This window comes from Dromaius novaehollandiae, chromosome 18 (assembly GCF_036370855.1).
Source record: "Dromaius novaehollandiae isolate bDroNov1 chromosome 18, bDroNov1.hap1, whole genome shotgun sequence".
Classification (NCBI taxonomy): Eukaryota; Metazoa; Chordata; class Aves; order Casuariiformes; family Dromaiidae; genus Dromaius; species Dromaius novaehollandiae.
In genome coordinates, this window is record NC_088115.1 from 10,554,722 (window position 1) to 11,708,154 (window position 1,153,433).

General features: G+C 41.4%; 9 protein-coding genes and 5 long non-coding RNA genes across 26 annotated transcripts; 9 read left to right on the forward strand and 5 right to left on the reverse strand.

Annotated features, from left to right (window-relative positions):
• The first annotated feature begins 278,020 nt into the window (after positions 1–278,020).
• On the forward strand, positions 278,021–620,086 carry LOC135330261 (uncharacterized). Its single transcript, XR_010392159.1, has 12 exons — positions 278,021–278,185; positions 301,417–301,571; positions 383,329–383,491; positions 420,620–420,726; positions 432,278–432,347; positions 500,813–501,073; positions 589,444–589,531; positions 599,998–600,110; positions 602,753–602,888; positions 613,862–613,932; positions 616,809–616,903; positions 618,815–620,086. It is a non-coding gene; the product is annotated as an uncharacterized LOC135330261 (long non-coding RNA).
• On the forward strand, positions 396,326–398,332 carry KIF2B (kinesin family member 2B). The gene is made up of 2 exons (XM_064522951.1): positions 396,326–397,918; positions 397,973–398,332. The coding sequence occupies exons 1-2, from the start codon at positions 396,326–396,328 to the stop codon at positions 398,330–398,332; spliced, it is 1,953 nt and encodes a 650-aa protein (XP_064379021.1).
• Positions 602,531–629,936, reverse strand: LOC112982464 (uncharacterized). The gene is made up of 3 exons (XR_003258986.2): positions 629,834–629,936; positions 629,617–629,673; positions 602,531–605,403 (listed from the first exon to the last, which is right to left on the reverse strand). It is a non-coding gene; the product is annotated as an uncharacterized LOC112982464 (long non-coding RNA).
• Positions 629,937–629,961: 25 nt separating this feature from the next.
• TOM1L1 (target of myb1 like 1 membrane trafficking protein) lies at positions 629,962–656,078 on the forward strand. Of its 4 annotated transcripts, none has more exons than XM_026098881.2 (15): positions 629,965–630,166; positions 630,666–630,750; positions 633,037–633,115; positions 639,202–639,351; positions 639,817–639,936; positions 641,511–641,621; positions 642,301–642,417; positions 645,975–646,108; positions 649,508–649,568; positions 651,006–651,126; positions 651,990–652,086; positions 652,584–652,644; positions 653,480–653,567; positions 653,858–653,930; positions 654,896–656,078. In XM_026098881.2, exons 1-15 carry the CDS (start codon positions 630,109–630,111, stop codon positions 654,960–654,962), a joined length of 1,422 nt encoding a protein of 473 aa, XP_025954666.2. In that variant the 5' UTR covers positions 629,965–630,108; the 3' UTR covers positions 654,963–656,078. The 4 variants fall into 4 exon arrangements, with proteins under 4 accessions (XP_025954668.2, XP_025954666.2, XP_025954667.2 ...); XM_026098882.2 differs by having other exon boundaries at positions 629,966–630,166; positions 641,514–641,621; XM_026098883.2 differs by lacking the exon at positions 642,301–642,417 and having other exon boundaries at positions 629,962–630,166.
• Positions 656,079–656,799: 721 nt separating this feature from the next.
• LOC112982612 (cytochrome c oxidase assembly protein COX11, mitochondrial) lies at positions 656,800–660,638 on the reverse strand. The gene is made up of 4 exons (XM_026099126.2): positions 660,293–660,638; positions 659,983–660,138; positions 658,971–659,096; positions 656,800–658,442 (listed from the first exon to the last, which is right to left on the reverse strand). The coding sequence occupies exons 1-4, from the start codon at positions 660,590–660,592 to the stop codon at positions 658,260–658,262; spliced, it is 765 nt and encodes a 254-aa protein (XP_025954911.2). The 5' UTR covers positions 660,593–660,638; the 3' UTR covers positions 656,800–658,259.
• On the forward strand, positions 660,621–742,914 carry STXBP4 (syntaxin binding protein 4). 7 transcript variants are annotated; one of them, XM_026098943.2, is made up of 24 exons: positions 660,621–661,222; positions 662,369–662,513; positions 662,691–662,813; positions 670,924–670,997; positions 671,185–671,280; positions 672,264–672,333; positions 673,255–673,329; positions 676,343–676,428; positions 677,180–677,309; positions 677,935–678,067; positions 680,825–680,931; positions 681,331–681,514; positions 682,731–682,809; positions 685,439–685,533; positions 686,041–686,137; positions 687,945–688,057; positions 688,604–688,690; positions 690,422–690,487; positions 697,983–698,159; positions 700,507–700,623; positions 701,948–701,997; positions 703,184–703,317; positions 723,639–723,696; positions 739,710–742,914. In XM_026098943.2, the coding sequence occupies exons 3-24, from the start codon at positions 662,773–662,775 to the stop codon at positions 739,819–739,821; spliced, it is 2,181 nt and encodes a 726-aa protein (XP_025954728.2). In that variant the 5' UTR covers positions 660,621–661,222; positions 662,369–662,513; positions 662,691–662,772; the 3' UTR covers positions 739,822–742,914. The 7 variants fall into 7 exon arrangements, with proteins under 7 accessions (XP_025954728.2, XP_025954727.2, XP_025954731.2 ...); XM_026098942.2 differs by having other exon boundaries at positions 660,621–661,090; XM_026098946.2 differs by lacking the exon at positions 662,369–662,513.
• Positions 742,915–748,296: 5,382 nt separating this feature from the next.
• LOC135330236 (uncharacterized) lies at positions 748,297–758,297 on the forward strand. Its single transcript, XR_010392113.1, has 3 exons — positions 748,297–748,404; positions 756,363–756,439; positions 757,054–758,297. It is a non-coding gene; the product is annotated as an uncharacterized LOC135330236 (long non-coding RNA).
• A 6,080-nt stretch (positions 758,298–764,377) lies between these two features.
• On the forward strand, positions 764,378–802,554 carry HLF (HLF transcription factor, PAR bZIP family member). 2 transcript variants are annotated; one of them, XM_064522677.1, is made up of 4 exons: positions 764,378–764,759; positions 766,197–766,532; positions 794,495–794,715; positions 798,357–802,554. In XM_064522677.1, exons 1-4 carry the CDS (start codon positions 764,423–764,425, stop codon positions 798,573–798,575), a joined length of 1,113 nt encoding a protein of 370 aa, XP_064378747.1. In that variant the 5' UTR covers positions 764,378–764,422; the 3' UTR covers positions 798,576–802,554. The 2 variants fall into 2 exon arrangements, with proteins under 2 accessions (XP_064378747.1, XP_064378748.1); XM_064522678.1 differs by having other exon boundaries at positions 764,379–764,759; positions 798,360–802,554.
• Positions 802,555–810,962: 8,408 nt separating this feature from the next.
• MMD (monocyte to macrophage differentiation associated) lies at positions 810,963–833,807 on the reverse strand. Of its 3 annotated transcripts, none has more exons than XM_064522680.1 (7): positions 833,747–833,807; positions 824,003–824,084; positions 817,345–817,505; positions 816,097–816,171; positions 815,298–815,399; positions 814,712–814,781; positions 810,963–813,251 (listed from the first exon to the last, which is right to left on the reverse strand). In XM_064522680.1, exons 2-7 carry the CDS (start codon positions 824,078–824,080, stop codon positions 813,051–813,053), a joined length of 687 nt encoding a protein of 228 aa, XP_064378750.1. In that variant the 5' UTR covers positions 824,081–824,084; positions 833,747–833,807; the 3' UTR covers positions 810,963–813,050. The 3 variants fall into 3 exon arrangements, with proteins under 3 accessions (XP_064378750.1, XP_025954838.2, XP_064378751.1); XM_026099053.2 differs by lacking the exon at positions 833,747–833,807 and adding an exon at positions 829,633–829,916; XM_064522681.1 differs by lacking the exon at positions 833,747–833,807 and adding an exon at positions 829,286–829,339.
• LOC135330262 (uncharacterized) lies at positions 825,872–827,174 on the forward strand. The gene is made up of 3 exons (XR_010392160.1): positions 825,872–825,960; positions 826,171–826,227; positions 827,052–827,174. It is a non-coding gene; the product is annotated as an uncharacterized LOC135330262 (long non-coding RNA).
• A 9,295-nt stretch (positions 833,808–843,102) lies between the features above and the next one.
• On the reverse strand, positions 843,103–848,549 carry LOC135330263 (uncharacterized). Its single transcript, XR_010392161.1, has 2 exons — positions 846,578–848,549; positions 843,103–844,613 (listed from the first exon to the last, which is right to left on the reverse strand). It is a non-coding gene; the product is annotated as an uncharacterized LOC135330263 (long non-coding RNA).
• Positions 848,550–907,773: 59,224 nt separating this feature from the next.
• On the reverse strand, positions 907,774–908,178 carry TMEM100 (transmembrane protein 100). Its single transcript, XM_064522959.1, has one exon. It carries the CDS (start codon positions 908,176–908,178, stop codon positions 907,774–907,776), a length of 405 nt encoding a protein of 134 aa, XP_064379029.1.
• Positions 908,179–923,561: 15,383 nt separating this feature from the next.
• Positions 923,562–935,237, forward strand: PCTP (phosphatidylcholine transfer protein). The gene is made up of 6 exons (XM_026099012.2): positions 923,562–923,775; positions 927,369–927,486; positions 931,218–931,297; positions 931,633–931,804; positions 932,496–932,563; positions 933,052–935,237. The coding sequence occupies exons 1-6, from the start codon at positions 923,611–923,613 to the stop codon at positions 933,115–933,117; spliced, it is 669 nt and encodes a 222-aa protein (XP_025954797.1). The 5' UTR covers positions 923,562–923,610; the 3' UTR covers positions 933,118–935,237.
• A 126,054-nt stretch (positions 935,238–1,061,291) lies between these two features.
• Positions 1,061,292–1,129,272, forward strand: ANKFN1 (ankyrin repeat and fibronectin type III domain containing 1). Its single transcript, XM_026099072.2, has 17 exons — positions 1,061,292–1,061,486; positions 1,068,310–1,068,520; positions 1,073,079–1,073,273; positions 1,074,741–1,074,854; positions 1,090,683–1,090,780; positions 1,095,638–1,095,728; positions 1,099,458–1,099,565; positions 1,106,194–1,106,293; positions 1,107,494–1,107,626; positions 1,108,239–1,108,355; positions 1,113,168–1,113,383; positions 1,115,553–1,115,719; positions 1,117,162–1,117,312; positions 1,119,094–1,119,262; positions 1,122,805–1,122,971; positions 1,125,939–1,126,158; positions 1,128,331–1,129,272. The coding sequence occupies exons 1-17, from the start codon at positions 1,061,301–1,061,303 to the stop codon at positions 1,129,122–1,129,124; spliced, it is 3,237 nt and encodes a 1,078-aa protein (XP_025954857.1). The 5' UTR covers positions 1,061,292–1,061,300; the 3' UTR covers positions 1,129,125–1,129,272.
• Positions 1,129,273–1,153,433: the final 24,161 nt, after the last annotated feature.

Below are 1,153,433 nucleotides of genomic sequence, written 5' to 3' on the forward strand. Positions count from 1 at the left end.
GACAAACTTGGCTGATGCTAGCATGCACTTAATAAAATGAATAATCATGACAGAATTACTGCAGCATTGACATGTACCACAGCATTGACATGTACCACAGCCCACATCATGTTTGGCTTGTTTTTTTTTTAATGGCCTTTTGTACTGATGAATTTATAAATTATGATGTGAAATACTGGACTCTAAGGTCTACCCACACTCCTGAAGCATCCTAGGGCAATACCTGAGGGCAGGTATTCCCCTACCTGATTTTAAATGGTTGCAGAAATGTTGACATTGGTGGAGTAAAGTCAGGCAATTCCCATCAGTATCAAGACCGAGTTAAAATGGATGGCTGTAAATGCTGATTACATTGATGCATCAGAAAAATCCCAACTCTGATCCTGCTGCAAGTGTGTGCCTGGCCTCTCCTTGCCACAGGAAGTGTGGTTTTAGCGGTCTCACCCTTCTGGCCACCAAATATTTAGAAATGCATTAGAGAAGTCACTAAAGTGAGAGCTACAAACATAATGGCAGAGTTGGTAGATTTTGTTTTAGATGAGGGAATGTAGATTGTTTTGTTCTGCTTGACCATATTTGCACGTGGGTATATATATGCAATTAGGAAATAATAGCGTTATGTGTAAAACAAACTTAAAACAAACAAAACACCCTTCGAACATTATCCTCTGCCATCCTGGCTCTGAAAAAAAGGCAGATTACATCTAGCTCTGAAGGCAGCATCTGACACCAGGGAATTCTGTCAAATCTCATTCTAATCTTATTTAAAGTCTTCCACTCACGAGGAATCGACTACCCTCTTCAGTTAGGTGTTCCAGTAGCTGAGGAAAATTTCATCAAGTCTGCTCAGAAATTTTCAGCATTTGACCTGAATTCATTTAAAATCTCTGAAAATATATTTAGAAAACAAACAGTAAAATGTGCTCTTCAGCTTCAAGCATTTGCATCGTGCAGTCTTGGAGTTCTCTTTTTCTGTTTAATGGTATTTGTGGTGCCCATCATTTGTAGCTTGAAATCAGTGATATGTCTCTGATTATTAAAACCTGCCCCCACCAAATATTATATCTAAAAATACAGTTATAATGTTTAAAGTTTCTGGGCCTTTTCATGACTATGCATTTTATTCTGTTCTCTTACCGTATTCTGCATTTTGAAATGTGTGGTATAATCCAGGGAACGTATTAACATAGCCAGAGTAAGAGAGCCCATTTACCCTGTACCATCATAATGTCTTTTGTAATTCAGAAAACATTATCTTAAAAACCACAGCTGCACATCATATTTGTTTATATCAGTCTTCCAGGCTTGATTATCCTTCAATTTATACTAATGTAAATTAACGATAGAACTATTGAACTCGGTTGAGCAATACCGGAATAAAAATGGTACAGGACAAAAATCAGGCTCCCTATTGGTGTTTACAAATAACGGAAAAACTAAACTAAAATTCATACATTTAAAATGAGCGATGACTTGAGGAAAAGTCCTGGAGATTAAGTCAATAGAATTTCTTTTTTTTTCCTTCTTTTTTTTTTTTTAGTTGCTATCAAGTAAACGAACATGGAAATGATTCTTTATCAGTGACATGATCTAATAGTGCCATTTTCAGTAATTTGCGGGGGTTATTTTTATTGAGCAGTGTTTTATTAGTAAGGGATGCTGCATTTGGACTGGCTTTCTATTTCTGCGCTCTGTGCGTCTGTGACGTTGTGGATCTTCGCTCAGTGCAGTATTAGTCCCTCCGGGAGCCGTGGGGTTTAGCCTGGTGGTTTGCCGGGCGGTCCCGGGGAGCGCTGCAGGACTGTGCTGTTGGAGAAGGCACCTCCTTCCCGCAGCGCCAGCCGGCAGCCGTGCCTGGAGGTCGCTGCTGCCTCTCGTGGTGTCGACTTGCCCAACGTGCTCACCTGATGCTGTATGTCAGGCAAGCACTTCTGCTTGCCCTATCTATATTTATTTTACATTTTTGTTACACCCGTGTCTGCCTTCACCTCCCGAGATGGCTATGTGCACTCAGAAATATCGAGTTTGATTCAGGCTTTGAAGACAGGATGGTGCCTAGCCAAAGCTGTCTTCAGTCTCTAGTGCTCTGGAGGGGTGAGAGGGCTCCTTCTGGTTTTTCTCCCATTCTTCACTAGGACCTTAGGGGCTGAACAAGACATCTTGGTGCTGAGGACTGGGTGACTTTGATTCTTTATTCTGATACAAACAGGTGGATATTTGGATAAACCACTCTGTTGTGTTCCTGTCTCCACTAGGACATAGCGCTGTTGTAATGAGCCTGCTGATACGAACTGATGTGGCTAGCTTGGAACTGTACGTGGCTATATGGCAAAAGGCATGTAGCTCAACCCTTGTGCAGCTGATATCTCCTGTATTGTTTGTGCCTAATATGTGAATTTGATATAATAGCAATTGCCCAGGAATTAAATTCTGTTTTTCAGGTGGCTGCAAAATGACTTCCTAAAAACAGATAGAAAAGTTACAATTTAGCCCATATTACTCTCTTGGATTTTTACATCCTCACACTGGTGGTTCTGCAGAAAAATGCTCTATTTCAGCTTTTGGGGGAGTAACTCTTCTGCATTTATTAGTGCTTAAAAAACAAAAACTTCTATATTATTTTGTAAAACATACCTGGACGTTAAATCACTTGCTCACTGAAAACCAGATTGGAAATCTTATGTAAGGAGGTTGCTCCAGTGCCCTTTTATTCATGAGGGTTAAAAACTGGCAATCCACAATTGCATTCGAAAACGATCCAGCTCAGTTGTCATGGAGACAGCTGGGATGTTAGTGATCTGGATTATTATTTAAAAAGCCAAACTACTTCCTTGTGTGCTTCCTCCTTCCTCTCCCCCGATCCTGGGATCCCATCAGGCTCTGAAAGTGCAGCATGCTCTCGAAATTGAATTGCCTATTTTAATATTTCTTTCTGCTGAAGGAATTTTTCAGTCTCGGCACATATCACCCCTTAGCTCTAAATCTCACCTGCTGGTGGCCTCCAGAATTCATTTTGGAGGATGATGTGGATCTTAACACACACCCCGGTGATAGCTGAGGGGCCTCGATTTTACAGAATTTTATATCGGCTAATCAGAGCAACATTTCTATGTGATTCTTCTAGGTGCAATGAAGCAGGGTTATATGCTCATTGGTAGACTATATCAATGGTACAGCTTGATTTCTTTTGCACAAAACCCTTATTCTCATAGGATATGTTAGGTTTTATGTTCAGGCAGTAGAGTTTGCCCTAGCTCGCTGCTACCAGCTGAATGGAAGAACTTGGGATAGGCTTTGCTTTCTGCAATAAGGTTAAATGTTTAATGACATCTGTAATTAAGTTGTCATTAGCTCTTATTTGGTACCCTTAGGCAAACTTAATTTAGAGCTTGAATTACCAAGACTGTTTATGGTTGACAACAAACTGTAATCTTGTATAAAAGATAAATGAAATGCCAATCCCAAAGTATGACAGATGTTTTCCATGCAGAATAGTGCATGAGGTGTTGACAAGTTTTTAAAAAGCTCAAAACCAGAAAAAAACTGTATTTGTAGCTCCTGTCCTTGAAAGTTACAATGTAATTTTTCCTTATTTATTCATTCCACTCCACTTTGCCCTCTCTGCCATTCTGCTGGCTCCAATAAAGAAGGTGACCCCCAAGTATTCAAAACAAGTCTGGAGTAATATACTAATAAAAATTCATGTGGTGTTTAAAAAAAAAAAAAAAAAAAAAAAAAAGCAAAGCTAAAATCTTTGTTCAAGGTCCATTAAAATGTACAGATCATTCTACAATACTTTCATTAGCAGGCTCCTTGCTTGAAAAAGGCCTGCTATTGTGTGATGAATCCCCCACAGTATTGTTGACTGTCTTGTCCTCTCCAAAGGTAGAAGATTAAAAAAAAAAAAAAAAAAAAAAAAAAAAAAGACAGGGTGGAAGGATGATAGCAGTGGAGTTTCATATGCAGTCTAGCATATGATAAGCATGAGCTTTTTGGAAAACTCCTTTTGACCCCGTATCTTTTGGCCATTTGATATCATTGAAGAGGTCCATAACTCGCACTGGAAATAAATGAAAATGCTAGCAAAGGCCTAGATTAGTTCATAATATAATTCCATAACCCTAGATAGAACTCTTCTAAGGCTACCATGAATAAGTAAAGGGCAGCAAAAAATGAGGAAGTAAATGTGGACTTAAGGGCTGGAATAATTTATCATGTCTGATAACCCTAGTGCAAAAACACCAATCGTTTCAAAGGGGACACTTACATTCCAGCAGATCTTTTCTCAGCTTTAGGGACTAAGGGGACTAATGTTGCTTAGGAACAACCTGCATATTTAAACACTGTTTTAAATTAAAATATTGTAATTCAGTTAATGAATGCTAAGCTCTGACACTTCCCTTTCTGGACTGTTACCTTGTCCAAAGGCTGTCCTTGTTTGCAAGCATATGAAAACATACAAGAGCAAGTTCTCAGCTGCTCAGTAAGTTGTTTCCTGTTTTGTTTGTCTCACAATGAAAAGTTTGACTGGTGTCAAACCTTGTGTATTTTAAGTACTGTGCATACTTTCAAGGTCATGTAGATAACGGGGTAAATTGAACTGTTGTGGTTTCGTTCTCTCTCTCTCCAACTCGGGTGTCCCTTCAGCTGTAGACAGTAAACGTTCCTGCCTTTGAATCCAAAGATTCTGGATTTTATTCTTCACGTTACACAAAGCAAATGATGAAGGGCCACAGTTCACTCAGTGAACTGCTGCGACCTGGAGTTGCAGAAGATAGAGAAATTACTGTTCTGTCTGGATAGATGCGGAGCCGTGAAGATGCCTATAACCATGGCAGTGCCTTTGTAGCATCTTGAGACTCTAGGGCCGAGGTCTCCCAAGTCCTGTAAAACCTGTTCGACAGCTACATTGCAAGTATTTTAATAAGGTCTGCAAGCAGTTTTCCAGCAAAGTGCTAGGGGTCTGATCCTACCCCACAGTAATGTGATCTCTCTGGATGCGCCTGCTCAAAAGATAGCAAGAGGAAATGGTCCAAATGAAGTGACTACTTGACCCATAATATTCTCCTCCTTGCACAGTCTGTGCTTGTTGTTGTATTATAGCTCTCACTGAAGAAGGTTCCTTCTCAGGACTCTTAAGCCTGTGGTAGGTCCTTCCTGTGTATTCAGTTTTTGCACATCATAACTGAAAAGGATCTTTGCATCCCTCAAGAGGGTTTGGTTGTAGGTTAGAAAATGCTTGTAAAGGTTTGCCTGAATGCACAGGTACTTTACCAGCTCATTTCTTTTCTGTGTTCTATTGAAGGCTTTCTAATTATTCAATAAACGTATTTTGAAAAGCAAAAAAAAGAAGAAGGAAAACCTAGAAGATAAAGGGCTTTGAATGAACACAAAGAGAAACAGTCACTTGTGATAAATGTAAGGTAGTTTGTAATTGATTGCAATATTGAAGAATTTTACCTCCATTTGTTTTATGGTCTCCTGTTGCATCCTTCCCAGCCTTAGCTGAAGTAGATCCATGTGAGCCTTTTGTTGCTCTGTAGCCCTACCCATATATTTTGCTGGGAAGTTACATCTCCGCGGTCTTGCGGTGGCTATAGATGCTTCTCCTTGAGTGATGGTGGAAAATACAGACTCTTTGGCTTTACCTTATGTAACAGAAGTGGAGACTAGAGTTTGATGAGCTCTGTGTCTGAAGGTGAACACCAGAGAACTTAGCAGGAGTTGAAGTTTTAGAGCTGGCCAGGCTTCAGTAAGTCCATGAATATGAGATCAGTTTCAAAGGACATGATCCACCTAAAATGAGGACAGAAGTTTATTTTTTTGGATCACTGTTTTGTGTGTGTGGCTTTCTTTTATGAAAGGGACAACTTTTATTTTGGTATTTTTGCCTTTGTGGCTGTGTTTTTGCTTCCTGCTTACAGTGGGTACTGGTCTAAGACATCATACTCAGAGATTACTGTTATTATCCATCAATACGGTGGCACGCAATTCCACTGATTCTCATATAATTGAAGCAAATTAATTTTAATAACTAAAATCTGAACATTAGCGTTAGTTGAAATGAGAATAAAATTGCTCCCATCTCACGTTTAAATTACCCCTTCTTTTCATAAATTTTAAAACAGCTGACTCCAAATTCCTACCTGTGTTTTGGGAAAAAAAATCTTTATTACCACTATTTTTTAGCTGGGACTTATGCTGAATTCTATTAGGAGCTGTAGTTATGTTAAAGATAAAGCGCAACAAAAAGGCTGACTGCTGCACCAAAAGTGTACAGTAGAGACCATTACAGTGTAATTTTCTCATACGTAACTGCATACCCAAAGGGCAGAACATGGGCTTACGTTTTCCACTGGTGTAAATGGATTGAACAGGAAAGAAAAACTGAAGCCATGAGTCACTGAGATAAGTAAATTTTATGTAAAGTTTTGTTGAATTACTTGGTTTATTGTTCTTGAACAAAAACCTCAAACTATTTGAAACTGGAAGTGTTTCAATGTTTATTCCAACTTTTTCTAATGGAAATGTGTTACAGTGTTTTGGCTTGAAATAATTTTTTCTTTAGTAGAGGGGGCATTTTCCTAATCTCTTTTATAAAGAAAAATAACAACCAAAACACTAACTTCTCTCATTTTGATCTGAAGTTATATTGTTTGGCTTCTGCAGGAGGAGAGGAGAAAATACTTTGTTTTAGCAGAATAAGATTTTCCTTTTCAAATAACACAGATAGATGACTTCAACAGTTCCTGACATGAAGATTAAAGAGTTCAGAGAAAGAGGTATGGGGTTTGCTTCCTGACGAGTCTCTAGGCAGCCCGATGTTCACGCCATCAGCAGTGATCCGTGATTCCGACGCTCAGGCCACATACAAAGATCAGGCAGTTCTTAGTTTGCTTCCTAGCGCCATTCAAAACCAAAACTGTAAGTGAAACAGTTAAAGGGTGGTTGTTCTTTGGGGGGAAGGTGGGGTTTTTGGTTCACCATCCTTTTTATTTCATTGCCCGATTTGGTATCGACATAGGAATTCACTGAGGATTTCAAAGAAACCCTTGTGTAGTCGTCATGCTGCCGGCCTGTGAAGGAGCCGGTTATCACCAGTCCATGCTGACAGGATTGGAACCTGAGGGTGAGAAAAGTTGTGGTTCAATCAAATATGGTTTTTCTTATTCAAATAGGCTTGTCTGCTTGTTTTGAGATGTATACAACTGGTCCATATTCAACAAGAAAAATGTTTCTGCAGAACTTCACCTCTGCTTTACTTCTTGGTAGTTCACTTCTCTGCCATGCCCATGGCTCTGACCTGGAAGGCAAGTCTCTATCTGTGACAAATAGCTTTATTTCTGGCTGCTTATATTGACTTGGAAAGCTGCAGAGAGTGAACATACTAGTAGAGCTGTCCTTCTGGAAAAGGCGTTTGGTGGATTTACTCTGGCTTTTGTCCTATCGTGACGTGGCTGATTAAGTAGGTAATACTCCAGTCTTTTACCTGAACCAGGGAGCTGTGCAGTCCTTTCAGGGCTGTGTTTTGATTGCAAGGACATCCCCCGCTGGCAGCACCCGTATTTACATAGGCAGTATTTGCCATTCAAGACCATGGGAACCTTCCTGCATTTTACATTGTAGTCTTGTGGGCTGGAGAGATGCTTTTCCGTTTCTGTTACTCAGTAAATTTTCTGTAAGTAACTTAATCTCTCTGCTTACAAAACTGTTTGCAGAACACAAGCAATGTAAATCAATGTTGTTGATGCAGGCTGGCTCTTAATTTGAGTTAATGCTTGAAAATAATGGTGTGTTTTTTTTATCTCCCCTCAACTGAACCCTGTTAGATTTTTCTTTGTTCCCTGTTCTCCTCAACTGCTCAAGTGAAAAAGCACATACAAACTTTACTGAATTGCCCACATAGGGGATCATGCTGGAAAAGGTGATTCTTGGAGTCAAGAGTAGAGTCCTTGCATGAGAGAACTGCTAGCATTGCATTAACAGGAAACTTTCATGGTTGGGGGTGGTGTGCATGAAGGGCAGAGGCTGACTTCTTAATGTGGGGTAGTGAATGCTGTATATTTTCTTCATGTTCATGAAAATTGAACTTTAATTATGAGGCGCTTGTTTGGAAGTTAATTTCCTTCTCTTTGTTTTGCCTTTGTGCTCAGGCTGAGAACTGGGAAGTGAGAGTCCGTAAATTGTTTAATTTAATTAGTAGTCTCATGGTGAATGTTCTGCAGAGCACTAGTGACTGACCTGTGACCTGACATTATTGAACTATAAAGTAAATACCCTTGAGAAGAAAATATGGTGAATTAGCAAGTTTAATAGTAAAAGCTGAAAATTAAACTCTCCTATCATAGAATTGTCTTCTAGGCAAATTCTGGTACTGCTATAACTGAGAATCTCTCACCAGTGGAGATGAAAATCGGTTTATTTCAAATTTCTGGTTGGACTGACGGGATGCTAATTCACCCTTTTTCTTCCCTCTCTGCTAAACGCTTTCCTTCATAATCTTTTGCATGGCAAAGCTGTGCCTCTGAATTTGTGAGGTCAAATATGGGGGCATTTGGCTTTATGTATTTGTGCAACATCAGATAGATGAAAAGGAGAGGCGGCTCCAGTCATAATCCTGTCTATGCTAGTGGAAGTTGACTGAAACGAGCTTTTTGGGGAATCGGCTCTGCCTCTCTGAGCACAGGTTGGTGGTCTGCATCCTCTCCTAGCGGTGGGATGAATCCAGAGCCTACATCAACTTCGTACACACTGAGTATCTACTATAGCTCTTGGGGCAGTGGGGGGGGAGATGCACCGTTTCAGGATGTAATTGCTTGTGTTTGCCATAATTGGTTGGGAAGCAGACTATTGCAACTGGATTCTGAGGAGTTTGAGTGGGGTTTAACTTAGCTGGATTTCATACTGTTATTCTCTGTTTATTCCAAAGGGAGGATGAGAAAATACCTCTCATGATTGTTTTATAAAAACTAAGCTACAGTATGGGCAAAGTTTTGTGGAGAGATGATGTGGATTTAAGCCACTTTAATGTAGTTTCAATTCATTAAGAAATGTTTCTTTTGTATTTTTTGAACATGAACACTGCACGTGGAGCCTGAGAGAAATCAATATGAAGCTTGAATTTTAAATGTTGGTCAAAGTGGAATTACAAAATGTTGATAATTAGCTTCAGTAACTTACCTTCAGGGAACTGTACCTAATAACCAATTTCTGTAATTTCATGAAGAAGTTATTGGCAGCTAGTGAAGGAAATCTTAAGTCTTGTAGAATAAAGAGGCCTGGAGACCTATATGCTTCAATGTATGGCTCTCTTATAATGTTCTGATGCTGTTGTCTAGCTGGGAAGACCAAGCCATCTGCTACACTGATTATGAGAGAAACCTGTGATAATTTGATTTGCTAAAAGGATTAGACTCTTTTAATGAATTTACATCCATATTGGTAGACCAGTGTTAGAAAGCAGTAAGCACATCTCTGCTACCAGCATTTCATGAGTTGGATTTCTTAAGCACAAATTTGTTTTATTTCTCTGATGGTAGCTACTGTTTGGCTGTTTACTTCAGAATCTTTTTCATTACATCTAAAACCTGTGAACTATCTCTTTCAAGGTTCCTGCCATGCTGGAGGTGCTGATGAATAGAATAAGGAAGAATTTTTTTACATTTTAAGGACAAATTAAATGAGAGTTAAAAAAAGAAAGAACAACATTGCTGCATAATCTCTCACAAACATTTCTTACTAATCAAATTGCATTTTTTAAAAACTTTGAAATCTTAATCTCTGACACTTTATATGTCTTAGATTCTGTTATGAAAGTGTGCTGTGATATAGTTTAAAGACTTTCCAAACAGTTTCCTACAAAGCGATGGTAGAGTTCCCCCTTTTCTAAAAGTCTGGTTTCTAAAGACATCACCTTTTTCTTAGTTACATCAACTTCTTCATTGCATCATCAAAAAGCAAAACGTGTATTATAGCTTGAAAGCAGCATGCAATGCAGTGATCAGAGTGGAATGAAACAGGGCTTTTAAACAGCTTTGCCAAGAAGGTGCAATGAAGCTTCTTAACATTATCATTAGGTGCCAGCTTCATCTTGCTCTGAATTCTTCAAAGCAGCAGGACTGTTGTTTCATTAAAGGAATATATCTGCTTTTAAAGTAAGAGAATGTTAATTAAATGGTGAAGTTTGCTGCCAAATATTGATAATGTTTGAAGTGCAAAGTCAGGACTTGTCAAACAGCTTGGTGTGCTATTTCTTGATACTGAAGTCCTTCTAGCAAGCCATGCTCCGACAGTTAGACAGGCAGTGGGTGCTTCCCGCAGGCTGTCTGGGCTTGGAGCCCTTCTCAGGCTGGGAGTTAAAGGCAAATCATTAAATCCATTCAGTCCACTGTGCATTTGCTGAGACCACTGACACTGGAGAGCGAGGGATAGCAGCTGGCTCCGTGAGCAGAAGTTGGCTAATTTCACATCAGCGGTTCCTCTGGGTTGCTAATGGAAATGCTGACATTTACCTACAGGAGCTGCTGTGCAATTATAACACAACCGTCATATAAGACTGTCCTTTTTCTTTTCTTTTCTTTTTTTTAATGGCAAACCATTTAGGTGAGCAGGTAGACATAGTACAATGTTTGTTTGTTTTCCTGAAAGCATCCATACATATCTGTCTATACTACAGGCTGAACTTGAAAAGAAAAGGCTGTCCAGTCTCTTAATACGTGAAACTCCAAAAAATTGAATAGTCTAGTCTGTCTGTGGGAATCTCCCTGTGCCAGACCAGGAGATTAGCTTGGCTCTTTCAACCACATTAGAAAGCCAGGGTGAACCAACCGCCCCAGGAGCAAACAGCTGAAGTAATGATCACAACTGATGATCAGGGTTTGTAGGACTTCAGGGAGAAATAGGATGGAAGAGGGGAAATCTGTCTGAGGGCAGGACTTGGCAGTTGACTAAGCAAGGTTTAGCTTCATACAGCTTATCCAATGAATCCCTATGAGTCCTTGGCTCTTGCGCAGTACCTAGCAGGTGGGCTTAATGTACTAAACAGCCCCTGAGCAAAGTAGAGAGAGCTTGTGGTACTTACAGTGCAAAACAGCTCCCAGCAGAGCGGGGAACTGGAGACAATATCATCTCCCCAACATGATGCAGTTGTATAGCCTCAAACAGTATGCTTCTGCAGCGTGCTGCACAGTAACTCAATGAAAGCCCCTAAGCAAACCAAGCAGAAAATATAAATTCGCTGAGAAGGTACATCTATCTGAAAAATCAATTTAAATCCAGCATGGCCCTTGCCAGCAGGACCACACTCAGACTTTTTCAGATACAACGGAAGTGTTCAACACAACTGTGGTTTAAAGTACTAACAGGCCTCTGAAACAGTGATCCTTGAGTCTACTAAATTAGCATCTATCTCAGTAAGACACAATAGAAATGTTCATAACCAGGCAATTTAAGTGAATGTCAGTTGATTTCCACCTCAGCTCCTTTGGAAATCAAATTCTGCAAGTCTTTGCATATGTAGCATGATAAAATTACAGCTTCACTAATGTTATACACAGCATGACAAAATTACGGCCACTACCTGCATCGTTGTTGAAAGCATTGATGCCTTTTGCGTAGGGAGCACTCGGGTTATAAGGGATGACTTGTCGCTCCCCGCATCTCTTTGCCTTTCTTGTGCAGTGCGTGCTAGGTGTTTACTCCCTAGTCTCAGCAAATGCTGTACTGTAGAAATCATTGCAATAGTTATTAATCATTGAAAAATCACCTGTGCTCCAAGCAAGGGTTTAACCAAATGCAGAGCTCAGTTTACCAGATATAAACCCTGTCATCTGTGTTCTCAAAGTTCTAGTAAACAGCTCTTGAAATTGCTGTTTGCACACTGGCAAAGCACTTGCTTAAGTTCTGAGGTCCTAAAATGAAGTGCAATTATGACAATAACAAATGAACTACGACGTCGTCGTATCTTCCATTCACACTTCAAGCAAGGAATGTTTTCCTTTAAGCCTTTCATTGCGACATTGTTTGCTGTTTAAAACTGTTTGCTGTCTGTTGCAGTGTAAGATGGATCCAGCATATATGAAAGGTTTTTTTTTCCCCGTTATTTTAACTGTTCTGTGGGGGGGCGGGGAGAAGCTGAATTTCCCTAGATTGGATGCTAATGATAACTTAGTAAAGGGCTTAAAATGCAGCTGGAGACTGGAAGCTGTGTTTTCTCTTCCATCTCCCTTTTGGTATCCAACCAACATTTGAATTTCATGTACAACAGTGCACACCATAAAAAAAAAAAAAAAAAAGCAAGCTATAAAAAGTGTCATTAATTTATACTATCACCTCTGTTTTGCCAACTGTTTTATTTATGGCATTTTATAAACTATTACTTGAAGATCATGGCAGTAATGCTATGATAGTGTTGTCTAATCTGTGTGGTCTTGGCGTGGCAGTGAGGGAGACGGGCTTTCACTCCTCGTCTCCCTGTTTTCTCTTCCTGACGAGTGATACTGTGCAGCCTGGTGCTGAGAGGAAAACAGTGATCAGACCTGTTCCCTTGGCCCCCTCAACCAGCCAAAGGTTTGCAGCAGAATGCTAACTGCAGTCTTCATATTCAGTGCTCCCAACACATTTATTTTTAGCTTTATATCATCATTTTATGCCAACCGAACAAATAAGTCTTGAAGAAGAGTCCATTGTTCCCTGCTGCCAACCTGGAGTGATGCCAGAATCAATCTGAAGAATTGCCTCAACATTTTTCTGTGCACTAAATTGAGGGCTAAGTATGTGCTGCTGTGACTTGGCAAGCAAAGAAAGGTGGGCAAGGAAAGGAAGTGTGGGCAGAGACCACTCTTGCTCCTCTTTGCAAGTTGTCTACTCTCTCCCCTAATCTCTTGCTCAGTTCATGATGCCTTCACCTGTCCCACCTCCACGGTACTCTTAAAAGTCCCTGCTGCAGAAGACCTATTCAGTAGCAAGGAGGCAGGGTCAGTGCATTAGTTATTCAAAGTTGATAAATTTATCATTTAGATAAGAGGATGTCACTGAAACATCAATTTTTCAGGACAATTCAGAACATGTTCAGCATTTTTTTTCTTTTCGGATCACCTGTAACATCTCTTGTATGTGCTATAAATAGGGTAACTGTTTTTGCTGCTGAAGTCTGACTACGTAAAGGTGCTGATGAATCCATAGCTCTGTCTTTAGCTGGGAGGAACAGGGGTCAAAGGAACGCTTGGACAGTCCTGAAACAGTGCTTCTTTAAAAATAAACCTAAAACCTCAAACCCTAAGCTATTGATTGCAGTGAAGAGAAAGATGCAAAGCTGGGAGTTGTCAAAACGGTTGATCAAAACCCCTCCTTTCTATTCTTTTTTTCTTGGGTATTTTGCTGGTGAGCAGTTTGCCTTCAGAGCTCCTGGAAGTGAGTTTTTGCTTTTGGCTTGTTCACAAGCTTGGAGAAACATGGTCCAATTAATGATAGAGCGCTAAATCTCCCAGCTGTACGTGCAGGTCGTAGTTACCATTTTCTCCGTTTCTTACTTTATGCTTATGTAAGGCACTGCCCTTTAGTAGTAGGGGAATTTTCATATTTCCCTCCTCCCCCCACCTCAGCAAACAGGTCATGTTGTATTCCTCTGGAAAAATAAAGCCGCATCTTCATATTTGAGAGAGCTGAGCATGAATACAGATCATGTTTGCCAATTCATCTTTAAACCATTTCATAAATTATTCCAGTTGATTTTTTTAAACTACCAGTTTTTTTTTCTTATTTTGTGGGTGTATTTTCAAGAAATAGTCACTGATCCAGTTGGATATTAAGTCCATTATTAGTGATTCTGCCTGGCTACTTAATCTAAAATCCAAATCTTCTGTTTTACTCAACCTTGCAGGAACATGTACTGCTTGATAAAGATTAACAACCCTAAAAATGTAGCACTCTTGCATTAATTCTCCTCTTCCAATTAGTGTGTGACACACCTGGAATTACTAATGTCATTCCTGAAATGATACTTGATGCTGCAGGGATACTTAAGAAAAACCCATGCCTTGCTTGAACACTGTTTTGAGGGCTATGTGGACCTCAGAAAACTGTAACTTGGCTTTAGTTATACTTTAGAAAAAGGAGGTAAATTGCAATGATAGTGCTCACAATTTGCTGTCTGATCTGGTAAGACAGTGAATAGTGCATATGTCTGTCTGTGCTTTATTGACGGGAAAGATAAGAGTTTCAGGGGCTGGTTGCAAAGGCTGGCGGCTCAGCTCGGCCTCTGGAGTGCGGCTTTGACCGTCCGTAGCTCGATCCCAGGCATGGCCTGAGACGAGCTGTAACAAGGACTTTCTCGGAGCTTTGCAGAGTCATTTTTATTACCCGATGTTAAGGGCAGAGGCAGAGAATGAAGATGATTGTTTTTCCAGCTTTCTTTCAACTAAGTGTTACTCAAGGGAATTTTGACTTTTTTGTGGAATTTGGCAAAGTGCCCATCTTTCAGATAAAATAATTTTAAAACTGAATGTTCTCCTTTATTTTAAGTAGAAAACTAGGCTATCCTATGGGAATAGCCCTTTTTCTTTGTTGTTCATGCATAAATAGGCAAAACACTGTGAACAATGGCTGAGCATGACATATTTTGTTTCAAGAGATAGGGAGTGCCCACAGCTATACTTGACTCCAGCAGGAATCCTGTGTGTTCGCTGCTTCTGAAAATTAGACCCTTTGTTCTTCTCCTACAGCAGTGGCAATTGGTGTCTCAAAGGTAAAAATCACACTGTACCATAAGCTGCAATTGTAACAACACGCTTGTGTTTTTGAGAAGTTTGCAAGTAAAAATAATTGAAGACAAGGGAAAAAGAATTGAATTTTTTTAAAAATGGTTTTGATTAACACTTTCTTTGATATTTTAAAATCTCAAGTTTTTTTAATTTCTTTTCCAGTCAGTTCTGCCAAAGGGACTCTTCTTACTCTCTTCTGTCCTAACAGAGCTGGAGTCAAAGCTGTTCTGCCATTACATTTTAATTATGATCAGAAAATATGCTAGCTTCTTCATGGAGAAGAGCTGCAGGAAATCTGAAATGGACAGTTCTTTTTCAGGTACTTTCCCTTGTTCTTATTTGTTATTGTTTGAGAAGGAGGAAGAAGTTCAAGCCTAGTGCCAGATCCTACAAACAAATATAGGCACCTAAAGAAATTGTGATTTTTCATTTGACACCTTTTGCAAAAGGTGCTCAACTTCTCTAAAAACAAATCACACTTATTTAGATGTCGAGTATTTAAAAGGAGAAAATTGAAGTTTTCCTCAAAGAAGTGATATTGTCTAATCACAATGGACCATCTACCCTCTATGCATACGTATGGCAAATGTATCTCTTCACAAGGAATTATTTCTTGGAAGGCAACATCTTCCCTTTGAGTTTTGCTTATCTCTAAAATTTCTGCTAGAGTTCCTTTTGTGAAAGCTGAAGGAGCCAGGAAAGCTACCTTATGCCTGAAGGCCGAAGTTGGTACGTCTGAAATGCCTCTCACTCTTACGCTATCATTTTGTAGTAAAGAAAGCTGTGCTCGTATCACATTTTAAACAGCTGAGGGTCAGAGGTCCAAATCAGTGTGTGTTTTGCTACCTGTTGGTTTATCTGTAGGACTAATGCATGTGTTTCAGCTTCTTATCTTCCCTGAGAATTTCTGTCTTTGATACTGTCTCACTTTTCCTGATCTATGTGTGCCTAAAGTGCAAATACCCATTATTTAACTAATAACTGCATAGTTATGTTACTTAAACCTGTGTCAGTCCAAGGAGATAGTGAAGGAGATTATTTTGGGTTTGTTTTATTCATTCAAGTCTTAAGCTGACAATTTCAAGATCGGAAGCGCAGCACAGAATAAACCCCATGCAAAGGACAGGAGATGGAGTCAGGGAAAGACAAGGTGTTGGTGAGATTTGTGGGACTGGGAGGGGAGAAATAGTAGCAGAGAAGGGTGGCAGCACTGAGGCTCCAGTACATCTCCATCATGCTGTAGAGGTGGATTTGATGGCTGAGCATGAACTAGTCCATGCAGAACAACTCGGCACCGTCTTGGATTCGGAAGTGTGTAGTAACGTCAGTGTGATATCGGTGCCTGGGGACCGTGGCAGCCCTCCAGCCTGGCAGCCCACAGCAGGAATCGCAGTCTGAGGGTCTCTCCAGCCTGCTCTATTGGGTGATGTTTGATGTGGGTTTCAGGCTGGGAACCGAGAGGTTTCTGTGCCATTTCTACCAATGACTACGGGAAGGATGAACTAATGGTTACTTTCCAGAAGTTGTTTTATTTTAAAGAGTGGCAAAAGTGATATAGCAGTCATGGTATGTATGATTGCTCCACCACAAGCCTTGTTTTGTAATGTCTTAAGTGCTTCTTCATGAATTCTTGGCATGCATCTTTTCTATTTTTGTCACTTAAAATTACATTTCTTTTAAGGTGGAGTAAAGTGCTCTTTTCAGCTCTCCTCCTGAATGTCAACAGCATGTGCCTGGACCTTCTTCAGAAGGTCACTACAATAGGTAGTTCTAAAAGTGCCCAAATATGATGCTGGCACACTGGCTCTGTGAGATATCTTGATGGATGTGTTTCGATAACTCTAAAAATTGTAGAACTCAATTTTATGAAACCCTTTACATTAGCTACAAATAATAATTACTGTTGCTGAAATACAGTAATTGGTGCTGTTCACTTGAACATTAATGGTATTCTCCATATAAGCATTGGTCTCTGCTAGTCATGTCTACTGTAAATTTAATGGCTTTTTTAATGGTAATCGGTAAAGTAAATGAATTGAACATTTCAGCAGAAGTCTGGTAGAATGAATGGAAATTTCAGCGTAATCTGAGTGGTATGTTAATTACCTGATAGTTACATTAAACTGAATGGCAGAGTGGTTTGTATTCAAAAGAATAAGCTGAAAATAGGCTTCTGACTTCAAGATGGCATGTCAGTTTAAGTCTTAAAGGCTTTCTAATTTAAATAACTATCTGTGTTAAATTTTACTGTCTGTCATCTTATAAAGCCAAAGTAATGAACTTAATAGCAGAGAACATATTTGAAAACACCTTTGTTGGAACTGGCTGAAAACTTTCCACATAGCTGTTTTGGATCACAAATAGCAATTTCATCAAATAGAAATATTTTCAAAAAGTGTGTTGGTTTTTCAACAGCATAAAGTTAAAATAATTTCTCTAGACTTTTTTTTTTTTGAAGTTAACAGAGAAATTGTTTTGTTTTCTTCATTCCAGTTCTGTGAGGAATTTACACGTTTTTCGTACTGACTTCAGACACTTTGAAATGACTAGATTACTAGTGGAATAGAACTTTTATTTTTTGACAAACTCTAATCTTATTAAGCAAACTAGTTCAATATTTTATTTTGCTACTTGGTGAAATAATCAGTCTATTTGAATAAAACTGAAGAGAGTGCCTGATTCCATCATCCTGGAACAGATGTTGAGACAAATGAACTTAATACTGTGTTTCCCCTTCCTTTCACACAAAGCACTAGGTCTACTTCTTGACTTTGTCTTCTCTAATGTAAAGCATAAGGTGTATCATAAAAACTTTAAGCGTGCACTTAAGTCATTTATGCTGAATAAGCAAGAAATACAAAGAATCAAAGAACTTAAAGCAAATATTTGCCAGTTTGGGGGGAGAAAATGTTAAAAGTAAAATTCTTCACACTAGTGAATATCAGAAACCTGATTTAAATGTTATATTTATGCTGGCATGTTGGAGATCATAATGCTGGTCATGCATTACATCCTGTGCAGTCATTTCTCCATTTGCTCAGAGCTCTGACATCTGTGAGATGTTCTCCCATGCTGCGATTTTCTCTGCCCCGTGTTCTGGTGCTGTCTTCAGGCTTTTCTCTGCGTGCACGTTACTAGCCAAAACTGACCTTCGTTGCAAAACTGACTTGGTACATCAGTAGGAAGGCAATCAAATTTTTGCTTGGATTTAGGACGTGTTTCATATCTCCCAACAGGGCTGTGGAGTCAACTATTTTCTAATGATACACCCAGTATCGTGGACTTGAATGTTTGGCGTGGCAGTGTTGTGATGTGATGTGTGCTCATATATCTGCAGACTGCTTTTCAACTGAGGCATACACTTTCACGTGAAGGTTCACAGGGGATAAATGAAAACGCCATAGACCGGGTTGAATTGTGTAAAATATTACAAGAGAAGACACCATTAAGAACTAAAGTGAGATAAAGCTGTTCTTGGAGCCGAAGCAGAAGCAGCTTTCATTGTTCTTTGGGAATGACTCGCATAGTGAAGACTTTACAAGTCGATCCAGGCTGCTCTGTAGTGCTTTACTGATGCGATTGATAAGCAGTAAATTCAAGTAATTAAAGTTCCTGAGATCTGCAGGGGTTGTTATCTTGCAGATAGTAGAGATACAACCATTGCATAAAGTTATTTTGTTACTGCAAGACAGCCCAGGAGCATTATCATGACTGGTCATGTAGTTACTGCACTTTATAGTTGAGGTACTCAGTATGTTGTCTGTGTCACAGTTGCCCATTAAATTTTCTCTCTGTGCTCTAGCGTTTTTTCTCCTGGCAGCATTAATGGGTTTTCTCTTATTTTTGCCAGTGCTGCTACTGATCAGGTTTTTTTGTGGAGCCCTCTCTTTTCTAGACATACAGACCTCAAACTCTTGGTTTTCACAAGCAGTCATAATCCTGGAACGGTAATAAAGACCTTTAACTTTCATTTTGAGCCAATAATGCTATTTACAACAGTGCCCAAATGCTGCAGGAGGATTTTTTTTTGAAGGATGCATACTGGATAAAAGTACTGAACCTTACAGAATCCCTACTAAGGCAAATATTGTATGCAGTCTCTCTGCTCATTCATTAGTATAAACTATGTGCTTTGTAAACCCATCAGGAGAGGCTGCACAATTTTCTGTAGTATCCAGTCAGACCCAAATCCTGGAATGAAGGACAGTGTCCGTTGTCTTCGGAGTCCTTTTCTACCTCTGTTGCCTGCGCTACGGAGCCTTTTGCTCTTTGAACACGAGGTCCCTGTTTAGCTGTCCCCAGGGCCTTGGGAGGAGAGGCGGGAAGCGGGGAAAGGCACCTCGAGGCTTTGTTAATCAGGCCACAGCACAAACCTGGCGGTTGCCACAGGCTGTGAAGTCTGGTTAAAAACTGCCTCTGTCCCCCAAAGTTGTAAGTGTCCATCTACTACTAGATTTTATATGCTTGGTAGTAAGTTACTGGATTTATTCTTCCTTCCTGTCTGAAGCATGATTATTACCATTGAAGTTAAACCAATGAGCCCATGATTTATATCTGTTTTCTTGCTTTCAATCTGTGAAGCAATTACTTAATACTTTCTTGGCACAAAACGATGCTCAGAGTGCAGCCCTTTGCCTGGGCCGTCACCATTAGCTCATGCTACTGCAGCTGATAATTTTTCAGTTTGTCCAAAAGTGACTGAGACTACAGTTAATAACAAAATGATTGGATATCCTACACTGAGGAGGACAAAATCCCATAAATGATATGGAGATGCTTTCCCAGCATCTCTGATGTTGTCATGTTTCTTTTTCTTCTTTTTCTCTTTGTTTAAATGAGCTCGAAGCAACTTTTAATTACTGCCTTGTGAAACTCAGTGCTGTCAGTCCGTGACATTTGTTGATCTTTTCGGATCTGTAGAGCCTGTATCTAGTGGGACTTGCATGGAGTTTTGGGCTCATCTAGCCTTACAGAGCAAAGCCAACATTAAAACAAAGCTGCCAGATTTTATTCAACTGTACTGCTTTGTTTTTCATTTCATTTGGGCAACTCTGAAAGGTGATCCTTGTAAAGGGGAAAGGTAGCACTCCAACAGCAAAAGAAAATCTGGCATTGAAACCATGAAAATGTTGTGACTATCATAAATGTCACTTAGTAATCTCTGTAGACACTTGAAACCAATTTTCCTTCCGTTTATTCTGTTTACTTGCCCTGTTTCACTGTGCCTCAGCCCCGTAGCATCAAACACAGACCATCGTTAATCAGCAGGAGATTTGCCTTTTTTATGAATGAAAATGAAATAGTGAATCTTAGGAAATTTTCCCCTCTCCTAATTTGGATAATTAGAATCTAAAAGGAAAATAAAAATAAAGCATAACTCTGAGATTGAATGCTGTGCTTGAATTGTGCTCCCAGGCTCAAAGTGGTTCTTTTTTCCCAGCTCTTTGTTCCTTCTTACTGTGGCTCGGTCCCAAATTCCATGTTTGGACAAAATCAGGTTTGCAAAGTTCAAGTTTGAATTTTGTCTATGACTTTCTGATAGTTTCTAGGTTCATGTTGGTCTCTGGATGGTTCAAAACCTAAGGGAGAGATTTATACCTACCGCTGCTCTTAATGGAGCCAAACTAAGCAGATTCGCAAGGTGTTTCTCTGTTTTTAATCTACAGGACAAGCAATTTGCTTTTCGATAGTAACGATCAAGTCGTTGGTGTTTGGTTATCGTTAGAATGATCTTATTTGTTGCTTTAATGGGAGCGCCTGTGTAACAGCATGTTTTGGTTTTGCTGTTGGCCAGAAGAATTCAAATCTACTGACTCTGTGCCTCAAGGCATCAAACCTGCACTTGCTGCGTTGGGACGGAGCTGGGCTCGGAGCTGCTGTAGTGAGGTGGACGTGGCCTCGTTGGGAGTGACTGCTGATGCACCCCTAGGTCGGCGGTCAATACTATTGATCTCGCACGACGAGTTGTGTGCTCCTCGCGACGCAGCGGCACATGCTGCAGACTAATAGGAGAACGAGCTGGCTCACCACGCCGCTGCTGCCTTGAATTGCGAGAATTAGAGGGACTTCTGTTGAGAAAGCTAGAGGATTAGCTGCTACCCGGGTTAGCGCGGGCTAATAGGGGACTAAAGATGATGCACAGACTGGGCTCTGCAGGAGTTGTCCTATTTCCCTGTGGGCACTTGCGTGTACACGTGTGGCCTCTGAGATTACTGCTATTTTTTAAACTTTTGTAGCTCAAGTGAGGCAGCGGGAGCTGAGTCACTCTAAGGGGCTGCAGCCTTGTGCAAATAAAACTGAAAATGAAGTTGACAAACCTTCTCGTATAAACTGAAATTTCTGATAACTTTTGGTTGCTTTAATTACTTTCTGTGAGTATGAGAGCAACTCTAGTATAAATATTAATGTTACGAATGTAACAAGAGTCACTTTTATCTGAGTAGTGTCTTCAAATCTACCTGAAGTTTCTTTCTGATAGAATGCTTGAGGGACTTCACATCTCTCGTTCGGGTCTGGACGGACTTCACTGACCACAAAATTATGGTTAACAGCTTAATTTTTAAAAATATTTGGCTCAGATACTGACAGTAAGTGTCAGGCAAATTTTAAATGCCTTAAAAATCCTCCCCATAATGCTTTTTCATTTCTGTTATTTTAAGCCTGAGCCATTTACAGCTGGGGATAAAAACATTTCCTCTTGGATGCTTCTGGCTTCTTGCTTACAAATGCTTCTGGCTGCACGAAGTGCTTATGCTGGCCTCTTCCTGCCATTGAAAACAAAATCTCTGCACTGTAGCACCTGCAACATCAGAACAGATTTCTGTCATCACTCTGAGTGTAGGGTCTTGGACATAAATAGAATTTCATATCATTCCTATGCTGAATATATTGGCAAATTCTAATCTCTCATTTACTCATGTGGTAACAGTTGACACACAATCTTACTTAAAAACATAAAGCTTCACATATTGGCAAATTTGTCCTTTTTTAGCTCATCATCCTGTTTCAGAATCCATTTTCCTTTCCACAGAAATATATTTATTGCAAAGCTTTTGGGGGGTAATTGAAACAATTTCCTGATAAGAAATTTGCAGCCAGCTCTAATTCCTATGCAAGAGTGAGGAAGAAAACCCTATACTTAAATATGCATTTGTTAATCTCTCAAAAGAACAGCTAGCTATTCTTTTTCCTCATTTGCACATAAAATTTCCGAAACAGTGTCTAACTGCTTTCACTCCTCAAATAACACAGGGTGCTGGCAAGAGCTGTAACCATTTGCCAAACTGATACGCCCACTTTCTCCAAAAGCCTGTTGATGTGCTGGAATTAACTTTGGCTAAAAGTGACTTGTTCCATAACTGCCTCCTGAACGGTGTCTGCTGGCGCAGGAATAGTCTGGGATCAAAGTATGTAAGTAACATCAGTTCCCCGAATGGGAGACATGTACATGGGTTATTCAAAGGGGGTCATGGTTGAAGATGCCATTCCTAAAGTTCTCTGCTTGGAGAGATTTCTAGAGAGTATGTGTGGCTCTTCAGAAGAGTAAGAGCATCTCAGCAGGCAGTGCTGAAAGTGCTGGTCATGGGTTACATCCTTGAATCACCTCATAATCCTGGAGACAGTTTTTCTGCTGAGCTCTGACTGTAGTGGAGCTCAGTCTTATGCAGTGGATGGAGCACCTGATGTGAGGTTTTTCTGACAATTATTTATTTTCTGTGGGGAATATCTTGTTGTCTTCCTGTGCAGAAAGTCTATTCCAACAGCACCTGTATTTTCAAATCTAAATCTTACATGATCCATTCATTCATATTTGATCAGGTATTATAAAAGCTGTATTCACACATTTTTTCCACTGAAAATAAGAAGTGTGACAATAGGATAGTTATATTTTCAAGCACTTCTGCATATGTATTAAGCCATGCATAAATTTACTTTAAATGCTGATGTACATGTTTGCATGTGTATCTCAATGCCCCTGAATGCTTGTTTTTTGAACAGATTTCTCCTCTGTGGTAATGCAAAGCTTTGAAAAATCAATTCTTTTGAGTTAAAGCAGTATTGCTAGAAAGAATTATCATCACTGGTTTTAATGTACTCAGGAAGCAAAAGTAATATCCTTAATCAGTCATGGCAGGAAGCCTTAAAATAGGGTGAGAGATATTTTATTTCAAGTTAACTATTTTTTTTAAGTGAAAATTAAACTAAGGGGCAGCTAGCCAAGAGAGTGTACAAACTGTATAAGATAGGTTGTCCTTCTTTTTGCTTGTCAAACAATGTCATACACCAGCTGTAGTGTCATTCAGTAACTTAAGTGGGAGTATGGTATCATGGTCTGATATTTTCTACTACACATGATGTTTCTGCTTTAACTTGGCTTTCACGGCCACATTCTATAGCCTTTACATAGACTGTATTTTATATATGCATATTTATATGTTTAAAGCCCCAACAAAATTTAAAAGTTCAATTTATTCAGGCTCCTAATAAATACAGCATTATTAAAATGTCTACAATGTACTAGAATGTCTTGAATTTTTATGATAGATTATCAGATACTACAGCTACATGTAGAAATTAAAAGAATGTCTATCTGATATTAAAATGCAAAAGAATTCAAGATTTTTTCATAGAAATGTGAACCAGAACACAATTTATACAGTTGATAGGTAAGCAGAAGTACCTGTAACAGTAGGAACAGCCTTTTCTGCTTTTATACAGGGCTCCACTAGCTGAATGAGGAGAACTGAAAAATCCCTGCTGATATTGCGTGATGAAAATCAGAGTGTAAAAAATGAGGCTTGGTGCTGCGTTCATTTTGAAAAGATGTCTGCACTGTTTCCTTTAGGTCTGCATTTTCCTTACAACATCCAGGCTTTCACTTAAAAATAACTTTCTCCCCTTTTCCTGCTAGGAAGTTATTAGCTATCCTTGTGTAAATCTGTGCTGACACATGTTAATTCAACCTTGCTCAGAACTGTCTACTTCTAAATTGCAGTGGCAGCAAATCCATAAACTCTAGAATTTACTGAGGGTCACATCAGTATTAAGATGCATCAGCACAGCAATCTCAAGCCCTGATCCTGCAAATGCCCGTGCTCACAGCTAACCATCTGAAGCCCCAGAGAAGTTGTGGGGTTCTTCTAAGGACAGAGCTTGAGCACTAGTCCTCCTGGATTATGAGCATATTTATTCAGTGAGAATAAAGATCTGGTGGGAACTGAGCTCATTGGAGCTTACTTCAGCCTGTGTCAGGTCATACATAAACCACGTCAAAAGGCTTACAGTCCATTTTGGAAGTGTGTAGGTCGGTGTTTTGGGTTTTTTTTTTTTTTTTTTTTTTTTTTCTTCCAGGTACCTTGTGCCAGTATCAGTGTCTTTGGTCCTGTGTAACATCTACTAGAGGCATGTAAATGAGCGTAGATGGTCACACAGATGAACAAATCACACAAATTGCCCCCTCTGCTGTCCCTTTGTTTTAGGGAAACAGGTTTTAATAGCTAGAAAATGAGACTTTTAACCAAGAACAGTAAAGCTTTATTTGCTACATGTCTTGGGTTGTGCTAAGTTATACCAGAGAATTAAAAGGAGCTTCCTATGCCTGAAAGTTTTATAATCCACAGATTGAGCAAGAGCCTACAGATAGGTGTTGAGATGAGGGGCAGTGAACAAAGAAAGGGAGCAAGGTGACGATACTGGGTCTCTGCGCAGGAGCTGCCACACTCACTGGGGCTTTTCTGGAGGTGTCACTAAAATAAGAGATGAATTTTGGCCTGTGGCTGTGGTATAGAACTAGTCTAGGAAAGCACTTATGCTGTGATTAAATGCATTCCCGTTCCGAAAAGCCCTCAACTGTAAACGCTTATCTTTGAGCGCTGCTTAAGCCCATTGACTTCAATAGGACTTAAGCTGAGGGCCCTTGTGGGATAGGGATAACTCGCTGAATCAGGGCCACAGAAAATAACCAAAATTTTGTTTTCCCAGATAATGGAAGTACATGTGTTAATGTAGTTCTCCAGAAAATATGCATTGCATGCATATGAAGCAGTTCAGTTTTCGAAGGAAGGGATATTTCTAAGCTGCATAAGTGCTTATGGGATCATGACTGTAATTTTAATACCATCATTTTGGGGCTTTAAATCTCCAGGAGGGTTTAAGAAGTACGCTGTATAAACAAAACTGTGATTGATAATATACCTGAGAATGAAAACACAAAAGAGAGGAAAATCTGTATTTCAAAGCTGTGGGATTTCAGGTGCCTATATAGAGAAGTGTTTCATAATTCAGTAATAATGTAGCCATGCATTAAAGATCTATGATAAGAAAAAAAAGTAGGTTTTTTTAGTGTTTTTCCTTCTCTTCCTAAATATATACACTAGACCCTTCTTGCCCAAATTAGTTAGTACACAATGAAGGGTTTAGGAAAAACCTGTATGCAGAAAGCTGTACAAAAAGTGGATAAGTGCATGTGTCTGTGTTTGCAGGTAGAGTTATGCAGTATGCTTTAAAAAAAGAACTCTTTATTGTACATTTGCTATAATATTTCTTGCATAGTGTGTGCATATATAACTGTGGTCCTTTATCAAGCAGAAATAAAATAGGATTCTTTTCCTTCTTTGTCCATTGACCTTAGATGAGTTCTTTCATATCCTTTAAGAGTCTGTCACAGACTTGCACCAAGGATGCTGAAATAAGGGCTTAACATTTGCAGCAAGTAACCCTTGAATTTGTCCTTTGTCCTTTCTGGGAAAAAAAAATCTTCACCTAATGTCCTGATTTGCAATCCTCTGTGAAAGAAAGAGTATTTTCTCTCTGTGGTAATGGTCCAGCCAGGAGAATGTCATTTAGCACCAAGGGATGTCAACATCACAGAGCGTTTGCTAATTTCATCAAGATTAATATAATCCTTGGCACTTGGTCCTAAATCACTGGCGACAGCTCATGGCAAAATGGGAAATATCACAGGGATCAATGACACTTGCTATAGCTTTCCCTTCAGCAATAACACTTCTGACATATTTATCTTAATTAGCAGCAGCAGGAGAAAAAGAAAGAAAGAGACAGAGAGAAATTCAATTGAGTTTGAGCAAGATCATAATTAAGAGAGTGTTCACCATACGATTCCAAATGTAGATTTCTGACACAGAAAAAGGCATGCAATTCACTTAAATGAAAGGCAAAGAATATAATATAGTTTACTGGAATATTTTTCATCTTTTTTTCCCTTTTTCAAGCATTAACTCTAAATTCTATTACTATGTAACTCATTTAGAAAGGCTCCCATTCCTTTATAGTAAAATCATGTTAGCAGTGGGGGAAAAAAATGCAGTGTCATCACAGGCAGACGAAAGCTCATTCTTTCAGGTTGTTTAAGCTTGAAAAGCCTTTAAAAGTAAAAATTAAATTAGTGGAATGCAATATAAAACATCCTTATTCTAGTTATTTTACCCAATTATTATCCTCTCCAGTATTTACTGTCTCTGTAGTAATAAACACCAGAGTGCCTCTGAGTGGCACTGAGTCACTCAGCAACACCTGTCTGTATCTCCATTTTTACTGATTTATACTTGCAAAAGTACAAGGTGAATCACTCAGATATTCATCTTTTATCAATAATATCACTATCTTTTAATCCAACAGATTATCATTAATACTTTATAAACAGCTATTATTTTACATTTTTGAAATTTAAAGACAAACAAATCCTGCTGCTTCAAAGTAATCTTATTTTCCTCTTCCAATTTTCCAAGTTAGTCTTGCCCACCCGTGAATGAGTGCTGTGGAAGGAGAGCCTTCTTTTTGTCCTGTTAAAGAAATGGAACAGCACAGAAACATCTGGAAAGAGCGTGAAAGCCATTGAAAAGGAAGTATGAGCAAAAGGCAGGGTGAGCCCCTGTGCAGGAGGAGGTTGTGCACCAAATTACGGCAACAAGTGTTTCAGGCCTGTATAGAGACAAGGGTGGGAGACTTCCAATAGCTCAAGACAGACAGAAGATAAAATAGTTGTGAAAAGCAACTAGCAAAAGACTCCACATGGCTTTATTAATGGTTTTGGCTTTATTAATGGTTTTGGCTTTTTTGAAAACTAATATGTTAAATCGTTATCACATCTCCCCCTTCTCCTTTCACGTACCGGGTTTTGAACTGCAGAGTCTAACAAATGCCCATGCAAAATTAGGTACGCCTTATTTATGTAGGCAGTGATGAGGACTGCGTAACAGACCTGCATGCCCCCAAACCCTATTACCTGTGTTAGAGATGTAGCTTACGTATATCACATGGTAATTATGTGCCTAAGGTAGCAAAAAACCTGCGTTCTAAAGGAAAACTGAAAGTTAGTTGAAGGCCAACTTTGAGAATAACGTTGCTGCTCACGCCAATATTTCTGTTCCCTGACTAACTGGATTGCTTCTGGGAGGTGAGCAATATTAAAGTCATCCCTTTTCCCTGCTGTCAACTGTATCAGGTGCATTTTCCCCTTATTGACAAGGACCTAATAAGCTCAGATCTGCTCACTTTCATCTTTTGGAGATACTGTACTTATATTGAAGGACATTTGGTCTTACAGATAGATTTCCCCTTCTGTCACATACTTGGAAAACACAATACCCAGACCAGCTTTACCTTGGAAGGCAGATATTCATTATTACAACTCTTCTGACAGAAAAGCAGATGCTTGCTGCAGAAGCCTATCTCAAATTGATGCATGTAACAATAACCTTTATGAAAAGCAAACTTTCCCCAGGAAAAGAGACTGCATACGAGAATTAAATGTTTAACAATATAATTTAACAATTACTGATGAGAAGTAAACTGGAAATACAGAGGGAGAGAGAACGAAAATGACCCCGCGCCTTGCAGAGCTCCTTGGCTGCAGTGCTCTGTACAGGCAGCTGGTTGTGGTTTGGGTGCAGGTTTGCCCAAATGAGCATTTTCAGTTTGAGTGATGGCGAAAGTTCAGGCTCAACCTATTCTGAAATCTGCCTCACTGAAGGTAATGAATTTGTCTGGCTTTCTCTAGAATGAAGTAACTTGACTATTTTAGGGTTTAGAGTCAAGATTTTAGTAGTTACTTTGTAGCACCCTAACTTGTGGGTTCACTTGGTGGGTGTGAACACACAAACAATTTAAGCAAGCAGCTCAGTCTTACTTGATGAAATGAAGTTGAATTTGACTATCTTGCTAAAAATGTATTTGTGGATAATCCACCCAGACTGTACAATGACTCATCTTTAATCTGTCTTTAGGAAGAGCAGCAGGGAAAAGCATGCCATGGCTGTGATAAAAGCCATGCTGCTGCCGCAATCATGGACGCAGCTGACCTTTTCTGGAAAGCTCTTGGTTTCGGCTAGCGAGGGTGTGAATGGGTGATGGGATGCCACTATCGTTAATTCAGACTCTCAGTCTTAAACTGTTGCTGAGTTTCCAGGTCCCTCCCAACCTGAACTGTTCTGTGGTTCTGCAGACTGATGCACCTGCATTACACAACTCCAAACCAGCATAGCTATGGTCCAGTTACGAAAAAATGGTAAACAAACTTTTGTCTTCATTCATTCTGAATGAGCTTCAGAATCTTGAATGAACTCAATGGATTTGGGGATGAGGAGAGGCAAGGTAGGGCCCTGGTGCTTTGCTCTAGCACGATTTGAACTGTCATTTGGAAATCTTGGCCCTGCTCCCCTGCAGAGCACATCTCCCCACTGCAGGTGCTGCGCTGGGCTTGCTCTGCACGTCGTGAGGGTGGTTCTGCACATCCATGGCCACACGGAGAGCCACTGCCTTCAACCTGCCTGTTTGGACTTCACAAGAATTAAATAGTCACATAATAATCTAGCTTCACAGTCGTGTATATTTGTTGTCAGAAATGTTGCATAGCTGTGGCAGGAAAGGATAGATGTTTGTGTGTATTCCTCCTGAAATGCTTCAGTTTCTCCGCTTTGGCATTTTGTTCTTTTCGTTTCAGAGACTTGATTCCTTTCTCATTACACTTGAGATTAATGTTTGCTTGCCCTTTACCCACGTGACTTTATTTTGACATGTGTCAGTTTGAGATGTAACATAAAGGAATCATTTCTGCCATCTAGAAATTAGTCTCTTGAAAAATTAAAACTTTCAAGCCATGCAATAGGACTTAGAATTTTTAGTGGCTTTATTTCAATCCTATCTTAGACTAGAAAACCAAATAAACTTACCTAACCTAATAGCTCGAAAGGAAGCATTCAAGCATACGCAGATGGATCTATTTCTTCACGAGAGCGGATTCCCATTAATCACTTCAATTTTCTTTCTGTCCTGTTTCTCAATTTGTGCACTTTTCCTTGTTGTTCTGTGAGATCTGATTTTAGTTAAATGCCTGTTTGGTACTTTATCAGCAAAATTAGCTTTCCTGTAAATTGGTTGTAAGTTCTTTAAATCACGTTCTGCAAATATCTGAAAGAAGGCAACTACATTGTTTCTAGTGTTTTCAATGAATTATGAAGTAATTTTGACCAACTTGTACTTCTGTTTCCTGTGTTTGATACACTAGCAAGTGACACAATTTATGTTGGATTGCAGCAGGATATTTTGTTTCCCTCTAATCCAGCAGTAGCTACAGGACTTGGAGTGGAAAATAACCCAGGTAGCCCAAAAATAATTAGCAGGAGTCTTTGCAACCAGAAAGTCCTCACTCTGATTCAATTCAAATTCTTTGGAAAAATTTTGTGATTTAAGAGAGAGACATGAAGGCAACAAAACTATTTGAACTTGAGTGCTCTCACCCTAAGACCCTAATTCAGCAAAGCATTGAAATAAGTGTTTACAGGAATAACCCATTTGTGGGTAGAATATGAAGTAGTTCTTGACAGAGGTGGTTGGTATTTCCAGCTTTGTCATGGGTCCACTAAAATATTTGAGTTTCTATTTGCTTGCAAGACAGCCTTCGATGCTGATTTCTGCTGTGAAGCACTTAAGGCTCTGAACTGAGATTACTACGTAAGAGTAGCTGTTGTTATGCCGCAATAGTATTTTGAATTGAAAGTAGAGTTAAATGCTGGTGAATGTGAGATACGGGGTGTAATGCACCCCGTATGGTCACGTAAGAGTTTTGACGCGTGATGTTAACGGGTACCTGTACTCTGTGGGAGGCTCCACACTGCAGATTACTCCTCCTCTGGGAGAGGGCTGTGCGGTACAGGGTGTGGACAGTTTTGTATGTATTTAGGTATATAGACCACTGCTCTTGATGACGGTCCCTCTGCCTTGGGTCAGCCAAACCATCCTGCCTGATTATTCTGTAGTTTTCCAGAAACACAATTTGATTTGAGGGAGAGATGGGGAAGAGGAATTAGGCTGGCTTTAGTAATTGTGGGTCCTGTGCTGGTGGAGGAGGAAAGGGAGGCAAGCCTTCGGGCTGCTGTCTCCGGAGATGCTCCACAAGCACTGCATTAGGGGCTCAGGGGAAATTAAAGGTGCCATGGGCTCCTGTGCCGGTCCTTTCTGCAGGAATGATCCCCCCCCTCTCCTCCCCCCCAGCATGGAAAGGGGCTACAAAGCTGCTATAAACAGACTTCTTATTCATCTTCTGGTCTCTTCATGCCTCACAGATACTCCATGGGAAGCCTCCCATGATGTCTTCTCAGAGAAGAAGAAGGTTTTGTGCATACGTTCGCTTCATTCTAAAATCTGAGATGTCATTTCCTCAGAGCCTGTTTCAATAATTACTTATGCAGAAACAAATCTTGCAGCCATCATGGAAATGGGAAAAAAGGTAGGAGTTAAAAAAAGAAAAAAGGAAAAACATCAAACCCCCCCCCCCCCCCCCCCGCCACAGCACCTGTCTGCCCAAACCATGGACCTGATCCATTGCCTATGGAAAGATCTTTGTTCTGAGTCTTTTTAGCCTCACTCTGAAAGTCACGATTTCAACTCTGTATGATACAAAATAGTATAGGCCTTTCAGCATATTTTAACTAGCTGTGGTCTTTGGTATCTTTAACTTCTTAAATACAACATAGAGACAACCTGCTGACCCCCTCAGTCAGGCTATCAGATTTCTGTGGAGGTTTTCTATTTATAGTAGATAATTTATTGGTTTTGAATATTTAAATAGTCATTCTCAGCTCTCTGAAACTGTTCCAGTTCTTGCCCCCCTTTAGTTTCTTTGTCTCTTTTGCGTGGGCTGGATCCCAGAGCTCTTGTGATTTGCCACGTTAGGCGAATTTGCCACAGAGCTCTGCGGCTAACCCCAGCTTTACCAGTGTGGTCGTTGCTTTGGCATCTCGTGTCGACTGTAGGACAGATGCATGATTTGCAAAGGGGACTTACTGGACGGTAGCATCCTCTCCTTTCTTTCCTTTCAGGATGCTGTGGGGTTTTGTTTTTGTTCAAGAGGTGGTGATTAACCACAGTCCAGTCCTATCATTTTGAGAAGCAAATAATCAAGTCCAATTTTTATGGTTAATTGATGGACTGAATAGTCCATAGCAAGTGTTTTAATTTTGGCCTGTCTTTGAATTCATTAATGTTACAGAAATTAATTATTGTATGTGCATAAAATTGCCTTAACCAAATTGCATTTCTTCCTGGGAAGATTACTTAGCAGATATCATTCTGTTACTGTCATTGTACTGTAAAGACAAATGTTTGTATTGTGTTATCTCAACTAAACTTAGGAGTCCATAGTCTTGTTTTTATTAAGCATCTCGCATGCGTGTTTATGGATTTTCCTCCAGCTCTGGCTTCTAGCTTTACATCAAGCCCTTCTCTGCAGGGAGTGAAGAAAATACTTCTAAGCCTGTAATGTTCATCTTTCTCTGGCATGCCTGATTGTGATATATTAATTATTTTTAAATAACATTCATTAAAACTTTGCTCATCCCTTCAAGATTTTAAAATCAATGTCAGGGAAAATGAAAGCCTTTGTTTCAAATTCTCTCTCTGATTATCTTCTCTCTAATTGACTTTCTCTGCTTTCCAGTCAAGTTTTAATTTCCTCGTGAGGCTAGATGAGGCTGTCCAGTTCTATTTTTCTTTCTTCTGCCTGGCTTTGCATTTTTGGCCTGCCATTGTCCAAGTCTGAGTAAACTTCATTGCTTACTGTGCAGAATGAAGATCCTAAGATGTTAGATGTCTACAAAGAAGTCATAATCAAGATGCTATTTGCTCTTATAGAGGTGCTCAGTAATTCCACAAAAGCCAGTGGGTACAGTGGGAGGCCAGTATTTATTTTCAAGGTTTATTATTTCACAGAGCCACCAAAACTAATGCACATTGCTGTAGTCTGTGGAGAGACAGTCTCCCCATTTCTGAGAAATATATATGAAAGGTTAATTTTTTTTGTTATTTTTATTTTTGTTTTACACAATCTACTTAATCTTAGATTTTTTCACTATTTTCAACTATAAAACCCACAAAAGTTCAGATTCCCATTGAAGTGAATGATGCATGTGTATGAAACTTAATTTACCTGTGAAGAGGTATAATACAACACTAAGAGGTAATTAAGGTAAATTAGAAGTTTATCATGATTATATTCACAAGAATTTGATCACAGCAGTGCCATTTAATAGACATTCTCCAGGAAACTTATTTCTTGCTTTTTAGATTATGTTAATGGTCTGAAACTTAATGTATGTTTTGAGTGCATGTGTGTGATGTGGAGCCCAAAAACTCCAAACCCCCACAACCCAAAACAAAACAAAACCCCCAAAACATGACATGCAAATAAATACTTCATCAATGTGTTCTAAAAATAGGCTTTATAGATGCAGCTGACAAGTTCAATTATTGTAATTATCTTAGATATCAGTTTGCTTTGTGTATTTGAGAAGGGAAGAAAACCAGAACCATCCCCAGACTTTCACAGGACCGTGTCTCAGATCAATCATCTTTCTTCAACAAGATGATTGTACTTAATGCAGTGTCTCTTATTCATGGCTCAGTTCACTTTGGAGATACCTACCAATGCGACTGATATCACAACATCCCTGTGAAGTTCATTAGCTAATAACCCGGGAGTAAACCAACACAGAGGCTTTGGGCATAAAGCCAGGTCAGAACTGAAAGCTTCACCTGGATGCTTTCACACTTTTGCCATCTAGTATTAGCTAACTGAGCCTTCTCTGAGGGGTGGGAAATGAATATTGTATCTCCTGTTACAGCATTTTGCATACTGGAGAAAAACACAGTTGGTTGAACTGAATGTTTAAGAAATCACTGCCAAGTCTGACAGTGTTATAAGGAGGAAGATATTTGTAGGGATGGAGAGAACTTACCATAAGGTAGTCAAAGCACAAGTAAACTGAGAGAAAAAGCTGTGTCAGAGAATGAATTAAATCTTGATTGTTGGTAAATATTGGCTTCAAGTGCAGTGCAGAAGACATCTCCTACGCAGAATTTTTATAATACTCTACTCAACAAGAGAAGGAGCTATTGTATTCCACAATATATCAAATATATGTTTGCCACCAGACTTTATTAACTTATTAAATCAGCAAGATGAAATAGCCACTTTGTTCCATTTAATTTAAAACAATAAAACTAAATAATAAAATTGGGGCTTCATAATGTCATCTCATGTTAGATAAGAAAGTCTTTTTTTCAATATTAGAATTTCTTCCAGTATGAATGAAGTGTTGTTTACATCCACATGTTTAAATATGTGACAGTACATGTGAGTCTGTGTTGAGAGCATGTGCCATATAATTAAATGCAAAAAACCTTTGTTGATGAGAATAATATGGTTATGAATTTAAATGCGCAGTAGTTAGTATAGGAAATGAAATTTCTTTTTTTAAAAAAAGTTGCATGTATCATACCTGGAATTGAGTATGATAACTTTGACAGAATCATATTTTTATTTTCACGGATTCAGAGAACTTAAAGCCTTAACTAACTTCTTGTGTGCTACAGCCACAGGGTCTCTCCTGATAATTTCTGCAGCAGGCCCACACTGTGTGGGTTGGGGTGAAAGTATATTCCTTTAGAAAGATAATGAGTTTTCTTTAAGGGTTTCTGGTAATCTACAAACTTCCATATTCCTAAGCAAGTTATATCAGTGGTTCTCTGACATGTACATTCATAAATTTAATGTAATACTGAGTAGCCTGCTGAGTGTGTTACCATAAGATATTGTTGAAATTGGGATTTAAAAAATGGAACGTCGGTAGGAGTGGCAGGAATGTCCAGAATTTTTATAGTCATTATTTTAAATAATGCTTCAAAGTTTAATCTGTCCTCTAACTAACTGAGATTTCTCTGTTAGCAAGTTACCTCAGAGCTGTCCATGAGAGAATTTCTTGCACCTTCATTCCAAGGCACCAGTATTAGCCAGGCTTGGGCAGAAAATAGGGGTGGAAGAAGTGCTACAGGTCTGATCTGGCAGTTGCTTTGATGTTATATATAAATCTGGAAGAACAAAGTCAGATTTTCTATCCTGTTCTTTATTTTGTATGCAACAATACTGATAGCTTAGAAATCCCTCCAAAACTACTTGGAGCTTAGCTGAAAGGGAAAGACAGGATTGCATGGCATGAGGGAGGCTGATCTGAGAAGGAAGAAGAGGGTGTGGGAGTGAAACCTTCTTTGGACCATCTAAAGAGCCTGTGATGAGAAACAAAGATGGGATTTGGCTGTCTTTGAGCTCTGACATTTTATTTGAAAAGCCAGAACTGGTGTCCCAGTCCTTTGCAAAGCAGCGTCAACTCTTGTGTATAACTTTAGACACTATTTTTCAAGCAACAAATGACCTGACTCTCCAGGAGAGAGAAGGCCTGATAATTCTCGTTTCTTGAATTCCCGTCAAAGCCAGCAGGAGCTCTGGGTGCCTGGTGCCACGTCAAGGAAGCACTCAGCTTTTCAGCTGGACCGCTGAGCTCAGACTGCTGCGCTGTAAATCAGGAGAAACTTGCCAAATATTTCATTTTAAAGTGTGAATGTGTTTGTTATTCTCAAGTCTGCAACAGATTTAGAACAGCAATTTTTTTTTAACTGGCAAAAGCTTTTTAGGCCACCATCAGTAACAGAATGTCAATTTTAACTGTGAAGTCAGCGTCTTTTGTCAATTTGTGAAACAACTGTTATTTTAAATGTTTCTATGTTAAGTGTTTATCTTTGTATTTAATATAAACATGCAGAAAATAGACACACTTCATTTTTTTCTGAACAAATTTTTTGTAATAAACTTTTCTGCTGAACACGGAGATGGGAAACAAAATAGTTACAGTACAGGGCACATCTGTTTCCTATATTCAGCCATGATACGTAACAGTTCTTCCGTTCCGTTGTACCTTTTTTTTGAGCTTATCAGCTCAAAGTTTTCATAAATTTTATCTGTAATCTTAATGGTCTGCACCAAAACCCAAATGATTTAGGGACAATGTTTAGCCAGGATTTGTTTGTTTGTTTGTTTCTTTTTTTGGGGGGGGCTATAGTTCCACATTTAGATTGTATTCATGCTTCACTTAACCCACCTATTTTTCTGTCTGTATGTGTAGAAAAGGCTGGAGTGGATACAAATATTCACAAGTACAAAATGCCTCCTAAGGATATGAAAACACAGGTGTATTCTGTCTTTATTTGTTCTTTTTAATAACTGTATTTCTGATCAGTGCTTAGTATTGCTTTTGACGCAGTAGTTTTTCATAATGGCTGCAGGAACTGAGAGTTTCAGACACTGCCCCCTTGTCCGCAGCGCGTGCAGACCTGTATATGAGCCTTCGGGAAAGCTTATGAAAACGTGGCTTTGGCTCTGGGATGCCACTGCTCTGAAGTAGTTAGATGTTCTTGCGTTATTCTACATTACGCGAAAGTATGCACGAAAGTATGCACAGCTAGGAGTTAGTTCTGCTATCAAAAGCTGGGCAGGGGATGGCTAATCAAAATACAAAATACAGAATGCTGAAAAGGTCACCATGGCAAACAGCTGTATTATATTTTAGTGAATATATTAAGCATTTCATTTCTGATGTTTCATTCCAAAGACAAAGATTTTAATGAAACTGGAAAATGGCAGAAACTACTTTTTGTCTTGCTGTGTGTTGCAAAGAAAATAGGCAATTTCGGAGTCAGGCTGCCATTTTGCATTGTGATTTTGAGGCCACATCAAGTCTTATTGGGACTGGCAACATCTTTGCTAAAATAACCAGAGATTTGATTAATTCATTGCTATTTTATTCACAGACAGTAATTAGTATCTGCTGGTTACTGGAGTTCCCTCTTTTTTGTTATTTAAAGCCTTATACCTTTCAAAATGAAAGATGTATTCAGAAACTAAGCACTTAAACCATAGGATGGCAGCACTTCGTGGAGTCCATCTGAACTTCAGTGGGGCGCTCAGCAGTCTATTATAGAAGACCTGGGTGGAGAACTGCATCCCTTTTACAGCTTCAGAACTTCAATTTTTGTTGATGGCTCCTTGCTTGTCCTGCCACACGGCTGGATCTGCTCTGCTCTTGTGCTGGGAAGAGCTGCACCAAGGCTTCAGGCAGCTGTGCATCGCTCACGTACTGCGGGTGGATCTGGAAACAGGCTCTAAGGACCTTCCCCTCGGTCGCTTGCTGTGCCCGAAAGATTAGGTTAGAATGGCTTATAGGTAGGTGTTACGTGAAAAAGACTTCTGGTGTAGAATACAGTACCAGCGTATTGCATGCCTAGTTCAGGCTCTCTCTCTCAAATCAGTAGAGATTTGGTGATGAAATGTAACATTTAGATTAGGAGAAAACATCTTAAGAAAAGTAAATATGTTTTGGTTTATTGCTATATGTGTAGCCTTAGGGTATAAATTTGTGAATGGAAAGAAATTTGGTGAGGGTGAATGTTAATTCTCTTTTAGTCCATTTAAAAAATGCAGATCTGCAGTACACAGCTTCTTTCTACTAAGATTCAGCTGATGTGAAAGCAGTAGATAACATTTGCCAGTGTTGCTCAAATGTTTAATTGGGTAATTTGTGGGTGAGCAGGGAATTTTCTGAGTAGTGATTTGATATGTTTCTACTGTATGTACCTCTGAGAGCCCCCCCGGCCCTTTATTTATGTAAGAAAGCTGATTTGGAGTAGTTCTGATTAAGACTTCAGTCTATAGTGGCTATAGATTATTCATGATTCATCCTTTCTCTTCTGATAGAAAGAAAATTGTGCTACCATCTCAAATCTTACAGCAAATATTTCACATTTCCAGTCCTACGAGGACAAATGAAAGAAGCAAATATTTCTTTTTCTTGGAAGTTTGAAAGCAGTAGCACTGCTGTGGAAGAGGAGATGATGACATGTGCTCCGTGCTGTTTGTCATGTCCCAGGCTCCAGGGATCCAGGCTCCACCAGCTGGGCAGAAATATTCAGCAATGGATATGCCTGTAATTGTGACAGATGAGCGATCGCTTCTAACAAAAGCTGAGTGTTGCAGTCAGTTGGCGTAGGCTGGTGCGCTGGCGTTGCAAGCAGGTAAAGGATGCGGCTCAGGTGCAGCACTGCAGGACAAGGGCTCCCAGGGTCCAGGGACCGGGGATTCCCGTCCCGAGGTACCTGCTGGAGATGCTGCTCTCTATTGACTGCAGAGAGAGCCCGGGGGCACCAGCGTGGCCAGGCTAACATCAGCTTTTGTGGAAATTCTCTGAAGTGTCCCAACTCTTTTTATATACTCAAAATCCTTGGTCCTTTAAAAATAAATAAACCCCAAAGAAGCCATGTTGCACTTCATTATGTGTGCAGAAAATTCCCTGTCCTGGTTTAGTGCGGATATGGATCTTTGGGGGACTGTAACGGTGTAAGGGCAGTGTTCTTTGTTTTTATCTTTCTCCCATAAACTCTGTGGCAGTTATTTCTGCACATTGTTACACAGCTGGCTTAGTTAACTGGCATTTGGAGCAGAAAAAAGCAGGTGTGCTTATGTAGGTAGGATTATACACTAAATATTGAAGACGGGCTTGAGTTCTGAAATTTGCCTCTTTGTGAGCTCCAATGAGCCAAAACAGCCCTACCAAGTTTGAGGTTTTGGGCATGGAAGGGATTATTACCATGAAGGTATTTGAGGACTAAGATCACAATCCATTTAATGTGGTGGGATTTGGGCTTTCATTAGTTGTTTGATGTGTATTTTCTCATGGCTTCTCTGTGCAATTATTACTATTTCTGGCGCTCGTGATTTGGGGAAGTTTTACTGAAGGGTGATGCTATTGGAGGAATGAGGATATCTACTTTCATGTTTTGCTTTTTAAAGAATTTCTTTCCCTTCTGGTTGCACCCTTCCTCCCCCAAAAGAAAGGTCTTGAAAACGTGATCCAACCCCAACTGTAACCTAAAAGCTTAGAAACCTGAAGGCAAAGAAAGAACAAGAACACTATATAAAAAAAAAAGATTTCCAAAGATGATATTCTGACAATTTTGTGGTTTGGAGGACTGTTGATATATTTTATCCTATGCAGTTGGCAACAGTAATTTGAGAAAATGCTTATTTTGCCTTGTTTTTGAGAGATCCACTTACTTCAGTGCTTTTTATTCAAGTGGGTGGCCTTTTGATGAATTATTGCTCATTTTCTATTTAAGTTGAGGTTTGCTGTGTTGTTCTGCTCTGCTATCCCTGTCTCTGACCTGCTCCCTTGACATATCTTTAATGAACCTGTTTTCTTAGAATACTTCATCTGGGGAATAACCATACAAACATGATACAGTGAGAAATGAGTGTTTGCTTTTCCTGGTTGGCTGTTAAGAGCTGTATATTTACATATGCAGGTATTGCACAGGATGCGACTGTAGTTTGACTTTTTCTCTCATGAGTCAATATATATACGTATGTTGGCATTATTGTGAAATGAATCTTTTCTTTTTATTTCCTTTTTTCTCTTCTACAGATAGTCTGATATGATTCTTTTTAAAATTACTGACAATTCTTTTCTCACTTAAGATTCAAACTCCTATTTTCTCATTATCTCTCATCTAGGTTATTTATTTTACTATGTTGATTACTGGATGAACATTTTAGCAAGTCTCATTGCAAAAGGCTGAAATTGAGGAGAAGGTAGAAAAGATGAATTTGTACTGAAATCATTAATATAGGTTAATGTTAACTATTACTTTATAAATGGATGCTTGCAGGATTTTGGACTAAGAAACTTTATATTTAAGAAGTGGCGAAAAAATTAGCACTGCAGAGTATTTTCGATGCCTTTGGCAGGACAGTTTTATGAAGTTTCTCAAAAGTTTTAGGTAACTTTTGAAAAAGACCCTTGAATTTAATACAAACAAGCAACTCATCACCCCACAAACTTATATGAATTACATTAACTAGATGCTTCTTAAATAGAATGAAATATCCTTTTTCATTATGTCAACAAGACATTCTGTAATTCCCTTTAATTGTAATAGATGGTGTTTGGCTAGTAAGTGATGATCTGCACCCTGGAGTTTTGCAATAGATATATTATTGCCTTGATTCTGCCTGCTGCTTTGTGTGGGTTGAGTTGAAATTGTCTCTATTCAGATTTTCATGTTCACTTAATATATTAGTTCATAGAATTGAGGCCAAAAATTGTGCATCTGTTCTGCTGTACTTTGGACTGTTGTTTACTTGCTTCTTTACCAAACAGTAACCATGCAAATATAATGAATGCATTGATTAATCATTTTGGTATAAATCATTTATATTCTAAATTAAGTGGTTTCAAAAGCCCTGAGAACATTTTTTTTTTCTTGCTAGAACCTGAGCTGTCAGGACCTTTTCATCACACAAATTCACTAGATGGTTGTCATCTGCGCAGTTCTTTAACATTAAGCAAAAGACCATAGTCAGAAAAGTCAAAACATCCCTAATAAAAACAGAGATTGTATCTAGGCACAAAGACTTACGTGTAAGAAAAGTTACTACCGTTCTAATGTCTTCGAAGAAGACCTTAGGATGATACAAGAGGAGGGTAAAAAGTCCTTTGGTTTCCTTCCATTTTGGAAGAAGTGCATGTATAAAGTCTTTCACTGCAGGATGCTAGCAACTTATAAAAGAGCTGAAGGTTCAAAAAAAATTTCCCTTCCGGACTAGATGAGTATTTTGGTGTTCAGCATTGGTGCCCAGAGCCGATTAGGTAACGCCTTCACCTGCAGCTGGTCTCACCAAGTGATCTCAGCCGCCTTTTCAAATTCTCCCGGACGCGTGCTGCTGCTCCCGCTGATGGCAACGAGCACTTATGTAGTGCTTTTTATCCGCAGACCTGTAAGTGCTTTGCAGGGGAAATGAGTAACACTATGTGCGCTTTAGCTGGGAAAATTTAGGTACCATAAAATAACTGTCAAAAGAGCCGGGTATAAGACCCAGATTTCTCAGCTCCTAGCCCTGGCCTCTTTTGAAACACTGCCATGCAAATAGACTGTAAATTAGTATTAAATGCATGAAAAAGACTCACTCTTATCAATTTTTGCATCATTCCCTTCAGCTGAGGAGCTGAGTCTCTTGGGTCTTTTTTTTACATCAGCACTCAGTTTGAGGGGTATCAGAATAGGGCCTTTGATACCATCTCAGACCTATTTATCAGGGTTTGTTAAGGCTCTGTGCATAATAAAGGAAGATGAGACACAGGCTTCCTTAGAAAACACTATTTCACCCAACAAAATGTTTCTCTACAATAGTGAAGAGCAAGTTTTATTTCTGCCAAAATCTTTGCAACCAAACGGATAAAATTTATCTGTAGCCTGGCAGCCAGTATGCATTATCCTCAGGTTCCCTGCTAAACTATTAAAATTAATCAGGTGGCAAACTTTCATTATGCCAGCTCTAATAAACAAGAAATCCAGGCTCCTAACACTGGAAACATCAGTAAACAGAACAGTATAATAAAGTGTCTGAGGAAACTCTCCAAAAGCTAGTCAAATCAAATTAAACTGCACATATACCAAACTATTTATTTTTATATTGAATCTTTCATACAAAAGTATCATAACCTATTATATGCTATATAATAAAGTGCAAATGCCACTAGCTTGTGGATGGAACTTTGCTGTGTCGTCCCCATCCCCCCCAACATTTCTATTAGTATTGATGGTGATGTGGGAATCAGCATCTGTGGGTAAATTAAAAGGAAATTTGGCTCAGAGAATGTGCTTTTCTTGTAGGATAAAGAAGGCTAGCTGAGGTCATTGCCTAGAAATACATCGTGATTTGACACAAGGTCTATGAAGAGTCAGTTAAATGCAAGAAAAACTAATGGGGCAGCAAGAAGAAAGGCATCGAGGGCATTCTGTAAGGCTAACAGAATTTAGGTACAACAGCCACAAGCTTCTCAAGTCAAATAGGTCTAGAATAAAGATAGAAAAGCTGAAATTGTGGCAGAATTAGGAACTGCTAGGAGCAAAGAACTTGTGAGAGGAGCTTCACACAGCACCTTAAGGTTAGAGAGCTAATCAACTGATGGAGCCTATATTGGTTCAGTGTCAGTGAAGAGAAGAGAGTGAATCAGGAAGCATAAAGCTACGGGGAGACCTTGAGCCAGTGTTTATTTTAAATGCCTGAAAATTTATGGAAGCAACTTTGAGAGGTGTGACTGCATCTCCAAAGCAGGAGAAGTAATAGGTTGTGGTTTCCGAAGGACTGTGGGAAGCTGAGCGTTCTCTTCTGTTGGTATTTGAATATCTAACTTCTTCAGGCTTTTCTGAAATTCCCAGGGAAAAAGGTACTCAGAAAAGTTTCTGGGACCCCTAGATTTGACCAAAGCACCCAGAAAGAAGACAGTGCCCCCAAATCAAAGCTGCTTGTATGCATAAACAAAATAGGCAGCTGCCTTTGGAGGCAACCTGCAGGAGATGACACTGTCAGCTGCTCCAAGAGGGGAGGCCAGCGACGTAGGGTTTGCGTCTGAGCCTGCACAGGCTTTTTCCAAAGGTGATAGACTGAGAAGCAACTCATTTGTTTTTGGCATGCCTGTGAGGAAACTCATCTGTGCATGTGCAGGGTGGCCAATATCCACATGGTGGATTCAGGCAGTCCTGGCAGCATTGCCAAGTCCAAAATAAGAGATCGGTAACGCAACGCTGGAGAGATTTGTTCACTAAATTGGGATTAGGCTCAACAGCTGCAGAGCCTTTGTGGCTGGCACTTGGGGAATATAAACTTGCTGCAGATGAGGGCTCTCACCTGGCAAATTAATTTCCACTCTTACATTGATCCACCCTGAATATTGTCTGAATTTGGCTGTTACACAGATCCTAGTGGTACATGCAAGTAGGTACTGCTTTGCTGGTGGTTCTGCAAGATTGTTTTGGAAATAATGCAGAAACTGTGTTGTTCCTTTAATGATTCAAGCTTATCTTCTAGTCCCCAGTAGGGTATTTATGCTATTTCTCTCAGCACATCCATGTTTATTTGATTATGCTCCTCCCTTAACACAAGTGTTGCTGGAAGGTGGCAGTTAGAGCATTAGTCCTCTGTACTGTTATCCCTTCTTTTGAATCTCTTCAGGGTAGATGCTTTTCCCAAAATTTTGTGCAAACTGTTACTGGGTGTAGAGAATGCAATTTAACAGGGCAGTGTAGGACTGCCTCCAAAACAATTTGTGAATTGAATAAAATAACCCATAAAGATCAAGAAATATATGTTATTTTGTGTAAGGATTTATAGCCAGGGTTTCCTGAAATCTAGTCTAATAAGAATTTGCTCTCTGGTTTGGGGAAAGCTTTTTTAAAAAAAGTAAATAGAAGCGTAGAGATACACTCCACTGTTAGGATTAGCAGAGCAACGTAGTTTTTGGCAGCTCAGTGGGCAAATAATCAAGATCTACTCCCTCTCTACAGCTCTATGCTAACTAAAGCAAATAATGGAGCTCATAAATTAAACAGAGAAGGCCATGCCTCAACTCCTTTACCTAGTCCTATTACTGTTTGTTATTTTAAAGTCTAAGCATGATGGAAATTTCCATGTTCACAGGGGTCGTATCAGAGGTTGAGATTCTATCACATTCCCAAAATCTTCACGTTTGGTGTACATACAAGCGATGAGAAAATCTTTGGGTTGAATGCAATGCTGCCTGTTGCATCTGAAATATGATCATTTCACAATTCGATTATCTTCTCATGCTTCTTGAAAAGATTCTATGTACGTAGAAGACAGAAGCTAAAGGCAGAGGGATTATGATATGGATGAGTCCTATGGGGCTCCTTACTGCTTTTTTATGGCCTATTCTGTAGTTCATGAAGGGAGTTGGGTTTTTGGGTTTTGTCCTAAGTACAGACTAGGTCTTTTGTGTTTGTTGCAAAGGTTATTCAAAGGCACCTGACAGATGGAATAAAGGCTCAGCCCATCAGGGTGGCAAATTAGCTGATGAAGACATTTGAATTTAAGTTGTTTGTGTTTTGAACATTGAAACAAATTGAGAGCCTCATATTAAAAGAAGACAGACTGTTGGTCTGGAGAGCATACGTGGCAGAAAAGACTGAACTTCATTCTTACAAAACGTATCGAGTATAACAACAGCAGGGGCTGATCATCAGCTTGTATGACTGACTTGGGAGGGACCTGGAGAGGGAAAGAAAACTGTAGCTCCCTGATTCTTTGGCAGCTGGGCCTCGTCAGAAAGTCTGGCAAACCTGCCTTGTGGAGCAGACAAAGGGAGAAGGGCCCTGTAAGATGTTCGAAGCCCTAGAGCACGTTGTTCTTGAGGGCGATAAAACAGGATGCACAGAGCTGTGAGTGGCTTCAGGGGAAGGGAAAGCATTCGAGCTTCCCCTTGAACTTAAATGGTAAGAATTTAGCTGACAATGGAGACGGTATATCCACAAGGACATCACAGTCATGTATAAAGAGGGGTTTTTGAATATGTATAGCTTTCCATTGCTGCAGTCAAAAAAATGGTGCAGAAATGTGATGTTACATGGGGTTCATTATTAAGCTGTTCAGGCACTGCAATTTCAGGCATCAATTTAATCAGGCCAATCAGAGCTAATATGCTAGTCTGAAATGAAATAATATGTGGTTTCTAAGAGGGAGACACAGTCACATTGAAAGCTGAATGGTTTTCTGGAAACACCTTTTTAGATGTGATGTTTATTTTTTCTGATCCAGGAGGTGCTATAACCATCAAAGAGCCACCTTGACAAGAAGGCTCTTGCTCAGATCAAATCATATGAACTTGGTCTTCCAATATAAGGAAAATGGAAATATTTATTTGATTGGCTGCCAGTCAGCGAGTCTTGAATAAATAAGTCTCTATTTCTGGTAGCATCAGTTGTGCAGCACCCAGAGTCACAGGTAGAGCTTCAGTCTAGACAATGAAATAAAATTTGCCTGCGGGGAAAAAGCTCATGATATCTGAGAACTGAATCGGTACAGACACCCATTCAACCTTGGGCAACAGTGTTGTCATATCTCCTAATGTAAGCAACTTAAGGCCTCTGTGAGAGCCTGTCAGAGAAAAACCTGTGGAGTCGGAAGCAAGGCAGATGGTTCAGCTCCAAAGTAGTTGTGTCCCACTAGCACGATGCAGTGCTAAATACCAGCTCTTAGGTGCAATATTGCAGTGATGTTTCTTCAGCAGTTTGGCTGTGTGGTATATGTGTGGAGTGGTTTTGTGTTCAAATAGTGGGCTGGGACTTGGGAGAAATAAATTCAGTTCTTGGCTTTACCACAGGCTTCCCATGTGAGTAGGTGGCTTTGTGTGCTGCTTATGAGCTCTGAGCCTCAGCTGTGATGATCGCACCCTTAAAATTTGAACCACTCAACTGGAAGAGAGGTGTCTTGAAATACAAGTTTACTACTAATTTCTCTCCTTTGTATTGGACTCATGAAAACCAGTCCAGAAGTACCATGTTTATCATGATGGCACCAAGCTGCCAAAGAAGCATGAAGCCCCAGTATAGTGGGGACAGCTCAAAGGGAGAGTAAGACTGTCTCTGCCCTGATGTATTCATTGTTTTAAAGTCTTGTCTAAGCAAGAAAGTTATTCTAGTACCAGATATGGTGTGAATAAAGCCACTTAAAGCAGTACAACTTCATGGGGATCCTCTGATGCTGGATTAAGAGCAACTTCCTTTTGCTTGTATTTTTTTAGTTTGTTTTCAATGACTGCACTTTCTTACAGAACTGCTATCAATGATATATTTTAGTCTGGCATGATTTACCTCCATAAACCAAGTGTATAGAGTATTCTTTTCATCTCCTAAATTTCAGCGTGTTGTGCAGCTGTTTTCTGTTTATATATATGTATCTGCTGTATATCCTTCCAGAGCCAGCTGTATTTTACCAAGGAGCAAAATGATTTCATAAAACATGGTCTGTAAAGAACCTGAGACCGTTTGAAATGACACGTGCTTGATAAATGCACAGTTTGTTGTTACAGCGGGTTTTGCAGTACGTGAGAGAAGGACAACGTGAATCTCTGGCTAGTGCGGAGAGGGGACTGGCATGGGGGGACTGGCCAAAGGCGTCGAAACGGGCTCTGGGGAGCAGAGGGCAACAGCTGCATCCTCAGGTGATGCAAAAGCAAGTGGATTCATTAAGGAAAGTGTTATGCCCGATTTATTTCTGCATAGATGAGAAAGGAAATAGGCAGGGAGGAGTATCATGCGGTAGCTGCCTTTCAGTATACTGTGAACTGCTTCCACGGTGAGAGTCATTTGTTTCAGTGATTATTTTCTCATCGTTAGCATGTTCAGTTGTGCATCAGCTTCTAAACATAATGCACAAACTGGCCTAATCATCTGTAAGCCTAAAACTATTCTAAAAAAGCCAACCCAGCTGACTTAAATCAGTTCATTAAATAGCAACATTTTAATTAACTCAGGAATACTTTCCATTATTTCTTGGGATTTATTTTTCCTCTTTTTCTAAGCTCTTAAGAGCAGAATGTTATGAGTTCCCTATGGAATTCTGTTGCTGCATTTTATTTTAGTGAAGGTTTTCATTGAAATTTGAACAGTCAAAGCCTTGAGGGTATTTAAAAGTTTTCTGCCAAAAATTTAATATTTCCAGGAATTAATGGAAGCACCCATTCCAGTGATCTGCTATATGCTATTCACTGTGGTCCGTAATGCCTCAGCAACCTGATTCAGATTTTCAAGGGTCTGTAGAGCTGCATTCAAGGTATTGCTGCAATGCTTGTTTCATCTCACAGAGCAAATATATTCACACAAACAATATATGCAATTAGGGAGCTTTATTTCTTTTTGTGAAATATAGCTGGAGGACATAATCCTGAGGGAAGAGAAATTTTCAGCTCCTATTGACTTCTTTTGCTTTTGGGAAACAAATGCACAGGGATATCTGACATTAAGACATCAAAAGAGAGAATGATTCAGGAGGCTGGAATATAAATAATTCTCAAATTCCATCAAGTAGTTGACTCAAGATACTTAGAAAAGCACCAGGGAAGACATGTGTGATTATGACTATTGTGTGGGAGGCGATGGTAAGAAAATCGTGGCATCTGTGCAATTCCAGTGGGCAAATTCTTGGAATTTCTTTAATGGAGCGTTAATGAGCAGAAGGCATATTGTCATGGTTGATCTGTGTCTCTGAAACTTGGCTATCAATAGTTTATGATGATCTTACTTCTACTGAAGTCAATGACACTCTAACCATCAATTACTTCCTCCTTTTTAATAAAATATATCCGTTTGTACTTCATGTAAGAATTAAGGGCTTATGAAAACTCTTGCATTGACAGCCTTGGAGACTAAAATTCTCAGTTTATTCACTGAGCTTGGCTGAGAGTACTTCTACCCTTTTATCTCAGCCCTGTTCTGGTTTGGACCCCCTCTGCGGCCAAGAAGATTGCTCAGTGGTGATTTCCATTCAGGTCTTGCCTCCCCCAAAACTGGTAAGGGAGACAACTTCTAGCTACTGATCATAGTTATTTTTCTTGGGCTATGAATTAGGTCAGAAATAAAGAGCTATCTGAATGCCATTTAAGACTAAATGCCTTCTACTTGCCAGCAGGAAGAGTGCATTCATTTCTTTATGAATATTTAGTCCTATTTGGAGAAATTTGCTCCGAAAGGCCAAATCTGTCTGCACGCAAAGCTGAATTTTAAAGACCCAGATTTGTAGACCACTGAAGAGCCCTCAAATGCTAATGAGTTTCAGTCGCAACCAGCGAAGGTCATGTTGGAAATAACAACCTCAAGGTGAAAGGCTCAATATCCTCCTACCAAATCTCTGAGGCCTCCAGTCATGTTGATGGATTTCTTTTTGTGTTTCTTAGATCTTAACTATATGTTTAACTATTAACTCTGGTTCAAGAAAAGTCTTTGCAAAAAAGCAGAAAAATATTAATATTTTTGATTAATATTTCTAAATAATAATAAGACTGTTGTAAAAGCCATAAAAGAGGCCATGTATAAAATGTTAAAAATCTTAAACATTTTAATTTCAGATTATATCCTCTGGGAAACAGACCAGAAATTTAGTGTTTATCCTGTTCGTACTTTTCTATATCAGGATATAGGTTCAAACAGAATTTTAAGCTAGATGCCGCATGTTTTAGTCCAAAAATCATTTATCCTCTGCTAATTTGCCCTATGGCATGCAGTACAATGTATGAACAAATTTTAAAGAGATTAAAACTGTATTTAGGAATGAATTCATCTTGGGCTTTATGAGCTGCAAAAAATGCAAGTTAATTGAAGCTCTAACATTCACTTGGAAACAGAGAAATGTAAGTGCGTTTAAGAGACAGAATTCAGTAAGCATTAATTTATACATGAGGATCAATGTAATTGTCTTCTCCAAGTTTCACTGCTGAACGCAGTGTGTTGATCAGTACTTTAAGGAGCTTGTAGGGATTCCTTTCTGCATAATGCAGTTGTATAGAAAGAGTGAAGCACTTCTGGGGACTAATATCAGGTTTTGCCAGTTCAGATGGGATTGCTTGCCAGTACGTACTCTCAGGAGAGAGGCTGATCCAAAGACACATTTTTCACGAGAGTTAGATGGCAGTATATTTGAAATGGGAGGTGCTATTCAGCACCTTGCATTATAAGATACTGCTTTTTTAATGAAAATTTCAAGGTATTACATGAATAATATGTATAAATAACCTCCTTCTGTAATCCTCACAACGTACTGAATAAATGGTGATATCTCTTTCTAGAACTTGACCTAAAAGGAATAAGATCCTACTATTGCTTTTAGGTAATGGAGTGATTTTTCCAGTGTCAGTGATACGGGCTAGCATTGCTGGCATGATGACAGACCATAATAAGGGTCATAACACTTGCTGTCTCCAAATTCCCAGTGACTCGAATGGGAGTTTCAGGTGCACAGTATCGAGCCTAAGAATGACAGCTTGAGAGAAGTGTGTCTACTAATAATAATTTCTGATAAACACCAGGCAAAAAAAAGCCCTAATGCTTGTGGAGGATGGGAGAAGAGGGAGAGAGGGGAAGCTGTATGCAATTTCTTTATTTCTGCTAATAATATTTAATCCTTGCATTGTGTGTTTTATCTGTGGACTTCTGATAATAAAGGAGCAAGTGCCATAGAATAATTTCAGGCAGAGAGAGATGAGTTGATTAATCCAAGTCTTTACAGGACCTTGTTTTCCCCCTTCTAGGCTCATGTCCTGTAGCTAACTTTATAACCCAACTAAAATGTTTTGTGGAAATATGAACTTTTTTGAAACCTAGATTGTAGTGATTTGGTTCAGGTAAGCAAGGAAAGCTGTTTTCTATTTGATTTTATACATACGTATACACACACTTAAATTACCATTTTCAGATTTTTTTTTTTCCTAGTGAGTCATATTTTGTTCCAAGTTAATTTAGCCAATAAATAATTCATGATAAATGTGGTAATTCTATAAGATGCATCTAAGGCAGGGCCAGGGTGGCAGTGGGGTTAATGTGTTATGCAATTAAATTATATTTAACAAAAGCCCAGTGGATCTGCAGCATCTATGGATGGAAGTGACTTGAATATTTATGCTAGCTCATTCAGATATTATTTTTCCTACCCAAACTGCGGTGAATAAAGACGGTATGCTGTAGCTAATATAATTAAATATAAGTTGCTTTGTACTCCAAAACCATAGTTTCAAAGTTTGATGTCAAAGTTCTGCCAGATTCCAGTTTTTTGTCACTGAATGTCACTTAGTGGAGAAAAACTCATTATTTTCTCAAAATTTTGATGGGAAATATAAAGGAGCTTTGAGTAATGCTGCTAAAATCTTTGCCTTTTTCAGCTGTTTCGGTTACGCCCCCACCGACCCTCTTCTCTTGGCTCTGTCACTCTCCCCGCTAGACCCAGATCCTGGGCACAGGCAACCGCTGAGGCTTCGCTAAATTTGGGAATGGGAAACCCGGGAATGCGAGGGGAAGCCCTCTGCTTCAAACCGTGACCCAGGCTTCGTCTCAGCTCTCTCGAGCTCGGAGGCAGTGACGTGGCAAGGCGAAGAGGAGCGGGGAGGACAGCCTGTGGTTTCAAGCCATCCTTGTTCCTTGGAAATAGAGAAAAGAGCGGACGGTGGCTGTGGGAACAGCTGCCGCTCCGCAGCCCCCAGGGGAGGTTCGGGGTGCCTCTGTTTAGAATTTGTTAGTCTGTGATGTGTATTTAGTTTCTCTTCCAGCATTACTGGTAGCTAACTAAACTACTGTTGAGTTGGTGCAGGATTGAAAATGCTTATATTTATGCAAATAACTGAAAATTTAGTGCACAAGGGGAGAGAAAATCAGCTTGCGCTAAGCACTGGAAGTCGGCTAGGTGGGACTCGCAGAACGTGGATCTGCTCGCATAGAAATTGGTGATAGTGAGGAGCCTTTTAATACCAGTTTTCTCTGTTTTCTCTTGCATGCAGTGTAATGGGAACTCTGTTTCCAGGGAGCCGAAGAGCACCTGGAAAAAGATAATAAATTTAGTAATCTTCTATTTCGTGGCAACATTATACATGTTTTATGACTGCACAATGTTTGCCTACCTAGTTCTGCCTCTGCCTTTGAGTGATTAACTTTTTATCCCTGGTTGTAAATTGGTTTGTTTCTTTGGGCTCTTATTTTGTCAGAGGGATGTTTTGACACACTGCTGAGCTGAGTGAGATTATCCCAATTATATTTTACTGATAATATTTGTGGTCTATTGCCTTCCATGTGGATACCTGCATGGGATGAAATGCGGCCTTTCATTTCTAAGTGATCTTGCTTTACTCACAGGCAACTCGCACACAAATCATGATCTCTAATGCGAGAGATTAATTATGAAAACCAGTGGCTAAGAGCCAGGATCAACAAGGGGCGAAACCACCCTCATTGCTAAGAACAGGAATGGTCAGTGCTGGCACGCGGCTCTGGCGAGCGGCGCTCGGTTGCCTGCTCTCCTTTGGATTTCTGGGTGGCCCGTGGGAAGTCCCGCAGCTTCGTTTCTGCATGGAAAATTACCTCTCATTGGGGTGAGATAAATATCCTGAGTATTGAGAAGTTGCAAGGAGGGAACTTGAGGGAATACAGAGATGAGGAGGAGCAGCAAAGCTTCAAATCCTACATAGCAAAAGCTGGGCAACCCCAGACCACGCTGCCTGAGATGAGCAGCTGCAATCCTCCTTGTGCGTTTGTACCAGTTGAGAACAGTTTTACGGTAGAATAAATTTGCTGTCAACACCTCCCTGGATTAGTTTAGCCTGAAGTTCTAGGTTGCCTTATACCAAACTGAGACGAATTTAAATATCCCCAAATGCAAAGTTTGTATGTGCATAATTTGGTTAAGTAGATAACAAGGCAGACTATTTTATTTATGGAAGTAAAAGGCAGGGGAAGATGGTTTTGTTTCAGGTGGGGATGGAATACAATAAGTTTATGGACTCTTGCATTTCCAATGTGCTTCCTCTGTGGTTGGGGCAGCTGTTAGGAAGCCACCGCACACTACAGAAGTAGCTCTCCTGTTACTACTACTTTGAGGAGCAGAGAAAACCTACGGCATCCTGATTTTTTTTTTTTTTTTTTTTTTTGTCATGCTTTTTCAAATATTGACTCTCTTGGTGTGAGTGAACCTCCTAGATAATGCTTATTTTATAGGAGATTTGTGGAAGTAAATGTAATCGTAGTCTTAAGAAACTGGGGGCAAAGGTGCTAGGGAGGTATAGAAACAATTTTCCTGGTACGTACAGACTCTCCTGGGAATGAGCATCTGCAAGCGTTCATCGGTCCTGCAGGCAGAGCTGTGCTGCCAGCTCTCAGCAGGGGAATACGCCTTTCCTATTTTCTGCCCTAGCAGAGGGAGGTTTGAGTAGAGGATGGAGATTGATTTACTGCATCTCCATTAGCTCTTTCTAAATGAGAGCACAATTAAAAATGTGATAGTATTTTTAGAAAGTTATTGTTAGCTGTCTTCTCGGCAATCACGTTTCCCATTCCCATGTTGTTGTGACACCTCCTATCTGGATATGGCAGTTGCATGAATTAAGTTAAGTGCTGTTGTTCAGCTTGATTACGAGGAAACTGAAATATGCCCCTCGTGGGTACTATCTGTCACGCCGCTACATACAAACCCAGCGTCAGGCTCTGCTTCGTTCCGCCAAAGCCTCATGCGCCGTGCCCGGAGCCCGCTTCCGCGAGGCGCCCAACAGCTCGTCCCCTGGCAGCGCCGCGAGTCCAGGACGGTCTCATCCCGTGGGACTAGGCCGTGCAGCCGAGTTGTGTCCCCTGCCCCGCGTAAGTGGTGGTGGACAGGCTTCGTGCTCTTGGGCCGCGTGCTAGAGGAGGAGCCGACACCGAAACGTGCTGTGCTCTTAGGCAGGCCGCTCGGCTCCTCTGCGGCTTCACACCCCGACTGCAAAAGGAAGATAATTCTCTCTGGCACGGCGTGTTTTGAAAAGAAGCAAAAGAAAGCTTTTAGGCTCCTGGCTGTTACAGCATTGGAGACCAACATCTCAACTGCATACATGCATCACAGCAGAGGGACGCATAAATGTTTGTACTCTCAGTATTCCTTAGCAGTAGGCACGATTTAGCGTGGCAGAGCTCCCAGCGGTTTGGGGCTCTGCTGCAACCTCAACAGAGAAGGCAGGTAAGATGGGAACAGCCGATCTGTTATTCCCTTTGTCCAGATGAAAATTCGAAGCAGAGGGAGATTAAATGACTTGGTTAAGGTCGCTTGCTAGATCTGTGGCAGAGCTGTGAATTTAACCCAGGTCCCAACCAAGCACAAAACATTACGGTTTTCATCTTAGAAACTGTAATAGAAAGGTGGCAATTCTTTACCAGCAATCAAAAATAGGGATTTATTTTAGGCAAAACAGACACATTTTTGTGTTCTCTTTTTTTGTCTCTCAGAAGACACTACTTACCATCTTTTTTTGCTTAAACTTGCTAATGTGTTATACTGTCCTTGGGTCTGGATGCTGGCGGGGGCTCTCTGCATACATTAGCCAGGTAATGGTGTGCGTTGCTGGAAGACTGATGGTGGGAGTGGAGTGCTGCCCTGTGAGGCGGGAGTTTGCTGCGTCTTGGGTTTCCAAGGCTGCCAAGGCCTTTCACAGGTAGTCCCTCAAATTCTCTGATCCAGCACTTTCCGAAACAGGCATTGAGCCTCTGGCACTTTTCCTCTGGAAGATCACAGGGTAATTCATACGCTCTTTACAACCGTATGCAAATGTTCCAGCGTTAGTTGTAAAGTGTGACATAATCAAAATCCTGTTGCTGATGCACAACAAAACTTCTTCAATCAATAATTCCATTTGTGCCCTTGGAGTCAAAGTAACAGTCCCAGCTTTGTGGGGCACTTAGACATGAAAACAGGGATGACAATCCCGCATTGCCTTTCCTGTTCCATGTCTCTTTGGCGGTTTTGCAAAATTGTTTTCTTTGTCCTCCTTGTGTCATCTTCAACATGTCCTGTGTGCTCATGCCTTCTGTGCGTCGTTTATGTAATTAATACCTGTCCCTGCTTCACTTTTATGAGTGAAGTGCCTATTTTAGGCTTCCCAGAAGCTTCTCTTCACCGGGGTTTGAGCCATGTTGTTTTGCACGCCCTGCTTGGAAAACATGTGACTCAGGAATGACTTGGGGTCTTGAAGAAGAGTTATAACATGGAGAAATAATAGTCTCCCTCCGACTGAGTGAGAAAATTATCCTCTATCAACTATAAAAGCATGCTTTTTTTTTTTCGGTTTGTGCAGATTGCATGCATTGGTTGGCCTTACGTTCAAAAGAAAAATTGCACCTTTTAAATATTTAGCTATTTGTTTGACAGCCTCCAACACCTATCTTGTAAGCGATCTTTATGTTAAAGAGCACGCAACTAAAGCAGCAGATAACAGTTTCTTTCAGTCTTAGATCTCTGTTGTGAATACCCCTTTTTCCCCCCTCTTTCCTATCCTCCCTTTCCTCCCCCAGGTAAAGCATCGTGACTGCACGCGGCGCCCCGGTGCCGCGCTCACGGTAACAGGGGCAGCGCCTGGGCTTCGGGGTAGGATTGAGACCTGAACTGCTAGTGACTTTTGTGTAAGTGTTGACTAAATTAGTTGACCCAGCCTGCCCTGTAAAACGCTTCTGAGGGGCTCAGAAAATATGACGGTGTATGTGACATACATAATAAAAGGAGATTTTTGTCTTCTGAACACTAGGATTCCAGGAAATGAAAATTTCACTGTGACCTGATTAGAAGCCTACTTTTTTTTTTATTTAAAACATGCTTTGAAAATGAATAAAGAATTTCATACTTTGAATTTTCTGTAAGAACTGCTTTCATTTTTAACTGAGCGTGGTTAATAATAGCTGGACAGACAGCAGCTGTGCAGTCATATTCAGGGACGGCTATAAAATTTGCAATCTAATTCTTAACAAAGAGCAGAGAGGCATCGCTGTCTGTAAATCAGCCCCTAAGGAAGGCTGCAGCGAGTGAAGGCACGATCCCTCTTCTCACGTCTCTGCTTTCCTTCCGGAAAGGGAGGCGGCAGCAGCGGCAAGTTGTTGCTTCCCGGGGGTGTGCGTGTGTTGCGCCTGTTGGAGCGAGGAGCTTGGGGCTGTTGCGGTGTGCAGTCAGCGGGCGCATCTGCGGCCCGTCCCCTTGGCGTGGGCTGGGGCTTTGCTCCCGCTTCCCGCGCAGGGCGGCCCTCCAGGCCTCCAGAACCGGAGCGTCCGCCCAGTTCCCATCCGCTGCTCCCGCGCAGCCGGGGAAGGGGCTTGCGGAGCCGCCCGCTGCTGCCCTGCAGGGAACGGGGCTCGGTCCTTGTATTGCAAAGGCCTCCGTGCAGCAGCAGTTATTTTGCTGGCTTTGAGAGTTAGGTTTCTTTTCAGCTCGAGTACTGTATTTGCACGTAGCAATTAGCAGGAATCTAGTGGCAGTGATGTTTCAGCAAGTGACCTATGATATTGGCTGTTGGCTGCTCTGAGGAGTAAGTAACCCAGGGCTCCTTTTGAAAGTGGTGACTCATGTTTTTAATTTGTATTGACCTACAATTTTAGAACGGACTAGTCCTTTTGCATGGTTAACTCGACATCTTAACAGTCCTTCTGCTCCGGGCTCAGCAGTCATTCTCTGTGAATCAGATTCTTCTGAAGTGGCTGAAGTTGGACACCTCACCATTTCAAAACTATTTTCAAAAAACTAGGGCATCACCCTCAGAAGTCCAGGAGTGTTTCTACAAATGCATTATTTTCAGCTTGCTTGGAGAATACTGTAGACAGATAGCTATCAAGCTGAAATATAAACTAACTAAAAGTAAAGCAACAAATAACAGCTATTAGCTAGCTTCAAAAAGCATAACAAAAAGTGAAATAAAACACAAAGTATCTTGTAACACACAGCATAGTTTCTTAGGCAGTCATGGCTATTTGCCTTGAAAAGATAGCCTTGATGTGGCAAAGAAACCAATGGATTGTGTTACATATTTTTAGATCGTACCCTGTGCCTTAGTAGTTTTAAGACAAACTACTGAGGAAGGAAGAGATGGTAAGAAAACTCTTAAGTCAAAAATGAATTGTCTGCATTAGTATAACTTAACGTGCCTTCAGGCACTCTTTTTTTTTTTTTTTTTCCCCAAAGAAGTAGATATTCAAGATATTCTGCTATGCACAATGCTTTGTTTTAAAAAAAGAATAGAACAGAAAAAAATCAGTCTATGGAAAACATTAAATTTCTGCTTTTCAAAGCAAGCGATAGGCAAATTTTATGTGATTAATATTCTTGCTTTCATGTTCCACTCTGCGTCCTGTGACCAAAAACCGGAGTACATTTTACACACCATTATGTAGTAACATGAGAGAAGGGTCTACATTTTTTTGAAAGAATGTCTAGCAGCTCTTTGCATTTTGTATTCCTTTTATGTACTGCTGTGGGACATAAAAATGCACCATATTCCCTTTATAGTTGTATAAATATCGAAAGTTAAATTGTGCAAATGGTCTATGTCTAAACACTTGATATCAAGTGTATGCAGCTTACTGAGGAAGATGCTTTAGAGAACCAGGTAAATCTCTTAGTGTTCCTGTTTACATGAGTATTGATATGGATGTATTCTGGCCTCATACACTGTGTACGTATAGGATCTTCTGCCAGCTGGCCAGCACACACCACTGTCTGCAACCAGTTAGTTTGTACGTGCTGGCTGGAGGAAGGGGGACCTGAGCTTTAAAGCAGCAAAGCAAAGGTGCAATGCGTGGATCGCTATGCGACATTAAAAAAAAAAACACACTGAGCCTCTCCTAGCCTTCGTGAAGTAAGGAAGGACTTTGGACTCGTTCAGACAAATGGCAAGGAACGAAGATCCCTGGAAGCTTGATTTTCTCGTGGATACGTTCTGTGAGCAACTTGCAAATTTCGTGTTTAGAAAATGTCTTCCATTACATAGTGGGAGAAAAAAGTTATATTGCCGCTATGCAAAGAATGTCAAATCAAAATAAAATAAAATGCAGGAATGCCCATTCTGTTCAAGAAGGAAATCCAAAGATTTACTGTTACCTGAGTTAGGGAGGTGTTTCTTAAAACTTTCTGTGGGAAACACATGGAGTAGCCTCGTTTACAGTTCTTCTCAGTAATTTCTCCGAAAGATTTGATTTTGGATTTAAACGACAGTTTCTTTTCAGTGCTAAAATCTGCAGAAAAATTAATTAGTTACCTTGTGTTGATACTTTTTCATACATAAAATCCTTTCAATATGTCCTCCTAGGATCTCTAATAAATATTTACATTATGGAATGCAGAAGCTGCGGCAGGACAGCATTTTGTCTGGTTCATATCTGCTTGAATATTATTTTTAAACACATAATTGCACTTGCAAGCACTGTAAGAATTAAATTGCTCTCATTATAGTTGGACTGTGGTTAACAATTTTCATTTATTTATAAGACTAACAATTTAAATGCTGTTAATAAATTGTGGGTAAAACATAACTGATTTCAGTTGTTTAACAAAGTAATTTGTATGCTCTTTTTAAAACAAGCAACTTTTTCATAATACTAATAACCGTGAACAGAACGTTACTTTATAATGATTTACTTTGCTTGTTCATGGATCATTGCTAACCTCTGACTTGCAGTACACTAACAGGTGAAACCTACCTACATACGTTTTATATGAAGTTGCATTTTAATTTGCATTTGATTTTAATCAGTTCTTGTTATCAGATAAGGAGCAAAATAAGCCTAAAAATATTGTGGCTTCCCTCTGTAAGTATGGTTCTGGGAGACACTGAGCGTGGAGGGTGCCTTCTCCAGCAGGAGATCCCGAGAGCTTCCGTCTCCTCTCACCAGGAAGGAGGTGAAGGGCGCGTATGCGCATTCTGAGCCCTTGGGAATTTCGTGATGTTCAAAATCCAAATCCTGCTGCAAATAATTAGCAAATAAATCCATTCCCTCCTCAGGTAAAATATGTGGTATGTATATCCTATAAATCAAGATTTGACCTACAATTTCATTTTTTTAAACAAGAATCAAATTTCCCTAATTGTGAGCAGCAGTTTGCTATAGGACTGCAATGGTAAACTTCAGTATTCGTGGTGCTTCAGCGCTGTTAATTCAGTTTGCCTGTATGAATGAGCCCAAGAATTCAGATTGCCAGAAAAAGGGGCTTCAGATCTCGGTTCAAGAGGAGCCCTTGCGGCCCTTGGATTCAGCCTGTGTCTTCTCTTCAGAGGTTACGATAATGTGGCTGTTGGAACGTGGTACTGCTCTTTGCAAAGAAATTGATTTTGCCTAATTTTGAAAGCAGGAATGATGATTAAGGTAACTCAGTGCTCTAGGTGAAGATTCAGGGGGTAACAATGTGGACCCAAGCACATTATTGTTTCATATGTGAGTTTAGCATGACACAAAAAACCAAAAACCCACAATGCATCTATGATTTATTTAGCTGAGATCAAAGACATACAGCTGCAAAGAATCTAATTAAAATTTGATGATGCAGCAGGCAGGCTACATCTATTATTTAATTTAGAGGTTGTGATCTTATACAAAATTAGCTTCCAGATTTCTCTTACACTCTTGGGCTGCAAACATGCTTGTACTCAGTCATTTTGATACAAAGTTGAATTGCCAAAATTTCACAACAGATCTTTAGATGTCCTGTGTGGAATTTGTTGTGAGGAAGGGAGTAATAAATTCCAGCTTTGGATCAACTCAAATAAATTTCTGAGCATATGGTTGCTTAGCAGTAGCACAATTCAACTTGTTTTGCTTGAGGGACCAAGACTAGTAGATTTTGAAATCGTGATTGATTACTGAGGCATGTTGATGGTGGGCGCAGACACAGTTTTTGACCTTCTCAAGCTATTTAATGAGTTTCGGAAACAAGCTTCAGATTCTTAAAAAAATTGTGTGTTGGCTTTCTGAATAATTCTAGCTCTTTGTTCTGCAGTACAGAACATCACAGAGCTAAACCATCTCATCAGTAGACTTTTTTCTCATTTTCTCTTTCTTGTTTAGAGTAAGAGAGAGAACATCTGCTTTCCATAATCTTGTGGATAGATCAGATAAAAACTTACTAAAATAGTGAATCTTAATGGAAAACTGTTACAAATCAGCCAGATTATGTATAACGCTCCCTTATGAAAGTGAGAATGCCTTAAGTTAGTGTTTGTGGCTGATCTTGTACCTAAGTAACAGCTCTGGAGATTAGCATCCTTTCACCATGGGTGTGATTTACACATATGGGAGCAGTGTATTCATCTAAGCAAGACTGGTGCCTTTAGTTATGCCGTAGCAATCCCAGGCAATTCTTTTAATTTAGATATGTTATGCTGAAGCTAAGGTCGAATCTGGTCCAAAATGCCTGATTCTGATGCCAGGGGAACCAAGTGTACGGAAGGGGAACATCCATTCTCCCTGTATCCTTGTGCTCCAAGTCAAGCAAGTACTGATCGGTTCCCTCTCTCTACCTTTCTTCATGCCCATCTTCGGAGTTACAGCTTTCAAGTCAATGGTGGAATTTTAGACTGGCAATTTTATTCCTGGTCATCTGTTCCACTAGTGATTTAAGCTAGATTCTTTTCTTTTGTAGTATAAAGGAGGAACGCTCCATGGCTGGGCACTGCTTTTAGCTTAGAAATGGTCATCGTTAGCTGTGCGAAGGGTAGCTGCTGCTGCTTAGCTGGAATTGATGCCTGACTCTGGGCGTATTCCTAGTCCACCCATTTGTGCAACTGCATGAGAACAATAAGATGCTGGTAGATAACACAGCTCTGCATCTTTCAGGGTATGACAATAGGAAAACCTCGCCTGTCCTAATTTCAGCTGCAGACTTGTATTTATTCTTCTGCACTCAGACAGCGATGGTGATGACTAGAGAAAAAGAGTAGCAGAATTACGCTGTTTGTCTGAGGTTTAGGGAGGAGAATGCAAGCAGGCTGAGAAATATTGATCCCAATTTCTGTAATGCCTTACCTGTTTGGTCTCGGAATTTGTTGTGAAATGCAAAAGTTGCCAGAATCCACTGGGTTTACTGGAGATTTGGTACCTTCGCTAAGTGCATCAAGGGAGTGCGAGAGAGACTGTCTGTCCTTAATTACGTGCTGAGATACTCCTCTCTGTATCTCATTTCTTTTATGACCAATGAATGTGTTTGCGCTTCTCTTTTTTGAACGTACCCAGTGGTCTAATTCTGGCTTTCTTCAGCTACAAAACAAAACCAAACCCAGATGTTAAGCCATATCTTAATTGCTTGGTTTTATTTTAATAAATAAGGTAGAAAGAAAGCTCTTTACACTGTTGTTTTATTTTATTTCACCACAGAGAATATACCCACAATGTATAACAGACAGATTAAAAGAAGGTTAATTGCATCAGTAACAACAACCTTCAGACTTCAAATTCACTTGCTTTGGTGTAAGTTATTCTGCCACTCAGACCCAGTGAGAACCAGAGCTGAAGCTCTTTGGGGTTGGTTTGGATATACTTGGAAGGTCAGTGGGTCCTGGTTTTGAATATGTCAAACTAGAATAGATGGCAGAAATATGTTTAGCATCATTACATGCGACTATAGGAGTTGTGGCTTTCAGGAGGATTTCTCTAATTGGCAGACTGGATATTTATGAATCTACTATGGGTGAAATATCATGGAAATAGTTGAAATGAGAGATTTTAATAATGCAGAGTGGGCCTAAGACAATACGTATGTTTAATTACAGCACTGCCTTTTTTATTTTTAATATTAAGCTTAATCAAAGACAAAAACAAATTTCAGTTAATGAAAGGAAAAAATGTAACCCAAATCTTTTGGGAGATATAACAGTTAATTGGATTTCAAGTACTGTAGCTACATTCTCAATAATGTTCCATTTTCTTTTCAGGATTACAGTTGTTTAGTTCCATTAGCCTTAATGTACAGGGTCAGCTTTTAAATTATACTGCATTAGTCTCCTAGTTTCTTTTGCCTCGTTCTTGCTCTTTTCCTATATGGCTTCTCCCGCAGCAGCGACCTGCCTTGCAGAGGTCGCTTGTCCTGGCCACGAGAGAGTTGCCGCTGGAACTGGCAGCTCTTTTCCTAATGATTCCCGTCTTCCCTCAGAGCCTCCAGTGTGGCACTAACAAGTTAGAGCTCTGTCTGTGGCTCTCAAAACAATGAAGCGAAGCAACTATTTGCTTGTTAAAATCAAAGTTTACCAATAAACCGAGTCTTCTAACTGCAAGAAGAATGAAGAGCTTCAGCTGGCAGCACACTCGGTAACTTCTGAACACAAATGAATAGATCCTTGGGGTTTATTTTAAATTTCTAACAAGGGAAATTATGATTGTGTGTGATGCTGGGATAAATCTATATTCTAGGGGAAGCATTTTCAGGGTTGGGAATGATAGGTTTTAAGAAGGCTGTGTTATCAAGCCTCAGTGTCAGTGGCATAACTCAAGGTCATTAGTCACATGTTTGGGTGAATCTCCTTTTTTTCTGATTGAAGGCAATTTCAGCATGCCACTGTTGTTGCTACTGTGTCTAGAGAAGTAAATATTAACATGAGCATAGCTTAAAAATGGAGCTGCTAAATGTAGGGGGAAATTGAGTGCCAAAATTTAGGTGCCTATTACAGTAGCCCATATAATGAGATTTGTTAAAAGCATTGACTTTCGGTCTTTGAAGCTTGCTGGCATTTTATTTTGATGGGGTCAGATAGGCAAATATCAAGTACTTTGCCAAATCCAATTTCTGATGTGTTTAAAATCTGGTGTGCTCATTGGATTTGAATTGTGAATAGTCCTTAATTATGGAAATAAGTCATTGCAAGGTGAAAAACTAGAGTAACAGAATAGAATGATGTTGGCCATTACATTTATATTTCTAAAGTAACTGCAAACAATTTGATAAGATGCAGAGCAGATTTCTTCACTCAATTCTACCCTTAAGTTTCCACATTCTTAAAAAAAAAAAAAAAAAAAAAAAAAAAAGAGAGAGAGAGAGAAAGAGAGAAGTATCCCAGCAATATGACCAAGAGTAAAAACAGGTAGTGAAGAGCAGAAGTTACAAAAGCACAATGAAAGTCACTGTCTTTGGAGACAACATTTAGTTTACCTTAAGTTTTAAAAATATGTCAGCATTGTTTCTCTCTCAAAGAAACATACAATGCTTCAATGAACCTGACATCTTTTGGAGCTGACCCTATTAATTATTTTTGACTTACTGTGTGTTATACATCCACAGGAATTTGCAGAGGATCAAGTATGCTATTGTCAAGGGCTTTTATTTCTCTTTCAAATGCACTTGTGGGTATTAGAGAGTTTACATGTAGAACTGTCTATTAGTGGATACTATGTGACAGATAGGTTTGGAGATATAAACACATTCATCTTGAGGGAGAAACATACATAGTAGATTAATAAAATAAGCTGTAAATGTTGTATCTATGCTGCTTAAAAATTCAGACAGCATACAGGCTACTGTGCACAATATCTGATTTTCTTGGGGGTCTTGAAGGAGTAATTTCTAAGATGAGTTCTTCCAGTAGAAGCAGTCTGGAGGATATTCTTCAATACAGAGAGCCAAATTCTATTCTCAGTTACACAAGTGTCAAATTTGAATTCCTGCACTAAATCTGAAAGACTTACCCTGCCTTAACACTGGCGTGACTGAGAGCAGATTCTCTCCCTGCTGCATTGTTTGCTCTTTGGAGACCGGTGATATTGAGAAGGTGATAAAGGAAATGGCATTTAAGTTACAAAGCAAAAAGAAAGGTAATAAAAATTTGGGCTACGAATGAGCTGAGAATAAACTAACATACCTGCTGAGCAAATTCTTCCTTTTGCTATTTATTTTTTTCCAGCCATCCAAGGGAGAAAAAATATGAACAAAGGGAAGTAAAAGAGAGGAAGAAGGCAAAACAATAAAAATGTGCCTTTGTAAAATGAAAAGTCATTTCCCAATCTCCCACAAATGCACACATCTTAAGCACAAGATGTATTCCTTCCTGGAGTAAAAATAATGAAAGGACAGAGAACAAAGTAAGGTTTGTGTGTTTGTTTTTAAGGATAAACCCATAACTTTCCAATAATATTGCTTTTGTAAGAATTTCAGCTGAGGTCCAGGACTCCATGACAAAAATAACAAAGAAGCTGGTACCCTGGCAGGCTCTGAGTTTAAAGGCTAGCCACATGAATCTGTCTAGGTCCTGTCCTAGACAGGCCACACCTGGACATAGGAGGATTTGCAAGAGAAGGTGACAAAAAAAATCTATTGAAAGATCAGGAATCTCAGTGAATTGCCTTACCAGGATCAGATAGTATTGATTTATAGGTATGTTGCAAGACTGAACCTAGAAGGGAATAAGGAGGCAGCATTACACTGATTTATCCAATACTTACCACTATAACACCTGCTTTTTTTTTTTTTCCAGATTTTGTAATTCAGTTGACAAGTCAAGACACACCTGTATGACTGTTCTCAGTTGCAAAGAATGTGGGACAGTGTCAATATAAATGTATTTGAACATGAATGAGAAATACAGTCTTGCAATATAAGCTACAGTTTTACTGTCTGCTCTGTAAGGACAGACCCTAAATAGAATTTTCCTGTGTGAATCTGCTTCCATCACTTGATCACTATCTTTTAATTGTTCTTTTTTTCTCTGAAAGTACCATTTCCACCTCTGAGCATTATCTAATTCATCATTTAGCATTCAGTTACGTATTTTCTTTGAGCAGAAGTGCTAGATTTGCTAACAGTTGCCCTGTTAGGGTTATTTGAGAGTGCCAGAATTTCTCCCTATACTTAAAAGAGCAGAGATCAATGATAATTGAGTCCACTGGAAGGAGAATGTGGATTTCTAATGGCAACTAGAGAAAACATAGAAATGGCATTGAATTGGCTGCATTGTACTTCTCACAAGCAATTATGTGATTCCCTTTGCATGTCAAACTGCAAGAGAGAAGAGGTGACAGTACAAGGTGATAGTACAGAAGATACACAGAAGTATGCTTCTTCAGAGAGACAGCAGATTAACTGAAGTATAGCTGAGTAAAAAAATAATCCCCCTGTTTTACATGTGTATACTTTCTAATGAGGAGCAGAGAGGAGCACAGTATTATGCTAGTCAGTCTTGCTACCATCTGCAAACTGTTGAGTTAAACAGAGTTTTTAACAAAGATAAAGCTAGCATTCATTGAGCATGGAACAGCGGAGAGGCGCCCACAACCAGTGGCAGAATTTGGGTTGTGTTTGTCCTTGTGGTCTGAAATCTAGTCAACCTGGTTATGGAGAACTAGCAGAGTGGATGGTATTCTGGCTTCATGGCCTGACAAACGAAAGCGAATGAGAGAGCTTTAATGTGCTTAACCACGAGCAGAGTCAGCAGCTTACTTCTTAAAAAAGAAAAAAAAAAAAAAAAGGTAAGAGAACATACACTTCTGAAGAGGTGTATCTGAAGTATTTAAATTAGTGGATGGATCTACTCTGAATCTATATGAATCTATACTGCAGCCACTCAGAAGAAGTTAGCTATGATGAGCATGGTGGACATTATTTATCAATCAGATAGCATCACACGTAAAAAGAGATCTCAGCTTGATTATAAATTCCCTTTAAATGTAGATATATTTGAGGCTTTTCCTCTGATGGCATTTGTCATAAATGCTGCCTTTTTTTAAACAAAGAATGAAAGGACAGCAAAATGTTGTCACTAATACTGTGTGAATCATTGTTTTGTTTTACTTTTGAACTTAAAGTTCATCACCTCCTTTAAAAAATTAGGTCAGCAGAAAATCAATCTTTCGCATTTTCCTCCTGAAATACACCCTCCCCCACACACACTGTGTATATGAAATGTTTAGTTTTGAAAAGCAGTATTTCAGTTTGGGTTTTATGTAACATTTTAATTATGTACACTTTAAAATTTAGATAAAGGAAACATTTTTTGAAATCGTAGTGTTTTATTTTCAAAGGTTTTTAATGAATCCTTCAGCTGCAAGAGTTTGAAGAAAAATCACACACAGCTTCTGAGATTCTGAAACCTGCATTTTTCAACTGATGGCACCAACTGAATGAATAGTATGTTAGGCCCTGATTCTTCAAAGACTTGTGCGTGCAATCTTCTGCTGTAGATACAGCCCTGCTTTCTGCTAATGGAATTTTCATAGGTTCAAAATTAATATATTTCAGGAGCGGGTCTCACTGCAGCAATGCACACAAAGCATTTAGCATCATGTTGGTGGTGGAATAACAGAAGAGGCATAAGCAATATGAAAGAAATAAGCAACAGACACTTTTAAAAGGGGGAAAAAAGCTGCATTGTTTCATTCTGTTGCAAATTTCCCACTTCCACTCAGATAAATGTCACACAATTAATAATCACCAGTAATTAATATAATGGCTCAATTATTTGACTCTATTGATTTTGTTTGATAGTACTTCATTTAAGTTATATCTGCTTCACAGTACTGGATAAGAAAATGTGAGCTGCGATACAAGAAAATAGCAGTACTGTGGAGCTCTACTAAAAGCATCAGAGGCTGGATCTGTTCTTTATTCACTGTCAGGGTAATTTTTCTTGATGTCTACAGCCACAAAAATGTTTAATTTAATTGATTCTTTATTAATCTGTTTTTATTATTTATACTCTCTGTGCGAATCTCCAATAACAGTCTGCTAATAAGGCAATACCATGTCACCTATTTTGTCTATGATGAGTTTTATTCATTCTGATACAGGTAGAAACATCTCTACCTGCACATGAGAAATTAATATGCAGATTTTTTCTCAATGGTGTTTCTACTGTTATGTAGCTGTGTTTTTTTGGTAGAAATCTATGATGTCAGCAAGCCAGATAAAAGTTTAGAGAAAACATTGGTCCGAAAAATAGTCAACCCAGATGAAGTCTGCTTCAGTCAAGGAAGTTATAGAAGGAGTATTTTTGGCCTTTTATACAGATGGCTGTTATCTGGGGTCAGTTTTACTGCAGTATATGATATCAGATCATTACTACATATATTGCTAATACACTGAATGAGTTAGCATGTTTGACAAGCAATCACATTTCATTGCGTTTACATTAACTGGTTTGTGCATCTGAGCCTATGGTAAAGCATGCTAGATTAAGACTCAACAAAAGTTAATGTTCTTTATCTTGCAGTGGGCTGCGGGCATTTTATCAGTGAAAAGGGCCTGGCTGCTGTGGTAACTCATTAAGCCATGTTAACTTGCTCATTTGTCTGAGCCTTAACTTTCCTCTCTTTTCCTTTGTTTCATTGACTAGATGAAAGCAGTTTTGAATCACTGTCAGTGTCCTGCTGTGTTTGAGCAGTAGCTCTTGAAGAAGAATTTCAGATCAGTTGAAGCAAAAAACCCAATTTTTAACTATAAGCAAGTCTTTTTTGTGAATTTGTAACTAATTGCCTCATTCTTTAATTCAATTAGAAATATGCTGACTCCTTGATAACTTGCACAAATAAGCTACTAGAAAAACTTAATTTTAGGAATTCTGGGTAAAATGTGAATTTCAGTAAAAGCACTCTTCAAGTAAGTTCTTGGACCGATAGTTGAGCACTGCTGAGAAAGAATCACTGTGTCTTCATATTAGATCAGCCTTCATGTATTCGAATCCTAACACTAAGCTACAAACGATCAAACTTCTAAAGGAACAGGAGACTTCTTGGAACAGTTGTATCCTGCAAAATGGGTTTAGAAAAATCATAAGGGTAAAAAATATTCTAAACTTTCAGCAAATGGAAGGAGGGAATTCACTGGAAGAAAGTACAGATATGTTCTCTATGTCATTGTTAAGTAAATTCTTTAAGTACTGACATTGAATTCGGTACACTGAGTTATCCTCTAATTATTTACAATCTGCTTTATGCCTTTTATTGAAAATCTTTCTTAAGCTTGCTTTTTAGAGTTTAATTCCTGGCTGTAATTTCCCTTCCACTGGATACACATGCTAAAGGTTAGAGTCTGTGAGCTTTAGCAAATATTTTAGTTCAGGACTTTGGCAAAAAATGTTGAAAGTACCTAAGTAATCGAGACTCTTTTCTAGTTACCATTTATCTATTTCAGTCCTCACTGTCCCACACAGTTTTGCTGACTTAGTTATTTTAAACTCTTTGAGGCATAAAATGAGTCATAAACATGAGTAAGAACTAAATTTTTTTTAAATTGTAAATTTAGAAAGCAGTGAACCTCATAATATGCTAACTCCCTACACCCTGCAAATCCTGCCCAGAACTCTTGACTCCTTTTATTTTGCTCTGCGGATTCTTGTACCTTTGTGAAGGCCATACTTGGCTTATGAGATGCAGATTTGAGATAGATGCAGGATCTGCATGTGTGGGCCCCTGTCCCCAGGTAGAGAAGCCCAGAAATCAAGCAGATGCGCAGCTCTCAATGCATACGGACGCATTTGGAGAAAGAGTTGCCAACAGCACTGAGGAAAACTTGAAAACCTTTCAGGGTGTACCTGGGACTTAAAGGCATAATGCATTTTCATTACCCCTGAAAAAAAGAGAATCATTTCAATGAATATGTAAAATGCAAACACCATGACATCTGCAAGCAGAAGCTATGCTAGTTTCTCAAATTAGTTTAGACTTCACATATCCCTCCCCCCACCTTCTGTTTAACAAATGTATGCATAGATGATAGAAAAAATAAAGTCTACAGGAAAAAAAAAACAACAAACCATGGGAATGAACTAATTCTCCTGTCACTCAAGTAGTTATAAAACAAGCCAAGCATATACTGAAGGTGAATGTTAATGACTAAGGAGGCAGACAGATGGTTCAACTTTTCTTTAGGTGGTTCATCATACTTTATTATTCACAGAAAATTGTCTTTGATAAATGGACACCATGTTAAAAAGATATTCAGGTAACATACAGTCACCTTTTGATTACAGTCCAGCAGAGTATCTTTGATATATTTCCGTCACTTTCATTGTTTGCAAATAGAGGCTTTTTGCTTTTTCAGTGGCTATTGGTATATATTAAACTCATGGTTTGTTTCATGAACTTAAAAGCAAAGTGTAGTTCAGCGGAAGCCATAATTCGTATTGAAGTTTCACTGACACTCTATAGTAATGATATTTTCTTTTTAACATGGTTGCTAGTACTGCAGGGTGATTACTGCAAGAATTTTCACTTCAGGGGAAGCTCAATGTATTCTGGATCTTTCAGGAGATGCTTTAGGATCTCTGAGTACTGCGACAACAACATTCATATTTTCTAGGAGCTGGGCTTTTTTCTTTCTCTTTGCTATGCTGAGTTATGATCAGGAAAAACGTATGCATAACCAACTATTTGAGGGAAAGTGGCAATGAGATGGCTAGGCACCAGCTGCTAATACTGATATGGCAAAGTCTTTTCCTTGCTCTAGAGACAGAAAAATAAGATTATTTTAGGAAGAACAGAAGGCTCGTCCCATTGATGTCTTTCCCTTACTACTTTCAACCTTACCTGCCATGGATGTAAAACATGGCTGAGTCCTAGCTGCAGATTTGGAAAGAGTCATTCCAAGGCATCATTTTTTTTCTCTTTCCAAAGTTGTGGGTGGAGAATGACCTACTTGGCAAAAGTTTCCTTCTCTGCAATACAATGTGAGTCTCTTAGTTACTGGAGTTACAGGTGGAAATTAGGCTTCCAGCAGATCAGTACTTACTCTTTGTTTTGTGGGTACCAAAATGTAGAAGCAACATTTTGCACAGACAATTTATGTTTACATGGGGGAACCATATCAGCTTTTTAACAAACTCATGCCATCACATTCATATGTTCAATCCCTACTTGATTAAAAAAAAAAAAACACTGACCCCGATTTTGTGGTGTCACACTTCTATGTGTCCTCAGCAGTTAAAGTTATTTTATCCTTGTACGTTATTTACCAAAAATATTAAAATACTGCTGCTGCATAGTGTATAACTTGTATTAGACTTCCCATTAATGCATAACATTGAAGCAAGCACGCTTTGCCTTGAATTCTTCTATCAGCTCACCTGTGCAATTGACCAGCATCTCCTCATGGGTATAGATATTGCATTTCAGAGAAGCTGAACTCCTGCAAGCTGGACAGTTAGATAGTTCTGGCCAATTTAATTATGCAAATGGGAATTCATTTTCTAGGGAATATATTATCAGCTTTATTTCAAAGACTTGTATAGAATTCTCTCCTATCATCTTTTTATGGGTTCCTTTTCTTTGTTGCATAAGTGAAAATGAAATATTACAATACTTTAGGAAAACTTAGTGAGAAAATAAATGAACTCCTGTTCCAGTTAGAGGGCAGTAAGCTAGGAGTAAGGAGGTAGCAATTTTGTTCTTTCTTCTTCTCCTGTCTTGCATATATTGTTTTATGGAAAAATTCTGTGGAATTGAAATGAAAACAGCATTACTGATATTTTAAATCACATCAAGGAATTTAATAAAATGTTTTAATAAATGGTAATTGTAACAGGTAATTTTCTAATAAAATCTTTTGTTTTGTAGAAGTTTTTTTCTACGATTTTATAGGATTCTCTATTAAACTATAAAGTAAAAAACCTGCAATAGTCTATGCCCTTCAAAAATTATCACCGTGAAAATATCCTAGGAACTGAAGGATGGGTGGCATGTTACACTCTACTGGGAAACTTGGAAGTTGTATCCTAATGCACGTGAAGTTCTAGCAACATGACATTAGACTCTTCTTTCCATGGTAAAGTTAGTCTAAGGGACAACCTCAGTGTTCTAGTGGAGTATCACTAAGGTAATGAAATTAAACAAACAGGAGTATTTGGAAACAATCAATTATTTTATAAATTATTTTAAAATTTTGATGAACTATTCTTCTCTTTCCCCATTTTCTCAAGCTGTCAGTCTTTTCTTGGGTTCACCAAGAGGAGACTTTACAGCAGCACTTCAGTGCCACAAGAATGTGTGCTTGAGGTGTTGGACCTGAAAAAAAATTTCTACCCACTGCCTTCCTTCTCTGCATTAGTGTAAGACAGAAACACTCATCTGCATAAACTGCTTCTCACAGTAGACTTATCTCTGGGACTGGGTTTTTAATTTTTAGAGTTTTATTTAATTAGCACATAATTTCTTTTTTGAAAGTGAATTCTTTTAAGTCATTTCTAATCTCTCATAGAAGTGGACATATTTATAACTTCAGGCCTCGTTCTTAAGGAATGATGGTAACCATAATTATAAGCACTGGGCAGAGCTTATAACAAACCCCAATAGCTTTGAGTGTTATAAAGTCATAAAATATCTTCACATTTCCATTTTTATAGTATGAGCAAATCTTTCCACAATGCAAGTGGCTTGTAGGCAATCAACCTGTCTCATGATCTCAGTCAAGAGGTGAACTTCTGAAAGTTTTTAAAGAGCAGAACCACAATGTTAACTCAGGGCAAAAAAAAAAGTTTTTTGCTGTAATGAAATCTAGTGAAAGTGCAACCCAACCAAACTGAGCTGACTGATGGCCTCTGTCTAATGTGTGCTTGTGTGCTGTTCTGGTGGCGACAAGCTTTTGGTTAACAAGGTTCTATACTATAGTCAGTCATTAACAGTAAGATTCATCTCCCTTAATTTTAACGGTGTAAAAATAAAATCTCTAAAATAATTGTTTAAGCTCCCTCTGTAGTTAATAACGAGAAGCTGACACCTCCAAAGGGTGAGTCATCTCCCTTAATAAAACAACTATGTTAGCACTCTCCATTAATTCCAAAGAGATCCTAGATGAATAATGTGGACAAGGATGCTCCGGCTAGGTGAAGGAAATCATTCCTAAATGACCAGATCTCTGCTTTGGCTAAGGCTATATTAAGTTACTTAAGATCGGTATCACATTAACTTGCTAAAGGAATTATTCTCAGCCCACCTTCACCTTGATATATTGGCATTTTACTATGGTTTAGAACCAAGAGAAATGGAGAAATATGCAGAAAGTTTCTGGTATTAAACTAAAAAAAAAGAGAGAAAAGTCATTTAACATGTGATTTGAATCAAGAATATGACTTGTTCCTTAAATTGTCTTGTTTAATCCTTACTAATTTTAAAACATTGCTCAAGTAAGTATAGATGTAATTACTTGCTTAGGCAGAGACCTACCTGATCTATTTTTATGATCTGACAATCAATCAACTTTTTTACTAATAACCGTTTCATGATTTCTGACCATAAGAACTCAGGTTTGTGACTAAGCCATTGGCTTCTGGGTTCTGTTTTTCTCTCTGCCCCGGTAATCTTGCATTCTTTTGTTTGTCTGTATGTTATGAGAAGGACAGTGAATCACCTGGAGTATTTAGGCACCTCTTGGCTATTAATCAACCATCCTATTTTTATTTATTAGTCCACTTCCCATTGACACTGTAGAGCTAAAGCCTTAGCCAGGGAGCTCCTAATACAACCAGCTGGAGCTGTGGACGATCAGTCCTTGTTTGAGAAGCTGTTGCTGTCTCAAAGAATTGTGCTAAAAAAGTAATTATAGTCCAAACTGTGAAACTCTCAAAGGCTTTCATGAACACCTTATTCCACACACACATTTCAATTTACAATGTTTGTTTGAATCAGCGGCCAACAGAATAATGCATAATACGGCTGGCAAACACCTAATGCTTCGTCTTTCCACGTTCAGTTGATTCCTTCTCGCCGCTATTCAGCAACACCATCCATTTATTCGCTGTCTAGTTCACCAGTATAATATTTTTGACTGAAAGACAACTTGGCACTCTGGCTCTTCCTCTCTCTGGGATTTGCTTTCTGTCTCATGTTCCTCGTTTCCATTTCACACCAATAGCCAGGAGAAAGCTGAAAGAGGCAGCACAAAACTTAGTCTTCGTGAATGCACGATGGAAAATGCTTTCAATGATTAAGATGCAGTAACCGCTGATAAAAGCTTGCCGGTGATCCGCTCTTTAACCTTGAGAACAAAGCCTGTGCCATACATATTGCATAAAAATATTCTTCTCCGTATTGTCCAGCAATTCAACCTCTTAAACAATTGCTTTGTTGGTTGTGTGCTAAAGAAATAGCATTAAAACAAGGTTTAGAAGCCAGAAATTTACACACCCCTTAAAGTAAACTACATGTTAAACATCATTGCTGGCAGCCTTTCAATCAGCAAACATACCCATCCCGTTCTTGCTCGGTATCATTAAATAATTTTCTCAAACAGAAATACTCATGTTAATTCTTCATGCTAGCAGCTAGGATCCTCATTTGTCAGCCTGGCTGTAATTTGTCACCAGTGTATAGAGCCAGACCGCAGAAAATACCTGTCTGAAATGGCTCAGGGGAGGCAAAAGGCAACAGGCACATAGCCATGGGGAACACAGGAAGACCAAAAACACAGTACCAGTCAGCGTAAAGGGGTGATGGTATTAGCACCATGAGCGTCTGATTTTGGGCAGGTCTGTGTCACAGGTAGGAAAGTCTTGAGCTGGGAAATTTCACTTAATTTACTGCTCATCAGCACGAGTTCCAGGGGGCTGCCTGCCCCGCCCTCTGAGATTTTTTTTTTCTCCCTGGCCTGGAGCGCGGCTGCCCCTCGCGGCTGCCCGTTTCTTTCTCCGCTAACTTCAAGCAGAGGCACTTTCTGTTTCTGTGCTCGAAGTTTCGGTGCCCAACGGCAAAGCTCCGGGGCGCCGCGGATTCTCGTTTGCACCGTTGCAGATCTGGCTGGAACCGGTTCTGACCGGCGCGCGGCCGTTAGCAATGCCCGCTGGCGCGGCTCGCCCCGGCAGCCGCCGCCGCCTCAGCCTTCCCCCTTACACCCATGGCCGTGGACAGTAAAGGTGAATTTTAAGGAGGAAAATGGACGAGGACAGTGACGGCGTAGGTTTGCGGGTGTCTGAGTGGGCGTTATGAAGCATTCTGAGAGGCAGACTTCGGGAAAGTTCCAGCTGCTTACAGTAAGTGTTGGCTGGAAGATGTGGTAAGGCAGTTTCCCACTGGAAAAAAATGGGCATGCTGTAAATTTTGGGGTATTTAAGAGTTTTTTTTTCTTCTTTTAAAATTATTTTTCATGAGAATTGCTACATTAAGTAGTATTTGCTTGCACGTGGAATGTCTAAATGTGTGCGCACAGAGCGTGCAGTCCGGTGGTGGGTGAGTCGCTAATACAGCCTTGCCCTGCTACTGATGCAGTGCTCTGGCGAAGTTAATATGCAAGCTGCCATTAGAGCGACAGGCTGTACACATGATAAAATAATCCATTTTTTGACAATTACCTTGTGTAATAGAATCATATAGCATTATGACTCAAAGGGAGAAAATAATCTGAAATTCAGTAATAATTACTATGAAGAATTTAATACTTCAGGTCAGATCATACAGGATGCAGAGAGATATTTTTCAAGAACTCTTTTATTTCCATCCTCACTGCAGCATCAGATTAATACAGAGATTTTCTATTAGAATTCGTTTCAGTTACTCAGTGCCAGTGACACTCTTGGTAATTAATGTAAATATCGAGACTAGACAATTCCTCTGTACCAGGCATCTTTCACAGTATGTGTCGGGTGACCCAAGTTAGTTGTAAACCAAAGACAGACCAGGGTGCAAATGACTGTGTTCGGGAAAAATGGTGGAAAGGAAAATTGAATGGTGGATCAGATTAAATTGTTTTTACCTGCTGTGGTAGCACCAAGGACTGGCACAGAGACGGATGTCCTCTTGCGATAGGTATTGTATAGACACACACATCAAGAGATGTCCCTGCCCTGTCAAACTTACAGGTTCAAATAAACACGACAGAGGAAGAGTCAGGGACAGTAAATTGTGCAGGTGAGGAACTGCAATACACAGAGATTAACTGACGTGCCCTTCACTGCCTGGACAGGCATGGAGTGTTTCCACTGCCGGTTGCAGCATGATACTGGGACTCCTTAGGATTTCGTGAGCTAGGTAAGGCATCAGAAGCAGCCCAAATCTGCGTATGCTTCTCACATGATAAGGAAAGCTTATTGGTGTTATGATTCAGGATTTAAGAGAAATTGTAAAAGACACTTTAAGTATACTGTTATAGATTAATAGTAAGCCAACCAGTGAACCATGAAACAATTACTTTTAATGGTTTTATCACTTATGGTAATTTTTACATACGTTTCAGCAGCATCCACCAGTCCCAGGTGTCATCAGGGCACCACTCAAGATAGATTTGGCATATATGAATAGTTAGGTACCTACTCTGAAGACTGTATATTATAGCTGTACAGTGAGCAAAACATTTCTGCAACTATATTTGTCTTTTGCAAGTTTTTGCTACATAGGTTTCAGCTAAAGAATTGCAGTTTAGCTATACATTTATAAACAGTTTTCTTTGTATGAGGTTATGAGCTGCTTTGTATCATACGGTTCTGCTGAATGTTTGGACAACTTTTTAAAACTTAAAGAAAAAGCAAAGCCTATTTAATGAATAATATGCATCATTCAAATTTTGAGTTGAATTGTATATTATGTTAAAATGTATAAAAGGTTTTAATTTGCTAGTATTTACTTACATAACCTTGTAGCATTAAGTAATACATAGCTTTGAATAAAAGCAGTGGATTCACCAATTCCATTCATAAAAATATTATCGAATCAATCTTTGTATCATGTAGCTAGCCACAGTCCTTAAGATCATTAAGGATTTCTGATATTTATTTTCATTAAAGGAGAGGGATAAATTATGGAAAGGTTTTCAATGGCAAAGAAAAATACAGCAATATATATTGCAGTGTTTTTGAAGTGGACGGTTGTATTGATTTAAGCAACCTATAAAAGGAAAACTAAGAAAAGTGATACACCAGTCCAAGTAGCAACTGTATATTTACTCTGGATTGCTCATGTTTGCTTCTGAAAATTCATAACCTGAGGTAGAAATGAACAATGAAAGGGAAAAACCAAGCATGTAAAATCAATTGATGTGCTGGCTAGCTACCAGAACATCTTTATTTTCAATAACCATGTTCAACCATGTTTTATGTCTATTTATCACTGAACTCATTGGGCAGAACAGAAGAGGTGCTAGTGTTAATACCTCATGAATATGCACAGAAAATGTTCCCTTTTGGTTAAATACCAACATTTATGCTAACCTTTTTGTTCTTTTGTGTTTAATAAGAATGACAGATAGTGGGTGCTGTGGGCTAAGATAGTTCATTAACATTGTTCTTTTGGGTATTCTTGACATTTAATTTCAAGATGCACGTGAAATGAATGTAGATGCTATACATATTATTAGCACATCAAGAATTTCTAAGAGGACGTAGTAAAAAGTAGGGAATGTCATCAAAAATACCTTACACTTTTTGAAAGGCAGACCCTCATTTTTAAGGAGAATTAGAATCTGATGGTCAAGCTGAAATGTCTCTAAATGCTTGCTGGCGTTCAGCATCCGTGGAAGTTCCAGAGCAGTATGTTTGCTTAAGTGGAGTACCTGATCTGGCATCGTTGCGTTTCTTTTACTGGCCAGTAACATGGACAGCCCATCAGCATCTAGGCTACTTAACTTATTTACCCTTTTTATGATGCCAGCAATAAATTTGGTATACCGTTCAGTTTGGGCTGAAAACCTCATGAATGTATGGAAAAGATGTGCATTGTCCTTCAGGGGTAGAAGATAGAAGGGGCAGACAGACGATGTCAAATAATTTCACGTATTATAGCAACTCACTTCTTGCAGCAGTTCTGTGTTTGATGAATGTCATTTAAGCCTGTCATCATGTCAGTACAAACACATATACATGTGGGTACATGTATATACATATATATATGCCATTACAGAAATACTTTTGGTCCATTTCAGTGCTGTGTCTGCAAAGCTTACAGCTACCAAAGTTTATTACATTGTACTTAACCTTGTTCATGTACAGACAGAGAGTAATAGAAATGCTGCGGCAACTGAGAAGATGCAGACCCTTTCTCATTCCCTAAGCAGAAAAGCGTTGTGCCTTGATGCATACAAAAGACTTAATGTGTAAATGAGGTAATTGGCAAAAGGGTGACAAGTGGGTCCAGAAATTCAGTTCTGTAAAGATGATGAAATGCAGAAAGCAACTCATTCTTACTTGAGTTTGCTTTAGGTTCCTCAGTCTCTCTGCTGCAGAGCTCTTCATTAGTGTTGGTTAGATGTCAAATATCTGTTCATCCTCTTCAGCTCCATGTCTTCTGTTTGATTACCGGAGAGAACGGAGCAGGTCCCAGAGGAGCAGTGCAGGGCAGTAATCACCTGTCGGAAGTTTCTCTGTATTCCAAGGTAATTAACAATTAGCCTTGGCCCAAGAACCTAGGGATTATTTTTAGTGTATTTTATATTTTATATCTTTTTAAAAATTATATTTTATGTATTTTAATCTTGTATAGCAATTGTGGATTTCAAACACATTTTCAAACAAATTGTGCATTTGGTGTAGGAATTTTGTTTGCTTTGTTTCTAATACCTTACTGTTATGTGTTCTTCTAGCAGAGAAGATAACTAACATTAGAAAGTAGTCTTCACTACAGCAAACCTTGTTTTTATGAGTAGATTTAGCAGGTGGCTCATGTAACCTAGATGGAATACTATTATCTGTAATGCCCTGCCTCTGTCCTAAGGAGGGAGATTTTTTTTTTCCTCTTCTAAAGTTTTGCATTTCTAACATTACAATTATTTGGAGAGGAAAAAAATAGGAAGAGTTCACTGTTTAGCTTTTTAATTGCACTTTTGTTTGGAAGAATTATTTCTCTCCTTTTTTTAATCTTGTGATTAATGAAAAGTTAAGTTTTGATGCTGACAGTGTCTTGATGTGTGGGCTTGTCTTGGTTGAATCCTCTTGTGTTCTTGCATCTGTTATACAGTCTGCTAGCTCATATAAAGGATTTTAAAATACAATCACAAATGACACTGCATGACTTTTTATCTTTTTTGAAGAATCTAGATCTTGCTTGGCATAAATAGAATTATTTCTGACATCTTAGGGGAAAATAAAGAAAAAATCTTAGCAAACTGTATAAAGCACTTACAGGCAGGTGAATCAAATTTCCTTGGGCAAGATAAAAAAAACATTGTCTAATTTCAAAGACAGCCATGTGTAGATATTTAGCTGCCAGCTTTCACTGATGCTTTTATTCTCAAGCTTCTGTATTTGTTTTCTCTTGTAAAGCTCAGTGCATTCTGTAATGAACAGTGAACATTATTAGTCTCATCACATACATGAGAAACTGAGGCATGAGTTGGTGGCAGTAGTGGCACCAAAAGAAAGAGTAGCGAGAAGGCAGCCAAGCTGCCTCATTTTGCAGTCTGATTTTGAGACTCATATCTGAATGAAAAAATCAACATTAGGTATTGAAATACTTCTTCCTAAAAAATGAAACCAAATGAGTAAGGTGGTGTGGGATGGAAAGAAGGGCATTTTCTCTTAGAGCTTCCCCAGATGGTCTTTGTGTGGACCAGCAGACTGCTGGTATAAGTTTTAAGATACTGAAGCCCAAACAGAGACCATCTAGGTCAACTTGAGGCTAACACAACTTTGCAAGTTAGTAATGAAGAAGAAAGGTTGGGGGGGATTATTTTCCCAGGGGAAGTTCAGATAATTCACCTCCATGTTCTCTCTTTGCTTTCATTTCCTCCTTTTTCAACTTGCAGCTGAGACTTGATAAATAAAGATTTGTCATGAAAACCCAAGGGGAAAGGAGCAATACTGTAACTTTTAAATTTATGGTAGAAGTCTACTTAAAAGATAATAAAGTATCAGCATGGGGAGGAAGATACCATGAGTACTACATCCTGCAGTGAAAAATAGATCTTGCCTTGTCTGTGGTTGCAATGCTAAGTGGGTTTCCATCTAATGTGCAATCAAAGCACCCTGTGTGAAAAGAGAGGCTCGCTGATGATCAAGCGTTTAAAAAACAAGAGTGCTCAGCAAGTTTTAAAGGAAATCAGGTGAAATGTTCCTCCAGAAGATGCCAGTGCTTCTTTGTATGCTGTATTGCACTGATAGAATACAATGATAAATGATGTGTCATGTCAGTGCATGACACAATATATTTGTGATGAGTAATGTCCTGAACACAAATTTCATTGCACCACAGCAGAATATATCCTTCTTACACTTCCCTTGGCCCATACATAACCAACCCCATCAGGCTTGATTTTGCACAGTGTAGAGGCACAGTTCATCACAGCCTGAAGATCAAGCTGTGATGGGGCGAAAAGCTTTACTAAGGGCAAGGAGCCTTTAAGAGAACAGCTGATTCCAATAGCTCTGCCATTGATTACACAGCATATAAGTAGAGCATGAGGTAGGCTTACTTAATTAAGGTCTGGAGTGTAACAGAGCAGGACCTCCTGGTGGCCAGTTACTCAGGGACCTGAGGGAAGCTGGGAAAGGCAGCGAGGTTAGTGAGAGGCTGAACAGAGCCTGGGGTGTGTGCAGTGCGCACACAGTACATCAGAAAGAGGAGGCTGGAGCGCTTGTGCAAGCTTATGCTTTCGGGCAAATCCATTCAAATTGACAAATGTGCAGCAGGCTCGTGAGAATTACTGCTCGGTATTGTGGTTAGCTCTCCCTAGACCCTGATTTCTGTTGATTTCATTAATAGTTGAATAGCATTGAGTCTTACTAGCCTAAGCTGAAATTTCTTGTTTTTGTTTGGTTAAATTAATGCAAAGAGTGTTGCTTGGGAAAGGAGGGGATACGCATAGCTGTACAGTGTGTGAGGAGAGTGTTCAGCATCCCTTTGGCTGTGTCAGGTAATAAATGAGAATGTGCAAGTTGGAGAGTGTCTTACTGGGGAAGGTGAGGAGGTATTTTTAAACTCCCCTTATTTTTCTTAAGAGGTCTCATGGAGCTGTTTATAGGCTTGATCTACCCATCTCTAGGCAACAATAGGTATTACAGTGCCTCCAGGTCTCTTCCCTGCTCTTAGTGGGCAGAGTAGATTTGCTTCATACCTTATTTAGGACTTTACTAGGCTGGAATAGCACAGTATCTGATTAGGGGAGAATCTGTGCCCTCCTCTGTGGGCTAGCAAGAGGGTGGCTAGTGATTTATGAGAGGAAATAGGGACTGTCTAGTCCTTGTCCTTTAGCCCTTATGTAATTGAGCCACTAGCTAGAAGGGGATTCACAAGCCAGATTCAGTTAGATTTTCCCGGGGGAAATAGGAATTGAAGAAAGAGCTAACTGGAGGAGGGAGGAGTCCAAATTTCAGGTTGATATCTTTCCCCCCGCCCCCAGTGCTAAAAGCTGCTCACAAGGCAGGGCATTTTGCTCCCCATTGCTCAAGGCTATGCCTAAAGGCACCTTTTAGTATTATCCATTCATACTAAGGCTGCATGCCTGAGACCAGCTGCAAGAGTTGAAAAGATTTCACAAAGGAAATGTCCCAGTCTGTTTATGGTTCTCTAATGCAAAGAATCTAGCCTACTTTGTTTACAAAGGGAATGTGTCTTTTAATCCAGGTTGGGAGCAAACTATTAGTTTTTTACAGGGGCTTTCAAAAGCAATTTTAAGAGCTTGACACCTTGCCAAACTCTGCTTCCCCCCACTCCTCAACAGACAGGTTGTGTGTTCATGTTTAAGACTTGCTAACACATCACTTTTTAAAAAAACTGTGGCTGCTTAATATACCTGCTAGTTTAGAGATAGCAGAATATTAAATTCTGTAGTGCTTTAAAAGGAAGTACTTTTGTGGTAGTAGAGTGTTGGGAGAAGCTATCTGTTATAGACAGACTTCCTTTGATGGGAGAAACTCAATCAGATCTTTGCAAGGTGCTTTCCCAGAACGTTGAGAAACTCCTTGTTTCTGCTGTTTTCCTGAATGTCTCCAGTTGGCACTTTGTGCTTGCGCTGTACATGGGAGACTTGGGAGTCTTTCCAAAGTCTGTGCGGTAGTGATGTTTTCTTCTTTAAGACTACAAGAGATGCATCTCCCCAGTGACAAATTCTGTTTTCAAATAGCCTTTTTGTGGCTGAGCCCCATCACAGAAGCCTCTGTCATATGTGAATGACTGAGTTCTCTAGCAATATAAGAAAGGCTAAGGTGCGTAAACCTGCAGCTGCAGCAGAATGATTGCTAAAATGATAGGCATAATGCAAGCAGCAGGTCAGCTTTGCAGTCCTGACCTGGACTCAGAGGTGATTCTTACTCAGGCAGGGTTTCTTTGGAACTGGTCTGCTAGTTAATACCCTTTATTCACTCCTAAATTAGCAGTGGTGCAAAGTAAGTGCTGGTTGGCTAAGAGTATGCAGCAAGGGTTGTCCATGAGACAAAATGGCTGCCCAAACACTAGGCTGAGAGTGCTTGGGCAGACTGCACTGTTACTATGGCTTCTCCAGTGTCCTGGTGTTTTGTGCTTTATTACCATTTCCTCTGTGCTGTGGTGGATGAGCCTTAATCAAGGCAAGGGCTCATTGTGTGTACAAGCAGTGTTTAAGATTGTAGAAGAGGATAGGAAGATATGAACTTCTTTGTGAGCAGCACACCCAGGCTGTGACTAGCCAAAATTTAGCCCAGTCAAGTTTTCCCTGAAGGCTATGAACCTGAGAGACTTAACAATTTGGTTCCTGGCCTATGTGTAAGGTTTTTCTTTCCTTTTCTTTCCCTCCATCCTTGCATGCCTAGTTTGCTAAAACTGTTTTTTGCGCTATTAAATTACTCTGTTCATGCCTAATCCTGGAATTATGTGAACCTCTCAGCTCTGACATGGCACCTTTCCCCTGCCTGGAGCTCAGCTTTCTTACTGTTCAATGAGAGGAAAAACAGAACAAATCCCTTTATGCGGAGCAAATGTTTTCATGCTATGTAGTAACTCAGGGCTGTTTTGGTAGCAGGAAGGTGATGGTAACAAAATGACATTCCTCAACCCAGAGCAAGTTTAATATCACTACTATTACTAAACTATTGTGGTCCTCTCTTTTTAGGTGGTGCCCAAAGCACTTCCAAAGCTTTCAGCTCAGCCTTACTGCAATTGTTCATAAGAATTTTTGCTACTAGTATCCCTGAAAACATGATGAAATCTGAAATGGCTCAGGAAAAGTGGACCCCTTTGAAATCAATGATAGGCTTTAAAAGACTTTCACCACTCCCTGAAGTGCTGGCTGAAATGTTAGCAAAAACAAAAAGGGAAATAATACAGTCTCAGTATAGACCTCTCTGCCTTACAGCACAGACCTACTGATTTCTCATTGTTCTCATAACAAGGTCTTACGCTGTGACAAGAACAGGATCACTCCCTTCCACAGCTCTGAGCCAGATTCCTTTCTTTGAGAGTTGTCCGAGTCATACCTGGACAGAGTCAGTGGGGCTGTGCAGCTCCTGCCTAGCAGGTTGGTAAGGTTCTCCTTTCAAACAGCCCCCTCGTTGTACTTAAGTATCAGAAGGAAAGAGATCTAGCTTCCTTTCCTGGGACCAACCAGTTTCAGCCTAGTTGAGTTTGCTGAATTGTGAGAAACATTCAGGCACAGCTGACTCTCCTGAATTCTGATGTTTGTAAGCTGTGGTAAGTGGCTAGAAGTAGTCTCTACAAAGTTAAAAGTCAGAAGAGGAAGGTAACACTAAGAAATATATTTTAAAGAGGAATGTAAAGGTGCTGTGTGCTCTGAGGAATGCTGAAGGGAAATGGAGAGAAAGCACAGAATAGCTACTGTTGACAAATGCAGTATTGGTGGTACAGAGCTGTACAGAGGGTTAGGGGTGAGAACAGGTTAAAACTTGGCATGGAAAGGAAGAAAATATTAGTAAAAAGACTTGAAAGGGATGTATGTTTGCAAGTAGAGAAGGACTGTTTCAGCTTCACAGAAATGGCTTTATTCTTTAGTGTAACAATGCAACCAAAGAAAAGTTCATGACAGGAAACGAAGAAGATATTATGTCCAGATGAAACGGCAGGGGATGCTCCATAAAGTGAATAGTCATTCCAACTGAGAGTTATCCAGGGTAATGAAGTAAATTAAATGATCCCACAGGATTTGTTTTTACCTCTAAAATCACTGGTTCCTTACTGGGCTTGTAAAAATCATGCATGCTGGATCACAGAGTTCTCATCCTCCTTAAGGCAAGGGACATCACAAGGCCAGTAAGTTATAACTGTCAGTTTCTAAAACTTTCAGATGGTGTGCATCTTTCCAGGGTTCCCAGGTAAATGCAAGAATATTGGAAGTAGCTATGCTGAATTCATTGTTCTGGCCATTTGTGTCAGGGAGGCTGAGCTTGAGACCTTGAGAAAAAGTCCGTACTGTAAAGCTGAGTGCAACATTGCCTTTTCTCAGGGAATATCACCTCTTACTTATTCTATTAGTTTAAACTCACAAAATTATTCAGTCTTTTTCACATATTCAAGACAGTATTTGACCCCATAGCAGCTGAAACAAAAAAGATGGTTGTTGCTGTATCTTAAGAAACAGCTGTTTCTGATATCAAGAAGGCAATAAGAAACATAAGAAAACAAGCAATTCCACTTTTATTCTCTCCCCCCCCCCCCCCAAAAAAAAACCAGTATTTCACAGAAAGAGGGAAAAATACTGTGTTTGGTAAGTGTATTTGATTCTATTGTATTTCTGCACAGGATGAGGATTGGAGAAAACCATATTATAGATGCCTGGTAGCTCGAGCACCATGTTTTATTGGGTAATTTTCAGGACTCTATGCACTAAACAGTGCCGGTGGCCTCTTGGGCTAGGCACTCTGTAGTGTAGAAGTACAGATAGTGTTCTGCCCCAAAGACCTAGAAAGATAAAGTACAAGCATGGAAAGAGGAACGTGGGAGCAGGCAGGTTGAATGACATTAATGCCTGTAACTTTAGCTTGTGGGGTGTGTGTGTGTTTTTTTTTTTTCTCTCAAGGAGTGTTTTGGGTGGAATGGGTATTTCATAATGCCATTAATGGATGTTGAATGCATATGAAAAAACTTGACTCTATATTCAGGGCTTTCTTTCAAGGCTGTTCAGTTGTGAAGCAGATCAGCCTGCTGACTTGGTGCTAGTTTTGTATCTCAGTGGGAGTTAGGTCAAATGAAGTGAAAAACAGATTAAGAGCCATAAGGTTTTGCCTTGTTCTTGGGGAAAAAAAAACGCAAGCCTGTTTCCACAGCAGATCTGTTAGTTGATTAGTGCTTAAAGTAGAATGATCTGGCTTCCAAAAACTGGCTTCTTACTGCACAAGATTTTCTTTTTGTGGCTTTTTTGAATATATGGTGTGTGGTTTCTGTACTGCAATTTTGTTTATCAGGCAAAGTAAATTCTCAGTGCTGCATTAAATCCTACTTAAAAGTGGTTATCTGACCAGTTTCAAGTTGCCAATTAAAGACTTCAGGCTCCTAACAATACTCACTGTAAATTATTTCCCTCCTTTTTAGGAAAAAATGAGTTACTACTAGCAAAGATGCTCAGAAAACACCAGCTTATCCTGTGACTCTATTTGATGTAGAAATACTCCAGCACACCCAGACTGTTGTGCTGGATGAAAAGAAAAAATTCTAAAAATACCTCAAACACCCAAATAAAACCAAGATAAAGCATTAGCTGACCCAACACCAAATAGAGTAAACAAATTAATCTGCTATAGACCATGTTAGTTAAGCACTCCAGATGGAATGTCATGCGCTAGTGCACTTTCTTTCAGACACTGAGGAGTCTCATTGCTGTTTGTCTTATTTTATTACCTCTAGTTCTGATAGCAGAAGAACATAGATAAATTTGTGATAGAAACAGGTCTTGTCATGCTTTCAAAGATGTCTTACCATTTAAACCCTGATTGAAAGCCCACAGAAGTCAGTGTGAGATTTTTCTCATCGACTTCACCTAGCTTTTTACGTAACTCTAAATTCAGATATGCATCTAAATTTGAGCATGAGGTAGGAAGAAATACATTAAGGAGTAAAAATAATAGGTGGGGATGCCAGGAACTGTCTTGAACATAATCTGAATTAGAGACCAACTCAGTTCTTAGCTGCATGAATTTTGCTTGGGGATGAAACACTTCAAAAGCATCTTAAGTGTCATTGCCACTGTCACTCACAGGTTTTGAAATAATATTGCATTGCTCTATGACTGCTCTTCATTTCTAAATTACATAAATATTTCTAAAATAGGGCAAATTGCACAGGCAGTTGCCTGCCTGCACAGCCTACCTCTTTACCAGGTTACAAAGACATTAACTACCTGGATTAAAAAAAGTGTCTTAAAGCACACTTCATCGGTAGATCTCAGGGGCTTTTTACAGACTGAGACACATGCAGTTGACTTGGCTGGGTTGAGTTATATGTGTAAGTAATATAATTTTGTGGGGGTATAGTATGCTAAAAATGCAACAGAAAAATACTGTAAATACACAACTGGGCACCACAGTTAGATCCATAGGGCAGAGGCACTTCTAATTTACTAGGTGCCTTCTACTGCTGTTTTTTTGAAATGAGTTTGATTATGTTGCACTGTAGCTTGCAAGTAGATGTAAAATTTAATACACGAGTGAGAGTAGATATGGACTTTCCTTTAGAGATACAGATTCCGGTGTTGCTGGTGCACACTATTCTTTCTTTTTGTCCCCCAGGGCAGGTGTGTACACGTAACTGCAATACCTCTGCATCTCCAGGCATTTATTATTAGACTTACAAAGGTTCATACAAGAATAGATCTGTATCTGATAGTACCCCACCACGGCAAAAAAGTATTGTCAAACCACACATCATTGCATTACAGAAATCATTGGGCTGTTAGTTACTTTAAAACTGGGTCTGTTGAAATAGATTCATGGTCATGAGATTTTTTTTTTTTTTTTTTAGTTAAATGGGTAGTTAAGAGGTTTTTTTTATAAGGTTCAACAAGAAATCTGTCAGATTCTTAGGGTACTAAGGGAATTCAGTGTCCCAAATCTGCTTCTCTTGATAGAACTAGTGTTGGTCTGTTGAAAGAGAAGGAACTGAGTAAAGATTTAAGGGCTGAAAATCCTCAAAGCTAAGCAGTCTTGTATACAGCTTGTACTCAGGAGTTAACAAATGGCAGAGAAATAAGATTTCCCAGTTGCCTGCATGCAGAGTGTTTCAGTCAATGGATGATGTGAAAGAAATCACACAAGTAATAAAATTATAAAGAACAGCTAACACCCACATTGTGCCTGTGCCTTCTCATCAAACGGTTCTAAAACTTCTCGTAAGCATCACAATAAAAGAAAGTTTTATGGGGAGAGGGTACATCAGTGAAATGCTGTAGTGGTTTTTGGGAGCGCCTCTCAAACCTGAGAAGTGATGTTGGAGGGAAAAGCAGGAAAACACTTCAAAGTAGGTGATGGAAGTGGCTGCTGTGAATTCATCAGTGATTGGTCTTAGCTTCTTGATACTGAATGAAAGATTATAGCTGTCTTTGGGGAGGGAGGAGTGTGTTGTTGGATTTTTGGAAGTGAGGGCAGGTGAGTTGCGTCTCATTGCTGGGAAAAAAGAATCCAGTGAAGAGATAGGGTGATATCACCCCAACTGTGGGCTAGGAACATCCATTTTGCCCTGGGTCATGTTTTCACCTGCATTTCATAGAGAAAAGGGGATGGCAGAAATTGAAGTATGAGATAAGAATCTCCACCACCACTGTAGTCTTTAAGCTGTTACTCAGAGAGATGTAGAAGACTTTGGCATAGCCTGAGTGTGAATGCCTTGGGAGAGAGTATGAAAAGGAATGAACATCCATTTGGGTTAGTGTATGTTCTAAATTTAGCAGATGTTTTATTGGCTCTCTGCACAACTTTTGGCAGGACAAGTACAAAAGGAAATGTTTGTATTAATGTTATGGGAGTGGATGTCTGATATTAAATTGCATTAATATAAATATGAATTTATATGAAATATAAATTGCATTAAATGCTTCACAGTATGTAGAAAATAAGCAGCTGGCATATGGTTAGAGTTTCATAAGACAGAGATGGTATCCACTGGTGAGCACAAGTGATGTACCAGCCTTAATGTGGGCAACACTGTGGACTGCATCCAGTGCAGTGTATTCCTGCTACAGGAATCCAGCAAGACAGAGTCTGTCTGAAAATAAGTTGCGTAAAGAGCTGAATTTCAAGCTGAGTTGCATGGAAAGGACCATAGCTGGGTAACATGAATCCCAGAGAGTTGGATACATACTTGCAAGGCTGGTCAGGTAGGCCAAATGATGCCCTTGTTAAGAAGGGTTGAGGTAAGTTGGGTCATTGAGGTGGGTTTGTAGTGATGCCACTTGGAGATAGCATTTGTTGCCCAGTGAGCCCTCTGCCCGTGTTCTTACAGGGTAGTGTGCAGACATGGAAAACCCTGCAAACCTTGTTCAAGTTCTGAACACAGGTTTCTCAGCCCAAACACTCCTGTCTGGATTCGGATTACAAAGTGCATTACATCTCCCAGGCTCAAACAGGCACTTGGGAGACGCTGAAAATTGTTTCTCCAGTTTTTGATGTGTCTGCGAGAAAATGCTTTGAAAATCTCAGCTTCTTGCTATTTACAAAATACGTTGTCTTCTGGACTTCCTGTAGCACCTACAAGCCCCAGACAGCTTCCTATCCCCAATCTGCTGAGGACAGTCTATGAACTCATTGAGTAAAAATCTGTTTCCCAGGATTGCAGTACACTAGGCAGGCAAAAAGTGTGATTTTTATCCTTATTGCTTGGCTAAGAAACTGAGATGCAGTAACCTGTTGAAGGCAGATCTTGGACCTAGGCACAGGTCCTCTAAATAAAAGCCAATACCTGTGCTGTGAAGCTGCCATAACTCCCTTGCCTGTCTCGTTTGCAACCCCCTAATGAATCAGTGTTATATCTCCCCTGTCATTATTCCAGGATTTTTTTTCAACATTTGATAACCAACAGTGCTTATAGACCTACTCCAGTAGTGCTTTATGGGTTATTTATTGGTCACCGAAAGCGTCCTTTGTGGCTCTCAAATTTAATTGGATTTTTTCAATTTACCTTTGTTTAGGCTTGCAATATACCAGAGGCAGTTAATTGCACATGTGAGTATTCCTCCTAGAGCAACAGTAATAGAAACTAGAATGTTATGCCTGTTCTGTCTGCTTACTATACAGTGGTGTGTTTATATACTTCGTACTTTTTTATTAAGAAGCACTGATACAACATTCTGTAGGAGTTTGGAGATGTACTGTATACACAGGCCATTTTTCTCTATGTAGATTAAAATTTTCCTTTTTGAATATTGCCCTGTTTACTGTAGTTTAGTGCAGGCTGTCTCTGCTTCGTGCACCTTTTCTCTCAAAGCTTTCCAGTTACATATCTGAATGCTCCTCTTTGGTACACACTGAATTTAATTCCACTAGTGATTAGTATGGTGACTGGTCTACCTAAAAGAGGTTCTATATTACAATTTTACTGATCATTCCAGTTGAATTTATTGTTAATATTTTGTTTTCAGAAGCATGCTTACCATAGTACCATTGTCAATGAGTTTTAAATCACTGTCTGCACTACAGTACAGCCTAGGAATCTGTGCTAAGCCATGGTCTACTGGTACACCTGTGATATGCTTGAGTTGGCTGATACCCCGCTTCCAGGAAGCTCAGGATGTCCTTGTGACCCAATGAGCTCTTGCTGGGAAGTCTGAACTCTGATGTGGTTCTGGCTTCTTACCAGCTCCACCTGGTATTGTCATTTGCATGCCATAGGCCTTTAAGGAGGCAGGCCTTCATCACTTTGGACTGGCATGGGGAACGTGAACAGGAAAGATATTTGGATGTATCTGCCATTATTCTCTGTTAGAGACTTCCATTTTTGCAGGGGAAAGTCTCTAGTCTCTCAGAGCTATTTTCCTTCTTTCCCTTTTCCCAAGTTCTCAAAGTCTGTCCAAGTCTCCTATTCCTGATTGTCACTTTTCTTCTTCTCCTATAGTATAATTTGCAGACCTTCCTTTTGCTTGTGGCTCAGCAGGTTTGTTCCAGCTACGAACACAATTAAAAATATTTTGTAATATCTTAATGATGTTATAAGGAGACTAGCCATTTCCCTAGTGCTGTGGTACGTTGTATGAGCTTGTTTTTGCCAGAAAGTGATTAAGTTAGGACTTCAAAAACTGAAGGCTGGATTGTAAATGTCTCTTACTGGCACCGAGTCCATGTGAACAGTTAAAACTTTTATGTGGGTTCACAAGTGAAGATCCTGAGAGGAGTCAACCCAACCCAACATTTAATTAGATTTTGGGACATGGAAATGGAGCACAGATCAGATGGTAGATTTGTAAAGCTGGTTTTCAGGAGCCTGAAATTTCTATGGGATATAATGCAAATCATTGTCAAGAACAACAATAGTGCCATTGATTCAAATAAATGTGAAATTAGGTGTACAAAATATTACACTGTAACATTTCTTTTTTTTTTTAAATGATCCCTTTGTACTCTGTTTGATCTGCTTTTTTCCATGAGTGCTAAGTAGCCTCAGAATAACTGTTAAAAGAATGTAAAGTATCTTTATTTATGGACATATCCTCCTTCCCTTGCTCTTCCAAGGAACTGGCTCAGTATGGGGAAACAGAGCTTGTGTGAACGAGAGATTTGGGGCTGCACAGAAAATGGAGGGGAAAAAAAGAAACTTAGAGGTAGGAGGCATAAAATTAAATATTAAAGAACATTATTATAGAAATCATTGTTAGGAATGCAGTGATGGAAGAAAATAGACCAGCCAAAGAAATAGTTTGTAATAGTGACATTTAGAGATACAGAAGACAAAATTGAAGCCATATTGATGCATAATGTTACTGAAATTATTTTTGGTTCAAAAAGTTACTGTCGGAAAACACAGTGCAATTAGGAGAACCAAGATGCAAGAAAGGGAAATGATATGTTTCTCTGGAAACATAATTGACAGAAATAATTGCTTTTCCTGGAAGGCATTTATTTCATTTCCTGCTCTTAATGTCTTAAATGCAAGGTATTTAAACACCAACACCAATTTTAAATAAACCTAGAGAAGAAAATTCTATGTAAGGATGCTGACAGCAAGAAGTGAACAAAAAATTGTTGTATTGCACAGCTCAGTGGACTTAAGTGATCAACAGCAGGTATTCCACTTCACAGGTTTAAGTAAGACTTTTCAAAAAATAAGTATTATTCAGCATGAAGCAGACTACCAGCATGAAAGATTTAATCTCAAATGGTTATGACTGGACTAAGTTATACCTAATTGTAAATGAGATCTCGGTATGGTTATGCTACATTTCCAGCCATCAGTGCTACAAACCCTCTCTGTAAGTTAGTATTGTATGGATCTTGGTTAGCAATCCGGCAGGGCTTGAATTTGTCCATTGGACTTCTAGCATCAAAACTTTATCCCCCTGCTGATGTACATACAGCCTGGTCTTGGAAAGGAAATTAAGCATCCAGGTTATTTATCCAGAGGTATTCCCTCTTCAGCCTTCCTGCAGGTAACAGAGCTAACAGGACTATTGTTGCACTATAAAGATCTGTTGTTCCTATCTGATTTATTATTCGTTACTCTACTGTTGTATAACCCAGAAACCTTAGCTGCGACCAAGACTTTGTGCACTGTGCAGACTACCCTCAAAGTTGGCTACTGGCAAGACAGGTAAGATGAGGAGGAGGAAGGGACACTAAGTAACTTGCAGAAGGTCAAAGGGAGCTGAGTTTCCTGTCTTTTGAGCCATTATCCTGTTCAGTAGGCTGTGTTTTCTCTCCAGATTAAGGGAGCTCTTCTGAGTGAAAAATACACTAACATAGAACCTGGAAAATAGTGGCCAAACGTAGAGGTGATCTGTAGGTAGCTTAACTATTCTGGCATGAGCCTGGGGGCACAAGTTACCTTGAAATCTTATTCTGGATTCCTAAAATGTCACTCAAGGCTTCCTAGGCAGGATAGCTTATATCAGAATAAATTCAATGACAAGTTGTACAGCCTGTACTTCTAATTTTCAAGCTGAATTTACTCAGTCTTCACTAGTTCAGTTTGAAGATGTTTCTTGCCACTGGATTTCTTGTCTGATAAACTGAGAGAATGCAGGAACTCCGCCCTATACAACTACGGGATGGAAAGCATTATGAAGGGAAGACCGGTGTGCTGTGCCTCTTTGCGTGCTAACCTTGAGCTTTGCGTGCTAACCTAGGGAACAGGTACTCTGATTTGCTCTAATAATGCCTATTGCTTTCTGGACAACAGCTGGTGGATGACTGAGGAACTGACAAGCAGACTTTGGGTATATGAAATCCATTGCGTCCTTGCCCCCCCCCCCAAAATTATAAAGTAATGTCTTTGACTTAATTTTCTTTACATGCTTTTAACCTTAGAGAGAGGAGGAGGAGAAGCATATCAGTAAAAACAGCATGCTTTGCTCATTTTTTAGCCCTAGCTGTGAGAGATTGTCACCTGTAGCTTTTTTCATGTGAGCTGTCTCACTGAAGTCACCTTTTCTAGGCATTCAGGCTTTTCCAGAATGTATCTCCATGAGTGTGACCATAGTCCTTTTTTAAAATAATTTGTTTTAAAGTTTTGGACTCTTAGACTGAAGAGTTGCAATTTCCTGATATAATGCAGCTTGAACTGGGAAATTTCTTACTCTTGAGTATGGAATGGGTAATGACCATATTTTGCCAGAGAGTAGCTGATGGCTCGCACTGCGGGACTTTAGTACTTTACTCAGGTGATGGAAGGGATGGAGTCCTTCTGCCTTACATGAGATCAGCCTAACTAGTGTCAAATGTGGACTCTTTGGTAGGACTACAGGGACTGTAGCAGCCCCTCTGCACTCTTTTGCCCATTCTGGTAATGCTGGGTGCAGTATGCACACTCCCAATCACCTGTTTCCATCTACCTTCCTTCACTACCTCTGATTGGGTCATTGCTCTCACCTCAGCTTTACTATCGCATCTAACTGATACTCTGAGTGCATGTTTGAAGATATATGTGAGCTAGCTTTCAGCTAATTGATTCAGGAGTTGTTTCTACCTGTGTAGCTGCAGCAGCACAGAGGCTGCTGCATTTTGCCAAAACCCACCTGGGGCAAATGAGTAAATACTCAGGAGGTTAATTCCTGCTAAGCCTGGAATTAATGCAGATGTATTGCTAGCAGTACCTAGGTCAGCTAGTTTAAAGATACCTTGGGGATGACTGCCCGTTACTCTGCATCACAGCGGTTATTAGACGACCAGTGGAACTGTTACTGGGAGATGGATTCATGATTACCTGAGGATTCCACTGGTATGAAAGACAAAAAAGACCTTCCAGTGCCTTGGGGAATAAAACTAGTTCGCCCTGAAGCATGTCTGTTGTGCTTCTGAATATCGCCTACAAAATGCCCTTCGTGCAGAGGGTAGAATGGGAATTTTCCTGCAATGAGAAAATGGCAGTTTTATATAAAACTGTTCCTAATAAGGCTTGCATAAAAGAATGGGGGTTGGGGGGTGAAAGGGATTTCTGTAACTACTTGATGGCTTGAGCAAAGCTTTACTTTTTCAGTGGGAACTGAATGTTTCTGTTGATCAGGGCATTAGCTTAGAACCCAGAGCTTCTGGGGAGAGATGTAGCTCAGGAGGTTTTCAAAATCAGAACTTCCCAAATGCTCTAAAAGCTGCATACTAGTACCTTCATGGAGGTTCCAGCCTATCTTTTTAGATGCTCCTTGTGTGTCTGGTAGTAATGGTATTTCAGTAAATCTTAAGAAAATGAAACATTGAAAATATTTCTCCTGCTGAGCTGCTCCTTTCTGTTTTTGTATGTAGATGTGCAATAGATATAAGAATGCAAGACAGGCTTGGCAGCTGGTGCAGTGGGATCAGAATAGTGGAGCAAATGTCAGAATATATTCACCTTTTGCCAGAAGGTGCAATTCAAGGGAAAAATATTATGAAACTGCTGTCAGTCTGGTGGTTCGGGGACTTGTGACGTTTGTCATTCAGCCCTTTTGGTCTTTCTAAAGAAAAATGAGGTAGACTGCTGTTTTCATGACAGAAAGAGAAAATCTGATTTCTTTTCTGAGCAAGTGGTAGCTGAGTAACTCAAAGATATGTACCACCAGGGGCCTGCAGATGACCTATGTGTGCTAATAGCTTTTGTGTTTTTAGACTATCACATAAAATGAGGAAACTAGATTAATTTGTCAGAGAGTATGACTGGATCTCAGCATAGCTGGGAATGACTACTGATTAAATAATTTCTATGCAAAGGACAAAACATTTCAAAAATCTTTCCTTAAACCCAAGCATCTCAGAAGCCCAGGGGTGATTGCTCAGAATTTAACCAGCAAATCCTGTTAGTAAGAATACCCTTCATCTGACAAACAGAAGGATACTCACTACTGTGAAGTCTTTCTACCAGATGCTCCATCTGCCTCACGTGAGGGGTTGTCTGACTTGGAGCTTGCAGGAATTCTCTGAAGGTAGCTAGTACAAAATAGTGTGAGTTCTCATACTTCTGAGTTTGATTCACATCTATCTTCAGTTTACCTAGTCTGTTGTCTGGTTTTGTAAAAGTTCTCATATGTTCCTTAGTACAAATCAGTCGTTAACTTCAGCTGTTTGTGGGAACAGAGTTGATGTGATTCCCAGTTAATTTTGGTTATATTTTTTAGCAGTTTTGAAGACTTGGTCAAGATGCCTTAAATTAAACATTCATAAATAATGAACAATTTGGAAACTTTAGACTAGATCACCTACCCTTTGAGGGTTCAGAAATAAAGCAGGCTTTGGATTTGAGCCTGATAAATAAGAAGGCTTTATTTGAAAGAGAATAGAAAGCTACTGTTATATTTGAAGAGAACTTCAAATAACAGGCCCTCTAATCAAAAATATAGATAAGCTGAACTGTTTTTCTGTGCTGTACCCCTCCCCATCAAGTAATTCCTATGCAAAATTTGCTCTGCTTTATCCACCAGTCCAGCTACAAATGGTAAATTGATTGCTATTAATTGTTTGAGATTTCTTTGTATGATAGCAGAATGATTGTGAGAGAAATAACTTTTTACCCTCATTCCAGCCTAATTTTTACTCAGGTTGGCGTAATACCTGTAACTACAGAAGATCAATCCCTTCTTTGAACTTCTGGGTCTATTGATGGAGGGCAGACATCTTATCTTGATGGAAAACAAGGTCAGCTCTTTTATAAAATTGGCTCCTATGTAAATACAAATCTAAGTGGAGCAAAGGATGCTTTTTTTTGATTTATGGTGTGACCTGTGTCCTGTAATGTCCTTCAGGTCTGATTTAATGCTGGCTCAGTCTCTGGCTTTGACTTTCCAGTTATTGGCCATTCATCAAGAAAATGGATGAATTTGATCTGTTTTCTCAGGTGGGCCACTGCTCCTACCATGTGCTTCACAGAAATTCAGAGGGTTTCAAGCCAAAAGGGAGGGTTTTGTTCTGTTTCTTTTCCCTTTTGCCTTAGAAGTTTTCAATGTGAAGGTTAAAAAAAAGTGAGGAGAAACCATCCTCTAAGGTTGGATATTCTCCATATAGACCAGGCTTAAGATATGCTGAACTACAAATACTTTGGGATTTCCATACATATCTAGATTCAGCCACTGTGAAGGAACCAGCAGGAAGTGGTCAAGCAAAGAAAAAAATCATGAGAAGACATGGGAATTTCAGGAATATTTTCTGATGCCTTCTTTCTGAGCAGATAGGCCTGCCGTTTGAGTAATGTGAAAGATAATGAAATGACACGTTGATTTTTGTGGTCAAAGTGTCAGATTGGAATCAGCCAGTGATGTGAAACCATTTCCTACTCTTTTTCAGGCGAACTGTTATTATCTTTACAAATGTGCACAACAATGACGAGGCTACTTAATCTGTCAGTTAGGTTGAATTACCTGAGTAATTACCTCTTTGCTCTACCTGTATTAAACTATAAACATTTAAACTTCTGGCTAAATTTAAATGATTAAGAAATTCATTTCACTTAGAGGGTGGGTGAAGGAGAATTGGATGCTACCTGTTTGCCTACTGCTAAAATGACTGCTGCTTCTCTAGCTACTGGAATTGGATGCTCTGCTGTGGGGATTGTTCCTGACATTGCTGTAGACTGAGAAATAGCAAATGCGAGGAGAACTTCTACACTAGACCGTGAATAAAACCAGCTAGTTTTGGCTGTCAGTGTGCTCCCTTACAAGGAGGTAAGGCACTGACCTGGGAGAGACAGGGTTATTTGTGCTCAGACCTCATCAAGGAGGAGTCTGCTCTATCGGCTACACAGAGGTCCTTCCTAGTCTCTAACCAAGGAGCTTGCAAAGCTCAATGCTGACAGACTGCATCTGTTTAAGCTGCTAAATGTTTTCACCTCCCATTGGCTTCACATACTTAGGCACAGGGAATCTTGCAGTATTGAGCTCTAAATCGGCTGATGCATTATCACAGCTCCCTGAGCAAATAGCCAAGTCATAGCTGAATTTTATTAACCTTGCCTGATTTTAACTATGGGCCAAACACTGCTTCCTTTTCTTCTGTAAATGATTCTGTTGGTTCTACCTCATCTGAATAACAGGGGTAGGACTTGTCTGTGATGTAGTGACCTAGCAGAACAAGTTGGGGTTTTTTTTTTTTGGTTTTGTTTTAATTCAGTGTGATGTATAGAAACTATTCAGGAAGTAAGGGGAGATTGAGATGGGTAAAGAGTGACAAAATAGTCCCTCATTATCAGTGGATGTTAGATGTCAAACTGCTGTTGAAGTTGATTTGGGAGATGCTAGAAAGGAACTATGATTTTTTAAACATAATAAGCAAAATAAAAACATCAGCTAAGCTGCTGCAGTCATCTGGAGATCTGACAAATAGTAGGTTTTATGGCTGAGCCTAATGCGTGGTGGACTTTGAGGTGTGAAGACAAGGGTGACAGACCAGCTCGCCTGGATCTGCTTGGCATTGTTATAAATTGCAGTGTGGTTACTAAGATAGATGGGCTGAGATCAGCCTTGCTAGGAACAATAAGGCAGGTAACTGCTCGCAGAATTTCTGTTGCTTGTCATTTTCTCTTAGGATCGATGCCAGTTTCTGCCAGTTGGGTGCTGAAATGTGTATGACTTGAGACCTTCTCCTGTATGGATCAGACTGCCAAAATCAAACCGAGATAAGGAATTCTTATCCTGGCTAGGCAGGTTACCTGTGAAAGACAGACTGGAATTTTCCATTACTTCCATTATTTCATAGGCTAGTTTAGTTGATTTGAAATCCAGCTTGTTTAACACTTAAGGTCATACTTAAGCACTCTGGCAGGACTGAACATCAAAGAAACATGACAGACATCTACAGAAGGTGTGCCAGGGATGTGTCAGCCAGGGCTAAAAATGCAGAAAAGCTCTCTAGTTTGGTTTTACACCTGGAGAAATAAACAGCAGCTCATCCTGAGACTGGTCAAAAAGGAAGCTCAAACTTTTTGTGCTGCTCTTGCAGTCAGTAAGACGTTAAGTTTAAAATGGTGTTAGTATGTGCTCTTGTTGTATTGATTGTTGTGATATTCTTTCTGTAGCCCGGTGAATCCGAGATGGAAAGTTTTACAGGTCTTAGTGATTTAGGAACTGTACCATAAAACTTTCAAGGATTAACAGCTATTTTTGCAAAAAAAATTTTTTTGACTTAACCTGAGGCTCAGATTTAAGGTTCTTAAGGGTACATGGAAGATGGCAGCATCTTCCTAAGGACTGCTGTCAGCTGAACTCTGGTAAGTGGTGGTAAGTGTACTTTTAGCTGCTCCATGTATTAGCTTAAACTATCTTCACATTCTGTCCATGGAAACATATATAATGTTGAATTGCCCTGTATTAAAAAAGGAAAGCCATTAGTCTGGTGTCTTCTTGAATGCGGTTTGGCCCTGTTACATACATACAGAAGGAAAACCATTTAGTCTTTGTTAAAACAATAAACCAGGTATTACCTCTAAGTCAGAAGCTTACAAGTTATAGTCAAAATCTGTGCTAAAGAAAGAGCTGTGCACAGATGACAGGAGTTTATAGCCTGATTCTGTCATCAGGACACATAAGAAACTTTCATCCATAGGAGATGGAACAGTTATGATAGCCTGGACTAGATCTGTACTGCCCTGTGCTTTGTATCTTCATTTATACCAGTGTTACCATTCTGCTGCACTTATTTTTAAACTGGCATAAATAATTACACAAGATCCTGGTTAATGGGAGACTGCAAGACAAAGGCAATGATTCTGTTTGATGGCTTGCTCTTGAAAGGAAAGGCTGCCATTCCCATTGATTTCAGCTGCAGTTAATGAAAAATATTACCATGACTAAAGCAATTTTTGAATCCGGTCTCTGGGATGATGTTGCCAAGCTGTAACACATAACTGGTATCCAAGCATTTTTGTAACTTGGAGACAAAGAAGTTTGTTCCCTTTTTCATGTTGCAGGATACGTGCTGAATTTTGCAATTAGAAAGTTCCCCCAAAGCCTCAGCATGCCAGAATCCTGAGGCAAATTTATAGTGGCTGAATATTTTCCCCTTTTGTGATTCAATTAAAATATTTTGCATTAGGGCATCACATAGCTAGATCTTAGATCATAGATATTTAACTATTATGTGAGGTGCTTATAAATAAACTGTGACAAACTCTTATTTCTCTGACATGTTAATTAAAGCCTTAGACAAGTGGATATTAGGAAGTACTACTATTAAGCCATAAATACATATAAGAAGCTCTGCAATTAAATATGCCATGAAGAGTCAGTTCTTGCTTGAAACAGCACTTAAGCAAATACCTGAATTTATGATTGTACAAAGATTGCATGTTCTGGTCACAGATACATCTTTGAGATCTGCCATCAGTGGCCCAATCCAATGAGTCGGGATGTGGACAAAACTGCACAAAACTCACCCAGATGCTCTCATGTATCTTTTTACTTAATGAGAAATAGCAGATGTTCAGAATGAATGGAACTCATGTAGGTCTTCCAGGGGTGTTACAGCAAGTGTGGTTTCTTGAACACTGCAGACAAATAGCTTGAGCTATAAATAGCTTATGGGCTGATGTATAGTTCAAGCAAGGCCAGCTTTAGTCTTGTGTACAAGTTAAAGAAAAACTGATACAGACTTGATGATGCTAATAGAGGAAACATCAATATGTATTCCTTGGAATTACGGGCTTATGCTGCTGTGTATTTCAAGATGAGGTAACTAATATATATTTCAAACTGATGTTTCCACAATATAAATTTGGCCAACTTACAGTTAAGACTTTTTCAAATGCTGTGGAGGTCCAAATCTAGATGGCTTGTGCCATTTGGGGATGGGAGGAGGAGGAGACAGTTTGTTTTCTGGATTTACATTTGGATCTGGATGCAGATGAGAAAATTGGCACAACTTGGGGCTATTGTTTGATATTCCCCCCCCCCATCTCTTTCCCTTCAGGAATATCCATAGATAGTTCAAAGACAGAAGAAAGTGTTGGAAAGGGGAATTAAAGGATATTCACACTTAGTTGTTTTTTAAAAGATTGGGTTTAGTCTGCTGTGGACTTTTTCTTGCTCTCATGGAGAACCATCATTCTGAAATTGCTGCAAAACTGAGTCTTGAATTGAAAGGCCAAATTCCTTGAATTTAGACTCTCCCCCAACTCATGGAGATGCAGATTCTCTTATTTTTTTCTTCAAGTTACCCCTACAGTAAGCGACACAGTGTGATACAGTGCTGGCGACACAGAACAGCCTTTGATTCTTGCAGATTTTAAATCTGCAGTGGGATGACCCCATTGTAAGACAGTCTCCTTAATTTTAAAGGTTTCAGCTGTGATACTGTGTTTTCTGATGGGTGATTAGTACTTGACCAGTTTCAGCTGGGTGAAATTAAACTTCTTGGAACTTCTGAGGAGTTAGTTTTAGCCATATTTTATCTTTAAGTATAAAACTCTACAACTACAATAGTCGCTCAAAAATAAAATTAATACTCTTTAAATAAACTAGTTAAATAAACTCGAAGACTTGCAGGAAGGTCAATAGTCTTTTTCTCAAAGATGTGATGAATTGGTGATTCCCTTTTTTATTTTCCACATTATAGAGAGAGCTGGACACCGATTAATGGATTAGCATTTTGGGGTTTTGTTGAACTTGAAGGTGTGTAAAAAATGTATTGTTTGTTAGTTATGGAACAAAAAAAGACTTAAGAATTATTTGAGAAAGAAGAGGGGAAAGTTAAGTGAGTGTAGAAACACAAATGTGGGAAACAAACCAAATGTACAGTCCAGCAAAGAAACTGTGAAGTAAATAAAAATTCTGTGAAGTGGCACCATAATAATCACCACACATGCTAATATCTACAATGTACTCAGTCTTATGAAGCAACCAGACATTCTGTGTTTATGCAATATAGTTTTTTTTCAGTCCTGAAATTATCCAGTGAATATTCCCATTTCAATTGAAATTGTCCCTCTGTCCATTTCTTGCGCTCATTTTTTGCGCATAGTTAGAGAAACCTTTCTGCAGGAAGGAGTCCTAGTTGTCTTAAAGTTCTTCTGTTTTTTTTTCTGCCAAGGAGTCCAGGCTTGATTTTTCATGTTTATCATCTACATAACCAGAAGGGCAGATACTCAGTATGAGTGATGACAAATGACAGTGTGACACCACCTGAATTGGCACAGAAGCCACTTGAACTATAATCCAGAGGTGATGGGAATAGTCTCTGCTAATTTTTTTTTTTTTTTGCAGGTTGTGATTTATATGCTTTGTGCATTACAGACTTTTACAGTCCATCTGATACTTTGATCCACATGACTCTGTCAACTACTCGAACCCCTTGAGAATAAGGGCAACCATTTTTGGCTTGCATCGCGGTTTTGAAGCAGGAATAAGAACAGTTTCTGTAGCATGATTCATGTCTAATAAGTAGCTATTTTAGCTTTAGGGACACAGAATTAGAAGGGAACACTATTTCCATATAAATGCATGAAACTGGTGCAAAAGATAGGAGGGATCCACGTCTGTGCTTAAATTAGTGAGGTAGCAGTGAGCTGTGTGACTTCTAAATAGGAAGAATAAGTTCACTTACACATCAGAAGGGAGAGTTCTTCACTTGCATAATTTTCAGAAATGAAATGCAATAAACTTTTTTTATTCAGGATGTTAAATAGGTGATAAAAATATCTTTGAAGATGGGCCTATACTTTTAAACTGCCAGTAAAAAATAATTATACTGAAGAGATGCATGGAAATCTGATTAATATATGGCAAGTTCATAAACATGAGTTAGCTTATGATGTGATTTGTAGGGTTTTGTGGCATGCTGGTGCAGTTCAACTCGAGGTATATGTACTCAAGGCAAAGAAGTAAATAACCGAGTTTAAGGTTATGTTCAAATCGGCACTTGGTAGGAGCTGGAGCTCCTGCCATGAGACTCCAAATTTCAGAGGAGCCCGGCTAAGAGTCGAATGTGACATTTCACCTCTATCTTTGATTTCGAGGAATGGCGAAGTAATCAACACATCAAATGCTAATCCTTGCGAGAAGTGGACTAGGAACCAGACGTTTGCATCCCAGTAGCCCTCAGTGGAAGGGAAGATCATTGCCTGAGCCAGTTTTAAGTTGGTTCCCTTTCTGCCTCCGTTTGTCTTTTGCCCAGAAGCAGTGGATGTGTTGAACACTGGTGTATCCTGCCATTGCCACTGTTAATGGTGGCCATTATGCTGTCATATCAATACTTAGTTTCAGGTGCATACTGAGGAGAATGGAAATGCGCAGCATGTAGCCCTGCAAGACTGCGTAACTTTTTTTTTTACTCCTTGCTCCTTGGATATTTTTTGAAGGAGTAAATATTGCCACTGTGATACTGGAATTTCTGCTTTTTTGGTGACACTTGACAGATGTCTGTTCTTTTGTGCCATATAACCCTTATTCTCTGCCATGAAGAATTTACATTGCAGAATTACAAATTCTGCCCTCTTGCCTGGAAATATAATTCTGAAGCATCCAATGTGCTGGCATAATTCTTTTATTACTGAAACTTGGCACTAATTGTTCTTGTAGTGAGGGTGCCTAGAATTCAAGGTCAGCAGCTGCTGAAGTTTTATTTTCAGGCTGGTTTCATAAGACTAACATTGCCCTGACGTGACTTGCCACTGTGTTATAACTTTTGTATTCACTGGCTAATTCCGGCAAAATTTAGATAAATAGATGCCCACAGGAACCAAAGTTTTGTTAAAATAAGTGCCTGGGAAGGTGACAAAGACATGCTAGTGATGCCATTAACAGTTCAGTGTGAGCTCAACACTTCACATGCAAGAGAATCTATACCAGGTCCTTTTTGGTTATGTGTTTACTGCAAGTGAAAATTACTCTAAGTTGCTTTTTCCATATGGTTCTGATGGGAGGATATTTTTCATTTTTCTGCTTGCTCTTGCAAAAATGCTAGTCATCTTGAATTCAGGAACTGAATATATGATTCTTTCAGCTGTATTTCTTGCATAAAAACTTACCTCATTTGGTTTCTGAATGATTTTTATTGATGCCCGTGTGAAATTGCTGGTGAAAAATATTTAGTGGGAGAAAAAGAGTGAGTGAATGAGATGCTTGCTTATAGATTAGACTTAACTAGAACTTTGTCAGAAAATCAAACAAGGTTAGGTTTTTGGTTTGATTAAGTAATATCTCAGAGAAATTGGTAGCTGTAGTAAAGTTGAAATCCTAAGCAACTCTGTACTGTCGACTGATGTCATAAGATTCCAGGATTCAAACCTTCACTGGTGGCATCTATATCCAAATATACTCAGTTCTCTCTGGGCTGAGTCTGGAATGATAGACCTGTGTTTAAACTTTCCTTTTGACACTGTGAACAGATTGGCCCAAATATAAACATGTTGGATTTTTTTCCAGTTATGGCAGTGTGCGTTTATTTTACAACCATTTTCCATAACCTCATTCACTAAGTGCTGGGTAAGGATTGACTACTGAATCAAGAAATTAGTTGTGAATATAAGTCCCATTGATGGATTATATTTTTTCCAGCAAAATTTTAATTGTTTTTGCTGTGAGCAACATTAGCTTAAAATGTTTATTTTTAACGAGCTACAAAAATATTTCTGATTGAGATTTTAAACATGCTGTGATTGTTGTAATCGTTGTGCTTCTCTGGGTCACAAACATGGAGTGGTACATCCTGGAAAAAAGCTCAGCTGCTTTCAAAAAAAATTACAGTCCAGTAATGAAACCTCTTGAATGGGGAAAAAATTGCTGTAATATGGGAAATGTTGGCTCAGTTCCCCTCTAAGACAAGGGCACATGAATATATTCTTTCAATGCAGTTATCCTAATGCTTCAGTCTTGAGTTCCTGGTCTTGGGCAACTTTTGTTTCTGTGCTGATTTCTATTTTCATAGAAGAACGTATGTTTCGATTATAAATACAGAGTTACTCAATCTTGCAAGGATTCATAAGTCCACTGACACTTAGTATTGAGAACTAATTCATTGAAATAAATAGTTCATTGAAATCGTTCAAGCTGGGCATTTCTGTACATTAAGCAAGTGCATGCAGTGCTTGCAGGATCAGATTCTCTCTCCAAGAGACAGCAGATGTTTCAAGGTAACATATTTGCTCTCAGTGGACAGGGAGATAAATGAAAATATTGCAAAGCCAACATGTTGCATTTGAGGGTCATGACCAAATTGCTGTTTCAAGTGGGAGGAGAGTGGGAAAGAGTAGCTTGGGATCTCTCTGTTTAAACAGGAATTTTCCCAAGGCTGTCAGCAAATGTGACAGAGTGCTTGTAGTTCACAGACCCTATGGCAAGAGCAGAATTTTCCCAAGCTGTATGTTTTTGATTCATTGCTTTATTTCATACAATATTTTAAACTGGTATTTCAATTTATGACTGCTTGTACTGCTTTTCAAAATCTGCTCTAGCATAGTTTGCACTTTCAAAGTAAAATGATCACGATTATTGTCTGTTTCTACGTTACATTAATTTTTCTTGGGTTACTGCAAATGCTAGAGGAATATATGGACAGTATAATTGCATTAGTTAATGACTTCCCAGATATACTGTAAATAAACTGTAAAATAGGTCAGTGCAATTGCTGAGACTTGAATCTTCCACATCTCTACAAAATATTTTTCAAATAGTAATAATAATGTTCTCAATCTGTTACTTGAACATGATTTAGCTCACTGAAATTGTATGGCTCTGCTTAGCTCAGAGTAGGATTTATAGTTACATCCCTGTTTAAAAACAATTGTGTCACACAGCGCACATTTGGGACAAATTTCAACAGCAAAACTCAAATACAAGATGCAGCACTTCTGTAAAGCACTTCTGAAAGCCTGACACCAGAAGATACAGGTGAATTCTCAGGCAGGCATGGAATAAATCAGGAGCAAAACAGACCAGCTTAATGAAGTATGAGAGAATGAATCAGTGTTTATCAACTTAATCATCAGATAATGAACATTCTGATTCACAGTCACAAGGAGATGAAACATCATTATGGAAAAATACTTCAAGTGAAGAACAACAGGAATATGAAGGCAAGAATGGTGAAGGAAGGTGTTCGGTGTTAAGTACAGGAACTAATATGAATCCCAAACAATTATGAAGCCAGGAATCCTAGTTCTAGTCATGTTGATGGTTTTAAACACTATATTTTAATGAATTGCTTACTGCTGCTTTGTAGGTTATACTTGGAAAATGAAGGAAAGTGCACCAGATTCTGCATTTCTTGTGATATCCTAGGCAGAAAGGGGGCTGTATAGCAATATAAATGTTAATACTAGCTCATAGCTTTGAGCGCCTCAAAATTGCAAGTTTAAATAGGATCATCTCACCAAAGTTTGCTTGGAATTTCAGAGAGTTTGTCCTGTCTTGGGTAGATTACATATTTTGAAGTTTCCTTATGCATTCAGCTGGTGCCTCAGCTGGGATTATAACCTCTTCTTAGTGTTATTTGATGACTATTCATTATTTTAAAATAGCCTTTAAAGCATATCTTCAACTTTACCTCATCTACAAAACCTTTAAAAATTTTCTTTCTCCATTGAGTTGTGGATGTCTTTATAACTTTAATGGTCTTGTGGACTAGAAAAAGGTTCTAAGTAACATGGTAATGGGAGTTGAAGGAAACCAAACCTCTAAGACAGCTAGCTAATTAGAAGCTTTTCTGCAGTATGTTAGGGAATTAGGACTGTGGGAAGGATGATATATACAATAGCTTGGTTCTGACGCAGAAGATGGTACTGTTTTGTGTTGAAGAAGGAGTAGAGATTATGGCCTTGTGTTAATGGAATATAAAGATAGCTAGCTTGTTTGTCCGGAACATGTGTAGCATGAATACTGGGATTGTTTTGGTACCAGATATCTTGATAAGACACCTGCAAGGCTACACTGTAATAATAGCATAACCATGGTAATGCTGTTGAACTAGGATTGATGTAATGTTAGATGAATAAATTTCTAACCACTAGATTAACACTCCTGAGATCTACTGTAGGGTGCATGATCTTATATAGGTTAAGACAATGCATATGTCAAACATTAAGGATTAGCAGAGCTTTTGTTTAAAGGAGGAGCCACCAATGTGATCTTGTGGCTAAGATGACCAACAGCATCCTGGGCTGCATTAAGAGGAGTGTAACCAGCAGGTTGAGGGAGGCAATTCTTCCCCTCTAGCCAGCAGTAGCAAGACTGCATCTGGAGTGTTGTGTCCAGTTCTGGGCTCCCCAGCACATGAATGATGTGGGCATACTGGAGTGAGTCCAGTGAAGGGCTTTAAAGATGTTTGATGCACTGGAGCTTCTGATGTGTGAGGAAGGCCTGAGAGCTGGGACTGTTTAGCCTGGGAAGAGAAGGCTCAGGGGGAATCATATCAATGTGTCTAAATACCTGATGGGAGGGTGTAAAGAAGGTAGAGGCAGACTCCTCTCCTCTCAGTGCTATCCAGTGAAAGGACAAGAGGCAGTGAGCACAAACTGAAACACAGGAAATTCCACTTGAACATAAGAAAACAATTCTTTACTGTGAGGGTGGTTGAACACTGGAACAAGTTGCCCAGAGAGGTTGTGGAGTCTCCATCCTTGGAGATATTCCAAACTTGACAAGATAGTGAGCTTCTCTAGCTGACCCTGCTTTGAGCAGGAGTGTTAGACTGGACTATCTCCAGAGGTCCCTTTCAACCTCTACAATTCGGTGATTTAAACACATTACCTCAACTATCCTGTAGCTTTGTCCTGCCAAGCTGAACAGGTTGACACAGTTATGAGTATGGAAATAGATAACTTACTGCAGTCAGGCTTTGTTCTGCAAGAGTGCTTCCATTGATTTTAGCAATAAAGAATGTTAACTCATATCTTCTTGTTTTTTTGCTATAGACATATAATGTTTTCCTGCAATGACTTTAGTGTGACTATTCAGAAGGATGAACCTAATGAAGGAGCAAATATGGGCCCTGTGCAAGACAGGAAATGCATACGTAGCCCAGAACAAGTGCTTCAACAAACTTCACTGTAGCACGTAAGCTCCTTTAGCCCATATGGTTCAGGACAGTTGCACCATTTTCCAAATCTTGGATTTTTCTCTGATGGTGCCTCCAACACATGCAACGATTCCTGGTATATGAAGGGCGCATTCCTGCTTTTATAGTGTCCGGCCAAATCTGTTTACCTGTCTACTAAGTAGATGACTTGTCCTGGAAAGTTGATCGTTGTCATGAAAATTAGTGTGTCCATTTGGAGGTAGAGACCTGTGCTTTCCTCTGTTCTTGTGAGGGGAGCAGTAGGTTTGAAGCTCTTCGATTCTTTCCCTTTTTTAAGTGGGAAATTCTTTTTTCAGAGCCTCAGTAATGTTTGACATAATTTATGGCAGCATGTGAATTTATGTGTTGCCCCACGAGGTGAGTCAAACCCATTCCTGAATACAGACTGTAGTAAGTTCTCTTCTTCACCCCTGAATTCCCATCTGTGTGGGACACTATCAAAATCTTCTCTTTAGTCATGGATAACTTATTTTCACAAAAAGAGTAAGCTATAGCAATTAAGTACAACAACACTGGATATGAAAAACTAATTCTTAATCTAATTTATATTAAACTCTATAATTTATTTTTCTAATAAACCTACTCTGCATTAATATCATATTTGACATTTTATAGTCCTGCCTACCTTTAGAAATGCAGTTTAATTAATCAAGACCTCATATTTCTTATTTCTTGCTGCATTATTTGTTACCTCTTTGGCTCAGGGTACATCACCACAATTATTTACTTCTTTAATTAGCTCTGCATCATTAATCTATGCTGCTTCTCCTCTTTCTTTAGCTGGAGTAACTGTTTGCACTTTTGGGAGAGCCTAACAGTTACAGCTGCTGGAGTTCTCTTAACATCTTTTGGCCAATATCTTACAATGTCTTAAGACCTCTGTGCACTTTACTGCAGGTGAATAGGGGATTTAAAGTCAGTATATTGCAGCCTAAGGAGTTGCTTTAGTAACATCTGTAATGTATTCATGCATATTTAGGTAATGGTGTACCATCCTTTTTTAAAAAAAATAGCTGCTTTTGGTCAAATTTTGGATTTGTGCAAAGCTGAGATGCTGAACAAATTGGAAAAGCACGGTAATAAAAACACGGCTCAGTTTAGCCACTCTGTGGCTATCCATTGCTGTAAGAAGTCCCAGTAATGATGATACGATGTCAGATTCAAGTAGCAGGTTCTATCCTACACTAGGTCTTATGCTGCTGGAAGTTAAGGCTGCACTGAGTTCTCTGTGCCAGTGCACAGTAACTTATTTTTTAGTCTGCTGTGATTGGTATCCAAGGAGTCACCTCATGCACGCTAGACTGGAAACTAATGCAAAAGGCCTTTCTGTATGAAGTCTAGCATTGTCTCTTAAGGCTGCCTGTCCTCCCTCTTGCCTTCTGCCCAGGGCTGCTCTTCCCTAGGGAGCTTTCTCTTTGTGCTTCCTTGGGAAATTGGACTCTGTGATACAAATGTCAAAGTAGTAGATAGGATCTTTCCCCTTCCTTGGGCCTTCTCGGAGTTTGCTATCCTACAGTTTTTTCTTAGGACGTTTGGCTTAGTTTAACCGATCTTTGCGTTGGTTGCAACCTGTTCAAAGTTGTCACAGCATTTTACAGACCACGTCTCTTGAGGAATAGTCACTATACTTGCATCTTGTTAAACTAATATCTGGCTGGTTGCTGCTTTTTCCCAAAGACCACTTAGGGATTTTGAATAATACAGACGATAGGTATGATATTTTTAGTACTCTTCTTTCAAGTCATCCTTCTCTATTTTCTGTCTGTATGAGGGGATTGTATTACCAAAATCACCTCCTCTTGAGCTCAGCCCTTGTTCAGGGTCTACACAGGAATTTTGTTATTTGTTTGTTAAGATTTTTATTTGGTAGATTTTGTCCTCGTCTGCTTCCTTGATGACCTCAAAATGAGGGGGAAGGAAAGGGATTAGTTTTCCTTTGTAATTTCTTTTTAGTTGGACAGGATAGTTCTTCTGTAGGGATCCTAGACATGGAGCTAAGCTGCTATCTGGGTTATTTTGACATATAATCACAGTGTTACAGTAATTAGGCAAAGAAGGATTCTTGTTTCCTTCTTTAGAGAGTGTGACAATCCTCCTCTTCTCATGAAGTGATGTGCACACTGATAAGAAAGGGCTTGGTTGTGCCTACCAGTGACAAATAGTGAATACCTGGGCTCACTTGATGTGAAAGAGCAGCTGAAAACTCTAGCTTGGGTGGGCGAAAAGTTTATGCTACCATGGGAAATGTAGAACATTACTAATAACAGCTTCTCATAATTTTGGCCCTTTAAAATTATTCACACTTTGTGCATAGAGCTTTTTGGTTTCATTGATTTGTTCTGAGATTCTCAAAGTGGTCTCAAGAGAATTTAAAATGCACAGTTCCCATTAATTTAAATTGGAATTACAAACAGTGAAATACCTTAAATGGTTTGCCTTAAATGGTTTGGGAATTTTTTTCTATATGTATATAGATTCATTCAGTGCGATTAGCCTGCAGAGCAGGAAGCCCTGAGTGCAGTCAGGGGGTGGAATGGAATGGAATGATTTGTGTTGGTGCAGCTTGTTTTATTTTGACACTTCTTGCTTGATTCAGGATCCTGCAGCTTCATGGCTCATGATATGAGGCAGTGCATGGAGTGGCAGGATTGCCCAGGAAGGTCTATCAGGCTGACAGGTTAGAAGTGCTGCTGTCACAGCTAGAACAATTTCTTTCAGACCAGGGTGAGCATGGAGTGCAAGTGGATGGTGCTTCAGAGTTGAGAATCAACATCTAGTCTTGAAGAAATTGATCATCTCACATAAACAATCCGGATCATATGTCTATGTCAAAAACAATCAATTTCTGCTGTGCCATCAGTGGTAGATGGGACAGTCTGTCCAATTGATACTTTAGATTCTACTACTCAAAAAATCCCCTTGAGCTTATTTCTTGCCGTATATATTCTTGATTAGCTTGGTTCTTCTTTCAGTTGCTTATTAGTCCTATTATTTGGAAATAAATCTATAGAGGTACTGAAGCTATACCTGTGGACTGATGTAAGAGGGCAATACAGTCTTTATGGAAGTAGCTAGGAACTTGAAAGACCTTGACTGGATTGCAGGCTTCCTGCATAACCTTTGTCAAGTCATGTGCTCTCACTGTTTGTTAGATCCCTCACAAAAGTCATGGAGGCTCCACATATATGTGAAAAGGGAAATTAAAGCTGGTGGGCAAAGCTCTGACTGTGGAACTGGAGTCAATGCCTTCATCCTCAAACCTGTGGTAGTACATCATTAGGAGTTAAAAACAACACTATCATTACAATACTTAATTGTGCCAATAGCCAAATTATATATTTTTTTTCCATTTCAAATATAAATCTGAATTTGAAGCATTTTTAAATGGCAAATTCGTAATAATGATTCTATTAAAACTAGTTTCTGAGATTAACTCAGTGTTTCAGGTGTTAGATGACTTGAAAAGCATTAGCCACAGGTAGAATCGAAGGACAGCATTCTAGTAGAACTACTTTTCTTTATCATTTCTCTAAACCAGTTTGTCTTATCCCAGACAAGTAAATTATGTAAGGGAAAAACATCATTGTGAAGCCCTCACTAAGCATTAGTTAAATTGTCTTGGAAGATTAGAAATATTATAAAATTGAGCTCTGTATGAGTGGTACTCCAGATAAGCCCATGTTGGCATACTCTTGAGCTACAAATTACTGGGGGAATGAGTGTTGTCAAGCTGATCTAAGTAATTTTGCACAAAAAAGGTAGGTATAGACTAGAATCAAATTCTTTACCATGGGCATGAGAGCACTACTAGGAAATAAGTACATTAGGGCACACAGGTTTCTCAGCAGCTATTACATCCTTTTAAGCCATATTTCTAAAAGTACATTTCCTTCTTGAAAATTGGGAATTTGTTCTATTTTTAATAGGAAGGAGCTTATTGCAAATTGGCATACTTTGCTGTGTACGCAGCTTTCTGTGCCACACAGGAACCACAGGGCAATTATCAGAGGCCTTCATTGAAGGACTCAAGTAGTTTACCCAATGTTACTTTGTTTTTGGATAAAGTAAAGAGTTTTAGTACTGAAGGGCATTTAAGTAGTCTAACTTCTTGCTTAGTATACTTAAACTGTCTTTTTTCTCCTTCCCCTTTAAAAACATTCCTCTTTCCACTGAGTTTTCCATTTTCATGTGCTTGAGCATATACCAGCTGTGTGATTGCCAGCCTTTAGCACCTTCTGTAAAGCTGATCATACGGGAGCATATTCCAATGATGTGGCTACGCATGGATGCTTGTTTAAAGAAGATGGTCAGTTCTGAGACTTCATTAAATGAGCAGGTTTAAACACAAAATCCTGTATATGAGGAAATAGAATGATGGTTTTTGGCAAACAGCTGTGGTACTCTCCTTAAAAATAAAACAATGTGTCACAGAAGTGGTTTCACAAAGGCTTGACTTGTACTAACAGTACCCTACTCCCTGTTTTAACCTGCTGGAGCAGTGTAGGAGTTCCCTCTCCAGACCATCACAGGAAGGCTGGAGTGTTTCTATTCGGCTGCCTCTTTTCTATGCCTCCAGTAATAATGTGGGGAGAGAATGTGCATCACAAGCCTTTTAATTCTGTCCTCTCTGCTTGCTTCTGATTTCATCTTTAAATGTGTCCAGTGATGTGTTCTGATGAGATTAGGCAACATGTAACATATATATATATGTAACATGTTATATATGTGTTACCAAAAGTCTTAAATGCCTACCAGCATTTGAACAGAATGAGCCGAGAAAGCCTGGTTTCCTCTTCACTTATCTCATGTCTCCTGTACCCAGACCACTGTTAAACCCAGATGGTTGGTCAGAGAGACACTGCTAAGCTGTTGGGCTGGTAAAAAGTAATTAAGGAGGGCATAAATAATCCCTCCCTTTCTTTCAGAGTGGGCTTTATCTCTAACCAGCTGCTGATTTTCATGAAACTGTTAGGAATGTAACATCTGAGACTTCTGCTTCTTTGTCATGCCTAATTGTGGATGGCTGCCTTCAAAAGCCATTACAGTAGGACTGACGGATGTTGCAGTCCCATAAGCCTTGTTTCCTTAAGGAACCCAAGCTAAAATTATCTTCTTGTATTATATGGTATTGTGTCACATTACTTAATGTGTGTCTTCAGGAGATGATAAATGCTATGCAGCTTTCATTACCTGCAGCACTAAGAGCACTCATCGTCCTTGTTACTGTGAGTGAGTGATAGTGCTGTGAATTCCTAACATTTTATGCTTATTGGAAAGAACTGTATACCTTCCTGTGCCGTACAGCTCTGCTTTGTCAGAAGCTCACTTCTTTTCCTTTTAAATTCACTTGCCTCTTCTGTTTCTTCTTGCTAGGGGACCATTAATTCTGTCATAACCACGTACTTAATATTTGTCACCGCCTCCTAGCCAGTTTTCAGAGAGGAGATGGTCCGTCTGCTGAGGGAAGCAGCGAGGGCAGTGGGGTAGGAATGGTGTGATGGCTTTTTGCAGGCAGCTTTCTCTTCCCTTTTGCCACTGTGCTGACAATTCTCCATGCTGACTTCTTTCCTCTGGCTGCTTTATCACCTTCAGCAGCCAGCCTTACCTTATCCCAGCCTATGCCAATCAGTGATCCCAATTCTCCTGGATTTATATCTTCCCTTACTTTCAGCTTTTCACAGCTTTGAACACCTTGTGTCTCTGGTGACAGGGCTTTTGAGCAGATGCTGCACTGCACCCTGTCATATCTGTTCAGAAATATTTAAGTGGATAACTTTGCATGCAGGAAAGAAATTGGCATCCTCAGTTAGCTTTCTAAGCATATATTTATTTAATAATGTACTCAAGATAGTTTGGGGGGTTGAAACTAGCTGTGGTTCTCATGAGACTTTTCTTTAATGCTTTATTGTACTACTATTTTTCAGTGAAATTGTAATCACATTCATCACGTTTTTCAGGGGAATTGTAGTCACGTTAATCCTTTCTTTCCTTTCACAGCAAGTGTACCATGTAGGGTGAAACTCTGTGAAAGTGTCCACTATTCCTAAAGGATTAGACCTCTAAAGAAGATAGGTCTCTTTCGGTGGTAACAAATTTTTGAATTTATAGTAACTGACCCACAGCTGCTTTTTTAGAGTTGCAGGGTTAATTTTCTGTTTTGTCAATTCCCCCCTCCCTGCCCCACCCCAAACAGAAAATAGATGTTGGCTCTGCCATTTGTTTAATTACCTTTTGAATCTTGACCAAGTCATCTTGCCAGACTTGGATTCTGAAGTAAAAAAGAGGAGACACGCACAGGGATATTAATGAAGAGTTTACGCTGAATACCTAACTGTAGCAAAGCAAATAAACGGTTTCTTCTCCCACTTTAAATTTTTATCCCTTGCTATCTACTGCATCTGTGGTGTTTTTGCTATCTCAGCTTCCCATATAATCTTGTTTGATATCACCTTTGCTTAGGTTCTGTAGTTATGTCTGAATTTTAGTGGCCTTAGCGTCAGAATCCAACTGCTGAGTTTCTTTAAAACCATGGTTTCTGAGAGCAGGGTGAATGAATCCCTTTATCTGAAATAGTTGACTTTTTAACGTTATTCATCCCTGGCAGATTGCTACCTTCAGTTTAAAGGTGGCTGGATTGCTCTGTGTGAAAACAGCAGACTGTGGAGTATGGAAGGTTTCATCAGCCTGCTTTACATATAGGTCATAGAAGGTCTTGGAAGGTTTTGTATACATTTAAATTATTTTCATTATCTTTCTTGTCATAGTTGAGTCTCAGTCTCAGATTTGCTTCCACTTTCCTCACCTCCAAAGCTGTCCTTATCACAGAGTATTCTTGATGGTAACGTAGAAGTTTCTGTTTTTCATCTCTTTCATAGTTCTGTTTTATGCTTTTATAGAATGGCTCGTTATGGAAAAGAAAATAGCTGTTGGCAAGCTCTTTTCATCAAAAAGGTTTATTTGTCAGGCAAATAAAATGAGTTAATATGGTCAGCAAACTGGAAAGCCGTTTACCTTGTAGTTTAGTTGTTGACTCCTGAGTGTGGAGCTCAGACTTTCTAGAGGCATTTTACTGCCTCGACACCTGTTCATGTGGCCAGTTCTGACTCTGACATGGGGGGAGAGTTAACCCCTTGTCCACAGCACCAGCTGGTGCATCTCAAGCTTATTCTGTGCAGTCCTGTTCATTCTTGGGTTTTGTTTTCTTTTATGTGAGGTTATTTGTCCATTACCACTCAGATCTGATGTGTCTTGCAATAATCGGGTGCTGATGGTAGATACAATAGTATCAGTACCATCTTAAACCATTTTCCATAACTTTCTGGTTTGCATTCTGGACCTTTTGTGCAGGCAAAGATTTGCTTTTGTTCAGTGCATTCTACTGTGTTTGGGGTGGTGGTTTTTCACATCTCATCCTTTTTGTAACTGTTGTAAAGTTTTACTTGTGTTGTGCCTTTATAGATCGCTTATACTTCAGAGCAGGACTTAACTAGCTACCACTTTAAATCAGTGCTGAAAATTATTCTTGCAGTTCCTGTTTTAATAACTTAATTTGGGAGATATTTGAGAGAGTATATTTTATAGAAGTCTCACCGGTCTAAAATTTCTCTTAGGCACAGAGCAGCAGAGGAATGGATTGTTGCTTTTCTTATTGTGATAGTTGCAAGACGTCAAAAATGATCTCAATATTGAAGGAGGCATCAAATGGTGGTGGGGGGGCAGTGTTACAGCACTAAGTTTGCAATCTAGACTCCAGTGTGCCTTAAGAACTAACACACGGACTAAATTCAGGTCTTTTGAGTAGTTGAAACCAGACATTTGGGTTGTTCTGGGTGCTCAGAGAGCCATTTCTAATTTCTGATTAACTGTAGTAATGCAGGATAAGAGTCGTGCTTCATAACATGAGGTATGTTCCTAAGTCTCTCCAGAACTGAAATCTCTGAATGATTCCTTGCGTGACTGAAACCAGAAAGAGTGCTATAATTTTCTTGAATGAATGACTAGACTGAGATATAAAATACAGGCAGTAATGGGAGTTTTGGCTTAGTTGTCTGATTCTGGACATCACTGAAGGAGGAAGTAATTGGGAGGGACTCTGCTGAAGAGCAGAATTGATTTTAGGCGTGATCCATAGGTATCCAGTTCTTTTGAAAGTTTCTTACTGGCTTCATCAGTATTTGTTTGGCATGTTTGGGTGGAAGACCTTATGGAAAATCCTTTTTCAGTAGATGTTTGCTCCTAAAATTACTGTTTCTGTTGTCAGACATAAATATTCTAATTTTGCTAACACTGTAATGGCCAAGTCTCTGTACCTAGTAAAAGTGATTTGTTGATAATCTAGTGATAGAGTTCCTTCAACTATAATATCTCATTTTAAAATATATTTATTCATCATTTGTTTGTTTTTAAAAAATAGGAGCATTAAATGCAAAATCTTGGACTTAGCTTTGAAAACTGAACGTGTGGCTCTTCAGTGCAGCCCAGGTTAAGGCAGTAGGGTTATTTGTGTTCCTTTGCGTGGAAGACCTTTCAAAATTGGGCATCAGTGTAGTCCATTAATCCATAAATAGCGTTACAGATAAGTTCTCAAGTAAAATCAATGGTATTGTTCATGAGGGAAAGCATTACTCAATGACTCTAAATGTTTGGATTAGGGGCCTTGGTCTGGGTACCTCAAGATAAAAAAAAAAAAAAAACTTGGAATTTCTTTCATCTTCTGCAGCGTATCAGCAATGTGGTTATGAGCACAGTCCTTGAAGGCAGACAGCAGACAATCTGATTGCTTTTCAAATTGAATGCCTCACCTGCTGTTTATAAACGTGTTCTTCTCTCATTTACCCTGTTACTGAACAAACAGTCATTGATTTCTGTTGCATGTGTTTTTTAAAGCAGCAAGGTCTAAGACTGGATACAGATGTGGAGCCTGTCTGGTTAGTGAGGTAGCCAGCTTAAAATTGCAAACAAAGTAAGAAACTGTAGCCAGTCCTTGTTATAGTTATTGATTCTGGTAATAAGGAAAATGAACAGAGCTGAAGGGAACACACAGGTTATTAATACACACCTGCCTTGGAAAATGTGATATTTGGAAATTACGTGCGACTTGCATTTGACTTGAACACAGGTGCAGGATAGCATTATACAGCAGATAAGTGGTTAAGACTATATAAATGTGTGTACGTGGTGCTTTCCATTAGAACAGAATACATTCAGAACAGTCCTACTGATGTCAGTGTAGTGACAGAGGGCAAAGTTTGTTCATTGTTCTGAAATAGGATCTGTGTTTTCAATGAGAAGATGTCTTGGTGGATTTACCAAATGCACACTTTATATAGGGATCGTGCATATCTATAACTATGTATTTACATTTCAGTTTTGCCTGTCTTTTTACAGTGTATCTTAGATATATTGGCCAAATTCTCATGTTTGTAGTGGTTCTGTTTTCTTTCCCCTGCATCTTCATTTGATTTTATGATAGCACTGGGAGGCCTCCAGCTCATCTTGACAGGTGTTGTGTCAGGTACTGTACAAATGTATAGTGAAAGACAGGCTTAGTTAGCACCTAATGTATTTACTGACACACAACACACAAAGTGTGAGAAAAGGAGAAAACCAAAAACCAGAAGATGGTGAAAAGCACAGACTTAGACTGGGATTTTTTAAGGAGGTCAGTCTCTCTCTTTTTTTATTTTGTTCATTTAATTTTTGAAAGTACCCCTAATAATTGAAACACAAGGACAAGGAAGAAATCTGCTACAGGGTGGGATTAACTCAAGTGCGGAGGCTAGACTAGTTTGCCTTTAGGCAAACTGAGACTGAAATTCACTTAGAGGACAGTTCAGACTAGAAGCCGAAGTGCCCAGAATTTCCCGGTGTCTCTCCCTTGACTATGCAGGGAGTCTAGAGTTTTCTCATGTAGTTACTCCCTGGAATCGAATGCAGAACTCCTGAGTTCATCCAGTGATGAGCCTTCTGCATTGTAATAATGCTATAATTTATAATTACAAGATGCTGGCATGAGGCAGGCATGACAATAGATTTATTTTTAATGCTTAAAGGATGGCTTGATTAGACTTTAGTTTCCAAGCATTTGCTACTTTTCATGAGTGCTTATTTCCATATCTTTCCAGGAGCAAAATGTCTTCCCAGATGTATCTAAATTGTTCCTTACATTAACTTTATTCCACACGTTAAAGGATAAAGATATTACAGCATTTTCAGTAGCTTCTCTTGGGCCATAAACCACATTCATTTCTTCACAGTAGAACTACTGAATGCTACTGGTGATACAATATGTAATTAAGTCATGTGGAGTTGCAAGCAGTTTTCTCAAAGACAGTATACAATGGCGTTTTGTAATTTCATTAGAAGGTGAACTGCATTCTCCGATATACAAATAACACGTTAGTGCTTGGTGGTTAATCACCTGCATTCAGAGGAAGGGTCTTATGCTTATAGGGCCAAAATTTTAGCAAGTCTAAATATGTGAAAATCCACTGATACCCATAAAACTTGGCTGATTTACACCACCAAAGGATAATAAGCTCATTTTTCTCTACTTTGGGCAGTGTTGCATATTATTGATTATATATTCTTATTCTAATGTTTGTGGAACATTCCACCACCTCTTTCTGCCAACACACTGACTAAACTGCTTACCCTTTGTATATGAGTCTGACTTCATCATCCTTTCATCATTCACCACAGTGTCCTGCGCTGCACAAACCTGTCAGTGTAAACTGTCTTGAACAGTCCTGCCTAGCTTCCATGATGTTATCCAGGCTACAAGCATTTACGCAGAAAAGCAAGACATGTCAGCCTTGGTGCTTAAATATGCTGTATCGTGAATGAACTCACTGACCAGTCCAGTGAGCTATTAAAGCAGATCTGGGCTGTTGAGCATAACCTTTTGTACTTTTATTGAACTAAAATTAGCTTAAGTTGAGGCCCTGCATTTAAACTACCAGTAACTTTTAGCCATCTGACAGTATGTCCAACAATATTGGCAGTAGCACTGTATTACCCCCATCAATCAGACCTGTTCAACCTCATTTAATGTGGATTATATCCAGTTAGGCACAGAGTATACTTAGGCAAACTTGTGAGAGCCCATGTCTGTAAAGATTTACAAACTTGCAACTTATGCAAGCACTGTTATGCAAAGCACCTCAGAACAGTACATTTATGTAGAGTTGTATTCTGTGTAATTACTTCTGTGCTGGATTTTTTCATCATGTTTCAGACATGTTTACAGCACCATTTAGCAGAGAGAAAGGGAGGGGAACCCCTGGGTAGGATAATAAGTGATAGGGTGTGGGAAGTCTGAAATCAAACGGACATCTTTAAAGATAACTACATGCAACTGTACTGTAAGCTTTTCTGAAACTTCTCATTGAAACAAATATCCAAACAAGCATGACTTTCCTAAGTCTTGCACAAAAATTACCTCTGCTTTTTCTTAAATGGTCAAAACAGTAGGCCAGCTTGAGTTTGCTGGGCTCATCTTCCAAGTGTAGTTGTGCTTGACCATCACAAACTGTTGCTGTCACAATGTAAGTAACACCTGAGATTATGAAAGTGTATCTTATGTTCTGTAGCCATTAAATGCTGTAGCTTTAGTTATGTGTATTCTTCAGGCATTATCTGTAGCTGCTAATGTTCCTGTTGTAGATACCGATTATGTCAACGAAATTCAGTACTAGTGCTCAAAGGGAAAGAGCCAGCTGATGACTTCTGCATGTATACTCACCTCCTGAGCCAGCCATTAATTGAATCTGAAATCAATTTTCAATTAGTAGTGGTTTGGCACCTCATATTAGCTGTTAGAATTGTGAATAAAGGTAAAGAAGATTTGCATGTAAATCTGTAATTACTTATACCTTTATGAAATGAACAATAGCATCATTAGGAGGAGATACGCTGAGTACCTAAGAGTTCAGAAATATAGTTAACACTGACATGTCCAGAGATGCTAAACCTCACAAGGCTGGTATTGCTGCATTTATCAAGTCCTGGAGATAGCTAGCTGGAAACAGCTGGACTGCTATTTGAGAAACAGTGCTTCCCTACTCAGTGCCCCTGTGTTTTGGGTTATCCTCCTTCTTGAAATGGAAACCGGAGTCATGGTAGGTTGGTCAACATTTAATACAGACTGACTATAGGAAGTACCCCTGGAGCCATAGAGCTGAGAAGTGAAGATGTGTGTAGAGCAGTATTGCTCCTACAAGCCAAGAAGTTTTAATAGGTTTCTCCCTTTGGTTGAAGTAGAGGAGGAGGAGGGGGAAATCCTGGACATCTAGCAGGAAGCTGCTTGCTGCTTTTTGTCTTCTCTTTGGGGGAGAAGGTAGCTAGAAGCAGGGTCTGAACCTAGATAAAAAGGCATAGATTAAGCGTCCTTGTTACAGTGAAGCACATGTGAGTCAAGTAGCTGGACTTTTAAGTCAGGCCCTGCCACTGGCCTGCTTTCAGAGTTCCGTCTCTCAAAACAGTGCTTGATAATCATAAGTTAAATTTCAGAAAAATGGAAATGCAGTTCCTTGTACCCTGATCTATTGACCCAATAGATTTATACCTGGCGAAGATCTGGCCCATTACAGTGACACCATCCAGAAACAGGCAGAAGAGCACCTGGTCTGGGAAACCAACCTTGAAGCTCTTTCATAGGAAAAGAAAGGTATCTTTCTCTTTTTATCTTTCATTAAAAAGAATAGATTGTCCTGTAATGTGATAAAAATATTCTGCTCCTAAAGTGAAAAGTATCAGTGTTTAAATGCTGCTGACTGAATTGCATAAACCATATAGAAATAAGATGCTAAATAATCCCTGCTGCATTTTCAATAGGATTTATAGACTTAATAAATGCTAGAGATGGACTTCATGTGACCAGCACATCTGCATCTGTGAATATCAGATTCTGGTCATTCATAAAATAACAGCAGGAAGCCTTATCTCATTTTGTCTGTAAACCTTCTGAATCCTGAGAAGTGGAACAAACCTTTATATAGAGCCATTGTGCCATACTGACAGTCTCGGTCTGTAGGTTAACAATAAGCAGAATTTATTTGAAGAGATGTGCCACCTTAGAGTTGTTTTTCAGAGTTCATAGCCTGCTGTAGGGGGACTCAAGAGATGAAGAAAGGATTATAGAAAAAGTAACAAAAAAAAAAAAAAAGAAAGTTGTGTAGAAAAATTCTTTTTTCTGTAAGGGGAGGTGAGCATGTGCCCTCATAGGGAATTGAAAATGCACAGTCAGTGTAACATAATATAAATGTGAAAATCAGTTAATTTGACAATAGTCCTGGAGGTCTAATGGCTGAGGAGCTAGGCTTCTCTACTAGGAACTGTAAATTCGTATCTCAATTGGGTTATAGATATCTAACTACAGGTGACTGGCCTCAGTGTAGAAATGACAATGAGGTTTGACCTGAATTTTGCCCATCGCTATGGTAGCATAGATCAGAGAACTCTCTTCTCACCCCACAACCTGGGGAACCAATGGAGGAAGGTGTTTAGACTCTTCAAAGACTTGGAAAAGGAGTTGGTCCTCTGTAGTGAGTTAAATAGATGCAGCTGAGGGAAATAGTGGTGTGTGTGTGTGTGTGTACCTCTGTGAGCTCTTATATGTGAGGGGAGGGTTTATAAAGCTTTTGTATGGTACATGCTCTTTCAGTGGAGTTGGTGGTTTTCTTAATGAGAACAGATGTGCTTTACTGTGTGAGCTGACAAGAAAAAAAAGGCCATTTCTCTCATTAATGTTAAATGGTTGCAATTGCCCTTTTCCATTGTATTGATGTAAAAATGAAGGACTTTTAAACCTGAGTGGTAGTGGCATTTATTCCTCTGTGTGGCAAGAGACATGGCTGATCAATGCCTACATACAGAGATAGACACTTGTAAGCTGTATAGCAAACCACTGAGTCTTTAGACAACAGCTTGAGGAGGTACTGAAAATCAGTAGATTTTCACATGTTATTTTTGCTGTTGGAATTTTTGTTTAAAAAGTGAGTGGGACTATCTGCTAGAAGAGATTGTTCAAAAATCTGTGGGAGCAGGTAAGAAGCCTCAGCACTGTATTTCTCACATTTCACTTGCTGACAACAGGAATAATCTATTTTACAGTTTGGGAGAGGTATGTAGAACCTTACATGACTAAGCTGGTCTAACTAAAACTTCATTAGCTGCAAAGATCATACAAATGCACAACTATGATGAAAATCTACCTGTAGCTACTTTTTGGCCTTTATGATACAATATCACCTTCATCAGCAGGACAGTCAGATGCTAAAAAACAAATTTTGGACCTCTAAGGGAAATCCTCATTCTGTCTAAAACATCTTGTGTGGTGAAGATATGTCAGCATACCTACATCAGAAATACCCATGTCGTCATAACTTGTTCCACCCTAAATTGTGTTTTCCTCAGCTCTGTTGGCAAAGCACAGGGCCAGGTGCTGACAAGGCTGGTGGTGATACAGGTGAGGCCATGGTGCTGAGTGGCAAGCAAGGTCACTGAGAACTCCAGATATGGTGGCACTGTGCTGCAGGGGAGTGGGACAAAGGGATGGTGTGGGGGAACATGAGAAGAGCCAGCTGTATAAAGATGCAGTTCAAGAAAATACTACTACTTCTGGCAAAGGCAGCTTAAGAAATTCCTGCTCTTGTTTTCTTCCTTCATGCCTCAGTGAACATGAGTCCCGTCAGCCTTGCCAGTACAGTTGTTTTTGATGCTTTGAGAACTGTGTCAATGCAGTGGTCAGTTAACTCCCCTTCTTTCCTTCCTTTTTTCTTCTAGCCTTGTTTCACAGCACGGTTTCACAAATATTTGCATCAGCACCACTGAGGAGGTGTACAACTGCAGCACAGAAATGGGAATGAACAGCAGGGACAGGAAAGCGTGGCAGTGTCTTAAACCAGCCTTGCTGCTGGAAAAATATAACTGTAAGCCTCAAGCTGAACTTCTCTCAATGGGAGAAACTTGGTAAGATTGCATGTTTTTAAATCACTTTCATCTGTATATGGCATGCATGTCTTAGTGCCCTGAAGAATATGACAATTTCAAGTGGAGTTTCCATACTAGTCCTCTTAAAAGCTACTGAGAAAATCTTCCCTGTGTTTTTTCCAGTTGATGAAGAATGTCTGTCTTCCAGTGCAAAAGGCCTAGCTCCTTTCTTGTCAGTGGACCTACCCTACCTTACAGCTGAGAACTGGTGTGTAATTTTGCATTCAGTTCCACACTGCAAGTCTATTCCAGAGTGACTGTTATTTTGCAACCATTAGCTTTTAGGCCATTTGTTTTAAATTGTTGCAACATAGAATCAATACAACAGAGCAGGGCTCAAATGGTAAACACTGAAAATGGGAATGCTACATTTCTCCTGCTAACCTTTCTACATGTGTTTGGTTTCATTATTTTAGCACAGGGGATTGTGTGTTTCTCTCTCCCAATTTCACAACAGGTTCTACCTCTGTAAGCGGCCTTACATCTGTAGAAGCCAAGACTTGATTTTCTTTCAAGTGTTTCAGTAGAAAGTCTGTTCAGATCTTGCACAGGCTTCTGCAATATGTTTGATGACTAACAGCGATGAAGTAGTTGGAGTGTTGTAAGGACAAGCTGGCCAGTCTTCATGTTTCACTTCTCAAGGTGCATGGCACCAGTCAAGCTTGCTCTTCAGTTTCCACACATGAGTTTAGGGAGTTCAAGTGCCTGAGCTTGTGCAGCATTTACACCAGAGTGAAGAGGGCATGAAATTTTCCCATACCTGAATGTCAGGACATTTCACCTACTTTGTACTTGTGCAGATCATCAGTGTAATTTCTGTATAAACAATGTGCTCTCTCTCTCAGGATGTTCTCTGCAAGGAGAACATGCTTATAGTAGGAATCCTGATACTTCCTTTTCTGACTCTGCACCTGGGCCAGATAGTTGTTAGCACTGGTGAGGCGTGAAAAGTGTAGAAGGAAGATGGCAGCATCCATCCCTTTGCTCACTGGAGAGGACAAAGTCTCAAGGTGGCAGGGACCTAGCAAGTTTATATCAGAGCAAGCTTTCCTGTCCCTCTCAGGTCAGCATATGGAGTATACCACCAATCTTTCTACGCCTCAGTTGCTTCTAGGAAGTTTGAAATAGTCGCAGCATCAAGGATGGGTGAGTTGCATAGGAGACTGAGGAGAGGATAGTACAGTTAGATCCTACCATTTCCTTCTGATATGGTCCACTGTTTGAGGACTTCTTGTTCCTTACCTCAACAGGATATAGCTTAGTGAGGACCTTGAAGTATTCATTCAATTCATGGACCAGAGCTGCAACAGGATCAGAACCATGCCAGTACATGAATTTTGAGCTGGGTTATTTAGTCAAAGTTCCAAATCAGGCCCTATACCATTAAGGATTTGTGATCTGCAGAGACCAAAACCTGTGCTCAGGTCAATGCAACATATTAGAGAAACTGTCCCAGGAAGACTACATTTGTTTATACTTGTTTTTTTGGTTTAAACTAGAATAATACAGTCTGTTTTTGTGCCTGGAGAAGCATAACTTTCACGATAAATTTAATAGAATTCAAGGATTTTATCAGATTCTTGAAGGTGATTGTCGGAGAAAGGCCATTTTAGTATGTTAATGTTGCTTTTCTGTATTACATGGGTTGTCCCATTAATGGACAAATAGGCAGCATTAAAAAAAACCATGCCATTCCCATTAGTTAATCATAAGGTATGAAAGTAGCTTAGTACTGAAATGTGTCATCTGAGATACTAATTAGTAAAATCTTTCCGTTTTTAAGCAGCATTGTCAACCAGCTGTAGACTTCTCAGTATTCACCCCAAAATCTTCAGGACTGCATTAGCAAAAAAAATTCGCCAACAGCATCTGAATGTAAACTCTTTCTACTGAGCACCTGCTTATGAGCCTCTTCCTTAGTTGGCTTTCAAAAAACAGGGAGGGCATAGAGCACTGGCTGGTCATCCTACTGCATTTCTGAAACAGTGATAGTACCTCTTAACAAGAGCCTACTGAATTTCCCTTAATCTTGTTAATCCTCTTATGAGTGCCATGATTCTACTTCCAGCATGACTACTTCTATGCTATTGGTAAGGAGTGAATTTGAAAGCCTGTATCCTGTCTTGCAGCAAATGCAGATCAAGGGCATTTGCAGAAAATGTTTTTTTTTCTCTTTGGTCTCCTGCCAGTTCTAATGCCCCCTGATCTCTGGTTTGGTCCCTGGTGATTGCTAAAATAGCCCCAGAGCTACAGTGCTGTAGTCTGATTGCTTATGGCCCCAGAACTGCTCCGTGAGCAAGGGCTTGAAAGAGTCACTGGAGATTACCCCATCATACTCCCTTTTCCGTGTTTGTTCCTTTTGTGCAGACTGGCACTGTATCAATTCTCTGCTGCAGCAATGGTCCCTGGAGAGTGGACTGTTGTTGCTTGCATGCTGATGTATCAGTGTCCTTTACCATTCTTCCCACTCTAAGTCCAGTACAGGTGATAGTGGAAAAGTTGCAATGAAGTTGAATGCTCCCATTGATTTCTTTATTGTCTTAATGCTGTTATCATAGGTGGCTAGTGCCAGTGGATTCAGTGGCTGCAGATGGCCTCGAATCGGTATCCAAGCTTAAACGTCTTCCAGCTGTGTCAAAGATCAGATCTAAGACTGGCTCTTAGCAGCTGCAGATGGCTTTGAGTTAGCATCCAAGGTTAAACGTATTCCAGTTATATCAAAGTTCAGATCTAAGGCTGGATCTTAGCTTTCTGACTCAGTCCTATTTCTGCCATTTATTGTAGGATGGTACAGTAATTCATAGTAAAAAGCTGTCTGTTGTACTGCAGCTTAAATTGATTTCCTGCAAGCAATGGAGTCCTGTGCATGTATTGATTAGTATATTGTTCTGACTTGTTTTATAGGTTGACTCTCTTTTATTTTCAAAGAAATTTTAAAGTATATGTGACAGTCCTGTGAAACAAATGGTATTTTTTTCTGTTACAATTTCTTTTTAGGGGTAACAGTAGGACAGTTTTGAAGAGGACATAGTTCCTTCTAGGTCAGGGTCTTTTCACTACTGCGCTTCTAAACAAGCTTGGGGAAGTAGAGGAAAAATAGATGCTATTGATACTCTATATTAACAATGTGTAGTTAATGCCTCTGTTTTCTTTCTGTTCTATACTCCATGGACCCGTAAGCCTCTCTGTGGTTTTGAATTAAAAGCTGTGAAGCAGTTCTGCTTGCTCAGCTGAAGGAAGGAATGTTTGATGGCCCCATTCTGTTGGCTTGGATGGAATCTGGATTAAGTCCTTAGTGCTGTAGTAAATGAGTGACCTGAGTTAGAATGGTGGCAGTGGTAACGGGATGCTTTTGTTAGAACAGGGCATAAAATACATGGTGACACAGATTAGAAAGAATGCAGAACACCTAGGGAAAGGCAGCTGTTGTTAAAGTGTGGCCTTCACCCTACTGAAGCTTTGCGTCCAAGTTTATTGGATGGTGCCTAATAAATCTCCTTGAAAACATAGGTCATATAGAAAAGATGTGTATTTCTTGTGCATTTGCTAGTGCATTTTGACTCTTATATTGCTCTATGTTGAACTTTTCTTTGATGCTGTGGTTCTTCAGTGGCACAAAGGAATGCCAGTCAATAAATACTTAACAACAGTATGAATTATGTAGGATAGAATAAGCAAGTATTACAGGGGGAAATACAGAGATTAATGGGTCTGAGTACAGAATGCCATAAAAACCAAAATACCCTGAATCTTTACAAGCAAAACAGCATTAGCTGTGATAAAATGAATGTTTGCAGTTGTTCCTACAAATTTCTGGATGTTTATTGAAATGCTAAATGGGCTTATGTGTGAGAAGTCATTGGCAACTGTAATTAAATTTTCCCTGAACTTATATAATTTATGGCACACTTACTCTCTTTAATAAGTAAGAATTTAAAGGCTTAAGGAGTTTCAGATAAACTGCAGCAATGTCTTAATGAGCTTCTACATCTTATTCAGTACTCAAAACTATAGTTAATGACTTTTACTGTTGAAATGTTTTAAAAGTTTATTTACTAGTCTTTATCTTTACATACATTTCATTATACAGTCCCTAGACCCTTAGTATAGTTTGAAAATCAAAATACTCACAATACTTTAGTTCATGGTATCTTATTCTTGTCTTATTTTGTAAAATTCTTTGTTGCTTCATGCCAGTTTTGACTGTTTGAAACAAACCTGAGAAGCGGATAGAAAATGTACATTCTGTGGATTTGTACTGTCCTTTCTGCATTATTGCTGTGTTGCAGCAATGGTCCTGTTATAAAAGCCTTAAACAAAATAGGCTTTGAAAGGATCTTGCCCAGCTTTTTACGTTGGCTCAAGGCTCTGTGGACTTTGTCACGGTTGAGCCTTCTGTGTCACTTTTGTCATTTTCTGTAATTGTGTTTAGTTTGAATGTTCAGGACAAAAGGCAGTGTTAAAGATGAGAAGCAGTGGGCACAAACTGAAACACAGCAAATTCCGTTTAAACATAAGAAATAACTTTTTAACTGTAGGGGTGATTGAACACTGGAGCAGGTTGCCAAGAGAGGTGGTGGAGTCTCCATCCTTGGACATAGTCAAAACTTGACTGGACAAGGTCCAGAGCTACTTGCTCTAGCTGACCCTGTTTTGAGCAGAGGGGTTGGATTAGACAGTCTCCGGAGTTCCTTTCTGAACTCAGCTATTCTTTGACTCTGGTAATTGACTGCAAATGGATTTTATGGTTTCCCGTGATGCATTTTTTCTTAAAAACTTGCAGCTCAGGGGCAGCAACTGGGATTACAGTTCAAGACAATATGGCTTCTCTAGCTGGAGAACCTGCGAGATGCCTTCGGGAAGGATCTGTTTAAACTTTACTAAATCTCCTGCAGAGGCGCAGTGGCAGTACTGCTGTTGGAATATCCACAGCATATCACCACCTCCAGTTCTGTCCACAGTTTGTCCTCATTCCTGCTTTTTGAGTTGTGATGCTATTTTCTACTTAGTTCCACAATTCTAGTGCTGCAAGACTCCTTTCTGAAGCATTTACAGTCCTTTGATGTATGCTCTGCCATTTTACTTGGTATCTTTGTTTTTACAGCCCTTTTAGACCAAGTTCTTTGTTGTTCTGGAAAGTGAAAATTAGACCTTGATCCTCAGCTGTTATAAACTGTCAGAACACAGTTGATTGCAGTGCAGTTTTGGCAGTTTACACCAGGTGACATTCTGGTTCTTTATGCTTATGCGCTTGTCTAAATACAAATGAGAGAAATGAGAGATGGGCTTCTGATCGGCTCTGCTCTGATTCCCCCCAGAATATTTTTGTGGTTCTGCAAGTTAAATGTTTAACCATAAGCGCTGGGTGAGTTTCGACAGAAAAGAAAGCCCCACTGAGGAAGGAGTTCGGTAGGAACTTATAGTTCACTCTTGACCAAATAAAAGCTAAAATGTGTATCAGCTCTTGTATAAATGTATATCTGCTCTTGAACCAAATAAGCTGCGAAAAAAATCATCAAAGGGAAAACACAGCAAAGACCCTTCATCTCTCTCAAACAGGAGTTTAAGCCAGTGATGGCAGATGAGTAAATTTGTGGTATACCAGTGGAAAGGCTGGTGCTGGGCACACTTGAAAATCAGATCATAAAATAAACTTGTGCTTTTCACAGTAATACAGTTAACATCAGTTTTTTGTTGAGACCATCGCCACAAAGGCTTTATCTGAAGTGAGGGGACGCCACTGTTTCTTATAGAACCTTTTAGTGGATGCAAAGATAAAGTAGGGAGTGGCCTGCTGTCTTGGACCTGGAGCATTTATTTACATACGCAAAAAAAATTCCTGGATGACATTGCCAGAGTGTAGGGGTCTTTATATTACTGAAATTCTTTATTTCACCATGTCATTTAATCTGTATTGCATGGCTATTTTTTTTTCCTTCAACGATCATTATTATTCTCAGACCCTTCAGCTGCCCGTGATAACTCCACTGAAGAATAATCAGTCTGGGAATTTTGTGACAAGGCATAATTTACAACATTTTTCAGCTCTGTGTGTTGATTATTGCTGCTTAATGTTTTAAAATGATGCTGTAACACACAGAATTGCCAGAATAAATAGACAGATTGCCAAGTCTTTCTTGAGTTTCAGAAAGAGTAAAACAACGTGTGTGCGTATACTGCAATTTGTGAAATGTTGTGAAATACAGATAATACTCTGCAAATACAGAATAGGCATCCTTATTACTCTTCTGGAGACTTCAATATTTTAAAATATATATATATTCACTAGAGACAGGTTGTCTTGGATCATCTGATTCTACACTTGAACCTGACAATCCTTTACAAGCAAGGACAGCTCAGTAGTGAATATTAAATTGTAAAAATAAGGAAGAGTTCTTTCAAAGGGCAGAATACATTGATAATGTCATGTGTTATAACCTATAAACTGTATCTGTATAAATACTTGAAAGGCTGTCAGGCTTTTTAGATAAAAATGTGATGTTTCCAGCAAGTAAATCTTTCTAAAATGTCGACCCTCTATTTCTCTCAAGCCAGTGCATCTATAGAGAAGTTACGATGATCAGGAATGTTCCACTAAGCTGTTACTTTCTGTTATAACAGGTGTTTGTCAAATTTCTCTTATAGTCTTAACATGGAAATACATGTAGTGATAAATAGAGAAAGAGAGAATGCAGTGCAATACTGTTAGTCATCTTCATAGTTGCCTGGACACGTATCTGCTACTTCAGTGTTTTTAATTATCCTCATTTCTAAGGAAAACTTACTGTTCTGCATAGACAGCTGCATTAATTTTTTTGGTTAGAAGATGGTTGGCCTTTACTTTGTTCCACTTCAAAACTTATCACATATGCATTTCAGGACTGATTCATTTCAAGCTCTCTGGGCAGATAAATGTTGCAATTATCCGCAATGGCAACTAGACAGTACTGGCGATAGGATTAATCATGGTATCCATAACAAACTGATTTTAGCTAATTGCTATCTTTAATTGATATTAAAGTAAGACCACACTCACTGGCTGGTACATGGTCCTTTGACACTGTAGCTGGGTTTAAGTTTGGGTCTTACTTTTTGTCCAAGAATTTGTCCAATCTGTATATAGCACCAACGTTGTCCTGTGGTGGAGTTGCAGAGTTGGACTACGTCTCGTGCAGAAGGAGCACTTTGCTTGCTTTCAGTCTGCATTCCACTAGCTCATTTGATGCCTCCTCCTTACCTGTGCAGCAGTTACCTTTTAATTTGTGATGCTTTCAAAGGTCTTCTGCTGCCTTTGGCCTGATGCTAAGTGGTATCAAGAACTCCTATCTGTTGTGTGTTTTAGGACTCCTTAAATACTGAGGAGAGAAAGAATAGCGATTTCCATCTCTCAGGTGGAACACTGTGAAGGAAGCCCTTGTACTTGGCCTCTGTGTGCATTGTAGAGAAAGAAAGAGTGCTCTTCCGAAGAAGACCTAAGCAGACAAGAAAGAGTCTTTGTTGCCAGCACTTTGACTTCTCGCACAGGACTTGCATGAAGGATATGGTATGTGATACACCTTAGTCATCCAGAGCTGATAGCTCTTTAATCAGTTAACACAACTAGAAGTACCCCCAGGGATTCTCCAACTGGGGCCTGCTCCTGGCAAAGGCAAGTAGGGAGTAGTAAATGACATGCCTATAAAAATGAGTTTTCCCTGTGTCAGATCACTGAGGTACTGTGGGGACCTCTCATCATTCTGGCCAATATTTTATTGTTTCTCTTTGCTCTTTTTTCAGTTTTCCTGTATATACCTTATGGCTGTCTAATGTTGCACAGAAGCGTCTAAACTCTGGGTCAGAAATCGCTTTAGTTCAGAGCTTGAATGGCAACTGAAGTAACTAGTGTGTGTCTAGTCTTGCTTCCTGCAATGTAATATAGAATAAAAAAAGCACACAAGCAAATCAGCTCATGAAATGACATTGTACATGTGTGATATACAAGTTTTGGTTGGGACTTTGGAGCTCTCTAACCTAATTTTTTATCTTCCTGTTTTGCATAATAAATTAGTCAAGCCTTTGTGTACAAAAACAAACAATGTCAGTGAAGGGTATTGTATTATAACTAAAAGTAATAAAAAGGTGTTCTAGAAATCTTGTTACATGCACCTCATTCTTGGCAGGCTGCAATGGAGAGTTTTACAAAAGGTTCTTCACGAAATTCTCGCTCAGGGTGCCTTGTATGTGCTTCACTGCTTGGCTGCTCTGGCCTGTGCTTTTGACTTGTTTAGTCATTAGCTGGCAGAACATGCCTAGCGACCTGCAAAAGGAAAGGGGTGGGCAGTTGTTTCTTTTGAAGAGTGAGATAACTAGTGCCCTTCAGGCATGTGCTGTTAAAGGACAAGACTAACACTGCCAATGTTATCCTTATTTTTCTATTACAGAGAAATTTAACTTTGAGAATGTTGCTATTTTTAGCTGTCTTTTTAGGCAGCCATAGGTATGTCTCTGAAGTCTTTTGGGCAGATTTTCAGTAGTGTGTGGAGGACTGTATTGTGTAGCTCAGAAAAGTGGCTTTAAGTCGTCGTTATACCTTCTCTAGTCAAAGCTGGAGGTGCTGAATTACCCTTTTTAAAGCACTTGGAATGAATTCCAGTGGTAGCCAAATGGCTACCAGTTGGCTCTTGTACAGTCTTGACCGTGGCCCTTTTTCTTATTGTAGGCACCCCTGGCAACAGCAGTGCCTGAGAGCTAGTCAGTGCCTCAGTGCGGCAGTATATGCTTTAACTGTAATCTTCCTCTTACACTCTTGGCTGGATTTGAGGCTACTTTGCATTGGTGATGTAGCCTGGAACAGCTATTCTGGATAGCGTTGGCTGAAAATGTTCATTTCTTCAGGAAAATTGGGTGTTAAATTAAATGAATGTTTCTCGGGTAATAATTTTTTGTGTGTATGAGATGTTAATGAGAACAAAGAAATGCAGAAACCAAAGCCTTTCTGACAAGCACAAATTGGGAAAACTTTAACAAAATTGAAGTATTAATATATGCATCCCATATTGTTATGCTCTTCCCAAGGCAACTGCTGTGCAGATTGAGCAGCTGAAGTGCCTGGGCAGTAGTGTCTGTGCAAGCCGGTAGGTAGAGTACGTACCTGGCAGAGCAGAGCAGGCTGGGACTGCTTTGGTTGGCTAGGAAAAGCAGTTGTTTTGTGTAGATGTTGCAGGAAGAGAAAGTAGCGGGCCCAACTTAAAATTGTGCAGTGTCGCATGTTCTTCAGTTTCTTTAAGATGCTGTACAAGATGTTTCAGCCGAACTTTCCCTCTTATAGGGGGAAACTCATATTCCCTTTTGCCACATATGTGACTTGAAACTCTGAAGCCTGTTTTTTCAGAAAAGTTAAGACTCCACTGCAAACAAAATCCATGGGTGATGCGGTTTATGCAGTGCGCTACGTGATGGGAAGAACAACAGCAGACTGGGTCTGAGGCGTCTCAACTGGTACTCAGAACTGGATGACAGAATGCAGTACTGAGTAGCTGCTCAGAAATGGAGCACCAGGCACTATGTGTGCTGAGTAAAAGTTTTAAAAATAAGACGGGTTCGTTCACTCTCTTTCTCCCTCTCTCCCTAACAGGCTGTATTGTACTGCAGCCGCACAATGGGGGTGAGTTATGGTTGCTCAGGTCTGTTTCCTTGTGTTTTTTTCCTAACCTTGCAGTGCTTGGTTTTGTAACCTTGATAATGTTGTTTAAACAGAGGGTATTTGAATGTCATTTTTATAGGAGTTTCAATGGATAATCACTTTTTTTTGCTTGATTTTGCACAGTTAAAGGAATGTATTCCAAGAAAGCTCCCCTAAATTATTCTTGTAACTCTCTCTTTGGCTTTAATTGGTAAATTACTTCTTGCAAGTCTGTGAGATGGAGAGTCTAGTTTGCTGGAGCTGATTTGATTGGCAATTTAGAGATGATTTGTTAAAACCAAAAGAGCTTATTTCATAAGATTAAATATGAAATTGCAAAACTGCTCAAGGGCATAATTGCCCTGCCTTCTTCTGGAAACACTATTGTGCTGGAAATGTATACACCAAACATGTTTTTGCAATGTTGGTATTGAAAAAGAAACACACCAATAAGTTCCCTGGAACTGATAGTTGAGTATTCCCTTGGTCCTTAAACCTACTATCTGTTGCTACTTGTAATCTAGCAAATCCCCAAAATTTCACTTTAAATAAATGAATCTCAAAGCATAATCTTGGAAGATTTGCAAGTGATCTGTCTCTGTTTTATCCCTTTAAGGTATTTAAAGGTTATGTTGGTGCTTGTTTTCTTTATTTGCTTGTAAACTCTTGGGCTATTTTTTATGTGTGCAAGAGTTTACTATTGTAACTAGCTGTTTTTATGAAGCAGTAGATAGCCAGGCTTATTTCAGGGATTCAGACAGGTCTTTACTTGTGACAAATGAGTTCCACTGTCTAATCATATTGCTTAATGCATATTAATATACTCCATTTTAATATACTCCATTTTAATATCATTCAGAATCCTTTCAAATTCTATTGACTGGCAAAAGATGACTTCTTTGGGGCTTTTGCCCTTGGATAGATTTTCTTTTTTGTTTTTCCCTAGACAAAGCAACATACTGCTAGAGCCCAGTTATACTCCTTATGAAATTTTGTTTTTTTCCCTTCTCTTTGAGTCCACTTACTTTACTTGAATATTTTGATTTTCCAAGTTCAAGGGAATGATTAGGAAGGCACAGCGTGTTATTCTTACTTACTAAAAAAAATCCTCATTTATTTTTTCAGCAGTAAATCGGCGATGAGGTAAGTTGACAGGGTAACCAATAATTTACTTTGAACTTCAGCAAATACAACATTATGGTCTGATGAGGCTTGTAGTAACTGATCCCTATAAATGTGTGTTCTAAGCACTGAAATAACCAAGGCAAAGCTGCTTGTCTACGCTCATGACGGACATAGAGGTATAAAGTGAGAGCTGGAGAAGCTGTCTACGGACTATACTTATATAGTTATAATTAGCTGGCATGCAGACCTATGAAAATCTGGCAACTTAAATTTTGCACATTGATTCTCTTCATCATTATTCATAAGAATTTCTGGTCTAAATAAAGTAATGTACTTACATGGAAGAGATATGGAATTGTCTTCCTACCCCTTGGTTTATAAATGTGGAGTACCAGGGCGTTTTTAAGGAGCGTTTTAATGTTCCTGGGTTTTCAAAAACTTTGACCCTGGAACCTTCTGCATAGATGTTGTTCACACTGAAGTAACAGGAATAACGTTAGTCCAGGAACAACGTCACAATTCCACCTACCATGTGTATGTCCGCGCTGTTTGCTGGAACCCGGGCTGAAGCATAGCATGATGGGGTACATGCTTTTAGGCTTGCAGAATCTGTAGTTTCGTGCTGCATGTGAGAACAGTCCGTACTGGGAAAGGGCCTGGGCAAGGCACTGTGGGTTTTGGGGAACAGAAGAACTCTGAAGCCGTAAGGCCTACCAGCGGGTACTGTGAATTTCAGCTTTTCCTCTTAACGTGTTCAGAAGCTCATTTAAAGTATGGCTCTGCACCAGGCAGGCACACCCAGTGTGGAGTCTAATATCATAAACATTGTCCTTTCTAGTCTTGCCTCACCGTTTTCTCCATTCCTCTTTTCTCAGCTGGCATAAGTGTTTTCTCCTGTTTACAGCGCCGACACAGTTTGGCAGGCCATGCTGTAGTCATTTCACACAGGTCACTGATTCTGTGACTTTTTTCAGTCTTGTTTGATATCAACCTGGAAGGATGGAGGATTGAGCCAGATAAATATCATGTTAGTATGGGCACATTTTTATTACTAAGAAGCCAAGAATCAAGTTATTCTTAATATTCAGTTTTAGTTTTAAAATGCTTTTCTTTGTGTCCCTTCAGGGAGAAAAAGTGTGCTGCATACAAGCTTTTCAGATGTGAAGCAAGGAAAGCAGGCTTGCCAGTAGCCACTACAGGAAACACATCCCCTTGGTATTTTGGAATTCACTGATTCTGATTTTTATTGCTGCTTTGTTTTTACTATTCAAAGAAGTGGTATTTCTGGAGAGTGAGGGGCCTGCCTTTTAAACCCGAGCCTGACAGCTCTCACTCAGGATTGTGAAGGAAAGGTTCCAAAGCCAGCTGAAGTCTAGATCAAACCCCACAGTGCAATAGGCAGACTCATATAGAAAAAAACCTACTCATTTCGGTGGTTTTTAGACTAGCTTACATAGCTGAAGGTTCTGAGTGTCATTCCTGCTGTTGCGGGACTTTTAGAGCTGAGGCCCACATAAACCAAGCACAAGATTAATAAAGGCCAGGTATGTTTTATGCTGTACTCAGTTACTAGAAAACTGTTTACTCTCTCCTATTTGACCTGCTATTGTAATTCATAAACTAAGGGTCTGTTAAACCGATTGCCTGTTTAGTCTTTGGGATGTCTGAGTTAAGCATCTCTGCTGATCTGTTATCGCTTACTGCCTTGGACCTTACGGGCTTTATCTCAGCGTTTCAGTAACAGGTTAAATACCAGTGTGCTGGAGCACTGTAGCTGTCACTGACTGGCCACTTAATATGTCATTGATTTTCTTTTCAAAAAAAGCCTTTCGGTATGCTTAATGTACACAAAGGGCTTGTCATTGCTTGTTATGTAGAGACATTAGTCAAAGCCTCCTGCTCTTTTGTTGATAGTAATGAAAGCTATGTATGACTATTTATTGCTCTCACAAAAGCCTTGAGCGTTTGATACACTGTCATCCCCTGTTGGACTATCCAGTCCTAAAATCCACTGAAGTATTTAAGTCTGTCGGGAAAAGTGTACTTTACCTCATGCATAGATAAATATGGAGTATTTAATTCTGTAATGAACAGTGTCTATTATTCTGTATTCTGCTCTCTTATAATGGGAAAACACGTCTGTATTTTAGCTGAAAGAAGAGTGCTAATGGGAAAAACTTGCAACTTGTGTGTAGCGTGACTATCCTACTGAGGGTGGCGGAGGCAAGACGGTGTCAAGACAAGATGCTGCTTCTATTAAGCTCCCTGCTGCTTCAGTGTCTCGTGGTAAATCCTGTATTTTGCTGTGAGTTAAGCCAATTGGTTCTCCTCATAGTATGTTAGAGAGGTCTGCAGAATTTGGTGAGAAGTGAGCTCCCTTCCAGGTTCTTAAACTGACCTACAGAATCTCTGTAGCACTGACAGAATCTCCATGAAATTCTATAGAGTGCCGTTAAAAACGGGCAATAAATATATAGCTGTTATGTGCCACAGCACTTTTCTGCAAGGAGATACTGCCTAGAAATGTGTTAACTTTTCAGGCCTGTGATGAATCAGCAAGATGGCTGTGATAATGGTTTTAGAAGAAAGCCCATTTGCTGTGGTTATATTCATTAGAAGTAGCTGTAAGACTGGAATAGTTATTCTAAAATAATCTAGGTTATTTCAAGTGATTTTGGAAGACCAAGATAAACATATGTTCCTGCAGGGGCAGGAAAAAGTTTGCTAAAGGTGCTTTTAATAGCTGGCTTTTTGCTATGATAATTAGCAATCAGTCTGTCAACCCATACATAAGCTAAGGCAGAGTTTGCTGGAGGCAGTTTTCCTGGGTTTCTATGGCTCTGGTTCACTAAGTTTAAGCAACTTCCCTTAAATCAGTGGGAGTTAGGTAGCCAGCTACTTCTGAGAATTTACCAATAACTTAGAAGTTTCTTGAAAACTTGAACTGGACTCATTTTTGAGGTAAAAATGACATTTGTATGTCACTTACTGATTTTTCTTTTTCTTTTCCTAGGATAGTATATGCTCTGCTATTTGCAAAATGACTGAGTGCTAATATTTACAGCGTTGTTTATACATGCACACACACATATTTTATAAATATATATATATTTTGTAAATATATATATATATATATATATAAACTAGATTGTGCTGTTTTTCTGCAAGGAGGAGCTAAAAATTTTCCAGATTATGCTGATGCTATTGTATTCCTAATGGAAGAAATTTCATGCAGGAGGCTTTGTTAAAGGCTTGATAAAGAAACGGCCACATAAAGGAAGGAATGATATTGGAGTGAGATAAGAGGCAGAAATGAGGCCGTGCTGGTTGTAGTGAAGGGCTGGCAGTTGCAGTGGCTTTCTTTAACATTAGGATCCTGTGCCATCAGCCGTGCTGTTTGATCTACTGAGTCTCCCGTCTCCAGACCAGCTGTCTGTCTTCCATCAGAGAGACTTTTCAATCTTAACATAATACTACTGTCTGCCTTGCACATTAATAAATCTTCCTCATCTGGTTTTATTTCACACTTCTTCCCCCTGCAAGCTCCACCCGTGGTGAGCCCTGCTGAAAGTGTGCTGAGCTGTGCAGCACGTGTCACGAGTCCTTCCAGCCTCTGCTCTGAGGCCTGAAGTACATCTTTCACCAAGCAGTTTTGGAGGTAAACTGTAGTTTACTCATGGCAAAAAAGCAACCCCCCCCCCCGGCCCCCGCCAACCCCAAACAACTGTGAAGGACTGGGAAAATAATCCTGTTTCCTTTTTGTCTTTGCAAGCATTGTCAAAATCTGCTTCCCAACCCATCCATGTGTTATCTCTGTTTAATGTCACTGTACAGTGTGGGCTCACTTGCCCCAGGCTGTGGGGCCCTCAGGGGCAATTCAGACAAGGTGGATGTTCATATACAGAGTGACTGCACCTCATGTTCACCCTGAGAATGCAAGACAGAGCATGGATGATGTGTTTATTAAAGCAAATCTCACAGGAAAATTCCGTTTATTTAAAAGTGGCTGGTTATGATAAGCATGTTTCTTAATCTCGCAGTTGTTTTTTCATGCTCAAGTTGGAAATGGAACAGGTTGCCAAGTCCAAGGCCTGCCTCAAGTATAGATTAAAGTGGGGTATTTGTATGGTTTTTTTGCTTTGTTCATATACTTTAGTTTCCAAAAATCTCTGACCTCCCTGGTTAATTGTATTTCTCAGATAAAGATAGTAAAAAATAAGGCTCATTTATAGTCTTTTTTAGTGTCTGAGTAGAATGAAGGTACCACCTGAACACCAAAGCTGGGGGGGGGAGGGGGGGAGAAAGGGAGGAAAGTGTTTTCTGTTTTCCAAACTCCTGCTTTGAACAACTGGGGAATGCTAGAGGACACCCTAGCAAGGACTAGTTTTATTGTATAGATCTCCTGTGCTACTGCAATTTAGAGCTGACATGACCCTAATTCTCTTTAGGTTACTGTTTCTCAGTGTTCAAGAAAGATTTCAGGATGAGATTCATATGGGAGGGTGTTTTTTTTAACCAGGCTCCCTATTATAATTCTTAATTTATAAAAGCTCTTGATCTAGCTGAGAGCAGTTTGTTCCTTTAACATGGAGTACAGGAGTTGTAGTTTTCTGTCTGCTGTTGATATGTTTACGGATATTTGCAGTAGACAACCTGTTGACTAATGGTATTGTTTATACCTAGAGGTTGCTTGAAGCTAGCGTGGTAGTGCCTAGGAGACTTTGATAAGAATACCTTTCTCACATGGGGGTTGTGTAGATAGGAGTCCTAATTCACTTCTGAGACCCTTTTTCTGTGCCAGTGCTATGAGAGTAAAAGGGAAGAATGCAAGGGGGAATCTGGTATGCTATCTTGACTCTTTTAAAAGCCTCCTCATTCCCAGTGCTAAAGTTTCTCTCTGTTGAATTGTTTTTCCTTCCAAAAACATTGCACTCTGCTAACATTCCTGAAGAACAAAGTATAAAAAATTTTGTCCAGCATGGATAACTTAGATTGTATCTGGAGATGATTTTACCAGCATCTGAGACAACATGGTAGAAATAGTGTATGAGAGGACTCCCATGGACTTGAATATAATGAAATGTTAGAGAGGTGTTGCAGCTAGTTGGAAATGAAGCTCTCGGGGCTTAGCTGACTTGCCACTTAGGGGAAGGGCAATGTCATCTTCTTGCCATTAGCGCTGGATTTATCATTGTGTATGGGATGCTTTCAGTAAGTGCCAACAAAGGGCTACTTAACCTTAGCTCGCCCATGGGCTTGGCTGTTTTGTAGGGACTTCGAAAGAAATTGGAAAATAAGGTATGGACAGAAAACTTTTTGTGCTATGAGATTTAATCACAGCCCAGAAACCAGAAATCTCACTGTACTTATTACTGAAGTCCCTGTGGATCTGATAGTTGATTTAAGGGGACTGTTCTGAGAGAAAGGGAAGTGGGATAGCAAAGAGGTCAGCAGTAGCTTTGCACAAATACATGAGCAGCGACACCTTTAGTGTACTATTGATCAGTACTGGTGAAAGGCAAAGATTTGTGTGGGGTCAGGAACGACGTTATGGAGGGCATAAAAGCCTCTGTGGCTTTAGCCCTGTGAGGTAGGGAAGGAGAACAAGCAGTTAGGTTTAAGGAATGAAGAATTTTCTTGGGGAAATGCAGACCTTGGCAACATACCCAGAAGAGGGTACGTTGTGGTATGTGGTAAAGGGGAGAAGGGAGGATTGAGGGTTTGAAAGAGCAGCTAAGGTGCTACTCGAATGGCTGGAAGAGAGGCTGTTGAAGCCTTAAGTATTGCAGTTCTTGCCTTGTGTTCTAGGAGTATTTGTGTGTAATTTTGTTCATGTAGGCAAATTTCCACAGCTAGGCAGAGTCCCATTTAATGGGGTTACACGCCAAGGTTGCATCACTGTGATAGATTTGGAGGATTTAGTTTTGTACTGCTCTTGTTTTCAGCTAGCATAAACTGAAAAGTGCACTTTCTGATTCTTCGTTTAATGGTATTTACAAATTCTCCAAGTATTTCTAACCTCGTGATCCTCTGCTTTCTATGTATTAGAAGAAATACTAAATATAGACTAAATAGAATGAATTTTATAAAACTGTCCAGTGTTACAGATAAATGGAAAATATGCATGCTCCAAAGGCAAAGGTGGCTCATTGTTCACAAGCATTTTAAAGCACTGTTAAGTCACTGAAGAAAAGCATGTGCCCTTACTGTAAACACGAGATGCTCTGTAATAAGTTGTGTGGTTCTTTTTTTCAGCGTCACGTGTCCTAAACTTTGTATATATGTTTGCCTTTATGGAAAAGTTGTTTTCTGTCTAGCAATTAGCAAAAATGAGGTCTGCTGAATTATTTTGACTGTCTCAGGATTAGGAGCAGGAGCATCATTAGATGGGTGCGGGAATAGGACGTTAGTTGCTCATTCAGGACATCTTAAGAGAACCTGATTTTTGGAGGACCAGCACAAAAAACACATTCCAAAAAAAAGCATTGTGATGTTCTACAATAATGTCTAATAGGTCTTCTGCTGTTCCACAGTCACACTGTTTGGTGGTGGTGTAATAGTGCTTTTATACTTGGGAGACTTACAGACAGAAAAAGAAGCTATTTTCTTCCTCAGAGAACTTGTAGCTCTCGTATGAGGAAAGGCATGAAGATGAATAGGATGGACTGAGGCAAGATCATAAAGAGTAAGACAGTACTGGTTCTGCGTGATATACACATGATCCATCGAAGGGTCCGGTAGACTCTTTGCATGTTTATTTTCTAGCTCTGATTTCTCTCACCCTTGTATCCTGCCCTAGCCACTTCTGTATATATGCTCATACTCTCTTTTAAGCCTTGTGTTGGTTTGCTGTTCTCTACAGAGTTAGTTTTGAGTTCCCGATTGGACGTTTTTCCTGTCCGGCACTTGATCAGAACTGAACTGGGATCAAAGCTTTCCTCATGCATAGAGTCCTCCCCTGTTTGAGTTCTTCGTGCTTACAGAGGTGCCCTCCATATGGGTTCACCAGTGTGTGGAAAAGTTCACCATGCTTTCGTGTACCTGTAGTCACATGTACCTTATCCTGCACCGGTGCTTACACTGACTCTTAAATAAGGAGCAGCCTGGCGCTGAAGTTTTTTCCCTCCAATTCTAGCATTTCTTTGTAGTGTCTTCGCTATTTAATATCTTTCAGTCTGTGAATGAAGCGTGAAACACTCACATCTATTGTGGCTCTGCGGTAATGGGCAGAGAGGAAGCAGCATCTGAGACGAGCCAAAATCTTTGCTAAAGATCTGCCTCCCCTTTCTGCCTGCTGTGGCTGTTAGTAAGCCTGGGAAGCAGAGGGCACTATTATAGCACATATTAAACCACACACAGGGTCTCTCCTGAGCCTCAGGAAGTGAGGACTTCTCCAGCAGAGAGGCACCTAAGGCAGCCTGTGGATTTGCAGTTTGGGCACATCTGGAGGGCTAACGCTTCTGGCGCTGTTACCCGGGATGGCAGGACAGGCCTCTGAAATAGGCCAGCCATGCAGATTTTGCTGTGCTTTGTTTCCAGCAAAATGCTGAGCGCATCTACCCATCCCAGCAGTAGCCAGCATCACGCAGGCCCCGTTGCTGGCTGCGGCAGTGGGTTTTGCATACTCGGGCTTGCTGGCTGTGGCAGTGTCATATGACAGAAAACAAAGTAAAATGCTTGGCTATTTGTTTCACAGTGTTAATCAAATCTGGCTTAAAAGTATTTGCTTTTAAGTCAGAGAGCTGCAGCAGTGGTAGTAGGGGTAAAGGAAAGATGCCGATTGTAGCTTGGCAGTGATCGTTGAAAGGTTTGGGACTTTAGAGTCTTTTTGCTGTAGCATGCTGCATACAAACTGCACACAAAGCTGCGTAAGTAACAGTGGCTTTAGAAGCACAGAGAACTTCTTCCCAAGCAGTGTTAAGAATTACTGGTCCCTGATACTGCAGTAAGGTGGTACCTTATAAATACAGGCTGGAACTGGGTAATGCGGGAACCCGTGCTTTGGAGATGAACTTGGCTCCGGTTTTACTCACCACCTTTTTAAATCTCGTGACTCCTGTTCAAGCTTTTTTCCCAGTCAGATGCCCCCTGGGGCAGGGATTTAGATATTCTGATGCTTTAAAGCATTTGCAGTGTTAGGTTTTGTTGTTGTTTCGGTTGGCTTTTTGCAATAATCAGAGGAGCCTGTGGGGAGTCAGCTGTTTAGCTCTCAATGAAGTGAGTGCCAAAATTATATCTCATTGAAAAACCAGCTTAAAATGTTATTAGCTTAGATATCTGTGTTACCCACAGCAAGGTTTTCTTCTTTGTGTGGATGAATAACTTTCAAGCTAGGACAGGCGAATAGTCTTAGTATCTAGAGGCTAAAAGCCACAGGGGTCATTCCATTAGTAGCCTAGGTATTAACGTTAAACTCTTTCTAGTGTTGCCCAACCGCTCTGTTTTGCTAGTGGAGATCTGTGCTGTCTGGCTGCACTGCTCTTTCATAGTATGAGAACAGAGGAGTAAGCTGTAATGTGCTGGCAACATTTGTTTGGTTTAGGTTTATTATAGATAATCATAGCTATTTCTTCCCTAAAGCAATCTGAAAGTTTATATAACAATCTTAGGTGGTCAGAAGTCTTGTTTGGATGATCGCCCAGAAGTCTGGAAGCTTGTGTACACCTATTGAGCCTTCCAGACAGGCCTGGGAGTCCCACAGTGCAAGTTCTTTCATGACATCTTGGTACTTTGATACTTCCTTTTCTTGGCTAAAATAAGGAAATGTGCAGAAAACTCAAAGTGGAATGGAGTTTATCAAAGCTTGGAGTTATGGAAGGTTAATTTGAAGTCTAAGGCACAGTCTCAAAGATTTTTCAGGGCTGGTTAAAATATTTCATGCTCAAATTTTTTGACAAAAATTGTACTAATTTTCATCCAGTTCTGAGGATTCTAACCAACCTGAGATTTCGCCTCTGGAGAGAGCAAGAACTGGATCAGAGAGAGAGGGAGAAACATATATAAACCAGCACAAGTTCCATGTAGCTGCACAAAGGATTACTGTAATAGGAATGATATACAGGCAGCTAGTGTCCTTCCCTCAGTCCAAGATAGCAGGAAGAGTCCCCCTCCTTCGTTATAGGGGCTTCGGGATCTGTGTGCTAATTCCCTTATCCTCCTTGGATGAACTTGCCAAGAAAATCGGAGAACTGCAATTAATAAGCAGAGCTCTCTTGGTGCTTAGAAACCTTCTTGCAGTTTTGTCTGAATTTTCTGTCCCTATACCACACTTTCTTCTTTGCAGTCCCTCTCTCAGCTCATGCCATGGGCACCCTGCTAACCTTCCTTTCGCCTGTCATATCCTTTTCTCTAACTTTCCCTTCCTTCTCTGCAGATTCTCTCCTAGCAACCATCCACTTTCCTTGAGATCAAAAAATGTAGCGGAAATTATATGACAGTTGTTACAATATTTGCTCTGCCTGTGTGTTTTGCTACTTCAAGCCCGGGCTGTGTTCCTGCATTGTTGTGTACACCCTCTCTGGGTCAGGGATTTGCACTGCTGTGAGTGTACAGTGCGTGACATGATTTGCCATCATTCTGGCGTGGTCTTTGGGTGCTATGTAAGAAACATGAGTTCTAATCATAATATGAAAGAAACCTTATCAGTTTTGAAGCTATTCAGAACATCAACTGCAATAAATAAGTGACATAAAGTTTCTAGTTTATGAACTTTATTAGAACTGAACAGCTAGGGACAGATAATCCAAAACCAAAAAAGGACACACTGCGACATCAGGATGTTTTTGATCCTGCGACGGGGAGTGTGCAATTAATCTGGTTTCCCAGAAGCTAGCAGATACTTCCAAATGTGAAATTATTCCACTTCTGCAAAAATGAAAGAACTCTAAAGATCTGCCTCAGCAGTTTCTTCTGGGACTATGCCCAGGGTATGTCATTTATTTTGTAATTTTTTCCAATTAGATTTTTTTTTCTCGAAAGAAAAAATGGCTGACTGTTTAATTTAATCTGGTTCATCTACTGTTTCTATCCTGCTGAACATATCCTTGTAAATTGAAGAGTGCTAGCATTGCAAAGACTTTGGTAGATCTCCTAGAAAGTTTTGCATTTCTTTTCCAGTGACGAAGCTGGCCTGGGTTAGAATCTTTGCTTTAGGCATGAGTCAAATATTTCCATCCCCCTGTCTGTATTAGCTGTGAAGGATTTGGGTAGAAGACACTGTCAGAGTTGTAAGTGTTATTCTTAAAACTGAGGAGCACTTTAGAAAAGAATTTCTTGAAGATGGACAGATTTTATCTTCATCTGAACTCTAGCCATTAGTTCCATAGCTGAACTATTTTTAGAGGGAATACTGAGTTCCCAGGTTTGTTTTTAGCCATGCAGCTTGATATTCAGCTACTATAATCTAGTCATTTGAGATATCCTCATACAGCAGTATTGATACACACCAGGGGCTCAGACTTTTAAAAGTATTGGCATAGTCAAATACACACCAGCAAAAGATGCAGCATTGCTTGCTGTTTTGGAGATGTTTAATGAAGATCATCAAAATTACAGTATGTTGTGGTTTTTTGCTGTGTGTTGTGGCAAACTGAGAACAGATCCAGACCCCGTAGAAATCCAGGGAAAGATTCCCATTAGCTCCTGAGAGAAGGGGATGGGGTCTCTTGCGAGAAGCTGAAACACAGTTACTGAAAACAAGATTGACCTCCAGATCAGAGTATAACTTAAATGTTCTGTGCAACTTTTTCACCATCTGCTTTGAGTTCTTTTCACTCTGCAAAAGGTCACGTACAGAAACTCGCAGTAGATTTCAAAAGTGCCCTGCTGTCCCCTAAAGGAAAATGTGAGGCATAGAAAATAAAAGGTGGCTGTATTGCCAAATGGATGCCACTGTAACTGGGGAAGGTACTTAACAAGAAAGGGTTGGGTTTGTTCTTGGAGCTGTTAAGGAGATTTTTATATTGATCCTACTTGCATACCTATGTTTTTCTTCTGGTTATTTTAGAAGCAAATGATTCCCGGTTTTGATTAGATGAGCAGTAAAACATGCAATAAATGTATCCTGAGATTAGACAGAAATCCTCTTACCAGTTTGGGAATTGCCAGTGCAATAAGCAGTAACATTGTTTTTTTACTGCTCTAATTTTCAAGTAAAATGTTTAGTACATAAATATCTCTGTGTTTAATAATAAACCATATGCAGTCACATATCTTTGGCTTGATGTTCTCAGAGCACATTAAAAATGTCAGTTAAACTTTGCTATGCTTTGAAAGTTAGGCAAAGGATATATAAAGCTTACTTCACTGATCAGAGAAAGGCAGATTTTGCTAGAGTAGATGACAGCAGGTATTTAATAGGGCACAACATCATGGGACTATTCGAGAATGTACAAAGCAAAATATATTTCTTCCACGGTTCAAGATTTTGACCTACTCTTAATGTATGCATTATAGAAGATTAGCACAGAATATGATGGATATATCTGCTCTTGTAAGTTAGGTCAAAAGAACTAAAGACTATTAGTTAGACTTACTGTTTATCATGTTTCATTGTTTGATGCAAATCTTAAGTATAGGTAGCACTTGCTTCATTTCTCTGCAACTTACATTTGGGGCACTGAAAAATACCATTAAAACCTATGAAAGAGAATGCAAGAAGATGACCAGAGTAGATATGTTAGCAGTCTGAATATCATCCCTATCAGTTTTTTTTTTCCCCATTTCAGCAGGAAGTGACCTTGGTCTTCTCATAATTGTTGTGTTAATGAAAATGTTGTTAGCAGTTGCTGCTCATGTATTGCAGTAGCTTTATAAAGGAAATCTGAAACCCAAGGTCTGCTAGCATATCAGTGGCAGAGATCAGTGTTTTCCTTAGCCTGTTGATCTGGAATTCACTTAGGTCCTTTTGTCCAGGAATTGTTCAGAGCTATGATATGGGAGGTTGATGAATTTCACACTTCTGTGGAGGAGAGCTTTGTTATCTGCAAAGACCGTCAAGAAAATAAGTAGCAAGGAAACAATTTCCTTTCTGATGGGTACAAAAAAGAGAACATAGCTTTAATTATTGCATTTTTTGAAGAATTTTCTCTTGCAATATCCAGGTATAAAAGTAGGGACCAAAAACCAAGCAGAATAAAAGTGTGTTAAAGTCATGTCTAAAACTGAAAGATTAATTCAGACATCTGTATATTTTTGCGTGAGGGAACAGGTGCAAAATGTTCCTTTTGTGCCATTCCTTCCTCTTTTGATTCTCCTCCTGTCATTTTTCTGAGCGGGTTTTGCATAAATAGAACATGAATGGAGTTGCCTGCTCTAATCCAGATGGGAGGATACAGAGCTGGTATAATTTTAATGTGAAAGATACATTAGCTTTCATTTAAATTATGTAAATATGCATGTTCTTCACTGAACAAGTGAAGACAAACAGGGAAGCATAGATGATAATTATATATAGAAGGTGTGAGCCCTTGGAATTAATGTACACACAGGCTTTCCAGTTTTGAACAGCTTAATATTATAGGTGCATCGCTGACCTGATCTTGCAAACAATTACCCATGTGCTTAGTTTTGTGTTTACCTGGTACTGTTGCAGGCAATAGGTTAATTGAAGTGTGAAGTATATAATCAGTAGATCAGATTAGAATGAAATTTTATACTTACACTTTCTACATTACTGTGTATATTTGAATTCAGTGAATTTAGGCTGTTTTGTGAAGTTTTTCCAATTACTGCAGGAGTTTGGTCTTCCCAGTAATAATTATCAGTAGACAGCAGGCAGAAAAAAGTCATTCTTGAGACTAAATTTACCAAGGAAATGAATCAAAATATTACACTTAGGCATTGTGTAGTGTTACTAAGCATACAATAAATACAGAGACTGAAACTCTACAGAGGGTAGTCAGAATTATTTTGAAGGAGTCAGATCAGTGTGTTTTTGTTACAGGCTTGAATTATTATGACGTAAAATGTGATACATGAGCTATGGGGACTTGGACTACAATTTGAATAGCAAATCTCTGTTTGCTGTGAGGGCTGGAAGAGAGCTGTGCACAGGTGCATGTATTCATGTTCCATGTTAGAGAAATAAGATATTCTCCCTTACCTTTAGCTCTTTGGTTTTTTTGAACAATATTATTTCCTAAAGTAAACCAGTCTCAGGGAATAAAAATGTGAGTTGGTCTGCATGTCATTGGAGGAACACCTTTTCATTTCTGGGCTCGTGATAATTAATGTTGCATATTTTCACAGCCTAAAAGGAGCAATGCTAGTAGAAAGTCAAGTGATTAATGAAAGTAAACACATGTTTTTTTTTTTTTTAACCAGTTGTCTCACATTTGCCTAAGAGAGCATCCTCATGAGCTGTGATGAAGTTTAGAAAAACTACAGTGTTACCAGTTACGAAGATCTTGACTTCCCATCTTTACTGATGCATTATAAGGGAATAATTTAAAATGATTACTCTTCTGACTTGATTGCCCTTTAAAATAATATTGATATAGTCACCCTGTATGTATATGTATGTCAGGAATATATCAGATACATCATATATATGTACATTTGGAACTGCTGGTGATAATACAGAGATTTTCATTTATGATAGGAACTTTCTTGTCATTAGAACAGGCCTAGTGATTCCTGCGCATTCAGAGATAGAAGCAATAATACCCTTGAAAGATTCTACAACAATCATGATACTGTGTGTTTCATTAAAATGTTTATTAGGAAAAGGATGTTTTCTCTTTAAAAGACACTTCAAATTAAGAAGTCACTCAGCAGAGAACAGCAGTTACAAAGTTTCTCCTATGTAGTGTTCCTTCAAAATACAGCACTTACAGTATGCGGTATCTGCATGCAGCTTGGAATGAATGACTTACTAAACAATTATAATATGTCAGAGACCAATATAATTGCATTTACTTTACTTTAAAATTTACTTGTTTAATTAGAAATTGTTTCCTGAAAATGTCTGTAAACTTTTATATTTCTAGTCACTTTGTTATTAATGGTTTCTTAAATAGTTATAGCGTACGATTAGCAAACATCAGAAAACATTATGCATATTTTATGTGGCATATATAGTCATCCATTTATAATTTATAACATGTGTTTCTAAAACATTTATTAAAGATTGATAGCTGGTTTTGTGTTTCTACTACTGTGTATTATGAATACAGTAAAATCACTCAAACATACCCACAACCTTTCTATCAACATTCACTTATTGTTAATATTTTTGCAATCTGTGGTAGCATAAAAATGGCCATAATGCATCATAAATGATTTATGAAGTCATCTGCACCTGCTCGTTTGTCATTTAGGCCATGCATCGCAAACCATTGTTAAACCTTTATGTAAAATGTATCAATCTGTGTGTGTCAGAGAGAATCAGCTCTACTTCAAGGAAATACTGGGGTTCTTGAACAAAAGTTGTCATTAGCAACCAAATCACCTACTGGTCTGTAATGACCTGGGCTTACCTCAGTTGGGATACCAGTTTGTTCAGCAAACAAGCCTAGTATTTTTCTTGCCCTTGCCCTCAAGGGCTTTGAGCTGTTTAAAACCTCATCACTTTGCAAATGCAGCTTTTCTGCAGTTGTTTATCTGTATGGTACAACTCTTCCATTTCCTGGTTTAGTTTTATTATCATTGCATTAGTCTCCTCCACGGTGGACTAGGGAGTAACCTGAGGTGGGCTGGAGGAAGCTGAAGTTCTTCTAGTTGCAGTTGGGTTGCTGTTCAGCAAAAAATGCAGTGGCTCCAGGTGGAGAGCAATCAAATGGAAATATGGCCTTGTAGCTAGGTGAGCAGAGTACTCTTGTGGGAATAGTGGGCAAGATAGACTGCTGTTTTTTTCCTATCACTGTTTATATTAAAAATAAGAGATCCTTAAAGAGATGCTGAAGCAATTCTTGAAGCAGTAACTAGAGCTTAGGGAACGCCCCCCCCCCCCCCGCTGCATGAACAGTCACTCTTGCCTCCATCATCCTGTTAGTGTGAATCAGAATCACATGCACTTCTCTAGCCAGGCACATGCAAGATTAATGATCTTCCTTACTTCTCATATTCCTTCAAATCTCGCTTTTAGATAGTGCAGTCTGGATTGATTTGTGGCCTTTGTCCATGTCCATACATCTTGATTCTGACAGACAGTTTTTATGAGCTTTGCTTTAATGTGCTTTGCAAGTTTAAGTTGTTTTGCTGCACTTCTGATTTTATGCCTGCAGAGAAGAAAGTGCTTCTGAGGCCTGTGTGAGTAATTGGTAAATACTGTCGAATATGCTGTAGTTAACTGGCAGCAGAACTCTCTCCACATTGCCTTGGCATCCTGTTGTTTCCCTACCGCTAGATTACCTGCTCTGATACCTTTGCGGTGGTGAAGGGGTATGTAGTAAACGGGGTCCCTGCACCTTTGGGTGTGCACTCCTCCCTTTTGAATTTTTAAACTGTGCCCCAGAATCAGTACTACCCATTTTGTGATAACTATTGACACTTTTCTGCTGGAATTCCCTGAGATGCACTTGGCATGTTATTATTTTAATAGTATTTCTGTTGATGCATTGGCCACTTTGGGAATATAACCCTATGATTTTGTACAATTTAATCTGTGCCATTTTATGTGGTCCTAGTCCAGCTAAGCTTTGGTGTCTAAGAAAGAATTTGCAGCCCTTACAGGAATGCTAATAGATATAAAATTTAATGAAAATAATATGTTCTCAGATATCACTGTGCAAATGTATGAATTATTCTGTGGGCTGTGTTTAATAACCACCTGAATAGTCGCTGTTCTGGAAAATAGGAGCCAGCAGAACTGTTTGGTCTGGTTTGAGTTCAGGATTTATGAAAGGCAAATCTTCACTGCAGAAATCAGAAGGCACTTCCTCTCTCCCTTCTCCTTGCCCCCATTCAGCTAAAAAGTAGTTTGAGGGAAGAGTGCAAGAGAGAATCTGGTATTTATTCCTTCTATTTTAATCTCTCTTTAATGACAATAGAGTATTTTTTTTTCCCCTTGTATTTGTTTATCTTCAGTTGTTACTAGCCCCTTTGAACAGGTCTGAAAAAAATAATTCTTACAGAATTCCTGACTTCATTTCACTCCTTATCTCTTAAATTTGACTGGACATCTCTCCTTTGATTTGAAACTGTTTTAAATAATTGACACTGTTTTGTGTTATGTTTCAGGACAGGCAGTAGAAAGTTACAGACATACTGTCTTCTGAAGCTTGGAGCCATTTATTGCAAGTGTTGTGGATATTAGCTTGTTTTTCTTTTCCTTAGCTTTATTTGCCCCCCAAATTTAAAGGTGTCTCACCTGATAATAGTTTGGAACAGTCTTTCTGTTACTGATTTAGGATGGACTTTAGCAGAGAACCAAGTCAATGTGTAATCCATGTACATCCTCAAGAAACAAACCTCTTACTGTCAAATGTATGCTGACTCTTTCAATATGGCATTTAAGAAGCTAATGATATCAGGGTATTTTTTTTAACCACAGATTGATTGAATAGACCACTGGTTGCTGGCCGTATTCCTCTTGCTTAGAAGAGCGCAGGAGTCATTTTAAGTATATTGTTGCAAAATGTTTCCTGGAGAGAGGACCTGGAAAAGAATGCTGGTGCTGGTAGTCAATTAAACTCCTGCTTTTTGCGACCAAATCATCCCTTGAATTTGTATGCTGTTCTGCCCTGCTTCACACAGTAGAAGTTATTGTCGTATTCCAGCATCCTTGTAATCATTGCTCAGGTAGTTAAACAGGACATTTAACTACTACTGAGGAAATCCAGCTGGCTTTAGACTGTTGGATTAACACTTAAATACTCACCAATCCCTGCTTAAAACCCCTCTGGACCGATGCGAGTTAAGACCTTCGGGCTGGGAGAATTACTCTGGGGCCATGAAAGGGGTGGATACAGTCAGCAGAGAACCACCCTGCAAGAGAGAAACTCCTCAGCACTTTGTGCCAACTTGGGCATTGTCTCCAGTCCTGGAGCCCCAAAGGGGAGACCATGGAGAGGAAAAAAATATGTTCTTTTAAGAATAGCTTTAAAAGTGGTTCTAAACTACTGCTTTTGATACTACAGTGATAACAGCTAGAATTAGTGAGAAGCCCAAGTGATGTTTGGGATTGAAGGGAATAAACATGACGCTGTGGATTCTCCCTAGTAAGTATAAATTCAGGGTTCTGTTGTTCATATCCATCTTGCCAGTCTGTAACGTGCCATTCTGAAGGTCTTTTTTTGTCTTTTTTTTTTTTTTAAATGAGAGAAATCTTTGTAATTCTCTTAAAGAGGTGGTATGTCCAAGCAGGATATTAGATAAATTTTGCAAGCATCTGCCTTGTCAATATAGTTGCGCAAAGGAACCTGTACAGTGTCTCCCCCGATCAGTGTTATACTGCAGATAGCTCTGTTTGTTTTATTCTGAAAGCATTAATAGGCTTTATTTTCTGGTGCTTGTTTGGTGGATAGGAATGCAAAGGTACCGCTGCCTGTGTACAGCTTTACTGGTGGTGTTATCAGACCTCAGTTCTTGGTGGTTACTCTGTATTACAAGATTACAAATGAAAGTAGTACTGTTACTACTTCACCTTAAGCATGGAAGTTGCCGTATGCAGCTTTGAGTTCGCACCCATAAATTATACATAAATCCTGTTCCAAGATTAAGGAGATTTGATTTTTAGAAGTTTTAAAGAGAAGAATCATAAAGGCTTAAGATTCATCTTCTACCAAGTTGCTTTACAGAATCTCAAGGCTGAGGCAAGCAATGAAAAATCCATAAAAACAAAACTTCAGAACCAGAGACCGGTGTGTTGTAAACATCCTGAGGCAGTATTCTTTCTGAAGCAGTCTCACTTGAAGTATTTGGAGTTTTCCTAGTGTATTCAGATAGGTGAAAGATGGCACAAACTACATATTTGACAGAGTTTTAGGTTCTTAGGCTATACTCTTTCTAGGAGGAGATCGCTGCCAATAAAGTTTTAATGTTAACTTTCAAGCTACTTTTCCCTTATAAAAAAGAGAAAACAAAAGCTGACCGAGCAAAGTCTGTAGAAATCTGTTATGAATTGCTCAACCTAAGTACCAGACAACTCTTATACAGGCGGAAGGTCCCAATAGAAGCATAGGATATATTTTATAAATCAGGTCCCTGATCCAGCTCTCAAACTAATCCTTTATTCTAGCCTCATTTAATGAAGGAACTAAAGCATTTGCTTAATTAGATTCACTGAAAAATCAAGGCTTGTGGTAGGCCCAATCAGGACTCTTTGCCCTTTCCATCTGTTTAAGCAAAAGCTAGTGAAAGTGGAGAATTTTGCTGTGACGGAAATAAATAGATGATGGGTGATGTGTATTTCAGATCCAATGGGAGATGCATGCTTTATGTGCATAATAATCCCAATTTGTAGGGGCAGGGGTTTCTGAACCTGTAATAACGAGCTCTAAAAACATCTGGGCTCCTCTGGAGGAGGGGGGAGGGAAGGGGATGTGGTTTGTTGGTAATGCACAAGGAAATTGGTGAGTGTAGGGAACAATCGAAGTTTGGCTGTTGCTGTACGGTTACTATTGCTGTCGTCCCCACTTGAGTGAATGAGAGACTTAAACCCAGCCAGACAAAAGCTCAGTATCAAACAGTTCCCAGCTAAGCAGGGGAGCAAAACCCAGAAATACTGGCTGGCAGGCTTGTATGTTGGCCTTCAACCAGCTTCTGTTTCAGTTTGCACTTCAGTTGCAAGAAAGCTTTCTTACTTTTCTGGGGAGAGGATAGTATTCAGCTGCATTTCTTCAGTTAGGGAGGAGAGTACTGACTCATGCAAAGAGTCATTTTTTTGAGCAGGTCTGGATAATAATGTGCGCAATGTGAGAACCTGTAAAGCAGCAGCCCTTGAGCCCAGGCTCTCTTTGTAACTGTAACAGCGCTCCACTTAAGCTAATAGGAACTGCTGAGATTAAAACAGCAGCAGCCCACTTAAAGAAACCCTAGGCTCCGGGCTGAGCAGCCATTTTGTAGCATGAGAAACAGCAGTTGTTTGAAAGGATCTCTGAGATACGTGTCTGTCTGTCTGTCCTATAGAATACAGGATTTACAGCGACTTTGAACTTTCTGGCATGCACAAACCTGGTAGGGAACTGCCTCACTACACATTTAGCATGGTTACCCAAGCCCTGTTGTTACAGTATAGCTCTTGTTGTGTGAATATCTTTCTAAAACACTAGGGAATTCTGAGTAGAAAACCAAAAACGTGGCAGTTGTGGGACTGGATGACAGGCAGGTGGTCTCTGCGTGTGGAAGCTCTTAAATGAAGTGCTGTAGCTCCTCAGAGTTCATCCCCCCAGCGCTCAGTGAATCTCTAATGAGGTTTCACAGCCTTTGGAAAACTTAGCTTTTCACTCGCTAAAACTGTAAACTGGTTTGCGCATGTTCAGCATGAACTGATGCATTTAAGTGGAATGGAAACAGTAGTGACGTGATGTGTAATAGACAATATAGTACTTTGTGCTGGAATAGTGAATATTCGTTATAAGGGTTAGGGAAGGTTCACCAAGCCCAGCCTTCAAATTTGCTGAAAAATCTCTAAGTACTTTATGACTCTGTAGAGTGATACTCATGTTGGTACAAATTGAGAATTAAAAAAAAAAAAAATACACAAATGCCGATTTACTCAATGCTGAAAAGCCCTTCGTTTGAGTAGTGCTTTTCCAAAACAACATGGGTGCTGCATCTGTAACAGTTCTGAACTGAGGACTTCACAAATAAGCTCCACAGCAATAGTTTCTGACATCTCAGATTCACTGCAGAGGGAGCCAAAAGAGCCATGTCAAAGGAATACAGATCATGTTCATATGCATAGGATGAACTTTGCGTTTCAAGAAAGCTATTTTGTTTTTTTTCCACTGTGTTTAAGTGACAGGGCTAAATCTCACAGTTCTTAGAGCTCTCATACACCCCCGAGGGAATGAGTTCTGGATTGTGGGATAAAGCCCCCAACCTACAAAAGGCTGTAAATTCTGGAGCTAGAGTAGCGCAGAAGGTGGTGTCTGAGGTCTCTTTTCTTGTTTGTACTGTATGTGGTTTTGCTGTTGTGGTTTTGCAGAAGCAAAAAGCTCTTAAAATGGCATCAGCTTGTGAAACTCCATGATACTCCTTTTCTTTTTAATGTGCTGATGATTATTTGGATGGGCAGCCTGTATCAGTATCATGTTTGTTTTTATATTTGTTGCATGTAAACTTCTGATTGCAGAGACCATAACTCACTGGAGATTTGTGCTGAACACAGAAGTTCATGACCCTGACTCGGGCCTTCAGTCATAAATGTGACCAGTCAATATGCATAACTTGTCACTGTCCTGTTCTGAGGCTTATGCTGGATGTACCAGACATTGCAATTCCTTTTGATTAGAACTTGTTGGGAAGTTTTCAGTTGCTAAATTTCTATATTCAGCCACTGAAGTGATGTTAAATCCCCTCATCCAAGGGAGCTCCTGATGGTTTTGGCTTTGTGGCTGTGGCCTTGAACATCTGTTGTCTCCATTTTTGCAAAGCTGATGTTCTAAGGGAGCTGCTGGCTTCTGTGTTGAGGGTTTTGTATACTGGAATAGTTCCTACTCCTACCTCTTTTCCACAAATATAGAGATCCATATAAGGCAGAGTGCTTTAAATAAATGTTTACAACTCAGTGGTGATTATTTGTTTCCCTTTGCCATTTTTGACAAGTCATCTGTGATAATTTTGTTACTTGGCACTTGCAAGGAAGCATCCCACTTATTCTCTTCTCTGTACTTATTACATGTGTGTTAAAAAAAAAAAAAAAAACAAAAAAAAAACAACAACCCAAGAAACAACCCCCCAAATATTTAGCTTTATAAACACTTGCATCAAACACTTCCTTTGTAGGAGGATTAGGTCTAACTGCTTTACAGGAGAGTATATTTATATAAGGTATAGTATATGTGACTATAAATACATTTAAACATCAGAACTGAGTTACTGATAACTATCTTCAGGCTTCAGCAGGCTGCTCTGCAGCTTGTAGGTTGGATGTGAGGGACAGTGCATTTGAACCATCTGGAATTTACAGCTTTGGGGACCTTGACTGCTGTAAAGAAGGGGTAGAGTAGCACCACTTCTGGAAGATGCTTTTTTGCCCGCCTTCCCTGCCCCTTTTTTCTCTTCCCTCCTTTAAACTCCTATAAGGAGGGATTGGGGAGTCAGATCCAGCACTTCCTCTCTTTTTGGCCCACAGTACTGGTTAGAGATGTGGAGCTGGTAAGCAATGCATATGTGGTTAAGCTACTGCCTCTTTATCTTGAGGGAGCTTAGATTTGACAGCAACAAGAAAATGGGCAATTGCAAGCTTATTTACTACGTTTGTTAACCATCTGGGGTATAAAACCTCTAAAGTGAAGGAGCTGTCAGATTTCATTCAAGTTAACCCTGTGGAAGCAGAAGACCTGATTTTAATTTCTTTGATCAGGCATTCAGTTTAGTAACATTCTTGGACGAAAATCTGTTGTAATACGATTTTTTTCCTCTTGATACGTGTGCGTTATCACAGGAGCAGTAACTAATGATCAACGTGGCAGGTTTTACACCATAGCAATCTTGGCTTCAATGGAGCAAATCCAGTTTAGACTAGGAGAGAATTTGTCCCCAGATTCTGAAAGGAAGTGGAGAGAAAGATGTTCAAGTACAGATTAAAAGCGGGGAGGGGGGAAGCAGTATCAAGGACTGGATGCAGGAAATGTGATTATACAAAGCAGCTGTAGGAATTCCCTGTGAAGCAGGTCCATTGCCTTAGTAGGACTATCTGTTTTCTGGTGTACAAATGCCTAGGGTCTGGCCTCGTGTTACTGCTGTTCCAAGCACTGAATTACCTCTCAGGAATGTGTGTGAGTTAGGAAAAGGTGTGGTTGCTCCCGAGAAAAATAAATAGGGGAAACTGTAGCCTCTTGCTGTGTGGGAGTTAAGTGTTCTGCACTACAGAGAATCAGGTTGCTTTGGTGCCAAAATATGGATTTACTTGCTTAAAATTAAGTCTGCCTGTGTCCCAGTTTCCCCATCTGTAAAATGTATTACAACAATTTCAGCTAATCCTATTAAATTGTAGTACTAGTGTTTCACTATTAATATATCTACAAGGATATACATCATGGTAACTCTACCCCATAGTGACTTAAGTGTCTGCTCTAGCACAGTATAAGATAATCAGAGCCTCTGGGACTCTGGAGCTGTCCTGTCTGATTGGTTGACTAGAAAGAAATCATGCCAGTTTTCTCCAAGTAGAGATTTGGTGTACCCTCTCCATGAGAGAGAGAATGCAACAAATCTTTCAGACTAAGCTTTTCGACCTCCTCTCAACCCTGCTGTTGTAGGGCAACAAGTAAAGACAGCAAGCAGCATTTGGCCAGAAGGCTTTGTCTTTCCTTTACATGTTAAACTTGTGATATTGTTTCATCTGACATCATTCAAGGAAGAACTCAGTTGCCTTCCGAATGCAAAGACGTGTGTAATGAGAAGACTTTCTGCTAGGCAAGGAACAGGCTGGCGAGGTAATTATAGCTCCATTTCTTCAGCATTGTGTTCCATTTAGTGTTCTGTTAAACCTCTCACCTGATCTTTGGTGGGTGTATGATAAAAGGAAGTTTGTAATGCAGCTCCCTCTGATAGATGATATAATCCTTTTAGCAGGCAGTATGTAAAATAGGTCCCATAACCCACCAGGATTTCCTCAGAAATCCCTGGCAAGGCTAACTATTTTTCCTAGCCACTGAATAATTGCTAACGCTCCCACAGTTCCTAAATGCCTCTGACATTCGATATTTCTTCTACTCTTGTGGAGAGATTACACCTAGAATCCCTGAAGGACACAGCACCTGTGTTACTGTTTCAAAATACAGCTCCCCATGAAGGACACAAATTTTGACAAATGCAGTTTTTGCTTGCTTAGCATGTCCTCCATGTCACATTGCCATAAGGAAAAAAAAAAAAACCCTGTATTCTTTAAAGTCGATTATATTAATGTAAATCATTAATACCCTCTTGATTGCATTGGCAGTGCGGTATTTACAATATATCTAAAATGTCAGTATTAAAGGGATTTTAGAGGAAGTTTAAGGTACAAGTTTGAGAGTAGGTGTTTACAGCATAACGCTTGAGTAGATCACTAGGTAAGGCGGAAGCAGTGCAATTTGGAGAACCAGTTCCCAAATTCTGGTCAAACATGGCAAGTTGATACTGAAGCTGCAGAGTAAGTGATGGTAGCCTCCTCCTTAATGTTTCTGACTAGAATTAGGGAACCTGATGATCTGTCTATCAGTGGTCTGTGGTCCAAAAAAGTTGGGATGCTGTTGTGGGGAGTGAACACTGAGCAGGCACTGGGAGCCTGGAGTTTCTGGTCCTGCTGGTTGAGCAGGGGCAAGCGCTTTCACCCCTCTCTGCATCTCTTTGTTTTCCTGTTTTCATTTTCCTTCATCTGCATGTTGCTTTATAGTCTGCTGCTGAGGAGAGCACCCAGAGAGATTAATTAGGGCAAGGTTTTCAAGTGTTCACTGCTCTGTGGTAATGCTCGGGATGCCCAGATTTTTTTCAGGTATCCTGAATATGTTCAGTACTGTTGACTGCATATGGGTGCTTGGTAATGCTTAAAATTGGTCCTTAGGTCTCCAGAAACATTTAAAAACAGAAGTAACTTAGGCAAAATTGAGGCTTACCCTTAGTGAATTATTAGTTGTTTTATGAAATTAATCTGCTTTTAGATATCTTTATTACTTTAAATTATGTACAAGGGCTGAAATCTTAAAATGTAATGTACAGGTGCTGAGAGCTTAAGACTCAGGTCATGTGTAATTTAGAAATTATATGCTGCCTCTTATAATATGCACCTCTTTAAGTTAAATGTTACCTGTTTTAGTGGTTTATTTGAAGTTGGTTTCACCAGAGGCCATGTCAGCACTGTTCCTCCACCGGGTCCTCTGAACAGAGCATTCCTCTGACTTGAAGCTTGCTCCCTCTGCGTAATGTTCTTCTTCTTCCAGCACTGATTACTACCAGCTTCACTGTTTTTTCTCAGCCTCTCCAGAGGGTAGGCAATGACACCGAACAAAACAACTGGGATTCTCAGACCTGCACGTGGGTCTAAGGATCCTGGCGTTCCTTGTGAATGGAAATCAGGACTCCTGAAAACATGCCCCTCACTGTTGTAGGCACGTTCCCCTTTGAAATGTTGTTGTAAAGTGTCTGACTGTACCATTTAAATAAATAATCACTAGGGCCACATCTCAGCTCAGCTGGCAGCCTGTTTCTTATCTCAGTAATTTTTATGGTTCTCAAACCATAGCCCAATATACCACTTATACAAAGTAATTATAAAGAAGCGAAGTGTTCTTTTGTTTTTTGTGAGGGGTACATTTTTCAAATGTTCCCTAAGAGGGTGTTTTACCTAACCCAGAAACTTTCAGTGCTCTTATAGTTGTAGCTGAAACAGTAATAAAGCAGTTAAATATTAAATCATCCATCAGATGCTCTATGTTACTGCTTAGTTAGATCAGGAACACCTAAACTAAAAAAAAAACAAAAGGAAAATGCATGACTGGTCAATGGAAGTTTTTTACAGTTCTGCCTGGCTAAAAGGTGGAGGTGGCCTGCAGTGATTTTACTGCCATCAAATCATGTGATTATAATGAGAAACTATCTAGATACAGTAGGGAGAAGACAAAAACAGCAGCAACCTACAATGCCTAGCACAACAGGATCCTGTTTTATAACTGAAGACTGCAAGCATGTTGCACTAGTAATAAAAAACCATAATATTCAGGTGTTTAGAAAACCCATTTTTAATGCAGGGCAGAACAACTTTACAAACAGTAACTGCAGCACAAGTGTTTGGTGACTTGCTGCGAGTTCCACAGGAGCTTGAGCTTAACTTGGATTCAAACCCAGGCCTCATAACATGTGGATGTTTTCTAGTAACCAGCAGAATGTCTTTCCTTTTGTGGTATTTATAAGAAATACTTTATGATACCAAAAAAGCTGATGCTCTTGAAAACTCTTCAGAAGGCATGCCTGGGTTCCCCCCTAAAATGATAAAATAACGTTGAAAGTCACCTTTCAGAAATACCTGAAATCTACTTCCTCTCTAGCTGTTGAGTTGGAGGGTTCGTGTAATGAAGCTTTTCTATACATTTTGGAATACCTCTTATTTCCCCCTCTCCCAGTTGTGACTGTAAAGCTGAGTAGATTTTCCTGAATACGACACCACTCTTTCTCTCTTTTGAGGCCCTTGTATTGCCAGAATGGCGCAGTAAAGCTCCAGCATAATGAAAGTCTGATTCACTCAAACTATGATATTACCACCATCAAGGTAATTTTTAAAAGTGCAGATATACTCAGTAGAGCCTGATCCTTGTAGCTAATGAGATCTTTCCCCTTCTTTGCATTTACCTATGCTTTTCCATTTCTGAGATCTCTGCACAAGCTCTCAGTAGACAGCTGCTTTATCCCCTCTTACACTGGAGATAGACATGCACTTTTTGTTCTGCTTTTTTTCTCTGACAGTAATTTGGTTTATTAGTTTTGTATGTTGTCTTTAAAGTAATTCTTTCACTGAAAGTATGTGTTCTGCCCTTTTTTCTAGACACTGAACTGTTGTGGCTTAAAAATTTGCCCTCTTGTCTAATCTTAGTGACTATTAAGCTCCTGTTGCATTGGGCACGAGGTAGGCTGGATGAAGGCTTATTTCTCCCATCCTCGCTCTGTTGTGTGGGTTTTCTCTACAGAAACTGGTTGCACCTGGACACTAGTGGTTGCTGCATTTCAGAGGTTCTCAGACTACGTGTTTACAACTGAAAAGCCAGCGTTTCACTCTACCTCTAGGAAAGCGTGTGTATTGTGCTATCAGAGTCACGTGTGATAGACTGTGCATACGCCCTGTGTCTTCCTTCTCCACAAAGGAACCCATTTCTGTTTAATTCTGTCATACTGAGACCATTTTTTGAACTCTGAGCATTTGAATGATGTGGCCTAGAGGTATATGTGACCCACTACTGCTCTCAGGGCCATTGAAGATTAGACTAGATCATGCTGATTTATTTTAGCATAGCTTTGTTGAAGTCAGAGGAACTGTGAAAAATTAAACATTCGTGGCCCAAAGAAGTGATCCGGCTTGTTGGAGTGTTCTAGCTGATAGATAGGAATGATATGTTTTTGTTTCATAGAGGCAGAGCAAAGCATACTCTGCAGGGATGCTGACATTGCTTGCAGCAATGTTTTCTCTAATATGAATCCAAAGAAGTGAACAGGGTCTTAGGAACATTTGCCTGCCTTACTATTTTCAGTGCTATCACCAAAGAGCTTTAGGGGGACATAAGTGACTAACTCCAAATCCTGGGGAATTTTAAGAGTGCTCTTATGGATCAAATTAGAAGGCAAGATGATATTGCCAGGCGTTCAGAATTCCTCTTCTGTTTCTGTTAAAATCTGATGTGTTTCTACATATCAGACTTTGCAACTATCGTACGTAACTGTGTGCCTGAGATGGATCCTCTGCTCGATCTAGACTTCATTACAGAAGAGGAAATTCAGAAATAGTGGTAAATAATCCCCACCATAAATGAAAAGGTCTCCCATCTGTGTAAACTGCTCTTCCTTCAGTGTGGAGCCCTATAGACCCCAAACCAGTCCCAGGTTATGGTCACAAATAGTGAACTGCAGGAGTTAAAGCAGCTGGAAGCGCCTAAGAAGAGAGGCGATCTGTGTTTCAGGACCTACTGATGTCAAAACCCAATTCTTCAGATCATCCTTCTGGGGAAAGGGCAAGTAGCTGTCCTGAGCCTCTGTGTTAATTTTGGGCTCCTACAGTTAAGAGCAAGGTGTCAGCAGATAATTGCTGTTTCCTCAGTTTTGTCCCAGTTGTATCCTCCTCTTGTTTTTGTTCTCACAGCCGGTAACATTGGATAACCTATTTTATTTGTTGCTTACCTTGTTGGATAACCTAGGACAGTTATCCTAGAGCAGATGCCGTTGAGCAAAGGTAATAATATGTAGCACTTACACAGCATGTTTTTGTCTTCCGTGTGCTCTACAAACAGTAATTAAAAGTAGCAAACGAATGGAGAAGCTACCACAGGTGTTGTGTTTAATGCTGCGCAAGCTGCCCGTGGAACGGTTGCCTCATGGCTGGCTGCGTAACCGTGTCGACAGGCGTCAGCCAAGCGCTCTCCAGTGGGCTGCCCCGAGCGAAACTGCGGCTGCCTGGCGTTCACCTCCCTTGCAGGGCAGAGGAGGGGTGTTTGGGAAGGAGAAAATGTCAGTCTTCCGGATAATAATTGGGCTTGGTAACTGGGTTGTAGTGGCATAAAATTGAGATGTGCAAAATGCGAGTGCTGCTGTACAAATTGCTGCAGTGGTGCTCGGGCAGGCTGTCGGGAGTGCGCTAGTGCGAGCTGATCCGGGCTCTGTTAGAACATTCCTCTAGATGCGCCTGCGCTTCTGCATTGATGATCGACACGCTGAGAATAGCTTCTTTCTCGGGTAACGGACTCTTTCCCACTGCATTAAATACGAGGCAACACTGGTACTGCACTGTCTGGTAATGTCTGGTATCCAGAGATTAGGTACCAAAACCAGGCTGGCTGCCATAGCGTGGAGGCCTGCATGGCCTTGTTTGGGGTATGCACTTCCACGACTAGCTGGTTTCCAGTAATCAAGCTGGCTTGGTTGTCAGGGTGTTGTGTTGAGCATGGTGGGCATCTCCTTGGACTTCTATGTATATGCAGTTAGGTTCTGGTCTCTGTTACATCACCCTCGTTGAAGACTGTAATAGAGATGAGGATATTTTCTGTGTAATCAGATAGGGATATTAATGGGTTGAATTCTTACATTTTATAGACTACTTTGTGTCATAAAGTTCGATTCAAACATCTTGAAAGACCAGTGCTTGTTTCAGCCTGGTAATTTTGACATGCACTGCATCCCTGGGGAGGGAGAGCATCTGTTAGCTGCTGCTTTCATGTTGACCCTGTCATAATCAATAAGAATAGCTGATCACACAGAAATGACTTGTGTAAAGTACAAGGATATCTATCTGTTGTGAAATACCCCAAAACTTTTAAAATAGTTTCCCTCTATATTGTAATCAATTGTTATGTAGAAATGTGTATAATTAGTATATAACTATTAAATACTGCCATCTTTGCTTTCAGATTCAGAGAAAGGAATCTGAAACTATACCTGGAAACATAATTATGAACCTGATACAAATTTAGTTTTATACTGCATTTTCTTCCAACATTAAAGAAACCATGAACAGTTTTTATCATTACCGAGGAGGAAGATGCTTGTTCTTTTTTTAATACTTTAATCATGTATAGAACAACTTGAAACACTTTCAGAAATGGTTTATAGAATGTAGATGCAAATTACCAGTTAAATTATACATGTAGTATGTAAAAACTAATGGATGTCAAGCTGGCAGTTTTGCGTGAGCCTATAGAAATATTCTGTAGAAATGCTTAATTTTGAGGCTGCAATAGAATATTCCTTTTCAGGGTTTAGCTATTCTAATCCCCAGTTAGAATTTTCTATCTAATCTTTATTTTCTATACAGCAAACCTGAATAAAGACCTTTTCCTCTCTATATTACATTTTGCAAAGACCCCAAATATGTTGATTCTGTGCCTTGCTCCAGCTAGCGGGACCGCTCCCCTTCTGGAGCACTTAGTGAGTAATTCTCTCAGTGTATCTAGGTAATGGACCATTATTCTGAGACCTTCAGCACTGGGAAAGAAATACATCCCTGTGCAGTGTGCTAGCTCAAGATCTGTGTGTCTCTTAAATTCTGAAAATAGCTCTCAAGTGTGCAATCCCTCCATACAGCAGGGAATTTCAGTCCCCAAAGCAGACTCCTCCTGTTTGCTACAAGGGTGTTGCTGGATAGCAGAACTCCATCCTCCTTGTGGCTCTCTTGTGGGATGAGAGTCTGTGTTTGGTAGTATTTTGGCTAACAGGGCTTACCCTGAGCCCCTAATTAAAGTCTCAACTCAGATGCTATTTTGCAATCGACCTGTGATTGGATCCTACAGACTGCCTAACTGTTAGGTGGGGATAGATCACAGAACTCAAAAGTAACTCTAGAAAGAGTTTGTGCTGACTTTCCTTTCCCTGCCAATTGGGATAGCCCTGGAGAATCATGTGGGGTAGAAGGGAGAAACACCCCCCACAAAAGAGAAAAAAAAAAAAAAAAAAGAAAAAAAAAGAAAAAAAACTAGCATGGTCTTCTCCCATGGTCTCTGCAGGGAGAGCCTGTCTTTTACATTCAGATTTCTTCATGAAGAAGATGACTTTGCTCTAAGCTGGAGCACATGAGCATGTCTATGTGCAAGCTGGACAGCTGGGTCTCCTGAGCAGGGAGCAGCTGTATGGGCATACCAAGACATTTCTTTAAGCTATGGCTGTCAAAGTGTTTTGTTGAGTTTATGGCTAACAACTGCAACATGTTAGGATCATCCACACTTAGATTTTTATGCATGCAATGCCATTTACATTTTTCATTCTAGGTCAGGGAATCATAATAGTTATTAAAGAAAATTAGACAGCAGAACATTCAACTCAATTCATGTCATGTTCATTAACCTGATCAAGATTCAGTGTTACTGAGCCTGCCTGTCTGTCTCTCTCCTTAAATACTGTTATGGCTGAAAAGCTGCTAGGAGTAAATTTGATGCATTGTGGGTGTTTGGTGGCTGCAGTGTTGATACAGTAATGGTACTTCATTTTTGCACAGCATTTCTTTTCAAGTTACACTATAACAACCTCCTGTTGAGATAATAAAATACTTGGACTCACAATACTTTGAAGGATCTCCTGAATTGTAGCATTGCACTTAATTTCAAAAGGAATGTTAGCCTGGGCCTGGGCTACAGACATCAGCTGTTGCAGTTGGAAAAGCTTGAGAAGTTGCTGCTGAATCAGGATTCCCAGGAGGTGAGGGCTAGATTTGCCTCTGTTGATGTGTTGCAGTCTCTTGAAAGACTGCAATTAATTTCCACTGGTACTTTATTGCTACAAGTGTGTTCCAGAGCTAAAACAACTGCAACAAATTCTGTGGTCTTTGTTCAGAAGTTGTTTTGTATTTGCATAGGTCAGTTTTTGTTGTTGTAAATTCTGTATGCATTCAGAGAAATAATTTGAATTTAGAATTACTCCATAGTGAATATAACTTGTACAATAGCAATCCCATCAAATAGAGGTTAAATATTCCTATTTCCTAGCACTGGCTGAACCTACAACCCTTTGCTGGGCTAGAAGTATCTATGTAATTGCTGTCAAAACACTGCTACGACGGATGTGACTACACAAAACATCTTCTATCGCTCTGCCCCATGTTCCCCCAGCCTCCAGTCACACATACTGATAAATTGCACTGGAAGGAAGATGGGTGCTGTATGTTGTAGTTGCTTTCAAAGAGATAGCGCCTGTTTTGCTTTACAGATCGGTGGGGAGGTAAGACTCCACTGTTGCGCTGGGAAGCACAGCCGTTGTATGAGGGCCCCTGCAGCCATCAGCGCCTTCATTCTGCAGGTCTTTGGAAGGGAAAGGATCATTAATACGCTGCCACGAGACTCCTCGGCCTGTCTCCGTGATACAGGCTGCCATGGGGCTCTCCCTTTCTAGATCTTACTGGGTTCAGCAAGCACTGTCCCACAACAGACTTCTGCCCACACAGAGTGGCGCACGCACTTTGAGTAGCTCATTTGCAATTAAACTACACATTTTGATCAGTACTTCCTAGCGTGCAGTTGTATCATGGGGATTTTGCAGTGGATGCAAAAGCCGTATCAGCTATTGGAACGGCATACTACAATTATCTTAAATATGCCTGCTAACAAGCATTAACATTCTGTCTCCTGGCTGTATAGCTATCTAGGCTGTATGAAAGCCAATATATCTCGGTGTTATAGCTCTGTATTACGGTTTTGAAGCTGTGTTACATGAGACAATTCTGTTCCCTGTCAAACTGCCTGAAAAGAAAGTGGGGGGAGAGCGGAAGTAATGAGGACTAGACATCATTTTAGAGGCAAGAAAATACACAGACTGGGACTTTTCTTGGGTTTGGTTTTGTTTATGCTCTTCCTTGGTTTATTTTTTAATTTAGATGGTATTTTTGTTTTAATAAAATGTTTAGTCTGTAGTCCACTGTTCAAAATCTTAAACTTATGCTGTGCAGCTCACTTACGCTTAGCAGTGTAATATTCTCACTGCTTCCTGGCTGAATGAACATTACACCTGTAACCAATTACAGGAGCCAAAGATTGTGGAAAATATATTTTAAAATATACTTTCAGCAAGTCCTAGAATGTCTAAACTTTATGTATTTTCTGGAACATTGGTAGTGGAAAAAATGAAAATAAAAAGTGATCACATACCTTGGTGGAAAGGTTGGAGGCAAGCAATCATGAGCAACATAAATTTGTTTAAAGACCTGAATGATTTCTAATGAAAAAATGCTTTGCAGTTGTTGCCTGGCTGTACAAAATGTACAGGGGTGGATATTCATGGTGTTCTGGCGAAATGTGATAAAGGACTTGGATTATTTTTGTGTTTCAGTATGAGGAAAATCATAATAAAACTCTAGAAAGCCTTTTGCAAATATTAAATTAGAAATTATCAAAATACTCCTTTCAGGAAGGAAAGTTTTACTGCCTCAAGAAGTTGCCAGGTTAAATAACTCGTTGAAAGTCAGTGAAAAAAGTTAGGGTCAAACCAAGTTTATTATTGCAAAATGAAACGACAGAAAATGTTTGGAGCTGGCAGTGGAGTTACTGGCCCCGCGTTACTGTACTGCCTGGAAGGCTTTGGGCTGGATGACGGCTTTGTCCACAGGACACCATCCTTCCAAAAAGATCATAAAGATGATGTCAGCTCAGTCGTCAGGGGGATGGCAGGGCTGGTGCAGAGCAGAATACGATGCTGTTTTTGCGTATTTAAGAAAAGGTTTGCGCCAGGGCAAGACAACTGATCTGAAGGAAAATCCTAACGGAGCGCAGCATTGGGGTAGACTTTCCCATGCCAAAGCTAGGTGGGGTCGGCCCCATCTCTGCAATACATCTCCCTTAATCTCATTATGGTGCAAACTGCAGAGCTCTGTGTCTCTGCTAGGATTTACAGTGCGAGATCTGACGTCGGTTACCCATGGGGATTTGACTTTTCTGGCAGCAAAGATAGGGAGAGGCTTTCCTGTCTTTTGGGGAAGCTCTGGTGGTAGCAGTGGGTATAAATTAATGGGTTTTGAGAATCTGTAACAAAGCTGTCGTATGTTAATCTCATTGGATGTGTCTGTATTTAGAATTAATTGTTTCTGCTGATACAGGCTCACATAGGAACTGTGTTTGTGTTCCTGCTCATTTGCATGTTAATGGGGTTCTCTAGGGTTTTCCCTTGATCTTTAACAATGGGAAAGACTGGCTAATTGAAATTTATTTGAAAAGGGTTTATTTGCCCCTTGGGCTAGGGACAATGACTATGACAGCTAAGGAAGGTTGCAGTGCTCATGTTAGCAGAAGTCAGATTTTAATACCTGAGTGTGCTCGCACTGGTGGGATAGATGAACAAAGGAGCTGAATGGTTTGTGCTGATCCTTCTCACGCTCACCACCCTGAACCGGTGCTGGCCCAGCTTGTTCGTCCAGTGGCTGCTTCCCAGCAGCTCAGGTGGGGGCTGTTGATTGCTGTGGAACAGAGGACCCACAGGCCAGAGCTGTTCATGTGTTGTAGTTGTACCCTCCTAACCAGGTAAACCTGGCTCAAGGTTTCTGATGTAGGAATGATAGTGCACCAAGATTTGTTCAAGTTACCACCATTAACACCTACAAGAAATTCTGGCTCTGACCTGGGACTTTTGAACTGCCTTAAATGCTGAGTACTGAATCCTGCCTTGGTTATTCCAGCATCTTTGATTCTCTGAACAGCTTATTCTGCTGTCATTGATGCAACAGTGACAATTCTGTCCCAGATTTTTGTGGAGCCTTGTACACAGCCCCTTGCCCTCAATATAACTCCTGTCCAGAAATGCTGGGAAGTGGTGGTGAAGCGTAACAGTTGCTGTAGCAGATGAGCATACTCTGAGAATTACCTTTATGCTGGGAACATTCTGGTGGCTCAATTTATCAGGTGCCCCTTTTGCCAGCACCATCAGTCAAACAACTGGAGCTGGAGGTCTGGACTGCAGTGTGGAAATAACATTTTGGGTGAATGATGAGTAGTATTTGTTAGAGAGAGGGTTGTGTATTTTTACTCCTTATTCTCTGTAGTCTGTGCTTTCAGTTAAGTGTGGTAGGACTGTGTTGATGTGCACCTTCTGGGGTCCTTTGTTTTTAAGACAAATATTCTGGTTTCTCTCTGTCTGGTTAGTCACCAAGAAACACTGCAGAGCCTGATTAGCACTTCACTGATCTCTGTATTTGAGAACCTGTGTATGATTTAGTGGTCTCAGTCCATCTCTTTGCACATATTTAACTGCTGGGTCTTATATTGAGAGGTTTGATTATGAAGTGCTCATTACATGGCAGATAGCACATTTCCTAGTACAGTATAGTGTATAATCACAGCTGAAGCACAGCTGTCAAAATAAATGGACATAGTGTACAGCTATTGCTTTTATTGTGTTTATATACTCATTAACTCTGAAAACTTTATGGTCCAAAGTGGTTCTTCCTGCTGATAGTGTGGTAAGCAACAGGCTATCACACTTGTAACCAGAGTCCAGCTGGATTTTATCTGCTTTGTCTTGAGATAGAGCTGGTTGATGTTTTTAAGGCAATATGGAGTTCTCCATGCTCTCTTAAGGCAGGAGAAAGTAAAATGTGATAGCCTGTGAATAGGATAAGGCTGTAGTACTGCCAAAGATGACTGTGATCTTCAGGTAGGACTGGAAACTGGACAGCAAGTGATCCACGGGTGCACAGAAGTGTCACACTGCCAGATTGCTGTGTTAAACAGGTTAGGTGGAATAGGTGAGATGTGTTTCAGGCGAGCTCGAGGGAGCTGTGTTGCATTTGGAGCCCAGAAGCCATTAAGCAGCAAGCCCTCTGATACAAACACACTGTGAAACTAGCTCTGCTCATAGCAGCTGAGCATCCACTTGTTTGTGAAAACTGTCGCAGTTCAGGGGAAGGTTGGACCTGACAACCCGCCCTCCTTGGCCTTCCTCCCTACACCCCAGGTTGTTATTCCCTGGCCTTAGTTCTAGAGGAGAAGTAAGGCTCTGTCAGTGTGTGCAGCTGTGTTCAGTGGCTTTTTGTCAAAGCAGTGGAAAGCCATGCAAGACTGGGCAATACAGGAGAATTCTTTACAGTTGACCTGCCACGCTTTTCCAGAAAGCCAAAAGTAGACCCTCAAAGCGTGTTTCTTACACCTGCAGAGATGGATGCACTTGGTGTGTTACTGTGAACTGCGCTGTCATCTACTGATGATTTCCTGGATTTCATGGTCTCCCCTTCTCATTGTGCTTAGACAAACATGAGCCTGTATGTCAACATTTTCATTTATTAACACACTGAGGATGAATGATATATTATAATGTCACCTTTCCCCATTGCTACCATTTGTTTGTGACTTCAGTGCTTCATAACTGCTAGAAATAACCAATTATTTTAGTGCATGTATGTGACTCTGTATATAAAGGGGCTTCTTATTGTCTCCTTATTTTTGCTTTAGATTTCAGAAATTTTCTTGTGCACAAAGTTCTTCAAAAGCAGCCAGATCACTTTCTAGTATAAAATGTATCAAGTGCTGTTAGGGAGGATTGTAGGAGTTCCTTAACAATTATTTCCATTTGTAATCTGGAGCTGTGGGTTGTGGATGTATAGCTCCTCCTATGTCTCCTTATGGAATATTATTTCACAGTTAATGTTATACAGTAGAAGAAGGATTTAAAAAAAGGGGGGGGAGGAGCAAAGCTACAGAAAGTGTAATAAATGCAAAGCAGAGGGTTAAGTTTTTACTAAAGAGTGCTCAGTTTGAACCTGTGTGTTTGGAATTGCTGCTCACGGCTCAGGATTGTTACAGTAGTCAGGTGGGTTTCAGAGGTGAATTGCGTTGCTGATTGGGAGCATACTAGAGGCAACATTGTTTAGGTTTGGCATTTTCTAAACCCAGTATGGTACCGTACCATGCCTCATACTAAGCTAATAGGGAACAACTCAGTTGCTTTTTCTATCTGAGAGCCTGGGATACTAAAATATCCTGTATAAAGAAGCATGAGTTGTGGCTAATGAGAAGCCACAGCTCTGACACTAATGAGAACTGCTAGGTACCAAGAATATCTAAAATGTGGGTCCCAGGGTTAGAAGGAACTGACTGGATCATTGATTATCACAGTCACCTGTTTGATGTAAAATGAGCTGAAGCTGAGATGAGCAAGTGAATTCTAAACTGATCCTCAGGCTCTTCGTGCATTGTAGTACAAGCAGCACAGTGTGCAGAGGGTCGTCAAATGTTTTCAGGTAGGATGGTAACGGCCAAAAAATGTTACTCTGATGGCCTGTTTCTTCTCCATGGGTGGTGGGTAGAACAGAATGACAAATAAACAGACCAGAAAGCAAATTCCTACTGAGCAGGGAGAGTGAGGTTTATTCAGCTTTGAGTTCATTGGCACCTGCCTCTGAGGGCAACACTTTTAAACCAAGTGGTCCTTAAACAAAAGCAGGTGCTGGCGGTTCTCCAGAGTGCCCGAAGACTTCGCCTTCAGGCTAGCTGCAGTGCTTCACTCTCAGTAACTGTTTTTTTTCTTTGGGCGATATTTCACTGCAAACGTCCAGTCAGTCTTTGTCGAGTGTAATTGAGGAAGCCCAGTCTTGCTGGCATTAATGGTAGCAATGCCAAAATATGGCACAACAAGAGAAAGTCTAAATTCTCTTCCTGCGTAAATCCACTGTACCATGTTAGCAAAGAAGAATAGACCTGGCTAGCAAGGAAATGTCAAATGATATGCTAGGATGGATTTTTTTTTCCCTTTTCCTTTCCTTTTTTTTCCTTTTCCTGTCTCCACATCTGTTTTGGGGGATGCTTTTGCAGTTGACTGGAAATGATGTTAAAGCAAGCAGCAGATGTGTATCCCAAAATACACTGAGATGCTCTTAAATCAGTCTTTGTTTTCAAAGTCTTTTGGAAAGTTGTGAGAGGGAAATAGAATATGAATATTCCAATTGGTTCATAAACCCTACAAGCACTTTATAAATACCCTTCAAAGAGAGGATGAGATAGACTTTAAATAGGCCCGAAGGGAGCTACATGGGACCATCATCAAACAGAGCGTTTAAATGAAAGTGTGTCAGGAATATTTTTTTAACCAGCTGGTGTTTGGACACACTCTTCACAATGAATAGGATTTACTGGATGGAACAGTAGTATATACTACAACTTCTCTTGTTGTTCTCTCCTCTGTGGTTTTAAGCTGATTGCCTCTGTGTGCTAGAGCTTGAAGCTAAACTAAAGCATCATTCCAAGATAGCGTTCTAATGACTGCAGCGGCAAGTTAGCACACGTTCGCTGCAGCGTACTGTGTACCTGGCATCTCCCATGCGGGATTTCAGTTCTTGATTCCTGCCTTGCCCCACGATGCCAGCCTATATTTCGTTGTATCTTCCAGCTTGTCAGACTTTCATGCAGGCATGTTTTTGTTTTCTCACGTGTGGCCTCCTTGTGCTTTAAAAGTATTCTTCATAAATGTTCAGAGCTTCCTCAGAACTCTTCTTTAAATCCTTCCTTGAAATCTGTTGCTATGATGTCTTGTAAAACTTAGCACTTAGTAGGCCACTGTACTGTATCAATACAGTACCCATCACGCTGACTAAAGATTGTCTACCGTACGTGGAGGAGTGTGGCATAGAGATCGCCAAGCTTCTGTTAATCCAGGCGGCTCTGCATGTTTACACGCAGTGCAGCATCACACAGAGAAGTGAGTTTAGGTCCAGTCACTGTCTTGCTGCTGTGTCCTAACTAATAGGCCCTGGCTTTCTGCTGTACTCTGATTTTTCTTGGAGTAGCAGCTCTTCTATGAGATGTGGATTTGTTGCTGGGTTTTTTTTGTTTTTTTAATGATCTCTTGCCTTAAATTGAAAGCTTTTGCTCCGTTCATTGCATAACAGAACGTTTGATCCTATCTAATGATTGGAGGCTTTAGGGACTGCAGTAAGAAGCAATGGCAGTGAGGGACCCCTTGGTTTCTGACTGAAATTCTGAACATTGGAAGCTGCTGAAGTCACGTATCAGCGATATCCCATGCAGGCACAAGGTTTAATTTCAGCGTTTAGCTAATTATATGCTCCATTATGTTTATTTTCTTTTAAAAAGAGAAAGAGAGGAACAAGGTGAATATTGCAGAGAAAATACTTCCCCTTACCACAAAGTTTTAGTTAAGTACTGGGAAAAGAAACATGGAGTAAACTGATTCTACTCACCTGGAGTAATGGATCTGGCAGCTGAAATAAGTCTGTTTTTTTTTCTTGTCTCAATTCATTAAGAATAAATAGAGGATTGAAAGCATCAAGAGTCCTTCATATAAACATTTCATAAGGCTCATAATGGAATTTTCAGAGGAGTATGCTGCTAAAAATTTTACCTTAAGTGTTTGTGTGTCCGTTTCAATAGCTGATTTTTAATGCATGCTAGAGTTCAGCTATTAAGTAATGGTTATTAGGCATGTTGTGCATGGCAGGCAGTGAAACAGAAAGTTTAACAGAGTTGCTGGCACTGTTGGAGTTACTTCTCCACTTCCATTAGAGTTCTCAGTCTCACTTTGAAAATCTCATCCTACACGCTTGATGTGATTTTTAAATGTCATATGAAACACAAACTTCTGTAAGCTCTGTATTTAGTAATGAGACTGGGAAACAGTAATTAGATTCCCAACAGAGGGTCTGACACTGAGAAATTGGTGGTGGTGGGTCTACTCACTTTTCTGCGTACATGTGAGATGCCAACAGTGCTCTTTCGGTAAGATTATAAAAAGGAATAGATGCTTTTTTTTTCCACAGTCATCTTATGGCCACATATGCCTCTGTCAGCCTTCTCAGTCCCAATTACTAGAATTTGATTTAATGAATAACATAGAATTCCAGTAATTATTCAGAAGTAATTGTTGTTGAGATGCTTGTTCTTGCGGTGTTGCCTGAGGACTCTGCGTGGGGAGAAGTAGGGTTTAAGCTAAGAGGAAGGTTAGGAACTAGCAGGGTGAAACCTGCTAGTGTGTCCAGACCCTGGACGTTCTGACCCACTTTGCTTATTCATCCCGTTGACTTCTTTAGCCATCTCCCAGCTGTTAAAGGAAAAGATTGTCCCAGCAGTACTGAGAAACTGAGGCCTCTTGGTATGAGCAATGATCTATTTGACTTAATGTTGTACTGAAAAACTGTGTTAGAAGACAGCTTTAAATGACACTATTTTTATGTTTATTTGAAAAACTAGCTGTATTTGTGACATACTAAGCTGACCGTACTTCACCTGAAGTTCTGTAAACTCAGTGCTGGGACATCAGGCAACAGTGATCAAGCATGTACAACTGTCCTGAACTGGGAATTCTGAATTGATTCCTGGATTTTGAGGTGCCCATCTTCAGGATCCTGGGGATTGGCAGACATGGTCTAGATGATGAAGATACTTTTCAGTGGAAATGTCTGTAGAGCAAAGTACACTGATCTGGCTGTTCTGCAATAGTTTGCAAATTTGTGGTTTTTCCCAATGGTCTCTTTGGAAGTCGAAATCTCTGTCTTTTAGATAATCCCAAAGAAATCAGAATGATTTCTTTTTGATGTTATTTTCCTTTGCTTTGAAGCAATTTTTCATTCAGAAACATCTGTTTTTTTAATTAGAAGTACCATTAATTTCAAACTTTTAAGTTAACATTTCTCTCACATTTTCAGCATACCCACAGCTTAAAACAGATTCATTTCAGCTTGCTGTAAATGGGGGGAAGGGGCGGAAAGAAGCAAAATACAAACTCAAGGAAGCTGTTATTCAGCCAAGCTTGTCTACAGCTCCATTCAAACTCAAAGTGAAATCGAAATCCGAGACAGATTATGACAGGAAGCTATGGGATAACCAGAAGAAAGTGGATCTCTGGGGAAATGTCTGAAACAAGATGCCAGCGGCTTTGCGCACACATGATGAAAATCCTCATCCTGTGTCAACTGGTAAAGCTCCACTGATTCCACAGAATCTGGCCAGATATGTGCTTTTTTTTAATATCACTACCGTAAGCTTGTGGCATGTGGCAGGCAATCTGCAGATAAAAATGGTGTCCTCAGCCTCCCTTGCTCTTACTCCTGAAGGCACCCAATCGATTTCTGTTTTAATTAGAACAAGTTTTGAGTCCACAAAAATCATTGTATTTTTGGCTGCTGAAGGATCCTGGACGTACAGGAGAAGTGGGGATTGTTCCGTTTGTCGGTAAAAGATAGGTAGGGTGGGCCAAAGTCTATTTTCAGATATGTTTTTTAATGCAGGCCTCTGTATTGCCTCCAAATGACCTATTAAGACAGTTGTAGTGTGCTTATCATCATCATACCTACGTAGCAGATGGTGGCTGGATTTTGCTGTGTTCTTATTAGAATGAAAGCTTTAGAATCCAGGGAAAGGGCTCGAAGTACGTTACTTTCTTGTTTTACAACCAAGCGTTGCAGATAGAAAATCTACCCTCTTCTGGAGAGCTGCCCAAGCTTTCCTTAACGATCTGTCCAAAGGTTTCAGACTTAATTTTTGTACATTTAGTTGGTTTTAGCAAGGCTTTTGGTACTGATTCAATGGTCAGTTGTTCCTCCCCTCTCCCTTGACACCATACCTGAATAAAATGCACGTCTCTGCTAGCTGTAAGATTTGAAGTGGGAGAAAATGCAGATGTTACGTGTATTTCCAGTAGTTTTTAACTCCTCCGTAGGGAGACAGGAAAACACATCAGTGTGCAAAATGTGCCTAAAGTTCTTTCACTTCCCAGCACAGTGCCCGTAAGAAGAAGTATTAAAATGATTTTCACAAGGCAGGCATTTGTTTTTTAAATCAGGATTGGAAGATACGCTGAGGTTTAGGTGATTTATATGCTATTGCCTCTTTTATAATTGTTTCTGTAAATGAATGTGAGAGTTGAATCACTTAGCATCATTTGTTTTGTTGAGAAAAAGCAACGAATTTTCAACTGAGTTTATTTCCATAGCTAGGCAAGTGATCTGTTGTTCTTGAGAACACCTTGGTGTTAGGGTTTATTGCTGCATAAAAAAAATATACAAATAGTGGCTTATGCGGTCAAAACTCGAGGATGTCTAAATGTCTTTGAAAATGCATGTTTTCCTCTACCTGTTCTGAATGAGACCTTTATTCACAGAGGCTCTTCAATCCCTCAACAATATACTAATTTTGTTATCTCAGCTGATTTCACTGGTGCCAATTTAACTTACACCAGCCCTGAAAATCAGAATCATGAATGTTTGTACTTTAAAGAGAAGAGCTTCTTCCTGAACTATTTTGTAGTCAAATGGGTGAAAAAAGTCAATAAAATGGTTGAGCTCAGAGCTTCAGGCTTACATTAGTGTGTGTGTGTAAATATATATAAATAATAAACATCAATAATAAAAACACAAATTATACTTTTTTACTAATACATAAAATTATTGGAAAATAACTACTTAAAACCAATGCTACTCTCACTGAGTAAAGCAATGCCATTTTACTTCAGTTAAGCTCATTCAGAAATGGGCTTGTGGATTCAGACGTCCCTATTCAGATGGAGTTTTAATTATCTTCAGCTCAGACCTCATTAAATCTCCATCCTAGTGCAAAGTGCTTTTTTGCATTAGTGTATTTTTCCCATGTTAACAGTTCTGAGGAGTGGCAAACAGGGGATCCCCTCATCACAGGTACAGATGAGGAATGACCAGTTTAGGACTTCCTCAGGGCATTGCCGGGTTTTCCCCTTTGCGGGTTTGTACAAGAAGCAATCTGCATCAGATCCGCCTCCCAGAAAGGGTCCTTCAGGCTGGCATGCGAGGAGAGCCCGATGAAGGTCACCTCCCCTCAGCTTGTCTGTGCAAGGAGCAGTGTTCAGAAAGGCTCTTCGTTGCCCATCACTGCTATGTACCGATGACAAGGTAGCTGATCTTTGCATGGATGCAGTGCTAAAACTTCAGTGTAAACTAAATGAAGAGCAGAGTATGCTTAGAGAGCAGCATCGCATAATTTGTACTTTAGTCTGTTAAAACATTACTGGAAAGAACCTGAGGTTCAGATGGATCCTTTTCTGTTGTTTTTGACTGTTTGCCAGTGTGAAACACTTGCGGGTTTTGTAATGCCAAGACCTGTATGGTTGCATGCATTTTAAATTGCCAGTGATCTGGAGAAACCCCCACAGACTGGCAGAGTGGTTTCACTTGGGAGCCCGTACCTGAAAGTGAACATGTATTTCACTTATACTTATTCAAGTAATATGTTCACACAACGGTTGAGATTGGAAGGGACCTTTAAAGTTCATAAGATTCAACCCCCCTGCTCAAGCAGGGTCACCTAGAGCAGGTTGCCCAGGCCTCTGTCCAGAAGGCTTTTGAATATCTTCAGGGTTGGAGAATCCACAGCCTCTCTTGGCAACCTGTTTTGTTCATTATCTAGATATTTTAAATGCAAATTCAAGGTGCAGTTTTCCTACCAACATACAGTGAACTCTTATTTTAGGAACACCTAATGTAGTCAATGCCATTATTTTTGCATGTAAAGATAAATAGAAATTTTAAATAATTAACATTAGTATTTATTCACATTTCTCCTAGAGAATGAGAATTAGCTTATGAGATACAGAGCAAAATACATTATTCATAATTTCATGGTAGAAATAAGAAAATTGATATAAGGATATTTGGCATAGACTATAAAATCTCATTAGCTGCAATGTTCTGAGACAGTCTAAGAGGAGAAAAACATTTATTTAGGCCGGATTATTATATGATAGTATCATGAAACAGGCTGTGTCCTCCTGAATTATTTTCTTGAGACTTCCAAAATATTATTTATATTTTCTCTTGAAATGAATAGAGTACTTAGTAAACAAGCTTCTGGAATCAGTCCATTTGCAATAATGGTTTGCAAATGTAAGCTACAGCAGAAGCAGAAAATTTTCTAAATTAGTTTTTTCTCTGCTCTTGTTCTCAGTTTAACTTGATTGAATGAGAATACTGCGGTCTAAAGGAAAGGCTAGCTCATGACACATTCTGATACATGCAATTATGAGTCTTGCCATTTTTTCTCAACAAATTTTTCAGAGAAGCTTTTTTTCCTGAGTCCCAGTGCATTTTTAGTGTTCTCTGTAATCTCACAGTAAAATAATTATCTTGGCTAGTTTGGCATTTTGATACCGGGCAAAAGGTCTGTTTGAAGAAGACAGTGTCACTAATTACTTTTTGTTGGTTGTATGTATTGATATTCTGATACAGACTTAGAAGGCATTAATCTGCCCATGAAGTGTGTTACTGGCAGCCTCCTGGGCCGGGTTCTTAGGCCCTTTGAAGCAGACAGTGAAACTTCCATTGACTTCACTGGGCGCAGAATGAGCACGCTTGGTCTTCCTCCTCTGGCAGATTTCTGTTGCCCTAGAGCTAATTGTTGGATAAAATCGCAGGACTCTAAATTGATAAAAAGCACTCACAGTCCTAGGTAATAACTAAGAGAATAAATGGAATAAAGCAACATTAAGAGTGTGATTTAAGTGAACAATAATAGACGTTCACAGCAGAGGCTAAGATAACACTTTGTCCTTAACTCATCAGTTTTTCACAGCTATGCAAAGCAGTAAGTATTCTAGTAACAGTAAGTATTCTGGTTTAACATCAGTGTTTTCATTAGTGTTGATGTTCCTTTAATTCCCCTACACATTATCCAGTGATAGCTTCATCTTGGACATCTGTAGTTCAGTGGGAATTGCTCCATTGCTATTTGAACTTGTTCTGACCTCTCTGAGTGCAACGTTGCATGAGGTAGATAACCTGAACTGCCTAATGAAATACTAAAAAAAAAAAAAAAAAAAAAAAAATTATTTTAGCAGTCTTTTGCTATGCTCCAGAGGCTTGTTTTCCAAGGTCAAGCTGCATCTTGGTTTCAGAAAATACTATGATAAGGTGGTCACAAGTTCATATAGCAACATGAGAAGCATTATAAAGGCTTCATTTTCATGAAAACTGATCCTCAGGGGTTGCTTGTATAAGTCCCTATTCTCATTTAAAACAGTACTGTGAGACTACTCAAAATCAGATTACTTGATATTTATTTTTTTACAGTATGCTCTTAGCTTACTCTTGGATCGTTCTGTTGCGTGGAGCTGCGTTTATTCCCAGTTGCCTGTTTGTTCTGTGGTACCCAGGGTAGCAGTGATGTGTTCCTGACAAGTTCTCTTAGACATGCTGTGACAAAATAAATAATCTCACCAAATAACTAACACTTGAGCACTACCTTCTTATCTTGTAATTTTGACTTTTGTCTTGTTATTTTTGAGTCCTTACCTCTTTATTCCCATGTATTAACAGATATCCACAAACCTCTCGTAACAGTTTGATGTAATGTCAATTAGTGTCAGCAAGACAGGAGAAGCTGCAGGTCCTAAACATGATGATATTGTGCATTAAAACAACATGGCTGTGTAAGAATAGAATCTCTTTAAGCTGAAGATTGAGGGGGAATCATCTGAATTTGGTAGATGTACATCCATTCCAGTGGTATATGAGGCCAATTCAGCGTGCTCCCTAGAGCACAGTGGGCAAGTTACTTATTTTATTATACTTGTAGCATCTAACAAATAGTTTGGAGGACCAGTGTTACAATCCAGAAGTTTCTAAATAGAAAAAGTTCAAATGACAGGAGGAGGTGCCTTCAAAGGTGTGATTCAGGTTCAGTGTGCTCTCGTAACCCCTTGGCCAGGTCTGCAGAAGAGCAGTTTTGACTCGGACACAAGTCCTGGGTGGTGGCATGCCTGAGGGACCTGGAAATGTCAGCAAAGAGGCTTTTTGCAGTTTAGGGAAATAAGATACCATATGTTCCTGAACAGGACTGCATGAAGAACACCTGATTCCTCAACACTTTAGGCTAACAACCTTGATAAACAAAACAACCCCCCCCCCCCCAAAAAAAAAAAAAAGAGATGATATGTATCTACATGTAGATCCACCTGGAAAATTCATTGTGCAATATACACACATTAAATGCAGAGAAAAAATGCCTTCTCTGTCATTGCAAATATTTTGTAGGCAGATCTGGGTAATCTGAAATGTTTTGTGCGTATTGTAAGTTTTGGCAGGTCTATATGTAGGTCTATATGAAAGGTTCAGAGAAACACCAGAAACAGGATTAATACATACCTTAAAAAAGAAAAATAAAAAGAGCATAAAAAAGTTAGGAGGGTCAACAGAATTTCCTCCATCTCGAGACTGCTGTGCCTCAGGGGGGATCCACAGGTAGCCAGTTCAGGCTCTCTGTGCTGCCGGGCTGTCCTGAGCATATGCCCTATTATTATAACAACCGTATAAACAACAAGCCTTGTATTTACAGCCTTTTCTTTGGAAGATGCAGGTGTCAGTCTCATTATTCAGTCATTCTTATTTTTAAACAGAAGAAACTACTTTTCCATGGGTTTTTTTTCCATTGCTGATTTGGTATTTGTAGTCTATTAAAATTTGCATGTAATTGACAGCCAAATACAAGGCTGTCTAAACCAAAATAATCATTTAGATAAGCTATGTCCTCAAAACGTTTTTTCTCCTCAAACATCTAATAAGAAAGCAGCTATTTAATATTGCTGTGTTCCTGCTTGACACATCCCTTTCAGCAGCTTGTTCAGAAGCGATATAGGCACGACACCGTAAAAGCAGAACAGCTATTTTGCCATTTTTCATCATTGACAACATAGCTAAACCTTCTGTGAACGCTCTGTCTCTGGAAGAACAGGTCCCTGACAGAGAAACTGCTCCCAACTGAAATGAGCAGAATTGCTTTCTCAGATCTGTGGACTTTTTTTAGGACGAAAATTCAATTTCCAGATGCTTGCCCAAGGATCCTTCATAGCCCTTCCACTGCTCAGTGGCCATAAAGAAGCCTGTAGTATGTGGCTAAAAGCGATGCTTATGATTGACAACTACCCAATGAGCTTCCTTTTAATTTGGGATGCACAATGCTGGAATATGATTCTTCTATGTACTGTTGCTTTAGGATTGTTCCTTCAAAATGAAGGTTTTAGGTGGCCATAAAGTGGAAGAATTTCTTTTCCGCCTATAGCATCCCATGTATGTTTTATGAGCCAAGGGGGATGAACAGGAGAAAGGTGTCTTGTCATATTCTGTTCTTTGAGTTGGGAAGAGTTTTCACCTACGTTTGAGGAACCCAAGTACATGTTGAGTCTGAGAGTAGAGTCAGGCTCAAATTAGAAGATGTAGGTTTACATAGCAAACGTCCAGGGTGTACCAGCTGCATATCAACTAGCAGTGTTTACAGAAGGAATCGGTGTTCAACATAACTGCGACAGTTAGAAATACATTTTTTCTGAAAACACATGGGGTAAAAATTGATCCTTCTTTAGTTCTGTTGGATTTAGAGTAGTCACTTTACTGGTACGTTGGGCTTGCTTATGTTCCTTGAGCTTGTGATCTTAATGTATTAACTGTGACAGAGGAAGGGAAAGCCTGGCATGAAGCTAGTGGGAGAGGTGCCTGCACTGTCATGCCTGAACATGAGGCTGGTGTCCCCTTAGCAGTAAGTGTGCTCAGCATCTTTCAAGAACAGACCCTTTTAGTGTCAGCAGAATTTAGAGGTTCTGTCCGACTGAATTATATAAGTAGCTACAAGTTACAGTCCTGCAAGATGCCAAATGTCTGTCTTTGCTGAAGGCAGTCAGTTCCTATTGACCTCTATGTGAACTAAAGAAAAGGTGATGTTAAAGGGAGTTAAAAGCACTCAGAACATTTCCTTTTGTTTTGGAAAGTTTTGAGCAATAAGAAAAGATCTTATACCTGGTATCTAGTCTGGATTTTCGTTTTCTTTATGTTTTTCCCAGGAGATGGTGGTTCTTTCGGATACCACGAGAAAGGTTCAAAATTTCTTAAGAAAGATAATTATTTTATTAACATTCCAGAAAAGGTAATAGCATGTTATAAAATCTTACATCCGTTCTGACGGTGGGAACCTCTAGTTAATATACAGCGTCGATGGACCTCCAGTCAGGCCACTGCACGCTGTGCAGATCCCATCAGTGGTGATATTTGCCAGTATTGTGGTCTTCAGAGTTTTTATAGGATTTTCTTAGAAGTCACTGTGGTGTAGAAGGAAAACTTGTTGCTTCACTTAAGATAAAGGTGAGGATATGCTGGTGGTGTCATCACTGATGCTAAGTGGGTGCCACCTCCAGGCTCTTCCATCAGTCTGCTAAGTTCAGCCTACATCAAGGCATATGTGCAGTGCAGCAAAGTCCTGAAAGTGAAATAATATCTGCAGTACAGTATGGCATCCTACCTATATATATGTATAATATTTTATATATATGTATAATATATAAAAGTACGAGATAAAGAATGAGCAACAGAAAAGTGAATAAATGTAGAAGAATCCTAGCTGGCAAAAAGCAGCTATTTTCATAGGGAAATTACTCATTGCAAATTACATGCTCAGCACTGAGGAATTTTAAATTACCTAGTGCATTCTTCAGGGTTTTTTTTTACAAAAAGATAATTGGTTTTCCTTATGAGTCAGACTCATAATCTAGCAATGTTTGCAAATTTCTTAATGCAGCAAGATTTTTGTGTACAGTAGCGTTGTTTGTCTGCTTGTGATTTTGCTTGTGCGACTATAAATACAGGTTCCTACCTGGGAAATACCAAGACAGTCTCCTACGTGCTGCTGAACAAGGAGCCTCTCCTTATAGACTGGGTCTGTACTGCTGTTTAGTTGCCGCTTGTCTGCGTGACTGCTGCCCAGCCTGATTGCAGACAGCAGCTTTGGATACGCTGGCCAGCACGCTAACCCGCTGTGTGCGCCCCAGTGTGTGTGGTCTGGTATAGTCTGGTGGCGGCTGATGGACTGTACAGGATAAAAGCTTGGTCTTGAGGGAGGTCACAAGACCACCCTGAATGGGTAACATACAACTCCACTGAGCTTAACTTTGATAAGAAACGGACTCGTCAGGGTGTAGACAACGTTTACAAGACTAAGTCCTTGAGAGTCCTCTCGAGAAGTTATGGTTACTATCCAAAAATTAAAAGCAAGCAGATTCCAGTTAATGGGCATCACAGTGCACCTCCTTCTCTGTTGCATTTGTTCTAAGAACTGCACAGGCTGGTTTTCTGAGGCATGGTGATACGGATGCTCAGGAACTCACCGGCCTTACGTGTTATGGTGGAAAATTACTGTCAAAATCTCTTGAGAACAGCTTGTCACGCAATATTTTCACTGGTATAAGCCTCCCGCTACTGTCCGTAGGGTGACCCAGTTTTGGGGGACTGCCTCTACATGTGAAAGCATTTCCTTACTGAGGCCTGCTTTAGGGCTTTCAGGTGGCTCTTAAGGGTTTCGAACCACGTACAAAGTTACTGCCACCTCTGCTGATACTGTCAGATACTGGTATTAGCACTGGTCTAGGCTGTATCTGTGTCCAGAATAGATGCCTAAGGCAGCTTGGCTGCCAAAAGAAATATCGTAATACGAGTTCGTGCCCTTGGCGGTATGGTCAGTTGTTTGCCAAGTGCTGATCTGACGTGATCAACTCCTTTTACACAGCCCATGCACCTCTTTGGTTTCTAACGCTAAATTCATTTCTATTCTTAGAAAATTGGGATTTCCCTGTACGTTTCTATTTGTTTGTCACAGGCATTTATCATGGCATTTCTTTGTTTACTGCAGTCCGAAGGTGAGATTGCCTTTCTTGCACCTTTTAAATGCTATTTTCGTAGATTCACTTGGTCTTTCCAATTGCTGGTCCTTGAGCCCACATTATTTAGATATTATCCGCTGGTTTATTCTTTTTCTGAGTGCAGTATGTGAATTTTTTTTGGCTCAGACCAACACAATTATCACCGTACCCACATTAAAAAGGGCACATTTTGGAGTTAGTAATTTCAGAATGCGTCACCACCAACAAAAATCTATGTAGCAGCAACAATATTGAAATATGCTTTTGCTTGGTTTAAAAAAAAAAAAGTAATCTGCCCCCTGCTAAGTAAGGTAGGCAGCAATGCAATTACAGCTCGGAAGGTGCTGTGGCAGAGCTAGACAGACTGCCAGCAGTGCCTGCAGTCTCTACAGCTCTAAACGCAGGACAAAAGACAGAAAAATAACAGAACTTGATGGGGACTAAAAAGAAACCCTTCAAACTAGAAGCACAGAGCCCAGTACTTGGCAAATGTGTTGAATGTAAGATCTGCACAGGAGCCAAGGGTCCTTTTGAGCAGATCGTTTGAAGGAGACTGTTTTGCTGTATCTGTGTGCTGGTGGTTACTGAGCAGCCCTGGCCTGGCTCCCCCGTGGCAGAGCTGCGTGGTGTGCCCGCACCCCTGCCAGCCCGCTCCTCCGTCAGTGGCAAGAGCACTTCTGCCATTCGTGTGCCTTCATGCCAAGTTGGAAGCTTTTTCCTCATCGTTGTGCTGAGAAGTTTTTAATGATTTCTAGTAACGTGAGAATGTTTCCCGTACTCCAGACTTTACGTGTATATAAATATATATATATATATATATCCTTTCTTCTGTGACACTGACTTTTTTTTTTAAAATGAGTTTGTACTGTGCTTTATATCTCTGGACCGTTAATTTTTAATGTGATAAGGGATTTCTTAGGCTCATTTCACTCTGTGGGGTAATCTGCTACTGTGATGGTCTTGGGTGTTTAGCCAGGTGTTTAGCAAATACAGATCTTCTCAAGATTTGGCTTCTTTTATTCTTACAGCTATTTATTTTCATCCTCTGTATGTTATTTGTGTGTATCTTCATATAAAGTTATGACATAAATTCCTTTTACTTTATTCCCATATTAAGTCTTATGAATGTGCCCCGTAGTCTTTGGAAGAGGATGCTGTGATGTTTGCCGAAATCCCGACAGTTAGGGAGATCTTCTTGTGGAACATAGTGCAGCTTGAAACAACACCTGTCTTTAATTTCAAACAGCTATTCCATAAAATTAGATGTTCAAATGAATCACAGAAGATACTTTTAGTTTGAGTAACTGAGGTCAGTGCTCTGTATAGCACAGTGACAAAACGGTTATGGGTCTCCGATCCATTTGCCTCCTGTCCTTTCCTGTGTTGTGGGCTTGCAATGCAATATGAAATTTAAGCAGTGTGGAGGAAGATGGTGGTGTTCTTACCGTGGGTTTTTCTGCGTGTGCTAACGGTGCTCTCGATCACAGGAGAAACACATCTTTGGATCGAGAGTTCAGGGATTATTGCACTTGCAAGGTGTTATTTCTTTTCATCAGCCCTAAGCCAAGTAAAACAAGTACTATTTTCTTTGGTGATAAGCCAGATAATATCTCTGCCTCAATCTCTCTGCAGGTAATGAGAAAATGCATACTCTCCATGGTTTCGTGAGGCTGAAGTATTGAAAGGGAAGACACTGGGGTAAGTTGGCTCTTTGAACCGCAGTGAGCTCTCAGAATCGGAGTGCGCATCTCAGGGAGTCCTTGCAGGCCGGGACTCCTAAGGGTTGCTGAGCAGCCCACGTCATAGATGTCTCTCAGAAGTTACGGTGGTTAAACTTCGGGTAATGGATCAGTATTCTTTTAGTCACAGATTGCAATGTGAATTGTGAAGCAATAATTAAATGCAGAATGAATTAACACTCTAACGAGCATGGTATCTTGTATTAGCAAGGCCTCTTTGTAGCTCCAGTCTAACCAACATCTTTATAACAGCTCAACAGTTTCTGCATAAGCAACCTGAGGTAACAGGAAAAATTCTCAGCAGTCCAAGAAGGTGTGGGGCAGGATGTAAACTGCACTGCCTTTGAGACCGGAATTGGTGAAAGAATAGGAGAATGATTAAAGCAGACAAGGGTATGGAGACCGCACAAGCCAGGGAAAATTTTTAATCCTCTAAGCTATGGTTTGCTGTGTGTAAAGGATGAAAAAAAGACAATATGGAATTATATTAAAAGGCCGCAGAGGACGTATTGTAGGCGATGGAAAAGGAATATGAAGACAATGTGGCTCGATGTTGTCACTTCCCCAATGCAGGAAGCTACTTGTAACTTTCTGAAAATGGAAGCTGCTCAGTGCCTTTAATAAGTGAAACAACGTTAAAATTGGTCACAAAATGGCACTTGAAAAGAGAATTGAGTGCTTGGCTGGAAATAGGTTCCTGAAGTGCAGGAAGCCTTAGAACGAAAGAGAACAGGTAAGGAAGAAAAGATTAATGTCTTCCAGTTGGTAAATGGAAGTGAATTCCAATTTCTAAAAGCTCTGCTATTCAGCACCTTCTGCTGTGACTCCACCCAGTAAACGTACTTGAATTTTAGATGTTTCACAGGTGCTCCAGATTTTTTATCAGCAAAAATTGCTCCAAGAAGTGCATTTGAAAATCTTGCTTCATTTATTGATGACTTAGATATTTAAGAGATGGAGGAATAAGCTCATTTGATAAAATTGTTCCTCTTGCTCCACTTAGTGTTTATAGAAATTGACTAATTTAATTAAAAAAAAAAATCCATCCTGATGTAATGTGCACTTTCTGAGATGTCATTTTTGCAGAATAGCCTACCAGTTTGGCTTAAATGTATTTATTTAGGAATCTGAGGAAATCCTCACTTCCTGATGCATTTCCAGTTAGGAAGAGAAGTTCATGGATGCATGCTCTTAGAATTTCTAAGAGGTGCTGACATCAAGAATTTTGTGTGGTAAAATAAAGTGAATATATGGTACTTACATGTGTAGTGCAGTGGCTTTTTACGTGATGTTAACTATCAGCTTCTGAAGGTAGGTGAGGAGTGTTTTGGATGCTTAAGTTCTCTGTCTAGGACACTCTGGTCTTCAGTACTTGAGTAAAATTTTGCTCCTATCAGCCAGAAAAAAATTCTCCTCGATTAAATGTTAAATTTCTCTGTGAACACAGTGAAGAAACTGTTGCATCTTACATTTCTCCTGTGTCCCTTGGCGTTCTGCAGTGCCCCCCAAGGTATGGCACCAGCACTGCTCAGGAACTTGTCTGTCCAGCCAGAATTCATTCGCAGTGTTTCCCTTTGGCTGCATACAGAAACCAAACAAGCACCAAAAGACAGTGACATTTCAAACATGATTAACAATTAGGAAAGATATATTTTCTGTAGTCACTTCATGCATGTGATCTTTGCAGCAGTAGTGAGCTACTGCCCTTTTTCTTCTCTTCAAAATTACATTTCAAGTCTAACCATGCAAAATCAATATATTTCAGTCAATCACATTTAAAGCTTTACTTGATAGCACATGTTCTTCCTATAATATACTGGGGTTACCGCCTTCAAAATTTGATAGAGCCAAGGCTTTGGGATGAGATAAAAAATATTAATGCAGTGTGCAGTTTAAACAAATCAATGCACTCTGCACTGAGCGAAGGTAGAGTAAACAGTGGACTCTCATTTGACATGCAGCAGTCCCAGTACTGAGCTTGGCCACAGTTCCTGCAATTTGTTTTCATTTATGTTGATCCACTGAAGTCTTTTTGCACTGCCATTAGCACTTTGGAAGCATTAAGAAGGAAAGTGAGATGGATTCAAATCCATATAGGTACGAAATCAAACTAATCTTCTTTGTAGCTGAAAGTGAAATTCTGAGAAGCTGAAAATTCTTTAAAGTCATTTCTCCAAATTCATTGTAGAAATCATCAAAGCACTGTTTTTCTGCTTTATCTTAGTCTGAAAAGGAGAACTTACTTCTTCTGACAAGGCAGTATATTTTACATTCCAAAAACAGTCCAATGCTTGCTCAGACTGAACTCTCATCTATTCCTCAGAGCTACATATGGGAGAAGAGTGCATTGTCTACAAAATGACTACATAAAATAGCATCTGGGGCAGAATAGGATGTAGCGAACAAATGCATCATTTGAAATTTACCACAATAACATAATTAACATTGTTTCTCCAAAATAAGCAGGTTTTCTTGGGGTCAGCAGGAGAGCCCAGTGAATTCTCTGCTCTGCTTTGCTTTCTGTGCATGTTGTCAAGCTTGGTAAATTTTTTAGCAGCTGTCAGAGTAAATTTATTACAGAAGAGGTCTAAGTTCCTGTGTAATCCAGAAGGGAAAAGCCCTGCTGACTGGTTTTACTTCATCTTTTGTCTTTACAACACTTTAAAAGCCTCGTGTAGTTAAGATTCAGGAACAGCATTAGCTGAACAAAATTTTCCATCTGTTAAAGATGCATGAGTGTGTGTGTGTGTGTGTGTGTGTGTGTGTGCATAAAGTATATGTGTATTGTATTTGAAAAAAATAATGACCTGAAAGCTCAGTTTTTGACAGATTTGTTTTAAACATATCACTTGCTAAAAACATATGTGTTAAACCTCTGCAATGGAGCTTGAAAGCTGAAATGAGCACACTGTAAACTGAGCTATTCTGAAACAGTTTTTACTGGCGTTTGGCTGAATGCACTGGACCTCAGGTGAGGGAGGAAGGTTGTCAGACCAGTGAATGGAGGATCTAGATGTGTGTTATGCATATACTAGCTGTGCAGCTAGTACAGTGCAGTACTCTGGATGTCAGCAACACAGCAAAATCTGTTGAAGAACCATATATATCAGTATGGCAAAATTACTGAAAATCCAGAAAAAAATACTGTGTCATCAGAGAGATTTTAATGTATTAAGTATCTTGGTGCTAGAGCTTTTGGGCACTAAAAGCTACCTAACTTCATTCATCTCAGAGGCACTTGGAGAGGGCCGTGGGTTACCTCTCAGTCTCCCCTCTGCTCCAGAAGAGCTGAGCTGCCTTGTTCTGACATGCGGCCATCTGGCCCTGGTCTGTTCGGGCAGTGCTTTACTGCCCTGCCGGTCTGGGTCGCTGGCAAGGCACTTCTGTGGTGTCACTCTTGAGGAATTAAAGTTAAGCAAGTACTTCAGCACTTAGGAGGGAACAGTCAAAACTATGACTAATTGCAAGTAGCCGGACGAGGTACAAGGAAGTGCGATTTATTTTTCAGTGCATTCTACAGTAAAGTAAATGACTATGCTCTTAACCATCTTCATTTACATGTGCAGGTCTGTGTCCCTGCCTATCATTTTCCCCTGAAACAAAAAAGCCTAGAGTTTGGTTAAAGCTAAACAAATACATAAAACATATACATACATAGAAAAAGTGATTTGAGCTTACAGAAATGATGTTTTCTTTGATCTTTGGGGATTGTACATGCAGCTCCCCGTGTGCTGATAAGCTTCTGGGCAGAACGTGTGAGTAGGCATGTGTAGACCATAGTCGGTTTTTCAGTAGAAACTCCAGGATCGTGGAATTTTGACGTTATACTGAAGGCTTTTATCTTTATGTGATTACTCTTCGAACATCTGGATTCTCCTTCTTGGCATTATTTAAATTACTGATCAATATTCGCCTTTCAGGACTTGAAAAATGTGGCAACTTTCTCCCTGGATCTGTGTCTATTTGTGATCATCATGCCTGGATGACTTGAGGTTTACCAGTTCATTTTTACAGCAGGTTTAGTTTAACTAAAAGATGGTCAAAACAATCAGTCTGTCTAAATCCAACTGTTTTTCTCAGCAGGAGGTATGAATAGGGGTGGAGGGGGATTAATTCTTCATGAAAGGCTGCATAATTTGTTGCCCAACTCTGCTAATGAGACTCTCACTGTTTTTACCTACTGTATCAGGTCTTTATGAACACTAGATTAATAGGACTTCAGGTTATTTTTTAGTAGTCATTGTTACTGCATTTTGGGGAAAATTATTATTTGCATAACACCGTATTTCTTTATTCCTTGCCTCTCTTTTGCAAGTTGGTTCTGTCTGGCATAACTAATACTACTGGCACGAAAGATTGATCTTTATTTTCCTAAAATATTACCTTGATATATGCTTTAGAATATTTTCTTTGCTTGCAAAGTATTTGATTTTGTAAGTGTTGTAAGAAAAGAAAATTGACTCCTCTTACACAATATCTAAAAGAAATCTGGAGTCCTAAGAAAAATAGTGTAATGTACTTTTCTAACTGTCTTAATGGACTTACACTGTGAATATTTTAATGCCCGTAACTTTTATGAAGTAAGGTTGGAATCTGTTAGAGTTCAGCAGTGACTCGGTAGTAGAGTCCAGTCAGTCCCTGGAAAACACCAGCTGATTTCACCAGGAGCAAAGTGAGGCTAACACCAGGTAGCTAGGAAAATCATATCCAAGGGGGAATAGACTTAGGTTAAATATTGAAAAGCAGCAAAGTGACTTAGGACCACAAGTCCTATTGATTTTTCAGTAAGGCCAAATTTCTTATCTAGAACTCTCTGTGCCTCTAATATAAAGTTCAAAATGACATTTCATTTTTTCTTGTAATGAATATAAAATAGAGGAAAATGCTCACTTCATCTCTAGCAAATAGGGAAAGGATGGAGATTCAGGTACTGTATAATAATACTGCCAAAGAATACCATCTCCTAGGGGCGTTTCACTGAACTACTGAGGATAGAAATACACAAAGGATGCCCACCTGCATCCTTTTAGACCTCGTGGTGGTAAATCCCCAGTGTGGAGCAAGTTGACAATTGGCATATTTTGAAGGAAGCTAAACTTTTCTGGAACTTCAGGCAAAGCTGAGTAAGACATTGTGTGCCTGGTCCTAAAGGAGCAGGTTGCTTGTTGGATTAGTCTGCGAAACTTTTCTGAGAACTTTATTCTTCCCTGTTCAGTTTTCAGGTTCAGTGTGTGACCCATCCATGAGGTAGGTTGTAGATGTATCATGTATTCCAGTGATTTAGAGATCTGCTCTATGATCCTTATCCATACTCAGCTCAGTTACACTTACCGTGCATGTAAGTGTTATCCAGTATGAGTAAGGGTGTCAAGATAATTAGTTTTGCTACTTTACACAATGATTGGTTACGCATTTGGAAGTAGAAGGCAAAGTGGCATGTAAGAGGTGATAAAAATAAATTTGTGCATCAGCTGGAACTGAACTTTCAGGCTGAAATCTGCAGTTCCTTTTCGTTCAAAATTCCCAGCAAAGTCACTGGGCCTGTTTCAGCTCTTGAGGAACACGACTGACTTTGGCATTACAGATGCTCATATCCAAACTGAACTTTGAACTACTGGTTCCAATTAGTGTGAGGCCCCTTTACATGGTCCAAGTGGTGTAAAGGGGATAGAGTAAATACACATAATGTTTACATCCATACTTAAATCATTTTACAATGTCAGGAGAATGGGAAGAACCAGGTGGGAATGAGAATCAGCACCACTGTGATCTCAGTCTGGCCAGTTGGGGGTTTTTGTTCGCCTCGCTCCTACTGTAAATTTTATCTCGTTTCAGTTTTTGTAGCTTCTGACTTACGGCTTATACAAAGTTCCTGTGGTTATCTCTGTCACCTTGTTACTCCAAGATCTCCGAATTAAATTTGCAGAACGCCTGCTCCTAAGTTTCTCTTAATATTACTGATTTTGGCTCTGTTCTGACTTCGGTCATTATTTTACCCACATTCGCTTCCACTTTTGCATCATCAGCAAATTTCATTCCTCTGCTTCATGGTCTGTCTTCCAGATTATTGACATATAAAGTTTATGTGCGGGGGGGGTGGGGTGGGGGGGGAGTCTTAATCACCCTTGTGGCCTCTGTTTGCCAGCTCTGTGAATCTCAGCTGGCTTCTGTGCCAGGTGCCTTTTTCATATCAAACAAGCTAAGAGAATTTGGAGCAGAAGTTGTCTGAAATTTTTCCTGTTGAAAGGCTCAGTTCCTACTTAAATAAGATATGTGTATATGTGTAATACTTTTTGCCTCAGGCAGAGATCCCATGGACATTAGTTCAGTTGCATAATATTCTTGTGAAATAAATAAAATATTATCCTCACTTTACAGATAAGGGGAAAAAATGAGGAAAAGAAGCTAAGACTTTCTAGGATAACACTAGAATTCTGTGTACATCCAGGATTTGAACTCTGTTACTTGAATTCTCATTCACATCACATTGCTTCCTTAATTATAATGCTAGTTAATCATAGATATCCAGTATATCAACCCAGCAGGCCTGCATTAAAGAGAGGGAACAATAAATTATTGTATCTGTCCGGAAGTATCTACTTTTAATATATTAGGTACAAGGAAGTCTTCAGAGATGCATTTGTTTTCACTGAGGTTGTGTATTTAGGAGCTTTATAATGTTACCTTATGTTAATGAGATTCATAATTAACACTTTACTAGATCGTTTTTTAAATTAAGTCATGCAAATGCACTTCATGTAGGCAACTACAGCACTTTTTCTAGGGATGCCAAGTAAAAAATCCCTTGACGCTGCTCAGAAAGACCTCACGGCTAGCATAAGAGGTTACTTAGGGACTGGGTACCGCCTGTTATGCGTTGAGTAATATTCTGTTGAGTCATGTTCTGTTTCTTGGGTAGAATGATGGAAGTTGGGATAGCTGCTTGAAGGAAGTGAAATTGCACTGGTGTTAAGCTGTTTAAAAAAGACAGATTTGTTTCATGTCTGAAATTTGTTTATGAACTTTTTTGAGCAAGATTTCCTGAGTGAATTCCAGGCTTCCTTGCAGCCAATGGCAAAACAGCTTCTGCCTTCAAAAGCATCATCATTTCACCTTATGTCTATTTGTCTGGGAACATACAGAACATTTTGAGTCATCATCATAATCATAATAGTCAGTAAGCCATTCTTATAGTGCCAGTGAGATCAATTTACTGACCATCTTCAGGGAATAGTGTTTTGTCAATTTGTAATATTACTTAATGTCATAAAGGAAGCCTCATTCTAGGTGCTTTTTCTTCTTTTTCACTGTTCTCTATCTCGACGAATATTACTATCTGCTATATCTTTCAGCACACTTAAACTTCTGTATCCTGTTAAGTCTGTGATCACACAGATAGAAGACTGACTACCTTATTGAGAGCATTTTCCTTCAAGGCCATGTTTTTTCTCCGTGTATGCTGTCACATACATTCAGGAAAGCTGCTGTTGCCTGTTGAGTAGAAGTTTTCCATCTTAGCTGTACCTCCATTTGCTTGATACTATGCTGTTCAACATCCAGGACTTACTGTTTACTTTCCTGCTTGTTTTTATATGTAAGAGAGAAGGTATTTTCCCTTATACACCAAGGGTACTCAGGAGAAGAATGGCTGGGGATTTTAATGCGGAAGTACCTATACCCTATCCAGCCAGCCTAACAGGCTGACTTATAACATGCCCAGAAGCTTAAGATGAAATGCTGAAAGAAGATGGGAGTAATGCATGGGACAGAGATTACGAGGACAGTAAAGTTTCAGGAGAAATACAGGGAGACTGAGCAAAATGCCGAAACAGCCCGTGGGGACTCCTAGTGAATTCTTCTCTTTGTGTGCACCTGTACTTAGAGGTACAAGGTTATAGAGTTATAACTTAGAGTTGCAGAGTTAAAACTTAGAGTTACAAGGTGGCACATGCTAAGTGGTACTTTGTACCACCATGTACTTTGAGGACCTGATTTACATGCATTGCTAAACTGCCACCATAAAAGCACTTATAAGTGATCTCTATTACTTGGCACTTACTAATTCACACAACAATCCAGAGCACTAGTCTGGCCCAAATGAGTGGTGGTTCTTTAGTAACAAGGGAATGGACTCTTGATCCTAGATGATATATGTTAATAGAAGATGGTGCATCCTGAAGTTGAAAATTTCAGTACTAGACTTTTAAATTGTGGCTTTCAGTTACGTGAAATACTTTATGATATAGTGATGCCGACAGTTTTACAGCTGTTGTCACAAAGAATCATCTTGGTAACTCTTCAACAGCCTAAGATCTAACCTATCAAATTACTTAGTCACATTAATCACAAAATACTCTAAATACTAGCTTGCTTTTGCCAGGGTTAATCCTTTCCTGATTATGTCTCTGAAGAACTATCGAGTTCAGCACATGATTGTAGGCAGGACTGTTTATTTCATGCGGTTTTTTAATGGTAAACTTCACTCAGCTCCAGTTTATCCTGAAAGCAAACTGGAAACAGCTCATCTCTGCCTGCATACTGGGAAGAGATTCTTTGGCTGTTTTTTATTTTTGAATTATTTTTAGATCAGCTATCTTATTGCTAAAGGATTGTCAGTATTCTTTGTAACTTTCAAATCTGGAAGAATCCTTAATAAAGAGGAGATCAGAACCCCAATTAAAGCCTCCGCATCCTGGTGCTTGATCATCCTAGTCCCGCTTTTCATATATTGAATTGTCACCATAGTTTAACTTCACTCTTAAGGCAACAACATCAACTCAACCTCTGAGAGACCATGAAATGTAAAATGAAAACTGTTGGCTGCCTTTTTGGAGAAGAATATCGCTTTGATCGATAACGTGTAAGAAATTGAGTGACGTTTTTAAAAATAATTTTTCCTAGAAAGTAAATCTTTAGTTCAGCTGCTGAAGAGAGATGTGGAGGAATCATATTCCAGCTACAGATGTCTATAGAATTGTGTAAGGAATGTATAGAAGTGATTATATTCTCTGCTCTTTTAGGAATCTTTACATATTCCTTCTGTAGATTTTTTGTCTGTAGCTATACCACTGGTACAAACATTTTGTAAACAGAGAAGTAGCAAAATTCATCGAATAATTTATTCACAAAGGAATTATTCACTCAGCTCAAGTATTTCCTTTAAACAAAAATAAAAGCTGTCAATGCATATGTCATGTTAAAAGAATTGAAACAGTGTTTTATTTAAAAGAGCTCTTTATGACAAAATAGAAAAGAGGAAAACAATGCGTATGACAGCACTGCAGAGTAGAGGGTTTGTCAGCTGCTTTGGGGTATTGCAGCTTTTAAAATAGCAGAGCAATACACAAAAGTATGCTATTGGAGGGTTCAAATTCAGATGTCCTTTTTGTGCATCTTGAGAATATAAATTCACATAAAATTTTCAGAAATAAAATCAGTCCTAACTTGTAAATGAGTTAGAAGCCTTTGCTTCTTTGAGATGTGAGCTCTTTACACAACTCTGGAGCCTTTGAAAATGATTCACTCATAGGCAAGGTAATAAACTGGCAATGGGAAGAAGTAGCAATTTCTGTAACTGTCTGCTACAAGCTTTCTCTCTATATAATTCCTTAATATATTGACAAAAAGGAGTATTGTTCATTTAAGGCTTGATCCAAAGTCATTTGAAGTTGATGGGATTTTTTGCAGGAGCTTCAACAGACTTCAGATCAAATAATTATTTTACTTAAAAACTCTTTAGAAAAGATGTTTGCCTTCCAAAATTATTTTCAAAAAAGTGTGTAATGACTTACTGTAAATTTTCTTTTTTACCAATATTCCCATTTAAACAATTTTTTTTTTAACCTGTATGTGTTTGTATAGTGACTGCCTATCTGAGGTTGCTTTGGAACTTGGAATTTAAATGAAAGATTCTTCCTTTCTGTATAAACTTCAAATAGATGGCTATTACTGGTAAAAGGTTTAGATTACCTTCCCTGTAAACTTCAAAGAGATGGCTATTACTGGTAAAAAGCTTAGCTCATGAACTTTGTGTCTTTCCTTACAATTTGTCTGTCTTGCTTTTTAACTTAAAGTTTTTGGGACACAATTATGAACCATACTTGACCTTGTACAAGAAGATTTTTGCCTAAAAATCAAAGATTTGGTGTGACATTGTATAGAAGTCCCAACTAGTCCAAGGAAAAATCTTGCAGAGCAGCCCTGAAATATGAGGGGAAAGCACATCACGGGCACATTGCAAATGACTTTAGGACAACAGGAATCATTCTGCTTTCTGTTCTAGTGACAGATAAAACTAAACTTTCTCCTGCGTGGAGTTTTGGACCTATTTTTTGCCTAATGGTAAGTGCTTAACTACTACTGCAGCATGGAGGGGAAAATACTGAAGTAGTTTACAGGTCTGTCATTTTGCCTGAGGGTTAGTTCAGCATCTTCACTCAATAACCTGTTTTGTTTATTACCTCTACCACGTTCTGAAGCATTTTCTCCTTTTCCACCCTTACTTGCACATCAAATTTTTATGCACGGTAGAATATCCGAGCAGCTTAGAGTCTGTTAAGACATGCCTTGTAGTATATTGTGAATAAATTACTGGTATAGCTCATAAACACTCATACAAACATTAAAGTAACAGGTAAATATATTGTAGAAGTAGCCTTAGCGCTGAAGATGTAGACTAACATAGTGTAGGTATAAATTTATTGGCTTAGCAGCCATGCATATGTTAAATGAAAAAAAAATCTTCCATCACAATTTTAATACCACCCAGCCTACAGATGTCATTATGAGAAGTTAAACATTTACTTCTCTAGACAAGAACCTCTGTTTATCTTTCTGGTTTTTCATGTAAAATTAGGATTTCATTTGCTGAGGTTCCTATTTTTTTTCTAAGTAAGTTAGTAAATAATTTGTTAGTAGAAGGTATCATCATTTTTTTCTAGTGTATTAACCAGCTAGAGTTTAAAAAAAAAAAAAATCTTTTTTTTTTTTAATTTTGGCTTTTTTAGTGTGACACAATAAGCTTGAGGGAATGATATTTCCTTACCTATTCCTGTAATGGGAAAGAACTTAGAGGAAGACTGGATGGGTGATATGTAGAGCTAGCTAGAATATATTTATATACACATACACATACATACATATATACATATACATACATACATACATACATACATATTTATATATATATATATTTACCTTCCTTTCCCTATCAGGTTTTATTTTCATTTTTCAGTATAAAATTTCAATATCAAACATGTTTGCGCAAAGTGAAACCTCAGTGTAGGTCAAGAGTGTTTTTAATCAATGAACTTTAAGGTAACACTTTTTTAGAAAAGACACTTAATAAAAACTTTAGAAACGAACACTTAGAAAATCTAGGCAATAAGATGCTATATTAAAAAAGATATATTAAGAACAACAGAGGCCATGGATATCTTTCACTTTTAATGGCTTGTAAGATGACAGTAATAAAGTGAGAGAATTTGTATCATCTTTCAATTCTTCCAGAGTGCAGTACCTTTGATTGCGGAATGCGAAGTATCTGCTCGTTAGCTTGAAAATGGTATGAACTTAGCTGCTGTAACGTGGTGCACAGTCCTGAAATGATAAAGCTCAATTCCGCTTCTTGTTTGAGAAAATTAGGCATCCCACGTGCTAAATAGTGACACGTTCACTTTTGTCTCATTTGCTACCACACCGTAATGGATGGGCTTCTCAGGTTGCAATTTGCTTGCTAATAGTACATGGTGTAATAGAGCCCTGCGGTGGAGGAGGAACATGAGGTTTTATTATTCCTGCTGCATTCCAACATGTCGTATGCTGAGGGTGAACCAGGAGGAAGATCATGAGTAAGAAACACTGGGAACATCTGGTGGCAGGAGCACATCGTTCCATTTTGGTGGGTAACTAACGCAAGCTCCACTACTCCAGCTATCTACAGCCATTTATTTTTCTGGTTTGCATATTCTTTTCAGCAAATAGTCAGCAGATGCATTTCTAGAGCCTGTTACTATTTGTATTCACATATTCTTTTATTAAATAGACAGTCACATCAAAGGATTGAACAGAATTCCAGAGAATTGGCTTTTGCTTTTAGGGAGAAAAAAATGGATCCTATTAAGGTTGGAGTTTTGTTGTGCAGGCTTTTTTTTTTTTTAATCTTAACTTTACTGTGGTAGGGCTCTGTCTTCCTGATAACCTTATCTTCCATCACAGTGGGCCTGTGGGAATCTATCAGTGAGATAAAAATTAGCTGCTTCAGTAAGTTGAGAGAGCTCATTCTTTGATGTGTTTCTGTTGAGACATAATTGACAGTGGAAGAGTAATATATGCACAGAAAAACCTGATGAGATTTTTTTTTTCTTTTGCAATTGGGTTCTGCACTTTCTTTCTTGGTTTTGTGTAAATATGATAGCTGATACTTAACCTGGGCACCTAGATCTGAAATGAGCTGTTTGTAGACAGAATGACTTATCTAATGTTTTTCTGCACATATCAACAAGTAATTGTTTTGCAGTATATTCTGGGTGTCCCAACACCAAAAAAACCCACATTTTTTCTTCAGTTTCTTCTATCCTTGTTGGATAACCAATATGTAAAATGCTCTTAGTCTTTTATTTAGGTTACTGTCCAACCAAACTCACTGAAAACATTAGACATTCAGAACATCACATTCTGTGATCAGTTGGCTTCCATAGGCGCTTTGCTTCAGTGGGACATACAGCTGACTAACAGGTTAACTCATTCAATTAATTTGTCAATATTTTAATAAGAAGTAGCTATATTAATATTTCTTTACCGAGTAGTTGTAGGTATTGTGTGATTATATTCGTTAGCAGCTGCAATAAATTCTGCTTTAATTTCTTTGTGAAGCGCTTAACCCAGTAAGATAAGGTGGGAGCAGAACGTGGTCTAGTCTCATACCTGGTATGGGATCGAGTCCTGCCTTGAATACTCAGGAAATGACAGTTGCAGGATATGTTTGAATAAGGGCCACAATGCTTCCTAAATAGATGAACAACTTTGACAATGCTAGAAAGTCTCAGGTGAGGGCTTTCTTAACTATATTGAAAAAAAGGAGTCATGGAAATGGATTTATTAAATGAGGAATATATTTGGTCAAATAAGTAATAGAATTTGGAGCAGAAAAGACAAGCGTACTGGAGTTCAGTGGTACTGTGTGGAAAGGAGTAACCGTAAGTGTGTGAGAAAGTAGTTACTGACTTGACAGAAACCTGGTAGCCCTTCAGGGGTCTGGCCCAAGTGAGTGACTTGGATCAGTGGCTTTTGGAGCAGACCTCGAGCAGAACTGGAGAACTGCCTGCACGAGCGCGGAGTGGCCGCTACAGCAGAGGGGAGGTAAAGCATTAATAGCAGGTCAGGAAGTGCGTTAGCAGGCACAGTAACTGTAAGTAAACCAAATGAGCCACTCATGATCTATTGCCGACATAACTAATTTGTTTTTCCAGAGGCAGAATGGAGGATATTTGCAGCTTGTGTAGAGGCAGACGGAAGCAGTGTCTCTTGTCAGGATGAAGCATGGAGCAGGCTTTGCTCTACTATCTTTAGCAATAGAACAGTGCTTTAAAATCACTGGCAGGCTTTTTAAATACAAAATGGTGAGACAGATAAAGCTCCGAAGGGGGATGACGTCTCTTAGGTTTGTAGTAAAAGGGGAATGGAGTAACTGGAAGGAATGAGTCTTTGTATACATCCTTCTCTATTTGCAACAGTTTAATCAAGGGTGACACTGGTGGAATCCTTGCATGGCAAAATGGAGCTGTGGGGATTTCATGAATGAGGAAATACTCTCCATCAAATGTGCTTTTCACTCTGAAATAGGTAAAACTAAGAAGCATGATATCTTTTGTTTGCTGTGCTCTGTAGCATTACAGTTCCTTAGTAGCTCTTCTGGCTCCGGTTCAACTAAGTAATTAAACCCAGTTCTGATGCAGCAAAATGCTTAAGAATCAGAGCCTTTGTGTGCAAACTCAGGTATGCATTTCTGGCTACAAATTAGTGGTATTTATGTATTCTTATTGGGATATTTTATTTTTGTTTTGTTTATCAACTTTGCATCCTTATAATGTGAAAGAACGTCTTTTGCTTTTTTGAAATTGGACATATCCTTACATCTAGGAGGAGTAGAGAATTTTAAAGTTTGGCTGAAAGAAAACTGTTAGGTTTGCATCTAGTCTTTTTTTGAGGAATAAAGTGATTGTCAAAAAGATGCATTTAGAAATTTTGTTTTGACAAAATTCTAAATAGTTTATGAACGCAGAGACATTTCTGCAACAATATGGTTAATGAAAATGGAATGTTTCTTCAGAAAAACAGTTTGGAAACAAATGTTATCCTACTTCTTTGCTTCAGTGTCAGGTAAAGAGACAGTTCATAATGCACCCCAACGGGGCACTGCTTTGTATTCATCTAGTGTTAAGGTTCAGTACCAGCATAGGAGCTACTCTCCTCAGTAAGATAAAGGTTGGAGCTTTATCCAAAGGAAATCAGAGTAAATTTAGCCACAGATAAAAACCAGTTAGATACAAGGGTGTTACATAACAAAGGTTATGACAAGAAACCGCTCTGAGCCCAGGTCTCGTAGAATGTGGCGGCAGTATCCCTCCACGTTCAGCTCAGCCGGTGCCTCCGCCAGCGGTGAGGAACAGAGACCGGGGGCGTTCACCAGCGCGAAGTTCACGCTTCAGGTCCAGAGAGACGTGTCGGGGACCTGGATTGAAAAATTACCTGAAAGTCTTCCTCTGATTTCCTTCAGTAAATGCAATGAGATGTCTTATAGCCAGATGTTGGGGCTGTCAAATGGAATAGTATTGCTATCGAAAAGGTGACTTATGCTGCTAAATGTGTGTAGAAAAATGATTTGCACCATTGAGATTCTGCTAATAATGAGTAATGCCCAGACTGTATTACGTTTCTGAGCATCCCTCAGAGGATATGCAGAGAGTATCTGAAAGTCAGTTTTTGACAATATGCTCAGTTAATGGGTATCTTCAGGCAAACAGGATCTTAGAAACCTAATTTAGGAGAAGGCTACAGTGGAAACACAGATCAGAAATGATTTACAGAGTCCTACTTGTATTTTCTAATACCAGAAAGTCAAGATTCTCTTTCCTATGGGGTCTCTTCAGTCTCCCAAGTGAAATGCACAGCTGTGCGCAGCCGCCAGGGCAATGCCTGGGCATCCGTGAAGTGCCGCTTCCGCTGGGCTCGGTGGAGCCATGAGCAGCCCGGAGGTGTATACTGCCCGTCCTCAGCAGGGGTGCAGCTGGCTGGCGGTGTGCTCCTCAGAAACGCCGTGCCGCTGCGGGTAGCGTGGTTTATCAAGTATCTCTCAGGGGTGACCCTCCGTAGTTGGAAACTGAAGATAAAGCTCTTGCTTCAGTGAATCAGTTACTCTGTACATCAGAGAGTATTTGAGAATACATTATTCTTCACAATTGCATTTAGTCCTGACTTTAAATAATGACATCATTTCAGGGCTCTGAGATTTTCCTCTCTTCTGATTGCCTGACATGTACAGACTAGTAGGGCTGTTGGCTTGAATGGACAGTGAAGGTGATATAAGGGTCCAATAGTATAAAATCATGTGTTTTACAGTGGATCATGGGGACATTGTCAGAACAGGATCTAAGGTGAATTCATTAGTTTAAAACTATGTAAAGTATATTATATTAAAAAAGAAAAAAGTCCAAGTCCTGCAAATAGTCATGGGACCACTCAGCTTTTACTGTATTTGTTTCATTGAAATAATCACACAGTTAATTGAATGTGTAAACCTTAGTAGGACTGGACACCCTCTCCTACGCTTTTACTAGATCCAAGATGGAACTGACATGTTCTAAAAAAAAAAAAATAATAATAATACTGGTAGGTAGTTTGTAGAAGATAAAGAGAGAAAAAGATATTCTTCCAGATACGTGCAAGTTGGAGCCATTCAGAAGTAAACACGAGAGCATAATTCTAAACATAGGGAAGAAAAATGTGTTAAATGCACAGAAATTCTTTGCAGTTTCCACAGGCTGTTTTCTTGAGAGGGAGCAGAAGAAAGATTAGTAAAGGTATAGATTTTAAAGGCCATAGAGCTTTGCCCCAAAGCATCTCATTTTTGAACAGTGTCTTCTATAACGGTGCTCAGCTTTGTTATGAGGGCACTCCTAATGGTTATTCATCCTCACTGTTCAGCTGTCTGGTGGCTTATTTTTTTTTCCTCTCTTGTATCCAGATGTTTTGTTCTAGAGTGTTTTCAGTTTGCTTTCTATCCTGCTTTTTTTTTCCTTTCAAACTTTTAGAATGCAGTATTTTTTTCCATCATCTAGCTTTGCTGTATTGTCTGTGCTGTAACTCAAAACTCCTGGCTTTCCTTTCTGTATGTTTTATTTGTCCATAGCTAGGAATTAGGGTCTTTAACTTTCTGCACTCACAAAGTTTCAATCTGATCAAAATATCATTATCCTTTAGAGGGAATTCAGATTTTCATAGTCTCTTCTTTGTGCTTTGAGAAGAGAACACAAAAACCTGGTAAGGACAGATTGCTAAGTAGTACAGATTTCTCACTGTGCTCCAAAACCCACCTTTATCTTACACACTAATGCCTGTAAGCAGCCGCTTGACTTGTTATCCTAAGAAACAAACCTGATACGTTGTGAGTAGTAAAGGAAAATGCTGCTGTTTCCTTCATCGTAGGAGCATAATAGTGTCATACCCTGTGAAAAGAGTCTGGTGATGAAAATAGTTAATAGTATTCTAAACTCAGTTCTGCAGCTGTCCATTCAAACACATTGCTAGAATACAAGTGCAGTACAACTGTATTTAGAAATAACTCCTTGGCCTTCATTTGAGATTCATAGTTTTCTTTTTTCTTTTTTCTTTTTTTTTTACTTATGCTAATGCATCATCCCTAATTAAGGGGCACAAAAGTGTTCTTTTTTTAAAGTTGTAGACAAAAAAAATACAGAAGCATTGTTAGTGAAATGTTCAGTTTTTATAGACTTCTCTGTGGGATGTGTTCCCTCAGCTGATCCTGGAAGTACTCACAGATGCAAGATGTAACTATTATATCTAAACCTCCTACTAATGGATCTTAAATTTTTTTGTAACACCCATCACCGTTACATGGAAGCTCTGAATCCAGACTTAAGGAGAGCATATTGAATTTGATGGTTGCTAAGTTCCTGACGGGAGACATTTAATGGGCTTTTCTACCATACCTAGTTTACTACATAAAAATGTTTAATTATATAGAAATATTGCTTTTGGTTGTTCTGATCTTAATGACTCACATCTGTGGAGGCAGATGATACCTGGGAAAATAAAGCTGGCACACAAAGGGGCCAGTTTACTGCGGCAGGGAAGACGTTCCTCGTTTCTGATCCTGCAGGGTAGGGATCAGGTCGCTAAGCACTTGCTGTCGCTGCCACGAGGAGCTCTCACTGCCTAACACGAATGCTTTTCTGAAGCCCAGGGTTAGGAGAAATATTATTGACAAAGCATGCTTTTTCTGGAAATGGAAATCCCTCTGAGCTTTAGAACATGTCTGTAAGTGACATTAAAAGAAAAATTAATTGAGCAGAAGTTACTATCCATAGAAGAAAAAGAAAGCCTGGTTGAAGTGTATGAGAAATATTGCAGATTGAATCCAATGGAAGAGAGAGCATGTGGGTGCAGAATGTTCTCTGTAGCTTTGTGCATCTGCAGCTTGGACTTTTATTTTAGCTTTATGAGATCTGTTTTGTTCTTTGTAAGGTTTTTTGCTTTGTGGGTGACTTACAGGTACACCGAAGTGCTCAATTCAGATCACTGCATTATTAGCAAATGCAAGCATCTCAAAAAGTTGTTTGTGGTCACACGTTTTATCATTCATATTTTTAGAGGCTTCAGGTATCTCTCCAAATTGCAGATGTTTCATAGAGCCAAACTACAGCAATTGCGATGATTCCAAGCTCCCTGCTTGTTCTTTGACAGAGAAGGTAGTGTAGAATCGAGGTCACCGCAAGAACTGGTGCTCTTGCTACTCATCTCAGATCTGTGTTTATTTTGCAGGAATGAATGTGACGGTAACTTCCCTCCCTCGCCACATCACTAATCTATCTTCAGACCTGCGTGACTTCTGGGCCTTGCTAACTTTTCTCAGATCCTCGGCAAAGAGGTGTGATCACAGTAGAAGGGTGTTAAGATACTAGTTAACTGCAGATGTCCCACTCTGCTGCATCTGACCTTCGCTTTGGCTCAGACTTCAGATTTAGTCTGAAGTGAGCAGTAGAACTATGAGACGAGTATCGTTCTCTTAGCAGAGAACTTGGACTTTGGCTCTTAAGTGCATTGCAAGTTTTTTAAGAATCTTCATTTTCTTCACATTTAAAACTTACCTTGAGCCCATAAAAGGTGTTAGATTGAGAACTTCAAGAGCTGAAAGAGCTCTACTTCCTGCTAAGATATCTGTATATCTGCGTGTGTCCATTTAAGTAACAATATGTATGTGGCAGATACATTGCTATATTGACCTGAAGTGCCAAGAATTGCAGGTAACAGGTAGTGTTTAAGAGGGAGAGAGTCTAGTATGATTGGTGCTACTAGTGTTTGCAAAACTCCTGTATCTTGAAGAGGTTTCTAAGCTGTTGTCACTACCCTTCCAATTAAGGGGCTGAAATGATAGAACGAGGCCTGTAGTGTCAGCCTCGCGTTTCAGAAGGAATCTGTTCCTCTCTCCTGCCCTCACTCCGTTTTCCCTGAACGTTAACAGGAACAGAAATGAACTAGCTGAACTGCAGTGATTTCGGTAGGAGGCAGGTGCCTTAACAACTTGTATTTTTGGTCCTAAGTGCTTCTGTTAAAGAGATGTAGGCATTAAGGTTCTGGTTCCTAAAGGCATTTAGGTCCTTCAGATGTAGATAAGTGCCTAGCAGTATTTTCAAAAGCATCTGAGGACATAACTCTGAAACCACTGGAGGCTTGATACGTGCTCCTGGGCACCGAGGCACAGTAAATCCCAGTAATTGCATACCTATACCCCAGACCTCAATACCTTAAAAATATAGACTTTATGAGCTTGAATCTTACTCAGACTCAATGGGATATAGGTTTCTAAGCCCCCAAGGTGCTTCTGAATGTTTTACCTTTGCCTGTACACTTTTCAGTTTTAATGTGGGCAGGTTCTCCTGCTGCAGAGCTCCAGGGGAGCTTTAGCACTGAATTTAGTAAGATCATGAATTTGGCCCAAAGTGAAACATAAACATGCATAACTCTTGTGTCTAACTCATTGCTAGAGATTGCCTGTTGACTGGTCATTTCCAGAAAGCCACAGAGTTGGTAAGCAGCACATCCCAAATCCTGCTTTACATTTCTGTGTTTGTGCCTTTGCATTATAGTATGTGACAGCTAGCTGAATATCTGAACAAGGGCGGAGAGTGTGTATGTAGAGAGTTAACCATCTGCGTATTCATTTAATGAATTACGTAGGAATTATTGCTCTCTGGTTGTATTTTCTCCTATTTTTAAGCTGTTTTACCTATGTAATCTTACAGTATGTTAGGGAACTCGAGAGGCAAAAATAGTTGAAACAAAAAACAGGAAATTCTTTAGCCAGTTGCTGTCTGAATTTTTGATTTGCCATATTGTTGCTTTTTGTTACTTCCTCACCACCTGGCAATTCATGCTCCTGTTGACTTTTTGGGGCCTGTCATTGCTAAGGGTCAACTAAATAATCCATGCAGCTCACCAGCCAACACACAGCTGCTGCTGCTGTTCTTCAGTTGTTCGTAATTATGCCTTGCAGTACTAGTTTACAGGCAATGTTTACAGTTTTTGTTGTCTGTTCTTCTAAAAAAGACAAAGTTCTGCATGGAAATGTAGTATGCAAGACAAATGCTCGATCTAACAGAGTTTGAATTTTCATTTCTTATTTTTTTAGCTGTCTTTTACTTTTGCAGTACACTGTACACCAGTGTTAAGCAGACATAAAACCCTGCTGCTGTGTGAGCACGTGGAGAATTCTCATGTTGTAGAACTTGCACAAAGAAAATGGCTGAACTAGCTGCAATGCAAATGAAAGTTAATATCTGAACCTTTGCTCTCATCTAAAGAGATTTTTAAATTGTATATTTTTGTCTGATTTTGACACTTTCAAGAAAGCCACCTGTTTTAAAAGATAAAAAATATTCTGACATAATCATTCAGGTTTTTATTACTTTGTATGATAACACATACAGCTGTTCACCTTGCAAATGAACCTTGCTTTAAATAGCTTAGGAGGAAGCTTTTGCCACCTGAGGAGCTCCTACAGCATTGCACACTGTCTTGAGTGGGAAAAGGGGCATGTTGCTTTTGCGATACTGGGCCTCCTGCTATCAGGGAAAAAATCTCTACTAAGAAATATGCAGTGTTATAAGGAAGGCACTTCAGGCTTTGTGGAATTGCTCTGTTTTCCTGTAAACATAAACAAAACCGTACCAAATAATTCTGTCAAGTGTTATCTGTGTTTATCATCAAGCTCTTCATACAGTTATCAATCAGAATCAGACTCCTAGATACTTGCCATGAGCCCTGAACATGGTTTGTGCTTATCTGTATCCCTCTTAAAGAAGCCCAGATTTTCACTTGCTCTGATAAGGAATATTATGGGGAATATGGAGGTCCTGAAAGGTCTACATCTCCTGCTACCCCTTGTAAGAATTGTTCATATCGTGTCAATATTTCTGAACAGCAGCACAGATGCAGTTTTGGTTTTCCCAGGATGGCTGGACAAATGTCATAGTTCTAAAATGTCTAAAACATTACAGAAGTTTCACACCAGGTCGAGATTCAACTGCAAAATAGCAGAGCTCATTTCATTAACGCCTTAGAGCTTCTCGACAAAGCTGTTAGAAGTGAATGTGCTGGTTTTGCCCTCCTTTCCTCCCTAAATGATGCGTACTGACCCTGAAGGGACCTGGAACATGTTTGAAAGCAGTACTCTAAGTGTGATCGGTGAATACAATCCTGTCTTTCAATTTCTTTATGAATACTCTAGGATAAAAGGAAGAATATTTTTCTTTCCTTTTTCTTTCCATAACAGTAATTCTTTGACTTAAGGAAGTGAAGCTCAAACTTATTTTATGCATTGCTTTTATCATCTACGTAGCACTAGTCATTTAAAATGTGCTAGAGTTACATCTCATGTAAATGCATAAAAATAGGAGACTAAATCCAAAGCTCAGGATAGAAATTCCATTTCTTACATTTCAAACCATATAATTTTTCAAAATGGCTAGATACGAAGTAACTGTGACATTCTTACCATAGTAATTTAAAGAATTATTCTTCCCCCCCCACCCCCTCTGTTGCAGTAACCCTCTCACTGATGGTCAGGATGTGATTAGGCTCAGAGGCAGCAGCCCCCTGATAGTGGGGCTGCTGGCACCTGACTTCTTCTCCAGCTAAAGAAATGTCAGTAGAGATGGTTGAAAACTTACAGATTGCTTTAAATTCAGCGAGAAAGGGGAATGGACCATTTAAAATTTATTTGGCTGAGGCCTGATCTAAGACCCAATTTGGAAAAACCCCAAAGAATCTGCTCACAATAAGCACACGCCTTTGGATCAGGCCCTCAATCCCACAGCAAAGGAATTGCGATTTGACTGTTCACAGGCAAAATTGTTGATAACTACCAGCTGCTTTGCACCACTCCATGGACACAAAGCATCTGCAGACCTGGTCAGGTTGGGTTTATGCTGCAGTGCATCGCCAAAGTAATACAGCACGGCCTGTGCATACGGGCTGATGGGACCTGGTGTTAGTGGTGATACAGCAGTAATCTAAGATGCACGTTTATTCTTCTCATGGGCACATCACACCCAGCTGATAGTTTAAGGGAAATGTTGTGCAAAGATGGTGAAATGCAGGACTAGCTTTCAACCTTGTGTGGTGCTTATTGGATTTGAGTCAGTTGTGGCAAGATTATAGTTTGAATTGGTGCATGTGGTAGTTTTAGAAACAAAAAAGTGACAAGGGTGGAAATCCATCTTTGGGGCCGGTCCTTCAAACAGTTGCCTGTAGGTAAGGAACTCACATTTGTTCTGTTTTTGTCCAGCTTGAGACAGATATTTTTGGGTTTGTCTTAAATTGAAAAAGACAGCATACTTTCTGCTCTGAAGTCTCCTTCTCATCTTTCAGTACTGGCGTACTAATTCTGGCAAGCTTTGCAATGGGTTATGGATATGTTTATTCATGCTACTAGGAATTAAGACAAGACTGTATGGAAGTTCTTCAAAACTTTCTGCAGCCGGCCTTGTTTTTAACTCAGGAATGGGGAGGTATCGGCAAGCAGTTCGGGTGTCTTACCTAGCATGTGGATGTGTAGAAAAAAAATTTCACCAGTTTAAAATTATCTTTGCTTGGTGTTTATCCTCTTCTTTTGGCCATTCCATTTCTATCTGTGATCAAGGTAGCATTAATTGTTGAAATAACAGACTTCTCCCTAGATCAAATAGTTGTATAGTTTCATTGTCCATGAAATCAGAGGAATAATGTTCTGCTCTTACATCTCAAACATAAGTCTCAAACACACAGAGAGCTGTGCTAACGCTGAAGATTATGGAATCCTGGTGGGGAATGTCGTTCTCTAGAAATCAAAATAAAAGCTCGCTTGAAGGAAGAGCGTGGTCTTGCTGAGAGAGAAATCGGTTCTTGATTTTGGCCTAATATATTGGAGCTGGAAGGAAGGTGTAGGTAACAGCATGAAGTAGGAAAGCAGTGCTATTCATATATGATGCATTGCAGACATCCAGGCTTTGGAATATTTCCTTTTCACTTTTAAAACTTATGTCTATATATTTTGGCCTGCTCTAAAGCTAGTAAGAATAATGACTAACACGGTGGGTATGCTTCAAGGGAGATCAGGTAGTTTAATTTTCTGGTGCCTGTAGGTAAGAGTTACAAGCAGGTTTTTCAGCCCCCCGATAAGTCACTTTGTAAATATGATACTGAAGGAACATAAGATCAGCAGGTATTCGTGCAACTTCCTTTGATAAAGAAATAGAACAGAGAAAGCCAACAGTCCTTAGAGCACATCATACTGGGTTGAAAACAGAAAAGTCAGCATGGATAACATGGGCTGGGTAAAACCCCTAAGGATAGTATTGCAGGAATTAAGAGGGAATTGAGATAGGAAAGACATGCATATTCACCAACCATTCCACATATGCTAACAGCATGTAGACTTTACGATGTTTCTAGTATTTGTAATAACTTCTCTCATCCAGAACAATCTTTTATTAGCAGCAAGCCCAATTCTGCTCACCTTTCTCAAAAAATGCTCCCATTAATTTGCTGTGAAATCTGGAAATAAATCTTCTGGGCCATGTGTAAGAACCTCTGCCCTTGGAGGTCCATCTGCCTCTAACCAAGCAAGGTCCATGCGTGAGGTCAAAATGTAAAATAACATGCAAAACCAGAGGGATAGAACACCTAAACAGAAACGTAAAATGCTGGAGGAGCCCATCCTTCGCTGAAAGGACTTCCTTCTGCCAGTCTTTCAGAGCTCTCCTGATCATGGAAAGTGATTTTCAGGACTCAGGTGGGGCAGCTGCGTGGAGCAGGGGTCTCTTTCTGATTCAGGTTAATGATGTCCCTTGAAACAAAAGACAAGTGAATCGTGTTCTGTGGTGAAATGTGGCCAGTCAGGCAGGAGGAGAAAAATTTCTGTCATTTGATACTACAAGAATAATTGATTTGATTTAGAATAACTGTAACGTTGGTGCCTTAATTGTTGAGGGTCCCTTCTTATACATTATATGAAACATAGCATGTTGATACCACAGCACTGTGGACTGAAACATATTAATATTTCACAAAATTTTTTACTGGCTCAGGGAGAATGAAAAGAGTTTCTTCCAAATGCAGTTCCTACAAATGCCTATATCCCAGATTTTCTTCCTGGAAATGCTTGTACAGCTAGGAAATGACATTTACTATGTGAAATAAAAGTCACTGCTGTGTCTATGAAGTTCTGCATATTGTTTAAAGCTTTTGCAGCTTTTTGGACTTTTATCTTGAGGTTGCATGTTGTTTGGGGGAGAAAGAAGCAAATACCTTCCTTTTTGTGCAGAACGTACCCTTTTTATATCAGATTTTGATAATACATTGGAAGCTTTAGACCCGCAGTACAGCAGCAGTCTTGCAAGGAATAGAAACCATCCAAAAGAGAGAGACAGTTCAGGTTTAGGTAAAATATGTTGTGTTAAAAGTAATTCTATCATAAAGTGCTCAATGTGTTTTATTGTAAGTTTCATTTCATTACTGTTTAAACCTTAGTGTGTAGCTTTATATATATTTTCTTTCCCAATTTTCACAGAAACAGATGGTATATGTCTGACAATCGATCTGTCTTGAAGTGGCAGACTAAAACACTTTTATTATAGCAAAAATTATTTAGAAAACTCGTGAACTCACCCTTTTGTGTACAAAATTGACTTTTGGTGCAAAGCAAGTTTTATCGTTGCTTAAACTAGTATTGATCAAACCATCAAAGATTGTGTTATAGTTTGAGCAGTTGTTCTGGAGGTACCTACAAGAAAGAAGTTTTCTGCCTAGATCTTGAAATCAATCCTGATCCTGTAGAATCCTGTTGAATATCAGTTTTTAAATTAATTGTAAACTTGGTTACTTTTATGGTATTGTTTAAGACAAAAGGCCAGTCTGAAATAGTATTGTCCTTTTTTATTTTCCTCCTTCAAAAATAATTATTTAAATGTTAGAATTCTTTCAGCCCCTCTCCAGACCAGTTTTAACTTTTGAATTAAAGGTACCATTTGAAACTCCAGTTATTAAGGAAATACATAACAGTAGATTTTCTTTATTTAAACCTTTTAGAGAAATGTTCTCTTATAATGAAAACTCTGAAGTTTGTCTGTCTCTAGATTTTTATTACTAGTAGTTTTAACTACTTCCTGAATTAACTCCACAGGTAGATGAACCTTCAAGACTTGAATTTTCACTCCCCAAATTAATTCAGGTGCTCAGAAAACTAAATTCCATTGACTTTTCCTGATGAGATTTTTTGGAGCCCGAATATGTACATGGATTTTGAAAATTGGCTTAAGAGAGTTAGGGGCTTAAATTGAAGAACAGGAGCCTCTTCCAGACAGAGCTGTGCCACCAAAAAAATGGTACCGCGCACAGCTTCTCTAGCCTTCTCCATCTTACATGGTACGGTAGGCATACAGTTTCTGCTGAGCTGCACAGATTTAGTAGTAGAAACACTTTGACATCTGAAAAAAAAGGGGGGGGGGAACAGATGCAATTTGTAACCACAAAAGAGTAATAGTTTGTTGGCTTAGTCCTGATCAGCATGATAATAAGTCCAGTTGGTTAGCAAAATGACCTGGGCTGGGGGTGGAAGCATTTATTCCTAATGTGGTAAATTCAGATTCCGAATCCCTTATTCAAGTCAGCGAACAGTTTTTGCAAGAAGACGCATTGATTTTAGTGGAACTCTCACTGTCAGTTTATGATCAGTTAGGCTCACAATCTAGCATGAAAGAAGAAAGTGAGGAAAATAAATAATGTATAGATCTATATCCTGAGTGGAAAACCTCGAAGCAGCTTATGTATTTTCTAGTATAATGGAAATGATTAAATTGTTACATGTGAGAAACTATTGCTCTGGCTTTTTCTAGTGAGAAGGAACTTAAATCTTACTGCTGAGAAATATATGAGGTTTTAGCAGAGATTTGGAGAGCTTTTAGGCTTGAATCTCTGAGGTAAGCCCCAGCAAGGCTGATTTCCAGCAGGAAGGTGGGTCAGGGCAAGGAGAGATATTAATTACAGTTAAAATCTCTAGAGAACTATTTTCCAAAGGTACAAATACCAAAGTAAGAAAAAGAAGTGAACTGGAAATGGCCTGATTTAGACTTCTCCAGATTGTGAGGTTGCTTTTTCTTTGTTTTTCCTTTTAACATCATCAAGGAACTTGAGAATGCAACGACTATAGCACACACAGAACACTGTGTTTAGGATGTGCTCTAAATGACATGGGCTTTGGTGGTGTTAACCTTAAGCAATAGGTTCACGCAGTGTTACTGTTGGTACAATGAGAGAAAAAGTGTAGGTCTAATCTATTGCGCTGTTTGCTTTGGTAACTTCTAGAATACTGTAAAATATTTCTAATTGCGAATCAAACCTTGCTACTTGTAAATGTTACACTACTTTGGTACAGTCTTCATTGAATTGCCCATTTCTCATGGTATTTATTGCTTGCAGTGACCAATCACCGCTGAAAGGGTAGAGGCGTAGCTTCCTGGGGGACGTGGAGCTGTGCAGCTCCCGCAGCTGGGCAGGAGTCCTGTCTGCGTGCAGCACCCAGGGACCTACCCTTGTGTGGCAGTGTAAAAATGCTTCTTTTAAGCTTCTTCTCTAACTATCTGTTAGCAGATTTATTGGTAAAAAATCCACAGCCAGTCTGTGTAAACAAAAAGGCACCCAAATGAGTGGGCTGTTACTCAGTAATTTTCCATCCGCTGTCTTCTCTGGTTTTCTGCAATTGTTGCTTCGCTGTCTCATTTACACGGGAGGAAAAATCAGCATGAACAAGTTGCTGTTAGCCTGTGTCTTAGTCGTGGAGTTTGAATTTTTCTCTGTGCTTCCCCCAAATTGGGAGGGACTGAAACTACCGCTGTGGTTTTAAGCCTACGACTAGAAGAATGAGACTATCTGATGTGAGGGAGAGACCTGTCCTGCCTTGCACTGGCCGCTTGCCATCGCCAGCTGCACTAACACTGCTTCAAAAAATGGGGGCCCTGCCTGACGGACCCTTGCTGTGCCCTGCTTTCTTCAGGAGAAGATGGAGTCTCAGTGGTGAACCCCGAGCTCTTTCATTTATTTTCAGAAACACTTAGGATTGGTAAAAATTTTTTGGAAGAATTGTAGATAATTTATGTGTAAATATTGGCATGAATTAACCAGCACAGTTTTATCACTTGATCACTGAAATGAGTAAAGTTACTGAGATGTATTAATGTTCACAGATGTAGACCCTGAAACAGAAAATGGAATATATATTATCCAAATAAAATGAACAGGAGAAGCCACAGAAAGAAGGGAATTCTGTGAAAGCAGCGGGAGCTCCCGTAGCCTGCGTGGGAATTTCCTTCTCCTGCTCAGAGCAGAGGCCGGGGCCGGTGCCTCACGTGTGGGGGCTCAGCAGGGCGTTACGCCAAGTAGTGCCAGATGGAGATCTGCCCCGCAACTGCAGGTCGAGGAACAAATAATTGAACTAAGAAAACATGCTTATTGCTAAGGGGAAATGCCTGTGGTTAATGTACCAGATACAGCTTTCACCCTCATGTAAAACTTAATCCAAAAGTAGTGACAAAAGAAGCCAGAGTTGGTCGCTACGCATGTCGCATGTCGTTACAGACCGAGGGTTTGTTCCACTACATTTACATCTAAATGACCTGAAAATCGGTCATCTTTTGTCCACATATGTGTCTTTTCCAAGATAGATCTGTAAACTCCAGATTTAGTAAGGAAAATATGCAAATGTTTGTTGAGGGGAACAAATGTGCTTGTTGTCTCTTTTCCGTACTAAATTGAATTTGCTGAAGGTTTAGCAGAGCAGAGCAGCACCTGCTAGTCTAATATTCCGTTAATACTAGTCATGCAGAGTGGGGCCCTGCTTAATGACTAGGCTGCTGTTCGCCTGTGCTCAGTAATTGAGATGCAGTAGTCTTAGCCTGTGCTTTGCTAGGGAGCACTGTGATTTGTTAATCAGGGCCTCATTACGTCTGGATTGTTATTCAATAAGCTGTTTGATAAGGGGTGTGACTGACAAAGGAGAGAAGGCGCTTACTCTGCTAATACGCTTGCTGCTGACTTTTGGCTTCTGCCAAATCAACACCAAGAGTGGATATCGACCTCTCTGCTCTGAGGGGAAGCACTTATACTTTTGGTTTGCTCTTAAATTGGCCTATAATAATATCAACACGGGGTGGCATTGTCCTAGGGCAGGGACTTTTTTTTTTTTTTTTTTTTTTTTTTTTTTTTTTTTACACGTTTCTTGCACTAAGCAGATGGTCTGAGATAGAGTCTGATACTAAAGGACTGCTTAGTCCAACAGGGTATCCTAAGTCTGTGTTTAGTAGAACATCTACTGAGGATGAAATTATTGTCTTGTTAGATTTCTGTGGGGGCTGTCAACCGCTTCTCTGACGCTAGCTCTGTTAAGTGTTGTGGCATGTGACATGACAGATACTGCGTCTGATTATAGGGGTGCTATTGTATTTAATGAGTTTTCAATCTTTTCTTTTTTAAATATTGTACCCTATTGTCAGATAGCAGTAAAGTTACCTTCTGTTCAAGCAAACATGATTGTCTAAGCAAGCAGTAGGGTGTCTCAGAGTGATGAAGTATTATCATTTGTAAGTAGTGCTGTTTTATCGTGTGGTAGCTTCCTTGTTCAGCAAAAGGTTCAAAAATTCAGAGCTGTAACATTTCTTCTGATGGTGTCTAAGGATAGAATTTACTCCTTTAAACTCATTGCCAGTGTTAGCCAACATTAGAAATGATCACCTCTTGTACATTGTTAGGTTCTTAAAGGCTTTTAAAAATGTGATCTCAAGTTTTAAAGTAGTGTCAGAAACAGTGAAGCAGGAAATTTCCCCTTTAACCTTTCTTAAAATCCAAGTCTCAGGCACTTCTAAGCTTCTGTTTAATTAGTCTCAGTTTCAGATCAGTATATTTTTAAAACAAGCAGTAAAAAACCCCTCTCTAACCCTGTGGATGGGGATTGTCAACAATTTTGAATTCCATCCTGCTAAGTCACAACTATTGTGGTGTTAATCAACGTGAAACTTAGATATACAGTGCATTTAAAATGTCATATTAATGATCATTCCTGTACTTAAATCAAGCATATTCTTCAGGGTACTGTTCTAGTGGATTTTTTCAAGATCAAACCTTTTATATACTAAAGTATTAATCATCAACATTAGAAGAATTATCAGAGAGAAGGAGGGAATAACTTTTCAGCTAAAGATCGTGCCATTAACAGCAAGATATCAGTCTTACAGAAACTTTTTTAAAACAAATCCAACCAAAACAAATAAAACATCAAAACCAAACAAAACCATGCTCTATTTAGCCAGTTTCTCTCTTTTTATCTCAGGTTACCAGAAAGGAGGTAGAGTTCCATGTACTCATTTATTTCTACTGCAGTGGGAAAGCCTTGAGGAGATAAACTCTCTTGTCTTGGCACCCAGCACTTTTAACAGCGCTGCCTACCAACTGCTGAGGTCCTGACTCAGGGCTCGATGCTTTCCCAACTGGTTTAAGTCGTGCATGAACCCTGGTGATTCAAGTAGAGGAAAATAAAAAATAAACCTAAAGTCCTCCAGAGGAACTAAAGTAAATTTCAGGTTTTAATTACTATGAAGTTAATGAAGACAGTGAAGCAGTAAGGAATTGTTTCCAAAGTCTGATGGAAACTACTAAACCTGAAGTTCTGAAATATCAGTTTATAGCAAGAAGTCAATGTCCTGTAGTCCTTGAAAGCACACATGCAAAATGTGTTTTATTCCTGGGTGTATGTTCCAATGCAGTCTCCATAGAAATGAAATTCTGGTTCTGCCTCAGAGATGTTGTACGTTATAATCCACATCCAAGAGAAAAAGGTTCATAGCACTCGTTAAATGAGAAGTGGGACTACTCCCATGAGAAAGGTTTAGCTGACTTGTTGGGAGCAACAAGCCATGGAAATTCAGAGGGCCAAAATACCCTTGTTCTTGAACACCCACGGTACTGATGGATGCAGGAGGACTGTTAAAGTCAGCTGTGCCGGGAAGGCAGTTTCCAAACAGCAGCCGCTGTGTTGGCAGCGCAGCTCGCTGAGACCTTGGCATACAGTACCAGAAACGGGGAGCGAAGGAAGGAGGAGGAACAATCCAAACTATTTATTTACAGATAATGGGAATAATTTATTTTCTTTAGAGTCTGTTTAAACTTTCATTAAACTTGGGTCCTTTTCTAGGGTTTGGATTACTATGTACTTACAGGCAGCTCTGCCACAAGGAAGAGAATCTCATTTTTAATGGAAATTAAAACCAGAGTTTCTATCCAGGATTAAAGCAGAAATACATTTTTGTTTCAAAGACTGCTACAGGAAATGGTCCTTATTTCAAGCTATATTTCCAGCCTTTTATGTTAATTACTTTTTTGGGTGGTGACACCATGAAAATTAATTTTATTTTGAAAAAATATTGCTCTCATGTATTTGATTCACTATCAGAATTCACTCTCTGGTAATAAAATATAATCCCTCCCTTTCTCTTCCCTATTTTGATAGCCATTTTGCATTTTTGTCAATGTATCTGAGTTTTTTATTATATCCCCTCTGCTAAATAATTTGAAAACAATGCAAGTGTAATTCTGCGCATTTTGAAATTACTTTGTGAAGAGTTTATTTTCAGCCTAGCATGAAGCTGGGAGAGGGGTAAGCTACAGTTTTTGCTCTGTGGTGGTGAGGAAGGAGGGCAAGCACTGCTGTGCCAAGTTATATTGATCAGGTGCAGTTACTTAGAATGATAGTGTAAGGGAGGAGAGGGAAAACCTTCAGATAAAGAAGGAAAAAATAAGTGAATGAAATATATAGCAGATGATTTAAATTTCCTATTGACAAGTGCAATACAATGCAAATGGGAAGGAAGAAGTACAAGTACTTAAATACATCTGTGACCTCCTAGTTTCCTAGTTTCAGGGTCACTTAAAAAAAAAAAAAAGTAATTGTAGAAACACAGTAGCAACCTCTGTCCAATGTGTGCAACTGGTGATGGAAGCAAATAAAATATTAAAATAAATAATGGTGTGAAAAATAATACTGAATAGATTATGCCTTATGCCTGTGAAAGAGTGCCATAGATGCAAATAAGTCATTGCGTGCTGAGCATTTTCTTCAGTGTTGGACTTCAGGTAAGATAAAGCTCTTTGCCAGCCTGTCACATCTTCCAAGACAGGGACAGGCTAGGGAAGAAAAGGCCAGTTCCTATTAAATGGTGCTTTAGAGCTCTCCCCATCATGCAGATACTTGGATTCAGCTCTGGAGTCCATCCTTCCATCCAGTCCTATGATCCAGCTTTTCTGTTAACAGCATCATCAGCTTTCCAGTCTTTCGAATGGTCTGCCCGGCCCACCCAGGCCAGACGAGGGAGGGCTGGGCTTCAGCGTCGCAGGAGGGCGTGGGCGTTATGTCAGCTCACGCTAGTGAGTGGAGCTGCTATCCCCTTGCTACCTCGCTGCTAAATCTATCTGACCAAGAAACCTAACTATTCCTCTGAACTTATCATTCACACCAGTAGATGTAATAATTTAATCAAGAGGCACTCTGGTTGCCTGAAATCCCTTGATGCAATGCGAGCAGAGCATGATGGCAGTGAGGGGGAATGGTTCTTTGTGCTCAACAAGTCACCTAAACTTTGCTGTCTACATGAAAGCATCTAAAACACTCCTTCCCATCTGAGCGGTGTGGGATGTAGTAAGGAACGAAGCGTCTCCCCCATGTAGCTGATGAGCAGGGTTTGCCTTCAGCTCCGTGGGCCAGCACCAGCCCTCCAGAGCCCCACGGGCCCCAGTGCTGCGCTGCTCCGGCTGCGCTCGTGGGTGCCGCGAAGGTCTGCTGTGGTCATTGCTCTTTTCCTCGAAAGGGAAAGAAAACTCTGCAGCTGTTTGGCATGTTCGCCGGGAGAGTTTTTTGGTTAGCGCTTGTTCGGATTCAGACTATCCCAGATCCCATACAGATAAGAGAACCAGTAAATTCATCTGTTTACGCTAGGCTTAAGCTTGAGTGAGAGGAAAAAGGAAAGTTTAAGGAAACTTAGAAATGGGAAATGCCTTTTACTGCAGCTCGTAGTGCACTAGAATAAAGAGGAGCTTCTTTTTTCTTTCTATGCTTTTTGTCTGAAAATATAACCTGTTTTAAAAAACAAAACCAATTCCCCCACCTGAGACCCAGTCCTGTGTCTCACTGTATAGGGCACTGGTAGATTCCAGATGCCGTTCTGCCCCCGTGGCATGGTTCGCTTCGAAATCGCTGCTGCTGGGTTACTGGGTCTCCAGTCGCTAGGCCGTGGCAGGAATGTTTCCATACGGAGGCTGTTGATTGCAGTAATGTTTCTGGTGACTGTGCTTTGCGGAGCCCCAGGTAAGGGACACAATGCAGAGTTTCAGTATGGCAAGTGTTGGGTCATTTTCCCCTGTTACCAGTAGCTTCAGACTTGAGATGTTGCATATGCTGTTCTGGTGCTTCAACAGATTATAAGAATTACATATGTATACAAATACATGTTACAAGAGAAAGCAGCAGGGAAGGCCGAAAACTTCCCCATTTATCAGTGTGACATCTGGATCTGAATCAGTCTAGGCTGCCTTCTGCAAGGTGCTTGACTTCACCTGAAGTTGAGGTGTTGCAGCACTTTGCAAGAGGCATTTGGTTCTTCGCTGCAGCAAACCATTATGAGGAGCCGCAAGCAGAGCTGCAGAGGAGAGGGACATCTTACCTGATCGTCAGCACCACCACATAAATAAATAAAGAGATTACCTTTTGAGGTGGAGGAAGGGTAACTAATTTAACTCTTAGAGTGCAGAAGTACATGGAACAGAGAAGCACAAACCACTAGTGGCCTTGAATTTCTGATATTCAGAAGCCTCCCAGGTGGGCAGTGCTGTGCTTTTTAATAAGTCCTCATCACCTCTGAAGTCAGGTCTTAATTAGCTAAGATGAATGCCAGTGGCAGTGTTGTCTTAGGCAGGCTTTGGCCAGATCTTTCCAGAAGAGAAAAGCAATTCACTCTGCTAATAGCTCAAGAGTCTCCTGATAGACAGCAATTGTGAATGAATGCCGACATAAAGTGAATAGAATGAGTGATCGCTGGATGTCTACATTAAACAGCCAATATTTGCACCCACGCTCCAAAACAGTAGAAAATAGCCAAGGACATTGCTTTTATCATTAATTTCTGAGGTGTGGTGTGTGCATGGTGGAGTCCTGCAGAGCTGCTGACCTGCCTGTGCTGGGGCTCTTTGGTGTCTCAGTTTGAGGATTCTCTGGGGGTTGAGAGGGAGCCTTAGCTCTGTGCATCTTCCTAATACTAAGACCATTTTGTTTACAATACAGCCTCAGTTCCTCTGTATGTTCTTTGCTGGTCAGGCATGAGCCTGGATCCATTGGCATAAAGAGGAGCTGTGTACTTGTGTCTCCTTCTGCAAGCGCAGTGCCATAGTTGACAATATCTCCTTTGTGTGCCAACCTGAACAGCTGAGCTGGTAGTGAGGGCACTAGTCTGCCCCTGGATTGCAGACGAGTACGGAGGGGACTGGGTTCTGTGACCACAACTCCTTATCTTTGCTGTGACTCGCCTTTCCCAGAGGAGCTGGGTTTGCTCTTGGCAAAAGGCCTGCTGGGCAGTGTCTGCTTTAGAGCACGTCTGCAGAAGAGGGACGGTTCTCCCTGGTTACCTGCTGACAATGCGGAGGGTCATAGGAAGTATATGCGCACTGCTGCCCATCGTTTCTGGTCAGTCATTTGCTGTTCTCCAGGGCTGCAGTGCTCAGAAGCAGGAATCTTACCACAGCGTAGCTGTGCGAGAGGGGGGTGTGCACAGCAGCGACGCAAGGAAGAAGTGGGATAGTATTAGTGCATGTGGTTACACACAGGCATGCGGGCAGGTGCCATAAGGAGTTTGAATTTATTTACATAATCTCTTCAAAACCTTTACTTTCTTGCATTTTGGGTTCTTTTAACTTGATTCTGCTAATTTTGTCCTCACCCATGCATTGCAGCATCAACAGCTCCATGAGTAAAGGCGACAAGATCGAGCTGCTGATGGTTTGTGGTGACTGACGTATGGCATTGTTATCTCAGAAAACATATCCTTCCCGCTCCCCCAATCTCTACAAATAACTTTCTTTTAAAGCAACCTTATTTTCTCAGAAAGCTCAGATGGAGCTCTAGGAGATCATGACAGAAGGGTTTTTGGCATTTAGATCCTTTTCTTCAAAGAATTCTTGTGGTTTTCTGAATGTTTCCTTATGTTTCGTTTTGTGCTAGTTCAGGCTGTTAAGTCATTGTCCAGATCTTATCCTAACTTTTGCATGTGTTCACTGTCAAAGTCAATAGAGCGATGATAAAGATACAGCAGAATCAGGTCTTCTCCAGTTTCTCCTAAAAGCTGCAGTCTATTCCAAAGAAAAGCAATGAATAGATACAGATTAATGAGAGATACCTGAAATAGCTCTGTTTTTCAAAATGGTAGAAACTTCAATTAAACACTCTGAAAATTGTTGGACAGAGCACACACACGTAGAGGCATACTACTGGCACTTGCTTTGGAAACAGAGTTTTGAGGTTGTGATTAAAAGATATGGATGCTGAATAGCTGTGCAGTGGCCTTTCTGCTCAACTTCCTGATGCTATATATTGAGAAATCAGCAATGATGGTCAGAGCAAGGTTTCTTTTATGACAGGCTTTAGATAAAAAGGTAGTTTCTCTATTATCGGCTATTTGTTACTCCTTTTCAAGACTAAATTTATATCAAGATTTATTGCTGCTGCCTCAAATGGAAGTGGTTGTTTGATTACAAAAACCCATTGCTATCTTTGAGGAGTTGCTGAAGATTCGGTAAATACATGTGATAGGACATGCACATATTTAGTGGGAGTGTTATACAATAGTTTGAATGTAAGTTTTGTGTTCCTCTCTCTGCTGGAATATATTTTAAAAACTCTCCTTGAGCTGAGCTGTTTTTACGTGTTGACCTTGTTTCGATGGAAAATAGTTTTCCATTTTGATTGAACTTTCTAGGACGAGTGTGTATGAGAGAAAAAATTTGAGGGGCTTAGGGAATGTTAAAAAAGAAATAATTTCAGTTTTCCACTCAGTCTTTATGGATTTTCACTTAAGAACTTTTCCCAGTAAAATGTAGGGTTTTATTTTGAACATTTTTGCTATGGAAGGAGGGTTGATCAGGATGATTCCGGATCTGTTTTATCTTCGAGTATGGCTCCTTTTCTCTTACGACTTTTTTCTCTTGAACAGTTTTGCTGACCTATTTGTCAGGTCTTTTTGAATCAATTAAAATGAAATTTGAAAGTTGCTGATGGGGTGGAAAAATGCAAAAATGGAGACTGACTTAGTGTTCTGTTAAGGATAACATAAGCTGTGTAAATATTAACTTGAATGAAAACTTCATGCCAGCTATCTTCAGTTCCAAATCACAGGAATATTTCATTTTGGAGCCCTTGTTATTCCTCATCAAATGCGACAGCTGGGATGTCTCCATTAATTCTCGTAGAATACGATGGGATGTCTCCGTTGACTCAGAGAAATTTGGATCAGTACTAACATGAAAGTAGACAGGCTCCTATTTCACCGTCTGTACTTGACTGATTTTTTTCTTCTCATCACTACTGTTGTCAAAAGATAATTGTATTATACATATGTGTCTTGTCTTTCTACAGCCTGACACCTAAAATATATGCTGTGTGACAATATAATTAGATTTGTTATCAGTAGTAGCAACAGTTCTTAATTTCTAAAAGACTAGCTTAGGCAATGTGTTTGCCTTTGAACTTATACTGTGCCTGAGATGTTTACTTACTGGGTTACAGAGCATGGCAATTCTGACTCTTTTAAGTAGTAATTATTAAATAGCTGATAGTAGAAAATGTTGTACCATCTTTTAGCTGCTTGTTTACTGGGTAATAGCCAACTTCAGGGAAACTCTCTCTCTTATGGGAAATCAGGATTTGAACTGAGCCAGTAATTTCTCTGGTTTCTCTTTTAGGTCCTACAGGAAGCTTTTGTTTTATCTGTGTGATGATTTTGGTTCGTCTGGAGCTTTGGAATGTCATTGTGCTGTCTCTCCTACGTAGGTTTGGATGCTAGGTTTTGCCTGCTGGTAGGAGAACTTGACCACACGAGCACTCGTGCTGTCAAGTCTGTAGATGGAAAGATAAGTCCAACCTTGGGTTCCCTAAACATGCTCATGGTTCAAGTCCCTCAGGCTTGGCTACAAATTCTGCATTATCCTGTCTCTGAGAAGAGAGAGTTTCCTGAACTTGTCAATTTTTATTGTGATTCACCTTGCCCCTGAACGCTAGACAGGCTTAATAGTAAACAAAGAAAAGATTTAACAAGACCAGAGGTCAAGGTTTTGTGGGCAAGGTTAGAAACAGAGGATCATAAGTAAACCAAACAAAAAGCACAGTTCTGGTTTATTCTTGGGAATATTTCTTTGCCTGTTCTTGTATCTCTCATCTAGAATTCTCTGCCGCAGCCTTTTGTGAATACAGAGGCTCCCAGGTTCACAGGATCAATTTACTTCTTGGAGGCCTGAATACCTTTTCTCTTCAACTAGCTACGCTTGCCTTCCCCTGGGGTGCGGTGGCGTGAATACAAATGTAAATGCCCTTAATGGCCCTTGGAAGCCAGACATCTTCCCCCCCCCCCCCCCCCATAATTTCCCCCCACACCTTGGTTCGTCGCTCATTAGTCATCCCAGTGTGAACTACATGAATGCTACAGGTTTCATTCCTAAACCTTCTGTTTCTGGAGGCCTTTGTTTTTAGACAGCTTTGTGCTTTCTGCCTATCTGAGCAGTTTATCATCATCTCCACAGGCTTGTGGAGAGTAGCATTACGTTCATACTGAATATTAATATTAAGCCATGGTTATATGCACAGCCTGTGAAGCTCATGATCTTTGCTGCGCTACTATCCTTCTAAAGAGCTCATATGTAACATGTGTCATTGTGGTCTGTCCCTGTGTTAGTAAGTCACTTTAGCTGGACATGTTTGGGAGTACGTTTTTTTGCCTTCTTTCATTGTGAGTCCTGTATCATTATCTTACACTCTTATTGTCGCCAAAACATTGATCCTGAAACGTGCATTTAGGCAAAAGCATTGCTAAAGCCAATGGAATTGAGCAGAAAAGGCTGCGAGGGAAGAAGCTTGGCCAAAGTAACTACCGAGGACTTTGTACAGCGTTAGAACCGTGCTGTCTTACTAGACAGTGACATGAAACAGATATCCACGGTCACATCAGAAAAAGTTTGTCAGATCTTCTCAAATTGTACAAGAATAAAATGCAGAAAAGCTCATGTTTTGAGCTACAGGTTTTCTAAACTATTACTTCAGAAGCTTTTGGTAGCTTTACTTTGCTGACAAAGTAGCAGCAGTAAGGTGCGTTTCTACAAGAAAAGGAAACCTCTGAATTTTTTTTTCCTCTTTGATTTTAAGATAAATACATGTAAGTGGCCTAGACAGCTTTATTATCCAGGCTGATGACCTTCGGATAAAAAGAAAGATTTGAAAAATAAGTGTTGCACTTTATTCTCTTCTTTTGAATCTTTATAGTCTTCATTTTTTTCTACGGCACCCAAACAGTCATCTTCATCCCAACAATTAAGTTTCACTGGGAGCCTTTTCGGCTCTCAAACGCAGTCTTTTCTTTGCCATCTCTATTACTCTGTAGAAATCATTTCTGCACTGAAAGGTGCCAGATAACACTCACCGCAGACTATTTCCTTGTGCTGAGGAAGTGTAAAGGTGACCTGTACACAGAAGGCTGAAGCAGGAATGAAAGCAAATGGAAGATGAAGAGCAATGAAACCACAAGATGACTTCATGCAGGATGGCTCTGGGGCATGTTTTTTCTTTAGGATTAGCTTGGTGACACTACCCCTTGGGTGCAGCCTGTGGTAGAAAACCAGTCTGCATTGTTTTCATTTTCCCTGTCTGCCCCTGCCCTCATTAATGTTTTATTAGGTTAGAGTGTGGGCTTTCAGAGGGAAGACCTATCTCCTCATTTGTACAGTGACATTGATGTGGGTCCTTGCGCCTGCAATTTGCTCATTGCAAATGAAAAGGAAGCCCTGGGCCAAAACCTCTATAACGAATCAAACTGTGTCAGCAGCTTTGGGTTGTGTCCTCCTCCAGCAGAAATGTGTGACCAAATTTGTATCAGCTGTCTTCCCCTGCCAAGTCCTCAGATAGGACAAGTTTTCTTTGAACTCAGCCTGTAACTCACTGTCAGCAGGCTATAGGAGAAGTTCTGTGGCAGCCTAAGCTTATCTAAATTAGAGCTGCTGTGATCCTGCTCCGATTTGTGCTCTCAGCATGCTCTTCTCTGCCCCCCGCCTTGTGCTGGCACTGGTGAGCATGTGGTGAGCTGGTTCAGGACGCCGATTAAGATATAAATTAATCCCACAAAAGAGAGAGATGAATTCAGCTAAGTCAGCCGCTGACTGATCTATCATACAAACCTTGGGAGGGAATATGTGGCTGGGGGTATGGAGGGAAGGTGGGACTAGAGCAGACCAACCTGACATTCGCTTAAGTTGATTTGGACCAGCACCCCAACAGTGTGGCATCAAGGTGGAGGAACTTGGACTATTCACTAACCAATTAAGAGTGTCTCAAAAGATCACCATATACATTTTCCTTTTCTGCAACTTTGATACAGTATGACCTGTTGCCAACAATAGCATAAGCAACAAATTAAGGCCTGTTGATATCGCAGCATGGCTTCACATGAGATGTTTCTGTCTCTCTTTGAATCTTAGCTCAGTGGTACTGTAGGCTAAACCTCTGCCTATGGTAGAAAAAAAGCTCATATTCCTGCCATTTCTCTCTGCTCCTGCCCCACTGAATCATATAGCTGGGGACACGAGAAGCAGGCTGGCTGGTGGAACAGAGCTCAGTCTGTGGTAATTTACCCTGCTCATGGGTACTGTGACCTCCCCACGCACTTACCCCGTTTACTTTTCAAATGACCAATTTAATCAGGCACATGTACAGTACAAAAATGGGTGTGTGAATATCCATATATATGAGAGGGAACTTCAGATGTTTTATCTTTCATTAGTTAATAACAGCCATAATGACCTCAGCAGCACAGGATGTCTTTTGCAAAATTAATAACCACACGAGGGTTAATGGCCCAAGGCAATGAACTCTCTCAGACAATCATTAATCTACCTTGATGATTATTGCTTCATTACTGAACGCTGAAACCTCCTTGGTGTACCAGTGAATGCCTAATTTCAGCCCTCCCTACTGATGTTCGTAACGTGCCCCCTTATCTTTCTTCTGGGTATGCAGAAGAATGGGAATAAAGCTCCCAGATGCAAATGAAGGTAACCAGCGTGAGAGGTATGAAACTCATTTGAATATGGGGTTGGAGGACACGTCTCCCAAATGATGATCTATTTAATATGTAGGTGGAAAAAAAGAGCTTTAAGGGCTTTTTTTTGTTTATGGGTTTTTTTTTTCAGTACCTGTAGTCTGGGAAGCAGTAGCATGGCTCATGATGCACAGCCTGAGAAGGTTATGTATATAGACCATTTAATTGGTTGGTCTGTGTATTTAGATAATGCCCATTAGTACAGAGTCCTTGTTTTCCTTCCCAGGAATTGAATCCTGCAGCTCAGAGCCGCAAACATTTCACTTTCATTGCTGCTATTGATCTGAATTTAGACATGTAAACTCGATGCAGAAAAATGGAAGCTGAGGCATCCAAAAGAAAACAGTGCATTAGGGTATTTAACACAAGCAGGCCCTCCCAGAAATAGAAATTTTTATGGCAACTTAGTCCTTTATTTCGAATAGTCTAGTTTTTTGGAACAGTGCCAGCTTCCCAAGACGAAAGAGCCCTGAAAGCACATTATCTTACTGGCTGTGCAATACAGAAACTTGCACAATCCCACATCTACCCTTTTTTTCCTCCTTGTCAGCCCATGACAGCTGTGTACATTAACCTTCAGAACCCATTTTTTGCTGCTTTATCATCTCTGCTGCCAGGATTAGTTTTAGCTGGACAGTGATTAATACAGAGAGGGTGCTGCATAACCTGCTCAGATTTGGATAGGTAATTAGAACCTCTAGCTACCAGCTCCAGGTCTGAAACAGCTGCAGTTCATTTGGATTTCCTAGCAGCACAGCCCTGTCAGAACGGACAGACCTGGAATACGTTGTTGAAATTATTCTGCCTTGGCGGAATAGAAAATACAATCTGTTTACACTTCTCTTGATTTGTTTTTTGTTTTCCTTTGTGTAATGTGTGAAGCCTAGTTAAGCATTACTGACTTAAAGAAATTGTAATTATCAACCATTATGATTGAAGATGGTTTGTTAGAGGTGGGAGAGCTCTGTAAAATTCCTCAGGAGCGGCCTGATACTACACAAGTGCAACCTGCCAACATTATGGGAACTTAACAAAAACACTAAAGCGTCTGTCTCTCAGTCATATACCAGGGACTGGGAAATTGCAGCTCTGAAAATTCATAACTTCAGTCCTCAGGATGTTTTCCCTCCACTCTTTGATATATGGAGGCAATAGAAACCTTCTTACCAAGTCTTCATCCACACAGCTTGTCCAAGCTTTAAGAATGATTTCCTAATAACATGCAGAAAAAGCAGAGTGTACCAGGAACAGTAGTAATCACAGTAGTAACAGTGATTTCATTCTGCACATGGCTTCCTAGTTTGAACAGTTCTTGTAGTTCTTGTTTTTAGGGAGTGTGATATGCATTGCCATCATGAACCTCCATGGACTCACTCTTCTGTTTTCCCTTGATCATAAGCCTAATGGGTGGTCAGCAGCAAATCTGATGGGGGATTGTTTCTCTGCCCTACTTTCTAGTGAGTACCCACTATGCATCTAGTGATTGTGAAAGCTCATTCCATTACTCTACTAATTTACAAGGAATGAAATTATCAACAAGGTGATGACTGAATGTAATTTATGGCCTATGTAATTATATAGCTGTCAAAGCAATGGATGCAATTGAATAGGCTTCTATTTTTTATTTTTTAACAGACTAGGTCTGCACTTTTTCCCTGGTCTACTGAGTTGGTTAATTGTCCACAGCTGAAAATATTTTTTTCCATTGCAAGATCAGCAACCTTCAGCCTGAGAGCCTAGCTGTAGCCAGTTATAATTAACTGCAGAGCTGATGGGAAATTTTGCCTGTTGGGCTTGAAACCCCTTCAGGTAATGAAAAATGACTTTCTTTTTTGCCTGCTGGTCAAAGAAGAAGAGAACTTCAATTCTCTGAAAAACAGCTAGGATGCTACAGCAGTAAATAAAAAAAGAATTACTTGTCATAACTGTTGCTTTTGTAAAAGATACCTTGTCCGCACGTTGGTACGAAATATGGCTATACATAATGCAAAGAGTAAATCAGAATGAAAATACTGAACATCTGCTTTTGATAGGATTATTGATAGCATGTGCATAATTTTATGATGGATTAGACAAGGAATTTGTGGAGACCTATGTGGGATTATTTTTTCCACAAACATTCAACTGGTGGAGAAAGGTGATAACAGAACTGTATCTTCTCTGTTTGAAAAGCCCCAAGTCCACTTTGAGAACTATGGTAAATGAATTATATTAACTAGTGCAATTCACATATAAGAATGAAACAGCATAGTGCAAAACTCTGTTTAACCATTAATCAAATATTTAGGGATTTTGTCTTACTATTATTTCATTCTTCATCTGTAAATTACACCATTAATGTAATTTATTTATAGGAGATGCCATCTCTCACTGAAGTTTATAATCTCAGTTTCATTAATTTGAAGGGTTTTAACTTGATAGCGGGGCAGATTCTCCAGTTGGGTGTATAATCTCTGCATGGAAGTGCTACAAAGAGGTAGAAGATCTGCTAACGACATGTCCTGCCTACAGGTGTAGCTTGTATCAACCCCCCTGGAAGCAGCCAGCTGGTCAAGTGGGCAGGGCTTCCTCTGCATTTGCCTCTCTGCAGCACCTGAGTTGGGGGCTCTGCTGGCCAGCCCTCCCTGGAGGCAGCTTGCTAGGCTCTGGGAGCAAGGAGGCCAGGAAGGTAGGCCATGCCTCTTTCTAACCTTCAATTTTCCTCTTTCTGGATCCATACTGGTAAGGAGGAAAAAAAAAAGTACTGTGACCATGTGCCTGTGATGCATCTTTCTGTGGTTCTGTAGCTCACTGTGCAGCAGCAGTTAATTAGCAAGCATTAGTTTCAGAGCTGAATTACTACAGTTATTGATACAAGCAAAAAAGAAGCAAATTATTCACTTGTTTTTATATCCGTACCTGGTTCTTTACAGATGACTGTTGTATAAACTGAGGTTTTTGAGGTCCTTAACTGATCCTTAACTGTCCTAACCTTTTGAGGACCACTTTGAGGTCCTTAACTGATTCTTCATTAACTTACAAATATAAATAATGAAGAGGCTTCAATGCTGACTTTGCTTGAGATAAAAATATTTTTTAAAGTGCTTGACAAATAATTACGTAATTAGCCAACTCTTTAGCAATATAAACATGTATAATTCCTTTCTATTTATTACAGTCTTGTGGCTCTATTGCAATAAATTATCTAGCCTCTTCATGTTCAAGAGAATCTGAAGTCTAAGACATCTTATTTTGAAGTTTGTAGAACCCTTGCTATGTAAAAACAGCAGTAAGAGAGAATATGCACCTTTCTGAAAGAAGAAGTTGGCCGCACTTCTTGTGGGTTAATAACATCCACTGTGTGGGTAAACTGCAGAAAAGGTTTTCTTGTTGTGCAGTTAGGTCCTGCAGATGGAAACTGTGCTTTCGGGTGGTAAGCAAATTAGCCTGTATAAACTGATCACCTAGACTGGTAACTCTCTGTGTAAACACAGAAGTTGGGAAAGCTTAGGAGGAAAAAAAGAAAAAACTGCTTATAAAAAACTGTAGTTGTAATAGTGTGGAAAAGCTCTGTTCCCTCTGGTGGACTTGCCCTTTGATCCCACCCTTGCAAGGCTGGGTCACTGTTTCTGCAGCCCATTAACGAAGTAAAAATCAGCTTTCTAGTACTGCGTCTCGTAGCATATCTGTGATTATTTGAAAGGATGTGGATTGATGTAATTTTTCTTAAATACGGATTTTTGAAACAGTGCCACTCAGTGCACTAGCGCCCGTTGTCCATCCGTGCAATTGTAAAGAACTCTTGCTTTTTGAGGGGAAAAAGTTCACTTTGCTTTTGTTAGCACAATATTCCTCTAAAATTGTTCAAGTATGTCAGTAACACAAGGCTGCTTTAACTTCAGGCTAATTGTCAGTGATTATACCATATGTCATGTGTCATGGGAGGAAAGGAGAACATTTGTCACCTCTTCAGAAGAACCTTGTGGCAGTGCCTTATACATTGTACTTTGTTCACCTGGTGTTTAGCTATGTTGAATCAACTTTATCTGCCATACCTGAAAAAGTAGCAAAAATAAATCAAGATTAGCCCCAAAATATTGATCACCCACCTCTCTGTAAAAACATACTTTCATGTTTGTTTCTTGGCACACCGAAGTGGCCCCCTCTAACTTGCAGAATAACTGAACCATTTTAGGCCTCCATGCCTGTAACTCATGTTCCAGATACATTTAACAGTTTCCTATGGGATTATTCTTGATTGTGCTGGACTTTGATTTATTCATTTCGATTGGCTTGTTCCCTGCTATCTGGAAGACTCCTGCTCCTCTTCTGAGCCTTGGCTGTGAGGTGGGCGGTAGCGGTGCTCGGGCTGGGTGCTGTGGCGTGGGCTGTGAGTTCATGCTGCACTGGCTGCTTCTCGCTGACCACAGCAACCTTGAGACTGCTGCAGACACGTAGCATCCCACAAAACTCATTCCTAGCCCCCCAAGTAAAACTCTGGAGCCTTGGAGAGTCTGTCAATACAGAATGAACGGGGTGAGGCTTTTTAAAACCAGGGTGGGCAGGTAGGGGAAGCCTCCTTGGAGCTCGTAGCTTGTTTACAGCATGTGTCGATGCTTAGGCTAAATAACCTTGATTCAGCTATCAAAACTGACACACAGTGTTTACTTATTAACATTGCACCTCTGACCTCATCTGTCTTACCTTCCATCCTGCCCGTTTAAAGGACATTAAACACTGGCTTAAGGAAGTGCTTTCGTAGGGAGTTTTTAAATTAGATTCTGAAACAGGCAACCTGTTAGATAAACGCTTCTGGCGCCCCGAGCTGCCCTGGCTTCCTAGTACAGCAGAAAGCTCCCCTTCTGCTCCCCCCTTGTTACTCCCTTCCTCCCCCCGGTTATAACGTTAAGCTCGCGGGCAGCACTGCGCCTGCCTCCGGCGGCCACCGGGAAATTGGAGGCCGGGGTAGCGGGCAGTTGCTGTGCAGTGTGAGCATCTGCTGCCATTTCTTCTTCCTAACTGTGGATTAACTGAGCTGCAGCTGACTTTGCTTTTGCTAATGCTTTGTATCCTTTCTGGGAATACAAAAGCATTCAAAGACTGAAAAAATTGATCTAAATGATCGAATGATCCCTTCTGGCCTTAAAATCTATGAATTGTTAAAGCACAACTTCATCTTCTGAACTTACAGAATTGGAGATTATTGCTTCAGATATTACAGTGAGCTTTTCTGCTGTAAATAAACGGAGATGTTTACAGGCTCATATTTTCATAGCACTAGAGATACATAGGCAATATACTGATGCAGGTGGAATGGGTCCAAAAACATAAGTTATTCTAAGAAATGAGGATCTGGAAGTCAGTAAAGTGAGACCATAATAATGTCCTACAAGTCAAGGCCTAAATCCATGGGGGAGCCAGGCTAAAGGCATCTAGGTGTCTTCTGACTTGAGTCTTGTCCATAAGATAAAAATGACTCCTGTTCAGAATTCCCAGATAGTTTGCAGAGCCATTTTAAGTGTGTCCTGTTTAATCCTCATACCCAATGCCTTCTGCATATGCATGTGCATGGGCTTTAGCAAGTAGTGGATTTGTCTGTTTGGTTGTCAGATGAAAAAATTGGGAAATCTGAGTTCAAGTTTCAACCAAACAATATTTTGGGGGAGGAAGGAAGTACAATATTCACGGAATTAATAAAATGTACTGTTTTATTTGGAAGTTGCATAATTTTTAAATTGTAATTCCTTCTTAAATAAAGTTGCCACTTTGAGATAAAAATGATTAAAATTTTAGTTGAAGACTCATTCTGAAACTTCTCAAACTACAGATTTTTTTGACCCTTAATATGTGTTTCGGGGCAAACTTGCTACTCTTTAGAAAACAACTTTTTTTGGCTCTGTGCGGTGGTGCGTTTTACTTCTTGGGAATGGAATTTCTGGTTGAAAGCCATCCTCTTCTATCCATGTCATTTGTTTGCAGCTGAGCCTCTCCTCTTCTATGGCTGTAACTTCCAAGGAAAAAGAAAAAACAAACTAAAAATAACAGTTAGTTAGGAAGTTCTCAGCAAGAAAGCCAATAGGCAGTATTTGAAAGCCATGCTCTTAGATGGGGGGAGAGTAGGATGAAGAGCAAGTACTACAGGGCTCCCGAGGTGCTGTTAGATAGCAAAGCTTGTAGTGTGCAGTAAGAAAAGAAGAAAAATAATAAAGGAGAAAATATCTTAAGCTGCTATGGAGAGACAGGAAGCTGTATGATATTTTAAGATCAGGTCCTGAATATGAAGCTCTGCCATTTGGGGATTTTATTTTATTTTTTTTAACAACCTTTCTTACCCTCACTCCTACCCCTCCCGAAAAGTTTAAGTTGGAAGCCATTTTCAAACATGTAAGATTTAACTGTTTCTTTGTTTTTGTTTGTCTTCATTAATGAAAAGAAGTGTTTGTAAAGGGCTTATTATGCCTTTTTGTTCTGAAACTCGTCGCCTGAGATTTATTTTATGGATGCTTAGGAAAAAGAGAAATGATGTTCTTGCAACAGAAGTTGATAAAGAGATGTTTCAAATTATCTGAAGTTTATCTCGGAAGAAGCAAGTGACATGACAGTGTAATAATAGAGAGCATCATTGTACACCAGCAATCTGGCCTAATTATTGTGTTGTATCATGATGGATTTTATATTAGTGAAGCTTCAGTAGCACAATGACGTGACATGGGGAAAGTGTTTGGAGAAAAATCTATTAAAATAATCACGGAGTTGCTTGTGCTACTTATATAAGAGTGCACACATTAATCTCCAGATAAACAGGAGGAAAGGAGATTGTTATCCAAAGTCTGCTAAAGTTGCCGAACAGCTCTTGGAGGCTGCAGTACCCCAAACTCAAGTTCACGATGCTGTATATACAGATTGCAATATATGTGATGATTGCAAGCCTGTCGGGCTCTACTTTTCCTTCTTCTCCTGAGCCGTGTCATTCTTGGTAGGTGTTTCTGCAGGTAGACTCTTGAGTATCTGAGTTCTTTATTTTGCAGGAAATATTGATTCTGCTAAACAAAACTGGATATTCTGTAGTGCAACAGTAAAATTGTGTACACCATGTTCTCCAGTGAATATAAATCTCATGCTGTCAAAGGTGAGAAAAATCAATCACATATGCCTATTTTCCTTTAATGAAACTCAAATTATTGGTGTGAAAAATGACTGAGATAGTCTGTGTATTGCATGAGTTTAGACTGGGAGGTCTTTGGCTTTAAAATGTATCCCTTATTTAGCAAAAGAGTCTCTTCCAATAAAGATGAAACTGTATAAAATAGTTTGTAGCTGTAAAGTGGGAGTGCAAGTTATTGGCTGGCAATGTCGCACTGACAAAAACAGTGAGAAAGGAGGCTGTTTTGACTTGTGGGTTTTGTGTGTTTGTGGTGGGTTTTTGGTTTTTTTAGATTATTGATTCAAGGCTATTATCCTGGATGATCATATCTGGAGTCTCTCTGCTTGAATATCTAAAAGGGCCGTTTATATTACTTTGGAAAATTACCAAGGCAATTATGGGATTGTAATACAAAGTACAGTAATTACACTTTAATGCTGCTCATCGATTGTTGAGGTTTGCACTTTGCAATTGCATAGGATGGTGAACCTATGTTTTCTCTGCCCACCTGGAAAGTGTGTGTTTTAGTATCAGTTCTACCATGACAGTCTGTGAAAACTTAGCAAGTAGGGGTTTCTGAGATGAAAGATTAAAATGTATATTCATCATGCTCGGAAAGCCATGCGCCAGCATCTCTTGTCTTTCAAGTTTCTCCATCTTTGGGCGGTCCAGAGGAATGGTGCTTGGAGTAGGCACGTGCGTTTACCGAAGCGTGTTGGGAGGAAACAAAGCTCCCCAAATGGGGAGGGATGAGATGATGCCACAGCGATGCTCATATTGTGGGTCGCTAGAACAAGGCAGCGTAATCTCTCCCAAGATACCGGGGAGCTGGAATGCTGCAGAGGGGACGGGCTCTTCTTGCCGAAATGCTTGGTCGGAGTCCCAGCCGCCAGCCCCCTCAGCTCCTGGGCCTTGGAGGCAGAAGGCAGGTTCTCCATAGCTGGTCATAAACCAACACGGGACCATTCAAAGAAGCTGCTTCTAGTTATTTCCAGGGAACACGTAAAATTAAACTCTCTACAAAGAATGCAGGAAAGGAAGTGATACTGTCGTTTCTGTTTTACGGTGTCAGAATAAGGAGATTTCTCTTGCTTCTGTTTCAGAGACTTTCTGCGTGAAGTTCTCATTATAATCGATAAAGAAAAATAGCAATGTGCTATCACTGCAGCACTTCCTTAGCATTCATGTGTCTTGCATAGCGTATTAATGGTGTATGCTCGTATCCTCCCCAAGCTGCTACTTTAGGGCATGCAGTTCCAAGGAAGTAGGTGCTTTTAAGGCAGATAAAATGAACTGTAGCATTGCCCCCCAGTGCTACATAAACAAATCTTATTCCCCCTAGTTCCTGCCATCAGGAAATGTTTGGTTACCTTGTTACTCTCCCTCAAATATCTGCTTGAAACTAATCTTGGCTCTAGCACCTCCAAAGACTCGACAGTGGCAAGTGCCAGCACGCAGCTGTCATCGCTCCCTCGCTGCTGCTCCCTGCTGCCGTCTTGTCCGTGGTTGCACAGGGAGCTGGGGCAACTGTAATGCTCTGTTTACAGCAGTTTGCACTGTGAAAGTTCTTGCATACAGTTATGTCTTGGCCTTGTAGCTGCTTTATGACCATTTTTGTCTGTGAAATTATGAAGATATGAGGAATATTGTTTATGCCTGTGTGAAGGGGCTGATAGAAAGTTTGAAGGCTTGCTTTCGCGTGCCTTGCCTTCCTTTTATGGGCTCGGTTATTTCCTAGCAGCTGGCTCCAGGCCTCGGGAGGCCTGTGTGACATTTGGATTAAGCTCTGCAATAATGATACTGATTGAAGTGTGTTACTGGTCAAAGAAGTAAAGCTGTCCTGCTCTGTAAATACTGTACCATTATGTTATTAGGATCTTACATTTTAAACTTTTCTGATGTAAAATGGTTTTGTCCTTCAGTTGCACGTTAGCCATACGCAATCCTTGCTTTATCTGTCTCAATGCAGACTGCCAGTTGTGCTTTCTTCTGTGCGCGTGTTCACCTTTTCGGTGTAGCTAGCTATGAATGTGCTGCCATCTCATGGCAGGCCACAGTTTAATTAGAAATGACAAACAGTACAGGGCAAATTAGTATTATTATGTAAATATGACCTGCCCAAAGATAACTTTAAAAAAAAAAAAAAAAAAGGCCTGTGTGTTAAAACTAAGGACATTCATAGTATTTCCACGTAGCAGATAAGACCGTAAGTGGTAGAGCAATTGTGACTGAACCCACTGTACATTCTTCTACATGTCCAATTTTTTGTGCCTTTAGAAAAATAAAGGACCTTGACTACACAGTATTAATATTAAAGATGTCTGGGATAATGCAGCAAATCCCACTGAACGCTATTATCAGCACAGTTCTTTCAGAAAAATGCTTCTTTGCTTTCAGCAGCAGATATTAGTATACATGGTAGAGCAAAACATAATTAAATCTATTAAAGTGTTACAGAACACAAATGTCTGAATCCTTGAAGGAAAAAGAAAACATTTTGTCTATATTTGTGATAATGTGATGTCTTTCAATTCTCGTTTAAGAATTCTCAGCCTGTGAGTCTGTTCGACCATCTGATGTTCTGGTGTTTGGCTGGGATTCCTGTTCTGCACCCAGCTTTATCATGTCTGGCTGCAGTCATCACTGACATGTTACTGTTTAAAATTTTAGTCCCTTAGAGTCTTCAGTTATCATCTAGAGTCTTCAGTTATCATCAAGGCTATTTTGGCAGAGGGCATTAAGGAGAGGAAAAAGTGACATTGTCTGTATTCTGCTTTGAGATCTCTATTTTAGGATAGTGGTTTGGCCGCATGGTGTTAATGTCTCTGTTCAGAACACCTGAAATCTGGGACATCACCCAGTGAACCCTCTAGCTCAGTATCCTGCTTCCAGTAGTAGCTATGAGCAAGCTCGCTGAACTGGTCGGTATGGGTATGCTCGTGACACAGTTCACAGGCTCCCCCAGAACATCTCTCGTCTTTAGAGAAAAAAATCTAGTGCATGCATCTGTTGCATGTGCCAGGCTATAGCCCTTCTGCTGGCCGCTCCATCGAAAGGGAGAAATGGTTGCACTTTTCTCCTCACCTTTTTAGTCGCATGCTCCCTGAGGACCTACGAAGATATAGACTTCCATCATCAGTCGCCTGCTGACAGGCCAGCTACCTATGACACCAGGAGAAGGAGGCTCAGGGGAGGCCTCCCAGTAACTGTGGAACGTTTCTCTTCCTTGTTCTTTCCGTGTCTCCACGCAAAGTGCTATTGTGGAGCGTCTGTGAGCTCCTTTGTGTTTTCAGGGAGTGAGGGTGCTATAGAGAGCATGTCGCTCAGTCTCCGATTCTCTCCTTTTACGCTTTTGGACCTTTGATCCTCACCCCTGCTCCTCTCTTCATTTATTATCCACCAAAACTGTTTGGTTTCCTAGGTTTTCAGTGGACCCCTCTTTTAGAGGTAGCTTTTAGGTTAGTTTGGAGAACCATTAGGAAGAGTGAATATATGCTGATGCCTAGGGAAAACCCGCTGATTGGAAGATCTTGACCATTAATTTGGCTTATCTGTAGTGGGTATCTGCTGACTAGAGACAGGAGATGAAGGACAATTGATGTTTCGCATCTGAATTTCCAGTTAGAAGGAGGCAGTGAATGTAGTTTTGCAATACTTTGTGACATCAACTGATGACTGAAGAACTTCCTTAACTTTCTTGCAATTTAAAGTCCTAATGCATAGGCAAGCTCATGTTTCTGAGGCAGAAAATCATTTTGGGGATAGTTAGTCTTCCACTTGAACGTTCTACCGTTCATATTAATATAAACCCAGCTTTTGATGTGTTTACAGGTAAGAACATATTTTCTGGAAAGTTGGCTCCCATTTCAACAGCAGAGTTTGTAGCTGTGTATTAATACTTGCAAGTCCAGGCTGAAGTACTCAGATTTGCACCTGCCATTCGTCTCGTGAGCACAGAATTGCTCTGCTCTTTCATAGTGCCTATCTGTGGATTTACTGCTGTCTGGCAAGGTGAGCATGTAGGAACAGCACCAATTTACTCATGTTTTATTGACAGGTGAGGACCTGGTGTGCTCCTTCTGAGGAATATTGTGGGTAGAGGAGAGATTCTGATACTGAAATTCTCTGCAACAGTTTAGGTCTCTGTTGCCTCATCTCTAATATGAGGAAATGTGGCATTTTCTTCCTGTGATAGGAGTAGGAAATCTGACTAACTCTGATTTATGCAAGGCCTTACTGCGGCCACTCAGTGAAGGAATCTGAAGTCGAATGTTTGGGTTCTGATTCACACATCTGTGGGACTTCCTCTGAGTTATTTTGCTGAGGAAAGCAGGAGAAAAGATAATTGTCTAACGTTGTTGGGGTTGTTGGTTGTTGTTCCCCTTTTGGGTCATCTCCGTGCTCTGAGGATTTCCATGGGATGCTTCAGGCCTTCTATACACAGCCAGTAGAAAAGCAGGGCAGTCCCCATGGAGTTTTCTAAGCTGTGTACTCACGCTGAGATCCAAGAGAATGCTGGCAGGCTAAGATCGCATTACAGAATCCAGTGCGTGAAATAAATCTTAAACCCCTCTGAACTTTGACAACTTATATCTAAAAGGCACGTTTGTGACCTGAAGAGCAACTCTGTCAAAATCCAAGACTCTGCCACTTGCTATGAAAAGACTGGTGGGAACTGGTTTTTATTTTCTTTATTTTAAAAAATCCATCCAGTCAATTGGATTACAACCAGTGGTATTACCCAAAGCAAAGAGGAACACAAATGCTGTCTACCATCTAAGCCTTGCTGCAGGTGTTCCTGTTACTGCCAAGTGGGGAGAAATTTCTCTTTGTATCCTGGCATTTAAGAGTACCATCCGTTAAGCTGATTCAGTCAGAATGAAAAGGAGATACAGCTCCGAAGCTTCCCAAATTAGTCCTGTGTATCGGGCATCTACACAAGTTGTCTTCAATACTGTTTCCTTTGCTTTCTTTTTCTCTCAAAATTGTGTCCTTACAGAGGTGCCAAAGAGCTCTTCTGCTGGACAGACTTGGAGAAGACAATTTTATCCAAAAGAAAGGTAAAGTTTTAGCTGATTGAGAACAAAGTTGAAAAAAAAACAGAAGGATAAAATAGTGAAGGGTGGATTTTTCTGTTTTGTTTTCATTTTTTTTGGATGTTCTTGGCTTATTTAGTGACATTCCCTTCTATCAATCCAGGATTGACTGACACGGTTTCTCTCCTTGAATTTACCTCCTCCTTCAGTTCAGTATGGCATTCTTCTTTCCCTCCGTGCTCCTGCTCTTATCCTCAACCTCGCGTATGCTGTCATTGAGGGTGAATGTGATAAGTGGCCCTTACCCTCCCTCTGTTGCTCGGAATCTAAGTTTTAAGGCTGTGTTGTGTTCATCACATGGCACCAAACTGTCTTCTTTGCAAGGTCCAGTAATGAATAAAGCATGCCATAAATGGCATTTTCTGTATGTACATCTTGCTATACTCATAATCTTGCAAGGACTTAGTTCCTCTAAGAGGTCACACAGGCATCCTATTGTATGTGGTGGACTTGGTGTAACGAATAATTCTTCTAAACAGCCTTTCCCTATCATGAGCCTCCTTTTATCAATGTTAGGGGTTCGTGCTGTCACGGCCATTCAAATGAAATTGCTCCTGCAACATTTCTCTACTTACTGTCTTATACTTTCTGCAACAGTAGAATCTGGCGAGGCTGTTCATTATAGCTGAGGAGAAGAGAAGGGATTACTGATGATGGGGAGGTGGTGGTTGTTCCCTCAAGATAATGCTGTTTTAATAAAAATGTGGATGCATTTCCATGTAAAACACTGTCTTCTTGTTAGATATTTAAAGAAAATCTATTCTGATTCTGATACATTGAATGAAGATGTTGGCATTTCCCAGTCCAGCTTGAGGGCTGAAGTACAGGAGTTCTTAATGGCTTACTGTCAAAGTCGTCGGGTCTGCCGTATCTATTGCTCCCGAGGCCATGGCCTGCCATTGTAATTGTGGATCAGACAGTGAAGTTTAGAGATTGCAGCAGATTCATGTACTTTATTACTTCACAATTATCCAAAGTGATTCAGCAGGCACTAGGAGGACCTGTACATCAATCCTTTTAATAGATGCCAGTTCTTTCTCCAAATCTGTCCTTAGCACAGTTGAAAAAAGAGGCTAAACTGCTACTTTTTTCCCTCCCCTTTTCTTTTCCTGGGTCGTCTTGGTCTAGATTATGTAGAGCAGTGTCCTTAGGGCAGCTTCAAGGTTTTCTTTCAGCATCTGACTTCAGTGAAATATTCCAGATGGCAGGAATGGTACAGTGGCGGTGGTACAGCGTACACCAGGCCCAGTCTTCCCACCGGGCTCTTCGTATTTTCGTTGAATCTACCACCCATATGTTGTTGAACTTGGACCCAATGAACTAATGATCTAACTCATAACTGTTTTCATCTCATTTAATGTGTATAAATCTTAGTCTGCTTTTTCTTAAACATGAGTTTAATAGTCCTTGGGAAGCTGGGGTGCTCAGCACCTCTGAAAGGCAGAGACTATTATTCTGTGGAAAAGCTGTGGTATAACAAATTTTAAAAAAAAGGAAGACTGTAACTTCTCTGTGCAATCTTTTTATAAGAAGCATGTTTTGTCCTATTAGAACATGGCTTTTAAGAGTTCTGAAGTTGAACATAACACTTTAAAGAATTGGATAAATGGTGTTGTTATCCCTCACACTTTCAGATTCTTCATGTGAGAGATACTGTACAGAAATAAATTGAGTACAACTCATCTCATGCTTTTCTGATGTAAGGGGACTGCTTTGTCCTTCTTAGAAAAGGAATGCGTTGTAAAATTACTAAAATGAATACAGGCCAAGATGAGGGGTATATGTTATTATATAAATGAGAATAAATGGGGAATTGTTTTAAACATTGGGGTTTTTTTAATCCACAAGACTGATTCTTACTGCTTTCTTGAGTTTAGGGTGGTGGTTGGTTTTTGGTGTATATGATCTGATATTCAGTGATGTTAAATTTTGGGAGGACTTTCCTTTATTACTCCTTTTTTAGAAGAAAGGAAGAACCAGCTGTGAACATAGCTGTCAAAAAAAAAAAAAAAACACTTAATCTTAACTGCCCAGTTGTTTCACGTGGCATTGAAATAATTTGGAAAACCATCCAAAAGTGAACCTCTCTTCTTAATAAGTAGCTGTATGGTTAAGTATGGTGAGGAACAGAGGTTGACCTGATGGTAGTCAGTGACTGGTCTCTTGCATTTCATTATGGTAGAGATTACAACTTAGATGCTAATTCTAAGCTTTTAAATTCTTCTCTTTCACGTCTTGCTGCTTCTCATCCCAGATGGATTCCTCTTGGTGTTGGGAGGGCTCGTTTGTGTATTCTCAGAGATGCACCAGGGCGCAAGGTTTTGAAGTGGGGTCTGGTTGAAAATAATCCTCCCTAAACGGAGACAGGGAAGAGATTAGGAAGTGAGAAGAACTTTCAGACTTGTTTTCTATGAAGTATTTGATAAGTGGAAATATAACTGGAAATGAAACTTTTACCTTGTATTCTTTCTGAGTCTTGGGAAATCACAGGAACATGATCTGAGCAGCTGTGTCCTGTGCCTTCCCTCCGGGAAGCCAAGTGCGCCTCAACTGCTGCTGAGGTCCTGTGAAGATAGTTGAGTGGGGTTTGGGCAGGTGCCAGGATGGGGAGAGAAAAGACTGCAGAATGTGGGCTTTTAGGTACACTCGCGTCAAGGCAAATGATGCCTTGCTTATTTTTCTAGGCTCATGGGTTATAATTATTTCAAGCTAATAAACTGAGATTATATTCTCATGTCAGGCTAACACCATTAGGAAGAACTTTAATCTCATTTGCCAGATGTATGCAAGTACTTCCACTGACTTCAGCAATATCAGCTGGGTGAGGAGAATATGTAGTATACGACCTCTGATCTTGCCCATCTTTTTCCTGGAAATTTTTATGGGGAAACAAGATCGCCTGAGGCCAACTTGCAGCTGAATATAACAGTGGAAGGAAGGGGAAATGCTAGTAATTATTTCAAAATTGACAATATTCAAGTTCAGTCCTCACCCCCTGCAATATCTGTCACATAAGCTCTTCCTTTCCTGGAGCCCCGTGTATTACAGGGGCTCGTTGCAGTCGCTTTCAGCAGCCTCCCTCTTGGCAGGGCCTGGCTGGCTGCTTCTGTTAGTGCCTGCTGCTTGCGTGTGTCAGAGTTCGCTCTTGTGACCCTTACACTTTCAGCCTCATCTCCTTAACTTCTTTTTGGTTAAATTTATTGAAGGAAATAGCTATTCTGTTTTCCTTGCTCTCCTGGTTGTGTTGTTTAGATATGGTAATAAATAGAAATAAATTAAACTTCTCAAGGTTGTGATGGTCCAGTAAACGAAGTCCAGGATGCTAGTTAAATTACCTTAAGCGGTTATAGCTTTGTACTGATTTACCCGTTTTATTATCTTGTTAGTTTCAGCCAAATCTGAACTTAGTGCCCAGTTTACAGTAGCTAAAAATTTTGGCCAGGCACTCTATACGTATCAACGTTTTCAGTGTTTATTCATCGCTACTGCGAGCTTCCTCAGTTTCGTTCAGTGTTACACCTGGAAAATCTAATGAGTCACTGTCATCTTCTTTTAAGGCTAGTGTATCTTTAACAGACTTAAATCTTCTGACTTGATTCATTTTTTCCTGTAAGCATGAAGAGCTGGCAGTGTTTCTTCTGTTTTACCTTTAAAGGAAAAAATGCTGAGAAATATGTATTGGGAATCAGTTATTCATAAACTTTTGCTGGTGATGCAGTTCACCAATTGCCTGCAATTAGTCCAAAATTCTCTTTCCCCCACTGCTGCTGTCCTGTAAGTTTTCAGCCTGAATTCTGAATAAACGCTGGTAAAATCCCCTTGATAGTAAGGGGGATTAGTAGCAGCAAAGCTCAGAAAAGCATTGTGTGCGCTTTATACATTAACACAAAGTTTAAGGAAAAAAAAGGGGGGCAGAAAATTGCCTATTTGTGCACTGGGGCCGCTTCTCCACTGCATTACAAGTTATTTTGTCATTTAAACTTGTGCAGTGTTACAATGTAAAATTAAAATGTTATTCCAGTAGTACAACTCGTACTTTATAAGTATTGGGGCCTCATTGGGTTGGATGCTGTACAAACCTGTCATGAGGAGCAGTCCAGATTACAAAGAGCTTACAACTCAAATAGAAACCAGTGAAATTGTAAGCAGGGATATAAAGACTTGATCAGAGCTGAATGGCAGATCAGTACCGAAGCTGGGGAAAAAGTCTGTTCTCCTGTTGTGCTCACTGTAATGGGCATGGGGGCTCTGTGTGAGACCAAGCTGTCTCTGCATTTTCAGAGTTGTATATGGTCACATTAGATGGGAAGGTTTGAAATTCCCACAGTAAAGATAGTATCTCAGTGAAATGAATGCCAGTGGGGCCTCTGTTAAGGTGCTGTGGAAGAAATTGATAGACAAGGAGCGATACAGAGTATTGCTCAATGGGACGCTCGTGAAAGTCCTCTAGAATAGAGACCTTCATAGACGCTATTTCAGATTGCAGGAAGTCTTTAGTCAGAATATTGCTGTTAAGTGCCCTCATGCAGTCCAGAAAAGAATTTAGAGTTGTTTCTTTTAATTTGATGTTCAGAAATTAAACTCTTACTCCAGGTTTTTTTTAAATGAATGAAACATTTTCTGACTACTAATGTATTTTTCTATTAGACCCAGTGGTCATGAACTTTTGAATTGCTATTTATAAGGCTCTTACTGCACTCAATTCCAAACTAGGCTTTATAAACAAACAAAAATTTAGCCAAGTTCCTCCAAAGCAAATGCTTTGAGGAGTAATTTTCCCCTACAAAAGGCTTTTATGACTAGCAGGAATGAGATAAGATAGTTTATGAAGAAATAATTTCTCAATGTGGTTTTCTTTGTGGATTCTTCTCCTGCCACCAAGTTTTGAAGATACCCTTGGCCGTAAACTGATGCATAGCCAACTGAATGTGGAGGTGCTATGTAAAGATGATCTGGTAAGCCCAAGCTCCTGAACTTGAACTGCAGGTACCTATCTGAACAAAAACATATTGGTAGCAGCATCCTGATAGTGTCCGTAGGATCCCTTTCTGTATTCCTCTCTGAAACAAAATTCACATGAACTTTTCTTAGTTTTCTTTGAGTTAGAAAAGCAAGAGTAGTATACTCTTATAAAGCACTGTGGAGTCTCTCTTATACGTTCTATTCTCTTTTGCTGTTTATGAATAATAACCTTCAATATTTCTATGAATTAGTGATCTGTAGGAAGTGTTCCCTGTGGTCTCAATATTTCAGGCTGAATCCTTCTTGTCTGAAAAAATGTATTCTAATTTTGGAGTAATTTTGTGGGCCTTGGTGAGGAGGATTTGTTCTGTTGATGTTTTTGTGGTTCTTTAGTTGTGTTCTTGGGTAGCATTTTTGAAGTGATGAACATCTGATTAGTTCTTTCCTCATAGGAAATGGAAGCACCGTTACTGATTTTGGAGGAGGCGGGTCAGGTGGTGCTGAGCATTTGGGAATATCTTGCTGTGCTTTCCATAGGAACTGGTATTTCGTTCTCCTTGCCTATTCTAGGTTGTTTTTACAACCTTTACGTGTTGTATCAGGGGACCTTGCAATCTCTAATACTTCTCTGAAAGCTTGTGTACAAAATGTCTGTGGTGTCCATCCTTCCTCCCTTCTTTGAATGTAACAAAGGCCTAGGGACGATGAGTTACTTGCTAACCCACATAGGAATTGGTAGCAGAGCAGTATATTGAAATGGTTTTCTAGGTGCAGGGTGGAGTCCTAATCACTAGCTCGTTCTTCTCCAAAGACTGAGATGGCTGTATACATGCCATCAGTTCAGGATTTTTTCCCCCTTCTCTTTAGCTATACTGATGTTTTCTCAAAGCCATTTTCTATGAAGGAGAGCAACAGGTCACTGCAAAAATGAAAAATAATCTAAAGTGTCTGAAGCTGATGTATCTCAGGTGTCTCAAAAGCTTAGTATTTCGGCTATCTAACCCCGACTTAGTTCTTACCTAGACTGAGAAGAGTACCAGACAATGTTGTCTGGTCATTCCTACCCTTGATTAAACAGCCTCTACGAGAAAGAGGGCCCCTTGTTTGACTTGAGTATGACTCCAAAATGAATGAGCTGAGTAGGAATGAGTGCCAGTCACATTCAAATTCAAAAAAATATTATATATACTTAGTTTCTTAAAGTACTTGTTTTTTTTTTCTCTCTGAAATTAGAGCCTCAATGCTAGATCAAGAAAACTTCCCCTCCGCACTTTAAAGGAAACACTGGATTTTCTGACCTCTGTGGTAAATTACTGTTGATTTACTATAAAATATTAGTATCAAGGACTGACTGTTTCAAAGTAGTGTGTGAAGTTACACAACATGTCACACCAAGAATGGCTTCTCCTGCTGAAACCTGGCTCTAAGGGCTTGTAAATTTTGGAAATTGTTCTTGGGTGGTTATTCCAAAAGAAGTGTGAAGTTTCTGTTTGAAGAATGATTCATCATGAAGTGCTTTTCTTCTAGAGAGACTGCGTGATTTGTTTTTGAAGTGGTTAAGATTAAGCTTGAGAAACCCAGTGTAAAAGTGTCCTACCTGGAGCACTTTAAGTTCACACACCTGGCTTTGTTCCCGAATACCTTTCATGTGCAGCCAAGGCTGCGCTTCCCTGCAGGAGGTTTCCAGTCAATGAACTCTGGCCTGTGGGCGCTTGGTGCGAGGCAAGGTTGCACGCGGAGAACTTACTGGGTTGGGTCCAGTGTGTCAAACTTCTTCTCACTCTTCCGAGTAATTCTGAAAACTCACTTAGTGCACCGAGTACGCTGGCTGCAAAGGCCATCGCACGCTGTGTGCTTTCTCTTTCTGTAATCTGCTTCGCTGTATTGAAACAGCTTGCATCCTCCGCTTACAAGCGCTCTGGGGTAGGGACTTTTGTTAGTTGCTTTGCTAAGCTCGCTTGCCGTGGAGTGCCTTGTTCATCTCTTCTGGAACACAGTGTGTGCCGTGCCAAATTGATACCATGTTAAAAGAACCTGAGGTTTTGAACAAGTAGACCAAGAGCTTTGGGTTTCTTATTTCTTTACATTTAGGTTTTTTAATCCCTGTGTATTACAGGGCAATACACTAGTAACCAGCCTGAGGAGCGAAGAATACACAAGACGGGGCTCGTGGATATGGGACGTGTCTGTGCTGCGGGAAGGCGTCAGCTGCGGCTTGGCCATGAGCTCAGAGTTAGAGATGGGCCATCAAGCATAGCCTTGGGCTGAGCCGACATACTAAATCTAACGTGCCCGGTGCTGCTCCGGACAGCAGTTATACTACCCAGCTTCTGAGGAGGCAGATCTAAGCCTTTCCCTCCCTGCTGTGGAGGAAATGCAGCTGCTTGGTGTCTTCCAGCTTACCTTGCTGCTTGGGTAGTGGGTAGTCAGTGTGAGAACATAAGCTGCTACCCTGTGTTTTAAGTACCCTGCAATAGCTTGGGGCATCATTCTGTCCAGAGGATGTGTATTGCCATTCAGCTTCAGAATTAAGTGTCTCTAGTGTGGCTTTTAAAAAGTGTATTATCTTTGTTTTCATGCTAAAGATCTGTATCCTGACTGTAGAAATATTGTGGATCATCAGGATATTTAAAAACCCCAACAAGATAATAGAATGTTTTTTTTACACAAGAAATGCCTTCAGATCTGATTTTGCACCCTTTGATGCATATCCGTCCATGAATTTAAGCTGCAGGTCTCACTCTTTTACTGGCCTTAAGCAAATGCCTTTTTTTGGTTTCATCTGGAGCTGAATCAGATTTTTTCTAGCCTTGTATATACAAAACAAAGCTGTTATGCTTTACATGTAGTAATATTTTTAGATACTTAAATCTCAATTTCTGAAATGTTAGTATTAGAAATACTAATATTTCCGTGAATTCGTACACAATGACCTGGAATATTTTTTGGAATAGAGAAGGTAACAAAATGTACTTCTGTATAGCTGACCTCAGAATACTTTTCTCATTGTCTATTCAGCTAAAAATGTGAATTGCTTTTCCCTTTGTCCCCCTTTTCTTTTTTTATTTCTTGAATAAACTATTTTTATTATCTTAAGCTTTTTATCTAATCCTATTCACTGGCTTTACTGTGCCCACAGCCTAGTCTTTTTATGATGGTTTTCCCTCTTCCTAAAGTCTTTTATTAATGCAGCACATATGTATATTCTTTCACTTCTTTGCATTGTGTTGCATTTTTTCTTACTGTCCCTTTTTTCTCCTCTCCGACTCACTGTGATAAATACCATTTTTGCATTCTGTTTGTGAATCTGAGCCCTCACAAAAGGCAGAGGTACCCATTTGACATCGTAAAGAGAATGTCAGTGTTTCAACATCAAGGACTTCATTTCGTAAAGGTTGAGAGTGCTCGTGGTCTCCAGCACTTCCACACTGAAATGTAGGCACCCACGTCTGCAAATTTGGTCCTATTTTTGTTCTTCTTAGAAATATACTGATAATGAATGCAGGACTCTGCCAAATAAGTATATTAATCATTTAATAGATGTACAAGTCTTCAAAACTTGAAATATCAAATGAAGCACAAAGAGAAAACCTTGCATCCTTCTTGGGCTAAATTCTCCCTGGGCCAAGTACTAGTACCATGCAAATACACAGAAACACCACCGGTAGTTTTTAAAAATGGGTTGGGTATAAGCTGCAGATGCCATTAGCACGAGAGTTACTGTTTGTAGAAATGGTGATATTTTATTATGCCAAAATACAGAAATAAGAAAACTCTTCAAGTGAAGAAAATAACTGCATCTATTTTTGGGGAATTCTTTTTGTGCGAGGTAGGGGGGATTTGCCTGACCGCCGGTACAGGGCGGCTGCGTCCCGAGGGTGGGCCTTGGCTAGGACCCAGTCGTGAGATCTGCGTGGTGGAGACATGGTGACCCGGTCATGGGCTTCAATAACCCAGCTGCAGTCCTTTGTAAGGATTATTTTTCTTATCATTTCCACTTTAAATGATTCATCCGCTGTTTTGTATCCTGATACTGCTCCAGCAAAACAGTTGAAGCGTGTGCTGGACTTCACACGTGTCCTCGAGCCCCCTTGGCTTTGGGTACCTGCGTGTACTCACCAGCACCAGGGTCGGGAGCAACGTATTAGCTCTTACGCTGCCATTTCCAGAGCTGCGTTTTGGTAGGACCTGCAACAAGGCCAGGACTCTGGTAAATGTAAATAACATAATAGACACCAGCAGATGTTTGGGTGCTACAGAGAATGAAGAACTGGGATTTTTTTTTTTCCTTTTTAATTAAATACATCTCCAGTTTTACTCCTGCTGAAATGCTGCATGTATAAAATGAGTATTTACTGTGGCAATCTTGGCTGTTGAGCTCTGCCAGAACATCCCATTCTTCCACTCCACAGGGCTTGTGTTTTCCTCCCAGACCTGTGCTTTTCGTGGGCAGAGAGATCATGTACATCAGTAATAACATATTTGATGGTTTTCCCCCTAGTTTTGGAGGTCACACTCAGGTTATGCCCTCAATCTGGTGGGTCCCCTCCCCCGAGTATTTATTTTATGGAATAAAATGAAGGTGCTTTATTTATTTGGTGCTTTATTTATTTTTGAAAAGGTTTGTCTTTGTTGTAAACCTTTTACCGCTTGGACAAACACTACAAGAGTGTTTTCTTAATGATATCTGGGTTAATAAAAGACTAGTTTAGTGTATTTCTATCTTTATAAGTGCATTAGCAGTTGTTGTTTCTTGCCTCAGACTGCCTCCCTGTCACACACTTCATTAATTCCACATGTCACATTCTTTCCAGATTTATTCTAAATTACTGTATCGTTTACTCAGATAAATTAAGCTGTCATAGTCCAAAAACTTAACAAAGCTTCTTTTCGTACCCTTTGGCAGTATATTTTTAATTTTTAAATAAGGGCTTCTTTTGTTCTTGTGTTCTCCGTCTCTTCCCATAGATGTGCTTGAATGAGCTGGGATGATACGAATAGGGATTTCTTCCTCCTGAGCCCTATGGAGAGGTCTCGCGGACGCCCTAATTAGAGGCTACCTGGCAGAAGCAGATGGAGTCGGGTAGCCCCCACCTTAAAAAAAAAAAAAAAAAAAAAAAAAAAGGGGGGGGGGGATTTGAAAGCAGATAGCATTTCACTGATAGCACCAAAAAAAAAATTCATTTTTATAAAATCTATCTTATTCTCTACAGTTATTTAAAATAACCATGTTTCTGCTGTCGAAAGGGAAGGAATCTCATAAATATTTGAGTAAACAGGATTAGTTGAAGATTTAAGTAGCCATCTTTCAGGGTTTTTTAATTTTCAGTCTTGTTTCCAAAGGTTTTCCATGTGTTAAGCTCTGCTTCAGGAAAGCACTTAAGCGCACACTTAAATCCATCAATACAAGGAAGACCCTAAGCCTGAATTTTGCTAGATGCATATTTCTGAATCAAGGCATTAAGCTGTTTGCTCAGTGTGCAGAAAATTCCATTATTTTAATCTCAGTGATAATGTACTTCCTTTCCAAAATGCACTGACATATATAAATATTTACTATTGAACTAGCTGCAGTACAGATGGGAAGTATCTTTTCTTCATGGAAAATAAGAGTTTGAGTTGAAAATATAGCTGAATATTTGGTGATAGCAAGGGAAAGACATATCACTTAGAGTCTATCCTTAATTTCATTGACTTCTGCTGTGTAATGTAGGATTAAATGCCTGAAATGCCAGGACCTATTCACTGGTAAAAGTAACAGGCACCGTGCCACAGAAATCAGTGGTCCTCCTAAAATATCCAGCCGGGCAAGTTGACTCCCTTAGCCTCTCTTTCCCCATTTGTTAAATACTGTTTGTTTGTTTATTTTTTTTCCTCTCTGTGGAGATACTTGAAGAAAAGAGAATTTGCCATGATACTGTTACTCATTGCTAACATGATTTTCCTGATGAGTTTAACCCTTCAAGGAGGACAGCTCACCAATGATGGTAAACGAGTGCAGCCCTTCGGGGGCCATGATGTGTGTGTGTCTCCACAGCTGCGGGTGGAGGCTGTAGGCCTTCAGCATCTCACGTATCTGGAAACTGCTTATTTAGGGCAGATCCTTTCTTAGATGCAGGACCAAAGGTGAAGATCTGCTACTGATTTATCTATCTTGTCAATTTTTCTGGCCTGGGGGCACCTATGAGCAGCTGCCGGGCGTAGAGAAGAGAAGGCCTGGGAGAGCTCTGCTATTCCCAGGCTGCTGTGGCCAAGGCAGAAGATCCTCTTTTAGGGGCATTCTCTGGTGGTTCTGTGTTGCTTGTGGCCCCTTTTTGCCCCTGAAGGGACTGAAACAGGGCGTGAGCATCAAGTGCATGACGACCCCTAAATGTTTTCTTGTCTTCAGTGTCGTCTTTGGTTTCTTGTCTACTATTAGTTTAACAATCTTATTTTGGGGCCTGTTTTCATGAGCATTTGAAAGGGTCTGGCTCTCGCGTGCTATCAAGAAATCCTAATCTGGGGGCAGGCTTTGCTCTTGCCATCCATTGGAAGTTGAAAAGTATTTGAGCTTAACGGGAAGTAAGTTGGTGGAAGAATGAGAAGCCCACTAATAATTGTTCTTTTCCTCCAACTCTTGGACTGGTTGGTCAGTTCTTTTTTCTGTTTATTTCTTCTTTTTAAAATAAATTCATTTGAGATCTTGTAGTGCCTCTGATCCCTATAAGTGGCTGGGAGAAGATGAAATGCAGAACAGGGAAGAGAAAACAGGGTTGAAACGCTGCTTTTTACATATTAAAATTCACTTTCTGAAAAAACTGCCATCAGTTTTGTCCAAGGTAAATGATTATTCAAAGTGCAAAGTAAAGGACACCTCAGATTTGTGATCCTGCCATTGAATAAAGCAAGTGAAGACCCTGTATTTCTTGGTCTTCTGGCTTGCACCAACCTAGAGGGATTCTAAGCCCTGAGCAGTTTGTGAACCGTTCATGTGCAGTTTTGGTGTTATGTCAGCATTAGTGGGCACTGGGGGCTGCTGGACCCAGAGTCCCAGCTATGACAATTTAGTAAATTTTAGGCATCAATACTTCGTGGTCATCCTGCAGATGACCTGTACCACAGATCAGCCTGGCTGATGCTGGGACTCCTTGGAACGTCCCTGGGGGCTTGTACTAATGCATGACGCTGAGCACCTTCCTGCCCCGCTGCTCGCCCAGGTGCGTGACGGGAGCCTTGCTCGTGGGAAGATCCAGCTGTGCAGCCTGCAGATCAGGAATCTTGGCTGCTACAGTCTAATGGGGAGAAAGTACTGGTGGTCTCTGTTTGTTGTCCCAGTTCTTTCCAAAGTGAAAATGAATGTTAAGCACTGTTTCTGAATTTATTCTATCAAATTTTATATCGCGGAAAACAAAAAAAGGAGCAAGGGAAATAGAAGCTACTCAAGATCATTCAGATTGCAGAAGAGTGAGATCTTAATCTCATTAGTCTCTTAATCTCTTAGCCTCTTTGTAAACAGTCAAAGTAATTATCTTAAGAAATTACTGAGAAACTAAAATGACCAGATTGTTTGAAAGTCATTCCTGAAATGATGGTTTATTTGCAAAGACTAATATGCTTTTAAGTACTTCCCTGTAAAACATACTTTACTATGACACCTTATAAATATTAGAACAAAGGGCTTTGCAGAACAAACAGATCTGAAACCACAGAAATGCACAACAATGATTCATTTCTTACATCAGTCATTCAATACATTATTAACTGCCCTGTGAGCAGGAGGCGAGTTGTGATCTTCATGCCCTAGGAGCAAAAGTCAAAATATTCCCATAACGACAGAGAGAAATGTATTTTCCAGGTACTGGTGGCTCATCTACTATCAGTTTGTCTACGTGCAGAAGATGTGAATGCATCTGTAGTCAAACCTAGACTCAGCTCCAGCACTGCACCCTGCTAAGTTTTCCGGTGGAGTTACTTCCAGGTTACCCTGAGCTTCCCGTACAGCTTAGCAGCCTTATCTGGTGTTCACAGTATGAGCGGGAGGCGAGTCTCTGCCAAGCCCTGCTGGCCTGGAGTGTCAGATTTTTCTCTCTTCACCATGATAAAAAGAAATGGTTTTTAATAATCCAGTGCATACTCAGCTCCTTTTATTGTTACTTTCTAAACTGAGCATGGAGCACCAGAAACATCTGTGTTGCAGTTTAATAACAGAAATCACTACTTCTTGTCCTTTTATAGGATTAATTAGCATCTAAACAACTTTTTTTTTTCTTTTATAGCTCTAAGCTCAGCTTATATAGACCCAATTATTTCTCTACATTTCAGTCGGTTAGAAGCTCGCAGCACAGCAGTTGTTCTTAGGGAGGTCAGCAATGGCAATAAGTTGTTCTTAAGGACTTTTTCCACTATTTGCATTTTGATAGTTATTGTGCGTTGTATTTACACTGTGGATGCTGAGAGAAGCTATAAGATACTAAGCCACCTGTGTCCTTATTCCACCTATGCTTGCTTGGGATGTATTTGACAGCCGTGGGACCTGCCTTTGTGCAAGCACAGTTACGTGTGGTAGCGCGAAATAAATATGAAATGCATGTAGCACCGTTCAAATTAGGTAACTTTGGTTTTTGGCTTTGCAGTAGAAATGATTGTGCAAACTGCAAGTCAGGGAACACTCGGGGTCGCTCTCCATACCGGTCTGTCTGAAGTCCAGCTCTGTAAAGTGCAGAAGGCATTTGAAATGATATCAATTGATATTAGTATGCAGTAGAAATCAATCTGTTACCTCTTCGTTCTTCATCTCTGAGAATATCTGAGAGGAGAATTTACTATATGAGCTAGGTTGGGGTAAGACTTGATGATATGAGACTTTCTGGCCTGTAGCTCCTTCAAATACAGTTTTGCTTCTGCTTTTCATGCAGGGATAAACCATAGCGGTGTCGCTAAGCAATACAGAAGTTGCACCAGAGATTACTGGAAACACCACTTTTAATAGGGATTTTGGGAAACCTGCAGACTTGGTGAGGCAGCCATCCAGAGGTTAGGGAACTGGCTCTGCAGTAGGTCCTCAAGGGTCTGAGTGATGAAATTATTTTATTTATTCAGGGTGAGGGTACCCAGAGCACTGGATGATCTGCTTGCTTGCTAAACACAGAATTTGTTATTTAAGCATATACAGTTTGAGGTGATCATCAATAATTATGCTAGATGTGATTTCCCCCCCCCCCCTTCCCCGCTCTAGTTATAAGATGCCACAGTTTCTTGCCAGATACCGTGGTTAATTACAGACAAGTTAATTACTCCCCAGTCATGATTTACTGTGGCTACTGGCCGCTATTTCCACTTGATTGCTGCCACATCTCAGAATGGCAATGAAAAATTATGCTCCAAATTGGATGTGAAAGGAAAGAGGAATCCAGTTTAAAATGTGAAACTGAAAGAGCGGCAAACCTTGGTAAATTCACTTCTGCATGGAAAGACCAAAGAAAATTGTTTTTTTTTTCTCTGCTGTTATTGTGCATAATTGAAACTACGCTAATTATCAAGACTGTGAATTCAGAAAAGCACATTCATATTTGTCCACCCCCTGACCCTGTTTGTCTGATATCAAGCTGCTGCATCTTGTCATAAATTATGAATTCTCTGAAGCAGCGTCTGTGTCGGTTCTCGCAGTGCCGAACAGGCCTTTTTGGTCGTATCGTCCTGGCATCTGTAACTATAACTGATGCTGTAGCCTAGTTCTTCTATTATTGTAAGTTCTAATTGTCTGTTACATAATGATAATATTTAATCAGTAACTTTTTTGTGTTGTCTGAATGAATTTTCAGTGGGTTTTTTGCTTGCCTGTAGCGGAAGAACCTTTTGGCTTGGCATCAGATGCAGCGAGCTGGGCAGGCACCGCCAGCCGAAGCGCTAGCGGTGGGGGGCAGCGCGCCCTCGCCTGCGGGGCACCGGCTTGCTGGGGGCTGGCTGTGGGGGAAGGGGCCCAGAGCAGAGGCCCGCGCTTAGATCTGCCCTGTCCCTGGGAGAGCAAGGACTCGAGCGAGGGAAGGGAGGAACCGCTGTGCATGCAGTGACTTGGCGTGCGGTGGCTCCTCTGGGTATCATCTGCCTGTGGTCAGACGTCCGCTGAAGTTCTGGCTGTGCTCCGTTTTCGTGTCTGGTGCTTCAGTTTTGTGTAATGCTTCTGTGTCTCTTGACGTTCGTGCTCGTTCTGGTCTCTCCCTGCTTGCGTGCAAGTGCAGCTGCTGACTTGAGCAGTTTCTCCTGATTCCCCTGTGAGAGATCAGAGTTAGATAGGACTACTGTAGGGAAAAAAATCTGGAAAATGTGGACAAAATGAAGTAGTTTTGCTTTGTCAGCAAAATTTTGTAATTCCAAGAGATCTGACCAGTGGGAGTTTTTGGATACCAGCCTGTTTGACTTTCTCCTCACCAGGTTTCTTGGGAATTATTTTGAAAATGTGTTAATAAGAACGTCAACACCAGCCATCACTAATGGTTACGTTGACAAAAATGTGTTATAAAAGAAGCTGAAAACTTAATTCACCTTGAGATTCACAAGGACAGTTGTGCACAGATTCACTCTTTTAACGCAGACTCTGCATTTCATTTTCCAAACTTGTTCTCATTGCGCACACTTTCATGGAGAAAGTGTTTGTTCAGTGCTTGGAACAACATGGGCACATCTTGTGTGAAGAGGGAAAGTTGGATCTCATTAATTACTCCAACAGTAAAGTCAATTAGAGAAGAGCATCTTGTTAGCTATCTTGCTAAGATTCTACTTAATGGCTCATTACTTGCAAGCAAGCGGTCTGATATTATTTATAGTGCCATGTAAAATACTGAGTGAGATGGAAAAGTGTAAGGGAGAGCAAACTGTGCTCTTCCTCATTTTCATTTTCTTTTTACTTTTCATACTACTTCCAAGAGCCTTACCTGCCTGTCTGACAGTACTCGCTCCCCAAATATATTCCTTCCTCCTTCAGCTAGTTTACGCTTCTTAAACAGAGAAGTGGGAGGCTGAGAAGAGGCACTGCACTGATGGCCCGGGGAGCTTCCCTCCCTCCCTTGGGCAAGGAGTGCAAGTCACAGAGGTCACAGCTCATAGGGGCTGTTGGCTGAGAGGAAAAGTGCATTTTCCTTCCTGCACGGGCAGAAGCAGGTCATTTGATTTGTATATATTGTCTGACTGTTGATGATTGTTTGTTTAGACAGGGCTGAGTAGGCAAAGGACACTGTCTTGTTAGGTGGTTATTGCTGGCTAATGACTCAATGGGGATCTGGAAGTTATTTAAGCCCTTTGTTTTCCGCCATCACAATCTGCCTTAATGCTTTTCTGTGCATGCAGTCAGCTACTTCATTATTATTATTATTTTTTTTTTTTGCTCCATTAGGTTTTGTTGTGGTGGTTCACAAATAACTGACTGTCGAATGGGCTGTGCAGCAGCAGAGCCTTCTGAGCGGCGGCCGCCCCTTCGCCGGGAAAGGCAGGGCGCGAGGCTCCCCGTGAGCGCGCCCGTGTCTCGGTAAGGGCGCAAGGGCGTCCTGCAGGAACGGAGTGCTAGGAAGCCAGTTAACAGCTGAACCCTTCAAAGTCTTCCCAAAACTTACGTCAAAAGTAACATCTTTGAGTTCCAGATAGTAGGAGGTGGAGTGCAGGCAGCTGCCCTGGTACGGAGCAGCCATTATCCCTAGGAGCCCCCGGTGAGGATGCAATATTTACTGTAGTTAGTGTAGCATCGTGCAGCACTCTCTCTTTTTAACAAGGATAGCGATACCTTAAAATGAATGACTGCTAACAGGAATAATCCAATAATCAAGATGATGGTTTATAAACTAGTCTATTTTCGTACAGTGCCACTACAGTAAATGAGCCTATTCTGATAACATTGAACAAGTACTACAGTTTTCCAGGTGGGCAAATTTGATTAGTCATTGGTCTTTTTCTTTGGGAGCTTAAGCTTCTGCTAAACAACATACTATGCTAAATTATTTAGCACATTGAGTTCAAAGTAAGGTAGGTTCTCTTTATTAATGCTTGTCTTTCCAGTATATGCCCAAAAAGACAATTTGGTTTCTGTGCAGTAATACTGGTATATGAATACTTAAATAAAATACTCTGTCAAAATAATACCTTTTCTAGCACTATAACACTGAGGAAGTTTTTGAGATTTATCTTGGATGTAAATATATGGTTAGTGTTGCTTTTCCACCTGTTTTATTGAATATAAGTTGTTGGGTCTTCTTGTGGCAAAAACAGCTTGGAGGCATGACTCTGGATGTTGATTTGAAGTCCATGAGGTCTCTGGTGGCCAGGAGCGTTTTCCGTGTCTGTAAGCACGATGAGGAACGCAGGGTTGCTGGATGTGACTCCTGGCATAGGCGGTTCCCTGCCTCCAGTAGGCAGTGGTCGGCCTCTGACATGGAGCACGCACGTGCAACTAGGCAGCTACATCTACTGATTGAGCAAAGCTCATGCAGGGCTTTAAATTCAAGACTAGCCACTTGGATTTGGCTCAAGAGTGTTTTGGGAGTCACAACTGTTAAGATAAATGTGGAAGATTAGGGGTCCAGACAGCCCTTGTTGAGGAGAGGGCTGGTGGCTGCTCAGAACAGTGCAGGGAATGAAAATAGGCACAGTTTTCTTTTGTTTGTTTAATGCTTGAAAACGTATTTCCATTTTCTTCATCAGCCATAATGTTCAGCCGTGGCTTTCAGTAATAAAAGCTAGAGATTGGGAATTAACAGAACCGGGCTTGGCCACAGACTAGGTAGTAGCCCGATGCAGTGACGTCTAAGCTGCCAGCCGCTGGGTTTGCCGGAGCTGGGCTGGAGCCAGGGCCGAGCAGCGTCTGCCTAGTGCCGGCGTGTGAACCGCGCTGTGGCCGCTCCCCGTGGTTCTGCGATGCCACTACTTGATAGAATGATATATTTCAGGACTTCGCGGGTCTGTGGGAATCCGGTCCTGTTTGCTGGCCTCACTTGGTGCATCAGCACGAAGAGGGCCCTACGTCTTAATATTAATGTATAAAACATGCTCATATGTGCACTATCCATTTTAATTACAGATATCCTCAAGCTAAGATTCATCATCTTAGTTCCCTTTGAGATGTTTTGCTGCTGTTTCTTTGTGCATTATGAGTTTCATTTTCATGGTTCAATCTATAAGATTTTTGCTTCCTGAATTAACATCCAAATTTGACGTTTTCTCGATAATAAATAGGTAGTGCTGTGATGAAAGTACCCGGGAAGGCTACATTACATTCTCTGGCAATTTATTTTAAAGACGTGTGAAGTGTGTCCTTCTTCCCAGGCAGAGCTGATGCTATTCCATATAGCATATCTCAGTGCTTTTAAATCCTCAGGGAAATTATCTTTTAAATTACTTAAGGGGAAAATAAAGAAAAAAAAAAAAGGCAGCATGGCTTGACACCAAAGATTAACTGCTCCAATGTAAGTTAATTTGGTTTAAAGATGTGATACTTTCTGGATATTGATTTGAATGTTTAGTTCTATAACTCATAAATTATAGGCAAGCTTAGTGCATTATGAAGATATTTGGCTGCATATTAAAATTTTAGAAGTAGTCATGAAATAAATGCTAAAACTGTCATTGCTCTGATTCGATGGAGTTTTTAAAATACGTAAAAGGAGCAAAACAGTAGAAGTGGGAAATGACTCTTTCTAGAAAGACGGGCATCATTCGTTAAAGCAAACAAACAAACTGCATTTGGGAGCCGCTATCTGCGACTTCGTTGTGGGTCTCCATTGCGTGTGTTAGGCTGAGCGTTCCGCAGCTGATCCCAAGGAGACATGGGCATATTTGGCATGTGGAAAGTTTAAATCTGGGGGATAGTCAGCTGCGAGAAAGTAAAATAAAATACTTGCATCTCTTGTAAAATCATTAATATTAATCCTTGATGTGTTTTTTTTTTTTTTATTAAAGAATTTTTTTTGGTTGAAGTTTAAGGGTTCAGTGAAAAGAATTTTTTTTTTTTTTTTTTTTTTACTGATAAACTGAGTTTGCAAACTCAGTGAAAACTCGTTGCAAACTTGTGCATTGGCAAAGTGTCTGTAGTCAATGGTTTCACCAGGGTGGCTTTTGATAACATTAGGTAGCTGCTGACAAGGGAAAAGCCAGAGTCCTGCTGCAAGACGTGTGTGCGCCTCACCCCCCGTACCGAATTGGGCCCTACTGGCATCACCCGTTGTCTGAAGGAAGACAAGCAGATGGGAAGCCTGCCTTTTATAATCAAACATAAATAAAGCAAGACAGTCCTGTGGTCTCCGTTGGATCTACGGTGTGTCGCCCGCTAAAAGGGTGGCACAGGCTCTGCAAAGCTGACCTTCCCGCTCGGGTTCGGTGCAGGAGCCCCAGGGCAGGCGAGGTGTCCCTGGGCGTCCAGCCGCTCATGGGGCACAGCGGGCTCCTCGGCTCTGCTGCTGCTATCCCGGCTGGACGCTTCTGCCGTTGTCGTTTTTACGTGCCGCCAAGGTGTCCTGGCCGTTGGGATGCTCTGCCTGGCCCGAAGGCGGCGGGGAAGGAGGGCTGTACAACCCAGCGGGGAGGGGGCTCCCAGGGCCTTTGAGGAGCCGCCGGCGGAAAGGCCTGGGAGCTGCAAGGGAGCTGCAGAAACGTGCTCCTATTTTTGTCTGCCTTTGCAATGATTTGGCTGCTTTTGCCGTCCCCATGGAAATGAAGTTCAGCTAATTAACAGTAATGAACACCACACTGTGAGTAATGCTGCAAATAAGTGAGGATTTGTAGATCAGGCTCTAAGACAGATAGTCACGTTTTCAACACCAGCAGAACCTACTAAATGGAGGTCTTTTACGGTCATTAGTGTGCCTGTAGTAGCTATCGCTTCCTCTGGCTGTATTTTTGCCGCTTTTATTAACAATTCCTCTACACAGAATAGTGGCAGTCGGCTTTATTTAGCAGGGATCCTTTGATCACATTTGGTTTTCTTTGTGCTTCGAGAAGGTAGACACTATGGTGTGCTTCTGCAGAGGTTTCACATTTCAGACTGATTTTTTTCTCTTTTTTTAATTGTAACTGTTTCAGTTTCCTGTTTGATTGACTCACTCATTCACTCACTTGTCACGTGCATAAATTACCGCTGTTACTCTGCGGTTTGTAGATCCTTGCCCTGGAGTTGTGTAATCTCCCACTCATGTCTTGTGTTGCTGGGTTTGGAAAGACCTGGCGTTTTCCCAGGGCTTTTTTGCATTTCAGGTGTTTTTGGCTTCACTACAAAATTCATGCAACTTCTCTTTTAATGAAAATAATTATTTTGCAGTCTCCATGCCCTTATATTTCTTCTGCTGAAAAGAGTGTCATTAAAATTCCCTTCAAATAAGTCGTTGGCTTCCCAGGTATTGTGGGTGATGGACACGTTGTGAATTAATAGAACAGTGCTAATTAATGTCGTCTTTTTTTCACCCCTAATTTTCTCCTTTAATTCCACAGTATTAAGTGGATGATTGTCAAAGATCCTGGATCTTTCCTGGACATATTGATTTTGATTTTGTCATTTTAAAATATGCTCCTCTTGTAAGAGGAAGATGTGAGGAGATCGTGTTCAGCTCTCTGGAGTTTGTCAGTTGATACAGTCGGTCTCTAACAGGAGCTTAAAGCAATAAATACTTAAATCTGTAGACTAGAAAATAGTTGTTCTCAATTGTTGAGAAAACTGTCAAGTTTTTACAGTTTCTCTTTTCAGTCCAACTGGTTTATATCATCTATTGCAAACACGTAACAAAGGTATAAAAGGAAAGCAAAATTTAAAACAAAGCTCTTTACGTGGGCACCGTTACTCCAGTGTGCCCGGCATTGCAGCACTTCAAGCGGCATCTTTGAATTCACCTGCATAGAAACTGAAGTCTTCTCCTGGATGTGGACTAATGATTCTCCTGGATATGGAGAGTGAAGGGGAACTTGGAAAGACTTGAGCGCATCGGCTCTGACTCATTGTCTGTCTGTTGGTGACTCGGGTCTTTGGAGTGGTGGTCTGGGCTCTTTGCCCTTGGGGAGAAGATGGTAAGATAAAATAATGGTCGATATTAGCCAGGTTAATGCACTATTGAAAGGCACCCACTGAGCTGATAAACATAGAGTTGATTCTATAGAGAAAAATATTCCAATAGAATCCCAGTATTTTAATTAAGTGAAAATCATGTCCCCCTTACAGTGTCATGATTAAGGCTGCATCAAATTACCTTGATTTGAGACTGGAGTTGGCGTCTTTCACCTTCATCTAATGCTTCTGTGTCTCTCGGCCATTGTTCATGGTTCTCACCAGGAAATTGGATAAATTTTATTTGAGAAATGACTAATACATGGAAATTCTTTTGCTTAAATCTTGTTCATTTTCTCACTTACTTTCTTCTCCTTTAGGACCATAATTGCCATAGTGTTTATGCAGCTTGTGATACATTTAAATGTCCAGCAGGCTTTCTGAAGTTCCCACCCTTTCTTCACAGGAGGGAAGATCCTTTTTTGCATTCCCCCAGAGCGGGGGCGGGGGACACACATCATTCGCCTTCTACCTTTTGCAGGGTCAAATCATTTAAAACAGAAGTTTTCCACTTAATTCTACTGTAATGGTAGTTCTTATTGAAATGCTGTGAACCTCTAGTGGAACAGATAATTTTTTTCCATTTAGGCTTGTTCAAATAAGTGCCTAACACTCTGCTTTGAAAGGGCCCTTTGTTGGCGCACTCGAGGGATGTTGGAGCGTTCCCTGAAATAGCTCAATTAGTTCTCATTCTCTTTTCCTTTCTTTCCTGCAGCCCTGTCCATTAACTTTCAAGTTTGTTGTTCCTTGTTCTTTCTTCAATAATTACATCTTCGTCTACCAAACTTTTTTTCATCAAACAGGTTTGATTCAGTGTGATGCCACCATGAAACTGGGCTGTTTTCCCATATTAATATCTGTTCCCATTTTTGCATGTTCTGTATGATTTCTCTTTCAAGATAGCTTGTATGGCACAGCTTTTTGGAACACTTTGCAATGGCTGTTTTTCCCCTCAAATGTGTGAGGTCTTTGGCATTTTTATTCTGTTGTAGAATGAGAATTATACTGTCCAGAGCTGCATACCTCCATTCTAGACTATCCAATTGCCTATCTTAGCCCATTTCTCTTAAAAATAGCACTTTTGAGTCAACGTCTGGCTTAGTAAAAGTATGTGTGTTTTGTGGGTTAGAGAGCTCTGGCACGTGGAGTAAATCTGGTTCTGTAGCGGTGGGTTAGGATGAGCTGGATGCGTTTGCAAGCCATTTCTCTGCCTGGAAGAGCAGGAGTTTCCCGCGTTTCAGGAGAACACTCTGCTTATAGTGTAATGATTATCCTTTTACTTAGCCAATAATCTACTTTGAACCTAAAAACCTTTTGATGAAAAAATATTAAAAAGGACCACATCCGTGAACAGAAATTTGGCTTTGAGCCGGCATTAAAACAAAAAGCGTTCTGCCCGTTAGGCAGCAGTTCGCTGTGACGGCCGGCCCCCGGCTGCAGCCGCCCACGGGCCCTCGGCACGGCAGCGGCTTTCTGCGCCCGAGCTCCCCGTCTCAACCCCTCCGGCTCGGAGGCTGCGAACAGCCGTGGCGGGTTTGTAATCCGCTTAGTCTGGCGGTGGGAGCTGCGAGCCTCGAGAGCGGCCTCATCATGGCAGTCCTACATCTTGTCAATTAATTTACGGTGCATCGAGTGAAAATAGTGCAATTTGGAGCACAGCGGGAGAAACCCGTGTTATTAAACACGGTAATGCAACCAGAGGAAATACTTTAGCTCTTTAATCTATAGAAGCATTAAGAAGTTTAACATTGCAGGAAGAACCAGCAGAATTAAATTATTAATTAAAAACAAATTATAATGCAAGCATGAATCATAAGAATGACATATTAAACTCCATTCCTAGGTTAGGCTTAAAGTGGACAAGATTGGCCCTTTTCAGCTGTAAAAGCTCTGGGCTCCTGCTGCTGGAGCAATCGGATGGGCGTCAGGCTGATGCTGGATAAATGGCGTGTTGGATCAGGTTGTTGAAGGAGGAATGTTACTAGCGTTGTACAAGACATTGTATATAGGGTAGAATTTGACCTACAACATAAATAATCCACATTTTCCATGCTCTTTATCTCTATTCAGATATAATTTACTTTCTCCATGGTGATGTTGCATTATTTTACTAATAGCATTACTCAGTTTCTAGTTATATATAAGATTTCACTGTGTGTTGGAAATGCATATAGAATTCAGGGATTTGTATGCATCCCAAGGACCATGCAGCAACGCTGCAATGCATGCCAAGTATACCTCAGTGAGCAGCAAAATGACTTTTAATAGATAATAAAATATGCTGGTGTTAGTTTCAGGTGATTTAAGCAGGAGATAGCTATTCAGGCTGGGCTGCTGTATCCTCCGGTAACTCTAGCAACTTATTTTATTTTTGATTGATGCTTTGTGGAGTGTCTGTCATCAGAGCTATAGGAAATGCAGAGAACCCGGCGGGTCTGCTTCATGGCCCAGGTGCGATGTCTTCTGAAAGAGAAGTGCTGCTCCTGCACAGCTCCCTGTTCTGTGATGCTGCGAAATCCCGGAGGCTTGAAGGCTCGGATGGATAGGCACTGAAATGCCCTGTTGTCCCGGCCAGATCCGCTGCAGGGTCAGCAGTTCTCTGAATAAAAGCTAAATTAATTTTGAAGGACTTCTATAGGTCTCACTGACCAGTAGATCTGGTAGGTTGCGATTTTGGGTTCTATTCCTGCTCTTGTTACTCATTGCTATATAGCATACAAGAAGTAGTTATACTTCACATTTACCTGGAAGTGAAAACTAGGCATAGCCACTTGCCTTCTGGTTCTTAGCATTTCTTAAATAATGATGGCTGCTGTCCAGGGAGGGGGCAGGTTGGAAGGGAAGTGCGTGCCAAGTATCTGATGTTGAATTCAAGGACCCTGTTACTAGTTACTGGGGCGGCCGCACTACCCGGAGGCTTGGTTCGCTCCCCGCACACGGAGCAAGCACGCGTGTGACTGCAGGCGTGGGGGGAGTGGGGCGAACAGAGGGTTGAGGGAAGGAGGAGTCGAACGTGGTGAACACCGCGCTGGGAGAGGGCCAAGCTCTTAGCACTGTCTGCTAGTGCGTTAACACAGTCCCTCGCTTGTGGAAGAGACTCTGAAATCCAGAAGTAATAGAAATCCAATATGTGTGTTACAGTGACACTGATAACACTGCCTGTAAAATTTAAATATATTGTGAATGGCTTTAAATTAACAGCTTTTGGAACTGTATCTTGTAAAATTCCCTTGTGAATTAATTTCATTATATTCCTGTTGCACGTACAGCATTGAAGTTGCACGTAAAGCACGTTTGCACTGGAAGAAATGAGTTGTGTGTGTTTAACAGTTAAGAAATAGTGGTTAAACAATGTAATAATGATAATCAGGGTGGTGGAAAGCTGTGAATCGATTACTACCACCGCTTTGCGTTTTGTTTGAACGCTTGCCCACGGACGGGGTGGGCAGCAGTGAGCGGCTGCAGGCAGGTGCTGAGGGCTGTGGAGGGGAAGCGGTGCTGGTCGCCAATTAGCAGCGTTTCTCGTTAATGCAAGGGCGCTTGCAAGGAGGCGTGCCGTGTTCTCGGGCTGAAACTTTAACAAGCGAGGTGGGTAAACAGATAGTTAACCTAACGGTGAGCAGGACTAATCCTTTAGCAAGCACAAGAATCCTTGTAATGAATAATTATCTAAGGACAGTCTCTTAAACCTGACTTAATTAGGACATGACCTGGCCTGTTCCTTTCATTATCTGCTTCCTAAATAAGACTGTGTGACCTGAACTGCAAGACTAATATTCTTGGTGGTCTAATGATAATAATTCTGCCCCTGAAAATCTACCTACACTTGATGCTAATGCTATGGAAAGAGATGTGTAACCATCAACAGTGCCTTCATGAAATGGTGGTTTCCTTTGAAAGTATAAAATAAAGTAAAGAAGCTTAATATTTTGGAATCTGGAGCTGCCCACAATATTAGGGTTTGATTATATGTGCATTTGACTGGCTTTTTGATTTTGCTTTATGCGCCAAAAAAATTGAAATTTGACTGCATTCTTTGCTCTGCAGAAGCAACCAGGAAGCTTTTACTTGTGATGAAACACTTGATAGAAATTCACGTATAGTCACAACAGGATTAAAATGTCAAAATCCAGTGAATTTTAGATCTCTCAAGGAGTAATCTGGGGAAGGAAGAGGAATGATTCTCTCTCTCTCTCTTTTTTTTTTTTTTTTTTTTTTTTTTTTTTTTTTTTTTGGATTGTTGTGATCCTTCATCTTCAAGGATCTTCTCAGTTCTTTAGAAGGAGACAACTTCCCACCCTCTCAGAGCTGTCTGATGGTAACTCTGATGTCTTTATGGTGTTTTCCTTCAAAATGGCTGAAATGTCCCATGTGCAGATTATTCCTGTCCTCACATTATCTGGATCCAAAGTGCACTGAAGTTAAGGACAGACTCTCCCTCTCAGTACAGTACTGCATATACTGAACATCTCTTTGGAGAATCCAAAGCACGTTAACATGGTCCATCTTCTTGGAGAGCGGGAGGCATTTTCCCCTCTTCCCTTTTTCAAAGTAGTTTGTTGTACAGTAGCCATAATCTTTATTGCTTTGTGGTGTATCGTGCTTGCCTTAAACAGCTATCAGGATTGATTATGTGCCTCAGCTTCCATGTGCTGCCTGTAAATGACTATCAGGATTGCTTAACTGCCTCAGCTTCAGTGGTGAATCAAACTCCATTGCTGTATGCCGCAAATAGTGCGATTATTTTGTAATGCGGTACGATAAACCAGAACGTTCATAAATCAGGTATGGTATGGTGTATCTCTGTCTTCTTTCCTTTTAACTGAGGAGCATGAGCATGGGCAATGTGGACTGCCCATGATAATTCTGGGCTATAATTATCGGTAGTAGTGCTACATAAAAAGTATCTTCTTTTTCCTAACATTTGCATGAGAGAGAGTTATTGTCACGTCTCTACAAGTTAAAATCAAAGGTGTATTAGATTAAGCCCACTAAAGGTTTCATGTTCACCAAGGATTTTGCAAGAATCTTTAGGATTGCTGTAAAACTGTCAGGAAGGGACTAATGGAACGAGTAAGCCATTGGAGCCTGGCGGCGGACCCGGGGTGAGCGAGGCAGCCGCCGTGCATGGTACTGGAGCCAGCTTCCAACGGCGGGAGCGTGGCCATGGCGGGCTAGGAAAATGAGCTGTTTGACAAGTGTGTTAGTTGGGATGTTTTCTAAAAACACTGGCTGTGGAACAGAGATGGAATAGGGAGCTGAACGGTGTGATTACCATGGTTGGTTTCTGCACGAAATATTGTGGGACTGTGGTAATGAAATGGCTAATGCATTTGCAAAGCTTTCCTCCTTTTCCTTGGTAAAACAAGGCTGCTTGACACTTGCAAATTAATGAACGGTTAATACTGTCCCCGTAAAGTCTCTGGGACTGTGTCTACCCATCCTGTAGACGTGGTCCTCAGTTTATGTCTCTTCTGAGCCCTCTGAGCTGCTGTTGCTGTTTTATTTCTTGGGGTGAAAGATGCAGGCCCTGTTGTGAGCTCTCACCTTCGCCAGGCTCCCAGTGAAGGCAGGCGGGAGGAGAGGAGCCGGCACTGGCATCCGTGCCGCTCAGTGCGGGGGGTCCTTCAGGACGGACGCTGTCCGGGTGTGGAGCCTTGGGACCTCGGAGCAGCTGATCTGAAGAGTGGATTCATTTCATCCAACTTGGTGGTGGACATCTGCACCTGAGCTAGTCATCTGGCCTACCTTAAATGTCTGCTTTAGGACAAGACACTGAAATAGCATTTGAAAAAAAATTTTTTTTGAATTCTCCTGTGACAAGATGAAAATATTTATTAGGAAAACTATTTTCACACAATTTAAAAAGAATACTTTTTAGAAACTTGGTTTGTTAATGGGAAGATGCTAAGAAATATGATTTTTGTACCTCTTGATAAATCAACAGTTATTTTGGTCTTCTGCTTATAACTCCAAAACCTTTACTTATATTGAAGCACTTTCCTGAATTTTACTGCTTCAGGGAGGTTGTAGGAAGGTTTTTTTATTATGCTCTTGCTCTTTACATCTAGATAATAAACAAAAGAACAAGTTGACAAATACCACAGTAACAGGTTATAGCACTAATAAATTGTGGAACAAGAAATATCAGACATAGCATTTTAGACAAGATAATGAGTTTTCTGAATTAAAAATAGAAAAAAGATTATTATAGATGGGCTCTGTTTTTTGTTTTGTTTGTTTTGAATCACATTTCACTGCCCGAGAATAAGACTGCATTTACTTCTTACAAGAATTACTTTGTGTAGTTGAAGTTGTCAGACAAATAAATGGGCAAGTATTCATTCTTTGTTTAGATTCCACTGTGTTACAAATAAATTCATAGCTCATAATTTGCATTTTCTGCAAGTACCTGGTGGCTGAGCATCAAAATATATTCAGCAAATCTTCCAGGCTAATTGGTAAACAGGGAAAAATAATTGTAGTTTATAAGAACAGAATTAGGCTAAAAGCAGAGCCATGATTTTTTTGAACAACAGGAAAAAGAAATCGCCAGTAACTGTCACAGTTCTTGAGCATCAGGGTGGTCAAACATCGTCTAGGCTCTGCACCCAGATGATTTTCCTTTGGCTTAGACACAAATCTTGGAGGATCAAGCAGTGTTGACACAACTGGGAAACACCAGCATGTCCGCAGGTGTCCTGCTGCAGGGTTGCAGATGGGGGCTGATCTGCTGATGCAGCTCCGTCCAAAACCAGTACAGCAACAGCAGAGGCGATAGCTCCACTGGGGACGTGAATTACCTTCCAGTTCCTACAGTGTGACTGTCTTGCTTTATTTTAGCTTTATCAAAGACAAGAAAAAAATACTCTGTTTTGCAGCAGGGTCAGAGTAGACGTCTGTTAAGGGGCAGAGAATCAAAAAATAAGGATTGCATTTGATGAGCTTTCGAAGGAGGCAGTGCTAGCAGATGGAGGTTATTGGAGGACAACACAGGCTAGGTAGTGGATAATGTATGAAAATGATAATGGAATAAGGAATAAATACCAAGAAAACTAGATGAGCAATGAAACCACAGTATGAGTCACTTCGCTAAATTAGCAGATTACTGGGGTTGTAATCGGGGTTTAAATCCTAAAATAACCTAGTAGTTTGTGAGATTGGGAGGAAGTGCGTATAAATTAGAGGAGTGGGATTTGGTACGGCTTCTGCCTCCAAAGAGGAACTGGGAAGTGCTAGCGAGGCACCAGGGACTGGAGATGTAAATGAGAGCACAGTGCAAATACCTGGTATATGTGTAGATCTAATCTCAGCTAATACCTGTACCCCACTTGGGGAGTTGCAAAATTCAAACAAAAATCATTCTGACATCAACTGACAAACTGTTGTAGCGGAGATGGGAGAAAGACAGGAGAAAAATGAATAGTATGATGTCAGTTAAAAAAAAAATTGCTGACGAATGTGTTGAACGACATTGCTTTCCGAGCGAAGTGCGGCTCATCCCACCTCTCCCCGTGGGCGGGTGAAACAGGCAGGATGGCGCTTGGCAGCAGGAGGCAAAAACCAAGTACTGATAAAAAGTGAGCATTCAGATCTCCCCCCATCCCCCCAAAAAAGGAGTTGTAGAGAATAAAGTGACTTGTCTTAGTGAACGTGCCAAGTCGGTGCTGGAGCCAGGATTAAAATTCTGGATTTCCAGGAAAGCCGCGCTAGCGCAGTCTTTGCCCACGCACCTCGGATTGACCAGCTCTTCCCGCCGCGCCGCGTTCCCGGTCGCAGCCCGTGGCACGCTGCGTGTTAGCCTTCTGCCAGCGTCAGTCCCGGGAGGTTCCTGTGAGTTGTAGGTGAAAGATGAACGGAAGGTCGCACTCCCCTTCTCCCCGGTACTCCCTGCGGTGGTGTGGCTTTGGGGGCCTGCGTCCTGAAAAGCTGCGTGGGCCTAAGCCCGGCTCCAGACGTGCCCTCCCGTATTCTCCTGTGTCTGTGTTTCTTCACCGGTCGCTACCTGCAGCATTATCTGGCTGTGTTCTGCAGTCCTGTGTCTTACGCTTTCTGTAGTGTACGCTGCTAAGCATGTGCAAGAAACGTTAGTGTAAGTCTAATCTAGAGTTAGGAAAGATCGTTACTGACAGGGTTTTTCGGTGGTCTGTCCTCCTCGAAATACTTCTGTGTCGTGCCGTGGTTTTGCCTGATACACAGTTACAGAAGAAAAATACTTGCACGTGTTCACTGAAGAAGCAATTTCTAATTGAGGAAACGCTATAAATGCTCTTAAAAGAAGTGTTTTTCTTCTAAACTGACTGGATAAGATAAGTTAATGGTTATCCAGAGTATAAATTGTGTATTCTTTGGGCAGGGCGTAGGGTTTGTGGGCTTTTTGTTTTTGTTTTTTTTTCCTCTTCTTATGTGTGAAGCATAATAGCATGTTGCAGGTGTTACGATCTGGGAAAAAAGAATATAAAAATAATTATTAGTCTTGTCTATTCCTATATCAAATTCTTTTCAGGTGATAAGGCTAGAGAAGGTGAAACCTGTTGTTTTCCTAAAAATTTTAATGAAAACAAAAGCATAATTTGGTTGAATAGACCTGACTAAAATGCAGCTGTTTTTCAAATGCTTTTTTTTTTTTTTTTATTATGGTAACGTCTTCATTTTTTTCCTTGGAAATCATCATTTTGTTTAAAAATAGTTTTAAGTACCAGTGGCCCTTAAGGCTACGCGTTAATGTAACTATTTTAAGCTATTGCTGAATTTCCCCTAGACCCATTTGTAAACAAAAGCAGGCTATAAATTGTCGTTCAGCATGGTGATAGACGAGTTGATGTGATGTTTGAGATAATTATACAGCTTTTCTTTATTCTGCAGGGTTTTCTGAGTAAGAGCAAATCACAAATATTAAGTAAAGCGTATAATACACACTGCTTTTCTCAGTGAATGTTTAGACCAGACCTGGGAAGCAAGGGGAAAATGGGACTTTAACAGCGTATTTTTACTAATCCAAGGTTAGTGGTCTTTGAAGGCATAGCTGTAACTTTTTTTTACTTTTTCCTGGGCAAAAACAAGTCTGGCTGAGACTAACACTACCCTTCTCACCAAAGTTCCCAAAGCACCTGACTTTGAAATAGCTGTGCCATTGCATCATCTTCTAGACTACATTACTATTAAGTATTGATAAAAAGTATCTATTTCAGTATGAAAGTTAGACCTGAGAAAATATGTAAATAGTTACTCAATTATTTACTTGGCTTATTGATACTGAGTTTAAGATGGATTTTACTTGCTGCCGGCAGTTTGTTGCTGTTGCAGTCAGAAAGGTGGGTAGGCATTTGTAAACCAAGAGCAAAGCTACCAATAAATCAACGCGGCTTGACTAATTTTGCTAAGCAAACGTGGTAAATCTTTCCATGTTTATAACTCATTCAAAAAAAATTAAAACAATTATATATATTAGCTGCGAAATGTGCAGTATCATTCAGCAAGTCCTCTTTAAAATTCCAGATAAAGTGTGTGTTTAAAGATACCATAAAGTGAAGAAAACCTTATTTCCACATTATGTGATCATATAGAGATAATTTACTTTACCACTACATTTCCCCACTATAATTCTGTTACATTTGTGGGCTCATTTGATAACACTTACCTATCTGATGTTAAACTAGGCATGACACAGCTCGTCCTGTAAAACCGTAATGCTGGAGTGCGGTTTACCATTAGTGCTTGGAAGACCCAAAACAGCATGAACCAATCCTTCCTTGGAGGTCCTCGGGCATTGGAAGTACCTGAAAAATACCAAGGGGAACAGCTGGAGGAAGGACTACTTAACATTTCTTAAATGAATGAACAAAACAATGGATCTGTAGAAACAGTTTGCTTTCATTCCTTAAAGATCATGAAGCACCTCAAAACGAATGTGGAAAAAGGCAAACCCGAAACCCATGCAGCATCTATAAAAAGGCATGAGAAGCCGCATGTCCTGAAAAATATTTGAATCCCTCACCCATTTAGAGCTGCTGGGGTAAAGGCATTAATGTAGTCTTCTGTCAACACTGAATTGTGAACAGAGCATTGTCTCTGTTTTATAAATGGAAAACTTTAAGGATAATTATATAATTTATCCAGCATAGGGAAGAGCTGAGCTAGGAATTGTTCTCGAGTTCCTAAATTCTGCATCGAAAGGGGGCTTTTGGTGGTTGGCTATTCCGATATACCAAAAGCAGTGCTACAAACGTCTAAGGTAAATTCTCTGTATGGAGATAACTGAATTACAGTTCTGAGCAGAATTAATTGATATTACTTCGCTGGTGACACTAAGAGCTGCGCTTACATCTGCTGACACATTGATGTAAATGTTAGACAACTTCCACTTCCTAAAAGCTTTAAAGTGTTTTTTTCCCAGCATGCCTCCAGAAGTTGGTGCTGTATTAAGCTTGTAGAAACACATACGCATGCTCCGCTGTGTTGCGTCCTACTAGCACTAACAAGTGTATTTCCAGTTAAGAAAGTCCACCTAGAAACAAGGTATATGTGCTGTACATGCATGTGCTCTTGAGGCGGACATGCTCTGGGAGCGCAGCACTTGCATTGCAGAGCGAGCCTGTGCCGTGCGTGCGGTGAAGCCGTGCGTGCTACCTGAGACCTGCAGCAGATGCTTTGGGCAAGGCAGTTCCTTGCCTGTTGTGGCCCCTTTTCCTGTGCTTCTGGCTGTTCAGCAGCTTGGCTGTAGCTGCTGTGCTCGGATCGGATCTGCGGTCATGCAGGAAACCCCCCAGAATGGCTCAGTACATTTGCAGAGAGATTGTCCTAGAAAAACTAAATATGTTGGAAGAAAATCAGCCATGTGGTAGCACCCAGAATTAGTATCCATCCAATTATAATTGCAGCTTTACCTTGAAAACCTGGGGACCATGATATAATTTGTATGAAACAATACTTCTACCAAGATATTTAGGCCGTAATTCTGCGCTAGACTGTAAGTGGGGAGAAGCTTGGGTTAGCTTGGCATGTGCTTTTTTCAACTACCATTTCCTTAATGGATTCGGAGGTTTTTTGTTGTTAATATTGTGAAATGAATACATTTGTTTTGTTAAAACTTAGCATTTATTGGCATTTCTTTTAATAGTATTTTTCTAAATATTTAATGTTTATTACCTTTTTATTTATGCATATATCACCTTACTAATTATGGTGGTGCTAGACTGATGACATGAGTTATTGAAGTACACCTGCAGTCTTCCACAGTTTTAGTTTCAAGAGGTGAACACTTTTAGAGCCTTACTAATAACTGTTGAGGCTAGGATGTACAGTCATCTAAAGAGAAGTACAGGGACTTTTTTAAAGTTCTGAGGATGTGAAGAGTTGAGGGGATGGGGAGGACATAACTTTCACTTTGAATGCGGGAGTTGTTATTGTGGGTGTGCTTCAAAATCCAACTTAGTTTTATCTTGCAGCTGTACGTGCTTTGAGCAGGGGAAAGCTATAATACTGTTGAAGTCCATTGCCATTCAGAGATAAATACTGCATTGCTTCAGCTCCAGAGGATCAGCCCGGAAGATCTATAATGATAGTAATTTTTCAATATGTGTTGCTATTCTGTGTGTGTGCAAGGATATGGCTTCCTAGATTCCCTTAACCCAGGCTTATATCTGAGTTTATCTGTGGAAATTTGAAGTTACCCAATAATCAGAAACTGTTTTATGTGTTTTGGGGGGTTTTTTGAGTACTACCCCATTATTAGTGCAAGGTCAGTTCCTCCTCGGAAGCACCCGGGATTCAGCACCCAGGGTTGTAACAGCCTGGTTGGGGTTTGAACGCAATGTTTGGGTTGCAGCAGTTCCTGTGAAGCTCCCAATCCGACGTGCTTCTCTCCCTCCTCCCCTGTTCTCCAGTGAGAGCAGTGTGGTGTTGGCCAGGCTTTGGATGGAGCCTCCCATCTCCCCCAGTCCTTCCTACCCCGAGGCTTCTCCCCGCCTCTGCCCTCTCCCTTTAGAAAGCACCTCCCGTCCGTAAGGGTAGCAAGGTGCTGCTGCTCTTCCACCGGCTTTGTGAGCTGCTCTCCGATCAGGTCGTCTTAAGCGCAGTTGTAGGTCGACCTTTAGGGTTAAAAGTAAAGGGAAGAACTTACCATGCTGAAAGGTAGAAGAGTCTCTGGGGAAACTCCTTCCCTTCTCCTTTCCATCCTTTCTTCTCCAGTCCTGTAGAGAAGTAGGTCTGAATGCTTGGAGACAGGATGATCCCTCAGCAAACGCTCTCGGTGGGTCCTGAGGAAAGGAGTTATCAGAGCCAGCATCCCGACTTGTCCTGTGTACAGAAGAGGGTTGGTCAAGAGAGAGGGGTAGGAGTGGACTGCGCCTGTCAAGTAGCTGTTTTTGTCCACTTCCATTGCTAGGTTTGATAATGTTTCCTGCAACCTCATTTAAAATGAGGAGCAATGGAAGCCTTATACAAGCTCTGTAAACGGAGAGTTAGTTTACTGAGGAGTGCATGTGACTTACTTGGCTGCATTTTCTTATGACTGAACCTTGAATATGGGGAGAAACACTCAGACAAGTCAGTTAGTTTCTTTGTTTTTCTCCTTTTCTCCTTGCTAATGAGAAGAGCTGCAGAGAAGGGAAGAGTTCCCCTAGTTAATTGATAATTTTCTAGCTGACAGTCACACCAAAGTCCCTGGTGTGAAATGCTAGGAGAAAACAATTCTGAGTGAAGAATAAAAAAAATAGTATCAGTAAGAACTAGCTATATTTTGCCAGATAACTTTTCACTATGGTTTAGTCTCTAGAGATTGCTTCTCAAATAAATATCAAACATGTAATTACCTGTTGCTCAAGATGCAACGTAATAACAACAGCATGTCACAAGACTGGTTCTGCCAAAATTTTCTTAGACGAATGAAAAGGAAAATACACCTGAACCTTTGGATACATATAGGACTAAATCTTCAGATAGTACAAATCCAAGTAATTGCTTTAAGCTCCGAACAACTACAGTGGGATGAGTATTTTGGCTATTTACTCCATGAGCTGTGGAATTTTTTGGTGCCCTCTGCTTCATCCCTAAAACAGCATCAGTTCAGAACTGAGCCAGTAAACTGGCAGATGTCCCTCTGTGCACCGTGAATGAAGATTTCCCAATTCACGCTTAACAAAGTCAGTATGGCAAATGTAATATAAGAATGGGACCCAACAAATCTTGTTAGCAAGATTTTCTTGCTGTACTATTGCAGAGATGTTTATACTTGCTCATCAAAATGTCATTTTATTCTTTGATATATTAAGTATTTTCTCTCGCTATTCACAATTGACTTTAGCATGTTGTTATAACTTTAGATGGTAGAGGTTAAAGAAGATGTAATGCTGCTCCTACTTAGGTGACAGGAGGCTCATGCTGAGGTGTAAAGTGATCTGACTCCATACTCTTGAAGCTGGCACCTTAAACTTGGTAACTGGCTGCTGAATTTTCTTTCTTTGGATGAGACATCACCTCCAGACCCTCACATCTACCTTTCCATATATAAAATTTTGAGATTTGCATCTACCCTTAAGAATCTAGAATCACGTAGTTTTACTTTTCCATCACTTTTCCTTTTAATAGACATATGTGCATTACACTGTAAGAAATGCAGTGCCAATTTCTTCTCATGGGATTAAACTGAGTGGTGATATTCAGCTACTGTACCTTGATGTCAGCCTGTCTTTGGGGGAATCTGCTCTCTCGACGTGCACAGAATATCCAACTCTGCTATTACCATGAGGATCTGAGGATGAAATTTTGCCTCCAATGTCTGGGTGCCACTGGGACTACTCGTGCTATGTATAATGCATGATGCGAGTTGCTGCTGCATTTTTCCCCCCCTTCATTTTACTCAGTAGCTCTAATCTTTTTCTCAGGACTTGTGCAGCACAAATGCCTATAAAAGACACTGTATACTGCTCTTAGTGGTTGCTAATGAGCAGGTGATCTTTACAATTTTGTGGCAGGAGTGCTAGGGAGGCCTTGTGCAAACACGATTCGTGTAAATAAAAGGCCAGTTATTGTGGCATTTTCACTAGTGACAAATGGGTTTAGAGATGCAGCCTGCTGTGCACCACTAATTAGAGCCCAGAAGCTATTCTTAGATACTTACTGTGTATTTTTACAGCACATCATAGCAATTTAACAGCAGCTATACACGCTCATGTGGAAGTCGAAGTAATTTTATTCATTCAGAGATGGCTTTTGGATTCTGCCTTGGAAAAGACAGCTCAAATGTTTTGAGAGTACCGTATTTTCTGTGCTCTAAGACAGTGAAAATAAATAGCTTTCTTTAAAAGATTAATTACCACCTTTGTGCAGGCGCAGACCTGACAAATACCATGCATCAAGTATAATATTTACAGAGTTGGCGCTTGCTCTCAGCTGGACCTGCGCCCATCTCCGTGCCCACCCCCGTGGTGGCTGGGGCTGGCTGATCTGACCGGCGATGGGCCCACCAGCCCCGGCTGGAGCAGAGCGGGAGCTGACGTCCCGGCTTCTCCTCCGCTCTTCTCCTCCGCTCCAGGCGAAGCCCAACTGAATTTTGTTAGAGCAAACACTTACGAAGTTGAAATAGTATCTCTGTGTTTTCTACACTCCTCCTGTAGCTCTGTTGTGCTTATTCTGATATTTCTGAGGCAGACGTGCCTGGAATCCCTTGGTGCTGGGTTGGAGAGAAGGCAGGAGAAGAAGGGATCGCTAACACGCGTGCCCACATCCTGGCTGGGAGCAGAAAATGGCAGTTGTTTGAGGAAAAACGAGTTAGCATCTGGAAATGACAAAATTGAGTTGACTTTTTGTAAAATTCCAAGTCTGAGCATATTTCAGGATAAGGTTCTTCTGCTGGAGGAGAAATTGCCTGGAAAATAAGATGAAGGTTTCTAGTCTACAAATGTGGTGCCTGAAGAGAATAGCCTCATTCCATCTAGGAAGAGGAGGGAGAAAGGAAGAAAAAAAACAAAAAACAAAACTCTTAAAGGTATTTTGCTCGTTAAAGTAAAGGATGCTTTAACTGCGGCACAGACTTGCACCCTGGACAGCTTTGTATGCAGGAATCAATCCTGTTTAAGGTATTGAAACTCCTCCAAATACCTATTCACACACGTACTCAAACGTCTGCAAAAGCAGGCCATACATGAGTGAACAGCTATAGACGTGCTTAAATGCTTGTAAGCTGTGCAGCTGTCTCAACTTGACAAAGCTTTTACTTATTATATAGCAAAATCTTTAGCTAGCAAAAACTTCTTAGCTAGCAAAATTTCAGAATGTTTTTCTGAATTTCAGAGTGGACTTTCAGGCCAAAGGTGGTGATGAGGCAAATAAAACTGTATGTGAAGCTCTCAGTATTAGCAATTCTGGATACAGCTTGAGAAAAGCAGGCCTGGAGGTGCACCTTGAGATCTTTTGGAAATAGATGCTGAAATGGATATAACTTAGTCTAAAGGGTTTCTTGTTTGTTGATAACAGTGCGTTTGGGGGGGGGGGTTTGTGTCTGGTTATGTGTTTACTTCTCATCTCAGTGAAGTTGTCAGGTTTCCTTGGGTTTTGGTTTAGCCGAGTGTTGGGAATTACGATCGGAAGATGTGCCACACCAGCTGTAATGAAGGGACATTCCCCTCCTGTCGCTCCAGCCAAGTCTGATTGACATCTCCAAACTCGGCTTTCCCTCGGTGAGTCCGTTCTGAAAGAACCGCTTAGCGTAGAAGGAAGCGTGGAGGTAACGGGCAGGTGTTTGGCAACCTGAAAGATATGGTAAGGGGACTCTTTTTAACTTTCTACAGAAGCAAGTACATTGAACAACTAGCAAGGCGTAAGTCCTGAGGTGGATTAAATAGTAGTGGGCGTATGCTAGTGCCTTTACGATATTAGGCAGAATTGATAAATCCTGCTAATGAGCAGTATCATTCTTACAGTTAAGAAATTCAACAGGAGATGTTCAAGGTGAGGGGAAGCAGCAGGTCTGCTGAACTTCGTGCGGCAGGGGGAAAACAGCTTGCAGAGAGGCCAGGGGTGAGCTGGAAGTGGCTCACAGCTTTCTGTAGGACTGAGTAGATTTGAGTAAATGTTCAGCAGAATATTTGCTTTTAAAGATACTTTAAATATTTGGTTTGCATGTTGAGAACTGCTAATTTTTGCACTTCCAATTTCACGAGAAAGATCCTCAGAACGAGGATCTGTTCTTAAAAGCAACAACCAGTGTTTTTCCTGCATAAAATCTCAAGAGCTGAATGTTGTCATTAAGTGTCTACAAGCTGGCAACTCCAGTGTTTGGGACTGGGGATTGTAAAATGACAGAGATGCTCAATATAGAGAGGGAGGAAGAAGGGTTTCTTTGGGAAATGCCAGTTCATGATCCTTCATATTCTGGCAAAAGAGATAAAGTACTTGTTGGGTTGAGTATGAGCGTTCAGTAGGTGTGACATAGAGTAGGTTCTGCCTGTGCTGGAGGTTGACCCGTGGTGACGTACTGTTGGCCACTCCAGCTGAGCTCTGCACTTCAGACCTTTACATTTGGTTAATAATGATATGTGCTGGCTTGCTTGAAGTAATTACAAATATAGTTCAGCTGGAGTAATTGGACTCACAGCTCCGGCCTAGGGTGATGAATCGCTGTTCTCTCTCAGAGAGTTCAGAAATTTCCCTGTGTAACTCTTGTCTGTGTGTATTCCTCCTGGACTGGTCCAAAGAAACATGAATTCTTGCATCTCTGGCTGCCTTGCTTCTGAGTTCAGGTGGTAGAAGATTGTTTTTAAGCTCTTCGGGTATCTTGTTCAGTCCTTTGTGGTAGTCTGCTTCCCATGGAGAGGAAGCTCTTGGGTTTATTTTGGACTAAGATCCTGGAAAAGTAAGTGGCAGGGGTTTAAGTGCATATGTCTCGTACCTGTTCTTCTTGTGCCTTCCTGAGAGGGAAGGGCCGGAGGCCTCCTGAAATTCGTAGCAAATGTCCTGTGTGTCTCTGACTGAAGTCTTCAAACGTGGATGTGATGCGTGAGACCAGCTCATGAGCGTATATTCTTGTCTGTTATCACAGAGGCAACTAAATGTTGCTCTTGTTCTTTCACACCTACGTCTTCTGTCTCTGCCAAGATATGTTTCCTTCATCTGTAGCCTTATTTAGCATGCTGTCCACCTACTATCTGCATTTTCATTATGTATTTTAAATGAGCAATAAAATACCCATTTACATAATGAATACATTTATATTGATATTATGTTATATAATTTGGAGATGTACTTAATTATAACATATTTATAATTAGGTCTCTTGCTATGCCAGCTAGCTGTTATGTTATTTATAAAACTTGGGGAATAGTAGAAAAACATGAATATTTGGATGTGCAAACAATCTTTTGTAACCCTTTTGTGCCTGTCTCCATGTATTTTGGGATATTCCTCTTTCGCTGAGATGAATATTGATGGAAAACACTTTTGAGAATTTGTTAATGAGAATATGCTGTTGAGAAACTGCAGTTGTATCAATTTTAATTTGGATTGAATTTGCTGGTTATTTCAGATCAGGAGGTAAAACTGTGGGGTTTTTTTTGTTTGTTTGTTTGTTTTTTAATTGGCAGGACTAAACAAAATAGTGCGATCATTCAGGAGTTTTACCTCTTTTAAAAACTTAAGCCTGAAGGGTTGAACATCCAAGGGTCTTAAGTGGTTTTTTTTTTTGACAATCCAGATTTTATTTTCATACCACTGATTGTCATCTTGTAAAACCTTCCTTTCCATGCTTTAAAATGGATAGAGACTAAAATATGATGGACTGGGTGTGATGGGTGAAGAGGCACTGTCTTCAAATGAAGATTTCAGCTTTGGAGATAACTGATGGTTTTGGACACGTCAGTGTTTGAAGGAACCAAACTTCAGAGCTTCAGAGGAACCTTGCATTGGGGAGAACCTTACCACCTTACAAAATTCAGTCTTTTAAAAATGCTCCCAAATGTGCATCCCAAATAAGTAAAAATTATTGAAGTGTTCAGTTTATACTTTTTGCATATGCTGTTTCTTGACTAGAGCTATCACTGAGGGCAAACAGTGCTCTTATTTTGGGGGGGGGGGAATTCAGGTTTCACACATTAGCTATTTGTGGTTTGTTTATCTTTTGTGGAAGCAATGACCTAGGGTGTCTCTTGCCGAGTGTGGTCTCCATAGAAACTAGCTGACTTGTGGCATGTTTGTGTTCTGGCAGGAGCCTAAAATAGTCGTTAACCACATACTGTGTAAGGAGGAGCAATAGTCCTGTTAAACATCGGGAAAGTCGTCCATGGTCTAATATTTAAAGTTGAGCGTACCAGGGAGCGAGAACTGCTGCGCTACCCTTGCTCAGGCTGTGACTGATGTGTGGTGTGAAGATGGCCCATATATATATGAGGTATATGCATATAGAAGGTTGAGCTTGGGCTTACCTGGTGAAAGTTATTTTTGCAAAGGTATTAAATGTAATCAACAAAGAGAAGTAAAGCACATGAGTAAAAGCAATCTTTAGGTGTTATTGCCAGTAAAAAGCTATATCTTTAAACCAAGGGGCAGGAGGCCTTCACTAAAAGGTGAATTCAGTTTGCTTCATGACGTCATGTTCTCCCTTCCATTAAGGAAAACAACAATTCAGAAAGCACATTTTGAACTGAATTGTGAGCTCTCTAATTCTTCTTTTAAAATTACACAAAGCAGGTTTTTTCATGTAAGTAATAGCAAAATCAAGACATTCTTACTCAGTTTATATCCTACTCTATTGCTTCCTGTAGAAAAGGATTCGTAGCGTGATGTCCACAGCTTCCCTTGCACAGCACTGGCTTGCAGAGATGAGTTGGAGGTATGGACATAGGCTGGAGAGCGACCACCCATCTGGTGGGGTGGTCCGTGTTTCAGAAAGGAAACCAAAACCTCTTGGAAAGGGCAGCTCTCTAAAGTAATTCTAAGTATTAAGATTAATGCTGAAAATTAAACTAAGCTTTTTTCATCTCACAGTTTAGTCAATGCGATGACTTCTGTTTTAGTAATACAGAAAAATAGCAGCTATTTACTAATAAATCAGTTCAGGACAAAAACACTGAAGCATGTTGCTCTAATTCCTAAAGAATCCACCTTTAATTTTAATTCTAATTAATTAATTGGGGCTTGGATTATCACACTTAGTTTTCTGCTCCAGTGAAGAACTGTAACTCTGAAGAGGATGTCCTGTACTCTTCGTTCTTGCTTTTGCTTCCATTGTGTAACAGTTAGCTTCTGTATTATGGTACCTTCAACACCTTCCTAGTTCTTAGATGTTTTGTTCAGCTTTGATTAGAATAAGTTTCATGTGATGTTTATTTTATTTCTTACCTGAATGAGTCTTGTGACTGTCCATTACTTCTCAGTAACATTCACTACTGTTTTCTTAAAACTGACTGTTTTCATAAGGAACCAAGTAGAAATGTTTTTGTGTGGTCAGATCCATCCTCCTACTCAAAGCAGGATTAGTGATGATATGTGCTCAGGTCAACTGTAGTTTTTTCTACTCAGGTCTTGAAAGCCTCCAGGACATATATGGTAGACACTCTAAGGCTATGCACTTACCGCATTTGGTGTGTTATTTAGAAGGCTAGTTCAGTTCTGTTGAAAGTATATTCTGTGTAGTCCAGGTTTATAATTTTTAATTGTCGATGCTATGGGTTTTTTGTATACATGTAGGTCAGAGTTGTTGGCAGGAAAAACTGAAAAACTGCATATTTGAAATCAGCTCTTGGAGAACTTTATATGTCTGGCTACTGTAGCAGAAAGACATTTTTATTTTGATGGAGGGGAAGGAAAAGACTCCTTCAGTGTTAACTCAAGATGTGTATTTTGTTTCTAAAGTTAAATTTGAATACAAATTCAATAGAAATCAACCTCTTTCTCTCCCTAAACATGCGCTAGAGAATTATGGCCAAAATCTAGGACCAAGATATGCTGAACTTGGCAGCTTATTTATTGTTTTATTGATTACCATTCAGAGAAGAGCAGCAATAGTGAAACACTCAGTACAGTTTCCCTATCTTTACTCTTATTTCTGTCTCTCTGTGGATTACTCTGTGTATAAGCAGTAGAACATTTCAATTGCCCACCTATCTTGTGTGTCAAAGAGCAGAATGAAGATTCTGGGCTACTTGGCTGTATTTTCAACATACCATTTCTATAACAATAAACAAAAAAAGACTAGAAAAGTGATATTTTTCTTGGTTTGCTTTATTTAAAAAATATTTTTCATTTATGTAATATATCAGGTGTGTGATACTCCAAAGAATAAAAACGCAAAAAAACAAACCAGAGGACAGAATTGCTGTTTGGTATTGATTATAGTGTTTTGCTGTGGTACAGTAGCATTACAGGTAAAAGTTGGCACACATAAGAATGTGCACAGAGATGTCCTGCTGCACGAGCAGGAGGGCGTTTGGTGAAAGTTAATGGGACCCTCTGTCCGTTATACCTAGCCGTCTGGAAAGAGTTGCATAGTTGAATGTGAGAAGACAAATGGAGCTCTTGCAAGAGAGGTTTGTATGAAACGTAGGAACTGAGCGGGTTCGACGTGAGGTAGAATTGCATACTGCAGTGATTTTTCGACTTTTTCTGTGACGCTTTGTTAGAAAATTCTCAGGATTAGATCTGGATGGGAATCGATTTTCATGTCCTGTGAAAACTCGAAATTAAAATGTGCCAAGGAATTGAACCTCTGCCATCTTTATGGGTACATCTGCTCTCCGTGGGCAGGTCCTAACCGATTTGCCACTGGTCAGGAAGTTCTGTGGCAGTCTCTTTTTCTCTCTCCCTCCTTTTCCTCCTCTACCACACCCTCTTTGTTTTGGGTCCAATGAATTTAATTTCTGAGGGGAACCATGTAAGCCATTTCCAGACCAGAATGGTCTGGAACATTTTCCCACCCAGAAGTGCATAATGAAAGATCAGAGTGAAATCCATTCAAACCCCCCAAAATGATGCTCTGTTTTATAGATATTTAAAGGTGAAAGTGAGAAACTTAACTGAATGTAGATGATGATAATAGCTGTAGATGCTAAGATCACCATCTTACATACAAAGCTGTTTTGAGGATAGTGTTTTAATATAACCCTCAAAGGGAGAAGCTCTATTTGTAGCCTTTGTGCAGTATGTGCAAGGTCTAACTCCAGGTGAGCTCAATGAGAAGTCATGAAATTGCAACTCAAAACGGTCGCTACCAGAAGCTCTGCAGATGGTTCAAGCAGACCCCAGGACTTCATTTCTACTCTTGGTCACAATATATTGAGTAATGCTGGAAATGTGCAGTCTTTTAAGTATTTGCTATGTGGTGTGCCACAAGTGCCTAGGCTTCCAGAAGGCTGTTGTAAGACAGGGTTTTGCAAAGCTTCTGCTCACACTCCTGAAGCAGACAGTTATTTTCTTGTACTTCAGTAAGATAGGGTCTCCAGAGTTGGTTCCTTTTAGTTAGGTTGCCACGGCGGCGTTTTGATCAGTGGAAGTACGCTCAGGACTAAATGTATGCAACTAATGGTAGCGCTGAAGAAAGACCGGAGCATAACAATAAATGTGTGATTACATGAATAAACACTCCAAGTCCTTGTTAGCAGGTATGTCAGAGTGACGTATGCCGCCAACTCGTTTGAACAGAGCAGACGTCATCTGAATAGGACTGCAATGGAGTCACAGTAGTTGCTATTAGGAACAAATTGTGCACTGTACATAAAAAGGTGAGATGCTGTCTATGCCCCAGATGATGAGGGAAAGATACAGCCAGGCTATTGTTTAAGTACTTCTGGGACATGTCGAACAGAAGGACTAGAGGAAGCTTTCCCTATCAACCAAAAAATACAGAATAGAAGGAAAGAGATCAAAGTACCTCACTGGCTCACTTTAAAGGCTGTGAATTAGCTCTGGGCAAGGTGTTAATTAAAAAAAAATCCAGAAGAATGCTTCGGGATTTGCATTTTGCTGCAAAACTCAAGTCAGTTGTGAAGTTCGTCACTGTATAAGAGAGTTTTTCTGTAAACCTGGCCTGGTGCGCGTTTCAAATCAATGATGTAAAACAGCTATTGGCAAGGATCGATGCATTTGTCACATCAGAACTCAGCTATGTGATCTGCTTTACCTAGAAGTGATAGTAGTCTGATTTATCAAAGTAGCCCAGACGTAAGCCTCATTCTGGAGTTTCATTTGTAGTTTTTATAAACTATTTATGGAGCATATTTTGTTCCTTTTCTCCCTGCCCCACTGTATATTTTTAAAAATATACAAAGTGAAGGACTAAATAGTCAAGATTCAGGGGACGCTTAAGATCCAGTGGGTCTTAATTTGATCTCCTGTATGCTGTTCCTGCTTTTCAATATTTTGTGCACACTCTGAGTAACTTGCTGTTCACAGCTATGTTGATATGAATAGAGACATGCTTCAAGAGAACTGGTGAACTTCATCACCCTTATTTGAAACCCAAGGCTAGTTTATTAAAAAAGATAGTGCTTGATCTGTTTTGAAGGAGTCAGTTATAAAAGTGCTGGTGGGCAGTCAGGATTTTGGTGATGCGAGGGGTATCTGATTTGCGTTGTGTTCCTCACAGATTCCCAGTGAGGTGCTGAGAAGTCGCTGTCTCTCTGGGCCGTGGCTCTCTGCAGAGACAAGCCTCTTCTCTGTCTTACCTCTGAAGCCCACTAGGAATTAAGTGAAAGGAGAAACAGGGAGGCACTACCGTGAGAAATGAATAATAAAGCACTTAAAATGTTTAGAATGAAGCACAGTAAATACATTGAGAATGACAGGATGCTAAGTATTGCATACAATTAATAAAGTTGTGCTTTTTTCTTTTTTTAACCATAGTTTCTGCAGTGTATCCATGCTGAATCTCGCAGGAGGCATCTCTTTTCTATTAGCTGAATTTTAACTAGCATAGCTTCTCAACACTGTGGGAGATTTATGATCTCATCTCTCTTCCAGTGTCTCTATAATTAAGTAAACCTAGGGGTAAGATTTAGTCAAATGATGCTGAAATTAAACTCATTCCACATCTTCTGAAAGGTTCCAAACTTATTCAAGCCAGGATTTTGAATGTACATGTGCTGCATTTCAACCTGGCTTATTCTTCTTTTAAGCTAATAGAAACAAACAACTTTTAGCACTTCTGAAAAGTAACAGGCAGCCGTAGAAAAAAGCTCCCCCACGTATGAAGCCTCCTAGGTGTTATTTAGGATCCCGAGATGCTATTATACCTTTCCATCCATTGCTGTGCTTATTGGAGCATAGTATTAATGCATTCTACTGTAAAGGCTATGACGTAAAGCATTTGCTTGACTTCAGAGCTCATAATCTGTTCGCATGCTTTATTGCTTCAGTATGAAGTGGCTCTAGAGCCTCTTCTGCTTGCCATGAGGCTGTTGATTTTGCAGTATCTTTAGAGTGCAAGTTGGAGTCCTTTTTCTGGCTGCTGTGACATGTGCAATGGCTCCTGTTACTGCCTATTTTATTACCATCTTTGGTATTGTTAGGTACCGTTCCAGATAACAGTACTACCTGATGAAAGAGTACATCATACCATTGTGATGGGCTAAAATCATTGCATTTTAGCAAATGAGTAAATAGGTTTGTTCATTCTTTCCCTTTTACAAAACAAAGGGAGAAAATATCTTTCGTAGTGTGCTTTGAGATCTGCAAATACAGTGTGAAATATGTATGTAAAGTGCTTACTTCTAAAAATAAGAAATGTAGGAGCTAAGAGTTAAATATGGAGGTGCCGTATATATTAGAATAAAGAAGCCTACTGTTCATTAAACCCGTCAAATAATAAAAGTTCTGGGGGAGGCTAATAAGTCCACCAGTGCCTACACTGAGATGTGACTCACCATGCGTTGGAGAAGAATGTTTTAAAATGCTGATAGGTGACATAGTTTTGAGGCATTGAGTGAAGAGAATTAACAGCAAAATTATGGCTGAACTTGGAGTGGCCACCGTGGAGATGACATTCCTGCTGTAATTACTAGCTACAGTGCGAGTTCTCTGACTAGCTTTGAAAATCTCAATTTCTCAATATGTATAGTCCTTTCTCAAGCATCCTCTAATCTATGCTGCTTTTATTGTTCCCTTCCCTTTCCTCCCTGGCAGTGGTGCTTAGTGACTGTGCAATATTATTAGAGCCTAACAATTTTAGGGTAATCCAGTTTGTGCATGACTGAGTCCTGAATGCTACCAATAACTCACTAGCAGAAATCTGAAGACCTTTGGCAATCTTCACTTTTGCAAGAAATATTTTAAATAAGCAGTATAGTAAACTGCTGATTATCACAGTTAGCCAACTCCTAATGTATTACCGTTTTGAGGCCGACTCTTACTGTAACTCAGAACGGCAAGGTTTTATTCTCTTTCTTCTTATGGAAAAATTGCTATAGCACTAAGTCTGAAACCAGCTGAAGTTTTTAATTTGATTTTGATTGGCTGAAGGGGGGTTCTGTGATTAAAAACAAGGAATTTCAGACAAATAATTCAGACATCTCGCAGACTTTGGATAAATAATGCCTGTAAATACTAGATGGACTATGTAATGCTATGGAAATATGTAGAATAGAATATGGCACAGAGAACTTAAAATATCTTCACAAAGAACTGTGGTGTGACTGTGGAGACAACTCTTCCTGATCTCCTTAAGCCTGCATTATCTAAGCTGCCAAATTTTCGGCACTTCATAGGGGACGTTTGCCAGCGTGCGGGGTGGGATTTGCCGTGGCTTCGGTCGCTCGAGGGCTGGCTCCCTGGGCTGGGCTCTCTGCGCAGTCCGTGCGGAGAACAGATACCTCGGGCGTGCAGTTTGTCTCTGCATCATACGGATGTAGAAGGTGGGCTGGGATGGCTCTGCATATTTCTCTCTCTCCACACTGACTGTAAAAGTAGCTTGCTTAGCTTAAGGACTTAGCTTTGATGGCTGAAGCTTGGTGAACTCCGGTTTCTTTGTTCTTTTCTTTCACTTCCACCAGTTAAGTTTGGAGGAGTTTGAAATCGGTGAGCTGCACTTAGCTACAAGTATGGACCCTTAAATGGAAATGCCTCTGATTTTACAGCGAGGTAGTAAAGAGAAGCATCAGGCCAGCTCAGTCTTGCATGTTTTATTAAATGCAGTGCATTACAGCTGCAAAGTCTGTCTACTGCCTGAATATTTGAGAATTGCATTTATTTGTCTTTTCTATTATATGATTTTAGAAAAACAGCATTCATATCTTTTCTGGCTTAAAAAAGGTTAATTTATAAGATAGTATCAAAACTCAAAGTTATGTTACTTTAAAGTGAATTTCTTTTAGTCTGTTTTTTTGGCTAGAATTTTGAGTGTCTGTGTAACTGCTACTATAGAGTACTTTTCTAGATCCTCACTTAAAAAAACTCCAACATTTGTGTTTGTTAAGTTAGATATAAACAAAATATTTGGAATGGACCATTCCAAGCAACATGTGCTTATAGAGTTCCCTGAATATATAAAATAAATACAACTCTTCCTATCTGACAGCTGCTCTGTGGCTTTAAACATCTCTGCATGATGTAACAGGACTGGCAAAGTCCCCTGGTGAGCAAGTATGGAGGAGCCTCGCTAGGTCTGTCTAGTTTCTTAGTGTAAATATTTTTCTTTTGTATTTTACTTTTTTTTTTCTTATTGCTTAAGCTTGTGTCTTAATTCTAGCATCTAAAACACCTTACCCAAAAAACAATTGGAACCTTATCCATGGGTTCTTACAGAAAAACTTCAGCTTACTCTTTTTTTTTTTTTTTTTGCAGATATTTTTAGAACAATCTTGCTTAATTTAGGGATAAACTGGCAAGGCAGTAAGTGGGTCTGTCGAGCATCTTTGGTTCTGACACATGAGATTGCATCTTTCTCGTGGGATATCAGAGGGGTTGCAGAGCATTGGAGAGCTTCCTCTGGCAGGGTTGCTCCGAGTGTGGCACCCGCTATAGGGGCTGCATCTCCAGCCGTGGCCCGGGCATGGCTGTTGCCGGGTGTGCACAGTGGCTGCGGGATGTAACAGCCTAATCTTGGGGAGATGCAAAGCAGAGGGGCCTAGACTCAGTGTGTGAGATCTGACGGTTTTGAATAACGGCCTGGTTCGGAGTGCACTGGGGTAAGCGGGTGCCTAATTGGGTAGGGGTGCAAGGGGAGGCCAGAGCAGTCTCCATCACCTGCAGAGCTCAACTACAGTGAATGAAGAGTGCCCAGAGTTGAGTAGTTACCTCAGCTTTAGATTTAGATTCCGTGGGGACTTGATTTGTGCTTTTCGCACAAAAGACAGTATTTGTCTATGATAGAAGCAGGTTCTGTGAGCTGCTTCAGTCTATGTATTTCAAGAGAAAATAGTGTGAAAAACCATCAACATGTTTTAGTTAAAAGTATCATCTTCCATGTATCAGAATTATGAAAGGGCTTTGCAACTTGAGAAAGTATAAACCTGAAAACTCTTTCAACTCCATAATTTATTGCAGTATGTAACCAGCTGCTAAAGAAAGTAGCTGCGTTAAGGAGTTCCAATATGGGAAATCTTTGTCTATGCCTGAAGTTTATAGTGTGCCTGGATTTATTTGCTAACACGGGATTGGGCCAACTGTGTTGTCATTGCTGCCAGAATTGAGAGAACTACTGCATCGGTTATTTTGACCTATTCTGCAAGACTCTCTGATCCTGCAGGACATGGGTTAAGAGGGCCATACTAGTGAAACTTAAGCGTAGGTTCTTTACTGAGTTTACAAGAGCCAGATCTGCAGCGAGGAGTCACAGCTTGCTCTAGTTGAGCATCTTGCTGTCATATGCCTCCAGGATCCTGTCAGGCACAGGGTGGTTATTTTTGGCTTAAAGTGAAAGCAGTCCTAGAGATGTTAGGTGCATTAAGTCTTTTTTTTGTTTTGTCTTTTAAATCAGGCAGAGAGCTTGGGAGCTCACAGTTGTCTGTACAGTCCCTGACTAGAGGTGAGCTGCATGTGGAGGAATGGAGAGAAGGAGCAGTGCCTCTTGCTGTGATGTTCTCTCTCTGCTCCCTCTATGTCTTCTCGCACCTCCTCAGAAAGCTTTTCAAGTTCTCCATTCAGGGGAAAGGGAGGATGATGTGTTAGTTTTAAACTGATTATTGTTGTGAACACCATAATTGGAAAGCCAGTTATCAGCAGCTGTAGATGCTCACGGTACTGAACTGAATGAAAATTATTATAAACATGATGATTCCAGGATTCTATTTAAAGATCTTTTTAACTTTCCACACAGGTTTTCAGTTCGTTACTGCCCAAACAACTTCATTACTCTGCAGTACTATGTCAGAACGTATCTTTCCTGAGGCGATGCGTCCTCTGAGTGACGGGCTGGAGGGAGCTGCTCTGGGATTCGGCGCAGAAGTAGGCAACGCGGCAATTAGCAGAAGGGCAACAGCTGCATTTTAGGTGAGCCTGCTCTGGCACTCTGCCATTGTGAGGATATAGGCAGAAAATTGCATCTGTATTGACCCGCTGCTGTTTTCTCAGAGCCATGACAAACTGAAATGGACACCCTGATCACATAGGTAGGGAAAACAATTTCTCATGCTAGGGAAACACCATAAATGATTCATGCTAACCATATTTCTCGCACTTATTTCCTGTGGGTGTAGAGGCGCAGGGATTAGAAATGAATGGCAGTACTTACTACTCATAAGGGGTTTGCCTGGAGGTGATTTTCCTGCTTTAAGCTTTAAAATTAACTGTATAGGTGCCAATGCCTTGAAAACCCTCTGTGAGCTTCAGAGGCACAAGAAAGAAAGCAGTGCAGCAAGCAATAGTTAAGCATGCAGTGGAAGTATTTTAGAAGGTGCAGAGTGCTCAAAAAGTACAAGTGTTGTAGCACTAGCATGAGCTGAGCTGCTGCAAGTCCAAGAGAAAGAAGTAGGTAAGACATGGGAGAGGACAGTAAGAAATGGGAGCAGTTGGTGCTATTGAGCAGAACTTTTCCCGATGACAGCAGGGTTCTGGTGGTGATGGAGCCCGTCGTAGTCCTTCAGTCTCAGAGACTGCTGGCGGATGACAGCTTGTAGTGGGGAACATGCAGAGGTTGGCCAGGATCCTGGCTGAGTGACCCCATGTGGAGCTTGGTTTTTCATAGAAATAAATTTCTCTCTAAATCCCATTTCCCAAATAACTCAATTATCTCAGTCACCTGGAGATACAGATACAGTGTACAAAATAGCTGCCCCGCTTTCTCCACTTAGTGATAATCTCCCCAGGGTGATGTGAGCTGACCTGCAAACTTTAACTTGAATGAAATTACTCTCACACCTAACTTTCTGTTTGCTGTAACTGTCTGCAGGATTAGGGCTATTAGGCAAATGTTATTTTGCTATTCACAGCGGAACAGAAATGTTAAGTGATTTCCCCCCCCAGTATTATATACAATACAGTTTGTGATACAAACAGCACTTAAGCCCCAAGTCTGCTGAGCCCCAGTCAGGCACTTTAGCCACAAGATGAATCCTTTTTGTCTGTAGTCACAACTACAGTTTAAATGCAAAAGAATACACATGGGGGTGGGTGGAAACTCCATCTTTAATTTTAATGGAGATTTATGTGGTAAACTATGGCTGATACTGGACTCCTGAGGAAGAAGAAAATTTTGCCAAGAATAAAAATGTTCAGGAAGAAGATCATAGATTCTATTAGCGAGCAATTAGGAGCTTTGCAGAGTCTGTGTATTTGCTTATGTATCTGAATGAGCAGTAGATGAGATATTAGTTTTCCACCCGGACTTCGTAATCTCTGGAAAGTTGCATATTGCAATCCAGGATACATTTAAAAATGTTTTGATTTCATTTTTCACTATTTAAAAAAATAGGTCTATCAAGTAATGAAAATACTTTTTCTACTGGAGGACTGAAATGGCTTGTTTGAATAATTTAATGTGTAAATGCATTTGACATTTGTAACTAGATAACTTTTTTCAGAGAGTCCTTCAGTCTGCCTAAGAGGGTAGCTATAAACCAGTTGGCCTTAAGAGCAGGGAAGGGAGATGCATGCTACATTAATGTTTTCCATGGCATGACAAAAAAGAAAAAAAGAGGAACTAGTAATTTCACCTTTCTTTTGAGTATTTGAGCCCACTTTCTACTGGCCGTGTTGCTGTGAACTTATTCATGAGCTAAGTGTTGTGGTTGGGATGGATGTGTATGAAGTTCTCATAATGCAAATGCATATAGAACATGCTCTTCTGTGAAAGATCAACCTCTCTTATCTGGTTAACTCCTTATTTCCCTTTGTTATTGAGGAAAATCTGTTTGAATAGCTTTATGTTGGAGTGCGTGTAATTTATGATGCAAAACCCCTCAGAACTCATCCCTTCCTCCCCATCAGTCCGTGCGGCAGCACTGGAAACCCACTGATTTTTGCCGTATTACATTTGAGAACACGACTTCTCTGAGAGGTTTCATCATTGTGTGTCAGATGTATATTCACCAATCAATAGCTGTCATTTGCTGTTTAGAGTAGCCTTACTAATGTCTTCAGTCATGCTTATGTGTCCCGCTGCGTGACATAAAGCATATTTTGTTGCAGTTAAAAAAAAAAATTAGTGTAATTCTCAGCTGAACCCCTAATAGCCGCAAGGGCTAGGTTATAATGCAACTTGATGCTGTGTATGTACTCTTGCACGCAATGAAGTCCCAATGAAAATGTTACTCAGACGCGTAAAAACAAGCTCATATCCCTCGTGCCAGCTTTTTTTGAGAATGTATTTCTTGGCATTTAAGAACTCTGTACCATGCAGGAATAGTTTAAGTTCAAGCAAGCCTGAGGCGTCCATATGTTTAAAATTCTGTTAATCATAAAGCACAGTAAGTTGCCTTTAATGTCTTGTTTAAATTTCCTATACCGACCAGCTGAGCTGCTCCACTATGGTTGCACATCACTAAATGTCCATGTACTGCAAAATGAAAGATTGTGTGTTTCTAACCTGTCCTTGTTATATCGGTGACACAGACACTGTAGTATTGCAAAACCCATCTCAAAGCAAAGCATAAAGATGAAATCCTGTTCTGTAGAAAATGAATTAAGTTATTTCTTTTGATATCTCCTTATACTGTTAGTTTTTGACAGAATAACCATTTTCAGCAAATAAATTTCTAATGGGATGAACCACACTATTATAAAATGAATGTTTTAAGTACGACTTAAAAGTACAATAACACTTTAGAGGACTTACCTGTATGAAATTATTAAATATATTTATTTTTAATGCTGCCATGCCATGGTATTTCCCCCTGGAAAATAAGGACAAGAAATAAGAACGCTCCTCTCCAAATCATTTGGTTTTACTATTAAATATTTAGTGGTTGTTGATTAAGAAGATGGTATTTAATAGTTCCTTCAATATGGTGATTTCCGAGGTTCTGTGAGTATTGCCTAAATGATCAGGCAGATGAAGTATGTCCTGTAAGCGTGTGATTCCCTAGCTTGTTTCTTCCAGAACCTGAAGGCAGGTCTGAATGATACCCTGGTGTGGTGGTCTTCAGGGAGATGAATCTGAGCATGCTTGAGAAACAGCTACACAGCTAAATGTTAACAACTCATTTTTTGTATTTACATGTAATGAAGGCATTGAGGCCGAAATACCTGTTTGAGCAAAACGTGTCCTAAGATCTTTAATAACCACAAATAGCTGAGATATCTCTTAGACTTTCATCCATCTCCATTAAGAAAGATTTTTTTTTTTTTTGAGGGTGGGTAAATCATTGGTTTATCTTATGTCAAACTTTATCTCGGTGTATTAAAACAGCTAATAAGCTATTTGTTATCTCCTAAATTATGTTAGCCATAAATTATTGTTTCACAGGATATTTGGACTATGGAATATAACAGATAAGTAACAGCTTCTTTGGAAGGGGAATGTCCCAGCACAGGAGAAGCTTTGTGTGAGATAAGTAAACACCATACTTTCAAATGATCTTTTACTACAGCAGTACCGAAACAGAGGCTCTGAGTGAAGGAAAATAGGCATAGCCAGAGACATCAGAGAATCAGGGATAGAAACTTAAAGGCAGAATATCTCAACTAAACCACGCTGTTCTGTCTTCACTGTTCTGTCATTGATACCTCTGTCTCTGTGCCACGTGTTCCACATCCAATATGTGAGATATCTAGGGCTAGAAATCCCACCAGAGCTGGGAGAATAATGGAAAAATCTTGATCGCTTTCAGTGTATGTTATATTTTTTTTGGCTTTACATCTTATGCAGAATATTTTTACTATAAAAAATACATCATACTTTGCGTATGTTTAGTTTGAGTGATTTGATCCGATGCAGAAATTTTGAATGAAGCCATGTGTTCCTCTGAGTCTGTTTTCATCTTTGTAGGCCTTGATCTTAAAAAGGCATAACTTCACATGCTGTGCTGGTACTTCAATATAAATAATAATCCTGATTTACTGTGCCTATGTATGTGCTTAGTGTTTGGAAAATTGGGCCATTAATGGTAACACATGTTTAGGATGGGGTTTAATCGAAGAGTTGTATCTATGTGCCATAAGGTAATTTTCCAAAATCGCAACGCAGGCAAGCAGAGGAGAATGTGTATTTCTTTTTCTTTGTAGCTGTTGTCAAAGAGTGGTATCTTTCACGAAGTTTTGATTTGTTTAGTGCTGCATTTTTGCTTCCTTACTGCTTGATTTTAAGTGGCTTTGTCTTACAGTTGAGAAAGAGAAAAGCTAGTGCAGGTGTATCTCACCACGCCATAGGTAGGTTCTAGTGGTGAGTCATTCTCAAACATAGGAAATAAAGTCATGAAGCTCAAGGTTGGTTTATTGTATGCAAACATATGAAACCTCTGTGGCCTTCCTTCAATTGCTCGCTGTTTCTGTCTTCTAATACAGGTTATTTGTGGTCGTTCAGAAACCACATGAGAAATTTTTGAACGGATAGACTGACAATAAAAATGACTACAAAGAAGTCCAGATGTTCACAAATTGCATCTTGCTGGCACTGCAACTTACAGAGCTAATAGAAATGTCAGTCATGGTGGCTGACAGGATAGGTTTTATTTAGGGAAATCAGGACTTCTGAAGTCTGTTGCAGAAGCCTAATTTGTGATTTTGTTTTTCTCTTTTCAGTGTAGGTCCAGAAGAGCAGATCTTTTTCTGATCAGTTGCCTTACTGAGATTTGCCATTAATTAGACTAAAATGTCACTTGCTTGAATTATGAGATTTTAATGCCATCTAAAATAAAACTAATGAATGATTTCCCTGTTTCAAACCTGTCTAAAGTCTTGTTGAGTCAGTCTGGGTCTGTTTCTAGATCCCAGTACTGCATTTGCAGACTTTGTCTAATTACATTTTAAGGGCATAAACAATTCAAGGAGAAATGCACAGTTAAGGGAAAAGATATCTGTGCAACGTGCTCCTCAGTAATGAAATTCAGTGGAGTGTTGCTGGAAATGTATTTTATTTTTAAATGCATTTGCCATGTTTAACTGCATTTATTTAGCTTTTCAATATCTTATCCTAGCCAGCATTTTATTCTTTTTAAGTGTTGTCTTTATTCTGTGTAAACAAAACAGAAGTCTCAAAGAGTTTGGAAGTTATATCTGTGTTTACAAGGAAAATCACAACTTGTCCATTCTTCAACTGAATAATCCATTGAAATTACAAATGCTTTTCAAATAATGTAGCTGAATCTCCAGGTATTCCTCTGATTTGCATCCAGAAAAGTTATATTCAGTCACATACAAAACTCTAAATTTGTTTGAGAAGCTTAGGTAGTTTATTAATTCACCTGAATTGTTTCTTCCAACCCAAATTTAATCAGATGAAAATTCAGCTCTTTTAATTGTACCTTTATTTTTGTTCTCTAGGAAAACAAATATTTGCTTGTGTAGAATAACTACACTTAGCTGTGGCAAATGGCTTCTTTGAATCATGGACAGAAGCTTTATGGGACTCCTTGTGATTCCACAGGAGTCTTGTTTTCATTTACTGCCCTACTAATCGTAAAAAGTTGGCAGTCACTGGAAAGCGAAGTGACTAATGTCATCTCACTGTTCTTCACACCACAATAAAAAGCATATTCCTTTGATCCAAATTGCCATTAGAATTGCTATTCAGATAATAACAGTGGGAGATCTAGCTTAGGTATTAGAAAAATGCTCCATCTCTAAGGATACATGAGAACTTGCAGAAATTGTGCAGAGAGCTTGTTGTATGTCTTGCAGTGAGGGTTTTTGAAAGAGGCTAGACAAATATTTGAGAAAAGGGTATAGTTGACCTTGTTTTGAGGCAACAGTGATGGCCATCATGACTGCTGGGGGTCCTCTCCAGTTCTGTTTTTGTATGAGCCTGTGCTGGATATGACCCAGATTGGACTCAAGGAAGTAGTTATATGGCATTCTTGGTGCCTTTGGATTCAACACTGACCTGCTCTATGGCGTGGACTGTTTTGGGTCATTTCCTCTATAGGTACTGGAGCACATGAACTTTCTCAGAAGACGCTGCTCTGATGGGATTGCACTCATCTATGTCTGCACTGCTTTGGAGGAGGTACTGCCAGGTTGTAGTCGCACTGAAACTAGGAAATGGCAGCGCAAGGCTAGAACCTGTCCCTTCTGCTGGGGCTCTGCTGTGCCATGAGGTGGTCTTAGCGTGACAGCGGCTATACTTCTCGGTTACAGACTGGGATTTAACACATCTGGAAACGGTTGAAACCATTCACACGCTTGTTCTGTAGTTTCAGAAGAGGAGAATTATTTTCACCTCACCTGTTTTATATTGGCTACGTGTACAGTCCCAACACATTGAGGCCTCGATTTAATTCGCTTGCCACGGGAGGAGCATAAAAGCTTGTATTTTGGGAGGCTGAATTTGAAGTGCACTCCAATCTGAGAATACTTTGACTTTATCTTTTATGCAGAAGTGTAACACTGATATACATTCTGCAAAAATATTGCTGTTTCAGTTGCATCTAAAGAGAATAAAACATTGGAAACAGTCACAGAAGTGACAATTACTTTCCACCACTTTCTGGCTTAACATAAATATGGGTTATTGAAAATTAATGCTGGTGGTAGTGGTGCTTTCAGTGGAAATAATTCTAAGGTTAGGTAATGCATTATCTGATGATTTATTTCTCTTGAGCAAAAATAACTCTGAGTATTATTTTGAGAGGCAAAAGGAAAACTGAAGCTATCAGTTTCAAATCCGAAACATCCACATCTGCGTTTTCTTACTTAACACGGACAGAGGAAACTAACTGTGGACCTGTTTTCAAAAAAGAGCCCCCCCCCCCCGCCCTGGGGAATACATGAACATTCAGACAGTGGCTTGAAATAGGCTCCAGGAGGTGCTGAGAGCGTACGGGAGTGCGGTGAAGGCTGAGGTGGTTCAGAGCAGCTTTGGAAAGAGCGAGCTGCTGAGCTTCTAATAAAAAATTAAGTCTACGTGTCAGAAATAAGCTCTTGCGGTTACGTTAGCCCCGCAAGGCGCACGGGCTGCGCGAGTCTGAGCACTCCTGGGATGGCGGCCTCAGGAAGCAGGGCAAGGATGTAAGGATTTCTTAGGGTGCTGAAAGAAATAAGGACATACATGTTTGATCTAGTGATTTGGTTCTGGGAGGGCCTTATCTCCAAAAGTTATCCTTACTCTGAAATAGCCTTAGCACAAGATATTACAGCTAAACAGGTGATGGTGTGTATCGAATCCATTTTTTGCGGCACAAGGTATACACTTAGTGGTCTAAACCATGGAAGTACAGTTTTAAGCTACTTTCAATAAAATACATTCTTGGACATCTTGCTGCTGGCCCAGTTGTCCTTGTTGCAAAAAGTTTGTAAAAAAACATTCCAAAATGATGAAACACCTGCTAAAAGGGCTGCATTCGAGCCAGTCTGTATTTAGCATGGTTAGATTTCCGAATGGCACCGGTGAAGCAGGGATTGTCCCCCGCTGACATTTGGTTTGACAGAGAAGTGGGGGGAAAAAAAATGGTCTGTGCTGCCAGGAGCTGGTGTGGCGTTGCTGGGGGCTCGGGGTGGTGTGGGAGGCGGAGAAGGCAGCCCATTTTTTGGTCCAGTTGTCAGATCTTTGGCTCTTAGCCTCAACGCTTTCTTCACAGTTTTTAGTACGTATAATCCTAAGAGCTTAGAACACATGAGCTAACATGGGAAATAAAGGGCAATTTATCTTGCAGTCAGAAAGAAGCTGAATGTCCCTCCCAGGCAGTTTGGTCTCTTTGGTGGATACATAAGCTTTCCTTGCTCCCCATGCGCAAGGCGAGGCAGGTGGCAGGTAGGCCTGGAGACCATGCTGCATCTTTCCGCCCTGGGGCACCGTCACGTCTTGCACATGCATATTCCTTGTCTTAGCTTGGACTTTGGGATTGGAACATGGGCGTGTCCACACCAAAATGTGGTGCTCTGAAAAAAGAGCACGGGTACCGACCTTGAATTGCCAACCACATGCAAAACAATCCCTGTAACTAACAGAAATACCTCGTTAGTCTGATTTTAAGACATGCTCTTAAGTGCTTGAAAAGCAAGGTATTTATGAAAATAGTCTTGTTACCCTGCATAGGCTGCGTTACAGCAGATGATGAGTCACGGTGAGTACTGGAGTCACTGGTGAGTACCTGGGACTTTACGATGCTGTGGTTACCATGAAAAGTCAACGTTTTCAGTGACTCCATAGTCAGTGTGTATCCCCTCTTCTGAATATATGGGGAGAAGACAGAACTGCTGTATGTCTTCATTTTTGCTACAGTAGTTGCTGGATTTTGTTTTCTTTTTTCCCTCTGGTCCTCCTGAAATGAGTTTTGTGTTCTTTCCAAACTGAAATTGTGTTAAATTCTGATGAATGTAATCTGTATTATATGTTATCATAACTGTATTATCATAATCTATATTATGTTTTCAGTTGTGCCACACTGAAGCCAAAATCTTAGATAGTCTTCAAATTTCAAACCAAAAAGCCATGTTAGTGTATTTTCCCCATCCTCATCATGAGTAGGAAAGATTCAAGATCTGGGTTCTGCAGTGTATTTCAGTATTACATGACATTTGCCAGGAATGACGAAGGAACTGGAGACTGGATTTAGTAGGAAAAAAGTTTAATAGGTTATTTATACTCTAAGAATGTAAATCTGCCAAGGAGTGAAGTGTAGTGTTTCAGAGGGAAACAACGTAGTGTTTAAATAAGGTGAATAAAAATGTTGCTTATAGATTAACCAAAGAATAAAACTAGCACTATCTGAATTTTGGTGTATTTTTATTCATGAATATATGTCATAGTTTTTCATATCTTACTCGCTTAAAAAAGGTGCTGCTCAACATCTTATAAATCAACATTTTTGAGAAAATTTTTAGCTGAAAATGTTCTGTCCTGAAATTTTGCTCCTCTCACTATCTTATTTTTCCTACCCTATTTTGCAGTGACAGTAAAAATGTAGGGAAAAAAACAGAGGTAGGAGAGAACATAATTTTCAAGAAAATTTTGGTGGTTTAGTGAAACTCAATTATTTCTTTCCAAACACCATAGGAGATGTTACAGTGAAAAGACATGATGGGCCTTGTTTTGAGGGATTAAGCAGGGCTGAGGTGCATATGCACAGTTCATTTGTGTTCCGGGGCATTTTATCTTTTTTGAATAACACATCTTTTTGTTAGAAGTGTAGGACACTTAAAACCTATTGCTACCCCACATGTAACCTTTTAAAGATAGCGAAGTCACCTTACAGCTTGGATCCGTCAGTATATGCTCCATACAATGCTTGCCCTGAATTTGGGGATTTATATTTTATTTTCTTAAACGGCTTGCGCCGTACAGCCCCTGCAGATGTGTTCTGTGCAAAAGGAGGAAGTTGAACAAATTCTTTTGATGTCTCCCTACACTGTTACAATTCTTGACAGAATAACTATTTATCAGCAAATGAATTCCTAGAGGAGAGGCAACATATTGGATTTCTCTGCATTTTATCTTTCATGGAATATAGCAGAATCATCAGTATACACATCAGTGGAGAGCAGGGAGGGACTTGCTCAACTGAGCTAAGTTGCTCTGTAAGCCTATGTTCTTATAATTATAAGGTTAAAAAAGTTTTTAAAAGTCACAATACTTGACTTTTCCCAAAGAAGCTGATATGCTGATACACTTTGCTGCATGCAGAAGATGCTCTAACATACCCAAAGGAATAGGCTCTCTGGCAGTTGTTATAAGTAAAGAAATGTATCAAAATAAAGTTGTTGTATATTACTACTCTTACATGTAAAAGTTAAAAATGAGCACTATCTTCTGTTGAAATATGAATGAAAGGCTCTTTTCACTAGGTCTGGAAGCTATGAAATGATCATTTGCCAGCCATAATAAAGTCTGAGTCGGCTTCTCTGTCTTGACCTTTTGATCATACATTTTGATGCTTTAAGAGATGCAAATTCATCAAGTTTAGGTTTCTTTAGGAAATGTCATAGCAGCTTGTTTCTGGGGTTTTAAGTAAGATCAGAAAATAAAGCCATCATATTTCTCATGGGTCACTTCAGAGGGGAAAAAAAAAGTTTTCAGCTTTTAAAAAGTACTAAAAAGGTCATGGCATCACAATGTCTGTAAAAGTTCATCATGTAACCAAACCCTGACAGCTGCTAGCGGCAGATATTTTGATTTGATTTTTGTGGTTTGCTTATTTACTTCATAAATCTAGCTTTTGGTAAGTTGTTAATTTAAGGCTTCCTTTAGTATTCTTACTGGATATTCTCTAGAATCAGGTCTGCCAGTAATGTGTCCGTCTGCCATAAAGAGAGGAGCCCAGGTGCTACAAACTGCTGTTGACAGATTATTTACTGTTGAAGGTATTGTGTTCAGTGCAAGCAAAGGGGTAGTCTTTGCATGCTGTCTACTCTAGAATTGTTGTTTTTAGTGTTCTGGCCAAATTGCTGCCTGAGGTGTCAGAAAATCAAATGTCTTTGTATTGTTTATCTGCAGTGCACAGCTAGAGAGCCCTAACTGAACGTGCTTTCCATCTCTGTGCTGTTGATTCCACAGATGGATAGCATCCTTTAAAAAAACAAAACAAAAAAACGAACAAAAAGAGTCCAGTGTTTGCATATGACATAATCAGCCCTAGTCAGTAAATGCCTCAATTGGAGTGTATAGCTGAGGCCTGGAAGTAGTGTTCCCAGATATCAGCTTAAGTAAATATTGCATAGTAAATAGAGGTGACTATGCTAAAAGCTTTGCATTCATGTGCCAGGTTGATTCGTCCTTTGGAGAATCAACCGTTTTGTCTCATGTGGTGAAGCGTTGCAGTGACTGTGCTGATAATGAACTGTAGGATGCTGAAAAGGTGAGATCGAATGAGATGCCGGATGTCATCAGCTGAAACACAACTAATGCAAAAAAACATTTTCAAGACACTTGAAAATGATCACAGTTCACACATTTTGGGGGAAGGATGGCTACCAGTAACTTAGGATAAAGGAGGTTTGGAGCTTCAAAATTCGTTTGCATGTCTTGAACAGTAGAGCATCAGGAAAAAAGAAAAATCAAAGTATGCATGCATTTGGCTTGCTATGATACTGTGCATATTTATAATCTGAAGAGACAGCAATCAAAGTTCAGATGTTCTGCAGAAATACCATTTCAAAATACTGTCAAGGAAAACTGAAGGACAAGGGAAATTTGTGACATTTTATGATGCTGGCAGATTTAAGGTAGCTGGATGGTTTCGAGCTAGATTCTCATGTAGTGTGAATCATTAGTTTCAGTGGTGCTCTGGCTCTTTACACCAGCAGAAATCCAGCCATTAGACTGCAAGCTATATCGCTATATTAACCTGTGATGATAGCCAGCAAACCACATTATTGTGAGCTGCTCCTCTTTTTTTTTTAATTGCCAGACTCTGTAGAGGCAAGGCTAAACTAAATGCATCAGAGAAAAGAAAAACCATCAGAAGACTGGAGTTAGGAGCACTAAGTCATAATAAGACAGTAAAGAAGGAGAGGGCTGCAGAGGATAAAAGTCCATTCCTCTTTTTTGCTATCTGCCAGGAAGATAAGCTTTCTGTGTGGGGTAGCATTAGGGCCCTGCACTCCCCTCCGTCCTTGCTAGAGGCATCTGCCTCCCACCAGCGCCAGAAGCCCGGTGCGTTCCTCCTCGCCCGCCTCCCAGGCACCGGGCCCCAGGCTGGTGCCGGAATGGTGCCCCAGTATAAACGGGCAAGTCTGAAAACACCTGTGCCAATTCCAGGCTCTGCATCGGCCCCGCGGGCTCTGCAGTGCTCGGCATGGCGTGGGTCTTGCACAGAGCTCGCGTTCCCTGCCTGTGGTTGCTTCTCATGTTCTTCACTCATTTATATCAGCCTGCTATTTGCATATATTTAATTCATTTTCTATTCTTCCGCATGTATTTTGTAAGAGAAAATACGTCTGGTTTTCCAGATTGGAAATGGCTTCTCTGGCAATAAGAGCAGGGAACCAGCTTCAAAGCTTCTTTCACTAAGACCTGCAGATTTTGTTCTCTGCAAAATACCAAATGCAGATTTCAGACACGTTTATTGGGGAGCTTTCTTAATGTTCACTGCAGCTGCACAATATATCTGCCGTTCCTCTTGCACATCCAGATACCTACATACATCTATGATGTGAATTAATAAATATATCTGGTTCACACAATTAAAAATGAATGGCCACATAAAAAAAGATATCAAACTTGTTTCCACATGATGGTAATATTTGTAAAAACAGATCGTTCCACAGTAAATGATCTGTTTATAGATGCCCTTTCCTTACTTCTCTAGAATATCAATTGATTGAAGCACATTCCCACCTCTACCACCTTCCTGAGTTGTTGTTGTTAGGTTTTTTTTCTATTACCAAACTAAAAATGACATATAAACATGTTTTATATTCTTCAAAGTTACATTACTGGTAGGCAGTGGTTCTCTTTCTGTGTGGGTGTCTGTAGGTGGACATTGCTGTGCAGCTGCTGAATTCCCTCGTTTAAATACCGAGGGGAGATGCTGGCTCCATCAGGGCAAAGGCAAAATTTCCGTTGTCATAGTGCCCGGAATAAATGAATTATTTCCAAGGAGCCAGATCTAACTGCAGCTGGCTGCAGCTAGTTAAGGAAGCTGAGAAACTTATCCTAATATGTTAAGACTTTTGCCGAAGGGCTGGATCAGCCATGGAAGTTGGCTGAACTCTGACGGGTTACGCCGTTAGAGGTGGATTCAGAAAGCGAGTGCAGCAGACTTGGGGTTCTCGAAGCTTCTTTAGGATGCCAAAACAATCTAGTTACTGATTTAACTGGAATTTTTACAAAACACCCATAACATTGTTTTTTGGGTGAAGTTTTTATGTTGAATATAACTTACTGTCTGCTCACAGAGAGTTTTTAGTTGAATAAGCATTTCAAGGAATGAGATTTTAGGAAAGGAACAGTTGCAGTAGAATATGCGTTGCCAGAGCTCAGCTCTTCTTATTCAGAGATGCTTGTTCAATATTTGATGACAAACTCAACAGCAGTATTGGCTGGAAAAAGCCATCTATCCTGAAAAATACGTCTATGGCACTGTTTAGCTGGTTGATAGTAATAACCATTAGCACTTCTTGTATGAGCTGTATTTCTTGTCTTTTGGGGGGATATTTGTGTTTCTCAAGAACGTTTCCGTAGAGGAGGCTGGACGTGCTGTGCTGGTCCTGCTCGCGTGCGGAGGGAGGGAGCTGGGCACCCCGCGGACAGCCAGGTCCCCTCGGCAGGCAGCGTCTTCAGCTTCAGTTGCATGAGCCAGTTCTGTTCTTCTCATAATACAACACGTTAATATTTTTGCTGTGTGCATACTCATATATAAAAATAAAATGTTAGCAAATACGTTCAGGAAAAAGAAGAGGTGTTTTTAATATATGTGCTCTGATTCTTTCTCTCATGTTTGCCTGTGGTTTGCCAGCGCCACTGTTTGTTTTGTCAGATTTGGTGGCTCAACGGACAGAGCCAGTGAGAGCAGGTAACACAATAGGTTTGGAGTTTATCGTTCAACATTACTCAATTGCTGATGTCATTTCCAGCAGAAGCATCTTTGAAGCTATGCGAAATAGCAAATCATTAAATTTTATCAGCGTATATAGACAGGTTCACCTGCTAGAAAATGCCACACAGATTTGATCGGGATCGCTCTTTTAAAACTGTCAGTATTTTTAAGCAAAATGCAAGAAGACGAGCTGCTAGGTTTTGTCTAGTTCATTCATACAAAGTATTGCAGAAGTCTGTCTACTTTTTAAAGGTGAAATGGAAGCTTCAAGATGTGAATTGAAAACTTTTCAGATTACATGTTTTTGTTTGTGATGTGCTGGCTTATCGCATCCGTGTGGATTCTTTAGAGGCCTCCTTGTTTGTAGAACTTCGTATGTAAAACGTAGGAAAACCTGGCATGCCGGGGCTGGCAGGCGCCTGCCGCGCTGCCATGGTCCGAAGAGCAGCAGGCCGCGTTTCTGGGCTCGCGGCTCGGTTGCCGGCGGCGTGCGGAGGTCGGAGCTGTGCTCCGGGGAGGCGGGCGAGGGAGCCCGGGCGCTGCGGCACTGAGAGCTCGCCTTGCTTTGGGTCTCTTGTAGGTTGTGATAACTCCCTTCTGTCGTTAAAAGCGTCGAAATGGTATAACGCGTGTGTGAGTGGAGGTGTCTGGGTGTGATATCAGGTTTTGATTTATTTGATTGGAGCTGGAGCGCTGCACTGATGCTTGTGGGGTTGAAATGCCACGCTGGGGAGACGGGCTGGCATGGTTACAAGTGCTACAACGGTGGAAAGCTTAGCCTTGCAAGTGCAGCTAAACCACCGGAGTAGCACAGGTATCACTGGAAAGGTGTAAATCCTGTCCAAAATTCTGACAAGTGTCTCCTTCCCGTGAGCAGAAATCCCGCAAGTGATCACCATAGACTTCTGCTGATGTTAAAATCAGGACATTGTACATTTAAATCCTGTTTATGCATATATTGACTCTCTTTTTATTTAGCTCTCTTTCAGGAGTTGTCAGTGAATAGAAGATCCTCTATTAGTTAAGTGTGTGAGCATGTATGCATGTATTTAGTTAATTAGTCACAATTTTTACTGCAGCTCCTGAGGAGGTGCCGAATTTGCTGTAGGCATCATTGCATTAACCTCAGTGGATTCCTGGTAGCATGTTCTAGGGTGCGGGTGGGAGCGGTGTCCAGACATGTAAATGCTTCTTCATGGTTTTTTCTGCACTGATACTTAAGCAGGTAAGTATATCCTTCCTGCCTTTGTGCGTACTCTGTGACTTGCCCGACTTCAGGAGCGCTGTCGCTTTCATTCAGATTCCACAGCAGTATAAATGGCCATACCCAGCACGCAGCGCATCGGCTCAGGGCTGGAAGGGATGCAAAATCCCTTTACTGGGGGTGAAAAAATGATGATTTGAATAAGAGGCCATTGGATTTCTTCCTGCAAAGATCTGAAAATTAGCTCTTGATTAAACTGATTAGAATATTATCATTAGAATATTGTCATATATTGTCACAAGCTTCTATTTAAGACAAACTGTTTCACTTTCTGAGATGCAGAACTTTTCTTCCTGCTGTCATCTTCACTATACTTTGATCCTTATCTGCTTTAACAAATCAAAGGTCTGTTTCTGACAATAAGTTCACATCTTCTTTCTTTTTTCTCCCTGAAGCCTCTAGCAAGCAACGTTAGGAGTAATCTTCTCCTTTTGTTTACATCAGTGATACTTTTTTGTCCCATAGCCAGGAAATGAAATAGTCCAGAGTGTGTCCTGTTCTGGGAGAACGTGCAGCACTTCACCTTGTTTGGGATTTAGATTGGTTTGGTCGCAAGCCAGAGGTCTGCATGAATATATTGAAGGTTTGTGAATGCTTGAATTTACATGCTGTATTTGTGGCTTCTCCTGGTCCATTTTTATGTACAGTAGCCTCTGACTTGGCAGCTGTTAGAAGAGGATATTGGTGTAAGAAATGGGAACAACTTCAATTCCACATTTCTGGGACATTATCACAAGGTTTGCAGATGGTTATATACGTAGTGAAAACAGTTTGAAAATGACAGAGAAAAAATGTGGCCCTCAATCAGCTTCATTGGCTCAACAATAACAAATCGAAGTATCTTTTAATCATAGCAGTGTTGCTTGGAAGGAACTTCTGAAGGTCTCTAGTCCAGCCTCCTGCTTGAAATGCGTTTGTTGCCAACACTGCAGCAGATCAGCCTTGCCATTTCTGACCGAGTCTTGAAAACCTGCAGAGATGTAGTTTCTGCCACCTTTGCTGTCGACCTTTTCCATGGCTGCACTACCCTCTCGGTGAAAATCCTCTCCAGCTGACTTCCCCTGTACAAAAGGACCAGAGTGTAGTATAAGGCCCTAGAAGACAAGCATTGACCATGGAGGGTCTCCCTCTATGCAGGCAAAAAACTTCCCTCTCGAGGCCCTTTTCTACAGCCACCTCCTAAAACAAGGGCTGTCAAAATCCTCTGCGCTTTCTGGGCAGTGGTTCAGCCAGGTGTGCCAGGGAGGCGAGGGCAGCATGGGCCTGGATAGCTTATGTGCCGTAAATGCAATTTAGAGTCATTTCTTCTCAACAGCTGATACATTCTGTAGTGTTCCTGTAGTGCCAAATCTCATACGGTTTTCATAGATCACTACAGCAATGCCATAGCAATCTGTTATTTAGTAAATGTACTTTCATGCACAGTTTGTTTCATATTACCATCACACACTTTAGTTGTGCTTTGAAAACTCTTTATTTATTTTATTTTATTTAAGCCTGGTTATCTAATACTGGTGTCTTTGCTTATTTGTAAGCAGATTTGCAACCACACTTAGAGGGCTGACTTTTTTATGTAGAAGCACAGTGTGCTGTTTTGCCAGAATTTTCAATTTCCAGTAGGTAGCATTGACTTAGGACTGTGAAGATGCAGATACTTGGAAGATAACCTCTTCCTGGCTCAGGAATTCAAAAGCTGTCTGATACAGAGACAAGGCTAGCTTGACTTCTCCAGCTTTCAGACAGTGCGCTTGAAATTTTTCCAGCAAATACCGTAAGGTATGACTTTGGTATTGCAGGAACTGTTTGTTCATTGTGGCTATGAAAGATAGAGAGGTCAAAATACGGATATTCGTGGGCTGGTTGATGTTTGCTGTAGTATTTACAGAAACTGAATTGCTGCAAAAAGACACGGGGGTATGTGAAGTGCAAAGGTTATTTACTGCTGGAAGTCCTGCTGTGCCAGTTGTTGTGACAGATACTGTTCTCCTGATGCAGCAGTTCTGGGTTTGCATTCCTGACAGAGCATCCCAAATGGACACGTTAATTATTGTGTAAAGAGCATTGCACTGTGGGGACCTGAATTTTGGATTCAGATGTATTTAAAAGACTGTGTCTGGAACAGACCCTTAGGTTTACTTGCAACTTCTTTTTGAATGAGGCAGCTTATGTACTTTTATATATGATGTATCAGCGCCCTTGAGCCATCTACATTGAAGAAAAACCATTGCTGCATAGAGACGCTGTGTGTGTTCGCAGACGTAGTGTCAGAGCTGCTGAATGTTACCAGCATGGTACATGCCTGGGTTGCCTGCCCACAGCAGTATTAATGCTGGAAGAGTGGTTTCCATGGCCTCAGAAAATAAGCCATTCCGAAATTATGGCCAAAGAGAAGTATTTCGCCAGAAACAGAGTTTGAAAGTGGATATTTAATTATGGCTTGCCTTGAACAGAATGCTTTCGTTCGTTCATTCGTTTGCTCATTCACTTGCTCGCTGTCTAACACATCTCTTGGTCTGGTTTGCAAGGAATAATCGTGACCCGCTTCTGGTCTTTGACTGAGAGGGTCCTTCTGTAAGGTTTTGTTTGGAAGGAGTTTCTGTAGCAAAGGTGGCAAGCAGCGTCTGCTGACAGGTATTAAAGCAATTGTCATCTCTGTAACGTCAAACCCACTTAGTAGTGGGCTCGTCAGGTGAAGAACTTTCTACTCGGCTGTTTATGGGAGTGCAATAATCATTACTATCTTTCAGAGTACGACGGGATTTTCTCCTAGTATCATTATCTGTGCAGAAGACTTCGCTTGGGCGCTACATGCGTGAACTTGCGTTGTATTTATATTGCGTTACCAGCGTGCTTAGTTAAGGGAAATAAGTGGAACAGTGCAGCGTATTGCTGTGCTTTATTCAACTCTGATTTTGGTTTCAGTGGTCTGTTTGGCATTGCAAATGATCCTTGGCCACAAACAAGCTGAAGGAAAGTGTATTGTGATTATGTTAACTGCAGTAACTCATCTGTAGTCTCCAAACACAGTCAGCTTGACAGAGATGACGGTCCTGCGATTCTGGCTTCTCTAGACCTATGCTGGAGGGAACTGGAAGTCGGAGGAGAATCATAAGAAGTCATTTCCGAAGAGAAGTCGCAGTCGGATGTGGCGTGTTCGTGTTAGAGGCGGGAAATGCGGGCTGCGGCCGGGAGCTGCAAAACGAAACCAGGCTGGCGTTTTACGCTAGGTTCCCCTTTGTTCCGGATACCGTACCCGAATAAATCCTCTTGAAAGGAATAACACTTCTTGAAATGCAGATGAATTCTTGGCATTTATCTGGCTGGAAGAATCTTCACCCTTGGTCTTAAAGCTTTTCCAGAGAAAGGTATAAAAAGAACAGGAATGCCTGTTTCTAATGTTGGCTCTACTGCAGGCTCTTCAGTAGCCAGTCTGGCTGCAGCTTTGACTTGCTGGAAAATGACTTTTAGTCCTGGCAAGTATCGTGTTGGCAAAGTAATAAACTATACTGGCTTCTACAATGGCTATCTGTGACTTTGATGTTATCTAAATAATAACAGTTATGACTAATATTCATCAACTTGCTGAAAGCTTGATTCTTCCAGAAATCCTAAAATTAGCAAAGGGCACCAGCTCTAGTTAAGTCATGAAAGTCAGTTCACGATAGTATTTGCCTTACTGCTTAATCTTTTAAAGCATAACCTTTAAGTCTATTGGTTGTCTGTTTTCACGCCCCACCTCTGGCTTTTCTTTCTTTCTTCCAAGCCGTTTTGATTTTTGGAAAAGTTTTTAATGAAAGTAACAAGTTATAAGATGTATTAATGTAAGAAGATATTTCTGTAGAATGATCTACCTAAGTATTTTCTAGCTGGGAGGAATATTTTCTTTGCAGTGCCAGTGAAATAGAAAATATTTGTCTTATTGAGCATCTGATTATTTTTCTCATGTCTAAGTATCTTGCAGTTCACCACAGGACTTTCCAGCTGTTCTGTGGTCTAGACATGTAAATGGAGTGCGCTTCAGATGTCTTCCCGGCAAGTCCCTGAAGGCCTGAGACATCTTATCTCTCGGGACCTGTGATAATATCCATCAATAGGTTTTGTTGCTAGAGGAAAGCAAAGGGCCCATTTTCTTTATATTTCCGATGTTTGCTGTCTGATGTGTGATACACTTGGTGATCCTGCTGTTACCCTCGCCTCTTCCTTATGACTGTCAAAGCATTTTAGCTTTGCACCTGTATGTGTAGGGTGTCCATATGTATACTCCTACATAGGTGTGTGTATAAATAAGGACACTCATGCATCCCTGTCCATTCATAAACACACATACACATATAAAATAGGTGCACGGCTAAAATGTGTGTGTGATAGCCATGAAGAGATGAGGCAAATGGCAAGATTATGTATCTGTGTATGGATGGAGGATTAGACAGGGCTCTTGAGTAAAGGAGAGTTGCTGCTGTCTGGTTCACATGTTGCCTTGGGAGATGTCCTCTCAGCTGGAGGCCTCCGGCCGGCTCTGCTGCTAGACAGCACCAGGGTCCGGGGAGGAACGTCGCTGCCCGAAGGAGCTGGCGCATGCCAAAGTGAATTTTCCAAACTGTAATAAACAATTCCTAGCTAACATTTTGTTTGGGGCTTTGCATTAAACTATGCTGATTGGTTGGTAATTTTTTTCCTTTGAGGGGAAAAATATCAATCTGCAGAAGTGCTCTAATCTCTTGTGGCATTCTGTACAAATGTTTTTAATCTGTTTGCTTTGAGCACGTAATGCTATTTGCCAGTGACTGCGGCTTCAATGAAAGGTCTGAGCATGGTCTCCTCACCCTGTGCTGCATGAAGCAATTGCCTTTACGTATTACTGTGTGCTTGCAATTTTTTTTTTCTTTCTTTCTCCAAACTTCCAACATTTCCGAGAGGAGCAAGATGCGCCTTTGCCAGGAGCTCTGGTAATTAACACAAACGAGCAAAGCCAGTCTCTCCTCGTGTGATAATGGCAGTTTTATAGGTGCAGAGTTTGCTCCTGTAAACAGGAAAAACTCGGAGGCTCAGTCTGAAGTTCGTGGGGTGGCCGAGGGAGGCGAGGGGAGGCGATTTCTTTAATTGGTAGATTAGCTCGCTTTTCCTCTGCACTCAGTGTAGACTGCCGAGAGAGTGGGAAGTGCTGCCCAACTCGCTGCAGAGGAAGGGGGGATAAGAAAGCAGGAGAAAGACAGTGGGAGAAAGGAAAAAGGAGCGTTTTTGTCTTTGTGTTGGTCAGAAATGATCAGTGAACAGACAGAAGACGTTATGCCCCTCTGCCATCTATTACTTTTCGGTGAATCTGAAGTTTTACATGATATTTTTTTTAGCTTCCAGGTGTGCGTGAGCCATTCCTCCACCTCATGCCTATTTTTTTTATTTCGTGTTAGCACTCTTTAGTGGGTTTATACTGGGGTATAGCCCTTGCAGAGTGCCGCGTGGTGTCTCAAGCCCGTCTCTGTCACCTTGCCTCCCAGGCTGTGCTTTTTTGTGAGGTGGAACAAAAAGAACAGGCTCATCGACTGGCACGTTCCTGTGAGTGGTCTCATTTTATTGGGATTTATACCCCAAAATGCTACCTTTGTATGAATGCGAGAAGGCAACGTGCTGTGCGGATTGACTACCAGTCCAGCTGATGAATAAGAAATATATTAATAATATGACTGGAGGGAGAGAAGAATCTAGATGTCTCCTGAATTAGCAACAGGGGATGGACTAAGTTGAGGAGCAGCAGCGCTGGCCCAGACTGCGCTTTGGAAAAGGAGCAGACTTAACTGAGAAGTCCAAACAGCTTCCATTAGTAAGTTTTCAAAAAAACCCATACATCCTCCATAGTTGCATTATCAAAAGCCATATCTAGCCTGAAAGATGTGGAGGTTTTTCTCTGGACTAGAGGGTGGGTGCATTGTGGAGCAGGACTCGTAGTTTTGAGCCCGGCCTGCTGCGGAGAGCGGGCGCGGGTGGCTTTTGTGCTGTGTCCGGGCAGGAGCAAGCTTTGGACGCCCTGCTTGCGTACGCGCTCCCGCGGCGCTCCCAAGCTCTGGAGAGACTCTTCTGCGGAGCTGGCTGTTGTTTGCATCTCTACAGCATGTGCTTTGGGCCTTTTCACTGCTTTTCCTTTTCGATCCATTATATTTTCCCAGATCTGCTATCTGCACATACTTTAACTTTTGTACTGATAAACTCATCTACTTCAACGGCTATTAATCTGAACGTTTTGAAATTACTGTGGGTATTGCTCATTTGCTCTTGAACATTTTAGGAATCATAAATGTGACATGATGTAAAACTATAAATGAAATACTACCTCTCCTATAAAATCTGCACAGGTTTTTTTTGCTTTGGTTATTTCATAGTCTGCGCTCTGTGGTCATTTCTGTATCATTGATGTCTTTCTCCTTGCCTCTTGAATATAAAAAATACCACTAATTATTGGATAGTCTCTTTAAGTTAAGCCAAATAAGGACTTAATGACTTCTCAGAATCAAAATTTCGTTCCTCTAATATTTTGTACACATTTTAAATGCTTTTTGTCTATTCAAAATAGCCCAAGAGTGTCCATAAATCTGTGTCATTTTCTCTTCCCATCTGTAATCTCGAAACAGAGAAAATAAATTGCTGTTTATGCTGCCTTTTCCTTGGTTTCATTTGGACGCTAGAGAGAGGGGCATTTTTTTCTCCTCTCTGATGTATCAGCGTGCTTTGAGCAGTAGAGGTCTTTTTAAGCTGTGATAACCTAAATTCATCTCTGATTATTATTTTGAGTAAATTCCCAAAAGTTTAAAGCTAAGATAAGCACAGACTGCTGCAGCTGTTTAATCTAAACTATGTGAGTCTTTAGAATTTTTTCCCAGCCAAAAATTTCGTAACAGGAATTTGCTGAGAGGGATAATTCATTCTACAAAATAGATATTTTGAACCATTAGAAGCTTTCAGTAGTCCTGAGAGAGAGAGAGACTCTTGCATTTTTCGTTTTCTGAATTTGCTTTTAAAGTTCTGGGAGGAGAGACAAGATGGCACAGATCAGCAAAAATGGTGATGTCTAGGACGGGGGCTGGGATACAGTTTACCTGCTGCATCTCAGAAGAATGATCACTGATGGACTGAACTGTGCTTCGTCACTGTAAATGTGAAACTGCAAATTGCTTTGGCTTTTCAATGCCTCTGCTAGGTTCTCAACTTGGAGCTGACAGGGGCATGAGACCGCTAAAGAGTGCGGAATTATGATAAATTTACAGCAGGGCACTCGAGAATAGTGTTTGAACAAATCTCGAAGACAATAACAGTGACTTTCTGCTTGCATTTTCTACCATTCTCCTGGTCCTTTCAGAAACAAGGTAGTATCCTGTTATTTAAAAGAATTGTCTTAGTAAATATGTGTCACACAGAAATTTGATGATATGATGCAAATGCATCTGAGGGATCTCTGTAGCCTGCGTCCTCAGCAAACAGTTAATGGCAGTGACCTTTGTAACAGGTTTTAGAATTAGGTCAGGAAAGCCTCACTGCATAATCTAAATATCTTCAGCATTTTTTGCTTTGGTGATTGGAAGGCAGGATACAGAAGGACTTCCACTTTCTAAGTGAATGTAGTGCTTCCCGCACACGTGCACTATGTTAACAGGAATGCCAGCAGACCTAGGAGACCTGGGACCGTGTTCTCTCCGATCGCTGCTGTAATGCACAGGGAATGCTACGACTGATGCGGTATTGATAACACGGCTGACTAGCCTGCCTGCTTTATCTTGTAACCATCCTGGGGAAATCACTCTGTAGTTATGACCCAGCAGATGCTGAGAAGCAGCCCTCTCACCAAAATATTCTCAAGCTGAAACCAGCTTGCCTACTCAGCAGGAACAGGGGAAAACAGCCAGGTCTAGTATGCTAGAAACGGTATCCATTTTGGATTCCAGCAGTAATAAGGTGAAGTGTAAAAGAACTGGTCAGTAACCAAGTTAGATATGTTAAGGGTCATATAACAATTCCAACTTGAAAAAGATGAGTTGGGATTTCTGGTCATTTCTATTATAATTCCCTAACTGATGCCCTTATAAGTACTGCTAATCAGATTATTTTGACAAGCCATTATAGCACTATTTTATAATATTAAGCTTTGAGAATATTCAAAGATATTACTGTCAAAATTAAAAATTTCATTAAGAATACTGTGGTTCTAAGCACATGGAGGCTGTTGGTGGAAAACAAGCATCTGTTCAATTTGTTTCTGAGAAGTTTTTATAGTCTTCACTAACAATAACAAAAATAATTTAATCCTCAGTATTTCTTCCATTTTAAGACTAAATCTGTTTTATTGTAGGATGTGTGATTTATGATTTTTAACCCTTTTGCAATTTTCTTTTATTATATTTCAGGATTCCATAAAATGGGCAGGATTGCATGTGGCGAAACTTCCTGCAGTAAATGGGAGGGCACCTGAACCTTCTGCAGACCTGCAGCTGTGTCCAAGCTCCCTTACGAGGATCCACTTGAAAAGGCTTTCCTTCCGTCCTTTCTACTGGTATTTCAGGTAAAGAAATGGATTGGACAGCACTATATTCCTTTGATCCAGCTGATAAAAGGATGCAGTGTCCGCATAAATGTCTCGTTGTGCTGAAATGTGTACATAGGCAAGGTCAGCTTCTGCAGAGCTCTGTCTGACTGTTGTTTACCGCTGTCCAAACAACTTTTGCATTTCTCTTAGGTAGCAATGTTGTTAACATTGAGGGTTCGGTCACGCAGAGTTGGATCTATTTTTATTTTTTGATGCTGAAATGGTTCCTTCTGTTGAGGAGGTAGAAGGTAGCTGAGCTCTGGGAAGATCTTGCTGTCGTGAGGGCTGAACAAACATGATGAGTGTATAGAAGCTCTGCCTCATTACTTTTGTGTGCACTGAAGGGTGGTGTTCACCTCCACGTGCTCCATGACCAAAGCTGTGGTCCATGAGTGCAGCTAAGCCTCCATCACCACTTAGAAGAGTAAAAGCGAGGGTATTCTCTGTTCACGATAGCATGATTTATGGTAAAGCTAAACATACATTTTATGTAGCATTATTTTTGAGTGTTTCTGTCTGAGCTTCTTTAAAGTAAATTTCTTCTATCGCCACTTAAAATGCAACTAAATAAGTGCTGGCATTATTGGAGCTGAAGGTTTGTAGCTGTCTGCCTTCCTAGAACACCCAGGGGCACAAGAGGAAAATGTTTGGCTTGGAGGAAGCCAGGACGGGGGGGGGGGAAGAATGCAAATGGACATCAGGACTAAGGAAAACTTTAGAAATTAAATCCTGCCGGTCAAATTAGAAACATATAGCTGTCAAGGTATTCTTATCACACAAAGTATAGCTAATTTAAATACTATCATAAAAAGTTAATTAAGCATAATCTGCAAAAACCTGAAGGATAAAACTAAAGGACTAAAATTAATAGTGCAAGAGTGAGATTCGTTCAGTTTTAAACTAATGGTTTTTACATGATACCTTCTGTTAAACCATAGACTCATTCAGGGACTGCAGGATAGTAAATTTTTATCAGCATTTAATTTTGTTTAATTTAGAGCAGAGTTCTATAATAACATTTACCATGGAATACTCAAATTAGGTTAATTATGCGTGTCAATTTTTGCCCATAAATCATTTTTAAAAATAGACTTGGGACACAAGGTGGGTAATACACTACATTAGTGATAATGTATTTTAGAGCAGTACTTTTGTTTGGATGCAGCAGAAGTGCTGATGTTCTTCACATATTTCTAAAAGTCACAAGCAGAAACAAAGTAAGATTTTAGGAGAGGTCCCAGGGTATAAAGCAGCTAAATTCTCCAGAATGGCCATGACTCAAATCCAAGATAAGGAAATTAAGCTATCCTTTGGAAATGATGTACAGGCCATGATCTGTAGTATGTTTCTTCACAGTGATTGCAAACAGATTTTCTGGGAAAGCAAGCATCAGTCATTTTGTATCGCCTTTGAAATCTTTTTCCAGTAGTATGGGTGTTCCACCTAGTGTTGTTTAACAACTAGATAACAAAAGGGAAGCCTTTTGAGCTGCAGATATCTTCTTGTTGACAGGGTTGTCTAACTAGTAGTTCATGCAGTACTTTTGGAAAATGAATTGATCTGCTGAAACACTTTTATTGAAAGATGTTTCTTTTCATTGCAGAGACAGAATACGTTTCTTTCTACAATGAAAGCACGCGCAGACATCCTCTCTTCCAAAGCCAGAGACCTTCATTTTAAAAATCAGTTAGGTTGCTAAGTGGTTGCTGCATGCTTATCTGCTGCATCATTTACAGACCTCAAGAACGTAAAACCTAGAGAATGATTGGTTAAGGGACATCATAAATCTTAACGCAGCCCACATAATAAGTACATTGGTGTGAATCCAATCCTTGCAGCTGGCCTGAATGCATTCTTTATATGGCCCAGAAAAGGAGAATTTACATTCTGTCAGTGTGAGAAAGTCATGAGTTCTGCCCCCAAAGCAGCCTAGGGCAGGTTCAAAGCCCCCTGAGATGCAGCTTGTAGACTCAGGGGCCCGTTTTAGCATTTAGGGAGAGCTGGAGCACTGTGGTACCCGGGCCAGACTAACTTGCCCCAGCCGTACGCTGAGGACTGGGAGGAGGGCTATGGTACTCCTAAGCTGGCTGTGTATCAGCAAAGAATAAGCTCATTGTGAGAAGCAAGTCAGGAATTTTGTTTGAAGAGGACAATAAAACTAAATTAGCTCTAACCTGTAGTAGGGGTTTTCCTTCTACCTGTAGAAGGAGCAAGAAATCTGATGCATTTTTCTGATCAGAGAAATAGTTATTTCCCCACTAAACCTTAACTCTGGCCCACAGTTATGGAAATGATGTGTGGTATTTGTTAGCATGTTTTTTGTATTGAAGTATCTTCTTTCAGAGGATGATCATTAAGGCACTGGGGGTGTGTGTCCAACAGTAGTAGTGAATAGAACTTAATTTAATTAGCTGTGGCAGCTTCTGAGAATTCTCCAAGGTGAATTCAACTTGTACTAGAAGAAGCTCACTGGACCCCAAGACAGTAGATCTGGTATCTGACTTAGTCATCTAACTATTGATTTATCTGTCTAGTTTACCTAATCTGTTTTATCAACCAAATCTTTTAAAATCTAGTTTTATTTCATCAACCTATGTTTTTTTCCTAACAATCCTATTGCTGTGCTATTTTAGCAGGAAAGCTGAAATCAATAAATGGAATGGCATAAAGGAGGAATGATTGATTTTCTTCTATTATTTTACTTTTAATTTCACATTCTTTTTCTTTTATGCTTTGTCTTCTTCTTTGCTTTCTTCTTAGTAAACTAGATAGTCTGTTTTGTTTTATTTTTTTTTTTCTTTTACATAAATCTGGAGTGGCTGAACACTTGTACTACACAAGACAATTGCCAGCACCCAGTGGAGGCCCAGTTTTCCCACGTGCTGTGGGTAACTCCTTTAGTTCAGTGAGGTTGCAGGGACTACGGATGAGCTCAGTGTGTCAACATCCATCTAAGTGTTATGGATCTAATAATATGGTGGAACATACTTTTGGTGATGTTCAGAGAGAATATAGATTTGTCTGGGATAGAGGATACATGTGTCCTGCAGAATACACACGAATAAATGTGTGTCTATATACGCACACGGATACAGAGCCAAATTAAAGCTTTCAGTCAAGTAGAGGGTCATACTTCAAAAAGCAGAGAAAAGATAGGATGCAGCTGTTTTTACAAAGGATCCAGCTGTGCCATGGGCTGGTGCAGGACCCCCAGTGAACAGGGAACCCCCCATTTCATAGCAGGACTGAGGACAACTCAAGCAGTGGGTGCAGGGAAAGTTGTGTCTCGTCCCTCTATGCAGGGTGGTGTGAGGCAACAGTCAGCTGTTGACTCTGTGTGTTACAACATGGACCCACTGGCCAAAATCTTTCAAACAGTCAAGTCAGCTTAGGGTTGAGGAGGGATCGATACGTTGCTCCGTATACAGCAATATTGCAAAACAGGAACTATTCCCTCCCTGAAGACGCTGTTTAGTGCTTTTCTTGTGTGACTTCCAGCCAACATAACTGTAGGTTACTAAAATGTCACATAACCAAAATGGGTGCTGGTTGTTGCGTGTGAGACAGATGTGACTGCTCGAGATAAATCGCTAAGCAGGGTGATTTGCCGTGTGTCTTGGGTTCTCAGCAGTGACTTTAAAGTCAATGAAATGTGGGTGCCTAGCCCTCTTGGGACAAGGCTGCACTGAAACCTGGAGATGTGATTACCTCCCCGGGGCCAGGGCACAGTCTGGCTAACGGTGGAAGTGTCTCAGCAGTGACCTCCTCGTGGCTGCCTGCTCCAGGCTGCGTGCTGAGCTCCTGGAGCGCTTGCGCAGCCCCTGCTCAGCTCCCTGTCGCGGTTGCTGTTGTTTGCTGAGCTGATTGATCTGAAGCTCGTGCAGCTCTGCCTACGCGCGCTGCGCTGAACGCAACACGCACCTGCCCCCGGCGCCTGGGAGGTGCTGGCTGACAGTGTTCAGTGCGCTCAAAGACTCTCTCATTTAGCCAGCGATGGCACAGCGTGATCCTATGCCTGCAAACGAGAGTCAGAAGCATTCGAATTGGAAATAAAAGGCTAGCTTTTTAACAGTGAGAGTAATTACTTATTGGCATAGTTTATGCAAATAGTAATTTCTTTTTCACGTAGCTTTTTAAGAAGGATATGTAATTCTCACTTTAAAATACAGGAGCATCTTACTGATGTAACACACATCTGATAGTAATGGAAGTATTACAGTCAGCAGCTGAACATCAGGCCCGTATTCTTCTTCAGCAGCCTGCTCTTGGGCTTTGTGCGCAGGTGATCGCCTACTTGTATTCATTTGTGGCAAGCCAGAAGGTGAACCATATTCTGCTATTTGGCCCTTTTGGTCTTTAACAAACAAGTGATGGGTTCTTTACAGGTGCTAATGAGCCATGTGGTGTAATTCTCATTTCTAGAAACCTCGGTCTCAAGACCTTTGTGCAGAATCCCTAAAGCATTGGTATTTGTTATAGATTTCACTGTGGGAGCCAGAGGTGTGTGCTCCTTTCCACTCTTGCTGTCAGAGATTCATGTTTCTGTTTATTGAAAAATTCTTCACTAATATGATGTGAAAGAAGTAATATAAAAAAACCCATCTAGTCCCTAAAGTTTTCTCCCTCCTAAATGCTGCTTCAGAACTGATTCATTAATGTACTTATTTCAGAAACAAATCATTATTTATATTGTTTGCCTCCTCTTCTTACCAAAACCTGCCTGTTTTCTATTTATTATCTCATCTTGTAGCACAATGCTAGCTGTTTGTCAGATACAAGGCTTCAGGGCTGAAGTAATACTCTATTCATTACTAGAAGTCTGATAATGGATAAATTATCAGTCCTATCTGAAAGTATTTTTGGCCTTGAAGAGTTGTGATCTTCTGTAATGAATGCTTTTTATGTTACATAATGTGACTTGTCATATTTGAAAAAGGAAAAATGGTATTTATTTAAAGAAAAAGATTCCCTGGATACTGCATGTATGTTTTCTTGAGGCCATGATGCTCTGGAACAGTACTGGCATCCAGAATCTGACTTTTGAAAGACACTTTGCAGTGTTTTCTTCTTCCCCACCACCTTTCCTTTTCCTTCATATTGAAACTCCTTGTTTAGACTCCTGTCCTGTATTCCTATTTCACATGTCCTTCTTGCTTTCCTCTTTTCAGTACCCTGCTCACCATTCCTTTCTTTTGGATTTTGGAGCTGCTTTCCAAATTGCCCCTTACAGTTGGGGGACTAAGCACAATCGCACTTCAATTTGGTCCCTTTCTCGCTCCTAGTACCATGCTTTTCTTTCTTGCTTCCTACTTGCCCTCACTTTTGTCTTTGGTATCTACTAGACTAATTCAGATTATATCCTCTTAGGATCACATTTTGTGGTGTTTTTGCACATGTTCATTGCATTGCGTGCAAAGTTCTGGTGTTAGGTAGAAACTTGAATGCCATTCATTAATTGGCTTACCCGATGCACCTGTATTTTGGGATTAACTGTTCCCATTTCACTACCAAGTCTTAGAAGTGGAGACCTAACTTCACTGAAGTCAAAATCCTACTGATCTCAAGAGGGGATAGATTGAAATCCGAGTGAATTTTAATGAGTCTGGAATGAGAGGTATGATCTAGGCTGGCACTCTGCCCAGGGCTGTCATCAGCTGCTTGTATTTTTAACTCATGTTGAAGTCTTTTTGAACACGCCTGTGTGCACATACAAGCATCAATGCTGTAGACTCAGGAAAGAGTTTTCCATTTGGAAGAAGATCTGAGTAATGCAAGAGTAATGAGATCAATTTGTTCTGGTCTTTTACTGACTTTTTGATTACTTATAGCTCTGGCTAGTGTCCAGCGTGGATAACTATATCCTTCATACCTAATTCTCCCTGTAGTTTCAGTTGCATGTGTCATTCTTTGGCTCCTGTTGTTTTTTGTTTGCTGGGAACTATTAAACATTTCCATGTTTTACCCCAGAGTTGGCTGTATTTCAGTAGTTCATGAAGTGTTTCATATTTTTCATTGTTTGTAAAGCACCTTTGAATTGAAGGTCTCATCTGAGTTGAAGAATATATTACTTCTATCCCTGACATCCTTCATAACATATAGATCTTAGAATTTTACTAAATATCTTCTAATAGAGTTGCTGAGGTGGGCAGGAACCTCTGGAGATCATCTAGTCTGACCCTCCTGCTCAGAGCAGGGTCAACTGGAGCAGGTTGCTCAGGACCTTGTCCAGTCGGCTGTTGAATATCTCAAGGGTGGAGACTCCACAGCCTCTCTGGGCAACCTGTTCTAGGGTTTGACCATGCTCACAGCGCATGATTTTTCTTATGTTTCTACCCATTGTCTCTTGTCCTTTCACTGAATACCACTAAGAGGATTCTGGCTCCATCTTCTTTGGCCCCCTCTCCTGTCCCCCCCCCCCCCCCCCATCAGATATTATCCACAGTGGTAAGATCCCCCCCAAGCCTCTTGAACAGTCCCAGCTCTCAGCCTGTCTTCCTGTGATGGATGCTGCAGTCCCTTAATCATCCCTGTGGCCCCTCACTGGACTTGCTCCAGTATGCCCGTGTCTCTCTTATACTGGGGAGCCCAGAGCTGGACCCAGCACTCCAGCTGTGGCTTCGCCAGAGCTGAGCAGAGGGGAAGGATCGTCTCCCTTGACCTGCTGACAACGCTCTGCCTAACGGAGCCTGGGATACTCTTGGGCTTCCTTGCTGCAAGGGCACGTTGCTGGTTTATATTCTCGTTCCACATTTCCATAATTTTTAGAAGGGTCCTCCTCCCTTCACTTCTTCCTTTTCCCCTTTGGTCTGTCACCAAAATGCAAGTTTTATGTTAGAAACTCTTCATTTTCAAATCTACTTGCTATAATCTCTGTGATAAAGCAGTTTATATTGTGGTTGGTAAAGTCTGCCCCAAACAAGAGGTCTCCAGAAGGCATATGAGCCTGAAAAATTGTATTTCTGCTAATAATTCTTGCAGTATTTGAGAGTTTGCATAGAACTGTGAGCTAATCAAGAAAGGTTGCAACTGGAAAAAAATCAGAGTTACAGTATTATAAGCACTGAGAATCAGGCTTTCTGATTGAGGCTGTTTTATTGTGTCGTTTGGGGCCTCCTGAGAAAGGGTTTTCAACAGTGTGAAGCACTGATTAAGAAGTAATAATACACCCTATAACACCACAAACAAAAAGGATGACCTAATTAGTAGAGCAGTGTAAAGGCATATGGCAATCTGGCATTCACTTGTAGCTCAGCTGCAGACTTGCTGAATAACTTGCATAAGTCGTTTATCTTCTCAGGTCTTTATGTCTCTATCAGTTAAATAAGGAGGAAAGGTATTCCTGGATGCTCATTGTTATTCTAACACAGTGGGGAAAGTTCATCCTTATTTTGCAGAGGTGATCCAGAGGGGAAAAAAATCTACTGATTATCAGTCCTTCAAATATTGAAGTAATAAGAGCTGTAGGTATACAAAATAAATAGCAATAAAAAAAAAACTAGATATGCTGTTAAAGTTTGCTCTTTGTGCACTTGTTAATTTTTCTTCTGGTGAAGCCACAATTGTCCTACGTTTCAAATAGCCTCTGGCCAGTCTAGTCTTACTGTGCTACCTACTTGAAATGAGAATTTAATTTGCAGTTCAAATTCAGGGAATAATCAGGGAATTATATAGGAATAAAAATAAAGAGTAAAGGTTTTTTGGAATTCTTGTAAGGCACATTAAATGGAAGTTATAAAACCAACATAACAGATTGAAATTGTGGCACATTTCTCACTGACATGCATGACAACTTCTGCAGTTGTGGGTTATGTTATAGCTGAAAATTCACTTCTAATGTGCATTACTCTCTAATTCGTCTTATGGACTTTTGCTCCTGCATTTTGAATTGCCAAAAATATAAAAAATACCTGACATTTATACACTGATTTTATAAGTAGTTCTAGAAGTGCATTGCTTTTTTTCTTTTTACAAATAGGAAGACAGAAACAGAGTTTATAATTAGTCTTGCAAACAATTGTGTCCTCAGGAGTTTTCCAAAGCTTACTTGCCAGGATCCCTTGTTGGTACTAAGCTTATATGCATCCGTGCAAGGATATTCCTCCTTTGTTTCTAATTAAACTCATGGGAAGCTTTAGACATAAAGCTTGCAGAGCTAAACTCCTTGTCCAGATCTGATCATTGATTTTCTTCTTTTTTTGGGTACATTCACTATGGCAGGATGTTGTTCATGGTACTTGCTCCGTATTTCTGAGATCTTGAAGGGCGTTCTGATTTTACAGTATTAATATCCTATCTTACCTAAAATGTAGGACTTCAGTTCTATCAAAATCATTCTGCAAATCTGGAATTCCATTCAGGAGTCCCAGGCTTCAAAGCTGTAGATACGGTTCCAAATTAGGAAACTGAATCTAAATCCTAATCAGAAGTGAGATCAATTTTGAATTCTAGCTACTCAGCAAAGGTCTCTTTCTATTAGCTTGCCTTGGTCTTAGGTGCAATGCTGTGATTCTTGCAGTAAGTCTGCACTTATTTGAAAGATGAATTAGTCTTCTTCCTTTCCAAAACAGAACAAAGGAACTGTGAAGATTTAAAAACTGTAAATTTGATTATAAAATAACTTAAAAACCAGATTCTTCCCCTTTGTAATTTTAGTTGAAATAAAATCTGTCCATAGCAAGGTAACCTGATCTGTTATTACTAGTCATCTTCCTGTTTGTGGTGCTCTGTTTTATAAGATCCATGTCATCTCACTGAGACGGGAATGTTACCATCTTTAAAGCTGATGTTCCAAAAATATCTCACTTTAGTAATAGTTTCTGTCACAGATGGTGACACGACTGGCGTTATGTCTCTGGCAGTAGTGGAAGAGTTATTAGTACAGAGAAGATTAGCGTTTTGAGCGCTGCCTGCTACATGCAGCCTTTGTCTTCAGTCTTCCCCTACCCACCACTGGAGCTGCAGCAATGGCTGTGGCTCTGTCGCAGGTTCTGCTGTTTGCCGTATCCCACCCTCCAAAAAGGATTGACGGAACCACCGCAGGAAAGTTATCTTTGTGGTGATTGTTAAAACAGCAGTTCCATTTATGTTGGGATGGTCGTAATTCTAGTAGTTCAGTTTGGTTCACTAGAGCACTGATACTTAAAGAAATTTCTTACAGGCTTTGGCTCATAAGGGACACCTTGTACTCATATCCTGTAATTTCTTGGAGTAGCCCCAAATCAATGGAAACTACCTAATCTAGACTTGGGAACTTCACCTGATTCCACTTCATTTTCATAAAGAAGATTGTTTTAAGGTCCAGTTAGGGCCAAGACCTCACTTTGTCAGTTCATCAGAAGTGTGCAAACATGGTTGATAAGATGAATAGTAGATGACTCCTGTTTTCCAAAAGTGTGCAGCCTGAAGTGAGTAGCAGAAAGATCTTCTCTCAGACATTGAATGAAACTGTTTCATTTAACTGAGTTCACAAAACTATGAAACTCAAGAATTTTGTAATTTTTTTTCAACATTTAGGGGGAGAAAGTTGATGTGAGACAGAATTCCAGGCTGCCAATTGCCAGATGTGACTTAGTCTAGTCAAGTTTGCCTAGGATGAGTACATAATCTCTGTTCCTATGTGGTGACTTTAAATCACATTCTGCCTTATATAAGGCTGATGCTGGGGTGGCTCTAGACAGGTCGCTGGTCCAGGTCACACAGTCCGGTGACTCTGCTAGACCCAGAGTAGAAGCTGTTGCCCCAGATAGCAAGTGTTTGGTAGTTTTTTTGGAAGAGTTGAAAAGTTCTGCTAACATTGTTCAACAAAAGAAAGCCAAAATTTAGCACTGAAATGAACTACTTCAATGCTTTCTAAGCAAAATGTTTCAGGTGATCCTTCTAATGGTTATTGGTTTACAAACATTCAGTCCGTATGAGAGTTTTGAGACCTTGAAAAAATGAGTTTTGTCATTGTCCTCCCCACCTTACCAAAATCTCAGCTATTCTCAAAATGGGGGGAAAAAAACCACCTTTCAACCTAGCAGTGTTTTGAGTGGAAGCCCGAGGCTGTTTTCTGAATGCGAGCTCAGTGTGATATGTGGATTTTCTTCTTCCTGAAATGTAGAAATGAATCACAAGTATCCTTTAAAGCCCAATGTGTACTGCACTGGTAACTCTCCAAAAATAGCTTCCTTTCTGTTTGGGTAAGATGTGTGCTAACTAAAGTACTTCGCTATCCTTGCCAATTTAACAGCACTTTGTGACTGGTGGCCTCGTCCTCTTGAGTCATTAGTGGTAATGACTGGTGAAAGCAGATACTGCCTTATGAGAGAATGCATTTGATAGGGAATATCGCCCATTGTAACCGTGCTCTTTATCTGCCGACTGAAGCTAGGAGATTTAGACTGGTTTCTTAATAGCTTTGCTGTAATCCACACTTCTCGTTGTCATGGGTATCTAGGAGGCAGGTATTAAGTATTAATAAACCTGCTATTTAGCTTGGTTTTGCAAGGTAGAGAAAATTGAGATCCTTATTTGCCAAGGCATTTAAAAGCATGTTAAAAGCCCCATTAAAATCAGTGCAACTATTCGCGTGCTAAAAGATAAGGCTTTATCAAGACTGGGACTAAAGCTCAGCACTTGACAGAATCTACCCCTAAATGTATTGTCTCTGTATTTCCACACACTTTAGATTTGCACATTAAATAAATCAGTCATCCTTACAAGATTGCAGATTGTAATAAAGCATTTAGTATCTAAAAGTCTCCACTTTTTCATCTTATACAAGCATCATGAAATCTTAATGTTATTAGAGGTTAAATAATTTATGTTGCTTGCATAAGAGAAAAGGGCATAGAGTGCCCATGGTCTGTGGGCTTGATTGGCTAGTTGTCTCTTACAAAGTACAACAAAATGTATGCGGATCAGAAAATGTTTTTCCACCCAAATAAAACAAAGGCAGACCAAAGGAAAATAACCACATAAATCAAGACGACAATTCAAAGAACAAATAGATATTGTTGCAGAAGTACTCAGTAATTTTCTAAAGTGACATTGTTTTTTCTGTGCAATAGTAGATTCATCAGTCATTAAGAATTACACTAGTACCCGTTCATTCTTTCCTTTAAAAAAATGTATTGCATGCCAACTGAAATATATGTGAACCAAGATTTAATGGTGCACTCTGCCATCAGCTCATTTGAAAGATTTACAGGAGAAGTTCTCTCACTTACTCAGGTAGAGATCTTGGTGATTTTGTTTCAAGGTTGCAGTCATCAACAAGGAAGGCATTTAGACACAAGGCAAATGTAGTTTATAGATCTGCAGTTGGACTGAGGAATTCAGAAAGTCATATGAAATGTCTGAGAATAGCTGTCTAAGCAGGTAGTTTAAATCCCATAAATTGTGCAACAGAGAAATGGAGAAAGGAGATAAGCCATTGCCGATGGGTTTTTAACTTGCTGATTCATTTCCCTATGCAGTACTGGTTTGCTTTGGTTTTGGTCTCTTCTTTCTTTTTCTGAATGCATCCTTCCAGCAAATTGCATTACAGAACAGTAACGTAATGCTTCAAGTTAAACTACCAACAGGCCCAAGTTTTGGATTTAGATCCAAATTTTTCCACGGTTATGAGGTACCTGGACAGGATTCCAGTTCAGGGGCATCAATAATTTAAACATCAGGTTTGTCACTTAGTGGAAATTCATCTTTTCTGCAAGGTACCACACAAAATCTTAAACTCTCAAAATAAGGTAAATTAAGAGTTTCTTGGAAGTTGTTCTAGCACTGCAGAGAAATTTTGGGTTTAAAGCAAAGTAGAAAAAGCTCTTTGCTTCATGCAAGGCTAGTGATTGTAATTTCAGTTTCTCACCTTCCAATCAAGCAGTAATATCTGAATTTGGAGTCCAGTATGTTTACTGGTTTGTGATAAAGATAACACTCTCTGACTGTATGCTTGACTGCTCCAAAATAACTAAAGCTAGTAAATTTGAATAAAGAGAAAATTAATGATGTTCTTTACTTCCTTTCATTAAGGACATTAAAACAGATGTGCATCTAGCGCAAAAAAAAAAAAAAAAAAATCAATTAATACAGACCAATAAGTGCAACGTTTAAAAATGAAAAGCAACTTTGAAATATTTACTTGTGAATAGCTTATAATGGAGTACTTGAAGAAAAAAAATAGAAAAAAGTACCCAATTAAAAAATGATGGCAAAAATGAAATTAAATTACAATAAACCTGATGACTTCCAGCAATTAAAAGCCCATATTGTAGTTCTCATCTGCTTTATAAATATTCCATCAGAACAGGGCAGTGCAAGAGTTTGAATGATGTGGTTTTAAGAATTAAAGCCATCAGTTTCACCACCTTTTCTTCATCGCTGCCTAAATGGATGGAACAGGAGGCAAAATAACATGGAGCAGAGAACTGCGCGTTGAAAGGACTGAAAATCCGTGCGAGAGGGCTCGAGCGTGGCTACAGCCAGGGCACCCTGGGAAACTGGCCTGCCGGGATGAGAAGTGACCGAGGGCGGCGGGGCCCAGCCGGGGTGGGCGGCCGGACGGTCCTTAGCCGGTGCGGCAGCGCTCGCTTGGGGCCGGGCGCTGGCTGAGCGCGCTGTGCTGCGGGCAGTGTACCGAGAGATTTTTGCTGACCGCGTTTTACAGATGAAGGGCCTGAAGTTAAATGGCTTTTTGGAGACCGTAAAGGTAGTCTTCAGCGGAGGTGGGGAAAAAAGTATGTTCTTTTGGCTCTTAAACTTTGTTGCAGCTTCAAAATCAGGTTTCCTTTCCTTCTTTGTCTGCTTGCTGTGTTGGGATAATACATTCTTTAATTGAACGGCAAACGAGAAGGAGCTCCGCTCTATGGTAGATGTTGGTCTTGGGAAGGTGTCGAAAGCCATCATTTATTACCGAGAACAGCTCTCGTAGGGAAGCTGGATGAAGATGCCTTGCGAAAGAGGTGGGTCCCCAGGGACACCAGCTGGGGCTGGGTGGGAGCTGAGGCTGCTGTATGAACAAGCTGCTTTTCTGGGGCTTGCGGGCGGTCGATAGCCTGGCCTGGGGCCCGGGGGGTTGCAGCCCCCATCTGAGTGTGTAGCAGGAGCAGCAGCTCCTCTGAGGCCTGCGTGAGTTGTAGAAATCCAGTTACTCCTGAGGGTAAGCTGGAGATGTAAGCGGAGAGTTTCGGGCTGTTTTATATAAAGTTTTCTGTTTATGGTTTTTTCCTCCTCCCTAACCTCGGAAAGGAGGCTGCAGTCAATAAAGTATGGTTCCCTTTCCCACTGCAAACGCTTCGCTGTTGAGGAGGCTTATTTAGAGTTTGCGTTTTTTTACTTTTCCGTTGGCTCCACTTTCATTCCGTGCATGTTTTCAGCTTTCACCTCGCAGGGTTTCAGTATTGAAATTTCCACAAGGCAATGGTTTTGACATAGCAGTTGTAAAATGTTTATTACTGAGATTTTATACTTCGGTCAGTAGCTCCGGATAATGCACTCTCCTTCGGGTGAAGTGTCCCTGCTCTCCCGTACTTTTCTCTTGTCTCTAATAATTAAATGCTGTCCAATTCTGCTTAGCAGCAGTGTTCTCATCATGTCCTACCCTGTCCTGCTCCTCGTGAAACCTGCCAGCGTCTATGAAAAGCCTCGCTGCTGTGAGCTTCAGACAAAGCCGAGGCTCGTGAAAGTGCCCCATCCTAGACAAGGCCTACGAGTGGACTTGCGTCAAAGCACAAAAATCACGCCGTTTGCGATGTCCGAGACTTCCCAATAGGTGAGGCTCACACAAGTGATTAAGTACTCAGCTGAATTTTGGATGTGGTGGATGAAAGTACTACCAAAGCTTTCAGTGGTTGCCCAGCTGGGTACAACCCAATTAAGATGACAGGCTGAAAATACTCTAAATCTGGCTTGAAGCTGTACAGTCACCCCCGGCTGTGCGAATACAAATTCCCCCTGGAGCCAAAGGCACCAAGTCTGCCCGTTGTGTCAGTGCGGTTTCAGCTAGAATGAACCCAGTCTCTGAGGCGCTGAGTGTACATGGAGGTTATTGCTGCCTATTGGAATGGGAATTAACACTTTGAAAACGTAGTCCGGCCAGGTCAGGTGAAAGCAGTGTATGGAGGGGTAGGTGTCTGGGGTTTGTTTTCCTTTTCTTCCTTTTAGAGGAGGGGGATGGAGGTTGGTGGAAACGAGGGAATTTTTAGAAATAACATCTAATATGGGATTCGGTTTACAGCCTCAGATACTTTAAAAAAAAAAAAGTAAACAAAAGCAGCATGATTCACAGTGTTCAATAACCACGGTGCAAGGTCAATTAACCCTGGTACAGACTGCAAGATACTTTCAGACATATAATATAACCCTTAAAAAATCAGCTGGTGAGCAAAATCAAGTAACATAATCTCATATGTAAAACTTACAAGCATATTTTCTCAGTCAATTCCAAGACTGTTTCTGAAAATTTTTGGCATTGGACACAGCAGCGGCAGAAAAATAAGTCAATTATTTAGAGAAAGCAATGCCTTCCGTTGCTTTTTACACTCCAGAGCCTTCCCACTGTTCAGACCGCTGCAGCTGAGACTGAGTATTTCAGCCTTTGTCAGACCTTTGGAGCAAGCTAACAGGAGACTTTTTTGCCTTATTTTCATGCATCCATTTGACTTGCGCTCAGATTCCCAAACAAGATTTTATCATTTCTGTTCTGATCAAATACGAAACATTGTTTGCCACATGCAATGCAGCGGAATTACCATAATTATTGTGATTCTGTTCCTGCGTGGAAGCCTCTTCAGACTAGGAGCTGGGAGGGAAGGCAGCAGACGTGTGCCTTTTGATGGTCTGTTGGCTTTATTGTCTGTGACTAGCCAACACAGTGCTTGAAAGAGTGGGAGATTACTCTTTCAGTCTTAATTTTGGTCAAAAAACAATCATAGTAGCAGAGCATTTATGAATGGAGGAGCAGTATGAGGCATCAGTCTTTGTTAACAGTTTATCAGTGGAAAAAACAAACCTCCAGTGACAAGTTTTTAGCTGAAATAGTACTGAGATTGAAGCCTGCCATGCTGGAAAGACATAAGTAAAAAGAAACAACTATTAATATTTAGAAGGAACCGAGAACGTGCACATAAACATGACATAGACCCATCAGCCAAGGCAGCAGGCATTAATTTAACTTTCTGGATGCAACACTTGGATAACTCGGATATAAGCCTGATGCAGAAAATAAGATGGCTGTTGCTGTTAACCCTGCCTGCTAAAATGTAAAAGCAATTCCTTCCACTAATTTAATCAACTGGCATCAAGTTACTAGATGCAGGGTGGTACAAAGAGTAGGTCTGCTGCACAAACAGTTAATTTTGCAAATGAAGAATGCTTTATATTTTTAAATATCAAAAATGTCTTTGAGTTACCGCTTTTCTGTGTGTTCATGGGTAAGCTTGTGGGTTTGGTTTTTGGGGGGTTTTTTGGACACCTTTGGATGTCTACATTAGCCATGAAAACAAGATTTCAGGCATTAAGTAGGAAATGGAACAGATCTAGGATTCTGTCTGCTAAAGAGCAAAGCCAGGGGTGTGTTTATACTGTAGAGAAAACAAGAACAAATGCTTAATTTTTAGTTTGCTGGCTTTAGGGGCAGGAGAGGAGGGAAGGGTGTATGAGATCTTGCAGGATTTAGTTCAGGGTAGAGATTTCCAAACTGAGAGTAGTTCTGTAGCACTCACTTCCACTCCGGCTTTCCTGCATAGTTCAGCCGAGTGTTTCGGTGTGAAGATGCCGTCGTGCTGGACCTTCAGCTTCTTGAAGGCAGCAGAAGCACATGCGCACAAAGGCCAGTGCTTGTAGGAAATTACTTATTTGGTGAGAGGAGGAGGGGAGCCAGAGGAAGAGAGAGGAAAAGGAGAGTATGAAGAATGTTGCTAGATTTTGCCCTCTAGGTCAAGTAATTACATGATACTCTAGACCTTCTCTTTTTCTAGCTGTATCTCCAGTTATCTTTCTTCCATTTAAGTATGTTCATGTCCATAACCATGAAAGGTGCAGCCTGGCATATAAGACCAGAAGTTCAGGGTACTGTACACAAATTAAGATATTGTACTTAAGGATTGAAGGAAAAAAAAAAAGTGTGTTAAGAAATTTATGAGATAGAAACCTAACTTACAAGGATTTTAATACTCAGTTTGTCATCAACTTGCTACATTCAGGATGTGAGACCACCTTTTGAGGGATGAACCTAGAGCTGTGCTTCATTGAACCCAGAAGTGTTCTCATTTATCTAGTGCCTGCTGAAACAGTCTCTGAGGACCCACTTGTGAGAGATGCTCAGGATCTTCTGCTAGTTCAGTCTCAAGAGAAGATATGCAAAGAAATGCTGAGTATCTTCCAGAACTGGTCTTCAAGACTAACCTCAAAAAACATCACTTCAGGGTTCCTCTGAAAAGTACACAAGAAATTCAAAGGGTCAAAGCAAGGAGGAGGGAATAAGGCAGAGCAGGAGTGTTTGCAATTAAAAAAAAAAAAAAAAAACGGGAGCAGAATGATGGCTATGATGTAAAGTTTTGAACATGAGAAGGAATAGAACTTGATCTTGCTATTTCAAAGAAAAGAGCAGTCAATGAGGAGATGTGAGGATTTCTATAGTACTTCCTAATCTTCAAAGAGTTTTAAAAATATTATTTTTTGTCATTTATAACTTATTATATGGGCAAAGCAGATAGGAAAAGCCTTCAAGCACGTATAAAACAAAAACATTAAAAAAAATTTGAAACAAAGCCCAAGGCCTTTCTGAAAAGCAGCCCACTTCCCTCAGATAAGAAGACAGAAGGGCTGCATTTTATACAAAACGAATAAAATTTCAAAATTCAAGCCCAGCTCAGTAGCAGTTTAGAGCAGAAGGACAGTTATTTCCAGTGCAAATTGTTAAGTCCAGTAACTGTAAAGTGACACTGATGAACACAGCCCCTTTGAGAGAAGCTGAACACAGAACCAAGATGTTATAAAAGAAAATCCCCTTGCCATGATAAAGCCAAAAATCTCATTAGCGTGTATAAGCTTCCCTTTTGACATTGACGTTTCTGATCCCAGTAGAGTTCTAATGAAAACAACATACTGCGTGCTGCCCCAACTTTTCTTACTGTTTTTATTGCTAATGCTAGTTGGAAGGAAATTATGCTTAACCTTTAACTGGTTAGTTTACGGTAGGGTCTCAAGCAGCTGACCATCAGTATGATTAAAGAGTATCATTGGCTTGGTAGTTTGTTTCCCTGCTAGGTTAATACTCCTATTTTTTGTGGTCTGCAAATGTGTGGAGCGTACGTCCCATCAAGACCTTGAAGATGGGCTTCTGTGTGAAGCTACAAAGCAATGTTGATACATCTCAACTGTCCAACTTAAACCATTCACATGCAGGTGGTACATGCGTATGCCTCCGTTGACTTGTTTTTGAATGCTTTAGAGGGGACCACGTTTTCAGAATGTATTGACCCACTTGTCCTCTGAAATCCAGGCTTGCGTTAAGGTGACTGAACCCGTGCTACAACTCCCATTTAAAAATAAAAATCTCACTGTGTTAAGCAATCACTACTTCTGTATCATGCAGGCTGCTATCACTGTGCTATTGTGTTTGAAAAGTGTGATGAACAGCACTGTACGACTGTGGTTTAGAATCTAGAGCCTTTAGCTCAGATGAACTTAAGCCTAGGGCACTGGTATTTTTCAGGCTGGAAGTTCTGGATAACTATGGTCTAGACTGATCTAGGTTGGTGCTCTGATGGTGATTGTCCTGGAAACAACCTTCCCCCGCAAAGGGCTTCTCCGGTCACTGTGGAGCTTGCAGAGGGGATTCTGCACTGCTCCTTCCAGACTGCTTTGTAAGCAAAGTGCTGCCATTGGGAAAGTCTGTAGGAGACTCCCAGACAACTTAAACTGCTGAAGAGGTAAAGAGGACATGACATCTTTACCAGTCAGCCCTTGCTGTACTGGTGCGGCCGAGGCTCAGGATTCCAGCTTTACAGTTCTACTTGTGCTTGGTGGAAGTAAATTTACCTCACTTTGGGGTAATAGTGTGTGTCAAAGGAGAATGCTGTAAGAAGCACTCACGGTGTTAGCTACTAGAGTGCTATCTGAGGGCTTGTGAGACTAAGTGGCGTTGTCTTTAAATTAGCTGGTTCAAGAAAGTTCTTATGCTGTGCTGTAAATGACTCTTTTTGTGTAGCCACCAGCAGAAAACTCTCTCCACTATAAAAATGACACCTCATGTGTGAAGTATAGTTGTGATAGACTGCTGTTTATTGGGGTTTAAGCTAAACTTTAATTGAACATGGTGTACAGTAGTTTTAGATGAGAGGTCAATCTAATTGCCAAGTAATTGTCAGAAAATTATGTGAACAGTAAAACATAAAGTTGCATTCTCTGTAGCATACAGTGTCAGGTTGGTAAGAAATGTTTTTGCATTTAATTGACATTTAACAAATTAATTACAAGTCCTTCAGGATAATTAGAATACACACTGTATTTGTAAAGTGCTTAAAACACTAGTTGACCTTTAGTAAGTATGTTAATCAATAACAAACATAACTTGCTCTTATGCCAATTAAATGCCCATGTATTTCTTTCAAATATTTAAAAATGAAGGTTGAATCTTGTTAAATCATTACAGTATCAGGATGGGTATTTTACTCTGATGCGTTACTTGCAGAGAAACCGTGCAAAGTATCTTGTAAAAATTCCCCAGGGATCTTGCTGATCCCTTTTAAATTTACAGCAGAGATATTAAAATCTCATATTCATGTGGGTTACACTTCTGGAACTCATTCCCAAGAAAAGTAGGAGTTCTGAAGAGATCATCCTTCTTGCCCTACTCTTTTGTCTCCCTATAAATTTAGATGAATCTGTGTCAAAGTGTGTCTGTCTGTTGGATGGTTTCGCCAACAGTATCTTCCTTAAGCTTCCAACATCCAGAGAAATATAATGAGGTGACTGCAAAACTACCTTGAACTAAGGTCTCTTTCCACAAAGAGATGAGCCTCTTCTGCTGAGACAGAAAAATCATAATGTTTTATATGCTAACGAGTTAATGCAGTAATGATTAGTGTGAAGTTAAAGAATATTTGTGTTCTATTATGCTTTTCTATAGCACTCAGTGTGCAGGACCTCAAGGTGAAAAAGTTAAGATTCTCTGCCAAATTCAGTGAAGTGGCCAAAAACAAGAAGGAGTACTGTTTTCGTTCTGACTTTGTAGAAAAGAATTTCTTTTCACATCACAATGTAAGTGAACGAGGAACAGCACTGTTAATTGTGTGATAAGTCGACATTACTATGCTATAACTATTTGAACCTGTTGAAGAGCTGGTCATGTGTATTTTAGAGGAAGATACAGTATATCTGTATGGCCATTCTCTCTCGGTTTCCAGAGTAATATACTTCTGACTGTGCATAAAGGTCAATGGGGTGTTAAATTGAGGATGATTAAATCTAGAGTGTGAAGGAAATGATTCCATGACCAAGAATCAGTGACAAGACAAATACAAATTAGGATGCAATAAAGTTAAGGTAATTAAGGTAATCACTGAATTAAAAAACCCACATTCTGAAATCCAGAGCCCAAAGCCATGAGCCTTTGAAAAAACAGTGACCCACTTACTGGGGGAAAAAGAAATGAAATTCCCTCCTCCCATGTAATTGAGATTTTTATGTGGCTGTATGAAAAGTATTTTGTAATTGTCAGTATTGGCACTGTATCTGGGGCGTGGTATAAAGACTATGGGGCCAGCGGAGCAATGAGACTTTAGTTCCTAGAGCAGATTGAAGATTTGGTGTTTTTTTTTTTCCTCTCTCTCTCTCATGAATGGCAGCAGAAAAAGAGTAACTGAGTAAAAGAAGTCAGACAACTGTAGGAGTGAGAAGCTTTTCGGTTATAGTCTCTCATATACTTTGGTTATAACATAGTGCTATATTGTTTAGAATAAGGGCTGTTTAGTTTAAGAATTGAACTGCCCAAGATATTTGGTAGTCTGCATCCTTGGCAGGAGCCAGCTGTGATACTTCTCTTGTTTAGGATGAAACATGCAGTTGATATGTTTTCTATTCCTACTGTGCCTGGATGTAAACATGAGATTTTGGAAAAGTGATACCGTAGGTAATCTTGGATTTTTCATTCAACCGAAATATCTTTTCATGACTCCTTAAGCTGTACAATTCTGCATGGGAATGAGGTCAAGAAACCTATACTAAAGAAAGAAAACTCCATGTTTTTGTTAACTAAAATCAGTTCTGTTTCAGTTGTAAAATTCTGACTGATTTGGAGATTTCTGAAACCTTGACTAGGATGAAAACTGAAGAACAAAGAAAAGAGAAGTATTTTGAGTAAAGTAATTAAGAACTTCCTTTTCATAATATAGTTCCCAGACCCAGCGTTTCTAGGGAAATACTTTTTCATAACCACATATTTAGAAAAAGGCTTCTATTCCTCGTTCTTCCATTAAATTGCTATCACAATGCAACTTGGCAAGACACTTGCCTTTAATTTGCTAAGGGCATGCAAATCAGGTAGTGTATTTTCCAAGTAGTATGGAAATTGTCTCTGTTCTTGAAGTCCAGTGTTTTGAGGTAGACCTTATTTTTTATTTACTATGCTATTAGCCTGTTTTTATCCCTAAAAAATCTCCTGCATGCTCATCTAACCATTTTAAGGCAATTTTTGTTCACTCAGACCAAATGTAGTAATTAAGCATGTGGAGCTCTGTGTCGTCTTCTGATCCCGTAGAGTTCCCGGCTAAGATTGAGGCCATTTTGGGTTGAAGGTTCCCGTTCCCATTCTGCTCCAACCTGAAGTTATGACTAGGTACAATTCCTCTTATTCAATTGTGATATTAATTCATTACTTTTGAAAGCACGATGTAGAAAGAAAGCAGACCATCTATGTCTGCACTACCCCTGTGAAATAAAGCCTTATTTTACAGATACTGCCTTCTGAATAAAACATTGCTCCCGAGGCTTAATCTAATTCCCCCTGAAGTAAATTGGCAATTCTGCAGTAAAGTTGATGGAATTGGAGTCAGACTCATATCAAAGCAGTGGAAACTGTCCCTAAATATTCCCTAAAACATCCTTAAACTTGAGTAGTATACCCAGGGTTTGGTATACACAGAGAGGGAGATTTATTGTCAGTGAGAAGTTGATGATGAAAAAGTTAAAGAGGTTTTATGAGCCCTGAGGCAATGAAATGGCAAGTGCTGATATCAGTCAGGCTATTTGAAATAAAAGCCCAGAAATCACTCTCAAAGAGGATTGTTGATGTTCAGTGTTAATAATTGATAAAATAATGTACAGACATCTTAACTGTAGGTATAACTGCTGAAAGCTGTGAAGGTGCAGTAAAATAAAGATACTGCGTTGCTCTCCATTAGCAAGGTAGCTCAGTTTTGAGAATGACGGCCGATTTCAGCGTGGCTGATTTCCGCCATGCAAGTTTGGGGACTCTCTCTCACAAGTGTGAATCCTTTCTGGTGGTGTGAAGTTTTAAAGTGTGACTCCCCTTTCAAGGTTTTATGCAGAAATAAGCTACCAGTGACCCACTTGTGAAGCAGTGCTGGTTTGATGTGATCTTTCCTGAGCGCTGATGGGTTAGATGGAACATGGTGTTCCAGATGATGTTTCCCTGATGCTCTGTAGAATGGCTTTAGTTTTTCTATCTGCTTCCAAAATGAATCGAGTCACGCTGGCCTTTTTAGTGCTGTACCACTGACTTCAGTCTCTCCCATTCTCTTACTGTAACTTTGATCCATCTAGGAAAATGGGGAGAGAGGAAAATCTGTTAGTCAATATTTGCAACAGTTATCTAAGGACCTTGGAATTTTTTTCCATAGCCTGTGAGTTTCCTGCATTTGCTGTTGAGCAAACTAAGGATCAGATCTTGCATGAAGAATCAGGATGCTTTTGTGTTTCCACACCTGACCATGGCCAAGTCACCATTTTCTTTTCTGACTGTCATCCTCCCCTTTGTACTTCATCTAGGTGAAGTAAGAACTAGTTTTCTAGAGTACCGAATGCCATATACCCTAATCTTGATTTGGGACCTTTGGATCCACCAAAATACAAGTAAGAATAATAATGAGGTCAATGGATTGACAAAGTTACCAAATCATACGTGGTCCTTTATCTTTTCTAATTTACTTATTATCCCAGGCTATGTCTTCAAGTGAGTTAGCGTCAATATCTGACTATAATATTTTTGCTAAAATTAGAATTAATTCAGAAGTGAGAGTCTCAACAATTAAAGAGCTACATCTCATTAGTATTACTCTGTATACAAGATGTAAATCTTCTAGCAAACATTAGCAAACACACAGACATTTAAAAATGCATTAGGAATGCGAAGGACTGTGTGACAGCCATAGACCAAAGTGTTCTGAAGCTGCAGGGGAAATACATTGTTGAATAAGAAGGCAACTGGGGGTAAATTAACTGTAATGGGAATTCAGCATCTAATTCTCCCGTGCACTGCACTGAAGAGGCAATGACTTAAGAGGAACAATTGCTTCAATCTCACACTAAATGCTAGTCATGAAAAGCTGAAGGAATTTAATATGCCAAAAATAGATCAATGACTGCTTTAATATGGCTTCATGTCAGGCTTCAGTTTAGTTCCTACCTCGAAGCTAAACTAGAAAAGACAAAGCTTCCTTTACACTTCCTTGATACTGAAAGTTTGTGTGGTGTAAAGATGAAGCAGTTCCATCAAGGTGAGGAGAAGTATTGAATAAGGATTTGCCCCAGATTTTAAATGTTCATCACCATGAAACGGTGTAATTTGTTACAAGAGCCAAAGGAAGTTTTAAGGGCATTTTTTTCATCATATTCAGAATGGCTCTTTCTGTCTGTTTTCAGTGCTGTACTACAGCCTCAAGGAAGAGATGGTCTCAATTATTCCTCCTATATTACTCCCAGTATTAGTGCTGAATCCTAAAGGATTATTATTAATCTTTCCATAGTTTCTTCAAGCAAAAGTACCAAATCTACAAGCAAAGAGACAATTTCCTTTTTTTAAAGGATGACTTTGCTACTGCGCAGAATTCAGATGTCCATCTACAAATGCAAATGTACCAGATATGAAGTCAAGATGTACTGACATAAGCTGACTGCTTTATTGTATTAGTTTATTACATTAAATACAAGAGTTAAGTCCAGGCTGTTATTCCAAATTCTAGCACTCTGGTTTTTAAATGCAATAAGCAGGGTTCCTGTATTGGTCCTGTCTGTTACTTTAATAGCTCATATAGTACTGCAGAGTTCAGATTAATGTGTACTAATGTGTACTGGTGATAACCAAGCAACTTTTCAGCCGTTTATAGTAAATAAGAATAGTTCTGAATGTAGTAGGTGAAAATAACAGAAACTGTGTGTGGGCTTACAATTTGAGCCATGCTTAAGTGTTCTCCCTTTGCTTCAGGTCTGCCTTTTAATAGGAAAACCAAAGAGCATTGCTGTGTTAGCCGTGCTTTGTGTAAGCCGTGATGGCTGCTGTACAGTAGAAATCTGGGAAGGTGGGACCAGTTTGATCTCTGGTGGGACCCCATCAAAGGTAATTGTGTTAAGTGAGCACCACAAAAAAAACACAAAAAATCCCAGCTGAAACTGTACCCCTTTCCTGAACCACGCTCTGGTACCACCGCTGTTCACTGAAAGCCTATGCAGGGCTTTGGAAATGTACCTGCGTGTCTCATAGTAGTATTAAACAGTCAAGAAAATTAACCCAGGTTCCCCTTCATTAGAAAGTGTTACCTGATCGGTGTGCCTAATTCCAGAGCTGCAAATATGCCTGCCAGCTGTGACAGCCACCAATTCCTCACCTGTCAGTTGGGTCACACGAGGCAACTGGATGGACCTTTTCAATACAGAGTAAAATGAATTAAGCCATTGCTGCTTCTAAATTACTCTTGCTTTTAGTATTTACATTGCTGCAAGCTCCAGGACAAATTCACTGTAAAATATAAAATAGAGTGGAGGCTTCAAAGGTAAAGTTTGTTCCCTGCTTTGCATATTAAACTCTTAGTTTAAATTCCACCTTTTCCACAAGGCATATGTTAAAGTAAATGAAAATATATTAGGTGTGATTCTCCTTTCAGCTGAATAGATTTTGCAGTTGTGTAATTCCAATGCTTGCAGTAATGGTTTTGCTTACTCAAGTTACAGAGGAGAAAAGAAAAAACAAAAATATTTGTTTAAAACTGTGCATGAAACATAGGCTGACTGAACTGAACCAACGTAAAAGCCCATATGGCATTCTTCAATGTGACCTTTTCTTTTTTCTTTTTTTTTTTTAATCAAAGCAAAAATTTTGGTACACCTTACAAGATTTTGGTCTACTCAGAAATATTCAGCCCTCAATAAGGAAAACAGCTGTTGCAATTATTTTGGTGCAATTCTGTGAAACTGTAAATGACACTATAGCTAGGTGCCAAGTACAGTCTTAAAAAAACCCCAAGAGATAAGATATAAAATGAAAAGTTAAGCCTGTTCCAGCAGTACATATATGGACTGCTGTGAGAGGTGTGGGTTTTTTTTTCGTTTTTTTTTTCTTTTTTTTATGTCCAGTAGATGTAAATCACACTGGGAATCAGAAACAAGCCTGTCCAAATTCGGTATAAAGGTGAAGTAACTACTGACATCCCTAAGGACCAGACACAGCCGCACTCTCTGAACACAGCGGAACAGTCGTTGAATCTCTTTGGACTCTTCTCCAAGAAATGTTTTTGTTTGTCCACATGCAGTCAACAAACTGACTTTAACCGCGGTTAAAATTGTTTTCTAACTTCTACGATCTAGGACACAGACTGGTTTTTGCTTTCCGTTTCCTTTCATTGTCGGCTCCTGCAAATCCGATGGTCTTTGTTTTTCCCCTGTGGTGTACAGTTGCCGTGGGCTGTTGTATCAGTGCTCTTCTCCACGGTGCTTTGCAGACTTTCTCTCCAGACTTACCTGGGGAATTCCCTATTGCATGTTATTTGTTCTGTTACATGTTATTTCAAATTAGTTATACTTGAGAGGCTATTTTACTGATCTTCATTATGTAGGGAATAGGAACAGCGGATGCCGGTTAATTTTTCATAGGTGGATAGTTAGTCCTCTAAGTAATTCTTTTACTTAATCTTTTAGTATCATGTATGAGCACTCCATTGATTTTCTGTAAGTTCATCATATTGTTTAGCTGAGTTTTTAGTCTACTGTACATGATGTTTGAGTATTGCTGTATTGATTTCCCAACAAGACATTTTAGTTTCAAAATATTAATGACTCAGACTGTAAGCACTGGTACATATGTTTTCTGCTTCGCAGAGTCATTCAGCAATGAGAAAGGAATAGAAAACATTTCTGTGCTGCTTGCTTTTTGTTTGCAAACATTTGTGTAGAACATAGGTTTCCAGTAGACCTCTTCCAGGGAGAAAGAGGGAAGCCGTCATAGAAGCGGTTAGGAAGGCACTGTTAGGGTCAGACATATTAAATTGAGGTACGGACAGCTGTCATCACTGTGATGATTCAGTATGTGACATACTGCAGTGAGGCCGTACTGGAAATGGAAGCTCAGAGACACCTACCACAGACGTTCAGCAGGTGCTAATAGTTGCCATGTGCACACAGGTTCAGGTGGGTTTGATAGTCGTGGCAAGGCTTCTCTGGTGTGTTTTCCTCTACCTGAATGGCTTTGTGTCATTATTTTCTGTATTAGTGGAAACTCTACATCTGGCTTAAGGAGAAACACTAGAATCGGATGTACTTCAGAATGCATGCATCTATTTTGTATGGATTACCTTAAGCCTGTCTGAAGCAAAGTAAGCTTACGTGGGCGTAATTACACAACTTTCGACTCATGTCTTAGACTGTCAGTATTAGCTCCCTGTGTGATGAAAGCCTTATTCTCTGAAATAAAAATAGGGCTCTAAGATGGCTTGTTAGCAGAGTTTACATGGTAGATCTAAGACTTGTCCATTGGGACACAAATGTAGGACCCTCCCACTGAAATACGTCTAAGGGGGAACACGGTCTGTCTCGCAATATGTGATCTGCTGGAAAATGAGCTTGGAATTGCGTCTTGATCTTTTGGACTTAAAGAAAGCTGATTAAGGGGAACAGCCTATCCATCTGTTCACTTTAGAGCAGATGAACGTTGGATGCTATCAGAGCACTGCCTTGGAGCTCCAGGCGCGCTGCAGTTCAGGGTTGTCCGTTTGTCTCTAAGTACGATCAGTACTTCAGTATGTACTGATTCCTACGGATTTCCTTTCCCCTTTCTTGGAATGAGGGCATGTCATCTTTATGCAGTCACGCAATTTCATTTCTGGCTCTTATTATACTTCTCAGCAACTGTCTTACTACAGTCAACCAACGAAGTAGCTGACTCAGAATCTTAAAAATATAAGTGAAATGATATTTTTAGTTTATATCACACCACATCTGAGGCTCTTTTCTTAGCAGTGCTTCTACTCGATTGAGACAATTTGTCCTCTCCCAGAATCTGAGAGCCATGGTGAACCTTTCCCAGTGTTAGTCTCTGTGAAGCCCATTAGCTCTGTGCTTGGATTCTTTGGGGAATAACTGCTAATAAATAACAATAAAAGAAGCAGTAGACCTTCCTCCCATTTCTCTTTCCCTTACTGCTGACCTCTGCTTTCTGAGACAAGAAAGCAGTGATATGCACATAAAAGAACTGCTCTCCACTGTTGAATATTTCATATGAGTTTCTCGTTGAAAGATTGATTTTTTGCCACAGCTCTCTGCCTTTATTTGTTGTTAAGATGAACACGTGCACTATGTTTTGGAAATGTAAATATGAATATTTGCTCTTTTGTCTGTGTTGGGGAACTCTGTGCCAAAGGTTTGTCATGAACTCCCTTTTCTGCAAGAATTTGAAACCTGCAAGCAAAAAAGTTTTCAGGTTGAAAATGCTGTTCAGTTCAATCCTCTTGAGAGCTTTCCTCACCTGTATATGTAAATAAGGTTTGCAATTTGTAGATAAGGTTTGGTCAAAGACCAACACTTGGTAAACCGCACGCACACACGAGCAGTAAGATACCATAAGTTGACATATGTATGATAGAAGATGCTCATATTAGAATAAATCTATTGTAGTGGCTTATGTACACTAGTATTTGTGTATCTTGAGAGTTTTAAAACCTGTTCAGGATATTTGCATTTTAGTATAATATCCTACTTTCACTAAAATATCCAGTTCTTGCGTAACAGAAGTTGGCTGACACCAGCTATCTCAGGAGGCTGAAACAGAAGGAATTGTAATACTTTGTAATATGAACACTAGACTTGATTTTAATATAGCCTAATAAATATATAGGACCTGAAATTTTCTGCATTCAGTTTTGCACTAAAGTAATCCTTCAATACCATGGTGCATCTCAGTTATTGAAACTGGTTTTATGATGACCTCAGCTTTTGTGCTCTGTCTTGGTTGCTGACTGCAGAAACATGAGAACATTAGATGAGCCAGCCTGAAGAGTCACCTCTTTATTCCCTCCTTCAGCCACTCTGCCAAAAATATACTTTCTGCTTCTGCTGATGAGTTTGAGAAATGTAAATGACTCGATGTTTAATTATTCAAAGCAGCCATTGTGGGGGTTTTGTATGTGTTAGTAGCACAAGTGCTGTTCCATGAAATTAAATGTCAAAATGTTTAAGGGAACGTTCCCACAAGAAAATCTCTGAAACATTTTGTTCCTCAGGTGTGACTTTCTAACCTAACAATTCAGAGATCTCGAGCATAATCTTCACTTAAGAAAAGGTCTTCAGCTTCAGCTATACGCCTTCAGTATACCCAACACAAAATCAAAAGCAGGGGAAGCACTGGGGGTCAGAGTGGGGCATTACAGAGACTTAATCTCGTCACATGAGTGTGTAACCCGCATTGCTGCTGCTTCAGAGGGTTTGGGTTTTTAAAATAGATCATCTGCAGGTTGCTTGTTTGCAGATACCATAGATCACCTTTCTTTTCAAAGGGAAAAAAGATTGGTGGTGGCGGTGGTGTTTTTTGCATTGCTGAATGCTCTCCTGGGCATTGACAGTCTGGCAGCATCGTCTCCATACATGCCACAGGCAGGGATAAGGGCTTCTGCCAACCACGGCAGCTAAACCTGGGCAGGAATGCTGCCTTCGAGAAGATGTGCACGGCAAGGTTGTATACCATGTCACCTCGCTTTGGAGAAAAGTTATTTACTTGTTTGCCCTCTGTTAGTCCTCCACTGTTAACCATAGATTATGTTTTTTCCTAATAGCTGTGTGGAACCTGGGGGGCAATACCCGCTGGGATCTGTCGGCTAACTTAGATCAAATTTTGGTTCCAAATATATTTACTGTCACTTCTTTTATATGGGACTTGTAAATCTTTTCATGTAGAAACAGTGTGGAACTAAAGGTCTAAACTTTCCCTTTGATGTCAGTAAGAACTTCACTGCTTAGTTGGATTGGACTGTAATATTGTACATCCACTGGAAAAAACTTGATAACACATTGGTAGAAACTTTATAGGAATATTTAAGTTAAAGTTTAAGTGTGCCTATCGATCAGCTAGTATAATGAGCTCTGCTGCAGGGCTTGCAGAAACACTTCTACATATATGAAGTGATGAAAGTATAAGTCACGTAGACATTCCTAGTTGTGAGCAACAGGTTTTGTAAATCAGCTATGCGTATGACTTATATCTTAAATAATGCAAGGATACCATATGGTTTCAGTATGTATCCAAAACACCTGAACCCTTGCCGAGGAAATAGTACAAGGGAAGTTTTTTTAGGCTTACCGCAATATTTATTCTGGGTGGGGAATATGTTTTGAGTTGTCTTGAATGTACTTGTGCTGTGCTTTGTATAATAGAAACGTGCATTGACCTCTTCCTTCCATATATGATGCCAGTATAAAACCGTAAAAAACATCGTTAGGGGAACTGTAACTGTTCTGTATCCTATTAATGCTTCTGTCCTGTCTCTGATAAGCTTGAGAGTTTGAAGATAATCACTGAGAAATTTGCAGGCAGAATATTTATTCCTTTTTGATAGGTGTAGATTATAATCATTCGCTTGACCAGATCCTTTTGCCTTGATGTTTTAAAAGTCTTTTCCAGAATCTTTCCGTATTTCAAGATACATAAATTTTTATATAATACCCTGATACTTTTTTGTATATCCAAACTTCATCAGGGTTTCTATGTATTGGTCCATATGGTTTTGTGCATGTAGTGAGATTAGTCCTTCTTTTCTTTCCTTACCCTAATTGCTGCATAGCGTTCAGGATGCAATCTGGTATAAATATTCTGACTACAAGATGCCACATGGATTAATTTAATTCCTAAACTAATATAGGCTCATTGCAAAAATATTTTACTGAAGATTTTCCAAAATAATGATTTCAAACTAATATGGATTGATTAGCACTTTAAATGGGGAAAAGGTAGTTTTGTGTATTAGGGCTCTGATATTTACATTGCACATATGTTGTGTGTTTTATGCTGTCTCTAACAACTGTAGCCATTTTCTGTTCCACAATTTTTTTTCTGTTCCCAAACAGCTGAACATGCCTTCTTATTAAGAGCCAGTATTTCAGCTCTCAGCTTTTCTTGGGGCAACTGCAAAGAGAAAGAGAGAGAAAAATAAGAACAATGATAACTTAGGCTTCTGTAGCATCTTTCATCTGAGAGTCTGCAAAGCCAAACATCAATAGGGAGAGAGGACTAGTGGTTTTATTCCTGGCCTGCATCCAGGCCACCTTTTGTTGTGATCCTGCTAAAGGTAATGAGCTAAGGGAGACTGGATGGGTGGCCAGTAAAAAAAACTGAGATGTTAGCAGAAGTGCTGCTGATTACGTAGAGGCTTGCTCTGATTTCTCTTCTCTGGTGAGCAAACCATGTCCTTTCCTGGAAAAGTCCTTCTGAATGGGATATAAAATCAAGAGTCTAAGACAAACTTAGTCATTAAATATCTTGCAGAAGATTTTAGGAGAGCCAGATTCCAGCCCAGTGAATTCCATTCCAGCTTCTTATGTTCTCCTGTGATTTAAATGAATACAAAGTTCTCCCTTCCTGGCCTTAATTAATGTGTAGTTGGGAGATACTGAACAGCCTCTGATCTCATCTCGAGAATCTGCTGCGATTTCTGCATCTCTGATGCAGCAAAGCTTATTCAGGTTGCAGAACATGTTGAAATCTTTGAGCAGCATGATGCTTCGCAGCTCTGACTCTGCTCTTGTACCAAAATAAATCAGACTCTTCTGTTGAGGCAATGGTGTTTGTGCCTTTTACACCCGTTTCAGTTCAGCCTATCTGACCCTGTGCTTTCAAAGCAGTAATGTTAATTTTTGTACAGAGGCACCAAAGCTCAGGAGCTTGATTGAACTGATGCCGGCAGCTGTTGCAAGGCAGTGACAGTGTTTGGGGTACAGCACATTTGTCTTCTCTCCCACACCTCTGTCCTCAGCAGTGACAGCAAGACAGCGAGAAACACCACTGGTGCTAATCAGGCCTTTCCTCTGATGGGACTCTGGCTAATGATGTTGTCACTATCAATATAGTCCCTATTGATCCCGTTTGTCAGGTTTCTAGCTCGCTTTGATTTTAGCCGGTGAAACAAGGCTCAGAGCGTGTCCCCGTGTAAAACTAAGTGGACTCGTATGCCAGAGTTGCTACCCCTTGCAAGGGGCTTGCGGCTGTTCTTCCAGTGCAGTCTCTGTTCTCCAGCCTTTAAATCAGACGCTTTCTGGTTTCATTTCACATGAGCTTGCACAGTCCAAGTGCCGCTCTCCTCTGCTGCCGGCTTTTTGTATGCGCAAAGGGCCCGAGCCTTTGGTTTCCACTTTGAATGCTGACGGTGCGCTGGTGTGAGGACAGCGGGAGCGGTGTTTACAGTCCACAGTAATAATGTATTTGTAAAAGACACAAAGACAAAAAATAGGCATGTAGTTTTTCATTCCTTTCCAGCCTGATTATCGTCTTTTTTATTCTGCCCGCAGTGGAAGAGCAGCCTCAGGCCCTGCCGAAGCCTCTTACCAGGGCTGAGGAGAAGCAGCGCATCAGGTAGTGGAGGGGAGCTGGCGCAGCCCTAGTCACGGGGCTCTTCCGGACGCTTGTTCGAGAATACCGTCGTTCACGCAAACAGCGCCGCTGTAGCTAGTTACGGGTTTGTGTGCTTTCTTTGGAGAAGCTAATCTTACCTTACAGCTGTCATGGTGATGAATCTTATCTTGCTTGGGTTTTAATTCTCTTCTTCTTTCACCTTTTATGCTAAGGGTGTAAACTCTCTAGGACCGGAATAACTTTTGTATGCCTTACGCGTACTGCTCCTACCCCCAGGAGATCCCCGTCCTGGCGGGGGGCTAATGACTTTTCTGCGATGTAGGTACAAAATCAGTGTCAGCTGCATCAGTTTGAGTGAAATCTGGTGCAAAAAAACCAGACTGCCTTTGCATGTGGGAAGAAGTTCAGTGATGGATTTTCTGAGGACCTCTTACTAAATTTCTGCTCCTCTTTTATCTGAGAGCCATTAGCTTGAAGGGAATAAATACACCTGATCTTTTTTTCGGTCCGTCACATTATTAAAATTATCTCTAATACACTGAGACAGCAACAGAGTTATCAGTGTGCTTTGGTGTGTTTTATGATGTGGGTTGAATATACATACAGCGACTCCCCAAGAGAAATGGAGCTGCCCTCTGCCCTTCTGGAAGCTGGACATCTGCCTCTGTTCTATAGGAAAAAAAAAATAAAGCAGTGCAATGTGAATTGGAAGAAAAGTGTGACAGTCTTTCTTGGGTTAAAGAAAGGGAAGAAAAAATCTGTGTGAAATCACTTTGCTATCCCAAAAATGACAGGGAGGAACATTATGAGCAAGGTCTCATATTTCCCCAGTAACTAAATATTGCTTTGGCTTTATTGCTCAGTTGACTTACTGAGAATGGATTTGTGGTTAGAGGAAAGAGCTTTAAAATTGCAACTAGATTACTTTTCTCTTTTTTTTTTTTTTGGCAAAAAATTTTTGATTAAAAATGGCTTGAAGCATAATTCCGTTTTTTAAGAGAAGTTCTTGGTAAGAATTTTACAGACTTTTTTCAACAAAAATGTGGAAATTAAATTATATGCTGACATTAGTTTTGCTCTTCTTTTGTCCCATATTTTTAAATAGAGCTTGAGGGAAAAGCTAACAAATGGTAAGAAACATACATAAAATGTGTTCAGAAATTCATAAATCCAAGTGTTGCCTCAGGTACAGGGACCTGAACATGATGAACCAAATATAGACTTTCTCACCGAAGAAATTTAGGTCTTAAATTCCGACCTTCCCCTTCACCCTGCTTTCTTTCAAGTCACCTTGTTTAAGATAAATCGATTGACCGAGATGGAGTTTTCCTGAGTGATTTGTGGTTTGAAAAAGCCAAGTACTTTCAGACTCTCTCTTTTCATTTCCTTAAAGAAGTCTGAGCTTTAAAGTGAATCCTTCTGTCTCGGAGCAGAGGGAGAACCAACCCTGCTGATTCGAGAGCAAGGGAGATGGTCTGAATAAATCGTCAGTAGCTATTGAAGACATTGGCATCCCTTTGCTTTCATAGGAACCTAGTCCTGGGCAGCCAAAAAGGGAAGGAAAAAAAATAGAAAAACCTATGCATGCAAATTTCTGGATGCAAACTATAAAAACAGAAGTGTCGTAAAAGTTGAGAGCAGGTGATAGGTGGTACCTACCCCTTCCTTTAAATGCTTGAGATGGCTGCCGGACGATAGATATTCTTCTGGAGCTCTTTGCACTGTTTATCAATTCCTGAACTGTTGTGACAAGATTTGGAAGCTTTGAAGGAAACTTTGAAAATGCAGCTTTTTCACTGAAGGTAAATCCGGTCATATTTCATCTCATCGGTCAGACAGTGTGAAGTGTAGGGTTTTTTTTTTTTCTTTTTTATTTTTTCTCTTTCATTTTTCCCCCCCTCCAGGCTGCACCATGTCACTCTAGTGTAGAATAATGAGAATTGAAAGCAACCCAGAGCATTTCTTTGGGCTATGAATATATTGCCTCTTGAAAATGTGAATACAGATTCACATCTTCATCTCAGGTCCGTGTTCCTGTGCCAGCAAAACATTTGATGTCACAGTGGAAAAGTATTTTATTTATTTTAGAGCAGGGTTGAAATCACTTTCTTTCTGTCATGACTAGTGCAATCGTAACTTAAACTGACGGTGCTAACTACTGTGGTAAATCCAAAAACAATTTCCTTCGTGGCTGGTAAATGAAACCAACTTAAAATAAGAGTCACATTCCAAAAATCTCTCCAGGCAATTAATATAAATTTGTCCAGAATCCAAAACGCTTGAACGGAAGGCAAACACTGTTCTCTGCTGCCTCTGAATTCAGTGACACCTTTTTTTAACTAGTTTTCATTGGCATAATGAAGAAATTTGGACGATTAATTTTTCCTTTCTAACATGTTTGAATGAATATTGCAAAAGGTTGTTTGTACTTTACCTAGGTCTTGGTGTACGGTGCAAAACTGAATTGCAGATGCCCCTCCACTGTCTGTCTCAGTCCCTAATATTAACCTCCTGAAGTGGTGGTTTAAAAAGAATGGGATGGGAGTTCTCCTTGCACGGTGCAGCTTTCCCAGCCTGGCTTTACCGGGCACTGAGCCGACTCCTGCGTCGGGCTGAAGTTTCGCTTCGCTCCTGCAGTGACGTCTGCCCAGCAGACGAGCCAGCCCGGAGCACAAGCCATGCGCAGCTGCATCTCTCTGGTGTGACGCAAAGGGAAAGGGTCCAAAAGAGGGTCACGGAGCAGCACAGTGCAGCATCTTACTATTGAATAAATCAGGGCTGGCTTGGGAAACCAGGACAGGGTCTGATGAGCAGAAGGTCCCCTTTGAGAGGTGACACCTCCAGGTGATGCGCTTGAGCAGTGAGCCCGAGTGCCTAGGCACAGGTTGGCGTGAGCTGAGCTGTTCCTGCAGGGAAGGAATCAGGCAGGAAAACAGTGCTGCTCCAAGTGAGCTTTTGTCAGCCCGAAACACGCTGCATGCATAAAATTGCATCTGGTGTGCCCAGGGCCCAAATAACGTCACTCACTGAAGAGCTAAGCGCGTAAGCGTGGACGGTTACCAGTGTCAAGGTAGCAGGCTCCCCGAGCTGCTGGCAGTGGAGTTTTACAGAGCAAGAGAAAAAACTGTCCCTAACAAGAAAGTGGGTCGGATGCCCGGTACAGAAGAACAAAACGAGCAGGAAGGCGAAAGCCCCCAAGCTGCCGCCCAGCACTTCGGAGTCTGAGGACAGGATCGATGGAAGCACAAATGCCATTTTTCTAACCCTGAGCAAAACCTGACAGACCTCCTGGGTTGCTTTAGAGGACACTTGTCCTGCCCAGCAGCTCTGTCAAGCACAGTGCCGTAAACGCGGCAGACTCTGCTGCGGACTCCTGAGCTTGATTTCTGACAGTAAAAAAGTGCTTTCTGCTGTTAAGCAGGGCAGGTCTATCTGACCTGGGAAAATCCTTAATGCTAGTGGTGGCAGTTCCTTTCAGCTGCCTGGGTCAGGCTTAAAATAATAGTTGTGTGAGGAGGAGAGTTTGATGGATGAAAACAAGGCTGCTCCGCACTTCATTGTGCCTGGGAAGCTTTTGCTTTATTTTGTTTAAAACACAGAAACGGTCTCCTAGCCCACAGCTACCTGTCTGTCCAACGTGGAGCGGTGTGAAGGCTTGGCCTGTTTCTGTAACAGTAAATAGGGTGCCTGCTTCGTGCTTGAGGTGATGTTATTTTGTATGCAGACGTCGAGCACTCAGGGAATTCGGAGATTATCCTCCACTCCAGCCGGGGAAAGAGCTGGGAAAGACAAAGTCAGAAATGGCCTTGTAGAAAATACAAGTGATGAACGTCCCACCCGTCTGCCGTACTCAGGAGCCCCTGAATGCGGACAACCCCCTGTCCTTGTTTTAGCCTTCCTCCCCCGGGGAGCTGTGCTGCAGCTGCCGAGACCGAAGCACGTTGCATGGTTACGGGAGGGTCGGGTCTGATCCTGCCTCGCGCCGCAGCATCGCTACCGGCTGAGGTTGCAGGCTGTGGTCGAGCCAGCGGTGTTTGGCTTGCCACCTCCTCTCTCCCGAGGATGCTTCAGCCCGCTTGCATCTCACCCTGAGCTGTAGATCTTGATGGTACCGTGTGACAGCTACGGAGAGTCTTTAAGTGACAGCTCGGTATTTCCCTTGTTGCCACATTTTCATACTGTGATTGAAGAAAAGTTATGATCCTATTAGCAAGTTGTTGTTGTTTGGTTGCTTTTTTGTCTAGAAGTTATGGCCTTTTGATGGATGTGTTGTGTACATGCTGACTGATTAAATATGACAGTAATGAAAATACATTCAGTAGCAGAGGCTTGGGATGCAGCCAGAGTACTCGGGAATACGCGCAGGGAGCGGCAGAGGGCCAGGAGGAGAGGCGCAGGGAGCACGCGGTGCCTGCGGCCGGCTCCGCGGCTCGGAGAGCATCAAGTTGTCCCATCAAGGGGGTTTGGTACAGTCAGACCTACTGCCGGTTGGCTTGTCCTTTGGTAACACACTTGCAGTGAAATCTCCTGGAGGAAACTCCCTCCTGCCTGCTTCTCAGAAAGCCTGATTTCTGCCTCTCTTCTTTAACCAGAAGAAATCCTTGCATTGAAGCCAAGGCTGGAAATGTTGGAGCACGGTGGAGAGGGGAGGTTCACCACGGCCCTGCCCTGGGCAGGGGGTCGACCGACCCCACTGGTTCCAGTTCTCTGCAGCCTCGTTTGAGGCGGTAGAGAGTAGCTGTGTTCACCGTCTTACGATAAAAAGAGACTTGTTCAATTAAATCCTTTGTCTTCCTGGATCAAAGACACCGTGGGATTGTTGCTGAAGCCTCTTTGCTAACCTTGAGTTGATATGAAGCGTACAAAGCCAGCAAGACCTGTTTTACCGTGGAGACCAAAAGGGAAACCTTAACACTTCGACTGTCAGACTTCAGATGATTTCAATCTATTTTTCTTTCATACAGATATACTGAAATATAAACCCAGAGAAATTGTCATGTTGAATTGTAGTCTAAGATCAAGATCGGGAAGTTTTTACTAGCTTGCAATATCTTAACACTTGCATTCTTTTTTCCCTATAGCTAACAGTCTGCAGAAGGCTTTAAAACCGAAGCAAGTAGCTTAAATCTCCCCCTGGCACTGTTTTACATTTTAGTCCCACAGGCCCCAATTCTGCAAAAGTCTTAAGCACCTGCTCTTCCCCCAGAATGACCCCAGAGTTGTCTGGAACAGGTTTTCACAGAGGAGGAGCACCCGTGCCCATTGAAGAGCAGTCACCAGTTGAGGAAAAAAATTACTATGCGCTTGGCATTGCAATGTCGTGAAGTTTTGGGCCATAGGAAATACTGAATGTGGTGCTCTGTTGAAATTGCAGCTTGGAAGAGGTGAGGTTCCTGGATTTAAAATTCCCTGCAAGCGGGGAAAAAATGCTTCTGTCCTCAAATTGCAATAGCTGAGGTAGACTTTTTCCACTGAAAGAGTCCACTGCAATGGGCTCTGTGATTTCTGCTGTATCAGTCATAGCTTGCTTAGCAGATCGGTGGTGGTTGCCTTGTTGCTGCTGTTCCTGGGGAAACACCCAGATAGAGACTCCCCCCCGGAGCCCGGCTGCCTGGCGGGGGAACCTGTGACATTTATCCTGGTGCCACCCCGCGCTTGTGGTCTGTGCTCATTTGGCAAACTAACTCTATCGACGTCAGTGTCTTCGCAAGAAGTCGTTCATTTTCAATTAAGGGACGCTTGACTGCTGACGGTTTGTTTTGGGCACAGCAAGCTGGCCGAAATGCCGTACGGAACAAAAGCTTACTGGCAGGAGGTACATGATAATATTAAAAATACCCAATGTTTTTACTGAAGCTCTTTCTAGAGGTTTGGTTTTGTGCTTAGCTTTCAGTTCAAGACACTTCTAGACCAGTTGCAAAGATCACTTCCCTCTGTAAGTTAACCAGACTTACGTGCTGGCTAACCAGGATTTACGGATGCTAACGCATTTAGATGTAGGTCTGAAGTACAATGATGTAGATTTGTTAATGATATGTAACCTAATAATGTTGTACAACCTGAGCCATAAATATTGCATTAGAGGGTAATTCTTTATGGGCACGCTGTGACAGAATGTCCAAAATTTTGGAAATAGCAATATAGCTTTAATTTATGCAGTTACTTGTTGTTATTTTGAATATTGCAGTTAGGTACAGGAGAGTATTAAAGAATTGCTTATACGATATCTTGCTTGACATGAGCATGCTGAAAAAGTCAAACCATAAATATATCCTTTGCACAGAATTATACAAGCTTGGGGAAAAATAAAAGTCTCTCTAGACTAGTTTTTCCTGTTTTATTTCCATGCATTCGCATTGGTTATAGCATTATGGTTTAGTTGTTTCAGTCTAGTTCTGTGTTTATAGAAGAACTTGATGGGACCCATCTTACTGCAGTTTCTTTTATTTGACTCCCACTCTAAAACACTAATATTAGCAAACATGAGTATATGCAAATATTTGACTACAAGCTTCACTTCCTGAGTTTGCAACTGGGACTTAGTTTGAAAATGTCTCTCCCTGGTTTCTTTTTTCCAGCAAAGTGTGTGAAATCTTCTGTTAAGACATTAGAAGCTCATGGAGTGTCAGGGCTGCGTTCTGCGGTGTCATGCCCGTTAGGTAATGATCGACGCAAGGACAAAGTAAAATGTCACTGTTCTGTGCTGGTGACTTTATACTCATATGATTGACTATACAGAGCATAGAGAAACGGGAAGATTTGTTTCCTCATATACTGCTGCTGCTATTTGACTGGTCTGAGAGAAAGGCGAGATGAAGGGTTACTGCTAGTGATTCTTCCATTGAGAAAAAAGTAACCTGGAGGTTTGACAGAGGGTTTGGTACTTGTTTTCCTTGCCGTTTCCCCGTGCGGCATTGCCGCTCATGCAGCAGGCTAAACGTTGTAAAGTGTCTGCTGAAACCGTACGCACTGAAGTCCTGTATTGATGTGTTCTAATGGCTTCCAGGTCAAATGTTCTCGAATTGCAAATCAGTCACATTTTTTCTAGCTGAAAAGCATACACAGTCGGTGGAAGATCTCAGCGTCCCACTAGTTTTGTCTCCAGAGTTATCCCAACTGGGGAAAAGTGCTGCAACTCCATTAGTTTCTGTGGAAAGATGTCAGTCGTTATCCTGGGGTTACTGCCTGTACACATCTGATATAAAACAGAGGTTCCTTCTAGGACCCTGAATGGTACAGCAGAGGACAGGCACTCAGCGTGATGGGTGATGGTTCTGCGAGCTAGCGGGGTTTGCTTGGAGATGGCTGCTGCGCCTGGGCGCGCGAGCCCATCACTGCCGGCAACGGCCAACGCGCTGCTGTCCCGCAGAAGAGGCAGCTGTGTGCCAGTGTGAAAGGCACCAGGCTGTGTTTTCTGGGAGACACTTGTCGTGCCCAGAGGTAGCTGCGCCTTCTCAGCTCCAGGAGGAAGCGGGCAGGGGTCTCGCGAGGTGCTGCCTTTCCAAGGAGGAGAGTGCTCTGCAACGCTTCTAGCCATCCCTGCCTGTACAGCTGGGAGGCAGCGCGCAGGGACTCTGGGAAACCCTCGGTCTTCTCCAGGGCTGGGGGAAAGCATTACTACTTTCATTAACTTCAGGTGAGTTATGCTGTTTACAGCAGCTTGTAGTCTTATCAGAAAGCTGACTCACCTTATAAAGCTCTGTTCCTCCATCACGAGAAACTCTAGGTGCTGATTTGGGGTGAGAGCCAAGAGAAGCTGGTAGGACCTGAACAGCGCACCAAGCTGCCACGCTGGTCCCTACCCGTTTGTCAACGCGCTGTCCAATATCTGTCTTTGTGGCTTTCTTTTTATTGTCGCTACTGCTAAATGACTTTATGCGGCCCAATGAAGATGATTCATGCTTATACTGTAGAGAAATGCGCAATATAGGTAGGAATACGGACGAGCATTTGGCACCTAGGTGTGTAGAGGGACACGGGGGAAAATAGCAGTAGATTGCCTGTCGCCACTGTGACTGCAGTAAGTCTTGCTTAAAAAGATTGAGAGGACAGATTTAATAATATAAACTGCTGAAATACAATGTTTAGAATGGCAAGTCATCATGAAAATTAGAAAATATATTTAGCCATTACAAGGGCATTGCATTTAGTATACTATTATTTTTAGACTCTTAGTAATCCAGGCGCACAGTGCCTTATATTTCCTGACGTTTTCATTATTTGGGCCTGGTAGTAGATAAAAATATTATGGCAGAATAAAAAAAACAAAACCCAAAGAAACCAACTCTATTTACCTTTGAGTTTGAAGAACTAATATGTATGCATATATGAAGGAGATAATGGCACATTATTTCACTATAATTGAGTCATCACTTTCTGTGGAGTCCAAACAACAAGCTGTTTGCTGGTGACAGTGTTTCAGCAGTAGCTGAGGCCACCCCAGAAAGGCCATTTAAGGGCACTTCCAGGAAAAGGGAAACCCTGAAGCACTTGAGAGTCCTCCAAGGGCAAGACCACTCGGCGGGATCAGGTATGGGAGCTCCCAGGAGATCAGTGTGGTCTTGGGCACTGCTCAGAGACCTTGTTAATAGATTTTGCATCTCACAGTGACTGTTCCCTGCTGCCTCATGTTGAGGGAACCCTACCTTTAAAGCAACCAGTCACAGTGCGGGGACAGGGCCAAGGCACCAGCAGGCTGCCTGGGCCACAGCGTGGTGCTCTGTCACCCTTCCAGATCTAAATCCTGTAGCTGTGATTGGGAAAGTGTTATATTTCTTGTGCTTCTGATCTTACTGCATAATCTGCAATGTGGCTGGCTGCAAGAAAAGAAGAAATGCGTGGAGTAAAATTCAGATTGCCATTAAGTTCTTTAAAGTTTAGTGCAATAGGATGTGTACCGAAAAGAATGAATTACAAAAATCACCCATCCCTGACTTTGATGGATGTTCCCGTGACAAACTCACCACATACTGTTTTATGAACTAGATTATTTGCCTAAGTCATCAGCATAGGATTGATTAGAGAAGCAAAATGAGTACGTAATCACTTCTACATATCTTGCTTGCTACAAATAAGAAAGTTTTGTTCAATGATTTATTAAAAACTGATTAGATTAAAAGGAATCATATACATGGAGCACTAACAAATGCCTCTTTTGTGTTGAAATACTCTGTGGTTAAACAGCATTAGCCAAGGAGCCAGCTGAGGAGTGGAGGGTATCCTCTTGTCTCTGTGTGCTTTCATGGCTGGTGCAGCTTCCAGAACTGGGCTGTCAAAGCCAGTCACCAAAATGCTGGGGCAGGAAATATTTGCTATATGAGTGACTAGGAGACCATAAGTAAATCCCATGTTCCTGTCTACTCCATGCCAAATACTGATGACATCTGTGTAAGAGTTATTCTTTTGAGGAGGAAGGAAAAGTTCTTACTTGCTGAGTTTTTGAATAAATAAGGGAGACAGGATTAGTGAGGTGGAAAAAAAAAATCCTAAATCATAATTTTTCAGAGCTTTGAACTGACAGCAATTTTTAAAATGTAGACATCCTTTTTACAATATAAATTTCAAGTGTGTAGAATATATGCATGTATTTTATTAGGGATGCATGGGAGTCTGTGAGAATATAGAACCTAAATAAAATGTTTAAGCTAAAATTTGGAGTGAAGCTGAGGCACATTTGTTCCTTTGACCCACAAGGTTTTGAGGTGTGCACTTGATCCTCAGGTGTAGAGCAAGGATTTAAGTGATGTAATGTAACTTGTCAATCTTAAGAAAAAAATGTGGTCATACTAAGCAAAAGAGATTAAAGATTAAGAAAAATGACACTGTATTAGAGTCTCGTAGATTTTAAGAAAAATATGCTCCCAAGGTATCCAAAACTGATTCAGCTTAATATATAACCCGTCCTGGGTAAGAGAGTAAAATGGACTCCTGAGCATTAAATGCATAAAAAGCATCTCTGGGCAAGGTCCTTGTCTTTATCAGAGTCTTATAAACTACTCAATTCACTTTTAAAGATCAGTCTCTCTCTTCCTCCCCCCTCTCAAATTATGAATGATGAGAAAATAAACAAGAGAAAGCACTTATTCTTTACCTAGAGAGGAAAGATTGCCTTAGTTGTTCTATTACTCAGGTCCTTTGCGTGCTGATGGGAACAGTGTAATGTATTAGGTGGTGTGATTTCTTCCCCGCTTCCCAGCTTGGGGTGGCCTGACTCTCATGTTCCCCGATTAGCCCCCAAGAACACACTGTGATCTCCAGAAATGAACTTGCCCTCGACTGGGGGTATCTCCATCGTGCCCATTAGATATCTTCAGTGTAGAAAAACACAGGTCTGTCTCATTCAGATGAGCTACGGTCATGGAAGTGAGCAGGATTTGGGCCACTACAGAAATGGCATAGGTATTTGAGCTTATTCTTTCTAATGGTTACCTAACCAGGACGTAAGCAATTCTGAAAAGGTGACATGGTAATGACTGACTTATGGAGGGTCCCCACATCAAATGAACTTGTTTATTTCAAATGAATTTAAAATAGCTTCATTTGAAATAAAAGGGATAATTTAACTTTGGCAGACTTTTTCCCACTTGGATTTTTTTTCCCCACTTTTTTTTTTTTTTTTTTTAGCAATATCAACAAATTGTAAACTCTTCTGGCCTTACTGTATCAATCTCCTATTTCCTATGAGCCTATTATACTTACAACCATTTTCAGCAGAAAGTGTCAAGAATAATGTGTGGGCATGTAGAAAGAACTTAAGCAATTTTAGCTGCCGATCAGAACAGCGAGCAAGCATGTGCTCCGCCTTGTTTGTTAGCTTTAGATGCAGAATGATTTCTAAACCTGTGATTAAACTCTTGCAGGGACTGATGGCTGGTCACTTAAATGGTTTAAAATTAAGCCTGTGCTTTGTGTTGGTTGATGGACTGGTGTCACAGTGCTTAACACCTAGCTGGCTGCAGTCTTTGCGTGGGACAGAGGCTGAAGATACGTATGGAGATACTATGGTCAGTCCGTTACATCTCTGTTTATCAGCAGGAAATTATCAGCTGAACTGTTGTAAAATAATTCTTAGATTATTTTTCTTTTAATAGGAGAGAAGAATGCACGAAGCTATGTTTGATGCAGTTCTGTAAAATGTGTATCTGTTGTCCCTTATAAAGAATCCAGACTTGTGCTTCATATAAAAGATGGGCTAATTAATGTTTCAATGCTGTAGATTGACACAACGCATCATTAAAGCTCAGACATAGTCATTACCCTCTGCTACAGAGCTTCGGATTATTAATATTTTCGGTGCTATGAGGACACAGGAGACGGGCCACCGCTCCCTGCATTTCTAAGCTCTGTGATGGACTGAAAAAGGGATGCCTAGATACGAAGCCTAAGAATGCTGTACGGGCCTTTTTAAAGCAGTCGTCTTTCAACATGCAGGGAGGTTTTTCTGTTGTTCCGCTGAGGGGGTGCTAATTAAACCGATGGGAGGACTGAGAGCTAATTGCTGGCAGGGCAGGTCTCCAAGAGTGCTTGCTAAAGAAAGTAATATCACGTTTGCTTTAGAAAGCTCAATCTCTATGCGAAGGCATGTGCAGCTTCAGTAGACCGTATGCTAACTTTACTGAGACTACTTGCGCTGAAACTTAAGCGTGTGCCTAAATGTTTAGCTGAACCGGAGCCTCATCCACAGGAATCCAGCGCTCGGTGCGTTGGGAGTTTGTCTCCTGGTGCCGTACGGCCGAGCAAAGGGAGCGCGGCTGGTGGAGGGGGCTCTGCTCCCTGGCCGCTCGGCCGTCTCCCGGAGGCAGCGGGACGCGTCCTGCCGGCTGGGGGATTTCTCTTTGGGTTCAACTAGAAAGGGCAAGTGCTGCCCTGCACAGACAAGCAAAATCCATATGTATGTACAATACATATGCATATCCTTCTGTGACCGGGGCCAACACGAGGCCTGGGTATGGCAGAAATCCTCCTGAGAGCGACTTGAGTGGCATAGCTGATGTAAGAATGAAGGAAGATGAAGGAATTTCACTCCTAGGCTGGTTTAGGTAGAGCAAGGCGGTTGCAGTGAGGCTTGTGGCTGTGTTAGAAACATCTTCTAGGCTAAACGAGGTAGCCGCGAGGGTTACCTGGGGTGCTGGTGTGCGCAGAAACGGCCCCGGCCTGGGGACTGCGTATGCCTTCTGCCAGCTTGACTGAATAGCCTTTCTGCCTTGAGTTTTGCTCAGACAGATGTATTAAGACATATTAAGATGCAGATTTTTATGATGGTTCATTGAACTCTTCTGTCGTGCTACAGCGGTTGTATTATTATTATTGACTGAGTTGTCCTTTTCAATACTCAATTCCATTGTATTTTGCTGACCAAGGTAGACGCTTTTGCCATGCTCTTATCTCCGATGCTTGCTATAGATGGCTCTTGAGTTTTCTGTATTCTCTCCTTGCCTGCAGAGCAATCTTTGATTATAGAAATTTCATGCATGAAATGAAAGTGTCCAGAGGCACTGCACGTGGAATTTGGTCACGCAGCCTTCTGCACCGGCTTCTCTTGTTGCGCTTTGCAGTTTTGGATGTGATCGAGCTATACGTTCCCTCTTGTGAGCTTTGCACATGACCTTTACAAATAATCCCTCTTGTACTGATGCATTTTAGCAATTAAATTAAGCTTCACAATCGGCAATATTTATTCCCCATGCGTAGAGGTTTACAGGCCTAAATTCTCAGGTGGAGAACTCCACCTAACTGCTGTCACTGCAGTGCAGTCCGTGGGCTTCTGCTGGTTTCTGTTAGCTGAAAACATGCACCATCCAGAAGGGTAGAATATTCTTTCTTTCATTACATGTTATTTTTGTGTTTAGCGTGATCATTTCTGTTTCACTGAATGGCGTTGTCTTGCCATAGGACCACGTCATATTTCCATTGTAATGGGAAAAGGCAAGCATGATTCAAAACAGCTTTTCAAGAATCTTTTCAAGAGGAGCAGCACCAAATATGTTTTGGCTGGCACGTATTTGGAGAGAGAGGACAAATGGCTCCATGCAGTGGTAGTGTTTCGCTTCCCAATTTTGTAGGGTAATAGTACAGCAAGTGAGAATGAGGGAGAGCCAGGGACAGAGCAGTGTGGACAAACCGTGCCCTGTTCCAGGCTGCCGTCCAGACTCTGCAGATATCTTAGCTGCTGCACGTGCAGGAGATACTTCTGCCGTCTTGCTCTGTGTCACACGCAGCATCCTCCCAGGAGCTCTTCAGTGCTGGCGGTTTATGATATCTGGAGCTCTGAAGGTCTGTGACTTACTGACAGCTTGCCAAGGAGCACGTTGTGTGAACTCATGGGTTCCCATTAAACTTCTTGCTGTTTTCCTTCTCTCTCGGCAGAATAAGATATTCTTGCCTAGTGGACCATCCTGCTCGTGTTTCAGAGAAGCCCAGAGAAGTTAGCTGTCTGGTACCCGTTCACTTTCCACCTTCGTTACTATATTGGTTAATCCAGATCACTTACATCAGTAATGCAAAAGCAATAAGCCCCCAACTCGATGGGTTACGCTGCTGTCAGTTTTTATTAACTGGAGAACAACTTCAGAGCTGTTATCTATCGTGACAGCTCAGCAGGTAGTAAACATTCTCTTTAGTATAACATACTGAACAAAATTTGTATGCAAGTCTATTAGCAAAGCTTGTAAACACTTGACTAAACTATGTGGCTCAATTAGCAAAGAATAATGGAGCAATAAGTAAAGTGTGTGCAATTTTATCAACTCTTTGCAGCTCAGTAAAGTCTACAGTATTATCAGGAAAGCATAAAGAGCAATTGTCAATGTGTCTCACTGAATATTTGCTCATTACCTTTGACCAAATCACAGAGGTATGTCAGGAAGTCAGAAAAATGATTAATGGCATCAGCATGAAATGCAGTGCAGTCAGGTGCATATACTTATCAATTAGCAAATGTGTGCTACTTAATTAGAATATAAAAACGTAACATCTGAAATGTGCTATTAAATTATTGAAATAGCAAGGTTTATGACTAACATACAGTACACAAACAGCTCCTTCATGGGAAATATATACACAGCACATTTTTTTAATTATGTGAATATGAGCATACTTAAAATACTACTCTATAATCAGCATATGGAATATGTACTGCCAGGAACTTCTACGCTGGACCGAAGCTGTTCGGCAAAAGTTTGGGTTTGGAATAGAGGTTTGAAGTTTTTAGTTCCACGTAGGCAGCTGTCCTTAGAGTTTCAGTTTGTTCCAGCATCTTAAATTGCTTTTTTAATTCATAAAACATTGACATTTCTTATTTTCATTCAGATGAAATTGAGGCCCAAATTTGCAATATATAAAGCTGAATTCCTTCCTATAATGGTATAAAATTGTTCTTTAAAGAATGGTGCTGTAGTTCTGTGCTGTAATGTTAGAGGTCAGATGTTGTCAGGAGACCGTGATTGCAATAATGTTTATCACGTATGGACACTGTTGCAATGAAGATTAGGGGTATGCAAAGACAGCAAAAGGAGAAAGATGTGTGTCCACCACAACATCAAGTGGTCCAGAACTTGTGGCTCCCTGCTGAGCGCTGTACTAGGGTGATTTGGAGGAGGAAAGCAAGGTAATAGTCACCTTTTCCTCCCTCCTCCAGTAAATCAGCACCTGACTTTCCTCTTATTTGAAGAAGTTGGTGCTAGCCTGAGTATGTGTAGGGAGGTGATGAATCTCTCTCAAAGCACAGGCTGGGGGGGGGAAGGTGACAGGTACATTTCTCCATCCCACAAGTCAGGTCAGTGAAAGACTGTCCTTGGTGTCTAATAAGAGTGTGCTTGGGAAATACATGCTGACTAACCAACTGTTAAAATCTGCCTTTTAGTACACAGTATCACAAACGCTGGCCCAAATGGGAGTAGAATTTGCTCCTTAAAACACTGGGAATTGTTGTTGTGGTTTCATTTTCTAAACCTTCCTTTCAAAAACTTACAGAACCAGGAAAAGTCGTCTTGACTTTTTTTTTTTCTGCAACTGGTTAAGATAGGCTTTTGAAATAACAAAGGTACGAGAAAGCCAAATTTTGAAAAAAATGCTAGTTTTATCCTCTGGAGTGTGTAATGTAATAGCATTAAAGTAAATATACCTACCTTTCTCTCCATCCCTGATCTAATCTAATTCCATTTCTGTGGCTTGGCTACTTTGATATCTTATGTAATATGATCATGAAACATTTCTAAATGTGTCCAAGAAAGCCTTAGCTTGTTTCAGTTTTATAGTGTCTTTCCAAAGGAAATGCACTTTAGTGGCTTTTTTCCAAGAGTAATGTTGCTCGTCTATCATATTGCATCTTTAGTACAGGAAGGCCTCCTTCTCACGCAGTTTAGAAGTAGTGAATCCCAGCTCTGTTTCTAGTCTCTATACCTAAGTGCCTCCCCCTTGAATGTTACAAAATGACACCCTGAGATCCACCCGCTACAGTATCGTATCTCTCAGCTGTTGTAGTGAGACCAGAGGAAATACAGTCAAGAAGACAGCGTGGGTTTGTCCTTCGACATCTTGGAGAATAAAAACAGGATCTGGAATAATGTAAAAGGTCCAAGTAGATGAAACCCCTCATTTGAGTCTTTTGTAATATTGATGGCAATAAAGGATGTCTCTGTAGCATTAAGTATTTTGGATTTATGGCATTTAAACAATGGATCATTAAGGGATTCTTAGCCACAAGGCAGCTGGTAACTGGAGAATTTTTCTCCTCTTCAGCTTAACTCCGCACCCTCTTGCCAGTCTTACCTGGCTCAGGAGCTGGGATCTATCCCAGCAGGACATGTAGCATCGGGTGATGTTAGATGGGCTGAGATCTTTCTCCTGTTCCACCTCCTACCATACTCCTGTCGCCCAGTCTCGTTTCCTCTCCGTCTCCCCTCTTCCGGTCTGCAGGTTCTCCCCAGTACCAGCAGGAGAGCGTGACAGCGTTTCTGATCACTGGATAAGTATAAAAATGGAGGGGAAGAAGTAGCACAGCTCCCTCCAGCCCCCCCATCCTATTTCGCAGGTCGAGTCCTGCCCTGGGCAGCGGGGCAATGGGTACAGAGGACTGGAAGATGGGATGACATGGGAGTGCGTGAGGCAGGAAGGGAGGAGACACCAGTACTTTGGGCATTTGATAACTCTGGTATGGCAAAATATTTCTGTATGTTCTTCTTGGCAAAACACTTGTGGTGGTGCATCATCTCTTCTCCTGTTGCAGTTGCTGGTGAACTTCCCAGTCATCTTTAAGAATGATTATATACAACATTAACTGCTTTTTGCTGATGCTGTCTGTGAGGACTTCTATAGCAGATGTTCTGTAAGCATTGGATTTTTCTGCCTGATGGCAAGAGATTATGAGGGATAGGGTGAGATTAAAAAGAATATTTAAAATGCCTAAATCTTGTGCTCTTTGAAGAGATTTCCTCATGTCTTTGAAGTTTACAAGGGTCTTAATGCAAAGCAAGGTCTTTGTGCACAAAATGAGATTCTTTAATGTAACTTTAAATCGAGAGACCCTGTTAGAGTCAAAGGCTTTCATATAGAATGGCATTCTCTTGGCTTTCTTTTTTTTCCTTTAGACATAATTTTTTAAAAACTATGTACTGATAAAGAACACATGAATTTGATCAATAGGCTCTCCTGGGGAACATAAAGCCTCTAACATTGATCTAACTGCTCCACAAGGTGATTATGGGTAGGGAGGTCGATACAGTATCTTGCCAACTAATCTTCAGCAGTGGAGGGTTAAGTTAAGGAGCTCACACTTCAAGCTCAATAAGTATTCATTCACACGGACACATTTTGATCACAATCGTTTTTCTAAAGCATCATTCTTCAGTGTATAGGAGAAATGATATCAAGTAAAGACAAGTGCAGTAACATCACATTGAACCCGTTAATGGTGTAGTCTGTTAAAATGGCAACCATGTTGTAAATATATTACATGCTAGCTTTGGGATGGTTCAGAAATAATTCTCTTCTGGCCCCCTGCTAAACCAATATTATATTAAACCTTTATGATTTTTCAGCTATGCATCTGGCACTGAATCGTGACGTGCTGTAGTGTAAAGGAGTGCAGTGGTGGAGTACAGTGGTCCTGTCGGTCAAGGTGATTTCGCATGTCCTGTTCGAGACACCTTGGAAAAGCCTGGTTGTGAGAGCGTGCACTCGGGCGAAGTTACCATCCCACTCAGTCAGCTGTGCCGCCTTCTCCCGTCTGCAAAGCTCCTGTCTTTATCGTCATACTCATCTGAGCGTGTGGAAATGATTTCTTGCAGGTTAGGTAATTGTCAAGCAACTGCCTGAAAATCTCAATTTAATAACAGTCAAATTCTCTATTTGCTCTTGGAAAAGGAAATTGTAAAGGAAAGCTCAGAAACTTGATATAACTATTCCCAAAGATTTGGAACAACAAACTACAGAAGAACATCTCATGATTTTGAAGTTGATCTCATGGTATTTTGAGCTCTTGCTTCCTGTTTTTGCCTGTTTGGGGTTAAGTAGTGGATGGAAGGGAGAGCTCTGGTTTCTTGTTTGGGGATTGCTTTTTTAGCCCAAACTCCAGCTCGCTGGCTAGAAGCAGGCGAGGGAGGAGAAGAAACAAAGCAAAACCAATCCCCAGGAAAAATACATCAAATTTACCTCCAGTGTGTCTCGAGTGAGGGCAGTAGAATTACATGAGGAATGAACCTGACCCAAAGTGTTTATTTTGTTTCATGACTGATGTTCTTTCTTGTTTATGAGCAAACTAAATATTACCTCAAATAACGTGGCAGGGTATTGATTGCCAAGAACTGTCTGTATCCAATTCTCTGATCCAGGTAGGGAGAAGTTCATTATTTCATATATCACTCAAAACTTTATGTAATTTTATAAATTTAGGAAATTCCACAAAGGTAAAAGCATTCATATATAAAAATACATGCACGTATGCATATATAGAAAGAATTTTGGCTAGTGTTTGTCATACAGTAGGGCAGCAAAGCACTGGTAATAACTCCAGATGCTTTTTGTCATGGTTCAGCATCCAGAATATACTGTGTGAGGTACACAGCAAAAAGGCATAAAAACTGATTTGAAAAAACTTACTGTCAGAGCAATATGGCATTTTTATTACTTTGATGTATCTATCATCGTAGCAGTGGCCTCACAGTGGGCTGAACTTTCGCTCCTTTTTTTTTTTTTTTTTTTAACTTCACTCTTTTTGGACGTTGTCAATGGTAGGAGTGGTAGCTGCAAGGCAGGTTAGTTATGGGGATAAAACCCATGGCAGCCCGGAGTGGCTGGCATTCAGAAACGAACACCCAGGTTCATGTCTTCTTGAAAGACAGTTTCTTAGTTAGAATTAAAATGCAAACTTAATGTTTGCTTTCTTCATTAGTGTTATCACAGAGAGCTCAATTAGGGTCTCAGAGAGTCAATCTTGTATTTATGGCTGATTATAGCAATGTAAAAATTACAGCAATATATTTATGTAAGTGTTTCTGTTCTCTTTAGGAACAGAAATGTATTTGTTGAACCCTTCACCTGTTAAAAGCATCCTATTGTCAAAGCAAAGTGGAAATGGTGGTGCATGAGCTAATTAGCCTTTTTAGTGTTCTTCAGCTGGCTCTCTTAATTGACAAACTCTTTGAAGAACATTAATTATAAAACTATAGAAACTGAACAGTTTTGGTCACTTCTACCCTTTTGCTTTAAAGGGAGTGGGGGAAAAAGAAATTACATTTATAGAAACTGATGAGTAACTTCAGTGGATTTAATCATTCCTTTCGCTTTAGATATGTCTTATAATATAATTGCTAAACATAATTGTGAAAATCAGGAACATCTCGGAGAATGATACTGGTTTGGCACTTCTGCGCAGGCCAGGATTGCTTGCTCAAGGTCAAGGACACTGGTTTAAGCACAAATATGAATTACTTTCACTCAAACTATATCTCTGTGGAGATCATTCAGACTACATCTCTGTGGAGATCATTTGACATTTATGAAGTATTTCATGTGATGCTGCGTCTGTGATTCTCATTGGTAGTCCTATTTCAGGGGTTCAGAAAGGTCAATACAGACCTTTTCCAAGGTAAAGGAAATGTGTGTGTGTATGTATTTTAAGGGAGTTTTCTGATCTTATATATGCAAGACAGGCATCTGGCTTTATACCTAATTGCTGGAAACAGGTGGCTTGGATGAAAAATGCCAAAATCCAAACATTTGCAAACTTGTTCTCAATAACTTATAATCTGTTGGCAGATTCTGCATATCGCCTCCATGATACTGTCAAAGCACAGAGATGTGTGAAGAGAAGCTGAGTAGCTATATATAGAGAGAAAACAAAGTTTTAGTACAATTTCAGTTTAAAAGTCAATTAACCACAAGGTAGAATTCTATAGCAAGCCAGATATCCTTAGTTCCACTGATCACAGGGCTACTTGTTAATAATAAGATAGTCTAAACAGCAGGGAATGATCGCAGGGTTTCAGACCATTACCTGTTACAACCTGGGCTAAAGACCTGAGATACTTGGGACTAACAGACTTGTATCATCTGCAAACCAAGCGCCAAGTGGAATCAGTAATAGACACGATGGACTGTAATAACTGCCATGATTTTAGTTGCAGGTTTTGCTAAGAGCGAGCCACAAATTTGTTCAGTCTTCTATAGCTGGCTGTTTCTTCCTTTTGTGGAGCTTATGAGAGGATACGAGAACAGGGGAGATGCTGTCCCACCTTGTCATTGCATTAGGTGGCCAGGCTCTTCAGGGGGCAGCAGGTCTTCCTGGGCACTTCAGCACTTGTTGGGTTTTCCGTACTAAACGGCCATTCGGTGCTCAACGTTATGCTGGAAAATTATGGAACTGGCAATAGCTGTGCAGGCAACAAAGACCATATGACTTTTAATCTACTCTAAAGGGAAGTAGTAGGACAGGCTGTTTTGGTTTAATCTCCGTTAAAGATCATCCTCATTCGTAGGCATAAGCTGACTCGTAGACAGAGGCCAAAGGCCTTCGTGCATTGCAGGTCTCACTTCAGTCTTCAGCCCTGCAGTTAAATCAGACCCAAGCGGTATCTGGACTTGGGCACGGAGGTCTCACGCTGCCATGGCTGTTTTCTCTTTATTTAATTCGTGGTAGTCAGATGTAATGTTCTGGTCACCATGGAGCTGGGTAAAAGGTTTGCTGCTCCCAGCCTCTCCTTGCTGCTTATTACTGCCCTCCTGAGCTGGGTTAAAGATATCCTATGACTGAAAATATCCGAGGTCATTAGGGTGCTGTTGGTAGGACTGAGTTAGCGTGTGTGCGTACAGGTAGATGGGCAAAGCAAGCGAGCTGCCCTCCGCGTGTCCAGCTTCTCACCCTGGCCCAGCAGCAGAGCAGCCCTTGTGACTCCAGTCTTAATTTTTGTCTCTCAGCTACCTAAGGGAGCCAGCTCATTTCTAGCAGAGCAGCTCGTGGGGAAATGGAGAGTGCGGTGTTCAGGCCTCCTGCCTACGCTGCAAGCTTTTGTTAAGCTCTTAGGGAGAAAGCCGCTTTCAGCGTTCCCGTCTGTAACAAGGCTGAAAGCGTTGCTACTTGTCCTGTAGTGCAGGGGTGAACTTAACTCCTGGTTATTCATCAGTGGCACTGTCAGGTAACACATTTCACATATTTATTCAGCACACCCTGTTATGGTTTTGCTCCACTATATGGCATATTCACATGTGTAAATTCCAGTTATTCAGGCTTTTGTTCAGCAAAATCAAGTCTGGCTATACCCAGCCGGAGCAGGGATCTGTCACGCTGCATTAGGTGACTGCGTGTTTTTTATGATAAAGAGAACGAGATTCCTTATGGACACAATAAACTGCAAGAGAGACCTCTGGAGCGCTGTGCGTCTCCAGGCTAGCGGGCTTTTTTCATCATGAAGCCATTAAGGACAGCATTAACCGCATCATCTGAACGGGTACCACTGCTTATAGCCGCAGGAGGTGCTGAGAACGAGCCCCTCTTACGCTGCTCGTGGAAATGCGCTCATGTTGTGACGATTTATGTTTTCATTACCGAACAATTCCCATAATAGCAGGCATTGAATGTGGATGCTTAATGCTGAGTAGAGAGGGAAAAAAAATAGAACTACACTTTGAGTAATAAGTTTTGATTGAATGAATGGCTACTTTATAAGCTTTCATTACTGCGATTTGGTCTGAGGGAAATAGCAGCTTGTCAGAGTTTTTCCAATGGAAAATTGAATCAGCAGAAAATGGCGCGTTAGCGGGATGAAAGGGCTCCCTGGGTCGTTCTGCCGGAGCCCACGGCCTCGCCGCCCCTCTCGTCCACGGCAGCCGGGTTTGCAGGGCCCGGGCGCTGGTCCGCTGGCTGCGTGCAGGACAGCAGCTGTAGCTGCGGTGGGAGCTGACGTGGAGCGTACGAAAGCTCTCGAGAGCTTGCTGACCCCCTTCGTGCCTGATGTGCGGTTGTCACAGACCGTGAACAGCACTGTCCCCCGGGGTCTTTGTGTGACACCAAGCTAAACTTGAAGGCTATCCAAAGTCCAGCTGGTTTTATACCCAGGCTGAGCGTTCAGGGCATATTCAGCTGTTTTCTCGGGTGGGTGGCAGACTGCTTAGCACCAGGCTCCACTCGGGCTGTATTTGTGCTGTCTACATGTTCAGGACAGATAGGGCTCTGCTAGGAAACCCGTCAGTGCAGTGTGGTTTTCAGCAGAGCTATAACTTGGAAATAGAATTAAAACATCACCAGAACCCCACAATCTTCCAGTTGTATGACTGCAATTTTAAACTTTTCCAGTAATACTGCATAACATCAGGTGTCAAGATCTATTTTCTTTATAAAATAGTTTGATCAATAGAGGTATGCTTTCTTGTTAAAGATACCTGATTGCCAGGTAGGTTGAGGGTTTGAGGATTACATCTTACATCTCTGATACAACAACCTTCTGCTCCCTGGTTTTTCTTTCCAGGAAGCAGAAGCTGCAAAACTGAATCAGATTCTTCATCTTTCTCTTTCCTCTAGTTTGAGAAAAGTGGAAAATAGGAAACCATGTTTAAACAAAAATGAAATTCAAACCATAATGAGTCACTGGTATTCCCCTAACTAAAGGAGACCTCGTAGTGCACATTGCTAGAACATTAGAAGTGATACCTATATGCCTGCTGGTTTTTCACCTTCATTTTTCTCTTGTGAAATTCTACCATATTTTATCCTGCCTGTTCTTTCTCTCTATTTCTGTTTCATTCCAGGCTTGGTCATCTTGTTTCAGTATTTTTTATGAGCTTATTTTCTCTCCTTTTACCCTCTCTGTTTCTGCTAGTCAAAACTGATTTGAGATGAGCCTTTCTATCCACGATGCAAAAGCATTTTGAAGGAATCCTTCCACATCCAACCTCAATCCGAAATTTTCGTAATGATTTACTGGTGGTCTGTCTGTCATTCAAGTTGGTAAATAGCTTTTTTCCCCTTCCGTTGTAATGGCATTTTTTTCCAATTATCCATCGGTTTGAGTTGTTTTGTGCCTTAAAGATGAACAGCAACAACTTCAGCCAGAAAGCTGTATTAAATTATTTGTTCTGCCCTCCTGATCAGGAGACTATTAGTCTACAAATTCTGAAGAAATGTGTGAATGATATGTTAGGCTTTGAAGTTCGGCTTAGAGCACTTTTGATTATAGAACTATGGATCCGAACACATAATAATACTGGGTCATGCAGATAAACTCACCATTTAAGAAATTCTTTGGACCAGTGTGTTTCAGAGTCTACAGCAGCAGTGGTTATCGCAGAGCACTCGGCACAGCAGCCGTAGAGCTGCATGTATTGCGCGTGGTCCTCCTGGGGTGTTTTGTCCAGATGCAGCATACTGTTTCAAATTACGCTTTATCTAAGAGCTGCTCCCGTTGCTTGCGTTGATAGCCAGCTTCACACCACTTATACTCCTCTGGAATTTATACGGTCCCCACTGCAGCAAAGCAACACAGCTAAATGTATAAGTAGAAATTTATAATTTAGGTGGCGTGTTTCTCTATCTTAGCATATGTTAATTAAAATTTGCGGTTGTGACTGCAAGTATAAAGACAACATTTCACGCGTATTTCTGGTGAGGCCTGTGTCAGCCCAGGATAAGTATAATGTGATGTGAGTATGTCTGAGCTCAGATTTTGCTTGCACACCTAGAATGTTCTATAGTACAAGATCTTCCTTGTCTCTGGCAAGAAATCCTAATCAAGGAGACATGCAAATCTGGTCGCTGACTTCAAGAAAACCTAGACTTTGGGTATCATGCTAAGCACCAAGGGCGGCTTCTCTGCTGGTATAAATTGAAGCTGCTCAGCTGAAGTAAAATATTTAAGATACTCATTATGTAATTGCTCACCTGCGGGGTACATGACCCTCTCAATCACCGCCGTTCCTTATCCGCTTCTCTGATTCGAACAGCGGGTGTGATCCTGCTTACTCACAGTTGGAGTTGAGCTCTTCGTGCCCCTCTTGCATATGTATCACCAAGTGATGCTGCATATTTGCTTTCGGCTGTGGAATTTACTAACTTTCCTAGTAAAAAATAGCACTGTACGGGAGTAGTGCTGTTCTATACAGGAGTTAGTTGCTTTAGTTTTCTCCCATTTTTCATGCAAATTACAGATGCAGCCTAAATAAAATAACGTTTGCTATTAAGGCAAAAAACTTCTAACCAGGCCAAATACAGAAAAATTCTACAGTTTGTCCCTGAAAGGAAGGTTTTATCTGCATAGATGTGAGGAAGAGATTTCTTCTCATGTTTTTTTGGTAAGCCCCTGTAAGGTTTGACTAACCTCCTGAGGGCATCTCTCTGCCATGTCAGCAGAGGAATGGTGCATTCCGGCGGGATACGTGCAACTCGGCAGCCGGCTCCAAATCCCGGCACACGGGAGAGGAAGCTGAGTACACCACGTAGCCGGTGGCTGTCTCCGTTGGTGGCCTGTACGCTTTTCTTCAGTGACTGTGTCACATCACTTCATGAGAAATCCGAGAAGGTCTCTTTGCATTTCATTTCAGAACAAACTCAAATGTCCATGTTCACACTGTTGGCAAAAAGTCTTTCTTATTTTCTAGCCAGCCCTAGCTGGTAGTAAAGTTAAACTGATGCAATTGCAATTGCAAAAGCATTTATCCACCTGGGGACACCTTCCCTCTCCTGCACTTGGGGAAAGTCCTCACAACCTCCCAAATTCTCATAAGCCATGTCAAAAAGTTTTTCCAGGGGAGAGAGAACTGCTAGGCCAGTGTCTCCTGAAATTCACACTTCAACTTTTGCTGATCAAGCCTTTCCTTTTAAATAAGTCCTTAGAAAGTTTGACTTTTGCTTTTTCAAGGAGATGTCTTACTTCCTGGAAGCCTTGGCTATTTTTTTTTTTTTTTTGTGTGTCTCCCTGGGTGTATCAGCAGCTCTTGCATACAGGACTTTGATAACCCATGCACATCTCCTTTGAAAATGTATACTGCATCTCTTCTTCACCTCCTGCATCGCTCTCCTTTGTGGCAGGATGACACCAGGCCACTTTTTGCTCTTATCCTGGCCTTTTCTTCTTTCAAAGGATGCTGTTTCCCCTTTTTTCGTTTTTCATGTGCACATCCCGTTCATTGGCCTTTGTTTTTGTGTTTGATGATTTATTGATAAATAGAACGTGTCTTGTTTCTTTACAGAGTCTTGAACCCCAAACAAAACACAACAAAACAAAATAAAAATCAGAGCCACAAGAAATAGGCCTGTAAGATATGGACAGAGTATAAGAATGGCAAATTTTGTAATAATAATAATATTTTCTTAGACGCTAACCATCGTCCCGTGCATTTTGAGGCTTCTCTAGACCCAAGGTACTGCAACTTTGACCATGAAATAAAGTGCTAAATCATTTCTATTTCAATTACAAATCACTAGAACTTCCTTTTTCTGTTGGCCTGAATGTTGACAGGTGAATATTTATAAAATATATATGCATTTCTTTTTCTACTATTTAATTAAGAGATGATCAGTGTCATATATTGTGGCTTGTCAATCAGATCCAAATCTTTACAAAGAATTAAAAGCTTTTCACAGCAATAAAAATGGTGAAATATCCAAGCTTTCAAATGAGACCCTCTGTGCAAGCTCTGTAATAAACACACCTTCGACACATTCTGACCTCTTCATTTTTCATTGCAAAGATTAATAATAGGTAGCTTAGCAACGATGCTGTATTGTCAGCACGTTAGAGACTTGGCAGCATTCAAGGTCGATCTGCAATAAGCTTAGATTGAATGCCATTAACTAGATGCCACTTTGCCTCTGGAGTTTATTGCTAAATTTTTATTCCAGGAGGGAAAGAAAATACCATGCTGACACAGTTAATATTTGGACCACAGAGGAAAGGTCTGGGTCACTTACATGACTTGTGTTGGAAAAAAAAAAACAGTAATAAATTATATTTTAACCATTTGAAAACTGAATCTATCTCATTTATTATTAAATGAAGAGGTAATTTCTTTGTGGGGTGGTTATTAAACTGCATACAGTCATGGATGCAACAGTTACATTTTTGCCTCATGAGTGTTAGGGCTAATTGACACCTCTGAACCTGGGAAATCACCTACGTTGGATCATCTCCCACTTCTGTGAGAAGCTGAGTGTCTGCTCTGGGGAAGCAAGATCCAAAATAGTATTAGTGCCAAAAAAAGAACTGTGCATCTCAAAATCCTGTTTAGCCACTGCCTAGCCCAAGTGCACCGAAAGAGCCATTGGATAAAATAGGTAAGCAGGCCCTGGGGCAAGAGTGGGTTTTGCTGAGTAGGGAGGAGTTAAACTGCATATAGAGCCAAACAGCTGAGCTTTGTGGCCAGGCAGTGAGATGCAAACAGTACGTACATGCTTGACAAGTCATCTTCCCCATCAGGAGCCAGTTGACTAGGTTCAATTAAGCCAATAGCAAACTTTAATTGACTTTCAAGGGCAGAAGGATTTCACCCCAAAACTGTTCGCCTAAGTCTGAGCAATTGCCGAGGCTTTGGAAGATTAAATGGCCAGAACCTTTGCATAGCTAACTGTTGCCAGCTGCCGAGCTTTAAACCCCCCTGTGACCAATCGTACATGCAAAGCTACATAAATTTTGGATTGTTTTCAAAACTGAATACCGCAAGAGAAAAGGTTGGAAATTTCTTGCTGAAGCTTGAAGCTTTAAAATGCTATCACGTTTAACATCTGTCTCTCTCTTGACTAATCTCTGTTCAGTTATGGCGTGAATTCAGTCATTTCCTATGACTTTGGATAAGCTGCAATCGCATATTCGTTTTTTATTGCTACAAAGCGCTTAATATCGTATATCTCTGATCCAGCAATTCCCTTTTCCCCAGTGTGTATTTTTACGTTGGTTTCCTGCATGAGGTGCTGTGCAGCCCAGTGCTGGGGTCTGCAGGCGTGGATGGTGAGAACAGCAAACATTCGGGGTCTGTTTGCAGATCACCGCAGATGTGCATGGCCCGTGGGTCTGTAGGAGGTTTCCCCTTCAGCCATGTGCAGTGAGCTTGGGGTGGCTGGGGACTGATTGCTCCGAAGTAACGACTGTGAAAAGTAAGAGAAATTGTGATCAGTAACGCTTGCATGTGGTGTTTCTGCTCTTATGTGGACATGCTCTTCTGTTAGGTTGAGAGCCTGGCTGAATTTTTTTTTCCCTTGCAAATATTTGTACTCAGTAAAATGTCATTTTTTATGCTTGCTATTAGAGAAAATGCGATTATAAATCCGGATCTAATGCATAATCTTCTAATGAAGTCGACTTTTCCCACTGTTCCTTTACTACAGCCATCCTCTAATTTATTTTGTATTAGGCCATGGCATCACTAGGTAGGGGTAAAATATTCAGAAGCAAATCAACAGACCTGAGAAGAATTTTTAATGATTATGTTTTTACAAAAAAGATAAAGTTAAATTATTGAATTGTGATTATTCTTTTCTGTAATTTCTGTTCTAGAACTGTTAAAAAAAGAAATAAGCTCCCTTTTTCAAGGCTTTTTTTTTTTTTTTTTTTTACTTTCTGTTATTATCTGGAACCATTATAACTAAAGGAAGGGAGTCAAATCAAAGTTTATTATAGCTGCTCTTGCTGTATTTCACATTGTATATTCCCTGCAGATTTGATTATGAGTAGCGAAGTCTCTTTCTTGAGAAGAAATGGTTTGTGCCGTTGTCTGTCTAGCTATTCTGTTCTGGAATCAGTCGTACAGTAGCAGTTCATCACTCTTTATGTGGAGTTTGGTGTATTGTGTACGTAGAAGAAAAACACATTAATCAACATGCAAACTACTACTTTCTCTGCTTCGTCTTTGTACACAGTAGTCCCTGTTTGCAAACAGTGTGAAGTGGGACCAGGCTTTGGTCCTGTTCATTGACATTCTGTGGCATGATCTTCCATCGCAGCTAAAAACCCCCATCAAATACCGTATACTCTGAACTTAATTCTTCTGTTCTATCCCAAGGAAATCTCTGTTGAAGTCCTACGAATTGCTCCTGTGTCAATGCAGAAACAAGCTCGCAAGCAGATTTGGGCTGTTTGGGGGATCCCAGGAGGAATCCCGCCGCCGTCAGCAGGTATGGTGCCATGCTCCATGGCCCGGCTCCACATTCACCAGCAGATCGTAATTGCCCATGTGGTGTTCACTGCGTAAAGTTGCATCAAGTCTAGGAGAGACTGTTAATCAAAATATTCTGAAAATCAACACAAGAATGGACGTCAAGGCTGATGTATACATAGGCGAAGTGGAAGTGCTCCTTTCAGGCTTGCAGAAAGGACTGCTTTTCAGTTTTTAATTGCTGTATTGAACTGGTGTGTTACTCATCGTCTTAAGGAGCTTAGGAAGCCACTGTCCAAAATCAGCACTACAGTATTAATTAACGTTTTCAAGATGGTTACAGATGGGCTGCAAGGCCCTTGTCACTGCTGATGAACTGAGGACTGTGCTCTTTACACCGCAGCTGCAAATGAGGCCTGGGGAGTGATTGCAGCCCAGACTGCCGGAGGGTAACGACAGAGGGGAGCTGCCGAAGCTGCGCAGAGGCAGCCAGGCCCTGGGGAGGGAGGGAAGCGGGGTGGAGACAGGAGAAGGCAAATGAAGGAGAGCTGATCTGGGCTGGACAGTAGGCAAACCGTCTGAACAATAATAGTGGAGAAACACTGTTTTTTGGGGGGGGGGGGAGGTAAAGTCCCCAGATTTTTAGTTGCTTAGGAGCTGTTAAGCACGTTTCTGCCAGGGCGGATCCAAGTGCCAGCCTCGCTGACCCGTTGAAGTGCCATCGCAGCAGCCTCCAGGTCTTTGAAGTTGGGCGCTCTTTTTGTCTTTGCTCCTGACCTTCTGTGTAGCTTTGGTGAAGCGAGTTCACTTTGCCTTGTTAAAGTATCCATTGCATGTGTTGCCACTCTGAGTATTGTCTGCTTTATCCTTAAGTGTTGTGAGATGGGGTCTCTCGCTATTTTAGGGGAATCACCTAGTATGATGGGCTCTGGGACTGCTGCACAAAGGTGGTTCTACTCCTGTTATTATCATCATTATTATTAAATGAGAGGATTTTGAAAAATCTTATTTTAAATAGACCCTCTCTCAAATGGTACTTGATCTGTTCAATGTAATTATTTTTATTAGAGATTTCTTTCTGTCTAGGTGCTTGATAGCATACTTGTTGTATTCTGAAACTTAGGCTCATTATATTCATTACTAGGAATGCAAGAGGAAAAACCTGCATCCAGATACTTTCGTATTTTGTAACGTATGTTCTGGACCTCTGTGGCTCCAAAGGAAAATGTTCAATTTGTCCTGTACAGTTTTGCTTTTCCCTTAGTCCTTTGGGCCTGATTGGCTGCATGGACACACAGGTCAAGAAGTCTAATTAACAAGGAGGCAGAGGGCCTTTCTCCTTCAGGTCGTTAGTTCATCTCTTGCCTAGATTGATAGTGCTAAAAAGGAATTGCCTGTATAAAAATATAAAGTGCCCCTTTACACATGGGATAGGTTGGTGTTTTGTGCCTTGTCTGAGACGGATACGAGGTGCCTGTCTCGCAGAAGCCAGGAGGGTAGACCACTTGTTGCTTATTATCCAAACCAACAAAATAGACAAATAGTGAATAACCAGAATGGAAATTTGGTCAAAGTCATATAAAAAGTTGAACAGTACATGGAGGAATAATAATAATATAAAAAATGCAGTGTTCTATCAAATCACTGATGGTGACAGAATGTTAGTAATAAAAACAGAATAAATAGGCAGTTAACTTCATAACCACAGAAACCATTACTCATTATTTGTGTACTGCTTTTCCCAGTGTGTTGTGATAGCAATAGCAAGTTAATAGTGATGCATATTATGAAAATAACCCACTGCAGAATGAACATCTGCTTTCGATTAAACAGGTGTATGGGAAATTCAGCACACTCATAATCATAATTAAAGATTGTTATTACTAGGAAGTAGAGAGATACTTTACTAATTAAATATAGTTGAAAATGATTGTATTTTTTTCTTTTATAAACTGATTATCTTGCTTGTTTAAATGCAGTATCACTGGCCTATAGTACTCAAAAGATACATGACCTCTTTTTGCAAGCTTTTTTCCTAAAGCTGATGACCTGTTAATTAAAACTGATTATTTTAAGGACTATGTTTGTAATTTAATCAACATTTGGGAATGGAAGTATAGTATCTTTACAATGCACCTTTATTATTTCGGGGTTAAAATTTTTTAAAATGACTAATGACTTCAGGTCATTCATTTCTTCAGCGCTTAATTAGCAGTAACATAAGAGACTTTGCTACCAGAAGGTGATGAGTAGTCTGTTCTTTGAAATACTGAACCCTAAGTGTCAGAAGTTCAGCACCCTAAAAGTATTTGACTGAAGAATTCCTACATGAGATAGATACTGCCTAGGGATTATGGACCAAAATGTCAAAAGTGCCTGGAAAAATAACTTCAGACAGCTGAGGAGTTGTAACTGCCCAAAAGAACAAATTTGCAGGGGCTGTGACATGAGCCATAGGCTGATGTAGTAATGGTTGATACAGATGGTCAAAGCCAGTCCAGGGTAAGTGCAAGTAAGTAGTGTAGCTGTTTTATAAGTAGAAAGAAAAATACATCTCCACCAAAGTACTTTCCTTTTAGCAGAAATTTGCCAAATATCATACAAGCTGGCTGAAGTCTCCTGCAAAGCACCGTTTTGCTCTAGCCCACGATCTGTTAGGGGCTTCCTTGCTAATCAGGGGAGAACACACACAGGTGAGGGTTACTGCAGCTCTCTGTGCAGGTCACTGGTCTCTTGGGCTTTCTGTTAAGTGCCCTCAGTATATTCCCTGCTAATTTACCTTTTTAAATAGTGTTTTTGTCTGCTGCTTCATTCATGAAAGAAAAAGCTCTGTGGGGGTCTCATACGCAACCTGGAGAGTCAGGTCGGAATCTGAAACAAGAAGTGAATATGTGTTGCTATTTCATAAAGTCATGATAGCTTTCCTTGACTTGCCTCTAGCTATTGGAAGAGCAGAAAAGAAGAGACATTCTTGACATGGTGTTATTTCATTGTATTTTCCTTCTCTGTTACTTGTGGTTTAATTGATCCCCTCCTTCAGCTGGCAATCTGCTTGTACAGTTGAGTTTGGCTTTCATTTCTCTCTGGTTTAGGCCCCAGTCATCATCTTCAGCTGCATAAATTGGCTAACTTTAAAACTGCTGATACAGCCCTGTCACGGTCTTTCCCTGGCTTTGTAAAGGATGCCGTTCCAGGTGACGGACACCGCATTAATGCACGTTCTGTAGTGCCGGCTCCACTCCAGACTGCCTTGGCTGAGAGAGGTGAGCAAGTCAAAGTGAACTTTATACTACTGAGCACAAGCAGGACGAAAGATAATACCAATATTTGAGACTCCTTGCAACATGAATGGCAAGTTAATGTAGATCTTCATGACAGAGCTGTACCCAGCTCTCTCTCTTTATATCTTGCTTACCAAGGAAAGGACAGAGAGAGAGCTGTCATTAATTTCCACATTAAATAATCTTTAATATTAGTTTCTGCTACTTTTGCAGTGGGGTCATCTGCATAGTTCATAAAGTTGAGCTGTTGAAACACTCCAGAGGGTACTGAGCCAGGTAGCAGTTCTGGTCTGTCTCTGATGATGCCTAGCTCTGTCTCATCCCTTGATATTAGTGCGGGCACATCTACGTTAATCTAGAGGATATCAACAGAGCTGTACCTTTGTCCAGTTATTCTGGACAGTTATATTGTTTATGAATAAATTATCCATTGTCTAGCTTCATTTTCCTTCCCTCTTACACAGCAGAACAGACTCAGGCCCATTGAGTTCAAGTAGAGGTAAAAATGAAGAGTGAGTGGGTGAAATACTGCCCCTATTCACTCCAAGTAAATCTGAGGTAATTACTAGAACAGGTGGAAAATGGAGCTTTCATCCCATAGGCATATCCTTATAATTTAGAAAGCATACGAAATTTGAAAGGATTGAGCGAAGCTGAGTTTACATTTAATGAAACATTTTGATTCAGAGAGTCTCAAATTTTGTTTCACTTCAGTTATTTCAGTGTTTTCATTGGATAACGCAGCACCACTGAGGCAATAGAAATGATATGCTTTGATAAGTTCCCATGCAAAAGAGTGAGGAATCTGATATGTTACCATATATTTTGATTTTTGTAGATGGTTGTTATTCAGTGCAACAGTGATCCTATAGGAAAGCTTACAACAAGATCTGGTGTTTGCATTGAATAAACAGGTTAGATTGCATTTTTAGAGAAACTTACAGCCAAGGTAACCAAGCTAAGCTGACTTAGTGTAAGTACTTCAGAGTTGCTCCAGGCTCTTACAAGCATGTGTGAATGGCATCTAGTCCAATAAATCCATTAACAGTTACTCTTTGTATCCTTTCACCATTATGACACAGTTATCAATGGAAGTACAAATTATCAGATTCATTCAGTTTAGAATGACCTTTTCTTCAAGGTAATTAATAGGCACTTGTAATATCTGAATTTAGCTAGTTTATTATAAAGCACCCTACATACTTGGTTGATTATTCTGGCTTCTTTGCACAAAGGCTGTCACTGAAGACTGCTTCAAAATACTTCTCACTTAACGTGTCACTGTCAAATACTCAGAGGTTTGTGTTTTCTGTCACTGTCCCACAGACAGCATAAATTGCTCAGGTTTGGGGATTATTTTTAGGAGTCAAAGTTGGATGAGATTCAAGTCAGATTGGAAAACGAATGAGCTATCTTGAAAAAGAATTAAATAAATCGTAAATACATGAGTTAGCATATGCTGAATTGATTTTTTCCCCCCATAGATTTATAGTCAATTCCTAAGGTGCTTTGAAGTAGATAGTTTGTAAAAATGCTAGCTTTTAGGTCATTTAGAAACAGCTCCTTGATATATGTAGCATTTGGGCTGTTTGGAAAACCTGGTTGTTTTTCCAGTACTCTGATGTGAAGAAGTGGCTGGAAACAGTTATATAATGCATAGGAATAATTTCACCCTCGAGTCTTGAGTTCAGTGGAACTCACCTCATCCATTCAGACACTTCTGCATCTGACATTTTGCAGGGCTTCAACTTATTTCTTCATGCCATCACCATCACCCAAATTTAAGAAAAGTAAATAAGAGATAGTTCCCAGTCTTAACTGCTATTCTTATTTTCACAGCAGTTGTGTTCATCATACTTCATACAATGACTAAAAGATTAAGTTCTGTTCTCACTTGCGCAACTTTTCATTTGGAGTAACTTAAAAGGAGTTAATCCAGACTTAGATATCATGAATGGAAGCAGGAAAATTTGACTCAATATGAGTCTGATTGACATTGTAGCTCATATTTGATTCAGAACTTCAAGTTAAGAGCATGAGCTGTGCAGTAATATCCTTTTCTGCTGGAAATTAATGCAGGACTGTTTAAAGAAAGTCTTAATCAGGTGCCATACGAACTCCTGATTAAGGTTTTTAAATAACAAACTTGAAGTTAAAACCAGCAGGGCATAAGAAATTCCCAGAGTAGTGAATACAAAATCATTAATCTGAACCACTTTTAATTTCTACTTGGAATTTGTTAGTGGAGTGGTTAATTAAATTGTGATCCTGCTTTTATAAAAGTATCTACTCTGAACGTACACTCATTTTTGCTCATCAGAAATGTTAGGCAATAGTTCTCATAGAAACAACTCGTCATTCAATCTTTGAATGCGGAATAAAGTCTTGTGGAAAAGATTTGCTTTCTCCTACACGTCAATCACAAGATGAGACAAGCAAGAACATCAGCATGGAAGTCCTAATGCCTGACAAATCACACAGTAACGAGAGACGGAAGGTGGGAGAGCAAGACTGGGCACTGTGTTCTTCCACGTTCTTTTAACCACAAAGGTCTCTTGTTTGCCGTGGTGCAAAGCAGGGATTACCCCACTGAGATTAAGTTGAATGATGCTGATGCAAAATCAGAGTAAGCAAGGTCAGAATTAGGCCCATGAGTTCTCTTGTATTTCCATTTACCAACTGGGTTTGCCTCTATTCCCAATCCATTTTGTGGTGTGTTAATTGGACAGTGGAGAGAACCAGAAGTGTTCTGTATTTTGGGCAGGGCCTGCTTTTTTTCACTGTACGGTCCATTCAGGTCTAATTCAACTGAGATTTGATCAGTTCTGAGGGAAAAAGCTGATAGTCAGTAAGGTGGAGGGTGTTAATTGTCTTCCTGAGGCACGTAGTCAGATTGGTAATCAGCAGAAGAGCTCCCAGGGCTCTCCTAGGAACCCCAGTCCTCCTGGAGCGGGAACAGATAAAACGCAGCATTAAGGTGGTAAAGCTGTTTCTTAAGGATGAAAAAGACCTTGCTTGAGGCATCATCTCTGTGAGATTTAGGATTCCATCAAGCCTCTGAGTCCCCTAAAGAGGTTAAGTGTTAATGAACTTTGATGTTTTAAATATATATGGGAACTTAGCTGAAAAGTCTGTAAATAACTTTTAATTACTTCTGTGCTGGGCTCTAGAAAGACTTCTTCCATCCTCATCTCCTGCAACATTTTCCAAGACTCTCCCACACGTGTGAACCCCGTGAATTTTCTCCCATATGAGTCCGACTCACTCATGTAAGTCACTGGAGTGGAAAAGGTGTTGCTGCTATTTGCAAAAGATGGGGCATCTCCCAACACAGAATCAGGCTCCCACCAAGCCAAGTGAGGTGCTTCTGCTAGGAGAGACTGTACCTTCGCTGCTGGTCTTCTGACTGTGCAGAGAAAGCAACCACAAGGGTGTAGCCAGAATCGGTACAGTCTCTCTCCATTTTTCAGTATTCATCTGGTTGTGTTGTTAAGTCAGTTAAGATACAAATTAAACTATGACTTCATATCCAAACTTTGTTGCAATCCAGAAGTGAGTGAAGAAATAACACTCCTTAGGAAGAAGGGGACTCTTTTTCTTCTTTGTAGTCTACTAAAAACTGAATTTAGATTGTAAAATTCAGAGCATTGGATGAATCCAGCCTGTCTTGGCTCTTCCACTGCACCTGCTGTGCCATCATGCTGAGCTCGCATGCCCAGTGCATCGCTGAGCCAGCCTGCAGGAACTGCCAGGGAAGGCAAGGCAGCAGACACAAGAAGTCGTTACTTGGTGAGATCTAGTCCAGACTGATGCTGAAGTACTGCTCAACATCATCTCCTGAGAATCGCAGCCTCACAGACACAATGCTTTTCTGTATTTCCTTCTCTTCTCAATTGAGACTAAGCAGAGGAGTAGCAAATGGAAAATTCGACCAGCTTTAACAAAAGGTGAATTAAAAACGGGAAGGAAGGAAAAGGGAATCCCATTTTTTCCCTCAGGAAGAACGAGTAGTTCACTTCAAGAAAGCCTGGGCTTACAAGGAATTAAGAGTCTTATGCTGTGTGACTGAAGTCAGTGGGAATTTTGTCAACAAAATGGGCTAATTGCCTTTGGCTTGTGTTCAGCAAATGTGCATACCCTGAGTTTTAAGCATATACGTGGACCAGCTCTCTTCAGAAAAGTGCTTCAGTACATGTTGGCAGTCTGAGGCCCTGTGAAGTGCCTCCCGCTACAGTTTCAATTCAGTTAAGGGGGGTGAGAAGGCTCAGCCCCTCTCAGGAGGTTCCCAGCCACTCTTTACAGGAATGTCCCTGCAGCACGAATTTTGGGATTTCTTAGAATCTCCATGCAGCAGAGCTCAGATGTGCAGCTGAAAATTAAGATCCTTATATATGTATTTTTATATATTCATTAATTTAATGAAACAAGTTCTCTACAATAAATAAACGTAGGGAATGTGCAATGCATATTGCATTGCTTAAAAAAAAGGAAAACAACAACATAATAGGTTTTGTGTGTGATTGGAGTATCCCCAGTGCTTATTTTTCAATTAAGTGAAAAAACACAGAAAAATAGAGAATATATAAAAAGAATATCTCTGCAGTCACATCCAGGATATTGGTAGAAGCAACAACAATCACTCTTGTCTCACAGGAGTATTGTAAGAATTAACTCATATCTGCAAAAATGCTTTTAGCTCTGGGATGAAAGACCATGCACAAATACAAAGCATTTTAATATTTTAAGCCAGAGTCTGGTAAATTTTCTTGCGATGAATAGTATCTTGTGCTATAATCCCAATCCTTTTGCTGGAATTACATTTACCGGAAGATAGAAATAACAGGCAGGGTGTTAGGATATTGTCTTTTGTTATGTATGAGGGAAGTCCCTGCTTGTTTTAAGTAAAAATAGCTCTTACTGGTGGAATGGACTTCTGTGTCTTGACTGCCGCATGGGTTGTTGAAAGCTGATGGGCGGACAGGAGGAGGTGGAGAGGAGGATTTTAATTTAAAAATGAAAGAAGGAAAGGGCTGGAAGTGAGGTGTGACACAGGGCCTGTATCTCTGTGGTCTGATTCCAAGGCAAAGGGATAAATAGGTGCTTCAGGAGTTTACCGAGAAGTCTTCACTGACAGCGGTTATGGCCGCCAACCGTTGCCTGTGAGCACTGGTTGTCTCCTGTTGGACAAGTAACTGTTAATCCTCTGTAATAAGTATTGACAATCCATTCCCAAGAGGAAGCAGTGAGTCTAAACCATGCGGTGTGTCCCGGAGCTGAAGAAGTCTGGTTTGATAAGCGGCAGCAGATGCCTTGGGTCAGGAGAGACGTGATGAGGGAGGTCACTGGGCCCAGCGAGAGGCTGGCCCTCTCTGCACGGGGACGATGTGAGGCATCGGGGGTGATCAGAGTTCAAAAAGTGTTGAATACTCTCTTTTCAACAGAGCTGAGGAAAACAAAACAAAACAAAATGTAGTTGTAAGTTGCCCACATGTAGATCATCTGAGCCAGCCATTTCCTTTTGCTTCATTAGAGCATGGCCCTCTGTTCCCAGGGTTTTTTTGGCTTCTTCAGCTCACTTTTCTCTGGTCAGCTCCAAGGAGACATCCTCAGAGACGTGCTAACGTGGCAGGGTGTTGGGGGAGAGCTGCCGGAGCCTGTGGTTCGCTCTGGGTCTGTGGGAAAGAGGACAGAAACGTGTCTTTTCCCAGGGCACGAGGGGCAGCTGGCAGCAGAAAGCAGCGAGCAGCGATAGCGGGCACAGAAACGATGCGGGGCGTTCTGCGTCTTGAAACTTGCCGGGACGCAGTGGTTTTAGGCTTTGTGTGCTGCCTGACACGGGTCTCGGGTCACTCCGAAGCCAGAACTTGGCATAAGCGCACCGATGGGGGGGCTCGTGTTGGTCTCTCAAAACTGCACCCAGAAAAAAATGAAATATATTAGGTAAATGTGATTTTGAAGCCGAAGTGCAGAAATACCAACTGTCACAGTGTGGTGTGAAGTAACTATCTTCTCGAGGGCAAGTCGATGTGATATGACAGTGCAGAATTTTTATCTCATCAGTGAGTGGTATTTTGCGCATGAAATGTGGAAGCACAATACATTTCTGTCATATAAAATACAGTTAATTTTGCTCCTTGCCACGAGGGAAATTCTGAGGTAATTTTGTCAACGTGCTCGGGAGTGAAGTGGATTTGGGGGCTCCTAGGCTCAGTGTAGGCTCAGTGGCTTTCCCAGAACAAGAAATAACAGTGCTTAGTCTCACTCTGAAGGTTGCAGGCAACTATAAAAACTGTAAATATTTTAAACAGTAACATTTAGAAAGGTTAGAAATGAACCATGAAAAAATTGGCTGCTTCTTTCTATCATTTCATGAACAGGAAAGAATAACAGCAAAGGAAATAAAAAATGGAGGGGAGTACTTTCACCCAGGCAAAAGCTAAAGAAAGGTAACCCAGCTCAGAGGGTTTTAATAAAGAGATGGGTGATTCTGAATCATTTCTGCAAGGATGGAGGAATACCAGTGAGGATCGCGGCTGTCTGGAGTGGCTGGTTCCCTGGTGGCCATCGCAGCTGGGCTTTTCTTTAACCTAGTAGATGTCTGGGCAGGTTGTCCCAGGTTCAAATCCTGTGACTGGCTGGGAAGGCACCAGAAATGTCCTAGCGTCGGAAATGTTCCTTTGGACAAGAAACAGGCAGTCTTTGCAGTTCTTGCATTTAACTAATAGCTTCCTGCCTTCCCCCCGCTGAGTCTGTAGCTCAGGGAGAATTTTGCAGCCTCCCCTGTGGCCGTGGAGTTCCCAGCAGACCGGGGCATGGGGTCATTTTGCTGCGTTTTCATGGTTGAGGTTTGCAAGCTGGAAATAGGCTACTCGCACAGGATCCCAACTGAGAGGAGAAGTTTGTCCGGATCTGCACCAAAAAAAATGAGGCAGAGCGGGTAGAGGGGGAGCAGAAGCGGTGAGGCCGAGGGAGCGAGTGCTGCAGCATTGCCCGCAGCAGTGGGAGGACAGGCCCTGCCCAAAGCTACACCCGAGCGCGAGGGAGGACGGGAAAGGTGACCTGTAACCTTTGCAGGGGATTAACGGCCTCTGGCTCTAATCACCTCGTTTAGGTGGAGGCTGGAAGGAGATAACGGTAAGAACCAATGATCAACACATGTAACTCGCATTTTTGAATGATCTGAAAAGTTAGTCCTGAAATGTCACCTAAAATAAAGGCCCTGGCATGCTATGTGAATCACAGATGAAATGTTACTGGCATTTCCGTACTCGCGTTACCCGGGGCGAAAAGCAGAGCGCGCGGACCGCGGCGGTGCAGGTGGGCCCTCTCCCTCCAGTGCTGCCTCTCGCTGGCGAGCGGCCTCCCTGCTTCCACGTCTCCTCTGGCCTTGGTCTCGTGCGGGTTTTGCTGCAGTGAGAGGTGCTATAACATTTCCGATACGCAGGTGGGATAACGTGAGGCCCCCAGTATTTCCATGCCAATGTTATATAATCTCAGACAAATTAAAGTTTAATGATTTAACTTATCCAAGTTTTGTAAGCCATGAAGATAGCGCACTTAAGCGCTTAATCTCTTTGCTCCATTGACTTTAATTAAACTCGCCTGCAGCTTATGAGTTTTGGTGAGCTCATTACAAACAGGCACAAAACTTTGCTCCTGTGGCTGAATTATGCTGAACTCACTGTTTCTGCATTTTTGCTCTCTCATGTGGCCTTGTGCATAAACAGGGGTGTAAGTTAGACAAATTATTGCAATGAAGGTGTTACTCAAGTCACCTTTGATTGAAGGGCACAGAAAAGTGGCTACATTTTGATTTTTATCAGAAATACATCTTTGCATAGAAGTCCTGGTGGGTGTGAAATGAGAAAGCAAGCCTGCCGTTTGGTTGTGGAACTGTGGATCTCGGGCAAATGCTCTTTCCAGAGTGTATATCTGATAAATTATTGGAACTAGAGTGGCGTTTGAGGTGTGTGGATAAAGAGGCAATAAAAACACCTTGTATTCGTTTACACAGAAAAATATTATGTACTGAGCTGTCAAGTCTGAAAAATTGATGCTTCTGGCTTCACAAATATTCAGCAGCCTAATAGAAATGTCAGATGCATGTAGTTTTGATGGAGGAAAAGGGAAAAGAAAAGAAAAATCAACCACACAACAGAATATTCATTTATTTTCAGCAAATCTGATTCTTTCTCACACAAGTGCTGGATCCAAAAGCCGAGAAACTTTACAGGAGCCTTTTCTTGCTGATGTCGGTGATTCCTGGCTCAGCGCTAGAGACTAGCAGGGGCGAGTAGCAGCTCTCTTGACATCACTAGCTCTTGCAGAAAAAATGGTGTCGTGGGGATTTAGATGCCTTACGCTGCAGGGAAGCAGCTGAAGCTGCCTTTCGGCTGGGTGGGGGCCGGGGGGCTGCTGGGTGGGCGCCAGGCCTGCTCTGACGGGCTGCGGGGGTTGCTGTGGGGCTCAGTGGGGATTAACGCCCAGTCAGCGCAGTTTCCACGGAGGAAGGCTTTTTATCTTAGCCGGATGGTGGGCAAACCTCTCTGCAAGACTCTGCTCCTGTTGCTTGCATGGGGCTTGGGGAGAAAAACCTGTGTAAGGGGAGCAGTCTTCTACCTGTTATTTTAAAATATTTTTTGGTAACTTACAGCTACTTGGTGCTTTAAGAAGAAAAATAACTTTATCTTAATAGTGAGAGGATTAAATGTATTTTTCATCCGTTTGACTGAAATTGCAGCCTGTTAAATTATAGCAAGCGCAGATTCCGCTCCTCCGTGTGCGTGGGTGGCGGGAGAAGGGCTGTGTGTACATCCACGCGTGCAGGCGGCAAGGGAACTTGTGCGCTGCCAGGCTGACTTCGGGGAACGGTGTCGGAGGCCGGGTCGTTGTGGTCACGGTGGACGGGAGGACGGGCCTGGGCGGGAGCAGCAGCAGCCAGGGCAAAGCCGGGCAACCTCGGGTCGTCCCGCGGCTCCAGCTGTCGCACGCGTGCGCTCGTACGCAGCGAGGGAAGACAAGAAACAGGTAAAAACTCTGCTTTAAAGCCTGCCAGACTGCAAGTCTCACTCTTGTTTCTTTTAATTTCTCTGGAAACAGACTTCAGCCCCTAATTTCTAAAATGGCAGAAGCCAAATTGGATCAGGTTTATGAACGTCTTTGTTCTCCCTGGTAATAAGTTTGAACAGTTTATCCTTTGGGCAACGACTGTGTTTAGTTTTAATTATATAATCAGAGTGAATGCACGTAAATCAGATAAACGCGACGCAGTCCGTTGCAGGAGTTTGTGGCAGACGTACGCAGCGCGTATGGAGTACGTGCCCTTAAAGCTCACCTGGTGGGACCGTCATCAAGGGCGATGAGGCTGCAGCTCCCGGAGCTGGCTGCGGGGAAGAGGGGCACGGGCACGCGTGGAAAACACCACCCCGGGGCTGTCCGGGCCGGAGAGGCCACAGCCGACGCCACGCGTCCCGCTGCCTGGGAGCCGCTGGGGGGACCTGCTCGGGGACACAGGCCTGTCTGTGAGAGGGGACACAGCCGCTTTACGGACGGGGCAGCCGGGACTTTGGGGCCTGTTTATTTTCAGCACGACATTTCTAGGTCAGCATAATGTTTAAAAACCACATGTCAAGAGGAGCGTGGTATCAGAATATCAAACTAGGCTAAGTAAGTTTATTCATTTCTTCTCTAAGGCAAAACTCTCAATTTTACCTAGTTCAGGCAAACTGCTGTAGGTACAACGTGTCCCTCGAGCTAGGGAAGACCTGGATAGCCTAATACTGAGATTAGCTGCCACTGTGAGGAAGACATCAGTCCTTACGTGGCCCTGTGCACTCTAGCTCCACTTTTATGGTAGCATGGAAAGACTTGAAATGGCTTTGAACTGAAGGATAGAGAAGACGCAGGAATCTTTCACGTACAGGTTGAGAATTGTATTGTCATGGGAACCCGCTACACGGATGCCTGCTTTGGTGTTTGACCTAAGCTTATTCTTAGATATTATGGACTTGATAGGATTAAGTCTAAGTTTACAAGTATGTAGCCTTGAAATGACTCTGTTACTGTGTTTGGCTGAAGGAGGGTGTCAGTAAGAGGGACGCAGAAAAAAAAAACTGGTCTTAGATATGGATTGGGGATTGCTGTAGGAAAGTAGTCCCAATGGTCTGTAATTTGTTTTCATGAAAATGAAATGGCATGATTTTAATTACCGTAATGCTGAAATCACTGTAATGGATCCGAGCATCTTTGCGTGGTTGAAAATCTAATTTGGTTATTTTGATGGAAACGTGTGAGCAGCCATACTGTCGATACTGTGTGGCTCTTCTGGCTGAGATGCTCCGAAGCAGCAAGTGGAAGTGCTGCACGCGTTAGATATTGCCGCGCTACAGCATGCTACAAATAGTTTGCTGGGTTGTCTTGTGTTTGGGAGCTTGACTTTTTAAATTGCGGCCGTTTGGTATTCCCTTCTCTGAACACCGGTGGCTGTAAAGACGAGAGAATGAGCATGCAGGTACCGAATGCCTTCACACTGCTGACTTTGCTCCTGAGTCCTCGCCTGGAAAGGTCGCCGCTACGCAGCAGTCTCGAGAGAGATCCCGAGCTGCCTCTCCGGTTACAGGTAAAGCAGTGCAGCGTTCCCAGAGTGTTTGAAAGGATGATCTAAGGTGAAGGATGGGTACCTTGGACTTTGGGATTATTGAAGAAAATAGGAAAGCTGATTGAGGCAAGTTACGCTGAACTGCCTGGAAAGTCTGTGGAAGTAGTGCTTTTGAAAAAACAGCAGGGTACAATGGATAAATAAATCTGCCGCAGAATTGCCAGTAACTGTCAAATCAAAAGCAGCAGTAAAACAGAAATATACAGGCAGTATCAGTCTGAATAAGCATCCATTAAACACGCCAAGCACAGAGAGACAGTTGTGCAAAGCCATGCCATCAGTGGTGTTTTGAAAAGATAATTGTTCCTGTTGATGCTAGCTGGTAGCTAACTCTGTTTGGATGAATGTGACTATTTCAGTCAAACGCATGAGGAAGCAGCACTGTTAAACTATTTTTTTTTTTTTAAGAAAAAGCTGTTAATGCAGTAGTCATGTTTGATGGAGTGATCCTGCGATCCTTTCCTTCCTGAGCGTTTCCCGTAATGGAGCCAGGTGGGAATGGAGAGTGTCAAGAGGTGACTGCAGCGTTTAGGAGAGGATGAGCTAAATGGGCACCTAACCCGGCTGTGCACTTACCTGCTATTGCAGATGGCTGAGACCGTTTTTATTTCCCCACAAGAAACATTTTTGGAAGTTGGGAGTGCAGGGCTCCCTCAGCTCGGTCTGTGTGGCTTTGGCTCACACACGCGGTGCGGTTCCCAGAGGTGCTGTTCGTTATTAAGATGCCGGCAGAGGCAGATTGCCCTGGATATCCGTACGGACCGAACGCGTGCGTGGAGAAGTGGCGATAAAACGCAGGGGAGCTCGGTGACAGCCCACGACACAGCTGAGTTCGACAGGATATTGCCCAGTACCATGCGTGGAAAATGGACAGTGCCTGTGAACAGTTCGGGTTCGAGAGCAGGTAAAGCCGAAATCCCTGGCAGTTTGTGAGCTTTCCAGGCTGTAAGCGACGGCCGCGTCCCCAGCAGCCGCCTCTCCCGTGGGCGGAGAACAGGAGCTTGTGAGCTGGGTTTGAGCCGTGCAGAAAGGAGCGGGGAAACAGCTGGGGGTGTAAGCACGTCCCTGCCAGCGGTTCAGGGACCCATCGCGTTAGAAATAACGGGATTTTCGCTGCGGGACTGTGAGGCCTCCTCTCTGTGGCTCTGCCGTAGCGACCCATCCCGGCACCCTGCTCTGCTCTGCTGCGCCCGCTCCCCATGGATGTCTGAAATGGGACCAGCAATTGCACGCTGCCGGGGTGTCCGTCACGTGGGGGAATGCTTTAAGGGATTGTTTTTAAGGCACTTGGCTTTCTCAGCTGGCGTTGCCCTTGATAAGGGTGGTCTAAAGCTTTCTCTAGTAGTTGCAGTGAAACTCTGTGCAGATGCAAGCTTCTCCGTGTGAAAAAGCCTCTCAGTAAAGGCGCAGCTTCTCAAGGCCCTGCACAAGAATCAGCGGCTTCTGTACCCAAGAGCCTGCAAGGGGGGTTACGAAACAGGAGACGACAGGCAGACACAGGGAGACCTGCAGTAATGCACGAGAGAATATTGGTCAGCGCGATTCAAAATCACAGACCTCCTCACAAAATGCAGGCTTTTGGAAAACATTGTTTCAGAATGAAACCTCTCCCTTCCCTTTTATGTTAAAGCATGTAATAAATAATACAGAAAGCAAATGAAGATGTCATTTAGAAACACAGAGGACTTATTTCAGCCTTACAAGCAAAATGTTTCAATCTCATTATTTTGTCTCGAAATGAAATTTGTCAAAATTGATATATCCTCCTCAATATTTCAGTTTTGGAGAAGAGCTGCTTTCCTCCAGAAAGCTAATTGGAATTTTTCGTTCTTTATTATAATCTCAGTACTTTAGGTCTTTATCTTCTCCCTGAGAGAAAAGCTGCGATCATAATCTGATCTCTTTTGTGGTATGAAAATAAGGTGTGAAGGTACCAAAGTCAGCCAGATTAGTCTGGATCTCAAATTTTAAACCCCAGGTCGTGACCTTACTCGCTTGCGTGAGGTTGCTTAAGATATTCCTCGGCTGAGTGTTAATGGCTTTGTGGCTACCTGTACCTTCTGTTGAGGAGTGTGTCATTGGGAAGAGCTGGGTCCCCCTACCAATTCCTAGTAACACAAAAAGCAGCTGCTTATGAATTTATAACAAAATATTTGTTACTGTCTTTTGAACAGGTGGTAACTAATACTTAATTGTAGTTGTACGAGGAAAAACATTTGACCGAGAAATTGTTAAAAAACATCTTAGTGTTTGAAAAGCCCAATAAATTACTGTCTTAATGTATATTCCTTATATATAACAACTGCTGTGACTTTTGACAGCTGTTTTTGAATAATTTTCAAGGTTAAATTTTTCCACTGCAGCAACGGTGCATGGCTGAATATTGCTTATTGAATAAATTATTTAACAGCGTTTTAAATCAATTGGCAGTTGATTTATCAGAGAAGAATTTTTTTCTGCTATCAGACCATATCTCTGCAGGACCGTATTAGTAAATATCTGTGCTCAGATCAGCATTTCTTTAGTACACCTTCTAGTGCATCATGAAACACATGATGAAGTATATTGTTTAGAAATTTTTTAATCAAAAAGAGACCTAAGCAAAAAAGATTTGTAATCTGTAGATAGAAATGTTGGCACAGGTTTGGTCACGGTAGCCAGAATACCAGATTAAGACTCCCATCTGAAAATGTACTTCACTCTAAAACAACTAGCTGAAACTAACTGGTCGTATGCAGTGTTTGTATGGTGATCCTGAATCTTTGCTTACAGTGCTTTAGTACCTTATTTTCTATACATGAGTAGGTTTTCAAATGTTCCCACCTGAAAATTGCACTTCCCAAATCTCATGCTTCTTTTAAAGGGTGAAAATAAAATACTAGTTATTCTTTCTTCATCTGGGTGGCAAATATATGGTCTAGTATGTACAATTCTTTTAAGTATGGGGGAAGGAGGGGTGTTTTGGCTATCGCGTAACACGTGGACTGCCTCAGTTAGACTCGTTCCAGCTTTCACTGTGAATTCAAGGCTTCCTGGTTCCTTGGCCCTTGAAATTTCTTGTGTATTTGCAATTTAAGTGTAAATTTGTACTGTTACTGTTTGTCTTATAGAATCAGACCCTTAGTTTTTATCAGGACTGAGCCAACTGATCCGGCATTCACAGAGCTCATTAATAGTGAATACTATGAAAACTAACAATGACTTTTCCCCTCTGCTTGTCTTAAAGCTGTGATTCGCAGTTCATCCTCACTATCTGGAATTTATTTTAAAAAGGTGAGATTCGAAGGTGTATCAGTCAGAATCAATATAAACTCCTAAGTTACGGTGCAGGCGCCATGGCAATGCCTGCACTTCTGCAGTGGAAATCAATAGCACCGGGGATTTTGGATGCACGTAGTACATCTCAGAAATGTGCCTTCCCTTTAAACATCCACCAAGCTGTAGTTTTCCTCAAAGATCATACGGTGTAATTACAAGGTTTACTTCTTTGTGTCGGTAGCAGCCATCCTTCCTTTAGTTTTGTCACGCTCCCGGGTAGGACACGGGATGTTTATGCGCCTGCATCCTTGTAGCTCGGTTTGGTTCCTGGGCTGTTCCTGGGCATCGCTGGCAGCCTCCCAGCAGCAGTGCTCCCTCCGAGCAGGGCCAGAACAGCCGGCTGGGCAAATGGTAGGAAACAGCTGGAAGTCGGTAAAGGCATCCCCATCCTCCTAGCCTCAGCTAGGATAATGTAGCTATTTCATCATGTGATCCTGTTATTAATTAAGTACATTATTTCATGTGTCTGTACATCTCCTTTTACTCCTTCCCACCTATGTAGTTATTATTTTAGTAGCACCTTAGAGGCCTAAAACGCAGCAGGCACCTCACTGTTTTAGGTACAGTTAATTAATTTTCTCTCTTCTTCAAGTGTGTGATGCTCATTAAACGTGCATTACCTAGCCCGTAGGAGCCCCTGCCTAGGATGCAAGACCCCACTGTGATGGGCAAGCCTATTTTCCTGGTTTTCTGCATTCTGAGTAGATGAGCTGTTACATGATGGCAAAGAACAGACTCAGTTTGGGTGCAAGCGTTTGGAGAGGCCTGTTAGACTGGGTGAGTCTGTGCGATCCCAGCTGTGGAACCCAGTGCCTTTACTCTGACAGGTCAGTCTGAAGAAATGGTTACCCTGGGTTGGTTTTGGTACCCTCCCTCCCACTGAGTAACTCTTGTCTTATTAGACCAACTGAAATGGCTGAGTGGCTGGAGTGCAAAATGCAACTCGACATCATGAAAGGGCTGGAAGTGTGTCCATGTGATTGAGCTGGTATTTTCCTCTCTCAGTCCCTGCTGTTTTATGCATTAATTTGACTCTGGAGATTCTGGAAGCTTTGCTTTGGCATTGGTTTTCATTAAGTGTTTTAATGTGTGAGCTGATGAAGATGACTCTTAGGAGGCTCCCAGTGGAAGGTTGAAAGTTTAAGTCTGACCTAGAAAGTACGGTGTCATGCACATACAGCATTGAGGAAAACATCTTTTGCTGATAAGTGACAGCCTAAGTGGTATTTCCATCAGAAGGGACAAGGTGGCAATTATTTTCCTTGTTTTAGATAATGTGACTGGTTCCTAATATATAACCACTGCTACCAGAAAAGCCAGGTTCATTTCTGGCAAGAAACAGCCAATTCATTGGCAAGGTTAAAAATTCTACTCTTGAATGTTCAATTCTGCTTGCAATGCCTCCTTCCTCCCCCTCCCACCACCCCCCCACCCCCAAATTCCTCGTAAATGCACTCAGAGAACATGACAAGGTATTTAAGCATTTTCAGATGTTCTTGGAGGGTATGGTCGCAACTGGAAATTCAAAGGCTCCACTGGAAAGAATGAATGTCACTCAAATTTCCCCCTTCTAGTCTGGGAAACTGTTTCCACTTTTCAGATATACCAAATGGATTTACTTGTACCTCTTTTTTTTTTTTTTTAATTTACTGCTACCCACAGTTGAACATCTGTGAGATGCATTTCACAGCATACTGCACAGTGGGTGAAGCTCCTCAGCGCTGTTGGAGGGACAGCAAGGCGTTCTTCTTCTATCGCTGTCTTTTCGCTGTCTTTGAAAGAATTTCTTGGTTCGCGTTAGTTCTCCTGCCGGTTGGCTCCTGCAGCCGTTCGGACCATGCTTCGTAGCGGGTGGCCTCCTTCAAGGCCTTCAGATGCCTGAACCTCTCTCTTTGCAGCAAGTGATGTTTTGTTAGAGGCCTTACAAAATGTCGGTTGCTAAGTCTCCTTTCTTGTGGCTCGACACTTAATTACCTATTTCTTTGTGTGAGTCACATCTACAAATTCCCACTGAAGTCAAAGCCTTGATAATGTACAATATTACATAATATGCAAGAAATTCCTGAGGGTCACCGCGTGGAAGAGCTTAGAGCTGAAGAGACCAAGGGTGAGCAGGGAAGATCCAGTGTACTGGAAGCAAACTGGGATTTGAGACAGTGAGAGAGGACATGAATGACCAGTGATCACTGTACTGAGAGCTTTAACTTCGCTTCTTCAGTCTACATATACAACTCTTCTATAATCTTGTTAAAGTCACTGTATTCTTTGAGGACCACCAGCTCATTTTATCAATGCCCTGCAAGACCTATGCTTATCCCAAATCAGGATCCACACAGGAGCCTGAGGGACCATAGTTCACTTATTTATTTATGCGTATTTCCTGCTGCAAATACGTGTGATAGACCGGCATTAAGTGGCATCGAGTAAAATGGTAAATGTTTCACTTCTGGATAAAGTCAGGGAAAATAAACCTATGTTTATGAAGTTGTTTTTGTTTACCTTTCTAGCAAAGATAAATATATTAATTTCTGCAAATTGCAGAAGCAGTAAATAAGGACAGAGGTAACCTTAAAAGGTCAGTATGTTTCAAATAATATTTGCTACATAATATCTACTTCCTCCTAATTGGAAGAGGAGGTATGGTTACTGCTATTTTCTTAACTATTTAAGCGAAAACATGCTTGGTTTTCATAAAGATATTATTGTCCTAATGATCAGAGTGCAGGCAGGAGTGTTTAGCATGTTTGTGTCCTGCACACATAATAGCTTAACCTCTGCTAAATATTTATGATTTCGCTAATGGGTGGCAGAGTGGTAATTCAAATACTGAACAACATACCTAGTTCAGAAGAACTGTTTACTAATGTTTCTTTTCTCAGAAGGATAAATAGGCTGATGTTTTTTGCAGTACTCAGTGGATGCTGTAGTGTTGAAACTGGCTCCAGCTACCGGTAGAAATGTCAGTTAAAATTTTGATGATTTTGGTTAAATCGTTGGTGTATTCTTACTCCTGTATGTCTCAATGATATGGTGATTGCCCTCCACTAGATCCATAATCCAACCCTTGATGACAGGCATGCGCATTTCTGGTCCCTGACTCTGCCTCTGGCAAAATGCATGAAAATTGCCGCTCCTGATAGCCTCTTTTCATCTGGCCTGTATTACTTCATTGACAGCTATGGAGCTGTGCCAGTTTGCATTAAAAACGTGGCCATGTATATACCCGTATTGATTTTTTGCTGCTTTCCGATTCGTTCCGTCTCTCTTATGCCCACCTCAGAGCTGGTTTTCACTCCTGGCTTGTTAGGTTGGCTGAAAAATAAAGCCGTGGAAGGCTGCCAGCCCGGGAAGTCGCAAGGCTGCTTTCAGCTTCTCCTGGTGCGCGCGCAAAGGTAGAGGAGGAAATAAGGGCCTTCCATAAAGCTCCCCCGGGAAAGCCTGCCACGTAAAGACGAAGCCACAGATTGAAATACTTGAAGTGCCCGAGGAGAACTGATGCACAAAAAAGGACTTGGTGCTGTTGAGAGCTTGGGATCACTTGTTAGTAGGCAGTGATGGAGATTATTTGTTTTTTTATCTTAAACTTCAGAGAAGATGCAAAGAAGGAAAAACAACAGATTGATTCACTGGCTGGGACGAGCTGAAACTGAGTTTGTTACTCTGTTCATGACCCAGTACAGATCTTTAGGTGTAGCTGCACCATTTATTTAACTGACAGTGGAGTCTGTGGGTTGAGTCGAAGGGGTACCAGGTCCTTGTGGACCTCCCAACGTTTGTAGGAACCAGGGACTCAATGACTCCTTGAAGTGCATATGCCCTAATTGGGCACCTTCTCATCAGGAAGACAAGTGCCAGCATAGATTTGCAAACTCCTTTTACATAGTTATCAAAGAGAATTTCCCGAGTGTGTTTCCCTGTTGACTCTTAATTTTAAAATCAAACAAAACGCCTTCAAAACAGTTACCCTTCATGAACAACACACAAACCCCCACCTCGTCAGACTGCCGTTGCTACAGAGCGCCAGGCCAGCTGCAGAAAGGCTTTTCAGTCTGCCAGCGATTGTATGCACCTTCCTCTTTTTTTATTCTTTCTGAAGCTGCTTGTTAATGAACCTCCTTGAAGAGACATGGAGGAGGATGAAAGGCCAGGGCACTGGGTGGAAAAGCAATGCAGATTGGAAAAGACAGAAAGTTTATTTAATTCTTTCTTTTCCTGATCTCAACTCCCTCAAGTTATCTTTAAAAGGATGTTTAAAGCTTACAGTTAAAACTTTTCTGCATTTAACCATAATAATTAAAAGCAGCTAAGGGAACATTGAGGTTTCAAGGGAAAGATTTCTCAGCTCATTTCAACCGCTGCTGGTCATGTGTTTGGGGATGGATGGGCTCTGGAGAAGAGTTCACAACTACCTTTTTGCCTTGAATTTTTACTATGTCTATTGTGCTCCAGTTTCATCTGTTAAGATTTAAGGTCTTAATCTTGGGCCTTTCGCTTGCCACCACCCTGGATTGCAGCGGGGGGTAAATGGGCACAAATGAATCACAGCAGCTCTGTGCTGAGCTGGGCTTGAGGAAGTGGTTTTATGACTGTGCCAGTTAAGCGAAAGCAAAGATGTAGGTTGAAAGGAGAAGGACCTGGGGATGTGGGAAAAGCAGAGGGATGGCAACAAGCTGGTTAGTTCCTTCGGAAGTGGCACTGCAGTTTGCCTGCTGCTGGCTGCTTGGGTCGGCATCCCGACGGGATGCTTCGCACTGACTGCTCCTAATGAGATCGTAAGCCCAGGAAGGCTGGTATCCTGCCTACGCCAGTGACTAATCCCAGCCTTTTCAAAAGGACATAAAAAACCTGTAATGAATCTACTGATTCTGTACAGGAAGGGAACTGCTGATGTGATGTTCTAAATACCACGATCTCAGTCGACATAATTCATGTTCCTTCGCAGCCGTGCCTCTCTGAGTGGATTGTTAAAGTACCTTAAATGCAGATGGAAACTGTTACAGGTGAACATCTCCAGCTTCCTTCCAGGACACACAGAGGTCACTGGTCTAATGGCTTATGGTCAAGCTGCGATTTTGAGATAGTAGTATCTAAAGAGCTCCATTAATTCCGGAATAATCTTAGACCCGAAGAAACAAGATGAGGGGTAAAAGTTAAAGTTGATTTCTAGATAATGGTCACTAGAATATGGCTTGTGCCTAGGGTAGGGGGTAGAGCTAGGAATAGCCTTATGTTTTGGGGCAGGAGGGAACACTGTATTCACAGCTTACTCTGTTCCTGCTGGTCCCCTAAGACAGGGCGCGGAGGTCGTCAGTGAGAGTGAGAGATTTTATTTCTTCTCCTGGCCATTGCTGCAGCTGGGGGTGGAGACAGGGGAGTGCTGCCAAGGCTGGGCTTCGAGGCAGGGAGGCCGTGGTGAGGGCTGAGGTGGATACGGATGGGTCAGTGTGGAAATTTCTCAGATGAACTGACCTTTAACCAGTGTCCTTAGCAGAACAAAGCTAAGCTCCAGCTTTGGGTGTTTTCTGGACTGTTACCTGAGGTCTCAGAATCATCTAAAATTGCCAGGGAAACCCGACTGTGTTTTTTGGGATCGTTCAGCGTGAAACTGCCTTTCCTGTAAACGACAACATCTCGTGGAATCTGAATACAGGATTCCTGTGCTGAATTTTCTATTTCAGTTCTCGGCTGGTATGAAACATGGTGTAATTCTTGTTACTGCAGCTTTGTGTATCAGTACCACTTATCTCAGTAGTCAGTATTTGGAAGTAAAATGTTAGTATGACAAATGCATTCTACTGATTTAAATACAGACAGGTAGATAGGTAACATATATGCCTTTTCTTTTGTTTCTCTGGGCAGGGAATGGTCATAGAAGAGCAGCAGTGTTGAGGCTGGCAGGGGCCTCGGGAGATCGTCCGCTCCAACGCCCAGCCCACAGCAGGGTCAGCAGAGCAGTTGGGTTGTGAATACGTCCGAAGATGGAGACTCCACAACCACACTGAACCACCTATTGATGGATGTGGTAAGGCTATAAACACAGTTAGATAAATTCATCCCTGTTGTAATTCCTCTGAAAACAATGAGGTTAAAGCTGGTAAGCATTGCTCTGAAGTGCTCTTTTTTTCTCGTCTGCATTGTTGATACCATGCCTTAATTGGTCGTACTATTAAAAACATGTTTTCAAGCAGCTAGAAGCAATTTCTCAAGCTTATAGACAATACAGGGAACCCTGTCCAAAAAAAAATTACAGGAACCAACAGGTTACTTGTAGGCTGTGCTACTGAGACGGCTTCAGGAGCTGAAAAGCCGTGCATGGAGACGTACGAATACGTGGCACGTTGTTGCTCTTCGGTCCTTCTGTTCAATTTTATGCTATTCTACGGCAATAAAACTGCAATTTAAAAATTATGCATTGATCTTTTCCACTAACGCACATTGTCCAAATCTGCTGAACTAACAGCAGTTGAGAGAGGACAGTCCTGTAGGTTCATCAGCCACTGAATCATGATGGTTAGTGTTTTTCAGGCACTTTGTCTTATATATGTTGCTTGTATTAGACTGCTACGAAGGCTATGTCTTCATTGCATGTTTAGCTTGCACAGGCACTTCCCTGGGCACAATTTATCACATAAATCACAGTTTATCCATAAACACAGCCTTCTCACCCGGAGTGAGCGGGCCCCGCAAAGGCTTGCTGACTGCAGGGCTGAGTGAGTTGTGTTTCAGTAGGGACACGGAGAAAACCCTTTAACTGCTGACTGCTTTCCACTGTCTTCCAGCTGTTCCCTCACCTTGTGCTCACGAGGACAGACACGTTTTTCCTCGCAGTCCCTGGGGCTGCCAGGCAGAGCCGGCATCAGCAAGGACGGAGCACGTGGCTGTGGCTTTGCCCCCGGCGCGGCCCTGCTGGGCTGGGCGCGGGCTGTGCCGGGAGGGCTCCCGGGCCGGGCGGGGCAGCAGCAGGGCGCAGGACCTCCTTGCCTGCTGCGCCAAGTCGTGTCTCTTACCACAGCGCAGACGCGTGTGAAGCACGTGGCTGAAACCAGCTCCGTGCTGGTCTCCTCGCCTGCTCTGGACAGGCTACTGGTTCCCGCTTGCCCCCTTTCTGGTTAAACTGGTCTGCTCTCATAGGCCCGCCCTTGCAGGTGGCAGCAGGTTCAAAACAGTTTGTGCAGCTCTTCCAGTGTCTCTCACGTTTTCTTTCGTGCATCTCCTGTGTACAAATCGCTGATCCACAGGCTGGGGAGCAGAGCTGTTGCCCCTTTCCCTGTCCAGTTACCTCGATGTTTGCCGTGGCTGGAAGTGGGTCGTTCATTTTGCAAGTCCCCCCAGAGCAGAAATAGTGACTCACGGGTTGCAAGGAGGCCGCCGGGGTCAGCTCCCAGCAGCTCGGCTGAAGTCAGTCTCCCGAAACAGTGGGCAGAAAAATGTCATCTAAAACAGAAGCTTTCTTTGCAGGGTCCCCAGGCCTGTTATACTGCCTGTGTATTTGTACTGTAAAATACTTCAGGCAGGGATTACCTCTCCCTGCTATGCTGTACTCAGCACCACACATACTGCTGTCTTTTCATACAATAATTAATAATAAATCTTCCAATAATCTGGTTACAGCATAGTCTTCAGGCTGTTACTTCCACTATGTGTTAGATGAAACAAACTAACAGATGATTCTGAGGTCCTGAAGCAGTGCTAGCTATTCAGGGCTTTTCATTCACTTTGATATTGAAAGATTTAGCAGGAAATCTGGATTATATGGCAGAATGTGTGTCTGTGGCTGCAGTAGGGTCTGCTTTTGCTGTTATGCTGGAGTAACCGAGGGAAAACTTTTCTGAAGTTACAAGACTTAATATAATCTCCTTAAGGCAGAAATCTTCTAACACAGCTATGTGTCATCACACATGCAGTGAGACTAAATGAATGCTAATGCTTAGCCCTTCGCGGTTACTTCATGCAGAGAATAGGTCTTATAAGCTGCCTAAACTGCACCTCATTAATCAGCAGTATTAGCCTTATATTAGATATAAGTGACAAAAGGCCTTTTCTGGGCCTCCGCAGAATGTTTAATTTTCCCTTCCATGAAGTGGCTGGCCACCATACGTTACACATGCATTTACCATAAAATCTCGGCTTGGTACAAGAGCGGGCAGCTCTGCACCTGGGTTCGCCGCCGGCCCTGCTGCGGCACCCCGGCACCCGGAGGGTTCGCGGTTTAGCGCCCAGCCGATGCAGCAGCCGGCGCAGGCTCTTCTCCTCCTTGCTGCCATTCTCACACAGGCCAAACTGCTTCATGGGGAAAAACTGGGCAGTCTGAGGATAGGTCTTGGTTGGAAACAGTGCACACTTTGCATTTGCACCTCATTTGCAGGGATTGCCTTGGGTGATTTTTTTGGTGGGAGAAAGCAAATGTGTATTTGGCTGGCTAGAAATACAACTTATGCTTGAGTTGTGTTGTAAAGCCTTCTGATCCCTTCCCTGTGTATATGTGTCAGTGTGTATACATATGGACAGAGAGAAAAAGACAGAAGGAAGCTGGCTGTATGCAGGACGTGAGTGTAAAGCCGCTGCCCAGGTATATACACTGTTTGTGATTTAGTAAAATGCTATAACTGGAGGGAGGGTAAGGAGAGGGTATGTCCTATTTCCAAAGCTTGGAGTGCTATTTGTATTTGCTGTTTAATTCCAAATGAGGGCAGGAGCACTTAAAGGAATACTATAAAGGTACATTTTCTCTTTTTATTTAGAAACATAACATCTGAGAAGCATTTATTAGCAAAACATCAACTCTATTTGCACATTTCTAAACAGAATATTAGAGCAACTGAGTTTTAATTTTCATGTCTGTAATTCGTTAATATAATTACTGTGGAATAGAGTTAGGTGCTTTCAGATCTTTCAGTGTTAATTAAAAAGCTAATAATTTGGAAAGCTATAAATATCCTAGTAGGGGGGACTAGTGCTCCAGGCAGTTAATCCTTTATTTGCTGCTTCCTAGAGATCCTTTTACCAGCAGGCCGGGCTTTGTGCTGCGTATCGCGATACGTGGCTCTGCTCCTTACTGCCTGCTAGGTATTAGCAGCCCCTGCAAGTGGCACAGGATCTGGTTCCCTAGCACAAATCGGCATGTTTGCAGCTAAACGCAAGCAGAAAGGAGGAGAGATGGCACCATGTCAGCCCAGTAAGCTCCCCAGCCCCAGCTAGGCCCGCCGGCCTGCCTGTGCCCCGGGTGAAACGCCTCCGTTCTGGCTCCTTCTGAAGAGTGCGTCCGGCTGGCCATCGAGGGGTTCGAAGCTTGTTACGTAGGAAGCACGAGGAGCTGCCTGAGCTGTTGGCAGCTGCGGCAGAAGGGCAGGGGTGTGTGTTTGTCAGAGGATGACGGAGCCCCGGGGGTCATAAAAACACTCCCCCCAAGTAATTTGGTGTTACTTTTAGAAATCTCTGATCCCACTGAATGCAATTTCAGTGACCATTTTCAGTGGATATTTTGGAACGTCCCATTAAACAGAGGTCCCTCTACGGCGTCTGCAGGCCGCGGCGAGCCCTGGCCCCGCTGTGAGCAGGCTGCCGGGGAGGCCGAGGCGGCGACTCCTGCGCTCGGCGCCAGCCAGGCTGGGCAGTGCCTTCCATCAGCCTTGGGTAGGAACGGTCGAGCTCTTTACGTTTCCAAATCTGGGGGAAATTTTCACAAGTCAGCATTAGCAAAGGAAAGCCGGCGTTCATGGCTTTCTGCTAGAAGCTGCTGCCGGGAGTGTCCTGGAGCAGCTCCCTGCGGCGGCCGCCCGGCTCGTGCAGGCCGGAGCCGGGCGTTGGAGGGCCGGCGGGTGCCGCTGCGCTGGAGCAGGGCAGCGTGCGGGAGGCTCCTCGCAGCTGGTGAGGAAAACAGTCCGTGGTCCTGGTGCGCGGACTCGCCGTAGGATCACTCACGCCAGGGTCTTGCCCAAACTGCTTAACTTCTGGTAAGCTAGAATATGAAACAGGTTTTTTCCACACAATATTTACTCTTTAGTCAATGGAAATGGAAGAAAGATTTTATTTAAATGCAGTGAGCCTGTTTCTGAGTTAACCTTACGTGGATATAGTCTGGTTTTAATAGAGTTACTCCTGATTTATATTGGTAGGGGAGAAAAATGCTGTGCATTGGAGGTGCTGCGTTCCCAAGACGATTAGTTTAAACGTTCTGAAATAAGACATCTATCTTAACAGAAAATGGACTTCAGTAATGTAAACGAAGCACAAACAAACGAGAACGTGCTGCCTCACGGGAGGAAACGCTTTATTTTAAATTCTAATCAAATGGCAGCATGCCGGATACCACACACAGCTGGGTGCACGTGCACACGCCCAGCTGGGTGCACACGCACAGCTGGGTGCACATGCCACGTGGTGGCTGCAGTTGAGACATTTAAAAATAGGCAACAGGACAAACCCTGCAACTGTGAACTGACGTTCCCTCTTACTGAAGGAGGTGCTTGGCAGCGTACCTTAGCGTTGCTTTTACACCTGGGTGTTTGCTTTATGGAAATCATTAATTCTCCGCAGCATTTTTGAAGATGAGCTTGACGAGCCTCGTCAAAGGCCCTCCCTCAGAGGCAGCACTGCTTTCTGCAGTCAGTTCAGATTGGTCAATGTCTGTCAAACTGGAGTTGCGTCTGAAGGCTGCGTTGTGAGTAATGGGTTTCCTCTGCTGTTTACGCGGGGACAGGGCGGTGCAGCGGTGCTGGCCGCAGTTTATTGCTGCCTGATGCACGAGGCGGTTTTGCAAGCAGATACATAAACACAAAGGGGGGATGGAGGAAAAAACAAGAAAGCAATTACTGTTATTGTCCAATATACACCTGTTAGGAACAATGTGGAAAACTTTTAAACACCCCTGTGTGCGAATATTTAGGATTGTGGCACTGAAATGAGTTATTTACAGCACGTTTGGCAGCAAACATGGCAGCTTTGTTGTGAGTCTCCTCCTCCTTCCCTCGGACTTAGCTGTAGCTACCGCGCTGCCGTTACAAGACATGGGCAATCCCAACAGGCGCCCTTGAAAATTTAGGGTCATATCCTAAGAAAAGCTATGTTCTTTCATTTCTCATTGGTTTAAGAAGATTTTAGGTGCTTAAGTGTGTTTGTAAGCCTGCCCGGCAGAGCCCGTGAGATGCAGGTAGGTAGTGAGTGAGAGCTGGCAGAGGGCTAGAAGGCACCCACCTCTCCTTGCTTTTTAACAGGCATCAGGCGAATGCTTGGCTTAGGTATCTGCTGATAAATCCTGCTAGGCTCCTCTCTGTACCCTCTAGATGTTAAATACCGCTGTTATTTTGGCTGTGGTCACTAACAGGCAATGTCGAACACCTCTCAGGGCTGGGTCCTTTCAGGCTGACGGTGCCTTTCTCGGGGAGAAGCCCTTGCTGCTCCGGCGGGGCCTCGTCCAGGGCAGCTCCTTCCCCGGCTGATGCCTACAGCAGCGTGACTCCGGGCGAGAGTAATTGCTCATCCGTGGGAGGCCTCAGAGTTTACAGTAACCAGAGTAAATTATCACTCGAGGTGAGGTGAGGTGTCGGACTCTGGCTCTTTATCAATAGGCAGGTTCTTGCTTTCGAGCTTGGCAACCATGTGGCTGTGACCTACCACTGAATTGACCGTATGGCAGTGCCACCACGTCAGAGCAGCTCCTTGGCTTTGAGACTCTCATGCAGCTTCGAAGAGTTTGTTCCTCTTTCTTTGAAGCTCCCAGACTCTGTGCTGGAGCGAAGGCGGTGATGGCTTTCCTGGGTGAGCTGTCACGGCGAGCGCGAGGAGGTGCAGCGCTGTGCAAGCCGGAGCTCGGCATTGCCTGTCTGAATGTGAAACTTCGTGTCAAAATCTGGGTTTTCCGGAGAGGCTGGCTGAATGCGGACACCTCGTCTGTGTGTGAATCGTTTGTTAGTTCTGGAAAAAGCTAACTAGTGAGCACTGCCTTGGTGCAGGGGTCAGAGAAACATTTCATAAAAGAGATGGAAAGGGACTTGACAGCCATTACACTGCAGGATGCCAAAGCTGCTCCTCAAAGGTATTTCCCTTATAGCAGGTGATTTGTGCTAAATATCTAGTCTATTTTTAGAAGCTGATTTGACTTACCACCTAACACCCTGTATTACATTAGTGCACTTACAAGCCTCTACTTCATGTAAGGTTATTTTAATACTGAGCACATATACGCCGCTTTATGAAAATTAAGTCTTGATAAGGCCATGAGAGATACCTAAATATTTTTCTGTTCTTTATATAAAATGGGTAGAGAGATGAGGTAACTCCTGAGGCAGAGGTAAGCTCAGAGCGCAGCACGACTCGCTCCCAGTACCTCCGGAGCAAAATCCACGTCTCCAGCCCTGGTGGCTGCTCCCGACTGGGAAGCAAGGAGAGAGCGCTGCAAGCTCGTGGTCAGATCCCACTAGTTTTTTGTGACTATTCATCCTCAAATGTTACGTCCTAGTGGAGTAGTGAGTAAGACGAAATGCTTAGCAGGAGGAATTAACTGAAATAGGAAGATTTGTAACCCACCAAAGACATTTCTAAACTGCACCTGGCGGGCAGGGTATCTGGCAGTGCTTCAGCCCTTCTGCAGGTTGGAACTACTGCTAATACATTTAAATAGTTTTAGTCCACGGTAGGAATGTGTTAATTCAAGATCATCTTAATATTGTACACCAGTGCATGAGGATTGATAGTCCTCGTACTCTTTTATCTAAACACAGAAGGGCGGCATATGCTGTTCATAAAGCACCGAGATCAATCATTGTAATGGCAAGCAGCTTCCTGGGAAGCAAGCGCCTACTTTGAAGACCAGGAGAGGATAACAGCCTTCAACAGTTTTTTTTTTTTAATTATTACCTGTCTCAGTTTTCAAATTTCAGCATCTAAAGTTAGTCACTTAAAATCCATTCGTGAGCACGTAAATAAGTAGTGTGATTTTCAGTACTGCAAAGCCTTGTTTTTCCCGTGATTTCAAAGAGCAGAAGGTTGTCCACCACTTCGGGCAGGAAGACCCAGAAAGGTGGGGGGGGGTCTGGCTTTGAAATTGTTTGCCTCACGTTATTGCAGCCTTGGCATCTAACTGCAAGGAAGGTGGTTCAGAATTGTAGATGCTGGTAACTTAAAAAAAAAAAAAAAACCCTTACGCCTGCCCGGCTCTAAGAGTCAGATCAGATTTTAATTAACACTTGTTAAGTCCTCTGAAATGTTAAGGCTTAAAACAATTGTGTGACTGCACAGATCTGTATTTTTTTTTGTTAATGAACGCCTTGTGTGGTGGATCTTGGAGCATTTAAGTACAAGTCTGTTTACACGTTCAGTCAGTTGAGGATAGAAAGATTTAGTAATTAGAAAGAGTTTGTTACTAAAAGCTTCTCCATGAATTAAACATTAACAGGATGTTTCTAACTATGAAATGAATTAGACCCAACTAAACTGTTGTGTGAATGAGCAGCATTCACTCTCTGATTTTCAGATTAGTTACATTAATTCTAAATACTGCTTTCTGCCAGCAAGAGACTAGTAAAGACATAAAAATTGACTGTGCCCCGTTAAAACATTGAGAAAAAAAGTATACTGCTTTCATTTTTTTTTCTGGTGACTCGTTGTAATCAGCAACTTTTGTTGAGTTTGCTGGAATTTATCCTCTTTTAACACGACACTAATAGTTATCTTATTTTGTTTTTTATTACTTCATCAGATGAATGAAAGTTGTTTCCATTGCTTGGAGAAGCACAGTTTAGCTCTGTGAGAAATGTATGGAGTTGGCAGTGGTCCCGTTCCTCTGCAGAGCCTCGTGCAAGTTCTCTAGGCCCCGCGGTACCGTAGCGCCCATCTGTGCTTCTGTGCTTGAAGAACAGCAGTTGTTTCCCTTCTCAAGGCCCTTTCTGAAAAACAACAACAGAGATGAGAAAAAAACAAAGCAAAAACCAAATTGTGGCCGGGATCCAGGTCCTGCGGGGAGCTTGTGCGGGCAGATCTGTGCAGCCGTAGAGCTCCCGCGAAGTGTGAGGTACAAACCGTTGTTTGCCCTCACGCTTAGTCTTAATGCTCTGTGGGTTTTGGTACAAAGACCAATTTGTCTGTATTAACGGTGAGTGTTGCAACCGCAGCTTTTTGCACAGAGGGCAAGCTGACGGTTAGCTTGGAAGCAGTAGAAAAGCAACAGCAGAAATGTGGGACTTTTCTTTTTTTGCTTTTACATCCTGTAATACTAAAGCCTCTTGTTTTAACACCCTGTGCATTGTATCTTTGCTGCTGCACGTTGCGTTTATTCTCTGATATCTTATAGCAAGATTGCATATCCTTTACTTTCTTCCTTAATATGGTGGTGTTTTAAAAAATACAGACAAAAAGCCTCATGTATGCTTGCAAATTATTTGAAGAATGTTTGAATAAGTTACAAGGTTTTAAGCTTTTGCATAGCATGTGTTTGAGCTTATTTTGGGGGTTTCTTTGCAGATAAACAAAAGCTTTAAAGACTGGAAAAAGACTCTTCCCCTGTCTTCCCTGGAGACACTGTCCTCTTCCTTCCCTTTCCTTTCCACTTCTTAAGTAACTTGTTAAAACCCCAGCTAAAAACTCACTGAAGAAAAATTGTCTCTTTCTGGTAATATTTAGGACTGTTTGGCACAACTGAGTCCTGATTTTGACTTAAGGCCTTGAGATGCTGCTTTAATGATGGCCAATAAATAACCATCCCTAAAAGATACCTTTGGGCACGAATCTTGATTAAACCCCAGCCTTTGGGTCGGTGACAAAATTTCTTTTTGACAATTCTTCAGTTATAATCCAGTGCAAACTTTTGACGTTTTACGGGACGTTTGTCCCCTAGAGCGGTAAGTTTGGCCCTTTCCGACCAGCCACACTCTTCCCTCCTCCGGGAGACCTCAGGGAAACTGGAACATTGAGGCAGTAATTTCATATTTATTTGCTTCTTGGGTTTTGAAAAACAGAAGAAATGAATGTCTAAACAGCCTCTTCCTCTGAGTCCTGATTAAAGGAGGCGCTTGCTGGGAGAGCCGGAGGAGGGCTTTGGTCCCTGTGCGAGCCTGGGTCGGCGTGGGTGCCGGGTGCCGGGTCCCAGGGCCAGCCCCCTCCTCGGGCCTCGGATCGGGGCTGTGGCTGCTCATATATTCCACACTTAAGTCAAGGACATACGTACCTATTTAAAGTAACATTCATACTGGCATGCTTGTAATTTGGGAAGAGGATTTTGCACTTCCATTTTAATTTACTGTTTAATTGATCACTGTGTTGGTTTCATCTCTGATTTTTCCCATCTGTGTTTGATGATAAAAGCTTGTCGCTAATGCCTGACTATCAAAAGCATTAATATTTGTCAGAGTTTAGAACATGCAATCTCAAACTAACATGAAGTACAATTTTTCTTTATGTTATATATATATTCTTTATAAATGATACACCTGTATAAGTTTTATTTCTCTTGTGTACAAAATCACAACTGATTACTGCTGCAATTAGATATCAGCATGATGAGGAAGCAGCCAGACACTCCGGGAGTGACTTAAGGGGTAGTAATTCACAAGCAGAGTATTAAGCTGAAGGCCGAGAGCTGTTAAATGCAGCAAGTGTGAATTACTCCACTATAATTCACAGGCTTGGGTGTCTTACTGGAATTATAAAGTAGCCCTATGCAAATAATTTTTTAAAGATGCAAGGACAAATGATCAGGCACAACTGGGGCTATGCCTCAAATAAGGATCCTAAAGTCTTAAACAGCAGCAAAGCATTGCGTCAAGAAAGTAAAGGGAAAAAAGGCTGGCTTATTTTAAACTTGTTATAATAATCAAATACAAGTCCATTTGAAATGTTTGTTTCTGGCTCGCCTGCTCTGTCAGTTAGCCACTGGATTTGCCTGTCGCTGTCTCTGCAGAGCTCCCCTGTTCGGTTGTTCTCTTACTGGAGTCTCTTTCTGGCGTGTAGACAGCTGAAGGCCCTATAAAAATGGGATTTTGATCATCCGTGTTCGAGGAGCTTTGTCACAAGGATTAGTCCATTTTATAAATGACTGGAGTGATGCATGGTATCACCATTTTCTGAAGTATTCTCTGATTTTGAGTACCTAACTTTAATACTGTGCTGAATTTTTACCCCTAATGATGCTGACCTCACTGAGGTCTTGCAGGTACCTTGTAGCCTCTGAAAATCAGATTGCTGCATTTCCCAGGGCTTAGGATGTTAAATCTGTAGGTTAATGATGAATCAGCATATCATTATATAAATGCCCTGAAAATTGAAGCCATCCCACTAAAACAAAATAGACTGATCTAAGCGCGTTCTTCCTGGTAGGGAAGTACTCAAATTTCAGCAGACAGAGTCTCAGTAGAGAGTGCTTATTGGTTTAAGGAAGGAAAATCGGTGAGCACTATCTGTGAAAGAGGGGTGGGATGTCGACTGAGCTCCTGAAGACGTGAGTCAGCATCAGGGTGTGTGGCTGGGCCCCCAAAACAGAGAACCCTGATGCTGTCAAATGCTTCCCTGAAAATGGTCAAAAAATTATCCCAGATCAATAGCATTATGTCTGAGCTTATATTTAGTAAGTTATGCCATTGATGGTTTGCACATTTTGTAAAGAAACCAGCATTTAACACTGGTATGTTTTTGTTTTCTTATCCTATGGTCCTACTTTGAGAAATGCTAACCTCTTTGGCTCCTTCTTAGGTCAGTGTTTGAACTATAGATATGTTATTTACCGAGTGTATTATCATAGGTCATAACTTTTATATATTTGTAATATGTACTGACAGCATTTGGAAGTCCACAGTTTTTCTTTAGTATTTATTTAGGCTGAAAAGTTGTGTTGTAAGAGTTTTAGAAAATTAATCTACATCTAATTGAAATTCCTTGGCAAACCTCAGTCAGTCAAGGTGCCTTTAAAAAGCCATCTTTCTCTGAGCAAGGCTTGAATAAGCCTAGTACCACCCCAAAAATTATAGATTTGTGTTAAGGTTATTTGAGGCTATTTCAATACTTGCATAAAATTGGTTCATCTGCTGTTACAAAGATACCACTAATTAAAACTAAGATGAGCGACTGCTTACAGAGCGTGGTGAGTGTGATTGCAGAGCTACCGAAGTGCACGTTACAGAGTGTGTGTCCTCAAGGAGCATCAGAGGGATAAAAGTTGTTAAGCTATCTAGGGGCGAATATCAAATTCCTCAAGCAAAAGCTTGACTGAACTCTGATGCCCGTCTGAGATTCTAAAAAGGTCTCCAAACATTAAACGGAGAAGTCAGTTTGCCACGAGGATTGATTTCATTACATCCCTCTAGCCCATTCGTGGGATATGGCTTCAGCCTGCTACTCCAGGGTGTTTTGACCTCTGGATTTGACAAAAGGATTTCAGCTAGGAGTCGTACTAAGAGCAATGTTGCCATGGAAAGCTGAACAACCCCTTAAAATCACAGCTTTGCTCTGCTCTATATCCGTGATGCTCTATATTTCTTCAAGCTTATCTCAAAGTGTGCATGGCAGCCTTTATCTCCAAAATATAACCAGCAAGTTGCTCCCATTTTACTACTGTGCATCCTCCATCAGGCTGGCATTTTCAGACGGAGACCCAAGAACAAGATCTCTCTATAACAGTGATGTTTCTCCATGCAAAAATGATTTGAATTACCTTTGAAGCACGTTCAAAGGCATAAGAATTTAGTCAAGCACATGTAGCTAGAAGAACAACAGTTGTGGTGGCTATGTCCCTGGACAGAGATGTGAATGTTGATTGCTGTCCTTCGAGAAGTTACAGCACATGTTAATTGGTGTTTTGGCTCCAAAAGAGGGGTGGTGAATAAGGACATCAAAGATTGTCCTTATTGTTAAGTTTTAGTGATCTTAGATGCTCTGAATTTGTCATTTGAAGTCAGACCAGTCAAAAGGCAAGAACAAATGGAGATAATTATTTACCTTTTTAAATAAACCTTCTGAATTAGGGTGGTTTTTTTATTATTATTATTTTTTTTACTTCAAGCCTACATAAATTTGCTAGTATTTCTGCAAAAATTCTTCCGATGGTTATCATGGTATTTGAGTATTTTTGTAAATAACAGTCTTCATTACTGAATGTCTGAATCTACCTGTCACGGTGAACCAAATCTCTTCACATACATCAAGCTGTTAAAAAGATTTTCTTGTAACCAGGACTTTGAAATTCTCTATTCAGGAATCTAGATGACTGAAGAGCATTACAGAAATGGATTAAAAATATCATCAACTGTTCCAGTTAACGATACCAAATTTTTCCTCATCAGTGCAGGTATAACCACTGCACTCACACCGCAACTCTGTTTTTCATTCATTTTCTATTAAGCCCATTTTTCTTCAAGTGGGTTTCAAGGTATGCAAAGCCTTTCAGAATAATTCAAAATGTATGTTCAAAGTAATTGAAAACGTGTTGTTTTCTGCATTTTTTGTGGTCATTGCAGGACAAAAATGCTCCGTTGAATCCCTGCACTTGTATCGCTGCTGTAAATTCTTGTGTCAGTCCCATTAGCTTAACGTAATGTGACTGATCTAATTAGACATGATGTGTCGCAGCAGCCACACGCCAGCCTGCAAACTCACATAGGCCTTTTCAGGTGATGGCAGCTTTATATGTTCCTTGAACCCATGGCAGCTGATCAAAAACGCATGTATTTTTAATTTTAAAGCCACACTCCCTTTAAAGCCCTCTGGGTGGGGCCACCCAGGCCATTGTGAGGTGGAGCCGGGCCTAGGGCAGCTGGGCTGAGTCCCTGCTGTGCCCGGAGACCCCCCACGGTGAGCTCTGGCCCTGCCTGCCTTGCCCCCAGCCGGGAGGGCCCCTCCGTCCCAGCAGCTGTGGCCACAACCCAGGGACCGCATGGCTGGGGAGTTTGGGCACATCCAGGTGGGCACTTACCTGGAGATCAAGCGCAGCGATGGGCGCATCCACCCAGCGATGGTGACAGAGCTCCATGGAAACACCTCCAGCATCACCGTGGAGTGGATTGAGAAAGGGGCCAACAAGGGCAAGAAGGTGGATCTCCAGCTCGCCTTTGCCCTCAACCCACATCTGGCCCCAGGGAGCATGCCTGTGACCAGCGTTGAGGCCCTACCATCGGCCAAAGGGGACCAGAGCCTGGTGAGTGAAGTGCTGCCGCAGCCCGTGAAGGTGGAGAAGCCATCTGGGGATGGCAGGGACCCCATGGCTCGCCGACCTGGCTCAGGGTACTATAACCGCAGGTGGACATCACCATGTGTGCGGCAGGTGGAAAGGCTGCAGGAACAGCGGGAACGCCGTCGGCTGGAGATGCGGGAGCGACGAGTCCAGCAGGCCACCGTGTCGCTCCATCCCAGGGCCAATGTGATGGACATGATCCAGGAGTACCGCAGCCACCTGGACTGTGAGGCTGTGCTGGCCACCAAGCCCAGCCGGCCCCATCGCATCTGCGTGTGTGTCCGGAAGCGGCCGCAGAACCAATATGAGGCTGAGCTCAAGGACTTCGATGTAGTGACTGTGCCCTGCCAGGACGTGGTGATGGTGCATGAAGCCAAGCAGAAGCTAGACCTCACTCGATACCTGAAGAACCAGATCTTCCGCTTTGACAGTGCTTTTGATGACCATGCCACCAATGAGCTGGTGTACAAGCACACTGCCCAGCCCCTGGTGGAGACCGTCTTCCAGGGGGGCATGGCCACTTGCTTCGCCTATGGCCAGACAGGCAGTGGCAAGACATACACCATGGGGGGAGACTTGTCCATCAAGAACCCAGAGTGCTCCAAAGGGATCTACATCCTGGTAGCTGAGGATGTCTTCAGCAGGCTGCAGGACCCTGACTGCCAGAAGCTAGAGCTTCGGGTCTACGGGGCCTTCTTTGAGATTTATGGGGGCAAAGTGTTTGACCTGCTGAACTGGAAGAAGCAGCTGAGGGTGCTAGAAGATGGTAAACAACAGATTCAGGTGGTGGGGCTCCAGGAGCAAGAGGTCACTTGTGTAGAAGATGTCATCAAGCTGATTGAAACTGGTAGCAAGTGTCGTATGTCAGGCCAGACATCCGCCAACACTCACTCTTCCCGGAGCCACGCCATCTTCCAGATCATACTCAAGAAGAACGGGCGTTTGTATGGCAAGTTTTCCCTGATCGATTTGGCTGGGAATGAAAGAGGAGCTGACATCTGCGCTGCAAACAGGCAAACGAGGCTGGAGGGGGCTGATATTAATAAAAGCCTCTTGGCCCTGAAGGAGTGTATCAGGGCGTTGGGGCGTAACAAAGCCCACACCCCATTCAGAGCCAGCAAACTCACCCAGGTGTTGAGGGACTCGTTCATAGGGGAGAACTCCTCTACCTGCATGATTGCCACCGTCTCTCCAGGGATGAGGTCCTGTGAGCACACCCTCAACACCCTGCGCTATGCTAACCGCGTGAAGGAGCTGGGGGTGAACCTGAGTTCCCTTGGACAACCCTGTCAGGAGGTGTCCAGGGTCGTGTATCGCTCGAAGGATGTGAAGAAACCCTGGACTGTGCAGAACTTGCCCAGGACAACTGAGCTGCAGCTGTTGGGTGTACAGGGAGAGGAGGAAGTCACCCCCCAGCTATTTACTTTCAGTGCCAGGGTGAAAACCCAGAAGAAGAGAAAAGAGATGGATAAGAGGACACTTATAGAGGAGCATCAGGAGTCTCTGCGATGGTTGAAAGTGTTCTTAGAAGTGGCTGAAGAAATAGACTACGATGTAGATTTTTACGCTGCACAGTTTGAAGCGGTCCTGGGACAAAAGATTGACATCCTGACCGAGATTCAGGAAAAAGTCAGATCTTTCCGGTCGGTTCTTTGCAAGGAAGATCAGGGCGGCAGCCAGATGAGCGCGAAGAGATCCCGTGCGCTGTAAGCTGTGCCGGGACCCGTCCTCTGAAACTGCTGTAAGATGAGAGCTGTTACAGTGCCGCTGCTTTAACTGCCCAGTAACTTGGATGCTTAAAAAATTCTTAAACATGTCAGCAGGGAAATCCTGGTGGTTTTTCTTGAAAGTAGTGGCTCGGACTTGTAGGAGAATACTCCTGTGGTGTTTCCAGATATTTTTCATTGTAAAAAGTAGAACCTTCATTTGCAAGGATCAGGTCTGTAGGAAAGGGCAAGGACTTACAGAAAATTTATCTTACCTCATCTGTGCAGGCTTCCCCTCATCCCTCTAAAATATTTTATATATATACATGTGTATATGTACACACACACACATATATATGTACCTGTTTAGATGCAGCCTGTTCTCAGGATTCTGCCAAACTTCACCAGGATGCAGACAGACTCCCTGGGACATAGGCATTTGGAGTGATTTTAAAAGGTGTTAATGCGAAGCACGGCCATTTTTGAGCATGATGCTTTGGGGAAATGAGAGTTATTTTGCCATGGCATAAGCAGTGGCTTTTCTTGTAGCATCTGCTCACTCTCCTTTTTTCTCTCTCCTTGTCTTTCTTTCTTAATCATGTTCTCATGAGTCATTTAAAACAACTGCTAGAACCTTCCTTGACAAAAGTCAGGCTAAGGAGCCCGCCTATTGCCTGGCCCCCGGGGAGGGGATGTGCCTGCAAGGCTTGCAGGGGGACGCAGGTATCAAAGGCCTGGTGAGAGGAGATTTGCCAGACCAAAGGGTCCGAAGAGCTGCCTCCAGCAAAGCACCGGCTGGCGGGTGCCCGTCCCCGTGGTACGGCGCTCGGGGAGAGACGGCCACAGCCTGTTGCATCGTCCCTGCTGCGAACCGCTGCACACCCGCTCTTCGGAGGGAGCTTAAAGCATCAGGCGCGTATCTGTGCTTATCATTCAGTTTGGAAGTTAATTAGCTTGAATTCTTGAAAGGGGAGCAAATCAGTGGAAGAAATTAAATGGTGAAAATCGTATCTAATTCACTGATGATAATCTCCCTCCATTTCCTCACCCGGTCTGATCTCTCTTTGGCTATTGGTCCCATCCAGCAGTTTATCGTAGCGAACATTTTAAACATCTGATCCGGAGTGCGATGAAGTCGAGGGAAGGACCTCGGCAGCCTTTCAGACACGCCGTTAGTAGGGGCAGAGGGCATCCACTCATTCGGTTTTGTCCTGCTGCTTGTCTTCAGTGATGAAATGATTAGACACCAAACGGTGTTTAAATGCTGGTCGTCTCCTCGCAGTACTAATAATATGTCGTGCTTTTCAGCTTCAGTGCACTTTACAAGCATTTATGTATTGGCATCCTGTTCGTTTCGGTATTACTGGTTTCCACAGCTAGTAGTGTTCAGAGATGCAGCGAGACACAGGCACCGCTTGCCAGATTAAGATACAATCTGCCTGCAAATACACACAAAGGACAAGGAAACACCAGCTTTCTTTGATAAAAGTGCCTTGTATCCAGAGGGGATTTACCATGAGAGGATTTTTTCCTTTCTGGGGAAAAAAAAACCCCAGCCATCTTTGAGGTTCCTTCCTTAGCATTTCGTTTGGACTCTTGTGTTTCAGGTGATGGACCTGGGAGCAGGAGCTAAGCGCCAGGCCCCCGCCATGGGTGCAGCGCGTGAAAGCACGCCGGCTCCACGGTGCTGTGCTGGGACACTCTGGCAGGTTCCCATTTACGGGGGACTAGTAGCGTTTTCCACGGAGGGCACGCGACAGATCGGCTCTCCTGGCTATCCGTGGCGCTTATTCCAGGTCTAAGCTCCTGCTGTTCACATGCCACTGCCGCCCGTTAGTTATAAATCATTAGCATGAACTGTTTTGGCAAAAAGGGCTCTGAATTAATTGAGTTGGGCACAGTTTTAGAAATACGGTCTTAATGAGCTGGAACAAAGTCTTACGAGGGTGGGATGGCTTGCAGTGGGTAGGAAAATGAGTTTTATTCTGTCTTTGTTTATACTTGCACATTCAGGAGGCTGGTTGCATCTGAGCTCGGATGGCAACTCCTGAGCCCACCCTACTGCTTCATAAGGCCGATGCAAAAGGAATTTACATTAGCCTTTTCCATTTTTCTGGTTACGTGAAGTATGGATTGACCTCTTTTCTTTCTTTGATGATCTCCATTTACCTGTTTTTCCTTTGCTTTCCAAACTGAAATCCTGTATCTATACAGGAAGCTCGTTCTTGTTACGTGGACTTTGAGCATGACTTTTAACTTGTTTCTATGGGTTTGTAGCCTCAGAGCACCCTTTGTATTTTGGGTTTGGAAATGTAGGTTAACTACGTTTACATGTGTCCATAGAGCCCAATCCATATGTTCACAGGTTCAGTGAAAATTCATTCTAATTTTTAATGGGCCAGGCATGCCTTTGCAATGAAGCCAGAATGTGCTGGGTTTTAGGTTTGCATTGCTCTGGTGACCATGAATGTTCAATTAAATAAAGATCCCTAATTAATTATAGTGAGGTCAACCATTTACTTAGCCTGTTAAACTACTGAAACACTTTTATGGGATGCATTTCTGTTTATAACTGATTCTAGCTGAATGAACAAGAAAAGCAACTGTTGTATAAACACAGCCTGGCTAATCTAATCATTTAATGTCTGATAATTAACCATAAATACTGCTATTCTGTTACGCTGCAAGGTTTTAAATCTGTTCTCTTCCTACCTGTGTCATTTCTAGGGGAAATTTCATTGCTAGTTTTAATGTGAGGCACAATTCCTGCGGATTTTTCATCTCCCTAATATTTCATACACCTCTGCTTGACTTTAGAGCAGTCCTAGCTGTGCAAAGAGTTTCCTGAGGACTGAGTATATACACCCACGGCCGCCTCTGTCAGCAACTGGCAGCAGTTCCCATTGCAAAGTAAATACATACATCTCGCTTGAATCTTCCAGCTGCTGCTTTCCTTAGCCTGAACGTGGAACAATGGAGCTTGCAGTGTCTTTGACTGTAAAATATATTCTTATTTTCACACCGATGTTTGCCTGTTAATTTGGTCAGAGCAGTGCCACAATGCATCCATAGCTCAATTCAGTCTCTGTTGAAATCCTGGTCAAGTTTCCTTCTTGTTTGTCCCAACTCTTGTGTGTTTTTCTTGAGCAGTCCTCAAAGATTTAAATTCCCTCAGTCTACAGCAATTGGATGGCCATGCGCTCCCTCGAACTGCCAGGACAGTTCAACCCATGAGCTGCTGGGCGTCAGCTGGAAAGTTAGATTCATTCATCCACAAATGTTTTTTGAAACATGCAATCACTTTCCTCTCTGATCTTGCATCCACTCACCTTCCTGTCCGCTGGCCCAGCTCCCGCTTCCTTTCTGGCTGTGACTCTCGCCGCTGGGCAGTCACGCAGGAATACCGCTGCCGATATCTGAAAATCTTCCCTTTCAACTCTCTCCAAAGTTCTGCCAGCACTGCCAGCTCTCGTGTCTCACAAAATATCATGTTTTCATTTCTGTTGTATCTTCTGGGATTATTTAATTATTGGAATCCTACATTTTTTTTGGAACTGGTTTTCTAGACTTCGAGGTTGCTAAAAAAGCTTAGAAAGGTGAAATCTAAACGCTTCTAAGCAGAAGGCCTTGTTTAAAATAAGTACTTACAGGGACTTTATCTTGTGAACGTTGGAACCAGAAATAGGATGTTTAAAAGCTTGAGTTTGGCATTACCGCTCCCCTTAAACCTTCCTGTTTCAGGCACTCGTGATGAGGCCCATGCAAAGGAACCATGGCTTTAGCCATGCTCTCAACTGATCCTCGGGTTGTCCATTAACCATGGGGGGATGTTTCTGCCCATCAGCTGTGCACCCAGCACACCTGGGAAGCAGGAAGGGCAGAAATCTTTACTGAGGTACTGGACTGATAAATAGCTTGTTTATTTTTTTCCAAATGAGTTACCATTGAGCTTGCAAGACAAAATTGGCAGTCCCCTTACCTGGGACTGACCCAGCAGCACGATGGAAGTACAGGGCCGTGGGACGTTATTACGTAGCTCTGTCTCCGTGGAAGGACCAGGAGGACTTCAGTGCACGCTGGTTTAGGCAGCAGGGGAGGACTGAGCAGTGCGAAGCTGCAGCTGCAAAAAGCTCCTTTTAGCCACTCTTTTGGGCGTGGGGTCCCATTCACAGCACCAACCCGAGTATATTATCATGGCCCAGGGTTGCACAACCCCACACAGAGGTACTGAGCAGAGGGCAAGTCGGGCACCCCGGCGCACCAGGGCACGCGGCAGCCAGGGACGGGAGGGGAGAGCTGCGCCAGGGGTGTCCCAGCTCAGGCACGAGATGTGCTAGTGCTGTGTGTGTTGCAGGATAGGAACCGCACAAAGTCCAACCCCAGCACGAGCCTCCCAGATTCCCAAACTGGAGCAGCTGGAGTTTCCAGTTCAGCTCCGAAGTGTCAGTCAAAATGGTGGCTGCAAATGAATGGATCAAAATAATCTGTCCCCTGCAAAGACAATCTGGGAGAACAAGCTGCCTTCTGGTGCTGCCTCTGCAGCAGGCGGTCTGCAATTTGCTCAATTTAGCATCAAGTAAGCATGGCTGAATTTAGCCCTGTATTTTTGGCTTTATTATTATCTGAGTATTACAGCTCAGCCTGTTATCATGAGGCTAACTCAGAAGCTCCTGTTCAGATTTTTCTCTGGTTTTCTGCTCAGACAAAGCCCAAGGCAACTGGGATTTTCCAAGTAGAGACTGACTGTTGTTGCTAATAATAGCTTTAGTCAGCAATGTATGTTTAGTGATGTACATCAATATTTGTATTTTCACAGATGCTAAGATTTTGCATTCGTGTCCAGGAACACACGTTTTCTTGGTGCTATAAAAGTGCATATAAAAGAGTGGACTTTCATACCTACCCTTTCCAAGCTGGAAGCTTGTGGCTGAAATCCCTCTATACCATCAGGCAACATTATATTGCAAATCATCCCATTTCCTACTTTGTACCAGAACCCTGTGAATCTTTGAAATATGCACCTAAACTGTGATTTATGAGGTATTTGTATCATTTTCCTTTTATTTTTCTGTAGAAGCAGGTAATATCTCATAGGATATGTTAAAAGACATTATGTTGTGAAGCAATTCACCTGATGTTCTGCCTCTCTCTCCCCTTTAATGCTGCAAGGAATACGTGATGGAAACAATGTTGTTATTCCTCAGACTGTTCCTTGAGGTTTTCTCTTGTTTCTACTTTCGTACTGAGTCATTCCTCTTCTTGTGACCTCCTCATCATTTCCTCAGCAACAGGCTGTGATGTGACACACGAGTTGGTGATTGCAAGTGAGAAGGAAAAAAAGTACCCGGGAGAAGAGGAAAGCTGAGATGTAAGGATCCTGTTCACCTGTAAAACTTCCAGTGGATAGGTAAATAAAAACAGAAATGTTTAGTTCTGTATCACAATATTGTCCAGATAGCAAGCAGAGACTGGTCTGCAAACTAGAAAGAATATTCCCGGGAAGCCCCTCGGCCGTTGAACAGGATGGAGGGAGCTGCCCTCCTCCGTCTGAGTAATACTGCTTTGAGGTTCAACCCGTAGCAACAAAATCTAAGCACAAGGAGAGCAAACGGTCGGAGGCAGGAATACGTGCAGGCCAAGCGCCTGGCTTCCACCGAGCGTGGAGAGAACCGTGTTTCTGGTCCCTTGGTGGGAGAGGTGAGAACGGTGGGCTGTCCTCGGCAAACCTCTCCATCCACTGCTCCTTCAGCTGAGAGGCTTTTGTGGAGCAGATTGGACCCTACCTGCGTTGTTAGTTGCTTGTGTACCCCAAATGCTTGAGTAAAGGTTTGGCATTCAGGCACATAACATGAGCAGTTTGGTTTGGAAAATACTTATTTGTCTGTGCAGTTCAGGTGTTTTCTATACAGAAATGATCATTTGTCCCCATCATATTGTTGATGACAGAGGTTTGTTGAAAATCTGGCCTGTGGCTTTTCCTATTTTTGTAGTCTTAAGCTTTGCTTGAATTAATTTGTCTTCCAAACTTGTGGTGAGAAGCAAAAAATCAGGAAATTCCTCTTCCTCACGGCAGCTGGATGAACCAGCCCTGTGCACCAAAATGCTTGTCCACTTTTTCTGGCTAAACCAGTTGGTCAAAAAGAAGCTTTTTGCTTCTTGTGTTATGATGACAAATAGGCAGCCACCGCCACTGAGCATGGACCTTCCCTCCCCGTGTGCTGCGCTGCTGGTGTGGAGCGGTAGGCAGAGCAGTCGCTGCGGTGTGATAACCTGTGCAGATTCCTGTGCGTCTGGTCCTGAGAGCGATAAGAAGGGATAGTTTGTTTAAAAAGGTACCATGTCTGTCAAAGATTGCTCGGGCTTTATACCTTTAACTTAGCAGCTTTGTGCAGTGGAGGTTGAACCTATCGATAACTGTAAATATAACCCCCGTTTTTATTGGCATAACAGTGACATCTATTGTTCAGTATTAGACGCCTGTGAAACTCTTAGCAACTGTCTCTGGGCATTGAACTGATCTTTTTTGATTTCATGAGATGCAAACATGCACAGTCAAATTATTGATTAAGAGAATTACATAATAATACTATTGGGCTGCTATGCAAAATTAAGTCTAATTCCTTTTTCCAGAGTGTAATTTACAAATCGGTGTGGATTGACGCACAAAAACAGGCACCTTCTGTTACCGAGCGTGTCCGAGGACGTGGGTTTTCTGGAACCCGCCATTAGCCGTACGGCTGGCGCGGCGGCGGCGGTGCCGCTGGGTCTTGCACGCGGTGGGGAGCCAGAGGCCGGTACCGCCTGGAAGAAGCCTTCCCTGCAGGAGACTCTTTGAGTTGATCCGTAGTGCCGCTTCCAAACATCCCGTCCCTCTGTAGCCCTCCGACCTAACCAAGGGCACCCTGAAGGTTCGGCTGCAGCCACAGCAGCGGTGGGGCACGGTTGTGGGCACACGGGGAGAACCGCCGTTGCTCAGTTCCCGTGCCATGAGCGTTTCCCGGGAGCAGAAGTGCCCGAGCTGGAGTCATGGTGTCCCGAGGCCACCGGGAACAGCCCCGGGGACTGGCACCGGGTGCTTGCGCCCCAGCTCTTGCCCTGCAAACAGCCTTCCAGGCTCTCAGGTTGGGGAGCTAAGCGAGAATCGCTTTTCTTTCAGCCCTTTTGTCTTGCCCTCTGCTGATCATCTCTTCCATCTCTTTCTCTCCATTTAACAGAGGATACAAAATTCAAACAGGAAAGATTTTAATACAGCAGTAATGAAATACAGGGGCTATCTAGTGTGTCAAGCACTGTGGCTGATTAGACTTTCTGATTCGTGGGCTCGAACTCCAGGGAACAGCAACTGTCTCTTTTACTGCCTTGTCTATGAAAACAGCAGCAGGCTATGTATGCTCATTACTATTTTATGTGATTCTGAGCATTAGAGGAGAAGTGGAGAGAGCGGAGGTATAGAAAGATATTTTTAATAATTTTAAATGGAATACCATGTTTAATTCTTACATAAACCAGCTCTGGATAAGCAGTTTTTCTCAGTGAAAATATTTGCTGCTGGCAAATGAAGCAACATAGTTACTTTGTCTTTTAAAGCTGTAAGCTTTGATTTTAGGATGCGGAAATACAAGAAGCGCAGATAAACACACTGCCTATAGAACATGCTGTGAGGATCTGAAATATGTGCTTAAGTTTTGGCTTACACTTACAGTCTAATGGTATATATAAATGATATCCTGAATAGCCAGAGCGTTTTCCAAAATCGAGGATGTAAAGATGGGGTACAGTGTGTAACCTCAAACCTACCATCATTTGAGAAAGAGAACAGGAGCGAATAGCATCTTGTCCTCCTCTGTTCTGTACATAGATGGACTTGTCCAATCCTCCATACAACTGTAAAGGCATTAGGATGAAATCTTCATATTAAAAATCTTGGATTAAAATTTACATCGCAAGTTTTCCATGCATCGTCCTCCAGAGTGATGTAAACTTGCATCTGATTTTGTATGTTCAAGCCTCCCGTTTCCAATGCTCTCCGCATAGCAGCACCCAGCTGTAGAATAACAGCAGCTGTGTTTCTGAGGGCCCGGGCTGAACTTACGTGCTGTCCAAAGAGAGAGAAAAATAAATGTTATAGGAACTAGCAACGCAGATTTCATAAATAAACACGTTCTGAAGGTCTCGCTGTTCCCACAGTCAGGAGGGAGAGGAGCGCGTGTAACGGAGGCTCTGGTCGTGCACGGTGGGGCCTGGGAGCACAGGCGTGCACCAGACCCCCGGGCTGAGGCGACGCCAGCACTCACAGAGCAGGGAACGGCGTTGCCTGTCCCAAAAGCTCACGGTTTCCCCGGTGAAGAGCCAGGAGACCCAGGGCGGCTGCGAGGAGCAGCCGGGATGCTCCTGGTGGGCCAGACGAGCAGTCGCACCCGCGGCCCAGCCTCACTGCCGGGAACGCCGGAGCGGGTCTGAGGAGGTGTGTGTGTGGGGGGGGGGACAGCTGCGGGTGGTGGTGAGAGAGAGGGAAGGAGCACAGCGGAGGGAACGGGCACGTACCGGGAAAGACAAGCGCAGCACAGGCATGAGAACTGCACGGACTGAGGAGATAGCCGGGAGCCGCGTTTGCCCTCGGGCAGCGTGCGGCCCAAATCCCGACCTGGTGAGCAGCTCCCGAGTGAAGCTGCCCGAGGCGTGCGGAGCGGAGGGGGCCCTGCGGGAGCCACCTCCAGTGGTGAGGAGGCCTCTGTGGTGGGAGCCTGTGACAGCCATCACCAGTCTACAGTGAAAACCCCCAAAGTGTCAGCACGCTACATGGGGACCCCAGAAAATGTGGGAATGGGGAAATTTGGAGAATGTGTGTGTGCCCAGCTGTGATGGTGCACCAGCACTATGTTGGGTCCAGCTCAGTGTGTAGGTTTCTTTTCTGGGGGAGATCTTCTCTTTTGACCCCCAAATCCTTTGAGTTCATGCAGATGCGCCCTTTGCCACAATCTTAGGTAAAGTTAATGCAGACAAGTGTGAGCTTTTCAGCAACGACATGCCCACCACAGTGCCTGAGGGAAGTCCTTGGCTGAGGCAGAGAAGGGCAGGTCCTTCACCTTCAGGGAACTCATACAAAATTATGCCACTTAGCTTCAGGGCCAGTTTTCTTCTTTTCCCCCAGATCTTTCAGGCCCCAGGAAAGCAGTGGCCTAGGATTAAGGAATACATCTGGTTTTAAACATGTCCTGCTCCATCTGCAGTAGCTTTAGAGCTCTTTGGAAAACCTGACCCGTTGCCCTGAGAACTGAGTTTACCCATCCTGGGCGTTCCTGCAGCAGGTACCGCTGGTACTAGCAGCCCGAGCTGCTCCCCGGCGCTGGCGCTGAGCAGACCTTTCCCCCAGGTGAGTGTGAAGGAGGGAAATAGATCTTCTAATTGCGTCTTGACACATGGCAGAACTAATGGTAGTGACTGAGCCGACAGTGGCTTTTGAGGAAAGTGTAGCTAACTCCTGGTGCGCTCAAAGACTCAGAGCAGCCATAACAAATCCTGGTCATTCCAATCTCAAGAGATGCATTTCCATTTCATTTTCTTTTTATGGACAAAACCCTGAGGTCTTTATTTAGTTTCTGCTCAGTGCTTACTCATTCACTTGTGTCGAAGGAAGTCACCACGCTTGGAATTAAGCAAAAGCCGAGTGCCGGGCCCCAACCTGGGGAAAAGGATGGGGAGGATACACTGGGGAGTTTGTTTCAGGTGCGATTTCTCCAGATTCATCTCACTGCAGACCAGATTTTCCCCTCTGGTCCATGAATCTACCCGAGGCAAGAGCTATGGGCATGGAAGCCCTGTGCTGGCAGTGTCCCTCTGCGCCCCACCAGGCCCCCTCTGTTCCCTGGCCTTGCCCCACGGTGCTGAGGAGGGGACGAGGACCGCAGTTTCTCTGTTCCCAACAGCAGTGTGGGGGGAGAGGTGTCAGTGGCTTCAGGAGGCAAAAAAGTGAAGGTGCAGCATTTTTAAAGGGATCTGAGGGTGCTAGGAGTCTGTGTCACACTGAAATTCAGAGGGAGCTGTGCAGTTAATTCCCCACACGTACCCTTGAAATCCCAGTCCTGCATATTTATTGTCTGTGAACTGGCATCCCTTTAAATTGCAAAAGCAGAGCATGAGTGATAGTAGGTTCTGAAAAATTAGCATTAGCAATATGCAGGCAGCCCCCAATCAGAGTGGAGAACAGTAATTTATTATCCATTAGGTGATGTGTCAATCAAAGAGGACCAACAGAGCAATAAACTTTGAAGTGATCTGTGGAGCTATGCCCGTACTACTAGCTGGCTATCAGAAAGGTCAGGTTGGTAAGATGAATGTTTTCTTCCTGTTCAGACACTCTGTCTTTCACTCTGGTGACACATGCAGCTATCTGTCATCAAGCAAGAGTGTCAGGTATCTTGTGTGGAGGCAGTCAACTCCAATCCAATTGCATATTTTACTGTTTTGGAGAAAGGAGTCCAAAGCTTTAATGTTCTCCTGACATGTTTTCAAGTGAGGACAACAGCACCAGTTTCTTTGATGTTTTTGGAAGTGATCTGGGAAGCTCTGTTGCAGCCTTCGGCACCAGACCCAGCCTCCTTGAGAAGCTGGTGCTCCACGGCAGTGCAGGAGGTCCACGAAGGTTGCCAGATGCTGATGTAATGAATCTTCAGGGAGACTTGGTCAGTGAAACAGCTTCTGTCAGTGGGAATATTTACTCCTACAGACTCTGCTATGCCCACGTGCCACACTGCGGGAGTTGTGTCCTGGAGCAGGACACTCCCAGGTATAAGTTCTCTCAGTTCTAAATTCTATTTTCAGATGTTCTTAAGGCAAAATGCTGCTGTTTTTATTCCTGCAAGCTGCCCCTACAAGGTGGGTACAGGAAGGTTTGACTTCTCTAACGCGTCAGCGGTGGCCGCAGAGCCCATGCTGTAGCCCACGGTTGCGAGCCTGTGCTGAGGGCATGGTCCAGCGTGGCCCCAAGCTGGCAGGGAGGGTATTGCCACGTAGGAAGGAGCTCCGGTTCGTGCTAACCAGGCAGCAGACTCGCAGCAGGTCTACTAACTTCCCTCTCTCTCCACACATGAGATTTTGATATATCAGAGGTTGCATGATAAGAGCATGTTTTGGACCACGAGTCTTCACAGGGTCATGTAATAGCCGGTGGTTTGTAGGCTGTAGGTGGCTGTGTTGTTGGAGGGTATTCCTGGCTACCATACAGCATTACAGTCTTCAGTTGGAGAGAAGCAAGAAGCCGAGCAGTTCTCCATCTTCATCCTCAGAGGGCTTCGGCTTGGTACAGGTTTTCAGAGCACATCAAACATTTCCCCTGTCTCTAAAATACAAAGGCAGCCGCTCCATTTCTCTCAACCACAGCCAGCGGAGGAGGCCTCCCGAACTACACCGTAGCCCACACGGGGAGATAGAGATGGGCTTTCCTTTTCATTCTCCACCCGAGTGGTGTTTGTGTTCCTCTCGCTGAGGAATTAGGAGGTGCGAGTGTATTTCTTGTCTTTTGCCCGGTCCATCAACCTGTGGGCTCCTCCAGGATGGAGGCCCTGATCGTCTGTCCAGTAAAAGCTGAAACTCTGGATTCACTAAGCCAGAAAGAAAGCACAAGAGATTCATAGACTCTATGTCTGGGAAAGGGGAAGCCTGGATTTTGGTCCAAAATTATTTCAAAAATTTAATCTCATAATTGTTCCAGGTAAAACAGAAGCATTCCTGGGTGCAGCAAATAGCATGTATTTTGGAAGAGTTTCTGTAATGCTAGCGCAGAGGCTTTACCAGTGTGCTGCCCTACCACATTAATAGTTCAGACAGCCGGCCCTAATCCCTATCCGTGTGTCTTCTGGGAGGCCAAGGAGCCCGTGTTTCTAGATCAGATGTTTAACTCATTTGAGAGTTCTTCCCTGCGCGAAGCAGCCCTGAGCGCTCTCGGGGATGGGGAATTAATTCGCGCTCTGGCTGCTGTCCTTGCTTCCTCGTGGGCTCCTCACTGCACTGACATTCGTTACCAGTCTCTGGCTTGCAGCTACAAGCAGAAGTAAAACCAAACTTTTATACCCATGGGAGGGAACTGGAAATTGTCCCAGCCTCAGATTGCAGCCCAAAATTCTGATCTGGTATTCCCCATCCTTTTTGTTGCTGCAATGCTGTGTACGTGTTTATTTGTCTTACTCTAATAAGCTGTATCTGAGCAGCTAGCTAGCTAGCTTATTCTCTAAGGATGGATTAGAAAAGCCAGTCTCCTCCTGGAATAAGTGGAAGTTAAATTATTTATTTTCTATTCTTCGTAAGAAGCTTATGGCATAGTGGATGAAAGGTCAGAAATAATTAAGAAAAATGATATGCACTCGAAGAGAAGAAATGCATGTAAACCAGCTAAAATGACCATCATTGCTACACCATTTATGCATAACAGGTCACAGCTGGCCTAAATGTGGTCTGGGGCTGAGAAGGGAATGTTTTTTCTGGTGTTGCAAGATTCAGAGTGGAAGGATGTAGTGATTCTGTGGAAGTCTGTTATTTTATGTGAAACAATTACTTGTGTCCACTTTCAATAGCAGTACATACGCTCTTGGATAATGCTTTTTATCAGTCGGCTTGAAAGTGTTTCACAGAAGAGGCCACTGTCACGATAGAGAAGGGTGTACTGAGGCACGCAGAGCAGATGAGATTTTGAGGTGAGCATTGGTGCATTCACCTTTATGGGTTATGAGGTCCAACCAGCCTTGGAGCACATTATCCCTTTAATTATGTTTTTAAATGGGCTCTTCATCGTTTAAATACATTTTCTCTGATTTTTCCTGTGGACAGGTTGTTTGAAAATAGTCTCTTTTTAATATGCAGCCTTCTTTCTTTTCCAAAATATTCATGGCTCTCATAGAAGAGAAACGAGTTCCTATTCCTTGGTCCTGTGCCTTGAGACTGCATTCTGAGTAAAAGACGATATTCCCAGAGGCAACAGTGGAAATTAAAGCTGGTTTAGAAAGTCTGAACTAACATCCCTTTAAAAAACAATTGACTCCAGTTGTTTTACTCATCTAGGTTTCATTCTCCGGTGCCCTACTATGTGGCTAGATGTATCAACTAGGAAACATTACATATATAGAAAATTCCTTTGATTATAATTCTGATCACATGAGGAACATCATTTTCTGAAACAAGTTTAAGAAAAAAAAAATACATTTCAGGGATTAAATCCTCCATAGCTCCAACTGTTGGAAATCTATTTGGGAATAAATAGCCTAATATGCTCGCTTCAGTTTAAGAAAGAAATACATTAGAGTGAAGGTATTTTGAATGAAAAAGTAATCTCCTTTCCCATTTCAGCACAAACTAAGTCCATCCCACATAATCATACTTTTTACTACATACAGATCAGTGATTGCTCATAACAACAGATTCTCTAGGTGTAGAACCAACTGCTGCTCATGTACAAGAGAAGCTGCTATTTTACCTGAGGGACAGCAGAAAATATTCATCTCACGCTATTACCAAGCCCTTAGAGTTTAATTAATGGACATGATGTGCTTTGAGATCCTCACGCGAAAGGTACTTTATAAGCGTAAATGTGATGACGGCTGCCTGGGCTAAGACATCCTGGAGACCTGCAGAGTTACAGCGTGAGCGGCTGCAGTCGAGGGCAGCGCGCGGGGCCGTCTGGGTGGCCTTCAGCAGACCCCCCCGCTGTGGGTGCGACACAGCGGGGCACCCAGGAGGTTCCCCGCAGCTACTGTTATTTAATGCCATAGGCAGAGTCCTGTTAACTCAGTAGGTGAGCAGATTAAGCACCTAGACTTGCGTTTGGATATTTTTAAGGTTAAAATCCTGTGGAGTATTTCAGAGCTATGAAATACACATCCTTTGCTAGAACAGGGCAAAATCCAGCTATTCAAAGAGACTGAGATTTTCCAAGGGCTCCGAGGTAAACAGGTACCCAGCCTCCATTAAAGGTCACCAAATACTAGCCCTAACTTTCTTGGAGTCCTTTGAAAATCGTGGATGGACTCAAAAACAGTTCATGAAGCTTGGCTGGGAATAGTAAAGCACAGTCTGAATACTCTAGATGGAATCCACTTACTGTCTTCTGTTTTTTCTCTTTGAGGCAAATTCTTTTGTATGTATTGGAGGCTCCATAATTCACCATTCCAAAATTCACTATGTGAATAATACAGGCAATATAATAATCTCTGACCCTATTCCTGGGAATCCTTGTGCAAGTGGGTTTCACAGATTCTTTTAAACTGGGTAAGTCTGCTCCAAGTTGAGGGATTTTTTTTCTTTTGAGCAACCTCACTAGGAGAGCCTTGAGTTAACATGGTGAAATGCATCAGAGAACATAATGTATAGTATATGGGATATAAGATTCATTGATGTAGCCAGGTTTAAAAACTAATCCTGGTTCCCTAAATCTTCGAAGCAGCATTATTTTAGCTTGAAATGTTATGCGGCATGTAGTAATTCTTGCTGGGGTATAAAGTTTTATTTCTTCTTCAAGCCTGTTTTGGAAACCTTGGCACCTTGAGCTTACTGCAGACAACTGCCACAACAGGAAGAGTCCTTTGCGATAGCGGAAAGTAAGGTGCCTCAAAGCCGTGTGGCATGAAAACTCGTTCAATTCTAGGAAGAAACGATACATGATAATTTCCAAAGTAAAGTGATACCCATTCTGGAAACAGGTGAATTCTCTGTTGGATCCCATATTCAACGTGGAGAACTGATTGGAGGAGTCGGAGGATGGTTGCTTGGAGATCGCGTGGCTTTGTGGGTTGGCAGAGCCCCCGGGAGCTGTTTCCCCCATGCACAGCTGCGCTGCCGGGGGCTGCCGGCACGCGGTGGGGCTCCAAAACCGGTGTGATTCCCTGCGGGCAGCACAGCCCACCCAGCAATCGTGCAGCCAGCTGAAAACCCTGGCTGGGTCAGTCGGCAGGAAAGAGTCTGAATAGCGTCAAGAACCCATTTCTGCTTTATTTGAGCTACTGCCTAACAGTCCAACTCGCTAATCATAAAAATTTAGCATATTTTAGATCATATTTCCTTGCTTTGAAAATTCATCCTTGCTTTGTCAGTTAAAAAATAAAAAAAAGGTCAGAAGCCTACAAGCTGCGTATTTTGAGAATCTTTTAAAGCTGATACTGTTCAAAATGCAAGGTTGGAGATTTGGAGATCTTCTCTTTCTTTCTTTTTGTTTTATTTCCTATTTAATTGTTCAGCATCAAGTGGTTTTGATTTGTGGTCAGATGTCCTAAACTCCAGTTCAGGTATTATCCATATTACCACTGCACACTCTTATTTAATTATTTTTAAATATCCTGACCCGTTTATAGATTAGAAGTCATCAGTGAGGTTAATGTATAATTAATAAGCCGGGGTGCTCATGATGACAGCTCAGAATAATGATGAATGAGCTGAACAGGAGATCTGACGAGCTGTCCAAGGTCAAGTTGCACATGGGGGTGTTAATGTTGCCTGACACAGCTTTATTTCCTTCTGATTTCCTATTTTAAATAGATTTGTTACTCTTACATAGCTGTTAAGCCATTTAAAGAGATGGGAAGATGTTTGCTGACCTCTGGGTAAGGAGTGCTCCTTTCTGGTAAGCCCTAATACCATCAGCCATGAAGGACCAGATCCAAAATCCATTATTTTTTCTTGAAAGACACTCACTAAGTGTAGAGGACTTTTGATCAGGGGAAAAAAAGAAAAAGCAAAAATGAATTGTTGACAGAAAGAAATAATTTTAATCCATTTCCAAATAACAAATACTCTTTACCAGATAAAGTCAATATGCCTTGACAGCCTGCAGACAGCATTCCTGACTGTCTTCTGTAGAAATCCTGGCCTCTCGGATGTCACTGAGAGTTTGGTTGCTGACTCTGGTGAAAGCAGGACCAAAATCCCACGTGCAGTGAGGTTTGGCTGGTGAAAGTGTTACAGAAATTGCACATTGAGGCACAGCCCATAGTTTTAGTCCGCGTGGGTAAGGTGCTGCCCCGTGATCCAGCGCAGGCGGTTGCAGGGACTTGCCACTCTGATTGCTAGGTGACAGTACAGAACCTGTATGTTTTACAGCAGCAGAAATTTAATTGTGGCCTTTCTCCTTACGCAGAGGTGTGTTTTTTCATCATTAGCCTCCCTTGGGGAACAGGGCATTATCTCTGATGGACAGACAGACTTGCTGTGAAAACCGGTTGTGCCTGCTGCCTTTGGGTTTCGTCACGCTGCACCGTGGCCCAGGCCCGGTGGGTCGGCCAAGCCGTGGAAGATGGGCGGTTTGTCCAGTTTCCCACACAGTCCTGATTTACACTTTTTTCTGAAAGGAAGGAAAAGTTTTTTCTCTCTCTCTCTCATCATCTGCCATGTATTTTGTTGCTACTTAATTTATAGTCTTTGGTCACTGTTGTCCGAGTTTGTACTTCTCTCTCGGTCAGGCACTGCGTCAAATGAATGCTGATGCACACCGTCTCTTTCTGCAAAAAAGGGCGCTCAGTGTTACGCAGTACCAAAAGAAGCCAGCACAAAAGGTTTTAAAACTTTTTTTTTTCCCTCGGTGAAGATAACTAACAACTATTGGTGTAAATCTACCAAACCAAAATAATTAGGGTAAAGTTAGGGAAAAACAAAAGTGCTGGACAAGCTGTCGCTTATAATTGATACGATTTAGACTGAATTAACGTAAATCCCCAGCATTGCATTTTTAGAAATTGCTCTCGTTTTATCATAATCATAAGCTAAGCTTTTGCGTAGATGAAGATGAATTTATCAGGACATTTATCTGCTGATGATTGCCTATAAATAGGATTAACGCAAACGAGAAACAACAAAAAACGTTTTGTGTCTCCCACAGCGCTGCATGAACAGAGCAGTGTGTAAGCATGCAGGCACACACTGTGCCTATGCAGTTTTAAAGTTAAAAAAGATCTGAAAACAAACAAAGCCAAAATACAGCACAACTGCGGTACTATATATGCTATGTAAAGAGAGTGAGCTCTTCAGAGTCAGTAAAAATATGTAAGACCTGGCTTCAGCATGGAACTGGAGCATGGCAGTCCTGTGTGGCAGGGCTGGGGGCACCCCACGTCGGGCCGCAGAGCCGGGGGTGGTCTCGGGTTCACACCCGCGCGGGCACTGCTGGCATCCCGGCGCCTGGGACAACTGCTCCCCAAGCCGTTTGATAATTCAGGAGCCTCATCCGGCAAAGCACATCATAAACACATGCGTGACTCCATGGAAGATGCCTGCAATGATCTATGTTCGGAAATCCCAGGACTGGGTCCTGATTTCATGTATTTTCTGGTAGGGACACAGCGGGGGTCTGTGCAGCGCGGCTGTGCGGGGAGGCGTACGGGCTGCCGGGACCCTGCATCTCCCCACAAGGACTTGCAGATTCGCCCGCACTGACGTCTTGGCAGAGTTTGATGCGTTATCACTTGAGATGTGTTAGTGCCTACCTGGTGACACCAGGTTTGCCGAGAGTGGGCAACTGTATACCTGCAAAAAGCCCCATCCCTTTGGTCAGGAAAAGGAAAGGCAGAATCCCTGGCCGGTGCAGACTTGGCTGGTCCCTGCGGCTTGGCTGGCCCTGGGGACCTGGCCGTGCCGGCTGGGGACCTGGCTGTGCCAGGGTCCTGGGCAGCTCCCCCTTGATTTCTGCCTCGGCAAGGAGCTCAGCACTGGTCTCACTCAGTGGTCGGCAGAGCAGATATGATGGCGTCGGGAAGGAACTGGGTTTATTCTGTTTTTCAGAGCATTTTCTGTCACTGTAGTAACTCCAGAGATAGGAAATTTTGCTTGGAATAAAACAGAGCCATGGCGCAAGTCTGACATCAGGCACCAAGTGCTCGAAGTATATTTCTTATTTTCTGCTGTTGGATTTTCCCGTTTTCTTGCTGTATTTTCTCTTAGCTCCTAGGCTCAAGATTGACTCAGTATTCAGGTTGGATAAACCTCACGTTCTGCTTTGAAGGCGTAGTGTTTTATTCATGTTTATTGTTTTCTTACAGTACTGCTCCCTCTTTTTTCTTTTTTTGCCATGAAGCCTGCTGAAGCCAAATCTTAAAAATAAGAAAGATACGATAAGCAATGCCTTTTCTAAGGGAAAATATTTCAGAAACCAGGCAAATTTGGCAGTGCCAGCTGGGAGAGCAGGACGCTCTCGCTGTGCCTGGAGACCGGCTTTCCCCCCAGCATGGAGAGGGCGCTTCCCCGGCCGGCGCGCTGTGCCGGCCCGTCACCCGGGCTGGGTCTGACCCGAGAGCACCCGCCAGGCGCGAGGTCTGGGGCTGATGGGCGAGCTGCTGTCAAGCCAGGCGCGAGGTCTGGGGCTGATGGGCGAGCTGCCGTCAGGCACGCCGTGTTAGGAGGCAGCGCGGGAGCAGCCATGGCAGCGGCGTCACGTGCGGCCGCCCTGGATCGCCGTTGCAAGCGCCGGTCTCTTTAAGCGGTAAAAGAAGTGCCTGGAGCTGGAGGACGGGCTGAGGTTTGGGGTTTGTTTCTTCTTTTTTTTTTTTAAAGCAAGCTGGCTTGTAATGGCCCTCTTGGAGAGGAGGGCAGCCGTTTGGCAGGGTAAGATGCGTGCGCCGTGTGATGTGTGTTGCTGGCTAATGAATCAACCCTGCTGCAGAGGCCCTGCCCTGGCCGTGGCGACGCGGGGATGTGTTTGGTCCGTGTTATTTCCAGAAGTACTCGGCGTCGCCAAACCGGCTGCCGCGCATCGGAGAGCAGCACCCGTCCTCCCGGACTTCCTCCTTCTGCTGAGTTTCTTTTTCAAGTCAGTCTTTCCTTTTCCTTTAAAGGTCAGGAACTTGCAGGTAAATAGCTCTCCTGGGCCTCTGTGGCAGAAGAGACGCTGGGAATTTATTACAGGCCGTATCCCAGTGCTGGACTGGTTTTCCAGGGAGGTAGGAACTTCGTACAGAATCTGATAGCAGGATACACGGCCCGGTGTTGCCGTTAGTGCTGTACCGACCCTTAATTCAAAGCCGTCGTGGGGTGGAATACGTTCCCCTGGGGCTGCCCGGGACGCGTGCAAGGCAGCACTCAAAAAATCCCCCGAGCAGCAGCCTGGGCAGGGCCAACTTGGTAAGTCACAGGGCCACTGCTTGTACCACTGCGAGGGGCAGCTTGCGGAAGACTTGGCAGGCCCCGATCAGAGTTTTAACTTCTTTCCTTAAAAAAAAAAAAAATCCTGTAACCGATCAAGCTTTGAACTTCCATGGAAAGTCAGTCCTGGGTTTTCTTGCTTATCTGCCTGGTGAGTTTTACGGGCACAATTCCTGGGTGTGGAAGGGGAAAGCAGCGCTGGAGCAAGCCCTCGTGCTTGGTTTGGTATCGAACAGGGTCTACCACAGGGCGTAGCGTTAGGCAGGATTTAAGCGGTGTTTTTCCATTTTTTCTTGCCTAGCCCATGTAAGAGCCGACCCTAATTTCCGTTTCTGTACTCCAGGAGTTATTTTCGCCCAAGACTTTTGGCGCTACTATATTCCAGGTGCAAAGGTGCTGCTTTAGCTCTCTGTGCCCCAGGGAGGGTCATGTTTGCCCTGCGATATAAAATATAGAAACATAAATAGAAACTTAAAATATACTGGCTGGTTCAGACCCAAGTCCGCTGCAGTCCTGCCTGGGACTGTTGGCAATAGCAGGGACTTCAAGCAAAGGACATAAGAATACAGCAACGGCTGGAGTGGGAGCAGGTCTCCTTGGGGTTCACCTTCTGGCTTCATGGAGATGTGTTCAGGCTCGGATGGATTTCTTATTACAAACAGGAAGGACCGAGTATGTGCTGGGAACATGCACTAGTTCGGGTCTCTGGGAGCTGTGGAGGCTATTCTCCCCCAAATTTTGAATGGTGGAGATTCCCAGTCTGCTGCAGATGCAGCCCAGGAGGCTCTGCTAGCTCGCCAGGCTTTGGTGGGTGGTTGGAGACGTCTGTGAAACTTGCACTCTGCTTCTCGAAGGCTTCCTCACATCATAAAATACCCCCCACCCCTGCCAGCGAGTGTCTTCTCAGTGCCTCGCGTCCGGGTGTAGCCTGTAAATACCATCTTCCCGTTGTGCTTGGTGCTGTAATCTCATCCTTGGGTGGCTACAGGCAAAGCAGGCGCTGCGGCTGACGGCGAAAAGCCAAGGGCAGCGCAAGTCCGTGGCGGAGTCGGCAGCACAGCCAGGTATCCTCACTCTCACTGCGGTCATTCGTGGCCTGAGCTATATTTTTTCCGTTGGTCAGTGTAGTGTAAAGGTATTTCTTCACCGAAATTCCAACAGCGTAAAACCAGCTGAAAAGGAGCGGGAGTGGGGGAGGGATTGAAACCCATCTTAGAAACTTGTTTGTGCTGTTAAAAACAAAACAAAACACGAAAGCAGCCAAGGGATTTGGGGCCAGATGTATCTGTTCTCTCCAGCTGCTTTGTGCCACGCCAGTGATTCAAGGCGGCTGTAAACCTGGCCTAACTAGCTGATTAGGCTATGTTTATAGCTTATTTGCATATCCAAAGTGATATAAAGGCAGCGTGTTCCAATGAATCTGGTCTAATATCCTCTGTAAAATGCTACGTAGAATTTCTGCTCCTCCACAAACTTCTCGCCTCTCCTCCCTCTCGGGAAAGCCAGCACCGCGGTGATGTTGGTAGGATTTGGGCTGTTTTAAGGTGCAGCCGTTGTGCATGTTCGCAGAGCCCCGGGCCCCAGAAGTGAAGGGCTGCCCCTGCCTCCCCGGGAGGTGCTCCGGGGCGTATCCGAACCCGGGTGCTGGAGTGCAGGACCGTACACCCGCACACGCCGCTTCGCTACCGTGATGCCTCTGAATGACACCGTGCCCACGGCGGTACCCGCAGGTACTGCAGCTTGCTCGGTAGTGTTCCGGGTAGCCCCTTTGCTGCTCAGTAATAGATTATTTCTGGCTAATTCAGTGCTTTCACTTGAGACGTGCTCGTGCTGCAGGACAAACTGCAGGACGTGTAGAGTCAAGTGAACAAACGACTTTGTTATGTGCAAGACCAGGGAGGTCTCCCAAGCCGTGTGGTTGCAGCAGCTTCGACGGAGGCTGTTCCCTGCTACCGAGAATGTAATAAAAACCCAGTGCACTGCCACTCGCTTGTACTAGACATAGTCAAAGACTCTTCATTAAAAAATAATTTTCCCATAAGTGGTGCTGATAAAAAGTGCCACTTCCCAGAAGGGCCTAAGTGGAATAGCTGCAATTCCAGCAACCTGCTTGTTCTTCTCAGTACTTCTTGGCGAAATACATAATTCACCCAAGGTCACACCGTAAGGCAGTCGCACAGTCCGTGGCGTTACTCGAGTGGCTCGCTGCTTTAGATTGGCAGAATGTGATTAATCAAGATTTTGGGATCTGTAGGCAGGGCTGTATCAAAAATAAGCTGTATTGATAATAATTTATTTCTTCAAATCAAATTCAGTTGAATGAAGAAACCAAAGGAAGCTGAATTAGAAGTGGAGAGATTTAAAAGTATGTTAAAAAGTATCCTGATAAAAAATAGAGTATTTTAAAGACATTTCTCCACAAAATACATGGCCCAGGAAGAAAGTAGCTTGTGGTTTCAGGATGGTCCCTATGACCTCCAAACATGAAAAATGCTTTATTCTTTTGAAATACTGTGATCGTCCACACCTGTCAGATAAAATTTGCTTATACCATACCCTTCTTGGTGCACACAGGAGACCCACACACACGTGCTTTCTCTTTGTCTGTCTATGCAAGTGCAAACAGAATTTGGAAATGTGCTTGCAGTAGCAGCCGCATTTCATGAAATGACCTAAAACTGAACCAGTATTTCAGTAGGCGATAGCAGGCATTCTGCTCCACAAGGACAGATTTGTGAACCTTAATGAAATTGGCTGCGTTTCTCACTGGCTGTTTGCATGGCAAAACTACTCATTTCATGCCACAAAATTTCTGCGCCGTTTTCCCGAGCGCGGTAGTCTCTGTTTGCTAACTGTTGGTGCAGCTCATTTCATTTGATATCTCAGCACTTCATTGGGAAGCTTGAAATCCTTCTGCTGTCACCCCCAGTGATTTCTTCACGTTAATTAATTGATAGCCTGCTGGTCCATTAGAGAAGTGGGTAATGACCTCTACATTCAAGTCACATTTGACTAACGCAGCTCTTCTATGGCATTTGCCAGATAAGGCATGAAGGAGGAATGCCCATAATCATCATAAAAACCTCACTGATCCTAAACAAATTTGATTAAAGCAGGAAACTATGTTTCAACAGTGAAAAGGCAAAACCGTTCAAACCTTGTCTCTCCTTTCCTGTTACAGACTCGGGTTTTCCGAAGCCGAGGCGTTTCTGCAGGTCAGGTGCTGCCGCCGCTTGTGTTAGGGCCACGCGCAGGAGATGCAGCCGGGACCGAGTGCTTTTGATCACGGTATGGCACGCGGGACTGTTAAGAGAACGAGTCCTTGTTCCAGTGACTTTGTGATCAAAATAGGGGAATGTGACCAAAAGGAAATGTGTTATCACAGGGGAGAAAGCTAGTTAGTGGAATAATTTGGAATAGCGCTTTTATTTTCCAGTGGCTGCCGTGACACTTGGGCTACCAGTAGTCGCTCCCAGGGCTGCTGGGGCTCGCTGGGAGGAGCGGAGATTCAGAGAGTTCTGGACTGCTAGTTCAGCTAAAACAACCCTCTGTATCTCTATATTATCCTACCCCTTGCAGTGTAAACTTGCCGAATACTCTACACACCATAAAGTAGCTACTGTATTTCAGTGATGTTCACTGCTGCTTTTCCGTCAGGCATACTGGTGGGAAAGGCACGGAAATCTGCCTTTTTTTTCCCCACCGTAATGGAGAACTTTGCAGAGAGCAGCTGCACTTCAACTCCTCAGTGCTTGAGCAGAATTGCAAAGCTGCGTTCAGACCTCAAGTCACCAATTAATCAATGTAATTCTATAATTCAGTGTAATTTTAACGAATTTTCCAGGACTGTCTTGTGGTGAAAGCTTAAGATCACCATCAAATGATAAAATGAATAATCAGTACCTGTTACATAGGAACTTTTTATCATTTTTTAAATTTTTATTGTCTGTCTTTAAAGGAAGATTAAGTTAAATTTTATTGCCTGTCTTAAAATATGCTGAATGCTTGGAGAGCTGAGCAAACGCCTTCAGCTCTGGGATTCTGGAAGGTCTCTTCTGTCTGGGGCTCAAAACTTCAGAGGTTTTGAATCTGAGGAAAAAGTAATGAGATGTGGCTACCCTGCAAATAAATGCTTGGAGATTTTCCAGTTCTTTTCTATCTTGAATTGGAACAAAAAGTCCATCTGAACTGTTCTTTTTTATAGCTTGGCAATCAAAAAAAAAAAAAGTCAGCTTGGCTCAGTGAAAATGTTTGTGTTTGCTTAGCACAGGTTTATGTGCGAGCCGTCGTATTATTTTCTTCGCAATACACAGCAGGCGCGTTCCTGACTGCTCCTGCTCTCTCCAGTTTCACGCCGTTGTGCTCCCGCTGGTTGCAGTCCGGACTGCGCTTGCTGGGATGAGGTGGCCAGGCCCCGGGCGATCCTCGACGCTGCCAAGCCGCCTTCCAGGGAAAGGCTGTGTACGGAAGCTGCTCTTTGATGCCTGTTCTTCCCAGCTTAGCTTCCAGTACTCACCCATCCACCAGCTGCTAAAGGATTTAGATCCATCGGACACAAATACTTGTGTTTCTGGTCCAGAGGCTGGGAGTTGGCTCTAGGTCTTCCAGCTCAGCGCATGGCGCTTAGGGAAGCGGTTAGCGGGCTGGAGAGCAGGGTCTGCTGGAGCTCATGCGGGGCAGGAGTGCGGCTGCAGGCCCTGGCACCCGGCAAGCACAAGGGAAAGGGGATTCAACCTTCTCTTATTCCAAGTGTATTTGCCAGATCTTGGGCTCTACCTCGTCAGTACACGCTTGGCTTTTAAATAACACTTTGGGCTTTTTCTGTCATTGTTGCTATGAATATTTACAACAGTCAAATCATTTGGAAGAGCCCGTGTTGTTTAGCTGTCAGGGTCACCTAATCTTGGTGCAACTTTAAGAATGGGTCTTACTATATATTTTGCATTTACAGTATGGATGAAATACAACTTCAGGCTGTTTGCATTAGTGTTTGCCATTTTGCACATGGAATTCACATGCTACAGATTGAGCCTTAGGTTTTCAAGGAGTCAAAGTAAACTTAGAAAGATGGGGACAAAAAGGAAGTTGCCTGTCGCTGGAATTACTTCTCTTTAGAAGAACGGACTGTTTATCCTGTTTTCATCCTGTTTTCAGATAAAAGGCTTAATCCCCAGATTAGTCAAGCCTGGTACTCTGCTTGTGTTTGCCATCCTGAGAATATATTCATGCAGGCTGTAGAACATGAGCGCACACAGTCTTTGTGTTTTGTTGTTGATTAAAACTTGCCTTCTTGTGCGGACAGAAAACTAGATCCCGCTTCTCCAGCAGCAGTCTGTGCCAGCTGCAGAGAGCAGAAGACAGTGAGAGCAGACGTTCTCTGAGACGTCCTGTAGGACCCTGAGAAAGGTAGAAGGAGGAAAGTGAATTTATGCTCTTGAAATGCCAAGTCTAAGTTCTGCAGGTACTAGCAAGGTACAGCGTGGCTGGAGCTGCCAAGTCTGGCTGCCTGTACGTATGCACCTCAGGCCGTGTTTCTGAGACACCCAAATATCCGTAGCTTTCAGCTCGAGCAGTCCTGCCCTTTGTACTAAAATGAAACCTATATTTAAGTCTTACAGAATCTAAACTGAAATACGTAGCCAGATTTTACAGAGGTGTTAGCCACTGCTAATCCTCTCTGACCTTGGAATTAGCCAGCTGAAGCTAATTTTCTTTCTTAATGTATGAAGGAGAGAAAACTGAAGATGCGTGTGTGTGTCAGGGCTGTGAGGGCACTAGCAGGACTGACGGCCCGGCCCCGGCCCCGCGGAGATGCCCGGCGCTCAGGGCTGCCCCAGCTGTGCTGCTCCCCTGCGGGTGGTGGGATGGGGTGGGACGACCAGGTCCTGCCCTGCTGCCGTGGGGAGCCCCTGCGGCCCTGCTCTGCCCTGACAGTCTGACGCTGCCTAAAGCTATAGCTATAAAAACATATATAGAGAGATGGCTATAAAGGTACAGACTGCTCTAGGGTGCATAAAATAATTGCTGTATTCACTCGGGTAGAACCAGCGGGAGAGCCGTGAGTCTGGTTTCGGTGTATTGTCTGTTGCATTTAAACAAGGTACCGAACTGCCGGGATTTGGGTCTGGTTTGCTGCAGACGTACCTTCGGCCCCAGACGACTCTGGCCCCGTAAGAACAAGCGTTCCCACTCGCAGCTAAGGCGGTCATCAGCGCCTGAGCGGTTGTCTCGCAAGGCCACCGGCATCCCGCTGCCCAGAGATGCCCGTGCGCCGCATGACACGGCGGTGATTGCGTGCCGCCCTCGCACAGCTCGTGGGGGCTCATCTGTCCCAGCTGCCTGAAAAAGCCTGGGCACCGTTGCGTTAAAAATATATCCCACTTTAACGATGAGTTTGTTGCAATCTGTGTTAGATCCTCCAATTACTTAGAGGAAAATTTCCCAAATCAACCCCCTGATGGTTTTTTTTCGTATCTAATGAACGTTCCTGCATATTTTGTTTCAGAAAAGTATTTGAAAAGTTTCAATATTCAGTACGGAACAAAAACAGCTTTTGAAGCTTTGGAAAGTTGCTGCAAAATAGAATAGGCATTTTGGGGCCAGCTGTATTTGGCAGGCTGTGCTCGGGGAGGGGACGCTGCCCGGGGACGGTGGCGGCTGGGAGGCGAGCGCCTTGGCAGAGCTCTGCGGTGAGGCTCATCTCTAACACCCTCGTTATTGTCGGCGTTCTGTTCGCTCTCTAATTTCATCTGTTAAATAAATAAATGAGTGGTTATGGCAGATGAGTTTTTTTGTACGACGGGATCTTCTTCTAGCATTGCCATCTTTTAGTGGCAGTTATCCAGTCGTGAAGCTGCTGCCTACAGGCAGGTTTGAAATAATAATAATTTTATAAGGTGTATAAATCAAACCATAAAAATATATAAAAATAAGAGACAGGTGTCTTGTCAGAAGAGAACAGAGAAATAAAAAAGCCAGGGATTTGGATTACAGAGTATCACGATGGAGATTACAGTTGGTCTTGGCTGTAACTGTGACACATCCCTGTATCGTTACAAACTCAAGCGATTAAGGCTCTGAACCTTAGCAAAAAGAAATTATACATGTGCTGAACTATCCATCCTGTGAGCAAGTCCATTGACTTTTGGTGTTCAGATTCACAGTTAGGAAAAGTTCCCAATGCCGAAAGTCAAGTGTATGTGTCAGGTTTTGCAGGATAAAAGCAGGCCAGCACAAAAGCCTGAGAAAAACCCAGATCTCAGACAGTCCCAAACTTGCAAACTTGACATTCAAAACTTGGGTAACACATTGACTCATACGTTTGGATTAAGATTTTTCCCAGCATATGGTCTGGAATGGGTCTCTCCTGTCAATTCCATGGAGTTATTTTCTTTGTAGCTCTGCTCTTCGGAAGCCTAGTAAAAATGCCCATTCGGTGTTTGTTCAGGATATTTAGTCTCACAATTAGGTAGTGTTCGTGAAACAGAAGCAGCACATAATTTTTACGGTTTGTAATATCTCTCCCCAGCAAAAAGCTGGCCGTGTGCAGGAATTTCCCTCTTCCTGGGATGCTTTTTGGTGTTAGGTCTTTGGCAACACCCAGCTGCTGCAGCCTGAAGGGAGTCGTTGGGGACTGATTGACTGCTCCATCCTCCTCTCTTCTTGCTAGTGCGTGTTCATAACTTTTATTGCCTCTCTTCCTTGTTTCCCCTTTCTTACTCCTGAGGTGATGATAGGAGACACAAGTCTAATTTGGGCTTATAAAGCTGCCAAATTGCAGAATGATTCCGTTGTGGGATTTTTTATTTTATTTTTTTGTAGGAGACAGTAGCAGAGACTGCATGTGAAAAAGAAGGAGGTTGCATCAGTGTGTTTAGCATTTAGGAGGGGTTTAGGAAGTGCAGGGATATTTTCTCTCTGCTAGGTTACAGATCAAATGTCTTTGTACCGTACAGATAGGAGCATAATCTTTTGATGTGTTTATTTAAAACCATTGGACTCCAGTATTATGTCACCCTGACTCAGCTCTCATTTTCATGTAAACCCACAGTAGTTCCAGTGAAGCTGGAAACTATGGTTAGGAAAAAAAAAAAAGAGTCAGAAAGCAAAAACTGGAGTCCTTTTGTTTAACTGTGAAGAGAAAACATGGACATTTGGATTTTAATAAAAATATGAATTGGGTAGAGAAGACAGTTGAAAAATTCAGATGGTTTGGTTGATGTATGGAAAATGGACATGGATGAAGACTGTAACCTTTGCTTGAGGTTGCAGGGATGAATATTTATAGGAAAGGGGTGAATTATTTATATGCGTTCCAAGATAGCAGAATTTAATAGCATCCTTTCCCTGGACGGGGTAGCGTGCCGGCGATACGGCGTCCGAGAGCAGCGAGCTCCTGTCTGACGCGCAGAGACGGCAGCCGAGGCCGGAGAGCAGCTCGGGGCTGGAGCGGGTGCAGAGGGCAGCGCGAGCCCGCGGCGGCTCCGGGGAGAGCACCGTCAAGGCCCTGTACATCACTGAGCTAACGTCGTTGTGATACAACGGGAAATTATGCCGGTTTTGTCTCTGCTGTTAGACGGTGCAACAGATGGCAAAGATTTGCGCCCCCAGTACCGGTCTTGGCAAAGCAAGTTGCTTGGGTTGGTAGCTGAGGCGTGAGTTGAGATGGACTGGAATATTTGCACCAAATGGGAAAAAATATCAACTTCTTTTTTATTCCCTCTCTTCCACTTAAAAACGAAATTTGGCACATTTGCTTAACAAGCAGTGCTATTATACCAGCAGTTTCCGTTCACGCTTGTACTGCAGGGAGGAAACCTGCCAGCCTCAAATTATCCGGGAAGTTCGTTTCCAGAGGGGAGACCGTACTGGGGAGCGATTACACGTGTTGGGCCGGCTAGGGAAAGGCAGCAACAGCACGTGCTGCGTTTGCTTGCCCCAAACACCGGTCTCGTGCTGTTATTTATTTAGATATTGGTGGCTCCCAAATCTGCCGCTGGGGCCGCAGAAGGTGGAAGTGGAAGTGGTGCCCTGTTCCTGAAAGGGATCCACAGGGGAAGACTGGGAAGTGTCTGCTCTACGTACAAACTGGTCTATATCCTTATTTCTCATCTTTAATTCATTACTGTGTTATAGTCGTACTTTACACAGACTGTAATTACATTGTAGTTTATATGAAAATTACAAAGCAATTTCAGTGCTTTTTAATACATAATTATCTTTCAGTTGATAAAGCTGAACAGTTACATTTAAAGTACCTTTTACTCCAAAGGAATAAGTCTGAATACATGTGCTATTAAAATCCAGGTATAATAACTGAATTGTACCGCTCCCATGATCATGAAGGGAATTTGGGATGGTATAAGACATGAACGCAAACCACCATCTAAGAGCAGTGCAGTTCTGCAGTTGTGTTACATGACGGTTTTTGCTGGCCATTTGCTGCAGTGCCATCGCGTCCAGCAGCAGGGACGCGGACGCGGCTGGGGCTGGGGCCGGCGGGAGGGCTTGCAGCACCCGAAGGTCTCAGGAGGCTTCTCAGAGGGCTTCGGGTGAGGGAGCTGTGTGCCCCGAGGCCTCGGCTTGCGCCTGGGGTCCGCTCAGGGCCGAGGATTAGTGGATGTGGGAGACATGCCTCCCTGTGAAAGGCACGGCCACAAAAAGTTTCAAATGCTTTTCCTTGGCTTCTTTGTGGAAAAAACAGGACTATTATTCCTTTGAGCGCTATCCAACCTAGCTCCGAGCCAGGGCCGTGCTGATGACTCATTTCCTTTGATTTTTCCTTTTGTCAGTGGGACACTGCCCTCGCGAGGGAGGGGGAAAACCAAGCTGCAGACAGAACAGATAATATTTGCTCGTTTCTCTTCCAATTCCCTCTCAGAAAGAAGAAAGGCGAGCAGCCCGGCCTCACTGGAGATAGCGATTTTCAACACTTTTGATAAATTTTTTACAGGATTTCTCTCCAGGTTCTCCTGTATGATTCCTGCATGCAAAACAACATTTTTGACTCCACTCGGTTGCGTGCTCTGCGCGAGCCCGTCTAGCAAGGCAGCGCTCGCATCTGCCGAAAGGACGCGGAGTCCTCCGTGGCCCCGGCCGGCGCCCAGCCGCATGCAAGACCCCAGCGCTCGCTGCAGTCGATGCAGCTTCAGAGCCAAAAGACCTTTGGAAACCTGCCTTTGTGTCAGAGAATGTCCCTGCGATCAAAGAATGAAAATGCTGTCTCAGGACGTTGCTGTTAATTAGGAAGCTGAATTAATTTTCAGTGTTTGATTAAGCCATTCTGGATTCTGTGGTTCCTGTTACAAATGAGGATTTTCGTGGTTGATGTAGCTCGTTTTGTCTGAGTCTCCACCAGGGCAGACTGGCGATGTTTGACTTTGAGCTTTAATGTTACCTGGCCATTTGCTGGGCTTATTTTATGTTTATAGGCTTCTTTTATACATTTTTTAACTGCAATAATCTTAAGAAAAAAATTGAGCCTGTATTTCCCTTTGCTGGTACGTTGTAGGTGGCTGTGTAATTTGGACAAGAATTGCAGAAATTTTCCCTCTTGGTAATCTGTAGGAACAGCTCTTGGTGTTTGCTCAGTACTGTGGATTTCTATCTAATGTTTTCAGCAACCCTTAAATACTTTGCAGCATTGTTGCTGAGACAGAAAGATAAAGTTGCTTTTCCTCCGTTTCCTCCATTTTCCTCCATCATCCATTAGTTTCGAAGCTGTGATTGCCACGCTGTTGGTGCTAGCTTTCAGGTCTTCAACGTCTTCTCCAGTCAGTGGATTTTCCTCTGCCATTTTGTCACTGTTTCAGGGAATACCCGTGACCTTACATAGGCTGCTAGTGAATACGCAAAGGGTTTCTAGCCACCTTCTGGAAATATAATGTAGTAGGAAAAAATGTCATTTTTAATCTCAAATATAATTTTAGATTTATTTCTTAGAATGCATTAAAATATTACATTTCCTAATATCAGGCTACATAATACACATGCATAAAAGAAACATTTTTACCGTTGGAGTTGGAAATAGTCAAAATAATATATTCAGAGTAATTAAGAATAAAGTCACTTTATGCTGCTTCTGAAAAATCCCTAAAGCTTTACAGGCAAATGTGCAATTGAAATTCTCTTTTAGCTCACAGTTTAAAAACATTCGGCTGCTTTGTATCGCCGGCTCTCCCAGCGTACTGCCTTCGAAAAACACTCGTCCGTAAAAGGCAGAAGAGCAGCACTGCCTTTTCCCCTTCTTCATTTTAACCGTACGTAAGTTTTCTTTTTCGGCTGTCGTTGCCAGAAGCTGGTGTAACCTGATTTGATGGCCGTACCGAGGAAACTTGCTGAGGTTCGTACGCGATGATCTGGGCCTAATACGATTGAGGACAATTTCTGAGAGAAAATCTGATACTCCGCCTTCCCTCGTCCCCGCTTTATTAGCAGCCTGCTGCGTAAGGCGTTTCTCGGAAACCCGGTCCCTTGTCTCCCCTAATTGATTTAGGCACCTTTCTTGCCGTATTCATGGGTACAGTTAGGAGAAAGCAAGCCCTCCAGACGCAGACGCGCGGTCGGCTGGACGGCTCTCGCAGCAGGATCGCGGTCTCCCTCGCGCCCGGCTGATTGCTGTACGCGTGCGTGCTCCCGTTCGTTTGAGATCTCCCCTAAATGTTCAGTGCTATAAGTAACTGAGGTTTTTGTTAGGGACAGAAACAAACAGTGGAATCTGCGTGCAGCAATCATATAAATGAGCAGATAGTCCGTGACAGAGACATTTCCTTTCGATAAAACAATTTGAGAAATAACTGTTTAAAAGCTGCATTTGCTTATAGGTTTTTTGGAGGGGGTGGGGGGGTGAAGGAGGACATCCTTCTTTCTATTTTACCCTTTAACTTAAAAAGCCAGCAAGGAAATGCCAAGGATTCAGTGCAGTCTTTCCATTTGGCGTTACTCTGTGTGGAGCCGGGGATGGGAACGGGAACCATCCATCTTTCTATCAACTCCGAAAAAGAATGAGTCAGAAACACATCGTTATTTTTGTTAAGATTCAGTCACTTCAGTGAAAAAGATTAAAAAAAAAAAAAACCCTCAAACCTCTTACCTGCCATAAGTGAGTAACAAGATCAAATTAAACAGTGTCAGGTAGGAGGCCTTGGGGGCGAGTCACGGCCCGCACATTTGTGGCTAATTGACTTAAAGAGGGTGGTGTGGTGGGACACGACCAGGGCAGCCGGGGGCTGAGGGGTGACGTGGTGCCCTGCAAAGGGCTTTGGTTGCCTCCCTCTCTGGGAATCAGAAGATATGGAGAAGCAAGTGATTTCTCCTGCTTCCTTAATTGCTGTGTGTTGAATTTTCTTGGTAAGCGCTTGAAATGTGAGACTGGGGGAAGAGGAGATGAGGAAGTAGCTGAACAGGATCAATGACTTTTAATTTTCCCTGATGTGCCTTTGGATAAAAATCAAATCTCCTGCGGCTGGATGTGCTAAAATAGGAATGGATATTGCTACTCTTCATCCAGCGGGACTTTATTTACTATGAGATTAGAGCATCTATTTTCTCCTGTTGCGGCAAGGCTTCCACTTTTAGCCTGGTTTCCCAAAGAACTGACACTGAAGAAACTCTCCTCGTCCCTGTGCCCTGCTCCTCCCCAGGGTTTCTGGCTCCGCCGATCGGGTTCAGTCTGGCCTGGCAGCAGGGAGAGGGCCCTCGGATGACGAACTGCTCTGGGTTGCACAGGAGGCGGCGGCTGGAGACAGGTCTCTGCAGACACCCCTGGAGGGAGAGCCTCCGCCAGAGCTCTCCCCCCGCCCTGGACAGGCAGGGATCGTCCCCGGGAGGTGTCAGGGATCCTTGGAGTGCCAGGGAACCTGCAGCCGGAGCTGGCGCCTTCCCGGACGTCGGGAAGACCAGCCACGGGATGCAGAGCCAGAGCGTGCACCAGCCCGCTCAAACGCCACTGCCTGCAGAGCAGCTTGTTTGTTCCTGTGGCTGTAAATGTTTGAACACTCGGTGGCTTTTTGGCCGGTTCTGCAGCACGGCTGCTCGCTGGCCTTCCTGGCAGTCTAGTTTTGTCGCTAACAAAACTGCAGCGCAGGACTGGAGCGGAGGGCGTTGATGCAGCTGCAGCAGCTGGCAGTGATGGGGCAGAGGCAGAGGCAGGGCCGTGCAGTGCCCGAGGGAGGAGGGCTGCCGGCGGGCTCCCCGCGGCCACGGCGCTGGCCCCGCTGCCAGGCGGCCTTCCCGGCCTCGCTCCCGGGCGGCCTTCCCGGCCCCGCAGAAGCTGCACGCGGCAGGTTCCTCACGGGTATTTCAGAGGTAGGAGGGGGCACGCGGAGCGTCCCTGCCCCCTTGCCGCGCCTCGGCTGCTGCACAGCCCTTGGGGCCCTGGGTTGGCCGGGTCGAGCCGTGGAGGTGCTCGGGGGTCGCTGGACGAGGCAGTCGCGGGGATGGGAAGGAGGGAGGCGAAGCGTTGCCCTACAGAGCGTTGCCATGTTACCCGCCAGGCAGCAAAAGATGCGGCAGCCCCGAGCGCCTCCAGCATCTGTCGAGGTGCGTGGAAGCTGCAGGAGCGAGTCCCTGCGGCCGCAGCCGGATCTGAAGGAAGAAAACACTGTGTGATCGTTCCTCGAGCAGAAAAGCAATAAGTCTGCTGTAAACGGGTAAAATTTTCTGAGACGAACACCTGAGAAGTAATGCACTAGGAAAAACGTGTGCCCCGAGGAAGCATCGCTATGGGTTTTGAGGCCGAAATGCCCCCGCGCTTCGGAGGCTGGGGCGCTGTGGAACGCGAGGTGGTAAATCCTGTCTGCCGTGCGAATGAGTCCGTGCCCTGAAACCTGCGAAGTAGTTGCTTCTTGAGTTGGGTCTTGTTAGGTCAGTGATCAAATAGATCTTCATATCTCTCTTTCGTATTTCAGAATAATTACGCTTATAAGCATAAATATTAATTTCCATTCAATATGTATGCAGTTTGGAGTCCCCAGGCGTGAATAACAATACCGAGCTGCAGAAGCTAGCATATTCCTTAAATACTTTCAGATAATCTCTAGATGGATGTATTAAGCTTCAGGTGTGTGCAAACAGGAGGGAGTTTTGCAGAGGTGCTAAAGGCTTTTCCATATCCCTCTTCGGTAGGAAGAATATCACAAGGTACAAGTGCTAGCATGAAGGAAGAAAAATGGAAAAAGGCTTTCTTTGGCCAAAAAGTCTTCATAGCATCAGTGTACTATTTCAGATATGTCTTATAGAATTAATTCTGCCTTCCTAGCAACTTGATTAGTATCTTAAAAATAATATTTTTCATAATCATTACATGTTAATCAACACTGACAGAATAACCTCTGTTAGGATAAATTGGTACGAGTTTAAAGGTGAGGTAATATGGAGTTTTGTTTCTTTCCTTGCAACTGTCCTGAATCTCCAGAAATTTTGCCTGTTTTGGGAAATGTAAGGTGAAATGTGGATATGACTGTGTCTACTAGTTTGCCTCTTAGCAACAGATTAACATGCTAAGATCAGTTTTGTGAGGGCTCCCTAAAATCACAGGAAATAAAATGGAAGGTACCCCCGGAGGCAATCTGTGCCAGCCCTTCCCCCAAGCCAGGATCAGCCAGAACTACGTTCTTGCTGGCTGCTGTTTGACTTAGCATTAGAAAGCTGTGCCGCGTTCTTTGTATTCATAGAAATATGCTACTTTGCTATTTGCAAAAGAGAAGTACATCTACATAATTAATAGGCTCAGCATGTGTTTTGTTTCTCTTTTTCTCAAGTTCAGCTTCTTGCATAGTAAAACCTTGTGGTGAGTCATATGAATTTAGACACTTTATAACCTCTGTTTTCAAACTTCTAGGAATGTTGTCTGAAGATCAGCTGGAACCTCCCCAAACTGAACTGCCAATGTGTTCATCCCTGCTGAGCGGGTGAGTTAATTCTCCTAACAGCGGAAATCTGTCTATGACTTAAATAAATACAGAGCAGGCAAGGCAATAACATCCCAACCTTACTGCAGAGCCCCAGTAGCCTGCACCAGAGCCTCCCGCTGCCTGCTCCAGAGCAGTAGTCGTGCCTGAAGCCATGGCAGCGGATGCAGCTTTAAGCAAGGCACTGATACATCATATACCTGCTTTTCCAGCTGGAAAAAACGTGAAGTACCAAAAAAGGGTTCTTGGGCTGTGTGTAACTCGGGAGGAAACTAGTTTAAAGCGTAATGAACACAGTGACGACAGTCTCAATGAGAGCGTACGCTAAGTTAGCTTGCTTTTTCTCCTTCCTGAGTATGCTGACGATGTTTGATTTCAAACCAAGGTGCATTACGAGAGCCAGGTGAGTTAGTCATTTTGACTAGCAGTTGGTCTTAATTTATCCCTTTTATTCTGTTCACAAAGAGCTTGGGGTTTTTTTCCATGAATCTTTTTGCTCAAATCAGATCCATACTTTTCAGTAACCTGAGTTCTGTACTCTTCTTGCTGTGTGCTGCTGGCTACTTGTGTGTGGTAGGATCCGACTGGTTAATTAAGTCAGGTGATACTGTTTCTGACTTCTGCCTAAATGCTCAAAACTTTTTAAACAAGGGAATAACAGGGATTTAGTAGTGAATTAGCAAGCACTCTTGATCCCACAGGAATATCTTTGTTTACATGAGAATATATTCATACAGAAACAGCCACTCCCCAACCATTTGTGCAAACAAAAACATGTTCCCTTGAATATTCATGAACAACAAGGGGCACAAACATGGTTGAACCAAGCAGCTGCTCAGAATTCATGCAAATGCTTTGTAAACACCGTTTTGCAGTATTTGACCAGCTCTAGGTACTGCTGTCAGACAGGCTCGCAAAAGAGCTGAAATGTTGACAGTAGCAGCAGAAGATTTAAAAAAAAAAAAAAAAATTAAAACCTTAATCAGTGATGAATTTGCATATTTGTTAAACCTTAGTAAGTAGAAAGGCCAACATTGGTAATGAGACTGATTCAAATTTCTGTCTTCGTTTCTGAAATACAATAACACTTCTCGTTGGTGAGGCACCTTTTCTCGGGCTGTTTTTGCTGTCTCACCTCTTGAAATATTTCCTTCCTTCATTACCTTAGTTCCATTCTGCAGTCCCCAATGAGGGAATAAATTAGTTAGTTGAAAATTCGTCCTGCATTAAATATTCCACTTGATTTCTTAATCCTTTTTTTCTCCACTAGCATCCATTCTCTCCAGCAGTGAGCAGAAGGATGCCCGAGGACTGGAGGTGGGGCAAAATTCACCTTTTTAGTCTGCACCATGTCTGTTGTTCGGCTCTTCGGGATAATGCTGTTCTGTTCAGAAATGCCAGTGTTTTACTGGGGAGAAGCGGGATGTGGCTCTTTAGCAAGAGGCAACGCTTTCCTGGTTGGGGGAGAAAATAGCGAGGAAAAATGAGGCTCTAAGGGTTGCGATGGATAAAAAGGTGGACAGGTTTTTAAGAACAGCCTCAAAGTTGGAAGAGCTAGCCTCAATTTGTTTTTGAACTCCTGATTTCCCAAAGAAATACAGTCATTTGATGGTTCTTTGCCTCATTTTCCAACTGTAGGATGAGGATTGCTAATAATAACCCTTCTGCCTGCTTGAGGCACTGTCTGTCCAAAGATTGCTAGGTGGTCCAATATTAGACAGGATTTGTCAGAAATAAAATGGAGTAACAATCAGAATAAGTAAAGGAAATAAAAACAAAAGGTGAAACTAAGCTCTAAGTTTAACTCAACTTCCATGAAGCTGAATACACTTAGTGAATACACTGATTTCTAGCAGAGGAGCTCTAGGGGCTGTGTGTTTTTTGAAAAACAGCATGTCATCACGCTCAGTGTGCTGTTTTTTGTGTAAAAGTGTGAATTAGAAGTATTTCCTGCGATTTCTGGAGCTCTACTAAGGAAATACACATGACATCCAGCTTAGATTCATTGCCTGAAATTGCGCAGACCCTGATTTCTCTGGTTTGCATCGAAACAAAAATAAAATTCTGTAATCTTGCCCGTGGGAGGTGACATGGTGCGGTAGGCAGGACACGGACTAAGCACCAAAAGGCCTATGATGTTTTAGCAGTCGCTCTGCGCCCAACCTGCTGTGTAAGTCTGTGCAAACTCCAGTTTCCACATACACAAGAACTGGGGAAAAAGCACTGTACTTATGAGTAAGCTTCTGGTTAGGCAAGCTAGTTAAAATGAGGAGCCTCAAAGAGAAAGCGGTTGTGCTCCCTTCTGCGTAAATGATTAAATTTCCTGGGTTTACATGGAGCTGAATTAACCACATAATTCTTTTTTTCCCTGTGTATTTTCTAAAATAAGTGAAAGGCGAGGCACTGCATATGACTTTCCTGCGATTATTTTTTTTTCCTTCCAATCAAGCACTGTATGTTAAATGGAGCAACGTCCTTGCTCCTTCGAGGCTGTCCGTCTGCGGCCGGGCGCTTCCGTTCGTTGACGTTGCTAGGTGACAGGGTTAGTAGCATCGTGGTACCAAGGAGGATGCAGGAACCACGAAGTTGAAGCCTGGTACAAAATAATACAAATAAGTTGGTTCTATTCACACAATTTACCGCATTACGTACGCGTTCTGGGGCGTTATTCAGGAGAAGGTGGAATACATTTGCAAAGATATGTATTTGCGTAATGCAGTGAGTGTCTCTGCTTTTGTGTGCCAGCGGGCGTAGATGAGACGCTCGCCTAAGTGGCTTACAGCTCTGCAACCCGTCTAATGTCTGTTTATAATAATATAAATGCGGTGTAGTCTGAAAAGAGGAAGGTGATCTCTGCAGCCCTTGGGCATTAGCTGCTGCCAGTGAGATACATTTTTAGCAGACTCTGCTTGTTTTGAAATGAGATGTTTGCCATGGAAACCTATGCATTACAATATACTGTCTAGTTCTGGAGTGCGGGAGAGCCTTGCAGTGAAACCAAGGCACATACCAGCTAGCACTTCTTTCTGCAGTGATCTGTTCTAAATATTATTTCCTCGTGTTTGTGATTGATTCGGTGAGGACTCCTGTAACCGCTCGTGTGGAGGATGGGAAATCTTCTCTACAAAAGATTAGCTTCCTTCCAGTCCTCTTTTCCCTCCAAATTCCAGACTTCTCCATGAAGGAAAAAACAGGGAAAATATTTTGGGGAAAGATCATATGTTTCTTACTGGGAAAAAGAAAAATTTTTAGCTTTTTATTTTAAATATTAGTTTTGCATGAGATGATGTATAACTTAATGTTAAAAAATACAATACATACAATTGGAACCTCTTTGAAAAATGTCAGCATGGGATGTTTTGACATTGCCCTTATGTTTCCCTTGCTTTCTGTCTCTTCGTCATGAATAAAAAAAATCTGTTGAATGTTGAGTAGATTTTACAAACCGGGCTTTTAATTTTGACAAGCTTGAACATTTGGGTGGAATATGGTCCTGTTTCTCAGAGGCCTTCTGCTCGCTACTGTATTCAAAAGCAGTCATCAGTAATTTGAGGGTTGCTTCCCTTCTTTAGATTTGTAAGTGGTCTTTATGTCTTTCTCTTCAAAAGAAACATAGCATTTACAGAATGGATTTGTCAAAATTGTAGCATTTTGACCATGGGTTATAGATATGACTTTTTCCATGCCATTGTGGCTTGGAGCAGCTGCTGCACATATTTTGTTGTTGGAGTTTGTATTTTAACGTATGTCAGAAGTTCCTTAGCAGCTGTGGACTTGGACCTTTTTGTGTTTTACAGAAACTTGTTAGCACTTAAAGCCTCACCAGTCACACCATTCTCTTTCTTCCCTTTTCATTTTATGTAATGGAAAATTAAACTTTGTTATAAGGAGGAGTGATTCAAAAAACATAGATTGAAACTATTGCAGCACTTATTTTGCTCTTTTTCTTTCTCTCACTGTGAGTTTTCCTTTTTATTTTTTTTCATTCATCACTTCTTCCGCTCAATTTTTGGCTGTAGTTGTCTCACAGAGAGCCAGTCTTTTGGAAGATGCCCTAGTGGGTCTTATGTTTTGATGTCCTGTGCTCCTGCTCCACAGACTCTTTTCTGAGCTGTGTAATGGACTGCCATGCTGGGACTGCTTCCCCTCCTGCACCTGAATGCTTTTCCTGAGAAATGGTAAGCCAGCTCTGCTTTGCTGCAGGGCTTTCCCACAAACTACGACTGCAAGCTTAATAACATGCAAGAAACTTCCTTTGGCGGAGGTGGGATAGGATCCCACCTTCGCCAAACTCCTCTAAGATCACAGTCTCCAGCCTACACGTAGAGGTGTCCATTGCAACCACTCAGTTAGAGTAACTGTATCCACTCCTCTATCTGCTGGTTTCTACTTCTTGTGCTTTTTGAAACTTGTCATTTTAAAAAATATCTCAGCGAACAAAGAGGGCAAACAGAGCTTGCTACGGCCAAAATAGATGAATAAATTAAAGCAATGACTCTTACAGAGAGCAGTTTAATAACCAGAGTTGCAGGCATTGCTGTGTTAAACCTGTTTTGAAGTCTGTTATGTAGTTAAACTGATTTCAGATCAAAAAATGTTATTTACATTTGCACGTTCTAGCCCAGCTTTTGTTAATAGCAGCGGAAGATGAGATGTAAATGATCTGAGACCACTAATATAAATGCAATAGTCTCCTTTCTCAAGGAGACTATTACAAGAGTGGGCAAAAAAAAAGAAAGAAAAAAGAAGTATTCAAATTCCTAACCATATTCCTACCATCCGAAGCATATTTCCAGATGCCAAAACAATCTCAGCTAGCGAAAGTGAAACTCATTTGCTCAAGCTTCCCATTTGCTGAACTTGCCTAACAAGACACTTGAGACTTAAGTTTACATTTTTACAATGAAAATTAGATGAAATGATACAAAGCCCTTCTTGTCTCCTCCCTTGATGTTTCTGCTTCTCTGACATGAGGTGATTTAGCTAAAAGATCTGCATCTTATCTAAACTCTGGACTGCACTGCTCTTCCAGTTTCTACTTGGGGGAAAATAATTCTTGGAAGTATTGGGATTTTCAGAGAATGACAAGTAATATAAAGAAACTGCCTCATTGTTTTCCCGTTCCACATCTTGCAATTAGAATGAGTAAGGAGGACACGTTTGGATTTTTTGTCTACTCTGTACCTTTAAGCTAATACTGTTATTTAGGCCCAGATTCAGGACTCAGCTGAGGTATTTAATTTTAGGCATCTAGATTTAAGTATCTAAGTTAGGAGGTCAATCCGTTTTAACAGCGTGGGCGCATTCTGCAGCGTGAGTCATATGTGGAGGCATGGAGCTCGCACTGATTTCAGAGAAATTATGTTTTCATTACAGACAGTCCAGTTAGCACCTAAAGTTAAACAGCCAGTTCTCCTGGGGTAATTGTGCAAACAATTACATTACATTTTTTTAAAAAACCTCCTACAAATACCAATTTCTTCTCACAAAAGAGAGTCAAGATGAGCGGGCCCTTTGCTCGTACTTTGACATGAATTCACTCCTACTTCTAGGCAATCTGCAGTAACGTTCCCCTTGCCTACCATGAAATGTTCAAATAATGATACTGCTACTAGAATTAGATTTGCTCTATTCTCTTTCACATGAACAGCTTTCTGCTTTTCCTAGAAAACCAGGGATAGGTTTCCGTTCTGAGAGGAGGCATGGTTTTCTGCAGTATTTTCTGATTTTTAAGGCAATCCAGATTCTTTAACCACTTTCAAACCACTTACCAGATTCTTCGTCCGTGAGAGATCTCAAGCAGAAAGTAATACAGGAACCTGATTCTTCTTTCAATGAGCACAATAGGGGATGAAGGATGATTCCACTGAACCTTATTTAATTTAATTAATGGAAGTCTTTTGCAAGTGAGAATCAGGATTACTGTCAGGAATAAAAGTGTAAATGAAAAAATGAGAGGAGATTATTTAAAAAAGAAAAAGAGGGGAAAAAATAAAGCCAAGTGAGACCCTTGTAATCTGGTTTTTAGAAGCACTTCATCAATGAAGCCCTTCTGGGCTTCACTGAGAGTCTTGGGTCCCCAGTGCCTCTGATAATCAAATACCGCTTCTTAGCTTTTAAGCAACTGATGGGGGTGGTTGCTGGGTCATATTAAAAAGGAAAAAAAAACTGAACGAATTTGTCTCACTGACAAGCAATGGAAATTTGACAATTTTGAGTTTCATTTGAAAAATCTTAGCATCTATGTTTTTTATTGTATTTTTAAGTACCCGAGGTCACCCGTTCCTTTGGATGTTCCCTGGGTGTTAAGTGATATTTGAAGCACCTAACTGAATTGAATTTCTTGACTGTGAATTTGTGGGTTTTTTAGACAACCTACATTTTCAAAAAATGCACTTCCATTATCAGTGTACCTTTTTCCCTGCTGGGGCAAGTATGGTTTCTAGCCTCACTTTATACTTCAAGAAAATTTTAAACAGGGAGATATAGCACAGTCCTCAATAAATACCTTGACTGAAATTCTGAAATGAAGGTTACACACATGCTTTATGGGGCCTTTGAGTAGCATCAGATGGACAGCCCAGGGATTAATGTGTGGATTGTGATGAGAATCAAAGGGGTTTGCAGCATTCTGGAATTCCTGGAGCCTCTTGCAGGAGCTACGCGTGTATTCGCTCAGTGTGGTTAGCTTGGACGCAAAGAAGCAGACCATGAGAAAAGACATGTTTGTGTGAAATTCAGTCTGTGTTTCACCAGTATGAATCTGGCCTCACAAAAGGTGGAGGGAAAACGGAGGATTCTGTCCAAAATTTTTTGGCTGAACATCTCAAGCCAAATCACATATCACACATGTACATCCAAAAATCTAATGCTGTGTGTCACTGAACACAGCATCTGTGCCATCCTCGTTAGTCAGCTCGCTAAAAAACAGGCCACTGATGAGAACGGATGCCCCTTTCTATAAAGCTCCTTCTTGTTATCCTGCCCATCTTATCACAAGTGGTATGACCTCACTCTGTTAGGGGAAGTGAGCTGGAAAGGGAGGGTCACTAATTCCTGGTGTTTTGAGAGAGAAAAAGGAGCGATAAGCTTGAGACTTTCAGCAAGGCATAAGGATGTTAGTGCCTGATTCCCAGGGTTGGGCACTGGACATTGGTCCTTTTGAAAATGAGAGGCTCAATGCATTTATGCTTTCCCCATTTCCCGTTTGTCAAACTGAACAAATTTCCACTTTCCCATTGCCAAGAGTGGTGGTGAGCTGAACACCATAAATATGTGCAGAAATTCTTATTTACTGTACTCTAGCTATATAATGCAGCCGTTATGTTTTAATGGTTAACATAAAACAAAATGTTTGCCCAGCTATTTTCAGGAAGCAATACATTACAATAGGGTCATCCATTTGATTAAATCAAAACATGTTTTAAATGTTAATTTGCAGTGACTGCTACTGGCCAGAGAGCACAACAGCTGGTGTGGAGGACTCTGACAATACCCTTGCCGGGGCTGCTACAAAAGCTCTTGCTGATGCTAAACCCCATGCCAGCTCAGCAAACATATCAGCACTGTTGCAGGTCAAATATCAGGTAGCTTCTGTTATAATTCCATGGAACAGCTTACCAAAGTGTTTGGTTAGAACTAAAACAGTTGGATATTTAGAGAGACCATTAAAGAGTATGATGAGATATGCGACAAGGGGTAGAGATGGTCTTCTGTGTCCCTCTCAAATGAGGGTTGAGTAAGGTTCAGTGAGCTGTTAGCAGTAAAAAGGATTCAAAGTTAGCCTTTCTCCTAGGTGGTTTTGTAAGTGATGGCCATTCCCACTGGCATGTAGGGCTACTAGCAGAAAAGGTGACCTGCTGAAAAGTCATCTTGATAATACTAAGCTTGGAGTGACTCTGCAATAGCCGTGCAGTAGTCAGGGGGAATGGGGGAATTTGTCACCACTAACGTTAACCATCCACCAGGCAGACGTCTGTTGCTTGGTTGGCTGCTGCCCGATGCTCCCTTTCAGGCTCGGTCTTTGAAGGAGAGATCTATCTGTCTTTTCAGTGTCTACTTAAGGATGAGATAAATCTTGATCTAGATATGCTTTTGTCTCTTCTTTGACTAAAGGAGATCGAGGACTACTTCAGGGCTCTCCATCTACCTTTAATGAGTCATTTATATTTACAGAGCATAAAAAGGTACAGGGAAATTTTAGCTCATACAGTATGTGCCAACATAAGTTTTTATAAACATGATGGTTTTGTTCAAAAACGAATGTTGCCCTAAATAATTAATGTTTCAGAGCAAGAGTATAAATTGTCTTGGGTCAAGTCCCAGTCTTAGCTCACCTGTGGACATCAAGAGGAAGCCAGTAATGTAGCGGCAGAAACATCATTCTTGGTTTTCCCCTTCCCCTTTCATTCCCCTGACCATGAGTTGGATTGGACAGTCCCACAGGTCAGGGACCCTGGGACTAGGCTTTTAGTCAAGCAGGCTCCCAGAATATAACTTGCAAAGAAAGAAACCCTAACTTATTTGAAATCTTGACACCCTGTTAGTGATGTTCCTGCTGTGCGCCGTTGCCTCTGTGTGGCAGCTGAAATGAATAAGTAGGGAGATGATTAAGCCCCCGCTCTAGTTTTGCCGTATACAGATGTCTGATTTCTGCCACTCGTATCTCCTGTCACCATGTGCAGTCACTCAAGCCCTGCGATGATTTCTTAGAAGAAAACTTTTCTTCGGCAGGAACAGAAGCAGCGCTTCATGGCTGAAGTCTGCCGCAGAGCAGGGCTGCGCGTGGTGCTGCTCCGAGGGCTCTCTCCTGCCGGGTCCGAGCAATTACGGTGTGTGTTGGTCTGTTGCTAATCCTGTTCGAAGGCAGGACTTGGGGTCCAAAGACACAGTGGGCAGATAATCTGCTCTGTGTTCAACTGAGTGTGTTTCGTGCCCAAAAAGAAGAAAATGGATAAAAATGCACTCCCCCTCATTTCCAGCCCTGTCCTCTCCTCACTTAAAATATGACACATAACTGGTTACTTTCAAAACTTTCCTTATGTGGGTATGCACATAGGTGCCTTCCCCGACTATACATCTGCAGTGGGATAACGGGTGAAATCCGAGCACATGTCAGAACATGTCCTAAGCCATCTTTTTTTTCATTTTGAACTGCAGTAAGGCTTGCTGCTTCTCATTTTTCCTTCCTGACAGTTTGGTTGCAGTATTTATCAGCTGCAGCTAAATGATAGCAATATACTGGAGAAGGAGATTCACTAGTCATATTGATTCCCTGTTTCTTCACCTGCCACTCTCAGGGGGGCAAAGCTGTAGCAAAATCAAATGGTAATTTACAGTTGTCTTTTCAGAGCCTCTCTGCCTCGCTCTTGTCACGTGCAGAATGGGAATAGCGTTCTCTGAATATAAAAAGATGCCCATGTCCTAAGCTGCCAGCTTCCTTTTCTGCTTTGAAGTTTGAGTTCTCTATCTTTCCCCGCCCTTATTTTAGTTAAATTGAGGATCTCACAATGTGTGTAAATGTCAAAAATAAAATGAAATTGGCATCAATCTTTGTTTTAAAATTAAAAATCTGAGTAGAATGTTCTAACATTGGTGAGTCTTCTCAAGCCTTGTCGTTGTTTCCATACCGTAGGTTAAATGGGAGGTAGTCACAACCATTTCTTGAAAGAAAACAGATATATGCAAAAGATCTTCATTAGAGAGAGTAATTTTTAGAGCAAAAGGCATTTGTTGTAAATGCCTGCGAATGCTCTAGGAAACCAGCAGAATTCTCCTATTAATACATAGCTGGCAACAAACATCCTGATCCATCCTGATCATCACTGCTGGCACCAATATCGGAGAGGGTTTCTCTGTGACATACTGTCATTGCAGGAAGCTAACGGAAAGAAAATAAGAGATGTGGTGCTGGAGTTTAGGGATGTGTAAGAAACTGAATCTAGTTTCCTCTCATGTTTATGTAATTAAGTGAAAGCATTTCTCTGAAATCTAAGATTCCCTGGAAGCAAAACTGCTTCCTAGAAAAGACTAGAGCTTCCTTGGGAATTAAAAGAGAGCACATCAGTATGGTACACAGAATTTTTCTAGTGGCTTCCCAATAACTACATATTTTTGCTGCTGCTAACAGTAAAAAAATAACTCAGTGCTTCGACTATTCTTCCCCTAGTTTCTCCCTGCCTGCCACGAAATGGGCTTGGAAGTCAGGATAAATGATTCTCTGTTACTTCTCATTTCCTGCTGTTTGGACCTTTTGGCTCAAATGTTCTAAGTATTTGTCTAGGTTTGCTCAAGGAGAACAAAGACTATAAAGTTAAGGCGAGGGGACTGTTTTTAACCAATTTTTCCCTAAGGTAAGCTGTGTTCATGATCTCAGGTCAAAGAGTTTGGGAAAGAAGTACCAAGCATCCCCCGCCTCTGATAGTCATGAGTTATTAGTTCCCTCCACTGTTAAGGTTGCAGCTCTTTATTTCATTGTATGTTGTGAATACGTGTATATAATATCTATCAATTGTTTTTCAGGGATAGAAGCTTGTTCCAAAATGCCTTCAGAGTTCAAGCTAGCTGGGGACTGTTTTATAAATGATAGATATCTGAGTGTATTTTTTTTTTCAGACATCACTACTTTAAATAGCTGATAAGTTGTTGCCTATAACAGACAAAGGAATATAGTTGCTACAAGGCCCTCAGCCAATTTCTGTAGGTGCTTCTTTTCTGCCAGTTTGGCAGGATCCATTCCCTGACCACAGCTCACAACCTTGTCTCTCCATGGACTCCTGACATACACCTGGAAAAATGAGGCAAAATCAGCTCTGATCATCAGCCCTGAAAAGCTTCATTCTGGGAACGACAACAGTCTCCCCAGGTGACGTTTCTCCAGAACATAGCATTCATTGGCAGAACCACAGCTCTCCATAGAGAGACATATAACGAAGCTTCAAAACCATAAAAGCATGTTTGGAGACATTACCCACTGCAGAAGAGTTGTATTTATGCCTGGTCAGTGCAGTTTTTATACAGAATTATTTACTAAAAAAAAAAGACCTCTTGAAAAATTAAACAACCTACGAGTATTTCTCAGGCTTTTAATCTCCAGTATTCCCCGTGTCTCTCATGGCAGCGGTTTTTTTCAGGCTTCTTTTCCAAGTATGGTTTTGTTGTGTACCTCTATCACACTGAAGGCTGTAATCTGCAGCGTGAATTGGCAAGGTGCCACACGCGGCAGATGGACTTGAGCACGCTTCTGCCAGGGAGCTTGCGTGTGCACCAAGCGCTGAGCGCGTGGCATCGCTTTCCTAACCAGAATGTCAAAACAGCTGTCTGCGAAGGACTTCGGCATCTGCACGAACAAGATCTGCCAGAAGTTCTGTAATTTGGAGCGTGGTTTCTATTTGAATACTTGGAACAGTTGTAATGTGCCCAAACCTGGAGCACTGGTCTCCAAACTCCGTGTGGTTTACGCTGGTTTGTAGCATAACAATCCTGCAGGGCGGTGGTGGTTTACGGCTGATACACATCCACCTTGCTGTGTTCCCGAGATGCTAAAGAGGCGGGGGAGTCAGATGTGCTTCCCTTACCATTTTGGAGCAGTTTCAGAAGTTACTGGCTCTCTTAGATGGGATGGAAAAGTAAAAAGCTGTTTGAATGAGTGGGAAGTTTCAGAGGATTTAAGGGAAACAGGTGCAGATGTAGCTGGTGCAAAGGGAAGGCGAATTTTCGGCAGCGGGCAGCTGCCAGCTGTGCTCGAGGGAGGGTGTTCCCAGCAGGTCATGCTTCTGAGCCTAACGTGAAGCCACCTCTTCGCTTAGATTCCCCTCAATTTTACATAACCTCGTATGCTCGCCTGGTTGGCTTTTGCCCTCATTCATGGGATTGGTTTTAGCAGTTGCCCCACTTTATTTTCTTTTATAGGGGTTTTCTCTTAATGAAAAAGCAACAGTTGAAGACCTCATTCTACAAAACATTTGATTTCTCTATTTTATTAATCTAGCACTGGCTGTCTGACCTTTTGTTTCCAGTTACAAATAATCCCGTAAGTTTTCTCAGGCATTATGAAACATCTGCAATAAAGGCACAGCACTTGCCCTTTGGAAGAGACAAGAAACCAGCCATTTCTGTCTGTAGCTGGATGTTGCCAGTGAAGTTAAAAATGTTTTGGAACCTTCCCCTCAATAAAAGGTGAAATAATTGCTGTATTTGGGATGGTTTTCTCCTTGTTTTTCTAGTGCTTTTACTCTCACAGGCAGAATGGCATTTAGAATGACAAACATTTTGCTTCCTCTTTCTTTCCATAAAATGCAGGAGATTTCTAAGATGTCCAAAACCACATTTTTCCTGATCAGTTTTGCATTCAGTTTATATGACCCTCCTTGTGATATGTAACAGAGGTTACCAGAACACATGATTTCCTTTTTCCTGTGATGGTCCCCAGTTTTGTAGCCTGGGAAGCTGTGATTAATGTTTGTGGTAAGACTGGCTGACTTCTGAGACCCCAGGATCATGTTCTGTGGCACCCCGTACTCCACAGCAACACGTGCACTCATGAGCACTCTTTCACTAAACATATTAAACATGTCCTTGCAGTGCGTCTTTATGTATAAGAGATATTAGTGGTGCAAAGAGTTTGTAATGGCTTACTTTATACTGTTTGTTTGTACTCCTCTCTTATTTGGAAGAAAAGTCTCAGATCCTTATGTATCGCTTTCCATTCCTGTTTTGCTCATGTTCCCTGTCTCCGTAAATCTCCTGTCCTGGCTTTGACTTTCGATAGCTGTAGAGTGACTATTAAGTTGGCTCGTATTAAAAACGAGGGCTAGCTCAATGCATTGAAACTACATCAATACGTTGAAGCTAATATAAAACCACTTGTAGAAAAACAAAATAACCTGAGGCTGCTATTAATTTTAGATTAAGAATGCATCAAGGAATGAAGGCTGATCCATTAAACTGGAATGGTCTTGCTATGATTCTAAAGTAAATCAATGCCAGAAAATATTAGCAGCAACTAATCGGTTTCACCAAGATCAAACCAAGGATTGAGAGATGTCCTCCTCATTTTTGTGGGTTTACAGATTTTTTTTTTACTCCTCGTACAAAATTTATTAGTAGCACTGGACATAATCAGCTCCAGACCAAAAATAACTCCTTTTGAGACTCCCTGATGTCTGCACAGCGCTCACAGAAGGACATAGGCCTGGCTGATTCTATACATGAAACAAACACTGAGAAAGTAATAAAAGAACAGAAATATTTTTTCTTTGATTACTGCTCTTTTCACTGTTGCTTCTTGTAACAGCGGCAGGTCAGGACTGTAAGGAGCAGGGTGGCTTTTAGGTTGGCAATACCCTTTTATTTTTTGCAGTTTATTATGCATTGCTTCGCAGCAATAGCTGCTGCTTCTCCCTTCTTTTCGGGAGAACCATTTTGTCGAAGGAGGCCTTATTTTGAATTTTTTTGTCTCCTTTCTCGGAGTATTTCTAGCTGCTTCCCGTCCACCCTGGTGCAATGGCTCGTTCAGGACTAGCGGCAAGCGAGGGCACGGAGGAAGCGGTTTCCTCAGTAACCGCCACCGCCGAAGGGTCCCACCGCAGCGCTTCTCCTGACGGAGATTTCTTTTTAATTTAGGAGTTTGCGCATAGGCTTTGCGTGGAGAATTGGGCTCCCTCTTAGGGCTTTGTTCATAACATCGGTTGCTTACAGGAGTAATGTAATTTTTGCATGTGAATTTATACTTTGGACTGACTGGCTTAAACGAAAGACTCGATTTACATAGTGATAGCGGATGCGGCACTAACAGGTGGTGGGATTCAGGTAGGACATGCAGCATTTAAACTACAAAATTAAAACACCTCACAAGGAAAAGTCTGTCTAGAAAAGAACTAACTTGCTTGTGTGTCTAGGTTAGGAATGATGAGATCAGGCAAACTGGTAAACTTGTGTATATCGTTGGGTTTCACTGGATTCGTCAACTTTAGCAGAAAACAGCCAAAGAGAAGCAGCGAAAGGCCCTGGCATGGAGTGATATTAAAAAATGGCAGCCAGTTATTGCCATTTTTGCAGTGCCAGAGCCTGCTGCGGGCTGAGGCTCGTGGTGGCCGCTGTATAAGCGAAGTGCCAAGGACGTGTTTTTCCCGAGGACTCGCCTGCGATGCCGCACGGCCGGCGCTGGCTGCTGAGAGCCGCCAGCCTGGAGCGGCCACGGCGACTCCTCGGTAAGCTGGAGGCCGGGCCCTCTGCGCACCCGGCAGCATCCGTCCTCACGTCAGAGAGGGACAGGGGCTGTCATACACCAAAGCCCTCTCCTGCCCCTGGAATCACTCACAGCAGCTCCTGGCAGGTCTTAATTAGTCTGTGGATGGGAGATCGTTAGGGTTTCAACAGAGCACGGCTGGGCCTGCACAGGTGGAGGTGTCCTGGTGCCCACAGGGCTATTAACTGCTGCTGCAGGGCCCAGAAAGGCAAAAGAGGGTCCAGCATTGCTATTAGAGGGTCCACAGCCAAAAAGTTTGGAAAAGAGCTGCCCTGAAGAGCTGCTGTCCTGGCGGGGAGCCCAGCGAGCCCAGCCCCGGCGGGGAGTGCTGCCAGCCCTGCCGTCAGCGAAGGCGGCCGCTGAAGAGCAATACTGGTGCTGCGGTGACGGGCCAGGTCAGGCTCTCATGGGGCTACTAACCCTTAATAGTCATTTCATTTCAGCACACAGATATGATTTGAAGCCCAAATGTGTTGACTCAGCTCTCAGTTGTCAAATATCGTCAAAAATAGTGTGGTTCTAAAGGCATTGCGCTGGTGTCTCCTGCCCGCGGTGCTGTGACAGTCCTGTGCTGTCTGCTTAAGAGGAGCTGGCTGTGCCCCCCGACACCAATTACCCTGCCCAGGCCCAGCTGGGCTGCAGGAAATTGCAGAGTGGCCGGGTGGGGCGGGGGGAGCCTCAGTGCTGACCTGGGGGAGGTGAGGTGGAGGAAATAACTGCCCAGCTCTGGGTGGAAGCGAAAGCAAAGCGTTAGCTGCACAGGTAGCAAGGCCTGGGCGAGTGAAATGCTCTGCTGCGGCTGCGAGCTGGGTCTAGAGGACAAAGGTGGAAGCTGGAATCAATGCTTCTTGATGAGATGGATGTTCCTCCAAGGTATGTCGGTGCCCTTCGGTGCTGTGTTTTTGGCTTAGTTTTGTGATACTGTCCTCACAGCGAAGCTTCTCTGTGGCTGTGCTGATGCTGCTCCTTGAGGCATCTGCTCATGCCTGTTTCTGCTCCGAAGTTTGGGAATTTTTGTGTGTTAGTGGCTCTCTCGTTGTCTGCTAAGCTGTATCTTACCAGAGTGTGCTGGGAGAGAGAGACGCAATAACTTTTTTTGTTTTTTGGTCTCAGGTTTCTTCTTGCCCGTGTTATGCTTTCCCAAAGGTCTCCACTCTCATTGCTGGCTGTCCCCAGGCTCTTGTCCCGGGTAGCTTGTGTCTAACTTTAATATTTGTCTGGGTTGAGTTTCGTAAGTGATTATGCTTTTTTTTTTTTCCTGTATAAGAGCCATGTCTTTGTATTTTTGGGGCATGTGGATCCTCAGTAAGGGATTGTCAGTCACTGGTGCGACACAGGGAAATAACAACAGAAATGGATTGCTTACAGAAACTGTGTTTTACTTCTCAGCCAAAAGCCATGTCTGTATTACAACTCTCTATCTGGTATTTCCCTTGTTACGACCTGCACCCTGAGGGGGCTGCGGGTGCCAGCCGGCTCTGTGCCCGGGGCCGGAGGAGCCTGGCAGCCTCCAGCGCGGGCCTCGGGGCAGAGCTACCGGCAGCTCCCAGCTGGAGGAGATAACGAGAGCCGCCTGGTGCGACCATCCCTCCTCCACCTGAGTGCCCAGGAGCCAATTAATATTTCTGGAACTTGAGTGATGAGGCTCTGTGCAGCTCTGTGCTTAACAGGGAGGAAAGGGGAAAGGAAAAAAGCCTTCCCAGCTGCGGTAGCTATTTCAGTGCCTCTTTGACAGAGCTCTTTTAATGTGACACTTTTGTTTCCCTGGAAGAGCAGCAGCTGACTAGGATGGAGTTGTATGTCACGTTGTTGAGAGATGTTGTGACCCTGGCTCTATTGTTGTTATGCCAGTAATTAGTATGTCACTAGATAACGCTTCACGGCATAGCTGGTTTTGCTGTGATGGAAATGAAGTCAGCCCCAGAAGTAGCTTTCCACCGCCTCCAGATTTAAGCGTGCAGGGGGAGGAGGAGATTTCTTGTCTTTTCCAAGCATGTGCTCGGGAGAATGAATCTAATACCCCGTGGAAATGCTCTGTCAGCAGAGAAAGACTAATGAAAAGGCAGAGTTTTGGGGTATAGCAGGAGTCAGAGCTCTGTCAGCTTTCCAAGGTGGTAGGTTGATTAGCCTCTCCCATCCTCGTTGCCTATGTAACATTTATTTACTTCACATAGTGCTCCAGGAAAACTCATAAGTCCTCAAGCGTATGTGATTTCCACATATTAATGTCTCCCTCTGGTTTACGTGTCTCTAAAATACTGCGAACCTGCTGGGTTGTTGGATTATATATAACATGAGATAATAAATCAAAGGAAATAAACTCTGTGACAGCAATGTAATGAGGAAGCAGGCAATGGCCAGCCCGACGGGAGGGTCAAAAGCGTAGCCCGGTGAGTAAAGGGGAGGTGGACATGTGCCATCGGTGGCAAGCTGATACGTGCCCGTCTTGTACCTGTTTACCAGCTGAGCCCCTGGGCAGCTGGGGGGGGGGGGGGGGGCATCGGAGAGGCCTGGGAAGCCTGAGCTCTGCTCCCAGCTCTGCCCAAGGTGAGAGTAGTCGGTCTGAGCTACCATGTTTGATCGGGGCCTTGGTTTCTAATACTAAAATTTCTTGAGCTTCTCTGAGTTTGGCCTCTTTGTGTAAAGAGAATTCTTGTCGTGGCTGAGCTGGTTAGTGCCCAGCTCAGATTCAGCCTTTTTGGTGAAGAAGCTGGCTCTTTCTTGCTGGTAGGGCAGTCTCATGCATGGCTTTTCCAGTAAGGACCAGCACAGTGGCAGTCAACCTTGAATGGGTAGGTGCATTAATAAGCCTTACAAGGACCTGAAATTTTGCGTGGCAAGTGGGACTCTGTTCTTCAGGGATGTGATTTTATTTTATTTTTTATTTTTTCCCCTCCACCCACAGAAACAATGTCTGTGTTAAGCTTTTCTCCTGTGTGGACGTGTCCTTGGAATTCCATGTACTTCTTCTGATCACCTTCTTAGCATCTGCCACTTTCTAAGGAGAAATTCACTCTCTCTATTGAGTGAGAGCTGGGAGTGCATATATAATTCTCTTCCAAATTTTGTTGCCTCTTAACGTGATTGTGATAACTGCCTAAACAAAATTGTTCTGAACCTGCAGTTGCTGATTTCAGCATTGTTGACTCCAGCATATTTTAAAACGTTTTAGTTAATGGGACTAGGTTTCAGGCAAAGAAATTTCTTTTTGCTACGAAACAGTAAACAGGCAGTTAGGATTGACCTCCCTGTGGACGCGGCAAGATCAGCAGTACTGACTGTGCCGTGAACTGGAAATTCTCTTCGCTTTAAGTCAGTTACCTGGAGAGATCATTAGGGAAATTTTGCTGTCTCAAATTATGTTGGGCTTGTATATAATCATAAACCCTATCAGGCAATGTTTATGTAGAATTGGAGGACTAATGAATTAGAAATGTCAATTCACTTCCACAGTTGTTAAGGGTTAATGGTACCCATGTTATAGCAGCAATATTATTAAAAAGACTAAGAAATGTGAGTGGTTTTATTCTGGTTTCTGTGAGTATGCTTATGAGATGCGTGATATCAGAGAAAATTGTAGTAGGTAATTTACCAATTTGCTGCTTTCATTTTTTGGGTACTGCATCTTTTTTTATGGCATTATAAGGCTCCCAATAATGGTAAAAGAAGCCAGATACATACAGACGCTCTAGGTACTGCAAGATCTGACAGCCAAAGACAACAAAAAAAGGCAAATGGTCCATAATCCTTAACTCACAGTTAGGAAACTGATGTGCAGCAAGAATATTTAGTAGATGTAGTGGTTTCCAAAAGCAGCACACTTCCAGGCATACACCAGTACTATTTCTGTACTTTGGCATTTGAGCTTTTGTATGTGTACTTGAATTTTATGGCATCTTAATCTGGATTGTTCTTGATATCAATTGCTGCATCTAGCTATGATGATAATGGACATTATAGAAATAGCTCAGTGGAGAAGCAGATGCTGTTTATCTTGATGGCTTTATCACAGGTCATCACAGGTTGTATAAATTGGGGAATCTCAATATGAAGGGGAGGGGTAAGGTGTGTGAGATATGAAACTCTTGAAATTTTATGGAAATAGGATAGATGATCTGGCAAGAGATCACACAACAGGCAGGGCAAGATACTCATATACCCTGTGGACCGCTAACAGAGAAGAGATTTCCCTTACTTTTGCATTCAGATAACATGGGAAAGTTGTTTGCTTTTTGCATTCAGACTGCTGTCTAGTATTTTGCCTCTTCTGTTTGTTCCATTTGGATCTTGGTATCTAATTAATTTGATGATGCCAGGTAACCTCCTCTGGCCGAGGAGAGCATAGCACAGAATAAATCCAAGAGGATAGAAACCGATGGCTTCCTTTGTATGTTTTCAGTTCCAGGCTGGCTGCAGGTGCTATCAGCTGCCACATTTTTTTGCTTGGGGAGATGCTGTTTAGCACAGACCAAGCTTCAGCTTTTAATTTGTATGAAGGGACCATATCATGTTGTAGCCAACCTAGGAATAAAATATTCAAAGGAAGCCATCAAATTAATGGTAACACATCTCAATATCAAAGGGATCATCTTCATGATGCAAACATGAAGGCAAAGCACAGAAATAATTTGGCAAGACCTTCAGTGGATGGGTGACAGGGAGCTTTTTGAGTCATAATGTCTGAACTTAGCATGCCAATGCTCTACTTCCCCATGAAGAGCAATTTGAAAAGTCATCTAAAATGGTCTTGGTTTCATATCATGTATTCACAGCTCACTTGAGTGCCATGCAGCAGAAACATGGAACAGTCAAAGTGTATTTTTAAACCACTAGAAAATCATTTTTGAAATACGGTAAAGCTCTTGGAAACAAATCTGCATTATAGAGAAGTAAAAGCCATTAAATCAGTACTGTGCTTCTCTGTTTAGGAACTTCTATGTATCTGATACTGAGATAAACATTTTAAAAGCCAACAGATTTGGGAAAACTGTGACAACCCCAAATATCTGTATATTACAAAGAGATAATCAACAGATTCATAAACCTTTCTGAAATAGTTGTCTTGTAGCAGTGTTGAATTTTACTTTTTGTTCTGGTTGGCCTTTCCTGAAGGGATGATTGTTCTAGCAAAGCGGAGTTGTACTGTAACCCCTGGCCAGGTCACCGCTTTGTATGGCTAAGGAGGAAGAACGAATCGGGCTGATCGTAGCTACTCGTTCGCAGGGAACTCGCTCTGACCTCAGACCTTATTCCCAGGAGGCCAGCCCAGGCTGTCCGAGGGGACAATCTACCCCTCTGAAACGACTCTGGAGCCATGCCGTGCTCCTGGTGACCATGGCCTCTCCTGGCTTCAGTGATGTCCTTAAAGGAGAGCTGTACCGTATGGTGGAGAAGCGCTTTGGAAAAAGGGTATCAGCCAAAGATTAAGAATTACTTTTTAATTGGGGCTCTAGCCAAGAGAAAACAGAGGGGCAGGTGTAATCCTTTAACTCCAGCTTCATTTTTGCACATTCTCCAATTTGGATCTCTTCTCCTTTCCATCCTTCAAAAGCATCCAAGGGGGCGGAGGACAGATTAGCACATGCTGATTGCTCGAGTTCGTTAGCAAACATATGTGCTGTAACCTGTAGGAATTCATCCACGCAGTGGCATCACTAGAGATGTTGCGCAGAGTAAATAGAGATTGAAAGGTAGTGTTGACTTTGAGTCTGTTCTTAATGCTGATAGCTAATTTAAATAAATATCAGATGGGACAAAGGCAGTTTGTCCAGGTAATCACACTATCCCCACTCACCCAGTGCTGTGCTATGGCTTCAGCAAAGATATGCCTGGAAGCAGCCAAGAGCTGGGGCGTTTCTGCAGTGAAGAGAGGCGAGGCCATACCCAGCAAAGGGAGGCAGAAAGGTGGTTCACCTGGTGCTCGGTACTTTGGCACGGCACGGAGAGGCTTTTAAAGGCATGGAAATGGGTATAATTCAAGAAATATTTCTATAGAAAGAAATGCTTGGCAAAAAATTCACTTTAAGTGTGAAATTTAAAGTACTTTTTGCAAACAGCAGTAGAAGTGGCCAGGAGCCTCTAATGCCTTTATTTTATAGCAGTGGAAATGGGAAAGGGACTTCAACATAAATTGGGAAAGGACATTTAATTAGGAAAGAAAAAAAAAAAAGAAAAAATCCAACCAGTAACAAATCAGTCCAACTAATGTGTTTTAGATTTCTTACTTAGACATCAGCTATCATTGAAATTTCATAAAACATGATTAGTTTAATTATTTTGTCCGTAGTGAAGAGTGCTAATTAACGCGGCTATGATAAATATGCATCTGAATATCATTTTGAAATCCCTGCAAGATCCTAATTATTCTTGAAGACTAAGGTGCAGACTGTGCTCTAGTAATTCCTCCTAAAGTAAAGATTTCTTCAAGGGTACAGGTGATTACAAAAGCAGGGTTTTTTGATTGGGGAAAAAAAGCAAATTTTGATCAAATTCAGAGGTGAAATTGAGGCCTCTAAAATAGCCCTGAAGTGTGTATCTTGTTCCCAGCCGTGGATTCTGCCTATGAATTGAGGCCAAATGAAAATCTGCAGAGGGGGATTGGTTAACTGCTAACCATTGTAGCAGCTTTGAATATGTAATCAGCTCTATGTAAGAACAGCATTACTTAGGCTTGATGGTAAGAAGGAACAATATACTGCAGACCCTCTTAGCTTGCATCAGGCCTTAATTTGGGGTCATTGTCTCATAATCACAGTGGAGTGAAGATGATCCTCAAAATTATTTTAAAATCCTACATATGTGCCTGCTCCGGTGACTTGGAGTTCACAGTCTCCCTGACTGTTGGCTAGGTCTGTGACTCTCTTGATCAGCTTTCTCCTGAATTGTTGAAGACTTTTCATTTTAACTGCTGTTGGTTTCACCACGTAGTAACTCTATTAGAACAGGCATTTTGCATTCCAGTACATGTGCTGTAACGATACACTGTTGGGTTATGTGTCCTACAGCTTCCGCTTCTGGCTTTTCAAAAACTTTAATTACAAATTAAAGTAGATGCAATTCCTTGATGTAAGAAAGAAGTTAAGGTGTGCTAATTAAAAATGGAGTCAGCATAGGAGTACAAAGGTGTCTTTCATAGTTTGATTTATTTATTGTTCAAATCTATTCATGTCAGGATACATTATCTTCAAATCCTTGACCCTGTCAGCTAATCAAACAAAAACATGCATGTCTTCTAATTAACAAAATAATTTCCCTTGTGGATACAGATGTTCCTCTAAATCTAAGATAAGCGTCAATGCAATCAAGGTGCAGTTCAGGTTTCTAACTTTTATTTTGCGATACCAAAATGCCACAGTATTAAGTGTTTTAGGAGCTGTTACTCAATCACTCAAATGATTCATGCTTATTTTGTAATAAAAAGGAGTGTTTTGTATGAATTGTTCTGTCAATATCAAAAATAGTGCTTTGGCTGTGTTGTGGCTAGAAAATACTTTCTGTCTTAGAGTTGAGATAATTATAAGCTGAAAAATATAAGATGAGTGTGATATTTTTGTCAATGATCTATCACTGGAGCCTCTTAAAGTTGCAATAATACAAGGGACATGAAAAGCAAAAAGGATATAAGTGCTTCAACTTACAACGATAATGAATCCAACAGTTTGCTGGAGTAGCTGTAAATCAAATGTACTGTAGCTATAAAAAGCCCATAAGACATTTGGATGTGATCCTGGACTGCTTTGGCGGTATAGAAGCTGTGCATACAAATGAGAAGCCATCCATATTGTATTATGGGGAGGACTGTGTTATTGAGGCTGGAAAGATGATAATAGGGAGTTGTTTTTGGAAAACTACTGAGGCTGAGCTCCATCATGTTGGAGCCACTGCAGGGCAATTACATTTGGGACAACATCAGTATCCGTTAAATGGAGGAAATGTAATAAGGGAGGAATATGTGATCATTAGGAATATAAACTAAATTAAATTCTGCAGATTAAAGGACTCTGCATTTTAACTTCTGCATTTTAGCTTTATTTTAGCCTGACCTTTTTTTTCCTCTCATTATTTATTTCACTTTATGCTGTATTGCTTTTAATTTTTTTCCCCCCCTCCCCTCTTTGATGGCCTGGCTAATGCTTATTACACCTACGTCCTGCATACTGAACTTAACAGAATTCTTAAAACAAAGAAAGCTCGTGGAATAGATGTTTAAAAATCAATGTGCTGTATATAACACAGGGCTAAAAATGAAGGAAGATGGACAGTACTGAGACTGAAGGGATTGCTAGAAGCTCAGCTGAAAAGAAAGTCTTTCAGAAAAATATGCCTGAAAGGTCAGGAAATGGCCTGGGACTCGGAAGACCTGCATTCAATTCCTGACCCTGTCATGGCAAGACACTTAATCTTTGTGTCTCTCTTTGCCATCTGTAAAATCAGAATAGCATTCCTTCTCGCACAATTTCTACGTGCACCTTTTCTTTTTCCTTCTCCTTCTTTAAGCCTTTAGTCACATTTAGATGGGGACTGGTTTTCACAATGCAGTGCATTTAATTAGCATCCTGAAACATTTGGAGTGCAGGTGTTAATTCTAGTGTTTGCATTATTGTAACAGTGTTGAGTATTGCTTTTCACGATGGTAATATTAATGGATTTGCTCACCTGCGCATTGTGTTGGGGTAAAAATGGGATCACATGTACGTAGTCGTTCTTGGGGTGATCGGACAATGGCCGTACAGACTAGATCCAGTGGGAAAAGCCTATGGATAGGAGCACGGTGACATGAACTCTGCCTCAGGTTGCCTCAGTGACCCTGGCAGGCGGTTTCCTCACTGGTGCGATGGCACAAATGCACTGTCAGGTTAATATAAATGAGAGAACTGTGAAAGAGCAGCTGTGGTCCTTCACCATCTCTGGGCCTCTTCAGACTGAGCTAGTGTCAAGGAGGGGTGGACAGGATAGCGGGCAGCGGTTGCTGCCCCCTCTCCCTCCCTCTGTTGAGTCTTGCCAAGGAGACTCAGTTGGAGTTGTTTTGGAGCTCAGAGGAAGCTCATGCACAGGGGTCATCTAGATTGCATCTTTGCACTGGTGAAGCAAATATTTGGAGGATACAATGCTGGGGTTTTTTTTCCCCATCAGTGACACTTCCCATAGCAAACTTCTCTCCTGTGTGCTGCAGTAATCACCCAGGGTTTTGGTGAGTCTTGTGTAATGGCCATGTTCTTCCCTCAGAAACGAGGAGGGAAGTTTGCCATTAGATCCATCCGCCCGTAAATCATGGGCGATCTATTGGTCATTAAAGCTCAAGGTGAGGCTGTGGTCTGGGAAAATCGGTTCATATACAAGATGCTGTATTTACCCCAATGTCCATTTGCTGTTGACATCAGCCAGGGTGGGATCACTTTTTTTACTGTTTTACTCTCCTTGCAGTATTGTAAGGCAGATAAGGTTATTTTAGACTCTTTCTTCTGTAATCTGATTTAAAAAGTTGTCTTGAAGGCAGAATGGCATGCTCTCCATCCAGAAACCCACCCAACCCTAGCTGATTACTTTCTCAACATATGCAGACAACTGAAACAGCCATTTAAAGTTGCTGCGACCGAATGTTCAATGCATTGATTGGTATGTCAAAAAGTAATTGCTGGAACATGTTCTTGTTGTATCAGGTAACGTGAGACTAATTTGATTTAACCACTAAGCCTCCCTTTTCCTGAAATGCTGGCTTTTGAATCTTTTTAACTTCTCACATTTGGAAAATGCTAATAGACAAAAGCTTGCACTTTAGAGTAGGGCATGTGAAAATATCAGGAGTAATATGTAGGTGATAAATCTGTTGGGCTCTTTAACAGCTTTATTGATTTTTGTCTGGTGATATTTCTGTCAAGAAGAGGCATCTAATCCAGCTGAAAGCGGTGTTACATACAGCCCTAGCAAAAATAATCAGAAACTCCTTATCTGCACTAAGTATATTTATGTATTATGTTACATAGCTTGGGTACTGTTGTCTTCATTATGTTGATGTACTGAGCTACCGTTCGGTTCCCCAGAGGCGGAGGCAACGGTGTTGGCGTGTTTGCTCGCGCTTTCCATGCGCGCGGCCCCCGCTGTGGTTGATGGGAACCGTGTTCATTAACCCTCAAAAAACATGGGTTCCCGGGTGAGTGGGGCACTCCAGAACTGACACCAGAGGGCCAAATTCTGCCACGTTTCCTATTGTTGAGCTTATTTTCCTGTTGATTCCCTCCCAGTGGTATGGTGAAAGAGAGCTGAGAACCACCCACTACCAGAGTAGCCAGAAGCAGCCCCAGGGCTAGGAAAAACACCCTAAATCATGCTATAAACTTTCAAGAGAGTCATCTTCAGGCTTTCCCTCGCTGTCTGGTTTTGGCTCCAGCTTGTCTGGGCTGGCGCTTAATGGCAGGCTTCTAATCTGCATTTCGTTCTTGTGTAACCTTGGTGGTATTAATTCCATCATCACGTGTTTGTGGAGCGCAGTGACTGCAGCCCGAATGCCACCAGTAGACAAGGGCATGTCACGGTTCATCTTCCTCGTGACCCCCGTTGGTGATCACACGTACAACCATGCCCAGCGGTGATGAGCACAAGCGCCGGGGGGGGCGGCAAGGCAGTGATGGTCAGGATCTCATCAGGCTTGATGTTGGGTCCTGGCTACGATTTATTTCTGGGTCCAGTATGATGGTGATACCGTGTTTGTGAATTCCAGTCTACTTGCTGCTCTTTCTCTTTTCCGCCCGTTATTAATAGGGATTAGCTGATTGGCTCTAACGATTAGACAAGCTCTAATTCAGTCTGGGTTGTATCTGACAATGCTTTCTTCCACCTGGGTATTGTTTAACAGAAAATATAGGCTTATCTGTTTCTTTCCAATGCGTTGATACTGTTTACTCCTTGATAGCATTAGTCTCCTGGGCCTCCTTATTTCCATGCTGGAGCTGGTTGGCAAGACGGATACCTGTCACAACTTAACGCACACATCAGAATAAAAGTGGGAACTTTGCCATTTCTCACCAACAGTAACTACTGAAAGCACAGCCATTCTCATGTACAATTAAAAAAAAAAAAAGCTCTCTCCTCCTGCAGTACATAAAGAAAGCATTATTAAACAATTTTGAAACTTCATTCTTCTTGTTGTCACTTCTGCAAAAGGCCAGAGCGGAGCTGGCGTCGCTTCAGCAGCGGAGTTGGATCCCCGCGGGGGACGCAGCGGACGCGGCACACGCCTGGGTCACGCCAGCGCTACGCCAGCTCGGTCCCCGGAGCCGCGCGGAGGTGGGCTCTGGTCAGGGTACTGCCGTTGAGTCTTGCTGTCCTAGAACCACTGGTGCCTCCAAACTGACCCTTTGGTGTGTTCTGGGCGGAAACAATTACGGTGAAGTTAAGGATATTTAACCCTTCCAACCTCAACCGTTCTGTGGTTCTGTGATCTACAGATGTAGTTTCCTGCAGCTGTGGCTGACCTAAATAGTGTTTTCCTGGGGCCTGCAAATGGCGATCTCTAAGGAAGATAAATCAAATAATATATGTTAATTTTGACAGAGAGCAGATGGTGGTCTGATCTTATACAGTTGTGGGTAATGGTTGCCTAGAGGAAGTCACCTGCAAATATGGGTCTCCGAGACTTGTGGAGGGCCCTCTTAGCCTCTGCTTTCCATCAAGTCTAAGCCAACTCTTCTTTTTCTTTTCCCTTCCTGGGAGCGCTGCCCTCCCTGGATGGCTTGTTTGTTTTCCTTGTTTGGTTTTGTTGCTTTTTACTGTCAAACCTGTACAGTATTCAGGTTCCTAAAAGCACGACAACTGCACAATGCTGTATGGTTATCATCGATATAACTGCTGTAAATTAGGTGAGAGTGGGAAGAGCTATGAACAGTACCTGCTTCTGAAACACAGAAATGCACTAGGAACTAAACAGGAAGGAAAATGGTCTTTGTGGCAAAAAAAGGGAGGGGGACAGAGAAGAGAAAAGTGACACTGTGCATGCTAAACTGCTTGCAAGCCCAAGCTGGTGCCAGAACCGCTTTAGGCCATGCAAGAGCTCTGCCGTCCCACCTCATCTGCCTGGAATTTCCTGCTGGCAGAGTGAATCCCGCTGAACAGCAATGGGTTTGGGTAAATACAATAAATGGCTTGTTTTCTTTCTGTACATGAGCAGAATTCTTTCACATTTGAAAGCAATATAGTAGAGGGGTCCAAGTAAACAAAAGCAATATAGTAGAGGGGTCCAAGTAAACAAAAGCAAATAAGCTACATACACAAAATAGGGAGAGCACTTTCTGTCATTCTCGGTGTAAAATACCCTGTTCCAGGATAAATCCTCTGGCTCTTGTGAAGCAGCAGCGCTCGTGAGCAATGTCTCTGGCAGTGATGGGGCGGGAGATGAGCAGTGTACCGCTGGGAGAAGGAGGGGAGGGAGGATCTAGCATTGCTGAGCAAGAAGAGAACTTCTCAGAAATTCGTTTGAGTCATGAAGCACACGACCCAGATAAGAGCAGGTGTTCGTGCCAAGGGGAGCAATCTGCATGTGCTCCTAGGTTGTGATGAATAAACCTGTATTTTCCAGGAGCACAGCACTTCTTGGGGTGATTTAGTTTCAGACGTATTTATGCCTATAATCTAGGTGCTGAAGGAATCAACTGGCGTGAGCCTGCCTGAATGCAGAGTGGGATGGATGGAGAAGAATTAGACGTGGGAGGAAGAACAGACTTCTCCAAAAGAAAAATATATATATATAATATATAAAAAAAAATCAAGTTTTGAAAAACAAATGGCCAGATGATAAGAGAGGACAGCTGTTTTCACTATGAAAATGCCTTCCAGCCCTACAAAGGCACGCTGTTGACTCATGTTCACCTGCTGTGCACCAGAAACCCCCGTCCTTCCCTGCAAAGCTCTTCTCGCTGGCCAGCCCCAGTGTTGCATGGCCTTATTCTGTCCCAGGAGCAGGACTTTGCATGGCTTTATTCTGTCCCGGGAGCAGGACTTTGCATGTGTAGTCATCAAACTGTTTTCAACCCAGCAGTCCAGTGAGTTTTCCACCCATCTTTTAGCCCACTTGTCTAGTCTTTGCAGTTTGACTTAAATTGCTGTATAAACTGAACCTGCAGAAGCTGAAATATGGAAATGTGTCCAGATCCTGATGAATATGGCAAATTACTATAAAGAGGAAAATCTAGTATCTCAGCAGGGAAAAGTGAAAAAAGTGGAGGGAAGGTAGCATTTATCCTAGATAATAAGCCATTTAGGGAAAAACGCAGAATCATTCTTCAGAGGCCTGTTACAGATGCAAGAAGTACGAAAGTATACATGAAAATAACTGATATGCGTAGACTGTTAGCAAATACCTCCTCAAAAAAACTTTATTCTGCAATTTGAATGTCGCCTTTTTTCAGTGAAGCTGAATGCCAGTGCAAACTGAAACATAAATCAAAGAAACCCGTGAGAAGGGGGGCAGTGCATTTATGCAATACATTTGAAACCTGCTAATGATAGTGGATGGTTCTCTTTAAGAAGCTGCTGGTAAAGCAAAGGAAATGCCAAAATTATTTTGTACAAGTGATTTGCAGACTTGGATTTGTGACCCTTTTTCTCTGATGCACAGAGGACACATGAGTGTTTCATCACTTACACCTTTGATAGCAAGGCTGAGGGCATTTCTGAGGCAGATACACAGTAACTTTTGACTGAATGGAAGTAATAGGTAAAAATCCCTGGGTTAATATCTGGGCATCACATCAGAAGCTCATCAGAATTTCTGACACCGCAGTACTCGTATGGTCCCTATCACTGTAGAAGTCAAGGGCTCCTGATTCTTTTAATCCTCGCAAGCCTGTGAAGAAGGGAGGTGTTATCATCTCTTCTTCACTGATGGAGCATCTGCAACATCCTTTCAGCATCCCTGGAATGCTCCATCCTACAGGGAGCCTCCTTACTGCAGTCCCAGGCAGTGCAACGCCCAACGTCGGGTGCTCCTGGCTCTTGGACACCCAGTTCCTCCCAGCGGGCTCCGGGGGCTGAGCGATGTGTGAGATCCTCAGAGCCGTGTACAACGCACGGGCAGAAGTGGGCACCTCGGTGTGGGAGCTGGGAACACCGAGGAGCAGCTATAAGCTCTGTTAAGCAGATGATTCTTGCCAGGGTTTACCTGGAAGCATCCAGCATGGTGGTGGAGGTGCTGAGATCCCTGACAGAGGGCAGGAATGCAGAACTGGGATGTAATGCTGGTGATGGAGAAAAGCAGAACATTTCTGAGAGAAGATGTGAGCCTAGTTTCTACCTCCCCCTGGTATCTGGGTAAACACCCGGTTTCAGGACTACTACAATTTGAAGAAAGATGGTAGATGTGTGCTAGCTGTCTGCAGAATTGAATATGTTTTTTGCTAAAAAAACAGAGCCCTCTTCTGTTAGCTGGCCCTAATACAAGAGCTGATAGCTTCTTTGTGCATCAGCAATTAGATGGGAACATATTCCCAAGCGCTGAGAAGTCATCCATCACCAGGCAATGATGCACGTACGCCCTAATGCATGGCACTACCTCTGTTATTTATCCATTAGCTCCTCCAAGAATCAACCCTTCCCTCGGTGCTCGGTGCCAGTATTTTTGGTGTTACTGTTTGTTTTGCAAGCACAAACTGTGCCTGTCCCTTTTATGAATTTGAATTGTTAATGTGAACATTTGAGCTCATTATAACTCTGAAATGTTTCCTTTGTTACCAGTAACTGACAAACCTGCATATACTGCTCAAAAACAGTAAGTGCTATTTCTAGGATTGTATTTTGTTCACTGCTGTGCACAACAATATGTTCTTGCCTTCACTAATGAAGTTTTTCTTTAATGAACACAATTAGAGCTAGGCAAACAGTGCAAAAACTTTTTCCATGAATATTCATCCGGAGCCCTAAATGAATTCCCTTAGTTATGTTTGCACCCACTTGCTGTCCTCTCCTGGTGAAATTTTCCAAGATTCAGTCTTTGATGCTTGAGTAATGAGGGGGGCAATGGAGTTTCAGCTCAGGGGTTACCTTTCCCCGTGTTGTCTCCCGTGTTATTTCCTCTGGGCGCTTGCATTTCTGCAAGAACATCTGGGTGGGAAGCTCGTGTTGGACTGGGACTTTGTATCTGACGCGGGAAGGGTGAGTTTTGGGGGTGGGACACGGGAGCCTGGAGGGGGCCAGAAGTGGGACTTCGCAGAGCAGAGCAGGGAGCGAAGAGCTGGTGGCACTGCGGAGGGGGGGCAGCTGCTGCTGAGCACAGGGCTGCGGGGACGGGGAGGGTGTCACGCTCTTTCTTCTTTCTTATTTTTTCCCCCCCTCCCCTGTTAAGAGGCAGTTCAAAGGCTTTTCACAACTGTTGCTGCTGAGCAGACCCCAGTTTGGCGCACGTCATAGTACGTCAGGTTTCCTATTGCAGTATTTAAATAGCAAAGTGTAGCAGGCCCTTCACTCTGGGGGAATGCTGTCGAGTAGTCCCAGCCGCTGAAGCAATCTGAAGGGTTAACGATCTGTTTGTAGATGTCTTCCCGAAGAGAAAAGCAGCAGCAATTAATTCAATTATAAATTCTTGGCTAACTCGTAATCGCACTTAGCGGCGTGGAAGGGCACCGGGGCTTGCAGGCGGGCGCGCGGGGCCCTGCACCATTGCTGCGGGGAGCGTTGGGGTTCAAGAGATGCCTCCCAACGAGGCGGATGATACCCAGAGATCATAGGAGGGGTGGGTTTTTTCTACCTCCTCAAAGCACAAATCACAGCTTCAGTGTTCAATTTCTGCGAAGGCTCAGTGCAAGAAAGGTTTCTTGTGAATTCTTCCTCCCAAATCTCCTAATGACTTTCTTGGACTGGAAGGTTGCTCTGCGCTCTGCTCTAAGGCTTCCTGCCCAGGAAGGGTCTAGATCCCCTTCACGTCTGTACTGTCAAAAGTTCAGTGGCTAAACTGGAGAATGTGTAAAAACAGTAATCAAGAACAGGAAAAGGGGCTTCCTGGCCAGTTACTGGAGCATGTTTCATAAGGACACTTTTAAAAAACCAAAACCTTCAAACGTTCCTGAGGCAAATGGTCACTGGTTGATGCCTGTGCCAGTTTTGAAGTTTGAGGGTTTGAAAGAAGTATTGAAAGATAAATGTGAAGACCACACCGTAATACAAAGAGCTGTTATCTTGAGGGCTTTAGGAATTAAAGCTTAAATCCAACCAGCTGATGTATGAGCCAGGTGTGCAAAAGCAGATTATTATGCATTTCCTATAGAAATGTTTCTCAAGGTCATTTCAAGATATAAATCAGTTAGTTTTTTTCATTCCCACATGGTTTTTTCGAGTCCTCGGGTTCAGAGCCATTTGATAGGTGTGCTGCCAGAAAAAGATCTCTTATTCTGCATGGTGCTGTGTCTGCAAAGAAACATAAGAGTCTCCGCAGAGCAAAGCATGAGAGAGTTTCAGGTTTCGAGGTAAACAGCTGCAGAAATCCTCTTACTGCAGGGAAATTTATTAAAATGGAAAAGCCCTAAAGCATCCAAAGGGCACTCTCTGGTATCCTGGCACTTGGTGGTTAAACTAGCCATTTGCCACCCTCTTCCCCTACTTGAATGTGCATTTAATTACGTGGAGGCATATATCTGAATCGGGAAGACTGTTGTAATCACTTCTACACGTTACGTAGACGACGGCCTCGGCACAGCGCACGGGCTGGCTTAATCACGACAGCCCCTGCACCCTGCTCGCCGTGGGGCACTGCTTGCAGGCCAGCAGCTGAAGTCCGCTCACGGTGTGATAGTCACCGTGGCTGTTGCATCTGGTGTCTGGGGGCAAGCGGGAGGCGCAGGCAAGCGTGGTTTAATTTTTTTGCTTGCCTGTATAAATCATAAAATGTTTTTGCTGGGAGGCACCAGGGGAAGGGGCAGCGTGGCCGGAGAGGGCATGCTGGAAGTGGAAAGAGGGCAAGTGGATCTGCAGTGAAAACCGCCCCTAAGGGCAGGCGGGTGGATGCTGTTCCTGTCCCTCCTGCAAGGACCCCATCTCGGTGACTCCTCGCTACACCGAGAGAAAAAGGGCTGTGCGAAAGCAAATCTCCCTGTCCTCCCCCATCTTAGTGCCTCCGAGCTGGCTTCTAAAATCATTACGGTCTTGCCTAATTAATGTTACTAAGCTGGCTCTGCTATCTGTGGACATGAGAATAATAATTACGTTCAGTAGTGTTTGTACAGATTTTTTCATGGGAAGGATGGCGTGTTTTTTTCTGCAAAACTAAGGCACGAAGTCCCCCCTTCGGCACAGCATGGGGCATCTGCAATCCGCTCTCCTGTTCTCGCCATCTCCGGAAGAGCCAGCAGAAACCCGGCCGTAGCTGTGCCTTGCGCGCCCCGCTCGTGCCTGGGTACCAACTGGCCGTGGTGATCTTGTTTCAGCATTTGGATGCTTTTCTGAGCAACCTCAGCGTTTTAAAATTCTTGCTTGAAACTTGCTGTTTCTTGCAATATGTAGTTAGAATATTTGGTAATCTTTCTACAGCACCTGCAGAGGGATTGGCGAGAGACAGAAGTAGAGCTCAGATCATCTGCCGCTCCAGGGCCTCGTCATCCGCAGCCTTTCTAGGCGAGCGCAGGCCGCCTCTGAACCGTGACTCATGGGCGACTTTGGCCGCGTCCCCAGTCTGAACAGTTCGGAGGTCAGGGATCCCAGGACGTTCAGTTGTCGGGTGGCAAGGAGGTGTTTGTGTGACACCCAGCTCTCTGCCTTATCCCAGGGACTCGATACGAGCTTTCTGGGAACGGGGTCTCAGTAATCCCCCCCACACACAGGCACTTCTTAAAATTTACTTATTTTTTTATTCCCTCTTTAAGTGGGATGCGTACGAGGAGCTGAGAGTGGAAGTGATTTTCCCATCCTCTGGACGTCCGAGGGGAAGGCAGCAAGTGTGTTTAGGAAGACTGGAGCTGGGCTCGTGTCATGCAGATCCTGTCTTTCGGCTCCCGTGTAAGGGATCTGTACTAGGCAAGCTTTCCCTCTACTGCCAGCTCGCTGCCGGAGGACTAATACCAAAATCCCTCTCCGAGGCAGTTAAATAACACCCTGGGAGGCCTGGAAGTGGTCTCTGTGCAGCGAGAGGTTTTAGGCAATTGCTTATATGGATATATGAATATTTCTGCAGTGTTTTGTCACCAATGCATCGTGTTGCCTCGTTTGCTTTGAAAGACAAAATAACCCCCCGCCTGGCGTGGCGACGGCTGCAGCTTTGTTCCACGAGCCGTGAGTTCCCCTCTCCGACTCGTAGCATCAAAACATGCGTGACATTAGTAACTAACTACTACCTTCTCTTTTTACCATTCAGCACAAGACGTGAACTGTGGCTGTTGTGCCAGTTTAGCGTATAAATACCGTGGTAGCTCGCCTACAAATCATCATTTCTGTTTTCCTCTTTGGAACCAAATAATGTTATTACAGATGTTTATAAAGCACTGAGCGTGCTGTTAGAGCAGTGCAAATGATGAATAACATCCACGCACAGAGAGATGATACTGCGCTACTCTGTGCTCAAAGCAACAGCATAAATACCGCTCCCGAACAGCCGGCTAAATCCCTGGGTTTAGCTGATCTCTCCCGGTTGCTGGCGAGGGGCCTGTGACAGCGCAGAGGTCGGGAGCGGTGCTGCCCGCGGTGCTCCGGCGGGCGGTCGCAGGCCCCCCCGAGTGCTCTGTGTCTTCCCCTAACAGTGCTCTGAACTTCAGTACCACCGTTCGTGCGCAGTATAATCCCGGTCTGGCTCCTGCTTAGTTGCGTTTTGTGGGTGCTGGGCACCTCTCTGCTTCGACGATTACTTTGATGCCGTGAATTCTCCTCTGGATGAGTTTCATGACTTTTTCCCCATGTATCTGCCCTGCCCCTTGTTAATGGCCGAGCAACTAAATCAGTTGATCTGTAAAACGAAGTCCAGTTTATAGCAATAGCTGAAGTTTTTCCTTCAACACAAAAAGTAATGGTTTCCATGGGAGTCTTCTCCAGAGCTGGGTGAATACTGGGTTTTATTACTATATTTTTTTAAAAATTGAATTTTTAAAACCAATTATCTGTCTTTGTTTTTCTTCACTCCGTTTCTGTTTTCCCCGTCTAACACTTCAGCAAATCAGTTAATTGGGCACCCACAACTGTGCTTGCCGTCTGTAGCGTCTCCCACCCCGTAATCTCTTCTTACAGTTCAGGATTTGCTCCAAGTGACGCCATTCTCAAGCACCCATCCTTTCCATTCTTTTTTCCTCCCAAATTAACCTCTGTACTATCTTCCCTGTGTGACAGACAACGATGGGAAAATTTTCTCTGTAAATACGCAGAAAGTAGTTCCATCGTTCCCCTTTACCCCCGCCAGTGGCTGGGCAGCCAGTCTGCTGCGATTGCTCTTTGCGTCCGACAGATCGTCTGCCGCGGCTTCCCTCATCTGTCCCACGTATGCCTCCTTCAGCCTGCCGTCTTGCTCGTACCTGCCGAGCTCTTCCTCTCTGTTGTGTGTGTTTGTACTGTCACTGTAAGGCTCTAGGTCGTAGCGTAATTAAAAAATCAATGACTGGCTGAAATAGCAAATTTTAAGTGAGTGTTTAAAATAAGAATAGGAAAGTAATTTTTTAACTCAAAAGCAAGCACCTGCACTGCTGCTGGACTGGAATTGGCAGTGCATCCTCATATACTGAAGTATTTAAGCATATATTTAAATATGTTCATATTCTTTTTCTGCAAGTTAACATTCTCTCTCTTTCCCTCTCTAGTTAATTTTTTAAGACTTGAAAGCATGCACTCAGAGATGCTATGTAAATTGTCAGTCTTGTCAAAACAGGGCTCCTTTTAACATCTGGCTAATGACCAGAGCCAGGAATTGTTCACCAAATAATTCCTGCTTTTTTTTTTTTATTATTATTATTTTTATTTAAAAAAAAAGGGGGGGGGGATTGCAGCTGCAGATGGTTCTCCCTCCTTCCCACGTGCCTTCTGACAGGCTGGTGCAGTCATTAGAATGGATTGCTCCTAAATTAGTTAGCCCACTTTTTTTCATCCTATTATGTACTGTTCTTTATTCATCTTAAATAGGTCTGCAAATATGTATCAGGGGTTGGCAGAGATGCAATGAAGGCCCCTTAATTAGCCATTAGTGTTCACACATTTTTATTTTTTGATGCCTTATCTCAAATGTCAAAAGCCGCAGGCAAGGTCCCTCAGGATGAAGGAGTTCAGGGTGTTCACTGAGGGTCATACTCTGCCGTTCTGCCCCTGGAATGAAACTTCTTTCACTCTCCTTAATTAACACACAGAGGCGTAGTGGAAGGGCAATGTTGTAAAATACAGATTAAGTCACTGGAAGATGCCACAGACAACTCAAGGTGTCTGCCAACAAAAGGCATTTTTATTCCAGCTGATTATTTTTTAATGATACTATTAGTAATTGGAACTCACTGTACACAGCATCCTTCAGATAAAGATCTTAGTATGCTCTACATGTACTAATGAAGCCTCATAACACCTTGAAGATAAGGGGAGTGGGTTTTTTAACCATTTTACATGCATCTGCTCCAAGTGCCACATGGCCTGGACTGGCAAGAGGCAGCAGCTATTGCCGGCTCGGCTTTCTGCAGTTATTTATGATAACATCAGCGCCTGTAACTCCTTCCCCAGCAATACATCACCTCTCAGTAAAAGCTTCTTCCCAAAGTACCGGGGAAGTCTTTAGGGATAAGAAACTCTGCCCGAGTGCCCAGGAAAGGATGCATCCAAAGACTTATTTATGTCATTGGGACCAAGACTATGGATGAGAAGATCCTCCATTTACTGTGGTAGGGCTAATGTGGAAGTTAAGGACCTGCAATCTGCTCCTTTTTCTTCCCAAAGGAAGAAACAACCCAACGCTCAGTTCCATTTTTCAGAGATGCTCTGTCTCTCTGTTCCAGACGGTCGCTTTATTGAGGTGTAAATCTGTGCAGATGCCCAAAGTTGCTTAAATGTTGTCATTTCCGTGTAAAATAAGCTGTTAGATACTGAAAAGTGGACAGGAGTGTAACTCTATGCTTTTATTCTGCAGTCAAGCAAGTGGTTTTTTTTACCAATATTTTGTTTAGATGAATAAAGGCTTGTTCTTCATCACTACTTCTAAGAGCAGAAGTACTTTCAGTGTTTGAATCTGTGCAAGCAGAAAAAAATGTCCTTTCTCACTGTCTTCTCTAGACGTGCTCCAACTTCTTAGCTTTTTCTGTCATTATATAGTGGACAGACACTTGCACATACATGAAGTGAAAATAGTTAGGCTTTGGGATTTTGTTTTTGTGCTCATTGGAAGATTCATCTGTCTTAAAGATTCAGAAGTCTAATTAAAAATAGTATCAATCAATTTTAAAGCTTTGGCTGCAGTGGATGGGTTTTCTTTGGTGGTTTAATTGCTTTGTACATCTCTGGAGTTGAAAGATAAACTATAAGGAGGAAAATCCTACAGTATCTCATTCTGCTTAAGTACTTTTTTTCCTTTTGATATCAAAAAAACAGTAAAGAAGCAAATTAGCTATTCCAAAACCAGCCATAAGTGCAAGTGAGAAAGCCCAGCATGCTGAAAGGCCGTGCGAGGTCTGCAGGTCGCGTGGGGCGGACTCTGCCCGTCCGGGTTACTGACAGGCACAGAAGAGCATCCTATCAAGGCTGGCAAGAAACTGTTTTCTTTTCACCTCTTCAAGTGGGAAACGAGGGATTGGAGCTCGTTACTGTTTAGCCAGAAGAGTAGGCCACGGCGGGAGGACGGCTGTGGGCTACGGCAGCGTGCCGGCGGAGGGGCCCGGCTCCCCGGGCTTGGCGCGAGATGCGGCCCCGGCTCTCGGACGCCGCTTGCTTCGGCTCCGTGCCGCTTTGGCATGTGTTGTCGAGTGGGTCGATGGTGGGGCATCGTGCCCAGGACTGATTCTTTTCCTAGTGGGTACAAAGTCATTTAAGTACATCATTTCTGGTCCATAGCGTTACTGGCTGTGATGATCGATACTACTTTTTTGAGTAGTCTTCTCCTCGCTGGGTAGCCTGCGGTACAAGTCTGTTATCTGCTGCGAGCCAGGCCTGAGCTGTTCCTCCCTGCTGGCTTGTGCTGTCCCACGTACGCTGTGGGAGTCACTGCTCTTTGGCTCTCTTGGTGGTTACGTGCCCGATTTGGGACAGGGACATTGTGCTGAAAGTGTCAAAACAGCAAGTTATGGGACCTGCGCTAGCCCGGCCCGTGTCGGCTGGTGCCTCTGTGCACTGCCTGCACCTTCTCCCCCCTCAATTTTAGTGCTGAGGAATAGAGATACAAGGGTAAAAATATGCTGAAGAAGAAGAAGAGTGAAGATCAAAGGGTTGTGTCAGCAGAAGCACAGGAATTGCCCTCCTGCATTTTACAAAGATTGAAAGAGGAGAAATGTTTTCAAAAGCCTTTGCGTATGGTCACAGGATGCAACCGTGCCTGTGTTCAGCAGTCTCCTGTAGAGTATTCACGCTCAGACAGAAAACAAGTGGATAGAAAGTGAAGTCAGAGGGAGTTGTCATGGGTGTGCAGCCCCGTTGCAGCCCAAACTGAGGACGCCGTGCGGCTCCAATGCAGAGCTGTCCTCCCCGTGCCTTCCGAAAGAGAGTAGCGCAGCTCTACAGCAAGGGCGGAAAATTCTCCAAAATGAATTTTTTGGTATCAGGAAGCTTCAGCCCGCCTCTTCTATAAAAAGGTCACAGCGACTACTGCTAAATGCAGACCTGGACGGGTGCGCGCGGAAGCTCCCCGTGCCCGAGCAGGGCAGCAGCGTGTGGGCTGCGCTCCAGGGAAGCCAAGAGGCGCGAGCTAGCTTATGTTTGGTAAAGCCAGATTTTTAGCTTAGTGTCGCGAGGCAGCTTGCCCAGCATTAGTTAGGATTTATTTGCTCCGCGTTTTTAAAGAAGGCAAATCTTGACAGGAGCATCTGTGATTTAAAAAAAAAAAAAAAAAAAAGGACCAAAAATGTCAATTCTCTTGAAATTAAGCAGCCTGTCTTTTCAAGCCTTTTTGTTCTTGGAGGATGAGATGCTGCTCGGTTATGCCAGGTCCGGTTCTCATTAGTTTGTATGGAATTACAGTTGGAAGTGAGGGGCAGATTTGACCTTATGGCTATCATTGTTCCTTTTCACTCTGCGATTACAAATGTAGATAAATCTGGAAAAAACATGAGCCTACTTTAATTTTCATTAGCAGCTGAACCCTACCACATTTCTGAAGGGGACAGGGCCTAGCAAGTGCATTTCTTGTCTGTCTCATTTTATTTTTAATGTCAGTGCTTAATCAGGATATCTTTAATTAGAAAATCTGCTTAATTGGGACATCTTCCAGGGAACTGATTTAAGCCTAGTGGTATTTAATTCCATTGCTTAGGGAAGGTTCAGTTTCTGCTCTCAACACTTGCGTAGCCGGCGTGGCTTGGAAGCTCTTCCCTCGCTCAGGAGTGCCGCTTCGCTGACCGCTGCCGGTCGGAGGGAGCGGGTTCTGCTGGTGGGTGCTCTTCAGCCCAGCCGGGTGGCTGCCGGCGCGTCTTGTTTGGTTAGTGCTGAGCAGGACCCTGAGCTGGGCCTTGCTAAGGTAAAGTCCACAACTGTTCAGGGAGCCCACAGCCGGATGGTGCATCACACAAGTCTCGGCAAATCTCTGTTCAAGACCTGAAGTATTGCACCAACTGTGGGCAGGGCCCGTCTGCAGTTGTGGTCTCCACCTGTGGATGCAAATACCCTAGCAGTACTAAAAAAACTTGACTGTATAAGCTAACTTTTTGGTTTTTAATGGAGTTCCTCGCCAACGAAAGCTGTGTGGAGCATATCTTAGTACAGCTTGATCCGAGCTTTAAATTGGATCAGAAGGTATATACCTCTTTGATACATAAACTTTTATACAAATCCATGCCTCAGTATTTTTCAAGGTTGTTGATTATGTCACGGTGTGATAGCATGCTATTCAAATGGAAAGTGAGGGGGAGGGAAGGACTTAGATGTATCGCTTCTGACACTAAAGCCACACGTATGACAGTGAAAAATGAGAATTCAGGCATCAGTACTGCTGCTAGAATTAATTTGTGGTTCACAGTGTGAACTGGTGGTGTGTGATGGCCGTGTATTTTTCTTAAAAAATATGTCATTGCAGTGGAGCAGTGCTTTAGGTAACTAGGTCCATTTTCAAGTGAAAGCCTCAAACTTGCAAGTCAAGCCGCTTGTTCTTAATTGCTGTATTTGAATGTCTTTACTAGTAAAAGATAGTGTGTCTTCTCGCATGACTCAAAGTTAAGAAGCTCTGAACTAGGATGCCTGAATTATCTCCTGGGGTTAGGGCTTGTTCTTAAAGGTATGATGCTAAAATACAATAAGCTTCAGCTCCCCTCAAATGATCACACACAAGAGTTTGTCGCTGATAGGAGTGTATTTGTTAAGAGATGTACATATGTTGAACAAACTTGCATTGAATAAGTTTTGTGGTATTCCTGCTTTCTTAATTTCACAGCCTGCCTCTTGCAACAAACTATTAACATGTCTAATAGCCTATAGTACTTAATTTACTTCCATTCTCTTTCTTTTGAAGGACAAGCTATTTAGTCAGTTTTGGCTAAAAACTGAAAAGTTAGCATATACAGAATCGAACGCCAGTCTCTTGACGCTTCTAGCATCAGTGTTTGCATGAGACCATTTGTCGCTCTCCCTTTCCCGGATGAGGAAGCGCTGCGTTACGTGAAAACCGAATGGCCCAACCTGCGGCAGGTGGGTGTGAAATCGGGAGCAGAACAGGTTTGAGCTCGGTTTTACACAAAAAGTGAAACCCATTAGTGTGTTGCATTTGCTGGTGGAGAGTAACTCAGGAAAGAAGTTAAGCATCATAGCAAACTTTCAATTAAGTAGAAGAGTGGCTTTTGTTTTAAGTCTTTTCTGGTGTTAGGAGTGGTGTGATTAGCGACATGCTTGGCATTGTCAAGGAAGACCTGAATAATGCCACCAAGTACCTGAGCCCTTCGGCTCTGGAAACCATTGTATCACTTCAACGATTCCCTGAATTTAGTGCCTTAATTTTAGCCTTTCAATGGCAATACCGGACTGTCACTCTTACTGACCTAAGATCAGGTTTTGTTAGGGCTGGAATGATGATGCTTCATATACCAAACAGATATAACTTTAAAATGAGAAATACTATTTTAAAAATAGATGTCCAACTCCACTAAGCACTAAATCCTAAGCTCTGGCCTGAGAGTTACCTTTCCCAGATAGCCTCAACTCTGCAGCTGAGGCGACGTGCGGAGGGGATGAACAAGGCCCTTACGGCCGCGAACGCCAGAGCCACGTACAGAAGCTGCTTCAGCTCCCGGTGCGTCACCGCAGCCTCGGGAACGGGAACGACAGGCTGCCTGGAGATGCTGTTGCGTCACTAGTCTCAGCATCAGCCACACACAGAAATGCTCCATTCTAGCTCTCCCTTACTTGCCTGTGCACCCCCGTAGATGTGTCTTGTCCACCCGTGTGGTTTCTATACGTACTTGACAGGAGCAGCCTAAACCAGTACAGACTGCACTTAAGCTAGCATGCAGCTAGCCGAAGAGCAGGCTGCCTTGAGGTGAACCAGATTTCTAGCTTTAAACTCATGCAGCTGCTGAGCATAAACAAAGCCGAAGGTGAAAACCGGGCATGAGCAGCTCCATTTCCTAGGAGCCGCCTGTGAGCGCAGACCTCCTGTTGCGAGACGTCTCTGTCAATTTTTCATGGAAATTGTCTCATTGATAACCAGGGCTGTTCTGTCGTCATTAGTTTTGAGAAGTAGCTTGACGTACCTGCAGCGGCAGGCGAGGACCTGAGCTGGGCTGGCAGCCAGATCGGTCCATCCATCTTTAACCTGAAAACCATACCTCTCATTATATTCGAGTGAAACCATTAACCGAGCTCACAGTGTTTTGTGCTGCTGAATTACCTCAAAAACAATCTACCCTTTAATCCTTTCATTCCGCTTTTCCGAGACAGCATTCAGTGCCAGTTTCAGAGATGAGCAATCACAGCAATTGCTTTGGACTGTATGAGGGGTCCAACGAGGCGAAGTCTCATAGTGCTGCAAGAGCTGGGGAGGGGGAAGAGACCCAGCCCAGGCTCAAACCTCAGCCCAGACTTCCCGGGAGCTTCTGATACCACAGCAGAGATTTCTGGCAACCTCCCAGTTGAAGAGCAGAGCCGCAGCGTGAATTTGAATAATTGCCTCCTTGCTTGTGCACAAGTGGTGCATAATAGGTATTTACAAAGCGGGATGCTTTTTCAGACATCAGCACAGCTCCGCGTTTGGGAGATGGAATTCTGCTAATTCTGTTTTGTACTCCAAAATGAGAGCATTTCAGGAGTGAAACGAAGTAAGTTTCAGTACAAGCTTCTGTGCAAGTCTTCACGGCGCAGAGTGGGGTAAATGGAAGAAGGATGTGTAACCCCCTCTGTGAGACCTTCACAGGTAGTATCCGAAGCACTGTTTAATACATTGGATCCTGTGATGTTGGGTAAAACAGATGACTTGTGCCTCAAGTCAAAGCAGAGCTTTGAATGGATTTTGATCTTGCAAGCTGTTTCAGCCAGTTAAGCCTCTGACTTGGACTGTATTTGTTGTGGAGCAGAAGACTTAAAATCTTTGGTTCCAGACCTGCTTCTGCCAATATTCACTCTGTGTTTGTTACTCTGGAAGAGTTTTGCTTCTGAAAATCAAAATGTGTTATTGAAACAGGCAGTACTCCATGCTGATTCAGGGGAGGACAAAGGAAGTGGGATTGAAATTGTTCGTTCTTCTTAAAATGGAGTTTTAGTTTCTGGTTGAAAATAACTTACTGTTTCCAAAAGTGATGATAATATATTTAGAAAATAATATATGCATTCATTGTATTGAAATAGGACATTCAACTTCATCAATAATTAGTTAGGAGGAGTGGACAGGAGTGATGAAAAGAGAGGAAGGAATTGCGTTTCCTGGGATAGCTTGCGCTTCGTCCTGGAAGAGACCAACTCTATCTTAAAAATACCCTTCCTTTCCTGCCTTTCCTATCTATGTATTGGGTTGGGAATGATGCATCTCTCCTTTGGAAATTGGGTATCTTGACAGCGAGTAGTGCAATATACGTGGTATTACTTGAATTTATTTTTTATCCACGAGGATATTAAAAAAGACCAGCTCTTAAGATCAAGCCCTTGGAGGCTACTCTTTTTTTTATTTTTAAAACTGTACTTAAAAACTAAAAGGTCCAGTACCCTGCAGCAAGCACTAGGTAATAGTTAAGCTAGTAAATGGTAGGGGCTGTTTTAGCTTTAGGTCTGAATTTCGTGCTGCGGAGGAGCGAGCCGGTGCTCCCAGGTGGGCTTAGCTGGAAGAAGATGGGGTTTTGGAGCAGGAGGAAAAGGAGGACCCGAACGCCTGGGGCTGGCCGCACCCCACGCAAGGCAGCAAGCACCGCGCCGGGCGGACTCAGGACCCCCCTCTCCCACTTAGAGCAGCGGGTTTGCAGAGCACGAGACGGGGACGCGCTCGGAGGCGGTAACGCCGTCCCCTCTCCTCTGCTCACGCCTAGACTCTTTCTCCTTTCTTCTTGACCCCAGCCCATCTCTTCAGCTTTTAGTGACCCTATATCCCACAATTTTTTGCTCAAGAAATAACTTCTCTCGAAGTCCTAGGGGTCTTGCCCCCATGTATTGCCCTTTTCACCCGCTCTAGGACGTGGATGACTCCCCTAGATCTGAAGCCGTGGCGGCAGAATGAGGTCCCCGTGCTTAATCCAGTGACTCAGTGCTATTGTGATTTAAAAGCCTTTCCTGCAGTGGGAAAAATGTTTCAAAAGTTTAATACTTTGTAGAGATAAACTGTTCCTTTTAAAGTCATTGTTGTCTGGTTCTGATACATCATCTCTGAAGAAATAATTCAAAATGTTCTTATGTCCAGCCCGGCGCTGCCTGCAAGGGAAGCACTCCAAGCAGGCTGCGTCTTCAGTGCTGCATTCGGAGCAGGGGCTGTCGGGAGCTTCGTGTTCATATCTGACTTTTTTTAAAAAAACCTATTCTTGTTCTTTGTGCATTTTTTTCTCAGATTATCCTACATGTTATAGGAGGTCAGAAAAAACATGAAGTACACTTTCAAGAGAGGGAAATTAATGCAAGGAACGGCATAAAGTGACCCTGGTAGTTCTGCGGAGAGCTTCCAGCTGCGCAGAGGGCAGGGAGCGTCTCCTCTGCCATCCAGAGAGCGCGGTGAGAACAGCGGAAAGGGCACAGCATCCCCCTTTCCTGGAGAACTGTGTTTAAAAACAAAAAGAAGTAGTCCAAACGAGAAGGAAACCAAAGAGTTTCAAATTACCTATGGAATGAAATAAAATACTTTTAGGTCAGGTGCAATATTTAATGCCAGCAGTATTGCTATAGTGTAGAAGAAATGCCTAAACAAAGAGTTATTTGAAACAAAACAAAAAGTGACATGTTAGGAAGAGGAAAAAATTGAAATGTTTTAACCTTATCAAAATGCTTTTATTTATCTCCTGAAATGAAATTTCCTTCAAAATCGCGCCTGCTGGGGGAAGCTGTATTTCTAACAAAATAGTTCATAAGAGAAACTTTCTGTGGGGACTCCAGGAAGCAGTGAAGAAACTATAAGGGTCGGTCCTGTTGCTTTGGAGCAGACGCCAGCTCCAGACTGCCTCAGTTCAAGGGGAAACCACCTTTCCTCGCAGATCACCCCGCAGTCTGTGTTACGGGATGTCTTACGTGTTCCTCTGAAGCCCTTGGCCTTGCCTCTTAGCGAGTTGTGCTGGCTCCGTGCAGTGCCATAGCCCATCTGTCCCTAAAGTAACCTGAAAAGTATTGGGAAACAACAAATTTTAATACGAGCTGTCTCAGCAGCAGGGCTGCTAAGTGAGGCGTGGATGCATCTGATGTCTTTTTTGTCTTCTCTATCCATCTGGGCCCCAACTTTGCAACTTGGCAAGAAATGATTTCCTTGCATGTCAGATGTTCACATTGCTTATGCCACAAAAGGTGGCCCTGTACCAGGAGCTGGCCTCAGCTCTGCGCGTGCTCTAGTCTTTCTGTAGTCAAAATGAGCTAGAAAGGGTTTTTTGGTTGTGGCCAAAGGTTGGGATGAGCAGTTTGCAGGCAAATGAGCAGTTTTCCAGTGAGAAAAACAAGCAGAGGATGGAATCGGGACAAGCACGAGGAATAAAGCATCGCAAATCTGTGCTGTGGATGCGTGTCTGAAAATGCGCAGCACCTGAGGTCTCGTTTCAGGCTGGGCCTGTATCCAGAGAGTAATGGATGCTTAGCCTTGTTTTCAAAGACAGCAATTTTGGCAACCTACGAAAAGGAAAACACTGTAGCATTTTCCAACTATGTCTTGTAGACTTGAGAATGGAGGGCTTTTTATGTTTGGACTGGACTTAAGAACTACAGATGGTGATTTTTCTGTTTTGGGGATTTTTTTCTTTTCTTTTCACTGATAGTTTTCACACATTAAGTTTTGAAGCCTGCAGTTTTACTTTAAAAGTTAAATCACATTTAAATTGTGAGGACATATAATAGTCCATGAAAATGCTAACGCTGTTTTTGTGCCATTTAAATGCCAGCCAGCAAAAACTGAACCAGGCACACGCGAATCCCGCTGGGCAGCCCAGACGTTGTTCTGGCTCTCGGTGAAGTATGACTTTCTCACTTGTTTGTAAGAAGCAAATTGCTTTGGGGCTTAAGCCCTCCATAGAAGTCTTGAGCTTACTTATAGTAACAGCACGTTTAATTGCAGTTATTCTGTAGTTTACAAACATTAACATCAGCAGACCAACTTTCAGGGTTTCTTCAGTGAAAATACATCCTCTTGTACACTAGAAACTGTACTAGTCTAGGAGATGATTGCAAAATGCTTTGTATGGGTGCGTATAAATGGCTCAGGCGTATAGGAAACTTGTAGTCCCAGTTTGGGGCTGCTGGAACAAATCCCTTGGGAAGGGCTCACCCACGTCAGCAGCCAGTTCAGCCATACCAACTTCAGAACGTTATTTTTTCATAAGGGTATTCCTGCGCCGTCAAGCACAGAATAAAGGCAGAAACCTCAATGTTATATTCAGCAATAGCTAACTTAAATGTGTGATGTGCTCTTTGCATTTCTGTCAGTCACCTGCCAGCAGCTGCAGGCAGCCGCTCGGAGAGGCATCGGGACGCGGACGGCAAGGCTTGATCGGCTGTGAGGGCTCTCGCACGAGGTGCCTGGCTGCGCGCGTGCGTTTCCAACGGCTCGAGTGTTGCCAGCCAAATCGTTGAAGAATAAGCAGTCTGGTCTCCCTTCCTGTCCCCAAATAGTGAGATGAGTCTCCAAAATAGTGACTTAAAAAAAAAGCCATAATGGCTATGGGATTATGGCACTCTTTAGGCTTCTTTTGTTTTACGTTTTCAAGTTACTCTAAGAAGGAGTATACTTAAAACCAACCAGTTGAACAAAAATGTGGATCCCCCCGCAGGCAGAGATTTGAAAGGTAGGAGACTCTGTTAAGATTCTTAGGATCCAAATTCTGTGTTCCTATTTCTTTCTTCATTCTGCAATATTTGCTTTAGTGATTGTTTTTTCTTAAAGCATTGCTGCCAACAGACTCACTTGGTGGCTACTAACAGGAAGGGAATGAAAAAGCGGGGAGTGACCACATTTGATGTTGTGTTACTAAAAACTTTTTTTTTTTCTTTAGTAGTTTTGCCACATGCTTATGCATTTCTGTTATTTTAAACATCCTTTGGTCTTTTCCTATTTTATTAGTTCTTCATTAGGTGCATCAAGTAAATGCAGTACACAGACGCCTTTCATGCGACGTGTCTGTTCCTCGTTACCAATTCTTTGCCTCTGTAAAGGGCTGGTCTTTTAAGCCTTTAGAGCCCCTGCATATAGGAGGACGGAGATGGTACTGATGAGTCAGGTCAATGTTTCTGTTGTACATCTGAAAGCTGTGCATGTATATTTTATATGTTCTGCTATTTGTTCTTTTGCGTATATGGTTTAGTTGGATTACGTGATATGAAACTCATTTGATGCGTGGCTCCAGCAGAGCTCACGCTGGTGCTAATCTGTGTTGAGATCAGGTTAATAATGCATTCAGTTTTCCTATGAATCATTTCTTACAGTAACTTGGGATGTTAAAAGGACCAGTCTATCGTCTTTTCACAAGCTTCTCACATGTTTTCTCTGAAATAATGAGCAAACACCAGTTGAGAAGCGTTCCAAAACCAGCGAGGCTTTTGCTGGCGGGCAATACCTCCTTCCGAGCAGGGTTTCCAGCTGAAGCATCGTCCAAGCTGACCTCTCTGCATACTGTCATCTCAAGAAACCTGCCTCTCAGACGGGTCCTCGCTGGGGTGTGTAGTGTCCTGAACAGAGAGGATGTTTTGGGGTATGCGTCTTGTGGCCATGAGAAACCAAAATGTCTAAGCCACCTCTGCTTTTCTGCCTCTCTCCTGCTTTCCTTGGATGATTTTAGCCCAGGAATGACACTTTCAGTGTCCCGGCTCCACCGACAGTGCCCAGCTCCAGCACCTCTCCTCTTCTGCTTGCAGAGAAAAGCGAATCCTGTCCCATCTGTGTCCTATCGCGTGCGGGACATCCCAGTCGGCAGCGATTCCTCTGCTGGCCCGGTCTCGTGGCGAGCAGGAAGGCAGGTTTGGCTGAGTGCCTTTTAGCTGCCGCCTTTGCTGTCTACCTGTGTTGTGATTTCACCAGGACTAGCTGCAGAAAAACAGCCTCAAAGCCTTATAACAGTTGTCTGTAAAAGGCAGCACAGGGCTTGCGGCATCTCTTCATCTGAGGCGGTGGAGATCAGGCTGAGCTGTTTTCTCTTCTAAGACTTCTGGCTCCCAGATCCTTTCTGTTAAGGAGACAGTCATTTAATAGTCTCTGTTATTCTGTGCTCAGACATAGCATCATGTTGACAGTAAGGACATTGCCAGTGCATGGCTGGCTTCAGTGTCCACTTAATATGTCAATTTGAGAGAGACCATACCGGGAGAGCGGAGAGGATGTGAAACAGTGCTGTAAAAGGCAAGGTATTTAGCTGTGAGCCCTGCTATTAAATCCCTGTTGCAGAGGTACAGCCAGCTATGCCCTAGCATGGCACTACCAGTTGCTGAGCGTGGGACAAAACTGAGGCCACGCGCGGGTGCCCTGCCAGCGTGGCCTGCATGGGGGACAGCCTCCTTGCCTGGGCCTGCGGCACAGGTAACCCCCAAATCCCACGTGAGCGTGTGAGTAGATGTTCTCTGCTCTCCTCCCGGCGAGTCAGAAGTGGCTCTGAAAGGGCTTCTGCTCCTCTGCTGCCGAGGCGCAGCGTGGCAGCGGGAGCGTCTTCCCCTCTGATACGCAGCGTTTCCAGCGCAGCAGCCTGTTCCTGGCACAGTGGTGCTAACGAGCACACAAAATGACAATTAGCTGTCCAAGTGCAATGGGTGTAATGAGGAGTACGGGTCAGAATCGCCTCTGTTGCCATTTCCATCGCGTTAAGTTGCAAGTCTGGCATCTTGTGCCTTTCTCCGTGCTGATCCTGAGCGTTAAGGCCGAGGCCGCTGGGAGCTGCTGGAGCAGCTGCTTGGTGATGCCGGTTGGTTAGCGCTCTCCTTGCAAACAATATCACACTGTGCTCGGTTTGTTAAATATATGGTGAGGGATTTACGGGCTCAGGCTGGAAGATATTGCTAGTATAGAGCTATATCATGCCAAAAAAGCTTGTACCTCGAGAGAGATAGTCCTTTCCAGAGCTCTGCAATGCGAAAGGCTGCTGGAGGTGCATTTCCCCTCGGGGCAAGAGTGGCTGTTAGCCACCTGCATCAGGTGCAAGCACCTACCCTTCCAGCTTGATTTGGGAACTTGCTGGAGGGAATGGCACCGGTCGGTAAGGAGGAGTCGTGCAAATCCAGCTCCTCACACAACACTTCATATCACCTAAGCAGTACTGCAGCGCGAGGATTTTGGTTGCGCGGGTTCTTGAAATGGCTTGGCTCTTGTGCTTTTGCTCTTCTCGTTCCAGTAATCAAGCCTCAAATGCCTATGTGCGTTTTCCACATACGTGCTGCAAAACCATCCATGTAACTGTGTTAAGAGGAATACTCCTGTTCATTACAGGTTACAGTTTTTCCTTCTCGCCAGCAGGTTTTTGCTGAAACTTGAAAATAAGTTCTCTCAGAGACTGCCAGTGTGGCCCTGCTTCTCTGTCCTCATCTCTTTCCAGATCTTCTTGAATATTAGCTATCTGAGTATTAAGTTGCTTAACAGGGTATGCCAGTTGGCAATGTAAATATAGCCTTTATTTCCCTGCAAACAGCTTTGATGTAAATAAGGACAAGGCGGTGAGAATTAATAGGAAGGCAGTGTTGTGTGTGTGCTAATGCCGCTTTCCTTTCAACTGTTCTGTTCAAAAAGTACCAGGCCTGCGACTTGACAGTGTAATTGGTGCAAACTAGTCTACCTGGAAAAGCTTAATCGAAATAGCATCTAAGCCAGGGAAGTGGGAATGTTGCACTCTGCAAAATCTCTCCTTTGGGCGGTTTTGGGAGAAGCTCTAAGCTGAGGGTAAAATTTTTCCGTAAGTGATTAGTGACGCAGAAGGGAATACAAAGTTTTCCGAAGAATTTAACACTGGCATCCCAGGCACCTCGCGGGGGAGGAGGAAACCCAAAGCAATCCAGCCTCAGCGATAACGGAAAACCCTCTTCAGTCCCTTCCTTTGTTTCTGATTTCCACCACTGTGCCTTTGCCTCTGCCCTGGCTGCCTCGAGGTCTTCTGAGACCTCGTTTGTTGTGAACTTCAAGCAGGAGTTGAGTCTGCGTTGCTCCTTATAGGAAGGGAAGAAAAAAACCCAAGTATTAAGCAAGGCCTCAGGAAATCCCACCTGGGGATGAAGCTTAAGCATTAATCTTTCAGCAATTAAGTGGCGTACAGGTAAATCCCTCCTGCAGCCACTCTGCCCATTAAGCAGTGTCGCCACTTAATTTACCATCTTCCACTCATCCCTTTGAGCTTTCACAACCACCCCCACAGCAACAAACCTGATTCATCCCTAGAGCTATCTGTGCAGCTGATTGAACAGGTGATGTACTAAACACTCCCCTTTCTCCCCTGCTCGAGATGGGCGCACAGAAAGCCGTACCTGGATATGCCCTAAATAACCCGTGCAATGCAAACGTGGAGCCCGGTAAGGCGCTGAGCTGAGCCTTGGTTTCCTGGGCTATCCGGCCGATCAGCAGACCTGGTCTGTGAACATCCAAGATGGTGTTTTTTATGTAGGGTAGGTAAATTGCCCCGTGCAGTCATTGCGCTGCTCGCTGTCTGGCAGAGGCTTTGGGAGGTCTCTGAGCTGAGCAGACTGGAGAGACCTCGAGCAGGCAGCTCTGCAGTGGAGAGGATGCAAGGTTTTTTAATGACAGTATCTGTTCATTTGGGTTTTGGGGGGGAGGAGGTGGCTGTTTGTTTGTTTTTTGTTTTCCCCTTGCTTACCAGATGTCGAGAGCGTTCTCTGTTGTGCCTTACCTGCTCTGAAAGTCTCAGGTATTCGGTGCTTCTCTAAGCTGTAAACCTGGGAAGCCCCTTTGGAAATAGCAGCTGCAATATGCTGACAATGACTGCAGCGCGCGGAGATGAGAGGGAGAGCGTTTCCTTGATCTCACTTCAGACAACTGGCACGTCTCTTGGCAGAACTCATTTGGAAGTTGCTCTCTGTAATTAAGGAGTGTATCATCAAGCGTGCAGGGCATGGTTGAAAGAAGGTCTCTGGGGAGATTAAAGTTGCACAGACTTACCTTCATTTTGGCATTTCCTAATGTTCAAATACTTGCCTTGCAACTTTAATGGTGTTCTTCTTGTGAAATTATTTACAAGCAGTTGCCTAGGGGGACTGGTTTGTTTAACTTGGAGCTGCCATCAAGTGACATGTAATTGTTAGCCATGCAAAACATTAGCAGGGTTGGACCTGCAATCGCTACTGCGTAGATGCCTGTCGCCTAAAATCGCTAATGGAGCGACAGTGGCTGCAGGCTGCCGTCCCACGGCTGGACCCAGGCTGCTCGCGGACAGGTGCTTCGCTATTGGGCTTAACAGGCAGTTGCAAGAGATGGGGAATATCGGACATCAGGAACCCTGGTTTCCTTTTATTTTATTTTTTTTTCCTTTCTCCTTCCCCTCCTTCTTCCTTTGGTTTTTGGATTATGAAAAAGCACGTTTTTGTAAGACCAGGAGTTACCAGCTTCCTCCATTATAATGCACTCCTCCTCTCACGTTCTGAAGAGCTATTTTCATCTATCCCCTTCTGGCTGGCTTCACACTTTAAATCTCTATTTGCTCTGTTTATAATAATTAGTGCAATCAGCCCCTTTCTTCTTGGACTAATTAATTAGGCTAGTCCGAATGACTTTCCTCTGGAAGAAGCAGTATAACTTGGGTAGACAGAAACCAAGGAAAAATAGGCTCCATAACAAGGCATTCTTCTACACTCCAGTCATCTTGGGTTCATGTGTTTATACCAGAGATAGCAGTTCTTTCTGCAGGTAATACACCGGCATAGTTCAATGTCTAAGCACATGTGTTTTTTCAGTGACAATATACAGGGCTTACAGCTGAAAGTGTCTGTAGCGTTGTCTCTCTCCTGCATTAAATCAGAACTGTGCATCTGCACCTGTATAGATACTGTCTCCAGAAATGTGGAGGTAGGTAGTCAATCTTGGAGCAGAAGGATTGCAGCCTTGTCTTACTGTCACATGGCGACAACTATTAATATCACACCAGTGATTCCTAGATAAATGTGAAGATACAGAATGGTTGCAGGAAAAACATCACGATGGAAATGCATTGAATAAATTAAACAGTGCAGCATAAAGCTATTGTAAGACCTTGAGGTTCTCCAGAGACAACTGCACCAAAGAGGGAGACTCGTGTTTCAGTTTCAGAAGGAAGGGTTAGATCATCTTGTTCAGATGCAGGCCACAAATTCCTTCCCTCTACTCCTGCACTGAGGTTGAGAAACTTGCTCTCTGCCTCCCCGGGGGGCACTGGCCTGCGTGGTGGACAGCATACAAAAGGCAGTGAAGCGGCCCAGGAGTCACAGGGCTCCCAAGGCGACTGAAGCCTTTTGATGTAGGACTTTGCCTGTTTTCTCAGTTGGAACATGTTAGATTGCAGAGGATGAGCAGTGCAGAAAAGCGGCTTTGCACGCAAGGAGCGTTCTGTTCTCTTAATAGTTCGGGAAGGTAACGTAATGTCTCCTACGTCATCACCTTTTATCATGTGTAATCAATGTTATACTTAATGCAGCATGACTTTTCAAGTGATTAAGGACCTGGCGGGGATATTAACAATGTAAAACTTTATTTGCATTTACACTAATGATTTTATAATGATGATTTTATTATATTAATGAAGACTGCTGAAAGAAGGGGGAAAACAAAGCTGAGACTCTCCTAATGTCTTTCTTTATTAAAGTACCCTCTGCTAATACTTTGTTGACATAGGTGCTTATTTGCATAAAGGAGAATATGGGCGTTTGGAACTATTAATTACTACATGCTCAAGGTAGTTTGTGGTAATTACTGTATTAATTGAGTTATTATGGGAGGCTTTTGATGGAAAATTATTTATTTAGACCATGATTCAGAGAGCAAAAAAATGAAAGTAGCTGCATTTGTATCATTATGGTACCCTATCTTAGTAAACAAAATATGAGATTAAAAATATCTGTGAGAGCAGCTTACCTCTAGACAGACACATGCGGAAATACCATCAGCAGCTCTCCCAGCTATGTGTTATTTCAGTGAGTTACAAACCTTTTTAACTGGAACATAATGCTAGCAAAGGGAGAGCTGTTGGCTCTTAACTCCAAGTATTGGCAGGACCTCCCAAGAAAGGGAGTTAAGTCCTGAATGGGATTTCCAAAAAGCAGCGTCTGCTGCCTGCTGTCTCTTCCAGATGTTGTTTAAGGGGGAATTACAAAGCAAACAAACAAAAACATACCCAAACAGAACATCCTGAGTTAGTGGGATGGAATACCCTCTTCCCGAAGCGTTGGAGCAGGATGGAGGAATCGATTTGTCTGTAGCAAAAGCGGCGATACGGTTGCTGGGGTCCTGCGCAGCAGCTACGTTAGTTTTGTCCAATACTAGAAAAGTGAATAGTAAGAAACAAAGAAGTATCTCCACTGAACTGCTGTGATGTTTGGTGGGACTCCAAAGTTGCCTTCATCTAAATGCCTGTGCCAGCAGCTTGCTGTATTTTTGCAAAATAGCTTTTCTGAAACACTTCTCAAAAGTAGGTTATTTGTACAAAAACATCAGCTTTCTTGCTGCTATGTAAATTATAGCCCTGACAAGAAAAACAAAGGTATGTTAAAGAAAGAGAAGCCCATTGAGAATGTAATAATAGTTTGATTATTTAAAGCAAAAATATTACAAAACGTATCTGTTGTGTTTTCATTCTGTCTAGTGGCTTCAACTGCACTTTCTTATTCTGATTTTTTTTCTTCTTCTCTCTAATGGATTAACACAGTTAGACCAGCAAGCTGGTTTTCTGTAATTTCTGCAAATGATTGGTTATAGTAATTAGGTTTCTTGGCAGACAGCCCTAAAACTCAGCTTGGTGTCAAAAAGCATAATTTCATTGCATCTGACTCTAACACACCTGATGTGACCTGTATTAATTAGGAATGCCAGAAGCAGAGTTTGGGGAATGAAGAATGCAGTCGGGCATCATGGGACTGTAGCGCTCCCGGAGAAGCAGAGGTTTGTGGTTTGAGTGTCCCAGGCCTGCCAGGACCTCTCCTTCTCCAGCAGCTGATGCTCTGCAGTAACTAATGCAGCGATGCGACTGCAGAAGATGCTTCGATGGAGGAGGCAAGGGAGGTTGGGTGGGATAGTGGGGAATGTGCTGGCCCCAGTGGCTGGGACCTGCAGTGGCAGAAAGCAGGAGCTGGAAGAGAGAGAGCCCAAAGTCCAAATTCTTTATGAGGTCTTTCCCTAATGGCATAAATCTTGATTTAAAGTTGAGTGGATTCTGAAAACTGTGATTCAGCTTCAGCTGTGACATAATCTGATTTATAGCTCTGAATCGCATATTCTCTAGGCTCCTCTTGCAAGGCCTACTAGTGAAGACAAACAGTCGAATTCAGAGATATTTTTACCACGCTTTAGAAGACAAGAGAGACCCTAATATCCCCTACTGAATCCACAGAAAATCAATTTGTTGGCTTCAGTGGATGAGACTCATTACTGTTTCATTTGTGCAAAATTACAATAGAAAGGCAGGAATTAATTTTAGGCAATGACATGGACATTCAGTAGAAATTATTTAAAGCACAAATTGTTATTGGACTACCAACCCTCTCTGTAAATGAGTGAAACTCTGAAATGGGTTCAGTTGAAAGCGGTAGCTCCTTCTTGCAGTGAAGGCTAATTTTAACACATTGAGTATCATGAGACTATAGCAGCGTGGATTAATTCCCTAAAAAAAATGGTGCAAGCGGTTTACTCCAGAGTATGGAGATGAGTCGTTCTGAGCTTGCAGCACCCATTGGTTAGCCCTTGTATCAGACTGGTTCTTTAGCAACTTCTTATCTCATTGCGGAAATCTTACATAGGAGTTTTTCTTCACGAGTTAGGTAAACTTTATGATTGTGACTTGTTTCTGCTTTGTAGTTCAGTGAAAATAAGTATTTATGGTCCTGGAAAATGTGTGTTGTCATTTTCCATCAACAGCTCTATATAAACGGAGTGTTTTAAGTAGAAATGCAAATGCTCTTTTTTCTGCACTTCTATGAACACCTGAAAGATATATCATAGCAACGTGCATTTTTTTTTCCCAAGAATTTCTTGAAATCAGTTTAAACTTCTCTAAAGATTCTAGCAGGAGGCAGCTGAAAAGAAATGAAAGAGAGTCATGCCAAGAAAATCAGATTACTGTCATTGTTAATTTGCCTTAAATAACCATGAGAAGTAGAAGTCTGTTCTCTGTTAAAATTTCCCATTGACTTACAACCAACTGGTGAATATTATATTTCATAGACTCTGACATGAAGTTTGTGTTTAAATATTTATCTTTTGAATAGCTATGTTTATAGATGAAACCTTCTTCCAACTTAAACTTTAGCAATAATGTAACTATATTAGGGGGCCAGGTTTTATGAAGTTTTTCAGATCTCTGAGATTATTTGCTTGAATGGAGATCAGCACTTTAAAGATCATGAGGTGATCAAGGTGAAAATATATGCGGTAGGCTACATTTGTCCTTGCTTGTAAACCTGTTGGAGCCATTTGGACCTTACCGTGGAGTAACTTGGGGTGTTGAGGGTATTGTGTATGAGCTTCATTGCTGGCGTCAGTCGGTGGAAGGAGTCAAAGCCTTACGGGTGTGCAGGCTGACGCAGCAAAGCCATCCGCCTCGCGCTGCTAAAAGGTGGTGTGGCTGGAGATCAGAAGTCATCAGAATTACATGCCTGTGCTTCTGGGTAAGGGATAACTATGTCAACACATCGAGCTTGTTTTCCTTCTCCTTAATATTTGCATTTTCCAAATTGCAAAATATTTGTGAGCACAAAGGAAGAGCTGTAGAGCAGCAGTGCTCAATGCTGCGTCCTCCCTGGTTTCTCGTGTTCCCTATTTGCTCATTTTAGTTGGTTGCCAGGGCCCAGGACTGGAGAAGATGAGAAGCTTCTCCGTCGTGCACCTCGCTGTCGGGCGCTGCTGCGGTGTCCGCGAGGGGTGGCAGAGCAGAGGGCTCGTGTGGCCTGAACCCTGCGGGCACCTGCTGCCCCGTCCGGCTAACGGCACCGGCGGTGGCAGGCGCTGCCCCAGCGTGGTACGTTGGCAGGTCTCCGAACGGTGCTGGGGACGGGATGCCTCTCGCCTTGCCCTTTTCTGTGGCCCTGCGGTGAGAGCAGTCACCCAGCGGGACTGCGTCTCTCGCCTCACCCGAGTGCTGTCTGGACAGTCCTCCTCCATGCCTCCCGTCTCCGCCTCCCCTTTGGGCAGCGGAGCAGCGAGGGTCCAGAGTCCCTTTTTGCGAGGGGGAGCTGCGGCTGAGCTTGTCACCCTGCGCAGGCAGCTGTAAAGCTTTGCTGTGCTTTTCAGGCCTAGCAGTACTGTCCTGTCAGTCCTTCCATAATATATGGCTGGGGGGCATGTAAAACATCAGGATGGGCTGCAAAGAGGGAGGCGTGAAGGCCCGCAAAGAAAGTAAGTGCAGGACACAGCGTTTTGTAGTCCGTGCTGCTAGAGTCAGTCTGACTTTCCTACCTCCTCGCATTGTTGCCAGCGGAAAACCCAGCAAAGTTTTGCCCTAGAAGAAGTGCTTTCCCTTGTGCTGTGTAAAGGAAGCTTTGAGAAGTGTCTACTGTCCTATAAAGGGTCCTTTAAATTTATAGTGTCTATGATTGTGGTTCAGAGAACATGCTTGAGCAGGTATAAATTTTGGTGGAGAGTCAGCTGAGCCTCATAAAGATGCCGCTAGCAAGCCTGCAACTCTCAAGCACTAAACTTGTTAGTGTTATAATATCAAGGGAAGACATAAATCTGCTTTAGGTGCTGCAGCTATCCCATGTGTGTGTGAGTTCATCTTGCACTGGCTGCTGTTGTTGCAGTGTCAGTCATACTGAAATCAGGAAAGATTAAACAGGATAATATTTCTTTTAAAAAAGGGAATCCCTGACAACTATGCTGAAAAGAAGGGACAAATTACAATCCTGTGAGCCTCAGGAGAGCTGGTGGGATGAAGTGTCTGGTGCTGCAATGGTGGCAGGGCGATGTTTTGAGCCACATCATCACTTGTGGGCGATGCAGCAGGTGGAGAAGAGTGTGGAAGGGCAGAAAAACCTTCTCTGCATTTCCAGATCTTGGTGCAGTCTGAGTCTAGACTACAATCGCAAGTCCTAAGAAATGTCTGGGGGACTACGTTTAAATATCTTCTCCTGGAACGATGAAATCAAAATGCCTTTGCAGATTATGCACCAAATTCTGCTTTTGCATGTGAAGGCACTTTTCCCAGTGGTGAGTATTTAAGGCCAAATCACTGCAAGATTTCTTAAACGTACACTTCTGTTAAAGTGAATAGTCCTGCTGAAGTTGCGACGTGATTTACGGCATCAACATGTATTGATGAGCTACCCTGAAAGGGAAGCCTTTACTTTGTTCTAGGTTTTTCATCTCCACTTCCAGTGAAACAAATTGATCAATAGCAATTAGTTGTATTAACGGCACCAGTGCTAGCCTTGCTGCGAATCGTTACTACAGGCTTTGTCTGGCTGAATTTATCTGTGTCCTCCTGGGTTAATCCAGTGCTTCCAAGAAGGGTGATCAGAGGAAAACTAAATCCTTTGAGTCTATCAGTATTTTGAATGGTCGCTTCTAGCTCTCCAACTTCACTTGAGCTGATGTACATATATTACGTGCGATATTTATTGCCCAAGCAGATTTTCATTTTTTAGTAATTGCAGTCAACTAGTAATTAATAAAGCTCTTAGCAGATGCTTTTTGCAGGAAGCAGTGTCCTTAACAGAAATACAGAGAAGTCATTTCACAAAGAAAATTTAACACATTATGAAAATAAGAAGAAAAACCAGGCTGAAATTACACTAAGTCATTTTCCTTTTGTGTATTTTTAGTCCAGCTATTTTTGAATTTGAATCCAGTAAACACATCTTTCTAAATGCATCATATGCTTTTTTTATGATCTTAAAAATGCTATTTTTTCTATGTGTGTTTAGCTTGCAGAAGTATGTCCAAGTGTATTTCAAAATGAACAGTTTATTGAAGAACTGCTGGGGAAAATGGCATTTCTCAGATAAGGAGATGGGGAAGCGTTGCTTTGCTGGCATCGCAGAAGAGTGACACTGTAAGAATTGCCAAGGTGGAATCCAAATAAAAGTCAGTCTTGCTCAGAGGTACGTTTGGCGTGGCAGTGCAAGTGATTTTGTAGCAGAAAAGCTGTGCCCGTTTGGTTTGATGCAGAGTTTGGAAGACGCAATTTCTTACGCTGGTACGTTCTGAGGTGTGCAGGAGAGTCCAAGTTTTCCCTAAATGCAAGCAGCACTTCTGCTTTTTGATAGCCAGCTTCCTAAAATAAAGCGATATCATGTAACGATACCCAGATTATCCTGTATGTCGTAGTTGCTTTATCCAGTGCTCTGCATTGGCCAGGTTTTTTCCAGAGCTGTAACCTGAGGAAACACAATTGCAATTTAAAAATCAGTCTCGGGCTTGGCCCCTTAGCAGCGCACGGACGTGAGTGGGGCTGCAGGACGGTCGGGAGCGGCGAGGTGAGCGCGGAGGGTGGCACTGGTGAACTCGCTCCCCTTCCTGCGTCCCCGTGAACGCAGATCTCGTCTCCGACGGGCAGCGTTGGCGCGCGTCGCGGTGGAATTGGGCCAGCGAGGATGAGAGCGGAGAGGCAGGGAGAGAGTCACTGGCTGCCCATGTATGTATATATAATGTGTATCTATGTCTGTGTGCGTGTATAAATGCCAGCTGGCATCTATACCTGAACCCAGCCGGTCGTGACGGTGACAGCCGTCCAGCCCAGTCCTCCGAGAGGGGCCCGTGACACCCGCGAAACCCCTGCAGCGCTTCGCTAGCATCGTTTCTGAAAAACCTCCCGGCCCAGCGGCCCAGCAGGCACGTCCAGGCTTGCTTAAGCGTTTATCAGGGAAAGGAGTCGAATGCAGTTCTTTACTTTCAATAAGCAAAAGTTAACTAAGAAAATAATTTTATTAATCTCATTAAGGTTGCTTTGTGTTAACAAGCAATAAAAATTATAAATAATTAAACAACCAGGGAAGCCATGTGCTAGTGGGTTATTAATGCAGGCCTAGGGCGCGTTGTAAGTCATGATGTTGAAGGCAAATTGACTTTAATCAAAAGGCCTGCATTAATTACTTAGTCATTCCAGGCCCTTTTCTTTTTATTGCTATGATAATATCAACTTTTTTGTTTAGTTTTGATTCTCATGAGTAAACAAGTGCTTTCTGAAATCAGAAAAAGGAGAGTTTGAAATCTGCAGTCTAGATTTTAATTTAATTAAATGTACCGAGGTTAAGCCTGTTATACTGCACAGCCACCGAGCACGGCTCTTCAGACAGAAGACAGACAGAGTTTCCATGCTGGCTGTGTTAACTGAAATCCCTTTGGACGCAGTGTAACAGAGGACTTCTGCCTGAACCTGTGTAAGCCAAGCAGAGAGGAGCCGGGCTGTCCTTAAGCTTGTACTTGAAGAATTCATATTTATTACTTTACTGCTACTTCTTGGGTTTGGTCCTCCTGGAAGGCCTTCAGAAAAGCTGCAGCGTAGCCCTGGGAAGAAGGTTAGTGGGAGGCTGGTGCGAAGCACAAACCTTATTTCAGCTCCGTTTTGAAAGCTTCAACATTGCCAAGGTCTTGTCCTGTCATTGCGCTCTATTCTGGGCGAGAAACGCAGACTCTGCTAAGCCAAAACGCTGACCTAGGCATATGGAAACATGTTCTTTCAAGCCTTGCTTTAAGTTGCATAGGTGGATTTTTATTTATTTTTAAGTAGCAATTAAGTGGCAGTTCTTATTAACCAAGACCTTACTACAGCGCATTGTGCCTGGGCGCACATGAGACATGGGTTTGTATGTATTTTTAATACAGCTTTGAGTGTTAATGAAAGAAATCAGATGATGACAAGCCTTTGGGAATGCTGTTCCTCCTTGGTGTGTGATGTGCTACTTCCTGGATATTGTGATAACGGGGATGGATTTAATCCAGAAACATTTGAAAATGGAATTGGTAGCATGTCGATTATTTTATTTTATTTTTGCAAAGAACATTGTTTATACTGCAGATTAATTGCCACTACTTTTCCTGGGATATTTGAAATTATATGTGTGACATAAATATATAAAAGGTGCATGTAGAATGCATGTATACATTTTATAGCATAAATATTCATCTGGCTTGTAATTTCCCAGGTCACTGTTCTCATTTCACATTATTCTCATCCACTTGAAGAGCACAATAGGGAGCTGCAAAGCTTAGCTTTCGGTGCTGCAGCCCGATGCAGTCTTAATTTATTTGAAAAGTGAAGCAGCATATGAAAAACCTTCACATTCATTAAAGCCCACGCCCCACTGCAGCAGCTGGACTTGAAATGGTGGCTCCAGCTTGTAATGGGGAAGGCAGAAATCTTTCTAGACCTCCTCTGATCACTGCTGCTGTGCAGCCACCGTGGTCTGCTGGTGGCCGTGCTGCTGCTGGTGGTTCCCTTCGCTGCAGAACACTTGGCAGTGGATGGTGCCTTCCCGAAAGGGCCAAAGAAGCCTTTTCCTCTTTCTTCTCTTAAGACTCCACAGTGCTCACTGTTGTTGGTGGTGGGTTTGGTTTTTGTTTGTGTGCATTTGTTTTTTTTGATGCTGGTTTTGTAACATTTGCAAAACTTGAGGGAACCTAAGGGAAAGGGCTTTCAGGTAAGCGTGTCTAGAAGGGTTCAGCAGTCATAACTGAGGTCTCGGTACCTGCAGAGAAGTATCTGGCTGCTTCGCTAAGGTGCCTGCACGAGAGACTAGCCCTTCTGAACACCTAGCCCTGAACTCGCGTACAAAGTTTTTGTTTGTTTATTAAATTTAGAAGACAAATGTCTGAGACCTTCCTTTTCCCCTCTTCCCCCTTCCTCTCTTGCAGCTGCCCGGGGCATTTGGAGGCAGTGAAGCTGTCCAAGCTCTGCTGGACATACGACTAAATGTAGAGTTTGGGGAGTTACGGGAAGGCTGTCTGTCTGCAATGGGTGCCTGCTGCTGCCATCAGAGCTTCCCGAGGGAAAGGGAATAAGCGGGGCTTGAGTCCAGCTGAACAGTCTCTTCCAGGAGAAGAGAGAAGGGGGCGGGGGAAGTCCAGCACTTGCAGTCGTAGCCAACGGGAGAATAAGGCTGTTTCTGTCCGGAGAAGTCAGCTCCGAAGGAGCTCTGGTGCACACACTGAGGAGAGCCATTGCTTCCTGGGGATAAAATCCTCCATGAGGTGGGATTCCTTCTCTTATCTTGCTCCAGGAAAAAAAAGGGAAGAGCAGGAATGGGAATACTCCTCAAACTAACGTGGGAGGCTAGGGGAAAATTAGTAAGACTCAAGAGCTGGCACCAGCTGCATCTCAGGTTATATCAGAGATAGTACAGAGGAGAAAAATAATCTATCTGTCATCAAGACAGGCCAAAATTCAGTGAAGCAGCTCAGAACTAGAGCAGCAGATAATTATCTATAAATGAAGCAATGATGGGAGAAGTTACCATTAAACTCTGATACCAAAAAGGAATTGAAGTGTTTAAGCAATATGAGATGACAGGCAGTGTGTATCTGGGCAAGCACAGCATGCTTCAGGTAATGCTGTAAAGTATCTTGGCAGCCGGTTTGCTTTTAGATTTTTCCCCAAGTCTTGCACCTTTATCTCTCAATCTCAAGTGCTTTTAATCACCCCAGAATGCACTGCCCAGGCATTGCCCAGGGTGTCTTGTGAAGCAGCTTGAGACGGGTGATTAGAGCAGGGAATCTGCCGCTCGGAGCTCCTGGGTTCTCTCCCAGTTCTGGTATCAGCCTAAAATATAATATCCATCCAAGAAAAGGATGCTGTGAGGTGCATCTGCTGTGTGACATCAACCAGCCCAGCAGAGGTGCCGGTACGCTTTCGTTTAGGCTGCTGTGTAATAGCCGAATGCTCGTAATGGTCGCACCATACGGCCGCGTGTCCTGATGAACAGCAAGCAACCGGTTACCATAGTTTTAAATATGTATGTACAAGAGCTGCACTGCAGTTTCAAAGTGCAAAATCAAGGAGTAGGAAGGGAGACGTTATTTCTACTGAGTGTATGGGGTTAAATAAGGCGAAATTCTTTATGAAAAAGAATGTTTTCAAAGGATACTCCTCCAGATCCAAGGAAATAGGAGGGCATCTAAAAACTATATCAGTGTTTTCTTTATTACATAAGCTTCTTCTGAAAAAAAAGAGTTTCCTCAGCCTATGCTGGTTTTGGGATTCAGAGAAACAAGAAATTATTGTCTGAGATTATTGCTGGGTACCACAAAGTCCACAAAGCTAAGCTGAGGGCTGGCGTTGGGATGGGATGGGGGCTTAGGCTTGGTTTGGGGAGAAGCGTGGGTCACCTAGTGATTAGGATTAGTGACACTTCAGGAGATGGTTTCAGAGCTAAGGGTTAGCAAAGGGGGCAAGGCTGTGACTAAAGCTCCGCCTGAGGCTGGCGTATGTCCCGGCGTAGGACGTTGAGGGTACCCCTCTGCCCAAGAGTGATAGGCGAAGGAGCCCAGCTCCCACTAAAGTCCCTTGGGAAGAGGGAACCTGCTTGGTTCTGAGCTTTCTCTGAAGGCTTCTGTACCAGAAATCTGACTCTTCTCTTCTCCTGCTCTATGCTGGAATCACATACCGTGTTACTGCTCGGAGCCGTTAGCTGCAGTGCAGATCGCAAGGCATGCGCTCGGTGCTGTGCTCGCTAAATTGCTAAATGAAGACAAGCACCTGACAGAAACGTTAGCAGCATGGCTCGTACCAGATGCAGAGATGCTTGTTCATTCAGCTGAGGCAGGGCTCGTAATTAAGGGGAGTGGATTTGATTGTGTAGGCTGTTCGAGCTCGCGTCTGTCTCCAAACTTCTATGTGGAAAAATTGAATCCAGCCCTTAACTGCTGAAGATCTGCGGTGCAATCCAATGAATTCACCTGCCGAAGAAAGCCTCAGCATTTGTAGCGGATAAACTATTAGGTGGATGAAAGTACCCCATGATTCCCAGATTCTGTGGCTAGATCGAGGTAACTGTAGGGCCGTGTGGGTAGAACAGAACAGGATTTCTTTAGCGTGTATACGGTCGTTTGTGCTGGGCAGTGTGAGTAAAAATGATCTCTGCGTATGGCTGGGTGCAAGGCCTATGCCAGCCCACAGTCCTGCCTTCAGGACCCTGCAAGATGATACAGAGACTGAGCAGAATGGTGCTCAAGCCAGGATTTAGGCATAAATTAAGCAAAGCATAAATGATAACTATCCTTTTATCTGAGTATCAATTTGCAGTTCTCATGCACACACAGAGAACCGTATTCTGGGAAAAGCTGGCATGAGTTCCTGAGCTGGATGTATTTCACACAGCAACGTTCAGCCCAGAAGACAGCAATGAATCGTATTTTTGTAATTTCACCTCAGTAGGGAGAAAAACTATTAGATCTGCTTAAAAGAAATAAAGTATTAATGCAGAAGAGGCAAGCAGCTGCTCTAGAGTTCCCTCCACTTCATTGGAGTCATCACAACCTGATAAACACTTGATAACAGACAAATTGGTAAGTGAATTGAATAGATAGAGATCCTCTTACTGAAGTCCTGCAAAGCTTTAAACACGCTCCTTACTTTAAACTGTAATAAAAACATCAATGGAGATAAATTTTGCAATTCTTGTATATCTAAAATGGGATAGACCGGACAATCTCTCTTGTTTGAGTTCCCAGGGAATCTACGTTCTCATGTGCATATTTTGCAGCTATTTTGACAGCCAGTGCATAAACATGTACAATAAATACAGATATCACGTAAGAGCATCTCGAGACATTGTCGTTTTCATTCAGGCTTGTTGATGATACACAGGATAATCACAGGAATGTATTTACTGAAAGTAATGCAGGTTGCTTTGTTGTATCATGATATTAAAAGCATAAATTCCCTTATGTGGGGAACAGACTGTAATGTGCAAAAACTTCAAATAAGTGGAAGAAGCTGTCCCTAGGTTTGCCAGTGAAAGTGCTTGACCAGAAATGGTGGCGTGTTCAGATGCTTGATTCCCTATGTGGAGGGAACTCCAGGGACGATGCTGTTTCTGGACTTGAGTTTTATGGTTTGGACCCATTGGCATTCGTTGCCACTTTCCAAACATGAATGAAGGTCTTTCCATCTTAAAAATTATTTAGTTTTATTTGAATTTGAATGCACTTGCATGCGTTGCTAACTTATAACTAATAAAGCAGTTCATCCCACTACAGAAGATTCTCATACTCCCAAATAGTATCTCGGGTGTAAACAATTATTTTTTCCTCTAAAAATGCGTGGATGGATTTAATACTGAAAAGACTTTATGGAAAAGGGAAAGTTGAGGCTTAAAAGGCCTAGTAGAGTCACGGCAGCAGCGTGGCAAAGCATAAAGCAGGTGTGTGTGTGTCAGATACAGCGCGGAGAGCTGCGGCGTGGGAATAGCTAAGAAGTGTAAAAACAAGTTTTGTACCTTTTCCGCTGTGAGGAAGTAAATTGTTTGAGAAGGCTTCCTTAACACATTGGATCCCATGCAACTGCTCTTATTTTACTGTGTCTTTGTTCTGACTAGGTAGAAGTTGTTTTAGATATTGGCGCAAAAGAGCATGAATTTATGCATAACACCCCAGAGACGTAAGGGTATTGTTCTGCCTCCAAAATGTTATTAGCATTAACTTATTGTGGAGGTACAGCTATATCTTATCAGCTGCAAGAATGTCTGTTACAATCAAATGCCAAGTACAATCATACAGTGCTCTAAATAATTAAGAAATTTTGTGGAAATTTTAGGAAATAATGCTTTAATGTGCTGCCAGCTTGTTCTGTTGTTTGTACCACAGGGCAATATAGAGATGACATCAATAAAGTTTCTGTACCAGAGGATGCAGCTGTACTGGGAAACACGGCGATAGCTGTATCGATGCCGCTAGGTATATAACTCTTGCTTGCAGAAAGGATTTAAGATGCCAGGTCACTCTGAGCTCAAGTGCCCTGTGCTCTTGCTACCTGGCTCCGGGTATGGGTCTGCGGAGGAGCTTCTGTGATGTTCGTGGGGGCACAGATTTGCAGCATTAGCTATTGTCTGGTGACCGCCCTCATGCATGGACCTCCCCCGATTTGTCTCACTGCTCCTTGCCCGGGAGGGAGGATGGATGGGTGATGGTGCTGCTGGGGGACGTGAGGAGCTCGCGGGCAGCGTCGCAGAGGGGCCCCTCGCTCCTAAGGCGCTGTGCACGCGTACCCACCGCGTGGGTCGCTTCTGAAAACAGTGTGGCGTGAGGCAATTGCTTCTAAAATCCCCTGCCCTTACCCCAGTTTGCTTTTCCATCTTTTTTTATGTTTACTCCTGTGCTATTTATAAGAACTTGTTTTGTAATCCCAATACTTTATTAACCATAATTACTCTGTAATGTGCCTCATTGCCCTTTATGTGGGCTATATACTCCACACTGCAGAGCATGTTGAGCGGCGTCTGCAGTGACGTTGCGCAGGGCTGGCTCTGGCTCCGGCACGCGAGCTCGAGCCCGCGACGGTCCAGCTGCGCTTCGTTCCCCTTGGTCTCGTTCCCAGCACGATGGCCGGATTTGGAGTATGCACGTTAACGCTACCTGCTCGACACAAGAAGCTGAATAAGAAATCCAGTTTTCTTAATTACTACAGAGTTTTAATGATTCATTTAAAGAAAAATGTCCAGTCTTCCCCGCTAATCCTGCGAGAGGAGCCCATGGCTGTTGCTTGCTTAATTCACTCAGATTTTTTGGAGTATTTCATGTTCTGTGCCTTTACAGAAGCACTTCCACTCGCACCAGGTGAAACTGCCTGTACAGGAGAGAGGGACTTTAAAGCCAAAGAACATGGCTTGTGTATAAAACAAATAGAGAATATTATTGAAATTGGACATATGGCTTTGGCAGCCCTAGCCGTGCAGAGGGATGGCAAGGCGTTGGGCATCCAGGGCACCTGCGCTGGCGCGCTGGGCCAGCCTCGCGCGCTCTCCTGGCCACGTGCTGCTTGGCCGCCCCGAGCTCTTTCCAGCCCTCGCCTGCCTGGTTGCTGCTTGTCGAAGCCAAGAAAGAGAAGGTAATTGTTGCAGCCAGTGATTGCGTATAGCTGGGTATTTGGGATTTTATTACAGATGATGATTCTGGCTCTACAGGGGAGGAGTAAAAACCATTGAAGAATTGGAAGAAAAAAAAATGCGTGAAAATTTTCACAATGTTGTAGAAATATGCAGGTCAAGTGAGGAAGAAGGGATGGTCAACAGATTAGAGCGCATGCACGTGCGCGTGTGTATTTTCGATATGTAAGAAAGCCTTCAAAGCCCTGTACGTGGTAGAGGTGATCCTGGTGGGACTCGAAGCGGCCGCTGGCGGTGAGCAGGCCGGAGGGACTGAAGGCGTTGGACCCGAGACCCCCTGCCGCGCCGCTGTCGCGGTTTCCAGAGCTCCGGCGGAGGATTTTCCACCGAACGTGTATTAAGTAGGCAGCCAGCGCACGTATAAAATCGTGATCTCTAAGGTGATTTTTAGGTCTTAGGCCTTTTGCCACAATTAGTGTGCGTGATTTTGACAGATATATTTTTAAAAGGCTAAAACTACCGGACACATTAATATAATAGCAGGAGATTGATATTAAATGCACAAACATCTTAGTAAACTGAAAGCTTTAATTCTTCAGTTGGATAGCACAATCTGTTATCCTAAATTAAATTTCCAAAGGAGTATATTTTCAGATATTACATACTTCATAGCTGACAGGGACACTATCTAATTAGCTATTTATATGCAAGGCATACCAGGGGATAATTAGAAACATGGATTATGCAAAGGCAATCAGACTGACAGAGGGCAAAGGAAGCTAACGTATTAAATCAAATTTGTATATATGCTTATATAGTTTATCATGTGTCGTTTGGGTTGTATTACATTAATACTTCATTTAATATGTTGTTACACATATTACTGTAATCCACTAATTTGTAAATTAAACATGTGCCCTCCTAAATACAGTATGTGTTGGCCCAACGAATCAGTTAAGCCTCCGGGAAAATGCTTAATTAAGTTACATATACGTTCTGCCTCGCGGGAAATGCCCTACGCATCTCTAACTGCCTTCGTCGCCTGTACTGGGTACAGGCGCTGCGGGCTGTTGCTGGCCCTGGCCCGTCGGGCCGCGCGCCCGGGGTTGGCGCCGGGTGGGAAGCTGCCGCTGGGCCGGGCAGAGAGGGCACAGCGGGACGCGAGCTTTCCCGAGCGGCACCGAAGAGAAGCACCGCGCGTTCGACTTCAAGCAGATGGGAAAAGGGGGTCATTTGCTGTATAAAGACGTGTGACTTAGGCAGTTTATGTAAGTAATGGAGAGAGCTGTCTCGTGGCAGCTGGCACACTGACAGTAAAACCAGACAAGGCCAATGAAAACTAGGGGACTACCCTGCTTTCTAATGGAGATTTACTGTAAAGCTGAAAGAATACATCTCGTCCGCCTCTACTGCCTTTCATTAACCGTTCGGGATGGATCCTCTTCCCTCTTTATGGCGGGAGGAGGGCAAATCCTTTTGGAGGTCTCGTTGTAGGAAACCCATGTAACGAAATGAAAGGGTGCGTAAAAGCCGCAGAGATGAGTGAGTGAGTCTTCGGGCCCCGCGAGCCTGGCTGCCTTTGCGAGAAGGATCCGCGAGGTGTCTTGTCCTGCGTGACACCAAAGGTCAGCGGTGAAGGAAAACGCGTTTTAGGTTGCTTCAGATGTATTCCTTCAAAGAGATTCCAGTTGTTCCGTCTCATTTTCTTCTGGCGAAGGGTGGATAAGCACGTAGGAATTAGTAACGCTGGATCTTGGGCAGCCTCCGGCAGCGATTTTTCTCAAAAAGAGCTGATGTGATTATGTAGGAGCCTTGATATGGCTGATGTTGAAATTACATTTGAAAAGGTACTCAAATAACGTTTCTTCCCACTTGCATCTGGATACTCCTCATCTATAGTGGGGTTTTTTATCCTCCATGTCAACTGATTTCTCGAGGGACCTGAGTGTGCTGCTTCTAACACAGAGTGCTTCCAAAGCATCCCAGGCTCTCCTTTTGCTTATACTATAGCCCTAACTGAAATAACTTTATTGGAATATGAACCTTGGCATAACTGAATGCAGACTTGGCTCCTGGACTTCATATGCTTTTAGTACTTATTCATCGGTCTATAATAGAAAAATATTTGTCATCTTAACTGGATTTCTGGATGAGAATCAATGGATCATTAGTTTTAATTATAATATATCAGTGTCGTGCTAGCACAGTTCATGTCTAATGAAATACATGCCTGTGATTTACTGTACTGTCACCACTAAATTCTTCATGATAACTATAAATATCAAAACCTGTTTTCTTTACATTATTTTCAGATTGATTCATCCAGTTCAGTCTAATTAAATGTGCAGTGCCTCTAAAGTGTTGCCTGTTCATGTTGGATGGGGTATGAATATACTGGCCCATCCAGTGCTGAAAAAGGAACATCTAATGTAGCAAGTAATGGATAGGAGACACAGTGTGGATAAGGGGTTTGACTCAGGAAACTGAGTATTTTTTCCTATTAATGCTGTACTGCATACTATTTTTCCAGATCTTTTGCATCTCAGCATCTTTATTTGTCAAGTTGCTTTCTCTTTTGTAAAATTGCTCAAGGTAAACAAGAAGAGCTGCTCTATAATAGGTATTTGTTGCCATCGTTAATAGTAGTGTATTTCATATCAAGCATATGTTACTGGATCAGGCCCAGAGTACTCAATATCTTCCAAAGTAAAGCCTTAGACATCAAACTACCTGAATTGTCTATACCGATAGCCCTCAACTTACATATCCTGCAGTTAAACTATCTCAGCCAGTTTCATTACTGCAGATGATAGCACAAACAAATGTCAAGTCAAATAGATTAAGCTGGTAGCGACTGACAGGCTGATAAAATCCATTAAGCCTACAATAAGTCACTTGTGTTACTGTCTCACAGATGCGTGACATTTATCTGGTTAATAACGACAACAACAAAAAAAGAGATGAATAACTTCCAGGAAATGAAGGTAACTAGTATTTCACTATTTTAAGAACGGGCTTCTGGAGTATGTTCGGTTCTCATGTGCAGCACCACATACACCGATGCCAGCAGCTAACTTAAAGCCCGTGCATCACTCGTTTGCCTTTATAGGCTGCTTTGAGAACTGCAGCAGAAATTAGGATTCATAGCAAAGGTCTGTTGAGAAGGGCACCTATGTGAAGTGTCCCTCTGAGAGAATATCAAATTAAGCATATAATGACTTGGAGGCTTTTTGTTCTCAAACCAGAAGTAGTAACATAACCGAGGCTGTTTGGGCTATTTATTTATTTATTACTTATTACTATCTACATCCAGTCCACTTCTAGCTGGGAGGGAGGATGCCTGTACACCAAAACGTATCTGGGGAGAGTAGGGTAAATCATACCTTGTGTGGGCCTCTGCCGTATGATCAATACTTCTCCAACACCAGATGTTGGATGATGCTACAATGCTTTAATTTCTGCAGCTAAAGAAAATGGTCATTTTGAAAGCTTTGATTTACTCCAAACTAACATGGCATTCTAGTTGAAAAACAGCTTCCTTTTAATGAGATCCATCGTTAATTTACTTGCCTCTGAGTCATGTTGTTCATAGTTTTCCACTCTTGAAGGCTAATTAATTTTAATATGCTCTGTAAGAATAGTTCTATCTTCTCCATTAATGAAATCTTCACTTGGATGGCTCAGAATATCCAAATCACTTTGGCAACGGCAGATATGGGATGAGGCGTTAGTATGGTTCACGTTTATTTCCTGACTCTTCCTAAGAGAAGTTTTCAGCTGTTCTTCACTGAAGAATGGTGGATAGCATATATTAGTGGAATATTCCCTTCCCCTTCTGCCTGACGTATCTGTGGTAGTTTGCTGAATATAGGGTTCCCTGAGAGTATCGTGGCCTGTTTGACTCTGAATGGAATTGGAGAAATGGTCCTGTGGTCAGGACATAAATGTATGTTTGGGAGGGGAATGTATATGTGGGAGAGAAAAATGTAGGCACAACACATCATGGTCTCTGGGGATATCACATAAGTGTTTGATATTGCTGGCAGAGTGTTTGTGTGGTTTTGTGGTAACTAGTTTGGTTCTGTAGATCAAGAATTTGTTTCCTTGAAAATGGGAACATGTATATTAATTTCATGCTTGGAAAAGTTTGGCAGCTGCTAAAACTTCTACACAACTTTGCCAGAAGACTTGAAAAGGTGGCTCCTCCACTTCTTATTTTTAATAAATTCTCATTCAGTCTCCTCAATTTGTAACTCTTAAAAAAAAGTAACTCAATCCATCAGGGGTGGGAAGCAACACAACACAGAGTCCATTTGATTAATATTTATAAGGAATATTTTTCTCTTCCCTGCAGTACATGAAGTTCTCTGAAGCATCTCCAGTTCCACTTTCCAAAGTTTCACAAGAGACTCAGGCAAAGCAACAGTGAAGAATGGTGGCGTGTGAACAGTTTGGGAGCCCACCTACTCCTTGCCCCGCTGTATGAGAGACCCAGACAGAAAGCTCACCTGCCCCTAGACAAGGACTGGTTTTAAGATTGCTGATGCTGGCAACAAGTCTTGCTCTGGACTGCTGTGACTGCTGCCTGTCATCCGCACCAAATCAGGATGAAGAGGTAAGAATCATCAAACTCATTCTTGTTACGCATTATCCCATCGCTTCTTTACACAGGATGTCCTCTCTGGTCCATTACATTCATCATGTTTAGATCTTTTTATGGTCAATAATGTATTAGTTTAGGTATCTGATTATTAAGTGCAAGGAGTGTTGGCCTTTCTCTTTAGCAAATGGAATTTCCTGCTGTTTTCTTCCCTTTCTGCTTAGGTGAAATATTAACGCTTCACAGATGGTAAATTAAATGTCAAATATAATTTGGCATCCCAACCATGAAGTCTGTTTCTGTCCTCAGAGCAAACCTGACAGATGCCTTCATGTACTGACTTTATAGAGAGCTATAGAGGATGATAAATTACTTTTTAGTATGTCACCACAAATGGTTCAGCACAACTTCTTTATGAAAGTTCAGGGGTTTTATAAGTGCTTTAGAAGGACACCCTTCTATTAAAGTCAAGTCCTGGAGCTTCCTCAGCCAGCTTCGACACTCTGTGTGTACCTGTGTGTGGTGGGCATCATCATGTGAACATGCATCTAGTTTAGAAGGTTAAAGTAAAGTGTGAAGTGCTCGCTTCCTAAGATGTTTGGTCATAACATTACCATATGAAATGCCCATAATTCTTTTTTTTGAAGTAGAGCACCAAACAAAGACTCAAGATAGTATAGGAGAGTGAAAACTTGCTTAAAGATGACCCGCAAATTCCCTAGCTGAGTCTTACTATGGAGGGAGAATAAAGCCTAACCAGAGTCAGTTTTTAATCTGCATCATAAAGCTCATCTCGGTGGTTTTCTTTTCACTAGTCTGTTTGCCATCTTTTTGCTAACATGGTGTTCTTAAGATTGTCAGTGATATATTTTCAACTGTTCCATCACATCCTTCTACCCACATGCAGAGGATCTCAGAATGCCAAAAAATCATGGTTATTAAATTGTTAAGGAGATAAAAAAGAACCTAAACTGAAATCTTGGCATCCATGACGATTTTTTTATTTTTTTTTTTTTTTAAGGTGGGGAGGTAGACAGGGAAAGAGGAGAAGAAGCCAATCTCTCTAATGAAAAAGGTGCCTTTCCCAAGGAAGATATAAATTCAGATATGATTGACATAGTGTGTGAGAATCAAGCACATGGTCATCTGGTGAATATCTTGCCCAAAATACCTTAGTCATAAAAACAAAGCATAGTGCTTAAAATAATACTTGTCTATGGAGAAAAATGTCATTGAGTGTCTGAATCAATAGTGGCATTTAGAATTGCAATAAACTGCAGAGCTAGCCAAAGCCATCCTATCTGGATAGATCATAACAGACTTTAGTCAAGGCGGACTTGGTAGTGTGCAGAAATCCTGAGCTATCTAAGTTGACAGCAAAAATGATTTTTTCTTTGCCTAGTGTTTATTTTGTCATTGTTTTCTCAGCCCTCCTAAGTACATGTCAGCATTGACCATTATGGAGATAAAAGAGCCTGAGTGGATCAGTATCTGGATACAACAGTGCCTTCAGGCTTTCTAAAAGCAGGGACTGAATTTATATGCTGGGTCATTCATGCGGTAAATCCTATGAAGTAGCAAAGCAGAATGTTTTATATGAAATTGATAGTATTTTCACAGCAGAAACATGGGAGTTTATGTATTGGATCAGTCCTGTGTCTGTGTAGTCTAGTAGCTGTCACAGGTGGGATCGAAACCGTGGGCTTCAGAGGCAAACACGGAAAAGGCAATTGTTGTCTAAGGAGCTTTAAGGGGAAATTTTCTCCTATCTCCAAAAACAGGAAAAAACATTAGAAATTTTCCCTGAAATGCAAGAGTTTATATCCCTTCTAAAGTACTTGAGGACCACTTGTTTAGAACTTGCAATTACAACTCTAGATATGCTTGTTAGTCTTGTGAATGTCCGATCTCTCTATAAATCCTCATGAGCTTCTGGACTCGGAGATACGCTGAGTCGAGAAAGCCCTGTCCGAGTGCGCATGGTGTGCACGGCTGTGGCATCTGTTCTGAGAACGGCACCTACTGCTGTTGGAGCGGAGGACTGTTAAGGTCACTGGTTTGGTTCCCCTTCTGCAAAACGGGGATAGTAGCAGTCTCCATAAAAGCATTCCTCTGTCTCCGAGTGTCTCTGCAAAACATCACGCCTGCGTCCATGCCCCAGGTCAGCAGCAGCACTAGCAGTACAGACCCGCTCACCTGGGCACATAAGCTGCCCATTAGACCAAACTCGCTGCCAGCCACCACTCGGTGATAAACCTGCCAACGAATATAATTTATTCAGTAGTATGCAGTAAAGTACTGTAGTTTATGGTTCTGTAATCTCCGATTTTTATAGTTGTGTATGAAATTAACAGGGAGGAGTAAAAGCAACATGCCAGGGAATATAATGCAGAAGTCTGTGCTGAGAGGTTGTTAATAACCAAAACGTAACATGCCATAGGACCGTCATTAACTAGGGAGGCAGAGTCAAGTGCCTACCCTTACTCATTTTCTTTCTGCCTGCCTAAAGGTGATTGCTGTCCTCCAGTGCATAAAACACATGTGGAGATTGATATTTCCTGGCAGAGTATTTACATAGAAGGAACTCAAAACAAAAACCTTCCCTAGGAAAATGTTCTGTGACAAAAGCCATAATCACATTCGTTTTAACTCATTCATTTGCCGTTAAATGGGTTACTCTAGCCTTGCTTACAGTAATTATTAATAACTGTCCTCCCTCTTGCAAGGATGTAACACAAGAAGCTGTGTAAAATGGAAGAAGCTTCTGAAGTGTCAGACTGGTGTGAGAGAATTTAGTCCTTGATTTGAAGCCTGTTGCAGGTGTCTCACTATCTGTATCTCTCCAAGACATGAAGGTTGCTAAATGACTGGCACATCTTGTCTAATCCTGAACCAGTTTATTCCTGCTGCTTTCTGCTGTGAGACCTGTTGGGTGTTGCATGAGTGGGTCCTGAATCCGCTGATGTCTGCTAGCGATGATGCGCACAAGTGCAGCCAAAACCATGCTTTGCGCGTAACTTCAGGCAGAAGTTTCCCTGCAGGTTTGCTTGAAGGTTGCTTTGAAATTCATGGCAAGCATAGCTGGATCTCATTGCGCTAAACAGCCCTTTGAGCAAACACTGAAGACAAGAGGATGGCTCAGTATGTGATGTCCCTGTGGGGGTTATAAAGTTCTCTGTTTCACTGATAGACAGTCTGGAGAATGGTGTGATGATGTACTGTTACTAATCAGCAAAGGATGCTTCCTAAAGTAAAATGGATAGAAAAAATTCCCTCCTATTCATGATCTACTCTATCCAAATTATAAAGGGTAAGGAATATGGCTACGAGAAGAATTTCATCTCTGTACTCCTGGTGTCAGCTATGCGTTATAGGAAGGCTTTGCATTGGCAGTCAAGTGCAGTGGTTAAATAAAGGAGAAGGAATAAAGATCCTAGTTGTCCGCTCCCAGCTGTGCCACGGGCAAATGCCGTCAAGTTGCTTAACTTCTGTGCCTTTTGCTCTGCATTGGAAGCATGAATATAATCATACCTGCCTTTCTGAAGTGCTTTGAGAGGTCTCGTAAAAGAGTAAAGTATTATTACTCCTATGTAATAATATACAGACACAGTTTTGTTTTATAAAACAGTAATGAGAGAGAATTATGTGCATATATTTTGATAGGGAGATAAGATGCGGCTTCTTCGCACTAAAATATTCATGGCCAGGGGTACCTCTCCCATCAAGTGACTGTAAAAGTTGACATAATGGAGTTCCAGATTTACTGTCTTCCCGAATAGTTTTGTATGAATTTTTCTCAGTTTATAGCTCATCAGAAAATTGTTCTTAAGCTGCAGGTGTAGGTATTTACGGTGCAAACCAGATCCTTGCTTCCTCCGAGATAATACAGACGTGCCTGTAGGTTAAGGATCAAGTAGGCCGATGACTTTGGGAGAAGTCGTGGCTGGGGCTGGGGATTCTGGAGAGGGACTAAAACTGGGTTGGATTTGGAGGTGAGGTTGAAGGCAGCCCCAGGAGCAAGTGGATTTCTCATGGCTCTGATCAGGGATCAGCTTAGACGTTGACTGCAAGATGTGGGCTCTGAATGCGCTAAAATTGAAGCTGTGCACTAAAGGTAGGTCCTTGAGCTGGGCTTGTTTGATGCTATTTTCCAGTCCTTGAGCTGAAGTTGTGCGGTGCAGGTTGTTAGCCTGTGCGTGACTTATTACAAGATCGGCTGATGTACGTTATGATTGCACTTGTCAGTTCTGTCAGAGCGCCCAGCTTTTGAGACAATTCACCTGTCATTTACTAATCTACCAGGTCCCTAGCTCCTGGCTCTTTTTTAATTTTTCTTTCTTCCTTTAATATGTTTAGAGTATGGGACATGTTCTGGGGAACCATGATTTCCACTTCTGCGTCCTCCAAGATGGTATCTTAACCTGCCTCCAAATTGCTAGTAAGATAGCAGTATATAGCTATAGTATAATAACTGAAGAGTTTCAATCCTGGTTGGTTCGAGGACATCTAGGTTATGCTGGAGCACCTTAAGCTGATGATTCCTCTTAAGAAATGTCTGAATCTTCTCGAAGCTGTAACCATGGCTCTGTCCTCCATTTGGCCAACTCTCTGCATGCATGTTCTTTCCCTTTAGTATTTCCTTTTCACGTTTGTCTTTCGGTGTTTTTAGCATTAAGCTGACTGTTTACCGTTCACCTAAAGTATCTGCTAAAAGACTAGACTCTCTGTGAAAGAGAGGGAGGGATTTTCTGAGCCATACCCGACGCATTCCCATTCTGAAACCGCAGCGGCGTCCGTCTGCGGCGTTCGTTACGGCAGTGCGGAGCTCAGCCCCTCTCCAGCACTAAAATAGCGTTTGCTTCCCGGCTCCCCGCAGCCGTTGAGCCCCTGCAGAAAGTGCAGCGCAAGAGCGGGTGGCACGTGGTTGAGAGTGTAACATGATGAATCAGGAGAGCAGCGTGCCAGACTGCTGCTTTGCCCTACAGTTAATCAGCAAATAGGCCAACATCTCTTCTAAAGGCGCATTCATTATAATTGTAATTAGTAATATGTATAAAATTGATTTGCATACCTAAAGGAGGAAAAACACCCTCTGAGAAATGCTAGAATTACTGGCTTAGGAAGAATAAAAGATGGTTCTCTGAAGCAAATCTCATATTTTCTGCTACAATTAGCTGGGGGGGTTAATTGTTTATGCTAAGGCTTTAAATGGCTTTTAAAGTATCGAGCGGATGACTCTGTACTTGGAATCAAAATACAGCTGATTCTGAATCAAAGGGGCTCTGAGATTCTCCTTAGCTCCAACAAGCTGTTCTGATGATGCAGATCTTTGAGCTGATATTATGTCAAGGTAAACTGACAAAAAGAGAATCAATACACTTCTTTTTATATTTCTCAAGATTATGAAACATACAAGGACAGAAAATTTGTCATTTTGTGTCTGTGAAGTAGCAAACACCTTTTCATGATTCATGAATAGTGAATAGTAGGAGTATTTGTTAAAATTATACTGCAGGAATAATCCCTGGCATTCACCTAATGTCTTGCATGATCGAGTGCTTTACAGACGTTAATTAGAGTTGATTTCAATCAGTAAAACAATATTGAGACAGGTCTATTAAACAGCCCAGAGTGAATAATTACGATATTGAAGTAATACATAGCAGTGTTACAAATTGCATTGCAGGAACGATGTACGGGTTCCATGGCCGTTAGCAGTGTCTGCTGGACTGAGCAACCTTCCAAGATCCAGTTCTGCGTAATTAAAACCTGGCACAGAAAATAAGAGTGTTGTTACAACTGTAGCTGTTTATTTTATGCTAAAAGAGATATGGGATGTTTAACATATGTTGAAACGAGTCATATTTGTAATTCAACATATATTCAATGTTTTAAAGCAAATGTGTGGCAGAAATATGTCTGTAATTGCAAGTAACTAAACAGAGGAAGAACTGCGGATTCAAGCCGTAGCTCTGGGGAGAATTTACGTTCAGAAAATGACTTGAGCATGATCTTTCCCTTGTCAGCTTTTGGGTGTAGCAATAGTCCTGTGCTGTGTTTGGCAGCCTTGGAAAGCACCGTCCTGCTGTGTGGCTGGAGCTCTGTGGAGCTATTTTCATAATATGCTCTTTACAAATACGCTACTTAGAGGAATGACTTTCATCAAATTATAGAGATATTAATATTTTACCCTGAATTTAGGTCTCGGTTCAAACCTCCCAACTGAAATGCAGGACAACCGCCTGCATCAAACGTCTCAGTGGCCAGGTTGTTCTAAAGCTTGATGGGCTTCTGGTAAGATGCTGCGCTTTTAGAGGGAAAACAATTTAGTCCATAGCATGGTGACTAATATATGAAACTTTATAAATTAGTATCTGTGTGTATATATATGTTTGCATATATATCTACATATCATAATTCCTGAAATGCAAGCACAGTCTATTAACATGCTGTATTTGTGTAGGTTCTAACATGCAAAATGCTAATCACTGTTGGAATACGGTATCACATACAACCATTGCTTCAGTCACTGGTCTGTGACATAGCGTATAGATTCTAACTTCTAATATTATATGTGGGGCTGTAACATCAAGAAAATAATTTGTATTGTTACTTACCAAAACGTGCCAGCGTGTTGTTGCAAGGAATGCAGATGGCTGTCTTCATTCTGACTGCTAGCTTGGGGAGATTGTTTTCAAGCTTTTCTAGAAAAAAATGTTGTGAGGTTATTTGACTGTTTAATCAGGAATACCATTTGAAGTTAATTTTATCAGAAAATATCTATGAGAAGACTGAGTATATCTTTTCAAAAAAAAAAAAAAAAAAGTACAAGCACCAACCCTACCCCCAGCGCATCCATATTTATTTGTCGTAGTGATACTAAAAGCAGGAAACAGCCAGTGACTAAGCCATCCATCAATTGGACATAACATGTATTTATCATTATTATAAAAATGTGGATTGATGGCCAGTGACTGCATTTTTGAGTTATCCAGTCTTCTACTGTTCAAATCCTTAGTAAAAGTGCAGCATTTGTCTCTCAAGGTTCTTAATGTCACTGTGATCTGAGGTTTGAAGAGGCAAAGAAAGTAGTGAGCTAATGATGTACAAGTCTGGGAGGTATCATTACACCAATGAAAGGGGAAGGGGGAAAGAAGAAATAGCTGAAATTAGGTGACTGTTGTTCCCAGTGTCTTAGCATGCCTAGTCCTCCATAAATGGCTTTTCTTTTTATTAGCAAGTTTATTGAAAGAAATACATTGAATAAGATTTTTTTTCCCTACTGTTCCTCAGGCTCGCGGCGCAGGCAGTGCGCAGATCAGAATCTGGGCAGCCAACACAATTTAGCGAAGAGCCCTGCAAAGCACAGATGTGCGCTTGCAAGCCTGCAGAGTGCTCCCGGGCTTCTCAATTATTTTTTGTTAATCATGGGGGCGGGCGGAAGAGGAAAACTTGCATCAGTTTGACTGTGTCAAAAAGAAAGAGATACGTATTTCAAAACCATAATTTTTTTCCATCTATATGACTACCCCAAAATACATAATGTGATGAGAAAAAAGCTTAGAGGCAGGGGACTATCTGAGACCATAGGAACTGGAATCTGTAAACAAGCTCATTCAGTATATTGTCAACAGGAGACATATATTTATGGCAAAATAGCATTTGAAGTAGAAACTACTGGGTCCTCTTCTTCTTTCTGTGTTCTGGCAGAAGAATGATTTAAAGAGGACCTCAACTCACATTTCAAATAGCAGATGACAGGAGCTCATCCATTTCAATAGAATTTGCTGCACTGCATACATTTGGGGGAGATTTTAAGAAGAAAACCAGAGTGTGATATTTCCATGAGAGCGTTTAGATTTTTTTTTTTTTTTAATGTGGTATTTCCTCCTCATTTTCCTTTTATGGAGCTTATTGGCTTGCCGAGTAGGGAGCTGTGCTTGTGTGTTAGACGCTGCCGTTTGCCTGCGCTTTGTCCTAAAACCCCTCTGGGGCTCGGGGTGCAGAGTGGGGCACTCTTTTTTTGGTCTTCTGACTTTTGTTTGGTAGCTTAAATTTTCATTTCTCTGATGCTAGTTTCCAGCTCTATTCACATAACATACAGTTCAATTTCCTGGAAAAATTGCTTGGAGTTCTCCCCTGCCACGTGCATGAAATAGGAGCTCTAATTCTTTTCAGTATTATAAAGCTGAAATTAAAGTAATTTCATTTGACCTTTTAATTTCAGCATTTTCTTTTTCTCTCACTGATCTGCTTGGTTTGAATCCCGAATAGTGACACTCATCCCCTATTGTAAATATTCCTTGAAGTATGTGAGTACAGAAGTAAATTCTGATTTTAGCCAGTGTCATGTTTTGTATGTCAGGCATCCAAAAAGATCAGGTTCCCTTTAAAAGAAAAGCCTGAGTCATTCTCCCTGTTTATAGCATGTTATAAATAATGTCTGTCTTCCTGCAATAAAAATCATAGAACAGATGCAAAATAGAGTGGCTCCGTCTCAGTTGCTCTATAAATGCGTATTTCGTACGGGGATTGTAGGTGAGGTAGCACGTTTCGGGCTTGGGCGTTCTGCGTGAAGCAGGTGAGGTCGACCACCCTGCCCAGTTAACGTGCGAGCCTGACACCATCGCACAACGCTGAGAGATTTTTCCTTTTACCTAACGGAGGTATTATTGCGTCGTTGTTGTGGCCTTGGGTTTTCTAAGAGCTGTGGGATCACTGCGGGCAGAACTATGTTATATTTAGCGCTGGGTTCAAGCACCAGCTAACTGGTTCCTCACTACTGAAGTGCACAGATCCCGGGTAGCTGCTCTCCTAGCTATTATTAGACCATGCATCTTTGAGCTGACATAAATTCGCTGGCTTTGGCTTTATTCAGTCTTCATAGAGTTGAAACATCCATGAAGCCAACCAGGGTTTGCCTGAGTGAATACCAACAGAGGTCCTCCTTTTTGTCCGGGAGTAGATGGCATCTCCAGCTGGTCATCCTTTCATGGGGCAAAGCCTCATCACCTTGTTAGCATGCCCTGGGAACTGTGTTCAGCAACCCAGAGCAGCTGAGCACTCCCAGTAAGGCCAGGTAAACGGGGCGTGCGTGGTGCTTCCACAGCTGGGTCCCGTTTGGGAGTAGGGCCTGGGGCCTTACGTTTCAGGTGAGTTACTTTGATCAATATACACAGAAAGCAGCCTGGTTTGCTGAGAGCTGATGTGTTGCCTGTATTTTCCTAATACGGAAAATGAGGTCCCCATCCAGTACTTCAGGGATACTTCAACATGGTTTGAACATGTCATACCAGTTTCTTAATGCAGATGCTGCATGCGAACCAGAGCAGATGCTAGCGTAAAACATGTCAGAGCAGCTCTAGGAGAAAAATCAGTCGTTTGTAGTGCCAGGCAGGTTTTTCTACATGAGCAGAATGTTTTATTTCCAGAGAAAACTGCTGTATGGAAAGAATGACAGAGATGCTTGCTTTTTGAAGGAAACAGTGCATAGGCAGTATTTGGCTTTTGGGTGAGCTACAAACTCATGACAATCTTCAGCTGATGAAAGCAAAAAGAAATTATTTGAAAATGATGAGGGTCGTGGCATTTTGGCACAGTAAAATTTTAAAGTATTGCCGCAGTGAATTGCTGCGCATCAGAGATGGCTGGCACGGCTTTCTTCAAGGTGCGACAGCAGCAAAAGCAGTCAGAGTAGGCAACAACAGGGTCCCTGTCACTTAGTGAATCTCCGGGCAGGCCGGCTATGTGTGCCACACCTGCTTTAAATGATAGTTGTGTCTTCAGATCCATTTGTTTATCACCTGTTACTTTTCTTACGTTCCCCTTTTGTTTAATTCATTTCCCTGCTGATGGGAAAAGTCAGATTAATGATGCTAACCTGTACAGAAGAGTATATGCATATTTGTGAAAACTTGTGAATTATTGGCAAAAATCAAATTGAGTCAACATTCATCATGGCAGAAAGCGAGTGAATGGACTTGTCTCTTGGAACAATCAATCTCAACTGAAATTTTGGATCTTGATCACACACAATTTGAAATACATTGTGATTGAAAACTAGCACGCTGAAGAGCATTGGTTGAGGACTTCATGTTTCCTCTCGCTAAAGGTTCTAACATGTTTCAAAAGTCTAGAAATAGAAGAGGCTTAAAAGGAGCTCTGGTGTTAAAAACTGAATTCCGAAGTCCCACCGAGTTTGCAGTGCATTCAGCTTGTTTAATTCTAGTGCAGGTGGTTTCTGCTTCCTTTTTGCCCTTCTGTGGAAACCATCTGTCCATCTAGGAAACCTTTCCATCACTCTGTATCATGCAGAATTTCAGCTCCCCTGAAAATTTTGAAAATTTGTCTTTTGTTTTGATCTGACACGCAAGACGTTTCCTTCTGTTCCCCCGGAAAGGAAGGTCTAATTTCCAGCTGTAGTCTGGATTTCCAAATCTGCTCTCAGTTTTATGTGATCGTATCCATCCCCAGAGAAGCTGGATCTACAGCGTAGCGGCCGCGTTGAGAAATCCACCAAGCGATCCTGCTCCGCTGACTGCATGCAAATGTAGCACCATAGTCCCGCAATCAGTGCTCCTCGGGAAACGCTCTGAAATTCCTCGTCAGCGCACATCCTTGAGGTGCCGCTAACGAGTCCCTGCATGCGGCAGGAAGCTTCTGTTTGGGTCTTGCAGTAAGGAGCTTTTGCCTCGCGTATGCCTTAAAGACCCTATTTCTTGAGCTACATCCTATATTGCAGCAGTCTTTATATCACACACTCAACATCAAAACCAGGCTTGGAGGAAATAGGAGATATTTTTAGTGCTGCCAAAGGAAAAAGGTGACAAGAGTCTTTGCTTCAGGTTCCTGAAATTCCCTAGGGGCACATAAGCTACGGACCAGTCTTTTTGCTATAGAAACGAGAATAGGTGTCATCTTCCTTTTTTTTCATCCCATTTTTGTCACTGTTTGCATTCCACAGTCAAAAGAAGCAGCAATAGATAGTCTGTGAAAATGTTTATGTAGGTAAATCTGAAGTCAGCACTTTGCATTTCAGGTGTTTGTGAGCAGCTCCTGTTGATGTTAATGGAATTTCCACCCATAAATTTCTTCACATCAAAATGGGAATACATCCCTTGCTATAATTCACAGTCACCCTTTCATTTGGGATCTTTTTATATTCAGTCGTTTATAATTTATTCTCCTAAACTCTCTTTGAATCTTAACAACGGTAACTTGAAAAATTGCATTAATCTGTTTGAGGTGAATTAACCTCTTTTTTCCACATTGTTGCTCCATGAGTCAAATTTCCTTGATAAGACGCCATTACTTGCACTGACTGGTAATAGCACTAATGTTTTTTGCCAGCTGTAGGGTTTCTGAAGCATATATTTTTAAATTCGATCCAGCCTTCTCATTTTAAAAGAGAATTTTTAATTATTTCTCAATGTGTTCTTTTTTTCCCTAGAGACAGAGCCACATTTTTTTTTCTTTTTGATTGTCAAAGAGTGAATGGCTTCTGCAAGTCTATGGAACAATATTATTCACTGTTCTTTCATGTGTGCCCTCGTTTATTGACTGAATCTGGTCTTCAGTTGCCTGGAGTCATTGACTTGAGCAAGGGTTGCTTTAGGACCCCTGGATGTGATTACCGGCCCGTGCATGCCCATCTCCTGTGTACAAAATCATGGGAAATGGGAGGAACCTGAGGCAAGCCCCAAACCATTCCAGGGCTTATCCTGCTCCAGCTGACTGGGGATCTAAGCAGAACCACGTGGAGAAGTAGCTATGGATGAAAAGGCCTCCTCTGACCGTTGTTTCATCAACAGTTCCTATAGGAGTAAATCCAGAGAGTATTCCAAGTAGGTTTCAAAAATAATGGCTTATTTATTTTGCAGCTACATATCTCCTTCAAATATATAGAGTACAGCCAGGAGGAATTTTGTAGTTTTATGTAGGTCAGTAGCCTTTGATGTCCCAAGTGCATGTAACGCACCTAGGATAAGGGCATTCAGACTATCCACGCGCTTTCCTAGAGTTGACTGTAATACAATCTTCTGTTATCTTTTTCTATTTTAATACCAAATCAGTGCTGTTTTTCCCTGTGTCCTCCATGTCCTCTTCGTTATCAGTTCCAGTATCTGTATTCCTTCCCCTTACTTTATCTCAGTGTGCAGGGCCGAGTCCTTGTGCGCAGGTGCGGTAGCGGAGTTGCTTAGGGAGCTTTGCGGTGCCGGCACTGCTGGGCCTGCCCGCAGCTGGGGTTAGGGACTCCCAAAGCGTGGCCTTTCTGAATTGTCCCCTGGACTCGGACGGCCCAGGAGCCTCATCAGGTCAGCATGTTACTGGACCCATAATGGAAATACTGTGCTGTACTTCTCGAAAAAGTAAATTAGTTTATAGCTCCAGTTGCTAATAGCACTCTATGGGGAGGATGTGTTCTGTTTAATCACGTAAAAACACTCACTCCTACTGTGTTTTCATTTGTAGGGTAGAGGAAAGCAGAACGAAATGCATAGCAATTAGTAAGTGACTGCCCTGTGAAAACATGCTCGGTAATCTTTTCAATTTTAGTACAGAAGCTTGCAAGGAAATTTGGGAGGCGTGGAATGGGCTTGCAGCAGGGTGTGATTCCACCGGTTCGTCCAATTAGTGAGAATTAACATATATTTCCATTACACTGAGTCTTCGTTGCCACTTTTACCAGCCTGTATTCTACAGAAAACTGTGGATTCCATAACTGCGCATGTAAATGTGGTGTTATTTCATATTCATGTTCTCTTGATGTTTGACAGAAAGATAATTTAAATTGTGCACGTTGGCATTTGTTAGTGTTTCAGGAGCGTTTGCTGGGTGTCAAGCGTCATCGTTTTTCCCGCTTCTGTTTCCTTTGAAGGAAAAAACGGAGGGCTCCGTGCTGAAGGGCGTATTGCTGCTGTGCTAATAGTCACCTTTCTCCTGTGCACCAGAAGATACGTTCCCGCTGACTTGCTTATTTTAGGCGAAGAGCATCTCAAAATGGGAGCGCACAAATACAGTTCTCACAAATAGCATAGAGTCAGGGCGGCTCCTTGTCATTGTGCGCTTGACGGTAGCGTCTGGACTTGGGTAAAATGACTGTAATCTCTCGGGTGGGAAAGCCACGATCTGCGTCTGTTCTGAAAAGAAACTGGCCGTTGTTTGAGATACCCGTAACGTGCACGTCTTCTGTAACGGGCTGCATTACAGTCGGTATAAAATGGCTACTAGCCTCTAATTGAGACAAATCTGTAGTTATTTCAAGTTGTAACAGAGAAAACAATGAGCTAGTTAATCGGCTGAAATCATTTGTATGCTAACCGCCGGGGAAGGCATCACGGAGAGCGGCGAGAGCGTGTGTGGTAGGGGAGCCGAGAGGATGCCCTCCGCGCAGAAGGGACGAAGAGCAAAGCAGAGGCTAAAGGGACCTTGCTTTTTGCCTGTGTTAAAGTAAACTGCAAATGTGTAGGAGCTGTAAACATCAGTGACATGTTAAATATCAGGCTGTGTTGATTTAAAGCAAAAAAACAAAAAAAGATAAAGAATAGTGTCCTTTCTGGACCAGAAGGGATGAGTCAAGCTTCCATGTGAAATGCTGAGCTCTCTTCTCTAGCAAGGCTTTAGCAATATTTAGGTTGTCAAGGAAATCATGAGCACTAGTTTAATGGCTGTTGACTCTGTCTTTCATGCATGTACAGCGAGCCGTTTTCGTGGCCTCGCAGTCAGTCTGTGACCCTTCTCCGGCAGACTTGCCCGGGTGAGACAAGAACACGAGCCGGCAATGAGAACGCACGTGCGATTTCGTGGCACTTTGCTCAGGACGACACAGATCTCCTCATCCTTCGGGGCTTGAGGGAAGGCAGCAAGGAAAAACGCTCTAAAACCAGAATACCTTTATTTTGCTTTCCCTATAGATGTTAGCATTAGGTTAAAAAAAACTTGTTCTATAAACAACAGTTACCCCCGGCAATTCATTTTAGTTCTAAATGTGTCAGCTGTTTTTTTTCACAAATTAGGCACTCATAAAAGTGTTGAAAAGCCTGTTTTCTCTATTATGGGTTCCTTTAAAAAAATCTTTTGGGCACATAGCCTGATTTTTAAAATAATACTTTAGTGATGAGAGTACTTGATTTCTTTCTAAATTATTGACATCCTTTTGGGGCACTGGAGGTGTTGGCTGTCTGAACTCGGTATCCTTAGTCAATAGTTAGGGGAAACGGTTCTGTTTTCAGCAGGTGAATATCTGCGTAACGCAGGTGGTGCTCGATAGACCTCCTTGGTGGCACCTCGGGCCGCAGGGGAGGGAAGCCGAGGGTGGCGGTGGGGGGAGCCCGCCGCGCTGGAGCACGGACCTCGGACGCGCAGAGGTCCTGGGTGTTGCACGAGGCTTCGTCCCCAGTGTGGGGATTAGCTGCATCAGGACTTTTTGGCATTTGTTTTGGATTTGTTCTTCACACAGAAAGGAATATTGGAGGATCCAAACCTCAGGGGTTGTTAAGCTGCTACTTTTCAATCACACCAAATTCAAAGAAAAAAACGATTCTTTTTCGGCCCTATTTAATCAGGACTCCAAATGCAGCAGTTTTCTAATCTGGAAATGAAACAAGCACTGCCGATGATTCAGAAATGTGAGAATCTCTGATTGTTTAATACAGTGATAAGAATGTGTTTAAAAAATAAATTATGTGCTAGCTGCTGGGGTTGCTTGAAATTCCATTAAGCACTAATGAGAGAAGGCATCACAGACAAATTAATAAACACTCTGTGCACTAACCTAGAAAATACCAGCCTAAAACCTTTGATGCTAAACTGATTAAAAGGAGAAGCATATTGCAGTGTATTAATTGAAGCATAGTGAAAAATGGAAGATGTGGCACTGACGTGGGCTGTGGCTCTGCGAGACGTTGCCATGCAGCTGCGTCCTTAGTCGCGGGCACGTGAGCAGTTCACGGGACTGGTAACTGCATAAGAAAGTTAAACCTACTTGAGATGTGAGTGGGTCTTGGCTGGTGAGGTTGAAGGGAAGGAATTTGTTGTTGTTGTTTTCAGTAAGTTTGTGCATGTGTTAAAATCTTTACACATATGAAAAATCTTCCAATCCTGGATTTCCCATTAGTTCTGAGGCAGGTTTATAAAATACTTTGCCTTAAAAAGAAAAGGTTGAAAGAGAAGAAAGCTGAATTGGAAAGGCAAGTCTCATGTGTTATACCTTGCTTAGATAAGCACGAATCAGAAAAGGAAGACGACAAAACTGGTTGCATTAAAGAACAAGAGGGAGATGCTGCTGCATCGGTCGCGTGCGTTATGTGCGTTTAAGGCTCTGCGGGTCGGTGGGACGGGGTTGCCATAGCAGCCGTCGTACCTCGCGGGAGCTGGAGCTGGTGAGGAGCAGCATCGCGCTGAAGGACACGCGTTGCCGGCTTGTCGCGCAGCTCAAAAATGGATGTTGTGCCAGAGGAGCCGCAGCCCGACGGAGGTCGTGGGCCGCGTGTGGGAGCCTCTGCTGAAGCACGGGGCGGGCGGGCTCCGCGCCGGGTATCCGCTGCTCCCCGGAGTCGCGGGGTGGCCGTGGCTGGCGGGCGGCAGCAGCCCGGTCCTGCCGCAGGCGGGTGGCAGCGGGGCAGGGAGACCCCGGGGACGCGGCGGCAGCGCTGGGCCCGGATCCGACGCCCAGTTCTTTCTGAGCATCGTTGCAAAGTTCATCTGCAAATACGTTCTTGCACAAATTTGAAATAATCTTTTGCAGCATTTGGAAGACCGATCTGAAGCAAGTCTGTCATTGCCAGAACGAGTCAGAGCTCCGTCACCGAGGTGCGACACGGAGCACAGAGGGTTTTGTTGCTGCAAGCAGGGGAGCTGGCACCGCCCGTTACCCCTTGCTGATGGAGAGGGGACAGAAATAAACACACCACAATTAAAAAAAAAAAAAATAAAGCAGTAAAAATGAATAATCTGCACCCTAACCAGCATTTTAAATACTTCTCTGTGAAGGCGTGTGCTTGGAGGTGACTGAGTGGCCACTTTGTTTTTGATGGTGTCTGGTGCTCTTAGACGGTCTCTTTTTGGTTAGGGAAGAAAGCGTATTTCAGGTTTAGCTGGTTTAGGTGCAGGGCTCTTCTAATATTGCTATGAGAGGTTTGTCACTGACTCATCACAGACAGAGGGTTTCTGCATCTTTATATGTTGCCATCAAGTAGGTTCCAGAGTGATCACTTTGGATGTGCAAGATGCAAATTTATTTATTCTACACTGGTTTGGTTTTATCCTCAGGTCAGTTCACGTCTGAAGGACGAGGAACTCTGAGTGTACTTAGATGTTGCAAGATGAAGCACATAAATCTTCAGCCAGTCCTGGTTGCTGCCTGGTTGCCTCAGCCAGGCTTTCCATATGGTAGTTGAAAAATCCTAATGCTTTTACCTGGAAAGAAGCTATGTATTTCGCTAAGAAAAATTTTCAGCTGTAGATAAGGTACAATATAAAAAATGTTACTAAAATATTTAAGGAAAACTACAGGATATATTAAAACTGAATCCTCTTGATTTCAGACTAAGGGAGCAGAGGGCTTTGGGGAGTCAGCAACTGAAAGAAGAGCAGAAGCGTAGTACAGTATGCTTATCAGTGGTGACCAAAACCCACTAACAGCAATATGTACTTCAGTAATAATTTTTAATTAGGTTGATTGAATCTAAGAAAAATTAAGATCTTTATCATTAAGACTGGTTTGCATCAGCAGGTAGTTATGAGTACAAGCACATGGATGGAGACAAGTGAAAAACTATTTCCCTGTTCTGCACCTTCACCCAGTTCTGTACAATTTCTTTTGGAAGGCTTGTTACAGCTGCGGTTATCACTTCTCTGTTATTCCTAATGTTTGTGCAGCTCTGAGCTTGATTTGATGAAGCGGGAGACACGGAAATGCCGTGAGACCAGGACTTGTTGCAATATGCAAAGCTTTATTTGAAACAGGAACTGTGTTATAGCTTTTGTATTAGACTCGTTCTCATTTGTGCTGGAAAATTTAAACTCGAGCCAGGCTTGAACCCCTTGCTCGGGCATCATTAGTACCGAAAGCAGCACGAAGTAGGAGCTGGTCGCTAATGATGCACGGGGCTGCTTGCCGGAGTAACGCAGTAGAAGCTCGCCGTGCGAGCCCCCGTAGCACCCAGCGTACATCACCACCGGCGTTGCAGGAGTCCCCAAAACAAACAATAATACATTTTTCTTACATTTTTCTCATTAACTTTTTAAAGCCTCTGCTGGCTTTGTGGGCTTATTGCAGAGAGTCTGAAATGATGTATGAAATGAGGAGGGAAAGGCAGGTTGTACTCCACAGTCGCTGCCGCGCAGCGTTGGTGGCTGCTGTTATACTGGGCTCATAAAAAGCCAGGACAGGTCTGAGCTTTATGAGGGAGGAGAAAGAGAGGGAGGAGGAGGAAGAGAGAAAACTTCCCTGCTAGCGTGTTACAGGTACTCCTTCGCACAGCAAGGCCGTTAGGCTGCGATCAGCGGTTGCCCCGATGCTGTGTCTCTGCTATGCTTTCCCTGCTGCTTCCAGCTGGTCCGTCCTGCCGCCCTGGCCTTGCTTAAGCCCTCGGCCATAGTGGGAAGGCAGGTCTACAGGGAATCGATGCTCCCCCGGTCAAGCCTCAAGTCCTGCCTGTGCCAGAGCCTCTCTGCGTGCCGCCACCCACTTCATTGGGGGCAAGACTGCACGTTGCTAGCGGCAATAGCTGTCTTCCAGGGAGGGCTCTGGGACCTTATCCAGTGACTGTTAGCGAGCATCAGCTCTGCCTGAGCTCATTATTTATTTTTTTAGTTGATTAACTGACTGACTTGTTTCAAGACTGTCATTTCTTTGGTTTTAGCTCTTTTTGCGCTTCTCTCAGTTCCCCACATCTGAAGTAGAGAACGATGACAGCTTTCCTGCCAGCTGTTGTCTTCTGTATTGGGCTGCAAGACCTCCGCACCGCTGGCTACGTGTGTTCTCAGCTCTCGCCTCCGTTAGTCCCCCGTTTTGCCTTGTACTGTAATACAAATAATAGCGGGAGCTGCACACTATTTCACATCCTATCTGTATATGGCAAATGGAGGTTTATCTGGGAGTACAGACCTGTTCAAATATCATTCTAGAGAGTCAGGGAAGAAAAAAGGTGTGGCAAGAAAAAAGCTAGAAGGGAGGTATACGGCAGTACAATAGAAAATGAAGGAAAACAGGGAAGAACACGTATGTGTACATTTATCCGTGACCCATTTCTGTCTTTCTGGATCTTACTGATCTGTGATGTTGCTATCACAGCTCAGAGCAGCTGATTTTTACTCAAGCTCATTCATGGTTTTTTGGTCAGGTTCTTTGAGAGGTGTTGATTGAATGTTAGTTTGGTTTGTTTGGGGGGAAGGGGAAAGAGCATCGCTGGTAACAGTGAAAAGTTCAACCAAAATACGTTGTCTTCCAAAATAATGGACTAGTTTCAGCCTCACGGCCATGCATGTACAAGTAGCTTTCTTTGATGGATGTTACAGCACTGATTCTCCTCCCAGGCTATATTTGCAGTAAGATAACCACATTAAATTAATGAGCTCACACCATAGTAAACTGCAGGGTAGAAAGCATGTTTGCGTGTAAGCCGCGCTTCTTGTGCCTTGCCCACATACGGGAGGCTGAAGAGCCCTTGGTCACGCTACACAGGAGATGGACTACTGCATTTAGCACTAATGGTCTTTGGTTCAGTGTCATCCAAGGGTCTGTAAATTTGGGAAGTGGAGGGAAGTGTTTATTTGTAAAGTTGGGGTTAGAAATGTAGTAGCGGGGTGTAAGAGGAACTCACCCAGCTGTGCAGAGCTGGGATTCTTGTCATTTCTTATTAAATGCCTCCTTCGAGTCAGTATGAATCATCAGACAGGAGTCTTTTATTTTATTTTGGTTCCAGATAGCTGGCATCAACATTTACATTGTAAATGAAGGAAAATAATTGCAGATAATCCCTTCTAATTCAGTATGAGTTTTAAACTGTTGAGGCTTTTTCCTCTAACATTCCTCTAACAGTATTGGCCTTATTATAAAGTATGATAGAAGCTAATAAAATAAAGAGAAGATGGAGTGAATATGAAGTTCGAAGAAGCCTGATGACCTCCAAACAATTTTGCATAGTGTTTCCAAAGGCTCAGGTGTGCAGGTTTTATGTCCACTTCAACCAATTAAGCCTGAAATTCATGCACAGTCACAGGCGGGCTCCAGACTTCATGCAAAGGCCAACCTGATTGCCTCCTGGTCCTTTTCATTAGCTGTCGGCAGGTTGTTGCAGTTAGATCAGGAAAAAATGAAGACCTTAGTCTTCCTATCAGTCCGCAGTATTCTCTCTCTCCGCTGCACGTATTTGGTTCTTAAGCCAGTTCAGCACAATTTGGAAACTCTGTTACGCTTACGATAGGGGCAGGCAGCCTGGAAGTACACGGGTTGTGCCCTGTGCTGAGTTTGGGAGGTGCTGAATTCCTCCAGGAGATTCCTAAGAGGATAAGACTAAAAATTTACTAAATCCCCCAATATTGGAGGCATTAAGGACTGGTACATGCACACTGCACCTGCCCAGCCTCAGCCCGCAGTGCCGGGCTCACCTGCGCCGCTGCCCTGGGCTCGTTGGCACGGTGAGAGGCACCATGTGTTTCTCGGAAAATGATGTGTCTGGACATCCTCGAGTGCCGCTCGAGACACCGGCGGGAGCGGTGAGGATAGAGGTCCCTGCGCGGCTCGGCTGCGGGGAGGGAGGCAGGATGCGCCCCCCGCACCGCCCGGGATCCCGTGGGAGGCTGGGGATGAGGGTGCCTTTCCCACGGACCGCAGCGGATGCTCGGGTCAAATTCACAGCCGCTTAAGCAGCCTTTGATGTTGCCTTTGGTGTGGAGTTTGTCTGTCTCCCTACTTGTTTTAAACACAGAAAGCTCTTGTTTGGCTAATAATAGAAGAACGGTAAGTCAGGAAATGTTGTGATTTAAGGTGATATCATTAACTAGATATGAAGAAAGTGATACCAGATCTCCTTTACTCAAAAGAATACAGACATACGCGTTTCATTTTAAGATAATATTCGTATATTCAATATAATTAGATGTAACATATGATGTGGAGGCTTTCATCTGTATATTAATAGAATCTCTATTCAATATAATTGATTAGTGGACTTGATGAGGTTTGGCAGTCTCTTTTGAAAAGGCTTTGCTACTTTTTTTCTGCAAGATCTGTAGAGCCTTCGCTTAGTTTTCTTTTTACTCTTCTGTGACCATACACCATCTTTCCATTTGTGCTTAGCTTTTTTTGCCAAGGCTGCGCATTTCTTCTGGATGCTTTACGGTGAATCTGGAGCAAGTCAGGGACATGATCCAAGGCCCTGGAGAGCCGGTAAGAGTTTTTTTCCTAGCTGGTAGGCTTTGGAGCAAGTCCCCCGTGTGTAATCGAGCCAGCCACTTGTGAAGAGGCAATTCGTACCCTGAACATGTCACACTGTCGCGTTGTAGCCTGTCCTCAGGCTGCCTGTTAATTTTCTGAAAGGGTCTGAGTTGTTGGTTATTGGCCCGTAAAGCTCATAGAGGTTTGGGGCCTGTTTGAAAGACTCCCCCGGTGTGACGGTGCCGGATCTGTGGGCAGCGGCGAGCCGTGGGGCAGGAGCCCTTTTTCCAGGTGAGATCATCACCAGGAAATCTCCCTAGAGAGTCATGTGTTACGGCTCCAGTTGGGCCAAAATAGCCTGATCTCCTTGAATATATAAGGGGAACTTATACTTACTGAGGGTTTTAGAAAGAGTGATGGCTGAAAAGGGTGTGTTATAGAGCGGCAAGGGGCTTAGGTGATAGGGAATGTATTTCCAGGTTATTGTGGTTGAATCCAAAGCAAGCTGAACTGGTCTTAGTATTATTGTAATGTATCATATGTTTTAGTGCACCTGCACATAAAACTATTTAGAATTTGACAGACACCTTTAAAAAAAGACTAGCTCTCTTTGGTGTGTGTGCCCGCAGGCAGGGATTTTCTTTTAATGGCTTCTCACAGGAAAATTCATAAATTTTCCTTCTTGATCAAGGCATAAAAATCTCCGCACTGATTCGCTTGATAAATGTAAGCTGATTTCCTCGCAGTTCTCAGTCGTGATCATTTCGAGTGTGTTGCCATGCCTGTACTTTTAAGTTGTGAACCTGGATAATATAGCTTAAATCTCAGCATCTCTGCCAGATCTAGTTAGGCATGTAGATGATTTGCTGACACATTTCAGCAGCAGGTTCTCACGAATGTGTCCCTGCAAATCCTCCTCCGCTGCTTGTTTGGCTGGTGATGCTGTTTGCAAATGGGATGCTGCTTTGAGCTGCCTTGCGATTGCTCGTCAAACCGCGGCGCATTTGCTCAGCCTTCAGCTCAAGCAACAAGTGGCCTGGGGAGCATTGGATAAGGCAAGATATATCTCTTTATTATTAAAGTCACAGATTTGTAAGGAGTGAAAATGTTCTGTCGCTAGGATGCCAATTTGCTTTTAGGAGTCCCTCAGTAATTATGGGGTGGTATTTGTTATGGAGCAGTGTATTGGGGAATAAGTGGTTTTTGGAGACAGGGACCAAAGTGCAGCCAAGGTGTTTGATAACAGTATGATCTGTTTAGTGAGCTCATGAATGTTCCTGATGTAGCACAAATTAAGCAGGGGTGGATTAAAACGCCATCCTGTGAAAAAAGAAATCATCTAAAGGATGTTTGCAGCTGACAGGTCTGTGCCGACTTCTTCCGCTTTTCACTGATGCTAACGGGATGCCCAGCACGGCTTGTTCCTCCTTGGGAAAATGGCACAAGGTGCCTGGGGAAGTCGCGTGAAGTGGGCTGGGTTTCCATCACCCTACCTTGCACTGACAGACAGTTTGTATCAAAGCCCTGTGTGTAGGTTATAAACTCTGAGAGTTCGGTACGATGTCTCTGTGTAGGGAGATCCGAGCACAGTGGGACTCGTAGCTCTGACTCTGGTTTCTAGGCGCCAACACAAGTAACGGCAGTGGCTCCTATTTTACTGGCGTGGGGAATCTTGAAGGCAGGAGGGACCGTCAGGTTATCTGGCCGGTGCGCTGTGCTGCGAGTGTCCTCCCGAGAGCCTTGCGGTTGAGGAGGATGGTGCTGGGCTGGGGATGGAAGAAGGAAACTCAGGGCACACGGGTGCAGGCTGAGTGCAGCAAACACCTTCTCTGAGGGATGAAATCCCCTGGGTGTAGTTATGTCTGCACACAGCAACTGGCCTTGCCTGGGATTTTTAGGTCTTACGATAGTATTGATGGTATTAAAACTGGCTACAGTCTTTAGAAAACGTGCTGTGAAAATAAGCAAAAGGTAACTGTGTCTACCCATTATTCATAATACTCCTTTCCAAGGGAAGTCTGTCACAAATCTGCACAGTAAGTGCAGAATATACATGTGTGCAAATGTGTGTGATCATTCCATATATAATCTCATATGGTTTATATATGTGCATTTTAAATTTTTGTTATATGCATGTAGGAATGAGCGAGTATATATACATATACACATACATGTGCACATGCATGCACATGCTATTTTTTATCCTTGTCTGAAATGTCAGCAGTGTGAACGTTAAAAGCTTTGTTTAGATGAAGTTAAGACCTTGGGTCAAACCAATAAAAGCAGTTTAACTTGAAAGGAAATGGCTACACTTTTCTGCCAAAATTTAGAATATCACATTTTTTCATTTTCGCTATTGAATGGCCTGAAGTTTGGAGTGACGGCTGAAAATTTCAGCCCTTGCTAAGAATTTCCTGGCTAGTCTCAAGCCCATACTGTATTTTTCATTGTTTAATTATATTTTATGTTTTAGGACTCAATTAAATGGGTATGGTATGCTTTCAGAATGCATCGACGTTATCTCATTTTAGCAACTGTGATACGCTATAGGCAGGGATGGAATAATGCCCTAAGCTTCAGCCTACGTATTAGTACTTTACTCTGAATATCCATGTTCATAAAGAGAACGGTCTTATTTCCCTCCTTCTATAATACGTTAATATTTTAAGGAGTAGAACAGCGTCCATAGACAATTTCATATTATTATCATGGTGACGTGATGCTCGGCATTTGGCATGCTCTTCATCTCCAAAACCCCCAAAGCCACCTGCCTACACATGATCCAGGTTAGATCTTCAGGATGTGTCAGTGCCTGCAGACATTCGGCTGTCTTCAGGATGACTTTCGGTGGAGGTGGTGGAAGCATGTCTGGCTGCATACGAATCCCCTCCACGTGCGCAGGTCCCTCGTGCTCTGGAGGGTGTTACAGGCACGCGTGAGGGGCTGTGCCGATGGCCACCCCGAGCGCTTGGCAGAGGGGAAAGAGGAGGTCCTCTCCTCCCTGGGGAAGTTGCTCTTCTAGGCTGCTGATATCAACCGTGTATGATATGCACTGGGCTCCCTGGCTGAATTTATAAACAGAATTAACAACACTTAATTAAGAACAATTAAGAGGAGGAGGAATTACTCTGGGTTTTGACGTGCCAGCTAGTTTGCAGAATGAAGTTGGGGATTTGGATCAACAAGGCTGGAAATAATTGGGTTCTGCAGCTTCCTCTCTAATTGATGGAGACGCGTAGGTGACCTGACAGGGCAGTCGTTCCTTCTCTTCCTCAGACACCTCGGAGGAGTCGGAGAGTTTCCGTGGTGAGAGAAGCAGCTTCTTCCCTTTCTCTCCAAGGAACGAAAAGCGTTTGACGCAGAGGACTGAGGCCGTGCCACTGCCCTGCTTAACCGCCAGTTAGGGCCTGTTTTGAGACATGAAGCAGGGCATCGGCTCTCGCTACTTCTTTTCTCAGGGATGAAATTCAGCCAGTGTGTTTAACCTCCATCCCTAAGTATCTGATCCCTGAGATGTAGGAACAGAAGAGCTACATGTGGGTCAGAGCAAGGGTTCCCGTAGCTCAGGTGTGCTGCCTTTGGGAAGGAGCAGAGGATTAGGGTAAGCAGGGGGAGCGTGCTGCGTGGTGTATACCCTTCCAGCTTCCTCCATGGCATAGCGTTTTGTTCAGATGAATCCAGATATTTCATTAAAATACCTTTAGCTCTTGAGTGCGAGAAGGACATGAAGAAGCGAAAGGTCCTTCGTGTGCTCAGAGAAGGCTGCTTGCTGCAGGCAGCATTAGGGAGCCCAGTTTCCCTGCTCCCCCTTTCATCTGGCTTTCTGCCTAAAGCGTTCAGCTCCGTGAGCTGTCGCAAAGCTCGCAGCCCTTCTATTTTGCACAACAGTCCACAGCAGTTGGTTTCAATGTGATATTTGTTTTGCTTTGGTGTAATCCTCCAATATTTCTGCTCTATCGCTGTTGGAGGCTTCTTTTCCGTAGGACTGCAGGATGTCTTAACACTTTGGCCTTGGTTGTGGCGTGTGTGTACTGTGATTGATTGTGTTCATTAGGGAGGTTGACTGTTTGTTTCACTATCAGTAGATGCATTAGCAAACAAGATAAGTGAAGACCAGAAGACTTGCTATAGTAATTACTGTAGGCCCAGATAAAGCATGTAGCATAGGAGCTTCACCATAATGAATCCTTGTTGATGTGAAACAGGAGATTCATTATATATTAGATGTTGAAATCTTTTGATAGCAGAATGGGAAGAATCGAAGTAAAAGAAGAAGAAAACATCCTAGTTCTGTAGGGCTCGATGTGTAGCACTCCAGATAATGAGAGTGTACTTGGTGCATGGCAGCAACTTTTAGCCAAAGCCCTTTTTTATGGATCCAGGGACTTCAGTGTCTCACAAAATGAGATCAGTTTTGATGAAATCTTCTTACTGGAAAACACAGCAGCAGCAAAATTTATTTTGCTTCAGCACAAAATGTTCGCACACTGTTGTTCATACCTTCCCATTTTGAAATATCCTGCCCTTCTATTTAAAATGCAGTTAAATTCTTGAAATTGAAACAAAACAATTCCCAGACACCTTTATCGTTTTTCACTCTCCCTCTCGGGCTGTGTGTTTCAGTTTTTTCCACGCAGCCTGGCTCAGCATCCCTCATGCCCATCTCTTCATCTCAGGCTCATCCACCGGCTCCTGTGTCCTCTCCTGCTGAACTGGAAGGAGCAGTTGCAGAGGGAAGCGCTGCTCATCCCAGCCTGCTCAGCAAATGCCTTTGCCAGACTCATGGCTTTGTACGTAGCTGTGCTAACCGGGACCTCTGGCAGTCGTGGGTCAGCCAGATGGGAACAAGGGCTTCGGGTTGCATTTATGCCAGCAAAAGGCACATTCTCAAAGTCCCATTCTCAAACCTGAAGGCTACCTTTTTTTTCTTTTACTGTGGCCAATCATTTAGTGGAAGCTGCCAAGAAATATTCTCTTGGGCAGGCTGGAAGCAAAGATGCTTCAGCCGAAGTGATTCAAGGCTGACAGAGTAGGCAGCCCAAACCTTCCTTGCCTGTAACCAGCATGCTATGAATCTGTTATGCTAAAGCAAATCAATAATATGAGAGATTTAAATCTTGACCTCAGGATATGTTCAACTTGGCAGACGTGCTTTCTTGGAGACATGATTTTGGTAGACTCTGAGTATTAAAGACAAAGGATTGTAGAAAGGAGCAACATGTAGGCAGAAACAAAACAATCCTGATGGTGAGGTTTCTTAAGCAGGAGAATATCTGTGTAAATACAAATTTGAACATGGTGATTTAACCTCAAAGAAGAAAAAGGCATGGGGTCCTTTGTGTCAAAACCAGCTTGGCTATCCAGATCTGAGCTGAACCTCCCATTTTGCGTCTTTTTCTGCCATCAGCCTCTCACCTGTGACCATGAAAAAGCTCTAGGAAAGGAGAGCTGGAATTAACCCTGGTGTATGATGCAACTGGGGTCTCCTTGTCCTGCATTGTACAGATCAGAAAACCTTTTAGACTTGATTCTGGTGCAGTGAAAACCTTAGTCACTTACTGTCTGCTTGTAGCTTTGTGATTTTACGTTGTTTCGAGCAGTCAGATTCCCAAAGACTTTTTATACCCAAAAACTCAGACCAGCAACAAGTTGCTATGAGATATAATTTGAAGGAGCATGAAACATTTGCTACAATTTTAATTAAGTAACAGTTGCTCAGTACCTGCCAAACCTTCCCGCATCACTGTTTTGCCTGTAGTGCAGGGGACACCCGCAGCAGGTGATGTAGCTGTCTGCTCCTGCATCATTTCCCACGATTGCTAGTCCAGCTGATAAAGATTTGTAATGGTGCTGAATAGCTCTGATGCCTTTAAAAGCTGTCCTGGAAACTGTGCAACAAGAATTTGCACCGCTACCTGTTATGTGCACCATGGGAAGTTTTTAAACCCAGCAGGCAGAGAAGTAAGTACCTTAAAATAAGTTACTGTAACACCAAAGAGGCTCTTGGAAGCCATTTGTGATCGCTACCCAGCTATCTTATTTCAAGCATCAATTTCTGCAACAAGGTGCAAGGAACAGGTGAACGTGATGAATCTTAGTTACCTTCAAAGGGTGGGAAAGGTTTCACAAAGAGGGTGTAATGTAAGACAAATAAGAGAGCCCACCTAGAAGAGATTTACAAGCATTCAGTGCCAACATCGGAAGTGACAGGGGAAGTGGTAGAAGTTATTTTACCTTAATTGAGACTCCCCAATGGTGCTGCAGGCTCATTCGGATCATTCACGCTCTCCTACTGATGTAGGAGTGATTTGGAGGGACTCTAAGTTGGTGCAATGGCTGTACTGAGAAGCCATAATAAAAGATGTATCGAAGGTACATTTAAAGACAATCAATTTCAATGCAGTTACTCCTTATTCATGGCATTATTTGCTGCCTTCCTAACTTCTGGGCCCCAGCATGCGAGGGACATCAGCTTTGCCTTAGAAGTGGTACAGAAGTAAGGTGTGTGTGGCATGAGCCTGTAAGTTAGAATAAGTGAGTCTTAATGAGCCCAAAACGATGCTGAGAGCTCTAATTCTGCTCTCACTTATACCTGTATACATTTGGAGTAAGAACATGTAAATCAGACTTGTCATTCTGGTTTTCCTCAAGATACAAATCAGACTGGTATGCCCCCAAACCAAGGAAAGATCCGTGCCGTGGTGCCACAGGGAGCAGGAAGACTTAAACAATGCCATTTTGGAGGGGAACCCAGACAATCGGTCGATTTTTAAACTGTGTGGAAAAATCACTTGTTTTACAGTAACCTGGTCTAAACCTGAAGTTTAGTGGGTCCTCCAATATATCTGGAATCAGGCAGATGTGTTTTGTTTTGTTTTTCTTTTAAAGTTTCAATCACTATTTTTTGGAACCGCATGATAAACCAAAGCTGCTGAATACCAATATGTAGAGACCCTATTGAATTGTGTGTTTTATACTGGGAAGATTTTAATCTCCCATCTTCTTTTGTTTAGTTTCACTTAATATTTATCTGTATGTCACTTTTTCAGAGCAAAATAACAGTGGCATTAATTTAAGCCTAAACACTGTTGGCTGTGTTTTAACTTGTGTTTTAAATCCCTGTGATAGAGGTGGCATTTGTAAGCTCTATCCTTCCTTCATTTAGTAGTTTAATGTGGATAAAACATTTGTTACGAATGTAAAGGCACTACTCTGACACCTTCAGCAACATAGAAGTTTGACTTAGGAGAATGAGTTGCCCAGCAAAGCAATTCCATAGCAAATCACCCATGCGCATTTGCAAAGAGAACATGGCAGAGCTCACTCGTTTTTAGCAAGTCTGCTCTAGAATACGTCACTGCAGCTGACCAGTGCTATTTTAGTCATTCCTGGGTGTTTCTCTTCTTTTAAGAAAGAGAAGCAGTCTCTGCTCTCCAAAGGTGATGCATTGCTCTGAAAAGTCAGCACACAATTCAGCGATGAATGAGGGCTGTTTGGAAGGGGAAGCACTGGTAAAAGGGTGCATCTGGATGGAGAGCAATTCCTGTTGGGTGGGAAACCCTCTGTGACAAGAAGTCATTGGAGACCTTTGACTTTCAGGTCAGGTCTCCAGCAGACGTGCCATGCCTCGGATGGCGAGGCTGTATCTGAACGTCCCCACGCCGGCCGTGGCTTCCAGCTGACCTGGGAGCGTTCATCAGACTTCTCTGATTAGTGCGTGTTGGTATTTGGGTGACTGATGGACCAAAGAGGTGACAGCAATGCCTCCATTGAGTCTGCGTACCTCTGTCTTAAGATGCGTTTTCCTTTCTCTGACTTTCTAAAGTTTGGCCAGCTGTGGGCTTGAGCTCTGTAGGTCTGTGCCACTGCAGTTATTTTCAGTTCTGGCTTGAGGGAGTGAAGCTCTATGTGGAAATCGCTCTGTAGAGTAAAGAGAAGATGGTCTTAAGCTGTAGTACGTGGCATAATTCCTGCAGCAGTTTGAAAACTATGTATTGTCAAATGCCGTGTCACGTCCCTCATAATGGTCATTAGCAGTTATGTCACTTCAAATCATAGAAAACAGTGAATTTGGTGCTAATAGAGCAGAACAAAGTCTTTCTTGCTTATGAGTCTTGTCCTTGAATCTCTACAGCAGCTCATTGTGCTTTTAGCCTTGAAATTTTCACTGTAGCTGTGTGCTTGGTTTTAGTTTTAAGACGACAAAATCTGGGGAAAGCTTTGCAGCCATTAGGCATGCAAAGATGGTAATTTATACAGGATAGGCATGCTATCTATCAAGGCCAGCACTCCTCTGCCTTGTGTTCGCAGTGCTTTTTAAAATCGTGACAGCGAAAGCCCTGGTGTGCTGCAGCACGTAACCACTGACCTGCCTAGTACGGCTTTGCTGCTGCAGGAAGAACTGCTACACCTTGAAGGAGAGGAAGCGGTGCCAAATCTCGCAGACTTAAGAATTTTCTAGAGCAATAGTTGTGTACTTGGGTTGGCAAGAACTAGCCTGGAGAACAGATGTGTTCCTCCTATCAGTGCTCATTTATTGCCAGCTCATGGAATACTTTGGCAGATGCCAAGAAAATAAACATGAACTCTCTGCTGGAGTGTTCAGGGAGAAGCTAGCAGGCTGGCTGTCCTGTGCTACGGCGACGTTGCTGTAGATGGAAGAAATGGGTTTAATGGAAGTTCTGAAAATGGCTCAGAGATGGGAACAGGAAGGGGAGGGTGAAGCATCAGCACAGAATGGTCATTCCTTAGATAAAGCGTAACATGACAGGAGGGACAGTGGGAAGAATGAGTAATAGGAAAACAACCAAAACCAACCAGATTCCCGCATCCGTATCCATCAAATCATAAGCTTGGAAAAAACCTGAAGCTCTTCAAATTTGTCCTGAACTCCCACTAGTAGTTGGATGAATCAAGACCTAGAAGACAAATAGCAACACAGTCAAAGTGTTTGAAGTTTCCAGGGGTCTTGCCAGATCTTGACCTGAGCTATTATTCTTGTCTCAATCTGCAAAGCTAGACTCTTAACCAGACCAGACTAAACCGTTAAGGTTTATGGGTGCCTTTAAGTGGGGTCTTGGCAAACTCTGCTTGCCTGACGAGTTTGTTATGTTGGGTGATGAAAATCTGAATTTGTATAAGTGCTCTGCCCACAGGTCAAGGCCCTAGTGAGGTTTAATGACCTTGTCATAGAGAATATAATGCAAGCTATTACGTTAGATACTACAGTTTGCTACCACCCTGTTTTGGCTAGTTGACATCAGATATTAATCTGGCTGCATGGGAGTTTGTCTCCTCATGAGGCAAACCTCATTTAGGTTGTTAAGTGGTGTTTGGGTTATTCGCAATAAAATGGCATACAAGTCTGTTCAGTCTCACAAAAGAACGGCCAGTTGAGCTGGCCCATCTCTGCTGGGACCCAAGTAAAGTAGACGTAGTTGAAATCACAGTGAACCACCTCTTCATCTGTTCTGATTTTCTAAGAATTTCCTCTCCTATACTGAACTATTGTCAAGATGGCAGTATATAGAAGTAATGATATCTCCAGTATTTTAAACAGTATGGCCAGCTTTCAGCCCTGTTGTTTGTTATGATCTTGGCTTTCTGGTTGCTGAGATTTAAGCCCACCAGTATGTCCCATAGAGCATTCTTTTTGAAAAGTCAGCATGACAAAACTTAGACTTACAATTTTAGACCATCCGAACTGATAACATCCCCTCAAAAAGCAGTAATTCATTGGCATATATCTTTAATGTAATATAGTACACATTATGTTCTTCAAAGAGCTCCCTAGCCTACTTTCTGGCAATGTTACTGCTGTGTTTTTCTATAGCTATTTTTCATTCTTTGCGTTACTTCTAATGAGCTCATGTAAAGCCAGTCATTTTACTTTACCTTGAATATAAATTGTTTAGAAACGGTGATGATTCTGAAAGAGAGTAATACTGCGCTTCATAAAGTAATTTTTCTCCATTAAACGTCAGTCTGCAGCTATTCTTTGACTGTATAGACTCTATTTCATGCATGTTGAAAGTTAGACGTAAAACTTTGTCAAATGATTTCAAAAATGTATAACTCCAAGACATCATTACAATGACTCTAATGTCTTCACAAATTCAAAACACTGCTGTGGTGTGACCTTTCTCATCTTGTTAACTTGTTTCTCCAAAGTGCTCTGACCTTAATATAATGTATTTGCTAAATGTTTTCTGCGAGTTGTCAAACTGCTGCTACTCAATTCTGTCTTAATGGGTCTGTGCAGCATCAGGCAGCACCTTTTTCATATCAGCATTACAGTGTGTTACTGCACAAGCATCTTCAAGTTGTTTTTTTACTAAAACTCTTTGATTTGCTATCTTCTTTCAGCCCTGTATCGTTATTATATTGTTCCTTGCTAAAATCTTGTGCTGCTTCTAAAATAACTTCCTTTTTCTCATCTCCATTTTTATGGAAGCGGCTTATAAATACTTTTTTTTTTTTTTTGAGGCTGTTGTGGAATTGTTAGATATTTTTCATTTCCACATTCCCTCTAATTAAAAATTAAATAAGTAAACAAAAGTCAGGCTCTGTCGTGAGATTAGCTCTGATGTTATTTGGGTTGATTTTACTGCAGTGTCATTCAGCTGGTGTTGGCAGAGCTGTTTCTGATTCCTACCAGTGTGAATTCATAATCAGAGCCACCGTTCGAGGCCTCAGTCCAGCTAAGCATTTAATTCCCTTATTCTCCATAGCAAGTTTATGCAAATTGTTCCTTGGTTGGCTGGTGGCTCCTGCTAATGAATATGATGCAGGTCCCGTGTGTTTGCAGGGAGCTGGTTGTGCTGGGGCAAGTACAAAGCGCGTTGCTGGAGGAGCTGGGCTGAAACGCCGATCTAGAAAAGCTGCGTTCCCACAGCCAGAAACACAGCAGCCACAAACTATGGGCGCTTGCTCGCGGTCGTGAGGCTCCTCAGTTTTGCCAAAGCTGAAAAGAAAGAGGCTGAAAGACTCACATACCAAAGCACTTTGCTTGCCGAATGAACGAAGGGGGTTATGTCCAAGGGATGGCATGGTGGGCGCTCCCAAAACACCAGGAAGGTCCAGAGCTGGAGCTGAGGGAGACCCTAGAAAGCTTTGAAGAAAAAGTGGAGGTTTAAAACCACTTTTTCTGTTTGGATAGTGTTTTGTTTAATTTAACCTTTGCTCTGTGTAGTGTTGAACTCTGGACAAAATAATTCTGAATTCTTGCTTTGAGGAGTGTTTTACAGCCATGTGAATCGAACTGTCCCAGGCTCTCGGGGAAAACGTCTGGGCACAGGTCAGGTGGGACTACCCAGCCTGTCCCCCCAAAAGGCTATTTCAGAAAGGCTGAAAGGCATCCAAAGCAGAGTTTGCTTTGTAGTTTTGACACGTGCACTTCTAGCTAACTAGTTAAATTTCTTAACAAATATCTGTTAAAGTCAGTAGGACTAATTGGGCTTAAAGTTGGCATTTGCTGCAGGAGTTTGCGAGACTGTCTTTGGCCTTCGTCTCCAGCTTCGGATCACCTTCCCTTTCCCTCGGCTCTGCCAGCTTCTTCTTCTCTTACACTCCCATTTCCTTCCTTGCTCAAAACCTAATGGCGGAGATTGAAATCAAGGGGTGTTCAGAGACAGCGTCTTAGAAAGCTTCACCAAACCGGACAGTAAGCTGCCGTGGTGTCCCAACAAGGCAGAGAATTGCACTGTGCCTCGTAGCCTGCACTTAGCCGAGACTGAAGGCTGATCCCTCAAACAGCGCGTTAATCCACTGGTTGATGTGGTTATTGGTATAATTTTATCCCGCAGCCAAGGCTTGTTTCTGTTATTTGCTGACTTGATTCAATGTTCTTCTAAATCCATTGTGGGATGAGTTAAAAGAATATTATAAACACGCACCTTACGCTCGTGCTGTGATTAGGTTCTGGAGCAGCAGCCAGATAAACCGTTTGTGCAAGGCGCAAACGCTCTAGTTTCAAAGTAATTTTTAAGGATAACTATTGCCTTCTCCACGTATTGAGGCGACGGCTGAAGGAAGGATTACTGCCTGGAACAGCACGTGGCTCTCTCTTAAAATGCTTTATATGTGGGTTGCACTGCATGGTTTATTTTTGCATAGAAGAAGTCACTTACGTGTTTAAAAATTACCTTCCGATTCATGATGAGCTGCCGCAGGTGACCATGAACTGAATTACTGCGTGGAAGCATGAAGAAACAAGGGAGGGCTTTGGTGGTCGGAGGATGGCTGGCTGCAGCCGGTGAGCCCTCGCAAGCAGCGAGGTGGCTTTGCCTCCTGGGCGCCCGCCGCACATCGCCCCTGCGCTCGCCGGGTCCTGGTCCGTCCCGTCCGGGCGACGCTGTGGTCACTGCGTAATCGCCTGCACGCCAAAGTCAAGCCGGACAGCGAGCTGCGAATATGCAATTCTGGTCAGGGCTGCATCTTCCTTTTCTCTTCTGTGCCGGATTTTTGGATAAATTAGAAGAGCGTTTTATCCGAGCTAAACTTATCATTCGTCTGCCTCTCACAGGCTTCTGTGTTTAAGTGAAGTGCTCTTGGGCTTGACGCTAAATGTGCAAAATAACAGGGACCTGTTGGCAGCGTGTGTTAATTGAAAGCCCAAGATTTCTGGAATTCGTTCCCAAATCCGTAGGACCTGTTGAAAGGCTGCAGTGTTGCAGGGTGGAGGGGTGTTTTCCCCCTTGGGAAGTCACGGTGTGTCTCTTTGTGACGCCCGGGTGCTGCGAAGGGGCCGTGGCGCCGTGGAGGGGGGTTTCTGCGGGGGCACCCGTCCCTTCAGCACCAGCCCCTCGCAGGAGACCAGGGGTCGTGGGCGAGCTGGATTCGGAGAGATCTCTGGGGACTGAATGACTTTTCACGTAGGTTTTGACGATCCTTTAAAACATTTTCTATTTGTTCCATACTCTCCTAGAAGGAAAACTTAAGCTCTCCAGAAAAGCAAAGCGGACTGAGTCCGAATCAGCCTGGACCTAACACCCCATGCTAGGCGCGAGCGCGAACCTGAGGCAGGAGCTAGACCTGTTGCTCGTGGTCCCACCCAGCTGCCACGTTGAATTCCCCGGGGTTTCTGTGCCTGGGGCTTCCCTTGCCTGGGCCGCTTTCTTCCGTGAGCCTTTTCTGCTGCATCTCCAGGTGCAGCTGGGGAGATGGGGAGTGGGGACGGGACCGAAGGACCTGTGACTGTGTTGGATAGGAGGTGTCACTGCTCCCAGCAGTGTTGTGTATCTCATGTCCAGGACTAAGAGGAGGTTTTCAAAATCTATTTGCATTTAAATACAAGCAAATATATATTGGCCATACATTTATACTAGCAGGACCAAAGCCAAACACTGTATTCGTTTCCTTGGTTCTTCAAATCCTCCAATCTGTTTGTTGTCAAAACACGTTATTAAATGATGTACATATTCATGAGTTATCTGACTTTCTGACTAGCTACAACAGGAGCTTTAACAGTGTTGGCAGCAGGAAGGTAAAACTAAAGCTAATACCATATAGCATGAATATGTATAAAGATATTAAATTCAGTTCTAGTAGGGATTTTTCTGTGCTTTGTTGAAGACTGTGGCGTTCTGGAATAAAGAGTTGCTTGCAACAACTTTTCAATTTATATTTAATTGACTTTCTGTAAAATCATCTATATTTTTCATATGATTTTTTCCCTAAAAAGCAATATGCAGCTTTTCAGTATTTTTCTAATAATACAATAAACAGCATGTGGAAAATGAGCAAATACAAAACTGAAAAATGTAGGAGCATCTATTCTTAGAAATGAGCTAATTCCAATTCACTTTTTTATTAGTTTTTTCTTTTTAACAGATCTGGTTCTTCAAGCCAGCTTGTTTATAAATTGGGAGAGGGAAGAAATAGGTGACAGTATGAGAGAAATTGTTTCCTCTTACATATTTAAATGATATGCTATTTAAATATAATATGAAAAGTTAAATAATAGGAAATTTATTCGTACTTGGGCCAGTCAGCATGCAGAAAGAGAGGCTAAATTTCAGTTCAAAAGGGATGTAACTGAGGTAATTTCAGCACTGGAGATAGAGGAATAATGAGCATGCTGTGGGGAGGGGGGACAGACTGAAACCAGACGCCAAACCACCCCCCCTGCTCCCGTGCTTTGGCTCGGCTGGCACGTTGCTGAGCCGCGGGGCTTCTCTTCTTCTCTTGGTACCAAGCCCTGTGCGACGGTACCAGGGCAAAAGGAGGAGGGGGTAAGGTTACTGAACAGGTAAATGCAAGTGGCCTGATTTTCCTGCGTGGTGGTTGTGGAATTTGCCTGTGTGCAGGGACCAGCGCAAGGTTTGTGCAACCGCTTCGATGAGGGTGAAGGTTGCTGGGGCCTTACGGCGGGATTTCCCGCACGTGTACACACCTGGTTCGTCAAACCAGATGTGTTTAGCAGCATATCCGAACGTGCACGGGCAGCCCGGCCAGACAAATGCACCTTTCCCACCCCCAGACATTCATAGCTGCTCTAGAGGTCTTTCGAGGAAACCCAGTTGCACTTCAGCTCATCCCCCCGATGCGGTAGGTTGCCCCAGAAAGCAAGCAGGAAAAGAAATGTTGCCTTTGCATCAACTCAGCCCTAAAACATCCTTTTGTCTCTTGATGTTTTGTGGGTGAACAGAGGTCTTTTTATTTTTTTGTTCAGGAAAGCTTCAGCTGGAGCTCAGAGCATCAGCAGTGGAGAGAAATTGGCTGGGATAACAGTAGATCGTCTGTTTTGAGTTGAGGAAACTTTCCCTTAAAGAAATTTGTTCCAACTGCCTGAAAGTCGCAGGCTGTAGCTGTTTACTGACAGAACAGGCTGCCGCAGTCGGGAAGGTTTTATTTTTATTGTTATGATCTGTTGCAATGAGCTTTGAGCCTTTTGCTTCTGCGCGTGTGCTGGGCCCGGCGCGGCTGGGAAGGATGACAGCTGCCTGGGGAGACGACTCGAGTGCTCCTGCTCCGGGCCAGCAGCACCATCCGGGCTCCGCCGAAATTAGGGCCAGGATCTCCAGGGAAAGCAAGAGCTTGCTGCTGTCTGGGGAGAGCTGCCGGGGAATAGTTCTTCTCCATATTGCTATATGAGGTACCACTGCAGGAGGGTTAGTCCGAGCAAGAGTCGCCCTCAGTAACCATTCCTTTCTGTTTCAAAAAATAGATATATATTTCTACAGTAAAGCTTCAGCTTCATCTCCAGTGAAGCCCAAGCTCCTTCTCTGCCAGGAGCTCTGCACTACCCTGTAAGTGCTTTCTGCTCCATCAGGCTCACACACACACACACACACTCCCACGTCCCTCCTTTGACGGTCTCCCAGCATGAACAGCGTCTAATGTCACATCCAGATAGCAAGTAAAAATATGAATATTGCACTGGATGTCTACAAAAAGAGAGAGTGATAAAAATTCCCTGTACTCACAGCCAGGACTCACTGGGCTTTTACCAGCATTGGTTTAGAGACCTTCCCGTTGCTTCATAAGCAACTGTAATATTATGAGGGGGGAAAGGAACGGGAAGGGACAGTGGTGGGAGGCTCCGAGCGGGCTCCAGTTGCCATCAGCGGCATAGGGAGGTGGCTCAGCACGTCCCTAAAATGGTGCTCCAGCCTTAAGTAAAGCCGCAGTGATTAAAAGCAATCTTCCTATTGCAAAAGTTGGGTTTCGGTATAGTCTGTGCACATCTTCCTGCTTGTTATAGATAATATCTGTCGCTGCGAGGTTAATCAAAAGAGATTTTACCAAAACTGAGCTTTCTGAAGTGTTTACTTTTGTTGTGTATTCCACGTTATCAACTAGCTAAATAGAAAACTGAGCAAATGCGTCACCCTGCAGGGTCATATATATATATATAATGTTATAAAAAGGTTTGCTAGCCACCTTTTATTTCTGATTGTCAGTTATTTGGAAACTATATGTAGTGCCTCTAGAAATAAAGGGGATGATTACGTTTTACAGGCAAGAAGGGATTAATAAAGCTCATAATGCTCAAAGAAACAGCTGTTTCGCTGTTCTATAGTGCTTCTAAACCCTCATCTAATGCCGAGTGAGTCAGCTGGGAGACGCCACTAGTGTTAAAAAAGAATTAAATGGAAAAGTAGTGGTTATTATTTGAAAACAATTATTCTCTAATTGTGCTTTGAGGGGGGAAAAAGAAGAAAGAAAACTGCTGTTAAAATAATTTATAATTGGAACAAAGTATAGAGTAGGAAGAAAAGATCTGTTAAAATAAAGACTTCCTAATCCATAAGCAGAGAAGAAGTGACAGCAATAACGTTTTTATTAGTCTGTTTTGAAGAGTCTGCGTTGTTCGCGAGCGGGGTTGGTGCACGGCGGTCGGGTGGGCTCCGTGCTGCCATCGCGGTGGCGGTGGCATGGGCTCGGGGCAGCCGCGTTGGCTGCTCCTCCGCGGCTCTGCTGTGTAGCCTCGGGCAGGGCATCTCCCCTGGGGGTGTCGGGGTGTTTTGAACTGTACAGGATTTGAGGCAGAGACTGTCTTTTGATACACATATATGTAATACCTTCAAATTCAGCAGTTAGTGCAATACAAAATAGTTGCTAGCGTTCATGTGCCTTCACGTGTTTTTTTCTGTTGCTTGGACTGTTCATCTGATTTTGCTGATTGGCAGAGGGAGAAAGAAGAGTTTGTATCTCCATTACGCACTTTCCTTTAGAAGTGCATATTTTTAATAGTTATGGCTTGCAGTGACCTTAAACCACATGATGTAGTCCTCATTCAGTTTTTAATAAAGGCAGGATTCCCATCAAGTTTTGGGGGGACATCAGTGTAAAAGAGATGTCAAGATTTACTCCATTAGTTTATAAAATATTCTGCCCATGTGCCTCATGTTCTTTCAGCAGTGTATTTTAAAGGTATCTCTGGAAAAGCAGGAATACTCTGATTTGATAAATTAATGGGCTTTTCTATTAGTTTTTGAAAAGAACTGTGATCCATAAATACCTCTAGTTTTGCAAACGGAGAGCCTCATAACTTTGCTTATGTGTGCAGTGTGACTACTTCCAGTCCTTGTCCGTTTGTTTAGTTTGTGTTTCATTTTAGTTTACTTTTCCAGCATATCACCTCTTTAGTGTTCAAACTAAAGAGCCAAGCCCAGAGCATGATGGTAAAGGCAAATAAAACTATCCCTAAGTTTGTTAGAGATTTGGCATTGAGACACGCACAGATTGCTCATATCAGAAAGAGAAAGAAAAAAGGGACCAGTGAAAGACACAAACCATAGTTTCATCAATGGCCTGAGAACCAGGGGAAGCCGTGGTGAAGAATGAATGCCTCGTTCCTTCCTTTTCCAGCTTCTTCCCCTTCCAGTTGCTTGTAAAAACTTGCCAGAAACTAGATCCACTTTATGGATAGGAACCTGACATTTTGTGTATAAATGCAGATTGTGTTTGTATTAAATGAGCAATAAGAGTATAAAACAGTGATATACTTGGATAGAGATTGGTCTCCCTCCTTCAGCTGTGTGTAGGGGTTGATAACTTTCCATCGGTATTGGCCAAGAAAGCCAGGAGGTGAATCATGCTGGAGAGGTGGAACCAGGGCCTGGCTCGGCGGCGGCCGCAGGTGTTCTCCCTTTGCCCTCCCTCCCGGGACAAGCTCTTACCACACTTAGGATATTCCTGGGAGTCGGGTGGTGCTGGAGCACGGCAGTAAATCCCATCTGTGTGCTTCCGCGGCGAGAGGCGACCCACAAGAGCTTTGGCTAACCTCCAGGTGCTCCTCTGGCACCGGTGTCTGTCTTGGCCTCGCTGGTACTCGCGGATGCTAAAATTTACGAAATCCAGTCAGAGCGAGGGTCTTTTTGGACTTCTTGTTGAAAAGCGGCCATTCAAGGCAGTGTCCGGGTTTCATGTCATGGTGGAGGAGACAAATATGTTAAAGGGTGTCGAGAGGTCACGATGCTGAGCAAATGTGAAGCTGTCTCCATCTATTTATCCCTATGAGGTACACGTCTTAAAAAGTCCCTCCCAGGGAGGTTGAAAATAAATGAAGAGGACCTTCTTGAGGCTGAAGAAAATAAATTACTAGTCCCCAGGGCTGAAGTATATAAATAGGAAGGCCTTCCTGGGGCTAAAGAAAATAAATTAAACATAAAAAGATGCTATTTCAGGGACAAAGATTTATCATTTGGAGGTGTTTGAGGGCTACACTCGTATTCCAAAGTTTCATGAAGGAGCCTCTTTGTTTCTTCTCTGTACAATACATTAGGTTCAGAAATATTGAGCCCACTCTGAATTTCAAAGTACCTGCTGTTTCCCTACTCCATCTCACTCCTGGAATAAATTACTGTTCCCTCTTTCTGTGAAATTAGGCTGTTGTGCCATTTCCTTTGCAAGATATTTTGCATAGGAAGAGTAAATTGTGCTATTTCAGCTTGGAGGCCGCGTGGCAGGCAGCTGTGCCGATTTATCATTCCCTCTCTCACTAGCATGCCTCGGGAATGTTCTTGTGTATATGACTCAGATTTTCCTGTGTCACCAGAACTGCAAATGTATTTAATTTTTTAGCAGTCATGAATGGCTTCTTGTCAATCCAATGCGCATGATTTGTCATGGAGCAGAATATGCTGGAAAGCAATCTTGGCAGCACACAGGTCTGCTGACGCTCCTGGGCTGGGCAGCGTGGCAGGGGCGAAGGTGGAGAGCTTGTGGGTGCTGAGACCTTCGCGTCTAACTTTTGCTGTCATTCTCCTTGTTTCTTCCTTCAAGTATAATATGGTTCTTTTTCTGTTTTTTGTAAAAAGTAAAGCAAAAAAGAGCACCTGCTTGCCAAATCCCAGAAACTTCTGTAACCCGCAGTATGTTTCCCTTAGTGCAAAGGAGAGGTAAGGTCGCAGGCCCATGCTGGATTTGCAGTGTCCTCAGGTCCTGTTCCTTCCCCAGAAGCCACTGTCCCCTCCCATGTGAAGCAGAGCTCCACCTCTAAGAGGTTGAGCTGCCTGCACTAGTGTTTCTGTTATTCCAAAAGAGAAGCAAAAATGAGCTATAATGCACAAGGCCTGGATCAAACGGTTCAAGATTTACTTCGCTTGACCTTCCAGAGTGCAAGTTGCGTTAAACGAGCTCTGCGAGAGCATGGCAGCACCACGAACATGCCTGGAGGGAAGTCAGCGCTCTGTTTTGCGATTTTGCCTCTGGCTGACAGCTGTAAAAAGTGTTATCTAATGAAGTATCCTAAATGGGTAAATAAGAGGGAGAAAAAAAAAAAAGCTGTCCATCAAGCACACAGTGAATTAGAGCTTTCTACCTGCAAAATCTCATTTCTTTTCATACTTTGGCAGTGATTCTGCGGTCAGCGCATAAACCAGCCTGTGAGTCCAGAGCCGTAGGCAGCAAAATCCTCATTAAGCCCCTCATGCTCGATAGCGTTTTTCTTATGATCATAAGTTTTGCCTCTCCCCCCTTGCTGCATGCTGTCAGTACCTGGAGGCTACTGTTTGTAAGATGCTGTACTCAAAGTCTGATCCTTGCCAGTGTACAGATCACGTCTTCTGTAGCTGCTGAATGCTGGGGAGGGAAACCCCTATCCATGGTGTTAGTCCAGGCTGATGCATCTGTAGGCTGAATCTCTAATCCCCATGGTGACTGTCCAACATCTACATCTGAGGCATGACCTCGGCCAGAGCCTCAGACCTAGCTTTAGAGACCAGACCAAAGCTCCCATTGGGTTTATACCATTTAGTGCTCTGCTGTGATTAGGCGGCAGCTTCCCAGTAGCTGAGCAGCAGAAGTGCCTTCTTGTGCCTTCGCAGCTGGGTAGCTTCACCTGCATCTCCAAGGCCACCTTCCCCTGCCCCTTCCAGCCAGGGAGTCTGCTACCCGCTACTCATCACCCCCATCGCAGGAGGTGACCACCTCTTCCAGGCTCATGGGTCAGCCGCTTTTACAAATACCCTTTAAACCCTTCTGTCCGAATGAGCCGTGTTGGCACAGACCTATTACTTAAGCTGCTGTGGTTAAGCCATGTCACCACCGTGGCCATGCGGCAGTTCCTGGGAGCAGTTGTCCCCAACGGGTGGCCGTGAGGAGGGGCCGGGCTGAGCTGGGCGCTGTCACCTGCTGAGATGGACCAGCGGAGAGCCGTGAGCAGCCCCCGCGAGGGACCGGCCGGTCTCCACGCCCTCCCCGGCCTCCGACACGGAGCACCGAAGTACTGCGGAGAGCTGAGCCGGGCGCCGGGAGTCGTGTGACAGCCCTGGGGGTGGTGGCCCTTGTTCTTAGCTCCTACGTCGCGTTTGGTGCTGTGCGAGCATGGAAGAAGCCTTCCTGCGGCCATCGGGCTTACAGTCGGCGCGGGTGACCCAGGCCTGGAGGGAACGCAGGGAGGCTTCTGCCTCCTTGCTGGAAGGATCAGAGGCAATAGAGAAAGCCAAAAAAAGCGCTATTTTCACTCAATAGCATCCAGAAAATTTCTGTCACCGTAGCAATGAATAGTTAAGCAAAGCTGTCTCCCCGCAAATATGTCACTTACTTGCCTGAAGGAACTTTCTATTATTTTACAGGTGGTATCAATCAGGTTCAGCTTGAGTTATGAGGTGTTATATAAAGGGGGATGTCTATTTTTTTCTACTCCAGTGATACACAAATGGTTCCTTCAGGTGTTTGGTATAAATTGGCCTTCGGGGCAACGCGGGAACGTTCTGGGCCAGATGACGATTTGGTTTTATGAGTTATCAGCAAGAGAAAACATGTTTATGATCAAACCAAATATTGCAGCCTAACGGTGGGGTTTTAATGTGCTCTGCATGCACATGCGGACGTGTAATGAGTAAAGTGAAAGGGGTAGCCAAGAGCCGTGACAGGTTGCTTGAAATTGCTGTTCCTGAAACTTGCTGAAGTAAGAAAATAAATTCCTAGCTGCTTTTTTTCCTGACTAGAAATTCATCCTGGGATGTGGAAGTCACGCTGAATTCTGCCTGGTTTGCATACTGTTGCTACCAGTAATGATGAATTATTCAGCGGGAACTTAACGAAGCAGCCTGTTGATGAGTGCAAATCAGAGAAGAGTTTAGTTAACCCGCCAGGCGCGTTAGTGCCCCGAGGAATTGTTTGGTACTGAGCAGAACTGGCCAAAAGATGTTGCATCAAGGGAACTTCCTATTTTTTGTATTTGAAATTTGGTTTTGAGGGAAGTTTGGAGACGTTTTGGCCTGGTTCCTTTTTCTGAAAATACCTACAGTGCAAGACAGCTGTCTGTTTTTTGGTAAAAATCAGGAAATCCTCATTTACCTTTTGGAATACAACTGTGCTGAAGAAAAGTAACTCAGTAGCAGTGTTTGACTCATCAAAACATCATGAACGCTTTAAGCTGGAGTCCTGTGATTCCTTTTGCCTGTGCAGTCGCAGTAGGATCAGTGTCTCTGCACATTGGTTCAATCCACTGAATGACATGGATTTCCAGAAAAAGCAAGGGATGTTGCAGCGACAGAATTATTAATAGTCAGAATTAAATTTGGCCAGAACAGCAGGCCAAGGTTCCTGTTGCGAAGAGTGCCCAGAGCTTTCCACTACATCTCCTTATAATGATGACAGCTATTAAACATTCTCCAGCACATTTCAAAATTCAGCAATAACGCTTCCATCTGTTGCTTGAAATTCCACAAATACTGACTAGGTGATTTAAAACACAGTGATTTTCTGTCTTGCAAACTCTTGCTAATGCTGACTTTCTCCTGCATGCACAGTTGATTTATGCGCGTTGGCACAGAGGGATATGTAAAAAAGGAACTTTTTTTTTCGAATGGAAAATAAGAATAAAGAAATTCTTTCTGTTTTTCTAACACAACCATTAAGCAGAAGTTACAGCACAGAAAAGAAGTCTTTCCTAGGTTTTCTTCAATCCCACTGTCAGAGTTGCATGCTTATTTAAGAATTAGGATGTACATAGCCAGACTTAAGGTTTTTGCTATCATAAGGCATTAAATGTTTTTACTAACTCTGTTTCTCTGCCTGAAAAAAATTATACAAATATCTTCATCTGCTGCTATTCATGCATTGAGCACAAATAGTTTGTCTTCCCCCCAGTCTTGTATTTACTATAAAAAGCATTTAGCCAGAGATCACAAAAATCCATTTGAAATTAATTTGCTCTCCAAAAAGCAGATGTATGTTTAGCTCTGTAGTTATGAACGAATAACCTATAGGGCAAAATGAACTTTTGCCTTGTGAGATGAGATTCCCGCTGTCATTCCTTCCTCTTTCCCGTTCTGTGCTCGATACTTTCAGGGGATGCTCATTGTGAAACCTACAGAAGATCAAATCTTTCCCAGATTTGCTTTTATTATATAAAGGCAGTGCATTTAAATAATGTGTCGTGCTGGTACGCTGCACTCGCTTGGCATAATCTGTTGCAGAAGACGTCAACAAAAGCGCAAGTGTGACATCTACTGATGGCACAAGCCTCGAACCCAGCTGGTAGGAGGTGCGGGCAGCCCGTTCGCCCCGGCTCCCTGCGGCAGGAGCCGTGCGAGGTCTGTGCAAGCGCACCCAGCTGCTGGGCTCCGCTCGGGTTATCTTAGAGCCCAGCTTTACAGCAAAGGGCTAATCCTGCTTTTGAGCTGTGTGTTTTTCCTGTCTGATTCAACCTGGGTTTTGCACAAACTTCTGGAAGAATAATCCATCCAAGACTGTGAAACAGAAATACCAGCTCTGTCTCACAAGTTCCCTGACACGCTTGCTGCTGGAAGAGTGCAGCGGGGAAGTAACAGTTTGTGCTTCTCCTGTCCTTACGCTCTTCCCCAGGCATCTGCTACTGGCTAATGATTAATGCATCTGTCCCTGGAGGTCAGCGCTGAGCAGCATGTGTTAGCTCTGGAAATACCACGGTTACCCAAGTTGGAGCAACCTAAGGAACCATAACTGTTGTAATGAGCCATCTGCAGCTTCGCCGTGTGCTGGCCGCTGGCAGGGAGAGGACACTGGACAAGACGGACCTGTGTTCTGACCTGGTACAGCTGGTCTCGTGTTTTAGCCGAGCTGTAGGACTTAACACTGTTTACGGTGCTACAGCATTCCTATGTTGTAGGCTCTGTACAGCTAGAGAGTTTTAATTATTCCTATATTTTGTCTTCTGGTGTGGCTAGAAGAGGCCAGTTAGAAGCGTCAAAGAACCTGATAGCAGGATGTTCATTCCTTGTACCGAGCACAGAGTTGTCTTTTGAAATTTCCCTTTGGCCATTTGCCTTTCTTCTGGCAGGGCCCAGATTCTCTTCTCTGACAAATCAAAAAAGTATTTGCACTTCAAATGGCTAAGAGTTCTCCTTCGACTTTGTAGTAGGGAGAGAGGTGGTCTTGTCCTCATGGTGATTTTAAGCATCAGATTTGGGTGAAGTCTGGAAGACTTTGCCTTCTAATCCAAGTTTGTCTCTTTGAATTCCCCCTCAAATGTTTTCCCAACACCATATCTACCATAGGCATCCAACTCTGTTTTAGGCATCCAACTCTGGGGAAAAGGTTTTTTCAAAAGCATTAAAGAGCAGTAAGCAATCAACTCAATTACCAAGGGTTGCTTATTAAATTCCCTGGCACATTGTATCGACCTTTAAAGGGACTTGTATGCCTTTAATTGTTTGAGTATTTCTGAAGGAAGATCACCTTTTGAGCTGTATTGTGATCTGACTTTTATCTGTTTTCTAATGCATAATTTGATTGACTTTGGTGAGGTGACTTTTGCTTTATGTTCATATAAGAGAGATTACAATCAGACTTCTTATTGCCAATGCAACCTATTTTTGCTGAACCTCTGGAAGGGATTCTTGAGATGGATTGCCCAGCATTTTCAGGGGAGATAGCTTGGAGCAGAAAATTTGAGTCTGGATAATCTTGAGATTTTACACCTTCTCCATTATATTCCTGTCATCCAAGGGGTTTGGATCTGAGCTGCAACTTTCAATCTTAATCTATTGTCATTAAAAATTTTTTATCACTTAAAAATTAGGTACATCTCGATTATTATTACTATTATATATTATAATAAGTTTGAGGAATGATTTGGAGGATAGCATTTGAGTTTATTTTAGCTGCTGCCTATCTATCTATGATACATGTTAATGCCCTCCTCACTCTCGGAGTGCCAAAAAGCTTCTCTGCTGAGACAGTGGACTTTTATCGCTTCCTTGTCTGTATAAGGACAAAAATATATTGGTAGCCATGCCATGGTCTCCTTCTGCACCAGGACTAGGCAAGGGAAAATGCTAAGAAAGAAGAAAAAATGGTTCATTTTGGTCTCTGTGAGTAGGGAATGCTGTAATTTTCTTTCACTGAAAAATCCTCCGTGTGATTTGCAGTGTCACGTTGGGGCCCCTAGCAGTGCTTTTCCTGGGATACCTATTCACCCACGTGTTCCTGGAAGGAAACAGGGCTCTACGCGTTGGAGCTTTTGTGCACATCCTTCGCTTCCCCCTCCCTGGCGGGACTCCAGCTGGATTTGCCACCTTTTCCAGACTTGTGAGCAGGAGTCGCTGCTCCCGCTTGGAAAACGAATAAAATGCATATCGGGAAGGATGCACAGAAGGAAGTAACACTCTCAAAGGTACAACCAAAACGTCTTCTGTTCTGTCTTTTTCTCCTGTGTTGCTGTTTCTTGGGAAAGGGAATACACTCCTTCAGTAAATTAACACAAGATAAAAATTTATGAGTGAGAACAGGGATAAAATATGCATAATTTCAAAATTTGCCAGTTTTCCATGCCCCATATGTTTAGTACCAAAATAAAATTACAACATGGGGGAGATTAGACGATGCATCCAGGACATGGCAGGGGAAATATATGACTATTAATTTGTAATTTGGGTTTGCTAACTGTGAGGCAAGAAGGCTTTCTGCACACTAAATAATGATGGTATTTGGAGTGATAAATCTGAGCATCCTTGCGCTGTCTCCTGCTGCTGAATAAATCTGAAGGTCTGTTACAAGCTAACAGTTGTGCTGATGGTTTTAACTAGGATGTTTCCCAGTAAACTAGCCTCGTTGCTGTTATCCCCACTAAGAGTCTTGGCGATGCATGAATGGCCTCTGGCTCGCGTCGCGGGAAGGGAATTGGGCTGTCAGGACGGTTCTGCCTAATGTGTCCTTAGTCCTCCACTGCCTGGGAGATTCATCTTAAACTCTCCCCGCTCTGCACTACAGCTGAGCAGAACAACATTAGCTGCTGCTTGTCACGGCATCGCTGGTTAGACGTACCCTTCTTTCACGTGAGGAAACTCGGAGCACGAGCGCTCATTAACTGCTTGCATTAAAGCCTTGACAGAAGCCAGGTTGGAGCGGGAAAGCTCGTTTACACCTGATGTAAGGGGATCATTAGTTAGCTGAGTGATTACAAGAAATGCAAGGCCACTGCATGCCCCTGAAGAAGCTGCAGGCTGACAGGAGGTTTCCTGGCTAAGTCTAGGAACCATTAACTCTTTACATCACCCCCTGCCCAAAGGAGGGCTTGGGGGGATTGTTGTGTATTTTTTCTCAGGCTCCATTTTGTACTTCTCAGCAGCTGTTGTAACATGGAGCTGTGAGAGTCACAGCAAAGGCATAAAAGTTGCCTGGGTGCATAAACCGAATTATCGCCAAGTGATTTAGTCTTACAGCCTGCCTTCATCACCTGCCTCTTTGCAAGCTGAAGGGAGAGATTTGAGAGGAGTCGTTCATGAGCGAGGAGTGACCGCGTGCTCAATGTCTTTGGGGGAAGCAGCAGTGTTCGCGGCTGGTGCTAGCACTCTGGGATGGACACTGTGAGAAACAGCAGGCCTTACATTACAGTAACGCATTTTAAAGAGGAGACCACTTGTGCTATCTGCCGGTAGAACGGAGGGTTCAGAGGGTTTCGGAGGGTTTAGTTACATTTTCACAGAGAAAATCTGTTCACATTTCCTAGAGATACGAGAATAAGATTTCACAGCTGTTAATCTGGCAAATTGTAAGTTGGTGGCTTTTGGTTAATGCGTCATCAAACGCAGCTTGTGGGAATGTGATACGGCGACTGCAGAGCAAAGCTCAGGCGACTCTTTCCGGGCTTGACCCTTGTTGCATATTGAACCACGGTGGTTGGGACTGGGTTTATACAGCCTTCCTGTACCTCCTTTCTAATTTATTTTCTCCAGAGTGCTCCTCTGTTGACAAAGACGTAAAGCATGCACGTATGTACGTCAGCATGGTGTTCACCATGAGAACCCAGTTCACTGGGTGACTGTCCTAATCCTTAGGCTGTTGCATTTACCTGACCATGTTTTGAAACACAAGTTGAGTCCATTTTCCATTCTTTAGAAGAACTGTAGAAGGACTGCAGATGTGGACCCAAGGGAAATGACAACCTCTTCAGCACAACTGGAAGTACCAGAGCTCTAGGGAAGAGGCAGGACTTGAGTCCATCACCTGTCTTCAGCTTCTTATTAGACAGCTTTTTTCTGAGCACATGTTAAGGTGGTACATGATGAAACTGAGTGCCTCCCACTCCTGCTGCCCTGGGCGGTCATGCAGGAGGGTCTTGCGTATTCGAAGACAAGTCACACATAAGCTGTCGAGCTGAAGCGCTCTGCTGTGTGCAGGTATCTGTTGATGCAGTTGCTTGCCTCCGACCCTGAATTCCAATCCTTTTAGTTTTAGGGGCAAACATTTGACCCCATCTGAAAGTGGAGGCTGTAAATTTAAACTGTCCAAAAGGAGGGGTGAAATAGGTGAAATAAAAGTGAGCTGATCATTTGAAAACATGCCAAAAGTTTGCTCCGTTGTCTGAAATTCATTTGCAAAGATTTTACCATAATTAGAGTTTGAACATTCATTAATTATACTGAGTTTATTCAGAGTAAGTCAGTTAATCGCTGCGTTTCACAATTACGTGTGAAGGGTTGTAATTAAAGAGGCCTTGCCATTCCCAGTCAAATGCTGTTAAACTGGCTTGGCCTGTAATGGGATGACTCTGCTTGGTTTTGCTTTCTCTCTCACTCCTTAAAGTGCTCCTCCAAAGTGTTAAAAAGTTTTGTCTGCTACTTCAGGGGTGGCAGTGTTTCAGTGAAGACGTGATTCCTGTATTCATCCTGTGTTTCTTCCTGTTTGTAGTATTTCTGCCTTGCTTTCAGATCCTCACTACGCAAGTGCCTGCAAGATAAATGAGAGTTCCTACAGAATTAACGTTATTGGGGGGGAACAATATTAGAGGTATATTTTTTTCTGAAGATTACCTGCATTTAGAATTTAGTATATTTTATAAACAAGTATGAGGTTATGGATGTTAAATGCATCTTGGAAAAGTCCTCGATAGTGCTAGGTAAGATTAGAAAAATCAGAGTGCTGAAAAAGAATTAAAACTTTGGTTTGGTTTGGTCCATGATGGCCTGTCTGTCTCTAATACAAGCAATTAGGAAGTGGTTGTGTGGGGACATTATTTTATAATTCTCTTCAGATGAGCTTATTTAAGTCTTCCTCTGCAGCATCTGTCTACTGTATGTTGGACTGTGTGTTTTTTTTTTTTTTTTTTTGTTATCTCCTATGACAGTTCCAACTTTTCTGAAGTTATTGCTTCAAAGTGTAAATTGGTATCTTTGAACTGAAAAGGAGTCTGAGGTCTGTCTTGAGCATGCCCGCTAATTTTGTGTGTGATTTACATGGTCTTACTGAAGATGGGACTCACTTTAGTGTCAACCATAGGAAAAATCAGGCACATAGTCTGAGTTTGCTGCATAGGCTCTTTCTACTGTCGGCAGAGATAGGCAGGCAACTCCAAAAGAGCTGGTGAAATTTAGCTTTAAAAAGAGTACCGGCAAGAACAGAGTACATTTAGAAAAAAAAAAAAAAAAAAAAAGAAAATCCAGGCCCCCATCTCTGTTGTTCAATGAACTCTGCTATGCCAGTAATACAGTGTGCTCCTTTACGTTTATACTCTTGCTAACTTTCTCACTACCTATATTACTTCTAAAGAAGACATTACAGTCTCTCATGCCCGTAATTCACTGGCTGGAGCTCCGTGAGTACATATTTGCATTGTTCTAATTGGATTGACTTCTAAGGAGACATTATGGTTCAACGCGTCTGATAACATTTAATCAACAAGTCATAGGTAAAAGGCTCTGAATGCTATGAAATTAGATAAAAGACCATAATCGTTTCAGTTTTTTGATTAAATGGTTCTTAAAATAACAGGTCACTTAGGGCTCAAACCTAGCAGAGTACAGAGGATTCGGGCAGTGCTGAGGCATGAGCAGGATGGCTGAGCGTGCTACAATTCAACTACTTGAATTACTGAACAGTAAACGCGCAAAATGGCCATGTTCATAATGCGCCCTGAAACAGGGAACAACTGATTGCAAGAGACGTTTCCCGACAACTTCCCGTAGGGTCGCCAGCGGCTCTGCACTGACCCTGCGTTGCTCACATCATCAACCGAGTGTAGGTCCATGTTAAGTCCCGTTACCTCCAGTAGAGACCACATTCCCTGGGACAACCTGTGGAGAATCCTGTTCAATAGAGCAAAGGTGGCCAGATCTAGCTGACCCTTCTTATCCTATAGCTCCTTTGGAATAGCGTGTTTTGATGTTGTTTTCTTCCAAAGTACCTGTCTTTTTCTCTGAATTTCTAAGGTATGATATGGTTCATGGTTACCATCACACACGTGCTTTTGGAGCAGCATGCTCTTTAAGTTAGGTTTGATGGCATTATTTAAATAAAAAGTTGATGCATGTATGGTTAAAATTTCCAACTACCTGATAGTCTTTTGATCTTTATTTGCCTTTGGGGACCCAAACAGAGCCTTGAAATGTAAACGGGAGATAATGAGTCAGCCCACGAAAGGTCCCATGGTACTACCAGATCAATTTGACAAACCCCAGAGCTTATTAGATCATTTGGACAAGTGTCGTTTAAATATCGAATGCTTTTGTGAGACAACTCCCTGGGGCAGATGAATGAGATGCAGCCATTCCTACCACGGAGGCTGATTTGCTCTCATTCTGGCTAGAAGCAATAGGAAGGTCCACTAGAAATAGCAGCCACAGAGTTATAGGGCCTGGGATAGATTAGAAAGGAGTTATTGCTGGCACGTTCTGTTCTTTCTTGGCCCACATAGCTATTTATTATTCACTTTCCTCTGTGTCTGGATTTATCTGATGACTGACATTCCAGTACAAATTGAAATTTAAGCTTTAGATATATGTACATAGTTGCCTCTTCAGGCTGAGGCAGTGCGAGTTAATGGTTAGTCCCTCAATGTCAAACAGAAGAGGAGCCAGACTGTGAGGGAAGAAAGTGGTATTATATTTGGCAGATGTTCTCAGTCTTCACAGCAAAGACATGACACTTACAGTAAGTAGAATTTCCCACAAATTAATGAAATATTCTGCAAACTTGCCTGTCTGTCCTTTTAAGTCCTTGAGATTTTTACACTCTGAAAATGGTAACAAGCGCTGGAAAGTTGGAGACCGGTTAATGTTGTCACAGGAGAATCATGTACAATGAATTCTGTCTAAATGAGGACCTGATACAAAAAAGGACAATGATAACGCTAAGAAATCCGTATTCACTCTCCACTGTACTACTCTCCAGGGGTAATGTTTATGTGCAGATAGCCACTTAAATTAACATCTTATGAATAACTCAAAGTCAGAGAAACAAATCCTTCTATAAATAGATAAAACAAATTATGAGATGTCTTTTCAGGTGAGCTTCTTTGAATGCATTGTACTTGAGGGGCAAAGGGGGGATTCACTAGTTTGCAACTGTACTAGAAACGAATGGGAGAGAGACTTTCCCTCTCCTATTGCCATATTGGATTTTTTTTCATATGAAACTGAAAGAGATTTGTTACAACTTTAAAGTCAAAAGGATAATACTTAACCTGCTGCGTTGTTCCCATCCGTGGTCCTAATGAGCATGAAACAAACTCTGATCTCGTTGCGTCTACAGAAATACAGAGAAATTCTGCAGACACCATTCGATTTTTCTCTAGGTTTACAGAAGGAGGACAAAAAAAGCGCTTGGTCCTACAGACCAGACACTGAATTTAATACAGACCATTCCAGAGGGAATTGGTTCACTGATTTTCAAAGATTAACCAAAGGAATACAAAGTTTAAATTGGCTTATTGCTTTCGTAGAGAATGTATTGTGAACTTTCAGGCTTACATTTCTCTTTTGGTACTGACAGCAGCTGCATGGACTATTTAATGTTAAATAGCAAAAAGTTTAAAATAATTACTTAGGTTGCAAAGTCAAGCAAAGAAAAAAGCATCAGATTGAAGTTTCTGAATGCAACTGGAAATGTGCCTTCTGGTTACTCCCTCCTCTTTTTTAATGAAGAGGGGTCCTGGAAGGGGAGAAGTAGTTACCGGATTACACAGGGAAAAGTTGCAAGTGGCAAAATGAAGGTTTTCACACAAATTTCCATGTCTTTATAGGATGATTTTCACACCCAACAATTGTAGTGCATCTGTAGGTAGAAGTTCCCCTGCTGCACCCTCACCACAAGCCAGCGTTAGGAGATGATGTCTTTGTGGTGAAAGCATCGTTTTGCTCATCTGCTAACGAGTGGGCAGCGAGCAGTGCCGAGGGCGTCCGGCCGCGAAGCAGTGCTTGCCCTTCCGCGGTACCTGCTGCACACGCTGGTCCATCATCGGAGCCGCCTCTCCCATCCTTCCTCACCTGGATTCCCCTTAGTGCAGCAAAATCCAAGCAAGTCATCTAGGGCATGCTCTCCCTGGAGGCTTCAAATCTGGGGACCACATGCACCTTTTGATCGTCACCAAAGAAACGTTTTAGCTAAATTTAAAATTAATTAATATCATGCAGCTAAATCTGAACCCTGTGGATTAGATTAAAGTTTATCCAATAAGAGCAGAAAGTCTGATCCTCTGAATGTAAATGACTGCATCATCTGCATGAGATTTAATTGAGAAAACTGCATCGAAAAGGCAAATTAAATACCAAGAACACAACAGATTTTCCACAGCGAAACACCGTGGGAAGTGAAAAACCATCTGTACACAGAAGAACAGAATGACATTTTTGCATGTCAGCCAGATAATATTTTCTCTTCCTGCACGATCTATGTTAAACATTTTGATAAGACAGATAAATTAATGTACTTTTGCTTATCACCTGGTATTAGTTGCGATGATGAAAAGATTATGGCAAACTCAAAATGACAAGTGAATTTTAAATGATTTCAAGCTTCCATTATTTCTCTAATCTTGTCTGTTCTGAAAGTCGCAAAGGCGTGGATTGTTAGGAGCGTTACTTAGAATTTCGATCAAATTTCTAGTCTGGGAAAAAAAACCCTAGAAGCATAGGTTTACCTGACTCCAAGCCTTCGTACCACTTGTTTCCTAGAAAATGCACCAATGCAGTTTCATTAGGACATTCAGTAAAATTAACCCACTGTTAATAAATCTCTGTGTGTTTTCCTCTAACACTAGCTGCATTTTTGTAGCTGGCGTTCCCGAGATTAAGTAGGCTCCGGCTAAAACGGACTAGGCAAGGTGTACTCTTTTAACAGCCCTTAATTTCTAGGTAACATGGTATAATACACACCAGACGAGGAGACTGGTTAGTGAAAATAGCTGTGTTTCTCTAAGCTGTCAGCATGCCTCTGGAGTCTGCAAAGACTTTGCGGAGTTAAAAATAATGAACTGAGGTATCCACACAATTATTTATTTTCAAATTGGTGAAGTGCCATTTTCTTCTCAGTTCAGGAAATTAACCTCCCCGAAAGCCAGCTTGCTCTACACAAAATTAATAAAGCAGAGCATGCTGGCAATGACTTGCACATGTTTATTTATGTGTGATGTCTCCAGCTAGAAAGGCTAAGATGAAAAATTGACTCAAAAGGATGTGCTCCGAGGGGATTTACTTCTGGGTTGGGCCCATTTTCATGTTGTTTAGACTCAGAATTAATGGAACATGAATCTCCGCTGGAGCCTATAAAAATTAAGCTCTTTTATTATCACCTTTCTTTTTTATCCCATGACATATGCCTAACATTTTCTTTTAGAAAATCAGGTGAAGAGATTGGTTGTCTAATTCTAATGGAGACCAGCAAGGGAAAACATGTTGAGAGTTGCAAGACTAACCGCAGGTTCCCAGGGCTAGAAATCATTTTCTCCATGTCTTTTCACTGAAGTCGTATTCATGTTAAGTAGAGGTGAAATTTTATCCCAACGTATGTACTTGCATAGACTGCTGAACTGAGCTTTCTGAGATCCTTCTGGAGTTCATATCACTGCGGTATCCAATGAAAGCTCCAACGGCAGCTCTCGCCTGGGAGTTAAACCACAGCCTGCAAAGCTTGATGAAGACGAGTGGTGCTGAGGCGCTCCAGAATGAACTCTCTCTTTATCAGCCTGATTTAAATTCAGCGTGAGGATTGAGGGTGATGGAATAATTTACCTGGGATACTTTTTGTGCATCGTTGTGTTTAGCCTAATTCTGTTTCTCTCCTTGGGGAACATGCATTAACAAGAATTCCAGTTTGTATTTCTAATGCATCTGTTATTCCCATTTCTTCACTGATAGCTTTTTCATTATGGACATATAGTGAAGTTCCCTCAGGGCTACATAGCACCCTTCGGAATACAGAATTTAGCAAAATATGAACTTCTGAATCTTGGGTTTGAAGAAGGCACGTGTGTGCACAGCCTTGCCACTCCTCTGCTGGGCACTGGCCGTCAGTGCTCTGCAGCTTTTTAAAAAGGTGGAGTTCTTCACTGGATCAGCTTGGCAGAGGCATCGTGATGATGTGAGGTGACCTGATGGCACAGAGTGATCTGGGGAGTTTTCAAAGGTAGGGCTTCAAAGGTTGGGAAGTGAACAGCTAACATTAGATGGCATCTTCTGAGTAAGAAACTGGAAACTGTACCTGAGTTCTTTCTGCCTTGGGTAGATGTAGGTCATGTCTTTTCCGCACGCTACTCAGGTAGTTTTAGGTTGTGTCAGAAGCATATGGGTAGAGGAGTTACAGCTGGGCAGATCTTAATTCGTCACCATTTGGTGTCAGAGCCCCACTGAACTGGGCTGTCCTTGCAGCAGGAACGGTGTTTCTTCCCCTTCTCTTCCTCCCTCTGACTTCTGCCAACGGCCAGAACCGTCGGGTTGCGGCTTCAGAGCTGGCTGCGCTCGCAGCTCACGTGCAAACGCAAACGAGAAAACTCCTGGCTGGTCTGTCTGCACGCTGCGTAGTGTTACCGTCTGTCTGATTTGGGAATTAGACTTGCACCTACCTAGAAAACATAAAATTCCACAAATACCAATATTAACGTTGTGTCCCCCAAGAGGGTAGATGGAGGGTCTGTCGGGTGGGTCAACTGTGGAGCAATGAAGCTGTCTTGGGCACTTTCACCTCTCTGGTTTAACCTTCAGGAGAGGGAGGAAATACTGGCAAAGGATGAACGTGAACACTACAGAAGGCGTGATGGTGTTAATCTGGGGTCGCACTGGACGCTTTTGGAGACCACAGCATTGCCATTCAAACTGGGGAGTTTGAGCGCTATCCCGTGTGTTGTTTATCAGTGTCTTCTCTGAAACATATAATTTAGTATCGGGCATCAACAGCACTGACAGCTCATGCAGAAAGCATACTTCAGGGTGACAACAGACAGCATTTCATAAACCTTCCGAGTGCCACCACCACCCTCTCATCCCGCCTTCCCTAATTACAGCGAGGACTTGAGTCTTTCATCCAAGATAACCCCGTTGACTGTTTGCTCAGAATGAATCCCGTTTGTCCAAAATGACCACCCTGTCAAAGTCCCTCGGTGTAATAAAGCTGTGGGGATTTCATAACCTTGGGGAGGAGGAGTTCTGCGTGTGGCAGGTCTGACCCATTTTGGCTTTGAAATGTGTCCTTTTGAAAGCCTAATAGATGCTGCTGTAATCATGTCAGAAATATTGTGTCTGTGCAACCGTAGTAGCTCCTGCCTTGCCTGTCGCTACATGGACTCTGGAGACGCTGAGACAGATGCAACATTCACGTGTGAATCGGGAAGCAAACATGCCCTCGCCTCCCCAGCTCGCGTTGCTGTGGCTGGATGCGTCCTCAGCGCGCCTGGGAAGCATAAATTCAGCAGTTCCTCTTGCCTCTCGTTTGCTTGGCTGTATCGTCAAGTTTGTCTGTTTATTGGCAGGAGGCTTAGCCTTTGTCCGTAAGCGAGACGTGCCATGGGCGCCTGCTTGGGCTGAGGCTTTGCCAGGAAGAGCGTAGCCAGGAGGTAAAGGATGAGGAGCGAAGCGGGACTCACGGGCAAGAGTTAATGTGTGATGGAGATGCCAGAACAAAAATGAGCTTGAAAGAACTGCACGTACTTTCCCTCTCTCTGGCTGTTGGATGGCTCTAAGACTTTGACCAATTCTTTCCTCCTTTAATTTAAGGAAACCTCAGGAAGCCTTTTGTTCTGTTTCATCAAACCAGAGTTACGCGAACCTTACTTCTAATGACTCCTGTCTGCCTGAAAGTTTTTATTTTCATGCCAAAGGTGCCTAGAAGGGCCTTAGCTAACATTGGTATCCCGTTGTGCTGGATAATGACATGAATAACAATTCTTTTATCTAATTTCATTCAATCTGAATAGGAAAAAAAAAACCTTCTGCCCCTTTTCTGAAAAAGAGAAGGAGCACAGGGAGAATGAGATTTGGCTCGTAGCTTTTTCGTGGTCTCGGGCAATCTAGATAAGTCTGAGAGCAAAGCCTAGTCAGGGGATATCTTAGCTAGATAAGGATAAAAAGGCTCTAAGTATTGGAAGAACAGCCCTAATCATTGAACGGGTGGTGTTTTCTGGATGTGCCTGAAAGCGGGAAATGCAAAGGGTGCATACGTATAGCAGGATTTTCTTTTCGTTAGTTTTACTCCAGAAATGTGACCTACCTTTTGGGCAGGGGCTTTGATTTCTTTTTGAACTGATTAATGCAATGGCCAGGAAAGGCAATTTGGTTTCATCTTCATTGAAGTCAACAGAACTACTAACTTCAAAAGCCAAAGCAGGCCCCAAATTAGCAGAAGTCATGCAGCTCATTGGCTACATCCCCGACCGAAATTACCATTGTTAACGTGCTCGATTGAGGGCTCGGACCACCGTTATTGCTTAGTTTCCAGGGTTCAGTCCAGTTATGAGGACAGCTTAGCACCAATTATTTGATGGCAAGTGAAATGAAAGTCTAATTTTCAAAAATCATGACTAATTTCTGACACAGTTTTAAACTCTTCCCTCATTAGAAATACTGTCTTTCATGTAGTTTCCATTATAATGATTTAATCTGTAGAAAAATTTAATGTATTCTCTTTGATACCCTTCGCCCAAGCTTCAGTCAGTGCTCTCACAAGCAACATAGACTTCAGTCTTTAAAAATCCTTCAGCCTTTGATAGTTTTAGGATGTAAAGATGTTTCTTGGTTTGATTGTGAGCTTTATGGGGTGCATTTTATTTACTTTTTTCAAATGAAAAAAATTGTTGTTCCTGGAATGCTAGGGCTAAATTGCAAGCATTGCGAACCCTTGAGGCACCGAGACTTAAAGGCATTACAGGATCTTTTGTTTTGTTAAGAGAAGTAGAGCGAATGGAAAGTTAGACTGAAATCATATAGGACAACCCCTTCCTGAAGGGTAGTAGGGAAAATCCTACCTTTTTTTAGGGTGTATCCAGATATCACTCAGTAAAGCAGCATGTTTTAAGTCCTCTGACAGATGCAAAAATTTAAAAGTATGGGGAATGACGGGGATGCTCTGTGTTCCCGCTTGCCTTCCCCGCTGTGCTCTTCCCACAGGTGACTGCTTGATTACCCAGGAAGTGGCTGCAAGACAGTTATTTGTTGGAGGCATTTTTCACTGCGTGAATTTTGAGAGTATTGTATATATGAGTGTTTCCTGATAGTTTAAAAAGGACTTTTTGATAGTTTTTAGGAGTGTTACAAAAGAGTTTGAATGTTAGGTTAGGTATCACTTAAAAGTTTGTTAGGAAATGAATTGCATGCATTCATTTTCACCTGAGCTGCAAAGTATTTGCACTTACTGGAGAGGAAGGTAGAAGGAATAGATATTTTAAAGAAATTGCTTACATGAGCACATGCCAAGTAGTCATCTCTTTGGCGTAGTGTTTGCCGTGGATTCATGCTGTTGAAATGACTAATCACTAGATCTGCAATTATCCTAATTTATTCTTTCAGTAACCACACTTATGGAAACTCTCAATGGTGGCCGCAGCATGCGGGTGTCTGTGCCGTGCTACCTGCTACAGGTCCCTCTTCTTTTACTGATTGGACTTTGCTTTTCCTGGCATCCTTCAGAGCCACTCTGACCTTCTGCAGTTCTTCACAGATAATTGAATCCTGAATATTTTTGTCCTGTGATATGCCAGAGCCTAACAAATGAGCCTCTTCAAAAGCTGTATTGTTAATGGATTAAGGTAACAAATCCAGCATATTATCTCTGAGTCTCTTAGTTGTGTCAAGTGCAGAAGAAGTACTGGCTAACCTACCCCTCACCTTGCAAACCTTTTTAGAAGTATTGATTGCTTTTTTTTCCTGGAAATACGAAACTATTGGGTGAAAAGCAGATTGCTCTTTAAAAAAACGTGTTTTAGTTGGTCAAAACATTGATTATGTAGTTGACTGTCCACTCCTCCCTATTTTTTTAAATAAATACTGAATTAATGACAGATTTTTCTCATGCTGATACAAGACGATTATGATGATGTTTCCACATTGTTTTTTCTCTTTTAATTTGGGCTCTTTTCTTCCCTTTCCTTAGTTTCCCCTGTCACCTGATTTCCCCCTCTCAGTCCTCAGGCTCAGCTACAGCTAGGCCTTCTCATTTTGTTGGGCACGATTCCCCTTCTGTCTGTACCCAGGAGTATGGGATGAGATTCATTTATCCTAAGATTTGCACATAAAAATGAGATGTCTGCATTTCAGAGAGCCAGAATAGTCCAGACTGTTTTGGTAGTCAGTGGAGAGAAATAGATGTGTAAAAAACTTGCACGGTCCTGCTGTGTCCAGGAGTATACTCTAGACTGTAATGTAGATATTGAGGAAGATTTAACTGCCAATTCTGGAATTTGGCCAGGGCAAGGAATTGAGAGCCATTCTTGCATTAAATGTGCCATGGGGCATTAAAGCTACCTGTTCCTTTCCGAGGAGCCTGGCTGCCCGGGCGGATGTCGCAGGCCGTCTCAGAGGGACGAGGGTTGCCTGCTCTAAGCCCAGCAGCAAACTCCTCCCAGCCAGGGGCTTTTCTTGAGCCTGGTTCTCCAATAGCAGGGACCACCTAATGGCAGATTGAACTATTTTTTTTTAAGCAAATACACTGGAATCAGATTGCCAGTCTGTTTTATACTTCACTGTTGTATATTCTGGTGATTTGGGGGGGGATCTTTTCAAGAACGTGCACAGTTCTGTGATGTAGTACAGTTGTCAGTTTGGACCTTTTTCATGACCAATAAGTTAGCCTAAATTTTGAAAAAAGGTTGAGTCCTTTGAAGGAGAAGTCAACTTTTGATCAGTTCAGGCCCACTCACCAGCACTCGCACTGTCCCAGATGTTAATGCGTCCTCGTACAGGTGTTTCTTCTGACAGCCCTATAAAGGACTATGCACAGATGCTTTGAATAAAACAGACAGATTATGGCCTATGAGCTCACTCTGTATTTTTACCAAGGACCATCCTGGAAAAGAAGTGTTGAGTAGGGTAAGTTGTTGCTACTCACAGTCTTCGCGCAGGTATTCTGAGGTGCGCGTGCAGGGTGGCAGTGACACGGAGCGCAGGGGCGGATGGGCTGTTACTGCTGTGCTTCATGGACTTCCAGTTCTCTCTGAACGCCTTCTGGTTTGCAGTGCCTGGCTGCCGCCTGACGTCTCTGTGGTTCAGAACACAAGGAAATCCTGGTTGTTAATGGATGCACTGCTAATTAATTTTTTTAAGAAATTCAAATAAATCAAGTTTTGCATTGTCAGCTCAGAAAAACGGGGAGAAAGACATGCTTGATTCTGACAGGTCTAAGAAAATGACAAAATGGTCTCTTTTTTTTTAAAAAAAAGCTTATTTTAAATGGACAAATCTTTTAGCAAGGCTATTGTAACTTCATTAAAAAAAAAAAGAGAAGTAGGGGAATTCTAGGTGGACCCACTCTCATCCTAGCAACTATCCTGCATTTATTTCTTAATGTAGGAAAACTGTGATTTTAAACCTGTGCTTAGATCCATCTTTCTTCAGGAAGCACTTGCCTCATTAACTGCCTTCCCTAAATTCGGAAGGCCTTTACTACATGTCTAGATCCCAGTAACATCAAGGGAACATTTAAAAACTTTGTAGAATCACAGCTGCATAGGGAAAAGGAATGTTTGAAATAAGCCGAGCTTCCATCTCTAAGTCTACATTATCTAACATCTATAAGTGTTTTTAGAAGTAGTATTTTTACAATGACTTTTGCTCTAGCAAATCAGAATATCGGCGAACAGTAGCACAGACACGTTTTTAAATGGTACATGCACAGCAAGGTCTTCATATTTTCTCTGACCTTGGATGACAGGATTTTCACTGTTCACTGATCACAGTTTACTGTGGTTTTCTCGACAAAGATATATGTATATGTTTTATGTACACTTTGGGGTTTTTTTCAATGCAACAGATGCATAGTTTAAAACAGGAAAGACTTAGTTCTAAGTATTAGGACATCATGTAATGACCCTGTATATGGAGAATGTGTGTACAGTGAAAATCCACTATTCTAAGACTTTATTTGTGATTTCCAGTTGTATGCTTAAAGAGTCTTGGGTATGTGGTTTTTTTTAAAAAACTTATGAGTGGAGCAGAAAAAATAATAGCTTTTTCTTCCATTTTTTTTCTTCCATTTTCTTCCAGAATCAGTCTTTCCCAGAACTGTGACATCAGGCATTTGTTTCAGAATCCCCTATTTTAAAAAGTCTTAATATACTATACTTTGGTATTGTTTCCATATCATGCACTCACGTTTCTTTGCTGTAGTTAAAATAAGTTCTCACAATCTCTTTTAAATGTGGAGTGTGTGCCTTGATGCTCTTTTTGTAGATTTTTCTATTTTGGGATTTCAGTGGCTTGGTAAGGACACATTTCTATGGATTCTTCTGCCAATCTGGCAAAAAAAAGAAGCTGACACTTTTTCAGAGAACACCCCCTCTTCATTTCTCTTGTTATAGTGAACAGTTGTCCTAAAGAAGCATATTTTGGTACCTCATAAAGGAAACTACTTCTGTTTCATCTTGGAGCACGTAAATCCCGAGACCCGATCTAGAATTAGTATGGCTCCATTGAAATCATCAGTGGAGGACCTGTTTCCTGGTCTTTGAAGTTGTACAGGTTTTAATCGGTCTGCAGATCGTTGTTTGATAGCTGCTCTCAGAGCAGATGGCTTCGTAATGGCTTTGTGCTGCTCTGCATTTCTTGTGGCTGTGCTGGATATGGATGTTCCTGCTTCGTTTTCCCTGTCAAGAAAAAAGAGTAAAACAAGGGTGATGGAAGCATCCAGGAAAGGCTTCTGGTAGGAAATCTCAGTGGAGACACTGGAAACCCAACTCCGGATTTGGCAGCTGTCCAGGTACAGGTTGCATATTTCCTCCAAGACTGAGGAGATAAAATTTGATCATTCCGTTTATATGAAGCCTTAGAAATGCTTCTGTCATTCACATTTTCACAAAGGAAATATAATTTGTGGTTATTCGTGCACTGCATAGACAGATGGAAGCACAGCAGGTAGATAAATACTGACATTCGCTTCTATGAATACCTTCAAAAGAAAGGTCAAAGGTAAGACAGTGAGTAAAGTGAATGTAGATTAGGCAGAACATCTGTTAAAGTGGGATATTAGGGAAAATATTCATTGCTTTTCAAATAGAAACCCTGTTTAAAAAATTATTGATGGGCATCTCCTTAATTATGAATTCTTTGCTCTCCTTAACATTCATTTTTCAATAAAATTAAAAAAGAAAAAGAAAAAGCACAATTAACCCCAAGGGATAATATACTCCTGTTTCAGCTCTGTAATACCAGAACTTGCTTGGACTAGAAATAGTGGAAAGTGGCTTAGCAAGTAGCTGGAGTACCGGAGGTGGGGATGAAGGGCACTTTGGACAGTGTCACCTTGCTCTTCGTTGTTGTCAGATCTAACAAGATGACAGAATGGAGTGAAATCCTGACCCCGGGCCGAGCTGATCGTTGGTTGCTGCGCTGGCACGATGCTCCCCACGGGGCATTGCCCTCCTGCACGAGCAGAGCAGAGCTGCCCGTACTCATCGCACACCCCGGGCAAAATCAGTGACATGAGATATGCACGGCGCTCATCCCTCCTACACCTGTGCTGACCTCAGTGAGCTTCGCGGCCGGAGTGGATGGAGCCTATTTTCCATAATTTTGCATGAACAGAAAATCCCACTAACCAGACGCAGTGTGTACCTGAAATACAGTACATCACTGCCTCCTCCTGAACACTTCATTGATATTGTAGTTCTCAGGATTGATTAAATATGGTTAAAATAATCATTTCACTTTCATCACTTTGATGTTCCATTTTTCACCAGTCTCAGCTATTGATTTATCATGTTCCCCATTTTGTATTTTTTTATTGGACCAATTGTCGGTAATGGGTGGGTAAACAGATGTCATCACATTTTAAAGAGAGCAAGGAAAGGCATGAATGGCTGTTGCAAATCAATGGGAGAGAGAAAATGGCCTTTTGTGCCCTGGAAATTCTCCCCGCAAATCATCCCTGTGTCGGGATCAGCTTGCTCCCGTCAGGACGCTGCTCTGCTGGCGCTGATGCCGACGCCGCCTTGGTCAGAGGGCTCGCGTTGTTTGGGCATTCAGATTCAAGCTCTGTCAAACGGGGAAGTATTTCAGCTCCTTTGAAAATGCAGCTCTTACGACTGTTTCTTGCACTGAGCAAGAAGGCCCTGCTGCTGGTCTCCTGACGAACTGAAAAGGTGGCCCTGGAGGAACTGCCAGGCAGAGCGCCGTACTTACTTACGCCAGGTAGTTGTTCGCATGTAATGTCGCATAGATGGTTTGTACATATTTAGCAGCATTTAAAATCTTAAGAGAGGCTTGCAAGGCATTTTCCCATCTTGGTTTTGTTGCTGCATGCACCAGCTCCTGGGAGAATAACGCTGCCTTTAGGCTGCTGTCTTTGCCCTCAGTTAGTGCCGGCATTTATTTACACCGCTGTTAACCAGCCTCAGCTCTGATCAGAGCTCCGCAATCCTCTTCCTCCTGACCTTTTGGCCAGAAAAATGCCATTTGATATGAATGAGAAAATGACTGCTAATATTACAGTGACGTAGGCTAATAAGTGCCTGTCAACCTAGAGACCTTCACATCATTCCGCGTGCGGCTGTGGCTGTCTGGAGAAGTGAAATGGCAGTGAAGAGGCTGTTTGACAGAAGCAGACAGGCGACTTACTCCACCATACTGACACGCGTATGCACACATGCACACAAACATGCATCATTTTTTGTTGAACTGTGGCCATTTCAGTGGTCTGTTGGTTGGGACCTTCATGATGATGTTTTTTCACAGTTATCTCCTATTTTCTTTACATTTCTACCATTATGCTAGTGAAGAGCTCCTCCATACAGTTATAATTTTTGACACGACCTTTGGGGTTGTTTCCCCCCGACACATGGAGGTATTTGGATTTCACCGTACCCTGCGGGTAGCTAGGGCTAGCGCGTGTGTCTGGGAGGCCTCGGGAGCCTGTCCGACGGCACGGGCTCCAGGTTGCTTGCTTCAATTCCTATCTGTTGTTATTTTCAGATACCCCTTTTTACCCCAAAGATATAATACCTAAGTGTTCTCCAAATTAGAGAGTTCTCTTCTCTAAATTAGCATCTTCCATCGAGGATCTTGCATCTCTGGGGACAGAGTTTTGTTCTTAAACACTTCACATAGCTGAAGGGTTCCTCGTTCAAAGGGTTTCCATCAGGTCCCTTCCCTTTTAAAGCGCTTTGGTTTGCTGGAGGTGGTGTCCCGCTTTGGAGGGTCTGCCTCGCTGTCGCCGGCGGGGCCCTGCCTTCAGAGGCTGCGCTTGCTCTGGCTGGAGGAGTTTAATGCAGTGAGCTGGAGGAAGTGCTAAATCGTGGGTTTAAAATTTGGTCTCAGATCTCTGATAATCTCTGAAATCTCTGATGGTCTCAGAAATTTTTTACTTATATTTTTAATCAAAGCTTCTCTCCGATAAATATGTCTCAAGAATATCTGTTTCCAAACTGTGCTAAAGAAAAGGACACAGCGTGTTATTTTTTGCTCTTTCTCCCTAAATATACAATTCAAAACCTGTGAGACATCTCTATTTGGTGTATTGCGTATACAAATATTTAACACTAACCATGTGTTTATGGGTTTTCTCAAAGCCTAGAAGGATTTCTTAAATAATTCCTCCTTTCTAACTCGTATGTTAAGGTGATCCTCAGCCTTTTCGACAGCTTGAATTACTCAGAGCTTAAGTGAAATTTGTTTTGTGGGTGATACTTTATATCTGTGTATGTATTTTTTTTAATTTAGTATTTGCTGTTTAAGCTTTTGAGGTCAGTACAAAGCAGTGTGGTGTGCGGTGTGATACCTAAGATTGCAGGACCTCATCTGCAGGACCGAAATGCTCCGAGTCAGCCGAGCGTGCTGGGCAGATCACGTACGTCTCGTTAGCCTCATCTCAGGATCATAAAAGGGTGAGCATTAAAAATTAAGGAAAGTTAGGGATACAAGAAGCTGCAGTAAAAAAACCTGCCAAGGAACAGCCTACTGGAGGGAAAGGCCGGCTCATTTTGTAGTTGTTATAAAAGTTGCAAGTGAGAATCCCTCAGGGTGAGATCTAGGCACTAAGCTGCTATGCAGTGAGTGAGGTCAGGGCCTCACCTTTCCGCAATTACCTGCAAAGAGCAGAGCCTTCCTGCATCGACTAACACCCATGAATTTGTGCCAGCCTCGAGCTGCCTTGGCCGGGTGCCGGGAGCTGTAGGGCTGAGCCTGTCCGGCGTAGCCGTGCACCTTCTGGAGATGAATGTGCACACGGAAAAGCGAACAACCGCGTCTTGATGCAATATTAAAGTGGTGTTTCTGGCTGCTTAGGGAAGGCTGCAAGAGATGAAACGGAGAAGAAAGAATTTGGGGAAATAAGAGGTTGGAGGGGAGTGCAAAACAGGTTCAAACAGAAAGAAACTGGGTGGAGAATTCTCAGTCTTCATGGTAACTTCATTCTTACAAACATAGTAAGCCTCTGGTCCTGAAATACTGTTACTAACCACCCAAGTCCAAGGAGAGACTCTGTGGTAGGCCCTGGATTTAGCCCAAGATCTTGGGGAGTTGGAACCATTTCAGTACCTTTAAGTTTTCAAAGCATTCTTCAACTGAATAGAAAGTCATTTTATTTTCTGTGACCAATGTGACAACTCAGCAGCTTGAAGTGGAGTTGCAAGCTTACCTATGGAGAGAAGATTCTGGTCTAAAGGTATCAAATTTAGGGACAACTTTGCTGGCATTATCAGCTCGCAGGAGAACCCACGTTCTGAGCTTGCGTGAACGCTGGAGCTCCTTGCAGTGTTTTCTCTCAGGCAACCACATTAGGATGCATAATGGAAACCATAATGATATAAATATTTAATGCTTGTAACTAGATTCTAAACAGTATAGAAATGTTGGCATAATTAATTTTCAGCCACTATCTTTTTTTCTTTCCTTTTCTAATTAGTAGAGTACAGCTGAGATGCTAGTACATAATTGATAAAAATGATGTTTTTAATTGTGTATATATGATCATTCTTACATAGTTACATCAAAAGAATTAAGTGTCATTGCCCTCTCTAACACAGCTCAAGGGCTAGAGAGGATATAACAGTAATTTTATGCTGGCAATAGAGTCATATTAGTGCTCATTGCTCTTCATCTGAAGACATCAAAGACTTTTGCAAAGCTGCGGGGATTATTCTGCTTCCAAACGCAGGGAAATGGAGGCTCAGACAGATGAGAACTCACAGTTTGCATCACGAGATCGTTCGATCAGGAGATCAAAACAAGCGAGATCTGCACACAGGGGCGGTGAGGTGGAGCCCTGCGCTGAGCCTGCTCATGTAAACATTAAAACATGCCTTGTTCTTTGGTAGTGTAGGGTTTCCAGACAGATGACATAACTGGCAGGCCTGATGTTTGCAAAGACACCCGTGCTAGCATTGCTTCCTGGGAGAGCTGCTTGCCCAGCCAGGCCTTCCCAGCAGCCCAGAGCTGGGGGAGTGACAAGCACCTTAATGTGAATCGGAAAAGCAATCCTGGCTACAGCAAGGTGCTTATTGATCCAAATTTGCTAAAGAAAAAATATTTGGAGAGTTAGAAACCATCAAAATAAGCCTATCCAAGTGAGGTATTTCAGAATCTGCACCAACTTTTTTTTAAATGGCTAAGAACATAAAAATAATGATTTCTTAATTCCCCCACCACATTGAAAAATCAATTATTGCATTCCTCAGCTCTAGTGAACTGTTTGTTCCTTAATGTAATGACAGTCATCCTCCAAGCCAATTAAGTCCAGCACTACAGAAAATAAAATATTCATTAGAAATGTTATTAGAAAAATACATCAGATTATATTGAGGCGGTTTATTTTCAGTGTTCTCACAAGGTGCTTGTGAAACTGTGTTGCCTGATTTTAGGTAACATCAGGACAGCCTTTTGCCGTTCCAGTATAGATGGTTTCCCATCTAATTCCTTGAAAATCCCATACTGATGGAAAGAGCATACACAGTGGCCCTGTGTAAAGTTGACCATATAGATACTCTGAATGAACTGGAACAGGATCTGGCGTCTGTGTCTTGGGAGGGAAGGGCTGTAGTGTCCCGGCAGAAGCGAAGAGAGGCCTAAAAACTGGATTTTAATCCTACGGTCTGCCCTGGCCGAAAAACAGCATGAAAATTCTCTGCCTCCAGAAGATGCTATGGAGCCATGTACCGCTCTGAAGGATGGAGGAATTGCTTAATGGCAGAAGGAAGTTTCAACAAGTTCTTGCTGTTCCTTTAGGGTGGACGAGATGTCCCAGAGAGCCTGGAGGCAAACTGCTTGGCTGGGACCACAGTGGTGGCCATCTTGCACAGGGGACTTGGAGGTTTCACTTCAATTTCCAATGGAAAAAAATCCATAGAAAACGAGCGTGTGGAGTCTCCCAGTCTGCCAGCACAGCTGGCACTCAAGACCCTGGGGCTCCCAGCCCTTCGTTCACACCTGATGTCCAGAGAGGTCAGTGGAAAGTCAGGCCCTGAGCACAGCTTAGCTGTCTACCTCTGTTTTGGGAGCTCTTGAACCTGAATCTTGGTTTTGACTTTGTTCCCCTTCCTTTTGGAAGGTGTGACTGTGTTTAAACCTACGTGGAGGTTAAACCAGCCCCATCGCGTGAAAGTCAGAGCTCTAATGAACAGAGAGAACCTGCTCTACTGAAAAGTCAACTTTCTATTCAGACCGTAGCCGCCCCGATACTCCTATAGAATTTTCACTCGTCCAAATAATCCTTGAGGTTAAAATTAAATACATTAATATTTAAGGCAGAGTTGCTTCTTGAAAGCAAAACTGGGTTCATTGGACAGAATTTAAAAAATAACCTATTCAAATAGTTATAATTGATTCTATGTGATCTCTCTTAGAGTACAGAGAGAGAGAGAGAAAGAGAAAGGAATAGAAGCAATGACCTCATTTGTGTGCATGTTGACATACTGTGACTTTTTCCTTCTTTCTTTACATCTGGGAATCCCTAATGCAACTGACAGTGTTTTAAGGGTTTTTTAGAAGTGTTTGAAATAATCTCTGTTTCCTGGGAATTTTAAGATATACATTGCCCTTGTGTTCACTGACCTAGCTAGCTAATGGTAAAGAAAATTATTTTCTTTATTATTTTGAGTAATAATGGGCAGTATTTGAATAATTGTTAATTACCACAGACAAGCTTAGTTCATTTGATGGATGTAAACACTGCCTTTGAATATAAAATTGCCTTTATTACAAAGAAGGGAGTAATATGAACCTGACCTGAGAATATATATTTTTAATTAGTGACACACTTGCAGATACACAGAGTAATCAGCTGGTTTTGTTTTTTAATAAAAAGTATTTTAAGTATGTACCAGTGCAGCAGCAGATCTCAGTGTGCTGCGCAGGATTGCTTTTGAATAGATGGAAAAGCTGCTCATTTGGGCTTTAAAAATAGAAAACAGGTGGAGGAAATTCTTTCTTAGAGATTAGAAAGCCCTAGACGTTAACGAAGTAGGCAATACGGTTATATGGTTTTGCAAGCTGTGACATATCAACCACCCTTCCCTGTGCGGGGTGGTTTTAACAGGAGGGTTATCCACTTCTGTCGCCGCTGGCAATAACCATCTTCTCTTCTTAGCTGCTTCCAGATGGGCTGAGGAGTCATTGATAGGGCTGCAGCTAAACACTCCAGTTCAAGAAAGCGTCCCTGTTAAGAAGACTTCTTAAATACGTGCTAAAGTTTAAACATGTATTTAAATGCTTTTCAGGGTGGTTTATAGCACGCACTAACTGCTTTCCTGCCTCGGGGCTTTAATTGGGAAATGATGGGGAGCATCTGTGCTTGCTGGCTGGTGTGAGAGACTGCAGCAAGGGCAAAACAGCATCATATATTCACCGGAGATATGGGGTGGGAGTTGAGGGTTTCATCCTCCAAAGATGTTACTGTCTGTCTGTTGTCTTCTTTCTCTTGTTATAAAACAATATACCGAAAAGTTATAAGAGATGTTTGATCAAAACGCTTTGAGTTTGAGCCTGGGTTAAACAGAAGCATCCGCACAAAGGAGAATGCTGCTGCGGGCCAGTGACTTCAGCTGCTAGACAAGGCAAAGCCTGATTTGCAGGTCCAGAGGAGGGTGGTTTGGCCAAGCAGCTCAGTCTTCAAAGATGGAAACAGGTCTGGCGTGTGCAAAAGCAACGCTGGTGTTTCCTACTTTATTAGTACAAAAATCCTTAAATGTTGAAGGGACAAGGCAAAGGTTTAAGCACTGTCTGTTTAGTACTTGTGCTAAATCTGTGCCCCCTTTTAGGCACCCATAGTCTGGCGTGTTTTAGCTGTGAAATGTTGTGTCCCCATAAAGTGTTGAGCAGTATACAGGCGACTATCTGCTGTTAAGGTACCGTAGAAATGGGAGAGATACAAGCACCCTAGATTTTTTTTTGCCATGAGCCCCTTAAGATCAGTAGCAAAGGACCCATGTGTTTCTTGGTGATGTTTTGCACGTTTTGCACTTTTTTTTTTTGCACTTTTGTTCTCGCATTAGAAACTAGGCAGCAATGATGCTTGTTGGCATGTCACTCGCTTTTTGTCGCCACACTCATGTGTCTAAGAGTCCATCCATACAAAGCAAAAGCCTCCATGCATTTCTGCTTGAACATATGACATCTCTTTTCACATAATTGATAGACGTAGACATAACCAAGATTGGGTGAACAGCAGCAATAAATGATATCAGTAAAATTCTAATAGATATTTCAGCAGTTCCCAGCCTGGTAACAAGAATAAGCACCGCTCAACACGGAGGTGAAAAGAGGTGGAATGCATGCCGTATATCAAAGGAGCTTTGTCGTCTCCAGAATTTCAAAAGAAGCCATTTCACTGCTCACATAGTGTATGGAGAGTTTTATCTCTTCCCTAAAAAAAAAACAAAAAATCAAAGCGCCAGAGAGCTCTCCAAAAGAAATGGTACAATATTTTCTTATTGACAACAAAAGGGAGTTTGTGCCTCCGTTCATCAGCAGAGTACAATGACGTGTCATCCTTCTTTCTTCCTCGTAGTCAATAAGAGAAAAGAAGTTCAATAAGAGCAGCATTATAAAAGTCAGCAAAATCCAAATGTTGATTTTTTTCCCAGGCTTTTGAATTGCTTCTCGTCATTGCTGAAGATTTAAGCAGTGTTGTTTGTGCTCATGGAGTGCTTATCAGCATCTTCACCATTAGCACCTGCAGCTTCAGGAGCAAGGCAAGGAGAAACAGCAGAGGAGATTCCCCTCTCTCCCTCTTCCCCTTTGGCTCCTGGAAATGCATTTCTGCAGACAAAGCTAAAGACCATTGGGAGCGTGGGCTCCATGGGCTGCTTCCGTTGGCATTATGAGTTAATGGTCATAATCTGGTGGTGCTTCAGAGATCTTGGGTTGTAGCACGTCAGGCAAGGCAGTACAAGGCAGTCCCTATCCCAAAGAGTTTACAAGGCTAAATGTCTTGTAAAGGTTAAAAGATATAAGTAAGTAGATACAATTTTTAAGAACAGAAAGGAGATTTAGTAACAAAAATAACAGGATTCTGGTACAGAGTTGCTGATCACTAAATCACAGATGCCACAACTAGCTTCTTTCCTGCCTGCTGGTTCTCCAACTGGCTTTCTCCTCCAAGCACTGGCAAAAAAGGAGCTAAAATACTTTATTTCTGTGATCGTTGATAAGATACATATTGGCTGTACCTAGGACTCTTACTCTGATGTACTTAACCCAGACCTTTGGTTATGAATTAGTGTGTGGGCACATGCGGGGAGCCTGGGGGGACACGGCCCAACGCAAACTGGCTGCCATCAATCGCGTAGCTCGTGCCCGAGCTTTCCCCTGCCCAAGCTTACAGGTCAGCAGCCGCTTTTTAAGATACTCTTCCCTGTTACTCTCATTTATGCACAGGCTTCCAGCTTTCAACTGGTGAGGTTATTTATGACCCGACAGTTTCTTCTCTCCTCCTGTCTCACATGAAGCATTTGGCCTTTTGTTCAGGATTGTTTCTTGTCTTCATTACTCTCTCCCATTAATCTGTTTAAGTGCTATCCTTCCCCCCGCCCCCCATGCAACACTTTCTTCAGTGTATTGACTAAACCTTTGTTTTCAACAAATTGGGTTTTTTCAATATTGTGACTCTTTGGTTGCTTTCAGGCAGCATTCAAATAAAACAGAAGGTTTGGGGGAGATAAGGAGTCCGTTTCTGCTGTCCTGGGGTTTGGTGAGGCCAGGGATGAGGGAAGCAGGTGCTGTATGGAAGTCGCACCCCACGCCTTTTATCCAGAGCAGGGCGGGTGCCCACGCAAGCCGGTGGGTGCTGAGCCGCACGGCGAGACCGGACTCCCGCGGGCGGCTTTTCTTTGGGCAAAGGGTTGCAGAGGAACGTAAAAGCTGTATAAAGAAGTATTAACGTGCTGGACAAAGCGATCAAGGCCATAGCAGTGAAACATCTAAGCTAGGTTTGAAGGCTTTCCAAATGTGAATGGTGTTAATTGAGAAGCCTCCAGCACACTGAACTCGGCTGCTGGAGCAGGCAGGGAGACCTGCGGCTTTCTGCCCTCGCCCTTCCCGGTCCCGCCGGTCCTGCCCCAAGCGAGTGCTCCCTGCTTTCTCCTGCTTTGGTGCCTTTCTTTCCGGGGAGCGTTAGTTCCCCTGGGTCCCAGCAAGGCAACGTGCTGGAAGAGAGCTGCATCGCGTTGAAAGGACGCTGTGAAGGCCTTTAAAATGCTTAAAAATCATTCTGCCTCGCATTGGCGGGGAAGGAAACCAAAGGACGAGTAGGGGAGAGATGTTGATGGGCCTGAGCAAAACAGCTGGAGCAGCTCAGAGCCGCGAGTACCGGCCTGGCCTCGCGCTGGGTGTGTACTGCACTTACGGACCGCTTCCGACGGTCCCTGCAGTCTTCTGGTGAGCCTTGGTTCAACCCCCGTCTTCATACTGTGTCCAACTTACGTAAGTCTGAGCTAAAAAGAAGATATGTTTTTGATGACTCTTAGCTAACTGCTGAAGTCAGCTCTTGACGAGAGTGAAGGACACTAGGATGATCAGTCGTGCAGGGGGTCAGCCCCAGCCCCTGCCCTCTGCTGTCCCTCACCCCCTGCCTCGTGCCCATCCCGTAAGGTGGGGGACACGTCGCAGTTGCTGCGACGGTGCGCTAAAACCTGACGCTTCAGCATGGGTGCCGCCGCTCGAGGGTGCACGTGCAGGGATACGTCAACACCTCTCCCAGGCGGCTCAGCCCCAGCGACACGTGCCAGCCCTTGGCTCGTGTCCTCTCCCAAATGCAGCTGTGGGGTGGAGGGGAAAGATTTAACAGTAGCAATAGTAAATTTATACATATAAATGGTAATAGTAAATGTAGACTTTGCTTTTACTAAACTGCAAACAGATCCTTAAATTTGATGTATCTTTTTAGCTGAGGTTAAATTCCGGGTGAGTACTGAGGGAATTATTTTGGGGACCTCGGAGCTTTCCTGCGCAGCATGTGAAAGTCACTCTGCAGGTTCTTCCCATCTCTGCCCACAGAAAGGGCTGTTGCAATAACAGTTGCAACCTGCAGCTTAATTGACTGTTCAGAGGCAAAACTGATCTAAAACAGTTTATATCATACTCACTGTGGTAGGAAATATGATAGCAGATCTGAGTCTTAATTTAGCTGACTCTTCTTTCTCCTCAAGCAATTTTTCAGCTTCTTTTTCAGCTTTTTGCTACTTAGTTGTCTATTCTAATTTCTACCAATGTCATTACGTCTCTTAAAAAAACCTTCTTTAAGGTTGCTTGGTTTGGGCAGGATAGTAGCAGCGTGCTGCCGGTCTCCGTTGCCCAAGGCAGCGGGGCAGTGGGAGCAGCAGAGAAGCCTGGGGAATTCAGGTTGCAGATGCCCAAGGTACCGGATTGCAAAGGAGCTTAAAACTTTCTTCCCTGCTCTTTTCCTTACTGCTCCCCCCAAGGGCAGCAACAGAAGGAATTAGGATCAAGATTATTGACTTTAAAGGACGTTTGGTGCATGTGCCAGCTGGTGAAATGAAATGAAAGTTGCTTTTAAGGTGATCAGGAGGGTGACTGCCAAAGCCTCAGTAAAGCAAATTAGTTAATGGAACAAGTTATCCCCTCGGCAGCCAGGAGGGGGCTGGACCCCCAGAAATTTAAGGCCGGCTTTATCAGTTTGGTACCATCTTGCAACACTTGGAGTATTGGCTGGAGCTTTTGCCTTTTCCTTGCACTTCTCAGCAGTGGTTGTAGGTTGAACATATTTAAATATTTTTGTGCTTTATTTCCTATTCTGTTTTAACACTTTTGACTTCTTCTGAAATGCTTGGCATGCTCCAAGTCTGTCTGTGCTGGTTGCAGTAGGGTTGCTGGATTTTTCTCGTTTCCTGAGCAGCTGCATGGCATCCTTTTCAGCTTGCACCCTACTCGTCAAATTTGAGTGGTGAGAAGAGAGCAGTCTCAGAAGAGGAGTAACCACCACTTGACATATTTAAGGATTAGTTTATAGAATAAGTGATAAGGAACTTGCAAATCCATCAGGTTATTGTATAGATACCACCCCAGGAAAGATACTGAATGAGCAACTGAAATAAGCCCATGCCTAGGGCTATTCTGTAATTAGAATTCTATATTCATTATTCAGTGAAGTAAGTGATGCCTTACACAGAAAAATACGCTATCACAGAATAACAGAATTAATAGCAGTTAGCTAATACTGAGTTAATTGGAGTCTTCTTTCCTCCTTAGCATTTGAATTTCTTTGTTTTGAGTCATTCCTTTTATCCTCCCTAAAGAGCTGCTTGACGGACAGTGCAGGAATGTATATCCTAAATAGTTAAGAACTGTGTCGCAGCGCGCGTCTGCGGCGCATTACCAGCGAGCTTCCCCAGCCCTAGCAAGACAGGACGGACGGGGCTTCCCTGGCCCAGGAGCTCTTCGGAGGGAGGTAACGGAAGAGGATAATTAGGGCTGAAGTCTGCCGGCTGCTGCTGCTGCCACCCAGCCCAGTGTGTCACATGCTGCCCGACGTGACAAATGGTACATTACGGGCTCAAAGCTAAACATCGCCGCAGGTATTATATCAATAAGGGAGAAGGCGCAAGATCACCTGGAGGGAAGAGAGAGGTCGAGAAGCAAACAGGCAAAGGCTCCAAGGCTCAGAAGCCCCGTGAGTAAATGAGTTGCCTTTTCTGAAGGGTGATTAGCAACCAAAAGAAGGCAACCTGAGCGGAGTTGTCATCCCTAACCAAATGGACTGTCACAGCATTTAACTTGCTTTTTGCTGGCAGCAGGCGCTCTGTCAAAGACTGCAGCTGGAAGAAAAAAGAAAAGGGACAGAAATAGCAGGTATTTGACAACTGAAATGGTGCTTGCTGTATTGTCATTGTCCCTGAGTTTTGAAAGGCCAACATCAAAATATTATGATTCCCAAAATGTCATAATTACAGTATCTCAACTCACGCTGGTCTTCACTCTGTGCCTCAGACCTTATGTTTAATCTCTTTAATGTACTATAATTACATCTTCAGTGTGGATCAATTATCTCAGAATAGGGAAACAAATTACCATCATTATCTCCAATTATTCTTTACATTTTCTTTTATCCTTCTTTGTTTTCTGGTTTTCTGTAGTAGTGACAAAAATGTAGTTCTCAGTCATGCTTCTTTGCTGTTCTTTGCCTGAACACGTATTTGGCAGTAAAAGATCTGTCAAGCAATTCTTCTCTTTACTGTTATTCCCTAGTCCTCCGGGTCGTGCAATTCATTACTCTCTGCATATTCAAATGAGTTAATTAGAAATACCTCTCTCAAATAAGACCAAAGATCAGGAGCGCATAGACTGTTTTTAATCTCTTAGCCTCCTCTCTGAAGTACTTACTTCAAATTAAGGTACACAATATCTGCAAGAATAACATTGGTATCTGCAGGGGTCGAGTCCACCGTGACGGTGATTCACAGGTGAAAGCTCACTTCATCTGCGCTGATGCGACAGCTAATGGGTCCTAGTATGCTGATGACCCATGAATTAGAGAATAGTTTGTTACCATTCCACTACAACTATAAATAAAGAAATTAGCACTTCAGAAATGAGCCTTAAGTTACAATTACAGTTAAACTACAATCTACTGAAGGAAGGGACTTCAGCTTCTGACCTTCAGCTGCTTCTTGTGATTTGAGCATTGCAGAGAAGTCGCTATAACACGACATGTGCTGCCTATGTATCCTGCACACCCAAAACCAACATCAGTTCCTAAATCTCACTTTTGGTAGCCTTTTTCACCAAAATTATCAACTTTGGTCTCCAGGACAATTTATCTGAATAGGGTAAAATAGATAAATGTATATTGTCTGGAACACCATGAGAAAATGATTTTTGTGTTATACTGGTTTTACCTGTTGCGGTCTTAGCTGGAGTCTGTGAATGAAGGCAAGGTATCTGAGCCTTGCAAGAAGTCCAAGGTTGTTGTTTTGGGTTTTTTATTGTTTTGTTTTTTGAAGTTGCCTTTTAAAAGTTGGTCCCAATGTTCAGTGCGTACCTGTTTTAATTACCCAGGTGTGAAAAACAAAAAATTGTGCTTTGCTGGGAACATTTCAAGGACTGCCAATGCCAACAAATGGCAAGGCAGCCGCGTAAACCCGGAGGGGTCAGCAGGAGGCTTTGCTTAACCATCTGAACAGATTGACTGGAAACTCGTAGAAACCCAGAAATCCCATGCAAAGGTTAAAGCTGTGCTTTGCTGTGTTAGCTGGTGTCAGCAGGCATGTTTGTAAAGCGTAAGGTGCGGGGAAATTATGGACAGTGGTTCTGTTCTCCCTGTTTCTCTTGGCCGATCTGCGCTCCTCTGGGTGGCTCACACTGGAATTTGGTGTGAAGAATAACACCGCAGTTAAAGACAAGCTCAGTGCCTGGGTTTAGACGTTAATGCAGACAGCGAAAGCTCTGGTGAGGTGGCAGCTCTTTGCTCCCGAAAGTTTGCCTGTTGGTCTGAACCACAGCAGCACCCTGAAAATTTCGCCAGGGACCAGAGCCGTGCTGCTATTGAACAGGACAAAAGACACGGTGCAGGGGGTGTCCCATAAAGCTTATAATTTAGGGTCTAGAATGTTCATTAGCGAACCATTAATTATGGCAGGCAGAAACCCGGCAGAGCAATGACTTTTGAAATGTCCCGCTGCGCACACGGCTGCCGTTGCGCTTGGCTGTGCCCGTCGGGACGCTCAGCCTTTGGCACTAAGGCCAGCGACCGGCCGTTTGGAGGTGCCAGCTCAGTCGCGTCCTCTGCTCGGGCTCGTCCTGCGGCCTAGGTAGGTCTTCCCAAGGTACTAGTCCTGGCAGCTTCAGGAGCTTGCACATAGCTGAAAACTAGAGCAAATAGGGAGCTAGAAAAAATGGCTATACGATATCTTTGAAGGCAGCAAGCCTTCTGTGGTTATGTCACTCCAGTCCAGACAGCTGCTCTACCTTCTCGTAGGGTTGCCTGCTGGTCTCCAAGTTTGGAAGGCCTTTGGTCCGTTATGCCCTGTGTTTGTGGATCTGCTGCCCACCGAGAGGCTGGTTAGTTATTCAGTCTGCTTTTTTTAGTATGGGCAAGTACCTCCTCAGCTGGGTTGCATTCAAAAGCTCTGCGGATACTAGCCCAAGACAGTGTGCAGTTGTGTCCTGTGTTGCCCACAGCAGAGCTGATCTTTTTTAGAGAAATACATATAATTCGCTGTAATGCCCTGATCAATAAATGGGGCAGTTCTGGTGCTTGATCAAAAGGCTGCTACTGAACTGAAAGCTGAGCAACAAGGTTGCATGGAAAACATCAGAGACAAATTGAAATACATTTATGCTGCTTTTGATAGCTTACTTGAGGAGAGGGCTCTCCTGTGAGGAATCTCCGCACTGAAGGTCCCTGGCTGCTAATGCTCCTTCAGGCCGTCTGTCTGCAGAGGTCCCAGCCGAGCAAGTGTGGAGCAGAAGTAAATGGCTTTATGACAGGCAATTAGACAGGTCGTGGTGATTGAAGTTGCTGCTGCAGTGAAAGTATCAATGCTATCTTGCTAGTAACAGTCCTGCTTATAGAAGAGGACATCTTAAAAGATCAGTAGGTTCCTTGATAATTGACCAAAGATGGAACAGAAAAGAGCTTCAGGATCTGGGAAATGTAAATGGCAAAAACTGCAGTAGATGAGTTGAAGATTAGGAAGAAAGCATTCATTCATCATTACTAGGGACTATTTGGGGAGCCTAGCGAGAAGCTAGAGCTGAGTGCAGATGTATTTGCCTGTGTTTAAAGTGCAGAGAGCAGAAAGGATGTGAGCCTGCTACACTTGACTTTCATGGGCTGCCAGTTTGCTACGGGGAGCGGTTTTAATTTGTGGATTACCTAGGAGACCTGGAAATTTCATGTCTGGTAGACTGAGGAACTCCAGCGTCTGGCTCCCACCTCAGTGGTGGTTCTCCAGGGTGCCCTAGCCAGCAGTGTGCCCTGAAGATGCAGGATGCTGGAGCTCACCCCGGGCAGTCAGACCCTACACCTGGGTAAGGGAGAGGAAGTCAAAGGCTACTTTTCCATTTCTTTCTCTTTGTATCTAGGGGTTCTTCTCTAAGACATGCGAGTGCTCTGCTGTGGGGAGGATTTTGGCCTGTGGAATCTTACTTAACTACAACATTAACATGTATTTATATATCACCATCCAATTACTACATTAAATTCCTTTCATTTAGACTTGTAAATACAACTGCGTCCTTGCTGTGATCTGTATGACAACCAGCAGAGATGAAATTCTGAGGCTCTTTCCGTGTTTCTGAAGTCTTCAACCACCTGCAGTCAAACTCACGGAAGTTGAGGGTTGCTCTGAGATCAGTAAATAGTATCTGCAGCGACCCATTATGGAAATGAGAAAAGCCAAGGGGACTTTACCAACTCTTTTTAATGAACAGTGCAGCAGAAAGGGAATTGCAAGAACTGGCTTTTAAAGAACCTGAACTGCTTAGGGTGCTGGTATCAGAGCTGAGTGGTGATATCTTTAAATGTCTTTGGCATTCGTTGCCTCCTCTGGTTGGAAAGGTAGTTACCAGCATTGCAAATGACTGTCATACATTAGGGTCATGAAGAGCAATCGCATTAGAAAACTGGGAGAGACAGAAGCCAGTGAAACCTGGAGTTAACCTGACAAATCTCTCTGTAATGAAATCCTGTTACTTCAGGGATGAATCCAGGTGAGGTCACTGATGCTATTGCAAGTTTTCACTAATAACAGGTAAAATAAGAATCAAAACTTATTATTAATAATTTTACACATTAATGTACTTAAATTGTCTTTGTTTTCTAGTGCCAGTAGTGAGGTTTGTCAGACTTTCTGAGGAGTTAAGTGTTTGTCTCAGTGAAGCTTCCTGAGAATTGTTGCCTAGTAAATGGCCTGTGCTGGAGGGGAAAACAGGTGATATACGTTACAGTACAGCAATATAATGAATTAGTTAAAAACAAACAACCCCCAAAACAGTAGATTGCCAGGGCAGGTCTGTGTCTGCCAAACAATATTTCAGTGCCAACTTTCCAAATGAGGCAAAGCCAAAAATAGTAGCGCAATAACTCATCACGAAGGGAGAAAGCTATTACAAGGGGATGAAGCAGCAGCAGCGTCTCTCCCCGGGGGCCTTAGGTTAAGGGTCCAACTCCCGGTTCTTTACTTTGGGCAATAATTTACACCAGTCCTGCAAAGTGTGTAAAGTGCTAATGTGTGAGAACAGCCACGTGCCTCTGCGAAAGCACGAAGTGGGCACGAGTCGTGGTCAAGGAGGAGCTGAAGGCAGTGCCCATCGGGTTAGCGCTAACGCTGTGCAGCACTGGGCAGCAGTGGAGCCGGCAGAACTAATGGGACTGTCTCCCGCGTGCTTGCAGGTTTAATGCCTTCGCTCGGGGGGTGATACAGCGCTGGCACTCGTCAGGTGACATAAGGAATACCTGAGGCGTTTTACACCGTGGGAGATAAAATTGTCTCAGGAAAAATAGGGCAGGTGTAAAGGGTGCCTTGTGTAGCCTGCTCTCCGCGTCTGCAATCTGCAATCAGTGCTGTACCTGGTGTCAGCAAATTAAGGTGAAACAGCAGAAACACTGGCCAAACACAGCTCATTTTAGTCCCTCTGCCAAAGCCAGATGTCTCCATTCACTTTTTAACAAAGAAACACCCTGCCATGCCAAACAACTGAAATAAGATTCATCAACAAGATGGAATTCAACTTATTACACACTTGAGTGCCCATTAGCAGAGGAGAAGATGATGCATGATTGCTGCTTCCAGCATGTGGTTAGTGAGGGAGAAATGCTAGTACCTCAATAGTGGGCAGTAATGGAAAACATCTGCTTCATTTGCCATTTCCACGAGACAGCCGTGCAGGATATGTCCTCCGACATCACCGCTCAGAACCAGCTCATTCTTCTTATTGCGCTCCTTTAGCACCATCTGGGTTTGCTGAGAAATGATTTTGAGGAGGGGAAAAAAAGGAAGAAAAAAGAAAGGATCATTATTTAGTTCTCTCTGGTGGATAATACCCACATATATAGAAAAGGTCACGGAAACTGAGGTATTAAGGGTCTACTACAATGTGTTACCTACAGCCTCACTTCTTGGTCCTCATTTGAAATTTCACAGTTCTTGCTGGACCTACTGAAATTGAAAACTATTACATATATGTGGAAAAGGAGGTTACCTTGGGGATTTCCACTAATGATAATATACTGGGGTTAAAATGAACTTGGATTGCATTTCTTTCTCCTTCCATTCCTTTTTTGTTTTCCAGTGCATTATTGACCCCTAGTCACAAAGTCACTGATGTTGGATGTTTTACAGATACCCTCGGCTTCAGTAATGAACCGCAGGCACCGGAATCTGTTCTGAAAAGGAGCAAAAAATTCTCACCTTGCTAGACATTAGCTAGACTGGCCTTGTCAGAGGAGTAGAGGCATTCCTTAGTTTGGGGAGCCATTTGCAATAATGCCTTAAGCTTATGTTTCATGATCACGGAGTGCCAAAATTTCAGCTGTTGCCCTTAAGTTTAGATGTCTCAGACCCATGTACCCAACTCTGAGGCACTGAACATTTCAAGCTCCACATCTTCGCTTGCTTGAAGTAGGAGTTTATGATAAAGAACATAAATCATGGGCCTTTTCAGGACCCTTCTGTGGATAGGGGTCCGCAAATGGTGCTCAAAATCCAATCCTTTCTGCAGTTAAAGTATACAGCTCCTACTGTGCACGATATCCTTTCCAAGGGTACTTCCGAGGTGATGCTACAGCAGGACTGGAAACAGGTATCTGGTCCCATCTGCGCTATTGTAGAGAACAGGTTGAAAAACAGTGGCTGAACCAGTGCCTATTTGACTGCAGAGTTTGCTGAGTAGCTTCTCTCTTAATTTATGCCTTTAATGCTATATTCAGTATGAAAACGAATACGATTGCCCTTCCATTTGTACATAGTACACCTGTCGGTTACTTTTTTCAAGACATCTTGACTCTGTCCTTCTGGGCTGTAAGTAATTTACCAGTAGTTTTCACTTCCGTACGCGCCTTGTTTTTCCTACATTTATTACTGATTCTTCATCATTAACAAAACTGAGAACTGCAGGACATGAATTTTAATAGAGTCTATGTTTTATCTGCATTCATCAAGGGAAGCCATAATTTCTGTATGTCTTTTAGTGCTTTAACTCTACACAGAGCCGCTCGCAAGGGATGGGCTCTCTGCTCACCCACTCACCCATGTGCATTAGCTCATTGACAAAAACCTTGCAATTACAGAATGCTAAAAATCATACCCTTGGGCTGCCAAACTGCCAGAAAATGTCAAACTATTGTGGATTTAAAAGCCAACAGTAAGCTTCTTAGCCAAAAAGACAGAATTTGGCATAGTATTCTGTTGCTTCAGATCTTTACTACTGTTTTGCATGAGGTTAGCAAGGTTGGGAGAAGGAGTAGCAAGCAAGCTGCCAATCGCTTTGCATACCTCATAAGGCAGAAGTGTGTTTCCTAGATAAGGTCTGGCCTCTGTACCCCAAGCTATATGGTGCAGGGTAGGCACCATGCTGTTCACAGTAGCAAACTGGGATCTGTTCTGCTTCTGTTCATGGAGGGCTGCACCAGCAAATCCCAGCCTAGCCCTTGGGGTCTATTCCACTCTGCATAACTGAAATGCAGAATGCGTGATAGGTTCTTTAATTTTGTTCCCCATCTGAGAACAGTAGGGGAGAGTGGGAATGATAAGCTGCAAGTTGCCAGGAAAATGCTAGCAGCTCTGGAGCAACGTTCTTAGGAATTATCCACGTATATATTGTAGCATTTACCTTCGCCAGGGAGTGGAGCACAGCATCAAAGGGGAGGACTCTGCATTCCCTTTCCAGCTCTGCCCCGACTTGGCTGGTCATTATAATGTGCACTTTTCTGTAAAGATCCTTCCTTACTCTGGATAGGAGGCTAATATTGCTGTAAATCTAAATGCAACTGTTTCACAGTGATACTTTGACTTTTCTCATGGTTATAAAGTGATCCAGGACACTTAGGTGTGAAAGGTGCCATAGCAGCTGTGGTATATTTTTGCACATAGTTTGCCTTGTAAGCACTAAGCTAGTCCCAAATAAATGGAAGAAACATGAGCAGCATTAGAAATTACCTTAGAGATGGCACAAACCGTGGGCTAAAGCCATGCGATCTCTCAAGGGGGAGCGACCCTGGAGGAGACAGGTTGTGTTGTATTGCCAGTCTCAAGGAATGGCACCTGGAGAAAGATGTGTGTATGAATTTAAGGTTAAGAACACAAGTATTACTGGTCACATCCAGAGCAGCTAAATATGCTAAATGTTTTTCTAGATGAGCTTCAGGACTGATATGCCTGGAAGTTTAGATCTACGACAAGAGCTTTTACTGAAACTTTGCAAACTAATTTCAAACATGCATCCAGTGTGGGTTTATGCAGCAGAGAGTCATATTCAGCAATCTAGAAAAGGGATTTTCAAATAACTTTTTGTCTGTGTCCCTGCTGTTTTGCAAGAAATGGTAGAGTTAGTCACCCTCGTGAAATTACACTTAGTTTTACTTATCATTCACTGAAATGCAAAAGTATTCTCAGCTGTCTTTGGAAATGCACCGAAGATGTTAGGCAAACACTAAAAATTAGTTGTAAATGAAATCAGAGAAACAGCTGCCACCTCTTTGACTAGCTGATTCCTCTTTTTCTGAGCCGTAACAATTACATTTGAACACGTTACCCCCGTCAGACTCTTCAGATACCGACTGCTGTGGTTGCCACTGCTGCTTGCTGATGGTTTGGGGGGTTTCAGCTCCTCGGCAGTGAATTTCTATTCATCCAAAAGCTGTTTAGCACACCCTTGCTTTAACAGCGCTTAGCACACCCTCGCTTTAACAAGACTGAGCGTGCTCTGCTGAACCTTCTGCAGTTAGATGTCTGCTGCATGCAGCAGCTGCGGTGCCCAAGCCATGGGCAGTTTCTTGTCTATTGACTCTGCGTTTCCTGAAGCAAATCTCCGCAGACCCCCCAGCCCGTTCAGGAGCACCATTACCCTGCTTGGCGTCTGCCAGGTATTTCTTAGCTTCCACTGTCCTCTAGTGGTACTTAATTTCTGAAGCCTGTAGGCTGCTCGCAGGTCGCCAAGCCCAGGCCAGGCTGTTTGCCTGATGGGTTTCTTCTTGGGCTGGATTCAGAGCCAGGCTTGAGCAAGCAGGATGCTGTTCAGCTTTGCGTTGACCCCAGCACCTGGGTGGGTTTCTCTGAAGGGGAACTGTCTTGAATGGTTGGCTTGCCCAGTTGTGGTCCTCCACTCTTCCTGCTCCCCAGTCCTTTCCACCGAGACCCAGGCTTTGCAGGCCAGCAAAGGGAGAGCTTGAATGTGCGTGCCTCCAGCTCTTCTCCAAATCTTCTTTATCTCACATTGCGGTGTCTAAGCCCCTGGTTTGAAACATGGCTGCATAGCTGAGGAGATACAGGTGCCCTAATACAGATGCCACCACATTCAGTCTTCCTGGTTGCCCTTCATTTGAGTGGGAATAGTTTTTTTTGACCCAGGCTGTAATTATTTAGTTATTATAGATGTGAGCAGTGGCATTTAGGTGAAAGCCCCTAGATTCATTTTGGCGTGCCTCATAAAGGGATTGGCACGGCCGCTACAGATGTGCAGCGTGACGGCTTGTTCCTCAGCTGGGAGTTTTGCAGCCAGGCATCCCGGGAGGAGGGACTGCACTTAAGACATTGTCAGAGTGTAGCTCGCAAAATGTTGTAGGACATTAGAGGGAAAAGATGCTTGCAAATATAAAATATTAACTAGCCTTTGTTTTTAATGAACCTGATTTCTCTAAAGAAATGAATAATGTTTGTTATAGTGTGACTTTGTTGTATTTCCTGAATTCATTTTATAAATACCTCTTATCCCTCAACTGCTTTAGAAACTAGCTGAATATTTATAAAATCACTATTTCTGTAATATTCAAATTACTTTATCAGTATTCCTACAGATGATGCAAAATATAACTGAATGAATAATTCTCAGAAAGCTATTTATTCAGCAAACCTAAGCCCAAATTTCACAGAGACTTAGGTATACACTTAACATCTCTCAGGGGAGTAATCCTATTGGACTCAAAGTCAGTATTTGCATGAGTGAACGTTAACACGCTTATGGCTTTCTCCTTTTCTGATATCATACTTATTTACATCATACTACCACCTTGAATTAATTAGATGACTGATTCTTTGATTTTTTTTTTTTTATTTCCTTTATGCTGACTGTGACTACCTAGAGTCCAAGTTAGGTTGGTTGGTCATGATAGCTTAGGTAGTTCCTGTTTGATTTTGGGTAAACATACCAATGCCAGGAGCCATCCCAGATGAAAATGAATTAAAAAAAAATGTGGAAGTATTGGGGTTCACTTACAGCAGGCGTGAAAGTGCACCCTAGTTAGGGCGAATCACTCTCTGAAGGCCACTGTCTGCACAGGACTCGGACTCCCAACTTTGCGTGCTCTGAATTGTATCCAAGCTAAGTATCCAAAGTAGATGGTGTGAGGTCTCTTCACTGAAGTTAATCTACCTGGGCTCCTTTTATACTTAATGAAGACAGGATCCTACACCTCGAAGGTGTGGTCAGAGCAAGAGCTTAATTTAGCTCTTAATCTTAATCAGGGAGGGCTTGTCTGTCTTTATTCCCTGTAAAGAGGAGCCTGGGGAGTTTAACCTCACCAGGCTGACAGTAGCCCTCATGAATCCGCCATCCCTGCATAGCCTCAGTCAACAATTTCTGTGCCACGTCTTGCTATAGTATAGTCACTATTTGTAGTGGAAATAATGCCCTTGGGAATTGCAGCAAGTCTTGCAAGGCTTAATACCAGGGACATGCAATGGAGACATGAAACCACCACAGCATATGAACAAGTACAAAAAAGAGAAAAATAGTTATGCTAGTATGACCGTATATGACCATACTGTTTATTATCCTACAGTGTTGTTCAGATGTGAATATGAAAGATATTCAGCAAATACTGTTCTCATCAATATTTACAAATATATCAGGTATGGATTGGCTGTATTCATTCTGTTTTCTATTCTCACTGGAGAGCCTTCAAAAAGAGGATTTTCACCTTTGCAGGCAGCTTTTGTTGCCCTTTTGCAGCCCTTGAGAGAAAAAGAACATCTGAGATTTGATTAAATCTGTGTGTGGGGAACTCTGTGGCAGCAAAACACCATGCAGCTGCAGGAACAAATTAATCTTTGGTATAAATCCACATTTCTGGGAAAGACCTGTAATATTTAGCAGAATCCTGCCACAGAAGTCCTTAAATATCCTATAAAAGCTATATATCCTCTGTAAAACTATAGATTTTTAAAATATGCGATAGAATTGCACTTCCGGGGATCTGACCCATTGCATGCTGTGGTGGTCCTTAATGGTGTGACCCCCCATGCACCAAGGAATAGTGTCCGTCTGAGGTGTCTTTGGGATTCATACCATCAGCCTCCAGAAACCAAATGGTCTTGAACACAGAAAGAAAAAAGCCAGTGTTAACTGAAGACAGCGTCTTCAGTTTTCTCTTATTTGCACTTTCATTGCTGCATTTCAAGGAGAACTAAATATAAAATATATCTTCTTTTATTTAGCCAGCACTTAGTATGCCAGTGTTAATAGCAAAATGCTGCTCAGGAAGTGTGTTTGAGTGCGTGTGTGAACTTTTGTCCGACCTGTGCAGTTGTTGAGATAGTTTAGGAGAAATAACAGTAATTTCACTCACGGTTTCATTCCAGTGGTTTATTTCTCCAAGTTATGCCCTAAGCTTCTTCAGGGGGATCTGAAGAGCTGGATTTATAAAGGGAATGGATAATTTCATTGCAAAAAACAAAACTAGCATTATGCATGTTAAGTTAAGGGTAAACAAATCTCATGCTTCAGGGCACAAAATGATTTCCTATTGGACTCAGGAAAGATGTTTTTCACCATGTAAAGCATTGTACGGTTGGCTAGACATATTACTAAGGGGTTTATTTATTCTTTTGCTGCCCTCTGAAGCATCAGTTTAGGAAGCTTCGTTTTAGGTTATGCTAGAGGCAGGTTGCCAGACGTTGTTATAATTTTACTTAGCATCAAGAGTATGCACTATAAACTTCCTGCTCCGACGGACCCGTGATGGCTGCAGATGAATAATGAAGGAGTCCATCAAAGCATGCAAGAATAATGTCTTAGAAAGAGGGATTTTCCCCCTTCAAAAATCTGTGGAGCACCTGGCCATCAGAAAATGGTCATTTGAAGAAAGCAAAGCATTTTGTCAGAATATAGAGCCATCAGATTTTTCTTTGGAAACCGGATCTTTTTCCAGGCCAGACTCTCCAGCTCTTCAGTCTGGTATTGGTGGGTCAGTGTAAGGATGGAATTGCCACATCCTTGTACTTGAGAGGAAGAAGATACAGGATCTCTCAAGCCATTTCCAGCTGGAATACTACTCCTCTTCCCTGCAGGGTGGAGGCAGTTAGAGTTACTGCGGCTGCGTAAGATTGCCTAGGTGGGTTCTCAGGGAGGAGGAGGTTCAACCAAGCCCCACTGTCTGCCACCCAGTACCCCAGACCAGCTCCCATGGATGTAGCAAGGAGAGTTTTGAGTGAGTTGTTTCAGCCGAGGGCCAGAAGCAGCCTGCCGTCTTCCGCCCTGTCCAGGGAACGTGCCCATCGACGCCGCTACCTGAGCACGTCTGCGCATGACCCGAATTCGCGCTCTGCCTGTCCCTCCATACCGGCGGTGAATTAGTCTGTAACTTCAGCAGGAGGATGGGCAGACACAAAAGCAATTCTGAAAGTTCCCACCAGAAATGCCTTTATATTTGATGCCTGGAGTCAGATATTTCCTTAAGGAAATGGAAAGAGAGAGGAATAACTTTAACAGCCTTGGTAGTGTATGCTTTAAGAGGGCAGCCTACATAAGATGATAGAAACAGGAGGAATCAAAATCTATGAATACAGTGAAAGTAACAGGATTTTAGATGTATACAGTTGGGAAATTTGCTGGCAGAAGAGGGTAGGCTTTCAGTTAAAACATCCCATAAACCATCTGAGCTCCGATTCAGGTCATGTGTTTGTCAGGCATTTTGTGTAAATCACGTCTTTTCTCCATAACCTGTATTCTGCTTCTGGAAAACGAGGGTGACAGCACTACCTTTGCCCAATTTGGGTTGCAAGCTGTGGAGGCCTGGGGCAGGTGCTTTCTGCAGAGCTTAGCACAGGGGGTCTCAAGACTATGTAGTATCCAGTAGAGATAGCTACACAGCTTTCCAGACAGAAATGATCTTGCTGAGGATAGGCTGAAGCATTTACTCCCCATTTAAAATATTTGGAGGTTTGCTCTTGTCTGTCACTTTCTCTTTTCTTGGCTCTGACAGTTCTGTGAGTAATCACAAACCTCCGACTGCATACGGCTGTTATACGATGAGCTGTAGTCATCTGCTGGGGAGGGGAGTCTGTACATGGATCACGAGTGCTTTGTTTGGGTGACGGGTGACAAGTTTGACAGCTTTGTGTCTCAGGGACCGTCACGGTGAGGATCAGTCGCGTTGAGCAGTGATTGCAGCCTTTAAGATAAAGCCGCCTTTCAGAGCTGGGCTGGGGAGGTTGCCGTTACTGCAGCCTTGCACGATAGCCAACGCTGTCTTGTCCCTGCACCAGTTCCTGCAAACAGGATCACTCAGGATGTGCCTGTGGGACAGCTGGAGTAGAGGACACAGCTCTTGGAGGCCTGACTAAGCTATTTCAGGTAAAAAAACCACACAGTTCATGGTAACTCAAACTTTAGCGAGTTTTCTGAGTTTGTTGGGGACCTGGGGTGGTGAATAAGAGGTCAGTCCATGTTGAAATCCACAGTGATGCATTTTTATGCTAAGCGTTTAGATTAAAGCAGGCTCGTGTGTCTCTGAGTGTTCATCCCTTACAGCCTGAAACAGCCAGACGTAAGAATATTTGTTCTCCACATCTCCTCCATTACCACTACAGGAACGTCCCTAGGACCAGGTAGAGATGTTTGGCTTGTGCAGGGGTGGAGAGGCAAGAGCCTTGTTTGTCCTGGACCTCTGGCAGAAGAGAAGAGGATGTTCTTTGGCGTGAGGATGCTGCGGGGTGCTGAGGAAGGTCTGGGGGATTTAGTACTGCTCTCATCCAAGTGTGTGCCTTGCAGTTATCCCCACAGTCCACTTGCTGCACAGCAGAGCCGGGCCGAGTTGGAACTGGGAAGGATTTGGCTTGAGAATAGGAAATTCAGCTGTGTATAACGGGATTTGCATGGTACAAAAGGAGGTGGCCATGAAATAAGATCAACAGCTGCTTTATTGTCAGGCTGCTAGTTGCTGGCAAGAGAAGCCTTGTTTGAAGGTTAGATGGCTTACTTCATTTTTTTGAAATACATGTATATTCTGCTTGAGGCACTTTTGTTATTATAAAACTACCTATATTTTTTGTAGGGAAAGTAGAAAGCTATAATTTCCTGAAATTTAAAACTTCTAAAGAGCAGCAGATTGCAATTTCAGGGGCACCTTGTCCTTAATAGATACAAGTATTGCATCTCCATTGAGAATTGCTCTTCAAATTAGCAATTCAACCCTTAATCTTTCAATCAAACAGCACTAAATAAAAACAGCATTAAACTTTTGCTGTCACTCTTCCTTGAAATACTGAAGATAAAAAGGAGAAACTGTGCTGCTGGAACCTACTCCAGAAATTCCACATTACTCCGTCAAGGCTTTTTCATGTTTTAACATGAGCTTCTGCATTGCAAATAGCTGGGGTTAGAAGTAATTAAAGAATTCCTACTGACCTACAACACTTCAAGCAAGGACCTCAAAACCCTGTACAAACACTACTCCAAAACAGGCCTCTGAGATAAACAGGAAATTGAGGAGTAGGAGACAAGATATCCCTCGGAGGAGTTACGTTGTCCCTGGCAGCGCAGCTGAGGCTGGAGACCCCACTGAGACTAGAACAGCATGGAGCAAGGCGTGATACCATCACCACGTAAAAACCAGTTCCTGCCTTGAAGACCCTGCAGTCCAAACCGGTGGAAGGACAAGGGGCCTTCCAGGCACCAGTTTGCAGCTGGTAAAGTGAAGCACTAGGCAAAAATCACACTGTGAATCTAGCAGGAATTGTGCTTGCCTCGTAAGAGAAGAGTCCTAGTGTCTCTTCGAATCACCAGATCTTGTTTGTTCCTTCTGCTTGTGGTACAGCTCTTCTGGATGGGAGAGGGGAACTTGCAGCCTCCAGAAAATCAGCTGCTTGTGTAGGGGATTAAAGATATCCATCAGTAGATGTCTGCATGTCTACTAGACAAACGTCATAATCAATTGTGAGAACTGGAGACTTTTAAGTTTATCTCTCCTTATCTTACACTGTGCCTCTTATATTGGAGTTCATAGCAAAACCTTTAAAGCAAAATTCCCTTCGCAGCTGCTGCTAGCTGACTTAAAGTTCAGGCTTTCCAAGCACCATTCATTTGTGCACAGGCACTTTCATTTTGAGACCATGCATTTTAATGGCTTTCCTACCAGCAGTGAGAGATCCTCGCAGCTCTTGGCACGAACCAGGAGGCGGTCATTCCTCCCCTTAGTAGTTCCTGTTCAGGAATACCAGGCAATGTCTTCTCCACGGTAGTACAGTGAGGTCGTAAATGCAGCAGATGTGCCCACCAGGAGATATAGCATCAGTGCATGGAAATATCCGAAATGTGGATGTGGGATGGCAGTTATGGTTAGAGCTCTACAACTCTCCAAATGTTGCAAAAGCTCCTGCAGTTTTGTCACAGCACAGGGTAGGTTAAATCAGTTCTGACTTGGAGCTACTTCATGTCATGAATCAAAGAGGGACCTGGCAAGGTGCAGAAGGCAGGAATCTCTGAGACCCTCGCCTGCCATCAGCAGAGCCCGGGCAGAGCAGAAAATGGACTGAATACATTTTAGCCGTTATCATGTAATGCTGTGCTGGATTTTTTTACATGAAGGCAGTTCAGTGTGTAAGAAAAATAAGCTCTGAGATGCAAATGTCTCCTAACATAAGTGTTTACCTGAAAGGGGAGGGAAACCATTAGGTCAGAAACAACTCCTGCCATTTTTGCTCTGCCAAATTATAAAGGATTCTTGCAGGAGATGTCAGACCAAATTTGTATTTGACTTCATTTGCAAACACATGAAGAAGGCTCTGTATAAGATAAGAGTTGACAGGAAAATGTTGTTCCAGGAGGATGGGGTAGGCACCGAGCGGTCGTGCCAGGTGGCACGTTCAGAGCACATTTGATACCTGCTGATGTGAGTTGCTCAAGGAGGCCATCCCGGGCAGGCTTGTCATCTGGCATGGGGCCCTGGGTCAGTGCAGAAAGCCTTGTTTTTTGGTTGGTTTGGTTTTTGGTTGTTTTTTCCACTGTGTTCCAACCACTTGAAATAACTTAAAATAACAAGTGGGGAGTAACTGGTGCAGAGGAAAGACCTGATCCCAAAATTTCCGTTCAAGCACAGCGTGAGTTTTCAAAACTCATATGTGCACTTGCAACAGGTAGCGCTTGATATTTTTTTTTTTTTAAGATAAATTCGTAGACGATTTACAACAACTGCCTTTAGAAACTGGAGCAACCCCTGCAGTGAGGCCTGAGATAAGTGAGAGGCTCCACGGGGCAGCACTGGCCACAGCAGGGCCACAATTTCTGACTTGCTGTTCTAATGAGTGTTATTATTGACTTCTCCTTTTCCCCAACAGGATTTTTAGAAGTCAAGACTCTTGAGGGAAGCAGCTGTTGAGTTCTTCCCAACTGAAGACCCAAAATTCTCAACATGTCTTCTAGTTTGTAAGTACCCATAGTAATAGTTGTTCCTTGTTAGCACCAACATAGCTTAAATTAGTGGGTCTGGATCCTTCTGGGGTTTGTGCATCATCAGAAACATTTCTTCTGTGCTCTAATTGTTCCTTCTTCAATATCAGCACCACGCAGAGAGGGCCTAACTGGGGGCCATGTAATGGGCCCTGTGGACAGGCAGAAGTAACATCTTCCATTTTGTTGCTGGCAAGAAGAATCATGTTGAGATTTGATTTCAGAAATGCTAAAGCTGTTGTTGGCTTGTCTGAAGATTTATGAAACAAAATACCCCAAAGTAAAATAAGGCAGCTCCTTTGCCCATTACTTCCTGACTCCTCATCCAGTTCGTTTTCACGGCTGCAGTTTCCCCAAGAAGCCCCCCGTTATGTCCATCAGCGTTGCCAAAAGCGCTGGGGCTGCTCGCGGGAGCCTGGGGCTGTCTGTGGGCGGTGGGGTACGTACCCCAGCTTCCCCCCGTCCTCAGCAGCCCCCAGACTGACTTAGTCGGAGGAACTTTTGCAAGAGCGGGAGGGATTCTTTGTTGTTCAGTGGCAATGAATTCAGTAAAAACAGCCCAGAAAAGAACCTTTTCTCTGAACTGCCTCTTCCTCGGCTGGTGTGGGAAAGCAGAGCTTGGAGCTTCTGGCTAGCTGCATGGAGATTTATCATCTCTGCTGAGTAGTGTAACTGTAATTTTCTAGGAGTCTGCTGGGTACTGAAAACAGCTCCATCTCGGTTTTGCTCCAAATGTATTGAGAGAAACCCACTGTGCTTTTTCCGCATACTTACTTTTGCATCTCCCCATCTAACAATAATTTAAGCTGAAAGGATATGAATTTTGTTTGTGCATGGAAAAAGCATAATGGGTTCAACTATTGTGAGTTCTGAGAAACAAAGCTGACAAGATCTTACAAAGTCAAAATATAACCCAGTCAGCCTGTGTTACCTATGGGTTCGAGAAAATGTTTAAAGCAAGGAAATTTAAAACCATTTTTCCCACCAGCTATACCTGAATGAGTGAAGTCAAAGGGAAGGAAGGCATGCATAAATCAGTGCAGAATTGTACCAAAGAACGTAGCTGAAGAAAACAGAGGAGACTGGAAACTATCTCAAAGAGAAAATGTCTTTAGATTTAAATTCTGTAACAGAAGTTGGTGGGAGTCATGGTGGAGAGCTTGTAGTTTTGTTTTAAGTATCTATTATTTTCTGCTTTTCTTCACCACTCTAGCAACTCTTTAAGAAGCAATATATACTGTAGATGAAGGTTGCTGAACTGGAGGATGGAATATTTCCCTAGTGTCTCTGAAAAACTATGGAACAAATTGGACTGGGTATGACAAGCTGCACAGTGTTATTTTAGTTGCTGTCGATAACTGAATTTCTCCTTCTAGGCATTAAGTGTTACTATTTCATATATTAAGAGTCAGATTCTGCTGCTGGTCACGTAAGGGAGGAACGCCAGTGGTGAGCCGGGGGTGTCCGGAGTAACTCTGGATTTGTTGCCGTGCGGTCCGGAGCAGGATCCCTCTCTGAGGGCTCTTTACGTGAAATGCATGAGAGCAAACATGGGGCAGTTTGCAGCCAAGTATACGCTTCATTTCCTCTCCAAGGCTCTGTGTATTCTCATCTACTTAATACAGGTGTAATTTGTTTGCACAGGCCCTTCAAGGTGTTCGGTACATAGTGACAGAGTCAACGGGGCCAGATATTTTGTTGTCCTGGGCCAGAGCAGACTGGCAGCGAAGGGCGATTCTTGTGATTTGGCTTTATGTCTTCTACGTGCGTTAAGCTTTGTGCAGCTTCTCCAACCCCTTGTCTGTGCAGTGGAAAATGAGGGCTGTTGTGCTCAGGAAGGAGCAAGCCCAGTGACATTGGGCCAGGGCTGAAATTAGGGACGTCTGGTTTCTGCTCCTGCCATTGATTCCTGCTGTGACCTTGAGCGAGTCATTCTGCACGCTGGTCTCAGCAAGCCCGCGGGGTGCTGCAAGGCAGCCCCCGGAGCAGCAGCAGGAAACCCTCCGAGGGTAACGATGCACCCCAGCTAATTAGCCTTGCTTCTCCGAGCCTCATAGAGCCTTGCCATAGCACTGTGCAGCGGGCAACGCTGCTTGCCGCAGCTATTCAACACAAGCGCCTCTTCCCCGAAACCGTTCTCACCATGCTCCATTGCACGGTGTAGAGATGTCCTTAATCTCTTCGTAGCTCCATTCCAGGCTATCCTGCTCGTCTTGTGGTTTGTGAGAAGGACGGAGTAAAAGGCTGGTTAAGTGTCTCACGAGTTACGGTGAGGAGGAGTTAATAGAATTACGTAGTAAGATATATGAGAGAATAAGCTCCCTATTTCACTGTTTAAACTGTGTGCTCTGAAGAAAAAAAGCTCAGGAACCATATAGGAAGCAAGCTCACATATGTGAGCAATGCTTTGAAAATGAATTAAAATAATTCTCAAAAAGCCCTCTCCCCATTCTCCCCTGCATATATTTATAATTAGCAGCAGTATTTAAAAGGCAACACATGTTTACATGTGCTTAATAGTTGCCTCTGGCAATTTACATCTGCTAATGCAAAAATGGATAAATTTGTCTCACAAACACTGGTGAGAAAACCTGGCGTCAACTTCTTTAGTACCTGAACACATGCAAGATTTTATGAATCGAGAGCAGAGTATATGCCGTTTCCAAACACAGGCTGCAATAAGATTGTAGCCAAGTTTTTCCTTTATTGCACCTTGAAATACTATTTCATTAGTGGAAGAAAGAACAATTTTGCTTTTTATCTCTTCCTTTACATGGAATTAAATCATGTACTTTTAAAATATAGACTTGAAATTGCCAAGAATTTGGACTTGTGCAGTTTCCCATAAAATGTGCTGATACTGAATTATGTAATTTGTACTGTTTCAGGTGGATTAATACATCAAATCTCATTGCATTCATTTAGTATCTCCTTAAAGCTGTAAATGTATTTTATCTGGGAGAAGATTTACATACTTTATGCGTGGTGGCGACATGGCAAAATATCTTGGATCTTTCACATAAATTGTACCTCTAAGAACCATTAAGGTCAAATAGAGGTTACTACCACAGTTCTCATGAAATAACATTAAGTGCAAAGTTAAATACTTCCTACCAGAACCCACAACAAAAGTCAGCTCCATGTGCAGGGTTGAGATAGTACGGTTTGTTTTGCTCTTGAATTTGTTTTAAGGGTGTGTTGGTGCATCTCAATTTTTTTTTCCGTTGGATTGTGAGATCTTCACTTCGTAGTTAATAAGAATACTGGTTCTCTACTTAATTTTTTGTCATCTTACGCTATTAGGCTAAAATTAGGTTGCAACTGAAAATTCAGAGAAGGCCGTAATAATTGATAAGGCACAGTGATGCATCTGTAAATAACACAGATAGTGCGTGTGTAAGCAAGAGCTTCCCGCCTGAATGTATGCTAAAGCAAGCCCAAATGTGGGTGCACGTGAGCACGTTCCCTTTTTAGGTAGTCATCTGATTATCCTGAACTGGCTCCAAATGTGAGTGCATGAGTGTATGTGCAAGAGCAAGAAGAAAGTGGCCAGGAGGTCCTAAAATGAGTGCAAGAGTTGGATGACCCCAGCACCCATGCTTTGCTTCATGCTAGTAAGTAAATGCTTGGTGAGGAAGGTGGAGGTACTTGTGTGAAAGAAATCTGTAGTTTTATGTGATGTTAGACTGTAATGCCAGAAATCAGGGGAGTAGCAAAACAGGAATGAGTTTTGCAAGGATTTATACTTTGTTTGTCTTTATTAATTGCTGCTGTTGAAACTTTTAACAGCCGCTCTGGAAACTGGGCGGACAACAGGGAAAAGCAGCAAGGGTCATAATCTCATGAAGGACGCTATAAAGATGGAACTAAACCTCCCACTGAATTGCCTTTCTCACATAAGCATGCATTATAACGGAATTAGCAATTCTCGTGATTCACCAAAATGACAGTTTTTTGCCCAGCATGATTTAATGGAGTGGTTGGTCTCTGCCAAGGGCTGCCAGCTAAAATACTGAATTTATGAGCTAGCTCACTAGCTCCATAAGCTCCTGTTTCTTAAACCAAAACTCCTTTGAATAATCTAGGCTGGTTCTCTCTTTGGACGCAGTGATGGAGTGGTAAAACACGTTGCATAAAGTAGATCTGCAGAAGTGTTTCTGACATGGATGTCTTTCTAATAACCAATATAGCCATCACTGTGATATCTAGGCATCAGGAAAGTATATTATTTTTCATTTCTGTCTGTAAGAATTTAATCAAAAAGCCACTGGAACTTCTTTTGCTTTCTTCTTATGGACTTTCACTAGGTGCTGCAAGCTCAGCTTTGTCTTCAGAAGGTCTGTCACAGTGTTATAAAAGACTGATGAGAAGAGGGAATTTTCCTACTGAAATGAGAATAAATCATCATCTTTCATTCTATAAGACTTGCTCATACAAATGGGATATTGCTGCAATACAAAGAAAAATTGCTTCGTGATATTACTGCATTAGCCACCGAGCCCAAATTACCTTTGGAAGTTGCAGGTTTAGGCCTGTTCTCCAGGTGATATCTCAGTGTGAGCTGATGAAGTTCAGCATGCCAAATGAAGAACAAATTTCCCTTTTGCAGTTGCAGCACTCTAATGGCTGCTCATGGAATAAGCAGCGCAAGAACCGGGGTTGTAAAAGCTGAGCTATGGCTTCAGTTTTAGCAGAGGCTGGAGTTGTTAGCTTGTGCTCGCCGTTGTTGGGAAGCAGCCCAGGGCGAAGGCCGGGCTGCCCGGAGGGGCCACGGGCAGCTGGGCTGAGCCTGCTCTTTCTTAGGAGCCTCCTGGAGCTCCCATAGGAGTCTGCAGTCCGGGGCTTTTGCAGTAACGTCTTAATTTTTATTTTGCAATAAATATGCATCCTAGAAATTGATACAGCTTTAATGCAGGTTCTTTTGTATTCCACATACATACAGCCAATATAAAATCTAATTGTGTAACACTGCGTCTCTTAGGACACAGTAAATCCCTTATACTACATATTGTACTCTCATTTGTACGTGGGACTTGACTGAATTCAAGGTGTAAGAGAATCATTAACCATGAAAGAAAGGAGAAGGAGAGTGAAAGGCATGGGCTGTCCCGGCCTAGCCACCTGCGGGCTGCGGGCCAATCCCCCTCTCTGCAGTGTGGCCCCTCTTCAGTAAACGGCATAAGCTAATGACTATCTGATCTAATATGAAAATTTTATATAAGTGGAAATACTGACATAAAAGTAATACTTATCAGCAGTGTTGTATCTAAGCGGGACTGTGAATTCATCATGATTTAGGCCTGACAGTGTTATATTTTATAGCTTACCATGTCATGTGGACACTTTGCCGTTGACGATGAGCAGACTGACTGCAGTGCAGGAGAAAGCCATCTGTGAATGTCTTTTATGGGTTAAGAGGAATTACTGTATGCTTGTCTTTCCACATACCTGTTCTCTTCTTATTCTTGAGTAGCAAAGATGTCGCTTTGCAGTGTCCCCCAGCTGAACCTGATATGCAGAGCAAGACCCATTCTGTAGGTAGGATGAAGTGTAGGGAATTCCTCCTCCTCCTCAGAAGAGCTGTGGGCTATTTCATGTCCTTAGGAAGTCTCGCCAAGAGACTGGGGAGTCCAGGACCTGGGGTGAAACTCCTTTGCTGCATTGCTATTGCTGAGCTGTAGCTGAAAATTTGACGCAGGAATCTTTCTAAAATCCTCGGAGCTGCAGGAGACTTTGGGGAAGGTCATCTAGAATAACATGCTGAACTCACATGAAGTCAAGTGACAAATGACACGGGCACTGATGCTTACTCATCATTTTGGATAATTTAACTAGGAACGTTCCATTCTCTGCCTTTTAGGTAATAATACAGGCTTTTATCTGGTTATGCAGCAAATGTATGAGGGAGGCAAAGGGGTTGTCCCGACGGGTGCAGCGTAGCAGACTCCAACGTGCACTCCAAGGCAATTGCTGCGGGAAGCAGGCGAGGTGGCTCAGCTGGGTCGCACGCACCGATAGATGAACTCCCTCCTCTGTGTGCAAATAGCTAATTTGCTGCTCCGGTGCTGAGAAGCAAACAAGAATAAAGCTGCTGTCGTCAGCTTTATGTTGTCTCACGTGAAGTCTTTTTTTCCTGAAACATTATGCAAAAAGGCCACTGCATGAATTAATAGCTGCCCAAAAGCCCCTGTAACCAGCTAATAGCCCTACCCAAGAAATTTTGTGTGACTTCTTACTCTTCTGTTCAAAGAAATGGGAAGTACTTGCCATAGCAACCTCCACGTCAGTGACAGCTGCCAGGTGAAGAATGTTTCTTCAAAGAAACATGCTTTAAAGTACATTTTATTTATGTACCCCCACATCCGTCTCAATCCTACAAACTCTTTTGTGCAGACATACTAAAAACGTGAACGTGAGTCTGAATGTGTCGGTGCTGTCTCGTCCCGCCGGGCGGCAGAGCTGTCGGCACCGTGCCGCAGTCCCTGTCGCTCCTCAGCGCCGGGTGCCCGCGGGACGGCTGCCCACGCGCGGAGGTGGAGGATGGCGGCCGACACTCCGGCCCTCGCGGTCCCGGCACGCGGCTGCGCAGGGGCTGCGGTGCCCATCACGGGCCCGAGTCCCGTGTCGAAGGCAGCTAACGCAGGAAGCCCCGCAGACACAGGGGCCTCTGTGTGCGCGCACTGGCAAAGCCCTGAAACGCCTTTCATTACGAGAGGGGATGCTTCGGTGGAAGGGCCTGTGTGTGTGGAATAGCCTGTGGAAATGGAGCACGCTGGAAGGCCGAGGCCCTGTGTCCTCTTGCTTGGCTGGTGCCAGGCTCCTTCGAGCCCGCTTGTTCCTCACGCAGGCTGCAGAAGCGAGACGAGACCCGATGGACTCATCGCCCGTGGGCCTGGGCGTGCAGGTGCGTGCACACATCTCGTCTCGTTAAATCAGGGGTGGGTTCAGAGCTGTTGCATGGTGAGGGAAGAAGAGGGGGGTTTGTTTCTCCTTTCCATTTTTTCTTTTCTTTTCTTTTTTCCTTTTTTTTTCTTTTTTTTGCTGTTGCTTGCTTGCTCGCCACCTGCTCAGCCATTCAAATGTGCTCCTGATTAAATCCACCTGTAAAATCTTTCTGGCAAGCACCGTTTTGCTTTATTCCCTGGCAGTAAGTGTCTCTGCTTCCAGTGGTGTCATGGGAGTGGTAACTTTTGAATGGGTGATCTTTATAAATCGGGTGAACTTGTGCTGAAAATGAATTCCAGAAGTCCAGAAGGGATCTGGGCGAAGCTCTGTGCACTTGGGTGACGGTTACCTGTGGTGGGTTCACAGGTGGAAAGCTGCCCCTGCAAGGAGTTTTAAAGCAGGGACGTCAGCTGCTGCGAACTCCGAAAGCGCTAGTATAGGTTCAGACTGGCAGCCAGGACATCACTGCAGACTTCCTTCTCTCTCCAGAAGTACTGAATTATTTCATAGCATAATATATCCAGATACGGTAATGAAGAAGTATATCTGCGTGACTTTTGCTGCTGTTGCTGCTTGCTGAGTTTTGAGCATTCTGTTCGTGCCGCTTCAAGGGCGGCATTAACATGCAGCCTCCACAGCCCTGCCTGCGAGAGGTTTCAGATGTGCACGCTTACAAGGAGCTTCAGCTCAAAACTGTGCAGTTTCCAGCTCTTGTTATTTGATTTTTTTTTTTCTCCTGAGGTGAACTGGGAATATGTCATTCTTGAGTTTCTCCCATGCTTTTCCCTGAAGATGTAAAGTGGGGAAAGAGGGAGCATGAATCCAAGCGTCCTCCCCTATGAAACAGAAATTCAGCTGTCTAAAATGGGTAACCAGACCCACCTGCGATGCCAGGTTACCCTCATCTGTGAGGTGAGGCTCTACAGCACTGCTGATGGGTGCCAGACCTCTGCAAGCACAGCTCAGTGCTCCTGGTCCGCAGCTCCGGAGCTCCTCCGTTATTGAATGGAGCCACGTGTGTGATGGTGGCCACAGCAGCTAATGACATTCCTGGGGTTTTGTCCTCTTCCCTTCTTGGCCTGAGCGGGTGAGTCCATGTAAGAGCAGCCCAGGCTGAATCACGGCCAGGTCCCTGGTGATGGGAAAGTTGCCGCTTCCCTTAGTAATGAAAAAGAAATTTGGAGGGGAAGCACTGATCTCTTTCAAGGCAAAGGGAATTGCAGCGCGTTGGCTCTGTCATGTCTTGCTGGGTGACACTGGACAGAAATTGCCATAAAAAGTAATAGTTCTTTTAATTCATTATTCTTCCTTGAAACATGCAGCCTTCTTCCTTACTTCTAGGTGCTGCAAATCATTATTAATATTTATAAACTGCTCTGTTGTTTTCTGATAGAGAAAACAAATTCCAGTGCAACAGATGCCCTTAACTATCTTCCAGTTGTGCCTTCTGTAATTAGTGTTACCATGCTATTCCCTAGACATACCCGATACCATGGCAACATTATTCAATTGCAGAGTCAACTGGCCTGCTCTTAAAGATAACTACTGTGCGGTGTAGTGTGGCTTGACTCCTGCGCTGATTTGGGTCTCAGGGCTATCAGCAGTAATTTCATGTTTTATTCTAAATCTATAATAATTATAATTACAAATTATTAAGCAAAAAGTATGGAAAAAAGAAGATAAGAATAATTAACTTCTCATCAGTGTCAAGGCTGAAGACTAGGCTTTCAAATAGTAAATAGCATAAATGGATTGTAATTCACAGTGCCTTAAAAGATGTCACAGAGGGACACAGTTCTAAAGAAAGGTAAAATAAGAGGCTTTTGGGACCCCATTGATTAAATGGTAAAGTTCCATTAATTTCAACAAGAGAAAGAAAGTGCTTGTGTGTCAGAATATTAGTAAATTAAAAGTAAACAGGGTTGAAATGTTACACATGAATATCGCTGACGTTGGTTGGAGGTAAGTAGTTTGGCTTTAGCATCACATAATTTTGTCAGTGGCAACTGCCTTGCCCATAGCGAGTTTTTCTCTTCTTCTGACAGGGAAGATGACACAATGATTACTTTAATGTTATTTGTCATTGCTGTAGCTATGAAGTTTTTGGAGAAATTATTTTACAGGTTTTTTCTTGCTCTGGATCGCGATCGGCCGTCCCAATTAGGTATAAATGTGCATACGTGGAATCATTCCAGACAAATTCAGCTGAAGACAGACGTTCAGGAAGGGAAATTTCAGCCCAAATGGTTTCAGTCTGGCAAAGTTATTAACAGCAGAAAACAGAGGCTTGTAATGGAAGATGTCAGGCAGTCTCGCTCATAGACATTGCTACCTGACCTGCCTAAAGTGGCTATTTTATGCAACTAAATAACAAGATAGCCATTATTTTTCTTTTTACTCCCCTTTGCTTGCTCTGTGAGTTGACAGAAAGCTTTTTCTCCACCCTTTTCCAAATCTTCTGAAATGGAATTGACTGGCTCTGCGAAGCGGGGAAAAGAGGAGCCTTTTCCTTCAGAATTGGTGGTATTTTGAAGGGTTATTTTCCTTTCTCTGTCTCTGTCTCAGAACTGTCTTGTGTTCAGACAATGCCAGCTCTTCTGCCTCTCCTGATCTTATGCCCAGAACATGCTGTTATTTCAGACAGCCTGGGAGCGCTCCTAATTAAAGTGGCTGTTTTATTGGAGCTAACATCCAATTGGATCCCAAGCAGAGTTTGGTCGCAAAAGCTGCTGTTGCAGGAGAACACCAATTTTATCACCACTTCTCATTTTTGATTGTCCCTCCCTTCCTTTCAGTAATAATTTCATCTGACCCTGATTCGACCCGGTATAATTCAGCAAGAACATATGCAGCACCTTGTTCTGCAGTTCTCCATATGGCACAGGGAGGGAGGGAAAGCCGGTGCCAATCGCAGATCCAATTATAGCTGAGGAAGGTTGCTCCATTATTGCATTTGAAGCCATAATTAAATTTGCTAACCGTGAAGAGGTGCCAAACCTGCCATTTCTTTGGAATGTGGGACATCTGTTTAGTGCTAATACTAACACGGGATTTGAGAGGAAACATCAAAACTTCCATCAAATTCTGCTGTTTTCTTCGTTAAAAAAATCTGCCAGTTAGTAACATCTTGGTTTTAGTTTTACATTTCTTGAAGCTTTTCTGCACTGATGGGTGCAAAAGACTCTGGCTCCCGTGCAAGCCAGATCCCTTCTGGAAACATGCAGAGATTCATTAACACAGTCGCGGTCCAGCGCTAATATACCTGGTCTTGGTCTATGTGAGCAGATGAGCTACTGCAGCTAAAGGGCTTGCAGCCAGCCAACGCGTGCAAAGGAGCTAGCTCTCTCCACAAGTATCCACACTCTTGGTCTCTTCTAATCCTGGTTCCTTAACAGATTTTCAGATAAATAGTTTGCTTTTAGATGGCGGCCTCTTTAAGCGTGGCCAAGTTTTGCACTCAAAGCAGCCTCACACCATTTGCTTTCCTTGCTCCACAGTGCGACGTGGCCTGGAGTTTCTGTCTGCTTGCGATCTGCCCTGCCTCTGCCCAGCGCTGCCTCTTGCCTTTCCCTGGAGATGAAGCTCTCCTTGTAGACATAGCTACAACTGGGTGAGTACTGGGGGAAGGTGAAAGCTGCTTGCTGTCTGTTGCTAGCGCTTGCTCGTGCAAGTTCAGCGTGAGGCAGGGTTTCCAAGGGGAGACTGTCAACCCCCTTAGGTTTTGTAGACCTGCTACATCTCTCATTGCAGGCACGAACTCCACCAAATCGCTGTGCAACTAAGAACCTTATTTTTCATGCACTGGGCAGCAGCAGAAGAATGTGTTGTGTACCTTAAAATAGGTGAAGCGCTGTTTTTGCTGCCGTGTGATCCACTGATTTTGGTGCACAGCGAGAGAGTTTTGTGCCCATCCCCTTTGCAGCCTTTAGTCTAAGATGACCAAGTGAAACGTAGCACTAGAAACCTCTGTGCAGTTCAGAGCAAAGTTCACAGCAAAATAAACAAGCCGTCCGTGACACCAGCCTGATTTGAGCCCTGGCATAAAGGATAAGAAAGAGGATGAACGGTAGCAGATGCAGGGTGATACATATGAAAGCTTTAAACGTAATTTAGTGAGTGGGAGAAACATGAGTAGCAGCCACCTGGACGAATTTTAGTTATTACCGTTACCAGGCACAGCGATGGCTTGCCTGCTGCAGGAGCGACCCTTAGAGGGAAACGAAAACCAGAGCAGCGGCACGGTTTGCCCAGGGACGCAGAAATGTGCGCAGAGGTGCCAGCAGCCTCGTGCCACGTGCAAGGACAGTGCTTCGCGGTACGTGCTGGCCCAGCGGCGTCGACGGTACCGGTGCTGCTCCCGCACTGTTGGATGGGGGGTAACAAAGCAGCAGGATACGCGTTGCCCTCCGCATTTCGGCAGCCAGGTGAAGCTCTGTGCTTTGACGCTCTGTTCTGACATCTCTCTAACAGTTCGACTTGATACACGTCTCTGTTTTCAGCCTGTTCCACATTTTTTCCTCCTTCGGATATCTTCTACTTTCCTCACAGTTGTTCGGAGCCAGGATTACTCACTCTTAAAATGTAAGGCAATTTACTAAATGGAGTGTCAAAATACATGGGGGAGTTCGATGCACTCTTTGTATATTTTTCCCCCAATGAGTGAATGTTTTTATGAGTTAATGTCCTCATTGTTAATATACAGCCTGGTAATAAAAAAGGAAAATATAGCCAGTCTGTGTAGGAGAAGAAAAAAAGCAGCAAGGTTTAGGTAAAATGCCCCTAGAGATTCAGTTGTAGACAGAATGATGGATTCAGCTGTTCATTCCCAAAATACATAATGGCTGTAAGAACAGGCAATGAAAATACTAGAAATTAAAACATGGATTTCCATTATTTCCTTCAAATGGCAGTTGAAAAATGTGTGAGCTTTAGGGTTCAGAGTATGTATGTTATGATCTGGCCTACGAGAATGCCATTTGCTGCTGACAGCTATCAAAATGCAATGTAATTACACTTCTAATCAGACATTCATGTTTCATAATTATATAACACTTTCAAATGCATTTTTTCCCCTCAGAGTTTTGCATACAGAAAGAGGCAACTTAAGACCCAGGAGACGGCAGTACAGATATATTTATAAGTACTCCTAAGCAGGCATTTGGCTGGCAGCCTCAAAACTGAAAAAGCGGTTTCTGGTGGTTTGGAGCACCTGCCCATGAAACCAGGATTTTGTGCTTCTCTTCCCATCTTTTCCCTGGCTGACCAGGTCCGTAGACAAGTCATGTAGCCCCTCAGCTCTTTCTGTTGGCCAGCTAGAAATTCTAGCTACCCACCAGACTCTGAGTGGTTAAATAGTATTTTCTAAAATCTCAACATATGATGAATTTTGGCTCTGAAGCATTCACAAACCCGTCTACTCTTTACAATTCTTTTTAATATCAGAAAATATGTAAAGAATGCAACAAGCAAACAGGACATCGCTGGCAAATCACTAAGTATTGTTAGGAATGAGGTCAGGGCCTGAGTTCAAAGTGCTGAGCGCTAGATGCTCTGGGAGGTAGTTTCATTCAAATATCTCTAACCCCTGACCCTGGTGGTCCCATATGCGACTGTGGCATATTCCCTTTTCCCTTAATGCTCAATGGCTTCTGCAGCCATTTCAGCTCAAATAGCAGTTTAGGGAAATACTGCAAATGGTGCCCGTATGATGGCTCTTGGATCCCAAACTCTCAAAGCTTTGGTGTACACTCCTTATTTCAGCAAATGAAATCAGCAGAATTATACAGAATTATTTTCTGTTTCTTGTGGTACTTTGAAACATTTTTGTTACTCTGGATCTACCTTCCAGCTGTTTGCACCTACTCTTTTGCTGCTCATAAATCGTTGGGTTTAGAGCAGGACTTTTGCCTGGTCCTGTTTCAAGGGATAGCATTATAAGCAGCCACTCATGTCGGCCAAGTCCATCCAAACCAAAAGTTTTCTTTTGTCCTCAGCAAAGAGCTGTATGAAGCTTCAAAGCATTTCAAAGGGTTTGAATAAAAAAATACTTTATTTTTGATTGAACTAACTCTTACCTGTATTTCTCTGAAAGTTGACTGTATGGTATCATTCTTTGCTTTACCTTATATTGGACATTTGTATAGAAAGAGTCTTTGGAACCAGATGTCTAATTCGGTTAAATTGTCAGTGGGACGATAGAGCAAGGTCAATGCTTCCCTTTGTTCATTTTAAAAATTCTGTTATTTTTTTCAGTTGTCAAAGCACAGAAGAACACTGTTAAGGAAAAAGGCTTGTACAAATACAGTTACACATGAGCTTTTGTACAAGAACATCTTCTAAACTGGTGAAGTGCCGTTGATGCTCGGAGTGCCTCTGAGGGTATTTTCAGGTAAGCAGCTTATCTCTGACAGGTGCTCTGCTGTTCCTGAAGGACACTAAGCAATTCTTGATGTTGAGGTGATATTTAGTTTAAAATAGCGTGACTCTTCCTGATTGCCACTGTCAGGAAATCAAACACTTAACTTAGTTCTGGACATCCAAAGGGTCTGGCTTTTCTTTAATGGAGATTATAGGGAAACTGTAATAGAATCTCCAACCAAAGAACATAAGAGTGTTATGGTAGTGCTATCACTCCTCCTGCTTAGACAGTGTTTTACAGTTGCTTTCCTTCTTTTTTCTTCATCTTCTGTTTCTCCATCTTCACATTCATTGTGAATAGGTAACTTCTCAAATTCATTGAATGCTTGATATTTTCTAAAAGATTTTCCATTCCTAATTCTTTCATAATCCTGAATAGTTTTATAGCATCTCATTTTTTAGCATTTCTCAGTGCATTTTCCAACTCAGTTATGCCCTTGCAAGAATATCTGTAGTGAATACAAACCCACTTTTCTTCAGCTCTCTGCATAGCCTCAAAGCAGTTAGATTTTTGTACTATCTGGCAGCTGCCTTTAGATACTCCATGCTGGCTCTTCAGTAAGCTCCCTGAAACATGTTATGGCACTTTCATGTGGATTAATAAGACTCTAATCAAACACAGTAAAATGTCTATGGCCAATTCATTTACCGAATATCAAAGGAATAAAAATAATGGTACAATGGTGCTATTTATATTATAAGCCTTTGCAACCCAGTAGCTTTTTCTTATAGCTTGGCTTGCTGTGAGAATAGAGACATTGCCATCTGTTACTTCTAGGGAGCTCGTTTCATTCCCATGTGCTTCATATGATATGCAGGCAGCACCAAGAAATGTTGCTCATGGAGACATGAAGCAACGTTTACAAGTTCATAGTGCGCTATACAACAGCAGGGAGGGCACTAAGGTCACTGGAGCTTGGATGAAAAAGACTGCCAGGGAATTATTATTTTTTTAAATGAGCCTGCTGAGAAGACAACACACGTGGACATTAACGTCTTGTCCATAAGTTTGGCTTTGAGCTCATCAGACACTTGTGATCTGAATATTTGTTTGATGAAATCTCACAAAGTTTGTGCCAGTGCCAGGACCTAGCACATTGTCAATGCTTTTGAGCATAGATTTGCAGCATAGATCAGCTTCTGAGGCTTTTCTTTAGCTCCGACAGCTTTCATTTTATTATGGGGTGGTCAGGGGTTTGGGGGTTTGTAACTCCAAGAGTAGACAGTTGAATGAAGTTAAGCTTTTGTGGATCTTTCTGGCTTAAATGTCTTTAATGTGATTTCCTGCAGTTGCAGGGAAGTGGCTCAGTGACCTAAAAGATCCTTTCCTGTCACTAAGACGAATGCTTCTGTATTGAATCTATAATATTCCAATTTCATATAATGAATCACTGCTGCTGGCTTGGCATAAAATGATATAAAAATATGCAAGATGACAAAACTATAGAATGACATATCAAATAGTACTTTTCCATAGCCAATGTTTTTCAGCTTTTCTTTTCTTTCCAGGACATTTTTGGGTTTTGCTCATGTTTTTGTTTCAGTGTAGATTGAAATGTGTTTAGAAACATTTTGCAAAACAGAAGTTCCAAGGTTTGACCAACTCTATTAAGTAAATAAAGGAGGCTTGAAACATGCATAACTTAGAAGGATGAGAATCAATCCAAGCAAGATTTGGTGTGTGATTCTAGCTAGGGAGATGAGATATTTCAAGTATGATATTTTACCTCTTAAATCATTAATTCTAATACATCCATTCCTCTGATGTTGACTATGTGAAAGCAGCAGATGATTATGCAGCCTCTTGGCAGGTCTAAGTACCATGTCACTAAGAGTGAATCTGTTTTTCATTGGTGCTAACTTATGAAGTACCTGTATCAGCTTTCCAAAGGGTCTTTTGGAAAACCCATTCGTCTTGTAATCAGGCTGTAAGCTCATGGTTCCTGTCATTCTAAAGCATTAGAAGTGACTTAGGTGACATACGCTAGCACTCAAATCAGCCTTCATGGTTTAGCCATTTTGCAGCTTCAGGAAAAAATGTGAGGACAGTCCATTGCAGTGAATGTGTTACATGGAAAGGAATGTTACAAATGTGCCAGTTTCTTACTGGATTTTGCTGATGGCATCTGTTTTTAAAAGTCATTTCTAGTGAGGCCCTCTACTTCACGTCATGCTTTGACTGGCACTTGTGTAGCAAAACGTTGATCTGTCAAAAATCCTAGAGGAACAATAGATAATAAAATACAATGTTCTCTTTGGTAACATCATTACCACATACGTGCTCTCTGCACAGGCGTAGTGAGGTCTGCGTAGTGGGTTCAGCACATGTTCTTTGTGCGCAAGAGACATTTCTGCAGCCGATTTCAGTGAGAATTTTCTGAATCTTCTCCCCATCCGGGCCAGTGAAATATTTATTATATACACTTCTTGCAGTGGCACCAGATACTGAAACACTTTCTTGTTCCATGGCACCCTCAGGCTAGTACCTGCATAAAAGCAAAAAGCAAGTTTAGAACAGGCACTTAAGGGCTCCAGGCTTTTACTAGGCAGCTTTTTCGCTCATAGGAGTGAAGGTGAGGCCTTCTTCAGAGCACAGCTCGTTTGTCCCCCCCGCCCGCCCAGTGGATGTTTGCCAGCTATTTAACCTAGTTTATTGAACTTCTAATTGTTGCTGATTCACCAAGTAGAAATTAAATAAGAAACCACATGAAAAAAGATTGAACGCTTCCTGAATAAAGATGGATGGGATTTTTCTGAATCAGTTCAGCAAAACATGAAGTGTTTGTGGCATCTTATCTTCGGTAAAACTCTGCCTGATTGCAAGCAAGGACGTTATCATTTTTTCCCTTCCCAGGTTGTTAACTGGTCTGAAACTAGTCTTTCTGGTTGGAGGTGTTCCTATTTGTATACATACTCACTCACTGGAGCTAGGACTTCAATTTGAGACTAATCTAGAACAGGAGTTTTTTAAATCTCAGATTTTTCCTGAAATGAGGAAAAGGATGAGGATTGCCTTCTTCAAAATCTAGAGGTGAACCTGAAAGTTGTAGGCTTTCCCTGTGTCCAGCTAAAGTGAAATGATTTTGATGTTTCTGTGCCCAGGAGGCCAGGTCTTCCCAGGCTTGGTCCACATGCTAGTGTCTGTTTCATTCTGTTGTTCTTGCCTGCATGCAGCTCTGAAAGCAAAGCAAACAGGTGAACTCATAGTGAAATCCTTAGGGGAGCTAAAGCATATAAATCTTGCCTAATAGAAGAGTTGTTGCGACTTTACCAGGGTAGCAGGTGAGGCTGGCTTTTTCAAGTGTCCATTGGGGCACAAGCCCATTGAGCATTGATTGGATTTGAGCTCCTAAATCACTCTTGCACTTCTGAAAATTCTGCCTTTCAGTCTGCAGGTCTTCATGGTTAGGGAGAAATATCTCTAGTCATACAGCAAATTAGGGCTGTGAGCAAGTGAACTTTAAATGCTACAATTTCCACAAAATAGCTTCCTTCTCATTTTTTTTTTCCTAAAGAAACTGGTCTCAAAACAGTATCTAAGTCAGCAGATTAAAACGGAGTGTTCACAACAAAAATGTGTAGCAGGAAGAACTTCTCTGAAATAAGCTGTTCTGGAAGGAAGCTTAATTAATAGTTCTTTATCTGTCCAATGAGAAGGCAGTGGATGTACTCTAGTTACCAGAGCAACCCATCACTATATAAGGGGGTACAACTATCCTCAGTCTTGTGGCCATTAAGGATGTGATCTTTTTAAAATAATTTCTGTTTTTCAGTCTGTTGGCTCTTGGATGTCCCTTGCTTCCTGCCAAGGCAACCCTGCAATATAAGCATCACCCTCATTAGCCATTGGAGGTTCCAAACGAGAGCCAAACTGCAAGGCACAAATCTCTAGGAAACAAAACTTCATTGTTTCAGCTGGTCACAAAATGTCTGATTTTTCAGTTTTTTTTTTTTTTTTTTTTTTTTTTTAAGCCCTAAATGGTGGACTAAAATGAATATGAGTTGACCAGATCTTCAGCTGGTATAAAAAGATAGAGACTGTTGACTTCAGTGTCATTGAAAATAATCATCAGCATCATCATTGCCATCTTTGGACAGTGGTAGTCAATGTGTGCTTCAGCTGGAGATCACATCTTTGGTACATCAGTTCTTACAATTGGTGAGTGGATGTACGGTCAACAGTTCACTAGAGAAGGCTTTATCAATGTTTTTGTTTGTTTTTTTTGACTGGAAGGCAGGGAATAGAAATACATTGATTTAGTGGAGAGAGCTGCATCAGGAACCAATAAACATTTTTGGTGAGCTTGCGTATTCTGGACTCGGAGAGGTATTGGATAATACTGTTGTTTCATCAATGAAACTTTGCAAAATGGATTATCCAAACTTTTGTTTAATTGTCTGATTCTGAAAAAAATTCCTGAGAACAATAATAAGTCATTATACCAAGTCAGATGACATTAGTATAAAATTACCATGAATCAATTTTTATGCTCAGAATCAATTTTCTGAATAGGGAACTGCTGAACACTGCCATAATTAGTGTGCTCCTCATAAACCCATTAGCACAGGTTTTTCAGGGCTGAATTTACCATGTAGTTATGGGTCTATTTTAAAGTGCTCACCATCCTTGACTGGAGCCAGATTTTCAAGAGCTCAGTTTTCATACTGGCACTGGGAACGTGGCCAGTCCGTTCCTAGGTCTAAGCAGGAACCCACTGTATTTTTTTATTTTCAAATAATCCCCACTTCACTGAACAAAAATGAAGTAACTTGTTGTGGGTTTGATTATTTTTCTTTTCTGGGCTTATTGATTTTCCCAGGACACTAAATGGAGGCAGGAGACTCCAGGGCTCAATCCTGCCTATTGAAATGGGAAAATCACACATTTTCTCACACAGATTTTCAGTAAGCAGTAAGATGGACCACTGATTGCACCTTCTGCCCCCATGCTGTCCTTGTCCACAGGAGCGTTAGCATTCATGGTGTCAATAAAAGCAAACTTTTACTCCCCACAATAACCTATCTCTGTAGCAAAGGTCAGATTTGTTATCTATCAGGATGGAGCAGCACAGTGGAATAATGAGTTGCCTCAAAGAACTGGCCTTTTTACCTTCTGAATGGGCTTCTAAATAAAGCAGAGGGAGCATTGACTGAAAATCATTGGGGCTGTCTACTCAAAAGGTCATAGTCTGAAATACTGCAAGATAATTTCACCCTGGTTTATATAGTGAAGCACTCTAGTACAAATCCCACCACCCACCAGTGGTTCAGTTCTGTAGCCTTCTTAGGATTCGAGATGTTCTTAGGAACAGAGGAAGATTACCTGAAGCTGTCGCAGACCTAAATTAGTGAAGGAAAGATAGATAACAATAAGGATATTAATATGGTCTGGCATGTGTTTTTTCCATTGTGGCAAAAGCCACCGTAGCTCGCAATGACTTTCTTAAAGAAAGCACATGACTCCTTTAAAGTCTAAGTCCTGCTGTCTTCCCTGGCAAACAATGGAGCATATCACAGCCTGTGTGTAGGTTGTACATCTTTCCAGGGCTTGCTTTCATGAGGCAGAATTTTTTGACTTGCTCCATACCTAGCTAATTATACCCATTTGTTTCCATTTTCCTTCCCAGTTCTAAGCCACTTTTCTTTACACTTGTCAGTCAAGACATGGCATTTCTTAAACGCAGGGCTGCAACACTGGGTGTAGCCAGAGAGAATTGCAGCTTTCTTCTTAGACGAGAGTGCAGTTCATACTTTCTCTCTTGGCCTGTGACAGCAATATTTGTTTTTTGTACGCAGACAAACACTCATTAGCTTTGTCAGATGGAGATGCTACAACCTTAGGTACATAAAATCAATACTCAGCATTACACAAGTCAAAAATAAACTACAGTAACTGGTAAATTAAGCCATTAAGAAATACAACTGCTACTTGATCTGTTTTGGAAGGGCTTTTGCCTCTTGGCATGTGGATGAGCATCAGATATTGGGCAAATGAACTTCTCTGTCTCTCCTTTAACTCCAATTTCTTTTCAAGTTCTTTGTCAGTGGCATTTGACACAAACAAATTTCTGCTAGTAAAGTGAAGAACATCAGTCTAGACAGAGCTAAATTCTCTATCTGAAATTGGGTTCTTATTGGTGCCATTCCCCTGATGTGCCTACAGTTTCCTGACTTAACTCTCATGTGAGTAGGCAGTACGAGTAAGCTTCTTTCCGTTACAGGTAGACATTCTCAAATTATAAAAGGTCCTAAAGTTCAAGGTCAACTGAGAATTGACCTTCCACACTTACTTCTGATTTTATTCTTGCAAATAGAATCCATTAGGGAAATGGTCCGGCAGAACAAATGCTGTTCACTACAGCATTCACAAAAATACAGCATGAACTACGTCCCACACCTGTAGAGGCACAGACCCACCACTCTGGGAGAGCTTTTTCATCTTTAATTAACATGATCTGCTGAGAACATTTGAAATGAAAATGACTTATGTACACTTCTGTAGCTTCATTTTCCATTCAGATAAAGGGCAAATATTTGGAGACATACAGAGACGATTTTAAGCTTCATACATATTAGACTCAGTGGCACTTATGTCACATGGAACGTTAACCATGGTCTCCAAAAAATGGTCCAATGTTAAATTGGGCAACAGTGATCGAGTATTTCATTCTGATGTTGGGTCAAAAATCCCAGCTTCCCTCTTTTTTCCAGAAGGCATAAGAACATTTACTGCTGCAAGATGACATTATGACTTGCAAAGTACCTTAAGCTTCTAGAGCTGCGAATTTCACCTGAGTGCATTTGTCCTGCCACAAATCCTTCTCTGATGCAGAGTAATTTTAACTCTTTGGTGCAGAAGGCAGAGCTTTTCTGGCTATTGGTCTGAGGCTGCAAAGCAAAGTACTAAGAGTACATGATTACCACAGACCTTTCCACCTTCCACATCGGAAACAACTAGCCTTCTTTGACTTGCTGTTTTCCTCACAAAATACAGAGGAGTGGATCAAAAACACAAACAAAAGCTACATACACCCTACAAATTAAAACGGAGCACTTCATGTCTCACACAGTTCTCCCCAGAGGCAGGATGAAAGGGAGAGGGAATAAACCATGTCTGACGGACAGTATTGAAATACAGAGACTCATTTTAATGAAGCACTGGAAAGTGGCCAGTCTGTTGTAGTGAGGACATTATAAGCCAAATAGAAAAAAGGAAAGGATACAAAGAAATTCATCTCTTTTCTAAGAACTATTCTCCTGTAAGGGTATCTGGGAGAGTTTCGTATGGTTGTCACAGGGCATCTTCATGGATTCACAAGCAGAAAGCCCTGACTGCTGAGAGGCAGAAGGGCTCGAAGGACGGTCAGATTCTTGGGCACCAGATCCGTTTGTTAAATCCTCCTGTAGCTACTTGGGGAATAGTTTCAAAAGGCCAGTGAGTGCAGCAAATTCCAAATGACAGCTGATGAATTTGGTTCAACATAAGTGACTGGATTTTTCTCCATTCTAGTGCTAGTCAAACAATTCGCTAGACAGTTAAAATGATGCTGCAGAAGAACCTTCCCCAGAGACACCCAACAACCATGCCTTCTTTCTCTGCAAGGGTGTGGGCTGGTGGCTTGGGCTGCTGTTGCTTTGAGCCATACAGGACCATGCCTGGCTGCTTTGAACTGGATTTTGTATTACATGCAGCCCACTTCTGTTTTATCTTCCATCACTCAGGGAGATTATGGTATTTAAATGTATTACATTTGAAACAATATTAGGAGGAATAAAATATTAACTCGAATGTGATAAAGAGGTAAAGAAACAGGTGCATCAGGTGAAATGATAACTTTAAATAGTTTAAAAAAAAAAAAAAAGAGTTGTGGGAACTTGTGAGCCAGCAGTCTCAAAATTTATTCCACATTATTATACTAAGTTCAGCATTTAAAACTGGCTTTTGTTCCAAGCAGATTCCTTAAGGGGCTATGGCTAATTTTCAACATATTTAAGATTGTACACTGAGCCGTCCCAAAAGAGTAATTTCATTAATTGCTTGGTAATGCTGCTGCTTGGACTTATAATCCTTTTCTTAAATTACAAAGCGTATTCAAGCCAAGACATCTTCCCTACGTGCAGCACCATGAAAGATTATCCTGTGTGATTCGGCTGCTGCTGTTGACACAGTGGTCCTCTGCAAATTTCATGATGTTTCTGGAAAGGGATCTGTCTATCATGATATTAATGTACACATGATGCCTACAAGACTTCACGTTAATCTTAGTTAAATAGCTAGGTTATTAAATAGTAATTCCTGGTGCTGGAGAAACATCATCGTCCCATGAGACAAAACAGGAACAGGGAATGTTTAAGGCACTGGCATTTTAAAGCTAATTTAAGGAGGATTTATCACAATTAGAAAAAGAGATAATGAGGGATATATGCAAATTGCCTGGCTAATAGTGATGCAGATTCAACCCCCTCCTCATCAAGCTGCAGCCTAGGTTAGAAAGGCAAACGCCTGCCCTGTGCAGACACCCACATGGCTGCTGCAGAGCCAGCTACGTGGCTCCACCATCACTTTCCAAAGCATCAGTGCAAGAGCAGCTGCAAGTGGTACTTAGCAGCCCAATAAGAGTGAAATGTTACTGAAAAGAGTGAGAGAATTTCTGTGGTTTAAGGCACTGTAATTAACCCAGCCTTTAGCTCTGGCTTAACTATAGAAGGAATACCTAGGACAGACGTTATAGGCTGCACTTGTGGCTTCTGTGAAGAAGAGTATGTGCAAAAGGTGAATACTGGCTTAAGTCTTCATATTTAAGAAGCTGTTTAACTACTAGCTACCAGATGTTCTGCATCTCCTGCTAGAGTTGCCCATCTGTCTCCACTGAACAGACAGGGAGTGCAGGCAACAAGTTCAATGCCATTAATACTCCCCAGGCCCAGATTGCAGGCCTGCCTTCTAAAAATTCAGGTTCCTAGTCCCCTTTCAGTGTTTATATAGATATGATTCCTGTCCACTCTAAGACTGGGTTTCCCCTGTAAAACTAAAAGTGTGTTTGTAGATGGGTGAATGGAGGGAAGGAAGAAAAGCAAGCAAGCAAGCAAGGCAGACAGGCAAAACGGTAGGTTTTTTGAGCTCTCTCCAAAAGCAGCATTAGTATTACGTGAGAATGGTCTTGCTCTCTTGGCAAGAGCTGAGCTGAAATCCGGATCAATGGCAAGAGAAGAAAGAAGATTGGGCCATGGAAAGCAAGCTGTCTGATGGATATGAGAGGTGGGTTTTTGAGAAGGTTAATCCTAAACAGAGAAGGCAACAAAACATTAAAACAGTCTCATGAGTGCCAGTTTCCAGGAAACACATTTCTAACAGCCATTGTGTTACAGCAGCAAGCTCGAAATAACGAGCAGCCGCTCTCAGTGGTTCGACTCACTGGATCTTCTCTGCAGCAAAACAAAACACACTGCTTATTGAAAGGAAGTTAGGAAAAGAATCTGCTGTTCCAGATTTTATTAATTTTGCCAGTTGTAGTTGACAGACCTTCCAGAAGAGCTCTTCTGGTTTGGGGGATCCAAATACACTTAGATTACAAATACAATAGGTCATCATTGTGAAATGGTTTTAAGGTCTAATTAGAACCTTGGGTAGAATCCTTAAGTATGTGTAAAATATATCAGTAACTTTGGTGTCGGTATTAAGAAATGCAGTGTTTTTTGTTATCGAATTGTATTTTGTTGTGCATTTTTGCTGGGATTGTGGAGAGGAAATATAAGCATCTTAAACAAATACTAGCCTAAATTTGGAATATATACTTTTGTCTATTGCCTCCATGTGCCAAATCAAATTGCAGGGCAATCTGAATTGGATTTTTGAGCAAGTAAAAAGGTCGGCCTGAGGGTTCATGGCCCCATCAATAGTAGATCTTGTGTTCTACTAAAAAATTAATTCAGCACATACTGTTTTATGTATCTTTCAATTGTGCTGAAACTGAAGGCTAAAGTCTCAATAAGTCATTTAAAACATTTTTTTAAAATCAAGATGTAGGAATTTTTCAGCTTACCTGATTCAAAACTATGTTCTGTGCCAAAACTTTGGAATGGAATCACTTCATTTTTCCTTTTCTAAACCCTGCACTATCTAGAGCCCCTACCAATCTAATTAAAAGAAAAAAAAAAGTGCAACTATAAATTGTTTGTCGTAACTGATAAGCAGTTCAGGAAGAAACCCACTGTGTCTTTGTAGCTTCCAAGCGTGCTTACTACCATAAAAAACAGCTGGATGCAAGCTTAAACCCAAGCTGTTGATGCAGCCTCTTAATGGGAAAGCCCCCAGAGGAAGGGATATGCGTAGAAGAAAAGCAGAGCTGATTGAAACAAGGAGGTCTGATATTAAATGGGATGCTTGTGGTCTTTATTACATAGTCACGAGATGGTTCCTTTCCACCTTGAATTCTCCAGACATGTCTGACCTCATTTTCTTCCTGCTGGTCAGCTGCTTGGATAGATTTTTTTTCTGTGCAATCATCTATAAATCTTTCAGGGAGGTTTTGGTTGTGTTTGTGGCACATTACAGGCTAGGTAAAATTCCATATATGTTTCAAACATGCTTTAAATATATTTAGAACGTGAAACAGTTGGATTTTTCATTCCCCTTATGTATCAATGCTGTTGCTAAAGTCTTGTTGTTGCTCTAACATAGCCAGATTTGCCCTTTCTGTACTTTGCAGAACTAAAACCAGGAGTAAAGCAGAGGTGATACTAATCTTTTTCTTCCAAGGGGAAACAAATATCTCCCCTTGTGGTCCATCTCCAGGCTAGAACCGGAAGGGCTCCCACTCTTGTTCAGTGCAATTTAACCACATCACTACAAGTGGATTTATACCTATCTGGTCTTCAAGTCTGTCCCTGCTGCCCCTGCAGCCTGTCACAACTTGAGCTCCTGTTCTGTTTTCTTTTTTACAGATCCTCATGTCCTCCTCCTCACCTTAGAAATCTTCAGTATTGCACTAAGCTACATGATGGATATCTCACAGGTATGGTTTGTTTTCTCTGGTGGGTACCAGTAGATGGGAGTCAGATACAGAGGGAAGCTCACTCTCTGTGCTAAAGGGGAAATGTGCTAATGTGAATACTGTCTTTAGCCGCTTTAAAGTTTGTGGGATTTCCCCCTCCTCCATCCTCCCGGTCCCATGGCTCTGTGCCTGAATAGGAGATACTAAGAAAAATAAGTAACCAAAAATCCACATATTCTGAAGGAAACACAGTTACTGAGGTCTGAAATAACTTGGTCTTTACACAAAATTCCCACTGGGTGAGCAAATGCAGTTGCCCTTAGCAAGGAAGGGTTAATATACTGCAAATCTTGCTTCAAGCAGTGGTAACTACTATAACAAGACTGTAAACTATGTCCAGTCACACAGATGTTTTCTGCTTTTTGGCTGTTTCTGTTGTTTCTTCACCAAATTGGCTCTCTAGAGTCAAGATAAAGATGCAGATGTCTTGAGTATTTCTACACTGTGCAGCAGAGATCTCTGCCCCAGCTGTTCCACGTACACAGACCTGCAAAGCTCTGCATGAAGGTGCCAGCTCAGGTCCCAAAACCAACATAGAAGCTGCAGCTGTGCATCATTTGGCACACACTTTGAGTTTACTTCTCAGCACAGGCTGCAAATGCAGCTAGACTTTTTCCAGTTCCAGAGCTGAACTGCCCCAGTAATGCAGAGATCTCCCCATTGTCTGCTTTTTTTTTAAGATTCCGTGTCTTCCAACAGTTGGTTTTGATTCTGTTTTGGAGTATTTTCATGTCTCTCAGGGAACAGGGTTGATTTGAAACTTTAATTTTGATTCTAGCCTTTTTTATTTATAAATAAAAGATTTTATAAATGGAAATTTGTTTTGAAATAAACGGAAATACTCTTGGAGGGCAAAGAAGTGTTGTGCATTTGATAACTTTTGGCTGTTTCTTATTCCCTATGATTTAGGGGCTAAAATCTTTGTTATTTCCATAGCACCAAAAGAAATCAACAAGGAGTGAAATGTACAAAAGCAGCAAAATACTTGCATCACAGCCCAAGTGCTGACTTTCTTGTAACAAAAGACAAGTTCGTTTAACCAAAAATCAGAACAAATGGGACAAAATCACAGCTGCAGCAAGTGTAAAGTCAGAGAGGCAGTAGATGCATGCCTAAGCCCTGGTGACTGCTACTTTGCTGCTGCCAAGAAGAGGGGCTGCAGGTCTGTAGCAGGAGCTGGACGGGGACCCTGGGGTGGACAGAGAGGAAGGGGCACCCGAAAGGTTTTGCTGGGATTCTGAAAAAGAGTAAGGATGAGTTAACTATTGTTTGCACAGCTCAATCATTTGGAGATGATTTCCTTCCCAAATGTGTATTAATTAAAATGGTTCAATCTGCAATATCTTTTACGGATGCAAGAAATACCAGGAATTTCTATCACTGCATAGCAACCTGCTGTGCACAATAAGTAATTCATTCACTAGATTTGACTTCCAGCAGGAGTCTGTGGAAGGATATCTCACTGTAATGGTGCAATTTCTTTTGCAGAGCAGATTTATGCCTTCTTGGAATAGATCTGATAGCAGCATTATCTGGTATCATCAGAAAGTTCTAAACAAATATACTATTAGATCAATGTGTTCATCCTAGAAGAATTGTAGTTCCTTTGCTGTTTCTATTTATGGGATGGTTGTTCTTTTACCATATATAGCTTGTATGGAGTTACAGATAAAGAAGCAGAGCAAATAGGATCTTAATTTTTTTTCAATTAAGAGCCTAAGTTACTAAATCATTAAAGCATATGCCTAAACTCACTGGTTTTAATAAGATTTAGCTGCAAGCTTAAGGTAAGTAAGTAGTTAATACCTTTTGAAAATGGACACTTAAGGAAAGTACCTAATGATATAACAAGAATACATTCTTCTGTATGTAAGAAGCTTAAGTTCAGTGTGCAAGCACAGTATTAAACATCTGAGATCGAGCTAGTTAGTTCTCTTGTAGGCTGTGGAGAAAGAGAGGTGGTAGTCATGGCTGTTCATATTCTTCTATATTTTATAAAATTACTCCAGTCTTCTGTCCTAGCCTAATGTCTGACCTTTCAGCTCTTGCAGTCTAGCGTGTGTATCTGGTTAACTGCAACTCTTCCAATTCCACACCAGACTGCCTGGAAAGGAGGTGATTTTTTTCTCAACATATGAGACCACTCAAATTTCATGGCCAGTAGTCACCTTCATGAATAAAATTTCATGACAGTGGCCTAGGCTCTCTCTGCCAAGCTGAACATGCTGTTAGTCTGGCTGCACTCTATAAACTGAAACACGTGCAGTACGGTAGGTTAATGACTGCGTGAGTGAAACTGCTGTTACTTTCCCAACTGAAGATTATCAGCTTTGACAGCATTTGCTGATGTCCAGTGACCCATAAGCCATATTCTAAGAGTACTTACCACTTTACTGACTTATCTGCCAAGGCAATTCCTGAACAGTTCGTGAGGAAGAAATAGGAGAGCAGGGTTGAGGATGACACATGTAATTTTAGAGGAAAAAAAGTACTAGACAATGCTAACTCATCAAAATAGGCCATAAAGGAGAGGAAACAATGAAAGAGGCACCATAATGGAAATAACTACAGCATCATCCATGTCAGTCAAGAACCTACTTTAGACCGGCTCCCAAACCTGCTTGATTTGAAAGCAATGTTTTGACATTTGTGCTCTGTTGGAATACTTCTTGCCCAGAGATCACTGAATAGTTGACAAATATTATCAAAGCCTCACACAGTGCCTGTGAGGTAGACCAGTGAGGTTAGCTCATTTTTCCAGGTGAGTAAATTGCAGCATAGAGAGGCAAGTGATTTTTCTTTTTTTTTTTTTTCTCTTCCTTCCTCTGAGACCACAGCAAGTCAGCTTTAAAGCCAGAAGCAGAGACCTCGAGTCCTGACCTGCCCCCCTTCTGGTTTTGTAACCTACACTGCCCTATTTCTAAGAGTCCTGGTGAGTAACTTTTTTGCATTAAATACCATTTCTAACTACTAGTCAGATGTGTCCCTACTTGCTGCTAGTCTCTGTGTGTTCAAGGAGAAAGAGGAGGTGCTGCTCAATAGGATAAAAGACTTGCTAATGTTTTGCCAATAAGCCTGAAAGAAATATTATTTAGTAGTCAGTGTTTGCTGTTCTTACCTTGATGGCAGCATTCATAGGTCATTGTGGAGAAATATTTGGGAAATCAATGACAATACTGCAAGGTTGAAAACGAAACAAAATGACAATATGCTGTTACTGCTGCTCAGTTCGGAACGGATGCTTCCTCCCCATTCCCATGGTTCATACAAACGAGACTAATGACTTTGCCCATTCACAGTGCCGTCTTCCCTCTAGGTAGTGAAATGTCTTGTTGAGAGTTTCGGGGGAATCAAGGCCCTTGATTCTCAGCTATGTGAAGCTGTAGGGCAGATGGTTCTGCCCAAGATGATGGTCCCGTGGAGGTATGATGTCAGTTCTGAACTGAAATATGAATCAAAACTATACTCTTCTCCTTTTGAGGCATTTCTCTCCTGCTGTAGCTTGTGGTTTGAGAAGCTACTGTGTATTCTCTGCTGGTGGCTTAGCAGTGGAGTTAATTCCTTGAGCTTTCGCTACATAGTTGCTGAACGCTGCATGTGAACTGCACATTAGTACCACTGATTTACCAAGAGCCCTGTTTTACCCCAAAAAAGTAACAAAGCGGACTATAAAATACTAATAAATGGAGGGCCAGGTAGGATCTTCTGGACGCCTTTCTTGGTCAGTGCGAGAGGATCTCTTCACTGGTCCAGAGAACAACCATTTTATTACTGCTGCTGCTTGCCCTGTTTCATTTTTAACACTGTGTATACAGTAGCAAAAAGATAAGTAACATATAAGACCACACTATTACTCTGTAAGGAGAAAGAGGAATAAACTACATACTACCACAGAGTATGGACTTGGGAGCATCTGAACTACAGCTACTACGAGGCACAGCAGTGTTTCCCACAGCTACAGCAATGGGTATCAACTAGAACAATAAACTTAGGGTTAGATAAAACACACAGTAAGTACAGCATTTTTATTTGGGAATGCAGAGAGACTATTTAATGCCATTTATTTGTAGAGGTTTGACTGACAACCCTGTGATCCCTATTGTTCTGGGAAGGCTTTTCTGAAAAAAAAAATGTAAACTTTGATGGAAAGCTTGCGTGACAGCCCTTTTGAAACAAATAAAAAAGAACCTCCTAATAAGTTCCCTGGTAAAAAAACAAAGGGCAAAATAAGATTTTTCTGGTTAAAAAATATACAGTCAGTCATTCTGGGGAAAATATACAAGCAGTAATTAAAGATACAGAAAAATGGAAAAAATTACAGGGGAATAAAGATTGACTCAGCTTATAGCTAGATATTAAATATTAACTGTGTCCATAATAAAGAGGGAAATTACAAAGCGCTTGCCACACTGTGAATTGCCCAAAATGACTGAGTGAATTGAGAAGTTAAAACAACCTCGGGCAAAGCAAACTATCTACCAAGAAAGGTCATTACTGTTCCCTGATAGGGTTTAGCTATTTCACTTTGCAGTTGAGCTGTTATTTTTTAAGTATTTTTAGTATGCAGACTTAAAGGTCTTAGTCTGTGTTCCAGGAAGAGGCTTTGAAACTAAATCCCTGTAACAGTTGTTAATGAATAGGAACAGAATTTTAGAAAGTTACTTGTAGCAGTACTTGTGTGATACTGCGTGCAAACGCTGTACCAGCCACATAGTGGTTAAAGATCAGACGGAGGTTTAATTAGTCATATCTTACTCGGCTCACTTTTAGGCTTCGGAAATAAAAGGATGGAAAGAAGACCAAAGGAAAGATCATTATTACTGTTTTTTTTTTTCTTGCACAGGAGCAGTCTCAGGATCTCAGCCTGTCAGGATGCTATGTGCTGTATCTATGCTGTTGCACCTATCACCATTGCCCTGCTCTTCCACATTGTGGCAGTGGAATGAATTTGCTTTATTATACCTGTATTCCACTGGCACAGGATTTTATAATAAACTACAACTGACGTGAAACATTGAGATACTAGTGATTTCCACTAGTCATTTCCATGGTGTGTAGGTAAATATATGCTATTAGACAATTCCTGCCTATAATCAGGTTTATTGCTGACTGTAATACAGCAGTACTTTTGTCATGTTTTCCATGCTTTTTTCCCCATTTTTTAAAAATAGTTCTTAAGCTTTTCTTGATGCTTTGATAGTTATTTGTTAGCATTATATTCTTTTGATACTCCGAAGAATGGATTCGTATCATTGCCATTCCCCTGATACCACATTTAAGTGTCTTGTGAGTTTGTATTTGTTTCAACACTGTCCTCTACTCTATATGACTCTGAAGTTAGTTGCAAATGAATTTACAAATCCTGTTGCCTACTGCTGGAACCTGTGTACCTGCTGAAAGAAATACTGGTGTTCTCTCTAATATTGTGTTTTATCACACCATGAGAGCTGGGAGACAGAAAAGGAAAACTGTCCCCCAATGAAAACCCAAGCAAAACCTAATTGCCCAAGTCAGAGCACTGGGCTGCTTTTTCCCAGCTTCCAAAGAACTCATCGCAACCCCTTCTGATAAAGGATCTCTCTGTCATTAGCAGTTTAATAATAACGATAAACGGAATTGTGTTACAAAAAGTTATTTTTCCTAACATGAGTTTTAAGAGACAGCGTCAGATAAGAAAGATAAGAGAAAGCAGCAAATCTCAGATGATCCACAATCTGAATTACCGCCTATATATGTATGTTATTACTACATGGGTGGACAAGATTATACTGTGGCATGTTAAATGAGTAAGTCATTTTGTAAGAATGGTAGATGCAGGTATTTTCTTTCATGTTAAGAAAATATTCAATAGAACTTGTGGTGAGATTAATTTAATAAATGTTGTAGCTTAGCTGTATCTGATTACAGAAGAAAAATAGCAAGTATTGCTTCTCATTATTGACTACATGTTTGAAATGTACTAATACAGGTATTATCGTTCAGAACTCTGCTGGTGATCGTACACTATATTGCATATTTTCTGCAATAAATTTGAGCAACAGGAACAGCAAGGGTCTAACTGGAGCTCAAGTATCCCGCTCTCAAGATGATGGTGCACTGTTAATTGAATCAAAGCTAAGGCTAAGCAGTATCTGAGACTTATTACCATTCAAGTGAGACCAGTTAAAAAGTGAATGCTGATTGAGAGCTAGTGACCTTGAGCTGTGAGTGTTGTATTATCAGGTGCAGCTGAACATGGATTTGGCTCAGCGGAGTTAAATTAGGGATAGGCATGAAGTCACAGTAAAGAAATAATAAGTAACAAGAGACTGCATGAGAGGTTCTGTCTGCCTTGCTTTCAGCTCTCATTCCCCAGAAAATCAGAAAATTGATGGTAAATGCGCAACATCTTATTGTCCATGGGTGGTTAGAGAATTCCAAAATGAAAGGGGCTGGGGGTATTCTTGCATAGCAGATGAAATGCTAACTATATTTCAGCACATTTGTGTGAAGCAATAAAAAACATAATTTATTTGGTATGTCAGGAATGACATTGCTTTTCATTAAACTTAAATAATGTTATGAGGCTTTATTCTGCTACTGTGTAGGTGCAGGTACCATCAATTTCTATGCATATGTATAGATACAGAATTAAGAGAATGCTGGAGATTCCTCAGAACATTGCTAGCAGAAACCTGTTCAGAGCTTATAACAGGTATTTATTTTATGTTTTAAAAATTCAATAGACTCAAGTTAATCTGCCCTCTGGTAATCCACAGAATGGTGACTGAGCCAGACACTTAGCTGGTGTAATGTAGTGTAGCTCTTCTGAAAGCAACAGTTAGGCCGCCACTCTAAGAGGCTTAGGCTCAATTCCCTGATTTACCACAGACCTCTTGTGCAACCTTGGGTAAATTCCTTATTTCTAGGTCCAAGAAAAGATTTACTGGCCTGGAACAAAGTTTAGAATCCTAAAGACAATATTTAGGCTTCCTACCCGATGCACGAGGCGAGTGAGGCCCATCAAATGGCATGCAAATGAAAAAGCACCGTAGCCAGACACTTAGAGGAGGCACCTTCAGCATCCTCACTTAAATTCGTCATGGCTTTACGCAGCCGACTGCTACCAAAGATAGCCATAATCCTGTATATTTTGGAGAATCCTCCGGTACCGCTTACGTCAACGGAGCAGCACCTGGTTTCTTACTGCTGCTGAAGGTAGGTGTGGATTAGGAATGCAGCTCTTCGGTTCAGTCATGACAAAGGCCTTTGGGGGTAGGCATGGAAGCAAAATTATCAAGTCCCTTGTGTGTCAAGCCACAGCTGAGAGTGTGTTTCAGGCATTGCAGCATTAGAGCTAGACATTGAAAAAGGGACTTTGGAGAAATGAATGACTCTAGCTCTTAATCTGTCTGTGGTTGCTTCACTAACTCAGTATGGAATTGTGAGGGTGAATGCATTACGGAGCATAAAGGATTCAGACACTGCAGCAATGGGGACCATATAAGTAGCTAAGATTAATAGATACTGTCACTTAAAATTGCTGATAGTCTGAGCACCAGAGTGCATTACAAGAGAATATGGTGGGAAGGCTTGAGCTCTTCAGAGTTAATAGTCTGATCTCTGATCCATACAGGTAGAGCTGTCTGGGGGGCCGTTCTGTGGTGATGTGCTGGGCTACAAAGGTCCACCCTGCAGACAAGACTGTAGAGTAGGTACCTGCATAGCAGTGAGGCAAGTAACGGATGTAGAGGTAAGCCAGTGGTCGAGTGAGCAGTGATCTCAGCATCCTTTTTGTAGCTTTCTGTTCCAGTTAATGACAGCAGAAATGTCTATTGTGGACAATGTTCCAGGAATAAGCAGTTGGAAAACATTTTAGGGAGTAATTCTGTCATGAGAAAGGGCGGAGGACTGAATCAGGTACTAGTTTAGAGGCCAAATGAAAATGAAAAACAAGCAGGACAAAACATTAAATCAAATAAGAAGTGTATGGCAGACCTTCTGTGGAATTAGAAGAATTTTTTTGTGTGTGCAAATTGTGCAGAATTTCCACAGGAAGAGTATCTAAAGAGGAGTAGTATATGTGCACATACGCAGTATATCAGTGATACAAGGTCCATGCTTTCCGCTTGTGGGATAATGCTTTGTGAAATGACACCTCACTGAGAACTGAGAGTTACTTGCTGTCTGTCATTCCTGATGTTGAAATCATTTTCTTCTGTCTCGTTGTCTCCTGCTCTTCGTGTCTGACCAAGGGCAGGTATTGTAATCCTTTTGACTATTCGGGAACATCTTGTGACACAAAATCTCCCTTTCAGAAACGTGTGGCAGTGTACAGCTGAATTACTTATTGTTGCATCTCAAAAGCTCCTTTAAGTAGGACTGCCAAAAGACAGTGATTTAGCAACTGTGTCAGTGGGAGCAGAGTATTTTGCTTAGCCATGAGAACAATCTGCAACAAAATATTGGTAACTCCTGGCATTAGGCTTTGTGTAGAACAAACCATGTATGAAAAAGCTCCAGCCATCTTAAATTGGTCTTTGTGAACAAGACAAGCAGAAATGGTTACTGCTCTGCAGCTGGTGTATTTCCCATATTCATTATATGTGCTATTAAACTGCACAAAGTCCCTACCAAGACCAGCGTGGCTATTCTAAGCATTCCCTGTCTCTGTGACAGTGATTTTTCCAGGCTGGGAATTCTAGCTCAAATTGGTAGCCACTGAGATTTTCACCTTAGCTTTCAGAGGAACACCTGGAAATAATTTTACCCTGCTCCATCCTGATACAGGTGACACCACCTTCTGCAATTTCTCTCCTTACTGAACTTACTTGCAGTAAGCGCAGGCTCCATGACAGATTGCTGTACAACCTGGCCAGCTTATATACATGCTGCAAAAAACGGCATACTGCAATGCAAAGTAGGAGTTTGAGCTCTATGAGAAAAGCATGTGATCCCCATGCTCCAGAATCCTCGAGGCTTAGCATGACACAGAGGTGACAATGCCATAAATCTCCATTAAGGCAACATGCATTAATCTATTAGCACCAACTGTGCAGAAAGCCCAGCTCAGAGCACTGGACAGCAGTAGCTAACAAGGGAGAGATGTAGTGTAAGTAAATGAAATCAGAATACTTTCTCCCTTTAAAGAGGCCTCAAACGTGGGCAGACTTTCTGTGTTCAGGTTAAGAAACTGGATTAACTGTTGCCTCACTTAGCAACAAGGGAAGGTATTCTTCAGGTTTCATTGAGATACAGCATTAAAACTTCCATTTTCTCTATCGTTTCTTCTATTAACAGACTGTGATACAGCTGAATCTTTTGGTTTTATAAACCATTTAACAGGCTTATCAAGTTTCCACTACCTCCTGCAACCTTAGAGTAGGAAAATCGCTGCTTTTGAAGTAGTCATCAACTCTGCTCCTGTTGGTTCAGTAACCCTCTTCATACCAAGGAGGTTGAAGTGATTTTTTTCAAGACAAAGGCGAGAGGTGGGAGTGGAAGAGGTTGGCCTAGGAGGACTGAAGCCCTCTCCCATGGCATCGAAGCCTGCCCAGAAGGCCCCAAGCATTAGGCTTTCAGTTATTAGCTGAATACGTGGTAACCAGCTGTCACATCATCTCCACAGAAAGGGTTCCAGCTAGGAGTTCCCAAATAATTTGTATGTGTTAGTGAAGCAAACTGCAAAATGGCTGAATTTTGGTAGGCCTTTATAGCTCTGTGAGCTTCTTTGTCAAGTGGTTTAAGTGATTAGTAGAGGTATGACAATAATTGTCATCCCTTAAAAGATGATCTCTCTCTTAAAAGAGAGTGATATTAGTCTTTTATTTCATATTATAAATATGCTTCGCTTCAGTAACAGTGACTGTAGAGTAACCAGCTAGTTCCTACACTTACCTTGGCATCATACAATTTTTTTTTCCTAAAGTAAGGATCTAGGAAAATACTGGATTTTCCTTGTTTAGAGGAAAGAGGAGTAAAATGAATCCAACTATAATCAAAATTAAGAACATAAATATATAAGCTTCTTTACCTTTAAAAACTAGAGAGAGCAAAATCTGTTGCTATTGTTATTTTTATCCTGAGAAGTCACCCTGCCCTACAACGTACTAAATAGTACTATGAACACTGTTCACTTTAAAAACAGCCAAACATCCATGAGTCCTTTGTTTAATCATTTCTGAGTTTTTATGCCAAGCACCTGCCTTTTAATTTGTTACGACCAACCTGAAACATCTGTCAATTTTTCCCTATGAATTAATAACTCTGTAATTAAAATCCAGCGGAGAGCTCAGCTGAGACTCCTGGTTAATTAGGACAGGAGATAGCCATGTGAGCAGCATGGCATTACGTTAGCTGGAGACAGCTTAGATTTGAAGCAGGGTTCTCTGGGTGACACGGAGATACCACCCAGCTTTTGGATATTTGTTCCAGTAGCCAGTACATCCATTTTTGTGGGCAATCAAATATTGCTGCCATTATTTGATCCGGGCTCAGTGTCTGAAGACTGTTTTCTCTAAATGAATATTTTTTAAGGATCTGTTTTTAGTTATTGCTTTTTGCCAAATATTAAGAAAATGAGAAGGAACAGTGCTGAGCTAAGCTCTTGCCTAGAGCTGCTTTGCAAAGTGGCAGGAGGAGTGTCTCTAAGAGCAAAATGACCTTCTCAGTAAAGGCCATAGCTTCTGCTACCGTGCAAACTGGAGGATTTCAGTTTCTTCCAGGATTGCTTTCTATGCTGATAATTACAGTGGTGTCCAAATAATCAAGGTCTTTGCCGATACTGAAAATATGTTATTGATTCCTGCAGGAATCCTTTTGAAAGAATTCTTAAACTACATAATCTATACATCAGGATTTGGGGGGGGGGGGTTGCTTTGTTTTTAAAAAAGCAGACAAAATACATGTGAATATATCATATTTCAGTATTCTTGCAGATGAAAACATCTATCTGAAGACCTCATCTCAGGTCAAGTATAACTGAATTTTAAAAAGCACATTGATTAATAATACAGAATTATTTTTAAGTTTGTTCATGAGGGGCGAAAAAGAGTGCAGCTAAGAGTGAGATAGGAAGGGCTTTCATTGTGAACTTGAGTAGATTTGAAAACAAGATTAAACTAAACTTGTAGCAGACAGTAATGTACACCATATGTAATCTGAATGTCTTGCTATGGATCACAGAGAAACAACCATCACGATAACTCAGAACGCATTCCCGTTTTAGTTGACAATTGTGTTATTTTAGCACTAACAAAACCTACAAAAGATCTCCTATGAAATAAACTTTTTTAATAGCCTCTAATGTAAACAGGTGTTTGGCCAATTCATACATTCTTATCAACACCTTAAGAGTGAACCAATTATTTCCTGTTTTCCTTTGTAGACAAGGTGTTAGAAAAGTGCCTAGCTTCTCATATGCTGCTTTGCTGTAAATCTGATTTACCAAGTACATACTTTATTTTCCATTTCGAGCTTGCTCGTATACACAGTGGTGTATAGATATAGCAGTTGTGTCCCATTCATGGGCAAACTATCTACAATTCTTGTAATTTAAGACATGGAGTTTTTATTTGTTTATAACTTTTCCTGTGGGATTTAAACAGGAGGCTCTACCTTCCAGTGGATCAGGTATATTTAATAATTAATCTGTACAGGGAAGTCAAGTCAAGACTCACAAAATTCTGCTGTATAATAATGATTTCGTTCTTTCTTTATAAATCTAGAATCCACTGCAATGAACAGTAAGGAAAATATGCCTCTGGAGAGAAGCTGGGGGGACTGGATGCATCTGTGTCTCTGAGAAGGTAAACTTGAGAAAAGGCTTTGCTAAGCTTCCTAAGTGTACAATAGAATATTTATCTTCAGCCTTCATCTGGGGGGAGGAGGAAAAAAAAAAAGGAAAAGGATTGTTTTCTGAAAGAAGAGAGGAGGATAGCTTGTGGATTAATGAAGGGGCAGTGCCTGTGTGCTGAGGCTGTGCACAGAACTGAGTGAGAAAACCTGACTGTTGTCCACTTGAACCCAGCTTTGGATGCAACATCCCTGATGAAGCTTTGCTTTCTAACCCATGACTAGCTTAGTTATTCCAGGCAATGAGACTGTTTCTTATTAATGTTAAAACAGTGCCTGTAGAACGGTGATCTTGCTTGGAATGTGCATGTTAGTGTAATCTGAGGAAAAATTACAGCATCGTTATTTTACATCACCCATTTATATTTTTGCAGTCCTGAAAAATACCATATTCCCCTGCCCTCCTTTCCCTTCAGAGAGCTTTGCATTGCATATACAGATTTTTTTTTTTTATTTTGGGTGGCAAGACAGCATTATAATGCTAACGAGCTGCATCTGAACCTTACTGTATATATGATAAACCCCAATATGGCTGATATGCTATTACCTTTTTGATAAACCATCCTTTACTTCAGATAGCCACCTCATGAGAAGTTAGACATTAGTTAAACAAGATTGCCCTCTCCTGGCCGTAAACATCTCCCTCACTTCACTGCAGTATTTTTTTCCCCCTCTTCTACATAGGCAAATTATATGTGCTGGCAATATAATCAGCCTTGGATTTTTTTTAATATAAAATAATAATGAATTAAATAGACACTTGGGGGACAGCTGTGTATTCTCAGTGAGACTGCATCCCAAAACAGACAAACATTAATTTAAATTGCCCAAACAGCTCCTGATTAGGTTTGCTGTTATCTGAAGGCAATGAACTAATGGAGATTATGCAGAAAGGATTTGATCTAGCCCTCTAGCTGTTTGTTCAAGTTCAACTACCAGCACAGACCATAACCCACATCTGGTCTAATGAGCTGCAGTGAGAATCCTGCTGATTATATCTTTGTTGTACTGGATAACGAGGAAGAAGCAGACTAAAACAGACTTCCAGGGAAGACTGTAAATACAGATCTTGAGAGATGGAGGTAGGGAATACTTTGCAACTCCTCAGCTGATCTCGGATGAAATAATGATGTCTCTTTAAAATACATCTGTTGCTTTTAAGCTGTACCAGAAATCATCAGCATGGTTTCTTATTTTCATATATCAAATCACAGCAGATACAATTCAATATCACACATGAGTTCATGAATATGACAGAGAGCCATTCAAGTGAAATACTTTGTGTTGTGTGCATGTACATGAATCCTTGAAAATAGCTGAAGATTAAATAAGGTAAAGGTGTGATCTTTTAAAATTAAATTAATGCTGTATAACTTTGAACTTTTAGGCCAGCAAAACTAGATTAAGAATCCCTGCATACCTATGTCAGTTAGGGATGTGATTTTATTTTTGTAACAGACCTAACACCATCAGCAAATAAAATTACATGAACAAGTCTGCTAATGCTGGTATAATAATTTAGCTCAAGAGGCAGACATAAACTATGGCACTAAACACGCATTTTTTTTTCCAGTATAACAGTCTCAACCCTACCAAAGTTTTTCCAGCTCAGATATATCAGCAAACGCTGTAAATTTAGATAGGGCCTCAATTCTAATTTTTCCCCACAAACAACACCAATACACTTTGCAAAGAAGAAATTATTTAGCCGCACAAAAATCTTACAAGTTAAGCTTAGATTGCTGAAGGTGGAAAAAATTAAGTGCACAGGTGAGGTTTAGTTATTTCAAGTGACTTTACTGCAAGCATTTTAGTAGGATTTTCCACAGTATATAGCTATCCAATAGCTCAAAACTAACATGAGGCAGGCCTTTGGAGCCTTAATTGCCTTATCAGTATTTTTAGGAGATTTTAAAAAGACATAAAATTTAGCACTTAAATCCCACTTCATTTCTTAATTCTAAAATTGAGATGTTTGAAACATCTACTCAGGCAGCACCAAACCCTGAGGAAACCTAAACTTCACAGAGACTTTAAAGAAGCCAAAAGTTATTCTTCTGCACCTTCCTGATAAGACTCAATAGGTTGGTGCCTGTTTGGGATTCTTCCCTGTTCTTGCTTTAGGCTCTTCCTTGTTTCTTTTTATTGCACTACTATATACACTATGTGTGCTTGCAAAGGACTGAAATATCTCTTAACGATACTAATTAGGTGTAATGCTAAATCTCTAATGATAGTAAAATTGCAGGGAGTGCAGTAGGACTCCTTGGGACACTGTGATCACTGTCTCCTAAATGTCAAGGCCTCCAGTTAAGAGGAGGCTGAGCAGCTGGGCACATCTCACTCACAACCATTCACGAAGCCCACTGGAAGTTTACAGATCTAGACCACTGGCTGATTTCAACGAGTAACTTTAATCAGTAAATTCCAATGAAAAAAGGCTTCAGCAGGTTGGTTCCCCCACCAAGCAGCTCAGTCAAATATGCTCTCTGAAACAAGATCTGACTCACATCACAGGTTTAACCAGGGCTAATTTAGAGAGGCCCTTATTTCAGCTTAGGTATTAAGAGCTTCCATGATATGAATACAGAAATAAATGCGTAAGTTTAGGGGATGTCTTTGAAATTCTTCAACGGAGAATAAATAAACTCCTATTTTTAAAGGTGCTGTCTGGCTTGTAACCAAATGACAAGAAAAATGGAAGTGTACAAAACTGAGATTCATTAATTAATAAGTTTCAGATGGAACCTCAGCAAGATGTAGGATTAACTCCACTTCCTATAGAAATAGTGGGAGAGAAGCAGACTCAGCTTCTACATTCATTATAAATTATCAACTTGCCTAAAAGATGTTCTTGTAATAACTTTTGTAGAGATACTTGCAAGTACACAGAAAAGTATGTGCTCTTCAACTTTTATGTTGAAGCTATCCAGTAGATGGGGCCCTAGAGTTGGACAAAATGCAAAAGAAAGTGAAATGATTTTATGCTAGGGAGAACTCTCATAATCAGTGCAAATACAGTTTTGTTAATTCATGAAATTCTAATGTCAGGCAAATGACTTATTTGGCTACATCATGTTCTCACTGTAAGACTGACTAAGCTGTATTCAAGTGCTGGTTACTACGATTTCGTATTTGTTTGATATTGAAATAATTGTGACTTTCAATCAGCAAAAATTACCACCGAGGTTTTAATTTTCATTCCTGTGTAGGTCTGAGACACATGTAGCTTGTAACAAAGTGACACAGTGGAAATCACTGGCAGTACCTGTAGCAAGAAGATCCCCTATGTGGAAATGTGTATGGGGTGAGGGGAACCCGCCAGTGGTTCCTCTGTAATACGAAGGAATACTTGTGTGTGCGGGGTTTTTTCCTGCTGCTTCGAGATCTCTGCATCTGTTCCCTTCCCATCTGTGGAACAGGAGGGAACATACGGGCTTGAGCAAGCATGTTGGTGTATGAACGCTGCAGGAGCAAAGGTCTGCCCCAGCCATTTCAGAGGGGTGGATGCTAAAATAAGTTGGATATGTAAGTGTGTGAGCGCGTAGCATACAGCGTGGTGTAGCAGAAGCTGACATTCTCGCTGTATTTGCAGTACTTTTTTAAAAGAAATCAATTATGTGCAGTCAGTTTAGTCAGTGGATGGGGAAACCTGCTAATGCTGGTATAAGACGTTCGCTCCAGAGGCAGAGGTAAACTACACCACTGCACACACATGTGGATACCAGCTTAAAAGTGCAAGGGATATTCTGCTGCAGAGAAAAGCCTAATTTTTGGTGGTCTTTTATCTGAAGCAAAGGCCTCAACACTTACCTGGTAAAGCTGGTGCTTTAAAATCAGTTCTGCTTTGACGACCTCTCTTCAAATTACCTGCAAAGACAAAATTACAATGTTCTGTCGCGCAGAACCGCTCGGCCCAAGCCGGTGTTGCAAAGGAGGGGGTGTTTTTGGTGTTTTTTTCCCTCCCCTCCTGCCGAAGGTAAACGGGGCCCCGCGTCCCAGGTGGGGCCGCGCGTTCCGGGCGCTTCACCTCGCGGAAGCCGCGTTCGTGGCGGGGGCCGCTCTGCCGGCGAGGGCCGAGCTGAGGCGGGGCGGAGCGGCGAGGTCCGGCCGCGGCGGGGAGCGGAGGCGGCCCGGCCCGGCCCGGCCCGCTGCCGCACGTGATCGGGAGCCGCCGCGGTACCTGGAGGCGGCTCCTCCCCGGCGGCAGGAAGGGAGCGGCCGGCGGGGCGGCCGGATCCGCCGCGGGGCTGCAGTGCTGAGGCGCCGAGGCGAGGGGAGGCAGCGCGACCCTCAGCGGCGGCCATGGCTTTCGGGAAACCCCCCAAGGACCCTTTCAGCACCGTCGTGGGGCGCCTGGTCGGTGAGTAGCCGGGCGGCGCGGGGGGCGGCAGCCCCGACCCTGAGGGGAGCCGGGGGGCGCCGCTTCCCGCCTGCCCCGGGCGCTGTGAGGGGGGTCGGGGGGCGCCGCTTCCCGCCTGCCCCGGGCGCTGTGAGGGGGGTCGGGGGGCGCCGCTTCCCGCCTGCCCCGGGCGCTGTGAGGGGGGTCGGGGGGCGCCGCTTCCCGCCTGCCCCGGGCGCTGTGAGGGGGGTCGGGGGGCGCCGCTTCCCGCCTGCCCCGGGCGCTGTGAGGGGGGTCGGGGGGCGCCGCTTCCCGCCTGCCCCGGGCGCTGTGAGGGGGGTCGGGGGGCGCCGCTTCCCGCCTCCGCCGGGCGCTGTGAGGGGGGTCGGGGGGCGCCGCTTCCCGCCTGCCCCGGGCGCTGTGAGGGGGGTCGGGGGGCGCCGCTTCCCGCCTGCCCCCGGCCCGGAGGCGCCCCGGAGCCGCGGCCGTCGCTAAAAGGCGGCTGCCCCGGGCGTTTCAGAGCGGGCGACGTTCGGAGCGCTGCAGACGGAGGAGTGGGGCCAGTTCCTGCACATCTGCGACCTGATCAACGCCACGGAGGAGGGGTGAGCGGGGCCGCGTCCTTCTCCGGGAGGTGGGAATGTCCAGCTGTGCCCCGCGAAGGTGGCGCCGGCTCTGCTCGGGGGCGGAATCGGGCAGCCGGCGTGCGGCATCCGCGTAAAGTCACCCGAAATGAAGCAGCAGCAAGATGCGGGGTGCTGGTGTCTGTGGGTGAGAGGAGAATGCTGCCTGCCTCAGCGGGGGCTTTGCTCCATGATAAGGACCTCTAGACTCTTTCCCATGCACAGGTACAAGAAACAGGTGATAACGTAGGTTTCTCACCAGGAGATGCATTGTACAACCTGCGCCGCTTGTCAGCGAGAGCCTTGGCCACCCAAAACACCGCCGAGCTTGAGACACAGCCTGTGCCCAAGCGAGCGTGTCCCCTGCGTGCTCTGCGGTCGCACAGCTACCACAGAGTAGAAAATCCCTATTGGAAAAGACCTTGAGCATTTCTCCGTCTATAACGTGATTTTAAACTTTGCACTTTTGACTTAATCAGAGTTCCCCCTCATCAGATGTTTTCTCAGCCTACCTACATGACAGCACAAGTCGAGCGACACCTGAGTTTCTGTTAAGTAAAGATCTGCAGTGTCACCCAGTGGACCTGGGGCACGTGGCCTGTGTTACAGAGCAGCCTAGGTTGTACTTTGCTTGGACTTGCTACTTTATGCTTTATTGTTCCTATGTCTAAAATGGGGAGGAAGAAACTAATTTCCATGTAAGATTCTGCTTCCTGCATTGCAAGAACTAGTTGCTATCAGTGGCCTACTTTAACGTTGACTGGAGAGCTTTCTCCAGAAGAAAAAGATAAGCCATAAGTGCAATTATTTTCTTTTATATGAGTTTTTTCCTTCCTTTCATTTTTTTCTGATCCCCATGCTCTCACTTACAGCTTGGACTTAGAACTGGGAAGGTAGTAATATTCCCAGTTGTTGCCGTTGGCAACTGCACGCTTTAACCCTCAGCGTTAGTTTTTATGCGGAGCATCTATGCAACAAAGCTCTTTTAAATAAACAACTTCCTTTTGTGTGCAGCTTATGCCCACAGAGGAACTTCTTATAACTTCCTCCTAGGCAACTACTGCTGGCCGTAGTCTGTAACAGGATATTAGGAACAGCAGAACTGCTGTATCTAATTAGATGAATGGTTATTTTAATGCAATATGCAGCTTCTGACTGGCATTCTTCCAGATGCTTCAGAGAAGGAGCAAGAAGCAAGAGTGGAATAGTGGAATAGCTTTCTGCCAGGCAAAATTTTCCTCTCCCCTTTCCCTCTCCTTCCATCATGTCTATTTTGACTTGATGCTCTGCTGGTATGACCAGGTATGGCAACTCTGCTGCCATAGCATAAAAAAGGTAGAGAAATCTTCTCTTTTTCCCATCAACAGGCCTTTCAGATTGACAAATGCAGTGATAGTAAATACTCATTTATTTTTATTGACTTTAAAATATTTTCTAAAAAAATTATTTTTTCTTGTTCATAAGTTATCTTTATGCATATCGCTCCATCTTAGATTCTAGAGAGATCCTGAAGGACTTCAGGACGTCTTGTTTTTGTTTACCATGAACATTGAGGTGGCCCTAATTGTTGTAATATCTGGGTACACTATACATAGCTCATATTAAACAAGCAAAACTGTTTCCCGCATGTGATTTTCCACCCCTTTCCTCCTACATAGATATGTAAACAGATACGGGGTGTATATATAGAAATCAAAATGACTAGGATGGAAATGCCACTATCTTTGGGGTGGAATGGGTTGTCCATCCGTACATGGCAATTACTCAGATTAGTTAAAAGCATCCTGCCATTATAAGATTGGAAGCTAGCCAAGACATCCCTACTCTTGACAGCACTCCCAGGATAATATTTTTTAATAGCATTATATTTGAAAAATAGGTACTGGTCAACTCTGATGCATTTGCCAATTTTTGTTCTCTTTTGTAGCAATAAAAGTTAGGTAAGTAAATCTCTTGTACAACAGTGAAAGAACATGATTTTGGAGGAGACTGTAGAGGGGAATAACTTCATTCCTCTGCACAAGTCTCTGGAGTAACATACAGTCGGCAGTAACAAATCTGAATCACTGCTTTGTTACTCTAGCTCAATGGTGAAGTGATTTTGCTGAAATCAATGGGGCAATTACTTTAGTTTTATGTGGGTGTAAATATAGGGATGAATTTGGTCCCATATCTTAGGCCATTATTTTTGGATCTTGGATGAAGTTATGAACTAGATGAACAGTCTAATTTCACTGGTACCTTTTTCTATTTAATATCTTGTCACAGGCCTAAAGATGCAGTTAAAGCGTTAAAGAAAAAGCTTTCCAAAAACTGTAACCATACGGAGATCAGACTTACCCTCTCTGTAAGTACAGCTATATTTATATTAATTAGACACTAAGAAGACAAACATTTGAAAGGCTAAGATGGCATGCAAATTATCATTGGCACAACTATCTGGGACATTCTCTGTGTATATAGCACTACCACAGTACAAACCAAGTGGTCCACTGGGGCTCCATACAGCTGCTGGATGATTCTAATTCTTCCTAAACTTACTGCTTTTTTTTCAGCTGGCACTATACTAATAACATGTTTCTTACTGACTCCAATGACTGTCCGTCCACAAGTGCCCCACCTATTTGCGAAAGACACAGTGGTTGGGATATTACATAAAAGCTATGTTTGACCATTCTATTACTCATATTGTGGTACTGATCTTTGTTAAAGTGTGTCCTGCAGCATTGTGGAATGTGTGATATTTGTTTTCTAAAACCAGGTGTTATCACATATACGTGAGAAACTTGAATATGGACGACAATGGTGAGTTAAGCAAGGGAGCAAGATACAGGATGGGCCCCGTAAGACTCAGAGGTTATGACTAAAGGTTGGAGTGACTGGGATTATCCTCATTTGAAGGGAATATCTTCATCTGAAATGATCTAGCCTTCAGAATTTGACGATCTCTGAACTTTCTTGAAGTTTGAGCCACAGTTGTGATTTTGGTCAATATAGGGTTCACAGGAGCATGTTAACGTAGTTCTTCATTGTCTACTGTACAGGTAGCGTGGGAGGTATCAAGAAGTTCCTAATACTGTCATAAATCTAGAGATTCCCCACTTGAGTTATTCTTGAGGAAACTATCGTAATTGTGAGAAGCACCAGGCCCTTTATATTTTAAGCTGTTGTGGATTTCTGTGTTTATTATTTGTCTAGAAATATCTTCTTCACCGTTTCCTTTTTGGGAGGATGTCGAGTTTTGTCTGCATTACACTCTGGTACCATTATTCATGGTTTTGGTATTTGTTGTGCAAAATCATTATCTGTATCAACACATGCTGAGAAGTGGTTGAGGAAGATAGGCTATTGATAGTGTTGAATTATAGGACACTTAGTAACTGCCCAAGTGTCACCTGACAAGTCAGAGATGCAGATAAATATGTTAAACGTATCAACATATACCTTTAGCTCATTCCATTTCCGCACTTCTTTCCTGGTTTCCTCCTCCAGTGTCTTATGAGTCACCTTTCTGTGTGTTCTGTGTTTGCATAACAGAAACACTCTGTTTCTGTAATTGCATTGCAATCCCTGTATCAGATCTGCTTTCTTTCTCCTACAGGCTTTATGTACCTTAGTCCTTCTCTGGATGTCTGACAGAATCAGCTGGAGTTAGGATAACCCAGTGTTTAGATTTAGGAGTCTTTACCGACATATTTACTCTGTAGGTATATGTGAGGTGACATTCTAGTTCAGCTCTTAAGAACGTAAAAGTGGAGAAAACTTTTGTTTCTGTTACATTCAGAGAAGAGCTTGATCATCTTGACCTGGAAGCTCATTGTATTTGCTTGGAGATGGACTGCATACCAGGTTTCAGCTGTGCTTCTAATTCAACACTTTTCTCACGGTCTCTTTCCAGTTTCCAGGACCCTTCTCCTTATCTGTTCCCACCCACTCACATGTAACTGTGCTTGCCAGGCAATCTCATCCTTTTGGCCCAGCTTCTTTTCTCTGGCTGCAGGCTTTTTCTCCCTGACTTTCTAGTTCCTTGATCTTTTATTTATTTATTTATTTAAATATAGATGCCAGCCTTTCCTTCAACTCTCCCATTTCCTGCTTTTGTTTTTACCTAAGACCTTCTATCGTTGCCTCTCTGACTGCCCTGGCTCCTTTCCTATTTCTGTTTTTCTCCCTGTTCTGACATAAGCTCAGCGTGTATAAAACCTTTCCTTTGATGACCTCGCTGGTGACCATGTTTGACTTTTAACTCCTTTGTCCCCAAATCACATCTTGCTGCATGCTACAGATGGTACCATATTTTTTGTACATTCTTGATTGTTTTAATGAAATTGTTCCTGCTTCTCACTTTGAAATATTTAGAGTGGAACAGTAAGACATTGCAAATAAAAATCTGGGAAATAATTTTCAGTTCCTTAAAAGAAAACAACAAGAAAAACATCCAAATCCAAATGCCCATATCTTAAAAATTACTGTCTTTTCCCCTAAATTTCCAGAAAAAAAGCACTTTAGTTCTGGTGAGCTGTGCCTCCCCTGAAGCATATGCTGTCTTCCAGCTTTTGAGACTCTACATCAAAGTGGCACACTAGATACAACTAAGATGACGACAAATCTACAGGCCACTTTTGCTTTGACACGTACTTTCATCCGGTTTTATTTACTCAACCTCAAAATTCTGGAATTTAATCTTTCTAATGAAACTGCACTCTTAAGGAGTCCATTCCCAGCGAATGTGCACGGACTGAAATGTTGTGAAAGTCTTGGCCTGAAGTAGCAGGATTACATATGTTAGCCCTGATTCTGTCATTGAGATGTGTTAATTCTCAACAACGTCATCCTCATTGTGTGTCTTTTGGATGTGTGCTTATTTACTTTCAGAAAGAAGGGTGAGTGCCAGCTGTATGATGTCTTGGGTATGGCTTAACTTCGTGTACTCTGATCTCGTGAAGTTACCTGGTGCTTCTGAAGTCACGTGGATTGAGGTGTATGTGTGTCAGGCCATAAACTTGCTTCATACACTATCTTTGATAAAGCCAAGAGATCAGGCTTGGCAGTGCTGATTTCACAATCACAGAATGAGGAGGATTAGAACTTCTAGGCAGGAATCCAGTAAAGTGTGTGTTTGTTAGCTGAGTCCTTATTAGTAATAGACCTTGATATGTAAAATCTATTTATGTAGTGAATGCTGAGACACCTGATCATTTTCTCCTTAGACCTCGCTTTGTTTTTGTAAAGCATTTACTGCAGTGCCCCCTGTTCTGAAGCCTCTAAGTCCTTAAGAACTGAACAGCACATGGAACAGTAAATGCGTCCCTCTCGGTGCTTTTGTCCACACATCCACTTGCACACACGATGCACACACAGTACACACGCACACACTTACTTACAATAGCAGTGGGCAGGAATTTCAGACAGAAATACTATTTAATTTCCATGTTATACTATTGTAAAACATTTCAGAGATAAGTTTCAAATATTTCAAAAATAAAGGGTAAGTTCAGGGTTGGAGTTTGGTTTCTTGTCTTAGGATTTTTTTTTCTGTTTTCTCTTTGAATATTGCGTAAGCTTTCAGATGTAAACATAGCAAATTTATCCTTCAGATTTTCCTTTGTTAAAGGAACTTTAGCATTTAACTTTTTGCACAGCAGAGGATCTGAAAAAATTTACACTAAAAAAAAATGAGGAGAACTCTCTAACTGACCTATCAAAAAAGTCCTAGTCCATTTTATTACACTTTATGGTGTATATGGGCAAAGAGGGAGAAAACAGATACTGGGAGCAAAAGAAATCTATATTTCAGTGTTATATATGTCATTTTGAAAAACCCAAGACACTTTGGAAAACTAGTATGTTGAAATTGAAAATGTTGGTAAAGTCTTCATAGCCACTATACTGTAATTAACAGATAGCAGCTGAAAAAGCTGCCTCTACAGCTTTCTGTTAAGAGTTGGCACCTGGAAATAGTGTCCTGCTGTTCAAAAACTCTACTGGTAGAACATCCATAAATGTTTTGTAGATTATAATCCTGGAAATGGATTAATGACTTGTTTGCTCTCAGTTAGAAAGAGGAAGAAGTAAACTGTTCGTCTGTGTTTTCTTACATTCACCTTAGGTTTTAGAGGCAGCTATCACAAACTAAATCCATTTGCTATAACTTTATGGATGATATCTGGCTGCTTTAGATGAACAGTTAGGCCCACTGAACTCTGAGTAAGGTCTATACTGATGGAAGGTTGTTGACTTTCCTTCTATTATCCCCAGCAGCTTTTCTCCCTTTGTTTCTGCCTTACAGTTTTCTAGCAGTTTGCTTTCACTTCTGTTCAGATGCCTTTTATCATCTCAGTTTCGCGTTGCTTCTTTGTGCACCTGAGATCTTTGATTGTGCAGTTCTCCCTCCATTCCCCTCAGTGCAGGTCTCTTCTCAGCTGGATGTCCAGTATCAGCCAGCCTGGAATGTAGCAACTGTTTCACTTCCAACAATCCTCAGATCCTGTCTGTCATTTAGAGGCAGTTTAATGGGTTTGTTAAAGTATATTTGCCATTGCTGCTTTTAAAACATGTTTGTAGAGAGATTCCATTATCCTATGTGGAGTAGTGTTTGACTTTGCCTCGGACCCGTTTAGTCCAGTGGAACTACTTGGGAAGGCGAGGTCCTATTTTCAATAATAAATAAGCATATTGAAGTTCTAATGAAAAATGTTATTAGCTTAGAAAGTGACTTGTTCATAAATGATCCGGATAAAGATGATTGAGTCAATTTCTTCTTTTCCTTCAACCAGGTTAGTTTCACTGTAAGGGGGTTGCACTGGCATGACTGACTGGAGGATCTAGCCCATTAGCTTCAATACTTTCATTCAGAGGGTAAATAATCAGTTCCTAAAGTAGGGGATTAATAGTAGGGAGTAGTATACCAAATTTCCCATACACTAGGTTGAAAATGTTTTACACAAACCATCTTTGAAGTACTGCACTGGCAAATGACTTGGCCTGTTAGCATATGTTTCATGTACTCTTTCAAGTGAAAAATCATGATTTGAGCCAAAAGTTTTTGATAATTATTTCTCAGCTGGTTTTTTGCACAGCAGTCTGCCACTGTCTCTTTGTTCTGCCCTCTCTTTATTTCAGCAATATATTTTCAGCTGGTCTTATACCTCTTCTGCCATAAGGTCCTGATCACACTGGGAGGACACCCCCCAAGTCCTGAGGCTAGAAAATGAGTTACTAAAATGATTTCAGCATAGTCAAATATAGTCTGCTCTAGGAAAGCATATTTAATATACTTTAGTCATGGGTATGATAGTGTCTGTTAAAATCTCTGTCCTTTTGAGGAATGTTTACTGTATGTTGCATGATTCAGGTGCAATTTATGTTTCTAAAAACATGATATTTTGCAGACTTCTGCAAATTCTGCCCTTGGCTTTCACCTTCCCATCCCCCCCCCTCAAAGTGGGAGGGTAGGTAGAGATAGAGTTGAGAAGTAAAAAGCACAAGACTGCCCATTTTTCTCTAGATGTGACATCATAGTCCTGTGGTCAGTCTCCAGATCTAAGTCAGGCAAAATGGGTTCTGTTCCTGAATCTGCGCTTGATCTGGCTGGCCTGTTTCCTATCAAGACTTGTATTGACCTGATTTCAGGTTATTGGGACCTGTTTGCTTTTTGATTTTGTTTCTGTAAAATAGGAAATGTAACCAGCCATCTCCAAGTCTATACTGGAAAGTGTTATGTTGTTATCGCGTACTGTTATATTTAATAGGGTAGACGTGCTGCCTGCAGGGATCCTAATCTGAGCATTCCAAGCACAGTTTTGAAAGCAGACATTTTGTGAAGACAAATCTGACAATTGAAATAATTCACCTGATCTGTTTCAGATCAATGTGATCTTCAAAACACATGGAGAAATTGTAATCAGAGTTGTTGAATTTGTTCTTTTCTGTTTCTTGGTTAGTCTCCCACTTGAAGGAAAGGTTAGAAGAGAGGCATTTATTAATCTTATTTTCTTCTCCTGTAGAGCTCTTCAGAATCTTTCAGACCAGGGTGCCTATGTGCTAGGCAGTGAATTAATACTACTACTTAATGTGTACAAGCCATTTTTCAGTCTATGGACAGATTTCCTGCTGTTAAGATACTGTATATTCGCTAAATGCTATGGCATGGAAACAGGTGTGACCATACCTTCTATTCTTTTTAAAAATAGGTAAGTGGCTAAGCCATTTGCTTTTTTTTTTTTTTGCTTAGGAATGACAGTGCACACAGTGAACTACCATCTACAGTAACGTCTTCAGATATTCTAGTGAAATTGCAGGCAATTATCTGTTCATACCCATTTGTGCCCATCACAATAGCACCCTGGAACAAATTAAAGAGGAAACAAAAGCAGACAAATTATTTCTTTTTTCCTGGCATCTATATAATAGAAGCTTTTCTTCTGTGTACAGTTGCTTGACATGTGTATAGAGAACTGTGGCCCAAGATTCCAGTCTTTAGTTGTGAAGAAAGATTTCTGTAAAGACAAACTATTGAAACTACTGAATCCAAGATACAATTTGCCGATTGACATGCAGGAGAAAATCCTGACCTTTATCATGGTAAGTCTAGAGTAAATAGTATTTGTGTTTCTTCTATGTGGTAAATATTTAATGATGCAGCACATTGCTGTGCTGTAATGTATTCATGGGAACCTCTTATTAAAGTGGACTTGTTGCTTGTTCTTGCTGCTCCTGCTTCATGCAGGAACAGTGCAGAGTGAGAGACAGAGAGAACCAGAAGGAGTTCTGGAAAACAGCCAACCTCTGCCTTTTGGCATTCCCTCCCAATTTGTGTAGGCACTCCTTCTGTTTGCACTGAACAAGCCAGGTGAGAGGGAACTTTGAAGCTTTCATCTCATTTCTGCTGCTTTGAATGCAGTTGTTTGAAGGGGGAGAAGGGAGAAAGCAAGTAGCTCATGTGGAGGGAACCACCCGCCGTTAGGACCATATGTTTTAGAGGCCCTTCTCTGACCTACTAACTCTCCATTTCTGTGACTGTTACTGTTCCTGCTTTTTCAAAACTAGATGTGGGCCCGAGGGTTCCAAGGAATGGTGGATGTGAGCGAAGTAAAAGAAGTTTATCTAGAATTGCTGAAGAAAGGAGTGGAGTTTCCGTCTTATGACACCAACACAGGGCTACCTAAGGTGAGATACATAAGGATACTCCATTAACCATTGTAAGTCAGAAACAGGATGTGTTAATTGTATGAGCTCTGTAGACAGAAGGTGTGTTTGTTTTGTTTTGTTTTGTTTTTTAAATGCTCCAGGGCAGTCTATGACCAACTTCCTTAAGTACGTGAGCAGAAATCAGTTTCAATTATAACAACTAAGATCAACAAAGGAACTTGGCCTAAATAATAGTATCTTTATTTCATTTCAAACCACAGATGAGTGGATATATTCTCAAAAAGGAAGCATCTGTCTCTTGAGACTTTCAAAGCATTTAAAGGATTTGGGCATGCTGTTTACATCAAAATGAATGAGAGCTGAATATTCCAAACTCATCAACTTTTGAAAGTCTCAACTAAAATGAGTAAGATTTTCATGAAAACATCTATCATTCAGAACATGGGCATTATATATGTTTAATTTTAAACTGAGATAGGTAGAAACCTATAACAAAAGATTATTATCTATACATCTGTCCAGATGTTTTCAAAGCCTGTACGAGGTAATTTCTACCTTCGTTATTTAAACTTATATGTCATAGGTATCATTATATAGTATCTAGATTACATTAAATTATAAATATGGCTTGAGCATTGGATATCGGCTGAAAACGCAGTATGTGCTTTAGAGCAAATCTTTTCAGAATCAGTTTTCTATTAGAAATGATTTCACAAGACTTTTGAGAGGTGTGAAATCTTTGGGTGGAACCTTGCAATTACAGAAGTAGATCTATAATCAGTGCACACAGGAATGGATCAGGGTTATCCTGAGTTTGGTTTGGTGACTGAATAGCGAAGTGCACAAAAACTCATGTAGTTTGGGCTGTTCGAACAAGCTGTGTAGAGAATGCTTTCACTAGACAATTATTTTTTCTACACTAAGTACAAAAGAGACGACTGTGTCTACCACAGCTAGTTATCTGCTCAGGAAAGTAAGTGGGAAACATTCTGTTGATTTCAGCAGTGGCAGGCCTGAATACAGTGTTTGGCTGAGAGTCAGAAAATGAAGCATTTAAAGTGTACAGTCTTGTGCAGGCTTTTTGTACTGCCATCAATTCAACCCAAAATGCAGATGAAGCTTTTTGCAGTCCAAGTTTTCTAGCCTTTGGATCCAGAAAACCTTGGTAGCTCATCTTCCATAGAGACCCAGACTCAGCCCCCTAACCTGCCCCTGCTTGCACGGGTGATGACATTCTGAATTATCCTTCATTTTAAAATTGCAGTCGCACTTTAGGAGGGACTCTTCTTTCTGTTAGATAGCTTAAGAGCTCAAGGAGACAGCCTGGCCTTAGCCATTCCCACTTTATCCTGGGATGGAATCATTTACTAGCAAACTCATTTAAAAGATACCTGAATTCTAAGTCTGGTTTCATTACAAAGTAGCTATTAGATTTATTCTTGTAAATGTAACTTGCTCCACAAATTCCCTGGGAGTTTTGATTATGAGGAAACTAACGCCCAGTTGTGTAGTCTGACAAAGATGCTTTGTAGCATCCGGATGTTGGTTTCAGTTCTTCCATTAAACCAAAGCTCTGGTCTTCTGTCTTTCAGCAGACTTCGTCTCAGCCTTCTACAAAGTCATCACCATCTTCTGCTTCCCCTGCAAAACGTTCTTTATTGCCTCTTCCCACAGGTCCAACATTATTGCTGACTTCTGAGCAGGTACAGTACTATAGATTTGAAGGCAGGAGATTCCACTTGCAGTATGCTGCAAATATGCTTTATGATTTTGACAGCCTGGGTGCGTAAGCCACTGGAAAGGACCATCAGTTCAAGTGGCATAGTTCTGTATTCAGGATTCTAGGTTTGCTCTCTCCTGAGGAAGTTTTATATGGTGGTGTGGCAAAGCAAAGTTTGCAGAAATAAGTTGAATTAATGCCAGGGCATGGCTCAGCTGGGAAATGGAATCATTTACTTGATCATGAGAATTTCCAGTGCTCTTTTATGATATTATTATGCAAATTGATAGAAGTTACTTCAAAGATAAGTGAGCAAACCAAACTTATTTTTACGTGAGAGTTGAGTGAAGAATTTATTATAATAAGCAGAAAGGAAAGGACAGCCCACTTCCATTCCTACCTGTGCTGTAGATAACTGAAAAGGGCGACAGCCCCATCAGTAGTAAGAGGGCTTAACTGAAAGGAAGACAAATAGTAGTTTCAGACTTGGATCTCAATTTGATTGAACATATAAAAGCCAGCCTAATTCAATTTATTTTCATGAAGTGTCACTGGAGTGAAACATATTATACCTGATGGAGAAGGAAGTACATATTAGAGGTAAGAATTATTCTGGTCACTCTGTTTACATACACAATATTCTGTCATGTTGAACTGAACAGATTGGGAAACTGTACAGTGAACTGGATATGGCAAAAATGAATGTGAAAGTCATGTCATCAATATTAAAAGAAAATGTTCCTGGCTCTGAAAATCCGGATGATATGAATCTTTTACAGGTATGCTATAATTCTTTTGGTAGGGGCTATTGCTTTGTTTTGATCAAAGTTAATTTTAAAATATACATTGTATCCTTTCTTGTAACACCTGGATTCAGACTGCAAAATGGAAACCAACAGCAGGTTTCTATTTCTGGTGTTGTTCAGCTTTCTCTTGTTTCCTTCACCTTCCCCTGACATCTGGATAGACAGGAAAGGACAATACAGCTTGCAATGTAAATTTAAGCTCTAGGGAATTCCAAAGGCAAAGGAATACCATAATAGAGGGTTCTCTGTTCAGTATGTTCTGTCAAACAGCCCCAAGAACATTCCAGTTGAATGCAGTTGCCCCGTGGGAAGAAGATGATGACACAATCTCTTGCATATCCATCCTGGAGTTTTCAAGGATCTCTTTATTATTACCAATACCTTGAAGGCAGACTGAAGGCCACTGAAGAATATGAACCATTGGTTTTGTGTGCATGACCTCAAAGACTGGGAGCTTGCTGTGCAACAAATGAAGGCACGTGGTCTCCAAGTGTAGCCTGAAGGAAGTATATTGCAATAATGCAGTTTGTATTTGACAGTGAAGATACATTCTTCTTTTTGTGATGTCATTATTTCTACACACTTATGCTGTATTTTCTACTTTAGAAATTTGAAATGCTGTATTCCTTTAGCATTGGAGTAGCTAGTGATCTGTACCAAAGGGACGTTTTTCTGATTCTTATTTTCTGCAAGAATTCAGAAATCACATCCTTCTGTTTCTAAGCTTACCTCCAAACTTACATGATGAGGAAACATTTTTGGTAATTTGTCAACATTAAATGTGTTGGAGAACTGATCTAGTTTCTACAACCCTTAGGTGTGATTCTCTTGCCCAGTGGAGCATTCTTGCTCAGCAAGGAACTCTTATTGAGCAATGTTGGGTTGCCTTCAAGGTTGAGCTGTTCAGCTGTGTCCTTTTATGTATTGGTTCACAACTGGTGAGGAATGTGAGTATGAAAGGTGAGATATGGAGAGATAGCAGCAGTTTTCCACTGCATCTCACCTTTAATGACAGGCAGCACTGGTGGTCTGGGGGAACCAGACAGCGCTATGTCCATGAAGTATGTGGAGGGAGACAGAATCTTTCTCTCAGTGCTTTCTGTTATCCTTAAAAATTCCTGGCACCTCCAACACTGTCTCTTTTGCAGAAATCTGTGGAGCTATAGGTCCAAGGAGGAAGGGCCTACATAGCAAAGATCTGAGTAGAGCAGACTTTAAGCACAAGCAAATAGCTGTTGCAGTAGATTGCAGAGGGCTTGCTTTACCTGTGCTAAGGAATTGAGGACAGGAAGTTCCAGCAATGGACACCACCTAAGCAGCTGGTCCACGGCTGTTCTATGCACAGTACTTTGCTTATGTACTGCTGCTGCCACTTACTGGGTTGCCAAGATGCAAACTGGCCTTGATGATTTAACCAACCAGAGAAAGATACACCAGGTAGGAGATTACTTTGGTTTATTACATTTGGCCACCTCCATTTGGTCCCTGGCGAGGTAAGTGTTTCACTTGTGAAACAGGAAAAGTATATCTTATTTCCAGGTGCCCAGAATGGCCCTTCTGGATGTGGATGCATATGTTAAGTTGCCCACAGTAAACCAGTGGATTCTTATTGACACTCCCAGTAATAAAATTGTTGGCAAAAGATTGAGGACAGGGTGTGGAGTTCCCATTCATGGAGGAGGGAATAAAAGCTCATTCCTTGTACATTAATTTCACTGTTGTTTTTTCTGTTCCTTTCCTCTGTATGCTGAGACATGTAAAGCATCAAGCATGTGTTTCTGTAAGAGTGTTTACTGTTCCATTTTGTTTGTAGCACTACATGGATTGCTTGCAATAGGCTTTTGTTGTTGGAGAACAAAGTCTTTTATTAAAAGAGCTGCTTGTTTTAGGCTTTGAGTGAGCTGGGGATGATTAATTTCTGTTCTTCTGATTATCCTGTGTCTCTTAATAAAAATTATAACAGGATTAACTGCATCAGAGCAACATATTCTCAGTTCTGTAGCTTCGTAAGTGACTAGCCCCTCTCTTCCCCATCCCTGTTTCAGGCAAAGCATGAGATAGCAGATCTCGCTTGAAATATGCTGACCAGTCGCAGTAATTAAGGGCTAGTTAAAACCCCCTGTCAGCCAGAAAGAGTAACAAACCCTTTTAGCAGCCACTGAGTAAACATACTTGATGGACATGCAAGAATTTGGGTCCAGATCGTCAGCTGGTAAACATTAGCACAAATTCATTGGAATCACTGATGATTTTTATACCAGCTGGTAGTCTAGCCTGTGCAACTCTAGCTTTCAAAACATAAGGGTATATGCATTGTTGTGGATAGAAGCAAAACCTAGCAAATCCGTGGTTGAGATGGGTGTCTCAGTTTACCTCTGTTGAATATAGATCTTTACAAGGAAGCTAGTCTACCTGTATGACGGAATCATTAGAAATGCACATTTTTGAAATGGGGATCAGATAGTAAGACGTAGAGTTGAAGAGGTCTTTAAATTTAATTGCAAACATCAAACTGAATGTATTTTTGAGTGTTTTTTTTCCTGGGAGATAGAGTACTGTGTAATCCTTATGGGGATTTTGTGAAGGGGTGCAAAATTTTTTTTTACACAAATGTATTTGCTTGTATGGAATATATGTTTCTCAGCAAAATCAGATCAGTTTGAAAACAATACCAGAGCTATTTATGAATAGCAGTGTGCAAACTGAGTCATTTCCCCCTCCTTTTTTTTCCTTAAGCAGAGCCAGCATTTCCGGATACACTGTGGGGAGAGGAAAAAAAAATGTTGGGTGGGTTAAAGTTCCTGATACTAGAGAATTTGTTTCTTTGAACATGCAAAATCTGCAGGGAGAGGAACATAAATAAACTGACTTCCATTTCAGCTGGCAGTAATGCAAAATTCTACTCGATAAATCTTCAGTAATCTCCTATCTGCTGATTCTGCTAGGTTTGTGTTACTTTCTTAAAAAGTGCATGGATTAAGCGCATCCAGATTTTCCCACTTGGAGAAATAGTTAGAGCTAGGGACTTGTGTCACAGAACCCCTCTGTCCTTTAGGTTAATATTTTCTTTCTTCAAGCAAGCCTTGAACCAGGATCACGTTCATTAAATCCATGTGAAGTATCCCACAGAGTTTAATTGCATTGAATCAGGCTCAGTTCAGATTTCCTCTGCATCCTCCATAGGGGTCTTTTTTTTTTTTTTTTTTCTTTTTCCAATTTGTAATTTAGTCTTTAGAGACAGATGTGTCTGCAGAAATGAAGGTGGATCACAGTTGGGGGTAGAGTAGGGGTCGGAGCACTGGCTGTGATGGTAGGAGTTGCCTGCCTTGTTTTGGAGACATCAAAGACATGAAAATTACTCTGTTTGCAACCCTTGGTGTGTGCATAGTTTGCATAAGTTAAGGAATGTTAGCCATGAGTCTGCAGTACTCAGTTGTCTTATCATTCTTCTCTAGAACTGACAAATTGGGAGACCACAGTTACAATTTTTTCTTTTTCTTTTTTTTTTTCCCTTCCCCTGCCTCGGGCAGAAACTGTATAAGACCTGTCGGATGATGCAGGAGAGGATCATGGAATTGTTGGTGACAGTGGAGAATGAAGATGTGATAGTTGAGTTAATACAAGTAAATGAAGATCTGAATAATGTTCTCCTGGGACATGAAAGGTAAGTACAGAACCCTTCTCCTTACATTTGGTATCTTGACTGGATAAATGCATCTAATGAACACAAGAGGTCCATATAACTAATGCTGATTCTCCACAAGGAGACAGATTTTATCCTTAAATCCAGAAAAAAAAAATCACAAAAGGAGAAAATTACATATTTGCCATCCCTAAACTTTTCAGAAGCGATTCATAGAGGTAGCTAGAAAACCGTTAGAATGGGGTAAGACTAATTAACAGTGTGGACTGGAAACTAGACAGAAGCACACACAGAATCTATTTTGGAATTTTATATTCCTTTCCAGTAATGTGCAGTGGATTTGCCATTAGTCTGCTACAAGCCCTTTCTTCCTGGTGACAGTCCTCCTTTCTGTGAAGTGTATGCACTTCCAGGAAAGAATATACGCTCTCCTTTCTAAACAACTTTGACAGCTTTAGTGCAGACATCAGCCGTGAAATAGCATTCTGCCTCATTGCATGCCTAAGAGTCACTTGCTTTTCTCAGCTGGATTGAAACAAGCTGTCCTACCTGTCTTGCAGGAGAAAATGTTTATTTTTTCACACATGGAAGCACTGTAGTGCTTGTGTTGACATCCCGTGTATTTGTCTATTATGTCATAGGTAGCATGACTAGCTCTTAGCAAAAACTAAGTGAAATTTAGACTCAAAATTCCAGTATTTCCCCCCAAAATATGAGTGCATATAATCATGGGGAGTGTTGAGCCTTAATGGGAATTAGCCTTCAGTGTTAAGTAGTTTATCTCTTCCTTTGCTAAGAAATGTTCTAAAAATGATTATGCATCAAGGGGCAATGGTTAAGGAACAAATTAAACACTTCTGCTTTATGCATGTGGAAGACACAATCTTCCAAGGCCATCTGAAGAGCTATTTTGAAGGTTGGATGGATTGAAGTGTTTTCTGTTGCACATTTCTCCATCACTTATCTCTTACGGCAATCAGTAAATTGGCATAAGGAGACAAACTTCAGGTAGCCATCCTTTCACAAAGTGCTAAAACTTCGGACAAGCATTAGAGGTATGTGGACCTGTCACCTACTTTGATCTAACACATGGAAGTAAATAGTAAGAGAACTGCATTAAAAGACATTAATGTGGAGTAGGAGAGAAGAGGGTAAGGGCATTTCTAACAGGCCTTTATCTTGCCTGTTTTTAAAAAATGATGATGACTTGGTAGGCCTCTGTTCAAATTGCACACCACAATGTAAAACAGACAGGAATTCAACATACTTTAACCAGTGCTTATAACTTTAACAACTAGATACATTGCTGTCCTTGAAACCCTTTCCCCTTTTGAGCTGACCATGAAATTCCACAACTTTATTCTCATTCATTAGTGTGAATTGTTCTTGGCTTGATCCTGCTCCTGGTATCACTTCCACAGAGAGAAACTGCATGCTCCGAGATCTGTTTCAACTGAAATGCTACTTTATGTATTACAGTGTGTTTTCAGGGTTGGGATATTTCCTCTGAGTCATATAGATAATATCTTATGAACAAAAATGCAGTAACTTTTTAATATTGGGAATACTGCTTGAACTTGAAGGTTAGAGCGGGGTCAGAAAAAATACATTTCATACAAAACGTTGGTCTGGCTACTTTGCTGTTGTTGGGGCATATAAAATTAAGTGTGGCCACACACTGAAGAGCAGTTGTAATCTTTACCTGGTGAGCCTATGGCCCTTCTCCCATGACAAGATAACCTGGTCCTTCAGAGTGACTTAGCATTGCCTTTAGTATTCAGCTTGCAACTCAGGAGGCCGATTGCTGTCATGCAGATGTTCTGATGTTTAAATTTAGAATGTGGGCAGTAATACTCTTATCTTTTCTCTTTTTAAGCCTCTTCCGAATGCTGCACTGGAGATATCACTGTTTCTTCCAAGTGTCATAGCACAAACTTTGGGGCTAGTCTTGACAATATTTAATTTTTGCTTATCCTTAAATCTAATGTCTGCAGGAGTTTTTCATGTTTTACAGTAACCGTCTTGGATGAATTGAGTTATTTTTTGCCTTAGGAAGTTTTTCATTTCAGTAAAGCAAAAATAGAATTCTGTTTGGCTTCTGTAAATCCACTTTATTCAAATGTGGGCTTACATTTTTATTAATACTGATGAATACTGTCAATGCCAAGAATCTCCTGAATTTTAAATGGTAGCTTGTGGTTATAATTCAACAAATTCCTTATGAAAGACTCGCCCAGTGATTGAAGGAGCAAATAATTGGCCATTGTGAAACTGGACAGAAAACTACTGTACTTTAGTACTATTATGTTATGTTTTATATTTAACCAGTCTTTCTGAGTGCAGATGCATTGCACTTTAGAGTTGATCAGTGTGAGGATTTATTCATCTGTTTGCAACAGAAAGATTTGTCCTTTGGGAATCTCTCTGAACAGTGTGAAGCGTAAAGGACAAACTGATTTTAACTAGCTGCGGCTACTTCATACTGTGTGTATTGTTTCAAGACAAGTTATGCTGCATTCTCTGTTTCTGCTTATTAATATAGAGCCCAAATTAAACTAGGAGCAATCATCATTGTGCAATAAACTTAGTGTATGTAGCGATGACTCCCTCTAGTGGCTCTAGCAACTTTGCAGTTCTTACTGTATTACAGATGAATATTTATCTTCTGAAATTAGAAAGGTTTTTGTCTCTTGTTCTTCCCTGCATATATTCTTTGTGGGCCTCACCAGTAAGATAACCCTGGACCACAAGTGCAGTTTTGTAGACAGTCTTATATAAGATCTTACTGCTTAAGATCCTTACTTCTGAAGTGGACTAGCCTTCTGCATGCTGAGTATCACTTAACTGGGTCTCCTCTGGACCCGGTGTAGCACCCTTTTGGTTCCCAGTACATAATGATTTTTTGCAGGTGTTTTTTCTTTTCTTTTCAATTTCAAAATCCCTCTCATTATTTCAGGCATATGTCCCAGAGTAGGTCTGTGGTATGCCCTGGGGAAGGGCGTGATGGAGTGTGGGGGCTTCTGAGGACAGAAGGCTTCCTGGGATACAGCTTGAAGACTGTTCTGGTCAGAAGGAGCCTGGCTTGGCACAGTATGTGTTCTCTCACCTGTCTGGCATGAGTGCAGGGGCAGACTTAGTCAGCTGTGCTTTGGTTTATTTGAAAGAAACAGATGACTGTCTCCAAAAGTGAGCCCCGGAACAAACTAACTGGCATTAGTGTGATCAGAGAGGACCACAGCACTGGAGTAGTGAGCCAAATTGCTAGCGTAGAGAGAAGCACCCCAGAGAAAAGCACCTGTAGTGCTTGTTCTGTGCCTCTCTGGAGTCCTTCGAAATCAGCCTTTGGCAATAACTGCCAGATTCTTAAGAATGATGTTACTGAAATGTTCGAATGAACATTTAATTCTGCAATTTCAACAGGTTCTCTCGAAATAGAGTTCGTTTTTTGGAGAATCAGAGAATAGAACGTGAACGTGAAGAGGTGAGTAACTGTAGATGAATTCACAAACTGCAGGACTGTAAGCGTTCCTTTCTGTTCATTGTGAGGAGTATGTTTTTGATATACACAGAATTTTGTTCTCTAATTGAGAGCTACAGCTTGCTGTCTTCAGTAGGATGCTGCTGCTCTATTGATTTTCAGAAGTCTCACTTGCAAAATTTCATACAACTTCATGTAGCTAAAGCAGCAAATAATGTCAAATCTAAGATGGAAGCTTGGTGAGGAAAAATGAGAAAGAAAGAAAGAGCAAAAGAAATCTGTTCAAATGCTGTTTTAATACTTGTATAGCTAAGCACTATTACCTGCCATACATGAAATGAGGAACCATAATGTTTCTTCTCATTTATTCTGTGTAAGCATTTATAGACTGAAATACTATTACACCATCAGAATTCACAATTACTGATGGTTTTCTTTTTTCCCTCCTGGGAAGTCAAAGCTTTTTCTGAATTTTGAACAGTGGCTTGTAGATATATCTCAGCAGATCTTTAATGACTGTCCTTTATTGATTGGTAATTATGGTTGCTAATTATATTGCCCAAAGTAGTTTTGCACGTTTCAGCTTCCGCTAAGCCACAATTGCATAGTCAGATAGGACTCAATATGAAAATGACTGCATTGTGAATGCCGAAATACGGCCGATGATTACTAAAGAAAGGTAGAAGACAATCTTGTTTTCCTTGAAAAACTGCTATTACTACATTCTGGTAGATGGTTTTGCTTGGTGGATGCGCTGTTGGATCAGTTAATAGTCCAAATGATGCAGTCTATGCATCCTGAAATTATTCAGGAGTCTCCAAGTTTAAAATACATCTTTTTTTCTTTTTTAATCTTACATGGCCAAACCATATGGTTCAATGATGTGGTTTTACTAAATCTTTTGTTGGCTTCATTTTTAATTCTAACGCATTTACAGGAGAAACATAGGAAACCTTTTCTGTGTGTTCTAGGAAATGTTGAGATTTTTGAAGATTTCCTATCCCGGATAGGACTGAAAAAATCAATCTCCTAAGTATTTATCAAATCACAATAACAGCAGTAATAACTATGAAAATAATCACATAGGGTCAATCAGAAAATTTGTATCAAACTTGTATCTAAACAAACTCACATTTACATTTTGGAATTGAGTCAGTTCCATTTCCTACTTTGGAACTGTATTCCTTAATTTTTGAAATGGCAACCTTGCTGAAGCTACGTTTTCTGGAAAGTGTTTCTTTGTTTCATTAGCTATTGCTTTCAAAACAAAAAATCCTGATCTTGTCTGCTGCTGTCCAGTTCTTAATAATAAATATATTATGATTTCAAAAGTTTATATTCTGTGAAAATAGCAATTTGTATGTTTAAAATTATACAAGACTTGAGCGGGAGGTTGTTTTTATTTATTTATTTTAACTTTATTCTTTGTTAAATGTTAAGCTGTACAGGAAACAGCCGTCTGCCCCCTCAAGTGATCTACTTGACCTCTCTACAGATTCTCGATCTCCTGTGTCAGCAGTGATGGGAACCAGCTCTGAGGTGTCTCAGTTTTCAGGCCTCAGTGAGTGATGAATTCACATTTCCCTTGCAGTCTGGTTTCTTAAAACAAACCAATAAAAGCTTAGTGGAGGGATCAAGAATTTCCTTGAAAGAAAGTAAACTAGTATACTTCTTAACTTTAAGGAATGTGAGAATTGATGTGTGTGTACAGAAAAACATGTAAGATAGTATAAGGGTCTCTGTATTGGAAGCAATAATCTTTCTCCTGCATTATTGAAATTTGAATAGTAAAACATTTTCAGTTCTGTTTGCAGTGAAGCCTGTAAAACAGCAAGGTAGTTGCTTCTTTTGTAGGCTCAGAAAAGAGGAATACGCATATGCCTTTCTCTTATCTTCTTAATTTCTTATGTTTCTTCACAGAGGCATCTGATGTTAGCAACAGTTTGCTCTGAGAAATACACTTGTGTCCTCTAATGTTAGACTTCTTTCATAGTCAAAGGAGTGAGTTAAGCTCCTAACTTTGGTACCCTGAATTACTGTCTGCATAAGCCCTCCTCTATCCACTGATTGTTTAAGGGAGTCCCTATACATACCTAGGTTAAAGTGCAAGTATGCTCCCAAGAGTAAATACCTATAATTCCATTTTAATCTTTTAGAAATACTGAAAGGAGTTTAAAGTGATATCTTCTGTATATAGCACTACTGATGTTGTTCTGACATTTTAAGGAGAGGAATATATTACATCTAAAATTTTCTCGGTGGTGTTATAATTTTGCCTCTCATGTAACAAACAGAAGTAGTGTTTCAGAATCTTTATATGCTTTCCCACCAAAACTTTACCCTCCACCAAATGCTAATAGTACAGATAGCTAACACTTACGTAGTAATGTTTAAGTGATTATTAATTATCACTTTGAATTTTAGATCATGTATCTGCACACCCTGAAGACGCAAAGAGGCATCATCCATCAATTTATCCACAGCTAGATTTAGCAACTACTACAAAATCTCAGGAGTTCCTGTAAGTAATCTCTTATCAAGAAATGGTAACATTAAATAACACTAGATAGTTAATCAGATAGTTAGAGATATCTGTCCTATGTAATTGATCCAGTGAGTTCATGGAAAGCTTAGGGAACGCAACTATTTAATACTTCTACACATCAGTTCAGTAAAACAGGTGGAAAACTACCTTTGCTTTAGACATTGCTTAACATGCTTTTATCTCAAGAGTCAAAATATACTTGAGATATTTATGGTTTTCTGCTTGAGTCTTGCCACTGCTTCAATGAAAGGAAGAAACAGATGAACTGTAGAGGTCAGTAAGCTGAACAGTTTAAGACAGAAGGGGAGCCCTTGCAGCTTCCCATCTGTTACGTGAATGGGACCCCCCCTGCTTGCTCTGGCTGCTCTCAGTTGTGACATAAGGAAAAGATAGACCAGCAACAGACATGTAATGATCAGAATATACAGTTTTAATAGTTTCTCAGTTACTTTCAATGTACTACTCTCTCCTAGATTTGCAACTGAAGCACAAAACAATAGCGTAAGCATCCCAGCTGGACATACATATAGCAATGTGAGTACCAGTCATATGCAGAATAGTCATTCTTTGCTGGAAAATGTCAGAAGGAGAATTGTTTGGATTTACCCTGACTAATATCCAAATGGGATACAAAGATCTTCTCCATGCATCAGAGAATGCTCTGTACTTGGTGACCAAGCTATTCTTGATATCACAGATGCTAATATGAAAGCATATTTGGTTGGGTCCAGCACAATCTTAGTGGAGTCTGGAAAAAGCGGTTCCTGTATTATTTGTATTTAATCTGTTGCTGTATAAAGCAAGCCAAGATCTCTTCCTGCCACCATTATGTTACTCTGGTGTATTTCCTATTTCAAATAAGACCAAAACAAAAAGGAAAGAAAAATTAAAAATCAAATACAGTGTAGGACAGGTGGTGTATGCCGCGGACAAATACCAATGACAGAAGGAAAGCAAAGAATACGAAGGGGCTTTGAGAGGTTTACTGTTAAGAATTTGAATGCTATTCTGCAGTAGGCAGTATGAAATAGAAAAGATGAGAAGCAGTCCCCCTACAGACACTTACACTGCCTATTTAAACAGCAAGTAAAAGCAGATAGCTGTATTATGAATACTGCAGTCTCTGAGTCTGTGTAGTATAACAAAGTACATAGAAGTAAATTACATAGATGTGCTACTGATAATCCTAAAAGATGTTTTGAACATTACAGTGTGGAGAATCAACATTAGTTAGATTGATAACTGTTGACCAGATCTTTAGGATTTACCTGCGATAGTCTGAGATTCTGAAGTCAGTAGTTATGAAACTAAGCCAAACCGGTTCTCATACATCAATCTGTTTATGCACCATTTTGCTTGATTTCCTTAGCTTACGACTCCGTTAAGCCCAGTGCCTCTGAATCCAGTAGATGTGCAGACTGGACATACAACATCATTAAATGGAGCATCACCAGCAGGTAAAAAATACTGCAAACCTAACTTTCATGGAGATGTTTTTCTGGTTAGTGCTTAAGGACTTTACATAATGGTTGTTAAAGACTTAGGAGCAGCAAGAAACAATGATGACAAAATCTCATATAGTTCATGGCCTCGTTTAGAGATACTTGACCATTTTAGTATTTAAAGCAATCAGATACATGGGAAATAGTCTTTTGGGTTTCAGAAGGATTTGAAAAAGTAACATGCATTAAGCACAGTTTTCATTTACATTTAAATCTGGATTAATCTGTCTGTCTTTGCCCTTCAGCTGCGTCACAGAGCAAGTCACAGGCACCTCATTACTATGAGGTAATGGAATTTGATCCCTTGGCTCCCAAAGAGTAAGTAACTTCTAAAATAAATTCTGTACAGTTTTCTTAGGTGCTAGAGGCAAGAAGGTTTCTTAGAAGGGTTTTTCTTCTGAGTTAGAAAACATACCACACTAATTAGGCTGAGCTACTTGACCAACTAGACTGCTAATACATATGGGAATGGCTGCGTTTTGTACATTTTCTTTTAATATGCATGGCGTAACCAACCAAAGAATAAACCTCTCTATTGTGTTCATTAAACAGCGTCTGTAGAAATGGTGGACTAATGCTGTGTCATAAACAATCTACTAAAATCCTATTCAAAGACATGAAAAAATGAATAAAACACAGTAAGGGGTCTGGTGAAGGAGGCTGGTTGACACTTCAGTGCAGATAGTTTTGGAGCTAGGTAACTAAAGCAACGCCAGTTCATGGCAATCTCCATTTTTAAAAACGTTCTGCTGAATCTGAAGAAAAACCTCTATTTAAAGCATAAGCTACAAAAGCAAATGGATGCTGGGACTCTCCAGATGGCCAAATAGCCAGACAGATAAACTAGTATGAAACTATCAACAGATGGCAGAAATCTTTCTACCAATAGACTGCCAAAAATTGAGCATCTGCACAAAACTTACTTCTGAGGAACCATCAATTTCTGAGGTAGAAAAATCCCAACAAAGCATTTTTTATTAACTAGTGCACTAATTACATGTCGTGTGGTAAACTGGCTGTTTACATTTTGCAGTCATGTTTCCAAACTTACTCCATCAAAAGTGAAAACGTCCAGAGGTATCTCATTAAATATATAATCAAACACCGCAGAATTAGCTCTTCACTTTTATGTAAACCTGAGCATCTTGCAACTGATGAACTCCATTAAGCAAACACTTTAAACTCTTGGCAGTTTAAGCTTGGGTAGGATTTTGTTCATGCATTTTGTCTGAATAAAATGAATCAGCTGTGATGTAGGAGTTGCCCTATTCGTCTTCTTTCAGTGCTATTTATGAAGAAATTAAGGACACTCTACTGAAGCCAGAAGTTAATAAGGATGCAGAATGCTGAGGGTGGACGTGGATTCTTTTACCGAAAACACAAGTGATTGATGCCAGTACTATGCACTGTTTCCATTAATGTGTAAGTGAATAGGAGAACGGTCTTGTATTTTGACACAACAAAAAATAAGTATTGGAATATCAAGCCATGTGGAAGAGTTACTTGGATATCTGCACCTTGATAATTTGTCTGAAATGTTCAACTTGTGGTGCCTTCCATGATTATTTTTAAAGCACTGGGGCCTTTAAAATATGCTTTCCAAATTCACCTGTGTGTGAAGTAACACTTGACATCTGACACAAGTAAACCAAAAGGACTCTTGCAACTATAGTAGAAAGCTTTTCCTTCAGGTTAACTACTCCATTGCACTGCTTTATCTTTTTATGCAGCAACCAAAACACCACTTTGGATTATGGAGTTTCTGTAAATACAATATCTGTTTTGGCCTCATTGCTGCCTATGTTAATCTCCATGGAAATTGGTAAGGGCTTTTCCATATATAGAAATCTAAAATTGGGCCTCTTCAGAGTTGTCTGAAGACATTCAGTGTTAAACTGTTTGCCTTTATATTCTGAACGCAGGTTGTCTTCCTCCTGAAACCCCGCAAATTAATTGGATTTTTTTCTTGGTAGGAATCTGAGCTGGGACGTTAGGCACTGTCATCCTTGATTAACAGAACAGAAAAAAACCTGCTCGTTCTTATGCTGTCGTTGCTTCTAATTTTATGTACTCAGTAAATAATGGAAAGGGATCAATCATTTCTTTTCAGTGCTCCTGCCCTGCAGAGACTTTTGTTCTAGTACAATGCAGATGAGCATTAGTTATCCTGTTATTTTAATCAAATAGTTTAACCCTGTTAATAGTTTTATCTTTTAATAAAGTGCCTTCTCTATTTTTATGCTGAATGTAAAATTTGCACTTGGACAGATTCAGGAATTCTGTGAATTTGTAACTGGTACAAAATTTGAGAACTTTGTTCATGTTCATAGCTGCTAAGCTGACTGTTTTTAGGTACTACATTTTAAGCTTTCATTATAGTAACGTTGTGGGTGATACCAAGTTCTCAGTCTGTTACACAGATTTTGTAGTACAAAATTCCAAATAAAAACAAATGCTTACTGAGAATTTAACCCGTCACTTCTGTTTTTACCAGCTAACGTGTAACTCCATGAAATACCCAATGCAGACAGTATGGGAAGTGTTTTAAGTGTGAATTCATGGTGTGCAAGTATCTGGTTAGCAGTTCTGCAGCTAGCTGTTGGGCCAGTAGAACACTTTACTTCTGTCAGAAAGACTACATTGAAGCATTGGGGGTAGGGGGTGGGCTGTATCAGCATAGTGACCTATAGTGGGTGATTGGTAGTCGAACTTTTCCAGCATATTTCCAAGAAGCAAAATGGTTACAGATGAAGGCTGTAAGAGAACTGGCTAGTTACTGAGGTTAGAGAGTTGGTTTTATCTTTGGTACATGCTCAATCTCTGTGCAAATTTGGGCTTTCAAACTCAGGGGGAAACCTGCATTTTTAGGAAACTGAGCACTTGGAAACACTCCCTTGTGATGCTTTTGTCAGAGGATAGTCTTTTTCTTTTGAAACACTTGGCCAGAATACAGCAATCTGCAGAAAACTGTCAGAATCAGTTAAACTTTCAAAAAGAAAATGGAGCTATAAAACAACTCAGGTAAGATTTTTTTTTCTAACCTAGATTCAAAGAAATGTCGAGTGCATTTTTTTTTAAGCACACCCAGAACTAGGGATTATAATAAAATAAGGCTTTCTGATATTTTTAAAGAGATATTTCACATATTATGCTGGACAAAAGGCATTGAAGATAATGGAAAAATAAAAAAAGTTTTCAAACTTTAATAAATACACAGTGAAGATCTGACATTACTAACATCCAGATTTTTTTAAGTTACAAATATATTTAGTACAATAATGCATTTTAAAGGTAGCTTCTATGTATTTTCAAAGACCACTTTTTTAATTTGTATGTGAACATAATTGAGATGTGATTGAAAGTTATTTCTGATATACCCATTACCTTTTTACAGTCAGAACAAACATTTGTCTTTTGTTAGATCTCCTCTACTGAAAGGGGTAGAAAGAACTGGCCTAGGAAATGAGATACTGGGCTGAGACTACCTCCTGTCTGAAAATGGGTAGGTCATTTAAACTTGCTCTGCAACTTGCTCCTCATTTGCAAAGCAAAGATAAAGTAGTATTATCCCTACCACACAGATAATGACAAAAACTTACATAAATACAGTCTTATGTGTTCTGGCAGTAAACACTCTGAATACCTAGGTGTACCTCTGATCAAGTGATATGCTTCCAGACAGGCTTTGTTGGACTTAACCTCTGATTGTGGTTGACTTTGGTTTTTGAGCAGACGCCTGTGCCTACTAAGTTAACCTGAAATTCAGAACAGTTGTTTATATACTGCCTTTCCCTTCAAAGCACTTCATACATAAGCCTAGCTTCCCTCTAGTTAAGGTGCCCAGGATACGGCCCCCTCAGAGGTGAGAGGGCAGCAGTTAGTACCAATTTTAAATGACTTGAACACAATATCCAAATTTTGAGATGGTATTTCTAAATACAAATCCTGCAGGAAATGTACAAAGACAAAAAGAGTAGTTGCATCTCAAGTCAGACACTTCTACAAGGAGTCCACAATTCTGAAATGCTTACATTTACTTTACCTCATTCAAATGATAACAGTTCCAGAGCAGTCTGCTCTTACCAAATAAACTACTGATTCAGTAATAATTCAAGAGGCAGCACCATCTACTGAATCACCATCATCTCTGCTGGGGGAGGGTTACTTAGCAATTCACTCTTTTAGTTTGAGATTCCATGAATTGATTAAATACGTTACTGTAAAAATTTTCACTGAAAATACAAGGTAAATGGAAGTCAGCAATGCAATTTTAGACGTTTATTAAACAATTTGTTCCTTTGAAAGTAAAACTGAAAATCTCAGTTTGCACTTGGATTTAAAGATCTGCCTCATCACATTCAGGTAGCATGTATCATTATAAGAGATGGCTTTGAGACAGCTGCCTTTAGAGATTTCTTGTGTTCTAATGGTAAAAATACTATTCCTAAGGCAATTATAAGTACATGAGTTTAAAAAAAATAGAAAAAATTCTGTCAGAACAGCAGCATGTGCCCACAGTGGTTTAATAATATAATTTCATATTGCACAGTACTCGTGTGTAGTTTTTATAGTTTCTCCTTCCATGGGAAAATGGTCTCAAAACTGGTGATCAGGTAGCAGAAGTCCTAATTATGTAGATATTGCCTATTACTGATATCCTGGAAGTGGTAATTTATGCCCTTCCTTTGCTTCAAAAAAGGTGTAAGAGAGAGTGATCAAGTCAACTTTAGCCATTTTAGGGTCCTCTGCAAATTCTGGATCAATGTAGAAAAAGACAGGCATGTCTACTTCCTCTTGAGGATTAAGCCGCTGTTCTTCAAAACAAAAACACTGCAGTGGAGAGGGAAAAAGAAAACAGAAAACAATTAGCCAGAAAAGCTAAAGTGAGCCTTCTCTGCCAAGGTGAGGTAGCACTTCATCTCTTAAGTCAACTCTCATTCCCTGTACTTTCCTCACATCCAGGGAAGGATGGGCACTCAGGATAACAAGTGCCATCTCAGCAACGTGACACCAAGACAGCCATTCTGTTCCCCACACATCATAGGAAGAAATTATCTTTCAATCATTTGTCCAAAAGCGCAAACTGGACAGGCTACCTCACATCATTAACAACTGCCCTCCACGTCACTTGTACTAACGTGTATTAGGGAACTACTCTAATTTAACATGCTATGGCCTGTCAGGAAGACAGCAAGACTAAGAATGAACATGGTCATTTGAAAAGTTAACGGTATTTTCTCAAATATTGGTATACTAACAATGGACTCCAGGGTTGAAATTCAAAATCCTCATTTATGGGTAACAATTTAGTTACATTCATATAAAGAAAAATACAATCAGTGAATTGTTGACACTTACTTGTATTTTATTGAAATACTGTCCTGCTTCAAACGGTACTACATTGTAGGTAGAGATTCCAATTACTGGTTTGTCAGTAGGATTTTTTGCTTTATAAAATGCCAGTGCAGTCTCTCCTGGTACCACCTGTATTAAAAAAAAAAAATCACATGAAGATTTTTAATAGACTGGAGCCCTCCATCCCTCAAAGTTGTTTAGTTTAAATTAAGTATGAGTTTTTCTCTTTTGCCATTTCAAATTGATTACTCCTGTGCTTCACTAACACCTTGCTTATAGATAACTCACCCCTGTTTAAATTAAAAATATTAAAAGCATCCATATATGTGCATTTTGAATCTTGACCAGTTTACCACTGAGCTTCTACTATTCTCAGCAGTTTACCAGCATGCAAAGCTTTTTAAGAGGCATATTTATACGGGGTGTACTTTTCCATTTTTGAGATTATTGTTCTTTCAGTAATGGAATCAGAAACTAATGAAGAAGCATAACTGATTTTGAGAGCCTTTATCAAGAACCGATTTTAAACACTAAAGTTGGACTAAAAAAAAAAGTTCATTTCTATAAAAACAATCCTGGAAGCAGAGTGGCAAGAAAACAAAGTACTATCCTGGCAAAACTCCAAAGTCTAAGACAGCTAGCTATACTGGAAACTTGTTTTACGCTTGTACAGAGTAAGTTGCAATCTTTTTTTGGCACCTTGATTGGGAAAAAGAACCAACTACAGGATAAGTACAACACGACAGGCAATAAAAGTTTGCAAAAACTCTCTGGTAGATAAGATGTGAACTGTGCCTCTTCCACCAGTACTGAAAATAGAATTCTGAACTGGGAGTTTTATGGAACCATTCCTGGACTAAGAAACAGATGTATTTTTACTTCGATCAGCACCCAAGTATGCAAGTCAACTAACCCATGGGATGGGGATGGCAACAAGGGACCTAAGTAAAATCTAAGCTTCAATTTTAAGCTCCATTAATTCGCTGTTGATGTGAAAACGAGGTGAGCCGCTCACGTAGATTTCTGTTTGCTGAGGCCTGAAGTTCCAGTGGATGCTCGCGTGCACGTCAGCGTTGAAGGTGACCTTGACGACCCGCTCCTGCACCGGCTCCATGCTCTCGATCCGCGCCGAGCCGCCGCCCGCTCCCGTCGTCCCGCCCAGGCCGGTCGCCTCGGAAGGGAAGGGGACAAGTCACAGCGCGGGGCACCGTCGGCGTCGCGCGCGGTCTGAGGGGTTGCTTAGGCGGGGGGGGGGGGGGGGGGGGAAGCGAGCGCTCGTAACCGAGGCCCTGTCCCGCGGGGGAAGCCGCGGCGCGGCGCGGTACCTGGCAGTAGAGGCGGTAGAGCGGCACGGCCGCGTAGGACATGCCCACCATGCCCACGGCGGCGGCGGCGATGTAGGTGAGCGCCGTGCGGTTGCGGCGCCGCCACTCCTCCTCCTGCCCGCGGGTGAAGGGGTTGGAGCCGCGCAGCCCGCGGGCCGGCTGCGCGGCCGGGCCGCCGCCGCCCAAAGCCCACAGCCCGCACCGAGCCCGCGGCAGGGCCCGGCCCAGCGCCAGGGCCCAGAGGGCGCCGGGGAGCCGCGGGCCCCCGCAGCGCGCCCAGCCCCGCCCGCACGGCCCCATGCCGCCCGCCTCCCCGCCGCCGCCGCCGCCTCTTCTCGCGAGACCGGGCGCGGCGACGCCGGCCGCTGCCGCGGGGGGAGTCGGGGCGCGCGCGGCGCCTCAGCCCCGCCCCCTTCGCCAGGGGAGGGGGGGGTTGTCGCTGAGGGCGGGGTGTCTCTGAGGGGAGAGGGGTATCGCTGGGGGCTGCCCGTCGCTGCCCCCGGCGCGGGGGTTCCCCCCACCCCCGAGGCTGGGCCCCGCCGCTGCGGGCTAACGGCTCCCCCCCCGTCACTCCGGGCTAACGGCTGCTCCTGCCCCGCCGGGGGGGCGGCGCCGCCCGCCCTGGGCCGCCCCGGGGTCCGAGGGGAGCGGCTCTCCGCAGCCACAGCGGGGGCGATGGGGTGGAGGGAGACGCGAAAACTGAGCGGCAGCGCCAGGCTGGTAGAGGACAGAGTAACCGGGGCGTGAGGAGCCTTCGCAGGCGGTTTGCGGAGCGCACCACGAACCGAAGGCAGCGGCGTAAAGTCTTTTTCCCCCCTCTTTCTTTCTTTCTTTCCCCGTGCATGCCTTCCCGGTGCTTTAGCACAGTGCTTTGGAGGCACAAGACAGATATTCCGGTGTTTCACCTCAGCAGCACGCACTGGTGTGACGGTAATTTAACACAGAAGGACGCTTCCACTCTTCTCCTGTCTCTGTGTTTTATGGGCACCGTCACAGTCTTTGCTTGTTTTTTCCTGCTAGTACTGCTTTGGCTAATGTTCGGCTTCATCTTGTTACGTATTGATTTGGTTTGGCTTAGATGCAAAATATTGACATGTGGCAAAATAATTTTGCGCTGTTTTTAAGCAGCAGTTACCTCAGGGTTGGCAAGTCCAGAGAAATTCAGATTAACCTTCCCCGGCAGGACTGGTCGCACGCGTTGTGGCGGACTCTGATATAGCGATGCTTGCGTTCGTTGCTTTTCCCCCTTCGTTGGCTCTGGTAATTTGAGTCACGCAGTGACTAGAGCAGCTCCTGATGCGGCTTCATGCTTCATTTAGATGGGTCGAATAGTGGAACAGCGAAGCCTGGAGCGAAGCAATGTGGCAGATCTTCCTCTCTATTTAGATTACATTATTTCTGATCCTTTAACGAGATCTGAAAACGTTCACTGCAAGCTGCTGCTAAAAAAATTGTATTCTTCCAAAATGCATTTTTCAGTCCATTCTTGCAGAAGTAGAGCCTGCAGAAGTCGCGCAGCAGTTGGTCGTTGTGGGGGCTGATGCCGTGCACCTGAAGCAGCCAGGGAGCCCCCTTAGTTCAGCTGAGCCGTTTTGTAGAGGATCACTGGTGGCACAAGCACCTGTGGCTCTCTCCTGCCTGTGGGGTGTTTAAAGTGCTTCTTGGGCCCCTCAGGTTCTTGGCTGCTTGAGGATTTAACCATGCAGCTCATAAGGTCAGGAAGATTTGCTACTGATAAAAGCTGATTATTTTTGCATAGGTACTTTTCCAGTAATTTTTCAGATGATTGTAGCTGAGATGCTTTATTTCTTACGGGCCTGTTGTACTGATAAGAATACAATCTGAATTACTGTTTTTACATATTTTTAGCAATATGTAACTGCATCTGGGATGCCTTTTGGCCTATGCCTTACATACTTAAGAATTTAAAAGTGTCTCTGATGGTGAATATAGACATTAAGTTAAAAAAAAGTGGGGAAAAAAAGAAATAAGACACCATATTTTGTTCATTACAAAATTCCCTCCCCCAATAACCTTTGTTAGAAGAAAATCAGCTCGTTATTTTGTCTTTTGCAGTTATATGAGTTTCCCCCTGATAAAATAATCTCAATTAGTGGATTTTTCAGAAGATTTAAATCACAGGGGGCTGGAGTTTACTCCTTTTTACAACCTCATCATTTAAGAGGAAATGAGGATGTTGGATATTCTGGTACAACACGCAGTAAGTCCAAGTTGCTAGCTACTTACGTTTTACTTTTCAGCCGTGAAGTGTGTCTGGTTATGCACAAAAGTTCTTTTCCCACTTATCTTCAGCTAGTCAGTATTACATAAGAATTGTTGTGTCTGAAAATAAACATAGCCATTTAAGTTTCAAAAAGTGTTTTCTCCTTTTTTACAGCAATTATTATCTTGGTTATGAGCCAGGGCTTCATGTTTCCGAATTCTCCATTCTGAGCTTCTATTAGAATAGTGCACCTAAGATGATGTCCTGTGCAGAGCCCCTAACAGATCCAAATAGAAAGTAAGTACTTTTCCCTCCCTTCAGACAGGACTATAACAATTATTTGATTGTCATATGAAAATTATTGTACTTTAATTCGTAGGATCTTGTTTTGATGATTTCTTAAGGAAAAATGCTTTGATACTGAAATAGGCTGAAGCAGCTTCTCACAAAAGCTAATATCAACACCATCAAATTTACACATGAAGGAAAGAAACAGCTCTGAAACTTTTCATTAAGTTAATCAGCACCAGGTTAAAACTGGATCTCCACAGATAAAACCTCTCATAAAAATTCCTCAATGTTTCTGAAACTATGTAAATGCACTTGTAAGGTCTATGACAAATTATTTCCCTACGTGTATATGGTAACTACAGTAATATGCAGTACGGAGTTTATGTAGTATGATGCATTATTCTTTCAGAATAATATGTCTGCATGTCTTTAATGTTTTATATCCAGTGCTTTGGAACCATCTAATCTTTTTTTTTTTTTTTTGGTCAATCTCATGGGAAGTATAATGATTATTATATTAATTTTATAAGCTGTAATGTTATCCACTTTGATTTAGTAAAAAGTTGGCTTGGATTCTAAATGTCAAACTCAAATTCAAGCACAACTGAAAAATCTTAATTCCAGACTCTTCCCATACTGCTAAATAACCATGCTAACGTTGTCAGGAAAAATCAGATTTTAAAATAGATGCGGACAGCTTATGGTGGACTGTTTCATGTTTGCTGTTCTTATGCAGTAGGTCCAACAAATTGTACTCAAAAGTACTGCCAAGCCATTTAGCATGCATTTTGAGTTATGCCATTTCAAAGATAAGTTGATTAGAAATGTTTTGCTTTTCTTTTTTTTTAAATAAAAGCTATTTTCCTTTTCATTGGGATCTGAAGAAGCAAACGCTGTGCTTGTCAGATGGAAATATAGACTATGTAATGCCGAGATACATATCTTCAAAACAGCTATGTTTTGCTAGGTTTACTTAGAAGGTATACTGCATAGTTACTAGATCACTCCATAAACAATTTTTCAAATGTAAGATTAACCTTAATAGCATGCACATAGGTTTGCACATGTTGGCTACCTGATGATGCAAGACTATCATTTTCTATATTTAATATATTTTTTCTTCTAGGAGAGAAGGTACCAATGTGCAATGCTTCAGGAATGTGTTTGGTTAGATGTTAATTGAGCTTTACCTAAACTTTCATTAATGTATTCTTCTCCATACAAGGGAGTAGCCCCAAATCATTCATATTTCTCCACAATTACAATGTTGCTCATGCCTTTTTTTCCTTGCGTGTTTAACGTTTTGTCATATAATGACATAGATTTTCTTTTAATTTTTATAATGACCTGGTCAGCAAAACGTATTTTGAATAATTAGTGGGTTTGGATAGATCAGAAGGAAGTGTCTGTTCATACTGTATAATAAAATGTTCTCTTAACTATGGTCCTTAATGTCTTAATGAATATTCACCCTCTAAGGTCTGTGAACCTGGAAGGCTACAGTTGCATAACAAACTTTTATAGTATTTTTACAAAAGCCTTTTTTATTTATAATGAAAAGATCTTGTGAGTCTTGCTACCAAGGTTTATAGGAGAATTTAGCAGATGATAGATTAGGCAAATCTTTCTGTCTTGGTCTAAACCATTACAAAATTTGTTTTGGGAAAGGTGAGTCATAATTAATAGTGAGGCTAGAAGACAGTAACTTACTAGCTTTTTGAAAAAAAGAATGTTAGTCAGCTTGCCCCACAAGATAGCAGAAAATGTCTTGAAGATTTAGTTTTGCATACTGATTTTACATTTTATGGGTTTTAAAGTGGTTGTTGTTTTGTTAGCTGTTTGTAATTGGTGTTCCACAAAGTACGCTCTTCGAAGGCAGAGAACAAGCAAGAGAAGCAATAGCATCATTTTTTTTATATGATTCCATTAGAAACATTAAAGCAGCAGTAGAATTTTATGATAGAAACCTAGAGGATGAGTTCAGGAAGCTGAACAATGCATAGTGTTACCTTGGAGAAGGGATGGAGGAGCAATCTTTTGAAGGAATGGTATATTGGTGATAACAGAATTCTAATGAGAAGAGGTGGGAGTAATAAAAAGTTTTATACTACTTTATATCTGCCTTTATTGTTGGGAGTTTTTTGTCATGCCTAATTTATTAAAAAAGCGCTTGACCTCTTTAATAATTGAAATACCTAGCCATGAGTCATATTTTTATTGGTTTTCTATATATGTGTTTCTGTTGTGTGAAATATGGCACTAGAAACAAGCAAAGCTCTATTGGTCAAAGTGATTTTTGACAAATTTTCTTGATACTGATACAACAAATTGAACTCTACTGATACTAAGAACAGTGAAAATTTTGTTGTAGAAAGGGTATTGGCATTTTATTCCTATCTTAGATATCTTGCTTAGAGTGTATCTGATTGATACTGTGCTTAAAATATCAGGGGCTTTTCTTTTCTTGGGCTCACGTATTAGTAACTCTAGCAGAGTTAAATTGATTTAGATAAGAATATAAAGGGCCAGATTTTCCTCACTAAATGTATGTGAGCAATCCACATGACTCCAGTGGAGCTCTCCACATTGTGGGAATCCCAAGGCTGATTTATGTTCCCACTTCCATCACTGATGTGCTCCTTAATCTGTAGTAGCTCACTTCACCTTTCTGTCCGTCTCTGTATTTAGCTTACAGGCGTTTCCTGCTCTGGGGACTGACCTCAGTATATGTGAACGCTATGTAGCACATTGCTGTTAATGAAAAAGATCAAAAATCCTTTCTCCAAAATAACTGTGTTAATCAAGCCATGGGCACTGCAACTTAAAAAAAAAAAAAAAAAAAAAAAAAAAAAAAAAAAACAGTGTCTGAGATGAGCATGTGCGTTGATAGCACAACCAAGATGTCCTGCTGTGCAGCTCCAGACACTGACAGATGCTGTCTCATCACGGGATAACTCTGCTTTAGAGAGGTTTCATCTTTCTGTTTAAACAAAGACCCTAGTGAACACAGCATCTTCGGTTTTCATTTGAAACAGTCATTTTTTAAAGATCTTTCAGAGAGAGGAAGGGTAGTAGGAGTGCACGTACTTATTCTTTCATTTGGTGAAAAAAGTCTTGTAAATGACTGCAGAAGAAAATAGTTGCTCAAACTGATGTTGGAAGCTTAGAGCTCCTAAAAGAATACATGTGTATCTCTCTAGAGATCAAGCCTCATTCAGCAGAGTCTGATTTCCGTGGAAGTAGTTGTGTATGTTTCCTTTTTTAACTAGTTTATAGTCAGTGTAACCGAAGAAATTCTTTCCTCTAGGTATTTTGCTGATATCCCATTTAGATATCCGTTTAGATTGCTGAATGCTGAGAATGGGCATTCTAAATCAGTAAATTAAAAATTAAAATGTTCTATTACTTTTTTGTTTTTTTTAAAAAGAGAAAGCCTTACTAAAGTAGATTAGAAAGGAACAGAGGGATGACAGATCACTTTTAGGAAAATGAAAAAAAAGACTTCCATAAATCACATTTTACTTTTTTTTTCCTCCTTTTCCTGAAGTTCACCTTTATCTACTTTTCAGCTACTTGTATTATAAAACATATCATGAAAAACTATAAAAATAGGATCATATCTCTTACACCATTTTTATTATTTGCTTTCATGAAAAACATACATGTGTCAACTTCTATTTCTACAAGAAATAAACCGAGTTCTGACTGTTGTGTATTAAAACACTACAACCAAATTAAAACATCGCATAAGCAATGCCAAGACTGAGAATGCAGAGTATTAGCACAATGGCATTTGTTCGTTAATGCCTTCAGGCTATCTACCTTGGCTTTTCCTTTTGTGTGTGGACGTATATAATCCAATCTGTTAGGAAGATTGCTTTAGAAAGATCATGAGTTACTGCTTTTGACCCTGTTTGGAGGGAACAATAAATAATTATTTCATTTGGCTGCTGCTAGATATAGCTTGCGTAATCACACTTGTCATAAATGCAAGTGAAATTTCTCTCTTTTGAGTTTATCAGTCTTAAAAGTTGCTACAAATTGCTGTTTAAAATGGAGGAAAAAGTAAGCATTACCTTGATAGGTGAATTAGTCCATGTGACGCAGAGGGTTTCAGAGAAGATTAGTAGGCAGAGACACTCATCTCAGGCTCTGTTTGATTTTTTTCTGTTTTGTTTTTTGGGGGTTTTTTTGTTAGTAGCAGAAATTGTCCTGCATGTAACCTCTCTGCTGTTGAATTGGAAACCTCGAGTTTTGGATCATTTTGGGTATTTTGTCCTTGTCTTTTCTGCTGTACTGAAGAATGTCCTTGCTCTCACCAGGAGATGAAGATGAACCAGAGCGTTTTGATGGTCTCTCTCTCTTATACTGGTATGCTGAACTGTTAGGTTTTGATGAGATTTCCCTAGTCCGTAATTGGGAAGAGTACAGTAAAGATATTTTAAAAGCTGTAGCCATTTACAGATTCATTTTCTTTCTGTAAGCAGCCAGGATTTATCATTTAGATTGTTGCGGAAGTGTCACATTACAAATAATATGTATTTTGTGATGGAAGGGTATTCTTCTTCTACTGATAAATGCAGCTAAGTATTTTGTTTGTGGAATAGTGACTAGTAATTTTTGAGGAATACAGATCAGAAGAGTATCCAGTCTCACGTTCTGATAAGTCTCTAGGAAGCTGTAAGATAGAAAGCTGCTGAACTTACTTATGTGCTTAAAAAAAAGTAATAGAAAAAAGTATCAAAGATTTCATTTTAACTGCCTTTACTACATCCTCTACACAAAAATTATGAGTACTTGGTCTATTAGCATTCCAGGACTTCAGCTGAAGTGTTAAGTTTAATGTTTTTTTGAATCATTTCAGTGTAACAGTTATAGCCTGTTCTGTGTAACCTTGTTTCTTTTTTATCTCTTTTCTTACTTCCTTTTTTTCCTTTTTCTGTGTACTAAAAGTTCGTTTCCAAGTATTTTTGTATGACTTCTGTAGGAACAAATGGTGATACCTCATTGATTCTTTACATCTTTTTCTAGAAAGAACACTGAAATTATTTTTGTTATCATTGCCAATTAGCTTAGGTGCCTATTTCCTTAGATATGTTGTTGAGCATATTTCTGATGTTTTGGGGAAATAGCTAACAATTCATATTATCATTATTCAGTAATCGTGAAATGTATGTTGGATGGGAGCTAAATCCAAGTTGTTATGTAGTGAAACTGTTTAAGCACTGTTTATTGTAGTACAGTGATGACAAGGAACATGTCTTGAGGATCTGTCTCTAAGTGATACGGGAGAAAACTGAAAGTCAGCAAGATGTAATATCCTAAACTAATTTGGGCATTTGAAAATCCTTGTCTTTAGTTTTTATGTTATGAAGTAATTTTAAACCTCATATATTGGAGGGACTTGGTCTTTAGAGCATAAACACTATTGAATACCTTGTAACTGTGTCTGTTCAAAGTGTCAGTCCTATCTGATGTTAGTTGTAGATGGCAACATCCTGATAACTTCCCTATTTTGGCGATTCCTTAACGAAGAAGAAAAAGGTTTATTAGTTTATCCTGTCCTTATGTATTCTCTCTCTGGTCTTTGTCAGAATCAATTTTGAGCAAGTTAGGGTCTCTCTTGTGAGAGCCTGTTTGCTTCTAGAAATATAGATTCTTTCTTACTTGAATTGTTCTGTGCCCATATTTGACTGTATTTCATTATCATTTTACATAGTAGGAGATAAATAGGTTCTGTGGTTTCTTATGAACTCTGTATTTCTTTGAAATACTGGACTAAAAATCAGATTTGATCTTTTAAAATTTCATGAAAGTAAAATTCCTTGCAAAGTAGAAACATAAAGTTTGTTCTTGCTTTTATTTACTAATTTTAAAAAGTTAAACTATTAATAACAGTATTCAATATTTCTTTGTAATTATGGTATTCATAAACTAAGATTTTTCTATTCAGATAACTACTATTCAGCCTTTGCTAATATTAGCATCAAAAGATCAGGAGAAAGTAAAATGTTCTTGATGAACTAGTATAGTCATAATGTGCTAGAAATAGTTACTTAAGGAAAATCCCGTTAAGTTGAGGTCTCTACTATTATTGAAAGGTTTACATATTAAAAAGTAAAAACAGTTGTTTGTGATACTGATACTTGCAATGTATAGACAAATGTCTGCCATGTGAAAACTGCTGAGAGCATGGCAGAACATAGAACAATAGTAACAAAAGGTGAGGTGGGAAAAAAGCAAAAAGAATAATTGTCTGCTTTTTTTTTTTTTTTTTTTTAAAGATCAGTGTTCTTTGTCTTCTCAGTTTTCAAAGGTGGATGCAAATCAGGGACAGACCGGTAAAGATGATGATTAGTATATTTTCAGCTTCAAAAGAATTTTGAATCATGGAATAATTCAGGTGACAGTACTAGGTGATAATGCAAAAATAGTATGCTGTTCTAATATGCAAGTAATTTATGAAAAATTTTATGTTAGAAAACATTCTTTTTTTAATTTCTTCTAGAATGTGTTTGAGTAGAAGTAGTTTGGTCCACTTTTAGCCTTATAAAGTGAGTCTTACATGGTGTCATGCAGTTGCGAGGTCATTTACAATCTTGGCAGTGCCAAACTATGCTGATTAGGTTTCATCATTTCTTTTTAGCCTACGGAACAAGAAATATTGCAGTAAAAATTCTACAACATTTGAAGCATAGGCTTCCTTTTTTTTTTTAAAGATGAATTATGATGTCCATTCTTTTGGCCAGCTTTCCTAAAATAAAAGGCTAATTTTGCAAATCCCTGGGAATTTGAAGTACTGGAACAAATAGTTTGTTTTCAGAGCAAGTGCAAGGATCCCTTGATAAAGATGTCATTTGGTTTTGTTTTACAACAAAGAAGGGATGTTCTGTAGGTATTGCATCTCTTGCCTGGTGCTGGAATTTAGGGACATTTCGACCTTCTGGATTTCTCTCTTTCCTCTGTCCTTATAAGGACATCTACTCCAGTTTTTGTGGAAATAACCAGCTGCAGGCTTGGAGTTCAAGCTGTGTGCTGGATTTGGTTATGTGAAAGGATTTAGGTCACTATGTCCTCCACTTTGATCTTCTTTTTTTCCCCTTGTTAATGAATTCTAGTTGTTCCATTTCACTTCAGCATCATACTCTAGAAAATACAAGTCACTAGCTAATAGAGAACAATATGTAGGTCAAAGCAAAAGAATTTTAGCAGTGCTTCTGCTTCTTTGTACAATGGGTCTGGTGCAAAAACTGAACTGTGGAAGGACAGGGGATATACAGTATAACTAGGGTTTTTTATAATAGCTCATCTGAATGAAAATACAAAATGGCAAAGGGCTAATCTGGATTTATAGGGATTCTTAATGCTTTATATTCTCAGCACGGTATGCTGGGAATATTTCTGATGGAATTGTAAATTTATATTTCAAGCCTCTTAATTTCACTTTTGTATATTTCTTTAATTCTTCACCCTTATCAAGTGCATACCAAAAATTCCTCTGCCTTTAGACAATTTCACATGCCATCCTGGTGTTTTGTCTTGGGATGGGAGGGCATGTAGAGGAGCAAGCCCTAGGGTTTGGAAAGAAGCCTTTATAAATAAAGAGAAAAATGATGAGTGAAGAAGTGAGAGATTGTAGGGAAAAGATTATGTTCCTGAAAAAACAGAAAGTTATGTCTTAGAAAAATTTTTGTATATACTATCTTAGCTGTGGTTTGTTTTAATTTTTGTTACCTGATTTAAGAAGTTATGATGTCGTGTTCTTGCTTAGATCCGAAGGTGGACACGGCTATGAGATTTTGTTTCTGTTTAATCATAATCCTTTTATTATTTACAAAATGGGATTCAGAATTTGGCTGAAATGCTCTGGGAAAAAGGGAATAAACTAAGTATACCTTATTTTCCTTACCATCTTATTTTTATTATGAGCAGATTGATTTTTCTTGTTTTTTTTTTTCTCCTGTATCCCAAATAGAGAGAGAGTTTTTAGTCAAGAAAACTAGTTTTGATTTGTATTACAGTTAAAAACACGGTCACTGTAATTTCTTCTATATTAACATAGCACTGTATGTATTTCTGTAATTACAAATATGCTGACTTTTATTTTATTTCTTAGGACTATTATGGGCCCTCATGGAATCAATCGAGCTGTTCACCGCATTTCTTTTTCTGATTGTCAGAATGGATTAGGTAATCAGATTGCATGTTTTGTTTATTAAGAGTAAATCAAGTCTAAAAGTATCTGGCGAGCTTTCCCACTTCACACTGACAGCAGTAGAAGTTTAATTTATCCATCTTTTTTTGATTTGATTGTAAATCCATTTAGCACAGTTGGTGGAATAAACAACTTCTTGCTTGTTTCTCATTTGTTCTGCAGGAGTTAAAATTATTGGAGGTTATCGGGCACAAACAGCAGAAGATTACGGGATCTTCATTAAGAGAATTCTACCTGGAGGGGTTGCTGCTGTAGATAGTAAGTAGTTGCTTTTAAATTTTGTTACAAACCTGCTTTATACAAAAAGCTGTCAAGACTAATCATCTTTATTTTACTTTGTGTATGAGCATATTTAAAATAACATGGATTACTTACTATTCGTGATACTGTGACTTCTCTTTAAGATAGAGATGTGAAGCATAGCTGCTTTGTGGGAAAAGATTTTAATACTCTCAGTTTTTGAAAATATATTCAGATCTAGATATGGCTGGTGTGAAAGCAATTAATAATCTTTCAGCACAGTTAAACAAGAGTTGAGATGCCCCTATTAATTTGCAGGGGTTAAGAGTGTTTGTTCATGTAGAGAACCAGTATTTTTTGAGTTTCAGTAAATGTTTTTTTTCACTGTAGTTTAGGTGTTCAGTGTGGAAGGAACAAATTATTCTACATATTTTCCAGTAATAGAAAGGTTATGGAATATAATTCTATCCTAGATCAGTGTATGGGGTTTTTTGAGATTCCCCTGGGCTTTATGCAGAATGATCATTTAAAGTAGCCTAAATCTACTTCAAAAATAATAATTCCTAAACTTGAGATTTGGAGAAAGTTTAAAAAATAAAAATCATTCAAAAAAACTCTTCTAAATGTCTTTATGGAATGTATAAAACATTAATATTTTTATTTGTTGAAATTTGTAGTATAAAAGTTCAGCTGAAAATGAATTCTACAACTATGAAGCATGAATTCCAGTCTGACCAATACATACGTGCTATGTGTAAATAATATAAATAGCTAAATAACACTGCTGTTTTTAGTGGCCGTTCTGAGATTAGTGATACTGATAGTCTGTCACAATATTATAGCTAAATTAGGGTCAGAGCCTAAGGCGCTAAAAGTCATAAGGCTATGTCTATTCATTAGATCGCATAAAATTGAAAGGAAAAGGTCTGTTTTATTATAGTGATGTAATATGTTCCCCATTTTCCTGTTGATCCATAAATTACTGTTAATTTCATTACAAGGCCGTTTGCTCACTGGAGACCTAATTTTAGACGTCAATGGAGAAAAGTTAACTGGAGTAACCAACGAAAGGTATGTTTATACAGATGACTAGATGTTTATTAGAGTATGGAATACTATATGTTTTATGCTGTAATGTATTTTGGATCAAATCACTGATTAAAATCATAAAGTCGTATCACTGATTAAAAGAAGATAACTCCACTGAGGTCTCTATAGTTAATTAAGCTGGCAATGAATGTATCCTATAAATCTAATTCAGCAGACATGTTTGTATAATGACACTTTACATGCTTGTATAATGGCAGAATAAAACCAATTCTTAATGCTGTAGATTATAAAATGTATTTGAAAATAGCACTAAAACATCGATCTGTTATAATATTAATATTTTTGTAATTATCTGTTGCTTTAATACCCATGCAAGTAAATGGTGCAGCTAACAAGTATCAGTTACTTGTAATGAGGCAATTAAGGAGAAGTTGCTTAGAAAAATCTGTAGAATATGCTGGATATTTTCTGTAGCTGGATCACTAGTGATCAATATTAAATGCACAGGGTTGAGTGAGGTGTAGAATTAAAATTCAGACAAATAAAAATTACAGTATGAACTGCTAAGGGAAATCCTGAGCAATGAGGCATACCTGAGCAGTACCCTGTTCTGGTCTAGGTTGCTAATCCTCAGTGAAATCTAGGAAAGTAGCAGGATGGATTCTGAAAGAGATGTGGATACAAGGGAAGGGAAAGAGATGGCAATTCCAGTTTACTCCTGTCACCAGGCACAGGCTCACTGCAGAACCTGTCTTTCACTCAGTTCTCCAATGCTCAATTTGGGTTATGCTTTTGACAAGCTTTTTCCTCTGCGTCTGGCAGTCAAAATGATTAACTACTTTAAGAATCTGTTGGTTTTCCTGCTGCTTTACTATTACTCAGAGTATACGTCATGACAGAACACTAGTGTGTGTGTACTTTATTGCTTTTTCCTCCTTTTAGGGCTGTTGACATCTTGCGAACGGCATCAGCATCCAATCATATGTCTCTACTAGTTGCTAGAGATGAAGAAGCAAAGTAAGAGAAAAATAAAACATTGTTTTAAAGCATTCTGCCTCAAAAGTGATAAAATACAATGCTATACCTAAGGTAGTAAGGGGGATTGTGTGTAGGTTTCTTTCAGAGTAAGAATTAATCACGGAACTACACCAGATGTCATAGCTTTCCATGCTATGATAACATTTTGTTAGTGTACTGAGCAATGAGAAGTGAGCTATTCTATTTAGTTTAATTACACTTTTCACATCAGTTAAAGTGGTAAGCTCCAATTTCAGTTTTGAAATGACTGAAACCCTATGCTGCCAGCTAAGAACATTAAAAGCTATTTTCTGTGATAATAATGTATTCCTTGCATAATTTTAAAATGTAGGAAGTATTAATAAAAGTAATGTTAGACCCACAGGAGTACGAAACTATATGATTTAAGCAGGTCTTGCCATCTGAAAAAAGGCAGATGTGGTTATCTTTTATTTTCCCCCCTCCTAAATTCACTTTTCAATCTCTAATGAACTCTGAATTAGTCTAGATAAGTAGGTTAAACTGTTCAGTGTAGCAGGTAGTCCAAAATTCGTCCATTATGAGGACATTTATACTGAAATAGTGCTTTAATCTTGTTATCTGAAGTTAAGCGTATAAACCAATATTAGCATAGAATTGTGGGAAATATTAGGATGGAAAGAAGCCAGGAAGCCCATTCAGGTCCATACTCGCTTTTGATGTAGCAGCTGTTTCCTCCAAAGTTTTATGTAACTATATTGGATAATTATTGCAAGAGTACCTGCTGGTATTTGCTTTTCATAGGATGTTCCACTTAAGTAATCTCTCCATAAAGGACTTTTCTCTAAATTCCTTTAGCCCTCCATCTGCCTTAAGCTTCTCTTTCTGCCCCTTTATTTTTGTACTTGGCAGAAATTTAAATGACTCTGTAGCTTCTGTTCTCTCCTTTTTTTCAGGCAGCATAGATGTATGTGAGGTCCTCTCTTAATCTGCTTTTATCTAAAGCATAATGACCTAGTTCCTCTAACCTCCTTGAATAATTAAAATTTATCAGTCTTTCTACTGTTTTGGTGGTATGCCCAGTGGCTTGTACAGAATTTGCTGCTACATGTAGTCCCTCGCTCATGTAGACACCTCTGAATGAACTTCTTGTGACTGTACATTCCTGTGATAAAAGATTATTTGATTTATGCTTAATTGTGCTTATGGATGCACCCTGGATTTAGCATTACTTCAATAAATTTTATTATTTTATTTTTAAATAATGTATCAAGCTGAGATTTCAATAACCCTCTGTAGTCACTGGGATTACTTGCAAACTGCAGTCAGTTAATTTCTGTTCTCTCTCTGTCTAATTCTGTAAGATTAATTGCTGATGTTTCTGGTTTACATCATTCTAGATTATTTTCTTTCTATTTTTTTAATCTTTTATTACTGAGGTAGTCATAACTCAGGCTGTAATCTTTGTTTTTTTCTTAAAGTAGGCTATATTCAATATTAGATTAATCAAGCTTTTTTGTTCGTTTGTTTTTTCTCAATGCATGTAATATTGGGTTTACAGCTCTCCTGCTTTTTGGCCAGCTTGCTATAATCTGTTCTGTTTCTAGAAAGAACTTTCACCTTTATTTATTTATTTTTTCTTTTAACAGTGTGCCTGTCAGTGTTCCCCTTGCATGAGAGAAAACTAACTTTGTTGATTAGTTGATAGGTGCCTGCATCTGTTACTGTTCTTTTGAAGCAAGACTTTAGAGTGATTGCATTTAAAAGCTTCAGATTCTTATTTGCCTTACATGAAGCTAATTATCAATTAAATTTAGATTTCGACTACAAAAAAGCCTTTAGCTTGTGTTCAGTAGTTGAGGTTTATTTTTCCTCCTCAAAACTATTTCAGAATGAAAGAAAGAAAGGGTAAACCTGGAGTGTGTTGAAATTAAAAATGTAGCATTGAGTTTGACCTAAATACTTGAATAAATTGGCCATATTTCTATTAGGACTATCTAGGACTTGCATTTTTCATACTCTGGGATTAACTTTGTGCTCTGCTTAGAACAAGAGTGCTTCTTTTTGATGCATCTAATACAGTTTTTTCATATGTGTATGTTGCAATACATTTTTTTCCATGCACAGGTAGAAATATAATTAGATTTTAAACAAATAACTGTTGGAACTATTATATATTTGACTGACAGATAAGGTTCTTTAACATTAAATTTAGTCTTCCTGTTTGTTTGTGACTGGTGTTAGTCCCAATCCAGTATGTTAGTTCTGTAAAACAAGACTTCATTGTGAATGAGAAATAATAGCTTAAATATTCATTCAGAGACTGAAGAACTGTCCTTGATTTTAACTGTTGGGCTTTTTTTTTTTTTTTTTTTTTTAGAAGATTTCATAATGAAAAAGATAAGTAAAACTGAGCACATGAAATATTTAATACATGGTATCTGCTTAAGATGGAAATGTATTGCACATTTCTGAGAAAACTAAATAGAAGTTAAGAATTGGTGTCTGTTTTACTCATGCTTGAATAGCTATTTTCTTCTCTACCATTTTTTGACTAGGGTTGATGCTACAGCTTTGTTTGCTGGTCCCTTCTGGGTTTGTTTCCATGATAGTTAGACTAAAAGCATTCCTTAAACATATGAGTATATTATGGGTATATTATCTGATTCCTTCTAATATAAATATCTCATTTTGCACCTAAGTAGTATCACTGTTTTGGTATCTGGAGTTGATTTGAACTGTTAAGACTGAAAAATCTTAAAGGGTAAAGAGAGGTAATTAAACTTTTCTGCTAATAGTCCATTTTATTCATAGGCTATTGCTATCCCATCCTTATCCTTCTGTATTGCACTGTATTTTTTCTTACCTCTTCTGAGTGTTTGTGTATTTGACAAAACTTTCCGCTTTCAACTGAGGAGCCTTGTTGTCTGAGGAAGGGTAAATGTTTAAAAGAAACACACAGCTAGCGAATTTCAAAGGTTGCATTTAGAAATGATGTCAAATTCTGACAAAGAACATCTTTTTATTACCACAGGAAGGAATTTCTTGACCTGATGGACAAGTATGGCTCTCACAGTAACACCGACTCTGCAAGAAGTTCTCCAACCCAACTATTGGCAGGTAAGGATATTTCTGTGTTTTTCATGGCAGGGAAAACAAGACTGCTTCCTAGCCTGATATAATCTTGTAGGACTATATTCATCCTTCTGTGGAGTAGAAGATAGCACTTAAAACAGTTTGCATTTTGGGGGAGGGTGTGTTAGACCAATCAGAGCAAGTGAGTGAACGCAGGCAAAACACATATGTTTACTTACAACTTTAACATTTAGTTTGTAATCTAAACATGTAACTTGACTGGTCTGTGTTTCAGTTTCTCCAGCTCTAAAATAAACTAACTACCACCTACTTTCAGTGATTTTAGTTAATAAATAGTGTGAAAAATGTTTGATATTTGTAGATAAAACATGCCATAAGATTTTAAAGTACCAATAAAAGCTTGAGCTAGATTACATTAAGTTCTAATCCTCCTGGAACTGTTGCCTAGATAGAATGCCTTTATATAACCTATGCAATTATCCTTCAGGAAAGAGACTCAAGATGTTTTGGAGGGTTGTTTGTTTGTTTGTTTTGCCCTCAGTTAGAAAGAAACATCATCACTTGCTAGGTTTTAAAGAATATATTTTTGGAACCCTGAGCAGCTCACAGTTCTTAGTGATGTAGACTTAAGCTTTCTTTTGGTTGGTTGGTTGTTTTTTGTGTGCTTTCTAGCATGAAAACAGTCCCACTGAATTACTTACATGAGTTGAAACTTTGTGCCTTTTCGCAAATGTGTGTTTTATTTTTTTTTCTTCCATTATTTCTTTTCTTTAAGCAAAACCTGTTGACAGCCTTTCTTCTGGGTCATCCTCAAGGTCACAGAGTCCTCAGTTGCATCCAAAGGATATTACTGCCACGACCAGCAGCAATGATTCTGTCCTAGCACCATCCCCAGAGTTTGCAAAGTAACTTCTGAAGATGACTCTAACTCTCTTATTTAAGCTGTAGAAAATACTGTATTTAGTTGCTCAGGAAAATGTTGGGTTGAGCACTGAAGTGCTCAACTCTTGTTTTGTTTGTTTGTTTTTTAATCCTGTAACTGATAATACCATTGATACTATAAATGCTTTTAGTCTTAACCAGTCATTTTTCTCCTCATTTTCCCATTTATTTATTGTCTACATAGTAAAAGTAGATTTAATTGAATAGACTTTTGATCTTAGTGTGTCCTAACGACTAATGCCTCTGGTTTATGTGTACATAGCTCCTCCCATAAGCCTATCTATAATACAGAGGAGTTTTTACTCTTGTGAAATAATATATTTGTTCTTTAAAAGAAAAGTTGGAATTGCTAGAAGTAATAACTGAAGTTGCCGACTTTGTAGTAAGTAGACACTATAGTGCTTGAATATTTGGATTAAATATCTGCTAATTCTGTTTGGTTGGTGCAATAAGTATATATGAAAGGTTGCTGTAATATGTATATACGAAATCAACAAGACAAAGTTATTATACCAGTTGTGACTCTTAACTGAGTATCTAGTTTTGTGGAATAATTCTACCGTTCTTTTTATCTCTTTCTTTTCCTAGGGATAGTGTGTTTCAGATTATCTCCCTTTGCAAAGGAACAAGCCTAGGTTTGAATATTGTAGGAGGGATTAACAGAAATGAAGGGCCTTTGGTTTATATTCAAGATGTTATCCCTGGTGGTGACTGTCATAAGGTAGAGAATATACAGACTTTTTTTTTTAATATAATCTTTTTTTGTCTTCAGTCATCTGAATTTTCCCTTTCATTTTGAACATACTTTAGTCTTATAAATGTACATTTATACTGTAAAGACAAATTTTAGTGTCGTAAATATACAGTTTTGTGTTGCTCCTTGCTTCCTCCCTAAGCAGAAATACCCTATTCCTGACCATGTAACTGTAGTGTGGTACAGAATTATTTATGAATTCAAGTGTGTGGTAGATCAGGATCTTATTACCCAATTTGCATAGGAGAAAGAAAGAAAGACATTTCTCTTAGAGGTTAAATGATGCATGGATGCAAGGTAAATCAGCAGGTTTGGGGCAGAGCTGCAGATCGCATCTCTGTTTTTTAATCTTGGACATCCAAGCAATCATTTTTCTCCTAGACAGAATTTACCTTGATCCTTTCAGTTGGAAAGCATCAGGTAGATGAGATTAGAATAATAAGAATTTCTGATAGTCCAGGCTAGTAAAATGTACAAATCTGTACTGATTACTGCTTTCATTTCTGACAGATGCAATATATAAATCAGGAGGATTTGTAAGTTTAAAAAAAGAAATAAAAAACAGAGCACTCTTTCATCTGGTTCAAGCAGACAAAACCGCTTTATCCAAGCATGTGTCCTTTTGCATCCTCTGTTATTATGGTTATTTTGATGCATAGATACCTGTTTTTCTTTGCCAAGTGAGAGTACACGCTAATTTCACCTGCAATGATTTTTGCCACAAAGCCTGGTCTATAGCTGTTTCAGACCAAAATTTTCTAGATTAAGCTTAATCCCAAAATGCAGTGATGGAAAGAAAAAAGAAGAAAAAGTGCAATGTTTCTTCAAAACTTCTTTTCATAGATAAATAGTAATTCCTTTGTCCTATTTTGTTATGGCCTTGAAAACATTTTCTCATTGTAATTATCTAATTTGAAGACTGTCACATTTATAATCAATGCAATAAGACGGAGTCATTAATCTGCGGTAGATTCTAATATAAGCAATATTAGAGATAATTGCCCCACTTTGACTATCCAAATGTTTGAGGAATCTAAACAGAAAGCATATTTTAAGTCTCTGCCACAGGAGGGCAGCATTGAAGTTCACATCTTTTAATAGGCTGGTTGCAAACAGAATAGAGGATGTAGGACTTATCAGGAAGTTATCAGGAAGAAAGCACTAAGTAACAAGAAATGTAAAGTTCTGTCATAGGATTGAAATCAAGCAGATAAAATTTAATGTATCTGTGTATTAAATAGGTAAAATAGGTCCTTCAAGACCAGCTTAATTTTACATATTTCCTATGAAACTTCTTTTGTACAAAGTTTGTTGCATACCTTTAGATTATTTCTGTGATTAATTTCTTAAAAATTGAAGAATGCAGGCATGTTGCATGTAGTTTATGCATATTACATTAGAAAAATGTGTCAATTCTTAACTCTGTAACCATGAATATATACATCACAGACAGGTGAATGACATGAATTTTCAGCTAAATTGTTGAGTCCTCTTTCAAATGTGAGTAAAAAGAGCTTTATGTCAATGAGAAATCTAGCCTAGCATATTCAATGTCTTGTCTTACAGAGAAAGAAATGTGATACGTTTCTATATTGGTAGAAAGTTTGCAATGAATAATTCAGCGAAAGCACAAAGTTGACAGTATTATTTCTATAGTACTCCTGACCAGTGAATTCCTAACAGAAGAATCTGTTTTTCTTGTTAAGATTAGCGTGACTAATAAGTGCCTGAAAATTCCCATTTATAGCCAAGAATGTCTGTTTCTTCAAATACGAATTAATTCAGCTCACAGCAGAAATTAACTAGTAAAGATGCTTCCTATAGTCAGATGAGTTGATACTGCTTGCTGGAAGCACCCCTATCTGTGGTTTGTTTTTCCAACAGAAATAAGTAAAAGGATCCAAATTCCTTCCTTAGGTAAGTTCACTGGTGTCATTTCTGCCTGATGAAGCTTTCATAATGACTGCAGTTATGGTGATATTGAATAATTATAGGGAATAATTACAGTAACTTGAGAGAATAGAACATCTACTTTTGTTTTCTCACTTATCAAAAATATTAAAAGACTTTTTCAGTGCCTATAACAACCATGACAGGGTTTATGAACTAACTTACTTTCAGTTCTCAGGGCTTTGTTCCAGTGGCCAAGTTGCTGGACTTTCTGATGTATTGTGTCTGCATTGATATCTGTTAGGTGAGGCCTCGGATCCCATAATACATGTTATCTAGGTGGAGGAGTCTGCCTGTATGGGAATACCGGTTGATTTAAATGGAACTCTCTGCAGTCTTGGAAAGATTCCTATCCTGGAAAAGCTGATGTGGGATCATAGATTTGCTTAAGACAGTTTAGTTTTAGTATATAATAAACAGAAGTCTAAACAGTTAATTGGACAGTTTTACTCAATGAAGTGGTTGTTAAACAAAGGGTGCAGAAGTCGTCTAATCAACATGGGATATATTGTGTGAGCTGCTTTTAGGGTGCTTTCATTTCCTGTGTTGTTAGTAAGAAAACCTACAGTTCACGTTGTCTTTGTATCTTCCATCATTTCATCTGCTGTTTATTCCTTGAAGATTGGTTAGGCAAAATTTATAGTAATTTTTGGTATTTCTTATCTTAACAGATGGAGAGGTGTGTGCTAAAGTGCTGTAGTTATACAATTCTTTCTATAGTGTTAGCAGTTGATGCAAAATTTGTGGTTTTGTTTTTTATTTGTCATGGATTAGGATGGACGATTGAAGCCTGGAGATCAGCTTGTATCTGTAAACAAAGAGTCAATGATTGGTGTCTCCTATGAAGAGGCGAAAAGTATAATCAACAGAACAAATAGGAGGTACTTGCTATTGTGAAGCAGCTAAACCTCCAAAATGGGTTGTTGTACAATACTTATGTTCTGATTAATGTGAAATGTTTTGTAGTATGTGGTTACAGGAAACACAAGGGATATTCCTGTTTCTGAAATATTCAATTGCAATATTATTTCATATAAAAAGGGTCAAATGCACCATTTAGCCCTGTACAATTATGACAAGTTTTCATTCCTTTTAAAATAAATCAAAAATGTACTATATGTCTTTTCTAGTGATAGGACATAGAACCTCCCTTTAAAAAAAATAGAAAGAAAGAAAGAATTATCATACATAGTGTTTGGGGAAAATACAATTTTTGCAAGAGTAGTGTATCATCTTCTGATCATTGTAGTATATAAATATGCTTTTTTTTTTAATTTTAGATTTGAAAGTTTTTGGGAGATAGCTTTCATTAGACAAAAAAATGTTCCCGGTTATTCAGAGGATCTGCAACGTCCATCCAGTCTCTTAACATCTTCTGTAGTATATGGAGAGCAACAGGCTGCAGTGCTTAGTCCTCTTGCATCTCCTAATGGGAAGCTTGTTTCAAGGTTCATTGCTAATGCTGTGAGTATACTTACGACTCCTGTTAGTACAAACTGAGCAAATGGTTGTTTTCTGAATTCTATTCAAATTTCAGTATAGGGTTCGTTGAAATCAGTTTCCATTCTAGTAAGAAAAATGTCTGGCTCCTTTTCCTGAAAAATATTCATTCTTCAGAATATCAAGACCCTTCCGGATGGCATGCTGTATAACAGTAGAATAAACCAACCTGATGAGAGGAATAAGAATGAATACTAGTTGACTTGTGACCAGAAAACAAATCAGCTGAAGTAAGCATTAACTGCATTCTTAGATACAAAGGTTTTCTTTACTGTTTCTTAGGCAGTAAAGGTTAAGAATGAGATATTTCCTAGTTATTCAGTTATATATTTCAAACATAAGGAATCTCTGATTACTATGTATGCGTGAGTACAGATCTCACAAGTTACACCTTCTTCATGATAACAAGATTTTTTGATTGAAAAACAGAATCCTAGAGGAATGGGGGGGTTTTTTTTACCTCTTTCTTTTTTCTGGCTGAATCACATTGATTGTTTTTAATTCACATAGTTCACCCTTAGTGTAAAAAGCAGCCTTGAACTTAAGGCAAGAAAGAACATTTTAGAATTACTCAATTATTTCAATATTTCAAAGAACTTTTCCAATTGATAGCATTTTTTTACACTAAATAAAATATTTTCTTTAAACAAAGAAGAATAAAATGTTTCATGTCAAATATGAAGTCAAAAGAGGTGACTCTCAACTGTTCTTATGTTCATACTTGAAATTCTTGCCCATTTGTTCGTTCTTATCAGAAATACAAATATCGAAGCAGGTCGCCCAGAAAGACTATGTTATCTTCATCTGTGAAGATATTCAAAACTCAGCTGTACAAGTCCCTGTCCTAAACTGGCCCTGTGTTGAGCATGCTTGCAATTGTGTATGGGCTGGTGTTATTTTCATAAGTGGTTCCTTGCCACAAAACAGGCAAACTTCTGTTTATAGGTGCAGTGGATCTGAATGGATGCCTTTGACTTTTTTTTTTTTGAATGGCATTCCTCCCTGCCCCCACCTCGTGCCTTCCCTTTTCTCCCAGGGTTGTTCGAATCTATCCACTTCTTTCCTTCTCCCACCCCCTTGTAGATAAACATGCATTTCTAGTCTGATTTTTTTGTTTGTTTTTTTTAAACCCTTTTCAGAAAATGGCATTTCATGTCTTTTGATTTCCTCCCCCCCATAGATGGAAACTGGAATCAAGAAGAGAGAGCAATCTCCAGTTGCGACTGTAGACAGCAGTCCTACTGATGTGCCTGCCCCTGGTAACTTCTGATTTAATTCTTTTTGTCCCCCCCGCCCCCCTTCAATAACTGTGCTATAGAAAATACTACCTAGTGTGAATCTATAGGCTTTAAAGAAAGGAAAATTAGACCTTTTTTTTTTTTTTAGTATTACATAAACAACTGAGGTGAATAGATTGTGCAGTGACTTTTTTCAAATATAACTTACAATGGACTGTCTTTAACAAATAGTTGAAACCAAACAAAAACAAATGATCACAACATTTGCTAAATAGCAGTAAAGTTCAAACCAGATAATGAAGACTCACATATAGATCAAGATTAGGTTGCCATAGAAACTGTTCTTTCATGATTTGTTGAAATTCTGTGGATGTATACTGTTTGCACCTTTAAAAAAAAACCAGGACAGCATATTGTAAGAATAGAAATAACATGCAAACCTCTTTAACAGTTTGGGGGGTTTTTTTCCATTTTTTAACAAATGCAGCTTTAGAATGGAGTTTCCTGAATGTATTTGAGACCAAATGGTGTTCAAACAAAGACAATAGTTACTTTGATCTCTGCCCCTCAAATTGATTTGCCCATGTCTGAGAAGGGGAAGGACAAACATACAGGACCTGATTCGTCCTAGATGTTGCTCTACTGACATTATCGTACCTGGGATTATGATGGCCCTTATTAGATATCCTAATCCTAAATGAAAGTTTTCACATTAAAAATCTGATCAGTTTGTTCCCTCCCCTGAAGGGTTAGCTAACTAAATACAAACTTTCAAAACTGGAGAGGTTGTAATATTTATTGGAGCTTGAGTTTAATAATCAAACAGCTTTGTCATACTAATCATGAAAAACACAACTAAATCAGAGGCATAAAACAGGCTATTTCAGAATATGTTCAGATTATAAAACTCTTGTTTAATATTATGCAATACATGGGAGCATCATTGTTGCTTAAAAGAGCTCAAAAAAGCCACAGTTTCTTAACATATCTGAATAATGTGGAGCTAATGACTATAAAAATCACTGCTAGAATGGAAAGTGGAAATACTTGGCAGCTCCGGTGTACACTGTTTCTTGTCATTTTTCATTTTAGTCTTATTTAATCTTTAATCAAAGCTGTCATTTCTTTCGTGCTGCCCTCTTTCAAGATGAACCTTGAAAAATTAAAGTAGCTCTTAGATTTTTTTTTTAAATTCTGTAAGAAAAATTAGCATCATTTTGAGAAATTCTTGCAGAAATTCATGCACAAAGTTTTTTCATTCTGAGTTGAAAGGAAGTGTGCCAGTTCAGCTGAGGTCCTAGCCCACTGTCTTCAGAATTTAATATAGCATGTGAGAGGTGTTAGTGTCAGAGATTTTCAAGGTGTTTTGGTTTATGCTTTTGGCATAGAAAGAGAATGTAAATTACTGTGAACTTGGAAACAGATACTCTGTGAAATCAAAAAAATTTTTTTCTGTGTAACTCCTGTTCTATTAGAGAGAATCTCAAACTGTAAGATTCTTCAGTTTTCAAATGGTGATTTTGATTTGAGCACTGCTCTAGTCCATTAATGAAATAATGAATTAAGATTTAAATTATATTTATAAATAAACACATATTCCATTTTCCTCTGCAAAATTCTAGCCAGTGAATTTGTTTGTTCATTTAAATAAAGGGTAATACATTTAACAGCCAAAGAGTTTGCATGTTAGATGCTACTTTTGCCTGTAGTCTGCGTTCAAAGACTTCCAAAGGGTGCCTCTTCTTGTGTTGTATCCACAGATGTGTCTCAACCATGACAAAGCTATGACTGAATTTTTCAACTTCCATTAAAAACAAACAAACAAATAAAAAAAATCCCAACAACGAAACCAGGAGCATTAGTTCTGAAATATTGCATGTGGACTCTCTAGCACTGCTAACTTCTTTCCCTCTCCTCTCCAAATTAAGCATTTGTATATGTTGGGAATGAAATAGATGCACCATACTGTATTAATGCAGTTAGTTAAAACTATGCAGAATTATTATTTCTGACTGAAAGGACTGGAGAGGAGGTGATGAACACCTTGTATACAGATCTTATTAGATGGTGGGCCTTGGAGAGGAGTTCCTCTTCAGGAAAAAAAATGAGAAGTCTGCTGGAATTCAGTCTAAGCTTACTCAGTGCAGCCCTCAATGGCAACAGGTCATCCCCTTTCTTTCCACAGCATTTGCTAGATCACTCAATATGCTTTTGGGAGCTGTTGAATGTGCAGAGGGTATGTCATGATGGTCTGTCTTGGAATTCATAAGTGCATTTCCCCTTCTGTTCCCAGAGTTACTCAATGTATTTCTGAAAGAAAAAAAAAATCACTAGTATAAGCCATATGCTTCTCCTTGTGCGTTGCTTGAAATTATTCCCTGTTTCTCTCTACTAATTTGCTACTTGTCACTTTTTGATGGATGACTTCAAAATAGTTTAAGTGATCAAGCAGTATTCATATTTTTTTGTTTATTCCGATAATGTCTTTTTCATTTTTAAAAAAATTCAATCTAAATATTAGCATTTATTGTGGCAATTGGGTATTAAGTTGGGATTAGTTTGAAGAGCAGAGTTTCAGAACAAATTATTCAGAAAACAAAAGTTACAACTCAATCTTCATTTAACTAAATTTAAATTTTTTTCTTCATAGTCATCTCCCCCAACCAGATTGATGATTATGGGCTGCAAGGAAGGAAGAATTTCTTGAACTCTACTGTTCGTCTCAAAGCAGAAAAGCTGGAGAGGGTAATTACTTTTAATCGTGTGAGTTTTTCTTTCTCCCCCCTTCATGGTGCATGTAAAACAACTGGAGAGTATTTCTAGCTTGACAAACATGAAGGTGTAAAATATACATAAAATTTCCTGTTTGGATAGTTCTTTCAGGTTGCAGACTGATGCTTCATTTTATATACTGGGCAAATTAACTAGATTAACAAAAACAGTAATCATTAATTCTGTTATCTTCTGGGAATCTGAGCATCCACCAGGGTTTTTCAGGCTGTGACTAAGGACAAAGGGTTTTGCACTCGTTATACTCATTTGTATTCAAGGATAAATAATATCTGAATATCTCTCAGTTAGAAGGAAAAGTCATAAAAAGTCTCCAGAATAAAAGTGCTGTCAGTGAGAGAGTACTATGATACAAAAAGGCTATTTGAAGTGGAGATCTTTAATTACTCCACCCATGTCCCTGCAGTCATTATCTCTAGTCCTTTTTTTTTCTTTTTCTCCAAATAAGTCTTCTCTTTACAGGCATTGAATTATCTTGGGATACAGCCCACAGATGAACAGCAGCAAGCCCTAAGGCAGCAACTTGAAAAGGATTCTGAAGGAACAGTGTCTTTTGGAGGTAATAATTTGTTAATTGCCCTGGAAAATGATGTACTGTAGGAATATAGAAATGATAGATCACAGCCATGAATACATTCTTTTTTATTACAATATCCGTCTCATCTATATGTGTTACTACTGCAATAAAATGGAACTCTGAGGCAGGAATCTTATTTTTCTGTTTAAAAAAAAAAAAAAAAAGGAATTCTGAAACAATGTAGTTGAAAAACAAATCACAGTTTTATCTAATAAAATGCAATCTTGGGAAAGTTTTGATTTTGTGCTCACTTAAAAATTTCTAAATTTGCCTTGCAAATAGGGCATCTTAATAATGTAATGATTTTTTTTCAAAGAAAATGGTTTGTCCTTGAGAAAACATTTCATTAAAATGAAGTATGAAAGCAGTTTCTGTTTTAAACGCATGATATATTTATTCTTATGTCTTTAGAAGCAGTCTTAAGATGCTTTGTTAGTAGTGGCTTTCAGTTTAGGTGTAACTAATTCTAGAAAACAACCACTCTTGAAGTGTTCTCAAGTATTGTGTCTGAGTCAATATGTAAGTACAGATATAAGCATGCATTTCTGTATTATTAAATTACATTATATTAAATATTAATAGATTACCATAGCAGTTTATAAAGGTCTAAAACTATTGTATTTTTATTCATTGTTGTCTTTATGTGCATAATATTTGTATGGTGGCTTTTTTTTTTTTTTTTTTTTTTTTGGACTGAAATCAATACCTCTTAAAATAGAGGCCTCCTCATTTTGAGAGGTACTGTAATTGTTCCAGAAATTACTTGGATATTTGGGAGAATACTGATGATTACGATAACTTCTTGAAGCAACTAAACTGACTGATCATTTAACATGTTGTATTTGTGAGCACCATAACATTTGGACTGTATGATGTATAGAAAGATTTGCATAGAGACCATCATGATTCTTCTAGCTAAACCTAATTCTGATGGAAATCAGTTTCCTGAGTTGGCTATGACAAGTTTGGTAGGTGACACTATCAAGCTCAGAATATTTGTTATACACTTGTGAGAGGTCTGATAGTTATGATGCTAATCCTGACGGAAATTTCACTTAAACTGTATTTTCAGGTGTCTTATCAAGAAAGATACTTGATCTTCCATCAGATTTTATGGTGTACACAAACTGATCTTTATCTTTCCACTTTTCTGTCATGTTGTAGCAGTAAATATTTTTATACATTCAAACTAAATGTGTAATAGAAGCCCTATCAACTGAGAAGGTTGTAATGTTTCTATTTAAAACTTTCTTGGTCAACATAAATTTTGCCAGGTCTCTATTGGGGTTTTAAAGGACTTGCAAAGGGAAAGATTATCAGTGAGCTTGCATGAAGTTTTCCCTTTTTCCTCCAGAGACACGAAGTCTTCACTTGTGAGATAATCCACTGGGAAAGGCAGCTGTATGCTAGGTGTGCAGATTTCTCTTAAATTTTTGCGAAAGGTCTGCCAAATGTAGAACATCTCTAACCAGGAACTTTAAAGGTGAACTTCACAGCACTTTTTTTCCCCCTTCTCTTACACAGCTTGAATGAGGGGAATTTAATTCCAGGATCATTTTGAAAATTTTTGTTCTGATTTTCACTGGCCTGACCAAATGTTTCAGCTTAGAGAGAAGTGTCTGACAAAGTTGTAGTAAGAATTAGGGTTTCCTTTAGGAAGCTAATAGAGGGCAGACACCATATTTATAAAGGGTAACCTGCATTATATTAGCTGTTGCATTATATTTGGTGATACTGCTACTAAAGTGAAAGTGCAGAGTACCTCAACACAGTCTAAACTGTCTTTTAGATTTCGTTCAGGTTTCAAGGAATCTGTTCTCTTTGCAATTGAATGCAACAGATGGTGACCAAAAACCTGTAATGTTTGGGTCCAATGAAATTGCCAGTTTTTTAGATTCACAGGTAAGGTACATGCCTGTACAGTGTTTAACTGTTGTGAGGAGATTATTGGAAAGGTGCTTTTTTAAATTTTATTTTATTTTTATTATTATTCCAGTCTTAGACAAATTTTCAGAACAGTTCCACATCAAGGTTTTCTTTAAGATAACCTAGTTTCTGTGAAGCTTTTTAAAGCAACCTGCTTCGCAGAAAGCAGTTCACATAATTATTAGTGATTTGTTAAGAGTATGGACAACAGTGATTTACTAAGGTTTCTTAAATGGGCTATGTTTTACTTCTCACTGTGTGAGTAATAAACAGTTACGGAGCCTGGTGATTTGAACTTCCGTATTTGAAAATCACTGTTATTGTTCTGCTGGAAGATAAGTTGGTTAAAATTTTATCAAACACTTTTAGTATTTCTGCAAATGAATCTTTATTTTTAAATAAGTTTAAAACTGAGATTATGCTCTCATTTTATTAACAAGACCTTTTAAGAAAAAATGTTAACGATTACGAGAGATGCAGTTAGCACTGTTTTCTAACTCTCCCTATTTTAAATATGCACAGTTTGCAACCTGTGATTCCTTGGAGGATGATGTGGAAAGGCTTAAGAAAGAAAAAAGTGAAGCTTTAAAAGAAATAAGTAAATTAAAGGTAATACTTAATTTTGATTACTTTTAAATTATTCAAGAGGATAATTTCTTTTTTGAGTGCCTATAGTATGTAATTTGATGTTTTTCTTTTGAATTTTATGTGCAAATTAAGATGAATAAATAGAAGGGCAGAATAAAGAGTCCTAGTTATGTTTGAAAATTGTACACTTACAATGCATTTCTGGAGAATGTGAATTTTGCTTGGTATACTGAATACTAATGCATTCTTCTGGTCTAACTCTCAGAAAAATGAGACTAAAGAGACATTTCACAAATGTGAATTTGGAGATGTGATTGATTTTTGCAGGACATTTTTAGTTAGAAATTGTATGATCCTAGTAACCACAGTGGCTGAGCATATGTTAATATTTTTGAAAGAAGTCAAAATTGGGGGATAAATTCGTCTGTTTTGAAAGAAGTCAGAACTGGGGGATGAATTCATCTGTTTTCAAAATGAATGCATTTTTGTCATAGACATTGCACAATATGAAATATAAGACCTAAAGCAAAAGATATATTCCTTGTGATGTAATACTCTGTTACAACCATGTTACTGTATTTCTGAATATCCTTTTTTGAAAACCCAAGACATAAAAAAAAAATGTTGGTGTTGTATTCAACATATCTAACCTGTGATTTTGGACACAACTCGTAAAATTGTCCAAGGATACAGGCAATTCTACAAATCACTGCCTTTTCCAAAAAATTCTTTCTTGGCATAGATTACAAAAACATTGGGTTGACATGTCCAAAGAACTTTTCTTAGTTCTGAATACAAACGCTCTTCTGAGAGCTTGATACTGAAATGAAAAAAATGCTAGTTTTCCTGTGAACATTGAAGTGATGAATAGGTATCATGAGTCCCTAAACTGTCAGTGTTGAAAACTGGCAAGGATCAATCTATAGTTGCCCTATTTTTTTATACTCTTTCCTTAAACATGTGCAGTCAAAGACAGGATACTGAGTTAGAAATACTCATGGTCTGATTCGGTGTGTTCTGTGTGTTCCTTTGGTGCTTTTTTTTAAGAACTCTTTTACAACTTTTAACCTTCTGAAAGTGGTGCTCCTACAGGCTTCTGGTGTAAGTTGGTGATTGAAACAGTGGTCATACATGACAATGGTGAAAATAACTTGAATATTAAGAACATATACGAGAATGTATATAACACGGATATCAAGAAAATAAACTATTTTGCCATCTTTAAAAAAAAAAAAAAGTGGAGGAGAGGAAGGGGAACTTAGGTTGCACAGCAATCTGTTAAAACCACAAAAAAGTCTTTATTCCTCTCACTTCCTAGGTACCTGAATAACAAGAGAACTATATAAGACTTAAAATGTGTATTTTGTCCATCTTACACAAGTGCTCAGTATATAATCCTCAGCTGCTCAAGAAATGTAAACAGTACAGTATCAATGAACTCTCTGAAATAAAAACCTAGCCTTTCGAGATTAAAATGTGGTTTGGTCCTAGGTTTTATAAAAGCTGATGACTGTTATTTCCACCAGAACTTTTTTAATATGTGTCTCTGTTTATTTAACGTTATTAGTAAACATATGTCTTGGCATACAGAAGTTAGTAGTAAGTACACTGGTAGAAGTTAAATGATGTTGAGTGTTGCTGGCTGTAGTTTTGATGAAGCTGCTTGGTCCTAAGTAAGAGTTGGGAATAAAAAAATCTATTTCTCTTTCAGACCTAATTATTTCTTGCCCCACTTTCTTTTTTTTGGGACAGGAAGAATTGTCTGAATCTGTGAATTTACAGAAACAGTTAACAGAGGAGCTACAAACAGTCAAGCAAGTATGTTGGAGTTTCTTAAAAATATATAATTCTGAAGATTTCTCTCTTTTTCTCAGTGTTTCGTGAGGAATATCTTGTTTCTGCCTCCGTATTCATTGATAATTATGGGGAGAAGAAATCAGAGTGGCTTAGGAAATTTAGCCTTCTTCCATATCTTAAAATGAATTTCCAACTGTATTTATGTCCTGCTTCATTTATAGCCTGGATTGAAAACCAGATAACTTACCTCCTGCTTCTTCTACCCAACATTATCCTATCAGCAGGTTTTCTTCTTAATGAGCTGCTTGGCCTGCCTTCTCTCTACTGCTACCCGCACTCTACTGTAGGCTTCTCTTCCGGCTCTCTGCTCTATCAGATGTCAAAAGTAAAAGTGTAACAGCTTAAAAATACTTCTTTTTTATGTTACATTAGGATTAGGTTTACATTTTTGCTTATATCTGTGTATTTGTTGAACATCTTTATTATAACCTTTGGTATAAGAGAACTGCTTAAAAGCTTTTTCCATTAATATTGTCATATTGCACTCTGCACACTGTGAGACTTTTTTGATTGAAATTTAACTGGAAGGTGTGTTACAGGAGCGCATCACATGTTTGCACCCAGTAATGGGCGTTTGGTCTATCAGTCTAGACTAGAGCTTGTACAAAGTAACCCCAAACTGCAGATAGTATGGACATCAGGTCCTCAGCATCGAGTATTTCAGTCTATGTATGTGCTCTTATTGGTAAGGCAGACTTAGCCAAAGGCTGTTTAAGGTAAATAGGGGTGTGGGGTTTTTTTGTTTTTTTTTGTTTTGTTTTGTTTTGTTTTTTTTGGTGAAAGCAATACCCATTTTCTACCACATGAGGCCCTCATACTTTTATTTTTCTGTGAAATACTGTCATGTGACTTTGAAGGTCAGCTTTGCACGGAAGAGTATAGACTTCCAGGGGCTGAATATTAAGATTTTCTCAAAACTGTTTTAAGTAATTGGAATTGAAAAGATGCAAGGTAGTGAAATGAAAGGGAAGTAACAAATTATGGGCAGTTTCAGCAATATTTTATTTTGAGACCTTTTTAGGAGGTACTAGCAGGCTTATCGTAGAAATTCTAATTCTGTTCATACTTTGTGCATTGTCAGGTATTTTATATACTTTTCTATAGCTCGGAAAAAAGTTCACACCTTCATTTTGCTTGACACTGAGATTCACAGTGATAAAAAGTATTTAAAAAAGCAGATACTTGCATTACAAGTTGACCAGTGTCAGACTTGCGCGATAGACTTGTGTTCTGAATTGCCATCTGGAGGATCATGTAAAACAAAATTTCTTTATCTAAGCCTTGTGAAAAACTCTGCTCTGCGCTACAGTTCTAAAAGTCTAGTCGCTAAAACACTGTGGCTGTCCCTTTGGGAAATGGTGTTAAAGCATCCTCAAATCTGGTTGTGCCTTTCTGAGCCTGATGCACTCCAAGGGGTTCAGAGACCTGATGGAATCTGGACACCTCGGAGGTCTCTGTGGCAACCTGTCCCACCCGAACGCAGGGCTGCGGCTCTTTCTGAACTGCCAACAGTATTGCATGTCCTTTGGCCATCATCCCACCCTCGGGAGGCATCTCAGTATATTAAAGTTTGGGGAAGTATTTTGTGGAGAAAGCTTTGCATCTGCCTTGAGTGACGTTGGCACACAAGGGGTTCCTGAGCAATTTGAAATAGAGGGTTGACACAGCTTTGTGCCGCTTTGGCTCTCTTATGTGGCACACAGTGGCTGCTGCGCAGCTACAGGTGTTATATCTGATCACTTGTTTCATACATGAGCTTATCTCCAGGGTCTTTACAGGAATTGCGTTAGTTTATACCACGGAGGATGTGTTCCAATATTGCACAATATACCAATATCTAAAAATAAGTTTGTCTCCATGATTCTTTGAAATAGCGATTTCTTGCGTATCTTCAAAACAGCATTAGAGCTGTAGGAGTGTGTCTGTATTTGCAAGCATCCAACCGGTTTGGGGAACAGAAACAAATGTTGCCATTTTCCAGAAAAGTATAATTCTTGCAGTTGGTAGCCAGTTGAGTGCACAAACTAATAATTCCCAGATCTACCACTCAAGCAATTAGCTTTTTAATTGGGATAAATTTACTCATCCCAGGGTGGAATTTTTCTTGCCAAGACTTACTAATGTTACTAGAAACCTGGCCAAATACAGGTATAGTTGCTTATATGGTCAAACCTACACTCATCAGAAGATAATTGAAGGTTAGGAGAATATAAGAAAAAAATCAGGAAAATTAGTCAGTCTCTTCTAATAAAGTCATAAGGACTTAAAAGATAAATGAAGGATAGAGTTTGTTTTCTGGAGAATTTTCTTCTCCTCTTTCATAAACAGCAGTTGACATACAGTAAATAACTGAGGCCTCTCTGATAATAATTGTTTTCAATTCCTGTTTTCATCTGGTCAGTGTTTAAGTTCAGACCTTTCTAGCATCAGAGCAGAGGTGGTTAATGCTCAAATTTAATACAATTGTGTGATGTTTGCAATTTTTTTTTCATTGTTGGAAAAAGAGAAAATGATTTCCTAGTATGCTCTTAGTTGAGGAGGCAAAGAGTTTAGTGGTGATTCAAGAGGAGAGCATCTGTAAATTAGAATTTCAAGAATGGATAAAATAGTACACTTTACCTGAGGATTTCCTACTTCTCCTGAAGCTGGTGAAATGATTTAATGAGAACATTGTTGAGCCCTGATGACCTGACTGAAAGCAAACAAACGAACAGGCTTATGTGCTTAAATTCTTTTGATTTCTGCACAGTTTAAATTCTTTTTATTCACTGCTTTCCTGAAAAAACAAGGTTAAAGGTTTTAGATTATACAGAATATCTTCTCTGGTCTGCTGATTGTGAATCACAGAGATTACAGCTTAATTAGGAGAGGCATACAAGTATTCTGGTTAATGGACATGTTTTTTCAGCACCCATTCATTAAACCTTGCTTGAAGGGTGGCTCGCAGGATAAACAGAAACCCTGAGATCAGAAATATTGCTGAATTTGAAGTTATGTAAATATCTTCTAGTATTGGTCTATGGCAATTGACATATGTTAAGTGATATATTCTTACCTTGAGACTGTGATATAGCACTGCCTTATCTTTGGGCCTTGCTGAGATCATGTGGAAGCTGAAATTAGCCTAAAACACAGTAAGGTGCTTGCTGAGTACTGAGAGCCTTGCCAACGTTCAGAGTCCGAGAACTGCAATGCTGTCTTTTATCCTCCCAGAGGACTCTGACAGTATTCTGTATTGCCTGAAAGGCCTGGGTCATACCAAGCCAAATGTTCTTTTCTTTTTTAAAGCTTTTTTTATGCAGTTATTGTCAGGGGAAGCGCCTCAGCTAAGCACAGTACGTGGGAAAGGCCATAATGGTAGGATACTGTTTGTGACATACCGTAGTGCTGAATTTTTATTTCATATGGGCAAGACTTACGATACCATGAAGTGTTTCTGTTTGCTAAGGGAAAAAGAGATGCTTTGAAGAGTAGGACTTGAATTGCTGCTATTTTGGAAGTGATTTATAATTTCTTTTACTCTGCCTTGAAAGAAGTGTTGGGTTTATTTTTATTTCATTAGCTTTTGTATTTTTAATATGCAGTCAAGATACTTGAAGTTTTTTAAAGGATGTTTTCAGCATATGACTTTTGTGAAATTTAATAAACAAACATAATTGAATTGTAACTACACATTTTTTGATAGTTTAAAAAATATCTTTGTCTCACTGTTTGTGATAGCTGAAATGTTACTCACATTAATTCAAGTGTCAGGAGGAGGCTTTATCCAAGGGAGAAATAGAACCTGACATGCAGCATTTTGAGAATCCTGCACCTTGAAATTAATTCTGTAAGGATTCAGTCTCCCTCTCCCAGCCTGCACTTTCTTATTTGTAGCGGCTTCATACCGAGTTAAGACAGATGGTTCCATCAACCATTAATATGGGTGGAATTTTAACAGCTGCAAAGTCCGTTCCTCCTGTGTCTGTCTTCATACAAGCAATTGAATCAGCCAAGAGAACATGTTGCTGAAGCATGCTGTAATCCGTCTCTTCCTCGCGGGTGGGTGCCCCTACACCGCCTAAGTCAGGGAACCCGCCAAGTTGCTGCACCGCACACTTCTGTAACTGTGCAACTGGGAAACCCGATGGTATCGTTTCCCTTTGTGCCTTCGGAGCAAACAGCTCTGGTTTGTCAGAAAATGCTGTTAATTTAATCCTCGTGTGGATAATTGTTACATTGTAATATAAGAATCCATTGTTCATTAATTGTTCCTTTTGGTCTTTTGCTGTTGAAATCTGGTCATACTTAGTCTGCTCTTACAGAGAAATTAATATTCAACAATTGGTTTCTCAAAACACAATGGATGAGTAAAGGCAATTCTGGATTATAAGAGATTAGACCTTTTTCTTGAGGAGGTTTTATTTCAAAATGAAGACTTTTTTCATTATAGCGTTTTTTTCTCCGTGACTTTTCTGATGTCATCTTATTTAAATAATTCCTGTGTGCGCGTTTTTAAGGTGCTACACCTTAGTCAAGGCCTTTGTTCATTTATAGCAGTAAAACTTAGAGCATCTTTTTACTGATGAAATCAGACCTTCATCTCCAAGAGTCTCTTTGCCACCTCCAACTGTTGCTGAAGGATACCTTCACTACTAAAGACTACCAAATCATCCTTTATATCGATAGGGCCCCCTCCTCCTCTTGCTGATGAGTCGCATTGTTTCCCACAGTGGCAAGAAGATGCCCTTTGCAGAGGCAGTAGGTTTGATCTGTACGTATGCACTAGGTTCGCCACTTCCTAGAAGTCTCTGTGCTCTGAGTTGTTTCTAGGAAACAGGTCTGCTCTGAGCAGCTTGCGGGAGGTGGGTTCTTCTGGGAGTCCTCACGAGCCACAGACAGTCTCTAGCGAGTGCTTTTAGGAACGGTCCCCTACCTCTGCTGTTAGTGCTGTGCAAGCAGACAACTCTAAAACCAGCTAGCTGAATAACAGAAAGAGACACACAGCAGCAAGCTTTTAAATAGGCTCCGTTTCCCGGTGGAGATAGTAGTAAGTCACGTAGAATAGGTGCATCTATTGCTTTGTTCTTAAAAAACAAACAAACAAACGAACAAAACTTTGTTATCATTATACTTGCTGTCAAATTAAAGGTTATTTAAAATGTACCTTTTATCACTTGTGTTCCTATGATGGAAAGCTCTAAACTATATAAAATTGTCATCTGTATTTACTAATGAAGTTGCTGTTTGCTACGTATGTGATTACTTTTTTTTTTTTTAATGTTTTATTTTCTAAGAGACCAAAATGTCCCTGGCAATCATCCAAACTGGTATCATACTGCAAAGCCATTGTAAATATGAGGAAGATGATGTCCTATATATGTCATTCAGATTAGTTTACTAACAGCCCAAAACATGTATTCTCTATTAAGACGAAAAGTTTACAGATTAAAGGTCACCTGAAACTGAGATTGGTAGAAACAGTGACCATTTTGCAAGAAAAACATTATGACATGTTATAAGAAAACCTGACTGAAGAATATTAAGATTGCAGAGAACAAATGATTTTGAGTTAGGAAATAACAGAATTAAATCCGTCTTTGTAAGCTTAATTTGACCAGTCTACACACACACATATTATGACGTTTCTGAAGTATTATATGACAGTTTCTCCACAAAAAGTGTGAGATTCAATCATTCTTTGCTTTTTCAGGAACAGTGGTTTCAATGCTGGTTTCTGGAAGGCTATTTCCTAGTTATAGATTCTCAGTGCTTGTTTCTGTTCTGCCCCTGCCCGTTTCCCATCTAGTTCCATTCCCAACCAAGGTACAGTTGCAGTAATAGGATATAATAAGTAAACCAGGAATAAGATATTCACCAAAGTATCCTTGACTGAGGCATTTGTACAAAAGATTTCTAGTTCTGTGAATTCCCATATTTAAAGATTATAATTTTAATGATGCATTCATGTTAAATTAATTTTTCCCCAGATTAATAAAAAGCTTAGGGGAAAAATGGTTTAGTGCTTCTTGTGCCAGTGAGCCTGAGAGCATGCTGTATGTCTACATATGTCTATTTTTTTTCTTTCTTTCTATGGGGACAGAGTTTTGGATGTAGATAGCTTTGTGATGAAGTAATTAAAAAGTTGTGGCTGAAAAAGCTGTAAATTTTTCTTCCTGAAGAAGCAAGCGCTTTCTGATAAAACTGAAGAAGAAAAGATTCTGTGTTCTAACTGAATTTGGATACTGTGACGTATGTCAGTTCATTGTGTTAAATTTAATTAAGCATTAAGGCTCATAGGAGTTTATTGATCATGTGCTTTGAGAAAAACATGGAAAAGAACCCCTATTTTTACACAGTGTACTGCAGAAGCCCTTAACAACTGCAAATAGTCATCTCTTGAGAATATTTGTTAATTGATTGTCCAGGAGTTGAGCTCGCTACCTCCATAATGTACGTGCGTGTCTTCCTTTTCACTCTGATTTTCTGTATGAGGAGCATCATTCAGTTCAAATCGTCCTCTTCTGCTATTGAAGAAGGATTAAGAGCTTATGGATTGTTGTGATCTGTAGTAAAAATACTCAGTCATTTTTATGGGGAGAGTAAGGTGCTGTTTGCAAGTTAGGGAGCAGTCCTGCAGATTACTATTCTGCATTGATTTTTACAACAGCTCTTTGCAGCCAGGAACTGAAAGATCAACGTTTTAGTTAGACTTTTCTAAACTTACAAATAAAAGTTAATTTGAATTAATGTTCAGGGGTAAAATTAACTGAGAAGTACCCTTCTCTGAATAATATTTTACAGCATTTAGGAATTACTTTAGCTGAACTATAAGTTAATGAAAGTTTTGTTTGAAAATGTACTGCAGTTTCTCCTTTCAAGATTTCCATACATTATTTATATATTAACTATATGTAACACTCTTCTGTGATAATGCAGGATAATAATATAAGAGCAGGAACTGGGTAAAAAAAAAAACAAAAAACAAAAGCAGCACATACCATACTTTAGGAATAATTTGGACTGAGTATCTTCATTAGAAGTCCATCTAAATCATATGAGAACTCTGAATTAAGTGTGAATTAAGGCAATAATAATAATAATAATAATATATGAAATAACATATATTAATAAAAGTACTTTCTTAATACAGAAGTGATGGGACAGATTAACAGCATCAGATACATTTCTGTAAAAACTTTCATTCCATTAAATGTACAGTAATCATAGAATTCATAATTTATCAGGAAAATTGTCTCTATTTGTAAAAAACAAACAAAAAAAACCCAACCATTCTTTCTTTGCACATAGTAAACTTAAAAATTAAGAATTGAATCATCTAATCATCAATCCGGAAAGGTAGCCTTAGTGATAACTGCAATACTTTTGAACTAAATCAGTACTTTTTTTTTTTTTTGTTTTTAATTCTGCTGTTAGCAGGAGTTGCAGCTTTTCAATTAAATTCTGTAATTTATAGGAAGCCAAGGCAGCTGTAGAAGAGACAAGAGCCTTACGAAGTAGGATTCATCTTGCAGAAGCCGCGCAACGGCAGGCTCGTGGAATGGAGATGGACTATGAAGAAGTAATTCACCTATTAGAAGCTGAAATTGTAGAGCTGAAGGCTCAGCTCACAGATAATTCTGGCCAAAATAAAGTAAGCAAAGCAGTCGCCTGTTGTGGTTGCCATGGTTTCCTTGCTGTTGTCATGTATCTTGTTTTCATTTTCTTTTCATCCGCTTTTCTAAAGTAGGTCACTGTTTGTCTTGTATTATTCAATAACTGGAATGATGTGTAGTGAAGGGGGTAATGTGAAGTGTACGAGCCTTTCTTTATCCAGATATCTTTGGGCTGGAAAAATAGGAGCCAGATGCATGTTATGTGTCATAGGTCAATATGACACATCTCAAGTGTGTTCCTAACATGGAATACTTCATGGACTGCAGATATTTCCCCTGTAAAGATTATGCATATATGTGTGGGTTTTGTACCAAATGGTACAAAATGGCCTCAGTATTTTTATTTTTCTGTTAGAAAATAATAAGTCCAATACTGTTTTGAGTAAATTCAGACTTAATCAACACACTTAATCTTTCAAATGCTACCAACAGTAGTTTGCCAGAGATATTTCTTATCTTTTTTTTCATTGAGCCTTATAAAACTGCCGTATTAGTCTCAGTCCTTTAAAAACATGCTGGGGGATGAACACACACTTTAAACAAGTGGAAACAGGTTGGCGTTTGTTGTGCATTTACCTTATTTTCTTATGAAAAATGGATGTGCGTATAAATTAATAGTAAGGGAAACTTAATGAGGTGTTTATCTTTTTATCATGTAAATTAATTCAATATTAAACTGTAAAACTAGTATAGGAGCTTTGTGGTGTACAGTCTTGCAAAGAAGCAACATAACAAGTATGTTGTAACTCTTGGAAGAATTCCACTCGCCTTACTGTAGCCATGTAAGATGCATATATTTCAGATAGTTGTCTAGATTTCCCCTTTAGTCAATGGAGAAAATGGTCATTTTTGTGATAAATTCATCAATGGATGTCTGTTTGCTCTTGGGTCTCCTTTATTTGTAGATAAAGTAGATGAGATGAATCACACCCTAGAAGTTGTTCTTCCTCACCATTTACTATAAAGGGAATCTAAACATTTTCAAATGCAGCTGTCTACATAGTAGCCATCTGCCTTTGGGTGAGATGTCCCATCTTCTATGTCATGTATTTTTCAAGCTCTGTTTGCTTTCTGGGGTTTGAATAAATATCAAAATCTGAGAAGTTCTGAGCATGTGGGGTGCTTTCTTAAGGATTTGTTTCTGAGGTTTGAATTCTCAAAAGTCTGAGTTGGGACTTGATCCTCTGCCTTTCTTATTCAAAAGAAGCAGAGTCAAGAAGCTATAACAGTGCAGCGCTGGTATAAAGTCCTTCTATATGTATTTAGTACAAGTCTCTCCCCACCCCACCCCCGCCTTTAGTAAAAGAGCAAAGTGCCTCTGCTGGCTTAGTAGCTCCTTCTCCAAGAATTGACAGTGAGATTATCAAAAAAGATGTAATCAGCGTACCCTCTGACATTCAGAATGATGGTGATTCTGCTGCTTTGTATATTGTACATGAACAAATGAGTGCATTTATTTGCTTCAAGTAAAGATAAAAGCAGTAATATGTGATGTTAATTTTTTTAAAAAGAGTTTTGTAGTAGATATTGCTTAGATGGTGGGCTTTAAGAGAAGATTTAAATGTAAATTTTATTTTTAATGATAGTGGTATTTTCTTAATTTTTGAGCATATTTTGGTCTAAATCTTTTGTTCTGCAGGCAGTTCAGCTAAACATGCCCAGAAACATGTGAAGACCTTCCTCATGGTCCTGACGCAGGAACAGCGCTAGGGACACAAGCTGAAATCTTGAGCCTCCAGGACTTGAGCTACTGAGTCGAACTGTAGCTGGGGCTCATGTTCACTGTAGCTGAAGTACAGAAAGGATGCATAGCACTGATCAATAGGTTATATAAGTGCATATAGATAACTCCTGGGGGGTAGTTTTCTCCAAGGTATGCCATAATTACTCGACTGGGCAGAAGATGTACAGTTTCAGTTTAGTGGACTGAGTTTGTTAGCACACTGGCCGTTTGTGCCACCCTGCCGACAGGTACCACCAGCATCAGGTTTGATCCCTTCAGTTCAAACTGTCCTAGGTTTCAGCCCTATTAATGTAGTTAGCTTCTGATTTCAGTTTACTGTAATACCAAAAGCTGGAAACTATAGTAGTTTAGGAGCTGATTTTCTAGCAGATCAGGCATACCTGCCTTGGAAACAGTTATGTTTTTCAGTTGTGTGTGTGTGTGTGGGGGGGGGGGGGGGGTTGTTTGTTTTTGTTTTTGTTTTTAATATGTTAAACATTTCAGACATCCATTTTAATCCACACCTTGTATGTATGCAAGCCCTAAAAGAAAATGATTAAAATGGAAGCCTTAAAACAGTGTGGACCAAATATCTTTCTCAGGATAACATCCAAGACTTAAGAAAAAGAGTTACAGTGCTTGACTGCCAACTGCGGAAATCGGAATCAGCTAGGAAGACCTTTGAGGTGGCTACTGGAAAATTGCTACAATTTGTAGAGGTAACTTCCTCTATCATTTCTAGTAGCGTTTTATTTGGAAAAGTTGCATATTGATATTTTTGAGGATTAAACATAGTAAACTGACCACAAACTACTTTGTGGAAACCATTTCACAGCTTAAAACAACTTTGTAGAAATAAAAGCAGTGTTGTAGGGCAGGTCCATGTAGGAATTTGTTTAATCTTTGTATTTTGCTATATGCAGAACAAATGAAACTGGTCAGAAAATTTAAAACCATATTGATTTCTGTGAAATTCTCCAGAGGAAAAAGGCAGGGAAAAAAATCTGAAAATATTTTGAAAAGTTATAAAACAAAAAAAGTAAAATTCTGATATTTACTTCATTTTAAAGAATTTTTTTCTTTTTTATTTGTGTATTAAAATTAACATATAGAATCGCAGAGTAGTTAAGGTTGGAAGGGAACTGTTGCGATCATCTAGTTCAACCCCGCCTGCTTAAAGCAGGGTCAGCTAGAACAGCTTGCTCAGGACCTTGTCCAGCTGAGTTGTGGATATCTCCAAGGATGGAGACTCCACAACTTCTCTGGGCAATCTGTTCAAGTGTATACTACCATTTGATGTATCTTATCACAATATAATGTGAAAAGATATTTGGAATAATCTATTTTATTCATTATTTTTAATATTATGGATAATTACTTAATGTGTCTGAAATATTTATCTTTTTCTAGATGAAAGTGGTTTTGTTGAAATGGAACAGTTTGACAAGTTCAAGATATGTCAGGTTTTGACTAGATTCAGTGCCAAGAATTTGCATGTGTGTGCATTAATAACTCCAATCATAGGCTTTTTCTGGAAATACTGATTAAATTAATATTTGCAAAAATGAGAGGCAGCAATTATTTTGAAAAATGCCAATAACTAGGACAGGAACTTTATATTTACCAATCTACATCATTTTGTAAGTTCTGATGATAGTTCTTGTAGCAGAACTCTTATAGTTGGGGGGCGGGGGGAAGGAGGGGATGGAGTGACAAGGGTCTGTGAAGTCAACAGGAAAACTGGTTGCTTGAATCGTTATTCACCTTTGCGGAAGTATGGAGGTGGTATCAGTCTTGCATTTTATGATGACAGAGTATTGTCAGCATAGAAATTAATTTAGATTCTATTGTAGGAACAGGAGGTTATTGATGGCACAATGAATGGAAAATGCTTTTACACATCTGGCTGGGAGAGACTAGATATGTTTTAAATATACATCAATCCTCCCACCCATAGCTGCCTTCTGCCCCCTACCCCCACCCCCACCCCAAAAATTAGAACATTGGTTTATAAAGTGTTAACTTCTCAACTGTGACCAACAGGTTGTGCATGAAATACTCTCAGATAACTCTACTTCCTCGACAGTTTTAAGGTAAGCAAATCTCAACTGTGTTGTAATGAAATGACAGTTATTAATATTTAAAACCTTTACTACAGTTTTAGAAGTCTACAAAAATCATCTTGTAACTATTTTTCCTATAGTTTTTTGCCATCAGTTTCTGAGTGTCACTTCTACTGGAGGAAAAAAAAGAAAAAAAGCACATTAAGTTTTTAGGGTACAGCTTCATTAAATTCCTGAGGGTTAAATTAAAACAGTTAGTAATTGCATAGCTATGGCCATCTCCATGTTTCCGTCAATGAATGATGCTGTGCTACGGCATAGTTAAAGTTGCAAGGAACCTTATAATGGTTTGAAATTTGTTCTCATCTCTTGCAAGAAGTTTGGAGATTTGCCCAAGAGATTTTACATCATCATTGATCTGATAAGAGAGAAATAAATAGATACATATTGCTATGTATCTATGTAAGTTTTATTACTTTTCTTTTTAAAAAAAGGTACTTAGGAACGTTCAACAAGATTTAGAGCAGCCTTTGACCCTTCAGAATATCAACATAATTGCACCTATATATCCCATATAGTGTGCCATTAATATCTATGTAACAGTAAAGTTGTTTTGGTCTCTCTGCTGCCATATGTTTCAGTAAAGCTCTTAAGGAAGTCAAGTCTATTTGAGTGAAGCTAGTGGGAACTTTATTTCAATAAAATCTGTGGGATCAACTATTATACTGTAGCGATCTCTCTGTTCTCACAGGCTAATCCTAATCAGTTAAATGCAGTTCCCATTGGCACTGCATGAGAGCAATGTTAAATGTGTTATAAAAGGTGATAGTCAAGTAAATGATTGAAGTGTAAAACACAAAGCCAAGGTCAGAAACTGACTCCCTAACAGGCTAGATGATAAAAATTGGTTCCCTAAAGCAATGTCCCTTCTTAAATGCTAATATCAGAATTACTTTTAAGCAAGTTACTTATCTGATACCCAAAGAGTTTTTGACACTAGATTTTGAGGCATGAGCTGTTACTTTAATTGAACTTTCCTCATGGATTTATACAGACAGAATTACCTCTAACACAAACTCCTCAATTTGGTAGTAAAAGTCTTTTTTGTTGATAGAGTGAGACCAAAACCAATCTAGAAACACAGGTTTACTATATTAAACATAAAATTTTCTTTTGTAATCTTACAAATCAACATCCAGTATTTTTTGTTCTTCAGCGACAGAAGGACAACGTTGTCTACTAAAGCACTTCTTGCACGATTGGGAAGGATTGGACCTACTGTCACAGCAGCTCTTGCAGCGGAAGCCAAAGACCTTGCCAAATCTGTCCGTGCCATTTTGGAAGTAGATTGTGAGTATATGTGTGTGTGTATACGCACATGTAAATACTTCTTTCTTTTGTCAAATGTTGTGGCTTTAGCCTCTTACCTGCTAACTGAGAGCAGTGTTTCAGGAGTTACCTTTTTTTCCAAAGGTAGGAAAAGGATCTTGACTGCAGGTTCTGTTTGGGTTGGATTAGGAGTGTGGTATGGGTTTGGGGTCCAGAGTCTTACAGAATGCTGAAAGATCTGTAAGAAGCAGGAAAATGGCTGATGCTGATAAAGGCTATTCCTTTGGTTCTTCCAACCCTAACCCTTACATTAACCTGACCTTAACCCTACCCACAGTCAGAACATTCTCCTGCAATTGGACTGTTTCCATATGGTGATTTGGCCACTTTTCTGTTGTGTTCTTCACCCAGTAGAAGTTCTTCACTATGTTTTTTTCATTTCATTCCAAGATCTCAGAGCTGCCTTAATTCTGGATGCTTAAGATTCAGTCAGTACTTCCTAGAATTGATGTAGAATGTAGCATGAGGAAAAGCTAATATCTGCTTAGAGTTAGAAGTGTTTTTCCTTCTTAATGTACTTACAATATTAAGGGCATTTCATCCTTAATTTTAAGCAGATATGCCAGGATAGTTTATTGCATGCATGTTACCAACGTGACTTGGGGGGGGGTAATAATAATGACCTCATTTAAATAAATTGGATATGTTTGCTAATTCATTGAAGGTCATGTAATAAATCATAGTGAGACTTTCACAGAAAATATATAGTATAAATAAAACAAAAAAGTAAACAAAATGAAATTTAGTCTTTGTAAGAAACAATGTTTTGAATTAAAATGAAGTCACTGAATTATTTGAGATCATAAATACTCTTCTAGGAAAAAGTATTGGGTAATTCCTCATGTTATTTTTAATAGCATATATGTTGTTTTGTTACTTTTCAGTTTAAAATTTCATCTGTTTATATTAATCCAAAGAAAAAAAGATTTTTTTTCTTAATTAGCTTTTTATAAGAATACTGTGGTTTAGTAAATCAGGAAAATATGTATTTTGAGGTTTAAACTAGGAGTAGGTAGACATTTTTGAAAGAGCAAATAATTCAGAGCTATGCAATCCATTACATCCTCTTGTAGAAGGTTTGACTGGGCAGGTGATAAGTGCTATACAAACTAAAATTATTCACCTATAATAGAGTGCAACAAAGCCAATGGATGGTAATACAAGACTTCAGTATTTTGCTGCCACACAGCTGATTGTGTAGAATTACAGTGATATTTCAATGGTTCCAATTTTTCTGTTTATTTTTGTTCTTCTGTTTCTGTTGTCATTTGCACAGTCTCTCTACCTTCAGGTTCATGAACAGGTATCCATCTAACAAACATTGTGAAAGGAAGAAATCGAAGTGTAATCTTGAAAAGTTACTTAGGTTCTGCTCAACAGCATCCATCACTCTTCCAAAAACATACCAGGGACTTTCTCAGTTTAAGATCAGCTTGCTCTAAACTTTGGGACAAAAAAGTCAGAAGTATGCATCACATGGGATTCTAGAGACTTGGGTTTCTTTACTCCAAAGACATCACCTGAAACTCATTGAAATCAGTAGGAATATTTGAACAAAAGCCATGTGATGAATTCAGTCTGAGATGGCAGGCTTTCAGAATACAAGCTTTAAAACACAGTATCTTAAACTACACCTCTATATCCTGAGGGATAGATCATTCTTCCAAGCTGCAAAAGATGCATCAGAATGAGAAGGTTTCTCTGAATCTTTAAAAATCTGAGCATTATTTTTAAAGAGGAGTTTTTAAATCAGGAGATGTCTTCAAGGAAACAAATCCTCTATAGCTTCTAAATCTGGCATCAGTTCAGCATCAGAGAAGGTTTGGGGTTTTTTTTGTTTGTTTGTTTGTTTTTAATGGATGCAACCTGGTAGACCAAATCATTCATGGCACCAGAAGACAGTGAAGGTTGAAGACATGAACATACAAAGAATACAGTATCTTAATGAAGATTTTATTGCTGTAGGGAGTGAACTGGAACCCGCAGTTTCATTTGGAGATATGTGTATTTCCTCAGTAAGGTCATTAACAGAAATCTGTGCCCAGTGGTGAAAATTACGCTTGTTCATGACCAGTTACAGTAATAAATTACATGCAGCTGGAAATCTGAGAAACAACTCTGGCATATTATAGACTTCCTACTTCAGATCATTGAAATGGCTGTGTATTTTGATATTTTGATCATATTTACCTATAGTTGAGAGGACAAGACAGTTCCAATCCAATTTAGATGGATTAATTTGCAAAAGTGAAATGCAAATGGCCTAACTCATTATGGAAATTTTTGGAGAGTCAGAGAATTATGGTGGCAATGATCATTGTAGGAAAGGTTTCTATATTCTTTACTCATTGTTTAGGAATTAATTTAGATAAGGACTGAATAAATACATTTGTTGAGGAAACTTCAAGATGTGAAAATATCTTACTTGACATTATTTATGCATCACTTGTTTATTATATCAAACACTGTATGGAGGAGAAAACAAAGTAGGAACATAAAAAGTTGTGCAGAAGTGTCCAGAAAATCAGAATTAGTAACTAGAGGAGATGAACGGAATAGCTGTGGCCAGAAGAGGGGGAATTGGTTTTCCACCAATGACGATGGAAGTGTTCTGTCACATTAAGTTGTTTCTATTACACTACCCAGGAAATCATGCGAGGAATACTTTTTAGTCCTAAATGCAATTGAAGTCTAACATGTGGTTGTGTCAAATACAATAGACAGAGTTCAAGTTAGAAAGCTCTAGAGCTGTAGCATGGACCCGTTTCATGAACCTGAGAGTTTAAAAATAGCTCTGCAGAGAAGGATTTAAAGATTGAACGTCATTGTTCTCGGTTCATTCTGATTTGGAGAGTATTACAGATAGACTTGGGCTCTGACGAGCTTGTGTATGAGATTAAAGCTTTAAAGCTCTCCTAAACAAAAAAAAAAAAAAAAAAAAAAAAAAAAAAAAAAGAGGCAATTAAGGCAGAGTAACTGTTCAGCAGCGTTCTGTCTGCAGTGCTCTATGCCAGGTCCTCACAAAATGTTTCCCATGTGACCTTCTTGCAGGACTGCCCTAAAAAGAGGGCTCTTATGTATATACCAGTTCATAAATGTCATATTTCAAAGAAAAAAAGTATCCTGAGTATTACTTTGAAGACTGAAGGTTCTCTTTTTTTCCAGAAGGGTGTCTACAACATAGTATTGCTTTAATGATATAATCTTTAAGAGTTGGAATGAATATTCTTGAGATTGCTGAGTGGATAAAAATATTGATAGGCAGCCATACTGATGTATTTTACTTTCTGAATAGATTTTCTCTTTCAATATTTACTTCATTTTATGCCAGATTAACCTAACCAAAATGATCTTGTATCTTTTTGATTTACTTACAATGCATGTGAAACAAAGTCTAGGGTATAAAGACAAGGCTGTGCAGAGTTGTTCCAAAAGAATAGTGATTTCTTTGTTATAGATCATCCTTGACATCCAGGACAGAATTACATATGTATGAATTAGCCACACAAACTGTACTCTTCCTGCATAACAGCATCACATTTTGCCTGAGGAAAGAGGTTTAAAGTTCAGTATATTCTTCAAAATCTCCAAGCCTAATCTGTGATCGTGCTGCAGATCAGTTTTCAGCTTGGTAGGTGGCATATGTGAAGTCAGTTTGGCAATTCCTTAAGTAAGGATTCTGCTTAAAAAAAAAAAAAAAAATTGTACAGGATCCTCAAGATCCAGAAATGCAAATAACAAAATAATAAACAGCATAATCAAGATCGTCATTTGAAGGATTCATCCTTCATCTTCTCAAAGACTGTTAGCTATTTTTAAACTAAATCCTGGGAGGCCTTTCTGCTTTGCAGAATACAAGCATCTCCTGAAGATATTAAAAAATAAATAAAAAAGCGATAAGCACTTTCATCATACAAACAAACAAAAATAATGTGTCAGTGAAGAACTATAGCATTTAAAAGTAGTTGCTGGCTGCTCTTAGTAGTCTATATGATGAAAGTCACACTCAAAAGAGTTGAGAAAGTATTTTCTTCTTTTCTATTAGAAAATTGGTATTGATAATGTCCAGAATATGATTAACCCTGGAACGTACCTCTTTATTCATGATGTAGAGGCAATAGGCATTTTGAAGTCTGCACTACCTTAATGCAGCTTTCAAGTTTTTTTGTCTGCTGATTTCTCACTCTGCCTCTACCCAAAATACAGTTTCTATCCAAAATACATTTTTCTTTTTGCTGATATAATTCCAGTCATCAGTATCCCATTAAGTGCTATGAAGCCTGCTTCTCCGCTCAGTGGGAGCTTGAGAAGTGCATCTTGAAATGTTTTCTCACATCGTGCTCCTTTGCTCTGTTGTCAGGCTGAAGCCTGACACATGGCAGTCATGCTGAAGCTCACCAAAATGATCTTGAAATTAATGCCTTCCTTTCAAAACTCCTGCTTACCTTGTTCAGTGCTGCAGTGTTCTTATTGGTGTTGATCTTGCTAGTCACCATGTATAAACACATTTAGGTATGAGGATCCTACAGGCAGAAGTTTAGCTGCCCAATTTTTGAATTTATTTTCCTATTATCCATTAAAAGGCGGCAAGCGCACATCAGTGCCTCGTCTCATGATAGCTGAGTTGCTCTTGATTTTTGGACCACAGACAAGGTCTTGCGTTTTGGTTGTTAACAGCTGGAATATGGAAACTATCCATTCCTTCAGTTTCGTTTTGCTTGAGTACATTATGATGAATCGCCAGGGTCATGCTGTGTTCAGCAAACCGTTAACTGTCCCTTCCCATTCATCTGACAGTGTGGGTGGAACAAAGTCATAAGGCAGGCAGTGGCATGTCTTTTCAAGCTATTTTGCCGATTTGAGGAGAGTTAACATTGTTAAAGATTACTATTCCTTTCACTTACACATTGCATCCTTGATATGTTTGTTTATTACAACAGAAGTAATGCCAGATACCTTATTACTATTTTGTTATTACGATTAAAGATATTTGTATAGCAAGGCTGTGATTTTGTGCAGCTATTTGGCTGTAGTTCATCAGAAGAGTTCTGGAAAAGTTGACATGAAAGCGTGGGATGACTTCCCCCCCGCCCACTGCGGTTTATGTCCATACGTCGCAATACAGACATAATTGTCATGGGGATAGGCACACCTTGGCTAACCTTAGTGTTTTGTTAATTAGGCCGGTGATGTTAAAGTTGCAGTTGTAGAGGCTGAACATCAAAGTACAAGTCCTCCATTCAGCCTGAGCATGGCATCTGGCTGCAAGCGTTTGCTGAAACTTGTGCTGCTGTGTGTTTTTATATTTTACGTATCAGAAGGAGAAAACTATTTCCTGCAACATCATCTTTCTGGGGACAGTTCTGCATTGTGGAGATAGCATACCTTTATTGCATTTTCAGCTAATGAACTAGAAATCTACCTTTTCTTCCTTAGTGGAAGAATTGCCTGGGGAGGAGCAGCATAATGGTAACTGAAGGGAGAATACTGTGTATTCATTGTTCTGGCAAGGCCATAAATATTTCAGCGGATTGCTGAAATCAGAAATGGAAAAGACGTATTAAATTATACAATGTATTCCCAACCCTGTACAGCTCCCCTTTGTAATAGCTTTTGACTAGCAAAAGGAGAAATCTTAAAATGAATGCTGTAAGTTTAAAAGATATAGAGGTTATGTTTGATAATGTAAACACTTTCAGACACAATACTTCCATTTGAAAATACTATTTTGGTGAAATTAAAATACTCCATGGAAATGTGTTATTCCCTTAAAGCTTTCAACAACAACAACAGAGAAGAGGTGAGTTGTCCCAAAAGGGAATTTATCAACTGTTTTATCCAGTGGAATATTTTACAATTTTACTAGTCCCTGAGGTTGAAGAGTTTTTTCCCCAGCACAGAAATATATCATGGGAGGGTAATTTCATTTTTATAGACAGCAATAATATTAAAGTATTAAATTAACTTTTCCTTGTTAAATCCCTGTTAAATCTTTTCTTAGTTGGCAATTCAAAAGAAAAGAATCCCAGAATCATATTGATCATAGGAACCGGGAGCAGCTGTCCCTCCTTCAAAACCAGTTTGACGTGCTCTGGACTGTAGGCCCCTGCTGTCAACCAAGCATTGCGAGTGAGTGACACTCTGCAAAAAACAGTGGTTAACATAAAACTGATAGAGAGACTTTGTCTAAAAATTGAACTTACGGTAGGAAGAAATTTTAATATTTTTCGGTTAAATCACAGAAGATTCTCATTTCCTTACTGCTCTGAAAACATGGCTAATGTAACAAAAGACTATAGTTTGGGAATTGAAAGCAAACTTTCTAATTCTTTTTTACATCTTCAGTGTGATGTGCATTGAGAATAACCCTTGACTTCATTTGAATTGTACCAATACATAAAATGAAATATATGTGAGACAACTGGATCCCTTTTGCCCTGTAATGTAGACATTGTTGAATTTTTGCCTTAATCTGAAAATGAGAATGCTGCATAAATAACTGATAGCTTATCAACAACTTTTAAATACACTGCAAATCAGATCATAATAAGAAACGCAAAGGTGGACAACTTAAATATTTCAGAAAAATTTAAATTCAAAGTTGCATAACAGAGGCACAAATTGTTCCCACAATCTTCAGGAAAAACAAACCTATTTTATACAGTTTTACATGGACATAACCCAGAATTTAAAAGCTTTTTCTGTATAACTGTTCACTGAACCAAGACTGTGGAAGTGGCTGTACTTTGAATTTTCTGCAAATCATTTAAAATTCCAATTTTGCCTACATTATAAATAAGAATGAAGAGTCATAAATGCAACAGTGTTCATAGAACTGTAATTCCAAAAAGAAGATCTCTTCAAGGACATTAAAATGCTTCATTGCAACAATAAGGAAATGTTCCACTTCAGAGATTTAATAGCGTGTAATAGTTAAAATATTTCCAATATAAATGAGATTAAAATGAGTGTGCATGGAAATTAAGTTTAAAATGGAGCACTTAGATATGGCTGAAATGAGATGGAAAAGGCCTATGAGGCTAAAGTCTGTCTATCTGTAAATCTGATCTGCTTTATTTACATTAGCACTGTGTCATTTGTACACCTTGTAACATTATCCCCATTTTATAGAGAAATTTCAGTGATAAAGCAGCTAAATGATTCACACATTTATTTTAAAAAGAGCAGGGAATTTAACAGAAATTATATGAGTTAAATAAATATTTTTTTCTGTTTAGATGAGTATCATACCTGATAGCAGCTTTCTGTCTTTCTGAAGAGCAGCCTACTATTACTGAAATCTGTTAACAATATAGATGATACTCTTCTGCATTCTTAGATAACAGTCAAGTTTTTGACTTTAAAAATAGTGTGTCTGTTTTATCATTACTGTATATATTATATTTCTGCAGTCCATGTTCACTGAACAAAAATGTCATCTGATAACTGTCAGGCAGTGTCAAGCAGCACCTTTGCACCATCTTATCCTCTTAAAGCCTTTGTTAGAAAAGGAGACTGACTAACGAGGAAGGATAGAAAATAGAGGCAGCTCGCTTAGTCTCTGTTAAATTTTTCTGAAAAAGTTTTGTTGCTTTTGGTTTCTTGCCTTTTTTTATTGTGAATGCTGTATCTTGAAACTATATGTTTGATGCTGTATTTCAGTGCTGTGTACTTGAAGTAATTTTTACTGCATGGTTATCCACATATTTTAAGGCAATTAAGAACTACAGCTATGATGTCCAGCCTGTAGTTTGCCAATGATCTCTGAGCCACAAGACTGTTATAACTGTTATAACTCATTTACAGCTTGTCTGTGGAATCTTAGTACTTTTATGTTCTTTTCAAAGACAGGATTGATTATGATAATCCATGAGAATTTTTGAGGATGGACAGTGATCTCTGACTAAAAAAAAGATTTGAGACCACTAGTCTATAGCATCGTTATTGCTGAAACAGCTGTTGGATACACAAGGAAACCATTTATTGTTCTACAGTCCTGCCTGTACTTAAGAAATACTGTAGCCGTGAAGCCAAATCAAGGTTTAATAGTGTATAAGGTGGCAGATAGAAAAGACTTCACTGCTTCAAGTTGTTGGGTTTTGGGTCACGTTTTTTTTGGGTGGGGGGGATGGTGGTGGTGTTCAGGTGCTATCTGGCAAGCCTAAAAAAATTACTATAAAAGTTATTTCTTTGGCCAGGATTTGTTTGATTTTTACAACACAAAGCTTGGAGAGGAGTGAAGAGTTGTTTGATACATAATATGATCAAAATGCATTACTTCCATCAATACAAGACATAAAAATGCCTTGCAAATGCAAAGTAGAAGAAACATCTGTACATAATGTAAACTAAAGTTTAGAAATCTAGCATTCAGATAGTACCTTGCCACCATGGAATCAGAAAAGATAAGGCTAGAAAGGACCTCCAGCAAATAGGTAGTGCATATGCACCTGCCTCCAGCAACATGAATTATATCTACATGAATCCACAGGAATTTGTCTGGATGTGAAGGATGTGTTCCACAGCTCCTCTGGGCAAACTATTCCTGAGCTTAATTATCCTTGCAATTAGAAAGGTTTTCCTTTTGTCTGGCCTAAATCTTCCTCATTGCAGGTTAAGCCCGTTACTACTTCTCTTCATCCCAACGGTTACTGAAAGCACCTTATTATTTTCCACTTTGTGTCAGCTTTTAACATATTGAAAGACTGCCTGAGTTTTCTGTTCCCCTAAATAAACTTAAGTGATATCAGTTCTTTCTAGTTTTCCTTATTGAGCATGTCTTCTGGACATTTCATCATCATTATTGTTCTCCTTTGAATTCTCTCCAATTCATAAAAAGTTTGTGCTGCTCACAGCTGATTGAGGTCTGTAGTTGAGACTTTCCTGTGGGAGACAAATATGGAAGAATGCATTTGTTTGACTTCATACAGTGCATCAGCTCTTATGTCCCAGGATGGTATTTCCATTCCCTCATAGTTTCATGTTACTGGTTCATATGAAGTTTGTGCTTTCCTGAACTTCCAGAGCGTTTTCTGCTGAACCAAAGGCTAGCCATACCCCACTTGGTTTTGTGCAGTTGGTATTTTGTACCTCAGGGTAGTACTCTGTTTTTGTTCTTATTGAATTACAACCTATTTATTTCAAACATTTGATCTAGTTGGTGAAGATCTTATAAAACTCTAATCCTGTTTTTCGATGACATTTCAAAGAAGTGTTCATTTGCAAGTGGCTTCTAATTCTTGAGTTATCCCAAATTATCTTGTACTTGGGCTACAACTACATTTTGTTGAATGTGAGTGAGGACTAACATTCTTCTCAACTAACTGGTCTTACTTGTGGGTATTATCACAGGACCTAGAAATCAGAGCCCGTGTGTTTGATTATCCAAGAATCAAAATATTACCACTCGTAGTTATGGACAAGTAGAGATGCTAGATAAAAGGTGACGTTTATAAGGCCAGAATATTTTTACAACCTAATCAAACAAAGAACTATTTTAAGTATCAATTATGAACAAGTTAACTAATTCATTGATGACTGAATTTATTGATGATGATTCACAGTGAGAGAAAAAAGGCAGTTCAGTGTCTAACACCTATATTTAAGGCAGTTCTTTAACGTGACCTAGATTTCAGAACCCTGTTGTTGCTGCTAGAAAAAGCAATTTATTCCCTCTCCATTCACTTACCTTTAATGAGAAAAGATGAGTCAGCTTTTGAATAAGCACTGTCTGTACTGACTTCCAAATCAAAACACTTTAATAATGAAAAACAAGTAAGTGATATTATTATACCTTAAAATGCAGATGAGCTAATAAGGTTAGTACAGTCTCATTAGGTTCAATTCCAGCATCTCTGATGGAAGACTTCATTAAAGAGCAGACCTTTAAAAACCTATGGACACATTGATGTAGGAGTTTATTCAGTTTATACTGTAGCCCCACTATGGAAAAGTTAATTGACTTTGTGCATCTTTCCGTACAAGTCGTAGTTGCTCTTGGCAGCTGGAGAGACTGAAGTCAAAACTGTCCAGAACCAGCAGTTATGTTGAACGGTAGGGCTACAAAGATAGCTGAGGGACTGGAGCATCTCGTACAAGGAAGGCTGGGACTATTTAGAGTAGAGTCTTAGAGTGCTAGGAAATCGCTGGCAGGAAGAGATTGGGGGGGGGGGGGGGGGGCGGGAAATACCTTCCAGATTTTGTATCGTGGAGATACGAATTGCTCCCAGTCAGAGGAAATCGACAGGTGAGACAGGGACTGAACCTCGCGGTCCCGAGTCCCAGACAAGTGTCTCAGACTCGAGGCTGCCATCCCTCTTCTCTAGATTTGCAAGCAGGTTCAGGCACAGTCACCGGAGTATCGGGAGAGGTGAGTAAGCAGATGTCTGCCTGTGGGTGTGGGTGTCTGCCCGCCAGTCAGGGAACGACTGTCTCTTGTTGTTTCAGGTACCAAAAAATAAAGTAGCCGTTACAGTATGGAGCTTACTGCAGGCTGCAGAAACCACTAAAGGAGTTGAGCATATTTTGGGGCAGTCAATGCTGACTTAATGCTGCTGTGGCTACACACCTTTTCAGCACCTTAAGAGAGCTAGGTTAAAGCTAGCAGGGGGTGTCAGACCTTTGCCTGGAGCGTCAATATACCTTAAAGCTATCAGTGCTCATCTTGTATAAGAAGGATGGTGTACTCTTCTGTCAGTTCCTTCGGTTGTCACATTTTTCACTTTTTTTGCAGTAGGTGGGAGTGAGAAGCTGAGGGCTAGCAGAGTTGCTTAGACATATATGGTGCACAAGTGTGATAATTTAGATGGAAAGGAGTACAGAGAAAGTTGATTGCCAGGAGTGGTATAGGAAGATTTCAAAAGTATATTTTAAGGAGGGTTTGCAAGAAAAAATATAATTGCTTGCTACTTATGAAGGAGACCTAAATGAGTTATAAAATGTGCATAACTCTCATACTAGACTTATGGCCTTAGAGGGCCAAATTTTACCTTGTGCCATAAAACGAATATATCATTAACTGGAAGCTATGGATGGAGTTTTTGCCTTGTGTCAATAATTGCTGCAGGTACCTCTTTTGAATCTCTTACAGTTAAAGTAATAGTAAGATAAAGTATGCTAATTTAGGCACATACAGGATTTATTTTTCTTCAGATTTGTAACAGAAATGGAAGGTACATATCCTAGCCTCTAAGAATTTTGTCATAATTTTTAGAACATGCTGGTTTTAAAGTCACGTCTCTCTGTACATCATACTTCTTTTATTTAGGTGTAGCTACAGGTTTTTTTAATAGACGACAAGGCTATCTTGTATTAATGTATTTTCAAAATCATGCATTCTTGCTTCAAGAGTATTTGATCATTACTTTCTGCGGTCTGTACTTGCTGTGAAATGAGCTCAGCAGAAAGTTCTGTGTTTCTTAATTGTAGGTGGTTCATGCCAGCCCCCTGCACTGTTTAATTTCATCATCAGTGCATAAAAGTAAGATATTACTTAGCAAGAAAGGCATATCATGTAATAGTATTGCTTTTTAAATCTCAGACAATTTCTGTTCAATTCTAATTTTAGACAGTCATTTTAATTTGTTACCAGTGCATGCTTTCTAATTAAACTTATATTTAACAATCACATGCGTCAGTGAGTAATGTGAGCTGACAGTGATGGACGTGGGTGGATAGCACAATAGATGGTTACAAGAGGAGTTGATCTAGTAAGGAAAGGAGGAGACAGATGAATTCCAGGACAGAGGGTAATCAAGGAAGCAAGAGAGAAGGGAGGCTCAGAGAAAAAGAAGTGGTTTAGAGCTGGTTCATACAGTGAAGCATTCCAGACTGGTCCTGATTAGCTAGTCCAGGTGCATGGCCTGTGAGCAGAGCCTTGTATTTCTGGAGTAAGACTGTTATTCCAGATTAATCAGAGGGAAGTGGATTGTACTAATTCAGAATAAGAATGTTCCTAAGGGGAATACTTTACTTCTATGAATTAAACTTTCTTAGCATACATGTGAAGGAACTTAGGAACCAGTATTAAAATCTAATGTGTATGTGGCATTTGTATAATTTCTCCAGTTATGGGCCATTTCTGTAATTTTATAATACATAATGTATTCCCTGTTTTCTCATCAGCAATTTAAGACTTATAGCTACAAACAAAATGAATTTGAAGTTAAATTACACAAATATTCCCCCAAAATAACTTTGCAAATTGGAGTGTATTCAGTCAGCAGTGGAAATAATACGTTCTCGACCAATCACAAATAGGCAGCATTATATTAACAGGGAATATTGAAAGTCTGTAGAAGCGAGCCTACAATTAATTCATAGAGCAGAATATTTTTTTAAAAAGCTGCTACTTGATTAAAGTGTAAGACTGACAGAATTTAATAAGGACATGCTTCCGTTTTTAAGACCTTTTGGGGGAGCACTACAAGCTATATGATCCTAGAGTACTGTATTTATCTTACTGTGTCACTAATTGAGGTTCTGTCACTGCAGCCTTTAATACTAAGAAACAAAACTTTGAATTGGCAAACGAAAGCAGGTGGGAGCCACTGGGGGATAAGGAGCACTAGTATAATCTGTCCTCTTGGCAGCCTGCCCTGTGAAGGAGGTACATTTCTGTAGTTTTCTGGTTTTCTCTAGTGCCTCCACCTTTACCGATATATGCTTTAATCGCACTAAACAAAAGAATTTTGGTGGGCTGGTCACTGTATTCTTACAGTACCATCACTGGACATCCAGTGGCATTTTAATGAGAAGCAGTGCAGGTGAAAGCCACAAAAAAAATTTTTTAAATACTTAGCATCTTAAACACAGTTGCAAAATTCAGTGTTTGGTCAGAATGAGCTAGGCTTAAACTCCACTGTGTTTCAGTATCCCGTACCTCTGAGGGCTTATACTTTATTGACCTAACTACAAGACAAATATATTATGTTCACGACCAAAATAACTACAGTGTTGAACTTCTGACTATCAAATAAGTGGTACGTTAAAAGACACTATAAGCTAAGTGTGATACATACGGATTGTATTGTGTGTTGAAATGATAAGCTTATGTTTTTCAATATAACTTATTAACTTTTTTCCTAAAATTTGATTACATTATAAAAATAATAATCATTAGTAGTACTTTGAATTCTTTTTATAGGAACATCCAAGAATGCAGTCTGTCTTGGACTTTTTCTGTGCTTAGACATTCCCAGTTTAGCAGTGAGTAGCTGATGTAGATGCAGAGATTCTGGCCTATGACTGTATGTAATGAATGGTATGAATCTTCTCTCATTTTTGACTGAGGTAAAACAGGATTATATCAACGTTTACTTTTGTAACCAAAAAAGGTGGAAATATTGAGGGAGCTGGGTTTTCTGTCAGTTGCTAATGGCTTATTTACCTTGTTCTCACAAATGTATGCATCATCTCCAGTGTACCTTAAAAGAACAGTATCTATTTGGTGATGCAGACAGCTCAGTACTTAATTTCCTGTACTCTTTCTGTTCCCTTTAAAATGAAGTCAGAATGTTTTATAGCAAAGTTATTGTGAAGTAGGTGCTGCAAGCTCTGACTTCAGCCATTTCTGTATAATTGGTTATACGCATTTGTTTGCCATCAGCTAAGCAGAAGAAAGTATTTTATTGCCCTTGTTAAGTGCAGTGTGCTTCTGTTGTACTTTCACCACTAATGTCCTGCCTGGATAAAAATAAGCCTCAGCTAGACCCTTCCCTTCTCATGTTAATAACTGCCTAAATAGCTTGGATCTTACAGTACCTAAAACTTTATTTGAAAGGAAAATATTAATATTTATTTTTTAAAAAATTAGTTTTGCTTTTAGTAGCTTTTCCAGTATTCGGCTTGTGAAAAAATACATTTTTGAAGTGATGTTTTAAGAAGATCATTCTTAAAATGAATCTTGAAGACACATAGCAGCAAGTTCATTGCTTGGATGTCTGAAGCCTTCACTCATTTCTGGAGAACTTCTGTGCACATGCTAGGTAGAGTTTGTTCTAAATTTGGATTTCCCTATTTCCTAGGTAGGAGAGCTATAGGAGATGTAGGGAGTAGGAGTAGGAGAGCAATAGGATCCTACAATAATGTCTGATCACATGCATTAATCGGAAGTCATTTTTATTTCCATAAATAAATCAGTTGACTGCTCATTGTTAATATCTTACCATTTGTGTTGCAGATGTAGAGTTTCTAATTAATTAAACCAAGTTGTTCACAGGCAAGTATTAGAATAAAGGAAAAAAAAAAACTGTAACAATTTATAATTTCAAAATTGCCATAAAAGACATTAAAGTTTATCACATAATCAGGTGTTCTGATAAAAACAAGATCTTCCAAACCTTCGGCACAAGAAGCAAGCTTTTTTATAACTCTGATACTTAATTGTCACCTGGTGTGACATTATTGTTTTGGTAAGAGATGAATGAGTTTGCCAACACAGATGAGTCAATACCTTATGATTAATAGGAAATGAGGAAGTGCTTGCTCATCTTTCACTGTGCCCTGAATATCCAAAGTAAGAAAAATATTTTTCCTGAAGGACAGTTTCTAGGAACATTACTGAAGGGAGAGAAGCCAATCTGCCAACCATATTCAAAATCAGCATAAATTTCAGTTGCTAGTATTTCCCAGATGTCTCCACTTGAAAACTACTTATTCAATCTTTGTTTTATTAAATCAGCAACAACAAAAGAAAAAAGAATGATTTCTTTAGAATGGAATTTGATATGTGAAAGAAAGGAATGGAATGTCCCCTTAGAGTATTTATTCATTAGATGAACCACATTTGTTTGTGGGAAGAGCACTTAAAATGGTCTAAAGAATAAAGTGGCACACAAATGCTGCAAGTGCCACTTCTGAAAGCTGTTTTTTATTGAACCTGAGTTTTTATAGGTAACTCAAGAATAAGCAATAGAATACAGTATATATTATTGACAGCCTCAAAAAATAAAGTGCCACATTATGCCTGAACCCATTGAATGCACATGACAAATACGGTTAGGTATTTTTTCACAGATTTTTGCTTTAGTTATGTCAAATTGCAGAGCTCACCAAGGAATTCATCTGCCAGTCTTGCATCATATGGTGTCCCTAGTCTCATACCTGGGATATTCTCATATTCCAGTAGCCCTCAGGAGCTCGAGACAAGATGATGTAGAACCAGCAAGTAGGGTCTTCAGCTCTCTATCCTCTTTGCATTGCCTAGATAGCTCAAAGATTCAAAGACATTGAGTATCTTAACTGACAAACGAATTTTGCATTATTACTGAGGCTACGTGAGGAAGATTTAAGTATTGATAACAGCATATTTCTGAATTCATGGATGTTGAAAAGAGATCAGAATTCAAAATCTCACTTATCAAAAGGCAAAGGAGAAAATCACTTATAATGTCCTTTAGCAAATTTATCAGAAATACTTTGAACAGATAATTGCTATTTTTCCAAAAACATCATTTTGGAGAATTTTAACATTAAATATAGGTAAATCAAGAGTAGTTCAGAGCTAGACCATGCCCTGTTACTTTAGAAAAATATAACTGAAAAAGTCAAGCTAGGTAAAAGAATATGTAGACGCAGACATCTCTGTTTCTGTTATTGGTCAAATAATGTGAGGCTGAATAAATGTACTTGTGCCACTTGGGAGTTCTAGATAGATATTATATCCCTTAAGTTGATACTTTATATTAATTCCAAGAAAGGTGGTTTAGTGATACAGCTGTGAGGGTGTTTAGCCCTAACTGGAAATGAATTTTAGACAGGCTTCCTTTTTACTGTGGATTACAAAGCTGTGAACACTGCTGGAGATAAGTTAATGCTTGATCAGAGAGTTTTGAGAGTGAGATTACTACCTTTGGTAAGCAGCCATCCCTAAGCAGCCTTTTCAAATTCGTCAACAATATTTGTGTAGCTGCTTATAATGGGAGCAGGGTTGTGAGGTCTGGCCTTCAGGCCATGCTTAAAGCATTCTAAGGGCATGTTCATTTTTAAGCAGCTGAGTAGTCGCACTTTGGCCAAGTCTATATAGAATCCTAGTGAATAATAATTCTCTTGATCAGTTCTTACTATAGTCTCTGAATCTCTCATTTCCTTTGTGTAATTTTGTCAGAAAATATGAAAATGAAACATTTTGGACTGCAGTGCTCAGATATTAGGGAAGTATGTGTCAGTTTTGCTTCAACTGGATGTATGTGCTATGGAATCTGCTGGTTTTAGTCTCATCTAATCATCTCCACATTTCTTTTTCTAAAATAATATTTTTTAAACTAACTTATTTAAAATAAAGCTACATCACTACACTATTTATAGGTTTGATAACTGGCTAGTAAAGCTAGACTCTTTCTACGTAAGAAAATTCAATCAAGACAGGATTCAATTCAGTCAAGACAGGAATGAATTGAAGTAGCTTTTAAAACAGGCACTAAAACAGAGACCTGCAAATTAAAGTTGAACAGTTCTAACACTTTAGTCATGAATTTCAAAAATACCCTGTTTTGCACTGAATCAGCCTGTTAGCCTTGGGCGCTGAGACCGCTCTTTGTAAAATGTCACTGAGGGCAGTTGTCACAAAAGCAAGCTGTGTTTCCCCTTCTTCCTGTAGTGACATACTTTGATAATGCTGTCTGCAGCTTTTATTCCAGGAAGGCCGTACTGAAGCATGGGAGAGACTATACGCATCCCCTCTTAGAAGCAGTGCTCAAAATCCTAACCTGATGTCAATTCATATGAGTTTATAATTTGGCCTGATGTCTGTCCATCTACTTATTGCATTTTCTTGGACCCAGCGAGAAGTGACAAATATAATCAGTGAGATCCATACTTTGTGTGTTGTTGGGAAATTTTTGTTAGCTGTACTGTTCTCATTCCCTTTCTGCTTTATGTAATGTTAACTTGACAAGAGTGGTTATCACAGCAGACATCTTGCAGCTGAGAAGGCAAGCGGTCACCAGGGAGACTGCTTTGCTGCTCTGGTATCAGCTGCAACAGTACTGAAACACTGCAAATGATTTGTTGTTTTTCTTTTTTTGCATAGAGTTATACATATCTCCTTTTTCTTAACCCTAATTATTTTGTTCTGAGTGTATTCATTTAATGTTAGGTTATAATATATTTTGGCTGACGTGCCCTCTGTTGTGAGACTATTCTATTGTGATAAAGGGTGCTTTGGACTGTATTCCACTTCTTTTATATTGATAATTACTTTTACACTATTACCTTCTACTTACCTTGCAAAAGATAAATAATCATAAATATTTGATTAGCAAAAAGCCTTGTGTTTTCTGCTGAAGTTTATTTTTGAATGCTATGTTTTTTTCCCTAAAAGATGATATGTGCAGACAACTGCAGCCAAGATATATTATTTATGAAGTTTCATCAAAGAATGTAGCACTTCACAGAGGAAATAATAAATATGTAGGAAACCTCAAACTGCAACAGTAGGCTAAATCCTGTAGTTTTCAGACTGTATTTCTAACTGTTTGAGCTCCTTTGCCTCCTATTTACTCCAGGTGAGAGCTTAGCAGTCTTCCAAAGCAAGCCCTGGGACAGGTAACAAATCTGACTCTGGAGGGTGTGAAAATACAGCACTAGGAAATAGATCAATTTATGCATGATTCATGGGGAAAATGAGCTTGAAGGAAGTGATGATGATGTCTAGGGAAATACAGTGCAAAACATGAGTCTCTCCTGCCTACTATGGGAAATATCAAGAAATGCAAGTACAAATCTACCAGAGAAGAAAAGGAACGAAGGGAACACTAATGAAAGATGCTTGGAGAAGGAGGGAAAATGTGGAAAATAAAAGACAAAATTACTGATGTAGGTGGAGCTTTGAAGCATACGAAGAGTGAATAGGATATATTATCTGATGCATATTAAGTCAAGAAGGCAGGTAAAGCAGTAGAGAGTAAATCTAGCATTTCATGTATGGGTGACAAATATATTCAGTGTTTTTAAAAGTACAGTCCTTCATGGTTAAGAATACAGAGAATCAGTTATCATTATCGCTATATCATTTTTCATTTACAAGAAAAAAAAATAATTTTAGTCAAATTTTAAGTAAAAATAGTCCCTGGTGGATGAAATGGGAGATGTGTGGCAGACTTCTGACAGTGAAGAAGACTTCTAAAAGCAGAGATCAGACACAGCGGTTTCATTCATAATTCAGCAAATTTCTTGTCCTTTGTTTTGGACTTGCATATGATGACATATGCAGGAAAGAGGAAAGATCAGGGAAGATGGAAGCAATTGAAGCATAAAATCCTATCTCTGTTTAAATCATTAGAAAATTTTCATTTTGAATAAAATTCCTATCTTTTACAGGAGAGGAAGGAAAATCTAGTGATCATGTCTAGCACATTTAGAATGTAAATCGTCCTTTTCTTCCATTCTTTATAGCTGTCAGATCTTGAAAACTGTTACACAGCAACTACCTTGTATTTAAAGGGAAGTGACTGTGGATTATTTTCTCAGACTTACTCTCAAAGGCAATAGGTGGCATATTATGAGGAGCAGATTGTATAGATCTGTGCTAAACTGAAAATGGGAAGAAGCCTGAGATAAGTGAGTAATACAACATAAAGGTGATATAGGAAAAAAAAATCAATCGGATTTGCTTTTCAAGCTGTACTAAACAGTACTGGCACTCTTCTGTGTGTACCAATTTTCAAGTTACCTTTCTGAATTCTGGCATTTTGGCCTAATCAGTAGATGTACTTGGTGCCTCCCAGCCTTAGTTACTTCTCAGATGGTTTGTACCTCATTCACTGTGCCCTGAAAGTAATGACTCCGTAGCTCTGATGGACTCTGTTTATCTTTAAGAGCTGAAGTCATACCTTTCCAGATTTTTAAGAAGTAATGAGAACACTGGAGATGAAGGTGTGACAATGGGAGAAAAGAAATTGAGTGTTTTAAGAAAGGATTTTTTTTTTTTTTTTAATATGAATGCACTTAGGACATGCCTTGGTACAAAGAAGCTTTAAAAGACCATATGCTGCGTGCAGTCCAGCACATTTTCCAAATAAAAGTTTTAAATCTAAAGCAGGCTCACAGATGGTTCTAATGAGCTGGTCTTGGAGATGTATTGTGACTTGAAAAAAAGTAGTTTAACTCCTAAGACATTTCCAGATGACTTTCAGGCTAAAGCACAATAACAACAGTATTCATGCATGTGTTAATTTTAGATCTGTTTCTGGCCTTTAAAAAAAGGGGAGGTTGGAGGGGGGTTGTTTGTTTTTAGGACCTCGCGCTTTCCTTTATGTACAGTACAATGCAGTATCACAAAAGAATACATCAGGAGCATTTTTGCACATTGACTGATGCTGCTTTCTCCAGCGCTTTTCAAGCTCTGCAAACAGTTAGTGTGGAACGAATACTAAGAAAAATGGTAAAGATTTCCCATGAATATTGAATTTTTTTAAGAACTATAGCATAGTGCCCTACTGAAAGTATTATTAATTTTCATCATGGAGGGGACTGTCAAACTAAGACCAAAAACCAAGATTGCATTTTGTAGATTAGCATGCCTGATAATTGTAAAAGGGGAAAAGAGAACTTTTTTTTTTTTTTTTAAGTATGTGTAAAAATGTCATCCTTTCAGGTTTTTTCTTTATGTTAAATGATGTGGTATTAAAAACTTTAACTCCCAGAAACTTCAGTGTAAATCAGAAAGTTAAGCAACACACTTAGTAAATTGTACTTTGTCAAGATATGTAGAGAGATGTACATTCATCTGTCCATATGCATTTTCTCTGAAGTTGTCTCTAAATTTCTTGGAGTTTGTGTCTAAATTTCCAAAGAATTATGTGTAAACGTAGAGGTTGGTGATAAATCAAAGAATGGAGGATTTGATTCTGCCCAGACATCTACTTTGTATAGTTGTTGGCATCTGTATGTAATAGATGCAAAAAACAAAGTGAGACAGGCCTCAGCAAATCACAGGCCTGAGGGGTTTTTTTTGGCTGCTTCGTACAGATGTAAATTACAATAAAAAGCTCAAAAGAGTTAACTACTGGACTCTGTAATTCTACCAGACTGTCAACTTCTGGAAAATAATTGTTAGTAATAAAGGTCTCATCTAATGGCTTACAGCTTTGTAGCACAGCAATTGGTTTTTTAGACTTTAATGTTTATATTATTATGCATTACAAAAGTGTTAAGAATTCATATATAATCTTTTTATGACATAGTTTGGAGTTACAGTATTCTAATTGATACTGTTTCAAAACTGTATGGTCCTTCTGGCTCCCCAGCTTTGTGAGACATCATATTTCTCTATTTCATCTTAGGTCTACCTTATGGGTGGGAAGAAGCTTATACGGCAGATGGAATCAAATACTTCATCAAGTGAGTATTTCTGGGGGAAAATGGGTTGGAGGAGAAAAAAATCTATCAAGCTAAAAGCTTATCGAAACCTAGAATCAACAGAAAATTTAGTGGAATAACAAAGCCATGATATGTTTTATATGCAGCTTTATTACTGACATCACTTATTCTTCTCTGTATTTTGTAACTGCACTGTCCAGAGAATCCTGGAGCAGTTAGTTAAAAAATTCAACTGAAATTCAGTGAGAGCTGTGTAACTAAGTCCTTCAGATGTCACTGAAAATTCCAGTGTTGAGGATGTGCCTCAATTACATATCTGGTCCTATACTGGACCCAGGACATGTGAAAAAAATTTTGTCCTCTAAAAAGTTTACAGGTATATCTATTTTTTAAATGCCCATATAGTTTTAGGGAAGTGGGAAAATTCTAACAGCTAGCTTTTTAGAAGATAATAGTCTGGTTTTATTCTGGGATTTCAGTTCCATTGTAGCATTAGGATACACAAAGACCAACAATCTCGCCAAATATGTCAGCTGACCTGGAACCTGGACTTTTGTGTCTGTACTCTTCTGCAGCATACCTCAGAATCCATAGTATCCATTGCATAATAACTGAAATATTAGTAATTTTCATATTATCTCTAGCCTTGAACGGTTATCACGTGGGGAACCTCTTAAGCAGCAAATTCATTCTTGTCTGTAACCTATCCATGGTTGTATCAGAAGATAACAACATTGTTTTCTTGGAATCACATCCTGCTCCCTTGTCTGGAAATAAGTCATTTTGTTGTTGCAAGAGGGTGAAGGAAAAGAACTGAAAACATTTAATTATGATTCTTAAATGATCAAGACAAGTCCAATTGCCATACCATTCATTTAGACAAAAGTCTTTATACTCTAAGCTTTAAGGTGTTAATCATAGGCTCACTAACCTGAGTTTCACAGAATATTGACATTTCACATTATCATTTCCTGCAGGTTAAGCAACTTTTATTCTGTAGATAATGTCATTGAAACTGTACTTGTTGCAAAAGTCTTGTTTCATATTCTGCATATATTAAGTACCTGTCAAGACACATAGATCAGCCATGTTAAAAGCCTCAGTCACATGTATGCAATTCTAGCAGTTCAAGCCATTAAAAAAAGGGTTTTTTCACTCTGATATTCCCAAAAATACATTTAAAAAAAAATCTTTTCTTTTTGTTTTGAATTTCTGCCTTATGCAAATTATACCTACAGGTCCATGGGGTTTGCTTTGTACATTTGGCAGGTGTTGCCAAAGATACAGCTCTACCTTTCATCATAAGGCTTATTAGCAACATTTATAGTAACCAATAGTGAATTTCACTTAATAGTGTTCAGAAGGACGTAAGAGTAAGCAATTATTATGCTGTCCTGCAAAAAAAAAATGTAGAAAAATATGCCTGTATCAGGAGTTAACTGTAGTTGTCTAGAAGATCTTGCAAACAAATACATTTTACAAAACTCTCCAGAGACTAGAGGAAAGGTGACATTGAAAAGATGTTACTATAAATGTCTAAAGCACAAAGAAAACCTCTACAAAAGTTTAAAACTAGTAACCATCTGAAGGGGGGGTTAAAAAAGAAATACAAAACACCAAGACTGGGACCTTCTTGTTATTTGCTTTTTGGCTTTCCTTAGTTAAAAGATTTCTTTAATGATTTTTTTTCTGAAATACTGGAAGAAAAAAAAGCGGTGCAAATTCATTATACAACAAATGAAGAAAAGATTACATTATTTTTTAACTGAATACAAAATATGCAATATGATTTAAATCTTGTTGATGTCCAGCAGACAGAGAATTGCAAGCTTCTTTACAAGCTGCTTTCTCTACTTGATAAAAGCTGTGGGAATTTGTTGTATACTATAGGAAAGGAAAGATTATATTTAATTGTGTTCTCTGATTCCGGAGGAAAAATGCATGAAAAAGCAGCAGCTCATGTTATGTCTCCCCAAAGCTTCAGGTAGTGAATGGGACAGAGAATGTTGTTGCTTTTTTCTGGAAGATAGTGAAAGTCTAATCTATATAATAGTTTTTTATTATTCCTTTTAAAGATTAGAACAATTGTCTAAAATTATAATTCATCTCCATTCCATAAATATCATGAACCATTGTTTAATAACTAGCTTTTCTATCTACTGCAATTGACATATTGTTTAATTTTTATAGGTGGCATGTAAGAAGATGGTATTTTGGAGTGGACTTCCACAAAGTCTCCTAAAAGATAGGAAGGACAGTGAATAGATCTTTAATCTCAGACTCTTACCAAAGTCACGTAAATAGCATTGAAGTTTGTGCATCAGGCAGCCAAGAAAAGCAGGGATTTTTTTTTTCCCCTAAACTGGCTGCTCTGTTGTCCTTAAGTGACCCCATGGTGCCTAGAGCTAGATATATTAAAGCAGACATGGGGGTTTTTTTCTGCAGAGGTTTTCAAACACACCATGTATGATAATACATTCCAGCTCTAATCAAAGGTTGGCTTTTATTTTCAGACAGATGTAGGTTACTACATGGGATTTATACCAAAAAAATATTGCAGAAAAATAACTTAGGAAATTAAAAAGAATCATGCTGTCTTCCAAAAAGCCAATCGTGTAGCAATTTAAATAACTACAAAAGAAACTATTAAAATAGAGCACTGTTCCATTGGCTTTTAAAAGTTGTTGTTCATCTGTTGATAAGTGTAGTCATGTAGTATATTTGGAGGATTGAGGTGGATGCTGGATTCTGTTCAGGGTAAATCACTTAAAATTACTTGAGGTTTATACCAGTGCAACTGAGAACTGAGCTTGAAGAAACTGTTATGTAGCAATAACAGGAAATAAAACTTAACATCAGAATACAAGTAATCTCACATTGGAGAGATATTTTCCCTCTTCCTTTTTTTTTTTTCCGATTTTGTTGCAAGTGTTTCTCATTTATCTTGATGACTCAGCAGAAAGTAGATTTGCTGAATATACTTGAGAAATTTCTTTTAAGAGCTGCACTTGGATGCTGAACTATTGCAAATGTGGCAATGAGGTTCATGCTGCAGAGGTCAAATCTCAGCTAATCTAGGTGGTGGGAGCCTAATTTGCAGAAAGCATCTGATATTTATCATATTATCCCCCCTTGTTGAAACTACAAACTTTGGCTGAACAAGTTTTTTTTAGGAGTTCTTGCATATCTGATCTTTGATTGTTAATGACTAGAATGTTTTTCCCAATGTATTTCTTAATCTGCTCCTAGCATTACAAATGACAGAGCCCCAGGATTGCCATCATTATCTTCTGTAATCTGTCCTAGGAGGTCCTCCATGTCAGTCTTTACATGGCAGACAAGGAAAACCTATCCGTTATAATCGAAGAGAAGGGGACAAGAACTGTGCTAACAGTTCTTATTTCAATTCATTAGAATGAACTTAACTGAGTGTTCAGTAAGAGATCATAGTAATTAATATCCCTTTTACCTCTTTCCTTATTTTGCTTGCACCACTGTTTCCAAATGTCTGTACAAAGTATAAGGTTTCTTGTGTGCTTAAGAATTCATACTTCTTGCTACTCTTTGTAGTATATTTAAAGTTGGTCTGAGAAAGTCAGCTATTTAGAGCAAGGAGCAAGTGTAGCCAAAGTCCCCTGTTTCTGACATAGAATGGAAGAGATTTCAACATGAAAATTCTGCCTCACATTGAAAATATCCTTTTCTAGGAGGAACTTAGTTTGAGGTACATTTTATCAGGTGATCTTCTTCAGTAAGTTTTAATCCAGTCGTTTAAATGGGGATTAGCAGAATAGTTGATACTTTACAGCTCTGGTACTAACACTGTAACCTTCTTGTACTCTTTGGCTGTGAATTTCAGTCCTTTCATTCTTTGGTATTTATAACAGGCAAAGGCATAAGGGATTTAAGAGTATTTCAGCACTAGCCCTCTCCAATGTATATAATCAAATACAAAATAAAAAAACACGTTATAATTCCCTAAACGTGGCCACAATTAAACTCCTCTTCTATATGAATTGCTGCTTTTCTTATTATGCAGTTATGCTGTGAGGATATATAGAAGCCGCAATGGCTCTGTTTAAATCCACAGCAATTTTACGATATGCTAAAGACAGTCAAATACTCTTTTAATTAATAGGTGCCTTCAGCTCCAATGTGTTTTATTGGGCCTTCAAGTAGCTGGGTCCATAAATCTATATGTTATAAGTCTAATGCAGTAAACACCCCGGCATGGCATCTTAATAGCACATAAGCTTGAGACAGCTTGCTGTGAAATTTCCATAAATATCTCTGAAGGGGGTGTAGCAATATGAAGTGCATGAGAAATCAGAGTTTAAAAGAAGCAAACCAGCTGGCTTGTGTTACACACTAAAGTGAAACCCACTTATGTGAATAACTGACATGAATAAAACATTTACATGGCTACAGTCCTTAGGGACTGAACAGTTCTCTATACCTATCAGGGGAAGCTGCATCTTGTACATGAATACTCAGTTTAAGGCAATTTTTGAAACCATCTCTTTTATTCAGGAGGTCATTTCAGTCTCCCATTAACTGATTTTCAAACAACCCACTTGCTAAGTACTGGCAAGTGTGAGAAAATTACCTTTTAGACTGCAGTAGTGTGTCACAAACTCAGATGTTTCTGTGCTAGGCTTAAGGTCATGTGTATAGATTTACCGTGAAGTATCAGAAAGTGATGTAAGTCTCTGAATTGCATCTCAGTATGCATTGGAAAAAAGTAAGTTCAGGTGTCTTACAAATATAATATGTATTAACAGTTATCAAAAGGACAAAAATTACACCAGTAGACTAAAAGGTGGGGATCAGCTTTGTTGCTAGTATAGCTGTGGTTTCCTCCTGCTGGAGAACAAAGAATAAAGAGCTAACTTTGGCTCCAGATACGTTTTGAAATAATCTGGTGTACTTTAAAGTAATAAAGATGGTAAATATCGTTGTATTTTACATGTACCAATACAGTCAGTCAGTCATACTCGGCACCGGCTTCATGCCCCCATCAGTTAATGCCTAATAGAAACGCATTACAGATGCCTGTTTGCTTACCAATTTACACTTGATATTTTTATCGCTATTCACATCAACAAATTTGGTTCAGAAGAGTTGAGTTTACTCGCTTCATTTAATCAAAGTGACAACTGAACGTAGCCGCACTGGGTTTTTCAATAATCGGTAGCAATTCCAAAATCATAGAATAGGATTGTAGAAATGCAAAGGTTGGAGGGGATCTCTGGAGATTACTTCGTCCAACCTTCTGTTGAAGAGTAGTTTACCAGAGCCCTGTGAAAACAGGTCTTGAATATTTGCAGTAAGGGAGATTGCACCACTTGTCTGGGCAACCTGTTCTAATGTTTAATCGTTCTCATGGTGAAGAATTTTTTCTTCTATCCGGACAGAATTTTTCCTGAACTTGTGCCCATTGCCTCTTGTCCGTCACTGTCTTTGTGAAGAGGTCTGAATTTTGCCCCTATAAACACTGTTTCCCTAGCTTTTTAATAGGAACAGGTTCCAACTAATACTGTTAATGTGGAAGAGTTGGAACCTGATAATGCTCCATCTTTTCTACAGCTGCTTTTAGGTGTTCGAAGACGGCGATTAGATCTCCCTGAGCTTTCTCTGCTCTAGGCTGAACAAACCCATTTCCTTCAACCTTTCTTCATGTGTCAAGTTCTGCAACCCTCTAAGCATCTCAGTAACCTTCCACTGGATCCCCTTTAATTTTTCCAATGTCTGTCTTGAGCTTGGAGGGGCCAGTATGTTGAAGAGGTCCCACATAATCGGGTAAAAAAAAGTTGATTATTAGTGAGTTTTACTTATTAGATGATTAAGGCTGTTCTTCTGTTTGAGAAATCCAGTTACTGATGTTCTAATAGAAATTCCTGTCCACCGAAGATATTTTGTCTGTAAAACCCAGAAACACAAAGGGGCTAGTAACAGCTCATGAATTATCACCTACATTCAGATGTATGAAATGAGCAGTCAGCTGGGAGGCATTAAGATGGGAATAGTTTTTGAAGCAAGAGAAAATTCATCTTGCTCACTTTTCAAGCTAGTCATGTGGCTATTTTTGTGCAGGTTTAGTTCAAATGTACTGGTTCAGTGAGTTTACTAAGTGTGGTAACCAGTATTAGGGCGAAATTTGACTTTTGTTGTATGATTCGGTATTAAAATTCTCATGGAAGTCACAACGTTGCATCAGTGCAAACACAAAGAGAGTGTATTCTGTCATTGAATGCATTTTGTGAATTGGTATCGCCTCAGTTTGAATTTTAGAGAAGTAAAGCTCTGTATGACTTTGCTCTCCCAATGAAGTATCATATATGCTAATTAATTAATGGATATACACTGGTTGTTTAGAATCACACAGGAACAGCATAAAAAAGCATGGCTGGAACACCACATTATTTCCCAGAGAAATCCATTATAGTTAATCTCTTCCATCCTCCCACTTTGTTCACCTTTAACATATGGCAGCTCTGTATCATGAGACTGGCACCTAAAATTAGGTAGGGCCTTGCTATTCTCCCTCCCACTCCCACCCACTCCTTGCATATGTGTACAGTTTGTAAGGACCAGCTGTGAATTTTGCCCCTGTAAACACTGTTTCCTTAGCATTTTTATAGGACCAGGTTCTAACTATTCCGCATGAACTGTATTTTTCCTCAAGCAATGAGGGAACATTTATTTTATATTAAATTTTCCTGAAAGCCAAGTAAAAGTTCCCAAGTATTTTAACCTTTTGGGATCTTCTCCCTTAGATATATTAGGGCCTGTGATGTTTTCCATCTTATACCAAGGGGGAAACAGTAGTAGTTGATTTAGGTTTTTTTCCTTACAGAAGATATGTAAAAATCAGAAGTTTCCCCTGCATGCTTTAATGGGACAGAGGAGGCAGTGAAGGTACTCTGAAAATATGCCAGTATAACTGAGAATAGAATTTGGTTCATGTTAAGTAACAACCTAAACTAAAACAATACATGTAAAAGATTAATAAAAACACACTTGATGTATTTTGGTAACTTTTGAAATCAGACCTAACAAATCAGACTTCCACTTTGAAAGCCAGCACATCATGTTTATTCATTTTATAATATTCTGTTTTGTGTGGTTTTGCTTGGGGAGGAGCCATCATTAATTTTACTGGAAGTTGGTCATTCGCAGAAACTGTTTATGATTTTATGACTGAACTAAGAATAGCAAAGCATGGGTGATAGATGAAGAACTTCTGTAGTATAAACATTCATGTTTTATAAAACTAGAACTAAAGGTATCATCATAAAAGGAAAATAAATTGTGGTTGCTTTTACTTACTGCATGCTAAATTGAAAGCAGAAAGCTGTCTCTTTGATAAATGTACTTATCCCTGGTTGGATCCCCCTGCTTTCCAATACTGGCTCTTCTCCTAGCTCCCTGCATAGCAGTAGGCAAATTAGTTGCACCAGAATTATCAGTTAGTAAAATCGGCATTGTAGGTGTCCCCATCTTAATAATCTTGATTTGTGAGGAGAAGGGATATTTTTAGGCATGGCATATTCTGTTTCCGTTCAGTTCAAAGAAAGAGGCAAGTACTTTACACCTCTGAAAATTGGACCCTTCTTATTTTACATTTGTCACTCAAAAACAGAGGCTGCTTTTGAGAATGTTTCTTTTTACTTGTCATCCTCAAATCCTCCTATCTGAAAATAGAGGTAATAATAGTTATACAGACACAAATATTTAAATAAGACTGATTCAGCACTAACCAAGTGCTAACTATTATTAATTCTTTATATAAAGTTTTTAATGCATAATGTTTCAAAATGTTCTGTGCAAACTTTAACTGAACATCAGTCCAAATGTTCTCAGAGATAACCATATGAATTTGAGTATTTCTGATTTTTTTGTTTGTTTGTTTTTTTGGATAACCCACTTGAGACATCCCAGAGAACTTTTATTTTCACAAAGTGTTAAATGCCTGCCATCTGAAATGCATGATCCTTTGCTGTGTCTCAAGTTGGTTATGAAGAATAAATGTATCCAGAAACAGTATTCCTCTTTGAAATTTTGTTCCCTGGTTGTTCTTTGTTCACGGACACTGTTGTCTGAAATAAGACTCCTTATTAAGGGCACAGCAATGATTTAGTGTAAGGCATTTTGCTAAATGCAAATTCATGAAGACTTGCAGATAGCCAGGGTGCAATGAAAAATCAAACAAGTTTCTAAGGTTTAGAAATGGTTTGATTGCAAACATTGTCATTGTAGGGGCTTCATTTGCTCTGATTTTCACTGAAGCCCTTTTGCATGACTATGAAGAAGAAACCTCAGAGGTAATGCTAGGAAACCTGGCATTGGATTTTATGATAACATGAGTCTGTAATACAAGAATGTTAAGACCTTAAGCTGCTTTTGGTTGGGTGTTTTTTTTTTTGCTGCAAGGTTGGTTGTTTTCTAATATCAAGAACTAAAATGGAGAAGCATTCTTTCAGCTTTCAGAGATGTTGCACTCTCTGTCCATGTTTTGGCCTATCATATCAGATAGCTGTTAAAATTTCTTCAGTGACCAAACACATGAAACTGAAAATAATTTTCACTATAGACCTAGAAATCCCCCTGAAGTCACTGTGTTGATCTCTCTTACTTCTGCAGAGTAGTTTTAGTCTGACACGTGATCAAAGTCTAATTCTTGCCTGTTGAGTTACTTCAACTTATAAGATTGGAAATTTGGAAGTTCAGATTCCTGGTAACTTTTTCTTTGTTGGGGCAAGATTTGGCACTTGTGGAATAAGTTATGTATACCACTCTATGCCTTCGGTTCTCCTGAGATCTACCTGAAGTTTGGGAGCGCTGCTAGAAGCAGAAACAATGCACAGCAAGGTGTTTTCTGTATGTGTTTCATCTGAATCATGGGCCTAAGCCATCATTCAGGCTTTAATTCATTTTCATACACAAGGGGTTTAAACATTAGCTTTGTGCATGCTCCAGACTGTGGTATGAAAAAACTTACATCATCTTGGCCTGAGTCTACAATGTCTATCCCATCAAGATACCAGGCCTGTGCTAATAAGACAGGACTGATAGGAAGTGGGCAATTGCAGGATTCTTCCTAAAACCCTTTTTGTTACATGCAGGATGGGCATATTGGATAGGTGGGCTGATGTACCTCAGGTTGCCCTGAGAACAACCTGGAGTGTCATCCCACATTAGAGCTATGCTGGCATTGCTTAGTTGGATGTGCAGAACTAGCACCACTAATCTTTATGTCCTGCTGCCACTGTAAATACACTACACCAAAATGAATTTTTATGGTGTTCACACTTACACACAGGATTGTGAGTAACTGCACCTATTACTAAAACCACACTCAGAGTAATAGCAGTTGGTTAATCCAGGGATAAGATACACTTCAGTTAGTGCTTTAAAACTGAAAAATTTGCATATCCTATCACTCAGGCCTTTTGGCTTATTCACCCTTGGCTCAGATCCTACTTGTTTGGTCAGATTACTGGTTTGGTTTTAGATGGGGCCATTATCGTTGAAGATTTTTAATAATATAGCAGACTATTTGGATGAATAAATTCCTTTCCCAGAGATGACTGCCTTCTGAAATTGCTCATATATTTTTTTGGTTTAATCAGGGAATAAATAGTGAGACTCTCTTCTGGAGTTTCACTTTATATCCCTCTGCTTTTAATTACGGTTAAAGCAAAATCTGCAGTCCCTGAGGGAAATACAAAATGGATTTATGTCACTTTAGGGTACAGTTCAATGAAGTGACAAGTACTCTCAGTCTTATTACAGCCAATAAAACTGAAGGTCACAGCCATCTTCCAGGACCTGCTTAGCATCTCTTGGGGTAGTTTATATGCTGTACGTTCCTTATGAAATGTAGTCTTGAAAGTGGGTCCAGTTTTAAACCAATTTTAACAAAAAAAAAAGAAGAATATTTTATTTCACATCATCAGATTTTGATAAATACAATACAAAAACCTGTCCCAAACTGCTTATAGGTTTCAGGTCTGGAAATTGTCTTCCCTAGATGCTGTCAGGATTGATTGACTATACTAACATCAACTTCACTCAGTTATTTCATTTTGTCCTAATCTCTTGTCTACAAAACTAAAATTCTTTAGTTACAGTTAAGTAGTTACTCCTTGCAGATCCTCCCAGCATTTGCACTTCAAAATAGCAGGAGTTTGCAGTTGCAAATGCTTGACTCTGTGTATCCAGACAGCATTTAACATCTGCTTTCCAACTACTGATGTTTTCAGAGGGGATACCAAACATGACAAAAACCATGACCAGGTCTGTAAGTGTATGCTAGCTCTGAGAGCTTATTTCATGATAAACATTGGCACTGAAGAAACAAAAAATGAGTAACAAGTTCAAACTCATAAGGGACAACAGCAAAGTATTAAAAGCAGTGGCTCTTAAAAGCTGAGGAACAGTTGTGTTCCCAAAATTCATGCAATCCTAAATAAAATTAGGACTGCATTCATAAAATCTGTGTTAGGTGCAGCCCCAATAGCTATACATTGTATTCAGTCTACTTATTCAGATTGTAGAGTGATTTAGAAACACCATCTGGTAGAGATTCAATGGCAGTGGAATTAGCTCGATGCCTTCAGGAGTACCAGGTCTCTGGTACTCCCACAGATACTCCATTGCCACCTGGTGGCATGAGGACAAGTAATTTTGTCTCACCTCACCAGCACATGAAGGTCTCAAGGTGCCTGGTGCAAATTAGAACCACTCATTTCTTGTACAGGAGCTGTTTTTTGAAAGTAGTATTGTTAGGCAACATTTCAGAAGGTGCATGAGGAATGTTGATCCCAGCACAAGAGACTTGCAGAGGAACTTATAGAAATATGAGTGAAATCGAAGGGAAAGAGCTGGGTACGAACAGTGCCTTCTCATAGATGCAAGATTTGGGAGGATGGATTTTAAAAAGAAAAAGGATCCTTGCAAAGCAAGAGGCTATTCCGAGCACAAGGGAAACAAAATCAGAAAGGTCCAACAACAAAAGACAGATTCTGTGCAAGAGCAAACACGGAAGATGGTATAGCCTCTAGATGTGGGGTTAAGTTTCAGGATCTTCATTCATTGTCGTCATTCTTTATTTTCCTGTTGCTCTGGCTCTCACTAGCCCCCCAGCCACCACTGCGTACTAGCGTATAGCAAAGAATCGCACGTAGGCCCCCCTAGAGCTGGTCACCTAGCAGCGGGCATGTACCCCTTTTCCACTGGGATAAGTGTGGAAGTCCAAAAGAGCACAATATGAAATATATTTCTGGGTAGTATAGCTCATGTCCGCTTCCAACCCATTGCATCTATAGCTAGCAGTGCTATTTGCTAAATTTTTTTAACGGTTATTTCAGCAGCAACAATGGAAGTACTAAAGGTTAAAGCTTTTGGAGTATGATTTCCTGTGTCTCAGCCCTTTGCCTTAAGCCGGTCAGCAGTAGCTACATTGCAGCAATGGCTTTGTAAAAATTGTCAGTTATGTACAGATCAGTAAAAGCTCCATCAAGCACCAACGCTCTTTAGTAAAGCATTATTGCATTTTGAAGGGCTAGTGTAGTTTGGGAAATCCAAAACCTAAGATAAGAAAGGTTAAACATTAAGCAAAATTACTACTGCCGATTAAATGGATTAGGTTATTGGGTGTGTTCATTTAAGGAGAAAAAAGTAGCTACCTTGGTCTTTGTACTATTTCAGATGAGCGGAATTCTGCTTTCATTTTCATCATCTTCAATACCACTCAATTTAGTAGAGGAGCACGAGGTTCATATGAGGCCAGAATTTGGCTTTCCAAGTTCAGATACAACTAAATCCTATCTGGCAGAACTCATTTGGTGGCCCCTAATGAATCCATTCATTATGAGAGTTTGGCTAATTAATAGTTTAAGGCTTCATCGTGTTGCCTGAACAGTTCTCAAACAAATGGGTCTTGCACAAGATTGCTCCTTCTAAAGCTCAGAAACCCTGCAGGGCTGGAAGAATGCAGCCAAGACTTACGGATGTGGCCCCCTGTCACAACACAATAACCTCCGAAGAACAAGACATGCCTGCTTCGTAGCTTAGCATCCTGCACAGTGACCTGCAGCAGTCCTGCTGTCTGCCAGGCTTTTCTTGATCCCCTATTAGGCTCCAGAGGTCGGCCCTGATGGAGAATACAATTTAAGGTGAAAAACATGTCTTGATAATGCTCAGAAACTAACAAATATGCATTCCTTTCCGTTAGTTTGTATTATCTTTGAACTATTCTTTTCTAAAAGATTGTCCTAAGAAGTTCTCATTTTTTAAAAGAAATCATTTTCCACGCAAAGTAAGAGCCATAAGGAAGGTAATTATAATGGCATTTTAAATAATTCACTACCATTTCTTTGCCAAAACAATCCTGTGTTCTCATATTGTGTTTTTACAAGCTCTAAAATTTGTTCTGCAATTTACTAATATTAAAAAGACAGAATAAGCCACTGACATATTCTCAGATCAAATGTTTCTGTTTTCTAACAATAAATTTGGCTACCCTTCCATAAGCAGTAATTTGTTTGAAAACCTAAAAATCTTTAAATATTGTTAATTGCTCTGAAAATGTGGTGGAATTAATCTTTTGAACAAGAACATTTGCAAATGGAAAATGTTTTATGTTTAGAATTTGTAATGTTAGCTTTCCAAATCTTCCTGTAATATTCAAAGTAGTTTCTTCTTCAATTAAGCAAAGCCTAGAGGTAGATTTGAATTCCCTCTCACTTTTATTGCTGGCCCTAACACACACATCAGAGAGGATGTATTTCTAATACAAGAATGTTCTGCAAACCAGTAAATCTGGGATTATCTCCTCGGACTGATTATGTCAAAGCTCTTTAGCCACAGCACTTGTGGAGAACTAAAAATAAACAGGAGGGGGTTTATACATTTATTTTGTACCTAAATAATCTGTGCGTCTTTCTGCAGTGTGAGACATGGTATCTGGACTTAATGCTTATTTATAAGAATTCTTTTCTTAGTACGGATTTTGGCTAAGAGTTTAAAACAAACCATCCTACTAGTAGTGTTCAAGGGATAAAGTCTAGTGCAAGTCTAAAACAACTCAGTTCAAATCAGGAGCATTTATAGCAAATCAACATTTGAGCAAAATGTGGCCTCACATTTTGGTATGTTGAAAATGGATGAAATTTCTAATTATTTTCTGACTAGTGAATGAACAATGTTATGCTATTGGATAAAGCAAATTTTATTCTTGATTTAAGTGCCACAATGCTGCACTATTAAAGATCATAAGAATTTTTGCATTTATTCCTAAAAGAACAAAATCAGATTCTTGCAGCAGTTAGCAGAAAGTGAGGCATGCTATCTTTTGCCTCCTGGTCCTAAAGTATGTAGGAGGAACATCCTCTGAAGAATAAACACTTAAGGAAGAGTTTTTAATTGGTTACATCAAAGACCCATGAATGCTTTTTCACATAACTCTTGTATTCCTTTGCAGTTGATACTGCATGCTCATGAGAAAACAGAGACAAAGATATATGTACATAGCAGGTCAAGGCATGCTAGACAGGAATATATACAGATGCTGAAGGGGAAAATAAAATTTAAAAATAAGTTTGTTCTTAGTTAAATTCAGTAATGGATTCTTGAGAAATGGCTTGATAAAATCTGGCAGTATAAACACTTAAAATAGTACTGCAGGCAGTAGATCTTGCATTGGCAGAGAGACGGACTGGATGGAGTCTAATTCATTCAGCTTCCATGATTCTGCAAGTGTTGGAATGAGTTCTGCATCTTTATGCAGATAAGTAAAATTACATGCTGGGACTTTAAATTAAAGTGCTATATTCAATATTAAGCCATAATGACTGATATTTTAAATCAAAGAGGAAAAAAAAAGATGGCACTTACTTATGGACATCATAGAAAACATTACAGAAAAGTACAGCAAAGACATTTTCCTTAGTAATTATGAATATGTATGTTGTGGAATAATGGGAATGATGCTCTTGATTAGACAGATTTCCTCTTAAAATGGCATATTATTCACGATTCTCTCCTAAAACATGTTGTATAAGAACTATATTCTTTGTAGCCTTCATGTTGGCTATCATTATATAAATATACATGATATATACATTTATGTCATGTATATTTTCTAAAGGTAAGTATTGTGAAATTCTGGAAAGTTGCCTTTGTTCCTGAGAACAATGATACATTCGCTTGCTGAGAATGAAAAGCTTAGTGAACTTGAGGATGGTCAGTGTCTGCTCCATTGTGTTTTATGTGGTTACAGTGTTGTTCGGTTGTTACCTCCTATAGTTTTTTAACTTCTGTAAAATTGATCTCTACAGCTCTAGTAAGGTGATACAAATTCTTGTAATATATTAATGAAGGAATGGTGTCCATCCACTGCCATTCAGACAAAAAAAAAATGCTTTTGCACATAACTGGAGGAGCTTTTCGGGTGATTAAGGGTAAGAGCTGAGGATATGACCTCTTTGTGCCACATTTTAGGGTTTTTTTTTTTTTTTTGGTCCCTATTCAAGCACTGTTTCAACTGAAGTAGCAGCTACATTTACAGGTTATTGATTTAGAGATGGGTTAATCTACTTAATGTAACTCAAGATGTAATTTACACTATGATCCTAGTTCACATTTACCTCTTGGTGAGCAATTTTTTTGTTCTCCTCACATTTAGCTTATTCAGAGCCCGGTACACTCTAATGAAATGTGTGAATACAAGGTAGGATTATAGCACAGTCATGTTCCTTGAAAAGTGCTGCCCATACCTGTAAGTTGGTGTAGTGGAACACTGACTCAGAAATTTGTGCTTCAAAGTATTAGTATCCATAATCAGATGCTTCAGGAGAGGATTCTTGAAGACAGAAAGGCAAATTCTGTTTTCACTTGAAAAGGTAAATCCAGAGGAGTTCCATCATGGCACTTCATATTTAATCAAATAAGTGAAAATAAGCATGGGCTTTAGACACACTGTATGTTAGAAGAAGTGAGAGTCACGGAGAAAAGCTGTTTGCCTTTTATGCTGTGTATTATGTGTGTCATATTTTTCAACGACTCCTTGTAATGAACTTATAATAAGAAATTTATCTTTGCACTGACTTGACTATAAAAGCTGTGAATTTATTAGCAAGATTTTTTTTAAGAGAAAAGAAGCAACTTCCTTTACCAGGAACACATTATTCCAGAAGGGAGAAGAGGCTGTGTCTTGCCCACACACAGTATGGCTAGCATGCATACTACCAATCTTAAGGTGTACAGTATTCTCACCCTGCAACAGTAAGCGTATTTCATTTATCTGACCTTACTGAGTCTTGAGCAGGTTCTTTCCATTCATATGGAAGCTTACCAAAAACTATAAAAATAGCTTAGACTGCATTTTAAATGAGGTTCTAAGCCTTTAAAAGATAGTACTGATTCTGTTGAGTTATTACTTACATGTGTAAGGGCTGTGGAAGCATGCCCAAAATTTGTTCTACAGGGCATGTAAAGAATACCCTATTTTTGATTTATTCATCTCTGTTTTTTTGCAAGAGGAATGTCTTAATGATACTGGGATATTCGTTCTTGTTCAGATGATTTGAGCATACTACTATGAGTTAGTAAAATCTGTGTTATGATTTCATGTTTGGCCAACTTCCTCTTGACCGCTGTGCCTTGCCGGCTTGTTGGAGTTTGGTAAGGCTTTGCTACTCTGGGCTGTACAGTGTTGCTGGGTTAAGTGTCTGCAGCTCTATTAATTTACAGGAAACGTCACCAGTTTGTATCAGGAGTCTCCTGCAAAAGCATTCTCTTTAATTTATTTGAAAATGAGAACTTCATTCCAGGTTCTTGCATCGAGAAGACTCCTCATTTATTTGTAAAATCTCATACTTGGCAAGAAAAAAGAGAATCCTATATTTGAAAGTATTGCAATGATCGATACAGTGTGAGGCCTGGAAATTGTGGAATCCATCTGGTATTTTTTGTTTCTGAGACTGGTAAGCCTCTTTTGGGTTGCTAATGGCTTCCTTGTTTCTTTTTAGTCATGTAACACAGACAACATCTTGGATCCATCCTGTAACAAGTGCACTAAGCTTGCTTGGCCTCGAGAATGACAACGACGGAATGAGAGAGCCTCCCGGGTCCAAGAGCTGAGGACATCTGTTGACAGAAAGTAGTTTGTCTAATTGCAGTGTGGTAGTGAGAAGATACACAGTTTTTAATCTAATGTAGTTTCTAGTCTAACGTAGTAGTACCTGATGGTGGTACTCCCCTTGAAGTCAGCAGGTGTTCTGTTCAGTTAGGCAGGTTTATCCATGGGTGAAATTCACCCTGCGAAAGATGCAGGTGTGCAGAAGACTCTCTTCAGTCTTTATCTGCCCCAGTTCAGCGTGCAGGCATCAGACTTACATTAGGGCCTGATCCTGTCTTTTCATGACTTTCCTATTGGCATAACTCCACTGACTTGTACTGAGAGTTTCACAGCTTTGACCAGGAGGAGAATAAGACTGGGCCCTTGGTTGTGATTCACATGGCAAATGCCAGTTGAGGTTTGACTGAAACATGCAAAGTGAACTTTTTCTTTTTTCTTTTTTTTTTTTCTTTTTTAACCAACGATAGCGGGCATAACATAGATGCTTTTTCTGTAACTATTGAATTATCTCATTTTTATAAAGCAAATTATTGAATTTATTTTGCTAACAAATATTTGCAAATTATTACAAATATTTCAGCCCAGATGACTCTTTTAACACGTATTTTATTAAGATTGGTGATTAGGCTTTAGGAAAATGAGTCTTTGTAAGTTGTCAAGTAAAAAGAAACAGTTTTGGTAGAGGACACCATACTCTGTCAACAATGTGAGGCAAGAATGAAAATAATTCTACTTTTGTACTCTGCTAAATTGATACACACATGCATCAAATATTTCCGTGCAAGCTGTGAAGTTTCAAGTACAATGAAACCTGTGAAACCACCTCCAGGATCAGCAGAAATCAGTCACCTCCTCAAAGTTGGTTTTTAAGTAGAACAAAATCTTGTTGTAAACATTGGTGATGATTTAAAGAGGATAAAGAAAACAACAGGGGGTGCTACTGCAACCTGAGGAGCAAGGTTCGCGGCTCCAACCTAACAAACAGGTCTCACTGTACCCCCCTAGCACAGGATATGTTAAATCTCATTATTCACAGCACAACATCTGATGCCTGCTTTGTCAAACGTCTGATTCTGTGCTGGAGAGTCTGGAGACTCTTTCTGTATACGTGTGTGTGTGTACATATATGTATATATAAACACATATATGTATTATATATATGGTAGGTTTTGACTAATGAGTGAAATAAGGGCCTGCAACTTTGCTGAAGCATTAGTGAATATGCCAAAGGAAAACTATTTCTGACCGTAAGTCCAAGAAGGAGGGCAGTATTGTAAGCGTGTGAGGAAGGCACAGGCTACAACCTGCACTTTTCTGAGGAGCATGCTTCCGGGCTTCTGAACTTCCCTGGAAAGGTTCAGGCGCCCTACTCCATGCCAGCTCATCTCTTTCGGCTGGTACAAAGGAATGAGGCTGCAGTGTCACCTTTTTTGGAGGTCTGTCTCTGGCAGGTGTGATTTAAAAATTGATGCACTCTGAAGTATGGATATAAAGACCTGACTTATTCATAGTTCTGGTACCTCTACCACTCTCTCTATGACCTTTGCATTACAGAGCTGTGTCAAGTCAGGCACACTGTAGCTGTTGGCCCTTTTGAATCCAAAATAATTTATAATTTAGAAAGTCTCTTCTTTGAATAGAAGTGTAGCAATCTATTGCATATGGCCTGTGAGCTGTAGAGCATATTGCCAAAATGTTCTCCTGGAGGAACATGTACAGGAGTGACCTGAAGTACAGCTCAGAAAAGAGCTTTTTGCAGACTTTACTGGAAGTAGGTGTCAGGATATACTCAATAAGCAAATAGGAAAATTTATTTTGTACTTTTAACTAGGTCAGAACCAAATTGTCCATGAATCTGCACAGGTGGTGTGGATTAGGAAGAAGAGCTTGCTCAGCAGATCCACAATAACTTACATTTCTGAGAAAACTCCTCATATATAGCAACAGCCCTTAAGGTCGCGATGCTTCAGTCATATTTTGCTCCAGTGGCTCTTAACGTACTTCATTGCCTCCTTTGTGTTCCCCCAGAACACAATCTGAAGGAGCAAAGCATGTGCTTCAGTTACAGGGTTGCACACTCTAGAAACATTTTTATTTAAATCCCTTTTCTGAAAGTCGTTCAGACTCATTATACATAGAGGATATATAAGGTTCTGAATTCCAATATTTACTGTAGCCTTAGAAGTAGTTAGGGTGCTTTCTTCATGACAGGCACTTTCAGTTCATACTTTTATGATAGACAGATTGCACGTCGACTCCAGTTTTCCAATTCTGTGCAAGAGAGGTTGAATCTCCACTTGACCGTCAGTCTTGACTTATTCTGCTAGTGGCTTTGTGACAGCTAGCCGAGTGTTTCGAATAGGAGAAGCTATTTAGGGACAGAGCTAGAGACTATGGATCAGGCAGGCTTCATCAGCAGAGACTTTCTAGAGACCTAACAGCAATTTAAAGCTGTCCTTCTGTTAGATCAGTTGGAGGAGGACAGCTATGCGCATATTGCTTGCCCTCCCTGAGGAGCTGGTAATGATCTCCTGCTCCGAGCATGCAATGCACAGCCTGCTGTGCACGAGAGGGGGAGAAATCAAGACAAAATGTTGGCGTTCTGCCTGCTCTGCTTACTCTCTCCGCCCACAGCTGAGAACATTTCAGAAACTCGAAGACTGTTTCTCCCTCTCTCTTATAATTTTGCCTAGAAATTAAAGACATTTTAGAAATAGATCTCTGCATCCATCTAGCTTCTTCTCCGGTAAGTATTACCTCTTCAGATAATCTACTAGTTCAAATTCTCCACTACCGAGACTGCATTTTCATACCTACAATCTCCAAATGTTCTAATCTATTTTTGTAAGCTGGCATACTTGTTTCCTAGGTTATTTCTCTCTCTGTCTCCCCTTCTCTCTTCCTTTCTGTGAAATAGTTTGCAAAACTATTTTGATTAAGCCGAACAGTGTATGTTGAGAAAATGGTTCTAGGATAATTTAAAAGGAATTTGTAAAGAGCAGCTGTCAAAATATGCAACACTGTAAACAGCTACTTTTCATTTTTATTGCCGAATAAAACATTTTAAGTGGAAAAGAAATGAAAGTGCAACTTTATATGCTTTAAAATATTGAAACTAAAGCTTTATAAGGGGTTGGCCACTGGGCCATAATCGAATGCTCCGCCTGCATTTATTTTCTGTGTAAAGGTGATACTGTGAAGAATACCGGTCTGGTACACACTGGTGTTACTCTACCTGAATGCTTGGGGCACAGTGCCCTTCAAATACTACAAATACTCCAGTAAATTTAAAATGGCACATTCTCCATAATCAAAGCAAGTAGTTTAACACAAGTATCTACACAGGCATATTAGATACTCAGTTTAGCAGGTGCTAAATAACTTCCTGGTATCACTACTCAGTGTCACAATAAATTAGATGATCTTTTCATCCACCCCGCCAGATAAATACATGCACACATACATGCTTAAGCTGGCCATTCCATAAACATCACATAAATATTCACGTAGTGGGCAGGCATGTGTAATGGCCACATAACGGCCGGTGCGTGGCCATACTGCCTAAGCAGTACTAAGCAACTGGTGTTTTAGAACTAGGTTAGTATAATGGCTACGTTGTAGTTTTCTGCAGTAAAGTCTACAGAAAAGATATGGCTATTATGTAAGCAAATACATTTAGCCTCTATGGATCTTTATGATACATGAGAAAAAATTGCTGTTTACACACAGACATTTAACACAAGGCAAGCACTTCACTTAAGTCCATCTGGACACAGATTTAGAGTGCTAAATCTGTTCTGACACCGACTTCATTTGGAGTCTGAAGGTTTCACTTGGGATTGCAGCATTGCTAGAGTCCATACAGAGAACTTCACTTTCAATTCTCAAGTAGTGTTATTCTGAAAGGATGATCCTATTCAGGCTCTCTCTAGAAACCCCCCTCTTTAATACCATACCCTGTAAGACCACAAATGATGTGAAGTACCACTCCTTGTATTTAAAAACATTTGTGGTGGTGGAAATCTCTTGGGTATTTCAAAGATTTCAGTGATAGAAAGTACTTACTTTTTATGTAATTGAACATTTACAAATCGTCAACTACTCAGGCTGTACATGTTATTGAATCTAGCTTTTGCTTGCTTTCTAGCATAGTTGTAGGCATGTAAGGAGTCAAGTAGTCCTTTAACTAAAAAAGTCTGTAAAAGAGGGAGAAAGGCTGAATCCCATGTGTCTTGTTCTAAGATAAAAATTTTCAGAAGTAACAAAAAACAGTTTTGAAAAGAAATCTAGAAAAGCAAGTCAGGCTTGCTACGATTTCTCTGCAGGTCTCTGTGGAGCCTCACATTTTATTTACACTCCACAGAATTGTAATTTAAGGAATAGAAGCTAATAGAATCCTATCTAGAAATTGGTTAGTGGCTTTGATCTCTTCTGTAAATTAAGCAATTAGAAATTATTTAGAATAAAACAAAGAAATATAATAAAATGGGCAATTTCTGTTTCCCTAAAACTTCCTATCTGTAACTGGTCCTTTTAATTAGCTGGTTTACTTCAGAATATGTTTGGTTCATAGGCATCATCTGTTGCATGGCCTCATCTACCCCTCACACAAAATGGAGTTAGCGAGTTATCCTCTCTATAACACCCACTGGAATTACTTTATTGCCAGAGAGAACTGGGTTTTCACAGTGCAGAAATTGCATTTCACTGTATGTGTTTTTCTGTGGAAGATAAATCTGACAAGCTGGAATACTGAGAGACAGGTTCAGTCAAGCTAAGTGTTTAACACAGGTTGATCTATCCCACGTAATGTTCACCATCTATTTAAATGCTTCTCATGACAGGCGGTTTTATGAAATCAAAACAAATGATTTGGTATTTCTTTAAGCCTGTTTCTGACAAGCAGGAGGGTGTCTATTGGCATTTACTGAAGGCAAGGAAAATCCTTTTAAGAGAACTGTGGTTGCTCAATAGGCAAGGTCATGAAGGACTAATTAGTGGGAAAGGCTCTCTTAAAGCTCAGCAAATTCAGTTATGACTTGGCCTGTGAAATCTTGACTCTTCTGGGAAGTCATGGGATGCTTAACACTCAGCTCAAGAAACTTACTGGGAGCTACTCAGAAATCTTAATGCTTATTCCAAATCTAGCACCGAAATTCAGTGGCCTCTTTGCAAATATTGGCCCAAGTGATTTTCATAAGGTTCTAGCTCAAATCAGGAGGAAAATACAAAGCTGGCTCAGGATTGCTTTTTCAATTCTGTGCTCAGACCTCAGGCGCATTCTGGCTGCAGGTCTCCATGCACTGTCAATACTGCTCGAAGGAGCATCAGCTTGTGCTCCAGCTGCTGCAAACGAGCGCAACCACATGAGTTTAAATAGAGATAGCTGTCAGCTCAGACTCTGGGGCCAGATTTACAAAGATATTTAGCAGCTTAAAGATGCTGATGGAGTTAATGGGAATTAGGCACCTAACCTACTTAGATGCTGCTATAAATGCTGCTAGGCATCTTTAGGTACCTAAATACCTTAGCAAATCTTTCCCCTTATTTCTTGCAATGATACTGTACCAAAAATCAAATACTAATGAATAAAGCCTAACCTTTGTCCTCTGTAACCAGCTTTGCCTTTCCCTAGGGATTGTTTTCATGTAATACTAAAAATACCAGCCATTTAACAGGTTGTACCATCCAGATTCTTTTCATATTTTTGGTGGCTTGATTATTTGCTGCTCATTCTAGTTTTTTGCTTTTTTTTCCCCCCCCAGACAGTGGCTGATGTTGCCATGGATTTAATAAGTTGATATTTTTGTAACATTCTTTTGAGATAATTTATTTTATTGCAGGATAATATTATTGAATTTTCTTCCCACAAAGATGTATTCAGACAGAATTTTGCATCATTCATCATTAAGTCATGTGGCTGAAAAAAACAGAATGGAGCAAAATCTGTTACAATCAGAGCCTCCTGTTTCTAAATATTAGGATGGGAAACTGCAGTCTAATAGCCAATACTGATTCTGTCCCCATGGTACTGTGTCTGAGTCAAATCCAAACTAGTTAAGGCTGTTGATTAAAAAAGAATATATGAAAAAAAACCTTCTCTCCCTCCTGCGCTGTTATGCCTACTTGTGAACATTTTGAGCAGTTTGCTTGTCCTCTCCAAATTCTACCCCAAAGTATAGACCTTAAGACATAATTACATATATAATCTTATGTATGATATAAGTGTCTTTATTTACAACTTCCAGGATTAGCTAAGCTTAAATATATATAGCGTTGAATACTGTTTTTCTTGAATTTGAGCGTTTTTCTCCTATGTTCAGCTATTCTCAGCATAAGGAAAAGGCTGATGATCTGCTTAGCGGTTAGAGTGGCACTCAGGACTTACGGATTCTCGTTCTGGTTCTACCACTGACTAGCTGCAGAAGCTGTGACAAACTGCTAGGCTACTCTGTTCCATAGTTTGCTTTTTGTCATAAAAAGGGCCTTATGCACATGAATCCTTAACAGAAAATAAATCTCTAAGTCCTGAAGAAAAGGGCTTTGAGCTAGGCTTTTTTGTTGTTTGAAGACAAAGAGTTTAGTCCCACATCTTCTCCAAAAAATCCATAGCCTGTGTTCTCTCTTCAAGTCATGAAGGATATTATGATATTGGACTGCAATTACATGATACCTTATTCACTGGAGGCTGCAAATCACAGATGATTCTGTCAGAAGGAGCAGTGCTCACTGGTCTTGGCAAGGAAGAATCCAGCTTCTCAAGCAAGTCACTGAAGCTTACCCGGAAAACATGTAGCTTGACAGACCAGGAAATACTGTTGTCTCTGAAGCTTCAAATCAGAGATGCGAAGAAAAATTTCTTGTATCAAAGTCTTCATTCATTTTTCTGCCCGGAGTTTGCAAGGTTAGAGCGCTCCAGAAGCTGCTGGTCTCTGTAACTCTTGCAAACCTACAGAGCATCCACCAGTTCTGTCGCACAAGAATCACCGCAGTGGGAGCCAAGAAGGGTCCTTGCGCAGGTAAGTTGTGACACCTGGGATGTCTCTGATGTAGGACTTCTGTTTGGGCAAGACTGTACTCCAAAACAAAAGTGAACATATCCCTTTTAGATTACCTCAGGGATAGGGGAGGTGAACTAAAAAAAAATTAGTAGCCTGAAATCATTATGGGAATATCAATTTGTGTGCTAGGCTGCTTGGGTAAAAGTTAAAGCATGCAAAATCAGCAGTTTTGCCACTGACTTTGGACAAGTCAGGATTTTGCCATGGCCTCCAGAAGTCACAAACAGTTCAGAAACAAAAATGTCTTAATCTCCTTTTAAGTACCCTGCTCTTCAGCTATTAAGTAGTCATGGTTCCCTGTGTCCCAATTATTATAATCATTAAAAGCAACTCTTGCTCTTGCATGTGTAGAGACCTCATTAAAACATACGTGATTAAAATGGGAAAAGAAATGAAATTATGTTTGTGGCCTAAAATAAAAACATAACAGTAATAGCACTGATGGAGGAAAGAAACAGGCAGGATCTTGGGAAAGGCACAGTGTTGAGATTCCTTTTAAATAAAGGAATGTTTTCATCTTTGCTCCAAAAGCTGGTAATGCATTGTAGTTCCTTTCCATCCCCTAAGGTCTGAGAAAACCAAGAGCACTGACATCTCCAGGGATAGTTAAGCTTTCAGTCCCCAAGCAGCAGGCTGAACTGCATTTATTAATCTCTAGTTTGTGTCACTTGGGACCCTAACATTAGGTCCTGTAATTAGTCACCTTGGGAGTTACACATTCCAAGTCAAAGACAACTGTGTATAATTGATGTCGTGGCATGAACAGGAGCAGACAAGGCCATTAAGAAAGCTGCCTGTCATTCTCATGTTACTCCTCCAAATTAAATACAAAAAAAATTGTTAATTATAAAGATGCAGGGGAATAGGAAATAGGACACCAAGTGTGTTGAAGTCTGTCTGTCTTGTTATTTGGCTGTTTGGAAGATGCAACCAAAATGAAGCATTTTATCATTAAAGGAAAATGTGTAAACATAGTTAATCTCATCTTGTTCATTTCTCCGTCTGCTCATCTTTGGGAACACCGTCTAGTCATCTGAGTCTAAGTTCTCAAATGTAGGTGCTTAACTCATCCTGATTTTAGATGCTAAAGCAGCATGGTAACTGGCACCATTGTGTTCCAATGACCATTTAGATTTCCACAGCAACTGATACATAAAAAAATCAAAACAATAGTAAACATACACTAACAGGAAAGTCCTGTGACTGGATGCACATGAGCTGAAAAGTCTGTTCTATTGTTGTGCTTTGTGATTATTTGCCATAAAACTCTGGCGTCTGTTTCAAACAAGGATTGTTAGCGTTGCTTGTCCTGAGTGTTATGTATGTACATATGAATCTGCTTATAAGTGAATACAGTTTCAGGGAATTGGAGGAAAAGGCCTTAATAACTTCACTGTGTTTATAAACATACAGATTCTCCCTTACAAGAAAACTTCTTAGCCCTCAGGAATGAAGTTTTGCTGCAACACAAGTGGGTTCTGCAAGAGGAGGCCTCCAGGCAAGAAGCAGCTGTCTCCCAGGCAGGTGAGCAGTGCAACAGGTTAATGGCAATTTGCTTTCTGATGTGGCTGAGAGGAAATTGCTACTCTGCGAGAGCAGAGATAAGGAGAAATACCTAGTGCCTTTTTTCCTGCTACAGACAATTGTGAGGGACTTTGCGTAGCCGGGGGGGGGGGGGTGAAAAAAACACACGCAGTTGGGTGTATCACATCCTTCCAACCCACAGTGCATGAGATTTTGTTCCTGAGAAAGAAACATTGCCAGGTAAGCTCTTCCTTGCTCTAGAGACTTTTCTCTTACTGCACTCCAGAGTCCTCATTCCAAAAAAGCACTGACAGATGCTTATTCTGGGCAGGGAGCTTAATGAAGTAGAGATGTGTTGGTAATTCCTCGTTAAAACCAAGGGCACTGCGCAGCCTCTTAACACTGCGTTTTGCAGTTGTTGTTCTGTCATACTGATGCCACCACAATGTCCATCTACAGTTTTTTCCTGCCCTATCCAGTTCTGATCACTCCCCTAGTTTTAAGCAGTTCTCAGCTGTCTCCCTGCCAGCTACCATGTTTCCAAGGGAAAGACTGGAACCCTGACAACTCCTAAACACACAGAGTTTGCCATAATCCCAAAATCCCTGAGATAGGATGTGTAGCTCTGTCATGGAGGCCGAAGGTTTTGAGAGCAGGGAAGGAGAGTGGTGGGTGCAGGAGTGAGTCAGGTGGATCTACGTGCATTACGTCGTGCGTCCGTGCCGGGATCGGTGCGTAATTGGATTTCGCAAATGCGACTTCTGTGTCTCTGGATCACAAAACCAAGATAAACCTAGAGAAGTTTTGAACAAATACCTACCTGAAAGTCTGCCTCAAAATGAAAATGATGATAGCTGGTCTCATTTCATTCAGTTTTTCATCTGCCCCAGAATGAGAGAAAAGTGAAAGATACAGACTGAAATTAGTGCTTTAAAGCTGTGAGAAGAAAAGCAAAGCACAACCAGTAGATCTGAATTCGTGGGCACAGAGAACAAAATCAGTTAAGTAGTAATGATAGGATTTTTCTAGAAGACCTTTTAGGCCCCCAATTTCTTTATTAGATCTACTCAGAAGGCACTAGTGTATGTTTCTTCTACGAAACAGGAGTAGCAGGCACTTCTTACAGTGCATTGACAGCTACAGATAAAAGGGTGGTAGTTATTAGTAGTGACTACTGCCTAGCAAGAGATTTTTTTGAAAGTTTTCCTATCAAGATTTTTAAGACTTTTGCACATCTACATGCAGATGCTGGATACGAGCCTCAGCCATGATAGTCCTATACCAGTTCATGCAATTTTGGGAGTGAGGAGGTTTAAAACTACAGATGTCAGTGGGGTTCAGCTAGACCTCAAGCCTCTCTTGGGTGCAGGTCCCAGGGAGGCTGCTCTGGCTGCCTTAGGCGCAGCTGAGCCTGTTGGACACAGAGGCAGGAGAAGGAGCAGAGCTCTCCCTGCTCAGTGGCACCGTTCTCACCCAGTTTGCTGTTCCTGTGAATTCAGATCAGCTGGAGCCACTTCAGAGCACAGGGGAATAGGCTGCTCTGCCTCCCTTTGGGAAAACAGTGAAATACCTGTTAAAATACTGGATAGCTGAGGAAGAGAGGAGGCAATTGTAACTAATATCAGGGAAGATCTGCAGCAGTATGGTGACATGGGTCCTAGCTGCTTTTCATCTTGCTTCCTCTTTCCCTATGCATATTCATAAGTGCGCAGAAGATGAGAAGGCTGTTAGCAGACTTCTCCCTGATGTAACCACTTGAAATGGTACAAAGTTTTCAGGGAAGCCTCATGTGAACTCTGTAGTCCCTCTGTAGATCTGAAATCAGGCAAACATTATCCTTATTGTCCAAACACTGAGTCACAAGGAGAAGAAGTCACTAAATCTAATATACTTTGGGAAGATCCCAGAGGTAAAGTGAAATCTTTTCTCTCTTGAAAAAAGCTGATGGAAATCTTGCTATGGATTTGCTTCGTGCCAGACTCTTATTCTGATCTTTATGAGAGTCACATGAACAGGTGTGAAATTGCACCTAAAGAACAAAGGACAGGGAAATGTGGACAACTTTCATATACGACACTAGCAGAACAAAATTCCGTGGCAGAAAACCTGGCTGACACGCTCATTTGTAAGAGGGAATGACAGCTACTGGAGCAGGAAAAACCCATGCCTGAATGAGAGGGGAGACTTTGCGGAGGCACCAACTCAAAATAGCCCGCGCTGTCCTTCCTTACGGCCTCTCTCGCTAAGCAGGGCTGAGCAGTAACAGGCTATCATGAAGTGCTCTGCTCTTTGTATGCCGTGTCCTCTTGGCAAGGAGGTCACAAACAAATCTCAAACCACACAACAGTAAAACTTTTTTAACTCCACTGGGTGTTTATGCTGCAGAAGCACCAAGGTTGGGACTCTACCATACCAGCTGCAAAAAAACCCCACTTTCTCCTCCAAAGTACCTGCAGCCTGGGATAGTCAGACTAACACAAATAATAGACCACTAGATTACCACAGGTTGTCTGGATTAATGCCTGCAGATTTCCAATTTTGTTAAAATTAGTCTCTTATTAACATTTTTCTGCATTCAGACTTTTTAAAAATAATGGTGATAATGCTCTAGTAGATTTGCAGTTTAAGTAACTATATCTGCTTGTGGTTTCAAATAGAAGAAAGCATCTTCACTTTCTGACAAAGTAGCATTAAGTTGTTGCTGTGCTTCACTGCCAATGCAGTTGCTTTTCAGTGTCAAAACAAAAAGATCCTTACACACATTTAGCTTTTATTTGTGACGTTCTTTGGGAGGGGAAAAAAGCTAAATTGGTTTGAATGTTTTAATTTTAAGGGGAACTGTTCTAAATATTGAAAAGAAATCACATCTCCTGTTATCTATTATAAAACTAGAAAGCTTAATTTTTTTTTCCCCTCAGTTGATTTATAACGTCTCATTAGTGCTGCCTGTGCTGATGTGGTATGGTAAGGGTGTCCCTGAGTGCTGAAACGTGTATCCTCTAAATGAACCAAACGTGCAAAGTTTTGTGTCTGCAACTTCAATGTGTGTTAGAGTTGCAAAATCCTAGCTAACTTGTGCATGTTTTACTTTTTGCTAAAATTTATAAGCAACTTAAGATGACAGAAAATGTAACACTTATAATAAAGCCAGTGTTACTCTTGAGAGAAAAGAGAGTTGCATAGATCATGATGGATCTTTTGCTGACCTTTATGCCAGAAAAATAGCGGTTCCAAAGATTTCTTTGTAGTTAGACCTTGTCTACCTGTCAGATTTTAAAAATCAGCCCATGTGGCAGTCAGATATTGTACCTGACAAACTTAACAGCCTAGCAGGTTGAATTGTTTTAGGAGAGATTACTCATGAGCTATTAATCTTAGCATAATAACACCTTTGACTGACTTCCGAAGGACCTGAGTGCAACTTGTAAGTAAACTACTCTTATTTACTAGTTACCCAGAACAGTCAAAGTGTTTCCTTGTGGGACGCAGCCTTGCACAGACTTGCCAAGCCAGACTGACCCTGCGCTGTGCTGAGAGCCTTTACCTCCCTCTGATGGACTGATGGCTGCTCAGGTCTGGAGAAGCATTCAGCACCTGGTGGGACCAAACCCCGGAGATCTAACTGGGATCTAAGCAGTTCCCGGTTCTTATAACGAGCAATTATTACAATGTTTGTCTGTGCTAGCAAAGTGCATAAATCTGTAATAACCAAGATCAATACCAACTCTGTTACTAAGCAGATGCTGTCTCCCAACCTCTGAGCATCTCATTAAAAGGACTAGAGAGAGCAAGCAAGAGGATATTGTTGTGAGGTTGAAACAAATATAACGTACTGCTTACAGAACTTCTTCTTAGAAACAAGTACCTGGCTGTCCTGTAGAAGAAACTTACACTCCGTCAATGCCACAATAGACCTTGTTACTGTGTTTATATATGAATTCACACAGCTAACTTGGGCAAGTATTCAGCTGGGATACACATATTATTCTATTAAGATCTTCATCACTGCACCTACAGGAAACACAGACCAACAAGGAAACAGACAACGCTGCAGAAACAGGGTGACTTGCCCCAGGTCACACAGCTAGTTGGTGGCAATGGTTGGAGATGAGCGCTCGTCACCAACCTAGTGCTTTACCCACTGTACTGAACTGGCTTGGTAAGAGAAGGCTGCAGACCAGGGACCTGAGGTAAATACTAAAACTAGAAGAAAAACTTATTCTTCAAAGAGTAAAAATGATGCTCTGGCCTAAGAAAAAGCTGGGGTTGTGTCCATTATGGTTTCGAAAAGATCTCACCTCCCTACCTCAGTTTTGTTTCCTACTCTCTGAAATTAAAACCCAAATTCAGTGGATTGTAAACAGACCACCAGTGAATGCATTTCTCAAACGTAGAAACAGGGGTACAGCACGCAGCTAGCTGTGAGAGCCCAGCACTCTGATATTTCAGGGATGCCTGATCTAAAGCTTACTGCGCAAGGAAATCTCAAATAATGATGCAGTATGGCACTGCCTGCAGAAGGGACAGCTTTTCCAAGGAAGAACTGACATAATATAATGGCTGACAAGTCAGTCAGATAATGCCAGGATAAAATAATGGTGATGGAGGTCAGCGCAAGACATTAGAGAAGTGTTCAAAGAAGCTTGTCGAACAACAGCTGCAGCCGTGGAATTTTTCTCTCGGGTGCATGGAGGCTCCTTGACTGCGGCGGCATTTCAGACGCCTCCTGGCTAGAGGTCTCGCCAGGACAGAGAGGGGGAGTGCCTGGAAGAGCAAAACAGACAATCATCTGGTTCGACAAGTGCAAGTGCAAAATATTGTGAAAAGCTGATTGTACTTAATGGAGCTACCAGATGAAATGCTGTATCCATGGTATCTAAGAAGGTGATTCATGTCACTGTTATAAATACCAACTTGCTTGAAAAGAATATATTCAAGTAAAATCTGCATTTAGACTGGATTTGCACAATAGGCTTGTGCTGAGATTCCAGTTCTTTCAGATGTTAATGATGCACAGTATATCTTGCAGAGCAGCAGGATGAGGTATAAAAGGTATATAGCTATACAACAGCTGAAGCCCAAAGAAAAGCCCCCTCTCCACACACTCTACCTCTCCTTCTTTTCTCAGCTGACAGCACGACAGGTTGAACACCATGCAGTCACTAGCACAGTGCCGAGTCGCGCATTGTAACTCTGACAGTCTGCCATCTTCCCTGGGATGTGCATGTTATTGAGCATTATTTTGAGTGCATCAAATTGGAAAGGAAACATCTTTGTGTACATCTTCAAGAGCATAATGCAGAACTGTAATTCAAGGCTTTTGCTCCACACAGAAGTGAGTAACTGGATCCTGTCTGACACTGTTAATGCTTTCAGCCATTGAGAATATAGTGATGCACCTGGAAAGAAATGTAGCTGGTAATGGGATAAACATTAAATAGCTGCATGACAGTTTACTTGGATCTTTCCTGGGGAGCAGGAACATTGCAGTAAAGTAGCTGAAAATTCCTAGAAGAAACAACAGAAATCATAAGGTAAAGAGATCAGGCAGAATTTCACTGACAATCTGGAATTCACATCAGCAAATATTTTTGGATGTTTGCACTTGGAGAGAAGAACATAAGTTGCCTCCTCAGGGAAAAAAAGACAGCCATTCCCAAACCAAAAAAGGCACCACTGAAGGAAATGCAGAGATTTCTATTGATTTCAGAACACACTGAGCAGGCAGCTAATTAAATAAGCATGGAGACAGAAATCATTCTCCTTTTCTTGCAAAGTGTTGAGGGACATGAGTAAATCGGGGGAAGACAGGGCTGTAACTCATATCCGTTCTGTAGTGAGAGGTCTTTAGGTGGTGTAAATAGGACTTTTTTAAAAAACTACATTGAATTATTAATGATTTTAAAGACAACTAGTTAATTCTCTAGGAGAGACAAATAGCTTCCTCATTACAGAACTTTCTTCTCACTCCTTGTTAAAAAGTATTCCCTAGCTCAGTGAAGAGAGGAAAAAAGTCAGTAAGCTGAGTTGGTCCAATGCTACAAAGCTTTGAAAAAAACTGAATTGATAGCTAACCACTTCTCCTCCACCCAGACACACAGAACTAATGAAATCTAATAGTTCTGGTATTTTTGCATACATTATTGTATGCCTGAGATTCTGATAAAATGGAAAGGTAACCAAATTTACCTTCCAGCAGCACCCCCTTTACTATGTACTTTTCTTGAGATGAGTAGTTTCACAGTATATTAAACTTCAGGTTAAACTAACCTAGGTTAGCTTAAACATATAACAGGAATCAACACAGAAGCATGGGTAGATAGTGTTCCAACACTGCTGTTGAACATCTGTTCTGAATTACCAAAATTCCAGCTGAAAAACAAATATTTCCACTATAAATCAACCAAAACATTATCCTGAGTGTTGCAGCAGATGCAAAATGATTCTGGCTCACTCTGTCCTGTGGTTTGGCTCTTTCCTTAAAATTGCTGTGAATATATTTATTTACACACTTCAAGAAATACACATCTGAAATGTGTATTTAAACTTACTTAGAATACATCTAATGTTAGTTCAAAGCTAATGGTCTCTCGATAGGCTATTCTGTTAACTATATATGCTACCATTTAGCATAAACTCTAGTCACAGCTTTCCAGATAAACCAGGTCTAGAGCAACACTTAAAGTTTCCTTCTCAAAAGTGCTCTGAACACTTCAACTCAGTACTACTAATGTTTATGAATTAGAGTTTATATGTGGGGAGTATTTGTTTTGTTTTTTGTATTCATTCTGTTCTGGAGTACTTTGGGTTTGTTTTTTTCCCCCATTGTTAGTGCCACTATTCATCTTCAGTTTCATCACTTAAATGAATCAAAAGATACATTGATTTAGCTGGAATAAAGAAATGGGACTTGTTTACTAGACATGAAACTTGGAAAAAGGCTTTGCAAGAAACTTCATATTTAATGGTCTCTGTGAATAAAATGGTCCAGTTAGGCATAGGTTGTAATTCTGTGCTTTTAGGTGTCCAAATGCACTTAAACTGCATCTAAGCCACCCTCATTAAAGATGCTTTCCTTTTTAAAGTATTTCATATGTTCCAGATAAGCCAGACAACGAGGGACTTGAACTATGGTACCATAAGTAACAACAAAATCTTGCAAGGGGGGAAAAAGAAAGTAATTTTGGTTTATCCCCCCTTCTTTGCACAAAATATACTTTGGGGGAGAATAAACAATGCTGTGTTTTGAGGTTTTGTAGTTGTTAATCATTTCCTGCCTTAGATGCTTGGAGAAAAACAGCGTGTGTAGACTAAATATAGCTGTGCCTTTTATGATGGTTGGGAAATGGAAGCTGCAGGCTAGTAATCCAGCCCACCAGCAACAGGAACGCATGCTTCGTCCAAAGATGAGATGATAGCAAATGGGGTACTTAAGGGAAGTAAAAAAGCACAGCTTACATTGTGATAGTGGCGTGTGTTGGACTGGAGTTTTCAGGACTCTATTAAAGCAAATGGAAATCATACAGAGGGTTTCAGCCATACACTTAATTTTTCCCTTTCAGAGATTTGAAAGTTATTATAAAAGTATAGGACCACATTTTCTACAGGCAGTTTGTTAATTAAGGCATAACAGTTAAATGTCTGCATAGATTTAAAACAGCCTAAAATGTGTACTTTGTTTAACATTTCTGATTGTAAAGTGATCAAAACATAAATTCTATATAAGAGACAGCAGACTTTGTCCCTTTTCTGGCATTGTACATTTGCTTTATATATTGTTAATCAGACATAATTTAGGCCTCAAAAAATCTCCTTAAAATTCTGATTAGTGATGTTGGCAAGAAGCCATCTAAAAAGCCTCTATTTCTTCCTTTGATAAGTTTGAAACAGCTATAACAAAGAGTAAAAATAAGATCACAGCCTTCTTTTTCATGCCAATCAAAATAATGTATTCCCAGGTCAAAGCCATTTAAGGGAAAATACAGGAGGACATCTTTATTTCCTTCCATATGCTATCAGATGGCTATAGGAAACTGTAAGTATGTCTATGCCCTTTTGCATTAAAAAAAAAAAAAACAAAACAAAACACCTGCCTATAAAAATGCTAGTTGTGAGCCTTAAAAAACAACTTGTTCTGCAAGGCAATTAATTAGGTTCAAGATTTTATAAAAAGGTTTAAGAAGTGAATGGGAATAAAATTAAGTCAGAGGTGTTTATTATTAAAATTAATTATGCATGATGCTTTCAGTATAGCTTAAAATCTAAATCCTTGACCATGGAAACACACAGACAAGAATATATTTGGTCCAAATACAGTCAATTGTGCAGCAACGTTTCTGCAGATCAGGGCATCACTTAAAAAGAAAAAAAAAAAAGGACATTAAAAAATGCTTGAAATGCTTGAAGGCAGAATAGAGCAACAAACAATAGCAATCTTTTTATCGTTTCTCTTGTCTGCATGTATATTTAAGGTCTACACGATAAAGTTGCCAGCTATCACTATTTTTCTTAATTAGCTTATGCATTTTACTTTAATGCATAAAAACATTTTTACAAAGCTGACAGCACAAAGCTGAACACTGTCTGAAATGGCAAATACTATGTCTGTCTTTTAATGCACACCTTTTCAGTACACATCTTTCCTTGTAGGGTGTCATCAGTAATTAGTCCACTCTTTTGGAAGATAACGAGGGCAGCAGGAGTGACACCTTTCGCGGAAGGCTGTTGTCTACAGCAGAAAGGAGACAGAGGAGCACTTTCGGTTTGAGCAGGCAGAATCTCTTCCTTTCGCTTTGAGCCGAATTCCCAGGACGCAGCTGTTCCATCCTGCGTCATTGCAAGTGGCAGCCCTGGGACTATGTTCAGACAAAGCCAATATACGATTATGGGAAAATACCTCCTTTTTCTCCAGATAAACAGAGAGAGGCGTATGACTGAAATCCAGCTTTGGATGCTGAGTACCACTAAAGCTGATTCTGTGTTTGAAAATACATTAAAAAAAAATCCAAGTTCCTCATACTCTATTTTTTCCAAGCCTTTTAAACTATAAATCTTTGAGACATCAAATCAGACTTTTTGTATCAAATAAAGTAGGGTGAGACATGCATAGCGTACGTTTGCCTCTTAAGTCAGTGTTTCTTGATACTATATGTTGCATTATGCTACTTGCAAAAGTAGCTTTCCAAAAACAAGAGAAGCCCAATATACTCATATTGAACGTACTCAGTGTATATAGTCTGACACTGACGTAGCGAATAGATTCCAAATGAAATTTCTGATGAGAGATTTAAACAGAATGAAACTATCCATAAGACAGAGATGAGAATTAATTCTAACAGAATTCCACCGTGTTTGTGCTGTGGATATGGGCACTGTGGTCTGAAATTATTATTTAGAAACTGTTCCATTGCTGCTGAATATAAGTGAGAGTAAGTAAAAAACCCTGTCTCATCTGCAAGACTTAATGGATCCAATCCTACAAGATAAACTGCATGCAGATTAATGTGTCCGACTGCAACTATTTCCTGATCTTTTTCAATACATGCTGTTACGACGATTCTTTCATAAAGAGACATAGCATGACTTTACTGTGTTTATGGTTAGAAGCCTGACTTTTTGTCTGTAGGATCTTCCCCAGTTTTCCAGAAGAAAGTCAGGCTTTCTTGCCAAAGATGAAAGAGGTTCACTACATTTCTGGGATTCTTAACAATCTAAGCCCACAGGATTAAAAATTGGTGGATTGGGTTTTTTCGCGTGTGTGTTTCTTTGAGAGGGAAACTTGGGAGCAAGGTAGACATCCCAGAACTGAAGACAAAAGTACACAACAGAAACAGATCACAAGCTTAGGGCAACTGCCTTACAGGACTCTGGAGCCCAGGGGTAGTAGGCACTTCAGTGACTGTCACCGACCTCATTGAAGAAGGTGGGTATTCAGTACTGAGTTTTATGGATCCAGCTCTGATAAGCCTTTGTATGCAAAATACTTGGGGCTAAATTCTGCCCTGACCTCCCTCAGCACTGGGCCTCCGGCTATCTTTCTGAAAACAGCCATTTCAAGTCAGAGAAATCTGGGTCATCAACTTCGATAGAAATTCTGCTTGAATATGGAGGAGAGGTTCAGCTGCTGCACCTTTCACTCCTCTCCTCTCTTACAGCTCTGCTTGGCGATGGGCTGTTTTATTCTGTGCTTGTGGATGCTCTTCTCCTATATCCAGTAAAACCAATGCCAGCTTCCAAAATCAAACAGCCTGAGCATGTAAGAACAGCTATTTCTAACTGTCTTTCTACTGCACGCAAGCCAGCAGGCAGAAAGGAATAGGAATGGAGCACAGATGAATAAATGGCAGGACCAAGTTGTTTCTCCCATTAGCACCAGCTGGGAGTTGTCCTTATTCAGAGAAAGGTTTGACAGCAAAACACATCAACTACTTCATTATCTCTTGTCTCAATACAGTTGTGCCATCTTATTTAACTGGCCAGTTGTAACTATTGGGTCTAAATAATTCCCCATGGCACCAAGGGCTCTAGGCATGTGAAGTGAGCTTGAGAGGCTGGTTAATGCTTTACAAGGTTAAGATTGCTTTAAAAAGCATAGCAAAGTATTTGTTCCAAAAATGTAGTCGTCACTGAGAGTAGCTCTTGCTCAGTTCAAACCAGGTCAGCTGCCCAGGCAAGTACATGTATTTGATCTACTGTCATATTAAGGGCTGACTGTGAACTTTGGCAGAAAAAAATTGTATTAATCTTTCAATTCATAGCATATAAGCAATGACTAGTAATACCTATTTTTCTGAGAACTGGAATGCCTTTTGGAACCACCCCAGATTACTTAAGAGAAGTTCCTCTGCCATCACCCAAAAGCAGTTCCAAACCTGTCTCTCCTGCATTCAATTAAATCAAAAAAAAAAAAAAAAGAAAAAAAAAAAAAAGAAAAGGAAAGAAAGAAAAACCCACAGGCAGGGGCAGATCATGGTTCATTCAAAAAGCATTTTTTCCCTCTTATGAGGAGCCACTGCTGCTTGCTCAGCTGCACGCCAAGTGGACAACAAACATCAACGTCTAAGTAATTCAACACTGTTGGTAATAGCTTTCGCTTGGAAAGCCAAGCAAGCGCTACTTCCAGAAATTTTTATGACGGGGAGGGAAGTGTTCCTTGGTGCTTCTTGAACTGGCCTTCAAAAGCTACTGCTGCTTAGCACCAGTTAGGGTGCAGGTATCCAAATGTACGTTTTTGGCTTTTTCTGTACCTCTGAGGTATACATCGTATGGTATGGCCTTACATAGAGGACAGTCCCAGCTAAAGTGGGCACGCTTCTCTCTTTTGGGACAAATTAGAACTAAAACAAATGCTGAATCTTAAGCCTCTTCAAATTCTCTACTCTATTTTCTTGCATATCTCACTTGCTCCTTTCATCCATCATTTTGGCTTATAGAAGGCTGAGGCAAGGATCTTTGTCGATAAGCCAGTATGCATTTAAGTTACACTTTTCATAAACCATTTGCTTTTCCAATCTGTCTTGTGCCTTGACCCAAGAGCCAGCTCTTCCGAGCTATCCTCTCTCTTCACCTTGTAGCTTGTAATCCTCCTCCCCACTTTTGCAATTCTTTTCTCCAGAGAAAACAGAACATATTCAAAAGAAGGCAACATGAGGAATAAAAGTGACACTGCCAATCTAACTGCAATCCTGTACATACCTGATCGGAGGTTTTGCTCAAGTTTGAGTGACTTCTCAAAGTGCAAATACAGTAATGACTCCTGTTTAATCCTGAGACAGAATGAGATGGTCAGAGAAAAGGACTGGATACTTCAGACCAAACTATATTTAAACAGGGAGATGTAGATTACAAGTTGATTATGATTAATATATAACTGCAGCACAGGATCAGGCATCTTTCCATCTATTAGTATCTACATTACGCTTAGTCCTGATTACTGTGCACTCCTCCTTCCCAGCCAATCTTATTTTATCAGTGTTTATGGAGAAAATACAAGTAGATCCCCACCGGTTAGATGGATCTCTAGAGAAAATATTCACTCCTGCTTTCTACACGGGAAGAAAAGCTGCGCTGTTATTTTCAGAGGACATTTCAGAACAGAATTCCCCATTACCATCATGAACTATGCAAATGCAATATAAAGAGAATGGGAACTGCAGTAAAATAATGGCACAAATCCATGAACTATGCTAGGAGATTTTTTTAGTAAAAACAAGAAGGGCCTCCTTTAAAAAAATTTTAATTAACCTTTGTGGAAAAAATCTGTAGTTCAGTTTAAAAAATGGATACGAGTAGATTTAGAAATAAGAGAATAATCAGATCTAATCCATGCCAAGGGTTACAAAAACACCTAAACACCACTTGAAATCTTCCCCCTAGCTGAAAGATCAAGACTTGAGTCAGATTGCTGAAATCCGAGTGCCTAATAAGCAGTTTAATTGTCGGAGAGGCGGAAGCGCGGAGGCTCCCCGCGCACCTTGGGCGGGCACCGGGACAAGGGCAGGGACAGCCCGGCCTGCATCTGGATTGGCAGCCGAAATCCAGGGGCAACCTCAACCAGGTATGTCAAGAAAGGCAGGAATTTGGTAATTTTGGGTCATACGGCTTAAAACGCTGAGGGGTAGTACTTCCAAAAAAATTTTATTTTATTTTTTTTGCCTAGGTTACCTCCGCAGTGACAGACCGGAACGCAGCCATGGCCATTTATCTCCCTAGTGCACCCGCCAAAACCCACTGGGCTGCCGGGCCAAGGCGAGTCCGCAGAAGGCGAAAGGGGAGTAACCACTGCGGTGCTGGAGCAGCCGGTGCCGCACCAGGGCGCAGGGAGGGCGCCGAGCCGCCACAGCTTGGTTTCACCTCTCCCGCACAGCCCGTTACTCGACGCCCTGCTGCGGCCGACGAACGACCCCCTCCCTCCCCCCACGCCGGTTACCGCCGGCGCAGGCCGGGGGCCGCCAGGGCCGCGCGCGCCCCGCCCCGCTCTCGCCATTGGCCCAAAGTAGGTCAGTGCGCGCTCACGTGACGCCCCCGCGCACCTCCCGCCCCCCACCCCCACCCCCCGCGTGGCGACGCCGCTCGCGCGGGCCTGAGGGGGGCCGGGGCTGCGGCTGCCCTCGGGGGCCGCCGCGAAGCCCCCGCCGGCCCGGCCGTCGCCTGGGCGCCCCGCGTCGGTTGCGCGGGCCTGTGCTAGCCAAACGGCAGGCAGAGGACCCACAGCAGGGGTGTCTGTCAGCGTGACCGGGTGTGCTTGGACTGGTGCGGAAAGGCTCCTTAAAAATATAGTTCTGGGGGTTTGAAATTGCCTTTTCAAATTGTCTTGGTTGGAGAAGGAAAGAATTACGTAAAATCAGGATGCTGGAAAGCTGCATATTAACTTATGTGTAGTTAATTTGAAAAATGGCATGTTTGGACCATGTAACCGATCAAATTTCTGTGATGAAAACACCAGGAGCAGAAACATAAACATTGGCTGAGATTTTTTTTTAGATTGGGGACCAAACAAGATGTTTTCTATACAGAAACAAAATAAATACATAGCTGTCATAGTCCCTCATATGCTATAAAATAAGCATTCTCTGGGCGACTTTGCTAAGAATACATGCCAAAAATGGCATTTTTGACTAGTTGGAAAATGCAGAAATCCAGTTAGTGTATAATTAGCTCTATTTTGGTTGTGTTAGACTTATCTGGAGAGTGTGGGGTCAGCCACTGGTAGAAATAGTATGAATTAATTGCAGATCACTGTTGAGAAAGTGTAGCCAGTAAAAATTGGTAACTTGTAGGTACACATAACGCTTAGTAATGTTTAAAAACAACTTCCTGTCCTGACAGCCTGTGAATTTAGGCTCCTTGGTATGAAAACTGTCTATGTGGCAAGACTGTGGAGTTAAATTATTGCTCCTGTTGGAGTGTGAAACTGAAAACAACCGCTCAGGCACAGTAAATACTCCCTGGTACTTGTCCCAGCTTTTCTGGCTGGTCTATACGTTGGAAAGAATTGTTTCACTTTTCTTGCTGAGGAAATTCCCAGCTCCTACTTGCTGGGAACGCAGAGCCTGTAATTATACTTTTTACTGTCCTTTTGCATTTTTTTGTTCCACACTTGCATAGAGCAAACATAATTTACCCCATTCAATATCAAGGAGTGAAACAGAACAGTTTTCCTGTCATTCTGTTTCGTTAAAAATGTTATTTCTTCCTTTTGAGTGCATTTTGTCTTAGGTGGTCAATAACCATATAAACTTAGGTACTTCTGCCCAGATTGAGCTTTTGTAACATCACTAATTAACCTTATTTGTTACTGGTGTTTCCCAGTGTCCGTATTACTTTCACATCTTCTATTTCTACTCACTCTTCTTTGTTGCTTACTCAGTCTCCTAAATGTACTTTTTTTTTTACACTGCATAGAAAAACATTCTGTACCACATCTGCATATGCATTCCCAAGCATTGCCCTCCTTTTTATGTCGTTCGCTAAGTACTTACGTAATTAAAGGTTTCCAATAACTAGCAATTTGACCATCTTAGCCAACATTGGTATGTGTACAATCATTTAATAATCTAGTGCTTTTCTCCTGGGTAGGTGACTTGCAAATTACTATGCTGCTGTTATCATATTACTCCATGAAGCCCCTCCTGCCATGAACCTTGCTAGATCAGTCGCATTTTGAAGATTCTTTCGTAATCTCTTCTCAGTTGTTTTCCCTAAATATGTTAATATTACGCTGTCTCTGGTTCTGAAGGGCCTGATGATTACAATTTTCAACCTTCAGATTTTGGTGATGGCACTGCAATTATACTCTTGATTTGAATGTACTTTGGACTTGGTTTGGCTGCTGGTTTTAGCTGGATCATCTGACCAGACCCTAGTGAAAACGCCTATACTCATAGATACATTTCAATATGTTTTGCCTGGGTAATAAGCAGAGAACATAACTGTTCAGGGCAGCCTTCTGTTCCTCCTAAAGTATACTGCTTTTATTTCTAAGCACTGGACATTCAAATTAATAACCTATGCAAATATGCTACCTATATCAGCTTATAGTAAGTACTTATGATTGTATATATGTGTAAATGGTGAAAGAACTGACTTTTAAAGAAAGAATAGTAGAACTAAATATGGACGGTTCAGCTTGGCAAAGAGCCACCCTAAGAAGATGAGAGGCAGAGAGACATAAATGCCCACAAGTGTCTGAAGGTTGGAAGTTACCACAGCGAGAGTGCAGTTGTTGAATGGAGCAAACACGGTGAGCGCTCAGTTCCTGAGAGGGCGGCTGAAGGCCGAAGTGGACAGAAAACCAGCTGTGCGTGCACCCAGGATCCTAGAAAGCAGAAAGAGGAGAACCACTTCAGAGAGAAGATGTAGACGAGATACCAGGAATCTTGGTAATGGTGAAACCTATGCCACCCTGATTTATGTACGTAACTGCTGAGAGGAGCAGTCTTCTTATGGAAAAAAGGTGTATTAGAAGATCTGTCGTGTCTCTGAAGCTAAATGCTAGCTAGCCCAGTAACTGTTTTCTTTAGAAACAGATAAAATATTATTAGCCTCGTCCCCTCCGGGGCCCCAGCGCAGAGTTTACGGGGGGGGGGGGTTCCAGCGGTGTTCGCAACATGCAAACACACCCGCCCGCTCCCCGCAGGCCTGCCGCCGCCTGCTCGCCCGCTACCTCACGCTCGGATGCACCCAGCTAGGTCAAACATTCAAACTCATTAACATTCCTCCCGGTTACCGGGGAAACGGCTCGCGGCCGCGGGCTCCCCGCGCGAGGCTCCCCGTGCGCCCAGCGCGCCGCTGGCCTCGGCTTCCCGGCGGCAGCCCGCGCGCAGACACCCACAGCGCCCTCCCCTCCTCCCCCCCGCCCCGTAACGGCCGCCCCCGGCGCGGGCAACGGCCGCCGCGCGCGCCGGCGGGGGGGGCGCGGCGCTGGCGGCACCCCCGCGGGGCGGGGCCGGCCGCCGCGCCCCCCGCGCCAATGGCGGGGCCGCGCCGCGGCTGACGTCACCGCCGGCAGCGCCTGCACATGGGCGCGCGGCCGGGGCGCGCGGCGCAGAGCGGGCGGCGGGAGCGGCGGTGCTGCGCGGCGGAGGAGGAGGCGCCTCTCCCGCTCCCCTGCTCCGGCGGCCTCCGGGTGCCCCTCGCCAGCGCCGCGCCGCTCCGCCGCGCTTCGCAGCGGGCCCCGCCAGAGGAAAGGAGAGGCAAGGGAAGGAGCCGCCGGCCGCCGCGCAGCAGCTGCCCCGAGGGAGAGCCCACCATGTCGCGGCCGCTCCCGCTGAACCCCACCTTCCTACCTCCCACCTACGGGGTGCTGAAGTCCCTGCTGGAAAACCCCCTCAAGCTGCCGCTCGCTCACGAAGACGGTGAGGCTTCCGCGGGCAGCCCTGGCCGCCGGGACCCGCTTCCCCCCCCCCCCCCCCCCGAGTCGGTGCCCCCCTCACGGCCCGGCCCGCTGCGGGCGGGCGCCCCGAAATGGCGGCCCCTCTTCCCCCCCCCCCCCCCGCCTCAGCCCCGCGCCTCGCTTTCCCTTTTCTCCCTCTCCCCCCAACAAGGTGATTAAGTAATTGGATGATTTCCGTAAGGATATTAGGCGGTGAATGATAAGAGCGGTGCGTCTAGCCTAGCGGAAGGCGATGGGTTTTTCCGCCGCCGCCGCGGGGATGGCTCCGGCCGGCTGGAAAAATAAAATGAACGGGCCAGCTCGGTCCTTTCCTGCTCTTAAGCATCGACGCGTGTCGGCATCTGGCCCCGCGCAACCGGCAGGCGTTTTAACGTTAAAAAGTTGCAACTCTTTTGTGGAAAGCTGAGGTAGAGCGGGCGTAATCGTACTTGGTATTTGCAGTCGTTCACGTCTGTGTTACAAACAGCCCCCCTGTGCTGCAGATCGAAGACTTCTGGTGCGCTCGGCGGCCCGAGTTCCGTCGCGATGCCGCTCAGAATTGCAGCGGGGTCCGATGTGATTTAAAAGGAAATGCTGCGAAGGCATGGCAGCTGGCAGAAAGCTGCACCAGTTTAGATCGTAGCTTATCTTGTTGAGAAACCAGGTGCTCCCGTCAAAGTGTGCATTGAAGTTACTGGATTTTTTTTTTTATAGAAGCAAATAGGAAACACTTTTTTTTTTTTTTTTTTTTTTTCTTTTTCTATACCCCTGGATTTTTTTCTTCCACTTCTGCATGCTAAAATATATATTCTGTCAGACTTTACCGTTGTTGTAAGTTTGTAACTTTAAAGCATTAAGAAGTTTTAACATCATTATTATTTCTATAAAGGATACCTTGTATTATTTTATTGCTTCCTATGGGGCTCCCTTACCATCTTAAAGCAAGCAGTACAGCTATTGAATTTGAGGGCTCCTTTCCTTGTGTACGGACTTGCAAGATTAGGCCCTTTATTATACTGTTGTACTCATAGGTTTAGGGGTTTCAGGTCAAAATTTTCCCTTTTCAACAAAATACAGTATCAAGCAACATCTTCTAGCTTGCTTTATTAACTTGAATGCATACTCTTAAGAAGCCTGTGAGTACTTACTGAAGCTGGCATTCAAAGCCACAAATGCAGTGGAATTGCTAACTAAAAATAGAGGTAAATATCTTAAAAACATGGCTGGATCCGGGAAAGGTGCTCAGCTGGCATGGCCCTCCAGTTCTGTGCCAAATAGAATGAACTGGAGGAGTTATTTATATGAGGGGAGTATTTGCTTCTCACATCTGAAAAAGTGCAAGAGGAATAATTGAAGTAATAATAGTAGCTAGTAATTTAATTACTCAGCTCTTACATCTTTATTATGTGTTTTGTTTAAGCATTCGGTAAAGAAAAAGACAAAGAGAAGAAGTTAGATGATGACAGCACCAGTACCACAGTCCCTCAGTCTGCTTTCTTGGGTCCAACATTATGGGACAAGACACTGCCATACGATGGAGACACTTTCCAGTTGGAATACATGGACCTGGAAGAATTCCTCTCAGAAAATGGCATTCCACCCAGCCCAAACCAGCATGAGCATAGCCCACACCAGTCAGGTCTCCAGCAAGCTACCTCAGCATCACCTTCTGTCATGGACCTCAGCAGCAGGGCTTCTACTTCAGTCCACCCAGGCATGGTGTCGCAGAACTGCATGCAGAGCCCGGTCAGACCAGGTAAATCAGCTGTAAGACCTTCCCTATGGATTTGAGCATGAGCCTGCCCCCCGTTCCCTCCACCCCCGCCAGTGTAAATCTGTTTCTACTGTATGGTTGACAGGCAGCTTAGAGAGGGCAAATGTGATTCAAGACATTGGCATGACAAAAAATAAAAATAATAGCTCTCATTATTGAAAGTTGCTCCACAGGGATTTTTGTTTAAATTATGTCAGGAAGCTGTGGGAATTCTAAGGAAACTTGCCTGTCATCTTTTTTTTCACTGGTGACTTGGCTATTAGCAAATGAAAAACACAAATAGAATAGTAATGTGTAGATGCCATGGTGTTAAATGAACAGGGAGAAGGACCACGAAAGAATATTCTTTTGTTTGGCCAATATTTGATGTAAGAAGATGGGAACCATAGCCTGGACAATTATCTTTAAGGCAAACTTAAAGACCTTCCTGTTTGTAGTTCTGGCCATGTTCTTGTCCTGCATCAAGCAAAACAAAATTCACCACAGTATGTGGGACAGGAGCTAAATGTTGGAGCTGCATTATAATTGTGGTTAAATTAGCATAAAATGAGTGCAACTCCACTGACCCCAGTTGCTGTGTTAGATCTGTACTTGTCTTAAGCTGCAGGCAAAAAAGACGTCATGGAGCCGAGGTTTGGCCATTGTGCCCAATTCAAACCTGTTCGATATCAGTGGAAGTCTTCTCTTAGTTTATTAGCGCTTTAATTCATCTCTTTAGAGACACTAGTACAAATCCTGGATAACTGCTCTGGCTTCACACCAGCATGACTGAGATCACGGTCTGGGGAATAGTGTCAACACTGAAGTTCGGAAAACATGGAGTTGGGTGTTTTTAAGTCCGTGGGTGACTTATTGTGCTCTTCTGCTCACACAAGGTCTGCTAGACCAAAGTGTGCTCTTGGGAGCAGGAAACCACTCCTCTCCCTTCTGCTTGATCATTTGCCATGCTCAGCGTGTGAAGTCATTGTCAAAATCATCTGATAAAGAGGCAAAATAAATAAATAGAAGGACAAAAGTTGTGGAGCAGGATGAAGTGGAAAAGTCTTAAAGTCTACAGCATTCCTTTCTCACTGAAAAGAAACAAAATGCCCCCCCCCCACCACCACCACCACCACACACCTGTCAACAGACTCTTTGGTCCCAAGTCAGAAGTGTGCCCCGGAAGTCAGTGTGTCAGAAGTCTGTGGGTTTTACTTACTCACCTTCACTTAAAGTGGATTTTTCATTGTTATGTATTTCAGTTTCAAGGCATTTCATAGTTAACCAGTAACTTGTATCAGTTTCCAAAATAAAAGTATATTTGGAGTTGGCAAGAGAGAAATATAAAATGAAACTTTGCTTTTCCTGAGCCAATTCTTAAAAATAGAGCGTGTATGCCTCCCCATTTTCTGTCGCATATGCACACGTAAAATCAAAAGCAGATAAACTGTCCTCATTCTTTTTTTGGAGGAGCCTGATTATGCGCCAGGCTTTTAATGATCACCTGTCAGAATTTATTTGTAATCAGCTGTCCGGATGACTTTTTTGCAACTCATTGATTTTTTTTTTTGAGTTTTTCCTGTGTTGTTTGTAGCTCAGGGTTATGAACTCTTCTCACTAGAAACTTTGTATACTTTTGTACTGTTGTAAAAGAAGTCAGATCTCCCAGGGTGGGATAAATCATCTTAATTTGCAGTCTTTACTTTCTGTGCCATCCTGTTTTTAAGAATACTGTAAATTTTTGGTTAATCTTTTTTAAAGGGGAGTTCATTTCATTTCTTAAAATAATATTTTTTTCCCCAAAATATATATATTTTTTCCTTTGGTGCCTTGTCTTATAAAAATCTTGTATTCAGTCTATTTTGAGGATCTTGGTTTTTTTTATTTGAGCAAATTTTAAAATAATACAATATGTATTTTAAAAATCAAATTTTAATAAAATAAAAACCCTACTATTTAAGGTCATCATAAAAGAGCGAAGGCAAATGGACTGCTTTGAGATATGCAAGTTAGCCTGGAGGCAAATATAAAAATCATTTAAATAGAGCCTCTTTGTTAGTATATACTACAAGACTTAACTTTTTTTTCCTAACTATCATGCGAAGAAGGTTTTTTTTTTAATTGGTATGAGCTACTGTTTCAGCATGCATTGCTGTTGCAATTTGTATTATTGTAATAAAGCCAGGAACAAATGGTATAAAAAAAATTTCAATAAAAGTTAATTTCATGTGATCTTATTATTGCTAGGAAAACCAAGATTTTTAGGTGATAGCAATTCTTTAAAAAAAAACAACATTAAGTAATACAAAATTCACAAAATTCACCACCATCACCATGTTTTTTTTGTAACTGACACCTCTCTGGGAGTATGGACCCTGACTTTGGAAAGGGTCGTATCCTGAGCTTTTCACGTCTCTGGCCACTACTCTAAATGGCTCCCCCACATTTGGCATCAGTGTATCACATACAGTTGTCCAAAACACGTATACCTGCGTGTGCATCTACTGTGTACAGGGAAGGGTGAGTGTGGAACACCAGGTGTGACTCGTGGACATGCATGGTGTATCCCAGATGTGCAGGCTGTACAGAAGTGACGTGATAAGATTTTATTTTATATGTATGTGGTGAGATACAAGCACCTTATGCACCTCTAGAAGCAAACAGTGTCACTGAAATATGTATTTTATACAATCTCGGGAAAAGATTCAAAGATTCACATTGGCATTCACTGAGAAATGTAGTCAAGCTCAGAAAAGCTGAAATGACCCTGACTTTAAAGATGGTGTTACAGAATCCTCACTGATTTGTTTTCCTTAGTCAACAATAAGCAGATAAAAAAGCAACTCCTTTTAACTTAATTCTGTATTTCCAGCTTGGATTGTCTGGTTGACACCAGCTTCTCATCTGTTCTCTGGGTTGTATCAAAGAATCAAGGAAGCACCTACTAAAATGTAGATTTCTGTGTTTGGGAGAGCTGCGAATACTGGTTTTATTTTGATGAGGAGGGATGCACGGTTTTGCAAGATTAGAATCTGATGCATTTCTTTTTCACAATTCAACTTTGATTTGTTAAATAGTATTTTGATGATTTATTTTAGCGATGCAGACTGCCATTCACTGTAATAAATAGATGCATTTGAAACCTTCCCCCTCTCCCCATTGGATGCTGGTTAGTTGGTTGAAATCTGTAGTCTCCCTCAGAAAAGCAGTTTCTATAATGCTAGCTTTTTAAAGTAACCTGTTACTGCAAACATACCTTTTTGGTTTTCCATCCGTTGCATGTTTTGTGTTTTCTCTTGCTGGTTCTTTGGAACATAGATCTCCATTTAACTGTGGAGATTTTTTAGGGGAATAGCAAGTTTTCTAAGCTGCTTTTATGTAAAGGAAGGTTCATATTTTACAGTTAACCAGTTGGTGTTTGCTTTTACCTGGCCTTCTGCCCCTGTGTAGCCCTTACTTGGGTGAATAGCGCAGCTAGTATAAAGAGTTTATACGGAGTGAATTAGAGCTCAGATGCTTCAGCCAAGTCTGGTGAAGACCCTAGTTAGAAGGCGTCTGGGTTTTGTGTTGTAGATCTGTCTTTTCTATGTCTGGCACCAAAGCCGTGGATCTAGGGCTGTGTTTCAGGATGCTGCTGACACAGTGATGTCCCATATTGTTGTTGCTGCCCTGCTGCTTAGGGAGGGTAAAGCCATGAGGTGGCTTTGAAAAGCTCCCTTCATCTTTGTGTTCCCATGACAGTGGTTTTAAGTCTGTGATGCCTGGACAACTGGGTACCTTAGAGTACTTGCAAGGGATCTGCCAAAGGTGATGTTTAAAAAAAAAAAAAAAAAAAAAAAAAGCTTTATAATCGACATATATACAGTAGGTATCTAAAGGGTCTGCACTTTCAGTTGAAAAAATTAGGGGTATTCTCACCCAAAAAAGCTTGAAAACAACTATCATCAGAAGTATATTTACACTGATTTTTCTTCCCCATTCCCCCCAAGAACATAAAGATTTTATTAAATGTCATATTTTATTCATTCAGTAGGGATATTTTGTGCAGAGCACAAGATCCATTACTTTTTACTTCTTACCTAGATGCTGAATTGCAGTGAGAGGCACTACGCATGACTGGGTAGTTTCGAGCATTTTCTTTTAGCTCTTGTTTTGTGATAGGTGCACCAACCAGATAGCATTCCTATAGCTTGCTCTTGCCCCATCCAGCCTCCCAGCTGCATACTGAGGATGACTTGACGAAGGAGGTAGCCCACAAAAGGGTGTGTGTGTAACACTCCCTTCATTGTAGCCTTCCTTCCCATGTGTTTCTTAACGTGACCTCCTCTCTGAGCAGAGTCTCAGTAGTGCGAAGGGCAGCATTCCCAGCAGCCAGCTGTATGTGGAATCTTTTCCTAAGCTTTAATCACCGCTCTTAAGCAGTTATTAGGTGTTGCACGAGCCACATCATGAGCCCCCTCTCTTAAAGTCAAAGGACGCTACCTCCGGCACTAAGAGGAGCTGGGAATTTTCTGAACTTTGCTCTCCCACATGATAACATGGGAATGACTGGCTAAATCGCCAAGCAGGCTGGTACTGCGAGCTGCTCTTCACATTGACTCTCACGTGAGGCTCTGAGTGGCTGTTGCCTGCATGACCATGTGCTTCAGGCACGTGGCAGTCCCCTGTGCAGCCTGCTCAGCGTGGCTTTTGCTGGAGCAGCAGCAGCAGGCAGGCACGCACGCACACACGGCTGTGTGCTCCTGCCATTACCCGCCTATGCTGAAATCACAGTGAAATGGAAAAGTTCAGCTCTGTGGACTGCCAGAGCAAGGGAAATGCCGTATGCAGACGAGCTTCACAAGGCTGCATTCTGGATCAAAGAAAGAGGCAGAATATACTCTGGCAAATATAAAAATAGCCTGTCGCATGATAAGAGGGAGAAAAAGTGCTGAATGCACAAGCCTTATTGATGTTAGAAGCAAGAACACCAAGTCACCTCTAAGAGATCCAGTTTTAATATTCACTGTTAAGTTTTGATTATTGATTAAATAATTGCTTGACTACATGAAAGAGCATGAAGTTACTTAGGAGTAAAAAAGTAAACACCAAAACTGCTATAATTCTAAAATATACCTGGCCTGACTCTGGTTCTTGTGTGGAATAGTGCTTTCCACACAAGTAGTGCTACTTAAGCTAAGGACTGTTCAGTGTCAGGAAGAGGGTACACAGAGCGAGCAGGCAGGATTTTTTTTTGCTGTTTCAAGGATGTCTGAGAGCAAGTCAAACTTGTTGCATTTACCTAGAAAAAGTACAGTGTCTTTCTAAGAGCCTTGCTTCCCACCTCAAAGTGTATGGAAGAGTGTTTGATTGAATGATTGTCTAGTGCAGTGATTTGATTTTTAAGACGCGAGTCGCCCTGCAGTCTTTCATAAAAGAATATGTTACAGTTAGGAGGGGAGATGTCCTCAGGAGCTGCATGTGAAGAAGACATTGATATTATCTGCTTAGATGCAGCTCCTAGGAAACGCATTTAAATGCTGCAATCTCTACGTATTTATATGACAGTAGACTGGCAATTGTGGGAACTAGCAGTGGCCGGGTTCTGCCCAATTAATCTGTGATGAGTACTTTACTCCTCATGTAGTCTTTCTGATTCCAGCATTGCTCAGCAGGCGCGCAGCTTACTGACTGCCCTCAGTCGTCAGCGCCTAGGTGGAGTAGCAGAATATCACTATTTGTTCTCTCGTAGTTCATCTTTCTGGCCTCCCCCCCCCCCCCCCCCCCCCCCGGGGGATAATCAGTCTCAGCGTGTTGGTGGAGTTTTCTTCTCACAGGATGAAAGGTCCCTCCTGATCAGTAAAGTGTTCTTGAGAGCATTATGTAAACAGAAGCTTGGTTGGCTGGCAGTGCATTAGCATGGAGCTATTTAACATGTATATTACTAATGTGATCATCTTTTTTTTTTTTTTTTTGAAGTTTCACTTTTGTAATCAATAAATATATTGCAATATTTCTGTTCCTGAATTTCACAAAAAAATGTGATGATTAGAAGAGTATTTCAAATAGGTTAAGTTCAAAGAAAACTGTGGTTTGATTTTTTTTTTTTAATGTATGAAGTGCTATGGACTATGGAAGAGCTGGAAAAAACATTTACTTCAGGGGAAAAAAAGCCTCAAATCCAGTAGCATTTAATGGAGTAAGTTACACACGAGGAGTAAGTATAGAAAGTGAATGTAAAATGCACCACTGTGTCGAAATGAATGCACCACAAACAGATTTGTTAGCATCTGTGGCCATTTTTATGAACAAATAACATTAAAGAAGCTGTCCGTTTATCACAAAGCTGAATTTGGTCTGGAGAGCTTCAGAGCTAATGTGGGGAGAGCTAACAGGCAGGTAAGGCAGCATGTGTCGCAACATTTTGCTAGTTGGCTTTTTTTCTGCTAGGACTCTTTCTAGCACTTCAGCTTTGCATAACTGAGGCAATATCCATCAGGTTTTAAATGAATACAAGTTATTGTTCAACCTCTTCATGTTTTCTGACACGCTTGAAGCTGTTGTACAGTTACGCTTCCCTGTCCCATTCCCTGAACCAAATCTTGCCTCTCTGATGTGGAACTCTTTCTTGCTTCACGGGTCTCTTCTCAGCTTTGAGAGAAACAGCTTCAGTTCCTCATGTTGCTGGTAATATTCTCTTCTTGATATGATTTGGCATTTAATGAAAACAAGCGTGCTGATCTCGAAGGTCTTTGCTCATATACTCACGTTTTTGTGTAGACCGTATGTAGGAGAATTAAAAAAAACATATTGCATTAGGATCCTAGAAGACTCAGGACCTTGTTAACTGGAGCCCAAATCTAGATTATTACTAAAATAAAACTTGACAGGTACCCATTAATCAATGTGTTCCTTAGTAGTATGCATTTGTTATAAACAGATGTCAGCGTGGACTACAGCAGTAACTCATCTGCAACAAAATGTCGTCCTTAGAAATGTAGGTGTATAAATGGAGAGGCAAAAATATATTGTTAGGTAGAGATTTGTTGAGGATGGAGAATGGTAAAAATGATGACTTTTCCAATTAGCCTTAGGGATCTCAGCTTGCTATAAATTCTCTGTTCTGGAACATGGCTGTGGACAATAGGTCAAAGATTAAGTAATTCATTACAGAACTGGTTGGTACTCCTGTATTTAATAAACAAATGAATGAACAAGGCTCTCAGTCCACAGCAAAATCCATTACTTTGCGTGGCAAGGATTGGACCTAAATTTTTGTAAAGCAATTTACAAGGCTCACTGCTTATTTAGTTCTTGTATTTGAAAATTGCTATATTTGAGGTAACCTGGGAACTCAGTAACCATGATACAGATGAAAGCACTCAAAACAGAAACTTAATGCTGTCCCACTAGTAACTGCATATAACTGGAGTTTCTACAGAGGCAAGGAAAGAAGCTGTAGCTTGCATTTTGAAAAATAGAGGCAACAATGTGAAACCTCTAAATGCAGAGTATTCCTGCAGAACTCCATTTGATGGAGCAAATCAGTATTTTAGTACAATGGAATTATTGAAATAATGCACTAAGCCTTCGTGTAGCAGAGTATGTTACTCAAGGCCGCAGAATATAAAACACAGACTCAAACTGAGAGGGGCTTTGTTGAAATAAAGGGGGTGACTTGAAACAGCTTAGTCATTTTTACAAGCTCACCATTTCAAGATTTGAAAATGAGTCCTACTTCATCAAGAAGCCTGTTTAAAAACAACTGTGTGCTTAGTTTCTAATGCTTAGTAAATAAAAAGTAGGCACGTGAAAACAATTCCTGTTCCTCATCCAGAAAGGGTTAAACTGACTTAATTTGGAGGACACTGCAGCAATCAGACATACCACTGTTCCCTCTTTGTGCTGCATAGTGGAAATACAGATGTTACTGACATCTGTAATCCCTGCAGCTGCGGCCTCTCATTACAGCATGGGGCATTTGGCCATTTTATGAATGTAACTCTTGCAGTTCTGTCACTTACTGGAATAGATGAGGGTTGAGATATTTTTTTCTTGCCTAGTTTGCTATGAAAACAAACCTTGCCATTTGTTCTAGGTATGTGTGGCCTCTTGTGTGTTACTGCTTCATGATTTTTTAGTGTATTGGCTGATTTCAACTGAATGTGGCAAAAAGGTTAAGATTCTAGAAGAACAATTACATTCCTAGAGTTTCATGGAAAATAGACGGGTGGGTAAAGTAGGAAGATGTTACTGAGCAGGAAGAGCTGTAATGCAAATGTGAGTTCTATACCTCAGAGAATTTACATAAGACCTTTAAAATGCCTGATCTGTGTGAAACGCTTCTGTGAGAGCTGACACCCTTTTAGACACCCTGAGATGTCAATCCACTTTGAGAAACAAATCTGCAAGAAACCACGTTTAATTGGTTTACTCTGTGTGTGTCGGGGGGGATCACAAAACTATTTTACCATTACTCTTCCTTTAAAATCCTCAGCTCCTGGAGTCTTGTGATTATATGAGACTCTAAGCTTTCATTTAAAAAGAACAGTTAGAAAACTGGCTATGAGGTTTGCAGACAAAATTTTGGAAACAATGAACCAAGATGATGGAATGATCTTGATCCCCTCCCAAGTTAAGTTATTTTACCTGAAAAACTCTGGGCTTTGCTGCAGCCTTGCAATATCCTGTTCCTTTTGTGCAGCAGAAGCACCCCCAGCTCCATTGCCCTGTTTGAAACTACCTTGCAGTCAGCCAAGTTTAAGTTTGAGGCCGGTTATCTTATCATAATTATTGCAGTATCACATGTGGGCAGATGGCCAAGTGACCTTGTGTATGCGTCTTGCCATTCATTCTTTGGAGCGCGTTTCGGCTGGGGTGCTCTGCACAAAGCTCGCTTTTATGGCTTGTTCTAATCAGTGTAAATTTCCACTCTGCCACCGGGGTCTGGGGAGGAGGGGGGCTCCAAGTGAATGAGAAACATGGGAAAATGAGAGTGGGCTAAAAATGTTCAGGGATCAAAGAGGAAAAGTAGGTCGTGGCAGGGCATGTGTGTTGGGAGGAGGAATAGGGGGAGCACAGCAAGGGGAAGATTTGTTTTCCTATTGGCTTTTCAAAGTTGTGCAATTTAAGAATTGGATTAACCTGATATGACTTTGTTTTTCTGCCAGATTAGATATGTTGAGTTTCTTGGCATTGTGAATTGTACAGTACATTGTGTGCTGTAAATATGGGTGTGTCGGGATAAAGCTGTAATGACACAACACACTTGCAGTATAATACAGCACTACTGGGTGGACTCCCCTGTCCCCTTAGTGTCCAATTCCCTCTCCCCCATGAATGCACATGATTGTTAGAGCATTCAGAAAATTGTTAGAGCCCCTCTACACTGTGCTTCTAGCACCACATTAAGACACTTCAAAACCCTTTTTGGTAAGGTAGCGCTCACTTATCTGTGGCCTGAAAATCCTTTTGTTCTGGCAGTGGCATCATAAAGTGGTATATGCTATACAAAGTGTATTAAAAGGGGAGACAGCTATATCAAAAGGTACTCAAAAATGTCTTCCTGCTTTCTCAACATTAAGATGTAGAAATTTTTCTGAGAAATGTTGCAATTTTTTGTCTTTGCTCTTCCTTTATTCCTTTTTTTTTTTTTTTTTTTTTTAAACTGTGTCTAAGATACTGCCTGGAGATGAACTTCAGAAGAGTAAAAATCAGATCCAGATCTGTAAAAACTGCAAGTACTGAGCTTACTGCTTTTTGAAGTACGTCATTGTACATATGGATATCAAAGTAAAACTTCCATGGTGGTATATATTCGCTCAGTGTTTTTTGTGTGTTACCTATACCATGAGATAATTTAACTTGGTGTATCAGTTTTGTATGTCGGGCTAGGCCCATGGAGGAGCCTTACTCTCTTTGTTTACTGCAGAATGAGGGTGGAGTAATGAATGACTCTTCCAACTTAGGCAACGCAACCAGGTATCTAAAGATAGATTGTCAGAATCAAGGCCATAGTGAGCAGAGTAAAAGTTGCTCTGCAAGACTAGTCTGCAAGACTCTGCTCTGCAGATTTTGGGGAATGAAACTAAGAATACTTCAGAGCACCGTTTTTTTTAATTCCTGCTTTCCCATTTCCAGACTTCTGCAGGGACCAGAACTACCCCAGCAGGTTAGTCACCAGGGACTGACCATGGTATGGTCTCTGTCACTAGCTTTCTAAGGGCCTGCCCTCTGAATTGATACATGTACCATAAAAATGGGGAGTAATTGCCCTGTCTGCAGTGAGGATTGTTTTTCCTGGAAGAGAAGAACATAGATAACTGATAATGATTTAAGTCAGATATCAAGATGGGGTCATGTTACTTGGCCACATGTTGTCGTAATGCCTTACTCTAATTCACGTAGGCAAAAAAATGGAGCTTGCTTATTAGATGAAAATTTTTCTGAAATCTCGTCTTTTATGGTGATTGACCTGTTTTGTGAGAGTAATACAAACCTGAGTAAAAGGGAGCAGGAGGTTAAGTTTATGAACACCTGCATCACTTATCTGTATACTTAAATGAGAGAACTAAGAAAGTGGAGTATATTTGAAGTGAACCTGCATATCCACCTTTCCAGGAGATTAAACTGCAAACCTTCAGTTATAAATGTTGGACATCTGCAGTTTGGGTGTCCACTTGAAACACATTAGCTGTTGATGTCTCAGCGCTTAAAAAATGAGGGCACAGAGCGTCCAGACTCTGAGATCTGACGTTCATGCATCCATGGGGCCGCTCTCAGAAAGGCTGATCTTTCTCTTGACTTTAGTCATTGCCATATTTAGGTAACACTTTTCCAAACTCTTTATCTATTCAGTTTTCTCAGCACAACAAGGTTGAAGTCATTGTTGAAAACTGGTAGTCGCTGGAAGCTGTTTTGAACACGTGAAAAGAAATCATTAGCCAAATAGAAGGGAAGAACTGGAGGTGTTATTGTCAACTTACGTGTGTCTCTGATTTCACCAGCTTCTGCACGTGTCTGCGTTATCAATTTATTTCTGTTAGAAAGTAAACAAATCTCACTTTTCTTATATACTCTCATGACTGTTTCATCTGAGTTGCTCTTATCTTTAGCAGGGATGTACTTCTGAGGGCTTGTGTTTGGAGGCTTTTGTTTCTGCTTTCACATGTAGCATGCTCTCGAAAGTCACGTGCACTTCTGATGCTGGCCAGGGATGCTGTTTATCTCTTCCAAAGTCAATTATTTAAAAACCTTATTATCACTACTATCAGAATATAGTAACTTACCATTGGGGCAGCTTTTATCCCATTAGACCCTGTACGTTTTTCAGACTGGATCCTTTGGCCAAATTTTGTCTCACTTGGTGAATGAATGTCCCTCTGTGTTCTGTTACTATTTGGTAGCCATGTAAGTGGTGTCAGCAAAATCTCAGCCATGTGGGATGTGTTGCTCCATCAGATTCATACTATTCCTGTGGTGGGCCACATCCTGAGAAGCCTAAGTACCTATAATTCTCCTGAATATAGAATTTGAAGTCATTCAAATTTGTTTTGTATTTTTGAGCTACTCAGGGGAAGTGCTCATAACCCTCTAGCATTAACAATTTACACTGGCTTTTCAGAATCACGTCCTTTCAAGGTCTGCATCCTTGAAGGAACTGATGGTGTTTAACTCCTATTCAAATCCAGATGAATGCACTGTGCTCAGCACCCTATCATAATGTCCTTAGCCCTACGTAAAATGAGAAACCAGTTAACCTCTAGGTAATTTACAGCACTGTCAACACGAGCAAACCTCTTAAGTAATTTTTCTGCTGCCCTTCAGTTTATAGACTGTGGCTTGTTGTTTCCCACTTTCTCACGTTTTCCCAAAGCTGCTGGTGTGTACACTCTGAGGATCACATTTAACCAACACAAGGAAATCAGCTTGGCCCGACTGGCTTCTTTATCACGTGGCTGAGAATGTGTTCACTCTGTTCTGCCAGACTATGGCTAGCTGAGCAAAATACAGTGAAGCTCTGGGCTTCTAGCCAAGCTTTTATTTCAGTTTGGAGCTTACAGCCACATATTTGCTGTTTGGCAGGACATCCACTGGGGTATATTTGGATAGTAATCTAGCATTGTTTTGCTGCTTTTTTTCTTCTCTCTCTTTTTTTTTTTTAATGCACATAGATAGTATAATCCCACCACATACTTTGGGCAGCCCACACCAGACTTCTCGGTGTGCAGCATTATGTATGTGCACTCAGAACTTATAGCCATGACCTTTGATAAATATAAGTCAAAGCAATTAAATTTCTTTTATTGAAAAATTCTGGATGTCCTACTCTTTGCACCCTATGTGCTGATAACAGAGCTATTTTGTTACTCTTTCCAAGATCAAAAGCTTCACTAGGGTTTGATTGAAGTCCAGTTATGGAAGGAAGTAGCTTTGCTGGAGTTCTGAAAATAGCAATAACTGTTAAAATAATAAAGTCTGTCCTTGTGTGTCTTTATAATCTTTAAAACTTTTTTGGGGGGAAGGGGTTTGTTTTTTTTTCTCTGGTCTCAAATGAAAATATTAGCAAATGTCTTGGGGAAATAGGAGTGTGCTGTTAGAAGAACAAGTATCCCTCTCTGGAATTCTTACTTTGGTTCTATTCTCCACCCCAAGCTTGCCTTCCTCTGAAGCTGTTTGCATGCAGCCTGACTCATGCAGGAAAATAAAGCTGGATTTGATTTTTAACAGTATGGGAGGCTTTGGGTTTGGGGGGATAAAGGCTTTATGATGCAAACTCATTTATTTCTCTGTGAAACAAAAATGGGCCTTTCAAAATGCAGTGTGTTTTGGAAAGTAGGCTTTGGGTTTGAAACCCCAACATCTCTGATGGCACCCTTGTATGAAAGAAATAGTACAAAAACAAAAAATACTTGGGGAAGGGGTACAAAACATAATTGCAAGCAGAAGTGTTTGGGGGCAGTTCCTGTTATTTTATGAGGGGACATCTCTCCTGAAACTTCATTGTTGTTTGTTTTATATATACAGCGCTCAGCCTGGAAGGCTGTTCTTGTGCTTGCTTTATCAAGCTGCTTTGAGCTGTGTCTGAGCAGATTAATATTGGCAAAAGCTGAAATGCTTTTCCCCAAATCTTTGGATTGTTCTTTAGAATATATGTTTAGAGACACCTTCTCTTAATCTCTCCTGCATCCTCAGAAGGGAGAGCGACATGGGAGAAAGGACCCTGCAGTGAGATTCATGGCAGGCGTCGACTGGCAGAGCTGCAGGGAGGGAGAGCTTGGTCCTCGATGTTAAACCGTGGCTTGTATAAACGTCCGTTTGTCAGTTACAGCTTTTGGTTATCGAAACTTCAAGGTGAATAAAAATAAATGAAGGTGACTGTGCGGAGCGATAAGTGAATCTTTTGCAACATTTTGCACTAATGGGTATAGGTGCTGCTTTGGTTATTATACAGTTATGGTGAGGTGGAGTTTTGAACTTAAAGCAAGATTTTACCAGGTTTCGTCATCTTCTTTTTTTCTTTTTTTTTTTTTTTTTTTTTTTACTCATGCGCATATGTACTCATCTTATATAATACAATATAATCCCTGTGTGAAAATCAACCTTCTTATACTTTCCCTTTAGACAACTGAGATCAAAATCACTAATTACTTGAGGAAAACGTTTGCATTATAGACAGTGTTGAGGGAAAGGCCCAGAGGACTGAGATCAAGTCAAACCCTTTGGTTTGTCACGTGAACTTTCAGGACTACAATTTTCTTAGCCCCTTAAATTACTAGGACGGTAGCTGTTGTTTATTCATTAGAAACTTGCTGTTATGTTCTTTCCGTTGCAGTGAGAATTATATAGTCTTTTTTTCATTCACCTAACCATTTTGGAAATTGTCTGTTTATTCTACCCGTAAGACAGTTTTATGTCCGTAATGTCTATAAAATATTCTGCCTAAAATAGCCCAGTGCCCTGTTCTTACTGGGTTTGGATTAGTCCTTGGTGTATGAACACCTTCATTACTTTCTGCAAGTCTTAGCTGTAAAAAAACAACCTTAGTGAGAGGTACCCTGTTGATCAACTAAAGATGTTTGTACAGTCAGCAGCTTTAGCCACTCTCAGAAACAGCCTTGCCTGATCTCTAGGAGCTGCTAAAACTCATCAGGCAGGTTCCTGTTAACCAATTATCCAGTTAAGCAGAAAGAGGAAAGGTGTTTCTCTTGCAGATAATTTTTTCTTTGCAAAGTTAACCCATTCATCCCCTAGCTTCAGTGTAATTGTGTATGTTCTTGACACTGAAATAACAGCAATGAGAGAAGGAGGAAAAAGAGTTAGAAGGGATCCGATCCTGCAAATAGAGAGTCGTGTATTAGTGTATATCCCTCAAGTGGGCAGAGGCATGCTGTTTCCAGCATAGATCTGGAGCACTCGAATTTTTGGCTGAGTCGTCCTCATTGTTCTTCACCTAATTTTTTGTCTTGCATTTTAAGGAAACCTGTGCAAAACAAAAACAAACAAACAAACAAAAAAAAAGCGCCCCCCCCCCAATATTTCATTGCTGCTAGAGCACATTGTTGATTCCTAAACACTCCTACTATGTCTTGGATGGGAGACCCTAGTTGCTTTCATGCACAGTAAGTGTTGCAGGATAATGTAAAAAAAGCTCTTTCTGATAGAGCGCTGATTTTCCCTGCATATTATAAGAATAAATATATGTTCAGATGATACCAGGTGACTTGGTTGTCCACATCTGACCATCTTCTGCATTGATTTTTAGGACAGGACATGTGCATGACTATTTTGATGGCTGTTAATACCAGATGTGTCTGTATGGAATTGAGAAAGATTGTCAAGTGACAGTGCAGTTGGTAAACAAAGATTTTGCTCATGATTATTGAAAATAGTAAGTGAGTGGGTGGGGTGAAGTGAAAAGATACTCCAAATTACAGTAATAATTTGGTTAACACTGTCCTTTTCCTTCCTACTGCCTGCCTGAAGACTTGGTTCCATGAGCAGCAAAATGTCTGTGGATACTCTGATGTATGAGGCATATGAGGCCTTCCTTCAGTCAGGGAAGTAATAGTTTCTTTCATTTACATTGTTTTCACAAAGCTTGTGAAAGCAAGTAATGTATATTTGAGACTAATATCTCTCTGCCAAATTTGTATGAAATTTGCCGGCAGTTTCAGAGGTGGTTAGAAGGAAGATGGACAGATGTGTGCAGGACATGATGGCACAAACCTCATTTCTCAAGGAAACAGAGCTAAAGAATAACTGTCAAATAATATACAGTCCAGGTGTCTGTGTCTTGGGACATTGAGATGCAAGTTTGCAAATCACTGAAAAAGCTGAAAGGCTGTTTGGTATCTTAATTGCATATGTAGCCTTTAACCAGGTACACCAGATATAGTTCTTGCCATCTGATTAGATCCACGCAGGCAGATTCCCAGCTGACAGGACCTGTCTTCATAAAATTGAAGTGCAAGTTGGTGACTGGGTTGATTGTTTTAGAAAGTTCCTGGAAACGCTTCTAAAGAAGCAGACACAAACCCTTCGTGGTTTAGGCTGTGGATGCGGCAGACCTTGAATGGGCAGTCTGGCAGCTCTGCCAGCAGCTGGGGTGTCTGTGAAATTACCTTTGACTATAGGTGAGTCTTCCTCTAGTTTCCTGAGTAGCCTGAGAGAGTAACTGAATATTTGCCATTCCATACTGGTTTTTATATTTTTAAAGGAAGCTCTGTGAGCACGCAAGTTGGAATGCATGTTAATAACAAGAATTGTGCAGAGCCTTTTGCTCAGTCATCAGGGTTTAACCGAGTCTTGCTTATGCAGTGAGTACTTGAAAACCTTATCCAGGCAGCGAAGTGGAGGCAAACCGAGGCAGAGTGAAGCTGTCGGGTTACTCAGCAAGGGAGCTGCAAAGCCAGGAGCGGTGGCCTCGTTCCTTCCCGCTAGGACAAACGGTCTGAAACAGGTAAAAATGTGTTAAGACTTCTGCTTCAGTAGATGCTTCTTTTAGGCTGCAAGGAAAGCGGGTGAGATGTCGGAGCTGAGCGGCGTATTGTGTACGGTGGATGGGTCGCGTCGTCTCGGCTGGGTGTGAACTGTGTGGAATGCGTGCACACGAATAGGCCCAGGCATGAGGAAGCAAGATGTTTTCACCTGTGAATGGACTAGTTACTTCTGGTAAGTGCACCAGAACACAGGGTTAGCCTCTGCACAAAGAATGCATTAAAGGTGGCACTAAGCATCTTTAGCATGAGACCAGCTCTTAATTTATTTCTGAGCCTCTAGAGCACCATAAATCTGTTCAGTGCTGTTTTCTTTATTCCTTCTGCATTTGTAAAGTGAGCATGAATAAAAATGTTCTATAAGCTTTGCTACATTTTTAAAAGTATTATTTATGTGGGGCAGCTCTATTTGCTGTAATTTTTTATATCCAAAATACAGAGGGCTTTAAAATAGAAGAAGAAAAGCTGCATATCTGAGTTTAAGATAAAATAAGATGATCTCTGTGACAGAGACAGCAGAAGTGATGTGATATGACAGTTGCTGTAGCAACACCACCTACTTCATGAAAATCAGAGTTAACAGGAGTGTAAAAGGTAAAACCCACATAATTTTCCAAGCCTGTGAATTGTTGCTGCCCTCAGCTTGCAATGGTTTCCAACTCTTGAATGTTTCTCCTTTCATTTGGGGACAGACACCTCTTCTTTCAGCAAGGCCCACTCTTGCAGACCCGATGCCATATTTCGCGATGTTAGACAGGCACATTGTGGGAGTTCTGTGAAGGCCTGCAGTATCTTCGCGTGCAGGTGACCAGATGAACAAGAGGAAAAGAGCATGAAGATTGGTGTGCCCCTGAAAGTCCTCCCAAAAGCCTCGGACAGCAAAATACCATAATACATATGCTGTCTCTCAGGTATTCCATATAGAAAAGATAACCACTGTTGTAAAACAAACAAACAAACAAAAAAAACCAGTCCAGTCAACTTGTTTTTGTGGGAATCGGCTTAAAATAAAACTCTATACTATAAATCATAAGTAATGTAGATATGGAAATTGTCAAAGATAAGTACACAGTCACTTTTGACCATCCCAAATGAACCCTGAATGATAGTGCGGCATAGCAGTTGCCAATGAACGTAGGAAAATGCTTTGTTTTGGATGAGAATGGTGTCGAGCTTGTTGCGGCTGTGGGGAAGTGCAGAGTACACACAGCCCGCAAAGGGCTTTGTTCGCTGGTGGGCAGAGAATTGCATGAAACTTACTGTATTCAAAGGGGGTAGATGGGTCTCTGTTAAAGAAATGTTTCAGTGCCAAGACATTGTTTGAAAGTTATTTGGTACATCTGGATTGGCAACGAATTTTGAAATTTGTAGCTATGGTTACTGGGAGAAAAGTACTATATTAAAAATACCATTACTGTAAATAAGGCTTACATTGGCTTACACTTAATGATAATTTTCAGTGAACAGTCTTGTATGTTTATGTGTATTTATAAGAGGCAGGCACATATGTTTAAAAGCTCCCATAAGCAGTGGATTGATAAGGCAAATCCCAGTTTGCTTTGGCCTCAAGATCAACCTCAAACTATTTAATTTTTTTTATCTCTGATGGGCAATGGAGGGCCAAGTTGTGTGTGATAATAAATGTAAAATCTGTATTACTTGTGAATTGGGGGAAGAGGCTTTGAAAGAAATGGCAATCTCAAGTTCTGTTTCCCTGATTTTCTCAGCAGAGATGCCTCCAGAAGGCCTCAGAAAAAATGCGTTGCCCAGTACATGAAAGGAGGTTTGGCTGTTGTGTCTTGGGACATTTTCATTTCACTTTTGACATTTTTCAGAATCCTCATAGGTTATGTATATCTGTTATATTCAGAACAGGCATGCTTAGTGTGCTCAGTGACTCCGTTCAGGGCTAGGGACAGGTTTCAGAGCAGGTCATAATAAGGAAAATAACTATTAGGATTCCAGTATGTCTTCAAGAAATATTCCATCTCCATCTTTTTCATTGCTACTTTTTTTTTTAAGATAAAAATATAAAGATTTTAGTGTGTATTGCTCTCATTGGACTTTTTTTTCCTGAAAATTTTTGCTTGCTTTCTATTCATCTTTCTGTTAAAATGTGACTGCAATTCTTAGGTGCAAAAATCTTTTCAGGCGTTAGTTTGGTTTCTGAAACTCCTCGGCATGGTAGTTCCTCACCATTTTCTGGTGCTAAATGACTCTCTTACATTTAGGAGTGAATTTATGAGACAGTGTCTTGCCCAGTGTTCAGTGTCATCATTTCTTTTAATCAGACTTGCTTTTTGAAGCTACCTATTTTTGTCTGTCTGACATGCCATGAAAACCTGTATTATACGGCAGCTGTAAATAAGTAGTTATGAGCCCACTGGTAATTTCTGTATGGAACAGCCTGTTCTCATGGAATTTTCCCTAAGCCTCAGTTATGTGTTCCTTTCCTTCTCTGACCCATTTTTCAGACTTCGCTGTGATTGATGCGTTTGTATACTTTTAGATGGAGATACATGTATCGATAGAGAAAGAAAAAGATACAGCCCTGCACACTTGTGCTTTCTTTTTCTTTGCTTGCTGAGCATAAAACTAGTTTGTAGTAGCAAATTTGGCCTCTGTAGTTACTGGGCGATAACAAGCCAAATACAAGTTTGGGGGTTTTGCTGTTTCTCTCTAAACATGTACAAGGGTCCTAACTTAAGTCAGAGAGAAAAAAAAAATGTACTAAGTCTCACTTGGAAGATTATGGGAACAGCATGTCCTCATTCTGGCATCTCTACTTCTTAAAATGTGATCATTTTATACAAATCACTCTCTGTACAGCTCCAGTTTAGTTTTGTCACATAACAAGTGTACTTTGTTTTAGTGAAAAAGGTGTGAAACAAAAGCTAGTGCAACAGGTAGTTCAGATGTGCGGTGTGTACAGCACAGATGGAAGAGGAGGCTGGATTTGCGAGATTCTGTAACTCTGCCCAGTGACCCCTTTTTCTGCAGGGACATATTCAGCGAGCAGCTGGTGGTGTCTGCTGTCTCTCTTGCAGAATTGCCATTGGCCACTGATTGGGAGTTGGAGGACACGTACCTGTTTCACGTGGCTTTTCCATGCCATTTGAAATCTCCCTGCGCTGTGTTTTGATAACACGCCCAGCGAGATGGGCTTGGGTACCAGAACTGGGTAATAGATACATGAGTCATGGGTAGCATATGCTCTCAGGATTACACGATGGCTTTGCAAGACCTGTTTACTGCCTGAGAGCGTGCTGTCCTGGATGTTCGTTAGCCAAATAAATAGAACAATGTGAGAGGAACTTGGTCTGGAGTCTTGCAGAGCACATTGGCAACGACATGAATGCGACTTGAGGACAAGCGCTGCCTTTGTTTTGAAAGTGGTGTTCCATGTGAGGGGATATTTGTGGATGCCATATGAGACTGTTATCTAAAGCAGGGGCTCTGCTAACGTCTGCTGTTTGAGGGTTGGTTTATTAAGGCTGGGTATGTAACTGTCAAAGGAAATTAAAAATGAACCTTTTTGACTCCTTTAGAACAGATTTCTGATGCTTCATCAATTTCCGATGCTCCAAAATGCTTCTCTGGGACTTTCCCTTTAAGAAAGGAAAGAGGAATTGTACTTTTTGAAAGAGGAATTGTACTTACTGTATATGAATTGCCAATTAAAGAACCGTGGGCAGATATGCCAAAGGATATCATGAAGCTCCACACAGTGAATATCCAGCATCCTCGAGTGAAACGCGTTTCTAAACCAAGTGTAAATGAAAATGAAATACCTGTATGAACATTTTTCTTTATAACTTCTCTTCAGGCCCTGTCCCCACTAAAAGTCATCTTGGCCTATCTTTGTGAGTAAAGCAGCACCCTACAGAAAAATCAGAAAGGCCTTTAAAAGGACTGGGAACTTCATACTTTTCAGGAATTTGAAAGACAAGGGGAATCCCTGTGCCGTGTCCCTGGAACAGTATGAACCCCTGGCTTTCTGTGTGTAATGCTTATGCAAGGGGAAGTGTTCAGAACTGGAACAACTACATCCAGGCATCTTGTAGTTTGGTTATCAGGGACTGGTTTGGGAGAGGAGGAAAGTTTCATTTCCTCGTCTCCTCCAGAAAGTCTTTTATCGGCTGCTACAGGAGCAGCTACAAGCCCATGCCAGAAATGGGCCCCGCTGAACTAAGCACTGCCTTCACACAGATTAAAGACAGGGTGAAGTTTTCAGAGTATGAAGCCTTCTCACACAAGGGCAGAATATTAAGTCCTGTAGACATAAATTTTACCTGGTCTTTGCTCCCAACAGCTTGTCACTAAGTTAAATTGGTTCCTCACATTAATCTGTTTTTTGCTTTTGAAGGGCAGAATGTTACTGGAACGGTGGGCATAGCATATTAAACGCGCATTATGCTAACCAAATCCAGCAGTTGCGAAGTCAAGCCCTCAAAAGCCTACAAATGCTAGAACTAAGGCCACATGTGCAATTTCAGAGAGCATCTCCCCCCCACCCCCGTCTGCTTTGTGATACAGTCTTTAATTACATGATCTCCTCTTTTTCCCATTTCCCTTTTTGAATGCAGAGGACAGACCTGCTCTGGGGTGAATCAGGGCTGTTTCGGGAATGAAGTGGCTGTCTGCAGGATCTTGACCTCATTTACTGCAGATGTCAGAGGATGCAAGGACCTGCAGGAGGAGAAGGGAGAATCTGGCAGTACAAGCTAAAAGATTTTGTCCAGAGAGAGACTAGATTTTATTACTTTCTTTGCCATGAAGTTTTGGTATAATTCTGAGCAAGGTAATTCATTATGTGAACTTTTCACGCTGTTGACTTGCTTGCCATTTATGAGGAGCCCAATTTGATACTTGGAGTGGCCCTCAGAGTCCAAATACAGGTAGTGCCATGTAATCGTAAGTAACCTGAGAGGCTGGATACTTTTGGTTTAAAATCTCTTTACTTGTGTTTTTCACTTGCAAAGAGGAAATAGTGCTGTCCCTTCTTTCATGGGAGTCTTGCAGGGAAAAACTATTTCTATGAAGTACTCAGATGCAGTATGAGGGCTTGAGGGAACTCTCAAAAAGTTACTAATTCTGTCTCTAGATGAGGTTAGAATCATTTGTAGCAAATAATGTGTGGGATCCCTTTGGATAAATCAAAGTGGGGAAAATGAGTGAATCCTGAATGAGGAAAGCATCTGTGGAAAAAACAGCATGTGATCAAAAGATTAAAGATCATTGCAACCATAACTGTGTTTTCTTAAAACAAATCTTGTGTAATTTCCTCAATTTGTTTTTAAAACCAAATGGAAAAGACAACCTGGATTTTCTCATGTGCCACCCCTATGACACACACCTTGGAAATGAGCAGGAACGGACCTGACAGCATCCCCCCAGAGCCCTACCACTTGGACTGAGTTACAAGCAGAGGATGACAACTTACTCTTGCTCCGAGCTGAAGGGGGACAGGGCACTTTGCCAGTGCGCTTCACTGTTTGCTGATAGCAGAGGATCTGTGGGATTCAGGAATCCGGAGCTCTGTGTGTACCATCGGGTGCAGACTCCTGCCCTGTTCCTTCAAGAATGGCCTCTTTTACTTAACATTTTCATCCCAGTCTTTGCTGAGGTGGCCTTCTCCCTGGCCCTTCCCCCTGTCCTCCTTGCCTCCCTGTCTCCCTTGTCCTTGCCTTCCCCACCTCCTTCACCCTTCTCAGTTTTTAGTCCTATTCACTTACTCAGATTCCCTCTTTCTGACCAGCCCTAGCATGCACACAGTAGAGAGATTTTAAGAAGGCAAGTAAAAGGGAAATGTGCGTCTGATCCTGGAGCTGCCCTCTTTTCCAATGCATAGGCCACTAGCACATTTCAGTGAAATGCTTGCCAGAAATTTTTAACAGGTTCAAAAGAAAGTATTTTTGCTGAGCCTTTTTCGGGAAACTGTGGAACCATTTTGGCAGAAACATGAATTGGCGCCTACAAATCCAAACAGAATGGTTGATATTTGGCAAACGCCTAAGGAACTGAAGACAGCATCCTCTAATGGGAAGTGTCAGACAATCCTAATAAGACTACCAGTCCTGCCTGTAATAATACTGTAGAGGCCCAGACCGGGAGGCGCACAATGCTGAGAGGGGAAATGGCAATTCTTTTATAATTAAATGCACAAGATTCGTAAACAATGCTGGTATCTTTTAAAAGTACATGTTTTAAAAACATTTCTGTGTGCCAGCCTTTTGGTGTGTGTTCGGAGCAGTGAATCTGTTCTGGTCGCATTGGATTATCGAGATACGTCGACAGAAAATGTTCAGTCACACGGTATTCTGCAAACAGCAGAATCCATTTTGTGTAAGATAAACAATATAGGAATGGCCTTGCTGTATTGGAATATGGTCAAAATAGACTAGTCTCCTGTTGCTTTGGAGGAAAATTAAAGCCCCTCTAATAATTGCTTACATAAATACACCCCAGGGTGAAGGAGCATCTTCACCCCAGGCAGAGACTGGTTGGCTTTGTCCTGCCATGTGAGGGCTGGAGGATCATACAGCGTGCATTGGCATTTGCTTTAGTGCTAGTGTAGATGATAGTCTCAATATCCATGTAAATATTTTGATTTCAAGAAGACACTGACATCCTAATAGTAGGAAAATCAGATATGAAGATAAATTGTGGTTTATATTGTAACTCAGGAATTGCAACCTGACAAGATAGTTTACATATATAAATCCTGTCTCCCAGACCTTGCTTTTACTTCTCTACCTTTGGAGATTTTTGCCTGTCTTGATTCCTGCTTGCTGCCTTGTGCTGTGCATTTGAGATACTTTGCCTACAGGCTGAAAGAGTTAATGCAAAAATAGATCACAGATTAGTCTGGGACAGTCTGTGATTTGGAGTAAGAGAACTATCCCAAATAGCTGGCCAACTGCCAAAAGGGAAGAAGATTTGGAAAATATATCAACAGAGCAGTAGGGTTCTCTGGAGCAACTTTGGGTAAGGATCATGTGTCAATTTGACTGACATACTATATAGTATAACTGACATACCCAAAGTGCCTGTAATTTGCAATAAGAAAAATTACAGGCAAACACATTTTATCTCTAGGCTGCTAATAAACTCTTTTCTTTCCCTCCAACATATGTATAAAAAATAGCACAGTAAAAAAAAAGTATTTTGATTATAATATTTCCGCCTCCCCTTCTTTTCTTTTTCTCAGTCACTGTTTTCCAGCCAGCTGTTGAACTGATGAAAAGTGTGGAAGGGCTGTGAGAAGGGAGATTTTCTGAAAATCAGGCATGTTTTTATGGGAGTTGAATGACTCAAAATTGAGTTCTACATAATTCATTAGGGATCTCTTGCAATACAAATAAAAAAGCCTGTCAAGTGGTATGGTTGAAGAGGTTATTTCCTAACTCTCCTGGGCACGGCCGGTAGGTCGGATGTTTAAAGCAGGGGAAGTTAAGAGCCAGGATACCGTGATTGAGACCTTGCAATACCTGATCTGTGTTTTACTGATGTAGGTATGTAAAAATACTGCTATACTTGTGAGTTTTAATTAATACTCTTAACAGTTGAAAGTCGCTCCTTTTTACCAGCAGTTTGGTGACCTAGATGACATGAGTGGATGGCCTCAGTCCATTCCTCTGTGAATAAGGAACCACACTGAAAATATAGCCAGTACATTTCACTTCCTCGCTGGCAGTCTCTGCTGGGAGGAGGAGGACTGAAAGGATTAGAACAGCCAAATTGCTTTCAAGTCCTTCTTTCTGGAAAATTTTCCGCTATTGCTAGGTTCTGCCAGAGCAACACGAAGAACATTCATGAAGGCAAGATGTTGGGGCTGCTCTAACTGTTGGAGTTGTCAAAACCTGCTGATTTCTTCTCCAGGAGACACCTGGAGCTCTGTCTATCCTGGCATACTCAGTGTTGCTTCACTGGAGCTCTACAAATGGGAAATTCTCCAGACAAAAGGCCGGTGTTGACATAGTTGTGGTCTCTCCAGGCCACGGTTGAGACGCATCACTAGGGTGGTATGAGGGGAAGTTTCCATTAACCATTGTTCCCAGCTTGCTTCCACCACCACTGCGAAGTTCTGCAGCTGGATTTCCAAAAATGCTCAGTGCTCAAGAGCTCCCATTTAAGCAACTTAAATAGAGGGGCTAAGTTCTTTCCAAGGCACTTGGCAATTGTCAGCCCCCATTGAGAACAGAGTTAAGCACATTAAACAGTCCAGCCACTTCACTTCTGTGAAAATTTGGCCGCTCTTGTGACTACAGAGTGTTTAAATAATACCGAGACGGCAACAAAGGAATCTGGCCCGTGATGCCGGGCAGTGAGAGGCTTTGTGTTCACCTGGCCTTGGCAGCTGGCACTGTAGGCTTCCTCCGTGGCCGATCGCTTGTACCTCGCAGTCTCTGGTGACCAGCTCTGTCTCTGGATGTTGTGACAGCTGTGAAGCTTGCTGATGTGAGGATTAGTCGGCTGCAAGGCACATGACATTCAGATTGCTGTTCTTATTTGACCTACCTCTGATGGCGAGGAATTTAGTGCATAAAAATAACACCCTGAACAAATTTGGCAGAAGGATGCACAGCTAAAGTGCCATGCACATAGGGGGGAGAGGAGGCTGGAGACCAGTGTAACGTGAGGCCACATACTGTACTTCTGCGGTAAGAGCCGCGCCAACTCCAGCGCAGCCCACGCTGTTGTGTTAGGTTACAACCAGTTCCAGCACCACATAGATGTTATGGCCATTAGCCAGTAAACTAACGAAGACAGGTTCCTGGCTTGTATTACTGGCAAAACTTGATAGAACAAATAAAAAGATATAGAGTGCCAGCAGTTGCCTAATGTAAAACACTGGACAAGGAAATACTGTTTTTTTTCTGCCTAGGGTTTTAAATACCCTTATTAGCTCTGTTGTTCTCAGTGGCGCTCCTGATCATTTACGCTAGTATAACTGAGTGGAGAGTCAAGTCAGATAGACAGCTAGTTAGGGGTGTCTATATGCTGTAAGTGTACGAAAATCTTAGAGCACAATAATCTTTAGACTCCTAGATGATTATGTTTAGCAGTGTGCATATTTTTTTTCAGGCTTTGCATGAGAGAAGAGCGTTAGCCCTTGAATGAGCTTTGCATCAGCACTTGGGCGATCTGATGTTTGCTGTAGGACCAGGCCCTTAGCAGTGAGAGCTTCTAGACAAGGGAACATGAGATTTCTGCATGGAGAAAAGAAGACAGGATCTTGACTAGCGTAGGCTCTTCTAAGAGGTCACCTTGGAGATGCATCTCTCTTTGCTTTATTGTCTTAAAATTACCTTTCATGTTAAGTGCACAGAAGGTCTACTTTGTCTCGGAGAGAATTGTTTCAGAAATGAGGAAGAACTGAAAGTCATGGGGTCTTTAGCTGTGACTGCAGGACCCTGGGAGCAAATTCATTACTCTAAAGTTCCTGGAGGGTTTTGCTGTTGCATTGGGCAAGATGTAATACCTCAATTTCCCATGTTTAAAAGGAGCATTTTTGCCTTTTCTTTCATTAAAGAGATAGATACTGTAAAATTTCTTGAGGCCAATGATTACTGAGCTCATATAATTGTGTAATAGTGTACATTAAAGATAAATGGTAACGTGAACTGATACTATGTATCTAGAAGTTCAGCAATATTTAAATACAGGCTTTTTTGTTTAGGGCAATTAGAAAGCCAGGAGCAGGTTTCACAGTCCACTTGACTTTTAGAAACAACCTGCAGGCTCACCAGAAACAGTCTAAAAGTATTCAGAGCTAGGGTCTTGTTTCACTTTTATCTGTATTACCAAATTTGCAAGATTTGGGCATGCATATGTCTATGTATTTGTCTGCATTAGAAAATGTCTGGCTGCTCTGATACAAGTGTGCTAACATCAAAGGAAGCTTCCCTGCATTTAATCCTTTAAATAAGCCTGTTTCTGCCAGCCCATATATTTGAAATGAGATTAGCCATCCATTTAAAGCAAGGCTACGAAAATGCCTTGGTTTATTGAGCCTCTTGGGCTGGCTTTAAAACAGTTAACAGTCTGGGTTGTTTTTTTCTCCCTCTACCTTTAAAGACATAAAAATGTTTTAAACCCGCAGTTTAATCAAAGTTATCTCCAGGGATAGCTGAAAGGCTTTCTTGTGAAAACTATATGCACAAAAAATGAAAGTCTAGCGCTCTATATTCTTTCCCTTAGCCTTTTCCTTCTAATTCATTTTGCTGGTGCACATCTGACTTGAGTTTTCCTTGTTGCAAGGCGCATGAAAAGCCGTTCATCCGGCGAAGGCGAGCTGCCGGCCGGCGGCCCGCGCCGGGCCCCGCGCGCCCTCTCATGGCCGGCCCTCGGGAGAGGGGCCCGCTGCTGAATTACTGCCACCCCTTCAGCTGTGAATTGAGCAGGCTGTTATTTCTGACTTTATTAATGAAGCACAACAGGAAATGTCTAGTTTTCAGCACCAAGGTCTTGGCAGCAGCGTGCCACATCCTGAGGCAGAAGAGGAAACGCTCTGCTGTTGGTACAATGAGGGTAAACCGAAATCTTTCCCCTCTCTCTGTCTCTCTCGTATAGATATATATATACTTTAATCAAATAACTTTGATCCTCCTTTTTTCTTCTCCCAGGCCCTTACTAGCCTTTCCTGGAAGCTGATTTTATCAGGGCTATTTTAAAATTGGTGTTACAATGCACAAGCTTTTCTGTTAGTAAGCCCTGGTTTGTGCAGTGCAATTCCCCAGTGCATTTTCTGCGCACTTCCAATATTGTTGCTGCTATCTGTTAGATTAAAATAAAAACGACATTGTTAACACTGACCTTGATTTGTAATTAGAAATAGCATTTAAAGATTACCATTTTACACCATAAATATTACAGATACAGACACAAATAAGGAAATATTATGCAGTCACAGGATGTTTGTGAAGTTATTATGAAAGCCAGCATATCCCTAAGTCATAGTGAATTAGCTAATAGCCAAAATTATAAAAGAATATCTACTTCAATCACAAGTCCTTCTTCTGAAGTCTGTGACACTTTTACTTCTAAGGCATGCGAAAACTTTTGAAAATTCTGCCCCGTAGGGATAGTCCGTGTTTAGGCAGCTGACTTTAGGTTCCTATTTTTGGAATCTTTGGTTGAGATTTTAAATTTGATTTTTAGTAGGAGTGGTGCCTGAATTGATGATGGAAAAATTGAGATCTTGAAAGATGCATCTAAGATTAAAAAAGATAAGTGGAGGGAAAGTAGTTTTTTTCTGGTGATAGGTTCCTTTTAAGTAGCTTTTATATATCATAAAAGAGCAATGTGGGATATATATGTGTTCTTCCATTTTTGCAGAGTATCTTTAAGTAGTCATTGTAGTCTTTCATGCTGCTATTTTCTTTCAATGCCTTTTAGAATATAACCAGTAGGATTTCATAGAAAACATTTAGCATCCTCCTTAGTAAAGTGTTTCAGTGAAGCTTGACAGTACATTTTCATCAAATATTGTCCTATTGCAAATGTTATACACTGTTTGATCCTATACCACAGGTTCCCTTGAAGATATACATGAAGAAATCTGTTTATGAGAAATCTGGAAAAGATTACAGTGTAATGGAGAAATCAGAGCTAAATGACAATGCTTATGATTTGTTCCTGCTGATGTGATCTTAACAAAGTGCCACAGGTTGGAGTGATATATCCTCTGCCTGCACTCTAGTGGAACTCAGCATTGGATTCAGTGATCCTAAGATGAGCATCCAGAATTAGCAATCTGAATTAGGAGCCCATTCTGAATGTAATGGCATGAGCATGTCTGGACCTGCATAGGCACCCTACAAAATGCACATTCTGATACTTAATAAAAGCAGCTACCAAAGTTACATGGAAGCTTAATGAATTACCGCTTGTAGTGGATTTGGAGAGCCTCTAAAATCCATATTCAGTGACATTATTTATCTTTTGTCTTCTAACATAGCTGTAATTCATCTTTTATTTTTGTAGGTCAGATCTTGCCAACAAACCGAAACACACCAAGTCCCATTGATCCTGAGACTATCCAAGTTCCCGTTGGCTATGAACCTGACCCTGCAGATCTTGCTCTTTCCAGTATTCCTGGCCAGGAGATGTTTGACCCTCGTAAGCGCAAATTCTCTGAGGAAGAGCTGAAACCACAACCGATGATTAAGAAAGCTCGCAAAGTCTTCATTCCAGATGACCTGAAGGTAAATTGGAACTGGTGACCAGGTTGTTCATACACCGACTCTATCACAGTTATTTTTTGAAATACAGGTTTGGAGCCTGAATCTGTTTTCTCATGTAAATCTACCACACTAAATATGGCTTTGATGTAGAATTAAACTAGAACAGCTTCACGTAAGACTGAGGGGGCACGTGTCCTTTTTGAGACAGGCAACAGCTGAAATTCATGAGATCAATATTCATTTCCCTTGTATGCCAGAAACTTCCTGCATGACCCAGGTCACAAGCTTACTTTGTCCTATATTTCCCACTTATGAAACAGTCTGATCATGTTTCCTTTTCCTCCACCCCGTCTGTCTCATCGGCATAGACTGTAAATTCTTCTAGGAAGAATCTGTCTCTTAGAGAGTGTAGTCCAGGCAGGTCCCTGATAAGGACAGAATGAAGTATACTGTGTCTCATCTGGAAGTTTCTTCAGCTCTGTTTTTAATAAGCAAAGGAAACACTGCATTAAACATTACTAATCTAGGTGAAAGAATCTAAACTAATTGTAGGAAAATAGAATAAAATTATTCTAATTATTTAGTGGTTTAGGTCCATAATTTGATCTTTCTAAGGCTGTGTAAATGGACCCAACATACTATGTATTAATTTCCTTGACCGTAGCAGCATTTGGAAACCTGCTGTGAGAAAGCCCAGACATCAGCAGTGATACTAAGGCACAGTGGAGGCCTGATTTTTCATTGGTCACAGGGCTGGAACAATATCAAGGTCCTAAGACTAACAACACATGCAAATTAATTTCGCTTTTTAAAAAAGCATTTGAAAAAGGCTTGCAAGTAGCCTTCTGAAAGACTGGAAATAGGGCTACAGCCTCTAAGTGAAGTTGGGCAGTCCTGTCTGGTAGAGTACCTGCAGAGAGGATTGTATGTCAGTAAACAGACATTTACGAAGGAAGCATTGGAAACACACTGCCAAGAAATGTATTTTAAGACAAAATTTAAAATATAATGCAATAATACGATATCTAAAAGGAAAGAGCACCCTCCTGCATGCTTTTCACTGCTTCTGAGATGTGAACAGCAAAGAAATTCTCAGAAGAGAGCAGAACAAATTGATCAGCTGATTTAGTATATCAGATAATCGTGAAAATTATCATTATTTGCAAAATTCTATTCCTAGTATGTGATTTCCAAGAGGATTTTTTTTATCAGAGGTTGTCAGTGCAGAATTTCGTTCTGCTGTTGCTGCTGCCACCCAAGGCACAGACTGAAAGCCTGTTGGAATCGGTGGGAATCTTTGGCTCTGCATCCAAAGAGACGGCGATGCCATGTGTTTACACCAGATTGATAGCATTAAGAAAAGATGTTGATGCTATTTGCTATTTTTATCCCTCAGGATAATGTCATCCAAATTAAAAGCACAGAAATCACCATTCCAGTAGTATTCAGGTGATCTGCTGCTTTTCCTTTGTCTGTAGTATCCTCAGCCTTTGTTCAAGAAGATTCATCTGCACCACGTCATTACTATCCCAGGCAAATTTTACTACCAGTGATGCTCCACTGATACTGCAGTATAGTAAGAGGTCTGTCTAAAGAAAGGCGTTCAATACAGAAATGGCTACGCAAGTGTAAGGAAAGGTGTGCCTGCTCCAATCAGCCCACTCCAGTTAGTGCCATTTGTTGTTTTGTGCTATCTCCTAGGTATCCTTATATGTCAAAGCAAACTTTTGCCAAAGATGCCCTTGGACTATTTCACACCACAGGTGGCAAATGTCAGTGTCTTGTAGGCAACGGTGCCGTCTGTAAGTTTTCAGTCTAAGACTGAGCTAGAAGTTCAGGGTCCCTCATCTCTCTGAGATGATCACACGTCAGTTGCCCTTGACTCTTTTCAAAGTGCTTGACCCAAGTGCTGCTTCTGTCCTGGCATGTGGAGTGGCTGTTGAGTTCTGGGGGAGGGTAAGCAGATTAGACCAGTCAATCGTCTCTGGGCTGCATGTGATTCTGAAATGCCAGCCTTACCTCTTTCAGGCCTGGATTAAGGGATTTGCCATAGCAATTTGTTAAAATAAAGATGGATGAAGCCTAGGTGGCACACTAATAAATTGCGTAAAGCTGATTTTTGTGGAGTGGAATGAGATGGGAAATTATAAACAAGATTTGGGTCATAGTGTTTTGCTGCCTGCTTGTTTTTAAGAGGATTTTTTGGGTGTCCCATCTAAGTACAGGTGAAAGGCAATTTAGAGATACACTGGATCCAAATCATCGATGCTGCACACCTCGTTAAGCTAAACTGATGCAAAACAGGCATATAATATTTCCAACAATCATTTTACTCTTCTTTTGCATTGTGCAAGCAGTGGCAGAAGGTGCAGAGCGGCAGTGTTAGGCCTGGCATGCTTTGTGCTGAAAGACAGATGAGTGGTGGAGCATTTGTCTGTTCGGTGCAACCTAGGAACAGATGTCTCCCTGATCTCACAGTGGAAATGGTGCTGTGCTACAGCACACTCTTGCTGAAACAAGAGAGCCACGCTCAGAGCATAAGCAAATTTAAGGAAATAGAAATAGCCTGAATGACTCTGGGAGGGGAATTTTGACCTATAGGGCTTGACCAGGCAGTTTGAGTGGGGTCAAATGACTGCATCAGTCTTGTTCTGCAGAGGACTGAATTTCGCTTTTTTTCGGGGATTCTGCAGTTTCTACTCACTCAGTTGCTCCTCACTGTTAGAACTTAATTCGGTTTAGCTTAGATCAAAGCAGCACTGCAGCTGCCATTTTGCCGAAGGTCACTGTATTTGGAAGGTGGAGAAATCAAGTGAAAGTATATAGTGATTTATAGCCTTTGATGCACAAGTAGAGCTAAGGTGAACTCCCAGAGGCAAGTCTGTAGGCATAACACTTTGGGAATGTGTTATGAAACTTTAGTGGTGATCTGGACCTTTGTCTGGCAAATACTTTTTTCTTCACGGCCACCCGATGAAAACCTTTTGTGCTAGTCTTTGTGGATGGTACTAAAGCAGTCATCCTGGTTTTGCAGTTCCTCAATCAGCTGTAAAGTAGTGCCAAGAAATCCTCTTCCAATGACTTGCTGTTCTAGAGTGCAAAGCAAGAGCCCTTTTGGGCTCTGTAGCAAAAGAGCTTTGGATAGAGAGAGAGAGATGAAAAATAGAGGCTATGGATGATACCAACAAACAGAATGAACCAGGCTGGCAAGGAGGATGTGCAGGGATGTACACAAGCGGTAAAGAAACAGTATAGCACATTAGTTCTGCTCCAGCCACCAGCAGAGAGTGAGTCATCGCATGCGAAGGTGGGTGTGCTAACGAGGTCAGGGGAGATGTGAGCTCAATTGTACTGCTGGAATAGGGCTTCATTTTTCCTTGGAGGAATTCAGTCAATAGGATGATGGGGTTAGTGTAAACATTTTGACAGAAATATGGGCAGGCCTCTTTGCTCACTGGATGGATTATGCCATGAAAATCTATAACTTTTGTCCCAGCATTGTCAGGGTTCAGTGGGCCATGCAAGCAAAATAGGCCATGGCCAGTAAAATATGGGGTGTGAAGTCACCACCGATCCGGAGACTGTGGCTGAGGGTAGGTCCCGGTGGCTGCTCAGTTTACTGAAATCTAATACTTTGTTTGTTTCTTTCTGTGTTTAATGAGCAGGATGACAAATACTGGGCAAGGCGCAGAAAGAACAACATGGCTGCTAAGCGGTCGAGGGATGCCCGCCGCCTGAAGGAAAACCAGATCGCCATCCGCGCCTCGTTTCTGGAGAAGGAGAACTCGGCTCTCCGCCAAGAGGTGGCCGACTTACGGAAAGAGCTGGGCAAATGCAAGAACGTCCTTGCAAAGTACGAAGCTCGACACGGCCCCCTGTAAATTCAAGGAGGGGGAGTGGGTTTTTTCTTTTTTCTTTTTTTTTTTTTTGTTGCAGGTTGGCATTTGAATAGATGGACAATGTGTTTCCTGTTTGATAGCACCACACCCAAACCAACCTTTCTGTCTTCAGCACTTTACCAGAAGCAGAAACAAAACTGACTTACTTTATTTTTTTTGTTTGCGTATGCGTGTATCTGCGTATGTGTGCACACGTGTGTTCATGTCTGTATATGTGTGCGTGTGCTTGTGTGTGCGTCTGTGCGTGCGTGTGTGTGTCTGTGCGTGCGCACGCGTCTCAGCACTTCCCATTTTTACGAAGCCCTCTTCAAAGGGTGCCGCATTTTTACCTGGACTGTTGAGAACCGCCATAGTAAGCTTTTTATTATATTTTTTTCAGTGCTGCTTCAGATTAGGGTTTTTATGTTATTGTAACCAGTTCCATCCTCCTGATTTACTTGGAAAGATCCCAGTATAAATTATAAAAAAAGGAAAAAAAAAGAAAAAAGAAAAAAAAGTAGATCTCAGTTTTTCGAGAGTAACAAGCTATTGTTTAAGTATGTCTAATCAGAAAAGTTAACATGCTAATAAAGTGCACAAATAATAATTAATTTAGTACTACACTGCAGAAATATTAATTTATAGATTGCTTTTGTTGTATTTTAAGTTTTGGTGATAATTGTCTCAGATTTAAAGTGCTGTTAGACTGAGTTAGCTATACTCATTATAGATCCCATAATGGCTTATCTATAGCTATTAAGGTTCCTTTTCTTTCCACAGACCCCAGATAGCTAGGAGTAATATTGATAGACCACAGAGTGTGTATTTTGCACTGTCTGTACCTGAAGCAATAATCCTATTGTACGCTAGCGCGCATGCTGCCCGGGTGTTCCTAGTGGACGTAGGATGGTTTCCCTACCCAACAGGAGTTTTAATGTCTTTAACAAAAAAATTAAGACTTAAAAGACACATTAATGTGAGCATGCTAATTGTATCCCTGCTACAGGGAGCGCATGTATAAGAAGCAGGATAATTAGTTGAAACAAGAACAAAATTAATAGTATCAAATCAGATCCGATGTTGAAATCAGAGGGGCTTTTTTTTTGTTTTCAGTTAGTTCTGCATTTCTTCAAGTTCCATTTTGTGATTAAAAATTAAATAAATACCTACATTCAGTTGTTTTTTTCCCATGTTTTGTAATATATTTTCTGTGGATTATATCTTGCTGTTTAAAAATCACTTTTATTCAGTTAGAAGAAGTCACTGGTTTGCAAAGCCCATCTTTCCTAGTGATTGTTGTTTTGAGTGTGACATGAACTGATGGTTCTGAACTTTATTATGTTTCAATCTCTCTATTTGCTTTTGAACACGTATGTTCTAATATAAAGTGGACTTCTGAAAAATGAATGTAAGAGACACTGGTGTATTTCAGAAGGGGATGGTGTTGTCATATACTGTGGTTAATCCAATCAATCAAAGTGTTTACTATAGACCAAAAGAATAGATATTATAAAATGTATAAAGTTTATACAGAATAATTATAGTATGTTCGTTTTGTACAGTATTTTTCAAGTACAAATACTGACAATGTATTTTGAAAGACATATATTATATATAGCAAAAAGAAAAAGCTATTCCATGTTTAAAATATATAGCAAAGATATATATTCTCCAATATTGTACAGAAAGGAAATGCTTAGGGTTTTTTTTTTTTTTAAATCTTTAATATTTTAAGCCTACCACTGGCACATCGGTATATTTTGTGCTTTAAATTAAATTTTTATGGAGGTAATATGGCTTTCCAGGGGGTTCCATATTACTAGAAAAGAGAGATTTTATTATTTTCCATGAGAAACACTTAAAGAATCTGTTTAATAGGGACAAAGCACAACACGTTTTAATCAACTCTTGATTGGACAATACAATATTTTGTAAAGGCAGAAAAATAATATATAGTACAAAAAAACTCACATTCATTTCTAATCTGCTGCTGCTGCTAGAATTTGTTTCCAGCTGAAAGTTTTTTTTATAAATAGCTCTGCTCATTTATACAGTTGTATGTACTGCATACGTTTCTTAACATGTGAGGAAAATACGGTGCTACATGTCTTGCTCACGGTTTTCTAAGTGTTTTGACATTATTTTCAAATAAAAAGGTTGTTCATTCCATTAAATCGCTATTCATGCTTCAGGAGATTGTTACAGAGGACTTAACGTTTTGTTCAGCGTTAAATATATCCTTGCATCAATGGCATTTTTCCAGTATTTTTCCTCAAACGTACCCGACTTGTCCGTGTCCCCTAATGTGCAGTACTTGCCCGTGGACCATTTATTCAGTGCATTGAATTTCCATGTGCTGCAGCAAAGTTTCAAGTTTAGCGAGTTATTTTCTAAAGGTCAGTATACGCCACTGGATGCAAGGGTAGAGAAATGAGGCTGAAAGTGTTTGATACAAGTCAGTATATCCGCTATATCCACTAGGAAAGAAACCTTTTTTCTTTTTTCTTTGGCATAGGTTTTTGCCAGTGGCAGGGTTCAGGCAGCCGGCCACTGCCATGGATACACTTTCAGCAGCAACAGAGCAAACTGCCACAGCATTACAATTGCCATCGCTGTGATTATTCTTGGGGTGACACTTAAATGGCAGAAATTGTGGATGTGCCATCATTAGCTGGTGCGTAAATAGCTAGAACCATTGGTGGGTTGCACTGTGACCACAAAACATTCATTAAAACATAAAAGGCAGCTCGGAAGAAATTACAGAGGATTATGTTGTTTCTTTTGGGCAGGGAATGGTGGGAGGCGGTAGTCTATATAAGGCAGGTTTCAGGGATGTATTAATCCACGGCGCAGGACTTGGACACTCACCTCTTTTACTGTGAGGGTCAGGTACCCTCGCTCAACTGAAAAGCTCACCCTCTTAAAAAAAAAATAGATGAGAAATATGTGTGGGATAAAACTTGAAAAAAATATATATTTTTTTTCCAAACAAGGTGTCACCCCAGAATAACAGTTAAAAAAAATAAATAAATACATATATTTGTCTCATTTTCAGTTCGTAAGGACGGTTTAGCTGGGATCATCAGGCCTCTGATGGCTTTGTTGCTCATAAAGGAGCTCGTAGGTCTATCAAATTATAATTTTATAAAAAAAGAAATATATATATTTGCAGAATAATTAATAGTGTCTCTACATAATTTGCTGACCTCGATTAAACAATAAGCATTGGTAAAATGCGTACATATTTTTTGCTGAAACGTAAAAGTGAATTCTTTTTTTAAAAGAAAAGCCCTCTTAAAAAAAAAAATAAATTGAATTTGAGACATTTGTGAATCCTAGCACCTTGGGCATCTGCTTGGGAAAGTGTGCGGCGGGAGGGGTGGGGATTTGGGTTTTTTTTTTTTTTTTTCCCCCTTTTTTTTTTTTTGTGGTGTGGTGCGAGAGTCACCAGCGCCACAGGATTTAAGTTCTGACTTGAATCCACAAAAGCAAGAAATTCAAAATGACAGGCTGAAGTCTGAGCTAGGCATTAAGCTTAGCTTATTTAGTTGTGCCTACACACGCGTGCACAAACGTTATATAGCTCTGCAGAAGCTGTAAGTTGACTGAGTGAAGTAGAGCCAAAAGCCCCCCCCCAAATATTTGAATATCTTGCATCTGTGGGTTTGTAATAGCCCCAATTATTGCTTTAAAGCTATTTTTGCATGTGATTTACACTAGAGATGCGCAGTTTATTTTTATTTTGTTGGGTTTTTTTTTATGTGAAGAAAAAAATTATGTGTATTAAAACTTGCAAGTGATCAACCATTGTATTTCTGGCAACACCACAAGACAGCATCTGTTTAAATACAAGTTTAACAAATAAGATCAAATTAAATGTATGACATGAAATGGATTGCATCCTGTATGCTGTTCAGCCCAAATCTTTTTTTTTGTCTGTTATTCTTAATGTTTAATAAACTTTTAAATTTTTCTTCTCTCAGCGGCATGCTTGCTTGGTGCATGGGGCTCGGCGCAGGGGCTTGGGGGGGGGCCTGGGGCTGGGGGGAGGCGAGGAGGGCAGAAGGGGGGGGCTGCTGGGCATAAGCACATCCTAGATGTACAGTTAGGTTACACAGTTCTGACTATAGTCTCATATATATATATATATATATATATATATATATATATTTCAATATACTCTGTTTTATATGTGTGTATATATACATATGTGTGTATGTATATGTATATATATGTATCTTTTAATAACTATTTTACTCATTTTTATATAAAATGATGTAATTATAATAGGTATTATAATATGTATATACAATTGTATGTACTGCATATAATATGTATTATAAGTGTATATATAAAAATATGACTAAGTGCAGTACACACACACAAACTTATACCTATGCATTTTATACACTGCAAAGGTGTATACATGTATACATTATAAATATACTGTGTGCACAGACACACAAAGTAGTTACTCAACATAAAAGTAGTGTATATGAAGCAGTATTTCCATTCTAATATGCATCAATTTATTACTTTTTTCATTTTTTTTATACTTCACATAATACCTCTCTGTCTTTCTCCATATACACATTTAAAAAAAAAAAAACAGGCTTTTAGATATTACATGTATACATAGTATATAGTGTACATGATTTGTATACAATTTTATAGAGAAAGAGGCATTCATTAAAATACACACTGTGTGTGTATTGGTGTCTAATATTTTCATAGGACATTTGGTAGCATTTTTTTTTAATATATAGGTAGATAAGAGTGATTATATTGATCTATAAAAAGGCTGGGAGGGTGTTTACATAGCTATATCTCTAGCTTATCAGGCACAAGATGTATTTGGTGTGTAATGTGTATGTACGTACACACACACATGCACACGCCCCTACACACAACCCCTCTTGTCTCCCCCAAACAAGCTCCCGCCAGTGCTCTGGTTGCCGGCCGGGGGGTGGGGGGGTGGGTTGGGGGGGTGGGATGGTGGTGATGTTTATTGTGTGCTCTCTATACACATTAAAAAATATATTTTAATGTCTATGTCTGCATCTATATCTGTCTAGCTTATGCCCTGCATAGTCATATATAAACACACACGGCACACATGTAGTGTGTGTCATATAGTCTTAAATGTGCTGTATAGTTAGCTATTTTTCTTGTAAGATACACTATACTATTACATTTTCATATAATGTATATATCACATATAATATATAATGCATGTGTTTGTCACATAAATTATTGTGTATAAAATATACAAAATTAGCTAAAACATTTTAATATTATAATATATATTAATATTTAATATCTAATATTTAATATAGTTATAATAGATAATATTTATTATTAATATAACAAATATTTTAATATTATAATATATTATAATAATTATTAATTATAGCAATATATTATAATATATTTTAATATACAAAAGGATATATTAATTAAACTAGTGCCCAAATATATATGAAAATAACTATATGTTAATATAGCATATTTAGCAGTGTTTTAAGAAGGTACAGTGTATATTACGTGCTTATTAAATTTTATATTTATATAATACAGACAATGTTCATGTCTCTACATGTACAGTGTGCATAGATGTATATCAGTGTGTACATATGTATATATAGCATATATAAACAGTTTATGTATATACACAGTGTATATACATATACACATTTTATATATTTACATAACCTATAACATAGCATACAACATACCAATATATACAGTGCATACACTTTATATGTGTTTAAACTTATATTTTATATATAAATCTATATATCATGCCTATAAAAACCTATATGTACACACATATGCATGTGTGCATGTGTGAAAATATATGATGTATACATATTTTATGCAACACAAGGTAAAGTCATAAGTACACAGTACACTCACATAGTATTCGTTGTATGTTAAATGTGGTGTACATTTAGCAATTTTTATTCTAATATACAATTGTTATATTTTAATATAATTTATATACCAGATAATATATAATACATGCATTTAATCTTTTATATATGACAAAGTATTAATAATCAAAAAGACACATTCATTACATATACAGTGTTCATATATATATCTATCTATAAATTAAATAATTGTATGTTAAAAATCCCATATTTAGCAGTATTTTAATAATATACAGTATACATTATATGCTTATATTTTATGTCCATACACTGGATTATGTGCGTGTACCGATGGGGTGTGTGTGTGTGTGTGTGTGTGTGTGTGTGTGTATGTGTGTGTGTGTGTGTGTGTGTGTGTGTGTGTGTGTGTGTGTGTGTGTGTGTGTGTGTGTGCGCGCGCGCGCGCATGTATCTATACCAATATACACACAATTTTTAATATCACAGAGAGATCACCTGTATAGCTATATAAACTATATTACAGAGCTATAAAATACAACCATCTAATCATCTGTAGACATGTAATCCATGCACACACATGCACTTGCTCTATTTAGGGACGCACTTGCTGTATAAGCCACAGAAAAGCTTTACTGTAGCTCTTGCAAGCTGCAGCCGCTGGGCAAGAAACCGCGGCGCAGTGAAGCCCTGCTGGGCTCGGCCTAACGAAGAGCCAAACAATTCTGGTCGCGGGTGCTGGCGTGTTTGCAGCTTAGCTCTGCTCAGCGCGGCAGGGCATGGATGGAGGGAGGGATGGAGGGATGAACAGAGGGATGGAGGGAGGGATGGATGGAGGGATGGAGGGAGGGATGAATGGTTGGAGGGAAGGATGGATGGATGGATGAATGGAGGGATGGATGGCAGGATGGATGGATGGAGGGAGGGAGGGATGGATAGATGGATGATGGCTCTGCTCGGGCAGTGGCGGCGAACGCCAGTTGCAGCGAGGTTTCCCAGCGCCCGCAGAGCACCCCGTGCAGGCAGGCCCAGCACCCACGACTCCAGCCTCCCGCTCACCCTCTGCCCCAAAACAGAGGAGCTACAACACCAACGCATCCATAGCAGGGGCCACGCCTGTGTCTGGACACAGTGCGAGGCTGCCCTCGTGCTTTTCATGAACATTGCAGGAACTCAATAACCTTTGAGACTTTTTTTTTTTTTTTTTTTTAAACTCTCCGTTAAGATTTTCCAACTGCTTACAAAAATTATTTGCAATAGAAACAACCAACCAGCTCAACCGTCAGCCTTGTCTGCTGCAGCAAGCCAGGCCGATAAAAAAGATATAGATTTATCTATCTAGCTCTCTATCTACACACCACTTTTTTTAAAGTGGTACGTAAAAGCTGCAGCTAGGCCCTTCTGGCCTGCGTGTGACCTGGGGGTCCCCCCTGCAGAGCCACTTTTTTTTTTTTAACATATATGCACACACCAGCTGTGCAAGGCTGCAGGCACCAAGGCGCGAGCAGCCGTGCGGGATGGAGCCGCCGGAGCTGCAGCGCTGCTGCCCCTGCCTCGCCGAGGGCCTGGGGAGAAGCAGCTGCTGCTGGTGGCACGTAAATCCCGCGTCGGTGCTGCAGCCGCTGCCACCCGCCGCCGGAGCCCGACGCGGCCGACGCAAGGGGTCACGCGCGAGCTGCTCCCGGCCCCGCGTGGTGCACGGCTGCCGGCCTGCTTCCTCCCTGGATAAACTCCGGGAAGCCGCAGCAGGCAGCAGCCCCCTCTTCCCCGCAGCAGCTCCCGGTTTTGTCTTCCCTTTGCAGCTCTGCTGTTGCACGGAGGCCGCACGGCTGACGCCTGCAGCCCCCGCGTCGCCCGTCAGCTCGGCTGGCCGCGGAGCCCTGTAGCATGGCGACATGATGCCCGAGAAAGCGGTGATAACGCGCAAGAAAGTGCTAATAATGCCCTCGATGCCGAGCTGCGGTGCCCGCAGCGATGCACCAAGCCTGCCCCTGCCCCGGGCTCCTCTTGCCCCGAGCCCACCCGGGCTGGCGGCTCGGCCCGTCCGGCCTCACGGCGCTCGCTCGTGTGCTCAGCCAGCAGTGAAACGCGGGTGCTCAGGCAGCAGTGCTCAGGCCTGCCCCGAAACGCACCCGGTGCTCGAAGCGGCTCCCTTCCGCATCAAATGCGAAAAAAAAAAAAAAAAAAAAGCAAGCACCACAATGTATTCATCAGCTCTCCAAAAAGAGCTCGCCCTCCCTTTCGGCTGACACAACCAGCGAGCGCAGGCTTCGCTAGAGCAGGGTGCAAAAGCCCATTGAGCGCCAGCCCCCGCCCCAGCGGCTGGGGACACCGCGGGCCGGTCCCAGCCCTGGTCCCAGCCCCAGCCCAGCTGCAGGGAGCCCGGGGACCCAAAGGCAGCCTAGTAATGCGGCTTATGTTTCCGGGGCTGTAGGTGCCGCCTTGCTCACAGCGTGATTCTTGTACCAAGGTTCTTGTACCAAACATGCATTTTGTGTGTGTGTGTGCATATCTATATCTATAGCTATCTAGCTATATGTGTATGTGTGTGTGTGTGTATGTGGGTACATGTGAGGGCTAGAAAATACAACCTGCAAAGAAAGCTGGAAGGACCTGGGTTTGTTTGGATAGAGGGGAAAAAAACCCAGCAAGGGAAGGAGTGATGGTCTTCGAACACACACAATTCAACCCTAAGGAGAAAAGGAGGCCGTTCTTTGTGCCCACTGCAGCGAGGACACGAGTAAAGGGCTTGAGTTACAGCAAGGAAAATTTAGCTCAGATAGCAGAAAAAAGCCTGAGAGGGCGGCGAGTGAAAGGCTGAAATAAACTGCCTGGGAGGACTGTGAAATCTCCGTGGTTGGAGGCTTTTCGGAACAGGTTGGACAAGCACAGCGGGCAGGGCAGGCAGAGACGGCCCTGCCTGCAGGCAGGGGATGGGCCGAAGTTTTCTCAGAGTCCCTTGGAGCTTGATTTTCAGCGATGTACCAGATTTACCCCCATCAGCTCCAAGACAAAACCCATTTTCTTTCAGTCAGACACATTTATACTCGGAGATGCATATTAGCTTTCCAAGTGTGCAGGCTTTAGTCTGCGAGTGGCTGAGCTCCCAAAGCAGCGATGGTAACGCAGCCAACATCAAGGATGCTGCAAAGAGGTCGGCGTCTGCAGCCCCCTTGCAGGTCACTGCCTGCCCACCCAAACCTCCGCGGGGCTCCTGGGACCGAACACGAGGCTGCACGAACGCTTCTGCTGAAGCGAAGCCGCTAGCGCAGGAGGTCTCTGCTCATGGCCTTGCACGTGTGTGCAAACGCAGGGAGGTTTTCCAAGGCACCAAAGGATGTGGGAGCACACGTCCCCTGCTAAGCCCCAAAGACACCTGGACAGATCCTTCTGAGAGCACAGCTGCCTCCTTAGAGGCCGTGATGTGACTTGCGTTATAAAACCAGCGTTGGCTTCGCTGCTGGCCTTTTGCAAGAGGATTGTAATTGCCTCAGTTTATCCTTAGTAACAAGTCTCCTGGTTCTACTAAGGGAACAAGTGTCCGGCCACCCTTAGTCTTTGCAGTTAGGCTTTACCCTTTTTAAATAGCAAAAGCATGACAGCGAACAGCCTCCAGGTGCAGAAGAACGGCTGTCCATGGCCCCAGCAAAGCCACCCGCTTAACCCCACAGGAGCAGGACACGGGCTGAAAGCGCCCGTGCCGCAAGGCGGGCAAGCGTCCACCTCCTCACCCTGGACTTTCTTTTGTTAGTTATTTTTAGCTTTAATCTTATGGCACTGCTCTCCGGTGAAAGCAATTAGCTAGCAGAGCCCAACATCCTGCAGGCTTTTAATAGCAGAGCACCGAGAAAAGACTTAGTCAAGCACATGATGTGAACATGACAGCCTTAGCCTCCAGAGAAATCATGCGCCTAAATACACCAGCCCTAAATAAAGAAGTGTGTAGGTGACTCCCAGAGAGCTCCAAGGGAGAGGCAGGGGCCTCCATGCCAGGGACGCATACTTGAAAAGTTGGAGAGAAGTTTCTATGAAAAACATTAGTATCTTGAGATGTTCGTTTTCCCCACGCACGTTTTGGCAAGGAGCACTAGAAATGTTATTACCCCTGTCTGGCTTACGCCGTTCAGGTAACGGCATGGGAGAGTTCAGTTACTGTCTGTGAAAATAGCGTAATAAACCACGAATGCAGTTTGAGACCTGCCGCCGCGATAGCCCTGCGACGAAGCAGCGCGTTACTCCAGCCCGTGGAGAAGGGCTGCAACGCGCAACGAGGACATCGCCTACCAGAAACAGGCTTCCCATTTCAAACCAGGCGAAAAACGAACACGTAATTACAACGAAACACATTAAAGGGAACCCCCTTGTCTGTTTGCTAACACTGAACAATTCTGGAGTTTACTTCACTTTTTAAAGTTTTGGGAAAACCGTGATGAACAACTATTTCCAAGAGTCTTTGAAGTATCGCACTCTTAGACCATAATTCAATAGGTACAATGAAGGCTGTGAAACCGTTTTTAGATATTTGAGCCTGCTTTTAAAGGATTTTATTACTTTTCAAGAACTGAGAGACAGTAATACTTTTGATTACTGTAATAATTTGTAATTAAGAGTGATTTGGGGGAAGACAGCTGAAAAAGAAGTATGCATTTATGACTGCTTTTAGTGATGGAAAGAAAAAGGCACTTTCTTGTGTGCTCTTTGTCATCGTCAAAGAGAAACCAAGACACTACAAAAAGCAGTGCAGTGTCTAGAGTAAGTCTTTTCTAACGAATCCCTCCGCATAACTCGGGTTTAATTCACTTTCCCAGAGCTCATGTGAAAACAGTAGATTGCATCGCTGCAAGGCTTTACGCTCCACGGAGATGCAGCTACTGCAAGCGCATCAAGGGGGACCAGCACCCGTAAGCCGCCGGCAGCCCTGCCCCGGCCAGCGTGCAGCACTGCTTTCCCCTCCAAACGCACCAAAACGGCATCTTTCGCCAAGAAAAGGCAGCATCTCCCAGATGGCACCGCAGGCCGTTGACCGGTCTCCGCCGACGCGCTCTCCTGGGCGGGCAGAGATGGCCGGGTCCTGCCCAGGCTGATCGGAAATCACTCACCTCGTCCTGCTCCGTAACCTTCTTCTAGCTGATATACGGATACAGTCCACTAGTTCGCGTTTTTTTCGGAGCTGAAGCTCAGCCGGACGTTACGAAAGCTGGTCAACAGCACCAGCTGGGTTTGGTGAGACAGAGAGCAGCTTCAGGACACCAACGGCACCACATCCACCACGCACGCCCGTCAGGCTTTACCATCTGGCAAGCCATCTCGGAAGCCTTGAGCAGCTTCCTCAAGGAGTTTTATAGTTGAAAACCTAGTTAGTTTAGAGGTGCACATAATACTGTGTTAAAAGAAATACATCCTAACAGCGATAAGTTTGGAAGTATTCAGCATCCAAAGTACCTGTTGCATCCTACGGCTGTCCTGGAAGGGCCCGTCTGCCAAGCCAGAGACGCATGTTTTGCTGCTTCATCTCGAATCAGTGTACTTGTTGCCCTTTTAAAACCTAGAAGCATAGAATATAGAGAAGCAAGTACTTTTGAAAAACATTTGCTTTAGGGCAACAGAGAAACCTCATTTCTGTTGCTGCAGAAAGCACTGTTACTCTCAGCAAGAATCAGCCGAGAGAGCTGCAATTAGCTGGGGGGGAGGCTAACTGATACGGCAGTTGTCTCTACACTAAAAACAAGTTTCCAGAGAGAAAGGCATTTTTAGTTCAGCTAAAAATATACTCCCATATCCACTCCTACAAAAAGCATGTATATAGTCCTATAAAGTACAGTCGGCAAGACTAGGTATTCTAGTGTTTTATGGGGTGGGGAGGGAGGGGAAATAAAAATCCCAAGTACACATGGAATTAAAGCAATGCCAGCTTCACAAACAAAAAAAACCAAACCAAAACCAAAAAGACTTCAGAAATGCTTTAACATCACTATTTTGTAAGATCATGAAGTGTCTTAAACAAGCAACATGTCAGCTTGGTTTTTAAAGTCAACACACCTGCATTAACACCCTAACATAAAACTCATCACAGGAGCTTTTGATATCGATTCTTCTCCGCAGTTTCACAAGCGCAGGGATCTTTGGATTCTTCGTCTTCCTCCCTCTCTCCACCGTACCTTCACCAGGCGCTGAATCATTCTGAAGCCAGATTATTTATTACTGTGTAAATCCAAGGAGCAAAGAAGTTACCAAACTTATGTGATCTAGAACAACAAATGGGCAAGAAGTAAGGTCTCTATATTGCCCAAAATTTCCATATAGATGAACCTCTCGCCACAAATGATACCATTCTGGATCATAATACTTTCCTAATATTTTTAGTTTAAAGAGTTGCTTGAGCAAGCATAAGCATGATTAGGAGCAGCAACATTGCTGGGCCCTTCTATTCCTGCATAGTTGCAGTAAATTTGAAACACTTAATACTAAGCAGTGGGGAAAAATTACAAGAACACACAAGTTTCCAAATTGCACAAAATGTTTATTGTTTAGTCTAGTACATTCAATATCATATTGACTAGAATACAGTAATTCAAAATATTTTTGGCGAATTCAAATATTTTTAAAAACCCATTTCAAACACTCCAAAAAGCAATGCCATGAAAAATTAACTTAAAATTAAAACAAACATATTCAAGCAATAGTTCTACTTTTGACTAGAGAAAACTTTTACGTGTATTTTAGTGGTTTTTAACAGTACTGCGTTTAAACAAGGTATATGAACTCACAAAAAGTGAAAATATTAAAATAGACACAATGTTAAAAAACTGAGGCATCCAGATGTTCGAGACTGTTGTACTAGGAATTACCTGCCCAGCTGTTTCATTTGTACTCTTTCGGGGCAGTTAACTAGTCTGCTGCAGCGGTGCTGTTTTTCCAATCACCCGTACAGCAATTCTTTTTCAATGCCTTGATTTGAAAGTTTGTCCCTCTTGCAAATTTCATATACAAATGTATATATTCTAAAATATGCAACCTGCTGGCAAATCTAGGTGAAGTATTAAACAGTACCTTGAAAAACATCCCTATCTTACTACCTATTGTCTGAAGACAGGCAATATCCAGAACAAAATCTGAAAAAGGCAACACGTTTTGTTTTTAAACACTGACATGAAAAAGTGAGTAAATTAGAAAAAGGATAAAGTCAATCTTAATATAAGACATTCATAATATAGTGGGACAGGATACAATTATTGGACAAACAGTATTACAATGAGGCTTCCACATCTGGTCATTTAATGCACATGTTCTACAGTCATAACTTGCTACCACATTTTATTTTCCTGTACAGAAAGACAGCAATACAATTAAAGACCAGTTTTACTCTGTGGGAAGTCCCAGAATGACAAGTGACACTGTGTCAAGATCTCCACGCCTTCCTCCCTAGAAGGCCATGCTTGCAAAGACCCAATAACCACAAATTTTAAGTGGTCAGTGATTGCTCTCCACCTGCTTTCTGAACCAAACATCCATCAAATGACCCCAATGAAAGTTGGTGGAAATTGGTTCTGTCAGCCCGTTTAAATCCCTTTGAAAATCCAAGCCTTAGTATTACAGCACCAGTATGTGTATATACATTTTCGGCAAATTAACGACTCTCTAATTTGGAGAGTGGGCTATGAGCTGGCCACCTTCATTAATACTGCCAAGCCTCGATGAGCGTGCTCTCATCCAAACTGCCACCCGACTGGGCAGCACAGAGTAGAATTGGGGATCTTGAAAAGATAAACTAGCATTACCTATTTCTTGAAAGCACTTCTTTCCATCATCGATATAGCCAAATTAAGGTGCCGTGTAAGTGGTACCATAGATGAGCAATAATATTACAGATGTTTTCATGTTAAAACCTGGCAGAATCACATTTAGGTTTTAGTTTGTAAAAGTGGTTATTACAACTATACCTGTAGTACAACCTTTGGAGAGGTACAATGTTTGCTTGTCAGCACAGCATGTGGAATGTAACCATTTCTTGCAAGATTCTGCAATATGAGTAACTGCATAGATGACAGTTGTGTGTTTTCAGTTCAATAAATGTATTTTTAAAGTTTACAAAAAACACAACAAGTTTCTATAAAAGTCGCATTATACCAAGATAATGGGTGGTGAAAGTAGATTATCCATCTGTGATTCATGTTTAGTGAATGACTAGTGGAAAGGCGATAGAAACCAATTTCAGATCAACAGAATTACATTTTTGTTATTGCACTGACTTCACCATTTGAATCACTAATTTAGAAAAAATTCATGTAGTTAAAAATTGTAAAATTAAACTAGAATACAAAATTTATTTGTAAACATCAGGTAGCCAGTTCAACTAACATGGAATGGACTCTTAGTACTGCAGTACAGTATCTTGGTTATTTACAGCACTTGCCATATGAAGGGCAATTCCAGGACACACACAACATCGGTTCACAGTAATTATGTTCAGAGAACTATCAAAGTCAGTGCATTTTTTCCTGTGCAACTTTCCAATTTCCCCAAATTCCTTAAGTCAAATAATACTGCTACAGAGGCCAAGTGCAGATTTTTTTTTCTTCCCCAAATTTCATAAGTGGCGAATAATGTCTGCAGGACTTCTGTAAAGGTACTTCCAAATGGCATAGTAATGAACTGCAGCTGCTGTGGCCACAAATATGTGCCAGATGGCATGGGCAAAGGGAATGATTCCATCACTCTTGAAGAACACCACACCCAGACAGTATATCAAGCCTCCCCAGGCGACCTCCTGAAGTCCATCGGTGTTACTCTGTCAATTAATAAGGAGAAATTAGGGGTGGGGTGTAAGGGAGGGAAAGAGTATTTTCTGTACAAAGTGCATTTTTCTTCCAGAAGAGCTGGATGACATAGTTCAGAACATCTTAGACAGTATAGTATGTTTTACCCACTCAAATGGACGAGTGACAAAAACGGTATACTTAGTATATATTCCAAAGTGTAACCTAAATATATTTGTTTCAGTTGTTAGCACTATAGAAGGAACAGTAGGATAACTCAAGTTAAGGTAAGCTTGACATTTTGCTTCTTGCTTGTTAGTGGAGCAGGCAAATACAGAGAAAAAGAAAACCACATTATTGCATACAAGCATGAGCTGAACGTGACTAACTACTAGTTGAATGAATTATCAAGCAACATTTTGGTATAGCACTGAATTCATGTGGAAAATGACTGAAATACTGTAACTGGCATTATCAATATACCCCAGGTTCACAGCTCTCTGAACAGATTGCAGACTCAAGGAAATCTTAGCCTTTGTAGAGGACAGATTTGTAAAATTATGCCTTACAATTCAGATTTACATTTGCAGCAGAGAGAGTTATTCAAAGTTATTTAAAACATGTAACTTTTAGTAAACAATAGTCAAAGTTGAGGTGCACAAGACAGGGAGAAGATTTTTACTTGTCTTCAGATGCACCAAGGAATTTTTTTTATATGTATATATAGATATGTATGTATATATCTAGATATATCTATCTCAATTTGCTGAGAAATGAAATACCTCAGATTCAATTCATCAGCTACATAAGTTTGATACAGTTCAACTACTCAACAGTTCAATTCTGCCCTGCTTCACTGATTTTAAAGGAAAAAAAATGCCTGTAGTAAGACATGAAAAAAATCTCCTAGGCTTGTTCCACATAAGTCATTTTGAAAGGTGAAAGAGTTAATTTACTTTCTGTTCTTAGACCAGAAGACAGAATAAACTGATTAGATTTTCAGGCTCTTAAGTATACCAAGAAGGAAGGACAACATATTTTGACAGATGTCCATTTTACTTTCCAAAATAAAACTCTTCTTTCATAACTTGAAAGTAGTAAGCAGGCATTAAATAAGTTCATAAATAGTAAACCTAAAAAACACTGCTTTGATAGATTAAGGTACTTCACATCTTTCTCATTTTTAAGAAAACGGAAGTAAACAAATTGTTCTGTCCAACATTCTTTCAGACATGGGGGTATTCGTCAAGTCTGGAACTAAGTTCTTTTCTTGAGACTCTGTGGCCCAGTTTCAACAGAAAAGGTAGAATTTCATTGAATTTAAACTACAAACTTAAAATATAACTGAATATTTGGTTCTTCTGCAGAGAGCATTTATAATTATGTTGGACTGAAATTAAGATCTGTTCAGAAGAACTACAGCTGCACTGGAACTTAAAACCAGTCATAAAAGGAAAGCTTGTATATTTATAATGTTAGTTGCATTCCTTACCATGGATGTCACTACCAGAGCAGGAGAAAATCCCATTGCTAGATAGAAAAAGAGTTCAACAATCTTATACCTAAAAAGGAACAAATTGAATCATTTAAGGACGCGTATGTACAAGAGAATGGACATTTCCTTCAACAGTAAAGGAAGCATTTTTACATTTTATGTCAGTATGTGTCCATTAAAACTATCCAAAAAGCTTTCTACATAGACAGATAACCAGTGTTTTATTACCAAAGTAGAGCTAGTATTTATCTCAGCACACTACACACTACAGTTGCAGACAATATCTTTTTCTCTAAATAATGAAAAAAATCAATGCATCTAGTCAGTGAGTGGTAGTGAGACTAAAACAATCAAGACAACTTGTATTTTCTTATTCAACATGAAGCTCAGTAGCTCATTTCCAAAACAAAGAACAGTTGGTCTTGCCCACTGAAAATAAGTAATGGAAATATGCTCAGTAATTTAGATCCGCTCTCAAATGGCATGAATGGCCAGATTCTTTGGTGAACTGGTATTCAAAAACCAAGAGAGCTCCCAAACTTTCCATTTCAGTTTAAAGTTAACTGCAAACAACAGTTCTTACTTTTCATGGTAGAGAAATACATAAATGGTTCCTCCAGCAGCCATTAGCCAGATAAACCAACGCATATGAGATGCCAGAGGTCCAAGCTCACGTAGATTTAACCTGGAAGTACAGAGATTTCAATAGACAGAAGTGATGAATGAATGGAACATACTGACACAGCAGTAGTGGGGCTTGTTGATAAAAAATAATAAATACTGAAAGCTGTAACTTAGGCATGAGCAGACCTGCATTAGCAGACATCTGAAATTCAAGTTTTGTAACATTTACATGCAAGGCATTAACAAAAATGGTATTTTCCTATTTGATAGTGTCAGATATAAGTACGAAAACTGTGTGGATGTCATCTTAACAGCTGCATGACAAACCAGTATCTTAAAGGGTGATCTCCATAATTCACAGCAAGAATAGAAGAAAGAAGGGGAACAAGACTCAAAACACAACAATTCAGGCTTATTTGTTAACTGATATAGTTAATACAGACAGGAAACAGATATGGCTTACTACATCAAATATTTCAGACTGAAAAGCACTGACTGCTTTGAGAAAAACATTACTGCTATAACCTAACATTACTGCTATAACCTAAGTATTAACTTTCAGCTTTACTTCTGGAAGACCATGACAAATGACTTATAAGCTCAAGTTTGGAAGCATCACAAAGATTTTATGAGAAACTATATACAAGGAATTCTTCCTAGTTGTTATCAGCAAATGAAGTGAATCCTACTGTATTGGTTAGTCTTCTAATCTAAACTGATCAATTTTCTTTCTTTCTATAGGTAGACAGATTTCTTACCATGGTGCATATGATGCAGCAATAAAGACATAGATCATCATTCTGTCACACATATGAAAACAATGCTCCATGGTCCTAGAAAGAGAGAGAACAAGTCACCAAGACTGAGTTTGGAAAGATCTTAACATCATCTGTTTCCTGACACACTCTGGAATTATTTTAGGGAAAATATTATTTCCACAACCCCTCAAAGCCACTTGGAAAATGTCCAGCTGACTTCAACTTCACAGGGTCATAATCAAGAGATGTAGGAGATGAGCACTCTTCCATTCCTCTCCCCTTCTCCACTCCATCATACATCCTGCTGTCTAGCAAGGAGGCAGAAAGCTGTCACAACTCTGCTTAATCCAGAAACTGTCACCATTCAGCGACTACTGGTTAAATCCAGTTTATGATTCCCCTGTAATTAAGGGCCATAACAGGGCCAAAAAGAATTATATATATATATATGTACACACACACACACCCCCTTAGTTTTGTTACTGACCAGCTCCCAAGGAGGCTTTCTGCTGCTAGCTGTTTATTAGACTAAGCATCTTGGCAAATTCTGTGTGTTCCTCAAAGTATTTCAGCATGCCACAGTCTCAGACAAGTGTCCTCATTTCTACAGTGGTATTACATCCACCGTGAACTTAATCCAGAAGTTCTTACACAGATGGAAGTTGTATTGGCTTGCAACATATGTCAATAGCTACAGTTAGTGCCAGGATTAACTGTGTGGTTTTGTTGCATTACTCTGCTCTGTTAAGCAAGCGTTTCAGGCTGTGACAAAGGTTTTGGTACACGTCTACTTGGAGTGATGCATGATCCTACAACGGATGGCATTAGATGCTCCTCTTACTAAAGAGGTAGTCAAATGTGTGCAACACTACCTTCACTTTCCATCCCTTAGCAATTCTTTTGTTTGTTTTTTAGTGCACCTAAACAATCACTGCCACAGCCTCCTGCCCAACAAAAAGCTGTTTGAAACACCTCTCATGAATATGCATGAGAAGTAGAGACTCTGTTTAAGAGCCACTAGGACCTATGAAAAAGCTTTTTCTTCCCAGAAGACAGCAGACACTAACTTTGTATTCCAGCTTGGCTCACTATTTCTTCTAATAGAATCAAGATTTTCTCAATAATTCAGTACAAACTACCACTCCAACCTTCTTTAAAATCATTAGTTTTTGGCAGCTTGAGAAACGTAATGGAAAAACATCACAGAACATAAAAATAAAACATCATAAGCAAGAGCTATTGTGATACCTTAAGTGACTCTTTTTCCAAGAGACTATATGAAATACTGTGGAAACGATGAAGAGCGCGCAGAGTCCCATGCCGTACATCCATGCTGTTATCTTTTCCCATCGATCGTCAGAAAGCCGGTGGAGAAGGGCACTGCCCACAATGGCAGGAACAATGAGGAACTAAGAAAACAAAAGGCCACTGTTAAGTTTTCACTCCCAGCCAACATAGCTACCAACCACAGTATAGCAACAGCAGGGCAGTATGCCATTAAAACCATATATGACATCCAATAGCACACTCCTAACTGGAGCAAAGTTTTTGTGTAGCTGTGTGTTGATATACAAGTGTCGAGACTTTGCCAGTATCTTAGACATCTAGATTATACCCATTTGTGATAAGTTTCTCCCCCCATGGGGTTTAGGATAAGTCACTAGCTTCCCTAGCCATAACACATCACACAAACAAAAGGATTTGCTAAGTCTTACTAATTTATTTATTTTCACATTCTGCTTCACATTTTTAAAAGGTTTTGATCTTACTCCAGGCTTGTATCTAAACCATCTCTTTTGCACAAAGGCTGAGCAAGGAACACAACATAAGAAATTTAAAACCCCAATGAAAAAAAATAAAGCACTTAGAAGCATGCAGGTAAGGAGAAGATAAAATAATTTGGCAAAGGCTTTGCAGAACGTGGTTTTACATATCATAAATTAGCTGCAAACTTCTAGTTTGAACAGATTCTTAATACATAAAGATTATGTTCTTTTAAGGTAATGTATCCCAGTCTGTTTTCCTCACCACCTGCTTCTCCAAGCAGCTTTTGTTCACACCTTCCTTAGCATGCTCAGGTGAAGTGTCCAAGTGGGCTGCAGGCTTCGCATAATTACTCAGAAATGCATTTAAAACACTACTCCTTTCCAGGATAAATTACATCATCTACCTTTGTCTCTTCAGAAACACAAACTAGGAAAAAACCCCAAACACACACACCCACATCCCACATCCAACAAGTATTTACAGAAAAGAAACTGCTGTCTCAGACATTTCTATCTGTTTCCTTTCACTATGAAAACATGGATACCTCTGTCAGACTTCTAGGTTATAAAACTCTGTAATACAAGTTTCCTTCCAGGCCCTCCTATATGTTTTAAGATGTTCATTAGTTCACTTGAATTGTAAATAAACTTCATAGTTTAAACTACGAACAAACTAAGTCTCGCATGTTTATTAACACTAAAGCTAGGAACCAGCAATGTTTAAGCAAGTCCGGCAATTCTGCTTTGCATTCCAGGTTTGCTAGCTGAGAGCGCAAAGCTCTAGCCTAGGCTGCACTATCTTTGTCCTTCATCTACCTGGAGACCAGAACAAACTGAGGTTCTGCTCAGTTACAGCTCAAAAGATGCAGACTATGCTGAATGAGTCTGAAAAGCAGCTTGTTAATCCAAAGAAACAGTTAAAAAAAATAAATCACTGCCTTCTCTTCAGGATTTAAGTACATCAACTGCAGCTTCACTGCTATTGCATCTTCTTTTTTGCAAAGCTGAGTACAATTAACACAGAAGTTACAGAACGATACAGATGAGAAGCATGGCATCCCTAAAGCTGCAGCATCTGGACCAGAGCAGAAAACTTTGAGCTTTTTAACTAGACTATGAAAGTTGAACTCATGCATTTTAAGGCCAGAAATAGCCTTCCAGTCTTGCCTCTCATTTATCACAAATCATAAATTTTCATATACATTTCCTGCACAGCCCCCACATCCCAGAAAGGTTAAAGCATTTCACTCTTCAGGAGGTTAGTCGCTCCTCTTTTCCACTTACAGCATACAGTCTAAAGCGTGCCTGAAGCCCTTGAGACAGCAGGGAACCAAGTAGATGTGGCAGCTGCTTCATTTAGTTTTTGCAGGAGACAGGAAGATACTAAACTCCAGAAATATTTTTAGCCCGATTTCTTTAAGCTGTGCATCATGCTGAATTCACATTTGTCAGTTTCCTTCACAATTTTTGGTGCAAATTTCAGGTTGTGACTAAATTTGACAGAGAACTAGAAGTTTCAGGGAGATTTGGTATTCACGAGTGTCATGGACACAAGCAACTAAGTAAAATAGCAAACCCCTATTAATTCCCTACTAACAGCCTGGGCACAAGCTTCTCTTAGCAGAAGCTACAAGACCCCACCTAGAGCTCTGACTGAGACCATTTTAGAGGAAAGAAGACTTCTTTAGAAAGTAAAGTCAGATATTATACGGAACAACCTGCATTATTATACAAACATCTCAGTTTTACTAGTCTATTAAAAGTAATTGTTTCACAGGTTAAGCTATGATGTGTCACATTAAAATTGGCCAGCACGTAGCTTGCAGACAATCACTTTTTCCAGCAATTATTGTACATAAAGTTAAGGGTTAAAATGAATGATTGTCTTCTCACCTCTTTCTTCGCACCTTCAGAGAGAAAAGCTGAATTCATCTCTTTTCTGCCTTGTCCTGACTCTAAAGAAAAATTCTACTTCTCTTAAAGGACAGCACCATACTAATGTGAGAAGGATCTATTGTTTTTTCTAAGTATTCTATTTGGAAACAAGCACACTTTGCCTCCATGCCCTCATATGCATCATGGGAGCAGTTAGACTAAACAAGAGATGTTTTATTACTCCTCTTCTGACCAAAATAGCTGGATTAAAAACAAAAATCCAGAAAAATAGTCTGTTCCAGCCAACTAGATAAATGTTCTTCAGATATTAATGCCATACCAGATAACATACGATACACTGCATACTCTATTATATCTACTATCCATCTTCTGAAGGAAAGACAACGCTTTAGTCAACAAGGCAGATTTCCCATATTCATTTGAAAAAAATCTTGACTGCAAGAACAGAATTTTAATCTTCAGAATGGAGAAGCAATCAATGGGTCCTTTAAAAGAAAAGGTATTTACCAATAAAGTAGTTAAAGAATTAGAACTACGAGAATGTGTGTGATAGCACTGTGTCATTTTATAGGCATGACAGAGCAATTCTAAGTTGCCAACATTCCTGGCAATAAGCAAAGCTTTTTGTGACTTTTAGCTAATTTTGTTTCATCATGAAGTGCAACAGTTCCAAACGAACATTGTCAATATTAATATGCTCTGAGCAAAACCAGAACTATGATGCACCCATTTACCAATTTTAGCACCTTCATTAATACTTGCTAATTAAGAAATGGAGTTGGCACTGAGATTTACAGAACATGAGAATAAGGCAACAATTTCACTAATATTTCTGGAGAGATGCCAGAACAAAATGAGAGCCTTAAGTTACAACATCCCTTTGCAATAAAAAGGGAGACAAAGGATTAAAGTATATATATTTTTATGGCTACATGCTGGTATTTTTAAGAGGCACTTTAGGCACAACCTCCATGTGATGTATTTCAGGAAACCTACCACCACAACCACCACCATTACAGATGCTGCTGTTGTAAAATAGCCCTAAGGCACAAAGCAAGATGCTGAAACAGTAAGCCCTAAACCTGATCAGATGTAATTCAGTGAAACTGCACTCTCTGGTTACTAGCTTAAAGCAATGTAGGATTAGCTTTCTGACATCTCCATCCTAATTATTTGGGGTTGCTGAGTATAATGGTACTTTAGTAGATATTCTATTTATATTCTTTCTGGATTTCTCTAGACAAGCTCTCACATACAGGCTTAAAAATATATATATATTAAATATTTTGCTTTTGTATATAACAATCAGGCCAAATTAAGTTATTTTGTTTGCACACAAGGTTATGCAGGAAATTTAGTCAGCAACCTGACCTTTGATGTGCAAGCCACTGTAGCAAAACACGGTATTGCCCTTCCCTTTCATGTGCCATTCATTGAGGGGAAAATACTAACAGCATAAAGATAACCCCTTCACTTCCTCTTTGGAGCAGGAAGACAATGGAAAGATCAACAAAGCAGCCAGAATCACACGTGATATTTAGAGGGAAAGATGAAGGAGCGTCCATCTCGGGTTGCCAGCTCTAGAAACGCAGCCCTGAAGCAGAGCTCGGTGTCTCCCTACTCATGAATTTTCTCCTCTCAGGTATGGAGACAAGCATCAGAGTGGGAAGTCTATTAGCAACTTAAGCTGTGCACTGCACGGAAGAATGGAGAAGCTGCTAATATCGGTCAGGTAAAATGAAGACCGTAAGAGTACTTCTGAAATTTTGAGGATCCTTCCTTCCATCCTCCAATGGGAAGGACCTCCTGGTAAGCGTCCAAGTCTCACTCTGGCAACATTTACATTTTTTCCTCTTTTCTCCATGCACTAGACGAATCAACACTGGAAAACACAGACCATAACTAATGGACTATTTTAAGAATACCTCCTCCTTTTAAGGCAGTAGGAAGAAACATCTAAAGCGTTATAAAGCAAATTGTGAGTTTTAATTTAACACAACAGAGCATATCTTTCGTCTGATAAGCCCTACACATATCAGGAAGCTTCAGATGAAGCGGCCAACCCCCCACTTCGAGTTAGCTTACCTTACAACTCAAATGGTTATGACTCCTGCTTCTCACACGCTGTTTCCTTCCTGTTCCTCTAAACACAGAGCAGTCTTTCTGTCTCTACATTCATCTGCTTAGCTGCCCTTCCTGTCTCCTAGTGTCTAAAGACGATTCAGTGCTTCTTTTAAAGCTAAAAATCAAGACATTTGAAATAGCCTTTCTAGTTAGAAATTTGAAGTTCTTAGTATGCTGCATGCAGTTAGCTTTTAAGTAACGTGACAAAAAGCTATATATAAGATTCGGTATCCCAGTTTCTTAACTAGTATTTTTGAAGTAGCTGCCTAAACTGACTGCTGCATATTTTTAATTAAAAAAAACAGAAGAGACACCTACCCAAGTAGAGCCATGCTCATACAATATAAGCTGACTACTTTTTGAGCTATGAATAAAGCTTTAAAAATAGCTGTAGAGCAGATTGCTAAACACTGTTTTGTTGAAATTATATCAATGTCTAATTGAAAACTCATACTGTAATCTAGCAGCAAAGACTCAATCCACTCAACCTTTTAACATATAGTAAAATAGAGTCTGTAACAAGGAGAAAAAAGCCCCCCCATGATATTTTCCCATGTAATCCACTGTGCTTTCTGAGATTAGATTCCTATTTCAAGGCTTCACATTTTAAGTTATTTATTGCATATGATTTTATTTTTAAGGAATAATGATCCCTTTATTATACTACACTACATTTTCCCCCAAAGGATATCTTAACATTGCATATCCCCAAGCTGTTAACAGCTCATGGTAATTTGCAGCATGTAGCTTGAATGGTCAGAAGTAAATAGACAACACCACCATAAACAGCAGCATGCCGCAAAATAATGATATGACATCTTGGCTATAACCCCCAGCTAACAGGCAGGCCTATTATATGCCCTGTTTTCCAACTAGATGAAAGCTAGAAGAGTTAAGGAGTATAGAAACTGCTGCCAGACATTTTGAAATCTTGAATTTTTGGCCAGAGTAAACAGGATTTGTACAGGGATTAGGAGATAAACTATGTGTTTGTGCTAACTAACAGAAAGTTGCTTCACTTCTCTGGACAAATAAGCACATATTTACATAATGCTGTACATGAGACCCCTGGCTTAAAAATACACATAAACCTCAGCTACTTTTCTTATATGCAAACCAAGGTGATTCAGTTTTGCCAGCACCACAGAGCTGTACATTGGTTATTTATAAAATACACATGAAGGACCTTTAGAGTAGATCCCTTTCGAGAACTAAAGAGTACCTTGAGAATTCATATTTGCAGCTTGCTCGACAGACACACTGGAGATAAATAAAAGGACAAGGCCAGAGTCAAACATACTTCACATGTTTGGAGTTAAACAGATCAACGAGAAGCACCAGCTGCCTTTATGCAAGGGCAAATGCCAGTCTAAAAAGCTGGTTTTAAGAGTCCTTTCTCAAAGTGCAAGACAGCAAATTAAACTTCCCAATTAGAAGAAAAGCCCCACAGGCCTGCTTTCATTATTTGGTGTATACATCACACGTTCAAATGTATGGGTCCTTATGTTATGGAAAGAAGGACAGGCCAGGATTTTTAATAGGGCCATTTAGCATTTAGGATAAGCACTGTTAGTGTCCCTCTCCAAATACCAGCTCTCTCAAAGAATCAATTCATATATACTATTAAGCATGAGAACTAAGCCACTATAGCTCTTCTAGCTAACACCCAGTCTTGCATATAACCTTCCCCTTTTAACATGGAAAAGAAAATTCTCATACTTCCATTATACAATGCCCATAATACTATGCAAGCACAACACTGCAAAAGTCTTCCTTGCAAGACTAACTATTAAAGGTCCATGTTCATTTTACTGTAGTCCTCCTTTGACTGGGACAAAGGAAAACCATCTAGTTAAAGACATGTACTTTGGTAAAGAGGAACCTTACGAAGCATCTGGAGCTTCTAGGGATTCAGAACGTGAACTAGCAGTCACCAGCCATCTAATTAGTGTTACATTTACTGGACTTTTAATAGCTAAAGCTTGTATAACAAAACCAGAGAGGTTGTAAATATGAATACGCTTGGGCAAAGGAAAGCATTTAGTCATCCAAAACCACAAGAATTTGCCAAAACATCTGGTTAAAAGGAAAAAAAAAAAAAAGGAAGAAAAAATACTTACTGCATGTGTGTAACAGTTAGCAGCATGTTCATAGCAAGTAGGTTTGTAGCGGCTGTTTGCTGGAGCTGGGTGGTTCATGAACCTGTCAAATAATTAAGGAGTACTTTTAGGAAACTTAATAAACCATGTTTTTGGAGTGTCATAAAGGAATACCTCCAACCTACTAATGTTAAACAGTAATATTTAAAGTAACTGTTACTTAAACTGTAAGCCTTTCCAGATAATCTCTCTTAACAGAAAAATGTTAAATAAATTTCTGAGACTGTGTGTAATAGATGGCCATTTTCAGGCAATGCTTTTCTCACTTAACAGAAATTGAATACAAACGTCAGACTTTTTCCACAGCTTGGTCAAATGAGGAATGAAGTATTTCCTATTTAAATCATGCAAAACAGACCAAGATTACTCTTGAATTAGACTATCATAGCCACCATGGGTTGCTCTTATTTTAAGAAATGTCTTGAAGCTCCAGCAGTATTTGAGCTCTGTAACAACTTGGCATGAAACAGCTTGAACATTGTTTTTTCTAAACCTATAAAAAGCAGTACTTGCAGTTGGGGTACTACAAGGCTGGGATTTTTCTTTGAGGCTAATGCTATCTTTTGTCTGCCACTAAGACTAAAGCTATACAGAGAGGAGAGGAGACCCTAATAGTTAATTTGAAAGAAGAAAAACTTCAGAGGGCTTACGACAGGCATTTCCATCTTTTCTCTAGGAATCTGTGAGCATTACCTAACAAACAAGCAATCGCTCCCAAAGAAGTCTATGCAAGTCAAAAAACACGAGAAAACTTGAGAAAGCTGCAGAAGAATTTGCCAATACAAAAGCTACATTTAACTCTTCTAAAAAGCTAAAAACTGGAGATGTTTCTGTGAAACTGCAGGATTAAGTTTTGCATATAAAAACTTCTTTAAAATGGCACACGTTTATATGAAACTACACAGTCAAATCAAAGTTATGAACTTCTCCAGCTACAGAATTACGTTATCCCAGCACAGCCTCCTGTCATACAAAAGCGACTCTCTCCCATCAAGAAACTCCTTTCCTGCATCCCAGGTTACTTCACACTACGATGAAACCATTCACTGACAATTAGTCAGGTACCCAACAAATACACAACAAATTCAGTTTCGCAACAAATACAGAATATACTTGCATGTTCAAAACTGAAGAGATAGTCAGAAAAAAAAACTTCATTTTAAAATCAAAACCAGTCCTATTTTTGACACCCATAAAATATCAGCCAACCTCAAACCAGAGCAAAAACAACAACCAGAGTCTTACAACTTGAAAAACACTTCCCCGTTTCTGAGATACAAGATACTTGGTTTACAAATCAGTCAGAAAAGCTAGTTTTTTTCCTAAACCAATCCATGAAAAACCATCAAGATTGCTAAACAGCCTTGATAAAGTAACACAGTATCATGATCTATCTCCAAAATGTGGCAATTTCAAGAAACAATTTCCTCCACTACTGATGCAAAGGGTAACAAAAATGTGAGTTTTATTCACAGAGGCCAAGTATAAGTGGCCGTTAGCAAGTGAATAATTCCAAGGGAGTTAATATATTGTTAAAAAACAGCAGTGCAGGGCTTAGCAGATTTAGACGTTGCCCTCATCTCCAAGAGGATAACGAAAATGCAGTCGCACACACAGGCTTGCAGAACAGTTGGAAGTGATTTTGCTGCCCAACGCCTATAGTCTTCAGCAGCTCTCACCAGAGAGAAACATCTAAACGTCCAAAGATGGAGCATTCAGTTTAGTCAGTTCTGTTTCCAAGTTAGGAAAACAGTTAAAAATAAAAGCATCTGTTGGCTCAGTCGAGCAGCCAGGATTAAACTGCACTTGCTCAGCTCCATAGAGTGGAAGCGACAGGAAGCCTTCCACGGATTACAGCTGGATTTTCACTCTGTTTCTCCAAAGGCCATGGTGGTGGTACCTTGGAGGCCTTACAAGAAGTAAGGAAAAAAACTTAATCCCCCCCAAACCCAAAGACATAAATTTATCTTCAGTATTAGCTTTATAATTTCAGTCATTCAAAATTTCTGTGTATTATCATCATCTAAAAATCCCAAAAAAGCTAAAAATAATTGAAGGCTGTACACTAATGGGACATGCTATTATCCATTAGAGGATTTCTTTTTGAATTTTTTTTCCTTTTCATTTAGATTTATTCAGTACAGAAGATAATGGATCTTTCCAGAGCAGTCTCAACAGGACCTGGGGTAAGTAAGATTTTAAGACTGAGGTATGAAGAAACAGTTCACAAAACTCCATTTATTGTTCAGACCTGTTATTCTCCCTAATTTAAAGAGTGTTACTAGCAGTAAAACAGAATATAAAGATGTTAACAGAGCTATCCTTTTTCTGTTATCTACACAAACGGTCTTTGTTCCCCCCCCGCTTTGCTTGTTTGCGCCGACATAGGAATGATGCAAACATTCATTCATCTGTGTGACAACTTTGCACTGGCAAAACAGAGAAGCAGATGATTTCAGAAAGCTTCACCCATGCATGCTTCAGAAACACATCCAACGCCTTTAAAAAAAAATTTCAATTCTGATTATTTACAAACTAAGACAAACAGGGTTAGCAACGCGGTTATTGGAAGGAAAGCATTACTAGCCTCCCACAACAGCTAAAACTCGCTTTTCTTCCACTAGAGAGTTATAGCAGAACAAGGCCATTAGGGACAGTTCATCCACCTCCTTCACCTAAAGGGTATAAAAACAAAGACACTCCCCCCCCCTTCCCCAATACTTTCTGTTTTCTGCAACATGAATACTGCAACACAGGGACAAGGTTTTCCCTCCTACTTACAGAGCAAGTTTGCCCCTTACGAAAAAGTAACTGTGAGGAACATAGTCTTACCTTCCTTAAAGCAAAGACTTGACATACAGTATTCAGATACTGTTTAATCCCAAATAAAGATTATCTGTAACACAACAATTCAGGATATTACCAAATGCAAGACAGTCTGAGAAGATCCCAATGATCCAGGCTCCAATTTACAGGAAACCTCCTTAACCAAATGCTTTAATTTCTCTAGCACATTCATTAATAGCAGCCCTAGCGAAATTGGAGTCCTTTATCCGGGGATGTGCAGCTGTAACTCACAAGAAAGCACGGATACTTCTCCATTTACGATTCTGAAGACTTAAGAGCCTCATCTTCAGCTTAAAACATTAACTCCTGCAATAACTCAGCGCAGGAGGCTCAGCAGCCACGCACAAACACGGCACCCCGGACCAGACACTGCTGACTTCGACACAGCTGACCCCAATGCTCCATCAGCAGCTCCTGGTACTTGCTATTGCCAGTTTCTCACAGGGAGTCATGAAAGACTACAGAGAGCTCCAAAGTTTCTTGATCTACTCCATAAGCTTGATATATTTTGGCTTTTTGCACTAGAATTTGAGATTTATGAAGTTAACAGAGCAACAGCAATTACAGCTAGATAAGAGATTGGGATGTTTCTACCGTTAACGCAGTTGTGACTTAGTTCTCACAATCTAAGCGCATTTTTAAAGCTCAGGATCTACTTGAGCCCAAGAAGGACCAAGTTTTATAACTTCAAAGCACCAAAAAAAACTTTCTTTGACAGGTACATTCCCAACAGAAGTGGAAAAGGGATACTGAGAAAGACTTATGACTTCATTTAAAACAAAAAAAAGAAGAAAATCATACCACCCCTGCCTTTACACTGTTTGAACTTCAATCTTGAAATACTTCAAGCATTTAAAGACACAGACTAATGCATTTTTAGTGCGAGAACCTCAAGCTCCAGCTCATTTCCAAGGGGACAGAGACTGTGTGTTTCAAGGTGATTTCAGAATTAAGAGATCACAGTATTTGGGAGGGAAAGGAGGAGGAGGACAGTCTGAGAGTTGATTCTGCTTTGTCTTAGCATGCATAACCTAATTTAGAAAAATAAACAAGTAATTAAAGCCCCAAATCTAATGCACACATTTGCATGGCATATATCCTCTGGTATCACACCACTAGTTCCTACCCAAAAGTGCAGAAAAAGAACACAACTTTTAAATCCTGCTTTATCCTTGACTCCCATCTGCTGAACAAATTATTCTTTGGAGCATGAAGTAAAACTTCTTTGCAGTAAAAACAGCAAACACTGAAAAGAGTCTCAGAGATCTGGATTTCTGAGTCTTTTCAGGAAGTGTATTTCCTTTATTCAGCTCAAAAGGCCTCACACTTCCTTTCACCAGCTTAAAAAACACATTGTTCCTTTTTGTACCATTTGTTTCTTATGCTTCCCAGCAGCAGGAGAAGACATTTAGACCCCATACGCCATAAATAAGAGCATATGAGAAACAAGAAGGTGGAGATAACTCCACAAAAACAGCAGCAACATATGCTAAACGGGGTTACACAATTAGATGGCAAAGCAATTAGTTATGTTCTCTACTCTTTGTTTTTGAGAGGGGGGGGGAAAAAGTCAAAGAAAAAAACCCCCACAGTATTGCATTTTCACAATGACCACATAAGTAAAATTTTGAAGAGAAATAAATAGGCTTCAAATAAGCTTAATTTCTTTGGCCAAATTGGCAGATATTTCCTCTTTATGAAATCGGTCCATTCACAAAGTACAGGCACATTTGTGGATTAGGAGATATCTAGTCATGGTTAGTCAAGTTAATGTGAACAGTTATGAACACCGAACAAGTGAGTCACAGGAAAAAAAAAAATTCAAATCAGCACCAGAGGAGACCACTTGTTCGGAAATATCGGTAAAGTCACACGACGCGTAAAAGTTCACACACCCATGACACCGAAGATGAAGCAAAATCCACGATACCCTCAGAAGCCACCCGCAACGGTGGTATCATGTATTAGGTCAGAGGAAGAAAGTTTCCAAGCATCTCGCCGACCTCCCCAAACGCTCCCCAGCCTTTTTGGCAGCAGAGCGGGGCGAGAAGCCGCGCGGGGTGCCGCAGCACCCAGGGCAGCCTCAGCACACCCGTGGTTTTCTCCCCTTACGTCTCCTTCCAGCCCCGTTTCTCTCCTAGTCGTCGCGCTCCGGTTTCTCGAGCGAGCCGGCGGAAAGGGCTCGCACGGCGCCGCGGCCAAGGACCTGCTGGGGGAAGATGCCCCGCGAGGAATGTGGGCTCATCTGCGAGGCAGAGCGTCACCTAAAAGTTACCCTAAGTACCTAAAACCCACTTATATCTATATTTATATATAATTTTTTTGTATCTACACACACACGTGTATTTATACGCATGTTTACGTAAGAACAAGGCCGTGCCGTTGACCCATCCGCACCAGGGAGCGAGGCGCCGGCAGCATCTCCAGCCTCCCCGAGCGCCATCCCCGCGCGGCGGAGCCGGGAGAGGGGGCGGCCCCTCGGCTCGGGCCGGGCCGGGCACCCCCGGCCGAGCCCCCGCGGGCAGCGGGCGCGGCGAGGGCGGCCGGATCCGTGACAGCACGCCGGATGCGCGAACCTTCACCCATTTAAAGACAAAAGAGAGAGAAAGAGAGAGAGACGCAGCCCCTCACCGCGGTCGCCGTCCCCCGAGGGGAGCCGCCCCGGCCGGCGATGCCCGCCCGATGCCGCGACGCGGGCAGCCCCGAGGGTCTCCGGTACCGCGGCCCGGACGGGGCGACCTCACCTCCTGAAGCGCTCCTGGAGCCGCCGCATGGGTCCGGGCCGCCCGCGCCGGCCGGGCGGCGGCGGGCGGGGGGTCGGGCCGGGAGGCTGCGGGCGGCTCCGGAGGCGGCGAGGGCCGGGGTCCGGGCCCTCATTGGCGTGAGGGCCGCCGCGGCGCGCAGCGAGGGCCGGCGCCGGCCGTGCGAGAGAGGCGCGGGAGCCGCCGGCGGGGGACGGGCCGCTTTAACGCGCCGCTCGGGCTCCCCGCAGCCCGCCCGGCCGCCGCTTGCCCCCGCCCCGGCCCGCCCACAGCGGCCCGGCCCGCCCCCCGCCGCGGCCGGGGCGGCGGCATGGCGGCATGGCGGCGGGGACATGGCGGCGGCGGGAGGGGGCTCCGCCATGTTGCGCCGCGGCGCCCGGGCGCCGCATCTCCCCTCGGTTTCCTTCCCCGCTCACGGAAACGCCGTCAACGCCGCCCCGCTACCGGGGGGCTTCGCTCGCGGCGGCGAAAGTGACAACAAGAATAGCGGCAGCAGGCGGAAGGGGACTGCGTGAGCTGAGAGGAGGCTTCCAGGCGGGGAACCGTGTGGAGCGAGGCCGGCGTCGCGGGGCCATACCCAGCCGCGTGCCCTCCCGCCATGAGGCCTGCGGCGCCGAGGAGCACACGGTGACCGGGAGCAGAACGGCCTCTTCCACCCCGGTCGCGGCCGGGCTGAGCTGCCGGAGCACCAACACGCGGCATAGCCATTAAATCTCGGTCGCAGCGGCTAAGCCGCTGCTGCTAACCTGCCTCTCCGGGCTCCCCCGGCCACGAGCCACCCAGGTGTCCTCATGGACCGCGGCCATACGCTTTTGCGAGCAAACGTCCTTTTGCATTGGCGGAGAAAAGGTACCGAGCACGTTGGGAACGCTGCTGGACGAGGAGTGCAGTATTGCCCCATATACAGCAACTCAGGGCACAAAACTAGGAGAGTATCACGCCCTATCCCAGCTTCTGCCATTTAATCTGAGATCTTTCTTAAAATGGGATTTTGAACAGTTCCAGCCCTCAATGCAAGCGATGAGTATCAGTACACCAAAGCAAACCACCCGTTCAGACAAATAAAGTATCTGGTATCCGTGTATCTTAGAGTATGACAGAGGCAGATGGGATGTGCCGCATCCCCCTGCAGCGGTTTGAGTTACCTGCCCCGGCTGAGCACACCCCATCCTTGCCAGATAACCACGGAAACACAAAAGTTAGGCTGAATCATGGCACACATTGCCCTTCACTAAACTCTCCCCCCGTGCTGGGAGCAAGTGAGCAATTCAGTGGTAACAGCTTTCTACATTGCCGCAGCAAGACTTCCTTATTCCTCAGTTTCCCTAGTTGCAGGACAGGATGAGCTTTTCAGGTTTACATTGCAGATTTCCGTCTCCGACAGCGGCTTGCTGCAATCGCAGCTGGGACTGGGCCAAAAGACCGCTGCAGACAGACACTTGCTCCACTTTATTTATAGAGGAAAGTAGAATTTGCTGCTGAAAAAGGAGAGCTCCTGAAATGCACAGTTGAGCTAGTTCCAGGGGACTTTTTGTAAGTTTGAGGGTAGCTTGAAATACTTCCCATTAATTTCAGTGAGGTATCACTGTTTACTTAAACTGGTACAACCTGTCACCTGATTTAACAATGTCATTGCTAATTAAGGTTTCATATTATGAGCACATGCCCTACTTACATTATGTACTAATCCAAAAGGAGCAAAATTTGAGGGCTCCGCTGAAGAGCCCAGCCGAGCACGCCCGGCTCTGTCTGAGCCTCCGAAGCTGCAGTGGTATCTCAGCAGGGTGGCTTCGTGTTGAGGTGGACCGCGTAGCAGTACAGCCACCTTCCTCCCCAGCATCGCACACCCAGCCTTGCGTTCTGCTGCTGCTGCCCGATAATTTGCTCTCTCAGGCTGTAAAAATGTTCAGGAACATAAGACGTTGCAGACACCATGACTGGAAGGCTGACTTCTCTGTGGTTCTGGTAAAAGGCAGGGGCCTGACTCGTGTAAAATGAATGTACTGAGACATTCGAAGGTACACAGAGTCATTGCCTTTTGCCTACATTTCTCTCGCCCTCTGCTCCTCTTTGGCTGTCTCTCGCCTCCCTCAAACCACTCTCATTTTCATTTCCTTCCCTGCTGCTTTTGACATTTGATCTAGATTCTACCCGCAAATGTGTCATGTACATAGACTTTTTCCCCTCAAAGTTTTCAAAGCCTGTTTTTCAGCTTTTTTCTGTGGTCACTTAGCACTCTATTTTTAGGGTAATACCTGGAGGATCGGCGTTCGGTTGTACTGGTGTCTAGACAAACAGAGTCAGATACAGATCCTTCTCTGAGGAGCTTTGAATCTAAAGGAGTTAGGTTATGGGGCAGCTAGGGCAATAGGAGCTATAGGTAGATGCATTTTATCTGTTTATAATGGTTTTAAAATAGTTAAACTGCTAAGGATCTCACTGTCCTTCATTGCTTACTGAAGTGCCAGGGACATAACTAAGATACACTTATTTTAGTATGCCTTACTTTATATGCATCCTCAATTTAAGATTAGAGAGTGTATGTTTGCAAAATTTGTGCCTCTGCTTTTGGCACCTTTCGGCTTTGAAATTTGCAGATATAGTATTCCCGGCTCCAAGCACACACAAATCATGCGATCTTTAAAACAACAATTTGTGTAGCTTCCTACTGTTGGAGCATCAAAGATTCACATGTTTAAGATAGAGTTTAAATCACTATTTAAATCTTTTTTAAAAAATAAAAAAAGCATTCAATTCATAAAGCATGACCAAGTGGAACCAGGTTAAGTAGACCACCAAGCATCATGAAAGCTGTGATAAGACCAGAAGACTGTGGCAATACTTGTATTGCACTGAATGTCTCTATCTCTTAAAAATACCACTAAATCACTCAGCAGGCGAATTTTTAAGTGCTCCTGACCAATACCATGTTTTTAGTACCTGTGACTCTTGCTGAACTCATCTCTGTAATTGCTTTTTATGATCTAATGACTCAGAGCATCTGTTTTTCTAAATATCAGGATAAATGAAACCCTGCATTATGGACTAAGTGACTATTAAATTTAAATTCTAAAAATAGCATTAAGCTCAAAATTTAAGAAGCGAAACCCTGTTAGTTTGATCACTCTTATTCACAAAGTATAAAAACAAGAAAACCTTCATATACCAAGTGATCATTTGATTCAGAAATGTTCTCAACATTAGACATATGTCATACCAGGTTCAGGCAGCAGTGTTTTAACAGATGAGTCAGGGTTACGAGACGGTGGAAGAGCTTTCCTTACTGACTGCATTGCTGCTGTGGGGTAGTAGCATGTAGCGCGTTTGGAGAAAGGCGCAAAGGGTTGAAAACGAACAGCCGAGGGCTTGTCAGTACAAAATTAAACTTATTGTTTTTTCACTGGGCAAAGAGACTATCGTTCTGGTCAGTGGTATGAAGTATTTGTGAGATGGATCGTACAAAATGAACTAGGCAACCCCAGTCTGATTCCTAATAGGTGTTTGCATAGCAAATCTGCTACTAATTGCAGTTCTTGACAGTCTCAGCAGCAAAGTCAATGACTACAAGAGCTGTGTGGTTTGCCCTTATTATTTGTCTCACACCTAATACAGCACTTTCATGAGCATTAAACTGACACACACAGACATACATAATTTCTGATCCAGACATCAAGTGCTTTTTGGGGATTATATCAAGAGGGACACAAAAATGGGCTCTGTAGTTACAGTAATGGCAGTTTTCCGTATGCTGCAAGATTGTCTGGTGTTGCACACACCAGTGGAATGAACAAACAGGACTTGCCAAAAGCTTCCTTTTCCCCAGCCAAGATGAAACGTTAAGTGCCACATGAGACATCAGCGGTGAATGAAATTCTATCAGGAGGTTATACTATTAAAACTAAACTTCTCACACAAAAGCTGAGTTTCTTCTAGCCCTTTGGCACAGACAAGTTATTATTATAAGCCTGCACAATAACTGTTCTCCTCATTTGTTAAACAGATAACAGGGAAGCAAATACTTACAAGCAGCTCCATGGCTGCCAAAACAGATGTATCTGTGACATGACATTGCTAACTAATGTTCCCGTATACTTACTTTTCTGCGTTGCCAGTGGTAAGAGGCTCACTTCAGGGGCAGCAGGATATCATGCTACAACTCTGGGAGCTCTTAGCCCGTTTAAAGCAACGGAGAGGTGAGCTGAGCAGCCCAGGTCCCTTAATGAGACCTGGGAAACAAGTCTGACAGGTGAAACTCCTCTCCACTCCCAGTCTGCTTGGGAGGATATATCAAGTGCTTCTGCTAAATAAGGGCAGACAAAAGAAATACCTTTCTGCCTCCTTGTTTTCACTTCATAATAATTAGAATACGAGAATCCAGCCCTTTTGTTTTGGGGATACCCATAATAATGGAGGAGGAGGAGGATTTCAGTGAGGTTTGATGTAGAAGCCCTAGAAATAAAGCTCTTTCCCTGTCTTAGATTTAGAGAATGGATTCTGAAATAAGCTATAATGAGTGACCACTCCATAGGTGTATGTGTATGGATCACTGTAAAAATGCATTCTCGGAAAAGCATTTCCTTCAAAAATTGCATCATTAAGTTACGTTTTACCAACCAAGAAGATCTATTTATTCTTCAGGTTTCTCATATGAAAAGCAGTTTTGCAATAATGCAGATCTAAGAGTGATGCTACAGAATAGCTGTAAGTCTAAGCCCAAATAAAGGGCTGTGCGCTACACTTTGGGCCGCAGCTTGTGCCTCAGTGTGCGCGGCGAGGTGCTCTGGAGCGTTTAAGGGTGAGATCTTGGGCTCTGCTCACTCCTCACATGTGCTCAAACACCCCTCTTTGCAGCATAGCTCGAGCAGGGAAACGGACCCCACGCCCCTCAGGACGGGGCTTTCTCGGCGCGTCCGGGGATGCGCGGCGGCTGAGCTGCCCTCCGCGGTGTCGGCATCGTGCTGCAGAGGCACAGCTCGCCTTTGTTCTTGCTGCAAACTGACCTAGATTTCTGCTTTATTTAACAGGTTTCTCTGTAGTGCAAAGGAGAAGCATCTCGCTTACTTAAACGCATGCCAATGGTCCTGTGGAATGAGCAGCCCTCCCTCCCTCCCTCAGCCTTCCCCCGGTCTAATTAATAAGGTCATCCCACTAAAGGCAAGCTTATAAATAGCTTTCCAAATACTAATGGAATTAGTTCTGGCCCAGACAACTTTTGCAGGGTGACACAGGTTTCAAAGACGGGCTGGTCCTTTGGCACAGACACCCACTTGCCGTGGAAATAATGTTCAAACACTGACTTACACAGTACCTGATGTCACAGCACTCCCACTGCCAGCACTAGCCTTGAAATGGGATTACAGTATTACCTGGTAAGGAAAAGGGGCAGATGTACTACAAGTAAAACAAGTGATTTTAGAGAGATGGGCCTCGTACTAGATTGGATTAGGCTAGATAATGAAATTTCAAATGCTGCTTAAGGCTTTTTTTCTGTCAGTATTTCTGAGAAAAATGTATTTTTCATGACTACAAAGCCACAAGATCTTGTAAGGACAATAAACAATTATCTTACAGCATAATGCAAAGGTACTTGAAGTCAATAGGAATCTTTAGTATGAGAACAATTAATGGGGAACAAGTAATGTAACTGTCAGGTCTCACAAGAGAGAAATGTTTTAGATTTATTTGACTAAAGCCTCTATGAAATGACCTGACCCATTGCATCCCTTTGAGACAACGGGCTGAATTACTAACAGTTTAAAATGTGGTGTGAGAGCTGAAATTTTATACCAAAAACAAAACCTAAATATGTCGCAGAATGTAAGCGCTGATTGTTTAGAAAACTTAAACCAAAATACAGAGAGAAAGCATATTGGGTGCTCACTGATTTCGGGGCTTCAAGTCAATGAGTGAAGCTCCCAAACAAGGGACAGATATGGAAATACAGTTTGATTATCTAGTTGCATGTGACTCGGGAAGTGTAATCACATCTCCAGGAAAACGGTGGAGGAACGTTATTTTGAAGTCACTGGTCTGTGTGCCAGAGAATGGTCTTGCCCTGTGCTGTGTTTGAGGACTAGCATGCTTTTGCAGGGAGTAAAATTACATGCATTTCAAAGCACACATTAAGAAAAACAAGGAAGGTCAATTCTGTTATTTATCCAACTTTTCCAACACAGAAGAATACTGAAAAGATACTTTTTTGTACACTTAAAGTTGTTACGGTTCCGTGGCATACTTGACCCTAGAAGCACAGCTTGTAATACAGCAGTTGTTGCGACTGTTTCTAAAATATTGACATTTTTGCTTTGTTTGATTAGAAAACTTGAGTTCATCTGCATTCGTGCTGTACTGCAAATCTATTCCAATCAGTAACATTTTCTAGTAGGATTACAGTAATGCATTTGTTACAAAGAGAACTTTCTGCCGGAGTGAGAAAATCAAATTCGTCCTTGTTAAATGTTATATATTCAACCTTTCCCTTAGATGAAGAAGTTCACCAAAGGCCAGCCGGTGCTTTGTCTAACCAAGACAAGATTGCGTCTTTGGAGAGCGAGGAGAGAAAAGCACCGCCTCGGCGCCGGCCTTGGCCCAGCTGCACCCAGCCTGAGTCATCGCGTGGATCGAGTCCCCTAATGAGCGCAAAGAACTTGTATTTCAAAAAATATAGAAGTATCCTGCTTTCGGCTATTTCTTCTGTAGTATTTCCCTTGGGAAGCTTTAGTCATAAAGGTGGCAGAACTCAAGGCTTATTTAGAAAGAACAAATGTCAGTTTGTTTTGGCTTTTAATAATTGTACCATTAAAAAAAGAGTGATGATCAGGGATTTTAACCTGGTATTTATACCTGACTGCTATTCCCTGGAATAGCTATCTTCCTCAGACAGACACATGTATATCATTTGAGCTATCAGGCAAATGCAAGTTTGTCAAAAGCCAGTGTAAAGGTAAAATTCACTCAAAAAGAGAGTTTTCTCTGCAAGGCCAGGAGCAAACCCGTGATAAAGCAGACGTACATTTACCTCCTTTCCACAGGCAAAGCAGACCATCTTTAATCCGTGTCTAGGTCATTTCCATGCAGAAACTTTTATCCTCCTTTTTTCTTCCCACCACTGAGATTTCTCTCTGTGGACGTGCGTGCCGTCCATACTCACTCTCTATACCTCATCTTTGGCATCGCGATCAATGAAGTGAAATAGGTTGTTACTTAATGGGTCTGACATAAAAATCCATTTAAGTTAACAGAAAGACTCTCAGCGTTTCCTGTCAGCTTTAAACCTAAAGTGAATAGAGGGAGCGAAATCTAGCCCATCATTTGTCATCCGAGATTGACATCCGAGAAATGATTTCCACGTACCATTTGGTCTACAAAGAGATTTTAAACATATTTAGCGAATGAAACCAATTGATTTCTTGCCAGTGGCTGAACAATTGAATTCTGATTGGAGAGTCTCTCCTTTTCAGATTTTTATGAGAAGGTTGCTTGATTTATATTATTTTTAACGGATTGTATCTTAGCTTACCATGGTACCTAGTGTTATGGATATTGTATTATTCTAACACAGAGAAATAGAAAAATCAAGTATAGGAAATGAAAATCAAGAAGAATGAGAGTTTGTTAAAGAGCAGAGGCGCCCAGCGGGGTCAGGAGACACGGGCTGAGCCGGCTCGCCGGGACTGTTTCACACCGCGATCCCCTTCGCAGGGTTTGCTGACGCTGAGGGACCACCCGGCTTTTCCACTAAGCGTTTTGCTGACAGCTTGTTATTTTTATATACATCTATTTTTTAGGTTCCTTAAATACATTTGGAGATGGAGAGCACAGATCTGTATGGAAAGATGAGTAATTATCTCAGGTCTTCTAGGTTTTGTAAACAGACTTAGCAAAATATGTATCTGTTCTCTCTATCACATGCAAATATTTGCAAATGCAACTCAAAAGCAAATGAGTATGTTCTCGGCTAAACCCCAACAAGCACGAGGCACAGTCCCTACGGTATCTCCCAAACTAAATAATTCTTTGTAGCCTCAGAAAGAGGGAGCGTGGGGTGGGCAGGGACAAGGACGGCCAGGTGGTCACCTGGCTTGTGCGAACCCTGATATGTTGAGATAAGTTTTTCTTCGGTGTGTCTGCAGAAATAACATAGGGCATTCAAAGAGAAGATCCAAACCGTCTTTCGCTCTGTTGTGGTGTGTTAGGTCAAGGAGCCGTGTTTCACAACAGCCCTCCGGCCGGTGGGAAGGGGCAGGTATGTGCCACGGTGGTGGCCAGGCCAAGCTGCTGAGAGCTTATGGGACTTGCCAGAGCCAGTGGCACAGGAGTGTCATGGGGTCTGCTGCCAGGTCATATTTATTTACTGAGCTGGCAAACAGAGTGATTGCAAAATGGATGTTACTGCTATTGGTGACCTTCACGAGACCTTGCTTCCACCACCCAGTTGCCTTTCACCCCACCCTTGCGAGTGTGTTATTAACTGCGTTATCTTTGGTGGAAGGAATACATTTTCAGGATGACCTGGCTGCTTTCAGTGGGTGTAACTTGCCCCTGAAGGATGAGATGAGGAACACAGCTGGCCAGATGTGTGTTCAGACCGAGGGATGGGTCTCGGCTGCACTGTGTGAGCTGCAGTGATTTAACCGAGGTTTGAATTTGTGCTGCTGCCACTCTGACCCGTCGGGTAAAATGCTGAAATGCTTCAAGGAAACAAGGCCTTGTAACCGAGGAGTTTTTAGGTGCCAGCGGGACACCGAGTGGGTAAACAGCAAGCCACAAGGGCACAGGGGCACCTCGAGCTGTTCCAATAACCAGGAGAGCAAATTCCTGTCCTCTGCATCCCTGGGCTCAGATAGCAACATTTACAAGGAAAAGATAAGTTAGCTTAACAAAACCAAGAAATAAGCAGACAGAGAGAAGAGCTGAAATAGATATCTCTGTGTACAGACCATCAGCACTGGCGTTTCTGCCTAGCTAAACCCAGGAGCGGGGCACCTCAGCAGCGCTCACCCTGTCTCTATTGCTCTGCACACCACAACTTTTTTATCTGTAGCTCGTGGACGCAAAATTGCAAGGCCACATTTGGGGAATGGAATCCGAAGCCTTGGATGAAGGCCACGGTTTCAAAATCTGTTTCCTCAGGACCTTTCCTGTGGCTGGGACGCAGCATGGGCGCTGGATCCGAGCCCAGAGTTCCCGCGCTGTGCTGTGACCGTGCCTCCTGGCTGAGCTCACGCCACGCTTTTTCTCTCTGTTTGTTTTTAGCATCATCGATTTTATAAATTACAGGGTGAGATTCAGCCCCAATGGGACAAGGAGGATTGGGGAGGCGTGCTGCTTATCACCGAGATCCCTTATCGCCGAGCTGGCCATGCACGTCTCGCAGCACCCGCAGTGGCACGTGTCCCTGCCCTTGGCCCCCTGCTCTGGCAGCTGTGCCCTGGATTTGCCTTTTATCAACTGTACGTGACTTATTTCAATCAGCCTTGCATTCAACATAAATATGAATGTTGGTTTCTGAACCACTACCAATTTTTTGTAATTTTACTGGAGCCTTGTAATAATATTTTACTCAAATGCTAGTCTTTGGAATTGTACTCAAAAAGCTTTGAAGCTATGAGCAACCTTGTCGCTGGAAAATACTCTGCAGAGTAGGAGCTTCATGGGAAGAAGCAAGGGAACACACAAAAAGGACTGATTTCAAATTAACATTTTTCTAATGCTGTGATTTTTTAAACTAAACTTATGATTTGCACAGGGTAGGTCATGATTTTTATCTCTCTTCATGCCACCAGTGAGTTTCCTTGTGAGGACAGTTTGGGATGGGCAGCTTTGCACTGGTTCTCTCTTAGATGCAGTTTACATTAAGACAGAAAAGGGAATGGGGCATTGGAGGGCAGGAGCGTATTGTCAGACAGTTACTACAGCAGGAGGAATCTGGTTCTGTGTCTTATGACCAGGGCGATATAGAAAGAAAAAAAGAGAAAGTATGCAGAATTTCAGTGAAAATGATAAAAGTTCTCGTGAGAATTTTCTAAAGCACATTTTGATTTTTCAGGGAAAGGCTGAATTCAAATATTTTGACAGTAAAACTGTGTAGGGTTCAAGGGTTCATCTGAAGTAACTTCAACCATTTAACCATTTCAAGAATAGAAGGAGTGAATCTCCTCTGACTACAGATGCCTCTCAGCATGGGACGGATCATACCCTGGAGGATCCCCTCTCTTTCCTCTTATTTGATATTTTACGGACCTAGAAGACTAACCGTTGGATAGCTAATGTTAAATTACACTAATCCCAACCAAACCGAAGTGTACACTATGGCTGCACTCGCATGCTTGCAAGGTAGGATGTTAAAATAAATGGTCCCTGAACTAGGGGGTAAATAGTGCAAGAGCCAGTTAGTGCTGCTCCTAGTCATCAATGCATTGCTGTTTAAAGATAACTGATACTTTAAAATCTCCAGATCATACATATTAAAGGAATGTTTCTTATTTGTTTGAGATTTTATGCTATTGTGCAGACAGCTCCGTAATTAAATACGTGCTTGACTCTTTCTGTCTCCAGTTAAATAGATGTTAATGGGGAAGTTACTAAAAACAACTCCCAGAGATGTTTCTGTACTTAAAGTACAAAAATATCAATATCAAATTACAGTGATAATATATATCTGATATGAAATCACTAAAGGAAATTAAAACTGAAAGTTTTAGGCTCAGGGATGGAATCATCCAAGATACTTTGTCCAAACCATTATTTTTTTTACAATCTTTCTACAGGCTCCAGTGCAGATCTGTGCTCCAACACACAGGGGCTGTTCATAAATATTTTTAAACACAAAAAGCTCTCCACTTACAACTTAAAAGAATTTTACTAGAGTTGAAAAAATTCAGACTATAACATTATGAAGCACCAGGATTAAAGCTGACTCTTAGTCTTTCTGGGTATGTCTAATATAGCACAGTATTTAATGCCATAATCAAACACTATTAGGAAAAATGATGCCCTCGATGGACAGTGTTCACTTTAGGAGCAGTTATTCCATATTTCATTTCCTCTTTACTTTTCAATATGTGGCCAAAGGTTTCATTCAAGCTGGGAGGGAGAGGTCTTACAAGCAGCAGCCTCGATAACCTGATCCTGGGTCCTTTTCAGAGCAGTTGCCATCTAACACATGCACTGAATGTGTGCTGAAATTCCTCCTGTGACATTTTTTGCCTTTGGAAACTGTTTTTTCCCATGGAAAGAAGAATATCTATTCATTCAGCAACCGCAGGAGGGAGGACTGCCTGTAGAAGACCCGGTCTCATTCGGTAACCATCCGTCTGCCTTGGATATGCCATTGCTTGGGTACTCATGGATAGATCCTGCATTCATGGGGGTGCCTACGGATGCTTGTGATAACTAGATAGAGATACCATTGCACTGGTGATCCCAGAGGGACCCTTCTTACACTGCCCAGACCAAAGATCTTCCCCCTCCGGGAAGATTTCCATCGTGGCAGCGTCACTGTTGTAAGACTGTTGCCCGGACCAGGTGCTGCGGAGCGGTTCTGAGCTGCACACTGCGCAGCCTGCAAGGAGAGCAGGTCTGCAACGAAAACTGGATCAAGCCTTTTGCAGTGAGTGAGGGGAACCTTAAATGGAGATGTTGATCATGCTCATCCCTTCGCTGCTAGGGAGCAGAGAACAATATTTATACAGCCACCTTCATAAAGCCAGTTCCCTCAAACCCTCTCCCCCGCTGCAATAAGAAGCTGCCAAAAAGGTTGGCTCTCCATTAAACCTTGCTGCGGGTCATAAACATGCCTGACTCCAAAACTGGTTGCTTTGGCATCACCAAACATGGCACAGCAGGAATGAACCAGCCCTTCTGCTCAGCTGCACGGGCAGGTCCTCAGCTGCCCTCCAGCGCGGTAAGGCCAGGGCGGCTGGCGTGAGCCGAGGCTGCCCTGTTGACTGGTGGGCTGCCCGGCTTTACAGCCAAAATGTTGCTTTTACTGTAAGACGAAACATGAAAACCCAAACCAAACGGGTCAGAGGCTCTGCTTCAGTCACAGTTTACCCACTGTGACAGGGTGGGATGGAGGAGGGATGGAGGAGGGACGGAAGGGTTGGAGGAGGGTTGGAAGAAGAATGGTGAAGGGATGGAAAGGATGGAGGAGGGATGGTGGAGGGATGGAAAGGATGGAGAAGGGATGGAAGTGATGGTGGAAGGTTGGACGAGGGATGGTGGAGAGATGGAAAGGATGGAGGAGGGATGGAGGAGGGATGGAAGGGATGGAGGAGGGATGGAAGGGATGGAAGGGATGGAGGAGGGATGGAAGGGATGGAGGAGGCATGGTGGAGGGTTGAAGGAGGGACAGAGGAGGGATGGAGAACAGCATTACAGAGGCAAGGCTCTGCTCATCAGCACTGCTCCCTTGGCACCAGCCCAGGACAGGGCAGCGCCGTGGGACCCCGCTCCAGGGCCGGGACGGCAGGCAGCGGCTCCGCGTGCCTCCCGGCGATGCTCCGCCGGCTCCCTGCCAGCCTGACCTCGGCCGGCCCCGCTGCGCCAGCTCCGGAGGCCGACTCGGAGCAGCAGCCTTGTCCTCACGGCTTGTTTTGACGGCGGGATAATTAACGTGCCTCGACTCTAGAGCTGTAAAATCCCCGGGGAGACGAGGCATGTCCAGTTTTAACTGCGCCACGGCCAGGTGAGCGTAACGCACTAATCCTGGCCGGGGACGACGGTGCCTGGCTACCTGACGGCACAAGACAGGGCTGTTTCCCCAGTGGGCTTTTGTAGTAGCACAGCTAGTGTATATTAACCACCCCGCTTTGAAAAATAATGCCCGCTTCCCACAGATGCTGTAGGCAGAAACTGCCAGCTAAGCCAGCCCTTTTTCAACACGGTCAAGGGAAATTATATTCACCTTTCTTGGGAAATGACAGTCACTTCCCTTATGCCTTCCTTATACCAAGCTGTGCGTACAGGTGAGGTAGTGAAGTTGTTCGTTTTGTCATCAAAAATGGGCTAAAGCTAGCATGGGCTAAAGCAGTCCTAAAGCAAAGGACTCCTGTGGCTGCTGGAAATTCCTGCCCTGTGGAGAGAAAGCTGGTCGTGGGGCAGAGCCACCGGTGGGACCCCGTCACCGTGGCTTGGGGCCGAAGGGAATCCTTGCGTGTGCACCCACCTCCCTGCCTGCAGCACAGCCGCGCTAGCCTACAGCCGCTCCAGCCAGATTGCAGCCTGGTTTCCTAACAGCCGTCGCCGTGTCCTCTTCCTTGGCTGTCCTTGCAGCTGAGCTGTTCAGCTCGGCTTTGGGACCACTCGCTGTTAGCCCTGCATAAACGCCCTGAAGCAGCAGCGAGGAAAAGCTAACTGATATTTCTCCCGTATTTCAGCGTGGTTTATTTTTTGTTGACCTCGCCCACTATTTGTGCTAATAAACTCGGCAAATATAAATGCGGAGCCAGACTGTTTTGTATGTGTATTTGACATTGATAGAATAAATTACATTTCCTACAGATTCCCAGTGATATCTCGGCTTCTGTTACGTGCTGTGTAACGCAGACATGAGAAGAAAACATTTGCCATTGCAGCCCTTTGCAAACATGGTTCTCTTCCAAGCTATCTGTCTTGCCACTGAATAAATATGCATGCAAGATAGCACGTGCATGCGTGTGTACACGTTACTGCAAAAGGCCATTATCTGCACAACATCCAAACCTATAGAAATTCTAACGTATAGTTTCACACAGCAAATGTTTTCTAAGACTCGGAGCTGCGCTGCACCTTCTCTACAGCCGGGCTCGCACCCCTCCTGCCTACAAGGCAGAAAACCGGAACATTTTGAGGCTTATTGTCAAGAGAAACCACCCAGCTGAGTTTTCAGCGGGGGCTGACGGGCTGCTGCACAGACTGGAGTGGCAGGAGATGGTGCCAGGAGGCTGGTGACAGGAGCGCGGGCTGACACGGGTCATCGTTGCTCTGCTATCGATTTCCCTCTTTCCGTCCAGAGGAACGGCTCTAGCAGTATAAATAATTAACTTGGCATTTTTACAGAGGAGCCCAGGTCCTGATTTTGGATGTAGCGTGGCCTTATTTAAAATCCCTTGCGTATTCCTTGACTGTGGGACATTCGTATCCCAGGAACTGATCTAGACCCAAATTAAAAGCGGAGGAACAGGGTTTGTGGGCCTGGCGTTTCATCAGCGCTGCCGTTGGCTCCGTTTCCCGGCTAGAGCAGGCAGCGGTACCCCTACGAGCCGAGTTCGCCCTCCGAGCTGTGCCCTGGTCCCCAAAACGAGGGATTCACTGATGGAGCAAGTCAGCTCGTCTCCCTGGCGCCCCATCACCACCTGCAACGCCGCAGACCCTTCCAGTAATGAAAGCACTTATCGCGGCAGAAATCCATTTAGAAAACGCGGAGGCCGTTGCTCGCTTTGCAGCTCGACAGCCGGTGGGACGCGGGGCGATGGGCCATTCCCAGGGCGGAGGCGAGGAGGCAATACCGAGCCCGAGTCAGAAACCGGCCGCTCAACCCGCTTGCACAGGACGCAGCACCACAGGCATTTCAGGAGGATAAAAGCCAGCCGAAAAGGGACCATCCTTCCCCTTCATCCCAGCCCTACGCTCCCACCGCTTTTCTTGGCACTGACGCTAACGTTTGTGCAACCATGGGACCGCGGGCTGCAGTGTCTGCAGGAGCCGGGTACAGCCGCCCGCGGCCGTCCCTGGTCCCCAACAGTCCGTCCCTGGCCCGCGGGCACAGCACGATGGCCAGGTAGCGGATCAGAGATGCGGGAACCAGGCAGTCCCGCGGACCTTCCCGTCCGCCCTTGGGGACGCAGGGAAAAAGGAGACTCCCGAAATCGGCATCTCCTGACCTCGCTCCGTTCTCACGTGCCTTTCGTTGCCCTTTAGCGCGGTGGCCTCCATTTGCTTTCACGATGACGTTGCTGGTTTGGACCCAGCTCCTGGAAGCCCTGCAAAGACACGCGTGTGTTGATAAGCGACGGCGGTTTCCTGCCCAGACCGTTGCCAGTTGCTGCAGAAGCGACGGAGAGGTGAGCACAGGCTGAGGCAGCTTGTGCCTGCCAAGGAGCTGCTCTACGTGTTACAACGTACCTCGTGCAAAGTACACAAGGTGTTGCGGCATCCAGCACAGGACCAAGCCAAGAAATAGCTCAGCTGGAGAAGCCACTAAATCAGGAGAGCACAAGCCCATTCAGGCGGGAAAGCACTGTATCTAAAAACATGTCCTGACATATTCACAGGAGGCCAGTAGGTATTTTTGAAGCTGAATTCTCTCGTGTAACTCCCCAGTCCTCCAAGCTCATTAAAATGAAGACACTCTGATTTCCGCAGGGAGCGGCCAAGAGAGAAAGGTCGGGGAAGGACTTCTTTCGAATGTCAATTCTCAAGCTCCGGTGAGAAGAAAAGTGGCACTTTCATTAAGCCGCTGCCAAATGATAATTACTGCATTGCTAAAAGAACGTAGGGTTGTTATTACCTTATATGCAAAAGGTAATGAAAGAAAAGATCTGATGATTTATAGCTCGTGTTCAAGTCTTCCTTCCCCATCGCGTAGGTCTGCCAGAAAGGACATCTCGGGTCAGCAAAAACAAGGCTCTCGTTACCACCAGCTGGCAGAGTTTGGGCAAAGAGCAGCCAGCGCTGCTGTATCAGTACTCTGCACGGAAGGTGTTAGGTGGATTACGTCCGTAGGAAAGTGGTTACAAAGGGGCAAAACTACTCTGAGAGAATGAGGGGTTCTGCCAGATGCTAAAATCTCCAAAAGAAGCTATTTTTATTATTGCACCAGATAGTGCAAGGAAAACATGGGGACCCAGGGAAATCCCTGCCGAAGAGGATACTCAGCCTCGCAGGAGGGATGCTGGTTTTGAGGCCGGAGTTGCTGCTTGCTGCTCTGTGTTTTGTATTTCATGGATAGATGTCAGAGCAAGACAGTGTGATTAGACAAAATATTTTAGTTCTTCCATCCCATCTCAACTTGGACAAAAGCTGTCTGGTCCACGATGAAGCATTCTAACTAAGGAAGAAGAAAAAATGTTGCTTGAAGCCCGTGAAAGGGGAGTAAACGGAAGGAGGAGCAAGGGGCACCAAGCAGGGAGATGAGGCAGATGGTCACGCTGGGGGTGATCAGGGGGCCGTGCCGCCCGGGCGCTTGGCGTGCTCAGAGACGTGACCGCCTCTGCCTCACAGGAGAGCTTTCCTCTAATTGACGTGCTGGTCTGAGGACCATGCTGCCTTTAAAAGTTAATTAGCCGGAGTAATTAGTGGCCATGCTGTTCCGTGAAGGGCGGGTGCAGGGGAACAGCCAGAGAGCTCTCAGACCTGAAACCAGAGACGCAGCAGCCAAGCGGCATCTGGAACCTGCCCCGCAGAGTAAGGGCCAGGCGTTTTTACCCTGATTTTACCCTGAATAACCCCCCACCTGCGGTGGGGTGAGCGAGGGCAGAGTGCAGCCCACGCACCACGCTCACGCCGGAGTCACCGGCAGCAGGATCCGACCCCCTGCTAATCCAAAAAGTGGAAAATGCCCGGGATTTGTGGGGAGATGCAAAGTGCCCGTGGTGAGCTGCCCCTGCGTCCCAGCACGCTGGTTTTGCAAAGACGAGGTTTAGGGTAACGATTGCCTCGGGCAGCTGACTGTCTGAACGCCTGCGTTATCCCCCGAGCTTCTGCGGGGACAGGGAAAGCCAAGGAGAGGGGAAATACGAGAGTCGGGCTAGGGTGACTCGGTGCTGCATTCCAGATACCGTAATGCAGGATTAAAATAGACACAACTACACATTAATACAGCAACCTATAATTATGTGCACAAGGGCTCATGTTTCTGTGTGCAGGTGCATGCATGTAGAATACATTAATTACAAGTATAGCAACCAAAGAAGCTATTGTAGTGGCTTTTTTTCCCCTATATTACCTTTTGTTAGGAAACACGCAGCACGATTGCTTCACATTTTTAAATCTTTAGCAACGTTGCCTTCAAAGAGAAGTCACCGAGTGCCCCGTGTGTCCTGTCACCGCCCCGGCCGCGGGACGCCGTCACCACGTCGCTCTGCAGGGCCACGGAGGGGGACAGGCCCCGCACGCAAGGGTCCCCAAGCGCTCGGGCTGAGGACACAAACGGCCCGTGGAGCTGGGCCCTGGGGCTTTTCCCAGCTTTTCGAGCAGTCTCTGCCCTCTTCAAGCCGAGCCCCGTTGCCTGCAGGCAGCTTATTCTGTGCAAAAGGGACGGACGCGGTCTGGCGAGCAGCAGTTCACCCGTTAAGGCAGAAAAGCTGATATCCTGCAAAAGCAGGGCTAGCACCACGCTGGGAGCGTCATGAAGTGCCACCACGACTCAGGCATGCACCTCAGGAGACACCATCCCCTCCTGGCCCTACTCGGGGCGTAAATTACTGCAATGTCACAAGAAGTCCAGCTGGCTTCTGCTCCAGCACGGCCTTGCCGCGGGTGCGGTGACCACCGACGCTCGGCTTCCTTGCCATCCATTTGCACAGGGTGGGAAGCAAACGGATGAAGCGGGGGTACTCTGCATCACAAACGAGTATTGCTGTACACCCGCCTGGAAAACAGGCAAAAAACTGGAATTTCAACATTCAAGCTATGACCCTTTGGACCAGTTACAGTCCAAGCAGCAGCGAGGCTGCTAAGGGCAGAAGCTGAGGTGCTTCGCCCTGGTGCAATGAGGCACAAGCTGCCCTCGAGTCACCTTCCTTCATCCTTTTCATCCCATAAATGTACCTCGACTTCTGTTCCAAAAAACTGGAGACGACCTGGCTTCTGCAACTCCTGCTCGTTGCTCCTGGTTATCCCGCCGCTTCCCAGCGAGCAGAGGGAGGACGAGGGCGGCCGCGAGGCACCACCTCCCCGGCAGCTGCTCAACTCAAGCGACATAGGAAGCGGAGGCCCCACACCGTGCGGAGACCCTGCACCGCGACGGCGCTTTGAAGCTCGGCCCCGCAGGACCTGCTCTGGGGACCCGCGGGGGGAAGCTGCGAGAGGCAAGTTCAGCCCCTCCAGGGCTCGAGCTGTTCTTGTCCTCTGGCTGCAAAACACAGCTGCTCGCGCTGGACGCGGGGGTCCTTTCTTCCACTACAGGCGAACATTGAAGACCAGACAGTGAGATAAAACCACATGTTCCCTTTAGCAGATGAAGCAGGCAACGCGTCTTCCTTTTGCGAAGGGGAAGAGCTGCGAGTCCGGCTGCAGAAGCATTTCCCATCAAATGCTTGCGATAAAATCTTGCATCCTCCTAATGGCAGTTTAACCGTTACCCTACGAAGCAGCTGGGCTTTTGCAATGTCGAGCGTACAAAAAACGAGATGAGGGAACCCCAAGGCTTTGCGATGTTGCAAAGCAGGTGGAACAAAATTAGTAGGAGAGAAAGAAGGATCCTTTATCCCTCAAAGGATACAGAGATAATAATAGAATATTAGAAGGGGTTTAGCAAAAGGACCATGCCAAGGCAGTTGCAAAAACACGCAGTACTTGACAATGGCAATCCATAATTTTTCTTCCAGTTATGGTTTAAATTCCCCACTCCTCCAACGAGTTCTCCGACCTCTATCACAATAAATCGGTCAAAACCTTGAGCCTCCCAAGGAACTCTTGAAAGCTGGCTCGTTTCGTAACCAAGTGTGCGGTGTTAACACTTCACAATTATTTTTTCCTTGCCAGAACGAGTTAAGGTAGGAGCCTCTGCCTTGGGTTTGAATTTCCTGGCTTTCCCCCGCCTGCGTCACGACGTAATTCTTTCCAGCTAGCCTTTCCTCAGATGTCCAGAGCTCGCGGCGGGAGCCCGGCCAGCTCTCCTTCCCAAAGCAAACACGAGCCCTCTCCGTGCCAAAGATTTGCCGTCTATTCAGCACCCCAGGGACAAAACACTTGGCTTCACAAGCATTGCTCCGCTTTTCAGTTCCGCAGATGCGTATAAATAAAAATGCAACTTTTAGAGAGCCTTGTTTGCACTAGAAAAGACTTGATGGCATGTCCCTACAAGCTGCCTCTCTACATCAACTGTAAATAGAGCTTTAATTGATTAAAGTGGTTCTTTGCCAGGTTAGTACACATGCTTGCAGTATGCAAAATAAGGCTTACTGTCAGAGGCACTTTTTCCTGGTATAGTTGCATCTACGTTGGAGCTTTTGCCAGTATAAAATCACCCTCTTAAGTGACACTATTAAACCACCGTGGTTCCGGTGTAAACTGGCTCTAAAACTATTGCCTTGAAAAATAATAAAATACGACTCCCGTCCCAGTTCGGAAGCTTTTCTTTCTCTCCAGGGTCCACATCCTACCAGCTCCCGTAACCTGACCCAGGTTTTGCCCGGAGGGTTGGGAATTGCAGTGCTGTTGCTGACTGACAAGGAATGATTCAACGGAAATATCGCCACGAGCCCCATAGCAAGCAAAGCACACCGCTGCGCTGCCCCGCGCAGGGGACCGGCCGAAATTCAGAGAGACCTTTCCTCCGCTCCCCTAAGGAAGGCATCCTTCAGCCTCGGGACAGGTGAAGAGCGTGTGTCCTCCAGCAAGCCGAGGCTGAGGCCATCTCCAGTAAATTGTGCTAGCTTCTTCTGCGCCCACTTCTCACCCCATCTTCTCCACTCATCGAGGCAGGAGACCTCGTTATGCCTTTCGTCATTAGCAAAGGATGGACAGTTGGTGCAGGAGGGTGCAGAGTACTCGGGGTCCTCCTGCCTTCCCTGGAGGCTGGACCCAACCTCGCACCGATTAAGAAAGATCTGCTGGTGGGGTGGAGGCTCTTACCACTATTCCTCAATACTTTGCTACTTCTTGAGTCAACCAAAACAAAATGCTTCTTCATGCACAATTCTCCCTTTTGGAAGATGACGAGAAAATGAATATGTGACTTATGTCGAGACCTTGCTCAGTACGCTGCTGCAGGGGAGGCGCGTGTAGAGAACAGAAAAGAAACCGCCTGCAATAAACACCATTCGTATTCTTCCACTGAGCACAGACTGGTTTTCACTGGGTAGATTTGATTTATGAATGCCCAGATCCCAGCTACAAATTCAACGCAACTCATTAGTCCTTCAGAGCTTCAGGGGCTCTGTTGTGTCGCGTGAAGACGACATACGTGGAAGGACGTGCCAGACTCCTGCCTCCCCTCCCCTTTCCTGCGGGGCTAAGGCCCAGAAGCAGCCTGAATTTGTGTATTTCTTTACTTTAAAAAAAGTAATTTGGGTAAAAAAGCACATGAAAACATGTTACCTAATAAAATTATATGAAAACAGTGGTAATGATTTAGGTAATGTCATTAATAGAAACGTAGGCGGATGCTTAGCCCGTGTTCTTTGCTCACTTGAAGCTCCCGCTGAAGTCAATAGCGGTAAGTTCGGTGTATTTTGGGGATAACCGACAACGATACTGCTGGGCCCTAAAGCTTCAGTACCGAAGGGGTGTGAAGGGTGGGTGCTTAAGCGGTGTGTCCTCATCTCATGTGCACTCAGGAGCAGACGCAAACATATAATCAGAGGAACCCATACTTAACGATACCTCCTAACACCACCGTGGCACCGCCCATGAAAGGATCTCAAATTCCTTCTTACACATTAGTTAATCAGTCCAACACCCCAAGTTACATAATACTTATTACCGCCATTAATAGGTGGAGAAACGAGGGCACGGTTTCCTTGCCCGCACGGACGGGGAACAGGCTGGCCCGTCGGCGGCCGGGGCTGGGTGGTCGGTACGGGGTTCAGACGCCTCACGACAAGTATCTGCCTCCGAAAGCTGCACCCACCCTGCCACGTTAGGATGGAAACGCCGCTTGGAAAGGTTAATGCCAAACAGCGACATTATTAGAGAGGGAAACTAGGAAACAGCGTCTCCAAGGAGACCAGCGCACGCGAGAAAGAGCAAGTGAGGAGCCAAAAAAAGATGTCAGAATAGGAAGCCGGAGATGGCAGCGAGTCTGATTTCCCCATTTTTGACACCTCTGGTATGATTTTCACTCATTAAGGTTTCACTCTTCGACATGTCTTTCAGCCGAGAATGTCAGAGCCATTTGCAAACAATTAAATTAGCTTTCTGTCGCTCAAGTGACAGGGCCCAAATCTCTACCGTAGGGTCTCTGCAGCCGCTCCAGGCTGCTCCTGCACGTCCCCCGCCTTCGGCACCTTCCTCCTGGTGTGTCCTGAAATGCACCTATTTTGGGTACAAGTGCGGCACACCCACATTTGCTTTCAGCACCCAAGGCCAACGCTCCAGTGCGGATATAACACAAGTAGTCAGAATTTTGGGCAAGTCAAAAAGAAGAGCAGAAGACGCAAATTAATGCTTTGCCTTATAAAAAGTAAAAGATAGCTTATGAGACTCCAGCTTGCAGTTTCAGCTTACCTCGAAGAGGGTGCACCGAGCAGTAAGGTCCCCGAAAGCATGACTGGGAGAACAGTATTGCTCATTAAACACCCAACACCACCTCTGACGCCTCTTGGCATTCCCACCGAAGTGCCAAGATTATGCAAGCTGAATAGCTGAAATCGCATGGTGACGTGGTTCTCGGCAGCAGAAACAGGTTTTAATCTCTTCTTACAGCCCAGGGGCTTGCCTTGGACATACCGTTACTGCGCTGCTATACTTGGCGCCGTCACAGCGTGAGCATTTGCACTGTAAGAACAATGTGCTAATAAAAAAAAAAATGAGACAATTTATCCCTTTTCAGATTCAAAAGGCTCATTGCATGGCAAGGAATGCTCCTCTGCGAATATGGGTTAGTCTGTCTGGACTAATCCTCTATTCATATGGAGTGGCTTATTAGGGATTTTAAAAAATCTGAAGGCTTAGACAGTATATTTACAGTGGACTGGGCTCACACTAAAGATGTATTTTCTTTAAACAGTGAATTTAATGATGCATCTGATTTGAATTAATGCTGGAGAAATCTAGAAATCTGTTGTTTTTTTAAACTTTTTTCTGCGGAAACCCTTTAATGAAGGCTTTGCAGAGCACAGTAACGTGTAACTTTAAAAGGGCACTAAAGCCAACTGAAAAAGAGCCAGCGCATGCTGAATTCCTGCTTCCTCCAGAAGAGCAATAAATCCTCCCACCACCAGCCAGGTCCCTGCAACCCACAGAGCTGCAGCGAGGAACGAGCGTAGCTCATGGAAAACAAGGGCTTTAGAGGCTCTTCCAGGTCCACGGCTTCCACAGATTTACAGCGGCACCTTCATCGACTGCTCTGCTCCACTCGCTTCGGCAATTTGTTGCTGTCGGAGGATGTTTTGCCTTGTTTTGTTGGAACCTACTGAGGTTGGTTCACAGGGGGAAGCTCTGGTGTAGCCCCCATGGGCCATTCGAGCAAAAACCCCGTTATGAACGCACAAACGTCTAACAGGAGAGAGAAACCTCAGTGCAGAGGGCAGAGAAGCAGAGAAAATTAACGTGGGTAGGAGACACGAGGAGACGCGTGACGGGTCCATGGCGAGTTGCCTGAGGATGCCCCGGACTGGGGATGCAGCACGTTTCCTAAAACTCGCCCAGCCAGCCAGCCCCCTCCAGCTCATCCTGATTCTGAATATATGTTGAACAACATAATTTTTATCAACATCTTATTGATTTGCAAATGGCATGTTCTTCGAAACAGTATTTCTGTGCTAGACATCCAGACCTTAGACCACTGTATCTCATCCACCAGGCAAAACCCGTCTACACAGGCACGGTTATGATCAAGCAAGGCGCAAATCCACCATCAATGATGGAGAAGCTTCACAGCAAGCTCACAAAGAGCCACGTGAGCGTGACTTCACGGTCGCTGCAGGTGTCACAACACGATGTGGCACCAGCGTGGATGTTGCGCGAGGAGCGACGTCGCCATCCTCCCTGCGGAGGCACAGCAGCCTCTCCGGACCCCGGCGCGGCCCCGTTGGGTAGGGCCCTCAGCAACGCCTGCCTTCCAGACTCTTTCTGTACCGTGCGGATGCCAGCAAGGGGTATGAGCTTTAAACAGCACCGTTTAGATCACAGAGCTATGGGGATGTTCGTACCAGTTCTGCGGTGCGGATGCAAAGGACGGGCTGAGGCCAGCTCGCAGCGTTACGTGCTGCTGCGCGAGCCCGGGAGATGCCCGTGTGCATGCACTCGGTATCGTCCGAACGTGGGCAAAGCTTTAAGAAAAGGAGTTTATTTCCATTGCAAAGGCAAAGTGCTGGTGCACTTTACTTCATCATCTCCCGCACAGGGGATTTTCCTCCTATCAGGAGGGAAACGTCATAGCTGCTTTCAGCTCCACGTTTCAGGGCAGAGTCCACAAGCTGTGTCACCACCGATAGGTTCCTGGAGAACCGAGCGTGGCTCCCGCGCAAGCGCCGCACCACCCGCAGCCCCCGGCCACGGTGGCCAGCGCCGCGGCCCCACCGCCTCGCGGGAAACCCTGCCCACGCCGAGCCCGACCGTTCTGCCCTTCGCTTCGGAGAAGCCAAGAGCTTTTGCAGCAGTTGATACACACATGAAGTTTGCAACTAGGGGAAACCATGCATCGGGAGGATTTCTGCTGTCTGTAAATATTTGTTAACAGCCCCTCTGCCTCTGTGCGTATAATTACTTACATAAACAAACAAGGTGGCAAAGACACAGTGGATGTGCCAAAGTACCATCAACTGCTTGTGTGACCTTTACAGAAGAGCTACGGCGCTTTTGTGCTGGCACCGTGGCATTTTATTCAGCATCTCAGCATCAGGGCAGAAATGAGCTGCGATCACACTTTGTGATGTTTTTGATCTCTTTTTAGTCCCCCCCCCCAGCTCTTTTCAGCAAAGATGATTATTTTATCTGTTCCCTAGCGCCGAGGAGCCCTTATCGCTGCGGACGCCCCTAGCATGCCGGGTGAGGTATGAGCGTACAACAGAAAGCTTTAAAGAGCTTACAAGCTAGAGATAAGGCAGGCTGGAGAGCACAAGGAGAGAGAGATTGGCCTCCAGGGGCGACAGTGGCCACAACGTACCGGCAGCTTAACCACTGTCAGGCCTTACCAAAAGCAGCTAGAACTTGCTGTTAATTAATTGCACTTTTTCAGTGCTAAACGAACAAAAACGAGACATTCAGCATAGTTATTGCAGTATATCTGACGGAGGGACATGTCACCAGCTCCCGATCTCTCGGCAGTTTCGTTCTCGCAGCCCCAGCTCTCGGGAGCTTACCTTCCACGTTTTGGCTTCCTTCCAGAAAAAGGCGCATCCGTAACCGGCGGGGATGCACACGGCAGCTTGGGAACAGCACCTCGGTTCACCCCGACCGATTTAGAAACCAAAACAAAAACAAGAAGCATTCTGCCTGCGTTTTCCTTTAAACAGAGGCAGGTAAAGAGACAGCAAATATCTCCCCGTCTTGCAGCCAGCGCCAGATCTCTGCAGCCCGACTGATGGATCGGCACGTCTGGGGCTGTAACGGCAGCTACTGTACGGTTTGGGTACAAACCCTGCAATCTAGCAGGCAGTTCTGTCAGCTGTGGTTCACGTTCACCACAGTTTACTTCTCTGGAAACCTGTCCTGAAGGTGTCGGGGACCCCCGCCTCCAGGGAGTCACCTGTCACGACAAGCGATAAACCTCGCCCGGGGCCTGCCAGGGCTTTCCACGGGACTCTGCAGGTATTTGAGCATGAAGGAGATATACAGTTTCCTAAGGGACAGGGAGCTGCAGACGTATGGGTCCGGCCCCGCTTACCTTCGTGACCTGTCGCCACCTCCACCAGCGGAGAAGCCCACGCGCGGTACCCAAGGCCGTCGGTCTGCAGGCACCCATGACCCTCGGGCTGGGGAAGGCAGACCGCAGATTTTTTGCCCCACCACAGGCACGTTTGGGTGGGACGAACTGATTGAAGCCACAAATACCCCGTAGCTGGAGCACAGACATGTCCAAGGCGGTCTGAACGAGCAGCCTGGTCACCAGCCCGTCCCTCGGGATGGCAGCATCGCGCCCAGCTTTGCCAGCATGCGCGTCGTGCTGGGTGGCATTCCTTGGGCCACGGGGCCCCTCGGCGTGGCAGGGCGCTCCGAAATGCCACGATCGAGCTCTGCCGGCTGCAAACGAGTGCAGAGGCGGGCTTGGTGCTACCCGCGCCAACGCGCCGCGGAAAGCATTAAATTGTGACGGGAGCAGCAGCTGGCCTCTCAGAAAGTCGCTGTTTCTATCCTTTTAAAACCCTTAGGCATTGCTTTTCTCACCGGAGAGAAAAAGGGTCTCCCGAGGCCGCCTGGGCTGCGCCGGCACGGATGCAGCATGGATGCAGCATGGATGCAGCGCGGATGCAGCGCGGCTCAGCCTGCCGGGGCGGCTGCTCCAGCACCGCCACGTCCCTGCCGAAAGGCCGATGCCAAAGCCGCAGGTCCACAAAAGGCCTTTTCCAGCCCCGGAGCCGGGTGCGGAACGACCCCCCGGGCGACGGCACCCTTACCTGGCGAGTGCGTTGTGCTTCTGCGGGCCGGGCGCGAGCATAGCGGCGAGCGGCGGCAGCTCGGAGGCAGGGCCCCTCACACGGCCGTAGTCCTTTTGCCCGGCAGGTCGGCGGGGTTGCCATAGGCGGAGACGAGCCCCTTGGCCCAGCGGGTGCCGGGGGGGCCCTGCTGCATCACCACGAGCCGGATGGGGGGCTGCGGGTCCGCGGGGGGCTCGGGAGCGCACTCCTTGCTGGGATCCTTCCCCCTGCAGTCATAGAGCACGCAGGAGATCAGGAAAACCAGCAGCAAAATGACGTAGCTCGCCACCAGAATGATGAGATTCAGGGTAACGGGGTCAATCTCCAAGTAAAACTCCATCTGATCCCATACCACCACCCGCAAACCCGGAGAACGAAGTTTCATGCGCGCGAGTGAGCGGCTGCTAACTGGGCAGAATAGATGTATTGGCTTTGCGGTAAAAATACCCTAATCCTCCGGTCTCCTGCAGCAATGGATTTCCCCGAACTGGATGATTAAAGCAGCTCAGTTTAATAACTTAAGCTCCTTCTTCTAATGCCGCGTTGCCTGCAGCGGCAGAAGCTACGTTTGGATGCTTCCCTGCCAGCTACAACCCCCTCGCTCCGGGGTCTCTCCTTCCCCGGATGGCAGGTCCCAAGGGCGGGTTTCCTCAAGGGACATTTTGCTTTTTCCCCTTCTGCAGGGGGGTTTGGGCTCTGGATGGAGCCACCAGGACTGCAGGAAGCAGACCGTCACCTGTGTAAGCAGTAAACGAACACGGAGATAAGTTAGGGAGAAAGCCACTCGCAAGGCACATTTTCTCGGGGTACAGCGAGCCCGATTCCCGTTTCAGCTAAGGTCTCTCTGCGCTGCCCCGGTGCTATAAAAGGTGCTTTTAAGTGGATTACAAGCTATTGTTACCCACTCCACATTGACGTTACTGGGACACATCACAGCCTGCCCAGCGGTGCTCGTGCAGACAGCGGAGCCGAAGGAGCCGGGTGCCCGCGGCCCCAGCACGGCTGGTTTCTCGTCCCTGGGTGGACTTGCTGCTGGCCAAAGCAAGCTCAGGTTCACGATGTAGCTCGCCTCTGCCCGAGCGCTGGGTTGCCTGGCCACCAAACCTGCCAGAACTGGTGTCCAAGACGTCACCTCGCTGATGGGGGACAACGTGCAGCCGGCACGCACGGAGCTTGCTGGTCTCCTTGGAAAGCCACGCCAGGAAGGCTTCTCCTCCTCCTCCTCCCAAGCAGCGCGTCGGCGTCCCAGCCAGCCGCGGGACCGAAGGCCAAGCCCGACGGCTCAGTCAGCGTTACGGCCGGCAGGGCTTTGGGACGGGATTAGGCTGGCCCAGCTCTCGGTGGTGCCCGAGCAGGGGAGAAGGGCTTTGCGGGGCAGCGAGGAGCCGACCCAGCGCCTCTAAGCCATGAGCGAGAAATACGTCACGGGGCCAGGCCGGGCCGGGGGAGCAGAGCTCGGCAGGTCAGGCTGGCGCCTTTTCTGCCCTCCCGCCGCCTTAGCTGCTCAAAGGGATTGGGGTCACGAAGAAAGAATCCCAAATTCAACATTAGCCGCGAGGAGGGAAGCCCACGGCGGGGACAACACACCCTCACGTCACCTTTCCGTCACGCGTCCCGGGCCGCGTTTGAAGTAGTTCTCTCTTTGACATAATTCAGACCAAGGCTGTGATTTTTCAGGACTGGCTAAGCCTTTCGAGCAGGCAGTTCCCCTCCAAAGCAGCGGCAGTTGCAGCTGGGATTTGATTGCACGGCTAGCCGGGAAACTCCAAAGTCCCTGTGAAATGACTTGGAAGCAACCATAAATCCTACTGCCTTTCAGAAGCCCTTGTGAAGTTACATCCAGACTTTGCTATGCAAAAAATCAGTGCCAAAATCATAAATTCAAACTATTTCACACATTTGGAGAAATCTGTGGTAGGATATTGATTATACTTAGGGGATTTTAAAATTAGTTAAAGCCATTTAGAGTAGTCTTCAAATAGCAGCCTAGAGTCTGAAAACCGAGCACTGCACTCACAAGGGAAAGTCTATGGGATTTTTCTCTCTCTTTTTTTGTTTTGTTTGTCAGTAAGTTTTCCAAAATATAAGTTATCTCCTCTAAAGTCCTCCACACCGATAGCTTGGTTTCGTATTTCTGCTTAACACAGCAGTTGGGAAGTGCATGACATTTTAATTGTTTAATTTAGATAGGCATCTATAATAAAGCCTATCAGTGCATCTAAAAGGAAGGACTACGAGGCAAGCTGGCCTCGAGTCTGACGCTTGTTTTCCTCCTCCAACCCGCGTGCGGAGCAGCCCAAAGACGTCCCCCGTTCACCCTTGCTGCTCGAGGACCACCAAGGTCCTCTGCTGCTGGCCAGCGGCCCCGGCGCGGGACCCCCCCCCCCACACACACACACCAGTTCCCAGTCTTTTCGCAGTCCCACTTCAGCGAGCTGGCAACGCTCCCCGGGTCCGAGCCCCGGAGCTCCCTCCTGCCCCAGCCACCGCTTCCCGCTGTCCGTCCCGCGGCCCTGCTGCCAGCCCGGGCCAGCCTTCGCCACCTCCTCGGGCACATGGATTTTTGTCAGAAGAGTCTCCCAGTCCCAGGCCGCGCCTGCATTTGCACCGACGGGCTAGCGGCAGCTCTTCTAGCTCGGCTGCGAGCGGTCGCAGATTTCCTCCGAGCAAACGAGGGCTGCAGGAGCTTTGGAGGGGTCAGGAAAACACACGCAAGTTCTGCTTTACTTTCCTTAGGTGGTGCCCGAGAGGCTGTCCGGGATGAAACGCCGCTCGGCGTTCGCTCAGGCTCGCTCTAGCGGCAGCAGATGAGATTGGGTGTCCGTGGGACCTGTTCTCCGCGGAGGTCTCAAAATTCACCCGTCCTTAGATGCTTTAATGGCCGGATCAACCCAGTGACTGGCTGAGCATCAAAGCACAGAGGCGGCAGGTTACAGAGCTTCCCATTGAAGTAATATCCTCAAAAAGGGCATTACTTGGAGTCCACGACTCCTTTATTTAATGTTTGATTTAAAAAAAGCAAGCCTTGTGCGAGGAACAGCGTTCCAGGGACTTGGGGAGACCTGAGGGCCACCAGCTGCCACTGAGGCAACCCGAGATGAAAACTGAGGAGAGACTCCAGCGTCGTTTGGTTTATAGAGGTGAAAGAAGAGGTGCTCTCTGCCTGGAAGCAAGCATCTATTTTATCTGGGATGATGTATGAAGGAATGAGACGGATGTTATGGAAAGTTAGATCCTTTTTATAATTTTTTCACTAAAACTCATCATGCAATGATGGACTTCACAGCAGAGTCAAAGTTTTGGGGTAAAAAAGTAAACAAACAAAAAGGACAAAAGACTGTTCTCTCTATGATCAGAGCACAGCTGATTTTCAAAGGAAAGTCCTGGGGAGAGGCCCTAGAGGGAAGGGGCTACCGACGGCCCGTTTGCTTTGCAAGGAGCTAAGGCACACGGTGCACAGGGGCCGAGGAAAGTCCGTCTGCGGGAAACGACGTTATCCGGCTCCTCTAGCCTAGGACGACGGTAGGTCAGCACTTGTTCCGCTTGAACAGTTTGAACCATAGGCCACGGCTATGGTAGCTCATTCGCACTAAAACAGGCTAGGGACGATCACAGGAGGGGTTTGCCGGCGGATCCAAAACACGGCAACGCCGGCCGCTGCCCGGGATGCGGCCGCGGAGCTGCCGACCCGGCGGGTTAGCCAAGAGGCTTGAGTGGCTTATCTGCAACGTCGCCGCTAAAAATAGCCTGTTGGATAAATCTCCTCAATCCTGGTCCAAAGGGAAAGAGGGAAACGCAGATGGCTGTGATGCCGGCATATTCAGATGGAAGGAGAAAAAGGCCCGAGACCAGGTACGGGGGAGGCTGGGCCTGTCCAAGGGCAACACCCTCCCCTGCGGCACCTCCGCAGCCCGGGAAAGTAGGAGCAGATGCGTCAGGTCACGGGGTCTGCTCGAGTCCATCCATTTCCCCACAACAACAACAAAATAAATTAATAAGAACTAGAGAGGCAGCCCCTACAGAGACCTCGGGACGGCGGGCAGGAGCACACCGTAGCCGGGAATCACGCTGCGTTACCCGGCGAGCGCAGTCCCGGGCTCGGCTGCCCGGGGCAAACCTGAGCCTGGCTGGGTGCCTGCTGGGTGCTGCAAACACGCGGCGCAAACAGCCACTTGGGACCCTAAAAACACACCAGCCTCTCACCTCTCCACTGGTGGGGGAGGGCTCAGCCTCCCCCAGGTATAACCAACCCTGGCTGCAGCCTCTGCAGCAAGGAAGCCCCCACTGCCCGCTTATTTCTGTATTGCCTGTAGGATTTTAATACATTTGACGATTCTGGTCGAAGGGGACTAGCCAGTGCCATCAGAAGTTGCAGGGGACAAGGGCAGATATCGAGCCAAGCAGCACAAGGGAGAGCAACACAGCAGCGCTGCACACCTCCCACGTGCGTGCCCCGAATTTGCAGATGCCTGCGACAAAGCGCAGGGCGTTGCACAAGGCGTATAAGGACTTTACACTCCTGCTTACCTGTGGATCTCTTGCAGCTCCAGCTTATGGCCATACCGTTACACATGCCTCATACGCGCTGGCCACACGTAGGTGCTATTGCTTTCCTTATGCAAGCATCTAAAATCCCAAGGAGACGGAGCGCGAGCGGCTCAGCATCAGCCCGAGTCAGCCCCGGCGCCTGCGGCCGCGGGCCCGGCAGATGGCATTGGGAGATCAGCAGCGTCTTGGGTCCCCAAAACACCCAGCGCGTCGCTGCGGGCAGCAGCTGCGCAAGGCTCAGCGCAGCGGATGAGCAAGGGGAGCTCTGCTTTCCAAACCCTTTTGGGCAACGGGGTCCTGCCTTTGTCAGCACCTAAAGGGAGAAATGATTTTCCAGTGTTATTGTCCACGGCTTATACTATGCTCTTTCTCAGGAAGCGTTTAAGTGCGGTGGTTAAGCCATTTCCTGCTCTAGAGGTGCTCTTTTTAATCCATTTGATCTGTACAGCACTAGAAAATCGCTATTAAAACACTCCTCTTCATAAAGGTGTAGAAACTCAAGAAGAAAAGGAAAAACACCAAATAATCACTATAATGCAGAATTAATCTACTTAAATATCATCTGTAATTATTTGTATTGTGGCTTTCTCCAGGAACCCTGAAACCACAGATATTACCTGTACATGGGGATATGTCTGCATTTAAGGCTATCAGTGGCCCTACAGAGGTGGAAGAAACAGTTAAGATTAAACACTGAATCTTGCTGAAAAAAAAAATCAGAAGCCCAAAACAGAGATTTAAGTCTTACCACATCAAGCACTGCTCACAGCTATTGCCTGCACATACTTGGCTCATGTCCCCAAAAGCATCAACTGCACTGACACAGAACCCCCAAGACCACCTTGCACCCCCAGCCCCCCCCCCCCCCCCCCCCCGGCACCACCACATGGACCCACTGACCCCAATCCAATTTCCTTTATCTGCAAATCAACTTCCGAGCGAGTTCCCAGCTGGAGAGGATTCAGGCCCCAGTAAAACACTGCCAGGTGCCGGGAGGCAGCGTATGCCCATCAGCTGCTTCTCCGATGGCAATTCCTCGTCTGGGGCCCGGGGCCCCACGTATGGTGGGAGCGGGGAGCTGCCCTCTGCTTGCACCGAGCTCCCAGGGAGCGGGTCTGGCTCGATGTGACGCTGTGCAAATCAGAACCCAGCGAGATCCTGTTTTGTACTGTGACATTTTTGCTTTCGTTATGGATTTTGCAGGCAAAAAACCCCTGGTTTTCCTATAGAGGAATAAGCACAAGTCCAGGATGATGCAGGGCCTGAGTGGTCAGAGGGCTGGACCCCAACCAGCAGGGCCGCAGGAGGGGTGGCCAACCGGCACTACCGAATGTGTCTCCTTTCCGTCATCTCCAGGCGGATGTTGTTCAAATGATGCTAAATTTTCATATAAAAGAGTTCAAAGTTTAATTGACTCTTTTCTTAAGCAGATTAAATATAACCTATTTTAATGTGAAAGGTAAAACCTGTGGCTTGATTTTAGCACAGTGGTCCACATCTTCATCTGAGATAAAGCTCTATAATTTTATTAACTTTACTAGCCCGATATCAGCAGCGAGTAGGGTACATATCAGTCAGTACTGCCCGGTAGGGCCAGCATCTGGAGAGCATTCATACCCAAAGAAAGGCTTCCTGCTTGTTTTTCATCTCTAGGTAACTTTCCAACGAAAGCCAAGGCAGCGCGTGAGGGTTTGGACGTACAGCCAGCTAAAAGAAACGTGGTCTGCAACGCTGCACCGAGGACACCAGCAAGCCTACAAAAATTCCCTAACTGTGACAAATCTGGTCTGACATGCTGTGAGACACCTAGTCAACCCCCTTGTCCTCGGCTGCTTGTGCCAGCGGGAACGCCTTGCCCTTATTAGCGCTGAGATGCCTTGAAAACAGGAGGAAGAACAGTGAAACGCTGACAATTGAAGGCAGTTCCCTGGAAAGGGGTCACGGAGGAGCGTGGGGCTAACACAGAGCCGGGAATCGTGTTTCAGTGCTGCCGGAGCCAGGCTGCTTCCTTGGTTTGTCTTCTGTCCTGCACCAGGTCTTACGCGAGAGCTAATCAGGCCAACGCAGGGGTAAAACCAGAGTTGTACAGACACAGTTGCATCAAGTTCAGTGAATCTCCCTTTGCTTATTCTGTTTTGAGTTTGCTACCAAATTAGAAATGATGGCATGTAACCTTCCCCATCCCTTCTGGCATTCCTTGTGCCTCCTTTAGCCACGTCCCTAAGGATACACCTCCCTTGTTTGACTGCAGCGGATGTACGTGCTTATGCGCTTTTCTGGATTGAGGTGGATTTAGGTACACATTTAGAGTTCGGCTCAGGCACACCTGCTTGGCTGAGCTTCGGATACTAGCTACATAGCCGCTGCCAGCAATACAGTTACGAATATTGGTGGTAAAGCATTGAATCTGAGAAATCACAAATGGAGAGCTGTAGCTTCTTGCTTTATTACTTACAAAGATTTAAGGCAATGTCCTTTCATTTTTCTTCCTAATAAATGAGGATTTTGCTAATCTGGCTCCTTTTGACTACGGCAGGCTATGGCAAGAGGCAGTTGGTGGGCCAGAGCCACCGGCAGAGCTGACAGTGCTGAACGGTTCCCCTGGGCCACCTGGCACAAAATCCGTACGTCTTTCCTCAAGATGACATATGGATATTCACCTCTCTTTCTGTTTTCCTTGAATAAACCTCCACGGGGTGGGATGTGTAAGGAATACGTCACTATTCCTGGTGCCTGGGTGAACGCTGCCGTGATCGTGTTACGGTGTCTGCGGGCAATAAATCAGTTTTGCTTCTGAATCCAATCTGTTTTTTTTTTTTTTCTTGATTTGCTTTCAAGACTGCTACCTTGGGACAAGTGGGAACATGTACCTCCTCTTCTAGGAGCCGGAGGCCTTTTATGAGCAGAGAGGAAGGAGAGGCTCTTTGCCCAAGGGAGCCTCGCAGCCAGACTAAAACATGACGGTTCTCGTGGTCCTGAGTAGCCCCATGAGGCTGCTCTGCAAAACCAGTTGCTCCCAGCATGGGCTCCTGAACTCCCTGTAGGGTGAAGGCAGCGATGAGCTGGAGGATGAGAAGAGGGAGGGTTCCCCAACCCCTTGGCAAACAACCCAAGCTAAATGCCAAAAACTTGGCAAAATCTGCCTGCAAGACCTCGCAGAGCTCCCCACTGATGCAACTGGGTGCAGCCTCAGGGAGAAAAGCCCTGAGGTTTCCTAGATTTAGCTTTTCTTGTTTGTTTTGTTTTGGTTCAGGCTCCTTATTAGGATCTCAGCAAAGCTGCGTCACATCATGTGTTCGAAGGCAGCAAATAGAGCGAAGTCTGCCTGGATTTAGCTCTTTTAGGCTTTTTCAGGGAATAGAGGCCTTGCTCAAAAGAGGATACTTTAATACCAGTCCAGCACCTGGTGAACAAGCCCAGCTGTTCACAGCTGTTCTTTCCATCTCTCTTTTTCATTGTTTGCACAAACAATGAAGTGATCAAGGCCTAAGAGGGTTGAGCTGACAAAAAAAGACCCAAGTGCCAAGCTCTTTAGTGCTCTTTGTAAAACCCAAATAAATGGAAAAATAAATCAAGCTTAGACATCAACAGGAAATTGAGAAGTTACATCAATGGAAGGGCAGAAATGTATACGTCAATCATTTGGCTGGAGACGTTGTGGTGTAAACAGATTTTTATCACATATAGCTCTCTATTCAAATAATTACGTCCTAGATTTATTTTGTAAAAAGTACACAGAGTACAATCTTGCCAGTGAACCTCTGGGAATAAATACAAAAAGCAGAGCAAGGTTGGCTTTGCTGTCCCTTAGTCCAAGCTGGCAAAGTTTTTAAGCGTGAGTTTAATAAAGCAGAACGTAAGAGGCTTATACCTAATCCTCACTGCAGTCTGCAGGACTGGTTAGGCACCTACGGCTACGCACGTGCTTGCGTGCTCGGTCGAATAGAGGTGGGCTCCCCGAACACCGCCATTCCCGCTACGCTCGAGCTTAATCTGAGTTGTCACCTCCTCCGTGGGAACCCTCATTTCTGCCAGCCCGTTCCCCTGCCCGCGGAGAAAAGCGAGACGGGAGAGCAGCGTGTCGCCAGCAGAACCGCCCCAGCTCCATTTCCCGCAGCTCAGCCCGGCGTCACCGCGGCCCGCGGACGTGCTCCTGCCGCCAGCTGCTCCTCGGGCACAGATAACCAGCTCGCGGGGACAAAGCCTTGGCCTTCCTTTCGCGATGTAAGATAGCGGGATGCGAGCAATGATAAATAACTGACGGTGTCAGTCCAAACTGAAACACGTTCCTCTGCCTCACCCACTTCAATCCTGTTTACCACCATGACTTTTTTCTTTTCCTCTCGGCTTCTTCCGCATCCACCTTTTTATTTTGTATTCCTTAGGACAAAAGCAGGACTCCAATCTGGAGCAAAGGATCTTGCGGAGGAGTTTTTCCATCTCTGCCAGGAAGGGAACCCAGCCCCGCGCCGTTGGGACGTCTGGGCCTCTCAACGCCTCCTTTCAGCCTTGTTCCTGACGTTTGTTCCGATGGCTCTCCTCTTGGTCAGACCCCTCTGCAAGGCTCCGCTCAGCCCTGCCATGCTCCTCTCGTTTCCTTCTTGGCTCCGGGCTCTGCGCCCCGCTGCGAATTCAGCCTCGGTCGCTGCTGCATTGTTCTCTGCCGGCCGCTATCTTATCGTTATTGCATTGTTCGCTTTGGCTTCCTCCGCGGTTCCTATCTCTCTTTCGGCTTTTTGTATATCACTGGAGGCTTAGCTTCAGATAGGTTTTGATGTCATTCGTGGGCGCTCTTGTTGCTGTTAATTCATAACCTTCTGGTTCCGGTCTGTTCCTGTCGATCCGTATCAACCTCTCTTAGTGAAAGCTCGGCTGAACTCAAGTCAACCGTGACCTTCAGCTGACCTAAAAGCTCTGAGCTGAAGGGAAAATGGAGGTTGTGTGAAGGAGACCGCGAAAATATTCACAGTCAAAAAATGAAACGAGAGCTCGTTTGCCCTGAGCTTTCCTCGGCACAGCTGAGTTTCGTTCGGTTGGCCGAAAGCCTTGGGATGCTTCGCAGACCTCGGTTTGTGTGAACTTCTGCCAAAGGATGGCTCCGTTTTGAAATCCCGCACCGTTCATAGGTTTGCACGTGCTTCTTGAAAAATCAGTTCAATAGCTATAGTTCTGGCTGTGTTTTGCACTGATCTTTTGGGTTGCTTTTCCCAAAAAATGATAATATTAACACTTTCATAGGTTGATAGTATACAGATGACGCAACTGAGATCCACTCCAGCCTGGAACTGAGGTTGAAACGCAGAGAACAAAAGAAATTTCAGCTCCACGGTAACATAGCCAGATGGCTACGTTAGCACACAAGTCAATATGCTGGATCCAAAGGGGTGATTTCATAGGACTGAAGTTATGCAAATAGATAAATGTTTGTTTCTAAGGTCCCTTGTCAGCTATGGTTGCAGCCAGAGGCACACTCCAGTTTTAACTGACATTTGCTTCTACTTTATCGTTGTAAAAAATCTTGTAAAGAAACACTATCACTTTTCCTACCTCCACGTGACCGTTAAGGTCCCACTTTGCCAGACCTTCAAGCAGATGGCCAACTTCATGCACATGTGAATAAAATTACTTCACTTTATGCCATAAAGTAATTAACTATCCAGTAGCACTAGCACTTAATTGTGTGTTGGGCCATTCAGTAGAGACAATCCAGAAGCAAAACTAACACATGATGTTTTGAGAACAGTTTTAACATTTTTAGCCAATTGCTCAGCAACTTCTCCTGATGAGCAGCACGCTTAATCCTAATGCAGCAAAGGTGGCCAAAGAGGAAATTTTGAAAGCTTAAGATTTAAATCCTACAGGCACTAAATCCACCGTTTGTGACAGAGATAGGTCATCCTGTGAAAAGGGTTACTCAATTACTCGTTATTTAAGATATTTATTTAGCTACAACAATTTACGGTCTTGGGCCGAGTGCCATACTGCATAAGGACATCTATTTTCAATTTGATAGAACAAACCTGTCTTTTCTCTAATGTTTAATGCATCTTGGTCACAATTATCCCCAGATACTCAGTAATTCCCTGGGATGGAGATGCTCTGGTCAAACCCTTAGGTATATGCCGACTCTGACCGTCCGTCAGTGACACATTCCCGTAGCCCTGCAGCCCTTGCCCACATGGACCCATTTTGTGCAGGACTCGCCTGCTCTCAAGCAGAGACGTAATCAAACCAAAGGAAAATTTTATGAGGCTGGTGCGTGCCAGCCTCCTCTCTGGTGTCACTTGACTGACTGCACTTGGGTTACGTGAGGGCGAAATCTGGTCAGTGATGTCTGACCCACTCCCGGTAACGAAGTCTGAACCCCACAGTTGGTGTTGTGGGGGTTTGGGCAGTACCTCCGTAAACTAAGTGCAGCCAAGTGTTGTTTTCATTCTTATTCTGGCAGATCATCTAATTAGAAAGCAAAAGCATATCCTCATGCTTGGCAAATCCTTTTTGACTTTGAAAGAATTGGCCTCTTTCCTCTCTTTTTCTGCTTAGACATCATGGAGACCTAGTGCTAAACGACACAAAACAAATCAAATATCCTATTTCAAACAGTTGGCTCTGGTCTGGAAGTACTTCGGTTGATTGCTGAGATTCAAAGGAGAAAACACACTTTCGCTTTGAATACGGTAATGCTTTTTCAACAGCACGTTGGCTGACCCGTCCTGGATCACGAGCTTCATATGTCTTTGAAAATAGGTTCATGCCGCCTCATCAAATGGATGCTCAAGCACCTCAGCGGGGGTGGGGGGAGAGGAGCTGCCCATCTCCCCCTCGCCTCCGTTGCAGGGCACGCAGACGGGCAGGGAACGACCCACGGCAGCACCTTCCAGCCCCGACGGTGCCTCCCGAGCCGCAGAGCAATGGCACACAACACCCCGTTTTAGGCACAGGCAGTCCTTCAGGGCTAAAGGGAATGGCTCGCGTGTATGAGTGTGTGTGTTCGTAGGCCTGCGGCTTAGCTGTCCACTTGCTAAGGCCTTGCTTGCTGCTAACTCAGTGCTGCTGCCCCCAAAACCCTTCTGAGACAAAAAAAATCCAAGCTTGGCCGTTTTGAATGTTTCCATCCAGAAGTGCCTGTGTAAGTGCTGTCTAGCAAAGGAGGTGTTTCTCTTTTTCTTCTCTCTTCTTTCCTCCTGGCAGGGAGAAGCTAACTGCAGCGGCTCCTCTCTGCTCACCCGAGAGGTCTCCCCTGGCCAAGCCTGCCTTACACCCTGCTCATTACGCCCTGGACTCGTTAAGCCAGGCTGAAAGGCGTTTTTCAGATCCCAGGACGAAACCTCCTCGGACGCTCCACGGATCAGGTGGCAAACAGCAGCCATGCCACTGTTATCAGTCCTGCAGCTTCACCAGAGACAAAGCTTTAAAGAAGCACTATATGGCTTTAGGAAAAGTCTTGGGACATAGCAGGAGATAAATGAGATACCTGAGCCTGTGGGGGGGACATTTGTGCCCAGAGGTGTGTTTGAAGTTTCGTAAGACCCACACCGTGACACCCAGGGTCCGCGTGGACCACCCAGCTGCACGGCAAGAAACCCGTTTTTCTCATGGTTTCCGCTGCTCCAGTCCTTGGTGGACTGCTGCTTTTACAGCTCTCTTGTTTTCCCAGCTGCTTTGTGCGCCTGAGATCAGGTCACTGAAAGCAAAGGGCTTGCTCAGAAGTAAAACAAAAGCTCTTTCAACTTAAGAAAAGAAAACAACCCTACCGAGAGCCCTCTTCCGAAGGAAGGCAGAAGTTGCTCTGGAGGCCTCGCTCCAAGACATCCAGGGCTGACCTGGCCCGTGACTAGCACGGTCAAGGTGCGTGTGTCGTGGGGAAGGAGGAGGGTGCGTGTTTGACTCTCTCTCTAAGAAAAAAGGATTTCAGGAAAAGACCAATTCAGGAGAATCAGCAACAGAAATACATACACAGGATTTAAGACAAGGGACCAAAACTTCTTGGTGGATGGCAGGAAAACTAAGAAGAAGATAAGGGACTGGCTGAAAGGAGAACGATACTCAAATGTATGGATCCAGGACGCAGAAGCTCAGTGCCCACCACAGCCACAAACTTCATGTGAGATCTTAGTTGCTGCGAGAGTGAAATCCAAGACTGGCAGTGAGGTACCGAGAGCTGTAAAGTCTCCTGAATAGCAGAGGGAGAAGGGAGAAGACCACCCGGTGCCACTCACTGCCCCATCTCTCCTCCCCATCCTCTCCTTGTTCGCCAAATACCCTGGGGAGCAAAAGGGAAGGAGACAGCCCCCATAATTCTGTTTTTCCTGGAATAAGTCTTAGGATCTTAAATGGGGCAGTGTCACCCCAGAGAGCTGCAGAGTGCTCACAGCTCTTCTGAGAGGCACCAAAAGCAGCTGGTCCAACTTTACTCTTGGAGATGAAGATCCACAACCTCCTGCTGTGAGCAAGTGGGAGCCCACCAGCCCAAACATCCACCCCAAGATCTCCCTTCCGCCCTCCTCGAGGCCGGGCGAGAGCAGGTGTCTCATCTCACCCGGTGCTCCCCAGCCCTGTTGCCCTGAGCGAGCTGAGCAGACCGGTCCTGCGGCAGCAGAGGACCTGCAGCACATGGTCCAAGCGCAGGAGATCCATAGCTCACCACCTCCAAAAGCCAGAGGACGCACCTCAGCCTCCCAGTTAGCATCTGGCCTCCAGGAGGTACCACCTGCCCTAGCTGAAGAAGCTCGAACGGGGCCAACCACGCATGAAGTACAGCCGCATTGCCCAGGTGAGACAGCTGCCTCCATGGGAGAGCTGTGCTTTAGCGCTGAATAACGAGGTGGAGACGGTGAGGAGCGGAGTTTCCCATAATGAACGCTTTCAATTTTACCACCGCTCAGGTTTCCAGGAGCCAGACGCTGTAATCAAGTCATTCAATGGCAGCTTTTTCTTCTGCAGCACAAAAATCAAGATTGCCGCCTTCCTGGCAGGAACAGAGCAGGCTTTGAAGGAACCAGAATTACTGGAGAAAAATGTAAAGCCTTGAAAGTCTTACGCAAAAGATCCACAAATCCCAGTGCTCTGTGGGCACCAGGGGTGTCACAACCGATCCCCTGATATTTTATGTGGTTTTATCCATACCGTCTTGGCTTCTAAACAACTGCAAGAGCAGAAATTTTGTTCCCATGGAAGCTATTTTTTATTGCACTCCTAAACCTAATCTTAATTCTTCCAAGTGTATTTTGGACCGTGGCCAACACGTGCATGTGCTGTAGGACGCTCTCAGCAAAACGTGAGCACCGAGTCCGGAGCCAGGGGCTTCTGCGGCATCTGCGTGCACGGGAGGGAAAAGGCAGCAGTGGCAGCGGGACCGGCTGAGACGGGGCAAACAGCACGGCTCGGGGCTGGTAAAGAGGCCGGTGTTATGGTAATTGGGCAGAAAAGCAATGCAAAGTTAAAAAAAAGAAAAAAAAAAAAAAGAGAAAGAGAGAACCAGCTACTTTGATAGCCTTAATATCACAATCAGGAGAAACTTCCTGGCTTCATATTTTCCATATAAACACTCTCCACTGGATAAAGTTAATGGTTCCCCGACTGCAACGCAGAAGGGCTTGATCAGTTCAATTGACGTCACAGATTGAGCATTTTAATGAAATGTGCTGCACTTCCCCCATTTATATGTTTGACCCTAACCTTTACCAGATGTTCAATTCCTGCCCGGTCGCAGACAGCGAAGCTCTGTGTTTCGGAGGCTCTCGGAGATCTCCGCCGGAGTGGAAATCAAACCCTCTGCCATGAACTCTGCTGCTTGACTCGCTCCCGCCGCGGGTGCCGGCTGCGGGCAGGGCTCTGCTCCCCGTAAAACCAGGAGAGCGTCCACCGGAGACACGCCAGCACGGGGCCAAAACGGCTCGTGCTGGGCACTGTCTGCCCGCGCCGGAGCACAACGCTTTCCCATGGCACCGCATAGGGGAAACAACTCCCCTATTCCCCCCCGCCGGCGGTGAAAGGTTATCTTGCATCTGAGGGAGCACGTCGAGAGCCAGAAAACCCAAATTCAGTGTTTGGCTCTGCTGCGTCTCCTCGGGCAAACTATTCCTTCGCCGAGGGCTTATTTCCCAGCCATGAAGCGGGACCATGCCCTTTGCCCGGTGACACCCGGGGACAGGGCAGGGCTTGGGAGAGGACTCGCGCTGGGACTTGTAGGGGATGTCTGGGTAATTAAAGGCAGACAGGTCCTCTTGCTGGCGCACGAGCAAGCGACTATCATGAACCTCGGACTTCACCCGTGCTGCTCCAGACACAAAACTGTCCCACCCGGAGACTCACTTCCAGCATTTTTACCTCCAAAGCGGTTTATAGCTGAGTTTTGCCGCAAAAAGTGAAACCAGCTTGAAAACATCATCGTAAAAAAAAGCACCTCACCTCCCAGCAGAGATTTAAAGACAGGGAAACAGCCCCATCCCTCCGCTTCTGAGCTGGGAAACCGCGATGGAGAGTGGATCCGCCTGACCTCCGACGCGGGGGAAGAGCATCGCCCGCCGGCCTGGCTCCCGCTCAGCACGAAGCGGCGAAGGGGGGCTGACGCGACCCTGGTAGGGCAGTGCTTGAACCAGGCGCCGACTAAAGCTCTCTGCCATTTGGAGCTCATTTAGAAAAACTGCTGCTCATTCTGTCTGAAAAGAGAAGATGGAGCAAGAGAGGTTAAAATCAGAACCATGTGCCCAGCCCTCCACTTTGGTTTGAGATCATTTGATTTTAGATAAATTAGAAGCTGGATGGAAGCCACCCTTTAGTTCTGGGTTTGGATTAGCAAATTGAAAGTCACTGATGAGGTTTTGCAAAACCAAACCCATATCCTCCCTGGCCTGCTCCTAGCTGAAACTGAACTAGCCCTGAGCAAAAATAAGTGAATCATTCCTCAAAACACAAAAAAACTGCTGAACTCAACAACCGCAAATTGAGAGAAGAAACACATGAAATTCTGCGTAATGCACTCGTTCCTCTTAGCCCAGGAAAGGCTAAACTTGCAACGCTGGCACTTTCCAACAGATTAGACAATAGCAACGCTTCAGACTGTTTAATAAATAAATACTAACTTTTTTCTTAGGAATTCCATATATATATATATAAAAAAAACCAAGTTATTGTGTGGCCGGTTCGTGTTTGTCTCTGGACAGGTGATGGGCAGCTGTCAGGGTGTCGGCCTAAGACCTGCTCGCTTTCCAGTCTGACATTGATTCTGCAAACACAGTAAGTGGATTGAATCAAAGCAGGGAAAAGCCTCTCCTTGCTCCAGGAGAACAGCGTCCACCACGTGGGCTTGGGCACAGAGCGGGTGAAGGCTTCAGGCTCGCAGATCACCTAGTCCTGTGTGTGTCCACCCAGGTACCCGGGTGGGCTCCCTCCGGCCACCGCGGCAAAGTGGACACTCGCTGTGACAGGCTGCAGCAAAGCGGCCGTTTCCCCTTGCTTTGCCCCCAAATAATCCTGGCCAGCGCCTGCTCAGGAGGGCGTCTGGGCTGGGCTTTGCAGGACCAACAGGATTGCCGGCAGCGCTAGGAAAGCAGGCAGGGGGACGAAAGCCACAGGAGGCCAGTGGTGCCCTCTGCAGCCCACGCTGGTCTCGAAGCGGGTCGGACCCTGCTCCCTCCGCTGTGCTCTGCCCCGGCCAACGCTGCTCTGACCCCACACGGAGATGATGGAAAGTCCCTGGTGGTGGGTGGCCCTCTCCCACCACCCTGGTGCTTCAGGCATTTCTCCAGATGTGATTATCTGGTGCCATAAGAAGCAGGTTGAAGGCAACCGATTTAGTCACAGAATTATCTGGTGAGAAACCATCTGTTTGGCCCATCGAAGCCGGCAGGGGAGGGGGAGGAGGGGGAGGGGGAGGGGGAGGGGGAGGAGGAGGAGGGGAGGAGGAGGAGGAGGAGGAGGAGGAGGAGGAGGAGGAGGAGGAGGAGGAGGAGGAGGAGGAGGAGGAGGAGGAGGAGGAGGAGGAGGAGGAGGAGGAGGAGGAGGAGGAGGAGGAGGAGGAGGAGGAGGAGGAGGAGGAGGAGGAGGAGGAGGAGGAGGAGGAGGAGGAGGAGGAGGAGGAGGAGGAGGAGGAGGAGGAGGAGGAGGAGGAGGAGGAGGAGGAGGAGGAGGGCGGCAAGTGGATGGTGGTGGGTGCCACGCCGCCGTTCGCCCATGGCCCTGAGCTCTCCTTCCATAACTGTCCATCCCGTCTTTGCATCCAGCAATCCAGCAAGGCCAGTATGGGAGGCGATGGTCACCACGGGTAAGGCCTCACCAGTGGGCCACAACGCAACCGCACCTGAGCCGCCTGCACGGGAGCGTCCTGGGTGGCTGCATGCGGTCGCAGCGATGCAGCTGCGTGCAGCGCTTGAGGAGCCCAAGCTCCCGAAACAGGCTTGTTTCTGCAGGCCTGGAGGCGGCAAGGGATTTGGCGAGGAGAGCTGGCGGCGAGCCATGCCGCGAGAGCCCCGCTCCCAGCATCCCGCCAGGCCTCAGCTTTCTTCCTAGAAGTTGCACAGAGCAGCGGGAATTACGCAGTAACTGGAACCACGCTGCGCCGAGCAGCCCCCGGGTCGCAGCCCAAAGCCCCCCGTCCTCACCTCGCCGCGTCCTTCCCAGCGTCCCTCCGCAGCACGGGCCGGCCCCGAGCCCCGACGCAGGCACGGCGTCTCCTCTGCCTCCGGGATTTGCAGCTAATATAACCCGAGTGTCAACAGTTAAGAGCATTTTACGAGTGCAGGCGAGAGGGGCGATGAGAGGGACCCGAGCAGAGCCAGCAAACAACATCTTCCTCTGGATCAGGGCCGCGTGCTCGTCCCGGCTGTCTCCCCCGCCATAATTTACACGTCCCCATAGGCAGACGCGCTGGAAAGGATGTTTTGCAGCCAGCCAGGAGCCGCAGCCACGCAGCCCACACGGGCCCCGATAGGAATGGCACGGCTCAGCCGAGGGGCTGCTCTGGCATCCCCGAAGCCCCCTTGGTGTTATTTTCCTTTACTCACTGGCAATGAGTTGTTCCGTTTCTCTTTCCTCACCAAACGCTTTTCTTTAGATTGGTTTTATTTGTGTTTGTTCGTTTGCTGCAACAGGAGTGATGAAAGGCTCCGTCTGGCCTTGCCAAATTAACTCCAGGAGCGGCGTTTTCCCGGCGCGGCTCCCCAAAACCCGCTCCCAGGGGCCGTTCCCAGCCGGAGGACACGTAGCCGCCCGCCCCCGAGGCCAGGAGACGTCTCGGCCCCGTACTGGCAAAAACACACTTTCATCAATGTATCCCAAATAAAGTATACCAAAAAGGGGCTTCTGCGGGAGTCCCAGTAAATCTCCAGTCCCAGTTTATGTACTTTTTTCCCTGGTTAAAAAACACTAAAGTCAATAACCCGTAATGCCAAAAGTGGCAAGATCAGAAATGCGATCGGTGTCTCAGCTAAAGCTCCCCTTCCAGCGACCGTCCCCCTCTACGGCTTGACTCTAAATGCAAAAGGAAATTGCCTCAAGTGAAGAATAAGGGAGCCAACAAGCTGGACAGCATAATAATTTCTCTCTTCTGTTTTCACAACTGGGCACAGACCTCCGACAGTTTGGATTTACAGCTGCGTTTGTAGCCTTTGCTGTCTCCTAGAACCTCGTGCGCAAAATAAGCCACCACCCCAAACAAAAATCACGGGGTCGAGCGAGAAGTGCAGGCAGTTATTAATGAAATTAATCACTGACAATGAAATATCCCATTTATCATTTTTTGGTGCAGATGAGGTGCGTAACTCCCCCTTGCTTGTATCCATCAGTGCATGAACATTCGTGACCTACAGCCTCACTTTAAACTGCTCAAATGAGCTTTGCAAGGATCAGAAAAATTCAGGAAAAAAGAAAGAGTGGGTCACTAGCATGGACAAAATCCGGCTGGATATGGGGGTTAAAGCACAGCATGCAGGGAGGGTTTTAGAGCAGCAGCACTCGTTTTGGGGATGGTGGCCAAGGGACATGGCGTGTCCCCAGCACGATGCGGTCCCACCAGCAGACAAAAGCAACATGTTTAGCTGCTCTGAACTCAGCTCTCTGACTCAGGCAAGGAAGGATGAAAAACAGCGATGTGAAGATGGCCATTGTGTTGGACCGTGTCGAAGTCGCTGCTGATTTTAGGCCAAGGAAGAAGGATCTGGTGCATTCACTGGTCTTGGCTCCAGCTCATAAAGGCACTTAAAAAGCTGTTTAGCTTCAAGTATGTGCTTAAGTGCTTTGCTGAATTGGTCAATTAGCATATCGACTTGCCTGCAAGTTTCTGTAAAAGCCAATTGAAATCGCTGGGACTTTGCTGAATGCTGTCAATGGCTCCCAGATGGGACCATGTGTAGCAATCCCCCATCCTGGACGGTCTCTCGCAGCCGTGCCGGAGATGGCAGAGCTGCTGCCTGAGCAGATGTGGGGTTTTGCTGGTTGTCTCTGGCCATTTCGGAGACACGTCAAGGCAATTTTTGCAACCAGCTCCATCGTGTCTTTGCAAACGCTCTGCGCCACGTGGGAACTCTTGGCTGCATGAAGCAGAGCTCAGTGTGTCCTGCCAGAAAGGGGTTTAAATGCTCATAGTTTGAGTTTGCTTTTCCTCCAAGCCCCAGTGATGCTTTTCCTTTAATTTAACTAAGGGAAGCTGTTTCCAAGGAATCATACAGAACGCGCACATCAAAGGGCAGCGATGCACCCCTGGATGCAGCGGATGTGATTCACAGTGACGCGGGGGCCGGGCGCGTTCCCATCCCACCGCCAGCTGATTCAGCATTCGCAGCACCCTGCTTGTAATCCAAGCTCCAAAATTAGGGACCTACAGTACCAAGACCAGGATGGGTGGAGGGGACCGAGTGTCCACGCCGCGCCCGTGCTCCTTGCGCAGAAGCGCCCGCCGGGGCACCCTCCTCGTGCGGCATCAGGGGGATCTGAGCCCTTCTCTCGCTCCAATCTCCGATTTGCTTGCATGAAATGTATCGCTAAAGAGCTGAATTTCTGGTGAACATCAAGCCTGGGTGCAGAAGACCTCAAGCTTTCTCAGCTCATTAAAAGCCAGGCTCACAAGCCTGTTTCAAAGGAGCTCGCAGCCAAATGAAGTGCTGACACAAGTTATTTCTTTTAAAACTTCTGGGGAAGCAAGATTGCTGGTGGTGCGGCGCAAGAGGGGAGGACTGCAGGGCTGGCCCGCGTGCCCCTTCTCTCCCGCTTGCCAAACGGCAGCAAATACTGATTTTTTTCTCTTTCTCTCTCTCTCTCCGTGGAAAGCGTAATCCAAACTCTTGTGAAGCTTGAAAGCTGAGCAAGTCCGACCCCCCCCAGCCCCGCGGTTTGCATTCGTGCACGTGTGGTGCGAACCACGTGGCTTGCCCCAGCGGAGAGCGGGAGGGCTCCAAGGAAAGCTTTAGCGAGTCGATTCAGCTGGGGCTGAAACTGTCTCGGGCATTTTGAGAGCGGCACAGCGATGCTGTCAATTCATGGTGCTGACCGGGACGTCTCGTGGAAGTCCCTCCCCAGGTGCTGTGACATTAGCATCACCACCTTAACGCCTCTGCTTCGTAAGGCGCTTGTGGGTGGGAAATCTCGTATATTGGCTATAAGAGTTGTTCAGGGTCACACAAGACACCCAGAACTTGATTTCCTCCCTCCATGACCTGGACCGTCCTTTCCCCCGGCCGCTCGGTCCCACCTGCGGTGCAGCTGCAGGACGTTTCCCGAGCTGCCTCGTGGCCGGACGCCCCAGGTACAAGCCATGGGCTCACCAGGCCCTGGGGGTCCCAGGAGGGGTTGGCACGGTTGTCCCCGCAGCCTTGGCAAGTCACACGGCTGTAGCGAAAGCCCCATCGGCCGCAGCACAGCTCTGCTTTCATGGAGTTGGACTAGCCAGAAGGGACCTCAGCTCCCTGCCCCACCGGTGACACCAGCAGCAGGGCAAGCAGAAGGGAAAGGAAAAGCAAAAATAAGATTCCTGAACTAGGGAACAGGTCTCAAATGTGCCTTTGGAGAAGACCTCTTGAACAAGACAGTTTTGCTGAGCCAGTTTTATCCAGCTGTCTTTCAGAGCAGGAGCAATCTTGGATCAGAGAGCCTCTGCTGCTATTGCTAGGTGACTTGCACAACCCATCCTAACACTTTCTGCATCAGCAACCTCCTGCCCTGCGCTGGGAACGGGAGCCAGGTGTCCGGCCCTGCCGCCGGGCACGCGGGGAAGGGCCACTGCCCGGCTCCCGCGGACTCCCCCGGCCGCCCCGTGCTGCCAGCTGCACACAGCTGTGCACAGCTGCTCCGCAGCACCAGCACCTCTGCACGGTGCTGGGCACCGCGGCACGGCCACCCAAGGCACGCACAGTCTGTGCGGCCTTCTGCTGCGTTAAACTAGCCTGGTGCTTTCTCCATTCCCCTTTTTATAACTCACAAATAACTAAGACTCTTCCCAATCGCAGTTAGGGTTTTGTATTCGATTTCTCCTTCCGCATTTCTTTTCCACCTCCCGTTATGGACAGTTGCACACAAAAACATAATTGCCATTTACACAGAACTTCTGCTGCGAATGGGGAGCTCTGAGGTTACTGCTGCTCGTAAAGCATCCAGCCACCTCTCCAAATAAAGGAGCAGAAGTCGCAATCCTCCTTAAAGCCCCCAAGAATCCCGGAGACTAAACAAGCTCAAAACTCAAATTTCACTCAAAAGGGGAGGCTGAACCCTGCGCAGAGGGTCAGCACCAGCGCACTGGCCATGGCAACCACGTTTGAGCCCTTAAAACCTGCTGAAGTCCCAGGTGGAGCACCCGACCCCGGCTCACTCCTGCCCAGGGCTTTTCCTCCACCGTGTTTTCTCCTCGAGCCATTTTAAGGGCTGAAGAGGTGGCGGCATGAAGGGAAATTCAAATGAACAATTCAGTGATCATTAAAGTAAAATCTGAGCACACCTACCGAGTTAGCGAGGAATTAACATGGCAACAGCCCCTTCTGTCCCAGCGTGTGCTAGTGCAGACTACAGCGTCTAAATCTGGGAGGAGAGTGGCAATCTGGAAATTTTACTTTGGGCTGACTGAAAAATTTGCTTGACAAACCCAAACATTTCATTTGAAATTTTGTGGCTTTAGGGTATTTTTCTTTTTTCATTCCTCAATTGAAGGAAATGCTGAAGCTGTTTCCACCATCCTCCATCCCAAAATGAGGCAACGCTTTCATTTTGAAAAGGGTCAAAGAAGACATTGAAGTTATTTTTAGACCAAAAGAACCCCCTAAAAATCTAAACAAAAGCTTCAGCAAACACAGCATAGGCTCAGAAAACATCCTGGCGTGGCCAAATCTGCGCTTTTTGCTGGAAAAAGCTGCATGAGAAACATTAGCCTCTGTTTACAGAGGGTTGGTGGGAATGGCATGTTTGGACCTCAGCCGGGGCCGGCCCAGGTTGGGACCTGCGTTTTCGGCTCCGCAGGAGCAAGTTACAGGACCCCCAGGCAAAGGGTTTCGTCCGCTCCTGTGCCCGGCGCTGCCCAGAGCCATCAGCCACTTCGTCCCTCGCAGGAGCAGCCTGGCTGGGGTAAGAGCACGTCCCTTCTCTGGCTGCTGCAAGGAGCCAGCGTAAGCAGAATCATCCCGTCTTCGGTGAATTCCCCACGTAAAATAATTCAGCTTGTTATTTAAACAGAAGCTTTGCTTTTTGCTGTTTAGCAAGACAGATGAAATAAGTCAAAACAGCCGGGCTGTGCCAGGCCTCGAGTGGAGCCGTTTCGCCAGGACAAACGGCTTTTCCTAGCACGCGTCGGAGGCAACGAAATGCACGGCTCCGACGCGCTTGCCGCAATTTGCTGCTTCCGCAGCGGACGGTGCAAAGAAAGAGCCATAGTGAAATGCACTTGCACAGCATGACCGCGTCTCCACTCGCAGCCGAACCACAGCCCGATACCCGCTGCCGCCACCAGCAGACTTTTGCAGCACTGAGAAGGTTTTTATCTGCTCGAGTGAGCGAGACAGCAGGTCTCCGAGAGCCTCCCCAGGGTTAAAGCAAAGGCTGGAAACGGCGCCCGTGGGAGGGACGAGCGCGCCCCGAGCACGGCCTTGAGCTAGCAGACGAGCCCGAGGCGATGCTCTTCGCTCCGCAGCGCCGTGATGGATTCCCAGAGCCGCAGGGACGTTTCTTGCACGTGCATCGTACCCAGCTCCTCGCGGCGAGGTCGCCGAGGCTGGGCTTGATTTATTAGCGTGTTCATCAGAGCAGAGACTGTTTATACTGGACTTGGGGAAGAAAACCCTTAATACGAGCCTGCTCCTGCGGGTTTGCTCTGCACGAAGCCAGGTGGCTCTTCTCCGCCAGAGCAGCAGCTGCCGGCACGTCCCGCGGGAGCGAAAGCCCGAAGGCACGGAGACAGACGGCACGGGGCTCGGCCGCACGGACAACTGCCTGCGCCTGGAGGAAAGCGGTCCCAAGCCGTTAGCAAGAAAATTAGGTGTTACAGGGACCTAGTGCCAAAAATCAAGGATGGGAGCCAGGTCGTCTGGTTTCTGGTCCCAGCCCCGTGCCAGTGCTCGCGTTGAGCGATATGTCATGCCGTGGGGAGACTCACTGCCCGCGGGGAGCTGCCCCGGCAGAAGGGGTCTGGGCAACAGAGCCCCAACTGGCTCAATGTCACTTATATCCACCCAGTTTTGACCCTTGGGGATCTTTGTCATCTCAAAGACGAGCTGTGCCTCAGTTTACCAGCCACCGCACGCAGACGACGCGCCCTCTCACCCTGCTGTGTTCATTATCAGGGTTCTCCATAGGCACGCAGCACCGGGAGGGACAGTCCTGGGACCATTGCCCCCTTCCAAAGCCCTAAAAGAGGCTCAAGCTATTTTTCTTTAGCGGTTTCCGTGTGCCCCAGGCATCAGTGGCACCGAGCTCCCCAGCCTGCTCCCCCATGTCCCACCACCCGCGGGACCCGAGCGGCCCGATGTGCTCCCGCGGCCGCCCTCGCTAGCTGAAACAGCATTTCTGCTTATCTCTGTCTTCACTTCCAGCCTTTTAGAAAACGGCTGCTTTCTGTAAACCTTCTTCCCCTGCAAATAATAGATTTCTTTGTCCCTGCTGAGGACCAGGACACCGCTTACAGCACGGCTTGCAAACAAGCAGCAGTTCCCATCAAAAAAACTATCCCACCCCAGCAAACCCGGTCCCAGGCGGCATCCCAGCCTGACAGAGCGGGTGGCATCTCGCAAGGTTTGGGGGGTTTTGTCTCGTGTCACAGGCAGGGAAGGGCCGCTCTCACGCGCGGCTGCTCCGAACTTTTCCTCCGCTTTGCAGCCTGAGCCAGTGCAGGATTTGCAAGCGCTCAGCAGCCCGCAGAGCGAGGGGGCTCGTCGCCGCGCGGGGGGAAATCGGGCTTTTGCCGGGGCGTTTCTGCGGGGTGGAGGCTGCTCCCATCCTTATCGGCGCGGCGGATCTTTCCCAGCGCTAACCTGGTGCCAGGGTGTCCGGCGGCCCGCGACGGCCGCGGAGCAGACGCCCGCGACGGCGGGAGAAGGGAGGGAAGGAGGCTATTTGCGGCGGCGGAGCAGAGCGGCCGCTTCCTCGGCAGCCCCGGCGGACAATGCACGCCGGGCGCCGGACGGCAATTGTGCTGTCAGAAATTGATACGGGCCCAAGAATGAGAAAATATTGTGTTTAGATTTGCGATAGGCAAAGCAAAACAAGCAGAGGTTTTGAGGGCTTTTCTTTGTCCTCCCCTGGTGTTTGTTTGCTTGCGCAGGGCTGGGGGGGGGGGGGGGACCAGCCCCGGGCTCCTTACCAGCACGAAACCCCCCCGGCACCCGCATCCGCAGGTCATCCCTGCGTTTCGGCTGCCCCACACCACCCTGGGGCCAGCACTGCGTCCCCCCGGCAGCCGCTCCTCCGGCATCAGTGCCTTTTCACGGAGCCCGACCTCGAGCTGCTGCCAGAAAATAAAACAGAATAAAATAAAAGCAGCAGCACTTTGCCTGGGGAGAGCTTCCGCTAAGCTCCAGAAACCGCTCTGATGTCCGGCTGCCCACGAGCCCTTTGGGGCCACCGGGGCCCTGGAGGGCTGGGCGCTGCTCGGGGGTGCCCAGCCCACCCCGGGAGGGGATCACACAGCTAAAGCCCTACAGACCCAGAGCACGAAAACATGCTGGAATCAACCCAAGAACCAGCTGAGCTTTATGCTAAGGCCACCTTGCAGCCTGATGTGCCAGGAGGGCTGCAAAGCCCTGCTCAAGAGCCACCAGAGGCAACGGCATGGTCCCCCCACCCCGTCCTCCAGAGCCAGCCCTGACTTGTCCCGGGCAGGGGAGAGGACGGGGCTCTGCTTTCCTGCAGGCCGCTTACGGGTGCCATCCTACAGGCAACGCCCTTCGGGTTTTTGCCTTTCCAGCCCTTATTTTTGCCTTTCCAGCCCTTATTTTTGCCCCAAGTCAGAATTACACCTGCATATACACCTGGAACAACAGCAGGGTTTAACTCTCTGGGTTGATGGTTTAACCTCGTGGACCAGTGCTGTTTCTCATTACACTGGGAACAAACCTTGAGCGAAAGTAATGAGAGCAATATTTTCCAGATTTGCACCACTTTAATGAGAAACAGGATTTGGCTCTACATCTTAAGAGATAACGCCCTCTGTACTCATGGCCAATATGGTAATGTCTTCCAGCACTACCAACCCCTCTCCAAAACCGCAGTGTGCCTTCCCCTATAGGTTATCCAAGGCTCAAGGTCTTAATGTAGAAAGCCTGTAAAACAGACTGGCTGTGCAAGATTTGCATTTAATGTAGCATGGATTTTCTTATCACTAGGGCTGCCTGTTTGAGTGAAAACCTCCATTTGATATCAATTGGATTAAGAACATTCAACAAGAAAAGAGGCAGGAGGGACAGACTCTGATATCAGCAGGACTTTGATTCAATAAGACACATCAGTAGAGGCATTACTCCAGATTTATACCACACTGATATCAAACTCTGGTCCAGAGAAAGAGTATAAATTAGTCAGTTAATGAGAACTGGGTTCCAACCAGCTAGATTTGGAGCCTGTATTAATCCTGTACTCTACTTCTCTCCCCTTGCCCTGTTAATTGACTGCAGGCCACCCAGGGTATTAACAAAGACATATGACAGAAATATAGTGTATATTTACGTTGGCTCATCTTGCTGTAACCTCCTTCAGGGTATGACCCAGCTTTAATAACTCAGACTTACCCTATCACTTTCTGGCTCATTTCCTTGTGGGCTTATAACATATACAGTGCTTTTCAGTTTATTCCTACAGCTCATTTGAAAAAACAAGAGAGGGAGGGAGGGAAGAAAACTGGCAACAGGAATTCATTGAAGTCAGTCTCAGAGGCCCTGCTTACATGCCCACTGCTTAGGGGCTCCTACGGCTGTTTATTAGCACAGGCCACCAGCCGACAGTTCCCCCGTGGCAAGTAAGAGCATCTTGGGAGAACTGGAAGATGGGAGCACCCAGCATCTGTTCCACCCTCAGCGCACTGGGAACTGTAAACATCTGAGGCAGGGTGATTTATCATTTTGACCATTACAAGAGATTATAGAAAGAAGCAGGAGTTGCAGTAAAATCAGGTTATATCATGGGAGGAATTGTAAAGGCATAACCAAAATATCTAACAACTTCAGCTTCCCTAGGGGCTTGCAATGCCTTGTACACACAGTTCTCTGTAGCAGAGGCCACTGAAATCAATTTAAACATCCTTTTATCACTGTTTCCATATTTCTGATATTATTACTAAACAGAAATCTTCAGGTGACATTATAGCTATGCTGCTAGGATAACTTCAGAAAAATATCCAATTTTAGTAGCAGTTTCAGATTTGCTATGCTGTGGTAAGGAGGAGCAAAATCTTCTGAAACTGGGTTATTTGGGGGGACAGACCAGATCAGAGCAGACAGATTATTGGGGAGAACATCAAAAATCTCTAATTTCACCCCAAGGTCCACAAATGGGGACCAGGGGCAGATCACTTGGTTCCTGCTACTCTCTGTTCCACACCATTTGGTCACCCTGTCTTAAATCACATAGTTCCTAGAACTGAAGATTAAAGTGCTGATCATGAAGATCTAATGGAGAAGGCTGATCACAACTAAAGGCCTCCAAAAAAAAAAAAAGAAAGGAAAAGGCAGCTGTGAGCAGATTGAAGATCCATGGGCACAGTTATGCCTTTAGGATGCAACACAGGATTAAGTCAAACATCTTGAGGAGAAGAAGAAAACAAAAAAATTGGCCTCACTGGAGCTTTCATCTTCTAATTTTGCCCAGAAATTCCACCCTGAATCAAAGAAATGCCATGAAAGTTTAGCTGAAAACAGTATTCTCCTGCACAAAATTTCAGCTTCAGGAAGCGGGAAACTTCCCCCCCCACACCCCACAAAAAGCTAGTTTTGTCTAATTCCTGGCCTGCTCTAGTGCAAGTTCAGTCCAAGCAAAGGCATTTCATGGGGGAAAGCAAGGATGCACACGTACGGTATGTCGGGAGTGTTATCTGGGGCTTACCGAGAGGGCGAGCCCCGTGGGGGTGCACTCAGGGACCCCCCCAAGTGACCAGTCTGCCAAGGGCCTGGAAACAATTTTTGGCAGCAAAGAGCCAGGGAAGAAGAAAGATGATTCACACTGAAGACAGACTTGCCCATGGATCTGAACTGGGAGGCTGTGAAGTGAGAAAAGATATTCCTGTCCTGAACTAGACGCACCAAGTCACAAAGTTCTGGGGTACTTCTGCTGAACTTCTTCATGCCAGGGGAGAGGAGGAGCTCTTGGACAGCACTAAAGGAAGAAGCTACTGAAAACACTGAGGATTTAGAAGGGAACTTCAGGGAGAAAGTGAGAACCCCAAACAGCTGTGTTGCACGTTTCCCTGGCGAGTCACTCCAGAGCAACACCACAGGCTGGGGGGCACGAACGCGCCCAGGAGTCGCATCGCATCCCTTGGAGAAGTCCCACACTTCAGAAGCAGAAGAGGCATAATAGCTCTGAGCAGAAACCATGCCCAAAGCCCTTGAAGAACCTCAAAGCTTCATCGTTTGGTTTATAGAGATGAGACAAGAAAAATTTATTACCTTCTCCCTGCAGTTTATTATGTATTGACATGATTTTCTTTCCAAATTCCAGTTTCCAATGACCTACTGTTTTTAGTGCTGAAAATAGGAAATGCGGAATGATGCCAGTTAGTTTTTTTTGTAATTTGTTCTCAACTTTGCTTTTCAGTCAGTGCTCTCAGTTATTCTGAATACATTCAAGAAGTAATTTAAAATCTGAAATCTTTTGTCCAAAGCTAGAATTCCGATTGTTTTCAAGGAACTGCACAGGAAGTCCTTTAAAAAAATTAATGGAAGTAGGGTGACAAAAATCTGCATATTTCCTTTGAACTAGAAAGATTGGGACAGCATCTCTATGAACCAACTGCAGTTGTGATATATAATCCCTCATATACACTTACCAAGCTCCATCTTAGAGGAAATTCAGTTTCTTTCCCACACGCCTTGAACTGAAAGAAATTCTCTCCTCTGATGGCTAGAAACCTTCTTCCAAATTTCATCCCAAGTATATTTATGGCCAGCTAGCACTGATTTGTTCTCATGCCAACATTGTCCAGTTTAAATAGTTCTTCCTCCCTGGTGCTTACCCCTCTGATGTATTTATTACCCTCATGATATGGTTAAATGAGGATGGTTTGTATTCAGTAACCAATGGGAAAGATCTAAGTGTTCTTTCTTAGTGACAGAAACTAAGTGCTTGTACCAAGCCACTCAAAAAATAAGGGCCCAACTCAGTGCTCACTGCACCTGATGGCCACCTCCAAGTAGGCAGCTTAGCAAAAATCAGCTACTCAGGATCAACTCAGTTTACAAACAGAAATAGGTACCATTCATTCACTATTAACTTCTCTGAAAGTGGACACAGGAAGAGGAGTTGGAATTTTTATCATAAGTTACCACTAATAAAAGTAATGAAACCCCAATGGCTATCAACATCTGGGCAACAAGACATCAGCATTTCCTTAACAACTGTACTGTCCTAAGAAGCAGTCCATAGAAACATATGCTGTAACCATGTCTTGATCCAAACACCACTCAAAAAAATAAAATATCAATCTCATATATTGAAATCAGCCACCCCTACTGAAGATGACAGTCATGGGCTTGGCAGATTGGCATCATAGCCCAAAGTGTCACTGCTGGTATTCAGTGTTCAAACAATATTAGGGCTCCAAAGCACAATTTCACTAACATAATGGCATTTCAGCAGGGCAGAAAAGCAGTATGTCATCCTTGCAAGAACTGGGATACAGGCCTAACGAAAGAGGACTAAAAAGCCATGCCATGCAGATCTGAGTATCATCTCTGGCCACCTCAAGATTCGAGGATGTTAATTCCTGAGTGTTTTTGTCCAAGCTGAAATTGGAGAGGAATTAGCTTGGCACGTTCACACTTGATGTCTTTCTTTTGCAGTGATCCTATTGTTCTACAGCATAATGGGGCAGAGTTTTCTATAGTCCCAGTGGGACTGTATCAAAATTGACATCAGTAATGAAAAGCGTGCTGTGTAATGCTGCTGCCTGCTCTTAACACTGATTTCAGCCAAGAAACAGTAAGTTATTCACATTTACTTCCAGTGAACTGGAAAGCCTTTTTATTCAGGCACCACATTAAATTTCAGCTGCCCAAAATGGCCTCATTCTTATTCAGGTCAGTGCATTTGACTTCTCATGCTCATGTAGTTCCCAGGACGGCTCAGGCCTGTAGCAGCTCCAAGGAGTCATTTTCCATAACGTTGTTACTTGATAGGATGTTGATTTTAGGCAGTATTTTTCTTCTGACTCTTTCAATCAATATCCAGTAAAGCAATCTGGAAGGCAAGCTAGGCAAAGACATGGTGTTCTTCTCCAAATTCTGAATTCTTATCCATGTCCTCCCTCGCCTTTAGCATCTTCAGCTCTAGCTTGGAGTACAAACCTTAATAGGTTTAAGAAGTTCATATCTTTGACCTTACACTAATAATATTTACTTACAATTGAAGTAAGCATTACAAGAAGTCAAAAAAATAAGGGACTGATAAACAGATGTACTTCAAAGCTGCACATTATCAACTATAAGCCTTCTAATTATATCTTGGACAACCCATTTTGTAGATTACATTTATCAAGAATAGCCACTGAAGAAGAATTTGTCCCTAATGTCTACACTGGTAATAGTCACTGTGCTGAACTTGTGGACCAAATTCACGGCAAGTGCTGGGTGACTGAGGAACATCAGGAGCCTGGGGAGGACACAGGCTCCCGTGGGAAAGAGCATTCAGGGCTGGTACAAGAAAGGCCTGCTGAATTTATGAAGGTGCAGGTGCTGTGGTTCTACATGGATTTAAAAATCAGGATTCAGGACAATCACATTAAAAGCAAAAAAATTAAGTTTCTTGAATATTTAATAACATTTTAGAAATAACTCAATGCATATATTTTTTTTTCCCCGTGTATAAATTGGTCACTGCTTTGCATTCAGGTCTGCAGGACTCTCCCATATGACGATGGTGGGACCCTGTTGCAGTTCTCCAGGACCCTGCCTGCAACCGAAGGACTCGGTTGCGGCAGCTCCAGCTCTTTCCCACACACACTTCCAGGCTCACGCCCTACAAGATACAGAGCCATGCCTGCAGACATGGGCAGGGGTCCAGTAGCACCTTGGGATTAGGAACAGAGGGAGTCATGCCTGTGCTTACAAAGGCTCCCAGACCAGGCCTTCCCCTCCACGTATGAGCTGCTCTGAATTACTGCTGCCTTGGAGAGGATAAGCCAGAGCATGCAAAAGGCTGGAGGAGCCTGCAGGGAAAACTGTCTCGCCTCACCCTGGCCCAACAAACAAGCCACACTGGTCAAGAGCTCCTCCAGCACTCCTCATTGCAATCAATGGTTTGAAGTGCAGCTCAGGGCTTTGGAAGTGGCCTGATCGCCTCTTCCCTCGATGAAGTTTGGACCAAAGTTTCTGGCATGGAGTTAGCAGGGAAAAGAGGTGCCAGAGGTGACTGCCTTGGTGGTGGCCAGCGAGCACCAAGCTGCGCAGGAAGCGTTGGATGACACTGTTCAGGTTAGCACTGAAAAGAAGCTGTTTGGTTTTCATTTTCCTTTTCCATAGAAACTCTGCCAGTGCAAAGCTGGGGAAACAGAATATTTTCTTTGGAAATGCCTCGGAGATAAGCATGCTGTTTCTAGAGATGACTGTAGATAAGACATCTTACACGAGCACCTCAGCAAGGGCTGCCCAGGCCATTTGTGCAAACAGAGTATCTCGCAGCTGGCCGTGTTTGCTGGAACGAGCCTCTCCTGCTCATTCAGTAGCAGTTTAAGCACAAAGCTTCAGCACAGCTAAGCAAAGCTGAAGTTTAAGTACTGCCTAACAGAAAGGCACACTCACAGACAAGCTCGGTCTCTTGTCGCTTCATACTACAAGATCAGCCAAGCACTGGACACCAAGCCTGACGCCAAGGACCTGTCTCCGTGCAAAGGGCGAGACGCCGAGAGCATGCCCGCGCGCAGTAGGTGCCTGACACACGCCTGAGCTAGCTGGTTTCTCCCCGCTTTGTGGGCAGGATTGTCAGAAGCCTTGGAGAGAAGAGCGTTGTGGAGTTTGGGGACCTGGGGACACGTCGGCACCTGTTTGTAAACGCAGCTAATCCAAAATTAGCAGGGAGAAGTGGAAGAGTCATTTGTCAGCTTCTGGGCTCCTCAACCATCTTTAAAAAATGTCACAGATACATTGACACTTCTGCTGTCGATTTAAATAGCAGCCACTGTCCAAGACCGACTGCTGGGCGAGGGGGCAATATGTAATTTCGGTCTCAGGCTCCTTCTATATCAAATGACTCTCCAACATGCCTGAGAAACTCCCTTACACCACAGCCTCCAGTAGCAACCCCACAACAAACACTCGTCCGGGCTTTCAGTCGTCCTCGGGGGTTAGGACGTAAATCCTGCCAGCGCTCAGGGAATCAGCTGGCGAGGTGGCAGCTCTTCCCAGCTCCTGTCTCCTGCTCGCTCATGGCCACGTTGCTGGATTGGGAGGCAGAGGACACAGAAAGTCCACCTTTACCGTAACACCATCTGCCCTCCAATAAGATGCTTGGTCTCTTGGTCCCTGTAAAACTAAAATAGGGATAGCAGAACTTGCTCCCTGGCTTTTCTGGTTGAACCCTGCACTCCTTGGCCAGGATAACGGGCACATGTCTCCATGCAACCAGGTACTGCACACTATATTGGCTGCACCATCACACACTGCTCAGTCTCTGTAAAATAACTACTTTTGTGGAGCCCCACTGGAGCACCCGCTCCCCCTATGCATGCGACCTCAAAAATAAAACCCCCAAATTTGTAAAGCAAAGGGTTTTGCTCCCAAGCAGCTAGCGCAGCCATCCAGTACCTCCTGCCAGCAGAACAAGCTCCAAGGAGTTTCTCTTCCAGCCAACAACTTGGCAGCGTGATCCGCCAAGCCTTTTTAGCATAAAAGCGCAGAGTTCCTGGGAGTGACTTGGAAAGTCATTTCCCCTCCACCTCCCGTATCACGCCGAGGGCAGGAGCCCCGACCGCGAGCCTCCCGCCCCAGCCCCGGGGGACGGCGGCGCTACCTCCGAACGCAGCCGAAAGCGCTCCGACGCGGCCGCGGCCCGGCCCTGGGGAGGACACTCCTGCACAAACACTTCTCTCATCTGGACCGAGAGAAACTACAGAGCTTCCTGTGAGCTCATCGCAGTCGGCGCAGTGACCCTCGCAGCTGCGGCAGACCCGCCCGCGGCCCGCACGCCCCAACGCCCGGAGCTCCGCTCCCGCGGGCAGCCCCGCTCGCCCCGGCCGCTGCCACTGCCCCAGGTCTGCGGGAACCGGCGCTTGTCTCCTCTTCATCAAGAGGAGTTCGACCAGTATCAAGGGATTTCTCAGCCACAGGAGGAAAAAACTGAGCCACGGATGATGTATAATTTTCAATACGACAATGAAAAATATTACATAAATGACTTCAGGGCCAATACAAATCAACATCCTATAATATTCGCATAGGTCTTCCAGAACAGCTTTTGCTCCGGCCAAACCAGTATTTTTCTTTTACATAATAGTGACTGCAAACGATTACCTACATTTTAACAAGACATTATTTCAATGGAAACCCAATTGCTGGGACAAATATTTGTTTGCGGTTCCAAGAATATAAGCACTAGGCCAAGTGCCATGATCCTTCTTAACATTAGAAAAAAGTAATCTTTTGTAGGTAACATCAATTTTATACTTCATTTTATTACTGAACTTTTTCAGCTCCAACTTCATTTGAACCATCCTCTTTCTGCACTGAATTTTCAGATTCTGAATACACCCTAACTCAAGCTAATGCAGTTTAAAAGCTTACTTTGTGGAAGTTTAAGGCTTTGAAGAAAGATAATATATGTTTATTGCAGCTAAAGCAACATCTCATTTGGAACCATGCTTGAGGCACATAATTACATACGTAGCCCTTGGTCAGGGGAATAAGGTGTCTTTGGGATTTAACCTGCAAGCCGAGGCACCCAGTTTGTAGGAGCTCGAGGAGAAGCCTATTGCAGCAACAGAGCAGCAAGCCCACACGCATGCAAGACTTCCAGCTCCAACCAGGCCACTGCGTTTGCTTCTGAAACTGCTCACTTATTGCCCACACTGCTTTTTGGGAGCCAAGTCTGCAGCCCTTCTTCACTGAGCTCTTGCTTCCTCCAGGCCCTCCGAGAAAGGACCATTTGCACCAATATTATCCCTTGGGTAATACTGCCAATATTATCACTTGAGTATATTTTGGGTGATCACTTCAGTCACTGGATTGCTTAATTGGTTGCTCCTTCACCCATGAGCAAAATCAGCATTTTCTGAGTCGGATACTCAGAGCAGCATCAGGAAGCAGCTGCCTGCGCTGCAGAGCGGGCTCTGGCGATTTGCATTACTTGCAATATCACCTAATAAATGCACATAACCACCAGGAACGCGTCTCCTCAGTGCCTGTAGGTCAGAGGCAAGTCCGTCCAGCCCAGCATCCCAGCTCTGACGGCAGCCAGCGCTGGAGGCTTTGGGGAAGGGCAGGCAAGAGCCGCGGCCCCAGCAGGCGCTGCGGTCCGCGATGCACAGCTCCTTGCTCTCGCGTGCCCGCGAGCTCGAGCCCCGACGTGCCCCCGATGGAGCCGCAGCCCTGCCCTGCCGCTATCTGCCATGCAGCATTTATCAGGGCTTACAGACCACTTCCTTTCCAAAACCCTCATTGAAATTTGTACAATAAACAATTTACCCAATTGGTTTTAGGAAGCCCTCAGCCCTTTTCCTTCCAAAGGGAAACAAAACAGATTTATTTATCATATCGGAGCGGGCTGGGCTCCGGGGGATGAGCGAGCGCTCCCACGCTCCGGACGTGCGTGCGGACTCGTGGAGGTGGCGTACCTGCCCTGTGGGCTCCCAGCCTGACAGGACGAGGGTTAATAGCACCCACCCCACAGCCTGGGCACCAAAACCCACCAGGCAGCTCCCAGCTAGGAAGCTCCCCGAGCCCAAGCTAGCAGCCAGCTGCAACAAGCATTTCCTCTCTCCAAGGGCCACCCCGGCAGCCGGGTGTGCTGGCACTCTCTGGACTGAGCTCCCAGCACTAATGAGTAATTAAAGCCTCAATTTGAGTCAGGTAAGGGCAAAGGTTTCCTGAAGCCTTTGGGGCTTGGAGTTGCATGTCTCCTCACAGCCCCGCATGCTCCCCTCGCCCCACGCAGCCTACGCACCAGGGATCAGGGCTTTACAGCATAGCAACGTATGGACCCAAACGTCTTATTGCTGCAGATGTGCCCGCGCTGCTGCTACTTGCTGGAGCTGACACCTCTCCCTTGCTCAGGGGAGCAGGGAAGCTGGCCTTACAGCACTGCTTCATCTGCTGCTGCTGACCTCCTCCCTCCTTGCTGAATGTGCAGCTGAGCATCGCTCTGGCTGGGGTGACGAGAGAAGAGCACAGAGCTGCCACTTGACATCCACCGATAAAGCTCAGGAGCTCCCAAGGTACAGGAACCAATATTCCTGCTGGACAGGGCTGTGATATCCCCTCCCACCCCACAGCGTGGGCATCCTTAGTGTGCCTCGTCCCGTTCCCACAAGAAACCTGCAGGAGAGCAGAAGCAGCACAGAAGCACACAGCTTTTCCTGTTCTTTTGATTCACCAAAGATTTCCATCAACCTGAAGCCTAGACATCTTTCCCTTTTCCACCATGGAGAACCCCCCTGGGGGGGGGGGGGGGAATATCAGTGGGATTTAGTTTTTTCTTTTGAAGCTACTTGCATTACAGCCTAGGGAGGGGAGAAAAAACAGCCATCACCCAGGAACAATAGCTTCAATAGCAAGATATAAATAATTCACTGTTTTCTGCTTGCTGTCTGAACCAGCATCACCCACAAGATGCAGAGGAGCCGGGTCCCCTGACCACCGAGGAGGGCAGGCAGCTCATTCAGGCAGGAGCTCGTGAGCAATTTTGTCCCCTTTGCCCAGCCGGTTTGACACCCTGAGCAACAGGGACACGTCTGCTGGGGAAGCAGTGACCTGGCAGCACTGCGGGAGCTTGTAGGCAATTTGCTGAGCACGGAGCACACAGCAGCTCCCCTCGAGAGAGGCCGCACTGACGGGACCCCGCACGGACAGAGCAACTCCCACGTCAGAGCCCTTCACCACTTTTACAGCTTCACAACACACGCGGATCTCGCATGAAATGCGGCCACAGCTGGGGCTGAAGGAGTTAACCAGGCAGCACCGGACACGCTGCAGACAGAGGGGAGAAGTCGGGGACGGATGCAGTGGCAACAGGCATCTATCAAGCACAAGATCATTAGTACTCATAAAGCGCATTCAGAAATCAAGCATGGGTTTTTTGCTGGAGCGTTTGGGTAGGAAGCGTCACAGCTGGAGCTGGGATAGTTCAGTCTTGCAAAACTCTATTCTCTCAAGGCAATGAATACTAGCTGGGCAAGCCAAATACAATTAATTCCTGGTAAAAGCTGGCGAGTACACTTCCAGCCCCAGATTTCCACCCTTCCCCTCCATCCTGACACACACTCTGCCTCCATAAAATATATGCTCATCAGGAAAGCAAGCGCAGAGGAGGGCCGTGTCCCGGGCTCTGGTCCTGAGCTTCCCAGGGCCGGTCGCTTATTCTCCGCTTTGGCTGCGGTCAGCTTCTCCCAGGGAGGGGGTGGCGATTCAGTTCACAACCACAATTTTAAAGCACTTTGCTACCTTTTCAGACAAGAGACATTACAGATGTGGAAGTGTCAGAAGCAAGCAGTTAATTGCTGTGATTAAGCACCTGAAGGTCATGGATGTCCCCGACGAAGGGAGGACTTCCTTTTTTTCTCCCCCTCCATCCCTTCTTGATAGCACAACTTAAAAACAAAGCCAGCTGTTCACTCTCGAGTGACTTTAGTTTAAATCTTTCTGTTCCTTGCTCAATAACCCTTTCATTATGAGCTTCCTGCCGGCAGCGGGTTTGAGCCAAGGCATGCTACTGCACCCAGCGCCCTGCCTGCGGGGCCGAGCCCACGTCCACGTCTTCGTCACATCGTTGCAGTTCCTACATCTGACAGGGCAAATCAGAGGGTGGGTATGTGTTTTTTTCTCCTTTTTTGTTTGAAAAGAAACAAGCTGTTCTCCACCAGAAACTAATCACATGCTGGAAAGTCCTTCAGCAGTTTGAGGAGGAGGCAAGAAGCAGAGGGGAGCAGCGCCGGGGCTCGGGTGCAGCAGGCTGCTGCTTGCTCTCACGGATTACAGACTCTCTGAAGCAATTTGCTCACTTCTGAGCTAGCTCCAAAATCCATTGAGGTCTATAGGAAACTCCCGAGATCCACCGTTTGCATGAAGGGGAAATTTTAATATAGACATGAATCCAGCAGCTCGCTAGCGAACGCAGGATCCAGACAAGCACTTGACTTGCTGGAGGGAATGGAGAGAAATAAAACCTGGTCAGAGAGCTAGCACAGTCCACTGAAAGAGCACATACAACTTGTCTCTGGCTGTAGCCTGCATCTGGAACGCTTCAGCCACTTGCACAGTTTGCAGGCTCGAGGAGGGTCCCAGGCTGCCTCCTCGGCACCCTCTGGGAAGCCCTCTGTGCGCCCAGCGCGGCTACCGGGAACGGAGCAGCGACCTGCCGCGGCCCTGAGCGCGCTGCAAACCGCTGCTGCACGCGACCTGCCGACGCCGCGGCTCCGGGGAAGCTGCTCACGCGGGCGAACAGGGCCGGGGCAGGCCGCGTCCGCACGGGGAGGGCACTCGAGGAAAGCCAGCGAGGTGGCACCGCGCGCCCACAAAATCAACAGCTCCCTGGCCGAGAGCACCAAACCCTTCACGTTTCAAGTGCCTCTAGCGCAGCTTTTGCTTCTGCTGAACCACAGCTGAAGTCAACGACCTCTTGTAAACCTCCGATCAGCACACACAAACTTTGTTTTTGCAGACTTGTCAGCAATTTGAGAAGCCCTTCTTAACAGGGCTGGCTACACCCCAGCGAGGCCACGGGCAGTCCTCCTCCTCCTCCCTTGCAAAGATTTCCACCCAGCGTGTTGATGAAGCCAGGAAACTCCTATTCCCTCTCCTCCCCCAATTACTCCAGTATAAGTTATGGCCAGACTGGTTCTGCACCTTCATTCCCAAAACTTTTGTCGTCTCCCACCCAGTTCCTCAGTTGCGGCACGTCGATTTGCCCAGCACGGGAATATCCCGCGCCTGCCGACAGCAGCGGCCGTGGGGCAGCCAAGCCTCCTCTCCCGCGCGCAGAGGAGCACGCAGAGCGGGTTTGGGCTCCTCGAGAGGTTACGTACAGCCTGGACCACACAGGCAGCCAAGCTGGGCTCGGCTTGCCATAGATCAGTCTTCCCAAGCAGTGGCTGACATGTTTGTTTTAACACAAGTGTCTAAACAAAAAAACCCTACTGCTCTTTCACTGAAAAAGCAAAGAGGAAAATTTTTTTCCCCCCCCTGGAGTGAAATCTGAATACATGGTCTGTTTTAAATGATAGAAAACATAAATGTTATGATTAGGGAATTTAGCCCACAAGTGGGAGAGGACCCGATGCTGTACCTCGGAGCGAGAGCCCAGCACGCGGCTACGAAAACACGCTGGGGACAGGGTGTCCAAACGCCAACTGCTAACGGCTCCCAGTAGCACCAGCCCATCCTCAGGGCTGCACTTCCACCCGCCCGCTCTCCCGGGAGGTTATCCCACCCCGTAATCCATGGTCCTCTAAGCCGAGCCCATGTGTAACACCTTTTCCAGGATTTCATCCAGTAATTTCTTCCGTTTGCCAACAGCCTGAGCTGAAGTATACCTTTGGAGCTAAAGCACATCTAGGAGGTTTCAGAGCTGTAGAAAAGTCTGCTTAATCTCACGCCTTAAAGGCAAAACCGTCATTAAACAAGCCAGTAACGTGCTAGGGGAATGTCTTTCTTCCAAAAGGCTGGCGTTACAAAATAGCATCGCTGAACGCGACCAGAAAAACAACCCAGTGGTCTGCAGAGTTCAGCAGCGCTCGTGACGACATTCCTGTCCCGAGACCGCCACCGAGATGTTCTCGGACAACCAGGCATATGGAAATCATAGCGCTCGCTCAGCAGCTGTGTTTTTTGGAAGTGACTTCATAGTTTTGGATGTTGCCTACCACATGGAATCTAACATCTTCAACAGCAAATAAAGCTCTTCCTTTCATCCCATGCCACGTTTCCTCCATGTAATAAAGGTGGTAGAGGATTTTTAACTCTCCAGTGACTTCTTTTTGCTGCTTTCCCTTAAAACACAGCAATTGCATGTCTGTAAATGCATTTGCAATCTTCTGGCATTCCCAGCACCATTTGGGCAGGGATTTCGCACAGGCCTGGAAGGATTCATCCTCCCACTTGCACCCAGTCTGCGCTGATGTGGATCCACTGACTCACTCGAACGTTCACTCCTAAGTAGGTTCCTTTCCCAGAACTACATGTTTTATAACGACATCCCCACCACGTGTCCGTCTGGCCGGCCACAGGGCTCGGTCACTACCGTCCTGGGCCAGGGCTGCGTCGGACCAGCCAAAACACACACCCAGACCCTGCCCCGGGGTCCGCGGGAACAGCAGAGCCCAGGTCGCAGACAGCCGACAGCGGCTCCCACAGCTGCCCTTCGTTAAAATAACAGTTATCATAAAATATCATAGAACAAGTTAGCTGTTATAGGCAAAGAGACAGCACGAGACGAAGGACGGGGTGGACCCTGTTCACGGGAGGGAGCCGGCACAAAAAAGCATCACCAGGAGCAGAGCTTGGCCTCGCACCAGCCGCTGCCCTCCCCAGCAAGGTTTCTGCCCCGCACGCCCAGCCGGACGAGCCCGGCCCGTGGGCGCAGAGCGCGGCTCCCACCGGCATCAGCCCCACGCCGCTCGGGCAAAAATTAATTCTGCATCCACCGTTCCCACCACGCTTCGCATGCTAATTAAGCCATTTCTCAGCCTCATCTTTGGTAAACTGTGCTCAAGCCTCCCTGCAAACAAATCCAGGCAGAGAGATGGCCTTTATCTGCTAGGAAACATACTTGACAAATAAAAAGCAAATGTTTCATCAGAAACAACAACCATCTGCGCACATGGCTATAGGGTATCTGCCGCTCCGTCTCACCAGTCGGCTGCTCCCCCCTGGAAAACAGCTGGGTCTCTACAAACACTAAGTGGATTTGCACCAAACACAGCTAATGAAGTGCAGGGAGGCTGCTCCGAGTCCCCACGGTCAGGACTGGCCCCAGCTTTTTTTTGTTTGAAGTGTCATGCAAGCAGCTCCCAGACCCAGCGGCCTCCAGCACTTTTCCAGTTCAGACCCTGCAGGTCCAGGGACCATATTTACCAAGAATCAATAAAGGAGCATTTGATTCGTTATTTTGGAGTAACATCCAGACACATACCAGGATATTCATCTTGCTTCCCTCCTTGCCCAGATCTGTCAGACAAACAGCAGATTTCACTGAAGTGCCTGAGGACCGAGATGCTCAAAATGGTGCCAACTTCCTAATGGGCTTTAAGGATCTACTTTCTTTTTTAAGATCCCCAGAGGCCTTGTTTGTATCTTAAGGTATCTGTGAACGTGGGAGATATTCAGGTGTAAGTGACTGATGTGCTCAACACCTTCACTTCAAATGGACAGACCCGGAATATCAGTGTTTTCCCCCAAGAGCTCAATTAAATGCAGTCACTTTCCAATTTCCCTACACCAAGAGCACTGCTTAAAACCAATATAAACCCACTCTTATTAACCAGGTTATGAAGCTCTGCATATAATTGTGGAAAAGTACTGAAGTGATGATATTTTGGGGGGAAAAAAGATACATGTGCTAACATTTTTATCTAGCTTAAAATTCAAGGCAGCAAGAGAGAAAGCTTTTTACCAAGAGATAATAAGCCCAGCAAGGTAAATAAAAGCATCTAACAGGTCTTAGGTGATCCATCCCAAATACACTTTCTTTGTGCAACTGCTTGCAGGCTGCAGTGACTGAGCACCGAGGAGCGGTGGTGGTTCCCACCAGGCAGCAACCTGATTTTGCAATCGTGCTGGCCAACGCCACAGGCAACAGTAGCTTTCTTGTTCGCACTCTGCAAATCAGACTGGGACCTGAATAAAATTTATAGCTTAAGCAAGCACACTTAAAAAAAACTGTATGCTGTAAACCTTTCTGCATCTGTCTACAGGATGTGCAGAACACCCACAGAGGGTACACAGCACGTAACTGAAGGAGCAAGAAAACCGTGATTTTTGTTTAAAATGTTATCTGCAAGGGTGCACCAGGCTTGCAGAGGATTCTGTTCCTGCCCTTTCAGCCCAGTTTCCTTAGGCTGCTGCTAAGCAGTAAAAGTTCAAGCAAAGCAAATCTCCAAAACGCCCAGGTGACCTCGGTGAGCACGGAGGGCCAGGCAGCAGGAGCAGCGTTTCCACCCCTTCGGGCTCGCTCCGCAATGCTCCTCCGCGGGGGCCCAACCGCAACAGCGGCATCCGCAGAGCCCAGCCGGGGCTCCCGGGCAGAGGGGCAGTTTGGGGCACCAGAACAAGCTCACGGACCAGGGACTCACGAGATGAGTCAATAGAAAACACAAGACACCATACGAGATGCTCTTTTCCACCCAAACTTCCTACAACACCACAAGGGATGGCTGGAAAACAGTTCAGTCCTTCCACAGAGCAACCTCCACGGGCTTTCAAAAGAATTACCCAGACTGGTCTGTTTTCTTGGATAAGACATGCAGGGAATTGAAAATTTGTATACACGTATACGCGCGTGTGTGTGCACACATGTGGCATGCACATATATATATATGTATGTATGTGCACCCACTGTTGCTAGCCAAGAGGAAAGTAAACAAGGAAGTAGTCGGGAATTGGGAATAGCAGGGTGTCTCTCAGTTATTTAAGGTATTAGCAGAGCCAATGGGCATGCTTTTCCTGTTTTAAATAGACACGGTAAGATAAAGGTCAGCAGGGGAATTGGTTGCATTTCTATTTCCCACATGTAGTAGGTTGCTGCGGAGCAGCAGCAGCTCGGGGTAGGAGCTGTTTTAGCTACCCGGTTCCCCAGGAAAGCCAGGGGAATTGGGGCCTTCTGGTGCTTAAACCAGAGAACTGAACCCTGCTACACAACGCAGGGAACCCATAGGATAACCTATTTAGCCTCAAAGCTGAGTTTACCAACCACCCTGTATGTTTGTCTTGATAACAGGAAACCTCATATCAGAGAGAAAACATATTTACTGATTAGCTCAATCTCAAAGCGTGACAACAGGCTCGACGAAGGCCACCAAGACTGATGGTCACTTCGGTCTGGCAACAAGAGACCCAAGGGCTCCCCTCCAGATCCGCCTACACGCGGGCGCGATACAGGCACCAGGTCGTGCCCAGAGCACACCTTGGCCTCACCAGCCCACCTTAATTTGAAATTAAAACCAAATTACTCAGACACAGTAAGAACTTCACAGAATCAGCATCTTTCAGGGAGAGGAGAAAAACCCCAAACCAGAACAGAACTCTTGGTGTCACAGACCTGTGCAATCTGCCGGTGGCCAGGAGAGCCTTGAGCCGAGCAGGAGCCTGGGCCGACTTGCAAACACCCTCACCAGCCAGCCAAGCTCCTTATAAACCACCTGGGGTGGCCAGCAGCTGTAAGCAATTCAGTTAATCAGTTGACAGTTTAATCGCTTTCATTTAAAGAAGAACAAAGAAAGTGGTGCTTGTGGTCATAAAAGTACATTCAAAGCTGATAGCATTTCTTGAGGGGAGAATATTAAGGGCTTTTCTTTTTCTCTACATAAAACTCAGAGATTTTCTTTCAAGGAGAGACTTAGAGGGAGCTTTGCACTTGGCGGTGTTCTGGGTGTTGCTTTCTTAGTCTTCAGCGTGAAGTCTGAGATTGACCATCCGAAACACCCAGCAGGCTGTCGGAGCTCCCAAGCGCGTTGTAACTTGCAAGCAGGTTCGGCTGTGCGGTTTCCGTGTTGCCTCCAGAGGCGTTGCTCTGCAGAAGGTGTTAACTGCTCGCTCGGCCCAAGTCAGAGCCCCGCTCGCAGTATCTCAGGCAAAAGCAATCACGGAAGCCCAATCAGAAGGTGTGATATTATTGGAATAGGCCTGAATAAGGCACTCGCAACACTCAATTTGTTCTGCTCTTGTTTTGGAACAGGAGTCAAGAAATGTTACTCCAAGGTCCAAGAAGAACGAGCGAGCCAATCCCTCCCTCTATTGTAGAAACCACATCTTGCAAAATCTGTTTTAATGGCTTATTTCTGGTCCAGGGATTTCAAAATGCATGTGGCTATTCTCCAACCCTTCCTTGAAAGACATGAAATAAGTCTGTTATGTTTTAACTTAGAAACAATATCCTCATTGTATGCAAATCCCTTCCCTCGCCTATGGGAAAAATCCATCAGAGCGACCGTGAGTTGGGAAACCTTCACGGCGAGAAGTCGGAGGTGTATTTAAGACACCTCATTTCACCCCTCTGCCCACCCGGTTGAGCTGTCACCGAACGACGGAGGTGTCAGAGGTAGGACGGCCTTTGGCTCGGCAGTCACCTGCCCTGGTTTAGGGTCCTGGGACGGAGCACGAGCGCCCTGGCTTAGCTCCAAGCATCTCCGTGTTGTTTGGGGAGCTGGCACCAACAGCAGAAAGCCACCTCCAAGCGCAGGCTCCACGATGGCTTTTATCTGATCAAAACCTCTTCGGTGGTTTCCAGACAAAAGACACGGAGGAGGGAATAAGGGGGTTCGATCCGGAGCTTAGCCGCTCTTCCGGGGGCAGAGGCGCGCGGGCGGGCGAACACGGCTGGGCTCGGCTTCCGCAGCCCGTCCCGCTGCCGAGGGCATCCCGAGCCCCCGGGCGAGCGCTGCCGAGGCGAGAAGGGGCTTCCAGCGGGCCGGGCTCCGTGTCGTGCCACCGCGGTCGCGGTCGCGGCAGGGGAAGTTTGTTTGGGGTTTAGGCCTGGGGTTCCCTGCGCGAGGCCTGGGAGCAGCGGGGAAGCTGCCTTTCCTCTTGGAGATGGACAGACTGACAGCGAGCAGCAGCCTTTTGTGCGGCAGCGACAACCGGCATCGTTCTGCAGTTTTCACTGCGACGTCATTAGATTTTAATTAGACCAATGTGGTCGCTACAGGACTTCTGGCCTGCCTGAGAGATGGCCCCAAACCAAGTGGCTTTCACGGCGACGGAAATCTCTGAAAGGCGACTTCCCAGCCTCCGGGCAGCTTCATGCTGGCAGCAAAAGTGCCTTCTTCCTTCCCACGCTTGGGATGAAGCCCCCGGAAAGCAGGGGAGAGCCACCCACGGATGCGGTGGTCCGGGTGACCGGCCCGGGGAGCCTCTGCCGGAGAAGCTCCTCCGACCCGTCCGCGAGAAACGGCTCTCAGCTTTGGCAGAGAAGACGACACAAAATTTCTTTCCTCAGGTCTATAAGACTGTGCTGAAGATGAGACTCCTTTTATAAGGAAAAAGTAGGTGTCAAGGGGTAAAGCCTTGGTTTGATGGAAGTCTGTGAAGGTTTTGTTACTGTCGCCAGGAGCCGAAGGCAGCGTCCCGGGGACTCGCAGTGAGGGAAGCACTGCGGTTTCTTCATATCCTACATTCTTGGGCGCGTGTTATTTGGGGCAGATTTCTAGATTTGCAGAATTAAGCTTTTCAACTCATCTACTTGAGGGAGGAAAGATTAAGGCATAACACAACGATTGTTTATAGCGCAAGGCTAATAATGCCGTTTAATGGAATCAATCTTAAAAAGCAAACAAACAGCAAAACAAATAATGTCAGAAACAACAAGTCTGAGAAAATCAATTAGGAATTAATTTAGTCAATTAGGAGCAAATGTCTAATGAGAAGTGTAGCTAATTAGCACACGATGGAAAAATTTTAAATATATCCAGAAACCTGGGCCAGAAGCTTTGGCAAACACTACAAAAATGTTCCAGCATCGTATGGCAAAACTGAGCTACACAAACGCAGCCCTTGCATGAGAAAGCTGCCTACTAAGGCTTCGTGCACCAAACAAGACGAGGGAAACGTGCCGGTGTTAGAAAGGACCCTGTTAAGAAGAAGAGGTTTTTCTTTCCCAGCGCGATACGGTTCACGTGCTGGGGAGTGCGATTTCACGCTAAGCGTTCCTGAACCGAGCGCGTTTCGTCCCGGCTTCGCCGTCCTCCATCCCGCCCGTGCCGAAAGCTGCTCCGGTCGCATCTCTCGTGTGCAGTGAACTGCTGCACTAGCCCCAGGGAAAGCTTTGCTTCACAGTGGATTTAAATTTTCCTGGGAGTTCTTCTTAGTCCGGAATTTCACTCCATGAAAAATTCCAGGTTCGTCCTCGTTCTGTTCACCGCCCCCAACCAGGGCGCAAATCTCGGTTGCAAGAGTTCAGCACGGATTCAGGCACACAACATTCGCATACGCGCACAATACTGCATTTCAGCAAGACGAAAATGTCCCATGGCAGCTTCCTCATTTTGCCTTTTTTAAAAACAAGGCAGCTGAAAATCAAACCTCTTGACACAGGGAATACGGTTTCCTGTAGAAATGAAGGAACAGCAAAATTGTTTCAGTTCTCCAAATTGATCTGAGCGCATCAGATCCTCATTTTCCAGGAGAAAACGACTCACTTGAGGATTTCTGGCCAGCTGGAGCTCCAGCGATGGGGAATCTCCTCGCACCCGGGGCAGTGAAAGCCGAGGAACGCGGAGCCCGTGAGCGCGGGAAGCCCCGGGGGACGCCGCAGCCGCCCGAGGCGCGAAGTGCACCTTCCCCATCCTCCTCCTCCCCTCGCCCTCCTTCACCCCTGCTGGCACAGGGCGCTATATGGATATAGGGATGTAGAAGCAGCACACTTACGCATGCAAATAAGTAGAAAACAGATAAAACTCCAGTAGATGGCGCTCAAAAATATCCGAAATTTGCGTCCCCGCGTGGCTGGCAGAGGACTTCAGCGCACGGGGACGGCCTCTCGCAGGTGGCCGGGCAGCGGCTCCCGGCAGCGCCGCGGGATTCGGGAGCGCTGGGTGCCGTGGCTGCGCCCGGAGCCCGCGCGGGGCGGGAGAGGGTGGTGCCGGCGGTGCGGGCTCCCTGGGGCCGGCTCCGCGGTCAAGGCCCCGCCGCTCACCCGTGCATCGGGAACGGGGCGCAGCGCGGCATTAACCGCATCGACCAAAGACTGCAGCGAAAGCTGATGCCACGTGATCGAGCCCCAGGTTCGTGGCCCGTGCGGAAGGACCCGCCGTCCCATTCCCCTGACGTCCCGCGGTGCCGGCAGCTGCCCGGCCACCCGTGGGGCGCGTTGGTGGTGATGGAGGCTGCGACACCCGTCGCGCCTCAGCCATGGTGGGGTCTGCAGTGCTCCGGCAGGGGCGGAGGAGCTAGCGTCCTAGGTTTTTCATTTTAAAAGGCAGATGAAGACGTCAGGCTTATTGCACTTAATTGCTCATCTTGCAAGAGTGGAAATGTTAGCAGTGACTTAGCTATCCTTCTGCTCGCGAAGAGCAGAAAGACGTTACCCACTGCAGCAGTTCTGCCCGTGGAAGAGCAGAAGGGGCAAGGGGTGGCAGGCTGGGCTGCTCCTAGGCCGGGTTTATACAGCTTCAGCTGTACCAGTTCTGCTTCCAGATCAGGAAGCAATTGATCCAGTCATTGGACTTTCTTATGAAAACTCTTTATTTATAGGGAAGTGGCTATGAGAGCAGGATGTTTCTTTACGAACGTAGTTCAGCGAGCCAGCGCGATGACGGAGAAGCCCGTTTGCTTATGCGGCGGCGGAGGTCATCCTCCGAGGCACCATCAGTCCGTCGGCAGGGAACGAAGCTTTCTCCGTCCCTCTCTATTTAAAAACGAAACCCAAACAGAAGGGGCCGCACAGACGCTCTCGCGCAGCACACGCCACCAGCCCCGGAGGGACGAAGCCTCCGTGCACGCGTGTAGCCAAGGCACTCGAGCTACGCGATGAGACACACGGCGGGAGCTCGGCTCTTCCCGAACATCTCGGCAAAGGAAGCCAGGGCTGTGCCGGAGCCGGCCGGTGGCATCGGACGGTCCTTAACCACCGACTGACAGGGAGCGGGGGTGCCGGGCACAGGCTGATGGACACGTTCTGGTTTCAGCCGCGGCCCCACCATGCCAGGCGGCTCCAGCAGTTACTCCGGCCCTCGGCGATCAGCCTGGGAAGAAGCTTCCTTGGGGGAGCACGTTTTTACGGTGCAAGCATTAAAAGTACGGATATCTCACGTATTTCCCACTGTTGTAGTCAGAGAAGCATATGTGTGTGTATATATACGTGTGGGTTTTTTCAACCAACACAGAACATCTCAAGATACTAAAAACGACTAGTGAATTTGGGGTTTAAAATGCGTGCCCTTACGGGGAGGATGGCCATCTCCAGCGCCTGGGGGATGAGGGCCAAGGGACGGATGCTCCGGGCTAAGGCTCTGCGCACCTCGGGGAGGAGCTGCCGTACGAGGCCGTAAGCAGAGCTGCTGCGTGCGGTCGGGCAGAGGGGCACGAGGGCAGAGGGGGACGAGGGCAGAGGGGGACGCAGGGCAGCCGGCCACGGCCCCGGGCTGCAGACTGAGCCCAGGTCTCGCACGAGGCATCACTCGGGCCCCCTCCCTGGCCGGTTAATCCCCGGAGAGGCTGTTGCTGAAGGGCTGAACTGAGCTACCTTGCCCCGGAGAGCGGTGCGAGACCAGAAGCCCTCTGCAAACGGTGCCAATCCCCCGCCGGGGCATTTCCCCGGGGAATCACCGCTCGCCCGCGCGGGCACGCCTGGCACCCGGCTCGGCGTCGCGGCCCCACCGAGGCGGAAGAGCGAAGCCCCGCGGCGGCTCTTCCCGGGGCGGCCGCCGGGATGTTGTTTCAGCGGCTGTGCCTCCCGCCCCTGCGTTTCGGCGGGCCCGGGAGCCGCGCGGCTGTGACGCCTTGCGAGCCCGCGGCTTATTCATGTTCAGGAATGGGAGGGTCAGGGCCATCGACACACACCGGCATCCTGCTGCCTATTATTTCCTGCCAGCGCTGGCGTCGCCCCAAGCCCTAACATGACAGGTGGATGGAGTTCACAAGGAAATAATGTCATGGGCCAGTTTTCCAGGAAAGCTGTTAACTCTATTCACAAACCTGGGCCCGCGGATTCAAAAGGGAACGCGGCTGAGCTGGTAAGGGGGTTGTGCTGCTGTGGTTTACCTTTTTTTAACAGCTTATTCACTGCTATGGCTTGCTGCAGCATAGCAATCTCTCCCTCTGTAGAGTGTCTGCCTCTTCAAGGTTGAACGCCAAATAACTTGCGAAAATACCAGGGCACCGTCTGTGAAAGCCCCGGATGGCTATATGGTTTCAGCCTGCTTGCAAAGACGGTAAGGACTCAAACACCCCCTTTTCGCTGGGCTGGCTGGTCCCCGAGAAACAGAAAAGGGGAAGAAATACGAGGCGAGATCCAAGACTGACGTTAACCTGGGATCTTCAGGCAGTTTATAAGAATGAAACTGAGGATACAGGCAAGGATGCATCAGAAATAAGACGTACGTGATTTTTAAAAGTCTGTCGCTCAACCAGGCACTGTACAAACTTGCGGGAAGTCCTACAGTCCCTCCGCGAGTTCATGCGTAATGTCCAGCATTCGCAGTGGTGTGTCCCCCTTTCTGTTCCTCCTCTCAGTTTTTAAAATTTAAAACTTTTTGTTTTAGTCCAGAAAGAACAGCAGAGTAAGAAGTGAAAGTAGTCAATCCAAGAAAACTGTTTATCAAAAATGACATATTTGCCACAAATGCAAAGCTTTGGATGCATCAGTTAGGACAATAGGACTCCAACTGGCTGCGCACAAGAGGAAGGACTAGGTCCTCTGTCATGTTAATAGTGACATCAACAACCTGAATAAAAGCCAAAAATTCAAGTTGATTCTGCAGTTTAAGACCATTGTTCTCCTATATATTTTAGCCTGGAAGATTTAGTCCACACATAAAGTTTTACCAGGATTTGCATCAGTTTTCACATCATACAGAGCAATTCTGTATTTGTTAATGCACTTTCATCTACAAAAGCCCTTTGTAGTTGACAAGAATTTATACTGATGTAGCTTAAAAGTCCTACAACCTAGAGGTATTGGAGGTATCAGAAAAATGTCAGCAAAATGGTGGCTGTCAGCATGGTTCTGCTCTTATTTGGAGCCCATTGTGAAAACAAATGAGGTGAAAGCTGCTAGCACGCACGGGGCAACCTCCGTTTCCGATACTGAAGGGCCTGCAGCCCTGGGCTTCGACTCTGCCCAAGCAAAGCTCAAGCAAGAATACGGGATATTCCAGAGGGCTTTTTTCTGGCCTCTTCAGGATCTTGATGAGACTTTCAGGGCTTGCTAAATGCTTAGATCCTCTGCTCTAAGCCCTGGTTCCTATTCTGTAGCACTGGAGGAATACAGCACATTCAAGGCTCTTTGGTAACAGGAGCTCTCCCATGTGTCCAAGGCAGAGAAACTTAGCTCTTTTGACACAAGTCCATGAAACTAACCTTTCTCTTTTTTTAAAAACCTGGAAAATTATGGTATTAGAACCTCAGTCACGTACAACACATGACATATTATGTGACTTGGGAATCGTAAATTGGGCGTTTTGACTTGAACAAATATTAAGCATTGTCATACCAAACTGATTATTATTTTAAAATACTGTCCCAGGCCATAACCGGCTTTGTGTACAATAGCAATACAGGGTGTAGTTACAGACACAATTTCCTGTGCTTAGGTTTTGAAATTATTATTTAAGATCCCCGTAACATTTGCCCAGTGCACCAGCGCAATTCCCCTATTAGATAATTTTCTATCCTTGTGAGGGCAATTCTTCTTGCGCAATGCTGCCAGAGCTTTCAGGAAGGGAGAGACAAGCAATTGTGACAATAAAATTTGCATCGGCTCCCACCCAACCTCACCCAGAACCAAAATACCATTTGTCGCATTCAAAGCCTTTTCACACCAGAAGGGAAGGTGTTTCTGAACGGGAAAGTCATTCTGATCTCCACAGGGTTGCATCCTCCAGGCCGACTTTTGCCTTTCGGGTTCCCACGAAAAACAGCAATCGCCAAGTCCCAAATGGTTTTGCATCATAGACTTTGGGGATTGCGTGAAGCCCCAAACCCACTCCAGATTAGATTACGGGGTTCAAAAGATGAAGCAGAACTTTTATGTTTGTAGCTGACCAGTTTGGGGGACGGCGGGGGCTTTCATTTGCTCTTGTAAAAACATTTCAGACCTAGCTAAGTGCGATAGCAGCATTTTGTGGCAAAATGAAGGTGCTAAGCCTGAGTGCAGCCGTGAGCACGCTGTACTCTGTAGCACCTTTCCCAGAAGGATTATTTTTAAGGGCTAAAAAAAAGTATTGTTCTTATGTTGCAACCTGGATGAGAGGTGCATGGAGAGAGAGGATAATAATGAAGTATGTCTGTAACATGCAGATGTACAGAAAGACAGAAAAATAGACTGGGAGACTCATGCTGGGTGTCACCATTGGCCATTCAGAAAAGATGCTAACAACTACTTCAGATTGTCCCCAAATCAAAGCCCACAAGTCACAGTGGAGAAGCCCGGGGAGCATGTAGCAATGCAGTGATGAAACGCTCCTGAACAGCACACGAGGTCTCTGCCTCATCCACACGCAAGCTCTGCCTCGCTCCTGCAGGACACTGCAACCAGGGGCTGCGATTCTGCCCCGTAAATTATCCTTTTGCTTCTCTGAATGAAGGGCAAGTAAGGGTGAATTCTGCACGGATTTTCGCTCACTGCTTGATATGACGCTTGCGCGTGGACCTTGCCTCACAAGCAAGCCCACGCTACCAAGCTCGGCGGTTTGTGCTGTAGTAGTCCCGTATTACCTAGAGGCGTCTCAGCCTGTCAGTTAGGGGGTATTACAGGACACCGTGGTGGTATCTGAAGCTTTGCTATGCTGGGGGATCAGTCTCAACATTTCTGTAATGCAGTCTGGCACTGCTTACCTGGTCCTTAATGTCTAAATGCTCCGCAGTTCGCAAGGCAGAAGCTGGTGCAGGCACTCTGCTCTTTCCTCACGCGTGCAGATTAGACATAGAGCAGAAGTGAGGGAAAGGGAATCTCTAGCAGTTGCAGGGCAATCGGTCCCCGTTCACCCTTATTTACCCCTCCTACACCCCTGCTCCCAAAACTCGTTGCCTGCGTTCCTCCAAGTTTGGCTTTTTCTTCTGACTTGGGGCAGAGCCTCACCTTGCACCTCTCCTCTCCCTCCACACACGGCACACCGCGGGCGAGCTCGCCTGCATCGCCGGCAGCACAGGGTGAGCCCACGGACGGGGAAGCCTCCCGCGGAGGGTGAGAGGCCCGCGCCCACCCTCGGCCCCGTCTGCAACCCGCAGGGCTGAGCTGCTGCACGCGCGCAGCGGGAATCGCCGCGTCTTTGCGCGGGCCCTGCAACGCTCTTCTCGGCCACCCACGAAACCCCACTGGGGAGAAGGCAGTGGGGAGGGGGGAGAAGGACTCAGAAAAACTATTGTGTTCCCAGGGGAAAGAAAATAAACAGCCCTGTTTAGCTTATCCAGCTCTGCTAATGTCAATCACTTTTCTCATTTTAAACAGGAAAGACACCACTTTAGTCCACCTGTTGCATTATTTATCATGCTATGCATTTCCCATGAATTGTCACTCATGCGAAACCTGTACATCGTAACAGGACACCCTAATATTTTTAATGACCTTAAGCAAAGTGATTGACATTAGACACCGGTGTCAGATGTTCTGGTGACGCAACATGTTCTCCTAGCAGCAGGAAAGCTTCCTGCCGTGATTAAGTTAGAGCTATGGAAGCACTAAAATGTGTTGTCAGCTTTCCTCTGATGCAAGTGATTTTATTATAGCGTCTGGTAACCATGGAGCGTGGCAACGCAAATAGTGACTCCAAACATCCCCTCCCATGCATATAGCCAGCTCTATTTAAAACATGCAGCGCACTTTGCAAATCCAGGGATAAGTTAGGATGTAACAAGCTTAAACCACCCAGGGCAGAGGAAAAGGCGGCACCTAAGCTGAGATGCCTGGGTGATTTCGGCAGGAGAAGCGTATGGCTCGGGGACAACCTGCCACAGGCAAGCCCCTGCTCGGCAGGCGTGCTCCACGGCTGCTGTGCCGCGGCCAGCCTGCTGCCAGGAGGACAAAGAGGAGGCTGTAGCAGTGTGAAGCAAAAAAATCTCATCAGCCCTTGTAAGTCTGGGGGGGAGAAAAAAGAAAAAGAGGACTCCAAGCACCTCCTCTGCCTTTGGACGCCCTCATAAACACTCACGGAGGTGAATGTCTGAGGCTTAGCTCAGCGCCGCTTCTCCTTCATCGTGGAGATGATGAAATAACGTTTGGGTTTGCTCCAGTTTGGGGCCAGCCCCTCAATTATTCATTACCTGAGAGAAGCTGGAAGGCCTCTGGAACACAAGAGTTAAGGCTCAAACATCTCGGGCACGTACAGGGGCACCCGAGACCTGCATTTTCACACAAATTCATAATCTCAACACTCATCCAGCAAACACTTCTACATGAATGACTGCTTCCATGAGTAATTATTAATAACTGAGTAAAATTGGCTATGCCATAAGCGTCTGAAGAACTGACCCCTGTGATTTTTCAATAATGCAGTTGTTAATGAAGCTGCAAGAGGAATGGGCTGCCAAATCAAAATCCATGGTCTACAGAGATTTTTGGAACAGATCAGTGGTATGCATGTTCACAGTTACTTCACAGCTGTTGTTCTACAAAAATAAAAACCCATAAAGAAGATACAAGTTATCCTGATAGCAATAAAAAAGATGTTCTAAAGCTCTAGCAGCATTGAATATTATTTTAATGAAATTTACTTTTTAATTTTGTAGCAAAATAATGAAAAGTGCTAAACCTGACCACTTTAATTTACAAAAAAGTCTCAGGTATGAAGCTATACTCATACCTCGTTATTTAGGTTAGACAATATAATTACACATTTCTACCTATTTCTATTCAATAGCAAAACAAAATTAATATTAGTTTGTTTAAAAAAAAGGGGGAAAGTACCACAGATATCACTGGTAAGAAAAGGTTACCTAGAATCTAAGAATCAGCTTATCGAGCAGTCTGCAGTTTGCTTGGTTGTTACTGCTTTTTTCCGAGCAACAACGTTCTGTTGTCACAGGCGATCTGGCCATAACCTTCTAGTCACTTCAAATGCTGTGACTTCTCCCTTTGTCAAATGTCACAGTATTTAAGGAGATCTCTGGCATTTTAAGTCACTTAAAATTATTTTCTTAGTTTTCACAAGCTCCCTTTCCAACATGATCAGCATGTTGCAGAATGCTCTGGATTGCAGTTATGACAGCACTGTTTTCTATGAAGGAAAATGATTTTCCCTCTGTCTTGGAAAGAATTACTGCTATGTCTGCAGTAAGAAAAATATTAAGAGCATTTGTGGAGGTTTTAGAGTCTTTCTTAAACCGTTCCATTTTCATTTCAGTTCATTTCCAACGTTAAATTAAATCCTGCAATCTGACCTATTGATAAATAGTCAAGTTGATTCACAAGGGCTGTCTTCTGTCCAGCCTTTTCCTGGTCGTCTTTACCCGAACAAGGTTCGCTGATGTGCCACAAGTGCTGTCTGACTCTCCCGCCTCTTCGCTTTCTTATTTTGCTGCCTAATTTTCCAGCACACCGCGCTAGAAGCCAGCAAAAGGAGTCCCGATGACAAGAGGACCAATCCAAACACCGAGATGATCGATCCATGGGAATTGAAGCTGTATGCCACAGCAGTAACCACGACGCCAGCTATGAGGATGACCACGCCAAAGGGGATGGTGCAGCGGTAGCAGGAGAGCTCTGCTCCCCCCGTCGCTGCCGTCAGCTGGCATTCACTGACCAGGGGGATGGTGGTTATCACACAGTCATTGTTATTGCTCTTCTCAGAGGTTACGGGATCAGGATGCTTCGGCGCTCCCAGGATCTCTTTAATAGGTTCGTTTGTCATCTTGGTTTTCTTGGTTCAGTCGATTCTGAAGCTAGAGCAGGCTCTGCTGACCACGCGTCGCGCTGTGGGAAGAAGAGCATGCGTTCAACTAAGAAGCATTACTGTTACTTGACAAACTGGGATGCACCAGCATCCCACTCGGGATCACAAACACAGGCTCTGACCCTGCAAGGGTTTGTGTATGAGCTTAATGTAATGGATTTGAATCAGTTTTTATAGTAGTCTTAAGCATGTGCACAAGTACTAGAAAGAACAGACTCACAGGCCAAGGCAGACGCCAACCTTAGGGTACCGTGGGCCAAAGAGGGTTTTAAGTTACATCTGAAAGTCAGTATTTCTGGATACAATTTAGATTTCAACAGAATTGCATCTTCTTTTGAGGAGGCAAAGTTCACAGGCTGCTTTGGTTGTAAATTCTACTCTTGCACATACACACTTTTTTTTTTAAACACTGTTTCTTTATATATACACCTATACACACATTACACAGTTTTGCTCCAATGCATATCACAACAATATGGGCAAGTGCTGTCCCACCAAAACACGAGACTTACTCCTTTATTAGCTTGATTCTTTATGGCATACTTGATTTGTTTTTCTATTTTGTTTTTGTTTTTTCCCCCAAATCCATTATAAATGACAAATCAGTTGTGGATCATAGGTCAGCAGAGAATAAGCCTGGATATTTCAGCTTGCACAATGGTACGCAGCTTGCATACTTCAAAGGATTGCATGCATACTGGCTGCAGGAATCAATTTTGATTATGGCTTGACAGCAGATCTACACAAGCAAAAATACGTTTAACTGTGTCCCTGCACCCTAAGATGTACTCACTAACTTTCACATGCCTGTTGGAATAAATGTGTGCAGAACTGGGACTTAACTATCTGGAGATGTGAATGGTGTCATCTCTTGCAGTCCGTTGTGTCCCTCACTTCCAAACTATTTAAGCGTTCTGATCACAGAGTTTAAAGCTGTCCATGGAATAATAACAGACATTGTTTAAAATTACAGTAAAATGATATACTTTCTTATTGATCTGTTTATGTTACCAAAGACAGCCGAAACTGTCGGATATTTATGTCTGTAAGTCTGTATTCAGGGACTCCTAACTATTGGTCACACCTGGGTTTTCCAAAGAGCTGAAGGAAGTCACGCGTCGCAGAGGAAAGCGCTGTGAGATGGCAGACTGCAGCAGCAGTCCCAGGCACAGAGCACAGCGGGCAGGAGTCGCTGCCCTCGTTTCTCTCCATACGGGATGTAACATGGCACAGCTTAGATTCCCGGGCCAAGGACAAATTCCCAGACGCCTACTGTAGAACCACCATCCTGGAAAGGACAAACTGCTGCTCATGCTCTAAACCAGCCCAGTTCTCCTCCCTTGTGACATGCTGGCTCCAGACTCCACTGCTCATCTTTTATGTCAAACTCGCCGCCCTCGGAGGCGGCATTGCTCTTCTGTTGTCACTGAACCCTTTCGCAGAGCAAGTTACTTAGCAAAAAAATTCAAACGGGCATGACTAGGTACAGATGTGCAGGGAATGGGGATGAAGGCAACTCCCTGAACTCAAGCAACGCCAGCTGAAAGCTGATGAACCTGCTGTTACAGCAACATCGGTGCAAGGCTGTGGGCTTGCCATTTAATCTGCTTGATGGAAAAGTGGTTTGGGACCCTTACAAGCCCATGAAACCACATCCATGCCACTATGAGGAGGGAGATTTACAGTCATAGTCACCCATCTTTGTTACGTTCCTCTTGTCTCCATACACACTATCAACCCAACGGGCAGCATGCACAGCTCGGTTGCTTCTGCATTATGGGGAAAAACAGCTTTTGCCTCCATCTGAGCCCCACACAGAACTGAAGCTCACCGGATTGGCGCAAGACAGCCCGTTGCTCCTGAGTGCCCCAGGCTGCCACGCCAGACCTCGGCCATGCCCCCGGGACCCTGCCGGCGAGGGGGCTGCCTCGGAGTCTGACACAGCTGAGGCTGCTGGGGCTGCGCAGCCGTGGACCAGGACGCGGGACCAGTGCAACCCACTGCACACAGAGGCTGGGGCTCTGGGGAGGCAGCAGGCTTTCCTGCCGGGGCAGCTCACGGGACCTCCTCCATCTCCCTCCAGCACAGGCTGTGCAGCTTTTGCTCTTGCGAACAGTGTGATATGCAGCTCAGAGAACAAGGAAGGCTGTTGGCAGTGCAGTAGAGCTTTTATCACTTTTATCACCTTCACATCTGTGACTAGGAAGTTAATTGCCAGATACTTGTATTCTCCTTTTCCTTTCCCACCACTCCCACCCTTGTTGCTAAGATATATTCCTCCACTGTGGAGAGCCCTTGGGCTTGTATCTCAATGCCTCATATAACCGACTGCGTGTGCTCTGCATGAAAGAGGATTTCACCATTTTTAACACACACGACCAGGCAGTGCCCTGTGCCTAGTCAAGAGTTTGTAGCTGTATTCCTTGAACCCTAATGAGAAAAGGAAAGCTGAGATCTGGTTTGACAATGCCTTTGTTTTACTGTTCTAAGGAAAAATATTCAGCTCAATGTTTTACATAGCTATAAACAGTTATCTTCAGGGCTCAACCCTGCAGGGTGCTCAGTACCTATTGGAAAGAGTAGCCTTTCCCCCCTAATGACAGCAATCAACACTGAAGATACTTGGTACCTCCAAAGGGCAGGCAGGGGAACGGATCAGTGCTCATCGGACAAAGCAAATGTATCTGCCAAGAGAAACCAGGAAAGCCATAGGATTGCTCTGTACGACTACCCATACTCTCTCCAGCATGAGACTCATATTGGGGTCATTATGTTGCTGTGTTACTGATCTGTAAAACATGACAGAAGTTCTGTGCGAGGGGCGAAGGTGGCCCCCAAATGCCACCTTTGGATTGTACCATTACTTGAAGTCCATCTGTTCAATGTTTTATTACTAATTTGAGGAAAAACAATATTTTGCCTATAAAAGGTCTCTTAGTTCCAAATATATTGTAATAACTATTCAAAACTCTGAATATTTTCTTTACTAATCAAGGAAGTAGGGAAATCTCCTACTAACTTGAAAAGGCTTTGGATGGGCTCATAAGAAACATGATAATTTTTGAAGACTCTAACATGCAAAGTATATTCACTCCGTCTCCAGGGCCCTTGTCCCTCTGCTTCAGATACCTCCCCAATACGAATTATATCTCTTAGATATCTTATACAGAGATTTATGAAGAAATAAGAGATATTTACACAGCCAAAACTAACAGAGATTAAAAAAATCTCCCAAACTACTAAAATTAAGTCAATGGCAAAGTACGTGTTGACTTCTGAGAAGCAGAATACTTGCCTATAATAGGATGTAAGTAGACAGGCATTCACGAAAAACAAATAAACAAAGCTCTATTGAAATACTGCAAGTTAAACAAACAACAGACCCTATTCAAAGCGAGAGTAAAGGTATTCACCCCCAGAAAACAGGGCACTAGATGCTCACTGCCAGCAAAGACACTTCTGACTTATGCGAACAGGTGACTTGGTTCAGGTTTCAGAGTAAGAAATTTAGGCAAAGATACCCCGCAACACCAGCATCCTCTCACTGACTGTATCAGAAGTACTTGCTCAAGGAGCTGCTTTGACTCGGAGGAAGAATGAGTTTCTGTGGCAATCTGACGCTAACACTGGACGAAGGGGAGAGGAAAGTTTTCCCCCGGAGCATAAAATATCCACTAAGAAGTGTGAGTTGAGATTTACCGAAAAGACCCAAAATCAACATCCATCAGCACGCACACCTACCAGGTCCAAGCAAAATCCATCGTAACAAATCACTCGGCTCAGTAAGCAGGGAAAGTCTGTTCAAGATGTTTCGTCTGTCAGTTCAGGGCAGAGGCAGGCAGCGGAGAGAGCCGTCCCAGGCTTTGAAGTGTCAGATGTTGCTGGGTGATGAATCGGAGGTGACAACGTTCTAGCGTGGAGGTTTCCTACAAAGAAAAGCAGTTGGGTATTAATCAGCTTAAGAACAAACTCCTGCATAGAAGAGTTTCTGTTGCATGCTGCCTCCCGCTCCCGACCTAGCCAAAGCAGGAGATGTTCCACCTCTCGCTCTCCTGCTTGGCTTCTGCCTCTTTTCTTGGCAGCAGCCACCGATTTCTGGCCTTATGTAAGTTTTTCCTTTGATGATGTGACGTCTGGATGATGAGTGTCACAACCCAGGCAAGTCCCCCAGAAAGAGGTGGGCAGGATAAGGGAGTGCACATGAATTTCTGCAGTTAAAAGTTCATTTAACTCTATTTCTATTGCTCACTTCATCTATGGGAATCAAAGAACCAAATTACAACTCAGAACACTTAGATTTTTTCTCTTCTTTGCCTCCAGTTTCTTTAAGCAAATCACTTCATCTCTGTGCGCTTAATTTTTCCCGGCTGTAAACTGACAGTGGCAACATGCTTCCCATTATAAACCCCTTTTAAATCTATTCTGCTAGGTAATATAATCCCAAAAACCCTCTCTTAAAAAATTAAATTAAATTAAATTAAAGGCCAACTAATTGAATCAAAGAGCTCAGAGTAATAAACCTGATTCCATTATACTTAATATTCATCAGCCTTTTTGTTTCCTGATTTTTTAAAACCAGATTTGTAACTCGGATAGGGACTAGGCAGAACCTGCAGCAGCGCAGTGTGACAACTCCACAGAGAGCACAGTGATGGAAATTGTTATCAGCTGCAGAAACAGCTGTGAAATCACCAAGCAGCTGGGTAAAACTTATGAAGCAGCAGAGATTTGTGTTGCTAATCTTATTCAACATTCCCTTTCTGTATGTGCATGATTATGGCGGATCATTTTAACACTGAAGCGGGAGCTCCTAAATGGAGATGAGAATAAATTCATGTAATAAAAAGTGGAAAAAAACCCCATAAGGTTTATTAAGTTCTTTGGACTGTGCTAACCTTTCACAGGCACAAACTGCTTCTGTTCTTCTCCAGACACTCCTAGGAATAAGCCCGTAACATATCCAAAGTATATTTAGCTGATCACTGAAGTTGGCTAGTAATAAGGAAGTCTCCTTGCTGATCTCCTTGAATATATTCCTGTGCGCACTACCTAGCAGAAAGGTTGACTTCTTGAAAACTTTGGAGGAAAGCGCACACACACACACACAAGAAAAAACTTTAAATGAGTAATCTAGATTCCATAAAAAAGCAGAGCTCTGAAACGGTGTCATAGTCCATCTCCACTCACAGTACAAGAATGCTCACATTGGTCTGAAAGTCTTTTCCTGATGCAGTTGTGCCGCTGAACCACCGCCCTAGCATCCTTCTTTGAAGAAGATGAATTGCTCTGACAGTATTTTATTTGTATTTGCCCTCAAATATGTACAGTTTAAGTAATTTTTTAAAGTAATGTCTTTATCAACAACCTGACTGACAAGGCAACTTCTTATAGACAAGATTTCTTCCCCCCTCCCTTTCCCCTCTCTCCACAAAGCTGAAAAGCAGAAACACATGAAATCTATAAATTCAGCTTCCAGTACACTAACCCTGAATCAGTTCAATGAAGCACTCTCTCGGGAGTCTGCCCACATACTACACAACCCTGCGCGAGCACAGAGTCTGTATTTCCTACTGCTGCAATCCTTGCACCTTTTTTGCATTTCATTCAGAACCAGTAGGATGCAATTAGGTTTCTGCACCCCCATCTTGCGTAACCCATGCGACCTGCTTTTCTGCTTATGTAAAATGCTAATAAACCATAATGCCCATGTTTCACACTGGGTTTTGCATTCAAGTGACTATGGAACAGAAGAAGAAGAAGTCATCCTGTACTGAAAGCAGTGTCAGAGTTTGAGAGTTTAACAGACTAAAGTAATCCTAAACTCAGTTCTACAGCTCTTACTCATGTGAACACTCCTGGAAATGCAGAACCAGAATTTATGCATGTAAGACCGCAGGATCAGGCCCCTAATTAAAGGGGCAGCAGAAGAGCACGTTACACCCATGCCAAGTGTCTGAGCCTCAGGATGCACGTATGGGTAAAGTTTGCACCGCCAAGTTTCAAGCAAAACAATTCAGATCCAAGCTCACACCTTTTTCATTTTTCAGCCATGGTAGGGGGGGAACCAGCCAACTCCCCCCACCCCCCCGAGAACCACCCAGACCTGCAAACCGCAAAGCTTCCACGCGCGCCGGAGCGGGCCCGTGCGGGGGGCACCTCTCCCCGGGGGCGCTCAGCGGCCGGGCAGCCCCGGCGGCCCTTGGGGAAGGGGCCGGACCCGGGAGCGCTGTGCGCCGGGGCAGCGCTGCACGGCCGGAGCCCGCAGCCCCCGGAGCGCGCCGAGCCGAGCCGAGCCGAGCCGAGCCCCGCCGTGCCGTGCCGTGCCCACCCCTGCCCTGCCATGCCATGCAATGCCGTGCCGCGCCGTGCCTTACCTCCCCGCTGCCGGGCGGGACTGCGGCGGACACTCGCCCGCCGCAAGCCCGAGAGGGGGACGCGGCCGGCCGCACGAGGGACTGCGCGCAGAGCTCTCGGTCAGAGCGAAACAATCGAGGGACCGGAGCAAACGCGGCGGCGGGGGCGGGCCGGCGGCGGCCCCGGCCCGGCCCCGCTTTGTTCGCCCGGCAGCGCCGCGCCGCTCCGCTCCGCTCCGCTCCGCACGGGCGCCCGCCGCGCCGCCCCGCGCCCCTCCGCGCCGCCGGGCTCCGGTGCCTCCCGCGGAGCCGACGCGCGTGGGTGCGAAGGGGGCCGGGCGCCTCCCCGGGGAGAAGGGGACCCCCCAGCGCGGCGGGTCCGTGCTGCCGCCCCGACCAGCTCCTGCCCCTGCCAGACTGCTCAGGGGTTAGATGAGGAGCGTAGTTTCGGGTGAGAGCCTTACAGAATAACGTTTCATGTAGTAGCCTTTAAAATTACTTTAAAGGAATCTTCTACGCTTTTCTCACCGATTTTAAGTAGAACATCAAATACTCGCAGGGGTTTGGAGTGGCTGGGTGTGGGTATCTGTTTCTTTTTTAAAAAAAAACATGATTTCCTTTCCTCTTTTCAGACAAAAAGCAGAAAGATTTTGCCTTTAAGGCTGGGGAAAGGCCACGTTTGAAATCTGCGGTTAAGTTTACCCAAAGTTTATATTTAAAAGGCACTATTTTATCAATGATTGATAAAAGAGCAGCGCACCAGATGTGTTTAATCAGCCACTCTGTCTCTGAAAGCATGCGTGTACTTTTGACTCCTTATCCAGGGTGAAATCCTGGCCCCGCAGAAATTAGTAGCAAAACTTCCATCAGCTTCACCAGGGCCAGGATTTCACTCTCTGTGTATTATTAAGATCTTCACAGTGATGGAGATCCTGCCAAGGGTTCATCTCCTCCAGCCGAACTGGCTGGGGGGTTCTGGGAGAGCTCCACAGCTTTATACAAGAAACTGGCATTTTTTCCCCTATTTGCTAGTGTTCCCTCCAAATACACAAGCATTTCAGCAAAAACTACATGCAAACTGGACCTGAGGGGAACTGGCATCAGAAGGGATCTCTTGGGCCATTAAGTCTAATCTTTCCTTATAGAGGCAGCCACGCCACATAATATCTTTAAATGTATCCAGTTTCATCTCAAACGAACTGGGTCTCCTGTTTCTCCTGTTGGAAGCCTCTGAGCCTTCTCCTTCTGATGTCTAGGAACGTTTAACTTGTTTCTAGCTAAATTTATTTGTAGACATTGATGAGCAAGTATTTGACTTAAATAGGTCTTTTTCTTGGGAATCAACCCTCTAATGCCTTGTGAAGAAGAAATCAGACTGTCCTGTTGTTTTGACCATCAGTTTTCCAGATGTGGCCTTACCAGTATCTGGCACAGAAATAAAAAAAAAATTTCTATTTCTACCAGAAATACTAGCAATTCATAATTATTCTGTGATTGGTTAGTATATCTTTCTCCTGTATCAATTCCACCGTATCACCTAATCAGAAATTCTTGTTAGCTCTGATGTGGATGTGATGTGCATCATCCCCTTCCTATTACAATCAATTCCCATCTAGTCTTTCCAGTGTAATATTTGGTCTCCTTATGTTGATAGGAAGACATCCCTCCCATGCTTACACCATCAACAGTTTCATTAGTACATTCCTACTTTTTCATGCCAAATTTACATAAAGTAATTCCCAAGGCTGATTTTTGAGGAACTAATCTGAAATACACATAAACAGGCCTTGAAGCAGGGCTTAGAATTCAAGTGTCTCTGCACAAATAAATGCCCAAACATTAGGCTAGAAAGTCATGCTCTCTCTTAGACCCGGTGCCATCGTAATTCCTTTCTGTGAAGCAGAAAAGCTGCAGTAGAAAGCAGTGAGGATGATGCCTCCCTCTACTGCTCGGAGATTAGTGCACTCTCCTGAAAAGTGTGGGGTTTTGCTCTCATGCAAATTGGGCACCTCCTCTCTGGTCTTTTAAAATAGGGATGACCACTTCTGCCTTTTACGGTCCTGCTGTGTTCTGAGCATGACTCTCCAAGGATACACGGAAAGAAGTACCAAACATACCCCAAGCAGCATGTTTGGCACCTGTAGAAATTCAATGCAAACAGCTGAGGCAACTTCAGGACTGAGCAACAGCTGCGTAAGGGGTTACAGGTTCACAATTTTGGACTGCCATGCTCAAATGCTACGTAGTTCCCTTGTAGGACCTGCCCTAAATCACAAAATCTCCTCTCTGTGGCCTTAACACAGCTGCTTTGGAGGAGGTGCAGCCCCTGCTGCTGGGACAATAAGCAAGGCAGCGTGTGTGAGAGTCTGAAGCTCTTGCAGGCTATTGAGAGACAAGTTTTACTCCAAAATTGAGCAATGCTTTTGCTCTGTCTGCTACAACACACTTGCAATACTTCATGGCTTCCTTTGAGTTTCTAACAGTCTCCTGGGCCTTAACAGCACAGCAAACAGTGACTCATTAATCTGGCAAAATACAACCATTGTGGGCTCTCTATTCAATTAGTTCTTCTTGCCTTTTCCCTGACCCTCCACCGACTTTTTCTTTATTTCATCCCCAAGCCCACACATGGACACAAGACGCCAGTTGATTGCATTTGCTGGAACTTCTAGAAAGCAATCGTTCAGCATGTTTAATATGAGATAAATTGTTCTTATCATGACAGGCAGTATGTGTTTTCTGATGGAGAAAGGAGTGCTTAACAAAGCCAGTTAAGCCAGAGAACCAAGTCTCCACTTCACACAAAATGCTATAGCTCCCCTCTCATTAAAACAGTTTACAACCCATGGGAGTTCAGCCACGCTGGTTCATAGCTATGCAAACCACTCAGTCTATGTGTCATCAGGCTTATGAAATAGATATGCTTATAATGATAGACACCTCTTTGGTGAATAGGAATATGAGGCATTTTCTTTAAACTCTATTAGATCCTACCCGTACTTTGGTCAACATCAGGTATCCTACTGTGCCTTAGAGCTTTGTTATTGCCCTATTTAACTTATACTTAACTTTCCTGCAGGGCTGAAGAAGACAGGACATCTGGAACGGAAAACAATTATTCTTATCTCCTACTGCTTTCGTAATTACATGAAGTTCACAGTTGAAGAGCTGCATTCCTTGTGCAGACATGTGCTGTTAATAAACCGAGGGATGCACTCACACCTCCAGAAGCCAAATCCTGAATCGTGCAGAAGTAGGTTACAGAATCTCTGAATCTTTAACCGACGTGACCACTTTCTGGCTGAGCTAGGAGGAAGCCTAAAAACAAACACAAGACAACGTAATTTCACTGTCACTCTGCTTTGGTAATTTATTAGGAGATACTGCAGTAGGATCCAGCAGATTCAGTTGCATTTAAGTCAGGGTAGACACAATCTCTTCCTATGGTTCTGTAAAGGGCTTTTCTTATTCTTCCACCTACATGGAGTACCCCAAAGAATTTACAGGGCACAAGGACACGAAGTGAAATGCAGACCAATAGCTGAAAAGTTGCCCAAGGTCACCTAGCAGAATACATCAAGAGACCTTAGTCATTCGGTTTTTTATCTTGTTCCCTGCTCTGCCAATGGAAATGGCATGAAAAGCACACACTGTTCCCTCTCCAGATAGCCAATCTAATGAATATGGAGCATTTCAGACAGCTGAAATTGACTCTCCAGCAGTAGAAAGAACATTATGAGCTTTCAGCTCATACACAGCCTTTGGTTGAATTACTTTGTTTACAAAAAGTTTCTCTGCAGACTCTAAATAGCTTCGGAAAACTGGTGAGAAGGGAAAGAAAAGGGCACCGGGAAATCTCCGCCTGTCATCTACTCTATTTTATATAGATTCTTTAAGAGCTTTCTGCCAGTAAGTTTATTAAGCCCCCCACCCCAATTGAATATGAATAAATATATGCACAACAGCATATGCAACAGGGCTGCCCCAAACTCACACAGGCAAGCAGTCTCTTTCCATGTATCAAACAGTTTACACTCCTGGGGCCCACTTCTCCCTTCAGACACAAAATGTAACGCACACATATCTCACAGTTTGGCAGCTTGCTTCTTCCATTAAGCTCCATGTAAACTATGTGAAGCCCTTTGTGCTCAGGATGGAAGGCAAGCCCAGAAGAGGATGAAGTAAAACCATCTTGCTGACAGAGGGAAACACAGCCTGTGATTTAGCCTCTGCAGGCACTCTTCATCTTTAAAAGTGCTACATAAATGTTAAGTGATAGAACAAAACCTGGCTTAGCAAAAAGTGCTTAAGCAAAGTTTAAAGATACGCACATGCTTAGATGCTTTGCTCAGTGGGGTTGCCTTTAGGCGTAGATTAAGTCTGGATGTTGTTCAAAGAAAGCTGCAGTAGCCCTTCCCTCAGTCTCCCAACTCATGATGCCTACTGCTGTGAGCCCACAGCTGTACTCCCCAGGCAGCAGAAGCAGCAGTAGCTGTTACCTGTCACCGAAACATGCCTTCTTTTGTAGCCCTTTTTGACCCTCTACCTCTTAAAGTCATGGCTATAGTTTAAGGCAGAAGTTTAGACTTGAGGCAGAAAATACTGGGTGAAGTTGCCTTAAACTCCATCAGTTTTGGAGTTCTAGTAGTTAATTCACTAGCTCAGGATTTTAATAATTCATTAAGAAATCAAAAGGACCTATTGCCTATGGCAACAGTTAGATGTGGATAAGCCTTGGCAGGAACCAGAAGCTGAGGCTGTGAATTCCCCAGAGCAAGGACCTGACTTGCCCGTGAAATCATACAGCCCGGGATGGGGCGGGGGTGGTTCTGGTCTTTACACAGCTCACAGAATGAATAATAAAACTGCAGATCATTGCCTTTACAAAAAGCAGATGTAAGACACAAATACTTTACGGTATTTACTTCAGTCATTAATCAGCCAGGGTAAGGAAGGAGCTTCATACACAGAGATTACAAAATTACCCATAACAATATTCTCAGCTTTTCCGCTGAAGCATTTGACTATTGTCAAAGTCTAAATGGATGAACTGTTTCACAGAAGCAGTCAGAGGTTTGCTGTAGTAATCCTGTACTGTAAGCAACAGCACTTTGGTGGTCTGTCAGGAGCATCACTGGCTATTGAGGCACAGATATATAAGTCTTGCAGCCAGAAGAAGCCTTCCGATTATCTTGGTCATATCCTGCATAACACAGGGTATTCAATTTTACATTCAGTCCAAGACCTACATTTTGAAACCAGAAATTTCTGCTGACCTGAACTACATTTTTCAGAAAATGATCCAATCAAGAGACAGAGAATTCATCTTGCTAGTTTGTTCCAACAGTTACTTATCTTCACTGTTAAAAAAATGCTTTAATTCTAACTTCTAATTATTTTTTAATTTTAATTTTAAGTCTTTTGGCTTTAACCCTGTCCAATGAGTCCTTTCTTTGTCTTTCTCCACTATACTCCATGAGGACTACACTTATACACAAGATCTATGCAAGATATTTTACATAGTTCAGAAAAAGGATTTTCTCCTTTTAGATAACAGATGACATCTGTGTAAATCATCAGCAAGTCAAATGTCTGACCCACAGAGAAGTATCTTAGGACAGAAAGAATTATTGCAGAAAGACCAATCCTCAATGTTCTCACTGAAAAAGAGCTTTATATATTTATTATTTGCAGAATCACAGGACATGCTATAGGAAATGTTTAGAAGTATTTCTATATCCGGTATAAACAGTTTAGGAGAGTAGAGGGAATGGGAGTGGCAAGTATTTGCCAGATCAAATAAAAATCTAAATAGCCTTGTTTATATTTTGAATGACTCACTTTAGGTCATGCAGGTAACACCTGCAATCTCTTCTTTCCTTCAGCTAAGTTTTAAAAGTTACCCTTGTTGTCTCTAGGTGAGATAAACAGGTCACACCTCACCACCTCCAGTTTCTTTGCAGGGGAAGTGCACTACTTTCCTGAAAAGCTCTGGCTAAAAAGTATAAATCACAAGTAAGCATGACCGAAATGAAAGAGAGGGGTCCTGACACTGGGAGTCCAGCATATTCAAACTCTTTATCACAGATAAAAATATTTGGTATTAGAAGGCAGCAGAACTTCAGGGATTTGCTGAGGCCTCTTCTATTCGAGTGGAGCTCTGTAGAAACTAGACATGGAATACAGAAACGTGTACAGATACAGACATGGTTTGGGATCTGGCCCTTTGTCTCACACAGGAGAGGAGCATATGGTTTTTACTGTCTTGGACACTAATTGTGATGGGAAATGCTGTTGCTACTTTTCACCTTTCTGGATGAAGAACTTGCTTTGTGTAAGCTGCAAAAGTCATGAAACAATTTGTAAGAAAGGCTTTTACATAATGCAGTCAATAAAACAGCAGTAGCAGAATATTGTAACTGGTTTGGCTTTGTATAATAGAAATGTGAATGCACATACTGCATAATTGGTGTGTCAAGACTAATCAGCACTTCTTCAAAGTTTTGGGGATGCACTGAGTAAAATGAAATGACAATCGTATATAAATATCTGCACAGTAGTTGAATCCATCAAAATCTCACATCTTTATTTCATCTTTGAGAATTTCTCAAACAAAGTACACCAGTGCCCCACTGAGACAGATGCAGGAAAACACAATATAGCTGGTAGCACTCTTTCACATATGGCTATCCATATCCAAAACAAATAGTGAAATTCCTCTGGAGCCTGAAAACATCCAGGCAGTATTCACTGCTTTTGTTTCTGGCCACCTACGATTTTGTGACAGAGGAGCTCTCCAGCTCACTGATTTGATCCCGCACCACAGAATTTGAGGGATCATTCACCACTGATGTCAGCAGGAGAAAGGTTAGGTGCTAGGGTGGAATTAATAGAGATTATTTCCTTTGTAAAAGTGTGCCTGACCAAAGGGAACTGGCTGCCCTGAGGCAGTTCCCACTGCCTGCTGGGGCAGAGCTCTAGGAAAAGCAGGTCCCTGCTGTCTGGTCGCCCCAGGTTAGAGCCACGCTACCGAGGCGGTGTGCGTGACCAAAGGGTTGGGCTCACAGGCTATCTTCCTCCCTCAGCTGACGTGGCCATACAAGTGATAAATAACAACACCTACATAAACATGCAGGAAAACAGAAAATAAAAGTCTCTCTGCAGAACTGCTTGTGCTTTCTCAGTACTCACCACTCCTTATTTACCAAGAAAAAAGAATAGTAATGCCTCTTTTCAGAGCTTTGCTCCCTAGAGTAGCCTCGTGAGAGACATCTCTCTTTTTCCATGAGAATGCGGAGGGGAGGAAGGAGTGGCCAGCCAGCCGCAGCCGCATCACAACTCTGATGCCATGTAGAGCATATAACAGAAAACATTCACTCTAAAACAACGGGCAACGTTGGGCAGTGACGCTTCAGTCTTTTCGCACAGACAAGGCTCCCTAAGAGACCCTGTGATCCACCCGGCTCATTCACAGGCGCGTTCCTGCTGCCTGTTAAACATCAGCTTTTCACTCACGACTCCTCCGTTTTCACACTTGGTGAAAGTCGTCTCTGTACAAACAAGCGCCACCAGCTCTTTCAGGCTCACATAAATCCTATCCGAGAGCATGAAGGGGATTTTAAAAGTGGCATATACATCTGATAAAATTGCTGCAAAGGTAAATCTAGTATTTAAAGAAATATTTCTGAAGACAAACTACAGCAGTCTCACTTGCAGACCACTGCCTCGTCTTCCGTTTGAAAGACGAGATGCTCTCTCTGCTGGGTAAGCAGCATAGCTCCACTGAGGTCACTTAGCTCAGCCGAGAATTTAGTTGCAAGGGGTCAGCGGTAAGAGAGGTATTGGAAGAAGTGCATTTTTGTTGCGTTTTGGAGTACCAGCTGAGCTGACTGAAAGCACTCCTTTGTAATTAACACAAAACACAAACAAGTGGAAATATTTTATATGTATTGTATAAATATTAATAATAAAAGGTCATAATACCTGCAACCATGCTATGAAAATAAAAGAACTGGAATGTTTGTGTATCTGCTTCAGTGAGCAGGGGAGAGCAGGTAACGTATGAGCAGATAGAGAAAAGTTATGTCAGCAAGAAGCTACAGGCCAAACTTTGGGATCAAAATCACATGCTGGGGGAGGGTGGTGAGATACCATCCTGCCTTCTGCCACAAGTGTCTCTCCAGAAGTTTTCTGAAACTCTTACAAATTGGCTCTGCAGGGGTTATACTCAGCCTGTGTGTCCAAAACAGAGTCAGCCACAAATCCGGACGCTAAACCTCCAAACCAATGAGCTGGACCTGGCAGGGGCAGCTGCCGTAAGCCAACCCTCGCTCAAAGAAGCCAGCAGCGTGCCGGGGAAGCCAGGAAAAGCAGCACTGCGCTCGGCTTGCACGGAGGCTAGCGCTGCCCGCACCGGGCTGCAGGGCTGTCAGGCGGCGCTTTGTCCGTCTGTGGGTTTGATACAAGCCCACAGCTCGGAGTGGCTTGGAGTGGCTCGGAGCTCCTAGGCACCGCGTTCACCAGGACCATCCCACGGCAGCAGGAAGAATAAAGCCGTAACGAGCTGTAAAGCTGACAAAGTCTGTAATATCGCCACAGGCGCTGTTGCTGAGGACGGGGGCCAAGGCCAAGGCCAGAGGCTGCCTCGGTCCACGGACGCCCCGCGGGACTGTCGGAGCTCTGTCTTTGGGAGCACCCAGCGCCCACCTGGGCAAGGCCCTGACCCGAACCATGCTGGGTGCCACCGTGAACTGGGCCCCGCTCCGGGATTATAAGGAACGTTGAAGATTTTACGGGCAGCGCCGCTCAGGGACCATCCAAGGGCGAGGCCCTGTCAGTGAGCGGGAGCAGCCCCGGGAAGAGGCGCTGCGGAGGGAGGGAGGGAGGGAGGGAGGCCGGGGGCCCCTCGCGCCCGGGGCGGCCGTTGGGGCGGGCCCGGCCCGTCATGGCGGCGGCGGGGGGCGGCCCCGGGGGCGGGGCGGCGGCGGCGGCTACTGGCCGGGGCGGGCCCGGCCGCCGCCATCCTGCGGCGCGGAGCATGGAGCGGGGGTCGCCACGGCTGCGGCCGCCGCCGCGCTTCTCGGAGGAGCAGTTCCGGGCCGCCTGCCGGGAGCTGGACGAGCCGGAGCCGGCGCCGGCGGGGAGCGCCTGGGAGCTGCTGGTGCAGAGCATGGGCGTGCGCATCTACCGGCGGCCGCACGAGGTGGGCGGGCCGCGGCGGGGCGGCCCCCCGGGGGGCGGCCTGGGCCTGGGCCTGGGCCTGGGCCTGGGCCTGGCCGTGGCCGTGGCGGAGCCCCGCGGCTCCGTTCTCGCGGGCTCCCGGGAAGCGGCTCTAGCGGCGATGCCGCTTTCGGCTGCGGCGGGCTCAGGGGCTCGTCGGCGCCGGGGGGAGCCCGGGGGCGGCTCGGCGTCCCCCGGAGCCTGCTCGGAGGGGGCCTGCGGCGGAGGAGCCTCGTGCCCTCCCTTGGAGGCATCCAGAGCATCCTCCCTCCTCGTCTTCGCGGGGCCTGCGTCCCTTCCCTCCGCCTCGCTCCGGACCGATTCTCCCCCCTAAACTCGGGAGGTGGCTCAGAAAGCGCTGTGATAAAATTCCCCTCTCTTAAGGGGACTTGCTATTTAAGAGGATAAAAAGTTTAGACTTCCAGATGTGCCAAAGCTACCTCAGCAGGCCTGTGACCATAGTGAAGTGCTCCAAATCCCACACACGCTCCCAGTCCAGTAATGGGGTTTGAATCCATCCTGGTTCTCTAGTTTTGTGGCTATTGCTTACAAAGCTTATATAAGCTTATTGCTTATAAAGCTGGGCAAATTGAAGCTATTTGTCACTTCAGCTTTATTATATGAAATATAACTAAATTACACTTCCAGTAAAGGTAACACTAGGTGATTCCCCTTCCCCCCCCCCCCCCCTGAGTTTGCCAGCACTTCTCAATTGCTTTGCTACTGTGCAAGTCTGAAAGCTATAGAGAGTAATTAAATGTCCATACTCAGCTGGAGCAGAGATGTACTGTAGTGAGAAGTGATGTATTCAGGGATACGGGACTTCCGTTTCCCATCTTCCCCAAACTTGGGTATGGTTACGGTGAAAGCTGCAGTGCTTTACAAGGTCTGACAGCTCATCCTGACTCTTCCTGTACATGAAAGACCTAGAAAAATGGCAGATGATGGCATCTTCTGTTGCTGGGCCTCTCATGAGCCCACGAGGAGGGGAGACTGAGGCCTACGTACTATCCGCGTAGCTAGTTCTGCTAGGTTGTACCGGAGAAACAGTGGTTTGTAATGCCTGAACATAGTCTTTACCCTGCAGAAAGAGGGGGACTTCTTGAAAGAAGTCCTGCGAGGGCCCACTTTTCTGACATAAATTGGTTCTCATGAAGGTCTCCTCAGAGTAAGATGTGCTTTCTTTACGTACTGACTTAGCATGAACCTGAACTACAGGTTTCACTTAAAATGGCAAGGGATACAATGGCATTAAATGTGGGCTCAGGAAACACAACTGCCACTTAGGACTGGTGGCTTAGCTGACCCACTTCTTGGATGTTAGCTTTCAGAAGGAAAAAAAACAGTAAAGAAAGCAAACAAGCAGGTCATCCTGGTCTGCGTGAAATGCAAAGCCAGGTAGGGAAAGTCTGATTTACTACCTTAAAATTGTCATTTTTTACAGCTCTAGGTATTTTTTTTTCCCTGTGTTTTAAAAAAATCCCTACTTACAGCATGGTAATGGCAAAAGATAATAGTAGGACAAGCTTATCAGTGAGTGCATATAGCAAAGGCTAGCTTGTGGTGTTTATCCTGTATTTAAACAGGAATTAAATATGTCGAAATAGGGATTACTAGGAGCTTTGCTTATGAAGTAGGTGAAGTGAGACTTTAGGTCTGGAGCTCATCGGAGAACTGTAAATGCACTGTGTTAATTAAGCTTATAGCAAACTTCAGCTAATTAACTTAGGAAAATTGAGGGCTGGATTTAGCCTAACAAATGGAACCAAGAGTCCATGAGAGACTGGTACTGAAGCAGCCTGTGTCGCTACGGCTTTGCTGCTGTTGTACATACTGAAATTGGCCAGACCGAAAGGGACTCGGGCTGCTCCTTCTGCCGCTTCCATAGGGATGGACTATTGAGCTGACTGGAAAACATTTACATTTTCTTGCCTCTTGTGCGGGGATCCTAGCTACAGATGTAAGAATGACTAGGCAGATATCGTGCACCAACTGGGAAGCTTAACTCTGAATGTGAGGTAGAGTCCTTTGTGCTAAATCAGAAGATTAGGTATCGCAGAACTTAATTTCACTCTGTATTTAATTCTTCTGACTTTTGTGACAGTAAATTATATCACTACCAGGTCTACTTTAACCTTTGGTGGCTCCACCTATTGCATTTTCAAAGACCTATACTGTAAGCGTATCTCTTGATAATCCTGGATCAAAAAGTATTACAGGCACTTCTGGCTGCCTATTGGGTGGTACATAAAAGCTTTAGGAGCAAACAAGCTAATGTACTAGTTAGTGTTCCTAAAGCTATACTCTGTTTGGAAGTGTGACACTATAGTCTATTTTCATTAAGGGACAAAGCACAATGCTACACTAAATCTTTGATGCAAGCCATCACAGTTTAAATGAGAGGTAATTACTGTATGGCTTTCTTCTGCCAAACAGATGAAGAAGAGCTAAAGAATGCAAAGAAACAGTGGGTGTGCTGAAGAATAGCTATCTTTGAATATTGACTGCAGAATTAAAGTTTTGGGTGGGCTTGATTTGTTACCTCTCATGAGGCAGTTCAGAATCAAAGTCCAGGAAAAGAACAGAAAATGCTTCAGTTCTTCAATAGAAGAGCAGCCACAAGACATGGGTCAATATGACTTTTCTAAATTACTAGAAGGATAAGGAGAAATATCACTTACTGTTGTCCTGCCTACAGTAAATGTGTATTTACACACATCGGATCAACCATTCACTAACACAGTTGTATAATCCTTCCCTCCCTTTCCTTGGGAATGCTGGAATTTCACTCCCACACCATATCCTCAAAATACTCTCATTGTTTTAATTTAGTTCTGGACTGGTACTAACAATAGTGCAAACATTGCTCCGTAGGCACAGATGGAGTTTCCATATGTTGAGAGAAACGTTAAAAGCATTAACGCAGGAGATATCCTGCACCCCGCCCTTTCAGTACAGACAGCTTACTGAAAGAAAATAGGTAATACTCAAGGCAAATATATGTGGCGTGTACTACGTAAGGGTGAAAATTATAACAGTTTCATGTATCACATTGTGCAGCAAGAATAACTTGCAGCAGCAAGAATAATTCGCAGCAAGACCTACTATTCTGGATCGTGTAGTACTTGGTAACTTCTTGGATATGGTTGAAATTCTCAGGCCCCTTATATAGGTCCTTGAGTCTGCCGTAGCAATTAATGTGCATCTTCTGGTGAGCTTCAGTGTGGGCAGGATTTACTGCACACTGACCAGTGAGGATGAAAAGGGATGGGTGCAGGAGAAGAAACATGCTCCCTTTGGAACTACTTATGAAGTAAAAGGGTAGCTGGTGTAAGGGAAGGAACAGCCATTGTGCTGGGCAGGTCAGCCTGTCTGCATTTAAAACTTCATGAATAGATCAAAAAGCTGAGCAGTTAAAGACTGAATCTTGCATTGTTTTCTGAACACTTACTTTCACAGCTCTTGACTGTATTTGTAGTACATGCCCCACCTAACAGCTGAAGGAAGCTGTTTTCTCTGCTGCAGAATACTTCCCTTTCCTGTGTGACTTTTCCTCTCCCAATTCTGTTTTCACAGCAATCAGGACTTTATGACTACAAAATCTTTGGTGGTCTTGCTGACTGTCCACCAGAACTGTGTGCAAAGGTCTATATGGATTTAGGTTTTAGAAAACAATGGGATCAGTACGTTCAAGGTAAGCTGATCTAGACAGTTTAAAAGCAAGCTTTATGTCCGTGCTGACTCTTCCCACTAACACTTTTCTTCAAAGATATTTTAAAGCTGCTTTGTCCAAAGAACTTTGAGCCAGACCTGAGTGTTGAGATAATGTTGCACTCTGCAAATACAGCTAACACCTAGCTACTACACAGCCTCCTTTTGGAAGGAGTTCTTTCCATATTGGTTAAAGCATCCAATTGGCCTCACTTGTTACTAGAGCACCTTGCAGTCTCTAATACAGTCATTCTTGTGATTCTTAAGTTAAAGTTAATTAGATGTTCTGGGGAGAAGCGGAGATACCATCTTCTGTGTATCTTTGCATATTGCAGCAGAGGTTTAAAAACTGAAATGGCTTGCACCAGTTTCATGTAGGATGGAATATCTTTTTCTGAACATGTTCAAAAGAGTTGGTTGTTCTTGGCACCTTTTAAAATTAGAAATGCATGAATCCAGGGAAGATTACTGACTTAGGGCTCTTACAGAGCTGAATAATTCAGGTTTTTTATTTAATACTGCCTTTAAAACAGGGAGCTGAATCTGGATATCCATGTGACGTTAAAACATTTTGAATGTTAAGTCACCAGTGACAAGACAAGGATTCAGCTGATGCAGATCTCTGTAGTGATCCATCCATTTTAAAGATGGAAGAGACCTCCCATTTTAAGCGTGTGCTTAAAAGCAGTTCAGGCCTATAAAACTGAGACACATGTCCAAGTGTCTTGGTGAGCAAAGAACAGTATTACAAAATGAAAGACATGTTAAATGTTGTACTTGCTAAGTCTAGGGCAGCTCTATTGTAAATAATTCTATTAGTAATGCCTTTGGCTGTACTGGTACAGAAAACCACCTCTTTGGCTCCCATCACCACTTGGTTAACCTTCAGAAGCTGTGACCTCGTTAGCAAAAGGTGTTATTTGTCATAATGGGAAATAGCTTTCTTGTATTCTTCTATAGATGAAACAAAAGGAGCTGGACTCCAAATACACAAATATTATTATAGTGTATGTCAAAAATGCCATGCTAGCTTAGGTTACTTTGGTAGCCTTAGATTTTGATTTAAATGCACTTTAGAGAACTGACTCCTTCACTTCTTAAACAAACACTTTCTATTTTTTGTAATGCCTTTTTAGAGAAAAGAAAGGAAATAGTTGGGGGAAGCTACACCCTTAAACTAAAAGTTAGATAATGTTGCAGAGCTGGCCTTTATATCCTTTGTATGACCGTGATGTATTCATTTGTAAATTAAAATATTTGTGCTGGTATGTAAAGTTAGTGTTTCATGGAAGTTAACTCTTTAAATGCATAAACATAAGGTTTTCCTTTTAGCTTAAAAATTGATACAAACCCACTCATTCTGTAGAACTGTATAGATGATGCAATAGTGATAGCCAGCCTTTTCTATGCTTGCTTCTTCCTCTCCTCACTCTGAATATTTAGTGGAAAAAACAGAAATAACTTCCATTCAGAGAATTCATGGTCTTTGCTTTATTGTTCATACTCCTTTTTATAGCTTATACAATAATGGCGATCCAAAAAGGAGTTCTCTGCGGTCCTGCTGGTTGGCACTGAATTAAAAACATGACCAGAGTAACAGTAACTGCCTTTTTATTTAGAAGGGTAGCTGCTACTGCACTAAACATAAGAGGAACTAATCTCTGCTCTGTCTTCCAGTTCTGTTCAGCAAAGCTCTTTACAAAGGCCTAACTGGAGGCAAGAATAACATGATTTTTGAGATTGGTCTTTCTTTACAGGCTGGTGCTTCGATCTGTTCTTGCCAAGGGTTTGACTGAGGCCCCCAGAAACTCTGGCATCAGTCTGTTGCATTGCTTTTAGTACCCTGGCTAATTTCAAAGCAGGCTTACGGACATCTACAAGAGCAGTACCTCTCAACTGTAATTCGGACATCCCGAGGCCTGGGCGTCTGGCTACAGCTCCCAGTTCAGCAAGGAAGCTCTGACTAAACTGTAGAGTAGTGCCTGAAGTACCATGGGCTCCTATGGCATGGTGTGTTTAAAAAAAAAAAAAAAAAAAAAAAAAAAAAAAAAAAAAGCCACAGTCAAGCCTGAACACTGTAAAAATCTTGCTACTCCTAACTGCATCACTGTCCTGATTGAGACCACACTTCTCAACAACTTCATGGTAGTAACTGATCTGCTAAAGCAACAGATGCTGATGTGCCTATTACAAATATAACAGTTTTGCGATATATTGTAGTAATGATAGGTAAACTAATTTTGTATTAAAACATTATTTTCAGCTTTGATCAAAGCTTTCTGTCCACTTATGTTGACAGACTAAAGGGAATACAGGTGGATATGGCTTGGCTGCCAATTGTGTAGTTTTTCTGTATTTGCAAAAATATCCTTGTATGCAAAGATTAATTCCTTTGAAAAAGGAATCAGAAATGAAAGTAAAGCTATAGTTAAAAGGTAACAAGCCAATACTCCAGTGACCTCTGGTGGAAACCATGATGGTTTAGCTTATTACAACGACACTGCAAGTACTCTGCATCTGATATTACCCCAGCCTGGAGAAGAGGACAGGTTGTTTTCAGCTGACTTGCAGGACATACTAACAGCAGCCTAGCTGGGAACACGTTATATGGGGAAATCATCTCCCATCTGTGGCACTCTTCTTGCCTTAACAGTGAAATTATCTGTCTGGTCTAGCCTTCCTTTCAAAGCTACTTCTTTGATGTGGCAGACTGCATTAGCTGTGAAGGATATGTAGTACCTCAGACTGAAGTCTGTGTTTGAATGTAGGAAAAGAATGGTCCAACTATAACTGGTCTGGCTCACGTCCTTCAGTATAACCGCACCCATGTAATGACCAGTTCCTGTGCAGGCAGGACTCTGCACTGGCTCAGCCCACTGACTTGTCAGGTCCACTACCCTGATGATGCCAGTTACTGCTGGAAGAGAATACAGCTGAGCTGCCTGACAGTAGACAGTTGAATATCTCAAACTTGGTTACGTGGTTTGATTTTTAAACTAAATTTTCTCCTTTCTGCCGAGCTATTCCTCTCTGATTGAATGAGTCACTGTCACATTTTAGTGACTCTTACATTCCCCCTTTCCCTCCTGCAATTCATCTGCCTTCCAATTGAATTTCCACGCAGAGTAAAGGTGGTGTAGTGGAGGCTGGCAAACTGTTATAACTGTCCACTATTGCCTGTATATACAGCTGGAACTTCCTAATAGCTTTTCCAGACTTCATTAATTCCTCACGTAAGAGCTCTTCAAGTATTAGGATGTAGTACTTATCCTAATTCCATCTCAACTCAGAATCATTTACAGGGATAATGACATGCTTGTGAAAAAGCATACTCTGCTGGTGGTTTAGAATTATACTAAATATGCACAGACAAGGAAAACACCTTGGGATGGAAAGAGTTTTGAAAGAGTAACAGTCTGAAAGGGAATCTGACTCTGCATCCTCCTGGATTTATTTATTTATTTAATCAATGAATTCAGTAGCAGCAGAAAACCAAAGGCCTCCTACTTTTGTGCATTTGGTTCCTCAACAGTCCTGCTTTAGAAAGTTCTTAAAATCTTCTTCTGCCACACCCAGTACATGCATAGCAATTTAGGTATAAGGGTTACACACACAATGTGTTTGTCAGGAATATTCTGAATGCTTCCTCATGTCCTGTGTGTTTGTTGTAGTGGGAATTAAATACATCTAACAGTCTTCCTTTCTCAACTGTAGAACTGTATGAGAAAACTTATGGTGGTGACAAAATAATCTACTGGGAAGTGAAGTACCCTTTTCCTTTCTCAAACAGAGATGTATCCTTTCAAGCTTTTTGTTTCCCCAGCAGTTTGTCACCTGGTCATTCAAGAACCTTGACAATGTACTGACTGCTGCTCTGCAGTATTTGATTTAAGATTTTGCAGTCCTCATGTTACATGAATATGAATAGCATGAGGAAGAGTGTGGGTGTCCCTCCTCACAGAAAACTTAAAACCCTGCAAAGCAGAATTATTACTGTGCAGGGCTGAATCCTGTGGAAGCATAAGAAATCACTTGAAGGGGTTGGGATTTGTAATGCAGTTCACTTGTCATTGCATCATATGTCAAACTGACACGCTGTTTTGACATGCCTCCTGAACTTGGAATACAGTATGTCTATGTTCGTGAATGTCGAGTGATGGATGTTGATGGGCGGAAGATCTGGGTTGTGTTAGCTCAAAGTGTGTCTGTTCCTCAGTGCCCAGAAAAGCCTGGTATTGTCAGAGTTGAAAGCTATAAACAAAGTCTTGCAATTGAAAGTGATGGCAAGACGGGATCTAAAGGTAAGAGGTCAAGAAAGTGTGGTCACAAGTCATGAAGCCAAGGAACGTATTCATTAGCAAAATGCACAAAGAGGGACACTGAAAAGTTTGAGCAACATACAGTTATTGTAAAGTGATATGCAGAACACTAGGAGTACTTAAAAATGAATGAAACTTACTGAAAAATTCAGTGCAGTGTTTTACTGTTGTAAGGAAATGATTCTTAACAGTTGGGCTAGGTAACTGAGCATAAGCTACCGATTACTTCACTCCCCCCAGCCCTCCTAATACTTATTTTCCTGCTAATCAGTTGGATAGAGTTTGATAGTAACCAGAAACTGCTTAATTCAGTAATGATTTATGTAATATGTTTGACAGATTTATGGATGAAAGGTATTGCTGAGAGAGTGACTCCTGACTGAGATGAGTCCTTTAAAGACAACCTTATTTCACAAGACTGGTTATGTGAAATGTTTTGGAATAGGCTAATTTAGAATTAGGACTCAGCTCCCCAAAGGTTAATTGGGAATGGCTATACTTACTTGACATTTCACTTCAATACCAATTGACTTCTTGTATAGAATTCAAGCACAACTGTTATACTTGGTGCTTCAGTCATGCACACTGACAGCTTCTGTCATACAGTGTTAGAGCTTGTACTGAAATTATAGCTGGAAAACTGTTTCTGGTAACTCTTCTCTCTCATATCTAGTCTATATGTACTATTTTGATAATCCTGGTGGCATGATTCCATCGTGGCTGGTCAACTGGGCTGCCAAGGTAAGTAAAGGTTGACAGCACAATTGCCTCTGGCTAATCTGTCCCTACCAGTCTGCTCGTTGCATCGAAACATGCCTTCTGCATGTTGGATCAAATTATTTTTTGAAATGAATGCATTGACCCGTCTAGCTCTTTTGTAGTCCCATTTTCAAGACTAGCTGTTGTCTCCTCATGTTAGTTGTCTTATATTTTTTCTTTTGATTCCTATTAAATTCCTTTGATTAGTCAACCATGCAGGTAAATTTGTGCAACAAAAAGAGCAAATCCATGTTCCAGAGCTTAAGTGAATAGTCTTAACATTTGCAAACTTCAGTAATGCTGTCCACTCGTGAAGCATTAAAGGAACAGTCTCTTGCTTTGTATCAGATCTTAGAATTGTCCTGTGTTTTTTTGAAAGCCTTGTACTATGTAACAGGCATACTGGTCTTATTTACAGTCTTTCTTAGTTACGTCATGGAAAGCTGACTTTTCTACTTTTCTTTTTGCAGAGTGGTGTGCCTGCTTTCTTGGAAGACATGCAAGCAGCTTGCCGTAATTATTCCAGGAGCACATAGACCACATCAAGTTGATCTGAATTGTTTGATGCACTTACAGGAATGGCTATCATACAATGCACTGGATAAGATCTGCCTCTAACACTGGAAATAATTTTGTTTTAGCTGGCTTATGCCTTAAATTTTATTAGGCCTTTGTTTGCATCTTGAACTGAAGAGCTAGCTATCAACAAGGTAGTACTGAAGTCAGCTGCCTCCTTTTCGAGGTACTTAGTTTTTGTCTTGACCCCATGCTTTATGCTGATTGTCTGTAGGTCAGCTAGAGGAATTCTGTTCATAAAATACTACATCCTCAGACAAGAGATGCCAATGACCTTGCTAGGAAAAAATGTCTCAACTTGTCCTGAGAATTCTGTGCATGTGTTATGCCTGGATCTGCCTGTGTGGCCTTGCAGGGTGGCTTCCTTCTGAAATTGAGTAATGAAACTTGCATTGTCTGAGTGGAAACACTTTTGTTACCTGGATTGGTCATTCCTAAATTGTGTGCCTGCCAAAAGCCTAAAAGATACTGAGGGTATATAGGTAAATTACTTGAAGTCTGTCGTAGGAACTAGAACTGTGTATTACTAAGCTTCCTTGTGATGGCTTTAAGTCTAGATATAAAAGGATATGTGCCTAAGGCCTTACATTGGGATCTCAATACCTCTATATCAGTTACCTTCCATGTTTGATTTAATGGAAACAAGTTGTATCTTCAGACTGAGTAACCTTACCTATAAGGCAGCTTAGATACCAACTTTGAGTTGGAAGTACTTCTAAGCTGGATGCCTGCAACTAATTTAGACTTTGTTTCCCTCGCTTGTGAGTGAACTTGATGTGAAACTTGGGGTTGCTTACATTTTTAAATTTCATGCTGATGTACAGATTGGAACTGTATTTCTTGGCTGATAATCTTCCAAAAGCACAGCTGAGCAGGAAATTAAATTTGTAGCACCTCTGGGTGGGGGATAGAGTGGATCAAGGGTGAAAAGGCCTCAATCTCAGGGATTTAAAATATTCTGCATCTTTGCTAAATCTAATCCTGCTTCTCATAACTGGGTAGCTCTATCTTGTTAAAAAAGAAATGGTTGAAGTGACTGCCTTTATGCGTTGTGTAAATATTTGTTTAAATTAAATCATTTTTCTATCCATTGAATGCAATGCTTTTGTTCTATCTCTCATATTTAAGGCTGGTCATGCTGGGCAGGTCACAAATATGACAGGCTGATATCATGTGCTGCTTCATTTTTAAAGCCTTTTGGAAGAATAACTTGGATTCATGAGAATTAAGTAGGATTCCCTGTGTACTGAGGATGTTGCTGCCTGCAGTTCATCCACTTTCCAAATATCTTTCTTAGCTTTGGAGACCATTACTGAATTGAATATTATGGTGTTAGACAACTCTCAATCCACTTTAAATTTAGCTGTTACCTACTAGAAGAAATTTGTTTGAAGAACACAAACAGCTAGAAGAAATTCTGAACCATCATTTTCCTTAATTGTCTGTAATTTTTGCACCCATGCACTTATTGCAGCTGGATCCAAATTTTTACTTGTATATATACCTAAAACAAACTACCATCCTGTCACACCAAGGGTATGATGATGTTTTACTTGAATATATGAAACTTCAAATTATAGATATCCTTTCTTTCATTTTTGGCAATGTTTCCAAAAACTAAATTTTGGGGGGATAATTCAGAAACCATTTTTAGTAGTGTGTTAGGTATTTAGGAGTTCAAATGCCATAAGCCTTCAAAGGAATACCAAAATAACTTTGGAACAATAGAATGGATACAAGTTATATACTGGAGCAAAGGAGGATCGAGGCAGTTTGTTCCAAAAGAAGACAGAAAGGCAAAACCAACTATTCCCAGCCTGAAATAACAGAATTGGAAAAGTGAACTAGTTGAGGAAGGATCTTCTTGGAACAATGATGCAAACTAATGGATTTTTGTAATGCAAATCTGCCTTAACTTCAAGAATTGCAAGGTTTACAAGAAGTGTGTAGGTAGTAAGCTGGGCACGTGCACAGAGATGAATCACCTAGAGGTAGGAGGGGTTTTGTTTGTTTGTTTGTTTTCCTCCAACCATTCCATCATTCTGTTTTGGTGTTTAATAAAAGCAACCTTACATGAGAAGGAGTGAAAGTACTTTGTATTCATAGATTCCTGACTGCACCTTTGTCATTCTTCTAGAAAGTTTTCGTCAAGACACAGTATGTGTTTGTTTGCAGTGCGCTGAAATGCTTAGGGTGAGCACTCTAAAGAGGCTAAATTGCTCCATTGTCAATCTTGCTGAAAACAGGATTTCCTAGAGAGATCACACTAACAGCATATAATAAATAGTATGTGGTGTTTGCTCATGTATCCTTATTAGAAGCTATTGCACAGGTAGTTTCTTTTGCTGTACTCAACTTTCCAAATTAAAGGTCACACTTGATTGAACAGAAGCTACTGAAAGCAGATATCTTCTTTTTCACAAGCAACTAACCAATGATGTGAGATGAACGCAGTATCAGATCTGTTAAGTTTGGGTCTCCACTGGCTTTCATAGTGACATAAATATGCAATGACATTTCATTCAGTTTAACTACGAAATACCACATCTATCTTGTATTACTAGGGAACAAAAAGCCATTGTGGCCTTGCATGTGGTAGCTTCTTGTCTAAATCAGTTTTAACTGGAAAAAAATGTTGGTACTCAGTCTTGGACTTGCTCATAAAGCATTTTAGAGCTTTATTCATGACTGGTAAATATCACTCTTGTGTAAATTACCTGTGCAACATGTGAACTTTTCTAGATACCTTGCGCAAAAATCTTACATAGTAAGTTGTAAGTCACTGTGCATTGTAAGTTCTGTTGCACAGAAGTTAAAAAATGAAAGGACTCACCGCTTCCTGTGCTGCTAGCTCACATAGCATCTGAAATTTAGCTTTCTATTTGTGAACTCTAGGGCTGTTTAAAGAAAAAGAATGAAGCATTTCTACCAGATGATGTTTGAGACTCTAATCTTACATATCCCACCCCCATCAACAGACCAGTACTCTCACTCTACCAGAATAGTAGGTACTAATGAAGTTTTCTTGGTAGCCAAGCAGAACTAAAAAACTGCTGTAGTCTCAGACAGGCATCCAATCCAAAGCCCACTAATCAGACTTTCCATCCATCATAATGAGTTTTGGATCTACTGTCATGCGTAACTTCTGTTTCAAAAGGCCCATGCTTCCAAAAACATTTTTGCACGTTGTTATTCGCAAAAAGACTTGGTTCTGTTTAGGATTATTCACAGAACTGGCAAACCCCAAAATGCAATTATTGCATGACCCTCCAGCAAATGGCTTTGCTGTAACAAAGTGAATATAAACTGTTCTTCCATATTGTGTATTAGTCATTCAAGTCCATTCTTTCCATGTGACCTCTCTGTAAAGCTACTGTATTTGAGTTGGAAGGTAAAGTAAAAGAAAGATTCTCAGTAACCCAAAGTCAACATAGTGAATGATGTCAGATATGCAGTTGCCGTAGCACTGCCTCTCAGAAGATGATGTACAAAGGGAAACACAAGTTGTCTTTGCTCAGGAAACATCTGGTTGATACTCTAATTCTCAAGCAGATCATTGGCTGTTTTATAACTTAGTGGAACAGAAAAGTGTGGGAAGATAGGGGGATAGATCTCTGATATTAGTGCAGCCTAGCAGGCAGGTACAAAATGAAAGAGATGTGAGGAAATGTCCCTTTTACTCCCTCTCTGGGGATTTGCTTATTGACATAACACAGGCAGATTTTCTAGTCTGAAGATGGAAAACCAATGCTGTTTATAAAGCTTAAAGCAGTTCTATGGGAAGATGAGATTATCTGTGCAGTAACGTGGAAGTCCTTTCTCTGAAGTTTTTTGCTAGAATTCACAGGCCAAGCAAAAGAGCCTGCCAGTCAGTCTGGGCATGTTACCTGAAGGAATTTTGGGAGGTTCCATAATGGACTTCACCTTTTTCCTTTACCACTTGAATGAGGTGGAGAGCTTTCCATCTCTGAGAGGATCGATCTGATCACAGCCTTGCTATATGTCTTCCCACTTTTGCTTTCTATTATGTTAGTTTTCTGTGTATAAAGAAAGCTTTCATAGCAGATCTAATGGTGTTTAAATTTCACTTAGTTGAGGGTAGTCTCTTACTGAGCACGAATTTGCCCTTCTCTGGACAGAAGGATAATTCATAAACAAATTCACTGCCCCACTGTAGTCTTCTGATCAGAGGAGACTATTAAACCTTCAGACAGCATTTCATTTTTTTTCGCTCATCTCCTAATGCTTAAAAGACACTGAAAACCTCCATTCATAAACAGAGGTGAAGATTTATGACAGGAGGTAAGTTACTATAAATCTAGATGGACTATACTGAAGACAAATGCCTTTTGAAGATCACTGAGTGAAACCTGGGCAAATCTTTTTTTTTCTGGCCTTAATAGACTCTCAGCAAATCAGGCCCAGTTCTCATCACTCAGGTTAATCAAAGTTTAGCAAGACTCAGCAAGACTCAGTTTCATACTTCAAACTACTGTCTCTTTCTTCACAAAAGTATGTGAAGAAGCTAAATGAGGAGGCACTGAGTTCTAAGTGGCTGTACTGAGTTAATACATACAAACATCTAAGTCCAATTACAAGCACCTCAGTCGTTCAGTTGATTTTTGATGCTTTTGAAAGATACAAACACCACAGTTGATGTTTACTGGGCTTGCAAACTATTTAAGAGGCTGTCTTCAGTAACAAGAACAAATCTGTATAGCAAAATGATTTTTGTTGCAGTAATATCAAAAGCACTCTGGCTTGTAACTGCAGACCTAGGAGGAATCCTGACCAAAGAAGTCATTAAAACTGGTGTTTAAGCATCCCACTAATTCCTTTCTGCAACTCTCAACTAACATATTAAATAGGATTACATAAGAACACATACGCACATATGAAGAGAACATCATTTTTCCCTAGTATAGTATTCCATATTCTCTGGGAACTTTACCATAAACAATTTTTCTGGAGTCTGAATTATGAAAATAGCCTGGAGTCCTGCTGTAAGACAGGAACATTTTAAATGGTAGCAACTGGAAATCTTATTTTCCAGAGTAGAACTGCATCCTGCAAATAAGTGTTTCAGTGCAACATGTCATAATAAACAGTTATGCTGAAGACCTTGAACACAGGTATTAACATTAATCTTGAGAAAAAATGACTGCATCACAACTGTGCAGACAGTTAAACTGAAGGGTGCTCCCGCAGTTTAAGTGCAAGTATCTGTAACATTAAGATTTAAGTGAGTTTGCTTTTCACCCTTTCTCTGTCCTCGCTAGATATTCACGCATATTTTTAGATTTTTCTAAGGCCTATCTGATCATGGAAGCAGAAGAGATGGATTCTGCTCTGGGCTTTGTCACACTGGAAGAGTCAGTTTTTGCCACAAACTTACTTTTCTTATTACTCTTCATCTACTGAGAAACTCTTGCGAATGAACTATTTTAATAGATTTGTATTGTTCGTGGCAAGTTTTGGATTGTAGTCGTTCTTCCAAGAGATTCTGTAATGCATAAGCCTAAGGGTTACATATATGCTGTACATACTTTGAATAGATGCCTGCTGTTAAGTTACAAAGCTCACTGCATTTCTGTCAATGCCTGTCTTGAAAGATCTTAAGCCTTTCCCTATTTCCTCTAGAGCTGTGGGGTTTGGGGCTTTTAATACACCTAGCACATAATATGTATCTTCCTAAACATAACAGAAATTGTGCATAACTGGTGGTAAATGAATGTTTCATATTCAGCTGCACATTGGAGTTACGGTTTAAGAGTGGGGTTTAAATATTTTTATTAAGACCAGTCGGCTGCTGTGCATTTTAAAACTTAATGCATTTTCTCAGCATGGAAGTCATGTAATTGAGGTTGTACACTTGAGTGAAGAGCATGATCCCACAAAGCCAAAATTGCCTGGCCAACCCATTTACCCTGTGAAAGGCTCATATGATGCTGTTCACCTACTCTAATAAAAATAAACAGTAAGAACAATTCTTCAGCAAGAAATCACTTTGAAACTAAAAGGGTCTATTGTCTCAGAGTGTGAGAGTGCATTTCCTTCCACTGATTTTTTCTTGTAACGTGGAGATAAACTGACCCTTGATAACATTAAAGAGACGGTACCAGGAACCACGAAGTAGGGAGCATTATCACTGAATAATCAGCTTGATGAATTCACTATACTGAAAGGCACAGATGTCTGGGAATTTAGAAAAGAGACTTTTTAAAAAACATTTGGAACAAGTTAGAGTAAGAGTAATCAAGTATTCTAGGAGTGCTTTTAGAGGTCCTTTAGCAAACAAAGACAGGCCTACAAATACCTGCCAGACCACCAAATTCAATTACAAGCATCACATCATAGAAATCCTTCCCTTTCATAAAGTATGTGTTTCACCGGCGTGCGTTTAACCCACCTTCTCTTTCAGAGTAGCAGTTTTGTATGCTGAATATCTTTGCCAATGAGTTTCTTTTGAAAGCATGACTTGAGTAGAGAACTAATGGTCTGCACTCATGTGTTTTATCTTGACTAGGTATCAGGACATTTTATAACAATATAAGGGAAGGTTTTTTCACAATGATGGTAATCAACACGAAACAAGTTGTTCAGAGAGACTGTGAAATCTCTGTATTTGGAGATACTCAAAACTCAACCGGATAAGGCCTGAGGCAAACTATCTGACTTTGAAATTAGAGCCAACTTTGAATTTGGTCCTACATTGGGCTGAGGGTTGGACCAGATGATGAGATGACCTCCAGATGTCCCTTCCAAGCTGAGCTATTCTATGATTTTTAATAATAATAAATCCAGGGTTTACAATGTGAAGCCTTCTGAGAAGGTGGCATTATTTTCTTTCAACATGCTGTTATTTAAACAGACCAACTTGAATAACCTAAATTCCTATGACATACAATGATACGAGTATATGAAAGTCCTCTAATGAAGATCTGCATTAGAAACAGGTACATACACATTTTTCACAGGATGTAGTTGTAGGATTGCATTATTGTTTTAATTTACTATTTTAGCTACAATTATTTTTTGTTTGGAGTTTGGTGAGAAATTTGGGAAATTTAAATGAAATGAAAGCAGACTTTCTGAATGTTTGCTAATAAAACTTAATATCGTAATAAATACACTACTGAGTGAAAATACGGTGACTACTTTTGGAGAAGGACAGCAATGACAGACTAACTCAGGCCTGTGCTGCACACTTAGAAGCAGGTTATTGATGCCAGTTGTTACTATTCATTTCCTGTTCCGTTCAGCAGTGGTAGATTTTATTTGAAAGGTTAAAGCTGGGAAAGATGGAGGTGGAGATATAATAAAAAGAGATGATGAAATGCAGAGTTAGAATACCTAAGCATTCCACAAAGATCCTCTAGTTTTACCTTAACCATCATGGCACAATATTTTTAGAGATACTGAATCAAACAACACTTACAAAATTATAGCCTTCTCCATGGTGAGACTCTCTTTTTGTCAGACTGGAATAGACATTCAACCATATTTAACTAAAATTAAATTAATATTAAAGGAATATTAATGTTAGTAAGCACAGTCTTCACCAGACCTGATTCTATAGTAAAGTTTTCTCAACCTGGTGCAATTGGTGGATATTTCCAATCAATGCTAACTGATGAATACAATGTATTTTACTCTCACATGCCTTTATCTTTCCCTTCCCCCTTCAATATTGTGTCAACATCTGCTATGAGCCCAAATCCTAATGTGTGACCTGACCATGCTTCCTGCTCTGGAGAGCAAAGCACAAACATTATTCTCAAGGATCTTCTTCTACCCACCTATTATGCCAATATCTGTGAGTTCCAGTGCAGTTTACTGTATTATAAAAATTAAGAAATACAACTTTTGGAACTGCTATCTGTGAGACTAAGAGAAATTAGGGGAAAAAATCCAAACTGGGCTGAGAAAATACAGTACTGAACATGAAACAAAACTGGTCAGTGTGAAGCAATGAAAAACATGAAATACATTTTACTTTAAAATTGTGTGATAAGGTATATGCATGACCACACTATTTTATGATATAGTTTTCATCAGATTGCCTCTCAAAAAACATGGCAATTTTTCAGGTATGCTTGCCCCTTTTTTCATTAAGCACCGACACATCTTGAAATTGTGACATTTTTAGCTTGCTGTGCAATTAATCAAAGAACAAAAATGTTTGCTAGAGTCCCAGCAAGTATTGTCTTCTAACTTTTAAAACTGCAAACTCTATTACTTCAGCACTGTTTCACTAAAGGAAACACCAAACTCCAACAGCACTCTTCACTAGATAAAAGAGCTTCAAATTTGCAGTTTCCTGTTTTCTGCAAATATCTTGCAAGGTAAAAAATTCTGTGTTGCTCCACCTTTGCCTTGCACAGGACCATCTCCAATTTGCACATAGTATAAACTACAATACAATATACAATACAACACAGTACAAATGCACAGTACTCGGTTTGGTAGTAAGCTTAAGTTCATTGCCTACAGTAGCAAATCAGAAGGAAAATAAACAAGGCTCTTGATTTAACTCTTCAGAATGTCAATGTCACTAACACGCCTTCATTAGTTTCCACAGCAGGGAGAGCAAACGAACGAAACATCAGCTAGCTAGGATAATGCAGTCTATTTTTGGCAGTGAAGCAAGCATCCACAAAGCTCATCTGGCTCACTGGGGACATTAGAGGAAGTTGCAAATACTGTAGAAGGCTATTCTAATGTCACATGCCTTTAGGTAGGTTAAAAGGACAAATATTCAACCTTCCAGTTGTGATTTCTCTCTGTCAGTTGGTGTTTACCCAACAAGGTTGTGTTTTTGTCTACAACACCTCCATTATCCCATGAGCAAAAAGCTTTTTCAGACAGTAATGAGGTTTGTAATATGCGAAGTGCACAAACAAGCAATGGAGTAAATTCAAATTTTCCACTCTATGTTCAAACTACACTGAAAAGAATATTTATTGGATTTGCTTCAAATGCAAATACAAAACATTTAATCATTTCCCCACATCATTTTCCTCCCATTTTTCCATTTGCTATTAAAAATAAAATAAATGAAGAGCTAGAAAAGATGCATAGAGAGCAATGGCAAGGCAGAAAAGAACTGTTCTGGCTTTGGGGGAAAACTGGGACAAGCTCATACAGTCATGGAAAATGTGGAAAACAGTATTTTTACATCTCTTCGGTGAAACGTCTTTCAACTACTAACAGCCTTTTCCACTGCTGAAGAGCAACCACTACTCAGGGCAAGAAAGAGAAAAAGTCTTAAATCTTCGGAAACAAACCCCTCCCCTTTCCTCACATCTATATGGCACAAATAGCAGTGGAAAGCCACTCCCACACACTGTTTGCAAATTTTATGTTGGCTTAGCTTCAGCAGCATTACTTCTCTCTCAACATAGTAATTAGAAGAATCCCACCTCTCTATCTCCAGGACCTGGATCAATTCTGCCTATGCTGTGAAGAATCATCGTACAGGGTGTCACAGTCCAGGAACAAAAAAATTTATCTCTTAACCTGTTTATGGTCATGTCTAGTAGGAAACTAAACTCCCATCTCAGAGCCAGCAATTTCAAAGTAAGGCAACCCAATCCACCACAGTACTTCCAATACTGGTTTGCTCCATGTGTATTGGAAGGCTGTAGCTGGAGAAATCCAAGGTGCCTTGCAGCACAGAAATAAATATATTAATGATTATCTTAACTTCTGCTTTAGTAGAGTTATCAAGAGAGCTAACCATATCTGCACAAGAAATAAGATCTTTAATTAATGGACTTAAGACAGCAAATACTGATTACCTGAGGAAGCTGAGAAACAAAGCCAACGTGTTCTGATCCAGCGGATGATATTTCTAAATTGGCAGCCCCATTGTCTTACAGAATGACCCCACATACTCCGTCTGGTGAGTCAACTGGCAGAGGCTGCAAGTTCAGAATTACTGAGTCTGAAATGTGGTAGAAGGGAAGGAAAACAAAAATACCCACACATAGAAAGGCATGCATGTGAAGTAAACGAGGGCAAACCAGCACCTGGAAAAGGGCAGTAAATAGAGCTTAACAGTGAGGAAAGACTACAGGAAACTGGGTACCTGAACACAGTAGAACCAGGAAGGCATATCAAAGCATTAGGAAAGGGTCACAAGTACAGTATAACAAACAAGGGCACCACTGGGCACACATTGCTTACTGGTCTGTGCAGACTACAACATCAGGGATTTGGGGAAATAGAAGCAATGTGGACACAGTATACTTTTTTATCTGAGAAGTCACCTCAGCATTTGGTTTCCTTTTTCCTGATATTTTCCTGATGTTTCACTAGGGATTGGAAAAAGACCAGATTTTTTTTTTTTTTTTAATGATTTGGTTAAAAAAAGGACTTTGCTAATTGATGCTCTTCAGAAGCAAAAATATAACCATCATACTTTTCTCTGCGACAAAAAAGATGAGGTAGTCATTAAAGAAAGTACTGATCTATTATGTACCTAAAGCAAGTTGGGAGTATCAGTTCCTAGGAATGACCCTCATTCAGGTCTACAGGCGAATCCAACGCTCAAATACACAGAGGTAAATTCTAGTGTAGATATACAAAAATCTGACCCTGCAATTTCAGTGATCTCAATGAATCAGAAGTCTCAATAAATTACCTTCAAAATCTTATTGAGACCCTCTTTACACACACATGCGTGCACCTGTGCGCGCGCACATGCAAAACAGATATTTCTATCATCCAATATGCAATATTTTAAAATACTTGCTTTCAAGCTTACTTAAATGGAAATATGCTTGAAAAACAACTAAATACTAAGATTCAGCAACTGGAGACTCTAAGTCTCCCCAAAATCACGAAACTCACCAAAATGCTAAGCTCTTGCTCTTAGATGTATTAATTCCAGTCTGCAACTGCCTGCTGACTTCACACGGGGTGAAGTCCTATACTAAATCAGTGGGAGTTTTGCTTTGTCTTCCACCTGCCCAGTCTTTTTTCAGCTCCTGTTCACTTCCAGAGTGACAAAAGAAAGTCATTCTTTTTGTCTTATGAATTTTCCCTAGTCACCATGGAAACGAGAAAGCACTCAATTTCATGCTTTTATTTACTACTAATAAAAACGCAGTGGGTGAAATATCATTTGGTCTTTTAAACGTCTAGCTGATAATTTTTCTTCAAAACTGCTTAGATCAAATGCATATAAAATATTTCTTCCCTTCCTCCTCAAATTCATCAAATAGGTTTTCTTTTCCTTTAAGCAAATGATAAATTTGATTGATTTCTTTTTTCCACTAGCTATTTCCTATGACCAGTCATCAGGGTTAATTCTAAGCCAGTCCCACAAGGCAAAGGAGTGAACAGTGCTTAGAAACTTGTCACATTTTCCAAATCATTTTTCAACATGTATAGCATAGATTACAAAAGATGGCATCCTTCCCTGCTGAAGTAAATCACTGATAATGAAAGAAAGGGGAAGAACCTACAAATAAATTCTTCTCAGGAGATATGTTTCCAGTCATCCCCTCTTGACTATAAAGATAATTTATTCTCTCAGACTGAGCAAATTGTAATTTTAAACATTTTTGATTTTATCACTTATTTAAACAGAGCCTGTGACAGGTTGTTAATTTTTCTAGTGACATCTAGTGGTTATAATGTAAAATAGAATTCCTAGAAAATAGAAAAATTAAGACTGTGGTATTACTGAGAAGAAAGGAGTCAGATAGGAGTCATTTTTCTCTGAATTTAACAAGAGTGTTTACTTCTTGCTTTGTAAAATTATGTCCGTGAAATCTCTCACACAAGTTGTGCACAATGACAGGAAACTTTCCTTGAAAGTTTTACAGATATTTTGTCCCGTTTCTACAGAACTGCTCTGGATGACAAATAAGCTATTAGACAATATGATTTTTTATTGCAGTATTACAAAAGGCAATATCCTAAAATTTTTTTTCTCCCTACTGAGCACTCTATTTCGCAATTTCATGCTGTATTGTACCTCAGATCATTAAGCAGTTTCAAATCAAATTTGCATCTAGAAGTGAAAGTGTTTTCCATGCTTCCTGCAAAGTGAGAGGCCCATTCTAAAACAAATGGATGATATGCAGAAATCCTCAATCCTGCATCCACAATTGGCTGCTGCCTTCATATGCAGAGGCAGGTTATAATATACATATCATGAATTTGCATATAATTTGTTGTGATCAAAAGATTTTTTTTTAATAATTCAACTGCTTTATTAGAACTAAGGCCCAAAATAAATCTGTTTAGGTGGTAGGCATTTAATGACAGGGCTCTTTTGAAGCATCTGGAGTTTTAGAGACAAATCTTCAAGAGGATATTGCTGGATAGAATAAAAGTTTAAAAGTTTCTGCAAATCTCATTTAGAGTTAGAAATCTAGCCTTTAAATTCAGCAGGGGGGAATGGGATTACTTACTCAATTCTATTACTGGTTTACTATGTCACCATAAGGGTCACTGAATATTTGTGTGCTTCTCTTTACATCATCTTTTATATGGGACTAATTACTACATGGAAGATTAATGGTTTCAAGGAACTGGAAATTCCCCAGTGGAACACATTAATGATGTACATCAAATTGAGATGAACAAAAACCGGGAAAAGACATTCTGAATGTCATGATACTTGCTTTATTCCTCTTTGAGGATGTTACTCACAGTAATAAATCTTCTATTTCTGCCAGATAAAAAAAAAGAAAGTAAAAGTGGGGCAAAAAGTAAATGTATTAATTGATTCGGGCTGTTTAGCTGCTTTTGCTGTTTGAAATAAACAACAGTAACAGTGAACTGTAATTGGGCCATAGTTTTTTTCCTCCAGTGGCTTGTAAATACAATTCATTTAACTCAAGCCTGCACCTGTAAATGCAACAACATTCTATCAAAAGTCAAGATACTGTGTCTCTAGCTTCACAGTACGTAAAGGCATTAATAGTATTTTCATCACAGCAAGTGAAACAGATTAAAATATTGCTTCCTACCTCCTGGGAATTGACAGATACTAACTGCAGTCAGCCACGTCTTTGCTCTGTACATAGGATAAACATTTTAGCAACATAAGTAGATCATTCATGCTGATCACACATGGCAATGAGCTAACCAGTGTAATAAACAACACTGTGCTATTTTGCATTCTTAGAAAATGGTTGGTGGGTTTTGTCTTTTTTTTTTCTTACTGGCAGGAAAAATATTTCATAATATGACAGAAATTCCATGAAACTAAGCTTTATCTGATCAATATTTAGTGTGAAAGAGCACTGAATATATTTAATTAATTTGCAAAAACGAATTTGCAGTTTGTAAGTATAAATAATAAAAAATTATATAAAATTATGTCTGTTGTAACCAAATAAGAATACAGTGGCATTCAATCGTTCTTATGTTATTTATTTAGCTAGCTGTTTAACAAAAATACCTAAATCTTTAAAGCCCATTGCGAAGTCCCTCTCAGCCTTGAGCTTCAAAGGAAGGTTTTCCCTTTGGCTTCTTTAACATACAGATCAGAGCCCCAAGTTCTTTTGAAATTACAATAGAAAGGTATCATAAAAATCTGCAGTGAAGATCAATGTCTGCTTTAGGCAAACACTGCTCTATTGTCATGTCTGACAGACTTGGCATAGAATAATGCCCTCCCCTTACTCTCCAAGTATTCCAAACGCCTCTTTCACCGAGACTGTTTTTAAACTGAGACGCTAGCCCAAACTAAGCTCTTCTACTACTGAGATCATTCCAAAGCAAACATAAACTGTATCACATTAGGGGAAATATTACTTTGCTTCATTACCTATGCTGTCAAAACTGAAACTGCACCACCATGGTGAAAGTGTCATCTTCAACAGGAGCTGGAATTAATATTGTGAAACAAGTTCCGATTCTTAAATTTTAGTCAGTAATAAATATATTTAATAGTGAGTAATCTCGACATCACAAAATTTTCCTGGAGTAAATACCAACCAACCTGAGCAGGAAGAGCAGAGTACAGACATTTCATCTCCATTTTACGAAATAAAAACTTAGCATCTTAAATGTAGACCAAGAAGAATTTTAGTAGTATCTAAAATATCACTCACTAAAGTTTCTTACAGTTTACAGTTTCTTACTGAAATATCCATATTATATTACCAATATCTCAGACTGAAGCCTGTTCCCATCCATGAATAAATGCTGGCTGAAGAGAAGGATTCTGGAACTAACATCTTAGTTTGAGGAGAACAGAGGCTGGAAAGATCTGGATTATTCTCTATCAAATATATACATGAATAACATTGCATGTCACCACAGAGTTCATGGTAAAAATGTGTAGGAGTCTGGCTCTAAGAAGATTTACACTGTAAGGATTCTATTTGTGAAAAGCCAGGAGGAGAAAAGGAAGTACTGTAAAATCAAAGCGACTTACTGGTTCTGTTCATCAGGTACTGGTTATGACTGAAGGAGCACTGAGTAAAGCAGAAGTACAGAGAACAGGATGAAATCCTCATTCTGGCTGAAATGAAATGACAGAAGATGACTTAGTAAACAATAGTAATTATAACTAAAGCCTACTTTCATTAGTTTATCTGAAAGTGCTTTCCTAAACAGTTAAATGTCATTATTTGCATTCTAAAGACAAAGGACACAAGGTAAAGTGATCCCCTCAGCCAGCAGCAGAGCAAGAAGTGAAACTCATGTTTCCTGGATCAATAGTCTAGTCACTACAAACACTGCAAGACGCTTTAACTTTACCATGAAATAAACAGGGTAAGGTCAGCTCTAAAACCCTTCTTTGGGTGAACCTTCACTCAGAATAGTTCATGCAAGGTTACCCACACAAGCCTTTATTAGCCAAAATCTTTGCCTCAGCCAAGAAGGAAAAAAAAATCTTGGTCCACAAACAAGAGGTGTTTTGGTGAAAGCAAGAGATAAAAATCTATCTTTGATAAGAGGGCTTGGATATTCCTTAAATCATAGCTTCTACATCTTTCAAGTGAACACACCTATCATCTCAGTATCAGCACATTACTAACAGAAGCCTCTGAAGTGAAAACATACAAATGTTTAACAGTTCACAGACTGTTTCGCATCTGTTTAGGACAATAAGAACAGTGACTCATTTAAAGTTATGTCAATTTACCCCTGGTGAAAATCTACATGCAAGACTAACTAAGACTATATAGTTTTGCACACTATGCCATTGCCATTAATCACGTTAATCTAATTTAATGAAATTATATTTGCATGATGGAAGATTTGGCTAAATGTGATATGCATAAAGCTGTTTGATTTTGCTGGTATCTGAACTAATAATATCTACAGTTTTCTTGGCAGAAGCATAAAAAGCTTAATTAGCTCTCCCTTGCAGGGAAGTATGCTGTATGCAGCATGAGAAATGGTTTTTGTGGTCAGCTTAGACCAACTTCAGACAGTAGACCAAAACAAATTCAGAAAAAAATCTGGTTCTATTTTGCACTTGATTTACATTTCCCAACACAGATGACTAATAATACAATGATTTAATGATTTCACTGGAAAACGTAATATTTTACTGCCATCTAGTGCTATGAAGCAGACTCAACCTTTGTCATACAACCGAAATACGGTATTTTAATATGGCACCTGGGAGCATTAGACAAAATGATTACATTTCCTATCAGTTGATCTATAAAGCTTAGGATATGGTTGAGTGACTTGGTGACTTTTGGTCTAGCCCTGTGATTTGTCCTCTATTTATATGGCCTAATATAAGGTTGTAACAATGGAGAGGCTCCAAAATCAGACAAGAGGCATAGTAGAAACCATACTGAGAAAGTCTAAGTGACCACTATTAGCCTCAGATGCAACATTAGAAGTGTGAAGTGGCTCAGTGAGCCAATAATCTCTAGCCTAGATGGGGCTGTCTTTCACACTATTAAATAAAGAAACCCAGAACTCTCAAGTAGCCTACAGATGGTTTCCCATCAAGGTTTTCCTAAGACCATATGGTAAAAAAATTATCAACATTTGAGACTATGGCAACTGCTTGGTCAAAATTTAGACTTTTGACTCATAATGAAAAGTATATAAATAAAGTTTTGCTGTTTGCTTTATGAGCCCAACTTCTGGATGCTAATGAGATACTTGGAAGGAAATGATGCTGAACCACAAGAAAAGGCTGCCAAAGGAAAAACGTATTTTCACTGTATAGACTGTGACCACTGTTGGGTGGTGTGTGACTAAGATAACTTCTGCTGTCAACACCAAGTATGTTTTATTTATCAACAATTGTAATTGTTGCTGGTGCAGTAGCAGGAAAATTGAAAGAAAAAAACTTTAGTTTGGAAATAGTTTAAAAAGTTGATCACAGTCCATGAAATTCTTGATTTGAATTATAGGCCAGTGCTTCAAAATGTGCAAAGAGAACATCAAGTCAGGCTTATGAGTAACATGAACCATGCAGAGTCAATGTATTTGAGAAGAAAACCCATCCTTGGTCTTTTAAGTAAGTCTTTTCTGAATCTCTCTCATTTAAAACTCATTACTATTTCTCCAAATAGAGCTGCTGCTTAGGAACTGGAAAGATTGAGATAATTATTTACTGAGTCTGGACAAGACTGGAAAAATGCACCCAATCATACCCTTCCTTTTTGAAGTATATTTCACAGCATGCTGATAAACTGGATGTAAGTGGTAAGCACAAACTTCATTCAATACCCACTAAAATCTATAAAAATCTTTTATTAACTTCAATAGCCATCTGATTGGGCCCAAAAGGTAAATTATAAGTTTAGATTGAAATTAAAGTTTTAAAAGGATTCAAAGATTTTTTTCTCAAACATAGCTCAAAGTAAAAATGAAGCAAATGTCATTCTCTCTCAACCCTCTGTGTTGGATCAACCCTGTAAGTTCTTATTTATACTTCCATTTTTACTGAAGCAACTGAACAATATCTTCAGGATTTGTTCCACTGAGCTTAAGTAGCTTAATAAATTATATAGTATATCAAAACATGTTGTTGTAAAATTGCTTTCTTTTATTGACAAAGGATGAAATATCACACCAGCTGCTGCCAAGTGCGGTCATTTGTATTTTCACTAGAATTTTGTGACAGTCTATATATAGTATAGTCTATATATAGACTATAGTCTATAGTATAGACTATATATATATATGTATGTAGTCTTTAGTATAATAAGTTTTACATAATTTAGGCAACTGTCTCCATTTCTCCATTTAGTGAAAGTCCATTATAAGAAGTCATTCTTTGCTAGTTAATAGAATTACACAGTTTGCAACTACAACAAGAGTAATTCTTCAGAGTAATTTCTATGAGAGCACTTAGAAAAGCAGTCCGGGAAGATTATTTCATGATAGTTCAAAGAGAATCCTTTTTTATTTTTAGCCACTTCTACCTTGCAATGTGCAATAACCCTACAATAACATCTAGCAAAAATACACCTCAGTTCAAATTCATCCTATATTGAATGGAATGCTAAAAACAGTAAGATCCAAGTCAAATTTATAACGTTCGTTTCTTGAATTTAATAAAAAATACCTAGTAGGAGTGCTGGTGAGATCTGCAATAGCCCTCTGGTGTTATAAAAGCAGATTACAGATACAGATCCTCATTTCCTTTTGCCCTGAACGGGAGTAACCCTTTACCTCCCTTATATGACAACAGAAACAGTGGAATGTTATAGATCATTTCGCACCACTGCGTGTGAGAACACCACAGAACTAATCCCAAAGTGGCAGGCTTTGTAAAAATGGGAAGGTACCAGCTGTTTGGGGCATGCTTTCATTTTTCTCCTATCCAACAGCCAAAGCTGTGGCTTTACCATTCAGCCTGCAAGTCATCCTCACTGCTACAACGATTCCATGGGCTAAACATTACCTCTTCCTTTAACCATCATAGGCCATAGCAAAAATGTATCTATAGACCATCCCCTTGTACAAAGGCTTGCAAGTTTGGTTCCTTCCCCACTTTTCCGGTTCCTCCCTAAGTACATTCTGGTTCCTTTTCTGGTTCCTCCCTCATCTAAGTATATTCAATTCACCACTCAGGCTTTTCTGAGACAATGCATACCACCTCCTAGGATCATTCCAACAGATCACTTCATTCCTTTTAGCATCTGCCCAAGATGGACAACCAGTAACACAGGGTAGGAATGAGCTTTATTACTGGAATTCCTTGTGCAGCACAAGCCCACACAGTCAGTAATTCAAACCAGGCTTACAAATCTCCTGGCACTGCAAACAATACATTCACCCACGGGGTACTGAAGAGTTAAAAAGCACCTAAAAACCTGCCATTAGCTAGTTATTTTCTCTGCAATGTACATAACATGAAAACAATGGCAAATGTAGTTATTTCCTACTGAAGAGAAACGATTTGCTTTTCCTAAGTTACGATCAAAACAGGCTTGATGTGCATTAATAGAAGAGTATTCCTTTCAAGTCAAACAATTTCTATTGTTGCAACCACAGCAACAAAACAAGCCCAGTAACAGAAGTAGCAATGCTGGGAGCTGTTAATGATGGACCTGGAATTGCTTTTGTTCCACGACCTTAATGATAGGTATGATACAAAAAGAAAGGCTGTTGAAGCCTGTAGGCAATAGCTCTCTTTACCAGTCAGACTTAGTTAAAATCAGCTTCTAGAAGAGACTGTGACAAGCTACTTTGCAAGATTAAAGGAAAGGCCATTCAAGCAAGGAAACAGGAAACAACTCTTCAACTCCTGAAGAAACAGCACTAATACACTGATCCATGGGACCTTTCTCGGCTTCCTTTTTGCAAAGACCAACATCTCTCTTCTATAATATGAATGACGTCATATAAATGAGGCAGCCCAACAATAACTGGAAAAGCTTATCCAAACGAAGACACCAGCATAAATGGATTAAGCTTGAGAAGAAAATTGAGCAAGGACATAACTACAAAAAATGAAATTGCTGGTCTAACATGAAAAAGAAGCCAGCAGCATCATAATTAATAGTTCCAAGTTCAGTAAGTCCTACTGGCCAAATATTCAAATATGTCCCTATCTAGTCTGAAAAAATGGGGCACGTTATGATGGTAGGATGACCTTCCTTCAGATTATATCAAAGGGATAGACGGGAATGATCCGTGGCATGGGAAAGTTTGCTCTTGTCACAAGGGAAAGAGCTACTAAAAAGGCAGTCTTGGATTGTCTCAGGGGTAAATGTTTTCCTGGTTGAGATTATTTATAGTGAATTAGTTTTTATGGTGGGCGTTTTATTATTTTTTCTCTTGAAAATTCCATCCGTTCCTTGTTATTCATCTCAGATGTTCCAGACGAATGAAGCATATCAAGGTGTCCTTTGTGGAAAAAATCCAGCAGCAACTCAGTAAATGCACCACCACTGTAAGTAAATTCAATAGTCAGAAAATTACTGAAATTTGTCAAAAATGTTTTGTCTTTTCCTGTTGCTCAACTAAATGCATTGGAATAAATGGCATACTTTAAAGTGAATCATCCACATCACTGAATGTATGTATGTATTATGTATGGTGTAATGAATTTCTCTCAAACCAGATCAGATCACCTGTGAGCAGTCTGCAGATTTAAAATATTTCCTGAGTTCTGTCTGCCAGGAAGGACGTTTTGCATGGGAAACCGATTACAGCTAAGTTTTTTATAGTACATGCAGAACTGGCTTTTTCACAGCAGCTCATTAACATTATTATATTTTTACTGGGAGTAGATTGCAGTAAGTATACCACAGTGTCTGCTGCACTTATTAGCAGTTCTATTATGTTCAGCATTCATAATGGAAGTTTCCATTCTCTGGGTTTTCTATTCTTCTATGCTTCTTATCAAGTGATTTTAAGGAAAATAACTCTTTTCTTGTTTGAGTAAAACATCCAGTGTTCATGCTTTCATTGGCAGAAAAGGATGTTTTAAATCAACCTTTAAAACTGTATCAATGTAAGAATGTCTGCCTCTATGAAATCCAAAACACTTTTAGAATGAAGATTAAATGACTTAAAATTCATATATAAAAGGATCCATCCACATATTAACCTGCTACCACATCATCAGAATTTCAGGACATATGCTTTAGGGGCTGTACTGATACTGATACATTATATCCTTCCCATCTTCCAAACTGCTGTTAAGGGCATGCTGATTTTCCTCTAGATCTCTGCTACTCTTCTCCCCCGAACGACTGCAGGAGGTTAACCGGTACTGCATATGTAGCCTTCTCAAGCACAACATGCTTTATATTTCCATTTTCACATCTGCCCATGCCCCATTTGTGGGCACAAATGCTCCTACACGGAACATATATCCAGGCTGTCAGGAAGCTTAAGAGCTATAGGCAACAGGTTTTCTCTATGCAAATCATATGGCTGCATCTTCTGTTTCAGTGGTAGTGTGGTATTCATTTTTATGCTGCTCCTCAGCCAATTCTGCAAAAGGAAGATTAAATAAGGGCATACTCACTGGTCACAGAAAAGCTGGGCAGTTGTCTCATAATCTGTGCTGGGGATAAAGGCAGTTTTGTTTGCTGCTTTTTTTTAATGCCTACCAAATGGCTGCCTCTCCACACAGACACTTTTATGAGTGACTTGGTCTTTGCGCTACCTTGTCTCTCTCACAGTGGCGTACGGTACCATATGAAAAACGGACACAGAAAGAATGGAATTCTCCCTCTCTCCAGCCCTTGCCATTTCTGGTAATTTGTACAGACTCCTAGCCTCTATACAATAACAGATGCAGAGAACCATGAAATTGGGGATTGCTCAGTGCTAATATTCTAAAACATCATCCTGATGAGAATTGAAGCAGCTAGAGTGATTGACAATAAAATAACCTTACAGTCTTTAAGTCAGTCCTGGAGTTGGCGTAAATCAGTATCACCTCCTCTGACTCCCATGTAATTCAGACAATGTAAGCCAGCTGACACTCTCTCCTTCGTTTTGTGCAGTAACATGGAAATTATCATTATAAACATAGCTCTCAAAAATGTCAATCCTCATTTCGAGAATGAGAACTGCCCTTCTCCATTTTTAACAGGACAATGGGGAAGGAACAGATTGTTTCCGTACTTTTAAATAGGGTATTTCCCTTCTATACCCCACTTCCTGTGGAAAAAAAAGGAAAGATTTTTAAAGGTAGTTTTCATTTCTGTCTTCTCCTTTTCTATTGAAAGATAATTTTCTTTTTCAATGAAAATCTGAAAAGATAATTGAAGATGGATCTCTCTCCAGAGAAAATATAATTAGAAAGCAATTTCTTCAATGAAAAGTCATTCAGCAAATTACATTCATCCATATAAAGGAATAGGATCATTTAGTAAAATCGGAACGGGTTCATTCTACAACTGAGCACCTTGTGCCTCTGCCTTCCTACCTTTGGGTGTTACCTTTCAACGGCTGTACAACAGCTGCCTAGAAGACAGTGAAGCAAAGTCTGAGATACTGTGGGCGTCAGTCCTTCACTTCTGAGCCTATGCTTTCTTGATCTGTTTGTGGTTCTGTGTCACTGGAAAGAAAGTACTTTAGACAAGCCAAACTAGATCTGTAAATCTAGGGGCCTAATTCTCACTTAAGTAATAATATTCTTCCCAGTCAGCATTCCCTTCAGATTTTAATTGTTGACTAATTTCTTGCTTCACCTTCTAAGTATTAATGCAAATTGTTTCTTGTAGATAATTGCTTCCATATTCTCCTCCAGAAATGACTGCATTATAAGAGTATGCATTTGGTCTTTCTACATGGTGTGTGAAGTGCCCCTTTGATCTCTTTTAGAAGGGTCAATACCATACAAGTGCAAATTCTTTTTGTATCATTGCAAACTAATTGCACTAATCATCAGGAATTGCAGACTTTGTGAAAAACTGGTGGAGGTGGAAGAAATCTGTTCTTGCAGGGAAGCTTATTTTGAATTTGCCCCAGAGAAAGTGGAAGGTTCTGCATGCTTAGCATTAAAGAAATGATTACAGTGATTATGGATTTCTTAGTTACAGAAACACAGAACAAAAACGCTTTAAGAAAGATTTAATGTTTCACTATGTATTTATTCTTGTATTTGCTTGCTTGACTTGAAGCATTTTAGACTTCTGCAATCATAATGTGTGTGCAATGGGAAGGATGGAAAAGAGTGAACTGAATTCTAACCTGTTTCAGGTGTGGATATTTCATCCAATTCTTTTTAATAATTTGTCTGTCTAAAGAGATTTTCAAAACAAAGTGAGCATCAATCAAAAAAAATGTGCATCAATCTCTATATCCAAAATTAGAAATCATTTCCCTGATGCAGTTTGCTTGATAAAAGTCTGATGTTTCCACCTGTAAAACATACATACCTAATGAAGGAATTATTGATGGTATTGCTGGTATCCCAGAACAACAATACTATTATATTTGTTTAAGGCTAAGAATGTGCTTAGCACTGCCTAAAACAGTGAAAAGTTAACAAGCACATTTGTCGAATTCAAACATCATGGAAACAGATGAATTGTTATGAAGCAGCAGTTTTCTTTTACATAAGAAACTAAATAGCTTTCCCAAACTGAAGCCAGTAATCTTGCCTATAGTGGACCTCCTTCTGTCTTTCAGTTAAAGTTACACAACAACATCCTCAACTGAGGTGAACTGGCTAGCATAAAAGCTTAAACAGAGTAACGTGGTATCACTGAACTGCCTTTTTTCTCTGTTGTTCCCATTCCTGCACACTTGCTCAAGTCATCTAAGAAATTTTAGAAGAGAATATTCAACGGTTAAATTAAGCTACTCTGTCTTTCAAGTGTTTCTGCCTTAATTCTTCCCCACTTTTCATCCCATTTCAATTCAGGCTAGGTCCCACTGGTGTTTTAGACAGTGGTATCCTTCCCTTCTTCATTGTTTACTTTCCTTCTCTTAGCAGTGTATGAAATAGTACATGTGACTTTTCTGTCAGCAGTTTCAGTAAGACAAACAGCGAATTTGTCTATATTCATCAAGAACCTCATTCTTGGCATCAAAGTGGGTTTATGGTTTGTACATTTATGAGAGCTGTTTTTTCTTCCCTCTCTGTTCACTTAATGACTTCCCTTTGCCCGCAACGGTAGGACCCTCTTAGTTCAGTCCATCTGATTTTTCATTATGTATTTATCGTTTTCTGTCCATCAAACTGAATAGAAATGGCTGCCAGGGGATTTTAAATCTATTCTGGTGAAGCTTACCCTTTTCAAATAGTTACTTCTAATTCCATACGAGCTGGGTTCAAAGAATCCCCTTCTCCCATAAGAAGATTGTTATGTTTTGTTTTCCATTTTAAAAACAGGAACTCAAGGTTATTCAGCGTCAAGAAGTCTTCTACATTGAAAGATTAAAGCTCCCGGATTTCATCAAAGCTGTGAACAGCTACTGTAGTACTAGCAAACCTTAACAGCTAACATATGAAGGCATTACTATTAAGGATATCAGGGTTTCAGTTCCTTTCTTCTGACAAGACTTCTGACAAATATTTTAAAATCTTGCTTCCTCATCTGTGAAATGAAAACAATCTCTTTTATCTTCCTTAGATGGGAGTCACTGTATGAGCTAGTAAGCCTACATCCCTGTTTGAGCAACATGAAGCACTAAATAAAGTGCCCAACCAGCTATGCTGCAAGAGAATGAGTTTTTCTGTGTGTAATAAGCAGCCTAAAAGCTAATCAGCTGTTCTTCTGTTAATTACACTAATGGTTCAGTGTTTTAAAAATGTGAAATGGATTCAGATCTGCTATCTGCCCCATGAAATTTTTGGTTAGGTCTGTCACAAACAAAAGACTGCAAATACAATGCACTAGGAGACTGTAGGAACCCCAGACGGTGGGCATCTTTTAACATTCAGAATGAAAGGCTTTTTTTGTATGTGGTAACTTTGAGCAACTAGGAAAAACTAATAGCTTTGAATTCAGGAGACCAGACAGTCTGTAGGCAAGCACTGTGCAGATCTCCAGACCGCCCTGCGAAGGCTCCTTAGTTCTTGCCCTCAACACTTCTATTATTCCCTTGCAATTGGTGCCAGTTGGCTTGGTAACCATGGGCATATTTGCACAGCCGAATTCTTACCTCAGTTACACTTGGCCCTACTATGGACTTCAGGGGAGCTGCAGGGTGTAACTGAGGGCAGAACTTGGCTCCCAGCCTCCACTGCAAACCAGGCCACCAAATGCATTTTATCCTTGATGTTTTAATCCATACCATTAGCAATAAAAACCCACAGCATTAAACTGTATCATCTTGCCTGAGTGAGCCTGGCTCCTTCTTTTGGGCACAGGATTACACTGTGCATGAAGCTTTGTCAGTGTGCCAGCTGTGGTGGAAAAAAACGCATTTCTTGTACCTGGCGTGCAGACTCAGTGTCATTCGCGCTGCAGTCTACCCGCCTATGACACTGAGTTAAGTCAGCTTCCGTAGCTGTAGCTGAAACTGTGTTTTGTTTAACCACATATTTTTATTTCATAAAACAGACCTAAGTATCCTGAAACTAAAGGAGTATTTTTTCATGCTGCTATAATTCGTGAAATAATGAGACATTTTGGTCTGTTAACTCCTCTTAAGTCTCACCACAACGTTATGCTTTGACTTCATTTGCGGTTGCAAAATATTTACTTTTCTCTTTAGCAGATTATATGAAGCTGTATATTTTGTCTTGGAAGATATATGTGTGCGTGTGTGTGTGTGTGTGTATATATGTGTGTGTTTGTATATATATATATATACATACATATATTTAACATTAGTAGAAGCTGTTAGTAAAGCTACCTTTGTGCTCTGGTCTGCTTTTAGATCCTCTTTAAAAATATTTACAAGAATATTATGGATTTATTTGCTGATGTTATCTTTTCTCAAAAAAAGTTAGGACACAGTAGTAAGTTTCTTTTTACTATGCAGTCCATATGCACACAAAGCAGTCTTCACTTGTATGGGGTATATATTCCCCAAACAATTATTTAGTAATATTAAACCTTCCATCATTAGAGGCTATTAATACAAGGTGGTATTTCCAAAACTGCCAGAGGGAGTTAGAATCTTAAACCTTCTAAAAAAATCATACAGAGCTGCTACTAGGACATACTCCACAGTAAGGGAGACACTACTGTTTTCTTAGCACTTAAACCACAGGGCACATGTGCCTTCCCTTTTTCCCCATATACATTAGGTTGAATCACCAAAAACCTGAACATTACTCATTTATGAAATGAGCTGCTATTCAAGCAAGATTCTAATAATGAAATTCTAATTCAAATCCGAACAGCTACAACATTCAAGAGACATCCTGATCCTATGTTTGAGCCATCTGTAGTTACAGTGCTGCTTATACAATATAACTGTGAAGTAATTAACAGTTTAATTTAACACTTCTGAGAGGTTATGCTATCCTTTGAAAAAATCAAATCTTCACCTAATCATATTTCTTTTTTCCCCCCACACTCCTGTGAGACTTCAAATTGAATTTCCTCTTTGTTTGGGAATACCCCTTTGCCAAGTTTTGCTCCTTTAATCAGAGTCCATCTTAGCTAATTAGTACCTTTCTCTCATCATTCCCTCTTAGCTTAATTCCTTGATGTCCCTGTCACTCTTTCTATCTTGGGGACCCCTCTGTTTTACCGACAGAGCCCCTAAGTTTAATAGTTACCAAGTCTTGTAGGGATCAATTTGGCATCAAGGGATAAAAGAACCTGCAAAGGAATTCAACACATACGCACCAACGCTGCATCATTCCTACAAGCAAAAGGAGCTTTCAGTAATCTTTTTAATCATTCCTGGGGCTCTTACACAAACCTGTCCAGATTCTCAGCAGTTTTTAAGATGTATGGCGTCTGAATCTGGCATCACCAGTGCCAAATACAAAGACAATATAATCCCTCAACTTTTATGCAACCTTTCCCTTTCCTAAACACAGGGTTTGCATCAATTCTGTTGGCCAACAGATTCTACAGGAAACTCATGTTCTGTTGTGCCTTCATCAGGATTCTGAAATCTTTTTGACAATTAGGTTTTCCTATATACATAATGTTTTACTTAGTTATACTGAAATGCATTGTTTGCTTGTGCTCACAATACTGTGTTACAGGCTGCTGTTAGTTATTTTCACTTTTTATGACATGTTAGTCTGTGTGTGATCTGAACCTCTTAACAATTAGAGTCTACATTTTATTTATTTCTAACATCAAACTCTTGATTTTGAGAAAAGCAGTTTTTCAGAAGTCTTTAGGCACCTAACGATGAAGAAAGGCACCTCATTACATTATGGACAGGCCTAAGGAAATAAGGTACATAACTCCTGTGGACTTCCAAAGGAAAAATGCTTAAAATATTTAAGGAATTTTAGCAGTTTAATTAGCTATTTGCATGTGTTGTAAAGTCCTTAAAAGTACCTTTGAAGATAACAACCGTTGCTCTTAATTTGTACAGTGCTTCCTATTGTGGTAGCAGAGAAAGGACCCAGAAATGGACATAAATAATGTACACTTTAAAGTCTGTTGATCTGCAGGAATAGGAAAAGGGATTGCTTTGTTGTACTTCATACTTCCAACTATATGCAATCTATAGCTGGGAATCTTTATGGTAAATATTTATATTAAGTGTAAGAATTCTAAAAAGATTTTAGAACAACTCAAACTTGCCAAAACTGCATTTTTTTCTGGTTTCAAAACAGATAACAAAAATTCTTGACATTTGGTTTCATTTTATATGGAATAAAAGTAATTAGGCCAGGGGAGAGGAAAGAGGGTGGAGTGAAGGGCAAATTATAATTTTTCCACAAGACAAATCTTGGAAGAAGAAGAAATAATTTAGAAAGCAACAAATGCAAATGGCTTCCAAATGTCTCAGGATTTTTGCAGCTGGTGAGGAAAAAGGATGTGTTTTGTTGTCATGTTTGATGCCTAGCACTGATCAACTACTTTCTCAGAGTACAACTCCTGGATTTCCGAGGCTTAGGTTACATGCTAAAGAGCCACAAAGCCAGATCAGATGCGACAGTCTGACATTGGTCTTGCATCTCCGGACAACAAAACTCAGTTTTACTGAGAAACCTCAAGCTGCTGCTTCTAAACCCAATATTAAAAACTACACTAAAGAATGTCCAAACAACCACTGAGGTGGTATTAAAATAATCACTTATACTTTAATCAGACAGGCACATCTGGGTCTAGCCAGGGATAAAGGCCTCTGTAGTAAGGCCTAATTAGTGAAAAGATGGTATATGCCCAGAAACTTCTGAACTAAGTGAAGTGAAACTATATATTCATTCTCCCTGTTGAAGAGCTTAGCCAAAGCTTTACTTGTTCCAGTGATAATTATCCTGGAAGCATACAGGAACAGCAGACTCCTATAAAACTTTTATCATATGCATGTTTTGTCATGGTACTCCAGAGGGCAGTACGGTAATACCTATGAGATCTGTCTACCAAATCAGGCAAGAATCCTCCAAATTTTCTTATTAATAATAAACATTAAATTATTTACTAATATTTTCACATGCAGAAACTTTCAAATATATGAAAGCAACATCTAAGAAAATGCTGTTCATAGTTCCTAGGTATCTATATTAGAACAGTTTATAAGGAGATGAGGTTTAAATTAAAAGTATTAGTCTTCTTATATAATTTTATTAGTTTTTTAAAAGAATTGCATAATCTCAAGCTACATTCAGACAACAGAAATGAGATTAAAAATAGCTTTCATTTCTTTTAAAAATGAGTATTTCCTAATGATTTTCTGCCTAAGCCACAATTCTGGAGGAGAAAAGTGTTAACACATTGCAAGTACAATCTATATATGCAAGTACATTCTATCCTGCATTAACTCTTTTTTCCCAAAGTCAAATATATGTTGGAAAATGCTGCTTGACAGTCCTTTTCATGATTTATAATATATAAAGAGAGAGAAGAAAAAAAATCAAACTTCTAAATGTTTTTTTTCAAACAACCTGAGCTATTTCTCGGCATCTCATCTCTTGGTGCTTCTAGGCATTGCAACCTGAGAAACAACTTTGTTTCTGTGATTTGTACTTAAGATAGACGTGAACAAAAATCACAGCTCCTGACAACGAAAAAACTCTGTATCCAAAATGTGCACCCAAAAATTTGAATCAAGGTTTCATCATCACTTTTCTCCAAAGTGAGATTCTCACTCATTCTTGGTTATTAGGACAGTGCAAATCTGAACAGTAGAAAACCTAGTGGGCAAATCAGGTTATCTAAGCTTCTCAAAAAGGAAACCATTCGCAACAATATAATGAGCAATGTTTATAAACACAGAAAAAAATGAATCATTGGTGTGTGGAGCTTATTCCACAAAACAGTAAGAGAAAGGAGATATTCTCTTTATTTTACAAGTTTGAAATGAGAAAAAATAAGGCAACGTAGCCAAAATCAAACACTTTGCAATTCTGTGTCCAGTATCTAACTCTCATCTTCTCAGCCTCAGGGCTGCACTTTATCACAAGACTTATGTACTCAACTATCTTCTTTGTTTGAGAATGCAAATTTGATTCTCAGCTAAGGCTGAAAACCCAAGAAATGAAACCAAGGTATTCATAAGAAACCAGGCAAGCCTAACCTCCCATTCTACATGATTTTATTAAAGACACCATTTTTATTAAAGACACCACTTCCTATTCGCTCTATCATTACAGGTTTATAAACCAACCTATTTCTCTCAATACAACATTCTGGTGGCATGAATACTACCCTGAAATTCCGAAGCTCTCATTTCGTTGTTTTAAGTTCTCCTCCCTACAACTAGGGACATATATTACAAATACCCATTTGTAGTGAACAAGTTATAGAAGTAAGAATTCCCTCCAGCTCTCTCCAAAATTAAGACAGAAATTAAGATCATTTTGCTTAAGTACATCTCTGTCCTCCAAGGTGATGAGTATTCCTAAGAGATCAGTTGCAATAGCCAAAAATATATCAGATTCATATTAATATGGGGATTGGGAGTATGTGCATGTAATGTCTTGTCCATGTTTAGAGGCTATGGGTTGCTCCAAGTCTTGGAATGGACTGTCCTAATTTGCAATTCCTGCTTCAGAAGCCCCAGCTGAGTGGTTATAATAGTGCAATAATTCACTTTTCCTCCCACTGTAACCATTGTAACCATACTACACCAGCAGTCATGCTATTTCACTGCCCTAAGCAACACCAGACAGGACTTTCTGCACAGGTTTCAAGATTGCCTAAAGGTGACTTGAACTATGGCTTAAGGGGTTTCACAAAGGTCTGAGGTCAAAGGATGGATTACAGTACTTGACTACATTGCATTATTGGGGTAATATTTATGCCCTTCATCACGGTGCTTGGTATGTTAGTCTGGCAAGTAGCCAGGCCCGAATTAAAAGTGTGCATATGTATACATATAAATACCCATGCCAGAATGCTAAGCAACTGAGAATCAATAGCCACCTCGCAGCAACAGTGGAAAACTATTTCTCAAGAACATTATGTAAATTTACAGTGGGATCACATTCCAACTGTTTCAATAAAATGACTACAATATGGGGCATTGTTTAGTCAGGAACAGCCATAAAATTCTGAAATTAAGCCCTAACCTGTATGTAGTAGGAAGTTTTATCTAAATAATGCCAACAAGACAAATGGGTATCTCTATGTATTTCAACCATAAAAAAACCTTATAGAGTGTTGCTTTGCTTATTATGGATTTTATCAGGGTTTTGTTGAGTGAAGCAGCAATTAAACTAAATATGCTGTCCCAGAAACCATTTATGACTCTTCTGTCTACATAGAGCAGACTATACTGAAAGAGACCATGACTTGCATTTCAAAACATGATTAGGCTTTCATTACAGTGGTTGTAGAGCACCTGGCATGGGTCTCTTCACCAGAGAGCTGGTGAAGCCAAATACGTATCTGGGTCAAGTTTATTATAATTTTGGTTCCTATATCACTCACCTAATACAGAAGACTCCTTTTCCAAAAAATTCTTAGGTCATTTACAATAAATGCAATAATCCAAGTAGTGTTCTTGAAGTCAAAGGAATTTTTTACATTTGATGAGCTTTCAAACAAGCCTTGTAGCCCACTGATATCTTTCATTCTGTAAGGTTTTCCAGAATATTTTAGACCTGAGAAACCTTCCCAAGGTATTCTAGGAAAACTTACCTTTTTCTGCAAAAGTTTTAACAAATCAGAATCCTTTTAAGGAAAAATGTCCAGAACCACTTTAATACTAGAGGCCTGCCTAGCCCTAAACAATGTCATGGGCTGTATTGTCACAGAACCACAATAGATGTTGCCACCCTTTCATCCACAATCTCCCCCCAAAGGAGGAAATATGTAAAGAGGCATCAGTACGGAGAAATCAGTAATCAGAATCTGTAAATAATTAAGCTCAGAGGCAGGTTGGCTAAAGACAGCATCTTTCAAGGGAAAATACTTTTTCTCCAATCTGAAAAGACATAGGTGCAGCCACAGTATGTTTTTGACAGTTCATTATCTTAATCTACTAGCACTGTCCATAGAAACGGGGATTTTTAGCTGAGCTCTGCTTCACTGCTTATCTATTTCTTGCAGGTCAAGCGAACCTGCTTTCATTTCCCTTTGCCCACTTGTTTTTTATGAAAATAGATTTTAATAGTTCTGCTAGGAATTTCAATATATAAAATTCAAACTGCACACAGCATCTGCTGCTCGTGTTCAAATACGCACTGACTTAGTCAGCAACAGCATAATTTAGCCCTGTGGTAAACAAGACTCATCCTGCTATGGGCATCTAAATGACTACAGGTAAAACAAGCAGACATTGACAAGTCAGGATAAAAATATATAGTAACTATGTATTTACCTGACCTCTTAAGTGAAACTACAATAAAATATTTCTATTACGTAGTAAAAGTGACAACGTGGATTGTCACAAAAGTGACAAAGAAAAGTATTCTCACCTTTGAGACTGGAGAGATCTGTATTCAGCTCCTCCCTCACATTTTCTGTCACCATGCACAAATCACTTTCTCTGTGCTATATTTCTCCATGTGTAAAACTCACCCTCTGTTATACTAAAACAGTAAGATGTTCTGTACAGAGTCTGTGTAATTATGCTCTTTGTACAACCTTGTAGCAGTATCGGTTGATCTCAGCTGGGGCTGCTAAGTGCTGCTTGTAAAACGAACAGTAACATTCTCGGATTTGGTATAATTTCACTGCCAGCACTTTAGGTCAGCCCTAAGCTGCTTTAATTTTTAATTAAAATACATCAATATTATGCTTTGAACGCTTGCGTCTCTGTTGTTTCCAATGACACACTAATTTTGTTGTCCTCATTTACAGAACATTTAATTATCTGGTGGTTATCTGGAGAAATTCCATAGTGTTTGTTAAGAGCTTTTACTCTTGCTGCTAGAGATATGCCTGGCTTTCTCCAAAGGACACCTGCCTCACATAGAGAAAGTCTTCCTGAATCTAGGAAGCAAATCAGACTCTTTGTCACCTTCTTACTCATTCCTCCCATCACTTCCACAGCATATGAATATCACTCATTGACCTGTAATTATTTTAAAGTCCCTTGCATAGGACCAGATGCATGAGGGGCTGAAACTGGTGTAATGAGGAGAAAGACTAAAGCAGATACATAAAGCAATCATCAGAAAAAGCGTACATACAGAAGCATATGTATATCACTTAACCACAGCACAACTATGACTCTTGCCCCAAAGATTTTATGACCCAAGGCCCTGATTCTGTAAGTCTCAAGTGCTCCAGAGACTCAGTGCTGTATTGGCTATGTTGACAATTCTCTCAGTTTATACTGAGAATCTTACGATACTCATCGTGATATTTGCCTAAAATCTCATTTCTGAAAATTGTAAATCTGCACAAGAACCTCCAGATTCATTTAGGAAAAAAGTAATTTCTAGCCCTGTCATTGTACAAAAAAAGACTGGAAAATGTGACACAAATGTTTCCTTAAGGCTTAGTAAACAGAAAGCAAATTAGAAAATACCTTTTTAAAAAAAGTTCTTTGGTTTAAAGATCACATCTTTCAAATCTTAAAGGCCAGCCTGATGATGCTTTAATACTTCAAGCTGACAGAACTGTCAGTAGGACTATTTACAGAGTATAAAGATAAAAATGTGCAAAAGATCTTTGTCAGATCTGGGCCTGCAGCCAGCTCCTCACTCCCCAAGAGCATGTCATCTGGCACTACTTCTAAATTTGGCTCAAACTTCTTTTGGTGAGTGCAAAGTTTGCCTAAATCCAAACCTGGTTCTGCGTCTACCATTTAAAGATTTTTCATCACACGTAGAAACCTCCAAATAAAAAATACAAAGAAGTTTGAATGTAGATGTGTTTATAAGATAGTAAGAGTGGCGAAAGCAAAACAACAGTGGGCAGGGAAGCAGAGGCTGGTACCTGAGCTCTAAACTACCATTAATTATGGTATTTAGTAAATTTCCTGAAATTTTCTGCCTCAGTTTACCACTTGGTAGTCAGATCCCCACCTGCCTCTTCTTGTCTGGACCAGAATTTGCCCCCCAGAGGCCCTAGGGAATCAGAATAAAAGCACCAGCAGATCCAGGACATAATTCCCTTTCTTCCCAACACAGTTCCATGTAACATTGGCAATTAAATCCGCTCTGAAAGCAGCAGTTCAGCAAAGGAAATCTTTGGCAATGACTACGTGCCTCTCAATTCAGCCCCCTGTTCCCCTTTTTAGCCATTTATGCCAAATCACTTCCATTTGCCATCTGAAGGGGAGCGGTGTCCAAGATGAGCCGTCCTACGCGCACAGCCTCTTCCTTAGCCGCACCAAAGCCACAGGGAAGCCAGGGGAGAGGGCAGCAACCTGTGACTAAACCGACCCCCCGTATCATTGAAGCCTTCTAAGATTTTCTAAGCGACCGCCAGCCGGGCAGGTGAGATGGCAGGCTAAATGGCACCGCTATTAAGCGCAACGGAGCCCAAGCCAGGCTCATTTTTCAGGTGGGTTTGCCCGGGCTGTCCCTAGAAGCAGGAGGGGAGTTTATAAGCAAACCTCGCCGCACGGAGAGGGGGCTCCTCCCGCCCAGCTGGCCTCGGAGGTGCTGCCCGGCCTCTGGGCGCTCCCGGCTCTTCTCCTGTCGCCTGAGCAGAAGCCGCTCCGCTGCCACCGTCGGGAAAGCTCCTCGCTGGCCCCGGCCCCAGCCCTTGCCCTGCGGTGCCTCGCAGCCGCCGCGCCTTCCAGAACCTTCCGCGGCAGCGCCCGCGCGGTTCCCCTCAGGGAGGGCGTTCAGCGCCCTCAGCGAAAGGGGACAAAATCTCCATAAATACAAGGAGGTTTTTAAAGTGAAAACCCTCAGAAAGCGAGGGTGAAACTGTAACCCGCTGAAACGCAGCAGATGCTGGATTTGAACGGGGCAGGTTTTGCCCCAGAAGCCTGTGAGGTTTGTTAAGGGCGGCAGCGCGCCCCTCACAAGGCAGATGGGGGGTAGGGGAGGGTAGTGGCTGAGATTTTCAGGTGTTTTCCCCTTTCCCGTATTATTTTCCCTCAGCACCATAGTCCCTGAGGTTGGAGTGAATAGTCCGGTGCAAATGAAAGCGGACGTAGGCTTTCGGGTGTCGGACTGTGGTGGACAGGTGCGGGGGGAGGCTGAGCTGTGTGGGAAGGTGAGCTTTGAGAGATGTCTTCAGACATTTATTCTCACACGGCGTAAACGTGGCTTTCTCACACAAAATCACAGCCTCAGTGGTGTTGGCTCATAAAATAAGGTGCTAAAGTATGACAGGTAGATTGTGGCTTCCGTTTATCCTTCCTATTACTTCCTTGATTTTACTGTGGTAAAGTCAGAAAAAAACAGTCTTCGACTTGAACACTTCAAGATCGGCTCCTGCTTTGGAAGGTATGTAGCATATATATTAATATACGTGGGAATTCTGTCACAGAGGTTTTTTTTTCTTCTGTGAATTACACTGTATGGCAGCTCTATTTTAAAATTAGGTATTTGAAAAATATAATTAATTTTGCTATGAACCGATGAATGGTAGAATATTCAAATACATTTGCTAATACTGGCACTATCTGAGAGCAATCGGAAGCAAATAACTGTTGCAAAGCTGAGCTTGTTAGGCATGGTTTTGCCAGGTTTAGATCAGCTCTTGTGGATCTTACTTTAACTGTGCTGCTCGCATTCTGAGTAGTGTTGTCTCTCTATACCTGTACAGAATATATTCAAATATATATTTGAATGGCGTACCACAGTAGCCTAAGTGGTTTGAGATAGATTCATTCCTGTCGGAGATGTCTTTTGAGTATGTTAGGAGAAGCAGCATAAAGCCTATTTCACTGTAACAACTGAAAGAGGGTAGCAAAACATTTTTAGTTTCTCAATTTCACTCGTAGCATACTGTTCATCAAGGGAATTGGTCTGAGGATTCCCACGTTGACTATTTGTCCCAGACAGAGACTGGCAGCAGTGGGCATGCAGTTGTTTAGGCTCAGTAATGGAGAGATACTTAAGCAATTAACTCTTTGTAATATGAAGGAGTTAGGTACCTTAAAAAATACGGGCTTCTGCTACATTTATTACCTTCTAGTGCTGATTTTAATAAGATAGCTTATTTTCCTTGTAAGCATATCTGGTAGTCAATTTGAAAATAATAAAAATAAGAAAGATTAGGATTCCTACTTTCTCTTACACCAAAATTTCCTGCCATACTCCAAACATAAGCATAACAATTTGGATTTTATGCTGAAAGTCTGAATCTGAACAAACTGTTTGCAGTTCCATATACATCCTTCGTGTATGAAATGTTCTCTTTGCTCTTTTGTTTTATGTATTCCTAATAAAATCATTTTGTTAGAGCAGATTTTCTAGTGTTTACCTGTCAGTTTTTGAATTTTGTCACCACTCCATTTTACTCAAGTCATGAGTAAGATTTGAGGGAATATATATTTCTTTTTTTAAAAAAAAAAAAACAAGCTACTCTGCAATGAAATACTTGTTTAAAGTAAATGGGAAAATAACATTTCCATTAAATCATAGTAGCTTCATTGTCACTGGCTGAACAGGGCCCTTACTCGGAGATTTTTCAGTATGGACGCAACTTTTAATTCTTTGCACTATCCTGAAAATGCGGGAATTGCTATAATGCATCAGGACTGTGGTTTGTCTACTCCAATACTATTCCTCTGAAAAAAACACTAGTAGCAGATAGCTTGGGGAATGGAGTAACATTTCCACAGTGAGCTATTAGGAAAGGTTATTTTCATACTTTCACTAGTAGGTAATTGCCTTTCTACTCTGATGCATGAGGGTTGATTTACTTATTTTTTGACTGGGTGAGATACCCCAAAATGACATATTGGATTCATTATTTCTGAAATACCTGGTATAAAACACTGATTATATTTTTCATACGAAGAAATACATTTTGTGAGCCTGATTTTGCATCATTTATTTGGTTTAGACAGAGCTACAGTTAAATTTTAAGATGCAGTTTTGAACTTCAGCCACGTGATGGCCACATTTAAGAATTTTGTTTCAAGTGATGCCAGTGCTGTGTTTGCCAAGATAATGAGCCTAAAAGGTTTGTGGTCAGAAAACCATCTAGACTGCCTCCTGTACAGGCGTATGTTTGTGCATGTGTCTATTTTGATTGTGTAAATATTTATTTCAAAACCTCTCTGAAAATGTACCTGTCTATGGCATTTCTTTGCTACTTATACAAATTATAATACATGAGAATAGTGCTGGGAATTATATTATTCTCTGGAATATAGATTTAAGCTTTTATTCTAGTCTTGTCCTTAACTTCTGAAGGTTCTTCATTGACCTCAGAGGCTCGAGTACAGCTTGTTCTCCTTGATCACCTGGTGCCTGGGTGGAAGTTGAAAATGAATGTTCTGCTTTTACCAATTCTGATATATTCTGCGTTAGCAGGGCATTCCTTCACAAGCAGATGTATTTTAGTGAGAGTGTTAGCAATCTCCCTGCTCACTATTTTTTCCTACTTTAGAGTTTCTTTTTTTGATCACAGGCTATTATGATGGCAGTGTTCCTCTGCAGCAGGGATCAGACTGGATTGTGCGTAGAAGATGAAGCTTTTGCAAGACCTGTCTCTCTAAGGTGGAGTTTGTGGAGGGGATTGAATTGCTCGCCAATGTCAGCAAAATGAAGAGATCAGTAAATCTGTTTGGCACCTCTTTTTTTGAAAGAGCACCCTCAAAATGTGTGTGGTTTAACCTAGATGAAAGAATCCAAATTTATTAATTTGTGTTGAATATTGAACCTGAAATGAAGATTTTTAAGAGCTTCAAATGAAGCTTCAAAATCTTACATCTTTACCACTTCACCTAATATAGTTAAATTTTTTTGAAAGAAGACTGCTGTTAATGTGTGTTGTCTGTAGGGAGAGACATGACATCTAAATTGGTCCATTAAAAAAACACCAAAAAAGCTACAGTTCCTGCATTCAGGTTTTAGAGGAGATGAGAAAAGTAGATGAAAAAGAAACATTCTTCATAATTTTTGTAGTTACTGAAGTCCAGTCATGTTGGTGGTAGAAGAAAAGCCTATGTGACAGAATGATTGCCATACTCATACTGTTAGTCAAGGTCAGGCTATCGCATAACTTCAGGAATAAAACACAGACTTCTTGGGCCAACATCTGGCCCAATGCCCTCTTCAATCCTAGTGCCTTCAGGCTTGAATTTGGTCCTCCAAATTCAAGGAATTTTAAAAACCTATAATCCATCAGTGTTCAATTCAGCAAATAAACTCCTTGTCTCTTCCATCTGATTCCCTCTCCCTGCTCCCAACCAAATGCAAACACTAGATCTTCCCCAAAATAACAGATTGCTGACAGTTTTGGTTGCACTTTAAGAACTTAATTTTCCCTTCAAGGACCAGATTCTCAGCTGGAATAAGAGTAGTTCCATTAACTTCAGTGAAACAACATATGTTTACCTCAGCAAAGAGTCTGGGTCCAACTCTTTAGGGAAAGTTTTTGTAACTGCAAGCTGTGTACATACATATGAAAAGCTGATGTAACGCATGAGGTTGTTTTTCAGGAGTATGACTCAGCTTCCTTGACAGGATAATTCTGATTTAGCTTTATACCTCTCTATAGTCTGGCTCTTTGTTGTTGGTTTTTTGTTTAGTTGCTTTTTGGGTTTTTTTTCCCTGCATTTCATTTTTGTTTTCTATCATTTAGCTTGTGCTAAAGGGTCAAATCCTTCACTTCTAGCCCTTTCAAAACTTCCACTTCTGCAAGATTTGGCCTATTTTACAGGCATTGTTCTCTGATGCAGTTTACCTTAAAAAAAAGAAAAAATGGCCTGTGCATACTGTGAATTGCCTGTGAATATGGGCTCTTGTAGGGCCTCTGGTCTTTCCTGGGTCTTCTGTGTGTGCATGAATTGCAGTGTTCAGCTTATTCAATCACAGAGCATTTGCAAAAATGCCTTAGGATCCGGAAATTAAATCTCATTGAACATAAGTGTGAAATCTCTTGTAAAGCTAAATTTTTTGCTAGATACATATACCTCCTTTAAAACAACTCTTGTGATTTTTTTTTTTTTTTAGGAAATACTAATTATAATTTCAGTAAGAATGTTAGAAATGAAAACAGTGTATGAATGTAGGGAGTTTCTGAGATCATACCTTTCTGAAAATGGTAAACGTGAGCCCTTTTAATAGAACTTTTATGAAGAGCGCTATGAGATATGGCACTGTTCTGTATGGCACTGTTCTGCAAACTAAACAAAGCTTTAATTAAAAAACTCATTTTGCTTTGCTGTGCCAGTTTGACTAAGCTGCTTTGATTCTGTAACCTCATTGCTGTCCCCAGCCTATAGCTGTATAGCCTATACAGTCCTTAAGACTATAGGCTCTTAGGTAATAGTTGGCTTATTAGGAATAAAGCAGAGATAGAATGAATGAAGTTATTTGATGCTCAAGCATAAAGAAAAAGCCAGCTGAGAACAATGTTCAAGGATTATTCTTTTTCTGTCCTTTCTTATCAGGTACTCCTGAAAGTACTGCTCCTGAACTTTGTGGGTCCTATGTGCAACTATTACAATGCCCTCTCTTGGGAACTGTAACGTTACAGTGACCTTTATAGGGAAGCTGTCAATCATAATATCTGTTTTGTCACATATGAGATAGCTTGATATCTTATTTGTATTTCATCTATCTTACATATTTAGGTCTTCTGTAGTTGCTGGGTTATTTTTTTTCCCAAACTAATTTTTAACTAGTTCTTAGCATATCTTTTCTTGGATTTTGATGCGTTGTTTCTTCATTCTGTGGTAGGGTACACAGATAGTTTGATATTGGGGTAACTGCAATTCTTGTTTCTCCTCCAGAATTTGTGATGTTTTGGAAATCTACACCAATATTTATCTGTCACATATTGGCTTGTTTGCCCTCTGTGTCCTCTTAATCAGTTTTTACCAGACTAGTTCTATCTTCATGTTTGTCATGATATTATAGCATTATAGCATAATAATTTATGCTATAAAATATGATTTTTTTTATATACGGCTACCTTTGAGTTGGATTTATCTTTTGAATGCACAAAACTTGCTTTTATGTGCATGGATTATCTTGAGGAAATAATTGATCCAGTTGCGGATCTGGGACATTTCAGTTTATCATTTTTGTTTGGATTTGGCCCTTGCATTTCTATTCCTTTTCCCCAGTGAAGCTTTCTGTTGGGATCTGCCTCTTGTAAGAGAAGTAACTTACCACCATCTAGAAGGGAAAAAAAAAAAAAGACTTGCAGTGTCCTGGCAATCTTAGCCATCATCAAATTGCCATTGCCTTAATAAACTGTATGTAAAATGAAAAGGCAAAAAGAGATGAGAAAAACTTTAATACATTGCTGTTGGAGACATAAGAAATATCTTAGTTAACGGAATCCCTGCCTTTATTTTTCTGAAAATGTTTTTCAAGAGATATGCTGACAGCTTCTGCAATAATCCCTCCTACAATATTGTATTTAGTCTTTTCCATGTGTCAGATCTGTTCCCGTACCACAATGACTCCTTAAAAGGTTAAGAAAACTTTAGCAACAGCAGTATTTTGGTATATAGCAAAGAAACAAAAAAATTACTGTTTTTGTTGTGTTTGTTTAGTGACTGAGGAAGGTGAAGTAGTAGAGAGGACTACTTCTCTAGTACTCTATAGTATAGCTTCAGCACAGTAGTCACTGTTCAGTAAAAAAGCAGAGAATTAGAGGCTTGGTAAATCTTGCCTGAAATGGATATGTGTTTATCCACATACGCTACAAAGAGTTCTGTTAGTAAAATCCCAAACTTTTCCTGCTTGAGGTAAAGCACATGCATGAACAGTCTGAAACCTATTCAAACACTGTACCATTACAGTGTCAGTAAGCTTGCTCAATTTATTTGTTCAAGTAGTCCTCCAGCAGTAATCCCAAGATGCCATAGAAGCATAACTGCTCTGTCGTTACAGTTTTGAACCATGATATTTCTGATTCACAGTGACAGGCAGTTGCTTTCCTTTGAAGCTCACTGCTTGTCTTCCTGCTATCACTGGTAAGAGCACACAGATAGGGCTGGAGATTTAGGTGGTCTGGGTAAGTTAATTGCTTGCTGTTAGGACCTATATTTTTGTAATCCTGTGTCCAATGTTGCTTTATAGATTTAAGTGTTACTCAGTGATACAGAAAATGCCCCAGCAATTTGGAAAGTGTCTTCCCAGCCAGCTTTTCACATTTATACAATGAATGAATGGAAAGCCAGCACACTGGGAGTGCGTCAGTGCAAAACTGACTTTTTTTCTTGGGGAACTAGTAAACATAAATTAAGTTCTTGCACCCTTTAAAAGTCTTTTCCTCTCTCCTGATTTGATCAGATGGATGTTTCATTTCCCATAGAAACAGCCTAAAAACTTAATTTTGCGTAGGCAATTAGTGAACATTGTTTTCTTGCATATGCCTGTAATTTTCACTCCACCTAGAGATGTTAATCTATACTGTTCACCCTGAAAGCTGAATGCCAGGCCTCTGCCCAGATATGCAGTTATTTGTGTTGATTCATTCTTCCAGTCAAACCAGATGGATCTTGTTATTTCCAACCCATAATTACGGAAAGGCATGGCTTTTCCAGGAAAATTAGGGAATAAGATAATAGCATCCTCTCCTGATACTCTGGAGAAAGCTGAACTCAAGAAAATCTAGAGGAGACAGTGGATGGGTGATGGTGGCAGATTTTGCCATCAGTTGTTACAAACCCCAAGTCTGTAGTCATTTTTTATAATAAGAGCATGGGAAAAATGTCTTCTCTTTGAAAGTACTCCATGGATTTCAGTTTTCACTGTAAGATAGATATATATCAATAGATCAACTCTTCAGTTGATATAAATAGATGTAGATTCATGATGCAAAGTCCCAAAGCTAATGCATTGTTCATCATATGCAATTAAACTCTTTCGTTGCCCATGTTTATTAAAATAAAGTTATTTATTTTATCACTAGATTCACCGGATGTGTCTCTGCCATGATGTTGATTTAATGTTTAACATTTATTTGTTGCAATCATAGTATCAATGAGTTTTCAGGAAGGTGCTGAGGAAAGCTCTGCAATGAAGTAGAGCTGACTTGTGTTCTACCATCAGCCCTCATATTCCCTGTTAGACCTTTTACTGTGATTATGAGAGTATGCTAGACCTGTTGTCATGGAAACAGAGTCCTTCCTTATTATCACTAGCCCCTGCTCAGTTTGTGCCTGCAGTTTCCTATTTTAATTAATTTAGGCACTCTGTTAAACACATTTATCAAAAATAAAATTATTTTCCCCTTACATATTGTGAGGAACAGATGATCACATTGTACTCTCACGTACACTAACAACTCCTCTCTTCCCTTTACAATTACTGTTGAACATATTAATATATTTTTTTTATTCCTGTTCTGCAGCTATAAACAAGTATTACAGTTTGGTCTAGATTCTCTCTTGTCTCTTTCTAGAGATTCAAAATACTTGGCCCAGATCCACAAAAGGATTTGTATAAGAATGGTTGTCCTGGCTCAGATCAAAAGCCAGGAGCCATGCTCAGGAAAGGAATATAATAGAGCAAGCAAGCAGCTGTACTTAGATTTCCAACTTTGGAAAAAAAGGCTATACTTTCCATTCATTCTGAGTCAACATAAAATTAAAATAATGATTAGCTTCCTGCCGTGTAGAAGCACTACAACAATACAAGTGGAAAAAAGAAATTCCATTGACACTGAAAGATGTATTTCATTCCTCAGTGGAACAAAGGGAAGTGAAGATGGAAACCATGACAGCTGAATGACAAGGTCATTGCTGTGAAACTCCTATCACAATTACAAGTGATAGTTCTGCTGATGTGCTATGAGGCTGATACTGCTTTAAGAGACAATATAACATCAAAATCACTTTGATGTTGTTATCATTCTATGTAGCACCTTCTTTCATCTAGTGTACCAGTTGGGAAGATTTTGCATTTATAAGTCTGAAGAAGAGAAGATGTTGCATAGAAGGCCCTGAAAGCCTCTGGTAGATTGTATTCCATTCTTCCTCAGGACGGATATCTCGGAGTTAAACCTTCAAAATACTGAATTCAGAGATACCGTAACAGTCTTCATGCCATTGTCATGTAAGCCATGCAAATGTAAAGCACAATACATGGGTATGCGATAGCGGATTACTTTCATCATTTAGCTCCTGAAAGCTTCATTAGCACTCTTAGTGATGCTTTCCTCATGGGAAACACCTACAGCTGAGAAGCTGCATTGGCTTCCATGATCCGTGCAAAATTCTTGGCTTGATTTGATCTCTAAGGCTGTTCTTTCTCCTGGTCATCATGATAAAAGAAGGCACCAGTATCCCCATCCATTCCCTTGACTCCTTGGAAGCTGGAGTTAATTATCAGACTAAATCTTCAGATTTGTTCATGGGAGTGCTGCATCTAGGCAGTTCTTGATGATTTCTGCCCTGTCAAAGGTATCTTTCTTGTAAGTCCCACACTTTGGGATTTGTTTGGCATTAAGGGTGTTCCAGAATGTCCACCTGTTTTACTCAGAGGTTCTTATGGGAAGACAGTTAATCCAGTTCATTACAGTGCATCTCAGTTAGCATTCTCACAGTGCAGGCCCAGGAAAAAATTTGTTTTGAGATTCTGCAAGTATTAGTGGCTTAATTTTTTTTTTCGCTGGAGTTGGACAAGAACAAAGCAAATAGCATCTGAAGCTACCCAATAAACTTGTAATTGTTTTACCATGTTAGAAGTAACAAAATAGCTTAACCTACAACATAGAGACCATTTTTTATGAAAAAATTGCATCAAGGCTGACAGTTTGTATAGTCGGTTGAGCTCAATGAAATTTAGAAACATCTGTGTAATAAATCATGGAGGGGTGGCAAAGGCTTTGTACTAGAAGTGGCAATTCAGATTTAATTCTACTACATCTGTTGGGATGTCTGAAACTTCTTCTAATGGCATCTCTTAGTTAAGCCCTGCCATCCTTGGGTCAGGCATGTTGCCTTTTAGGTTTATACAAAACACCATCACTCTGGTGCCTCAGCAGTTAGGGTTCAGATTTGCTAGTTTTTGCAATTAGGAGCTATTCAGGAAAGGCAGATGCAGTTCTGTCTTCCTCTTGGGGACTGGTGTTAAGTTATCCACCGAATAGTTTAGAACAATCTAATACCAGCATAAAGTCCACTGGGACCATTTGCCAGATGAGATTAACCATACACAGGCACATACTCCACAAGTGCTGTCTCAGCACATCCCTTTCCTAATCCTTAACCTGTATTCCTTCTGGGGCCTTGGCTGCACTAATAGGCCTTAACTGCCCTGACCAGCGTCACCTGGGGCCTTCACCCATCCTCTCTGCCCATAGGCCCAGCAGTGGCATTTAAGCTCAGGCCTGTGCCCTGTTGTGCCTGTGCCTGTATTGATTTGAACCATGATAGGTGAACTGATTTCCCAGATTGACCTTGGACCTGCCTTGCAATTGTGGACTTGCCTGGTGGTGACTGGACTGTGTCTGACTCTTGTCAGCAATGCTGACTTGTCTTCCTAGCTTGAGCTTGAACCTGCCATGTCACCATGGACTTTGATGACCAGTCCTCTTGGCTGACTTCCTGGGCTGCCATCCTTGGGCCTGCCCTGCTCACCTGGCTCAAGTACTGTTGGACTGGGGTCTGCCTGGCAAGGAAGGCCACTGCCTCTGCTGGCCTTGTTATCCAGCTCAAACCCTGGCTTCCCCTCCCTTAGTGAGCAGTTGACCCTTGCTGCTCCCTGACAGGTTTGGTATGGGAAGCTACATGTTGGTGGATCTCTCCAGTGTGAGGAGGATTCTAAGCCTGTGAGATCCACCTAGTTTCTAGCCCCTTTATGTTTCTAGCCCCTTGCTAGAACAGCACAAATATACCAAATGACACAGGAGTGGATGACTCCAGAAGTGATAATTGTTGTTATATGCAGAAAAACTTAGGAACCAGTGCTTTTGTTCATGACCTGACTTGCTCTGTTTTATGCATATAGAATTTATCAGTGGATGCTGTAATTAATGGGTGCTGTGAGCAAAAACTCTTATTTTAATTTCAAAATATAATCAATTTTGTAGGACAGGCAGTAAGATTGTGTTACATGGTAAATGGCTTCCTGGGATATATTATATTTCTAAAATTTTTCTTGCTGTACTTCCCAGTCTCATTACTTAAGCCCTAAGACTGCATAAAAACCCCCAGTACGTACTTTGGATCGTACCTGTCTGTTACTCTAGAATGACTCAGTGGGGCATAAATCTAACTTAAACTTTCCTGTCATGTTCTGGGGAAATTTCAATCTTACTGTGTCATAACTTTCTGTCAGTCCGCAGGGAAGAGACATTAGAAGACAAATCCCTTCAGAACAGGCATGTGTTCTGTAGCATAATGAGGGTCACTAAGTTAGATTTTGTGTTGCTAAAGTAACAGGTTCACTTTCCTTTAAGACAGTAGCTTTAACTTCTGTGACTACTAATAATTGTTTCTACTAAAAAGCAGTGTGCCATCTTACTCCTTTCCAGGTCTAATCTAGGCTTTAAAAAAGCTTAATTCTGTATACACGGCAAGCTCGGGCAGCTGGCTAGGCTTTTGAGTGAATAAGTATTTTCAACTTTTTTTGGACTATTTTTCTGGAGTGTTTTAGGGTGATGGTCTACTTGTAAACATGGCCACAAACTCACTGGCTTTTATAATTGCCAACTACCTCCCCTTCTGAAGGGTAAGTGCTTGCAGGCTCCTTGCTGCTCTGCAGACTCCTGTGGAGAAAAGTGTGCTTTGGGTATAGGGGGCAGTAGTCTTTGTTGCTTTGCTTCAGTATGTGCCTCTCCCAGCTTCTCATTTAAGTCAATTCTTGAGGTCAAATATCTGAATACAAATAGCAGATTTTGCTGCTGCAAGATACCTCTGGCCAAAGATCACTATTTAAAAGAAAAATACCGTAATTTGTACGGTATTTAACTCTCATTATTTATAAAAGGCCCTCCTTTCTGAATTTATTTGATATTCTTTTCCTAAACCATCATTCAGTGGGACTTTGATGAATGTCTGAATGAATGCCACTGAAGCAGATTTGATTCTGATTGCTGTAAGAATAATAGCTGTTCAGAGGCTTGGGATAAATGCAGCATTGCTTTGTGTATACTTGTTAAGACCATTTTGTGAAAGAGCTAGTGGTTGTGGTAACAGCCTGAAAGCAGTATACCAATCTATCTCCAAAATAAATAAATTTCAATATTGAAAGGAAACACATCAGAATGCTTCTTAGATTTTTAAGTTTTTGATTTATAAAAAGAAATGTGGAAAACTAACAGTAATTTCAAACAGAAAAGGCAAGACAGTTCATGTGGAAAGTCAGGAGAAATGGACGATCTGGCACTCTTCAGATTTAATTTCTTTCTAAACATTAGATGAAACCAATCATTTCTGGAGTTTGCAAATTTGTATTTTGAACCATTCATTGAATCCTAAGTCATTCTTGCTTACACAATGACATCTGCCTCTCTACCTAAGAAATACAAACAATTTTTTTGTTCATTTTGAAGGTCTTAACCTTGGCACTTGTCAAGAATATAATCCTAATGGAGGTAGCTTCCTCTAGGAGTTTTGATCTGGCACGTGGCTCATTCTAAAGCTGCAGGACCTGCTGTCCTAGCTTGTGCTAGGATCACTGAGATCAACAAAATGAGTCAAAGGGAAGCAAAGAGTTCATTTATGCTGCTTCAGAAGCTGTTTCTTGGAAAAGCTTCTGAAATTCAGGTAGTGTACAAGGCTCATTACTGTCCCTGAATCTCTTCATTCAACTCCATGCATACAAGAAATGCCAGTCAGGGTACTCATTTTCCTTCTACTGAGCAAGAGGAACTATTTATCTTTCTTTCTTGATTTTTGAGTCTGTTTGAAACTGTTCCATTAAAACACCTAAAATGACCAAGCTTCATTTTGTCCAACAGGAGGTTGATATGGCTCTAATAGTTTCTCATATTGAAAGTATAATGAAGCAAAAATTTCATGTTGCAATTATTATTAATTTTTGCATTCTTTTCCCTCCTTTTTTTTTCCTTTCCTCATCCTCCAGTGTGACTGTGGCATTGAATACAGATGAGACAGAGTTGGTTCCAACCTCTGGTACTTATTTTTGGCTCATTAAGTTTTGGCAAAAAAGGGGTACTTAATAGGTCTGACGTTCCTGGCTGCATGGTGATTGATCAAAAAGTCAGCACAGTCGGTGTTGTTATTTTTTTCCAAACTTGTAGTAACAGTATTCCCTAAGAGCCTACAAAAAGAAACCAGTTAGGCTGGCATAATAGGAGGAATGATGATGGCTGAACCAGCATTAGAAGGGAAGCCAGTAGCTTTCTGTAGAATTGCCCTATTTCTTAAGTGTGCTAGAGTCTAGTGTATACAATGACAAGGTAATGCATGTTGTATTTAAAGTGCGTTATCTGGATTATGCCAATTGCACTCTTCAGGAATGGGACATTGTGAAATGAGGTTTCCACACACTTACAGGAATGAGCAGACACTGTATTTATTAGCCTAGTAAAAATACAATCTTATATCACTAATACCCAGGTTCTCTCTCCATTTCCTCCTGTTTGTGTTGTGTGTCTGTTTTAGCCTTGTTCTGAGCCAGTGTTGCCAGGTGTGCTCACCAGAGTCTACTCAATTGGAGCTGTGAATACCAGCCAAAAATAGCTTGCCCTGATCGGATGCTCCAGCATAGTTAATAATTCAGAGCCAGTAAGAATGCTTTCAGAAGGTACATACAGCTATTGATTGCTGGAGCTTTGAACATCCATTGAAGATGAACTTTTAACTTATGCAGTGTTTCATGTCCCTCTGCTAGCTCTCTAGACAGGCAGGCTAAGAAGGAACTGGATGGCAGCTGCAGGTACTTAGGTTCAGTCCCTGCCTTAAGCCATGAAGCTATTGAGTACTCTTGCTTTGTTAGTTCCCTTCTTTTGATTTGGTTTTCCATCTCTAAAACAGATGCTGCTGCTCTTGAAATGTAAAGATTAGAAATTCTAAGTGGAAAGTAGTATTGCTATTATTGGCAGTGAAAATATCCCAATTGGATTGATTTGGACTTCAGAAAGTTGGGAACACACCTAAATAAGGTATTGCTGCTGTTAGTCATGGCAGATGATACTCACCTCTGTACAAATTAGGTTTACAAGGGAATGTTAGAATTAGTGGTAAAAGTGTACTGTATATCCAGATGTTTCACTCTTTTAATTCCCACTTGAATGAGTGAAAGAGTTGGTGGATGTTGATCAAACCCAGAGTGTATGAGATCTACCAGAAGTGTGGCAGAACTTTGCCTTCATTTGGAATCAACTCAAATGCACAACAACTCAGAAAATGGAGAATGGTTGTTTTGGTTTTATCTCTGTAGGTTTGAGTGTCTCCCTTGTTCTGATACACATTCGATGGATCTTTTGATAAGAGAATTAGGTTTTAGGTATGTCCTGAGGGATTAAGCTTTGAGGGTTAATGAAGGGAGTTAATGAGTCTGGATTGTGACCTAGTGAGCCAGTTCCAAAGAGCTTGCTGCAGCTGGTAGGCTTCCAGGAAGGGTCTGAAAATGAAAACTCAACTTTGTCAGACTCTTCCTATGTAATTATATGCCTAGCAGGTGAGGACTGGCTTGTTCGGGTATCAGTGGCTGACTCATTCTTGTCCGAGCCTTAGTAACGCTTTTAAAGTGTTGGCTCTCTTGGCACTTCGGAGAGCCAGGGAGGTGCAAGGAGTCTGCCGAGGTGCGAACTTGAAAAGTGAAAGACTGCTTTATATGGACTCTGGGAAGGAATGAAAGAATGTTATCTGGCCTAGTGCTGGGTCATGTTAGACTGGAAAGCGTTAGGAGCTGCTTGGGTCAGCTGAAAGATTGTGAAGGAAAACTGAGTGCTACAGTACTCTGTTCCCTTAGACGATCCCTGCTGCATATGGGCTGAAGCTTAGAAGACACTATGCAGAGAACTGGAGGGGAGCGCTATAAATGGCAGCTGCTTCCAAATCAAAGGTACAGTACTAGTTTTAAAGACTGCCCAAGTCATAGAAAATACAATACTTATCTGCTATGCCTGTCACTTCTAATCTTTGAACAAGCAATCTTCAACTTTGTTAGTTATTTTCTAATGTAATTATATTACTTAGTGTTTGCTTGTGAAAAGCTTGTTTATGTGTTCTTTTCTTAAATTGACTTCCTGTCAGGCAAAATTTCAGTCATGGAAGTGGCTTAGAAGCCTAGTCTGACTGAACTTGAGTCACTCCTGAAAGCTAGACTTGGCATTTATGAAAACCATATCTGTGGCCTATTGCTAAAATGAATCATAATGTTATTTTATCCTTTTGGCTGAAGGTCACATGTGCCTTTTTAACTTCTAAATGAATAACTTCATTTTATCTATTTGCAAAAAATTGACTGCCCTGTATGATGACATCAGTATGACTTGCCCTTAGTTGTTGGAGCAGTCCAGGAGTCTTTTGACAGAATAGCGTGTTGCTGAAAAATGCTTCAGTGGGAGTCTTAAGGATTCCTTTATTACAGTTCTCTTGTAATCACTAGGAACTCCAGTGATGGACCAAGACCCTGGCTCAGGGCTTTGAGCATGATTTGCAGAACACTATGGTGTGTGGCCCAAAACCTTGTTTCATTCTCAAAGCTAAAAAGACTTTGCAAGTAGTAATGCCTTCAGTCTCCTCTTTGCTTATTGCTTTCCACCTGAAATAGTTTCCTTTCTGGTGCTTCTTCTAACTACGCATGCTGCATCTCTAGCAAGTTAAGGACTGTGCTATTAATGGATATAAATAGCTTGGCTGTAGGAGGGTTTGCTTTATATAAGTTGTGAAATGGCTTGTCCTCTGTCGGTTTTCTACCGTAAGTAAAAGAAAGCTTTTACAGAAAAATGAGTTCTCTAGAGTGCCTTAAGAGCTGTTGTATGATCTTTGTAATTAGTAAAATGCATCTGGTTATTTGGTTTAGACCCGAATAACCATGAAGTGAATTAACTAGAATAGCTCCCACTCTTCTGATGTGATGGACAGACTAATGGTACTCTTGTCATTGATCTAATAATATTGGTCCACTAGACATCTGGAGTGTGTTCATGTTTTTCTGGTGTTACTTCCTCTGTAATAGTAGTTCACATATTTATGATATCTAGAGTTTGGTTCTCTTCTGTGATCGTAAAGCAGTTTTCTGTATCACTAGCCCTGCAACCCACACACTGAAGTGTGTTCTGTTCAAATACATGTAAAATCTGTGGCTGAGCCATGAGTAGAAATTGAGGGAGGAGATTTGTGATTTAGATGTTACTGCCTTCAATGTGCTTCTACAATAAGAGATCCTAGTAGTCCACAGCATTAGTGGATCATTCCCTTCCAGTACTGATCCATTCCTTGGAGGAATAAGTATAATGAAACTTCTACGAGATTCCTTTCTTTCCTTTTCCTCTTCTTCCAGTTTACTCTCTACCTCTGGGGATGAGAATGGTACCTTATTGGCTAGGCTTGTCCATGGGAAGGTCATACTTAAAGTCCTGTAACCCTAATTACTTACTTTCCAGCACAGCCATATGAATGAATGGTAATTAGTGAAGGAATCAAGGTAATTAGTGCTTCTAACCTGGGTATGTAATACCTTTGTGTCCTCAGTGACTTCTGGAATCTGAGCACTGCCTTGCTGGCAAGGATTTTGGCAGAAGTCTTTTAATGATGTTGGAGTCTGCATCATGTTCTTTCTGTCTTTCAGTGATTATTTAATCTCTAATACTAATGCTTCAAATATCAGGTTTTGGCACTGCATTCTGCAGAGGAGAAGGGTAGAAAATCCAAACTCACTGATTATAACTCATGTGTACTGCCCTCTTACTAAGAAGATGTGTTATCTCAAGTATTCCAACCAAATTCCAGTTTGGAGAAATGAATCAAGCACTTAAACTTTTCTTCCACAACTGTGTTTAATGTTTCTTTCTTTTTTCACTTAGTGTCAAGAAGTGGCGTTGAGTTGGCAGCAGTATATACCATCACAGAGGAGGCTGTAAGTAACTGTTAAATTTAGTCCTGTATATAAAAATGACTTTCACTGAACTCTTGAAGTGGTAACAGAATTGCCTCTTCTGGCAGTTTCTGTGGTTAATAGGTGTTGGTGCTTTGATTATTTTTTAGTGGGGATTTAAATTCTTATCTGAACTCTCAATTCAAATGGGAGTACTTTCTTAACCATAGCTCTCTGATAAAATTTCTATGAACTCTTTTACACAGGATGAAATTCACCACTGTACAAATTAGTAGGCTTGTGGGAATCGATAATGATTCATATAACTCAATCTTGTGGAGACTGCCTCTTCTGATGGGAAGCTTGACTTGTAGGTTCATGTTACAATTCATCTGTTCACTTGTTTCACCTCAGAAATTACTGTAATTAAGTGATCTTATGCACTAAAATCAACTTAGGAACCTCTGTTTAAAAATATGGCCCTTCATCAGCATATTAGAATTACTTCCTTTTTCCTACACAGAAGACTATTAAAGACTATTTAAGTAGTTACACTGCTGGTCCTTATGTAACATAATTGTGTGCAATTTCACCTATTGAAGTGGGACACAATATCTGTCAGGATTATCTCAGCCTTTGTCTTCCTGGTAAGGAAAAATTGAGGATTTTGTCTTTTAAGACAAAGTATCCTTTTAAAGGAATATGTTTTGAATGCCATGATATTCATGTAATTGCTTAAAAATTCTTCTTTGGTTTTCGTGTGCCCTCACAAGCTGCTTAGCAATATTTTATAGTTTTTTCTTGAGGTTCAAAATGCCACTGGAGGACAGATGATATGCTATACTATATCATTACAGTCTAATGTGTTACTCCGTGGTCTCAGGTTGCTTTTCCTTGAGTAGTTGGAAGCTATCAGTTGTCAGTTTCTCATCTATTGTTTCTTTTCCTCAGAAGCGCAGCAAGTGGGAGATAACAGAGCCAATGGATTGCATATGTTAGGGGAGCAACAGAACTCCAATAGTGATATAAATTATTGGAACAGTGTTCATCTGGGGAATTGCAGACAAAGCAGCCCTGAGGAAATGCATCTCTGTCAACAGCTTGTTTCAGCTCAGGCTTGAATGAGAGCAGAAGTGAAAACCACAGTAATCTGATGAGAGGGGAGAAAACAAGCTGAAGCCACTACACGTAAGTATTTTTGAATAATTTCTTACACAGTTAATTTGTCATGTCTGATTAGCAGATTGACATATGTCTTTCTGGGCACAAGTTTGCTTTTGAAGACTGAAAGTTGTCTTTCCTTGAATGATACGAAGCATAGGCAGATTGTTTCTTTTTTGTTCTAAATAGGTGGAGTATTTCATATAAAGAATGGAATATCAAATATAAAGTAGAAGGTTCTCTTGCTTTCCAAGTATATACTGGTATTTTGATGTGGCCGATATATTTTTTTAGTGGACACTTTGTATAAATTTAATTAAGATGAGGTGTTCATTATTTCTATTCATGGAATTAGTTATTTCTACTGTTGTCTGCAATTGCCATCTTTGAGTATGTTAATATCAATAACTTACCTGCATTTACACATGAGCAAACCCAGTGTTAAAACTGGTGACCTGGGATGAATATGCACAGTGATTTATGACACATCAGAGACAAACTGGTTTTATGAACAGTTTGTCTAGCTTGATTCTCAGAAAAAGGGGTAGGAGGCAAAAAGGTGAATGCTTTCTTCTGATAGCTAAAGAATAAGTACCTTTTTTGTTACCAGATATTTTATGGGATCAGTTCTGAAGGGGACTAATGAACTCCAGCCAATGGGAAATTAAGGAACTCTATCATGCTACCAAGCTCCAAGACTGTCATGACAAATGGATTAGAAAAAATAATTTGGACTTTTAGAAAATTGCTGGGGGGGGGGGAGAGGGGAAATGCTGCAATGATTTCTCAGTGTATGTTTTCCAAGCAATACTAGTTAGCAATGAATTCAAAGCTTGTGTGGCTGTTACAGTAGCACAGCACTTCTACTTCTTGTATTGTAGGCAACTGGGGCACTGGTTAGATTTTTTTTTGCATGCTTCCTAAGCTGATGAAGATAACTTTTTAAAGTGAAAAAGGTGGCATAATTTAGCAGGAGTACATCTTTTTTAGGGGAGTTTGATTTGGCTGTTGTGTCAGAGGCTTTAGGTAAATAGTGATTCATATAACTGGAAACTGTCCCTTCTGATAAACCTTGCCCTGCATGTTTATATTACAATTCAGTTGGCTGTTTTATAAGTAACATGCCATCCTTGTCAGTTTATCAGCATACGTCAGATAAAGTGATACTTTTTTTTAAAGATGACTAAACTCTGTTAAGAACAGAATAAAGAATTTCCAAAAAACTTATTAAGAGACTGGTATTAAAATTCTGTGAATGGCTGGCTAACCTTCTATCATAACATGTACCAAGCTTAGTACAAACTGCATCTTTATGGAAATGTTGCTGATTGGAGATAAAAACCTTACTGGTGATCTTCAGAAGAGCTCTTGCACTTCTTGCCTTTATTGTTCATAGAGCTTCTGTAGTATAGAGTTAGGGGCATGATGTTAGTACAAAAAGCTGTAAATATTGGGGGAGCTTACAAGTATTTTCTGCATTTTTAAAGTAAGTTAAGAATTTCTTATTCAGCCAATTTGAACAAAGATAGGGAATTCTCCCTTTAACAGAGCTGACTAGAATGATTTCCCCTAAAAACAAAGCTTCAGTACTATAGTAGTAGAGTACAAAACTATAGAGTAGTACTTCAGTACTACTCTTTTGGTTTTAAGATGAAAATTCAGTCTTCCCACAAAGACTTCAAACAAAACAGGTAACAAACCTGCAATTTATGGAGAGGTTAAAACATTAGTTATGATCAAAAAATCCTCTATACAAAATTGTGTTAATCTTTGTCCATCATCTCTATTAAATGGACTTTTACAGAGTTGTTAGCTCACTGATAAAAGTATTGTCAGCTCCAAATTGTCTTCAGTGTGCTTGGGTAGAACAAACCAATGTGTTCAGTTAAGCTGGGAATCGTGTGTAAGATGACTTTTAAAACAGCTGTGTTTATTGTTGAGCTTATGGTTAACACCAAATAGTGTTTATTAATGTGGAGCGTACCTTCCTCTCTTAGGGTAATGAAGTGGGGAATTACTAACATGTATGACTTGTATAGTCTAGTTTTAAATAGCCTTCCTTACAAAAGCAGTCTTTTGAACTACATTTATCAAAAAGGAAAACATCAGTAATGTTAGTCAGATGGGGTTAAATTCACAATTGAACAGAATCCGTGTATCAAGTTTAAAACCTTTCTTTCCCTCTTTCCTCACTGTTTCCCTTGTATATGAATGCTGCTTCCATGCCTCTAGTATTAATTAAAGAACAAAAGTACTCCTGGATGTGCTAGGTGTGGGTGCATGTTTACCCCCTCTTCTAATGGTCTGTGTACAGGGTAAATACAGCTGTGCCAATGCTTTAGAATCTTCAAAGCTTTGCTTCTTACAGATTGAACTGAAACTATCAATTATTTCTTTTTCATCATTATTTTAGATTTTATTCATTATTTTTGTTTTAGATAGATGGCAATCTGAAGCAATCATGTAATTCAGGGAGAATTACAGATCTTCCGTGGTAAGAAAATAACAGATTAGATGTCTGCACTAAAGAGCTTTGTGGAATATCTTGGAGGAAAATCAGCTTGTGTGAGAACCTAAAACTAATAGCTTCTCAGTTTTTAGGTGAAGTTGTGCTTCTGGAATACAATGGCTCCCTCAAATGAGGGAGATCTAGGTTTCAGTCTCTTTAAAAAGATGAAAATATCTTATTACTTATTAATAAATAAAAACATAAATCTATTCATATTTTATTTTCATATTCATTCTTATTCATATTCTATTCATTGTATAAAGTATTCAAGTTTCCTGAACACTGCTTTAAGAGGATTAAGGATCTATGAGATCACTTCAATTCCCAAGATAAATATATTTCTAAATATGTGTTTGTGTACACTTCTGGCATAAATGACTGTGCTTTCACTAAACTTGGTGGAACATTCTTACAGTTTCAGCAGCCAGTTCTTGGGTGGCTCAGTGCTACCCAGGACTGCTTTGATGTCTGGCTGGCCAAAGATGAGAAGAAAAAGAAAAAGCAGAAAATGCTGATTACGAATTTATTTTCTCTGAAATGGAACTAAATTTTAATTTTATTATTTCACTTGAATAACCTTTTACGAACTGGAAACCATTTGTGAATTCATGAACTGCTGTATAGCTTAGTTCAAAAATTAAGCGGAAATGTTTGACTTTGGTCTCAAAATGTTGTTTTGAAATAAAAAACTATTTTAAATTAAAAAAAACCCCTAGTTGTTAAGGGACTGACTATCAAGAAGCTTCTGTACTCCTGTAATGTTACACTGCAGTTCTTCTGAAACAGGGTGACTGAATCAGGGAGAATAGGCTGAAACCTGCGTAGATTCTGACCAGGTAGCTTGTAGCCTTAGTCTTAGTCAGAGCTTTCATACCCAATGTGAATTGAGCCCAAAAGAATCTACTGTTTGGAAAGGAACTAGTCCTCTTCCTAATATCTGAATGCAGTCCTTGAAGAGACATGCAAAGCAAGCAGGTCTGTTAACAAAGTGACTTCACACTTGTGGATATAACTGTTGTAACCCTACAAATTTTGTCAGGTTTTCAGGATAGTATAAAGAAGTTTTGTTCTAAGGTCTGTGCCTTAAAGAGCTATAGGAATTAAGCACGATCAGCTGATTTTTCTAGTGGTTAACAGCACAGAATAGCCTTTTTCCCCTTTTAAGCTGATGTATTCCCAAGCCTGTGGAGAAACTTGACATGTTTCAAATGAGTTGCCACATATTAGGCCTAATATTCAGCTAGCATTTATTAACAAATTGATTTTAGCACAATTCCTACACAAGTAGAGAATATACTTCTTAAAACAGACATTTTTGTGCAGAGTACCTCATAATAACAAAGCATGCATCTCTTCCCTTGCACAGAATTTCAGCTTTGCAGTTCTCATTTGCTGATCAAATGACCTGGATGATTAAATGATCTTTTAAACAGTGGTAGATTCCCTCTTAGACTGGTACTGAGAATACATTGTAGGAAATTAAACGAAGACAAGTAGTTGAGTTGATGTTTAACAGGTACAGGAAAGCTTTGTATTGAAGACACTGCTTTTAACCCTTCTATTATTTCATCTTTTATAACCAGTCTTCCGTATCTGGATATATTTGACCTCAGTAGTGTACCTTCTGTAATCTGCAACTTTGAATAAAGCACTGTGGAAACTCACTAATAAGTTGGATGAAATATTCTCCAGCCTACTGTTGTTTCTGCACGTTACTTTAGCTGCTTGAAGAAAAATCAAGGAGTATAAGAATTGCTTTAGAGAAAAATCAAATGGCTTGGGGATTTAATCAACAGGTTCTAATTCTGGAGGAAATATGTGATTACTGAACCACACAGTAAGCAATTTCTCCTACACTTAAGAGTCTTTTCAAATATTAGAGAATAATTGTGTTAAGAATTCTCAGATTCTGTGTTGCACTATGTCAGCCCGGTCTGACATCTTTCAGTCAGGTTCCATAATAGGTTTGCTTCTGATGGAGAGAACTTTTTCCCTCTGTACAAATAAGCAAGCAAAGATTCCTACAGGCAAGTCTGTTCCTGTTGCAGCAAACTGCTAAGCAGTGATGCTGGGTTGCATATGGTGTCTTTCACAGTTCCTTGGTACAAGGAGATCAAAGAGCGTAGTTTGTTCATAAGGCTTTACCTGTTTGTAAACTCCAATGTAACCAGTACTGAAGAACTGGCAGTGGAAACCTGATGGTAGCAGTAGGTGGGGATATCTGGCCAACCTCCTTCCCAAGCCCTTAGTATACTAACTGAATTAGACTTTGTCTATGTGAAGGCCTCAAGCCATAATGAGGAGCTTCGTAACAGAATGGGAAGAATCTGTATCAAAAGGCTGCAAAGATGAGAACAAATTCTAACAATTTCTGAACCATGGTAAGCATGAAGAATTTTTTTCTTGACCTAAAGAAGCAGCTAAAAAGTTAATGCATCATGAACAGAACAATAGAAAGAAACCAAGGGAAAAATCTCAGTATATTTTCAAAAATGTTATTGGTGTTTTAAGATTTAGGATGTATGCTTGTGCATATCATTCTTAAAGAGGATACACTGGCTTCCTGAAATAGCCTTACAGGTAGGGAGAGAAAATGAGGAGGAAGGGGTAAAACTCAAAGTTTTTTTTTTTTTGTTTTAGACTGAAACCTATGGAATAAAGGATTGAAGTGTATATATAATAGGAGATTCAGGATGAGTGTTTAGTAGATGCCATTGATACTTAGGATCACCTAAAATGCATTATCATATAAAAACATGATTTAAAAACTGGAAATGTTACTATGCCTGGCATAATAACTCTCAAGAGGAAAAGGAGAAAAAATGTTTCTCTAGTATTAAATAATTATCCAATATTTGAGTGCTCTGTTATATTCAGAGCTGTCAAACAGTAAAAACTGATCAAAGATTCATTCTGAGTTTATCACTGAAAAATATTACTTGTCATTTCCTTTCAGAGCATGTTTAATTCTGAGAAAAGGCAGTGCACAAGAGCATGCTTTTGTAAGGCAAGAATTTTCAGCCTTTTGAATACAAAGATCTCCTACGTCATTGAAAATCAGGATCAAAATAAGACTATCAAAGGGTATAAGTGGGTGTCTGGAGCTTGGTTTTAATTAGATTTTGTTCAGGATTTTAGATTTGGTTTTGGGAAACATTGCTATTAATACAGTACCAGAAGTGGTTAAAAACCTGCATTCAATGTAAAAAGCTTATGTGTAAAAGCTTATGTATAAATGCTTCTTTTAAGGTGTTCATGTTCCTTTTTAAAAAATAACCTAGGTGCTTACAGTTTACTCTTATTGCACACTGCAGCACAGACTAGATGTCCTAAGGCTAATGATGACTAAGCTATCTCTGGGACCAGGAGTTAAGTAATCAGTTGTGTGGTCTTGATGAAAAAAAGTTGGCCAAAGGGTAGCATGAAGAGAATATGCTTCTGTGGCCTAAGGTAGTATATTTGTGCTGCACTGAAGTAGGACAGATGTGAGCTTACTTTGAGGGCAATGACACTCAAAAGAGGTGCTGCACAAAATGGATGTGGCTTATGACTGCTAGCTACATCTGACTGTATGTCAGAGGTTAAACACCTGGATTTCGTAGGCACTTGAAAATCTTGCCTTACTTAAAATTTTGTAAATTTGTGATCATCCAAAAAGACACGACTGCCTTCAGTTGTATGACTGTAATGTTACTGGAATTGCATTAGGACCAAGAATCCTTAGCCAAGTTCATGACCTGTGTGCCAGGCACTGCTTGCATAATAATTAACTTCTGCCAAGGAAAATTTACTATGCTTAAACCTGTTAGAAATAGTTTAGCTAGAGCTATGTAAAGCTCAGTGCAGACTTGTTTATGCTCCTTTGCGCATAATTATATTGTAGACCCTAGCTGTAGAAAAACATGCTTTTCTGGATTCATCTGGGCTATGAGCAGCTGGTCACTGGTTTCTCCAGCAACTTACCCCTTTCATTCCTTCACCTGGTTGTTTTCAGCTTACTGGTAAAATGATGCTGTACTTAAATTCCTGTATATTTTGTAGATTGTGGTACAATGAGAACTAGTTGTTTTTTTTTTTTTTAATTGCTCTTACAGCCACAGAACAGGTATTTCATGCTTCATGTGAACTTTCCAAAAACTCTAGTGGGAGACTTGCCCAGTTACAGAGAGGTTATGTTCTTGCAGTTACAGAGAGGTTATGTTCTTGCAGTTGGGAGACCATGGTGCACAAGTGGTTCTCTAGTACAGATGTGAGAGCAGTTGGCTGTGCTTCTTAATGTCCTTCATCAAAGGTATAAGTGGTAAAGTAAAAGCACAGAGTTGGGGCAGGCAGATCCAGAGCACTGGATTCATGCTCTTTATACATAAAAAATGTTATGCCCTACAAAATAGTTCGTATTTAAGTTTTCTGAGAGACTGAGCAAGCTTTCTCCTGTTCCTATCCTTATGCCTGTGTGGCATTTTTCAGTGACTACAAAATAAAAATTGTGGTTATTACATATAGACTGTATGTTTTGCTGTGGTATTCCTCTTCTATATATGTAGATATCAAGATAACTACAGATTACTTAATGACAGCCTTTTGGTCCAGTGAGTGTGTCAGCTAAGGAAAAAAAGTTTCTTTTCATAAAACTGCTTTCAAGCATCCTTCAGGACACATTAAAGTGATCTCCTTCATCATATTTAGTAAGCTAATTAGCATGATTGGAGTGTGCATTCCTTCCTTATGATTAACTCTATGGCACTGAAAGGAAAACTAGGTAAAAAGTCTTACCATGGCACTAAATACATTCTTACATTCTAAATTGGAATGCATGACACACTGGCTACAGTCTAAGTAACTGTTTTAAGTATTTTGAAAGCAGCAAGGGCGTAATTCAACTTAAGCTCTGACTTTTCTTCAACGGAACTATATAGGGCCTGAGGCAACTTGGGCAAACAGTCTGGAAAGTTACACTGCAGTTCATCCTGTTGCAGAGGAATCACTCAGTGTTTTTTATGTGATGGTGAATTTTACTCTATGAATGCAACTGAAAAAAAAAGCTGAAGACAAATTTTTCTTTTTACAGAGCCTGTTAATTTAAATTATTGATACTTCTAGAGTTTCAAAATTGCTCAGTTTGGCTTGATAGAAAATGAGAAAAACTGCACAGCTGCTGTGTCCCAGGGGACTTCCAACTTCATGATACTTTGTTTAGATGCATTTAATTTTTTTGATAACTACTGCATTGCCTGAATTATGGTTAACAAAAATATCTTAAGGATTAAATTCCCACCTTTCCTTCAGATTTACTGTCAGAATGTAGCTGTATTATTCATGTATATCTCGAAAGTACAGAAATATTCATTCCTTTGTGGGTTGGATTATATTGGTCTCCAGCAGTCCCTTCCAACCTAATTCATTCTATAATTGTATGATGTGCAAATGTTTGTGTAATTTTTTTTCTAAATAAAGCACACAATCTCTTTTTTATTTTTTGGAACAAATTAACTGGAAAAGCATATTTGGGGGAAAATGCTGTCTGTTCAACTCCTACTAGCTCAGCATGCCATGTAACTTGCAGTTGTTTAACATGACCATCAGCTAAAATGGATTTGCCCCTTCCCAGTTATCTGGCCCTGACAGGTTGTTCCAGCCCCTGTACCTCATCTTCTGTGCTCATTGCACACTTGCATGGGAAGTTAAATTGGAGTCTTTTGGCTTAAACTTCACAATCACTGCCTGTGCAGCTGTGGCTTCTGTGAAGATTTTTCTTTATGCCACCTTTTTGACTTGCAAATACTGCTATTCAGATGCTGTTCATACTGCAGAAATGCAGGTCTTACGGATGGACTGTGCCTGATAACTTTATCTGCAGAAGATTCAGTTTTGTCTGAAAAGTATTCTAAGCAGCCCAAGAGAGATCTCAGTAGGACAATTTATTTTGGGTACTTCTGCAGCTGTCACATTTTAAAATGAGAAAAGTTCCTCTGCAACTTTCAATACTTGCATGGCAAAAAATACCAATGGCTAGATTTGTTCATTTAAGAATCTAAAATCTCAAGTTAAGACAAAAGCTTAGTGAGGTAGGTTTCTTCCATATTAAAGAAGTATTGGAAGAAAGAGCTATATGAACACATGACTTGAACACTAAATAAAAATGTGAGTTTAAAAACAAGTCAGCATTAATGCTCCTTCAGCATCAATTTAGCTTTCCTAATTTAGGAGATTAAAAACTATGGATTTAGTATTTGTCTAAATTGGTATAGCAACACTGAAATCAGTGGAACAAGATCATTCTGTACTAGCTCATGATGTTTTTCAATGCTAATCAGCATTGTTGAAGTGCTTGTGGCAAAATCCCAGAGACTGGACATAATTAAAAAGGGAGAGCTGGTATGTGAAAAACTGTATGTTGTTTGTGAGTAGGTGTGACATGTAAACAGGCAGGTGAGTTGCCTGTCTGTAATGCAGCAGCCCAGTACAGTTCCTTTGATAGAAAATATCTGCCCTTAGAGGATAGACTGCCTTCACTGAGTTCTGTGGAATTTGTATTAGCTCTATTATATTGGCATTTGTTCTTTCCTCAGAATGGTAGTGAGGCTTTCTGGCTGTACAGAGACTGAGTGTCGGGAGATTTGGCTTTTCAGAGTCTTTCTCCTGAAGCTTGATTTTTGGCAAGTTACCCACAGCTCAGGTTCCAGATTAAGCTCGCTGCAAGGCCTAGTTCTGTTCAGGGTAATGTGTCCCAAATTAAAATAGAATTGGAGTGTATGTGTCATTGTAAATAAAGGCGAAAGCTGCAACTAAAGCAGAGAAGTCAGATACAGTTTATTGCTGAGGAGCCTGTTGGTGGCCCAGGATTAGGGCTGATGGGAATGGTTGGTGTCCTAAGCTTGAACTGGAGCTCATGGGCAACCTATACAAGCATTATAGTTGGATATCATATGGGGTTCTGGACTCAGTAAAGGTTAAGTGAAACTTGCAGTATTTAATCTGTAGTTTGGCGATTATTTACTGTAAAGGAAAGATAAAGCATGCGTAAATGATAATGATCACTTTCATTAAAGTTTGATATCTAAGAGACTGAGAATACTACAGTATTAACCGTAGGAAAGAAAAGTTAATAATGTCTATTTCAGTATTTAAAAATAGTGATGTGCCGTGTTTCTCTGTTCCTGATACACTTGCATTGAAGTCCATTGGCACAACGATGTTTTTCATAATATGCGAAAGTATGCTGTTCCCATGGTATTGTGCTCATAGTATAAGATCATTGCTGATGCTCAAGCATGCTATTTATATAAATAAATGTATGTAATACGTAAACCTGTATGACTACATAGTCTGAGTTTAGTTGACTAAACCATACTTAAATTATTGGAAGACAACGGCCTTTGGTGATGTAATTGTGATTGTATTAAGATGGAAAAGCAACTGCTACATTCCTTGGAGTCTGAGGCTGGAACAGATGTATGGTGTGGTTATTTAATATGAATACTGAGCTGTAGGCAAGGAGTTCTTCAGCAGAATTGCACAGCTTGAATTCTGTGTTTTCATGTGGGTTTGGTGTGGTTTATTGACTGTCTGCTCTTAGTCTGCTTGAACAGAAGTCTTATTTCAGTTATGATGAGATACATAGATGTAGCTCTCACTGATGCTCTCTGATTTCTGATTTCTAACTGTTTTATGCCAGGCTATCAGTCTGTCTCCATTTGGGAATCTTTCCATGTTTCCTCCTGTAGAATGGCTGTCAAACTATTTGAGAAGTTAACTCCAGTTGAAGACATATTAATACACTCTTGGATTAAACTTTTTACTAATTTTGAGGTAACAGGTTCCTATTAAAATGAGTAGGATTCACTAATAATAGCTTTGAAAGTATCCTTTCTGTGAAGCACTCAAAATAATTATTATTCCAGTCTTGAAAACAGTGATAAAACTGAGACTGTTCATGAGCTTACTCTTACACACTTGCCTAAATGTTTGCACACTTAGGCTTGCTGAGGTTAGCCTTTTTTAATACAGCTAAAAGGAAAACCTGGACAGGCTTAAGAGTTTGTCCACCTGAGCCTTATAAAAGTGTGCCTATAAGGATGGAGGAGAGGCTGGTGAGAACAAACTGGGGAAGAAGAATGTCAACAAAGAAAACAAGCCTTTGTTTAGTGAGATTACTTCCTTGGTCTTGAGACAGCAGCAGGGTGGAGAGCGATAGCAGGAGATTCAGTGCCATCTGTGAGAGGATGGGAGTTGCACAACTATGCAGCTGGGAATAAAATCTAAAGGCAAGTAACTTTGATTCCATTCATTTTACCTACATTACAAACAATACTGCTATTAAAATGCATCTACAGGCTCTACTGTTTCTTTACAGCTGTAAGAACTTCTGGGTTTTTTTATAGTACAGCTGATTCTTGATTGCATAATCATGGTCAGGTCAGTGAGCGTTTGTTTTAAGGAGTAGCCTAATTAAGCTATGTGACTGCCTTTTTGTTTGGACTGACAGATATGGGAAGCACAGGGCAACACTACCACTATTTTAGTCTATACAGAGGCAAAATGTGATTATAGCCTTTGCATACTAAATTCAATCCTTGTCTTCCACAAGAGCATGGGGAACAAATCACTTGAGGAGAATGCTGGCTGGAGGTAGAGCCATATCCCCTTTTCCAAATGAATATATAGGTAACAGCAAAATGGAAGGTGCAGCCTGCACCTCCACTTCTTGCTGTGTGTGCATCTCTGGTCTTGAGAAAGTATTTTCTGGTGCATCGTTTCTGGTGGATGCACCTGTGTGGGAGATGACCGCATTTGAACTAGCAGTTCTACTGCATGCAGCTTGTGTTATCAAAGGCAAAACATACACTGATTTATTGACTGCTGCCTTTATGGCAAGGTATCACTGAGTTTTACAGCTTTGACTGTGCCAATACTTTCTTCTGGAAAGGTATTATATCTTGGAGACTGGGGGAGTTCATATCACCCTACCTCAGGACATCAGGCACAGTACGGGGCTTATGATTCCAGACACACTCAGATGAGTAAGAAACACTGATCTAGAGCCACAGTGCCTGAGTTATGTGGAACAAATGCTGAATTGAAATGAGTTCAGATTATGCCTGCAGTTTTGAAACAAAAATAGAATGTGCTGTATAATGCAGTTAGCAAAGATTAGCTTTCTAAAATTAGATGTCACGAGGAGATAAGGGTCAATCAACAGACCAGTGATGCTTTATAGTAAAAGTATTTCTAATCTAACTGCTTAACAAGGCCTAAATTGCATTGCTTTCATTAACAAAAGAATATTATTGGTATTTTTGGCATTACGGCACTGTAATAATAAAAATAAGCTTCTCATGAAAATACTGATTTCTAGACTGCTAGTTACTCTGTGTGTTTTTTCACTGTGGTTGTGAACATCTCAGTAAAGATCTAATATATTTAATGAAATTACAGTCTCAAAGACCATCATTCTTGTGTTAAGCTGCTGAGTCAAAAAAAAAAAAAAAGTATACCAAGGGTGTTTTTACTATAAAATTAAATCTGGAACCAAAAGAATTGTCCTGAATCTTTTCAGAATTTCAATTGTTTCAGCTCTTAGTTAAAATAGTTTTTTTTCCTGAATCTTATCAGAGAATGCTACTTTATGGTAGAATGTAATTTATAGATTACTATCTCTGAAATGACTTTTCAATATAATTGTCCTACAGAACAGAGCAGGGGAGAACTAAGTCATATGCTCCATTTTTACAACTGCATTCCTTGGAGGGTTCTGTGTGTTTACCTTTAGCTGACTTTAGACTTTGGGTCTTTGTGGTTGCTGGCAAGAGCAATTGAATTTTTTCATGTCTATTACTTCAGTAAGGAATGTGAAGCCACATACAAAATAACAGTAGAATACAACTGTATGAAACACACACAATCCCTGATGAGATGCATATCTTGAGTAGGGATATAGGAATGCTTTATACCTAATTCTTTATTTTGACTGTTAGGCTTGAAAATTCCAAAAGGGGGCAATCTTACTCTCCGTCTGAAAGCCTATAAATATAATTCGATTGAGAACATACGGTATAGTGCTTTCAAAGGTCTCATATACCTTAGCAAAACTAAAGTTTAGTGCATAAATGATAAAAAACAATTTCTAGGCTTCTGTTTGTTTGTTTTTAAAAACTAAATTTTAGAATCATCACTGGGATTTTAAACTTTACTAACTGCAATACTATGAATACATATCGTCACTGTCAATGTATTATGGTTAAAATTATCTGATGCCTTCAGCTGTAGAGAACAATCATGTTGAGGGAGAGAACCATAGAAAAATAAAATTATATGCTTAAATGGCTCTTGGCATAAATCAAACATGTTTATGATGGAGATGAAGGGAAAAGTAGAATCTCAGACTTGTCCCTGTTTTTCAAGCTGATTGCCACTTATGAATTTAAGACAAAAAATGTGTACTCGCTGGAGGAATGTAATGATAGCTGATTGCCACTTATGAATTTAAGACAAAAAATGTGTACTCGCTGGAGGAATGTAATGATAGCACGACCAAAGTTCTTCTGCAAGTTATTTATACTTTTTGATCTTCTTTCTGTAGAGTAAGTGCAAGAAATAGCCTGTAGCCTTTTGAAAAGGGCCTTCAAAGAATGTGCCAACCACTCATCTTTAATAGCTTTAGTATTATGTGTGTGTGTCTATATAATTTTTCTGTAAGATGCATATTTTCTTTCTATATACTGTCTTAATAACAATATTGTTGACCTGTCTTTCATAATTCGACAATAACTATAAAAAAGGTTTTATATATAAATGTGTGTGTGTATGTGTGTATATATATATATAATATATATATGAAACTTTAATATGTATGTGTATATATGCATGCTGGCTGCCAAAAACCAGTATTTCTGTAATGTATTGTAAATTCAGCATCGGGCAATATGGAAGTGTCTTAGGAGGAATAGTTACGAATGTAAGACAATGGGTTAGTTGTACAAAAGCATCTGCAACAGCGTGGGAAATGTGACTTTGATACTGGGAGGAAGGGGAAAGCAGCACATGGAAAATGGAGAGAGCAGACGTGTCTTGGTCACGTGGGGAAAGTGGATAGTTTGCAGGCGAAATGCCATCCACATTCCTTTCTGCTCTTGTCCTCTCCCTGTGATGTAATGTAATAAAGTCCGTTGTGGCTCCAAATCTATATCCCTGTCTTTAACAGTAGCGCAGTGCGTTTTGGAGGAAGAGGTAGTATGTTTGATTAGACCAACAGGGTACAGTTGGAGCAGAAGATATAAGACAGACAAGTCTTCAGTTATAAATACCTTTGTTACATTTGAAACTGAAATGACAATTTTCAAGATAACAGAGGATTGGCAATGTGTGTTCTGAGTTTACTTTAATGATGTTAATGAGATAAACAGTCTATAAGTGAAGAATGACTGGCAGCTTTGTAGTAGACGGAGGTGTTGACACTGGAAAGAAGTAATACAATTGGTAGTTCCTGTGAGTCAGATCAAGAGAGGCAGGCAACTACTTAGTTAACACTGAGCAACTAGCAGGGGTGAGTTGTGGGGAAAACTGTAATGTGCTATGAAATCAACATTTCTGTGCAGTCCATGATTTTTAGTATATAATAAAGCTATGAATTTTAGTTTACAGGATGAAATTATAAAGATACTTTGTAGATCTCTCTTGAGGATTAGGACTGAGAAGTCTGAGATGGGATTGGGGAGAAGCGGATGAAATGCAAATAACAGCTGTTTTGTAGAAGGGCTGAAACTTTCCAATCCACATATTTCAACCTCCTTTGATTGAATCAAAAAGAAGGCCACAAGGAACTAATGAGAAGCATTCTTGCTCTTTGCTGTGTATCTCAGGATGCTAGGGTCACACCCTTTCAGTTTTCTCCACATACCACCTTTCTCAATATTGTTTACTACTTAGTCTAAGACTGAATCTGTTCCATGTTCATGATTTTGGCATCTTGCTGATAACCCCCTGCCTCGGAAACCAATACTTCAACTGAAACAGAGCCAGCATGTTGAAGTGAAAGATCTGGTACCTTGGATGTGCTATTTGTAACAGGACAGATGAGCGATCTGGTGGGTGGGAGGGAATGGAGATTACATCTGAGGGGTGTTCTGATCTTGGCCTTATTTTACTTAGAGAGTACTTCTGATGTTTTAAGGATTTTGAAGTTTTTGGTAGACTTTCAAATGCTGATATTTAGGAATTAAAAATCATCATTGTTCATTTATTTCTCTTTACTCACAGTTCCTCCCTGTAACACTGGAGCTGTATATTTTCCCATGATAAGGTCAAATACTACAACTAGTCATTACTACAGACAGTCTGGTTAAAGCTGATGATTGCTTGTATGTAAGAAGCATTGCAGCTTGTGATGTTTGGAAGCTTGAGCTCCAGACCATCCAATACGAATAAAGAGGCCCAGATTCTCGGCCTGTGTGTGCTAAGTAGCTCTGACCCCTGATTTGTGGCTGAGAAAATGACTGGTACAGTTCAGTAAAGCATTATGGTTAAATATTTTCATAAGACGTAAATAAAGCTCAAATAAATTATGGTACCACTTTTTGTGATATGAAGTATACATAAGAAATTAATATGATTTTTTGCCTTGCTTCACGTTGATATGATACAGACTATTTTAAACCTGGCTACCTTTTTTACCTTCTAGAGAAGATGATCACAGCCATTGCTTCACTATCTGCTTCCATTCTGGAAAGAGTCATTTGGGATTTTGTCTTTCTGAAAGAAACGTTTGCTTATGGATTTTTTTATTGTCACATCCATGGCATTTTAAAAGTAAATAGGAGTACAAGGTTTATATTATTTTAAATGTATATTGTATTTGTCTTCCCAACACTGTGGTTTTTAGTACTGTGAATAACGTAGTATGGAGCCAGCCTATTAAACAGCCTGTTTTTGTAAGGAAACTGTTAGTCCACCTACAATATTCTATTGCTTACTGTGTTCTTCCAATATGCTTAGCATTCCACAACCTAAATGATCATTTGTTGAACAAATTCATGCTTTTATTAGTCAAAATACAGAGAAAACAGAGCCCCCCTGTTTCAAGATATTTGCTAATGCACGGTTAATTATCACATATAGCTTACTATAATTCATTTTACAGGGAGACCTCCTGCAGGTAACATACTAGCAGTTTATGAAGCAAAATAACCTCACTATAGATTAGAACTGTTTCACTACTGGTCAGACAGTTGCTGCTTCTAGGCCTTCTCACTTCACATTGCTAATTTGAACAAGGCTTTATTTTTATATTTGTCAGCAGCAAGACTGTAGCATGGTTGTTAAACCTCTCCCAGGCCTAATTAGAGTAGCAATGCTAGCATTCATAATGAATCTCGTGTCCTGGGTTGGAGGAGGTAGCCGTGGTGCTACAGTAGCTTCCTGGCAGACAGTTGCTGGCAGGTTTAAGGTAGCTTGTGGCTTGCAATATTAAGTGACTGTTGAATTTCATTGACTCCACTGCGGCTTATGTGTCTAGATGACAACAAGTTTACACGGTTCTTTTATAGTTACAGCAAATGGGTCCATTTAAATATTTATTAGGTGATTATGGTGATGTGAAATGGAAAAAAATTGCAAAGTACAGTATTGCATGTATAACTGTTTTAACTGTTTGTACAAAATAGGCCTGTGGTATCACTTGAAATTACAGCATCTTTTTTTTTCTCATAAATATTTATAGTGTATCAGTAGCTAGGAATACCAGTTTATTTGCATTTTGTTTCTTATTTAATTTGACATCAATTTGGGTAGCCATTAAAAGCACTCACTCTGATTTGAATGAAGGATATTTCAATCAGCAGTTGAGTGGCATTTTGATTGGTGTGGGTGAAGTTCAATTTTAGGAGTTCTTGCCTTAATGAGACACAGAAAGGAGCATTACCTGTGTGTGCTTGGGGATGGGAGCCTCCACAGAAAGCTTGCTTTTCTGAAACTTTTCCTTTTGAGCGATTTTTCAGAATTGTTGGGTTAAATTTAGTCAACTTGTGTTATTTTGTTCTTTACCTGGCTTAATGAAAACGAAAAGAACACCAAATCTGGGTATAAATTTCTGCTAAATTTATCAAGAACCATTGTAAATTGTGGATATGAGTTGAATGCTAGAACAAACAGTCTTTGGTATATAGATAAAAGGATTAAATGCATACAGGAGAAAAAGAAACCCAGTTCACTGACAGCTTTGCAGCTACTGTTTACTTCACAGCAACAAAAGGGATGGGAGTGAGTCAGTCTCACCCAAAGGCATGAGAGAATATGATGATAATATCCAGAGCTTTCAGAGCAAATGTGTACATTGAAAATTGTCAGTGATAGCATGGAAAACAGGCATAGTGAATAAAAATCAAGCATAGTACAGTAAGTTTCCTCTGAATGTGTGTGTGTATATAAACTTTAAAAATATGAGACAGTCTGTCTATAGAGAATAATTAAATGTGCTGGAACAGTTTTGCTCACAATACTATTGATGAGCTTTCCTGTTACTTGAACATTTAAATTTGCTACAGATGGGCATAAAAATTCCTAAGTCAACATTTTTATAAAGAACACAAATTCACTACAGAGATAAATCTGAAGTCAGCTCTTGCGACTTTTAGGGAAATGTAAGAAAAACCCTATTGTTAAGCAGAGGCAGCAGAATTCAGCTCAGGTAACATGGTTTTGTGTTTTGAGGTATTGACCAACATGTGTCAACAGGCCTGATCCGTGCCTGCTAATTCAACGCAAATACTTTCTTTGATAGATTTCCCATCAATTTTAGCAGACTTGGGACATTTCATACTCTTGTATTGAAAATTAATTGGAAATGAGTTGAATTTAATTGGACCTTCCCTCATTCAGTCTTCTTGTTTTGCATTCCTTCATTCTCCTTTAATGCTTTCCCTTCACTTCTGCCACAGTCTCCCATGGCCACCTTTGCTCTTTACAAATTGCAAACAATTATTCTGTTTCTTTTGCAGTGATAGGAGTATTTTTGAAATCTGCAGTTGGAACAAGCAAGAGTAAGAGTTTAAAATATAAAAAAAATGAGCACATTTGAGATTTAGAAGACTTTCATGGTTAATATGAGTATACTGAGATTTCCAGAGAATGATGATGGGGATGATAATATCCTTATTACTGTAGCCAATTTTGTTAGTTATTGAAGAAAGAGGTTGCTCAGGCCAGAAGTACTGACACCAGATTGAGCTGGAGAGGAAGAGGTTCCACGCTTCTGCAAAGGAGGTGAGTTACACTTGCAAATAGGATATGAAAATTCCAAGAACAAAATTGGAGACCTGAAGCTGAATTACTTCTGCCTCATCAAGCTACTGGAGTGTCCATAGGCTTACCTAAGACTATCTGTAATATATCTAGGATTGGGATTTAGTCTACTCCATAGAGCACAAGATTAGCTGATATTTGGTTATTGCAGTAGTACTTATTTCATTGCTAGTAGCAGAAAGCAGGACAGCAATTCCATGGGGATATACTTAATGTTGCCTTTAGCTCGTTTGGTGCCCTTGTTCAAAATTGGGACAGATAGTGACTGAAGGATACTGCTACAGTACGAGTAGTAAGAATTTGTGCTAGTGCTTCATTTGGGGAAAAGCCGAGTTGAGAATGGGTTGCTCAATCTCTTTTCCCATATGAGTGAATTTCTCACACCAGAGAACTTAAAAGCTCAGATGAAGAATTAGCACATTAATAAATTTGGTAATTGGGTTTGAATATCAGCTGAAATGAGTTTGACGTACTTTGCAATAGTCTTACTTATTCTTGCAAGAAAAGAAGAGAAGCAGCTTTTTACCTTATGCTGGCAGCCCAGATGAAAAATAATTGAGAATTGTTTCTGTGTCCTGATATAAGGGTTACTTCATGACACCTTCTACTTCCACGGTATGAAGATCACTGCTGCTTTGGGCACTGGTGTGTGCCTTGTGGGCTTTGTCAGAAAGGCCAGATGCTGTGTGAAGTTGAAGGCTGTGGTTCCCACTCGTCCCCTTGATGATTTTGCTAAATCTCTGATAAATATTTTCCATTTGCCTCTGACTTGGAAGATATATGTCTATTGCAGCTCATAGCCATGGGACTTGCAGATCTATTTCTGAGCCCTAAAAAAGGGCAGTATTGGACGTTTTCTTTAATTTGGTACTTTATTGGCTAATTCTATGTGGCTTTCTGTCCAGAGTCCGGGCTGTTCAGTTGCTGTTTGTACAAGGAACACGGGCACCTATCACAGAGTTTTGGATTCTGCTTCAGACTTGCGGTGCATAATTTTTAGGCAGCTACAGTGTATATGATAAGTAGTCCATAATTATTTATCCTCAGGCATCAGAAATTTGTGCTTTATCTCTGCACTAGTTTTGAGTGTGGTCCTACTAATGCCAAAGATGGTAAGTTAAACTTGCAATTCAGGGGAAAGGCACATCAGTGCAAAGCCAGTACCCTCAAAATGGCTGTGTTCTTGTGCATACACAGTAACCCTCAGTCTTTAGGGTTGTCAGTCTGATTCCTTTCACAAGCACTAAATTCATTTAAAAGAAGACGAGGAGGGGGGAAAGAACATTCTTTAGCTCTTTGAGAGTCTGGAAGTTCTGTGCTACTGTTTGCTCAGATTTTCCAGCGAGATCACTTCCTGAATGGGGCATAACATGAATAAATGTTCTGAGAGACAGGTTCAAAACTTAAGCATGTCCAGTTTTGCAGCACCCCATCAGCAACAAAGCTCAGTTTGGTTCAAGCTTTGCAGTAAGCTCAGAAGTTTCACACACGCAACTCAGAATAAGATAAGTTTTACTGTGTTTCACTTGACATTTCATTAAATGTTAAACCCTAACAATACTCTTCAGGTTTTAAAGCACCTTAAACTGTTTATCCTCCCAGGGATCCCAGTTGTCTTCCCAGTGAACTGCTCTGTAGAACAATTTTGTCTGAATGGAAAGAGTTCAGAATTTCATCTTAAAAGTACATGCCAGGTACTTGGTTTTACCTCCCTATAAAATACTATTGCAAAGGTGGTTTGCTGAATGTCTAAAGTAGTATGGATATCAGTTATTTTAATGGAAAAATAAATTCCTATTTAAAGACCAGTATTTCATACAAATGCAGTGCAAAAGATCTCTCCCCAGTACAAATTCCAATGTAAGCCTACCTGGGAAAAAAGATGTAAGATAAAACATGAAGTTATAGTCAGCTGGTAGTTTATGCTGGGGCTTATACAGTTCTTTGGCTGGTAGTAGTTCTTAAGAACCACTTTCCACAAGAAAGTGTTACTTAAGGGCTTTTCATGGCTCTTCCACTTCTATTCATCACGATAGCCCACCTCTCTTCTCCTTCATTGGGTAGCTAAAATGGTTTATGCAGTGTAATAGAACTAGCCCAGATACAGGTGTAGTGCAAACTGTGGCCATCTCCCAAATATAGTAGACACATAAAGTTAGTTAAGCAAAAGTTTATGAAGACCAAAATGTAGGAAGTAGAACAGAACTGGTCAATGTAAGCTGCTGCTTTCATGTAAGCTATTAGTTGGACTTCAGAGAAATATCCAAGAAAAGCCTTGGAATTCGCTAGCTCCAGTCATGCTTTTTCCTGATTATTAAGCATTTAGTAAGCACTATATTAACTCTCTTCTTCACTGGTTATAGTGGCATCCTAGTATCGCTTCCAATTCCTGCAGCACATGCACCCTCCTGGACTCTTGAAGCTTCTTTAATAAAGCAGCCTTGTGCCTCCTGGCTGGCTGTCCCTAGCTGTAAGGACACTTGATCCACATCTGATTGTGTGTGTGATCTAATATTTTGATACTTCTGTACTAATCCTGTCTGCTGAATAGTCTGAATTTTTGAAGGAGGGTCAGTGAAGTATTCACACACACATGATTGAATTGAAAAAAAAATTCTGGATGTGTGTGAAAGCAGAGCTGAGTGTTTTTCAGTGGTACTATGCTGCAAGCATGTTTTATTCTATTAATTCATGCACAGAGTGTTTAGACTTTCTCATGTTCAGCTAGCTACCCTGGAGCAGTGGCAAAATAAACGCAAGTCTGCAAAAAGGCCTGTTGGAATAATTGTTTGGTGTCTGTAATGACTTATGGATGTCAGGGAAGCAAGATCTGTAGAAGAGAGTATATTAGATTAGTTCAAATTGTATTTGAAAGAAAAGGGAAACATTTGGGAAGAAAACCTTGCAGAAGACCATATGGACACACCAGACCCTTCAGCTCTTGATTTCAAGGAAGAATAAGAGGGAGGAGGGAATTGGCACTTTTACTTAAGCAAATACAATAATTAAAGGAGTGTTGTAACATGTAGGCTAAATTAAGTTCACATATACATTTCTGTCTTCAAGTATTTGATTTCGCAGATTCTTTAAATGGAGAGGGGAGTTGTATGTATTCAATATAGTTAACTGCTCATCCAGTCCTATGGCTTTTTCTCCCTCAGTTTTCTGCCGCAGCTTTGACATCTTGACTCAAAATAATGTTAAATACTTTGTGTCTAAGAGATTTCTGCACTCTAGTAGTTGAAGTTACTGCATTTTATACATCTCAGAAATGTTATAGGTCTATTATTGTCCTTATATATTAATTCTAGTAACACTATAAGGTGGGGAAGTACTGTTTTCTCCATTGCACTTGTACAGAAAATGAGACAGGTCTTGTTCCAGCAATGGAGGTTAAAATCTGTCTCTGAGTCAAAACTAGATCCCTAACCAGTGAGCCCCTCATCTGCTGACGTTCCTTGTTGTGATCCATTTGGATGGACGACATCAGTGAGGGGGAATCATGAAGAAAGCATGCAGGAATGAGATCAGCACTTGCTGCAGTATGGTAAAATGAGACTTCTTTTTACAGCATCGGGGCAAATAATTTTAGACAATCAGTAGCACAATGAACTGTATTGTATCTCTGTACCTGAAACAATGGGAAATAGAAATCTATTTTTCAGTTGCATGAAAAATACGAGGTACAAGTTTCGAGGAGATCTCAGCGCTAGAACAAGTTGGAAACTTTCCAGTGGAACATTTTTCTCTCAGCTAATGCCGGTTCACCAAAATCTAACACGTTGCATGAAAATATGTCTATTCCAATGAAAGTTTTGATGGGAATGTGCTTGGTTTTCTGCCAGCTCACCCGCTTTTCCCGGCTCTCAGCTCCCCAGCATCTAACCTGGAATTGTGCCAGAAAGTCAAGTTTCTCTGCGTTCTTGGCTTGTTTGGCAGGCTGCCACAAAGGATGGGAGTCTGGGCTCACGAAGGTGGACAAGAAACTTTATACATGCACATACAACCATACACATTCTCTAACAGGTCATTTAAATCCATGTCAGTTCATTCAGAGTAAAGGGTTTTTTAAATAGAGCTTTTTTTTCTTTTAATATGACCATCCTATGGAAAATTTCCGATGTCAGAATTTTCATTCCAAGTTACGACTAAAAAAAATCGTGAAAATGAAAAATTTTCCTTACTAAGGAAATACTGGTCCTGTGCAACTGCCTGTTGCACTACTGTCATTGAGACTATGCATCTGTTCCGCTTTTTCATTGCATAACAAAATTTATATTTGTAGCAGGTAAGATGTTTGCACATGTCTTTTAACCTTATCAAAACAAGGTGATATTTTTAGTTTTTTAAATGCTTATTTTAAAAATTCTTATTAAGCCACCTGAAATAAGGCATGTGCAATCTTTTCTTGCTAAATTTTAGTCTGTGGACTGAGGGCGCAGAGGGGCTTCAATGTTTTTTGTCTGAATAATAAGCAGAAATAGGCATATATAATGAATTTCTGGCTGAGAGGTCCCTGGAGCAGGAGCACTGTAGTGTACTTTTCCATAGCCTCGGTCTGTACACTACAAGCTGCTCAGTTGCTTGTTATCTGTGAGTAAATAAATAAGCTTCAATCACAATGTGTTAGGTAATTTCTGACCAAGGGGATGTGTTCATGTTTGAGGCAAAAAGCAGTTGATTCACATAGTCATTAATGAATTCCTTTTCTGATTATTCGTAATACCATGGATTAGCATAACAAAGTCAGACTCTTTAGGGGATCAGTACTGGCAAACAGTTAATTTTTCAATTGAGCTTTTGAGAAGATGGACTTTATAGTAGTAGATAAAGTTCTTACTCTTGACCTATTTCATTAAAGAAGAGTTCCTGAGTAGAATTCTGTTTCTGTGCAAAGTGGCATTCAGTCAGCAAGTCTGAGCCTCAGTACCAATCCTTCAAAAAACTGTTGCTTTTGTAATGACAGGTAAATGTTAAACGTTCTTAAGAGCAGGAGAAAATCTTTGCTGCATAGAATGCTAAAATTGGTACTACACAGGGAGAGAATCTCTTGTCAAAATGGGGGGGGGGGATTGATTATTATTTCTTTGTGGGGGATGTTGTGTAATAGAGGGGGAGGCTGGATTTTTTGGCAAAGATTGATGGTGTCCCTGGCTCCTCCATGAAATTGCAAGGTGATCTGAAATTGCTCCCTATGTCCTTTTATTCTGAATCAGTAAAATGGGAATGATAAGTAAAATGATGTATTCATGATAGCATTAAGTACACAAATGTTTGTAAAATGTTTAGGTAAAATGTACTCTTAGAATCACTAATTTGGGACATTGAAAAAATTTTTTTATTATGCTGGGAGTTAATTTTTACTGTTCTAAATGTGCATGTTTTTACCCATGTCATTGTAATAGTGCAGAAGAAGGCTCCATGGCTGGCAAGCAGCAGAAGAAAGTGGGTAAAGAGTATTTTGGTAGAAACTTTAGTTCAGTCCTAAAAGCTGTTATCGCCTTTGTCATGGCTGTGCAGAATCTCAAGACCTTTTGCTTGCATTAACCTTGACATCAGTCTATCAATAAGGAGAAGAAAATGGGATATATGTTTGTGTGTGTGTTTGTACATATATATGTGTGTATATATACACACACATGTATATAGGCAATTCAAATTAATCCTCTGAAAGGGAGATTTAATACTAATAAAATCATTAACTTTTTAGTTGGTTTCTTCCACGCTAATTCTTCCTTGCTAAAAATGGTGTAGCAGACCTGTATGGTAACCATTGCTTTCTAATGTCCCTAAACTGAACTCTCAGTTGCCCTCTCTAATCTCCTAATCTTTTTGCGAAGGAGAGCAGAAGGGCTTCTCTACAAAGCAATCTTGACTGCTTTATTTGACTCATTGGGGTGAGAGAAAAAAGGGAGGGGAGTGCAAAACATATCATGCCTGCAAATAGAATTCAACATGTGCACTGAAGTGACAGCTGAATTCTTCAGGCCTTTATGTCAAAGCACCAGTGTTGGACTGTGGTGTGTACACAAAGATGTCTCGTACTGTTATCTGCCTGGGGTTCTCTAATGGCAACAGTCTGACTGAGGGGGAAAAAAATTCAGCCCAACCATTCTGAAAATAAAAACACCGGCATTGATTTTCCTCGGCAACTGCCTTTTATAAAGTGAAGTTCAGGTCTTTTTCAATAAGACTGAACTAGTTTTGACCTCTCTCCACTATTGCAGGCACTAGCAGCTGCTCTCTGGTGGAATGAGAAAAATCTGATTTCCATAGAGAAGCACATCATCTAAGATTTTAACTTTTGTCTATTCATCCAAACATAATCTTGCATGTTTTTGATTGCTCTGTAGATGTGTTGGAGTCTTAAGTAAGTCTAGGCTTGAAAATTTGTATTTGAATCCAAGTCTTTCACCATTTCTCTCCCAGAACAGTAAGGTGTTGAAATAAGTAATTCTAGAGAAAAAGGACAGTGTCAGTATTTTAGGATACTGTTCTTGGTGTAACCTCAGAGAGAGGGGGGTGTGGTTGTGTTGTTCACTGTATGTTTATCAGTTTTCAAAAGGAGGCTGGTCTTCTTGAAGCGGACAAAAATTGTGACGTTAGATTCAAGGTGTTTCTGTTCCCAGTGTACTGGCCTTCATGAGAATTTCTATTAATTCTTAATGTTATAGGACCTCAGACTTGTGGTTAAATCACTTATGTAGAAGCACACATGCTGCTGTATTTGTCAGTGCCAGGGTTGGACAAAGATAAGCAGGAATTCTCGGATCCATATTCTGAATGGGATGGAGACCAATGTGCCTGTATAGGATTTAGATTCGCCGATATTTGGGGGATTCAGAAACACAGCCAATGCAGTGGTGGGCCTGTGGGGAGAAAGCAGCAGAGGAGAGCCGTCACAGAGCAGAGAGCTAAGGATTCTGTCTTGGGCTTTTATAGGAGCCAATGGAAGTAAAGGCATCTCTCTTCTAAAGTCTGTTAGCATGAGTATCTATGAAAAGCTTATACTTGTTGCTGTTACCTCTTTCGGTTTCCTGCTGTAAAGTGGGTCTGGTTTTGACTCCCCTTAATCGCAACAGGTAAATACAATAACTAAATTAAATTGTGTGCAGTGGTGTTCTGTCCCATCAGGTGGTGCAGATCAGTTCTACAGCCTCCTTATTGTCACCCCAAATCAACTATTAATAGTTGTTTTTAATGGAAGAATTCCTAGGTGTCTTCATTTTTTCTTTGGTTATAAGATATTCTGGGGATTTTTTTTTTCCTTTCTGAAACTGCATGTGCTGTTTTCGGTACTTAAGAGAGAGACTCCAAACGAAGCAGCCATTCTTAACCTATGCAGACAAAGGGAGTGGTTCCCCTAGCAACAGGCACCATGTGGAGGTTCTCAGAGAGCTCTCTTTTCCCCCTACTCGTGTTTTCTTTTAACTCAACATTTTGCACAGCATCTTGCATGGAGACTCCGACAGCTGGGCTGGAGGCAAACAGTTCTTCCGGCTCTAGCTAACCAGTGCTCGAAAGGCAATTGTTCTACGTTCATCAGACAGAAAAAATGATAATCATGGGTAAGTGAACTGGCACACAATCAGAGTTCATGCTGAGGAGGGGAAAGTTTACTGGCTGGCAACCAGAACTGTCCAGCACTTCCCAGTCGGCATGTATCTTTATAACAGGGTTACTGGTGTGATGCATACCTTGTTTACTGGTATGATTGTATGTCTGCATTTAACGTTTTAGGGCTTGGAAACATTAGTGCAACTGGGTTCTTGTCCTTAATATGCTACTGATTTCCTTTGTAGCTCTGGACATCTCACCTCACCTCTGTATTCCTTCCTTATCCACTAAATGGAGATATTACGCCATGAGGATGTTGAAAGGGCTGAGAAGTTCTGTAGAAATGTACCGTATTGCTTGGCAAAATTATATTTGCTTTTGAAGTTAATGCTACTGTGTGAAGAGTCTGAGATAATATGTTCATTTTGTTATTGAAAATTTAACTTTTTTTTTAGACTGAACAAGTTACTTTTCCTTTGTGGTGCAGTATTTATAGGCTTTAGGAGATGGGCATGTAGCATCTCTTGTGCTAGTATATGTTTGTATATGCTAGTGTATAAATAATAGAAATAGAGCAGTTTCTTCCCCCCAAATAGCTGTAGTATTGCTAAAGTAATAGCTGTGTCTTAGGGAAATCCAGCATATTATAATATAATAGAATTTAGTTTTTGTATGCACTAAAATATTAAAACTTGTTCTGCTGTCCCTGAAGTGTTATTTATGATCAGAGCTCTTGTCAGTCTTCATTGAAAAAGCCTAATGCATAAACTCCGTAAGTTTATAGTAATTTTATTTAAAATGACATCTGAATTCATCCAATTTTAAGTCAGTTATTGTGTGTGTGGGGGGTGCTTGCAGGAGAGACAAATTTGTCTCACACAATTCTAATTTAATGTACAGCATTCCTCTGATCACAGTGCATAAGCTTTAATTTTTGGTCACATTTAAATTAAAACTTGGGCATTTAAGTTCATATTTTGACAAATAGTATTGTATATTGATTGTTTGGATGCAGGCTTCCTTTTATTTCAGACATACGGATGAGTCTTATAGTGTCGCAGTGAATACATTTGCCACCACAGGCAACTTAGTTGTTCCTGTTTCAAATGTGATTACTGCAGGAAAGAATAGATGATGGTAACTACGTGTGCAGAGTAGTTGCACATGTATCATGCATCAGCTGTCCACAGTCTTGTCAATACTATACTGTTATTACTTTTTCCCATTCCTTGTGCAGTGCTGATCATCTACATACCACTTGCTACGTGCTTGTACAGCACGCGGTACCACTGAGCTTCTCCTAGGTGATCAAAGATTCAGATAGTCATAATACTCCCTTTTGCATGGTCATTTACAATTTGTCTCTTAGCTCCAATTTAAGTGGAGAAACATTGCCATATTTGCACCTGTATGAGTAATGTTAACTTTTGTATCTGAATAAAAATTAAAGCAATAATGTGATGTAATTTAAATGAGCTGCTCCTCTTTTCTCTTGGTGGTTGTCTGTCCCTCCTTTTATGCTCTACTTCAAACAGTACTACTACAGGAATCAGTCATACCCACTGGGGTACAGCACTGGAATATTTTACATTTAGTAGGCAGTGTTTAAGTTCCAAATTACAATTCAGTATGTATATTTTGTATAGAAAATCTTGTCCATTGTTCCTATTTTGTTCTTTGTAGAAAAGATTTTTGCTGATTGTAGGTTGCTCTCCTTAATCAGTTCTCATGTTCTCATTTGGTGCCTAGTTCTACAGTTTCTTCTCGTTAGCCATTTACCCCGTCGTTTTGGGTAGATTCTGTTTTTATTCAGATGGACAAAATATCAGTCCTTTTGCCAGGTCTGCTGTGATTTTGTATGAATAAGCCACTGATAGGCACTTTGAGTGTTACTTCACATGTAGTAACAGGTTTTACAGTTACTAGCTGTAGTTATACTCTGCCTTTTAGCCAAGCATATGAAGTGCTCTGCAAATGTAAATGAAGCTTCCTCAGAAACCTAGAGATAAGGAAGTAAAGACCTAATGTAGGAAAGCAGATTAGATTGGTATCAGCACCTATCTCACTTTCTTGATGCTTCACGTACAGGATGCTTATATCTAGAGTAAGGACGGCTCCTCCTGAAAAGGAGGTGGATGTTAGTCTTAAAGATGAAAAGAAAAAAAAAAAAAGACAATTGGCCTGTAGGAACAGTTAAGAGAAGTTTCTTTATGTGGCTTGCAGCCAAGAAGTTGGAGAAGCTTTCATGCTTTTAGCAAGAAGGAGAATTACATACAGATCCAATTGCTGGATTTTACTAGTTTTAGATGCTATATGATTTTTCAACACCAAGTAAAGACAAGGCTTATGATGTGAATTATTTTCTGTTTGGTCTTATTTAAAAGATCAGCAGGGACAGACCCTCCAAAATATCTCTGGCTAAAAAGCAAATTATCTATCAGTTTTAGCATGGATCATGGCTTTTTATATTTTAGTCCTGAACAGAAGAAGTCTGGTGTGGTACTGCCCCTAGCAATCTGTTTACATTTTCTGGTCTATCAGTATAATCTGTTACTATTCCATGGATGGCAGACAAAGGGCATCCTCTTCTGTAATGACTTTTAGCCTCTTTTCTGAGGAGAGCCAGAAATACTGGGAACTGTGATTGGCTCTTTTGCATCTGTTCCAAATCTTGGAATTGCTCTGGCATTTTCAGAGTGCCTCTTTTAAGGAAGCCAGTACCGGTTGCCATATGCAGCCTGTAGCTGTTGTTCAAAAAAGTAGCTAAAAGCCTTATCCTTGTGTTATTTAAGGCCTGATTCTGGGTGCGTCTGCTAGACAAATTTTGTAATGTAGCTAGTGAGATGCATGTGGCTCAAATACAGATTAGTCTGCAGAACTAATGGCCCAGCTGCTTGGTTATATATAGGGAGGAATGCCAAGGTGGGTGCTGGCACATAAAATAGACAAGGTGCCCCAAATCCTTCATTGTCCTAACATCCCTTTTAGCGACACCGTATCACTGAGCCAAGCACAATTGTTATTGTAGCATACGCTAGTGTACTTCTGCTGACATAGGTAAGAAGCAGCTGTAGAAACATAGCAGCAATAAGTTTAGCTTTTTCCAGGGTGATGAGAAGACAAACTCTCCAAGGACCTGTGAGAGTATTCTAGTTTCCAAGGTGTACTAAGTCTAGTGCCTTCATGTCTTCGTTGCTAGTGTTGTCCTTGATAGCTTGTTGATGACAAAATGTGCTATAATCGTGTTCTGTTAGCTTGATGTATAGGCATACTTGATGTAGTGTAAATGATACTGGATAAACAATTGGAAAAGGTGTTATATCCCAAAGATTTATTTCCCTGGCACACCATGTTCCCTAGACAACTCAGATGAACCAATAACTATATGGTGCACTTAAAATATTAATGGCAGTGAGCAGTGCTCACACATCTTCTGCAGTGCAAAAGCAAGACATCTGAAAGAATTCAGCAAAGAGTTTGGATAACATAAACCTTGTATGTCTGTCTTTTTTTCAAAATTACAAACATCATACATATGAGAAGATTTAGATTAATGTTTGTTCTCTCTACTTGAATGTTATCAATAGTCTTAATGGACAACCCTCTGGGGAACCAGTATTACTTCTTTATTCCCTCATTTGTGATGGCCTGCTTCTGTTAATTCTTTAGTCATGTGGCTTGTGGAGCTGTTTTCTCCTGTTCCAATGACAACTTGATCTTACTTCAACAGTTTTTCTTTGAGTGCTGCCTTTTTGTACTTACTTTCTGTTATTCTGACAATCAGCGGATAAGAAAAGATTATTCTTTCTTTTCCCTTCTCTCTCTGCTCTTTCAGCACTATTTTGAAAAAACATGTGAGTGGATGTTTGTAGTTTGCTGTACAAAAGCTATTCCGAATTATAACAGATGAATCCTTGCTCTCATCCCAAGGCATGAGGTCTGAGTTGCATCTCTGAAACTGTCCAACTTCCGTATAAAGATTGAGTCCAGTTTCTTGGCAATTCTTTAGGAGTAAACATTGAGAGCTTGGAGGAAGGTCCAGAAGTTCAGCCCTGGCTTAAAGTTGATGTCTGGTCTTCCCCAGAAACACCAGAAATACATCCCTCTGAGTTGAGGGTTAGATTTCTGCTTTAAGGCAGCTGGTGAGTTGAGAAGGGTAGAAATCTGCAGGGGGATCCTAAAACACTCTTTTCTAAATCTTTTAAGGCTAATGTCTCCTTTTCCCTTTGCATCTTGACAGTGTTGAAATTAATGATCTTTGGATTTAAATTTCACATGGAGTCAAGCTGAGGAGATGTACCTGAATCCAAGTTTCGTCTAAATACAAAGTTGCTGCAGCTTTTGTTCAGAGCTAATCCTTGTGTGAATCATATGGCAACGCTCAGCATGCCTGGTCTCCTGAAGATGTTCCTTTGAGGTCAGCAATTGTCTCAAGCAAATATTTGCCACTTCATAAATCTTTGCTTGTATAGGCTGGATTCTATAGTCTCTTTTCGGGCAGTGCGAGATTATACAATAGCTATCACGCATCACCATGGGAGTAACAAATTCTTTGGGAAAAGGAGACTAGATATTCAGACTGAAACAAAATGTTTCTTGTAACCAAACTGAGTTTTAGTTCAGTCAGATTGTCACTTGAAATGCATAGGGATTTATAGTCTGACACTGTAATGACTAAAATAATATGTTGTGAAAGATGTTGTATGCAGTCAGTGTGCTTTTGAAAAGCAAAGGAAAAAGTTTGAAATATTTGACTGGATGCATGATTATAGAGCTTGAGGAAGTTTCTGTAATAATATTTAAAATTATGACTATTTCAAAAATTATTATAACGAAGTGTATCAGATTTGTTCAGAAGTTAATGTTGAGCTAGAATTGCCATTTAGCCGTTTGTACCTCTTGAAAAGTATATATATCACTAGGCATTTTATGTATGGAAAAATTGATGTATGGTCATTGTAAAAGGATATGGAAAAGAACTGGCCATTTTTATTGGATTCTGTCTGGTGTGACAATACTTTTTGGCTCACAAGTGAAGGTAATCATTCAATTTTTATTTAATACATAGCCAGAAAGTTATTCTTTAAAAATAATCAACATAGCATTTTACATTGTTTGAGTTGAAATTTAAACCAGATGATTGCATGTAAAGGGTTTTTTAAAGGTAAATGGGCTGATAATACTTTTAATGAAATATTCCATGTCTAATTAGTTAACAGTCATTATGTTAAATGTGACCTCCATTGTATAATTCCTTCTGTATAATCCTGTTGCTTTTCACAGAGATATCATGTACAAAGAAACTGCTTTAAGTGACATCTCCATTAGGTAGGTGGCTGTGTTCATGTGGTCCATATAAACAATTTTATTAAGCTTAGATCAGTACTGTTTGAAACTGACCATTGTGGTCAATTTTGGCTTAAAAACAAATATAGTAGGTACACTGCATTCCAGGATATTCTTAAATACATGTTTTTATATATATATATATGTGTGTGTGTGTGTGTGTGTATGTGTATATATATATATATATATATATATATATATATATATAAAAATCCTATTATCTGTGTCAATTTTCAGTATTCTTCCAAAGTCGCTTGTGTTTGAGGCAGAAGGTATGCAGTCTGAGTGTTCATACATGTAAGGGCAGAGCCTCAGCTATATCATGTTCCACAGCGAACAAAGTCAGTTGAACTACTACAGTTTACATTAGCTGAAGAATTGTTCCTTAGAGCATTACATTAAAAAAAAAAAAAAAAGTTTAATTTAGATAATAAATACGAGGCTGAGAGTTGCAACATTTGACGACTTAGGGTGGGGCACATATTTTTATATGATGTCATACTACAAGCATGATGTTTTAGGCATTTTAAAACTTCAGAAGATGATAAGAAGGTGAAGTTTTAGAAAGCACACCAGAATATGAGCAACATAAGATAGAAACAAGTTGCAGGGAAAGGGGGCTTTGGAGGAGTTGAAATTTCTTTCATTTTGCCACTGGTTGTGTCTAGAGTTTGGTTGGTGATAACTAGTGTTCCAGAGAGCTCCCATCCTCTCTGTTGGCCCTATTGCATGACAGTAGTTCTTTGCTTTTCTATCCGAAGGAACACAACAGAACGACAAAAGAGTTTCTGCCAGTGATACCTGGTGTTGCATTCACATAGTTATATACACTCAAGGTATGCAATAGTAAAGCTGTGAAATTGGTACTGTTTACACTGAGCATTGTCAGTCCTTACAATGTGGTTATAGTGCCTTAAAAATTAGTTAGGAGTGTATTAGGCTCATCCTTAAAGAAACAAAGAAGGAGATGGGTTACAGAAAGGAGAGATGCTGTTATAGGAGGATGGTAATATGAAAAAATTAAAAATATTCTAGCCTATTAAGTTTAGAGATAATTACAGCATCTGAAAGAGAGGAATATGATGCGTCTGTCATTCTGTATGTTTAGCATACACTAGCAGGTCTGCCTGGTTGCTGGGTGGATACCGCAGGCCTTTGTAGGCAGAGGGAGATAAATGTGGTTCTATCCACTCTTCATATCTTGCAGCATTAGAAAAAACATTATTTATCGAAATCAATTAGTTTTGTCTCTGCTATTTTATTATAAACCTCTGTCAAGGTTTCTGGCACACTTTAAGAGGATGATTAATAGTAAATTTTCTGAGTGAATTAAAAATGAACTCCCCTGGAGGAGTGTGTAGAAGGAAGAAAGGTGAGAGTAATACACTGCTTTGGTGAGATACTGAGAACTCGTATGTTAAGAATAAGTGTAGTTACTGTTGCACACACATGATTCCCCCCCGCCCCGAAGGCTTTTGCTGAGCTTAATACTGCTACTGAAAAAGGTGATGTTTTAGATCTCCTCTTTAAGTTGTTGGCATATAGAGTGTTTAGTTGTAAACCCAGGAAACTCTCTATAAATTGTGTGTCTCAGACCTTATTCTTGCAAACTCATGGATCTTGCCTCATCAAAATCAGTTATTTTTACACATAAGCGTGTGCAGTCTTTCTTTAAATCATAATGAGTTTAGGAAGGCTGCTGCTTTCAGAACACCAATTTATGCATGTTAGTAATAAAGCACATAATATACCAAAGGTCTTGCAGAGAGCCCAACCAACTGTATTGGGGCTTTTACCCTGCTCACAAAGCTGGCTTTGCAGGAACAGGTTTCAACAGTGATAGGTTTTCAAAATCCAACAAGTTGCTAGACTGTCTTATCTCAGGATTTCAAATTAATTATTACACAGGGCTTTGATGGGAGGGAAAGGGAGCATAATCCAGAGCCCCTCTGAAACTAATGGAAGTTTTTCAGCTGATTTCAATGGGCTTTGAGTTTAAGTCTCAAAGGATGTTTTGGAGAATCAATTAGCTTATGTTTAAATGAACTCATTTATGAACCTGATAATATTTTATCTGTCTTGCAATGAAAAGGTATCTTGCTGAAAATTGCAGGGTCTTCAGGATCGGAATCCTGAAATTTCTGATACCCAGTATTGTAGTTGAAACAGTAGCTCATGCTGCTGGGGTGGGGTTTTGGTGTTTGGTTTGGTTTTTTTGTCCAGAAAGGTATAAACTACATATGAAACCCAGAAACCAACTGGTCAGACACTGGAATGAGACAAAGCAGGACCAGCTGATAATTGTGTTTCCACCACTGTGTAACTATAATTGTACATAACTACAATCTCTTCACCTGTTTCTTCTGTTTTATTTATTTACATAAAAGGTTGGAGGAGAAAGTATTCTCTCTTGCTATGTGTTTGTAGAGCATATATAGCCCAAATTGCAGCAGGGGCCTCCTGATGCTATAATAAAAATCAATAATTAAAGTCTAGAATAATTGCTTTAATTAGATACTTTAGAGCTGACCAAGTGCAGATTATGGTAGAAATGTGTCATGTTGGCTGCCGTACTGCATATGGAATACTGTTTTGTGTCCTTAAGCTTGCCAACAATGTTCTTTTCAACTGGAGTTATTAACCTGTATTCCCAAGTCCTGAAATGTAGTACAAGTATGCAGAATGGTAACAAACATAATAAAAATGCATGCCATGTTTCCATGTATTACTAAATCATTTTATTTGAAAAAGCTTTATTATCTGATGTATGTTTCCTCTTCTACTCCAAAATATGTAATATTAGGGATCTCCACAGATCCTAATTCAGACTTTGCTCTCAGGACTTTCTCTCATTTTCCTCAGACTTCTATATTGCAAGAATAAGTCCAATTTTCCTTTGATCCAGACTTTCCTTTCTGGAAGTTCTGGTTTTTATTTATAGTTTACCGTTTACTATAGTAGTTGGTCATCTGTAAGGTTCCAGTTTTCATCTGTTGAAAGCTTTTAATTTTACTAAGTTTGAGTTGTCAATTTTAAATAATTGAGTGCTCCTCCACAAAAAGTACACCGTGTTTGGTAAGTATGGAAGGCTGGGGAGGGAGAGATGCCTTGTTTTTGTTTAAATCCAAAATTCAAGTGCACTTTGACACAGTGTTACCCAGTTAGCTGGTTCCCTTGTGTTAAGGGAATTTTTCAGTGCAGAGAAATTAAAGGACCATCAGCATTGTCAGTGTTCTGATCCTTTCAGAATAAGGTAGGTTTACTAGAATCTTCAGCTAGTGCTCTCTCTGCTGATGCTGCTTGCCTCTCTGCTGTGACTGAGGAAATTTTTGCAGATAGTAACAAATTGACTCAGGGTTAGAAATGTTTGGGAGAGAATATCAGATGAATTAGGTCCTTTCCCCAGTGAAGCCTGAGAAGTTTGTACTTGATTCTAAAGGTGAAATTCATCATTAATGGCTTCATGTTCTTCAGTTAAATCTGAAATAGAAATGGATAGCTTTTGAAAGTTCCGTGCTCACTGATGATGGCTTCCGTCACATATGGGACAGTGGTCTCTCTGGAGTGCTGAGAATTCAGTAGACAGTTGGTAAAACAGCAGCTCTTTCTTCTGTACAATCAGAATTTTGAAACAGTGGCTTTTAGAAATCCGTCCTTACTGGGAGTCACTTCACTGTGTGATAGAAAGGTTGGACTCTGAGATCTGTAGCTCTCAGAGATCTGTGGAGGAAGAACTCAATGATTAACATGCAAAGTCAGGCACCAGCAGATACATAATGAACCTGTCTCAAGATATTTTTAAAATGTCACCCAAAATAGTTAATACCTAATAGAAAAACTGTTGCAAAGTAAGCTAAGGTGTCAATTTACAGGTATTAGCATATACAGTAGCTTTCTGTGTAGTCACTTTGAACACTCAGCAAGTACTAAAGTTTATTCCACTTTCTAGGGATTTTGGGTGCGGTGAATGGATTAACACAGGATATTACTGAAAAGTAATTGGTATGCTGTAAATGTATGTCCTAGTGTAATTTGCAGTATTTCCTGCATAGACAGATGCAACATTTACTGAAATGAAATGGAAATAAATGAACAAAGAAGAAGAGCACACCCCAGTTTGCAATCCAGACTGCACAACTGAAAAAAGGAGAGTTTCCATCTGGCTGGGTATAAAGGAAACCCAGTCCACAAAAGGGGGTACTGAGGATCTCCTACAAGTTCAAACCAGGACAGTAATGCATTTTTAGAGAAGGCATGACAACACTTGTATGGATAGGAATATAAAAATAGACTGTCACCGATTTGTGTTTTTGTTTTCATATTCTGTAAGACAATCAGTGGTGGCAGACAGACCTCCTCAGTTTGCATCTGACTCATCTGTTGTATGAGATTTTGGAAATGAAATACTATTTTTACCTAGTTTCTCCTAGACTGTTTGATAGTGTGTGGGAAGAACTTTATGTGGCATATTTGCTCAGACGTTAGAAAGAAGTGGTAAAATTAAATTATTTGCTAATCACTATGAAAATTAAGTGCAACCACTGTGCAGGTAGAAGGTGGGGAAGAGTTTTTAAGTCATTTGTGCCTCAGCAAAGTGCTTTTTATATGAGTGTGGGACCTAAAGGCCCCATAGCCATCTTTTCTGCCCCAGTTACATATATTCATTGTAACTAGAAAAAGGCAATAAAAATTGACTCGCAAAACACCTGAGCATGTCTTCATTTTAACTGTTACAGTTTGATATTTTGATAAACAGTGTTACACTTCTCTATGAAATATTATTTTGTTTTTCATTTTGAAATTTATGATCAAACATAGTGGTCTGAAATTTTTCATGGAAGCTTTGACAACTAAATCTCTTAGGCTTCTTTGCAAAATCTTGCCCTTTGAACAACAGTGATATACATAGATCATTTCCTGGACTGTCTTTTGTTGCCAGTGGGGCAACAAGTGAGATATTTTTCCCCCAATTTGGGCACTGGACAACATCAGTCTTCACAGCGATTCTTGCAGGTTGGCAGGAAACGCATCCCACACCTCCTGATTCTCACAAATGTGTCCTAGTCACAGACAAACCAGGGTTTATTTGGATTCATTACATCCAGTGAATAGGAGCAGAAGAGATTGTCCTCTTTACCTGGGCCTGCTTCTGCACCAGACAAGCTTAGTGTTGCAAGGAATAAAACTGTTCTAGCAAGGAAGGATGAAAGTTCTTCATTGCAGAACTGGAAACACAGAGAAGAGAAAAAGAGAAATTACAAAACAGAGAGAGTAAACGTGTTACCAGGTTCCTTTCTAGGAATCATGTGGGACCCAAGGGCTTGACTTGCTAGTGCTTTCCTTCTTAAATGCTTCCTCTTAGAGTTCAGCTTCTCGATCTTATTTATTTATTTATTTATTACTCTTAACCTTTCTCACACTGCTATACTATGCTAATTTAGCAAATTAGGCCTTTTCCCATTCCCGTTCCCTACAAGTATTTATTGCTTCCTAGAAATTTTAAGTTCTTCCGAGAGCTCCTTTCTAGCATAGTAATAAAACCGGACATAGACTTGACACTTAGAATGTATTTCTTGGCCTTGTCCATCTTGCCACCCTGTATCAGTTAGTTTCATAATCCCAGCTGGACTTTATTTTGGGGGGAATGTTTAGTTTTGGGGCACCAGGGTACTAGCTTTCTTCTGGCAATACACTCAACCCGTGTGTTGTTTGGATTTTGCATACATGATTGATGCACTCAGCTGGTGCATATAACACCTTTGCAGTGCAATTTTACATGGACTTACCAGAGACCTTGAATCACCTACTGTCCATACGTTCTGTACATTTTGCATTCAGAGTGTCTATTTGCATATGCTTGGGTGAGTGCAGATATGAGTGCAATTTTTGTGTGTAAATGTCAAGTGTCTGAAAAATAAAATACTTGGTGTTTGTTCTGATGAATTGCACAGTCAGTAACTTTGATAATTAGTTATGAATAAATTGTTGTGCCAGAAAGACAGATTTCTAATACAACTTTGAATGTGAATGCCATTAGACAGCTGTCTATCAGTAATTAAGAAACAGTGATTGTTTGAAAAAGTGTCTGAGAAGTGATAAGAGGAACACTAAGTGTTAAAGACAGTGAGTCCATGGTCAGCGAGTAGATAATCAATGAATAGAGCGATAAGGTGGGCTTGTATCCTCTGGCCACACTCCTCTGCCCAATGCAGGATGAGGTGTGCTTCTGCCACTCCAGATAGTTAGGTTTAACATTCTTCTCTTTAATATATTCAGTATTGCACTGCAACAGTCAAATAGGTGTCTGTTGCAGTGCTTTATTGCCTTTACAAATGTGCAGCCTGCATCTTTCTGAATGCTACTTAAGGCCATTAGTTCTTGTCCAAATCACTGTAGACACGATCAGATTATTACCTTTCTTTTTGTAGCAGCTTTTCATGCATTTAAATACTGTCTCCATTCCTAATGATAAACAGAGTCTGACTAATCTTTCTGTACAGTTGATATTTTCTAGACCTTTCTTATTCTTTCTTGTGCAATTTTTCCAGTCATTGTATAACCTTCTTGAAGTGCAGTGCCCAAATTGGATTCAGTATTTCAGGTGAGACTTCCAAGTGAAGGAAAGACAAGACAATCTTTCTACCTCTCTTCCCCAGTTAGGCAAGATTGACAAATCAAAACGGTTTTTTATCTTGTTATCTGAAAAAGTTCCGTAGGGACATATCTGTAACTGGAGCGGGGAAACAGTTCATAGATAGATAGGTTCAGTATTGCTAGAGCTTCTAACACCAGGCAAGCCTACTCCATGACTCATAAATGCTATCACAGTATTACTACTAGTAAAAGCTTCCTATAGAGTGTGCTGCCCTGTAGGCATCCGTAGCTCTTTATCTCCTTAGAAATCTCTTTGCAGCCCATCTCATTGAAGAGGAGGAGGTAGCTTGTAGTTAACTCTGTTCACCAGGAATGAGTTTTTGCTTCTTCCTTAGGTTGTATAACAAACTCATAAAGAAATAAAAATAAATCTGATTTTCATTCCCTGTTTGTTCCAGACAAGTTCTTTTTTGTAAATGAATGCTGTGGTTCACTTTCCAGGAGTGATGTGGCTAGATGGGATGGTGAACGGTATCTTTTTTGTTTATGTGGGAATTGCCAAGAAAAAGACAAAGCAAAGAAATGTATTTTCTTAATTTAGAAGTCACTCCAGGAGGCTGATTTCTCAGAAGCATAAACCTCCACCACATTATTTTATTTTGTGCTTTTCACAACTGATTAGAGAAGATAATGCTGAAGAATTTGAAAGAAAAAAATGGAAAAAAAAATTCATGAGGTAGAATAAGAATGAAAGCTTGACTGTCATGTGGAAATAACCTGTCTTGATGGGGAAGTGTTCCTATTGGCCTTTTCACTTTCAGAGCAAAAACTAATTAAATATAGCTATTTTGCTAGTTTCCTTCCTTGCAAAGTTGAGCTCTGAATCTAGCTATTTCTACAATAAGATTTAAAAATTACATTCTTGATATTGTATTTAAAGTTATTCCCCTTTGAGGTATCAATTGAGCAAGATATTTGCACTCATATCTAAATATAAGCAGATTAATTAATGGTGCTGAAATGACTGTGTGAATTCCCATGCATAAAGATGTGCACTTTCAAGTATCTTGTTTAACCGCATCTAAAATCTTCAGCTATTATCAGGAAATCTTTATTTCATGAAATGTACTTAAGAATGAAAAGATGGTTCCAGATTTGCTCTCAGACGTACCTATGAATTCAATTTCAGTCCTTAGGACTATAACTGACTTTCACTACAGACGGCATTTGCACCACGTAGGTGGCAAAATGGGGAGCCTAGCTTCACCTCACTGGAGGCAGGTGACATCCTAATTTAAACATTGCCTAATTTGTCATCTCAGTTACTCTTTGGAGGTGCTTGCCTCTCTACTTTAGCTACCAATTTAAGTACATAAAATTAAGGCAGGGTGACGGTTTCTTCCTCACTGTCTTCTACAGTACTAACAGCATGGCATTTTAATTATAGAATTATGTCCCTTTTAAATAAGCATTTGTTGTAGTTTAGACTTTTGACAACTTTTGCATCTGTTTAAAGTTAAATACATACTTAGGTATTTTATTGCATGGGAGGAAAAAAGTCTTTTCATAGTGATTGAATGTTTTAAAAGAGACAAATATATAAGAAGTTCTAGTGTTATGTTAATAACTGGTGTAGTGATGCTCACTTACTTTATTTATGAAATCAGGATCTGGGCCAAATTTTGTCAGTTTTATAGCCTAGATTTTCTTTTGGTTTTCACAGTTTGCAAATGATGGAAATCTGTTGCTCTGAAAGTTCTAGCTTGGTTTTCAGGCTGTCAAAACTCAGAGGTTTGGACAGACCTTTGGCTAAGAACCCAAAAAATTTCAATTTTCACCAAGCTGGCAAATGAGTTGAGTTTTACTTGTTGCTGTGTATAATATGGATACTGATGTTTCAACAGAAAACATTCCTTTCTTAGCTAGAATTCTGAAGCTTTTAAAATATGGTTCTTCAGCTTATATGTTGTGACATCTGTGAATTTCTGCCAATTTTTAACAGCAAAATCTTTCGTCCTCTGGAAATAAATACATCTTCATACACTGCTTTAGACTAAAGAAATTTCCAGCTACCTAATTGCGATCGTCAAGGGATTCTTCAATTGGCAGAGGAACTTTCCATTATACATATGCTTTCTTTACTCACAGATTTTGTTGACATCAGTGGATTCTGTATGTGCAACAGTGCTAAATATACAATGTGTCAAGAACAGCAAGGATAATTTTTCAGTAATTGAGCTTGAATATGGAATAGTAAAGAATTTGCATGGTTACAGACGTTGTAGAATAAATGGAAAGGCACAGTTACCTGCAGGAATGAAATCCATCTTGTCAGCTAGTTGGAAGACTCATGAGAAGGAATTTCCTGTTGTGGCCAATTTCATCTCTCCTTCCTCCGCCCCCATTACGTCTTTGCTGTGCCTGCTTCTTCGGCTCTGTCCGAATATATTTTCACTACGGCACATTTAGTTATCAATCAACAGGAATCTCAGCTGCTGTTGTGCTTGGTGGACAAACTGTTCTTTCTTTACACTAACAAGGAATGCCTGAAATAGCCAGACACACAGCACTGATTGATGCAGCTACAGTTTACACACCCAGCTTCAGACAGTCTGAAACTGTCAGAATTAATGGCTTATTATTAGAAAAATGCTTCTGCTAGACTTATAATTTAAAACCATTTAGATGTCTCAGGCATAATCACTAAAGTTAAAGTTTTAGCCTGTAACTTGATGGTATGCATTAGATAGATGTGTCTGTCTGCCTCAGGTGTGTTTTCTATTAATGTTTTTGCTGTTTTAAGGTTTTCCTGAATTTCTAGGATGAATAAGACTAATGCATACCTTTACGTAGATTATGTTGTGTCCCTGCCTTAAATCTCTGAGCAAAAGAGTATATTGTCCTTGTTCCACTGAGTCAAACCTAGTCCAAGCAGGATCTGGACATCCTGTAGGAGATGGCACCCACTTTTCAGCTCTTGTAGACAGCAATGTGCTGCTGTTAACTTCAACAGGGCATTCTTCCTGCTCTGAGCAATAACGCTGCTTTCTTTTGCGGATAGATATGATGTTTGAACCAGAGCCTATCTGCAGATTTTAGGCACCAGCTTCTTGGCTGACAGAGTGCTTGGTCACCAAAATAGAAACCATTTCAACTTCTGCTACCACATGCAGTGTAGAAGTTCAGTGTCTAGCTTCACCCAGTGAAGATTTCTTTTTAACTGATGGCAGTGCCATCTGCTTCTGACCTCCACTCCTCCCCGCAATGAACTGAGTATAGGATGTCTGTACCAGTGACAGAACAAAAAGCAACAATAATCTGGAGTATTATCGTGAATGCCAGTTATATTCTTTCAAATATACTTCACATGATTTCTTGAAGCGCTTCTAGGATTGTCACTTTCATCCCACCATCAGGTGCCCCCATGGTTTCTTGGATGCCTGAGGTATATGTTCATGAAGTATGGGAAAGAACAGAGATAGGCCGGAACCTTTTCAAAGCTCTTATTGGGTTGAATACATCATGAGGTTAATTAGTTTTTTCTTAAAACATTTTTAATGACTTGCACGCTTTAGTACATTCTTGCAGGATAAATGAAGGTTGAACTAATGAAGGAGTCTAACAAAAGTAATAATTTGAAATATATTCTGATAAAATAATAATTTGGGGAAGAATTATAGGAGAACTTTTTTTTTCCTGTGTAATGGCTTTTTGTGTATTTGATAATTGTCCTTCCTGCTCTGAGATGCTTATCCTGTGATAAGAACTATCTTGCATGTTAAAATGTCTTCATTTCAGAAGAGATCTGTATGGACAATATTAACAGACTGATTTTAGGGAAATTGCAGGAAAGGTGAAGGTACCCCAAAAGTGCACTACGTAATGTTACTGCAGAAGCAGGAAATGATCATACGTTTTCACAAACAATCTCGGACTATCTGGTTAGCTCAGCTCACTTCAGTGAGCTCGCACCGCTCGGCTGAAACACCGAGAGACTACTTCTGAAACGTGAATCTACGTTTACTCTAAGGTTGGCAAAAGCAAGAATTGCTTTTTCTCCTGGACTCTTTCTATGAAATGTAAGAAGTAGGGGCTTCAAAGAGGGTATGCTGCAAGTGAAGGCAGGTGCAGAGTGTAAAATACCACAGAAACAGGGACTGAGGGATAAACGTTCCCACCTAGCCACACATACTCCTACTGCCTTTGACTGTGACTCTCAACCTAATGTTTAGCCTTTCTAATTTATATAAGAGGGTTTGTTTGTGACTGGCTTTGATCCTGAAAATGAACTATGAGTTAAAGGCTCCCTCAGCAGGAAATGGGGTGTATTGACCTGAGGAACCTGTCCAAAGGTTGTAGTAGTACTGAGTGGTCAAGCAGACATCATGGGCAGCCCAGTTAGGTGAAGTCTGAAGACATGAGAGGAACTAAAAGAGGACTGAATGGCATCAATGGCTGTAATTGAGATTCAAAGCATAAGGCTGTGTGTTGTCTAAGCAGCAGTCTGCTCAGAAAATGGTATCAGACAGACCTCAATGCTCTCATCAGTGAGTGCATTTTGTATTGTGCAGTGCATAGCACCAGAATACCGAAACAAGGGCATCAGTCTTATGTTTTGCTGAACTTTAAAGAGCAATAGCTTTGCCACCTGTATTAATACAGTACTCTGGTGTTAACAGACCTTTTAACTGATGGAGTTCTTTGATCTAAATAAAAGAATCTGTCTGGAAATACTCAGCATTTCACGGTATTTATGAAGGCTAATGCAAATATTTATTTATTTACATATCACCTGCTTGATACTTTTTTATCTCTATTCAGTTGCGGCCTAGTAGATCAAATCATCCAGTGCTTGAATCAGGTCAGGCTTTTTGTGAATTGCTAAACTGGAAAATAGCGTTGTATGATAAACAGCATAATCTTTGATGATAAGTTTATGCTTTAGCAACCATCAGTATTGTTATTTTAGCAATCCATATTTTCAAAGAAAATCTTTTTCATGGCTCACTGTCTCATTCTGTGAGTCATCAGTAAATAAAAACAGGTTTCAATGATATTAAATTTTCCCTTTCAAACTAAATATATGCTATTTATTAGCTGTTGAAGAATGTCTTATGATTTAGAGGCTAAATACGGAATCAGGATGCTCTGCCACTGTCCTCCTATATAGTCTTGGGAACATGTGGAAGTGCATCCAGCGTTGTCTTGCCTACTGAGGAGATACAATGTCAGTCTGCAAGCTTGGTTAGAAAACAGATACATATTTTTTTTCCTATTCTTGCAGAGGGCAACTTTTTTTTTTCCCCTCCAAACTAGACTCCTGGTATCTAAGCTTGATCTGCTAGTTTATGTGCAGCCCAACTGCAGTCACAGAACATCAGTTGTTATGCTAGACCACTGTTTCTTGATTTGTCAGAGAACTAAGCCACTCTGTAAGTATACATGCTGTGTTAAGTACATCTCTGTTCTGTTTTAATAAGAGCTGCTTCTGAAAAGGTTTTTTTAGCTTGAGCAGTGGCAGGAAAAACACAGTTACTATTGATTTCCCAAGTTATCTGAGGCAAAGTGTTGTTTTGCTTTCTCTGGATAATTTGAGGCATCTTTTATAACCATGACTTTCAGACATCTCTCAGGAAAAAAAGAATCTTAGAGCTTGGGGGGGAGGTGAATTCAAATGCAAGTCCTTTATAGTTAGCCCTATTTGGTCAATCTTGTTAGGCAAGTGCTGTATATAAATAAAAGGCAATTTTTTTCCATTTAATTTCCATTTCACTTGTTTCAGGGATAAAATTACAATATGTTCAGTTAGAATGAGTACTTTTTTTAACTGGCTATAGGTTGATAACATGGTTTTGTACAATTTAGGGCTACATTCATGACATGTGTGGGATTCTCATTGCCCTAGGAAGTTCATGTAAGGACATATGTTTTATTTTTGCTTAACATCCCAAATTTTATTGACTCAGTCTTAAGGTTAATAGGCATATTTATAAATATACCCACATCAATCTATATTGTGGCTCTCAGTAAGTGCTAGAGAGGAGTTGTTTGCACAGGAAGTTAAGACAAATTAACTAAAGATATGATTTTGAAGTGTATTAGTTAAAGTGCATTAAAGTGTGGTGTGAATGTTCTCATTCAGAAGTAAAGTGACTGTAGTTCACTTTAGCTTAATGCACTTTAAATTCACACCTTTCAGCTAATTTAGCTTAACTTCCTGTGTGGACAAGCTTTAAGATTGTTCCCATTAAATGACTCTGCTGAGCTTTATTTTCTACTTCTTAAATGCAAACATGTAAAATATTCTAATGCTCTAAAGAGGCTGTGTTTAAAAAGTAATTTTGTTTTGAGATTTCCAATCATACACTTACTTGAATGTGTTATTTAATGGTAAATTTTAGGATAAAATGTACTTTTCTCAGATTTCGGGTATGAGATTAGTAAAAGATATTATGTGTTTATCCAAAAGTAAGACATAAGATGCTATGGGCAGTGCATGAAACTATGATGACTCCTACTCAATGAATCTGGTTAAAGAGGGCTAGAACCAATTTTTTCAGGTTGTCTCAACTCTCAAAGGCCTGAAGAAAAGGTGACTGTACATATGCAGATCAGCTCACAAGCAGGTACATGGTTGCTTTGATGCTTTCAGGATATGGGAAGCTGACTGAGTGGGGAGACCTATGCACACAGGGTTCTCCCCAGGAAACCCTGTCACACACATGGCAGTACACAGACATTTTCTGTTTAAAAAAGCTATTTGGTCTCACAAAATATTCAGTGGTGATTTTAATACAGATATTCTGTATTAAAGAGGGACATTAGATTATTATAGTCTCTCTGTGTATTTTGGGGTGCTTAAGGTATGTAGTCTAATCTTATTATTCAGTATAGATTTCTTGTTAGTTTAGGCTTAGGTTGCATCCTTTTATTCTAATATTTAGTATCAGATAAAAGACAATTGTTGTTCTCAGTTCCCATCAGAGCTGTGTATTTATACAGTATTTCAAGAAGCTGAGCTCTTCTCACAAAAACATTTGCTTTTCAAGTTGGTTAATATGACTTAACACATTAGACTCTCCCTTATGTTGCATATGTATAATATGAGAGATATGAGCCAAGTTAACCTTGCTACTATTAACTGAAGTCTAAACCATGTTACATGAATTTATCCAGTCTATTTGTAGCACCACTGTTTACCTTTCACAGAATTGTTGTTTCTGTACTTACCTGTAGATTGTTGTATTGAGCAGTCTGCCTAGCTGAGTGATCTAATTGCATTCAGCTAAAACCCGGAATGGGGATTAGTGCTCTGGTCTGCAAAGTATGTCGGTCCCAATCCAGCACCCTACCTGAGTTTGCACTTAATTTTTAGTATTTAAGTGGTCTCATTCATAAGTGGTTTCAGTGGAACTATTTAGACTTCTGAGAGGTTAAAGAAAATCATGCACTTAACGCTTTCCAGGGTTAAAAACAGAATGCTAGACACATTTTAGGGTTTAACTCTAGGCATTTTACTCTGCTGATGACATGGACTTTAACCAGGGAGTGTGTTACATTTGCCAGCTGTTATCCATGATGTTCTATGATTTGATCAGGCATGTAGCTCAGAAAAGACTGTATGCTGGCTGGTAATTAAGCATATGCATAATAAAAATTATATTTTTGGTCTTTTGATAATGATTAAAAAGTTCCCATTCCCTTTCATATGCTTACTCATATTTTTCGTATTCTTCAGATGTTTTAGGAAGGAGTAATACAATTTTTAGTTCCTTAGTCTGTATTCATTTTGTCAAGCGTAATTTTCATTCCCTTTTTGCATTGTTGATAAAAGTTACAAGTTGAGAAAATTAAACTCTCAAGAACCAGTGATTCCGATGGCTTTTTCTATAAAAAGTTTATGTGAAATAAAAGACTAAGACTTAAAATCTATGAAATTGTGGGTATAAAAATAGAAGTTTAGAACAGTAGGCAGATAAAGTAGTCAGACGCATAAATATAGTAGTCTGATATATAGTACATTCTCATGTATATATAGTACATTCTCAGAGACCAAGTTTTCCACATTCTAATATGATAAAGTATGTTAATTGGTGCTTGAAAATATGTTTGTCTGATATGTCTTAGAAGCTTTACAGAGTACAAAGAAAACAAAAAGCCTTTGGCATCATTAATGATTCAAAAGTTTGCAAGAATGTTTGGCCCTGAGGAACTATGATAGTAACGTGTTCTCTGGGTTTTATGGTTGAACTGTGCAGTCTCTTGAATCATAACCAGAGAGAGAGTATCATGGAGGGAACATGCCTAAATGAACATAGGCAAGAAGTATTGTACAGGTATTATTTGTGTTACGGGATCACCTAGAGGGCCTGTTTTAGTAGGTACTGCATGCAAGAAAGCAAGCTTGCTGTGCAGACAGATGATGGATAAGGGTGGAAGGGGTCAGAGAAACAGGAAGTGACTTGGTCATGATCATATAACAACAGTAGAAACAAAGTCTCCTCACTCCCAAACCCAGCATGTTATCCAGAATTCCTCATTGCTGCTCCATCTCTATACTTAGTTATTTCTTAAGTACAACCACTGCTTGAAATCTGAAATTTGAGCCTATCTGTCCTGGATGTGACAATAAGCACCGCCAAAGTTTTAAGTAGGGAAGTTGAATGTGCAGGACTAGCAAATTGCTTAGCAAACCTAGTATCAGCTTTCTAGTTTTATCTGCAGAGAGTATCATTCCAGTTGGATTATAATATTGAAATAACATATCAGGCAAAAAGAATCTGGCCTAAATAATAAGTTCATAGTCCCTTTGTTTCTTCTGTATGTATAATAGATTCAAATTTTCACCTCTAGTTGCTTTACAGACGAAAGGGTAGTGTGAAGGAAGGACAGTAGACTGGTGGTTTCTTTAGCCAAATTTTAGATTTAGGCATCATTGTCAAAGGAAACCTCTCTCTAAGCTGTTTTTAGCTTTGAAAAGAATAATGAGTTTGTTGTACCAGCTTTCAAGCTTAATCATAACCTCTGTTTTGAATATGTGGACACTTCTCCCTGGAAGCTTGTATTCATCTTCCAGTAAGCTCCCTTTTTTGTAAAAAGAGGAACACAGTCATATCGTTCTAAATCAAACATGCAATTCTACATCAAGGCTGAATCCCTTCTATAGTGAGAGGAAGGTGAGTTAGGCTGCTTCATTTACGCTGCAGTGTGAGTGTAGCAAAAGACACAGAGAGAGAGAGGTGAAGTATTCAACAGTTAAAATAAACACTGTCCATGTTGCATATGTGTAGATTATTTCACAATTCCAACATGTGAATGTTGAGCTGGTTGTACTTTGGTCACTGTCAAACTAGATACAGCTGACATGTTTCAACATTATAGTCATTAGAGTGAATTAACTTCAGTCATAGTTCTTCAAACCAGAGTTTACTGAAGAAATATGGGCTGCCATACCTTCAGATTTTCCTTGGGATATCCTCTTTCTGAATAAAAATTTTACCTGCAAAGATTTTGACATATTCAGATACTTTTCCAGGATTTCTGGTAACGCAGCAGACCAACTGGAGCATCAATGACTGTGTCTTATGCTGCACAATAGGATATAGTAAGCCTGGTTCTTTCAAGAAATGTTTGAATAAGTGTGTATGCAGTACACAGTTGCTGTCTGCCTGCAGTTGATCTGACACTTTCTAGAAGTTTTGGACAGACCTGCCCTACCACACATGTGCTTTCAGTTCAGCCTACATTCACTCAGTAAGTCAAGTCTTTCAGGAAGTATCTGACCTGCCCCACATGTTCTGTATATTTCTCTTTACATGCATGGAAGATTTGCTTTGTTCATGTGCAGAACAATTGTACCATGCACAGTAGGTCTGACATGTTTTCAAGGTGTTAGGGTGGGTGCACAGGTGTTGCACAGCACACATGTAAGTGCTTCAGTCTGGACTGATGGGAACCCCAAAATGTCTTGGCCATGTCTTATGTTTAGCCCAAACAACTGCAATCATAAACAGTTGCTCTAGCAGAACACAAGGCACTGAATTGTTACTCTGTGGTGGGATCTGGAGATGAGAGAAACACCTTAAGCCCTCTCTGCCGTCAGAGAAACTGCCTGTGGTACTCCATCCTTCTTGTGCATGTGCTGTAGAGTAACTTCAAGCATGCACATTATCCAACATACGTCATCGGATTGGGGCAACTGATCATGAACAGACCATCTATGCAGCACACATGCACTAGGTCTGATGATTTCCAGAAGTGTTAGATTTACTGTATATGTGATACATAGATCATATCAGCACTGAGCATAGACTTGTCCATAGGCTGCAGGAGCACAAAACGTAATCATGCTTTGCAGCCATAGCAGCTTTGAATATGTAGGAAATGGTAACAACTTGCAGTTCAGCTGCATTTTATTGCAAACTTATTTTTCTTCTGAGATACAGAATTGTTTTGTTTCTAAATTTCCATAAAAGTAGGAAGATGACCTTTATAATCGTGGTAAGTTATTTTAATCATTGATGGAGAAAATTTGCATTGTATAGTCCCTTCTGTGCATAGTTTGTTTCTGCCACGTGTCCTGCCAACATACAAACTTAATAAATTTTGTTTCCAAAAAGACTGTATGTTGTATGCCCTTTCCAAAAAGCAGTATGTTCAGATGTATGTTCAGATTTTTACCTCATTGTTTAAAACTTCATTGTTTGCTCTTCCAAGAATTCATTTGCATTAGAGATTACACTTTTGTGCAAACAGTTGGCAGATAATAATTACAGCTTAAACTATCAGCTAAAAATATGCCAAAGTTACCGTTCCCATATCCACATTCTGTATTCCTTCACTGTCCACTAAAACAAATTAGTGACATTGTCATTGTTTTGCAAAACAGCAGGAGGTAAATTGGAATGGTAGAAATGAAAGGGAAGAGCTTAAAAGAAAATTGTCAACCAATTTGTTAAGTTTTCATTTCTCTTTGCTTCACTGTTTTGCAATATCAAAGCCCAGTAATTAAATGCCTGTCACTGCTTTGGGCATTGTCCTAGTGCTGCTAGCATTGGAACTGGTAGTGGTAAGTAAGAATTTAACGTGGCTTTTTTATGACTATTTAAATGTCAGCTAAGGGGCATCATGAGGTTTTTTTAAAAAGTCTGTTGACATAATTTCTAATGGGCTTCAGGATTCATTGCACTTAAGAGATATTGAATAGCGTAGCCTCAATTTACCATTTGAGGCTTCTGATATCCTGGCCTTTGTACATGGGCACATTCCATCTTAAGTTTTCCTGGAGAATAAAATCCCCTTTTGCTTGGTCTATACTCCACAGAAATAATCTGGGACTACTTCCATCATCGTCAATAGACTTTAGACTAGGGTTTTTATATACCAAAAAAGTGCAATGTTAAAAATGCACATATTGCTCCTGCCCTTTACGCCTGTTTTCAGATGGAAGAAGCTCTTTAGTGAAGGGTGAGATTGTAGTACAGTATCTGTATACTGAGACTGATGCAACCCCTTACCCACATCCTTCCCTCCATTCCTTAGTTAGTACATGTCTCTTGGCTCACTTGGTTATTATTTCCCAGAATGCACAGATCTGTGAGAATACAGGTTATCAGTAGTGCAGTTGGACTCTTGTGTGTATTTTCAATATAAATTTGAAAATTAGATGGAATTTTTTTTTGCATTTTCAGCTGATTGTGTAACAAATGAAAAAGTAAACATGATTTTTAATAAGAAATTTAACTGAAATTTGAGATTCCAGAGAAAAAGGAAATTAAAATAATCAATGTAACTAAACCTTTTTCTGTGATCCTGAGTAGCTTCTAAAAATAATACTAGAAAGCAATCATTTTAATGTTGATTTTCAGACATGTGATTTCAGTTTGCTGAGTAGATGGTGTGCAATAATAAAGGAGGAGTGACACAAGGGTTGAAAGTAGGTGCAAATGTTAGAAAAGTTTGTGGGTTTTTTGGAGTGGGTGTTTTTTGGTAGTGGTAGTAGTGATTTTCTTTTTTTTAGGGGCATGTCTAGGGCATTCACAAAGGCCAAGTATGTTTGCTCCCTTGTATCCAGGAAATCCGGATCCTTCATTGAAGGGGTTAAAGATCTGACTCTGATCTGAACTTGCAACACAAGTGCAAATTGCAAGATGTAAATCTGATCTCACAAGTCTAGACATAACTGTCAGGTACTTTTAGCCATTGTTTTTATATTGTTAGTTTTATTTAATGAACAGGTTGTTTTGCCCTTCCTCTGTAGTCCTGCATTTTTTTCCCCTTCATCTGTAGTTCTGATCTTACTCAGTTGAATCCCACTTTGCAGTTCCACTTTACCTTTGGAAAAAATACCTTCTATAACAGGTTCAGAAAGCAGTTTCCTGTGAATTTTTATGAGGATGTTACGAAAATTAGGGATGCATTTTTGACCCCATTTAATCTCCGAGCATCTGGCTTGCACTGTTCTGTTTGGTGATGTTTCTTTCTTCCAATATGACTTTGATAAATACTTTTGGTAGGCTGCTTACCCTTTGCAATTCAAGGCATTAGAGTTATTTACTACAGTCCTGCAAACTTTTCTATTGTTTCCACTGTCCTTTGTATCAAATAAGTTGGAGACCAGCACCGGTTTTGCAGCAGATTGATTATGTGGCTGCTGATGGCTGCTGCTTTTGGTAGTTTTGAATTTCAGTTCAGAGTAAGAAGAACTGTGCAAGTACTATAAAATTATATCTTTCTCGCTTTTATTTTCCCTTTGCACATGATGCTTTTATTAAGATGATATACTATTTTTATTTGCCATGAAATCTTAGTTCCACAAAACTAATTTAGTTCAGATGGCAATACTTGACATATGAATTTTTAAGAACTTTGATGTCCTACAGGACAAAATTCTTTTCATGCACCTTTAGTCAACGAGCTGTATTTTTATGGTCAGTAATATTTGCTGTATAGTTTTTTGTAGTATAGTAGTACCCCACTGTGAGCAGATATCCCTTGTGGTAGGCACTAAACCAACAGTTATTAACAGAATTCTTGCCCTGAAGAATTTATGGTCTGAACAGACAAGGTGGACGTATACAGGAGAAGAGAGGAAAGGAGGGACTGTTTATTCTTCTTTTACAAATGAAAAACTTAGATGCAGGAAAATGAAGACTGAGATCCACAAAGGCATTTAGCCACTTAACTGCTGTTGAAATTAACTAATAATTGATGCAAGGTCCATGATCACTCCCTATATAAGTATCAGGAAGGAAGACACCAAAGTTGGATATGAGCTTCCAAATAAAAACACTGGCACAAACCCAAAATAATATAAACTAGCCATGAATAAATACATATGGCAAATCAGGAGGTTTCCATCTATCAGTTTGAAAACACTATTCCAGTATGAGTATTGGCACTAAAAAAGCTAACTATGTTCATGAAAATTTATAGCATAGTGCTCTGAAGTTCTAAGAAAATTAAGAGGTGTCTCAGAAATCTAGTCAAGCAGATCTTGGAGTTTCATCTTTGACCTTGGAATCTTAGGTTAGAGGCTTCAAAGTTTATTGACCCAGCCTCATGTTTATGTGGAGGTTTTGTTTGTTCCATAATGAGTTATAAATACGGAGTTTATAATGCCTTTGTTTAACACGAGAAATACCTGTCAGAAGTACAGAAGCTGTATGACCTGTGCAGTGTTTGCTTATAGCAAATAGGCTTTTGATCTGCTGAAGATCTTGGGCTTTTGATCTACTCAGTGGATGCCCAGAAATTGGAAGATAACCTGTAGGAGTATAAAAATTAAATTCTGAACTTCATCTAGGGACTCACATAAAAAGCCCTTTTGATTGACTAATCTTAGAAGACTCATTGAAACTCTTAATGCATTCAAAATGAGATGAATACTTTGGAATCTGGTAGTGTGTCTGGTTATGCCAGTGAAAAAAACAGATCAAATGTAATGCTTGTAAACTGGAGATTATATATAGACTTTGTTGTTTGCTGTGCTGCTTATTAGCAGCTGATATAAGCCAGCTCATTCTTTGTAAAATCAGCACTAAAATTGAAATAGTATCATTTTGTTGAGACAATCAAGCACATACTGCATTTCAAAGAAAATTAAATGTTTCATAATTTGTGAGAAACTTAACTTTTATTATTCTCTTGATATGGTTTATGGCATAAAATAGATCATTTGAAGATCTATGTAGTTTTAGAAGTTAACATTTTCCTAATAGCAGTTCACTTGAGATGTATCTCTTTAGTTACTTTACAGATAGTTCTTTTTCAAAGTTAGGAACTGCTTTTACATGACTGTATAACAGAAAATCCCCAATGATTAATGACAGATCCTCAGCTCACATAGCTTCATCGAAACCATTAGATCTGTGCCAGTTTACATCAGCTGAAGATCTGACCCAGTGGATATAAAAATGAAAATGGCAAGGCAAAAATACACAAGCAATTTGACGTTAATCCAAATGTGCATGAAGTCAGTGGGGACAGGGCCCTTTCAAGTTTTTCTTTGACTTTTTTACCCTAAAGAAGAACTTTTTTTTTATTCAGTCATTGAGCAAGGCAATGTATAGTGAATGATAAATTACAAAAGAAAATAATCTGTTGTAATAAAACCTGGGCAGAGTCCCAAGTATTTGTTCCTAAAATACTTTTTTTTCTTCAGATGTATTTATGCCTGAAAAGTGAGATTTCTAAAGCAAAAAAAATCTTGTGAGTAAAAGTTGTTTTTAAAAGTTATACATGTTTTAACAAATGTTTTTCCTTTTTCAGAATTCATACTTTGACTTTTTGAAATCTCAGTGTCAAAATCGACAAATTCCAAGTTTTTTATTTGAAAATGTTTGCAAAAAGATTTTTGAATTCAGAAGTCTCAATCTCCTATCATATTTCTAACATGGAAAGTTACTTAGTTGCCCAGAAGAAAAACTGTAATAGATCAGGTGACAAGTTGGTTGCACCCTTTGAGTAGCAACTCAGTATGGTAAATAATTGAAGTTGTTGTTATAACATACAAAGTTATGGCTGGAGAAGCTATATTAATTTTTATTTGCTAAATAATTATTAAACCACAGACAAATATAGAATTTGCTGTTAATTCAAAGGGGAGGGTTTGGTTTTTATTTCACTGGTTCACTGGTAGAAAACCCCAAATAAAAATAGTTGCAAGGAAAATTATGGTTTAAATAATGAGCCTAGTGCAAAAAAGAAAGCTCAAACCTGAGACCTGAATGTAGAAAATGAAATGTTCGAATTTTATTGAGCCACAGGGAGAGAATATTATATTAAGAGGTTGGGTGTGTAGCCCCACATGTGATTAATTAGCTGCACCCAGGTGGTGAGATAAAAGAACAACAAGCAGCTTAGCTGAGAGAGAGCTGTGGGGACTAGGGGCTGCTGCTGAAGTGCTGGGTCAGGGAAAGGGACCTTGCTCTACCAGCTAGATGAAAGGCCTTGCTGGGTACACCTGCTGTGTAGACAGCAGCAGAAGCCCTTGGAAACAGAGGTCCTAAGAGAGGCCAGACAGCAGGATTTGGTTTATCTGTTTTCTTTATTGATGAGCTGTGTTTGAACAGTAAATATGTTTCTTAGAGGAGGATACAGTGATACCAAAGAAGGTTCATTAAAAAGTGTGATTGGAGAGATGGTCTCAGGCTTGTATCAGAGGGGGGAAACTGAGGCAGAAATGTTGGGAGGTGGGGATGTTGCTTGTATTGCAGTGAAGTATTGTTCAGCTTTCCTAAACCTGTATCTGAATATCCCATCCAGCTTTGCTTTCTGTTGGGAGTGTGTCATGAGCACAAGAACAACTTGAAATGTCAGATCTCTTGCTAAAAATGAATTTTATAGATAATACTGTCCACTGGAGAGCTGCAGAGGCAATCCAGGAACTGACAGTAAAATATATGGACCCTATGGAGAAGTTCCTTGTGTTGAGTGGTTTGGGTGTGTGCTGGGGCCTAGCCTCGTTATAGGGAATGGAATATATGGAATCAAAGTGAAATTCTATATGGGACTAGAAATGGGGTGGTCTTTATAGCAGGGTGGTCTTAAACCAGGGTTTAATGTATGTACAATATACAAACATTTTTGACAGACCATTAACACCTATAATCTTGTAAATATTTGCAATTTTCTAGATCATAAATATAGCTGCATAAGCAGTTCTTTCAGGACATCATTTATACTCCATTAAAGGTTAATTTACAAGTTAGTACCTTATAGAAAGAAGATATGTGTACTTTTATGTTAACTTTCTGTAAAGGGAGACTGGTGTCTCCAGCAGCAATTTGTAATTCTCCTGTGACGCTCCCAGTGGCACTATTCAAAGCACTATTTGAATTCTTTTCATCAGCTCATGTTCACAGCAAACTTAATCTTCTGTTTTGAAGACGGAGGGGGAAAAAAAAAGAAAAAAGAGTAAGATCTTAGGTCTTCTGTCTGCGTTCCCAAGCATCCAACTGTTTGTTTAAACAGTCTCCCTTGACACACATTCTCATTTGTCACAGTGCTGATGATACCTGCCGCTGTATCTTAGCCCAACTTAACTAGCTTGGTCGTGCTAGAGTCTTGGTCTTGAAGGGGGGCAGGGAGGAAAGAGGTAAATAGCAGGGGATTGACTCTGTGGGCTATGACTTTATTCACTGTAATGGCATTTGTGCTTTCTAAAGATCAAAGGCCAAAAAGGAGGGGAGGGGGGAGAGAAAGAAAATTGTTCGCTGTAGACCTAGGCTGGAGCTTTCAGAAGTGGCTGTGAGAAATTAAGTGCTTCTCTGCACATTTGATCATCTAACTTTGAAATCCTGATGAGAGGGCTTAGAGAAGGATCTGAAGGGAAGGGAGAATAGCCACTTACAAGCAAGGACTAGTGTGGAAGAATGAATAAGGAAAGTGCCAAATTAAACTGATCTTTTTATCCCCCCCCCCCCAAATGACAGCATCCTCTATTGAGAGTGGTAGTTAAACAAATGAATGGTTAAAAAAATTGCAGTTAGCAGCAGATCTACAGAAAGAGAGATCTGTTATAAATATGTACACTTCATTGTGCATTATTGGGATAAAAGAAAGATTTCCCAAACTGTATGATATGAGTTCCTGCCACTGTCTTTCATGGATTTATTCATCTCCTATGAGACTTCCCAAGAAGCGAGATGAAGGTTTTATGCTTGTTGCTCACTGTGCAATAGACATATATCTTGGTAGTGTAAAGATTTCAGCAGCATTTTTTCTATTTCACAAACTTTTGTGTTACACTGCAAAGCAGTGTAAGCTTCTGTTCTGCATTTACCGAGGTTGTCTTTCTGATGGTGTATTCAAAATGGAAGGTGGTCATTATGGAGAATTCACAGCACTCTGAAAAGAGCTGATCGGAGATTTCTCTTGTGTTTTTTACTTGAAAATTCTTTGTAAAAATTCAAGCTTTTTTTTTTCAAAATAGAATGATGTCAACGCTTTCATTAGTAATTTTCTCAGGCTCAGGGTGGAATTTTTAACTAAAGAGAGATGCCAAAATAACCAGAAGCTTTGACTACTGCACATTGAATTTGTGATCTTCCAACTCATGTTTACTTTTCTTCTCTGAAAGAGGCGGATCAGAGAGTAATTAAAAATCCACTGACTGCAGACTGGGTGTGCAGAAGGAATGAGTTCCCTCATATCAGGTTAGTGCTCTAACTGTAATAATATAAAGCCAAGCCAATCTGTCAGAACTGCCTCACTTCATATAAACAACTGTTTAATGTACCAGAGAGAAACCAACGTGAAAGGTCTTGGATTTGCTTCAGTGTTCCAAAATCATAACTTTTTTTTATAAAACACCAAATATCAGGAGTCTTCTGAGGTACTGCTTTTGCCCTCAAATCAGTTTTTTCTCAAGGCTTTTAAGAATGCAGCCTCATTAATTCAATTGTACTTTTGAGGTCAAATGAAGTAACTGCCCTCTTGAGGCCTGAATGAATTGGCAAGTACTTTAAATTTGGAATGTGATTAATATCAAAGTTGGTGGAAAGATTTCTGCTGTAAATTTAGCTGGGATTGTACTGGGTCTAAGAGACACGCAGTATGCCAGTGACAAAGCTCTGAGTCCTGGTGTCATACACATACTTGGAAGTCATTGCATTCTGCAAGACCATGGAGACATTTTTTAAATTTTAAGAAGAAAATTGATTTTGATGCTAGAGTGGCTGTATGGCATGATGCTGCTCCTTGATGCCTTATGTTCTGTGGTATAGGAATCCAGACAAAGGGTTGGAGAGGGCGTATTAAAATGGCAGAACTGCACAGACAGCCACGAGTCCATTCAGCGCCCTTGCGAGAGGCACACAAGGTTGCTCTATTGAGTGGAGTGCTGGGTTTGTATATACATTTCAAAAATATGGTCTTAATTTATCTTGTAATAGTTATCATAAATAGCCTTATTATGGGGGAGGTTGTAAGTGGGTGGGCAAAACAAGAGTAATAATGAAGAAAAGTCTAAAATACCTAGTTCACTGGGGTTACTCATCAAGGAACAATTTCTTCCTGCAATCACTAGCAAAGTGGCCGTGGTGAAGTAACCTATGGTTTAACAGCTGTGAAAGTGCTTTAATAAAATTTGGCCTTAAAAGTCAGAGTTTGTCTTGACGTGTGCAAATCCCTTCACTATTTTTTTTGGTATTGGGCCTGCTTGTAGACCTATAGCTCTGGATTGCACACTTGAGGCAGCTTAAAGCAATATTTAGCTATGGCCCCTCACCTTGCAGTCTCTGAAAGGATTGTCTGAATTGTCTGTCTAGTCGTCTTTCATACCTCATAAGATAACTCCCTTCATATGCTTTAGAAACAGGTAACCCTACAAAAAAATCATTTCTTCTACCCTTTCCCCTTTTCTCCTTCTTGCCTCTCGCCTCTGGAAATGTGTGGTCCCCACTGTACTGATAACTTTGCTCCTACAGCAGCTCTATTTGTGTGCCTAAAGTGAAGCATAGGCTCATGAGTTTGCAGGGTCAAGCCCAACACATTGCCTCTTGTCCCTCTTCTCCCATATTTTATATAGAAAAATTTCACAGGGGAAACTGTTTTACAAAAATATTAATGAATAAATATGATTATCTCTGTATGTGCAGTTTTCCTGACTACTTTGGGTTGATTCCAGATTTACACCATTGCAGAGCTGATTGAATGTAGTCTCACCAGTTATCATGTCTGCTCATTCAGCTCAGCAAAAGACATTTGCCTCTTTAAATTTCACAATAACTTGTAAAGGATTTAGACTCTGTTTAAAAAAAAAAAAAAAGAAAGAAAGAAAAAGAAAAAAAAAGGTTAACCTAAAACCTTAAGATCCTAAAAACATAGATGGAAGCAGGATTCATTCTATTTTATTTCCTAGAATGGAAGCAATTTCAGCTACATTAGAAGCTTAAAGGAGTGTCTGTTAATTATTAAATTTGCAGCTTAAATATCTAGCAAACCTGCTTGGAATTGCATGAAAGCCTGTTTTGTTATGTAAATTGGTGGAAAAATACCTTCAGTTGCCTAACCTTTGAAGCAGAAGTATGCCACACAGCTATTCAGGAAGCATTACAGAAGGTTACTTTAGGACACCATTAATGTGTAACATCTTTCTGCTGATAATTTTGCCTACTTTATCATGAATGTGGCTTTTACATCATCAGGTTAATAGGTTTTCCACTTTCATTTAAAGGATGAGGAATGGATGTGAGAGCAGTTTGTCTTTCTGTTGAGAGAGGAGGGAAATGCTTGCCAATGTATATGAAATTAATGTGTTATGGTTTATGTTTATAACATAATATAATTTAGTCAATAAAAATTCATGTTTTCATCTAGACATTGAGCTGGAAGGGTGTGTTCCTGCAGTAGCAAAGTTAATGAGGTATTAACCATTGCTTTGCAGTTTGATCAGAGCTGTCATTCCAGAATATTATTTTGCCAGTCCTCCGAATTATTACTTTCATTGCAGAGTGTTAATGTGAAAGAAGACTTCTTTCATGTTTTCCTGTTATTTCTAAAAATGCTTTGACATAATTCCAAATACAAGGAAATAATTTTCTATCATTGCAATAAGTTTCTGGGTATATTAAGTTTTCGTTAAATAGTTTTGCGTAAACTAGCTGGTTGCAAATTGACAGAAGAATATTTTCCTGGGTAAAAAGCAGCTCTGGTTTCTGAATAATAGTTTGCATGAATTGAAAATATCGACAATGCTTACTGAATGCATCATGCTTTTGACCTTTTATACAAAGCATGAATAAAAGGAAGAGCTGCCAGATCCGTTTATCTTCAATCCCTCTCTAAAGCTTTGTATTTTTTAGAATTACTGTTGTGACCATGTAAGGTGACCATCAAAGCAGGGAGAAAATCAAGGTCCTGATTTTCTAAGAGTGACACAATCGAACGGTTACCTAAATAGTTACTTTAAAAAAGAGGAGAGTCATCTTAGAGCATCTTTAGACTTTAAGAAACAGTTGCTAAATTGCAATGGAAAGCTGCCATTTGAACAGTTGCACAGGTTTTTCAGTTTGTAATATCTTTCTAGTACACAAAAATTATTGGAATACTGTTTGTCCACCTTTTCAATAAATTGGTACTACTTATATTCCCTAGCACACCTAGCATAATACCTCAGCCAAATGACAGAGATTCTTTAGGCTTTCCTGAAAGACAAAATGGTCTACATGTATGTGTTCTAACAGAGATCTGTTGTCAGGTTACATTTTCACGATCAAATAAATTGGAAAGTTGCTTCCATTGTTACATTAAGTTCATGTCATTGTGCTTCATTTAGCTTTAGGAAAAGCAAATTCCGATTTCTCTTGTCACAGAGTTTACCTAGTGGGTGAGCGTGTCCTATTTTTCCAGCTGTTTATAAACTGCTACTGTAATTGAAGAAACACAACCAGAAGCTACTATCAAATTCACATGTATTTTTTTTTCTTTTCATGTAGTTTCCGTAGAGCCTAGCTTTCTTATACTGATTGAAATCTATCAATTTAAACTGGTAAGAGTTAGTCTAAGACAAGAGACTATTCCATCACTGGAATGACATTTTCATCTACTGTAATCTCGCTAAGTGTCTATCCTTTGGTGCTGAATTAACTTTTCAAGCTGTGGAAGATTCCTGCCTTGGTCTCTATCTTGCAAGAATGCTATAGATGCAATATAAACTTTATATTTGACTTCTAAGCCTTTGCAATTTTTAAAACAAAATGTGTTTCAAGATTTTAAAAATCCCACTCCAAAACAATGATAGGCAGATGCTGCACATTTTGATTCCATGAGAACTTCTTATCTATGCTATGATGATATCAGTGGAAGTTAAAGAAGCTTTCAGCATTTGGTGTTCCGAGTCCATGAAAGATGCCACTGAAGGAACACAGACAGATGAGTTCTGGGTAATAGGATCAAGTCGCAGAGTGCTCAGACTGTTGTCAAGAAAAGACTTCCACGTGTTGTCTGTGCCGTCTAGCAAAATAATTAAACCAAACAAAATGTATTCTTGAAGCATTCAAGATTCTGATTTATCACTGGTCCTCTTCATTTGTCATTTGTTGAGGGTTTTTTGAAGATTTTTTTTTGCATCAATTTATTCTTAATATAGCATTAATTTTCAGAACTGCGCAGATAATACAAATGACATTTTCTGACCTTTCTAATCATGACCTGTCAATTGTAAAGAAAGGTAGTTCTTTTTCTTTCCTATTTGTTCCTGGATTAATAACAGTTGTAAAGTCCTTTGTTATTTGTAATACATGAAATTATATGTCAGTGTGCTGCATCATCTTCTTAGAGCCAGAGGTGAAAATGAGCTAATATCTTTTCATATAGAACTAATGGAATAAAATTCCATTATAATTACTTTCATACTTCACTGACTTTCACATTTCACTCATAAGCTTTATTTTCTCAACCATCTGTGTACGCTGTTCAGTTGTATTAGTTATTCCGTATTGAAAGATGCTACTTAATAGTTAGTTGGTTGTATATTTTGAAGCAAATACTTCAGTGAATTTGACTTTATTTTTATTTAGAAATAACCTGCAAGCCATTTTCTCAAAAGTGATATTAACAATTAAATACTTAGTAGATATGCTTGGGTAAATACTGTTGGTCTTTGATCAGCCTAAACAGCTCATTGTGTGTATTTGAATTTTTACATTTTAACTCTCTTGGTTTTTATTTGATGGACATGTATTGATACAGTAATTTCCAGTACAATAATTTCTGTTCTCCTGAATTGGAGAACAGAATGTATGGATCACTAAAGATTTTGCAGCAATTATTTTCTGCACTGCTTTTCAAGGAAAAAAAATGTTCATGAGTGATCTATGTGAAATCATCTAGCTTTCTTTTATTGTTTGCTTGGAAATACAGTTCAGATTCTTCCTTGGACTGAAAGCTAGGTCAAAGAAATTAGAAGGAATTGACTGTCCGCTTTGGCGCTATTCATTCTAAAACACACGTCTTGCAGTCAGACAGCTTTTACTGCAAATTCCAAGCTTACCGCTGCAGTTCTAACCATTGAATTTTCATGTATATTTGTAATTACTCATTATTGCTAGCTTCACATGTCAAATGTATTGTTGGCATGCAGGTGGCATTTAACTCTCGAACTGTAATCTGATGTAGGCACCATAAGCACAATTGGAAATACTGTCTGAACTGAGATACAGTGCTCTCTTGGCAATGAATTAACAACATAGAGCAGCCGTAGCTCAGTGGTGCCAAAGTTCACCAGGAGTGGTGTTTCTGTTGTGATTATCTGTTATTAATAGTTGGATCTAGGGTTGAAGAAAGTAAATATTTCTCATACTCAGTGAGGTTTCGTATCTCTCACCTAATGACCTATTCAGTGTATAATTCGACCTATTCAAACCAAAGATCAAAGAGTTAAGGAAGCTTACAAACCACTCGGAGATCTTCAGTGGATATACTAAAAGCTGTTAACTTAGAAGTGTTTATCATTTGTTAGTGAATAAGAGCCCCTGTCATGGACTGAATATCATACCACTTGGAGCTGTGGAACTTCACTTAGAGAAGAGTCATGTCACTTTAGAGCCTGAGCTCCCTAATTTCCATGAGGGCCATATAAATGTTCCCAGCTGTAAAAGTAACCAGCTGTGTTACTCTCCTCCCTAAAATCACATTCAGTTGTTCGTACATAAATGCTCTGATAAAAGTTCTGTTTTTAATGGTGTATAACTGACAGCAAAATAAAAACACAATGACTAAAATATGTTGATTAACTCTGTAGAAGATTACGTAGCTGTCTATATTTACCAGGGAGATTTTCAGTTCCTAGTCTTCAAGAGGGAAGCAACCTTGTCTTTTGTAAGTGGCAACTAATACTGAATTATTTATTTAAATAACTATTAGATGCCTATTAGAAATATTTGGAAGTCTATGAAATGTAAGATTTTTTTTCCATTACTTTCTTATATTGAAAAAGTTATAGTATAAATGAAATAGAAGAAAAGCTACACAATCTTTGTGATGGATTATCTTCTAGCTTCAATTTAGCAAACCCAGCCAATAACTTTTAGGCTGGTATCTCTGTTCTCCAGTATTAGAAGACATTTGCTGTTCTTGTTTCACTTGTATTTGTTTCCCACAATTGATCGTTCTCACATCGGTTTGTCTGATACATTAGAGCACTCCATTTTTAAACATGTTGGCATCATTCATCAGGCACCAACTTTTTATCTATTTATTCTAATTTTATATAATCTAATTATGTTTTTTTTAATAGAAGCATCAATGTAGCCTGTGAGTAATTTTAAAACTCAGTTCAGTGGTAGTTCCCCAAGGAAAAAAAACAGAACATCAGATGAGCCAAGCTTGGACAAAATTCTCAATTTTTTTTAAGCAGTATGAAGAAGTGTAAATAGGCAAAAGAACACAGTAAATGTTTAATTCTAGCTCTGGCACAGATAGACTGAGCAAACAAAATGGACAAATCACTGTCTTGCCTCACTGCAGCCAGTTGCACTTTCTAGTTTCTTTCAAGGCTTATAACTTAAAACAGTAATTCCATCCAGTACAAATCACCTGATTATGATAAAATGATTCTAGAACTTAGAACCTTTTCTATTTTGTACCTTTAAAACATACCTTTCTGTACTGGTGAGTGTGAAAGTATATCAGAGTTTTCTGATAGAATACTGTAAAATGGATGACTCCATCACTGAATTATCCTTTTTTAATTTAAAATGGAATTTTAACATGTTCTTTTCATGGCTACCCATTTTCTGTGATTCACGGTTGAAGTAATTCTTATCAGCTTTTTTTGTTGTTGTTGTTCAGTATTTGTCTCAAGGAAATTCATCTGATTTGTATTGAACAGTAGGCAATAGAGCAAACTGTACCAGCAGTTCTGAGAAAGAATCTTACATGATTTTATTTTGTAACATTGCTTCTTACTAAGAGCAGCTGAAACAATTTTTTTTCAGCAAAGTTTGGTTTTGCAGATGGAGGAGGCTGTTTCCTAGTCAGAGGCTGTGCCTATTGAGATACAGGTACATTGTGTAAAAGTTGGAGGGCTTTCAAGATCTGAGGGTTTAAAATTGACTGTTTTTAATCATTTATTTCATCTGTAAGAAAGAATTACTGAAAGAAGATCTCAGAGTTCATCCTGTGCAGTGTTCGTGGATAACTCTGAAGTTCCCATTAGGGTCTTTTTATTAAAAAAAAAAAAAAAAAAAAAAAAAAAAAAAGTTGTATTGTAAAGCACAAGCTATGGAAAACATCAGGTGTTTCCAGTGTATTAGAGCACAAGATTTTGTGTTAGAAGATTGTATATAATACAACTACATTCCATCTGAGAATCTCTTAATGCTTTACAACTATTAATTATTTAAGCTTCACAATTATCTGTTAGGCATATATTTTATAGATCAGAAGTTGAGGAAAGAAAATTATAACATGCACACATCAAAATGATGTGTCCATGATCATACTGGAACTTGTACTGCCACCTGGGTTTCTTGAACCTTCAACCTGTTCATTATTCTCCATGGCTTCCTTTTTCTCTTCTTACAGAAACAGGTTATTATGCCTAAAAAGCTGTTGCTACCAACTTTTAAATTAATAGGCAATCATCAGAGTAAAAGTGGTTTTGGTTAATACCTTGGTAAGACATGATTTTAGAAGGAGATAAAGAACATATTATCACTAAAGGATAGAGAAAATAAGTACTTATTTTCCAAACAGCATATGCATATTTGCTGATAGTGCTTGAATCTTTTAGTGCAAACACAGCACCTGATGCCGTATGGATCCTGTTGCATCAGTACTTATTTGGAAATGTGGTTAGAAAGCTGGGGTCCGGAGGTTAGAGTTGGCCCAAAATGGTATCTTCAGAGACAAATTGTATTCTCAGTTGCAATCATTCAGAAGATCTGCAATGAGTGAAGCACAGTAGAGTATGGTCTGAAGTATTCTATTTAACAACTAGAAAAAAAATCACAAAATTTCAAATCTATTCATTACTGTGGTAAAACTGCAGATTTTTTAAAATCTTAAAGGGCAGAAAAGCATCTGAATTAAAACATTTGGGTATTTTTTCTGTCCAAGGACTCAGGTGTCATACTGGTCAGGGATATTTGAAAGGGTAATTCTCTTGTGCAACATTTAATATCCACAAGAGTTCAGTTTCACTCAGGTGTGCACCTGCAGAAGACCCATTTTACATTTAGCTACCATGTAAGATGCTAGTTCTGTGCAGGTTTGTAGGTTACTCATATACATATTTTCTATGAAATACATGCACACAGAACGTGCCACTAGTTTTATGAAAAATAATACAGGGAAAAGGTACTCAGAGTTTTCACATTGTGTGAATTCAGTTAATTTTTCCTTTATAGCACCTCATAATTTTTTGGAACAGAGGTCATTAATCATTCCAAATTGTGTAGAATTTTGTGCGATAGCAGTAAGACCACCAAACTCTGACCCTGGAGGAAATGAATTCCTAAAGGTGAAAAGCAAGTGTTTTCTTAATTAAGCCACCTAAGCTGCCTGCTTTTACAAACATTTATTAACTCAATTCAGATGAAGTCAGATTAGCACTTCTAGCTGCAGTGAATGTTTGTTTCATTGGACTACAAGTCCTTGTTTTCAAATCCATATTCAATCTTTTAACACAACAGCGAATTATTCTGCCCATCTGTCTCTTATGACAACTACAACTAAAGTAATATCTAGATGGTGAAGTACAGACCCTTTCTAAGTACTTCATTTATTAAAATTTAACTAGAAGTTATTTATAATAGCATATTAATTTTTTTACACTTTTTGAAGTTAATTTTTAAAGTTCTTTTTAATTTGCTGCATGTAACTGAAACAAAAGTGAATATGTAGAAAACAAAATAGTCTTGATGCTGTAAACTTACAGGGTAAGTGAGTTTGGTACCATAAAGGCAGTCCCAGACGATGCCTATGTACTCTGGGACCAACGAGTGTTTTAGCAGGACTTGAAGAACAAGGGGTACTTGGAACCTCAGCCCAGCTAGAGAATGAATGGCTCAGGGTGCGACTTCAGTGCAGGCCGTGCCTGTTGTCCCGTCTACAGCAGATCCCTACGCTCGCCAGAGTGATGCTGTCTCTTGCAACCATGTTCTCCCCCTAGATTAGCCAGCATTGTCCTATCCGATTTAAGGATGAGTGCACATGAGTAAAGCATATCCCCCTTGGCCTGTTAGCAAGATGGAAGTTCAGAGGAGACTTTTGCTAACATACCAGGATTTGGCCTGTACTACAATCCCTTGTGAAGAGGTTACCATTTGTTTTTCAGTTCTGAAAGAAATATTGGCTTTCTTAAAGATTGATGTATGTACCTTGCTAGATTGGTGTTTGAATGTAGGAAATAAAACCAAGAATGTCATGGTCTGAGTCAGATTCTCTTTGACCAGTTACAAAACACAGCGTATCGACTTGCTGCAGCCTGCCATGGAAGGTGAAAAGTAGGAATTTATTTCAGATTCATTTCTCCCCTTTGGTATTGATTGATGCATCAGTTAGGACATGATGAAGATGTGGGAATGGAAAGAGAAAGTGCGAGCCAAATCTATCCAAAAATATGTATGTGCTCATTAAAGAGCAATGATCACTTTCTATTCTGTTATGGTTTGTGGTGGTAGAGTTGTGATTCATGTGGCAACAAAGTGAGGACTGGTAATGTTGATTCTTACTGAGAGGCTAACATAACTAATTGAAAGGAAATAGATTCATCAGTTTTAGGGCTTAAGGAAAGTGATGAGAGGATCTTTTCGTGAACTACTTTCTAACTGCTACGTATTTTAAAAGCCTCTACTGCAATAAAAAGTAATGATTTTTGGCATAATACATTATAGATCTAAAATCTGCACAGGAAATATTTGGTTGCATTTCCTGCCTTTTAATGTTCCTTTTATTGAAATGTTGGACTTCAGAAAGAATGATCACGTATGTTCAGTTTTGCCACTGATTTTGCTGTACCTTATACCCCATTATAAAATAGGCATAATCATGTCCTTGACTCTGCAAATTATAAAAAATTCTTTAACAAAAACTCTCCCTTATTATGTGCACGTACATTGCCTCCATAGTAAACCTTGGATCTTCATGTTTTGAAAGCTATCATAAATGCTCAGCAAAATGAATGTTAGAATGAGCTCTTTAACTCAATGTGAAATAGAATTGCGCTGGAAAGCCTGGGGTTACTTCGCAGCAATCATTTCTATTCTGTTTAGGTTTTTGTATTGCTCCTATGAGACGATGGTTTGGAACTCTTCGGAGTTATTTTCATTCTAACTAATAAATGAACAGTCACATTGGAGGAAATGATTGCAGTATGAATTCCAGTCTGTGCAAAACTGGCATAGCCCGCAAGTGTTATGTTTCTTTGTTGTAAAAATGACCCATGGGGCTATTCACAAAAGCTGGTCTGATGAGACAGTTCTCCTTGTGGTTCTTTCTATGATAATGCAGATAATTCCTGTTTTGAATACTCGTTGTCTAGAGTAGACTGTCTCTATCAGGGTCTGGAGAGATTATTCTCCCCAGGTTAATGTTAGTCTTTGTAAATAATTCCCCTCCTCCCATTCCTTGTCCTCAGTATCACAGTTTTTCTGAAATGGTGCTGGTGTTTCACTGCTGTTTATTGACATGCCTGATTTTATCACTGTAAAACTTGTTAAAGAGAGATCATTGCCCTTAAACACATTTGTGCTTTTATCAGCACAAACAAGCTGCTCTTTCTGGAATATCTGTTTAGTGTAATAAATGTTGTTTGGGGTTCAGAGAATAGTAAGAAGTTGTTCTGTTGTTATCAAAGTTGTTTCTTTGCTTGATGTGAAAAAGAATGACGCTTGTTCAGTGCTTTATAATGATGCTCTTATACATCAAATTCCGAAGAAAAAATAGATTCACTTTCAGAAAGAGGCCTTTTATTAGTAATTATATTGCTAATTATGGTAATCATACGTAAGTTACCATGACACCTGTCTATATGTATTTAAGTACCTTTCGGTCTTTTTAATGACTGTCTCGCAATCCTAAAATTATTCTGATCTTGGAAGACAGCATCAATTTACACCTCTATTAAAAAAGAAGAAGAAGAAGAAGAAGAGGAGGAAAACTTTCTCTGTAGTCATCAGCTTTTTGCCACACTCAGTTTTGGTAAATGCTCTCTTTTCCTTTATTCTCTCCTAATCTAGAAATTGCCTGCTATGAAAAGCTCATTAATTTCTGTTTCTAAAATGTTCTGCTGTAACTTGGATTAGATGCTGTTGTAGTGCAGCTGGGAGGAGTCACGGCCAGACGATACATGGCATGAATTATGTCTGTATGGAGTGTCTGACTAGATAGCATAATCAACATGTGACTGACAACACATCACAGTTGTGCTGTTGTTGCTGACAGCTTCATTATTTCTGTGATATTCAACTGGGTAATTTATTTTTGAGGAACCACAATATCTTCAGATTTGTATAATGTTCTGCACGTAATTTTATAAGCTTTCTGAACATGGATATGTTGCCTCTTGTTTAGATTTTTCCTAATATGGAGAACAATTGCAGTAACCAAACAGCATTCAGGTCTTTGCTGTTTTTGTAATAGTGCAGCATCTCCATCAGGCAACCTTAGTGAGAAGTTCTGATCAAAAGCAGCTGCTTTTTGATTCCTACTTTGAAATGGTAACGTCTTTAAGTATCTGATGAACTCTTTATGCTAGGGTATCGTTGTTAACTTTTACTCCATATGATCCAAAAATACTTACCGTTTTGTGGCTCAAAAACTCCAGGCCTGATTCTGTTCCACTGGAGCCAGAGATTAGAATTTGGCAGGAATTTTCCAATTAAAGAGACTAGATAAAGAAGATGCCACTTTGTCAAAAACAAAGTGTATAGAAACCTGCCATCTTTGAAGAATTCTGACCAAACAATTCTGGTTTCCTGCTAGTTCATCTAAAAGGGTATTCTGAAGTATAAGTAACCAGGATCCTTGGCTCCAAGGCACTGCTGCTGTATAGACTGCCCCAAAGTCAGAGAACCCCTGGCGTCCGTGTTACTCCTTGCGGTCCTAGGAGTCTGCGAGCCTCAGATGCTGGCGTTTCTGCCAGTGTCAGCTCTGCAGCAGAGCCTGGATGGCATTGAAATCCAAGCTGAGTTGGGAGGATTTTACATTAGGAACTGTGGCTGAGTCAGAAAGCTTAGAGCTTGGGCTGTCAAGCTCAGTTTCGTCTAGTTACTGAGGTCGCAAGTGTCTCGAACATTTCAAAACATCTGAGAAATTTATTTCATTGGGAAATTTTCTAAACTTCGTCCAAACACAGTTATTTTTTCTTCACTCAGAGAATTTCAGATTTTCTTGAGTTTGATCACTTCTGTGACAGATGAGCTGGGAAATACATCTTTTTATGAATATATTGAATACTTCTGTGTCTCTTAGGATAATAGATTTTTTGCTATGGATTCGGATCAAGGACGCTGGCTAAAGCAACTGGTGGAACGGTAAGATTCACATCAGTGTCCTTGAGGAAACACAAGGATCTGGGACACAGAATTGAAGGTGATATGTAAGCAGGGAGCCAGAGAGGCAGAAATTGCCAAAGCCAGGGTTGGAATTTACTGCAATAGCCTATATGTGTAACAGCTTGCAAGAAAGACATGTCTGTAGGCCGTTTTTTTCCCTCTTCCCACTGTATGCCTTTGGGTGTATGGAAAAAAACCTAGAACAACAAAATCCAGTACCTTGTTTCAAGGAGCTGAGTCACTTTGACCACCTTTCTAGTCATGGATTTCCAAAATTAGACAGCATACAAATGCCAGATGGAGCTGGACTGACTATGCTGCTTTGGGAGGAAGGTTGGAGTCCAACTTCCCGATATGTAATCTGCCTGCGACACTGCCTGATCGCAGCTACAGAGGTTTGCAGGATGCCAGACCTGATGCCTGAGGAGTGCTCTTCACAATGGATTCCAAGCAGCCTAAAATACAGCTCTCCCTCTAATCATGACGACAGTTTTGCCATTGATTGATTAGGAAGTAAAGTCAAACTCTATGTGAAGCTTTAAAATTCCCTATGTTTGAGTGTATTTCTTAGTCCCAAACTGCATACCCAATTTCTAGACTCTACTGGTCTACTGAGCATTTTTCATAAATTCAGTATCTACACAGAGCCAGAACACAAGGTGATATAAAACAGAGGGACATTAGTTTCAGTTTACCGAGGAAGTGCTTGCCAATGAAATATCATATGCAATTAAGTGTTGGACGTTGTGGACTTGGGACAGTGTAATACATGTGTGTGGCTGCTGTTCCATGGACCACATCCTGCTTTTGAAGAACTGGGTGAATACTGCCACCTATTGATTGACTAAATAAAAATGAATGTCTCCTAGCTGCCTTGAGATTTTTACATTGAATTTATCATCCTCAGCATGACAATTCCTTCGCTCATTCCAGAATGTTACCTATGGCCAGAAGAAACAAATTGATAAATGGAATTAATGACCAACAGAATGTGTTGCTTGGCTGCTGAAAATATCTATTATGTATAAAACTGATATAAATACAGGGTGAATATTTTGTTAAATGTGTCAGTTGATCAGCTAATTTGAGTGGCCTCTTTGAATGAAATGTATTGCTAAACTGGTATCTTCATACAAATATGCAGCTTTAGCAATAACAGTAATAGCTTCTGGAATCAGCTCATGTTGTGTGCTGCATGTAGGTAAACTTGTAGAGTGATCGAACATGGAATGAAAATCTCTCTGTTGCAATAGGTTGCTTAACTAATTAAGTAGTAAAAAGTACAGCAAAGGGAATATGTGGCTCAGCTAACTAAGTATGAACTATACAGGCAGGTGAAAGAATAAACAGCTGACCTCTCTGACTCATCTAAAGGAATCATCAGGGCCTAAGAACATGCAGGTTCCTGTCCAAGATCAGACTAACAGTTCTGCTTATGTGTGTTTTATCATAAATCCATATTTTTGTTTTCTGTAGATCTTTCATTTTTTTCCATTTCCAAAACTAGATATAGGTGCATCTTGCACTTATTTGCACACATTCAGTCATGATTTTTAGTAATTTTATGTTTTTATCTTGTGGTAAATTTATGATTACCTCTCTTACCTTAGTAAGTGTTATTTTATGTTTTCTGGTTTTGAACAGTAACAATAAACTTAAATCCACATGACAGATAGAATTAGCAATGTATTCACTAATTATCTTTCAAAGAACTAGCTTGGGTGACAAATCATCTTGTATTTTGCTATCCTACCAAATAATATTTGGGTAGCAATGGAGAAGTGCTAAGCATCATAGAAATGGAAATGGCAACTACAAAATGTCTACTTTTCATTAAGCTGAGGGGAGAAGGCAAAGGAGAGAGAAGGGGAACATTGATCCACAGTGAAAAATTGCTAAAAAGTGCTTAAGAATAGACTAATTTTAATAAATCAACTTTAGCTTTTTGCCCTGGAAGCAGCTAGAAAGAGAACTCCCTCACAAGCGAGGAGTCTATAGACAAAAATCTTAACCAAGGATTTTGACTTGGAAGAAGCATCCCCATTCAGGACAGCACTGAAAATGGAATTTTAAAGCTTACATTTAATTTTAACCTATTTTACTTAATGCTTAGACATTTCAGATTTTCAGTATGTTGTTTTTCCAGATAGTATCCAGTGTGAAAGAGGTGTTCAGTGGTTTTCAAAAGATTTCCAGTCTTCCTCCTGTGGGCAAGGAGCAGAGACTTTGCTGACTAATGATCCTCAGAAGAAGCAGGACAAAAGAGAGAATCTTGTACAGATTTAGCCTGTGATTGTGACAATATAGGAAAAGGAACATTTGGCATAGTGTATTGTCATAACACCTTGTAAGTCTGGTCTATATGTATACATATATTAGCTCTTAAAAATGGTTTGGTCCATATCCAGATTGATTAAAAGCATATAGAATAAGTTCAAGTCCCATGACACATACAAATGTCAGGCCCAGGACCAGATTGTGGCTTCAGCAACTAGTGAAAGGATACTATGAGGTCGAGTACCCTTATCTTAAGTTTTGAAGGGCGGGAGAATCAGACTGGTCACCAGCTTTTGGGAAGTTTCCAATATTTTCGATGATCAAGTATTATGTCTGAACACAGCCAGTGAAGTTTTTTGCAGATTGTAATGGTAGCTTTGGTATCTCATTAAAAACAAACAAACAAAATCTTTACTGTAGGTATTAAAAATCCATGGCTTTGACAGACCCAGGAAAGAGCGTGTCTCCATTTTTTTTTTCTGTTGCCACATGTTAAACAGGAGTATTCTAGTTACATGAATTTAACCCAGTAAACTGCCTAGGCAGGGTAGTGCTCTTCTGAATTGTTGCTTATCTTTGTTCATCACCTATACTGTTTTTAGAATTCTAAGACTGTGCATGGTTATTCCGTATTCTGACTTTGTAACATCTTTGTAGGTTTCTGTGGGATCCAGAGTTTTCATTTTTTGCCTATTGTAAACAGTTTTTATTTTGAAATATCACCATTCTAATATTTTGGAAGGTATTAATGCTACAAGATCCATTTTAGCTGAAATGTAGGCATCAGTAAAGTATGTTTTTCTTATTTATTTAATAATATTTTTTAAAGGTAACCTGTTCAGGCTGAGAGCTTTCAAATGATCTTGCAGATGTCCCATAGCTATGGATATGGTTGCTGCTTTTGTTGCTATGATTGCAGACAGCTGTAGGGTAGCTTGCTTGAAGAAAGAAGAGACAATACATCACATGCAACATGCATTACTGGACAGAGTGTAGGATTGTGATTCTTTTTTTTCCCTTTTATTTGTTTAACATAAAACTAACTGCTTTAAGATGGCTGCATTAATGTCTTTTTGCTCACACTTCATGACAAATTAATTACAATTGCAGTTTTGTTTACTCTGGCAGTAATTATTTGTTCTACTTGCATGCTGAGCTGCTGATCAGTTTTAAGGGATAAAACAAGCTAAAAGCATGCAGAAGTCATGACATCTTTGACTACGGAGGCAAGAGCTTTAGATACTACACATTCTTATAGCTGCAGTGGTAACTAGTAGAATTAAGGCACCAAATTTTTTACCTGTGATATGGCATTATTTGCTTTAAAAATTATTTTACTCTGAGATGTGATCAGTGACTTCGGTAATTGCTAGTAATAAGCTTTTTCATTTCTGATCATTCATGCAGTATAAGGAAGAGATTTACTCATTCTGCTCAGAGGCTGAGCCAGAAGATACAGCAAAGCCAATGTGATTCATTGAATGAAGATAGTGGACAATTGCCACCAACTTGTTCACATTTTGCCTTGGATAGCCTGAGCTGGTAAGTGAAATTTATTTTTTTAATACATATATTCTTTAATTATTAGTTCAGGTATAAAATTGTTTAACATACATATGTAAGTACATATATAGGGTTGAGTGTTTTCTTGGCTGTTGTGTGTGTTTTCCTAAAATCTAAAGTTAACACAGCTATGCTGTGTTCCTCTAGTGTGCCTGTCTGTACAGTATAGTGTGTATGTGCCACATAAAACAGACACTGATCTGTAATTTAGATTTTTCCTCTCTCTCTGCAGTATGATTTAAAAGCTGTGCGTGAATAATAGATGGATATTTAGCTGTCCAAAATGCTTTTATAAGGGTAACTTATTTATATTCATTTGTATTTGAAATTGACTTTTCAGCACACTGCTGTTGGGGAATAAAAAGGTTACTTTAGCAATTAGAAGTACAAGAAGAAATCTAATCACAAAGATTAAGCTACACTGTGTGCAGCGTGAACTGTTAGAAGTCTTCTATCACTGGTTTGGTACATGCTATAGCAGGGTGAGAGGAACAAGAATGAGACTGTTTTGGTGGTTATTTCCAGTGTAGTGCAGTGACTGTTTCCCCAGAGATTAAGGTTACTTGTTATTGGAACCACTGCCACAAGCCTTTCTTTTTTAATTCTTAGAAAAGCAAGCTACTGCTAACTGTTACCGTTACAAGGGTAGCTGCTGTTGTTATTCTGTGCAGTTCTGCCCTTTAATGACAAACCTTATAAAATAGTTGCTATTGTAATACTTGACCTGCTATGAGAATGCTAGTTAGTTCATACAGAACTACTCTGAACCACATCAAGATCTCCTTAATCATTTCATTTTGACCTATGCTAGATACATACAGAGCTTTCCAAAGGTGCAAATCTCAATAGGGTTGATTGTGGACATCACCTGTGCCTGTTAGTCTTTATACAATACAATGTCTTGATACAATATATTGTATCAATTTAAATTGCATATATCATGAGGTTAGGGTATTTCAGGCTTGTATATGGTAGTTGCAGGATTTGCTGTTTCACTCAAGACAATGCACATTTTTCTGTTTCACCTGACTGGTGAAGTGAGGACATGGTTGCTTTAAGAAAAAAAAAAAAAAAAAAAAGACTTAGAAAAGGAGCCTAAAGCTGTTCTTGTAAAATGGTTTGCATCTGTAAAAATAAGCAAATGCCAGCATCCAATAAAAAGCAGTAAGTTTTGAATCACAGAATTATGTGAGTTGACTTGTCTTTGTTTTCCTTATTATATATTTTACTCATGATTTTACCTGATCTCATTTCCATTGCTCCTCTTGGGAGTCATTTCTACAGCTTAATAAGATCACACTTCCAGCAAGTTTTCCAGAATAGGCAGCTTGCATTTACCTTTCCTTTTTTCATTTCATAGCTTGTATGTGACTAGAAAATATCTTCAGTACAATAATTTTCAGCAGTGCTTTGCATCCTGTTTCAGTACAATGATGAAAAATACGGTTCATTTTCATTATATTATTCCAGCTATTGCTTTGCTGTTCTGTGTTTATTCCATGCAATATTGCATGGTTCTGATGGTTAGTATATAGGATAAAATTTGACATTTTTCAAGTCATTTGTAATGCACTGATTCTGTATGGACAGCAAAGATGCCATCTGTTTTATCACTGAATAGTTGCAATTTTTATAGTGCTTATTTAGCTTTTCTATAGACTTCCCTGCTCTTGACTGGAGAGAAGCTTTCAGGAGGTTATATAATAAGGTTCGGTGTTCTTTCCACATTCATATTGGTCTTAGGGATTTGCTTTGGCTACGTACTCAATAAGCTTCCATGGTTAATATGAAAAATCTATTGTTACAGTCCTTGGAAGTTATTGTTTAGATGGTTAATAACACAATTCTTTTTCTTTGGAAGTCTAAGTCCTGTTTCCTTGACTGGATGAGAGTGGTAAAGACTCGAGGAACCCCTAGGAATTGTATAGCTGGAGTCAAATGAAGGATTAGATACAGTGAATGGGAGCAGTAACCTACGCTGTGTGGAATGGGCCTGGATAGACTTGGTATCAAGTTGCTGCTTGGCTTTCTGAGTTGGCGACATAGGCCAGCAGCCAAATGATACCTGAATTTACTTTGGTCCTGAGGCTACACCAACTTCCTGAAGTACTGAGGGCCTTTCTTCTGTTTACAGTGTACATAATTGAAATAGAAAGAATCAACCTGCGAACTATCTGAATTACGAATTTATGTTAGGAGATGTGTGACTAAACTAATGCCTCTACCAAACCCTGGAATTTCTTGGAAGACTGTTCAAAGACTGAGAGGTGCTTTTCATTTACTTGCTCAGATTAAATTCCCCTTATAAAAGAAAATGTTGTTGTCAAGGTATTCTCTGTAAAAATAAATAAAATTAATTCTTCTTGAAAACCACTTCTCTATCTGCTCCAGAATAGTTCAAATTTGACTTTCCAGACACTGTGTGGAAGACATCTGGTCAAGTGTGTTTAAGGAGAAGGGCATGAATATGCTTCCTGCAATAGTGAAGGGCGGTGAAGAGGTTTCTTTTTGTAGGTGTCAGGCTGGCAAAATTCCTTTTTGAATTATTATTTTAATGCTCAAGAGTATTGCTACAATACTAATTCAGTGAACTTTGTATGTTTGGGCACTATAGCTTTATATAAGCATGACTTTAGATATAAATAAATGCCTGTTGACATCAGCCCTAATAATCTCCATCCAAAATCTGCTCCTCTTCAACAATTGTCCTCTCCAGAGATAGCTTAGTCACTTTTGGTCAATAATCAGGTAGTTTGGTGTAGCAAGATGGGACAGCCTAGGGAGGACTGATAAGGGCCTAAGCCATGCTAGCTTTCATAACAGGTATCCTTGATTGGTTTTAATAGTACCACAACAGTTTTAATAGGTATGAGCAGTCCTACGAGCAGTCCTACTAAGTAGGTATGCCTAACTTATTTAATGTGAACTTACTAAATGTTTGCACAGCGTCTCAGTAAGTCTCCATATTAGCATACAGGCTTAAGGAAACTTGGTACCTTTCCATAAAATACTATTATGCCCCACAGAGGTACCGAACCTGTTGCATTTGGTACCAAAAAAATTAATTCCAAAGCAAACACAGTGGAGTATGCTGATCTACCTTTGCAGTAAGTACTGGATGGATCCGCTTTTCCTTTTTGTCCTCATCTTGATGGCACCTGGGTTTTGTGTGGTGAATGAAAATTGTTCTCTCTTTCATGATTTTACTACTAACTGTGTAGTATTTGGTGTTTGGTGATTTTAATCTTGGAATCAAATGATTTGGGGATATTGAAACTTTATTTTAAAACATTCCTATATTGGCCTGCCTTTTGTCCACAACTTGGGACTGATTCTCGACCCAGGCTTTTTTGATGTAAGGAAGAGATTCTTCATTGATGTTAGTAGTTTGACCCAGGTGAAAATTGAGGTAAGAGGAGAAGCTTCTGTGTGATAATTTGCAGTTCTGTATAATAATAAACACTGTGGAAGCTTTACTCTGAGTAACTGAGATTTTTTGGTGAATTGCTGGGTTTCTTTAAAGGACTACTAGCATGACATAGTGGAAGATGAAGATCCCGTGGGCTAATCCGCTACTGAAACTTATTTTTAATAAGTATCTGAAAATACGTTGTACAATTGAAGTTATTCTAAGTGGAGACAGATGAGAAGGCAATCTTATGACCATCTTAGAAAATACTTTTTATTTCATGTGTGTATCTCCTGTTGATCTCATGGATGCACCAGTAAAACAAAAGGTTGTCTTCATAGTGTGCTCAGTTTTGAAACTCAACAGCAGCTTCCATACAGTAAAGCCTATATTGATTCTGTCACATGCTTGCTGATAATTCCAATGTTCCTGGCACCTTTGCAAGGTAATATTGGGAATCATAATTTCAATATTTGCTCCAGTTTAACACTGAGAAGTACCTTCTCATTTCTGAATCTTTGGTTCTTTTCCTATCTCTGCCAGTATCTCTTGACCCTTACTTTAAACATTTTTCCCTATGTTCCTTGGTTTCCCTTGTAAGCTTTTCTCCCTAGTCTGTGCAGGCTTGTTTTTTGGGGCGCAGAATAAAATGCTTCATTTGAAGAGTCACTGATTTCAGTTAGTCCTTGTAGGCACTGCTGAAATACATGTGATAATTAAAAAGCAGGATTAATTTAGTTGTTTGTGTGTGAGCCTCACTTTAGCTTTTGTCCATATGCTCAGAGAAAGGCAATCCAAAATCATCCATAGTACCGCAGCTCCCCAAGTCCCAGAGAGCTTGTTTCTCATCATACTGCTCTTGCTCATTATTTTGAGGAAGCAGCTCACGCGGGGTTCTAGTCTTGTGTTTGTACACACTGTCATGCTAATTTAACTAAGTCTGCTGGTCACACATTGCAATTATCTCGACTCTGGCTCTTCATTCAGAGACTCGGCCTCTCTTCAATACCTCATGAGCTCGGGGAATGTGTGAGATTATTTGTAATCAGATACTTGTGTGCTCAGGACGTCTGCTTCGCTACCATTTACCAATGAGAAAGGAAGACATAGAGGGCTTATGAGACTTGGGTGGTGTCTTTAATCTTAGGGACCAATTAATGCTGAAGAAACAGTCTCAGTATCAGGGCAAGTGTTTAGTCAAGAATGCTTTTATGATTGTAAATAATTGTTAGAGTCCAGTCCTGCAATGTGATTTGCTCAGATGCAGGCTGAGACCCCCTAGAAAGTTACAGGATTTGTATCATAGTACATAGAATCTAAAAATTATTTCCAGAAACAGGTAGTCTCAAAGGCAGCTAGATAAACTATTGCAACTCTGAGATCTTCTAGACAGATGTTCTCTCTTCTAAATGTGTACACACTCTTGGCAGGGGAAAGGATAACGTAGAGAACGTGCATTTTCCTCACCTTTGCCCTTACGGAGATCCATGAAGATACCTTCCTGTGTTTGTATGTGTGTTGTTTTCTTTGTTTGGGTCAAATCTGATTCTCAGTTGCCCTTCAGAAGGGTAAAAGTATTTCCACATAAAGTATTTCTAGAAAACCAAGTGTTAATTCAATACCAAAAAATGGCTGTAACCATAGAGCATAGAAAATATTATGATTTACTTAATGCTGAGATAATATGGAAACCCTGTTGGGCTAGGCAATCTTAAAGACAGGAGGTAGTTCCTCATTGGAAGAGTTTATAGTCTAAATGGACAGGGTAAACACAGAGCAGGATAAAGTTACATAATATGCAGAAAAAAACAGTGCCTGTTCACTAACTGAGGGAAGCAACCACTAAGTGCGAACTTGTAAACAGCAACATTTAGAATCAGAGATTATTTTAACTGTAAAACATGCAATGTAAAGCTTTTGTCTGCAGTAACCTAGACGCTAGTTGGCCATAGATAGTTTGAAGTTAAAGAGCACTTAAGTTTCATTTTGCAAACACTTATGCCTACAACAGAGCCTGAATGACTTTTTGTGTGTTTCAGTTGTTATTTGTTGTAACATCATGCTTTAGGAGTCCTAGTCGCAGAGCAAGTGCCATGCCCCCCCACTCCCAAGTCCTGGCCAAATGCTGCTCAAAATTCTGAGGAAAATCTCAATCTCTGTTACAAGGACTTTCAGCTGGAAGAGACATGCCAGCATTTAATGAATATTCACTTAAATGTAAGCTCACACATTTCCACAGTAGTTTGTGATGGTTTCATAGATGGAAAAATATTTTGAATCAAGCCATACTTTCTGAGAGAAAAATACTGCTTTGGAGTCTCCAGAGGAAGTGAATCCACCCACAAGCCTGAAAATGTGTTGCAAAATTTGGGTCATGCAATTTGCTAGCAGATACAAATGTGTGAAATAAGGCACCTGCCTTGTCTCTGCTTGAGCTTGTGTCAAACTGAAGTCACTCAACCAGTTCAAAGAATTCAGTCATGCAGTGTTCTGTAGTCACTGTTAGGTATCTTTCCTCTCCATCTCTTCAGTTTTGTTTTAAGAAACCAATGTTCTGGCAAAATTCAGATTCAAATTATGTACATGTTATCCAAAGTTTATAGAAATATTTACAAAGGCTTTTTTTGATACCCGTATTACCAGAACTTGGTCTATCAGAAGTTCTTCACTTCTCTCACTAAATGTAACCCCTTCTCCTTACACTAATTGTCAATTATTTCTAAAGTGATCCCTTATGTTTTTCCATCCTTAGTCTTCCCTCTTCATAGTTACCAGTGGACTAATCCCATAAATAGCAATTTACCATGAAGGAGGCTCCAAAATGCGCTTTTAAGTGTTCTTAACAGTCCGAACAAAAACTGTGTTTGGGAAAGTGCATTTTGCCTTAGAAGTCTTGCAATGCTTGTTTCAATGCCACAATTGTCAGAGTAGGAAAAGTTTGTTAAACAGCCTTGTTGTTTTTCTTCTAGAAACACTAAGTGAAAATGACACAGCAAATGCATAATTTAAGTCTTCTCCAGACTAAAAAGAACAGTGGGCCATCTTCTCCAAATGCTGCAAAGCGGTTATATCGGAACCTGTCAGAAAAGCTGAAGGGGAGTCATACATCCTTTGATGAAGCATATTTCAGAGCCCGATCAGACCGGCTCAGTCTCCGTAAGACTTCAATGGTAATTACTTAATATTTATCAAATTGCCAGTTTACTATCTTACTAATTTTGCCCTGTCTCCCTAATCAGTTTGCTTTTAATCCATATTTTCATCATCTCACTTCGCCTGTTCCCTGACCAATCATGTACCCTCTTATTCCCAAGCTTACAACTGTGAATGGTCCTGTGTCAAGGCACAGAGTAATTAACATTACGTTTAGTAATGTCTGATCTTCTTGAAGGCTAAATAAAAGCTACTTTACAGCAATGATGCTTTTTGGGGGAAGAAAGATGTTGACTTAGCATAAATGTAATAAAATCTGGATAAAAAATATAAAAATGCTTGCCTCCATAAGACATGAAGAAAAAAAACTTTGAGAAAACTGAATACGTATTTAATATAAATTCCAGTTTTTCTGAACAACGGAGCAAATAGGACTCGTGATATGACAGATAAATGCAAGGTTGGTCACGTACTGTGGTGATGGGCACTAGGTAAAACAATGGAAAAGGGGATGATACATGAAGCAGTTTGGTCTGGGTACTCTGCCCTAGTTGCAGAACATGTCATTACAGCCAAGCATTCTAGTGCTGGTATAGGAAAGCGTGCAAGTACCTGCTGGACATAACACTCACAAGTGCTCCTATTTATGCCTGTGCTGGTAAAGTTACACAACCTCCAGCACATACATTTTGAAGAATGAGCTATGTCCCTGAAAGAATAGCACAGTATAACCTCAGTGCACAACAGAATCTGGTCTGTTTGCTGGAGAAAGATGAACCTGCTGCTGATACTGTCATAACAAAATGAATCTGCTATTTCCATAGGTAGGAAGAAAAGACATATCTTTCAACTTCTCTGAGTTATTTTGAGGAAAAGAGTTCCTCTCCACTTATGAAGAGCAATGGCTTATGACAGTGTCTGCTACTATGCCAGGAGATACCTGTTGAAACCATTACTCTGCTGCACTAAAGCAGATATTCGGCACAGTGCAGGACTAAGCTGAACATGGTTGGGCCAGATGATGAAAATACTACATTATGCTAGAAGACGCAGCACAGTCTAGTTTTCACACTCACAAATCTGTATTAGGTATGAGACATTATATGCATCAAGGCAGGAACTGAAACGAATTTAAAAATCAATTCAAAATGATCCTAACCGACAGAGAGGATCACTCCTTTCATGAATTGAGAGGACCCAGGCATGGCCCATGGAAGCGATAAGCTGAAATGTAGCTCTGATGCATTGGAAAGTCAAAGGGCTGTTGTCTTTCTCCTGTGAAGAAGCATTGTGATCCAAAGGAAACATGGGATCATGGCTCCTTCCTGTCACCTCTGCTGGAGCCAATAGAGCTTGTTTTACTGAAGGAGAAGCCTGAAACTCAAGTCAGGCTTGGTAGTTGGAGAACAGCCTTTGTGTAGCAGGCAACAGCTGCGCTTTAGAGGCAGTGGGTTTCCAGGCACTTTCAGTTTGCGGATCATTTGAATTTGGGCTTCTGTTTAAGTGTGAACTATGAAAAATGATCTCTTGGGTCAGTTTGTTTCAGCCACCATCTTTTCTTGCCTTTTTCCTTTCAATTCCAATTTTCTGTGTGACTATGAAAGTGAAAAAAGGAGTATAAACCAGTCCTGGGGACTGTACCAGAGCAGGCTGACATGTAGACTGAATGAGTGCCACTGTTAACCTACCTTCTGACCAGTGTTTCTCAGATATTCCTTCGAATATGGGATCTCCTGTCGTGCTTTACTGATGAGAAGAGAAACTGCAAATGATCATACCCCAAAGGCTGAGCAGCAGGTCGCTGCTCATGAGGCTCCAGTCCTCTGCTATCTGCAGAGCTAATTGCTTGCAGTCTCACTTCTCTCTCTTTTCAGCTCAGATCTGCCAGAATCTGCTAGAGGTGTGGGAATGTTTGTCACCTGTTCAATCAGCAGTCATGATGAGGAGAATCAATTGTACACTGTCACGTGGATGGTGATTTAATGGAATATAGACTTCATTTCCCCTCAACCTGCTACACAATGATGAGAGTGATACAGCTTTTGTCACTCCTGGCCTACTGTGAGCATAGGTACCTCTAAGTATTACTAGTCTGGGGCCTGAGCCGGTGTCCACAGCAGTCAATGAAAAGACTCCCATTGAACTCATCAGACTTTGGATCCTGTTCCGTCCCATCTTCCAGTTGCCTGTTGTTTTCACAGTTTTCCGTAGAAGTAAATAGCATGGAAACAATCAGTGAAGGGGTAGAGATATGACAGGTCAAGTTGCTAGTTGATGCATCTTGTAATCTTTGAGTTTCTGTGGTACTGAGCTAATTCTGTGACTAAAATCGAGTCTCCAGACAAGTGAACAACATTTGTTAAAATTTGTTTTCTTTCAGCTTTGGCTAGCGAAGAGTTTTCTTTCCATTCTCTCTTGCTGTGCAACACTTTCCATTCAGTAAATTGTTGTCTTGCTGCAGACATAGCAATATCCCAAAATAGCTTTATTCTTGAACTAATGTTTATCAAAACAAGTCTTTGCAGAAACTGCTTTAACATTTTTTCCAACTCCAGTAGCGCATAGTAGACTTTTTCAGGCTAACCTAGAGCAAATATCTTGAAAGGGGTACTTCATTTTAATTAAGCTACATAAGATTGCATTTCTAAACACTCCAGCAACTGAATCACTTACTGGAACACGGTTATTACTTACAGCAAAGCAATACTGTAGTCCTTTTCAGTATATACATTTGTGCACCAGTGTAACACCTAAATAAATTAATCACATAGCACAGCTGTCTGAAAGCTAATGATTAGAGGCTGCAGGACTGAGTCAAGGGAAAAGAAATGTAAAAATTGCCCCTAAACTTTGCCTGATCACATGTAAATGTGATTGAGTTTCTGTTAGAACTCAGTGGTTTGTCTTTTCACAGCAGAAAAAAATTATCTAGTAGGTGTAAATGAAGACAGAAATCAGAAGGCTCTTGTTAGTATTTGTGACAATGCCAGCTAGACTAAAATTGAACATGTAGGTCTAATGATATTATATGATCATCTTAAGTGCAGTTTGAATTTCATACTCCTGGGCTGGATACATCTGAACAATATTGAAATATTAAAAATTGCCTTTAAATAGCATATGATTAGCTTCTTGCAGAAAACACTATAATTATCCAAAGATGTCCAGCAAATAGTTGGGGAAAAGTTGATCTGGAGTATAGAACATTTTCTGGGTCTGGAGAGCTGAACTCAATGCAGACTTCCAGTGCAAACTGGGGAAATTTACTGGCATGGTTGAAAATGTGGTAAATATTTTGCTGTCTCACCAGGATGTTGTTTGACTGAAATATATCTATTATGGTTAGATGTGTACTACTATGTGGATGAGGGATTACGTACATGCCTAGCTAGAAAGGCCATATCACAATTCCCATGTTTTTTCTCTCTTTGAAGTTACTAGACATGCCAACATATTTCAGACTATTGGTTGTGTCTGAATTGTTCATTTGGAAAACCTGATATTTGCAATTTGGTCTCAGAACTGTTTGGATTGGATGAAGTAAGTTATAAACTTCATGCTCTGTTTCTTGTTTAAATGAGTGCAGCTTTTTCAATCAGATTTCTAATGAAATGAAGAAATAGAAATTTGCTTTTATTTTTGCATTTTTGGTGAAACATTCCTGCCAATAGATTTGCTGGCAAGAACATTTATGAGGAACTAACTTAAGCATGTGCTTAGACTCTGTTCAGCAAATTACCAATGGCCAAAATTTCAGAAATACTTTAGATATTTAGTTTGGCAAAGAAAAATCCAAAGATGCATTTTCAAAGGTGTCTAGGCAGGTCTAAATGTTGATAATTGAATCCAAAAATAACAATTCAAACAAAGTTTTGAGAGGAATTTTACAATAATCATTCAGGTGGGTAAAATCTATTGTTAAAAGTCTATGTATATATTTGAAAAGTGACAAATGCTTTTGTTAGCCATATAACTGAGTTATTTTCAGCTGTAGTATTGATTCTGAAGAATTTAGCCCTTCTTTTTTAATTATGTTCCAGTTTTTCTGTTTTTATACAATGCAAGAAACTCCTGAGATGCAGTGTAAGATTTGAGTTTCATTCAGAATTTGAATTAAAACCAAATGATAGTATCCAGCTCTTAGGTAGCACTCTACAAATACTAATTCATTTAACCCTTATGCGCATACCATGAAGTCAATTGAAAGAAAATGATTATTCAGATCTCGGAAAGGGGAAAACTACGTATGTACCCAATGCCACAGAAGGAGAGGAAATTCAAACCGAGAAACACTTAGTTCCCTGTCTTGAGTCTGTACCACAAGCTTGTCACTGATTAATATCATCAGCTCTACCTTGTTGTTCTGCACTCAGACTGTTAGCCAGTTTTTCCTCAAATGAACTTAACTAATAAAAACTGAAACTAATACAGTCATTCAGTTAACTTCAACCGATTCCCTTTGTAATAAGCTCTTTATGAATGCTTTGTTAAGTAGATTTTATTAGCTGTGATCAGTTACAAGAGTGATATGATTTTGCTTGTTTTCTGCGTCGATAAATGTGGAGGTGCTTCTGAATCATAAATGGCCTTTATTTCAAAAATGACAGTATAGTGGAAGTTCCAAAATTGATAGAGAAAGAATTTGAAATGGATTTAAATTGGGATGAAATTAATGCTTTTTAGGTTATACATAAATTTTTTTGGAGAATAAGTGAACATATTTTGCTTTTCTAATTGTTCATATGAAAAAATAGTGCATCAGTTCGCAGTTCTCCACCCATAATAATAAAGTTTCAAAGCTCAAAGGAGCATAGCTTTTTTTCTCTTGCTGGAATATGAATGATCTATTCATGTTAATTTTGAGAACATAATACAGTGACATACAGCTGTTAAATGTGTGTTATTGATTTGAGTGGGGGTTGAAGACACTTAATATGTATCAAAATCATACCATTAATTAAAATGTTTTATAATTAAAATTAATAAAAAATTCATTTCTAAAGCATTTCAGAGCACTTCATCACTTAAGGGTTAGGGGAGAATCCCCAGAATGAAAGAAATCTCTAATTTCAGAATAAGGTGTTATACAAGCAGGACAGCAGATGTGTGGAGCTACTGGAATGAAAGGAAATATTGGTGCATTGCAGTAAAATTTTCTGTTGTTTTAAGCTTTACCTTAAAATTAGGAAAATATGGGACAGCCTCATTGGTTGTATCCTATTCATTTATTGTATCTGCGATAAAACAGTTCTTAAAAACAGCAGTTTCCAAATTTTTTGGCCCCAAAGATCTGTCAGGCCCCAGAATTTCTGAAGACCCTTTTTACCTTCAAGCACATCCAAAAAGGCCCCTGCAGAGCAGATGGAGATTCCACGTGTAGCTGTGGACTCTGCCATGGGCTGCTGCTGTTGTTTTCAGAACTGCTGGCAAATCGCTAGTCTATACATTTTTGAAGGAGATGAAAGATGTTCCAGCAGATCAATGCTCTATGAGAAAGTATTGTTTCACTGAGAGCAAAAGTTTTGCAAGAGTATGCCAAGTATAATTACATCCATTTAAAAGGGGAAAGTGAAGTGTTTTGATGTGGTTGAAATGTTAACTTCTGATCACAGTAGAAGAGAATGTTTTAGGGTTTCAATTCAATATTTATTTCATATCATAAATGTTATTTTATAAAAATTGCCTCTGTGTTTCTTCCACTGTGAGTTTCGGGACACAGGAAGCTAGTTTACAGCATGCATCTGTATCACTTGCTCTCTTGTGTATGCATTTCTTTAGTATGCCCATTGGCACAGTATGTCTACATAGATCTCTGCTCTGTTATGTGACCACATGCTGAGCTCTCCTTGCTTTGCTGAGCCTCTTGCTTCTACTAATTCATTCTTAAAAGAAACAAAAAACCTATTGGGTAATTTCGGCAATGGGGACACTGGGAAAGACTTTAAAGAAACTTGGCAAGTAATGTGTCATTACTGTAGGCTCCAGAAGGATGTTTCCGTAACAGAAACCTGCAGGCCATGCTAGCATCCTGCACCTGCTTCTCCACAGCTCAATTAAGAAATGATAGGTTTCTTTGTATCATACAGTTCTTCATTTATCTCCTTGTCATTGGTGGGGAAAAGTGGTTCTTCCTGCTTAAGAGTCAGTGCAATTTGTGTTCTCAGCTTTGCTTGTTTGCTTATCTGTCTATGTTCTTTGGTGTTCAGATGTATCTTTTCTGAATACACAGACTGGACAGTCAGTTTATTCAGTCTCATTTCTATTTTTTTATTTAAGGACTATACATTTCAAAGCTTCTAATTACAAGTTAAATGCAAAAATATGAGTACCTAGAAATGACTGAAGTGTTTAGAGTGATTTGGTATTTCTAGCTCATGCTGGAGCTGTAGAAGAAGCCAGAATGGCTTCGTTGATTTGGATTTTGATCACCTGAGTTTGTATTCCCCAGAATTTTACTCTGAGTTTTGGGTCTGAAAAGCTCAGTAGTTCAAACCTCTGCCAAAATCATATTCTTTCATCCAGTTTCACACTGAAAATACACAATATCATTCATGTAGTTTGAATTCAGGACAGATCTCTAGATAAGTGTAGGTTTGTTTTGGATGGTTTTGATGTCATTTCAATCCTCCCACAAACCTGAACTAAGTTCAAGCACACAAGACAGGAAGCAGAGCAAGCAGTGTTTTGCTGAAAATAATTTGTATGTTTCTGATTGAACCTAAGCTGGGGCTGAAGGATCAATATTTTATAGCAGTCTCAAAAAATACAATTTTTTCAGTTTATTTTAAAACACTGACATTTGAAAAGTTGTACCGAATTTCTGTTTTTATTAATATACAGAACTTCCAGTGCAATGAAGCTATGTTTGAGGCCGTGGAACAGCAAGATCTGGATGCTGTTCAGATTCTTCTCTATCAGTACACACCGGAGGAACTGGACCTAAACACACCAAACAGTGAGGGATTAACTCCTTTGGATATTGCCATTTTGACAAACAACGTCCCTATTGCTAGGACCCTTCTACAGGTTGGGGCGAAGGAAAGCCCACACTGTAAGTAAAGAACACAAATTGAATTGGCTTAGATAATTGCCAGTAGGAGATTAGATTTACTGTTGTTTTGGAAAATTAATTATGTTATGCACAAAGTTTGACTGGTTTTATCATTAAAATGATTATATCAACAATAGTACTACAGTGCTGGAGGGTATTTGAAGGACTATCTGCTTGTTGGATGCATGCTCAGCAGATATTTTTTGTTCCCTAAGCCAGGCATACCAACTGATGAATCAGGTTGAGCTTCTAACCTGATTAACACTGGGGGAGTTGAATTAGTATCAGTACTGAGAAGAAATCTTTAAAAATATGTGAACAGGACCTAAGTGAGTAATCCAAAGATTGTAGGGTGGCATACGGAGTTTGTCATCAAAAATGAAAGGATAATGGATTATCTTGACTATAGTTTATGTTGATTATCCTTTTGATCTTGGCTGTGATGCCTTCAGGAAACAGCTTGTGTTGAAATTTATCATTTCCATTACCTCAGACTCCTGCTCATAACTCTTCAGTCCTAGTCTTCGTATGACCCAAAATCTCACTCAAATGAGAGTTTCAAAGTCTTACAGAACCAGTGAAAACTTTAACATGAGATAGGCCTTCTCACTTTACTGGAATACCAATATTGTTTATAACTCCTTATTGTAGTTATAAAACTATCCTTTGTATTCCTTCATGGGCATTTTTATGCACAATTTGTGGGTTGGATGGTGACTTACCAACCCAATTAATCAACTGTAAACTGTGACACAAACTCTGACGCCTTACTTGTGTCTAAAAATACACCAGTTTATGCGAATTTGTTTTAAACTGTCAATGCCTATATTTAGGACATTCCCAGCAAGGCCATAATGAGACTGTGTTTGAGGGGTTCGGCCACTGCAGACTCTGCCATTAATTTCAAGTTAGTTAAATTAACAACATTTAGTGCTGGCATGTCAATCTCAGTGCTCCAGGAAATTGCACCTTGAGGCTACTAACATTGCCAGTTTTTTCACTGGAGAGTGTGTGTGCATGTGCGTGTGTGTGTGTTGAGTTTTTTTGCCAGACCCTCAGTGTTGGTACACCTTTATTGCTTTTCTATGTCCACAGCACTTATATTATCATTTATTCTGGCCTCCTTTAACCTTCCCTGGAGATTTTTGCATAGTGTAGCTGCTCAGTGAAAAGAGTTTTTTAGCTTTATATTTATTTGTTTATTTTTCTGTCATGGTTCATGACTGAGGCTTTAAAAAAAAGTGTGACAGCATTTAGAGTACATGATTGACTGCTGAAGCAACATTCATTAACCATGACAAATCTAGAGGAAAACACAGTCTTGAGTGTTCTAAACAGCAGTAAAAAAGACTAAACTAATTTTTCATTGACCTCATCTGTAAATAAATGCAGTCTGATGGCGAGCAGGGGCAATCATAAATTAGTATTCATTTCCTGTAATTAATGCAAACATGCCTATGAACACAGAGAATATGAATATATAACCACCTCATTTCCATTTCAAAATATACCCACCAAATTTCCACTTCACTTATCTTGATATTACTGATTGAAATAATGGATCAAGCTTTCTCCATAAAAGGCAAATGATTGTTTTTTTCCTTAAGGACTTAAAGTTGCTACTTGAAAGCAAAATGCAAAAAATTATTTTCAGCGCTCAAAACAAAGGTTTGCACCGTGTTTGTATTTGGCTTCATTCCTGGGGAACTGACAGCAGTCACTTTCTATTTTCTCCAGTCTTTCTGCTTTGCCTCCTGTACTTAACCAACCCTGTTAGAATGAAATCCTTTCTGTTTATATGATCTCAGGGCTGTAAGAGCATGATCCAGCACTCAGCAGGAGCATTTTCATTTGTCTATGGTGGGTAATTGAGCAAAACTTCTCCAGGCTGTGTGGGAGGGGCGGAGTTTTCAAGGGAAAATTCTGACTCACCTCAATTTTGGGACAGGACACAAGCATCACTTAATCTGATTGTAAGTGACTGTACAGGACATACGCATAGATCTGGGAGATTGCAAGGTGAAGCCCCTTTCCAAGTGCACACAGAAGTCTTTCTCTTGCTCTTCTACTATCTTATCCATAGGGATCCAGCTGGAATCTCAGTATAGCTGCTAACATAATGCTATAGAAAAGAGGATCTTGAGGATAGATAGCTTCCAGCTGTATCACCTGGATTGCTGCCTGGAATGGGCAGAACAGAGGATAAAACCATAGAAAATGAAACTATGATCTTCATTTCCACATGGAGCTCAGGCTAAATCTTATCAGGAACCTAGCGTCTCTTAAACTCAAAGTAAGCAGGATCAGAGAGTACAGCATTTAGAATATTAACTTAGTGGGGAGGAGGGAGAACTTTCACTGTTGTCAAAGTCCACTGTGTTACCATCTTTTCAGTTACTGTTATTCATCACATGTTCTTGGCTTGGCTTGTTCATGCAAACCCAAATAAAAATAAGATTAAAATTTCCAGTGGCTGATTTGACATGTTTCCAAGACCTGACAAATGTGGATCTTGATTAAAGAGATACAGCCAGATCCTCAGTGGGAACTTGAACCAATGCCAATTCATAATCACCTGAAGTTCTGGCCCATAAAATCTCCCTTCTCAGTCCTGGTGTGCTATCAGATGTGTTGCATGCTTATTGTAGGCATGCATCCAGGAAACCCTATCACCTTTGGCCTCCCAGTAAACAGCCAGTACTGAGGATACCAGCAGATTCCAGTAAGCTGGGCCCATATGTCTCTGATGTCCATATGAAGAATGATCAGACTTCAAGAAGGATGGCAGCAAGCCAGCTGCTGAAAGCAAAATCTTAGAGACAAACCTCCTTCAAAAAAACTTCTTTGGATGTCAGAGGTGTTAAGTAATTCTTTGCGCTCCCCCTGTGGTTTTTAAAGATCCAATGGCACTTTTCACAGTAGTATGCAGGGTTATCCTTAGACTCTGTTCAACTGATTGCGATACTGTGATGAGAGACAATGGGCATAAGTTAATAAAAAAAAAAGAAAGAAAAGAAAAGAGGTTCAGAGTGGATGAGAGGAAAAACTCTTTCACCTAAGGACAATAAAGCAGTGGAACAAGTTGTCCAGAATGGCTGTAAAGCCTGAGAGTTTTTTCTGGAAAGTTTACAAGACCAGACTGGATCAAGCCCCTAGTAACCAGGTCTGACCTAATAGCTGACCCTGTTTAGAACAGGAGGTTGGACTAGAGAAGATCCCTTCCAACCTGAATTATCCTATAATCCTATGATTCCAGGTTGGGAATAACGCATTCTTATGTGCCCAGCAGATACCTTCTGTCATGTCACATTTTGATGTTAAAAGCCAGTCAGAGTCTTGGTCTCTTATGCAGCAGTTTGATGTTTTCATAGATGTCTACTCCTTCCTTATACAAGAAAATGATCAGTGCAGCCTGTGTAAGACTCATGCTATTCCCATGAAAACCTTAGAGAAACCGGGAGCTGGCTGTCCCTATGCAGCAACTGCCCATCATTGCTATGAGTTGTGGCTTGTGGCAGTGAAGCATTTTGGATAAATAGGGGCCTTTTAAATCAAGAGTATCTGAGAGCTCTTCTGCAAAATTACTAGACACCAGATAAAATTTATTTTCTGTGACTTCAGAATTCCTTTTCTTGTACGCTGTTTCCTGTGTATTGAACATCAGATCAGTTGTTGCATTCCTTCTCACATTAAGCAGCTTTGCAAGTTCTATTTTCTAACCTGTACATAGTTTGAACAAGCTCAGGCTAAGAGCAGTTCTGAAAATAGTGATTGATTCTACATATTACGCTGCATAGGGGCTAATTGAGGGCAGTCCTGTGGACTTGGGCAGAAGTCAAAACCTATTTTAGCTTGTAACCTGTGTTATTGTCATTTTCATCTTTATATAGCACGCAGCAGTTTATATGGGCATACTGGAGGGACTGCTAAATGTTGAATAGAAATTGTTCTGTGCACTGGAGAAAAACAGAACCTCCATGTGTCAAATTGTTCACTTTTTGTCAAGACTGTCAGAGGACTAAATAGATACGTACCTGGGGGACTGAGGCACAAAGAAAACCTGGAAAGAGATCTATTGAAGCCCGGCCAGGGCCCTTAAGCACAGCACTCATTCTTAGGTTTGCCAAATAGATCTCTCTTCCCTTACAGAGATTTATATATTGTATGTGTTTATCTATAACCAATACCAGCCTCTTTTTTTCCATGGAAGCTTATGATGTTATGGCTAAGTAGAGGCTGGATAGAAACCAAAATGTTTTATTGTTTTAGTTCTTTTCTTAATGTTCCATCAACTTAAAACAGTCTATTTCAGTCTATTTAAGACATTTTTAAGAATGTGAGAAACACTAGGAAGTAAAATTTGCTCGATTTATTCAAGTGACCAGATCCTCAAGTGGTATAAATTGGCATGGCTCTAATCTGTTTGACTACAGGACATCTACCAGAAGACAGTGTTGCAAGGATTTGACCTTATATGGGTTATACTGGAGTGCTTAAGGCCACAATATTATCACTTAAGTCCATCAAGCAATTATTTACTTTTCCCTTTTCTTGCTAGTTGTTAACATGGAAAGCAGGTCAGCACATCTGAGCACATTGGTCCAGGAAGCACAGCAGCGAGTTACTGAGTTGTCTGCACAAGTGATGAACGAAGGCCTTGGTATGGACAACACAGAAAAAGAGAAGCAACTAAAAGCATGGGAGTGGAGATACAGGCTATACAAGCGCATGAAGGCAGGCTACGAGCATGCTAGTAAGTAGAAGAAAATAATTATGAAGTTCAAGACAGGAACTCTGCAACTGAGAACACTCTGCCTTTGTCGAACAAAGATGTTCTGATATTTGCAACACTGCTGTGAAGCAGACCAGTGTTAAGGTGGGAAAACTGAGAAATACAGCTAAATGCCATTACCCATAACGAGAAGAGAATTGGTGTTAGAACAAAAGAGGACCAAAAATGTGAGAGCAGCAAGCACACAGTTCCTTCAGGAGCAGGTTGCTTAAAGCTGATAAGAGGAGCCCTACAAACTTTTCTTTTGGGATCTAATCATTCTGTCCTGCTTCTTTTTCTTCTTATTTACTTCTGGATTTCATTTAGTGTGATCAGAATTTAAAAGAGGACTATTAGGAATATATGGCTAGGAAGGAAGAGGGACAGAACATTGGCCTTTTTTCTGTTGGAATTTAAAAAAATCTTTAAACATTTCTGTTTCAGAAGAATGGAATTTTAAATATTTGATCAAACAACGGAATTTAAATTTTCACATAAAAACTGTGAAAATGTAATCTTATTTTTGGCATCTACGTATGAGAGCAATCACAGATTGGACCACTTTAAACCGTTCTACAAGTGAGTCTGTACCCAAAGTAAAAGTTATTTTGGACCCATGGCAAGGAGTAAACAAACAGGGCTGAACTGTTTCACATTTACATCTTTTGACTGTATCCTATTCAGTGAAATACAATCATTGCCATTAACATTTTTACAACCACCTTTACGTAAATGTACTTACAAATAATTTTTGCAGGGTTACTGTATTCTAAATTTTTTCAAGGCAAATATGGTGCTCCTTCTATTAGATATTAAATACAGCAAATACAGCAGTATTGTAAGTTATTATAATGAAAAAATTGTTATTCACGCCAGCAGTAAGTCATGACATTTTGTGTTTGATTTCTGAATTGAGTCTCATTGATAGTCTGTGAATTCAGCTTTGTTTTAAAAGACATTAAGCTTCAACTGACAAATGTATTTTGGAACTGCTACACTGAAACATTTGTGGAATACGCAATTTCTGAATCACAATAATGTAAAAATGGTTTCTGTCATTTGATAAATTTGAGTTTGTTAGTGAAACCATAAAGGTTTAATTAGCTCTTTGTGGTTTTGTCCTTTCTCTCCCCTCTTACCCACCCCAAGAGATTTATAGGGGCTTTTCATTGACATAATTAGCATGAATCTGTTTTATTGGGTTACATATATGCAGGAAGATATTTTTAACCAAAAGGAGCCAAAAACCATGATAGAAACAAATGGTGTCTGCAGGATATTGTTAGCAGGGGCACTAATTAAAATGCTCAAAAGGCAGAGAACACAAACACCTACAACCCAAAGCTCACAATTGCAGGGTGATTTTCAGTGGGTTCTTTGAAGACACAGAAACATTGTTTGAATAGGATTTGTTGTGCTGAAGAGCTGATGTTTTCTCTTCTCTCCCAGGAGCCCCTGAGGCGCCAACCAATGTCTGTCTCATGGTAACAAGCAGTACATCACTCACTGTCACCTTCCAAGAACCTCTGAGTGTCAACTCAGCTGTAGTGACCAAATATAAAGGTACTGGTTTTAGACATCTTCCATTTATCTTAACAATGTACAAAAATTTGAGGGCAAAGTGATGGAGATATTTATCTACAAGAGAGTATATTGCAATGTAATACATATTTGAATTTAATTATTTTCCCTGTCAGTAGCTGTAGAAGTGAAATTTTTTTCCCCAAAGAAAGAAATTTTCAAAAAAGAAAAATAAGTTAACCAAAAGCTTTCTCCTTGAGTGTTTTGAAGCAGTTTGCTTGACTCGCTGTGGTTAGGACATCAGCTCAGTGACTGGATTGAGATGAGCCAGCTATAAAACAAGCTAACTTTTGGTGCCTGTGGGCTTCTGAAACCATGTGTATCTTTGTAAATGCCAAACCCACACCACCATTTCTTAAAGGAATGCCTCTGGAAGCTGAAATTTCTGGCAGCGGCATCATACAGCCCAACTAATTAGCCATTCCAGGGCTGCCACATCATTCCTGGAAGAGCGATACATTTGGGGTGGCACCAGTTAGTTGCAAAGTGGAATGAATAGGAAAATGCTTCCATCTGAATAGCTCTGTTGAATAGAAATGGTTTCAAAACAGAATTTCTGTTCCACAGGAAATTCCAACTTAAAAAAAAAGTTTTATTGCAGGTTAGAACAAAAATGAGAAATTTTAAAATTTCCTGTTTAAAGGAACTTCCAGGTTTTCTAAAATGTTTGGAAAAGTAAGTTCTTCCAAGCTAAGTGCAGCCTCCATCTTGCAGTGGGACCCTGGATTCTCCTTGCACATAAAAGCACTGTTCTAAAGAACTGGTGCCACCTTTGCCTGTCCCAGGGGAGGCAAAGAATGGGGACCCTGAATGTCCTCTTAGTTGATTTCCTACTACTTTTATCTCAGTCTTCCTGTTGTGTCTGTTCCAGTTTGCATTAATAATTAAAAATTCATTGGAGAGGTATTTGAACCTTGGATTTTCATATCAGTAGCAAGAACCATAATGGCTGGGTTGTGGGGCAGTCTGTTTCATCTTGCTGTGTCTGTGTGTCACAGTGATTGCTCCAACAGGGACGTTCAGAAAGCCCCAGTCCAGGGGAGTGCCCAGTCGTTCGTGGAGCTCCTTTGAGGGTGGAAAATGCAGGTGCACAGGCCCCATTAATATCTGCACCCAAAGGACTGCATAAGTTTATTTTGGAATAGGCAAATTTTCTCTCTCTCTCCTCCCGCCACTTCCTATCATAGCTGGGTTTGGCCAACAGAAATTTTTTTATAGTGTTAAAAAAAAAAAAAAAAAAAAAAAAAAAGCACAACCTCCCAGACATCACTAAGACTGTCAAAGTGATTCCATTGTTTATAACCTCAGTAGAAAGGTAAATTACTGTATTATACCTAGTCAGCTGTGCAGTGCTGCAGGAAGTGTGATTTTGAAAAGCATCAAAGCCCTTTAGGAGCCTAAATCTAATTTTCAACAATGGGTTGGGTTGCTGAGAAACTAAATTTCATTTAAGGGCTTCCTACTGCCTCATTTACTCGTGCAAATGATACTTGGGCTCCTAAAACACTTAAGTTCTCTTGAAAATGCTAGCCTGCTCTTTGTAATAAGCAGATTTAGTACAACCCTGATACATTGTCCACAATACGTAATAAATATCAATATTTTCACAGTAAAGCAAATCCCCAAATACAATTGATTTTTAAAAAATATTTTCTAACGGTTGTGGTTTTCTCCTCTTGCATATACATTTGGTTTGAATCTGTTTTGTACCATGCCAGCTCTATTCTCTTTTTGGTAAGTACAACATTAAGAGAAATTTAATCCCATGTGACCTAACTTTCTAATCAGACTAGGTAGCAGTGTCATCACATTTTGAATTATCCTCATTGGTGATCATTTTATGCTTTATCAAGTTGACAGTCCTGCCAGAATGTTCTTTTAAAATCCTTTGTCTCGGGAGACCTGTATATTTATGGTTGGATAAAAAGAAAGATCATTAATAGCTCCTTTTGGTGACTTTCGGGAATTAATTAAGCACTGGTTGTAGAATTGTTTATTACGTTATGGAGTGAGATCCTTTGTCCTAGTTTGAGGGGTCATAAAATGAACCTTTCAAATGATCACTTGCAAGAATGATTAGAACCAGCTAGCAATTACTCACCATGAAAAGAGCTTGATAGCACTGTCTAAGGATGTTTTTAATCTCATATATAAACCCCCAATCCAGAAAACCACCTAAGCATTTTGCTAATTCAGGGCCAAAAATAAGCTGATAGGGTTTTTTTCCCCAGTACTTCTTTTTTTAGTGAAGAAAAATTCAGGAGCTCCTGCAGCAGTGTTTAGGGAATACCTGCTCATTAACAAATGCTAATAATGTTCTTTCTCTGGACCTGAATTATAGGGGATAAAAACTGACATCACTTCTGTTCAGTTTAGTTCAGTTCCTTAAAAACGTTCAGAAACTGCCAGTTCCTTTTTTCTGTGTCATCTTTTTTTTACATGTTTTTCCAAAGTTTTATTTGCTCAAATGTCATTTGCAAACTGGGCTTGGAACATTATCTAACTGTTTGCTATTTTCTTGTGTGTGATCCTTTCCCTTGTTAACTGTATAATTTACAAATAATAATAGAGGAGAATAATACTTTGCACTCACTCCCTAACCACTAAAACCATCTCACTTCATTAGGAGATTTAATTTTAACCACACACAGTGAATGAGTATTGACTTTGGTGTCCCAGCTGGATGGCAGTTCAGTGATTGCAGTCTGTCGAGCCATTGCTTTGAGGAGCCAGCGTATTCTTTACTTCCTCTCCTGGATTGTTGTTTAATGTTGCAGGCACCATCCTAATGGCTCCCTTCAGTTTCCCTACAGAGAAGGCTACAGTGTGGTGGTGGCTGCACTGAAATTATTCCTATGTATATTGTAACTTAGTAAAGTGTTTTGAGGTTGGAAGCAGACAGGAATGACATAAATCAATAATAATAGTAATAATCTTTTCTGCACTAGAGAGAGATTTAAAGCCAGAGACATTCTACCCCAGCCAGTTTTAGGAAGGATGGGAAGCTTCACTGTAATACTGAGAAGAAAAGCCCCTGTCCTTGGCTAATCATGCCCTGAAGTCAAACTGTACACCCCATCATGGAAATACTTAGGACCTGCCTTGATTTTATGTCTTTGAAACCACAATCAAAATGTTCTACACTAATATACAAAATATCTTGCCACAGTTTGAAACTAAGGTGAACCTTATTATAGAACATTTTATACATACTGTCATGTTATTACTGCATGATGTTTTTTTACCCCAAAGCTACACTACTGTAACTACCTTGATGCAAAAAATCACAGCAGCATCATAATCCAGATAGGCACCACTTAACTTCTAGGAGCGGTCCCATTGGAGCTGGGTAGTAGGTGCTTGTAGGGCTTTTAAGAATTACTGTCTTTCACCAGTTAGCCTTTCTGATGAGGTTCACATATAGCACACAACACACACCCAGAGAAATCAGTTTGGTTCAAAGAAAAAATTACACTTATTTTCTGCTCATTTTAAACCTGATTATTGTTTTGCTTCTACGATGAATAAGTATAGTTTAACCTCCTCTTATTGCATGATATTTTTCATCTATTTCCCATCAGTAGTAGTCATAATAGTGCTCTAATCCCCAAGTATAGGATAAGGAGGAAAAATGGACACCGTGCTGAACATTACCTACTGAGCAGGACCACCGTGCAATGGAAAATCTGCATTTATACTTTATTTACAATTTTCTGAACAAACATCTATATCCCTTTTTGGAGAAAAATTGAGGCAGCTTCTGTAATCCAAGTTAAGCTAATTTATTTAAGAGACTGGAGCTATTTGTGTTTGAAGAGAGAGAAAGAGAGAAAAAAATCTGAGTCTTGTTTATGTGGCAGACAGAGCTGATCTACTTTCCATTCAAATGTCGCTGTGGACTCAGATGCTGTGTTATTTTCCAGATAGCAATGCTAAGTTGCCTAGGCCACTTTAGTCCTTGTTACCTTTTTTGCTTGTTCAGTATTGTAGCAGAATATTTTATGTTTGTCAGGATTGCCCAACTGCCTTCTAGGATTTCTGTTGGATGGAGAGAAGGTTTTTCATTTTGTATGTCAATGTAGCTCTTAAAAAAAAAAAAAAGTCAGCCAGCTTACCTTAGATCAGGAAAGAGAGTTAGGTGTTGCTCCATTTTTGACAGAAAAATCGCTTGCTGCCTCCCTTCCTCCTAGCCAATTTGTGGTTCTTTTCAAAATTTTTGCATTAGAATAATTTAAATTGTTTTTAAATCATTGATTCAGCCCTTGTCAGATGTGCAGTAGCCAAGATATGTTGCTATCTGATGGAAGGTTTGGTGGCCTGGATGGAACGTGTCAGTTATAAGCAAGTAGATTTGTCCAGGAGAGCTGGCGCAATTTGGTGTTATCACTGGAAGTCTCAGCCAAAGGAACGGACTAGGTTTGGTGTACTGAGCTGCCTTTTCATTAAAGCATCCAAGCTCACAGGATGACGAAGTTTGCCAAGGTGGGCCTATGTATTATATGTTCTGTAGCTCAAGAAAATCATTGTCTGAGATTATCAATTGACATCTCACTGTGTCAGTGGAAATCTTTCATTGAAAATTTCTGTGTGAAAAGCCTCAAGAATTTTATAAAAACTGTCTAGGAATTTTGTATGATTCTGCATATTTTACTCACATGAATAATCCTTCTGCAACCAAATAATCTCACAAATCTATATGGGCTTCTCATTATCCCTGTGTACACACACGCACGCACACAGACACACACTTCTTACAAGTTTTGTAATTGTGTATTTGATTTGTTTATCCGTAGCAGACTTGCCATGTTTGACTGAGTTTGGATTCTTCTGTAGCAGGCTTCCTGCAGTGATCCTTCCGGTATGGCATGGGCAGGACCAGCACTGTGTGGGTTTGGCTCCACACAGGTTTAGCTAGTCCGTCAGGTAGAGTTTACACAAAGGAAATACTTCTGCATATTTTTTTATTTATTTGTAAGCGTGTGTGTGTGTGTGTGTGTGCGCGCGTGCGCATATGTATATGTGTGTGTGTAAAATATGAGATACATCCACTCCATCTTTTTTTCTACTTTCTTGGTGACTGTTCACGTTGCAGTGTCACTCAGAGTAGAAAATAGCAAGCCTGAGCTTTGTTTGTTTTCTGGAAGAACCCTGGTTATGGAAGTGAATGCTTGTGGAAGTGAATGTTATGTATGAAACTGTGCTGCTTTAACATTAATATCTGTACATCCGTATAGAGTAGATGCTATGTCACAGCCTGATCCTGTTCCGGTTTGTAGTGGAATTAAGTAGCACTCTGCATTCAAATTGATCTTGAAACCTTTTTCACTTATTAGTCAAAGTTTCTATGTATATTTTGAAACTCATTCTTTCTTTCCCCAAATCAGTTCTTTACTCCATAAAAAGAAAAGAGAATACATTTCTTTGTAAGACATTTGAATTTATCCTGCTGAATAGGTGTGGTCTGATATTTTTTACAGTAGTTCATTTATGGCATTTTATTAGGTCTCCTGGGCACTTTATTTGCACATTACATTTTGGTAGCTAGCAGGACTGTGCAATTTGACTTCTATTTTTATGCATAGCAAGTACAGAAATGTTTAAATGTTAAAGCAAACCTTTCTATTTCTAACTCCTTTCAATGTCTGTAGTATGCATTGGAAGTTAAAAAATAGAAGTTCTTAAATTTTCTGTTAAGTCTGCTATGTATTTAAAGACACCTTTGAGCTTGGATTACATATTAAGTGAGGGTATAATTAAGTAATGTAGTTGATCAGACATACATTATTCAATCCAATCATTCTTTCCTCCTGCTTTGTGTTTTATAAGAATTTTGAACAGCAACTCAAGATGAATGGCTATGAGAAAACCCAGACGTCTAGGGTCTGGTTTTGTCTGTCTTTGGTGTATCTGAGAAAAAGGCTTATATCATGATGTGGCTTAATTTTAGACATTGCTTTACCTTTTACATTTGCTTTGACTTAACAGCATTAATAAGCATTTTTTAAAATGCTTTGCATGTGGCTAAGCATTAAAGCTTCCAGTTTATAGGCAGGGAAACTGGCATCGAAGAGGTGAATTTCTTATAGTCAGTGACAGGACTGGAACCCAAGACCTTCTGTTTCTGTCTCCAAAGAGAATCCTTCTTTAGCAGATCTTTTGATCCATGGGTTTGGGAATACTTCCCCACTGCAAACTTAACGTTAGCTACTAATAAGATTGTTAGCAGAATCTCTTCAGAGGGAATGGGGTAATGTTTCTCTGCTCACTGCCTTATTTCTGAAGTCTTTTCTGGTCCATCGTGGTCTTTCCTTGTCCACTTACATGTGCAGAGGCTCTAAAACATAGTCAGTTTACCTGTCCACCAAGAACCTGGTGTTCTTCTCTTGATTAGATCTGACGCACAGGACTGATAAATAAATACAAATTTGAAATCAGGTCCTTAGATCTGCTTCAAGATCTTCCCAGCTATATTGGGCATAAATTGCAGGGTTTATTGCATTCATGCATGGGTGCCCAGTTAGTTCATGCATGAGTACCCAACTAATTTATGCATGAGCACCCAATTAATTTACTCATGACTGCCCAACTGGTTCACACAGGAGTGCCCTATTAACTCGTGGGTGAGCACCCAATTGGTTCATGCATGAGCACCCCTTTAGCTCATGCCTGAGTGCTGTGTTGGGCACAGGTGGCAGATTTTGGCAGCCCAAGGCTGTACTGGTGCTTGTGTGGGAAGATGCCAGGGACTGACAGGTGCTGGTCACAGCCAGGCCCAGCCAGCTCTGAAACCAGTGAAAACACTGCATCACGCCCCGAAAAATCAGCAAATCAGAGGAGCCCACAGCATCCCGGTTCAGATTTAAGAGCAGGAGCCACTAGGGGAGGAGACAAGTGAGAAGACGCATAAGGATGCTTGAGAAGACATGGGGCTGGGAAGTGCTCTTGGAAGGAGGAGCTCCATGCCCAAGGGTGCACCTTTGAGAGACTGCAGCCCACAGGCAACCAATTCCAGAGCAGGGACAGTGAGGAGCAGAGGGAAGCCAGCAAGAAGCATGGAGGAGTGGCAGGTGACACCCCAACCTCCTGTGCTGCCTATTGCCTCCCCAAAGGAATTGGGAAGGACTGAGCATAACCTGTGGTGAAAACAGGGGAAGTAGAGACTGTGAAAGAGGGAGGATAGGTGTTTGGCTTAAGCTGAGCCTGGGAAGGGGAGAGGAAAGGTGTTTACTTAAGTGTTTGTTTAATTGTTTGTTTTCTTTCTTCTCAATACCTGATCAGTGATTAGAAGTTTGTGTTTACTGGCAGTAAATTAATTTAAGTAAAAATTCCCCAAATCAAGGCTGTTTTGCCCATGACAACTGGCTGCAGTGTTATGGAGAGGTGAAAGCACTTCAAATTACTGTAGGTATTAGTTTAGAAAGAAACAAATACCTTAAATGTAATCAATTAGCATCTATTCAGATAAGGCCCTCTTTAAAAAAAGATTACAAGAGAACCAAAGGAAAAGCACTGGAATCCCATTAAATAGGTTAATTGAATACAGATTTGTGTATTTTCTTTCTTTGTTGACACTGCTGTGCAGTGTTCCACTTCATGAATGTCTTGTACATTTTGATAAATGACTTTTTTTTGTTTGCGTTTTCCCAACTGCTCATTTTTAATCGGATTTTAATGTATTATGTTTTGGGAAGAAGCTGAGCCTAACCCATGCATGCTTCACACAAATGAGTAGTCCTTACTTTCATAAGCTTCCCCACTGGCTTTGGTTACACAGATTATATGAGTAAAAATTACCCACTGGGAGTGGAAATTTGCAAAGTTGTAGCCTGAGCCTGTTATACCTTTCTAGCCTTCTTGTGAGAGCTTCATTTATTCTGCAGTCCCCTTTCACAGTTCTAACATGTATTTTCTCCTGCTTTCCTTTTCACAAGACTGGGTTTATGGTATTATAATGTAGAGTTCCACATTAGCTTTTTAACCACTGGCCTACACTGGAAGGCAATATGCACCCCACAGCATGTTTTCTTAATTATTTATAAATGTTAGTAAAAAAATTTCATTCATACTAACAAAAAGCAAAATACTTCCTTCTTCCACTGCAGTAACTGACCTCACTACCAACAGATAAAGAATTGTTAGCACTTGGACAACGCTAATGAAATACTTCAGAGAAAACAGTCAATCCTTGTCCTATTTTTCTGTTGGTGAGAATTTTATTGCAAAGCAATAAGAAATGATATGTCATGTATATGATATGTATCTGCCATCAAATGAACTAGCGAAACCATGATCAAGCAAAGATGTTTGTTTGGTACCAAGCCTGCTGTTATAATGCCACCTATAATAATCTATTTTATGCCTTGATTTTTCTGGCTTCAGTCAAAGGAACATCCAGAAATGATATCACAGAAAAGGTGATTTAACTTCATCTGTTATTATTAGCAGGCATAAAAGGTAAAGGAGCGCCCACAACTGTTTGGGAAGAAGCTTTACTGCAAATAAATAAAATATTTGAATATTTAAAAATTCTCAAAAACTAGTAGTAACTTTATACCCATACCTCTGGACGTTTCAAATGAAGATATGCTCTCTAGGCATAGTGAGCCATACTGCTTTCATACTAAAACACAGTAACGCTTTATTTACTTCAGGTGGACACAGGGGTTCGCCCCTTTTCTTCATTTCTCTTCAGCCTTATTAATGTTTCTACTGTTCCAGTATGAAGAGCCTTGAATAAGTTTACAGAAACAACTGAAATAATAGATAAGATCCAAAATAAAGAAGGCTGGTATTTAAGACAGGTAGGAGCTCAGTTTTTAATTTGTGTAGTACCTAGAAGTCGTAGTACCAGGCCATGACTGCATTGTTTTAACTTCTGTGCTTGCACAGTGATATGCCTAAATCCCTTAGGCACTGTAGTAAATTCCAGTCTCCAAACAAACAAATGAAGAGTTCACCTGTCCCTTTGCTGAACGTTGTGGCTTGTATCATATTGTCCCTGTCTACACTCTCATCAAGCAAAATGCCTCTGACTCTGGACGTTCTGAGTTAGCCTGCATTTATGGATGGATCAAAAGCTTCATGTGAAAAATGGGAACACATACAGACTTCTCAGTGCCAAACCCTTTTTTTTTCCCCGTGGAGGCACCATGCTGGGGTCTCTACGAGTAGTCCGTGCAGCTGGTATGACTTGTCTTTCTGCTATCATTCTTTGGAGAATTTCCAAACATGAGAGATGTTAACAGAGCCAGAACCCAAATCTGCAAAAATTGAATGAATGAATGCAGAGCTTGTTTGCAGTATTCAGTCAGCTCTGTTCTCCATCTGAGATGATGATGCTGTGTGCACCAACAAACTGATTTCTCCTAGCTGCCTTTACCTGTCCCTTCTCAGCTGAATTAAGAAAGGACTTAGTAGTCTGAATTACAAAATGTTTCTTTCAGAGAAACAGTAATCCATAGACCAAGATTTGGCAACAGTGTCCTTAGGGAAACCTGTTCAGCTTTTGTTAATACAGTGTTCTAAAACGGGCTATGCAGTGATTTAGTATAGGTGATACTGGGATGAAAGAAAACCTCAATTTTCCTCTTACAGCTGACTGCTATTTGAGTGCTGCAGAATCAGCTATTGTTATCTTTGCCACCTGAGACACTGTGCCAATTCCTGTTTATCTTTCTTCTACACAGTCGTGCTGACCTCAGGAAATGGTGGATATTGTATAATTAGAAACCAGGACTGACTTGTCATCTAGGTCTTGAACCACTAGACAGCAGTGGATGGGAGTATGCCCATCCAGTCATGCAGTAATTGTTCTCTATATTCCTGAAAACTGTCAGAATGAAATAATAAAGGGAGTGGTATAGTAGTTTGATGAAATCAGGAATTTTCCAAGTTCCTTCTTGTTTGTAATTAATGATCGTAATTTGCACATTTGATTGTATGCATAAAGGCATCTGTCTGTGGTATGTGCTCATTCTTATCATGGCTTCAGGACATAAAGAAAAGCGAGAGGAAGAGCTGTTGTCTAACTTAGATATTACTACCCAGTAACTGGAGAAGATGGTATGAACCGGGACTACTGCATTCAACTCTGTTATGCAAAGGTAGCTCACTGAGAGCGCCATGGCAAGTCACTCAACTCCTTAGAGACCACAGTTGTAACAAACAGGATTATACTACCACACAGGGAGCATCTGAGGCTCAATTCATTTTGAAACCCTTGTCTGAAATGTATTGTGCCATTGCTGACACAGGGGGAACTACCCAAAAACCTCATACTGTCTGTCCTATGAGTTGAACTACTGGAAGAGAAGTTTGTTAGTTCAGTTTGTGATAATGAGAGAAAATTCTCCAATGTAAGCAAGGTCTGTAAGCCTGTTCTGTCTGGTACTGATTGCCCTGAAGTCTTGTCAAGTCTGAAGTTTAGCGGCTTCTACAATTATATTAATTGTTAATTAGTATCATATTATGCAGGTGGCCAGCTTTGTAGGACCTCTCTTCACTAGAGTTATACTTCTAAATCTGTATTTAGGAACCTTCATCTTACCTTTATTCACACAAATGACAGCGCTCAATGTCCTTGAATCAAGCTGCTAAGACACTGAGTGTAAATTATTGTAATTATTTTTTAAAGATCAGCAGACAGAAAAAGATGTTTTAAAGGGGTTTCTGGTTTTAGGGCTCTCACTCTCAGTTTTACATTTCAAAGGAAGCTGTCAAACACGTAATTATTATTTGTTTGAAGGTCCTTGGAAACACTAGTTAAGATCACAGTGGCCGTGAGCCTAGGCCCTGGACACAGGGAGGAAGGGAAAGAGAGAATCCTTGCTCCTGAAGAGTCTGGGTTAAAAGCTGTAGTGGCACAATGTTTTGCCCAAGGTCACACAGCAAGTCCATAGCAAATGCAAGAATCAAACCCAGAACCCCAGCTCAGTACACTGTTTAGTAGTCCCCATCAACTTGGCAACATAAGTCATGTACCTCGATCTAATTAATCTACACAGCAATTCAGGAAATAATTGAAGTGCAAGTAAAAACAAATGCCAAGAGAACTGACAAATTCTGCTGTGGCTTGGGCTATTTACTTAGGGGAAGATGCCCCTTTGCTGAATGGATCTACAATAAGGTCAGGAGATGTTTTGTACTTTCACTTTGTTTCTTGTCTGTCCATCTGTCTCTCTGATGAGATGTTGAAGGTGTGCTCAGTATACCAGAAAGATAGCGAGTGGAAAAGAAACAGGTGAAAAGAAGCTTGTCCCTTTATTTTTAAGTGCATGAATTGAGAATAAAAAAAAAAACTTGGCCAGAAGTTAGTTACATAACTGAAGCCAGTCTAAAATTATGTGCCAGCAATTTACATGAGTTTTATGTAACTGTTTATACTGCTGTTTATTTAAAAATTACTACTTATCTTGGCGACCGCAGCAACACATCGTGCATTTGCTAGGTCTGGAATACAGGGCACCTTCATTAAAACACATAGTCACCAATATATTAAACACAAAAAAAACCCTTGCTCTGACATAACGTGAAGTGTCAGATGGAAACCCGCAACAGCGAAGACATTCAGTGTTCAAGACAAAGCAGGCCTTTCGGGTGTTCAGAACAGGACTGGAACATGCTCCATCCTTAATTCACCCAACAGCTTTCAGGTCCTTTACAGCACAGTTGGTGCAGTCTACAAGACCAGCTCTTGTTCCTGGGCTCTTATAAAGGACCTTCTACATCTTCAAGTTTTTATACTTGAGCATTTTTATATTCAACTTCTAAAATGCTGAAGGTAGCCTGCCTTTTGTTCTTTCTTAAAGTGCCAAGAGCTTTAGAATTACACAGACAGTTGATATTTTTGTTTTACTACCAGAGCAGTCTCTCCCAGAGTTCACACTCTTGAAAAGTGAGCAAAGATTTATCAATGCTTTCATGCTGGGTTGCTCATGCACAAAGTGACATCATTTTTAGATCTAGGTTCATTGCAAGGATAAGACCATGGATATGTAGTTTTCTACAGGTACCAGAATGAGCTATGTACATCCTACATATCCAGAAATTGTTAGCAACACTGGCCTAATAAATAGGGATATAGCATAGGTCACAGGAGTTTGTCTCTTGTTCTTTTGGGGCCTGAAGGCAAGGAGAAACAGCCTGTTCAGGGGCTGTTTCTCCTTGCCTTCAGTTTCCCATCTGTAAAATAGGGACACTGGTATTCACATCTTTCTAAAAAGATTAAAATCTGATAAATGAGTATAGTAGAGTTTTATTTTTAGACAACCATTATGATAGAAAGCTAAAATCTGGCAGTGAATAACAGGTAATGTAAATTTAATAATTGGTAAATGACTTAAGTCAATTTGCACTTGTATGTTTTTTTTTAAGCGATACCATGTCATCCACTTCTCAGTGGAAGCAGTAAAATGATGGGAAAAAAGGTCAGTTAAAAACAAAAGTAAGCAAAAAAAATCTAATTTGTTATCAGTTTCTTTAGGAAAGATAGAAGTCAGAGAATGACATTCTGTCAAAAAATAGCAATGTTTCAGTGCATCCAAAAATTTGAAGAATTTCAGGCAAGTAGGTAAAATACTGTTGATATGTTTTCAGACGTATTTTGAAACAAGGGGGAAAGGCACCATTCTAACACAGCTGCTCAAAAATATTTATTTTCATTTATGGAAATTTTTATTAATACTGAGGGGCAGGGTTCCTTCCAAATGCGAAGTTTTAAAAAATACGTATTTAAAAATTGGATTTTTAGGAGCTTCGTATGCATCATCTTGTAAGGTACATATGCTTTAAAAGGGGGGCTCTTAGTCATAATGAGTATCATAACCAGGTCTACAAGCTAATACCATATTGCTTATATATTTTCAATTTCATGGGACTCAGCCACCACAAGGTAAGCTAACAAAAAAAAGGCAAAATCCTGGCATTACTTGGCTCTGTAAGGAGAAGTGCAACTGATTTTCTGTCTAACAACCAGTGAAGATCAGGCTGGTTTTGGCAATCAGAGGGTTACACATCTGTCCTCAGCACCCTTGTGAAAGGACTGGCAGACCTGGTCACTCTCCTGAGCGAGCAGTCATCCCTCTGGGGCCTGGGAGGTTATAGTGTCACCCAGAAAGTGGACGAGGGCATTTGCCCTGAACCTGGGGTCTTACTAACAACATGAGTCAGGGCAATAGTTTTTTCCTAGGACAGGACAGCAGAGTAAATCTGTGATTTATTATTTCAAACCCCACCTCCTTAGGTGGTATTACTGTGACGGCTTTATAGGCAGTGACAGCCTTTTCTTGCCATTATGTATCACTTAGCATGATCTCCTATTGGTAACTCAGCTTCTTTCTTTGAACTCAGTGGTCTCTGAATATTTCTGAGAACAACAATTATGTTGTGGCTAGTCATAATAATAGTATTGTGTTGTTCCTGCTGTAAACACATATGCAAAGATACAGTATTAAAATCCCATGTACATTAGGGTATTTGATTTCTCTTCTGGCAGTGTACTAGGGTCTCTAAATATTTGGAGCACTTTTCTAAGTGCTGGTGTAAAAGTGGAAAGATTAAGAAGGAGAGATGTGTCAAGCACAGGGCTGCAGGGTTAGGTGCTTAAAGTATAGGATTATTTGTGTAAACTACTATAACTTAAATATGCCTCTATGTCTGGGTACTCTCCAGTCCATAGAACAGCTGAAAATTAGAGAAGCTCAAAGGTAGCTTAAAGCTGCCCCTTTCTTTCTCCCTTGGCTCTTGTTCTGTGCTGCCTGGAGCACAAGCCTACTGCTGCCTCTCACGCTGAGCAGCGCACTGTCAGTCGTGCCTGAGGATGTCGTTGAAGAGACTGGATTTGCTGGCAGAATCTGTTTTGAGTGATACTATCTTGCTTTACGAGAATCTTTGAAAAGACAAATGACATCTGAAGTGACTGCAGGTCTGTTAGTAACGTATTCAGCAATTTGAGAAAGGCTTTTCTAATTTATCCTTTTGGAAAATGGGGAACATGTCTAAGTTAGCAGCATGTATAGAATGTCCTCAATGATTTAATACACTGGAGTTATAAAACCCTGAAAATCATGGTTTACAATGGAAACTCTGACAGACCGTCAAGTTTAATAGTACTTTTAGGCACTGTTATAATTAAGTCGTCAACAACAACTCTACAATATGGTGCAGTAGCAGTTTCTACATATTCATATTAGTGTATAGAGATAGCTTCCATTAAAGGTGGCAGTAGTCAGGTATTTAAAAACCTATGGAAAACTACAAAAATATACACTGAAAAAGTTCAAAGACAATAGACAAAACCAGTATCATTTTTCTTTGCAGAAAATATTAAAATGTTGCAGAACATACTGTGCATTCACAAAGTGAAATCATAGAAAGGGAGTGATAGAGAAAGGAAAAGTGAGTTGTGCTGTTGATACTTCAGCAGTTTTATATAAATGCTGTCTATGCTGAGAAAAAAATTCTGTGAGGCCTTTTAATATGAAAGTAGTAGTAAGAGACAATGAACTTTTAGAGTGAGAAGATGAAGCTTTCACATGCTGGAATTAAAATACCTTTTGATGTAGTCTAAAATATTGCCTCCAATGCCAATACATACATAAATAGAGCATCTATAAGCTATTCTATGTATCTTAAAGGAAAAGCTTTGTGTTGAATTCTTCGCCAGTTATTTTGGTGTAAACCCAGAAAATTGACAGTATTTCCCCATGTCTATAGTAGAATAATTTAGAAATGAATTTCACTACATTTTTGATAGGTTTGTCTGAAAGTTTGAGTCTGAAGATTTTTTAAATGAATAAGTTATTAAATCCCAGAGGTATGACTGTGGGATTAACCTTAAATCTAATCATGGTACCTGTCATTGCTAAAATATAATTTAAGAAAAAGAGGCCATTTTCCTATCTGCAGTCATCAGTTCCCTGCTTGCATGTATTCTTTTTTTTAAATGATCCTGTAGTTTGTCGTGGCCTGTTTGATACTATTTTACATTCACATTGATTTTTTAAAGTAATGAGGAGGCATACTTACAGCAGGGTGCTACTTTCATAACCTCTTAAGCAGGAACATGAGCAGGCTCTACAAGTTGATGGGAGCACTTTGGAAAAGGTTCCCTTTGTATTTCAGGCTGCAGGACTGGCCTCAGGGCTGGTTGGGAGGGATGTGTCAGCCCAGTGCCTGTTAATTTAGTTTGAAAGTGGATAAACTTAATAGGTCCTTGTGGAGCTCTGTAATTTCAGTGACCACAGCAGAACCGGACATGGACTACAGAGCCAGAGCCCAGTGAAACCAACGAAGAGACTTTAGTGAGTGCCCGATCTGGACCAAAGCGGATATATCTGTGTGGAACAGCCAAGGCTATGTCATGAGAGTTTTGCAATGCAGGGGAACCCAAAGGGCTCTCTGCAAGTGCCCAAGCCTTCCTATGCAGATCCAATTGCAGAACAGCACTCTTTGTTGGTTTGGATGTATAAGCTGCCTAATTGCATTAGCAGGTCCAAATCCTTTATTTTCTGCCACTTTACTTTCTTCAAAAGGAAGTTGCTTAAATGAGGGCAAATGTTAACTGAATGTAATTTGTATGCTAGTGCATTTTTAAGCATTCTTTTGTTAAAAGCTTTTGAGCGATATTTCACTTTTCTCTCTCTCACACACACACAATCATAACTTAATTACTGTGCAAAGTTTTGCTAAACATTATTTTGAATGTAAACATTTTCGCATGGAATGGGAAAATCTGTAAAGTGATTAAAGTACTTTGATGTTTTTGCTTGGACAGATACCTGATTTAATTTTCTCTTTTTATTTGTTTCCTAGTGGAATGGAGCTGTTCAGAAGACTTTTGTCCTTTGGTTGGCAAAATAATTATTGATAATCTTCAGTCTTTGAGGTGTACCATCACAGGTCTCAGAACAGTAAGTGTCAAATGTTTCATTTAGATCTTCTTTCCCCCCACCAGTGATACAAAGACGGATACTTGCATCCATGCCTGTTGGTAATAACTGCAGAGTGCCATTCCTCTAACAACAAGTTCCAGTCATTAAGCATAATAGGTCTGGTATCCATAATCTGAAAGTCGCAAAGGAATAGACAGACAGCATGAACCATTTTGTAAGTTGTCATGTCATGAGGAGATCAGAAAAGACTGTAATGAAAGGTGCTGTATTCTGGATCATAGGATAATCCTAGTGCAGATCAAAGGCTCTTGAAAGATCTAGTCCTGACTCTGATGACCAACAGCTAAGATAATAATTCTTTCTCTTCTGCTTCTTCCAAGAACAAGATACATTAATGGAAGTCATTTTTATTTTTGTTCTTTATTTTTGTATAAATGTTTTATACTGATAAGAACTGGGTAAGCAATGGAGAAATCTGATGATGATTCTTAAGCAGAATAGTTTTGACTGTGTGTCTGAAAACCTTTTTTCTACTGGTTGTTTATGACCATTTCTGCAAGCAAATTTTGGTTCACAGAATACTTGATGAAAATGAATCTTGCTCAAAATATACACAGCTGTTTCCACAGGAAATATTAACAGGGTCCAATCCACCATCCACTGAACTGGAGTCTTTCACACAGAATCACAGAATGGTTGAGGTTGGAAGGGACCTCTGGAGATCGTCTAGTCCAACTCTCCTGCTCAAGCAGGGTCACCTAGAGTATGTTGCACAGGATCGCATCCAGGCAGGTTTTGAATATCTCAGGAGAAGGAGACTCCACAGCCTCTCTGGGCAACCTCTTCCAGTGCTCAGTCACCCTCATAGTAAAGAGGTTTTTCCTCATATTCAGATGGAACTTCCTGTGTTTCAGTTTGTGCCCGTTGCTTCTTGTCCTGTCACTGGGCACCATTGAAAAGAATCTGGCCCCATCCTCTTGACACCCTCCCTTAAGATACCTGTATACATTCATAAGATCCCCTCTCAGTCTTCTCTTCTCCAAGCTAAACAGTCCCAGCTCTCTCAGCCTTTCCTCACAGGGGAGATGCTCCAGTTCCCTAATGATCTTCATAGCCCTACACTGGACTCTCTCCAGTAGTTCCATGTCTCTCCTGTATTCAGGAGCCCAGAATTGGACACAGTACTGCAGATGCGGCCTCACCAGGGCTGAGTAGAGTGGGAGGATCACCTCCCTTGACCTGCTGGCAACACTCTTCCTAATGCTCCCCAGGATACCATTGGCCTACTTGGCCACAAGGGCACACTGCTGGCTCATGGTTAACTTGTCCACTAGGACTGCCAGGTCCTTCTCCTCAGAGCTGCTTTCCAGCAGGTGAACCCCCAGCCTGTACTGGTGTGTGGGATTATTCCTCCCTAGGTGCAGGACCCTGCACTTGCCTTTGTTGAACTTCAGGAGGTTCCTCTCCACCCAGCTCTCCAGCCTGTCCAGGTCTCTCTGAATGGCAGCACAGCCCTCTGGTGTATCAGCCACTCCTCCCAGTTTTGTATCATCAGCAAACTTGCTGAGGGTGCACTCTGTCCCTTCATCCAGGTCATTGATGAACAAGTTGAACAAGACTGGACCCAGTATTGACCTCTGGGGGACACCGCTAGCTACAGGCCTCCAAATAGACTGCACCACTGATCATAACCCTCTGAGTTCTGCCATTCAGCCAGTTCTCAATCCACCTCACTGTCCACTCATCTAACCCACACTTCCTGAGCTTACCTGTGAGGATGTTATGGGAGACAGTGTTGAAAGCCTTGCTGGAGTCAAGGTAGACAACATCCAGTGCTCTCCTCTCATCTACCCCGGCAGTCATTCCATCATAGAAGGCTATCAGATTGGTTAAGCATGATTTCCCCTTGGTGAATCCATGCTAACTACTCCTGATCACCTTCTTTTCCTCCACATGCTTAGAGATGACATCCAGGATGAGCTGGTCCATCACCTTTCCAGAGATGGAGGTGAGGCTGACTGGCCTATAGTTCCCTGGGTCCTCTGTCTTGCCTTTTTTGAAGACTGGAGTGACACTGGCTTTCTTCCAGTCCTCAGTCACCTGTCCTGTTGTCCCTGACCTTTCAAAGATGATGGAGAGTGGCCTAGCAATAACATCCACCAGCTCCCTCAGCACTCGTGGGTGCATCCCGTAGGGACCTATGGATCCGTGGGTGTCAAGTTTGCCTAAATGGTCTCTAACCCAGTCCTCCTTGACCAAGGGAAAGTCTTCCTTTTTCCAGACTTTCTTTCTTGTATCCAGGGTCTGGGATTCCTGAGGGCTGGTCTTAGCAGTAAAGCCTGAAGCAAAGAAGGCATTCAGTAACTCCGTCTTCTCTGTATCCTTCATCACCAGGGCACCCACCCCATTCAGCAGCAGGCCCACATTTTGCCTAATCTTCCTTTTGCTAGTGATGTATTTGAAGAAGCCCTTCTTGTTGCCCTTGACCTCTCTTGCCAGATTTAATTCCAAATGACCCTTGGCCTTCCTTGTCTCATCCCTGCATACTCTGACAGTGTTCCTATATTCCTCCCAAGTGGCCTGTCCCTTTTTCCACTTTCTGTATACTTCCTTCTTCTGTTTGAGTTTTGCCAAGAGCTCCTTGCTTATCCATGCAGGTCTCCTGCCCCCTTTGCTTGACTTCTTACTCATAGGTTTGCACCAATCTTGAGCTTGGAGGAAGTGATGCTTGAATATTAACCAGCCCTCTTGGACCCTCCTTCCTTCTAGGGCCGTAACCCATGGGATTCCTCCAAGTAAGTCCCTGAAGAGGCCAAAGTTTGCTCTCCTGAAGTCCAGGGTTGCGACCCTACTTATTGCCCTGCTTCCTCCTCACAGGATCCTGAACTCCACCATCTCATGGTCACTGCAGCCAAGGCTGCCCCCAGCCTTCACATCTCCAACTTGCCCTTCTTCGTTGCTAATACAAAGTCCAGCAGCATACCTCTCCTCATTGCTTCTTCCACTACCTGTGTCAAAGAGTTATCATCAGTGCTCTTCAGGAACCTCCTGGACTGTTTCTGCCTAGCTGTGTTGTCTTTCCAGCAGATATCAGGGTGGCTGAAATCTCCCAGGAGAACCAGGGCCTGTAATCGTGAGGCTGCTTCTAGCTGTCTGTAGAAGGCCACATTGACCTCTTCCAGGCCTCTTCCTGATCAGGTGGCCTGTAGGAAACACCCAAAACAGTGTCACCCATGTTAGCCTGCCCTTTAATCCTTACCCATAAGCTCTCGACTCACTCTTCATCCACCCCTAGGCAGAGCTTGATTCGTTCCAGTTGCCCTCTCACATAAAGAGCAACTCCACCACTTCACCTTCCTGGCCTGTCTTTCCTAAAAAGCACGTAGCCACCCATGACAGCATTCCAGTCATGCGAGTTATCTCACCATGTTTCTATAATTGCAGTGGGATCACGGCCCTGTGACTGCACACAGATCTCTAATTCTTCCTGTTTATTCCCCATGCTGCATGCATTGGTGTACAGGCATTTCAGAGAGGTAATCGAGCGTGCAGGTTTCCCAGGAGGGGTGCAAGAGGATCCTCCATAGTCATGTCCCATGAGCACTTCCCCAGCTGCATGCACCCGCTGGAGACATCCCAACTTGAGCCACCGCGTTTTGCTGACTACCCTGTCTCTGTAACTCCCCCCTTCCCTCATCTTTCCTAGTTTAAAGTCCTCCTTACCAGGCTGGCCAACTTGTTGGCAAAGACACGCATGCCCCACTTAGTGAAGTGAATCCCATCTCTCCCCATCAGTTGTCAATCTTCAAACAGGGTCCCACGGTCTAGAAATCAAAACCCTGTTGCCAACACCAGTGGCACAGCCAGTTGTTAACTTGGAAAATCCGTCTCCTCCTCCTCCCATCCCTCCGCCTCACTGGCAGGATTGAGGAGAAAATGACCTGGGTGCCCAGACTCTTGACCACCATGTCCAGAGCTCTGAAATCCTGCTTGATGCTTTCCTTTGAATTCACTTCACCCTGATTCAGGCCTAGAAAGCTATAGTATGGGGAGGCATGTGTGTTCAAAAAGCCCTTGGCCAGTGCCCCAAAACATGGGGTTTTGCGTGGTTGACACTGCTCTTGAGTTGAAATTCTTAAAATGAGAAGAAGCTAAGTGACGGCCAGAATATAAAAAGCTCCTATATAGAATAAAAAATATTTTTTTCTCCAGTCTTTTATCTGGAGAAGTCTTTCATTTGAAGCACATTGTTTTTTCAGGGAGCTGAGCCACAGTATGCATTTTGTCTGATTTTCTTTTTCTAACAACACAGAATAACTTTTCTTAAATTAAAAGCTAGCAAACTGCACAGTCACTTTCACAGGCACATATCAAGAACAGTGCAGTGGAGGGTGTTTGTCCACACTCTCCAAATTATGTAACATTTTTAAATGAAGACCTAGATTTTTTGCAAGCACTCTACTGGCCTAGATTTACACATCAAAATCGGTGATAAAGGTCTGACCAACTTCAGTGGCAGCCAAATGAAGCTTCTTCAGTCTCTGTGCTGGCGGACAGACTCTGTCGAATATTACAGGGAAGAGAGGACTTCTTTATTCTTTAACTCTGATTGCAAGAGTTCCCAGTGGTCTGCTTTGGTAGAAGAGATTGCAGTTCCTCAATTGGAATTGGCATACTCCGTTAAATCTCAGCAAATCACCTGTTCTGAGATCTTTGAACTATGTTTCAATCTATCCTGATGCATCTGTTGACACACCTGAAAGCTACTTAAGAGTTTTTGAAAGAAAACAACTTTGGGAAGGACAGCTATCTAGTTTTTATAGCTAAGATTCCAAGTCAAGCGCCGGTTTTGATTTCAGTTGTTTCCATTTGCAGGGCCAGAGGTATTATGTCCATGTTTCAGCATACAACATGAGAGGATGGGGACCTCCACACAAATCTACTCCTGCATATGCTTCTCCTTCAAGTAGGTTGAGTTTGTCTACCCTCCTAGTTTGATTAGTTATTTTGCTTTTCTTCACAGAGAAGAAAAAGCCAAGTATTCTGGAGTCTCATAAATTTAATTGGCATGTCATTTAGGATGAATGAAATAAATAAAATTCAGCCCCACCCAAATAAGCAAAATAATTATATATGCATATTTATTTGCCTTATCTTTTATTCTCCTTCAGTCCTCTGATGGAACAATGTCTATTTAGTCTCTAACCTCACAAACACTTAAGAAAAATTAGAAAGATTTTGACCTTAATTTCTCTTAATAGAGTTCTGCTATTTGGAACTTCATTTGTGGCATTATAGATACCATTCACTAGCCAATTCTGGCAGATGTCAGTTCCTGCTGAAGTTGGGGGATGCATCCAATGTGTAAAGTACTCTAATGCAGTCTTGCATGTTGGTAGGATCTAGCCCTTAAGCAATAAAATGTTCAAGAGACGTCCAGAAGCCTTCCTTCTTTTACAAACCTATGATAAGTTTTCTCAGACTCTATTAGGGCTATGATTTTTCCTTTGAAGTTTCTAATCTATGAAATCACATTGTATTGTTAGTCACTATTCTAGGCTTAGTGTTGACTGCTGAACTGGCTAGGCATGTTACAGCTTCTCTTGTATTGATTAGTGCAGTAAAGTGAGTGTTTTTTTCTTTTTATTTTATTGCATTAGCACTTGTTTTTATTAGGCTAATGTAACAATTTAATAACCTTCATTGCTAATGTGAGAAAATAAAGAAAGCTGTACTGACTCTCAGTAGTGGTAACAGAGAGGGTTGGATAAATGAGGCTGTTGCAGTACTATTGTCCAGTTTTGCTTCAAATTTTGCTCTCATATACCCCAGAATAAAGCCAGAACTATACTAAAGAAATCTTCTGTTCGAGAACAAAAATATGCTGCAGTCCTGGGACAAAATTCTACTCTTGGTTATGTGGATGACTCACTACCGTGAAGTTGTTTTGAATAGCTCAGTGACATGCAATTACCTTGACTTTATGCAAGTGTAAGTGCACAGGATTTGGCCCCACAAACCAAAAATTTCCATCAGCTGAGAAACAAGACTGTTTTACAGTAGTTGCCTGTTAGTCAGCTAAATATACCAAGCAGCACAGGGCACTCCTGGCAAGACATAGGGCATTTAAGACTATAGCTTTGTATGATAAGAAATTTTGCTTTGAACATGTTGCATTGTCTTCCCTGCCTATTTCTTGTCCACTGCTTTTAATCTTTTGAAGTCTGACAATATGGGCCAGTTCCAAAGCTTTGGGAAGTAGGGGAAGTTTTCCTGCAGATTTCAGTGGATCAACAGAACTATCTAGAGAATGAAGTTCATTTTCCCGTGTTTAGTGTCTCAGGGATTCTGGGCTCTGGAGTAGCAAAAAGTCCTCGACTTGTCAGAATTAGGGCCACATTGTCACGTGCAGCTGCTCAGAACTCAGGAAGTCCCTGCCTCTGGGGCTTGTAGCATCCATTAGAGTACTACTGAAGTGCCTTGGACCATGAGTGTGGTGGTGTTTTCTGAAAGGTAAGCAAGGCAATAAAAGGAGTCTTTTGGATTTCCCTGTGGGAGAACAGGAGCATCTGTTCATATGCATGGGAACTTTTGAGAGTTTGTGGCAAAGAGCAGTGTTTCTTCATGGCTGTATGTGTATGTGTTCTTTGTTGGTGAACACTGAAGCATTAGGCAGGCTCAGCTCTCACTGCATATAGCTGGCAAGACTGTGGTGTTTTCATTAAGTATCCTTAGTGACACATGCTTACGCTTAACAGCAAGTGAGACCCTCAGAGCCTAGATATAAATTATTTTTATTAAGTAATACTAATATCACAATTTTAGCTTCAGAGACAAGATGCTATTTACTGATGCAGTTACTGGGGGCAGAGTTTATCCGCATGGCTGCCTTCACCATTGGTTTTGAAAACTAACAAACAGACTGTGCTTGGCAAGAAGAAAGCAACCTGAAATTACACTGGTGTTGCATAACAGAATATGGCCCTAAGCTAAAAATTAAATGTAGATATATTAACACTCTACAAAAGTGTTTGTCATGGCAGCCAGAAGAATATACAAGGGAAATGAAAGCTTCAGGGCTTAAACCTGATCTATTCCAATCCCAGAGCATCAGAGCTCGGTGACATCCTTGGAGATGCATCCTTGTAGCATGACAGTGAGCACTTGCCACTGCCTGCCCATTTCCCACACATGGACTCTAGCAGCCTGAAAAGCTGTGGCCAGTGTTGTGTAGCTGGTCCAGGAAACCATAGTAGACAGTAAAATTTGTAGACTTATTGATTAGCATGTGAGCGATGGATGATAAGGGGGCTGGTCTGATTTCCATGTCATTTGGAAGGTAGTCAGCAATCTAGAGGTTCAAAAAGTTTGGGAACCATGGGGTTAGAGAAACTGTGAGGTTGTTCTAAACTCTACTGCTCCCTTTCCCCAGACTGCTTTGGGGTTGGTGACTTGTAGCTGATTCTTCTCGTCTGCCCACAGGAGACCTGAGAACTGACCTCCTCACACAGAGCTGTAAATGCAGCTGGCTCTTGATCTCTGCAATAGCATAAAACATGCAGGATAGCCACTCTGCAGCTGTTATGACTGCCCACAAGCTACCAGAGTAGCCGTTGCCTTCTCTTTCCACCCATTTATACCCTGGCATAGTGAGGCCATTGGAAGGAATGTTTGACTCTGAACTTGCACTATAAACTAGAGCTGTATGCTTAGTGAGTGAGCAAACAGCTTGGTGGTGGTGGTGAATACGTACGTGGCCTCTATGCCAACGAGGAGGAAGCAGGTCTCCTTTGCAGGCAGACAGATATCTTCATACCCTCATCAGCCACCACTACTTTGAGTCAGGAAACTGTGGTGGAATAATTTTTTCTCATTATAATAAGAATATCAAAACAGTCAAAACTGGAATTAGAAAACTCCTCTCTGATACACAGTTTCATCCTTCCATCTGTGATAGGGTTGTCTGTTTTTGTTTTTTGTTTTTTTTTAATTAAGGTTGAGATTGTAGCTAGCAACAAATAAGGATGAAAACAAAATCTTTTGTAGGTTGAAGCGATGTGGGACAGAAACCGCAGCTTCTTGCCTCATGAGTGCAGTGCTGAGCAGGCTGTAGGCATAAGGGCAGGAATTGCCAGCAGTCAATCCTCTTTGCTGGGAGCAGATTTTCAAAAGTGCTTTTATTCAGAGAACGCGTCTGTGGCTGCAGAGCTAGCTCTGGATGTAGGAAGATGTTCATTCTCTGCTTTACAATGGGTTTCCTGTATAACTGCAGGAGAGTCTTTTAGCCTCCTGGTGCCTCAGCGAAACGCAGAAGCAGCAGTAATGTTACCTCAGTGAGGTACTGCGAGAGTCAGTATGGTGGCAGCTGAGTGCAGCTCTGACACTGCAGTAACAGAGGCCATTTACATACTGAAGAGAAATAGATGTTGTCTAGCCAGTCACTACAGGAGCTTCTGGGAGCTGATTGTTAGCTCTTTGTTAGTAATCATTATGATTAATTACCTCTCTGGCATGAGGCAGAGGAAGCTTATTGTAGAAGTAACAACAGCACACTTAAAAACAACTGCCATTTTTTCCTGCATGCCCAGATATAAGACTCCTCTAAAGCCAAGAAAAATCAGAGGCAAGAAAATATTTTTAAAACCCTCTCCTGCTCCTTTGTGTTTCATTTCTGTTTATTTCCTTTGTTCAATAGACTGGAAAGACTGCAGTGGAAGAGAACCTCGGCACAGGGGACACACTGAGGCCCTGGAACGTCTCCTTCAGCAGGTTCGAGCAGCTCATCAGCATTATAATTGCAGAGGTAAGGATAAATATCTATGTGGTAGGGCACCAGCTGAAGCCTCTGTGGCGCCTGTAATTTTAGCAGTTTTCTAACTAGGTCATACCTTCTCATTCATCAGGAAAAGAAAGATATTAATATTGGCCCATCTGGAATCACTTTAGTGCACTATCTTGCTCTTAACCCTTGAAAATTAGTTGGATGAAAACATCTGAAAGCTAGAATGCACACAAGCACAGACACACCCTCTCTCCTTCTATACTGTACACACCTATTGATTTGTTTTTTCCTACAAATCATTGTCACACAGGATTCCACTAAAATATTTCAAGGATTTCTCTTTTGTTTTTTCAAGTAAAGAAATACTTTGAAAAGTTAACAACTGTCTTGGATCAAAAGAGGGGACTTGGCTGCCTCTAAATGGAAGACACTAAGTATTCAAGTGAATATCATGCCAATGTATAATGAAAAGTAGTTGCACAGTGCAGTGGGAAGGCTAGATTGCTACATTTGCAGATAGAATGGACCAAAACTGGGAGAGAGTACAAATCTCAGCCAGTTCTTTGCTCTTCATTCATGAGAAACAGACTGTGCCTTTAATAGCTCAAGAGCCAAGGCAACAGTTTGGCATTCTTTCTAAAGCCTATATAAAAACTCCTGTTCTATATGGCTTGTTGAAAAGTTGCTATTTATTTTCTTAAAATAAACTTCTAACTGGAATAATGTGTTGTGGCAAAGGAACTTATTTTAAACTGAAGAGTTGAACTACCATGAAGTTTTCTTTTTCTTCACCTAGTATGACTGTTATATTCCAAGTTGCATCAATTGATTTAAATTCATAGAAATACTTAGAGCTAAAATCATCTGGCTGAAATGGAAAGATGCAGCCTTTGTTCTTTATGTGCAAATATGTCACAATCATGATGATCCACAGTCTGCCACAACCCATTGTAACCATAGCAACTTAAACTATTCAGCTATGTTGCTTGGAAAGGGCAAGGAGATATTGCAAGAAAATGTTGTTTCTCTAATTAAAATTCGTACAAACATTATCACTTGCAGGTGGTCTTGGTAGCGCAGATTCAGATGATGTATTTTATTTCTTATATAGCTTTTTCATGCTATTAAAGAAGCCATTTTCTGTGGTACAGTTTTCCTTTTATGGAGTTAGTACATATCTCGGGTTTTTCAGGCCACCTTGCTAGTCAACAGGGAATAAATGATGGAACATCTGAGAATATTCTTAGTATAAATTGTTTTACTGACATACCAGGCCTGAACAGAAGCAATTATAAAAAAAATTCAGAAAATCCCTTCTTTTAAGAATATGACACCAGTGCCTGCTGCTTATAAAATTCCTCTGCTCCAGAAATTAACTCCAGTCTAAAAGCAAAGCACAGACAACTCTGTAACTGATCTTGTAACTCCTTTTCCTTAAATAATCAATAACAACAAAATAGAAGATCTGTTTATCTCAGAACATTTTCTTGCATGTAAGAAACAGGATCTGTGAGCTTATATATGGCAGTACTACATTGTGGAGTCAGCTTGAGCAACACCCTTGACTCCAACCAAATAAAAATCTCATAATTGCTTGTAATGTAATAGTATAGTTTGGATAAATCAGGATTGTGACGTAATAGGACAACCTTTGGAACTTACCTTAAGTATATGACTGATGTCAATCACTTGTATTTCAGTAATTTGCTAAAGAACCAAGACAAATGGTTTGCAGAAAAAATAAGAATTGTGACATCACTTTGACTCTGAAATTTGATTCAGGAATTTATCAACCTCAGCAAAATCCGAGAAGTTTGATCAAGGATCTGAGATAGGCTATCATGTATGACTGACAAGCCCCAATAATGGTTTTCACTTAATATAATGCAGAGGTCAGAGCTCGATTCTTAGTGAATGTAAATTAGCATGATTGGACTGACATGGATAGAGGTCAGCATGGATTTGCTATTACACATAAGCTGAGGACCTAGCCTGGCATTTATCGAGTGTTTACTGTGCTTCTGTTTGATTATAAATGAATATTTTTTACTTCTGTTTCCCCCATTTGTTTTAGAGATGTAAGTAAATAGCTGGGAATTGTTTGTAGAATATCTTTGAACGTGCTTGCAACCACTGATTTGCAGTGGTTTATAAATGAGAACAAAATCAAGCTTTGTCCTGAACAAACAGTAGAATGAAAGCTAGGTGATAGAGGAGACAGAATTCAAACCTGGAGTCCTGACACCTTGGCGTGCCCCTAAATGATTCCCCTGTGGGGATATCACATGCATGCTGCTCAGGCTGGCAGGAGGAGAGTATAGGAGGACCGCAAAGGAGGTGAAAGAAACTGAGAGGGCAATAGATCTAAAAGATCTAAGATGATTTGGATAACGCAGAAAAAAACCTCAGTATGTGAAGGAGCTGCAAGAGCAGTGACTGTGTGCTAGTGCTTCAGTGTGATCTGGGAGCGTTAAATTGCCCAGATTCCACACAGATCTCTTGCTCAAGTCTGTTCATTCAGGCTTTGCGCTGAAGCCTGCTGTTTTGCCCTATGCTTTGCATTTCAGAGGCTGAAGAAAACAAGCTTACAAAAATACCAGGAAGAATACATTGGAATGTACAGTGAGTTTAAGAGCTTTTGGAATTAGATCAGCTGTTGCTTTTGAACCTGCTCTGTGATATCATGAAATCTCCTAGGGAATTACTTAGGAAGCTTTGCTTTCATATGTTTAATCTTCTGGAAAACCCTGATGATTACAAACAACAGTCATCCATTTGTCTTCATAATACCATGCTACAGACTATCATAACTGAGTTACTACAATTGTATGTCCTGGCAACATTTCAAATGTATGTTTTAAGTATTTTCTTTTTCTTATAGATCATTCATTCTAAACAATTCTGAGTGAATTAAGTAATTGTGTGATGCTTCATTAAGAAAGGAACCCAACTCTTCTCTAAAATGCTTACCAGATATTTTTTTTCTGAAATTTAGTTGAAATGCCTTTTACTAGACAAGTCAGAAATGAAATAAAAATGTTGTAATTTAATTCACAAGAAGATTGCATACTTTTATTACATTTAGCAAAGAGTAGGATCTCTGATTCCATAGGGCATTTTAGAAGTTTTGATTATAATTATTTGTGAAAATATACAAAAGTAGGACTGAGAACCAGGCCATAGACTGAGAACTTCAGGTAGGGAATTGAAGAAGTTACAATTTCAGCTGCTGAGCCTGACTTCGCCATCCAAAAAACACCTCCCGGTAACATGATTGTCATGCCTATAGCTTCTTCACGAGGTACAGAATTGCCCTTTGAAAGACATCCCATCTTGAGGTGAGGTAGTATGGAATATATCATGATCTCAAGCCATAACAGTTATTGAGGTGTCTGCCTGCTATTTATGCCCTTAACTTCTGCATGGTATTATGTCTCCATGCGCATTATCCCATTGACAGTTGTCAGCACTGCTAAAAATGTATAGCTTTAAACTGAGTTTGAATTTGTCTAGAAGCTTCAGTCATTTGATCTCTTTTCATAGTTATCCAGCTAGTAAAAACTCTAAGCCCCATTTTATGCCCTCCACTAGGATTTCAGTGAGATCTAGCTCATCTTGTGCCGATTTGTTTCATTATTCAGCATCACCCTAAATGATATTTAGCTGTTCCACAGACTGTCAGATTCGTGGGGCTAAAATCTGTCCTTGGATAATTTTGCACTGATGTAATTCCATTTACTTCACATATGCCCCACTTGAAGAGAGGCACCCGCTTGTCTAGTGACAGGACAAAGAATTCCAAATGCTCTTCCTTCCCAGCGGAGCAGCACCGCATAACAGGCATTCCTGCAGAGAGCCCGCGGCTGCACGCTCGCTCGCAGCCTGAGCGGGCGGCTTCGTTCCTATTCCTCCGCAACCTACTTATGCTGCTTTGAAGTATCTGTTGTGTTTAAGTGAACAACAAAGAAACATTTATATATTCTGCCTTAAGAGGAGAAAAACTGCTGATGTTATAAATGCATCTCAGTAGTTAATTTCCTACTTCAATCCAGATTTGAATATTCCTGATCTAAATCTAATCACTGAAAATTCTCTAATCTCTGCCAGGATATGTTTGTTCCTGAGCTTTTATTAAAAGAGCTCACAGCTCAATCGTTGTATCATTTATTAATATAAGTTTATTTTGTTGTTACTGATGTTTTACTATAAAGGTTACTCTGTGTTATTTATTACTTAATTAAATAACAGACTGTTAATGTTCCATTTCCTGTGGATCCAAATTATCCTCTAATCCCAGGTCCATGTTTTTGGCTTCTAAATACACTATACAGTAAAACAAAAGCAAACAGCAGTTTACAGTTTTCATGTAACTTCACGTTATTTCTTTTGTTGCTGGCTTCTAAGAAGCTGTGGAGCAAACCCAAACCACTAAATAGCCCAATAACATATATTTCACTTGTAATGTACCCTCTTATTTTAATGCTTAATGCTGCGATCTCTGGGTGTTTTATACAGAGTTACGTTGCTTTGCATTTAGCAATTTCCTCTTCCATTCCTTCTGTCTTTAATATAGAAGAAAATAAAAACCGCATAATTAGAATGAACTTAATATTCTTAAATAGGTCTTAACCCTGGAAGAAGGAAACAGTAAGACAGGAGTTTTCATGTAGCATTTGGTTTACATTATTGTGAAATACTGAAAAAAGCTCACAGTAAAATAAAAATGATCTGTGGAGATATGGCTAGAAAAACAAATGAAATTTTTAAAAAGAACAAGAAAACAAAGATCAGTTACATCAAAGGAGCAGTCATGGGTTCAGCCGAGTCTGTGAAAACTAAGCTGAACAGTGCATTGGAGAATATGCCATGGAGAACTAGATCGCACTGGAAAGACAATGGATTTGATGATCTAATATATATCTAAATTGTGTGATTTCACCCCCAATAGAATCTTGTTCTCTTTGTACTTGCTGTTCAGCAGAGTGATAATTATGCTAACAATGTGTGTTCTTTCTGTGGTTTTCAATGTGCAAATTATGGTGCAAATTTATTCATCATTTAAAAATATGTTGAGCACTTCCACAGATGGGGTTTTGACAGGAGCAAATTTAGATGTTCTTTAAATGTTCAAACTTAGAACTCATTAAGGAGACACAGATAGACATCTCCTATTTTGCAATAGCGCTAACAGGGAAATATGTTAGTCTGAGAACGTATAAGCAGACTGATTAGCAGCTTTCAGCAAACAGTTTTCTCCTAAGATCTTTCAGGAATTGTGTTTTTTCCCAGTGGAGAGGGGTGACCCTCAAAATGTTTGTAAATTCAATCTGGATAAGCATCCATACTTCAGGTAAAAAGAATACAGTCTGACCCTGAAAAACTGAGGAGTCATTTCACAGTTAATTTTTCTTTTTGTTTTTCTTTTCCAATCATAGTAAATATCTTAAGACTTTAAGTCTTTGGGACTGTTTGTTCTTGCTGATTCTCTTACAACAGGAGAGACATCACTAAAGACAATGCAAGAAAAGAATTTTTAGTGCCCATTCTTTTTAAAAGCCATATGTAGAAAGGCATGTGTGACTTCTTGTTTACACATGAGCAAAGGTAGCAACCAATGACAATACTGAAATCCATACACAATGCTGCATATTCCTGACTGCCACCTATTGGCATATCCCCTAAAAACTGCTTACAGGTATACAGGTGGACACAACTGTTTCAAAGAGCTTGAGGGTTTCAGTTCCCAATGGAAGATTCTTCTTTGGCTTAAAAGGCAGTTCAGGCCATACATGAGAAAAGGCAAGACATTCAGTCATATTCATTGAAAACAATACAATAAATACAAGTTTAACCACATTTTTTAGAATATTGGGGAAATATTTAAATTTTGAGGCTGTTCTTGCATTGTAAGAGCTGGTCCTGAGATCCTTACAGGCATACAGCGGGCCTCAGCTTTGACATGAAGTGAGTTAAACAGCTCCTCCTTGGATTCCAGATTCCTAAAGAGTAGCTCTGAAAGCTCTGAAGCAATTTAGGTGAGTGCAAATTGTTGTGACAGGAAAAAAGATGCATTCGAAACAAGAGGCCGTGCATTTAATGAGATACAAAGAAAGATGAGAGATAGTATAGAGGCATAGATGGGGGACAGTATAGTTTTACTTAGAATAGATTACTGATGTTGCTATGTTATTTAGTGATTGCCAATGGGCCAATTATTCTGTTCTTAGAAGTTTAACAGTATATGTGGGCATAAACTGAGGAATTACAATATCCTAAAATGTTGACTGGTAACACTCTTGTGTGTTTGAGATGACTTGCAAAATTCGTATCTATTCCAAACAACCAGACGAACACTGAGAATACATGGTACTGGTTCAGGCTACACTGTTCCTAGGAACAAAACAATATTTTTACCAGGTCTGAGTTTGCTGGGATTAAGGAAATTGTTTTATGCCCCATATCACTAAGATCATGAAAATATAAGCAAAAGGTTGTATTATGGGCATGTCTCTAAATGTTGTCTGTTGAAAGGAATAAAGTGGGCACTTAGTGAAATTTAGTATTGTGATTTAAGAGACAAAGGTTCATTATGAGATGCTAACTGAAATTTAAGTGCTGGATTTGGTTTGGTTTTTATTTTCCATTTTAGAAAGTTCTAAATTACAGAATGCTGGTCGCAAGCAATCAGTATCTAGAAGCCTGAAGCATCTTTTCCATTCATCAAACAAGTTTGTGAAGAATCTGAAACGGTTTGTCATCCATTTTATCTCCTAAATATGCCGAGTTTTAGCTAACAGTTACTGCTTTTATGTAATAGTGAAAAGCACCTTAAAAATAGATGTAAACAGATTTTACTCCCAATTAAACAGCAATCAATCAGAATAGACCTGCTAAAATTGCATATATGTAAGATTGATGCACCTGTTTGGAAAATAACGTTCCAGTTCCTACTGAAATTAATAGCAATCTTTTCGTTGTTATTACCGAAAATGAATTTGAATTGTAACAGTGAAATGCTGTATGCAGACACAACCATACAGTTCCTTTAATATTTTTGAAGTACTTTCTCTGTGGCTGCTCAGTAATGAGACTGTGGAATTTACTTCATTCATAACATAAAATGCAGGGCTTGGATAAGCTGTTTTAATAGATATTAATACCCCATTGGCCAGAAGCAGTGCATCTAGAATTCCCTAATATTTTTAGCTAGGTTTGCAACTCAGTATGACCCAACAACCCTCGGCCTTGATAGTTTGTTTTAGCAAATGAAAGTTTCTTAGGCTGGATTATTTCTTCTTTCATTGCCATGAGTGTTCAGTTTGCTTTTTCTTCTTTGTATTATGATAAGAGTTTGATTCTTTCAGGAGAGCTCTCCAGGGTCTTTAAATTCCCTAAGGCAACTGCTTAATGTATGTAACTAATTGCAAGGGTAAATATTGAAAGGGATCATTTCTATAAACAGTTTTGCAGATATTCTGGCCAAATTACACTCAATTACACTAATGTAAATCCATAATAACCCTCCTGATTTCAATTGAGTTACTCCAGATGAACTCTGAAGTAAATGAGGGCCGATCTTAAGCCCATTAATGATAAAAAGTTTTGGTAAAATTTCTAATTTCTGAAGGTCATAAAGCTTCCATTGTATACTCTTTACTCTGAAAAATTCTTACTAAAATTGATGTTCATGGGTTGCCCAGATTCATAATTTATTAGGTTCTTGTAGTCTCACATCATCTGAAGTGATGAGCTTCTCAAATATTTTTCAGAATTCACTGGCTGAAATTGCATGATCTGTATAACACAAAAGTTAAGATCAGGTGATTAGATTTACCTCCTCAGCATTTAAAATCTATGATTCTTTCGCTAAGATTTGTAGTAGCTAAGATTTGCTGTGAATTTGAATAGATATGAAAGGTGTTTGACTTAATGTTTCTCTCTTTCTTTAGGGGACTCTACTTATCTGTTATATTTTTTTACAAGGACAACTTATTAGTAACCAATGAAGATCAAATTCCAATTGTGGAAATTGATGACTCTCACAGTAGTTCAGTTATGCAGGATTTCCTGTGGTTCACAAAGGTAACAGGAGCCTAAGTTCATATATTGCTTCCACAGATTGGGTGCTAGACTTTGCATGGGCCTCAGCTGATCATTCTTTGTATATGAAATAATGTCATTGAAAAAGCTAAAAGTGCTTTACCTGTCACTCATGTTGAAATGTAATTTTCACGTACCATTTATATGGGTTAAGTCCTGACTGGCTCACTGATAGTGGCACAATTAACTATTTGAAACATATGATACTACATAAATGATGGCTAATTGGGTATATAAAGGTTTTATGAACAGTTAAGGGAAGAGCCTAAAAAAAAAAGAAGTTTTAAGGGTAATATTATGGTTATGCTATCATTCAAGACATCTTTGTACTATTTTTGTACCCCACAGAACGGTAGATCAATTTTGCATGATCGTCTAAAAAGCAACTGAAATAGGTGCATGATTTTTACAGAATGACCTCTTCTGCCTATGATTCGATATCTGTTTCTATCCAGGCAACTCATTGCCATCATAGAAACTCAAATTGATGAACAATATCTACTGATTTTTACAAGTCCAAAATGCTTTTATTTTCACTTCTGCTTTTGTAAATGCTGAGAACAAAGACTGACTGAACTAGACATATTTTTGCAGCTGTCTTGTATGTGGGATGATATCAGATGGCTGAGGCAGAATATGTCTATATCCGTGTCCTCATCAACAGCACTTCAGGCCAGGCAAAAGATGCTTTCAGCAGCAGCACAGCTACAGGTTGGTTGCCTTGCATATTTTCAGCTGTTAACTTCAGTGACTTTCTGGTATCTAAGGGAAAGTACTGCCAAATGTCCTTTGCTTCACCACTCTCCATTGACCTATTCTTTGGAGTAGCATTATCATCTACAGTGAAGTGAGTTACTGAGCCTGTTTTGCCAGCTGGAAGAAAGGAGTTACATTAAAAGTAAATAGTAGGAAAAAGAAAGGAAAGAAACAATAGTGGCAGGAGAGGAAATAAACAGATATGAAACAGTAAATAATGACCACAGATGTGGTCAGCCTGTGACCAGCCTGTGGGTTTTCAGATTGGGAATGAAAGAGTTGTAACCCTAATATTCACTGCTCAAAATCCTCTTAGAAGGCCTATTCATTATTAATATATTAATGAAGCATTTAAACTCTCACTGAGGCTTAGCACTCCCTTGTGCTGTCTGGGTACTTACAGCAGTAGGTAGCTTCTGCCCCCAGCAGTAAGGACAAGTAGGGTGCTGAGGCTGTCAAAATGGGGTTCTTGATTCTTCTGTGGCTTACAAGCGGCTCAAGTACAGCTTCTAGGCCAGAGCTACGCTGTCTGACAAACAACATGGCTATGCTGTTGTGGGTTGTGTGAGGCTGATGGACAATCCATATCCTGGGCTACAGGAGGAAGCAGTCCTGGAATCCTAGTGTTTTTGAGTCACCACTGACAAACCTGCATTCACAGCTCAGCCCCTTCCACAGGGCAGGTGACTCTTGTCACCTCTGTGCTGTGAACTATTCCTCACTCTGTGCTCCTCTTAGCCCTCCAAAGGATATAGGTTGTGTCTTGTGGCTTTTATCTGCATAGATGTGCAGCTTGTAGGGTCAGGAAGGTTGATCATACATGATTTAATGAAGTTAACGTTGGTAACATTAAAAAACAAAACAAAGGATTTACGTACCAAGATCCCATCAAACTGCATTGGAGCCCATGTTACGTAAGCCGTCTGGTTTTGTAGGAGAAATTGAATCTAGCTCTTCACAGTCACAGCCCAGTGTTATCTACAAGAGCCACTTTCTTCACTAGATGCTGTAGAGTTTAATAGAGATTGGTTAACTTTTACAGGCTTTCTTTTTTAAAGTAAAACACAGAATTCTGAATCAGGGGTGTAACTGTCTATGAAAGCCTATTAGTGGAATCAAAACTTTTCATAAAGTAGGTCATTCTGTATTAAATTCTATATGTTTGAGAATCATTTCTACAGAAAGCCGTTTTTTATCGGCTCTGGTTTGGTTCATCCCTACTTAAATTCTACAGCACTATTCCATAAGGGATAGTATATTAAGGTTGTCTACAAAAGCAAAATGGGCTAAGCAAAGACATGTTCTGAGTGCCCTCCCTCAGAACCAAAATCACATGGGATTGTCAGTGTGGAAATAAGAATGAACCTTTCATTAAGTTCTTAATAGGGCTGCCAAATTTTTAGGGTGAAATGTACCTCTGTGCAGAGAACCTGCCAGAGATGTATTTAAACCCTTAAGAACAGAGATGAAGACCGGTTAAATGGTGCATAGATCTTGTGCTGACCCCTCAGCACAGTGCTATTGATGTCATAAGGTTAAGGCATAGGTAGTGATTTTCAGGAGACCTAGTTCTCTTCCAGCCTGTGCTACTGGTATAACTGAGTGCCACTGAGCAAGCCACTTAATCCTTCTGTGTCTTGGTCCAGTATTTGTTACACAAATAATAGTTATACTTTATGACATGATTTCTCCAGCAAAACATTTTGAGCTTTATTGTAAAACTTTGAAGAATGGATTTAATGATAACATGAAATCTCTAGTTGCAAGGCAGACCCTTCATAAAATGCTTACTTTTGTGGAAAAATACATTTTCAAAAAGAAGTGTGTGTGATTCTTACAGAAAAAGGATGTCCAGGCCTCACTTTCTCCCACCTTTTGTTTGTACCACATAGCTGGCTCCTTATTCTGTGTCTATATTCTTCCTCAAAGCTTTCAGATGCAAATAATTACTGGTAATAATAGTATTCTTCTAAAATTCATTGATTTGAGGACATTGCATAATAAAAGAGTACTTAGCTGGTACTAGCTTTCTACATATTTGGTTCCTAAAACCCAAGCATCTCAGTGTTTCATATACCATCATGACTGTTTGCATGCAACTCTTCCTGTTATATAGACAGAGTAACTGAGGCACAAAAGAATTAAGTGAAATCCCGAAAGCTAACCAGAAAAATCTATGGGACAATCCTGGAGTTAATGCAGATCAGAGAATCACAGAATGGTTGATCTTCATACTGTTAGGCTCATGCTTTAGCCATACAGCCATCCTTCTTGTTATTGCCAGTCAATGTAATAAGCTAGGTTTTATAGCAGCTATGAGAGCCAGATACTTTGTGGGTATTATTAAGAATATCCATGTGGGGTTTGTTTTACATCTTTCAGCAAAGAAATCTGTACAGGAGAGTAACCTTCCTGGGCAGCCACCTGTCTTGATTGATTTCCCCGAAGTGTCCCAAAATACATGCAATGCCAGCCTGCTGTACCTTTATTAGAGGACCACCTGCATTAAGCAGCAGCTGCTTGTCAGTCCTCTGAGCTGTCACTAAAGACAGCTTTAACTGTATCTGCTGAATGTTCCCTGCGGGGTGGTTAGCTCAGCTTAGGTAGCCTTTATTCCTTTGGTTAGCTCGGTTTCATTTCTCCTGCACAGATTGTCCTTAACAGAGCATTGTTAGTATGCACAGACTGCACTTTGAGATACCCACGATTCCTAGTATGTTTTGCTATTACGTGCTACCGGAAATGTTAAAAGCAGAACTTGAAGCACAGAGATATGGCAAATGTGTCCTTGTGGGGTATACTGCTCTGTAGAATTTGTGGCAAATTTATTGTCCTTAACATTTGTTCTGTTAGTGTGGTCCCCTGATGAACACATGGATTATCAATGATCTGCCTTTAACAGCATGTAGCCTAATGGGATCCACCAATTGAAGGATCTCAATAAAGTTTATACGGTTGAATACATTTTATTGAGGCAGTAACAGACTGACTCCACAGGAATTTGGGACAGAATGGAAAAGATCAGTGACAACACAGCTGCTAAGGGACCGGATCAGTAGATCCAGGGACAACGGGGACTGAAATTTTGCCTGCTGTTACCACCAGACAACTAAAGCAAACAGAACACAAGGGATAGGACATCAAGATGAGCATATACAAAACTTTTTTAGTGTATGAATTAGCTCTCTATTCCTATTCATGGTAGGTACTCCCATTCTTCCTGCTAGAATGCCACTCAGAATAGAAAGCTGTCAGTGACAGTAAAGATCTGTTTGCTCTTGCATCTAGGCACATTCATATATTGTAGTGATTAAATCAATATGACAACTAGATGACTAATATCTAGCTGCAATGATTTGTCCCACCTATGGGCACATGAATTAATACAAAATATATACCTAAGATACCCAATGTTAATTAGTTATGGAGGCTAACCTCAACAGGCAGAAAAGTTTTCAGTAAAAGAAAAGAGGATATTGTGTAGCTAGTCTTCCACAGCATGCCCCAGGGAGGGATGCATAAAGCTAAAATAGCTAAGTTATGCCACATGCATGGCAGTTACTGTGCTGACTATCTAGAGTTTATAAACAGCTTAATAATACAGTTTCTAAATAAATATTGTCTGCTAAGTGCAAATAAATAAATTCAGTTTACAATGTCATTAAGTTAATGTACGGCTGTACACTTCCCTAAACATACAGTGTGCTACATTGTGAATTCAAGTTTTCATTTTAAACAGCTCCCATCCCTATCCAGCTTACTGGAGATCTCTTGAAAAGTCCCAAAGTAATGAGCATATTTTAAATGTTAGGCATTTTTCTTTAAGACATCTGGGAATCTCTTCAGTGGCTGGTCACTGGAGTGAGTGTGTTTGCACCTATAAGCAGATGCCTTACTGTGTGAGGAAAAGGATTTTGACCAAAATATGTATTTTATGTATTTTATGGGGAGTCTTTTAAAATTACTTTTCTTTAATCCTCACATATTTTCCTGGAGCGCTTTGCTTTAGTAGTTTGTTAGTTTCTGCTGGTTTTGTCTAGCACATTCTTAGTATCTGAAGTAAAAGGAAAAGGGTCCGTGTCTCTTCACATTCCTTTGTGTTCCTTAGCACGCCCCATCATTTTAGCTCCAGAATTATTTACTTTCAGCAGAGATATGAGGGCCTCTTGCTTTTGTTGCTGAAAATAATCTGCATCATTTTAAAACAGAGAACAGAAAACTGAGATTATAGTTAATGATCCTAGCAGAAGGCATTTGAAGTGTCCAATATGAATGATTTGGGGATAGCAGAGGAATTCTGAATCTCTGACGTGCACTGCCTCTCTCATTTGCGTATGGGGAGGTTAAGATAAAGCATCTAGCTCTTCAGCATTCAAACCAGAAGGGCTTCATGGATACCAAAGGAATCACAGCTAGACCAACAGAGGGCTTTTGAGAATTGCATACGCTGTTTTTACATGGGCACCAATAGGGCTCTTAATGGTCATACTGATCCATTAAACTTTGGACTAAAATTACTGGACTGAAAACACTGGAGGATCCATAATTGAGTTCACAGATGCAACCTGGGGCAAAATTTCTTCTGTTGTCACTGAATGATGTGACTGTAAAGCAAGAGTTTGAGGAATGCTGTGTGTTTAGCTTTTATTGAAGTCAACAAGAAAGCTCATTCTGATTTCAGTAAGCACATAGTTAAGTTTCAAAAAATATCGCCCTCCTGATATGTGATAAATAACATTTTTATTTTACAATTTGCTTTTTTTCTAGAATTTGCTGGGAACTCACAACTTAGGCAGAGTTTATTATGAGCCAATCAAGGATCGACATGGCAATATACTGATAGTTACTCTAAGAGAAGTGGAGAGTCTTTATTCATATTTTAATGGCAAATGGATGCAGATATCCAAACTACAAAGCCAGAGGAAATCCCTTTCAACTCCAGAGGAGCCAACAGCATTAGACATCTTGCTTATAACTATCCAGGTAGTGCTTTACTTCTCTTACCCTATGCTGTTTGCTTTTTTAAGGCCTATGCCAGAACACTGGTTTTTGGAAGAGTCTTGTAGAATTTTAGGCCTTAATCCAGTGCCCAATAAAATCAATGGCAAGACTCCCATTAAGAGCAAAGACTTATATTACTTCCAATGGGGCTAGGATCAGATCCTTAATATGTAAAATATTCATAAGATTCTAAAGAAATTGCTTTTAAATTCTAGTAGAGAATGGTGCAATTTCTATCAGTTTCGGGAAACCACACGATAGAATTCTTCAGCAAGGGATATAAAACCCTTTAAAATTCTCTAGGATGTTCTTAAGCACCTATACAGATGCTTACAATTTCTACACTCCATAAGATTTTTCCATCCAACCTTGAACACTAAGCCTTGTATGGTTTAAAACGATACAATTGTACTTCTTCAACTTTTTCTTTGGGGTTCAGAGTTTCTTGGAGCCCAGTTTAGTTGCTAAAGAATTCTTTACTGAGCATATCTCTCATTTAATTTTTGCATAACGTGCCTCACAGACTTTAGGTTTAGAATGATACCAAGATAATGGATTGGTCCTGAAACATGCTTAGTCACTTCCCGCTTAAAAAAGTGAGCATCACAGGTTTTCAGCACCATCAAGAATCAGGGTATCCATATTCTCATCTTAAATCTGTATAGTTCACAGTAAATTAATAAATATTTTCTGTAGGTAACAGCAACTTGTTTCTCATGAAGTGTCGTTAGCCAGTCTCTTTTCTCTCTAAAACTAATGAGTTGCATGGTTACTGAAAATAATACGAGACAAGCTGTTGTCTTAGTTTCTTCTTTAGTCCCCTTAGTTAGATGATGACTGCTGTGGCTAAGTTTTGAATTAGAGGCATTTTCTTGCAGAGGGACTGTGCTTTTGATACCAGAAACTGACAGGCAATCAAAATACACATTACCAGGTTTTCGGAATGTTAAAAAATTTCCAAAAGACAATAAAACTTACCTGATCTATGTTAGATTTACTGTATTAAAATGTGTTAAAGGTGTAGAAAAATGTCAATCTGGGCAAAAGTTTTATATTAGGAAACCCACAATACAGGCCTGATCAGATTTCCACAGAGATCCTAGTGGAAAAAATGTTCCCCTAATGGTTTACACATTCCTATCTAATGCCCACCCTTTCTTGTATTACTTGCTTAATCATCAAATGGGTATTTTGTTCATGAAGTGCTTGTGCAAATGAGGGTCTAATTGCATTGGTCAGAGCCAAGCATAGCATTGGCAGATAATTTGATGGTTCCAAGAGTAAAGGCATAAGGCCAGGTGTCTTAATCCTCACCCATTGCAAAGGCACACATTTCTAAGGATGGCAGCAGATACCATTTTTAGGGTAGTCTTTGGGGATTGCTGTACATAGCCTTAAAAATGTCTCCTGGCTTCAGCAAATATGCCGTCAGTATTAATTCTTTACGAGCTCTTTTTGCTGATGAAGATGTTTGTTTTGAAAACATAACCATTAATTAAACTTTGCAAACCAACAGCCCCCATGCTCATAGAGATTTCCCTGTTGATAGCAAGTGATACAGAACAAGTGTTTTGAGAAACCTAGGCTGCGACTCTACATGCATTTCATTGGTCACATACTGGCTTATACAGCCCCTGACCTCCTGCCTTCCCCAGCAGACAGCTTTTTCCCTGTGCTGCTCTACTCCATCTACATAGCTGTACACCAGAGTGAATCAGGGAACTGATCTGGCTGAAAAAATAACATAATAAAATAACAGCTTCTTTTCCTGAGTTGTTTTCAGCTGAATCAGTTCCCTGACCCAGCTCACTGCTGAAATGATCAGACAAGAGTACAGAGATGGGTGTTATTTAAGTTAGTTTAAATAGCACAGTTCACAGAATGTGAAACCTCAGGTTTTTAGGGCCAGTTCCTGCAGGATGCAGACAACTTTGAGTATCTGTGTATGGCAGTAGAAAGTTGTCCAAGTGCATCCAAACTACCAGAGATTATTTATATGCTTAAGCATGTGCTTAAATGCTTTGCGAATTGGGAACACTGTTGAAACAAAAAAACGGCTGTAAAAACATTTGCTGCTTTTTGATCCCATACTCTTCGGCTTATGTGGAAAAAAAATGAGATTTTTATGTAGGACTGTTTCTCTTAAAACAGGACATACTTTCCTATCACAAACGAAGTCAGCAACGCCTCCCTCCTGGCTTGTATTTGGGTTACCTTAAACTCTGCAGCTCTGTGGATCAAATCAAAGTTCTTGTACTGCAGAAGTTGCCTAATGTCCTGTGTCATGTCAAAATCCGAGATAACAGCAATGTTTCCAAGTAAGTGAATATATTTACACATACATATATATAGAGAGAGCATTTGTGTTAAGTTTAAAGCAATTTATCAAATTTAAAAGGAAATGCCAAGTTACCATTGCAAAATTACAGCTTTCAGCAAAGTTTGGCCCAGGTGTGTACTATAGAGATGAGTGCTGAACTAAAGAGGTGCACCTACATATTTCCAGCAATTCTAAAGGCCTCAGAACATACACATACAAACCCATTGGTTTCTGTGGATAGCATGCTGTGGTTGCTCAAGTGCTGATCCTGGGCTCTGCAGTCATAATGATCTTCCACGTGTCTGTTGGTAATACCATAGCCTGCAGCCCTTACTCAGCTTCCAGTGAATTCAGTTTCACCCTTTTTATTGATTTTCTTTCAGCATTGGATGTGGGTGTTACTGCTTTTTCAGTGTACTTTCTTGTGTAATACCTGGTTTCTAGCCCTAATTCACAGCAAACATATGGCAACTGAAAACACATATTCAGACAAACAGTATCAGCTATGGAACTGCTATGTACCATTTTTCCACCAAAGCCCTTTGTCCATTCCTTCCCTTGTCTTATGGGGCAAGTGCATTTATATGCGCTGCTGAGTCCTTGCCTAGTGGGCAACACTTTTTTTTTTTTTTCTGGTGCTTTTTAATCCCACACAGTTTCAGCAACCAGCTGAGAATTTTGCAGGATTCAAAGAGGAACTCGATAGTTATATGGATAACAAGGATATCCAGAGTGTAGTAGTTAATACTGACAAAAATTTTGGAAGGAATATAAAGCCTAATGCCTCAGTGCTTATAACAATCTCTGATTCTTGAGGTTTAAGATCAGATCTTTATTTAGGAGCAGATTGTCCCACATCTATTATTCATCCTGTAGTGGGGTTTCTTGTACTTTCTGTGGAACATTTGGTGCTGGCCACCTTTCAAGACAAAATAATGGGCAGGGTGAATTAAGAATTTGATCCAGAAAGATGATTCCCATGTTTATCAGGTCTAGAATGGATAAATGTCTAGCAAAAGAAAACCAAACCAGGAAGTTCTTTGGCTCCAGTGGATACCAGAGAGTCTGTAACAGAAAACGAACTTCCCAGTAATTGTCACTGTTGTCATTTCCAATGCATGCTTTTTAAAAGATTGTGGTAGATATGGAATAAAGTATGTGGAAAAGAAAACCTGGAGTGAAAAACCTTAGTGAAATTTCAAAGGCAGTTGGACCTTCAGATGTTAGCAAGGAATGTTCAGCCTGATGTACATGTGCTAGAAAAATTAAACTTTTCAAAGCTGGATTTTTAACCACAAACAATCAGGATTGCACAATTTTAGAATGTTTTGCTATATGAGGATTAAACTATCAACAGATCCCAAATGCACATACACTGAATTCCTCCTTGTGCACTGAACTTTTGTTATATTTCTAATTTTAACTTGACTCAACATACAGAGATGAGTGGGAATGGATCCAAACACTTTCTGGCTCAGAATCTGTGGAAAGTATGGATCATACTTCAGACTGCCCTACTCAATTGTTCTTGTATGAGCTCCAGATGGCAGTGAAAGCTCTCCTTAAACAGATCAATCTACCTCCACATCAGGTATTTTCCTTTGTGGTATTTATCACCTTTTTTAAAACTGATTCTTAGGAACACAACTAGAAACTACAAAATGTGTAACTTTCAAGTAGGGATAAAATGGTAAGGTTGCAAGAGAAGAAAAGCAGAGAAGTTTTGTATCCAATTACTCTTAAGTGTGTGGGGGGAAAACACCTCCCGAAGAGTTCTTTCCCTGGATATGTGAACATATATGGATTAAGAGACAAATTTTCAATTAGCTTCTATTTTTGTGTCTGTCAGCATATTTCTGCGGCTTCAGGCAGGTGTAAAAAAGCACTTCTGCACACATCTCTAGTAGTCGTGAGCACCTTTATACCCAGCTGGCAAAGAAAGATAGGTATTTTCCAGGGAAGCAGGGCAATTGACTGTTCTGTGGAGGTACTAGCAAGGGTGTACAAAAGACCTGCTGAAGACACAGCATTTTGCAATTCTTTTATACACAGGTAAGCATAGCACTTCTAAAAATACATAGTTCCAGGCCTCCAGATTGCCATGGGTGAGGAGAGGTATCTGGCTTCTGGCTTTAAATTTAGGTACAAAAAATGCATATGTGAATAAGTAAAGAAGTCAGTAAGGATAATCAATAATGTGAAAGATGCACAAAGAAATAAGCTAAGGAATTTGTTTCTTGTTTACACAAAGTCCTTGTATTTTGGTCTACCAGTGTAAGAGGGCTTAAAGTAGAAGTAAATCATCTTTATATTCTCTTCAAAGTCTGTTTGTGCAGCTAGAAAGATGTGGCCTTAAAATAAATTAGTCTGGTTCTACATTTCTTGATTTTGAAAGGTTTAGGCTTTACTTATAAAAGGAATCCATCAGGGCAGCACCTTCTAGCCTGGGAAGAGCCAAGTAAGACTCAAGTAAATCCAGAATTAAGACAGATGGTGTGCTGCCTTGTGGTCAGTCACTCTAATTCAATAGGGCTCTGTGCAGATCTTTATGCCAGTGTATTTTCTTAGAAGTCATAGCTTTTGTGCATCCTATTTTTTTTAAGCTAGGGACTAAAGTATTGAAATCAATGTGCAGTTTGTTCATTAGGCTGCAGTTCAGCCAAGCATTTTAGCCTATCCTTTGGGCACGACAGACAAGCAAAAATGTGACCCTGCAGTCAAACACAATTGTAAATGTTTTGATGACTCAGGACCCAACTTCTGGGTTAATCAATTGAATTTTTGATTCAGCAGATTTATTTATGTATTTTTATCATTATTGTGGTAAATGGAATCATAGACAGTGACACTTGCAAACACAGAGTAAAATGCAATGCTGCACACAGCAGCTATACAGCAGCCTCAGGCCAACTCCTGTGTGTGCAATTTTCTCTTGCTGCAGCACTTGTTAAAATTTTTCGGTGCTGTGTTGAGGGAGAGCTGCATATTTCTCTTAACCGACCCTAAATTGAATCTTAAAGGTTTTTAATTGAATCCATTTTCATGTTTTCACATAATTATGCAATCATAATCTTGAAAAGCACATGGCATGTGATCATTTTCTGCCTAATAAGAAACATAAATGTTGTTTTCAGGGGGGTTGTGCCTGTGTGTGTTGTTTTAATGTGGAACATTGCAGCTTTAAATCTTTATTTTATGTAGTGACATGAACCCACATTTAGGGCCCCCCCCAAATATTTATGTTTTATAAAAATTCCGAGCTTGATGTCGTGCAAATTTTCTTTAATGTTTTATATCATTTGGGGTGTTGTTTATATAAGTGCCATGTTGTAATTCTCTCCTATTTCTTCCCCCGCGCGTGTCCCTCTACAGGCTAAGCACTTCCGTCTGTATACACAGGAGGTGTTGGAACTGGGTCACAATGTCTCCTTTCTTCTCCTGCTCCCCGCCTCAGACGACGTCTGCACTGCCCCAGGACAGAATAATCCTTACACCCCACACTCAGGATTTCTTAACCTCCCTCTTCAGATGTTTGAACTTGGTATAGTAGCTTGCTTCACCTAGAAATATTAACCCAGTCTCCTTATAATAAAATCACAAAGTTGTATCTGTTTTCCCCCTTGTCCCAGTGGAGAGTCAATAAATCACATGATGGCTTTGGCAACAACACTACCTATAACTGTGTACAAGTTACAGAGGGAGCAGAGCAGTTAAAGCATATACTGTAGCAATCGTTATTGAAATGCAAAGCATAGAGAAAAGCCCACAGTTATCCAGTATATGTCTAAGTTTTTTTGGAAGATGATGCTCTTTAAAAAACAGAACCAAAAATTACACACAAGATAACAAGGTTAGAGCTGTGAAAGCAGATTCAAACACCCCTTTAAATTGTCACAAGAATAATTAGCAGTCTTGTAGAGGAGAATTTTTGCAGTTCCTGATTACAGATAGTCCTACTCAAGGTCCAGCACCTTCACAACTTTGTGAAAGGTCTGAGTGCAGCTTCCCAGGTCCAGGTCATCTCAATTCCTGAAAAAAATTCAGGAGACTCAATCCTATTGTTGTGATTCAGGAAAAGTCTGTTATGGTGAGAAAGGCTAAAACACTGGATTGAGACTTGAATGCACTTCTTTAGGGAGCACATCCTGCGCTGGAGCAGATTCAGCCCTCCTGTTCCACTGCATTGCTGCCTAGGTAGGAATTCCCAAAAGGAGGGTTTCCCAGCTGTTTAACATAAGACAGAAGAGGTGATGCTTCAGCTCCATGGTTCTCTACTCCTGATTTCTTCCTGTTGGGTCCACAGAGCAGAGAAAGGTTCCATATAAAAGCAGCACACAGTCTTTGTGGTTCATTTTAGAAAGAATCTGATAAGTAAGGGGACTTCTGAGCCTTACACATTAATCTCTGCTGTTTCCTTCTGGCCTGCGCAACTGGGTATCTTGCTTCTTTCCTCTGCCTTGGAGGAGAAGGAGAGAGAGGAGCCAGAACCAATGGAGCCACTACACAAGCAGCCACTATAGTGTAGGTCTCCGGTGCAGCTGGGTCCTCAGTGATATCTCTCTCAAGTGTTTATGTGACACCATTACCGTCACCATCCAATTTCCTATATACCATTGCAAAGTGCTATTAGAGTCACTGATGTAGGAGAACGATGACTGGATGATAATGGAGGGCCTCACTGAGGCTGTGGTTTTGCAGTCACAGTAGATCTGTGACTTGCCATCACTCAGCAGCACAAATTTGATTTGGATCAGGCAGGAACATACAATTGTGTTTATGTCACATCAGCCAGAGCACATAAAGTGGTGCCTATGACAGCTTCAGGTTTTTATGCTAATAGTGGAAGAGATGACAGCTGAGTCAGCATAACATTAAGAGAAGTACAGACAATGCATGAGTTGGTGTATAGTCTGCCAGGGTGAAGTTACCCCTTCAAAAGAAAACTAAGATAACTGAACTAGCAGAGTGAGTTCAGTGCTTTGGGTCACATATCTATGGCACTTAATGTGGCTGTAGTGCCCTAGCGCCAGATTTACTATCTTCTTGACCAGCAACCTCAAGGTCTGCAGTTAGATTCTGTGTATTAAGCATATTATTTCTCCCTAGGAGAGGTGACTGCTGCATTCACTGTGCAAATTAACGCATGAAGCATATAATCTCTTGTGAAAGTCACCTCTGCACTAGAGGTCTTGCAGACTATTTAGCTCTCATTTGCAGACTATTTAGCTCAAGCCCTGGGCAGGAGTCATTCTCTTCTCTGGGACATAGTTTGCACTGAGCTGATAAAGCAGTAGGCACTAAATTGGGATGATGTGGTGCAGATTCAACAGGGTAGTCTCTAAAATAGCATCCTGGGCCCAGACCTCTCTGTTTAGCAGTGTTGCTGCAGTGGGAAAGCAGTTCATGGAGGAAAGAACAGTAAGGAAGGCTGAATTTTAAATTTTGACTTTTTTTTTAAATAAGCAATCATCTGGCCAAATACAGATGACATTTTCTGTATGACTTATTATATATGTATCCCTGATGTTCTATAAAATGGTTGTGATTCACATCTCAAATATTAGAAGCTTCCATTCCCCATTAGCTGGTGGCTACCAACTATATAATTGCATAACCACAAAAGACTATGTTGAAGTAACATTTGTTAAAGTAACATTAAAGGGTCTGACTTAAAACCACAAAGGCTAGAAACTTCAGCACTGAAGCTGAAACCGCGGCTGTAATTCACTCAAGAGTCCACCACATATGGCATATATACTGTAAGACCACACACTATTCAGACTAGATCCCTGCAATATCTAGGCATCATTGGGAAGCCAGAAGGTAGAATTCTTTCTTTCACTCCTTTTTTGTGGGATTTCTGTGTTCAGATTGGACCTTTATTGTTATGCTAATAATGTTTCTGTGATTGGATTTCTTACTTTTGGTATCATTTATTTGCAAAGGAGAAACAGATATGATATGTATTTTTATTTAATTATGTTTTAAGATTTATGATAAGAACAATTTATGCAATTTACACTTGAAATACCGTGAAAAATATCATCCCACAATCTAACAGTATTAAGCCAGCTGCCATTCACTGCTGTAACGAAATTGTGCTGTATGCTTGAATTCATTGAAGTGCCAATGAATGGGGGAGTATTTCTGAAAACCTGTTCTCCCTCAGCAGGTTTTGGTATGTCTGTACTGCAGTTTGCAGGGATAATTGGCAAGTTTTGCCTGAGCAAATGCAGGTTCTGGAAGAATACAGCTTTGAGAGGCTAGCTAAAGTAGCGTTTGTGAAGCTCCGTGACATCATAGCTGTTCTGCCTCTGCTGTCTGCACCAGCTCTTTTAGTGGTAGCTCAGATAGCTCTATGCTACCCTAAAGTCAAATTACGTGAAGCAAGAGGTCAGTTCTGACTTTCCTTTTTGCCCTTCCTGTTTGCTCTTCTGCATAAGAGGTCAGGGACAGTGTGTGATTACTGACACCTACAAAGTTTTAATTGTTTCACCCAAATTGTGACATCCCCAAAATGCTTTTACTGCTGAGTCACTTATATTTGAGTTACTGATTTTAAGTTAGTCTAGCCCAAGAGAAAGTTATCATCCTCCAAAATGATACTTTCGTGCTGAAACACTCAATTAAAATAAAAGATGGGTTCCATTTTCCAGTCATATCTCTACTTGCCTGATAAAAGAAATTACCCCTTCCTGAAAACCTTTCCTCTTTTATATTCTTAGACTGTCACTGTTACAAGAACCCTGCTATTGCACGATGAGCTGTAAAAGCCTTAAAATCAGCCTTTCTGATTAAAGCTATCAAAGGCAAAATAGCCTCTGGAGTTGCATACTAAGGACCTGATTATGCCTTCACTTAGATATAAACTAGAAATGATTTGTTTGAAATCAGGGAAGTTACAGAGTAAACCACTGTAAATGAGAGAAGAATTAGAGCCTGTATTATTTATTTCTAGCTTAAAGTAACCCATCCAGAGTGTTAGTATTTATATTGAATAAAATTTGTGTTCTGAAAGCTAAGGATTTCATATTTCATGACCAGAATATAACAGTGTTTCCTTTGCATTTGGTCTTTTCACAGTTCATTTTTGCTGTTACAAGGAAAAATTTATAAGCCTGTATTGCCGCCTTTCTGCTGTCATAGAGCTGGACTCTCTGAAAACCCAGCAGTCCCTAAGGGAAGCAATTTCAGACAGTGAAGTCGCTGCAGCCAAACAAAGACACCAGCAAGTTATAGACTACATACAGGTAATAGTCTGTTTCTGACTACTCCAAGGAGATTTTAAGGTGGCTTTCTTAAAAATTGTGTAGGGCTGTAATTTGAAATCTAAATGGAGAATTATTCACAGACATCATAAAAACTGCAGTTGTATCAAAAGTGCAATTCTGTTTTTATGAAACTCAAACCCAGAACATGATTTCCTTAGTTGTTGCTTTTATACAAGGATTTTTATGGGTAAAATCAAATGACAGTTATACTAGACTGTTATAAAGAAACGTGTCAGTCTGTTTGTAAAACTCACTCCCATCTATGTGAGGGAAGCTAATGCCATGCTTGGCCGTTCATTTGGGTAATAGTTTTTCTCCATCTCAGTGGATTAAAGATTTTTTTCGCCCTTATAATATGCCAATTAAAAAAATAAAATGAAAATTCAGACTAGGTCATGGAGGCAATCTTCATCAACAGTATCACAGTGAACAAAGCAGTTTTGTGTTAAAGATAGCAGGCTAGCCCTTAGAGAATTGGTAGGTCTGTCCAACACCATGAAGAAATACTGTTTCACTCCCCTGATGCAGTAGGACCACAAATGTTATCACACTTGTCTAATTTGCTTTTCCTCTGTCTCTCACACTAATCTTCCAGTACTGTTCCCAGACCAAGACTTAACCTACTCAACTCAGGGATCTTTGAACTACACCCCACTGTGCAGTGTAGCAAGGCCTGTACTTTTGCAAACCATTTTGGTGACTGATTATTTATGGATAAAACTAATGGCCTTTACATAGTGTATTGATGGAAATGGTTAACCTGTCTTTCTACAAGTGAGGTGCAAATCAGTTTACAGCTCTACAATGTTAATGCTCAAGCAACCTTCTCTTGGAATAGGGGCCAAGACAACCATGTATCCCATTAATGGGTTTTGTGACCCTCTCTATTTATGGACCAGATGATAATGTTTCTGTTCCTCCTTGCTCTAAATTTAGATCCCTTTTGCCTTGTCCGTGCTGGCGCTGTTGGAAACTTGCAGGGGGCCAGAGGGGAATGCTCCACTGTGCTTCCACCTTTCAACCATCTTCTCCCTTCTCATCTTCCCATTCTCACACCCAGAAAAGCTAGTTGTTCCCAGTGTATAGGAGCATTTGGGAAAATGTTACCCTTCACATCAAAAGTAAATATATGTTTTATTAATACACATACACTGCATAGACAGTTCTGTGTTCCTCTTCTCCAAAGTGTTCAAGTCACCTATATATGCTGGGAAAATATAGGAGAGTATTTTAAACTTCAGTGTTTTGTGCTGAATTATTGTGACAGTGTATTAGCCTTGTCCGGTTTCCTCTCAAATGAAAACCAGCTGTATTCTACCTATTGGCAAAAATATCTCAGCCCACCACATACCGCAATCTTCAGTGGTGACCACAAAACCGCAAGAGCATTTGTGTGATCCTAGATCTAAGACAGTGTTGAAGTCACTACACAAACCAAACATTGTAAAGAGTAAAGGAGTCTATATAAATGCAGCTCTGAAAAGGAGTCAGAGGGCAACTGAAAAGTAAAGATTAAAAAAAACCCAGCAGATAACGTACTCAGCGTCTTTACCAGAATGTTAGAGAGCAAGACAAGAAATCTACAGACACTGGAGCTAAAATCGAAGTTAAGCTATAATTTTTATAGCATAATGCTTCAAATGTTCCTAAATTGTATAAGAACCACAGTTCATTAAAAATGACTGGCCCATTATCCCAGGAGACACTGTAGAATGACACCAGGGAGAAAAGCAATAGGATTTGCATTTTAATAAACTGCATGCAGTTGTCTGGGGTTGGGGAAGGATTACAGAGAGGGAATACAAAATCTCCAAAACCAAATAGGTGAGAAGTTTGCTAACTGGTCAACCCAGTGCATTTTATTCATGGGGCTACACTGAAAGTGAGGTAGGATTAGAAATGAATCCCTGAACCCTTGGCTATTCTAATTGGTGTAGATTCTTAGCCCAAATTAACTCAGTGGCAAGGCTGGCACTGACTTCTCTGGAGACTGGATTTCACCTTTACATAAATATGGCCTTACTAGGTCAAACTAGAAATTCATCTAGCCAGCTATACTATCTCCAGCTGGGCCCAGCAAGAATTACCCTAGCAAAGTTTCTGGCATCTAAAGTATCCTTTGACAGTAAGTTCCACAGCTGGATTATGCATTTTGTGAAAAAGTATCTCCAGCTAAGAGGATGTGTTAGTGAACCGGTCTTAAAATGCGTCAATATACAGTCTCCTTTTCATTGATCCCTCTGCTATATCCCCATTTGATAACACTCACTGCGCAAAGTACCACTGACTTTTGCCTATCCTTTTACTGACTCCCTTTTTCCCCTTTACATTCTTGCAGAACATGGCTTGTATAGCTGAGAAATAGTTTCCCTTAAACACTGCAATATTAATGTGAAGGCTCAGGCATACTTTAAATGCAGTAGCTTATGCAGGAAGCGAAACACAAGGGAAGTTCTAGAAAGGATACTGCAACAGAAGGATATCGTGCTCATTGCTACATCCCATTCACTGGTTGCAGCAACATTTACTCAGTCATCAAAGATCTTGAATTGCTTGAAGACCTTAAGTGTTCCATTATCAAAAGACTCTCAAAACTCACATTAAATAGCATCTTTCCTCTCTGCCTAGATACTTAAAGCCATATCCTGCTATTGATTTGGGCACCTGCCTCTTGTTGCCATCAACGGGCATGACTTAGAATTGCCCCAGGGTAGATTAATACTAATGAAATGCATGCAGACCAAAAATGATGATAGGAGAGAAAACCTGGAGACGATCTTTATCCTCCAGTCAAAAAACAATTTTCATTTTTCTATCAATGTCAGAGCTCAGGCCTGGATTCATCCCTCCTATTAAGTAAGAACCTCTATGGGTTAGGGAGAATTAATAGAATTAGTATAGTCCAGAATTAATTTTAGTTTTTTACCACTTTTTTTTCCTCCAAAGCAAATCGATGAGATCTGGCGGGAAATGAGATGGATCACAGAAGCACTGCAGTATGCGAGATACAAGCAGCCAGCCCCTGGCCTACCCATAAAGAAGCTTGTCAATCTATCAGAAGAATGGACTCAAAAGAAAATCAGTTCAACATCTTCACATCTAGATTGTCTTCCTTCACCTCCCCCATCACCTGAGACACGAAGCCAGAGGAGAAAAGCTGTGAGTGGTAAGAGAGTTTTTGTTTATCACAGAAAATCTTTGAACTCACTTTTAATTAAAACAATTCTTGAATTTCATTTTGTAAAAGAAGTGGGTTTTTTTCCCATGCCTGCCAAGGTATTTTACCAATCATTTTACCAATCATTAGCTACTCTAATAATTAGCTACTCTCTCTTCCCGAGAACCTTCTACAATCCTTACAATCGTTTTTTGCTTTCCACTACTCAGAATACTTGCTTATCATCAGCCAGCTTTGTCACCTTGCTATTCCAGATTATTTAATAAATAGGCTGGATAGGACAGGCCCTACTACTAATTCTTCCATGACCTCCAGAATTAGTAAAATCCATCCATAGTGAAAGCTGACTATTACTCCATTTGTTTTCTGCACCAACGATCTGTTATTAATCTGTGGAAGAAGCTTTCCCTTTATCTCAATTACAGCTTCATTTCTTAAGAACATTTGGTGAAGAATCTTGTCAAAAGCTCTTCAGAAATCCAAATGTGCCTATGTATGACATTGTCCACATGTTCAAAGAGTTTTACTAGATTGATGATGAGTTACTGAACAAAAGCTATTGGCCCTTTCTCACTGTGCGTGTCTTTTCTTTATTAGTTTCTAACATTTTGCCCAGGATGGAAGTCATACTTTTCCACAGTCACCATTTGTCACCTTCTGTTTCTCTAGTACTACAGACATTTTCTTTCCATCCTTTGAGTATTCTTCTGCTTTGAAGTAATTCTTTCTTATGCTCTTCTTCCTTTGTTTTGATGGAAGAAATTTTACTGTCGATAGTCCAGTTTGATTTAAGTCATTTTCACATACCTCAGAGTCCTCAGTGGTTTAGACAGGCCCTTTAAAATACAAAATCACACAAATAAGTACCCTCTTCATTGGCCATTATTGCTTCTCCAAACAGCTGCAATATTAAAGTGATGAAAGAAATTAATCACATCAGATAAAGAGGAAGTAAATGAAACAGTAACACCTAATTTGCTAACCAAGTAAGGACTTTGGAGAAAAATGTAAACCATCATTCTGCTGGGCTAGCTTTAAGCAATAAGTAAATGAAATGGTAGAAACAAAAGCAGCAGATGCTGCATTAAACAACTGCCATGACCGTTTTGCTAATGATAATTTGTTTTTCAAAGTGGCATTTTTTTACAGTTAAGAACAACACATAAATCTACTCTGATTAGATTAGATTAAAAGAAACCCAAAGACTGTGGTGTCACATGCTTTGATTTGTTCTTTTACACAGTGGTGTTCTCTCTCAGCACCTCTCCCTGAGCTAAATTTTTCCCTGTATTACATACCATGAATGCAGAATAATCCCCTATGCCTTAGCTCTGGCACCATGTAACCTAGAGCATTATCTTGCCCTGCATGGGCTTGATTCATTATTGCTCTGCTATACGGTAATTTACACTAGGTCAAAGTGAATAGTTGGCACTGCATAAAATGTACTGGTTTTCTTTTTCCCTTGGATCTAATGTAAACTATCCAGGGCAGCAGTGGAGCATAAGACCATTCTAATCATGTACGACACTATTTATTATGTTATTGATCCTTCTGTATCCAAAGGGCAACAGTGATTTCAGTGCCAGTGCAAATTTTGATTCTGAAATTCACATCTGAATTAAGTGTGTCAGTTTTGAATTTGAACATACATAACGCACCTGGTGGAGAGTTTTTGCTCATCCACCTCCATGCCTTGCCTCTGCCCTCTTCCACACACATACAGTTGCAACATACTCACAGTTGCAGAGGTGTAAGTCTGGAGTAACCTGGCTGACATCTTTAATGAAAAGAGAATCTGGATTAGAGCTTCTCTGTCTCCCACATCCCTACTTTTATAAAATTTGGTGAAAACAGATCCTTTCAAATCTTAATCCCAGTTCAAATTCAGATTCTTCCCTGTGCTCAATTCCTTTCAATACCTGAATCCTTTTGGTTTTTCCTAATTCTTACCACCACCTCTCTAATACATCTGCAAATCCTCCCTGATTACTGTGTTTGCTACTGTCTCCTAGGGTCATGGAAATTTTCACAGAAGAAATGCACATGTATTTTCAGAATTGTGGATATGATTCTAAGTCAAGAAAAAATATATAAATGACATTTAAGCAATTCCTCTAATGTGCTTGTCTTGTTAGTAGTAATCATTTCTCTTTTCAGATTCCCAGCCCTGCTCAGATGAAGAAGGCTGCTCTGAAGTATTCCTTCCAACTGACAGTGACTATGATTCCAGTGATGCTTTAAGCCCCAAAGAATTAGACTTAATATATTCCTCCTCAAATGATATATCCCAGCAGGCAGGCAGTGGCCTAGGTGGCAGTGCACCTGATGTTCTCCAAGTCCATGACATGAAGCCTTGCCTAACGTTGAAAGAAGGCCTGAAAGAGTGTAGTGCCTTTGATACTAACACTGAATATTGCACAGAGTACATGAGCAGTCTAACAATGTCAGGGCTTACATCAAAAAGCACAGACAAGTCCTCTAGCTCCAGGCAGCCATTGAGCTTTTTGGGTAAAAAAAAGCTAGGGAAACATCAACATTACAACTACTTCAGCCGTCATCATCGTTGGCTACGTGTGCACAGTGAGACACAGTCTGGCTCTCTGTCTGAAGGTGTGTATACTCAGCATCTCATGAGATCTACAGATTTATCTCAAGAACCTACCTCCACTGAGCAGATAAAGATTCCTGCCAATGGGTCTCGGAGCACTTTCTTACCTCATGCATCCAGCCTTCCAGAAGATGGGAAAGGCAAGTATGAGGAATCAAGGCAGCATGTCCATAGGATACATGTTGAGCCTTATAAAACAGCATTACTGGATGAAGAAGGCAAGTCCTTGGCAATGAGCACACAGTCTGTAGAACATAAGGGTGGCAATGCTATGCAACAGAAAATGGGTCCAGATGACCAGTCAGGTTCTTCTGTCTCAGAAGTATTCAGCAGCACACTTTAACCCCAGACTTCTGCCTCGCTTCCCACTGTTCCACAATGAGATAATGAGCATTATGCGTATAGGGATATATTTTCAAAACCACATTTAAAAATCCAGCTCCTCCAATGGCAACTCTTGCTACTGAAAAGAGTCCTAATCTTTTGGCTTCAGCACCAGATTTCTGGTCTTACAGGAGTATCCGTCAAGATGCAAGCATTATTATTTGCATCTGCAGTTTTGCAGGTAGGGTCATGACATTCACCATGTAACAGAACACTTTGTGGCTGCAGATCTGGTAATCAGGTTTGGCAGTTCTCTTAATGCCCATGTATCTCTGAGCATGCAGAATTTTACGCACAAGTGGTTCTGCCTGCAAGTTAGCACAAACTGTAACATCCTGAGTGTCGTGATGTTAGGACTGTGTCCTAAACTTCTATTAACCTATTTTCCTCCATTTCCTATGACTTTTTCTACTACTCAGCCTGCTTCTTGAATAGATTTAGTTTGCATACAGTTAAAGTACTAACTGGTCTAGTAACACAGTTATCCCAGAGTTTCTAGCCATTTAGAGAACTGAATATTCTTCAGTATCTAGAACATGCAGACAATACCATCTCTGAATGCTGTCAGAGCCTGACACAATTGTTATCACTGAAGGTTTTGCTAAAGGAGCTTAGATTTCAAATGATATAAGTAGCAAGTTATTTTAAAAGCCTAGAAGGAAGGGAGTGAACCTTTAATGTCAAGAGCAGAGAGAATGAGGCCAAGCTCTGAATGAATAATATGCACGGTCTAAATGAGACTGAAGTGAAGCTGGGTCTTTTCCTTTGCCCACCACACAAGAGTGCATTTCTTTACATTGCAGGCACCCTCAGACACCCATTGGTAAGAAATGCACCGACTTTTGTTCCTGAATACTCACTGTAATCTCCAGGACTATTTGATCACTATGTCTGAATTTGGAATATTCTGGCAATTGAGATTAGGGAATTTGGGGTGCAGTCTGAATCTAAGATTTTTTATTTGAGTCCACCTCTGATGACTCAATAAATATTAATATCATTAGGAGGGTGGGAGATGGTGTTTTAGCATGCCATATTTGTCTAAAGGCAGATCACAGTGAGTCATGATTCCGTTCTTTGCAACCAGAATAGGACAGAATAAGTACTACAGAAGATGATCTTGAAAATGTAATCAATATTAATAAGAACCATAACATTTGGAGAACTAATGAACTAATATGGAGAGAAACCCCAGCTGTTGCACAAGCTTTAATTTTTCTTAAACAGTTCTTGAAGTTTAATTTTATAGGCCACATTCCTGCTGGTTAAATTCCCTCACTCCATGTTTGTGCAGCCTTCTCCTTTTCAATTTTTCAGCCTCCAGGTGGATGCATACTGAGGCCTCCAATAAAGAGATTTGAGTTAAATAGTTGAGTTTACAAGTCCTTGAGGTGAAGGTAAGGATTTGGGCCCATGATCTGTGGTCCTTATTAAAATAGCACTTCCATAACCCCAGTGCTATTAAAATCCCTGAGCACTCAATACATAAATTCAAAAATAAATTTTATTCACTCTTTTATGCTTGGTCAGTATGCGGAAGCCAAGAAGAGTCCTTGCTGTGATATAAGGGAGAAAACTTTCTATAAGGGGTTTACATTTGTAATTCCTGTTTTTGGGGAGAGGGAAGTTAGTTTTTTGCACCAAAAATACTCATTCATTACCTGATCCAAAGCTCAGTGAGGATGGAAAGGCTTCCATTCACTTCCAGAGGCTTTGAATGAGACCCACACTGAAAATTCCTGTGGGTGTGAAGGTGAGGGGGGGAGAAATGTCAGTGCCAACTTGCAGCTAGAAGGACATACATTGTATGTTTTACACCACATGGAGTTGCATGGGGAAAACCTGACTCATACACCATAGGACCAAATAGTGATGTTTTACTGTCATAGTACCAGTTTTTCTCATTAGATTATTATGTTCATTAGCAAAATGTTCTTTATCAGTGAGAGCCAGAGCAATGTAATCCTTATTTTCAGACGTCAAAACAATTTATATTGTTTTCAAGTATAAAGCACCAGACTCCCCAGCCTCTAATCAAAACTGCCACAGAACAGGAATAAAAATAACAATATGTTGAGGCCATATGTTTTTGTAGAAAGTGATGAGATAAAACAAGATGTTCCCAAAATGAAACCCACCTTGCTTTGCTGTGGCTCTTCAGGAACAGTGAGTTTGCTAGAAGTAGCAAATCTATAGCAGAAGAACAAGCACACGCTACTAGTTAGATAAGGATATGAAAATGTCTGTTACCTACTCTTGTTGCTGGACTTTTCTAGTAGTCAAGTATCTAATAAAGAGTTGGATTTGTTGATGGTAGAAAGGGCTTGACTTTGGGATAACTGTCTCGATCTGCGCTAAGAGAGAATTTGACTGTGGGAGTGTAGATGCCAGCCACAATCGAACCCATCTTGGTTTTAACCTTGTTATATGGAAATGGTGTTTATGTGATGCCTAACAGGACATGCTTCCTTGATCCTTTTCCCTCCATACTGAGGTTCTTCCACATTCTTTAATAGTTAAAGCAGTGAGTGATAATTCTGACCTTAAATACTTTTGGTTGTAAAGCACTGAGTTCTCTTTTTGTAGAAATATTTGTTCTTAATTCTAACTTGCTATCCCTACCTATTCAGTGAGTCGTTGAGTAAGGTAGCTCCCTAAAAGAATAGTAATGAGCACCCAGAGAAAAATAAATAGTAGAAAAAGGTGCCTTTCAAGCATGGTTGCAATACTAACTATACTACTTCTGCAGTTTTCTTAGGAACCTTTTCTCCAGTTTGAGCACAGGTCCCTCTCCAAGGAATCTTGCATAGACACAGCAAATACTGAGGCTCAGAGACCACAGCATACTAGAATTTCATTAGCCATCAGACAGCTCCACTGAAATGAGTAAGTCTGTACCCACTACCTATCAGCTGAAGCTCTACCCTGAAATGGGTACTTAGGCTTTGCAAATTTCTGGATATCAATCTTTCTTATTCTTAAATCTTGCCAGAGAACTTTTGTCCTGCATTTTCCAGGGAGTATATTTTCCCCTGGGCTGAACCCACTCCCTGCTATTTCTAGACATGATTGGACTAGCCAGAAAAAAAGATAGTGTTTTCATATTATGCCCCTACAAATAAACTATGGACCTGTATCTTGTGTTCTAAAACTTCCTGGTTTCTGCTGGATGATGGAATGATACGGGTAAACTGCAAAGTTTATACTCAAAATTCATTGCATCTACAAGAAGGTAGTCTGCCCACAGGTAGCTTGTCTCAAGAAACCTGTGGCTGACAGCATGCATCTCCCATGCTGGTGTGGTGTTTTGCCTATTTTAGATATTAATTAACAACTGAATTTTGTATGTAGTAAGAGCATACGCAGAGAAATCTATAAATTAATCCTTCACTGCTGAAGCATAAATATTTTTAAATACAGCATTAAAGGGGGAGGGAGAGGATGGAATATTTTATCCTGAACATTTATGTTTAGAGTATTTAAATCCCAGCATTTTGGAAAGAGATGGTGCATCTTTAAATTCCCTAGGGTATAAAGAAATGCATTAAGTTGCTGGTCAACTCTTCTAAGGTGTTTAAACACACGGCTCATGACTGTTACGTAAAACTTCAATACAGCCTTAGAAACAACAAGGGTATAGTGTATTTCAAAATATGGTATACAGCTTGGAAACTTACTCTGAATTTCTCTGAGGTGTTGAACTTTGCCATCAGCAAAAAGTATTTTTAGAAAAGGGGCCTTGAATTTTTAGACAACAGAGATTTCATCAAGTTTGGGTCTCTGATTTTTCCACTACAGCAAAACTTTAAATAGCTAGAATAACTTACAAATATACTTACAAATATTACTTTATTTGTAAGTATAATTTATCTTTTGATTCCATGAAATAGAATTCATAAGGCTAAATCCTGCCTAGACATGGGAAGCAGGGCTGTTGGTCCTGTCGAATTCTCCGCAAAAACCAAGGGCAACATTCCCCAAGGCGGGCTGGGAGTTACGCTATGGAAATGTGCTCTGGCCAGTAGTTTTGCCACTCTTTTGTGTGGACACAAACTACAGCCTTCCCTTCTGCTAGCTAATACCTACCACTTGCAGAGTCGTTAGGAGTCTTGTTGATTTGACGAGGCTTTGGAGCAGGCCCCCCCTGCTACTGGAAGCTCTGTAGCTGCTGCTAACTCAGAGATTCTCTCATCAGTTTATGATGTTTAGGAGCTCTGACCCAGCCAGCTGTTTCTCGTGCTGTACTTTTGAGGTGAAATAAGAGCCAGACTAGAATATCTTCCTCAGCCTTCTTGTATCACAGCATCTTAGGCAAGATTTAGCCTTTAACCCAATCATCCTATAATAGGGTAATGTGTTATTAAGCGTGTCTGTCACTAGGCTACAGAAAACCTCCTATTTTGCTGGTCAAATAAGAAGAATAATTTTTAATATTTATTATTTTCTTTTTTCAAAAAAGTTTTATGAAATTGATCTAAAATAAGAGAAAGTGATTGGTGTAGCACTAATTACCTTCAACTGTGAACTGTAGTAATTTATTAAGCACACTTTAAGCTAAATGGCACAGACTTTTTGTGTTTTACTTTATATAAAAGGTCAGCTTGGGTCCAAGCATGCTGTCCTTGGACCTCATTTCAGGTTCTTTTGCACCAATGTAAATCAAGAAGAGTAGGTCCACTGAAGCTGAGTCAGATACTACCTAGCATAAATCAGCATAGCTCCGCTCACTCAGGAGGCTGGCTTAATACCAGCTGAGGATCTGGATCGGTGGAGTTATCATGAAAACACAGTCATGCTGGTATAAAAAAAAGATACATGCAAAAAAGACAAAAGGCTGTTTATCTCATGGAATATTTCCCCAGAGGTCAAAGGGACCATTGTCGGAGGAGGGCGCAGAGAGCCAGCCCACCGTGCTGCTGTGTTACGAGTTGTACTGTGATGGGAACATGTACTGCATAATACAGTGCTACATTTTATAATAGGGACCAAATTTCACTCCCATATTATGCAAATGAATCTCCTACTGAATGCAATGGGAGTTCCATGAAGGATTTGTCCCCCAGTTATTTAACTGAAAAAATGAAGACTGTTTAGGGTTGTTGGGGACTTGGGGGAGGGGAAGAGGGGTTGTTTGTTTTTTTCCCCTCAGAGAAAAAGTAATTTAAGTGAAATGTGCAAGGCAGTGTTTAATTGCTTCCTGCCTTGTTTGTACATAGCAATTTGGCTGTTTATTGGTTGTCTTTGTTGAGATTTTTATTGTAACTTGTTGCTATATATGCAATCAAGTGTATGTTAAAGTTTAAACTTTGGTATATAATAATGCACAATTTTATGTGCTTTAAAACTTTGTAAATATACAGATGAACAATGTATGTTGTGCTAACTGTGACCTTGGGACTTGACACAACAGTATTTTCATGCATATGTACCTACAAATGGCTTGAAAATAGCAAAATATATATTGAGGATGGCTATGAGCCAAGAGTAAATGAGTGCCGTATGACTCATGCTTCTTTAATAATTCCTGAAAGAGGCATGTATAGTACATAACATAGACAATAAAAATAATTTTCAAGACTACAAATATTTTTTATAACTTCAGATATTAAATACTATTTTGGAAAAAAGATTGGTCAGGAAAAGAAATCTTAGATTTATTCGAGTGAATCATTGTCATAAAAATATTCTTAACATAGATTTTTTTTGTTTGATCTAATATCATAGAAACCTAGCTCTTTCAAGCTTTAAAAGACTTGAAGTGCTTTTATATTCTTACAAACTCCTATGACCTTCTAAAATCATGCATTTCAAGTCTTCTCTATCCTTAACAGAAAAGATGCTAGCATACAGATTCATATAATCTTAAATACCATACATACACATAATCTTTAATCTGTATTTTTTTCAAATATGTTCTAGCTGACCATCATCAGATATCCACATACGTGAGCTTTACAATCAATGGAAATTTGAATGTAGTTTGTTTTTTCTCAGAATTCTTTTATTTTTATTGGAAAGTAAGTGATTTTTTTAAGGCCAAGCTTTCAGACGTGGTCTTCAAATTTTTACATCAGTCTGCCTATTCAGAAATCTAAATAAAACAGGCATGACTTTCAGAGTTTGTGGGTGAAAATAATCTTCCATCAAAGACAACAGAAACTGAAAATCAGTTTACATAAATGTAAATGCCTTAATACAGGTGTGATATCTTGGTAGTCAGATTTAAAGAGGCATGTTTCTAATCTGTGTATTATACCCTATTGAGGAATTGCTGACATACAGGCATCTGCATCAAAGCAGTGAACAGTGCTGAAACCTCGCCGGCTGACGGACTGAGCCTTCTTCCTCCCAGCCTGGTGGCTGTCATACAGGCTCTGTAGTTTTCAGCTGTGTATTTACAATGACAGGCCAGACAGAATCTGCTGTGTATTTCTGGTGTGAATCCATGCTTTCAAGTCACATTGTAAACGTACTGTATTGTGGGTATATATAATCTGAGTGTAGTCAAGAAACACCCCAGATATTACCTACTGAAAGAATTACCTTATAAAAGTGAAACACACTCCTCTGCTGTGATTCCTCTTGGTCTCTTTTTCACATATTCTTATAAAAGAAACAGGAAAGCACTGCAACATTAGTAATGTAGTATAAAATTGGGCTCTACTGTATTTAAGCAAGAGAAATAATAACAATTCCATTTTTAATGCCGAAGTGAAATTGGAAGGATTCTCCTTTGGGTAACTGATTATTTACTTCGTTTCAAAAATGGACGGATTCCTACATCTGTTTTAACTACCCTACTGTCTGGGCCTCTCAGTGTGTTTCATGTACTGTTCTCCCCTTTGTGCAGATAATGCCGTAACTGGAATAAGTGATATGCCCAAGGTCGCACAGAGAGCTTGTTACAGAGCAGGGAGTTAAACACAATTTTCTGACTAGCATCCCTACAACATTATCTCTCCATTATCCATAGCTTGTGCACAAGAATATTGGTAATGTAAATGTTGACAAATGTCTGTGTTTCAGCCATGACATGCCAACTCATTGCAAGCTTCAGAATAACAGCATCCTACTGAATATCTGTGGATATTTTCACACATGGAAAATATTTTAATTAGAACACAGCCAAAGTGGAGTTAAACAACAGAACAAAATAATTCTTGAATTGTAAGATATAACATGACTGTCTGTCATCTTTGCTTCCTTGATTTTTAATTTCAATATATTAGGATTGTTACTGCATTTACTGAGCTAGTAAGAGTGAAAAAAAAATGCAAGTAATCCATCATGTATAGTAATACTAAGGAAATTAACTAGAAAAAAACACCACAGGATAAAGAAGGATTTTTGTGTGTGCATGTACTTAAATTACTTTGGTGCATTTTTGCATGTACCATGCATTTTTAGGCCCTGGTTGTTTGTATGGTTTTGCTGGCCCAGAGCTGAGATTTCTTCTTTACATAAGAAGATAAGTAGGTGAACAGTGCAATTCTTCCAGACCTTTAGAGCAAGTCTGCCATAGTTTTTTGAAGAAAGACAGTGCTGTTTTATAATTGCCTCTGTGTTGTATGCTGTTTTACTGAAATGCTTTTAAACCAACTGGAAAGAACTTAACAAACTCTTATAGGCATGTTTTTGACTCAATCTTCTGACAGCAAAAGATAACCATTTTGTTGTTCCATTCAAATGTATTAACTTATATAAACTGTCATCTTTCTGAGCAGTCTGTTAACTCATTTTTTAATTCTGTCTTTAAATAAAAAGCTTTGGGTTTGATTTTGGTTTTTTGTTTGTTTTCCAAACATACAAAAAATCTTTATTAATAAAATTCCCCTCTCTCTTCCGTGGACTGCTGTTTTCAAACTCTCTCTTTAAACAAATGTGTTCATTTAGAAAAGGAGTTATTAAAAATGTTTTTGTTTTCTTTAAAGTTGTTTTAATTAATATTTATCAGTAGGACTTCTAGTCCTTATCTGTAGAAGTAACAGGTCTAATTATTCTGATTTTTTAGTCCACTTTTATTATAGAAAGCATGCAGGAAAAAATTCAGGTAGACTCCTCTAATCTGCTACTCACACACTCACAAATACAAAAATGGTAAACTGAGCAGCAGCTTTTAAGCTTCATAAACTAATGCTAAAGTCAATTTAAAGACAAAACATTATTTTGTAGCAGCAAATTTGAAAGTCTTGTTTTGGAAACATGAAACTAAAATCTTCGAACTTGGTGATATGGGCATTCTTTTGACTGAAGCAATGTGGTATTTTCAAAATAAATTATTTTTAAATTTCAGACAACCAAATTTGACTTCTCAGAAAAAAAGGCAAGGCCAAAGTATTTTGTGCAGTGCTCCTTGTAATCACTTTCTAAAAATCCTGAAGCAAAACATTTCAGGTGTGGATGCCTACATTAAATGATGAAAAATAAATCCGTATTAGATGATTAGGTTGAAATGCCCTTCTGTAAGAGATGCTGACATCTGCCACTGCTGTTGATTTCAGTGGCACTTGGGAATGCTCCTCACTTCTGAGAAGCAGACCATTTTGTTCAGGTGCATAATACTAGACACATATGAAAATGTGGGTCTAGCTTCTCTCAGCTGTGATAATTTCTGGGTCATAAATGATTTTGCCACATACATGGAGGCATTAAAAAGAACCTGCACAGCCTTCACCTCTTTCCATACTGCTTTTTAAATTGTTTGAGAAAGGAAAATGTTGCTTTTTTATTTATGTCTTCTTTTTGGTGACAAAAAGGGCTAAATCAGAACTCAGGCTGGAATAGTTTAACCGCCCTGCTTCTCGTGGCTACTCATGCTTTGAACTCAGCCCCAGAAGAATAGGGATTTTTTTAAGCTTTCTTCTGGGGCACACTTGCTCCTTCCCCCCTTCGCTGCTGCCTGGTTTCGTTCTGATCCCCTTCTGTCTCATGGCTCCATCGTGATCCCTCTCCTCCCCGAGTCTGAGTCACAAGAGCAATAACCCTGCCTGCTCAGACCTACTCAGTGCCTCAGCTGTTAGGGTAAAGCCCGGGCTCCCGCGGGACTCACGTTCGAGCACAACCCCCGGATTGTCAGGGCTGGGGCTGGCGGTGCTGCCGAGGGGACATTCTAAGGCTCTATTTTAATCTTCTGGAGCCCAGCCAAAGGCTGGAGCGGAGCTGCCAGCACGAGGGGGGCCCTCCCGCTCACTGCGCCTGACCTCCCATCAGGAGAGGTGCTGGTGTGTTCCTTCGCGAACTACTAGGGCTCTTTCATTGCGCCTGACCTCCCATCACGAGTGCTACCAGGGATCCAGCTTCAACTACTGGGGGCTTAACCCTGGCGCACGTCCAACGTATAGAGTTATATGCTGCTTGTCTCCAGATGTAAGATGCACCAAGTATAAATTCACGCGCCACAGGCTCAGCTGGAGACTGCTGTTTCAGGTACTTCTTCAAAGCAGCCATAGAGCACTGCTGACTTTTCGCTGTGTCTTATAAAGACGGACAAACCCCTGTGCAACTTGCAGCTGTCCCTCATCTTTTTATTTGAATAAAATGCGTATAACTAAAATCTCAGGACGTGTTATTGGTCCTAGTCTGAATCCACATTCCTGAAATTGAGCTTTCGCATGACTACAGATAGGCACTCGTGACTCGAGCCATCCCGACTCCACGGGCTGTCCCCACAGACAGTATTTACATAAATAAGACATTGCTGTGCTGTGGGCCTCCGGGATGTGTGGAGGAAGCGTGTAAACAACTGCGAAGCACAGCATACGCCTTACCCTGTCTTATAGTCTCACAAAAGCTGAATTTTACAAGACACCATTACAGGGGTTGACAGTTTGGCTTAAGTCATGCCAGCTTTTGCTGTTCAGCCCTGAATATCTCCACTTCGATGCAGGTGTCTAACGCAGTAGCAGTCTCCGCTTTCCGCCCTGTACGCCTGCGCTGTTCCGCTCAAAATATCAGGAATGTGAGCCAAAGGCTATCCTCGTCAAGAAAAGCTCTTCACTGATTCCAGCAAGCTCTGAACTCAAATCTTTATTGGCAGCTTCCTACCCCCTTTTTTTAATATATATATATACACTGCATGTCTTAAATAACTAACTCACCCACCATACCTACCTAATATGCCTTGAGATACTATGAAGGAGGTATCATTTTCTATTCAAAGAATAGGTATTTTTACTAGCTTAAATCAATATATCCTTATCAAGTTCCCTAGTTTGCCACTAAAAATGTGTATCGGGTCAGCTCCACAGCGCGGGTTATGCAGGAAATGCCGCCGTGGAGCGATGCCTCGGACGCTGCCACGATGGCAGGAGCACCCCGCAGCGGGCAAACCCTTCTCTGGCGGGTGGGGCAGGGCTTTCAGATAGGAGTCGCGCGCTAACACACAGCGAGGCAAACACGACAGGATCTGCTGCAGTTCGCCTTTACTGCCCGAATGTCGCCGCTGTGCCAAGCTCCCCTTTCAAAGCGGGTCTCGCCGGCTACAGACGACCCCGTCGTCCCCAGAGCCCCGGGGGGGCGGGGCCGCTTGGCCTCGGCCTCCCCGCGCTTCCCGCCTCGCCTCAGCGGCGCCACGCGGCCGCGCCTCCCCTCAGGCCCACCTAAAATGGCGCCCTCTCCTGGGAAGCCGCAGGTAAGGGCGGCTGCCAGCCTCGGAGCCGAGGACCTATAAATGAGTGGGATGCAAGAAGGAGGGAAAAAAGAAAAAAAAAAGAAAGAAAAACCCTCTGGTGTTTTCCACAGCCCGTGGGCCGCGAATGGTGATGCTGTGGCCGGTGCCGTCCTCAGGAAATGGCGCCTCGTTGCTAAAGCTCCGCCTGCATGGATCGCTTCCTCCTCGCTAACAGCCGACGGCCATCGCTGCCTCCTGCCAGGTAGTCACCGTGCTTGGGAGGGCCGGGGTGAGCTAGGGCCCCCGAAGGGAAGGGGCCGTGACAGAAACGTCGGGGGGGCGGCGTGCCCAGCTCCCCCTCACAGAGACCCGTTGGCGCTGAACCCCCCCCCAGCGCGGCTGTTGCCCCTCAGCTGCTGCCAAAAGGAGCTGGGCCCTGTGCTCTCCGCAGCGTTCAGCTGTGCACCTTGGTGTTGCGGCCAAGGGCCTGCCAGAGACCTGTTGCCTACAGCCTTAAATTCACCGTACGGGGATCCACATCTTGCCTTGGAAACATTGTAGGGGTCTGCAAATCAAAAGAGGTGGAAAACCAGTGTGCTGAGTTGTCAGGAAACACCTGATGTGCAAAAACATTCAGGCGTAGGCCCACATGGATGGGGTGTTTTGATAGTTGGGGGCAGCTTATGTGTCTTCCGCATTGAATGGCTCACTGCAGCGTGGTTTGTATGTGCGTTCTTGGCAAAATGAAACTCCTGGAGATTACGCTGTTTGAATGATTGCATCACCACAGGTTTGAGTGACTCCAAACTCAAGGTGCGTATTTTAAATCTCCCCTGCTGTTGCTGATAATTTGTGCTATATTTATCATATTACTTAGTACTTGCAATCTTTTTTTTAAGAATGTAAATGTTAATTAAATTAAATGCTGTAGCCACAGCCGGCCAAACTCATCTCTGACCCTTAATGCCATTGTAGTCCATGGTTTTAACATTCAGGATGAAATTGGCCCTGTTGACTTTCCCCTACATTAATCCATTGTACTTGAAAAGAAATGGAGCTTTATCATCTTTTCTTTAAGTTCAGATGATCTTTCTGTTGTTAAGCTTCATGCTAGTACTGGGCCCTAGGGATTCTTTGAACAGATACCACTCTGACTTTCAAAATATGAGGCTGCCATAAATGTGTTATAGTTTTTATATTATATTTATCATCCATTTATATTTTAATGATTCTGGACTTATTCAAAGACCACAGTTGTCATGATATGTGCCAATGTCAAGGAAGGATTTGGGTAAGAATGTACATAAAATAAAGCAAAATAAAAGGCTTAAGGCAACAAGCTCTTAAAACCACAGTTACTCAGCAGGAGTTTGTATGGTAATATTTTTCCCTAAAGTAAATCTTGGCTAACTCCCACAATATCTGAAATATCTTCCTTCTGAGTTGCCTTTTATCTCCTGCATCCTCCTCCTACATTCTGTAGCCGTCATATCCACCTCAGCCATCTTTCAGTATTGCATCTTTAATATCCATTGGATAAAATGATATTTAAAGTGGAATAGTTATAATTTATGAATAGAATATCCTTTAATCACCTGCTGATAACTTTCACTTTGGAGCAGGTGCTGTTGGGCCCACTAATGAGCAAGCCGATGATAGGCCTGTTGTTCTTGTGACGGGGAACTTCGTTATTTCACTTTTGTTGTGTTCCATGTTATTTGCTAAATCAATTCACAGTTCAAACAATGAAAAAAAATTTTAGCTTTGACAATGCGCTTTAAAACAAACCGAGGATTCACTTCAGCATCCACTGAAGTAATGATAGCTGGAGAGAAATAACCTGTATTGAGCATCAGCTACCTGCTTACATCCCAAGCAGGCAATAGTCTAATTTTCAGCTTCCATGTTAAAAATCTCATTTGAAGTGGCAAACTAATGTCTTTTACTGGTGTCTTTCTTGCTAAGTGTCTCTTCTGTTTGTGGTTTAATCAATTGTTTTAACTTAGATTCTTTGCCAAATTATAAGATTTACCACACATATTAATGCATTAGTGGTGCAAGTAGTAAAGCACTTTGTCCAGTTCAGATAGTCGGAATTCAGAAAGGTTCAGAAGGGCCAGTAAAGATTTATAATGATTCAGGGACTGGGAAACATACCCTAAAGCACGATACTTAAACTCTTGCTAGTTCTTTTATCCAAGAAGTGACTAAGAGTGTGTTCATGAGGAAGATGCTTCAGATTGTGCAGGAGTCTTTAAATTGAAAAGAAACTGCATTATGAGACCCAGCATCTGGATACTAGAGAAGTTTTGAGTAGGATTAAAGAGCAAAATGTATCAGTGAGAATAATTCTCTGTTGGAGAAACTTGCCTAAAATTGACATGCGTCTTTTGCACTGAAGTGCCTCTAAAATCATCTTCTGATGAGATGTGGAAAAAGGAAATGCTTTGCCTCCAGCCCGTACTTCTTGACAAGTAGGGAAAAGGGGAAAATGTAACTTACAGTGAACTTTAAAAGTAATATTTAACACACATACCATAAGATACATATAGCACAGCATGTAGTCCCAGGAACAATTTTATGAGGAGCTGTGCTCTCAGAATAGGTTGTATTTGGCCCTGTTCATGCATTATTCATGTGCACGCTTATTTCTGTGAAAATAGAGGAAAATGAATAAAGATGAAGTCATTAAAAGAAGAATCAATTCAGGTGGTCACACTTCAGCCTAATTTGTGAGCCCAGGGTCAGATTTTCTTTTTTTAAAGGTTATGTGCAAAGTTGCACAAAAAAGCTGACGAATGAATTGAGCTTTGCCTCAGGAAAATGTTTCTTGTACTGGGGTGTACTTAAATTCAGAATTATCTGTTGAATACTTCTTTGGAACTGGATGTTTTAAAATAGCAATTCCCCTCTTTAATGTGAAATTTGTGAAAATGAAAACCATTGTCGCCTTTCCCTTGTAACTTCGCCATTTACATTTGGTGTATGTATTTTCACATACCTTGGGCTGTTCTTGCTGGTGTAAATCTTAATGTCTCACATGCTTTAATTCACACAGAAATTATTTCAGTCAACACTGTTAGCTAGTCTAAATAGCCTGCATGTTAATAGTCGCTGGAATTCAACGTAGTTCACACTTCACAAAATGGTTTTAGACTGCACAAACCCTGGCACGTGAAGATTAGCAGTTTATTACTAGCTTCATTTTTTGTGAACTTTCATAATGCAGTAACTGCCCTTTTGTAGTGAAAATTGACAGCTTTGGAAAAAATGGTGCTGTTGGCCTGTGCCCATTCCTCTGTTGCCTTTCTGTCCCTGTCCTAGTCCACTGGGCCCCACAATTTGGAAAATACTGCAAAGAGCACTGAGCTCTAGTGCACTGACATGTCTGTGCTGCCCCGTTAGTTTGAGGGACTAGTATGTGGTCTGCAGGGTTGGGTTCTCCCAAGTCAGATGTGAATATTCCACAGTCTGTGACCTGGCTGGTTTTGCACTCGCGGATCTGTCTGTGGGAGCATATCCTTCAATTCTTTGTGCTGATCCTGCTCCAGGCAACAGCGGGAGAACCTGTCATTCCACTGAGAGTTGTGGGAAGGACACTGGAAAACTATTGGCGGTTTGAGTGATCTTGACTTAAATCTTCCTGCCTGAGCAAATATACAGCTCTGGCTTTATCCCATATCCTCTAGTCTGGCAAGAAGGCACAGGTTGAAAGTGCAAATAAGCATACTTTGATGATATTTTTCTGTGAATTGATGGGGGCAGGCAAAAACACATGTAGGAGCACTAAGACTACAAAATAAATAAATTGGGACTTTGTGCTTCCCGTTTCACTGGAAATGAAGTTTAGCCAGAACTTCACTTTTTGGAAGAAGTGAAGGATACTGGAATTTGAATTGCCCCAATAGGAGTGTTGGTTCTGGGAGGTGAACACAGATAAGATCTGCCTTTTTGGATTCACTTTGGAGGCAGTAGAGGCTGGAAGAGCCAAACCAACAGTGAGTGCTTTAGCAAATCCCATCCTTGCCCTTTTAGTTCTCTAGGGTAATACATTCCCTTAGGCTGTGTGACTGTATGTAGCAACATATCTTTAAGTAATTCCCTGCTGGTTTTGAATATTGGCTTATGCTCTCCTTAGGATGCTGCTCTTTAGTTGCCTGTAGGCAGATTTATAAATTGTCTGCTGAGGTTTATTTTGTCAATGTGACTTCCTGAAACATGCTTAGACTTAGAAGATATTTAGTCAGTATCTTTTGTCTTTTTAGAAACATTCTGCTATGATCTGTTGCTCTTATTATTAGCTTTTAGCTTTCACGAAAGCTCATAAAAAGCCTCCTGACCAGCAGATTTGCTTGTGCAGTAAGGACCATCTGATTCCTATAAAGACTGCCTGCTTGCTAACCATGTACTGTTTGTCAAGGTCTCTTCTCCCCTAATTCAAGTTCATCAATAGCACTCTATTGGCAACAGTAAACAGTTAAATAGCTAAATGTCTATTCAATGAGTGGCCTGCCAAGCTACCAATGCAGCATGTTTTTGTAGAGAAATATGCAGTTCAATTTGTGGTGGCCATTGAGAAGCTGAGCTGCAAAAACATCAACACCACAAGGACACAATATTTTTCTCCTGATTACAACATGCTCATTTATTTTGGAATTCTTATGCCAGCTGAGGACTACAGGGCAGTGACAGTAGAAGAGTTGTCCAGATGCCAAGGAAAAGAGAACTGTATATGTGCTCCTGTTCTGAGATGGTGGAGAGTAGGGAGAAAGGCTGGTAGTTATTTGAAAGAATACATTTCTCTAAACACTTCTGAGGCAGTCCACTGATTGCTCCCACAGAAGATACTAACAATACTTTAAAAATAAGTATAAAATCCAGCTGATTGCTAAATTCACAGGTCTTGACGTTCATTTGAAGAGAATGCAGAGATCTGCAGACTCAGAACAACTTTTCTTTTAAAATTAAAATACCTGCTTACCTTCCAAATTAGCTGTGAAAGCCATCACATAATAGGGTATTTGTGGTGGGAGCAATCCTTGTAGCTTGTATTCATAGTACCTGACAGACAGTGGGCTCTAATATCTGACTGGATTGTACAGGTAGCACTGCAAAGAATAAACAGATAACTAAAATAGAGACATCATTTTGTTTTATACGGAAAAACTCAGATCAGCATACCTTTCTGTAGCATATGTAAGACAGGTTTTTTACCTCGTAGTATGTCATCATTTGTGTTTGAAGGTAACCTCTCCAGCCCTCAGCATTATTAAAGTCTTTTAGATTCAGTGACAGTTCATAGCACCAACTTGTTGAAAAATACTGTGTTCATCAAAACGTATGGAGCATAAACCATATAGCCTAGTGTATAAGCTGTACAGATATTTTTCTGGTGTTCTTATCACAGTATCTAAAGTATTCAAAGCCTTCTTTTAAAGTTTGTTTTCTTTTATCTACAAAAAAACTTGAGCCAAGCATAGGTGTGCTGAAGCAAAGGCTGATATACTGTTTCATTGTCTTTCTTCTATCATATCCATCTGTTACCTCTTGTCTTTAACTTATGCTATAAACTTCTGTGGGGGTAGGGACTGTCTTTTTCTTTTGTGTTTGTACAACACCAAGCATAGTGGGTCCAATTCCAACTTTTTAGGTGCTATGATAATATAAATAATCTTTTAAAGAATATATATTTTTATCTTCGTAGTATCATCATGGGTGTGATGTCATTTTATAGCTGGAGAACTTGGACATAGATGGTCAACAGTCAAAATTATCAAGTGTCCCCTAATTGTGGGCGCTTACTCAAGCCACCTAAGAGCTGATATTTCATATCAGTACTTTTATGTTCAAAGCACAGCTCCAGTTGGCTCCAATTGCAGCTGTCGTGGATGCATGCCCTGCTATGAATGGAGTCCCAATTGAGGCTGCATAGCTTAAGCATTGTAGAAAATGAGGCATATACGTTAAGTGGCCACCTGTGGAAAGTTTTCAGTGGCTTATTCACCACTGCTGGGATTCTTGGGCAGAATACAGCAAGAGAATTCATTTTTCTGGAGTGATGTTCAGTTCCTGCAAGTATTGTCCTTGTCTTGCGATCCTCTGCTTCATTCACTACTGGCCATCTAATTATTGTAACAAATTGGAGAGTCCGATTTCTGTAACAGTCTCCTTCACTGTGTATCTTTTGTCAGGTGCAAGATCAGTGAGCTTCAAAGAGGAAAAAGCAATTCCGCACACTGACTAAAGGAAGCGCATAGGAAAAAAAGTCACTTGCTTATGTAGTGAAAAGCTGTAGCATGAAGTGTGAGAACAACTTTGGCTGGAGGGCTGTTTCTCAGACACTAATGGCATGTGATAACAAATGAATCATTATCAAAAATGTGTTTCCTCCATTCTCTCACCAATGCCCTTCAGCTTTATTCCCTTACATATCACGTTTTTGGCTGAAGGTGGTTGAAGGTACTCTATAACCAGGCCTGGTATTTGAGAAATAGTGATTATTCAGATAACATAATGAGAAACCCTTCAAAAGCAACAAGTTAAATTTAGAAGGCTGCTTCTAAACTAAAATTTTGTCTATTTGGTATTTCCTTGCTTACTTTGAGAAGCAGTTCGGAGAGCACCTGGTATTTCACAGCACTGTGCAGCTGTTCTCTGTAGCTAAAGTTCTTATTCTTTAATGTTCGTTGCCGGTTGATAAGGCCATCATTAGCATCAGTGTGGAGTTTTGTCATTGCCTTTTATGCAGCTGTGATTTGGTGCTCCCTTTCTAATTGATGACCAACTTCCATTCTAATGAAATTAGAAGATGCCATGAAATCTGTGAAGCCATGTGACCTATCCCTGCCAACACCTTGCTGTCCTAAAAGATAGGAACCTGCCCTGAGCAGGGAAAAGTGGAGCTCTCTTCTCAGTTTTGCTATTTTGTGACTTAGGCAAGCCAGTTGTGTGCTCTGTCTACTTTTATCTACTCACCTTTTATTTGTGTAGTCTACTGAGATGATACAGGATTCAGAGCTTGAACTGCCTTGGAACATAGATGTGTAACGTCTGCAGTCAGGATCTCTTTGCAGTAGTGACAATGCTGCATGTTGTACTAACACCCACCTCATGCATTTAGCTGAAAAAACAAAAGAAACAACTGACAGAAGAAGCTGAACTCAACGGAAGAATCACTGAGCAAGTGTTGAGTACACATATCACGGATGCAGGAAACAGACATGTGCACCAGTTTGTATGGAATCTGTTGGATTCTCTCCCTAGCATATCCGATAAATCTCTTTATGAAACCACTGTTGTCCTTGCACACTAGTATATATGTGGTCACGATGTTCTGAAGGTTTTCAAAGCAGCTTTTCAACAAGGGGCCATTATTTTGCCAAGCTGGTAGTCCACAGTACAATACTCTTCCCTCCTTTCAGAGACAGGCTTGTTTCCCCAGTGCCTGGGCAATGACATAGTTTGAGCCAATCAAATCAAGTAAGTGTCATCGTAACCATCATCTCGTGTGGCACAGCAGGACTTTCAGTATCTGGACTTGAGAGATCCGAGTTCAATCTCTGGTTCTGCCACAGATTAATGGGGCCATATTTGCTCAGGTGGTGACTGGCTGCTCCCATATCAGGAATGAGCTGCCCAGCCCAGCTGTCTGGATCCAAGAGGGCTGGAAAAGAGTCAGGACGGCAGCAACTGGTATGGGCCTTGGGTGAAGGAATGAAACAGGGCTCTCTAACTAGACTCCCGCGTTCATTTCCAGCTGTTCCATGTCACAGCTCGGTGTCTGGTTCTTCCATGCTAGTTTTGCCACTGGTTTGAGCAAGCATTTAAGCGTGGGTCCTTTTCCTACTGACTTAATAAACATGGCCTATGCCAGGATAGTGATTCAGTGACAGGAATCTGGAAGGAAGCTGTTCTCTGAGTAGGTTGTTCTTTTTGGAGATGAGATTGGCATTGCAGGTGCTCAGTAGCCGCATCCCTTCTCTGGATATCTGTATGTGCATGCATACACATGCATGTCTGCTGTCTCTGGGTATGCTTTTTAAGCAACTGAACAAACAGTTGCCTCTTGATTCTCTTGCTAGATTCGCAGGCAAGGGAATAGAGAGGCCTGTTTGCTTGTTGTTGCAGTCTTTTGCACGGCTCTGTTGCCCATTAAAATCCATATAAACTTTTTCTGTCACTTCACAGGGTTCTTGAATGACGCTCTTCCCAATGTCAGGATCTGAACTGCAGGATCAGGCTCTTACCTTGAAAATCTATGCATTAAGTGCCTAGTATCTTATCTATGTAGCTGCTGAACTAATCAATAAACACTTTATTGGTTATATTTATCCTTCCAAGCTGAGGGATCATGCACCACTGGCATTCAAAAGGTTGAATGATTTGCTCTGGTTCATGCTTGTGAATAAAATTGATGCGTATGAGAGGGAAATTTTCAGCTCTTTTCTTAATTTGCTACAGGAAAGATTTATCAGACAGAGGTGAAGTCTTTGACCTAGTTTTGTCCTGCTGGGGTCTCATTGAACGCCTCTATAAGCTGCAGAGGGAAAGGAGGAGTCCCAAGCCCTGATATCGTGAGGTATCTCTTACTCTCCCGGCGGCAACCCTGACACCTCAGCAGTCTGGTGAGGCTCTGGGCTACGTCACTAGCTCTGCGTTTCAGCCTGTGCAGCCACATCTGGCACGGCACTTTTGCAGGGCTGGTCGGAGGTTGCTGCGGGACGGGACGGGGTCTTAGGGCGTGCCGCCTTCTCCTGCCCGGCTGGGAGCACTGTGGAAGCTGCTTCTTTGGGAGTCCGCAGCACTGTGTGTGTCGGGCAGGCACCTGGAGGCATGCAAAGAGCTGTCGGGGTGAGAGAAGCCGTGGGAAGGCTGCTGCCAGCTGTAGCCTGAGCAGCTCTGCCGGCTCCTGGGGTGGCTCCCGGGGACCCGCACCGCGAGAAAGCGGCAGGATGGGACCCGGGGCCGGCAGAGCCCGGGGGGCTGCTGGGGCCGGCGGGCCCAGCTGGGAGGGCTGAGTTCAGCCCAGCCCAGGGCTCCGCGCCGTGCAGGGTGCCGGCGGTTCACTGGTCTGGGGGCAGGGCGGCTGTCTATTTTTAGTGAGGGTTTTATAGAGTGGATCCCTGCGGTCTGGCTCCACACTGAAATATTGTCCTAGTCTCAATGACATAAACACAGGGCCAGCCTGTGATCCTGGCGCCAGCTTCAGCTTAGGGAATGTGAATGAAAGTACCAGTGGGGTCCAGGCAAGAAGGAGAAGAAAAAAATCCCGACTGTAATTACAAATAAATCCCAAACCCTTTTGCTCTCATGGCTCACTTAGTACAGCAAATAGCCTCTGATTCTCTACAAATAAGTCCCAGCTTAGTAACTGACAGATCTACCAAGAGGCAGTTAATGGAATAATGACTAAGGGAAGCTTAGGGTAATTTACAGACGGCTCCCAGTGTCGGAGGATGATCGCCCCCGCCTCGCCCCCTGCCCCGCTCTGTTCAAGTCATGCAGCAGTAAGCCATGGGGCAAGACCTAAGTCTTGGCACACAAGGGCCTGTTAGGTTGGCAGAGGAAGGCTGTTTATTTATTTATTTATTGAAAAGATCTAACACAGAGTGATGACAGGCAGACTTTGATACCAGGAGCTGAAAAGTCCTCCTAGAGTGAGTGATCTGGGCTAGGGTCTGCAGAGCAAGGTTATTCTTACCTTTCTTTTGATCAGAAAAGTGGGGAGATCTTAACTGAAAGCAGCATAAAAAGCCACTTCTGTTGTGAGACACTTTAAATCAGCATTGTTACTTTTGCTTCTTTCTCTGTCACAAAGACATGTCTCTTCTTTGAATCACTTGTCCAGGTCTGTTTCAATGCATAATATTTGAGTTGATGTGCTCAGTCTGTTTGCCAGAGTTAGCCCTCTCTTTCAAAGTATAGAAAACTTGTGGAGCTTCCACAGAGGTCATGGCAATTCTCTTTTTTTGCTTAGTTTTGATCTTTTTATAAATAAAACACAGTAGTTCTTCCAAAGACACACTGTCCTACCAAGAATGGGAGTAACAGCAAGGCTATTCCTACATGAGAAGCAATCGCACATGCACGTGCACACATACACATGCATATGTGGTCAGAGAACAAATCTAAATAACAGTAAAAAAAAAATGCCCGTGTGTGTGTGTGTGTGTGTGTGTGTGTGTGTGTGTGTGTGTGTGGTATCTTAACGGACAGCTGATATGTTTATTGTGAAAACAACTACTATAAAAGGTGATGTAACTTCAGAAGGCATGCTAAACAGTAAGGGTATTCAGTTTAAATGTCATTACTTCAGTCTTGCTTGAAAGAAAACAATCTTAAGACCAAGGTGTATGCATGAGAGTCTAGCTGATTGTTAGTCCTGTGATGGGTGATTATTCCTACTGTGCCCCCTTAGACTTTCCAAGTGTCTGTGCTAAAAGGAGGACTATTATCCTCTGATAAGAGTTACTTGGGAATATTTTTGAATGGAAAAAAAAAAAACCCAAACTCCTCACTGAGGTTTATCAAAGGAAATTGATTATGCATAAGAGATGTTTTGCTGTGAGCGAAGTAGTAATTTGTGACCACTTCTTTCTTTGCTGAGATGATGTTCATCTCTCACTCCTACTATACCCTGCATCAATTCTCTTTTAGAAGTGGTGGTGTTGTGGCATGTTGCGCTATACCCAAGAATGACTCTAAAAGCTTTTAACTCTATCCTGTAATTGATGTGTTGTGTAAACTGCAATAAAGGAAGGATATCAAAAAAAGGGGGGGGGGGAACATATTTAATGAGGATGAGTAAACACACCCAAGATGTAACTGTAGATATAAGAAAAATAAAAGCAGCTGGGGGGCTTCTGAGACATTGTTTGTCTTGAAAGTGATGAGAAGAGGCACCATCAAAAGACTTGTTTTACTACAGTCATGCTTCATTATGGGGAAGGGGAGTGTGGGGAAGGGGAGGGGTGGGGGTTCCCTACGTGACTCGGTTGCCAGAAGAGAGAACCTAACTCGTTTGCATGGCCTAATTAATCCCTGAACCCAGTCAAAGCCTGAGTCAGAGGGAGAGAGCAAATGTCAGATCTGTGTCTGGGAAGCCTAGATTCATTATTTTGCTCGCCTGGGTCCCTTTGCCTTCACAGGCAAAGGCTTGAAACTCCCAAGCCAAAGACATGCATCCCAGAGATTCATACTGAACATCACCAGGTTTGGGATCAGTCTCCTTTGTGTCTTTCTGTATTTGAATTAATCATATACTGCCATGAATATGCCTGTTTTATCATTTGGGAGAGAAAGCAGAAATCATTCCACTTGCCATTAAAGATACAAGTTTCTTTGAGAATTGTCCTGTTGAGCACACAGCCTTTCACAGCCAGCCCAGTCATTATGAACTCATGTTTTGTGACATTTTGTGACGGCTGCAAAGATAAGACTGGCTAATGTTACACACACAAGTCTGACTGATCATTGTGATCTACTTCTTTTTGAAGATATCAGGTTTCCTAAAAGGATAAAGTATCAGAAGCAGGAAAGAAGTGATAAATACAAAACAGTGAGGCAAGATATGTAAGATTAAACTGATATGCAGTTTAATCTTGTTCTAGTTATTAAAACTCCTTCATCTTTGCAGATTTTCTAGTCAGAACAAATTTAAACAGTATCTAATAATACAATGATTCCCAGTTTGTGGGACCTTACTTTGCTGTCTTTACTCCTGAAACAAACTACAGTCAGGCTATACAGGCATATATTAGTCTAAATCCTGCTGGTTTTTTTACTCTGTAGCCAGAATATTTCTTCTGAACACCAACTGAAGCCATTCTAGATTTGGCCAGTGGTTTCTGAGTTAGATATATTTGTGATCCTGCTCCCTCTGGCTTTCTGGGCAGGATTAGACCCTGCCTTTGGGATTTTGTGCTTCGACAAAACCTTTGAAGACGTCTCTCGGAACGTTTTGCCCCAGCATCTGAGGCAATGCTTACTTAGTGCAGGGAACCTGGGAGCTCAAAGCTTAGCTGATAGAGGTACTTTTAAAAGAAGTTTAATTTTCCTTCATTCATAACCAGAAGACTAAATATGATGTAATCGGATTTATTTTTTCCTCTTCACCTCCACTGGAGCCAGGAAAATGAAGTAGTTGAGAGAAAAGAGGTTGTCATTTTCAGTCAAGCAGCTATTCATCAAGTAGCATTAGACAATTAGCAATAAAACATTTCAAGGGCTCCATTGGCGCTAAAAGGGCGAGAGGGTCTTTTTAAATATCAGAGGTGGGAAATGTTATGTACCAGGGTTATTCAGTAGCTGGCATCAATGAATCACTCACATGCACACAAGGCTTGATGGGGGGAGTGGTTGCTGTACTTTTTGACTTCATTGAATCCCCGTCACTCAGTTGTCTTTAGTGTTTTATAAAAAGGGAATAATGAAAATGTAGTTTATCTCAATAGATGTTTATCTTAATAAGCTGGCTGGCAAAAAAAGCATAAATACATTGCTGCTTGTCATGTAGTGTATATGTGTAATATATGCTGCTACAGGGAGTTTGTTTGGATAAACAATGTTGCCTGTGTGGAAATTCACATACCCGTCAGGAGCCATTGCCTGTAAATATAAGTGTCATTTTTTTAACATAAAAAATGTCTTGGTTTCTGTTTCATCTTTGCCAGTTCTCCCACTGGCCTCCCTCTCTGTAATGAATTGGTCTGCAAACTGTGAGACACTCAACCAGCTTTGGTCTCTTCACTTGACTGCTGAGATGTTTATATCTGGCACAAAAAAATAGGATGGTTAGGTGGGGTAAGGGTAGGGGGGAATGTTAGAAAAGCTTTGCCTTTCCTCTGTTGCAAACCTTCTGTATAAATAAATAAATAAAACTTCTGTTTAATTCCTCCAAGTGAGGCTGCAGCCAACAGAACTCTGTTCTGAGATTCAGATTTACGGCAGAAGACACTGCTGAGAGAAAAAACGAGAGACAGAGACAGTGGAGTTCCACCTCCCATGATATATAGAGCCAAGGGGAGGTATAAATACCCACCACTTCCCGGACCCTCTTTAAAAAAAAAAAAAAAAAAAAAGACAAACACCCAGGATCCTGTCTCTGGCTGGCTTGCAGCAAGGCGCCCTCATAAAAGCTAAGATAAACAGTTTATCAGCAGATGAATGCACAAGCCCTGGTCTAAAGACAAAAGTCTATACCTTAGGAAAAATGCAGGAGCTAGAGGCGAGTGGGCTGAGAATCAGGAAGACACAGTATTTTAAGAGCAAGAATGACATGAAATGAGCAAAGTAGAGCAATTCCTTAAGGACCTCGAAAGATTTTTTTTTCTCTTCTTTTATAGCCTTCACTTTTTTTCTTCTTTTTAAGGCAGTGGATACATTTGGCAAGCATCAAGTCTGTTCTTTACATAGAGTTGTAGTTAGAGAAGACTAAGAACTAACTTGCATTTTTTTTATTGGGGGGTCTCCTCCTTTTCACTTTTTTCATTGCTTTAATACATCAGTCATCCTAACATTTACTTCACTATAAAACATTCATCCAAGAGCTTAGTTTCAAAATATATTATTTATACATCGTTTATCAATGCAGATGCAGGTTCTTGACCGAATGTAACAATCTCCATCTCCATTCCATTGGGATTTCAAGGTAGAGCTTTC

What these genes read in the sequence shown, in the direction of transcription:
- KIF2B (XM_064522951.1), top strand. Translation starts at nt 396,326, where the DNA reads ATGGCTGGGGAGTTTGGGCACATCCAGGTGGGCACTTACCTGGAGATC. An exon ending in TTGGACAACCCTGTCAGGAG is followed by an intron (nt 397,919 to 397,972) that starts GTGTCCAGGGTC and finishes TGGACTGTGCAG; the next exon opens with AACTTGCCCAGGACAACTGA.
- TOM1L1 (XM_026098881.2), top strand. Translation starts at nt 630,109, where the DNA reads ATGGCTTTCGGGAAACCCCCCAAGGACCCTTTCAGCACCGTCGTGGGG. An exon ending in AGATCAGACTTACCCTCTCT is followed by an intron (nt 633,116 to 639,201) that starts GTAAGTACAGCT and finishes TTCTGTGTACAG; the next exon opens with TTGCTTGACATGTGTATAGA. An exon ending in AAATCCTGACCTTTATCATG is followed by an intron (nt 639,352 to 639,816) that starts GTAAGTCTAGAG and finishes TTTCAAAACTAG; the next exon opens with ATGTGGGCCCGAGGGTTCCA.
- LOC112982612 (XM_026099126.2), bottom strand. Translation starts at nt 660,592, where the DNA reads ATGGGGCCGTGCGGGCGGGGCTGGGCGCGCTGCGGGGGCCCGCGGCTC. An exon ending in TCTACCGCCTCTACTGCCAG is followed by an intron (nt 660,139 to 660,292) that starts GTACCGCGCCGC and finishes TTCCCTTCCGAG; the next exon opens with GCGACCGGCCTGGGCGGGAC. An exon ending in CTCAGCAAACAGAAATCTAC is followed by an intron (nt 659,097 to 659,982) that starts GTGAGCGGCTCA and finishes TTTTTAATACAG; the next exon opens with GTGGTACCAGGAGAGACTGC.
- STXBP4 (XM_064522673.1), top strand. Translation starts at nt 667,111, where the DNA reads ATGTCCTTGCTCTCACCAGGAGATGAAGATGAACCAGAGCGTTTTGAT. An exon ending in GGTCTCTCTCTCTTATACTG is followed by an intron (nt 667,179 to 670,923) that starts GTATGCTGAACT and finishes TTTATTTCTTAG; the next exon opens with GACTATTATGGGCCCTCATG. An exon ending in AAGCAGAAAAGCTGGAGAGG is followed by an intron (nt 685,534 to 686,040) that starts GTAATTACTTTT and finishes TTCTCTTTACAG; the next exon opens with GCATTGAATTATCTTGGGAT.
- HLF (XM_064522677.1), top strand. Translation starts at nt 764,423, where the DNA reads ATGGGCGCGCGGCCGGGGCGCGCGGCGCAGAGCGGGCGGCGGGAGCGG. An exon ending in GCCGCTCGCTCACGAAGACG is followed by an intron (nt 764,760 to 766,196) that starts GTGAGGCTTCCG and finishes GTTTTGTTTAAG; the next exon opens with CATTCGGTAAAGAAAAAGAC. An exon ending in GCAGAGCCCGGTCAGACCAG is followed by an intron (nt 766,533 to 794,494) that starts GTAAATCAGCTG and finishes TTATTTTTGTAG; the next exon opens with GTCAGATCTTGCCAACAAAC.
- MMD (XM_026099053.2), bottom strand. Translation starts at nt 829,661, where the DNA reads ATGCGGCGGCTCCAGGAGCGCTTCAGGAG. An exon ending in GTATTTCTCTACCATGAAAA is followed by an intron (nt 814,782 to 815,297) that starts GTAAGAACTGTT and finishes GTTCCTTTTTAG; the next exon opens with GTATAAGATTGTTGAACTCT. An exon ending in CTCTGGTAGTGACATCCATG is followed by an intron (nt 813,252 to 814,711) that starts GTAAGGAATGCA and finishes ATTAATTGACAG; the next exon opens with AGTAACACCGATGGACTTCA.
- TMEM100 (XM_064522959.1), bottom strand. Translation starts at nt 908,178, where the DNA reads ATGACAAACGAACCTATTAAAGAGATCCTGGGAGCGCCGAAGCATCCT.
- PCTP (XM_026099012.2), top strand. Translation starts at nt 923,611, where the DNA reads ATGGAGCGGGGGTCGCCACGGCTGCGGCCGCCGCCGCGCTTCTCGGAG. An exon ending in TCTACCGGCGGCCGCACGAG is followed by an intron (nt 923,776 to 927,368) that starts GTGGGCGGGCCG and finishes CTGTTTTCACAG; the next exon opens with CAATCAGGACTTTATGACTA. An exon ending in ATGGGATCAGTACGTTCAAG is followed by an intron (nt 927,487 to 931,217) that starts GTAAGCTGATCT and finishes TCTCAACTGTAG; the next exon opens with AACTGTATGAGAAAACTTAT.
- ANKFN1 (XM_026099072.2), top strand. Translation starts at nt 1,061,301, where the DNA reads ATGACACAGCAAATGCATAATTTAAGTCTTCTCCAGACTAAAAAGAAC. An exon ending in GATAACAGCAATGTTTCCAA is followed by an intron (nt 1,115,720 to 1,117,161) that starts GTAAGTGAATAT and finishes CTCAACATACAG; the next exon opens with AGATGAGTGGGAATGGATCC. An exon ending in TCAATCTACCTCCACATCAG is followed by an intron (nt 1,117,313 to 1,119,093) that starts GTATTTTCCTTT and finishes GTCCCTCTACAG; the next exon opens with GCTAAGCACTTCCGTCTGTA.